The sequence below is a fragment of the Lissotriton helveticus genome, chromosome 1_1 (genome assembly GCF_964261635.1).
Source record: "Lissotriton helveticus chromosome 1_1, aLisHel1.1, whole genome shotgun sequence".
NCBI classification, from domain to species: domain Eukaryota; kingdom Metazoa; phylum Chordata; class Amphibia; order Caudata; family Salamandridae; genus Lissotriton; species Lissotriton helveticus.
Window position 1 is genome coordinate 1,057,426,179 of NC_136057.1, and position 1,153,433 is coordinate 1,058,579,611.

Consider the following 1,153,433-nt stretch of genomic DNA (forward strand, 5'->3'; position numbering starts at 1 on the left):
ATAAAAGAAAAGAAATGTCTGCGATCGCCCAACAAGTTAGAGTACAGAATTCGGTAAGAAAAGCAAGGTGTGCAGTACAACAAATGACATATTTGTAAGGACTTTACATAAGTAGTTGGCACTAATAACCAAAACCTCACTGCAAATTTACAAAGAGATGTCAAATAAACATCATGGGAAAGATTCACGGTCCGATTTTCAACTGTATTTCACACTCCCTAAAGTGACAGCTGCACTTCCTGTTCATTGAACATTTATATATTGTTATCGCCTTTACAAAGATGGCAACGTTTTCTCTTCGTCACCACACATAGGGCTTGGCTTCTACTGGTAGTGTGTTCCTCATACCAACGCGGTAGATGAACATTTGTTGTTATCTAAATCACTACCACAATAGTTCAATGCCAGTGCTAAATTTATAACGAAAGGGAAATGTTATACTTTCACCATTTTCTTGGCCTTTGGGTAGAATAATAAATCAACTGCTGCCCTCGTCACGCCAGGGCACGCAATTGGAGTAAAATAACTTCCTCTACACCGGGAAGCGTGGCAGATTCACCAGTGCAGGTTATAGTTCGGTAAATTAAATCAAGCGGCCATATTTGTAGGGGAAGCGAGAGGTTCGCCAATCCCAGAACACTCCTGGATCCCTGTCAGTGAGAGAAAAGAGTCGCTTCCGGTTTATCCGGAAGTATAATAGTCAGTACAGGACAGAACAGAACGCAGCCGGCCCCTTGGTGATAGAACGCGGACGCCATGTCATTGAGGGGCATTGGTCGAATTACCATTTCAGGGAAAGTTAGGGGCCATTTTGTGAGAGTTGCATGAGGCCGGACAGCCCTGATCTACAACCTGTGAGTCCCGTGAATAGAGAAGCGAAGCTGTATTTAAGGTGGCGAGGTCTATCCCTCATCACGCAGCTCAGACAGCCCCAACACTGCTGCTTGGGGAGGAACCCACTGGACATGTCTGCGCCGCATCCTGTTCCGGTAAGAAACAATACTGTGGCGTAGAGTGGCTAATACCCAGTAGACAGGGTTGACCTCTGACACTGCCCAGGTGGTTGACCTTTGCCACCTTTCCTGGACTAGGACCTCCCCTGCTGCATAGAGGGACGTGACCTCTCAACGTGCATGCGTAAACGTGCTCGGGCTGACTTGCAATGGAGCGGATCCATGGGAGTTTCAGTAGCTACATCTATCTACACAAGAGAGTTCTCTGTTCCAAATTTGAACCTGCCCTATGGGTGCCATGGGAAGATTTTCTGGGAGTACGGATATGATCAGGAAGCTTACTTGGGGTTGGAGTTGACAGGTAGGCACCTGTCATTCATTATTTCTATTTGACATCTGGGAGCGACTTATAGCTTGTTGTTGCATTTTTGTCATCTCGTCTCACAGTACACGTTAATACCACTTTAGGTTTTTGTTCTAATGTACTTGAGTGTTACTACAGTTTTCCACTTTAAAAATAGGTTTACTCCAAACCAAGTGCTAGCAAACTTTAAATTCCGTATACATTATGCAAAACATATTTTACAAAGCCCTGGTTAAGTTGCATGTCTTTTAATTTATACCACCACCAACACGCTATATCTGTCCACCTCTAATGCGGTTACTCCTGGAGAGTTTACCCCCAAGGTGGCAAACCTAAGGGCTAGCCCGTGGGTTGTAGAGTATCTGATACTCTGTGACCGTAGATCTTTCCCACTACATTGACTGGATCCCTCACTCTTGATTTGCCCCCTTTGTGGGACTGGGACATCCCATGTCAAAAAGGAAGATCATCCTGGAGTCATTCTGGACTCATCTGATGATTACAGTCAGGCTATTCCTGCAATTATCTGGGGAAGTCACCCCAAGCCATCCTGAAGTATGCCTGTAGGACAAAAAATGTAAATGTGATGACGAACCTAGACTCATCACAAAAACTACAGTAGGATGGTGTTCTGATGACTTCTACTGGCAGGGAGTGATTACCTTTTACAACTCCACGAATACTAATTGACAACTTCAGGATGAGGGAGAATTACTCCAGGATGGGTTCTAGCTAATTTAAGGATGACTGACAATTATTCCAGGATGATTCTATAAGGATTACTCTGGAATGATCCCATGACAATTTCTGGATGAGTGTGGATTATTCCTGGATGATCCTATGACAGCTTCAGGATGGCTATTGATTATATCAGAATGGCCCCATTATATTTTCAGAATGAGTGTTGATTACTCTAGGATGACGTGGTGAAAGGGAGGCATGTTTTTGTCCTTGATATTTGGATTTAAGCGGGGACTCCAAGACAAGTTCATTTTCACGGTCTGATGCGTCATTTTTAGTTGTGGATTTTTGATGAAGGACACTAGCCATCCCTGCTAAAAGGGCCAGGTTTTCAAGTTTCTGCAAATTCATCCGCGAACTTGCATCACCAGGCTGAGAAGTTGTGCTTTCAGCACGAGCTTTGTTACCAACTCTTATATAATCCACTCCACTCTGCTTGGCTTTTTTGTCCTTGCATCTTTTCTCTGCAATTTCTTCCTCTTGTAGTTCGCGTAACACCCTCTTAAGTCTACCAGCGCTTCCCAGATTGCCACAGTCCATTAACATCTGCTTTTTCTCCAGTGCCCTTTGAAGTAACACCTGTTTAGACCCTCTGTTGTGCCAGAATAGCTTGCAATTATCTCTTGAAAAATATCCTGAATCATTAGACACCGTTTCTTCACTAAAAAAAGCAAGAGAAAAAAAATATATATTTACATATAAACTTCAAAACAGAAAAGAACACATTGACCACTTGCAATATATCTTCACGCTCTAGCCATAATATATAAATAAAGAGGTATTGATAATAAAGGACAAATGTACAATCTATCCATAACCGAGTAAGTAAGTTTTCCTTAATAGACAGTACACATTGTAAGCCTGAACTTGAACCTCCTGAAAAAAGTTGCCTAAATAAAATAGTTTATCCAAAAATGGCTGCCTTATAGTAGTGCCACAAGCTAAACGTTTCCGTCCTTTTCATAAGTGTTACATTTGTCTCTGGAGAGCAATCCAAGGCATATGTGGGGACATGCATGTTCATTTTTACTGTCCATTATTGGATTAATCACAAATGTAGGTTTTTACTGAAACAGGTTGGTAATTTGTACCGTTATCCTGCAGTTGCAAACTTATTATAAAGGTTTACTTATTGTGCTTACCAGATGATTGGAACAGAATCATAGCTTTAAAATCTCTCTCTTCGGTGATTGGCCGACCAGCTTTATCTACATTTTCGACCAGCCATTTACAAAGAACTTCCCCGGGATTGTCCAAAAGCAGGAAGTCACCATCTTTTCGAACACACAGAACGATCGCAAGTGAAAAACAGGATGTTGAATGAAGCCATGATTATGTCCTGCTAGATATAAAAATCAGGAATTAGTTTGTGTGTGGTTTAAGTTTCAGAGGTAAAATACAAAGCATATCAAACTGATTAACAGATTTAATTGGAGAAAAGCACCCCAAAAAGTACACTGACCTGGTGCAATTTCTATCTAATATGCCTAGATTTTGGACTACAAAGAAGTGTTTGGGCATGCACTGAAGGCCATTGAGGAAATTGCCTAATAATCAACTTTATTTTTGGAGAGCCAGAGTGTATGCTTAGGTCTTGCTGCTCAGGCCAAATGGTAATAGCAAAGTAGAGGCATTATGAGAGAAATAGAAGAACTATCAATAAGTGAACTTTCACACTGGGGTTTGTGACGGGAAATCAAGTTACCTATCCCCACAGATGCATAGAGAGTCAGATGCCTGCTACCCTCTGCCCACCGGCACCCCCAACATGAAAGGACAAGCGTTAAAAATGCAATAGGGTTCACCTTTTATTAAGCTAAAGATATTAGCTTTGCTAGTAGTATTTTAAGTTAATTGTGCAATATGTAATGGCTTTATAAATGAAACAAAAGGCATTACAATGGCAAATACATAAAGCAAAAGCATTGGCATAGCCAATAGGTCTCCCCTCTGGGACCTTATAAATGTTTTGCCAGAGGTGTTTGGAAGTTTGGTAAGAGATGCAATTTAACATAAAGGGATCCCATACCTCATTGACACATGCAGTACCCGCAGTTCAAACGAGAAGAGGGCATGGGGAAACCTCTTATAAGATCTCAATCAATGGGGAAGGCACGCGTTACTGCAACTTGTGCGTGCTTTCACCTTAATGCTAGAAGTGAGAAGAGAGAGAGCGCGAGAGAGAGAATAGGAAATATTAATGTGATTTATCTCAGGGCTCGATCCCTCTGCACTTTAGCAGTAGGTCAGGTTGTAACTGGATAATATATGGCTGGGATTGATAGTGGCAGATGTAACAAGACCTGCTTCATTTTTACAGAGATCTTAGCGGTCAAGGTAAATTAGCGCAAACAGGAAATACGTAATTGGCCCTGTCTCGATAATATATACAAACGAGTTAAAAACATTGCATGCACATGGAACGAAACCAGAATGATAGCCTGTTTTGCGAAAGTAGATATTGCAAGATGTTGGAATGCGTCGGACTATGTTTCCTAAATAGGGCGTAAACCTCAATTGCCACAGGCAACAAGGCCTTTCAATTACACAAATAGCAAACAAAATAAGGAACCAGCATTACAACGGCTAAGTTATTTGAAGCATTTATCCTTATGCTTTGAAACGCATCCATGAAAACTGCCAGTGTTTTAGAAGATGTGCTGCTCTGCACACTACACAGCTTGGGGAACGTGACCAGGATTCAACAATAGAGCACACATTCATTTAGTAATGAAAGCTCACTACAAGTTGCAAGGACACAAGTAATGCTCAACAATATACAATATTCACATAAATAAATGTGTTTAGCCTTCTTTGATTGACAACTTTTCAGTAGATCTAAAACTGTTCCATTTGGTCGAGAATCTTGAATACACGCAGGTGCACTTGGAACTAACATGGGACCTACAATATACGGGCAGTAATTTATTTTTCCTTACGACAAAGAACTTGCTGTAAAACACATTTTTTAGGCTTTTTGCAATTTTCCACAACTTACACAGGCTGGCACTACGTCACACATACACATGCTCAAACACAAAAGGTGCATATTAAACAAGCAGGCAGGCTGATACAGACAAACATCAAACACACATAATACACACACATTGCAACGCAGGCATTAATTATAACACGTACGAAGCACACACATGCAGGGAGCTGCGTCTGAATTTGCCCCCTTAATGAAAACTCGTGCTTTCCGAAAAATGAGGAAGCTGGTCTGGGACGGAAATTGAGCAGCTGGGACCGGGAGCGGAGGATCGATGCTGCTCTTTTTTATCAGCTGCAGCACTTACCTGAGTATACGCTGGAATAGATGAAGGAAGTGGAGTTGGAAAAAGTCCGAAGCCACTCCACCTGTCCCTTTAATGGCCATTGCACTCTCGGCAGTCTTCGTTCTTGCCGCAGAACAATGACGTCACTTCCGGCGCTCCCGGATGTGCGTAGGCTTTTGCTAGAGGAATCCACCGTGTTCCGGTATATGAAAAGGTGAGAGAGCTGCTCTCCATTGAGGATCTGCGGTTCGAGTCCCAGCCAGCCGGCAGACTGATGGTTTACAGTAGGTGATTTTGGCATTGTGTTCGAGGCAGCTGTGCTTTTTTAAAATGTATTTTAGTATTGTGATGGAGTGAATTCGGCAGTCACCATGACGACAAAGCTTGTTTTCCTTTGCAAGACATATTCCTCGGGCCATGAGCAGGTCTGTCCGCAGTTGTTTAAAGAGTCTAACAATCGGATTCCACTAAACTATGTGTTTATGGAAATACTCTATGAAGGAAGTGCAGCCTGGGGGTACAGAAATATCATATCACAGCAGCGCCTCCCGGCATTCCGCATTCATAAAAAGTTTGGGGGTTTGTAGGGCTTTTGGATTTTAGGGCGTACATGGTCATTTTAGGGTGGGTTTGTGTTTTGGGGGGCCAGGTGTAATTTAAGGGTTTAGAGCATGTTTGGGGTGCGAGGGTTAATTTTAGGGTTTAGGGTGTGTTTGGGTTTTAGGGTACAAGGGTTAATATTAGGGTTTAGGGTGTGTTTGTGTTTGGTGTGCAAGGGTTAATTTGGGGGTTCAGGGTGTGTTTGGGTTTTGGGGTGCAAGGATTAATTTGGGGGTTCAGGTTGTGTTTGGGTTTTGGGGTGCCAGGGTTAGTGTTAGGGTTTAGGGTGTGTTTGGGTTTTAGGGTACAAGGATTAATATTAGGGTTTAGGGTGTGTTTGGGTTTGGTGTGCAAGGGTTAATTTGGGGGTTCAGGGTGTGTTTGGGTTTTGTGGTGCCAGGGTTAATTTTAGGGTTTAGGGCGTGTTTGGGTTTGGGGTGCAAGGGTTCATTTGGGGGTTCAGGGTGTGTTTGGGTTTTGGGGTGCCAGGGTAAATTTTAGGGTTTAGGGTGTGTGTGGGTTTGGGGTGCCAGGGTTAATTTTAGGGTTTAGGGTGTGTTTGGGTTTTGGGGTGCAAGGGTTAATATTGGGGTTCAGGGTGTGTTTGGGTTTTGGGGTGCAAGGGTTAATTTGGGGGTTCAGGGTGTGTTTGGGTTTTGGGGTGCCATGGTTAATTTTAGGGTTTAGGGTGTTTTTGGGTTTTGGGGTGCAAGGGTTAATTTGGGGGTTCAGGGTGTGTTTGGGTTTTGGGGTGCCAGGGTTAATATTGGGGTTCAGGGTGTGTTTGGGTTTTGGGGTGCAATGGTTAATATTGGGGTTCAGGGTGTGTTTGGGTTTTGGGGTGCAAGGGTTAATTTGGGGGTTCAGGGTGTTTGGGTTTTGGGGCTCCCAGCTGCAGGAGGTCAGACGTTTATCTGCAATTTATTATGCAATCGTCCAACAGTTTGCATTTTTCTGGAAAGCTGAAACCAAAGTGGTGGACGTGCTCTTTAACCTCTTCCATGCTCGTGACGGAACCGTTCCGCCACGGGTGGGCTGTGCTGGTGATGGAACGGTTCCGTCACGGCCCTGCCGCCGCACCTGCACGGCGCAAATTCCGCGCCTGCGCTGTCGTTCTAAAGAACGGGCGGGGCCGTGACGGAACCGTTCCGTCACAAGCACAGCTCACCCGCGAGCCGTGACAGAGCGGTTCCGTTGTGGTAAATAAATAAATAATACCCTATTTTTGACTAGACTTATAGCATAACAGATAGCTCAATAAAATAAGAGTCAAGATTCGAGGTAGTAGGAGTTTCTGCAGGTTTATTACAGCATAAGGACAGGATCAGGACAACCTGCATGGGAATAGGACAATAAGGCCCGGCAGCTGCCGGGGCTGGGTCTGGGATGAGCGCGCTAACATTCAATAACAAAACATTGATTTATATACATAGCGCAAACACATAGCATTACATTGCAGTAGGCGTAGCAGTGGGTAGAGCAGAAGGCGTGACGCGTAGCAGTCGCGAGAGATAACAGTAAAAAGAGGTGTAACTGGGAGTATACATAGACATGTGATGCAAACGTAACAGAATATGTCATGAATGGGCGGAAACTTTGGAGGGGGCTACCTAAGGAGCCGGGACCTCTAACCTAATGGTGCGCGAAAACTGGCAATGACGTGTTACTAGGAGAAGCTGGGGGCTATGAACTCTGTGCTAGGAGCAGAGACTAGAGTCTGAAGGGTCGGAGCGACATGTACCTAAACCCTATCTGGTATCTGATGTTTAGGGAACATGTTGATATAAACTAGAAGTCATGAGGGGAAAAGCTAACTTGATTCTAAGACTGGACCATGCATTATTCTACATGTAGTGCGTGATGAAGAATACTAAATGACCATTAAATACAGTATTTCTCTAACGTGGAGACGAGAAGGCTAGACAATGACGGAAACTATTGATGCAGTTCAGTAGCTTAGGAATGCAGAGGAGGAGGACTGAACTGATAACTGGAACTATAACATACTTTTGGCAGACTCAGAGGCAGAGCCAAGCTGCACCGGGCACTGCGAGGCAGGAAGTAAGTGAAGGGTCGAGGATACAGGTGGGGGCTGTATCGCTCCTTAGCGAGGCTTTCAGGAGACAGGAGCTGAATCTGTGGTCTGGGCCCTTTTGAGGCCTAGAAACGGGGATTTTATAATGGAATAACGTGCACACTAAGAAACGTGGCAACATTACTTTACATAGGCCTGATATTCGTAGTATTCACGAAGACTGGAAAATAGCATACTAGAGGTGGACACAACTGGAATTGCGTCATTAATCAGGCATGGGGAATAACATATGCATATTGGTCATGCACACATAACATATGATGGATGAAGCGTAGGGACACAGAACATGGCAAAATTTACTTTTCCACATTCCCTCCTTGTCACTACGTTTCCATCAGGAAACATCAATTTTCATGATACCATCTATCATTTCATACAGTACCATTTGCTCGTCTCGAATTGTCTTGGAACGGGATTTAGAACGGGGCTTGGGACTAGGAATACAAGAGGTAGCACACATGCTGCAAATCGCAGGGCCACATTGTATACAGAGGCAGCAGCTAAATATAATCGCTACTGCAATACCTAAAAAGGACAGGACTTTCCATCCCCATGCGGAAATTATATTCCAGAACCAACTGGACCATGTCCAGGTGCCTGGATCTTGATGTAACAGATGGGCAATTTTATGGAGTCTGGTTATAGCTGAATAAACAGACGGCGCGTTATTTGGAATGAAAATGCAGCAACTAGATCCGATGACTCTACAGGCCCCGCCCCTATCGGCCAGTATGACGTCAAGGACGAGACGATTTTGCAAAACGACAAATCTCATAGCAGATTGTTCTTCGGTTAAGTTACCTAGAGCAGAGGCAGTTTCATTTACTACAGCTTCAAGGGTTCTTGTTAACCTACGGATCAGTTTACTATTCTGGACAGGTCCTATAAAGAAGAAGAAACCTTTATTGAAATCTGTATACTGTTCTAGAGTAGTTTCAGTATAGTCGACAATTGGGGACTCCCTTCTATGTCTAATGTGTACTAGATGTGTGTTTCTGTGATAATCAGATGGGGCTAGAAAAACAGGTGGCAGTAGGAAAGCAATGTAACAGGTTCCCTCCCAATCGAGGGGCAGACGGACATATGCAGTTTGACCACAAATAAAATAAGAATGACGTGAAGCTTTGAAAATAGATTTCCCACTGTCACTATATTTGACAACAGTAGTACATTCACTATGACCTACATGTACAGAACCATAATTACGGACACATAATTCGCCTTTGACAGGTAGTACTGAAATAGCAGGTAAGTCTGGAGTAGTATCAGACTGAACATTCAGGACCATGAAATTCGACGAATAATTACCTAAATTATATACTTCGTTTTCTAGATCTAAACCTGTTCTGTGGGGGAGACCTTGCTTGTCTGGAAAACATGTACTGTTAAGAAAAGACATATCTGTTGAGGATGACGTTAACGTGGACCATGCTCCACACGAACCATTGTGTGAGAATGGATAAGGAAAAAGTGGCAGAACTCCCTTCGGTGTCTGGAAAGGGGGGAGTCGACCACACACCCAACAATTAGTGGCATTGCTGGTCTGGTGTGAATAATGTAACATACGGATAAATGTGTTGTTGCGCATAGCGAGGCGGTAAGAATATTCGTGAGGAGGCAGATCACTAAACGTGTGCTCTACTGTAGCATTAGCAGACATATTTACATGAGGAACTGGTAAATACAGGAAAAATGCGTAGCTGGTGCAGGAAATCATTATGCTGAGAAACAATATGAAACTTAGAAAAACGATACATTGAAGTGAACTTCGACTGACTCTCTCACTATGGGGGTCTATTTTATACATGTCAGAAACAATTTAACCGTTTCACCTAGGGGAGGACTTATACAATCAAACTGACTGACTTATTTTACTAGACCTTAATTTGAGCTTATACTCCTGCTGCGGAGTTTTCTCTAACAAGGGAGGGGTTGTAATAATGTCTTGTGCGGGACAGTCCTTAAGAGCAATATTTTGGCAGTCTTTCGAATCCTGGAAAATGTTTTTAGACGCTGGTTTCAATCCTTTGAAAAGTTTTACATGAGAAAGGTGGACCCACCCCTTCCTGCCTTCCAACTTGACGGCAGTTCGGGTGGTCAAGAGGACCTGACGTGGCTCCTTCCAACGTGGTTCCAGCGGACTTGATCTGTCAAAATTTCTGATCATCACAAGGGAGCCTGGAACGATCTCGTGCGGTGCCACCTCGGTATTGTCTGGAAATGCGGCGGCAACCTGTGAACGACATGAGTTGAGGGCAGACATCAAGGAAGCTAGGTAATCTGTCAGCATATTACATGAAACATCGGTAATACTTCGGGGTCTAGGAGTACCCCACATGTTAGGGGGGCGGCCGAATACGACCTCATACGGGGACAGACCTAATCTGGAATGTGCGACCATACGCATATAAAATAAAGCGACTGGCAGAGCTATTAACCAGTCCACACCTTTGTCCTTACAGACTTTTGCAATGCGGATTTTCAGAGTCTGATTATGCCTTTCGACTAGTCCAGCTGCTTCTGGATGGCGTACACAATGAAACTTCCACTGGTACCCTAACAACAGGGAAACGTGTTTCATGAGTTCAGATGAGAATGGCTGGCCGTTATCAGAATATACGACTCTAGGGAGTCCGTATCTAGGGAAAAATTCACGAACCAACTGCTTGGCAGTGGTCGCGGCTGTGTAATCTGGGACTGGATATGCTTCTGTCCACCTGGACAAAGCGCATACAACTACAAGGACATACTTGAAACCTCGACATCGCTCCATCTGAATATAATCCATCTGGAGGACCTCAAAAGGGTGGTCAGGGGGCTGGAAACCACCTTGTTCCACCGGGACACTTTTACCTGGATTAAACTGACAACATATCATACAGGTACGGACTTTCTGCTTGGCTGCAGCTCGTAAATGCTTGTTGAACCAAATGTTCTGGATACTGTCTAACATAGCTTTTTCTCCTAAATGTGCTGGACTATGTGCGGTATTGATAATGACTTGAACCATAGAATCGGGGAGAAACCATGTGGCTCTACCCTTCGTTAACCATCCTTGATCTGTCTGGACCCCTCCTTGTTCGGACCATTTCTTGATTTCATCGGGAGTAGCATGTAACTGTATATCTATGACATCTTGTGTAGGGTCCTTAACTGTCATGCATGTAATCGGATCTGGAGTATGTGTCAGATTAACTGGAATGTCTGGAGTCTGTGCTGTAAGCTTGGCTGTGCGGTCTGCTAGATCATTACCTTGGGAAATAATGTCAGTGACTTTCGTATGTGCTTTGCATTTCATGATAGCAATAGATGTCGGTAAATGTATGGCATCTAACAGGGCTTGAATAAGGAGACCATGCTGAATCTTGGTTCCATGAGAAGTCATGAAACCTCTCTCCTGCCAGAGCACTCCGAAGTCGTGTACAACTCCGAATGCGTAACGTGAATCTGTGTAAACATTAACTTTCAGGTTCTTGGCATGTATACAGGCTTGTGTCAGAGCGACTAGCTCTGCTGCTTGAGCGGACAGGGTGTCAATACGGTGTGTTTCAATAACTTCAGTGTCAGTAGTCACTGCATACGCGGCGACTAGTTCTCCTGTACTAGTTCTCATACATGAACCATCCACATAAAGTGTCAGGTCAGGATCTGGTAACGGAATGTCCGTCAGGTCTTGTCTTGGCTTTGTCGTAATGTTAACTACTTCCACACAGTCATGTGGGTCTGGATTTGAACTAACTGATGGTAACAGTGTAGCAGGATTCAGAACGTTGCAGCGTCTAATTTCTATGTGTGGCTGGAACAGTGTCAATTCATAACCTGTTAAACGTGCAATTGTCAAGTGCTGAGTTTGTGTTCGGTTTAAAAGAACTTCTACTGAATGTGGGACTTGTACTGTCAAGGAATGTCCTAAAACTATGGAATCACTTTGTCTGATAGCTAGTGCTGTGGCTGCAACTGACTTGAGGCACGCAGGCAACGCCTGGGCGACTGGATCTAATGTGCTCGAAAAATAAGCACAGGGCTTGTATTGACCTGCTTGATCTTGTGTGAGAACAGATAATGCTGTACCTTCCCGTTCAGTAACGAAAAGTGTAAAAGGCTTACTGTAGTTCGGTGTAGCTAGAACTGGAGCTTGACATAGGGCTTTCTTTAACTCGTTAAAACTAAGTGTATGGTCAGATGTCCAAGGGAGGACAGTCGATACGGCTGCCTCCTGTGTCGTTAACTGTATCAGTGGCTTGGCTAGAAATGCATACTGGGGAATCCATTGTCTACAATAAGAAGTAAGGCCGATAAAGGCACGTACCTCCTTCTGGGTTCTGGGCTGGGGAAGACTCGCTATTAACTGGATACGGTCTGGTGTCAACTGCCTACCCCTCTTGGACAGCAAGTGTCCTAAGTATACCACTTGCTGGACACAGAATTGAAGCTTCGAAGGTGACACCTTGTGCCCCATCTCGGCTAGAAAATACAGAACTGTAAGTGATGCTCGCTCGCAAGCACGTTCAGAACGGGCTGTGATCAGTAGATCATCGACATACTGGAGCAGGGCAGTGTCAGTTGGCATGTGAATGTTGTCTAGTTGTCTCTTGAGTGCTTGACTGTAAATACTAGGGCTTTCTGTGAAACCTTGAGGAGCGCGTGTAAACATATAGCTCCTTCCATTTAAACAGAATCCGAAAAGAAACTGGCTGTCTGGATGAATTGGAACACTAAAAAATGCATTCTTGAGGTCTATGACAGTGAAAAACATGGCTTCGGAATCAATAGCAGTTAACAGGGAAGAAATATCTGGGACAACTGGGTACTGAGGAATAATACATTTGTTAAGCTCTCGTAAATCAATCACTAATCGATATACTGGGGGTGCATTCGGATCAGTACGTTTCATGACTGGAATGATCGGAGAATTACATACATTGGAGTCAGTTTCTACAACTACTCCTTGAGCCATGAGCTCGTCAATAATTTTGGATAAGGCTGCTACAGCCTCAGGTGGCAATCTGTACTGTCTGATTCGTGGTAACACTACACCTGGTTTGAGAGTCACACGATGGGGTGTGATTTGCATGTAACCTACATCAGTTGGACCTTGCGCCCATAAATGCTGTGGAACATTAGACAATCTTGAATCAAAATCTCGTAACACATAGTGACCCTTAAAGTCACGTAGGAACAGACGTATTCCCTCTGGGGAACAGCAAATAACTGCACCTAACTCTTTCAGTGTCTTAATACCTAATAGATTTTCTGGACATGACTTAGTAAGTAACAGGTCAGTAGTGCGGGACAATGGACCTACTTCTAGAGTAACTGGCTTAGATATTTCATTAACGATTGGCTTTCCTGAAAATCCAAGGGAAACATTTCTTGAGCCTGAGAGCGGAGCCCCTGGAACTTCGGCGTGACTTATTGTGGTCCTACTTGCCCCTGTATCGATCAAAAACTTTCTGTCTTTCCCTAATACTTGACTGTGAACATAGGGACCTTCTTGATCTACAGGTATCTTGATGAGAGGCAAGCCTACCTCCCTCTCTAGGCTGTTTCATGAATATGACTGGTACTCTGGATACTCGGACTGTGCATACTGGTACATCTGTGATGTGACATGCTGTGTTGCAGCAATGGGCTGCGGTACTGTAACTGTCTGTGGTGCATTCTGTGACTGAGGAGTCTGTGAAACTTGTTCTTGTCTCGGCGGACGTGGTCTTTCTTTAGTCTTACCAGTAGCTATGTTGTGTTTCAGAACTGCACACTCGTTTATAAAATGACCTGGCTGTTTACAATAATTGCAGTTCCCTTTAACGGGAGCTGCAGGATGACTGGCTTGATTCGGACCCCTCTTCTGACTGTCTTGAGGAACAGATTGTGCAACTAGCACTTTCATTTTCGTGTCTTTCATACGTTTTCTCTCGTGTTCTTGCTCTTCCCTGATTCTATTCTGGTGGTACTGGAGCATCTGGAGCATCTGGGACGGAGTATTAGCTTGCCAGGTGCTTTCGACTTTCAAAACTCGGTTTTTAATTTGTGGACTTGAATTCTCGACTAATTTAGTAACGAAAAGGTGAGGGTATGACTCACTACTTGTCTTGAGACCACTGTTGATACTGAAACATTTTTCAAATCTAGAATAAAAATCACTAATATCCTCGTCTTGTTTCTGTTTACAGGCTGAGATTGCATCCCAGTCTTCTTTTCTAGTTGTCAATAATCTGGGTAAAACTTGAATCAATAATTCTGGTAAATCTTTACATTTATCTCCAAGACCGGTACCTGGTACTCGTGCCTTGTCTTCAGCTTCTAGAGCTGCCCAATCGATCTTTTTCTCTCCCACCTCCCATTCTTTTTCCTTTAACTTTTCATACACCCCTGCGGGTAACAGGACCTTTAACATTTTAATGATATCTGGGTAAGTGTATTCTCCCATACGGAGCATGTCTTTTAATTCTCTATGGAACCCTGCTGGATCTTTGTCATGACAGGGAATTAATTTCTTCATTTCAAGAAGTTCCATCTTTGAAATCGGAGTGTATACAAACACTCGTTGCATTACGCCACCCGCCCCTTGGACTGGGTGGACTTCTCGTAACGGATTCTGTCTGTCTATGTAGAATGATTTACTTTCTGGGGGTGAGACATGAACAAAATGCGGGTTCAAAAACGTTCTATACTTGTGACGCTGTTCTAGAATGACACTAACTAAATCGGTACCTAGACCTCTCCATCTATACTGGAGTAACTCGTTCAGGATATCGTGCAACGGGCCTGGATCAGAATGTTGACCCTCATACTGAGTAATGAGGTGCTGGATCATATACATACCCACCAGTCGTTGCTCGGCTGGGGGCAATTTCAGAAACATTTGTGCCACTATTTCGTCTGGAAAAGTGGTAGAATCAGTAATCCATCGGACTGCTGATCGGGCTAGTTCTTGTTCATGCATGGTACTTAATTCACTGTAACCGACTCGTGATTTCAGAATGTGATCGGTAGCTTGAAATACTTGTTCTAGGGAACCTTGTTCTGGTGCTTGATGATGAAAAATAGACTTGGGTTCTAGACGTAAATGGCGATCTGGAAATCTGGATTTTCCTACATACGCTATTCTGGCGGGATTCTCGTTCTCTTCCTCTTCAGGATCAGAGATACTTTCTTTCTCGCTTACTTGTGCTGTTTTACGCTGTTCGTGTAACCTTATTATTTCTTTACGAATTTTCTTGTACATACTCTCCATGGCACTGACGGTCTTGTGCTTACCCTCGGCTATATTATCACTCCACCTTGTCAGGATTCTCATTTCGGCCGGATCTTTGGACGGGTAATCTTGTTCTCTTATTAAACAATTGATCAGGAACTTTAATATCATGAGCTGAATCTCGGCTTTCCTTTGAGACATAATTTCGCCAATACTTTCTGGATCATCCCCTGTACGGATGAAACGATATATTCTGTCTAGATCTTCTTTCATATTCGGCAAGGTGACTAGATACTCGGTCACTCTCCTTACACGTAAGGAATATAAAACCATAGTATATTCGCCTGGAACTGGATCATAGACACATTCGTTAAGGGCTTGTCTGATTTCTGTGACAGACTTATTACTTTTAGGAGTACGCTGTGATGCTTGAGCATGTAATTCGAGTGCTGATAAACGTTTGTGTGGCGGCGGGGTTTGAGGAGTAGCTCCTCCTGCGGTCCCTAGACTAGAGTCGTCTACTGACATTCTTCGTCCTGGCAGGGTCGGTAATTGTACTTGTATGGCGGACTGGGCCGGGGGAGCTGTTAAGGGCACCCCGGTGTCTGGAGGAGCATGAATTACCTGGTTTACAGGGACTGGCGGAGCGCGGACAGGATTTGCATATTCGGGGACTGTGTCGTCCAAATAGGACGAAATAAAAATATCAGCTGCGGTCGGTTTGTGACGTAGCTTGGTCGGAATTAATGGCGGCGGGAAATTACTGGGTGCCTCTGGGGTCGCTTTTGGCAGGCCTTCGGCAAGGAGAGGATACATACCCTTAATAAGGGCATGCCTCTGTCTGTCTGACTGTTCGGCTTTGACTTGTTCACCTATCTCGATTAATTCTCTTTCTTGGGCTCGTTCTTGGGATTCTCTACTTAACTCTGACTTTCTGACTTCCTTTTCCGTTCTTTTATGAGCTTCCTTGCGCCATAACTCGATGGCATCTTTCTGTGACTGTCTGGCTTTCTTTTTCCATAATGCTTCTTCTACTCGCATGATACATTCGGCATCCCATGTACCCGATACGGGCCATCTATACTTTTCTTCTAACTGTTTGGTATACTCTACCCATAAATCTAGATACATTATGGCGCTTATGCCATATTTCTGATACATAAAATGACCTGGACTGTCCCTAGGTGGGACAGGAACTGCTTCCTCTAACAGACCCTTTCTAGTTTTTAACTGACGTAACTTGGAAAAGAGCGGCATTCTAAACTTGAATCGGAACACAATACAATACACGAAAAACAATAACAATTGGGAAAACAATTCAGGCATACCACGACATTGGAAATACATTAAACAATATCATAACATAACAGTTCGAACAGAATACTACCTTGAAAATACTGAAAACAGAAACAGAACAGAATTCTCGAGAACGGAACAGACTAGAGTTACTGGATGCACTGCTGTAACAGTACGGAACATACCGGTCCCATAAAGGAACGCATCAAGACCCGTATCCACCTAGGTGAACACTTCTTTTGTGGGCTTGGGTACCACCAACCCACGGACCAGGAGTCAATTTAGATTGGTCCTGTCTAGATACTACCCCAGCAATGGTACTCACCGGGCAGCACGGAACGGAAGGCCTCGAACGGGACTGGACTACGACGGACTTCGGACTTCGGACTTCAGTTACGGGTGGGCCTCCGGATACCTCGGACCTTGGACTCTCGGCTTGGGCTCTGGTCGGGACTCGCCGCGTTCCTCCACCGTCTCGTTTGGATGCTGGACCGCCTCCTCCGTCTCCTCCGTGGGCCTGAGGGATACTTGGAGCAGAAATATCTGCCAGTGCACGGTATGGTTCCGTCACGACTGCAGAGGGTCAGGGGGTCGGCGTGGCTTCACCGACGCGTGGGGAAAGGGCAAGTCCCTATTCGGGCGCCATTATGTGGTAAATAAATAAATAATACCCTATTTTTGACTAGACTTATAGCATAACAGCTCAATAAAATAAGAGTCAAGATTCGAGGTAGTAGGAGTTTCTGCAGGTTTATTACAGCATAAGGACAGGATCAGGACAACCTGCATGGGAATAGGACAATAAGGCCCGGCAGCTGCCGGGGCTGGGTCTGGGATGAGCGCGCTAACATTCAATAACAAAACATTGATTTATATACATAGCGCAAACACATAGCATTACATTGCAGTAGGCGTAGCAGTGGGTGGAGCAGAAGGCGTGACGCGTAGCAGTCGCGAGAGATAACAGTAAAAAGAGGTGTAACTGGGAGTATACATAGACATGTGATGCAAACGTAACAGAATATGTCATGAATGGGCGGAAACTTTGGAGGGGGCTACCTAAGGAGCCGGGACCTCTAACCTAATGGTGCGCGAAAACTGGCAATGACGTGTTACTAGGAGAAGCTGGGGGCTATGAACTCTGTGCTAGGAGCAGAGACTAGAGTCTGAAGGGTCGGAGCGACATGTACCTAAACCCTATCTGGTATCTGATGTTTAGGGAACATGTTGATATAAACTAGAAGTCATGAGGGGAAAAGCTAACTTGATTCTAAGACTGGACCATGCATTATTCTACATGTAGTGCGTGATGAAGAATACTAAATGACCATTAAATACAGTATTTCTCTAACGTGGAGACGAGAAGGCTAGACAATGACGGAAACTATTGATGCAGTTCAGTAGCTTAGGAATGCAGAGGAGGAGGACTGAACTGATAACTGGAACTATAACATACTTTTGGCAGACTCAGAGGCAGAGCCAAGCTGCACCGGGCACTGCGAGGCAGGAAGTAAGTGAAGGGTCGAGGATACAGGTGGGGGCTGTATCGCTCCTTAGCGAGGCTTTCAGGAGACAGGAGCTGAATCTGTGGTCTGGGCCCTTTTGAGGCCTAGAAACGGGGATTTTATAATGGAATAACGTGCACACTAAGAAACGTGGCAACATTACTTTACATAGGCCTGATATTCGTAGTATTCACGAAGACTGGAAAATAGCATACTAGAGGTGGACACAACTGGAATTGCGTCATTAATCAGGCATGGGGAATAACATATGCATATTGGTCATGCACACATAACATATGATGGATGAAGCGTAGGGACACAGAACATGGCAAAATTTACTTTTCCACACCGTCACAAGCACGGAACCGCCGCGCGGCCGCCCCACCCCCTTAGCGCTGCGGCGAAATAGCCGCCGCAGCGAAGGGGTTAAATGGACAAACAATTCCTGTTAAAATCACCAGAAGCAAAAACATCTTATTGAAAACACAATAGTACCTTTGAAGTATTCAGATGCTTATTTTCAAATCACCCCAAAGTCATCAGGAACAATGTCATCGTGTAAAGTTATCGGAGAGTCATTTACAGGTCATCCTCAGATCATCAGGAATAATGACACCTTCTGAAGTCAGCAAATACTAATTTTCAAGTCCTCCTTAAATCATCACGAATAATGACGCCTACTAGAGTCATCAGGTACTCCTTTTCAAGTCATCCTTTAATCATCACGAATAATGACGCCTACTAGAGTCATCAGATACTCATTTTCAAGCCATCCTCAAATCATCAGGCTGAGCTTCTGCAGCTTGCTGATGACTTCAAGAGCTTGATGATGTCTGATGACGTGTAAATGACTTCTAAGGTAGTTGGATGATCATCCAATGACTCTGGGATGGCTTCTAAAGTAATCCTATTTGACCTGGGACATAAGCTAATTTCGGACCAAGGAGATAATGCCTCTTCTGTGAAGGGTGCGCTTTAACCTTGGTGATGCCGTGTCAGTTTGAAAGAGATATTGATATTTTACCCTGGAGCAGTGTACATGGTTGGGTGATGGGGTGTTTGAGTTTCTCACCTTGCTTTTGCCACAATACAGCTAAGCTGTGAGGAAGAGGGTGTGGGCAACAATCTGAGCTGCCCACTGCGGAGCGCGGGGCAGGGTTCGAGTCTCGGCAACGGCTCAACATCCTGCGATTCTGGGTACATCTCCCCTTGCCTACAATTCTATGTCAGGACGGAGGCTCTGATTATGCTTATCTCAATTTCTTTACTGAAATACAGCAGCCAATCAAGACACAGTAAAGAAAACAAAAAACTACATTACCCATAAACCCTGGGTAACCATAGAGTATATAAAGAGTCATAGAGGTCACAACTACCTCTTTCTTTGCTGCTCCGCTGCCAGTTAAGTGCATTTTTCCTCTACTTTACGAATTGTGCTTTTTTCTAATTGTTATACTTAGCGTGCTTTGTTACCTGCCTTTTGCGCTGTTGTTATATGCTAATTGAACCTCTCCGGTTCCTGTGCTTGCGCTGTTGCTCTGTGCGCTTTGCCTTGTTGCCGTTTTTCATACGCCGCTTGTTCTCGGTGTGGCTTCGGGGGCGTGTGCTCACCCCCCGGTTGCAGGCTTGCTTTCTGCGCCTGTATTTCTTTCTGTGGAGCGGGAGCGGGGCTGAGAGACGCGCGTCCTTCTCGCGCGTCTCTCATTTTCGACAGGCACGCTCCGCGCATGCGCAGTACCACCGTTAGTTTTGCCTCGGCTGCCGACGGTGGTACTGCGCTTTGAGTCCTTTCTTGTGTGAATTCTGACAGGACTTTCGAGCGCTGCGAGCAATTCTCCGATTGAGAGATAAGAAACTGGCTTTCAGCCTTTGCCCACCTGCCTGGTCGTTAGGCCCCTCACGCCCTGGTTTACATTAGAACTAGGGTTGTAAAATTTTGGAATAGGCTTTCCCTAGAGTGTTACAGCAAGCCCTCCCTCCACATTTGAAACACTTTTGTCAGGTTGGTTCCTGCCACATTTTGGCTTGCTTTGGGGTGTACACTCCCCCTGCATTGCCCTTTGGGTGTTACAATCTTTACTTCTCCTCCTTGGGCATATTTCCATTCCTAAAGGTCGAAATGGGTGACTATTATGAGGATGAAGAGGATTATTATTAGGCTGAGGAAGAGCCGGCAGGCTCTGAGGGTGCCGAGTATATGGGTAAGGCCTTATACCATGCTATTGCCCCTCTCAAAAGGCATTTGTCTGAGTGTGCCACTCAGCAAGGCTGGCTACCTAGGTCGGGACATTCGAAGAAGTCACCTAAAAATCCTCATATGGCGGATTTTGTTAAATTGGCTAAGACTCTGTCCTCTTCTAAGACTTCTAAAAAATCTTCTACGCCTGTTAAGGCACAACAGGCTTCTCCCATGACTGATAATTCTTCTTCCACTGACACATCTTCTGAGCCTGTGGTTCCGCCCCCGAAGAAGAAGGCTCGCAAGGAACACTTCGTAGATGCCCCTTCCACTCCTCAGGTGTTAAACGTTTGACCCGGACGACATCATCCATCCCAATTCTTCTGCCTGGCTTCCCTCCTCTGAGGTAGCAGACTATGTGCAGTCACACATTCGTCGCCCTTTTGATAAGGATGTTCGCGCTCGGAGTGTCCCCGACCAGATCTTGCAGACAAATTGGCAGACACTCCCGAGGTTGATCCGACTATGGTTACCTACATGCGCAAATATTCCAAAGAACCGAAAAAAGGTCTGGACAGATCCTGGAGGTCCTGCCAGGACAAGTTATTGGATCTTTTGGGTCCCCTGACCAAGATTTTGGACTTCGCGTATTGTACCAAGAATTCTAACTCCTTGATTGATCCCGAAGAACTGGTGGGATGGTCTCAGAGGGCCATCTGCATTCTGGGCAATGCCAATTGTGCCCTGTTCTGCGAGCGTCGTCGCTCCATTCTCATGAAGTTAGACCCTAAATTGACGGATCTCGCCCCTTCAGAATCTAGTTCCATGGCCCAAGGTTTTCTCTTTGGTCCTCCCTTTCTGAAAGAATTGACTAACTTTGTAGCGACGTTCAGTGGCCTTGATAGAGCGCAGTCCAATTTGCTTTGTGCCTTTTGTCCGGTTTTTGGACGGGCCGGACGAAGGGGACGTTCGTCCGGCCGGGGAGGTAATCAACCTACCCAACGAGGTGGTCAGTCCCAGAGAGGAAGCGGACAAGACCACTATGGTTCTGGCAAATCCAGGTTCTATCCTTCAAGCAAAGGCAGAGGCAACTACAACAAGGGCGGTTACGGAGGTGCTCAAGGAGGACGCCAGGATTCCTCCAACTCGGGTGAGCTTGATTCTGGCTTCCAAGGTTGTTTTAGGGGGCAGACTGAAGTATTTTCTCCGCAATTGGCGGCTAATCTCCAGCGATGCCTGGGTGTTGGAGACGGTGCAAGGCTTCAAACTAGAGTTTTACGAACGCCCTCTCCAACACCGCCTCCCGCTACCCCATGTTTTTTCCCAACTAGATCAGGACTTCATCTCCGAGGAAATCGAATCTCTTCTGGCAAAAGGAGCCATCATTCCTTCTTCCCATCATCCCGACGGCTTCGTCAGCAACATTTTTCTAGTGGAGAAAAAAGGGGGAGGTTCCCGTCTGGTCCTCAACCTCAAAGACTTCAACGGCGGAGTTGTGTACCGTCATTTCAAGATGGAGGGTATCCATCTTCTTCGAGATCTACTTCAGGAGTGGGACTGGATGGTCCGTCTAGACCTGAAGGACGCATACCTGTCTGTTCCGATCTATGGTCCTCACCGTCGCTTCCTTCAGTTTCAGTGGTTGGGGAAATGGTTTGAGTATACTGTCCTCCCTTTCGGTCTTTCCTCCGCTCCGTGGTGTTTCACGAAGATCATGCGTCCAGTGATGGAATCTTTACGAGCCCATGGAGTCCGTTTGATTGTCTACCTCAACGACATTCTTTTGATGGCTCAGTGCCCTCTTCTTTTCCAACATCATTTACAATGGCCCGTAGAACTCTTACAGTCTCTGGGATTTCTTGTGAATCCTCTGAAGTCAGACTTTCAGCCCTCGCAGACGATGGACATTCTCTGGTTCCGCATCGATTCGGTGGCCTGCCAGCTCCTTCTTCCCGGTCAGAAGATCAGAGCGATCAAACGGGAGTTGCGCATGGTCTTGTCCAAACAAGTGGTCTCTTTGCGGACAGTGGCTCGGATTGTGGGTCTGTTGTCCTCTTCAATCCAAGCCATTTTCCCGGGTCCCTTACACTATCGCGCTCTTCAACGCCTCAAGATCAGGCATCTTCAGAAGGGACTTCGTTACTCCGATCTCATTCCTCTTTCGGAGGAGGCTCGCTGGGAAATGTTGTGGTGGCTGGACCACATGGAGTCTTGGTACGGTCGTGCGCTGTTCGGGACGACTCCAGACGTGGTTATCGAGTCGGATGCGAGTCTTTGGGGATGGGGAGCCCGGTGCGGTTCTCTGACGACGGGGGCCGTTGGTCCCAGGAGGAGTTATCCCTCCACATCAATTGTCTAGAGCTTCTTGCGGGCTCTTTCGCGATCCGTTGTCTTTCTCCTCAGGCGTCGAACTGTTGCATTCTCCTCCGCATGGACAACATCTCAGCAGTGAGGTATGTCAACAAGCTCGGGGGCACCAAGTCCCAACTCCTGTCAGAGATTGCGAAGGACTTTTGGCATCTGTGTCTGCAACGCCAGATCACGCTTATTGCCGAGTACGTTCCTGGTCGCGACAATCGTATAGCGGATTGGAACTCTCGCCATCTGCGGGATTACAGCGTTGTCCCGGACTTGGGGACAATGCCACATGGACCTCTTTGCCTCTCGCCTGAACAGACAGCTTCCCCTGTTTTACAGCTGGCGTCCGGATCCGGAGGCTCTTGCCACGGATGCCTTTCTCCAGTCTTGGCCGCCTCTCCTGTGCTATGCGTTTCCTCCCTTCATGATGATTCCCAGGGTTCTGGCCCGCACGAGGCATTTTCTTTCAGAGATCATTCTCATCACTCCTCTTTGGAGGGCTCAGGCGTGGTTTCCAGTTCTTCTGGAGATGAGTTGCTCCCCGCCACTCCTTCTTCCCAACAGGTGGAACCTGTTGCTGGAGCCTCATCCCCTCATTCTTTCGGGACATCTCCGTCTTGTGGCATGGCGGATTTCGGGGGACGCTGGCAAGTCTCAGGCCTTTCTTCTGACGCTGCCCGATTTATCGGTGAAGCTTGGGTCCCCAACACACACAAACGTTATGCGTCAGCTTGGAAACGATGGTGTGATTGGTGTACACAACGGTCAGTGGAGCCCTCTTCTGCAGATGTCACTTTAGTTCTTAATTTTCTTGCTTCTCTTGCTTCTTCTGGTTTGGCATACAGAACGGTAAATGACTTTCGTTCTGCTATTTCTGCTGGCCATGTTCCTGTGGATTGTAAACCTATTGGGGAACATCCTTTGGTTTCCAAATTACTCGGAGGCATTCGGATGGTAAAACCTCCTTGCCCTAAGTATGTTGCCTTATGGGATGTCTCCGTGGTTTTGCGTTTCTTGAATTCTTGGACTGCTAATACCTTGCTCTCTCGTAAGCAATTGTCGGCCAAACTGACTATGTTGCTATGCCTGTTGTCCTGCAAGCGCGTGTCGGATGTTCGTGCTCTGGATCTTGCCGGACGCACTTCCTCTCCGGAGGGTGTTTCATTTGCCATTTCTCGCCGTACTAAGTGTAACACGTCTTCCGTGTCTTATCCTTCTTTTCCTTACAATCCGAAGCTTTGTGTGGTGCAATGCATTAAGGATTACGAGGTGAGTACTGCACCTTTTCGACATGATTTGCAGGGTCAACTGCTTATAGCTTTGCAGAAGCCTTTTAAGCCTGTCTCTCCCGCTACCGTGGCACGTTGGGTGCGCTGGCTCATGTTGGAAGCGGGCATTGACTTTTCCGTCTTTGGGGCCCACTCTGCTCGGGGAGCCATGGCTTCAAAGGCTTTTTACTTGGGGGTTAGCCTCCAGGATATCATGAAGTTCGCTGATTGGTCTTCGGAATCTGTATTTAAAACGTTTTATTTCAAACCTATTGTTGATGTTTCTTCTGTTGTGGTGGCTAAGCTTTGAACAAGCATAATCGGAGCCTCCGTCCTGACATTGAATTTAAAATTTGCTAACATTCGTGCCAAGAATTTTCAATTCTATTAAGGACAGGAGGCGAGGATTATCCCACCCTTATTTACAGTCTTTATATTGTGTTGACTTTCTGCATTACTGCTGTGCCATTATGTTGATTATTCTATGACTTGTTTCCCGCCCTGTTTTGAACTTTGTACTTCTTCCTTTTGGAATGGCCTTTACGGCTCTGTTTTTACTTCTTCCAGGCTCCGACCCTAAATGAGGTGTGCTGCGAATTTCTCCTATTCATTGGTCTACTGTTGTTCCTGTGGCTATGGGAGGTTCCTTCGTCCCTACATCCGGATGATGACTTCTCCGTGGGACGTCCTTAATGGATTGCTGGAGTTACCGTTGTTCTTCCTGAATGGTTTCTGGACAAAGAAAGAGGAAGTTGTGACCTCTATGACTCTTTATATACTGTTTATGTACTCTATGGTTACCCAGGTTTTATGGGTAATGTAGGTTTTTTGTTTTCTTTACTGTGTCTTGATTGGCTGCTGTATTTCAGTAAAGAAATTGAGATAAGCATAATCCTCGCCTCCTGTCCTTAATAGAATTGAAAATTCTTGGCACGAATGTTAGCAAATTTTAAATTCAGCGCTTTGTAAATACTTGATTTTTAGTGTACTGGAACTGCTTATGGTGGTTGTCCGTTTTGGAACTCAATTTTTTAAAGGTGACGCGTTGAGCCCTTTAATGCTAGGATTAAGGTGGACATATTATGCAGTTCTTGTCTGTATCGTAGTGGGTCATCGGGGAGGAATTCTTCACTTCCACAATGCTTAACAGCAAATCAATTGTAATAATTTGTCATTTTATCATTGTGTGGCTTTTCTTACACTGTGATTGTAAACATGGTGATTTCAGCCTGCTATACTTTAAGATACATATACACAACAATATGATTAATTGAATAGCGAATATTACTGGTAGCCATTCAAGGTAGTTATTTTAGATCTGGCTGACGTTTCTTGAGGAGGCGTAGGAAGGTTGTATCGTTTGCCCCTGTGACCTTATGTAGTGTAAAGGTTTTGTTTGATAATTAAGGTTTATAAACTTTTTGTGGTGATTCACGGCCTGCATGAGACAATCGATCAGTTGCCTCATCAGAATCCACATTTCTTGAACATTCCAGGAGGGCTAATTTGTGATCAGTAGTTAGTGATTTTATATATCGAGAACGATGCAGAATAGCTGAGATTTTCTTGTGCGGGGCCAAGGGCAACATTTAAGCATCTGACCAATGAACAAAGAGTAACATACTAGAAATGAGACAGACAAGGGTAATACATCCTGACAGGCTTTATTGATGTGTGGGTGTTTATACATACATACATACATATATATATATGATCAAGGACCTAGTTTGTGTCCGAAACGCGTTGAGGCTGCACCTTTTCACTTTGGAATAAAGCACGAATATTGGCAGAAGCTATACACGGAGCCCGTGGTCCTGTTTGTGCACGCTTGAACGGGGATACTGCTAGTGATATGTGTGTGTGTGTGTGTGTGTGTGTGTGTATATATATATATATATATATATATATGTATATTTAGTATACAGTGGAAAACGCCACTGTTTAGTTCTAGTTAGAACGGGTTTCTATAGGAAAATTATTATTTGGTTGTTAATAACTTTGGTGTTTGACGAATCTTCATGAAGCTTTCCGCAAAAAAGGTTTAGCCAACTCCGCTCCTTCCTGCAAAGTTTTAGCATGATTAGGCTAGCAGTGACCAAGTAAACAAGCATTGGAAATGCAATAGGTCTCGGATTTATTTGAGTGTTGTGTGTGCCTGGTGAAAGTGTGCACTGATGGCTGGTGGTGTGTGTGTTTGGTGGAAGCGTGCACTGACGTCTGGTGTGTGCCTGGTGGAAGCCTGCACTGACGGCTGGTGGTGTTTGTGCCCGGTGAAAGCGTGCACTGACGGCTGGTGGTGAGTGTGTGGTGGTGTGTGGTGGTGTGTGTGTGGTCTTATGTGTGTGGTGTTATGTTCGGGTCTTATGTGTGTGGTCTTATGTGTGTGTGTGGTGGACTTAGTTTCGAGTGTTCGTACCCTGCACACTCGCACACTGCCCCTACACACTCACACACTGCTCACCCTACACACTCGCACAATGTTCACCCTGCACACACACACACACTGCTCACCCTGCACACACACAGCTCACCCTGCACGCTCACACACTGTTCACCCTGCACGCTCACACACTGTTCACCCTGCACGCTCACACACTGTTCACCCTGCACGCTCACACACTGTTCACCCTGCACGCTCACACACTGTTCACCCTGCACACTCACACACTGTTCACCCTGCACACTCACACACTGTTCACCCTGCACACTCACACACTGTTCACCCTGCACACTCACACACTGTTCACCCTGCACACTCACTCTGCAGTCACTGTCACTCTGCAGTCACTTTCACTCTGCAGTCACTCTCACTCTGCAGTCACACTCACTCTGCATTCACTCTGCACTCACTCACTCTGCACTCACACTCACTCTGCACGCACTCTGCACGCACTCTCACTCTGCACGCACTCTCACTCTGCACACACTCTCACTCTGCACGCACTCACTCTGCACGCACTCTCTCTGCACGCACTCACTCTGCACGCACTCACTCTGCACGCACCCTCACTCTGCACGCACCCTCACTCTGCACGCACTCTCACTCTGCACGCACTCTCACTCTGCACGCACTCTCACTCTGCACGCACTCTCACTCTGCACGCACTCTCACTCTGCACGCACTCTGCACGCACTCACTCTGCATGCACTCTCACTCTGCACTCACTGTCACTCTGCTCTCTCTCTACACTCTCTCTGCACTCTCTCTCACTCTGAACTCACTCTGCACTCGCTCTCACTCTGCACTCGCTCTCACTCTGCACTCGCTCTCACTCTGCACTCGCTCTCACTCTGCACTCGCTCTCTCTGCACTCGCTCTCACTCTGCACTCGCTCTGCGCTCACTCTCTCTGCGCTCACTCTCTCTGCGCTCACTCTCTCTGCGCTCACTCTCTCTGCGCTCACTCTCTCTGCGCTCACTCTCTCTGCACTCACTCTCTCTGCACTCACTCACTCTGCACTCACTCACTCTGCACTCACGCACACTGAACTCACACACTCTCTGTTAGACGGGGACCCTGAGGGTCGGCCGGATACTGAGGGAGAGATCCCCGGGTGGGACCGTCTCCTGCGATCGTACAGACAAGTTACCTCCCTCCCCACAAACAGGCACCACACCAAGTCGAGTTCAATGCTTTATATAAGGTTCTTAAGGCAAGGATATCAGCGATACAGGATATCTCGGACCCGGGGGTCCTCTCACTTCTAGTCTCTGTAGGGAAAAAGGGGGTAGCGGGACAGTCTTGGTACCGGATCGGTACCGGTAGTGGTAAGAGGCGAGCTCACAATCCTCGAGCTGGAGTGTCTGTGGATCGGGCCGCGGCAGCGCCAGCAGGCCAAGATGATAGTCTCCCTAGGTAGGGGGCCGCGGCAGCGCCAGCAGGCCAAGTCGATGGTTTCACGAGGCAGAGGGCCGCGGCAGCGCCAGCAGGCCAAGACGATGGTTTCACGAGGCAGAGGGCCGCGGCAGCGCCAGCAGGCCAAGACGATGGTTTCACGAGGCAGGGGGCCGCGGCAGCGCCAGCAGGCCAAGACGATGGTTTCACGAGGCAGAGGGCCGCGGCAGCGCCAGCAGGCCAAGACGATGGTTTCACGAGGCAGAGGGCCGCGGCAGCGCCAGCAGGCCAAGACGATGGTTTCACGAGGCAGAGGGCCGCGGCAGCGCCAGCAGGCCAAGACGATGGTTTCACGAGGCAGAGGGCCGCGGCAGCGCCAGCAGGCCAGTCACAGAGGAGTTCTTCTCGGGTCTCTCGACTCCAGGATACAACTGGATTCCTGGTCTGGTCCTGCCCCAGTTATAGGTCTGGTCCCCTTTGATGTCCGGACCCTCGCGCCTGGGGGGGCCGGGAGGTCCGGGATGAGGGAGTCCAGACACCCAGCAGGGGGGTGGAGCCAGCGCCCAGGCGGCCGGGGGTGATCGACACCTGGCGGAGGAGAGCCGTTGACGATTCCTTTCTCCCATTGACTCGCCAAGTGGTCACTCTGCCTCCCGGGGGGAGGTTGGTGCCTCGATGTCGGGCCCGGCCGGGCCCAGGGTGAGGGTCGAGTTGAGGCCACGCGGCCTCGTGCTGTAGTGGCCCAAGATGGCGGCTGGGCCGAGGCCGTGGTGTGGATGGTGACCCGGGCCAGCTGGGTTCGGAGCTGGTGTCTTGTGGGTGAGGAATTGCAGTGTACTTCGGGTGGTCGTCGGGGACTCTGGCTGGGGATGCAGGGGGAGCCAGGGTCCAGGTCCCATTGCGGGGAGGGGGCAGCCCGACCATGCGGCCTGTCCAACACTCTCACGCACGCACTCACTCACGCATTCACTCACGCACTCACTCACGCACTCACTCTCACTCTGCACTCACTCACTCTGCACTCACTCTGCACTCACTCACTCTGCACTCACTCACTCTGCACTCGCACTCTGCACTCACACTCTGCACTCGCACTCTGCACTCACACTCTGCACTCACACTCTGCACTCTGCACTCGCACTCTGCACTCGCTCTGCACTCACACTCTGCATTCGCACTCACTCTGCGCTCACTCTGCACTCGCGCTCACTCTGCACTCGCACTCACTCTGCACTCGCACTCACTCTGCACTCGCACTCACTCTGCACTCGCACTCACTCTGCACTCGCACTCACTCTGCACTCGCACTCACTCTGCACTCGCACTCACTCTGCACTCGCACTCACTCTGCACTCGCACTCACTCTGCACTCGCACTCTGCACTCTGCACTTGGACTCTGCACTCGGACTCTGCACTCGCACTCTGCACTTGCACTCGCACTCACTCTGCACTCGCTATGCACTCGCTCTGCCCTCGCACTCGCTCTGCACTCGCTCTGCTCTCACTCTGCACTCGCTCTCCACTCGCACTCTCTCTCCACTCTCTCTCCACTCTCTCTCCACTCTCTCTCCACTCTCTCTCCACTCTCTCTCCACTCGCTCTCCACTCGCTCTCTACTCGCTCTCCACTCGCTCTCCACTCGCTCTCCACTCGCTCTCCACTCGCTCTCCACTCGCTCTCCACTCGCTCTCCACTCGCTCTCCACTCGCTCTCTACTCGCTCTCCACTCGCTCTCCACTCATTCTGCACTCACTCTGCACTCGCACTCACTCTGCACTCGCACTCACTCTGCACTCTCGCACTCACTCTGCACTCTCGCACTCACTCTGCACTCTCGCACTCACTCTGCACTCTCACTCACTCTGCACTCTCACTCACTCTGCACTCGCACTCACTCTGCACTCGCACTCACTCTGCACTCACTCTGCACTCGCACTCACTCTGCACTCGCACTCGCACTCACTCTGCACTCACTCTGCACTCGCACTCACTCTGCACTCGCACTCACTCTGCACTCGCACTCGCACTCACTCTGCACTCACTCTGCACTCGCACTCACTCTGCACTCACTCTGCACTCTGCACTCGCACTCACTCTGCACTCGCACTCACTCTGCACTCGCACTCGCTCTGCACTCGCACTCGCTCTGCACTCGCACTCGCTCTGCACTCGCACTCGCTCTGCACTCGCACTCGCTCTGCACTCGCTCTGCTCTCACTCTGCACTCGCTCTCCACTCGCACTCTCTCTCCACTCTCTCTCCACTCTCTCTCCACTCTCTCTCCACTCTCTCTCCACTCTCTCTCCACTCGCTCTCCACTCGCTCTCTACTCGCTCTCCACTCGCTCTCCACTCGCTCTCCACTCGCTCTCCACTCGCTCTCCACTCGCTCTCCACTCGCTCTCCACTCGCTCTCCACTCGCTCTCTACTCGCTCTCCACTCGCTCTCCACTCATTCTGCACTCACTCTGCACTCGCACTCACTCTGCACTCGCACTCACTCTGCACTCTCGCACTCACTCTGCACTCTCGCACTCACTCTGCACTCTCGCACTCACTCTGCACTCTCACTCACTCTGCACTCTCACTCACTCTGCACTCGCACTCACTCTGCACTCGCACTCACTCTGCACTCACTCTGCACTCGCACTCACTCTGCACTCGCACTCGCACTCACTCTGCACTCACTCTGCACTCGCACTCACTCTGCACTCGCACTCACTCTGCACTCGCACTCGCACTCACTCTGCACTCACTCTGCACTCACACTCACTCTGCACTCACTCTGCACTCTGCACTCGCACTCACTCTGCACTCGCACTCGCTCTGCACTCGCACTCGCTCTGCACTCGCACTCGCTCTGCACTCGCACTCGCTCTGCACTCGCACTCGCTCTGCACTCGCACTCGCTCTGCACTCGCTCTGCACTCACACTCTGCACTCACTCTCGCACTCACTCTCGCACTCACTCTCGCACTCACTCTCGCACTCACTCTCGCACTCACTCTGCACTCACTCTGCACTCACTCTGCACTCACTCTGCACTCACTCTGCACTCACTCTGCACTCACTCTGCACTCACTCTGCACTCGCACTCTGCACTCGCACTCTGCACTCGCACTCTGCACTCGCACTCTGCACTCGCACTCTGCACTCTGCACTCGCACTCTGCACTCACACTCGCACTCACTCTGCACTCACACTCGCACTCACTCTGCACTCGCACTCTGCACTCTGCACTCTGGACTCTGCACTCGGACTCTGCACTCGGACTCTGCACTCGGACTCTGCACTCACTCGGACTCTGCACTCGCACTCACTCTGCACTCGCTCTGCCCTCGCACTCGCTCTGCACTCGCTCTGCCCTCGCACTCGCTCTGCACTCGCACTCGCTCTGCACTCGCACTCGCTCTGCACTCGCACTCGCTCTGCACTCGCACTCGCTCTGCACTCGCTCTGCACTCGCACTCGCTCTGCACTCGCTCTGCACTCGCTCTGCACTCGCTCTGCACTCGCTCTCCTCTCGCACTGCACTCGCTCTGCACTGCACTCACTTCACTCGCTGTGCACTGCACTCACTCTTCACTAGCTCTGCACTCACTCTCAATCTGCACTCACTCTGCACTCACTCTGCACTCACTCTGCACTCACTCAGTCTGCACCCACTCAGTCTGCACTCACTCAGTCTGCACTCAGTCTGCACTCAGTCTGCACTCAGTCTGCACTCAGTCTGCACTCAGTCTGCACTCAGTCTGCACTCAGTCTGCACTCAGTCTGCCCTCACTCTCACACTTCAGTCACACTCACTCGCTGCACTCACTCGCTGCACTCACTCGCTGCACTCACTCGCTGCACTCACTCGCTACACTCCCACGCTGCACTCCCACTCTGCACTCCCACTCTGCACTCCCACTCTGCACTCCCACTCTGCACTCCCACTCTGCACTCCCACTCTGCACTCCCACTCTGCACTCCCACTCTGCATTCTCTCTGCACTCACACTCTGCACTCTCTCTGCACTCCCACTCTGCACTCCCACTCTGCACTCCCACGCTGCACTCCCACTCTGCACTCCCACTCTGCACTCCCACTCTGCACTCCCACTCTGCACTCCCACTCTGCACTCCCACTCTGCACTCCCACTCTGCACTCCCACTCTGCACTCCCACTCTGCACTCCCACTCTGCATTCTCTCTGCACTCACACTCTGCACTCTCTCTGCACTCACACTCTGCACTCACACTCTCTCTGCTCTCACTCTGCTCTCACTCTGCTCTCACTCTGCTCTCACTCTGCTCTCACTTTGCTCTCAATCGCACTCTGCACTCACTTGCACTCTGCACTCACTCTCTGCACTCACACTCTGCACTCACTCTCACTCTGCCATCCCCCTCACCCTGCCCTCACCCTGCCCTCACCCTGCCCTCGCCCTGCCCTCGCCCTGCCCTCGCCCTGCCCTCGCCCTGCCCTCGCCCTGCCCTCGCCCTGCCCTCGCCCTGCCCTCGCCCTGCCCTCGCCCTGCCCTCTGCCCTCACTCTGCCCTCACTCTGCACTCGCACTCACTCTGCACTCGCACTCACTCTGCACTCGCACTCACTCTGCACTCACTCTGCACTCGCACTCTGCACTCTGCACTCGCACTCTGCACTCTGCACTCGCACTCTGCACTCTGCACTCGCACTCTGCACTCGCACTCTGCACTCGCACTCTGCACTCGGACTCTGCACTCGCACTCTGCACTCGGACTCTGCACTCGGACTCTGCACTCGGACTCTGCACTCACTCTGCACTCGCTATGCCCTCGCACTCGCTCTGCACTCGCTCTGCTCTCACTCTGCACTCGCTCTCCACTCGCACTCTCTCTCCACTCGCTCTCTACTCGCTCTCCACTCGCTCTCCACTCGCTCTCCACTCGCTCTCCACTCGCTCTCCACTCGCTCTCTACTCTCCACTCGCTCTCCACTCGCTCTCCACTCGCTCTCCACTCGCTCTCCACTCGCTCTCCACTCGCTCTCCACTCGCTCTCCACACGCTCTCCACTCGCTCTCCACTCACTCTGCACTCGCACTCACTCTGCACTCGCACTCACTCTGCACTCGCACTCACTCTGCACTCGCACTCACTCTGCACTCGCACTCACTCTGCACTCGCACTCACTCTGCACTCGCACTCACTCTGCACTCGCACTCACTCTGCACTCGCACTCACTCTGCACTCGCACTCACTCTGCACTCGCACTCACTCTGCACTCGCACTCACTCTGCACTCGCACTCACTCTGCACTCGCACTCACTCTGCACTCGCACTCACTCTGCACTCGCACTCACTCTGCACTCGCACTCACTCTGCACTCACTCTGCACTCGCACTCACTCTGCACTCGCACTCACTCTGCACTCACTCTGCACTCGCACTCACTGTGGAAAAGTAAATTTTGTCATGTTCTGTGTCCCTACGTGTCATCCATCATATGTTATGTGTGCATGATTAAATATGCATATGCATTCCCTATGTTCGATTAATGACGCAATTACAGTTGTGTCCACCTCTAGTATGCCAGTTTCCAGTTCTCGTGAATACTACGAATATCAGGCCTATGTAAAGTTACGTTGCCACGTTTCTCAGTGTGCACGTTATTTTATTGTAAAGTCCCCGTTTCTAGGCCTCAGAAGGGCCTGGACACCAGATTCAGCTCCTGTCTCCTGAAGCCTCGCTGAGGAGCGATACAGCCCCCACCTGTATCCTCGACCCTTCACTTACTTCCTGCCTCGCAGTGCCCGGTTCAGCCTGGCTCTGCCTCTGAGTCTGCCAAGAGTATGTTATGATTCCAGTTATCAGTTCAGTCCTCCTTCTCTGCATTCCTAAAGCTACTGAACTGCATCAATAGTTTCCGTCATTGTCTAGCCTTTACGTCTCCATGTAAGAGAAATACTGCATTTAATGGTCATTTAATATTCTTCATCACGCACTACATGTAGAATAATGCATGGTCCAGTCATAGTGTCTGTTAGCCTTTCCCCTCCTGACTTCTAGTTTATATCAACATGTTCTCTAAACATCAGATACTAGATACTGCTTAGGTACATGTCGCCCTGACTCTCCAGACTTCAGTCTCTGCTCCTAGCACAGAGTTCGAAGCCCCCAGCTTCTCCTAGTAATACGTCATTGCCAGCTTGCGCGCACCATCAGGTTAGAGGTCCCGGCTCCTCAGGTAGCCCCCTCCATGGTTTCCGCCCCATTCATGACATATTCTGTTACGTTTGCATCACATGTCTATGTATACGCCCTGTTACACCTCTTTTCACCCTTATCTTTCGCGACTACTACGCGTCACACCCTTTGCTCCACCCACTGCTACGCCTATTGCAATGTAATGCTATGTGTTTGCGTTATGTATATATGCTCATGCACTGTTATTAAAAAGTTATCCTTCCTTAGCGCGCTCATCCCAGATCCAGCCCCAGCAGCTGCTGGGCCCTGCCTTCCTATTCCTGTGCAGGTCGTCCTGTTCCTGTCCTTATGCTGTATTAAACCTGCAAAACTCCTACTACCTCGAATCTTGACTCTTATTTATTGAGCTATCTGTTATTCATTTATTCATTCAAAAATAGGGTATTATTTATTTATTTACCACATAATGGCGCCCGAATAGGGACTTGCCCTTTCCCCACGCGTCGGTGAAGCCACGCCGACCCCCTGATCCTCTGCAGTCGTGACGGAACTCTTCTGCGCACCGGCAGATATTTCTGCTTCAAGTATCCCTCAGGCCCACGGAGGAGACGGAGGAGGCGGTCCAGCATCCAGACGAGACGGTGGAGGAACGCGGCGAGTCCCGACCAGAGCCCAAGCCGAGAGTCCAAGGTCCGAGGTATCCGGAGGTCCACCCGTAACTGAAGTCCGAAGTTCGTCGTCCGTCGTCGTAGCAGTCCAGTCCGATCCGAGGCCTTCCGTTCTTGCTGCCCGGTGAGTACCGTCGCTGGGGTAGTATCTAGACAGGGTCAATCTAAATTGACTCTGGTCTGTGGGTTGGTGGTACACAGACCCACAAACGAAGTGTCCACTTCGGTGGATGCGGGTCCTGACGTGTCTCTTTATGAGACCGGTAAGTTTCGTACTGTTTCAGCAGTGCATCTAGTTTCTGTTCCAGTCAGTTCTGTTCTCGAGAAAATTCATGTATTCTGTGTTCCGTATTCCAGGTAGTATTCTGTTCGAACTGTTATTTTTAAATGTTCTTCATGTATTTTAATGTCGTGGTATGAATGGGGAATAAGTATCGTGTCCATCGTGTATTGTATTGTGTCTAGATTACAGTCCAGTCATGCCCTTGTTTTCTAAGTTACGTCAGTTAAAAACTAGAAAGGGTCTGCTGGAAGCAGCAGTTCCAGTTCCGCCTAGGGACAGTCCAGGTCATTTTATGTATCAGAAACATGGCATAAGTGCCATACTATATCTAGATTTATGGGTAGAGTATACCAAACAGTTAGAAGAAAAGTATAGATGGCCCGTATCGGGTACATGGGATGCCGAGTGCATCATGCGAGTAGAAGAGGCATTATGGAAAAAGAAAGCCAGACAGTCACAGAAAGATGCCATCGAGTTATGGCGCAAAGAAGCTCATAAAAGAACCGAAAAAGAAATCAGAAAGTCAGAATTAAGTAGAGAATCCTTAGAACGAGCACAAGAAAAAGAATTAATCGAGATAGGTGAACAAGTTAAAGCCGAACAGTCAGACAGACAGAGGCATGCTCTTATGAAGGGTATGTATCCTCTTCTTGCCGAGGGCTTGCCAAAAGCGACCCCAGAGGCATCCAGTAATTTCCCGCCACCATTAGTTCCGACCAAGCTACGTCACAAACAGACCGCAGCTCATATTTTTATTTCGTCCTATTTGGACGACACAGTCCCAGAATATGCAAATCCTGTCCCCGCTCCACCAGTCCCTGTAAATCAGGCACTTCCCGTTCCTCCAGACACCGGGGTACCCCTTGCAGTACCTGCTACGGTCCCCCAGGTCCAGCCCGCCATACCAGTTCAGCCCGCATTTCAATTTCCTGCCACACTAGTACGAAGAGGATCAGTCGACGACTCTAGTTTAGGGGCCGCAGGGGGAGGTACTCCTCAAACCCCGCCGCCACACAAGCGTTTAACGTCAGCCGAATTACATATGCAAGCGTCACAGCGTACGCCCAGACATCAGTCTGTAGCAGAAATAAGAAAAGCCCTTAATGAATGCGGCTATGATCCAGTCCCAGGCGAGGATAATATGGTTTTATATTCATTACGTGTAAGAAGGGTGGCCGAGTATCTAGTCACCCTACCGAATATGAAAGAAGATCTAGACAGAATATATCGTTTCATCCGTACAGGGGATGATCCAGAAAGCATTGGCGAAGTCATGTCTCAAAGAAAAGCTGAAGTCCAGCTCATGCTATTAAAGTTTCTGATTAATTGTCTAATACGAGAACAAGATTATCCGACCAAAGATCAAGCCGAAATGAGAACCCTGACAAAGTGGAGTGATAATATAGCCGAGGGTAAGCACAGAACCATCAGTGCTATGGAAAGTATGTACAAGAAAATCCGTAAAGAAATAATAAGGTTACACGAACAACGTAAAGCAGCACAAGTAAGCGAGAAAGAAAGTAACTCTGATCCTGAAGAGTTAGACGTCGAGAATCCCGACAGAATAGCGTATGTAGGAAAATCTAGATTTCCAGATCGCCATTTACGCCTAGAACACAAGTCTATTTTTCATCATCCAGCACCAGAACAAGGTTCTCTAGAACAAGTATTTCAAGCTACCGATCACATTCTGAAATCACGAATCGGTTACAGCGAGTTAAGTACCATGCATGAACAAGAACTAGTCTGATCAGCAGTCCGATGGATTACTGATTCTACCACCTTTCCAGACGAAATAGTGGCACAAATGTTTCTGAAAATGCCCCCAGCCGAGCAACGACTGGCGGGTATGTATATGATCCAGCACCTCATTACATTGTATGAGGGTCAACACTCTGATCCAGGCCCGTTACATGACATCCTGAACGAGTTACTCCAGTATAGATGGAAAGGTTTAGGTACCGATTTAATTAGTGTCATTCTAGAACAGCGTCACAAATATAGAACGTTTCTGAACCCGCATTTTGTTCATGTCTCACCCCCAGAAAGTAAACCATTTTACATGGACAGACAGAATCCGTTACGAGAAGTCCACCCAGTTAGAGGAACGGGTGGCGAAGTAGAACGAGTGTTTGTTTACACTCCGATTACAAAGATGGAACTCCTAGAGATGAAGAAATTAATTCCCTGTCATGATAAAGATCCAGCAGGGTTCCATAGAGAATTAAAAGACATGCTCCGTATGGGAGAATACACGTATCCAGATACAATTAAAATGTTAAAGGTTCTGTTGCCCGCAGGGGTGTATGAAAAGCTCAAGGAAAAAGAATGGGAGGTGGGAGAGAAAAAGATCGATTGGGCAGTTCTAGAAGCCGAAGACAAGGCACGAGTACCAGGTACCGGTCTTGGAGTGAAATGTAAAGAATTACCGGAATTATTAATACAAGTTTTGCCTAGGTTATTGACAACTAGAAAAGAAGACTGGGATGCAATCTCAGCCTGTAAACAGAAACAAGACGAAGACATTAGTGATTTTTATTCTAGATTTGAGAAATGTTTTAGCATCAACAGTGGCCTCAAGACAAGTAGTGAGTCATACCCTCACCTTTTTGTTACTAAATTAGTCGAGAATTCAAGTCCACAAATTAAGAATCGAGTTTTGAAAGTCGAAAGTACCTGGCAAGCTAATACCCCGTCCCAGATGTTGCAGATGCTCCAATACCACCAGAATAGGATCAGGGAAGAACAAGAACACGAGAGAAAGCGTATGAAAGACACGAAAATGAAAGTACTAGTTGCACAATCTGTTCCTCAAGACAGTCAGAAGAGGGGTCCGAATCAAGCCAGTCATCCTGCAGCTCCCGTTAAAGGGAACTGCAATTATTGTAAACAGCCAGGTCATTTTATAAACGAGTGTGCAGTTCTGAAACACAACATAGCCACTGGTAAGACTAAAGAAAGACCACGTCCGCCTAGACACGAACAAGTTTCACAGACTCCTCAGTCACAGAATGCACCACAGACAGTTACAGCTCCGCAGCCTATTGCTGCAACACAGCATGTTACACAGCAGATGTACCAGTATGCACAGTCCGAGTATCCAGAGTACCAGCCATATTCATGAAACAGCCTAGAGAGGGAGGTAGGCTTGCCTCTCATCGAGATACCTGTAGATCAAGAAGGTCCCTATGTTCACAGTCAAGTATTAGGGAAAGACAGAAAGTTTTTGATCGATACAGGGGCAAGTAGGACCACTATAAGTCACGCCGAAGTTCCAGGGGCTCCGCTCTCAGGCTCAAGAAATGTTTCCCTTGGATTTTCAGGAAAACCCATTGTAAATGAAATATCAAAGCCAGTTACTCTAGAAGTAGGTCCATTGTCCCGTACTACTGATTTGTTACTTACTAAGTCATGTCCAGAAAATCTGTTAGGCATTAAAACACTGAAAGAATTAGGTGCAGTTATATGCTGTTCCCCAGAGGGAATACGTCTGTTCCTGCGTGACTTTAAGGGTCACTATGTATTACGAGATTTTGATCCCAGATTGTCCAATGTTCCGCAGCATCTATGGGCGCAAGGTCCAACTGATGTTGGTTATATGCAAATCACACCCCATCGTGTGACTCTCAAGCCAGGTGTGGTGTTACCACGAATCAGACAGTACAGATTGCCACCTGAGGCTGTAGCAGCCTTATCCAAAATTGTTGCCGAGCTCATCGCTCAAGGAGTGGTTGTAGAAACTGACTCCAATGTATGCAATTCTCCGATCATTCCAGTCATGAAACGTACTGATCCAAATGCACCCCCAGTATATCGATTAGTGATTGACCTACGAGAACTTAATAAATGTATTATTCCTCAGTATCCAGTTGTCCCAGATATCTCTTCCCTATTGACAGCCATTGATTCCGAAGCCACGTTCTTTACTGTAATCGACCTCAAGAACGCGTTTTTCAGTGTCCCTATTCATCCAGACAGCCAGTTCCTTTTCGGATTCTGTTTAAATGGAAGGAGCTATATGTTCACACGAGCTCCTCAAGGTTTCACAGAAAGCCCTAGCATTTACAGTCAAGCACTTAAGAGACAACTAGACAACATTCACATGCCAACTGACACTGCCCTGCTCCAGTATGTCGATGATCTACTGGTCACAGCCCGTTCTGAACGTGCTTGCGAGCGAGCATCCCTTACAGTCTTGTATTTCCTAGCCGAGATGGGGCACAAGGTGTCCCCTTCTAAGCTTCAATTCTGTGTCCAGCAAGTGGTCTACTTAGGACACTTACTGTCCAAGAGGGGTAGGCAGTTGACACCTGACCGTATCCAGTTAATAGCGAGTCTTCCTCAGCCCAAGACCCAGAAGGAGGTACGTGCCTTTATCGGCCTCACTTCTTACTGCCGACAATGGATTCCTCAGTATGCATTTCTAGCCAAGCCACTGATACAGTTAACGACACAGGAGGCAGCCGTACCGACTGTCCTCCCTTGGACATCTGAACATACACTCAGTTTCAATGAGTTAAAGAAAGCCCTATGTCAAGCTCCAGTTCTAGCTACACCAAACTACAGTAAGCCTTTTACACTTTTCGTCACTGAACGCGAAGGTACAGCATTATCTGTTCTCACACAAGATCAAGCAGGACAATACAAGCCATGTGCTTATTTTTCGAGCACATTAGATCCTGTAGCCCAGGCTCTGCCTGCGTGCCTCAAGTCAGTTGCAGCCACAGCACTAGCTATCAGACAAAGTGATTCCATAGTATTAGGACACTCCCTGACAGTACAAGTTCCACACTCCGTGGAAGTTCTTTTAAACCGAACACAGACTCAGCACTTGACAATTGCACGTTTAACAGGTTATGAATTGACACTGTTTCAGCCACACGTAGAAATCAGACGCTGCAATATTTTAAATCCTGCTACACTGTTACCGTCAGTTACTTCGAATTCCGCCACACACGATTGTGTGGAAATAGTTAACATCATGACAAAGCCAAGACAAGATCTGACAGATATTCCATTTCCAGATCCCGACCTGACACTTTATGTGGATGGTTCATGTATGAGAACAAGTACAGGAGAACTAGTCGCCGCGTATGCAGTGACTACCGACACCGAAGTTATTGAGACACACCGTATTGACACCCTGTCCGCTCAAGCAGCAGAGCTAGTTGCTCTGACACAAGCCTGCATACACGCCAAGAACTTGAAAGTTAATGTTTACACAGATTCACGCTACGCATTTGGAGTTGTACACGACTTCGGAGTGCTCTGGCAAGAGAGAGGTTTCATGACTTCTCATGGAACCAAGATTCAGCATGGTCTCCTTATTCAAGCTCTGTTAGATGCCATACATTTACCGACATCTATCGCTATCATGAAATGCAAAGCACATACGAAAGTTATTGACATTATTTCTCAAGGTAACGATCTAGCAGATCGCACAGCCAAGCTTACAGCACAGACTCCAGACATTCCAGTTATTCCGACACAGACACACACTCCAGATCCGACTACATGCATGACAGTTAAGGACCCTACACAAGATGTCATAGACATACAGTTACATGCTACTCCTGAAGAAATCAAGAAATGGTCCGAACAAGGAGGGGTCCAGACAGATCAAGGATGGTTAACGAAGGGTAGAGCCACATGGTTTCTCCCCGACTCTATGGTTCAAGTCATTATTAAAACTGCACATAGTCCAGCACATTTAGGAGAAAAAGCTATGTTAGACAGTATCCAGAACATTTGGTTCAACAAGCATTTACGAGCTGCAGCCAAGCAGAAAGTCCGTACCTGTATGATATGTTGTCAGTTTAATCCAGGTAAAAGTGTCCCGGTGGAACAAGGTGGATTCCAGCCCCCTGACCACCCTTTTGAAGTCCTCCAGATGGATTATATTCAGATGGAGCGATGTCGAGGTTTCAAGTATGTCCTTGTAGTTGTATGCGCTTTGTCCAGGTGGACAGAAGCATATCCAGTCCCAGATTATACCGCCGCGACCACTGCCAAGCAGCTGGTTCGTGAGTTCTTCCCCCGTTATGGACTCCCTAGAGTCGTAATATTCTGACAACGGCCAGCCATTCTCATCTGAGTTGATGAAGCACGTTTCCCTATTGTTAGGATACCAGTGGAAGTTCCATTGTGTACGCCATCCTGAAGCAGCCGGTCTCGTAGAGAGACATAACCAGACTCTGAAAATCCGTATTGCAAAAGTATGTAAAGAGAAAGGTGTGGACTGGCTAGTAGCTCTGCCAGTCGCTTTGTTCTATATGCGCATGGTCGCACATTCCAGATCAGGTCTGTCCCCGTATGAGGTCGTATTCGGCCGCCCCCCTAACATGTGGGGTACTCCTAGACCCCGAAGTATTACCGATGTTTCAAGTAATATGCTGACAGATTACCTAGCTTCCTTGATGTCTGCCCTCAACTCTTGTCGTTCACAGGTTGCCGCCGCATTTCCAGACAATACCGAGGTGGCACCGCATGAAATCGTTCCAGGATCCATGGTTCTTGTCCGCAATTTTGACCGCTCAAGTCCGCTGGAGCCACGCTGGAAGGAGCCCCGACAGGTCCTCCTCGCCACCCGTACAGCCGTGAAGTTGGAGGGTCGCAAAGGCTGGGTGCACCTTTCGCACGTAAAGAAGTTTTATGGACTGAAACCCGTCTCAAAGAACATTTCCCAGGATTTGAAGGTTTGCCAAAATATTGTTCTCAAGGACTGTCCCGCAAAAGACATTGCTACAAACCCTCCCCTGTTAGAGAAAACTCCGCAACAGGAGTATAAGTTGAAACTCCGGTCTAGTAAAATAAGTCAGCCAGTTTGATTGTCTAAGTCCTCCCCTAGGTGAAACGGTTAGACTGTTTCTGACATGTATAAAATAGACCCCCATAGTGAGAGAGTTAGTCAAAACTCAATTCGATGTATTGTTTTTCTATGTTTCATATTATTTCTCAGCATTATGATTTCCTGCACCAGTTACGCATTTTACCTGTATTTCCCAGTTCTTCATGTAAATAAGTCTGCTAATGCTACAGTAGAGCATACGTTTAGTGATCTACCTCCTCATGAGCTCTCTTACCGCCTCGCTATGCGAAATAATTCTTTCATCCGCATGTTACATTATTCACACCAGACCAGCAATGCCACTAATTGTTGGGTGTGTGGTCGACTCCCCCCTTTCCAGACACCGAAGGGAGTTCTGCCACTCTTTCCTTATCCATTTTCACATAATGGTTCGTGTGGAGCATGGTCCACGTTAACGTCATCCTCAACAGATATGTCTTTTCTTAACAGTACATGTTTTCCAGACAAGCAAGGTCTCCCCCACAGAACCGGGTTAGATCTAGAAAATGAAGTGTATAATTTAGGTAACTATTCTTCGAATTTCATGGTCCTGAATGTTCAATCTGATTCCACTCCAGACTTACCTGCAATTTCAGTACTACCAGTCAAAGGCGAATTATGTGTTAGAAATAATGGTTCCGTACATGTAGGACATAGTGATTGTACTACTATTGTCAAGTATAGTGGCAGTGGGAAATCTATTTTCAAAGCTTCACGCCATTCTTATTTTATTTGTGGTCAAACTGCATATGTTCGTCTGCCCCTCGATTGGGAGGGAACCTGTTACATTGCCTTCCTACTGCCACCAGTTTTCCTAGCCCCATCTGATTATCATAGAAACACACATCTAGTACACATTAGACATAGAAGGGAGATCGAGTCCCCAATTGTCGATTATACTGAAACTGCCCTAGAACAGTATACAGATTTCAACAGAGGTTTCTTTTTCTTTATAGGACCTATCCAGAATAGTAAGCTAATCCGTAGGTTAACCAGAACCCTTGAAGCTGTAGTCAATGAGACTGCCTCTGCTCTAGGTAACTTAACCGAAGAGCAATCTGCTATGAGATTTGTCGTTTTACAGAATCGTCTCGTCCTTGACGTCATATTGGCCGATAGGGGCGGGGCCTGTAGAGTCATCGGATCTAGTTGCTGCATTTTCATTCCAAATAACGCGCCGTCTGTTTATACAGCTATAACCAGACTCCATAAAATTGCCCATCTGTTACACCAAAATCCAGGCACCTGGACATGGTCCGGTTGGTTCTGGAATATAATTTCCGCCTGGGGATGGAAAGTCTTGTCCTTTCTAGGTATTGCAGTAGCGATCATATTTAGCTGCTGCCTCTGTATACAATGTGGCCCTGCGATTTGCGGCATTTGTGCTACATCATGTATTCCTAGTCCCAAGCCCCGTTCTAAATCCCGTTCCAGGATAATTCGAGACGAGCAAATGATACTGTATGAAATGATAGATGGTATCATGAATATTGATGTTTCCTGATGGAAGCGTAGTGACAAGGAGGGAATGTGGAAAAGTAAATTTTGTCATGTTCTGTGTCCCTACGTGTCATCCATCATATGTTATGTGTGCATGATTAAATATGCATATGCATTCCCTATGTTCGATTAATGACGCAATTACAGTTGTGTCCACCTCTAGTATGCCAGTTTCCAGTTCTCGTGAATACTACGAATATCAGGCCTATGTAAAGTTACGTTGCCACGTTTCTCAGTGTGCACGTTATTTTATTGTAAAGTCCCCGTTTCTAGGCCTCAGAAGGGCCTGGACACCAGATTCAGCTCCTGTCTCCTGAAGCCTCGCTGAGGAGCGATACAGCCCCCACCTGTATCCTCGACCCTTCACTTACTTCCTGCCTCGCAGTGCCCGGTTCAGCCTGGCTCTGCCTCTGAGTCTGCCAAGAGTATGTTATGATTCCAGTTATCAGTTCAGTCCTCCTTCTCTGCATTCCTAAAGCTACTGAACTGCATCAATAGTTTCCGTCATTGTCTAGCCTTTACGTCTCCATGTAAGAGAAATACTGCATTTAATGGTCATTTAATATTCTTCATCACGCACTACATGTAGAATAATGCATGGTCCAGTCATAGTGTCTGTTAGCCTTTCCCCTCCTGACTTCTAGTTTATATCAACATGTTCTCTAAACATCAGATACTAGATACTGCTTAGGTACATGTCGCCCTGACTCTCCAGACTTCAGTCTCTGCTCCTAGCACAGAGTTCGAAGCCCCCAGCTTCTCCTAGTAATACGTCATTGCCAGCTTGCGCGCACCATCAGGTTAGCGGTCCCGGCTCCTCAGGTAGCCCCCTCCATGGTTTCCGCCCCATTCATGACATATTCTGTTACGTTTGCATCACATGTCTATGTATACGCCCTGTTACACCTCTTTTCACCCTTATCTTTCGCGACTACTACGCGTCACACCCTTTGCTCCACCCACTGCTACGCCTATTGCAATGTAATGCTATGTGTTTGCGTTATGTATATATGCTCATGCACTGTTATTAAAAAGTTATCCTTCCTTAGCGCGCTCATCCCAGATCCAGCCCCAGCAGCTGCTGGGCCCTGCCTTCCTATTCCTGTGCAGGTCGTCCTGTTCCTGTCCTTATGCTGTATTAAACCTGCAAAACTCCTACTACCTCGAATCTTGACTCTTATTTATTGAGCTATCTGTTATTCATTTATTCATTCAAAAATAGGGTATTATTTATTTATTTACCACTCTGCACTCGCACTCACTCTGCACTCGCACTCGCTCTGCACTCGCACTCGCTCTGCACTCGCTCTGCACTCGCTCTGCACTCACACTCTGCACTCACCCTCTGCACTCACACTCTGCACTCACACTCTGCACTCACACTCGCACTCACTCTCGCACTCACTCTCGCACTCGCACTCTGCACTCGCACTCACTCTCGCACTCGCACTCTGCACTCGCACTCTGCACTCGCACTCTGCACTCGCACTCTGCACTCGCACTCTGCACTCGCACTCGCACTCTGCACTCGCACTCTGCACTCGCACTCGGACTCTGCACTCGGACTCTGCACTCGCACTCTGCACTCGGACTCTGCACTCGGACTCTGCCCTCGCACTCACTCTGCACTCGCACTCACTCTGCACTCGCTCTGCCCTCGCACTTACTCGCTCTGCACTCGCTCTGCACTCGCTCTGCTCTCGCTCTGCACTCGCTCTGCACTCGCTCTGCACTCGCTCTCCACTTGCTCTCCACTTGCTCTCCACTTGCTCTCCACTTGCTCTCCACTCGCTCTGCACTGCACTCGCTCTGCACTGCACTCACTTCACTCGCTGTGCACTGCACTCACTCTTCACTAGCTCTGCACTGCACTCACTCTCACTCTGCACCCACTCTGCACCCACTCTGCACCCACTCTGCACCCACTCTGCACCCACTCTGCACCCACTCTGCACCCACTCTGCACCCACTCTGCACCCACTCTGCACCCACTCTGCACTCACTCAGTCTGCACTCAGTCTGCACTCAGTCTGCACTCACTCAGTCTGCACTCACAGTCTGCACTCAGTCTGCACTCACAGTCTGCACTCAGTCTGCACTCACAGTCTGCACTCAGTCTGCACTCACAGTCTGCACTCACTCTCACACTTCAGTCACACTCACTCGCTGCACTCACTCGCTGCACTCACTCGCTGCACTCACTCGCTGCACTCCCACTCTGCACTCCCACTCTGCACTCCCACTCTGCACTCCCACTCTGCACTCCCACTCTGCACTCCCACTCTGCACTCCCACTCTGCACTCCCACTCTGCACTCCCACTCTGCACTCCCACTCTGCACTCCCACTCTGCACTCCCACTCTGCACTCCCACTCTGCACTCCCACTCTGCACTCCCACTCTGCATTCTCTCTGCACTCACACTCTGCACTCTCTCTGCACTCACACTCTGCACTCATACTCTGCACTCACACTCTGCACTCACACTCTGCACTCACACTCTGCACTCACTCTGCTCTCACTCTGCTCTCACTCTGCCCTCACTTTGCTCTCAATCACACTCTGCACTCACTTGCACTCTGCACTCACTCTCTGCACTCACACTCTGCACTCACTCTCACTCTGCCATCCCCCTCACCCTGCCCTCGCCCTGCCCTCGCCCTGCCCTCGCCCTGCCCTCGCCCTGCCCTAGCCCTGCCCTCATTCTGCCCTCACTCTGCCCTCACTCTGCCCTCACTCTGCACTCACTCTGCACTCACTCTGCACTCACTCTGCACTCACTCTGCACTCACTCTGCACTCACTCTGCACTCACTCTGCACTCACTCGCACTCTGCACTCACTCGCACTCTGCACTCACTTGCACTCTGCACTCACTCGCACTCTGCACTCACTCGCACTCTGCACTCACTTGCACTCTGCACTCACACTCTGCACTCACACTCTCTGCACTCACACTCTCTGCACTCACACTCTGCACTCACACTCTCTGCACTCACACTCTGCACTCACACCCACTCTGCACTCACTCGCACTCTGCCCTCACTCTGCCCTCACTCTGCCCTCACTCTGCCCTCACTCTGCCCTCACTCTGCCCTCACTCTGCCCTCACTCTGCCCTCGCTCTGCAGTCACTCGCTCTCTGCAGTCACTCGCGCTCTGCACTCACTCGCGCTCTGCACTCACTCGCGCTCTGCACTCACTCGCGCTCTGCACTCACTCGCGCTCTGCACTCACTCGCGCTCTGCACTCACTCACGCTCTGCACTCACTCACGCTCTGCACTCACTCGCGCTCTGCACTCACTCGCGCTCTGCACTCACTCACGCTCTGCACTCACTCACACTCTGCACTCACTCTCACACTGCAGTCACACTCACTCTGCTCACACTCTGCACTCACTCTCACTCTGCACTCACTCTGCACTTACTCTCCCTCTGCACTCACTCTGCCCTCATTCTGCCCTCACTCTGCCCTCACTCTGCCCTCACTCTGCCCTCACTCTGCCCTCACTCTGCCCTCTCACTCTCACTCTCACTCTGCACTCTGCACTCACCACACACACTCTGCACTCACCACACACACTCTGCACTCACCACACACACTCTGCACTCTCACTCTGCACTCTCACTCTGCACTCTCACTCTGCACTCTCACTCTGCACTCTCACTCTGCACTCTCACTCTGCACTCTCACTCTGCACTCTCACACTGCACTCTCACTCTGCACTCTCACACTGCACTCTCACTCTGCACTCTCACACTGCACTCTCACTCTGCACTCTCACACTGCACTCACACTCACTCTGCACTCACTCTGCACTCACACTCACTCTGCACTCACTCTACACTCACTCTGCACACAATCTGCACTCACAATCTGCACTCACAATCAATGTTCCCTCTAATTTTTTTCCTCTGTGTGCGGCAGTGTAGGGTCTCTGTGCACTGCAGCCATGGCTATGTGCGCAAGGAACCAGACCGTGCGTGTGTGCAGAGCCAAATATCCCTCCAAACTTTTGCTTAAAAATCTGAAAAGATGTTGCATTTCCACACATACAGTGCCACGTTATACTATACTATGTTGTGTGGTTAGATTTGCCGTAATTTTTAGAGCAAATACAAGTCAAAGTACTTAGTATCACCGGGCTGTACTCATAGTACAGCCCGGGGGCCTTCAGCGGCCCGGCAGGCTTTCATTGGGGGTGCATTGACCTTGCCTTGTTGTTTCTAGGCAAAGTGGAGATGCATGTGCTGTAAGAAGGAGTGAAAAAAACAACAAAGCCTCATTAACAAGTAAATGGAAGATCTGTGAAGTACTCAGGTGCGGCTGTGTGCGCGCCTGGGAAGCTGTCTCAGCCCGGGCTGCCACAAACCCTTTGAGCCCAATAGGGACAGATACATACAGAGACGGAAAGGGACAGAGACGGAAAGGGTCAGGGACAGAGACGGAAAGGGTCAGGGACAGAGACAGATAGGGACAGAGACAGAGACAGATAGGGACAGAGACAGAGACAGATAGGGACAGAGACAGATAGGGACAGAGACAGATAGGGACAGAGACAGATAGGGACAGAGACAGATAGGGACAGAGACAGATAGGGACAGAGACAGATAGAGCCAGAGACAGATAGAGACAGAGATAGATAGGGACAGAGACAGAGACAGATAGGGACAGAGACAGGGACAGATAGGGACAGAGACAGGGACAGAGACAGAGAGAGAAAGGAAGGTGGAGGGAGGGAAGTGGAGGGAGGGAAAAGGGGGTAGATGGTGGGAGAGGGGGAAAGGAAGGTAGAGAGAGGGAGGGAGAGGGGGTAGATGGAGAGGGAGGGGCATAGGGATGGAGAGGGAGGGACAGAGAGAGAGGGAGGGAGAGGGAGCTGGAGGGAGAAGGAGCTAGAGGAAGAGGGAGCTAGAGGGAGGGACAGAGGGGAAGGTAGAAGGAGAGGGAGGTGGGAGAGGGAGGGACAAAGAGGTAGAGTGAGGTAGAGGGAGGGAGGTAAAGGTAGAGGGAGGGAGGTAGAGGGAGAGGGAGGGAGGTAAAGGAAGAGGGAGGGGGAGGGAGGGACAGAGGTAGAGGGAGGGAAAGGGAGATTGAGGGACAGAATTGGTCTAGACGATTTTGACTCCCACGTTTTTTCTGTTTTTGACATTGCCAGTTTATAGTTTTTTCGAGAAAGTCAGAATTGTTTTTTGAGCAGATACAAACCTATGGCTCCTCTTCCTAATTCTCATCAGAATGGGAAATTTGTTCCATTGCTTTAATTTGCTGCAATTGATGTGTAAACCTTTCTTTTCACTACTGAAAACCGAAATCTTTGGACTGTAGTCTTCATGTTTGTGCCACTATGAACTATCTGCACTACAGTTTGGTTTAAAAAGAGTGCAGTTGTAACAAATAATATTGTCATGATCATGAGGGAGGCACTGATTGCTGACATCATGCAAACTTAACTTGGGTAACATCATTTACACAGTAGGCAGACAGAAAATGAAACATCCTGAAAAGACAGACACTAAACATAACCCTGTTTTCTCACAGCACGTTGGAAAAAACTGTCTTCATGTCAGTTTTCAGTGTTTTTTTGATCCTCTGCACTTTTTTGCCCATGTTCTGTTTTCTTCTTTTAAGGGTTGCTATAAACTCTTTCTGGGACTGATAGTGGAAAATTATTTTTGTTCGTGATTTGGATAGTGCTTCTGAGTAGTATGGTGGGAAATATAAACTGAAGCTAATGGGCACTCAGTGGGGAACCCTGGCCTTATGGGAAACCTTTTTATTAAATATACAGACTGCACCTATGGCCAATGCAAAATGATCCTTTTTTGCATGCTTTTTCCTCACCCACCCACCAGCTGGTGGAACGATGCATTGCATGTGAATCCTGAGTAGAATCACACTGCAAAATATTCACAGCCTCAGCCACCAAGCACCCTTTTTGTTAGTTCAATAATCTTTCCATCAACAGAATAAAGTTAATGTCTAGCAATTTTGTTTTACATGTCATGCTTCATCTCATCTTCATCACTCAATGTTGCTACAGTCCTGCTCTTCCCACCGACTAACCAGGCCCCCAAAATCCGTTTTGTTCAACTTTTTTATTTCCCTGTTCATCAAATGGCTCCAGCTTCTTACACCATGTACTCTTTAATCATACCTTTTTTTGTTACAGGCTTATATTTTACTTCACTCCCTAGTCTGACAGTTACTCTAGGCTTACCCTGATTCAGATTTTATCATTTTTTGACTTAAAGCTAATTGCCATTGACTGACAGTTGCCTTTAAACTGAACAGGAACAGGGTTACGATTAGAATATTAGTGCAGAAATATCTACTGGGGGGGCATACTCGAACTGCTACTTCTGTGGACAGTGTGGACAGTGTCTAAGTTATTGTTGCGTGCTTGATAGACTGTCTCTCCAATATCTCCAATATCTTGCCACTTTCTTTTTAGGTCTCGCCTGTCGATGCGCATGCGCATCGAGCAAGCGAGACTATAGGGGCTCATCCACTCTTTATCCACACTGCAAGGAATCGTGGCGATTCCTTGCAGTGCCCGTGACTTTTAAGGTCAATGCGCATGCGCATTAAGCTTATGCGCATGCGCATTGACCTTAAAAGTCACGGGCGCGTGCATGTCCGTCTTTGTTTACCCGCTCCGCCCCCTCCCGCCGTGTCGCCTTGCCTACTCTCTTCCACAGCCTCCCCCAGCTCCGCCCCCTCACTACTTGATTGCACGGCCGCTAGGCCGTGCCTCCCCCACTCTCCTCCCCCCTCCTCCCCTGCCTGCCTGCCGCTAGCTGAGTCCTCCCTCGCTCTGGTTTTCCAAATTCCACCCACTTCACATTTCTTTCGTGGCATCGTGTTACTGTAAATCTGTATGTGTAATGGGATTAACAGGGTTACAGATATACAAAAAACACTCTCAATTCGATAAGCAACTCACAACTAGAATCTTGAAGGACTCTGCTGCAGTGCACCCTTAATTCCCGCCTCGGTTATTGCAAGGGAAGGGCGCTCTCTGCTACGGTATCTTTAGGTAGTATTAGTTTATGACAAGCTCTTGGAAGCGATGGGTGCCCATGCCCAACGAGAGGATACTGGTGCTCCTTCGAAAGGACTGATACTCCGAGTCTTTCACTTCTGCCTATGAAGTAGCCTGTTCTCGGATCTCCAAGTCTAAAGCACTAAAAACTCACTAGACATTGGCTGTAAATAAAATACTCCAGAGGAATCGTCAATAAGCACCTGCAACTTCTGTTCCTCCTCCAGGTGCCGCTTTGAAAAAGTTAAGTGCCCTGTATGAAAATCAAAACTTCCTCGCTAGCAACTCTCGGCTCTCGCGACACCCCTGAATGTAATAGAAATCAAGGAAGGACAAGAAACACGCCTAATCCCATTTCCAGATATGAAGAGCGTTCTCGGCAATTTAAGTGTGTTGTACTTATTGTTTACATTTAGCGGCAGCAAATTGACGAAGATCGTTAATCCCTAATTGCGTGTGTTCTCTACGATTGAAACAAAATGTATAGAAGAAATTAAAAAAACCTTCTAATTTTGGAGTGGTTTGAAACATTTTTTACTGCATGTATTCGTCATATTTGAGTAAAAAACAAAATACGTTTGTTTTTGATCGGAGAACTGGATTAATTTTCAGACGTTTAAAAAATCCGTTGCCACAAATGTATTTCTTCAAATGGTTTAGGGAGTTTGTTAAAAATTTCAAGATGGCTGATTCATTCTACACATACACCATTCACCTTTATCCTGACTCTTCAAATTACAAAAGTAAAGCCTTTTTGGAAATTCACAGACTGGCAGAGTCCAAACTTTGCACTGAGTGGCGCACTCTTAAGCAGATTTATTTATTTTGCTATCTTGTGTTTAACACTTATTCACTTGAAGAAACATCTTGTTTCTATGTGAAGTCGATATTCATGTAAATTAGTTTTCCTGCTTTTTCATGATAATTTTGATGCATCTAGTCAGGCATGCACTCTTGAGTGTTCAAATAGGCAGATTGATATAAGAAGATACTCCCATCGTTTTTCCTGCTGTTTGAAATGTCAAGTCATCCACTCCTGCCCACCTAGGATAATAGTGAGACATGCCATGTCGATTGTGTTGATTAGATCATTTTGGCTTACTGCATTAAAGAAGTCCGTTTTCTCTTTTTCTGCAGTAAGATTCAAAGGAAGTGTTTTGAAACCTTAGAATCTTTTGAAGTCTTGCAAAGATCTGTTTGTTTCCATGGTAATATCGGAGAAAGCTGCTTTACTTTCATTAAAAATCATTTTTTTCAAAGAGGTGAGAGATGTTTTGAAGGATTTTATCTCAAACTGCATTCCATCGCCCTAATAGCACATTTGCTGGTCTATGGAGTATAAAGCAGGACAGTTGTGAAATGGCCACATCCACTTTAATCCACCCTCACTCACCCTCACCCTCAACACCTCACTCACCCTCACTCGCCCTCACCCTCACTCCCCCTCACTCGCCCTCACCCTCACTCACCCTCAACACCTCAACCTCACCCTCACTCACCCTCAACCCCTCACCCTCCCTCACTCACCCTCACTCACACTCAACCCCTCACTCACCCTCACCCTCACTCACCCTCACTCACCCTCACCCTCACTCACCCTCACTCGCCCTCACCCTCACTCACCCTCACTCACCCTCAACCCCTCACTCACCCTCACTCTCACTCATCCTCACTCACCCTCAACCCCTCACCCTCACTCACCCTCAACCCCTCACCCTAACTCACCCTCACCCTCACTCACCCTCAACCCCTCACTCACCCTCTCACCCTCAACCCCTCAACATCAACCCCTCACCCTCACTCACCCTCACCCTCACTCACCCTCACCCACCCTCACCCTCACCCACCCTCACCCTCACTCACCCTCACTCACCCTCACCCTCACTCACTCTCACCCTCACTCACCCTCACTCACCCTCGCTCTCACTCACCCTCAACCCCTCACCCTCACTCACCCTCAACCCCTCACTCACCCTCACTCACCCTCACTCACCCTCACTCACCCTCACTCACCCTCACTCACCCTCACCCACCCTCACTCACCCTCACTCACCCTCACCCTCACTCACCCTCACCCTCACTCACTCTCACCCTCACTCACCCTCACTCACTCTCACCCTCACTCACCCTCACTCTCACTCACCCTCACTCACCCTCGCTCTCACTCACCCTCAACCCCTCACCCTCACTCACCCTCAACCCCTCACTCACCCTCACTCACCCTCACCCACCCTCACCCTCACTCACCCTCACTCACCCTCAACCCCTCACCCTCACACAGTGCAATAGGTCTCGGAGCATTTGAGTTAGAGCTTTTAGAAATGTTTATGGCTTTTTTTTTTAATTCTTTAGCATTGGCTACAGGAAACAAAAATGCTAAAGATTTACACAAAAACCCATAAACAATTCTAAAAGCACTAACTCTAATGCTGCGAGACCTATTGCATTTCCAATGCTTGTTTACATAAATGTCTTGCAGCGTTTTAAATAAACGTTCTTCCAAAGCTATTGCAGCGTTTTTAAATAAAGTTGCTTGCACTTGCCTCTCCCCTTCTGTCTTTCCTCTATCTTCCTCACTCCTTTCTCCTTTCATTCTACTTGTTCACCCATCACCGACCTCACCTCGCACCTCTCAATCTTAATCTCTGTCACCTATTCCTGAATGAAGACGCTCAGAGGTCAGAGCATTGCAGAGGCCCAGTCGGGGCCGCTCGTGCACACTGCGCTATTTAACTATAATGAGAGCCCAGGTGTGCGTGTGCAGTGCACCACTTAATTTATTAAGAGCCTAATTTTCTTTGACGAAGTGAGGGGGCCCCTGGAGCATGCCCCCCCCCACACACACAACAGGGGCTGCGGGGGGCTGTGTTACGCCCCTTGTCCTCTGTCTGCTTCGAGAGCAGGGAATCCGTGTGTGTCAGGAAAAGGCAGGCTGAATGTGATTGGTTTTGGATTTCGACTATGCAGATTTTTAAAGCAGTGAGTAACCCAGGATCTACTGAGAATGCTTTATTGTGAAGAATTCGTCTGCCTGTGCATTTTTTGATTATTTTGTGGTGTTATACAGCCATATGTTTTTGTTAGAGTTGGTGATGATGAACGTTTTCTTACTGTATGTAAGAATGGTTTTTACTTTTTCTGTCCGTGTGAGTTGCAATCAAATTTCTTTAAGTCCATATTATCAGAAATCGTTTCCGTACCTTTTAACTGAGGAAATGAGTTTCTAAAGTGTGTGGTCTTCGCAAACCGGGAGGAAGAGCTGTAAAGTTTCCTTCGTGTTTGACACTGCATTGTGTTTCTATCAGTGCACAGCTGCTGGTGTGCCTTGCAATTAGCACGAATACAAAATCCCGCATCCTCGCATTTTGAAAGCGGCGGTAGTGCGCGCTGAATACAGCGCACTGCGCGCTTAGGGTGACTTCTGTGTGCGCACGCTCACCCGCGCAGCTTATTGGGAACAGTGCTCACAATCTGCACTCACTCTGCACTCACTCCGCACTCACTCTGCACTCACTCTACACTCACTCTACACTAACTCTCACTCTGCACTCACTCTCACTCTGCACTCACTCTGTACTCACTCTCACTCTGCACTCACTGTACACTCACTCTGCACTCACTCTCACTCTGCCCTCACGCTGCCCTCCCTCTGCCCTCCCTCTGCCCTCCCTCTGCCCTCACTCTGCCCTCACTCTGCAGTCACACTCACTCACACTCTGCACTCACTCGCACTCTCCACTCACTCCCACTCTGCACTCCCACTCTGCACTCCCACTCTGCACTCACTCTGCCCTCACTCTGCCCTCACTCTGCCCTCACTCTGCCCTCACTCTGCCCTCACTCTGCCCTCACTCTGCCCTCACTCTGCCCTCACTCTGCCCTCACTCACTCTGCACTCACTCACTCTGCACTCACTCACTCTGCACTCACTCACTCTGCACTCACACTCTGCACTCACACTCTGCACTCACACTCTGCACTCACTCTGCACTCACTCTGCACTCTCACTCTGCACTCACTCTCACTCTGCACTCACTCTCACTCTGCACTCACTCTGCACTCTCACTCTGCACTCTCACTCTGCACTCACTCTCACTCTGCACTCACTCTCACTCTGCACTCACTCTCACTCTGCACTCACTCTCACTCTGCCCTCACTCTGCCCTCACTCTGCCCTCACTCTGCCCTCACTCTGCCCTCACTCTGCCCTCACTCTGCCCTCACTCTGCCCTCACTCTGCCCTCACTCTGCCCTCGCACTCACTCTGCACTCACACTCACTCTGCACTCACTCTGCACTCTACACTCACTCTGCACTCACTCTGCACTCACTCTGCACTCACACTGCACTCACACTCACTCTGCACTCACACTCACTCTGCACTCACTCTGCACTCTACACTCACTCTGCACTCACTCTGCACTCACTCTGCACTCACACTCACTCTGCACTCACACTCACTCTGCACTCACTCTCACTCTGCACTCACTCTCACTCTGCACTCACTCTGCCCTCACTCTGCCCTCACTCTGCCCTCGCACTCACTCTGCCCTCGCACTCACTCTGCACTCACACTCACTCTGCACTCACTCTGCACTCTACACTCACTCTGCACTCACTCTGCACTCACTCTGCACTCACACTCACTCTGCACTCACACTCACTCTGCACTCACACTCACTCTGCACTCACACTCACTCTGCACTCACACTCACTCTGCACTCACACTCACTCTGCACTCACACTCACTGCACTCACTCTGCACTCACTCTGCACTCACTCTGCACTCACTCTGCACTCTACTCTCACTCTGCACTCACACTCACTCTGCACTCACTCTGCACTCACTCTGCACTCTACTCTCACTCTACTCTCACTCTACTCTCACTCTACTCTCACTCTACTCTCACTCTACTCTCACTCTACTCTCACTCTACTCTCACTCTACTCTCACTCTGCACTCACACTCTGCACTCACACTCTGCACTCACACTCTGCACTCACACTCTGCACTCACACTCTGCACTCACACTCTGCACTCATACTCTGCACTCATACTCTGCACTCATACTCTGCACTCACTCGCCCTTGTCAACAAATAACTCCATGGATCCGGGGGTGTGACGTGGAGCGTGAGTCGAGGAGGGAGGTTGCACTTTAAGCAGGGGAGGGAGGCACGCACTACAAGGGTGTTTCACACCTGTGAGGACTCCGTACTGGCAGTGGGTTGGTTACATCACAGGAAAGGGGAATTTCTGGGCATTCACTACACATTCTGAAGTGGAGTCCTGTCCTTCCTGGTTACGTCACCAAAGATGGCATGCACCAATTCAATGCAAAACATGCAGTGCAATTCTAAGAGCTTCTGATCTGACACCCACAATTTCAAGAACAACAAAGTTTACATGGCAAATCAACAGGTATTTTTGAACTGTTTCTAAAATTGAGAAATAATTAACAATTTGCGTTGTTAAAAGTCCTTTCCTTCAAATAACTCAAAATGTATTTATTCTCAGACATTGGTTATCCTTGGACAGGACAGTCCCATCCGATGGATGGCACCTACATGTAATTAATTTCGTAATGCACACTATCTAACAATCACACACATTCAAACAACGGAGGGACACACTCCCCTTCCCAGACCCTAAAAAAAAAAAAAAGCTTGCAAGTGGCACGCGCGCCACTGCGAGCATATGTTTTGAATTATCGTGGCTGTCAAGCCGCGATAATTCAAAACATATGGCCTCTGGTGCGCGTAACAGACACCAATAGGCCATAGGCGGAGCTACGCCACCGCTTATGGCCTAATGCGTGTTCTGTTTAAAAACAGCACGCACCCGAAGGCCAATGAATTTGGACCTTGGATTCCACAACGGCACGAGCGTTGTGAAATGCAAGGTCCATTTTCAATTCCCCCAGAATAGGCTCGCGCTGCGCGACACTGCATGCGCAGTGTACGCTAGGCCCGAGACCTAACAAGGAGGTGGCACAAAACACATTTTCTCCATTCTATTTTCAGTAGGAAAATTGCCTGCCTCACATCAATAAAGATGTTTGACAGACATTTTAGGACTTGGGGACTAGGTATCCGTGTTTAAACAAAAAAAAACATACAGGGGTGAAGGGTATGAATACCCTGACCCCTTAGGCTTAATTTTACATATTTTTGTGAATCTATTTATTATGCATTGCCGTTTTTGTTAATCAGGAATACTCTGGAATGTGGTTATTTATATATATATTGAGGTGACTTTTTAACAAAGCCTATAGATCTACTTTTCATGGGTTGATGTGCTGATTTCTTGCTAAAGTCAATAGGCCCACTTTTTATATTTTGGTGTTCTGATTCTTTGACAAAGCCATTAGGTCTACCTTACTGAAAATTACATCTTGTTATATTGTTACTTTAAAAATGTCAGAGATTCACAGAAAAAACAAAGGTTAACATGACGTTATAGTTAGATCAAAGTGTCATTTAAAATGGAATGTTTTTTTAACTCTAAAAACAACTGAAATTCACCAGTTATTTTTAACTGAAGAAACTATCTTGGGCCCTTACCATATACTGCTTATTACCTCGCATGTTATGAGATGTTCTATGACATCACTGATAACGTCAATGCAATATCTGAAACAACATGATTGATGACAATGCTGTGCATGGCGGGCGCAATTTATAGTTACCTCATAATTGTAGCTAGTGAATTTTAGTGGTTTTTAGAATTTAAAATGTTACATTTTTACTGAATTTTTCACCTAACTACAATGTCATTTGAACCTTTTTATCTTTTCCAGGAAAAATATATAGGCCCTGTTCACCCTTATGACGTGTGGGCATATATACACTACTGTAAGGCAAATGCAAAAAATAGTACACTGTTGGAGCAAACTTGATGAAATTATCTTTCACCGGTGTGCATGGCCACCCTGGCAGTCAAGAGGTTAAGAGTGGCAAGCAATAAAAGTTAGTGATGAGAGAACATGACCAGGCTGGTTCAGACACTAGGCAGCAGCATTGTTGGCATTATTACTGTGTGTTTTGGACAAGTAGATTTATCAAATGAAATGTGGACGTAATTAATTTTGGATTGTTGCTTTTTTGTTGTTGCTGTAGACGAGGGGTTCTGTATGAAGGTTTGAGTGACAGGGAGGCATTTGCACGGTTTTGTTTCATTTGTGGCAAATAAGAAATGGAATTTATGTTTCAAAATGTATTGTTCAGATAAGAATCGGTGTGTACAATTGTGTAGAAATTTCAGCATAAGTGCGTTTCTGCTTCGTTTGGAATGGGTAAGACTTATTTGCATTTTGTTGGGACTTACTTATACATGAAAGAAGTTCTGTATCTATCGCATAGTCATGACGGAATAAATGTAACACTGCTTATATTCCCTCACTTTCACATTGACATTTATATTTGTATGGGGCATTGGATTTTGAGCAGAAAGTCTGTACACAGTACCATGGAGGTTCATGACACCATAGCAGGTGAAGTAGTGCAAATTGGTCGCAATGATCGGGACAACACAGTTACTGTACAATATGGAACATACTATGGAACATACACTTTCATTTTATAGAACATGGCTTGCTGATGTCCAAGGTCTGTAGTACGAGAGAGGTGTGGGGAGAAGACAGTCCCTGAGCAGGGCTACGAGGGCAGACATAAACATAGGAAGTGTTAGCCCAGTTTACTGAGGAGGGTATTTCTTTGGAAAAATCTCAGTAGTTGAAAGAACTTGGACCCGCATGTGATGCAGGTGGTTTAATAACAATCCGTGATTGAGGTTACCCAGGTACAAAGCGTGTAAAGGATCATATCTGGGGCTGATTTTAAGAGCTATGCTGTTGAAATGGCATTTACTTCCTTGAAGGCGACTTTGAGGAATTAAAAAAAATGGCTTGTGTTTGACTGACTGCCAGCCCGCAAATGTATATATTGGAAGGTTTGAGTGTGCATGGTTACTCTTTATGCTTAGGGGTTGGTGAAATACAGCATGGGGCTGACTAGAGTGCTGTTTCAAGGGTCCGGTTTACTCATGGCTAGGATTTGAAACAGGACTTTGACAGCATTGGTAATGTGGGTGAGCTGTTAAGATAATCAGAAACAGCTACCTAACTGCAGTAGTTGTCGATGTCATAAGACACCATCCTTAAGCTGGCGTCTCTTAGTGAAAGGTGAGGGCTAGTGGTGATTCAGATGGTCCAGAAGGTAGAGATGGTGGGAGTAGTGGAGTGCAGATGGTTTGGGAGTGAGTGCTTTCATTTTTAAGTACGTTTAGCATGAGAGAACGGAGAGACGTTGAATGATTGACTCTGAGGCCATGAAAGCTGGTTCTGGTTGCCCAGTGGACTATGCATTAATTCCAGGGATCTGTGTTTGACCTCATGGTAGCATGTTCGAATCCTGGTGGGTTCACTCGATTTTTCATCCTTCCAAAGTTCAAAAGATTAGTACCATTGAACAACTGACTAACAAAAACATCTGTTAATTAACACCAAGAGTTCTCAAAAGGTAAATGCACCATTGACAAATGTATATGTTATGTCCTGATGTCTTTTGTTTGTTCGGGGTGGGGGTTTAGCTATAGGACGGATAAGATCTGCATGCTCTTAACATAGAATTGATTTTAAAAACCAAATGAGGTGATGTTATTGAGGTAAATGCTGTAGGGGTAGGAAAAAAGAGGGATATGAAAGAAGTGCCTTGCGGGGCGCTGGTGGTATCAATGTTTGAGAATGCAAAGAGAGTCAATGGACCGACTCAAACTTTTTATGCCACTGATAACTAGAGAGATAACAGTGGCTTGCATGCAGTGGTGGGCATTGTTTTCTGATTATACTGAGAGAAAGACAGATAAAGTTAGAAGACTGTTAGAAGGGGCGATCCCAGGGACCAGGATATACTCTCCCGACCACCCCGTGACCCACCTCTCCCAGAAATACTGCTGAGTCCTAACGTGAAGTCCTCGCCGGGGAGGACTCCGGGTCTAAGATCGTACACACTGAGCTCACACCACACTTATGAACGGACACCACACCGTGGATTTCAGTAAGCAAGTTCTTTATCACACAGTTGAGTTTTAGGCAAAATGAACACTTATTTACAAGCGATCAGGGGTCATAAAGTCTCTGTTGTGAGGAGTAGGGAAGCGGGACAGTCTCAGGATTAGGCCAGTACGAAGCGTACCCTGCGCACAGCTCTCAATCCTCGAGCCGGGGGATACGGGCGATGGTGGTCGTTGTAGCTGCTGTACTCACTCTTCTTGAGCCAGGTCGTGTTGGTAGCGTCGATGGTCCAGCCGGACCAGAGTACTCCTCGAGCCGCGACGAGGTCAGCAGGGCTCAATCCGGAGTGAACAGAGTGTCTGTCGGTTCTTGAGGAGCCGCAACGACGTCAGCAGGGCTCAGGGTGTTCAACGAATGTCCTTAGAGTTTCAAGGATGAGCCGCGACGAGGTCAGCAGGGCTCCGAGGTTCCAGTTCCTTCTTCACAAGGATGAGCCGTGACAGCGTCAGCAGGGCTCGATAAGTTCCAAAGTTCAGTCTTATCCCCAAGGGTGGAGCCGCGATCAGATCAGCAGAGCTCTGTTGTCCAGGATACAACTGCCCGCTAGTTCTTGGGCGGGCCTTGATATAGCGCAGTGACCCTTTGATGTCCGGGCCCTCGCAGGCGGAGATCTCATGCCTCGGGGCTGGTCGCCGGAGTGTTCCGTCGGCTGGCCCTTTGATCCTTTTGAAGATGCGTCTGGGTATACCCAGACGCCCAGCAGGGTCTGGAGCCAGCTCTCGTGGAGGCCAGAGGTGCGATCGAAACCAGCCCACAGGGGAAGGCCAGAGGTGTGAGAGAAACCAGTCCCCCAGGGGAGGCCGGAGGGGCAATTGAAACTCTTTGGTCCTATCTCACTCAGGAAGCCCTCTACCCCCCAGCCGGGCCTGGCGCGTCTGCAGCCTAAGTTTCGCTGGGACCGGGGTCAGGCAAGGGCTATGCAGTCAGGGACCTCGGGAAGGGTAATGGCGGCCGGTGGCCCTGTGGGGTGATGCAGGTTCTGGCCTCCCGGTATCGGGAGGAGCATGCGGGGATGGTCTTCCGTTGGTAGGGTCGCGTAGGGAGCGGGGCGGACAGGGAACGGGACGACCAGGGGTTTCGGGGTGCAGGGCTGGGCTAACGGGACGCTGAGGAACGGGGGGAACCGCGCCACGAGGCCAGGTCCAACAAAGACACATGTTCATAGCCAGTAGGCAGAAAGAAATTGTACGTTTCTATGAGTTGTAGTTGTAGGAACCTTTAGTGACAGAAGTTGAATAGTTGAGTGTGACCCTGTTAGATACTCCACACTCTCAGAGAAAGGCTTTTGTGAGATGGGACGTTTGGATGGAGAAGAAAGATTAGCCATTGTTTCTTGAGCAGCAGTATTTCAATAATTTCTAGACTACGCATAGGAGAGAGTGAATGAAAAGAACTAATTAATGGAAATATCCTGACTGATATGTGGAATATACTCTCGCTCGCTGCTGCCCCAAGATAAAACCCACAGATTACACACCCCAAGAAGCGAAAACCACTCACTCTTGATATTTTCCTCTCTCAAGTTCAGTAATCGTGTAGTCACACTCACATGGCACTCAACTCCACAAGTTCATGCCCACACTCCTGCGCACCCCAAGCCACTCACATTTACTGTGACCTCGGCGTCTTTTCACAAAAGAATATTTCCTCCAGATCTTGCCCTGGTTTGTCCCCATGACGACTAGTACTCTGCTTACTATGACCCGGTATCTACAGTCTATACCCCAGTCTTACAGGACATTACCTCGCCCCCCACTACCTCTCCACACCCTTTTACTCCCTGCCCACACGACCTTTCCACAACTTGACCACTTAATACCCCCTCTCACCTTCATTGTGATCCAGCACTACCCTTCCAGTCTCTTACTCCTCTCATCCCTCTGTACCCCTCAACTCCTTTCATACATCATTATTCTAACTACGTCCCTATAGCCTTACACCTTTCTCACAATCCTATCTCTTACGCTCGCCCTTTCCTTGACCTTACTACCTGTCATATTGATCCCTCCTTGTCGGATGGGTGATAGGATGCACATCTATATTCCTCTTTTTGATTCATTGTATCTTTAGATCTAGTGTTCAGATAGTGCATGCTGACTCGGCGCTCGCCTGTCCCCAATGGCGGGCAGAGATATATCCAACAACTGTGGAACGCACTTTTTGCTCCAATCCTGGTCCAACGATCCAGCATTCTTGTCATAATTATTTCATCAGCCACTTGCACGTTTACTTGCTTGTCTGTTGCTTCAAGTGTTGGAGACATGCCAATCCAGGCCTTTTTCTCCAATATGTACAGTTTAAGCATTATTCATCCAAAGCAGTTAACATACACCCAATACATTTCGGGCATGCATTTAGCCCTTCTTCATGGGTAACTGTCAAAGAACCTTAATCCCACGCTCAAAAATAAACCAGCGTCAGCCGTTTTACCAAAACTTCACCATCATGATGGAGCACTCTGATGGTGAAGTTTTTGTAAAATGGTGGCTAAATGTAGCCCGAGATGCATTGGGTGTATGTAAACTGCTTCGGATGAATAATTATTTTTTTTAATTTTATTTTTGATTTTGTCAATAAAACAAGACCTACAAAAAAACTAAGAGAGCACAGCACTGTAACACATCGTACGGGTGAATGCATATACAGAGATAATATACTAGTTTGATAATCAAATATAAGGAAATTGAGTCCATCCGGATCTTATAAATCCTACAGAGGTAGACCTTAAATAATCATGTACATGCAGATCAACGGAAGAAGACAGCAGTTCGATACGTGATACAACACAATTATATCCTGCACAATGTTGTCAAACAAGTACCATTAGTAAACTCTGCATCATCGCTTCAATTGCACCAGCAAATCAGGCCCTTTGGCTATAGCACAGATTGTTAGAACACCCCCTTCACCTCCCCCGCCCCCAACAGCCGTCCCTCCCCGACTATCTTCCTCAGACTCCCCTTGTTGTAAGACATATGCCTGGAGTGGTCCCCAAATGTCTTTAGGCCTAGATGCTACAGGTTGTGTCTCAGCATAGATGCCATTCTGATCCTGACAATACAACATGTCTTGCAACCATTCCTTAAATCTCTGGGCTCTCCCTCTTCCCCATCTACATGCAAGCCTCCGTTTAGCCAATAACAGGGCAGTGTCTACACACTTTCTGCTACCCCTAGGCATGTGCGCCGTGTGTCCGAGAATAAGAGTCAAGGGGTCCATTTCAAAATGTAGATCCAGCATACTTTCTAGTGCAGCATGGACCTGCTCCCAGTACAGCCAGATCTGTGGGCATGTCCACGCCAAATGAGAAAAATCTGTCCCCGGTTGCTTACACCTTCACAGCAATCAGTAACAGCTAATTGAAATCTGTGTTTTCTAGCTGGCATGTAGTACACCCTATGTAGGAATTTATAATGAATCATTTTGAACCTACAACTCGAGGTGATGCGTTCTGTCACCCCACAACAATATATCCATTGGTCATCTGTTATCTCGCTGCCAAAATCGGTGCCCCAGTGGCTCCTGGCTGTACCTGCCACCTCCGGGGTCTGTGTTCTAACACTGCCGTATATGTTGGATACCAAATGGGTGCCATACGCGCTGTTAAGCACAACATTTAAAGGAGGGACAACGTCTGGCTCCTTCGGGTAGTCCGAGATAAGGCATTTCAGTCCCTCCCGGAGGCGTATATAGTAGAAAATGTCTAGGGGGTAGGAACTATGCCACCAAAAAACTGTTCTTGGGTACAGAACTCTCCGTTGAAAAATAGGTCCCCCCACACCGAAACCTGTAGGCGTTACGCATGTTTTGAAAGCCGGTCTCTTGTAGTACCGTCAGGCGTGGGTGGTATGTCAAGGGCAGGGCCGGCGCATAGAGCAGAGGAAGACGCATCCTGCGCAGTACCCTATGCCATGCATCAATAGTGCAAGACACCGTTGTTGGCGGCGTCTCCACCACCACCGCAGGTCCATGCATAATACCATTTAGGGGCAAAGGTTTTGCAATCCAGTCCTCTACCGCTATCTGAGGCATATAACGTGTGGGTTTGATCCAGTGATATAAAAAATGTGCTTGGGCGCTAATGTAATAGGCTTCGAAATCGGGGATGTCCAAACCTCCTTTACTATAAGGCTGAGCCATAACACTCCATTGAAGCCTCGGCTGTCGCCCTCCCCATACCAGCCGGATTAATTCTGTTTTCAAGGTCTTGAAGAAAAAGGCTCCTGGATGGTATGGAATATTGAGGAACAGATAAAGGAATCGCGGTAGCACGATCATCTTAATCAGTGACACGCGACCTGCCATTGACAAAGGGAGAGCAATCCAACGAGTTACACTGTCCTGAAGCTTCTTCATGGCAGTGCCATAATTCAACCGCAGCGTCTCCTCCTTATCTCTGGAAACCCTAATCTCCAGGTATTTTAAGTCAGAGTGGCACCATGCAACAGGATAATCTAAGGGAAATTCAGTTACAGCCGGCGTCAACGGAAGAAGTTGGGACTTATTTCAATTGATAGTTATGCCCGATATTTTCCCAAAAAACAAAAATTCTCGCAGCAGAGCATTGAGCTTAGTCTGTGGGTCTGTGACATACAGCGTCACATCGTCCACAAAAAGGGATACAGAGATCTGTCTCTGTAAGCAACGGAACGCACTATCCTGATGTAATTGCCTCAACCGGCATGCCAATGGCTCAATTGCTATCGCAAATAGGAGGGGAGATAGAGGACATCCCTGCCGGGTGCCTCTGGAAATAGATATAGCAGGTGAGAGTTGTCCATTCACCATCACCCGTGCAGTAGGAGTATTGTATAGCAGCTTCACCCATGCCAGAAATACGGGGGGAAATCCCATCTTTTGCAACACCGTAAAAAGGTAACTCCATTCTATAGAGTCAAATGGCTTGGAGGCATCTAAAAACACAGCCGATAGAGGAAACTCCGGTGCCACAGTTTGTATCAGTGAAAAAAGCGTACGGAGGTTGTGACTGGTCGCTCTTGATGGGACAAACCCCGACTGATCAGGGAGGACGATTTGCGTCATTAGCAAAGACAACCAAGTGGCAAGGATCTTCGCATCACAGTTAATGAGTGACAGGGGGTGGTAGGAATCGCACGCCGTGGGGTCCTTGCCCGGTTTAAGGAGAGAAGTGATCACCACCTCGCGCATGGAGTGCGGCAGAATTCCCCCCTCCAGGGAGTCTTTGAAAACTTCCCGCAATACCGGTGCCATTATATCTATATAACATTTATAAAACTCTGCTGGTATGCCATCTAAGCCCGGCGCTTTCCCATTTTTCAGGGACATAATAGCTTCTCTAATCTCATCCAATTCCAGAGGGGTGCTCAGGAACTTCCTGTGGACATCACTGAGCCAACACAAGGCCAAGTCCCCTAAAAACCTGTCAAAATCCAAAGCACCTGAGGCCTGTGTAGTGTATAGATTCTTATAATGTGATGTGAGGGAGTCCATGATATGGACAGTGTCTCTACACATCTCCCCATTGGGGCCATTGAGTTCCATAATGGTGTTAGTGCCACGATCATTGCGAATGATCATCGAGAGTGCTTTCCCTGGCCTCTCTCCTTCGCCATACCTCCTATCAGTCCAGTACTTCCTGCGGAATTTTGTCTCTCGGTCTGCTGAGTCCTCGTATTTGGATAACGTAGCTCAGAAGGACTCCCGTACTGTGGCACTACCACCATCCTGCATTCTATGCTCCAGTTCTTTCAGTTTGCCCTCAAGTTTGTGTATCTTGCGCCTTATGTCACGAAGGACACCGAAGCTTTTCACTATACACCAACCTCTAATAGTGACCTTAAAACCTTCTCATACCATTTCCACGGTAGCCACAGAGTCCTTGTTGCGTGGGAAGAACTCGAGTATGTCTGCCCTCAGTTCCTCTCTGAACACTGTATCTAGCAAGGCCGTTGGTTGCAGCCGCCATCTTGGTCTAGGGCAGTCAAAGCCAGGCATGCGCAATGCAACCCGCACAGGACAATGATCCGAATAGGTACAAGCAAGATGTGTTGCATTAGCTATACTGCCCGCTATGGCCCGTGATAGGAAACAGTAATCCGAGCGTGCCCATGTGCCCGTATGAGATGTGAAGTGCGTGCCCTCCAGTGTTACAGGGTGTGCATGTCTCCAGCCGTCAACCAACAATCCCTCCTCCACAATTCCCTGCATAACCTCCCTAGCTTTAGGATGATAATGTGCTAATCCATCCGCCCTATCTAACTCAGGTCGCAGTGCCACATTAAAATCACCTCCCCAAATCACATGCGTTGTGCCTATATCCAGTATTTTACCCCACAGTACTGTAAAAAATTCTGGTGTATCCACATTAGGAGCATAACAATTTACAACAGTGACCGTGTCCCCACCCAGCCTCCCCCAAACAATCAAATACCGCCCATCCTTATCTACAACATGACCAAAGGGTTGGAATGGGACAGATCTCTTAATAAGTACAGCTATACCACGCACGTAGGAAGAGTAGGAAGAAAAATATCGACTTCCAGCCCATCTGCTTGCAAAGGAGGAATTATTCCGGGGGTTGATGTGTGTTTCCTGTAATAATACTATTTGTGCCTGATGCCAGTCAAGATACGATAAAATATTTCTACATTTGCGTGCATCATTAAGCCCTCTGACATTCCAAGATAGTACCGTCAATACCTCTTTAGGCGACTCTGCTGTCATCAGAAAGGAAAGGAATATGGAAAAAACACAGCAATAGGTTGGACTCTATCCCATCAGTACATTCGCTGTAGCCATCTGCAGTACTCCCATGTGCGCCAGTGCCGCGCAATCTGTAACATCCAACCAAACCCTCAATACTTCCCCCATGTATCATAACATTCCCAAGGCTCATTGTCGCGTCAAACAGTCCCCTCGCCCTCCATTTGCGACATATCCACAAGAAAACATTACGCATTCATACCCCATCCACCCCCACTCCCACTGAAGCAGCCCCAACTTGCCAGACGTGTCCGCCCTCCCTCTTCCCACCCCGCCCAACAAAACCAACATAAGCACCCCTCTGTAATGTTCCATTAATGGGGATTACCCTCAGGGGGACAGCAATAAAAGGTCACACAGCCAATATCCCTCCTCAAGCCCCTGAACCTGTGCGCCCTCTGGGCTTCTCCTGAGGAGGTGTAGTGGGAGCCTGGAATACGTTAACACTGGAACTGGTGTAAAAGTCATTGGACACTAAGCCAAAATTCGCCTCCATCCCTGTAGACATCCCAGAATAATCCAACAATTTGTGCGGTAGCCATGAAACATGATCCAATTCTCACGGCCTGCCATTCAAGCGTCTTCATCCATCTCTCTTGCTTCTTCTCGCCTCTCCGGGTTACGATCAGTTTCAGCGCGCTGTGTGCGTTTCAGTGCACGCAGATATTCCTCCACCTGCTGCGGGTTCGTGAAAAAACGTTGTTTCCCTTGATGCGTCACCCTGAGCCTCGCAGGATATAGCAATGCATAGTCAATTTGTGCTGCACGAAGTTTCTTCTTCACCTCTACAAACTTTCGCCGTTCTTCCTGGACTAGAGGTGTAAAATCCGGGAATATCGAGAAGGCCACTCCTTCATAAACTAAGTTCTGGTGGGTGCGCGCCGCCCGTAGCACCACATCGCAAACGCGATAATTTAGGAGTCGCGCTATTATGGGTCGCGGCGGGGCGCCAGGTTTTGGTTTGGGCCCAAGAGACCGGTGTGCCCTCTCAACAATAATCTGCGTTGAAAATGCCTCAGACCCAATGGACGCCTGGAGCAGCCTTTCAATATAGTCCTCCATACGCCCAGTGTTTGTTGATTCCGGCACGCCCGTGACGCGTATGTTATTGCGACAGCTGCAGGCTTCCAAGTCCTCATTTTTTTACAGCAATGACCCGCAGCAGATTGTTCATTCTCGCTAATTGCGTCGTGTGTCCAGCCGTTATGTCATCAGCAGTAGATATGCGGCTCTGCGCTTCCTTTAGCCGTTCTTCGTGTTGATCCACTTTATGAACTATGGCGTCCATTCTAGTGGACATCCGGTCCACCTTGTCCACCACAGTGGCGAATCCCTGTCGCATCTCTTGTAAAATTTGGCACATATCAAGTTCCGCAGGCGTTGCACCGTTACACGACATAGCTGCGTCATGCGCCTCAGCCTCCGTCCGGGTATTTTTGGGGGGTCCTTTCTTGGAGGCATCAAAGGTAAGTTTAGGCTGCCGAGTGTCTGGTTTCCCCATTGTGCCACCAGTTTGCAAGTGGATTGCGACTGCACAGTCAGCTCGTGGCGCAATATTCCCCTCTGAATCTCGTCGTCGCGTCGCCACTCCGTCTGATGTGGGCAGCAATGTATGAAGCAGCACCCCCATAGCAAGTATATCTGATATATCCCGCTGCAGTCGCACTAAATCTTAATAATCATTAGTAGCATCACCTTAGTGGAAGAGGCACATATCAGGAAGACTGCCGTTCTGTCTTGGGCTGCTCCGCATAAAACAGTCAAGGACCGCGGCTCCGTCAGCGCACTTTCTCCCCTAACGCACCAAGAAATGGCGCCAAAATGAGCATACCAATGTCCAAGTCATTTGGGCAATGTCTTCCGTAGTGCACTGTTGGGCATAAATCCAGCGACCGGTATCTTTATTGCCGCTGCCGGCCCCCGCAGATCAAAAGCAATGTGTCCCAGCTGCTTCCCTCAGATATTATTGCCCGGGCCGTCCGCGCAGCGTGTCTCACCAAACACTCTTCAGTGTGCTGCCAGCAAAATTCTCGGGTACCGCGGGGGGGGGGGGAGCTGCTTCCTCGTCTGTCCAGAAAAGGGCACCAGTCTGCTTGGGGGTGTGTGCCTTGGCAGTTTGCTCCTGTTCCAGCCCACTAGCCGTCCGTATCTGCAGATCAAGTCCGCCTCACACCCCCGCTGCACACAGACAGTAAGGAGGGCCCAGTTCCCTCGAGGCCAGCCTCGGACTTTCCTGCCACAGGCAGCCGCTCACAGCAGACCTCTCCGCTCCAGCGTGAACCCGGGACAAAGTTCGGAGCAGTCGTTCTCAGGCCTGGAATGTGCGATCAGTCCCAGAATTTCACAGAGGCCGGTTGGAGGCATTAGAGATGTGTGCCCTTCGTTTCAGCCGTGTGGTAACCGTTTTTAAGCAGATAAGTGTAGGATTACTGGTCCAGGCAGCAGGAGCCTCACCAGAAGGCAGATTCAGTTTCTGGACATTCAGATATCCAAACCCCAGGGGGGTTTTCCACTACAGTCTACCGCAAACCTACTGATGTGAACAATGCGTTACACTATTCTAGTGCACACCCTAAGTCATTGAAAGATCATTTACCAGTTTCCCAATTCACACGCATCAAGAGAATAACTTCGGATCCCATCCAAAGCTCCAAGTTAATCGAACAACAGATACATCGATACAGAACACGAGGATATCCTGAATCCACACTAGCGAATGCCAAAACAATGGTTGAAGCGCAACCACGGGAAAAATTACTTCAAAAAGTCCAAAAAACGACCAATCAACGCATGGTGTATGTTCTTAAGGAATCCACACAAGCAGGACAGATCAAGAGAATCATCCGGCAAAGATGGAAAATTATTGTTCAGGAACCTGACTTCATCAATTTATTTGAGGGTAATCCTCTATGTGCACACAACCGTGCTAAAAACTTGAGGGAAATCCTAAAACAGTATTTAAAGGTATGCGTAAATGTTATAACTGCGGTCAATGTGGCAACGTCATCATGGGCAAGAACTTTGCACACCCTCGGACAGGTAAAAACATACCTTTGAAACATACATCTGATTGCAATACTATTGGGGTCATTTATGCCATCCGCTGCCCTTGCGGTTTGGTATATGTGGGCCGAACGGCCAGAAAAGTGAAAACACGCATTATCGAGCACAAAAGCTCTATTCGCAACCAACACCTCACATCCAGTTTAGCCTCACACTGGATTAGGACATCGCACACCATACCCCAATTGAGGTTCACTATTTTGGAAAAGGTAGATGTAGTTGCAGGCAGAGACCATCATGTCATGTTATCTAGGAGGGAAACCACTTGGATAAAAAACTTGGGTACGATGAGCCCAGGGGGTCTCAACGACCAGTATGAAATGTTATGCTTTCTGTCATCTTAAAAAAAAATCTTCGCATTTTGATAAAAGTTATTTTATCATGTCATACAGTAATCACTGTTGTAAAGGCTTTGCACGTACGGGTACTCACTATCATCACTTTTCACCTTTCCCTCTGCACATAGGATATCTTTCTTTTTATGACTACGGTGGGGATCTCCCTATTGAATCGAGGGGGATTTCCATAGCCGACTATCAACATATAATGTCCCTTTTTGTTATGTCCATTATTCTCCACATCTACCTATGATAAGGGTAGCTCACCGCCAAGCATTAAACCAGGCAGAGTTTACACGTATCCGTGCAGTACCATTTCACGGTACACACACAAGAGGCAGGTTTTTAATAAACGTCGTTTTTAATCTCACTTAGTAGAGATTGGTGGTAAACGTATGTGCGAGCATGTTCCATGTGGGCCATTTTTCTCTTATTTTTGTCCAGTTATATGAAGTTATCAGCATAGTTAGAGTCTTTGTCTTAGAGTCTTTGTTACAATAAAGTTTCTTGATCTGGAGCGGGCAGGTTCGCATATATCACGTGACCACGAGAGGCGGAGTGTAATTCTCTTACGGAAGTGGCTACAGCGGTTATTATCGCTAGCGGTTACAGTCGCGGCGGGCAGATCGGCATAGAATCGAATTGTTTGTTCACTGGTAAGAATTGAACTTTTTTCAACTGCCTCGCGGCCTCACTCTATGCTTATTTAGTAACCCACACTGACCGATTTCGCATACTGATACAAACGTGCATTTTGCTCTTCAGAGCCTCAACGCTTTTTGAACCCTTATGAGGAAGCTTGGGAACGTTTTTCTGACTTTGCATAGAACATAGGTGAAGGATGTCTCATTGTAATCATCGGTAAGCCTTTTGCCTTGAGCGCATTAATACTCTTTGGGCAGTTTATCTTGAAAGCATTAGATTCATTTGGTTTTTTGATTTCACTTACAGAGTTACGAGCTTACAAGAAGCACGTGAGTTTCTTTTTCAGTGGCTTTTTCTTCAAACACTCTTCCTTTATTTTTGGGTGTTTCTTTGGGTGGTCCCCTTATGCAGCACTGTACATAGAGAGTCCTGCATGTGCAACCTATTGTTTTAATTGTGACATACATAACAAAATGTGCGAACAACTGGTGTATGTATATATTTTCAGAGCCAGCGCGATGAAACCCAAGATCCTATGGACAATGTGAATACGACATAAAATCTACTCATGATAATATATTGAAATGTTTCACCCCTGAAGACGGGTCGCATACTGACCCGAAATGCATTGGGTTTTTTGATTTTCACCATTTATTTATGTATCATTGATATATGGATTGATTCATGATTTCAAATTCATTCATGATTTTCTCAGAGCACTGCTTTCCAATAATGATTCTTTCTAATAATGATTGATTCAAATAGAAAGATGAAAGCATTGAGAGTATTGTTATGTGTTTCTTGTTGCTAAAGTAATTTTGAATATTGAATATATAGTTTTGATGATCATTTAAATTGTTGAAGTCTTTAAAAAGACCGTTTTAGGTTTTACAGCTGGAGCGTCTTCCAGACCAGGGTGCTCCCTGGCCTCGACAGTACTTAATTCTTAAACTGTACATAATGGAGAAAAAAGGCCTGGGTTGGCATGTCTTTAACACTTGAAGCAACGGATAAGCAAGTAAACTTGCAAGTAGCTGATGAAATAATTATTAAAAGAATGATGGATAGTTGGAAATTGATTTAAACATGGATTACACGATTGGACATTGAGTATTTTCATAGCACATTGCTGTGCGACCGGGATTGAAGCAAAAAGTGCGTTCCACAGTTGTTTGATATAGCTCTGCCCGCCATTGGGGACAGGCGAGCGCGGAGTCAGCACGCGCTATCTGAACACTAGAACTAAAGTTACAATGAATCAAAAAAAGGAATATAGGTGTGCATTCTATCACCCATCCGACATGAATTCAAAATTTGCGAACATACGTGACAAGAATTTTCAATTCTATTAAGGACACGGAGACAAGGATTATGCTTTCTCATTTCTTTATTAGAAATGCTCAGCAGCCAATTAGACTACAGTAGGAAAAAACAATACTACAATACCCATGAGTACTTAGGGTATCACATGACAAACCATAGAGTAACTAGTATAAAACGCCGTACAGAGAATACCATATCCTCTTTCTTTGGCGACTAAAAAACTGTTCAAATGAAAAAAGGGTCAGTCCAATATGAAGATCGTAGAAGAAGGATTAAACCAGCGGCAAACAGAAATCCACTGAGATGAAAGGCCAGATGCTTGCAGTCGTAGACAAACTGAAAAATCGAAGATAACCGTCAGGTAGGCCAAACCGGGCTGGACAGAAGCCCTTATTTAGGATCAGAACCTGAAAAGAGATATAGAATCGTAATACACAGTCCTTCTATGTAGAAACAATATCAAGAAACAGGGGGGGGGGAACAAGGAACAGTAAGAAACAAAGTACAATTTGCAATAATCAATAACAATATCAACACTTGCGAAATGCAGAAATATGGGTGGGATAATCCTCGCCTCCGTGTCCTTAATAGAATTGAAAATTCTTGTCACGTATGATCGCAAATTTTGAATCCTATGCGAGGACCGGAGGCTCCGATTATGCTTGTTTAAAGCTGATCCACCACAACAGAAGCAATATTTGCAATTGGCTTATAATAAGTTTTAAACATAGAATCGGACAACCAATCAGCGGCCTTCATGATGTCAATTAAAGTCACTCCCATAGAAAAAGCTTTAGAAGCCATAGCCCCACGTGCTGAATGTGCACCAAATTTGGAAACATCAATACCAGCCTCATTCATGAGCCATCTGCCCCAACGGGCCAACGTAGCTGGGGTCACAGGACAAAAAGGCTTCTGTAGAGCAATCAACAATTGACCCTACATATCGTGACGAAAAGGAGCAGTACTCACCTCATAATCCTTAACACATTGAACCACGCAAAGTTTCGGATTATTGGGAAAAGATGGATAGGTAACTGAAGACATATTACACTTAGTGCATCTGGAGATAGCAAAAGTAACACCCTCAGGTGAGAAACTACGACCTGCTAGGTCCAGGGCACGAACAACAGAAACGCGTTTGCATGAAACAAGACACAATAGCATAGTGAATTTCGCTGTTTGGGGGATAAAGAAGAATTGGACGGCCAGACCTCCAAGAATCGCAAAACAATGGAAACATCCCATAAATCAACATATTTTGATCAAGGTGGTTTCACCAGCCGAATACCTTTTAAGCAATTTAGAAATCAAAGGATGTTCTCCAGCAGGCTTGCCATCAATAGTGATATGACCTGCGGAAATGGCAGAACGGAAATTATTAACCGTTCGATAAGCAAGACTGGGGGAGGCGATAGAAGCCAGAAAATTAACGATCAGAGAGACATCCGCTGAAGCGGGATCCACCGCCCGTTGAGCACACCAACCACACCATCGTTTCCAAGCCCCTACATAACGTTTGTGTGTGTTGGGGGACCAAGCCTCGCTGATAAATCTGGTAGCGTCTCGCGAAAGGCCTGGGATTTGCCAGCGATCCCCGAAACCCGCCATGCAACTAGGAGAAGATGGCCTGACTCGATCAGGGGATGCGGATTGCCAAGAGGGTCCAGCAAGAGATTCCACCGCTGGGGAAAAAGGAGCGGCACTGCACAACTCATTTCCAGGAGAACTGGGAACCAAGCTTGAGCCCTCCACAGAGGAGTGATCAGAATCTGCTCCGACTGATAATGCTTTGTGCGAGCTAGGACCCTGGGAATCATCATAAACGGGGGAAAGGCGTAACACAGGAGCGACTGTCAGGTTTGCAGAAATGCATCCGTGGCCAGGGCTTCCCGATCCAGACGCCAGCTGAAAAACAGGGGAAGCTGAGTGTTGAGACGGGATGCAAACAGATCGATCTGGCACTGACCCCAAGCACGGGGGAGAGAGCGGAACACTCAAGGGTGAAGCCTCGAATCTCTGAAATCCCGAAGGTGTCGAGAATTCCAGTCCGCAATCAGATTGTTGCGACCGGGAAGATACTCTGCAATAACTGTGATCTTCCTCTGAAGACAAAAGTGCCAAAAATCCTTGGCATTTTCCGCCAAGATCCTGGACTTCGTCCCCCCCCCCCCCAACTTATTGACCTACCGAACCGCTGAAACATTGTCCATGCGGAGGAGTATGCAACAGTTGGTCCTGCGTGGAGATAGACAACGGATCGCAAAAGACCCGCTAGAAGTTCCAGGCAATTGATATGGAGAGACAACTCCTCCTAAGACCACCGACCTCCCGTCGACAATTGACCGCAACGGGCTCCCCATCCCCACAGACTGGCGTCGGACTCTATTACCACCTCCGGGGATGCTCCGAACAGGGCTCGCCCATTCCAAGATTCCATGTGCTCCAACCACCATAGCATCTCCCACCTCACTTCCTCTGAAAGAGGAACCAGATCTGAATAGCGAAGGCCTTTCTGGAGATGACGGATCTTTAAACGCTGAAGCGCCTGGTATTGAAGAGGGCCCGGGAAAATCGATTGAATCGAAGAAGCTAACAGACCGACAATCCGAGCTATAGACCTCATTGACATACTCTGTTTTGGATAAAACTAAATTCAACTCCCTCTTGATGAAACGGATCTTCTGATTGGGCAAGAGAAGTTGGCAAGAGAGGGAATTGACCTGGAAACCCAGAAATTCTGTCGATTGAGAGGGAAGGAAGACCGATTTCTGAGGGTTCACCAGAAAACCCAGAGATTGCGAAAGAGTGATGGACCATTCCAAGTGTGTCATCAATGTTCGAGGGCAATCTGCCATGATTAGAATGTTGTCCAAATAGATAATTAGACGAACACCTCGGGTTCGCAGAGATTTTACGACGGGCCTCAGAAGCTTCGTGAAGCACCACGGTGCCGACGAGAGGCCGAACGGGAGAACCTTGTACTCGAACCAACTTCCCTGCCACTGGAATTGCAGGACCCGACGATGAGGACCGTAAATGGGGTTTGATAAATACACATCCTTCAGATCAAGGCGGACCATCCAGTCCCCTTCCCGAAGAAGATCTCTCAGAAGATGGATGCCTTCCATCTTGAAGTGGCGATAAACCACCCCTCCATTGAAATCCTTGAGATTGAGAACTAACCGGGACCCGCCCCCTGAGGATGGCGAGAAGTTCGAAGAATGGCCCCTTTTTGCACAAGGGAATCGATTTCCGTTGAAATGAACTCTTGTTCTTGAAGGGAAAAAACCAGGGGAGTAGGTGGATGGGACTGATGTTGGGAACTGTAGAACTCTATCCTGTAACCTTGGACAGTCTCCAACACCCATGCATCGCTGGAGATCAGACGCCAATTTGGTAGAAAAAATGAAATACTGCCCCCTAAGACAACCTCTGAAGCTGGGATCAATCTCACCTGAAGTGTTGGAATCATGATGTCCTCCTTGGGTACCACCGTAGCGTCCTTTATTGTATTGACCCCTCCCTTTGCGAGAGGGATAGAAGGAGGCTCTGTTATTGTAGCCGGAGTCTTGTCCTCCACCACGTTGGGACTGGAATCCACGTTGGGTATTCTGGTTGGACCTGCGGCCGAACGATCGTCCCCTGTATCGTCCGGCCCTTGCAAAAAAGGCTCTCCGAAGGGACGCTTGAGCCTTATTCAACCCACTAAAGGTCGCAACAAATTTCGTTAATTCTTTCAGGAATGGCTGGCCAAACAACAAGCGGGCTGGATTCGGATGAGGACAGTTCCGCTAGTTTGGGAACCAATGTAAGTAGAATGGAGCGGCGACGCCCGCAGGACATTGCGCAATTGGAATTCCCTAGTTGACAAATAGCCCTCTGAGACCATTCAATTAACTCGTCTGGATCCACAACAGATGATGATTCCTTGGCCTGAAAACCCAGGTCCAAGATTTTCGTAAGAGGACCCAGCAAATCCAACAATTTATCTTGGCAGGAATGCCATGCCCTGTCAATACCCTTTTTTGGGTCCTTAGCAAGGTATGTCACCATAGTAGGGTCTACCTCCGGAGTGTCCTCCAATTTGTCTGCCAAGTCAGGATGCGGACACTCTGACCGAAGGCGAGCTCGAACATCCTTCTCAATGGCTGACGAATATTTGCCTGAACATATTCAGCCACAGCTGGGGACAGAAGCCAGGAGGAGGAGTTAGGGTGTACAATATCTGATGGCTCGAATGTGAGAAGTTGAGGATGCGTTGGCGTATCAACAAAATGCTCCTTACGAGCTTTCTTAGAAGGTGGAGAACCATCCTGATCTGAAGACGAAGTTGAGTTTGTGTCATCAGTATCCGTCTGTGGAACGTGCGAGGCCAAAGCCTCCTTGGAGGATTTACCACCAGAATGCTCACTGGACAAAACCTTAGCCAACTTCTGAAAGTCAGATCTATGGGGATTGCTGGGAGATTTAGATGAAGAAGCAGGCCCTGAAGTGGAAGGCAACCAGCCCTGTTGTAATGCGTATTTAGAGAGATGACGCTTCAAGGGTGCAATTGCGCGAACTAGCGCTTTATTTACAGAATGTTGAACGCCCTGGTCCAAAGCCTCAACTAAATCCTGCTCCATGGAGCCAGAGGCGTCATCACCATAATAATATCCTTCCTCCTCATACTGATCTTTCATTATTACACAAAGTGTAACTAATAATGCCCACAGAGGAAGAAAAAATGAAATTGCCAAAGGCAAATATATGGGGGAGTGGCAAACCCCCAAAGCAAGCCAATAGAGGACAGACAAAACCTGACAGAAATAAATAAATAAAGAGTGGAGGGAGGGCTTGCCAATAAACAGGCCACTCTAGGTAAAGCCTATGAAGATTATACAGGCCAAATGCGTATTTATGAATTTTGGGTGTAAGAGGGGACAAGTAATGCAGGCAGTGGGCAAGAGCTGTGGAAAAACGCTGCTCCGGCGTTAATGCTCCGTGTCAGGACGGAGATAAACAATCAAAATGGCCGCAGTGCATGCACGGTAATGGCCGCCTGCACACACTTAGAAGAGAAGCTCACGCGCGAGCCTCTCTGCCCCCAAACTCCCGCTCCACCAGTGAACAAGAGGCGCGGGCGCAAATCGCCCGAACTGGGGAGGTGAGCACACGCTCCCCGCAACGCGCACGGAAGAGAAAATGCCGAAGGGAAAGCGAGGAGCGCTAGAGCACCGAAGGGAGCGCCGGACTGCTGTAGAACAACACAGCGACAATGCGCGAACAAAGCGCGAACCCTGGCAGTACTACAAGTAAGCGAAAATGCATCACAAGGCATAAACAGTAATTAGAAACAAATAGCAAAGCAGTAACAATGTAAATGTACTTAACTGGCTGCGGAGCACCAAAGAAAGAAGATATGGTATTCTCTGTAGGGCGTTTTATACTAGTTACTCTATGGTTTGTCATGTGATACCCTAAGTACTCATGGGTATTGTAGTATTGTTTTTTCCTACTGTTTTCTAATTGGCTGTTGAGCATTTCTAATAAAGAAATGAGAAAGCATAATCTGAGCCTCTGGTCCAGACATAGAATTGATACTTAACCCCCGCTGATCGTTTGCACCCACAACAAGAAACGCGGATAAACTGGAACTGTAAGCCACTTGCAAGAAGTAACATTGTGTTCATCAAAAGGAGTGGACACCGTTTAATTAACTTTTGATTTGACACACACTTAGGAGGGAGTGGCTTAGTTGTTTAGTTCAAATAATAGAGCCACGGGGAAGCGGAAATGGAGCACTCTGATGGTGAAGTTTTTGTAAAACGTTTGAAACTGGTTTATTTTTGAGCGTGGGATTAAGGTTCTTTGGCAGGTAAACATTTTGAATATTGTCACGATTTGGGGCACCTAAAGCAAGTGTTTTGGTCAGTTTGGGTGTTGTAACACAATGTAATTTCAGTAAGGGGGTGTTCATTATAACAATTTGCACAGATAATTTTTAGTTCGGAGAGTGGAAACGGGAGTTTCAAGTGTGGTTTGGGAAGTACATCGTACTAACATACATGGGTTTGATCAGGTATTAGGAAGGAGGAGAATAATTAGGCATGTACAACACCCTGGGAGGGGGAGCACTGTAGCCGTTTTTAAGTTGCCGTGGGTGGAAGTTACCAATTTACAAATAACGTTGTAAACATGAGGGGAATCCTTTTTGCAAAAGTACGATGTAGAAGAACGAATAACATGTTGCATGGGAATGCAAGTATATCACTTGTGTTAACCGGGATAATAATGAGTAACGTTATTTTTTCACATTTACAGTTACCCCTGAAGAAGGGCTAAATGTAGCCCGAAATGCACTGGGTGTATGTAAACTGCTTCAGATGAATAATGCTTAAACTGTACATGTTGGAGAAAATAGCCTGAATTGGCATATTTCCAACACTTGAAGCAACTGACAAACAGTAAACTTGCAAGTGGCTGATGAAATAATTATGACCGGAATACTGGATGACTGGAAATAAACTGATTTCAACATAGATTACATGATTGGACAATGAATATTTTCATAGACGGTTGCTGTGTGACCGGGATTGGAGCAAAAAGTGCTTTCCACAGTTGTTTGACATTTCAATCCCTTCTGCCATCCCTTCCTGGCTAGGCACATCACCAATAACGCTGATTAACTTTTTTCTGATCACTTGCAATTCCCCCGTCCCCCCCCCACCCCCAGAATTTGCAGCTGGAACTTCAACGTCAGCATCAGAAAGAACACCTACCCCCACCACAACGTTTGCAGTTTCTTAAACAGTTGTTGGACAGGCCACATGAAGGGCTTGCTCCCTCCCCGCAGGACAGGGCCCGGGCCACCGTCAGCACCATTGCCCGGCCCAGCCGCCATCTTGGACACGGCACCACGCGGCCGCGCGGCCTCAGCCCGACCCCAACCCTGGGCCTGGCCAGGCCCCGACATCCCGGCACCACCCTCCACCCAGGAGGTGAACGGGCCACTTGGCAGGTCAATGGGAGTACGAAGTGTCGACGGCTCTCCCCCGCCAGGTGCCGAGCACCCCCAGCCTCCTCGGGCGCTGGCTCCACCCCCCTGCTGGGTGTCTGGACTCCCTCATCCCAGACCTCCCGACCTCCAAGAGCGAGGGTCCGGACATCAAAGGGCGCCAGACCTATAACTGAGGCAGCCCCAGGACAGGAAGGCAGTTGTATCCTGGAGTCGAGAGACACCGCGACGAACTCATCCTTGACGGACTGTTGGCGCTGCCACAGCCCTGCCTTGTGAACTATTGTCCTGCCTGCTGGCGCTGCCGCGGCCCTCTGCAACCTTCATCCTCGTGGGACCTGCTGGCGCTGCCGCGGCCCTCTGCAACCTTCATCCTCGTGGGACCTGCTGGCGCTGCCGCGGCCCTCTGCAACCTTCATCCTCGTGGGACCTGCTGGCGCTGCCGCGGCCCTCTGCAACCTTCATCCTCGTGGGACCTGCTGGCGCTGCCGCGGCCCGTTGTAACCTTCATCCTCGTGGGACCTGCTGGCGCTGCCGCGGCCCGTTGCAACCTGCATTCTCGTGGGACCTGCTGGCGCTGCCGCGGCCCGTTGTAACCTTCATCCTCGTTGGGACCTGCTGGCGCTGCCGCGGCCCGTGCCACCTACGACCTCTTCGGGACCTGCCGGCGCTGCCGCGGTCTGACCCATCCGAACACCGAGCTCGAGGATTGTGAGCTATCACCGTTACACACCCGTACCCGTGGGTACCAAGACTGTCCCGCTACCCCCTTCCCTTACTAGAGACTAGAATTGAGAGGATCATCGTGTCCTGATCGCCCTGTATCGTACCACTCTACTACCCGAAGTGCCTATAAAAGGTGTTACCATAAGCTTTGTGTGGTGTCCATCTGTGGGGGGGAAGTTACCTGTCTGTGCGATCACTGTGCTCGGCCGACCCTCCAGGTCCCCGTCTAACAACAGTCAATACCTATGACGCGCAACATGCAATACCAGAGTCTCTCGTCTTACACAGCACTGCCTCTCAAAAATCCCAACATCTGACTGCAACATTACTAAGCAGAGTACCCCTTCTGAACTTACCCTCATTCCCACCTACACCTTTCACACACCACTCATCCTTCACACTTTCACCAAATAACCAACAACATGGCACTACACTACATAGTACGCTCGCATCATTTTTGCAAAGTAAACTATAGATGTGGCTTTTTCAGCGGGTTCACCCCCAGACTTTTTGGCCTCCTTTTTAGGTCTCGCCTACGCAGCTCGCATGGGCTGCATAGGACTACCTTTAGCCGTCGCCCTGCTCTTTTTGGAAGCACATACTCGTGGCGGCATCCACCTTGCGGTAGCGAGCAGCGGTGCGCATGCTAATTGGCTGTTGCTCACTACCACAAGGCAGATGGTGCCACAAGCACAAGTGTGCTTCAAAACAGCTGCTGCGGGCGTCGGCGTCAGGTAATTAGCACGATCCTCCCTCGCAGTCACTCGGCCTCTCAGGGCTCAGTCTGCACCCTCACACAGCATAGAAAGACGGGGCAGCTGCAGGAGCAGGAGACGCTACTCCGTACTCTGTTGAATGGCACAGTTTGGGATTCCTGCTAACTCTTATTTCTGTGCATTTTATTTAAACGAAAACGCAGACGGCCATGGCATACAACGTTGTGTGGCAATTCCTGTACTGTTTTGAAGTGCCTGCGATTTCATAATTGTTTTTAATTGATGCAGTGATTAATTCTCTAGTGTATTAGTGTGAGATCTCTGCTCTGTTGATACTCGCTCTTCATTATCGCTACCCGCCCCACTGTTCAATTGAATTTCACAGAAAAAATGTTTTAAAACTATACACCCAAAAAGTGCCTATTTATGAGACGGTCTGACCAAGTGCCCGGCCTGAGGCACAGTAGTGTTTAGTAACGCTTGGCCAAACGCCGACAGCCACAAGCTCGGCGGTATTGAAAACATATTTGGGCAAGGCGCAGCCATAGGTAAAAGCACAACACTCCTATAAACGTGCACTGAACTGGCAGGAGATTAATGCAGCCTGTCTGTGCCCTGCAGACCTTGTACTTCTAAAACCAACATTATTAGTGATAATGTAACGCGTGGCCCTCATGTTTGAAATTGAGCCTGGGCTACATCAGTACCTTCAAAGACCATAAATACTCCAGCTGGCATTTATCTACTCCCTGGTGAGGCCTTGCTCTGGCGTGCTTTGTGCCTGTCCATGTGAAATCCGTGTCTTTAATAGTCTTTTTAGATCTAGCCTGAGCCAGCGCATGTGCTGCCCTGCGAGACATTTTGTAAGTGGGGTTTTCAAAGTGCTACCACATGCTATTGATGGCCTAGCGCTTTCGGTTACGCGCGCGCAGCTGGCAGCTTTCAGCGCCCGAGGCGCCATCTAGACTGCGATCGCTTTCCCTTTTGCCGGTGCTGCGCGCGCAAAGCAAAACCAAAGTGGATGATGGACGGAATGTTGAACATTGCAAGCACTCACCCCCAGTCAACTTATCTGGGTTTAATCCATTATCATTCTTCAGCTCAATCTGCCACCCCAGTTCAGACATGACCAGGGCTCGAAAATTCCACTCGACTGCTCGCATAGTCGAGCTAAATTTAACAAGGTCGAGCTGTTTTTAGATCCTACTCGCCCTTTCTGGCGAGTAGGAAAACAAACCAACTTGTGTCCTCTGTCTGTGAAAACGGAACAAATGTGACAAGATAACAAGATTTAAAGGCATTTTTATTGCTCACAAAGTTAATTAGACGGAGGTCAAGTAGGTTGCAGTTAGGTCGAGGACTTTTTTTTTAAGGTACTAGTCCTGCAGGACTAGTACAATTTTTTTGATTTTTGGAGCCCTGATGACCATATGCAAATCAGTTTGACCATGTGCCTCATGGGAACAGTCCAGCCCGAACTGCCAAGCCATGTCTTCCCTGGACCGGAAACAAGCATCCTGGGACCGGTTTCTGGCTAATCATCCGTCATCAGCCAGGCTAGCTTGAATCCAGTGGCAAAGTAAACAAGGGACCCACATCTGGGCACACCCTGCCAACAGAGGGCGAACAAAGCAAGACCAAAGACGGATGATGGGCTGAGTGTTGAACATTGCAAGCACTCACCCCCCAGTCAACTGATATGGGTTTAATCTATCATCATTCTTTAGCTCACTCCACCACCCCAGTTCAGACATATGCAAATCAGTCTGACCATGTGCCTCATGGGAACAGTCCAGCCCGAACTGCCACGCCATGTCTTCCCTGGACCGGAAACCAGCATCCTGGGACCGCTTTCTGGATAATCAGCCAGGCTAGCTTGAATCCAATGGCAAAGTGAGCAAGGGACCCACGTCCGGGCATACCCTGCCAACTTAGGGCGAACAAAGCACCCACTTGCCAGGCCCTAACCATGCCTATATGTAAAGCACCACTAAGGTAGGCCCATGGTAGGCCCAAGGTACCCCCATGGGCAGGGTGTAGTGTATATGAAAGGGAGGACATGTACTGTTGTGTGTGACATGTCCTGATCGTGAAATACTGTGTATTTCGTTTTTCACTATTGAAAGGCTGTCTGTCCCATAGGCTTACATGAGCTTTGCCTTGTAACATTTTACAATCATAACTCTATTGGGATAAGATAGAGAAATGGCGTTTAGTATGCCTGAACTCAGAATTTAAAAATCCATCTTTTAGTGAAGATGATTTTTATGTTGTATGTTTGAAAATGCCACTTTTAGAAAGTGGGCATTTTCTTGCTTAACCATCCTGGGTGGCTCTGCCTTTTTGTGTAATCCCTGTCTGTGACAGTAGCAGGGGATGTGCACTCACACTAGACAGACACAAGGAGTGGGGGGGTTGAGGTGTTTCCTGCCTTTTCTGTGTTACTCATAGCCAGGCTGAATAGACCTGGCTGCATTTAGAGTAGTGGGAGGAGTTCCCACTTGCACCTGAATGGACTGTGGCTGCCTCTCACACAGCTGTCTCCACCTCCTGTGGTGCACCTGGCCTGAGTGAGGCTCAACTGGCTTATGTGTGCCAGAGGAACTTTGAGCCATCTTCAAAGGCAAATGTGGTAGAAATATTGAGGCCCTGACCCCAGCTCTTCAGATTACTGCTGGACTAAGGAACCTGCCAGGAAGAAGAGCTGAGGCGAGAGACTTACACTTTGCTGCGTGTTCTGCTGGTTTACCTGCAGTTGCTGCTTCTGTCTTGGACAGAGAAAGGACTGGACTGTTCTTTCTGCAACCTTAGCATTCCCAAGGGCTTGATGTAGAGCTTGACTCCTCAACCTACTGCGCCACTGCCACATCAGCCTGCACCAACAAACCCTACACTGGCTCCCAGTTGAGAAGAGGATCACCTTCAAGCTCCTCACCCACGCACACAAGGCCCTCCACAACACTGAACCAGCCAACCTGAACCACCGCCTCACGTTACACGCTCCCCAGCGCTCCCTCCACTCAGCCCGGCTTTCCCTCGCAACGGAAATTCGTATCAAGTAAAGCAGGACAGGAGGGCTCTCTTTTTCCTTCCTCAGGGGCAAAGCATGGTACTCCCTCCCTCTCCACCTCCGACAGACTGCTTCTCCCCCTAAGTGCCTAAAAGACCTCAAGACGTGGCACTTCGATGGTACTCCGTGAATCTCCAGTCTGCGGACCCACCCCCTTTCCCTCAGCGCTTTGAGACCCATTCCGGGTGATTAGGTTGCGCTGTATAACCCCTGATTGATGGATTGAAAGTCTCAGGGAAATCAAAGTCTTCAACATCTTCTGGGTGCTGCCACTGGGACCGGGTGTTTCGGTTGCCAGAGGGGAAACCGCAGTCAGACAGCGTCACTGAGACCAATGGCGGTCCCATGAACTGAATGTACAGCAGAGGGCACCGACGCACTTTGCACCACAACCCTGGTCTCGACGATGTTCGCCGCCACCACTGAGTTGCTACTTGCGGGCACAGCACACCTCATCGCCTCGCTTCACTCCTCTGCCCTGATCTCATCGACAACGCCGCTGCAAGCCGACATCACCACCACTGCCTCCACCGTTGTTTGGGGGCACCGCTCATAAGTTACTTGACGCACCGCCCCGTCCCACATCGCCCCAACAACCTTCGATCCTCAACTGGCACAGTGGCTTGCACAGCGATGAGCACTGCCCCACTTTGCACCACAACCCTGGTGTCACCGACGCCCCTGGTCGACCGCCACCGAGCCACTGCCTGCACCGCGACCTGCGGGCATCGCAATCCGCACCGCCTCGCTTCACTCCTCTGCCCTGGTCTCATCATCCCCTTTTGTATCGCTTTGTTCGCCGTAAGTGTGGCAGGGTATGCTCAGGCGTGAGTCCCTTGCTCACTTGGCCACTGGATTCAAGATAGCCTGGCTGATTAGGATTATGAATCCGAAACTGGTCCCAGGATGCTTGTTTCCGGTCCATGGAATACATGGCTTGGCAGTTCGGGCTGGACTGTTCCCATGAGGCACAGGGTCAGACTGATTTGCATATAGCCATGTCTGAAATGGGGTGGCTGAGTGGGCTAAAGAATGGTGATGGATTAAACCCAGATCAGTTGACTGGGGGTGAGTGTTTGATTTGCTCAAACGCTCCGTCCATCATCCCCTTTTGTATCGCTTTGTTCGCCCTAAGTGTGGCAGGGTATGCTCAGACGTGAGTCCCTTGCTCACTTGGCCACTGGATTCAAGATAGCCTGGCTGATGAGGATTATGAATCCGAAACCGGTCAGAGGATGCTTGTTTCCGGTCCATGGAAGACATTTATTTATTTATTTATTTATTTATGGATTTGTAATGCGCCGGAATCACACCCGAAGGGACCTTTTTGGAAACGAATTTTCTGCGCCAGGTCGCCAGAGGAGCACGGCGGACCCTCAGTGTAGCTGACCCTCTGTAGCTGACCCCTTGTGGATTCCGACCGCCTCCACGACTCGCCGGACCCGCTTCGCGGGTCCCGCAGCGCGTCGCCTGCCAGGAGGCAGCATCAAAGTCATCAGGAGGAGCGCGGGGACAGGCGAGCAACCAGCGGGGCTGCGAGCATAGGCAGGGGACTCCAGCGTCCAGGAGCCCCTGCGCGCCCAATCACCATCACCTGGGCTGCTCTCCCCGCTGGCCACGCCCCCCCCGCCAACGGAGGTAAAAGTCGACCTCACCTTTTGCCTGTGGGACCTTTTTGGAAACGAATTTTCTGCGCCAGGTCGCCAGAGGAGCACGGCGGACCCTCAGTGTAGCTGACCCTCTGTAGCTGACCCCTTGTGGATTCCGACCGCCTCCACGACTCGCCGGACCCGCTTCGCGGGTCCCGCAGCGCGTCGCCTGCCAGGAGGCAGCATCAAAGTCATCAGGAGGAGCGCGGGGACAGGCGAGCAACCAGCGGGGCTGCGAGCATAGGCAGGGGACTCCAGCGTCCAGGAGCCCCTGCGCGCCCAATCACCATCACCTGGGCTGCTCTCCCCGCTGGCCACGCCCCCCCGCCAACGGAGGTAAAAGTCGACCTCACCTTTTGCCTGTGGGACCTTTTTGGAAACGAATTTTCTGCGCCAGGTCGCCAGAGGAGCACGGCGGACCCTCAGTGTAGCTGACCCTCTGTAGCTGACCCCTTGTGGATTCCGACCGCCTCCACGACTCGCCGGACCCGCTTCGCGGGTCCCGCAGCGCGTCGCCTGCCAGGAGGCAGCATCAAAGTCATCAGGAGGAGCGCGGGGACAGGCGAGCAACCAGCGGGGCTGCGAGCATAGGCAGGGGACTCCAGCGTCCAGGAGCCCCTGCGCGCCCAATCACCATCACCTGGGCTGCTCTCCCCGCTGGCCACGCCCCCCCGCCAACGGAGGTAAAAGTCGACCTCACCTTTTGCCTGTGGGACCTTTTTGGAAACGAATTTTCTGCGCCAGGTCGCCAGAGGAGCACGGCGGACCCTCAGTGTAGCTGACCCTCTGTAGCTGACCCCTTGTGGATTCCGACCGCCTCCACGACTCGCCGGACCCGCTTCGCGGGTCCCGCAGCGCGTCGCCTGCCAGGAGGCAGCATCAAAGTCATCAGGAGGAGCGCGGGGACAGGCGAGCAACCAGCGGGGCTGCGAGCATAGGCAGGGGACTCCAGCGTCCAGGAGCCCCTGCGCGCCCAATCACCATCACCTGGGCTGCTCTCCCCGCTGGCCACGCCCCCCCGCCAACGGAGGTAAAAGTCGACCTCACCTTTTGCCTGTGGGACCTTTTTGGAAACGAATTTTCTGCGCCAGGTCGCCAGAGGAGCACGGCGGACCCTCAGTGTAGCTGACCCTCTGTAGCTGACCCCTTGTGGATTCCGACCGCCTCCACGACTCGCCGGACCCGCTTCGCGGGTCCCGCAGCGCGTCGCCTGCCAGGAGGCAGCATCAAAGTCATCAGGAGGAGCGCGGGGACAGGCGAGCAACCAGCGGGGCTGCGAGCATAGGCAGGGGACTCCAGCGTCCAGGAGCCCCTGCGCGCCCAATCACCATCACCTGGGCTGCTCTCCCCGCTGGCCACGCCCCCCCGCCAACGGAGGTAAAAGTCGACCTCACCTTTTGCCTGTGGGACCTTTTTGGAAACGAATTTTCTGCGCCAGGTCGCCAGAGGAGCACGGCGGACCCTCAGTGTAGCTGACCCTCTGTAGCTGACCCCTTGTGGATTCCGACCGCCTCCACGACTCGCCGGACCCGCTTCGCGGGTCCCGCAGCGCGTCGCCTGCCAGGAGGCAGCATCAAAGTCATCAGGAGGAGCGCGGGGACAGGCGAGCAACCAGCGGGGCTGCGAGCATAGGCAGGGGACTCCAGCGTCCAGGAGCCCCTGCGCGCCCAATCACCATCACCTGGGCTGCTCTCCCCGCTGGCCACGCCTCCCCGCCTATCACTTAGTTTGCAGAGTCTTAAGGAGCCTAGTATCCCCGCCTCGCGGGAGCGAGCGGGAGCGACCGGGAGAAGCCCGGGACAAGGGCGGGGCCGTCTAAGGCCGTCCAAGGACGTACAAGGTCGGGTCGGGGCTACCTCCCTTCTTTTTTACTATCGATCTCAGATTGTTCCATTATCAATTTATTAACTATTCTTTTATAAACTTGGCACTATAAATTGTGCTTCCTCTTAACCCTCATGATGTCCACACGCTCAGGGAAGGGCAGACAGATTACCGTTAAAACAAATAATGGTAAAGCCACTGGAACTCTGGATGATTTTATAAGCCGGGCAACCGGAATTTTAGAAAAGGAAATTGCCCTCACAGAAAAGCGTCTATCACTTGACCTGATCACAGGAAAACGTTCGTCCTTGGGGAATATTGCATTAAAAATTACCCCTACTAAACTACCTACTTCTGAGCAAAGTCTACTTTGCTCTGATAGCAATTTGGAGGCTAGCCCAAATCTAGAGATAACCCCTGAGTCACAGCCAGTCCTGATAGCGGATCCAGGGGATTCCCAAGTTGAAACATCTACACTTACTCCCATACCTATTTCACCAGATATTACGGGAGTAAATGTAATAGATAGTAACCCGAGTAATTTAAGTAATAATGTCCCTTCCCTTACAGAAGATCAGACAGTGGTATCCCAGCGGGAACTTCATAATCCAAATAAACGTAAGAGAGGTGGCACTCATAGGAAAGGGGCAAAACCAAAGTTAGCGAAGCCAGCTCCATCTAAAACCCTAACAATCCCTACTAAGCAAAAGGGTCTCCAATTAGCTGACATGGGACAGAAAGCTTTCTCTTTTAATACCAACAACAATGACCGCCTTCTGGGGGAAATTGAGAAACTAGTTCAAATGCTCTTGTTACCTGTTTTAGAGAAAATTCAGATTGTTAATCTGAAGTTAGATCAACTGGAATATATTATTTCTTCTAATACTGATTCCCCTGAAATTATAGCAAGTAAGAACAAACTGCCTGAAGAGGGGGGTATAAGAAACAAGAATAAAAATTGTAATGTCAGCAATAGTGACCCAAAAAAGGGGAGTGAGAATAAAAATATGAACATAAACGCTAAAATGCCTATAACTATTAACCCTAAGGTGGCACCGGTCCCGCTAGTTCGAACAAAACCTATACCACAACCCCGTTCTAAACCTGTTTTGGTGGATGTTGTAGGGACATCTGGTCAAAAAATAGGTAATGTGGCATCAACGACGGAAGTCGCGACCGCCAAACAGGGAAGTACCCAAGGGCGAAAACAAACAGGTTTACAGGGTTCTGTAAAAAATACAAAAAGTACTGATAGTGAGGTAGTATATCGAAAGAAACCACCACCCTTGAACTTGCCGCCAGATTCAGCTCCTTTTATGGTAATACTTACCGGAGTACCCCCACTCCCTTCCAATAAAACTGAATCTACCCAGGAACTAAGAAATAAAATAACATATTGGCTTAATATTAATAGACCACTTCCCTCTGACTCAAAAACAAATATACTTAGTGTACGTAGAGCCCCCTGGGTGGGCCCGAGTGAGAAGGATCTCGAGGGGGACTGTATCTTGATTAACTTCAGTGACACCTGGGTAAAAGATGTCATCTGTAGTAAACCGAGATTTGCTAGAGTTGGGGATATCCAGTGTATAGGTCTGGAGTATTTCTACCCAAGCCTGAATTTTGTACCCCAAACCCTCCCTTACAAGAATACTAGGCAGGTATTGAACAACGAAATGTATCCTATGTGGACCCACAGAAACAGGGCTATATGGCCAAGCCAGAACAACTGGGGACCCTCCCAACAGAGTGATGCCTTTTCCTGGGACCTGATCCATAATAATAACAATTACCCCCTGCAAGCTTGGTATAACAACTCAAGACCAAGGTATCAGGGAGAGGACTATGTAGGATGGCCCCCAAATAATGTCCCCTTGAGAAACCGCTTTAACCCACTTGTAGGTATGGAAGAGATCGATTGACCATCACAAGATCCTCCCAGGATTATGGATAATCCAGTATTAGGAGAACCCAGGTTGTGGGAGAAGGGGGAAAGTGGCAATGACATCTCACTGGAGATTGCTCCCATTGATGATGACCAAACTTCCGATGCTCAAGCTCTTAAGGTATCTTCTGTCAGAGAATGTGATTTAAGTCCAACCCTTTCTGGGAAGATTCTAGAAGTAGTAACAGAACCAGACATGAGACATAAAAATGATCAAAAGATGGGTCTAATCTCGTGGAATATTGCTGGACTTGCATCAAGACTTGAGGACGAGGCATGGCTGGACTTTGTGGGGGACTGTGATATCCTGTGCCTACAGGAAACATGGAGTAGAACTGCCCAGAGTGTGGAGGGTTTTCAAGCTTTTAACACCTTAGCAATACCCTCTCAAATGGGCAGGGCAAAAGGTGGTTTAATGTCAGCAACCTCGTTAAAATTATGTAAACTTGTGGCCTCTATAATAGTTGATTCACCTTGGTTTCAAGTGTTGATGTTGGTTAATTTGTTCCCTGAACCATTGTTGTTGATCAATTGGTACTACAATATCTTTGACAACAACGAGACAACTGTAATCTTGGAACTAGAAAGGGCCATAGCTGGGGTACGTCAAGAACAACCCCAACTATTTGTTATCTGGTTGGGAGATTTTAATTGCTCACTATGTGCCCATGGTGATTCCAAGGTGTGTGGTTTGACAGACTCACATGATCAACCGCTGTCACATTTTAAACATACACCTCAGGGGGATGCGTTAAACAATATCATTATTTTAAATGATTTATGTATATTGGAGCCCTGGGTTGGCCCAAATTCTGTTCCTATACCGACGTTTCAGGGAACTAGGGGCACTATGAGTTTCATCGACTTTGTAATTGTCTCTAGTGGGCACCTTTCCTATGTTGATAAGTTGGAAGTAATACCTAATGCTGCCAGTGACCACAATCCTTTAATTCTAACCCTGTTTTGTCCGGTTAAACCCAAACATTCTATCTGGGAGCAACCGGTAAAGTATAGTAAAAACCAAGGTATCGCCCTTAAATGGGGCAAAATAGATGCGGTGGGTCTTGAGGCAGAGATCCTAAATGGATATAGTGCTGAATATGAGGCCTGCCTCATACCTACAACCGGTCCAGAAGAGGTTATAGGTAATTTTGAATCCCTATGTGAGCATGTAGCTGAGCGCCTAATAAAACCAATTGGTAAAAACAAAAAGTCAGGCCCCAGATGGTTTGATGCTGCATGTTCAGCAACACAGAGATCGCTGAAAGCAGCATTAAAACAAAAACCTAGGGATACAAAATCAGTTAGAGCAGCTAGATTAGCTTATAAAGAAGCTATTAAATCAAGGAAGTTGGGTTTAAAAAATCAAGCCTGGGAAGACTTAGAAAAGTCAACAGAACTAAAGGATAGCAGACTTTTCTGGGAAGTCATCAATCGCCCCCTCTTTGCAAATAATGATATGGATAATATTGTGATGGAGATTGATTGTGATTCGTGGGAAACCCACTTTGGGAATATTTTTAATCCTCATAAAATTCAACCGAATGTGGTATCGTCAGGAGATGTAAGGGTATCTGTGGTTCCCCAATCTTCCCTTTCCCTGAGTTTATCGTTGACTCTGCAAGAAGTGGAGGATGCGTTATTAAAAGGTACATCACTAAAAGCACCTGGTCCCGACCGAGTACCTTTGGACTTTTTTAAGCACAATGTCAAAGTCTGGGCACCTGTGTTGTTGAATGTTTTTAAAGCAGTTGTCACTAGCCATATTCCGGCATCCTGGAAAGAGGCAGTGGTGGTGCCAATTTTTAAGAAGGGCGATAGATCTGATCCCCGATGCTATCGCCCAATCTCTTTAATTGACGCATCATGTAAAATTTTGGGCAGGGTTATTTTAGCACGATTAGAATCATGGGCGGATTCGGTGGGCCTCATTGTAAATTCCCAATACGGATTTAGAAAAGGCAAAGGCACTGTTGAACAGTGCCTTAATTTGGCCCTAATTATTGGGAAATATACAAAGGCAAGAAAATCTTCAATCCATCTTGCTTTTATGGACCTATCAAGTGCATTTGACACTGTGTGTCGTAGTAAGTTGTGGCAAATGATGGAGGAAATGGGTTTTGAGGAACCCCTGGTCACTCTTCTTCGTAGACTCCATGAATCCACCACGGTGGCCATAAGGTTTGGACCAGGGGGAGAGAAAACCAAGTCCATTCCCTCGACCGAGGGTGTCCGACAAGGATGCATATTAGCTCCTTTTTTATTCCTTGTATATACTAATGGCCTGGAAAAATACTTGTTGGACCATTGTCATGATTTCCCAAAAGTAAGTGGTAGAAGCACTCCAATGCTTTCCTATGCCGATGATACGGTACTCATGACACTTACTGCAAATAGTATGCAGCACTGCCTTGACGCCTTTCACAAATTTATGTTGGACCTAGATCTTAAAGTGAATTTTGCTAAGTCTTTTATTATGGTCTGTGGCCCGAAGGGCACCAAGAGCAGAAAGTTTGCAGTAAGTACCTCCGTCATTGACAAGGTTGAAAATTTTAATTACTTGGGAAACCTTTTTAATCACAAATTAAGTTGGGCACCGTTAATGAAGACACGAGTCCAGAGTGCTAGTCGCTCAATAGAGGGATTGTTCCGCTTTTGTGGCAAATTAGGCCAAAAACCCATTTCACATTTAAAAACTCTGTATAAAGCAAAATGTCTGTCAATTGCTACCTACGGGGCAGGGGTCTGGGGGACAGATAGCCCCGACACGGTACAGATTATGGAAAACAAATTTTTAAAACGTGTCTTGGCCATCCCATCAGGCTCCTCAAACAAATTTGCCCACAATGAACTAGGTTTAAATTATGTAAGTGACATTATTCGTCTTTCTCCTCTGTTGTTATGGGGCAAAATATGGTTATCGGAGGATTTACAGCTCACTAAGGATATTATCCAGGACTGTTTGAAATTGTCAAATATGAATCAAATCCCCTGGATATCCTATGTAAATGAAATGTTTCATAAAATAGGTTTGGGTGACACCTTTGACAATCCTGAAAATATACAGGGAGATATTAAAAATGTAATTAAATCGAATTACTGGAAATCTTCTATTGTAAATTGCATGGACAGCCCCTATGCCCCCAAGGCTGTCTTACAGCACCAGTTTTATCTGACTTTTACAAATCATGTACAATGGCGTTTTTACTTGACAAGATTTAGGCTACATACTTTGCATTTTCTTTTTGCATTTCCTATACAGAGGGGTTGGTGTGAGGAACTCCCCCCCTGCAACTGTAATAACAAAGATAGCCAAAATACAATGCATCTTGTTCTTTTTTGTTCCTTATATAAAGACCCGAGAACCAGGTTTATTAAACCGATTCTCAAGGAAAAACAAATACGCCATTACAAAGAGGGTTATGATTTCCTAATATCTCTGTCATCCCCTACAGTCTGTTGTGCAATGTTGAACTTTATACGCGTGTCACTCCAGATTAGGAAACGGTATGGCTAAAATTTTGTCCCAAGAACCAGACTACCTGATATGTGCACTTTACATCCCTGCACCGTGATTCTTTTTTATTACTTATTTTACTTGTTTCTAAAAAACCCTGCTCGATAAATTATGTACTACCCAGAGATGATTAATTTAAAGTAACAATATGGTTATGTGACTTTACCTGCAAATGAATTTTCATAGTGCCATAAACTGCAAAAATGCCTTTTATAGTGAAATTTTTATTGTGTGTTGTAAATGTACTTCTACTTTTATGATTCTTTGCATTGAATCGAATAAAGTTTTGAAATGAAATGAATGTATCTCCGCGCAGTGCTGTAAGGGGATACAGGTCGAGGCGGCGCTAATACTTAAACAGAGTAGTCTTAAGACTCTTCCTGAAGGCTAAGTGACTAGAGCACTGTCTAAGGGGAAGGGGAAGGTTGTTCCACAGGCGTGGACCCATAACAGAAAGTGCGCGTCCTCCCTGTCTGGTCTTGTTATGTCGGGGAATCTGCAGTAACAGCTGGTTACTAGAGCACAGGTTGTGAGAGGGGCGATGATGGACAAATTTTTCGGCCAGATAGGGTGGCCCTAGGTTATGGAGACTTTTGTGCACCACACAGCAGGTCTTAAATTCTACCCGTTTCCGGATAGGGAGCCAGTGGAGCAGTTTAAGAAGGGGCCGGGATGGTGTTCTGGGGGGGGCATTTGTCACCAGGCGTGCCGCGGTATTCTGTACCACTTGAAGTTTGTTTAGCACGCCTTCATTGGCCGCTAAGAGCAGACCATTGCAGTAGTCCAGGCGACTCAGTACGAGGGCCTGGACCAGGGTCTTCCTTGTGCTGTCAGGGAGAAGAGGAAACACTTTCCGAAGGAGGCTGATGACATAGAAACAAGACCCCACCGTGGTGTTGGCATGATGTACAAGAGTGAGGTCGTGGTCAAGACGGACCCCCAGATTTTTCACCACCTGTTTAGGGGAGGGGGCCTCTCCCAGACTAGTAGGCCACCAGTCAGGGGTCCACAAGATTTTTGCTTCCCCGAACAGCATGACTTCTGACTTTCCCACATTGCACTGGAGAAAGTTCCTGGCCATCCAGCTGGCGACCGCGGTCATGCCATTCGAGAAAGCTTGCCTTACCTCGGGAGTAAAGGTTTTAAAAGTGAACAGCAGCTGAGTATCATCAGCGTATGAGATGGGTAAAAACCCGAAAGACCTCATGATATCAGCCAAGGAGGAGACATAAACGTTAAACAACGTAGGGCTGAGACAGGAGCCCTGCGGGACACCTCTGGTAATTTTGGTCGAGATGGAACTAAAGGTGCCCATATTAACCTGCTGGGTACGCTCTGCAAGAAAACTGGTGAACCACGCCAGGGCAGATCTTTGTAAGCCAATCTCCTTTAATCTTCTTAGAAGAATGGTGTGAGATATGGTGTCGAATGCTGCGGACAAGTCCAGCAGCACCAGCACCACAGATAGACCCCTGTCCAGAGACATACGTATAGTATCCGTGACAGAAAGGAGAGCCGTCTCGGTACTATACCTAGGTCTGAACCCTGATTGAGAGCGGTCAAGACAGCCGGTCTGCTCAATGAAGCTGGAGAGGTGGAGATTGACGTGTTTCTCCATCAATTTGCCGACAAACGGCAAAAGGGAGATAGGCCTCAAGTTGGTCATATCAGACCAAGGGATGGAGGTGTTTTTCCTTATAGGCTTGACCAGAGCCTTTTTCCACTCCAGTGGGACTAATCCTTCAGAGAGCGAGCAATTAATCACCGTCTGAATAGTGGGACTAAGAACATTCCCTATGAGATGCATCACTCGGGCGGGGACGAGGTCCGCCGGGCTGCCTGATTTAATAGTCCCAATCAGTGAATTAACATCATCCAAACTAATCTCTGGGATAGAGGACAGTACAGATGGGCCAAGACCAACTGTTCCAGGCTGAAGGCTAGGAGAGGAATCCCTAATATCGACCAAAGTGGTGGATTGGGCGATATTTTGGTAAATAGAATCGATCTTATTTGCAAAGAACCCAGCAGTATCATCACACAGTTGTTGGGACACCATCTCTGGACTTTCACACGCGATGGGCTTGGTGAAGGTTCGGAGGACCTGGAACAGTATTTTGGGGTCATTGCCTGCCTCAGATAATTGGGAGACAATATGGTTTTTGCGGGCAGCTCTGATATTTCTATGGTAGAGTCTCAAGGCCGAGTGATAGCGAGATTTATCTACCACATTCTGCGAGCTTCTCCAGACCTTCTCCAACTTCCTACATGCTTTTTTTTCTGCACGCAGTGAATCAGAGTACCATAGTTCCTGCCTGCGGTTAGACCGTTGGTTACAAAGTCTTAGAGGGGCAATGAGATTAACTGCAGTGTTCAGGGCATCATTATATTTAGAGAGGGCCATGTCAGGGGTATCTGAGGGAAAGAAGTCCGGGGGAATAAAAACATCTTTAAAGGTCTCTGCGGACACCTTGTGCCACTGCCTGCGCCATAAAGGGAGGGGGTCAGGTTGAGGGCGCTCCTCTATAAGGATAGGGAGGGAGAAATTTATCACAAAATGGTCGGTCCACTCCACCTGTATAGGAGGATAACAGGTCAAAATGTGCGAATTAGACAGGATTAGGTCAAGAGTGTGACCAGCACGATGAGTGGTGCCCTGGTTACACTGTTTGAAACCCAGGGTTGCTAGATCAGCCAGCAAGGTATGGGCTTCTACATTATCGGCCAATTTGCTGTGGATATTAAAATCTCCAAGGAGTATAAAATTAGTCCCCATACTAATATGTGGGGCCAGCGTCTCCATAAGGATAGTAGAAGCATCTGAGCAAGGGCCCGGGGGGCGATATACCAATGCCCCCTTCCAACTTGCCTCCATGTTAGAACCAATTTTAAAGACCAGACATGGCTTGGCAGTTCGGGCTGGACTGTTCCCATGAGGCACAGGGTCAGACTGATTTGCATATAGCCATGTCTGAAATGGGGTGGCTGAGTGGGCTAAAGAATGGTGATGGATTAAACCCAGATCAGTTGACTGGGGGTGAGTGTTTGATTTGCTCAAACGCTCCGTCCATCATCCCCTTTTGTATCGCGCTGGTCTCATTGACAGCACCACTGCAAGCTGACCGCGCCATCACTGTGGGCACAGCACTCCGAACCTCTCACCGCAACCCTGGCCTCCGCAACGTCCGCCGCCACCACCGAGCCACGGCCTGCACCACGACCTGAGGGCACCGCATCCCTGTAATTCGCACCCCTGGTCTCATCGACAACGCCGCTTCAAGCTGACATCGCCACCACTGCCTGCTCCGTGGTCTGGGGTGTCGTGTAGTTCCTATATAACCCTATACAGGATCTGCCCGTTTGGATAACATAAAATGTGGTGTGGCAGACTGGTTCCGTGCACCCCCACCGGATATGTTAGCCTTTCTGAATCAGCTAGCTCACAGTGCCACTATCATCTCCTCTTTACCAAGGAGAGAATAGATTCTGGCAACCTCAGAACATGACAACCTTGATCGTTCAGAATCGTGGAAACAATATACTACTTTTTGCTCAACCACTCGTGCTCACTTAGTTGGTCTCAGAGATACATAGAATAAACATACTGGGCTTTTGTCAATACGAATTTATTGAACAGTTGTTATTCTAGTGTAGAATAGATGAGCTGTAGCAGAGATATATGATTAGCAGTACTACGGAAGTAAAGGGATGGTACAGTTCTACCATTTTGCAGTAATCATGAATATATACAAGTACATATAATACATGATAAAACGTGCGTACTCATACGATGCCTCCCTAACTAGATGTACCTAAATGTACCTAGCATCTGTGTAGGTGTTATGCCGAGAATCCCTCTAGGATCTAGTTGACCCCATCACATGAGAATGAGAATATGGGACCCTGTCCTGGTCTCGAGTTAGATACCCCCGAGGTATGTTAGACCACTGCGAGCTGGAGTGTCTGCATGCTGGAACCTTTGCGTCTCTGGTCAGTGTGTCAGCCGGGAAGTCATGGTCTCCTCTGTCTTTCTAAGCAAGACATGATGTGTATATATACCCATAGGTCTCCCCAGGGGTCCTACCTTGCTGTGTTACTGTGTCAGCCTAGAGAATGACGTTGGGCCTGAACTTTATATAGAGATATTATATAGGAGACTTTAGTCCTGCTGTGCTTCCATGAAACCTCATGCATAATGTATGAGATTCAAATTAGGGGAAACCTGTGTTCTGAATGCAGAGTCGTATCTAGGTAAAAGGTCATATATATGTAGAAGAATATAGGTGAAAGGTTGAGATGTTACCTGCGCCTATGTAAGGTACCTATATGGAATATAACACCCACTCCTCTTTCGACTGGACGACATATGTAACTTATTACCGTACCTCCAGCCTAACTATATATAGGTATGCTTAAACTTCATAAAACATTTGTTTTGCTAAAATGTTAAAAAAACTTCCTAAACAACGATAACATGTTAAAAGAAAAATGTTTGCAAGCTAAAGCTCCAAAAATGTCCGTAGGTATAGTCCGAACCACTATAAGCGTTAGAAAGCCTTGTTTGCCCAATAAATGAAAGGAATGTCAATCTTGTTTTTGAGTTCCAAATTTGAGCTTGTTTAAAAGGGCGAATTTCTTCCAGCCGACGATGAGCCAAAATGAGTCAATGGTTTGTGTCCTGGCTGGTAGACGCAACATTTTCGTTGCTTGCTTCCACAGTAGACTGCCCCTGTAGCCCCTCGCAAAGTTCGTCAACTGAGCACAGATGATGTTCCACGTTGTCCGCAGGCGGTGGTGGGGCAACCTGTGCGCCGTCCAAAGCCTGGGTGTCAGTGGAGGAGCCGGTGTCCATACCAACAGGTGCAGTTAATACCTGCGGTGCCTCAAGGAATGCCGCCTTCAACATAGGAATACGCTGGGTACACTGTAGAACATGGGCTGTTAAGGGGTCCAGTAGAGTATTCACGTCCGGTTGCGCACATGATGGGAGTGTCAAACAAAGGTCTAACACGCATTCTTCTCCGCAAAACAGGCATCAGAGGAAATATGAGATGCAGTCCATCCAGACTGGTCGAAATGACAAGAACAAAGATGCACTTAGTTCTCTTAGGCGAGGCGTGCCTAGATGTTGTACCATTCTGTCACGGTATTTATGCTCCAGGAGTGCTTTTTCTATCTCCTTGGTGACTGGGACGTCCATTGCGTAGCAGATAGAAGACAATCAGGATACCTGCTATTAGAAACGGGATTAGCGGAAGTCCTCCAAAGATGCTTCCGAATACGGAGTGTATGAAGTTTGGTATAACTCCAATTACTATCTGAAAGGTGCCTAGAAGTCCAGAACCAATTGTCTTAAATAGGTGTACAATGCCAGTCGTATCAGACATGGTAAAGATACGATTTATCATTTCTACGAAATGGAAAGGGCAGTTTGTATGGATAAGTGCCTGTATCTCTGCCGAAAAACTTGCGATCTGGAGATCAAAAGTCTCTCGAGCGGAGGTTAAGGGCACAGACTTCTGTAAAAGCATGGCTTTCATTCTGCTTAGAGTATCAAACCATATTAAAGAAACATTCAGTGAATGCCATAACGGCGCCTCCATGACTGTATGTTTTGGTGGAAACAATACTTGCATACAACAAGTAACCCTGGAGCTCACGGTTACCAGATATTCGATGCCCGGAAGCATTCCGCAGCAGCCTTGCTCGTTCAGCATCAATTAACTCCCATTTGAAAGTAGCCCGAATGCTGGAGTAATCACTGCAGCTGGGGCACCCATCAGATGACCGGGCAAGTTAGCTTTAGAATTATTACAAGCCCCGTGCAGCATTATATCCTGACATGTGTGATCCACTCAAAGCGTTCTCACAGTTTGTACCACTTAGAAACACTTCTCGATTCCTACTCCGGCATCGAAATCTGTATGGTAATTCCCATTATTCCTTATTGTATTGCTTACCCATTTTTTCATATCTGCCTGCTGCTTTTGTTCAAGGCAATATTGAAACTGAAAAGTAGTGACCGAAAGAGTTATGTGGCCATTGATTAGCCATTCCGTGGACTGTGATTCTGCCACTGTAAATGGTAATCTATCCAGTTTTTCAATACACAGCATTGTATATTTTGCTCCCCTTTGTGCCATTTCTATCTGTTTATCTGTTAGATTGTATTCAGTAAAAAAAAGAGACGTGCGGTTGATAAAACGCCAAGGCACGTAGCCTGCACGCAAAGATTGCAGCGTCCTGTTTAACAACATGATAGAACGTAATTGAGATTGCCCGTTTTGTAATATGGCCAAATCTTGTTCTAGTATGTCTATCGCAGAAGATACAATGTTGCCTAAGAAATATATCCTGGAGGTCAATGTTCTACCACTGCTAGAGATTTTTCTAGGTTTATATGGTCTATTTCCCGTAATCTCTCTGCGGCCTCTTGTTGTGATATTTTCCATATTTCATTGTAGGCAGCATACATGCCAGCATATATGAAATGTTTTTGGCGTGGCTTCCTGGGACCTGGTAAATAATCCCTAAGATCCACATCCTGTGACGGTAAGGATAAGTGTTGCTTCACCTCTGTGAGTGTTGAGATTTTTAGCCAATCAAGGCACAACTTCCCAGCACTGTAGGATGCAATTACCCCTGGATGTTCTATCTGTACATAGCGTGGATCTGGCCTATGGATAGCGAACCCTTCGGTTTTACCCATGAATCTTGCACAACAACTATTGGTGTCTGTGGGCCAAATCAACCATTTTCCCCAAACGGGATCTGATCTATTGTATTGTCGGACGTCATCTAATGTAACCTCTTTTTGTGATGTTTCGTTACCCTCGGTCAGTGATGGTGTTGGCAGCCGAGGTGTGTTCAAGTCTTTGTTCTTGGCTAGTCCAAGGCAAGACGTCTGTTGCACTGTCTCGTTCAAAAACATGATCTGTTGAGGGATAAGGCACGCTCTAAACAAAGGTTCTATTCCCTGAACTTGCCATTCTCTAGTACCCCAGACTGATTTTAAGTCTATAGTGTCTTTCCATAAGTTATAACCTTGTTCAGACAACTGGGCAATAAAGGATGCAGAGTAAATATGTTTGGTGTTTGTTAACATATTTTTCTGGGCTGATATTGGAGCAACCTTATAATAATATGAGGCTTGGTCAGACATATTAAACCCTGAAAAACATAGAAACTTCTGTGTAAATGTGTTTGAACTGCCTTTCGGCGGTATTGGACAATGTTCCCATTGGTGGTATATGAACACACTTCTAGGATTAGCAGATTTATGCAAAAAGTAATGACCATCATTTTGAAAACGATACATCGTTTCGAAATCTGATGAGCTTTCCAATGTTTCACTAATAGAAAATGCAGCAGATTTTTCTAAATCAGACAACATATTATTCATCGGAAAAAGTACTTGAGTAATAATATCACTTAATGATATTATAAATAAATGAGGAATTTTTTAAATTTCAGTCGGGGCAAATATATCGAAATCAACCTTGTGCCAGATTATACCATCCCGTGTAGGAACTGCTATAATGTTCTCTGATGACAAGTCTCTTTGTTCTCGATGAGTGGAAAAACGATGGATTTGGGCCCAGATCTTTGGACTGGGGTGAATGTGTGACATTGATCCACATTCTGTCCATCACTGTTGTGTTTGCAATTACCGCTCTAAGTGTACTGGGGATGCTCAGACGTGAGTCCCAGGCACTCCACACCACTGGAATCAAGCTAGCCGGGCTGATGAGAGGTGTTACCTCGAAACCGGGCCGGTCCTCGGATGCTTGTTTCCGTTCTGGGAAGGACATGGCTTTTGTAGTTCGGACTGGACTGTTCCCATGGGGCACAGGGTCAGCGCTGATTTGCATATCGCCATTGTCTAACCCAGGGTGGTGTGGAGTGGAAAAACGATGGATTTGGGCCCAGATCTTTGGACTGGGGTGAATGTGTGACATTGATCCACATTCTGTCCATCACTGTTGTGTTTGCAATTACTTTCTCTTTCTAAAGCAGTCTGTACTGCTGTCAGAATCTTTTTTGTAGATGCGAAGCGCATCTCAGCATTTGTGTATAAATGTGATTTGTATGCAATTGCTACTGTTTCACCTTCATTGTATGTCGGATAGGTGTACCCAGATTGACCCGTAATTATACGGATCACCAGGTTGCGTACGTTTAGGCGTTTCTGTAAGTGTTTGGAAGCTATCATGTCAGCTTGTAAGGAACAAAGTTTATCTGTGTGTTCCTTTGTCCATTGTCTCACTGAAAAATCAGGTTTTATTAAGTCGTTGAAATGTTTTACTCTTTCTGCGAAATCCAAAATGTATGTTCTACCAAAATTTAGGAATCCCAGGATTTCTTATACATTTTTTAATGATTTTGAAGGTTGGACCAGCGCGCATTTTTCTAAAAAATTGGCTGACAGGCTTTTTCCTTCACTTGAAAGCTCATATCCTAAAAACAGGACACTGAGGTGAACAGTTTTTGATTTTTTTTAAAGTTGAATTTTTAGCCCTCGGATGCAAATCCCCAAGTTATTGTATTCACTCTGTTCAAGTGTTCCTCTAGGTCATCGTTTGTCAGATAAATATTATCCACATAGGACAATGGCTCTTCATCCAAATTTTTTAAGTAACTCAGTTACTCTGGCCGAAAACAACCCCGGGCTGTTCTTATACTCCTGGGGGAGTAGACAAAATTGACGCTGGGACCCTAGCTCTGAGAATGCTATAAGATACCTGCTTTCAGGTGCTATATTTTGGCAGAAAAATCCATTTGAGATATCAAGTGTCGTTTTGTATTTTTTCCGCATAATGTTATTCATTAATGCGGCACTGTGCATTTTGGACTGCAAATGTCTTAGTGCAAGTGTTTAAATGTCTGTGATCTAAAACTAGACAATATGAATTGTCAGGTTGCATGACTGGAAACAAAGGATTATTCATTGATGAGGTACAATTTTCGATCATCCCTTGGTATTCACTTTGATCTAAGATCTCCTTGACCTGTTTTTAGGGCTCGGCCTACATCCCACCAAGTGGGTGTGGCTTCAGAGTCCTTTTGAGAGGACTTCAAAAATCTAACCTACGAATTCCAGAGAAGCGCGTGAATTTCGTTCGTTATTTATGGCAGCTGCATGGCAATTGGCCCTCGCATGGCTTTGTTTTTACAAGCCAGCAGGCAATAGGCCATAGGCCGTAGAGTTGCTCCGCTTCCTGCATATTCCGTGCGGAGACGCGCAGCAGAAGGCTATATTTCATCAATTACCAGCTGTCAGGGGCCGAGGTAATTGAAGCCAGATGCCGGGCGCACGTGCACCATTCTCCTGTTTTTAGGGCTCGGGGCTGCGGGCGCGCACCACTGCTCGTTTCCTGTTGTCAGCAGATGATTATTCAGCATAGCCAGTATGAGGCGCGGGAAAATGAGCTGGCCTTACAAGAAGTACTTTTGCACAGCTCTGGAATGTTATTGGCTGACAGGCTCTGATGGACAGTCCGCTCCCACCCTCCTTTCGGGCTGCCTGTGTGGATGCGAGGCAGTGTGTTTAAAGTGCAGCGGGATGCACTTAGCCCGGCTGCAGCGCAGACGCTCATGCACTGAGGCGCGCAGGAGGAGAGGGGGAGCCGGCTGCAGAGCTCCGCGGCCGTGTGCCACCCAGCAGCGCCAGACAATGGCCCGGGCACGGGGATGGCCACCTACATACTGTACATCGACATCAGCATGGCTCCCTGCGTCTGCGCCGCCGGCAGCGAAGGTAAGAAGTTGCTCTGGCGCGCTCAGAGGCAGGAGCCGCTGGCATGGTGGGCACCCTGTGACCTCTCCCCTGCCGACAAAGTTCACTTGTGAGGGCTCAACTTTCCCTCACCCGCGGGGCGGTCAGAGTCCCCTTTGGCGCGCGAAGGACCAGTTTTACCCAGCATCTCTGGAGCCCGAGGCACTCAGCCTTTTATCTGTGAGCAGACGTGCCTGGCGGGTAGCTCTCTGGAATAATGCACCTGCACAGTGTTTTAAGAGCAACCTGCCCGGACCATGTTGTAGAAACTGCGACGCGCCACCCTCTGGAAGCCGTGATTACAAACATGTAGGGTGGTGATGGCTATGTAAAAGAGCTCTAAATGTTATTATTGGGATGACAATTGCATAGCTAGGTGTAAGCGTGCTACACAATCTCAGGATGTTGGTTTGTTTGCATTGCTTGTATACTGTGACATAAAACAGAAGGCCGCTGCTTTGTGCTTGTTTATATATACCTGGTCTTATGATTGATATAATAACCTGGGCGACTTAATGTACGGCGTGTTTACTGGGGTGAGGGGCGGTTATGAGATGCGGTGGCTTCGCTTCCCCACCCCAACATACCGAGGTCGTGGTATGACCCGGCGAAAGCTTTCTCGGTGGCGGACAAAGTCCCGGAACTTCTGTTCTGAGCTGTGACACTTCTTGTGAGGGAGGGCAAGGATTCAGGACTGGACGAGAGATTGTAGCGAGCGCGGCTTGCTGAGTAACCTGTATGCAAACGACCGGTTAAATATGTTCCCTTTAAAGTGTAATTAAAACATTATATGCACCGGATCTAGCCACTGGGAGGCAGAGTCCTGCATAAAAGTAAACTGCGTGGTGGGTGTCGTGTGATTATTATATAAAGGTATAAAGTCAGCGACTAAGTTGAGGGTATGTTTTTTGTAGCGCCGACTCACGGAATGACCAATATCTAGGCGAAAAGTACGAGACTAAGATAATATGCATACTGCTGAGGCTGAAGAGTACAGCATTATGGTCTGACACACAGACAAATCTACTAAAACATGCGTGTGATGTGGCCCCGCTATCTTCCCCGCCCGGATTGACTCCACCCAGAAACTTACCGCTATCGGACATAACTGCAAGCCCCTTCGGTCACTCTCCCGAAAACGAAACCCGTATCAGGACAACCCCCATGACGAGGAGACTCCCGCCCCATGCGTTTAACTGCATGGACGTCTGCCGTGTAAACGTGTTCGCAGCGCATAGAAGCGGCGCATGTGCGATCGGAATCACTACTTGGAACAAGCTGTATTGTTATTGATAGCAGCACGTATTTTGTCTTATGTAGCTCCAAATGCACATGTCTGCTTCAGAATGCGCTATACTTTATTTACAAAGCCTATGGGACATGTTACACGAGTAGCGTAAACATACTGCAGAGGCCAGCCTGGGAGAAACTTTATTTGTTAGGGGTTGATGTTGGTCGTGTAGCTTAAAATGACCGTTTATATAGCTCATGGTGACAAGTGAATGAACTCTAGGCGCTAGTGATAGTACGGCTTGGAACTATTATGAAATCTATGAGCAGGCACTGACCAGCGTGGGAGCCCTACTCAGGGCCTCTCAGATGTGGTTTGATGCAGCTGTGCCGCCGAGCTCCTGTGAGACGGATCCCACAGGTGCGCAGTAACGCATGGCCGCCATCCTGCCTACATATCCTCTCTCGTGCTCCATTCGGCATCGTGCCGGACTGGAAAAATCCCCTCCCATATAGCGCAGCTCCATATGTATTGGTTCTCTCAACCAGCGGTGCTAGAATCGTCTTTACACTTGGAAGAGTGACTAGGCCACGGTCCATGCCCTTTGCACAGGTGCACTGCAGATTTGCCCGAAAGCAGCACGTGCGGAGCAGTGTGCACTAAATGTAATTTAAAAAATGGATCAAACATGAATTAGTACACAGCCGGCATTTGCCTTGAGCGATGTCCAATCGGCTATTTAATTTTCACAACAAACAGTACCTGTTTTGTAATTAGCAAGGTAACGCAAAATACTTTTTTTTAATAGGCACTGGCCACTCAGAGTAAATGCCAGTGTGGAAGTGCACTGTTTATATACGTATAAAATACACAGAAAGAGGCCTAGAGCGACTATTCACGATGTTTACTGTGAGGGAGAACGTCCATCTTACTTGGCGCAGCAATCCTGTAATACGACTCCTCATACAGGGGATCTAAAGCAGCTCTGCTGTGGAATGGAGGGGTTTTCACTTCGCGGTGTTTTACCTTATAAAGCACCTCCATACTGTGGAGCAGACCAATTCTCAAATATGATAAACGTTTACATTTTTAGGGGGGAGGGCAATCAGCACCCCATTTCTACTCCCCAACATGTAGAGGAACTTCACACACTAATTATCTGTCCCTAAAGAACCCCCCGCAGTCACACAGCGCTTTTTTACACAATAAAGGCATGGGGGGCACTGTACTGTTGGACCTGGTGGTGGTGGGAGACCCTTACAGCGTTGATTACCGCAAAGACCCACACTCGTATTGATTGTGAGGCGAGCTCGGCGGGGTCGCCAGGATCTTTCCCTTATGCCACGTACATCCTACAGAAATTGTATACGCAAGTACAGCTGCAGAAATTAGTAGGGACGATGTTATAAGTTGTGTTTTATGCATTTATGTGACTTGCGTACTTTTTGCCCAGGTAGTCGCCCATCCATGATGGGGCACATCCCTAAAGGGTTAAAGAGGTGACGAGTCCCTCATTTCCGCACGCGCGCAGTGTCAATACCCCAGTCTCCCGTCAGGCAGGGCTGGGCCCTGTCGGTGTGGGTTCGGTGACGGTGCCGCTGACAGGACTTCACGCAGAGTGCGGGCAGAGAGCTGTTGAGGGCAGAGAGCTGTTGAGGGCAGAGAGCTGTTGAGGGCAGAGAGCTGTTGAGGGCAGAGAGCTGTTGAGGGCAGAGTGCTGTTGAGTGCTGTCGAGGGCCGTTGAGTGCTGTCGAGGGCCGAATGCTGTCGAGGGCAGGGCAGAGTGCTGCCGAGGGCAGAGTGCTGCCGAGGGCTGTCGAGGGCAGAGTGCTGTCGAGGGCAGAGTGCTGTCGAGGGCAGAGTGCTGTCGAGGGCAGAGTGCTGCTGACAATGCCATTTATTTATGATTTAAAGAAAAAAAAAAGAAATGTCATGAGCAATGCCAATAGCTCTACCTTTAATGATGCCGAGACCATTGCATTGTAAATGCTTGTTTAGCTTCTTGCTTTATTGGATACTGCCTCTGTGCAGTTGGAGTATTTTTTTAAAGGAATTATGTGGTGGGTCGAATCCTCATCCTATCCAACATGGTTTTTGTATAATGCTGGAGCCTGTGCTACCACCCACTCCTGCGCATATGAGTGTTGCAAGTCCCTGGGAATATGATCTGAGAATGCCAGTAGAATTACCGTTTCTCATTTAGAGCAATCCATGATGAATGCTGGCGGCGAATCTTGTTCAGCTAACAAAATGTCATAGCCAAACATAAGGTTGTCCCAAAAGAGACCTCTCACTGTTCTACATTTGTCCCCCTCCATCTGGAGCGTTATTTCATATACTTTATGTTGGACACCTAGTGTGGGGTGTTTCTACTGTGATGTAATCATTCAAGTTCACTATCACCAGAAATTCCATCCGGTTCTGGCGAGCTATTGTTACTTCTGCACTGTCTAGCATTGTCAGAGCCCATTCCCCGTTCAGTAGTTTAGTCCTCAGAATTCTGGGCATGTCTGATCTTTAGATCTGCAACCTTCTTTTTTTTTTAACTGTGGCTTTTGCTGTGGCTTTTCTTCTTTTTTAGAAGTGTATTCCTGAGCGGGTTGCTTGTCTCTGGACTTTGTACGCTCTTCTTATCTTTCTGACCGTCCTTCCCTCTCTGAGTTTTTCGACGATCCCTGAAAGGAACGAGAGGAATGTGTATCAGTATCCTGATACCTGTCGGGTTTCCTAATATTATCCCTATTACTGAGGTTATACCTCTTTTCGGAGGGCTCCTGTGGAGGAGATCTACCTCGGGATTGAGATCTTTTTCCTTTAAATGTTTTTTATTATCCCACTTTTTATTTGAAGCAGGTGTCTGCTTGGAAGTGTCCTTTCAGAACTGCCCATCAGTTGTGGTTTTAAAGCTTTCCCACCCAAACTGTGTCTGCCTAATTCTGCATATGCAGTTTCAATTATTTTGTGTAGTTCGTCTTCCTGTTCTAAAGGACTGTACTCCCTTAGGCGTTGGTGGATAGCCACTGAAACTGCTTCCCCTTTAATATTAGTTAAAATTATGGCTGATACCTGGACATAGTTACCTAGTAACTTCACCCCGAAGTTCAGAGCAGGCTGTGGTCCGTACTCGTTTTGTATTTGTCTTAACACATAGGGTATAACTGCTAATGATGGAATACCATGAGTTCTGGTATAAATGTCAGCAAAGACTGTACCCCAAGTGGTACAATCTTCTACTTGTGGTGTTATCCCCATGGGCAAGCAGATTCTTAGCATTCTGTGTTTTTCATATGGGGTAGTATTCGGGAATACTGCCTCTAGCTGTGTTATTTTCTGAGCTACCCAGAATGGCATTTCTTCACGTTTTGCCGCCATTTTGCCCATCACTGCGTGTAATGTTTGTGGTGTAATTTTAGTTGCTGTACCCTGAGCTTGAGTTCCATCTGTTTCAGCTATTGCTGATTGGACTGTAAGTGTCCTCATGGCGAATTGTTTCAAGCTTCTGTATATTTTTAGCACTTCTTTGTACTATATGAGTAAGTCTCCTACTGGCATTGTTTCAATGTCAGGATGTGGTGTGTAGGCCGCTAATATTGGCCATGTTGTCCCTTCTCTTCCGAGCGGGCCGAGCCTTACTCTTCTTCTTATGTGGGGTAGGGCGCCTTTAACTCAGTATATGTGTTCCTGGTACGTGAGCGGAACCTCAATGTCTTGAAATGGACAGTATTCCACTGGTGCTTCTCCTTCCGTGTAGGAGTGAAATGTTTGTGTTCTGACATTTGCTGCTGGGAATGTAACCCACAAATAAAATACCTCTGTTCTGTATGATTCGTGTGCCTCAATAACGAAGGCTACTATACCACCTCAAGATGTTAAACCATGGTCTAGTAATTTCGGGGTGACTGTATTTCTGAATTTCTCTGCAATTTGTATTGCATCTGCATCTTCTTCTCCGGTTGAGAGGTTTAGATCCTACCACTACATTATCTCTGGTCTCAGTCATTTTTGTAAAGAAGAAGTTTGTCCAAAGGAACTAAGATAAGGTTTTTGTGCATAATTTTAGGAACAATGAGTACTTCAAGCTTGATTAACCGACAGCCAATAAATAGGATTTTTCGCCTACTCACCTGTAGCAGAGTTTGTGCCCTCCCACTCCAGAAGTCGCTGGTGTTTTGTGAGTTGGGGTCTCTGTGAAAAGCGCAACTGAACTACTCAGTTTCTAATGTTATATAAGTACCCAACCAACGTTGGCGGCGCCATGTCGTGTAGTTCCTACGTTTGGATAGCATAAACTGTTGGATTGGTGGCAGACTGGTTCTGTGCTCCCCCACCAGATATGTTAGCCTTTCTGTATCAGCTAGATCACAGTGCTACTATAATCTCCTCTTACCAAGGTGTTGAACAGTAAAAAATCTATTCTGTTAAGTTAGCCTCTACTCCTCTTCCATTTTGTCTACCAGCACCATTTTTGTGTTTCGGCGGGGACTTTCATAAAGTCAGAAGTTATGTGTTCACTGAAAGCTGGTTGTACTGATAATGCTCGTGTGTCAGAGTAAGCAGCCCTGCCCTGCCGAAGGGCCTACATGCACAGATTTCTTATCTGATGCCCACCAACGCCTGTAACCTCCCTTGCCTATCTACAAAGAAGACGTGGGTAGGGGTTTATCAGGATTCAACATTTCAGCATGTAAGCATTATACAAAGGGGTGGTGTAAGCATTATGTAACAATGACAAAGTGGTTTCAATGTGTTTCACGAGGCACCGCAAAGTATAAATGCCATGTTTGAACTTATACTTGTTAGTCCCATCCCTCCGGCACTTGCAGTGTCTGAGTGATGAGACTCTGCTCATGAGATGTAATAAACCTGAGTTTTATTATACTCCAGTGTCGATCCTCATTTGTGAACCCATAGACTAGGGTGTTCCTGTACCAGTGAGACAGATAAGATATTGCACTTCTACAAAGGAGAGAATAGATTCTGGCATCCTCAGAACATGACAACCTTGATCCCTCAGAATTGTGAAAACAATATACTACCTTTTGCTCAGTCACTCTTTCTCACTTAGTTAGTCTCGGAGATACACAGAATAAACATACTGGGCGTTTGTCAATAAGATTTTATTGAACAGTTTTTATTCTGGTGTAGAATAGATGAGCTGTAACAACCATTAGACAGTAGCAGAGATATATGATTAGCAGTACTACGAAAGTAAAGGGATGGTACAGTTCTACCATTTTGTAGTAATCATGAATATATACAAGTGCTTAAAATACTTGATAAAAAGTGCGTACTCCTACGATGCCTCCCTAACTAGATGTATCTAAATGTACCTAGCATCTGTGTAGGTGTTATGCCAAGAATCCCTCTAGGATCTAGTCAACCCCATTACCTGAGAATAGAAGAATATGGGACTCCGTCCTGGTTGGACACCCCACGAGGGATGTTAGACCACTGAGAGCTGGTTGTCTGCATGCAGGAACCTCAGCGTCTATGGTCAGTGTGTCAGCCGGGAAGTCACGGTCTCCTCTGTCTTTCTAAGCAAGACATGGTGTATATATTCCTATAGTTCTCCCCAGGGGTCCTACCGTGCTGTGTTACTGTGTCTGCCTTGAGGATGACGACGGGCCTGAACTTTATGCAGAGATATTATACAGGAGATGGTAGTCCTGCTGTTCTTCCAATAAACCTCATGCATAATGTATGAGATTCGGACTAGGGAAAAACCCGTGTTCTGAATGCCATGTCGTATCTAGGTAAAAGGTCAGTGCCTAAGAACCATTATGTATGTAATGTAGGGAAGAATATAGGTGAAAGGTTGCGATGTTACCTGTGCCTATGTAAGGTACCTATATGAAACATAACGGGCACCACTCGTACGTTACACGATGCACCGTCCCACACTATAATCTTGGCCCACCAACGCCAGCCCCAGCAACTCCAGATCCTCAACTGGCGCCGTGGCTTGCACCGTCACCTGTCAGCTCCGCGACAAGCACCGCCCCACTTCGCACAGCAGCCCTGGGCTCATCGACGCAGTTGGAGTACCTCCACTGAGTCGCTACCAGCATTGCAACCTGAGGGCGCCGCACGCCGCACCACTCCGCTTCACACTGCAGCCTCGATGCCCGCCAGAGCCGGTCCACTTCGTCACGTTCGGCCTGAATAAAAAGGTACTGTTTTGAGGATCGTCCGACACCACAGCCACCCCCAAACAGCCACGGTCAGTCGGAACCATTGGATCTGGGTGTTCACGTCAGCGCGGTAGCCCCGGACTGTGCTACCAATTCAAAGAACTGTATATAAAACCTGTTTTTGCGTTATCCGCGTTTTAATCACCGTATGTTTTTATTTTTATAGTTTTGATCTTGTTTTACACAGATAAATATTGGATATTTTTCTAAAACTGGTGTGTTCTTTTGTAGTGTTTTCACTGTTTTACTGCTGGTTATGTGCAAATGCTTTATACACTGACTCTGAGATGAGCTTGACTGCTTGTGCCATGCTACCACAGGGTTGAGCAGGGGTTACTTCAGTAGTTTATCTCCCTTACATTGACTAGGAAGAAGGGCCCCTACTTGGACAGGGTAACAACCTGCCAACTAGAGACCCCCATTTCTAACACCTACTGATTAAGACATACAGCGGGTAACCTTAGAACAGATGCAGCTTAACACTACAAATATGCCTAAAAGAGTTTCGGAAAAACAACATTGTGTATACTGATTGCACACAAATAAGAATTGTCTTAATGGTCATATTTCCTGGATCTTAATTTGTGTGTGAGATAGTTTCCTTTGTATAAGTATTTGTCCCAATTTCTTACGCTTTTGAGGGGCACATAATAGAGAAGTGCTCTTTTTCCTGATGCAAAACTAACCCAATACGTAGGGGTTTCCTGATAAAACTTTGCATTTTGGTGATTACAAATTTCTTTTGGCAATTTTGATAACATCCTTCACTAGCTAGTTCTATCAGTATGTGTCTGTAGACCACTTACCTAACTTCCGACTAGGTCTATAACCGTGATGGAGCTGATGTGATGACAGGCCAAGCGTGGACGTGTTGATGGGTTGAGCACAACACAGTGATATCCACCATCCTGAGGCACCGTACTTCAGACATAGTAGGTACACTGTCGGCCCTGCTCCATTTATAGCTTTATGAACTGAGTTGCCATTGGCCGTCTTCTCTCTCAAGGAGAAGCAGGTTCCTAAAAGAAACAATTGTATCTACCCACAGTACACAAGTAACATACATCGAGTGAATCTTGCTGTGTATCACTATTGTGTGATGTCAATGATTAGCATACCATATCAATTTTTCTTTACTCTGACTCTAGGTTTTATTAAGAGTGTTCTTCAATTACCACAATTATGCTTTTAAGTGTTGCAATCATTTCTAGGAATTTTGGCTACAGTATTATTAGATAGGATAACATTCTGATGTAGCTCTGAGTCCCTGTGGAAAGCCACAGACCTTTGGGGGCTGTAAAAGATAGCTGAAACATATAGACTTATTCCGATGCTGGATTCCTAGGCATCAACTATTAATTTTGAATCTTATCATAGATGTTCTTAATTAACTTTTGAGTGTTCTACTAATTAATTTTAATCTCTTACTGTTTGATTCCATCCCATGTATTATTTCATATCAGAGTTTCCCAAAATAGTTTCGCCCACACTAATCTGTTCATTGTCTGAGTGACAACAGAACCCAATGATGAAGCATGCTATACCCATACATTGTAGGGGAGAGGTCCTGTTCTGAGACTTGGACTGTTTTCCACATTCATGTGGCCTCATTTAGGATGGGTGACCTTTCATTTCGTCTGTGTCCTTGAATGTGCTGTACTTTTTGTTCATTTATTCTTTGCTACATAGCACGACTACACATCCTCGCAGACAACTGATGAATTAAGAGCTCATACTTCATACAAAATACATCTTTCACAAATGCTAAAGAATCATAAATACCGCCACACCCTCTGACCATGCATCCCTTCTGTTACAACCCAACCCGGAGTCACCACACTACTGGAACACAATCACTCTCAAACTCTCACCCACCCCAGGATTATTTTGACAAATAGTGCCACTTCCACCCTCCCATATAGACCTCTTAAAATCTCTTCAGAGCTTCTTCGAACAAAAACATAATTGCAAGAAAAGCTATCATGTCAAAACCTCCACATCTTCTACTTACCCCTCAGTACCACTGGGTAAGCCAAGCTAGAGCAAACACAGGGTCAGCAACTGTGAATTAACAAGCATTTGCAATGCAATAGGTCTCGCATTTGCGAGATTTTGAGCTATTGGCATGGTAAATGACAGTGCCTTTCATTTATATGTTTAAAAAAACCTGCAATAATAAAAGGCATTGTCTCTTATAACACCAATAGGTCAAAGTTTCGAAAATGCGATAAAAAAGGGATTTTGCAATGTGGTAAAGCTGTTCCTGCATGTTATCCCTAATTACAGCATGCCACACTTAAAATTGGGAGGTAAAACAGCAGGAGGCGGTATGGTCTTTCGGGAGGGAAGTATTACTTTTTGAAACTCGCACCCCTAATTACCGAATGCTACACTTAAAATTGGTAGGTAAAACAGCAGAAGGTTGTATGGTTTTATTTAGTGGCAAAAGTGCAAACTCATATGAGCTTTAAAGCAAGTGAACATTCCTGAAAGTGGTACTCCAGTCACACCAATATTTGAAGTGCTTTCATACCTTAGAAGCGCATGTAGTAAATCAATACAAAATTAATCCCGGATACATGCAGCGCAACGGATGGCAACCATGGACAGGAAATGTTCCATGTAGACTGAAAATGAAATGCGAGGCATTAGAATTAAAGTCAGCAAAAAACCACTCGGTTTTGAACTGCTACCATGGTGACACTCACCATGAACATTCTTAGGTGTGACAGTGCTACACTCCAATAGAAACCGGTAGCGAAAGGCTTTAAGTAAAATCATACAAGAAACCAAAGTGTTCTGTTCAGGCTGAAAAGAATAAAAAAAAACTTGAGACAAGATTCTATTATATGCAAAAAATGTAAGTATCCCGCTAATATGGGGAAACTCACCAAATTGAAAGAGAAGCTGGACTACATTTACAACAGACGAGGGGTACCACGTATGGGCGTAGTCCGAGGACTCCAAACTGACCTGGAAAACAGAGAAATACAGAGCATTGAACATGGGGCAAGAGCGTGTGTCCCTCTAATCTAACCACACTCGCCAGTTTCCAAGAATAACCAGGCGAAACTTCTGGAATTGATGTCTCTATCCAACTAGACTATCTGTTCTGTATATAGGAACACCTGAGTGTGATGTAAAGATGCATAATAAAAAACGCTGGATCATGTAAAAGACTATGGGACAGATTTACAAGCCCCTTGTGCCACTTTTGTGTCACTTGTCCCATGTTAAAAGTGACGCAAAAGTGGCACAAGGGGCGTGTAAATCTGCCCCTATTACGCTCAGTCTAATGATCAAAACATCCCTTATGTCTGAAGTCACTCACCTATTTGCTAGGTGACCGAAATTCACTTCAGTGTATATGGGGTGAATCCGGCTGGAAAAAGCCTAATTAATACATAATGAATCAATGTCATGACCAGACTAAAATGGTAATCACTGTCCAACTGGGTACCTTTTCCTGAATGTACCGCCACCTGAAAAGATACACAACGAAAACATGCTAAATCAAGTGCAAACCTCTTTTGCTAAATCTAATGAACAAAGTCTCCCATATAGCTGGACCCACTCGCCTAATCACAAGGTTACCAAATTTCACTTCTGTGGATATGTGATGAAACCAGCTCTAACAAGCATTGGAAATGCAATAGGTCTCGCATTAGGAAAGTTTGAGCGATTGGTATTGTAAATGACACTTTTGTTTATTAATGTGTTGGTTTTGAAAATAGCAAATTTAATAGCTTTGTCAGTTACAATGTCAATAGTTTTAACTTTCGCAAATGTGACACCTATAGCATTTGTAATGCAATGTGTTGTATTTACGTGACTTACATGTATTGATATTACAAATAACAATGGCTTTTAATTTTGTAAATAATTAATACTTAAATAAAATGTATTGTAATTTATAATGGCAATAGCTTAAACGTTTGTAAATAAATTTTGGGAAGATTATGTTCAGTGTATTTTATTGTGACGAAAATCCAAGAACATTGCATTTGCACCTAGACACACACACAGAGCCACACACATACACACACACATATAGATGTGGTGGTGGTGGATCTGGGGGATATGGTGTTGGATGTGGTGGTGGATGTGGTGGATGTGGTGGATGTGGTGGTGGTGGATGTGGTGAAAGTGGTGGTGGATGTGGTGGTGGAAGTGATGGTGGATGCGGTGGTGGATGAGGTGGTGGATGTGGTGGTGGTGGATGCGGTGGTGGTGGATGCGGTGGTGGTGTTGCATGCGGTAGTGGTGGATGTGGTGGTGGATGTGGTGGTGGATGTGGTGGTGGATGTGGTGGTGGTGCATGTGGTGGATGTGGTGGTGGTGGATGGGGTTGATGTGGTGGTGGATGTGGCGGTGGATGTGGATGTGGTGGTGGATGTGGTGGTGGATGTGGTGGTGGATGTGGTGGTGGATGTGGTGGTGGAGGATGCGGTGGTGGATGCGGTGGTGGTGGTGGATGCGGTGGTGGTGGTGGATGCGGTGGTGGTGAATGTGGTGGTGGATGTGGTGGTGGAAGTGGTGGATGTGGTGGTGGATGTGGTGGTGGAAGTGGTGGATGTGGTGGTGGTGGATGCGGTGGTGGATGTGGCGGTGGTGGATGCGGTTGTGGTGGTGGATGTGGCGGTGGATGTGGCGGTGGATGTGGCGGTGGATGTGGCGGTGGATGTGGTGGTGGATGCGGTGGATGTGGTGGTGGATGCGGTGGATGTGGTGGATGCGGTGGATGTGGTGGATGCGGTGGATGTGGTGGTGGATGTGGTGGTGGATGCGGTGGATGTGGTGGTGGTGGATGCGGTGGATGTGGTGGTGGTGGATGCGATGGATGTGGTGATGGTGGATGCGGTGGTGGTGGTGGTGGGTGTGGTGGTGGTGGCGGTGGATGTGGCAGTGGATGTGGCGGTGGATGTGATGGTGGATGTGATGGTGGATGTGGTGGATCATTGAGGTCTATTTTGCATCAATGTATAAAAGTTTCTAAATAACTACACAATAATGTGAAAAGGTGGCGCATAATTTGTTTCATTCACAATGTACCATATAATTTGCTTTTCAAAGCCACATAATAGCGCTGTCGGATAATTCGGCCCGGAGTTGCAGCATTTTGTCAGTCTCCTCCCCACCCTGCTGGTTATCAATGACATCGTTCAGTACCGGGATCTGGACGAAAACAACTGACAGTGATTGAGGGGAGACGGGGGGCGGCATGTGGCCAATTTGTTCAAAAGAGAAGAAAGGGTAAGCTAGAGCAGTGCAGGGTGCGCAGAGTATACGTGCTGGAGAGAGACTCAGTGCTCAAGGTACTGGTCGGGGTGAGAGGGGCTGGAGATGTGGTGACAGAGGGGAAAGGGTGGGTGAAGGAGCGCGAGCTAGTGCTGGAGAGAGTGGCAGGAGGGGGAATAGAGGTGTTGGAGATGTGGAAGAGAGAAAAAACAGCAAGCTACTCCTGGATGACGGGCGTGGGAGGGGGGCGGTGCTGGAGGATGGGGGGAGGTAATCGAAGAACAGGGCGAGAGAAAAAAAAATCAAAGTAAGTGCAAAAAAATTGAGAGGAGAAAATACCATTACCGGAGAAAGGAAAGGCTACAGTCTGAACCCGTGCTCAAGGGGGGGTGGGGAGGGGGTCAGTGGTGAAGGGGAAAGGGAGATTGAAGTCGGTGCCGGGGAGGGTGAGAGATATGCGGGAGCAAGATCGACGGCGGAGTCGGGTTCAACGTTACAGCTGGTTGTGGGCAGAGAATGGAGAGTGCGTCCGGGGAGGGGGATCGGTAGCGAGGGCTGAGGATCAAGAGGGGTGAGAACCAGCGGTGAGGGGCAGAGTGATCCAGTGCTGGCAGATGAAACAAGACGGAGGGCATTGCTGTGGGGAGGGGGGGAGTAGAAATGAGACAAGGCCGCAGCAGGGGTAGTGTGAAGCAGCAGGGGCCTTTGAAGTGAAGCTTCACTTCAAAGGTGTGGGAGGAGTGCGGCTCAGGCAGAGCGCACGCTGGGGGAAGCTTGTGGGGCAGAGCAGGAAGAGCTGCTGGGGAACAGATGGCGATTTGATGATGTGCACGCGCATTTTAGGTCAATGCGCTTGCGCATTGACCTAAAAGCGTACGGGCACAGCACCAAATCGCCAGCTAGTTAAACCTCTGTTTAAGCCCCTTTATATCTCGCTCCCGCTCAATGCGCATGCGCATTGAGATAGGTCGCTCGACCTAAAAACCCTTGTTTAAGCGCAGGCATCCAATGTGGTAACAAAACTAACAGTGAAAAAAAACTTTGTTAAATACAAGCCTGGTACCATTGAATTAGATTTATTTTTTATTAGCACTGTTAAGGCAATGCATACATCTGAACTCAGTATTAAAGTTAAGTAAACTTTCCTATAGGATTGCAGTATTGCATTAGTAACTTACAAGTACCAGGCAATCTCTGGTGCTTTTCGCTTAATTTCGAAAATAAGTCACACACCGAACAAAGATAATTTGCTGTTCGGAGTTTAATGCAATAATTCAGAGATTACTCTAATTTAACATTAAAAAAGCCCACAAAGTTAGTGCAATTATCTGCAAAATGTAGTCAGACCACAGAATGGAATGGAAATAAATATTACGTTTTGTAGAGGAATAACTATATTGAGAGAAGTACTACACCAGCCATTAAAAAAGGGATTTATCCAACACCAAATTCAGCTAATTGTTTTTAAAGCACTATTTAATATTAGCAGGGTTTCTGACTTTTTGTGATACCCACTCAGTAAAAGAATGTATTCTATATTGGGAATTGTGGGCCTGTGCATAACCAACAATGTTTTGAGATGGTTTCACAAGAAGCAAAAAACCTGAAAAACACTTCTTCCTTAAAACACTCAATCTGAACTCAACAGGCAAACGTTATTGAATTCTTGCTTTGAAGATGTTCAGTTGTGACTAAGGATCAGAGGCATTGGAATAATTAAATTTTTTGATATCCGGCATGGCTTCTCTTTCTGCCAATCAAATACGCAATTAGCACGATCAAAACTAGTCCTGCTAGAGCAGCGCCAACAATGATGGGTACCAACATGCTGTTTTCATCCAACTGGCATTCTCCCACTGCTCTAAATTTTCAGCAATCAATGTTGTATGCCTGGACTTGAAGGTTGACAGTATTACTTTAAAATTCCTTTGAGATCTTAAGGGTCTCTTCAGTTTTACACTTGTAGGAGTGTCCAAGAGCAGCTTTTAGGTAGAAAGTTGATCCATTTGTAGTGGCAAAATTCAAAGCTTGTGCATCATCAGGTACAGATGTGTTCACAGAAACCGACCCAAGGTAAAACACATTGGAAGAGGAGTTCTTCACAAATGTCAAAGAAAGAACAGTTTGCTTCATAATAAGACTAATAGTTGGTGAAGGGGTACAATTCCCTGTGGGGGTCACCTGTAAGGGAACCAAGGCAAATACATCTACCGCAGTCATTGTTTTTGGTTTGATAGGTGATGTTGAGCTGCAAGCCTGAAGAAATCAGTAAGCAAGTTCCATTCCCATCAGAGACATTATATGTGCCAACTACTGGAGCAGGTGGTGGTGTTGGTGTCGTGGGCTTGGCTGTTGAATTGGTAATTGGCATCTGGGTGGACTGGGAGTTTTAGCTTTACTACATACAGTTTCTTCAGCACTGAAATTATTCATTAGGAGATATGCCTCAATCCAAATGTTATGAAGAGTGACATTAGCATCCCCCATGTTAAGCTGGTCATCACTGACACGCCTACATGTTGTGTTGATCGGCGCAGCAATATTAGTTTTCCGAGAGGATGCTTCAATAGATCCTTTGTCAGATGCATTTGGGAAAACTGCCCTGTCTGACTGGTTGAAAACAACATTCAACTCGACAACGTAATAATCAGTCGCAGTTCTATTGAAGTGCAGGCTTAGAACGTGTTGCTCTCCAAATGTATTAGCCAAAATGGGAGATGACTCACTTCCATTACCACAAGTACTATTATGGTGCACAACAGCATTATCTGGAAGACTGAAGCTACTGATTCTCTGTTTGTCTGAAGCTTTATATTGCACTGAAAAATTAAGCGATAAGTCTGCCATGATGCAACTTTTGTTGTTACCATCTTTAACATCAAATAAAACAGCAGAGGAAGTATGCAGAAAACCAAGCAACAATAAGGCAGGCAGCGTCCGCCACCAGGACCCGCCTGGAGCCATGATAGTGTAGAGCGACATAGAGGGAGGTGCACGGAGTAAGGAGCGCCCCGCTGCAAAGATGTATAAGATGGCAGTTGGTGAAGACTCTGCCGCCGTGCGCGGTCTGCAGTTACCCCTGCTGGGCAAGCTGTCAAGATGGGGCAAGCACAGGGGAGACCTCAGTTGCTCGGTCTCTGATCTATACCAGTGTTATCGAATCATGTGAGCGTAACGTCACGGGAGGGACTTAGATGTCAAATCGCAACAGTGACTGGAAACGGGGCATCATCTTCCTTATATGCGGAAAAACAAAAGTTCGCTACCCACTGACTCTAATTTTAAATTTAGTGAATTGCCCCGACTCTCTCAAAGATTACCACAACCGCTCCCCGCTTTACCCCTTTGAGAAAACCTATAAATCAAAGCCGAGGCATGACCCTCTAGCAAGGCGAAATTACCTGAAACGGTGTCTGTAGGTACTACAAAGACCCGGATACGAGTAGGCAAAAGCCCGCGAAAACGTGAGTTCCTTAAGATGGTAGCCGTTCGTCAATGGAGCGTCAAAACGTCACAGCTATGTAAACAAACCATATTCATTACAAGTGCCCAAAGCTATCTTAAAGGTGCCGTCCACCTAATGTACCTAAACAAACAGCAGCATGTTTATTTTTGCATCACACTTTCACTTTAAGTGAAACGTGATGCAAAAAACTATGAACACGCTGCTGCCTTGGCAGAAAAGCACCCACAGTCTGCCAAAATCCCCCTGTCCTCCCCGTGACCCCTGCGACTCTGAGCTCTGTGCCTGCCTGCCTGGAGTAAACAAAGCAATAAAATGAAACATAACCCCTGACTACACGCCTTTACATGCCTTGGTGGAAGAGAAGAGAGACACCATGCGTGCTGCTCCAGGTGCGCGGCCGCCATGGTGCTGCCCTGTGCGCGGGTGAGTTCAGTTCACCGCGCTCTGTTTGCTGAGCCTGTCAAGGAGTCGGCCTGGAGCGGAGAACAGCGGGACGCGGGAGTGCATGAGCGTGACGCCGTGAGCGTGCACGTTAGCGTTCCCTGCGGCTCCTGGCAGTGGCGGCCCTGCAAAGCCTGAAGCACGTTCAGGGAGGCAGACCTGGAGACAGACCTGAGCTCGTGCCCATACTAGAATCGGCTCGTGCACAGGTCTGTCTCCAGGTCTGCCTCCCTTGGAGGCAAACACGGCAGCTATAAGTCTCGTTGGCGGCAGCGCTTCGCGCTGCAACGCCAGCGAGACCTAAAAATGAAGAACCCAATAGAAGAGACCTGCTGTGATGCAAAACAATCAGCCTTGCTGAGCATGTGTTGTGCAATATTGAGTTGCAGCCCTGTCTCTACATATTTTATGTGGCTTATGTAATTTTATTAACGCTTCACCTTAAGCGCTGCACTATCGTTACTCCTTATAATTGTATATATCTTTTCTGGAGAATATATTTTGAGTTTTTGCATTGAGAAGTCTTAGCTAATTCTGTTTATGACAAAATAAGGGTGGATTTATTGTTGAACAGGGTTGATGCATGTGGCACATTCCTGTTAAGTGAATGAAACCCACGGAACCACTGTGTTTAGATGCTGTCACATTCACTTATGTATGTCGTTGAGTATAAGCCCAAGGAATTTAAATTTACTACGGTACGTCCTAGTCCTTCATAAACTATAGTATAGAGTAACATTGCCATATTTAAAGACCAATGTCTTTTGTTGAACATGATGATACCCGGTTCTTTATCTCTGAAAAACGTCATTCTAAAGAATATTCTAAAAGTATGTAGATGGGAACCGTAAGAGGTTCTTTGAAATAGCCACTTATCTCGGCTGTTAGACAAGAAAGTTTAAGGAGTGGCCTTGGGATCTGCTACTCCTAAAAAAGAGTCCTGATGCGCATCACAAACATTTTGCATCATTGCTGGTTGTGCGAGAAGTAACTGTCCGAAAATGCTCTAGAGCTATTGGTTCAGCAAAGTAGTTGACAGCACAGCCTCTAAAGTTCTTTATACAAGGGCTGCTCTCGTTACAGGTTATCACTCATCAAAACATTGTCATTACAGTTATTGTAGCACAAATTGTGATCCCATATCTGTTAAATGTCCATATGTTACCTCCTGGTCAGAACTTTGCGTACTTCACTTGCTGTCATGTTCCCGAACCTGGTGTCGCCATCATTGGGGAGAATTCCATCCCTTTCCTTGTGCATGCAATTCCAATCCATACTATCCTGTTATAGTGCTGGTATTCCACGAGGGACACTTGGCCTTGGGGCACAGACTCCTCACCCCAATAAATGTGACGTCTCTGTTTGTGAATAAAAAACCATTTCTGCAATCTTTACTCCCATGTCAGTCGGGGACAATTTGACTCTGCTCGTTTGCCTCACGTTTACTCTGTTTCTCAGACACCAGTATCTTCCATTTCATACTTCATTTACACTCAAATAAATGGCTTTCACATAGCCACACCTGTTGAGGACAAGCTTAAATATGACACCTGACCTGAGCCATGTCCCCAGAGGTACTTGTCTGTCCTGGACACATGTAAGCTGTATCATTCCAGCCCGATCCCATTTTTTGTGTGTTTTCTTCTTCAGTTTGACCAAGTCATGACTGCAGAGCACACACATTCAATGTTACCTTATACAGAAGTAAAATGCTCTAAACAGGGCATGTTCTTTGTTTCAGGAGCATATTAAACTGGACGATCCTTTGACCCATGACTCTGAAGATGGTGCACAGTATTTACAAGAACATCAGGAAATGGTAGTTGAGAAAACGGTGGGTTGATAAGCTAATGTATTGAAATGTTTAAATTGTAAATGTGAATAGTATATATGTTACTGAGAGTAATCTTATTGCAATCATATCTGCTCTCAGAACCAAGAAAATTGGTGCGTTTGAACCAGCTACCCATGTTTAGTTTATGTCCTGAAAGTCTGTAGAGAAAGCCTAATGATGGGTTTGGTTTATAATTACACGTGCTTCTTGTCCATTGTGTGAAGCTGGAGGCTTATTCATATCTTCATGATTTGAAAATGCTCACTCTTTGGCTTTGTATATATTTGGGCCTGAAAGTTGTGTTTCTTTTCCACATTAAAATGTTTAACCTGTCTTAGTGAAATTATCCAAGATACTGTGTTTATAAATGTCTTGTCCGTTCTAGGATGCTCTTACAAGAACTGAGAATAAATTACATATGCAGGTCTTGCTAGAAATTAAATTGCCTGCATCCTGTGTTATGCCTATTATGTAACCAAAACAGAATAGCAAGGTTCTCTTTGTATCCATCAAGTAGGATGTGAGAAGGGTTGTAAGTGTAAAGTAATGGTTGGAAAGATTGTTGGGTGATATTTACAAAAGGCTGCAATTATCCCAGAGATTAGGGATATTCAAGGAGAGCAACATACGTTGTTGGTGGCAATGGTCCCTGTAAGAAGGCTCTTTATCTAGTGCACCAAAATGAGGTACACTGTGCAGAGAGCCCAAACAAATCCCAAAGTTATTACAGAGGCACAAATGCCACACCAAATGTTCTCTTTTGTGGTAGTGTGGGCGAGCAGTTGGATATCAGAGGGTAGTGCTAATCATTCATTACACACACAAAAGCAGTAAATGAGACACACTCAAAAAAGAAATACAACACCAATTTTTAAAAATAACATACTTTTATATAAATGTAGATATCAAGATCATCAGAATCTGGTATTTGTCGAGTTAAGAATTTTTACAGTTTTCAGAAATGGATACTTAGTTAATTTTCTGGATCTGTAAAGTTGTCCTATGGAGGAAAAACAGGTATTGCATTTGGGTATTTAGTAGAGATTTACAAGACTGTTCTCCGGGACTTAAGGTGCGTATGGGGCAAGGTCCAAAGCCACACCAACAGGTCACCTAGGGAGGCACTGGGGCATCTGGGTTCAGAGGTGTGTTACGGTGTCGGGTGTCCCATTCACTTTAACGGGAGAACGGTCCGGTTAAAAAGAGGCTGCAAGCAGGAACTGGGGGAACCCACGGGGGCTTGACCCTTGAGATCCCGTGGCAAATGGGGATGTCTTTGGCCCACTTCTCCTTGGGCAGTGGGGCTCCGGTGCAGTGGTGTCTTTTGATGTCTGATTTCGGTGCAGGAGTCTTTCTCTGTTGAAGAGGGCCTGCAGAAAGAAGCTGCAAGCGGCGATTGGAAGTCCAGTCTCTGTAAACCCAAGCATGGGCTTAGCTCTTGTGGGTCTGGGGACCCCCTTGGCACTGTCACCTCCCTTTGACTCAGGCTCTGGAGCACGTGTGCATAGGTGCTTTGAGACGTCGGGTGACGGCAGTCACAGACTCACATCTTGGTCTTTGTTTTGCAGAAGAGGGGCAAATAGGACAGCTTGGCCACTTACAAAGTGGATCTCACTCTCCCTGAAGTCCCTCAAGTGCAGGTTGGTCTTTCTCTGCGTTGGTGCCTAGACTGGGCACAGCAAGCCTTGTCTGCTGAAAGGGGTCCAGTACCACGGTTATCGATCCTGTGTGGCTCAAGTTGGTCCTGGTGTCATCTCACTCTTTGGGAGGACCGATCTGACCATCAGGAGCACAGGGTCCTATTCCTGGGGAGCTGCTGCGTTGGGATGGCTGGAGAGCAACAACTTGTTTACCGCCCCTTACGTTTTTAGTGCCTGCGGCTGCTGGGGACTAGCTCCTCTACTACAAGAGTTTCTTCAGGCAATTGGCGAAGCACTGGCAGCCCGCTGGTTTTCTTGGAGTGCGGAATGGTAGGACAAGTCTGCTTCTTCTATGATTGTTGGGAGCAGCAGTCAGGCTGGCAGGGTTGGTGCCAAGTCAGTCATTGCTCCTCGTTTCTCATGGCAGGAATCTTCTTTGTCTACTCCTTCTGATCCGTTGAAGTCTGAATATCTGTTATCAGGTCTCCTAAACACTCCATTCAGGGGCGTTAAAGGGAGTGAGGGGAAGTAGCCAATGGGCCACTACGCCCCCTATATGACCACTTCTGTGGGAAGTAGGCATAACCCTGTCCCAGAATTCCTAACTTTGCCATCATCATGATGGGCAACTCTGAAAAGTTTTGCCCACTTCAGCTAGGCCACCTTGGGCGTGGTGCTAGCCTGGGGGTGGGCACGTCACCCTGACTAGCTAATCTTCCCACCTGTCCAGATGCCAAAGAGTTTGGACAAAGGGGGCCGGCTTCCTCTCGTGTATGGGAAGCCAAACTCGCCTGTCAAAGGCAGGGGCTTCTTTGAAGCTCCTCTGCTTTGGAATGCTAATCAGCAGGTCATCCTTTGGGAAGGGGGCGTGAACACCCTCCCCCGCGCAGGCTTCGTTTCTGACCTCCTGAGGACGGAAGCCCTCCTCCTTGGGGGTCGGAAACGTTTCTCTGGTGCCAGGCTGGCACAAACCAGTCAGCACACCAGTGGCTGGTAGATGTTTGGGGGGCACCTCTAAGGTGCCCTCTGTGTGCATGTATTTTTTAAATCCAACACTGGCATCAGTGTGGGTTTATTAATACAAGTAGTTTGAAACCCAACATCCCCATTTTAGTGAAGCCATCATGTAGCTGGGGAACACGTTTTCACCAGTGTCCAGCACATGCTTTTAAAATGGATTCTCTGATCAATTGCAATATCTAGTAATAGAACTAGACATCACAGGGGCACATCTGCTCATGCAGCCAAGTCCTCACATAAAATCTAATGCACCCTGCCTTAGGGCTCAAAGGCCTGCTCTAGGGGTTTTCTTACATATATTAAATGCAGTGACTCTGGCATGACACAAAGGAGTGTGTCATGTGTTTTCATTCATGGTGCGCATGCAACGGCTGTCTATATAGAATTTGTATGTGGGTCCCTTACGGTGGTATAAGATATGCTGTCGCCCTTAGGTCCCTCTTTAATACCGCTGGCCTAGGTACCTGGATGTTAGACGGGGACCTGGAGGGTCGGCCGAGCACAAGGGGAGAGGCCTCCGGTGAGGGCCGTCTCCAGCGATCGTACAGACAAGTAACTTCCCCCCCCACAGATGGACACCACACGAAGATCAGAGTAACACCTTTTATAGGCAGTTCTTGGAGTAAGGTAGTACGATACAAGGAGATCAGGACACGATGATCCTCTCAATTCTAGTCTCTAGTAGGGGAAGGGGGTAGCGGGACAGTCTTGGTACCTACGGGTACTGAGGTGAAACGGCGGTAGCTCACAATCCTCGAGCTCGGTGGTCGGACGGGTCGGACCGCGGCAGCGCCAGCAGGTCCCGAAGAGATCGTAGGTGGCAACGGGCCGCGGCAGCGCCAGCAGGTCCCAACGAGGAGGGAAGGTACAACGGGCCGCGGCAGCGCCAGCAGGTCCCACAAGGATGAAGGTTGCAGAAGGCCGCGGCAGCGCCAGCAGGCAGGACGATAGTTCACAAGGCAGGGCTGCGGCAGCGCCAGCAGTCCGTCAAGGATGAGTTCTTCTCGGTGTCTCTCGACTCCAGGATACAACTGCCTTCCTGCTCTGGGGCTGCCTCGGTTATAGGTCTGGCGCCCTTTGATGTCCGGACCCTCGCACTGGGAGGTCGGGAGGTCCGGGATGAGGGAGTCCAGACACCCAGCAGGGGGGTGGAGCCAGCACCCGGGGAGGCTGGGGGTGATCGGCACCTGGCGGGGGAGAGCCATCGACACTTCTTTCTCCCATTAGCCTGCCAAGTGGTCCGTTCACCTCCTGGATGGATGGTGGTGCCGGGATGGCGGGCCTGGCCGGGCCCAGGGTTGGGGTCGAGCTGAGGCCACGCGGCCGCGTGGTGCAGTGTCCAAGATGGCGGCTGGGCCGGGCAATGGGGCTGACGGGGGCCCGGGCCCGTGACACAGAGATATCCGGGAGCAGGCGTCCCGGAGGGGACGGGTTGCGGGTTGCTTCTGCGGGTAGCCCCCGGAGAGCCGGTGTCTGGGCCCTGTCGTGCGGGGAGGGAGCGAGCCCTTCGTGGGGCCTGTCCAACATGCGTCCCCCCCAGCTGAAGGCGGGGAGAGTCACCCATCCTCTTGGGGACTCTCCTCGTCGAGGCGGAAAAAGCGGGACAGGCCATCCGCGTTGGCGTGGTCTTGGCCAGGGCGATGCTCCACAGTGAAGTCCATCCCCTGCAGGGAGATGGACCATCGCAATAGTTTGGGGTTCTCCCCCCGCATTTGCATTAGCCATTGCAGGGGCCGATGATCTGTTTGTACCCGGAAGTGGGTTCCGAAGAGGTAAGGCCGGAGCTTCTTGAGGGCCCATACTACTGCGAAGGCCTCTCGCTCAATGGTGCTCCAGCGCTGTTCTCGGGGCAGGAGGCGTCTGCTGATGAAGGCCACTGGTTGGTCGACTCCCTCGGGGTTCAGTTGGGAGAGGACGGCCCGATGCCATGGTCTGAGGCATCAGTCTGGACGATGAACTCACGGCTGTAGTCGGGGGCCTGGAGCACAGGAGCGGTGCACATGGCGGCCTTCAGCCTCTCGAAGGCCGCTTGACAGTCGGGAGTCCAGTTGACTGTTTTTGGGTTGGTCTTGGATGTGAGTTCCGTGAGGGGCCCCACAATGCTGCCATAGTCCTTTACGAACCGCCGATAGTATCCGGTGAGCCCCAAGAAGGCTCGGACCTCGGTTTGGGTTACGGGGGGCGCCAGGACTGGATGGCAGCGATCTTGAGCTGGAGGGGGGCCACCAGACCGCTCCCCACTTGGTGTCCGAGGTAGGTCACGGACCCCTGGCCGATTTGGCACTTGCTGGCCTTGATTGTGAGGCCGGCCCGTTGGAGGGCCTGCAGGACCCCTCGGAGGTGGCGGAGGTGGTCTGACCAGTGGCGGCTATACACCGCGATGTCGTCCAGGTATGCGGCGCTGAACTCTTCGAGGCCCGCCAATACCTGGTTCACAAGTCGTTGAAACGTGGCTGGAGCGTTTTTCATGCCGAATGGCATCACTCTGAAATGGTAGTGTCCATCCGGGGTGGAGAAAGCGGATCGTTCTTGTGCCCTGGGGGTGAGGCCGATCTGCCAGTAGCCCGCCGTCAGGTCGAAGATGCTTAGGTAGCGGGCCGCCCCCATGCGGTCAACTAGTTCGTCGGCTCGGGGGATGGGGTGAGCGTCGGTTCGGGTGACAGCGTTCAGACCCCGATAGTCGACGCAGAACCGGAGCTCGGGTGTGGTGCCCGGGGCCGCAGCTTTGGGGACCAGTACAACAGGGCTGGCCCAGGGGCTGTCAGAGGGTTCGATGACTCCGAGTGCGAGCATCTTGGAGACTTCTTCTTGAATGCAGGTGCGTACCCGATCTGGTACCCGGTACGGCCGGTGTCGGATAGGAGGACTGTCGCCAGTGTCCACGTCGTGCAGACACCAGGGGGTGACCCCGGGTGTGAGGGAGAATAGGTTTGCAAATTGCAGCAGGAGGGCCCGACAGTCTTGGCGCTGCTCCGGGGTCAGAGCCTCGGAGAGTTGGACCCTGTCCACCGAACCATCTTTTTCCCCGGCCCCCAGTAGGTCAGGGAGGGGCTCGGAGTCCTCTTCTGCCCCACTGTCTGTAGCCATCAGCAGGCTGAGCTCCGAGCGCACGAAGTGGGGTTTGAGTCTGTTGGCGTGGAGGACCCGGAGGGGGTTCCGGGGGGATTCCATGTCGATGAGGTAGGTGACGGGGCTCTTACGCTCGATCACCTTGAAGGGCCCCGTCCATTTGTCCTGTAAGGCACAAGGTTCGATGGGGGACATCACCCATACCTGCTGGCCCGGCTCGAATTCGATGGAGGAGGCATGTTGATCGTACCACTTTTTCATGTCCTCCTGACTGGCTTCAAGATTGGCTTTGGCGAGCTCTCTGAATCGCCGGGTCTGATTACGGAGGGTCAGGAGGTACTTGTAGATGTCTGGAGGGGTCTTCAGGGGGGCCATTTCCCACTCTTCTTTAACTAGGCTGAGAGGCCCGCGAACAGGGTGTCCGTACAGGAGTTCGAAAGGGCTGAAGCCGAGGGACTTCTGGGGGACTTCTCGGTAGGCGAAGAGGAGGCACGGTAGTAGCACGTCCCACTGGCGGCGTAGGGGTTCTTCCAGCCCCATGATCATCCCCTTGAGAGTGCGGTTGAATCGCTCGACCAGTCCGTTTCCTTGCGGGTGATAGGGGGTTGTGAATTGGTAGGTGACTCCGCACTGTTGCCATAGGGATTTCATATATTTGGAAATAAAGTTCGTGCCCCTGTCGCTGACGACTTCCCTGGGGAAGCCCACTCGAGAGAAGATCCCCATTAAGGCTCGACCTACCACTGGTGCTGTTACAGTTCGAAGGGGAACCGCCTCAGGATAGCGGGTGGCGTGGTCCACCAGGACCAGGATGAATCGATGCCCTTGTGCTGTTCGGGGGTCCAGGGGCCCCACAATGTCTATTCCCACCCTTTCGAACGGGGTGGTCACAACGGGGAATGGTTGAAGAGGTGCCTTGAGCTTGCGGCCGCTCTTCCCGCTGGCCTGGCAGGTCGGGCAGGACCGGCAGTGGGTGGAGACGTCATTTCTCATTTTCGGCCAGTAAAAGTGAGTCACCAGGCGGTTGTATGTTTTGTCTTGCCCCAAGTGTCCAGCCAGGGGGACATCATGGGCCAAGTTCAGAAGGAAGTCTCTGAAACGGAGGGGCACCACCAGCACTCGACTGGCCCCCAGCTCCGCTATTCTTTGTTCGCTGTACAGTAGGTCATTGTCCCAATAGATCCAGTGGGCCCCTGCGGTGTCTCCTGTGCCCTGGGCGAGCGCTTGCTGTCGCAGTCCCTCGAGGGAGGGACATGTCTTTTGCTCTTGCCGGAATTGTTCTTGGGTGGGCCCCCCTTCCTGACGCCACTGAGCCAGGTCCGGGAGGTCTTGGGGCTGAGCGGGCTCTTCGTGGGTTCGTTCCGGGGTGTCCGCAGGGATGGAGTCTCCCTCTGAAGCGATCGGGGGAGGAGGTGCTGGCCATTCGGGTTCTTCAGATCTAGGGATGGTGTCGGCGGCCATGGACCGGGTTGTTACGCACGCCCAGCCCGGGAGGCCTAACATCCCCAGGTGCTCTCTTCTTTCAACAGCTGCCCACGGGGAACTCTTGAGATCGTTCCCCAGGAGGCAGTCCACGGGGGCATTGTCGCGGACAGTCACTTTTAACATACCGGAGACTCCTCCCCATTCGAAGGGGACGCAGGCCATCCGACACAGGCTCTCCGAATTGTCGGCCGATCGGACGGGGCAAAGAACGTTTGGCAGGATTTGTTCTGGGGTCACCAGGTGACAACGGACGGCCGTCACACTGGTCCCTGTGTCACGCAGGGCTTCGGCCTTACGCCCATTTATGTTCACCCACTGGCTGTATTTCCTGGTGTTGGCTGGTAGGGGAGCCCGCGGGATCAGGTCTCTTCCCCCTAGGCAGGCCAGGGTCATGGCGGCAGGTTCCCACTCGGGCTGCTCCTGCTCATACTCTTCAGGCTCTTCGGAGACTTGCTCTTCTCCTAGGGCGGCGGCAGCCACCTGGCGGGGTCCGGGGGTCTGGTTCTTTGGGCAGGTCGGGTCACTGGCATAGTGGCCGACTCGCTGGCATCGATGACACGTAACGTTGGCTCGGAACCCCGGGCGCATCGGGGGGTTGCCCCGGCCGCCCGGGGGCGGGGTGTTGTTGACGGGAGCGGCCGGGACGGCGTCTCTGCCCCGGCCCTGTCCTCCTCCTCGGGGACGATGATGACCTGGGTTGGTTCTGTTCTGCTCGTTTGGCCCACTCCGGGTCACTCGGGTGCTCTCCCATCGGTCAGCCTCGGCGGCGAGCTGCCGTGGGTCAGTCAATTTACTGTCGAGGAGGTGCTGCCTGAGCTCGACGAAGCAGTTGTTGGAGAGGTGCTCCCACACAATGAGGTTGAAGAGCTGTTCGTAGGTTGTTACGTTGCTACCCTTGATCCATCCCTCGAAGGCTCGGCTGAAATAGTTTACATATTCTATCCAGGTTGTACCCGGGATCCGGGTGCAGTTGCGGAACCTCTGGCGGTACATCTCGGGCGTCAGCCCATATCGACTGAGGAGGGCGGCCTTCATGTGGTCATAGGACGTCATTTGATGGTCCGGAAGCTGCAGCAGGGCATCCTGGCCTTCATTGACGAATCTCCCCCATAGACCGGCTCCCCAGTCACTTCGAGCGATCCGGTGGGCAGTCATGGCGATCTCGTAGGCCTTGAACCACTGCTGTATGTCGTCGTTCCGATAGTATTCACGGACCACATCCTTGGGGATGTGGATCTTCTGTTCGGTAGTACCTGGGGGGCGCGGTTGCTCGGGCACCCCTAGGTCTTTGTTCTGTTTGCGCATTTCTATCTCCGCTAGCTTGCACTCGTGTTCGTATGCCAGTCTTTTTTCTTCGAGTTCTCTCTTTCTCTGCTTTTCCTCTCGCTCTTCTTGGAGCCGTAAGTGTTCTAAGTTCATCTTTTGTTCTGCCAGTTTCAATTCTCCGTCTAATTTGAGCCGTGCCAGCTCTAACTCGTGTAGTCTATTTTTCTCTCGTTCTCGGATCTCTTCCCGGGAGAGATCCGTTCTCCTTTCTTCCGTCAGAGTGGTGTTTGTTTCCGGGGCTTCGGGGTCCCGGGGTCCGGCGATATTTGTCTCTGCCCAGGATTCTAGGGCGTGTTTGAAGTCCTCTTTCGTGCTCAGACCGGTGGTGGCAATGCCTAGTTCTATGCAAAATTGTTTTAGCTCTCGGTGGTTGTACTCTTCCAGTTTTTCCATCTGGAATTTCTCTGCAGATCCGCTCTCTCTGGTCGTCATTGTGGATTAGTCGTAGGGTGAGTTACTCTCTGTACGGTTTACGCGTTGGTTCGGATCGCGCCGCTGGCCACCAATGTTAGACGGGGACCTGGAGGGTCGGCCGAGCACAAGGGGAGAGGCCTCCGGTGAGGGCCGTCTCCAGCGATCGTACAGACAAGTAACTTCCCCCCCCACAGGTGGACACCACACGAAGATCAGAGTAACACCTTTTATAGGCAGTTCTTGGAGTAAGGTAGTACGATACAAGGAGATCAGGACACGATGATCCTCTCAATTCTAGTCTCTAGTAGGGGAAGGGGGTAGCGGGACAGTCTTGGTACCTACGGGTACTGAGGTGAAACGGCGGTAGCTCACAATCCTCGAGCTCGGTGGTCGGACAAGTCGGACCGCGGCAGTGCCAGCAGGTCCCGAAGAGATCGTAGGTGGCAATGGGCCGCGGCAGCGCCAGCAGGTCCCAACGAGGAGGGAAGGTACAACGGGCCGCGGCAGCGCCAGCAGGTCCCACAAGGATGAAGGTTGCAGAAGGCCGCGGCAGCGCCAGCAGGCAGGACGATAGTTCACAAGGCAGGGCTGCGGCAGCGCCAGCAGTCCGTCAAGGATGAGTTCTTCTCGGTGTCTCTCGACTCCAGGATACAACTGCCTTCCTGCTCTGGGGCTGCCTCGGTTATAGGTCTGGCGCCCTTTGATGTCCGGACCCTCGCACTGGGAGGTCGGGAGGTCCGGGATGAGGGAGTCCAGACACCCAGCAGGGGGGTGGAGCCAGCACCCGGGGAGGCTGGGGGCGATCGGCACCTGGCGGGGGAGAGCCATCGACACTTCTTTCTCCCATTAGCCTGCCAAGTGGTCCGTTCACCTCCTGGATGGATGGTGGTGCCGGGATGGCGGGGCATGGCCGGGCCCAGGGTTGGGGTCGAGCTGAGGCCGCGTGGTGCAGTGTCCAAGATGGCGGCTGGGCCGGGCAATGGGGCTGACGGGGGCCCGGGCCCGTGACACAGAGATATCCGGGAGCAGGCGTCCCGGAGGGGACGGGTTGCGGGTTGCTTCTGCGGGTAGTCCCCGGAGAGCCGGTGTCTGGGCCCTGTCGTGCGGGGAGGGAGCGAGCCCTTCGTGGGGCCTGTCCAACACTGGAGTACAATTTACTAGGGACTTAACAGAGGTGCTAAAGTCCTTTGCTATTTGTAGCACAATTAGACAACACCTTGTTTTAGGGAAGGAGCACTAGCATTGAGGTCTAGTTAGCAGGCCTCAGTGCACTATCGGAGTCGAAAATCTGCACCAAGTAGCTTAAAAAGGGGCAAAAAGTGTGGGTTGGGTGTTGTAACTGCAACAAAAGGCCAGATCTCTACACAACACCCCCCCCCCCCTTTCTCCCAGCCAAGAGTCCAGGACGGAAGACTCAGCCACAACGTGGGAGAGTCTTCCTAGTCTGTTAGTTGAGGAAATGAGTAAAGGAACAGGCTCCACTGTTGCAGGGCCTACTCTGCCTCACTTCCTTCTGTCCAGGCCACTGGCTTTGGGCAGCTGACCTACCCCAGCAGTAAACTGACCCTTTTCAAAATGCAATACATCTATTTGACCGTCTCTCTTTTCCTTTGGACTAGAGGTAGCTACCTCTGCTAGCTCTGCCTTTGCCAGGGCAAACCCCAGCTAACCCAAAGATGTTATCCACAGCTGGAGTAACCCTGCCATGACCAACAGGTCAGGGGTTGCCTTGGGGTCAGACCACCATGCCAAGCACAGTCTAGCCATAAAGGCTAGCACCGAGCAGAGACTACTGACAACTGTCAGTGTCCGGAACCACACCTTCAGCTCTCCACTGACAGTTGGATGGGCTAACTCACAGGCTTCTTTGGGTGTAGGGGGTACTACTGCTGTTTTATAGTGGGGGCTACCACATCCGTTACCAAACACCATCTCATGCTTAACAGGTACTTGACTAATCAGGACTTCAAGTGAGGCAAGTAGCGCTTCACCCGTGCCAACGATGGAGTCCTCTCCAGCAGGAGCTCACTGAAACTTTGGCTAAAAGGCCTGCTGAAGGGCTGACTCGCATATTAGATGCAGTGACTTTGGTATGACACACGAGTGTGTCATGTCATGTTTTCACTCATTGTTTGCCATTACAGGCTGTGTGACATAGTGCAATCTGTGTGGAATTTGTATTCTTGTCCTTTAGGGTGGCATAAAGTGGGCTGCATCCCTAAGGGACCCTGCCCTAGGTACCTGGAGTACTATTTACTTCAGACTTACATGGGTGCTAAAGTCCTTTGCCAATTGTAGGAGGCACACATCAACTCCCCCAGTGGTTGTCTACAGTGAATGCACATCCCCAGCCCCGGTCACTCCAAAACCAGACAGTCAATCCACAAAAAAGGCAGAGGCACACAGAATGGTTAAACAAGAAAATGCCTACTTTTTAAAAGTGTCATTTTCAAACACATAATTTACTAAAAGATGTGTTATTAAATTGTGAATTCAGAGAGCCTAAACTGGATTTCTCTATCTAGTCCCAATGGAAGCAGGCCTAAAATCATAAACATGTTGCTAGACCTGCAGGTCTAGTGACTTAAATAATCTACTCAAACTATTTGTAATGCTCTTGACCCATAAAGTGGCCAGCGTCTGCCTCAAAGGCTTCTAAAGACCGCATGAGAAGATTGGGTGTGACCATATAGTATTCTATTTCCTGAGGGAAATTTGGCTGTGGGGAGGAAAAACCGGGATTTTAATAGTAAGGGTATTAGGCTCAGGTCGCAGTTGGGGCCATCACCTATATGGGGTTCAAAGAGCACTAAACAATCTACCTGGGTGGTCTTTCACCTTACAAGACCCTGTTTGGGGTGAAGATGTGGGTACCAACCTCGACGGGCCCAGCACAGTGGCGGAAGAACTATCATCTGAAATAATTGAACGTTTGGCTGTTTTACAGGAACTCCCCAGCTGCCGGGATGCACAAAGCAAAGTCCAAGTAAAACACACCGCCACTGGAGGAGTGAAGGAAGCACCAGCGATTCCTGGTTGGATCCCTAAGATTGGGGACTTGGTCGTGGAGAAAATAGTGGACCAAAAGGAATTTAGGCCATCTTATGTCTCCGTCAAATGTCATGGAGCCATACTCCAAAGTTACAAATTATTATTATTATTTTTTTTTATCCTAAAGTAGGGTTTTCTTTTTGAATATAAAATAAAAAAACATTGAAACCCTTGCCATGAAAACTTCCTCCCTTGGTGAGGGGGGCATTGAGCACTTTTGAATGCTCCTTAACCCCTGGATTTCCCTGGCTTTGACATGCATTGCACAAGCATTTGCAATGCAATAGGTCTCGCATTTGCGAGATTTTGAGCAATTGGCATTGTAAATGACAATGCCTTTAATGTATGTCTTTAAAAAACTTGCAATGATGAAAGGCATTGTCATTTAAAATACCAATAGGTCAAATGCAATTGCAATTTTGTATTTGTTCGCTGCATTTCTTCCACTTGCTGTACTTTTAGTTAATGCATAAAGTGCTGAAATAAAAAAAAAGGTGCAAAACAGCAGTGGTGGGATCTTGAGAGCAGTGTGGGAGTGAACAGAGTTGTGTTACGCGATAGTTAACTTATCCCATATGAAGGAGCTGACGCTGTCTCTGCTCCTTACCCACAGCTGAGTGCCTTCCCTCTGAATGTCTGTCTAGCACACCTCGCCCCTAGGCGGAAAGATGTTGTCTCAAACACACAGGTCGACGACGCACTCAAAAGTGACTACAAATGGCACACAGTGTTGTCCCACAAACACACACAGACACACAGCGGGGATGCACTCAACAAACAGCAGTGGCTATCGAAGGCACACAGTTCTGTCCCTCTCTCTCCCTCCCTTCTAGCTTGCACACACACCTCGCACACAACAAACATCAGTGGCACACAGTGCTGACACACGACACACACACAGCTGGCACACAGCGATAAAGCACTCAACAAACATCAGTAGATACCAAAGGCACACAGTGTTGTGTTGTCACACACACCACAAATCAAATCAAAAGGTATGTATAGTGCGCAGACTGCCTGATGGAGTGTCCAGGCGCAAGCAGATCGGTGCGACGCACGGGGCTACCCAGATCACTTTATTAAAGGCAAGTCTTCAGCTGGCGTTTCAGGCTCCGTTCCCTCGATGGATCTGGGCGACCAGGGTAAGGAGCCCCAGCCTCTGGGGGCCACAGCAGAAAAGTAAGAACCCCCCATTGTGTCTTTCTTGTCTTAGACACTACTTTCAGCAGGTAAACACACATTACAACGCATTTTTTACAACGCAATACCATTACAACGGAACTTTTACAACGCAAATACCATTACAACGCATTTATTTACAACGCATGTTTTTACAACGCAGGTACTTTTACAACGCATACCATTACAACGTAAGTATTGGTAAGTATATATTTATATTTAAAATGTTATATGTTAGGTTTTTTTTAAAGGGGTATTTTTAGGGTTTAGGGTCAGTTTTGGGTTTTTGGGTAAAGGGGTATTTTTAGGGTTTAGGGTCAGTTTTGGGTTTTTGGGTAAAGGGGTATTTTTAGGGTTCAGGGTCAGTTATAGGTTTTTGGGTAAAGGGGTATTTTTAGGGTTCAGGGTCAGTTTTGGGTTTTTGGGTAATGGGGTATTTTTAGGGTTCAGGGTCAGTTTTGGGTTTTTGGGTAAAGGGGTATTTTTAGGGTTCAGGGTCAGTTTTCAGTTTTTGGGTAAAGGGGTATTTTTAGGGTTCAGGGTCAGTTATAGGTTTTTGGGTAAAGGGGTATTTTTAGGGTTCAGGGTCAGTTTTGGGTTTTTGGGTAATGGGGTATTTTTAGGGTTCAGGGTCAGTTTTGGGTTTTTGGGTAAAGGGGTATTTTTAGGGTTCAGGGTCAGTTTTCAGTTTTTGGGTAAAGGGGTATTTTTAGGGTTCAGGGTCAGTTTTCAGTTTTTTGGTAAAGGGGTATTTTTAGGGTTCAGGGTAAGTTTTCAGTTTTTGGGTAAAGGGGTATTTTTAGGGTTCAGGGTCAGTTTTGGGTTTTTGGGTAAAGGGGTATTTTTAGGGTTCAGGGTCAGTTTTGGGTTTTTGGGTAAAGGGTTATTTTTAGGGTTCAGGGTCAGTTTTCAGTTTTTGGGTAAAGGGGTATTTTTAGGGTTCAGGGTCAGTTTTCAGTTTTTGGGTAAAGGGGTATTTTTAGGGTTCAGGGTCAGTTTTCAGTTTTTGGATAAAGGGGTATTTTTAGGGTTTAGGGTCAGTTTTCAGTTTTTGGGTAAAGGGGTATTTTTAGGGTTTAGGGTCAGTTTTGGGTTTTTGGGTAAAGGGGTATTTTTAGGGTTCAGGGTCAGTTTTGGGTTTTTGGGTAAAGGGGTATTTTTAGGGTTCAGGGTCAGTTTTGGGTTTTTGGGTAAAGGGGTACAGGGTAAAAATAAAATAAAATTAAATTTAAATTAAATTAATTAAATGAAATTAAATTAAATTAAATTAAATACAATTACATTAAATTATATTAATTTTAAATAATATACAATTAAAAAAAAAATATATACTTACCAATACTTACGTTGTAATGGTATGCGTTGTAAAGGTACCTGCGTTGTAAAAAAATGCGTTGTAAATACATGCGTGGTAATAGTATTGGCGTTGTAAAAGTCCCGTTGTAACGGTATGCGTTGTAAAAACATGCGTTTTAACGTCATATATCCCTTTCAGCAAAGCCTCGTCGACACGCAATAAACATCAGTGGCTAGAAGTAGCACACAGTCTTGTCACACGCACACACACTTTGCACATGTCGCAGACATTAGTGTACCACACAGCGCTACACCACTGTGCCACACAAAATGCTTCGCTGTGACGCGCACTACGCTTGCATTCAGCGCCAGGCGGGTGCAGAGGGGAGGACGAGGCGCTGTAGCAGCCCCCCCAGGGGGCCTTGTGCAGTGTGCCCTCTGCCCTGACGGATTAGACAGAATGCAATTAGCTTTTAGACACAGCCCCCACCCCCCGAATTTGTGTGCAGCTGGCTGCAGAGGATTAAACACTGCCCTTTCCAGGCACTGCTCAGTGGCGTAACGAAACTTGAGGGGGCCCCCCTGCAAACTACAGGGAGGGGGCCCCCTCCCATCCTCCGTGCCATTCTAGAGCTCTCAGGCCAGCGACCCGCCATACTGCAGGGGATGCGGGGCTATTGTTACGCCACTGTCACCAAGCCAGCCGTTATAAGTAACACTGGATGATGGAGTCAAAAGTTGGGCTTAGTCTGCCAGCAGGTTATCATAGGTGGTGGTCCATTCATTACAGGGTCCCTGCCATCGGTACGCCGAGGAAGTTTGCCCAAGTTTAGGTGGGTTTCCTGATGCAGACTCTTGTCATGATATACAACATCGAGCCCACTCATCGTTCAGTTTTGACAAAAGTGCATCCACTGCTCCTTCTTGCTTCCATTTTAAAACATTAGACAAAGCGACGATGCAGTATTTCAAAAGCAGATTTAACTACAAAGCGCACATTTTGATAATCCATTTTTATTGTTAGACAATAGCAATCTTAAGAGGCATTGCATAGCTTCATACACACTGTGACCCCAATTCCATCACAGTCTCTCTCTCTCTCTCTCTCTCTCTCTCTCTCTCTCTCCACTCTCTCTCGCCACTCTCTCTCGCCACTGTCTCTCACTCTCTCTACTCTCTCTCCACTCTCTCTCCACTCTCTCTCTTTCCACGTTCTCTCTCTCCACTCTCTCTCTCCACTCTCTCTCCACTCTCTCTCTTCCCCCTCTCACTCTCCACTCTCACTCTCTCTACTCTCTCCACTCTCTCTCATCTCCACTCTCCCTCTCTCTCTACTCTCTCCACTCTCTCCACTCCCAATCTCTCTACTCTCTCTCCACTCTCTCTCCACTGTCTCTCTCTCCACTGTCTCTCACTCCTCCCTCTCTCCACTCTCTCTCACTCCTCCCTCTCTCCACTCTCTCTCCACTGTCTCTATTTCCACTCTCCCTCTCCTCTCTCTCTCCACTGTCTCTCTCTCCAGTGTCTCTCTACTCTCTCCACTCTCTCTCTCCACTGTCTCTCTCTCCACTGTCTCTCCATTGTCTCTCACTCTCTCTATTCTCTCCCCACTCTTTATCCACTCTCTCTCTCCACTCTCTCCTCTCCACTCTCTCCACTCTCTCCTCTCTCTCCACTTTCTCTCCACTCTCTACTCTCTCCACTCACTCCACTATCTCTCCGCTCTCTCTCCACTGTCTCTCTCTCCACTCTCTCTCCACTGTCTCTCTCTCCACTCTCTCGCCACTTTCTCTCTATCCACTCTCTCTCCACTGCCTCTCTCTCCACTGTCTTTCCCTCTCTCTCCTCTCTCCTCTCTCTACTCTTCTCTCTCTCGCCACTCTCTCCACTCTGTCTCTTTCCACTCTCTCACTCTTTCCACTCTCTCACTCTTTCCACTCCCTCTCTCTCCACTCTCTCTCTCTCCACTCTCTCCACTCTCTCCACTCTCTCCACTCTCTCTCTCCTCCCTCCACTCTCTCTCCTCCCTCCACTCTCTCTCTCCACTCTCTCTCTCCACTCTCTCTCTCTACTCTCTCTCCAATCTCTCTCTCTTTCCCACTGTCTCTCTCTCCACTCTCTCTCTCTCCACTCTCTCTCCACTCTCTCTCTCTCTCCTAGAATGTCACAATCACACTTTACTCATCCCAAAAAGGCATGACTTTCAATATCGTGGCCCGTCGCAGTCAGCAGTGCCGAACTTTTGCTCTGCTGCTCCTTTCACCTTCCATGACTGGTAGGGCACCGCCCCTTACGCCTAACTCGTGGAGCTGGGAACTCCACACCGTTTCTCATTGACACTGGTCATGGTATGAGTGCTAGGGCCCTAATGACAGCAAAGGAATGGGGCTTTCTGCTTCTTAGTTGGGCAATGGGCTCGGCCCCTCAAAACCGCTAGGTCCTGGTCCCCGGGACACCTGCCTTCAATGGGCAGAACCTTATCTGTGTTGGTCCAATATAGGAGCATCCTTTGTATTCCTCTGCACTTAGTCCCTCTCTTATTAACATTTATGCGGACCTCATGCTGCCCAGAGCCAGTCCTTCCTATCACTCGTTCTATCTATGCGAAATGACAGGCAACTTGTTGTAAGGCTCGAATGATTTTAAATCCATGCCCTCTCGATGGAAAGATCGCATGTGGCCCCTGCCAACTATTCGGTCCGAATTCTTATCAAACGGATCTTCTTTTTGACAAACGCTCTCCTTGGACCTGTATCTGGTAGCTCTCCGAGCATGCCCGCAGCTGCAGCTGCCGGACGCCTCGGCATGGTGTTCGAGAATCGGAACATGAACAGTCTCAGACTCGGAGTGCCGTGTCTCCTTTTGCTAGCGATCTCCTGCAAGGTTTTACTGTTTCTTCCCTCTAAGTGCCTCAGGCCTGTGATCTCTAGCCTAGACCTCAGTGATCCTCTTGCCCCAGGCCTCCTGGATTACCTGCCCTCTCTACTCCACTTCAGTGGCTGAAGCCACGCTCACAAACCTCTCTCTGCCAGGGTGCGAGAACACAACAGCATCTGACGCGCCCTCTAAGGCCACGCTACGGCCTATCTACGTAGAAATTCGCTTTTACAAAGCAGCTCCTCATCTTTAATTAATGAATTCAAGCCCAGATTATTACCTCGAGTGGACATGCCGGTGTTCAGTCACAAACATATAAAACAAGGAGAGGAATGCGGCTGCGGCACTGAGGCTGCATCAGACAACCGGTCCATAGAATCCTGTCAGCAATCACAGGCAACCTGCGTATTCATGACCAGCCACTCACGCGCCCCGGCCGGGGCCCCGCACCATTCCTGCAGTGCTGCCAGCCTCGGCTCACTCACACGGGCCCCGCCGGCCGGGGTCCCGCACGGCCGCACCATTCCTCAGTGCGCAACTGAGCTGAGCAGCTCAAGTCAGTAGTCCCGCTCAGCCTCAGCCGCTGCCAGCCTCACAGGCCCCAGCCGGAACCATCCATAATTTGAAAATCAATGATTCATCATGATACATCAATGTATTGGTGAGGGGCCCTTGCGGGGCCCCCTGGAGCGCGAGGCCCCCCCGCAACGCGGGGGCTGCGGGGGCTTGTGTTACGCCCCTGGCACTGCTGTCTCTCGGCGCTTTGTGCCAGCGTGGAAGCTGCTCCCCCCCATCAAACAAGTCAGGCTAGCAAGAGCAGTAAATATGCCATCTTGAGAATGTAATGATACATGCCAGCACTCCTTGTCTGTTCTGCCTGGTAGCCGCTGTTGATTCTAGGTGCCACTTCAGTTTACAGTGAGGGGTGGATGGTGGGAGGGGGTGTTGAAATGCTCCCTGTAATCCGAATGCACTCTGCGGCAATGGAAACTGTTGCCACTCTAGTGAAAGGAAGAGGTAAGGTGCACAACGACTGAATAAACCATAATTAACAATGCCACCAAAGACTTGTGCCTGCCGTCTTCAGAGTTCATATTCTGGAATACAACAAACCAATTGATGTCTGAAAGAAAACGAGAGCACACATGGGCGCTCAGAGAAATTAGTTGAAAACACAGACGAACGTTTATGTCTCGATATTCAAACTAGCTAATAGTTAAAGAGGAACTGATCAACAACAACATGCGGGATATAATTGCATGAAAATTAAAATAGCCAACTTAATATTATTAAATACACTACGCGCCTATTATAGAACGATATGAAACAGCATCCAACGCGTGAACGTATATGTTGAGTGAAATAAAATTAATTTTATATATATATATATATATATATATATATATATATATATATATATATATATATATATATATATATATATATATATATATTGCAGAGAATGGCAAAATTGTTCACAGAAAAATGATGGGAGTTGAACCTTGTAAAATACAAATGCACACAGCGCTTGGAATTATCAATTTGATCGATTGTGCAAAATGAGTATTATATGTTGTCTTGTTTAGTGTTAAACTAATCTCTGCTTACAACACCAGAGCAAGGCTTCCCCAAGGCTCCCATCACCGGGCTGTGGGAAGCACCCTCGGTGAAGGCGCTATGAAACCCCTCTGAGTGGTACAGCGCCCCGCTGCCCTCCTAGAATGCCCGACTGCGGCTAGAAGCCCATAGAGGCGCTGGACGCCCCCTCCGAACGCTGCCTGCCTCAGTATCAGCCCGGCCCGGCCTTGTAGCGACGCTGTACCCGCCTAAGAATAGACAAGCAAAGAACAAAACTAATTACTGAAGTAAGGTGTAGCGAAGCTTGTGGTTGGTATGTGTAGGAACTGGTTGAGTGGTCGCTTTCCAGCAGACATTCAGGAAGAGCGTTTATACAGGCCAACACATTCATTCCAGTGATTGTTGAACCATGATGCTTATTTAAAAAACAAAAAAAAACACAAGTGAAAATGAAAGAGCGCCATGCGCGCGTTATAGGCACGCCGTGAGCGAGCACATCGGCGTGGCCTGCGGCTCGTGCCCAGTTGCGCCGCCTGCAATCTTCGCTGTACTTCAATAACTGCTGCTCGGCTGCTGCAGCCCGGGGGGGGCCTCCAAAGCAACAAAAGAAAACAAGGAGACACCAGGTGAGAGGAGATCCGGGGGAGGCTCTCATAGACATAGATGGCTAGTTACACGAGGAGCAGGAATGCACTAAATGCCAACTGCACCTACAATAAAATTGTGGGGTTGTATTGTAGTAGTACAGTTTGATTTATGGACCGCGGTAGGAGAGAGAGAGCGTGCTATTTTCTTTAAGAGAAGATGTTATGCTACGCGCTTACTAAGCCTGGTGCAAGTGTAATTCAGCAAACAAAATTGTTTATTAGACTTGGGGGATTACAAAGTCTCTAGAAATGGAGTTGTATTGTTTAAATTGCGACGCGGATTGGGATTTTCGACGTCTAGTAATGTCACTCATGACCTTACAACAAAGCCAGAAAGCAAAAAGTTATTTATCTCGGCATGCCGCCAGGCGCCCCACATGCGGCTGAATGCTAACCTGTCTTCCGTAGCACGTTCACACTCTTGCCTCAACCCTAATTGCCCCGCTGTGTAGTGTAGTTCCTATATTCCCAATAGGCTCTGCGCATTGGAATAACATGAACGATAGTTTAGACGTAGGACGACTAGGTCTCTGTTGAATATGTTAGACTTAATTATGGATGCTAGCTAGCACAGAGGTCACTAGAAACTTTCTCGAATTCACAAGAAGGGATTAGTTTCTGACAACCGCATAAACATGACAACTTTGCTCCCCCAAGAATAAGGAGTATATCTCCAGAGTCGCGGAAACAATAGATAGCTATTTCACTCAGTCAATCGGGCATGCTTAGTTTCACCAGAAGTGCAGAGAAACAGAGATACGGGCGTTTTCAATAAAAGAGAATATTTATTGAACAGTCTTCTTTCTCATGCAAGTGAAGTGAATTGCTACAATCGCAATACTGGTCATAAAGTAAAGTGCGTACAGTAAAAGGAGTATTATAAAATAATACTGTAAAAGCATGGTATGGTTTCTAAGCCATACTGTGTTTAAAATGGATAAAATACATACAATGATAAAATAATGACTAAATGTACTCAACTGGTGCTTCTAAGATACGCCTACCCCGGTGTACCTAACCCATGCCTAGTACATGGGAAGGAGTAAGTGAGATGTAGTTTGAGTTAAGATAGTTTCTGCCAAGAATCTAAATCAAGAATTCTCTAAGGGTCTAATCAGCTCCGTAGCTTGGTTATAGAATGAAGGAGGTCTTGTATCTCTCTCTCAGGACTCGATCTCCAAGAAACCCGCAAGGGTGACAGGGAAACACTGGAGCTGGATTTCTCAGCTGGAGAAAAGACAGCGTCTCTCTCAGTGCGTCAGTGGGAGGGTCGGCTTCCGTCGGCACTCGCTATAGCAGGGCGTCGGGCAAGTAGATAGACTATCTGCTCCAAACCACCGTGTGTCTTGCTAGGGCAGATGCTGCTATATTTATACCTGGAAGGTGCCGAGTTTGACGTAAGGTTGGACATGAGACGTCACTAAGAACTCGCAGTTCTTTCAGGACTCCAGGAGTTCTAGGACAAATCAATACAGAAGCAGGGGGAATTACCGAGCTGCTGGAGGCTTGGTTTATCTAAGAACGCGTTGTGCTTTTTAGGAGTCTAGAGGAGTAGCCTTGCCGTATTTGGACTGCATTGGCTATGTCTTAATATGGGTATGATCCTTATGCCTATATAAGGATATGATTTGATATAACCACATAAGGGCATAAATCGGGAATATTAACTAGAGTCCTAGATTCGTCTACAACAGCACCAGCTGTACTTACTTTACAAGCAAGCGCGTCCACACACTCCAATCGCCAAAGCCCTGCGCGTGCACCGGTCTGTACCACTTCGCATGCAAGTCGCTGACAATAGATCTCGTTGGCGTCCGTGCTTTCGCGCTGCATCGCCAGGTGAGACCTAAAAACAGGTATGTTTGCTGGTCTAAATTAAGTTGGTGGTCCTTCCTCTGTAGGACCGTAGGAGAAGTTTGACACGGTGGAAACGTAGTTGTAAATATCATGCATGCACCCTGCCTTGGAAGCTACAAGGCCTATATTGGGGCGACTTGTTACTATTTAAAAGGGAGCTTCTTACCTGTCAAAATGTTTTATTTTGACAGGTCGAATTGTAGTTTTTCCACTGTTAAACTGTTAGGCTTGAAGCCATGTGGGCACAACCATTGTAGTGGATGGCACAATGCCTGCCGTTGTCCACAAATGGTAATCAATTCACAGGCTCTGGGTACACCTTGTACCATAGACTAGGGACTTAAATGTAAGTTAAATATGCCCATTAAGAATTTGCCGATATACCATGTTTAAAGGGGAGCACAGGCACTTCACTCCTGGTTAGAAGGGGTAAAGTGCACATTTTTCTAAACCAACAAAAATATAGGGTCCAATGAAGGGTGAGGAATTTGTGGTGTCCACGCAGAAAACGACGATCTCATGCAGCTATATAGATTAGCATCTTATAACCACTTGTTAGTCCATGCACAGCATAAGTCCTGCACATTCTCTGAAGGAGGGGTTAAAGAGAACTAGTAGGAAGAAGGTTGTACAGCATTGGAATTAGTATAGGTAGCTTAGTTTATTAAAGTTGTGGGCTGGCGTTTTCAAACCAGTGATGCCTCTCTCACAGTTGTGAAGCAATTTTTGTGGGAGAGTAGTAGTCTTTAAAACGTAGCTAGTGACAGTTAAGGAGATTACTTTACTTTTTGAATCCAAGCTTACCTTTTATAAACACCAAGGTCTCATTTCAGAAATTGAATACAGATATCTTCTTAGACCATCCCCAAGGGCACCTTGCATCTATGCTTTGCCGAAGACACATAAACCAGGCCTTTTCCCGCCTGGAAGACCTATTATTTCGGGCATCGGGTAACCTACTGAGCATTTGTCTGAATACATAGATATTTTCCTGCAACCCTTTGTAGTTAATCTCCCTTCGTATTTGAGGGATACGGGTGACATTTTAAACAAACTGGAGGACATAGAATGGACTGGGGAATTCTCTCTTGCCATACTAAATGTCTGAACCTTATACACCAGTATACCATTGGAGCAGGGTATTCAGGCACTAAGCGGCACACTCTCTCGGAGGGATGCCACTCTTTACGAACATACAGAAATGATATCGGACTTAACACGTCAAGTCTTGGAAAATAATGTCTTTTTACACCAAGGAGTATGGTACCAACAAGCAATTGGCGTGGCGATGGGCTCCAAGTTCTCACAGTGTTTTGCTAATCTGTATATGGACAGATTTGAATTTAGACATCTGTGGTCCTGCGGCCCTCCAGAATTGACAGCATATATAGTATACTGGGGTTGTTGTATTGATGACATTTTTGTCATCTGGGCTGGCAGTGCGACAGAATTCACAGCTTTGACAGAATATTTGAACAACAATGACTACAATCTTAAGTTCACCTCTAACCATAATGCTTCAGAGATAGAGTTTTGGACACTGTGATTTATACCAAGAAGAATAAAATCTTGTCCAGACTGTATAGAAAACAAACAGCGTGCAATGCAATTTTGCACGCATCGAGTGCACACCCCGCTACACAGATTAAGGCCATACCGTTAGGTGAATTGACTCTGATTCGGAGAAACTGCAGCAAAGACTCTCTACAATCGACAATCTACAGGAACGATTTAGGTGCAGGGGATATTCTCCTTTAGTCTTAGACCAATCTAAGAGAAGGATTCTGTAGACACCTAGACATACCCTACTCAAAAAGAAGTGCAGGGCCAACCAAAACAAGCACAAGGGGAAACTTAGTTTTGTTACAGGATACTGTGTACAAAGTCATTTCGTCATTCCATCCACAAGATCATTTCGAAACACTGGCATCTCCTCACTTTAGACAGGTCACTAACAGAATATATTTCCAGCAAACCAAGGAAAGTATATAGGAGAGGCAGATCCCTTAAAGACATCCTCTGCTGTAGCTATATACTCCCCCCCCCCCCCCCCCCCAAAAAAAAAAAACTTTAGCCATTACATGGTTACCAGGAAAGCCGAAGTGTGCCCAATGCAACATGTGCCCCTTTGCTTGCAATAAAATGAAGGAATTCCGTTACAATACTACCACCATGCATTACATACAACAGTTTTTGAACTGCAATTCCAAGTTTACTGTATATTGTATACAATGCTCATGTGATTTGATCTACGTTGGGAGCACCATACGACCTTTGAAAGAAAGGATTCAGGAGCTCATGAGGGCAATACATAACAACGACACCAGTTACCCTCTGGCGGTTCATTTGAATGACTTTCACCCAAATATGACCATGACCGGCTTGAGGTTTCACAGCAATACAGATGGAGATAGGAAACTAGCCCTTAGGGGAGCAGAAGCACAATGGATTTTACGACTCTGGGCTGTGGAGATAAAGAATTACATGCATTCCTGAGAAAATAACTTATAGCATGATGTTTATCGAAATGTTTACTTCGTGCTGTTTAAATGTTGGGGCACACTATGTAGATGTTTTTGACATTATTGGTTTGGGAGGTGCCCAATGTTTTTGTTATACCATTCCTCTTACCATCTTGAGCATGTACAGTTATTGGGAACTAATGCTGAATACTGTGCATAGGGAATTATTGTTACAATGTGTGGCTGTCTGAACTAATACTGTTATGCTGGCTATCACCTATTTTTCCATCTTTTGCAATGATTAATAGAACATCGAATGTATTATTGTTGCAGTGAATTTCTCTTAAGCTCTTGCCTTGCCACACTGTAAACTGTAAGACTGTATATTCTGAATGTAAATATGCAGACTACAAATTCTGTGCACCTTTCTCTTTAAGGAACCCTTTCTGAGCTCTTGTCATGTACATGACATTGAAAATGTGCTACAGACATTGTACTGTTTGTACTTTCTAATTACATTTTTTTCTGTCATTATTCTAGTACAACTCTTGACACATGGTTTTTTATTTAATAACACCTGCTGCACTCACATTTTTCCTTTTTATTTTTACTTTGTGAACACTTGGCTCGTACTTTTTCTACATCGATCTGATCTGACTGCATTTACTTGGTCATTGTTGGATAGTTTGTATTTAAAACAACTCCTAAGTTTGTTACACACCTAGATGGAGTAGGGAGGTGGGCCACCCCTTGGGCGTCCAAAAGGATGGTTGAACACTGAACACCATCATCTCTGTTTTGGAGCCGTTCAGTTTAAGACAATTATTCGCCATCCAATTTCCTACCACTGTCATACAGTCACAAAATCTTTCCGCTACCACCCTGTCAGCTGTTCTGAGGGAGACGACCATTTGGGTGTCATCAGCATATGAGGTGATTTCAAAACCGAACGATCGGATGAGATCTGCCAGCGGGATAACGTAACATTAAACAGAAGAGGGCTGATTGAAGACCCTTATGGAGCCCCGCAGGATCGAGAGAAAGAGGGAGAGGAAAATCCCTCTAGACCAGTGGTCTTAAAACTTTTTGATGCCGAGAGCCCCCTTCAAAAATGGTTAAGCTTAAATCCCCTCCTGATACAATTTCTAGAACCTGGTACTCCTTATCATGGACAACCATAAATGACCAGATAAATGTTCTCCAGAGAAACGGTCAGTCTGTGATTACACCTCACTAGAATCAGTTTAACACCCAAATATCGCAATAAGCAACAAATAGGTGACCAGTGCAGCTCTACAAAGGTTGCTGCTTTTTAAAGTGACTTTTGAACCTTTAGAGTAAAGATTTCTTTTGTTGAAATCCGCAGATTATGCGGCAGATGATGGATTATGTGGCAAATGAAGAAAATCTATAATTATGCTAAAATTGCTGCGCCTGTTCAATCACATAATCCCAGTGGCCCTTGGTATAATAGCTGTAATGCATTGGCTGCAACATTATTGCACGGCATCCGAGGAAAATCATACTATATTTCATGGGAGGCTGATGGCTTGGCATTTACAGCTGTATGTAACTGTGGATAGCTGATCATCATTCATCATAATTAAAACATAGCATTTACATTCATTAATGATTAACTGTAAGGTCTGAGTAATATGCTTTAATTCCAGAGTAAGAATTGAAATTGTCCCTTAATCATCCTTCATACTGTAATAGAATCAGTATCAGATCAGAATCAGGGATACTTCCAAGCAATTGGAAGGGTGCGATAATTCGACCAATCCACAAAAAAGGGGACATCAATGCACCAAGGAACTATAGACTTATCAACCTACTTGATATTGGAGAAAAAATATTTGCTAAAATAATATTAGGTAGGTTAAAGACTTGGGCAGAAGAGAGAGCAATTATTCCAGTAGAACAAGGCGGGTTCAAAGAAGGCCATTCTACAATAGACCACTGCTTTGCCCTATGGGCTTTGGCCCGGAAATCAATAGAACAAAATGGGAAGTTGCATTGCTGCTTCGTTGATCTTCGGGCCGCGTTTGACTCTGTGGACCGTAATAAACTCTGGGAGGATCTGTCAGGATATGGAATTCCGGATGGCTTATTGATGATCTTGAGAGATCTTCACAGAGGGAACTGGGCCCAGGTTATTAGAGATTCGCATGGGTCACTAACTCATAAGATATTGGTAGGGAATGGCCTGAGACAGGGGTGCGTTTTGGCACCCCTGTTATTTTCAATCTTTCTGGCAGATCTCCCTGCGACACTTGAAGTAGAAAGAAGCTCAAGCCCCTGAATGAGCGGCATAAAGTGCCTTGTCTTCTATATGCTGATGACTTAGTCATCTTGGACCAAACAGAATTAGGACTTCAAAGGAAACTAAATGTTTTTAAAAGCTATTGTGATAGGAAAATTCTGACTGTAAATATGGAAAAAACTAAGGTTTTATGTTTTGGAAGGAGTAAGAAGAACTTTAACTGGTTTTTGGGTAATGACAAACTAGAGGCAGTCAAGGAATATAGATATCTAGGCCTCTGGTTTGATAGTGCGCTAAAATGGCGCACTCATTTAGAAGCTCAAAGAGCCAAAGCATTTTCATCCACATGTGGGTTGAAAAGGTTTAACAAAGAATATGGTGACATGACTCATAAACCAATGTTAAAGGCTTTTGGAGCAATGATCCCCCCCCCCCCCCCCCCAAGTATTGTATGGGGCTGAAGTGTTATACTTGAGCGGTAAACACCAGGAAGAGGGAAAAATTTAAAAAAATTCTATTGTCCTTACCGAACTGCACTATGGTTCAAGCAATAAGAATGGAGCTAGGGCTAACCTCATGGACTGTACAATCCCAAATGGCCCTGTTAAGATTCTGGAAGCGCCAAGACCCAGGAGTGAAACTAAAGGTCTCACAATGGTGTAGAGATGAGATCCAAATAAGTAACCTTGTCTGGGCAAAGGATGTGAGTAAAACTCTCCAGAATGTAACAGGGCGACTTAATGTGAAATTCTCCCAGGACGCCTTGATAGCCGATTTTACTAAGAAAACTCTTAGGGAACAAGGCCAGTCACTCTCCAAGGCGCAGGACCTAGTTTATATGTCCGAGAAAAAATCAGTCCAGTGGTTAAAAAAGTCATGGGTTAATGATGGCTGGTTCCCGTATTTGGACATACTGCCCAACCAAGTTCTGAGATATGAAATTCTTAGAACTCGGGTTGGGGTTAACCCTTGGAAGATTGATGGAAAATTAAAGTCTGCTCTGATTGGCCCAGAAGGTAACTGTAACTGTGGGCGTGGCCTAAGCCAGGATATGCTGCATATTTTACTTGATTGCTTATTTGTACATGATATAAGGAAATTGTTTTTACGTCCTATATTCCTATCACATAAGATAACCTCACGTGCCCAGGCCATCTGCCTACTTACCGATATGCCCACGTTAGAAATTGCTATTGGATTGGGTACATTTTTGAAGGGTTTAAAAGAATTTGGAAGGGAGACTTTGAAGGAGGGGCACTGATTTATTAAGTCATTTTAAAGTTTTATAAATGTAAATTTTCAATTTTATCCTTTTAGCGATTATGAGATTTCTGTAAAAATAGGGTGCATTGTATGTTGCATCTCTGAGGGCACCACCCTCTTTTAACTTTCCAATAACATGCATTGAATTTTATCTATTTATGATGTTGTAGAATTTTAGCTGTTCGTACTCCTTTTGATCCTGATCGTGTATGTTTTGTACTGTTTAAAAGACCAAGGTCTAAATAAACAAGTTTTCTCTCTCTCTCTCTCTCTCTCTCTCTCATCCTTCATACTGTTTTTCTATAAAGGTTTTTATTTTTAACCTTATGAAAATAAATGCTTCTATTTCAGCAAAAGCTGACTCCTGGTTATATTAGTTTGCTGCTGTTGTTTGCTTCAGTCATGTTTTAGGGGGCTGGTGGGCCTTGAGAGTCTGAACTTGGGGGCTGGGTCAAATAAAGTGTGCCTAAAAACAAAACAACTGTACTTTTTTTTAGGTCTTTCCTGTTGGGTAGCTACATATAAAATAACGGGCAGCTTCAATGAATAAGAAATACATTTTAAAAAGTTGTTACTCAGTGGGAAAAGCACTTTAGTACATTATGATACCTCTATCTGCAAAGGTCGGTGTGAAACCAGAGAGCCACCGAATTAAATAGTGGTTGATGCAGTGGAGAATAGTGACTTGTGTATTTTTAGTGCTATGAGATCAAAGCCTGTGACAGAAAGCATTGTGAATATGTAAGTCTTTATTTTATACTTGCATTACACACAGTATAAGATCGATCACTACAAAAAGCGCAAAATGTTTTAGGATAAAATGGTGCTTCCAAAATATAGGGGCTTATTTACAAGCCCCTTGCGCTGCCGGTGCGTCACTTTTTATGATGCTCTGGTTGCGCAGAGTGCAGACCCATATCTACTAGGCCACTCAAAGTCCCTTAGCATGGCTTTTCATGGCCTACTAGATATAGTTGCCTTACACTGCGTCGGGGGGGGGGTGTTCCATGGGTGTTGTGGTGAGTTTTCCCACGCAACACCCATGGGTTTTGACACATACTCAGATTTACAACCTGAGGATGCGTCCAAATGGTATGCCTCCCGGGGAGGCGGGGGTGCGAAATGAGGGGAAATGTCTTTATTTCTCCTCAATTGTTTCCTCTTTCTATATGCAGCAAACATAGAAAGAGGAAAAAGGCTCCATCGATTGTTTTTGTGCAGGAAGATGTGCCTTCCTGCACAAAAACAATCCTGCCAACAATGCAGACACCCTTGCACCAGATTGACGGCCGAAAGGACAGGAATGTCCCGTAAAATAAATAAATATATATTCAGATGAACTGCTCCATGCTTCAACTCCATTTTTCAGCAAAGCAGACCCGGACCACAAGGTTAGTGCTTCAAAGATGATTCATTTGTCGGCCATATCACGTTTCGGTCCAGCCGGACCTTGATCACTTGACAACACTGCTACGTTTTCACGACCCTTTTAAAGTGACACGGTCATACTATGATTGGTGGCAACACATAGAAGACCTATTTTGCAGAGAGGTTGACACATTGGATGTTAATCACATTGTCAGTGGAACTAACTTTCTGGAACCCCAGTTAGATATTCAAATGATGGGTGCATTTGTTATGTATATGCTAAAATAGCACCTACATGTTCGGTTGTACCTCAACAATATTAAATTAATACTGCAAAAAAATACAGCTATTAAATCCATATCTTAGAATAAATAGTCAAATAAATATTCATTACTGTAAAAGCATTATTTCCACAAAAGTATAATACAGATAAATCCATTTTCAATTTGTGTGCCCAGTGTATGGAGTGTCCTTGCCTAAATGCATAATTTCTACTCTCTGTATTCTTGCAGTATAATCCAACTGTCTATTTCTTGTAAAGTGCTCGTACAGATGAGTAGTGAGTATTTCCTCAGGTTACCCCAGTGACACCCTGCGTGTTAAGGTGCCAAAAAGATCCAAAATTATGTGTTTATTTAAAAAACCCATTATTGTTCGTGGTTAAGGTTGGCAGGCAGCTTCCATGAAATGCAGCCTAATGACATATCTGATTGTTTCCTGGATCGCCTTTTGTCTGTTTTTTATTCTTATAAAGTTAATTTTAATTTTGGCGCTCAGTTAAACAAGACGGAAAAGAAAGCTGTTAAAATGTAATTTAATTACAGTGCATAGAGGGCAAGTTGGTGCAACTATGTCTTATTGAAAGCAGGTATAAAGAGCCTCCGTTTTATTGAATCCCCCTGGGGTCTTGCTGTCTAGGTTAAGGATATACCTAGTCTCCAGTTTTTTAAGTCGTCCTTCCCTGTCACCTCCCCTTTTGGTGTTGGGTATGGAGTCAATTAGATAGTCAATTAGATAGTACGAGGAGTGCTTTAGGTTGCTCTCATGTACTTCCCGAAAGTGTCTGGCAACTGGGCACGTGGGGTCACAGTTATTGATCGCTCTGATGTGCTGCAGGATTCTCTTGTTCACTGGGAGTTTAGTACTCCCCACGTACTTGAGGTTGCAGGAGCATTCTAGAATGTAAATGGCATATTCGGTTTTACAGTGGAGGGGTTTATTGATTTTAATTTCCTTATCGCTGAAGGTCATTAAGTATGGTTTTTTATTTATACTTATTGACATGCCTTACAATTCCTGCACTTAGTGAACCTGTTTGGTTGCACCCACCACTTAGGTATGTCTGTCGTTTCTGGGCTGCTGGTGGCCAGACTATTGTGCATCGAGGGGGCCCTTCTATAGGTAATTTGGATGACAGCTCGGTTCCTATGACTGGGTCACATTTCACAACGGGCCAGTTGCGTTACATGATTCTTTTAATCGATTTCTCCTGGGCACTGTACGCTACTATTAGTCTTATTTCCCTAAGGTTTTGTTTAGGATAAATTACTTCGTTCCTATTTTTTTTAGTGGTTAGTAGCTGGCCTCTGTCTAAATTCTGTTTTACTGATAGCTGCCTCTATTGTTTCTCTTGAGTACCCTCTGGATAGAAATCTTTTCTTGCTTTCCAATTGGGCTTTTGCCAAATCAGCTGGGTTGGTGCAGATTCTTTTAAGGCGCAACATTTCCCCTTAGGGGATACTTTCAACTAAATGTCTGGGGTGGAAACTTGAAGAATTAAATGCTGAATTTCCAGCTGTTTCCGTCTTATATACTCTAGTTTCCAGTTTATTTTCATTAAGGTATATCTCAACATCAAGGAAGTGAATACTTTTGTTACTGATAGTTGACGTGAAACTCAGATTGATGTTATTATTGTTTATAGCTGAAACAAAGTTCATAGCTTCCATTTGAGAGTCCTCCCAAACAATGAACAAGTAATCGATATATCAATATAATAATTTGACATTTTTGTCTATATATCGCTTGTGAGTGTTTCTGAGGACCAGCTCCTCCCACCAGCTCATAAACAAACATGCGTAACTGGGGGAGAAGCTGGCCTCCATCGCCACTCCTCGCATCTGCTGATAATGGGTCTTGTCGAACATAAATATGTTATTTAGACAAAAACTTATCATATTCACTAACATCATGTTGTGTTGGGGCAAAACCATTTTTTTACTTCCCAAATAGTATTCGATTGCATGTGTTCCATCTTTATGGTTCGTAAAAGTATATAAGAACACTACATCAACCGTCAATAACAAGTAACATCTGTTCCATCTAAAAGTTTTCAATTTTGAGTTAAAATCGCTAGTGTCTCTTATATATGATGGCAACTGTTGAACAAAGTCCTGTTAAAAAAAAGTCAATGTATTTGGAGGCATTTCCAAGTGGGCTTTGCTGTGCCGAGACGATCGGTCTTCTGGTAGGTTTTAGTGCATTTTTATGAATCTTAAGGATGAAGTAGATATTAGGTGCAGTCAGGTGAACTTTTCTGATGTAGTCATATTCATCCATTGTTAAAAGTCCCCACTTTTCCATGCCACTAATTTTCCGTAAAATTCATTGGAGATTCCTCTTAAAGCCAGTGCATTACTTATCCAATAGCATGCACTATCATTGAGCTGTGATAATGCTTCCTCCATGTAGTCTTTTCTGGCACACAAGACCACGTTGCCTCCTTTGTCTGAGTTCCTAATCACGATGTTTTTGTCTTTTCGTAGTTTTGCAAAACCTTGATTATATTGCCTATTCCTATTATTTGACTTTATTTTGGTGTTTAGAGTCTTGTGGTTCCGTTTTTTTATTTCATTTACAACGTTTTCACTAAAAATGTCTATTCCATCCCTGGCTGCTATAGGGATAAAAGTGGACTTTTTCTTGAATGGAGTTTTCTTCCTAAAAGCCCTTGGCTTTAGGGTTTCCTCTGGGTTCAATATCTGTGAACTCCCTGGGTCCCATGTGTTGTCGGTTTCTTCCTGCAGTTCTCTGAGTTTCCAGGAGAGACAAGTCAGCCATTGAAGTTATTTCCTGAGAGCTGTCGATTTCATTTGAATTCTGATTATCAGTTTCTGCCCTCGGCTTTTGTTGTTGTAAGGCGTGATATTTTAGTAATTTTAATTTGCGAACAAATCTATATACATCCATCCTCGTATTGGCATATTCAAAGTTTGATTCCGGACAGTAGAACAAGCCAAGTGCTAGGATCTGTTTTTCGGCTTTCTTTAAATCGATGTTCGTTAAATTAACTACTGTTTTTTCGATTTCCTCTTCCTTGTTCATTTGCGATTCTATTACATGTCCGGAGGCTTCAGATTATGCTTCTCAATCTTTACTGCAATAAACACAGCAGCCAATGAAAATGTATATTTTCATGAAAAACAGTAAAACAAGCTACATTTCCCATGATACACATGAGTATAGGCACGCCCCCACAGTCCATAAGAACCCCTTGCGTGCTCCCATCATCCTCTTTCTTTGCTGCTCACAGCAAGAGTTAAGTGCACCTGTTTACTGGTCCCCTCACTTTGCTTTAGCATGGGGATATTTTGCTCTTATTGAAGGTTTATGATATGTTTATGTGCCTTATTGCCTGATTGCTTATCTTATTGGTAGCGTTTTCGATATTACCTTATGTATTCCGATTGTTAAGTTTGGTGCATTTCATAGGGGCTTGTCGCGCGCTCCGAGGCGCTCAGGGACTCTGATTTTGGCGCCGCTGGCTTTTAGCCGGCTTCAGACGCTTCTTCTGATCTTGCGCTTCGAGCACATCTAGTCCACGGTCTCTGACCGGCAGGGAGCCGGTCGCACTCAGCAGGAGAGCCCGTTCACCGGTAGCGCTTCGGCGCGCATTGGGCTCCCCTAGTACGCCCTTCACGCTAAGGCCGGATGGCCCACGGCTGACGCGCGCGGCCAAACGCGACGAATTTGGGCTTGTTTTTGGTTGGATTTGGTCGCGTTAGGGCTGCGTGCCTCGGCGCGATTCCCAAGCAGACACGGGACGCATTTGCTGTGCGTTCTACACACCGGCAGGCTCCCTGTGAGATCGCCTTTCAAAATAAGTATAAGGTTGTAAAATAAGAGGCCTTTGGAGTGTGCACACGCTCCTGGGATACTTTGGCCAAGGTCACTGACCTCATTGAGTACAGCTTTGCTGAGGGGGTTTGGGTAACGTTCCGGATTTGACAGTGTGCTGTGGGCTGACCCCCCCCATTACCCCTCCTGAGTGTGGACAGTGGGGAACTGTCCCAGTGTGCTATTACTCCAAGTTCAAGTTCAAGTTCATGAATTTATATAGCGCGCTACTCACCCAAAGGGTCTCAAGGCGCTTGGGGAAGGAGGGTTCAATTTTTGTCGAATAGCCAGGTTTTAAGTTCTTTTCTGAAGGAGATGTGGTTGTGAGAGAGGCGGAGGTGAGTGGGAAGTGAGTTCCAGGTCTTGGCCGCCAGGAAGGAGAAGGATTTGCCACCCATGGTGGATTTTCGGATGCGCGGGACTGCGGCGAGGGCTAGATTGGACGATCTTAGTTGACGGGTGGGTGTGTAGAAGGACAGTCGTGTGTTGAGGCATTCGGGTCCTAGTTTGTAGAGGGCCTTGTGTGCGTGGGTGAGAAGACGGAATGTAATTCTCTTGTTGACGGGAAGCCAGTGGAGTTCTTTTAGGTGTCCGGTGATGTGATCTTGGCGAGGGATGTCCAATATGAGTCTCGCTGATGCGTTTTGGATGCGTTGGAGTTTTTTCTGTAATTTTGCTGTGATTCCGGCGTATAGTGTGTTACCATAATCCAGTCGGCTCGTGACCAGTGCGTGGGTGACAGTCTTTCTTGTTTCGAGGGGGATCCAGTGGAAGATCTTTTTGAGAATACGAAGTACGTTGAAGCAGGAGGATGAGACTGCGTTGACTTGTCTGGACATCGAGAGGGAGGAGTCTAGGATGAAGCCCAGGTTGCGTGCGTGGTCTGTGGGAGTGGGTGCTGTGCCCAGAGCGGAAGGCCACCAAGAGTCGTCCCAGGCAGAGGGGGATGAACCTAGGATGAGCATCTCCGTTTTGTCTGAGTTGAGTTTTAGGCGGCTATGTTTCATCCATTCGGCTACTTCTTTCATGCCTTCGTGAAGGTTGTTTTTGGCGGTGTTAGGGTCTTTGGTGAGGGAAAGGATTAACTGGGTGTCGTCGGCGTACGAGATGATGTTAAGGTTGTGTTGGCGCGCGATGGAGGCGAGTGGACTCATATAAACGTTGAAGAGGGTGGGACTGAGTGATGATCCTTGCGGTACTCCACAGATGACTTCAGTGGCCTCTGAGTTAAATGGGGGAAGTCGGACTTTTTGAGTTCTCCCGGCGAGGAATGAGATGATCCAGTCCAAGGCTTTTCCTTGTATGCCTATGTTGCTGAGGCGTTGTATAAGGGTGCTGTGGCAGACTGTGTCGAAAGCGGCAGAGAGGTCGAGTAGAATGAGGGCCGCTGTTTCTCCGTTATCCAGTAGTGTTCGGATGTCGTCTGTTGCTGCGATGAGGGCGGTCTCGGTGCTGTGTTTGGCTCGAAATCCGGATTGAGAGGGATCGAGGGAGTTGTTGGATTCAAGGAAGGCGGCGAGCTGTCTGTTGACGGCTTTCTCAATGACTTTGGCGGGGAAGGGGAGGAGGGATATGGGTCGGTAGTTTTTAAGTTCAGAGGGGTCTGCTGTGGGTTTCTTCAAGAGGGCGCTGAGTTCGGCGTGTTTCCAGCTTTCTGGGAAGGTGGCTGAGTTGAACGAGCAGTTGATTATATCACGGAGATGGGGTGCGATGATGGAGTCAGCTTTGTTGAAGATGTAGTGGGGGGAAGGGTCTGTTGGCGAGCCAGAGTGGATGGAGTTTGTTAGGCGGATGGTGTCTTCGGTGGTGATTGTTTTCCAGGCGCTGATGTTGTTAGTCGACGGTGTAGGGTCTGAGGGGGGTGGGGAGGGTAGTTCGCAAGGAGTGTTGTCGAAGCTTTTGTGAATGTCGGCAATTTTGTTGTAGAAGAAGGAGGATAACGCATCGCAGAGGTCTTGGGAGGGAGTGATGTTGTTGGATGCTGCGGCGGGGTTGGTGAATTCTTTGACGATGTTGAAAAGTTCCTTGCTATTGTGGGCGTTGTTGTCGAGACGATCCTTGAATGCTGATTTCTTGGTGGATCGGATCAGTTGGTGGTGTTTGCGGGTGGCTGCCTTGAGGGTGGCCATGTTGTCGTTGGTTGGGTTTTTTCTCCATGTTTTCTCTAGGGTGCGGCATAGCTTCTTGGATTTTTTAAGGTTCTCATTGAACCAGGGAACCTTTTTGCTGCTTGAGTTGATCTGGTGCTTTTTCAGGGGTGCTAATTCGTTGGCGCTGTGGGTGATCCATTGCTTGAATTTGGTGGCCGCTTCGTTTGGGTCCAGAGAGAGGGTGGGAGTGTTTTGGTTGAGTGATGTGAGGAGTTGGTCGGAGGTGATTTTTTTCCAGTTTCTCCGAGGAATGGGTTGAGGGCGGTTGTGGGTCATGGTGGTTTTGTAGCTGAAGTGAACACAACTGTGGTCCGTCCAATGGAGAGCTGTGGTGCGGTCGAAGGAAATGTGCTTGCTGGAGGTAAAGATAGGGTCGAGCGTGTGTCCTGCTACATGGGTGGGGGTGTCAACAAGTTGTTTGAGTCCGAGATTGGCCATGTTGTCCAGAAGGGAGTTGGTGTTGCTGTCGTGTTTGTTTTCAAGGTGGAAGTTGAGGTCTCCTAATAGAATGTAGTTCTCGGTGGCGAGGGCATGTGGGGTGATGAAGTCAGTGATGTCATTGCTGAATTTAGTGCGGGTTCCTGGGGGCCTGTAGATGAGGGTGCCTCTAAGTGTGGTCCTAGGGTCGGTGTGGATCTGGAAGTGGAGATGTTCGGCGGTTGCAAAATTATCGTCGAAGCTGGTCGTGATTTTGATGGTGTTCCTATGGATGATGGCGAAGCCTCCTCCTGTTTGGTCGGTGCGGTCTTTTCGGATGAACTTGTAAGCGTCCGGTATGGCTATAGCGATGTCGGGTGCTGATGACATGTGCATCCAAGTTTCTGTGAGGAAGGCGACGTCCGGTGACGTAGTGTCGAGTAGGTCCCAGAGTTCAGTTGCGTGTCTGTGGACTGAGCGGGTGTTCAGCAGGATGCATTTCAGTTGGTTAGCGTCGGAGCTGTGTTTGGAGGAACTGAATTTGGTGAGGGTCTCGGAGCAGGAGAACTTGCAGGTGTGACAGGTGAATGGGCCGTGGGTACGTCCTGGGGTGGCTTCGTAGCATTGTGGTGCGCGTCCGGGGTTGAGGGCGAGGAGAGTCGCGGTATCGTATGTGAGTGTAGTGGTCCGGGTACTGCGGGGGCCAGGGGGTCTGGCGCTGGGCGCGGTCCAGGCGCGGACGGGCGTAGACGGGCTTACCTTTGGCGCACCTTGGGCGCGACTGGGGCGCGATCGCTGCGCGTGAACGCTGCGCGCAAGAGTATCTGTCATATGTGGATAGTGAAAGGGGAGGGGCGAGGGAGGAGCAGCTGGGAGGCGGGTGCGTGGAGGATATCCGGCCAGGGGGGCACGACAACAACAACAGAAATGGCTGCAAGATAAACACCGGAGCAGCGTGGGGATACAGACGATCTAACCACACTGAGCGAGTACAAATTCAAAATCGCGCTCTATGTCAGTCTAGCGCTACAAATGCAATTTACTTGGCAATAGCGAGTGAAACAGCGCTACGATACCAGCTGGAGGCTTCAGTGGGGCTGGGAGCAGCGTGAGGGAGCGTCCGCTTCTGATGTGAATCAGGGCGGTCACCAGGCATTATCAATATGGAAGAGTGGGCCCAGGACCATGAGGAGTATTATGGAGGAGAGGAGGAAATTGGTGAGGGACAGCAGGAGGCTGTTTTAGAGGACAACATTGTTGAAGCCTTAGATGCTTCGGTCCAGGCTTCCGTGAATAAAGCCATGGAGACTAAGGTCCCTCAAACTGTGCAGCAGGCACTAGCTGTGGCCCTTCGCCCTATTAGGAAGCAACTAGAAGGGTTTGCTAAGCGTCATGGGTATGACAAACCGAAGAAACAGAAGAAGGAGCAAGCCCCTTCCCCCGCTACTACTTCGAGTACCCAGGGACAATGGCCGCATTCCCACGCACTGGCATCTTTGCCAGCGTCCGGTACGGCGGACCACGTTCACACAGGCCGGAAGGCGAAAGCTAAGTGCCTGGCTCCGGTGGATACAGACACTACTACCACCAACACGGACACAGATACTGATACCTCGGAGGAACCTCCTCCTCTGAAAAAGGCCAAAGTTGCCCCTAAGGCTGCGGCGGAACAGGTCAGCACACCTTTCACTTTTGATCCGTCAGACATTATGCATCCCCGGTCCTCGGACTGGATCCCGCCCCCTGCGGTGTCTGCATATCTTCATGACAACCTGCAGAAGAGCTTCTCTAGAGAAGTCCGCAATCGTTTGAAATCCGAGTGTCCCCGTCCGGAACTGCCTGACAACGTGGCAGAAACTCCAGAAATCGATGCCAGCATGCTGACCTTCCTGAAAAAATTCTCGAAGGACCCCAAACGTGGGCTCGACGGTGCTTGGCGCGGTTGTCAAGATAAAATGCTCGATGTTGTGGGTCCCCTAGCGAAGATACTAGAGATGGCTCTGGCGGCCAAAGAAGGTGCAACACCAGTCGACCCGGACATTTGGCAGGCTGGACTCAGCGCGCTATCTGCCTCATCGGCAATGCAAACTGTGCGAAGTCCTTGCTCCTTAGAATGGACAGCAACCTGGCGGAACTGGCAGAGGCGGAACCAGGCCCCCTGGCTGATGGTCACTTGTTCGGAGACCGATTTGTCATGGATGTGCCCAAATACGTTGGGACATTCACTGCTTTGGACAAAGCTCAGAGCGGTATCAAACGAGCCCTTACCCAGGGTGTTTTCAACAGGGCCGGGCGAGGCGGGGGCCGCTCGTCAGGCCGGGGCTATCAACAAGGCTCCCAGAGAGGCGACTATGGTCGCGGAAGAGGAGAGTGGGATTCCACCCGCGGTGGTACCTTTTATCCGTCCCGCAGAGGCTTCAACAGGGGCCGTTTCCAATCGGGAAACAACAGGACGAATTTCAAGTCCCAGCAAAAGACAGGTGAGTGTAACATATCTCTCTCTTCTTCCACTGGGGGGTCGCACATGACATTGTCTTCCACAGTGGCAGACCCTGACTCAGGATGCTTGGGTTCTGCAGACTGTACAAGGGTTTCAGTTGGATTTTTACTCTCATCCGACACAAGTGTCCTCTCCTCCTGCTCTCCATTTTTCCCAACAAGATCACAGTTTCATAGAAGAGGAAATTGCAGACTTGCTGCACAAGCACGCGATTGTGCAATGCCAAGGCGGACCTCGCGGGTTCTGCAGCAACGTCTTTATTGTTCAGAAGAAAGGGGGTGGCAACAGGTTAGTGCTCAACCTCCGGGACTTCAACCAGTACATTACTTACAACCATTTCAAAATGGAAGGTATTCATCTGTTGGCGGATTTGTTACAGGAAGGACCTCTGGACCTCAAAGACGCGTATCTGTCCATACCAATTTTTCCTCCACACCGCAGGTTCCTGCAGTTTCTCTGGAACGGCCAGTGTTACGAAAATTCTGCTCTTCCTTTCGGGCTCTCCTCAGCTCCCTGGTGCTTCACCAAGGTGATGAAGCCAGTGGTAGCTCACCTCAGAGAGAGGGGGGGCAGGCTTATAATTTATCTAGACGACATACTGATTCTGGCGCAAAGCCAGTCCACGCTCAAGCAGCATTTAGACATGACGACGTCGCTGCTTCAGAGCTTGGGGTTTGTTATCAATCAGTAGAAGCCGGTGATGGTACCGACACAGGTAATAGACTTCCTAGGGTTCACGATAGATTCCCAGGCAGCACAACTGTGTCTTCCTCAGGCGAAATTTAGGGACTTGAAGAAGGAAATTCTGAAGTTGCTGGACAGCCAGACGGTTACGCTCAGGGCGATTGCCAGAGTGGTGGGGATATTGGCCTCATCCATTCAAGCAATATTCCCGGGTCCCCTTCATTACAGGGCACTTCAGCGCCTGAAGATCAAGCATCTTCAGAGAGGTCTATCGTACACGGACTCCATTCCACTGTCGGAGGAGGTCCGAACCGAGTTGCAGTGGTGGCTCGGGCATGTAGAGGCCTGGAACGGCAGGGCGATCTTCGGATCACAGCCAGAGGTGGTAATCGAGTCAGACGCCAGCAGATGGGGCTGGGGCGCGCGCTGCGGAGATATCCCCACAGGAGGCAGATGGTCAACGCAAGAACTCTCACTACACATAAATTGCTTAGAGCTGCTCGCAGAATCGTTTGCGATTCGCACGTTATCCCCGAGGCAGACATCTTGTTGTATCCTACTGCGATTGGACAATGTGTCCGCAGTGAGGTATATCAACAAGTTGGGCGGCACAAGGTCGTCACTTCTTGTTCAAATGGCCAAGGACTTTTGGCATTATTGCCTCGAGAATCAGATCTCGGTGGTAGCGGAGTACATTCCGGGGCAATCCAATCAGGTAGCGGACTAAAATTCCAGGCACCTCAGGGATTACAGCGACTGGAAACTGCTTCCTCAGCTGTTTCAGTGGTTACAGACAATTTAGGGTCAGACGGACTTATTCGCCGCCAGGCTGACCTATCAGATTCCCAGGTTCTTCAGCTGGAGGCCAGATCCGATGGCGACTGCAACCGATGCCTTTCTCCAGGATTGGTCGCAGGGGATACAGTATGCCTTTCCCCCGTTCTTGTAAATTCCCAGGGTAATGACGCAGGTGATCAGACAACGGGCGGAAGTGGTCATGGTGACATTATGGTGGACGTCCCAAGCTTGGTTCCCCAAGTTGTTGCAGTGGAGCTGCGATCGCCCCCGGTTATTACCGGACTCGGAGTGGCTATTGCAGGGCCCTCGTCAGGAGCAGCACCCGTTGCTGTTGGAGGGCAGGCTAACATTGATGGCATGGAGGCTTTCAGGGAACAGTGGCAACTGCCAGGAATTTCGAGCCAAACTTCAGAATTTATCAAGCAGGCATGGGAACCATCTACCAGGAAGCGTTATTCCGCAGCCTGGAAGAACTAGGAGGATTGGTGCGTGGGAAGACAGGTGAATCCCGGGGGGGCAGAGTTACCCCACGTGTTGAATTTCCTGTCGGCGAAAGCAGCTGACGGTCTGGCGTACCAATCGGTGAATAATTTCCGTTCAGCCATTTCGGCGGGGCATGCCCAGATAGACGGGAAACCGGTAGGCATGCACCCGGTGGTTTGCAAATTGCTGAAGGGGATTAGGGTAGCTAATCCCCCTAAACCCAAATATACGGGTTTGTGGGATGTTTCTCTAGTCATCTCTTTGTTCAACAAATGGCCTGATAATGCACTCTTGTCCAGCAAACAATTGTCGGCCAAATTGGCCATGCTACTTTGCTTATCATCATGCAGACGGTCTTCGGATGTGAGAGCACTCGACGTTACAGGTAGAGTGTTTACGGGTCGTACAAAAACAATGTCATGACATATTGATTATAATGCATTTCCTGAACATGAAAAAGTATGTGTAGTCAAATGTTGAAAAGCATATGAGGAATGTACAAAGGCCTTGAGGCCTCAAGGTAGTTCACAATTATTGATTGCTTTGCAAAAGCCGTTTAAACCAGTGATGGCTGCCACAATTGCCAGATGGCTTTGCTTCATAATGAAGGAAGCAGGTATTGATACGCAGATCTTTGGTGCTCATTCAATGAGAGGCGCTATGGCGTCAAAGTCTTATGGTTTGGGATCTAGTATCTAAGACATTATGCGTTGTGCAGATTGGTCTTCTGAATCAACGTTTAAGACGTTTTATTAAGAGCCGGTGGGTGATATTACTTCTGTGGTTTTTAAAGAGCGTTAAACTAGCATAATCTGAAGCCTCCGGTCCTGTAATAGAATCAAAAATTTGCTAGCGTTCGCGCCAAGAATTTTCAATTCTATTAAGGACATGGAGGCGAGGATTATCCCACCCGGCTTAGTTTACAGTAATAAGCTTGCCCACCCAATTATGCAGTGATTACGGTGGTGGTATTTCCTTTCTTTCAGGATCAGATAAGAAGTCTGACTGATCGACGACGGACGACGGGATGTTTGGCCTGAAACCTTGTTTCTTCCATGTTGGAGGAGTTATGATGTTATTCAAGTTATTGTTGGACTTGGTTCGCCTCAAAGAAAGAGGATGATGGGAGCACGCAAGGGGTTCTTATGGACTGTGGGGGCGTGCCTATACTCATGTGTATCATGGGAAAGTAGTTTGTTTTACTGTTTTTTATGAAAATATACATATTCATTGGCTGCTGTGTTTATTGCAGTAAAGATTGAGAAGCATAATCCTCGCCTCCGTGTCCTTAATAGAATTGAAAATTCTTGGCGCGAATGCTAGCAAATTTTTGATTCCACCAACCCCTCCCTCTTTTGTTGGAGGTTAGTCTGTCTTCTGGCTTTTCGCCTCTGCCGGTGGTTTCGCCTCTTCCTGCTGGTTTCTTTTGAGTTCTTGGGCGGAAGAGTCTGTCTCCGATAAAAAAAATCGACACCTCTGACCGGGAATAATTTAGGACGTGCTCCACTTGCAATGGCGTGTGCGTTTTTACTTACTACATCACTTTCCATTGCAGAGCTCAAGTCTGAGTTGGATGTATTGACTGGGCCTTGTTTGTTTGTTTAAAATTGGCGTACGGCAGGACAGCAAAAATGTTTGTGGCCTGGCCTACACCCTTTCATTGTAAATGAGGCCCATAGATTTTAGTAATTCCCAGACTCTATGTAATGCAATTGTTTTACATAACTGTCCCTTCAACATTTGCTCAGGGATAGTAAGCATTATGTAAATAAAATGACAGTTACAAGCATGCACTTCACAGCTCAGTTAACTCTATGCTCTACCTTTCAGAAAGCTTCAAGTGATTCGATCAATGAACTGCCACAGCACTCTCCTGTGCTGTGAAATCGAAATCAGGCAGAAAGCTAAACTAGTCTTTCTGTTAGTGTGCTGCTGGCCTGAAAGAAAGAAATGCAAATGTGCACAACTAGTTAATCTGCGAATGTAAAGGATTTGCAGATTAACTCGTTGTGTACATTTGCATTTCTTTCAGGCCAGCAGCACACTGGCAGAAAGGCGTGTTTAGCTGTCTACCTGACTTCGATTTCACTGCACAGGAAAGTCCCAGTATAAACTCTAGCCGAAGCATTTAAACTACCGGAATTAACTGTCTGCGATGTTGCCATATTGCAAAATGAAGAGCGTGACCCCCTTCCAATGACTCCACGGCCCCCCTGAGGGCTGCGCCTACAGATTGAACACCTCTGCTCTAGTCTGACAGTTTGCACCTGTCCAGATAAGAATTAATTCATTAGCGTTTAGGCTGAACCAGTCCTGCTCTAGCGTGCCACAAGCAGCCCATGGTTGACTGGATCGAAGGCCGTCAGTAAGTTGAGCAGGATCAGGGAGGCACGGCCGCCTGTACCCAGAGTCTGCCTGATCTCTTCTGTGGCCTTATTGAGTGCAGACTCTGTACTGTGTCCGGCTCGAAAGCCGAATTGAGTAGTCAAGGAAGTTGTTCTTGGTAATATACTCACCCAATTGTGTATGCATTTAAGGCCGTTTACATTTTTTTGGCTGGGAGTGGAATGCAAGAGATAGGCCAGTAGCTGTTTAGATCATCTGGATTGAGTGATGGTTTCTTGATCAGCGCTAAAACAATAACTTTCTTCCAGATGGAATGGAATGAACCGGAGGTGCACAGGGCACAGCAGTTGGAATAAATCTGCCAGTTTACTGCCGATAACATCGGCTTCCAAACTGGCTGTTCTCGGTAGGCAAGGATCGTCGGGAGAGCCTGATATAGTCGCTTTAATAAGCTTGACTACTTCGGTGTGGGAAGGGGGTCTGAATGAATTGAAATCTATGTTAACGTTGGATGTTTTGGGGAGGATGATAGCTGGTTCCTTAGAGTTTGGGTTAAAGAAAAGGTGTTAAAAACAGCCTCTACTTTATATCGAACGGCTTCGGCCACTGAATTGCAAAACTCCTAGTTACGGACAGTGGGTCAGGTAGTGGGGGCTTGGGTGAGCTTTTTTACTGTGGCGAATAATTCCTTAGAGAATTTTGCTGCATGCTCAATTTTAGTGGTGAAGAACAAGGTTTTTGCTTTGCGAATCATGACTTTATATTTGGACAGACAACTGTTATATTTGGCCTTTTCGTTATTGTTATAAACAGTGCGCCAAGTTCTTTCTTGCCTTCTGCAAACCTGTTTCATAGAACTTAGTTCTGCTGAGAACCAAGAAGCAGTGGCAAGATGCCTTTTAATTTGCTGTTAATTTGTCATGTAATTTTCTTGTTTGAGTCCGTTTGGTTGTAACTGTTGTGTTTATTTGCACCCTGTAGGACACAGCTGGGATTCTGTAGGAGGTTATTATTGACAAAATGAGGGGCAGGCTACTTTCGCTCATGTTTCTGCTCCTCTTGAAAAGCAGAGATGAAAAGTCTGAAATGGAGTAGTTTGATTGTCTGATTATCATCTAATGGTTCAATTTTAACTAGACCGTACTTAATAGTTGGTAATATTCTGTGTGTGACATTTCTAGCTCCAGCTGAGGTGTTTAAATCTTTGTATGAAATTGGTTGGTGAATTTAGTGTTCATCATAATGTCTATCAGTCTATGAATGCAGATGCATTTTGGGATTGATCTAGCAGCTGCGTCAGTTGCTGATTTTGTGCATTAGTGATATCGAGGCTTGGGAACGTTGGTATTTTCTGAATCCTAACCCAGCTGAGATGCAAAACCTTTATTGGTAATGCATTTGTGGTGATTAGGATGCGTAAAAAAGTGGGGTCACTTGATGCTCTAGGTCAGTGTTTCCCAAACTGTGGTCCGCGGACCCCCAGGGGTCCGTGACACATTCCCAGGGGGTCCGTAGGCAACAGTTTTAAAAGCACAAAAACATTTCTTGTATAATTAGCAGCTTTCCAGCAACAATAAAAGTGTCAAGATAATGCCAGTGAATAATGTACCTGCTGGAGAGCTAGGAGAGTTTTGTTCAGTGGCAGCTTTGATTTAACTTATGAGGCACAGAGGGTTAATGTGACTACTGCAAAGAACGTGTAACATGCATCTTAAAAAACAGCATTTTATGTGCCTAGGTTCGTGGTTACTGCTTTTGTCAGAGAGATTCCTTTATTACTGTGCACTTCATAAGTGACAACCAAATCTAGCACAGGGACCTATAAACTGTCATCAAAGAGCTGCTTGCAAACTGCATGGTACAAGTTATTAACTTATATTTTGTCCCAGTTATTCATTTTCCTGATGCTGCTAAAAAGATATATTTGGGTGGAAATACATTTTTAATGTTAAAGTCAATGCTAGCCACTGTGTTATGCTCTGCATCCTGAGTTTGTGCTTTTCCAGACCAAGCACTCTTTAAACATTTTATATACACACTGATTTACATGTATGATTCAATGTCTCTATATGTGTGTGATGTAAAGTGCTCTGACATCCTACAATGGTATGAGAGATGCTACAAAACAAATGAAATACATGTGACAGAGGGGCTATTACTTCAATATAAAATACTAAGGGCCAGATGTACGATCTGTTTTTATATGCGCGAATGGGTCCGCGAACCCGTTTGCGCATGCAAAAACCTATTGGGCCATGTACATAGCCTATTTCGCGAGTTGCAATTTGTTTGCGACTCTCTAAATAGGTTTTGCAACTTGCTATTTGGAAGGGGCATTCCCTTCCAAATAGCGAGTCTCAAAACCATGTACAAATGTTTTGCAGTCGCAAAACAGTCACAATTACCACCTACTTCAAGTAGATGGTAATGCATTCGCAGACCCCTTCCCCTTTGCAAATGCATGCAAAATTATTTTTTAAGGTCAGGCAGTGGTCCCAGGGACCTCTGCCTGCCCTTAGAAAATGAAACGAAAACGTTTCATTTTCTTTTTTTTTTTTTAATGCCTGGTAACCAGGCTGCATTTTTTTTTAAACTGCTTTATTTAAAAGCAGTCCGAGACATGGTGGCCTGCAGAGCCCAGCAGGCCACCATCGCCGGGTGGGCTGGCATTCCCAATGGGCTCGCAAATTGCGAGAGGCTCATTAATATTAAAGAACCTCGCAATTTGCGACCCCATTGGGAATCCCAAACAGTGTTAAACACACTGTTGTACATTTCATTTAGCGACTCGCAATTTGCCACTCGCAATGTGTCGCCAATTGCGAGGCGCTAAATGAAATGGTCGTACATCTGGCCCCAAAATCCTGAGTACTTTGAGTATTTGTTTTGTGTGCACACGTGTGTATTTTTGTTGTATTACTGTTTTAATGTTTGAAATTTAACTCATACAAATTGCTTGGGGGTCCCTGGCTTCTAGTGGTGACTCAATGGGGGTCCTCAGGAGTCAAAAGTTTGGGAACCACTGCTCTAGGTAGCTAAATTTTTCTGACTAGGGAGCCCAATCTCTGTGTCCCCCCCCCCCATGCCTACTCTTCCTAGCAGAGCACCTAGTAATGTATATAGACGTAGCTCCTAAATATTGTGTGCCATCCTGCAGGAAATTATTATTCGTGTGTTTTGCATTTATATAGGACCAACCACCGTAATTGTGGCAATTTAGCACATTCTATATCTAAGTGTGCTTTTGTGCAAATCTGTGAATGGCATCTATCCGGCTGGACGAACCATAGCCTGATACCATTTTTATTAATGTTTGTATGTGTTTAGCAACCAGAATGTACAGTTTTTAGGTTCCTATTCATTTGTGTCAGTGTATTTTAGACTGAGTTTAATCTAGGCAGATACTTGTGGTTTTCATGTGTATCAAGGGGTATGTTGAAGGAGTCTCATTTTTTTCCTTCTGAATCGGGGGAGGGTGTGGTTGGTAGGTTCATTTCTCTTGTGGTTAGGAGAGAGAGAGAGGAAGGGAAAAAAAAGCTATCTGTAATCTATTGAATGAAGTTGTATGTTAACTTTGGATTAGCTTGGACAGTTTTTAGATGAAAGCTAGCTATTGTGCAAAACTGGAGTCGTTTTTATACATTATGGTGTGTTGGGTTACTTATAGAGGTTTTAAACCAGTCCTCTTTGTCCATTGATTTGTTGTTGTGTCATTTACATTTTCCTTCTGCCCAATACAGTAAACATCAATGGTCCATTCCATTTATGTCAATGGCAAACTTCACTGATGAGGGAAAGCAATTAGCTCTTTCACAAGGGACACAGCCTCACAAAATGTAGTTCCCATCAGTACCATGGACTACTATGACAACATGTGTTTTTGAGACAAATGTTTTTTGTTTTCACTTTTAGCCACTGTTTTATACATATTGGTCTGGCCCAACGGCTCCCTCAACAATAGTGTTACAAAACCCACAGTAAAACAAAATAATCTACAAAGCCCAGTCTGACTTTGCCCAACATTTTGTAAGTAGTCATCCTTGGTTATGCTTTTGCATAGACTCTTCAGCCTTTAGTATAGAACTGAAGCACTGTAACAATGTGGGAGACTTTTATAAAGTAGGTGTTCTGGTGTTTGTAAAGAGGACACATGGGGGAACAAAGAGTGCGAGAGAAGCTGTGATGGAGTCCGAGGAATGTATGTTTCTGCCTGTCTAATTGCCAAATGTGGTCCTATTTTAAGATGAACAAAAACATGGCGGGAGCAGTGGTGCCTATGGGGTCCATAGGCGCCCTATTCTCCCCGACAGACCGGAGCCCAAAGACTGTCAGTGTTGCGATGTCCTCCAGTGGGCGGAGGTCAGGTGTGTCTCTCAGATTGTCCCTCTCTCACACCTCAGAGGACGACGAGCGCTCGCTGGAGACCCGGGACTGGACCCCCTGGAAGGGGAGGGGGGCAGCAGCACCCTCATGCTCATGTACAGTATACTGCTCTGGGAGGGGGCTGCGGGGGATGGGTTGGGTTCAGCTACGCCTGCCAGGGTGGCCTCTCCAGTTCACCACCTGCAGAGGGTACCACTGGTTATATGGCCTGCCCGTCTATATGAACGCCCCGCTCAGTTACCAGCTGCATGCAGAGGGCAGTTAAAGTAATACCTCACTTATCATGTGAAGACCGTCTCTTTTTGACGGATACGTCCAGTAAAATATGTATAAACCCACCCCGAAGCAGAACCCCTTGGAAAAAATAATGCCACCCTATTAAGCAGACACCATGACATCTATTGTTTCCGGAGTTCAGACAGTCGGTAAGCACCAAGGTCATCAATACGCATTTAACCAACATCACAAGGATAATAGGCTGAGCCAGCCCCATCGAGAATGAATCACATGCTCTCTCGGTGGGTGCTTGACCCACTGAGCTACTCTGCTTCTAGAAACACAGTGTACCTGGTTAGTTGGACTTCCCAGCATGCCCTGCCTTGCCCCTTCAGTTTTTGACACCTCAGACAAACTGCACAGCAGCACTACTGTTTTAATACTGTAGGCTAAAACAAATCCAGGCTGTGTGGTGAGACCCCAGAAGGGCTGCACGGAAGCCAATGGCAGAGTTAGGGTCCTTTGAACCCTGAAGCAAGCATGGAAAATGGACCACAGCTTGGTAATATAACAAAGTCACCTTTAGGAAGCGGAGGGCCCCTTGCTCACCTGTGACCTGGTGCCACTGCACCCGCTGCTCCACTGACAGCAGCAGCACTACCCCCTCTGGCTCCTAGTTTCTTTACTGAAAACATGGGATGACAAGCCCGCGAGTGGTGCGAGCGATCTGTTTTCAATTATCGTGCCCGTGTGTGGGCACGATAATTGAAAACAGATGTCGGTGTGCGGGTAACAGACACCAATAGGCCATGGGTGGAGCAACTTGACCGCCTTTGGCCTATTGCGTGCTGTCTTTCTAAAAAAGACGATCGCAGATGCCGTGGACCAAAAGTAATCGCTCATGCACGAGCACGTGCGATTCCAAGGTCCGTTTTGGAACCCTCCACAAAAGGGCCCTCGCCCGTGCGTGAGCAAGGCTGCGCACTGCATCGCTAGGGGCGAGCCCTAAAAAAGCAGTCTGTGAGGCTACTTAACGCAGGAGAGGCTGAGAGAAGTAGAAGGCCATACTTCCCACCTGACCGCATCTGCACTCAGACCACAGGCTCCCTCCACTCACTGATTGAATTTGAATTTAAAATACTTATAAAGCGCTACATTCACCATGCGGTTTCTTGGCGCTATGGAGGCTAAAATAGCAGAGGAGAGGCAGTAGGAGCTGGTACAAAGAAGGAAAAATATGAGGACAATTTACAGAGGGTAAGCCTGATTGAATAGGAAAGTTTTGAGGTCTTTACGGAAAATAGGATAGTGCGTGGCCACCCGTAGGTGGTCGGGGAGGGAGTTCCAAAAAGAGGGTGCCAAAAATGAGAAGTTGGCTCCTCCCCACTTTTTGCGCTTGTAGCGGGGTACCTGCAAAAGTGATTGAGATGATGAGCGAAGCTTTCTAGCGGGGATATACTCCCTTATCAAAGAGGCAATAAAGGCGGGAGCTGAGCCCTGGCGCACCTGGAAGACCATACAACCTGTTTTGAAAAGGGATCGCTCCCTGACAGGCAGCCAGTGGAGCGCCTTCAATAAAGGGGTTGAGTGGTGAGCGGGGAAGGCCGTACACTAGTCGGGCCTCCTGGTTTTGGACCAGTTGGAGCTTCCATAGGCTGTATGCCGGAATGCCGTTGTACAGGGCGTTAGCGTAATCCAGCCGGGAGATCACCAAGGCGGACATGATCAGTTTAAGTGCCAGGGGAGAAAAAAAACGAGAAACAGCACTAATAGTGCGAAGGGTAAGAAAACAGGAAGAAAGAACAGAGCTAATTTGTGAGTGGAGGGTAAGATGATTGTTAATTTGGATGCCTAAAGTCTTGACTGAGGAAGAGGGAGTGGGAGGGGGACCGAAGGAAGAAGGCCAAAATAAAGAGTTCCAGGGACTGGAAGAACCACCCGTGAGAACCAACTCAGTTTTATCCGGGTTCAACTTCAGATGGTTGTGGTTCATCCAGTCCCTAATAAAAATCATAGTAGTCTGAAAGTTGGAAATAGAATGGGAAGAAGAAGATATGTTAAAGATGAGCTGGAGGTCATCCGCATAATTATAAACGGTGACCTCCAGCTGCTGGAGCGCGTAGATTAAAGGATAGATATAAAGATTAAACAAAAGAGGAGAGAGAGAAGAACCCTGGGGGACACCACATGTGACCTTAAGTGGGGTGGCCGAGAAATCCCCCAACCGGACCGCCTGGGTGCGGTCCCTCAGGAAGGACGATAGCCAGACCAAGGCCGAGCCCCCGATTCCCGCCGCTCTGACACGTGAAAGCAAGATGGAATGGTCCACCGTGTCAAAAGCGGCGGAGAGATCGAGGAGCACCAGGGCCTGGTGTTTGTTTTGGTCCATGCCCTCCCTGAGGTTGTCCAGGACCGACACCACAACCGACTCGGTGGAGTGCCTAGGCCGGAAGCCTGCCTGGCAAGACGCTAGGCCCCCATTCACTTCTACATGGGCGCTGAGTACCGATGTTACGTGGCGCTCAAGCACCTTGCCCAAATAGGGCAACAGTGAAATAGGGCGATAATTAACTGGGGCGGAAGGATCCGCACCAGGCTTCTTCAGGATAGGCACTATTGTGGCAGATTTAAGTGCTGGGATCACAACCCCCTGGGCAAGGGAACTGTTAAGAAAAGTAATCGGGGGCTTAGTGCAGACAGAGTAAATCTGTTGAAGAATACGGGCCGGGCAGATGTCCGCCGGGGAGCCTGACTTTACTTTAGGGAGTATTGCCAAGAACACTTCTTCGGTGAGAGGGGGGATCGAAGAAAGGCAGCACTGGGCAGTCGGGGGAAGGGGTTCAACAAAAGCAAGGGAGGGGAGTGGAATATTGGCTTTGATGTTAATAATTTTTTCCAGAAAATAAGAATTCAAAGAGTCACACAAGGACTGGGTGGGGGGAGGTTTAAGTGTAGCCCTGTCAGAGAAGGCTAGGTCGTGAATAATTGTGAAAATCTCCCTGGGTTTATTCTCCGCCACCAAAATTTTTGCTGAGAAGTAGGCAGTTTTGGCGCCTAGTATGGCTCTTTTACAGTCACCTAATAGTGTGGTATAGTGGGTTTTCAGTAAAGGACAATAGTCCCTTCTCCATTGCCTCTCAGCCTGCCGAAGGGTCAGCTTTTTTCCCTTCAGATCTTCACTGAACCACCGATTAGATTCCTTAGGCCGTCTAGTTGAGATCCGACGTAAGGGGGCTACCGAGTCACAGCCTCCAGCAAGCTAGGTGTTAATGGAGGTGGCTTGAGATGAGGAAGATAAGCCCACCAGGTTAGGTGAAGAGTTCAGGAGGGAAGATGATAACAGAGGGAGGTCGACACGGTTCCAATTCCGCGCCCAGGTGTTTTTGGCAAGCGAGACCTTTGCTACAGGTTTAAGGTGGAGGGAGAAGGAGATTAGAGCGTGATCTGACCAGGGACATGGGGACACGGACATAGAAGAAACGGAAATATTAAGAGACCAAACCTGGTCTAATACATGTCCGTGTATGTGCGTGGGGACTTGTATGTGAGAAACAAAATTCAGGGATTGAAGTGATTCTGTAAACTGCTTTGAGGAAGTACACTCAAGGGGGTCCGTGGGCCAATAATTAATGTCCCCTAACACTAGGACTGAGGCATAATTGACCGCCAAGGTGGCCAATAAGTCCTGAAGGGCTGGCATGAACAGGTGTGAGAACTGGGGCGGACGGTACATTAATAAACAAGTGAGCGGGGGAGAAAAAGTAAGAGAGCGGACCACAAGATGCTCAGTGCAGGGCTCGAAAAATCCCAAAAATAGTACTAGTCCTGCAGGACTAGTCACTTAAAAAAGTCCTCGACCTAACTGCAACCTACTTGACCTCTGTCTCTGAAAGTGGAGCAAAGGTGACAGGATAACAAGATTTAAAGGCATCTTTATTGCTCATTAACTTTGTGAGCAATAAAAATGCCTTTAAATCTTGTTATCTTGTCACATTTGCTCTGTTTTCACAGACAGAGGACAAAAGTTTGTTTGTTTTCCTACTCGCCAGAAAGGGCGAGTAGGACCTAAAACAGCTCGACCGTGTTAAATTTAGCTCGACTATGCGAGCGGTCGAGTGGACTTTTCGAACCCTGTCAGTGGGAGAAATAAGAGGGGAGGGAAGAAGTTGAAAATTATACTCTGACCGGGCAATAAGAGCCACGCCACCCCCTGTCTTGCCCGCCGGGCGGTCTGCACGGAGAGCCACATAGGAGGGGGGGAGAGCAGCCAAAAGAGAGGGCAAAGAGGACTCACAAAACCAGGTTTCGGTTAAAAATAGCATGTCACATTTACTTGTGGTGCCCTCAAGCACAAGAACGAGATGATAGGCGCTTAAGTTAATTGTACTCACCGATCATTTCTGCAGGGAGGGTAGAAGTGTCAGGATTGAAGGAGGAGTGTGCCCTGGTTGCTAAATAACTTTACTTAACACCCATCAGGCTTAAGGTAGTGGCAGGTAGGCCACAAGAGTGCAGGGCCTCAACCTAGGTTACCTAAGTCTCTGTAGTAGTGGAGCCCCTATGTTCTTGGCCCCAGAGGGACATGGCTTGCTTTTGGGCGTGATTAGGATATGTGATGGAAATATGTTCTCCATTCCTGTGCGATAGTGCTCCTTATATTCTTTGCATGCAGTGTCTAGTGTACCTTTAAAAGCTAGGTTTAGAGTGATGTGGTACAATTCTGGATACTTTCCCTTTTTTCTGTATATCAAATAGAAGTTAAAAAAATTCATAGAGTTTCCCTGATAGGGTGCAAGAGAGTGGAATAGCTCACATTGAAGCTCATGGATAGGATCTTATTTACTATTGCTTAGTAAGTATTGTGACTCATTGTAAATGAATTTCTCCATCTGAAATAATTTTTATGTGACCTTTCTATGTATTTATCTGTGATAATAAGGAGTTTAATTCTACCTGTGTGTTTTATTTTTGCGACCCAAGTCTTGGGCCTTGTTGGCAGTCTATTAAACACACTTTGTAAACAAGTAGCAAAATAGTAAACATATTGTGTTCTTATATTCAGGAGCATATCACACTGCACTATCCATCATTCCATGACTATACCGAACACCGGGAATATTTACAAGAACATCATGAAGTGCTGATCGAGGAAACGGTGAGTGCAATAAACTGATAAGGTTAATTTCCTAGGAAGGTCTTTTCCATTAATGCTTAAATGAATGCCAAATGAAGAAATGCTTGCTTGGTCAGTGTGTTGTCTAGATGTTTCCTCTATGGCAAGGTGGATCTGAGTAACAACATAAGTTTTCAATTTTACAAGATAAAGTGTAATTATGTACGCAGGTACACACACGCAGGTAATACATTTACAATAAGGTCAGGAATATCCTGCCGCACATATTAGATTAATTGTGAAAACTAAGTAAAGCCTTGGTGCAAAGGATCAAAGGGAACCCGACCTTTCAATTCCCCTAAACAGTGATAGAAACTGTCATTGTAAATATGAGTACATGAGATTTTGATCAGCACACAAGAGAAGTATATGTACAATGTACAATCAGAACAGATTCTTCTTGTTTGTTCAAATTCCTTTATTAATTTCTCTTTTTAAATTTAATTTCTTCCAAAGCACCAAAGTAGCCAACGCGTTTCGTCCCCCTTTGAGGACTTCTTCAGGTCTACAAAATATAGACAATGGAATCCATTATTAAAAATTAATAATATACAAAGATACTTAAGTCATTATACAAAACAATAAGACATTATTTACATTTTAGAGACCTTCAGTAAACGTTAATCCCTATTTAATATAGAAGCGCCTGAATGATCATCAAAAAAACAATGTTTTAAACACAAAAACAGATTATATACAATTCATGACATTATGGGAAACCCCTAATTAAAAAAAAAAGGAAAAAGAGGGGGTAATGTCATATTTAAAATCTACAAAAGTCAAACACGTCCCTATATTTCCCCTGGGGGAGAGTAGGCATAGATGTGCCACTGCAGAACATAACATGCTAAATAGTCCAAACAGAATACAAAAAATGATTAAAAATGTATACACAATTTATTCAATAAATTACAATACAATGTTGTGCACATCAGTGCCATACACGAGATAAAAAAATTTATCAATACATATGCATAATAAAACATAATAAAACATGAGTAAGAACACAAGTTGTTGACGCAGCGTTTCGGTAATAATTTTACACCTTCATCAGGACAGTTCTCTTATATGTACGGGTTACTATTTCCGGCCTCTTCTTTATATTTAGGCTTGCTTCTCGTTATTGACGGGACCTTTCACTTAGAAAAATTTGTGTCGTCAATTTAAAGGTCACTATTTCCGCTTTGTCTTTTGGGCTTCTTAAAATTAGGTGTATAAGTTGTCTGTGGGTACTTCATAAAGTTCCTCCCATTTGTATCATCAATTATACATTCTCACTCTTTGCTTTATCGCCTGGACTTCTTAAAATTAGGTATATTCGAGGTCTATGCGAACAAGGGAGCCACCGAGGTTTGTGCTAAGTTCACCTGTAGCCCTAGACACTTCTAGGACACATATGCGCGCATGACTGGTTGTTGTAAGTTTTCACGCTATTGATTTTTTAGGGCCTTTCTTCAGTGGTTTTTCAATTGACCATCTGTGTTACTGGAGTCGGCCTCCCTGCTCCTCTTGTCCGTCTGTTCCTTCTCTCGGAACAGACGGACAAGAGGAGCAGGGAGGCTGACTCTGTACCCACAGACAACGTATACACCTAATTTTAAGAAGCCCAAAAGACAAAGCGGAAATAGTGACCTTGAAATTGACGACACAAATTTTTCAGGTCCTGTCAATAACGAGAAGTAAGCCTAAATATAAAGAGGCCGGAAATAGTAACCCGTACACATAAGAGAACTGTCCTGATGAAGGTGTAAAATTATTACCGAAACGCTGCGTCGACAACTTGTGTTCTTACTCATGTTTTAGTATGTTTTATTATGCATATGTATTGATACATTTTTTAATCTCGTGTATGGCACTGATGTGCACAACATTGTATTGTAATTTATTGAATAAATTGTGTATACATTTTTAATCATTTTTTGTATTCTGTTTTGACTATTTAGCATGTTATGTTCTGCAGTGGCACAAAGTGTTTTTTGAGTGGTTAGTGGACATTTATGCCTACTCTCCCCCAGGGGAAATATAGGGACGTGTTTGATTTTTGCAGATAATCTCTCTCTTTGTCCCTAATTGGACTTATAAGGAGACCTCCCTTTCTTTCTATATTTAAAATCTACACGTAGTGAGTTACAAGTAAACTTCTTAATTTCTAATAATTCATAATATGCATATATTGAACTAAACATTTACTCTACAAGTGATCAACTTACATTTAATAGTTCAGTGTACCACATGTTCATACAAAAACTTTGCGAAAGTATAAATTCCCGATATTCTTGAGGTAACTAAACTCATCAGCATAGCACCATTAAACATTATCAGTGCAAACCAGTTCCATGTAAGATCGTTCTTTCTTGGTAATCCAAGGAACAAAGTTCTCTTCATAGTATGTGCAAGCAGTCAAGGAAGCAAAAGACTTGTCGGAAGCCACTAAAGTCAAAGTGGCTCAGATTCATATATGTATCGTAAAGGAAAAATAAAAGAACTTCAATTGATGGTCAAAGAGTAGGGAAGACATGTATACTTTTATATACCTTAAAATCTCAGATTTAATATCTTTAAGACGAACCACTTCAGATCTTGTTACAGTAAGCCTTCCAGTGTTAATCCCAGTCCTACATGGGGCAAAAATGGCTGATTAAGGGACAATCCAAATCCTATCTCCTTAATCATTAGAATTCCTAGTTGATCATATTAAATCACCAATCCTGTCACTAGTCCCTTTATTCCTTGTATTAATATTATACCCACTTCATATATAGTCTATGTCCTTCTTAATAAAACCTTTTTCTTGGCAGAACATAGTTGTTTTTCGGGTAAATACGCTACCTGTATTTATCTATCTGTGTTCAGTGATGAAATTCAGTTTTTCTCCCTTTCTTAAGATTGGCACAAAATGGCAGCACGTGGTGTCTTCATCCGTTATATTAAGCCATGGTAGGCATCATATCCTAGTTCAGTAAGACAAAAGCCCCATGTGAACAGGCACACACATGATTCGTAGCACTAATATAACCATACAACCCTATTTGCAGTTTATGCTACATAAGCGAGTACATACGCTCCATTTATCCTATCCAAATGGTTAGTAGATTATAGACATTACGTCCGTTATGCAGACCGTCAGATTTGCTAATGAGCATTTTCTGACAGCACAAACAACATATTGTGCACATATCGTCGTTTAAATAATCAGCATGTCATGAATTGTATATAATCTGTTTTTGTGTTTAAAACATTGCTTTTTTGATGATCATTCAGGCATTTCTATATTAAATAGGGATTAACGTTTACTGAAGGTCTCTAAAATGTAAATAATGTCTTATTGTTTTGTATAATGACTTAAGTATCTTTGTATATAATTGATTTTTAATAATGGATTTCATTGTCTATGTTTTGTAGCCCTGAAGAAATCCTCAAAGGGGGACGAAACGCGTTGGCTACTTTGGTGCTTTGGAAGAAATTAAATTTAAAAAGAGAAATTAATAAAGGAATTTGAACAAACAAGAAGAATCTTTTCTGATTGTACATTGAATATATACTTCTCTTGTGTGCTGATCAAAATCTCATGTACACACACACACAGGTACACACACACACAGATACACACACACACACACACACACACACACACACACACACACACACACACACACACACACACACACACACACACACACACACACACACACACACACACACACACACACACACACACACACACACTCACACTCACACTCACACTCACACTCACACTCACACTCACACTCACACTCACACTCACACTCACACACGTGCACACACACACACACGTATTTCACCTTTGCTACAGAAAGAGTTGCTGGACACCACCGGACTCCGAAACTACTGTCCATTGTAGTATTTCTCATGGAAAAGTGGTGTATCCAAAACATAGTCCTCAGTAACTGAGGCATCAAACGTCCCTGAAACAATATGGGTTGTTCAAGCCAGTGCAGGTGAACAGTCAGTCCCTAATATACTCTTTCTTTTACTTCTTTCCAGTCTTTTGACAGTCCAGTAGTGTGCGGTCTGTGAAAATAGAAAAGACAATGCCATGGGCTACTTCAGTTCACTGTTTAAATCAATGCAGGTGAAGTAGGAGCTTTAATTCACCGAGGCAACTGTGATCCCTTGCCTCATCCCCACAATTGCTCCTTTCTTTAGCACACGTTAATCACTATCATCACTACTCTAGTGTCACAAACGCTCCTTCCAGTTCTATTCCGACAGATAAGGGGAGGGTATTCTTGTGAAGGGGTGCAAGACCAAACTTCTCCAATGAGCAGCTCGTGAGCTACTGGTGGCTCTTCAGCTACCTGTGTGCAGCCCAGCCTACTTAATTGGAACCTTTTGCTTGATTAAATTCACATATGTCAGACAAAACTTTGTATTCCAAGAATGAAAGGTGTGTATTTTCAGAACTCCTGAGCAGAGTTTGGCGAACAATGTCTGAATTTTCGAAGATATTTAAAGCTGATTTTTGAGTGATAAATCATGTTCGGAGGCTTATTACTAATATAATTACTTACATCCCAGCCACAGCTGCAGTGCTCCCGACATGAATTACCCACAGATAGGCATTCCAAATTGATAAAGACATTTTTGTATTACTGCTTGCATCCCTCCTGATGTTCTGAGTTGATCGCTGCTGGTAATCGTGACTATGGTTCCCACTATTGTAATCTTATGTGGTCGCTAATGTAATCATTTCTGAAATGGCCACTATTATAACACTAATAATATTTGTGGCTCACAGTGATTTTTACTGAACATACCTGGCTCTTATTTCGCTTAAGGCTGGAGACCCCTGGACAAGACTCTTGTGAAGGTGCAAGATGCTTGTGAAGGCGAAAGGGCATTGGTCCCTGAAGGAGCAGAGATCATTGAAATCCCAGAAACAGACACACTATTCAAAAGTAATTCTCGTACCAAAAAAGAAGTGGAATGATCCACTTCCTAACAAACTGGATTCTTGTTTAGGAAGCAACCTTAACCAGGGATGCCCACAATAAATAATTAAATAAAACAAACGTTGTTTACCACTGGTGATTTTTTTTTTTCCTCTTCTCAAGAGGTCAGTATATTCAGCACAGTGCTAATGGACTATGCCATGGTTCTTTATCCAGATCAGAGAAGTGATAGCTCACTTAGTAAATAAACCAAGTACTATAAACAGATGTTCTATCTTTCAGGATGATCCTAGAGGCCAAGACTTTGACGAACACATGGAGTGTTTAGAAGAACATCAGGAAATGTTGATTGAGGAAACGGTAAGTGCCTTGAAGGAATACTTATGATAAGTTTAAATTCATTAAAGTCATTCTTTTTACATTGTGATGCTCTGTTACAAATGGAAAGGGATTTTTTTTATGTAGCTCTTAATGTTAATTAAATCACTTCTGGCCTTCAAATCTCATCTAGTTCATTCCAGTGAGATAGACCATGCCCACGTACTCTCCTATGTCAAATGTGCAGCCTAGTCATGATTTAATTGTTACTGGAAAATTTGAATTGCTGCTCCAGTCTGGAATTCTGCTTCCTCCATTCACTTAGTTAAAAAACGGTATCTACAGCAGAGGCGGATTGAATCGCCCTCATGCATACAAACATACATCTTGAAATTGTTTTTTCTTGAAATCATACATTTCTTTATTCTGGGGCATTGCAGTTCTTTAGACAATAGACCAAAGCACTGTAATGATAACATCAGTGGTGCTGAACATGCCAACCGTTGTCCCGGACACAACAATGCTGGTAGGTTGCAGTCATTATCTGAAAAGTTTCCTGTGAGTTTGGACTTTGTAGCGGAAGAGAAAAAGTGACCCTGAGAAATTTATGTTGTTATGGAGCCTGAAGCCCCTAGACTTCATGGCATCTGAATAATGAGCTTATAGACCCACTGAAGGCTGAATCATGTATTAAAGCTGATACTTCACGTCAATGTACAGTTTTGTGGTATTTTGAACATAGCCACAGTTTTGGACAAAATTAGGCTTTTGGCTTTCAACACTTATGTATACATTCTAATGTATTGCACAAATAACTGAAATCCAATCAACCAAAGATTACATGGGCACAGAAAATTAAGTTTATCGTAAGATCTTTTTAAAACGGTAGTGCTATTCTACTTTGAGTACACATAATCAGGACAGATCCTCAGCCAATATTAGAGGTTATTAACAATACATTGAGAGATCTGTTAAACATAATATCCCCACTTAAATCCTCACTCACAATTCATGTATTCTGCTACAAATCAATCTTATTAAAAAGGGAAATTACTTTGAACATGTAGTGAAATATTTAAGATTTTTAAAGAGCTGATTATCATCTCAAATGCTCAAGTTTAAATTTCCTTTCCCATTTTTTTCTCAATACTTTGTTTAGACTCGAAGACAAAAGGGATCTTGTTTCAAATGCTTCTTGCATTCACCGATTAATTGGGCAGAAATACCTCATGGATATTCTGCTGTGAAACTGCTTCCATTTTGTGCATCTGGACTACTATGTGTTTATTCTGTCTAGTGACCTGGAATCATGGAGTGGTAGACCCTTTTAGAACTATGGACCACCCAAAGTGTCTCACCAACAAGCAAGCAGTAGGTGGAGTGCCCTGGTTAGCAGCTTCCTGTTTTGCGTAGGGTATGTCCTTTTACCTCTAACCTAGGCAGAGGTGTGTACTGGCCAATTTAGTCAATCCATTGTCTTACCCCCATAATTGAGATTTTAAAAAAGCCTGCAAAATGATTCTTCCCTAGATTGAAAATTCAGTCCATTGTAGCTCACTTTCTTTGGAACAACCTGGATCTAAAAGACTCTGTGATAATGTATCCCTTGTCGAGCTTTGAACCATGTAGTTCACTTTGAACCTTGATTGGAATCTGTTTTGCTGCTAGAGCTGCACCCATACCAGATCTATCTTCACAGGAGCCTTACCAGATCACTGAGCCTAAGAGTACTTCATGCATAAGAAGAGCATTAAGGATATGTCAGAGACACGTAAGGACTACTTCTTCAGGTTGGCCAATCCTTTGGCGTCGACCAGCTGACTGTTTACAGTGCCAACGGTCTTTTAGAGAGAGCCCATATAATAAAATATCATGACTCAGTGGCTCATTGGTGGACAGAAACTTCACATGAAGATTGCTGCAGCATCTTGTTCAACTTTGTTGGAGCCTGTAATCTCCCCTCACTGACCAACCCCTTTCATTTTAAACCTTCAGGACAGGGTTGAGGGTACTGATCTCCGAGTTCTTGTTGTTCCAAGGGTATCCTGTTTAGACAGCCTAGTGACACTGTAACCATGAACCCCTGTTCCAGTTATCTCAGAGGTATGTCAAGTAATTCTCTACATATATATATATTTTTATTATGAGCCACCATTACAGAGATACAAGTGCCTATGTTTTGAGAATCCCACGTGGTACCAGAGACAAAGTACTGCTCCGTCCTGGTACTATTTTGCCTCATGAACATTGATTCACTTAATTGCAAGCTCCCTTTAGCCATCAGAATTTTCTCTCAATCCCCGTTACCACCCCAGGAGCATATAGCCCTTTTGGACTGGATTCCATTGAACTTAACATTTTGACCATTGCTCTCTTTGCCAATTTGTAGACCCACGTTTTGAAAACATTGGGACCAAGTGCCCCTGTTTGATGGTCAGCTATTGATATCTGACACAATTGCAGCACTTTGTAGAGACTTCTGTGCTTCTTCTCTTAGGACCTGGTGTGGGAAATTGGATCTGTTTTCATGGTTATCCCCACTTTTTAGATTGAGCCTCTCGCAGAGCGCATGCGCTGCTCTAGGAAATCTGCCTCTGGGAATCACTTCAGCTTTCCTACAAGCTCTTGCGTGAGGTGCTCACACGCTATTGGCCTTTGCGTCTGGCTTTAGCACACAATTGGCCAAAGGCGTGTGGATGTCCCAGCTATTCAGGAAATGTTTACTCCCACGGCGTCTACCTTGCGGGAGCGAGCATGGTCGCACTGTGTGCCATCTGTTTGGTTTCGTTTTTCAAAGGCTTCGCGTTCACTGTGTGGCCGCGCTGCCGGACACTGTTTTCTGTAATTGCTTTCGTCCTCCAAAAAAGAGAGTTCCCCAGATAAACCAGAAAGGACTGGGTAATACAGATAATAAGCAAAAGTAATTCCTTTCTGTGTTTCTCAATTGAGCTGTGATAAATCCCACCAATATATATTATTGACCATCGGAAATTACAGTAATAAAATCACATATCTCTCAAATATCTCAAACACGTAGGTTCATATCCTTATCTTAATTTTATTATAAAACTTATTCCAAGCTCAAAAAAAGCTCAAAAGATTGTAGGCTGCCACCTGGATGGCTTCACATGGGGGATGCGGAGTGTTGGTGAGCCGGGCTGGCCAGTGTATTTGTCCTTCGAGGGTGACGAATTGGCAGCTGATGGCCTTGAGAATGGCGACGGGGGGCAGGGGCCCCAGAGGCTCGACCCAGGGGCGGCTGTCTAAATTCGCATGGTCCAAGGGAGGAGATAAAGGCGACTCGCCGAGATCGGACAAGGGTGCACCTGAGGAAACTCAGCCAGCCGAACAGGAGCCGACGCTTCGTGATGTTCTGGCGGCCATCGGGGCAATGCGTACCTCCATGGACTCAGTCACGGTGGAGGTTTCCCCGCTTAGAGCGGATTTCAAACAGATGAACGACAGAGTGCAGGAGCTGAAGATAACGACAACAGCCCTACAAGATGACACCTCAGAGCTGCAACGTCAAATGGCGGACATGGAGAAACCACAAGTCAGAATGGCGCAATAACTGGACGATTATGAAGGGAGGGCCTGCCGCAACAACATCAGGATCTTGGGTGTTCCGGAAAAAACGGAGGAGCCCGTGGCTGATCTCTATGTGGAAGACATAATCACTAAACATCTAAAGCCCAAGGCGCTGTCTAGTTAATTTTCCATAGAGCGGGCACACAGGGTGCCAGGCGGTCGGCCCAAGCCTGGGGGCCTGCCGCGGCCGATCATAGCCAGGGTCTTTAACTTCAGAGACAGGGACTGTATTTTGCAATGTTCCAGATCCGGCCCTCCACTGAAAATTGACAACTATGAGGTGTCTTTTTTCCCCTGACTTTACGGCCAGAGTCCAAGCACAGAGGAGAAGTTTTCAGGCGGTCAAGCGGGAACTGAGTAACAAGGACATGAAATATGCGATGCTCTTCCCTGCCAGGTTGAGAGTGGAATGGGATGGCAAACCCTGGTTCTTTGACTCACCAGACGCGGCATGGGAGTGGCTGGAGGGTTGGACTACCGGTGAAGGCCAAAGGGGTAATCGTCGTGAGAGAGCAGGGCGACGGAACGGTGATGGTCCCGACCAGGCGGCGGAGGGAGCTACAGAGGAGCCGAGTGGTCTTGATGAGCAAGAATGAAACAGCTTCCTGATTGACTGCGGGACATGATAACCTGGCAGACCGCAAGTAGAGTGGGGGGGAGGGTCAGTGGAAGAACTTGTCCATGTGAGGTCCCTAGATGGGGGTTAGCTTGGCAGTATTAATGAGGTGTAATGTGTTTGATTTATTGATTGCCTAGACGTGTTATGAGGATTATTAAGGGCTCTCCTTGATTTTTGGTCTGTTATATTGTCGACAGCATTGATCGCCAGTGGACGGGGGGCTTGGTTCCCCCCATTTGCGCTTAAGCATGGTTGGGAAGGGTGGAAGCGCTCTGCCATTTTGGGGGGTGGGTCGTTCTACATCCACAGGCAGGGAAGCAGGGAGGGGGGTGAGTGGGAGAGGGTAGGATGGTTTTTGGGGGTGCGGGAGGGGTATTCAGTAAGGTCTAGGATTGTGGGGTGGGTTTGTGGGGGGTTTTGGGGTGTTTCAACTTTTAGTTTTGGGCTGCAACCATTTGCTATGATAGACGGGATGTGTGATGACGAGAATAGTTTGGAACACTGTAATGGTGGTAATGGAGGACCAGGAATTGCTGTGCGCAGATGTTTCTGCTAATGCCCCCTCTTTGACCCCTGTGCCCCCGATGACCGTTGTTACTTGGAATGTACATGGGCTGGGAGATAAGATTAAACGGGGATTGGTATTGCAGTACTTGAGGCGCGCAGCACCGGCTATAGCATTGCTTCAGGAAACACACTTGCTGGGCTCAACTTGCAATGCCTTGGACCGCTGGGGGTATAAAATGATAGCGCACTCAGAATTCTCCACTGGCTCCAGAGGGGTTGGTATCCTAGTACGGAAACTATTTCCTCTAATTATACATGAGGTAAGGGAGGAATCCCTTGGGAGGTTTGCTGCCATAACGTGTCAGTGGGAGGGGAAACGATTCCATATTGTTTCAGTGTACGCTCCCCCAGCCCTCCACTCGGTGACCCTTCCAGCTCTTATTGCATTTTTATTGAATCTTGCTGAAGGTGAACTTATTGTGGGGGGGGGGGATTTCAATGCAGTCATGAATGGAGCACTGGACCGCCACCCAAGTAGAATGACAGGGGCGAGTGACTCCCGGATAAGTGGGTTTTTGGACGCATTGGGGCTGATAGACGGATGGAGATACAGACACCCCGGGAAAAGTGGTTATACTTTTCAGTCGGGGGCACATAATAGTCTCTCACGTATTGACTATTTTTTTGTTTCCGCAGACAGTCTCCCCTATTTGACAGACATAGAGATACGGCCGAGGGGTATTTCAGATCACTCACCGATCAATCTAACCTACACCTCCCACACAAAAGTGCGTAAACGTATTTTTCCTATTTCCCCTGGCTATTTGCAGGTTCCTTCGGTCAGAAAGGATTTTGTGGCAGGCACAAAGCAATATTTTCAGAATAACCTGGGCTCAGTGCAGTCACCTGGCGTCCTGTGGGAGGCCTACAAGACGGTGCTGTGTGGGCAGGCAATTTCTTCCATCACAGGGCACAGACGGGCGATGAAGAGCGACCTAGAGGCATTGGAAGCGGAACTTATAGTGCTCCAAAACCTACATGATACCGACCCCACTGTGGAGACGGCCCATAGTCTACGCCTCGAACAATGTGAAGTTAACGAATTTCAAAAGGCACAGGTCAAGCTGCGACTTCAGACCACTAGGCATACTACTTACGAGCAGGGTGATAAGAGGGGCAGACTTCTGGCATGGCTAGATAAGAAAGAAAGGGCGCAAAGGACGATTGCACAACTTCGTACACCGACAAATGAAATAGTCACGTCTCCATCAGACATTACAGATACTTTAGCCGACTATTTTGAACAGGTTTATACATCGACCTCCCATATCACAACGGATGTGGCCCAGACTTACATTAAGGACATACGAATGCCCTCTATATCGGGTGAGAAAGCCTTGCTCCTAGACTCTGACTTCACAAAAGACGAGGTCGCAGCGGCAGTCCATTCGCTGCAATCGGGTAAGGCTATGGGACCCAACGGGATCCCTATTGAATTGTATAAACAGGTCTCTGATGTAACTGTTCCATACCTCCATGCAATGTTCCGTGACAGCCTGGATAAGGGGAAGCTGCCAATGGATCAACGAATAGCTACTATAATTACTATTCCTGAGCCGGGCAAACCCCCGGACGAATGTACGTCATATCGAACGATATCCCTACTTAACGCTGAAGCCAAAATTCTGGCTAAAATGATAGCAAATCGATTGACTCCACACCTTGAGACGTTGATACACCCGGACCAATCTGGGTTTATGCCCAACAGGAGCACCGCTCTTAATTTGCGCCGAGTACACGTAGTATTGGTGCAAATGCCGAGTCTCCCGGAGCCTGCAGTTATTCTGTCATTGGACGCGCGGATGGCGTTTAACATGGTGGAATGGCCATATTTATTTGCGGTCCTCCGACATCTCGGCTTTGGGCCTAAATTCTGCGCATGGGTGGCACTACTCTTTCTATTCCAGGGGATCCTCATCAATAGTCATAAGCATTAGAATATTCCCGCCCATGTGCGCGACCCCGGAAACACTATATTATATGTGCCCCACATATATATATATATATATATATATATACACTCGTATATAATATATATATATATTTATAAAAACATGCAATAGCAGCCAAATAAAGAACAGAGCTGAAATATGCTGTAAAGAATTTCCACCATACATGAGTAATAAGCATTAGAAACATGAGAAAAACAACACAAAGTTTGTTTTAGAAACTGTTTTAATGCTCAGAAAGCAGTAGAAATTCTCATAACTCACTGGAAGCATAGAAAGCTCCCAGGCTGCATTGCAAACACACAGTCTAAAAAGACTGAAAAGTTAACCTGTAGCTGCATAGCAATAAACTGACACCGTGCCTTTAAGGCACCCATGACCCCCAGTATCCCATCATGCCTCAGGGGTGACAGTTAGGTCAGTTGTTCTTTCCGGCTCCTTCAGAAAAGGACCCTGGTTACACAGCTCCACTAATTTTCTGTTTTTTGACAGAAAAATTCTTCACTTATAACAATTTTTTGCTCTTACTTGACATTTAACACCTAGTCAAGTAAGATACTGGACAACCACGACGTCTGTATCCTGTGTCTGCCTGAAAATCATGATCCAGGCACCTGTCCTCATTGTGAGCACCTGTCAGGAAGAACTCTCAAGGACAGGGAGAGGATTCGCATTTATGGCCTGGCTCACAGGTCATCAAGAGGAAGATCTCCGGTGAGGAAGGGCTCCAAGAAGGCTCATGCATCTTCAAAAAAGAAGTCTTCACACCCTTCACCTTCAGCGTCGGGCTCGGCGCTGAGAAAAGAACCACCGGTGGATCATCTATCTTCTAAACTACCTTCGACGGCGGGCTCGCCGTCGAAAAGAAGACCAGGTACGCAGACGACGTCGAAGGATCCAGTTCCATTGTTGAAATCCCCTCCGTCGGCGTCAACCGGGCGACGACCGACGTCGAGGAAGAGGACTCCGCCGCCGTCAACCGGGCGACGGTCGGCGTCGAGATCCAAGACCCCTCCGCCGTCGTCAACCAGGCGACGACCGGCGTCGAGGGAGGTCACTCCTCCGCCGTCGTCATCCAGGCGACGACCGGCGTCGAGAAGTGTGACCCCTCCGCCGTCGTCAAAGAAACGACGGTCGGCGTCGAGGACCAAGACCCCTCCGCCGTCGACAGGAAAAAGTCATTCGGCGTCGATGAGGCAGTCTCCGTCGGTGTCTTGTCGGCTCTCGGCGTCGAGGGTGCCCAATACCCCTCCGCCATCGTCGCACAGACATTCGACGTCGAGGCAGAGTACTCCGTCGACGGCTGTTCATCACCGTTCGACGTCGAGGCAGAGAGCTCCGTCGACGACTGGACATAGTCGTTCGACGTCGAGGGGAAGACCTCCGTCGACGACGGGGCATCGTCGTTCGACGTCGAGAGAAAGACCTCCGTCGACGACTGGACATCGTCGTTCGACGTCGAGAGAAAGGGCTCCGTCGACGGCCGGTCATCGCCGTTCGACGTCGAGACAGGGAACTCCGTCGGCGGCTGGTCATCGCCGTTCGACGTCGAGAGACCATAAATCCTCACATAGTCAGTCGAAGTCAAGATTGTTTGACCCGCCGACTCCCCGAAGGCACTCGACGGCGAGGGAAGATCGCTCGACGTTGAGGTTTTCAGATGTGGTTATGGTAACGGAGTCAGCTTCCCGTCATTCCACTTCAGTCATCTGGCTCCTCAACTGCATCTTCGAAGTCCAGAAGTCCGGTGTGCAAATCTCCTGAGCGTCGGCCAGACCCTTCGGCGGAGCGAATCAGGCTATCACCCAGATGGTACAGATCTTTAGACCATTGGAGAGAGTCTGGGGCTACAAAACGTATGCAAGAATATGCCAGCCCTAAGCACAGGTCTCCTCTTCAGAATCTGGTAGAGGAGATGGACAAGCGTAGTCCTCCCAGGCGCACATCACCTGTGAGAACACCGACCAGATCTCTCAGAAAGTCTCGATCTCCTAGACAAGTACCTCGTTCAGAAGATCGGATCAGATCTCGCTCTCCTAGGCGGGAGGAGCGTTCGAAAAGATCACGGGAGAGGAGGCACAGTGCTCACCGTAGACGTCGACGAACTCCGTCTACTTCATCTACCTCTTGAAATGAAATGAAATGAAATGAAATGGGATTTATAAACGCGCAACTAAGCCCGAAGGCATCAAGGCGCCTAACCAAAAAATCAAAGAAGGCAAATCCAGAGCTAGGGGTAGGCTTTGGCAAATAGCCACGTTTTGAGCATCTTCCTGAAGGCTTGCTTAGTGGGGAGGGATTTAATCTCAGTTGGCAGAGCATTCCATAGCTTAGGAGCCAAGGTTGAAAAGGCTCTGCCACCCCATTTGGCTCTGCGGACACGGGGAATTGCCAGCAGGGACTTATTAGCTGAGCGCAGAGCTCTGCCAGGGGTATAGGGAACCAGCAGTTCCCTCAGACCTCTAGACCCATATGCAGCCACAGCCCCATAGATCAGACATAGGGACTTAAAAGCGATCCTGGACTCTATCGGAAGCCAGTGCAAACTTTTTCTTGCAGCCGTAGCGGAGGCCCGCTTAGGAAGATCTAGTACAAATTTTGCTGCGGCATTCTGTACCATTTGAAGTCTCCTTATGAGGCCCTTGTTAATGCCTAGAAGTAGGGCATTGCAATAGTCTAATCTTGAGCCTATTAAAGCAACTACCACTTGTTTCCTGGCTTGAGGGGATAGATAATATTTTATCTTCCGCAGGATGTTTATTATGCCCCAGCAGGTAGAGATGGTCCTGTTCACTTGGTGACTCATCCCCAAAATAGGATCAATCATGACTCCTAAGTTTCTGGCCACGGCAGTGGGTGTAGGGCACTGGCCCAAAGATGGGGGCCACCATTCCGCCGACCAGATGTCCTCCTTGCCTCCGAACACCAGGATCTCTGTTTTCTCACCGTTGAGCTTCAATGAATTGCAAATCATCCATTGAGCTACTGCCTCCATACAGTGTCTAAAATTGTAGGCAGCCAAGTTGGAAGGTTGGGCGAGAGACACCAGGATCTGCGTGTCATCGGCATAGGATACTACCTCCATCCCAAAAGATCTGATCAGCCTGGCAAGTGGGGTCACATAGATGTTAAAAAGGGTCGGGCTTAGAGCCGACCCCTGAGGGACCCCACACTGCACAGGGTGGGATGGAGATAGGAACTCCCCCATCTTGACTCTCTGTTCCCTCTGGCCAAGGAAAGAGGTCAGCAGACTAAGTGCTGGCCCCTCGACCCCTATCTCCCTCAGTCGAGATGTTAGCACTGAGGGGGACAGGGTATCAAACGCAGCCGTAAGATCTAGCAGAATAAGGAGGGTGGTCTGGCCCTTATCCACTTTTGTGCGGATGTTATCAAGCACGATGGTGAGGGCCGACTCAGTGCTATGATCTCTCCGAAAACCATGCTGCGAATGATCTAGGAGGCCAGAGGTTTCCAGAAAGGCTGCAAGATGCTGGTTAAGGTGGGTTTCCAGCATCTTTGCGGGGGCTGGAAGCAGCGAAATGGGGCGAACATTTTTGAGGACACCCGGATCTAGTGTAGGCTTTTTTAGTAGTGGTTTAACCACCGCTCTTTTCCATTGTAGGGGAAAAGTACCGTCCTCCATTGCCCGATTCATGATGTCTAGATAGATGGGCAGAAGAGACTCCTTACATTGTTTAAGGAGTTTCAAGGGGCACGGATCTAGGGGTGAGCCCGATCTGGTCTTTGACAGAAGGACTTCAAGTTCTTGGAGGGAAAGGGGTGGAAAGCTGGACAAACGTCCCGGCAGCAACTCCTTAGAGGATGTTATGACAGGGACAGATGGACATGGTATGGACGACAGAGCCGTCCTTTGAAGCTCTAAAGCCGAGTATATATCGACAATTTTGGATTGAAAAAATTGTGCAATATCATTACAGAGCTGCTGTGAACTCATCACGGGGTCCGGTACCTTCAAAGAAATGAGCGTATCTACTATCTTAAACAGCTCTTTCGGCGAAGAGAGAGAGGTGGTTAGAGAGGTAAAATAATCCTGTTTGATTATTAATCCTCTTCTACTAGGTCTTCCAAGAGGGTCTACTCCCCTACATTGACGGACAGTCCTACGTCCAGATCCTCCCCAGTTGGTGACATTGGCACGTACTTAGATGTCTGGCAAAGGGGAGCTCAGAAGCTGAGCATTGAAATGTCTGTCCCTCAGATTACAACGACGGTCATTTTTGAGACTCTACACAAAAAAGCGATCTCCCGTCCTCTGCTGCCATTAGTCCCGGGAATTATGGATCCTGTCAAGGAGGTTTTCCTAACTCCGGCGGCTATCAGAGCGGTGCCAGCCCGCATTCAGAAGAAATACAAACCGGCCTCTTCTGACCCGGTTTTTGTAAAATCTGACCCTCCAGCGGACTCTGTGATTGTGGCAGCGGCGAGGAAGACACACGCAGTTGCCGGTTCCTCTTCAGTCCCACCAGACAAGGACAGCAAATCTCAAGACTCCTGGGGTCGCAAGGTTTGCAACTCAGCTGCTTCCACTCTTAAGGTTTCTAGTGCGGCTGCGCTTCTGGGTCGATACGACAGATCCTTATGGGACTCTATGGAAAGGTTCAAATCCAAGCTGCCAAAGGAAGACCAGCAGGATTTTGAAGAGACTGTGAGTGAAGGATGTCTGGTGGCGAATCAGATGATAAGCACGGCTGCGGATGGTGCTGTCCTTGCGGCGCATTCCTATTCACATGGGGTTTGTGCCAGGAGATCGGCATGGTTGCGCCTTACAGGCCTGAAGCCGGATGCTCAGCATCGCATCCTTAATCTCCCTTTTTCGGGTTCCGCTCTTTTCGGGGAACATGCTGACGAGGAAATGACCCGAATGAAGACGGAACTGGACACAGTGAAAGCGGTGGGCTTGGAGAAGAAAAAAGAATTCAAGCGCCGCTTCAAGACCAACAGGGGGAGAGGGGCTCAACAGAGGGTTCAAACCCCTCAGTGGTCCCAAAATAAGAGCCAAGGGAAATCCCAGTTTCGAGGTAAACCCGGCAGGGGTAGAGGAGGTCACCAGCAATCCTCTAACACCACAAGAGGAGGAAAGGCCTGAGCAGTGGCTTCCTCTGGCGCCGTTACCCACTCCAGTGGGAGGAAGTGCTTCACAACACCTGGCAGAGTGGGTCAGCATCACAAAGGATCAGTGGGTGCTGAATATACTGCGCAATGGATACAGGCTACGTTTCCGTGCGCCTCTGAAGAACATCCCTCCAAAGAGCGCTTACCCTCACCAACTAAGCTTGCTCCGAAGAGAGGTAAAAGTCCTCCTGCAAAAAAGAGCGATAGAGGAGGTTCCTCTCGCTCAAAGAGGAAAGGGAGTTTACTCCAGATACTTTCTTGTCCCCCAAAAAAGATCAGGAGGACAAGTTCAGACCAATACTCGATCTGCGACTTTTAAACAAAGTCACCATCAGAGAAAAGTTCCGCATGTTAGCGCTTCACCAAATATGCCCACATCTTCAAGTCGGAGATTGGATGTGTTCGGTGGACCTGCAAGATGCGTACTTTCACATCCCAATTGCACAACAACATCGCAAGTACTTGAGGTTTGTCGTAGGGAACAAACACTACCAGTACAAAGTGCTACCCTTCGGTCTCAAGTCCGCACCACGAGTCTTCACCAAATGCATGGCAGTGGTGGCGGCTTTTCTACACAAGATGGGGCTCTTCATCTACCCATACCTGGACGACTGGCTCCTAAAGGGTTCATCTCCGGTACAGGTAAAGCACGATCTACATCTGTGTCTGCTCCAGTTGCACAAGCTAGGCCTCCATGTGAACCTGGAGAAGTCAGTCCAGCGACCTACACAGTCAATCCACTACCTAGGCTCCGTTCTGGACACAAAAGTGGGAAAAGCGTTTCCTTCGGAGGAGAGACTTTTTTCCATGAGTCAGAAATGTGGAATCCTACTACAATCTCGGCTTCCAACAGCCCGACAAGTAGGATCCCTGCTGGGTTCCATGGCGTCCTGCATCTTTCTCATCCCAAACGCCAGGCTGAGAATGCGTCCTCTACAGCAGGCTCTGGAGGATCAGTGGGACCAGGCGACAGGACTTTGGGAGGATCGTATCACGCTTTCCCAAGCGACGAAAGATGCCATCAAATGGTGGACGCGGAGAAAGAATTTGCTGGTGGGGGCACGGTTTCACCAACCTCTTCCAACCCAGTCTATAGTGACGGATGCCTCTCTGCAAGGCTGGGGAACACACATGGGTCCGCTTCAAATTCAAGGCCAGTGGTCTGCGCAGGAGCAGACATACCACATCAATATGCTGGAACTCAGAGCGATATTCCTGGCTCTCAAAGCTTTTTTTCCAGCGATAGAGTCCAACTCAGTCCTAGTTCAGACGGACAATACGACCACCATGTTCTATCTGAACAAACAAGGAGGCACGAGGTCTCGCCCGCTTTCTCGAGAGGCTCAGGCAATCTGGCATTGGCTCCTCTCTCGAGGCCTCACGGTAGTGGCAGTGCACCTTCCAGGCGAGTTGAACGTAAAAGCAGACGCACTCAGCAGGCACTTCGAAGATCAGCCAGACTGGGTGCTAAACGACGAAGTAGTAGAAGAGCTTTTTTGTTGCTGGGGTCGTCCAACCATAGACTTGTTGGCAGACGGCGAAAACTCCAAATGCCACGCCTTCGCGTCCAGGTTCCACCGGCCAGGGACTCAGGGGAATGCTCTACTGATGGATTGGTCAGGGACATTCGCTTACGCGTTTCCTCCCCTGGCTCTGATTCCGAGAGTAGTTTCCAAGCTCTGCAGGTCGAACATGGAAATGATCCTGATAGCTCCGGATTGGCGTCGGCAGTGGTGGTACCCGGACCTTCTACATCTGTCTGTGTGTCCACACAAATGACTCCCTTGCAGGCCGGACCTGTTGAGCAAGATGAACGGGAGGATAATGCATCCCAACCTCCCATCACTGAACCTAACAGCATGGCTCCTGAGGTCCTGCAATACGGACATTTGAACTTACCTCCTGAATGCATGAACATTTTAAAAGAGGCTAAGAGGCCTTCCACGAGAGCATCCTATGCGTTCAAGTGGAAAAGGTTTTTCTTATGGTGTAGGGATCACCACCTAGATCCGACTAAAGGGCAGGAGGACGTCATCTTGCCATACCTCCTTTCCCGGGCAACTGCTGGTTTAAAATACGCTTCTATTAGGGTGCATTTGTCAGCCATAGTAGCATACAGAAAATCACCTGATCAGATTTCTTTCTTTCAGGTTCCAGTGGTTAGGGACTTCCACCAGGGGTTGAAAAAAGTGTATCCCCCTGTGCGAAACCCTTCTCCTCCATGGGAATTGAACCTGGTTCTATCCAAGTTAATGTCACCTCCTTTCGAGCCCATCCACAAGGCCTCTTTGCAACATCTCTCTTGGAAGGCGGCCTTTTTGGTGGCGATTACCTCTGCCCGCAGAGTCAGCGAGATTCAAGCTCTCTGTGCGAAAGAACCGTATACTGTTTTTCATCACAATAGGGTAGTCCTAAGCACTCATCCATCTTTCTTGCCATATAAATCAGTCCATTTCCCTCCCTTCGTTTTTTCCAAATCCTACGACCCCAGCCGAGCGGTCACTTCACTCCTTAGATCTTAAGAGAGTGCTCAAGTTCTATTTGGAAATGACCAAAGGGATTAGGAAATCAGATCAACTGTTTGTGAACTATGGTTCAATGCGAACAGGTTTTCCAGCGGCCAAGAGGTCCATCGCGAGATGGATTGTCTCGTGCATTAAATTGGCCAACCAGCTTGCAGGCAAACCTTTGTTGGGATCACCCAAAGCGCATTCCTCTAGAGGGAAGGCTGCTACAGTAGCTTTTTTGCACGACATTCCGATGTCAGAGATATGCAAGGCTGCTACATGGAAATCAGTTCATACCTTTACGAGGCATTACTGTCTCGAATCTGATTCCAGGGCCGATACTCAAGTAGGACAAGCCTCTTTGAGGAATCTATTTGGGTAGCCTACGGCCTGTACAAGCTTAGTGATTACTAGGCTTAATATGGTTATAACTGTATTGTTACTCCTTTGCCCGCAGGGAGATGAGGTGAGGCTCGCTATTCTATTCTAATGCTTATGACTATTGATGAGGATCCCCTGGAAGAGAAGGATTAGTTACTTACCTGTAACCCTAGTTCTCTTCCAGGGGTATCCTCATCAAATCATAAGCAACCCTCCCGCCTCCCCGGGCAAAGGACGTTCTTTAATAAGGAGATATTGTTAACCTATCTGTTACTGGGTTTATTTTCAGTCTCCGAAAAGAACAACTGACCTAACTGTCACCCCTGAGGCATGATGGGATACTGGGGGTCATGGGTGCCTTAAAGGCACGGTGTCAGTTTATTGCTATGCAGCTACAGGTTAGCTTTTCAGTCTTTTTAGACTGTCTGTTTGCAATGCAGCCTGGGAGCTTTCTATGCTTCCAGTGAGTTATGAGAATTTCTACTGCTTTCTGAGCATTAAAACAGTTTCTAAAACAAACTTTGTGTTTTTCTCATGTTTCTAATGCTTATTACTCATGTATGGTGGAAATTCTTTACAGCATATTTCAGCTCTGTTCTTTATTTGGCTGCTATTGCATGTTTTTATATATATATATATATATATATATATATATATATATATATATATATATATATATATATATATATATATATATATATATATGTATATTTATTATATATGAGTGTATATATATATGTGGGGCACATATAATATAGTGTTTCCGGGGTCCCGCACATGGGCGGGAATATTCTAATGCTTATGACTTTGATGAGGATACCCCTGGAAGAGAACTAGGATTACAGGTAAGTAACTAATCCACGCTGAGCCTTTGGCGCACGTAGTGGCAAACTGTCATATCGCCAGGAATTTTCTGCTGAGCCGTGGAACACGCCAGGGATGCCCGTTGTTGCCCTTGCTCTTCGTGCTGGTTTTAGAGCCCTTGGCTGCTTGGGTCCGGTGAGACCCTATGGTGAGAGGCCTCAACTGGATGGCTACGTGGGAAGACCGCATATCGTTATATGCGGACGATATTCTTCTCTATTTGACCCTCCCAAGGAGCTCTATTATAATGCTCCTTACTATTTTTGAAATTTTCGGGCGGGTTTCGGGATACAATATTAATTGGTCCAAGTCGGTTCTGTTTATTCTCAAGGGTCCCCCGCCTCAACTTCCAGCGGACTGTCCCTTGAAGATTACTGATGAACCCTTTAAGTATTTAGGGATCTGGATCACACCTAATCATGATTTTTTTTCCGCCATAATTTAGAGCCCCCGCTTGATCGTTTTCGGGCAGATGTTAGACATTGGTGCTCTTTGCCCTTGACCCTTCTGGGTAAAGCGGCTTTGTACAAAATGATGACTTTGCCCAGATTATTGTATGTTCTCGAGAACACCCCCTACCCTGTTGCCCCGAAATATTTTAAATCGATAGAGGCGTTGACTTCCGGCCTCCTCTGGGGCAATAAACCGGCACGTAAATCTCAACAGAAATTGGTCAGGGGCTGGTATGACGGGGGGGATCGCCCTCCCAGATATCCAGTTGTATTATTGGGCGGCCCAGCTAAAGAATATAAATCATTGGCTGCATGCCCCTCAGGAAGAACCGGCATTTAAGGCGGATAGATATGATCTAGGTGAGGCAGGTGTGCATGGCGCACTCTATGATAAAAGAGGCGGCTCCACCCTGATCAGCCCAACAGCGCACACAGTCAAGCTGTGGTACGTAGCTCAGGCCCGTCTCAAATGTGCAGACACACTTACCCTCATGACCCCACTTTGGTCATCGCGGCGGCTGGGCAGCCTGCGGTATACTAAAGGCTTTGCAGCATGGGACTTGATTGGGATCTCAACCGTTGGGGATCTGTGGAAACAGGGCAACATTCTGACATTTGAGCAACTTCGGTTTCGGTACGACTTAGCCCTCACAGAGCAATTTCGCTATTTGCAGATACGCCACACCCTGGGATCAATTATTCGGCCTGTTGATGTTGTGCCTGAGTCCACTCCACTCGAAGACAGGCTCCTCACGGAGCATATGCCCAAAAAAGCGACATCCTTTGTATACCGTAAGATTATTAATAATCTTCCTGACCCCACCTTGAAACTAAAAGACTCATGGGCCCGTGAAGTGGGAGAGTTTGATGAAGCGGACTGGCAGACTACGCTTTCCTCCCCAAGGGAGGCGGCTAAACCCTCCAGACTTAGGCTTGTACAACTGAAAATGTTGCATCGAGTCTATTACACTAGAACCACTTTGTATGCGATTGGGAGAGCCACACACAAATTTTGTTTAACCCCTTGCATGCTGATGACGGCCCCCAGCCGTCATGTACTACAGTGCTCGTGTGCTGATGACAGCTGGGGGCCGTCATGACCGCACCCGCGCTGAAATCTTCAGCACAGGAGCAGAATCGCGGCAGCATGGAAGGGGTTAAGGGGATGTGAGGAGGAGGGATCGGTTTTTCACACTATTTGGGATTGTCCTTTAGTGACTCCGTACTGGGCCAAGGTCCTGAGGACCATGTCACACGTGGTAAAGGTATCAGTGACTCCGTATCCTAGATGTTGTCTGCTAAATATTTGGGAACCAAACGACTTGACATACTCTACACAGGATTGGATGACGCTGGGCATCATGTATGCTAAAAGGAACATAGCTTAATTCTGGGGATCCCCAGCGGTACCGGCGCTCCAGGATTGGTGTAATGATTTAGATTTTGCAATGATGGCGGAACGAGCTGTGTATCTGAACCGGAAGTGCCCACGGAAGTGGGTCCGACTGTGGGGTGCATGGAATGAATACCGGGGTTATTTCTGTGAGCCACCAGTGTTGGATAGTGAGGATGGGTCGGAGTGAGGGTGGCAAGAAACATTGTCTCCTGAATATTATGCTGGGTATTTCTGTCCTTCTGATTAAATGTATACTTATCAGCTATTTTTTCAATTTGCACATCCCGACTACTAAACACTGTAATTGTATTGTATGATTAATGTATGCCCCTTGTTTTTCTTTATAAAATAATAAAAAAAAAAAAAACTTAATACATTCAATTAAATTAAAACCACCTCAATACACAATATTCCGTACAGTACAAAAATTGTTGTATATAGAACACTGTGAATACCTTCTTTTACATAAAACAATAAGCAATGTTCACATGATAAACAAGTACAATACCTATATTAAAAATTGGTCCTTTTGTCGACGCGTTTCGGTGTCTTTTCTGATTGTGCAAACACCTTCCTCAGGGCAGAACAATTTAAAAACATCACATCTTCAATCTAAAAATAAATACGTACAATTAGTCTCATGAACGCCTACGTGTTATGCATTTAAGTACTATAGCTATATTATGTTTCTTCTATTTACATATATCTAATCCAATGGTCATTTAAAATTCTTACTTGTGGTGCCTGAATTTGGCTTCCCACTATGGATGTGGTAGATCTTCTCAATACTTTCCGATCACCTTCCTAGGAGTTTGTTTTATGATACCCCCTTCCGTATGTCCTGTGAAGTTAATAAACAGGAGCTTTATATTTATTTATCTCTCCAAGGTAATAATAATAATCACCTTTATATCATTATATAGGCACTTACTTTGTGCGCAAGGGTACTGAGTATTCCCTTTTTATTCAATTCTTCTTATTTTCTTTTTAGTAACTCGTGCAGAATGAATGTTCGAGGGGTTTTAGTCAATTAACCTCAATCGATTATAAGCCACCCCTTCAAGAATATGTGTGGCGCAATCGGCACCTGTGGAGACGAAAAAAGTTTTCTGAGGGCGTGTTTAGCATTTACTGACCCTGTTCCCAACATGCAGCCTAAACTCAACATATGGCCGGGCACCCCGCCCTTTAGTATAGCCGAGATATTCCTTTCTGGGTTTCTAGTGCTTTACTGCCAACCTACTTCCTCATTATGCTTAAGTTTAAAAGTACTATTACGGCAGAGTCGCCCCCCCGAGGGTAGAGAAATACACAGCCGTTTTAATCATTCAGTCAGCTTGCATAGATTTCTCATTAATTTCTATTCCATCACATTCGGGCTATAGGCAAGTACACCCTTCTCACTAGCTCGCCCTCCGGTAGAGTCCAACGCCCTTAACTAGGACCCAGTATTTCCCTTCTAGTCCGCTACCGTCTCGCTCCTCCTTACCTGCGAGTATGCTTGTGCGTGCCTCCCCGGATTTTCTTCGTTCTCCTGTGGTATACGGAGACGTTAAATATGGAGTATTTATACTATAACCCCCATAAACTTAATTGTATAATTAGCGTCTATTGACCTCTTAATTAGGTCACCTCCTAGTTTGACGTCATATTTGTGGTTTAGTGTTTAGTATTTTAACCTTACGAGCGTGGCCGCTCTGAGTACATGATGTTAATGCAGTTCTCAAATCTCCCGATATTTCCCAGATCACGGACGCAATTACTTTGCCTTGATGTTTTGTAGTTTTTATGGTATTACTCGGGGCTCATAGTTGAAGCCGTATTTTCAACATTACTCCTCAATTTTTTTTAATTAGTGTCTAATCCCCATTAAATTAGACTTAGTATTTAATAATACTTAATATAACATCGGCTTTTTTTTTTTTTGAAGACCTTTATTGTTATTACAGAGGTAAACCACAGCTTTGTGCCTACAACCCAATGTGTCAGGCCGGCAGCGACAGTACATAGATCAAGCATATTCCCCGACTTTGGGCACAGTGCCAATTACGTACACAGCATGCCGCCTACAACCCCCTTGGGCCGGCCGCGTTAACTGTTATATAAAGCTGTAGAATGAAGCGTATTACCGCAAGCAAGCTATCCGTTAATTGCAGTTCGTACTATCTTGAGGTCTAATTTTTACTTTTTGTCGTACTATAAACATTAACAACAACTCGGTACAGAACGAAGGAGGTCATTCCTATTCCTCTGTGAGTTCCCCGGTGGGGGTGTTGGGCGGTCAGGGTCTCCGGATTCCAAGTCCGGTGTGGTGTGACTCTGAGCGGTAGAGTGTGTGTGGGTGGTTGCACACCTTAGTGTACAGTCAGGCATGTGCTTCCCACTGGGGGAGGGGGGGGGGGGGCTATGTGTATAGTCTATGCCAGTCTCCTGGCATGGGGGCGATGTTCCTCCCTGAAATGCCGAAGCATGTGCACTGCGCGAGGGTGGGGAGGAGGGGGGGGTGAGGGGGGGGTGAGGGGGGGGAGAGGAAGGAGGGCGAGAGGGGGGTGGGGTGGGAGGGAGGAGATTACCTGGGCCAAACAACGCAGGAAGTGGGTCACAGCTCCGACTCTCGTGCGCACCAGGACGATCCGAGGGCTACCTCATACATCCTCCTCGGTGTCTCTAGGAATCGCGCGTAGAGGAGCATTGCAGGCAATAAATCCCAGCCAGGTGTTTTCCAGCAGGCGGGTGGCAGGCGTGCCGAATCTCGTCCTCACGACTGGGAGGAGGTGTCTTGCAGTCCACGGGGTTGCTCGTCCTGCCCCGCTTCCCCCTGGTCTCCATTACCAGCTTCAGCAGCAGATTGGGCGCGGAGCAGATAGGCGGAGAGCGGGCCCCATAGATCCTTGGGACGCGATTTATGTGGCAGTAATTCGGCATAATTGTGCAGCTGGTCTTGCCAGGTTGACATTGTTGCCAGCCATAATTTGAATTTGGGGGCACGGCCCCGGCCCCATCTGCACGCCACATGGCGTTTTGCAAGTAGGAAGCCCATTGCAGTGAACTTCCGGAATCTGTTATTCGATGCGGTGGGGAGCCCCAATAATGCAACCCTGGGACAGGCTTCTAATTCTATCCCTACCATTGTGGACATGGCCTTGAGGTTCCGTGACGATTTTACTCGTGTTTGTAACATTGTCGTAAATACATAATTTTGGTATCAGTGAACCGCAAATGATCCATTTAGTATATCCTGGTGTTTTCGCTATGCTACGAGCAAGAGCACTCCAGTTACAAACACATTTCTGTTCTACCCGTGGCATCCATCTTAGAACACGGAAGCCATTTTGTATTCCTTGCCCTCACATAGTCAATGGACACGCAATGACCTCTCCTTTTTTATTAAAGGACACGTAGGCTTTAACCGGCGATTCACCTTGCTAGTGACACGTGCACCTTAGGCCAGCAACGCTGTAACAGCATGACTCGGCAAGAACTGCCTCCCCAGCCTGAGGCCAGTCCTGCTATACTGGTTCTTGTGTTCGTTGGCTTGATCATGATTAGGCGGCCGAAGCTGGTAACCGTGCCCATTTACGACCCACAAACATTTCTTATCCTGTCTTTCTATCTTCTGCACCTGGCTCTGCTCCTTTCCTTCTGGGCCTTTATTGGGGGGAGGTAACGAAATTTACGATGAGGCGGTCCGGGTCTTGAATGAAGAATTGACATGGGATTATGATGGACTAGTGGGAACCCCTCATTTGTAATGTTTTGACATCAGATACTGTTGACGATCCCTGTGCAACGCCAAATATTTATTGTTTAAGACACGAATGTTTAGAACTGTGGTAACATGTAAAGAATTTGCCTGAAGCCCAATATTTAGTATATAAGGAGCAACCCTCTTTGTACAAATTGAACAGGCTCCTAGACACTGCCCATGTGTAGTTTCTGTGACTTCTGTGTCCCTGCAGTAATAAACCTTTGGTCTTTGACGCCACCATCGAGAAGCCCGTGTTTCTGTTTGTTTGTGCACCGAGACAGGTGGAACTCCGGGGTCTTCGGGTGTTATCCCTGACACCTCTGGACGGAACCAAAAAGTCCAGAACTCCAATTGGCGCCCAACGTGGGGCGACGTCATTCGGTACCGGTCCAAAAGCCTGAAGAGTTCGAGGAGCTTCGTGTGAAGATTTCAGAGGGAGGCGCCCCACTTCATCGATCCCGGCATATCGCAAAAGTGGCCCCGACGTTCTCTTCCACGAGGGTTCCCGTTCAGACGGCTGCAGTGGTCCGTTGCCTTGACCGTCGCCCTGTCTTGGACCCGAGGTGCAGTCCTCAGTACGGCGAAACGTGACGGGTTTCTCCTTGGTGACGTCTTCAGTGCCTCAGTTAAGTATTTAGTGGTTGCTAGTTGGTTATTTTGTAAGGGTTGCTCCTATTTGGATAATCCTTTTAGTTCTCAGTTCAGTTCAGTTCTGTAAGGTTATCACTGGTTATTCTGGTTACGATAATCATTCTGTTCAGTTCAGGTATCGATACATTTGTCAGTTCTGGTAGGCCTAAGTTCTTGGTTCGAGTGCGCATCTTTTCTGTTTGTGTCTTGTTTGTTTTGTGTTCCGGATTATAAAATGGTAAGTCGGAAAAATCGTATATTGTCTTGTTTTAGTTGCAACAGTGATTCCCAGTTGGAGGACTCGTGTTTGGTTCCTCCGATTGGAACTCCCCTTTATGATCTATATTGCAAATTTGGTGTGGGCCCTATCTCTTATAACGAGGTATGGATCCGCTACACAGAGAAAGATGGTGTCCTTAGTTGGCCACTACATGGTAGTTTTGAACCTGAAGTTCTCGATAATCTAGAAAGAAGGTTGTTTAAGAAGAAAGCCCGGCCGGCAATGTTTGATTCTTTCCGTTATTGGCGAAAAGAATCTAAACAGAGAGAAATTAAAAAGTTGAAGAAAGAACAGAAAGAGCAAGAGTTGACTTTAGAACAGTCTGCTAGACAGCTGCAACTCAACGAGTCTGAGAAAGCGATGGAGGTGGCCGATAGAGAGCGTAATTTAGCGATAGACAAGTGCTATCCTGCTTTGCCATCGAGTACGGCTAAGATAGTAGAGGACCCTGAAAAGGATCCCCTGTTGTCTTACTTGTTACGATCACCCCCACCGTATGCACATGGTGCTACGGCTCCACCTATACCGAATGTTCAATTACCGGTTGCTGGACAACCTGGTGTCCCTGTTCCCGCTCCCCTGAATCAAGTTCCTGTACCTCCTGTGGTCAATATTAATGTTCCTTCGACAACCCCTCTTCTAGAGTTGCCGGCTTCTTTACCTATGCCTGTGTCGCTCACCCCTGCTACTTCACAAGCTATTTTTCCTGCTACTCCTACTGTTCCTGATCTATCTGTTCCAACTGCTACTCTATTCACTGCCTCTGTTAATATTATGACTCCGCTTTCTGTTCGTCGAAGAATCACTGATTCTGTCTCCAATATTCTATCTCCCTTCTATAAAACTCTGATTAAGACTCCTACCTCTGACTCTGTGCAGAGACGTAGTCAGCTTCCCAGTACTGAAGAAAAAGGAATATTAGATTCCACTGCTCTTAGATGGGTTTCGAAAGTTGGAAGATATAATGTACAAAATGTATTAGATACATTTATGCAATGGAACGAACCGACACAACGATATGTGTTCGATGAAATGTGTTTCCTTCTACGTGAGGAATTGGAAGAGGATGACCCTGAATCAAATCTAGGAGAATTAATTAATGTTCAGAAAGAGTTTGCTGCAGGTATGATAGTTGGACAAAATATAAGAGAAGCGATGGAACTGATTCTAAGTTATAGGAATGACTCATCCCTTCGTTCACCGAGAGAATTAGAGAAACGTAGTACGAAACGAAATCGTCAATATCCAATGAGAGAGGTTCCACCAATTTGGCGTGAAGCTGTGCAAGCTAATGCAAACCTTGGTATTGCAGCCGCTCCGGCCCAATTCCAGAGAGTCTGGATAGATATTCCATGGAAGCGAGCTGAAGTATTAGCAGTGAAACAGGCCTTGCCAGATCCGCGTAAAAATCCTGCAGGGTACTACAAAGAGTTGGCTCAAACAGTTGACGCTTGTGTATTGAATCTTGCTGACATAGATCTGCTATTTGGTAATGTAGTACCGCAACCAATTTGGGCTAAAATTCGTAAAGAGAATCATCCAGTTGCCCTAGGTGGTGACTGGGCAGCTATAATTGCAGCGGATGGTCAACAAATAGGTGGTTCCAAACCTGAACCTTTAATTGCTAATTTGCCTGGTAGAATAATCGATTTAATGAAAACCTTGATGCCAGCATTACGCGTTAACTGGGACAAATTGTCCGCATGCAAACAAAAGAAAGACGAAAGCGTCTCCGACTTTTTCACAAGATTCGAGGAGACTTTCGTGGATCATAGTGGTCAGGATATGAGCACAGAAGGAGGCCAGAGATTATTTGTTGATAAATTTGTGCACAATCTGTTGCCAGAACTTAGTGGTAAATTAAAGAATTCTGAAAGTGCGTGGGCTGTCTCTACGACTGCGCAAATACTTGCGACTGCTCAGTACTATGAAAATAGGGATAAAGAAGAGAAGGAAAAATCAGATAAAAAGACGAAAGATTTAAAAACTAAAGTACTTTTACAGCAAGCTTATCCGCCTCGCATGAATCAGACGAATATGCAGCAAGGGTCATATCAAAGAACGGATTATAATTTTCAAAGGCCACAATACCAATGGAATCAATGTGCTTATTGCAAAAAGGAAGGTCATTACAAAAGTGAATGTCCAGTTCGAACGCAAAATAATGCTGCGGCAGCTCAGAGAGGTCGTGGTAGTTCTATGCAAAACTCTAGAGGTCGAGGACGAGGTGCTATGCCTCCGCAGACGAGTGATCGCCCCTCTAATTATTTCGATCAGCGAAATGGACAATCTGCCCAACAGAATAGGTCTCCACAGTATCATGTCGAAGACTATTATGAAGCTAGTGAGGAAGTTCAGCAAGGTGAATACTAGGACAGCCATGGACAAAGAGAGGGAGTAGTATCAGTTCCAGTAGATCAGAGTGGGCCTTATGTCGCAGTAGCAACATCAGGTATAGTCGAACCGTTTCTGTTGGATACTGGTGCAGCAAAAAGTTCTATCATTCATGCGAAACTCCCTGGCGCACCTTTGTCTGGCTCAACAAACGTTTCAGTAGGTTTTTCGGGCGCCCCTGTTCATAACCCTGTTTCTGGTCCTTTGTTGATTTCTGTTGGACCCCGTCAATTGAAAGCACCCCTGATTTTGACGACAGGTTGTAACGAAAATCTGCTTGGTTTAGACTTGTTAAAACGCCTGTACGCGACATTGTACTGTTCTCCAGCAGGAGTACAGCTTACGTTGGGTAAAAGAATAATCTCTCCGATGTACTTGTCGATGGATGCGCTCCCACCAGAGCTGCGTTCACTCCCTGATACTCTTTGGGCGACTGGCCTTAATGATGTAGGTCTATTGGAAATTCCACCCTATGTAGTAACTTTGAAAGCAAATGTTAAGCTTCCACGAATTCCACAATACAGAATCTCTAGTGAAGGTGAGCGTGCACTCCTACTGATAGTACAAGACCTGATCAAGAAAGACGTTATAGAAGAGACTAGAGGTAATGTCTGTAATAGTCCTGTACTGCCTATTTTGAAACGAACTGACCCTACAAAGCCTCCAGTATATAGGTTCGTAATTGATCTCAGAGAGGTTAATAAAATTGTGATCCCACAGTTTCCTGTGGTTCCAGACATTACTGCATTGTTAACGTTGATTCCTGCTACAGCAGCATGGTTTTCGGTTGTCGACTTGAAAAATGCCTTTTTCAGCATTCCGATAGCCGAGGAAAGCAGAGATATCTTCGGTTTCTCTCTAGGAGGACGAAGTTTTAGATTTAAACACGCTCCACAAGGTTATTGTGAAAGCCCATCCATTTACAGTCAAGCATTAAAAAGCCAGTTAGATTCCTTCGTACTTCCTAGTGGTTCTGCTTTAGTACAGTACGTCGATGATCTTCTAGTGGCTGCCGATGACAAGGAAACTTGCAAAACAGCTACGATTTCTTTATTGCATCACTTGTCAGATTTGAATCACAAGGTGTCACCTTCAAAAATGCAATACTGCTGCCAAGAAGTGACCTACCTAGGTCATCTCTTGTCAAAGGAGGGAAGGAAGTTGACCCCAGAGAGAATAAAAGCAATTACACAGATGAACGTTCCTAGCACGCAGAGAGAAGTACGTGCCTTTTTGGGTATTACCTCATATTGTAGGCAATGGATCCCAAATTTTTCTCTTCTAGCACAACCATTGGTAGCCTTGACTGGGAAAGGTGTTCCGAGTCCGGTACCATGGTCTGCTGAATGTCAGCGGAGTTTTTCTGAGTTACGAAATGCACTGTGTTCAGCACCTGTATTGGGTACACCCGACTACAGTAAGCCATTCACGCTCTACGTCCACGAGAGAGAAGGTTGTGCATTGAGTGTTTTGACGCAGAAATTTGGTGATAAACAACGCCCTTGTGCGTATTTTTCATCAACATTAGATCCAGTAGCTAGAGCATTGCCTAGTTGCTTGAGAGCTACAGCCGCAGCTGCAGCTTCCATTCGACAATCTGCTGGTTTAGTAATGAACAACATGCTAGTCGTCATGGTTCCTCATGCTGTGGATACACTCATGAACAGAACCAAGACGCAACACCTTACCAGTGCTAGATTATCAGGTTATGAACTGACACTGTTAGCTAGTCATATTCAGATCAAAAGATGCAATGTATTGAATCCAGCAACATTGTTGCCGACTAGCGAAGAGTCGAGTGATTCCGAACCACACGACTGTTGTTTCAGAACTGAGGAAGAAACAAAAGGACGAATCGATCTAAAAGACACTCCGTTGTCAGAACCAGATGGCACGTTGTATGTTGACGGGTCTTGCTTCAAATTGGAGAATGGTGACGTGACTGCTGCTTATGCAGTAACAACTTTGAGTACGATTGTGGAGACTGCAAGAGTGAGTCAGAATTCTGCCCAGGCTGCAGAATTGATCGCGCTAACAAGAGCGTGCGTTTTAGCTAAGGGAAAGAGAGTGAATGTGTTCACAGATAGTCAGTACGCGTTCGGCGTGGCCCATAGTTTTGGCCGTTTGTGGAAAGAAAGAGGTTTCATTACGTCCCATGGGACTAAGATTCAACATGGTCAGCTAGTTAATGACTTGTTGGAATCTCTAACCTTGCCGACTGAAGTTGCGATTGTGAAATGCAGTGCTCATAAAGCAATCACGGATGATGTTGGTCGTGGAAATGCTTTTGCTGATGAGATCGCAAAACAGACAGCTAGAAATATGATGAGTAGAATGTATGTTGCAACGTCTGCAAGATGGATTTCTGAGTCTGGAATGTGTGAGAACACAGTGGAAAGCGTGAAAGAAATTCAGAAAGAGGCGACTGAGGAGGAAAAACTTGCATGGAGAGAGAGCACAGGTAAATTGGACTCGAGTGGGTGTTGGATTGACTTGTCGGAACAACAGCGTTGGATGTTGCCTGATGCGTATGTGCTTGCAGTAGTAACGATGGCACATGGAACAGCGCACATCAGTTCAAAAGGGATTTGTAAGATGTTGGCCCCGGTCTGGAAGAATGACGGGATTAGTAAGTATGCAGAGAGAGTGGTGAGAAATTGTATGGTATGCTTGATGCATAATCCTGGCAAGGGAATCCCCACACCTGCAGGTCACTTCGCTCCTCCTTCCTGCCCCTTTGAGGTGATCCAGCTAGACTTCATTCACATGGATCGTTGCAATAATCTGAAATACGTCCTAGTGGTAGTTTGTGCTTTCTCCAGATGGATCGAAGCATACCCACTGAAGGACAATACTGCCTTATCCACTGCCAAAATTCTTCTTAAAGAATACTTCCCCAGATACGGAATGCCACGGATTGTATGGTCAGACAACGGAAGTGAGTTCGTAGGGAAAGTTATGCAGAGTGTGTGTGCCGGCCTAGGGATTAGACAGAAATTTCATAGTGCGAATCATCCCCAGTCCGCGGGTTTAGTCGAGGGTTACAATGGCACCCTTAAACTGAAACTCGCTAAGATAGTAGCATCCACGGGTTTGTCCTGGCCAGACGCATTGCCTCTGGCTTTGCTATCAACAAGAGCAACTGTACATTCTAGAGTAGGGCTTAGTCCTTACGAAATAGTTTTTGGCCGTCCTGCAAATGTTTGGGGGGTACCTAGACCGAAAGAATTTAAGCAGCTGGAATACCCAATGTTAATTGATTACCTTTTCGACTTGACTGCTAAATTGAGTCTTATTCACCAACAGGTTTTCGATGCATTGCCAAAGCCACCGGAGAGTCCAGGCCATCAGCTGAAACCGGGTGATCAGGTGGTCATCAGAAATTTTGCAAGAACAAAAAATCTTCAGCCCAGATTCATTGGCCCATTCCAAGTCCTGCTAGCAACGAGAACTGCTATTCGTGTGGCCGGAAGGAAAAATTGGATCCATACGACACATGCTAAACGTGTGCCTCTGCCACTTCCTTACGACAACTGGGTAAAGAAAGGAATCGGTGCCTCTGAAACAGAACAAGTCCCCAGGTTCATACCTTTCAGCGATGCAGAACTGATCAAGGATTCACCAAATTCTGACTCTCCTCCTGAAACTGCTCTTTTGAACCCTGAACATTTGTCATCCACACCCAATGAACATTTGCCATCTGCACCAAAAGAACATTTGCCATCTGCGAACGTGAACATTGCAACGTCAGCTGAAAATACATTGTTTCCAGATCAGACAGCTCCTGCAAAACTGAGATACAACTTACGTTCTCGCAATATGGACAAATAAAGCAGGAAACTGCCTATTTTCAGATTTGAATTTGCTATACATTGCCTCCAGCCAGGAAGTTTGCTAATACTTTGTATTGTTTCTTTTTGTTTTAAAATTGCCTTGCCGTCTGGGTAGCCGTAGGGTCGTGGCTGTGTGCCTAGTTGAATCTGCGGGGGTCCGACACAAGGTCGATCTTTCTGTTAGTTCTGGGAACTCCCAGGGCTGATAGAGGCATTTTCATCTACGTACACATCATCAGTGGTCGCGAACGGTCGTAGAAGATGGAGCTTCCTGAGCTACAACGAGAAAATGTAATTTATGTTCGCAGAAATAGACTGAACAGAATACTACACAGGAAATGCTTTCTAATGCAATGTGCAGTTACATTTTTAATTGTTTTGATAACGTTGGTGGGTGGAATCGTCTTTGGTGTACATTTGATTTTTATGCCAGTAACTACAGTACCTTCCCTTGATCCTACTACTTCTACGGTTTCTTCTATGCATTCTTTTCACTCATTTCCTGAACACGAACAAGCTCGACGCTCAGAATTTATTAACAATACATTTGTACAGCTCTTGCATCAACACCAACTGATAGTTAATACTACAGACTGCTGGGTGTGTGGCTTGATACCTCACACTATGGATAAAGGCATTCCCTATCTAGTCTTGCCTTTCAGCTATAATGGATCATTTCAGGCCTTTCAGACCATTTTCTCATATGCCCTTGAGACCTATCCTTCGCGTCCACCACGGTCCACTAAATACAACTCAGCCAACAAAGCTGTAGTCCAGGGAATTATTGATATGATTAAAGACGTCAATAATACTCCATCTTATCCTAGAGATGAATTACTGGTGTATTTGAGTTGGAACTCTACAGAGTATCGCCTTAGTTTGGGAGAAAGCAAGCGTAAAAGCTCCACTTCAGTTTGGGTCGTGCCTCACCGAGGTCAGGTCTGTTTGCAAGGAAATGGGAGAAATCCGAGAGCTCAGCTAGGGAGGAGTGAGTGCGTTGAGACTTACGTATTTCCGTCTAACTCCTCCCCTGCCTTTCTGACTGCTAGGTGTACCTACTTCATTTGTCAGGACAGAGCATATACATGGCTGCCTGCTGACTTTTCAGGTTCATGTTATATTGCTCGATTGTTACCCCCGACATACACTGCTTCTTCAGATTATCACAAAACCAGAGTAGCAAGAGGTGTCTTCAGCAAGGAAGATACCGCTGGTCAAGAAGCTGGAGACTTCTTCAAGGGTTTTCTTCCGTTTTGGGGGCCTATGGCCAATAGTAGAAATCTTCGTCAACTAACACGGGTAGTTGAATCTACTATTACAGAAACTGCTGGTGCCCTGAGTAACTTAACAGCTGAGCTTCAGGCGGATCGTCTCATGACGTTGCAGAACCGTATGGTTCTAGACGTAATACTTGCAGATCGAGGTGGGGTATGCAGAATGATCCAATCGAGCTGCTGTGTCTTTATTCCAAATAATGCTCCAACAGTCTATGAAGCAATCTCTAAGCTACATAAGATTTCCGACTCTATACACGTAGATAAGGGAAACTGGTCCTTCATGGAGTGGTTTTGGACTCTGGTATCAGCGTGGGGATGGAAGGTTCTGATGGTCATTGGTGTCATCCTAGTATTTCTGTTCTCGTGCTGTCTTATTATCCAATGTGGTCCCGCTCTGTGTAGCCTCTGTGCTGCAACCTGTTTCAGAAAACCACCTGCATTAGGAGAAAAGGCACGAGACAGGATGATGATACAACAACATGTCACTAACCTAATGAGCATAGAATTAGACTCTGACTCTGATATAGACTGAGTAATTGCCTATGTAAGGGCAAAAGGAGGGTCTGAGGTTCCGTGACGATTTTACTCGTGTTTGTAACATTGTCGTAAATACATAATTTTGGTATCAGTGAACCGCAAATGATCCATTTAGTATATCCTGGTGTTTTCGCTATGCTACGAGCAAGAGCACTCCAGTTACAAACACATTTCTGTTCTACCCGTGGCATCCATCTTAGAACACGGAAGCCATTTTGTATTCCTTGCCCTCACATAGTCAATGGACACGCAATGACCTCTCCTTTTTTATTAAAGGACACGTAGGCTTTAACCGGCGATTCACCTTGCTAGTGACACGTGCACCTTAGGCCAGCAACGCTGTAACAGCATGACTCGGCAAGAACTGCCTCCCCAGCCTGAGGCCAGTCCTGCTATACTGGTTCTTGTGTTCGTTGGCTTGATCATGATTAGGCGGCCGAAGCTGGTAACCGTGCCCATTTACGACCCACAAACATTTCTTATCCTGTCTTTCTATCTTCTGCACCTGGCTCTGCTCCTTTCCTTCTGGGCCTTTATTGGGGGGAGGTAACGAAATTTACGATGAGGCGGTCCGGGTCTTGAATGAAGAATTGACATGGGATTATGATGGACTAGTGGGAACCCCTCATTTGTAATGTTTTGACATCAGATACTGTTGACGATCCCTGTGCAACGCCAAATATTTATTGTTTAAGACACGAATGTTTAGAACTGTGGTAACATGTAAAGAATTTGCCTGAAGCCCAATATTTAGTATATAAGGAGCAACCCTCTTTGTACAAATTGAACAGGCTCCTAGACACTGCCCATGTGTAGTTTCTGTGACTTCTGTGTCCCTGCAGTAATAAACCTTTGGTCTTTGACGCCACCATCGAGAAGCCCGTGTTTCTGTTTGTTTGTGCACCGAGACAGGTGGAACTCCGGGGTCTTCGGGTGTTATCCCTGACACCTCTGGACGGAACCAAAAAGTCCAGAACTCCAGCCTCCGTCACCTGTGTCCAGTACAACGCGACTGCTGGGCATGACCACGCTAAGTGCATAAAGTCCGCTCCTGCCTGTCCGCATCTGGCGCAACGATCATCTTCTCGAAGACCAAATCGGCACAGCTTGGCAGGAGTGTAGTAGAGGCGGTGGAGGAATTTATAGTGGATCAGTCTGAGGCGAGCATTTCCCGTCACCGAAACTGTATGGGAGCAGCTGTCCTCCCATTGTTCGTCCGAAAGGGGAGGATCTAGGTCCGCGTCCCAGTCACGTCTTGCACGCAGTTCTGGGGGAGCGGAGGACGCATATGTGTGGTTGTAGAGCATGGAAACAACGTGTTTCGGGGCGTCCTGTTGTAGCAGTGCATGCAGGGGCGCAAAGGTCTCCGGCTCAGCAGGGAACTCCAGTGTTACAGATTTGATATTCTGTCGGAGCCGCGTGTATAGGAATGTGTCCATAACAGAAGGCGTTTGCTCCCCGAAAAATTGAGCCTTCGTGCGAAACTGGCCATTCACGTATAAGTCTCCCCATTTGTAAAGGGCTAGTTTGGAGAGCAGTTTACGGCCTATTTCCTCTCGGGCAATGCTCACTCTAGGGTCAAATGCCAGAATCATTTTTGCGGAATACATAAGGGTCTCCCCCATACGTTCCGCGATTCTACGCCAGGCGCGTACTGTACAATCTACCGTGGATGGGTCCCGGTCCGTTACACTAACCTCCTTGTAAAGGTACCCCGACGGTTTTTCTGGTCTCATATATCCGTCCTCCACAGCGAGGTGCGCCATGAACGGCGGGGGGTGAAGCCAGTAGGAAGCAAAGTGGCCCTGTGCGCAGTCATAGTACAATCGGAAGTTCGGCACTTCAAATCCACCTAGATGGTAAGGTAACATGAGCGTCGTCAGTTTTAGCCGAGCTTGTTTCCCCCCCCATATAAGTCGGGAGAGTTGGGACTCCAGCGCCTTAAAGAAATGTGGGCGTGGACTATAGGGAATATTGGTGAAAAGGTACAGCAGCTTAGGGAGTATGACCATTTTGATCATGGATACGCGCCCCGCCATCGACAACGGAAGATGAATCCATTTCGTTATGCTGTCCGTTAATTTGTCAAGGACCGTACCGTAGTTCGCCCTGAACAGAGCATCACGATTTCTGGTCACGATGACTCCTAAGTACTTTATCTCGTCTTGTGCCCATACTAGCGGGTAGTCAAGGGGGAATTGGGGAGTGTTGTCAGTGAGGGGGAACAAGGCTGATTTGGACCAGTTGATTTGTACCCCCGCTATCGCTCCAAATTTGGTAACCTCGCGCAGTAGGGGATTGAGATTATCTCGCGGTTTATGAACGTATAAAGTCATGTCATCCGCGTATAAGGAGACGAGCAGTTGACGTTCCGGGTATATCAGGGACCTATGGTTATGGTGTTGGCGGAGTTTGGCTGCTAGGGGTTCGATTGCTATCGCAAATAATACTGGAGATAATGGGCAACCCTGCCGGGTTCCTCTATGTATCTCGAAGGGTGCGGAGCGGGACCCGTTTAGGAGTACCGAAGCCCGTGGTTTGGTGTACAAAAGTTTGATCCAATCCAAAAAGCTGAATGGAGTACCCATCCGTTCCAGTAACTCCAAGAGGTAGTCCCATTCCAGGGAATCGAATGCTTTGGTAGCATCTAAGAATATTGCAGCTGCTTCACAGTTGGGATCTATATCTTGCATGACCGCCTGTAGGGTACGAAGATTGTGCGAAGTCGCACGATTCGGGACAAACCCCGCGTGATCCGGGAGGACCAGCCTCTCCATAAGAAGATTCAGGCGCGTCGCGAGTATTTTAGCTAGTATTTTAACGTCAGTATTTAAAAGTGACAGGGGTCGGTAGGAGTCACAAAGCTCCGGAGGTTTACCTGGCTTAAGCAGTGACGCTATCAGTGCCTCTCTCATACTGTCGGGCAGTGTGCCTTCCTCAAGAGCCGAGTAATACACCTGCTTCAGGATGGGGGCAAGTATGTGGATGTAGGTTTTATAGAAATCTATCGGCAACCCATCCGATCCCGGGGATTTGCCAGATTTCATGGACATTATGGCGTCCTTTATTTCATCTAGCTCTAGTTCGAGGTGTAAGAATTTCTGTTGCGTCGGGCCCAACCAAGCAATAGCCGTGTCGTCAAGGTATGTATGAAGCTCCAGCGGCACTCGCCTCTGTGAGGAGTACAGCGCCTTGTAGTGATTCGTGAGTACACGGAGCTGTCCTGGTAGGTCCCTCTGAGGCACCTGTTGGTCATCGCACAGAGAGGTAACGTAATTGCAATGTCTAGGGGGTTTTACAGCCGTGGCCAGGGCCCTTCCCGGCCTGTCTCCCTCGCCATATACGCGCGCCATGTAGGGTTTACCTCGGAATTGACTCTCTTTATCCGCCGCTTCCGAATATTCATTGATCTTCTCCCTGAGCTGAGCTCGTTTCTCATTTCCCATCGTGCCGCGAGTGACTTCCCTCTCAAGTGTGCGTAACTCGGACTCTAACTTGCGCAGCTCTTCCCGCAGGGATTTGAGTACTCCACCTCCCTTGGAAATACACCAGCCTCTAACGGTGACTTTGAAAGCCTCCCAAACAGTAGTAAGGCTGCCAACAGAGTTAATATTACGGTCGAAGAAGTCCTGTATGTCCATTTCAAGTTCCGACTTAAAGGCTGAATCTGCAAGATGCGCGGGGTTGAGGCGCCAGCTTAAATAAGGGGAGACTTCATGGGGGACGCGCAGGGTAAGGAGGACCGGTGAGTGGTCCGAAAAAGTACGAGCCAGGTGAATGGTGTGAACTACCCAGGGTGTGAGGCCTACCGCAAGGAAGATGTAGTCTATGCGAGCCCAGGTAGAGTGAACTGCTGAATAGTGAGTACCTTGGCGCATGGTGGGTTGTGAGTGTCTCCAGGCGTCTACTAAATGGTGATCTTCCAGAATGCCCAGTAGGGAGCGTTGAGTGTTAGTGTAATGCGTCGATTGCGGGTGCGATCTTTCAAGAACAGGCTGTACGGCTGTATTGAAGTCCCCCCCAAGTATTACATGAGCTATGCCCAGAGTTTGAATTTTGCCCCACAACGTGAGTAGTGCAGACGGATCATCCGTGTTCGGGCCATAGTAGCATGCAATGAGCACTGTGTGAGAGTACAATTTCCCCCAGACCATGCAGTATCTCCCCCCACTGTCCATGTCAGTGCCCGCTGGGGTAAACCCCACCCCTCTACGAACGAGGATCGTGACCCCTCTAGCATAACTGGAGTAAGACGAAAAGACCCTGCACGAGGCCCATTTGGATGCGAAAAGAGGGGACCCATTCGGCAGTAGATGAGTCTCTTGTAGAAGAGAGCTATAGCCACTCCATGTCTGTCCAGGTACCCCAAAATCTGTCTTTTCTTTCTAGGGTTATTGAGCCCTCGCACATTCCATGACAACACCTTGAGCTGGAGCCCAGGTGGCGAATCAGTTACGTCCCCCATCCCCGCAATGACAAGTAAATTGAACAAGTGGGTGTAGTAACATGCAACGAACAAGTTTCAGCAGAATGACAAATTAGGACAATACCCAACCTTCCACCCTGGGGCCTCCCCCCCCGGGACACAACTCCAATTGACCAAAAACAGTGTAAGGAACTAGCCGACCTCTCGCTCCCCCCCTCCCTCCGACAACCCCAACAGACCGGATCAACTTCCACCCCGCAACACTGAAATGTCCGCCTCCTACTAGAGTAGCAAGTGTACTGACAAACGTCGAGGCAGTGCATGCGTTCCGCCCTCCCACTCCGGCTTCCCCAATTTGCCGGGCATTCAGCACCCACCCCCCCTCCCCCACCCCAAACAGAACCAAAATCAACATCAGAACTACAGTAACCCTGACCCCAGAAGGGGGAAAGGAGTCATGGGGATCGCCCATTGGAGGCGTAGTCTAAGGGCGCCAGACCTGCCCACCACCTCCTTACTTGCACCCACTGGCATCCGGGACAAGTCCCAGACTTCGGCCGTGGGACGGAGGTGGGTGATCCGGCACTTGTCAATGTTGTAGATCGATGAGAGAAAAAATTTGAAGTGTTACCTCACCAGTAAGTGTTGCATCTAGACCAGAGGATGTCCGTTACCGGCGATGGCACCACGATGATTACAGGACTGTCTTGATTAGTCTTGTTGGGATAACGGAGATTGTGACCTGGACCGTCGCTCCTCCCTCTCTTCCCGGAGTCTTTCCTTCCTTTGCAGCTTTAGAAAATCTTCCACCTGTTGTGGGTTGGTGAAGAAGTGGTGAGTGCCACGGTGCGTGATCTTTAACTTTGCAGGATAAAGCATGGCATACGGGATTTCGTGGGTTTGTAGTTTCTTTTTTACTGCGGCGAATTTGCGTCTTGCATCTTGTACTGAGGGGGTAAAATCAGGAAAGAAGGACAGCGTTGCGTTGCCATAGGGTACTGTGCCCAGCTCTCTTGCGCGACGAAGAACTGCGTCTCTGTCCCTGTAGTTCAGGAAGCGGGCGATGATAGGGCGCGGGGGCATCCCAAGAGGGGGAGGTGCAGCAAGTGATCTGTGTGCCCGTTCCACTATCAGATGTGGGGAGAAAGAATCTTTCCCGAACAGTTCCACCACCAGTTTTTCCATGAAGATCTCCAGTTTTCCAGTGTTTGTTGTTTCCGCAAGGCCCAGGACGCGGATGTTATTGCGCCTGGACCTCGCTTCTAAATCTTCATTTTTATCTGCAATTATTTTGAGCAGTTTGTCCATTTGCGTAACTTGCCTGGTGGTTGCCGTCGCCCCATCCTCCAGCACAGAGATCCTGTCTTCGGTTTCTTTGATACGGGTGTCATGTTGTTCCAGTCTCGTCACCACACTATCCATTCGCGTGTTGATGGTGTCAATCTTGGCGTCAATGGTCGACAAGCTCTGCCGCATTCCAAGCAGAAGCGTTTTCCAATCTTCGTCCTGGGGGGACTGTGCGGGGGGGCTTCTCTCCACTTCCGACGTCCTCCCGGCAGGTTTTTTGGACTCAAACGGTATCTTGGACTGTCTGGCATCGTTGCGTCCCATTTCGCGCCTCGGGGTCCGGGTCGCCACCAGTGAAGAAGCCGCCAGAGTTACAGCTAAAGGGGATCCGACCGCGGTGGGCACAGGCAGTCACGCTGCGCAGTGTGAGGTCTCCTATTTAACCTTGTCGCCTGAGCTGGGTGTAGGGGCGTCGGTCACGCTTTGGATTCCCGCGTTTCACTCATTCAGTCCTTTAGCGGGAGTAGCCGACCTCAGGGGCAGTTGGATCGACAGATTTTCCCCCCCGGGAGAGGGGGTGCTTACACAGTGTCTTTTGGATCTTTCTGGAGTCAGGGATCCACGTCACCCAGACAGGGAGCCCACTCCGCGAGCCAAGCAGGACCACGGTGTTTAAGTGGCCCAGCAACTGTTCCCAGGGGACGGCCCTTCAATGTCTCACTTCTGCGTCGCCTAGGCCAGACTTCCAGTAACTTCGTGGCCTCGCAGATCAGCACCCTGTTCTGCCCACTCAGGCCCCAGTTGTAGGCCCACACGCTGTCTCTCCGCCAGGGCTCCTATACTATGAGGTGGAGCAGAGAAGGAGCGAGTATAGCAGTAGGCGAGGCTCCCTCGCAGCGCAGGCCCGCGTTGCAGATCAGGCCGATGTAGGCCGCTCCTCCTCCCTGTCACGTCGCGCTTTGCCCCGACAGGCGCGCTGTGGAGTGCAGGCAGGGGGCCGCTTCAGATCTCCCCAACCCAGGCAGACCCAACGGAGCAAATTAGGCGCGAAATATAGGCGCTCGAACCTCCTCACCTCCGATGTGTTCCGTTAAGCCGCCAGAGCCTTCCCGGCTGAGCGCAATGTACGGCGCTGACCTTGGCGGGAGCGGCGTCAGTTCAAAAGCAATGTTCACTGCACAGCACAGCGCCGGGGGTCTCGCCGCAGTAACTTCTTGGGCCGGCCTCAGGGGAGGGGGGGGAAGGGATTCAGCCCCCACGTCGCTCTCAGCCAGTCGCGTTGTGTGGGCCGCCGATCCCCGGACTCTCCCAGTGTGTGGGTCCGGCAGCGTGCAGTCCCTGCTCCGTCAGTCTCTCCCGCTCCGGAAGCGCCGGCTTCTCCCAAGGCAGCCGGGCGTGCAAATTCGGCAATTGTCACACCGTTGTGTGCGGGATACCGCCGTGGAGCCGATGGTGAGGGTTCCAGGTCAATTAAATCGATCAGGATATTGTAGGATTGTTGAGAGTGCCAGGTCGGGCGGGAGCCTCACTCCAGTGCGGCCATCTCGGTTTGGCGCCACCTAGCGCCTCATCGGCACCATATTTAAAATATTATCGAGCTTCCTATTTAGTCTGTTGGCCGTGTCTACTGAAAGTACGTGGGATTGCGCAAATCCCGGGTCTAGGAGCACTATCCCTATTTTCACGCGCACTATTCTCCTGTCGCCATTTTTGTAGTTTTTATATATATTTTCGCTTATATTATTGCATATATTCGGTACTCATCATTTAGGCAAAATTCCGTGACGAACTACAGAGATAACTAGGCACCCTCTTTGTAATGGGTAGCGATACATCCATCATTTTAACTTATTTACTATTTCTTTTCTTTTTTATATATATTTTTATTAGTTGAAGAAAAGCAAGAGAGTGAAGTACACACATTGGGTATCGTACATCAGAGCACATTGTGGAGGTGAACAGGCAAATAGACTAAAGGGGTACATATCAATTAAACGATGACTGGAACATCAACACTAGCAAATACGTAGCAGGAGTAAGGACATAACAATCCACAACCCCGCTAGTCTGAAGCCCTCAGAGCCCGTCCACCCGCAAAATCAGGATGATTATAGCCAGAACACTTGACACCCAAATATGAGAAACAAATCCGCTCAGGATAATCCACCCACATCTTGTAAAAGAAGAAAGGAAAGAAGAACAGGCCATAGAAACAAAATAAAGAAAAACAAAAAAAAAACATCCCCCCCACCCTGCACCCCTGCAGATGGCTACAGCCCAACCCACTAGCAGCGTGCCTGTCGCCCCAGCTAACTAAGCCCCAAAAAGAGGAAGAAACGGAGGAGGGCATTGTCTATCATATCCCCGGTACCCCCTCCCCCCGCCCAAACCAAGAATCCCCTTAATTAAACCAAAACCATAGTAAGCAGCAAATTCGTAGCGTAACAGGGGAAACTTCAAATACCGCCCTGCCTTCCATAAACAGCTCCATCGCAAACCCCGTGACCAGCAAGACTCGATATGAAACTCCGTCTCTCAATCTCAACCTTGTCCTCTTCGAACAGACACACTAACCCCTCCCGGACGAGCAGCCGCTTCAGCAGGATAGTCAAAACATAAAAAGATCAGAACAGAGTCAAAACCAGGATGTAGCACAGGGTGGAAAGTGCCAATAACTCCGCCAGGGTCCAAGATTCCTCTAATCCTCACGGATGCATAGCGTTGTTGCGGCCGCCATCTTAGCAGCTTAGACACATAGGGGAGTGACGAAGGTCCCGGCCGACAAAAGTTCCCAGCGTTTGGGTCCAGAAGGGGAGCAGCAGGTAGTCCATCCATAATCAGGAGTAGTCGTAGGCCACACGATCCAGTCGCCACATCGTGTCCTCTCCGATCACACACAACACCATTCAGAGGCTCCAACACCTCCCACAATACAGGGTCTGGATCCCCTGTCGAAGTGGCCATCGAGGGCGTCTCGAGTAGTTCCGCTTCCCGCAGTGGAGCAGGGTCCGGTCCGCTCAATTCTAGTTAAGCAAGTTATCATCGTGCGTAGGTGGGCATCAATACACTCATGAAATGACCCCAAGGCCGCCAACACAGTTAGTAGTGACGGGACACTACCGATTCGTTCCACAACACTGCATTCGGTCTCAGTCATAGTGTCGGCTCCGGAGAGACCGGTCCCCGGGAGGGGGAGACAAGTGGATATGTAACGGAAGACTGCGGAGGGGGACACTCCGTTGGCGACAATGACAATCCGGACGCAGCTACCGCAGGCGGAGCACCCCACCCGGCGAGCACCGGCCGCTCTCAAAACCGGGCCACCGGGCCAGGGACCCCGGACCGCTGCTGCGATTGTGTCACCACCCCTCTCTCAATGTATACCAAGCACACCAATCGCCGTCCGGAGCGAATCAAGAGAAAACTTGCCACCTCAGTTGACTGGACCCTGTCGCACAACCACAGCCGATGTTGTTCAACTTCAGCCCGGCTGGGCCGTTACTCGAGACCCCGGTTTTCAAGCTGGTGCAGGCCGCAAAATGCCACACGACGTATCTTCTTCCACCGGAATGGCAGAAATCTCAGGATTGCACCATTTCGATCCAGACCAGTTCAGACACAAGAAGGCAGGGCGCAAATTCAGGATATATGACAGGATCTACTGGCGGGAGACGGAGGTCGGCAGAGCCGGGAGCTCACGCGGCCATCTTGGTTGCTATCGTAGCTCCTCCCCTATTTACTATTTCTTATTTATAGCCGTTGTATCCTTAGTAAAAAATTCTCTATCTACAAATTATCCTTCTTTGGTTGCATGCCCATCACTTTGTATACAGATGACATCAAGCTTCTGTCTTTTTCATATATTCACCTTCTATATGTAGGACAATACTTCTATATATCTGTAACATTGGTCCTCCTACATTATACAGATGCTGTTAACAGAAAGCATTTAACAAAGTCACAGTTGTTCTACTTCATTCATTAACATTTTCAGTACTGTGCATTGGCCATCACCATTGTAGGCATATTTGGAATTCTTATTAGATGGCAACAACAACCATTCCGGATAAAGAGAGCAAGGCAACATGTAGATAGAATGAAACCAAAAATGTACATGAATTATCCCACATTTTAGGTATTCCTATCTATCTTATAAGTCTCTCCCACTCTTCCCGGCTGTTTAGTCCCTGGTGGTAGGTTTTAAACTTCGACATGAAAAATTGTTCTCTTTGTTTTCTTTTTTTGTCCATGTCCCCACCTCGGACAGATATTTTTATTTTTTCCAAAATAAACCATTTAAGGTCCTCCTCTTTATGGTTCTTTTCAATCCAATGCTCTACGAGTGGAGCATTCCTTTTCTGATTTTTCAAGGCTGACCGATGTTCAGTGAGGCGCAGACGCACTTCGCGTCCCGTCTCACCAACATAGCCCTTCTGGCAAGGACAAACTATCAGATAGACTACATTTGAGGTTCTGTGTGAGAGTGCGGGCTTGATAAACAGGCGAGGAGGCTGCAATAAGGGTGTAGAAGTGGGTTTATTGATAGTAAGGGGAAGCGGAAAGGGTTGAGAAGTTGGGGATTCTTCTTCTTCTGACGTTTCCTGGGATGAGCCGGAGGAACTTGAGGCTTGCAAAGGTGTTTTCTTGCCCTCTGGTTCTTCTGGACCGGGATGGTTTTTCCGGAGGCTCATAGAAGGATAGAAACAAACAATAGGGGAACCGTCAGAATGAGGTTCTTTTATAATTATACTGGGTCGTCTCTTCACCACACCGTTGTGACTTTCAGGAATATTCAACATGATGCAGGATGGTACTGAGTTTTCCTTTCACTAAGTCAGAAAACAAGGATGTGGGGATGGTGAGCTTAAGTGCCTAGGGAAGAGGGGGGAAAACAGTGGGTATTTACCACTACCAGTACGTTCTTTATCAAAGCATTCTGGACGACCTAGCGTACATTACACAGGCTCCTTCTCCACTTGGTACCCCGTTGTGCTCTGCCCTCCCGCTATGTCTTCCTCCACCCCCTCCCTCTGTGTGACCCCGAGCCAGTTCCACTCACCGGCCCCGCCGTAACTCTCCCCCGAGTTACGGCCGCCTTCCAGCATCCTCCGGACACCACCAGTCCTTCGACCAGCTTTCCTCTCCGTCTTCCGGGCTTCCGGAGTCCTCCAAATCGGGTCCCGCGTCTTCCTGGTTACCACCGGGTCCCGCGTCTTCACTCTTCCTCTCCGCCGTATGTCGTCGTCCTGTTCCACCTTCTGCGTCTGCTCTCTCCCCTGTATCCTGACCCCGCGCTCTTTTCAGTGGTTCGCGCTTCTCACTTCCGGGGTATGGGGGCTGAACTTCCGAGTCAAGCCGGCGACCGGCATCCTCCTGTAGAAACACGGGAGATGAACATGGGCGTTGTAGTCCCCTGGAGTCTGGTTGATACCATGGTCGTATCTGCATATTCCGGGTGAGTGCGGGATCTTTCTCACATTGTGCAGTTTACATGTTCATTCATCCAATGTGAGATGCCATTGATCTCTACTTTGTCTGATTTCAAGATGTTTTTAGAATGCTTTTGTCCTGCCTGACACGCAAAAGCGCTTTGTGTTGTTGTTGTTGTTGTCCTTGCATTAAAGCATTAAAAAATTGCTGCTCCTTGTACCGAACCTGCTTGTTTGTTTGAGTGAAGCTTATACTGCTGTCATTTCTGCTCTTCCTTTCGGGGAAATATTGCTCGGCTTCTTCTAATGCTGTAACCATTGTCGATGTTAAAAAAGCTTGCACTCGTTGCACCTTTTGTACACTGCACCTTTGTAAATCAAACTTGCTTTGTAGTGTACTCTGGTAGTCCATACTGCATGTCCAATGTTTTTCTGCTGACACTGCAAACTTTAATTGTGTTTTCACCGGGCCCTCCGGCAGGGCTCCTGTGCCTGGCCCCTGCCCTCATAGTGGAGGCCCTGGGCAGGGCAGAGGGGGGTTCATGTTAACAGGACTCCCTCCTGCCAGCATGGCACAGCCTGCCCTGGCGAGGCTCACACACCTGCCTTGTGTGTCAATAAACAGCTGGTGTGCCTGGTAGCCACGAGTAGACTGCATTCTGGGACTTGTAGTTCACCCTGTAATGTGCTGCATTTAGTGCGTTGCTGTCAGTTCAAAGGTCAGGCGAGGGGGTCGGGCCTGGCATCACAGGCACCATCTCTTCTAACTGTTTTGGGGGAAACATGTTATTTTAGTGGGTTAAATATATGTGGCGTCCGTTATTTAATCAGTTAAATGTTGTAAGTTGGACGTCTGTGTCTTTCCTTCTGACTTCATTTTGCGGCCTCCCTACAAGTTTACACCGTTCCCCCCCCTAAACCCCCCTCCTATCACGAAGCAGCAGTGCACCATGGAGAAACTTCTTACTGTGGAGCATGAGCTACCTCGGAGCACCCCCAGCAGCCGGCGAAACTGGAGTATCACCCTCTGCATCTGGTGCACTTACCACCCTGGAGCCCCGGCGAGCCACATGCCTCAACCTCTGTCGCTTGGCCAATTGGCTAGACCTGGTGAAAGATAGGCCCACCCATACCAATTTCTTTCCTTAGATGCGTAAAAAGCCTTTGACATAGTTCACTGGCCTTTCGTGCACCTAGTCTTTGTTAAATTTGGCTTCGGACAAAGCTTTTTAACTTGGGTGGACTTACTCTACAATAACCCAAGAGCCAAAGTCCGAGTCAATGGGACACTATCTATAGATTTTTCCAATTAAAAGAGGAACCAGACAGGGTTGCCCTTTGTTCCCCCCTGCTATTCACCCTGATATTGGAACCACTGGCATGTCTGATTAGAGCTCATCTTCGGATAAGTGGTTTCTGAGACAATGAAAGATGCCTTAGAGATGAACGGATCTCGCTTTATGCGGATGACATCCTACTTTGCATAATTAACCCCAATGAGATACTTCCACTAATACTGCCACTGATTGAGGGATTCGGCGACCGTGGGTTACAGTATAAACTGGGACAAATCAAACCTGTACCCCGTGGGAGGCACCAGTGACGTGCACACAATACTGGGATATCTCCCTGTCAATAAGGATGGGTTTAAATACCTGGGATTGTTCATTTGAACGAATGAGATTGACTGCCTACACAAAAATGTCAATCGGGTTATCGCAGAATTCCGAGATGATGTTTCCAGATGGAGGAGACTCCCTTTGACGTTGCTATGTAGAGCAGCTAGGTATAAAATGATCACTCTCCCTAAGCTACTCTACATCCTACAGAACACATATGACATAGTTCCAGGAGCAATCTAACATAATTTCCGATGAACTTCGTACGTTATTGTGGAATGGGTGTCACCCGAGAATCGCGTTACAGACACTAAAGCACAACCTTTACAACGGAGGGATTGCACTCCTTGACATACAGTCCTACATGGCCGCACATCTCGTAATCAACTAATGGGGGCATACAGCGGTAGATCACCCAACATATGCTCTGGAAATTTCCAGTTCCAGAACCACACCTACCTCCACTACATCTATGGAGGCTCAGGCACTCGAGGCCTGCTGCCAGCTACACAGAGATCAATTGAGGCATGGAAAAGGGCAGAGAGACAAATGTGATGGGACAAGAAACTCACAAGGGTGACACCCCTATGGGAAAGCAAGAGACTACCCGAAATATCCGGACTACAGGACTACAGGATTTCAGGAAGTGGGACAGGTTGGGGATTTCCACTGTGGGCAACATCTTACAAGGTGGCGACTTAATCCCCTTTTCGGCGCTGCAAGCTGACTATCAACTCACACACTCGCAAAAATATAAATAGCTCCAACTGCACCATTCCTGGAGAGCAGAGAAAGTAGACACCACTGACGTCCCTGAATATGGACTACTTGAGGGAAGATTGTTACAAGAGGAAATACCTTCCAAGTCAGTCTCTTGGACATATAAAACTCCAATCAATAACATGCCAGATAAATTGGCGAACAAAGCGATACAAAAGGGGATGATGGACGGAGCATTTGAACAAATCAAACACTCACCCCCAGTCAACTGATCTGGGTTTAATCCATCACCATTCTTTAGTTCACTCAGCCACCCCAGTTCAGACATGGCTATATGCAAATCAGTCTGACCCTGTGCCTTATGGGAACAGTCCAGCCCGAACTGCCAAGCCATGCCTTCCCTGGACCGGAAACAAGCATCCTGGGACCGGTTTCGGATTCATAATCCTCATCAGCCAGGCTATCTTGAATCCAGTGGCCAAGTGAACAAGGGACTCACGTCTGAGTATACCCTGCCACACTTAGGGCGAACAAAGCGATACAAAAGGGGATGATGGACGGAGCATTTGAACAAATCAAACACTCACCCCCAGTCAACTGATCTGGGCCTAATCCATCACCATTCTTTAGTTCACTCAGCCACCCCAGTTCAGAAATGGCTATATGCAAATCAGTCTGACCCTGTGCCTTATGGGAACAGTCCAGCCCAAACTGCCAAGCCATGCCTTCTCTGGACCGGAAACAAGCATCCTGGGACCGGTTTCGGATTCATAATCCTCATCAGCCAGGCTATCTTGAATCCAGTGGCCAAGTGAACAAGGGACTCACGTCTGAGTATACCCTGCCACACGTAGGGCGAACAAAGCGATACAAAAGCGGATGATGGACGGAGCATTTGAACAAATCAAACACTCACCCCCAGTCAACTGATCTGGGTTTAATCCATCACCATTCTTAAGTGGAATCATACTAGATCAGTCCTGTGTCCTAAATCCAGTGGACCAACCTTAAGTAGTGTTGTGCTAGATGTTCAGTTTTTGGACTCTGATGCCCACACTCTTTATTAGGTTGAGGGCTACAGTTATGTGCTGCTCTCTATTATATACTCGTTGTGATGCACCAGTGTCTTCCTGTGTTTTAGATGATGCACACAGTGTAGTGCCACACATTACATGTACTAGAATGTTCTTAAATGTGTCCACTAAAGGACTGTTGGAGCTAATGAGTCACCAACTCTTTACGCATTCAGTATGCTTCTTTTTTGCAGTCAGTGCAATGAGGCCTAGTTCTTGTATATGTGCTGGAACGGTTATGAGCCTCCTCATCTGTCAAAATGTATAAAATGTTTAAATCTGGTTGTAGGGTATTGTGATATTCTGTGTAACGTTATATAATTCTCAGCAACAGCCACAGTATCCTGCTGGTTTATCTTAGTGTGATTTTGAAATCTGTGATATAGAGTCCCAACCTTCTTCTCACATACTATACTACCAAACAGTATACACACCCATTCTTGACGCCCAACCTTTCACAATAACTAGAACGAATGTATTGTTTTTGTTAATGCTCCTTTTATAAGGTTAGTGCCTCATCTAATTTTAAATGCATTTCTATAATGTTTCCTGGCATGTGTTTCTAAAATGAAATAAAATTATGTTGTTTATATATCGTCAGTGTATTACCCTGGCTAATTTACTGTAATGGGTTATGTGCAATTCACCCTCAACGAGGATTTCTCTCCTGGAGACCATTATGTGGACATTCAATTATTATGTGCAGTTGTGGTTACACTTTCACCTTTTAGTTTTAAATTTCCCTTTTCATAAACATTTATGTATTTAATTCCTGACCAGTATGAAGTTTCTGTATTACTTCATTTGATTTTTTCCCATTGTTGTGGCTTTGGTACATAATTTTGTCTCCTTCTTTTGGTATGGTTTCCAAAATATTTTTGTGCTTGTGTTGACTTTACCTTGTGGGTTATTTCTAGTCATCCACCGGACCGTTCAAAATTATTTTTTAATTTTTGACAGTATTTGGCTTTTGTTACCCTCATAATGGAGTACTTCTGTGCCTTTTAATGTTTTGAAGCATTCTGTAAGCCTACAGTAATAAACGTGCTGTTGTAATCGTAATGAAACCTTGTCTTCTAGTCTGAATATATGATCTTGGTCGGCTCTGTTTATGTCGATTTGTATGGTGCAGCTTATTAACAGTGAGGGTATCCAGGTGCTGGAGCAGGAATGTAGGCCGGGTGATGCTCCTAGTTGAACATGGCCAGGTCAAGTGAAGTAGCAGTCCTGATCAGTAACCAAACACAGGCCCCGCAGCCCCTGAGGTGCGTGGGGGCCCTCAAGCTCCAGGGCCCCATCAACACATTACTCTGGCTGGAGTCCGGAGGGGGGCCCTTTATGTACCTTGCAGGGGGCCCCCCTCAAGTTTTGTTACACCAGTGGTCCTGATGTGTTGAGGATGTTTATTCCAATTCGTGGTGGCGATGAAGGAGAAGGCGCTCCCTCCTTACTTGCTTCTGCGGATGCTGGGTACCCATGGAACAGAGAGGTGGAGCGCAGTTGTCTGGAAGGTTGGTAGAGTTGAAGTCTGTCATTGAAGTATGCTGGTCCAGTGTTGTAGAGGGCTTTGTAGGTGTTAATAAGCGGACTGAATTTTCAATGTTTCTGGATGGGTAGGCAGAGTAATTCAGTGAGGCAGGGAGTGATGGGAGTGCTTCTGGGGACGTCTAGAATGAGTCTGTCGGTGATGATTTGGATGGTCTGGAATCTTTGCGGTAGTTGGTTGGAGATGCCGATGTAGAGTGCGTTGCTATAGTTCAGTCTACTGGTTATGAGTGCCTGGACTTCTGTGCGTCTTGTGTGTAGGGAGCCTTTTGGAAATATTGTGAAGCATTCTAAAGATGATGTTGCAGGATGTGATGACAACAATACCCTGTTTGTTCATCTGAGTTTGTCGTCCAGGATGAGGCCAACGTTTCTGGTGTGGTCTGTGGGGGTGGGTGTGGAACCTAAATCAGGTGGCCACCAGGAGGAATCCCAAGGGGAGCTCTAGTTTCCAAAAATCAGGATCTTTATTTTATCTGTGTTGAATTTAATGCAGTTCTCTCGCATCCAGTTGACCACGAACATGTAGGAGGTGAATTTGGTCCCAGTGGTGTTCATGTCAGTGAGGGAGAAGTTGAGCCAGGTTTTGTCGGCGTATGAGACCGTGCTGATGCAGTGGGCTCTTACGATGTGGACTAGGGGTGCCATGTACATATTGAACAGGGTTGGGCTGAGGGAAGATTCCTGGGGGACTCTGCAGATAAGTTTCTTGTGTTCTCAGGTTTAAGTGGAGAGTCTGACTCTTTGATTCCTGTTGGAGAGGAAGGAGGTGAGCCAACTCAGGACGGGCCCTGGAATTCCTGAGTCTTGGAGTCTGGCAATGTGGATGCGATTGGACACGGTGTCAAAGGCCGCGGAGAGGTCGAGCAGATTGAGATCAGTGATTTCCCCACTGCCTATGATGGACTGGATGTCATCTGTTGCTGCCAGGAGAGTAATTTATGTGCTGTGGTTGCTGCGGAGCCCTGACTGGGTGCAGTCCAGGAAGTGGTGCTATTCTAGATGGGTAGAGAGTTTGTTGATCTTTCTTCAGTACTTTAGTTTGGAAAAGAAGTAGAGAGATGAGTCTGTAGCAGCTGAGAAGGTTTGGGTTAGCGAGGGGAGAGCTGCAACCTCTGCCTATTTCCAGCGCTCTGGTAAGTTTCGCTGAGGATGGAGGAGTTGATGATAATGGTGGTGAGGTTGGTGCTGATCAGTGTGATTCCCATGTTGTATATGTATGTGTTAAAGGCAGGGGTCTGTGGGGGTCCTTAAGTGTATGGTCTGCATCATTCTTGTGGTGTCTTCTGCGGTGAGAGGGCTCCAGTTTGTTAGAAGGTGTGTGCACCTGGTAGTGGTATAGGGTTACATGATGAGGTCTTCTAGGGTGGGTTGGGGAGCGAAATTGGTGTAGATCGTGAGTATTGTTGAAAAATCAGAAACTGCATCACAGAGGACCTGTGAGGGGGCGATGGTGTTCATGGCTGCTGATGAATTGATGAATTATTTGACCATGTTGAAAAGTTTTTTGTCTGAGTTGTAGCAGGATTGTAGACTGAGTACAAGAACAGCTAACCTGGCTGTTTTGATTTTGGCGTGGTACCTTCTGAGTTTGGTTTTATAGTGTTTCTTGAGGTGTTATCTCAGCGGGTTCTCCATCTTCTTTCTTGTTGTTTGAAATAGCGCTTGGAGTCTTAGGTCTTCCGTGGACCAGCATGCTTGAGTGTGAGTTCTTGTATTCCTTATCTTCTTCACTGGAGCCAAGGGGTTGGCGCAGTCTGAGATCCATTTGTTGAAAATGAATAGATCGTTCTATTGGTCCCCTGTGAGGAGAGACTGGTCGGATCTGAATGTGTGGGTCCTGTCTGCTTATGTTATTCCGGGTGCAGAGGAAGTTGATAGCTGGCTTTGGTGTGCTGTAGTGGGGTGCATTGATGTACAAATTCTGTCCATGTAAGCTTAGTTAGGTGGTTGAAGGTTGTCTTCTTGCTGGCTGTGAAGACTGGGTCTAGTCTGTGTCCTGCCATGTGAGTTGAACGCTGTACAAGCAGTGTGAGTCTTATTTTGGTGAGGCTCTCTAGGAGGGCGATGGCGTTGCTGTCCATTGGGTCATTCAAGATGAATGTTGAGGTCACCAAGCAGTAAGAATTCATTGGATATAATGGCGATGGGAGTGGTGAAATCGATCAAAAGGTTACTGAAGGTGGCGATAACGGGGCAACAATCATGTTGGCAAAGTGCTTGCAGGTCGGTGGAAGTGTGGTAGTTGCACCAGTGGTGTGCTCGCTGCGCGGTCGCGCATCAGCCACCATTAAGTAGTTCCTAAAAGGGTCTGGAGCGTGGGGGTGGGGCCAGGGATGAGCTGGAAACTTCAGCAGGAGAAGGCATGCTGGAGAACGGGTAAGTAGAGGACGTAGGCGAGAAAATTGTGGAAGAGGGAATGTGGGGGTGGGCGAGTTCCTGAAGTGAGGGAAGAAGCGGTGTAGAAATTAAGAGAAAAAGCAGGAAAACAAGTATGAACGAGTCAAGACAACAAAAAGGGGCTCAAATAATGGTTCAAAAAAATTGTAAAGAGCACAAAAATGGGCACAGAAGACTGAGCTGAGCAATAAAACAGACAAAAAAGCCAACGCATAAAAGACAAACGGGCACTGAAGCAAAGCACAAGAGCCAAAACACCAAAGACAAATTGGCACAGAAGCCAAGTACAACAAGCATTGGCATAGCCAGTAGGTCTCGCCTTTGGGACCTTAAAAGTGTTTAGCCATGCAACAGTTCATGTTGTTGCACCAAGGATATTGTGCTGCATAACTAAATACTTATAAGGTCCCAAAAGCGAGATCTATTAGCTATGCCAATGTTTGTTATTGATAGAAAGCCTTTGTTGTCAAGCCATCTGTTATACACTTACATGCGTATTCACAAACCATTACTAAATAAATAGGTGATTTAATGTTAGACAACGGTCAAACAAACGAGTAAAAAAGAAACTGCTGTACCTTTTTAGTGTTTGGTCTGTCGAGCTTCACTTCTGCCTTGCTTAGATCTCCCAAAGAGGTCGATACATAGATATCCTTATTTGCTGGAAGTGCAGCTAGCATGTCCGCCCCTAAGGGACTGCTCTTCCAGCAAACGTCCGAACCTCGCATCAGCCGGTAGCATACGGCTTTCTTTAAAAAAAAAAGTCCCCATCAACGCAAAAAAAATACGTACTAAACAAAGACATTTGCTACGCAAGTGAGCACATGAAAAATACATTGCTAGCTTCCTGGGCTCAGGACTTACTTCCCGTTTTCTTACGGAGATCTATAAATCCGATTGCCTCTGTTTTACTTCCGAATCTAAAAACATGACAGGAAAAAAACAAAATCAGGGAGAGCTAATGGAAATGCTTGCTCATAGTGACAGGCTCGTGGCTGTAGAAGGAGATGCGAGTTACCTTATCAGCCGTTGGTTAGAAAGAGAAGGAGCAGCCTCCAGAACGGGCAAATCCCGGGGTCATCTTGGTGAATACAAAATTTTCTAGCTATTGCAACAAGAATTTTAGATTCTATTAAGGACACGGAGGCGAGGATTATGCTTTCTCATTTCTTTACTGCAAAACACAGCAGCCAATGAAAGTAAAAGTACAGTATTGAAAAACTACAATACCCATGAGGCTTTGAACCACGCCTCTATCATTACAGCCAATCACAGCATACATTAGCATACAAAGTAGAGAGACACTAATCTGGCCACCTCTTTCTTTGCGCGAATCAGTCCAATAAGAACAAACAAAGTCTTAAACGCTCAACGGAGAGATGAACAGTTCCTGTAGGAAATTGTCAAATGAGAATAATCCAAAACCAACAAAGGAATCTTCTTCTGTCAAGAAGGTACAGTAGCTCCATCCGGAGTAGACATTCAACTCTTGTTAGAATCATTTCCTGAAACAGAAAAACAAGTTTGAGAAAGGGAGCCCACAACTTCATTTCTCATTGGGTGGGCATAAAAGCTGTTAAACAACATAACATCAAAACAACTTTACAGTTGCATAACTGTTCCAACGGGTGGGATAATCCTCGCCTCAGTGTCCTTAATAGAATCTAAAATTCTTGTTGCGATAGCTAGAAAGTTTTGTATTCTATGGCAGGACCGAAGGCTTCGGATTATGCTGGTTCAAAGCTCATCAATTACAGCATCAGAAACATGAGGAATAGGTTTATAATAAAACACTTTAAACATTGAATCGGAAGACCAATCCGCTGCTTTAAGGATGTCCTCCAAACGAGACGCTAACAAATAGGCCTTAGAGGCCATAGCTCCTCTAGCTGAATGAGCCCCATAAACAGAAATGTCAATGCCAGCTTCTGACATAAGCTCTGTAAGGACCTGGTGTAACCAGGTCTGAACTGGGAGCTCAACCTAAGTCCATTCAAGGTTTCAGAAATGTATAAACAAATTTGTTTATACATTTCTGAAACCTTGAATGGACTTAGGTTGAGCTCCCAGTTCAGACCTGGTTACACCAGGTCCTTACAGAGCTGTTGTACAAGGGATTGTGGGCACAATTCATACTGGGATAGCTCCCATACACAAGCAAGCTTGATTTACACTTCGAAGAATTGGTTGAAACTAGGTAGGTGTGCAGGCTAGTTAATTACATTGCAGCTTCTGACATAATCCATCGAACCCATCTAACCAAAGTAGCCGCAGCAACGGGCTTAAATGGCTTTTGAACAGAAATTAATAACGGATCCAGCGGGTCAGCTCTGTGCGCAATAGTACGTTCTTCATAGCATTTCAAACACTTCAGCACGCATAATTTACTATTATGTGGAAAAGCAGGATACTCCACTGAACGAGACATGGTCTTAGTCCTTCTTGTGATAATGAAAGAAACACCCTGTGGAGAAAACATCCTACCAGCCAAGTCTAGTGCTTTAACATCTGACACCTCTTCTACAAGATATGAGACACAACAACATTGTAAGCTTGGCAGAGAGCTGTTTCAGGGACAGCTCAGCAGTATCCGGCCAGGATTCCAGAAGCGAGAGAACTTTAGAAACATCCCATAATGTTGAATACCTGGGCCGAGGGGGTTTAGCCACACAAACACCTTTAAGCAACTTACAAATCAAGGGATGCATCCCCACAGGTTTACCGTCAACATGATCATGTCCTGCAGAAATCGCAGACCTGAAATTATTAACTGACCTGTAAGCAAGGCCTGATTCTGCACATTCTGAAAGGAAATTCAAAATTTCAGTTACATTTGATCCCACGGGATCCACCTGATTCTGAAGGCACCAACCCACCCATCTCTTCCAAGAAGTATCGTTTTCGGATGGAAGGAGCCCACTCTTGGTACATAAAGCTGGCAGCCGCCTGTGAAAGTCCTGCCATGCTCTCATGTCTCCTGAGAGCGTCCACCCTATCAGGGTGAACTGATTCTGCAGAACCAACGGGTGACACAACCCCACTGGGTCCTGGAGAAGCGTCTGAAAAGTTGGGAGCCGGAAGGGAAGCTCCACAGACAACTCCAACAGTGCGGGAAACCACGACTGAGTAGACCAAAACGGGGTCACCAACACTAGTGAAGCTCTCTGACGACGGACATAGGCCGCCACCATCGGGATCAGTGCAAAAGGAGGCAAAACATAATTCCTCTTCTGCCCCCAATGATGAAGGAACACATCTGTTCCCATCGCCATCGGGTCCGGTCTCCAACTGAAAAACTGTGGGAGTTGGGTATTTAGGCGAGAGGCAAACGGGTCTATCTGACATGGACCTCGCATAACCATGATCTGAGAAAACACCGAGGGATGAAGCCTCCAATCGCTGTAATCCCGAAGGAACTGGGAATTCCAATCCGCTATTTAATTGAACTTACCCGGCAGATATTCTGCCACTACCGAGATCTTGTGATCCAGGCAAAAATGCCAAAACTCCTTCACAATCTGCACCAGCATGCGGGATTTCGTCCCCCCTAGGCGATTGATATATCTCACCGCTGAGACATTGTCCATTCGATGCAAGATGCCACAATCGCTCTTCAGCGGTGAGATAGACCTGATGGCAAAGGACCCTGCCAGTAACTCTAGGCAATTTATGTGCAACTTTAGTTCTTGTTCTGACCATCGTCCTCCTGTGGTAAAATCCCCACAGCGAGCGCCCCAACCCCACTGACTGGCGTCTGACTCGACAATCGCGTCCGGGGTGGTGCCGAAGATTGCTTGCCCATTCCAAGCTGTCATGTGCTCCAGCCACCATTGAAGCTCTTCCCGAGCTTCTGGAGAGAGGGGAATGAGTTGGTCGTAATGATACTTCTTCCTTGGATAAAAGATTTTTAGTCTCTGAAGGGCCCTGTAATGTAATGGTCCTGGGAAGATAGCCTGGATCGAGGAGGCCAGGAGACCCACATTTCTCGCCAGAACCCGCAAGGAAATAATCTCCTTTGTTAAGGTGGTTCCCTCTTTATGGACCTAATTTTGCTTACTGGAAGAAGGAGCTGTGCAGATACTGAATCTATCATGAAACCCAGAAATTCCATCTGTTGGCTTGGGAACATCACAGATTTCTTGGCATTGATAACAAACCCCAGATTCTGTAACAGCGACGTCGTCCACTCCAGATGAGTGAGGAGGAGATCCCGATCCTGTGCCAGAATCAGCATGTCGTCTAGGTACAAAATGAGACGCACCCCCATCTCTCGGAGGCGAGAGACCACTGGTTTGAGGAGTTTGGTGAACACCCACGGTGCTGAGGAGAGGCCAAAGGGGAGTGAACGATACCAGTACCATAGCCCTTTCCATGGAAACTGCAAGAACATTTTAATGTGAGGGGCAAATAGGGACCGTGAGGTAAGCATCTTTTAAGTCTAGGTGGACCATCCAGTTCTTCTCCAACAGGAGATCTCACAAGAGGTGAATACCCTCCATCTTGAAGTGACAATACACTACAAAGGGATTGAAATCTCTTAGATTGAGTACTAGGCGCTGGCCGCCACCTTTTTTCTGCACCAAAAAGACGTTGCTGCAAAAACCTTCTGGAATGAAGGGTCCTACAGCAATAGCCTGTTTGGCCAACAATTCTTCCAGGTCTGAGTCTATAAAACTCTGTTCTAGATGGGAAAAATGGAGAGGCTGGGGAGGAAACACCTGATGGGGACATTCCAGCATCTCTATCTGGTAGCCCTGCACGGTCTGAAGGACCCAAACACCCGAAGTGAGGTTCACCCAATTCACCACAAAGTGTCGCAACCTGCCCCAAAGAGGAATGACAGGATCCCCAGGACTTACCAGAGGACTGATTGTCGAAATTCTTGTAGCCTCGGTTTAATTAAAGCGGCCTCTGTAGCCGCGGGATCTGGACGGGTATAAACCTGCTTGGTCGGGCTCCTGGTTATACCCTCTGCCACATCGGGGGGCGTATCCTTGCTGATGACTGGTATTGGAGAAGCGGTCGGTCGAGCGTCCTCTGCCACGCCCGGCCCTTCCAGAGACCTGATGTAAGACCTTCTTCAGTGAGGCTTGAGACTTATCAAGGGACGCAAAGGTACTAACAAATTTTGCAATATCTTTTACAAATTTGTCTCCAAACAACTGTCCTTCAGCCAAAGGTCCCGGCTCCGATGAGGCCAGCTCCACTGACTATGGATCGATCCGAAGTAGAACGATTTCCTTCTCTCAGAAGCAAGGGCGCAGTTAGCATTCCCAAGCATGCAGATAGCACCTTGCGCCCAACCAGCCAGAACCTCGGGGTGGATGACTGCGCCGGTCTCCTTAGCCTGCAGAGCCAATTCAAGTATTTTTGCCAAAGGGCCCGAAAGGTCCAGGACCTTGTCTTGGCATGCTCTGAGCGAGCGATCAATTCCCTTCTTGGGGGTCTTTTTTGTATTTCTTAATCGACAACCTCGCCAACCTCGGACTTAAACAACTCGTAACGACACCCACCCACGCCGCTGGACACACACTGGATCCAATCTTCTCCACAAGCCCCCACGTCTCCTTCAACCGAACCACACTGGACCGATCACAGATGCGTCCACTTCACCTTCAAGAAACCCACCACACACCACCGCACCCAACAGCTACCACGCCGCTGCTGGGGCAAGGTCACCAAGGACCAACTGACTACCACCCTCGCCCTGAGACCACCCGCCAACCCCACTGACCCAGACACCGCCGCGACCAACGTCAAACAATGGATCAACGACTGCGCCAACACCCTCGCCCCTTCTCTAGACCTCCACTACTAACCACACCAACATAAAAGCCGCCTGGTTCACCGAAGACCTCCGGACCTCCAAGCGCACCTGTCAGAAGGTGGAGAAGAAATGGCTTCAGGACCGAACACCAGACAGCCACACAAAAGCGCCACCCGCAGACACCACCAACTCATCAGGACCGCCAAGAGGACCGCCTTCAAGGACCGGTTAGACAAAAATGCGCACAACACCAAAGAACTCTTCAGCATCGTGAAAGAACTCTCCAACCCCAGCTCCAACACTAACGACATCCCATCATCACAAAACCTGTGCGACTCCCTGGCCACCTTCTTCTGTCGCAAGATCGCCGACATCCACGACCGCTTCAACTCCGACACCCCCACACCCACCACCAATTCCACCACCTCTGCGATCACCACCGGCACATGCCGTCTGGCCACCTGGACTCACGTCAGCGATGAAGACACCATCGAAACCATGAACTCCATCCACTCCGGATCCCCATCCGACCCCTGCCCTCACCACGTCTTCAACAAAGCCAGCACAACCATCGCACCCCACCTCTGGAAAACAATCAACAGCTCCTTCGAGATAGCAACCTTCCCGGTTAGCTGGAAGAACGCCGAGATCAACGCCCTTCTGAAGAAACCCAAGGCGGACCCCAAGGACCTCAAGAACTTCCAGCCCATCTCCCTGCTCCCGTTCCCGGCAAAAGTGACAGAGAAGATTATCAACAAACAGCTGACCCGTTACCTCGAAGACAACAACGTCCTGGACCCATCCCAATCTGGCTTCCGCAGCAACCACCGCTTCCTCATCGCCGCCGCCACCGACGACATCATGAACCTGATGGACAAAGGAGAAACAGCCGCCCTCATCCTCCTGGACCTATCAGCTGTCTTCGACATGGTCTGCCACCGCACCCTATCAGCGCGCCTCCATGACGCCGGAATTCAAGAGAAGGCCCTGGCCTGGACCACATCCTTCCTCTCCGGCAGAAACCAGCGCGTCCGCCTCCCTCCCTTCCGCTCACGAACCACCAAGATCATCTGCGGCGTCCCACATGGATCCTCCCTCAGCCCGACGCTGTTCAATATCTACATGGCTCCACTCTCCCACGTCGCACGACAACACAGCCTCAACATCATCTCCTACGCCGACGACACCCAGCTGATCATATCTCTCACCAAAGACCCCAACACCGCCTAAGCCAACCTCCACAGAGGAATGAAGGCCGTCGCCGACTGGATGAAGGACAGCAGACTGAAACTGAATTCAGACAAAACGGAGGTCCTCATCCTCTGACCCACCCCATTAGCCTGGGACAACTCCTGGTGGCCCACATTGCTAGGCACACCCCCGGAACCCACCGACCACGCACGCAACCTGGGCTTCATCCTCGACTCCTCCCTCTCCATGACCAAGCTAGTCAACGCCGTCTCCGCGTCCTGCTTCAACACCCTCCGAATGCTCCGCAGGATTTTCAAATGGATCCCTCCTGACACGAGAAAAACCGTCACCCAGGCCCTCATCACCAACAGACTCGACTACGGAAACACCCTCTACTCAGGAACAACAGCCAAGCTCCTGAGACGACTACAACGAATCCAGAACGCCTCAGCACGACTGATCCTCGACGTCCCCCGGCGCAGGACCTGCTAGCCTTCTGAAGACTTCTCAAGACCTGGCTCTTCGATCAGTAGCAGGACCCACCCCACCCCCCACCCCCCAGCGCCTTGAGACCCTCACGGGTATGTAGCGCGCTTAATAAATGCTGGATTGATTGATTGAAGGAAGGTGGTCATAGATGCATCAATACCAGGGAAGAGTGTTTGCGCTTCTTGGCACACTTACGTGGCTTGGATGCAGGGGAGGAACTCGTGTCCGTATCTGTGTCAGTAGTGGTGTCAATAACCGGAATAGGGAAGGACTGTGGAGGAGGTAGGGAAGGGGCGACGTCCTTGGTGCTTTCTTTGGATTTGCAAAGTTTAGAATAGGAGTGCGCGTGAGGCCAAGAGGACTCAGGGGGCTCACGGGGAGTAGGAGCAGGGGTCTGACCTGCGTTAGAAGGTGGGGGAACCTTGGGATCACCAAGAATGAGCAACCCCAATTTCTTTGCTAAGGGCAACAGGGCGGATTACAAGGCCTTGTCTAGTTTGGCATCCAATACAAAAAGGGGCAACCCCAGAAACTGATATATGGCAGACACAGGCAGGGGAAAATCAGAACAACAATCAGAATAAATATCTGCCAAACAAGATAAGTAAGGATGGCTCACTCAGTCCATAAAATACATTAAGCAAAATTGAGCTCACTGTATTCAGAGACCAAAACACAGATTCAGCCGTGCAGCAGTCTTATATATAACATCTTTTTATTTATTATTTTATTTATTTTTTATATTTAAACTTTGGATAAATGTTTCCATCTCATATCTTTAGAAAATTACAATTAAAAAAAGAGAATATATAATACACACTAGAATTTCATAAGGTCTCTAAAACAGCCCCTGGTACCCCACACTATAAGCATTTAAAATTCACTCATTCAGTCTACACACACATAAATCCACACACTTCACATTCATCCACCATCCTCTATATAGTTCCAGAGTGACAAATGGACTTGATCCTGTAGAGTCTTCTCAGCGCAGCACTGAAGACCCCAGTTGGTAGAGACAGGACCAGGAATAACAACGCCAACGCGCGTTTCGGTGACAGGCCAGATCTACTGCCGCACCTTCATCAGGGCATTCATACTAGGACAATGGGGAGGGGTAGGTCAATAATATACAACGGCCAATCTTATTAGATAGAGCAGCCAGATGAAACCTTCACAACAATGGATAATTTCCTCAAAGCTTCTGCGATCAATCACCACATCCAAGGAAAGAAGGGGGAAAAATTCTAAGACTGTCGTTTCTTCAGCTTCTCTCAATCCATGCAGGCAAAGGGCCTTGGATATCCAGATAGGAAAAGATGAACAACAGAATAAGCTTTCATGCGAGATGGCTCCGGAAGGGCGAGGGTCCTGATTGTAAAAATGCGTCTCTCCAGTAATCAAGAGTGTTTAAGAATACATATTTCATCTCTCGGTGTCCGAGTTAATTTCTTCGGGACGCCGTCTAGTTTGGCATCAAGCTTCTTGTCAATGAGGTCCTCCATGGTCTCCTCATCATAATATTCCTCTCCGCCCTGTTCAGTACACGCAGGTACCTCCTCCTGGTAGAAGTCAAACTCTGCCATGATCAAAAATAGAATTGAAAATTCCAATACAATTCCCAGAGGGAAGCTCAATTCTCAGCCCAGGTATGGGGCGTCGGTTGGGAGTAGTGCCAGGCGCAGGAGCCAGTAATACCAATGCAAAACTCACTTAGCTATTATATAAGTCCTACTCTAGGACTAATGGAGGTAGTAAAACCCAGAAAGGGTTTCCAAAAATGTTCCAATCCTTCCCAAGCTCCGGGAAGGTAGGGATTAATGTCTGCAACACTCGTTGGCATTATGGGGAAAAAACGCTGCCTTTTTATGCAAATAAACAGCTCCTGGCCAACTGCGTGTAACTCCCCACTTCAGCCGGGGGCAGAGCGTTTGTGAGGCACCGATCTCGGGGCTGCGCGCGTACTGAGACGTGTGCGGCCCCATGAGACGCACGCTGGGAGCCCGCAAAGGCCTCGACGTGTGTCTTACTCCCAGAGGGGAGGCAAGTCCCTCCTGATCTCGGACCGCGATCACAGGCAGCCGCGGCTGCCGGCATCGTCAGGGAACACAAGGGGGAGCTGCAAAGCGCAACACGCGCTGAAACTAATGACAGGGGAGACACGGAGCGGGCTGGGGAAGCCACGCTCCGACTGAAGGGAGAGAATGCGCATCACAAAAGTACGCGCGAAGTACCAATAAAAGCTTCCCCCTAGAAATAAATCAACCAGTGCACAAGATGAGCACAATTACATCAATTAATCATTATAAAACGACCTTTAAACATCGAATTTAAACCAAATACAAAGTGCAAGTATATGGAGTAGAGAGGCACTTAACTGGGCTGCGGAGCAGCAAAGAAAGAGGAGGCAAGATTAGTGTGTCTCTACTTTGTATGCTAATGTATGCTGTGATTGGCTGTAAAAATAGAGGCGTGGTTCAAAGCCTCATGGGTATTGTAGTTTTACTTTCATTTGCTGCTGTGTTTTGCAGTAAAGAAATGAGAAAGCATAATCAGAAGCCTCCGGTCCTGCCATAGAATCCACCTGCCCTAATAGGGAAGGTGGATTCACAATAAAAATGGCCATCCCAAAATGATCATCTTAAATTCTTTTAGCTATACCAAACAAGGATCTACGACTTAGGAAAATTCGTAAGAAGTGAATCTAAGGCTGTGAGATTCTGCAGTGTAGTTCATTGTGCAGCTTTGAAATGCATGATTGTGTATGGTCACCTGGGCCAGGATACAGCAATGGCTTTTAGTAGTGGTGTCCTGAAAACTGCTTCTGCACTTATTTATACACCTAAATGCTAGAGTGTTCAAAGGGAGAAGGGTAGGTGAATGCTGAGATCTCTCAGGCAGGCGCACATGAGGCTGCATATCCTCAAAATATTGTGGATCCTCTGAAATATCTTTTGTTTCTTTACACTTGTTTTTCCTTTATTCTTGGTGACTAGAAAAACATATTTTTGCAGCTTCTTCTACTGTGTTTTATGTGTAGAAATGTTTGACTTTCGAAAATATTAATACACACTGCTATGTACTCCTCAACTAGTTTACTCTGTGTAAAATGTATTTAAACTAGTTCATGTCACATTATAAATAGCCCAAATGGCTTAACTGCAATCCAAATCAGCGTTGAAACAGATATACAACAAAAGTTTGATGCTTTAAATGCAGTTAATTATAAGTTACTTAGTTTTTGGTGACTTTACACGATAGGCACTTTGTTCATTTTCATTGTTCTTTCAGGTTCCACTTACATTGGGTGATGGTGCGGTCCACAGTTCTGAGGAGCAGATGGAATGTTTAGACCATCAGGAGGAATTTGTGGAAGAAACTGTGAGTTAAAATCCTAGAAGGGAGTGCATGGAAACAATATAGGATGGCTTTATAGGTTGGAAATGGTATAGCAATAATTCTGAGGGGCCAAATGTCATGTTCTGTCTCTCACAGAAGCTTTCAAACACTTGATACGCTACTCCGCCGAGCATTTCCTTCCTATAGACCACTGACTCCCAAATTTGAAACAACCTCCATTATACTCAATACCTAAAGGTCACTTATTTAGAAAATAGAAAATAGATATTGGATTAACAAATGAAAAAGGTTTGAAAGTGATATAAAGCGAGTTATAATTTGATTACTTGTTTCAATAATCAATCCAATCATCTCCCATATTTTATATTTTTTACAGACATTGCTATCCACTTGCGTTCTGGACTATATCAGAAAATATTATGTGTATTTGTTTAGCGCATGACTTACCCAGGAGGTTATCCTGGCGCTGATGCAGGAGCTGCATAGGCGAAGCCAGTGTGAGCTAGGTGAAAAACCAGGTTTTGAGTTACTTGTGGAATGCAAGAACTTGTGGCTCTGATGTGCAGGGGCAGGTCGTTCCAGCCTTTAGGAGCGAGGTAGGAGAAAGCATGACAGCTGGATCTGGTTCTGCTTATGCGGGCTGTGTGTGGGAGTTCATTTATGAAACAATGTTACCACTGGCTTGCTAAATACAGCGACGTTGTTTGAGTTTAAAAACGTTGAAAATTGATCGCCGTACTCGTATATCGTTCGTGACGCCAAACATCCTAAACAAGACGGATGTGAAAGTTGGACCAGCCCTGACGTGGGTCGTGTTCATTAATATTAACCAAGGTGCTACTTCTTCGTTTGATTCGATCAATTTTCAACGTTTTTAAACTCATAAACAACGTCGCTGTAATTAGCAAGCCAGTGGTAACATCGTTTCATAAATAAACAGACTGTCCTGATGAAGTCTAATTGCATAGACTGCTGTAAATAGACGAAACACGTGTTGGCTAGTGATCTGAAGAGATGTTTGAGGCTTGAAAAGAACATTAAAGAAGAAGATTGACACCGAGAGTGGAATACGTTACTTTATTCTTATAGGAGTGCATGGGTGGGTCAGTTTGCTCTATGTCATCAGAAATCAAGCCCCAGTGTCTACTGATCACTTTCTTGATGGCATTGTTTGACACATGTCATCCTTTGTATCAATCCATCTTTCTTCTCTTTGGGTGTCAGTAGGGTCTCAAGGGTACTGTACCAGGCCCTCTTCTGTGCTCTTTTGATTAACCTCTTTGGGTACCCCCTCTCCATTAGTTGGTTTCTCAGGTCATCTGATTGGGAGCATATAGTCTGTTTTCTTGGAACAGTTCCTGCGGATCCGCAAGAATTGGGAACAGTTCCTGCGGATCCGCAGGAACTGTCTGAAGGGTAGATTAGATTATGTCTCAATACTCTTGGATGGTAGCTGTTATATCTCAGGAGGGAATTCCTCTCGGCCGGCTTGCGATGCAAAGTGGTATATAGTTTGTTCTCCTCACACCGGATGGTGATATCTAAAAAGTCAATTTCTCTGGAATCCCAATGAATGGTAAATAGTATATCTTGACGTCTTTAATTTAGCCAGGAGTGAAATCAGCCAAGTTCTGCTGAGTTATCAGTCAAGATCATAAGTATATTGTCAATATACCTCCTCCATAATGACACATTTCCGATGTAGGGGTTAGACTCACTGAAGATAAAAGACTTTCTGAAATGGTCCATAAAATAATGGTCAGGTCCGGGGCGAAGTAGGTTCCCAATGCCACTCCTTTCGTTTGTAGATAAAAATGATTCTGAAAAGTGAAAACGTTTCATCCTAGCTATGCGTAATAAACCAATGATAAATTCTGTAGGAACTGCTGTAGTTGCAGGTTGATCATCAAGTACTTGACCCATTACTTCAAGAGCAGTTTGTTGTGGTATGCTTGTGTATAAGGACGCGATGTCACAGGCCACCAAAAGCTGTTTACTGGGATCAAAGGGAGGCTGATTAACGAGGTTAATGGTTTGCATTGTGTCCCTCAAATACGCCTGAGTCATCTCTGCTATCGGTTTGAGAAAACGGTCTATGTATCTGCATATTGGTTAGGGCATTGATCCACACCCTGAAACGATGGGAAGTCCTGGTGGATTCGGTGTAGCCTTATGAATCTTTGGCTAGGTGTTTATGATAGGGATCCGTGGTTGTTTCTGGTTGAGCTAAAGAAATTCAAGGTTGGTCAAGAAGCCTTGTTCTAGGCCATTGGTGGTGAGGGTAAGTATTTCATGGGCGAGGTCCTTAGGCGGGTCAGATCTTATCTTCATGTAACTAACTCCGTCCTGTAATTGACTGAGGATCTCGTTCTTGTATTTAGTTACATCCTGGACCATAATTGCGCCGCCTTTATCCGCGGGCTTGATCACAATATCCTTATTGTTCTTTAGTGACAGAAGGACTTCCTTTTCCATCTTCATGATGTCATATTTCATGTGCTTATACTCCTTGAGTATTTTGGAAACATCTCGCAAGACAACGCTTTCATTAGCTAGGATTTTATTTGTCATGCTGTGGGCTGGTAGGACAAAGGTTGAAAGAATTCTCAATCCCGTCTTTGATATTGCCGGAGATGATGGAGAGTTTTACAGAAATACCGGAGACTGATTTTCCTGAAGAATAAATGTAATTCAGTCTTGATTGCAAATTCAAAATAGAGACCCTTACTGAGAATGCTGGTTTCTTCGTTTTTTCAGTTCGTAGGAGTAAATGTTGACTACAAAGTTCTGTGGTCTCCTCGCCACCTGTAGAACTTGCGGTGGGTTTGGATCTCCCCGTGGTTCTCTGGTTGGAAGCGAAATTGTTTCTAACACCTAAATAATCAAAATGATGTACTCTATCAAGAGCCTCACTTCCTACACTGATAGTACGACTTTTCTTTTTAGTCTTCTCAAACACCATGTACTCGGTTTTACTTTTATATAATTCTAGGCCTCTGGGTTTACAAAAACTTAAAAATTGATCAATTATAATTTGGAGACCCATAGGTGTTCACGAAGAGAGTTGTCTGCAAACAGAAGAATTGGTATCTTCCTATTGTTCAGAGCCACATATTTGTTTTTACAGTGCTCTAGAATTTCCACAACGTCATTAATATACAAAGAAAATACGGTAGGTGCTAGGATACAGCCTTGGCGAACTCCTCTCTCAATAGGGGTGCGATCCGTGAGTTCACCGTTGGGGACCCAACGAACTTGTGCAAAGTTGTTTACATGCAATTTGTTAATTAAATGTACTAAATTGCCCGGGATCCCCAAGTTTATCAGGGCTTGCCATAGGGTTGATCATGGAATAAGATCAGATGGTGCTCTAAGATCAAAAAAAGCCACATAAGGTTTTTGATTCTGTAGTAAAACATATTTCCAATATAAAACTATGAATTTAAGAATCTAATCTATTGTGCTAATCTTTGCTCTAAAACCAGCCTGAAGGGGAGACATTTCTCTCAAACATTTGCTTGCCAAACATATTTTGTGAGTTATCAATAAGGCGAATTAGCCTATAGTTAGATGGTTCACCTGCATCGCCTTTCTTATATATTCCTATCATTTCAGCCCCAAGCCAGGAATCTGGTACCGTACCACAAGCTGCTAGTGGGATCCAAAGCTATAAGAAGATTAGAATCGAAATTTGCCTAGCTTAGTAACCGTAAGTTTCAATTCTATTAAGGAAACGGAGGCGAGGATTATGCTTTTCTTCATTCGCTTTATTCTTATACAAAAAACACAGCAGCCAGAAAAGCAACAAAAAATGACTTTTTCCTACAAACAGAGAGAAAAAAACGTCATTTGTTCTTCCAAAATGAGTTAATTCATTCCTTAAAAATCAATTCCCATAAGTCTCATGGATAACACAATAACAGAGTCCTTCCACACTGCCCATGACTCCTAGAAAGCTCCACCATCTTGTGAAGACCCCCTCTTTCTTCGCCCAAGTCACGCCTTCATGTTATCGGTCCTGCTTGGCTCCATCATGTCCTGCAATATAAGAGAATCTTGCGAGCTTATTCCAGATCACCTTCTCTAAAATCAACACCACATCACTGTATAAACAATACTATGCAGGACACAAGTTCTGTATCAGAAACATGAAATCAGTTTCTTACCTAAGTACGGGTGGGTTCGCACAAACTGTGCAACGGGAGGGATAATCCTTGCCTCCGTGTCCTTAATAGAATTGAAACTTACCATTACTAAGCTAGGCAAATTTTGATTCTATGTCAGGACCGGAGGCAAGGATTATGCTAGTTTAATGCTTACTTACCACCAACTGAGCAATCTCCACCACAGGTTTGAAATAAAACCTCTTGTTGGTGGAATCGGAAGACCAATCTGCCGCACGCATAAGGCCCTCTAACCGAGCTCCTAAAGAAAAAGCCTTTGAGGCCATCGCACCTCTAGCCGAATGTGCTCCAAACTGTTTTGTATCAATACCCGCCTCTTGAATGACCCATCTCACCCACCTGGCTATCGTGGGGGAAGAGACAGCATGGTGCGGTTTCCGTAAGGCAATAAGGAGCTGTCGTTCGCCCAGAGGACGAAATTCAAGTGTCATTTCTTGATAGGATTACAGACAGTTTACCACACATAGTTTGGGCATATCTGCAAAGGCCGGATAAGAGATCGTCCTGGAATCTGACTTGGTGCGGCGATCTAGAGTGAATGTAACCCCCTCTGGGGAGAAGACTCTTGCCTTAATGTCCAAAGCTCGGACGTCCAAAACCCTGCTGCAGGACACTAAGCACAAAAGCATGGCTAATTTAGCTGAACGTTCCTTCAAAGAAAGGTATTTATTAGGCTGCCAGGACAAAAAGGGGTCCAGAACCAAATTGACGTTGGCCGGGAAGGTACTCCGCCGTTACCGAGACTTGGTGTGCCAAGCAATACTCCCAAAACTCTTTTGCTAGGTCCGCCAAGGCATGGGAACGGGGACCCCCCAGACGATTGACGTAACGGACCGCTGAGACGTTGTTCATTTTCAACAGCACGCACAAGCTCACCTGGTGTCTTGTTCAACAGTGGACGGCGAATGATCCCGCGAGTAGTTACAAGCAATTGATATGCCACTTCTGTTTGTCTAATAACCACACGCCACCGGTGGAGAATTCTCCGCAACAGGCACCCCAACTGGACCTGCTGGCGTCCAATTCTATTACCAAATCTGGGATGGATCCGAAGATTGCTCGGCCATTCCAGGCCTCCATGTGTGTCAACCACGATGACATCTCCTCCCTGGCGTCCTGCGACATCGTACGACAGCCCCCTCCTAAAGTGATGCGCCTTCAGGCGTTGCAAAGCACGATAATGACGGGGCCTGGGGAAGATCGCTTGGATGAAAGAGGACAGGAGACCTACTACCCGAGCGATCTTACGGAGTGAAGTCTGGGGCCTGGATATGGTCTGCCTCAAGGTGTGTCGGATCTTGGCCATCTTGCGAGAAGGCAGACTCAAGGAAGAATTCACGGAATCCAAGACTAACCCGAGGAAGGCCAGACTTTGAGTTGGGGAGATGACTGATTTGTCCTTGTTGATAACAAACCCCAAGCTCTCCAGAAGGGATACCGTCTGCTTCAACTTCTGCGGACACTGCGCCATGAGGAGGATGTAGTCTAGTTACACAATCATACTTACCCCTCAGAAATTCCACCACCGGGTGAAGCACTTTTGTGAAACACCATTATGCCGAAGAAAGACCGAACGGAAGGGCGCTGAATTCGTATACCTGGCCCCGCCAAAGAAACTGGAGGAACCGCTGATGAGGAGGATGGACCGGAACCACCAGGTACGCATCCTTGATATCCAACCTGACCATCCAATCTTGAGGCCATAGCACATCCCGTAAAAAATAGATTCCTTCCATCTTGAAATGCTGGTAAATCATTCACCCATTGAACTCCTTGAGGTTGATCACCGGCCGCCTCCCCTCATCCGTCTTTTCCACCAGAAAGACGTTTCTGAGGAAACCTTTGGGGTGCAGAGCTGATCGACAGATGGCTCTTTTCTTGAGTAGAGCAGACACCTCCTCGTCGATCAGCTGGGCATCGGGTATGGAGAAAGAAATGGGATGCGGACGCTCGGCTTTCCGTGGCCGGTCTTAAAACTCTATATGAAACCCCTTCACGGTCTGAAGGACCCAGACATCTGACGTGAGAGCTGACCAAGCGTCCTCAATATCTGCCAAGCGCCTCCCCAATGCGCACTTGCTCTGCAGGGATGACACTTACCTCCTGACTGACCCCCGCTGGAGTTGTTCTTGAAGCTGCGGTGGCCTCAAAAATGTTGCCCCTTGGTGGGGTAGAAGTTGTTAAAGTTGGCTGTGGTATTGTACTGCCCTTGCCTGGAGCCTTGTCCCCTATTACTGGTCTGCTGACCACCGCGGCCGGTCTCAGGGCCCCTTGGGAAAAACGAGTCTGGAAAACTCTTATGATATTTGATTGGGCCTTAACTAATGAGGTGAATGTGGCAACGAATTTGCCCAATTCCTTCACAAAAGGCTCCCCAACCAGGCCCCCTTGAGCCACAGCCCCTGCTCCGGAGGATGCTAAGTCACCCAACTTTGGGTCAAGCATGATTAGTAACAAGCGTTGGCGTTCTGTCGACATAGCGCAGTTAGCATTTCCCATAAAGGCTATTGCCCTCTGTGCCCAGTTGGGCAGCACATCGGTGAGATGACAGACCCCGTCGCTTTCGCCTCCTCCGCCATGTCCAAGATCTTCGTCATTGGGCCAATGGCATCCAAAAGTTTATCCTGGCAGGAGCGCCAGGATCGGTCTATTCCCTTGCGGGAGTCTTTTATGTACTTAGCACGGAAAGTCGCCATTTTTTGTCCAGTTCGGGAGTAAGGGCCATTTTCCCCTCTAACGTGGGATGCGGACATTACGCCCTAAGGCATCCCTGAGCTTCCTTCTCCAGAGGCTTCTGGAGGCGTCACGCCACAAACTTGGCCACCTTGTCCCCAGGCGCCCAAGCTGCGGAGCGTGGATGAATAATTTCATCTGGATCCAGCTTAATGGAAGCGTCCTGGGGCAAAGCGCCCGTGGAACTAGCCAGACGCCAAAAACGCGAAGACCCCTCCTCATCTTCGGTGTCTGTAGAGGAACCCCCATCTTGAGATGTGGAAGGGGGTGCCGTGGACACTGAGGGTTCTGGCGGAGGGGGGGGTGCGCAGAATGGGGTGGTACGGACTTGGCCAAAAAGGCACTATTCAGGCGCTCAAAGGCATCCTTGTCCACCCACTTGCGCCCCCTCTGCACCACCTTCGCCACATACTTTCTTGGGCGGCGGGGGACCTTCTTCTGACAAGGGATGTTGTGCAGGGGGAGATGGTCCCCCGTGGGCCTGAGCCAATGTGGCTTGTCAGGCGCACCTCCATAGGAGCCACCACCTCATTCACACACCTGAGGATGGAGGTATCTACCGCCTCAAAGAAATCGTCATCCAGAGGTAGGTACTGAGTAGCCTCCTCCTCCTCCTCGTAGTAACTCTTCTGTTCCATGGCACACAGACACTTGGCAGGCAAGGATTAACTCTCCCAGCACAGGGTTAACCCACTCAATAACACAACAGGCAGCAGCCAGGGAAGACGGTGTCACAAAGGCACCTGACAGGCAAGGGTTAATGACGAGGCAAACAGTTAAAGAGGACCCCTCAACTAATATGGGGATTATGGGCAGATCAAAGAGCTGCAGGTTTGTTTAGGTGCGGTAGAAACCCCGCTATGAGCGTACACAGCGCCCTGAGCGCGCCTGCCGTCAGCCAACATATGCGGCCTAGCCGCCACCAAGCGCGCTCTCCAAGAACAAGTGCACAATCTCGCCGCGTGGCGAGTTAAGCGGGAAAGCTTCCCTGAAATACGGACCCCAGCGGGCATGCAAACGATGTACAAGATGGCAATACGGACCCCGAAGGGCGTTCAGGTTTGGCGGCTGGGGACATGCTCCGGCGCACTCGTCTCTCCCTCAGCGGGCTCTGCCTAAAGTAACCGCGCTGCAGGAGCAACGAGACACACAAGTGCCCCTTGGCGGCTACAGTGCTCGCCGCGATTGGGCCCACCACGTAAGGCGCGAGAGCGCCTCCGCGGTGTACAAAAAAGAGGGCAATCTGGAAAGAAAAACCCTTAAATACAACGCGCAAACACCGCGGTCCCCTCAAAGTCGGCCCAAATTGTTTAACAAGACATAATTAACTTCAAACTCTCGCAAACCAGAGACAAGAGAAAAAGGGCACTTATCTAGCTGCGCAGCTGCGAAGAAAGAGGGGGTCTTCACAAGATGGTGGAGCTTTCTAGGAGTCATGGGCAGTGTGGAAGGACTGTTATTGTGTTATCCCTGAAACTTATGGGAGTTGATGTTTATGGACTGGATTTACTCATTTTGGGAGAACAAATGAAGTTTTTTCGCTCTGTTTGTAGGAAAACCTCATTTTTTGTTGCTTTTCTAGCTGCTGTGTTTTTTGTATAAGAATAAAGTGAAGGAAGAAAAGCATAATCGGAGCCTCCGGTCCTGACATAGAATTATTACAGCATTTAAAATCCTGTGAGTCCCCTGGAGCGTAAAGAGCAGTAAAATGCACCAACCACTTAGCCGGGGGAATATTATAATGATTTGTCTTGGACTTATCCAGCTTTGTTTTGGGCTACAAGCTACCAAACTAGTCTTGTATCATTCATTTTACTGGCATCAAGAATATCTTGCCATAAATTATTATCCCAATTCTTTTTCACCTTAGTCAAAGTTGTACTATAGGTAATTCTTGCTCCCTTAATACTAGCACTATCACCCTCCATTCATGGCTTCCTTAAATATAGCCTCGCTGCTTTACATGCTTGGTCAAACCATTGTTCAACCTCAGCGGGATTAGAAATCTCATTAGGAATATCTTTGTAGAAGACTTTATGTAGAGCTTCAAATAAACCAGTATGTATATTTAAAATGGGAATTTTATCCATGCTAAGCCCTACATATGTCTCTAGGTACATTAAAAAAAGTTTGTAAATCTGTAAATATAGTTTTTGGTTCGACATTACATTCAGCCATGTGACATAGCGGCGATTGTTTGTTATAAGAGGGGCTGGTGCTGTGGTGCAGGGAATCCCCAATCGGGAATACTTGTAATGAATTGTGATCACTATCAATTTGCGTTGCATCTTTCATATCTTCCAGAGTGGCCATAGTCTCACATCAACAAGGGCGTAGTCTTTTTTTTTTTCAATGTTTTTTTATTGAGATGGATCGGAATATAAGACACGTTACAAATACAAACTGGATACCATGTGATAAAATCAGACATTTACACATATAGACTTAAACTAGATAACAAGTGATAAAATCAGACAGTTAATATATACCAATTTCTGTACCTTAATAAAAAAAAAAAAAAAATCCTGAAATGTACAAGAATGTTACAGTCCTGACATTGTGGCGTAGTCTATGACACTAGTACAATCCCCTCTTTTAAATGTTGCTGCTCTATTGGGATCAGTATGAGTACGCCCATTGCATGCTCTAAGGCCCATACTAATTGTTAGAGATGCTAATTCTAAAGCAAGATTTGAGAAATGTTTCTTTGAGTTCCCAATAGTATTGGAGTACCCTATATTTTACCCTCCTCTCTAGTTGTCTCATTTAAATAAACAGAAGGTTCAAAAGAAGTATTAAAATTGCCTGCTACTACAATCTTTGTATTAGGTGGTAAATATCGATAGCCTCTTCTAAAGGGATGAAATGAGTGATTTATCAGATCCCCTAGTATTCCTAAACTAAATATAAAAAATAGCTGAGCAAAAACCAGACAAGAACGTCACAGAAATCCCCATTAGATTCAGACTATCAACAGCCATCAATATGGATCTGCTAGTGCATCCATTTTTTTAAAATTGTTTTTATGTTCGAGGCATGTGGGCTGCTAAATTCATATCTAATGCATAGATCGCCGCCTAGTGTTGGGTCCGGATGATTGCACATTGTTGTCCTGGAAGAGTCTTCGAAGTATCACGAGATAGGTGGCTCCTCCCCTGGACTACAGTGCGCATGGGCATCGACTCCATCCCCAGATTGTTTTTTTCCGCCATTGGGTTCGGATGTGATTTCGACGTCTCCTTGTCGGAATCTGAAAAACATACTTCTTTAAGGCCAAAAGGCCTTCGTTAACTGCGTCGGTATTGTTCGCGTACGGTCTCGGCCTTCATCCGACTCTTCGAGTCGAAATTCTGCGGAGTCGACTAACTCTTCGGACATCGAGGCCCTGTCGTCGCAGCAAGACCCCGACGAGCTTACCATGGAACGAAGTCCGTTCAAGCGCTGCCCCGTGTGTGGATCCAAGTACCCACATATCGACGTGCATCCAGTCTGTAACAAATGCCTCTCGCCGGACCACAACGAGGACAACTGTATGGCCTGCTCACAGTTTAGGTCGAAGAAAACGCTCAAGCTTCGGCGCGCGGCGCGCCTCGAGGCCCAGCGAGCGGTTCCGGCACCCGACGACATCTTCAACGAGCCCGAGGCAGAAGGCCCAAGCCATCGCCTGCAGATTTCACCCCCATCGACGGAGGTCGAGGCAGATCCCGGAGAACCCGTTGAGGGCCAGGACCTTGAATACGTCGAGGAGGTAGGGGACGACGAAGAAGTTTATGGGGCCGCGGAAGATAGCTCGGAGGAAGAGCTATGCCCCGAAAGTTACATGACTCAGGCTCAGGTCACGGGATCGCCACTCGGCCTTACCCACGACCCTGCACCGCTATCCCCGGCCCCGCCTTCTGACCCGGCCTCGGACACACCAGCGGAGACGCCATTGCGCGTATCGAAACCGAAACCAAAACCTTCGGATTCTACGACACCAAAGATGGCCGACGTACCATCGAAACCGAAACCTTCGGATTCGACCACACCAAAGATGGCCGACGTACCATCAAAAATGAAAAAGCCTGCTACGTCATCGACTCCGTCGCCCGCCGGGCTTCTGAAGCAGAAGACGGCTGTCGAGCCGACACCGCCACAGAAGGTGGCCAAGGACCCGTCCTCTAAGAAGGTCGTCCAACACGTGTCGAGCACGGTTACTCCGGCAAAGTCCACTAAGACTGTTGCAACTCCTTCGGACGCGACTGCGGCGCCAACTGGCAAACGCCCGGTCGAAGCAAAGTCGACAAAGGGCCCCGAGCCAAAGTCCGGAGGCCCTACGCATCGGCACACAGACGCCGGATCTAAAGCAACGGCATCGGCGCCTAAGCCTACAACGGAGGCGCGGACCATTGGGGCCGAAGATGCGTCGGCGGACACCTCGTCGGCACGGAGAGCCTCCGATGGTGACGGACATAGGGCATCGGTTACGAAACCCTCCGCTTCCTTCACAAAGCAGGTCACTGACTCCCTCAAACGAATTCGGGAGAAGGCTTTCACGTCACCGACTCACACGCCGTCGGCTCCGAAACTGGTTGACGCACCTACGAAGACTTCAACCAAGCTTCTCTACACTCTGCTGCCGAAGGTGGCACCGAAGGCATTTGCACCCAGATCGGTGCCGAAGACCACTGAAACATCGGAACTTTCGACGCTAAGTGGCCGATTGGATCGACATCAAGCTTCAGAAGAACAATCTGAGCATTATATCGATGCCGAAACGGGGAAATTAACGCTCTATAAGCGAAAGATCACTTCCCACCCATTGGAATCCTATGTCATACCGCTAAAGAAGAAGAGGCCGGCACAGGACATTCCTGCCCTTGTTGAACCTATTCATCCTCCACCAAGGAGGAGCCCATCACCTTCCCCCAATCAGTCAGGGGGAGAGGACGATGACCAGGATGACCAGTACAATTTCCCAGCTAACAATGACCCTGATGAGCAACAGGACTCATGGGTGGACACTGGTGACCAGGGAGGCCATCAGGTGGTACAGGACCCACAGGGTTTTGGTGCACAAACATCCCCAACTGAGGATTCAGCGGCATTTCATTCCTTGATAGAGCGGGCAGCTGCAAATCATTATGTGGACATGCATGCTGACCCGGTGGAAGAAGATTTTCTATTTGACACTTTCTCTGCTTCAGAAAAAACTGTTAAAACACTTCCTATGCTAAAAGGTGTCCTTAAGCATGCCTCAGAGATCTTTAAGGAACCTACCAGGGCGAGAGTGGTAAACCCACGTATTGAAAAGAAATACAGACCGGCACCTGGGGACCCTGCATATATTCGGGGACAGTTGCCTCTGGACTCGTTGGTGGTCGCAAATGCCCGCAAAAGGGCGAACTCCCAGACAACGGGTGAAGCTCCTCCCCCAGACAAGGAGTCGAAAGTGCTTGAGGCATCTGGCAAAAGGGTGGCTGCGCAGGCTGCCAATATCTGGCGCATATCAAACACACAGGCACTGTTGGCACGTTATGATAGGGCGCATTACGACACCCTAGAACAGCTCCTTCAACACCTCCCAGATGAGTTTATGGAGGCAGCCGAGATGCTCATACAAGAGGGAAAGCTCATTTCAAACGCTGCGATAAAGTGTGCGCTTGATGTGGCAGATACAGCGGCTAGGGCTATTAACACTAGCGTCATGTTAAGGCGCCAAGCATGGCTTCGCATATCAGATTTTAAACCTGACATTCAAACAACTATACTCAACCAGCCCGTTAATCCAGACAGACTGTTTGGCCCAGAAGTTGACACCACACTCGAAAAAATTAAAAAGGACAATGAGACAGCTAAGTCCATGGGGGCGCTTCAGTCCCAGCTATTCAGGGGGAGCACTTTTCGTCGCTCAGGTACCCGCGGTGTTACCAGAGGACACCTGGCACAACAAACACAATTCACGAAAGGTGGCGCACAGTCCTCGTACCCCAAGCAAGGTAGAGGGGGTTACAGAGGAAATAGTGCCAAGGGCAGAGGCAGAGGAAACAACAACTCCCGTTCCTCTGCCACCAACAAACAGTGACTCTCTGTCACTGCCCCCCGACCATCCAACACCTGTCGGGGGGAGACTCCAGCAGTTCCTGCCAGTCTGGACGTCCATCACCACAGACAGGTGGGTGAGAAAACTTATCCAGTACGGTTATTGTTTGGAGTTGACATCCACTCCACCCAACATTCCCCCAAAACAACGTCCTATGTCGGCAGAGCACTTGCACTTATTGCAGCAAGAAGTGGTGGTGATGCTGCAAAAAGGCGCAATCGAGCTCGTACCAGTGGAGGAGGAAGGTACAGGGGTCTATTCCCTGTACTTCCTTATCCCAAAAAAGGACGGATCCCTCAGACCCATTCTGGATCTACGCCCCCTCAACCTGTATATACTGTCAGAACACTTTCACATGCTGACGCTGCAGCAGATTCTTCCCCTGCTAAACCAAGGGGACTTCCTAGCGACCCTGGACCTCAAGGATGCTTATTTTCACATACCACTCCACCCCTCCCACAGAAAATACCTCAGATTCACCATCCAAAACAGGCATTATCAGTTCAAAGTACTGCCCTTCGGAGTGACCACTGTCCCCAGAGTGTTTACAAAGTGTCTGGCGACAGTTGCGCCGCACCTCAGGAGACAAAATATACATGTCTACCCTTACCTAGACGACTGGCTCGTTCAAGCAGTCAGAACAGCAGTGCGCCGCAGACATGTCCCACACCATTCACCTCCCTCACAGTCTGGGGTTCTCACTGAACTACCCAAAGTCGCACCTTCAGCCAGCCCATGTGCGGCAGTATCTAGGCGCGACAATAAATACCCTGACTGCTATGGCTCAACCAAACCCGGTGAGGATCGACAACATTCAGTTCGTCATCCAGAGGTTCAGACCGCAACACTCACTACCAGCGAGAGTGTTCATGCAGTTGATAGGCATGATGGCCTCCTGCATCTTCATAGTCCCGCACGCAAGGTTGCATATGCGTCCGCTCCAAGAATGCTGGGCGAATCAGTGGACACAGGCTCAAGGACAACTGACAGACCTAGTGTTGGTTACCGGTCGGGCATACAACTCTCTGCATTGGTGGAATCCACACAACCTTTGCAAGGGCGGACCGTTCCAAGAGCCTGTGCCACAGATTATTCTAACAATGGACGCATCTCTCCAGGGGTGGGGAGCTCATGTGCTCCACTACACGGTGCAGGGACTGTGGTCGACGCAGCAACAGAAGTTACACATCAACTACCTGGAACTGATGGCAATCTTCATGGCGCTCAAGTCCTTCAAAGTACATCTGTGCAACAAGGTCGTGTTGATCCGGACGGACAACATGACAGCCATGTACTACATCCAGAAGCAGGGAGGTACGCACTCTCCACAGCTGTCTCATCTGGCTCAGAGCATGTGGAAGTGGGCCATTCAGAGGAACATCTTCCTCATGGCAGAACACCTCCCGGGCAAAGACAATCAGATGGCGGATCTACTCAGCAGGTACAGCCATCAAATGCATGAGTGGGAGATACATCCAACAGTACTCCACCCGTACTTCCAACAGTGGGGTCATCCGGAGATAGACCTCTTTGCCACAAGGGAAAACGCAAAATGCCAAAGCTTTGCCGCCAGGTTCCCTCACCCAGAATCGCAGGGGAATGCGATATGGATGAACTGGTCAGGCAGATTTGCGTACGCTTTTCCCCCAGCGCCTCTCATTCCACTGGTGGCAAGAAAGCTCAAGCAACACTTGATGACGCTCATGCTGGTTGCTCCAACGTGGGCACGCCAACCATGGTACACCACGTTTCTAGAACATTCCGTGGTACCGCATCAAAGGCTGCATCTCTCTCCAAGCCTCTTGACGCAGAACCATGGCGACATTCAGCATCCAGATCCGCAACCGCTCAATCTGGCGATCTGGCTCCTGAGGTCCTAGAGTTTGGCTACCTCAACCTGCCTCCTGAATGCATGGACATCATCCGGGAGGCAAGAAAGCCCACTACCAGAGCTTGCTATGCAGCAAAATGGAAGCGGTTTGTCATTTACTGTACTGAACACAATATCAACCCGCTAGATGCATCCATTCCTAACATCATCTGCTATTTGTTACATCTTTACAAATGCAATCTGGCATACGCTTCCATTCGGATACACTTATCCGCCATAGCGGCTTATCTCCAAAACAGGCAGCATCTCTCTGTTTTCAGGGTGCCTGCCATTAAAGCCTTCCTGGAGGGACTGAAACGAGTCATTCCTCCAAGAACACCACCAGCTCCAGTGTGGAACCTTAATGTAGTCCTCACTAGGCTGATATGCCCACCTTTTGAGCCACTACACTCATGCGAGATTCAGTTCCTGACATGGAAAGTGGCTTTTCTCATTGCTATTACATCGCTCAGGCGTGTTAGTGACCTGCAAGCGCTCACAATCCAAGAGCCATTCATACAAATTCATTCAAACAGGGTAGTGCTCCGCACTAACCCCAAATTCCTTCCGAAGGTGGTGTCACAGTTTCATATCAACCAAACTATTGACCTGCCCGCATTCTTTCAAAACCCACAAACAGTAGCGGAAAGAATGCTCCATACATTAGACGTAAAAAGGGCGTTGATGTACTACATTGACAGAACACAACACTTTAGGAAAACACAACAACTTTTTGTTGCCTTCTCAGCCCAGCACAAAGGCAACCCTATTTCCAAAGCAGGAATAGCCAGATGGATTGTTAAGTGCATCGAAGGAGAAGCTTGGCTCAGTGGTTAGGGGCAGCAGACCCGGAAGCTGAGATCGGCCGTGGACCAGGGTTCGATTCCCCGCCTCGGCGGGTCTCGGGCTCAAAATTCCACGGACTCGACAATTCTCGCTCCGCTGCCTACTCGACTCACGGGGTCACACTCTGCGACTCTGGGCAATAGCTTGCTTAATCTCCACTACGGCCCCTCGCGGTGGGATGCCTGGCTTTCACCTTGTGGATACCCTGCCGGGGTATCTCACAGGGGAATACCAGGACGGGTTCCCTAAGCAAGCGCCTTGATACCTTCGGGTGATACGTGCGCTATATAAGTCGCAATACATACATATATACATCCAGATTTGTTATCAAAAAGCTAAACATACTTTAACAATCCCCCCAAGAGCGTACTCCACACGCAAGTTGGGGGCCTCCATGGCTTTCCTGGGGAATATTCCTTTGGAAGACATTTGTAGAGCAGCCACATGGTCTACACCGCACACATTTACCAAACATTACTGTGTAGATGTGCATTCCAAGCAGCAAGCAGCTGTAGGACAGGCTGTTCTCAAGACACTCTTTCAGACTTCTGCAGCTGGCACGGGCAACCGCCGTTAATGGAGGGACTGCTATGTATTCTATGCATTAGATATGAATTTAGCAGCCCACATGCCTTGAACTGAATATGCTACTTACCAGTATGCATCTGTTCTTGGCATGTAGGGCTGCTAACATTCATATCGCCAACGGCTTGGAGTGGAAAGGCATGAACTTTGTCTATAACATATGTAATGTCATACCGATACAATTGCTGCCTCGATGACAACTTGCTTCATAAGAAGCAGAATAACATTGCTTCTTATTGCAAACACACTTCTTATGATTGTATCCCAAACTCTGTTAAAATGTTTGTAAAAAGCAAAGAAAGCACCCCCACCCCAAGAAACCATGTGGTATTCTTTTTATCATTCTCACCTTGATAAGTTTCACATCTCCACAGACTTATTCGTCAACAAGAAAATGTATACCCAATGTGATCTCTCAAGCTTAAAACAAGCAGTCTATCTCGCTCGCTTACCTGAATGTATGGTTCAAAATCTCCCAATAACCTGGTGTTTGCGTCCACTATCCTCCACAGCTGTGAGTTTCCGCTTTCCTTATATGGAATCCAATCTCCCTGTTGATCCATGTTATTCTCATTATCACAATCTGCAAAATGTGATAGTGTATTATCAACATTTTATAAAATTACTCCCAAATAAATGGCAAGCATGACTTGTTAAGACCAAAAACGCTTACCTAAGAGTGTAGTCGATCCATAACATGTCAAGCGCGAGTTCGCGACCGGTATCTGCAGCCGTACCTGAACCCGGCAGTAATACAAGCGCCGTAGGCGAGCTCTTCCGGGTCAATGTCTAGAGAAAGGACTATGCTGACCTGCCAAAAGGGCGGTAATCCTATGTGTTCTGGTCACCATCTTTAAAATAGGAAGTCTACATCCAAATGTAGTACGTGGTGTGCCATACCCACCTTACCCTTAATATATGGCGATCATATATTGAATGTTATTCACAGAAATGGGTGCGATGTTAACTGTCGCAACCCTGCGGACAAATATGCAAATTTGATTAAAGCTATTTTCTCTGTGCAGTGGATGAGAGCACCAAACACCTTTAGCAATCTCTAGTAATCAGAGTCTAAAGCATATAATTAGGCATGAGAGACATAAACAAAGACCACAATTCACTGCACATACGTATTTCCAACAGACATGATAATCAGTTATAAGTTTACATCGGGGCAAAAAGTAAAATGTCCCAATGTTGTACCTGATCTAGACCAGGAAGGTCTTATTCACATACATGTGAGACTGAGCACAATCACTAATCGTTACTGTAACATACTCTGCAGCATGTAAATATATGCATTTCAATCGATGAACACATCTAAGTCTGTAAGTTTGCAATACATATATGGTTGAATGATACATAATATATTCTTGACAAAGTAGAGAAATGACATAGATTTACAGTCACTGTTCACAAGTGGGAATAAATGCACCAACAACAACAGTCAACCTGCAAGTTAGGATAATTAACTTCCTCAATATCATTTATATTCCTTAGTATTCCAATTAGGATGCAGACATACTCTCCCAGGAAGTATTGTAATTCATGATCAGTGTTTAAACCCAATTCAACTGTTTGTAGACGCATTATCCATAAGGCCTCCTTTCTCCTAAGTGCAAATTCCCTATTCCCACCTCTCGGGTCTCTCTGTACATGTTCTGTTCCAAAAAATGTGAAGCTTCCTGTGCATCACAATTATTGGCATGCATTGCTATGGGAAATCTCTCGTCATTATTTTACAGCGCCCTCATGTGTTCACTCATCCTGTCTTTCAGTGACCTGATGGTACTGCCCACATAGATTTGTTCACATTTGCATTTGATAATGTAGACAACGAATTTAGTGTAACATGTAATATTTGAACTGATGTCAAACACCCTTGTGTATTTTGGTCCCAAAGTTTTTTGTTTTATCGCAGGCCCATTTACGCATGACACAATGTCCACATTTGACAAAAATCGACTTTGTTCACTCAGTCAGTGTCCTCTATCTGTAGTGTTGGGAAAGCTAAGACTCAATAGAGTCCTCAATGTCCGGTCCCTACAGGAAGTAATGTCCGGACCCCAGGATAAAGTCTGGTAGGGTTTTTTTCTGCTCCTAATATAGTCCTGTTTTTGCTCATACTCTTCAGTACGGTCTTAGATATATTGGTATGGTCTGTTATGAGACATATTCTTTCTGATTGATTCTTTGTACATGGTTTGGTCCTGAAAGTGTCCCGCCGTTTCATGTTGGAGATTTTTCCTTTGGGCTTATCAATTGTCCGTGGATCATAGCCTCTAATGGTAGAACATTTCTCCATGTCCTGTATACATTCCTGAAAATCTGATTGCTGAGTACAATTGTGCCTTAAGCGCTTCATCTTGCCATAAAGTATTGTCCTGATCTGACTCCTGGGATGTGCACTAGATGCATGATGAAAAAAGTTGCATGATGTGGGTTTCCAATACCTTCTACTCTGTATTGTATATATATATATGTTCTATATGTAGAATCCTGCCTTATTGTATCAACACCAAGACAACGTGCACTGTATTAGGTTATCTGGGGACTCACACACTACCTCAATGCTGCTCAGCACACTTGGACAGCTGAACTTGTATGTAGAATACTGCTTATTGTAGGAATCCTGCTCAAAAACTGTTGTGAAGCGCTCTGATCCCCTCGGGCCAGGCTAGTGCTACACTCCTTAATAAATATTAACTTGTCCTGAATACAGAGTTTCGTAGCTAAAAAGACCTTTCGCTCTGTACTTCTTTGATATGTGAATTTAATGTTCATGTCGTTAGTGTGGAGAAAATTGTAGAATTCTTCCAGTGTCTGTGCTGTGTCAGTCCAAATCATGAGGCAGTCACCTATGTAGCATCCCAGTACAGGATACACTATTGACCACCTTTTGTGCCTCAAATCAATTTTTCTTCTTAGACCCCCATGACCAGGTTTGCATACGCTGGAGAAAATTGAGAGCCCATTAGTCCCCCTTGGACATGTCAATACCATTTGTTTTTAAATAGAAAGACGTTATTATACAAAATTAGTTCAATCATAGTGATTATCATGTCAGTGTGCTCCCAGAGGCTAGCTAATCTGGTGTGCAGTACCTGTTTTAGCACTTGGATACCTATGTCATTCTTGATGCGGGTGCCAACATCATTCCTTGTTCCCAGTTCCCATCCACAATAAGACTCCATATGTGTTTGGATTCTTTGATCTATGAAGGCAAATTTTCAACAAAAGGTTGTAAAAAGATATCCACATACTCTATTAGCTTTTCTGTTGGTGTCTTACCTCACCCTCAAAAATACCACTCCCACACGATGCCCAAACACGACGAAGCAGGAGACCTAAAACACAACAACACCTAGAAAAGGGGTTTCACTTTACAAAATGCAAAGACTCTTTTCAGAATAAGGCTTGGGGTTTTATTTATGCAATGCTCTCTAACAGAAAGGCTTTCCCAGATGTCAAATGAATAGCATTCAAATGAATATAGAGATATTTATATGCAAGCAATAACAACACGCTTGGCAAATGTAACTGTTAAATGCATAAATAATAATAATACTGAATAAACAAGCAGCAAATAATACTGGACGTCCTACAAGAAATCAGAAAGATATATAAAGTAAATACATCAAATGATTACTTTGGATGTTCACTCTGACTCACTCACACATCACAAAGAAAACACCTCAAATGATCATAGCCACTAGACACACATCACAATGGCAATGATCAAAACTCAAACACTTCACCTGGTGCAAACAGTGCATCTTAGCCCACTCCAGACTGGGAGATTTACAGCTGGGGTTAAGAGCCTCAGCAACCAGGGTTCCGCTGTACCGAATTAGACGCGTCCGTCCCCATTCTGATTCCAAAATCCCGGTCTCTAAGTCAACACTCCGCTTTATAGTCTCAATGCACACTAGAAAGTTCAAGAGTCTTTCCCTCTGCGCCAAGGAAATTTACTGGAATTGGCCATCTCACATGGTAGTGTTCCATGGCAAAAAAAGGCACGGCTTTTGTCCTACAAGTCAAGGGGGTGTGTGTAGACACAAAATTGATTTGTACAAATATGTCAGACATCTGAAAATTAAAAACATTTTTAAAATGAATCGAGTTAAATACAAAATTGATCCAAACTAACCAGATTGTGTAACTAGTTTATTATCCATTCAGGACATACAAGATACCAAGAAACTACTTTCCATCATGTAATGTGAGGGTGATCCAGTCATGGTCTCAAAAATCCTGGAAGTGGTGGCTGATCTCAATGGTTTGAAAACAGATCAAAGTGGACACCTACATGAGCTGCAGGGAACAACATTGATATATTTTGCAAATTGGTGTTGGGTTATTTGGACAAATTAAGTTGTCAAGACAGATCCCAGTCGGGCAATGCTAGACATAATCATAGATGTCAAGTTAGTGAGGCCCTTACCTGCTGAAGTCCAAAGTGTTGATTGAGCTTGTCTGTCTCCTAAGAGATTCTGAACAGGAGAAGCAGCTTCCAACTCCCTGGCCAGCAAACCTTTTCTTAGGTTGCTGGGACCTTATATGTTCTGCTAGTGGTTGGTACATGTCTGTATCTGGAGTTTCTATTGGATTAGGGTTATTGTCCTCATTGGTTGGGTATTTGAGGGTTCTGATTGGTTTCTGGGTCTGTGATTCAATCATTGTAGGGTTGGGACTAGGGCTAGGGTTAGGATTTCTATTGGAAGTATAGACTAGGGTTTCCTATGTTATTGGTTGTTGGGAATAGGGTGGGACTAGGGCTAGGGTTAGACCTTTAATTGGAAGTAGCGATTAGAGCTTCTGGTGTGATTGGTTGCTGGACTAGATGTGGGACTTAGAGTAGGGTTGGGCTTTCTATTGGAAGTAGGGACTAGGGCTACCTGTGCCATTGGTTGCATGGACTTGTTTTGGGACTACTGGTAGGGCTAGGGCCTTTATTTGACGTAGAGATCAGGGTTTTTTAATTGATTGGGTGCTTGGACTAGGGCGAAGATTGGCTGTAAGGTCCTGGTCTCCTATTGGTTCTAGATTTTAGGGCTAGTGTTGTGATTGGATAGTGTTATGGCTAGGGTTCCCATTGGCTGAAGGGGTCACCTGATTAGTAGGGCTATAAAAGGCCAGGCGTAGGGCGTCTCAGCCCGGGCGTCGAGGCTAAGGGCAGAGAGGACAAGGGCTGCTGCCTGTTTGAGCCTCTTATGAGCGGAGAGGACAAGGGCAGTTGCCTGTTTGAGCCTGTTATGGGCGAAGAGGACAAGGGCAGTTGCCTGTTTGAGCCTGTTCACGACTGGTCAGGACTAGGGCCAGAAATGCTACCCTTTTTCTCATTGAAGAACTGGGATCACTGCCTAAAGTATCAAAGGAAGTAAGAAACCTCGGAATGACCATGGGCTCCAAACTGTCGATGAATGCCCAAGTGGATAAACTAGCAAGATCAAGCTTTGCTACAATAAAAAAAGCTGTGAGTAATTTTCCCTCATTTGGGATTTCCACACAAGGTCCAAGCTACCATCTCCCTTGTTCTGTCCAAACTCGATTACACCAATAGCCTCTACCACGGATCACCTTTAACGACCATGAAAAGACTACAATTGATTCAGAACTCTGCTGCCAGACTACTCTTGCATATCAAACCGCGAGACCACATCTCCCCATGCCTTGAAAGCCCTGCATTGGTTACCGGTTGCCAGAAGATCCATGTTCAAGCTGCTTTGTATCACCCACAAAGCAATACATGGAATGGGACCACTCTTCATCAGGAATAAAATCACCAAACACATTCAACAAAGGAACCTCCGCTCTAAAGGAGCATCTCGCCTCAAAATCCCACCGTACAAGAAAAAAAACATGGGTGGCACATCCTTTGTTCAAGCAGCCAAACTATGGAACTCTTTACCCCCCAACATAAGGTACACCGACAACCACCTTATCTTCAGAAATCTACTCAAGATTTGACTCTCCCCACATAAGCACCATCGCAAACAGAAAATGTACAGCATATCCCCCTGTATACAAGCATTTGTTTTTACTATAGATATGTACCTATCTTTATGTATTACTTTGTATAAACATGTAAAATAATGATGTTGTTGGGAGAAATAATAATAATAAATAAATAAAAATCATCTTTGGTCTACATGTACATACTTCCAGTGTGCATCTATTTACCTTCCATGTACTTGGATCTGTCTGTCTGTTACTTTTCTCTTGAAAAAACATATCCAATGCACTACCCTATTTCTCATCCTGTGCCTCTATCAATATCTTTAATCTACATATATTTACCTCCTTTATGTATCTATATACTTTCAATGTAATTATGGATCTATTTATTTATCACGTTCTTCTAATTTAGCATTTCCAAAGCACTACCCTAGTTCTCAGCCTATACTTCCCTCAATATATCTTCTAGCCCAACCTTCTGACTCATCTCAAACTTCTTCTACTACTCCTTCCAATGCACTACCCTATCTCTCATCCTATACATCTATCAATATATCCTCTACATCCACTCTCTCATTTATACCAAACCCCATACCACTACTATGATTGCCAAAATCAAAATAACCCTTTCTAGACTCTCTCCTACTCTTCCCCTCCTTGCATCATCTGACATCTCTTTTACTATACCGATCCCCTAAAACAAACCTTTCTAATCTCTTCCCTCTGAGTCCTCCCCTCCAAAACTCATTTTTACTCATCCAAAAGCCTCCTCCTACTGCTAAGACCTAAAAAATATATTTTTTTAAATCCTTCACTCTTTTATCCCTCCACTATCCTTTTCAATTGAAATTAACAGACTAACATGTTCACTTCTCAAATTCCATATTAAACTATACTAATTTACTACCCAAATAACTGAATAACATATCCTCTACTCAAATTACTTCATATTTTTTACTATACTCATTTTCAACAGTAATCCTTTAAGGGTTCCCGAGTGGCGTGCTACTCGCCAGAAAAGCGCTTCAACACCCATCAGGGGTAACGAGTGCTATATGAATGCAAATCTTTCTTCCCCTTTTATCCTTCCGCTAGCCTTCTCACTCCAAGTAACTAACTAATATCCACCACTGAAATTACTTCATATTTCACCATATTAATTCACCACTAATCGTTTTTAGGCTTCCTGAATAGGGTGCGTCAACAAGCGCTATATAAATACAAACCTTTGTCCTCCTCTATCCTTCTGCTATCATTCCAAATCCAAATAACTGACTAACTTATCCACCACTTAAAATGTACTTGCATTTTTCACTATACTAATTCAACAATAATCCTCTATAGGTCCCAGAGTAGCGCGCTACTCGCCGAAAAAGCGCTTTCACGCCTCATCGGGGGTAGTAAGCGCTATATAAATGCAATTACAATACAATACAATACAATATAAGGGTTAGGTGGGTATTGCAGACCATGTAGTACATTTGGATATAGACTTCTTATTTTAAAGATGGCGACCAGCGCATATAGAAATACCTCCCTTTTGGCAGGTTGGCATAGTCCTTTCTCTAGACATTGACCCATCAGATCTCGCCTACGGAGCTTGTTTTAAGCTAGAGAGATCGTATCGAGTATAGATTTTTCTTAACTCATACAATTAAATCCAACAGGTGGTACATATATTTGTTGCTATAAGGACCAGTGCCTCATAAATACAAATAGATCATTTGAATACAATTTTGGGACACTAGCTCTACACTATTAGTGACGTCAGACGGGTTGGAACTAGAACCGGTAAACAGGAATTTTGTACTTGTATAGGCATTGGATTAGGTGTCATATAAAGAATACCTTTGAATTAATGGGATCTTGTCGGTTTTTAACCCCTTCCGTGCGGCCGCGATTCCCCCCGTGTGCGGCTGCCGCTCGAGAAGGGCGGGGCCTTGACGAACCCCAGCTGTCATCAGCACACGAGCACCGTGGAGCGTGACGGCTGGGGTTCGTCACCAGCATGGAAGGGGTTAAACAGGCGACTTTGGACTAGTCTAGCATTTTACATAACTGTATGTGACAAGTTAAGGCGTCTTTACCTCATTCACAACCGGTTTATATTTCATAGTTATTGCTACTAATGGTTTTCACTGTGTTTCTGGGGTGCCATGCTTCCCGCAGTTCACCAGGGGTTGATACTAAATAGATTGCCTAAAACTGCAAAAGTGGTACAAATGTTATTTTTAAAATAATTTTAGTTTTTTGTTTTATTGTGTTCGAGGTGCATTGGTCTCCACTCGTTTCTGAACCCTATTTCATAGGGGTTTCAATATGACTCAAATATATAAGGGTGTATGGAGTAACACTAGCCAATGTAATTAACTGTATAGACCGGTTTTGATTGGGACGTACAATTGATTTGTTTTGTATCCCTTAAGAAGGCAAGAGATCTTTTTCTCACTTTCGGAACACGTGTTGGCTGGCTATAAAAACTAAGGAAGAGACTTAATAGCTGAAAACAATAAAAGATCAAAGCGAAAATATCTACGGCGTTCTTTCTGTGACTGGACTGTAATTTACATCATTGAACCGAGATTGCGTGTGCTAGAGTTATGTATATTTCAAGTCAAAGTCAAATGATCTTTATTCGGATTGTAAAACATCCATAAAAGTACACATAAAATCCAACAATAATATAAAATACAGATTTCGTCCCACTTATTATAAACTCGTGGCAGTATACAATTTTATCATGTGCAAAAGTACAATTCTTAGTGCAAAGTATACATTGTGCAATAAGCAAATGTGCAAAAAATGTGCATAGTGCAAATATTTCAATCAATTAGCAGAGAAGCACGAGATCGTACGGCTGCTTTAAGAAAGCTGCTTATTCTGAAGATGGACTCATCCGTCTTTAACATTAAAAAATCTTTAAAAGCTAGATTAAAATCGGTCAAAGCGTTTTTCCTACAGTACGGCATTAAAAAGTGCAAAGTGTGCATTCTATAAAAACCACAAAAGAAGATGAAATGGAGCAAACTTTGTGTGCCACCAAGATTACAGGGACATTTTACGTTTCCCACACATTTATTGAAACCTAACGGAAAACTAAGTAAATTTATAATGCTACCGTCCCTGAATCGAAATAGCAAACTCCTATTCCATCTGCCTAATTTTAAACGTAGATAACTCTGAGGCAGGACAGATGGTTTCTCACTTAACTCCATAAAGGACGTGTATCTAATTGTGGTAGATTTTGTCAAGTTGCACCTTAGCCTCTCCTTGCGATAACATTCATAGAGAGCCCTTTTTGTTAAATTCTTATGCGTGTGGTCAATCAATTGTGGAGATGTAAAAAGATGACCCAGGCCTACACTTGATAAACTATTTTCTACAGCCCTAAACCAGGGTATACAGTTAGCCTTCTCGCATTTTAGGCAATCCCTAATAATATCTTGTGACAGGGAGGCAGCGGAATTGCACCAAATTTTTATCCAAAACAATGCCGGTCTTGATCTTATAAAATCTTCAATATAAGGAAGGTTTAATTCCCTATGGCAGATGTAAGTTGGTGCACTTATAACCCCCCCTAAAATCTTCCGACAAAATCTATTTTCTTCGGTCTGTAATTGTGTGCTATTGGAGTAACCCCATATCTCGGCACCGTAGGTGCCCACAGGTAGACATTGTGTTTTATAAATTTGTAAAAGTGACACAATCACGTCTGCTTGTCTGGGTTGGCGAAGGGAGGTTAAAGAGTTTATGGCCTTACTCATTTTATTCCTTCCCAAGGCGACATGGGGTTGCCAAGAGCCAGTGTTGGAAAATATCAGACCAAGATAAGGGAAAGTGCAAGTGCATTTTAAAATATCATCCTCTGATTGAATGTGGCTTATTTTGTAACTTTTAGGGCCACAAGACATTATAAATGACTTTTTGAAGTTAGTGCAAAGGCCCAGGTCTGCCATAAATTTAACAAAACCAGAAATTAAAATTCGCAAAGCGTTAGGTGTGCGGCCCATAAGGACCGCATCGTCCACATAAAGTAAAGCGGGGACAGAGTTGCTGTTAACTTGCGGAACATCATTGGTTAATTTGCTCAAGCAAACACTCAGATCATTTATATACAGGATAAAAAGTAGGGGGCCCAGAACACAGCCTTGTCTGACCCCCCTACCAATTAAAATATCATTAGAGACTTCACCATCATTATTTATACGAACACGAGCTTTCAAATCACTATGAAGGTGTGCCAGAAAATAAACTAAAGATTCATCTAAACCATAATTTAACAAAACTGACCATAAACGAGAACGATTAACAAAATCAAACGCAGAACTTAAATCCATAAAACCAAAATATATGGGTGATTTTTTGACGATCGTATATTTGGCCATAATTAAGTTTAGGTTCAGGCACTGTTCCACCGTACCCACTTTACTCCTGAACCCTAGCTGGCAGGGATGTAAGATGGTATTTTCTTCCGTCCAAGTACTAATTCTATTAAAAAGGACCCTGCCTAAGACCTTTAGAGTATTATCAATTAATGATATTGGACGGTAACAGCCAGGATCAAGTCTGTTGTTTTTTTTGAATATGGGTACGATGGTACTGCAGGACCATGTTTCCGGAGCAGCAGTAGTGGATAAATTATTGAAAACATTGCATAACAAAGGTGCCCAAAAGTCAGGTTCAGATTTAATTTGATCGATGGATAAACCATCTGGGCCAGGAGCTTTGTTACCAGCACTTTCAATGATAGCATCCTCAACCTCAGACAACAAAATATTTAAAGGCTTTATAACTGGGATAGTTGTAATTGGGTTGCCAGTCGCAGAGGCGTCGTAGATCTTCGAAAAATGGTCAACCCACGCATCCCCTGTTATATTGCAATTAATGGGGCAGATGTTAGAACCCAGTGACCTAAGATTCTTGACAGCCCTCCAAAACCCTCCAACATCTCGTAGGGCTGCAGTGCGAACAAGGGAATCCCAGTGATCTTTTAATAGTTCGTCTGATCTAGTTTTTAGACAAGATTTGTATCTGAGTCTCAAGGTCCTTACCAGAGACAGATCTCGTGGTGCTGCAGTAAGGACAGCCCTCAGTTCCCGGTTGGCTTTGGAACAAGAGGTGTCAAACCACCTGGGATTGCTATTGGTGTTGGCTGGGGCTGGTTTGGAGATTTCCCCTTTTATTACCTTGCATAGCTCACAAAAGGAGTTAACAATGTCAAGCCCCGGGCTGGTGGTTGATAGACATACTGAGACTAGAGTAGGATGTTTTCTAATGACTCTGGCCAAAACTCCTTGGTTGTCTATCCCCCTCCAAGCCACCCTTAGCCTGTCTGTTGATGCCATTAAGTTTTTTGCCCCGATTTCTATTCTGTTCATTGGTGTTTTAGTTGATTTGAGGCAAATTAAAATTGGATAGTGGTCGCTATACGGAGACGTGATAACCTCAGATTTCAAAAGGAGATCCTCAAGGAGGGATGAAATGAAAACATAATCAATAGTGGTAGAACTCCCACGGCCGATGTACGTAGGGGCCGGTACATAGTTCACATCCATATCCAATTTCTCCATAGCATCAACTAAGTCACATGTTGCTAACAGGTCTAATAGTTCTTCACCTCTCCTACAAGGCAGGGAACTATAGTGAATGTGTGCATTGAAATCGCCCCCCAGGCAAATGCCATCAAAGCTTCCGTATTTTTGGCCATCCACTACTTCGTCAATAAATGTAAACAAATCCCAAAAATTTATGTTAGGATGGGTTGTAAAATCATTATTATAAAAATTAACAAAACATAACTTTAACCGTCCTGTATATTTCAATGCCATAACATTTTTGTTAGTAGTTGGCAGTAGTTCAGTTTTAACACCAGCTGTAATTTTGACCCAAATTGATAAACCCCCACTGGGGCGGCCAATGGGAGGAGATGGAACAATCAAATTATGGCAGCTGTAACCCTCAAGGAGTAAAGATCTTGTGCACCAGGTTTCCTGCAACATTAGGACATCAAAGCTTGTTACCCAGTCAGTCCAAGACTTTATATTCATTTTCGCGTTAAGGCCTGCAATGTTCCAACTCAAAATGGAGAATTCATCAAAGTCCATAATAGAGGTTTTGCCAGATACGCCTTTTGTGGGGTCAAATGACATCCTACACCTGTCTGAGGAATTCAACAATGTTGCACTGGGACAAATGGGTAAGTTGCCAACAAGAGACTCATTATTGGTGTGATCATTAGCTAAGGAGTAAGATGGAGTATCTAATGGTCAATCCAAACTCCATGTATCAGCCAGTACGGAAAATCTATTAAATAGTGGGAAAGGCAGCTGCGCTGGAAAAGGTTGGAAGGAATGTGGGGCTGAAAAGGGTTGCATAGGTGGGGGCCTGTAAAAATAACGCAAAGGCAAGAGGGTGACAACAGTAGAAGGTCCTGTGTTGGTGCTATTGTGGTTAAGTATGTATTTACCAGTGCCAGGGTGCCTAAAATTTAGAACAATACAGTCCCCATTAAAGTCGTTGCGTAAGGGACCAATCCAACTCACACGGCGGGCAGATAGAATTTCATTCCTAATGTCAAAGCCTACCCCCTTATGCTTGGTCAGCCAATCAATACACTTGTTATTCAGCTGGACCCAGGATTCCCCCTGTCCTTCCTTGAGAGGTGGGACGCCAGCCAATACTAAAACGTAAGGGCAGGCGTCAGGTGGTAAATGAAGGGTAGGTTCTTGAGATTTTCTGGGTCTACTAGCTGTTGGTTGGGCATTCCTGGTGTTGTTACTACTTTGTATCACAGGATTTACGGTAGGGGTGGTTGTGTTATGGCCCTCCTGTCGTGTACTGTTGGGAATGATGGTAGGGTTAGAAGAGCCTGCGACTACGAGAGGGGTTGGCTTAGCTTTAGTGACCGGTTTAGTTTGCCCTGTGTTAGTGGGCCTGGGTGTATTATTGGTTATTGGGTTGCTGCTAGCAGGTTTAGAAACATCTTCGTGCTGCTACTGCTGGTGCTAGGCGCACCACACAGAATAACCTTACTGAGAGACTCCAGGTCCTTCAAAAGGCGGTCACCCTAAGTTGGTCAAGGCTGATCGCCCCTTTCCTTTTAACCTCTTCCTTTTTAACTAAATTTTCTAATTTATCTAACCTTTTAAAAACAATATTAAATTGCTTGATCATTTGGCATTCCAGTTGTTTAAAAACAGTATCTACGATTGTCTCGATAAAATTCCCATTGGGCTTGGGTTGAATAGTACTGTCAGTCAAAAACTCAGTCTGTGTGCCCAGGGAATTGTGATCATCGCTGGAGATGATTGTGGACGGGGCTAGTGCATCGGTTTGCGGCGTATCCATGTTGTCGGTTTGATCCCCAGTTTGTTGTTGTTTCCCTCTAGTCCACATGCTTTGCGGAGTTGGCTGGTTCTTATTTCGGACAGGTTGCTTCCTTTTGTTAACAATCGATTTTAAAGGGCCCCTTTTCCTTTTGCCCTCACCAACTTTATTGTTCGTGCGCGGGGATGGAGTTATAAGCTGTACAGCACAGTCCGGCTGTGAGTCAATAGTTATGGCCGGACTGCTATCCCCAGGCTGCAGTTCAGAAGATTTTAATGTGGTAGGGGGTTTCATGATGGTAATTACAGGAGATAGCGGGAGGTTGTTGGGAGGATTAGCTTGGGGTGAATGTAAGACAGTATTGTTATGGCCCAGTGACATCCTCCTTTCTGTGTTAGCGATTTCCTCCTGGACCAGCGTTAGTGCATTCTCGAGTAGACATTCAAAGGAGGAAGATGGGTTGGGGGAACCCGTGGGAGCAGGCACTGTGGGCGTGTTATTTCGCTTCCCCATGTTGGATTATCCCCCGCTCACCTCTTATGGTTTTAGGGATGTGGCCCAGCCCGGCCTCCTCCGGCCTCTGAGGGCCACAGAGGGCCCGCCCTTGTCCCGGGCTTCTCCCGGGCGCGCCCGCGTGCGTCGCGCGGGACGAGGAGGCGAGGGGACCTTTATGCGCCTCCAGGCGCTTCCTGCTTACGAGTGCGGCGTCTTTGCCGCAATGAGGCTGCTGGGAGTTGAAGTCCAAGGCCCCCGGCGGAGCCAAGCACGGCCAGGAGCACCGCAGCAGAAGGCAGAGGTCAGCGGAGCCAAGCCCGGCCAAGCGCAGCACAAAGAAGGTCGGCGCAGCCAAGCCCGGCCAGCGACACCACAGCAGAGCCGAGCCCGGCCGTTTACAGCAACTAGTTGGTCAGAAGCGCCACCCCCAGGACTCGGTGGCGAGGAGACCTTTATGCGCCTCCAAGCGCTTCCTGCTTACGAGTGCGGCGTCTTTGCCGCAATGAGGCTGCTGGCAGTTGAAGTCCACGGCCCCCGGCGGAGCCAAGCCCGGCCAGGAGCACCGCAGCAGAAGGCAGAGGTCAGCGGAGCCAAGCCCGGCCAAGCGCAGCACAAAGAAGGTCAGCGGTCGGCGGAGCCAAGCCCGGCCAGGGACACCACAGCAGAGCCGAGCCCGGCCGTTTACCGCAACCAGTTGGTCAGAAGCGCCACCCCGCATGTATATTTATAATGTAATATTGTGTTTTTATGGTTTTGCCTGCGTGGGCTGCGCTCATGCTCAATCTCGCTGGCGAGATTTTATATTTTGGATGAGCTTTCAGTAACAGGCTTCAAGCCCCACCCCTCTTTCCCATTGGCCGGCCAGCCATTGAGAAAGAGCATTCAGTGATGTAGACTTTTCTCTTTCACAGATGGCCCACGTGGACTGTCTCGTCTGCCTTCCTTCTGCTGCAAAAGGTTTCTTATCTTTATGGGGGCCATGTGTTTGAAACACATGGCCCCATAAAGACAAGCTCCGCCGCATATTTATTTTTGCAACTGTGGCTGCCTGTCGAACGCGTGTTTACAATATTTCCTAGGGTTTCAAGAGATGCCCAGCCACTCCGTGCCCGCTGTTGGCACACAGACCCCGGCAGGCTCCAGACACAGATCTACTCACTCTGTCTTTTAACATAAAGATAAGCATTCATATTCATAGCAGGTCAGCCAGACCCACACAATCTTCCCTGCTGCAGACACCCTCGGCATCCATCTCTGCCTTCCACTCAAACTTCTAATTGAATGCCCTGGAGAAAGCTCCCCTCCGCCGGGGGCTGTGACGCCCCCTTCCGCAAGAGCCCATAATTGGCAGAAACCTATTTGCATCATCCCCTTACTTCTGAATTGTGCTCTACTCCTGTCGGCTGTCGCCAGTACTTCTGAAGTCAAGAGTGCTCCTTGCAGCCCACCCTGCCCCATCCCCTCCCGGCCCCCTCTCTCACCGGTGTCTAGTGTCGTGAAGTCCACGAAGCGGTACTCGCAGGCTGCGTCTGTCTTGGTTTCCACCTGAGGCCTCTTCATGGTGGAGTAGATATACACCGGGCGGGGGGGGCCTCCTGCTTGGGGGGCTTGTTCAGCTGGCAGCCAATCTCGACTGCGTGAGCCTGGTGAAAAGAGAAGAAACCTCACCCACTGGATGAGAGCCCCAGACCTGGCACCTAGCGTCGACCTTCGTGGCACATGGACGAGGCGCAAGCAATGCATATAATACAGTAAAGAGCTCTGGCTGCGAATGAAATACATATATCACAGCGTGTCTTGACTCATTTCTGACAAGATCCATCACCCGGGATGCCTCCAACCCAAAAACACACCCATTGGCCACCGACTAACCACACGGTAACTCTCTGCAGCATGTCTGCGCTCAGATGACGTCTTTTTATTTTATTCATTTTATTTATTTATTTTCGGACTTTTATATAGCCCTGGCTGGACCCGAGGGTATCGGAGCGCTTCACAACTTAAAATAATGTGCAGATAGGCGATACAGGTAGTTGGTAGAACAGGGACATTCTAGCCAGGAGATGAACGAACACTCAAAGGAAGGGGCAAAAGGGGGAGGAGGGTTCAGGTTAAATCAGGCGAGCATCCGAGCAGATTCATTGTTCAATCCGGGCGGCAGACCCAAAAGAAAAAAAAAAAATCTTGTTCCGAGTCAGTGTTTTCAGTCTCCCGGCTAAAGGTACGGTGGAGCACCGGCAGATGTACTTCCTTGTCTCTTATAGGTTTAGTCTAAAGCGGTCGAGGAAGAGGACTTTGAGTAGCTTCTTGAATTTTGGAAACGAGGGTGTCATTCTTATGTGGGGGGGGGTATGGTGTTCCAAATTTTGGGGGCATTTCCCGCAAATGATTTGGCTGCTGTTTTTTGCTTACAAGTTTTCAGCGGGATGAGTAGCAGAGTGTTAGGGCTCCTGAGGTTTTTGGCCTGGCTGGCCCTTTTGAGTTTGTTGGCCAAGTATTCTGGTTTGCCTGTGTGCAGGGCTTTGTGCGTGAGGCAGACTGTTCTGAAGCTGGCTTGCAACTCGATTGGGAGCCATTTAAGTTCTCTGAGAGCAGGAGAGATGTATTTAAATTTCCTGGTACCAGTGACCATCCTAGCAGCTGCATTGAAGGTTGTCTTCAGGGGGGTGAGGTGTGATTTTGCTGTTCCAGTCAGGGCTGCAATCCCATAGTCAATTCTGGAGAGCACCCGTGCTTGGGTGGCTTGTTGCAGGTCTTTGGGTGGTAGGAAGGGTTTTATTTTGTAAAGTAATTTCAGGTTGAAAAAGGCGCATTTAGCGGATCTAGAAATGTGGTTTTTCATGTCCAATTTCGGGTCTAGGGTGACTCTCAGAAATTTTACCGAATCCGCCAGGATGAGGTTACAATTGAGGGCGTCAATGGCTTTGAGACATTCTTCAATTTGGTTTTTTTTGGCTTTGTTGGAGATGAGGAGTATATCCATTTTCTCTTGGTTGAGTTTCAGGTGATTACTTGAGAGCCAGTGTTGAACCTCCTTGAGCGTGGCGTTAAGTTTCTGGATGTCGTCAATGGAGGTGGTTTCTAGATAAAGCTGCAGGCCGTCAGCATATAAGTGAAAGGGTATGTTGGATTTCCAGAGAAGAGTGGTAAGGGGTTCAATGTAGATGTTGAAAAGCTGAGGGGAGAGCACTGATCCTTGTGGAACACCCCTGATGACAGGGTGGAGGTCGAACTCTTTTTAATTTTTGTTTTTTGTGAGCAGTTGTGTAGAAAGGAGGAGAACCAGTGGAGAACCGTCTCTTGAAGACCAGCCCTTTCTTGTAGCAACTGTATTGTATGCGGCCGATAAGTCTAGGAGGATGAGGAGGCAGCATTGATCCGAGTCCAGTGACTTGAGTAGGTCGTCAATAACATTGAGGATTGTGGATTCGGTACTGCAGCCTTTTCTGAAACCCGATTGATGGGGATCTAGGAGATTAATGTTATTCAATTGTTGGGTTAGCTGAGGGAGTACACATTTTTCCAGGATTTTGGACAAAAAAGGTACGTTAGATACTGGTCTGAAGTTGTTTAGATCCTCGGTGTCTAGCCCTGGCTTTTTTAGTAGAAGCGTGACTTGGCCTACTTTGAGGCAGTCCGGTACGATTCCAGAGCTCAGTGAGCTGTTAATGATCTTGCACCATAGCGGGGCCAGGCAAGCTTCAGGTCTTTGGCCAGGTGCGGAGGTAGCTGATACAGGGCGTATGATGAGGGTTTGACAATGGAGATTAATTTGACTATCTCTGCCTCCTGGATGGGAATGAAGGAGGACCAGTGTTTAGGGGGGGGATCAAGGAGGCGCTATCCTGAGTTTCGGACGGTTTGTTGTCGATGGCAGAGATGAGATTTGAGCCAATTGAGAGATCTACCTTGGCGATTTTGTCGTTGAAAAAGCTGGCGAAGTTGTCGCATCGTTCTTTGGATTCCTGTGTTGATGATGTCATGGGCTTGGAGGTTTGATTCCTGATGATATTGAAAAGCTCTTTGGGTCGTTTTTTTGCGGTGTCTAGTGCAGAGCAGAAGAAAGCTGTCTTTTTGTCCTTAATGTGCATCTTGTAAGACCTGCGGGTTGCTTGGAGTTGAACTCGGTGGAGGGCGGAGGGATTGTTCCTCCAAATTCTTTCTGTGGCTCTTAGACGTCTTCTTTCTTCATTTATGTCAGTGGTGAACCATGATCTGAAGGGACTGATCCTGGATTTTTGTACTTTCAAAGAGGCAAGGTGGTCCAGGGTGAGCGTCATATTGGAGTTGTAAAGAGAGGTGAGCTCGGTGGTTGAGAGGTGATCAGAAATGTTGGGAAGGAGCGAGCTGATTCCTTCTTCTAGGTTAGCTCGAGGGATGTAGGCTGTGTTCCTGACCCATTTGGGAGGGTCTTGCTTGGGGTGTTGAGTTAGGCCCGCATGGTTGATGTGAAAAATAACTGAGTGGTGATTGAACCAGTCTACCGGCTGGATGTGATCGATGGAGACTGCCTTGCTTTCGGCAATAATGGCTTCGAGGATTGCTTCTCTATGATTTTCTTCTAAGCGGCGTTGTGTCAATTGTTTTCTAGTAGTAGGTTGTTTAAGGTTTGGATGAGCAGATTGTTTATTTCATTCCATCTTAGATTGAGGTCGCCCAGGATTATGTTGTTGGAATTACCGAGTGCTCAGTGGGCAATAAAGTCGGAAAGGTGAACCCCTAATTTGGAGGAGTTGCTTGGGGGGATGGTACAGTTGCAGGCAATGTGTAGGCCTGGTGTCGTGAGTTTTAATGTTGATTGAGAGACATTCAAAGGAGCTGTACAAGCAAGAGGTAATTTCCGTGATGCAGATGTTGTTCCTGTGGATGATTGCTATGCCCCCGCCCCTTTTCCCATCTCTGTCTTTGTATATCATTGTGAATCCGGGAGGCACCAGCATGTCCATGCTGGGGTAGGAGAGATTGTTGAGCTAGGTCTCCGTGATGAATGCTATGTCTATATCCTGTGAGAGGATGGTTTCTGCTAGTTCGGTTGCATGTTTATGGTCAGATCTGCAGTTAAGGAGCATGCAGTTTATGGGAGGCTCTTCTTTGCTCCTGTTCTCAGAGGATTGGGCTCTAGGTAGGACAGATAGGTGGGCTGGGGTCTGGGGTCTCTCACAGGGGGATGTTCTCTTCTAAATCCCGTAATTACATGGATCGAGGATTTGGGGGAGGAATTCGTAGGGGGGTCGTAGGATGAGGCTAGGTGTGTCACTTCCTGAGAGGAAAATTAGGTAGTTGCTTTTCTAGGTCTTTTTTTTTTTGATTTCTGTAATTTTTTATTGTATAAAAAATATATATATTTACATGGAGCATGGAATATACATGAGTGGAGGAAGAGGGAAGAGAAAGAGGAAAAAGAAAGAAAAAGGCGCCGGGGGGGGGGGGGGGGTGTTATTTGGCCACCGGCCTTCCGTGCCTTTGCGATAGTTCGATAGTTCGAATAGTTCGAATGTCAGTTTTCCAAGTCCTGCTTGTCGTTGTCTTCTGCTGCCCCCTTCGCGATGCTTGGTTGGTATCCTTGTCCCACGCCCCAGGCGATAGAGAGGATAGAGAAGGATAGAAGTCAAAAATGAAAGAGGAGAGGAGCCTTGCATACTGGTTTCCTTTTGTTAGCGCGTGGATCCGCAGAGTGCGCCCCTCGATGGTTGTCTAGATTCTGCGCCTATGGGGGTTTATGCGATGATAGGTTGAGGTCTAGGGGCCCCCACATGTTCGACTGCCTGTGAGTTTTCGGTGAGTGTTTCGCTGTGATGTTATCTGCCCCCCTTAGGAACGTGACCCAGTTGAGCCATGCCTGGGGCGCAGCTTTCGAAGTGTCCTTCCAATTACTTAGGACTATTTTGACTGCAGCCGTCAACAATAGGTCAATGAGGTCACGATCTTCTGTCGTTGTGATGGACGGGGATGCAAAACCTAGGACTAGACTTGGGAAATCTATGTGTATGGCTACTCCTGTGATCTCAGTGATAAGTGTTCCAATTTTATCCCAGAATTCCCTGATCTTAGGACAACTGAGCAGAAGGTGTTCTAAGTCTCCCTTCCCTTTGTCACAATTCCAGCATGCATCACTCTCTCGGATTCCCAAGGAGGCCAGGCGGGCCGGTGTCCAGTATGCCTTGTGCACTAGCCAAAATTTGGTCTGGTTTAGCGTTGCCGTTATCTTTTTCCTAGAGGACGATCTCCATAGCTCTGCTTTCTCGGCCTCACTTAGTTCCCTTCTTGCTAAAGCCCCCCAGAAATGTTTTACCTTATCGTTGAGTTTGGTGTTTTTGGGACGGAGGGCTTTGTATAGGTGTGCTACTTGGTGTCCTAGTGTATTGAGACTGGCTGCAAGTTGTATGAGCGATGGTGTCCGGCTGTTGAGGTTTGCCTTCCTGATTGCTACTTTAATTTTCAGGAAGTTGTAGAGTTCTGTGCTTTGTAGGTTGTGAGCTTCCTTGAGGGTGTCAAAGGTTGTGTACGCGCCCTGTTTCTGAAGGTCCTGGGCAGTGGAGATACCATGTCTGTACCATTCGTGCATGTCTAGAACCTTGTCCCTGTATCTTAAAGTGGGGTTGTGCCAGACGGATTCAAATTGGCCTCCCTTGATGCTTGTTGTCAGTAGTTTGTCGACACTCAGAAGAGCTGTTTTCGTGTTCTTCAGGACGGGGTTGTCCTTGACTGCTGGGTGTCTGGTGGCGGTGAGGAGGGTGATGGGGTTCATGCCTTTTAGTAGTCCACGCTCGAGTGTTAGCCAAGCTGGGGTGTATTCCTGTCTTGGGTCCAGCCAGTGTAGCCCCTGTCTGGCTATGCATGCTACCTGGAATCGTTTGAAATTTGTTATGTTCAGACCGCCCTGATCTTTTGAGAGCCTAAGCTTGTGTAGGCTTATTCTGGGTTTTTTCCCTCTCCACAAGAAGTTGTTCAGTATCTTGTCTAGTCTCTTGTGGAAGTCTTCTGTGTTGGTCAGTGGGAGCATGGTTAGCATATAGTTGACCATCGGTGTGAGCATCATTTTTATCGCTTCTACCCTTCCCCACCATGTTGTGAATTTGGGGGACCACCCTTCTACTTTATCCTTAATTTTCTGGATTGCTTGTTCGTTGTGTTCCAGTGTCGTTCTTAGGTCTCTCTCAAAGAGGCTGCCCAAGTACTTTATGGGCTTCTGTTGCCATGATAGTCCGGACGTTCCTAGTACCGTTCTTGTTGTGTGGATGTTCAAAGGTTTGCACTCTGATTTGTCTTTGTTGAGTTTGTACCCCGAGACCTGGGCGTATTTTTCAATGGTGTCAGTCAGTGCTTTAATGGATCTTTTTGGGTCTTCTGTGATTATTAGTACGTCATCCGCGTAAGCCGCTAACTTGAAGGTTTCTCCCCCTATTGGTATCCCCACTATGTCTTCGTTCGTTCTGATCATCGTCAGGAGCGGTTCTATGGCTAATAGGAATAGGGCTGGTGAAAGTGGGCAGCCTTCTCTCGTTCCCCTGCCCAGGTTGAGTATGTTCGATGTGCCTCCGTTGACCACCACCCGCGCTTTGGGGTCGTTGTATAGAGCCATCACCATCCTCCTATAGTTTGGTCCTAACCCGAATTTCCCCATGCATTGATCTAAAAATGGCCATGAAACCCTGTCGAACGCTTTCTCAGCGTCCAGGGCTATCATGACTGCTGCATTGCTGCTTCGGGAGGAGTGGTTAATTATGTGGCATAGTAGTCTCGTATTGTCATGGGACATACGGTTTTTGAGGTAGCCTACTTGAGAGTTGTGTATAAGTTTGGGTAGGTATGCGTTGAGTCTATTAGCAAGTATTTTTGCGTAGATCTTGCAGTCTACATTTATGAGGGAGATCGGTCTAAAATTATTCGCCTCAGTTGTATCCTTCCCTTCCTTTGGTATAACAATTATGTTTGCCTCAGCCATTGAGGGTGTCATGCGTCCAGTCTGGACACATTCCGTGAATACCTGTTTCATTGTGGGTTTGAGAGTGTGCAGGTACTGCTTGTAGAAGCCAGCTGTGAAACCATCTGGCCCTGGTGCCTTATTGTCTTTGAGGCTTGACGTGGCTTTCTCTATCTCATCCTCCGTTATGGTCAGCTCTAGGATGTCGCGTTCTCGGTCTGATAGTGTCGGTGTGGTTATGCTTCCTAGCAGCTCTTTGCCCCCATCCTCCTTTAGCGTTTCATCTTTGGTGTACAGTCCCTCATAGAAGTCTCTGAAGACCTCTAGGATATCTTTGTTTGCAGTCTGGGACTTGCTGTGTCTGTCTTTGATGGCCCCTATCGTGTGCTGTTTCTGTTTTCCCCTTAGGTAGGATGCTAGGTTTTTGCCCTCTTTGTTTGCAGTGCAGAGGTTAATAGATTTGTATTTATTAATCCAGGTCCCTGCTCTCTCACTCAGTATTCTATTAAGTTCGTACTTCCGTTTGGTCAGGTTCGTGAGTGTGTTATTATCTTCCATTCTGGCTATGTGGCTGTTCTCCAGCTTTTTAATCTCTTTCTCTAGGTCTTCAATTCTCTTGTTCCTTTCTTTGTTCATCCTGCCCTTAACTGTCATAACTGTTCCCCGGATTGTGGCTAGGTCTTTTATATCGATTATCAATTCCCTTTCCGTTGGGTCAGGGTCGGGATCTGGGGGGGGCATGGGGCTCGTTGAAGGGTGGTATCTTGTCATGTTTGGGTTGGGTGAGAGTAGGTGGCGCAGTGGGTGTCTGGATGGGATTTCGGGTCATGGCCAGATTGGATAGGGTTTCGTTCAGGCCTCGGATCAGGATTTCCAGCTGAGTTTCCAAGAGGAAGAGGCGACGCATCATGTTATTCAAGGAGGGAGGGAGGGAATCTGGTGCAGCATTCCCTTGGGGGAGGGGGGATTTTCCACGGGGTGAGGATGCCTAGGACAGCATGGCTTTTGGGTGATGGAGGTGAGTCCCTGTCGTGGTGGCTGTTGAAGGAGGGGTGAGTGTCTCAGTCCTGATGAATAATGTGGGAGGAGTTGCCTGGTTTTCATTATGGGAGGGTTCTTGGGCAGGGGGAGTGCTGGCTCCTGCCGGGCATCAGCTCTTGTGTGGCGTGAGGACGGGGAGGGGCTGAGGGGAGGCTGCGCTTGAGGGAAGTGCTCGATCTTGGATTTAAAGGGGAGGGAGAGGGGGCAGGGGTGGGCGGGTCGACTACCAGAGGGGGTGTGATCATTATTCAGAGGTGCAGAGTTGCCGTGGGTGCCTCTGGATGGTGAAGAGGGGGATCTCGGATAGGATGAGAGGGGGGGTCTGGTGCCTCACCTGTCGTGAGAGGCTCACTGGGAGGAGGGATGGGGTCGATCCAGTTCGAGAGGTGATCATGGGGGCCTTTTTTAATGAGGAAGAGGGAGTCGAAGACCTCGAGGTTAACACTCTTAGCCTGTATTGGGACTGTGCCGTTCGCGTAAATGGTTATGGAGGTATTACCGTTCGTCGTCTGGTTGTTCGGGAGAGAGGTAGTCAGTTTGCGGCTGTGTGTAATGGTAGTTTTGGAAATGATGAGATGTGTGTTAAGAATAGTAGTCCAGTTGTCAGGTCTTTCATTGTGGAAGATTAAGTCCATTTTTATCTGCCCTCTAGAGGAGCAGTGGTAAGTGTCTACGAATAGTGTCTCGGGGTGTTGTCTGATCAGTCTTTTTGAAGTGTTTCTTCGCTTTAGTAGAGAGGTGGGGGGGGGAAATGATTGAAAAGGAGTTCGGTCCATGGGGTATCATGAGGCGCGATGTCACTTATTAGAGATAGCCGAACTTCATTTATTCTGGGGTCACTCTGTGCCCTCTGTGGGGGCCTTAGGGTGGCAATGAGATGCATCTGATGTGCTGACAGAGCCGAGGCACCTTCCGCCGAGCGCCTCTGTTTACTACTGTTTATGCGATGCTGTGCATGTCTCACAACTGCTTGGATAGCTCCGTGGCGGACACAGCAGGGATTCTAGGCTTTTACTGATGTTGTGAATTATACATGGTTCTGATGCTTGTTTTACTTTTCCAGCTTAATAGAGTGCGAACTCGAACCGAAAGTATTGGAGAGCTCTACATGGGGTCATTAAGGGATTTGCCCAGAATCACAGGATATTGAGCCGACGCCGAGACTGGAACCTCCTTTCGCGCGTACCAAAAACGTCCGCTCTGGCCGCTACGCCACATTCTCGATGAGCCACATGTAGCTCAGCTGTTAATTTTGCTGGGGGTAGGAGATGTGATGGGGTGGAAGGTTTGGGGGGGAACTCGGGAGGGGTATTGGCTGCACTATTGTAACACCTCACTAGTCATTATTGGGAGTGGTAACCAGAGAATAGAGTTCACTTCATTGGAACGTTATGACCTATAGACCTGGAATTTTAAGTCCCCATCTGTTGGATTCTGGGAGCTTTAGTCTCATCCTGGGGGAGGGGGGGGGGTTGATGATGCCGTCAGCTAGGTCTGGCTATTCATTCAACGGCTTTGCATTTTGGGTTGTGTAGTTTAGTATCCTAACATTGTGAGGTAAATGTCAGCACAGGCTGAAAGTGTCACGCAATGCACGGGACTACTTAACCGCTGTAGAATTTTGTTTCATTTGAAGTGTAACCAGAAATGTACAACTTTGAAAAAATTAGCAAAATGCCCGCCACCCAGGACTGAAACATAGTTGCGCCAGTGGCATAGAGACATCCGCATCCACGTGTATGGAGGAGGGTGGGGGGCGTACACTCATCTGCTTTGAAGACCGGTTTTACACCAGGGGCAAGTGCCACTCAGCAAAGCTCTTTAGCCCATCCTTCTTTAGTTTCTACCGTTACATACTGCAGGAGTCAGACTACAAGTACCAAAATGCAAAGGGGAAAAATCAAATCTGGACAAAATGCCCGCATCTGAGAGGTACTGCTCTCACTCGAAGTCAAATGTAAACGTCACATGTGAACTAATGAAGCCTTTCTGGGGTGAGCCATAAAAAGTGCCCGCCCTCACCCTTCCCCCTGCAGAAGGGGCGCTGCGTGCACGTGCACGAAGGCGGAGTTTTGATAAGCACGAAACGAATGTTCGAGGAAAATTGATTTTTCAGTGCAGTTGCAAAACAAGGAGCAGAGTACCCAGATTGCAGATACTCCACATCACTTATGCTACCTCAAGTCAATTCTGGCTTGTAATCCAAAGCACTCTGCATGCTGGCATTTGTAGTTTCTTTTTTACCATCATAAGTCTGGGGTTAGAAAACCCAGAAAGAAATGTTCTGGTAGTTGAACTGTGAGGCTTAGGTGAGTTTCACACTGGCTCGGGCCACTTTACCGCCATGACGGACTCTGCATGCAAATCACAAGAAACAAAGAAGCTTAAAAATAGCAGATGAAAAGTCTCGCAGAAAGTGAAGTTTGATGGAGAAAACTATTTTTTGAGCGGCAATCCTCACAATAAAAAATCTGCAGCTATGACTTTTGAAATTTTGCCCGCAGGTTAAACAGTGGGAAAGTGACACAGTGCGATTTCGTGATTTTATCAAGTTTATCAACTCTATAGGATCGCCCTGCCATAATTGCAATTTCAGTCAGCCCTTACTTTGCTCAACAATCAGAGTTTTCTTAAGCCGATTATGGTCAAATGTGGATCTTTTTTGCACCTCAGAAACAGCATTTGGATTATTCACGCTTTTATTTGTGATGCGTTTAATATAAAATAGATTTTAATTAAAACGATCACAGGGTGATGTGGCTAAGTAATAGGTGGACACTGCCATGTCGCCAAGGTCCTGAGGGGCATACCCAGCTCAGGAGTGTAAAAGGTACTTCTCAAGGGACATAGCCAGTTCTTAGGGACAGCGCCAGTGCCGTTGACATTCTGATACGATTTGATTTGACTTGTATAAAGTTTGGCTGTTACTGAAGAAGGGTGTCCTGATGCGATGGAGAAGCAACAGAATGGGGAGAGGTAGTTTAGTTGAAATAACCATGTATTCACTTTTTTTTAGGTCTCGCCTGTCTGTTGCATACCTGCCAATTTACAAATGAATGCCACAGTGTGAGGAGGGGTCAAGTCCTCATGTTGAGAGCTATCTAAGAGGCACTCTGCCCCTCACCAAGTCCCCCTCCGCCCTCAACCCCATGCATCTCCCAGAAAAACAAGCATTGAAAATGTAATAGTTCTCGCCTTTTACGTTAAAACCATTTGCTTTGCTAATGGTATTGTAGCTTTGCATTATTTAGTGTATATTTGTGATATGTTGTAGTTGTATGTAGTTAGAATTGTTTTGTTAGCTGTGTAGTAGTGTAAAGCATAGCGTTAGTAGGAAAAGAGCAGTGTTTCAGATTTGAGAAGTGAATAAATAGAAGAATAGTGTGTGTGTGTTAATTTCACATAGTGAGGATTACAATAGCATGAGGCAGACAAAAGGGGCGAGGGGAGAGCAAATATATGCACATATCACAAATAGAATAAAATAATTTAGAATAGAATTTGAAAGTTGTGGCCTACAATTGTCTTGGGTGCACCATTCCATTTGCATATTGAGTACTTAAAATGTGTAATCATCAAACAGATAATACAGTGTAGGAAACACGTTGGTCTCTGACACAGTTGCTGTATATATTGAGATTAACCTCGTAGTTAGCAATCTAGTTAAAATGTAGTAGTCCCCTAGTAAATGACCAACGTTGCCACTGTACAGAATCAGTCCTCACAATACGGATCTTAAGCGCAGACACTAAAATTGCTCAGTTTTCTCTAAAATCCCTTTGCTATTGATTGTCTTGTGGTTTGGCCATATTTTCTTAATAATGATCCATGTTAAACTGTTAGCAGGATGCTATTTCTAATTGTAGTGTAACAGTTGGTTGGCAAGCTCAACATGGTAATCTATAAATTAGCAAAGACGCTATCTAAATAGGAAGTATGTTTAGTGTAGCTGGTACAGCATCATCTCATGTTAATTCTTTCTTCCCCTTACTACACAGGTTTTTACTGTCACACATGTATCATGACAACTCATTGTTACTTTTTATGCAACAGTTTTATATGTTATAGCAAAAATATCACCACCCAATAATGTTTTTAACATCGCATTCTCAATAAAATCCAAAACAACAAAAAACTCTCTCATTCTAAACGCTCACTATTCGGTTCATACATGTACATGCACATAACATTTTCTGAGAGGAACGTCCTATGCATAGGTTTGCATAGCTCTGCTGCAATGCCCTTGCACATTTCTCTCTGTCCCAGTGTGCTTTTCCCTCATTGAATACTACCATAATACATGGCCAGTGAGGGCTTTCCCATTTTAAGATGGATACATCAGAACTGGACTGACTTCTCAAGGGGGCACCAAAAATACACCCCTCTTTATGGTGGTGACTATTGTCCCCTTTACTCATTCTGTGTGGGGACACACATGGATGGTAGCATGATTATTAGTTCAGGGTGCAAAGCCTTTGTATGTGTACGTTTTTGCATTCACACTGTGTCTGAATGTACGAATGAGGAGTCCATAGGACTACAGATGTGTGAACTACACAAATGGTGGTCTTCTTTGGACAGCCAGTGCCTATTTTAGATATGGGAGGCTGAACACATGTCTTTCCAGTCGCTTTTCTGAATAAGTTTTCTCTGGTTGGGAGAAGTAACCCGCTACATCCTTTAATATAGCCGCAGTAGCCTTGCCAGAGTGAAACCTCTGTCTTTGTATTTCTTATTTTTTTTAAACATAATTTTATTGAGGTTTTTATCTTTAATATGGTACACAGCACACCAGCAGTTTCTGTAGTAAATTATAAGTGAGCAGATTTATAATCTCGTCAGGATATCGATTCACGGATAACAATGTACAAAGAAATATGTACATATAAGGTATACAATAAGTATGTTATCTGTGAGGTAAGAAGCCAATGCTAAAATAAAAAAGAGAAAAAAAGGGGTGTACATAACTTGCATAAACGTACTAGCTATAGACACCAATATTGAGTAACTCAGAAGTATCTCTGTATCTTCTAAACTATTGCAAAACTCCGAATCAGAACAGCTCCCCCTCCCTCCGGTTCACTGATCATTCAATGTATACAATACCACGTAGATAACTTGTGATCTAACAGTTAAGGCCGATCCAGTGCAAACATGCACAGTTGTATACATTTGTACATAGTTCACGGTGAAGTGGTAACTAACTATACATATTACCATCCTGTAGTGTTGTTCCTATATCCCTGATAGGCTCTGCGCATTGGAATAATATACACTATAGATTTGACATAGGACTGAGGTCAATATGTCTCTATCGAGTACATTAAATCTAATTGTGTGTGTGTGCCAGCTAACTCAGAGGTCACTAGAAACTTCTCGAATAAACAAGAAGGGATTAGTATCTGACAACCGCATAAACATGACAACTTTCTTTCCCTTAGAGTCGGAACAATGTCTTTAGAGTCATGGAAACAATAGATAACTATTTCACTCAGTCAATCGTGCATGCTTCGTTTCTACAGATGTGCACAGTGTGAGAAAGTGGCATCTTTCTTGCCTTGGTATGCCCACACTTTTTTCTGAACTGCTGATGTGCTTTGACTGAGTATGCCCTGGGTTCCTGCCAAACAGGTACCCAGGGCCTTTGTTCCTTCCCTAAATCTGTGCAGAAACTAGAAACCCAATTGGCATCTCTAGCCACCTGTCAGCCCCTAGTAAATGGTACCCTAGGTACCCAGGGCATGGTGACCAGCGAAGACCCCTCAGGGCTGCAGCACTGATTGTGCCACCCCAGGGGCCCTGTACCCTGGCACCCACACACTGCCTTTGCAGGCTGAGTGCCTAAGTACAGAACTAAACCAAGAGTCGACAGGGCACACATCCCTGTGTGCCATGCCCACAGAACTCACTACCCTGGCATACTTCAGTCACCCCTCTAGCTGGGTGCCCTATTCCAGAGGTGTGGGCACAGGTGCATGAGCCCCATGCCCCTACAGTACCCAGGGCCATTCCTGGACACTGTAAGTGCAGTAATGCCATTAAGAGTATATGGTGCTGGGAGGTTGTCATTACGAACTCCCCAGAACCATAATGGCTACACTGAAGGCTGACAAGTTTGGTACCAAACTTCTCAGCACATTAAACTCGCACTTATGCCAGTGTAGGACTTAATGTAAAATGCACCGGAGGGCATCTTAGAGATGCCCTCTGAAACCTTAGCCTCCAATCCACGTCTGGGCTGAGTGGCTGCAGAGGCTGCCACACAGCAGACATGTTTCTGGACCCCTGGGTGGAGAGTCCCCCGCTCTCCTGGGCCTGCAACAATGCACGTCCTTGGCGAGGTGCTATGTCTCCTCCCCATGAAGGACAGGGGGAAGCTTCAAAGGCATGCATGCCGCCTCTGTGAGCTTCTCCAGACCATTTGCTGTACCCAGCAACCGGCCCCCACCAGTTCTGACCCCCACTCTGGCGGGAAGACTGACGGGAAAAACTACGTCAGGAAGGGGGGGTGCCAGCCTGTGCAAACCCCACCCCTCAGGTGGGGGAGATGAGGTGAAGCACGACCCCGGGCACCAGCCATCTTGTTGATGGGGAGCCCTGCCCAATCCCAGCTAGGCTCCTGCCCCCCTCCCACAGGAAAGGAACAGGCTAGGGGCTGTACTCACCCCAGGACAGGGAACCATTGGTCCCTGTCCTTGCCCTACCTGTGATGCCCCTAAATTCAGTTTTTAGAGGCTCCCTGAACCTTCCTTCCTGAGATCCCGATACGAAAAGAAGAAAGAAGATCAAGAAGAAGACCCGCCGTGCATCTGCTAACAGGACGACAACAACTGACTTGGCCCCAGCCCTACCGGCCTGTCAATCCTGGAACCTGCTCCTGTCTAATCCCGGCGACTCACGCGGACAGCAACCTTGGAACACCCAGAGGACCTGCCTGCCTTGACCCTCTTAAAGACTGGGACTCCCATCAGCAGAGGCTCTGCTGCAACAACCCACCTGGTGCCAGCCAGGAAGCTCCGGACCAGCCCACTCTGCACCCGCCCGGGCCGGCCCAACCGAACCAAGACCATGAGGACGTCCCCCCGGCGACTGGGACCCGAAGTCCAGTGCCCAAAGACCCTCCTCCACGAAACAGATGACGCTTGCAGACTCAGAACCAAGGACCACCCCAACCGCGACCAGCTGAGGGTAAGCTTTTCTGACACCCAAAGACACCCCTACACCCGGCGCCCTACAGCCCCCTGTGCCTCCCTTTGGGGTACCTACCTGTGCTCCAAGATGCCAACTTACCTCTCGAAGTGCTGGTCGCCCCTGGAGAGTCTCTGTCCCCGAGCCTGCAGTCTTTGTTCCTTTTTGACCTTTCCCATTGGATAACATTGAGCGCCCGACGGCTCAAAAGCACCCTGCACCCAGCCGGCCGAGTGCCGCTAGCTATGCCACCTATGTCCTATCCTACTTCCCCCCCTTGCCCTGAGCAAGTGACCAGGAGCCCAGCTCCCACAGCCGCGTGCCCTGGTAGCCAGCAGCCACCAACCGAAGTCCCCCTTTCCCTCATTGGATATCATTGGGCCTAACTACCTCTGCACCCGGCCGGCCCTGTGCTGCTGGGGCTGAACCAACTGTACCTACCTGACCTTGGGGGGCCCCTGAGTCTATGCCCAGAACCATAACTTCACCAGCCAAGTACTCACCTGGAAACCGGTAACTCACTTACCTGCCATTGGATAATATTGACCAAATTCCGAAGTACTCACCTGTGATCAGGGGAGAAGCCAGCACTGTACCTTTCAGCCCAGTACTGAACCACAAAAGTAATCTTTACCGGGTTTACTAGTAATCTGTATTTTCTCCATAGGAACCCATTGTCTGCTTTTCTATGAAATTTCTTCTAAGTGTCTACTTTTGAAAACTTGAAATATTCTTTAAAAACCATACAAAATACTGAAACGCAATTACCTACCTGTTTTGAGTTAAGACCCCAGTGCTGGCCCTAGGAGACCAGTGCTGGATTCCAAAAGTAACGCGATCGTACTTTACCTGCAACCTGAATTTTCTCCCATTGAATAACATTGTCAGATTTACATTGAAAAGTTTCTAAGTGTGAACTTTTAAAACAGCTTTATATTCATGAAAATTCATAGCAGTAACTAAAACTTTTTGCTAATCTGGTTTCAGCTTAGACCCCAGGACTGAATCTAGGATTTAGACCTGGAACTACAAAAGTAATCTACACTGTAATTAACTGTACTTTTATGATAATAATCCATTGAGCTCAATGCTAAAATGTGTCTAGATTTGTATTGCCTTCAGCAACCCCTGTACCTATTGTGTTCACATACCTTATTGCTTCATCGCAAAGTAATTACATGAAAGTATTCATACCTAGCAAAGTATATTTTTATGCCTGTTGGTACTAAAAATAAAACAACTATATCTTTGGATATAACAACCATTGGCCTGGAGTTCAGTCTTTGAGTGTGTGAAATCTTTTGCTGACTGAGTGTGTACAACAAATGCTTTGCACTGCCCTCTGGTACTGCCTTACTGCTCGACCAATCTACCACTTTGGAGAGTAAGGTCAGTCCTGTCTTTAACCGCTGTTATACCTTTGGGGTTTGTGGACTCTATACACACTGTACTTCCTTATTGTCCAGTATATATAGAGACACTTTCTCACACATAGAAATAGAGAGACAGGCGTTTCAATAAAAGGGCTTTTTTGATCAGTCTTCTTTCTCATCTAAGAGAGAGGTGAACTGCTACAATCGTAAGACAGAATGCTTAGTATAATGCGTACAGCGTAAGCAGTAATATAAAATAATACTGTAATAGCATGGTCTGTTGCTATGACATATATAAAATTAAATACATAAATAACTCAGGCTAAAATACTCAACTGGTGCTTATAAAATAATCCTACCCAGTGTTCCTAACCTAAGTCTAGTACAAGGGAAGAAGTAGGTGCTGTTTTAGCTATAGTTTAGTTTTGCCAGGAATTGCCAAAAGTTTCTCTAGGTTCTAATCAGCTTCATACCTTAGAATGAGAGAGGTTTGTATCTCTTTTCCGGGACTCGATTTCCCAACACCCCGCAAGGGGAGTCAGAAACACTGGAGCTGGATTCTCGGCACGAGGATGACAGCGTCTGGTCAGTGCGTCAGCAGGGGATTTGGTTTCCTTCGGTATTTGCTGTGGTGTGCTGCGTCGTGCAAGTAGGTAGTCGAACTGCACCAAACCACACCGTGGTTTGCCATAGCAAGTGAAGGTATATTTATACCTTGAAGGTGTTTCGGAATGCCAGTATTGACGTAAAAGTCGGGCATATGAACGTCATGAATGAACCCCCAAGGAATAGATGTTCATGCATAATAAATGAGTTCTTGGAGAAATCACTATCCAGGCAAGGGCAAGTTCCTAAAGCTTAAGAGTTTTGTTTTTCCAAGAACTCGTTGTGACGTAGATGAACGGATGGAAGTAGCCATGCCCGTATTTGGGTAGCATGGACTATACCTAAATAAGGACTGGATTTCTATGCCTATATAAGGGCAATGTGAATTATACCTATATAAGCGGTACAAAAGGGGGTGGTGATGAACGGAGCATCCGAATCAATCAAACACTCACACCCAGTCAAAAGATCTGGGTTTAATCCATCACCATTCTTTAGCCCACTCTGCCACCCCAGTTCAGACATGGCTATATGCAAATCAGTTTGACCCTGTGCCTCATGGGAACAGTCCAGCCGAACTGCCAAGCCATGTCTTCCCTGGACCGGAAACAAGCTTCCGAGGACCGGTTTCTGGCATTCCAGCCGTCTTCAGCCCGGCTTGCTGGAATCCAGTGGCAAAGTGAGCAAGGGACTCACGTCTGAGCATACCCTGCCACACTTATGGCGGCCAAAAGCGGTACGAAAGGGCATGAATCGGGAAATGCATACGGAATCTAAATTGATACACAACAATCTAGGCAAAATTGTGAATACACATACTATACAGTTACAGTCAAGTGAGGCAATGGAGACGCAAGAGGGGCAGGAGTAGTGGGGGAGACTGGCACCACCTGTGACATCGGGGGGTCAAAGAGTCTATAGCTTTGAAGGCCTCTAACATTTGATCCCAGTCCAAAGAGATAAGGATCTTACGCAGACCACGGAATTCCTCTTGCCTAATTATTGTACTCTCGGCAGTGCCCCATCGGATAACTTCTGTTTGCCAGGTAAGTGGTGTGGGGGGGAAGCAAATTTCCACCGCATTGTAATTGCTAGTTTGGCTATGAGCATTGCCAAATCAGCGAATCTATTTCTTGTTCATGATCTGCATCTATGTGGATTTGGTCTCACCACCCGGGCCATCATTAATTGGTTTCTTGATGGACAGCAAGGCTGCATGATCTGGAAATGAACTGATCACGTCTGAAGCATGCCTGTTCTGGATTAAATTGACCCATCTGTATCTAAAAGGTATATAATAAGCCAGTCTATGCCTAGAATACATAATTAGCCAGGCTTTACCATGGGGAACGATTTCTACTCCCAATTTGACCAGTTGATTGTTGTATGATTTAACTATACATCATACAATTGCATGTGCACTATTGCTGGAATTATGAAGCAAAGTGGCTCTGCTTCTATTTTGCTACTCTCATCTCGGAAAAAAGACTCAAGTCTGGAAAGGTCCGAGACTCATTGCTGAAAGCTGTTATGAGAGAGGAAGACTTACCTACCAGCGCAAGCCGCTTGTGGGCCCTTCCCAGGTGGATTTGGCTTGCCCTGCAGACAACTGTCAAAGAGATGCTTTATACAGCCTCAGCAGACTTAACACAAGGTCACCTCATCCAGTTGCTCACGAAAATAACACAACAATATTTTGATACATCAGGCTGTGAATTTTGTTTTTTAATTTACCAGACCAGCAAGTCTAGTGGCATGAATAATCTACTTGACCTTACTGTAATGTACTTGATCCAGAAACTGGTCTCCAATTGTGTGATTCTCTGCAAATATTTTATTTTACTGAACCGCCCTTTTCTTCTTAAACACCTATAAGACCACCTTCAAATATGCGACTTCAGGATTTCTGCTGTACAAAAAAAACTTGTGTTTGATTTAATAGGCTAAACATTTGCTTCAGATATAATAATCTAGTCCACATATAGGGTAAGCATGACCCCTGGCTTACCTCTCAAGTCACTAGTAGCATTGTCATCAGGAGGTGCCAGAATGTTTCTCAGTTAATGTTTAAACATTTATATTTAAAAATATATTCAGGTGTGATGTGATAGCACACTGTTGTTTTCAAACAGTATATTTTGCATTAAAATGGCCACAAACTTTGCCACTAACATGCAATGTACTGATAAAACTGTATAGCATATAGACAATCTGGGGAAATTGAGTTGACAGTTCACTTTACAAAATCCTTTAACTTAGTAGCCAGAGAAAGACAAGTAAACCCCAACCTCTAGTATAAAATAAGCAGTAAATTGTAATAAGGCATAAGCTGACATTTGACCTCTGTCCCTTAATGCGGTCAAATGTGACAAGATGAAAGAAGCCTTAAAGCCATCTTTATTGTTTATTTGCTTTCTGAGTGAAGAGAAACCCTGTTTTTCGTTGGCTCTCCAGACCTGGCCAGTTGGCCCTATAAATTGTTCTGATAAAATCTACCTTGCCGTAGTGGGTGGAGAGTAGATTTTCTGAGGCCTCTATGTTGGAGGACTCCTCTCTTTGAGCATCTAGAATGAGTTAGCTTCTTCCCAGATTCTCCCCTTTTCTGTTGGGTGGATCTACCTACCTCTCAGAGGTCGCATGCAGCTGCAGGAAGAGAACATTGGCATTGTCTCTGTTGCACAATTGGCTCCAAAGATATTGTGGCTGGAACATCTAATTCAAGACCCCTTGTCCACACTAGTCGTCCACCTTCTGCTGATCATCCCGGTGTCCTTTGTGGGTGACTCCAGGTCTCTGTGTGCCCCCTGCTAATGAGAAGTCACAATTGCGACATGCATATTCTGAGATACAACTCCAACTCCCCGTTGTACGTATGATACACCTTGTGAATTTACTTCCCCCTCATAAGTAGCCCAGTAACTGCGGGACTTGTAATCCTATGTATTCGTACTCTCCACCAGACACCTGATTAGATGTCAGATCACAACTGTTAACACCACAAAGAGGATGTATTTATTTTTTTATTTTACATTTTTTGGGGGAGGGGGTGGGGGGGTAGGGGTTTACCGTAGCACAATCACTGCATAACAAACTAACAGAAGAAGTGTGTTTTAGACTTTGATGTAACTCTGTAAAAGAATTGAAAGCTTAGCTAACTTCTGCGCTTCTGAACCTGCAAATGAACCTTCTTCAATAGGATAATATTCGTCATGGGGCTAAACTACAACACCTTGCACTAACGAGTTAGAATAGCGTTTGAGGTTAATTCTACAGCCCAGAAAATGCTACGCTTTTCCACATCTAATTTTGTTTTGCGTGTAGAATGTTCAACTCGCCTGTAACAGAGCCCTACTCCTTTGGGGAATAAAAAGCTAACAGAGCATTCAAGTTCTTAAGCAGGTTTGTGGTTTCGCATTGTTTCAAAGATTTTCACTCCACAACGCTTCCTAGAGGCAGCTATGACAGCTCGACCCAGCTTTCCTGAGAAATGCTAAAATGGAGCCCCTGCCTATTCACTTTGAGTGTAACAGTATTGTGGCCAGTGAAAAACAATGATTTTTAACAGACTTTGCCTAGTAATCTATCGCAGCCTTAAGACTCCAAGAAAAGGCCTCACAACCTCCATCACTCTAAAATAACATATCATTTATCCTGCTTTAAAAAACCCATGTCTGTTCCTTGCCAAAGATGGGCAACCGGGAACATCACTTAAGGCTTTGCATCAATTTGGCGGTCGAAATTTGATAAAGTCACCTTCTTCAGGACATCCACTTAGTTACATTCTTTGTAGTAATCAGTCAAGTAAATTGCTGGGAGTAATTCACAAATAATAAATCGTTTTTGTAATTACATTTTTATATGGAAAGTAGTGGGGAATAACCATAACAATACATGTGCGAGGTTAAGGCTTTTTGGTAATTGATAAGAGATTTATCTAATATGATGCTGCATGAGGTTAACAGCCTAGACTTCCCATTAAGATTGTGTCTTCACTAATTTATAGCTAGACGTGTTTAATCTAAGTAGAAAATTCAGAAATGTTGCATATGCTGTATTTATCATTCTTACTGGACCAATCACCTTCTTGAAACTTATCTTGCATTAACCTGATCAAGGAAGGTATAACAAGCTACTTTGTTCATTAGTTCTATATGGTGAGCTTTTTATGTCTGCCCTTCCACATAGAGCAAGCCAGGGCAGATTTATTAAGGAGAAATGGATTTTAATTTGTGATGCTGGTGGTAGCATCTGTTCCACTGTCTACATGTAGCAATTTCCACTGTAAATTGGGCAGTGTTGAAGATTCTCATTCTGGCACCACCTAGACCCAGACAGGGATACATTTGGAGACCAGTTTCTTACACTGTCCCAGGCAAGAACAATGAGCGGAACAAATGGCAAAAGAGGAAGGAAATATTTTGTAGAAATTTGGTGTCTAAAATGCCCCCTCTAAAAGAGCAGTTCAGTTTATACATGTTCTTTACCTATCTGCTGTCATTGAACGTTTAAAGATGTTTCTCTTGTACATCGATGGGCCATTTTGTAATATTTTGTTACCAGATGTGTAATAAATAACAGTCAATAATTCTTCTTATCATTTAAGGTGTCGTTTACATCGACTGTTACAACAGTAGTCCATGTCTCAGAAGAACAGATGGCTTATTTGGAAAAACACCAAGAGGAGTTTGAGGAAGTGGTGAGTAAAACGATACAATGTTGCAGATGAGGTGTGGAGAACCGAGCTGACTGAGTGATCAAACCTTAGATTAAGGATTTTCCTTTCCTGACGCAGTCTGTGTCTGTGATATTTTTTCATTTGCTGGTATAGTCTATAGACGTCATAGACATGGTGAAGTATGAAAAGGTCACAGCAGGCAGAAAGACTAACAGCCTGATTCATCAACGGGACGTTTTGCGTGGCCCTATTAGCGATTCATAGCGATTCGCTATCAGGGACACGCAAAACGGGATTCATGAATATTTTAGAGAAAAGAAAGCGATTCACACGCGTCCGCAAATACCGGTTGCGACTTTCGAAAATCGCATATTAACCGCTATTTCCGGCAACAACCGTGTCGAAATTGCGAATTCTCTAATAGCGTGATCGTCAATTGCGGGAGCTAAAATTGCGCGAGATCGGGAAAACGGGAAGTCGCATGTCGAGCACAGCGATGACATCACAACCAGGAAGCAGCCAGGGCCCACCCCCATACACCACAGTGAGGCAGACCTCGAGTCAGCAACTGGAAGAGTTCCAGCAAATCTGTGAGGAAAGTACAGAGCAACTACAGTGCAGCAATGTCAGAGGAGCCAGTTCCTGGGCCCAGCAACACCACAGGGCGAAAGAGAAAGCTGAAATTCTCCGAGCAGGAGCTGGAGAATTTAATTGAAGGGGTGGTGGCCAACCACTCCAAACTGTTTGGGAAGGACTCCAGGAGGGAGGCAGAACAGGAAAAACGCAGGATCTGGCAGGGTATAGCGTCGACGGTGAACTCCGTGGGTGTGGCCGACAGGTCACTTGACGAACTGAAAAAACGCTGGTACGACCTCCGAGGTCGTGCCAAAGAGAGGGTGGCAGAGCGCCTTGGAGAATCATCGGGCACAGGAGGGGGAGAACCTACAGTCCCTCCAAACACCCCCATGGAGGACCAGGTAGAGAACACCCTGGAGACAGAGGCGGTCATCGGAGTGACACGTATGGACTCATCCCGCACCACCCAAGACACCCGAGGTAAGTGGCATGCGACAGCGACCCTGTCCCCTATGAATGTCCATGACCTATTAGCCTCCCATATTGTTCCATAGTCATGCCATCGTTCCACATCAGGTAATGCCCTGAAGCATTGTGGGACATGTAGTGTGGCCACAATGTAGATTTACCACAATGCAGCCAGACAGGTTCCAAAGTACGCAAAGCCATAGCCAGTCAGGGAATGTCACCCAGCATGCATGTAGCAACTGCACGTGTGACAGATACATGCAACTAATGAACGTCCACTTCCCCTCACAGGTGGTGCAGACAGCAGCGACAGCGAGAGGCTGCAAATAGATGAGGAGGCACTGGATGAGGAGGAGGTTACGCCACATACACAGCCACCAGCCTCTGCCCCAGCAACTACTCCCGCTGCCAGATCCACCACCAATGTGCCACCAGCCTCTGCCCCAGCAAATACTACCGCTGCCAGATCCACCACCAATGTGCCACCAGCCTCTGCCCCAGCAAACACTACCGCAGCCAGATCCACCACCAGGGTGCCACCAGCCTCTGCCCCAGCAAATACTACCGCTGCCAGATCCACCACCAATGTGCCACCAGCCTCTGCCCCAGCAAATACTACCGCTGCTAGATCCACCACCAATGTGCCACCAGCCTCTGCCCCAGCAAACACTACCGCAGCCAGATCCACCACCAGGGTGCCACCAGCCTCTGCCCCAGCAAATACTACCGCTGCCAGATCCACCACCAATGTGCCACCAGCCTCTGCCCCAGCAAATACTACCGCTGCCAGATCCACCACCAATGTGCCACCAGCCTCTGCCCCAGCAAATACTACCGCAGCCAGATCCACCACCAGGCTGCCTCCAGCCCCTGCCGCACCAACAACGCCTGCAGTGACACCACCAGCAGCTGGTGCTTCTACATCAGGGCCCGCGACAGCGCCAACACAGCGGCAACCCACTGTGACAGGCCAGCAGAGCAGGCGTGGCACCCCTCGCCTGCAGACCAATGCACCTAGCAGCAGGAGGGGGAATGGACCGGCGCTGCTGAGAGTGAGCGTGGAAAGGCGCATGCTCCGTATCCATCAGCTGCAAGCACGGCAGCAAGGTGCCATACAGCTACAGCTGTACAACATTGGGCGCAATGTTGCCGGAGTGGGGGACCGGATGGACCGCATGACGGCAGCCATGGAAGGTGTGGGTGAGGGTATGGCCCGCATTACTGCAGCCATGGAGGCCAGCACTGCTGCTAATACATCGCAGCGCAACGCAGCACGCCGCCGCCACCGGCAGCTATTGACCAGGCTGACCGCCTACACCAGGTCCAATTATATAATTAGCAATGCCACATCCCAGTTGTCGCGGCGGTCCCTTGCGCAGCAGGTGCAGCTCATCCAGTGCTGCGAGGATGTGGCCAGGGTCCTTGAGCACCTGACCAGTGCCGTGACAGCACTACACCGCCCTGCTCTACCTGCCACTGTTGGGGGTGATGATGGCAGTGAGGGGACATCTAGTATGAGCAGCCACTCTGCCTCACACGTAGGGACACTCAGGCGCAGCACCAGGCCCACAGCAGCTGCACGTGGCATGGATGAAGATGAGCCGCAGAGGCGTTTGGGTGGTACGCGCAGGAGGCGCACATGACTTTCTATGACTCAAAGTGGCACAGGCTGAGTATAAGCCTGCCCTGTTCTTTCGCACAGCAGTATGCTGAAATACTGTAAGCAAGGTCAACATAAATAGTTATACCATTATTGTGAATGAAACAAAAAATGTATTTTAACAGCACACATTGGCGTAGTGTCATTATTGATTTCTGCATGCATTTGTGATTTGTGGGGTGAGGGTGGAGGGTGCATCAGAAATTGTTCAGGGTGATGTGGTTGCGACGTCTGTGGCCTTCAGCAGGATTCTCCCCGTGTGCAAGGCGTGCATGAGCAGGTGGCTGGTCGTCCCCTTCAGATTCACTGCCAGATATGTCGACTGGGATCCTGCGCTTGGTTGCAATGTTATGCAGTATTGCGCAGACAGCCACAATGCGGCAGCACATTGCAGGACTGTAATACATGGCCCCACCTGTCTTGTGCAGTATGCGGAACCTGCTTTTGAGCAACCCAAATGTCCTTTCTATGCAGTTCCGTGTCCGAATGTGCGCGACATTGTAGCGGCGTTGCTGGGGTGTAGCAGGGTTGAGGTATGGGGTGAGGAGGTAATCACGGAGGGCGTAGCCACTGTCACCTGAATGAGAGGAACAGAGGGTGAGTGCCTGTGCTGCGCTGCTACTTCATGGCAATGTGACTTTGTCAACAAAGTGTACTTACCAAGTAGGTGTCCTTCCCCAAAGTCTTCCCCTGGCCAGTCGTGTGTGGAGGCCGCTGTGCCGGAATATATAGGAGTTGTGGGTACTCCCTGGGTACTGGGCCACAATGTCTGTGATGTAAGTCTTGGCATTGCAGACCATCTGTATGTTGAGGGAGTGGTAGTTTTTCCGATTGCGGAACATATACTCCGTGGCAGCTGGTGGGCAGATGGCGACGTGTGTACAGTCTATGCATCCCAGTACATGCGGAAAATGTGCTACATTGTAGAATTGTAGCTTGGTCTGGTGCAATTCCTGTTGGCTGGTGGGAAATTGTATGTATCGGTGTAGCTGGGTCAGCATTGCGTCAACAAAAGTCTTGAGGCAGCGTGACATGGTGGGCTGGGATATCCCCCCAGCAGCCGCTACTATCCCCTGGAAGCTCCCAGAGGCCAGGAGGTGCAGGCTACACAATACCTGCACATGTGTAGGCACCGCATTGGTACGTGTTGGGTGCTGCATCAGGGGGTCAAGGTCTTGTATGAGCTGGATGATCATTTCCCAATTTAGCCTGTATTTAGCATATATCTGCTCTCTTGTCTGGCCCAGCAAGGTCACCCGCTGGCGGAATATCCTCTCCTGGATCTGGCGTCTCCTCCGTGCTGCTCGCGGTAGCCTTCGGCGCCTCACGACCATGTACATTCCCGGCATTGTGGAACTCCGAATGCAGCTTCTGAATGTCCTTATGTGTGATTGGTCAACCCTGAACCGGTTAATGATTGGCCAACAGTTTTTTTTTTAAAAATTTCCCATGGCTTTTATGGTTACCACCTGCTTTGAGTTGTCCTTAAATAGCGCCGCGCAAACAGCGAAATTTGGATTTTTCTCTATTTGCGGTAGTTCATGAATACCGATTGCGATTGTTTAGCGAATTCGCTATTTTTTTCACATAATCCGCGGATAGTCGCATTTTCCGATTCGCTAGCGGGATTGTGCGATTATTATTGCGAATTCGCTATTATGTGTTTGCGATTTAATGATGAATGCCCCGCAATTGCATTTTCGCAGCTATTGCGGGCGCAATTTTGCTTGATGAATCAGGCTGTCAGAGACCAATAACTTTACTCTTCCTTCTGTCAGTTGCCACTGCCAAAATGTGGTTTTCCCATTCATTTTCCCATAGGAACTTTAGACACAGCTACAGCCTAAACCACTGAACGTATTGACAAAAAATTCTGTAAAAAGCTAGAGCTTTGTCCAGAAAGAGTGTTTTGTGTGTCTCAGTGTAAATCAGTTCAGTCATTTTGGAGTCATTAATGTTCAAATTTTGTATATCTAGGGACGCTGATACTCCGTGGATCCTGACAGATCTCCAGCTGAGATCTGATTGGCTGCCACTACATAAGCCAGGAAGTCGTGGCAGCCATTTTATGGCTCCTAAAAAAAGTATTAAAAGAAAAACACAAAGGGGCATGGTAGGGATACCATGACCCCTAAAGCCTGTTTTTAAAACATTTTTACCTTGAACTCATGGAGGATCTGCGACTCCGTGATAAAAAAATTTTAAGAAAAAAATGTGGGCTTCCATCAGTTTCTGTTGAAAGAACACCTGCTGGGCCAATCCGGGGGACGGGTGTGTGTGTGTGGGGGGGGGGTTTATGTTGGTATTTTTTTTTTTTTTTGAGGGTGCGTGCATACCTCCAAGTGGCTCCCGGGTCCCCATCCCACCATGAGGTGCCAGGGAGACCTCATCCCCTGGGACCCATGACTTAAGTAAGGGGGAGGGGGGCTGCTTGACCCCCCGCGCCCTCCCTGGGCAGGAGAGGCCCCTGGGCTGTCTTTTAATTAAAGTGGAGGTGGGGTACGTGACCCCCTCCCCTGAGCCATGCTATGAACGCTCCGACTCCATCCCCTTTGGTGCCGGTGTCGCCAACCTCATCTGTTTGTTCTCCCACTGGGCAGGAGCACAAAGCTGCTTCCGCCTGGTGGGAGAACAAAGTATTTTCCTGGCTGCAAATAAAGGCAGGGAAATGCTTTGAATTGCTCCCACCCCATGGCAGCAAAAGAAAACTGCTCCTGCCGGTTTGGAGCAGTGCTGGCTCCCAGGGGAGCTGGAGGGACTGCAGCAGCCCTGGGACTCCCCATAGCCTCCAACATGGGATTAGCCGTGGGGTGGCCTGGGCAGGCATGAGTACCCCGTTTTGTAAAAAAAAACATTTTAAAAAAAGGAAAAACTATAGGCCACTTGTGCACCCCACTTAAAAACAAAAGAAGCCGTCTCTTGGAGGAGCAGGAAGCCAATGGATCTGCATGGCCCCTGGGCCTCCCTACAGCTTCCGACATGGTTAAAACTGTGGCGTGCCCTGGGTAGGCACCAGGGTACGCCAATATATATAGACTGACGAAAGCTACGACTAAAACACGTCTGTTTGTTTATTTTTGTGCACAATAAATCCTAATCGGATTTAACACTAACGAGAGTGCTGGTCCTTTCTGTCGGACAGCAGTGGAGCTTTATATATTTATGTATATATATATTTTTTGTAAGCTTTTATGCCGGCTCCTCTAGGAGCATGGAGCCAGCATGGCCACAGAAGCACTGGGCTTCCCCCCGCATTCTCTTGTAAAAAAAAAAGGGGGGGAAATAAACCCAAAAATATATGTAGGGCTACAGCCGCTCATTTAATATTCACTACTCCTTCAAGGAGCGCCCCATGATGCCCTGGGAGGGCTATTTACATAGATTTATTTTGGTGTGATTTCCCTAGAAGGGGCAGGGACGTCACAAATTCATTTTTTTATGTTGGAGGGGGCTGTAGGGACATCTGTGCCCCCCTACCGAATTTAGTGGAGAGGATAGTTATGAAGGGGCCCAGATTTTGGCGTAGTCTCTACTTTTACCTGCATCTGCCATTGAGAGTTTCTCAATCCCCAAAAGACTCCAGAGTTGATGCAACCACTGTGTGTGATCCGGGACCTTTTCAGATTTCCACCGTGCCAGTATTACCCTGTGTGCAGCGTTCAACGCAAGCACCATCTGCCTCCCTCTAGTAGAGCGCATGGGAAAGGTTAGTGCATTGGGTAAGCCTAAGAGAGTGTAAGCAGGGAGCCTGGGAATGGAGGTGTTGAAAGCCAGATCAATGTCATCCAAGATCCTTTCTCAGTAGCGGGTAAGCTTTGGGCAATGCCATAGTAAGTGGAGTAGTGTTCAGGGGCTTCAGCAGACCCACCAGCAAAGGCCGTCACAGCGGGATTGCCATTTGGTTAGTCGATTGGCGGTGTAGTACCAATATGACGCAATCTTGAAAGCCGTTTCAGCATGACCCGTGGAATGTGCGGTGTGGTGAGATCGATAGAAAATATTCTCCCACTCCTTGTTAGACAATGTGCACCCCAATTTCCCCTCCCAACCTTTCTGCCCCGCCGTACTAGCCCTTGGGTTGGTCTTGGTAAGAAAAGAGTATCTTTCAGAGCTTTGGTCGTCTTTTTTGCTAATTAGCCACTTCTCAAATGGCCTCATCGATCGGAAAACGAGGGAGCGTGTCTCAGCCCCAGAGATCCGGTGCGTCATTTGGGAGTGCAGAAAGAGATCGGTGGCGGGGAGATTATAGTCCAACTGTAGTTCCTTAAAGGGGATAAGACCTTGAAGGTCAAACAGGTGCCCTAGGCGCTTACAATCCCCTTGTACCCAGTGCTCCGCAAGCTTTCTGTCCATCCCTGGTGGGAAGGCGAGGTTCGATAAAAGCTGGGTCAGGGGTGAGGGGAATGTAGTTAAATTGGCCCTTTGAGAAACCCTGTCCCGTGCGAGCATTGTGGGGCGCGTGACTGGCGAGGAATAGAGTCCACAGGCACGTGCCGATTTCAGCAGCCAGGCGTCCTGCCAGATATGATGGCCCGCTACTGTCTGGTCTATGAAGACCCTGTATTTCTCTGTCATGGGACGATTCCATTCTACCAGATAACGTAAGAGTGAAGCTTGGAAATATCGGGTGATGTTAGGGAAGGCGGGACCCCCCTCCTCTTGGGTTGCTGAAGCTGAGTTTTCTGCAATCGTGGCAAAATTGGGCCCCAGACGAAGCGCTCGATCGCCGTCTGAATTTGGCGCAACGCATATGGCGGGGGTTCTAGTGGTAATGTTTGGAACAAGTACAAGGCTTGTGGCAGTACATTCATTTTAACCGCGGACAACCTCCCAAACCACGTCAGGGGTATGCGCCACCAGCGGTTCAGGTCTGCGCGAAACCATGATAGTAGGGTAGAATAGTTCACCTCTGCCGTTTTCGCAAGGCTTTTGTGGAGGACCTGTTCAAGGTTTGTAATACCATATGCCACCCAGGCAAAGGGATTCCGAAGAGCATCCACCGCTGGCTGGCCCGTTGTGAGATTAAGTACCGGAGATTTCTGCATATTGATTTTAAAGCCGGAAATCTGACTGAAAGTCTGCAGGTCGTCCAGAGTAGCTGGCAGGGAGGTCAGAGGGTGTGCTACTGAGAGAATTACGTCATCCGCATACAGGCTGATGAGGTGACGATCTAACCCAAATGGGATACCTTGTGCCAAGGGGTTATCCCGGAGCAGTTGAGCCAAGGGCTCCATATACAGGGCGAACAGCAGGGGGTAGAGGGGACAGCCCTGTTGTGTCCCCCGCCCCACTGCGAAATTATCAGAAAGCAGACCATTGACCGAACAGCTGCCTGCGGGGCGCTTTGGATGCTTGCTATGCATTGTCGAAAACAGGGCAGTAGCCCAAATCGCTCGAGAGTAACGAATAGGTACGGCCAATGCACGAGGTCGAAAGCCTTCTCTGCGTCAATCGCCAGTAGTAGGGCTTCCTCCTTGGACTGCTGCACTTTCTCAACTAGATGACAAATATTCTTGGTATTGTCTCCACATTGCCTTCCGGGGATGAAACTGTATTGATCTGGGTCGACCAAACCCAGCATCCGGGAATTCAGCCTGTGCGCCAAAATGCTTGAGAACACCTTTGTGTCTATATTCAACTGGGAGATCGGCCGGTTAGAACTACAAAGTTCTGGGTCCTTCCCCTGTTTGGGGATGACCGAGATAGAGGCCTATAGCATGGAGGTTGTAAGGGATTCTGTATCCGTGAAAGAATTAAACAGACGGGTGAGCATTGGAGCGAGTTCAGCGCAATAGGTTTTGTAGAAGAGAGCGCTGAAGTAGTCTGGCCGGGGGCCCTTCGGGACTTTCAGCCGGGCGATAGCAGATATCACTTCATCAATATGAATAGGAGCTTATAGGGCTTCGGCTTCACCTTCAGGCAGAGGGGTCACTGCAGCTCTTTTCAGATATTCACTAGGGTCAGGCAACATCGAGGGATCCGCCGCGTAAAGGGTTTGGTAGAACGATTGGAAGGCCGACACTATTCCGGCATAGTCAGTTATTGGCTGACCACCCTCACCCCGAAGCGTTTTAAAAGAGTGCGCCTCTTGCTGGCTGTGCAGGCAGTGAGCCAACATGCGGCTGTCCTTGTTGGAGCCAACAAAATATTTGTGTTTCAAGCGGACCACCGCATGCTCAGCCCAATCGAGACGCTGGAGCTGGAGGCGCTCTTTTTCCAGCTGCCGCCAGATTCGGAGAGCCCCAGTTAGTTTTTCAATGGCTTCCAATTCTCCAACTGCAGCTTTAAGCAAGCTCTGCACGCTTGGTCCGCATGACCTTATTCTCGTAGGCTGCCTTGGCAATAAAAGCCTCTCTCGCAACCAATTTAAGCGCTTCCCATACCAAGGAGAGTGGTGTGGCGCCCCCATCGTTGGATGTTATGTAGTCGGTTAGACAACGCCTAATGTCGGACACCGCATCCGGAGACCGAAGTAGTGAGTCTCTCAGTTGCCTGCGCGGGGTGATGGGGGATCGCGCGGGGGGAGGCGCAAGGTCAGGGTAATATGTGCGTGATCAGATAGGGCCCGGTCCTCTATAGTACAATCTGTGACGTAGGCCCAAGCAGCTGGAGTGATGAGGAAATGGTCAACACGGGCATGTCTTATGTGCATCTGAGTAGTAAGAAAAATCCCGCTCATCAGGGTGTAAGCAGCGCCAGGCATCCTTAATCCCTACCTCGCGCAGTCAGTCTCTACCCCTCGCTGACAGAGCGCCCGCGCCCCCAGTCCGGGAATGAGAGCGATCCAGCCCCGTATCCATCACTAAGTTGAGGTCACCCCCTACCACCACTATAGGATCTGGGGTGTGCAATATGTCAGCACATGCATCTAACAAGAACCTCTCTGGACGGTCATTAGGGGACTAGATGGAAGCAACAGTGCAGGAAAAGGCACCCAAGTGGAAGCGCAATTCTAATAGGCGCCCCTTGATCTGTGACATGTCCCACCACCGAACCTTTGAAATGCTTAGACAATAGGATAGCTACCCCTCCCCGTTTACTGTTCCCAGAAGACCAGAACTGATATGGGAAGTGACCATGGGGCCAATGGTGCATGTCAGTATGGAGCAGATGGGTTTCTTGGATAAGACAAATCTCGCCCCCAGAGTCCTCAAGCAATGAAAGAACCGCCTTCAGCTTAATGGGATTATTAAGACCTCGGGCGTTAAAACTGACTACTTTAAGATCCAGTTGGTAAGGAGGGGACCAAGTAGGCTACTGTGAAAGCACAGGCAGCACAGTGGGAGCAGGATCCCCGAAGAAGCTCCAAGAAAGAGAGTGGTCAGTAGCGCCAGGCCGTAGTGCGAGTAACAGAAAAAAGACTCACTGGGGAGAGAACCCACCCTATCCCCCCAAAAAAGCCACCAAGAACAAGACAACAATAATCTTCAAAAACAAAGTAGGACCGGTCGTAGGCCGGTCTGCATTAGAACCAAATGCGGAGTAGCCACAACAGTGCAGGGTTGCAAAGGTCCATCAAAGTGATACTGTTCGGGGGTATGGTGTCGTTTCAGGTCTGTGAGAGCAAGGAGGCAACGGCCCTCCGGCCCTGCCGCAGTGAGGATCCCAAAATTGGTCTAGACAATAATGTCAGGTGGGAGACGAGTGTGTAGGGCTGCCAGCCAGTGAGGTCAGAACATCTTCCTTTCTTTCGCTCTTGCCGCTGCGTCTGGTCCATGAGGCGGTGGGGAGGACTTGCCCACAACTTGCCAGCGGCCTGGGTTGCTGCTGCTTTTGCTAGCTGCCGATTGTTAACTGGGCGGGGCCGGAGGAGGAAGGCCCAAGAGATCGGCGGCCTCTCACAGCGATCGCAGTTGGCGCAGCTTGCCTTCACATTTGAAACTGATGCGGAAGGGATGCCCCCATGCACAGGGGATCCCTTTCTCCCTCAGATGTTGGGTCATTGGCCAAAATTCCCTTTGCTTAAGTAGGTTAACAGCGGACAGGTCTTTAAAGAGCAGCGGTGTGAGGCCATCTCTGGCTTTGTGGAGGATAAGTTCTTTTAGTTGGAAGTTGTGCACACAGGCTAGGCTGTCCGGTAGCTGAGCAGCGTTCCGGCAGGGTGGGCCCACACAATGAACCCTATCGATCTGGACCTCATTTGTGTGCTCCGGGCCCAGGATGTGTCGGAAGAGGGATTGGACAAATTCTCCAATGTCTCCTTCCTCCGCTCTCTGCTTCACTCCCGAATGCGTGTATTATTGCGGCGAGATCGGTTCTACAAGTCTTCCGCCTGCCCCTGGAGCTCAATGTGCTGTTCCTTGAGGAGTAGTAGTTCCCGTTGCATCATTTCTATTTCTTCGTTGCGCCCATTCTTGTACTCCTCCAACGTCGCTACCCGGTCCCCAATCTCTGAGACATCGCGGCAGACCTCCCGAAGATCCACCGCCAACTGATATTTGAGTTCCTGGAGGTCTACTTTAAGCGCCGAGAAGAGCGACGTCATGAAGGCCTTCGTGGCCGGCGCATCTGCTTTGTCATGCGATCCCGCTGTTGTCTCTGCCCCCTGATTCACGGCCTTAGCTTGCAGTATGTCTTTCACAGAGCGATCTTTTCTGGGCCGTACATTCGCCATATGGGTCCTTGTTATGTTGGCTTCCGTCCGATGGGCTACCGCTGTCGAGGTACGTATCTCTCCCGCCCAGGGCCAAACATCTCTGTGGCAGTGAAGGGGCTTGGAGCGTGGGGGCACAGGGTCCAGCGGCCGATGGTCAAGGCTTCGCCGGGTCCGGGGATTCAAGAGCTCTGCCGGCTTCAAAAAAGCCGCCCACTCTGTCCACAGGAGACCCCACGGACACCGCCCGCAGCTCCGCTAAGTGTGCGGCGACACGTAGGCCCCTGCTATAGTAGTTCCTCCACACGGTGTCCCACTGGCCCCAGCAGGTGCCACTACTTTGTGGCAAGGTTGCCAGCACTATCGTGGTTGTTCTTGCAGCCAGGCAGAAGCGAGTGCCCTGGGGTAATCTTCTGTGCTGCGCTACAGGGATGGAGGACGCCGGGAGGGGGGCAGCGCGATCGCCCCAGACCCCTGCCGCTCATTCACTGCTTGCGGCCGGAAGCTTGTCCTGCGGTCGTCCCCGCAAGGCGTTGTGAGCCGGTGGTTGCCAGACCCCACCGGTAATGCTCTCTAGGGCTTGGGGGGTCCCTTCTTTGGTTGTAACGCTGGCGCCTCTGCTCATGTCTTGCACAGTCATAGCCCTGTCTACCAGGCCGCACTTGAGGCTGGGTCTGTCCCTGGTGGGAGCCACGACCACCGCTGGGGGAGCCAATCAGGGTGCGATGTGGTTAGGGCCACTTGGCGGTATTCGCCAAGAAAGGAGCTGCTCCACCAGGGGCCCTGCGAATACAGCAAGCGCTCTTACCCCTCTCCACAAGTGCCGAGTCACAAGCTCTGTCAACTGCTCCTAATCAGATGCCTCACGAAGGCCCTGGGTGCCGTCAGAGGGGGCAGAGTGATCACCCGCTTCCACACAGCTCGCCCACCGTGTGCAGCTATTTCCGTGAAGCTGTATGTGCTCCTGTTTGCTGGGTCGCTCTGGTGAGTGTCTCTGGGGCCTCAGTCACTGCCGCTGGCGCTTCAATGTCCGATGGCTGCCGGTTTGGCCCTTTCCGCCAGGCCGCACGTTAGGCCGGGCCCGCGCCGGGCGGGGTCTGCACTCTAGTGGGTGAGCTGGTTGAGGGCGACGACATCCGGCTCCAGGCGGTGTCACCCCCAACGATGCTGTGGCCTGAACTTACTGCTGAGGGAGGGTCCACCCGCTGGCCTCTGGCGGCCCTCCAGAAGGCGGCCTCGCTGTATCACCACCACCGGCCTCCGCACTCATCAGCCACGCAGTCCCCCCCCTGCGCCCACAGGGATCGCGGTCACCAACCAAGGGGTCCGCAGGCAATGGCAGGGTGACGACAATGCTGCGTACGTGTCCCTAACCCTTGAAAGCGGCGGATAGGATGCAATAACAATGCTTTAGGAAGCGGCGGGCCGGATAGACCGCAAGGCACGTCCTACTTTGTCGCCATCTTGGACACGCCCCCTAGTACATATTTTTAAGAAACATTGCAACATCCCGAAAACCGACTACATCATAAGAGAAGTCATCACATGTAATCCCCAAATTGCGTACAGACAAAGCTCTTTGATAAAGGACCATTTAGTACATAGACACTACAGGGCTAATCCTATCAGGAAGGACCCGGTAACAGGGTTCTTTCCTTGTCTTAGATGCAAAGCATGTAAGAATAGTAAGAAAGTGTGTGATTACACAACACAAGGAAGTAGCATGGAGGTAACCAAGAAAATTAATAAACTATTGAATTGTAATTCAGAATTTACTGTTTAGAATGCCCCTTCCCAAAAAGGTATATTGGGAGTATTATACAGCCAGCCAAAAAGAGGGTCCTTGAACACATGCGGGTGATTGCCATTTTGTAATCTTCGACATATGTTATACAGAAAGGAAAAAGAATATGATTAAGATCAATTTACTAATTGACAGTCAAATCACATCTCAAACTAATATGGACTTTTATCTATAGGCGGAACTAACAGTTCCATTTTGGTTACTCATGATGTAACCTGGATGCCTAATAAGATACTTTTCAACAGTAATCCATCATAGTACTAACATCTTCAGGTAATGACTATATTGTCTAGTACATGTTTCACTGAAATTCGTTTACAACAACTTATAAGTGGGAATTTCTTACACCAGGCCTGAGTACATGCATACCATTTGTAATCATCCAAATGCTACTTCATTTATTAGAAACAAACCTCATAACAAAAAAAGAGGAACACAACTAAAAAGGAAGTAGATAAAACCTGTGCAGAGGGGTCAAGTAGATTGTATCTGACATATACACTTGAGGGAAAATCACAATAAGAATGGACCACCTGTGATCCTAGAGGGGCAGGGGGAGGGTCCCCTGGCTATGCTATATCACCCACTCCTAATCAGCATGTGTCTACCTGATAGTTCCCTACTGGCATCTGCCACTCTGGTCAGTGCTCAGGGCCTTCTGGAGGCTGTGGAGGGTTGTCATGTCGTGCACCCTCAGGGCAAGACTCCTGGCCTGGATCTGGACCTGTCTAATGTCAAACAAAATCACTAGGCAACCACTGGCCATAAACTGATACCGTAAGTCCTCAATAAAAGAGGACTGATGACAGAAGCGACTTAATGTACCATAAAAAATATATAAAGCATCTTTTTATTAATCTAAAAAATTGTTAAAACCAGTGGCCAAACAATGTCGGACCATACAAAAATAAACTAAAATAATAACAATGTTTTACAAATGATATCTGATATCAATGATTGTTACTAAACAGTTTGTTGTCAGTCGATAATTATCAAACTTACAAAAGAATTAACACATGTGAATAACAACACATCACACCAACGTAAACAATGATGTAGAACAGTTTGAATGTTACACAACAACAGATTAAGATTTTTTTTTAATTTTTTTATTGGATTTTGTATTATACAACAAAATAAAGCAGATCATACATCAGTCATAAGCACTAGTTACACATATCTTAGAGTTTCATCGGTAGATCGTAAATGTAGCATACAGAGTTAGCACAGTGTCATACATATAGCATAAACATTGATCGTAACAGTTCAGTTATGTTTGGCGATGGTAACAGATAATAAGGTCTAGGGTTGGGGTGTGGTGTCAGAGACCAGTGTTGGCATATCCGGGTTGCTACGTAAATATTCAGAGAGCGGCTCCCAAATATCAGATGGTCTAGAGCCTGTAGGTAGCTCTTCAGCATATATTAGAAAGTTATATCTGCAATAGGTAGTATCAACCAACCAGTCCCTAATCGCTGGAGTGCGTTTGCTGTCCCAGTGCATGGATAGTCTATGTTTCGCTAGTAATAGTAGTATGGACACCAATTTCTTTCCCTTTGCCCTTAGCGGCACATCGAGGCCAAGCAGGCATACTCTGGGTGTGCATGGCATGTCACACGACATCATTAGTGACAGAGTGGTGGTCACTGCAGCCCAGTACTGCCTTATCCTTTCACAGCACCAAGCAAGATGGGCAAAATCCGCCTGGTCTGTCCCACATCGTTTGCATCCTGCATCATCACGCAGCTTGAGTTTGAACAATTTTTGAGGAGTGTGGTATACTTGATGAATATATTTATAATGAATAAGATGTAAATTCCCATTGGGGGTCAGGAGTGTGATCAGTGTGCAACTCGCTGTCCAGTCATCCTCTGAGAGAGGTGCATCCAGCATGGTTAACCACTTGTTCCGCATACGGACTGTGTCAGCTCCTATCTCCGCCTGTGCTTGTTTATATAGTCTGGATATGATGTGTGCGTGATTGGGCGAAGTTAGTAGCAATTGCAACGAGTGCAGAGTGGGGGGTTCATCAGGGAAGTAGGTGTACAGTTCTCGAGCAGCCGCTCGTAGTCTATGGTACAAAAAGCGAAAGAGCATTGTCTGGTTACTGACATACGCTAAGTCCTCTTGTGTGGTAAATGTGCCATTCGGGTAAAGGTCTCCTAGCTGCGATATGCCTACTTGCTCCAAAAGCGCCATATTGTTATTTTCCATCGTGACTGATAATCTAGAATAAGCCAACGGAAGATTCGGGGCATAGATAGGGCTCTTATGTGCCAGCTGCCCGAGTTTCTCCCATGCCTGAGATGTGGTGCGTACAGTGTTTATCTCCTGCAGTGTGAGGTGAGGTCTAGTATGTGATATGATGCTCGTGAGTGGTATCGGATATGCATCTCCATGTTCCACTGCTAAATGCAGTGTGCTTGTGCGCATAGATAGTAGAGATAGATGTCTGGTACCACGAAGCCACCTGCATGATAAGGAAGGGTAAGTGTGCGGAGACTAATCCTTGCCTGCTTCCCTGCCCAGATCAGCCTCACAAAGATCGTGCGTAGCCTAGCAAAAACTGTTGCAGGAGGGGTGATCGGTATATTTACAAATAAATACAATAATTTCGGAAGTATCACCATTTTTAGCAACGAGATCCGATCAGCCAAGGAGAGGGGAAGTGCTATCCACCTCTGTATCTGCTCTTCCATGCGGTCAATAGTTGTGCCATAATTTTTCCTGATCACTAGTTCTGCGTCCCTGGGTACCCAAATCCCTAAGTATTTAATTAGGTCAGCCTGCCACACCAGGGGGAAGTCCATTTGAGGTGCATTGGTACTGTCAGTCAGAGGGATCACTGCAGATTTACTCCAGTTTATATGTAGGCCGGATTGTCTACTGAATTTCACATATTCGCGCAGCACAGGGGAGAGGTTAGCTTCGGGGTCACGGATGTAGAGGACCATGTCGTCAGCATAGAGCGATATACTAATGGGCCGCAGTTGGAATTGAAGCGCCGTATGGGCATATGTTTGGCGTATTTTGCAGGCAAGGGGTTCCAGCGCTATTGAGAAGAGCAAGGGAGAAAGGGGACAGCCTTGCCGCGTGCATCGCTGGATGGGTATTGGTTCGGATATATGGCCGTTTACTTTAATACGGGCTGTGGGGTTCGTGTAAAGTAGGTTAATCCATGTCAACAGATGCAAGGGGAGGCCAATACTCCGCAAAATAGCAAACATGTATGGCCACCCCACTGAGTCAAAAGCTTTGGCCGCGTCCAGCAATACAGCCACGGCTTTGAGTTCTGGATTTAGCTGATGTAGCAATGCAAATATCGTTCGCAAGTTATGAGTGGTGGATCTGTCTGGGATGAAGCCCGATTGGTCTGGCAGGACAATCGTGGACATAAGCGGCTGGAGTCTCGTGGCTATAATTTTGGCTAAGATTTTAACGTCTGTGTTAATCAAGGACAGAGGTCGATATGATTCCGCCCTTAATGAGTCCTTATCGGGTTTTAGAAGTGCTACTATGAGCGCCTCTCTTAGCGTTTGTGGGAGGGTGCCAGTGTTATGTGCCTCTTCATACATCTCGAGTAGATGGGGAATTATATCTTCTGCATAAGCCTTATAAAATTCTCCAGTGAACCCGTCGGGTCCTGGCGCCTTTCCGTTTCGGTAAGGCTTTAATGGCTGCGAGTGTCTCCTCTTCTGTTATTGGTAGTGCTAGGTATTCTCGATGTGTATCAGAGAGCCACACCATCGCTATGTCCTCGATGTATTGTAAAATTTCAGGTTCTGTGGCCGTATGTTGTGTAGTGTAAAAATCACCATAAGTTTTGACAAATGTGGATAAAATCCCGGGGGTGTCATAATGTAGTGTCCCCTCATTGTCCTCCATCCGCTTAATTACGTGGTTCTTGTGGCTCGTGCGTATTTTCTGCGCTAGGTTGCGAGCCGGTCGCCCTCCCTCACCCAGTCTGCGTGCTCTGACGCTTGGATGTGTAACGTATTTCCTCCTCCGCTAAGTCATTATATCGTGTGACTGCCTCGCGTATTGCCCCCAGTGTGGCCGCATCATGCGTAGTATCATAATCGGCTTCTAACGTTTTGATGTGGTGCTCACAGTTCTGTATTTGCGTTCTTATGTCCTTTAATATTCCTGCAGTCATGCCTATACAGACCCCACGTATCTTCGCTTTGAAGGCCTCCCATAGTGTGCCTGCTCTATCTACCGATTTACTGTTGATGGTAAAAAAAATCCTTACAGCTGTGTGTAATGCTTCTTTGTACAGAGGGTCTAGCAGTGCCATTGAATTAAAACGCCATATAAAGGGTGGTGGCACAAATGTGGGGATATCCAATGTCAACAGAACTGGCTTATGGTCCGATAATGTTTTGGGGAGGTGTAATATGTCAGTAGCCCATGTGGACATTCGGTCGTTCAGTAACCAATAATCAAGCCTCGACCAACTGTTGTGTGCAGTGGATGAGTGTGTGCTTTCTCGTAGTGTGGGGTGTCGTTCTCTCCATATATCATGTAAGCCAAACTCATCAATGCCATTGAGAAGGGCGTCTACTGCTCGTTTGTGGTGTTCAATCGTATCATTAGATCGATCTAGAGTGAAATTCAAAGCAACATTCAAGTCCCCACCCCAGATCCATTCCACAGGCGGCTGATCATGCATCTTGTCAAATATAGACATGTAAAAATCAGGGATGTCTATATTCGGTCCATATGTGTTAACAATACCCACTCTTGTGCCCCTCAGTGTGCCAGTGATAATAATAAACCTGCCCTGTGGATCCGCAGCAGTGTGATCTAGTTGGAATTGCACTTCCCTGCGTATAAGGAGTGACACCCCTCTGGCATAGGAGGAGTATGTGGCCGATATGGAGTGTTCTGCCCAACGATGTCCAATTGTCCTGGCTTTACTAGGAAGCAAGTGCATCTCCTGCAGAAGCGCTATGTCTATAGCATGCCTATCTAGGTATGCAAATATCAGGCGGATTTTCTTGGGACTGTTAAGGCCTCGGACATTCCACGTCAATAGTCTCAGTTGCTTACCCATCGTCTCGTAACAACCACTGTGCAACACATAGACACTTTGTGCATTTCATACAGGTATAGAATTTGTTAGATCTACAAGTCGTGATGTGATAATAACGTGCAGTGTTTTGATCGCAACTAAATCCCCGCACCTTCCCCCACCCACTTCACCATCCCAATCATGGCAAAGCCTAATCCCCAGATCTTCTGCCCGAAACTAAGAGAAATCATGTCTCAGAGTTCTCTAACACACTGCCTGCATCAAATATATGAGAAAATAAAGACATTTAGTAAAGGATATACAGTGAAGAGGATAGAACATTCCAGAAACTGTTCGCATTCGTCTTGCAATACCAATCACAGTCTAAGGATTTGAATCCAAGGAAGGTAGATTCTTATTCTATATCCGAGAGGGGTTCTTGCTCAATCTGTTGGCCTCGTGGAGATCTGCATCTCAGTACATGGGGGTGTTTTGCCTGCAGATACTTTATCACTTCTTGAGGAGTGTTACAGATCACGTTCTTCCCCTCCAAAGTTATTTTCAGGCGAGCAGGGTAAATCATAGCATATTGAACAGCATTCTCTCTCAACTTCCGCTTGATATCCAGAAATGCTTTCCTCGCCTCTTGAACCTGCGAGGTAAAGTCTGGGTAGATGGAAATGTTCATGCCGTCATGCGTGAGGGTCCCGAGTTCACGGGCTCGTCGTAGCGCTGCGTCCCTGTCTCTATAGTTCAATAGTTTGGCCACAATTGGACGTGGTTTTGCCCCGACCGCCGGTCGAGCCACCAGTGTTCGGTGCGCTCGCTCAACTATGAAGACCGGAGAAAAGGTTTCTTTACCGAGGATGGTGGTTAGGAGTGCTTCGACATAAGCCGCCATATTGCCGGTGTGGGCTGTCTCCGCAACACCAAGAATACGCAGGTTGCAGCGTCTTGGCAGCCAGACTCTGCATGAGTTTATCTACTTTTTTCTGTTTTAATTCAAGCTGTCGCGCTGCATCTTCTGAATCAGATATGCTGCGTTCCGCCATGTCTATGCGCTCTGTGTGTTTTGTCCAGCCGCTCAGACATGCGGTCCACACTATATGCTAAGGAGTCAATCTTACCATCGATATTGGTTAGGGTGGATTGAATAGTAGCAAACATCGCCTGTACATCCACTGCCGTCTGCGTAGCTGGGGGGGACGCGGCATCTCGTGTCGGCGTGGGCCGGTCTGCAGGCGGTGCCATCATTCTCCTCTGGTTGTCAAATGGAAGCTTCGACTGTGTTTTCTCCGGCTTGCCCATGCCTACTCCATGTATTAGAAATATGTAAGATGGTATCTGCCTGTGTCTAGTTCTCTGTATCCCAGCAGGGTGATCTCAGTGCCGCAGGAGAAGTGGCCACAGGAGCAGCACGTGGCAAGGGCCTAGTAGGCCTGTGACTTCTAGTATCAAACTAGTTGCGCCCCCAGCATGTAACAGAGTGTCGCTCCACGTCGTGCAATGGCATATTCTAGTTGAAGCAGGAGTGCGCAGCTTTTTCAGTGTCTGTCACGGCTCATCATCAGGAGGTTCATGAGGATCTGAGGATCGGTATATCCATTCGGTGTACACTGTCAGTATCACACGATCCTCGCAAGCCGGTCGGGTCCTGTAGTATTCCTCCACTCCTACCTCAGTGGGTCTCAGTTGTTCCGCTGCGCAGTTAGGCCAGTCAGGGAGTGCAGTTTGGTTTTTCCGTGCAGCTGCCGTCAGCAGCAGGGCTCGGGTCTCTGAGGCCCGTCGCGGTCTTGTCTCCAACGACGCAGCCGCGGGCTTGCGTTATGGTGGCGTTGGCACGCACAGCAGGGCAGGGTCTCCGAAGCTCCCGGTGAATGCTGGAGCTTTTCCGCCAAAGTCAACCGATCCTCTCAAGGAAGGTATCAATGGAAAGCGCAGACCTTCCTCTTGCAGGGCGGTTGAGAATTATTAGCAGCTAACAGCTAGTAACCCAGGATTATTGCAGGATTGGGGCTTGATCTGGAGAGCTCGCCTAAGGCGCGGCCATTTCCTAGCGCAGCTAGCTCCGCCCCCAACACCAGATTAAGATTGATCATTTTTAAACCACACTGTAACAGACACAATTATTTCACTACACAAACATTGGACACAAATAATGTGGTGAATTTTCAATGAGTAGTCGTCGCTCGTTTCGGCGTACTTGCCGCCTTCTTCAGGAACCACATTGTAATATTATCTGGATTACAGAACATGGGACAACTAAATGTTGATGACCTCACTGTTCTTTTTTTGCAAATTCTGAAGATGTATCGGGCACAGTGTACGCAGTTTTAAATCAAAGGGCTGTGCCCCCGTTACATCTTCACTCTGAAACATAGACTATTTTCTTAGAACTGTAGATGCGGCCCGACATTCTGAAGCGTCCAGTTTGGATTTAGCATCGCTGTCCTTTTGCACAATTTGCCAAAGAAAAGAACAGTGAGGCCATCAACTTTTAGTTGTCCAATGTTCTGTAATAAATCTTATTAAAAAAAAAAAAAAATCGAAGCGCGGTCTCCCGCGCTTTGTTTGTTAAAAAGCCCCTGGGTGGGCCAGGTCCCGGGGGCAATACTATTTCTGGTGTGGGGGCCCCCACAGCCCCAGGGACCGCCACCTCCCCGGTGCTTTATGATTTATGCGCAGGGGCACGCAGCCCCCCGTAGCCCCGGGACCGCCAAATAAGGGTGTGACCACTCCCCTTTTTACACCTCGTTGCAAAGCAGCTATGTGGTGCTTACTGGAGGTACCTAGTGAGCTAGTTTGACCCTAGGGACCCTTAGGATTGAAGGGGACTTAATCTCTCAACTTAGAACGGTGACAGGGCGCGTTTACACAGTGGTGAAGGGAGGGGCCTGACTTGATGTGTGCAAACACGCCCTGTGCCGCGTTTTAAGTAGGGGAAATAAATTCCACTTCAAACCCGAGGGACCATGGGGGCCAAGTAGTTCACCAGGTGCTTCCAAAAAGCGCCACTGCGCTGCGTTGCAGAGAGGTGGTGCAGGCCGTGCCCCTTTTTACATCTTTCTGCTACGCAGCCCTGTGGCCCTTACTGGATGTACTACGAATTCCGATTTACTTACCTGTTATCAGGAGAGACCTCAGTGCAGCATCTTTGAGCCCAGTACTGATCCTGAAAAGTAATTCTAACCATACTTACCAGTAACTTGAATTTCCTTCCATAGGCTAACATTGACTGGTTTCACTTGGAAATTCTTCTAAGTGTGGGGTTTTGCAACTTTTAAATATTCACCTAAAATCATCCGAACAACGAATTCCGATTTACTCACCTGTTATCAGGAGAGAACTCAGTGCTGCATCTTTTAGCCCACCACTGACCCTGAAAAGTAATTCTAACCATATTTACAAGTAACTTGTATTTGCTTCCATAGGAATCCATTGTCTGGTTTTCACCAGAAAAGTTTCCAAGTGTCTATTTTTACAAACTACAAATGTTCCTTAAAAATCGCATGTATGACTTAAACACATTCTTTCAACAGTTTATAGGAGATGCACCAGTGCTGGATCCAGGATCCACCACTGAGTAAGAAAAAGTAACCATAACACTACTTACTTGCTAAGTGAATTTCCTCCCATAGGATAACATTGGTGATTCTATGTGAAAAAGTTTCTAAGTGTCAACTTTTAAAATACAATAATATTCCTTAAAAATCACTACTGTAACCAAAACGCTTTAGTCAACTGTTTACAGGAGAAGTCCCAGGACTGAATGTAGGATCAAGTCCTGTGGTTAGAAAAGTAATCCATAAAGTAACTAGTTGCATTTAAATAGAAATTCCCATTCAGCTCAATGTTGCGTTGTTTGAAATTCTGTTGCCTATTGCAACAACTGTAACTATTGTAATCAAAAAGTCTATTGCCTAATTGAAAAGTATTTAAAATAAAGTAATTCATTTTGAGAGAAAGTATATTTTGTAATGTAATGTATAATGTAATTATAATGTCATTTAAAAAATAAAATATCAAAAAATAAATAGTTTAAATTTTTTTAGTAAATCCGCATCAAAAAATAAATATAAGAATCAATACATTTAAAAATTGTCATTTACAAAACCTTTGAAATTCACTGAAAAAAACATAGATTTCAGACATGTTATAGTTAGGAATTAGCATTTAAAAAACCTTAGAAATTCACTGAAAAAACATATGTTTTAGGGGTGTTATAGTTAGGTGGACATTTTACTCGTACAAAACCATTGAAATTCCCACGTTATAGTTAGTTGTACTAACTATAACTCACGCGCCCGCAATCCACTGCTGATGATGTCACATATTACATCATTCATGACACGGTCAGTGACATCACTGATGACATCTCAAATGACATCACTGATGACATCATCCATGTGACAATCTGATACATCTTATCATACACCTGTATAACCGTTCAACACTCATTATAAAATATGGAGTACCACATTTGAAACCAGTGACACACCAATACAAGTTTCTAAAAACCACTCAGTGATTCCTACAACACACCCATTTAAACCCTTACCTATAGATTCACTCATACATGCTAACAAAGATTAATAGTAGCACAGGTTGAAGGGGTAACAAGGTCACAAATCCTTAATAACCAATTTTAATGAGCTCCCAATCTGTTTGAATTTCAGCCCTCAGCAGGGGGGCACCCCTTACCCCCTTGTTTAAATAGAGAATAGAAAAGGTGCTAGGGCTTGAAGATTTTAATCTTTCTTCTTTGGAATAATTCTAATAAAATCACATGAGTTGGTGCAGAACGTGTTTATTAGCACATCAGAGTGAACAGCCAACACTTGTTTCACCCCTAAGCGGCCAGCAGGCCTGGGGCTTCCTCAGGGCAATATTTTTATACTTATATAATTCCAACTTGTAGTAAGTTCGTCAAGGAAAACAGTTATTCTGGTAATCACGGCGCAATGCTTAGTTACTCCTCTATTGAGTCGGATAGCAAGTAGTAGATTAATAGAACACTATTAAATATACCTATACACCTACATTGGCATTACACACCAGCACACATCCTATTCACTTATGCAGTCATCCTACTCACTTATGCAACCAATTTATCATACTTGAATTTACTAAGCTACACACTTACACAAACAACACTTTATATATTCATATAGATAGTAACCCATACTTAGTGTGCTATAAAATCACTATTACAAGTTTACAGTTATCCATACGTCATGTATCATTGAAAAATATATTCACTCATCACCACACCCATAAAGAGATTCACTCACCCAAACAACTGTTTCCACATAGTCTTAACCTCTTATACCTACTAAATCAACTATTTACACATCTTTGGACAGTCACACACCTCCCACCCAACCACGCACACATTCATTCACTATCCCATACAAATACTCACTTAACTAATTAATAACCAATATAGACTTTCACATAGCTAGTAACCAACTTATGTAGTAGTTTACACAACAAGTGATAGAGTGATACAGGTATTCACACAGTTTAATCACTATCCCATATATTTAGTGAGACACTTTAAATTCGTCACTTAGACAGTCAATCACATTGCTACTAAATCCTCCATTCAGAGACTTATACATCCACTCAGTCTTCAAGGCAGATTGATATATATATATATATATATATATATATATCGGAATCCACAATCCTGCAGCACGGGACTCGAACAGACACCAGTACAAAAGCAGGTACAGACCACAGTGAAGAATGAAGAAAGTGTGTGCTTTATTCCAAAATGGGCAGCAGCATGACGCGTTTCGTCCGGCTAAACCGGACTTGATCACATATATATCCACCATCTGAGTTACCCCATTTTGAAGTGCTTCACTCAGTGTGCAAAGGAGCCTCTGAAGAAATGCTGCAGAAGCATGAAACGCGTCGGGCTGCTAAATGAATTTGGACTTTGTTCTGTCTGTACTGCGCTGTCATCCTGCAAAATAAAACGATAATTTTTACCTTCCTGGATGCTGGCTCTTCAAAATGGGGTAACTCAGATGGTGGATTTGTAAACGGCCGATCCCGGTCGTGAAGAGCCCTGCCACATGGAAGTGGACCGAGCTGCAGTCACATGGCGAGCAGCGTGAAGGACAGGAAGGTCGTGTTGCAGGTTTTACTTGCAGCGCAGAGACAGTGGCACAACTTCCAGGCCCACTGTGGTTTTAATTTTTTGAACATTTAACACTGTGTTAAGCAGCTCACTGAAGCAACACTAACGGGACTACAAACACCAGCAGGCTCGGTGAGAGTCAACGCCCACGGAGCCAGGTGTTAATGATTTAAGCTGCCAGTGCTTCACTCAGTGTGCAAAGGAGCCTCTGAAGAAATGCTGCAGAAGCATGAAACGCGTCAGGCTGCTAAATGAATTTGGACTTTGTTCTGTCTGTACTGCGCTGTCATCCTGCAAAATAAAACGATAATTTTTACCTTCCTGGATGCTGGCTCTTCAAAATGGGGTAACTCAGATGGTGGTGTTTTTTATATATATATATATATATATATATATATATATATATATCATTTAAATATCGAAGCAAACCACATTCACTGGATGATGTAATCAGTGACGTCATCAGTGATGTCACTGACCATGTCATGAATTATGTAATATGTGCCATCATCAGCAGTGGATTGCGGGCGCGCGAGTTATAGTTAGTACAACTAACTAAAACGTGGGAATTTCAATGGTTTTGTACAAGTGAAATATCCAACTAACTATAACACCCCTAAAACCTATGTTTTTTTCAGTGAATATATAACATATTTAAAGTTTACAGAAACACATAGTCACTGGATGATGTCACTGAACATGTCATGAATGATGTAATATGTGACATCATCAGCAGTGCATTGCGGGGGCGCGAGTTATAGCGAGCTGAAATAACTATAATGGCCGAGAAACCTGTGGTTTTGTCACTGAATATAGATATATATATATCTTTTTATGAATAACCAACAATCGCGGGAGATGATTATCCCAAATTTATTGAGTTAAAATGTACACACAGACGTGTATCGGTAACCGACTTTCTCATTCATTGAGAAAGGTGGTTGCCGAAACGCGTTTGTGTACTTTTTTAACCCAATACATTTGGGATAATCTTCTCCAGCAAGTGCTGGTTATTCGTGAACGAGCGTGCATATTTATCTCAATTTCACCCTCGCGTCATGGAGCACCGGCTCGAGAGTGCAGGGGCAAGGGTGATAACTTGGAGTGTGTGTATGTGTATATATATATATATATATATATATATATATATTAGTCAACTGTATATGTATATATATGTATGTATATATATATATATATATGTATATATATATATATGTATATATATCAATCAAACACGCTGTCTCCGCACTTCCTCGCCGGCGAACAGAGACCACACGAATCCCAAGATTCAGGCCCAGGTAAATTTATTGTTTACAGAGCTGCAAAATCTGACGCGTTTCGGGCGGTTGCCCTTGCTCACAGATTGCCAGTTCTTGGCCCGCCATTTTTTTAAATATGCTTTGTGTTCACCACGTGTAATAATAAACATAAACAAAATACTGTGCACAAGCTGCCTTTCTTACACATCGGTCAGTCTTTTTTCTACCTAGTCATTCACCATGGATTAATCTTGCCCAAAATATGACAAAGAAAGGCACATATGTCTAAATATAACATAACAATTTGTAAGCATAAATGCAACCCTTCATGTGGCGACCGAGTTTGTAATTAGGGACAGAACTAATTTTTTTCTTTTTCTCATTTTTCCACTTCCCGTGCTAATACAAGAATTATGGGCAATTGATATGTGGAATGATGATTCATATACTGGGCAGATGTGCAAATATAACGCAATTTCATGTACAAATACTACAAATATATATGTGCAAAATAAAGCATACATTTCTCACAATATGTGCAAATTGCGCAATTTATGTATTCATGTGCAAATACTGCTATGAACCGATGTGCAAATCACGCACAATTTGTAAACAACTACGTCAAACGAGCAAATTACACAACCCTTCGATCAACATCATGCTCTATGCAAATATTGTGTCTCATATAAAAAAAAAATATATATATATAGTCTCTGTACAGCCGGAATGCTGATTGGTTCTATAATACCCTAAAACAAGAGGTTCTTATTCTCTAGGCTAAAATCAACATGGTGTTTGCGTTCTACAAAATGACTGAACCTTCCTCTGTGAATCGGCTTATAGAATGTGCAAGTATAGTGTATGATCCACGTAAAAATCTGAAAATCCCGAAAAATGAAAATTGTGTGTGTATAATAAAAGAAGAAAGTTATTATTATTGACAAGACGACGGTGCTGCAGGGAAGCTGCCTAAATAAATATGTGCCGAAAAACTTCCTATTGCTATATTGTCAGAAAAACAACCAACTATAAAAAATGATACAAATCCTCAATGGTATTTAATCCATTGGGGAATTCGCTGTCTAATTCTAAAATTATTCTGAATTCCATCCTTCTCAGTATCTTATCTCTGTCTCCTCCTCTGCGTGGTTTGGGAATTGCCGCTATTACAAAGTACCTCAAATACGGCAAATCATTTTTGTGTACTAACTTGAAGTGCCTGGCAACTGGATACGAGCTATCGATATTCACGATTGCCCGAAGATGCTGGAGGATTCTGACATGCACCTGCAGCTTGGTGCTGCCCACATATCTCAAGCCGCAGGTGCCTGTCAGAACATGAACTGCATATTCAGTTTTACAGTTGTAAGTCCCCTTGATGTTTATCATTTCCGGAGAAAATGGGGTGGCATATTGTGTAGTATTTGTTCCAAACTGCAAGCTCTGCAGCTGGACCATTTGACAAACCCCGGCCGGGGCTGTAACTACATATGGTCTTTGCTCAATTGGGGAAAACGTTTGGTGATTTGAGTTCTCATTGAGGGTCCTTTGCTGTATGTAATGGTCGGAGTACTAGGGAGCCTGGGAGCTACAACCCCACAAGTTAAAAGTATGGGCCAGCTTTGTGTTATAATGGCCCTAATCTTTCTTTCTTGACAATGGTAGGTTGTTACAAACTTGGGAGCGGATACACTGTCTTTCACCACTGGATCTATGCTTTTTGCTTCATCTTCTCTGAGCAATGAATCCTTGGGTTTGACATGCATTTTTTTAACTGCCTGCTTGAAGATAGCATCTTTGTACCCTCTCTGTTTAAATCTCTCGAGTGCCTGTGTGGTGCAGATCGTTAAATCTTCTTCAGTACTGCAGATGCGCTTGAGCCTTAATAGCTCACCATACGGGATATTTTTGATGACTTGTTTGGGATGAGCACTGCTGACATGTAATGTAGAATTGCCTGCCGTGCTATATATATATCCCAATGCATGCTGCAAATTCTTTAATCAGTGGTCACAGCAGCCGCTAGAAAAAAGGAGGAATCAGGAACCAAACTTCATATGCAAGCAAAGGGTCCTAAATTTATTATCAATCCCTGTGCAAAATACACGAACGCACCTATGAGTGTAGGAAAGTACACTAGTATCGGCGATACATTTCGGCTACATACGTTCTGCTGGGTCTCAATAACAATCATGGTGGACGTGTTTTATTTGTGCATTACAACATCTATCCATCATCGCTTTCCACTGCCTTACTCCCAACTAGAACGCTAACTTCACCACTGGGCTGGATTCATACAGCCTCCATTTTCTCATTGCCTATATTATCCAGTTTCAATTACCATATCCTCTTTATATCACATCTTGTTACATGAAATATATACTCACACATACGGTGCCATAGCTTTTCTCATTTGGTTTCATTGCATTTACATTCATTAAAGTGAGATCAAATCGTCAATGCAAAATTGCATAAAGTGTGCCGCGCTTTTACAATCCTACATTCTCTTTTTGGCTTTCCAACCTCCTTCCCCTACGCTTGACACATTGCCATGTGACGGACCTGCCAATCAATCTGCTTCTGCATTAGTTATGGGGGTCTCTTATGTTGTCCAGTCACCGTTTATATTTTGTGATTCCCAGTTAATTCTGCACTTCTCTATTTTACAGGTGAGATTCAGCGAACCTATCAGGCAGTGGTGGTTTGCACTCAATACTGATGTACAGTTACGGCCAGGATAAAAAGATCTTTTCCATCTCCACGAAAAATTGGGGACATGTGCCAATAAAATGCTCAGTGTAGGTGCTTTATAGTACATATTGGTATTACCATCCTTAGTACTTGAATATACTTAGTTACAATTTTTAGTATGTCAGAAAAGTTTCTAAATATAGTATGCAGATTTCCTATACATTCCCCAGACTTGTCCCAGAACTTGATGTCACATCATTATGTTGTCCACCCACACATTATAAGATCGTATACTCAATTAGACAGATTACTCCTAACGCCAAACTACAATACCGGCATTAATCACAACCTCATAGTCATGATAAAGTTTACATGTGCCTGTACAGTGCTATTGCAAAGTGCTGCATATATATGTATGTATATACATTTTCTTTCATGTTTTACTGAAACAAAAACTCACTTTGGTAGTTTGTTTATGAAAAAAATAATTGGAAAGGTTTGGTGTGCAGACATCAAAATTGATGGCAGCCGTCCACAAAACCTTTTGTACAATGAAAGGTTCTGCTGTGACTGGAGTTCCTTTAATTATGCAAGGACGTCTGCTGGACTGGCAGTCGTCTCGAAATTTGGTCAACGGTATTCCATGAGCGAGGTGAAGGTAATGTCCTGATGGACCCTACTGCGCCAGACCATAAATCAAACCTTTAGTTCCTTTTTCCTATTAGTTGGTGGAAGTTTTCCTTCTCAAAGAAAGTCTAGAGGATCCTCAACAAATTCCCAGCAGGCAATAAGCCCACATTCATTTGACATCTTGGGTTCTATGTTTTCTCTTGCTGCGAACATAACTCGTAAGGTTTTGGGACAGTGGTGATGGTCAATTATCTGTAGGTTATACTGATAAATTCACGCTTTTGAGCTGTCTTTTTGGTAGTACAGCTCTTTATCTTTCTTAATTCTCAATTATGTTCCATATTTAATATGTATAAAAGAAATCAACATTGTTAAAAGTGGTTGAGGTTTAGGCCTCCAATATTACATGAAAGAAACAAGCTGAGTCTGCCAGCATCACCTGTTTCAATGCTCTGAAATTCAATGGGTTGGGAATCCTCAGCAGAACTCTATCCCTAGTCATATACCTACACCAGAAACATGAAAGCAGTACATGTGTTAGCAAGGCCAGCAGTATTTATTTGTTGTTAGGCTGTTAGCTTGGTTGTTCATACTTGAGAAGAAACCAATACAATAAAAATAGTCCACAGCGGCATTCCCCGGCTGCGCACTGCTACGTCCAAGCACATAGAGGGTTGGCCACAGGGCTTGGGCTTGAGGCTCTGCGTCCAACCCATTGTTGGAGACCAATCCCTGCTGTACATGCCTTTGAATGTGTGAAACAGGAGTTGGCCCAAGGACCTAGCCTAAGGCAAACCCATGCAGATGTGTAAGTCCTTGGCCATACTTTAGTGTCTTTGGACTCATTACTGATTTCAACATGGGTTCAGGAGCCCGTACTGGGGTTTGTGTAGCTTGAGGCTGGATATCCAGAACTTGGACCTGAGAACCCTGCTTTGGGGTCCATGAAGCCTGCTGCAAATGTCCCTTTTGTTTTACTTTAAGGGAAGATCTCTTTAGGCAACCCTCCCCCCAACTACAACCAGTGGTTCACTGATACTACCCCTGCCCCCTCCTGTATACTCTCCATTTTTTGTCAGGACCAGGGACTGAGCCATGTGTACTGTAGTGACGACTGCAACTGATATTTCTTCTTTTGCAGCCAGACAATCGGAATCTTTGGGTCTGTGGACCTGGCTTAAGTGGACCCAAAGTGGATGACGAGGAATAAAACCTCCCACATTCATTGAGAATTGTTTATTTTTTCAAATTTTGAGCTTAGGGAAAGGTCTAGATTTCTCTAACCGTTCAATCCTTTGAAGCCCATCTCAAAGTATTTTGGTGAATACACAGTAGTATTACTTTTTCCAGATGAAAGTTACAGGATTCCACTAAAGATGGACTGACCTATGGCTATCCTGGATATTCAATAGTAATGTCAATTTATATCAAACCCTTCTGGCCCAAACTAATACATAATACTTAGCAGTTGGCAGCCAATTGTGACTCATACAGGCTGTATGTTAACTCTGTCATGCTGCTTAATTCTCTTGCACTCACATAAGACAGAACTGCTACATGTCTTGCCCATCACTCAGTACTGTACCAGCTGATGAACCAGCCATCGCCAACTAAACAAGCATGGACTAGCTAAAGGAATCTGCCATGTGCTGCTTACCAATCCAGATAGACTCTATTCTATTCCACCATTGCAGCATAGCTGCATACAATGACCACTAGTTTACATTTTTACTTTACTGTAACAAAGTTTATTCCTGCAGATTTCTGCACCACTTCTCCAGTGATGCCTACGCAGTACCATAAACTTTAAATAAAGTATCAAGATGAAGAATCCTTTGCAGTAACCATCTAAGTAGACTTTGAATATAGGAAATACCTTAAACGGACCTGCAGAGCTGCTCAAACCTGCTAGACTACTGAAAACCATAAAGTGCATATCTGTCTCTTACACCTCTCCATCCACCACATTGCTAAGCACTGGGTCATGTAACATGATAAACGTACTTCGCTGGTCATCATGCCTGACATGGAAACATTTTCCACATAGGATCAAAAACAGGCAACGCCCTTCCAACTACAGACCCTACAGAGTGGGTTGCTCCTCAAGGGGGCAAGCGGTTTAGTGTTCTACATAGGGGTAGTAAATCTCTATATACATGTTACAATACAATAAAATGTAATGCTTCGAACATTGAAGGACTGGAGGATGGGGTGGAAGGCTGCTGACATATAAGCATAAGTTCCCTATTGCATTGTGGTAATGGTAGTACATAATATCTTAAGTAACTCACAAGTAAAGCATTCATCAGCAGTTGGTACATCCATTGCTTGAACTTCTATGAATTCCTGGACTCCTTTTTCTGGGTGATTGCCTATCTTCAAAAGAATGTTGCAGTTCAGATTCAGGGTCATTGTAATGCTGCAGGTACCACTCCAGAGCACCCAGGTGCATCCTAAGGCTTGTCACCCTAATCACCTTTGGAGAAACATGTGGCCAGGAATGTACTGAAATAAGGGCACTGGCTGAACGTATTGAGGGTGAGCACTTCTTTACTTTTGTGTTACAGAAAATATCACAAACCACACTTACGCAGTGTAATGGAGAACACATGCTTCTATCCCACCAATGTTATTCCCCTTGGTCCTCAATAATGTAAAAATCATAACCCTATTGGTTTGGAAATAAAAATTGATCTTTTGTGTATACATCAAGGCCCCACAATCATCCCAGTAGGGGACCACGTCCCAAAATCATATGCACTTACTTTTGTATGACTCATTATTGCTATGGAGGTGTTCATATCGATATGCATACTTTTTCTTTCTTACCTCATATGGAGGACAGAAGGCTGTGGTCTGAGGTCTTAAAAACAGTGTTGCACCAATATCAATTGCAGATAACTGTGTTCACCAGTAAAACTGTTTTAGTTGTTGTTCTCTTACAATCCATGATTGTTCATTCACTTATACTTGTGTATACCAGCAAACATGAAAAAACAAATCTTGTAAGCTTCCTTAGTTGTTGTACGATTAATGTATTTAATCAGTGCTGACGTTGTCCAACTACAACATGCGAAGTGAACATCTTGTTCTTCACCCTTAAGTCAATGAACTGGCACATGTAAACTGTGGCGTCTGACATAATTAAAACAGACTTGCACACTCCTTTTGGGGTGGCCCCTAAAAAATATATATATTATGCATTTCTACTTCCTAATTCTTTTAGGTGGAGAGTCACTTCACTTAGACACCATACTGCAGAGTATTGTTTTTTTTTTTTTTAAAACCTTTATTGTGCAGAAATTGCTCACAAATACGGGCCTACAACCCATCGGGCCGGCCACCACAATTATAGAAGCACATTGGTCAGGACAGAAGCTCCAGCAGGGTACCACAGTAATCCAAACGGGAATCAAAGGCGAAAAGCCACAGAGCAACCACCACGAGCAGGATGAGAGAAGGTTGATTTTATAATAGAAGAAGGGGTATAGCAGAATAATGGCAATCATTAAGGTCCAGAGGGCCGTGGCGGGCCGTGAGCAAGCAGTAATACAGAACACAGGAAAATTCAAAAAGAACAGTTACATTGTAGCAAAGGCAGAACGTGAGTCCCACATTAATAAGCAATTGCAACCGCTGCCCAGCGCCCACCCACCACTACGAGAACACACAATGATACACAGAACGGAAAATAGGCTTGCAAAACAAAGAGCCCTCCGCTACAACAACCCAGGGGAGGGAAGAGAAGAAAAGAAAAGGGGGGGGGGGAAAAGGGAAAGGACATCGGGAAAAAAAAAGGGGGGAAGAAAGAACGCGGCATCACAGCATGCGCCCCATGATTAACAACGCACTAAAAAATAGACCGGCACAGGGAACCCGTGGTAACAGGAGTAATAGATGCATAGTAAACCGCGACGGCGGGGAGACCAGAAGGCCCATGCTAGCAAAAAACACCCCAGGGGGCCCACATGCAGACACCGCGTCTCGAAAAAAGGGGATACATAAGAGCCATAGAACCAAAAATGGAAAAAAAGGGGGGGAAAACAAAATGACAGACCCCCCCCCACCCCGCACCCCTGCAGAAGGCTATGGCCTACCCCCCCAGCAGCGTGCCTGTCGCCCTAACCAGAAACCCGAAATATAGAAGAGTTAAAAGTAAAGAAAGAACCACAAAGACAAAAAGAAGAAGGGGAAACAACGACGGGAGAGGAGCCACATAATCAAAACCATCAGCTCCCACCCCCCCCCGTCCGAACATACTCAGTGCCCACGGGAAGATAGTAATTACAAGGATAAGTCCAGGAACATGAAGGAGAATCGAACATAGTCATACAGTCACAAACGGATCATCCGACCATACCGCAAAATAATAGTCCACCGAGGCAAGTTCATCTCAACCCTGTCCTCGTCTATCCAAAGCCGTAGGCATACAACGCACCAGGAACCAGATCATGAGGAACCAGAGGCGAATAGCAGGGAGTCCAATCGTCGATCCACACAAGTCATATCGATTTCGACCCAGATGAACAGGAAAAGACGGCAACCACCGCAGGTATTGCAGGCACAGTTCCGCCGACAATAGGAGGAAAGCCGTCTCGGCGGAGCAACCACAGGATCTTCGTGCGGCCATTCGAGGCAAAAAAGGAATGGGAGATCCAACGAGATCGGTCCGGACGGGACCCGGCCGGCGGACCCCCAGCACAGGGGAAATCACATGATGATTGAGAGCAGCGGGTATCCGTACACCCAAACAAGCGGCAGCCACGGGTCCACGACCTCCAGGAAAGTCCCAGCAGCACACAGCAGCGATGAAGCCGCACACACCGGGGGGGGGCCCAGCAGGCCCGGCAAAATGATCATCATCCAGTCCAGCGATAGGTGCGGTCATAGAAGCACTCCAGGAGCGCAAGGCGGCGAGAATGTCGCCAAGCGTAGGCTCACCTTTACGGTATTCAGCAAACGTGCCATGCGGCGGACCAGCGTCGCCAGTCTCGGCCCGGCTGAGAGACAGGGAGCCGGCCGCCATCTTGGAAGCCCGGCGGGGCCGCGGCAATCTCCAACCCCCGTCCGGCCACAGGCGGGGTCACACAGGTTACAGCCGACCACAAGCAGAGGGACCCCCAGGGCAGGAAGGCGGGCCACCAGGATAAGGAGGGTCGCCGGCTCCCCCACGCCACCGGCTCCGTTCTCCGAGTCCGGGCGGAGGGACTCAAAATGGCCGGACAGGAGAACAAAGGGGAGACGAGCCACATACACGGTCAACCCCCGTCCATGGAAGGCAGCGCCTCAACACCAGGCCACAGGATCGCCGGTCAGGCCCGGAGAGCCGTCACCGGTCTAATTGCACATCGGCCTCTCCGACCGAGCCCACACCGCCACCAAGGGTCGGCTACAGCGCTCCGCCCCGCCCGGGCGGCGCCGAGGAGTTTCAGGCCCGCCCGCTCCGGAGGCCCCGAAGCGAACAAGGGCGCAGCTCAGGATCCGCGGCACCTAGGAACAGGCGGATCAGACGGTAAGTGCCAGCGAAATGTCGTAGTTCCATAGTCTACCAAAGAATACTTCCCGGGGCAGGATAAGACACAGGATAGACGTTCCAGGCATGAAAGCGAACGGAGCCGAGCTAAAACGTGGCCATCACGGACGCGAGCCTGGCTCCTCCCCCCTGCAGAGTATTGTTAACAACATGAATTCCTCTTGGTCTCACCAGTTGAATTGTACAAACTGTCACCTGGTTGGTCAGAACACTTTTGTGTACAGAGGCGACAACAACCATCCTTGCAATATTAACTCAGAGTCCATGTATACACTCATTAGAAACTCCTATTTCGTACAACCCCTTGTCCCGTTTTAGACTTCTCTCATATATTGTATGGTTTATATTTCTGTTAATTGAGTTGGCCTCTATGGCTCTTAGTTGATTCATGCTAAGTAGGTTTTCTTTCTTGGTTAATTACCACACTTGTTACGAAAACTTTCAGATAGCCATAACAAATACTTCAAAGTCAGCACATTTCTCTTGCTTCCATTGCTGCATAGTTGCTTCCTGCAACTCAGACTAGCTGACCATTGTCTGACCTTGGGGTTGATAAAGAAGCATATTAAAAAGTGTTTTGAATTTGAAATACTGCTTTTGATGCCATGTTTGTACATCTGCAGTGTTTGTTTGAATGACACTTGTCTTTTTTAAATAATTTGTTTGTTTTTTAGTTGACAGTGCCTTTGCTATTTTAAAAGTTGACATTGGGGGGTCAGTGTTGCTTTTATTGCAGTTCTCACGCACTTGCACTTTACTGTGGGTTGAGGAGTGGGTTTTGGACTACCTTGTTGCCGCTCGGGCCCCCATTATGAGCCAGGTAGAGGACTAATTGTGGGGGCCGGAATGCCTTCACACTATTTAAATTGTGCCGGTGCATGGATATGCTGCTGGCTCGTCAAAGGCGAGCCCATCTGCGCTCACCCTGTGCTCAGCATATAGTTTACTCCTCTTCTGAACCTGCTCTTTTTAAGGCCTGGGCTGTCCTGTAGAGGTATGTGTGCTACTCCTGGTATCATTTGACCCCCTGTGTAATTTTTGTTCTTGTGCTCTTCCAGGACTGGATAGGGGGCAAACCTGTACATACTTGCCTCCTCGCTTGGGAATCTGGGCATTTGTTAGGGATTTGGACAGCGCTTGGCATTGTTAGTTCCCTTCATAAAAATGCCTTGCACATCTGTGATTTACTCAGTGATGATAAATTGGATGTACTCTCTCTTACTAAAACATGGATGTCTGACAGCTTTGCCCCTGAAGTGGCGTTCGCTATCCCAGTGGGATACTCTATGATGCATTGTGATAAAAAAGGAAAAGAGGTGGCAGTGTGGCAACTGTCTATAAGCAATCCTTCACTTGCATTTCATTTGACTCTAAGGAGCTTCAGGGGCTGAATCACTTTGATTCTGCCTTTCATTATCAGCGAATAAATCTTTGGCCTGGTTTTAGCTTATCAACCTTCTGGTTACGCAGGAGAGTTCCTATCATCTCTGGATGAGTTTATGTCCAAATATGTGCTGAAATACTAACATTTTGCCGTTTTAGGGGACCTGAAAATACATTTGGATCAGGCCTCAGACCAGCATTGACAATTTGTTGACCAGCCCACCCATGTGGCGGTCATACCTTTGAAACTACTTTCTCTAACAGCCAGGTTGTGGTATTTGATATTAAAAAGAGTGAGTGGACAGATCATGCTTTTATACATTTTGAATAGAGGTTTGAACATGGCCCTCGAGGTTGAAGGGCTAGTCCCCCTCCACTACTTAGAAATTGGCCACAGTCTCTAGCTCAGAGTTTAGTTACACTCTGGGGGAGAGTGTCCCTCCCTGGAGTGGTGACATTGAATCAGACTCCTTGGAGGTCGATGCCTGGCTGTTACAGACAGCTAATATTGTTGTCCCCATCAAGGTGAAATTGGTCTCCTCCAAGGTTAAGCTATACTCTGCTCCTTGGTTTAATGACGAGTTCAAGGAGCTTCTCAGACAGTGTAAAAAGCTGGAAAGAGGCTAGAGAAAAAATTACCTGCCTCACGAAAAGGTGATATTTAAAATAGCACTAAATAATTTTCATTGTGCTGTTAAGAGAGCTCAAGCAGACCTATTTGCCATCCACATTGCTGATTCCTGTGATAAACCGTGTGACAAATTCAAGATTAAGAAATCCACCCACCTTGATGCTTTGTGTCAGCCTTTGGATGCACCACTAAAGTTGTGGCACAAAAATCGGACTTCTTTGATACAAAAATTAGATGCATTGTGGACTTGCAGGAGTGTGTGCCTATCTTGTTGCAGGGGTCAGTGCAAGCTTGCAAATCAGGCTCTCCTGAGAATCGCTGTCTGTCACATAACCTCATTTCTAACTTTGCTAGTATAAATCCTGTTCTAAATTTTCTCTTAAACAGTTCCATCCAGACTGCAATGGTACCAATCTGCTGCAAACAGGCTAAACGGATTGCCTTATTGGAGAAACTATTGGCTGTTGCATCGATTTTGACTAATTTCACACCAATTTGTTTTGTTACTGGCTTTTGCTAAGATGCTAGAGCAGTTGACCAACCACCAACTATCTGGATATTTAGAACAATTCAGGCTACTGCACCCTTCTCAATCAGGTTTTCACCCTGGCTTTAGCACGGAATCCACTTTGTTGCAGGTCCCAGATACCATTAAGTTGGCCTAGATCAGGGGAAGCAGGTGGTGCTGCTTCTTCTAGATCTGTATTCTGTTTTTAACCTAGTATCCCACCCCATTCTTCTTCAGTAACTAAGAAGTATTGGTGTGTGCGGATCTGCGTTAGCTTGGGTTCAGTCGTTCCTGTCCAGAATAAGTGGATGGCCCCATATGCTTCAAACCTCTAGGTTTTAGTGTCCCTCAGGGATCGGCACGGAGTCCAGAGTTGTTTAATGTATACATGACACCACTGGCTTCACATGGTCTAAGACATGCTTATTTCCAGTGAAACCGGGGAGGACAACACCTACGATGCCGCGGACCATGCGCTGGGAGCCGTCTTGTTTAGCATACCTTGGTGTGCATATCTATCATGAGGCCAATGCTATCCTAGAAGGAAACATAGGGAGATGTTTACGAGCACTGAAGGGCAGCATGGCATTTTGGAATACCCTTACATTATCAGTGATGGGGAGGGTAGCCTTGCTGAAGATGGTGGCACTTCCTAGGCTGCTGTACTTTTTTAGAACATTACCCTTATGGATACCGTGCTCCATGTTTAACCTATTGAAGTCCATGATCGTGGGGTTCCTCTGGGGGTCTGGGAGGCGCAGAGTGGCACAAAAAACACTGTTGAGGTCGAAAGTGGATGGCGGGTTAGCGGTTCCTGACCTGGAACTTTACTATATAGCAGCACAACTACAGGTCCTTACACAGGCGGTCGCAATAGAGTTTAGGGGTCCTGAGAACTTGAGAGGTAGAGGGATACCGAGGCACATCCTATCCTTTATCATATTTCAGCAATGGTTGAACCTTAGAGATCTCTCCTTGGAAGAGAAAACACTGAGGTTATGCTGGAATCGGAGTCAGCGAAGAGCAGGTGTGCTGCCCCCATATGCCCCTGAAACTCCACTGGGGATGGTTACAGCATTACCCCATGGTGGAGAATTGTTGGAGTGAGGACAGGCAGGGATCCAAGTACTCGGGGACTTATATGAGGATGGAGATTTACTCCCCTATCAGACGTTGCAGGAGAGATACGATCTCCCTAGGGAAGGATTCCTGGTGCACGCTGCTCTGTGGCGTGCACTTCAGAAACATTGGAAGGGGGGATTTGTAGAGCCCACACCAACGATGGCATGTCAGTATGTGGTGATCGCGGCAGGAACATTTAAAGCAGTTACTTGCCTATACTCGAGAATGTTGAACGAGGGATTAGCTCCACTAGATGCACTACGACTAAAATGGGAGGCAGGCGTTGAGAAGCCCATACCGGAAACTGTATGGGGACATATTCTGCGCAGGGCGTGGAAAGGCACCAGAAACGCACGATTCCAGCTGGTGCACTTTTTTTATAATACACAGAGCATATTTAACGCCTGGTAAGATCATGAAATATTTTAACGTTGATAATGCGGTATGTCCTAGATGCACTAGGGTGGGAGTGGAACTAGAGCACATGCTGTGGCAGTGCCCGAACTTGGGGAGTTACTGGGGTGAAGTTGGAGATCTATTGAACTTAGTTGCAGAGCGCCAATTAGACTTTGACATGGCCACGTGCATATTACATTGGTTCCCTTATACATCCAAGACAAAGGTGACAAGCAAATTCGTAGATATGGGGCTGGTGCTGGCAAAAAGAGAAATAACAATGCACTGGAAATCAAAGGAGGGTCCCAGCGGTAAGAGGTGGAGGGACGAGCTGATTAAATGGGCTGGTAGTGAGGGTGCTATTTGGTTTCAGCAGGCACGACGCTTGAATAACGAGAAAGCGCTGGATGCGGCAAGAGCTTGGGAGGAACTGGTTCAATCTCTGACCGACCAACAGTCAGGGGAAAACCGGGAATTGAGTGGTCCAGTACAGGGAGGCCACAGAAGCACCCAGTAGGAGCATCCTGGCTTACAGTTAACCCAAGTCCTACGCACTATACTTTTGCAGATACATGGAACGCACGGGTGAAAGGGGAGGAGAAGGGGGGTTGCCATTGGGTTATGAGTAGTTTATAAGTACGATTGGTTAGTTTTGATTGTGAGCAGGAGGTATATTGCAACTGTGTGTAGAATGATTAGTCCACATTATTGTGAATGCAGTGATGGTCCATTCAATGGCAAGTTAGATGGTATAGTAATTGGGTCAATTGGTTAATGTGAAGGGATTTAGATGGGTAATTGTTGATTGCACAGTAGATTACTTGACTGTCATGATGTAAAACAATAAAATATGTTTTCCAAAAATAAATGACACCTCTGGCTTCACTTGTTGAATCTTTTGGTGTAGAAATTGGGACCTGTGCCAATGACACACAGATTCTCCTTACCTTAGACAGAAACATACCTTGTGCTTTTAGCAGATTTAGGGCCTGCCTAATGGTGGTATTTCAGTGGATGCACTTCAACAGCTTACAAAGTAATGCTAGTACACCAGAAATGTTGATATTCGGCCTACCCACACCTAGCTGGGAATGCGAATGTTGGCTACTAGCTATGTCCCGGCCCATCTACCATACGACGTGCTGGAAATAGCCCTTTCTGCACTGCAGGGTCACCCCCAAACGTTTTGCCTTCCTCCTCTCCTTTTTGCTGAATTCATTTATGTTGACTTTAGGACTCTGGACACTTTACCACTGCTAAACAGTGCTAAAGTGCATGTGCTCTCTACTCAATATATGGGAACATTAGCATACTTATAAGGCCCTTGTTATGTGCACTATATGTGCCCAGGGCCTGTAAATTAAATGCTAGACAGGTCTGCTATTGCAGAGCCTATGTGTTCAGTTTTAAACTGCCATTTCAACCTGGCAAGTTAGCCTACTTGCCAGGCCAACATCTTCCTTTTTTGTTACATTTAAGCCCCCCTAAGATAGGCCCCAGGCAGCCATATGGGCAGAGTGCAGTGTCTTTAAATGGTAGGACATGTACTTTTCAGTTTTTAATGTCCTGGTAGTGAAAAGCAATTACATTTCTTTTTCATTACTGCAAGGCCTATCTCTCCCATAGGTTAACATGGGGATTACCTTGTTACATTTTATAAGTGTAATTTCCAATTGGGAAAAGATTACATTTGGAATGTGGTGTCTCTGGACTCACATTTTAAAAATACAATTTATGGGGGAAGTTGTTTTTTAAGTTGCAAGTCTGCAAATGCCACTTTTAGAAAGTTGACATTTTCTTACTTTAACAATTCTGCGCATCTGCCTGTTTCTGAATACAGGTTTTATTTGGGTGACATCTGGGCCTTGTGCATTCCATCTACACAATGGCACATAAATGGAGCTGAGGTGTGCACGATTGGCCATTCACATCCTGATGGGCCATTCACATCCCGATGGGCCATTCACATCCTGATGGCTCATCCTAGGTAGGATGGGAGGGCGGAGCTGACACTTGCACCTGAATAGGGCTGTACCTGTCCTCGTACAAAGAGCTGCATCCCCCTGTAGTTTGTCTGGAGCGAAAGCATGCAAGAAAGGGACTTTGTGCACTTCAAGGGCCTATATTTGAAGCCTCCCCCACTTCAAAGGCTCAAGTGAGTATAAGAACAGGACCCTTGACACCATAACTTCTGGACCTGAGGAAACTCTGCCAGGGAGAAGGGCTGCTGTGCTGCCAGGAGGAACTGCCACTCTGCTGAACTGCTTTGCTGTGTTGACCTGCTTCCTCGTGCCTGGGAGCGGGAAGGACTGGACCTGCATTTCTACATCCTCACATAACTTAAGTGACTTCAATAGCTTGCTGGCTTGCCTCCTGTTCTGAAGTCTCAGGGACATCAAATATTTACTTCAACCTTTCTACAGCTGCTGGACTCTGCCAACTGTAAGTCCTGTGCTGCCAAGACGTGCCAATCCAGTCCTGGGACTTGAAATTGTGTTTTTCATCTTTTTTTTTCCTTTCCAAACCCACGCATTGTCGACTTTGCACCAATCAGACATGACGCATTTCCTTCGCTGACCCAGAGCTGCTAGATGACATCGCTTCGACGATCTGCAATGCTCGTGAAGGGGTTCGTCGACTAAGCCTTCATCGACCACACAGATTGCAATTGATGCAACACCACCATCCACGGGATCAACAATGACTCATCTCCTCCTCTGCGCCTTGCATTGAGTCTTTAACGCCACGTCTTCCAATACTTTTTCAACAGGACCTACGTGAGTTCTGTAGCCGGCCTGCCCTTCATCGCGGTCGTTCTAAACATTGGATTTACCCCTGGCTGGCGTGACCAGATGTCCCAGGTTGATCTTTACGACTTTAAGCACTATAATTCGTTTTAATCTTTTAAAATTCATAACTCCGGTTCTACTTATTGGATGTTTGTCATTTTGGTCTTGTTATATTCATAAAAATATTATTTATTTTTCTATCCTGGTGCGGAATCTTTTCGTAGTGTTTTTACTATGTTTCTGTGATTTAAGTGTTGCACAAATCCTTTGCACATTGCCTCTTCAGTTAAGCTTTGCTGCTTTGTGCCAAGCTACTGGAGGGTGAGCACAGGTTAACACAGGGTGTGTATCTCACTTACCTTGACTAGGATTGTTCTCGCTACTTGGACAGGGTGCATACCTCTGCCATCTAGAGACCCAGTTTTTAACAGCAGGTGATTTAGGGGTGAAGTTTGACATTTCTGTCTCATTTGGTCTTTAGGTTGCGAAGTAGTGGGTTCCTGTTTTGGACTTCTGAAATGTTTAAATACATGTTTTTATCTGCTTCCATGTCCAATGCAGAAAATTGTAAGACAGGCCCTTATCACATCATGGTTGGATTATTTCAACTCTCTGCATTGGGGTCTTCCAGCCTATCGACTTGGGAGACACCAGCTGGTACAAAATGTCGCAGTGCAGCTTCTGTTGAAACTCCTGAGAGGGGATCATTTTCTTTCCCATTCGAAAGAGCTGCACTGGCTACCTATCTAGGAATAACTAAGGTTCAAGTAGTTTGTGCTGGTGCACAGCGCTTTCTATCAAACCGGTCCACAGTACTTGGCTGCCATCAGTGGCCAAGAGCTCTTCATTCATCTAATGCTCCTGTAGTTGTGATCCCATGAATAACAAGCATTTGCAATGCAATAGGTCTCGCATTAGGAAAGTTTGAGCTATTGGTATTGTAAATTACAATTTTTTTTATTTATGTGTTGGTTTTGAAAATAGCACAATTAATAGCTTCGTCATTTACAATGCTAATAGTTTTAACTTTCGCAAATGTGACACCTATAGCATTTGTAATGCAATATGTGTTGTATTTACGTGACTTAGATGTATTGATATTACAAATAAAAATGGCTTATTTTTTTAATAATTAATACTTAAATAAAAGTTATTGTAATTTATAATGGCAAGTGCTTTTGTAAATAACTTTTGTGAAGATTATGTTCATTGTATTTTATTCTGACGAAAATCCAGGAACAGAAGTGAAATATTTTTTTTATTTTCATTTTTTTTATTTTTTATTATAAGACCTTTATTGTATCAAAGTGCAAGAACACAGCGGTAGGCCTACAACCCTAAAGGGCCGGCCGCGGAGTAATCCAAGGTATAGTCAACTAAGTACTTTAACACAGCCTTCCAGCCGACAACCAAAGGTCCGGCAGCGTCTCAATTCAACAAAATGATAAATATGTGTCCTGCATTGTGAATATAAAAGATAACAGCAGTCTCATTTTCATATTAACATTAGAACAACTATATATTTTAACCCCCCTTCCCCCCACCCACAACATCTCCGGGATCTGATCTGTTCAACGATTCGTAGGATCGAAGGACACAAAGAAGCAAAGACATTAATTTCGGTATACTCTTGGTTAAGGCAGCGGTCTCAGCTCTCCATTTACCTATTATGACCCATTAGAAATATGTACGGACATTCCATGTAGAGGACAGCAGGTCTAGGTGGTACACAAGTGCAGGGCCACATTCGGCGGCCACATGGTAACTCGGACGGGCGTAGCATCACAACCATGGCAAGGTAGAGGGCAATTTTTAACGCAATAGTGGCAGAGAAGTAACCGCCAGGCTCCAGTAAGATAAGCTTTGTAGTTCATCAATCATCAGCCAGCTTAGACAACATATAAGCAGTATATGGGGCCCAAACATCCCGTGGGCGCGAGGCAGCAGGAAGTTCCTCATAATAGCAGGTCAGCTGATCCCGACAATATGCCATTTCCTGCAACCATAGTTTAACATCGGGCGAACGTCTCCTGCCCCAGCACACCGCCACTCTGCGCCGGGCAATCTGCAACGCCAATACCACCAGACGTCTCATTCCCGCCGGCACACTAGAGGCCATACCAAGCAAACATACCCGCGGGTTAGCAGCGACCTCCACCGCCGTCATCTCAGATAGTGTCGCCGTCACGGCAACCCAAAACGCAAATACACGTGCACACCCCCAGGCCAGATGCATAAAGTCCGCTCCATCCAGCCCACAACGCATGCAGACTGCCGAGTCAAGGAGACCATACCTGACCAGTTGTGCCGGGGTATAATACCATTGCTGTAAGAATTTATAGTGTATGAGTCGGAAATTTCCGTTAGCAGCAAACTCGCCAGTCATGGAGCAACACTCAGACCATTCATCGTCCGTCAAAGGTTCAGGCAAGCATGCATCCCATCTAGCCCTTGCGGCCACGCCACCTTCATCCTCCTGTGATGCACGGTACAACCGTGAGATTAATTTCACCCGATTGGTCGTCTTATATAGCAGTTGTAATGCGCCTAACACTGGTGGTTCTGCAGGGAAAGAAGGATATAGATCGCGCACCGCAGCACGCAACCTGACATAAATAAAAGTAGCCATGGTACCATTAGTCGCCTGTTCTAAAAGGTTCTGTAACGGAAGAAACTGAGTGGCTGGAAAAATATCTCCCATAGTTTGCACCCCAGCACCCTGCAGCAGCTGCAAAGCCCCCACCTCGTTCGACACTGAGATATCTGCATGACATAAGAGAGGCATATCCGGCACATACAGCGGTAGCCTGTTTGAGCGTTTGCCCAACTCTCTCCAGGCCCTGGCAGTACAGCGTACCGTATCCACTTTGCCTTTTTCATAAACCGATTGCGGGTTCACTATCAAAGCATTTAAGGGTAGTGGATGCACTGCGCTTGCCTCGAGAGCAACGTGCGGCGTATATGGTGGTGCTGAGATCCAATAGGAAGCAAAATGTGCCTGGGCACATAGATAGTACAATCGCATATATGGCACGGCGAATCCGCCCAGTGAATAAGGTTTGGTCAGAGTATCCCACTTCACGCGCGGTTTCTTCCCTCCCCAGGCTAACTTCACTAACAAAGATTGTAGCTGTGCGAAAAAATGCGATGTCGGAGCAAGCGGGATGTTCACGAAGTAATACAGAAATTTAGGCAGGACCACCATTTTTATCAGGCCAACCCGATCTGCAAACGAAAGTGGTAGACGGATCCAGCTAGTCACCTGATCCTCCAGTTTTGACACAGCTACTACATAGTTAGCCCTTATTATCTCTTGGGAGTCTCTGTGTACCCAGATTCCCAAGTAACAAACTGGCTCCGTGGCCCATGCCAACGGAAACTCCAACGGGAACGGTCTTGTGATATCCGTTAGGGGCAACTGCATAGATTTGTCCCAGTTAATGGACAGGCCAGAGAAGTGTTCAAACCGGGTATATTCCCTAAGTATTCCTTCCAGATACCTAGCAGGCTCTCGCACCTACAAAACCATGTCGTCGGCGTACATGGACACCGCGAGTGACCTAAGAGGAAATCTTAATGCTGCGTCCGCGTGTCTCTGCCGCAATATACATGCTAGGGGTTCTAACATTATGGCGAATAACAAGGGCGAGAGCGGGCAACCCTGCCTCGTACCTCTCTGCACAGAGAAGGGTTCCGACTCGTGACCATTAACCCTCACCCGCGCAACCGGGTTCGTGTAGAGCAGAGTAATCAAGGATATGAAGAAAACCGGCACTCCCATGCGATGCAACACCGCTGTCATATATCGCCATGCGACAGAGTCGAACGCTTTTGCTGCGTCCAGAAGCACTGCCACCGCAGCAAGATCTGGTTTAAGTAAATGGAGAACCGCAAACAACGCTCTTAAATTATGTGTCGTGGAGCGGAGGGGGACGAAACCAGACTGGTCCGGCAGCACCATAACGGGCAATATTAGGCGCAGCCGCGTGGCCAGCACTTTGGCGATAATCTTTACATCGGTGTTCATCAGTGACAGAGGCCGATAGGACTCACATTGATTCCGCTGCTTACCTGGTTTAGGGACAGCCACCAGTAGGGCCTCTCTCATTGTTGCTGGTAGTTGTCCCTGGTCTAATGCCAGGGCAGAAGTAGGTCTACGTATTCCTTATAAAATTCAGACGGCAAACCGTCTGTGCCCGCTGCTTTACCATTCGGCAGAGCCGCAATCGCATCCCGGAACTCCCCTTCTGTATGCGTTGCATTAAAAAATCTTGTTGTCCCTTCGACAGCCAAACCAGCGCTATGTCCTCCAGATATTGCGCTATCTCGTCTTCCCCAGCCGTTTCTCTGTGCCTATACATTCGCTCGTAAAATTGCACAAAACAGTTTAATACACCCTCCCCACTCGTTACATTCTTATCCCCATCCTTAATTTCTTGAACACTGCAGTGCCTGGCCCAAGGTTCCTTAATTCTGTCTGCCAGCCCACGGCCCGGCCTTCTACCCTCACCATAATACCTCGTCTTAGTACGTTTGGATAGAAATTTGACTTCCTGCTCAGCCAATTCATTATATTCAGTGACCTTCAACCGAATTTCAGCACACAGATATTCATTTGTCTGCATCTCATTCCGCCGCTCCAAAGATACCAAGTCACGCTCCAGTTTTTCCATAGAATCCCTCAATGATTTGAGCACACCAGACTGCATATTTATACACGCCCCGCGCACCGTCACCTTGAAGGCCTCCCAGACAGTACACATACTATCTACTGATCCTACATTCCTGGCAAAATAGTCTTCAATCATTTCCCTCAGGCTTTCACGCAACACCTGGTCCGTCAAAGCCCCAGGAGGCAAGCGCAGGTGTATGCGAAGGGAGTCTCATCTCCAGGAGCACAGGTGCGTGATCCGAAAGCGTGCGAGGCAGATGTTTCACACTCGTCATCCAACTACTAACATCCTTTGTTACAAGCCAATAATCCAGCCGTGACCAAGTGTCTTGTGCTGACGTGTAACATGTGCCCTCTCTCATCCCCGGATGCCCCATACGCCACACATCCACCAAGCCAAGTCCAGTCATTCCATCTCGCACCGCTTCAACCGCCTTTTTAGCTGTGTAATTTCGGTCATCCTTCCTATCCAGTGCCCCATCTAGTGTCACATTCAAATCCCCGCCACATACAATTGCAGAAGGGGGGAGCGCATACACTTTGTTCCATAGGGTGACATAGAACTCAGGATCGTCGATATTAGGACCATAAACGATGAACATTGTTATTAGTGTACTACACAATTTTCCATGCAAAATAATATAGCGGCCTTCCTTATCTACTTCCTCGTGGAGGGTGACAAATGGTATATTCTTCTTAATTAAGATCATGACCCCACGAGCATATGAGGAATAAGATGACACCAATCTGGTACCTGCCCACTGTTTGGCCACTGTCTCCGCTGCACTGCCCCGAAGGTGCGTCTCCTGAAGGAAAACTACCTGCACTCCATGCCTGTCTAAGTATGCCAGTACCTGCCTAGTCTTTTGTGGGCGGTTCAGCCCCCCTACATTCCAGGTAACCCAAGTAATCTTGCCACCCTTATCCATATGGCCCTCCAGGCGTTAGACCTTGAGATATATCTGTCAAGTCCGCCTCCCGGTACCAACTGCTAATTTCACAATGAAAAAACAAATGGGCACATGTAGCAACCTTCCCAAGTTCCGAAAAGTATGTCTTCCAACATTTCTCAATCCCTCCGTCCATCCCTCCCAATCCCTTGCCTACTTCCACTGTAGAGTCAAACCAGACCCGAAATCCCCCAACATTCCCCGTCCACCCCCCACCCACTTCAGCTCCCCAAACCTGCCAAAGCCATGACCAACCCCTCGCCCTCCCTTTCCCCAACCCAACTGTAAATAGAGTGTGGGGTACTCCCATATGTGGGGGCACAAAGAGGCACTAAACTCCCGTTCATGCAGTACAAACGGGAGGCGAACAAAGTCACAAGTATGTACACCCCTCCCCTACCACCTCAGTTCCGCACCCTATCACCGCAGTTCCCTCAAATCCCCACAAATGTAAAAGCTAGGTGCCAAACGTACATCAATACAGCACCATTGCAATCATACAGAGGCAACATATTATAGTGACAGATATTAATCCCAGACGGCAGCCACCAAACATAGCACTCGTGCCGCAATATCATCACACCATCTGGCAAGTATAGTATCATAGTCACAGACTGTGTGGGTCAGAAAACAGCAATTCCACAATATACAAAGCAGTCATTGTTAGAAGTAGTGCCATAAGAATAAGAATAGAATTGCAACCGTAAGCCCCGCATATCCACTATCCCAACATTGCCTAAGTCTTGTGATGGAGCAATGCAAACAAGGGGGGTGTCGCAGCACATAGAGTCCATTCCGTCATGAGAAGCACAAGAGATCATCAGTCAATCATGTATACGCCAGAGTTCATTCAGCTTTCCTCATGCAGCTCCTCATCTCCATTTTGACCCTTGGCAGAGTCACGTTTGCGCTTTTTCTGTTTTTTGGCATAATCCATGGCAGCTTTAGGTGATGTGAAGATTTTATTATCCGATGGTGCTCCAATCCGCAGCCTTGCAGGATACAACATGGCATACGGTATATCTTCAGCCCGGAGAAGCTGCTTCACCCCATTGAATTCTTTGCGCGCTGTTTGCACTGCCACAGTAAAATCAGGGAAAAACTCCAATTTGTTACCTTGGTAGTCTATGGTGCCCTTCTCTCGTGCCAAGCGCAGCAGCACATCCCTGTCTTCATAGTTTAGCATACAAGCAATGATGGGGCGTGGCGTGGCGGTGCTCCAGGCACCGGTCTCTTCGCTAGGGAGCGGTGCGCGCGCTCAACAACGAACACTCTGGACAGGTGCTCAGACCCAAATATCTCCACAAATAAACGCTCCATAAAGTCTTCCATCCTGCCAACATGTTTTTTGCATAGCGATGAGTGTGGCCTCCAAATTCGGTGCACTCCCCCCCCCCCCCCCCCCCCCCCCCGTCGCACCCGCCGTCTCAGCGTCAGTGGGAGCCTGAGATGACGACATTGCAGTCTTGCGCGTGTCAAAGCTTAGCTTTGGCTGGTTCCTCTCTGGTCTGCCCATGTTGCAAACAGTTAAGCTAAAAACGAACTCCAATTGCAGCCCGGGCCCTAAAATGGCGCAAGATTCGGGAGCTGAGTAGTAATGCCAATCGTCTAGAGATCAAGCGTCGCGCGGGGGGTTGATATAGCGCAGTGAGAGAAGGAGATGAACGGCACTCCCAACGCAATGTCTCATGAAGCAATAAGAGTGGCAGGTCCCAGCACCTTTAATTACGAGAACTGCTTAAACTGTGTGGGCGCCTGTAGTAATGAAGGTCCACACGTGGTAAGATTCAAGAACATTTATTCAGTTCTATTTAACATAGGTGCTCCCAGCTTGACAGGATCGTGAGACTCGCTAACATTCTATCGCTGCCTTAAGGTGACAGCACGGGCGATACCAAGGGGGGAAAGAGGCGAGGGGGAAACGGAAGAGGATGGAAGGGACCAAGAGGAAAGTTACAACACATCATCCTCCCTAGGAAAACCACGGTAGGTTGGGGAAGAGAGGGGGGGAAGAGAGAGAGAGAGAGAGAGAGAGATGGTGGGAGGAAGGAAAAAGGAGGACTAAGGTGGGGGTGGTAACAACATATGCGCAAAGGAACGCAACAGTGGGTCTTGCATAAAAGGCCCTTACCCAGGTACAGCACCTGGGTTGACCTGATGGGAGAGTCCCAAAACCAGGACCTAAGGTGGTGAGGGATCCCATAATTCCTCTTGTACAGTCAATGCCATGACAGTTTAGAGTGCCAATGTAACAGAAGTCCTTCCATGGGAAACGAAGGATGAATAGTACTACGTATATCAAATGTGACCTGGGATTATTTGGTTACCAGAGTCAATGCATAATGCGGCCATGTCTTTACGGATAAATGGTTGCATTCTACGTAGTCATAATCTGCGTTTAGTCCAAACACAGACGTATAGTTGTCACCCATACTCAATTCAAAAGTAGGGTTGCCTTGAACAGTGTTCATTTGTGCCGTGTGGGCCCATCCCCAGGTCTGTCCATTCCCCCCCCACGAGGAAGAATGAATTTAGCAAAGGAAACAGGTGAGCCTACCGATAACCTGAACTTGAGCTCACGCGCAAATCCTAAAAGCAAAAGAAAACACCCCCTAAGTATACTTCATGGTGTGGGCATAGAAGGGGAGAGATGCTAACTTCTTCTCTTCCCCTAATTCCTCAGGGTGCCACTAGCCACAGCGGTCCCCTTCACTATTGTGCTCTAGTCCACAATTACTTGTACCACTTCTCACCCAAGTGTGTGACCACATCCTTATAATTCTTTTTCTTGGGAAATTTCCTGGACCATGTAACACTGCGTCTACGCCTACTCATATAACCGGTTTCCTTCCCATCATCATGATCAGCGTTGGGGTCTAACGTCAGTTCTCTTGTTGTACTCTGATCCAGAGCCACTTGTAAATCCTTCGGTACGTGCCTCATGAAAGACCGCTCTTTCTTCAGATTCCTTCAAACACGATTTACTGGAGAATGTGGCTGAGTCTTCTGTGTCTCTGAACACATATTCTCTCCAGCCTACTGTAAGCATCCTGTTCCCTCCTAACAGAACTTTGGGGTGCGGATATCGTACGTTATTGTGTGCCTCCTCACTTTCCATCTCAGACACTTCGCTATATAACCAGTCCAAATACTCTCCTTGCTTGTTACACTTTGATTCAATCAGACTCTGACCATCAACTCCTCCTAGGTCAATGTCCTCAGAACATTTCTCCCTTGTCAAAGGTTTGGACTCTGCCATTGCAGTAGAGCGCCACGCTTTCTCTTCTTTGTGGCGGGTGGACTTACCAAGGTCCTCCTCTGTCCTTGTGAATAGTGTTACCGCACAAGTTCCCTTATAAACAAGTTCTTTTTTTTTTTCCTTCCTACATCATCCTCACTGATCTTTTCACCGAAACTTTTCCTTATATTTCCTTCCCCATCTTTTCTCCAAGATGTATTTTGATTTCTTTTGAATTTGTCAACTGCTGCTTCTCTTATCCGCTCATTCCTCCAAACAGCCCTTGTCCCTCCAACACCGTCCATGGATACTGGTGTTCTCACCATCAACATCTCCAACTTGGTAATTTGTCTACTTTTGATTATGGGCAGCCTACCCATAGGTTCTGAGCTTTTGGGAATTTGCGTTATTCTTAATTTCAATTGTTCATCCCATCCTAGTACGGAGAACTCTTCTTCCGATATATACACATTACTCCATGTACTTCTCTCCCTGTAAATCAACTTCATCTCTCTCCTTCCAATCAAGATAATGCTTTCACCAGTGTATGTTTCCAGGGACGTGTCAGCTTCTTCCAATTCATTCCCTAGTGTTATAGCCAATTGACTCTTCCATATTCTTTTGCTTATTACTGTACAATGTGACCCTGAGTCACCGTTAATGTCAATATCTACTCCACCTATATTGATGGTATACTCCTGTTTAGTTTCACACTTGTTCACTACTATTTTGATATCTCCCTCTTCTCTGTATATTTTGTTCCTTTGTGCATCTCCATTCATTACTTGCTTATAATGTTCATCCAAAACATGCATGACATTCTCAAATGCATTCCTGTCTGTTCCCTTATAGATTTTCTTTTCTATGTCCTAGTACTCTTTCAGTCCACCGGCTCCTAAACTGTGTAACAGTATTCCTACCTTTTCCTCTGGTTTTAAAGGTTCTTCCTCCTCATCAAAAATGGAAATATAATTGTAAAAATATTCCTTCCACTCTTCCCATTCAGCAATATTAGCCTCACCTCCTTTCATAAATGGCTCAGGTGGCGGTAATTTAAACATCATGTTTTTATCCATATTCATATCGCAATAAACCAAAACTTGTACTATTATATTTTCTTCTATGTTTCAACAGTACAGTAATATCTTCCTGTTTTTATATATGATCAGCACGAAGAATACAGTCTCCGTACTCTTACTATTGAATTTCCATATGACAAGCTACAGATGATTAGCTTAGTTCAGTTGTTCCTTCTCACACTATTAAGCACAGATCATGTTCTTCTCCCATAGCTCATTTAGTTAATTTTCCTCAAAATTTAACTTAGAAGTGGGTGTTCAGGCTTTTAACTAAACTTGGGTGTATTCTCCTTAAAATTTCCTTCTATATGCCATTTTTTTCTTTGTGTATCAAGTAAACTTTTCTAAAAACAATTTTTTTATTTTCTGAAGTGCTGCTCATAGGTTCCACCCTATTTATTTATTTATTTATTTATTTTTGGCATTTATTAAGCGCAAACAATTGCCCGCAGGCGTCTCGGCGCTATACTGTTTTACCCTCCTTTATGATTTATGCAGTTTTTCAGAGGTTGAATAGCCAGGTTTTCAATTTCTTCCTAAAGGACAATAGATTTGGGCTTGATCTTATTGTTTGTGGAAGCGTATTCCATAATCTTGGGGCGGCAGCAAAAAAACGTCTGTCTCCCCAATTGACCAATCTAGTCCGTGGCACTACTAGGTCATTCTGTCCTGCAGATCGTAGCATTCGGGTGGGAATGTACGGAACAAGGTGGTCGCACAGGAATTGAGGCGCTTGATGGTGTAGTGCCTTGTAGACGATACATAACGTCTTAAATTTGATTCGGTTCCTAACAGGTAGCCAGTGGAGACTCCTCAAGGATTCGGATATAGGTTTAAATTTAGGAATGTTGAGGAGAAGTCTGGCTGCTGCATTTTGGATTGTTTGCAGTTTCTTAATTGTCTTAACTTGGGCATTTGCAAACAAGCCATTGCAGTAATCCAGCGCTGATAGGACCATTGCACTAACCAATGTCTTTCCCACATTGGTAGGAAGAAAAGGAATAATCTTCCTTACCAGTCGAAGTTTGTAGAAGGCTTTGGAGGCCGTCTGATTGGCATGAGCCATGAAATTTAGGTTATCATCGAAGATGACACCCAAGTTTCTCACTTTCGTAACTGGTTCAGGTACAGCTCCGAAAGATGATGGCCACCAAGTAGGGGACCAACTAGGGCTGAGGTGGCCAAAGGTGACCACCTCGGTTTTGTCGGAGTTTAATTTCAAGCAGTTTGCTGACATCCATTTTCCAATGGCCAGCATACCTGTCTTGAAATTTTCTGCTACTTTTTCCCCATCATTTCTGACAGCCAGTATCAACTGAGTATCATCCGCATATGAGGTAAGGTTCATCCCATGCGCTTTGATGGTGTTAGCGAGGTCCGACACATAGATATTAAATAGTGTCGGACTAAGGGATGAACCTTGAGGTACCCCACATGGTAGTGATAGTTCAGCAGATTCATATTGGCCCAGTATGACTGCCTGGGATCTCTCTGCTAGAAAAGATGCTATTAAGTCTTTTGCTAGGCCTTGCACGCCCATCATTTCGACACGGTTGACTAAGATCTTATGGTCAACCGTGTCGAAGGCAGCTGATAAATCTAAGAGCACCAGTAATGCAGTTCCACCTTGGTCTCTGATTAATTGGATGTCATCCGCTGCCTTAATGAGGGCTGTTTCCGTCCCATGAAACTTACGGAAACCAAATTGTGTTTCATCGAGCAGATGGTGTTGCTCGATGAATCCCGCAAGTTGAATATTCATGGCTTTTTCAATTACCTTAGCGATAAAGGGTAGGTTCGCTATAGGCCTATAATTTTTAAGTTCTGCTTTATCCAAGCCTGCTTTCTTCAGAAGTGGTTTGAGTAAGGTTTTTTTCAATTGGTTAGGAAAGATTCCTGTGCGAAACATGAGATTGATCATTTGAGTAATTGCAGGGATTACGACGTCTATTAATGACCGAAGAGTGTTTAAGGGGCAAGGATCCAAAGCTGATCCGGATTTAATTGTTTTCACAATGTCCTGAATATTGTCATCTGTTACCTCTGCTAAGCAAGAGAGGGTATTACTTGGAGAAGGGATATTTGTTTTCCTGATCCATTGATCTTCGCCTTGGTTAAATGCTGAAAATATATCATTTACTTTGGCGAAGAAAAATGCTGCTAATGAGTTGCAGAACTCTTGTGAGCAAGGAGGATTAAGATCTGGGGCACATCCCGCGAGATGTTTAGTTATTTCGAAAAGCTTTTTATTCGAGTTTTTTGCGTTTTCGATTTGCTCTGTATAAAACTTCTTTTTTGTCTCTATAATTAGAAGTTTATATTGAGTTAAGAGTTCCTTGTACACTATCTTGTCCTCGTTATCATATTTTTTCCTCCAGATTCTTTCTTTATTTCTGCATTGCTGTTTCACTTTTCTAAGCTCTTCAGTATACCAAGGGGCTGAGGGGGAACTTCTGTTTCTGGACATTCTTTTTTCAGGTACCAGTTTGTTAGCCGCCTGGCCTACCCATGTGTGATACTGTTCAATAGCAGTATCTGGATCAGTTGCCCATTTGGGAGTGGAGTTCAATAGCGCCTCCTTAAAGCAGGGGATACTGATGTCTTTCCAGACCTTGAACAATTCTCGTGAGGGAGATATAAAGGCGGTTGTGGTTTTGTTAATTTGAATGGTTGCCAAAACCAGATAATGATCTGACCAAGCCATAGGCAAGACATCAGACACTGATATATTTTCCAAGTTGGTGAAAATACCATCTAAGGTATGGCCTGCATTATGAGTGGGTCCTTTCACCAGCTGAGATAGACCAAAGACCTCCATTTCAGATTGCAATGATATGGTGTCCTTATCTTCGCCACGTTCTAAATGGAAATTAAAATCACCTAACAGAGTTATCGAATTGTCAGTGCCTGAAGTTTCTAGGATGGTGAGTATTTCTGTCAAGAAGTCCACCCGGGTTTCTGGTCTTCTATAAAGTAATATACCTTTAAAATTGTATGAGGGGGAGAGATAAATGTCAAATTGAAGTGCTTCACATGCCTTTGAAGGTATGGCTGTGGTGCGAATTTAAAAAAAGTCACGGGCAATTATTGCAACCCCACCACCTCTTTTGCCAATTCTATCTAGTCTGTGGCATTTGTATCCCTGTGGAACGGCTATTACGAGGTCTGGGTCAGAGGCTTTATCCAGCCATGTCTCTGTCAGGAACATTATGTCTATGTTCCTATCGGTGAGTACATCGGCTACCTCTTGCCTGTGTTTGGGTAATGAACGCACGTTAATCAGGGCTATCATAAAAATTTGGTTTGTTTGTTTCACGCTTTCGCTACCTGCTCTTTTATTTAATAGGGGAGTAGACATTTGACAATGTTTACAGTGCAATACGGTTTTAGATAGCAGAGAATCCGGACTGTACCTTATGCAATGTTCCGAGATTTGCGGGCGTAAATCGGTCAATGCTGAGCACGGGTATGAGATGAGGCTTGCGTGGGCATTTTGACCAGGGGGGGTGGCCCTAGGCCCGTATCTGGCGCGGACGGGCGCAGACGGGCCCGCCTTCGGCGCGCCGCCGGCGCGCCTGCTGCGCCCGCCCGCTGCGCGGACGGAATGACCCCATTATTTTATATCCTGCCGAGGAGGGTGGGAGGCGTCCTGCCACTGGACCGCCAACCCTTCCTCCCTCCCAAGATGGCGCCCCTGTCCCGCGTCGTCAGCCTGCAATCGGCCACGCCGGGATGGGGGGGTGAGTGAAGCACGCCTCGGTGCTAAATTAATCCTGCACTCGAGCCAACTATAATTACACCAGCTTAAAATTGCATCAATTAAAATATTTTACAATTCTTAAAAAGTCTGTGCAATATCAGTGCTAAAAAAGTCTGTGCAATATCAGCGCGCTTTCAGAAAGGGATAGTAAGTAGGACCCCCGGCTTTTCGCCTCAGGGGAGAGTAAGCGAGTACAGCGAGCCTTACAAATGCTGCTCCTTAAGTATCCGGGAGGGCGGGAGGCGTCCTGCCACTGGACCGCCAACCCTTCCTCCCTCCAAGATGGCGCCCCTGTCCCGCGTCGTCAGCCCGCAATCGGCCACGCCGGGATGGGGGGGTGAGTGAAGCACGCCTCGGTGCTAAATTAATCCTGCACTCGAGCCAACTATAATTACACCAGCTTAAAATTGCATCAATTAAAATATTTTACAATTCTTAAAAAGTCTGTGCAATATCAGTGCTAAAAAAGTCTGTGCAATATCAGCGCGCTTTCAGAAAGGGATAGTAAGTAGGACCCCCGGCTTTTCGCCTCAGGGGAGAGTAAGCGAGTACAGCGAGCCTTACAAATGCTGCTCCTTAAGTATCCGGGAGGGCGGGAGGCGTCCTGCCACTGGACCGCCAACCCTTCCTCCCTCCAAGATGGCGCCCCTGTCCCGCGTCGTCAGCCCGCAATCGGCCACGCCGGGATGGGGGGGTGAGTGAAGCACGCCTCGGTGCTAAATTAATCCTGCACTCGAGCCAACTATAATTACACCAGCTTAAAATTGCATCAATTAAAATATTTTACAATTCTTAAAAAGTCTGTGCAATATCAGTGCTAAAAAAGTCTGTGCAATATCAGCGCGCTTTCAGAAAGGGATAGTAAGTAGGACCCCCGGCTTTTCGCCTCAGGGGAGAGTAAAGCTCTAGGAAGTTAGGAAGTACTAATCTTATCCACTCTTGTTTTCGCTCACCACGCTTTTATTAGATAATCCTTTGCTGTACCACTCGATTACATTTTTGTCAGGAATTGTCGAGAGAAGGTGCAAATGCGGCAATCAACAGTAAGGTGGCGCCACTACGTGAAGTGCGTCTCTCTCCCTTTTGCGCCAAAAGCTGAGGAAAGAGCAACGCTCGTTGAGCGCCGCCAGGAACTGTTAACCGTGTTCACCTCAAGTTCCTGAAACTACTGCTTCAAGGTAAGATAATTATTTCTTTTAAATCATTCAGAAGAAGTGTTACAAGAACAGTCGACATTGGCTGATGCTGATTTACTCTTATTGTGTGGTTGAGTTTCTCCGCTTCGCGCTGAGGAGAGTCACACTTCTTACAATCAGTCTGTTAACACTCCGAGGGATTCCACCGCTCAACATGCGCCACACATTTCCTTAAAACACGGCTAAATTGTAATGCGCTGCTCTATTAAAAAGAGTCACATAAGTCCAAGCATCGACTCTGTGGAGAATTTCACTTTACTCGCTGAAGTACCTTAAATCAGCACAAACGAGGTAACGCTGTTCCAAATATTCGTCAAAATCTCCACATTCTATCTCGCCGATACCTTTTCCTTGCTCAAGTCTTTTTAATTGCTCAATCTTATTTTCCCTCTTCACTTTAAAATTTACATAAATATTAATGATCAGTGCCACTTTTTATTCCTCCACTTGCCATTCATTTCAAAATAAGTCTTTATCCCTCCTTACCAGAGTATTTTCATATGATTTCTTTGTCAAAATGGCCACACAGCGGCAGAGCGTTATCCCGTCTGCTATTGGGTTTGCGCTGTAGATATGTAGAGAATCTCACCTCACACGCTTTAATGTTAAAACGTTTTCCTTGGCTGCACACTGGAGATCTGAGGAGAATTTCACTTCAAACGCTGTTTGCGCTGATTCACAACAAATTCAAACGCGGTTACAGTGAACACTTCGTCCCCTTTTTCGCTCACTTCTCCTCGAATTAGTCACCAAGGCTCTTCACATAAGTCTAGCACAGAATCCAGTATTAAGATACAAAGGTTCCTTATCATAACCTCAGCTTTTCTCAGATTAAGCGAAGTCCACTTTTATTCACAGCTCACGCTCCTTATGCAACACATGCAAGGCTCCATTTATCAACTTCAAAACGCGGTGTCAGAGATTTAAATTCGTTCCCTTCTTTCGCCAAATCTCCTCACACAGCTTAAACTTGCGCTTATTCCAGTGTTCATCAACTTGGGTCTTACTTCTCTTTAATATTTCAGTTTCACAAGAACGCCCAAGGTAAGTCATCACTTCATTTCCTCTTATTTTCCTTTTCCTCGTCCAAGCTCATACCATTCCAGGGGGGAAACACCACACTGACCCTGGCTCAGCTCCGTCACCCTCGTCGCCAAAAGTGTAGTAATGAAGGTCCACACGTGGTAAGATTCAAGAACATTTATTCAGTTCTATTTAACATAGGTGCTCCCAGCTTGATAGGATCGTGAGACTCGCTAACATTCTATCGCTGCCTTAAGGTGAAGCACGGGCGATACCAAGGGGGGAAAGAGGCGAGGGGGAAACGGAAGGGGATGGAAGGGACCAAGAGGAAAGTTACAACAGCGCCCTCGCAGGAAATCCACGCCACCCAGGCCCCGATGTGCACCGTTGCTCTCACTCCCCCGGCTCCTCGCACCCAACAGCCAGGTGTTGCCGCTCCCAGCGGGGCCCTGCAGTTCAGCGAAACACCAGCGCACTTAAGCGCACGGTTCCTCTGCCTCTCAGCGCCCCCAGCCAGCCGTTCCGGACCGCTTACCGCCTCTGCCGGCCGCAGCTCGCGCGGCCCCGGTCTCCCCTAGGCCGCCGCCCCACTCACCACCACCAGCCTCGGCAGAGTCCGCAGCCCGTCACCGCCAGCCAGCGCAGCCTCGACCAGGAGAGCCGGTACCCGCCGTCGAGATCACCTCCGGTTCCGATGTAGAGGAGTCAGCGGCACCCTCACGCTCCTGAGCGCCGTCGGTCCCGCCTCCGGGCCTCTCCTCACACTCCAGGACCCAGGCGGATCATCAGACGCGGGCCGCCTCCGGACGCCACGAGGCTGACACCGCGGGAAGGAGTCAATATGCCAGGCGCCTCTTCCAAAGGGCTCAGAAGATCGGGAGCGGTTCCAAGCAATGCCGTAGGCCCGTGGTTCCCAAACTGTGCGCCGCGGCACCCCGGTGCGCCGTTATCAGTTGCCAGGGGCGCCGCGGCACGATGTGTGAAATTTCAGTGGCAGCGCTAACAATTTAGAATTGACACATGCATAATTTTGTCAAATCCGCCGCTTTGAGGAAACAGGAATGGAAAGGGTGAGCTGCAGGGGCTCTTGGAAGGGGTGAAACAACAGCAAGGCCTAATTAACATGCAAATGGTCTTTTGAAGACCTGTTAAGTGCTGGTGTGCGGCTGTGTGCGCGCTCTAAAAAGAAGAACAGTGTGTTTGTGTGTGCGCCGTTACCGGTGTGCACGAGGCATTCAGTCTCACACCAGGATGCATGCTCTTCAGAGTGCATGTCTAGTGCACTGTTACAGCACATTCCTTTCACCATCACAGTGGATAAATGTTACCTGGTTATACTCACTACTGCTGTCTGAGAAGATGTAGGCATGCACATTTATCTGGCATGTGTTTGAAGAACGTGCCCCTCACAGTGAAGCGTGGTCTCATGCCTCAGCTGTGCGCCGCCTGAAATCACAGACCCGAGCGGACAGCCGTCTGTCTCCGGACAACCAAGACCCATTGTGCTGGTGGAGCACATGTCAGGCCCCCTCACTGCTTCGGGAGCACAGACCTCTCGACGTAAAAAGGAGCTGAGGGGCTGCTGAGGGTCAGCTTTAGCCATTACTGGTGGCCACATCGGTGGCAGGCTGTGCTTGCAGCACCGGCTGTGAAAGGAACGAGGTCGGACCTCAGAAGGAGATGCTGATGAAAACCTCTGTCTGAATCACAGCTGCTTTGAAGAGTTGTATTCTGGGATATGTACTGTGGTACAGCTGCTGTAGGGTGCGCAGCTCGTGTAATCAGATGCTTAACATACTGTCCAGAGCGGATAGCAGCACATTATTGAAGCGGGTTTTCTCAAGTGATGTGTGAACTAATCTTCTATAGTCCTTCGAATAGAATATCTCAGTGCCTATATTCAACCATAAATCCAAGCAGAGGCTTTTTTTCTTTCATGGACATGTCTACTTGATTATCTGAATAAGAAAAAATGGTTCTCCCCCACTGACACCTGGAGTCTGCTTCCTGCTGTTCTGTCTACTCTAGTGTAATCTTGGTAATTCAGCTTCCCCTGCTGTATTTCTAATAAGTGAGAAGGCATGGAGGGAAGGGGCAGTCTCAGGGCACGAAGGGAGCAGTCATGGAGGAAAGGGGCAGTCTCAGGGCAAAAAGGGAGAAGGCATGGAGGGAAGGGGCAGTCTCAGGGCACGAAGGGAGAAGGCATGGAGGGAAGAGGCAGTCTCAGGGCACAAAGGGAGAAGGCATGGAGGGAAGGGGCAGTCTCAGGGCACAAAGGGAGCAGGCATGGAGGAAAGGGGCAGTCTCAGGGCACGAAGGGAGCAGGCATGGAGGGAAGGGGCAGTCTCAGGGCACAAACGGAGAATGCATGGAGGGAAGGGGCAGTCTCAGGGCACGAAGGGAGCAGGCATGGAGGAAAGGGGCAGTCTCAGGGCAAAAAGGGAGAAGGCATGGAGGGAAGGGGCAGTCTCAGGGCACGAAGGGAGAAGGCATGGAGGAAAGGGGCAGTCTCAGGGCACAAAGGGAGAAGGCATGGAGGGAAGGGGCAGTCTCAGGGCACGAAGGGAGCAGGCATGGATAGAAGGGGGAGTCTCAGGGCATGAAGAAAGGAGGCATGCACAGAAGGGGCAGTCTGAGGGCGTGGGGGCTGGCATGGACAGAGGGGGCAGTCAGAGTGCAACAGGAAGTACTCCCGAGGTCGGGCTTACATCCCCACCCACCCGTCCACCGGTAAAAAAAATGGGGGGGAGCCACAGCCAACTGCCAATTAGGTCAAGGGAGCCACGGGTCAAAAAAGTTTGGGAACCACTGCCGTAGGCTATGGATTGCAACTAGCCATCGACAGATTAGGTGGCAGCAGCAGGATGTGGCAGATATTGATAGGAGATTAGCCCGGTCTGGCAGAGCCTCACATACGTGCGGCCATCTTGCCGTGCGCCCTCTAGCGCCCCCAACAGAAGTGAAATATTAACATATTTTTGTGACATTTGTAATAAAGCTTGAAACATTGAGAGAACATATTTGAACCAGTTGTTGTTGAATGGTTGCACAGATTGATTCTGTGGTGGCGTTGACTGATGTTGTGGTGGCGACGAGTGATGCTCATATCTCAGACGAATTCAAATGCGGTACTTTTCGCCTGACCCTTATCGATATAACCTCTTCTGACACGCACTGTGAAGCCTTACAGTCTGTATCATTTCCCGTCACATTAGAGCGAATACATCAGTATAGAATCGAGAGACGCTTTCTATGTTTATCACACGTTCTACCACGTGACCGCCTACCCGGACTATAGAGTTAGGAACCATAGAGTCCAGCAAAATAGAGCGTTGCACGCCAAACGGTAGGGAGGAAAGAATTACCTTCACAACTTACTTGGTAAGACCTAGAATGTTTACCCGTGAATTACCGTTCGTATCTGACTTCTCGAACATATTTTCAATTATATTTATATTTATTTTGCAGCACATAGATAACGCTGTAAAATATCTAAGGTCAGTGTGCGTTTTTTCATACTACAGGTCTCAAAACCCGCTCCACAGATCTGAGGTTCACTTGGGATATAAGGTGTAGTTCCCTATATAATAGAACAATACATCTTTAGGTACATCTATATACAACTCACATTACAGTGATTGAAATGTCATATATATGTAATAGATATCATGTTTACATTGCTGTTTCATGTTTACATTATTGTTATATGTTTTCGCTTTTTATAAATGATGGTACCGACAATGACATATGATACTGTTTTCAGATATAAAAGAAGACCCTTGAGGAAGGGCTATATGCTTGAAATGCATTGGGCAAAACAATACCATGGAATATGAAATAAAATATTCATGAAAATACTTACAATTAAAAATCTTTGTTACCAATAAATGAAATACAGAACTATGACAAAAGATTTTTTTGAATTATTGATGAAAAGTTATTAAGGAGTGCATGGTTGGAATGTATCTTGTGGCACAAGATTCATATCTTTAATCTATATACCAGAACTATGCAGCAACCCTCAGTACAGGCAGCACAGAGTAGTGCTTCAAAACACATTGCAGATAGTTCAGAGCCATACCGCACAGAGCTCAAAAAACCAAAAAACAAAAAGGACCAGTAACATAACATAATAAAATGCATTTAATTCTAAAGACGAAACCTATTTTTGTTCCCAGTCCTTAAACTGGACATATAGAAGTGCATGTACTCTGTCCCCTTTCCCCTTCACACAGGCACCAACAGCTGTGGGGTCTGTAACCAATGGCAGCGCAAGAGGGAGACAAAGTGGAGCAAGAGGGCAGCCCAGTGGCGCAAGGAGGCGGCACAGCGGCAGAAGAGGGAGGCACAGCGGCAGAAGAGGGAGGCACAGCGGCAGAAGAGGGAGGCACAGCGGCAGAAGAGGGAGGCACAGCGGCAGAAGAGAGGCACAGCGGAGGAAGAGAGAGGCACAGCGGCAGAAGAGAGGCACAGCGGCAGAAGAGAGGCACAGCAGCACAAGAGAGCCACAGCAGCACAAGAAAGAGGCATAGCGGACGAAAAGGGTGGCACAAGGGCATAAGAGGGAGGCACAGTGGCAGAGGTGGGAGGCACAGCGGCAGAAGAGGCAGGCACAGCGGCAGAAGAGGCAGGCACAGCGGCAGAAGAGAGGCACAGAGGCAGAAGAGAGAGGCACAGCGTTAAAAGAGAGAGGCACAGCAGCACAAGAAAGAAGCACAACGACCGAAGAGCGTGGCACAACGGCATAAGAGGGAGGCACAGTGGCAGAAGAGGGAGGCACAGTGGCAGAAGAGGGAGGCACAGTGGCAGAAGAGAAGCACGGTGGCAGAAGAAAGAGGTACAGCGGCGGACGAAAGAGGTACAGCGGCGGAAGAGAGAGGCACAGCAGCACAAGAAAGAGCCACAGCAGCACAAGAAAGAGCCACAGCGGCTGAAGAGGGTGGCACAGCAGCAGAAGAGGGTGGCACAGCAGCAAAAGAGGGTGGCACAGCAGCAAAAGAGGGTGGCACAGCATCAGCAGGGGGTGGCACAGCAGCAGAAGAGGGTGGCACAGCGGCAGAAGAGAGAGGTACAGCGGAAGAAGAGAGGTACAGCAACAGAAGAGAGGCACAGCGGCAGAAGAGAGACACAACAGAAGAAGAGAGAGGCACAGTGGTGAAAGCAGAAGAGGAAGCAGAGTAACTCTAAGGAAGATGGTTAATTGCATCCATACCTATCAGTTGATACATGTGTACAGTTTATATGAGAGGTGTCCGTGGACTAGTGCTCTTTGCAAACATATACCATATAGCTGTATCAAATATGGTGTGCAAAGTTTTAGTCCCTCCCCTCAAAAGTTTAGGTGAAATGATGTGCCAATGTAAAATGTCCCGGATGGTAGAGCAGTATTACGATTTTCAATTGCTTCAATCGGTAAATATATTTCGCAAAAAAAATGATTCTCCACCTAAATTTGTTACAGCAAAAACTCTTTCCAGCACAGCTGGCCATAAAATGAGAAGTTTGGTGCATGCCTTTTGTTTGGCTTGGTGTACATTTTCACATTTGTCTAGTGACTCGTTTTTTGAATCTTGTAATGTAATTGCCTGAAGTTTCCTAAAAATATTTTATAGCTGGCCTTGCTTTTCATGAAAGGAGCGTTTGCCAAATGAAATTGGAAAAATTAAACAAAAAAGGTCGGTTTAATTATTATTTGTGTCCGTCACGTTTTCAGCTAAGTACAAAGCTGCATTTTTTTCCTGCTTCCCCTTGTCCTTCAACCTATATGGATTGATTTCTGAGGGCACTCAAATCCACTTTATATACAGATAGGAGGAGGACTTAGTTTACCAAAACGGTCTTCGGCAATACATAGATAAATGTAAGTGATCATGCGTAATGTAATCCGGTACTTATGCAAATTATTCCAATGGCGTGGAGCTGATTTTGCACTGTATTAAAAACAAGTCACTGCATTCCTACCTGGAAAGGGCTTATCCTGAACAATAACAGCAGATTGATTCTGTGGATTTTTGCAAGCACAGCGAATCTGTGGGTGGGCTAGGATTTTCACAGTGGGTTATATTTTTGATTGGTATGTTAAGTGTTTTTTGGTACAGCAGTTACTGACGTTGTGGACTTGTCTTGTTTACACTCCATGATACTTCTAAGAACTAAATAAAATACATTAAAAAGTCTATGTTCCCCTCATGTTCTTTCTGTCTTTTAATCTATTTTTTCTCATCTTTAGTTTTGCTCGTCTCACCCCCCTCTATATCTGAATAATTAATGTAGTAACAATGCTCTTGATTTTTAATGTATCCATGAAAATCGAATTCAAAAGTGGGTACAGCATTAAAAATCATACCGCACGCCGGGTCTGAAGTTATTTCTGCTCTAGTGGTTATTCGGAGTGCAGAAGAATTAGATACAGAAATCCTTCTTTGCTTTGACATATGTAAAAGGGCTACTCTTCATTGTTACTGTTTTATTTATGCAAATCTGAGTTAAAGATGTATTATTTTACGAACGGAACACCCACGATTTTGCAGCTAGAGAGGGCACATCTGGCAGCACAAAAGTACTACTTTTTCGGTGCTAAACCAAAAAATGTATGTCTTTTTGCAGCAGGGCAAATATGTGTCGCTTTCTCCTTGATCTGTTAGTGTAGAGACTCTGCCAATACACAGTTTGTGAACCAGCAGGGTGTCCAGCAGCACTGCAACTCGAAACAGGAGGGTGTCTGATACCAAAGATTGCAGATTATAATAAAAAAACTCTCATTCTGACATCGGACAACCTCTACTTCAAGGGTGCAAAGGACAGCGGTTGATGAAGGCTGGGGGTGGTAGTTTACTTGGTAGGCAAGGGTACGGGGCACAGGTGACTCGAGAGGGGGCAGGAGGGGCCAGAGGAGTGTCATAGGGGAGAAGGGGTGTTTCAGCCACATGAGTAAGAGGGGAGGCACTGGAGAAGTTGGGTGTGTAGAGGAGTGAAGGGGCTGCAGGATGGTTGTTGCACGAGACAAAGGGCTTTGGGTAGAGAAGAGGCCTGTGGAGAAAGGGAAAAAAGCAGGGAGCCGTGCAGAGCCTGCTTGCATAGAAGGGGGTCCTGTGCATTTGTAAGGTGTTAACAGGCAGGCGTCTGAGGTACTTTTTCACCTATTTGTAATCTCTGAGTTTCCTCCCAAGGGCTAATCGTTGACCGACTGACCATTGCTACCATTGGATAGTTAAAGAAATTGTAGAGTAATATCTAACTATAAGTGTCCTAGTACCCAGAAGTTGTAGAGTAATATCTAACTATAAGTGTCCTAGTACCCGGAGTACTGGGCTGTATCACATTTGAAACCTCCAGGTGCTCCCTGCAGCCGCCATCTTGAGAAAGAGCCTGGCAGTCATGATTTGTACTGCAAGTTACCAATAACTGAAGGAATTTGGTGACTGTTCATGTAACCGTATGTGAATCTGGGATAATACCTTGGAGAAAGAATATTAGGTGTTGTACAAGACAGTACAGGCTACTGAATAAAGAGAAGGATGTTAGAATTGTTAAAGTGGCAGAAGGTGAGGGGGGCATTTCCAAGATGGCACCGTGGCACTGCATTACGACGGAGCTCCGCTGCATGCCTGCTGTGAAATCGTAAGGGCAGTATCTTCTGGGTGGCAATAAAGCTGCTGAAAAACAGAGAAATATAAACAATGAATGCGGAGCGAGACTTAACATTGAACGCGGCCTCAATTAAGCATCAAACGCCGGCCACGAGACCTAACACTAAACGCAGCCGCAATTAAACTTGAAACGCAGCCGCGAGTATACATTCGAATCGGCAGCAAATATGCTTTAAAGGCAGTCACGAGACAAAAGCAAAAGACGCGTCCGAGCGTCAGCTGAAGGCAAACAATACAAAAATACATTGGGCGAAATAAAAACAAGCTCTTGCCATTGCTGTGGGGGGAGGGGGCGGGAGCGCATTGGCGGGGGAGCAGCAGCCTTTGATGTGCGAGCGAGTGGGAGGGAATGCATGTGAGGTACTCAAGCGCGGGCTGGGGAAGCGTCGCGCTTGAGTACCTCACATGCATTGGGGACAATCCTCGCTGGTTTCAAGAGCTGTTTTGCCTACTATACTCTCGCGGAACAACGCATGCGCGTTGGTTCAGCGAGACCTAAAAAGGAAGCAGTGGGGTGGTACCTCCTTCTCCATTTTTGCAACCAGGGACAGGAATGCTCTTTCTCTTCATGCTATGAAGGCTTTACTTGTTTTAAACGCAATCTTAAGAGTTCGTTTTTAGGTCTCGCGCCTGCGATGCATATGGCGTAGCCATATGCATCGCGCAGGCGCGATACTATAGTTGCGGAGTCTGCTTCCCAGGAGACAGGAGATGGCACGCGCACGCTCAGGAAGGCGATCGGAGCCGGTCGCGCGCTCGCGTTCCCAATCTCCTGTCTCTCTGGGAAGCACACAAGCAAGCCCCGCCAAGGCACCACGAGCACGTCCCACGTGGGCGCCTACCACGAGGACAACGGCAGCAGGGTAATGCTTGTTTATTTTTATTCTTGCCAGAGAGGAAGCGGCGTGAATGAGGAAGCTGAAGCAGCGTGATGCGCATCACGTTGTAGGCACTGCTGAGCTGAGGAGAGTTTACCGGCAGGCATGGCTCAATAGGAAAAGCTCCCCTTTGAGATGGCTTCTGCCTGGGACGGAACAGGAGGAGTTGAATGGACCCTCAGCCCAGCCAGCGGCAGACGCGCTTTTTATGCACACCTACCTGATTTCCCGCTGCAGAAAAATAATTCCCTTTGGACGGCATTGAATGGAAAATGTAAAGTTTCTCTTCAGGACAGCCTATATTTGTGATGGATGTTTTAAAAATATATTTAGAAAATTGAATTGCAAAATGAACGCATGGCCACATTTCTTTTTATTGAAGTGAGGCTACCCGGTCTCCGTATAATCCAATTTAGGAGAGTTTTGAGCTTGCTTGCTACTCTCGACTTTTGGCGCACGAATTAAATAAATGATTTTCCAGGGCGACTGTTATCACCTGGTTTTTTTTTTTTTTTTTTTTATTTTATTTACCACAAAACAGCAAAGTACATATCGTAAACAGCCATTCGCCTACATCCCTTCTCGGGCCGGCAGTAGTACAAAGTATCTCATCAGCGAATCCTGGCCAAGAACAACAGAATAAATCCGACGGCATATCAACCAGGTGTCCAACCAGGGTCAGGCCCTTTCCGGCTAGCCAATACTTTCGACAGTGTGTCGTGCGTTACTGATACATGGACAATTTTTAAACAATTTTAACTTTTTCTCCCAACCTACCCCCCTTCCCGAAACTCCCCACTCCTCCCCAACAGTTCCCCAATCAGTGCTCCTCAAGTGTGGCAGTGTATAGGCTAAGGGGGTGTTGTGGCGTTCGTTGCGTGCTACCTTTCATGGCTTCAAGTGATCCCTCCCAGGTCCCCACTCACCCAGGGATACCGCTCCTCCCACCTGGCTAAGACGCGCTGCTGTGTAAGTGACTACCCTGACTGCCTCACCCCGGGTCTAAGTGCGGGTCGCGCCCCTGCTCCTCCCCACCCTCCTCTGTCGGGTCATCATTGACCGTCCTAGAAGTCAAGTAAATTTGGTACAGTCCCCAGAAGTTCTTGGGTCGACTCCGGGGCGGTAGCAGCTCACTATAAATCTCTGCTTGTGTGTTGCAAAATGTCATGCTATGCACCCAACGCTGCAATGTCGGGAGGGGGCCCCTCATCCAGCAACATGCTATTACACGTTTGGCAAGTAACATGCCCATGCTGACCATTTTTCTCACTGACACCGGCACCTTCTTTGTGTATCCTAGCAGGGCGAGTGCCGGGTCCATGGTTAGGTCCATTTCCACAATAGTGCTCATTTCCGCAAAGATCCCGGACCAAAATCTTTGAATGCCCGGGCACAACCATGCTAAATGTAAGAAGTCAGCCACTGGGGCGCGGCACCTTTCGCAGCCCGGTGTATCTCGAAGACCGTACCTGTGTAGCCTTTCCGGCGTATAATACACTCGCTGTAAAAATTTAAAGTGGACCAGGCGGTGTCGCCCGTTCAGCGATATCCGCCGTGAGGCCGCACAGCAGTATGCCCACATATCGTCATCTATGTGGGTATCCAGGTCGGTTTGCCAGGCCAAGCGTGCCCTCGTGTATTGTAGCGCCGTGTGTCCGTGCCCTATCTTATGAAGTTTAGATACCATTTTCTGCGGCGCCTCGGTGGCGATTACATATACCAGTTCTGGGATCTCAGGGGGTTCTGCCATATCGGGGCCCAGAAGGTCTAGAAAGGCGCTACGCACCCTATGATACTGAAAGCGCTGTAGTAACGAGAGATTCTCTCTCCCTTGTGACAGTTGATCCCATGTCTTAACCGCGCCATCCTGGAAGAGGTCCCCCAGAGTATGTGCGCCCAGTTCACTAAGGGCCCTGTGAACGCCTGGTTCCGCCAGCGTGGGGAGCCACAGCGCCCAATGTATCGGCATATTAGGTGCGTACATCAGCTCTTTATCTTGCCTCTGCATTATGGAGTGCCAGGCATGGTTAGTAGACAGTAGGGAGTCCAGTGTTCCCACCCTACGGTCCCTAGGGCCGCAGATCGTCGCTGGGAGCGGGGTGGGGTCAGCAAATAACCTCTCCAGTATCACATGCGGTATATCCTGTTTTCCATGAATCCAAGTGTGGAGATGCGAGGCCTGCGCTATCCTGTAATAGCGCTCCATATCTGGCGCCGCCAGCCCCCCTTGCTCGTACGGCAGCTGGAGGACCTTCCACTGCACTCTAGGTTGCTTCCCGGCCCAGGCCAGACGCACTAGAAGCTTGTCTAAGGTTTTAAAGAAGGTTCTGGAGAGGACAATCGGGATATTATTAAAGAGGAACAAAAACCTCGGCAGAACCACCATTTTTATCAAAGCAATTCGTCCCATCAATGACAGCGGGAGCTTAATCCAGAGTTCCACGTCATCTGCGAGTTTGCTATAGGCAGTACCGTAATTCTCCCTCAGCAGAGTTTCGGGATCCGTATGGATCCAAATGCCCAGATACCGTATCGGCTCCGTGGACCATTGAAGCGGATACTCCATCTCGAAGGGTTCGGTAACAGGGGTCAGGGGAAAGGCCACCGACTTGGACCAGTTGACTTTCAACCCCGAGAGCGCTCCAAAACGGACCACCTCCCTCAGCACCGACGCAAGGTTGTTACCGGGATCCCTGACATACAGCAGAGTGTCGTCTGCATATGTGGAGATGCCGATCTTGTACGTGGGGTAATTGATGGCCTCATAAGAGTGATACTCCCGGATCGCGCACGCCAGAGGCTCCGCAACAAGAGCGTAGAGTAGCGGCGAGAGGGGGCATCCCTGTCTCGTGCCTCTGCTGATGAAAAACGGCTCCGAAACTGCATCGCCCAGCCTAACTCGTGCAGTGGGTTTGTGGTAAAGCGCACTCAGGAGCTGGAGAAAGGGGTCTCCTAGTCCCATCTTCACAAGCACCCTACGCATGAATGCCCACTCCACAGAGTCGAACGCCTTCTCCATGTCTAGAAAGACTGCTATAGCCTTGGTGTCATGTTTGGTGTGCTGGATGGCTCCCATCACTGTGCGAATGTTGTACGTGAGGTTCCGAGCAGGAATAAATCCCGCTTGCTCTGGGGCCACCAATTCAGGGGCCACGAGTGCCAACCTGGTCGCCAGCACCTTAGCATAGAGCTTGGCGTCCACATTGAGAAGGGACAGAGGGCGGTACGAGCCTGGAAGATCATGTGGTTTGCCCGGCTTCAATATCGTAACGATGAGGGCCTCTCTCAGAGAAGGCGGCATTGCGCCAGTCTCACCAATTTCATCAAATAGGGTGGAGAGGTAGGGCAATAACTTCTCTTTGTATGCCTTGTAAAAGGTCACAGTCAACCCATCTGTCCCGGGGGCGCTCTCAGACCTCATGTCATCCAGGGCGTCCGATATCTCCTCCCGGAGGATGGGAGACATCAAGAAGTCCCGCTGCCAGTTCTCGAGAAACGGCATTTTAATATAGCTTAAATAGTCGTCAATTCGATCCTCTACCCCGGAAACCTTGTTAGTGTACAGCTCCTCGTAAAAGCCCCTGAATTCCGCTAGAATGTCCTCCTCCGCCGTCAGCAGCGTTCCCTCCGCTGATTGCAACTCTGTAATCACCTGCTTACGCCTGGCGCCCTTCATTATTCTAGCTAACAGCGAGCCCGGTCGATCTCCCTCACCATAAGCGCGCGCCGCCGCATACTTTCCTAGGTGCTTAACTTCTCTGTCTGCTTCCTCGTGGTACTCTTTCAGGAGTTCCTGCAGTGTCCCGTCCCCTGTGGGGGTCTGACCCGTCAGCTGTTGTCGCTCGCACTCTGCCAATTGCCCCTCCAGATGTGCTTAGCCATGACTATCCCCCTGACATACACCTTAAAAGTCTCCCATATCGTCCCGAAGACGTCTACCGTGCCTAGGTTAGTATCGAAGAACACATCTATTTCCTCCCCGAGCTCGGCCCTGAACGTGTCATCCAGCAAGGAATAAGGTGGGAAGCGCCACGTGAACGGGGGTATCCTCCGCCTGGGAGTGCTAAACTCCAACAATATAGGGGAGTGGTCCGATAGCGTACGGGGGAGCACCTTACAGCCCTTCACCTGCGCCAGCAACGGGGGAGTGGACAACCAATAATCTATTCTGGTGTGTATGTCATGGTATGCAGAGTAATGTGTGTATCCCCCTCTATCTCGGTGTCTATCCCTCCAGACATCCACCAGCCCCAGTCTCATCATTTCAGCTTGCATTTGCTGCGCAGCTGCGGCCGGACGACGAGGCGGCCCCGCCGACCTATCCAGCTCCGGGCTAAAAACAAAGTTAAAGTCTCCCCCCCACAGCAGTCTATCTGAGGGCCACTCAGTGCAGTGTCCCGCGAGTGCTGCGTAGAAGTCCGGGGAGTCGTAATTCGGGCCGTACACGTTCATGACCAGCAGAGTATGCCCCTTACCCGCACACTTGCTGAGTACGAACCTCCCTTCCGGGTCAGCTCTCAACAGTGTGAGGGACAATTTAGACTTTGGGTTGACCCAAGTGAGCACCCCCCTTGCGTGTGTGGTGAAGCCAGCATAAGTAGAATTGCCCTGAAGGCCCCTATGCGTGAGCATCCTGCTGTTGTTGGGTAAGTGAGTTTCTTGCAGCAGCGCTAGGTCTATATGATGCCTTTGGAGATAGTGTAACACCTTGCGGAGTTTCCGATAGTCGTTTAAGCCCCTCACATTCCATGTCAGGGCCCTCAGTGTCTCTGTGTCAGTCAGTGAATCATCATGTGGTGAGTCTGCCATATGTAGTGCAGCAACATTGCATATGCGTAGCAAATGTATTCCCTGCCTCTCGTCGCAAACAGCAACTGCCAAACATCACAGTGGGTAGTAACATTGTGGAGCACGCTAAGAACCCCCCCTCAAACATATCGGAACCCCAAACTCCCACTTCCCCCCGCCTCCCACAGTCAACCAACCCCAACCTGGTATGACCGAAGTCCCCGTGGCCCTCCCTCCCACCCACATTTAAACCCATGCAACAATTCCCCATACCAGCTCTATCCGAGCCAAAGCCGCAGTGAGCGCTGGGGCAGAGGTAGCCTGTGTAATCCTTTAGCCGACCACTTCCCTTCTGGGACTACCAAACAGTGTCCTTTAGCTTGCCCCTACGCCAGCGCCCCGTTTATAGAATGCAGCAGTGTCCGCTAAACGCAATAGTTCACCTTTGTGTGTGAGGTCTCACCCCTCCACTCCCCCGCCCTCAATTTCTGTAGTCCTCTCCCATAACGTGCAGTTGAGAGCCAAGACTCGCCTAGGGGATTTCCAGGAGTGAAAGCGCAACTCCCCAGCGGCCCTAATTCAAAAACATACAGATCTCACCCACAGTTCCGCTTATAATAGCCCAGGGCCTGTGGCAGGATACTCCGAGAGGCCATTCCCCTTCAGTCCAATGAGGGGATTCGGTGGCGCTGAAGCGAACAAAGGTCCTTAGAGTCCTGCATTCCGCCCTCTACTCCTCAGTCTTGTTCCTCTAGGTCCCCGTTACTGGTCCGCTCCTCCGTGTTTGGTGCTGGACTTCCCCGGGAATCTTTCATCCAGACCTTTAGGGATTTTTGCAGTTCTTTGGGATCAGTGAAGAAATGCGAGTGTCCCTGCCTGTTGACGCGTAGCCTTGCTGGGTATAACATGGCATAGTCCAGGCCCAGGGTTCTAAGTTGCTGTTTGTACGGGACAAATCTTCGTCTCTCCTCCTGGACTTTCGACGTGAAATCAGGGTATAGCGATATGTCCATTCCCTCGTACTGCAGTTTGCCCTTCTCACGGGCTACTCTGAGGGCTGCGTCCCTATCCCTGTAATTTAACAATTTCGCTATAATCGGTCTAGGGTTAGCGCCCGGGGGAGGTCTTGGTCCGAGGGTGCGGTGAGCGCGTTCCACTATAAACATTGGCGAGAAGGTGTCATCCCCCAGCATCGTCTTCAGGAGCTTCTCAATAAACAGTTCCATCTTGCCTGTTTGGGTTGACTCGGCCACACCCGTGACGCGGATGTTGGATCGCCGGGACCGCGCCTCCAAGTCCTCCGACTTCTCCTGGATTACCTGAAGCAGTCTACCAAATTGTTTACGGTCAGTGTCCCATTCAGTCTGCGCCTCCTCCGCCTCTGTCAGTCTGCGTTCCGCCATATCCAGCCTTTCCGAGTGCTTGTCCACCCTTTCTGACATACGATCCATCCGATAGGACAACGCATCAATCTTGGTTCCAATGGCCGACATGCCCTCCTGAAGGCCTTTCTCCATGGTGTTAAGCATTTCCTTGATTTCGGCACACAGGGAGGGACCCGGGTCAGTAGCCGTGCTGGAAGACTGGGCAGCCTGTTGCTCCGAGTCCTTATTCCTTCGCTGCTCGAACGTCAGCTTCGGCTGTGTGCGGTCCCCCTTGCCCATTTTGAACAATCTTCTCGGGGGAGGCTGTGTCCTGCCCCGGCGGAGGCCCCACAGGAGACCGAAGCACCGCGCGTGCACTCGCTCTGGCTGCAAGTGACTTCAGGGGTGCTGTAGACGGGGCAACGTAGTGCGTGTGTCCTGCTAGGGTCCGTCGACACCACTTGGGTCCACAGGCTCCTTTGGGTATGCCCGGTAATTCACCCTCCAGACCCCCCGGATCGGCCTAGGACGGTAACGGATGTCCGTGCACGTGGGGAGTATCCTCCGCCCTCCGGTGTTTACTCGCCACCACGTCAAAGCCCCTCTCGCCTCAGACGTGCCCGTCTATCAGGCGCCCAGGCCGATCCTACCTTCGGGGGTGCTCCGCCATAGCCACGTGGATCGCAATCGGCTCCGTTGTTGTGCCGGTGTCTCCCCCGCAGCCCTCCGCAGCTCTCATGAGTCGTGTAGCACCCCCAGTGCGTGATTCCACCGCGTGGGACAGCTGGGGGGTCAGCCTCCGCCGGTCTCCGTCAGACCCCCAGGCGACCGCTCGTCGCTGCCGCACGTCGGGTGACGTCGCCCGGCGTCGCCAGCTAGGAAAGACCGGTGATTGGGGCCTGGTCCGGCGTCCGCAGGGTAGTCGGGCAAAGTGAGGTTTCCGCAGCCCGTTTTCCGCCCAAACTGCAGCCGGAGATTCGTTAAGGGCAGGGGCGGCGATATCCGCTGTTGTTGCGTAGTTTGCACCACTGTGCGAGGATCTATGCCGGATAGTTGTCGGCGCTGGCTCGGAGCTCCGCTCTTAAGCGTCCACCATTGACGCCGGCTAGCTCCGCCCCCCCTGTTATCACCTGGTTCAACCTACCTACTGCATTCACCTCTCTGCTAAACAGGAGGGCGCTAGGTAGAGGTGGCATCAGTCTACTTTAATATGCCTACAGGAACGTCCGTTCGAGGAGGCATGCAACTTACTCAAACGTGTATTAGTTACATCGATGTAAGTTATCTCATTGCACAGATGTAACCCCTTCTTTTTGAGTTATACTACCAAATGCATATTGAACATCACTTTATTTGGCATAAAATTGCATTGATTTTTTTTTTTTACTTGCGTCCTTTGTGGACGTGTAGTGTGGAATTGGCTGGGGAACTACAGCGGGTGCTTAGAGGAAATACCAAGCCTGGAGGAAAAGGGTGCCATTGGAGAGATCTCTCATAGTGTACTTAAGGCATTTTCCCAGCTATACTTTTTTGGGGGGAGTCTTTTGTGTCACAGTGCCCATAAAAAACAGGTGTGGAAACCAGTAAGTCTTTTTATGATACCCTTTGTCTAGAAAAAAAATCTGTCCTCTGCAGGTAGCAGTGTTATTCTTTGCAGAGGCCACCTAACCATTATTCTAGGAGAAAATGCCCCAATTTCGGGTGCACTCATTTCCAAATGATGCTACATTGTGTAGGAAATGAAGTGATATGAAGTGCCTGCAAGCAACGAACAGAGTATGCTACAACCATCCCGGTGTTACCTCCTGCTCTATGCAGTGACTGGAGTTGGTGAAAATATTAAATTAATAAAGTTACTAAATCCATCATTTTAAAAAAAAATTATTCACCTGTCCAATTTCGCTCTGCAGACAAACTTGAGAATCTTTGCTTCTTGGGTTCTCCTTGGCCAAACAAGTTCCAAGGAGAACTAAACCGTATACGACGAAGGCAGTATGTTTGTGGTTTGTTCAGATCTCTCAGGGTCTCGTTTTGCTTCTGAAAACAACACAAAATGCAGAAGCTTTGAGATTGGAGAGTATTTACTATGTTTATTGACATTTGAATAGTGCCTTGTTCTATTAGTGTGTTACTGTCGTCCTTTCTTGATCTGCATGTCCTTTTCCTAAGATTCCGGAATTTCCAATTTTCACTTCTTTTTGGTTGCTAGTGCATAGCTGTGTGTGGTTAGGAATAATGTGTTTGTTAAGAGACACATTTACTAATGGCTGCTGTTATTTAATATTGAAGTTATGTGTGTTCTATCCATATAAAGATTATACTGTTGTATGGGCATTGATAGATGTGCCCAATGACTCTACTGTTTTTCGTTGACCTAGTTGGTCCGTCGCCCATTTTGAGGCCAGTGCAAACTGCTTTTAAGATAGGCATTGCCAGCAAGGTATATAGCTAGGATGTACATATGAAGACTAGTTCAAAGTTGTATGTTGGTATGGTGAGGAAAAAGTGCTCTTGAGATGGCAGTGCAGGGCCACAAAATGGACCAACTCATGAAGAAGGGATGCAGTCATCACCAAGTATGTACTGCCCTTCATTCCATGCGCATGCTGCCTGGTACTCTGTCACATCTGGTGACGCACTCAGATGTAATATGTAGCTCATTGGTGCTATTCAGAGCACATATGTGTTTATTCATACATGTGGCTTGCAAGCAGTGTTTTTGGGAGACTTCATACTCACTCTGCATTTGCTCTCCAAGTTCATCGGATAAGTATGACACAATAGATCATGTTGGCCAGCTACCAAATATGGCATAAATGTAACAGTGGCTAATGTGCCTTGAAGCTCTACAGACCTTCACTTCATGTTATCCTCCCAGTCCACTCTTTAGAGACCTGTCTAGTGCTCAACGTATGTCAGTTGCTGCTGGTGATGGTCCACGGGACTCATTTACTAATTTTTGGGAACTAGAACTTATTTTTCAAACTCATACTCTGACACAGAGCAAGAGAGAGAAAGGTTAGAAAACAGAGGAAAGAAGGAGGAACATCGGAAATCAGTGATAAGGGAGAAAGCAGGAATGAAAAAGAATCTACAACAGTGAAATAAAGCGAGAGAAAGTGTAGCAGTCTGGAAGAAAGAGCAATAAGATGGAATCAGAGCTAAGCTGCCTTGTTATTTGGCAACCCCGTCATTTGGCAGCACCGGTGGCAAGTCCCTACGAAATTCTTTGGATCAATCCACTTATCTTTTCACGAATTAGGGACTGGGGCTTTCAAAGTACTCCAAGAATTTACAGTGAAGCTCTCGGTCACTAAAGCCTGTTTGAACTAGCCCCGAAGGCAAGGGAGTGTTGTGTCATAAACGACTGGTTGTGCCTGTTATCAATGGTAACTAGAGTGTTCATTGTGGTTACATTCTGAAGAGCAGTTCTTTAAGTGGAAACCAAGATTCTAGGAACTGACTCAACTATTAGTGGTATTTTATGTTCCTATTCAGATTTTCTTCTATGTACAAGTTTTAGATGTGTGCCTTCTTAAACCCCTAATTGTCGAAAAAGGAAATGCAGTATATTCAAGGTTGTAGCTATCAATGGAGTGGCAGGAGCAGTGGCACCGAGGCCCAGAGGCTCGAGGGACCAACTGAACCCTGCTAATTATGGAGTTTTCTTCTCAACCAGTGTCCAGAGGGCATTTTTTTGTGTGCACTAGAGCCCATGGCACTGTTACTACTCCGCTGATTACATCAATAGGCACATGCTGAATCGAGGTGGGCAAAATTTGAATCTCACCCAAGATGATTACAATCTTAGCGATTCGCGAAGGTCGTAACATTTTGTAAACTTTGTATGTCTTTGCCAGTTGGTAGATATTCCTTCTTTAAATTTTTTTCCACTAGAAGGTTCTCACAAGACATTTTTTGCAAGAGAAGAAAAGTGGATTTTGATGAGAATGTTTGCACAAAGCCTACTATATGGGATATTTTTCTTGCATTCGTGTTGTAAACTGCCCTGCCGTCACAAATGCCGCCTAAGTTTGGAAATGTTGCACCAGGTTTCCGAGGGAAAATCTTCACGCCTTTACATCATGACTCCTTTTTGTCTGTGAAGTGGCCTGACTGAATACTCAATGTTGATGATGGTTAGTTACACCTTGGGTAGCAGGAATAATATTTACCTTTAAATAGCGATTTAAGTGACACCTGCCATTTCTAAGAGCTTTTAAAAAAATATTTTTTTCTACTACCCAATGGAATGTTATGCAATGGAGTTATAGGGCGTCTCACTTAATTTTGCGCAGCCTTCATTCCCCTTATTGTCTTTAATACTGATGGACGTTGGGTACCAAAGCCAGGATTTCTGTACTCTTTCAAAACAGATAACACTTTTTAGGTCTCACCTAGACAAAAGCAAAAGCGAAGCTTTTGCTGTCTAGGGAGACAACTTATGTCTCCGCTTTCCGGGGAATGTAGACTGCAGACTGTGACGAGCTTGTCCTCCTGGAGATTGTAGCTCGTGAGCGCGCACGTCGCGTCGCCGTCCCTGCTATTCCCATGCACAGAAAGGCTCCCGCACACATGCGCACATACACACACTGCATACACACACACGCACCCCCCCTTTAACAGACACACGCGCAGACAGACACACGCACGCACAGACACACTACAACAGACACACGCGCACACCCCACCCCTCCTCCTCCGCAACACACTCACCTGTTCTGGCGGTGCTCGGCGTGCCTCTCGGGCGGCGGTTGCGCTTTGCGGGGCACTCTCACCACATGAGAGCCCCGCCTTCTTCATGCGCCCGGCCGCTCTTCACCCGGTACCCCATCTCGGGACCGGGACTCGATCAGGAGCCCTCGGGGCTCCTCGGACAGTGGCTTCTCTCTCGCGCCGCGATGGGACTTACGGTTGGGGCCGCGCTGCGATTGGCCGGCTGCCCAACCGCTTCCGGGTCGTCGCAGGCAGCGCGGCGGCCCGGCGGGAAGCGGGAACTTGAAGAAACTCCGCTGGAACACACATTCCAACATGTAGCAAGCAGCAGCTACAACAACGCAAAGTGTTTTTTTTTTTCTTTTTTGTGTATGAAAACACTTTGAAATATGTGCGCTACCAGTTGTAGAAAACCTTCTCAGTGCAGAGCGATAACGTGCAGCATTAACACCAAGCCTTCACATTTTAAAGAACGACACCTTTTTTAAAGAGGCCGTCATATTTTGACGAACTCTCGTTATTTACCGAATCACATGCTCATGCTGCTGCCTGGTTTGTCTACATGCACACAGGCAGAATCACTCGGTACAAAATGGCTCCTGTTCACTCGTCAGTACGGTCTTGCGCCGCCCCACCTTCCCCCTGCCAAATACATTCATTCCAAATACTGCTTATTTTTATATCAGACTGACTTCTCACATCTGGGATAGCAGGGGCACCTTCCACAGTGACTAGTGCTTCACAAAAAATAATTCTCGGCTAGCGCTCAGAAGTCTTGAAGCTTTGATTGAATGACACTGCAGTTTGATGCCCCGCTCGTCTTTGATGCTATGCGTTCCAGACACTGATTTTATTAAGACTCACTTGGAGCTCTAAACTGTCACTTGATCTTTCTTTGGGTCATTTCGTTTGCCCGGAAGGACTAACATATCTGTGAAACCCTCTTCTTTTATAGTTTGAGCATCGTCTTCGTTTAGCAGGATAACATTATATATTTGAAAATACAAATATCCGGGAAGAGCAGAGAGCAAATCTCCGTGATGTTGGGCATTCTCCTATCATAAAGGAAGCGTGTTGGTGGGACCTGTGGCATCTAACGCATCATTTAACCCTATATGCGTGGGCACCTACCACAAAAATGTATAGGATGAGTTTGTTCCGTTCCCGTTTTTAATTTGATGTAAAACTCAAATCACTGCACACTCTCTACTACACACTCTCTACTACAGTCACTACTCTCTACTACACACTCTCTACTACAGTCACTACTCTCTACTACACACTCCCTACTACAGTCACTACTCTCTACTACACATTCTGCTACACACTCTCTACTACAGTCACTACTCTCTGCTACGCACTCTACTCTCTACTACACACTCTACTACACACTCTACTACACACTCTCTACTACACACTCTACTACACACTCTCTACTACAGTCACTACTCTCTACTACACACTGTACTACACACTCTCTACTACACACTCTACTACAGTCACTACTCTCTACTACACACTACTACACACACTCTACTACAGTCACTACTCTCTACTACACACTCTACTACACACTCTCTACACACTCACTACTACAGCCACTACTCTCTTGTACACACTCTCTACTACACACTATCTACTACAGTCACTACTCTCTATTACACTCTCTACTACACACTCTACATTATACACTCTACATTACACACTCTACATTACACACTCTACATTACACACTCTCTACTACACACTCTACACTACACACTCTACTACACTCTACTACACACTCTGCTACACACACGCTCTACTACACACTCTACTACACACCCTCTACTACTCTCTACTACTCTACTACACATTCTCTACTACTCTACTACACACTCACTACTTTCTACTACACTCTACTACAGACTCTCCACTCTCTACTCCACACTCTCTACTCCACACTCTCTACTTCAATCTCTCTACCTCAATCTCTCTACTTCAATCTCTCTACTTCAATCTCTCTACTTCAATCTCTCTACTTCAATCTCTCTACTTCACATTCTGTATTACACACTCTCTACTACACACTCACTACTCTCTACTACACACTCTCTACTACACACTCTACTACACTCCCTACTACACACTCTCCTACACACTCTACTACACACTCTACTACACACTCACCACTCTACTACACACTCACTACTCTCTACTGCTCACTCTCTACTACACATTCTCTACTACACACTCTCTACTACACACTCTAGTACACACTCTAGTACACACTCTAGTACACACTCACTACTCTACTACACACTCTACTACTCTCTCTACTACTCACTCTCTACTACAGTCACTACTCTCTACTACACTCACTACTACACACTCTACTACACACTCACTACTCTACTACACACTCACTACTCTCTACAACACACTCTCTACTACACACTCACTACTCTCTACTACACACTCTACTACTCACTTACTACTCTCTACTCACTCTCTACTACTCACTACTACTCACTCTACTACTACTCACTACTACTCACTCTCTACTACTCACTCTCTACTGCTCATGACAATGCAATTTATTTATCTGTTTCCAAAACCAACACATAAATAAAACATTTGTCATTTACAATGCCAAAAGCGCTAACTTTTGCAAAGGCGAGACCGTTGCATTGTAAATGCTTGTTTTTGTTCTGGCTTATTAATAACTGTTTCAGCAAGATGGTCTGCAAATCTATCTAGCACCAGGACACTCATTGCACTTTACACATCTCTGTGATTGATCGATTTGATTACAAATGTGGTCATTTTATTTTGTGAAATACACTACCAATGTTTTTGTTGTGATTATTTGGATCAATGAATGACCTAGCACTTAGTAGTTAGTTGGGTCGGCATAGAAACCTAGTCCAGCACTCAAACAGACCAAGAAGTTCAAATTAACATTTCAAGTAGTACCTTGCTGTCTATCCTTAAGACTACATGTGCAATTGTCTTCGTTATAGGTGGCGGTTGCATTGGATCATCCAACACTTCATGCCTTTGAACAGGAGGGATGCTTGGAAGAACATGAGACTGTGCTTATAGAGGAAACGGTGAGTTTATATACAGCTTGACCACAATGTAAAGATCCTATACTGGGAGAAAGGCAACTTGTTGTATTTATGACAATCATTAATGCATTGCAAAGGGACAGAGTGTGCTGTACTAGGAATGAGGCATGTTATTAACTGAATTAATGGAGGAACAACTACCAGGGCTTTCATTGCCACAGTGGGTTGAAAGCAGTGGGGCTTGGTGTACAGTGCTGAAAACCAAGCCTACAGTTACTAGATTTGATTGAAGACTGGGGGACTGACTGTACAATGCTGAGGATCACAGCTTTGTTACCAGCTAATATGAAACGCAGTTGTACTGACTGTGCAGTGTTCATGATCATGGCTCTCCTCCTGGTTAGGATTGAGGGCAAAAGGGACAAGAACTAGGGATCCTGTTACCGACTGAAATTGACGAGAATGTCCTAACTAATTTGTAATGCGTCACACAAGTTCTAGTGTAACTAGTCCCATACTAATGAATGATCACAAATGGTACAGTGTAATAGAAGTATAGATATGCCGTTATATATAACAAAATATTATCCACAGTCAAGAAGGGACTTGTTCCCAGTTATAACTCTTTTGGAGTCCCGCACACAGGGATGCTATATAGCATTGCAGAATTCTGAAAGCAGATAACTTGAGTCAAGGGCAGTGTGTAATGTGTCCTGCAAGGGTTAATTTTGAAGCAATTGTTCACTGTTTTTAGTCCCTCAAATGTTTTGGTCTCCATAGCCCCTGAAACAGAAAACCAGATTCCATAGGCTAGTGCTAGGTCCTGACTTGCATTCTTAGTAGTAAACCATAGTATTGACCATGGGTTTTTAGAAAGACCAGCGCAATTTCAAATATACTGTGCTTTTACGTGTAGCAGGGTATCCACTATCCTACACTGTTTTGCTTACCTAATGCAGTGTAGCACTGTGCAGCCAAGTCTGTTGTGCGGTACTAAGCATCACATTGTATGTGCTGTACTGAAATGCCAATTCTGGGCTGTTCTGCTGCATACATATCACACTGCTCTATTTAGCACCATATAGCCCTTTATTGTTAAATGAAATAGGGTCATGTGGTCAAGCATCTTAGTCTAGGAAACTTAATGTAAGAATTTCTACTTGGCATTGTGAGTTGGCACGTGATTTACATTCCTAGAGGAGAAGGTAGTATTAACTTTGACAGGAGGTGCAGGTCACCTTAGACACTTGGTGTAATATGTGAAATCTCAGTTTTTACAAGCACAATGAAAAGAAATGTTTGAGGCTGTGATTGAACAACAAACATTTTTGCGGAAAAAAAAGTTTACTTGATTACCTACTTGTAGGGCATGGCAAGAGCTAGTATAAACCTTACCTGGCACGATCATTTGGACTGTAGATACCTCATGGTAGTGAGGGAGGAGAAGGGATTACGTTTGCACTCCGGAAAGGCCTGTTACCTAATGCAATTGAATAAAAGGGGGTTAAAGGGTCAGTGCTATGAAACATAATTGTAGTTGTCTGATGGGATTGAGGAAAGGGGGCTTGCCATGCAGTGCTAATAAACAAAACTGGTGCAACCCTGATTGCATTGATGAAAAGTACTGAGTGCACAGTCTTTGTTGTCCCAGGTGCCGCTTACGTGGACAGTTCATGTTCCTGAAGGACAGAGCAAACACTTGGAAGAACATCAAAATATGCTTAAAGAAGAAACGGTGAGTGAAGATGGGTAAGCCTAGCACAAAGAAGAGTCTTTTTAGCGTGTGGGTGGGATGGGTGCGTTTGAGATTCATGGCCTCTGCTACTCTGATGGGAGTGGCTAAATGAGCGGATGTACAAAGCAAAGAAATCACTGTGAAAGAAATGTGTTGCCCCAGTATTGGAACTTTTATAGATTCCCATGCTTTGTATCATTCCCCCGTCGTTGGAATGGGAGCCTCGGTAAATAGAAAATACCATAGTAGTAGGTACAAAAGAGAAACCCAGGCCTAGGCCTCATCTCATTTTGTAGCCTACCGCCTCTTTTTGTAAAAGAGACCAAAAAAGTTGCAACAACCAATCAGAGTAGCCTCACCCCATAGAACCTTCCTGAGAGAGCCTCAGAGCCTCAGATTTTTTATCGCACGTTGTGCTAAGGGAGTCTCCTCTGAGCTCTGCTCTGTTTTCTTTTTACAGTATCAAAAACAACCTTATTTTTCTACAAAGATGTCGGATAAAGAGAAGAAAGCCTTGTTCAAAGCTTGTGCTACCTGCTCAAAGAAGCCTCTGTATGTGGATGACCAGCATACAGATTGTATTTATTGCTTGTACCTGGACCACAAAGCTACGGAATGTAAGATCTGTAGGACCTTCTCTACTAAAACATTGAGGGACAGAGAAGGAAGACTTCTGACATGGCTGCAAAAGATGAAGTCTAGAAAGGAGGTCATTTCCAGCGACAGTTAAGATTCCTCTTCGGCTACCTCTTCAAGGAGATCTAAAAAGAGGGGTAGGTCTTCCCCTTCAACCTCTACTGAGCCTCCTTCTAAGACCTCACAAAAGGCCTCTGATAGGTCTGGTAGGTCAAGTCCCCGAAAATCTCCTCACCGAGGTGCAAAGGAGAAAGTGGGATTGATTTCAGAGGTGGTTTCTTCTCAGAAGGGGTCACAAGGGCCTTCTGTTATCTCCCAATCTGCTGGGAAACAAAAAGGTTTTAAAAAACCTAGTTCCCTACCTCAGGATTCGAAGTCTGACAAGAAATCCCGCTAGTCGACGGTGACATCTTCAGGTACGTCGACAACGGCGAAAATCCTTCAATCTCCTATTTCTGCCTCGTCGACGGGACCGTCGACGGCGTCGATGACGACTGCCTCGACATCGACGACTGGTCCATCTCTCTCTTCATCGTCGACGAGATTAATATCCTCGACGTCAACGAGGATGACGCCGCCTGTGGTGTCGATGACGAGGACAACGTCGACGACAATGATGGCAATGACGACGTCTGCTTTGATTCTGACGACGAGCTCGTCGACGATGGCTTCGACGATTTCACCTCCGTCGACGATGGTTATGGCTCCGTCGACGGTGCTCGCGCGACGACTACCCCATCGACGCCGCCGACGATCCCGTCGACGGTGACTCCGTCAACGGTGCAAAAAGTAAGAATTTCAATAAGAAGACGCCAAATAACACCGGATATGAGGTCCCCATGAAGAGTGACACCCTTGCCTCCTGTTTTGCTTTTGGAGGAGTCTTCAGAGGAAGATGATGATGAAGACGATGGTCCTTATGGAGATGCTTACAGTCCATCGCAGCTCCACGTAAAATACCAGGATTCTGATTCAGAAGGCTGCTACGAAGAAGTGAGTCAGCCTCCACCCAGAGAAAGAGTTCAAGAGCAATCTCAACAGGGTATGGTTTCGATGCCCTCTGCTCTGATAACTGACCTGCAAAGGATGTTGATGGACTACAGGAGAAGGTTTCCTTCCCAAACTCCTGAAACCATTTAGACACCCCCTCCACCATTGCCACCTTCCAGTTCAGCTGAGGTTCAGCCAAGAGATCAAGAACCTGCGGAGGTTCGGCATGGAATAACATCAGGCCAAGTGTATGGTGAAAATAACGACGACGATTCCTCAGATGATGGAGGAAATGTGACAGAGGTCCCGGAACCGAATAGAGAATGGAACGAGTTCATTATCCCCGATCTACCTTCACCTTCAACGGATCCGGTAGATTCACCACCAGCTGACATCGGTGGTTTCCATAACCTCATGGAAAGGGCTTCAAAACGGTTTGGCCTGCCAGTTCCATCGGTTCAATCGGACTGCTTTCTTTACGATTTCAAAGAGCCATACAGAAAATTCCCATCATAGAGCATGTTTGGTCTGAGGGAGTGAAGGTAATGCAGTCTCCAGCAACAGTCATTCCGGTCCTACCGCGGCTGGAGAAAAAGTACAGGGTCCCTGATGATAGTCCCGCATGCCTGGCTGGTCAACCAAAGCCGGACTCTGTGATCTCCCAAGTGGCACAAAGGAAATCGAAGAACCCTTCAGCTCCTCTGGCTTCTCCACCGGATAAAGAGGGTAGACGCCTGGACAATGTCGGTAAAAGATTCTCATCAATGTCAAGCCTCCTGGTTCGTGCCTCCAATGCACTTGCAAGAAAGATCTTTGAAGAAGGGGAACGATATTCTGCGTAAATAATAGACTGCGCCATGGACATCGCCACAACTGCTTTTAGAGCTTTAGCAGGTTCAGCTGTCCTCAGGAGACAGGGGTGGCTTCGAGCTACCTGGTTTTGCCCTGAAGTGCAAAACAAAATATTGCATTTGCCTTTTGATGGTGATATGCTTTTTGAAAAACACATAGATGATGCCTTACAGGATATCAAGAAGGACCCTGAAACAGCCAGGTCCTTAGGCACTCTTCAATACCGTAAGGTGCCATTCCGAGGAGCAAAAGGCAAGGGTTATTCAAATAGAGGAGGATACCAACAACGTTATTCCTCGTATTCCCAGTCATCTCAAACCTACAGGCCTCAGTCCTCACAAAGGCAGGGCCAATCTGCTTCTTTCTCTCGGCAGCCAGCAAGAAGCCGCCAGGGTCGACAGGGCAGAGATTCCTCTAAGAGACAATAGCAGCCTTCTGGCTCTTTCTACTGTTCCTTCCCCTCCAGTAACATCAGTGGGGGTCAGGATTTCTTTTTGTCTGCACAGCTGGGGGATCGTTACATCAGACCAGTGGGTCCTGAATATCATTCGATTTGGCCACATGTTGGAATTCCAACAGCTTTCTCCTTCCAGAGCTCCTTGCGCCACCGAGGCAAAACATCAGCGACTTCTACGTCTCGAAGCCCACCAGTTATTCATCAAGGGGGCGATAGAACCTGTACTACACTCTCAAAACGGAAAAGTTTTTTACTCCAGATTATTCCTGGTTCGCAAGACTGAGGAGAAGTGGCGTCCAATATTAGATCTAAGGGAGCTCAACACCTATCTCATAAAGCTGTCATTCAGAATGGTCACCGTTCAGGACATTCTACGTCTTCTAAATCCAGGGGATTACATGGCAACTCTGGACCTCGAGGATGCGTACTTCCATGTACCGATCCATCCAGCTCACAGGCGACACCTACGCTTCACAGTAGCAAAGAGTCACTTTCAATTCAAGGTGCTTCCTTTTGGTCTCAGGTCCGCACCACGGATATTTACAAAAGTTCTTGCTCCAGTGGCGGTGTTTATCAGAAGGCAATCTCTAGAGGTCTTTCCCTACCTAGACAATTGGTTGGTAAAACTCAATCCTTTCAAGCAGCTTTCAAAGCAGTCAAAAGCTGCATTCAACTTTTCAACCAACTGGGTCTTCAACTCAACAAGTCCAAATCGGTCCTTCTTCCTTCCAGGTCGGCCAGGTTTCTGGGTTTCATTCTGGATACGAATCGCTGCAAAGCTTTCCCTTCGGAGGTACGACAGAAAAGACTTATTATATCAGCTCGTCTCTTACAAAAGAGGAAGTCTCTATCAGTCTGTCTCTACAAGTCCCTGCTAGGATCGATCGCATCTTGCATACCATTAATTCCACACTGCAGGCTTTGAATGCGTCCACTACAAGAGCAACTGGACAATCAATGGTGCCAGGCGAAAGGCTCTTTCGACGACAGGATAACAGTGACACCAGTAATGAGAAAAGCAAGCAACTGATGGACGATAAAGGACAATATCTCAAAGGGTTTAACTTTCAAGCTCTCTCCATCTCCCATGGTTCTGACCACAGACGCCTCAATGGAAGGCTGGGGAGCAGTGTTGCAGGAGTTACACGTGAGCGGTCATTGGGCGCCCGAACAGCGCAAGTTCCACATCAATCTGCTAGACCTCAGGGCAATTCACTTAGCTTTACAAGCATTCCTTCCAAGAATTCAAAATCGCACAGTGCTGGTTCGCACGGACAATACGACGACCATACATTATATAAACAAACAAGGCTGGACAAGATCCCGGATTCTTACAAGAGAAGCTCAAGAAATTTGGAACTGGGCCATTCTCCACAAGATTTTTCTTACAGCGGAACACCTTGCAGGTTCACTCAATACAACAGCAGATGCATTGAGTCGTCAAAAGTCAATCAGTCACGAGAATTGGGAATTGGATCAGGACATTCTTGAGGAGGTGTTCTTGGTTTGGGGTACTCCGACCATAGACCTGTTTGCATCTCCAGAAAACAAGAAATGCCAATTCTACGCAAGCAGGGATCACCATCAAGGGTCATTGGGGAATGCTCTTTCGATAGCCTGGTCCGGCGCAATTGTTTACGCCTTTCCTCCAATACCCCTAATTCCAAGACTGATCAAGAAACTCAAGGCGGAACCTTGCAAAATGATTTTGATTGCACCAAAGTGGCCCCGGCAGTTCTGGTTCACGGAGCTTCTCCTGCTCTCTCAAGATCAGCCAATTCACCTGCGGCCCATACCGTCTCTTTTGACAATGTCTCAAGGTCAAGTGCTACATCCAGATCCGAGCTCACTCCAATTGACAGCGTGGCTCCTGAGCACAGAGAATTCCAGAATTTGAACCTCACTAAGGAGTGTGAAGAAATCCTGTCTCAAGCTCGCGCTCCAAGTCCGAATAAGACTTACCAGGCGAATTGGAAAAGGTTCTGTCTCTGGTGCCAACGGCAGAATCTCCATCCATACACTTCAGCTCCACATCAGATCTTACCTTACATTCTTTCTCTGGCTAAATCAAGTCTGGCTCATTCCTCTGTCAAAGTACATCTGGCGGCTATCTCTAGATTCAGGCGGACATCCTCAGGTCCTTCCCTTTGGTCGGCAAGAATTATCAAGCAATTCCTAAAAGGACTCTTCAGGGTTTTTCCTCCAGTCCTGCCGCCGCCTCCGGTCTGGCAGCTTAGCTTAGTTCTGGAGAACCCCATTTGAGCCGTTTCACCGAGCGGATCTTAAATTTCTTTCATGGAAACTGGCTCTTCTTTTAGCCTTAACATCGGCTAGGAGGATAGGTGAGCTCCAAGCACTCACTATTGTGGAACCTTTTTTATGCAGTTCAAGAAAGACATTCTAATCCTTCGAACAAATCCAAAGTTCATTCCAAAGGTCCAGACGGATTTCCATTTGAATGAGCCTGTGGTTCTAAAATCTTTTTTCCCTCGACCAACTTCTCTAGCACAAAGATCGTTACATTCCTTGGATGTACAGAGATGTTTGAAGTTATATCTGGAACGCACAAAAAGCTTCAGGAAATCATCCCAACTCTTTATTTCTTACAGTGCTCCGCGGAAGGGGTTTCCGCTTTTAAAACAAGGCATCTCTCGTTGGATTTCCAATGCAATTCATTTTTGTCGCAAGAAGCGGGCAAACCGCTGGAAAGGCGTGTTCGGTCTCATTCGACAAGATCAGTCTCATCATCTGCGGCCCTTTTCGCAGGAGTCCCGATCAGAGACATTTGTAGAGCAGCTACATGAAGCAGTACCCACCCGTTCACAAAGCATTACTGCTTGGACTCTTCAATGGGAAGCGTAGCTGCAGTTGGACAGGCAGTCCTGAGAAATCTTTTTCAATGAGAGGTGAGCTTTTCCTACAATTCCTCCTTCCTATATTGCACATTTTGTATCACATACTGTTTTCCTTTCCATGGTGGCAGGTTATGCTCGTTTCCTATGATAACAAGTGTGATAGGAGGTATTGATGCTCATGTAACAAAATGTGCTGTTATTGCTTACTGCTAGCTACTCTGATACAAAGCATGGGAATCTGTGAAAGTCCCAATACTGGGGCAAGAAAATAAGTTACTTACCTGTAACTTTGGTTCCACGGTATTGGTAACTTTCATAGATTCCCATGCGCCCACCCTCCTACCCTGGGAAAAGCTCTGCCTTTTATAGATGTAGTTACTGTTACACAACGCCTACGAAAATCTGGGGCTCTGAGGCTCTCTCAGGAAGGTTCTCTGGGGTGAGGCTATTCTGATTGGTTGTTGCAACTTTTTTGGTCTCTTTTACAAAAGAGGTGGATAGGCTACAAAATGAGATGAGGCCTAGGCCTAGGTTTCTCTTTTGTACCTACTGCTATGGTATTTTCTATTTACCGAGGCTCCCATTCCGACGACGGGGGAGTGATACAAAGCATGGGAATCTTAAAAGTTACCGGTAAGTAACTTTTTTTCTTGTCATTTTAGGAACCTGTTGCCTTGGATGGTGCTACAGTCCATGTGTCCCAGGAACAGAATGAATGTTTGGTAGAACATCAAAAGGAAATTCTTGAAGAAGTGGTAAGTGGTAATTATGGTTAAAAACTAAATGTATTGTAGCAGAACAGTAAGCTGTCCTTTTTCACTAAGGCTGTTCGTTTTGTAAATGCCATTTAATCCTTCAGGTTCTCTATTGCAATATATGCGTCATAAGAGGGTGTTTCCAGAACAGTCCCCCTTAGGGCGTACATGTATGCCAATAATGTAATGGCTCCCCCAACACCCCATGTCCATTTATACATGTATTTATTTTGTTCTCCAGCATTGTGTCTTTAATATAGTTGCATGCTTCAATCCTTCCCGCCGTCAGACTGGGTATCTCCATTAAGTTTAAATAGCAGTAAACAGTGTCATAATGGCCATAGGCCTAAAAAACATTGTTTGTTTAGTAGCACTTCCAACTACTTTAAAACAACCTGAACTTCGGTCAATTAGGTGGACGTTCTATGCTCTCCTACTCCCCCCTGGAGGCCACCATAGCTCAGATTTCTACTGTACTGCACTCTGACAGAGTCCCAGAGAAGAGCTCTGCTCTGATCTTTCATTGATCTTATCCTGGTACTTTCTGCTCTGCCCTGGAGCTTAGTCAGCTCCATCTTCAGCATTCGGTGTACTCGAAGTTGTTTTTGGGGTAAGTTTCTTCGAATTCTCTTTTTTTCCCGCAGGACGAGGGAGATTTTCCATCTGTCCACAACTGTCGTCATGACTGACAGAAACAAAATCTCTTTTCAGCTCCGTTCTCTTCCTGAGGTCAGAAGAAAATACATGATCAGTGTATTTACTGTTTTTATTCAACACACAGGGTTTCATGCTCCATGCTCTGACATTTATAGAATATTTCCTTCCACCATTTTGAAGGCTAGAGAGAGGAGGTTGGCATTTTATGTATTAGAAAGGAAAAAGTGCCCTCCTAATAGCGATGCCCCCTCATCTGGGTATGATTCAATGAAATGTGCTGTATCAAGCGCCTTTACAATGTCAACACAAAAGCTGAAATGTGGATTTTCTAGAGTTGGACTTGCATCCTAAATAGCCACAACCATCTCCTCACAGAAAAAAATACTGGATTGCTCCCAACAGGATGAACACCATCCTGCGCAAAAATCAACATGGAAATCCAGCTACTTCGATGACTTGATTGTACTCCAATCTCTGCCGGGGACTACATTGTCACCATCGTCTATGGTGACCAATTCAAGTGATGGCAAACCTTCTCAACTAAGCTCTGGATTCTGAGCTGGAAGGAGATCGCTGCGACTAGGACATCTCTGAGCCTGCTTATAATTCTAGGCAGTTGGATGTCCCTTACATCCCATAGTTTAAATGAGATACTGTGGTTGATGAAGACGCTTATGAGAAGTTTGACTACCAGCCATAGACTTTCGCAGCTGATCACCTTTAAACCTATGTATCTCGTCTTGGTAATACAGGCTCCGGGGTTTTGCAGATGCCTGTGTTATTTTTAGTGTTGAGTCTTCAATAGCATGCGCTAGCCCTTGCATTAGCCCATGCGTATCACTTGTGAGGCACTGTTGTTAACAAATAAGGGCTTTTGGCCCGCTCTGATGCTTACTATTTAGTTTCTTGCATGGGCTGCTTCTTTACAGCCTTGATAACTGGTCACTGCTGGTCTAACATAATTTCTGTTCCTCTTTGTGAAGCAGGGACCAAACACTGATTGATTCAACGTACTCAGTGCCCATCCACTGCTCCCAATGTGATCGAGGTACTATTTTTTTTCTTTTTAACTTCAAGTGCCCTGCAAACAGAAGGCGTGACTGGCAGAAACATGCCCAGCAGGACAAATATTTTTTATAGTTAACTTTCTATTATTTTGCCCGTCCTAATTTTCTCAGTTTGTACTCATGTTTTGTTTTATCTTTGCTCGTAGGCGCTGTTCTCAAAAGATGACGATTGTCTTGTTCTATCGATTGCAAAGCGATATTGTTTCTTTTTTATGTGTAATTTTCGAAATTATGCTATGCAGTACGCCCCAATCCTCCCTCCTCCAAAAGGCCTCATTCCAATCCACCCCACCACACACCAATACAATCGGCCAATCCACCCCACTCAATCAAATCCACCCCAGACCAATCTAGGCCAGCCCACTCATCCCAATGCACTTAGTCCACCACACCCCAATCCTCCTAACCCACCCCAATCTTTCTACTCCACTCCAATCTGCTTCACTCCAGTCCAAAACAATCACGCTCCACCCCAATCTAGCAATCCAAAACAATATGCTGGCAATCCGTCCCACTCCAGTCCAAAACAATTTGCTCCACTCCAATCCAAAACAATCTACCCACTCCAATCTAAAACAATCTACCCCACTCTAATCCAGTCCACCTCACTCCATCCCAATTCACCCCCTCCAATCCAGGTCAATCCCATCTACCCCACATCAATCCAAAACAGCCCAATACAATCTACCCCGCTCCAGTCCAATTCACCTCACAGTTTCCAATCTGCTCCAGTCCATTCTGCCCCACTCCATTCCAAAACAATCTGCCTCACTGCAATCCCAAAAAATCTGCCACTGCAGTTTAAAACAATAAGCCTCACTCCCATCCGCTCGCTCCAATCCAATGTGCCCTACTCCAATCCAGGGCGGCCCACTCCAATCCAATGTGCCCCACTCCAATCAAGTGTGCCCACCGCGCCCCAATCCACCTCCCCTCCCCTCAATCCAATCCACCCCACCCACGCCAATCCACCCACACCCGTCAATCCATTCCAATATATCTCACTCCAATCCACCACACCCAAACCCACCCAACCCCACTACAATCCACCAAAATTAACCCCAACTCAATCCACCCCTCCTCATTTCACACAGCCACGAACCAAGCCTGCAATACACTCTTCTTTAGCTTCAGCTTATCTCATCATCACACCAGGAGCACCTTTATAACTTCAAGTGGAAATTTGCTTGAAGTGGGGCTCTGCACCGACTCCTTTACTATTATGGGAGATTTTAACTACTATCTGGAAGCACTTACGAAATCAGATACAGTGGCCCTCATAGATATGATGATGAATAGTGCTGACCTAAGACAGCACGTGACAGGCACTACCCATGTGGCAGGGGATACTCTGGATGGGATATTTTCCAACCACCCACAACTCTCCTACACTGGTTCATTGACTCTCATCTGGACAGACCAAGCAGTTGTCCAATTTGAGTTGGTCCTACCAGATCACCGCATTGTTGTGGGTGGGGGGCCCTAACAGTTAGATTGAAATTAGGGCCTGTAACAAAATTGAGGGCACAGATTTAGAAGATGTGCTTATTGCATTTGCGTGCCACATGCCTCTAGGAGTGGAGGAGGCCACTACCCAGTACACTAACTGGGTGCAGACAGCTTGTAAAAAACTAGCCTCAGTAAGAATTCTGTTTCATACAAGATCACAACCAACGGCCCCCTGGTACACGGAGAAGCATAGGAAACAAAAAAGTATCCGCAAATGCTTTGAGCGGATTTGGAGGGAAGAATACAAGGAAGCAGAGAAAAAGATATACAAACAGAGCCTTATGATCTATAAACGACTTATTCAATCCCCCAAAAATGTTTTTTTCAAATCGAATTAACCTAGCAGAAAACTGCTGAACAGCTTTTTAAATCTGTATTTAGCTTGGCTTCTCCCTGTCCAGCTAAAATTCAGACGAGCCAGGAACTATGCATCGCCATGTTCTTTCTAAATAAGGTGGAGGTCATCTTCTCGGCTTTCAACCTTCCAAGTTCAGTAGGACTGGAGCCTTAACAGAGAGAAGTAAGCCGATCTTTGGCCTCCCCCTACATTTGACAAATTTGTGCTATTATCTATGACTCACACTAAAAGGCTCCTTACGTCAGCACGATCAGGCTCCCTCTATGAACCCTGTCCAGCCTCCGTGATCAAACTTACCCTGGGACCTGTTACCCTTTCACTTACCTCCCTGTTTAATGCAATGTTTGAAGCAGGGCCCTTCCCTAAACCCTGTCTTCGATACTGAAGAAGCACAGTTTAGACCCCAAGGATCCAAATTACTTTCGACCAATCTCACGCCTCCCGCTACCAGCAAAATTGGTTGAGGAAACAGGCTGGCTTCTGGAGGTACGGGACGCTGGCGCCTTATTACAGGTGCTGGGGACTTGTTTCATCCGCATTACAGGTGAAATCCTGATAGGGTGTACGCGGGTTAAATTGAGGGCGAAGTACATCCTCTACCTACTGTCCCCGTCTCTCTTTTGGAATGGCGCCCAAACTTAGGCAACGATGATATGGTAGTTTTCCGATGCCGATTATTGGGAGGGGCATTTTCCAATGACCGTTGAGCCCATTGGGCACATATTTTGAGATACAATTTACTTATATTGAGGTACTTTATCCATGAACCCAGCCGTCGTTGATTGAATACGGAGCACGCAAAGAGTTTGAACGTGAAATTGGATCAATATTGGGGTTTTGGAAATTTGTGGTTTACGGATACTAGCTATTGACCTATGAACAGGCATATTTCTTTTGGAAGCATTATTGGTTCTGACTCTGACTAGCTCGAGAACGTGAATACCTGGGATGACTCAACCCTAGTGACGCTTTCTAGTGAGGACTCTTGTTTACCTGACTTAGATTACTACTTTTTAGGTGCTTTCTGCTTAAGCCCTGACAAGGTTCCCGTGGCACTAGGGGAACGAAATGCGCTGGCTGTGCCCTTTTTTAAGAAAATGAATGAATACGAATAAAGAGAAGAACTTTCAAAAAATGTTTCAACGCAACTGACTTTATTGGAGTGCACCTTCCTTTTTCTATGTGGAAACAATGAATTAGCAACTCCGTGCCTTTTGTACACAAAATTCAAGCTTTGGACCCAACTCAATATCGTTTCAGAGAAGGGCACAGTCCAGAGTCTGCTCTTATAAAATCCACAGAAGAGATTAGGGAAGCCCTGGATCGGGGAGGCAAGGCCGCTTTAATTATGCTGGATCTGTCTGCGTCCTTTGATACGGTCCATCATGATTTGTTGATGAATCATTTGTTGGCATGCGGGGTACAGGGTAAAGGGTGGAAGCTATTGAAATCATTCCTAACCAACAGATCACAAATTGTGTTGTTGGGTGAATTCCACCACAAACCTTTTTCCCTACCTTGTGGAGTACCACAGGGGTCATCTCTTAGCCCCCACACTTTTTAATGTGTATTTATCAAATTTGGCCTCCTTAATCAGCTCCTTTGGCTTTTGCCTTACCTCCTAATTGTTGTGCCTCTGCTGCCATGATAAGAATCAGGAAAAGGTAAATGGTTCCATGATTGGAAGCATTCAGGAGGCGGATGTCACATAATTACTGAAGCCCAACTCGGGCAAGACTGAGGTCATCCTATTTGGAAATTATGTCAACTTCTGGACCCCAAATTGGTGGCCAGAAGCACTGGGCACTCTTCCTACACCCACAAGGAAAGTAGAAAACTCAGAAGTCATAGTTGATGATAAGCTCAACTTTGGTGACTGTTAATGCAGTGGCATCAGCCACCTCTTACATTCTCAGAATGATAAAGAAAATACTGCCCTTTATGCCGGCCGACAGTCCGTGGACAGTTGTTACAGCACTTCAAGGAACAGGTCCAGACTACCTGAAGCGGCAGTTTCAGTGGTATTTGCCCAAAAGAACTCTTCCCTCTGTAGGAGTTAAATTGGTGACAGTACCACCCACTAAAAAAGCTATATGGGGAGGGAGAAGCTTTATTGGTTGTGCTGCAAAGGCTTGGCATGACCTTCCTTTCCATCCAAGAAACGTCACTGACCTCCTGGCATTCAGGAAAGGATTAAAAACCTGGCTCCTTAATAATGTAAATATGTTTGTAACATTCAGTGCTTGGAGGATAGTAGTTAGCGCCAGGACACCTTTGGGTAATCGATGTGCTTTAGAAATGCATATTACATAACAAACTTTTAGCAATGCTGAACAGCAGCCACACTGCTGTACAACAGCACAAAAATACACTTCCAAAGCCAATAGCTATGGTTTAGAAGATACCTATTGGCTTTGCCAATGCTTGTTGTCAACCTTGCAACTGATGATCAGCACATATCAAAGATTGCTCCCTCAGCTGCCTGCCAGACAAGCTGTCCACCCTGGCTCTACCTCGGCCACTGCTTCCAGCTCCGCCACCAGCAACTCCTATGCCACCTCCACCTCCTTCACCTCCGTCAGGCCAGCCTCCAAAGACAGTGAACAACGCCGATCCTGCTGACTCCTAATGATATGGGCAATGAGGATTCTTAAGATTCTGTATTTTTGATTTGGAGGGCTAGGGCGTACAACCAGACTGGGGGAATGAGGAGTGTGATCATTATATCATACCAAGGCAAGTGGCAAGTAATTCAGCCAGGTTCAATTCTGGACAACGTAGCCCATAGCACTATGGCGAGAGCGACTAAAAAATGTAATCTTATGATGCCCCCTACAACAATGCTTCCTGACTGACTTTAGGGAGCAGCCATGTAAAGCTATTAGGCCCATACCTATAGTGAATTTTGTGTGGTTATAAGGCCTAAAGATGATGAAAATGACAGCCAATATATCAGCTGTGGTGCATTTTTTAGACATCCCCAGCCTGCCTTGCAGGCCATCCTAAACAAGACTGTTATCATGCCTGCAGCCCAGCGCAGATCAGCTAATCCGATCACGCCTTTGTCTGCACTCTGCGATTGGAATAGCAGACACACAGATAATTTCGGCTGTAGAATTGGTTCCATGGCGTCTATCAATCCTACAAACTCTTCAGCAGCGTTACGCCATTACAATTACCAGATGTGGTTTGACATCTCATCAGTAATTGACTTCATACTGGAGGGAAAGAGGGCTAGCTAAAAGAGATCGTCGGAGAGGGTGCTACAACTTCAGTGGCCATCATTGATGTCACAGAGGATGTTTCTAACATAAGCTTTAGCAGTTGTCACAAACAGCTGTATAAAAAAAAAAGGGTTGGCTGGGATCATTGGCCGCACTACTTAATCTCTCCTTCTCCTCGGCTGTGGTCCCTACGTGCTGGAAACAAGCATGGGTCTTCCCTATTATCAAAAAACCTACTTTAGACCCCACAAAGCTGGAAAACTTTAGACCTATTTCACTGCTTCCATGGATGTCTAAACTAGCTGAAGCCCATGTCAACAACGTCCTGTCACACTACTTGACCCAAAACAATATCCTGGACCCTTCCCAGAATGGCTTTAGGCCTGGACACAGTACAGAATCTGCCCTTCTGACTACCACCGAGCACCTCCGGAGTATACTTGACGACGGTCAGAGTGCTGCGCTGATTCTACTCGATCTCAGCGCAGCCTTCGATACGGTCTCCCACTACATCCTTCTAAAACGTCTCGAGGCTATAGGAATCGGTGATCTTGCCCTTGAGTTGTTCCGTTCTTTCCTGCAGGACAGGTCCTTCCAGGTCTCAGCCCCTCCTTTTATCTCCAAGTCCCACTCCATCCGCCAAGGAGTTCCCCAGGGCTCTGCGCTTAGTCCATCCCTTTTTAACCTGTTTGTACAGCCTCTCTCAGCAGTAGCAAAGGAATGGGGCCTCACGCTGGTGTCGTACGCTGACGACACCCAGCTGGTCATCACTCTCACTGAGAGCCCATCAATCTCAGCTGCGAGATTTAGGGATGGCCTAGCCGCAGTTGCCCGATGGATGACGCACAACTGTCTTCAATTGAATGCCGGGAAAACGGAGGTGCTGCTTCTCGGTAAAAACCCCTGCCACTGGAGTGATCACTGGTGGCCTTCCTTGCTTGGCCCCATCCCCTCACCAAAAACTCTGGTAAAAAACTTGGGCATCTGGCTGGACTCCGCACTAAACTTTCAGATCCACACGAAGAAAGTGGCAGCTACTTGTGTGGGCCTGCTGAGGAGCCTCAACCCGATACTCGGTTTTTTCGACTCTAAAACACGCCAGCTAATTGTTCAATCCACTATCCTTTCTCGGTTGGACTATGCCAGTGTTTTATTTCTAGGCGCAAATAAAGCAGAGATAACACGGCTGCAACGAGTTCAAAACTCAGCGGCAAGGGCCGTGGTGGGCCTGCCCCGTAGATGCTCCGTTAGAACTACCATTCAAAGACTTCACTGGCTGCCAATCTAATCTCGGATTCAATTTAAGGCACTTACCACTGCTTTTAAAATTCTTAAATCTGAATGTCCTGAACTCCTTCGCCCACTCTTGGTACCCTACACTGCTCAGCGTAATTTGCGCTCTTCAGGTCAACACCTTGTATCGGTTCCTCGAACTAAGCTCTGCCGAATGGGTGGCCGCTCCTTCAAAGTTTTGGGGGCCAAACTTTGGAACTCTCTGCCACTGCACATTCGTTCCCTGAATAACTTGCTTGCCTTCCGTAAGGCAATTAAAACTCATCTGTTCCCTATGTCCTAGGCCTCTCGCTGCTTCTTCCCTTCCCCCTCAGCTGTTATTTCATGGTTTAGCGCCGGGACGCCCCGTTGCTGGGGCAGCTGTTTGCGCTCTAACAAAATTTTAACATAACATAACATCTATAGCTCTCCATCTGGAAGCTCAAGCAAATATATTAGCTATGCCATTCGTTGGAGTCAACCTGTTTGGAAAACATGTTCATGACGCCTTACAGAACATTAAAACAGATCTGACAAAATCTCTTGGAGCCCTCCAGTTCGTGACCTAGTTAACAACTTTTTATGGCTTATGAAGATCCCAGACCTATAGAGGATATTTGAATCCGTATGCTGGTCAAGGCTGTACCCGTATTACCCTCTAAGACATCCTGAATATAACCAGTGATTTGCTGTGTGAATCTTCCCTCGATTTACATGCTGTGGATTATTCCAGCATCTAGTAGTTGTTTCCAGAATTCTTTAGTTAGCCCGCCTCTTTTTTTGGTGGCTTTTTCCTTCCCCTTCGTGATGTCACACACCCTCCCTGGAGGCCTGGTTGATTGGTCACCATTTTTAGCTTCTTTTTTCTGCCATTGAAAGCAGAGCGAAGACATGAGAGATTTTTCTAAAAGAAATCCACGTTTTTCATCAAGGTTTTTTTTTGAAAAGCGACGGAGAAGCCATTATAAGATATACCTACGATGCAACACTGTTTTCCACCAATAAAGCAACCAGTGGAAAATTGGAAGTCGCTATTGCGACGCAATTTGCGACGCAATTTGCGAGTCTAGGTTGTACTTCTGGCCCATAGTCCTTGCATTTTTTGGGGATGCGTACAGGACATCCACTTCTAGTAGAACACACATAATTTTCCTCTCTCATCGCCTAATCATGAGCACAGAGTACTTCCCATTCCACTATTCATTCTATTCACAGATCTACCACATTCATTCTCTTCTCCATTACCAATGCACATTCATTCAATCATTGATTTGTGCTTTGCTACCCAGTCCATCAACACCAGACAACTTTGTACCTGCACACTTCTGACAAATGGCAAGCTTGCTAAAATACCTAACTCTGCCATCACTCAATTTAGCTGAGTTGTTAAACTACTTAAACACTTTTTAAGGACCTATAAATCTACTAAAGCCCCTTTCCCTTCTCATTTACTTTGACATGATCACCAACATTAATTATCATCTCCTTCACACCATGTTTTTGATCATAATCCTTTTTGTAATTTAATTTAGACTTTTTAAATTTCTGTGCTCTCTCTCTTGCCTCGTCCACGCCTGGTTGTCTTTGCTGAAAGGGTCTCTCCCTTTTAAAATGTTGATAGGTAAATACCCAGTAACCGTGGGTGTTGTACGATATGCCCACACAAATATTCTAATCTCCACTTATCAATTAATGGGCAATTGTATGTTGTCTATCAGAACTATATTAAAACGCTCCACTGCACATTTGCCAGAAGGATGATATACATAGATCTTTTTCCATGAAGTGGTATTTCTCATTAAGAAATCTTGTAACACCCTTGAAACAAACTGAGGTACATTATCACTCAATAACGATTTGGGAATCTTGTCTCGTTGAAATGCTTAATTGAGAAACTTCACTACTACCTCAGACTTAGCCTTTTCCACAACACAAACTTCAGGCCGTTTGAGAATATGTAATACACCACAATGAAATTCTCGTTAACAAAATGCTTATCCATAGTAGGGCGTTTTTTACAAGTGTCCAGCACATGCGTTTAAGCTAGCTTCTCTGGTCCCTTGAAATATCTTGTACTAAAAGTGGACATCACTGGAGTACATCTGCTCCTGCAGATGTACCCTCACATAAAATATAATGCACCCAGCCTTAGGCCTCAAAAACCTGCTGTAGGGTTGACTTGCATTTATTAGATGCAGTGACTTTGGCATGACACACAGGAGTGGGTCATGCCTGGTTTTCCCTCCTGGTTTGCACCATGTACACAACCTGCGATAGCAGTCTGTGTGGAATTTGTATGTGGGTCCCTTAGGGTGGCATAAGATGTGCTGTAGCCCTTAGGGACTCTCTTTAGGACCCAGGCCATAGGTACCTGGAGTACTCTTTGCTAGGGATTTATGTGGGTGCTAAAGGCCTTTGCCAGTTGTAGCACAATTAGACTTCACCTTATTTTAGGGAAGGAGCACTGGCACGGACGTCTGGTTAGCAGGCCTCAGTGCATTGCCAGAGTTGAAAATCAGCATCTAGTAGCTAAAAAGGGAGCAAAGAGTGTGGGGGGTGGTAATTTCAACAAAAGCCCAGTTCTTTACAACAGTACTTGAACTCTTGTCAGCATTCATGTATTCAACACTCTTGCGTACAAAGTTTTTCATCTCAATATCTACTCTCGACCACCAATATTAAGATTACATTCTTCTCTTGCACTTGATATTTCCTAAATGCACCTCATGTTTTACTAGAATTTTATTTCTGAGTGCTGAAGGTGGAATGACCCCCTCAAAATGAATCTATCATCTCCCAATGACAGCACATCCTTGACTTCGCAAAATGGTTCAACTGCAACACTAAGAATTTTCTTTAACATTGCAAAATATTACATCATTTTCATATCCGCTAATTCATTCTTCTGTTGAAATACCCACAGAAGTCACTTCGTCTAAAACAGCAACACACTAATTGCATCTCTGGTCATCTGCCTTATACTTCAATTATTGGTGCTCTGCTCAGGCGGTCTGCCACTGTTATTCCTTTTCAGTGGTTGTCTTAAATGTTTTTGTAGTTCAAGAAAAGATCTAACATCAACTATGGAAGTTGGAGCTGGTGCATTTTTTATGGCATCGACCAACTCCTTGTTAAGTAAACTCCCCTTTTCAGATCTTTCATGACCCAAGTACGTAATTCAAATTTCTTATGTTGTAAGTTTTTGCAATAAAACCATTATCACACAAGACTGACAACACCCTCCTTACTCTTAGATCATGTTCCAAGGGAGCTTTGTCCACAAAAAGGATGTAATCTTAAAAGAAAATAACATTAAGATCCTTAAACAATTGATACATTACAAGCTGAAACACTGCATCAGCAGATGCCTTTCCAAATGGCATGCGCCTGAAAACAGCCACAAGGTTTGATAAAAGCAGTTAAATGTCTACTATTCAGCTGTGCTACTACTTGGTGATATGCTAAAGCTAGGTCAAAAGACATAAACCATTTAACAATTTAACACCCTTGGTTAAAGTCAACATCTCACAGATTTTTGCAAGAGGGACTTCATCAGTAATGATGTTCTGATTTAAATCACGCAAGTCAACGCAAAGTCTAAGTTTGCCATTGGCTCGTCTTGCCACTACTAAAGGAGCTAACCACTCGCTAGCCCCAACACTTTCAATGATGCCTTCTTTTAAAAAAAATCTGTCTAATTCATCTTAAACATCTTTTCTAATGCAAAAAGGTATATTTTATCTAAATGGGTAACAGGTTTATAATTTTCTTTTAATATTATTTTACGTTTGAATCTTTGCAGATCTCGCACCTTACCTGAAAAAACTTTCGAAAATTCATCACACATCTGTTGTGAGAAGTATTTTTCTTCATTTAACAGCAACATTTGTTCAGGGCTATTAGGGTTTAAGGCAATGCCTAAATCCTTCTGATCTAAACACCCCAAAACGTATGGCACCTTTTTAGCCACATAAAACTTCCCCTCTGATTTACGCCCTCTGAATTCAAACTTGAACACCTTATACCCAACCATAGGTATTGGTTCTCCTGTAAAACATTCCAGATGAACATCTGTGGGACTTAATTCTTCACCCAAGGGGTCAATACATTTATCCATCCACACTGATGTTTTAATTACTATTTAGGGGAAGCCTGAATCAGTCAAAACTCCGCCTAAAGTGATGCAGCATACAAGTTTAGATATTTTCTGTGCTCCCACTCCTAAGACTTCAGAATCTAAACTCAAGACACAGTTTGTCTCACATTCATACTCTGAGGAGAACTCTGAACAAGTAGTAATACATTTAACAGTGGCAGTGGGTTTCCGCTCACGGCAAACTTTAGCGAAATGTCCCATGACTCCATATTATGAGCATTTTTGATTCCATGCTGGGCAGCGTTAATCATTATATAAGTGTTTCGCGAAATGTCCCATGACTCAATATGAGCATTTTTGCGTCCATGCTGGGCAGCGTTTATCATTTGCTAAGTGTTCTATACTGCCACACCTATAACACCCTTTTTGTATTTTATGTGTAACTTCCACTGATTAGCTGCTCTTAGATACAGTGGGAACATCATCAGTGTACTTATTTGAACTAGTTTTTTTAGACCCTGAAATTTTGCATATATGGTATTTGCTATTCTTGTTCAATATGGCATCTTTAGCTCATTATTTCGCTTTAGCTCATTATTTCGAAAGGTCTGTCTTCTTTTCAAAGGCTTCTTTCGAGGTTGTTTCGTCATTTGCCCACAGTCTTTCCTGAACATTTGTATCAGTGTTGTGCATTACATTTTGGTCTCTAATGAGATTATCATGGAGACTTCCAAATTTGCACGAAATTGCCAACTTTGAAATTTTTGCCACATAATCCTCAATGGACCCTTGTTTACGCTGAAAAAAGTTGAAACAGCCAATTGAAAAACAAACTGATGGCATGAAATAATTGTCTAAATTCTCTGAGGCATTTGAAAACACATCATCATTTAAATCAGGTCTAGATTTCTTTTCCATCTGCTCATAGACCCTTACGGGCACATGCATCAACGATAATTGCATTCGCAAACGGTGCGAATCCCAATTTTCGGCCGTTTGCGAATGCAATTATCAAAATTGGAATGCATCATGTATTTCGCAATTTTAGGAATCGCAATCATGTTGCAATTTCTAAAATTGCGATTGCATTTAAGAAATCGCAATTTTAGATTTCTTAAATGCAATGCATAATCATTTTTTAATTGCGAATTAGCCATTTGGAAGCGGTAAATTAGCATGAGGTTGAACCTCATGCTAATTTACCGAAAACCTTCAAACCTGCACAAAAATGCATTTTTGAAAGTTGCATTTTACACACACACATGTTCTTGGGACATGTGTGTGTGTAAATTGCACTTAAGTTTAATTTCTGGGGTGCATGGAGGGGTTCTTTGGATCCCCCCCCTGCACCCTTGAAATTGCATTTTCAATTTGCGATTCGCAAATTGAAAATTGCAAATTGTAAATGCCTTCCAATTGGATCCTATGGGCCTCTTGGCCCATAGGAATCAATGGGAAGGGTTTTCCTTAATTGCGATTCGCAAAATGTGAATCGCAATTAACGAAAAATACCGAATCGCAAAAACAATTGCGATTTTTTTCATGCATTGTCCTTTGCGATTTCTAAATTGCGATTCCTTAATTTTCGCAATTTAGGAATCGCAAACGGAACCGTTGATGCATGTGGCCGTTTATCCTTCCTAACAGAAGGTATGTAATAAGATTGTCTCTTTCTTCATGAGGGAGTAAGGTCTTCTCATAAGTCATCATCTGTGGTAGGAGTATAGTTTTTGAAATATGTCTTCCACTGAGGTCATTTCATAAGCAGTTCTCAAGGGGCTGGCAAAAATGATTGCGGCGGCATTAAAGAGCACACATGTTAATATCACTGTAACACTCACTGTAAGCTGGAGAATACCACTGTATAAGTTCCAGAGACGCGGATGATAAAATAAGTCTAAAATTGAAGATACCACTACTGCTCTGCAAGTCACAGAGAATGCGTCACTAATACCTTGTAAGCTTGCAGCTGACCTTGTGAATAGTGTCTCACAAAGAATTCTGAGGCACAACAGTGAGTAAGAATTCAATACAGGGAGAGGAGTGATGTACTGAGGTAGCACGCAAACCAGTTAGGTGGCTGTTGGTGCATGCAATGGAGTGACGCTTAACAGTCGAGTAATCAATGTAGTCAGTGCTATGGTCCACAATTTTCTTCTTGTACACGTGTACCAATACTCACTGTGGCTGTTTGAAAATTCCACGGTAAATCCACCAGATCTTACTATTCCTGCTTCCACATAATGAAAACTAAAGCATAAACAGATGTGGCTAAAGGTTCACTCCAACTCATCCTCAAATCTGTAGTGCAGAATACGGAGGAATGATCTTCGCATAATCAGTTTTTTAGAAGTCATACTTTATTGGCATAATGAACCCAGCAGTGCACAAGCAACAACTAGTCTGCCTTCTCATGCTTCTCCCATCAAACTGTCATTTTCTATCACATTCTATAACCAGAATGTGATGACATAACATTTTTTCACAACACTTAACTCTCAGTCCACGTCAATATCCATTCATTTTGAGGGTGTGGGCCTTTGGAGGCTGAAGATTACCGGAGGATGGGGACGCGTGAGACTGGTGGCCGTAGTTGCCATATAAAGAGGACTGCATAATATACAGTAGGAGAAATGCCTTCCACCTAGAACAGACATCGGTCCTGAGAGCTCTCTATGCCCAAGGTGGGCTCTGGGTGCACTCAAAATTCTCCTTCCCGTGGCTGGCTCAAAATCACTGCCTTATCAGCTTTCCCCGAGGGGGAATACTCCTCCTCCCTACCACTAGGTTACTGGCATCACAAGGCTACTGTCCCTGTCCGCAACCCGGCACATGCAACACACTTGGGAGATGTTGCATGTGCCCAGAGCCCAGATGTTGCACCACCATGCATAAGGTGGGCGCCCCATATCCTTGGCAGGGCTGCTGAGACTATCCACAAAGGTATCTACAAGGTGAACCAAAAGGGAGCTCTCCCAGCCCTCCCACCACAAGAGACGTCCTGCATTTAAGGGGCTTTACAGACTTCTCCCTGCTGTGTTCTTGGCCCGGGGCTCCTCTACAGGGTACCAACTTCTCCACATCTGCTCCTTGCATGAAGCCCAGAAACACCTGCCATTCACAATAGACAGTTCTCCTATTGACCCTTTTGTGTGACAATCACACCTTAGTTCTCAATGTTGACCTGGACTAGTATCCAGACATCTCACTCAATTTTATCATACAAATATGGACTAAAACAGAGCAGTCAGCCTTGCGCTTCCTTTAGTGAGTGGGAAGGGTATGCCCAGACGTGGGTCCCGTGGCTTGGCAGTTCGGTCTGGACAGGGTGATATGCATATGGCTGGGACCAAACTTGGGTGGTGTGGTGAGCAAAAGAATGATGGATTAAACCCAGATCCTGGTGACTTCGGGTGAATGTTTGCATTGTCCATCAATTGTTTCTTTTTCAAGCTTGAGTGATAGCCCTTCTCTGTTCTCACTCCAGTACATTTCCTGCTACAAGGGGATTAAGACCCCCTGCTGCCAAGCACATATAGCCTCTACCCAGGTCTAAACCTGCCCGCCCGCCTGCTACGTTTTACCGAGGCAGTGATGTGAAAACATCAAAACCGCAACGCAAACCAGATACCATGGTGCTGGATTCGACACTCAACACCATTATAAAAGAACTAGCGTCCCTAATATTCAGTGTCTTCAATAGTTGCGGACACCACCAAAATCTCACAAAACAGTCTTGATAAAGACAAACCTCACTGCCTTTAACTCTAGACTCTTTGCTACAGAAGACAGACTGGCCATCATAGAACAGAGGCTAACTACCACCACCGACCTAGATCAAGACCACTGGTATATATAAAACAAGATCACAAAACTGGAAGGCCAGAATGGGAGGGACAATCTGGTTTTTTGGTATTCTTGAAACTCTGGAAGGTGATGACCTCATTGTCATGTAGCTCCTGTATATCCTTATATCGTGTTAAGTTAGCATAGGTACATTTGAGGTTTAAACGCCATTTTTCTGTCTTGCAACTTCTGCACACGACACTTAATTGTTGACTTAGCTTTCAACCTAGTAGTTTGCCGTGGTGTATGTGAGAATAATATGTTATTGCTCTGATATCAGCTTTGCTTAATAAACTATGTCTGCACGAAGAGTGCTGAAGTTTCAGGAACAACACGATATGGAATTGTTATGAGGTCTGATCTCCACGCCTTCATAGTCATAACACAAGTGCAGCCTTTGCCAACTCTGGCTTCAGGCGGGATTGATATTGCTTTGCACGAGGCACATAGAACACACTTGATGCGGTGCACATGCAGAGAGAGCTGGTGTATGCTGATGTGATTCCTTCATGCTAGGACACTAAGGTATGGGCCCGCCCTAAAACAACCCAAAGAGACCTTCTTAGCTAATAATATAATATATGTGTTAGGGAGGGTGAGATATAAGTGTTGTTAACTCTTATTCATTACAGTATGTTGACATGCTGTCACCATTCGCTTTTTATGTCTTAGTAACTATGCTGGTAATTTTGCTACTGATAATAAGTATACTTGTATTATCTAAGATTCTGCGCCTGAGAAGACGGCATTAGTAAATAAACATTTCAAATGCACATGTGTCTTCTTTACTCCATGTTCTGGTTTGTAATGATAATATAACGAAAGAGTGTTCATGAGTTCCACGTACCCTGAGGTACAGTAAGTTCATGTTCTGGTTTGTCTAAACATTGGGAGTTTGATATGTCCAATGAGACACTGTAGCTAGCTCGGTAAGGGGTGAGTTGGGTACTGAGGTGAGTTTTGGGTCACCCTAATTCGCCGAGGTTCCACTCCTCTGTGCACAGTTCTGTGTGAGAACAGAAACCCTGCGACATGGCGCCCAACGGTTTCGGTGGTCTTATATCATGACACTCGAGTAGTATATCTTTCAAACCTTAACCCCTTCACCTCCGTTTCCGGAAAACGGGGTGTCGGTGAAACCTATCTATTTTTTTGAAATAGGTCTTATTCAAGCTTGATTCTTTCTTAAACAGTTTCTTTGAATTACTACCCAGTTGTGCTACAAAGTATTCTTTGTATTTTCTTGTTTCCAGTGTTGTCATGGCGGCGGTGGCCATTGCGCAGCATAGTCGCGTGGCGGTGCGCACACATCTTCAGACGTACCAAGTCCCGGTGGATGGGATGGCTGTGATTTTAGTGGTGGGTGCAGATCCGGCGTTCCCTTTCGAGTTGTTTTACTCTTGGGTTACGTTTCCGGCTGTGGACGCGACTTCTGGTTTGTTCCACTCCTACACCGCCTCAGCTGTCCCGGCTGAATATACACCGTACAGGGCACTGGAAATACCTATTGATCATTGGCAGCATCGAGTTTGGTTTGATGGCGCCCTCCCCCACTCTTTGTCCGCTGCGAGGTTAGGTCCACTCTCAATTCCAGGTACTAACTGGCCTGCGTTGGGTGGTTTTACCCCGCACCCGAATCACGGGGCTTGTACCCTTGCAGAAATTCGCAGGCTACATGTAGTCTCAATTTCCGTGATTCGTGCATTGGTTCAATACATAGGTCGTCATCTCCCGGGTGGTCCCCCGGGGGGTCCGGCCGTTCAAACGGAACGTGGTGGTTTACGGCTCAATCCAGTTATGGTAAATTCGGTTTTTGGTCAACGCCCTGATAATAAAGATGATTTTCCTTTTTGGCTGGCCGAGAAATTTGACCAACTGGAAGCCGTGTTTCCCAATTCTACTCCTGCTGACAAACATAGAATGTTGACGATTACTTTACCTAAGGATATCACTCCCGAGCTCGTTGACTGTGAAAGTTGGGGTAAGACTTTTGCGGCTGTTTATGCGAGGTGTTTCGGCACCCCATCTATGGCTGTACTGCCTACGATCATAAAACGTGTTCAGGATGATCACGGTCCTGAGGCAGCGGTTTAATTGGGTATGCGCCTGTGTGGTTCTTTTGAGATTGTAAGTGATCTCATACTCTCCAACGTTAAGGGAGATGCTATGAACTTCCAGGTTTTTAATGCACTGGCAGCGTTACCCGATGCCGAAAAGCCCCGCCAGTTGGCGAAGATTGTGGTGGCCGCTTATAAAACTATCGGTCGCACAAGTAAGGGTTTAAAGTACTTCGCGGTTAAGGAGAAGAAACAACCACAAGTGCAATCTGCTACGGCAGATGTACAACCAAAGTCCAAAAAACAAAATTGGCCTCAGAAACAGAAACAGGGGAAGCAACAGCAGCAAACGCAGGAATCATATCCTGCAACACAAGTCCCTGCGCCAGCTGAGAAAGTTTATGATTTGCGCGATCGCGCGATGATTAAATCACCTGATCGATTTCAGGTTTCTGATCAACGCTCTCCTCGTTCCTTTCAGGACTCATCGGCCCAGAAGACCGGTGGAGGAGGAGGCGGACGGGGACGTGGTGGCCAACAGGGACGTGGCCAGCCCCGCCAGACAGAAGGCGCATGGAAGCAGGAGGATTCTACGCCAAAGAGACCGCAGTTTGCGAAAAAGAAAGTCGCAGCCTTAACGGCGCATCGATATGCCACAGATAGTGAGAACGCGGCTTCGGAATCTGACGTGGGCTCTGACCTTGCTGGACAGCGCGGCGGAGATAACCATAGTCAGAGAGGCGCTCCGTCCACTACTGAGGGTGACAGCGACTGAAGTGTTCGTTGTAATAGAAACAGCCGATACAAGACTAGCTCCCCCTGAAAGACTTTTTGAAATTGTCCTGTTAATTGAAGGTGACATACAGCGTACTGTCAGAGGGGTATTTTGGGAGAACCTTTCGTCTACGTACGACATTTTGCTTTCTGAAGCTGACTGGCCCCCACCTTTTGTGCTCGCGGCGCCGCGAGGGGAGGAGGTAATCCTTCCCAGTTTCGCGCACACTGTCTCAACTGAGCATGCGCAGCATTTTGCAGAAGAGTGGGCTCGGGCTCTTACGCCGGCTCTGTACCGCAACCAATGTGGTTGGGATAAATTGTCTCCTTGCCACGAAATTCCTTTGCGGTCTGAGCCGCAGCCTCAGCCTCAATATCCCATACGGCGTGAAGCTAAAGCTGCCGTGGCAGAAATCCTTGAACAATTGGAATATCAGGGAGTTATTGAAACGTGTGTGTCACCGATGAATAATCCCCTTTTTACTGTGACCAAGCCTGACGGATCATATCGTTTGGTATTGGATTACCGGCATTTGAACTCGCATTGCCGTAACTGTGCAGTACAGAATACTCACGGCTCTGCGCTAGTGGATAGTCTAGTGCGTAAGCGTTTCAAGACAACGCTTGACATATCCAACGGTTTTTATGCCCACAGACTGGATAGCTTTAGCTCCCAATGGACAAGTTTTACGTCCGCTGGTGTGCAAAAACGCTTCCGGCGACTCCCGATGGGCTACAAAAATAGTCCTGGAGTCTTCACCTCAAGAATAGTCACTCTATTGGAGAGTATCGATCCGGATGCATGTTCTTATGTGGATGACATTTATCTCACAGACGACGAAATTTGGATGCATCTGTGTCGAGTGAATTCAATAATTTGTAATTTTGCAGATATGGGTTACAAGTTTAATTTTGCAAAATCGCACATTGCAGAACACACTGTGTTGTTCCTCGGCTATGAGCTGAATAATGAAGGTCGAGGATTGGCTCCTCACTTCCTGGAGAAATGCGCACAGTTGCGCGCACCTACAACACTGAAAAAATTACAGTCTTTGCTGGGCTTCTTGAATTTCGGCAGAACTTATGTTCCGGAATATGCCCAGCGTATCAAGCCTTTGTATGCTTTGATACAACCAACTTTTTCAAAATCATGCTGGCTGCCTGAGCATTCGGCCATTTTGCAATCATTGCAGGCTGATCTGCTCGCCTCTAAATACTTACTGACTCGTGATAACCACACCAACCTGGTGATAAGAATAATTCCAGGGGCGGTGGGTTTCACGTACCTGACTTTTAATGAAGGTGACACAGTACCTATTGCTTACAAATCACACTTGTACACTTCGGCTGAATTGCGGTTTCCCACTGTGGAGAAAGTTTTAACTGCTGTACAGATGGCGATTCTTAAAGAATGAGCTCTGTCACAGGGGAAGCGCATGTTAGTGGTAACACCCTGTCCTCATTTGGAGGCAGTCACGAAAGCCAGTGTACCGAATTCTAAAGCTTTGCACCCACGGTGGATTCAATGGGCAGCGTCCTTGACGTCCACGGATGTCACGTTTATTTTTGACGCCTCATTACGGTCGCAAGAGTACTTGCAGTATGAGTTCGTTCATCCTGCTCCTCTGGCTATGCGACCTTTGGAGGACTTCCATTGCATCATTTACACTGATGGGTCGGCGCAGGTTGCGCATGGCTCTAAACATGCCTACGTTTCCGCATGCGCTATTGTGGTGGGTGCTATGTTGAACGATGAGTTCATTTCCAGGGAAGTACACACGTTGCCCCTGGGCGATTGCACTGCACAATTGGCGGAGCTTCGTGCTCTTTTACTAGTGTTGGAGTACGCGGATCCAAGTGTTACTACTCTGATTGTAAGTGATTCTTACTACTGTGTCCAGTCTTACAATGAGAACTTGTTCTTTTGGATTCAAAATGATTTTCATGATTCCAAGGGTAGCACAATAAAACACAAAATGATCTGGGTTCGAGTGGCAGAGCTTAAGGCTATATTGCCTCTCGTTTATGTGATTCATACTCTTGGTCATCAGCGTGTAGGAGTTCACGCTGTTGGCAATTCGCTTGCTGATGAGGCAGCGAAATCTGCAGTATCTACATACTTAGTTGCAGCGGTTACTAGATCCAAAACCAAGATTGATAGCGACATCTTGGCGGCAGTTGCTGCCTCTGAGAAGGGAAGTAAACATCCTGCGGGATTCCCTTCGAAGTACAAATACCACTTAAGTCCCGAAAAGGTTCCTTTTGTGACAATTCCTGACGTTGGGGAACGGCTGATTCCCAACTCGGATCGCAGAGCAGACTTGATTACAGCGGCACATGAAGGTGTGGCGTCTGCGCATGCGGGCGTCTCGGCCACTGTAACTCAATTACAACAACGTTTCTGGTGGCGGGGACTGTACAAACAGACGCGTGATTATGTCCTTCTTTGTCACATATGCCAGCAGATTAAACCTTCAACTGCTACGCGTCCGCCACAGACTCAGTTGTACATTTCTAATAAACCGCTAGGTTGTGTTTATTTAGATCACTGCAGTCCTTTTTCATCTGATACTGCGTATAAGTACATCTTAGTAGCAGTTGACTCATGCACACGCTTTGTGTGGGTATGGCCACATCGCAGCGCTGATTCACGGACTGTCATTAGAGATTTGCGTGTCTTTATAGGGATTTTTGCCTGTGGTACCTTCCATTCGGATCAGGGTCCGGCTTTCGCCTCTAAGGCGTATAAGGATGCCATGACTTCGTTGGGGGTCCAAGTCAAGTTTTCGTCTCCCTACAGACCTGAGGGTAACAGTGTAGTTGAGCGAATGAACCGTGATTTAAAGCAATCTTTGACAGCCCGAGTTATAGGCACTGGCAGAAACTGGCTGGCTCACCTCTATGGCGTGCAGCGTGCTCTTAATAATCTCCCTAGAAGGTCTCTGGGTGGGCGGACCCCATACGAAATGCTCTTTGGCATCAAGATGTACGTCCCTGACCTTGACGGTCTAGACTGTGTGGTTCGCGCCACTTCCTTTGACGCAGATGTTTTACAGAATCTACAAAAGACCAGAGACAGTCTTGCAAAGGAACATTTGCCCTCCACGTCGGATGATGCGTTGCAGATCCCGGTAGTTGGCTGGCTACCCCAAGTTGGCGAACTGGTTCGAGAGAAGATCGATAACAAGAAAGAATTTGGTCCTTCCTATCGAGCTCCGGTTCCTGTCCTTGGAGTGAAGGGCACAAGAACAGTCATTTTACCACCACTTCCTGGTCGTAAGGAAAACAGGTTTATTTCAATTGACAATGTCAAGATACACAGAGTGGCCGATTCTTCTTAGCATGACACCGGCTGTTTCCTGTCCTTCCATTGTGAGAAATTCAGTTATGCCCACTGCTTCTAATATTGAACCTGAAGTGGCCATCGAATTACCTGCTTTTTTCAGTCCTTTATTAAATAATTTACCCGGAACTAACGTTGATGAGATAGACTATGCCTACCCCACTGATTTGTCCATACCTGACCTGCAAGCACGTTTAGCCACGGAATCTCTTGCCTCAAAGAAACCCTCTCGTTTTGCAGTTTATGCTAGCCTGTTTAAAAAACATTTTTTGATACCCCCTTGGACATACATTTGGCTGGCCCTTTTTTCAATTTACCTGTTTATGTCAATTGGTTTTGTGTTTTATTTTTTTCGAATCATGAATGGACACTATGTGGAGGAAAGAACTTGCATTACTCATCTGAATGGAACTTTGGCCCCGCTTTCCTCGTCCCATTCTACACATAGATTTAAAAGAGACTTGACTTTGGTTAACATCACAGCTTGGCCTGTCCTTGATGGTATCGTGTGGGATGCAGTTCGGTTTCAGATTCATAGCCCAACGGAAGTCGTTAATGTCCCTAATGTACTTAGAGTGAATATGGGGGATGTGGTGAAACAAAACATTCGTTCTGATGACTGGGATGTCAATGCTGTAGAAAGTTTATTTTCTGATTTGCAGTACTATGCTGCATTTGATGCTGAGGATTTATATTTAGAATCTGCTAATTATGGTGAATTATTCTGTTACCAACATTATGGCAATCACTTCTTACACAAAACATCATCCAGAAGGGATACTGTTAACTTTACTCAGTGGGAACGTTGCCCAGCACCTCAACAAGGGAGTTCTGAAACGTTTCTAAAGAAGTATACTTACTTTACTGACTTTAACCAGTCCAATCCCGAGTCCTTTTATTTTAAATTTCAAAAAATGCCAATGTCCAAGGTTAGACTTACCGATACTAAATTGTTGTATTCGAAGGCCTTCCTTGATCGATTAGTTACTGGAGGCTATGAGTTATGGAAGGATACAATAGACCTTAAATCGGTTTGGGGTTCAAGGGCCTGGCAGGTACGAGGCACTGAGGCTTTGCACCGTGCATGTCTCATCCCGAATCATATGTTGTTTCTAAATGAAACGATTTCCCAGACCACATGCTTTGGATTGGCTACTTCTAAAAAGTTAAACACTCCTTCTTTCCCGGAGTTGGAGGAATATGATGGTTGGAGTAATTTTACTCAGTTGTCCATTAGAGAATTACAGACTCTACTTTTTAATTCCTCCTTTAACATTTCCAGTATGAATCCTAAGGGTTGGCTGCTTTGGCACCGTAGTGCTGATTCTTGCCAACATAGATTTTTGAATTTAACTGACGGTTTTAAAACTGTTAGATCTGATCCCCGATTTAACTTAGGTCATACTGTCACCTCGTATTCTGTAGGCAAATTGTGTCAAAATTGGCTGAAACATTCAACTTTACCTGCGGTTAAGGATCACCTTTCTAAACTAAATGCAGACGTGGACTTGAATGATTTCATTAAAGGCCCGGCTAGTGGCAGGTCGAAAAGGTGGTTATATGGGGTTTACAATGAAATTTGGAAGCTATCACAGATTGAGGCTGCTACACGCCTTAGGGCTATTGATCAAGCAAATCTTGAGAAAGTGCTTGCAGTTGTTGACAATAGCATTAATGTGCTTTCCTCTAGAATTTACACATTGGATAATATTGTGTCGTCAGTCGTCGATACTGTACATGATGAAGTGTCAGTATTATACCATGGTCAAAATCAATTACGATCAATCATGCAGTTTGCATGGACCCTTCAAACTCTAAAAATGGGTAAAGTTCCCTGGGGGTACATGAACGTTTCTTCTTTATTTGCACCGTTTAATTTGACTGACAAACAACGCTTACTTTCAATGCGTGATGCTTCCTTTTCTATGTTACATATTGAAAGGTTAGAATCTTTGCCTTTTTCCGTGGCTGAAGCCACTGCTGCAACGTGGCTTATCCACGGTTTAATAACGCTGCCTTTTGCTTTATATAAGTTTTCAAATTGTATGAAATATGTACCCATAGGTCGTTATGAACCTTTAGGTAGCGGTTTCCTTCATGAAGTCTGGTCACTCCCATACACATACAGATGTTTTAAGGATGACCAGGAAGTTTATCTGAAAGGGGAGGAGTGTACTGAGACGCCAGATCATTCTTTAATGTGTAGACACATACAGTTACACGGTTCATGCAACAAGGACCGACCAAATATGGCTTGCGTTTTACAAGGCACGCCAGTTCCTGCTATCATCCCCACGTTTAAATTATTAGAGAATGGCAGTTATTTAATGCTCAATAATGAAAACTGTTGTGGGTTAATTAAAGGTATAGCTTTCATAGTAACAGTAAGTGAGCGGGTTATTTGCTGCAGAAATGTGCTTTATCCTCCCACGCGTGAACATAGGGAGTCTTCCATCTGGCCACAGATACCAACCTTGGGAGCAGAATTCAGCGGCATGGCTAGAATAAGGGCTCTTTTGTCCCAGAAAGAGGTGGCCTTGAGCTCGGCCCGTGAAACTTTCGTGCTTCACATTGCAAACACCCGTACAGAGGTTCTGGCTCTTTTGAATACTGATTTGCCTTTGCATTTCGGAGCGATGTTTCGAACTATCTTTAACGCATCCTCCACAAAAGGCCTTGCACATTTTTTTAAAGTTGTTAGCAGTGGTCTCGTGACTTCCTTTGAAAAGATTTTTTGAGTCATCCCTGCTTTCTTCCATTCTATTTTTTCATCCTTGTTTGGAGGGTTCCCGTTTTTACTTGCATTAGCAGCTGGCGCACTAGTGGTTTTTTGTCTCTTTAAATATGGATGTCCTTCCTGTGCAAGACCCCGCGCAACAGCTACTGACGCGGTTTCGCAACCGCATGCTTGAATATTATGGCACACTGCCGTTGGCGACATTGAGCACGGCATATGGATTATCTTTTCGATTCTCCTACTTCACCTGTGTCCAGCCTGTATTTCACTGCCTGACCTGTGATTTCCATTGGGCCATTGATTTGTGTCTCTGCGGACCGGTTTCTCCTGACGTCGATTTTAATCAGCTGATGAGTCCTATCATTGCTCACGAGTTGGTTTGTTCTGACGAGAGGATTATGGCCTTAGCAGTGGCGCATGGACTAATGGGTCCCTGGGATATATTGTCGGCAGCACAGAATTTCTTGGACTTAAGTGTTCTTGAAAACCCACCGAGCTGTCCTCTGATGGTTATAGAGGATCCGGTGCTGGGAGAACACGTATGTTCTTTTCATCTTTTAAATTGGATGGCTGAACTGTTTTCGGATGAGGACAGTGATTTCCTATTGAAGGCTGTTGCTGCTTACTTTTCATATACAGTTTTATCATAGACACTGCCTCGGATTGACGTGCTGCTTAATAGCATTTCATTGTTTTTATTGACTTATTTGTCAAATTTTTTTTATTATTTCCGTGCCTATTGGCTTGAGCCACGTTATATTTTTGGGCTATTTTTTAGCATTACTTTTTAATGTTTAGTTTTGATTCATGCTCGTTTACTGTTGAGTTCTGCTCTCATGAGATGGCACTTCTGTTATCATATTTAGTCCGTTCTCGGATCATGGGGGGTGTCATGTAGCTCCTGTATATCCTTATATCGTGTTAAGTTAGCATAGGTACATTTGAGGTTTAAACGCCATTTTTCTGTCTTGCAACTTCTGCACACGACACTTAATTGTTGACTTAGCTTTCAACCTAGTAGTTTGCCGTGGGGTATGTGAGAATAATATGTTATTGCTCTGATATCAGCTTTGCTTAATAAACTATGTCTGCACGAAGAGTGCTGAAGTTTCAGGAACAACACGATATGGAATTGTTATGAGGTCTGATCTCCACGCCTTCATAGTCATAACACAAGTGCAGCCTTTGCCAACTCTGGCTTCAGGCGGGATTGATATTGCTTTGCACGAGGCACATAGAACACACTTGATGCGGTGCACATGCAGAGAGAGCTGGTGTATGCTGATGTGATTCCTTCATGCTAGGACACTAAGGTATGGGCCCGCCCTAAAACAACCCAAAGAGACCTTCTTAGCTAATAATATAATATATGTGTTAGGGAGGGTGAGATATAAGTGTTGTTAACTCTTATTCATTACAGTATGTTGACATGCTGTCACCATTCGCTTTTTATGTCTTAGTAACTATGCTGGTAATTTTTCTACTGATAATAAGTATACTTGTATTATCTAAGATACTGCGCCTGAGAAGACGGCATTAGTAAATAAACATTTCAAATGCACATGTGTCTTCTTTACTCCATGTTCTGGTTTGTAATGATAATATAACGAAAGAGTGTTCATGAGTTCCACGTACCCTGAGGTACAGTAAGTTCATGTTCTGGTTTGTCTAAACATTGGGAGTTTGATATGTCCAATGAGACACTGTAGCTAGCTCGGTAAGGGGTGAGTTGGGTACTGAGGTGAGTTTGGGTCACCCTAATTCGCCGAGGTTCCACTCCTCTGTGCACAGTTCTGTGTGAGAACAGAAACCCTGCTGCAGAAGACAGACTGGCCATCATAGAACAGAGGCTAACTACCACCACCGACCTAGATCAAGACCACTGGTATATATAAAACAAGATCACAAAACTGGAAGGCCAGAATGGGAGGGACAATCTGGTTTTTTGGTATTCTTGAAACTCTGGAAGGTGATGACCTCATAGCATTCAAGCTCCACTTCATTCCATCTATCACCAAAATTCTGTTTTAACCACCTCTAGAATTACAGGTCTTGTCTGAAACACATGGAGGTACGTTATGGCCTTCTGGGTCCAGCTTGGATGCACAAAAGAATTTGATGACCCAGGACATTTAGAGCAATTGCTCTGCACTTTATCGACTGAACCCATGGATATGGCCCATCCAAGGGACCATCGATCATCACATGACAAGAAGATGAATGGCGAGACAGTATGACCAGAGTTGGACAGGCTGGAAGCGTTTTTCAAGACCAGCAGATAAGTGCAAGGACTGGCTTCTGCCTCCGGCAAACACGTCATGCTCTCCTTTAAAGAAAGACTGAATCTTTGCTCATCTTAATTTATCGGCCCCTAGCTTCTATCTCTGCTCTGAGCATCTGCCCATTATCTCTTCCCTTTGCTGTTGTTTGTGGAGTCTAATATCTAGCACACACTCACTGTTCGCCTGGGTAAGGTTTGGTGTACACCTTGTCCCTGTGAAAGGGGGAAACTGAGGACAGACCACTCGGCCCTGTAACAAGGGCGCCAAGCGGTGATAATCTGGCATGCTATATTTCAGCCTAAACTTCGCTTTGACCTTCAGCGCCTCCCTCCGACACTGGGTCGCCTGACACTACACTTAACATCCTTATGCCATGACTTCCATTCTCTCCACAAGCTGTTATAACTGTGGCAGGGCAAAGGGGACTATTCCATTGGTGGCTACTGCGCTATTCGAGGAAGCAGATTCCCCCTGTTCTCCTTTCTTTTTTTTCACAACAAAATGTTATTGTCAACAGCCAAAATACGCCTGGTAGGGCTTTATACCATAGCAGTAAATTATACATAATACAAATATTGATGTCGACGTTTTGTATCAAGATGTGCAAAAAAGAATTGTATGCGTAACCACATATTACATTAACAATCAACTGAAGTGACATATATCCGTTATGTGATACAATACTTGTCGAGTCAGCCCCAAGACAAATAGTTAAATCACTGATACCATGTTCAATCCATCTAGTGGGAATAGTGAATAATGTAAATCTATTGTGCGGTCTGGAATAGGTTCTAAATAAATTCCCCGGTAGTTTGCCCATCCCTTCCAAATCTTGGGATGTTTCTGGGGGTAGCCCAGTGCAGCAAACACAGGTATCTCCAACCCCATACAAAAATTCAGACCCCCTTCCAAGCCCCAAGAGAAGGCGGGGAGGTGGGGAGTGTTAGGCCCAATAGCAGTGTCAGGCCAAGACCGATTTGCATATGGCTGGGACCAAACTGGAATGGCATAGTGGCATAGTGAGCAAAAACAACGATGGATTTAGGCCCAGATCTCTGTACTGGGGTGAATGTATGACCTTGTTCTGCATTCTGTCCATCAATTGTTCTTTTTACGTACATGCAATAACCCTGTGCCAGAATCTTGAGCGGGATGTGCACAGCCATTCTGTATGGATGAGGGTACCCTCGGCCGCTTGGCATTGCAAGCAAAGTGGAGATGCAATAATTCCAGCTCGCCAGAGTCGATGTCTAGTATAATATACCCTATGTAAGTACTTAAACTGTATGTATTGTAGGCGAATCTCTAGGCGGCACCTCGTGAGGATGCCAGCGCCTCAATCCAGTCCTCATTGTCCAGAGGGTCCAGGTCTGTCTGCCAGGCCTCCCGTGTTTTAGACAGTGTTGTGTGGCTATTCATGATGAGTGTGCTATAGTTTGGGTGATCTAGTGTTCCCCCAGCACCCCATGAATACTTTTGCCTCAAGAGGACTGAAGTCTGGTATAGTTTCCTGGTGTGCGAGATATGGAGAGAAGGCATGCCGGAACTGGAGATATATGTAGGATTGCGATTGAGGCATCACATATTCTTGCTGTGTTTCCTGAAAGGAATTCAGGGTCTGCCATGGAGGACATCCCCCACCGTAGCGATTCCTATAGCCTCCACACCTGAGAAGCCAGGGAGCCCAACTAGCTGTTGCGGGAGGCCATTGTGCCAAAGAGGAGCCTCATTTGTTATTCTGCCACACCATCCCAGCTGCCGGAGAGTGCGTTTCCACAGTTGAAAGACCATGACGGTCACCGGAGGCAAAGCTTTTCGGGCCAGGCCCTCAAAGAAGAGTATATGAAGGGGTGCGGTGCCCATCAGCCATCGCATATGCAGGGTCTGACCTATCTCCATACTACCAATCAGTTAATATGAGAAGAGGTGATGCTGCATAATCTACCTGGACATCTGGTGTTGCCAGTCCACCGCAATAGGTTGATTGAAAGCATGTCTTCCTCCTTGATTTGGACCCCAAGATACTTAAAGCCATCCTGCACCTCCGTTACCTCCTCAGACCATTGGCCCATAGGGCCTGCATTGCGCATAGGCCATAGGTACGATTTATGGGGGTTCATATATATTGCCCGGATGTGTTGCCAAAGATCTGCATGATCAGAGGAGTCTGGGTCCTGATTGGTCAGGTCGCGTAAGGAAAAATAGTACGTTGTCCGCGTTAAAGGCTATGCGATCAGACGTCACCCCCGGCCATTCGAACCCGCTGAACTGTGCATCCACCCGCACCCAATCTGCGAGCAGCTTCATAGCGAGCGCAAAAAGATACTGAGAGAGGAGGCAGCCCTGGCGAGTGCTATGTCCGATGCCACTTGAACGGAGGCAGTGATATCAGTATAGAGAAGTTGAATATATTTCAGAAGACGAGGACCAAAATTAAGACGACTAAGGAGTGCAAAGAGATATGTCCAGCTCAAAGAGTCAAAGGCCCTATCTTTGTCTGCCAACAATAGAGCAGCTGGCTCGCCCATGCGGTCCGCCGAGGTAATGGCATTAGTGGGCGCGTCGGATGTTGTGGCGCGGCCTGGCATGAAGCCCACCTGGTCAGAATAAACCAGGTCTGAGATGTTGCTGGACTATACGATTGGCGATGATCTGGGCAAGTAACTTTGCCTCGACATTGAGGAGTGATGTCTGGCGATATGAAGAGTGAAGTTTGGGGGGTCGGACTGGCTTTAGGAATCTCAATATCTGTGTGACGCCAATCCGTTGGAAGCGATCAGTCGTCAAGAGTAACATGAAGTGCGGCAAGGTAGGGGGCAGTAAGTATGGATTGATACTTCTTATGGAATTTGCATGGAAAGCCATTTGGTTTGGGGGCCTTGCCCGGGTGCATCCCAGACCGCGCTTCCTGAATCTCCTTTGTCGTTATTGGGACATCGAGGTCTTCCCGTACCGGTTCTGTGAGGGCACGCTGAGGCAGGTCATCAGTAAACTTCTGAACTAGTTGCGTTGATATAATCTCCCGGGGGCGTACAGATCCGCATAGTAATCCACAAAGCTTGTGGCTATTTTTAAGGGATCCGTAAGAACCCTCCAATCAGGATCATGCAGGTTCGGGATGGAGATAGGGCAGAGTGCTCTATGACACTACCGGCGCACTAAGGCACTTGATTTGTCACCCCACTGATATATTCTCCTACCAATAGCCAGCCAGGCCCCCAAGCTTCATCCTGCAGCTCACTGGCGTAAAACTGTTGAGTATGGAGTAATTGTCTACGTGAGTCAAGCTCGTTCGCCCCATGGCCCGCACGCTCCGCAGCGAGCAGCTGGGCCTCCAATTGCACTAATTTGTCCCAGTGCAGCGCAAGCTGCGCTGTTCAATATAGAATAGCTATACCCGCAGTGTGGGCTTCATTGCCTTCCACACAACAGCAGGCGATTCGACCGACCCAGTATTCTGCGAAAAATATTCTGTAAGGGCGTTGTGCATAAGTGACCTATATTTATCATCTAGTAGGAGCCACGGTGATATGCGCCAAAGGAAAGGGGGCTGTCCGGTATACAGTCGCAAGTCTAGTTGCAATGGGGAATAGTCTGAAAGGCCCCGGGACAGTATTTCGGCCACCACATGTCTATGTAGGTGTGTTGCTGACAAGAAATTGTAATCTATACGGGAGAAGGACCCATGAGTGCTAGAAAAGTATGTGTATCCCTGTTCAGTGGGATGAAGTCATCTCCAGGTATCCACCCAATCTAGTCCCTGCATCATGGACCCCAGTTTTGATTCACTGGGCTCAGCTGTAGTCCCTGCACTACGCCACCTATCTATAGATGGGCATATTGTGTCATTCCAATCACCCCAGACTAGGGAAAACCCCGGGGGGGATCTCTACCAAAATTTGCATTAAGCGCTCCATCATGTTCCATGTGAGTGGCGAGGGGCATATATAGATCCCAGGGGAAGCAATTGGCCATACATCGAGCCTGTGACTATGACAAATCTACCCTGGGGATCGGTCCATGTTTTCTCATGTAGAAAGGGGATTCTATGGTGGATCAGTATCGCTACACCTCGTGAGCATCTAGTGAATCAGAAATGGAAGACTTGTATGAACCCAGATTGCTTTAGGCACGGAAGTCTATTCCCAAGCAGGTGCGTTTCTTGCAAGAGTAGAATGTCTGTGTCATAGCGTTTAACTTGGCGCAAAATGGCCCCTCATTTAACCTTATCCAATAAACCTCGGACATTCCAACTGACCTCTTGAAGGCGCTGCTTTGCTAATCTACGGTACAAAAGGGGGTGGTAATGGACTGAGCATCTGAACCAATCAAACACTCACACCCAATCAAAAGATCTGGGTTTAATCCATCACCGTTCTTTAGCCCACTCTGCCACCCCAGTTCAGACATGGCTAAATGCAAATCAGTCTGACCCTGTGCCTCATGGGAACAGTCCAGCCCGAACTGCCAAGCCATGCCTTCCCTGGACCGGAAACAAGCTTCCGAGGACCGGTTTCTGGCATTACAGCCGTCTTCAGCCCGGCTTGCTTGAATCCAGTGGCAAAGTGAGCAAGGGACTCACGTCTGAGCATACCCTGCCACACTTATGGCGGCCAAAAGCGGTACAAAAGGGGGTGGTAATGGACGGAGCATCTGAACCAATCAAACACTCACACCCAGTCAAAAGATCTGGGTTTAATCCATCACCGTTCTTTAGTCCACTCTGCCACCCCAGTTCAGACATGGCTATATGCAAATCAGTCTGATCCTGTGCCTCATGGGAACAGTCCAGCCCGAACTGCCAAGCCATGCCTTCCCTGGACCGGAAACAAGCTTCCGAGGACCGGTTTCTGGCATTACAGCCGTCTTCAGCCCGGCTTGCTTGAATCCAGTGGCAAAGTGAGCAAGGGACTCACGTCTGAGCATACCCTGCCACACTTATGGCGGCCAAAAGTGGTACAAAAGGGGGGGTGGTAACGGACGGAGCATCTGAACCAATCAAACACTCACACCCAGTCAAAAGATCTGGGTTTAATCCATCACCGTCTTTGGCCCACTCTGCCACCCCAGTTCATACATGGCTATATGCAAATCAGTCTGACCCTGTGCCTCATGGGAACAGTCCAGCCCGAACTGCCAAGCCATGCCTTCCCTGGACCGGAAACAAGCTTCCGAGGACCGGTTTCTGGCATTACAGCCGTCTTCAGCCCGGCTTGCTTGAATCCAGTGGCAAAGTGAGCAAGGGACTCACGTCTGAGCATACCCTGCCACACTTATGGCGGCCAAAAGCGATACAAAAGGGGGTGGTAATGGACGGAGCATCTGGACCAATCAAACACTCGCACCCAGTCAAAAGATCTGGGTTTAATCCATCACCGTTCTTTAGCCCACTCTGCCACCCCAGTTCAGACATGGCTATATGCAAATCAGTCTGACCCTGTGCCTCATGGGAACAGTCCAGCCCGAACTGCCAAGCCATGCCTTCCCTGGACCGGAAACAAGCTTCCGAGGACCGGTTTCTGGCATTACAGCCGTCTTCAGCCCGGCTTGCTTGAATCCAGTGGCAAAGTGAGCAAGGGACTCACGTCTGAGCATACCCTGCCACACTTATGGCGGCCAAAAGCAGTACAAAAGGGGGTGGTAATGGACGGAGCATCTGAACCAATCAAACACTCACACTCAGTCAAAAGATCTGGGTTTAATCCATCACCGTTCTTTAGCCCACTCTGCCACCCCAGTTCAGACATGGCTATATGCAAATCAGTCTGACCCTGTGCCTCATGGGAACAGTCCAGCCCGAACTGCCAAGCCATGCCTTCCCTGGACCGGAAACAAGCTTCCAAGGACCGGTTTCTGGCATTAAAGCCGTCTTCAGCCCGGCTTGCTTGAATACAGTGGCAAAGTGAGCAAGGGACTCATATTTGCTAATCTAGGCATGCTTAGTGACGGGGGGACATCAATGTATATATTCGAGGGACTGCATATGTTGATCATAGGTTTAGACATAACTGCAGAATGGACTTGCTTATGACACTGAACAACAAAAAACAATAACTTTCCCCAACATGCTCCCTACCCTCCCTCCCACCCCAATACCTCATAAACATAGAATCAACTGTAACTGCATGGGCGTTCCCCGAGCCCCAATGGGGTCCAGAGCAGCTCCCAGCCAATGTATCCCTATATGGCTTCCCCTAGACACAACGATGTCTCAAGGTCCAGGGGAGAGCATTAAAAGGTGCAGCCCATATTAATATGCCGTCTTCAAAGGAGTCTAGATCACTCGTGACAATGAGTGACAACATGAAGTGTCTTTTATGCAGCAGTTTCTGTGGATTCAATGTGTGATTTGTGATGAGATTTGCAACGTTTCTTTGATAAGAACCGTCAGCGTTGCTCACCAGGGACCTGGGCCAGCCCATGGCTCGTCCCCCCCCAAGATGAAGAGTCCGAGTCCAGTCTAGGCGGTGTATGTAGCCTGAGCTTGATATTTTTGTCTGTCCATTCAGGGGAATCAAAGAAGTGCGTACGCTCTTTGTATGAAACTCTGATCCTGACCGGGAACAGCAAGGAGTATTGAATCTTGAAATGATGCAGTTTGACTTTCACCTGCCTGAAGGACTGCTAGCGCCGCTGGACTAGCCTCTGTGAGGACAATAGGAGGGGATACTTGAGTCTGGCCTGTTGCAGGATGATATCCCTCTCTTCGAAGTTAAGAAATCGTGCGATCAGGGGTCTAGGTCTGCCGCCCAGCGACGGCTTCTGTAGCAGGGCTCGATGAGTGCGTTTAGTGACAAAGCAAGGGGACATGAGACCGGGAGGGAGCCAGTCTGCCAGCCATTTTGCCTGGAAGTCCACAGTGTCACTGCCCTCAAAGCCCTCGGGGAACCCTACAAATCAGAGGTTGGTTTCGGTGGGCGTGCCCCTCCCGTGTCTTCCGCTCGCACCGCCAAGCCTTTGCGATGGTTTCCATGGCAGAGATCTTCTTCTGGAGTACCGTGACAGTCTTCTACTGTCAATATTATGGACTCTGCCTCAGTTATGCGCTGTCCAGCATTGCACAGATCCTGTCTGAGGAGCATGACATTGGACCCGACGTCCCCAATCTTTGCCTCCAGCATGTCCCTGGATTGTGTTATGGCAGCCAGTATGGCGGCATTGTCTGGAATAGTCAGTTGTGGAATACCCGTAGCTGGGGCCTGTGCAGCTGTGCTTGTGTATTAATCTATTGTACACTGCCGGGCCATCACGCTTGGGTTCTTGTCTTTAGCCATGATAAAAGGGTATGGCTTTCGTGGTAGACACCCCCAAATGAGAAGTAAATGGAAAGGTATGTACTCCGTGTGGACTACAGAAGGAAGCAGGGGGGCGAAACCAGCCGGTCCAAGGCACACCAAGCGACTGCAATGTAGGGGAATCACAGAGGCAGGGGATGCAACACCAGGCAAGGCAGCTCCACTCCATCCGTCCCCCAGCCCACCTCCGGATAGAGAGACGGGGGCATGCACGCCCTGGTAGGCAGGGGCCCGAACATTACCAGCGCTTAGCCCTGGTTACTCACATGGACCTGGTCACTCACATGGCCCTAGTCACTCACATGGCCCTGGTCACACACACATGGCCCTGGTCACACACATGGCCCTGGTCACACACACACACATGGCCCTGGTCACACACATGGCCCTGGTCACTCACATGGCCCTGGTCACTCACATGGCCCTGGTCACTCACGTGGCCCTGGGCACTCACATGGCCCTGGTCACTGACATGGCCCAGTCAGTGCTGTATAGACACAAGCAGTTGGTGTGGTGTTCTCACTGGATCCTCTGGAACCATCCCTTCGTCGGTCTCTAAAAAATAATCCTGCTTCTCGTCTGTTTTCAACAGCCCTGTTCCATTCGACTCCGCCGTGGCTATATACCTCCTAACTCCCTCTTCTGGGTTGAGAATGTCCCTGTGATGGAAAGAACTCTATTTCAAATCTGTCTGACTTGCCACACCAAGTACCGGAGGTCTGACCTCAACGAAGTCTGCAGTCTCGGTTTATCGCCCTACCTTCAAGAGCACTCCAGGCCTGCCTGTCTGGCATCCCAGACTCTACGGAACCAACGTGCTTGTCATCTTGCTTCAGATGCCACATAGATGAGAGGTGGCAGACACTCCAGATATCTTTGGGTAGCGGTAGAAATCGGATATTGAAGAGGTGGATACTCCAGGTGTCAAAATTGAACCAGCATTCTCCCCCGAAAGCGCTAATTTCGAGGCAGACTTTGAGGCCAAAGAGCATCTGCCAGCTCAGTAGCAGCAAAAGACTGCAATGAATACTGATGCTCCCCTTAGTCACCCCCTAGAGGAACCAGCCCAAATTCCTGTGCTGCCCATGAGACTTCTGGTGCACCACTGCCTTCCAGCAATTGCCAACACCACTCGTTCCACATTCAGTGCCAAAATCCTGCTCGAAACAGACCCTCATATGTAGCTTTGGTGCCGGATCTGGAGGCGCACCCTCGCCCACCCTCTGACTCGAAAGGGGTGGAGGTGAAGATTTCAGAGCAGAGACCTATTAGATAGAAACACTAGGAGCTGAAGGCAAGTTCGGTGCCGAGACCAACCAATCCAAAGCATTCGGCTCTGATATCAACCTTTGACGTCTTCCAGTGGGTGAGCATCTATCCCATTGAGGTGCCTCTTCCACTGCTGCCTCCTCTGTGGCTCCCGAAGATCTCAGGTAGCCAATCCTCGAGTGGCTTCAGAAACAGATGGTTGCTCGGTAGTCGCAGATCCACATCCATCTAGGCACTTGACTTTTGAAAAGGTCATCAGCCCATCAGTGCTTTCCCCTTCCAAAAGACCTAAGTGCTACCTCTCCTCTGCCCCCTGTTCGCTCTCCTCCTTCTCTCCCTCCTCCTCCTCCTCCTAATCCACCCCATCTACCTCTTGTGCTGCCTTTACAGTTGTCACAAAAAAAAAAAACGAGCACCAATATTGCCACCTTATTTCTACAGGGGCCTGATTTAGCCACAACGACGCCTGATTTGAACAGTAAGTCTCTCGACAAATTTTTCAGTCTGGAATAAATCAATTATTTTAATCTGATATTTTGTCAAAACATATTTAAATAAATTCACATGATTAGAAACATTGCTTACTTGACTCCACACTTACTCACAACAACAAGTCTTATATACAATTCAATCATTCAACCATACATACAGTCCATACAAAACATAGAATACATTTACATCAGTTATTACCAAAAATTATTTACAAACATAGTTTCACAAAACAGCATTGGAAATAATTTTTGTTTTAAGCAGTTTTGTTTTGCAACAACACTCCTAACGCTGTAAGAAAAAGTCTACGCGTTTCGAAATCCCTTTGTTGAAGGGAGATCTCATCAGGACCATGTAGCTGTAAATGAAAGAACAGGCATGAGTCAATCTGATAAAGACCCCTCCTGTATCACTTATGGGTAAAGGAAGGGGGGACCTAGTCCTACCTCAAAGGTGCTCAGTTTCTTTAGGTGTGGGCTCTGAAACAAAAGAAGAACAACACAACTAGATGTCAGATACTAGTTGACTAGTCTATATACAAACGAACTCGAAACAACACTAAAAGGCAACCCAAGTCAGGTGTATTTCACATTCGCCGCTTTCAAACAGCTTTTTTCTCTAGAAATGTGAAATGTGAAGTCTGTTGTGATAAATATAAGACCGTATGTAAATGAATGCATACTTGAATTGAAGCAGTAAGTAATATGATCAATCAGGAGAAGCAATCCTTACTTTTGATATGGCGTGGTGAGTACTCCAACAGGAAATGTGGAAAGAGCGGGAGAAGTTTTCACCTATAAAGACCAAGGGGAATCGCGTTATAAATCAGCTGGAGTCGTTCGTAGTATCCTATATCTAAAGGCACTATGATGTTTCGGCCCGTTTGTATTCTTACCAGCGTTGCTCATTCAATGAGACCATTCGTTGCTCACGCCGTCTTCCTCCGTGTTTAGTTGCGGAAGACTGAAAACGCCATGTCCGCGACTGCGATTTCTATGTTGTACGTCCCATTACTTCCTGATTGCGAGGATTCTGAGAAATGAAGTTTCGGAACGAGAGCCGTAATGTCTTTCGTTTCTCTTAAGTGCTATGTCTTCGATGACCTGCTGAACTATGTGATAAGTCGAATTGAAACCTAAGCTTGTTCAAGATGATTGGTCTGGAATGAAGGATTTATGTGATGATTCAACTGACTGGGTTGCGTTAAAATTTATTTGTATCTATTGTTGGTGTTTGGGAAAACTCGTATGAAAATTAATACAAAGATGTGGACTTAACAGTTGAGGTACTACTCTGTGGTCTAATGGGTATAGTTACCAAAGAGACCCGCGCTGACCGAAGCCAAGGTCACGGGTGGATGACACCAACGGGCAAATGTCTTATTGTTGAGCCAAACATATTGGCGAAGGGTGAGTCCCAATGTATCCACCCAATTAGACCTATAGTCGATATATTTCCGAGATTTCGTTCAAGCCATCTATGGCTGTATTGAATTTAATGATTAGCATCGCTTCGCTGCGAGACAGTTTTTCTTCAATGTCTCCGCCTCTCAGGTCCCTCTCAATTTTAGCAATTACAGTCCATTTTAAATCATTTAAGTTGTGATTGTTAGTCCGCCAATGGTTTACCAGCAGTGCAGAGATAACATTGTTCTTTATTCGTGATTTATGTTGGATGATACGGCATCTGACCTCTTGGTTTGTCTTCCCAATATATAATTTTTTTGCATGGGCATTTTATGCCATAGATCACATATCGTGATTTGCAATTCGAGAACTTTTCATGTTTCCAAAACACCTGTTTGTGTTGGAAAAGTAGTCCTTCTTCTGTACTCGAGCAGCATACACACGATCCACACTTATGGTGCCCTTGTATAGGTGGCAAACCCAAAAGTGAGCAAACTGTTGGATGTTTTTTCTTTATTGCTGCCCGTACTAAATGGTTTGCAACACTTTGATCGTTCAACAGGTCATCGAAGGCATAGCACTTAAGAGAAACGACATTACGGCTCTCGTTACGAAACTTCAATTCCCAAAATCCTTGCAATCAGGAAGTAATGGCACGTACAACGTAGAAATCGCAGTCGCGGACATGGCGTTTCCAGTTTTCCGCAACTAAACACGGCGGAAGACGGCGTGAGCAAACGAATGGTCTCATTGAATGAGCAACGCTGGTAAGAATACAAACGGGCCGAAACATCATAGTGCCTTTAGATATAGGATACTACGAACGACTCCAGCTGATTTATAACGCGATTCCCCTTGCTCTTTATAGGTGAAAACTTCTCCCGCTCAAGTATGCATTCATTTACATACGGTCTTATATTTATCACAACAGACTTCACATTTCAAGAGAAAAAAGCTGTTTGAAAGCGGCGAATGTGAGTACACCTGACTTGGGTTGCTTTTTAGTGTTGTTTCGAGTTCATTTGTATATAGACTAGTCAACTAGTATCTGACATCTAGTTGTGTTGTTCTTCTGTTTGTTTCAGAGCCCACACCTAAAGAAACTGAGCACCTTTGAGGTAGGACTAGGTCCCCCCTTCCTTTACCCACAAGTGATACAGGAGTGGTCTTCTATCAGATTGACTCATGCCTGTTCTATCATTTACAGCTATGTGGTCCTGATGAGACCTCCCTTCAACAAAGGGATTTCGAAACGCGTAGACCTTTTTTCTTACAGCTTTAGGAGTGTTGTTGTAAAACAAAACTGCTTAAAACGAAAATTATTTCCAATGCTGTTTTGTGAAACTATGTTTGTAAATAATTTTTTGTAATAACTGATGTAAATTTATTCTATGTTTTGTATGGACTGTATGTATGGTTGAATAATTGAATTGTATATAAGACTTTTTGTTGTGAGTAAGCGTGGAGTCAAGTAAGCAATGCTTCTAATCATGTGAATTTATTTAAATATGTTTTGACAAAATATCAGATTAAAATAATTGATTTATTCCAGACTGAAAAATTTGTCGAGAGACTTACTGTTCAAATCAGGAGTCGTTGTGGCTAAATCAGGCCCCTGTAGAAATAAGGTGGCAATATTGGTGCTCGTTTTTTGTTTTTTTTGTAAGTGAGGCTTGACCTTATTGCCCGTTAGCACAGACCTAGTTTTGGTTACGTTTACAGTTGTCACAGCACTCACCTCGGGGTTCCTCACTCTTGAGGGGTTGGAGACAGTCCTAGACTCCCTTATAACCCACATGTCCGCTTTCTTGACCAACTGGGCTTGGTGCCTTGGGGGGACGGTTATGATACTGAACTCCTAGCGGACCCAAACATGTACCCTGCTAAGCCTTCCCTTTCAGATAAGGTCACTGCATATCAAGAGGTTCTACAGCGGGTTACCACATTTCACAATGATGAACCTCATGTGCAGCAAAAAGAGTATGGTCTGTTTGTGGAAACCCTCTTCTTCCCCCAACGCTCCCTCCAGTACCCTCCAATGCTAAAGGGTGTCCTTAATCTGACATGGAGATTTTCAAGGAGCCAATCCCCCTCACTGGGTTACTATCAGGGTGGATACCGGGGTAACAAGGGAAAAGTTACAGGTAAGGGTGCAGCCCTAATGGGAGCTACCCCATCAAAGCAGTAACACCCTTTGGTGTATCCCCTGATCACAGAACACTTGTCAGGGAAGATTGGAGGGTTTTCTGCAGCGCTGGTCAGAAATTGCCAAGACCATTGGGTTCTAGATATCATACAAGGGGGATATTGTCTGAAACTTACACCAACACCACCAAGCATCTCCCCTCGCCAACACAAATTGTCCGAAGAACGTATCCATTTCCTTCACGACGGGGTACAGGCCCTTCTGAACAGTGGGGCCATAGAGTTCGTTCCGCCTAAACCCCATGTAAAGGGTGCATACACTCTCTACCTTCTTAGTCCCCCCGCCCCCCAAAAAGGCACCCTCAGGCTCATCCTCGATCTCGGGCCTCTCATCATATACATTCTGTTGGAGCACTTCAAGATGGTGACTCTACAGGACATCATACAACTTTTGCAGAAAGGCGCCTTCATTACTGCCCTGGAGCTGAAGGCGGCCAGCTACACATGCCACGAACATAAAATATTACTTACTATCTAAGCATCTGTTCGAAGCATGTAGTCCTGTAGATTCACGTGAGCCCAACCTCCTCCTTCGTCGCCTTAGGTCTTTGCGGATATCTCTGTTCTTTCGTTAGTTATATTTCTCTGCTTTGCATCATCATATTTTTCCTATTTTCATTGTGCTCCATTTCCAAACCTTGCCCTATGTGTGAGGAAAAACAATCTGATAGTGGAGCAGGTGCTCATGCACCATACCACTAATAGATGCTGTCAATAGGTCCCGGGACTCTGAAATACATACCTTGAAGAAAAACAACACGAGATGGCAGAAGTATGCACAGCATGTGGTTCTACAGCACTACATGCCACGAACAGATGTTTATAGGGTAAGTAACATTTTCCTTACAACTAAATTAGGACTCTTAAGTGTCGAGAGCACTGGATTTAAACAAATGCTTTACATTTGGCAGGAAAACATAAAGACGTTTTAGTTCTTTAGATTCAGTAGCATAAGTTGCATAATTTGCAAAAGACTAATGATCAAAACCTGTTCTTCCGTCATCTTTTAAAAAGCGGCGCATACTTTTCTTACATGTAATATATTACGAAATGGCAGTGTACTGTTTGCTTTCTTTGCATTTGCCTGTATTCACTCTTCTGTGTTCATTTAAATTGTCATTGTTCTTTCTCGTTTTATTGTAATTCTCTCTCCTATTCCTCTATTGCTTTTTTTTCCAAAAGGTTGCTATCTTTTCCCCTACTCATAATTCCTCTATAGCTGGCTTTGTTAAAGAACCTGACTCCCATTTCTCGATTCTGGACTTTTTCAGGTACTCCTTTTGTAAACCAATCTTTTTAATTGACCTGTTTGTAAAATGTCCCCTGGATACTTTTAATATGGATCTACTGCTTAGCAATAGCTGACATCTTGATTCCTCCATAAAAAGAGGTCGGAAGCCATGGTCTGTGGGTCTCCATATACTAATCAGATACCGGAGTTACATCCATAGCGCACTTGCACACTGTGTGGTAGAGGATTTTAGCAGACCTGGGACTTTGAAGCTTATTGTGTTCATTAATATCTAAACATCCTGCCTTGTGCTTCCCTTTTTGCTAATCCCTTATTCAAATGCAGAAATATAACTAATTCGGAACATATTATTGTCACAGGTGCCTCTTCCATGGACCGTTCACATCCCTGTTGAACAGAGTGAATGCTTGGGCCAACAAATTAGGCTTCAGGAGGACATGGTGAGTGACCATAAAGCTGGGCTCCAAAAATAAGTAAAGTGACTGAATGTGCAACACTCGGAGCAAAGGCTGCTGTCTCTCTCGTGTGCAGTGCTGATAGATAGGGGGTAGTGTAGGAAGCTGGCTCAGTATATAATATACCAAAATGAGGTATAGTGCGCACAGAGTCCAGTGGAACCTCAAAGGTAGGCAGAGGTAAACGTAGATAGCACCTTACTCTCTATTTGTGGTAGTGTGGGCGAGTAGTAAGGCTTTATCAGAGGGTAATGTTAAGCATTTGTTGTACACACTCAATCAGAAAATGATGTCACACACTCAAAGACTGAACTCAGAACAATTTGATTTGTATAAAAATTTTATTTAGTTATATTTATTTCCTAGAGCCAAGCAAGCCCTGCACAGGTATTTGATCATTTTCAAGGCTAGTTGAACAATACAAGCAAGCTGAAGGAAAATGACTTTGTTACAGGTTTGTAAATGTTTTCAATACAGTGGAAATTACTGGTAGATTATTTTGAATTACTTTCTGGATTACTTTTTCTACTCAGTGTGGTACTCCTAGATATCACACTGGAACATGTCCTAGACAAAGGGTAAGTAAGCACTTTTTAGTTCGTTTTTTTAAACTTTATCATTTTCAAATGAGAAAATAAAATAAAACAGTTCCAGCAATATATCATTGATGCAGGGATCAGTTAAACATGACAAATGAACAATCATGTGGAAGAGTGAGAGCAGCACATATCATACAATAAAAGCATAATAATAGTACGATTCCTGGTTATGTTCAATTAGCGTTACAAATCGCGCATCCCCTGTACCCATAAAAGTGCATTCCAGAGTAGTGAACTACACATAAAAACTGAAAGCCGTATCCGCATAATAGAGCGTCGATCAGCTTGTAACATCTGAGCATTAAATGGCCCTGGAAGACACCTCAAGTGGGATTGAAGCAAGGGGAATAGTACGGGCACCACCAACACATCCGTGTTTATAAGACTACCCAACCCCCTCCGGGACAATGGAGCACATTGACTGAGATTGTTGTTCCTCAGTAATCCTAGCAATGTATGAACGATATGGGCCCCAAATGTCAACCGGACGTGATGCAGGTGGGATCTGTGTAGAACATTCTACGCAATTAACATTGCAGAAAGCCATGCTTCTAAGCCAAGATCGCGAACTTGGAGCGCGTCTAGAGCACCAAAGCAACGCAACTTCGCACTTCGCTAACAGAAATCCGAAGGCAGCTAATTTGCGGACCGGGCGAGAAAATTAGCGACATAGCCCAGAAGGGCAATCTCTGGGGTGGGAGTTAATACAATGCCCAGTATATCGCCAAAAATGTGATGCACCTGGACCCAGAAATCATGCAAAAGAGGGCATGCCAAGCGAGGTGGAAAAAATCAGCCTGTGGAGTCCTGCACTTAGGACAGCAATGAGGTCTGCAATGATCAATCTTATGGGAAAGGGCAGGAGTATGATACAGTCGTCTCAAAAACTTGAAGTGGATGAGTTTGTGTCTGCTATTGATGGGCACATCTTTCGTAGCCCCACAGCACCACGCGCATTGCTCGTCTGTCATTGGGTAGCCCAGATCCAATTCCCACGCAGTGCGTACCTTGGAATTCGAAGAAGGAAGCAAGTCCAAACACAATTTGTACAGCTTAGAGACCATATGTGCCCCAGACCGGTTCTGTATGATAACGTGAGAGGTGCAATATCATTCGGAAGAATCGGAAATGAGGGGAACTCGGCGCGTAGCAAGGACCGGAGTCTAGTCAAAATGAAAGAGTCCATAAAGGAATGGTTGACAAATCGTTGGTCTTCAGTTATGGAGAAGACATGCCCCTCTGGGAACAGGTCGCCTATCGTGTGGAGATGATATTTGGACAGTGTGCGTTGGACCACGGGTTCGCCGGTAATGGGAAGCCAGTGGGCATTGGGCAAGGGAAGGGCGGGGGAATAATCTGTCCACTTGGAGCAGCCTGCGCAGCTTTTCGCAAGCCCAGCAGGTGGACGAAACTGTTTGTATATCTTGCGGGTAGCGAGGAATACCCCTGGGGAGAACAGCGTTAAGCGGAACAGGCAACACCAGGTCGGCCTCCGGCTTCAAATATAAAATCCTGGCATCCGGGTGGAACCAGGAATAGGCATAGGAACATTGTGCAACCAAAAAATAAAGAAAAAATTCGGGAACCCCAAAGCCACCCCTCTCATAAGGGAGGGTCAAGACACACCAAGACAGACGTGGAGTCTTGTCACCCCAAACTAAACGCAACAGTAAGGAACGAAGTTGCAAAAAAAAAAATCTTGGTAAGTGGAATTGGGATATTATTGAAAAGATATTAAAAGCGAGGTAGAACAAACATTTTTATTATAGCAATCCGGCCGGCCATAGATAAAGGAAGGCGAATCCATCGTTCGAGATGGTCTTCCAGGAAGTCAAGAGCGCGGCCGTAGTTCAGCCTAATTATGGAAACCGTATTGAGATGTATATGGATCCCCAAATATCTTACCGAGTCGATATTCCACTCCAGAGGGAAGGTGCAGTTCCATGGCAGAGTGGAGGGGGTGAGTGGAAAGAGGACGGATTTGTGCCAGTTAATGCAGAGGCCCGAGTACCCTCCAAAACGGGTTAATTCCAACACTAAAGGCTCTAGATTAGTCTGAGGCGTTCCGAGATACAAAATTATGTTATTGGCGTATAAAGAAAGAAGAAGAGGCCCAGTGCGAAACTGGAGTCCCCCGGTGGAGGTGATTCTCTTGAAAATGGTGGACCAAAGGGTCCATTGCCAGGATGAACAACAACGGGGAGAGGGGACATCCCTGCCGCGTGCCGCGCGACAACGAGAACTTCTCAGAGATGGTACCATTCAAACGGAGCCGGTCCGTAGGCGCGGTGTATAATAAAGAACCGTAGATACAAACATCTCAGGCATGCCCATACGCCTCATAATCGATAAAAAAAGGACCATTCTAACGCATCAAACGCTTTCTCAGCGTCCAAAAACACAGCAGCGGCCGGAATGGAGGGATCAATCTTATGCAAAACAGAGAACAATGTCCTCAAATTTAAAGAGGTGGCTCGATGTGGGACAAACCCCGACTGTGCCGGCGAGATAATGGATTCCATCAAAAGCGAAAGTTGGATGGCCAGAACCATAGCAAGTATCTTATAGTCTAAGTTCAATAATGAAAGGGGTCTGTATGAGCCACACACGGAAGGGTCACGGCCAGGTTTAGGGAGAAGAACAATAACCGCCTCACGGAGAGTCGGTGGTAGTATGCCAGACTCTACCTCCTCAGCGTACACCTCCACCAATCTCGGAACCAGCTCCTTTTTGTACGCTTTATAAAAATCAGCAGAGAAGCTATCAAGGCCCGGTGCAGAAGAGCCTTTCAATGCATCGATGGCTTCGATGATGCTATCCGGAGTGATAGGTGCGGCAAGAAAGTCCTGCATGTGTTTTTCGAGATAGACCATGGCGATCTCATTCAAATAAGGACCGGGATCCTTCCGGGCTCCCGAAAGTGTAGAAGTGTAGAGAGTCTTGTAATATGACAAAAAGGTGTCACAAACGTCGAGGGTGGAGTAATGTCTTGTACCCTGCGAGTCAACTATTTCCGAGATGTATGATGTCTGGTGAGGAGGGCGAAGTAGCTGCGCCAATAATTTGCCAGGCCTCACCATACTGGCGGGCCGTGTGCTGTTTGCACAGGAACCGCAGTTCCTGTTCTGCAGCATCCCGACACTCCATTAGTAATTCCAAACGTTTGGCTTCACCAGCCTCTGTCGAGTTTGCCACCAGATCTAGCACTATATACTCTTAATGGCATTACTGCACTTACAATGTCTAAGAATTGACTTAGACACTGTAGAGGTACAGGGCTCATGCACCTGTACCCTCACCACTGCTATAGTGCACCCAGCTAGAGGGGTGGCTGACCTCTGCCAGAGCAGTGGGTTGTAGGCATGGCACACAATTGTGCCATGTCTACTCTTCACTTCTGTGCAAAAACACGCAGCCTGCAAAGGCACTGTGAATATGTAAAGGTGCAGGGCCTCTAAGGGTGGCACAATAAGTGATGCAGCCCTTAGAGGCTTTCCCTGGCCCCAGTGCCCTTGGTACCTGTGGTACCATTTACAAGGGACTGACCTGTGGCTAAAGAGTGGCAATTGGATTTTGTTTTCAATGCAGTTTAGGGAAAGAACATAGGCCATGGTTACCTGTTTGGCAGGAACTGAGGCATACTCATTCACAGCACATCAGCAGTATAGCAAAAAGTGGGGGCAACCATGCAAAAAGAGGGCATTGTCTTACAGGTAGTCTGACATAGCCTGTTAAATGTTAGATTTGTGCACCTCTGTACAGTTATTTGCTATCTCTGGTGGTGGTGCCCTAGGCAGCTTGTTATAAAATCAGCCCTGAACATCCATGTAATTGAGCTGAAGTGATAGACTGTGCGATGATTACTGCTGGAACTGCAGCTTTTTTGTCACTGAGGTGCTGAGACGTGTGTCATTTTGTTTATTCAGGAGCCACTGGAGGATCCTGCAGTTAATACATCTGAAGAACAGCAGCAATGCTTAGAAGAAGATCATGCAGCACATATTGTTGAAACCGTAAGTTAAAATAATAAAAGTGGGCATATTGTAAATGTTTCTAATTAAGGAACCAGTAGGCAAAGGTGAGTGAGAGACCGCTTAGCAGTGTGCGCAGCAGTGCTGTGAATACGGTCTGCAATGACACTGGTGAGTTTTTGATTCGATTGAAAATGGGCTGTTTGCGCCCTCCTTGGTGTTTGAGCAACTGCTTGCATTGGATGAGCATGCATTGCTTGTGCTTGAAGAACAGAATCAGAGTTTAGAAGATCGGTAAGAGTTTCAGTAGACTGTGAGTGAAAATAATGAAGCAAGCACGGTATGAAGGATTTGAGGCTGGCTGCAACAACGGGTTGGGCAGGGCTGATTCTGCACTGTAATTTACCTCACCGCGTTGATTAGAAGGGTTTGTTTGCAGAGTTTTGAACCTGAGTTGCAGTGATTTTGGTCAGATTGAACAGAGTGCAATACAGAGATCAGAATTAAAGTTCTCTTTAGTGGATTAAGTTGGAGGCGAGAGGTAGTACTATGGAGAATCATTCAGCTGTCCTTCCCCGTGCAAAACTTTACATCAAAAGCAAATTTACCACATTTGTGGATTTTAAAAAGTATAGAGGAGGACAGATTAACAAACATATGTCTTTAAACAGACAGTAGCTCTTATAATCAATCAATTAGGGATTTGTAAACCGTGCTACTCACCCGTCAGGGTCTCATGGCACTCTATTGTGATAAAAAAGCAGGCATTTTGAGAAGAGTACAGCACATTAACAGAGTAGCCAAGATGTTAAGCACAATATTACACAGCAGCAGAATTATGAACCCCATAAGAAGGAATATTTTCAGCCTTGGTGGTAGTCTGAGATTTGTTTCTTGGTGACTGGTGAGGAAGGCTTGGGCCAGACTTTGAGTCACTATGTTCTATGAATGGTGCTTGTAGGATCCAACTGGGGTTTCCAACATATATTGAAACAACCACATAAATCTAATCTTCATAATCTGTATTCTTGGAGTGAGGCACCAACCTTTTCTACTCTTTTGTGGCTTCCAATGTGGGTAAAACCCCAATTGTGTTCCGTAAGTGCTTACCCCTTCTCTAAGCCACTAGAAGATGGAGCATTTTATCATTTAGATTTTCACCTCTTGAATGAATTTTAAATCTTAGCCCGACAGCAGCAAACTGAAGTAGCAAAGGGGAATTGTGTATATAGGTGGCACTTAACCACAGGCAGATTACACCCTCACGGAGTCCCCAATGTAAAGATTTAGATGTAAGCAGTAGTTTAAATAAGTGAGGAAAAAATGAGAACCCGTTGGAAATAAAAGCCTTTTCTGAGTTCCTCACACACAGTTTAACTTCATGTTTAAATCGCAGATTTCTGGGAACAGAAACATTTTACAAAAGTCCAGAGGTCAAAACAATCAAAGTCTGCCTATCTGAAAACAGATTCCTGTGGATCAGGACTGTGGGCACCTAATGGAATTGAGAACAAACAAACATTTGAAGTGCTGGCAGTCTGCCCTGCTGGAACCTGTTGGCATTAAAGTGGCAGAGCAGATGGTCCATTTCTGTAAAACAAGACTGCAGGTGCTATGAGTTTAAGGAGAAGGGGTAGAATATGCAATGCTGAAAATAATTGTAGTTAGCTATTCTTGAGACTGCACTCAGAGTACAGTTTTGTTACAGGCACCTTCGACATGAATAACCCATTATTACAAAGAACAGTAAGAATATTAAAGAGAACATAAAATGTGATTAAAGAGGAACTAGTGAAGGGGGTGTGGCCAAGATGACGACGGGAGCAGTGGCTTCACTTAGAGCTCTGGCCGGTCTTGTAAAGAATCCTGCAGCATCCTTTCCTAGCCGGTACCCCGAGGCTTCTTTAGGGGCTGCACCGCCCTGAAGGTCCCTGTAAAACCCAGACCCTCAGGAAAACCCCGGATTTCAGCTATTAGTGTGGCCATAGCACACAAATCCAACCAGAGGGGGAAAAATTGGCAGCGTCCATTAACGCTAGCCAGGACCCGTGGTCCTGGTGGCGGTGAAGGAGGGATCCCCTTGGCCCAGTGACCTCCTCCCAAGGTGGGTTGCGGCACCCCTCCCCCAGTCTCGGGGGAGGGGTGTGTCTGGGGACCCTTGGGCCCAGAAGCGCAGAGGTATTCAGTGGGTGATCGGGTTGCGGCACCCATGGCCATAACGTAGCGGACGGCTGGAGAAGGTACGCTGCCAGCGAAGACTCCATGCAGGAGAGGGGCCCGACATCTGAGCGCCCTCCCCAGAGGTACTAAAGACAGAGGGTGGCCCTGTACATCAGCGGCCTATAGCATTTTGACGGGAATCCTGCCCCTCCCGCCCGTCCTCATGGCTCATAAATCCAGCGGTGGGGCCACTACATGCTGGAACCATCTAGAAGGGGACCTGTGAACACTTCGGTGAGAGTTGAGGCCCTGAGGGGACCCCAAGACATTGATACCTATCATAGCCTAAACTGAATATGTGGGCCTCGTGGTGGGGGCCAACTACCCAGCTGGTGTCCTGGCCTGGTCACTGTTTGGACCTGGATGCGTCAACTGCTGGTACTGAAGGAGGCTGTGGTCCGTGGCCACAAGTGATATGCCCCGCTGCATTGGCTTTGATTTGGTAAGCGGAGAAGCTGCAGGCGGAAGTGCCTTGGTACATTTGCCCCTCTTGGTCCCTTGGACAGCAAGACTGGCCCACAATTGGCGTCAATGCCCGGGCACTTTGGAAGTGATGTGGAGTTCTACTACCGGCTGCCGAGAGTGTGGTTGCATACGTGGCCCGCTGTGCTCACACTGCAGAGGTGCACGGGAGAGTGATTTAGCTGGTACTGGGCCCCACCTGCAAGAGATGATTGTGAAACCTAAACGTCCATAGACCTGGGCGTGCTCCAAACTGATCACCAAAAATTGGTGGCATGGGTGGATGATCCGCTCTAACCTCAATGCGGCCCACAGTGCAGGAGCTACATTATCACGTACCGGAAATGTGGATGAACATCACCGCTTTGCAGCGGAATGTGGAGGAAGTTGAGGGCCATTCATGGTGGAACAACGTCCGCTTTTTGGGCTTCCCAGAGCCAGCATGGAGCTCTTCCTTGAGCAATGATTGGATCCATAGGTTTGGCCAGCAGGGTGCCCCAGTTCTTTTCTATCGAGCGGGCACACCACATACCGGGCCGGCCCCACCGCAACCTGTGATAGCGCAGCTCTTGAACTTTAGAGACCGAGATTTGATCTTTCAGTTTTTCAGGTCTAAGGGCCCAAGGCAATTCGAGTGCACTACCATCACTGCCTATTCAGACTTCACCATGGAGGTGCAGCGTCGTCGTAACACCTACGCCTCGGTTAAACGGCTACTCCGGAACCTCGACTGAAATACACACTCCTCTTCCCAGTTAGACTTAAGGCCATCAACAGTGAGTATACCTGATTCTTCTCATCCCTGAGGATGCCTGGACATGTTTAGATGTGAAGGGGATGGCGACGCCACCACTAGAGACCCCACAATTTGAGAGATGGCTGAGCCCGAGATCAAACCGTCGTCGTTCCAAGAGGCAGCAGATTTGCCTCAACACCAATGCTCTTCTCCTCGATGGGACTTAGGGCGAGGCTTTGACTTCTATTCGGGAGTCCCTGCAGTTCTGGACATTGCTTCCTGTATCCCCTGTGGGTAGGGTGGCGATTTCCATGATGCTTATTCTTCCTCGCTTGTTGTATTTTTTTTCGGCATTGCCTATTATGCTACCTGCCTGCTTTTCGGAGAAGTCAACAAGCTCCTTATGGAGCTGATCTGGGGTAAGGATATGCGCCGGGTGGCGCTATCACAGCTGTATAGGCCCATGCAGGAGGGGAAATGGGGGCGCCTAACTATGAGCTCTACTATGTAGCGGCTCAGTGGCAGAAGCGGATACGCTGGCTGGGAAAGACCCCCTCCTTGGCGCCTGTGGCAGTATATAGATTGTTGGACGGGACGCCTATTTACACCTGGCTCTCGTTGTCGGGCATTTGCCCCTCCACTCATTGCGGTCGATGCAGGTCGCAAGTTACTGCTGGCTGCGGAACGCCAGGTAAGCCCCGCCAGCATATTACCATTGATCCCCTATGCCTCTCCTTTCAGGAACTTCGAAATACCTGTTGCATTACCACAGGACATTTTCTGACATAAATCAATACAGTGCAGTTGCATCACATTGGGAGCAGGGCTGTGAGCCCAAGCGATTGTGGGGGTAACTTTCACATTAGTCGACACAGCACTCCTGGTCACACCGTAATCCGCCCTGTTGGGAAAACATACATGGCCTAAAAGTGACAAATATCTACATAGGTTTGTGGACTTGGTGTACGTCTTATTCAAACATCAGATTGCAATGTCCTGGAAATCACATCCACCCCCGCAAAAACCCGTGAGAAAGATGCACTGGCGCCGCAAATGAGTCTGGCTTGGCAAATGTGCATTGGGCTTTTTAATGATATATATTCATTGCAAACATATGGAATATGTCGAAATATGAATTAAGGGAGGGGCCCAGCAGCCTAAGCACACCAGCCCTTGCACTAAAATGTGCTCCATTCCTGTCAGTTTTGCACATGTGATAAGGCAAAATGGTGCTGCTTGTAGTGTATTTCTTTATAAAGTTTTAAGTCTGCTAAAGGATAAAGTGGGGTGATCATGCTTTATGCTGTGGTGGCAAAGCGCGGATGACATTTGAATATATCAGTGAATGAGGACATCTTACAGAAAGCCCCTATGTGTGTATGCATATTCATATGTGTAGTAAAGTGCCCCTTTTTGTATCCCCCCCACACACATACTTTGCCCGACATCCGATGCAACCTGACTTGATGTGCCCTGGGTCCCTGCCAATCACCTTCCCAGGGCCTGTGTTCTTTCCCTTGACTGTATTGTTGTATCCACAATTGGCACATCCCTGGCCACAGGCAAGTCCCTTGTAAAAGGTAACAAGGACACTGTGACCAGTGAAGGCCTCTAAGGGCTGCAGCACCTGTTGTGCCTCCCTTAGAGGCCCTGCACCTTAACAAACACACACTGCCATTGCAGGATGTGTGTTTTGGTGCAGAGAAAATTGAAGAGTTGACATGGCACACATCCCTGTGTGCCATGCCTGCAATCCACTGCCTAAGCCCTAGGTAAGTCACCCCTCTAGCAGGGTGCACCAGCCCTAAGGTAAGGGTACATATGCATGAGCCCTGTAACTCTACAGTATCTAAGTCCATTCTTAGACATTGTAAGTGTAGTAAATCCATAACTAGTATATGGCCACTGCTCCATAATGGCTTTACTAAAAACTGAGAAGTTTGGTAGCAAACGTCTCGGCTCATTAAACCCACACAGATGCCAGTGTGGGGTTTAATGTAAAATGCACTCAGAGGGCATCTTAGAGATGTCCCCTGAAAATCGACCAGCCCTGGTGTGGTTCCTAAATGGCTGCCCGCCATTTGCCACTACCATACAAGTTTCTGGACCCCTGGATAGAGAGCCTCTGCTCTCTGGCTCCAGACATAAAGCTCATCTTGGGCAGAGGAGACATGCCACCTCCCCCAGGATGGGCTGGGTTCTCGAAAGTGGAAGCTTCAAAGCCCTGCCGCCTTTGTACGCGGTCCCTGCCTTTTTCTGCCCCCCACTGGTCTGTGGCCCCCACTTTGGGCAGGAGAATCAGCGGGAAATCCAAGCTAGGAAAAGAGTTGTGCACACCTTTGCTAATCCCACCCCTTGGGGGGGGAAGGCGCAGTGAAGCACAGTGAAGCACACATCGCCATCCCCTCCATCTTGAAAATGAGGGGACTCAGCCAAATAGGAAGAGGCGCCTGCCTCCTGCCACTGGAGGGTGGCATAATAGGGGGTGTACCCACCCCAAGGAAGGGACCTATTAGTCCCGACCTGCACACCCCTTGCACACTCTAACGCCCCTTAATCTAATATTTAGGGGCGACACTGAACCTTTCATCCTCAGATTCGAGGAAGAAAGAAAGACTGAAGAGCTGTGCTAACCCAGGAAGGGAAAGAGGACACCAACTGCCTTGGCGCCAGCCCTACTGGCCTTTCCTTTCTACGCCCTGCCTACAGCATGAACCCTGGTGAGTCCAGCAACCCCCAGAGCCCGGAGGACCATTCCTGTGACCTTCCTACAGACTGTCTCATGTGAGCACCAGATTTGCTCAACCAAATCTCACCTCCAGAATCCGTATTCCGGTGACTCCGCGATTCTGCACCCGATGCCCATGGCCCGAGTGAAAGTGGCCCAACACCCGAAGAAGGTCTCCCCAGTGATCCTGACCTGAAATCTAGTGAGCCTCGACCTCAATCAAGCCGGTGACTACATCCTCAGCCTGAAGGTACCCCTCCAACCGTAGCTGGAGAGAAACCCTGATGCCAGAAGACACCCCTGCACCTGACACCCCAAGGCCTTGGGTGGCCCAACCAAAGGAGTCCAGGCATCCACCAAGATCCCAGCTTACCTCTCCAGCTGGTGGTCGCCTTCAGGACGTCTCCCTGCCCGAGCATGCAGCCTCTTTGCTAAACCAAAGCTCTCCATTGTAAGGCACAGGTTCCCCGTTTTGCACCCTGCCGTCCCAGTGCCACTGGTGGTGCAGCTCCTGTGCTGGTCATTGGCCCCTGCAGTGCAGACCTTAACTCCAGGAGCTCTGCTCCCACACCCGAGTTGCCTTCTCATCAGCAGTCCCTAACCGAAGGGCCCCTTAGCCCCCCTGGCTAACATTGGGCCCCTTCACTTTGCACCCAGCCGCCCCAGTGCCACTGGTCGTGCAACTTGAGTGCCCATCTAGGAGAACCTTGATCCTAAACCCCAAAATTCACCCTCGTAAATCATATACTTACTTGAGAAAATGCTAACACTTTTCCCCCTAGGAACCTATGTAAAGAGATCTTGGGCCTAAAAAATGTCAATGGTGAGCTGTGTTGTATGAAGAAAAAAGTTATTCTATTGGAAAGTATAAAAAGTCATACCTAACTTGGAAATTTAGAGATACTAAGGTGTGGTATCTGTGCATACCACCCAGTACACAAATTAATCCAAAAGTAACAAAAAGTAATTACTGTGTAATTTGAACTGTTTACAATGCATTTACAAACCTGTAACAATTGCAATTTTAAGCACAACTGCATTCCCTTGAACAGTCTTGTATTTTGAAAGTATATGTTACTTACCTGTGCCAAGTCCTGCTTGGTTCTAAAATAAAACAGAAGTCTGAGCATGGTCTGAGCTGCCTCTATTAAAAGAGTACCCGCAATTCCCCCATCACAATACCTGGAACATAGCACACGCAAACACCTCAAAGTCACACACATATCCACTACAGGGCACCCAACTGGGACAAGGTGGGTTTTGCAGCAGCTCTACTTATAGTTTGCCCTAGCATGGAATAAGGGTAGGATTGGAATGTCTTGACTATAGAGATGCACCAGCTCTGAATAGTGCTTAATACATAGGTTTCCTTGAGATTTACTACCTATATAATGTATTACTATGATTGTAATGTTAAAAGTGTTTAATATTATTTCTGAATCCATATCACAAAAAGAAAAACATAATTAAAAAAAAACAAAGTGAATTCAACAACTCTTTTTATAATTACTTGCTACTACTGTCTTCCAGGTTTATCACACTATACATAAGTTTTCTCAATGCATGTGATCTTTCCAGTTCTAATTTATTTCCTGCAAATTTCTAGGCAACAGATGGAGCATTTCATGTGTTTGCTCTCTGTTGCATCTCATTTATAGAACACAACTGTAGACAGTATTCCTTTTCACCCTTTTTAGGTCTCGGCTGTCGAAAGCAGCGCATATGCTGCTCTCGGCATTCGAGAGCTTGTTGGAATCAATTTAGATGCCTAAGCTCTTGGAGGCAGAGTTGAAGCCCCGCCCATCTTTCTAATTAGTTGTCGTCATGTTGCATGCAAAACGTATGCTTCTCATAATAAAGGAGGCTTCTTAGTCCCTCCTTGTTCCTCTCTTGTCACCTTTTGGCCACGCCCACTGGGATTTGATCTTTTACCAGCGGCATGACACACTCTCCATTATGTCCCCACACACTTTTTTCTTCTCACTTGGCTTGGCCTGCTTCAACTGCAGAAGTGCGCTCGAGGCTGCCGGGAGCCTCTGCCGACCTGCCGCCCTCCGGCGTCATGACAGACGCCACGGCTGGTAGGATGTTTGCAGAGAGTTCATTGTACGTTTTCCCCCCTACGGAGGCTATTTTTGGCAATTGTGGCAAGACAACTCTGTTTCAGTACTGGACGGGTGGAAGGCAAGGTTGTGTGTGGTAGGTGTTGCGCTGCTTTTAAATCGTGGAGTTTGGAGCTTAAACTCTGCGCATACTGCACTTTTTTAATAGCTCGAATCTACTGCAAAGTAATCTGGCGCAGCATGGAAGGTACCTACGGCCATGTAGATAGTAGTGATTATCTTTTGTTGTGCACTTAACTTTATCCAGATTTAGGGGCTCATTTACAAGCCTCTTGCGCTGCCGGTGCGCCACTTTTTAAAATGTGAAAAAGTGCCACACCTTCGGCGCAAGGGGCTTGTAAATAAGCCCCTTAATTTTTTTAAAGATATTTAGTGGAACTGTCTTCTTCCCTGTTACTACCATGCATTTCTGGTTCTTGTATTTCTTGAATGTGATTTGAGTTTTAAGCCTATGTAACTCGGTTTGCAGTGTACATTAATTACCTCAATAACATAAACAATAATACCTTCTGTGCTTTTTAAATTCACAGTTGCATTTTTTCAAAGCATTATTCAAATAGGTGTCCACGTTTCTCATTTTGCCAACTTCGAAAGGATGAAAGACCGAATTGGCCATACGCGATTCCAATAAGTGGTATGCAGGTCACAGCCAGTGCTTAATTTCTAAAAAATGAAGTGCCGGGGCTGAAAATGCTGCCATGGAGGCTACAGCCCACTTCTACCTCCGGTGTGCCCAACTTTCAACACCCGCACTGCCTCAGTCTCTATCCTGTAACCATGCTGTGCTGTCTGTCCCATAAGACATGCATTTTACTTCTTTACCTACACCGACAGATGAGTGAGAAAACAAAATAAACGCCAAGTGAAAATGCATTTTTTTAACCTATTAATCAGTGCGGTCTGACTGGGTTTGTTGCAGGTCAGGAGGCTGCTTGAGCACAGCAGGTCATGTCACTGCTAGTGCTGCCTGTAATTAGTTTGGTCCAGTTATGACGACGGCATAGGCATCCACTGCTCAGCTTGCTGTGACCCTGCCTGCTACAGCAAAATCATTGTCCCCAACTGTAATGCTGCAATGCCTGTGAGACATGAGTATGGCTGTTGCACCTACTGGGCTCAAGCACAGTCAGCAATTAGCATGCTTGAAGGCAGCGCATGAAAACTGCAGGTGGGCCACAGCCACATCAAGCACATTGAAGATAGTAGCAATGCAGGGCTGCAGGCCCCCACTACAATTATCCAATGGGAGGCTTAGGCCCAGGCATTGGCATGGTGCAGCAGACTCGTAGAACAGAATGCAAGCCATTCGTTAGTGATGACTTCTTGGATTCATGACAGGCTTTACAACATCATCACTAAAGTGATGATACGCAATCATGCCTGCCTGAACAGATGTATGCCTCCCTATGAAAACATACCAGCCCGTCACCATGCAAGGTATGTGGTTCTTTTTATTTTAAATTGGGCAATTAATATTGAGACCACCACCTGCTGGATCAGAAATCATAGCCCTGGCCCTGTGAAAGAAGTGCCGGTGCTGAGCACCTGAAAGCACCTGCTCAAATTAAGCACTGGTCACAGCAGACGTCAGCTGCTAGTGTTTAATTCACTGAATGTTAATGCCGGAGTTTGCTGTGGGCCTGCCAATTTAGATCGGCTATTCATTTGTAGAAGTGTTTTTAATCGAGGATGCACACCTGGATGCAGGAGCCGCCAGCTCTTGATGCGCGAAGCACTATTTGTTTTCTGGGACTGTTTGTGCTTTATGAGGCAGATTGCATTTGTTCTGCATGCGTATCTTTATTTTTAGTGGTGTAAAGAACAAGCAAGTCAGTTTGTTGGCACTATATATATCAGCAAAAATAAACAATGATGCTTTCGTGAACTGGAAGTAGGGCCAAAATATTTCTACTGAGTTGCCATCTATAGGAGGAACCTTTTGTCCACCACACCAATTCGTGCCATTTGTAAAGTAGCTTTCTTTGTGACTTTGAATGGTACTACATTGTACATATTGTTGTCATCATTTGGTGCAACTTAGTGTTGCAACCTTTGCACAAACTGATGGTACAATTTTGCTGTTTTCATCAATTGACGCAATCCCTCAGACCCAACTGTTGACAGTTAACTTAAAAGGGAGTGGCCTTTTGTGGTGTTCGTAACGCTTTCTCTTTACCCCGGTGCCCCACGTCATTGCAAAATAATGTAATCTGGTAAAAATCTGACAGTATGGGTCAGGCGCTGCTTCCAGTCACAGTGCAGCTGTGCCATAATCGTCATCACGTATGGCCAATAATGCAGCCAGGCCACAGAGGAAAGACGCAGTGCACTTGGGTAATGTGTGCATTTTATTTATTGGCAAGGCGCGCATATGCAGAAAGAGCCTTTCTACATAGGTGTGCGGCGTCAGAAGGCAAGATAACTTTACTGCCGAGATCTCAGCCTCCTGTACTAATGCCAAATAGCGACTTGTGGTTTTTGAGTTATAAAGGGTGCCGATAATACACATTCGCTTTATGGAAGGATGGCGCTCCTCCTGCCTCTCCCTTTCATTCTTTCACTCACCATGTTTTTCTGTGCTTGTCTCTCTACCTGTGCTATTTCTGTCTCGGTCGCCTTTTTTGTCTGTATCTATCAATGTCTTTATCACTTAAATCTTCTGACCAACCGCTGTTATGGTGTTTGTATTATTGTGTATCAGAAAGGTTATATTTTGTAGCATATTGTAGTCGCATGCATATATAGTGCTTACTATGTCTAACATGCCATTGAGACACTTTATGCAGGGCAGCACAGCCCACTTTACACTGGGCAGCACAGCACAGTGTAAAGTGGTTCAACATGACTTTATACCTGAACCGAGGTTAGAGGTTCCTTTTCAGAGTTGGTTGTTGGTTATTAGGATGAGTCTTGTGTACTTAAGGAAACCATTCCCTACATTCACTCAAATTTCTATGCGGTAAATTACATTAATAGGATTTGGTTGTAATCTTTAGTGAGAGGGGATAGTGTGAATTCATGCAAATGGTTGCCGATATTAATAGATGTTCTACAGTGAGAATAGATAGTGTTAAGTTGCAGTGGTATCACTCTTAAAGCAGAGGTTTTGATCTTTGAAATGAGGTGAGGGTAATTTTCAGAAACACAATGTTGGAGATTAAGGCAAACATGATGTGACTTAATAGGCTGTGCTCAGAGAGAGGAGGCATGGAGAGCAAGGAAAGGAAGGAGAGTGCCATTCAAAACAAGCATTAAAAATCCGATAGGTCTCGCCTTTCATTAAGTTAAAGCCATTTGCTTTGCTATACAATCCCATTAGCAAAGCAAATGGCTTTAACTTAATCAAAGGCGAGACCTATTGCATTTTCAATGCTTGTTTATTTTGCCAGCATCATGCAACTATAAACACATTTTTTACCTCTGATTTTGAGCGAGCCCTTAACCTTTTTTATCCATTAGACTAAAGGTTCCTAAAAAATATGTAATATGTTTTTGTTAGTGTATGTTCACCAGTTCCTTCGCCTCAGTTGTGGATGTGCCATGGGGTTGTGGGCTCCTTGAGGTTATGTCCTTGCCCTAGACCCAACTGTAAGTGTGTAATTATCAAATTGTTTACTGTGAGGATGTGGTCTGTGGGAGTTCGGTCTTGCAAACCTGAAACTCAAACCTGTATGGAAATGAGATATTTGGATTGTCTTTGTGTGCTATTTCGCAGTAAGAGTGTGATTTTTCTGACTCGCAGCCTATCCTGAATCAATGTGGAGTGCAGCTACTTGGTCTCATTGGATCCCATACTACACAGGCTTGTTACAGCCTTTACTCTCTGTTGGTGATGGAATGTTGGTGTAAGTTAGTAGTAGCAGCCTGTCTTTAGTTATTCTTTTGCTTTGAGCTGGATTATTCATTACACGTATTGGGGAACCCAGTAACCCTCAGAACCTGGCTAAGGGATATAAACAAAGAAGTGGTTCTGTTGGGGACCCACTTGAATTGAAACATGTATTAAAGACAGACAGGAAGCAAATTACTTTGTGGATGATGTATCATGGAGGACACATGGAGGACACAAAACACCGACCACAATGAAAGGGAAAGGTCAATCTTTAGTATTTAACCTTTTAGGCTTTTATTCAAAAGCAATCTTTAAACAAGCTGTCCAAAACACAACAAACACATGTACTGAAACATGTACTGAGGATACATTTAGTGGAAGAGTTGTGATTGGTGACTGAGTGTTGGAAATGGTTAAACAAAAACAAACCAAATCATACAATAGCATAGAACAATACATTCACGGTATCCACTGTGCAATACAATAGTCTCAGGAGGATAAATTATTTTTTAGGTTCCTGTGGACTCTGTGCAGGTGGATATATATGCAGAACGTTGACATTGTGACACTAACAAAAATGCGCATGTTTGTGAGCATCAAAGGCGGGTCTTCATCAGGACTGTAATATAGTAGGACAGCCTATGGATTAAAATCGACATGTGGTCAGGGGTTGGAATGTGTCCTGATTAAAATACAGGGTTGGGCGATAAAAAGGGCATATTATGCTCACCTTATTAGTAGTACGTGTATTAATCAACCGTTCCTATGGGATCTTGTCAGCCGACAAACTCTTGCTGCATGTATTGCGCAATATTTCTATAAAGAATAAAAAGGTGATACTCAGATACAATTCTAACGAAGGACTTTATATCGTACAGGATACGGAGGCAAGGAAGAAGCCTACCTTCTGTCTTCTTTTAGAATCCTCAACACCAGCCGGTGTAAAGATTTGGATTGGCGGAGTCGCCGTGGCGATTGCCTAGAAGAAATTGAGTTCCAGCGATCAGTACTGGATTGTCTTGTAGTTATGAAGAATACTGAATCAGACGGTGTTGTTTCCATGCAGTGACTCTCGTGGATACGGGATTGACGGTCACATAACATATGTGCACAGATTGGTGAACCGGTGTGCTCCATGGTGAACCTAGTCTCTCATGCATTTCCCTGCGATGTTAGGGCATAGTATTAATTAAAAACCAAGCCAGACGCTCTGCTGCTCGTGATAGCGTGAGTCAGTGGTGAATGCTTAAAAGTGCTCCTACGTACCCGTGGCTGGATGGTCTAGGACGCATGATTAATGGTGGAGGAGCAGTGTGTACGTGACTCATAGTGACGTGCTATTATAACCCGCTCTGAGACGGTAGAGCCGTGGTCTCAGGCCCGTTATTAAACACAGAATTACCGTGGTTTGTGAGCTCGTGCAGTTAGTTATGCACATATTTCCCAACATTGTATATCAATGGGTCAATGATCCTAGGTGGCTCGACAGTGCCTTGTAAATATCTGTAGCCCCATGGTATCTGGCGGTGGAGCACTGTGTTTGTGACTCATGCTGACGCGCGTTACTCTATTTATGTAACTCGCTCTGGGTCGGTGAAGCCGCGGTCTCGGGCACGTGATTAACAAGCATTGGAAATGCAATAGGTCTCGCAGCATTAGAGTTAGTGCTTTTAGAATTGTTTATGGGTTTTTTTTTTAAATCTTTAGCATTTTTGTTTCCTGTAGGCAATGCTAAAGAATTACAAAGAAAAAAAGCCATAAACAAATCTAAAAGCTCTAACTCAAACGCAGGAACATTAACTAATTCTCCCACAGTCACAGTATACAGAAAGCCTGTGCGGTTTCCTTTTAGTATAATGACTCCACCTTCTGAGTTGTTTGCGTTGCGCCAATACCACGAAGAAAGCCTTAGCACTCTTGAGGGGACGCAGCTATGTAGGTTCTGGTAGACCGAACGGTGGATCGTGTCATTATGGCGGCGTTTTTCCCATTGACCGTGTATTGTGAATCCACCTTTAACTGTACCGGGGGGCCCCGAGAAGACGCAGCTATGTGGGTCTTGTTGATCGGGGATCGGTGTGATTAGGGCAGCGCATTTACAATTCACTACGATGTCATATTGGTTTTCCTAGGAGTGGTTCAGGGGTGGCCAGCTGTTCTTACGTTTTGTGGTCAGTGCCAGGATTACAAGGTATGCAGAGATTGAACTAGGGAGTGGTTCATCAATATTAAACTGGCAAGGCAATGCAGGGACGGGGCTGGCCAGAGTGCAGCCACGTGACAGGCAGGTTGGGTGCCGGGAGAACCAGATGTCTTAGTGAATGTCTTACTGAATCGGGGTGGACACTTCAGTTCTGTCTGTGTTTCCAGCAGACGGTGACTGGCTTGCACATAGTGCAGCCACCTAGCCGGGGCACTGGTGCACTTTATTTCATAAATTGGCAAGATTTCCTCACAGCTGCTTGCGTTTCTTGAGAATGCTGCACGTTACTTAAATATTGCTTAGGAAGCTCTATCTTGCGACTGTGAATGGAAGGGGAGGGAACCCTGACGTAGCGAAAATATTGATAGGCTGAAAACTGGTGTTTATGCTAATTGGTGGTAACAACTGCAGGCAGCAAGAACTAGGCAGTTCGAGATTGGTGTAGACAGAGCACAGAGGTAGTCGTTTGCAAAGGTCCGAAAGGCGGACAGTAGGGCCTTCAGCTGTAGCGGTCGTCAGGGTTGCTGAGGAGCAGGGTTTGAATTTCGGCGGGAATGCTCGACATTGTGCGACTCTGGGCAAATCACTTAATTCCACAATGTTGGTGTGCCGTTGTGTAACGTACTGGAGCTCGTGCGAGGGGCTCTGATACCACATGGCTAACCGGTTAGTGGTAATATTGTGACGGGGGCGCGCAACATCTTGCAAATCTGGGGAAATCACTTCATTCCTGCATGGTGACGTTGCTAGTGAAGCCATCAGGTTTGGCACACCAATGAAATAGGGGTAAACCCGTTTTTGGGGGTCGAGTTTGGCTGGGTCGTTCAGCATGTTGGGTTTGGGCCAAAGCACTTGATTATCTCTACTGTTGTGTCGGTCGATAACGCAAGTGACGGAGGCTGGTGCTCTGATACTCCCATTGCCAATCAGTTGTAATCTAACAATTGGGGCGAAGTGGTTGGTGTTAAATTCATCTGAAGACTTTTAGTGCAATAAGTGGCCCTAGTGCGCGCTTAGAAGGGATGGTGGTGCAATTTGTATCTTAAGCCTCGGTGCAATTTGTATCTTAGGCCTCGGTGAGGGGGCGTCACCAGCATCGGGATGGCATCTATTACATGAGGTGGGAGAAAAGGATGGGGGTGGGCGGGGAGCGTAGGGACGGCTCAGAGGCCTGAGGCAGAGCGCACCATATGGAGAGGGAGGGGGGTGGCAGTGGGAGGGTGATTGATGGGCGGGGCAGTGCTGGGGAAGCCTTTGATGTGGCCTGGCGGCCGTGGAAGCCGGGCCTTTGAAGTGAAGCTAAGCTTCACTTCAAAGGTGTCGGAGGAATGCGGGCGGCTGTGCACGCGCTTTTAAGCTCAATGCGCATGCGCATTGAGCTTAAAAGTCACGGGCACTGCAAGGAATCGCCACGATTCCTTGCAAGTTAGATAAAGAGTAGATGAGCCCCTATAGTCTCGCTTGCGCGATGCGCATGCGCATCGACAGGCGAGACCTAAAAACAGAATTATAGTGGTATTTAAGATCGTGTGGCTGGTATCCCAACATTTGTACAACAATGGGCCATCGATCTTGGTTTGCTCGGCAGAGCCTCGTAAATGTCCATGGCAGCATGATGGGGTCGAAACGTCGACGTTCTGCATATATATCCACCTGCACAGAGTCCAAAGGAACCAAAAAAATAATTTATCCTCCTGAGACTATTGTATTGCACAGTGGATACCCTGAATGTATTGTTCTATGTTATTGTATGATTTGGTTTGTTTTTGTTTAACCATTTCCAACACTCAGTCACGACCAGTCACAACTCTTCCACTAAATGTATCCTCCGTACATGTTTCTGTACATGTGTTTGTTGTGTTTTGGACAGCTTGTTTAAAGATTGCCTTTGAATATAAGCCTAAAAGGTTAAATACTAAAGATTGACCTTTCCCTTTCATTATGGTCGGTGTTTTGTGTCCTTCATGATATATCATCCACAAAGTAATTTGTTTCCTGTCTGTATTTATTACATGTTTCAATTCAAGTGGGTCCCCAACAGAACCACTTTTTTGTTTATATTGAGCTGGATTATTAGCACAGTGGCTTGATCGTTTCTTTAGATAAGGAAGTAGGTGTGTTGGGTAGCTCGGTTAAGGTACTCAAATCCTTCCTGGTTACCGAACAATGGAGTGCCTGTACCGGTGTTCTTTTTCTGACTCCTAGGTCCTAGATAATATTCTCCTATCCAGTTATATTGAATTAGCGGTGGGAGAGAGGCAAGTTAAGAATGGCAGACAAACAAGGTACAGCATTGGACGTCTGCAGTAAAGTACATGTGCATTTTAAAGACACCAACTTAAGATGTGCCTTTTGGACGATAAAATTGTGCTTTTAGGTATTACAAGAAAATGATCTATGACTGTTCATGGAGCTCCAGTTGAAAATGTTCACCAAGCTGTAGCTTAACAAATACGACCTGCATCTTCTTCGCAGAGAGAAGTAAAGTTTAAAAAAAATAAGCGGTGGGGAAGTCAGCAGGTTTTGTTTACCATGTATGTTTATAGCAGTACTGAGATATGAAATATTGTTTGGCTAAACACCGCCACAGTGCATTCATAGGACTTACACATTTCTGCTGTGGAGCTGGCCCTTGATACTTGCTGTTTAATTTCCAAAGCGTTTTAAGAAAGGTACATTTACATACTGTTAAGTACAAGTTCCCCCATAAAGATTGTTAAACTGCTAGACCTTCAACCTCATTGCTCCAAACGACACACCAGCCTCGCATACACCTTGTCCTGTTTGTTTTGTTTCCTTTTCAATAACTAATTTGAGAAGGCCTCTGGAATTCGGGCAGGAACGGCTTTGCATAGTGAAGCTTGGGCGTGTGCCCAAACCTCTTTTCAACCTATTTTGTTCTGGGATAAAACACCAAAGATTTGTAACTGTTGTGGTTTGCCAACCTGGCCAGCATCATCAAGAAGGTGTACTAAGGACTTTCTTTATAAGAGTATATACTGCGATTTAATTTATGTTTGGTTATTGCAGTGTAGTATTTTCCTGCATTTGTTTTGTAAGCAGTTATCAATGTAGGAGCAGTTATCAAAGATGTTATATGCAAAAATACTATTCTGTAATTGTCTAATAAATGCAAGCAGAGGAATTAAGAGTTAGTGCTGTACAGGGTGAATAATAAAGGTGTCTCACTTTAGCCATCGGTTTCCTTAAAACAAATATTTCCTCAGACCACTTTGTTCTTTCTACATAAACTTGTTTAAATTGTACTCATGATGTTGGAAGATCCAGATATTCAGAGAAAATTTACTTTTGTGTAATGATAGATCTCAATATTGGTTATTCTAATCACCACTAACAATCTGTGGCTCCTTGTTAGAGGAGTATTGTGTGTGAGAATGATTTCTCCAAACTTTGAACTGAAGCTGTAACCTTAAAAAGTGTACAGCCTTTTGAGGGATCTTTCACTGTGAATTGCTCAGCTTTGTAGTGACTGCTGAGTCCATGAGAATTGTAGTATAGGGGGAAAGCAAGGAGTAGTGATAGACCTCTATTTTTATTTCTAAAAGGGTATTCATTTATTAAGATTTGTTCATTTCTCCCAACTTGTGTTGCTTACCTTGGGGCTCTAACTCGGGCCTCTAATGTTTGGCACTCCCACCAAGGGTGCCTAGACTGAGTTCGTACACTATTGCTTAAGCTGGGACGTCCGAGTTATTGTAGTCCCATACTCAAACCTCTCACTGAGCATACCTGCTGGTGTAGTGTCCATAATTTCGAGGTTACTAACAGTCCATTAAAGGGGTCTGGTATGCTGTGCTAATTCAAACCCAATTTGGGTCTTTAGAACAGCACATTCAAGCTTACTACTATTATATATGTTTAAAATTGTTTAATTCAACAGTCTTGTCCTGTTACTTAGTACACAAGTAATAACTACATGAAGTGTAATTAAAACAGCACTTATGCCTATTATGAATAAAATGCACACTTCTAACATAATTAGAATGTTCCTAGAAGCCTAGCCACCCTAAAGACTATTTCTGTGTGATACACTATGAGAGCATGTAGTGGCTAACTTGCCTCTAGAGTTTCTTGAGGCTCGACACGCTGCATACCTTTTCACAGCATAGCCACTGTGGTTTTCAGACTCCAGCCAATAGTGAGTGTTCCTTCTGAAGAAAAACGCACATCAGCTAGGCTAGTCTCCTCTCTTCTCGGTTTTGACTCTGAGCATGAAAGTGGATGCTGCACCAGTCTGCCAGGACCTCTCATGATAACCTTATGCGAAGGCCACTCTTCCTCTCCCCTCATGGGTTTTATATATATAGTTGACCACTGATTTGTACCCTACATTAGGAGACTTCGATTAATCCAGGACATAACTAAATGAACCAGCATGATGAAAATACGTCAACTCTAGCTACATTGTTTATTTTACACATACACTGTCAGACCTGGAAATGTAGATGTCATGTAGCGTGTAGCAGACTTACTTCGCCTTATGCACTGGCAAAGTCATTGTCAAGATGAATTGATAGTTTCACGAGTTCTGCGAAAGATAATGACTTACTATTAGTGGGCCAAAGTCAGACCAGTTAACATAACATGCTCAAAATGAAGTCTGGCTTTTGGAGTTTCCGACACTTGTATGAGAATTCAGGTTATGATTACGAGAAACTTATCTGTGATGGGTTAGAAAAATAAGGGTTATGTTCGTTTCCATTCCTACAGTCTCGATCCTTATTAAAGTTTAGAGTTTTTAGAAAGGTCTGAGTTTTACAGATGAATCTAATCTACAATTACCGAAGAAGTTTTGCTTGTACAACTGCAGGTAAACTGGTGAGTTTTCTATAAAAAAAGGAAGTAAAACAGATGGGCTACAGGATGAAGTGAGTTTACAGTTTTTTCTTTTTTCTAGGAGAATATTCAGTTTGAAGATCCTGCTCTCCGTGTCATTGATGAGCAGATGCAATGCATACAAGAACAGATGAAGTGCTTACAAAAACAGATGGATTCCTTACACGAACGTCAAAAGCAATTTGAGAAAAGGGTGAGTGACATGAAGATGACCACAAATTCCTTGGGGAATGTGGTGGATGCCAACCAGCCGGCAAGTTGGATATAGGGACTGAAAGGAATCGTACGGGATTAGTGACTGGGTTGAACTGATATCCAGGTGAAAAATAAAACACAATATGTGTGTGTTTATCTATATGAGGAAGCGAGAAGACATGCACATATCTGTAATCTGGTATTTATTACAATTGAGTTTGGGGAGCAGCCATGACTGACAGAAGGTGAACCCTTGAGTTTATCTGCTGCCCTGCCCTCCCTTATCCGCTTAAGGCACAATTGTACAAGGCTGCTAAGCCGAAACATAAAGGAAGTCCACAAAGTATTTAGATCTTGAGTGGGTAAAAGAGTCATAATATAATGGAAACGATGTGACTTGAGTGCATCATATACAGTTTGAGGACTGACACCACTTCTTTAAATAAATTGAAAGTAGGTAGTTGTGCAATGGTAAGATTTGGTTCTGATCCATATGATACCACACTTTGTATTTGTGAGCCATACAGTTTCATGTTAGTTAGAAGTATAAAAGGAATGAATCTTTTTTGCCATTCTTCTTTGAGCAATCCAGAAAAAGGTGGTTGTCTGAGTTGTACAGTGTCTTGTTGATATATCGATGCTGCGTGTGCCAAGATCACTGCTATGGATTCATCACTGAGATCCCCAGTTCGGCCTTAGCGAGAGGCAACCATTAATATATCTGTGTTTTCTTTAAGTGTGTCAAGTTCGTTTTAACTTTGTGGAATGAACACTAGGCAAATGCCCTTTAAGCTGCTTAATTCTTCTACAGTAGATCTGTTTAAGCTCACAATGTCTAAAAAAACTGCATATTTTCTTCACATTCAGGAGGAGATTGCATGAACGCCAAAGGCTCTGCATATGTGCTCCTGAATATCAAGCCCTGTGAACCTCCCTTTCGTCTCTGGATTGTTTGCTTTTTTAGAATTAAAGCTTTTGAGGCACTCTTTATGGTATACTGCCTTCTTAGAAATCATCCCTCCATTGCTTAGCTTGGCATTAAGCTCTTCAACTTGCAAGTCCAAGCACACTGCCGTACTTGGGTATCCACTTTAAAAGTTGTTGCGAGTGACAGTGTTTTTTTTTGTGCATCTCTTAGTCTTTGTTGTCATAGAAGAAACATTTGTGTTCATACATGTAATGACTGGAAACTTCTTTTCTCATCTTAAATAAACGTGTATGATGAACATTGCATTAACTGTTCAATACCTGTGTTTTTTTAGACTCCGAAGACTCCTTTTGCTTACCTACCTTCCTCAAATGTTGAGTAGCATGGTCCACTTCCATCTGATTGTAGCACAAATAGATTTTTGTTTTTTTTAGTGTAACTTAGCTATAGAATGGAGGAGGTTGTCTTAGTTATATTATCATCATTTAATTGATACAAAGTCTACATTTTTTCAGGTAGGCAACTTCATTTTTCAGGATTGTGAAGATCTTTCTCTATAGCTTTTTATCCTGCGGCCACAGCCATTTTTGTAGGAGCGTAATCCGCAGGACATGTTAGATCCTCAGTTTTTACAAATACATTGCTCCCAGTCAATAGCTGACCTACCTTGTGAGTTGGATATACTATCGCCTTCCATTAACCTAAAACTTCTATTCATAGATTCATCCTATAGATACAGTTTCCTATTAGCAAACACTTTATATAGATAAACTTCCTATTAATTCCACTGTTGTTGAACATGAACTCCTGTTAAACTTGTTACAAAATGGGCAGTGTTACCACTTAGGAATTGCAGTTGCTGTAACAAAGGCTTACAAAATGAATCATCAATCTCCTCAATCATACCTCTACTCTTTTGTGCAAATTTCTCAACCTGCAATGAGGGTAACAGTGAAATATATTGATCCATTCTGAAGTTATGAGTGAAAAGCATATTTCAGCTGGAATTTTCCAGTATTGTGGCTCATGACACTTGAGGCTTGTGGTTACAATGCTCAGTGTTACATTCTTGGTATAAACACAATTTCTTGCAAGTTTCATGCTTTTAGATAAAAATGCATAAGTTTGGACGTATCTTTTGGACTATATAAGCAGGCTGAAAAATGTTGTCCTTTAACTGTTTTTCCTGCATTCCCATTACTAACAAGGGTAATGCAGGAGCTGGGAGGCATATTTGTTTAAAGTAGAAAAAATGTGGTGATGGGGTAGATTCATCTTATTGTTCATTGTATTCTGTCTGTGGTTCATTAATATGGTAAGCTGAGAAGTAGAATGTTCCAAAAATGCTAGCTATAACAACATTGGTGGTAAGTCTTAAATGAGGTGAGGCACTTTAAAAGAATTGCTCAAAATGATTATAATACTGAATTGCCGTTTTTTGTATTCCAGCGGTCAACTGCTTTCGATGACTCCGCAGTCCACGTTTCTGAAGGGCATACGAAGTGCCTAGAAGAACCACAGAATGTGTTTCAGGAAATGGTGAGTGATCAGAAGTTGATCAGAGGACAGGTGTTAACAGTGCATTGTTTGGGCAGGTGATCAAGGAGGGTAAGCACCCGAGGGAAAGTTATTGGCTATCTATGCGCTTGATGTCATGGGATTGCTTGGTCTCCCACAGAATAAAGGTTTTGGAGAAGGATGGCACTAGTGTCTCTAGTGATAGAGAATATGGGCATATTTATACGGTAACGTGAGCATCTGTGAAGAACAAGGTAATACAGTTTTCCAGCCAGCAGAAGAAATAGCAAAGAGATCAGAGATCTTGCAAGAAATATTTAGTTTATCTGCCATGAAGGTGGTGATACTAGTGAGGAGGACTTAGCATAGAATAGAAATGACGAACATCCTCATGCGACCAGATGCATTCTTCGAAGTGATGTGGCACTTTGCTGGTAAGATGTGCAAACATGGGCGTTATATCTCAATTAAATGAAGACATACACAAAAAGGTTTACTAATAATTTACTGCATTTAAACAATAAACAAGTAAAAACTGTTTGATGGTTGGACTGCTATTGAGAGTTGATGTTACCTGCACAAGTGGGTTTTTGTTCAAACTGATGGAGGAAACATGGAATACATTTGTAGATTGTGTCATGGTGTACTACAAGGCTGAAAATTAGTGTCCTTCTATTCAATTTCTAAGTAGGAGACCCAGCTAGAGTTCTGCAATCTGTTGTTGTTCATTTGTCTAGGTTCAAAAAAGAACTCAGTTACTCTCCCAGTTTTACACTGACTACACTCGCTCATTAAGCACCACCAATATTCAACTACAACTCTCTCTTTCCATAAACAGTCTTAGAATCCATCACACCAAGACTACCAACTGTCTTTGGAAAGGAAAGTCCTCATCGAAGATTCCAGATATACAGTTTAAAAATTGAGGAAGTGGCTGAGTGTTACTTTTTCTAGGTAAGCTAGTCTGGTCTTCATAGTGGAAGGTTAAGGTATTGAGAGGTAAAACAACAATTCACAGCATGAGCAGCATTAGTCGCAAATATGTGGGTTGTTCGACATAGCATTGGTTACATTATATAATGCTGTAGTCCTTTCCCAATTGATTTATTTTGCACCTAGTTGGTCGTCACATAAGAACTAAATATTCACCACCAACAAAGAAATACCCCAGAGTGAGAGACTCTACCTCAGGAGCACAATTCAAATGAAATGCATCATATTAGAAATGGGATTTAATTATTTTAACACATGGATCCTGCAGGCTTATGTGCTAGACTTCTATATATTTAATGCGGCCTTTTGTCTGTAGTCCAGGAGGACATGCATTTTGGCTAAATTGTTGACAAAGGTGAAAACTTTTTGAATTTATGGCTCTAGTTAAAAGCTGAGCATTATGTTGTGCAGGGGAAAGAAATACAGTAGAAACTGGGAACTGGGAGAATCCAGCATTACTGAGGATTATGATTATTTGATGACCTAGGAACTATCTGCTTTTTATCTTGGTATGGTCTGTGGTGGCAAGAGTATTCTGAAACTGTATGAAAGCGTAGAGCCAGAATACAGAAGGTTGTTTCTTCTCTTACATCTTGTCAGTTATAGGGATAGTTACCCTTCTATGTGATAACAAGAGACTGGCAGAGTCTCCATGAATAAGACCGGCTATACAACCTTTGACACGTTAAATTTTTATCTCTGAAGGCTGCTTGTAACTGTAAAATCCATACAGTTTAAATATACCTGGGTTCCAGACTGCATCTGGAAATTATTGGCACAGCTGCCCTTTGCTGGTAGATAATGCAGGCTCCCGTTATGCACCAGAAGCAGCACAGGTGTGACATCACTGAAGCTACTGTAGGAAGCTGGCTCTGTATATACTATACCAAAGTAAGGTATAGTGTGCACAGAGTCCAGTGGAACCCCAAAGGTAGGCAGAGGTACAAGTAGATAATACCTTACTCTCTATTTGTGGTAGTGTGGGCGAGCAGTAAGACACTATCAGAGGGTAGTGTTAAACATTTATTGTACACACTCAGGCAAGAAATGATGTCACACACTCAAAGACTGAACTAAGACCAATTTTGTTTGTATAAGCATATTATTTAGTAATTGTATTTTTAGAACCAAGTCAGGCCTGGTGCAGGTAATTGTAATAATACTTTGCAGGTATATTGCAGTTGAAATACAATTGAAATGCAGTTGGATGCAATTGGGTTGTTCAGAGGTAAGTCAACAGTCACAATTACTTTACAGTTACTTTTGAGATTACTTTGCACAATACTTTTCAGATTACTTTTTAAGTTACTTTTTCTACTCTGTGTGATGTGCCTAGATATCACACTGGGGGGAGTAATTCAGTTTTTATACATTTGCAGTTTTTCAAGGTTTCACACAAACCAACTCCACGCTTAGAAGATTTTTCAAAGAAAAGCAGTCAATGCAATCCTATGGGAGGAAATTAAGTTATCGGTTTACAGGTAAGTACTTGGTTGTGGCAGTTTGGTTTCTGGGGTTAGAACCAAGGTTCTCCCAGGGTCGAGCATACACTCTCAAAGCACCCTCAGTAGCACTAGGGCGACTGGGTGCAGAGTGCTGAGGCCCAATTTTCGGTTGGAGGCTGCTCACAAGCAGGCCACAAGGTTGTGGGAGCAAAGCTCCTGGACTTAGGCTTCGGGCAAAGGGTGATGCAGTTTAACACACAATGTGCACCCACCGCGGCACAGGGATGGCCTAGAGCAGGGTGCTGTTTTGGCGTCATGTGCCATGTTTTTTAGGTCTCGCTGGTGTCGCAGCGCGAAGCGCTGTCGCCAGCGAGACTTATTGTCGCTGTGTAGGTAGCGAAGTGGGACAGGACAGGTGCACAAGCTTAATAAACCTTTGCAGACAATGGCTGTGACCACGCGCTTTAGGGGACACGCGCTGTGAACGCGCACGCTTTAGGAGACACGCACTGTGAACGCGCGCGTCTCTTCTTGTGCTCTCCCACACTTTCACTTTCACATTGCGTGTCTCCTACAGCGCGCGGTCACAGCCATTGTCTGCAATGGGTTTAGTAAGCTCGTCAGCAATGTGTCCCCGGACTCAGATAACACCCCCTAACCCTGCCCCCACTACTCTGCAGCAGAACTTGCAACGGCGCTGGTGCGGCACGAGCGCATACAGACAACCTGGGCTCGCGCCGAAGAGCTGCGCTTCTACGCCAAGCGTGTGAGCACGGGACTGGGGCCGACAGATGGAAGCTGCAGGCAAGTCTTTATGTACACGCTCACGGCTTGCTTTATTCAGCCGGGGCCCTCAGCGTGTGATCCGGTAGGTGCTGGGTGGGTCCACGTGTTGATTCCGCTGGCTGCTCAATACTTCACCACTTCGCCCTCTGCTGCTGCCACGTCCTGTGCTCTAATCCAGCTCCCCGAACGCAGCCCAGGAGTCCCGTACCGGGTGGCAAGCTCCTGCCCCCACCGCAGCTTGTTTTTCAACAGGTACCGAAGATCGTCAAATAGAGTCTATTGTTTCTGATGTTCCACGGCTTTCAGTCCCGAGAGGTAAGTCTGGGTATTAAAAGCAGTACTTTTAAAACATTAGAAAGTGCTTGTTTTTTTTTTATTATCGTATTTCGCGGCCCGGCACCGTGGCCAATGTTTGTTTTGTAAATGTATGCACTCGGGCGCCGCTTTCCATACCACAGCGCCTACACACGCATCCATGCTTGGGGCCGCAGAGAGGAATTCCCTCCCACCTCTTCCCCACTGCTTCCTGCATCATTTCCCACAAGCAGTCCTTAACAGATTCCTAGCCCGCCACTTACCGATGTTCCGCAGCGGAAGCGCTGCAGAGCTCTGTGCGCTATGCACCCGCTGGCACTTGCAGACCATGAGCTAGACAATGTACGTGCCCATAATGCATGCATCGCCTGCATACCCCGTGGATATGGCTCAACCAGAAGTGGGTTTCTAGGCGCTTACTTGGCAACCCATGTAAAACATGCGTGTCTTTTGCACTAATACTGGCGAGGAGTGAACTGAAGGTGGCTTAACAGGTCAGGTCGGTGCTCTCAGCTGTGTCAGCCTTTCATATAGGCAGTGTGGCCTTATACAGCGTCCGCGCTCCCGGAGACTGGCAGTGCTGCCACGGCTCAGTATCCTGCTCCCCAAGCTCCGAGCACACACGCATCCACGTCTGGGGTTGGAGGAAGGAATTCCCTCCCACCTCTCCCCCGCTGCTTCCTGCATCATTTCCCACAAGCCGACCTTAACAGATTCCTAACCGAACTGTTCCAGCTGCGCTGACTACCCTGGCACCCTGTGCCCCTATGCATCTTAGCGGCAGTGTAAAGCTTTGAAGGTCACACAGCGGGGGCGGCCTCTCTCTGGTATGCTAATCATGTACTGCGCACAGACACTGCCATGGACTGCGAAGGAGAGGGGTGTCACTGGGCGCGTCTCAGGGGATGTAGTGGAAGCCTTGCCTCTTTTATGGAGAATCTTCCTCGGCACATACCATGTTGTTTTTGAACAAGATTGTTGCAGAATGAATTACTCTTTTAGTACCTTCTAATTCACAAACACTCCTTTCCCAGGCTTTCACTTTGCTCCCCAGCGGGGACACAACTAATAAAGATCGATCACGGCATGATCTCTTATAATACCTAAAAGACCCTGTCCATAGCAAAAAGTGTTGTTAATTTTTTACAAGATGAAGTCGTTAAAGTTATCGGTTGGCTCAGATTAATAAATGAAAAGGTAGGTCAGTACTGTTAGTCGTGGAACAATCTTCTGACTTGACGGGAAATTCCTGAAATGCTACTTTTCCCACATCAGCGCTTTTAGTTATCTTGCCTGAGTGCCTCTTGCTGTCTAGCCAATTATATCATTCTAAGGCATTGCACCACATTTGTAAAGCCTTGTGATTTAGAAGTTCACTTCTTGGGTACCAGCATGCTAGGCTACCTTTTCATGCAAAGCAGTTTCATTAGGGCATCTTTTGCTGTGGCTCCCATTTCTTCACATTGAGAGTCTTGTTAGGAAATGCATCACTGAACATCTACAGATACCTTTTAGTAATTCATGTCAGTACCCCGCACAGTATTTCAAGTTCAGCTATGTCTATGTTTCTACCAGCATTTACCTTCTTTCTTTCCCTGAGAGTACAAAACCTGCTATCTATCTATCTATCTATCTATCTATCTATCTATCTATCTATCTATCTATCTATCTATCTATCTATCGCCCTCCCTCTATCCATCGATCGCCCTCTCTCTATCTATCTATCGCCCTCACTCTATCTATCGCATCACCACAGCGTCACTCAGGAGCACCACAGCATCACTCAGGGGCACCACAACATCACTATGCGCTACCACAGCATCACTAAACGCCACAGCATCACTCGTCGCTACCACAACATCACTCAGCGCCACCACAGCATCAATCTATGCACCCATTCAACAACTGGTTCAAATATGTTCTCTCAATGTTTCAAGCTTTATTACAAATGTCACAAAAAAGATATTATTATTTCACTTCTGTTCTTGGATTTTCGTCACAATGAAATACACTGAACATAATCTTCACAAAAGTTATTTACAAAACTTTAAGCTATTGCCATTATAAATTACAATAACTTTTATTTAAGTATTAATTATTAAAAACAATTAAAAGCCATTGTTATTTGTAATATCAACACATCTAAGTCACGTAAATACAACACATATTGCATTACAAATGCTTAAGGTGTCACATTTGCGAAAGTTAAAACTAATGGCTTGTAAATGACAAAGCTATTAATTTAGCTATTTTCAAAACCAACACATAAATTAAAAAATTGTCATTTACAATACCAATAGCTCAAACTTTCCTAATGGGAGACCTATAGCATTGCAAATGCTTGTTTAATGAGAGTTGCCGGTTTTGGATTTTGGCTGCAGGCTTGGTCGAGGAAGACTTCTGGGAGGAACCAACAGCTGGGCAGGTATGTTTGAGGACACAGAGAGGCTGGATGCAGGGGTGTCTTTTGAGGTTGGATTCCACTTTACTGGGCCACTGGCGTTGGGGGATGGGGTTCTCCGTGCTGAGGCTGCAGGTGACGTCAGGAGTCCTGGAGGGGTCAACCTACGTTGGACTTGGACTCTGGAGCGCTAGGGGACCTCACTAGAACCGGTGGGCTCACTGGATTCAGGCCATAAGCGTCTGGTGCAGTGGTGGTTCCAGGCATCTGGTTCCTTTGTCCTCAGCAGGCTCAGAGTCTGTCTTGGGAGTTTCTTTTGAACAGAGCTGCTGTTCACAGGACATCCGGTCTTTGTTTAAGGCAGTCCGTCCTCCCAGGGATTCTGGAGGTCGCTGGCTGCAGGACAAGGCGACTTTTGATCTCTGGATACTGCAGATGGGTCAGTAGGGCTGGGGGCAAGTCAGTTGTTCTCTGCAGTCTCCTCTGCTGGCTCTGCTTTTGTCCTTCTTCCTAGGTTGTGGGAATCTGTCTTCTTGGTTCAGGACTGGCCCGTAAATACTGTATTTAGGGAGCTTTTTAGGGCAAATGGGCTACTGACATTAAGGTGACTACATCCTTGGTGTGCCCACCCCACGTGGGGGAGTGGGAACAATCCCTAATCCTTATTGGAGAGATGGCAGGCACTGAAGAGTGGGCTTCACCTCGCCTCCCCCACCTAAGGGGTGGGTTTTGCAGAGTTGGGCACACCTTCTGGGCTGTTTTAATTTTTCTCGCCTGTCTTCCCACTGAAAAGGAAGGGAGACAGGAAGGGGGCCTACTCCTGACAGCAGGAAAGGCTGGGGGTCGCGTTATAAAGGCGGCAAGGCCTTTGAAGCTCCCCTGCCACAGATGGCTCTTCCTGTCCTGGGGGAGGTGTGACCACCTCTGCCCAGCAGAGGCTTTGATTCTGGGCTCAGGGAGCAAACAGTCCCACTCCAGGGGTCCAGCAACTTGTGTAGTGGTGGCAGGCTGGTGTTAATCAGTCAGGAAACCTACCAGAGGCTGGTAGTTTTTCAGGGGGCATGTCTCAGATGCCCTCTGAGTGCATAGTATAACAAATCCCACACTGGCATCAGTGTTGGTTAATTATGCTGGGAATTTTGCTACCAAACTTTCCAAATTAATGTAAGCCATTATGGTGCTGTGTAGTTCGTAATGACAAACTCCCAGATCCTATACTCTTTATAGCTGTACTGCACTTATAATGTCAACGAATGGACTTAGACACTGTAGGGGTTCAGTGCTCAGGCAACTGTACCCTCACCAGTGGTATAGTGCACCCAGCTAGAGGGATGCCTTACCTGTACTTTAGGCAGTGGGTTGCAGGCATGGCACACAGGTATGTGTGCCATGTCAACTCTTCATTTTTCTCTGCACCAAAACACGCAGCCTGACATGGCAGTGTGTGGATGTTAAGGTGCAGGACCTTTAAGGGTGGCACAATATGTGCTGCAGCCCTTAGAGGCCTTCCCTGGTCACAGTACCGATGGTATCTTTTACAAGGGATTTGCATGTGGCCAGAGAGGTGCCAATTTGGGGGTACAAAGGTACAGTTTTGGGAAGGAATACAGGCACTGGGAACCTGATTGGCAGGGACTCAGGGCAAATCAACTCAAAGCGCATCAGAAATCTGGAAAAAAGTGGGGGTATTACTGCAACAGAAACCCAGCTTCCTACTGCTACATAGTTCCACCCCGGTGTAACAACGTCAGTTCCCTTTTTTCTGCACCCTTCGCCACAGATCCATTGCTGCTATTCAGTATTGCTTCACATTTTCATATAAAATTTCAACAATTTATGCAGTGCTTAAGCCTTGCTGCTTCTGGCTTGGACAAATGTCTAGTTCCAACCTCCCACGAGGCCTGTCTGAAGTGCCTCGGGCAGAAGCACAACTCAAGGTTGTGGGGTTGTAGGGCAACCTTATATACACTAAGGTCATTAATGTAAAGTGAGACAAAAGTCTTTACAGGTCACAAGAGCATAATGAGTGTCAACTCAATGCTGGTTGCAGTCAGACTCGGTCTCGAGGCGTTATTCCTCTTCAGCCTCCATGTCCTTCAAGGAAAAGAAGAGGAAACCCAAGACGAGAAGGGATGACAGTTGTCCTCACAACTGATCAGTTTCCCATGGTTGGACAACTTGTCTCTCCCCCCAACTGCATTCCCCTCCCCCATCCAGTGGACTCTTCTTTGGAGGCAAATCAGGTCAAGATTATTCCGCCTAAGGAGCGGCTCCAGCATCGTTTTCTCCTTTGCCTATTTCAAGTCCGCTGGGCGACCCACAACGCTACAGGGTCAACATCCGCCCCATAGCCATTTCAGGCACCAGTGCCCATGCTGGCCTACCTGTAATTCTGCGTTCCAGACACTGACCAGGCACATTTCCTCCATGGCATGATGGCTTGTCTTAGAAACGCAGCATTCCACTCTGGAGCACCTCTGCACTTCATGGAACAGTTTGGAGTACCACCAGCATCTTCGCCCTCTGCCCCATTGGAGCCCAAAGGGCTACAATATGGAGATAATCACAGTGCTAGCTGGTACAGCTCTAGCGCTAATCCCTGTGCCTGTTGTTCCTCCAGCTCCGGGGGCCAGCAATGCCAGTTCCTCCACGGGAACAGTCTTTAAAGGCAGAGCGCATTTGATGTGTTCTAGAAGGAAGACCCACAGGCTAGCTGAGAAGGCCAGATAGAAGAAAGAATCCCACCCAGGACCCAAACGGTGACAGAGGTATTGACAAACTATGCAGGATCTCTTCCGGTCTGATTCAAATCCCATCCAAATATTGGATATAGTGCCTCATGCTGTTGACAGTAGCAATGAGGCACCCATTTTCTGCCTCTTGTTTTCTCTGAAGCTGTTGACTACCTTGCATTACAAAATGTGAGTGAGCTAGATATATCTCCAGCAACAGAGATAGAGAGCACTCCAGCCATCACCTATTTTTATGCTGTGATTGGTAAAAGCAGCGGACATGTTGGGACTGCCCCTGCCAAAAGTCAAGTACAATATCCCCATGTTCCTATGCCGGCAGCAACAGAACCCATTCTTCCATTTAATGGGGCTTGCGACATCTCAATATGTAGGATGGGGGACAATCCAACTTCCACACCGGCCGTGAGCTGGTTGATTGCAGCATAATATAGGCCAGCCCCTGGGATCTTACCTTCTCTCAGCTCATGCTTTTGCCAGAGAATTTGGTGTTGCAGACCTGGTCTTGTACAAAACTAAACCTTTGTGCTATCCCATCAGCTCCACCGGATAGAGAATCCCACAAATTCGAGCAGTAGGAAAGTCTGTGATCTTGACAGAAAGTTTGGCCCTGAGGCCCATGAAGCCACATGTCTGCTTGCCAGGTTATACTTGCCTTGATGTCCCAAGCTTACTAGTCCCTTTCAAGGACGACTTTGCAGAGATGGTGAGGGATGATTAGGACGCCTCCAGGTAGATCAGTGCAGGCCTCGATACTACCACTCTGTGACTGGGGCCAGGGGTTCTTCCTTAGTCCTGGAAGGCAAGCATGACTGGGATGCACAAGATTTTACGTTTATGTGCAGGCAACGCTTATGAATGGGACACACCAACACAATCTTGAGATTTATGGAAGGGAAAGCTACCACCCGAACTTTGTAACTTTAGTACCCAACAAGAGATTGCAGACTATTCCATAGGTTTTGGGAGCTTCTGCAAGGGGTTTTCTTATTGCCTGTGCCGGCACTCCGAGATCACCTAGCAGCCAAACCAGCTTTTGTAACAGAGGGTAAGAAATGGCAGACTGGCCCAACAGCTCTCCTCCTCCTCTTTGTTCTTTACGTGCCACCTGGAAAGCCGCTTCAGCTTCCCTTATGGCAGCATTTGTGGTCTCTTGGATGGAAGGTGTCTACCTTTCTAAAGGCCCTAGTGTCAGACCAGTTGATCCTAAGGATCATAGAAAGTGGGTAGGCCCTTCCCTTCTAACATGCACCTCCCCACATCACTCCTCTTCAATCAGGGTATCTCCTTTGGATCCTGTCTCGAGATGTGGGGGCCCTTTTACAGAAAGGGGGTACCAAAGGGGATGATGGACGGAGCGTTTGAGCAAATCAAACACTCACCCCCAGTCAACTGATCTGGGTTTAATCCCTCATCATTCTTTAGCTCACTCCACCACCCCAGTTCAGACATGCCCAAATGCAAATTAGTCTGACCCTGTGCCTCATGGGTTATAGGAAAAATATTTTGCACTGGGCACAGTGCTGGATCATATTAAGTGAAGCAATTAATCCTTAGACCCACAAACCGAATTATACAGACAATTCAACAGATAAATAAAAAAAGATAATCATTTTATTTTAGTTTATTTTCGTTCAAAGTATTTCAGATTAGAAAAACTTATATAAATACATCTATTATATGATAAGTTACTCTCTTCATAAAACATACATTCTAGATACTCTTATACATATTTGAACTACAGATCATTACATTGTATGATATAACCTGAAAAGCCTAAGTATCTTCAGTTGGTATAAACAGCACAATCAAAACCAATCTGCAAAGATTTTTCTGATCTCTGTCAAACAAGACACAACATGTATGCCGCTTTCGGAAAACACTGGTTAAAGTTGTAAACTACAAACGCGTTTCGGCAAAGCCTTCTTCAGGGTTTTCATACCAGTGGTTTACTAGAATGAGAAAAAGTATTGTTTTATTTAAAATGCATTGGTGGTCTGAATCCTAAGTGCAAATTACAACAATAACATAAGTGTGTCAATATACAAACTACAAACCTCCCCTATATACATGGTCTAGAAGCTCTAAAATCTGAACCCTGCTGTGAGCCACAACAACGAGTATTAACACAATACATGTGAACACATAGCACACAATCTCTAATTTCACCCACAATGTGATGTTATCTGTACAAAAAGTACCTCAAACAGTTTCATTCTCCTCTTTTTGCTCTCAGAGTTTCTATGGTTAACCCGAAAATTAATGATTAAATAGGCCAAGTCATTAATTTTGTAAGCATAATTAAAAACTTGCGCAAACCTGTGTGGTCCTATATTGTTCGCACTAGATATATAGTCTAGGAATCTTGTCTTTCAAGGCCCATCATATTAACACCACAGGTATAATTTAAGATGTACCAGTTTATTGTACCTAATCCGCTTCACTATACATGAGAAATAGGTTACACATAAATGGTTTACCTCTGTCCAGTTTATTTGCTGTGTATTATTGAGTGGACAACTGGTTCCAATTTTAACATAAGGACTCAAATTACCCACATGCACGAAGGATATGCGGGATATATAAACGGGCAAGGGAGTCTCCCTTCTTCTACCTAGTGTGACTCTACCTGTGTCCTGCAGGTCATATATATAAAGACCCTTTTCCCCTTAAGATAACAAGATTTTGTATACCTCTATCATCAAGAAGGTAGTTACGATCATCATCGAAAGCTTTTACAGATGAATCCGAGAGCTTGAGTTACCTAAAAGGTCAGTAGGATGCATAATATGATGATATAAATTAAGTCTAAATTACTAGTCTCTCTACATGTATGCTACTCATATCTACGCCTAATGGTTACTTACCAGATCTATTGTAATCGCTTTCTCTATTCACAATAATTCAATGGCTGGATCAGAAATTCTAAATCGGAGACTTGATAAATATATAATGTTGCTGAAATGATAAATTAATCTACATTCGCTCACAACTAACTGCTTTTTTGTATTACTACAACTCCTAAGTATCTGACTTAGCATAAAGAGAGACATACCGACCTCGAAAATTAAAATAGACTTGAGTTACATAGTAGTTTCCTGGTGCCCATCTTCATTAAATGTTTGATTTAGGCATAGATTTGGCGACCTTGCAAAAAAATAGGGATAAAAACGAAGGAAACCTCTATATTAGCTAGTTCACCTCCGCAGTAACAAAAATCTATCTATCATACTCATACTCTTATTCAGCACACTCATCTCCCCTAAACATATCTAATATGGTATCTGGCTCCGCACACTACTCTGCTTCTACCAAATGGACTGCTGTGGCTTTTGCATAGTCCCACTTATAGTACACTGAACGACATACTCAATTATTTTATTACATACTTACAGCACAGCTGCATGTCGTGTAAGGATAGGCTTAAGTTTATCTTGCTCGCATGTAGGATTAAAATCAAACGCTCGTACATAGCAGTGCTGATGTACTAACGAGGAAATGCGATCTTCCAACTACATATCTTAACCAAAAGAAAAGTGCATGTCTTCGACTTGAATCTTCGCACAAAGCTTAGGTAGGGCTACCCTACGAGAATATCGCAGCGTCCACTACATTCCAAGCACACTAAATGAAAGCCCCTCCCTTCTGTGTAATGACCTTAAGGACTAAGGGCATACACGTCCATAATAAATAAAGCCTTCCGCACGTACATGGTAAAACACTATAGTCACTTCCCTCCACAGCTTCGTTCTAGCTCCCAAACTCCTCGACAATGATCCAGCACGAAAAGTGGAGTGAAACAGCTTCTCGCTTTAAATCGCGCGACGTTGTGTATGCATGCTACGGCATTACGTCATAGATGCGCGCTAGTCTAAAGCACAGTAGGATAATGCGACCGCCATGCTGTATGTACTAACTACCTATTAAATGCCTTTACTATATGGCGCCAAACGTGATGTTGAACCACAAAATTCTATTAATGACCTACCTAAAAACAACAGTTTAGTGCCATGCGCCCAAAAGGACATATATCTAAGCCGGCAAATATCGGTAGACTACATATACTGTGGCATTACACCTAAAGGGCACAACGGTCCAATACAAGGCTAGACTATTCGGACGCCCTGTCGTATACACTGACAGCCTAATTTGATAGCAATTGTACTCAATGCAAGCCTTAATTTTGTGATACAAAAGTCTATTTCTATTCTGCCTGAAAAACAACCTATTCATTACCATGCGCGTACCAAAACAAAATAGAACCCTGCATGTGTGTAAGTTAATATTAACAGAATGTGCGTTTATACCCCACTTAATACAATTAATTACCACACTTATTGACATACTCTTATAATTCACTTATATGTGCCTAATTAACCACTAGTAACCATACGCTTACTTATGTAGGATAAAATGATTCAAACCTCCTAGTGTATGTTCATACCTATTGCTTACAGTCAAACTCCTATAGCATATGTCTAGCTTACATATTTCTCCATATGTTATCTTGTCATGTGGCGATTACATATGTGAACCCCCAAATGTGTACCTGCTTAATCCATATTACATCTTGCTAACCTTATCTACTGAGTGAAAACCACCCCTTTTAATGTTGTTCAAGTTAGGTGTTTTTTCGACTTAAAAGAATAAATAAAGCTGATTCCTTTATGAATCCACTTAATAGCCTGATCCCAGGGTATTTCAAGATTCAAACCTTTGACAGAAGTGCCCAAAACAAAAATCCAATACACTTCTCTCAGTTTTCTGGTTGCTTCTGAAGATTTACCTTCTTTCGGACACATTTTCTCCACTATCTACTAATGCATGTCTTCAGGTGCATGGCTTTTCTCTATTTAGTGGTTTACCCTAGGGGCTGTTTTTTTTCGTTCTGATAGCAGACCTATGTTCTGTGAGCCTCACATTTAATGATCTACCAGTTTCGCCCACATATTCCCAATTTACATAGGCAAATTATCAAATAAATGACGTTTGATGTTTTACAATTATTAAGGCTATTAAGTGTTATCACTTGCCCATTAAAATGCAATGTGGGTGTTTCTATAGCTGTAGCGCATGACTTAAAGCTCGTACATTTGAAAGTACCTGTCACTGGATGCGATCCAGTAATCATCATTTGCCTGGGGGTGCAAGTCGTATTCATACAAGAGTGCACCAAATGATCTTTTAGATTTTTGTTGCGTTTGTATGCGAACATAGGTTTAGGGATCACTCCTATGTTAGATGTATCCACATGTAAAATTTGCCAGCTAGAATATACTGCCTGTCTAATCCTCTCATTCAACATGGAGTGTCAAGTGATGAAGATCAAAGAGCATTCCTTCTTGGTTTTGACACTCCTGAGCAAATGCTGGCGGTCATAAAACCAAGCTCTTTTGTAGGAGTCCCTGACAATTTTTCTAGGATAGCCCCTAGCCAGGAACTCCCTTTTCAAAGCCTCTGCTTTAGTGTCAACGTCACAAATGTTAGAACAATTGCGCCTTAGGCGCAAAAATTCTCCAAAGGGAATACTGTTTTTTTGAATGACCGGGTGATAGCTATTATTATGTAATTCGGTGTTCCTGGCAGTTGGCTTCACGAATAGGTCAACTACCAGGACCCCTGCATCCCATTTAAATAAAACATCCAGATATTCAACCTGTTCTGTACTGATGCTATATGTAAAATATATATTGTCGTCACACAGGTTTATCCATTCTACAAACTGAAGCAGATTATCATAGCTGTCATTCCAGATGAAGAATACATCATCTATGAATCGTGACCACTTGGTCACTGACTCATAGAATGGAGCAACATCGTTAAACACATACTTCTTTTCGAATTGGCCACCGTAGGGTAACAGGATGCCCCCATGCTGACACCCTGATTCTGCTTGTAGAGCTGCTTGTTAAACTCAAATATGTTATCAGATAATACAATATTGAGGCACTCTAAAACAAACAAAGATGGGCATTTGATTTTATAGGCATGGATAAACCAATGCACTGCTGCAATGACTCCTTCAATGGGGATGTTACTATAGAGTGCCTCTATATCCATAGTGACCACAAATTGAGTTTCTGGACAAAAAGTCACATTCTCCACAAGATTGACATGTCTTGTATCTTGTACAAAGGCTGGTGTACGTGATACAGGCGAACATAATATCGCGCCAACATATTTAGCCAAAGGCTCAGTAGCTGAGCCTATGGTGGTGACTATTGGTCTTAGTGGCGGGTCTATTGTATTCTTATGGAACATAGGATTGCCATAAATGCTGGCTATCCTAGGTGTTTCTACATTTAGGTAGGTCCATTCTTTCTCACATATATCACCGTCTTGTAAGGCTCGGTTTTTAAGCTTACGTATTTTACTTACTGTCTGTTTCGTATGGTCTCTAGCTATAGGCAGATAAAACCTGGTGTCTCCCAACATGTTTTCCATCTTTGTCACATATGTTGAGGTGTCATACATCACAATACCGCCCCCCCCCCCCCTTATCACAGGCTTTAATAGTCTTATCCGTGCAGGTTTTTAAGTTTTCCAGAGCTCTATATTCCTCCCTATCTAAATTAAAAGGGGTTATCTGCACATGTCTAGTAAGATTAACAAATTTATTGTACAAGACTTTTTCAAAAATGGCCACTTCTCGTAGTAGCTGGTCAATTGTGGAGGTAAAGGTAGACTTAGGAGAAAGTCCTGAAAGATTCACATTATCCCCTTGATTTTCTAGATTTGAAAAAAATACTTATCTTCCTAAAAAAGGACTGTAGGTCTCTAAATAATTCAGATTTATTAGGGCCAGAGTGGGGTGCAAATGTCAGGCCTTTGGATAGCACTGACACAGTTGTAGGAGATAATACAGACCCACTTAAGTTGAATATCGGTATGGTGTCTACTCCCCCCAATATTTCTTGTTCGTTGTCTCTAGAAATTGATTGAATCCCATCTGTGGGTTGGCTTGAAATTGATTGTAGTCCAGATGTGGATTGTCAAGGAACCCCAGCTGATATTGGGGCCTCCAGTTGCTCCGCCGATTTGGGCATCTCCCTAAAAAAGGTTGGGGACCTCTTTGTCTGCTGTTATTGAATCTTTGAGCTTGAAAACCATTACTACCGAATTGCCCTTCACTATCCGAGTCCGAAGATTCAGAGAATGTTGTGATTTTCTTACCATAGCTATATTGCCTGTTTGTATATTGATCATATTGACCCATTTGGCCTTCTTGTTGACTATGATAATGGTCCTCCAAATATGGGTAAGTTGTATCTTTACTAAAGAATCTTATGTCCTTATTTAATTTCTCAATTTTTCGTTTGGTAAGAAATTCTGTGTAGGAATTGAGGTCATTTTCAATGTCTTCTAGCTTCTTTTTTGAGTCCTCCACTATACCAGATGCTTTGATTGTATTTTCAAGATCTAAGATCTCGGATGCTAAATGCTCAATGACCTCCTTGGCTGTTTCTACAATGAGCATCATGTAGTCTCGGGAGCAGCGGTTTGATATCATGGCCCATCTTTCCAAAGACTCTTTTATTTGGATAAATAGACCAGGAATATTACTAACTCGTAGTCCTTGGGGGATTACACCTGCCTTCAGATAGTCAAGCCTATATTTACCGTATAATCCAATCCGCCTCACTTTTTTCTTTAATGCCAATAATATAATGGCATTTTCATTTTTGTCTACAGCAATTGGTGCCTGGTTACCAAAGCCTGATGAGCTTCCTACCATATTGGCAAATTGCTCATCTCTAAAACCAAAACTAGGTACATTAGGCATAATTAGGGATACAATTGTACCACTATCATCTGTCTGCACTTATTTAAAGATGAGTTAATCACCTGTCCCATCACCAAACATAGAAAGTGCATACACATAAACAGACTTAAATGTGAAAAACAAAAAATGAAACATAGTAGAAACTCAAACTCAAAAACTCAAACCTGACCATGTGCCTCATGGGAACAGTCCAGCCCGAACTGCCAAGCCATGTCTTCCCTGGACCCGAAACAAGCATCCTGGGACCAGTTTCTGGCTAATCAGCCATCATCAGCCAGGCTAGCTTGAATCCAGTGTCAAAGTGAGCAAGGGACCCACGTCTGGGCATACCCTGAAAACTAGGGCGAACAAAGCGATACCAAAGCGGATGATGGAAGGAGCGTTTGAGCAAATCAAACACTCACCCCCAGTCAACTGATCTGGGTTTAATCCACCATCATTCTTTAGCTTACTCCACCACCCCAGTTCAGACATGGCCATATGCAAATCAGTCTGACCCTGTGCCTCATGAGAACAATCCAGCACGAACTGCCAAGCCATGTCTTTCCTGGACCAGAAACAAGCATCCTGGGACCGGTTTCTGGCTAATCAGCCGTCATCAGCCAGGCTAGCTTGAATCCAGTGGCAAAGTGAGCAAGGGACCTACGTCTGGGCTAACCCTGCCAACTTAGGGCGAACAAAACAATACCAAAGGGGATGATGGAGGGAGCGTTTGAGCAAACCAAACACTCACCCCCAGTCAACTGATCTGGATTCAATCCTCAATCATTCTTTAGCTTACTCCACCACCCCAGTTCAGACATGGCCATATGCAAATCAGTCTGACCCTGTGCCTCATGAGAACAATCCAGCCTGAACTGCCAAGCCATGTCTTCCCTGGACCGGAAACAAGCATCCTGGGACCGGTTTCTGGCTAATCAGCCAGGCTAGCTTGAATCCAGTGGCAAAGTGGGGAAGGGACCCAGGTCTGGGCATACCCTGCCAACTTAGGGCGAACAAAGCAATACCAAAGCTATGTCTGAACTGGGGTGGTGGAGTGAGCTAAAGAATGATGATTGATTAAACCCAGATCAGTTGACAGAGGGTGAGTGTTTGGTTTGCTATAACGTCCCCTTTGGTATCCCTTTTGCAGAAAGGAGCAGTGGAGTTAGTCCCTGAACAGGAAATTGGGAAATTGGGTAGGGGTGCCACTCACAGTCCCTACTACTCAAGAAAGGTGGCAGCCTTCAACCAATTCTAGACCTCAGGCTCTTGAACTTCTATCTTGGCAAGGAAATGTTCATGATGCTGACCCTGGTTCAGGTACTTTTGGCACTGGAAGCAGTAGACTTCATGGTTTCCATATGTTTCCAGTTACCAATACTGCAGTCACACAGGAGGTACCTGTGATTTGTGCTAGGTTCCATCCGCTACCATTTAATGGTCCTCCTTTTCGGGTTGACATCGGCACCCTGAGTCTTCACAATGGTGATGTTGGTGGTTGCTGCATATCTGTGCTGGTTACGGATTGCAATATTCACACATTCCATGATTGGCTGCCCAGGGCAAGCTCGCTCTAGCTAAAGTCTGACCACCTATGGGCAACTGCAAGCAAGAATCCCTGTTGTTCGACCAACCTGGTCTTATCAATCAACTTGCCAAAGACTCACTTCGAGCCCTCTCAGGACCTCCTGTTCATAGGGGCATAACTGGACACAACATCTTTAAGAGCTTTCCCTCCTTTGTAGAGGATCTAGGACATTTTTTGATATGAGTCTAATGTTTCAAGGGGAGCTCAAGCTCCAGTCAGAATTGGACGGTGGTCCAACGTCTCTGGGATCTTCCCTGCACCTGCAATGTAAGTACGTTTTTATTTATTTATTTCATTCAAAAGGATGGGTGCACGCGGCTATTGACTTGTTGCCGAGCTTGCCGTGAGTCCCAGGATCTGCTGCTCTTCACCCCACCACTTACACATGCCTCTAGCTGCTATTACTGCTGGTCACGCCCTCCCTGTATAAGAGGGCTGTCCAGTGGTGCCTTTGTCAGCAGTTGTTTTAGCATGAGGAGATAGATATATTGGGCACTTTGAATCTCCCCGAACATTGTGACAGACTTCTGCTGGTGATTGGAAGAAGAGCACCTTACACAAGGGATATCCTTCTGGTTCCCTCCAGCAGCGTACACAGTAGTAACATACGCATCCCCCTCGTAGTGGAAGGCACACCTGGAGGTCTGGGGCCTTTGGTCTCCAGAAGAGCAGGTTCTGCAGATCAACCTGCTTGAATCGTGGGCAAAATGGCTGACCATGAAGACCTTCCTACCCACACTTTGTAGCCAGCCTTCCAGATCTTGACTGACAATATGACTGCTATGCGGTTTATCAACCAGCAAGGACAAGTGGTGTCTCATCTTTGCTGCTGGGAAGCTCAGGGACGCTGGGCTTGAGTGTATGTACATGGAATCTGACTGGTTGCCAACCACCGAGCAAGCCCTCTGAACATTAGAGCTTGAAATCCTAAGTTGGCCTCTTCTGGCTCACCATGAGAGACTCCTTCACCCGCAGGATATCCATGACGTCTTTGTCCTGTAGGGCCCCTTCAGATGACCTCTTCATCACTCAAGAGAATGCACGCTGACCACAGTTGTGTGCCCTCCAGAATCTGTTGTAGTGGGTCTAAAGTGAGGCTTGGAGGAGGACACCGTTTGCTTAAGGTGGAGTTTTCATATGTAACTATTTAAGGGGCATAGATCCTATGTTGCTAATATGATGCTCTTTGTAATTGGACAGGAAGCATAGCTCTAGCGCCTGAGTCGGTGCAAAACAGTGTCCACTCACATTAGGCAGTGTCCTCAAGAGAGTTTACAAGCACCAACTTTATAGTTCTTCTGTTTCAGGAGCCTGTTGCACTTGATGAACCATCAGTCTGTCCTTCTGAAGCACAGATGGAGTATCTAGAAGAACCGCACAAGGACCTTGAGGTTAGTGAAAGAATGGCCAACAGAATATGGGCCTCATGTCCGTAGGAGACCGTTGAGTGTCTAGGTTGCCAAAAATTGAGAGACACTAGAGCGAACATTATTCAGGGACCAGTGTCACTTACTTGCATGATTTATTTCATACATTATTATTTGTTTGTTTTGCAGTTTTTATGTAGCATCAAATTAATGTCACGTAAACTCGACCAAAGGTATTGGAACGCTTTACATGAGCACCACTTATCTTACACAAGGTCACCTTCACATTTTTTTTAACACAGTGACATTAAGTGATTTGCCTAGAATCACTGAATGGTGAGCCGATGCTGAGACTCAAACCTGGTTTTCCAGGTTCCCCTGGTTTCCCAGTTCCAAAGTCTGCAGCTCTGGCTGTAACGCCACATTCTCTACCCTGTACATTGCACAGAAGTATGTGAGAGTATCTGAGGAAGGGAGGAAATTATGTTCATCACCTTAGTAAGAAAGGTGTTACTGGTGGGCTCGCTGGATAACGTGGCTGTGTGCAGGCTTGTTGGGCCATGGGGCTGCCAGAGGGCTGGTTGGGCAGCAGAGCTGCTGGCAGACAGTTTGGGCAGTGGGTTTAAGGCAGAATTGTTGGGCAATGGGGATGACAGCAGGCTGGTTAGGCAACAGGGTGCTGGTTGCAGAGACTGGCTTTCCATCAAGGCTGCTGACAGGATGGGCAGTGGGGTTGCTGGTTGGTTGCACAGTGGCTATGCTGACTGGTTGATGGGGGAGTTGGTGTGCTGGCTGGTTGAGCAGTAGCTGTATTTACCATTTTGGACAGGAAATGGGTCGCAGACTGGTGAGGGGGGTTTGCTTACAAAGTGGCACTGACTGTCTAGCCATCCAACTGTTTAAACTAAAGTTATGGTTGGGCTGAGTGCGCTTGTTGGCTGGTTGGAGGGTGGAGGCATAGTGGGTGATGGCTGGTCTGTAGGTAGATTTTGGTCAGCAGGCAACCATGATAGCTGGTTGACTGGCCTAGGGAATAGGGCTGGTGGCTGTCTGACTTCTCCAGCATTGGATCTTTCATATATTAACATGCTGGAATCATTCCCTGTAGTCGGGCTGGGAACACCTGTTATTCTTAAATAGTAACTAGTGTAACAAGCACTGGCGTTGCCAATAGGTTTCGCATTTTGAAAGTTGGAGCTATTGGTTTTGTAAATGACATTTTATATTTATATATTGTTATTGACAATGCCAATAACGATATATAAATATAAAATGTCATTTACAAAACCAATAGCTCCAACTTTCCAAATGCGAAACATATTGGCAACGCCAGTGCTTTTTTTCACGTTAGTAGGAGCTGTAAACACTGGTGGTCCCGTGTGGGGTGGGGGGCAGGTCCTTACTAGCTCAGCTCATTAAAACCCAGGTGAGAGGAGGGAGCGTACAGCACAGGTGAGAGGAGGGAGTGTACAGCACGGGTGAGAGGAGGGAGCGTACAGCACGGGTGAGAGGAGGCAGCGTACAGCACGGGTGAGAGGAGGGAGCGTACAGCACAGGTGAGAGGAGGGAGCGTACAGCACAGGTGAGAGGAGGGAGCGTACAGCACGGGTGAGAGGAGGGAGCGTACAGCACAGGTGAGAGGAGGGAGCGTACAGCACGGGTGAGAGGCTCGTGAGGGGGTGCTGGCCCAATCTACCAAAGGTGGCTAACAATGAGCGCGTCTGCTGCCCGGGGTGTTGTCGGGTGCTTTGGTCGAGTAGAGTGGCTTTGAAAAAAGTATTCTGTAGACAGAAGTACACAGGTCCCGAGGACTCACACGTCACGCGCACATAGGTAAAAATGTCTCACCAGCGGGTAAACTACTCGAGCAATGAAAGTCACCCAGATTCATCGGACGGATAATCGTTTAGGGAGAAGTGTCTGCGTGTGCTTTTGAATCTGTCTTTGTGTATTGTGATAATGTGTTGTGGATTGTGTCTGTAGTCTTAACTTCAGAAGTGGTGCTCGCCCAAACCACCAAAACACAGCTCAACTATCAGACATATGCATAATCCACACCAAGTTACACAATTTACTTACATGAGCACATGAACATGCATGTCTCTTTACAATACACGTTTACAAATCTAGGTTTCACGTAATGTCCTTGAATTGCCTGTTTGTGTATTCCTTTGTGTGTCTATGTGTGCGCCAATGTGTCTGCGTACATAAGTTTGAATGTCAGGGTGTATTTGTGCGTGATTGTGTGTGTGTGGGCAAATCGATTTTTCTGTATGCGTGTTTGTATTGCATCTTTGTTTGTGCGTCCGTGTGTGTCTGCGTACTTACGTTTGCATGTATTGTGGGTGTGGCAGTGTGAATTTGTGCGCGACCGTGTGTGCGTGCGAGTCTATTTTTTTTCTTTACCTCTATACGTGCCTGTATGTGTGTCTTTCTGGATGTGCGTCAGTGTGTGTCCGAGAACTTAAGTCTGAATGTTTGTGTGTGTGTGTTTGCCAGTGTGTATTTGTGCGTGTGGGCAAGTTTATTTTTCTGTGTGTGTTTTATTCGTAGTTGTATTGCATATGTGTGTGTGCATTTGTGCTCCCGTGCGTGTCAGCATACTTAAGTTTGAATGTATTTGTGTGTGAGTCAGGGTGTATTTGTGTGTGACTGTGCATGTGGGGAGTCTTTGTTTCTGTACCTGTTTGCGTCTCTGTATTGTCTTTCTGTGTGTCTATGTGTGCCAGTGAGTGTGAGAGTACTTTTAAATTTGACTGTATATGTATGCCTGTCTGTCTGTGCGCGTGCGCTTGTATGTAAATGAATGGAACTAAGTATATCTCAGTTTTTTGGGATGGGATTCCCTAAGGTCGCCACGTTGTAACGTTAAACAGCGCACACAACAAACCAACATTTCCATGTGCATCGTAAACTGTTGACTCTATAAAACCCGAAGTGCCGGTTTTCCTGCGTGTTTGTTTCCCGCACTAGAGTGAGTTGATGTCAGTGTGGAAGTTCCCGTATTTTTTAAACGGCTCCATCGTCGTGCAAGTGAGGCGCAAATTTATAAAGCACACGGAGATGGGGGCGGGAGAGCCTGGTGGGGAGCCTGATGGGGGCGGGAGAGCCTGGTGGGGGGGCGTGAATGCGCGAGGGGAGGCAGGCGGATTAGGAGGGAAGCCTGATGGGGGCGGGAGAGCCTGGTGGGGGGGCGTGAATGCGAGCGAGGGGAGGCAGGCGGATTAGGGAGATGCTCGTGCTTGTGTGGTCACGTGACCCACTTTTGTGGTCATGTGACCTCACATGCACTGTGAAGAAACCGCAGTGGTTTCACTAGTCGATCAAGCCCTTGAATTTTCGCCTATTCCATTCGCAAGCGAATGGTAATAGGCGAAACCTAAAAATGGCCATAGATGTCAACAGTGTTTGTTCAGCACCAAATCCACCTCATTTAAAGCAACTCAAACTTCAGCCAATGAGTTCTAACTCTCCTTCTCCCCATAGAGACCACCATAGCTTAGATTTCTACCACACAGTGTGTGAGTCCTAGAGGAGAGCTCTGCTCGCTCTGACCTTACACTTACCTTATCCTGATACTTTTTTGGTCTGCACTTGGACTAAACTAGCCCTACAATCAGCTTTCAGAGTACTGTAAGTTGTTTTTAGGGAAAATTGCTCTTTCTGGGCCAACAAACCCTTTAATCTATCACAAACTTTAACCATAGCTGATAGAGAGAAAAACTCTATTTTCAAATTCTATCCACCTGTGGATAGAAAAAGATTTATACTGATTGTAGAAAAGTGGATTATTATGTGGTGTGGTTTTGAAACCGCACCATGTTATAATGTCCCAATCTCTTATCCGGTCCAGCTGGTTCTTTAACAAAAACCCTTAGCTCAGTGCTTGGCAGCTGTGGCAAAGCGTGTTTAGGCTTTGTCGATAGAACAAATGTAAATTTAGAAGTATCAAAACAATTAATAAGTTAGAGACTCAACACAATACAAATTTGATTCCATTTTATAAAAATAGTGTTCGAGGCATATGAGCTGCAGATTGTACACTTAGCATTAGATCGCCACCTGCTGTTGGTCTCGGATGATTGCAGGTTGTTGTCTTCTTGGAAGAAGTCTTTGTTAGTCCCAAGATAGGTGACTCTTCCCTTGGACAATACTGCGCATGGGCATCGGCTCCATCCTTAGATTGTTTTTTCCACCACCAGGTTCGGATGAAAGTTTTTCCGCTCCGGCTGAAAACGACTTTTCTGCAATTTCGAAGCGCAGAACTTCCTCAAACTTCTACAAACTACCTTCGACATCGACCACAAGACTTTCGACGCCATTGTTTCCATTCCGGTCACCGAAGTGGGGCGTTAGGCCTATCGACGCCGTGCGGCCTACACCACATGGAAAGAACTCCGTTCAAAAGATGCCCGGTATGTCAAGCAAAGTTTCCACATAGCGACCACCACGAAGTCTGCAACCTCTGTCTATCGCCGGAACACGACGAGTCGACCTTCACAGCTTGTGCATCCTTCCGATCGAAGAAAACTATCCGGGATCGGAGGGCCCTTCGACACAAGATGAAGAGATCAGCTCCAGCACCGGAAGATATCTTCGATGACGAGGTTCCACTCGTTTCCGAAGAAGATTCACCTGATGTATCAGAGGCAGAGGACTCAGATGACTCCATTCCATCGGGGGTACAAAAGGGGGTGGTAATGGACGGTGCATCTGAACCAATTAAACACTCACACCCAGTCAAAAGATCTGGGTTTAATCCATCACCGTTCTTTAGCCCACTCTGCCACCCCAGTTCAGACATGGCTATATGCAAATCAGTCTGACCCTGTGCCTCATGGGAACAGTCCAGCCCGAACTGCCAAACCATGCCTTCCCTGGACCGGAAACAAGCTTCCGAGGACCGGTTTCTGGCATTACAGCCGTCTTCAGCCCGGCTTGCTTGAATCCAGTGGCAAAGTGAGCAAGGGACTCACGTCTGAGCATACCCTGCCACACTTATGGCGGCCAAAAGCGGTACAAAAGGGGGTGGTAATGGACGGAGCATCTGAACCAATCAAACACTCACACCCAGTCAAAAGATCTGAGTTTAATCCATCACTGTTCTTTAGCCCACTCTGCCACCCCAGTTCAGACATGGCTATATGCAAATCAGTCTAACCCTGTGCCTCATGGGAACAGTCCAGCCCGAACTGCCAAGCCATGCCTTCTCTGGATCGGAAACAAGCTTCCGAGGACCTGTTTCTGGCATTACAGCCGTCTTCAGCCCGGTTTGCTTGAATCCAGTGGCAAAGTGTAAACTATGTAATTCAATCGCCAACTACTTCGAACAGAAAATATCGGACCTCACCAAGGATTTCCCAGACCCACCATGACCCCCCCTCGCAGAAACCTTAACACCTCTCAATGATAAGATCCAGTTTAACATATTCACCCATATTGGTCTGGAAGAAACCCGTCAGGCTATTCTATCCAGCAAATCCGGTTCCCCATTTGATCCCTGCCCCCCTTTACTGTTACATGCTCTGGTGGACACAGTAAATCCTAGCATAAATGCTATCATAAATTCTTCCTTGTCTACCGCTGCCATTCCATCAGAATGGAAATTGGCCGCTGTTAAACCTCTGCAGAAGAAACCCCTAGCAGACCCCACCACACTTTCAAACCTCCGTCCTATTTCACTGCTCCCAATTCTCTTTAAACTCACGGAAGCAGCAGTGAATAAGCAGCTAACCAGATATTTGGAGGAAAATGATATCCTGCATCCTAACCAGGCGGGTTTCAGGGCGAAACACTCCACGGAGTCAGCATTACTACATACGGTAGAAACCCTGAAGACAGCTATGGACCAAGGAAAAAAGGCTGTCCTGGTACTGCTCGATCTATCGGCGGCCTTTGATACGGTCTCGCACTCCGTATTAATTGGCTGCCTAGCAGAATCAGGAATATCAGGAGTTGTTCTTAAATGGCTAAAAAACTTTCTTAGCCACAGGAAACCAGTTACGGTACTAGGGAAATACCACTCAGAGGAGAAAGCCTTAAAAACAGGAGTACCTCAGGGCTCTAGCTTAAGCCCAGTACTATTTAACCTGTATATGACCCCCCTGATAGAACTCATCACCTCGTTCCACATCAGCACTATATCTTACGCTGATGACACTCAGCTTATCCTTGTGTTAGATAGCAACACAACCAAGGCAGAGAAAAATCTGAGAGATTGTCTAGCTGCAACATTCGACTGGATGAGAAAACACCACCTTAAATGTAATTCGGGCAAAACCGAAATCCTACCATTCGGTCAACAAAACCTTTTTTGCCCCAAATCATGGTGGCCACAAGATGCAGAAGTTCCCCCCCAACACCATCACTACGGCCCGCAATCTCGGGATTAGGTTCGACGAGGCCTTGTCATTTAGGCAACAAGCAGGTGCTGTGGCAGGGTCCTGCTTTAACATAATCAAAGGCCTCAGAAGATTCTTCGACCTTCTCCCGCTGACAGCGAGAAAGACCGTGGCGGTGGCTCTAATTACATCTCGCCTGGACTACTGCAATAGTCTTTATGCAGGCTCCAGCAAAGCAGTACTGCACAGACTGCAGATGGTCCAGAATGCCACCGCCCGCCTTGTGCTTAGATGGCCGAGGAAGTCATCTGCATCAGCCGCTCTAAAGACCTTACATTGGCTGCCCATCCACAAAAGGATACTATTCAAAATCTTGGTAATCACCTTTAGAGCCTACTACCAGCCTGGCCCCACCTACCTGTTAAAAAGGTTTGGAAGATATGTGCCCTCCCGCTCACTCAGATCCTCCAACCTTAACTTGCTGGCTATTCCCAAACATAGACTAGCTACGAAAGGAGGCAAAACCCTTGGAGTGCTGGGCGCTAGGGCCTGGAACAAACTACCATTGCAACTACGCCAGATCCCGATGGAGAACCAATTTAGAAAGGCTCTAAAAACATGGATTTTTAAACTTACTGACTCAGCATGTCTGGCCCTGATCTAAACTAATTCCCCAGAATCGCCTTTCTGTCACACTGGCGTACGACTAGTTCCCTGGCCATACACCTCCTAGGCATAACGGTCAGCGCCAAGATGCTCCGTGGAGTGTAAGTTGCGCTTTACAAAAATAAAATTACATTACATTACAAAGTGAGCAAGGGACTCACGTCTGAGCATACCCTGCCACACTATGGCGGCCAAAAGCGGTACAAAAGGGAGTGGTAATGGATGGAGCATCTGAACCATTCCATCGGGTCAGCGCGTGAGTACTACTGCCCCTGCACCCCACACACTGCCCACACAGAAGGCAAAGGTCCAGCACTCCGCCCAAGGGGTCCAGTCGAGACCGAACACCTACTTCGAAAGCCCCACCTTCGAGCTCTGCTCTGAAGAAATTAACTACGCCTTCCAGTGCCTCGACACCGAGCAAGCCTCTTCCATCGGCACCGAAAAATAATGATGCCTCGGTACCGAAGCCTAAACACCCTTCGACTCCGAAAACAAAAATAGTATTGACACCGAAACCGAACACTGTTACGGTACCGAAACCGAAAGAAGCACCGGCCCCGAAGCCGTCCACTTTTACACCTTCGGTGCCAAAAACCACAAAGCATGATTACGAGGTGCCCAAATCCTCAAACATACCTACAAAGCCGAAAACCACACCTTCGGCACCGAAAACTACGCCACGGGACGTTATAACACCTACCAAGGCTAAAGAAACCAAACAACCTCCACCGGCACCGAAAAAAATCGACGCCCAAGAAGGTTGTACCGGAGGAAGAACTTTTTCGACCAGATCCTCGACAAAAGAAGATATACATAGACCCAAACACAGGTCATGTAGGCGCTACGCCTCTCAAGAAGAGACCAGCAGATACACCACCCACACCTGTGGTTCCTGCCAAGAAAAAGGACTGTGCAACCTCTCCTATGCACCCTTCCTCTCCTATACCTCCCTCTTCTCCTGTTTCTCCTCACATATCACCTCAAATTTCTCCTGTCCATTCTCCATTATCATCACATTAACCTCAACACAATGATGATGAATATGATTTGGGTGGAGGGGAAGACATAGAAGAACCTGGCTCATATCCTGTAGAGGAGGGTGTGTGGAACTTTACAAACCCCCAAAACGTACCTGACATTCCTGAGCCACAATCCTACCCATAAAACCTTCCCCTCCAGAGGATACCATTGGTTTTGGTCATCTGTTAAACAGACCTGATGTATACCATGGAGTCCCCATGCATTCAGATGACATTGAGGATGATTTTCTCTTAGATACCTTTGAGCAGTCCCAACGGTCTGCTCAAATTCTTCCTATGATTAAATGGGTAATCAAACATGCTCCAGAGGTATTTAAAGACCCTGTACGCACTAGAATATTGAACCCCAGAATTGAGAAAAAATATAGACCCGCACCCTCAGATCCAGTCTATATTAAAGGACACCTACCACTAGACTCATTAGTTATGTCCAATGCTAGGAAGAGGGCTAATTCTCAAACTTATGGCGAAGCACCCCCACCTGACAAGGAATCCAAAGTAATTGATGCGTCAGGTAAAAGAACAGCTGCGCAGGCTTCAAAGATATGGTGCATAGCAAATACACAAGCCCTCCTCTCTCGTTACGATAGGGCTCATTATGATCAATTAGAGAAACTACTTGAGCACCTACCAGATCAGTATAAAGATCAAGCTACTGACCTCATACAAGAAGGCAACTTAATATCCAATGCCTCAATAAAATGCGCACCAGAAGTCGCAGACACAGCATCTAGAGCTGTAAATACCAGTGTCATACTTAGAAGATATGCGTGGTTACGCATTTCAGGGTTTAAACAAGAAGTGCAAACCACCATCTTAAACCAGCCATTTAATCAGAACCAATTATTTGGCCCAGAAGTAGAAACTACACTAGAAAAAATGAAAAAAGACACAGACACTGCCAAGTCTATCGGGGCTTTACAGTCCACACCAGCTAGAGGCTCCTTTCATCGCTCCTTCTACAGAGGAGGCTCCAAACAAACTGGAGCAAACACTACCACATCTTTCAAGTCACAAACACCCTCTAACAAGGGATGTTATGGAGGAGGATACAGAGGCAATAATACCAAAGGAAGAGGTCGCGGTAACAACAGCAATCGATCCTCTTCCGCCACTAAACAATGACTTCCCTCCGCTCCCCCCCACAGCATTCCACTCCTGTAGGGGGCAGACTAACACAGTTCCTGCCTGTCTGGAACTCCATTACAACAGACAAGTGGGTAAGACAGATTATCCAACATGGCTACTGCCTAGAACTTACAGCAACCCCTCCACACATACCTCCCAGGCAGCGTCCAATGTTTACAGACCACCTGACTCTGCTCCAACAAGAAGTTCTGTCACTTTTACAAAAGGATGCCATTCAATTAGTTCCTTTAGAAGAACAGGGAACAGGGGTTTATTCGCTGTACTTTCTAATTCCCAAGAAGGACGGGACACTAAGGCCCATTCTCGACCTCAGGCCCCTCAACCATTACATACAATCAGATCATTTTCATATGATCACTTTACAACAAGTGCTTCCAGTGCTGCAACAAGGCGATTTCCTTACAACACTAGATGTAAAGGACACCTACTTTCATATCCCCATACATCCTGCTCAAAGAAAGTATCTAAGGTTTGTACTAGAAGGAAACACGATCAGTTCAAAGTCCTTCCATTCGGAGTGACAACAGCACCGCGAGTATTCACAAAGTGTCTAGCAGTGGTAGCGGCACACCTCAGAAGACAACAAATACATGTCTTCCCTTATCTAGACGATTGGCTCATAAAAGCTAAGTCATTCAATCAGTGTGTCCAATACACACATCAGACAATTCAAACGTTGCACAACTTAGGGTTTACGATAAACTACACCAAGTCGCACCTGCAGCCTTCGCATGCCCACCAGTATCTAGGAGCTACAATAGACACGTCTACAGCCCTAGCATATCCCAGTCCAGCCAGGATACAGAGCATTCAAGCCTTAGTCACCGCCTTTCAACACCAACAGTCTCTGCAAGCCAGGGTGTTCATGAGGCTAATAGGCATGATGGCATCTTGCATCTTCATAGTACCACACGCAAGATTGCAAATGCGCCCATTACAGGAGTGCTTAGCACAACAGTGGAACCAAGCTCAAGGTCAACTAACAGACCTGGTGTTGGTGGACAGCCGCACACATCGCTCTCTGCAGTGGTGGAACAGCAAAAACTTGGCAAAAGGGCGGCCGTTCCTCGAGCCTGTTCCACAAGTAGTGCTCACAACAGACGCATCCCTCACAGGATGAGGAGCCCATCTCTTACATCACACAACTCCGGGTCAATGGAACAATGAACAAAAACTGTTCCATATCAACCATCTAGAGCTGCTAGCAATATTCTTAGCACTCAAGACTTTTCAACTTCAAGTACAAAACAAAGCTGTCCTAATCCGGACGGACAATATGACAGCCATGTACTATATACAAAAACCGGGGGGGACACACTCTCTGCAACTGTCCCAGCTCGCACAGAACATTTGGAGATGGGCCATTCCTCAAAACATACATCTGTTAGCGGAACACCTTCCAGGGGTTCACAATCAGATAGCAGATCTGTTAAGTCTGCAGTCACAACAAATTCACGAATGGGAACTACATCCACAAGTTCTTAAGCCATTCTTCCAAAGGTGGGGTCACCCATACATAGATCTGTTTGCCACCCACGAAAATGCAAAATGCCCAGCCTTCGCCGCCAGGTTTCCACACCCACTGTCCGAAGGCAATGCGATATGGATGAACTGGTCAGGCAGATTTGCGTACGCGTTTCCGCCTCTCCCACTGATTCCATTGGTGGTGCGCAAGCTCAGACAACAGTCTCTCAAACTGATCCTGGTGGCTCCCACATGGGCACGACAACCATGGTTCACCACACTGTTAGAACTATCTCTAGTTCCACACCAAAAGATACAACTAACTCCATCCCTGTTAACACAGAACCATGGAGAAATCAGACACCCAGACCCGAACCAACTGAATTTGGCGATCTGGCTCCTGAAGTCTTAGAGTTTGGTTATCTAAACCTACCACCAGACTGTATGAACATTATTAAAGAGGCTAGGAAACCCACTACCCGAGCGTGTTACGCCGCTAAATGGAAAAGATTCGCAATATATTGCAAAAATAATCAAATTGATCCCCTGGATGCTTCCATCCAAAATATGATTTGTTACCTTTTACATCTACAAAGGTCTAATTTGGCATACTCTTCCATACGCCTGCACCTTGCAGCAATTGTAGCCTATTTGCAAAACAGGCAACATCTGTCTCTCTTCAGAGTTCCTGCAATTAAAGCGTTTATGGAAGGATTGAAAAGAATAATCCCACCCAGGTTACCACCGTCCCCTGTGTGGAACTTAAATATTGTCCTTACAAGACTCATGGGACCCCCTTTCGAGCCTCTACATAAATGTGAACTGCAGTTCCTAACGTGGAAAACTGCTTTCCTCGTTGCCATTTCCTCTCTCAGAAGAGTAAGTGAGATACAAGCTTTCACTATACAAGAACCATTTTTTCAAATACATCCTAACAAAGTGGTTCTTAGATCTAATCCAAAATTTCTTCCAAAAGTCATCACTCCTTTTCACCTAAACCAGTCCGTAGAGTTACCGGTGTTTTTCCAAAACCCAGACTCTGTAGCGGAGAGAGCTTTACACACATTCGATGTTAAGAGAGCTCTCTTGTACTATATAGATAGAACTAAATCCTTTCGGAAGGCAAAACAACTGTTTGTCGCTTTCTCTCCTCCGCACAAAGGCAACCCCATCTCTAAAGGCGGGATTGCGAGGTGGATTGTAAAGTGTATACAAATATGCTATATTAAAGCTAAACATACATTAACAGTTCCTCCTAGAGCGCACCCACTCGCAAACTAGGAGCCTCTATGGCTTTCTTAGGAAACATACCCCTAGAGGACATATGTAAAGCAGCAACATGGTCTACACCACACACCTTCACTAAACACTATTGTGTTGATGTGCAAGCCAAGCTGCAAGCTGCAGTAGGCCAAGCTGTCCTTAAAACTCTTTTTCAAACCACTGCAACGGATACAAGCGACCACCGCTAGGGGAGACACTGCTGTACAATCGATGCTAAGTGTATAATCTGCAGCTCATATGCCTCGAACGGAAAATGCTACTTACCAGTATGCATCTGTTCTTGGCATGTAGAGCTGCAGAGTTGTACACGCCCTCCTGCCTCCTCGGGACTTGTATCCGTTCCAGTTTTCATCTTACTTAGATGCACACACATGGACATCCCTTTTTTCTTTACTTCTACTGACTCCATCATTTCCCATCATGGCGAAAAACAATCTAAGGATGGAGCCGATGCCCATGCGCAGTATTGTCCAAGGGAGGAGTCACCTATCTCGGGACTAACAAAGACTTCTTCCAAGAAGACAACAACCTGCAATCATCCGAGCCCAACACCAGGTGGCGATCTAATGCTAAGTGTACAACTCTGCAGCTCTACATGCCAAGAACAGATGCATACCGGTAAGTAGCATTTTCCTTATTTTTATCTTAAATCAAACACCAAAACAACAAAAATCTATTTTGGGCAACAGAAGATATGATTTTTATGAAAGTGTAGGCAAGTTCTCTTTTGACCTGGTTCCCCCCTACTTTTTTCCTGATAAATAATGTGGTTTTGACTGGTAGTGCACAGGGCCCCTGCCACCCAGATCCTCTGTGCCAGACCTCCTTCTGACTAAACTGTACCTTTTGTTAACACAATTGCACCCCTTTAGCTCACATATAAGTCCCTTTTAAAAAGGTACCCTTGGTACCAAGGGCCTTATGTTTAAAGAAGGTCTTTAAGGGCTGCAGCATGAATTGTGCCACCCGAAGGTACCTCTCACCAAGCACATGCGCACACTTCCACTGCAGTTGCGTGTCTTGGTGCAGACAAAACTGAAGAGTCAACATGGCACACATCCCTGTGTGCCATGCCCATAGACACTGCATGAGGTATAGGTAAGACACCCCTCTAGCAGGCCTTAGTCCTAAAACAGGGTGCACTGTATATCTCCTGTGAGATATGCAGATATGCCCATGGAATATCCTTGTAGATTCCTGGATATTGTAAGTGACCAAGGAAGCCATAATAAGTACATGGGCTGGACACTTGTCACTCCGAGTTCCCCAGCTCCATGATGGCTTGACTGAAATATGGAATATTTAATACCAAACATCTCAGCATTATATACCTGCACTGATTCCAGTGTCAAATGTATTAAAAAGTGCACACAGAGGACTCCTTAGAGAGATCTCCCGAATTCTGCCAATCCTTTGTGCGGTACAGACTGGCCTAAGCCAGCCTTTTACCACCAGACAGTGTTATGACCTCATGGGGAGGGTGCCTGCGCACTCTGAGGCCAAGAACAATGCTTTTCCTGGATGGAGATGTTCACACCTCCCCCCTGGTCAGGAAGAGCCATCTGTGGCGGGGAGCTTTAAAGGTCTTACTGCCTTTCTAATGCGACTCCAGTTCTCCCTTTGTGCGAGAGCACAGGTGGGAAAAACTTAAAAAGAATAGGATTTGTGCCCCCTTTGCCAACTCCACCCCTCAGGTGCTGGATGGCGAGGTGAAGTACACTTTTCAGTGCCCACCATCTTAAGGATGATGAGACTTATCCAATCAGGGCAAGGTCTATATCCCCCTCCTTAGGAGTTGATTGTAATAAAGGGTGTAGACACCCCAGGTAAGGGGCCCTGTCACTCCCTTGTAACGCTCCTAATTCTAGTATTTAGGAGGCATCCCCAGACCCTGGACTTTAGTTCCTGACAAAGAAGAGCCAGACAATACAGAGTCGCACCAGCAGAGAAGCCTACAGACACAAACTGACTTCTCCCCAGCCCTACCGGCTTGTCTGCAGCCCTCGACCATCCTGCTCCAAAAGACGACCTGTTCTCCAACCCAGCGACCTCCAAAGCCTTGGGAGGACTGCCTGCCTTAGATGAAGGCAAAAACAACAGTTGATGGACAGAATGCAGAACAATGTAATACATTCACCCCAGTACAGAGATCTGGGCCTAAATCCATCGTTTTTTACTCACCATGCCATTCCAGTTTGAATCCAGCCATATGCAAATCAGTCTTGACCCTGTGCCCCATGGGAATAGTCCAGCCCGAACTGCCAATCCAGGTCCTCCCGGCACTGGAAACAAGCATCCTAGGACCGTTTTCTGGCTTTCAGGCCTTACCAGCCAAGATAGCTTGATTCCAGTGGCATGGAGAGCAAGGGACTCACATCTGAGTATACCTGTCCCACTCAGGGTGACAAATGCAAAAACAATTGATGGCAGAATGCAGAACAATGTCATACATTCACCCCAGTACAGAGATCTGGGCCTAAATCCATCGGTCCCAGGATGCTTGTTTCCAGGCAAGACATGGCTTGGCAGTTCGGGCTGGACTGTTCCCATGAGGCACAGGGTCAGACTGATTTGCATATGGTCATGACTGAACTGGGGTGGTGGAGTGAGCTAAAGAATGACGATGGATTAAACCCAGATCAGTTGACTGGGGGTGAGTGCTTGGAATGTTCAACACTCCGTCCATCATCACCTTTGGTTTTGGTTTTGATTTGTTCGCCCTAAGTTGGCAGAGTATGCCCAGACTTGGGTCCCTTGCTCACTTTGCCACTGGATTCAAGCTAGCCTGGTTGATGACGGCTGATTAGCCAGAAACTGGTTCCAGGATGCTTTTATTTCTGATCCAGGGTAGACATGGCTTGGCAGTTCGGGCTGGACTGTTCTCATGCGGCACAGGGTCAGACTGATTTGCATATGGCCATGTCCGAACTGGGGTGGTGGAGTGAGCTAAAGAATGATGATGGATTAAACCCAGATAAGTGAACTGTGGTGATGGTTGGAATGTTCAACACTCCGTCCATCATCCCCTTTGGTTTTGCTTTGTTCGCCCTAAGTTGGCAGGGTATGCCCAGATGTGGGTCCCTTGATCACTTTGCCACTGGATTCAAGCTAGCCTGACGGATGACAGCTGATTAGCCAGAAACCGGTCCCAGGATGCTTGTTTCCGGTCAGGGAAGACATGGCTTGGCAGTTCGGCTGGCTGTTCCCATGAGGCACAGGGTCAGACTGATTTACATACGGCCATGTCTGAACTAGGGTGGTGGAGTGAGCTAAAGAATGATGATGGATTAAACCCAGATCAGTGGACTGGTGGTGAGAGCTTTGAATGTTTAACACTCCGTCCATCATCCCCTTTGGTTTTGCTTTGCCTTAGACTAAGATCAAAACTCCTGAAAACAGTTTACCTGTTAACCAAGCAAACATCTCCAAAGAAAAGACTCTCTGACCGGAAGCACTGCATAGCCTGCCCCCGGTTCCACCTCCGCACCCGATGCCTCCAGCCCAAGGCCAAGTGGCCCACTAGTACTAGCAAGGTTCCCCAGTACTCCAGAGCCTGAGTCCACCGTGACTCCTCTGCATGGAGACCCTCCCTACCAGTATCTGCTCCGGTAAGCTGTTTCCGAAACCAAAAGGCACGCCTGAATCCATCTGTCCTGTGCCTTGGTCCCCGAGCATCGCATCTTACCTGCTCAGCTGTTGGTTTCCTGTGACGGACCTCCTGGCCTGAGCCTGCAGCCTTTTTTATGATTTTTGCTGTCACCATTGCTTTGCATTGGGCCCGACGCTGTGTTGGCACCCTGTACCTGGCCACCGCTCGGCTGCTTGTGGTGTGTTGTTGGTGCTGCCTTGGGTCTCGGCCAGTGCTTGCTTCAACCCCTAGAGACTGGACCCCAAGCTGCTACTACTTACCTGTAAGCAGCCACTCGCCGATCGACCCCAATCCCAATTGATTTGTATTGTGCGATCAGCCTCGAATAGTAAGTTGCAAAGTGTGCCTCTGATCTCTGCTCATACATAATATAATTCTAAATTTTGAGCCTCGAAACCTCCTTGAGCGAATGGTCGTGTCAACACCTCCCATTTCAGTCTGGGCTGCTTGCCACCCCATGCTAAACATATGAGTTGAGTCTTTAGAGCAGTGAAGACAGTACGACCGGGTTTGTATGGAATATTAATAAACAAATAGAGTAGCTTTGAGAAGACTACCATTTTAACAGCGATATTCTACCTGCCATTGATAAGCGCATGGCTATCCATCCTGTGATGGAGTCAGTTAATGTTGTGACTGTCGTCCCATAAGCTGTAGTAACTCTACTCTGTTTCTGGTAATCTTTTTTTCCCGAGGTATTTCACCCCTGCCATTCACCATTCTGTGGGGTAGCCTTATTTATATAGAGTGACTCCCTCAGTGAGGAGGGACATCTGAGACTTCTCCTAATTGATATGTATCCCTGAGAGCTCACCAAAGGCTATGAATTCCCGCAATATGGGATTGAGATTGGTTTGTTGGTTCCTGATATAAAGTGTAACATCTTCTGCGTATAGGGAGACTAATATATTTCAGATGGGATAGCAGATGGCTCGTTCCCAATGGTGTTGTCTCAGTTTAGCAGCCAGTGGTTCAAAAGCGAGTGCAAAAAGAAGGGTGTAAGTGGGCACACGTGTTGCTTGCCCCCTGATATAGAGAAAGGGGAATGCACCCCCATAATGAGGACCTTCGCTCTTGGTTTGGTTTATAATAACTTTACCCAGGAAAGGAAAGCTGACGGTATTCCCATTCTTTGTAGTATACCAATGAGGTAATCCCATTCAACTGAGTCGAATGCTTTAGTGGCGTCTAGAAAGACTGCCACAGTTGCAAGCTCTGAGTCTGTCTTGCATCATGGTGAAAAGGGTGCGGAGGTTGTAGGACATGGCTCGCCCAGGAATAAAACCTGCCTGATCAGGTAGTACTAAAGCCTCCGTGAGGAGACTTAATCGATTCGACAAGACCTCAGCTAGGATTTTGGCATTGCAGTTGAAAAGGAAGTATGGTCCATATTATTTGAATTTCGGTGCTGACTTTCCTGGCTTGAGCAGCGAAGTAATCACTGCTTCCCTAGTAGTCAGAGGGAGGATGCTATCCTCTCTAGCCTCCTCGAATACCTGTTTCAGAATGGTAACCAAATGGTCTATATATGTTGCATAAATTTCAGCCGGGTGGCCATCTGGCCCATGGGCCCAACCAGATCTCATCTGCATTACCGCTGTACGAATTTCATCCTCATCCAGTGGGGCGGATAGAAGTTCTCTTTCTGCACTCCCCAGCCAACCAGGGGCTACATCTTCTAAGTGTGGTGTTAGCACGATCGGTTGTGGTCTTCGTGTGGTGAATAGTGTGGAGTAGTGTATTGTGAATATTTGTAGCAGCTTTGTCTTATCTCTGTGAAATGCACCATTTGAGTCCTGAATCTCCAAAACATAGTTGGAAAAGCAGGGCTTATAAATTTGTTCCACCAGTGCCTTCCCTGTTGTTTTTCCCTCACCAAACCTTTGAGCGGTGAAGTACTTACCCCAGTATAAACACTCATGATCCGCTGTGTCCTTCTATTCAATCTGTTATCTCTAATGTGTCTCTGTTAGGGGAAGAGGAGAGTTTGTGTTCTAATCTTTTAGGCTCTGCCTCCAATGTATTAAGTGTGTTGCGTATGTCACGCAGCACCCCATTTCCATTGGCTATGCAGATCCCTCGCACTGTGACCTTAACCCCTTGTGTGCGTGCGTCGGACAGCGGCCGTTACCCCTCGGTAGTGCTGCGCACGTCTGTTGGCCGCCGCGGCCCCGTCCACCTAATAGAACTCCCGCATCGCGGCGGAATTTGTGCCGCTGTTAAGGAGTTAAAGGCCTCTCACACTGTGGTTAGGTGAGTGACAGACACAATATTGTGTTAAAAAAAAGTCTGTAATCTCCTGTCCCATTTCCGCTCTGAAGGCAGTATCTAGTAGTGTTGTTGGGATAAGTCGCCAAGTATTATGAGGTATGCTAGTATCGAGGGTATCAATATCATTCTGACCTGGGAGTGATCGTAATATGTTCGTGCAAGGTGTTCAATCTTAGTTATCCAGGACCATGCCCTTCTGTTTAATATTCAGGACTCTGTGTAGTGTGCTACCAAGGCGTTCCCTTGTGGTACCTTATTAATATGAAAAAGGAAGGATTTGATATGGCAAAAGCGTTCATTTTGCCAACTCGATTGGCAGGTTTGCAAGTTAACCGAATAGGCTGCAGTGGCAGGCCTAGAATCACGATTTTACCTCGTCAAAGAAGTGGTGGCACAAATAAGTGCTGCAGTCTAGTAGTGATATTGTACCGTATACTAGGGACTTTTAAGTTAAATGAGCCACTCTGTTGTTAGCTAATTGTATATGTCTGAGGTGGGGTTCAGAGCACATGCACTGGGGCATAGAAAGTAGGGACTAGTGTAGTACAGAGTTGGGAAAATAGGATGCACTACAGAGCTGGAAAACTAGCAGCATCAGTCCCAAAACGTGTTGAGGGGGAGTGGGAGGGGGGAATAAAGGGGGGGGGGTGAGTTAATCCAACAAAAAGAGGTCCTTTCCTACAGACGCTATTAAATGGGTCACAAATGCCAAGGCAGATGAGACTAATATAGAGATTGTTGCAGTGGATAAATTTTTTTCACAGAAATACTGTTTTGGCAGTCCTCAAAACCCTGATTTCCAAGGATACTTATTATTGGTATTGAGGCAGTGGTTAAGTAAGGTGAAACCTCCCTTTGAAGTACTTGGGGACATCTTAGTGGTAAAAAATGTTTGTGTGATCAGCTGATGGCTTATTGTAATCAGACAACAGCTCTAGGTTTGGTGTGGGTAGGAGGAGTAGAAGCTAGAGAAAAGACCTGGTTGAGTAGTCAAGATAGTTGTTGGAGAGTGAATAAATTATGGGCAAAGATGTTGAATGGGGCACAGTAAGTACTGGTCTATGATATGAAATGTGGTGGTAGAGAATGGGATGTATGAAGAGGTTAAGGAGAGCCAATGGGTGCTTGAGGAGGCAAGTGTCTGAGTGTTGGAGGATTAGGGAAGTCGTACCAGTGGGTATATGCCATGCGGGTCAAGGCACCTTGTTTTATGTCAACCTCTGTGGGACGTCCCTCTCAAAAATTGATAGGCAGCCATGATTTGGGTTTTGGTATTCTTTATAGACTGTATCTCTTAAAGCTGGAGATTAGAATTGGTAATTTCAAGTAGCAAAGTAACTAGGAGAACAGATTTGGCTGGCATGTCTTACCTTTCAGTCCAAAGTATCTGTCTTTTCACCTACAAAAAACGAAAAGTGGAGTAAAAGACTTGAATGCTAGGTTGAATTTTCACAAATACTTGCTACAAGACGTGCACTGTGTCTGGATGTAAAGCATAATTTGTATATCAAACCATAGACATAAGAATTAAACCTCAAGCAACCGATGTTTACTGCATTGCATTTGTTGTGTTTTCTATTACAGGAGTTTGTTGCTTTGGATAATCCTGCAGTCTGTGACTCTAGAGAGCAAATGGAATGTTTAGAAAAACGTCAGGAGTTTAATGAGAAAATGGTGAGTGATAGAGGTTGGGAGATTCGATGAGATAAGTCAGTTTATATGTTGTATAAATTACAGGTAAGGCAGAGGAACTTGTTGTCTATTTTGCATTTAATGAAGACAATACAACTGACAGTACCATTAATTGATAAGTTAGATGGCAGATTAGAGAGTTTACAAGCATGTGTCCCATTTTAGCAGCACGGCAAATGGATACCTCAGTTGAGATTAAATAGAGCGAAGACATTCTAACTCTCTGGTTCAACTATCAAAATTTCTGGGATCACCAGACAGGCACTGGTAAGCAGCTGTACTATCGGGGCAAATACAGCTAGTTGTGCTAAGGGTAGAGCTGATTGGGCTATGGATCTATACTTGTGTTTAAGCACGGGACCGTGTCTATTCAGAAGCTGATTGTGTAAACGTAAGGTTGAATATTTGTGTGTGCTTATCACCTGACCAGCGTAGTTGAGAGGGAAGGATTCTCTTGTGTCAGGGTGTGAGCATGTTCTAGTGAAGGAACCACGATTATGACAAGTACCAGGGAAGGTATAAAAGCTTTTTTTCATATTTTGGGATATGTACCAAGATGGTACCACAGTACATAAAGATTATATTTTTCTTATTTGCCAGTGAGTTTAAGATCTTGTATGGGTGACTATTTTGTATATTTCTCTAATAGTAGTACACTGTCTGTTCTGATAGGGACATCTAACCGCAGATTCCTTACCTTAGAATTTCCTAGGTGTTAGACTGCATCCGTAAGACTTGCGTGCCGGTAGGTGGCGTTAGTGGTACCGCTACATATCTGGGTGTTAAGATTAACTCAAAAGTAGATGCAATCACCCAGATTAATTTCAATCATTTGGTTAGTAAAATTTTTTCCGCTCTAAGGCGCATAAATGCACTACATCTGTCAATCATTGGCAGAATTAATATCCTTAAGATGATAATGCTACCAAAGGTATTATACTAGTTTAGGTCTCTGCCTATAGAGTGTTGTATAGCATTTTAGGACCCTAGTGTAATTTTCCCGATTCATGCCCTTATATAGATATAAAATACCATATCCTCATATAGGCATAGAAATCATAACCATATTAAGAGATAACTCAGGTAGTCCTAATACGGCTTGGCTACTTCCACCTGTTCCGAAAATCTACAACGATTTCTTGGAAAAGCCCGCCTTCAGCAGTCAGGGACTTCCCCCTGCATTAATATTAAGTTATCCAAGAAATCAAGGAGTTTTCATAGAATTAAGTCTCTGATGACGTTATTATGTCCAATCTTATGTCAAACTCTGCACCTTCAAGGTATAAATATGCCCACACTTGTCCAAACAAACACACGGTGGTTTGGAGCAGTTCAGCTATCTACTCGCCACACGCGCCCTGCTGCAGCAAGTGCCAAAGGATTCCGACCCTCCAGCTGATGCACTGAGAGACGCTGTTCTGTAGTAGGGGAATCTCTGTTATAGTCATAATCTAGTGAATAGTCCCGCCCATGTGCGTGGACCCTGGAGCAATCAAAAATAATCTCTTACAGTGTCGAAAAATGCAGAACTGCACAGACACTTAAGAGAGAATTTAAAGACAGATAATGCAGCCTAAAAAGGCTACACTGTCCAGTACTTCAACTAGAAATTCCACCACAAAGATCCACAAAACAGCAAAGCCTGTACAGATGTGACTTGCTTTAACAGCAAAATCCCTCAGGAATGATAGAGAGAAGAACCTGGACAGACAAGCCCCATAGGCTGCCATTATGTGGCTCAGAACAGGATACTGTGCCTTTAAGAGAACTTTCCAGAACTTCACAGTATCCCAGAATGCCCTGCAGGTCCCAGTTACTTTCAGTTCTTTTTTCTGGCTCCTGCAAGCAGGACCCTGGAGCATTGAGCTCTCCCTTTTCAAGGGTTTATTGGTATTTTTTCACTGTAAATTCGATTTGGGTACTTTCCAAGTACTTTTAGGCTTTTCTTCTTGGTGTTTTGCACTCTTTTGATGTGAAATATGCCTGCATTATTTGACAAATGCCCGGAGTGCTCTAGGAAGAAGGCAAAGTCAGATTTCCATGAGGTGTGTATCCTCAGCCTTCCCTCTTCCCATGTCCCTGAGGAGAGTGAGATTTGCCAGGGCTTCTCTGGCAGGACCCTGAAGGAAAGAAAGAAGATCAGGCTTCAGGGACTCGAGGAAAGAAGGCTGAAGGCGCAAGGTGGGTCTGGAGGGGCTTCATCTGCCCATGCTGAGGCCTCTGGGGGGCTCCCCAGGGGCAGGAAGTCCAGCAAACGCCCATATTCTCCGTCTGGGTCAGTAGCACTGACCACGACGTCGAGAGGGAGGTCCACGGCCAGCTCCCGGTCTCCCCAGGGCTCTGGGTCGAGAAAACGTCGCCCGTCGACGTCGAGGGACTTACACCGGCCCGCCGTCGAACCCATTGACGATTTCGTCGTCTTCGACGTCGAGTGATCGGCGTCGACGGGCCCGGCGTCGGCGCTCGCCTTCGAGGCGACACCGCCGATCGACGGACAGGACATCGTCGTCGTCGAGGGGATCCTCGTCATCGAGACCGCCGTCGAAGCGGAAGAGGTCGCCGTCGAGGCAGAAGAGATCTCCGGCGAGGAAGAAGTCGCCGTCGAGGCGGTCGAGGTCGCCGTCGAGGCGGACAAGGTCACTGTCGAGGCGTTCGAAGAGGTCGCCGTCGAGGCGGTCGAGGTCACCGTCGAGGCACAAGAGATCGCCGTCGAGACATAGGATCGTCGTCGAGGTGGTCGGACTCGATATCGAGGCATGGAGGCCGTTCGACGCCGAAGCATAGAAGAAGGTCGACGCCGAAGGGGCGCTCGACGTCGAGGGACCTGCGTTCGACGCCTGGTCACCGTTCTTCGGCGTCGAGGGGTCGTGCTGACAGGCCTAGGACTGTGGGGGGCTCCCCTCAGTCCGGTAAGGAGGTGTATACCCCGAAGAAGGCTGTTCCACCTCCTCCTCCGTTGCCAGGAGGTTTATCTCCGAGGGCTCCAACCCCTCCTCCGTTGCCTCCACTTCCAACGGCACCTAGGACCCCGGTGCCAAGGTCTGTCTCGTTGCCCAGGCTTCCGACTCCTCCCGACTCCTCCCAAGAAGACTCCTAAGTCTAAGGAACCGCCCAAGCCCAAGACGTCCGCCCCGGGGAAACCGGCGGAACGCCCCAGACCTCGGAGGTCAAGGTCGCGCTCCAGGCGGAGAAACAGATCGAGGAGCAGACACAGGTCCTCCACCAGATCTAGACATCGCCACAGGAGGCATAGGTCCAGATCCCGTACGGCATCATCTAGGACCCGTTCCTACTCGCCTACCCTATCGGATTCTCCGGAGACTAGGGTGTCCCCGGTCAACGACATTGGCACGTTCCAGGAGGTGCTCCTGAGGGGGGCTGCGAAGTTGGGTATCACGGTGACGGCTCCTACACCTTTGACGTCCGTGATATTCGAGACGCTTCACAAGAAGCACCTGTCTCGCCCTCTTATGCCGTTGGTCCCAGGACTGGTCGAACCGGCGGAAGCGCTGTTCCTTACGCCGGCGGTGGTGAAGGCTGCTCCCTCAAGACTCCTAAAAAAGTACCGAGCGCCTGATTCGGACCCGGCCTTCCTACGGGTGGACCCGGTGCCCGACTCGGTGATAGTGACGGCGGCCAGGAAGCTGCATTCTACCTCCCCGTCCTCCACAGTGCCACTGGATAAAGAGAGCCGCTGGATTGATTCGGCTGGTAGGAAAGCCTGTGGGACTTCTTCCACCACCATGAAAGCCTCCAGCGATTCGGCTTTGCTAGGGCGGTACAACCGTGCGCTATGGGACTCCCTGGAACAGTTTGCGGACCTTGTGCCACGCGACAGGAGGGAGGACTTCCTAGAAATTGTCTCGGAAGGGATGCTGGTTTCCAACCAGGCCATCAGTGCATCTGCGGACATAGCGCTGTTGGCCGCACATGGCTACTGTCACGGGGTCAACCAGCGCCGCCATGCTTGGCTCAGGCTTACGTCACTCAAGCCTGAGGCGCAACAGCGGGTGGCCAATCTGCCGTTTTTCGGTGAAACACTCTTCGGAAAACATGCCGACGACGAAATGGCCCGGATGAAGGCCGAGGCTGAAACCCTGATGGCTGTGGGTCTAGAGAAACCCAAGGACAAAAAGCCTTATCGCCAGTTCCAATGGCGGTTCGGCTCGCAGGGTAAAGGAAGAGGACAGTCTTCTGGTCAGCAGCAGCAGCAACAACAGCAGCAGTTCCGAAGACCCTTCCAAAAACGTCAGAGGGGTAGAGGTGGACAGCAGTCCTCTTCCGCGACCAAAGGCCCGGCCGGGTCGCGCCCCTGAGCGGTTACTTCCCCTTCATCCGTTACCCGCTCCGGTGGGGGGAAGCGTTTAATTTTTTCTGGCAGAGTGGAGAAAAATTACCCAGGACAAGTGGGTGCTAAATATTGTTTGCAATGGATACAGTCTTCGGTTCATCAGCCCTCCTCCATCGATTCCTCCGGTCAGCTCACAGTATCAGCTGCGCGAGCTCCAGGCGGAGGCCGATATCCTGTTAAGGAAAAGGGCGATAGAAGATGTACCTCTGTCTCAAAGGGGAAGAGGTCTGTACTCCCGGTTCTTTCTGGTCCGCAAGAAGGACAAGAACGAGTTCAGGCCCATTCTGGACTTGCGACAGGCAAACAAGTGGATTCGCAGAGAAAAGTTTCGCATGCTGTTGTTGCATCAGATTTATCCTCAGTTGCAACGGGGAGACTGGCTATGTGCCATAGACCCTCAGGATGCATACTTCCATGTGCCCATTGCACACAAACACAGGAAGTTCCTGCGATTTCAAGTCGGCACCAATCACTATCAGTACACGGTACTTCCGTTCGGGCTGAAGTCTGCGCCCAGGACGTTCTCGAAGTGCATGGCAGTGGTAGCGGCACACCTGAGGAAGAACAAGGTGTTTGTCTACCCGTACCTGGACGATTGGTTGATCAAGGCCTCCTCCTTCTCGGAAGCTCAAGCACACTTCCAGAAGACGTGCGTTCTGTTGAACAAGCTGGGGTTGCACATCAACATGTCCAAGTCTGTTCCGACTCCGGTCCAGTGCATTCAGTACTTGGGGAGCCTCCATCGATACGCTGTCAGCAAGCGTGTCTCCTTCGGAGGAGCGACGATTATCACTCCTTCGGAAGGCTCAGGCTCTCATGTCCACTCGCATCTACGGCAGTAAGGACGGTGTCTTCTCTACTGGGATCGATTGCCTCTTGTATCTTCCTGACGCCACATGCGCGGCTGCACATGAGACCGCTGCAGGAGTGCTTAGAAGATCAGTGGGACCAGAGGAGAGGTTCTTGGGACGACAAAATACGACTGTCTCTGCATGCTCTTCAGTCTCTGAAGTGGTGGTGTTCAGCGGAGAATCTCCTCAGAGGGGTTCCCTTCCACAAGGACATTCCCACACAGACTATCGTGACGGATGCTTCTCTCCAGGGATGGGGAGCGCACTCCGGAGACTTACAGATTCAAGGGACGTGGTCCCCGACGGAGTCCACGTACCACATCAATTTCCTGGAAGTCAGAGCTGTTCACTTAGCGCTGAAGGCTTTTCACCCATCCTTCCGGACCAACTCTCTGCTTGTACAGACGGACAATACGACTACGATGTATTACCTCAACAAGCAGGGGGGCTCAAGATCCCACACTCTGTCGCAGGAGGCGCAGGCGATCTGGCACTGGCTTCTGGCCCGAGGACTGTCGATAACGGCCACTCATCTGCCAGGTGTGCAGAATGTTCAGGCAGACGAGCTGAGCAGACTGATTCAGGAAAACCACGAATGGGTCATAAACGACGAAGTACTAGGAGAAGTCTTCGCAAGGTGGGGAACTCCAGACGTAGATCTGTTCGCCACCACCGAAAACAGCAAATGCCGAGACTTCGCCTCCAGGTACTACCAGCCAGGGACGCTGGGGAACGCGTTATGGATCAACTGGTCGAACAGCTTTCTGTACGCTTTTCCACCCATTCCCCTGATCCCGGCGGTTCTCATCAAGCTGTCTCAATCCAGGCGAGGATGATTCTGATTGCCCCGGAATGGCCCAGACAGTGGTGGTTCACGGACCTGCTTCACCGGTCTCTCCTTCCTCACATGAAGCTGCCGTGCAGGCCGGACCTTCTCACGAAGTTCGGGGGGCGAATGGTGCACCACAACCTCTCTTCTTTGAGTTTGGCGGCATGGCTCCTGAAATAGTGCAATATGGCCATCTGAATCTCCCAGGGGATTGTATGGACATACTGAAGGAGGCTAAGCGACCTTCCACTAGAACTTCTTTTGCTTACAAGTGGAAGAGGTTTTGCATCTGGTGCAAGTCTAAGAACTTTGACCCTACGACATGCAAGGAGGATGTCATCCTTCCATATCTGCTACATCTGGCGCAGTCTGGTCTTAATGTCCATTCCATTAATGTTCATCTGGCTGCTTTGACTGCCTACAGGAAATGCCCTTCACAGACTTCCTTCTTCCAGATCCCTGTGATCAAAGATTTTCTGGAAGGCTTGAAGAAAGTATTCCCTCCTGTCAGGCTTCCTTCGCCTTCATGGGACTTGAATGTGGTGCTGTCCAGGTTGATGAAGGAGCCTTTTGAACCTATTCATAAGGCTTCGTTGCAGCACCTGTCCTGGAAGGCGGCGTTCCTCGTGGCCATTACATCGGCCAGCAGGGTGAGTGAAATTCAGGCGTTGTGTTGCCAAGAACCTTATACTGTATTTCATGCTGCTAAGGTTGTTATGCGTACTCACCCTAAATTTCTTCCCAAGGTTATTTCTGATTTTCATATCAACCAGACTATAACTTTACCTACGTTCTTTCAGAATCCTTCATCTCCAGCGGAAAGGTCCTTGCATTCCCTGGATGTTAGGAGGGTGCTGAAATTTTATCTGGATAAAACCAAAGATATTCGTAGGTCAGACCAATTGTTCATCAATTATGGATCAGTCAGGACGGGTCTTGCTACCTCTAAACAGTCCATCTCGAGGTGGATTGTGTCCTGCATACAATTGTGTTCCCAACAAGCTAATAAGACCTTAGGGGGAAAACCTAAGGCTCATTCCACCAGGGGTAAAGCCGCCACGACGGCTTTGCTTCGTAACGTGCCAATTGCGGAAATCTGCAAGGCGGCCACTTGGAAGTCGGTCCATACCTTTGCTAAGCATTACTGCCTGGACTCTGATGCCAGAGCAGACGCTCAGGTGGGGCAGGCTTCGCTGCGAAATCTGTTCGCACAATAGTGGTGTTATTTCTCGTTCTCCACCGCCGCTTTGGTGTGGGGATGGGCTTGCCATTCTATTCACTAGATTATGACTATACACAGAGATCCCCTACTACAGAAGGAGTAGTTTCTGTCCTGTAACTCCAGTTCTGTAATAGGGGTATCTCTGTTATAGTCATAAGCGCCCGCCCTCCTCCCCGGTGGAGAGAGATATTCATGTACGGAATGCTACAGGTCTGGCGTGTTACGCCTTCAAAAAGAACTGAAAGTAACTGGGACCTGCAGGGCATTCTGGGATACTGTGAAGTTCTGGAAAGTTCTCTTAAAGGCACAGTATCCTGTTCTGAGCCACATAATGGCAGCCTATGGGGCTTGTCTGTCCAGGTTCTTCTCTCTATCATTCCTGAGGGATTTTGCTGTTAAAGCAAGGGACATCTGTACAGGCTTTGCTGTTTTGTGGATCTTTGTGGTGGAATTTCTAGTTGAAGTACTGGACAGTGTAGCCTTTTTAGGCTGCATTATCTGTCTTTAAATTCTCTCTTAAGTGTCTGTGCAGTTCTGCATTTTTCGACACTGTAAGATATTATTTTTGATTGCTCCAGGGTCCACGCACATGGGCGGGACTATTCACTAGATTATGACTATAACAGAGATACCCCTACTACAGAACTGGAGTTACAGGACAGAAACCTCCCGCCGCCATCATGGGTCGCATGCACGCTCCCGGAAAGGGCTTGTCCCAATCTGCATTGCCGTACAGGCGAAGCGTGCCAACTTGGTTGAAGCTCACATCGGATGATGTGAAGGAACAGATTTTCAAGCTGGCAAAAAAGGGTCTCACTCCTTCCCAAATTGGTGTGATTCTGAGAGATTCACATGGTGTTGCTCAGGTTCGCTTTGTTACTGGCAACAAAATCCTGAGAATACTTAAATCCAAAGGACTTGCCCCAAACCTTCCCGAAGATCTGTATCATTTGATCAAAAAGGCTGTTGCGGTGCGCAAGCATCTTGAGAGAAACCGTAAGGACAAGGATGCTAAATTTCGTCTCATTCTGATCGAAAGCAGAATTCACAGGCTGGCCCGCTATTACAAGACTAGGAGAGTGCTACCGCCAAACTGGAAGTATTAATCTTCAACGGCTTCAGCCCTGGTAGCATAATGATATTTTGCCCTGCTAACAAATAAACTTTTCAACTAAATTACAGACCGCTCTTTTGTTTCCATATTTGACTTTACCTTGTGTGTTCCTGTACGATGTCTATCTGCCTTTTTGGTTTTTTTCACTATCCCAATTTTCTCTGTATGGTTAAAATATATTGCACAAGGACATTTTCTGACTACCTAGACTTCTAATGGATAGATCATCCCCAATTTTTTTTACTGAGTTAATATGCTGTTGTGAGTCCAGCTTGGAGTATTTGAGGGCAAGTGTTGGATAGTACATGTGGATGCCGGCCGCTAATTAAATTAGCTTCTAATGGCCCTCTTTTCCCATGATGCTACCAAGATCCATTGCAATATTCCTCCTAATAGCTTCTTTACTTTAGCAGAATATTTTTTGGGAAGTATATCTAATTTTGGACTTGAACGTCTTTAGTTCTAAAGCCAGAAGGCTAGCTAATAGTGTCTACATTAATTTTAAAATATAGCGTTTGTGGGACCAAGCAAGTAATCCATAATTTTTGTATTGTAAATGTGATATCTGTCCGATTCTGCACTTAATGACTCATCCCCCTGTAGTCTGCCCTCCTTTCTCTCACTATCCCAGATTCTTGGAATCCTAGAGTAAAATGTTTCCTGTCCAGCACTGCTTAGTCAACTCTTACTGTTCAAGCACACTAAATAATTAAAACTTCATGCGCACGACATGGCAGCATGCTTGTCTGTGAAACCTCCAAAAAGCATCTTAAATATTTGGGCTCTTTTAAATATGGAGCTTAGTCTTTATTAACTCCACTCATGCAGAACCCTGAACTCTGCATAATGGAACTAAGAACGCTAAACCACTGTTTTTATCGTAAATCTAAATGGGGGCCTAAGTAACAAATCATCAATCAGTAGTAAGCCTTCTGAGCCCTGTAGGACTCATCCCACCAAAAAGAAGCTGTAAAAATAAAGTGCAATCTTAAAACTGTTTCTGTGATTACTTGCAACTGCTACAAAAAAAGGAATGTCAGGCTCTTTAAAAACTTGGCTTGCCCCACAGACTATCTAAATAGTCCGCTTAGTTGCTAGAGCTAGAAGATTATTTGATTCTTCTCCCCCTAGAGAAGAGTAATCCTCTGTATAAACCCCTGTAAGAATAGATACTGAGGTTTTCTCTAGAGTTCTGTCCTCAATTTGGTCAATAGTGGCCATGATTATGTCCCAAAAATGTTCATTTGGGGGAGCACCACAATATATGGAATATCATGCATACACCTACAGTGTCCTCAATGCTTCGCTGAGCAGTTGTATCTGAAGTGTGGCGTCAAGGACTTTACTGCCACATATATAATCTTTGTCTCTCCTGTGTTCCTCTTGTGCAAAGTTATTCGTTCAGGTAAAGATCATGTCCAATGTTTCTCATCTGATTTAATCCCACAACTCGCCCAACCCTGGCTAATGTTCTAATGGGGGGGGGTGAAGGGGAATGCATAGTGGAATAGATCTGGAAGATCGGGGTTTAAGGAATTTTGCGAAGAAAATAAGACTGCATAGTGCCACAGTTAGGGTGTGCAGTTGGGTGACTGAGTGTCTAATGTGTAAAAGAGCAGTGAAGCCGCCCGGAGCCATGCCCAGAGCCTAATGATTTATAGATATCTGTCAATGGGTTTTCTTCCGAGTCTTATGTGCAAAGTAAAAGCAATCCAAAAAACAAAGGACTAGCGCAGCTCTTATCTGTTTACCCAAGAAAACAGACTATGCCTTAACCACAGCCCTGGAGCTCCACATAGTGGCTAATAATGGCGACGTTCACAGTTAAACCTTAAGGAATCTTCGAACTACTAAATTCTGACTGGCCCTACGGACGTTAGCCCTTCCCACGCCCCTCTCTCCCAATTATGGCCTCACACTGCAACGCCATGGGAATATATGGTCCAAATTCCTACTGCATAAAAGAGCCGCAAAATCTATGCAGACATGCTGCGAAAACTCAAACTATCCAGAAAAAACGAATAACGGACATCCACTGGAGTTTAATGCGTGAAGGCCTCAGAACTGGCTTTGTCTACACCAAGAGACCTGTGAAATAGTGACATCTTCCTGCTGCACCTACATGCAACCAACATCCTCTATGGATGTAAACTTGCTATGTCCATCCCAAACATTTTGTGTAGACCTTCCCATATCCATTTACATAACTGGAAACATTCTAATCCAAGCCCCAGAACAGGGCAAGAAGACTAAACTGTAATACACAGTAATAGAAACAGTGCCTTCGTGTATTTTTATAACACTAGCAGGTACGAACACCTTCGATGCAGGCACCGCCTTTCCAGTACTAAGTTTGCCTATTCAGTAATTTTCTGTAAAGATAAGCTGGATTTTTGACACTATAAATAGGTGTACGTCTCAAACGTTCTTTATCCAAAAAACTGACAACATAAAGAGTGATCTCCTCATCGACGCAAGCCTCTACTCCAAACCCCAGTGCCTAGCACCCACTGAACCAAAAAACAAGGCTACATGGTCAACCTTTGGCACATACTCGGAAAAAGAAATTGGCAAACTGCTCAGCACCCTGAAACCATCCAATCACCTCACGGACCCCCTTCCTGCTACCGCAGTAAAAGACTTTACACCGGTGCTTCTCCCACTCTGGACCAAAATTATCAACAGCTCTCTCCAACAAGGAAGCATACCTGACTCCCTCAAAGTTGGTCAAGTCACACCTCTACTAAAGAAACCTACAGCCGACCCCTCTGACCTCAACAATTACCGTCCCATTACCAATATCCCCACTCTCGCCAAACTGCTGGAAAAATGCGCACAACTACAACTGACTAAACACATTGAACAATTTGATCTCCTTAACCCTCACCAGTCAGGCTTCCGAGCAGGGCACAGTACAGAAACTGCTATGACTCACATAATTGACGACGCACTTCAAATGCTAGACCAAAACGACACCTGCCTCCTCATCCTTCTTGATCTCTCTTCAGCATTCGACACCGTTAAACATGAGAATCTACTAGAACTACTAAACACAAGAATGGGTTTATCTGGAACTGTTCTGAAGTGGTTCACTTCCTTTCTTCACAACAGGTCGCAGAAATTCAAGAGCAACAACCTGATGTCCTCGCCAATACCTGTATCGCTAGGCGTCCCCCAAGGATCCTCGCTATCCCCAACTCTGTTCAACCTAGTCATGGAACCTCTCACTACCCTGCTACAAGCATCCAATGTACACTTTCACATGTACGCTGATGACACCCAACTTTATCTCAAACTACAGTCCCCCAAAGACATTTTGCTCTTGAACTCAACGATCAGAAGCACCCAATCCTGGCTTGCCGATAATCATCTTAAACTCAATGCCCTAAAAACAGAGTTCCTTCTGATCTCACCTCCAGCGAAGATCTCCACCACCCAAATCTGGCTTAAACACCTAACCGCACTCAATGTCCAACCCACCATCGTGGACTCAGCAAAATCTCTAGGCATAACACTTGACACCAATCTCAACATGCAGCAACATATCAGCAAGGCAACAAAGGGTGCAAACTTCCAGATCAATACTCTGAGGAAACTCAAACCTTTCCTCCCAACCAAAGACTTCCAAACCGCAGTACAAGCACTAGTCATCCCCCGAATTGAATACGGCAGCATCGCCCTCTGCGGACTCCCCCTAACTTCAACCGCACCCCTAAGAGCTTCTCTAAACGCTGCAGCGAGACTCATCACTGGATCAAAAAAGCATTCCCATATCACCCCTGACTTGAAATCCCTGAATTGGCTGCCTTTTGAAGCCAGAATTCGTCTGAAAATCGCCTGCATGACACTCAAGGCGGTACCCCTAAACTCAGCCGGCTACCTCGCTCAGAAACTGACAATCTCTGGCGGAGCTAGAAACACTAGAGGCACAAACAATCTTCTGCTGAAACCTCGAAGATTCCGGAAGGAAAAAACATATAAGCGCTCCTTCTCAGGAATGGCGCCTAGGATCTGGAACTCACTCCCTCCCGAAACCAGGCTTATCTCTTCCACTACACTCTTTAAAAATGAAGTAAAAGCTATCCTCATGGCTAAATACACTTAAACTATTATCTCGAACTCTGGTAAGACTATATGCACCGATCTGTACTACATGTTTGATCCCTGTGATTATTTGTATTATCTTTTTACCCACTTGATTGGCATTGTAGCCACCTACTTATACTGTTTGATCTATTGATATATCTGTCTGACTATGCTCCCTCATGTACCCATCTGTGTAAAGCGCTCTGATATCTGCAAAGATCTTGTCCGCGCTATATAAAACTTTCAAATAAATAAATAAATACTTTCTTCTGCCGAGAAATCCAGCTCCAGTGTTTCCAGGCTACCCTTGCGGGTTGCTGGGAAATCGAGTCCTGAGAGAGAGGTACAAGACCTCTTACATTCTAAACCAAGGTACTGAGCTGATTAGACCCTAAGAGAATTCTTGGATTAGATTCTTGGCAAAGAATACTAAAACTAGGCTAAACCCTACTTACTTCTTCCCTTGTACTAGACCTAGGTTAGGTACACTGGGGTAGGCGTATTTTAGAAGAACCAGTTGAGTACATTTAGTCATTATTTATCACTATATGTATTTTATGCATTTTAGGTATCTTATGGCTTAGAAACCATATCATGCTTTTACAGTATTATTTTATAATGCTCTTCGTATTATATGCTCTGTACTTTACAGCCAGTATTACGATCGCAGCAATTCTAATGCTTGAGAAAGAAGACTGTTCAATAAATACCCTTTTATTGAAAACGCCTGTCTCTCTATTTCTCTGCACCTCTGGTGAAACGAAGCATGCACGATAGACTGAGTGAAATAACTATCTATTGTTTCCGCGACTCTAGAGATATATTTCTTATTCTTGGGAAACAAAGTTGTCATGTTTTAAGCGGTTGTCAGAAACTAATCCCTTCTTGTTTATTCGAGAAAGTTTCTAGTGACCTCTGAGCTAGCTGGCACACACACAATTAAGTTTAGTATATTCGGTAGAGACCTAGTTGACTTCAGTCCCACGTCTAAACTACAGGATACGCTATTCCAATGCGCAGAGCCTATTGGGAATATAGGAACTACACTGCAAGAGATTAAAGATGCACATCGAATGCACTGGATTCCATCTTCACAAATTTCATATGGCAATATGGGAAAGTTAGGCACTCCCTAAAATTTCTCACTCTTCCTCAGGGATGCGGTGGGTGAGCTGCTCCTAATCTTATGCTTTATTATTTGTCAGCTTTACTACAGCAGGTGAGTATACTGTTCTTTGAACAGAACGGCAGCAAGTGGAAGATCCTGGGGCTCCCCCAACTATTTATGAGCTTGCAGTTGTGGAAGCGCCAGGGGCTATGCTGCAGCGTTAATCGGAGCCTAGCTATTTTAAGAGGGTACGATTCAAGATCATAGTTAATGCCTGGAAAATTTTGGGGAAAATCCAAAAGTTCATTAAGATCTGAAACACCACTGTGGCGATCAATGTTGTGGGAAAGCAATGGGAGCAACATGGTCTCACAAAGTTAGGGGATATCTTCTCATCAAGCCAGTTGCGCTCCTTTGCACAACTACAGCACGATTATGGTACACCTGATAGTTCGTATTTTAAATATGCTAAAGTAAGGCAAATTTTTTAACAAACGTAGGTTGGGTGTACCCCGTTAGCGGAGGTCGACCGGCCGGGACTACAAGTCCCAGCATCTTTAGCGGCAGCGAACGCCGCCCACGCACGCTGCAAAGCGCCAGGAGGCGCTTAAAAAGACCTCAGGGCTCTCGCAACGCGGGAGTCCTTTCCACTTGATGCTACTACCTGCGCAGATCACCGCATCCCTGCCAGCCTCCGCCAGGAGAGTCATCTGGGCAGCCCACAGTCCCGGCTCCGGCCGTGAGCAGAGGTCGTCGGCCGGGACTACAAATCCCAGCATCCTTAGTGGCAGTGAACGCCGCACACGCACGGTGCAAAACGAAAGGAGGCACTTAAAACCACCGGAAGGGCTCCCGCAGCGCGGTAGTCCTTTAAACTTGGTGCTACTACCTGCGTAGATCACCGCATCCTTGCCAGCCACCGCCAGGAGAGTAATCTGGGCAGCCCACAGTCCCGGTTGCGGCCGTGAGCGGAGGGCGCCGGCCAGGACTACAAGTCCCAGCATCCTTAGCGGCAGCGAACGCCTCCCACGCATGCTGCAAAGCGCCAGGAGGCGCTTAAAAACACCGCAGGGCGGGATGCGCCGGCCGTGCCCGTCAGAGGCCGAAGGAGGCTTGGCTGGGCCACGGTACTTTGCTCCGGCTTTGGCAGAACCCACTCATGCTGCCCTGACCCTGTTCTGGGAACATCCGGCCATAAGGTAAGGTGAAGCAGTTTGCTAATTACTGCCCCTACTGTACTGTTAGGCAGGTTTGCAATTGGGCTATCCGGTTATTGTTGATATAAAATGAGCAAGTCGAGAGGAGTAGCCGGGACACTGGACGCATTTATTGTGAGGGCTGAGTTGCTCCTAACTCATGAAATCCAACTGACCGAGAGACAGCTGGTTTTGGACCCTGCCACGCTACAGTCTCGTCTGTCGCTAGGGGGTCAAGGTTCTTCTAATGTAACACGTCCAGACAAAGTAAATACATCACCAGTGAGGACAGACTCTGTTCCCCCCAATTCACCCTTGCTACTCCTGGACTCTCCAAATACTTCTGTCCCAGGTGCGTCCTGTATTAACACCAGGGGACATGCTGCAAAGTCACAAAGGAACACTAAATCAAGTGCTCAACCTATCAAAAGGTAGAGAAACGATGTCATCGCTAAACCCAGACCCAAAAATGCCTATAGGTTGTCAATCTACTAGCAGCACAAACGATCATGTGGCTGTCACTACAGACTCAGTTGCGACAGACATTACTTCAGAGTTTATGTGTAATGAGGCTGAGATAGGCGCTGTTGGGGGAGCTATACTCACTGAGCCCGCAATGGAAGCACTTGAAACTACGCTGGCTAACATTAAGGATGTGATTGTTAAAAATGTTGCTCTGCTTTGGGGCAAGTTAAAGCATTTGGACTCTGCCATGGACAATCTAAGCGGTGAGAAGTTGAACAATGTTCCGGATGATGTGGGGGGGGATTCTATAACATCTGTGGTCAATAAATACGGGCCAGAGTTGCAATTGATGGGTACTGTCCCTCCTCCAGATACCCCCTTTGTTAACCCCTGTGTATCCTGCCGTAACCGGAATGATCTTTCTGTGCCGAACCCCACTCCTGTGCGGAGGGAAAGCCAGGACATGTTACGAGTGCATAATATAAATAACCCAAATGTGGCCCTAGGGAGTGGATACTGCAATCCGCTACAGCCGGGTATTATTGCGTCTTACCCAAGTAATGATGCTGTGGACCGTCCCAGGGACACACGCTCAAGCCCAAATACCGATGTTTTGAGCCTACCACGGGCTTCTAGTCCTTATGTGCTAGTCCTGGCTGGTGTTCTTAATCTTTCTGGGGGTCAGAGGGAGTCTTGGCCAGTTCTCCGCAACAAATCAGTAGATTGGCTATGTAAACACAAAGGTTTTAACCTTCCTCAATGGATGAAATTATCATGGCCAGGAGAGTAGGGTGGATTGGCCAATCGAATATCCTGGTCCTGGGAAGCGACAGCTAAGCTCTGTTGCAGTGGATAATCAGACATTGACAAGTACCCACACATTCCCCTATCTTGGGCTGGTCTTTGCTGCGAGCGGCTCCTGGACTGAGCATCTCGCTCACTCCAGGAGCAAGTTCTCAAAGGCCACCCATTCAATCCTTAGCCTACCCCGCCCAAAGACCACTGGTGCCATTTTAGCTATTCAATTTTTTTTTAAATTACAGTGCGTTACTGTGGCCACATATGGGGCTGAGATTTGGGGTATTGAAACCAGTTCCTGTTTTCAGCAGGAATAAAATAGATTTTTTAGGAAACTGCCACAGAGAGATTAATCTTAATTTTATATCTGACTTTATACGTGCCCGACATGCTCTTTTCTGGTTATCAGTATGAAAGAACCAGGCCGCCTCCCTTACTGGAGAGATTATTTATGACTGTGTTATGTGCGAGAAAGGGATGGATATCTCTTGGTTGAATCGAGTGCACCAAAGCTTGCGCAGTGTCACTAAAGAATGTATCTTTTTAAATCCAAGTATAGCTGAAACTGTGCCTAAAAAGGAGCTAAGAGATGCCCTTTATTCTTTATATAACCCAAAAAGGATTGAATTGGAATCCAAGAAATCTTCTGGTTCGAGGCATGTGGGCTGCTGAATTTATATCTGTGCATAGATCGCCGCCTAGTGTTGGGTCCGGATGATTGCACATTGTTGTCCTGGAAGAGTCTTCGAAGTATCACGAGATAGGTGGCTCCTCCCCTGGACTACAGTGCGCATAGGCATCCTCTCCATCCTCAGATTGTTTTTTCCCGCCATTGGGTTCGGATGTACTTTCTTAACTCACGTTCGGAATAACTATAAAAACGTTTTCACAAGGCCAAAAGGCCTTCGGGGCGTCGGTTTTGTCTTTCGTTCGGTGCCTCGTTCTTGTTCCAGCTCTTCGAGCCGGACGTCGACGGCCGCTTGCCTTTTTGACACCAGAGGCCCCATCCAAGATCGACGATGGAACGGAGTCCGTTCAAACGATGTCCCGTTTGCAACTCCAAATACCCTCACATCGATGTGCACCCGGTGTGCAATAAATGTCTATCACCGGACCACGACGAGGCCAGCTGCATGGCCTGTTCTCGATTCAGGTCGAAGAAGACTCTTAGGCTTCGACGCGCCGCAAGACAGTCGGCACGGGAGTCGGCGCCCGACCCAGAGAACATCTACGAGGCTGACGACGAAGGGGGTTTAGATGAAGAGGATCCTGATCGACAGTCGGATCCCGCATCGGAACAGAACTCGAACTATGATGAGGACGAAGAGGAAATCTCCGTCCAGGATGAAGACATCGTCGAGGTAGGAGACGACGCACAAGCCATCGGAGCCGTCAACGACGACTCAAGCGATGAGCCAGGGCCAACCGCAGAAGCAGGGCCCAATAAATACTCTATACCTTCCACGGCTCAGGTCGAGGCATCGCCGGAAGGCCTTAGCAAAGATCTTCATCCACGTTCTCTAGCCCCGCTTCCAGGCCCGACTAAGAACATTTCAAAAGAGCCCTCAGTCGATCGCCCGCAATCAGTGGAGAAATCGAAACCAAAACCTAAAGACACTAAATCGAAATCGAAACTGATCAAAACAGTCATCGGCTCGACGCCTTCGGCACCGATCAAGGCAAAAGGCGTCATCGACCCGACAGGGTCACACGGGGGTGTCGACCCGAAGATTGGAGCGAGTGAGCCCGTCTCTAAAGTCAAGCGCGTCACGCTCACGTCGTCGACGTCCGGGTCCAAAGATGGCGACACTACCGAAGGACTCAGGACTCAAAAGACCCTCGAACCGAAGCTTCGGAAGCCAGTAATTGTCAAGGCCTTCGAGTCGAAAACAACACTCGACCCAAAAGGACACATCCAATCGAAACAAAAGAGCGTACCTGCTGCGCACCAACAGATCGAGTCGACGCATGGCCATATACAACATGCTGAACAGTCGAAGTCGGTTGGATCGAAAACCACGCCTCCCTCGAAACAGGTCAGTCCGTCTTCAATGCCTACGGCGCCGATAAAGTACGGATTGCCCCCGACCGCACGACCTAAGGCGGCCCAGTTCCAAAAGGGCACCGACACATCCAAGTCTTTATCGGTAGCTTCTACCACTCGACCCATAGAGCAGGACGTTCGGTTCCAGGCGCCCACCTATGATAATCAGTCGAAACTATTCATCGTCTCCGACTCAGGAAGACTCACGATTTATAAAAGGAAAATCAGACCGGAAACTCCTATGGAGTCGTACAAAATACCACTCAAAAAGAAGAGGGACTCTGCCACATCACCTACTCTTTTTGAACCTACACAGTCATACGGACAGGAATGTACCTATTCTCCCACACATGCCACTGAGGATGTACAGGAAGGGTACGATGAAGACCAGTTTAATTATCCTGTTGACACGGATCAAGAGGAGTCCCAACCATGGACTGACCCTGTTGACCCTGATGAGCCAGACACCATGCCTCACACTCAGTCCTATGCAGTCAAAACATCACCTAATGAGGATACTGCTGCGTTTAACGCCTTGGTTGTGAGGGCAGCCCTTAACCATGATGTGGATATGCACGCTGACCCAGTAGAGGAAGACTTTCTGTTTGATACCTTCTCAACTTCAGAAAGATCAGTGAAGACGTTGCCTATGCTGAAAGGTGTGCTCAAACACGCTGGTGACATTTTCAAAGAACCAACAAAGGCACGGGTTGTGAATCCCAGGATTGAAAAGAAGTACCGGCCTGCGCCTGTAGACCCTACGTATATCAAAGGCCAGCTCCCGTTAGACTCCTTGGTGGTGGCTAATGCTCGTAAGAGAGCAAACTCTCAGACATGTGGTGATGCTCCTCCTCCGGACAAAGATTCCAAGATCTTGGAAGCTTCTGGCAAACGTGTAGCGGCTCAAGCGGCTAATATTTGGAGAATCTCAAATACACAAGCATTATTAGCCAGATATGATAGGGCTCATTACGACACGTTAGAGCAGCTGCTACAACACCTGCCTGATGCATATAAGGAAGGAGCTGAAATGCTAATACAGGAGGGGAAGCTAATCTCAAATGCATCCATTAAATGTGCGTTAGATGCGGCTGACACAGCAGCTAGGGCCATCAACACTAGTGTGATGCTCAGAAGACATGCCTGGCTCCGCATATCTGGTTTCAAGTCAGAGATCCAAACTACTCTGCTTAATCAGCCAGTTAACCCTGACTTTCTGTTTGGTCCTGATGTAGACACAACCCTGGAAAAAATAAAAAAAGACACGGAAACTGCCAAGTCCATGGAAGCTCTACAGTCACAACAGTTCAGGGGCGGTTCCTTTCGTCGCTCCGGTAACAGGGGAGCTTCTAGGGGACAAGCATCACAGCAAGCCCAATACAATAAAGGAGGCACACAAACCACCTATAACAAGAGCAATAGGGGTGGATACCGTGGGAACAACACCAAAGGCAGAGGACGGGGAAATAATAATGCCAGATCCTCCGCCACCAATAAACAGTGACGTCTTGTCACTGCCCCCGGACCATATGACACCGGTCGGGGGAAGACTTCAGCAGTTCCTGCCAGTCTGGGAAGGCATTACCACAGACAGGTGGGTGAGACAGCTTATACAATACGGATATTGTCTAGAACTAACGTCCACTCCACCCAACATACCCCCAAGGCACCGTACTATGTCCGCAAAGCACATGCACTTATTGCAGCAAGAAGTCATCTCCATGCTGCAAAAAGGGGCCATAGAACTGAAGGATGCATATTTCCACATTCCCATTCACCCCAGTCACAGGAAATATCTCAGGTTCACCATCAACAACCAGCATTACCAGTTCAAGGTCCTGCCTTTCGGGGTCACCACAGCCCCCAGAGTGTTTACCAAGTGCTTAGCAACAGTAGCTGCGCACCTTCGGAGACCACACATCCATGTCTATCCGTATCTGGACGACTGGCTTATCCAAGCAAAGTCGGCCCAGCAATGTGCCAGCCACATGTCACGCACAATTCACCTCCTACACAGTCTAGGATTTTCACTAAACTACCAGAAATCTCATCTTCAACCCGCACATGTACAACAGTACTTAGGCGCCCAAATAAACACTCTGACAGCAACAGCACAGCCAAACTCAGTCAACAGCATGCAGGTGCTGATTCAAAAATTCAAGCCCCAACACTCACTCCCAGAGCAAGTGTTTATGCAGCTAATAGGCATGATGGCCTCCTGCATCTTTATAGTCCCACACGCGCGGCTGCACATGCGTCCGCTTCAGGAGTGCTTGGCGCAACAGTGGAACCAGGCTCGGGGACAACTGAAAAACCTAGTGTTGGTGACCGGTCGTGCATACAACTCTCTGCATTGGTGGAACACACAAAACCTTTGCAGGGGACGACCGTTCCAAGAGCCTGTGCCCCAGATATCAATCAATCAATCAATCAAGCATTTATATAGCGCACTACTCACCCGGAGGGTCTCAAGGCGCTTGGGGGAAGGGGTCCGCTACTGCTCGAACAGCCAGGTCTTGAGCTGCTTCCTGAAGGCGAGGTGGTCGGAAGGGAGTTCCAAGTCTTGGCGGCCAGGTAGGAGAAGGACCTTCCTCCTGTGGTGGCTCTTCGGATGCGGGGGACGGCGGCGAGGGCGTGGCTGGTCGATCGAAGCTGGCGTTTGGGAGCGTAGAAGTTGAGGCGGCTGTTGAGGTATCCTGGGCCTTGGTTGTGTAGGGCTTTGTGTGCGTGGGTGAGGAGCCGGAAGGTGATTCTCTTGTTGACCGGGAGCCAGTGCAGTTCTCTCAGGTGTCCGGAGATGTGGCTGCGGCGGGGGATGTCCAGGATGAGTCGTGCTGAGGTGTTCTGGATCCGCTGGAGTCTCTTCTGGAATTTGGCGGTTGTTCCGGCGTAGAGGGCGTTGCCGTAGTCCAGACGGCTGGTGACGAGGGCCTGGGTGATCGTCTTCCTGGTCTCGGTGGGGATCCATCGGAAGATCTTACGTAGCATGCGCAGGATGTTGAAGCATGACGAGGAGACGGCGTTGACTTGTCTGGTCATGGAGAGGGAGGAGTCCAGGATGAAGCCTAGGTTGCGTGCGTGGTCTGTGCGTTTGGGTGCGCTGCCCAGGGCGGGGGGCCACCAGGAGTCGTCCCAGGCGGAGGGTGAAGATCCCAGGATGAGGACTTCCGTCTGTCCGAGTTCAGTTTCAGGCGACTGTTCGTCATCCATTTGGCAACATCTGTCATCCCTTCGTGTAGGTTGGCTCTGGCGGTGGCGGAGTCGTTGGTGAGGGAGAGGATCATCTGGGTGTCGTCGGCGTAGGAGATGATGTTGAGGTTGTGCTGGCGTGCGATGGCTGCGAGGGGGCTCATGTAGACGTTGAAGAGTGTTGGGCTGAGCGAGGAGCCTTGAGGGACGCCGCAGATGACTTCGGTGGCCTCCGATCTGAACGGGGGGAGGCGGACTCTCTGTGTCCTTCCGGCGAGGAAGGAGATGATCCACTCCAGTGCCTTCTCCTGGATTCCGACGTTGCTGAGGCGCTGTACTAGGGTACGGTGGCAGAGAGTGTCGAAGGCCGCGGAGAGATCCAGGAGGATGAGGGCCGCTGTTTCTCCGTTGTCGAGCAGGGCTCGGATGTCATCGGTAGCTGCGATCAGGGCGGTCTCGGTGCTGTGGTTGGCCCGGAAGCCAGACTGCGAGAGGTCGAGGGAGCCGTTCGTCTCGTGGAAGGCGGCCAGTTGCTTGTTGACTGTCTTCTCGATGACTTTTGCCGGAAACGGGAGCAGCGAGATGGGGCGGTAGTTCTTGAGGTCGGTGGGGTCGGCTGATGGCTTCTTAAGTAGGGCGCTGAGTTCGGCGTGCTTCCAGCTCTCCGGGAAGGTAGCGGTGTCGAAGGAGGTGTTGATGATGTCCCGCAGGTGGGGTGCGATGACAGCGTCGGCCTTGTTGAAGACGTGGTGAGGGCAGGGGTCTGTCGGAGATCCGGAGTGGATGGAGTTCATCGTGTTGGCGGTGTCTTCGGTGCTGATCGGGGTCCAGGCGCGGAGGGTGGCTGTGGGGGGCGGTGGTTCGGTCGTGGCGTGCGTCGGTTGAGTGCTGAAGCTGTTGTGTATGTCCGCGATCTTGTTGTGGAAGTAGGAGGCGAGGGAGTTGCAGAGGTCTTGCGAAGGGGTGATGTCGTTGTTTCCGGCGTTGGGGTTGGAGAGCTCTTTCACGATGTTGAAGAGTTCTTTGTTGTTGTGTGCGTTGTTGTCCAGTCGTTCCTTGAATGCGGTTTTCTTGGTGGCGTGGATCAGTTGGTGGTGTTTTCGGGTGGCGAGCTTGAGGGCAGTCATGTTGTCAGGTGTTGGGTCTCTGCGCCAGGTTTTCTCGAGTGCTCTGCAGTTCTTCTTGGAGCTCTTGAGTTCGTCGTTAAACCATGGTGCTTTCTTGCTGCCGGGTCTGCTCGGCGGGGTCTTCAGAGGGGCGAGGTCGTCTGCTCAGTCGCTGATCCATTTGTGAGGTTGGTGGCCGCTTGGCTGGGGTTCGTTGTGCTGGGGGGAGGGTTCTTGCTCAGGGAAGTAGCGAGCTGGTCTGCAGTTATCTTGTTCCAGCTTCTGCGGGGAACCTGTTGCTGTTGCTGGTGATGGTGGAGCGTGGTCCTTCTGAAGCTGAAGTGGACGCAGCTGTGGTCCGTCCAGTGGAGTCCCGTGGCGTGGCTGAAGGCGATGTCCTTGCTGGAAGAGAAGACCGGGTCGAGTGTGTGTCCGGCGTAGTGGGTGGGGGTGTTGACCAGTTGCTTGAGTCCGAGGTTGGCGAGGTTGTCCAGCAGGGTGGTGGTGTTGCGGTCGTTGTTGTTCTCCAGGTGGAAGTTGAGGTCCCCGAGGAGGATGTAGTAGTCGGAGGGGAGGGCGTGCGGGCTGATGTAGTCGGCGATGTCTTCGCTGAATTGTGTGCGTGGTCCCGGGGGTCTGTAGATGAGGGTGCTTCTGAGGGTGGTTTGGGGTTGACGTGGATCTGGAAGTGCAGGTGTTCGGCGGGTGCGAGGGTGTCGTCGGTGTCGGTCGTGATGCGGATGGTGTTCCTGTGGATGATGGCGATGCCTCCTCCTGTCTGGTTGACGCGGTCCCTCCGGATGATCTTGTATCCTTCCGGGATGGCGATGGCGATGTCGGGCGCTGAGGAGGCGTTCATCCAGGTTTCCGTGAGGAAGGCGACGTCGGGGGCTGTGGTGTCGAGCAGGTTCCAGAGCTCGACGGCGTGTCTGTGGACGGAGCGGGTGTTGAGCAGGATGCACTTCAGGTGGGTGCTGCTGGAGTTCGGCTTGATGGGTGCTGGTGTAGCGTGGGTCCGGTTGCAGGTGAACTTGCAGGAGTGGCAGCTGAAGGGTCCGTGGGTGCGTCTCGGTGTTGCTCGGTAGCAGCCCGGGGTTCGGCCGGTGTTGAGTGCATAGAGTTCGGTGGCGTTGTAGGTCCGTCGGGACGGCTTCCGTCGGTGGGGGCTAGGGGTCCTGGCACTGGGCGCGGTCCAGGCGCGGACGGGCGCAGACGGGCTTACTTTTGGCGCACCTTCGGCGCACAATCGGCGCGCCCGCTGCGCGTTCGCACGGTCGCCATATATGGCGAAGTGCGAGGGAGGGTGGAGCAGCTGGGAGGCGGGAGCGGGGAGGGCACAGAAAGGAAGGGGGCGTGGCTAACAACGGAGGCGGGAAGCGGGGCGGGAGGAACCGGGGGAGCGAGTACAGGGGGACAGGCAATCAAAGTACAATCCTAACAAAAAGACAATCTGAGTTCCAGCAAGGGGCACACAGCAAGGAAAAACGGGGCACAGGAGCCTAAAAAGGAAACAACAGTGAACACAGCACAAAGGGGCTCAGAGGAACACACAGCAAGGAAAAACGGGGCACAGGAGCCTAAAAAGGTGACAACAGTGAACACAGCAGGCACAGCAGGGTCAGCGAGTCAGGCGGGTGGCGGGAGGCACACGCAGCAGCTGGTGGCCGTGCGGCGCGGGGGTGTCCTAAGATAGTGCTGACAGCGGACGCATCTCTCCAGGGCTGGGGAGCGCATGTCCTCCATTACACAGTGCAGGGCCTATGGACGACGCAGCAGCAAAAGATGCACATCAACCTACTGGAACTGATGGCAATCTTCATGGCAATGAAGGCGTTCAAATTGCATTTGTGCAACAAAGTCGTGCTGATCCAGACGGACAACATGACTGCAATGTATTACATCCAGAAGCAGGGAGGGACACACTCTCCACAATTGTCACACCTAGCACAGAGCATGTGGAAGTGGGCCATTCAAAGGAACATGTTCCTCATGGCGGAACACCTCCCAGGCAAGGACAACCAGATGGCGGACCTGCTCAGCAGGCACAGCCATCAAATGCACGAGTGGGAGATCCATCTCTCAGTGCTACAACTGTATTTCCAGCAGTGGGGTCATCCAGAGATAGACCTATTCGCCACACAAGAAAACGCAAAATGCCAAACCTTCGCCGCCAGGTTCCCACACCCGCAGTCTCAGGGCAATGCGATATGGATGAACTGGTCAAACAGATTTGCGTACGCTTTTCCTCCAGCACCGCTCATACCGCTGGTAGCGCGCAAACTGCGGCAGCACTCCATGACACTCATCCTAGTTGCTCCAACGTGGGCGAGGCAAGCATGGTACACCACGTTCCTAGAACTTTCAGTGGCGCCCCACCAGCGACTGCGACTCACACCCAGTCTCCTCACTCAGAGCCATGGAGACATTCAGCACCCAGATCCGCAACAGTTGAGCCTTGCAATATGGCTCCTGAGGTCATAGAATTTGGCTACCTAAACCTGCCCCCTGACTGTATGGACATCATCAAGGAGGCTAGGCGGCCTACAACCAGGACGTGCTATGCGGCAAAATGGAAACGTTTTGTCATTTATTGTTCCAACAATAACATAAATCCACTGGATGCCTCAACGCAAAACATCATACGTTATTTATTGCACCTATACAGATGCAATCAAGCCTATAGTTCCATCAGGATACATTTGGCTGCGATGGCAGCTTACCTTCAGAATAGGCAGCACCTTTCGCTTTTCAAAGTGCCTGCCATTAACGCATTTATGGAGGGACTCAAAAGGGTAATTCCTCCAAGGCACCCACCTTCGCCTGTCTGGAATCTAAACATAGTTCTCACCAGACTAATGGGTCCACCCTTTGAACCTCTTCACTCTTGCGAAATACAATTTCTGACATGGAAAATGGGTTTTTTAGTAGCGATCACATCGCTGCGAAGCGTTAGTCAGCTGCAAGCCCTCACTATTCAGGAGCCTTTCATTCAGATTCATGCTAATAGAGTAGTGCTGCGTACCAACCCTAAATTTATGCCTAAAGTGGTGTCACAATTCCACATTAACCAAACAATTGAACTGCCAGTATTCTTCCCGAATCCTGATTCAGTGGCAGACAGAGCGCTGCACACACTGGATATTAAAAGAACTCTCCTGTATTACATAGACAGGACTAAAGATTTCAGGAAAACTAAACAACTGTTTGTTGTCTTCTCTCCACAGCACAGAGGCAACACAATTTCAAAATCAGGTATAGCCAGATGGATTGTTAAGTGCATACAAATCTGTTATCAAAAGGCTAAACACACATTAACAGTTCCCCCAAGAGCACATTCCACACGCAAGTTAGGGGCATCCATGACTTTCCTAGGTAACATTCCTCTAGAGGATATATGTAGAGCAGCCACATGGACCACCATACACACATTCACCAAACACTACTGCGTGGATGTACACTCCAAACAGCAAGCTGCTGTAGGTCAGGCTGTTCTCAGAACTCTTTTTCAGACTGCTGCAGCTGGCACGGGCAACCACCGCTAAGGAGGATACTGCTATTTATTCTATGCACAGATATAAATTCAGCAGCCCACATGCCTCGAACGGAATATGCTACTTGCCAGTATGCATCTGTTCTTGGCATGTAGGGCTGCTGACATTTATATCGCCCGCCCTCCTCCCCGGTGCCTGTCGCAGCTGTAGCACCTGCATGGTCATCACTTACTGTGTCATACTCCATCTCTGCCACAATGACGAAAAACAATCTGAGGATGGAGAGGATGTCCATGCGCACTGTAGTCCAGGGGAGGAGCCACCTATCTCGTGATACTTCGAAGACTCTTCCAGGACAACAATGTGCAATCATCCGACCCAACACTAGGCGGCGATCTATGCACAGATATAAATGTCAGCAGCCCTACATGCCAAGAACAGATGCATACTGGTAAGTAGCATATTCCTTCTTAGCTATATGTCCATTGAACAGTATCGCCATCCCCTACCTATGTATCTCACCCTATCCATGAGTCATTGGGAAAGGAGCCTACTATTCCGCTTAAGAGCAGGAACTGTCAGATTTGCACTGTGTTTTCCTCTTGGTTACCACCCTAACCTTGTCCTTGTGATGGGGAGAGTGGTCAATCAATTCTACATGTTTTATTTCTCTGTAAGTATTATATAAAATACACAAGGTGGCTTTAATATCCATTCTTTAAAAAGAGAAGGCCTATTAGTCTGGATAACGCTTACTAGTGCTTAGTCTCTTTGGCTGACGAAGAGTTTATGTTCGAGGCATATGAGCTGCAGAATACACACTGTGCATAGATCGCCACCTAGTGTTGAGCCCGGATAAACACAGAATACCTGAGCACACCAATATCATTATTTCCAAAATCAATAATGTACATATTACTCCAAACAATCTGTAATGTCTCAGGGCCCTATGTATTTTGGATCCGAACATTATCAAGAAGAAGAAGTAAATAGTCCAAACAAATCTTCATGGATCGAGGTCTGTTTTTAATTTCACAGTTCACAAGAAGAAAACAGCAGCCGACGCGCGTTTCGCCCACAGGGCTTTTTCAAGGCTGCAAGTAAGATGTTTACACATATCCATCAAAAAATTGTTCGTTCCAATCTAGTTGAAACATTTATGTACTTCTAGTGAGCATGCAGAATCCCTAGTGACTCCGAATAGTCAGCCCAATTGTTGTTCATATTACAGACCGAATGACATTTTTATATATATGCAGAACACCCTTGTGAATCAAGTCTCCCAGAGACCATCTATCTATGTTGGTGGAAAAAACCATAAAAATTCATCTATAGTTATAATTGGGGAAATAATATAGTAGATTTTGGCAAGATGTGAACTGAACTAATTAAAATACATGTCGTTGTATTTTATGTGACTTAGTGCGAATTAATAAAAATGTTAAGAGCACATTCCATAATACCCATCACCAGGTGCAATCAGCTTGCATCCGTATGGGTGATGTTTCTCACCTCGTTATTGATTTCTCCAAGCATCTATGAATAACAATATTCCCTTGGAGGTGTATCTCATACGCGAATGGATGGTATTCCGAATATTTGAATGGGCTTTCTTTCCCACAGATTATTGTCGCATGTGTGCGCTCCTATTTTTCACTCTGTAAAAGTGATATTATCATTGGTTAGTATATATGCTAGTCAGAGTAAATTCAAACTCCAACTGTAGATTCTAGTCCACTATTACACTGTACGACATAGTTTCCTATCCCTGTCATTGGGATTATGTCACAACCTGGAGAGCTATTGTGGGAAAAATGAATAATATTTCATAACCATAAAAACTCGTTCTTAAAAAACAATTGTTTCGCATTATGAAGATTTACTTAAAAGAAAAAGGTTTCATTCATATTAATGTTTAAAAAATTCGCCTTACCAACAATATGATAGTTGACCAACAATATGATAGTTGTGGCCCCAATGTGTAAAAACGTATCCTCTTTCGAGTTCTACATTCCATCCTAGAGTCCAGTTCCATCCATTAAAGAATTTTAGGTTCCATTGAATCTTGATAAATCCAATGGTGTACTTGTATCGTTATACCGGGATAACAGAAAGAAAAAAAGAGAAAAACCAGTGAGCAACAAGTGTCTGACAACGCAATGCTCCATATTGTGAATTAAAAGACTTTTTATGGGCGCCACAACATTTTGGGGGCAGTCAAGCCAAACATTTATTATTTGTTTAGTGCGCAAAAAGTTAAGTGTTTGGTTAAGAGCACATTGTTTATTAATCGGCAGTCAAGCCAAACATTTATTACTTGTTTAGCCGGATGTTTGCACTTGTCCTGGAATGTTCTTTGGAAGTCACGAGATAGGTGACTCCTCCTTTGGACCACATTGCGCATGGGCATCGACTCCATCCTCCGATTGTTTTTTTCCGCCATCGGGCTCGGATGTGTTGCCTGCGATCCGGTTGGAACTGAGTTTTCGTTCAGCGCACAATCCCTCACCCTTTTCCGACGGTATTGTCCACGCGATCTCGATAACTTCGAAGTCTTCGATTCCGGTCGTCGACGAAGGCCTTCGGGCCTACCTAGCCCTTATCTTCTGGCTCATGGAAAGGACGCCATTCAAAAAGTGTCCTTGATGTGGGTCGAAGTTTCCCCTCACTGATCTGCATGAGGTGTACAACCTTTGCCTATCACCGGAGCACGAGGACAGAGACTGTTCAGCTTGTGCCTCTCTCTGCTCCAAGAAGACAATTTGGGATCGACGAGCTCGAAGAGCCATGGCTCGCTAGTCCGCTTCGATCCCCGACGACATCTTTGAAGAGGGCGCCGACGTGCCAGAGCAGCAGCTACTCCGATGCCGAAGATTCAGACGTCGAGGACATCACTCCGGCTCAGCGGGTCATACGTACACACGGCCTGACCCTTCCTCGACACCCTTCAAAAAGGCTTCGGTCACACCCTCACCTTCGGGCCCGGGTGTACACCAAGAGACTGCTTCCCATGCCCTGCCTTCAGGCTCGGCAAAGAAGCCTATTAAGCCTTCAGGTGGCTCGGGCTTGAGTGAGCCTACTCCCGGTGCCGATACCTCACCGACACCAAAAAAGAAGCCATCTTCCTCAGCCACTCCAACCACTCGGCGCTGAAGACTGGCACTGGCTCATCGACGCCAAAACCGCACTCGGAGGCGAGCAAAAAAACGACCTAAAGGCCCCGACTCCCATGCTTCGGAGCCGAAAAAGCCCCCGGAACCTAAAAAGCACTATCCGGCTAAGGACACTGCAAAAGGTCACAGTTCCAAGCCAAAAGACCCTAGAACAGCTACCGAGTCGGTGCCGAAAAAGCCTCCAGAACCGAGAACTTCGACACCGAAGGATCGGCCTTCCATAGAAGAGCTTTTTACACCAGATCCTATTCAAAAGACTCTCGTAAAGGATCCCAAATCTGGTCAAATGACTCTTAGCACCAAGAAAAGACCACTAGAGGCACCTGCGCCTCCTCCTCCGCCTAAGAAGTGAGACTTTGCAACCTCTCCATTAAGGGTTCCTTCTCCTCCTCCTCCTCCTCCATCTCCATCATCATCCCCTAATCCAGATGATGATGTAGATACAGACACTGATGATACAATGGGGGTGCAGATGACCCAACAGGTAACAATAGTCCCCCCCCTCAGTCACCTAACCCATGGGACGATTATAATACCCCTACTGTCCCTTACGATGATGTATACCCCTCCAGACCTTCCCCACCACAGAAGACTATAGGCTTTAACCTACTTGTCCACAGGGTTGCCCAATACCATGGGGTTTACCTACACACAGACACTGTGAAGGAAGATTTCTTAATGGACACTATTGACACACAAAGGTCCACTTCTATGCTGCCAGTGCTTAAGGGGGGTCATTAAGCATGCACCAGAAGTATTTAAGGATCCTGTCAGGGCTCGAGTTCTCAACCCCCGGATTTAGAAGAGGTATAAATCTGTCCCTACAGATCCAGCCTATATTAGAGGCCCCGCACCGACTCCCTTGCCGTCTCTAACGCACGAAAACGTGCTAATTCACAAACATCAGATGAGGCCTCCCCACCAGATAAGGAGTCTAAACACCTTGACGCCTCTGGCAAACGAACGGTGTCACTGGCAGCAAACATATGGCGTATCGCCAACATTCAAGCGCTGTTAGCAAGATATGACAGGGCACATTATGATGAGCTGGAATCCATAATGCAGCATCTACCTGATAAATATAAACATCGGGCCAATGAACTCCTACAGGAGGATAAAACTATCACCATTATACTGCTTTAAGGGCAATTAACACCAGCGTCCTTTTGCGTAGGCATGCCTGGCTACGTATTTCAGATTTCAAACCTGAAGTCCAAAATGCCATCCTCAACCAGCCATTTGATGAGAAACACCTATTTGGCCCTAATGTCGATGGATCTTTAGAAAAGATGAAAAAAGATACCGACACAGCTAAATCTATGGGAGCCTTGTAGTCGCAAGTTCCCAGACGTTCCTTTCGTCGCTCATCTTACAGAGGCAACACAAGAGGCTACTCCTCCGATAGTTCCTCCACATCTTATAAGACCCCTAGTCAATCCACCTTCACTAGGGGCTACCAAAGAGGGGGTTACAGGGGTAACAATAACAAAGGCAGAGGCAAGACTAACAACTCCCGCTCTGCCTCCACCCCTACCCAATGACTTTCCTCCACATCCTCTTCACCATCCCACTCCAGTGGGGGGAAGACTACAACAATTCCTTCCTGTCTGGACCAACATCACATCAGACAGGTGGGTGCGTCAAATTATTCAATCAGGTTACTTTCTAGAACTAATGTCTATCCCCCCAAACATACCACCCAGACAGCGTCCAATGTCACAAGAGCATCTACTACTACTAAAGCAGGAAGTAATATCTCTACTCGAAAAAAAGTTCAATAGAACTAGTTTCTCTGCACCAACAAAACAAGGGAGTTTACTCCCTACAATTTCTTATCCCAAAGGTCGGCTCTCTAAGGCCTATTCTAGACCTCAGACCCCTAAACGTATACATACAGTCAGACCATTATCACATGGTCACACTCCAACAAGTCCTTCCTCTTCTGTTACAAAATGACTAACTTGCTACTCTAGACCTCAAGGACGCATACTTCCATATTCTCATTCACAAGGCTCACAGGAAGTATCTCTGTTTTGTGGTAGACGGTCAGCACTATCAATTCAAGGTACTCCCATTCAGAGTCACAATAGCACCAAGAGTATTCACCAAGTGCCTAGCAGTAGTGGCAGCACACTTAAGAAGACAGCACATCCACGTCTTCCCATACTTAAACGACTGGCTCATAAAAGCCAGCTCCCACAACCAGTATGTACCACACACACTCATGCCACTATCCAACTGATTCACTACTTGGGGTTCACAATAAACCACACAAAGTCTCATCTGCAGCCGTCCAAAGTACAACAATACATCGGTGCCACAAAAACACCTCGACAGCGCTAGCTTATCCCTCTCCAGTACGGATAACAAGCATGCAAGCTCTTCTCACAAAGTTTCAGCCACAACACTCCCTTCCAGCACGAGTGTTTATGTAGCTCATAGGGATGATGGCTTCTTGCATCTTCATAGTGCCCCATGCAAGACTACAAATGCGTCCTCTCCAAGAGTGCTTAGCACGCCAATGGAACCCGGCTCAAGGTCAGTTGACAGTTCTAGTGTTGGTGGACGGTCAGACTCATCGCCCTCTGCAGTGGTGGAACACAAAAAACCTTTCCAAAGGGCGACTGTCCCTAGAGCCAGTTTTCTTCAGATAGTCTTGACAGCGGACGCATTGCTCTCCGACTGGTGAGCCCACCTACTGCATCACACCATGCAAGGCCGGTGGAAACCACAACAAAAGTTACTCCATATCAACCACCTGGAGTTACTAGCCATTTTCCTGGCATTAAAAGTATTCCAAAAGCAAATATCAAACAAGGCTGTGTTAGTCCGCACAGACAACATGACAGCCATGTATTACATACAGAAACAGGGCGAAACACACTCCCTGCAACTCTCTCGACTAGCCCAGGACATATGGCGATGGGCTACACCTCAACAGATATTCCTCTTAGCCCAGCATGGTCCAGGAGTACAAAACACCATGGCAGATCTGTTAAGTCGTCAGACACAACAGATCCACGAGTGGGAACTTCATCCGCAAGTTCTTCAACCTTTCTTTCAGACGTGGGGCAACCTCAGATAGACCTTTTTGCCACCCGAGGAAACGCCAAATGCCCATGCTTCGCCTCCAGATATCCACACCCACTGTCCAAAGGCAATGCAATATGGATGAACTGGTCATGCAAATTTGCGTACGCTTTTCCGCCTCTAGCACTCATGCCACTAGTAGTACGCAAACTACAGCAGCATCCTCTAACCCTCATCCTAGTTGCTCCAACGTGGGCCAGACAGCCGTGGTACACCACACTGCTACAACTGTGGTACCGCACCAAAAACTATACCTATTTCCACGACTTTTAACCCAGAACCGTGGAGAGATCAGACACCCGGACCCAGCTCAGCTCAACCTGGCGATCTGACTCCTGAAATCCTAGAATTTGGATATCTTAACCTTCCTCCTGACTGCATGAACGTCATAAAAGAAGCTAGACGTCGAACCACTAGAGCATGCTATGCAGCAAAGTGGAAATGCTTATATTAATCCCTAGATGTGTCTATTCAACACATCATAGGGTACTCATTACACCTCCAAAGATGTAACTTAGCCTACACGTCTATTAAACTGCATCTAGCGGCCATAGCAGCATATCTACAAAATAGACAGGACCTATCTCTGTTCAGAGTGCCTGCTATTAAAGCCTTTATGGATGGCCTTAAGAGAATAATTCCTCCCAGAGCACCACCTTCACCAGTGTGGAATTTGAACATTTTTCTCAGATGACTAATGGGACCGCCCTTCGAACCTTTACATAAATGTTAACTACAATTTTTAACATGGAAGGTTGCATCCTAGTAGCTATTACTTCTCTACAGAGAGTTAGTGAACTACAAGCACTAACAATTCAGGAACCTTTTCTGCAAATGCATCATAATAAGGTCGTTCTCCGTACTAATCCAAAATTCCTTTCCAAGGTCATTTCTCCTTTCCACCTCAATCAATCTGTGAAACTGCCCGTTTTCTTCTCGCAGCCACAGACAGTAGCAGAAAGAGCTCTTCATACCCTAGATGTCAAAAGAGCATTGTTATACTACATTGAGAGAACACAACCCTTTCGTAAGACCAAACAACTTTTTGTGTCTTTCTCACCATCACATATCAAAATCTGGGTTAGCTAGATAGATTCTCAAGTGCATACAAATTTGCTACCACAAAGCTAAACGTACGTTATCTGTTCCTCCTAAAGCCTACTCTAAAAGGAAAATAGGGGCTTCAATGGCATTTTTAGGGAACATTCCCTTAGATGACATCTGCAAAGCAGCTACATGGTCTACACTGCACACATTCACAAAATATTATTGTGTAGATGTGCAAACTAAACAACAAGCTACTGTGGGCCAGGCTGTTCTCAAAACACTATTTCAAACTACTGCAACAGATACAGGTGGTCGCCGCTAAATGCTACTTGCCAATATGCATCTGTTCTCTTCCAGGGGATCCTCATCAATAGTCATAAGCACAAGAATATTCCAGCCCATGCGGGGGATCCTGGAAACACAATCATATATGTGCCCCACATATATGTATCTCTCTCTCTCTCTCTCTCTCTATATATATATATATATATATATATCTATATATATATATCTATATATATATATATATATCTATATATATCATACAACTGCAGCCTAATACACACCAGAGCTGAATAATGCTGTTAGCACTCCCCATTAGATCATAAAAGCATTCATTAGAAACAGGGAAAAACAACAGCAAAACATGTTTTGAATCTGTTTTAATGCAGTCAGAAGAAACTCTCACATAGGACTGAAAGCATATACAGCTCCATGGCTGCACTGCAGAAACGTAGTCTAAAAAGACTGAAAAGCTAACTCATAGCAACATAGAGATAAACTGGCACCGTGCCTTTTAGGCAGTCATGACCCCCAGCTTCCCATCATGCCTCAGGGGTGACAGGTCAGTTGTTCTTTCCGGCTCCGTCAGGAAGGATCCTGGTTACACAACTCCACTTCTTTCTGATTTTAGTCAGAAATAATCTTCACTTCTTTGAACATTTTTGACTTACTTCGACATTTTCCATCTTCTGAGGTAAGGCTCTGTCTTTTTTTGACAGTTTTGGGCATTTTTTTCCACTCAAAATGCCATCCCTTTTTGACCCCTGCCCTTCATGTGGTAAAAAGGCCAGGTCAGACTCTCATGAGGTCTTTATTCTTTGTTTGCCTAAGGACCATGACCCTAAGGCTTGTCCTCATTGCCAGACCCTGTCCAAAAGGACTTGAAAGGACAGAGAAAGAATCCGTCTCTATGGGCTGGCAGAAAAGTCTTCCAGAGGCAGGTCACCGGTGAAGAAGGGCTCCAAGAGGGCTAGATCGCCATCCAGAAGCAAGATCCCTCACCCTTCTACTTCAGCGCTGGGTTCGGCACTGAGAAATCTACCACCGGTAGGTCATTTGTCCAAGAAAAGACCATTGACGGCGGGCTCGCCGTCGAGAAGACATCGCCATTCAGGTACGTCGTTGACGTCGAAGAATAGTGATCCTCTGCCATCGTCATGGGAACGAAGACATAGTTCCCATCGCAGAAGGAGAAGGACACCTTTGTGGTCTTCTTCTTCCACCCGATCATCGAAGAGGGATTATTCCTCTACCCTATCGGACAGCCCTTTATCGAGAGTGTCTCCGATAGATGACATCAACATCTACCATGATGTGCTTCAGAGAGGGACTAAGAAGCTGAACATTGAGATGTCTACCCCTCAGGTGGCAACAACGGTGATCTTTGAGACTCTGCGTCAGAGCGCAACGTCTCGTCCATTACTTCCCCTGATTCCTGGAACCGGTGATGGACGTTTTCCTGATGCCAGCTGCGACCAAGGCCGCACCGGCTCGAATTCAGAAAAAATACAAGCCGGCCTCCACAGACCCTGAAGACAGATCCACTTGCGGCAGCGAGGAAAACTCCTGCTGTGGCTGTGTCTTCATCGGTTCCCCCAGATAAAGAAAGTAGGTCCTAGGTTTGCAGCTTGGAAGCTTCATCATTAAAAGTCTCCAGTGCTGCAGCCATATTAAGTCGCTATGACAGGGCTTGTGGGACTCCTTGGACCGCTTCAAAGAGAAGCTGCCAAAAGAGGATCAAAAGGACTTTGAAGAGATCATCACCGAGAGGTCGCTTGTTGCCAACCAAGTGATCAGCGCGGCAGAGGACGGCGCTACACTATCGGCGCATTCATATGCCCATGGGGTTTGTGCCAGGAGATCCTCCTGGTTGAGGCTGACAGCACTCAAGCCAGATGCGCAGCAGAGAATCCTAAATCTCCTGTTTTCCGGCTCCTCTCTGTTTGGCACCCATACAGATGAGGAAATGGGCAGGATGAAGGCAGTATTCGATACCCTCTAAGCCGTTGGCTTGGAGAAGGAGTTCAAATGTCGATACAGGCCCAACCAGCGCAAGGGATACCAGCAGAGGGTTCAAACCCCTCAATGGTCCCAAGGAAAAAACCAAGGCAAGTCGCAGTATCAGGGCCATAAATCAAACAGAGGTAGAGATGGTCACCAGCAGCAGTCCTCTACCATGGCCAGATCTAGTTGTTGAGCTGCCTCCGGTATTTAGCAAGGCAGATGCAAGCACGCAGTCTGATTAGAGACTGTCACATGCTACACGCTACTCGCCATTGCTGTTAAGTACCTGTTGTCACTTGGGTATCTTGCTGCTATCCTGTTTTTAATTGAAAACGCTATCTTTGTTGGTTTGCACATTAAAACTGTTGCTGCTATTTGGTTGCTATATGGGACTTGTTTTTAAGACTTTTTAGGATTTCCGCATACTTGCACAATAAAAAATTATACATAATCAAGGGATACTTTCTCCCTGTACATTTTTACCTTAGTGGGGGAGAGGTGCACGATCTGGAGTGCCTTTTTCCATCACTAGTATTCGTGCCTTTTTCTATGCTGGTACATAGAGTGCAGCCTGGCCGGTTGTCCTTCTTTTAGGTTTACGAAGACCCCGGGGAGCGCCATTTCGGTTAGCGCTCTAGTTGTTGAGCTGCTTCCGGTATTTAGCAAGGCAGATGCAAGCGCGCCCGACCGTGCCAGAACGCTGCCAGGTGCCAGAGATGCTGCTGGTCTTGCTGTAGGTAGGCTTTCTATGAGTCGAGAGTGCTTGCTTTCTATAAGGGATAGTGGCCATCAATGCCACTCGCTGGGGCAAGTGGACTTTGAGGGCGCTTTCAGCTGAGGGACCTGTGGGTTTACATCAGTAATAGGACGCTCATCGCGCAGTAATATTCATTTCAAATCTGAGCAAAGGAGTGGATTTACGAATGGCCCGGGAGCCTTCTAAGTCATCGAACACCCCCAATAGTAAGTGTTTCGGGTTGTGGGGAACCACCCAACCCAAGACTTGCATGAGCTCTCGCTCTCCCCCCCCCCAGAACAAATTCAAGGCCGGGCATAACCACACCATATGGTAGAAGTCGGCTGGCGCACCAGAGCAGCGCGCGCACTCCGGGGAGGCTCTTATACCAGCGCGAAAAAGACGCGCTGGGGTGAGGTAGGCCACGTGGAGATAGTAAAGCTGGGCCAGTCATAGCTTGGAAGAGGTGGTCAGTGTTTTGGGCTCCATAAGGGCGTCACGCCAGTCCGCTTCGTCCAGAGGACCTACCCATCCCTCCCATTGCTCCCTAAGCTGGTCCAGAGATGCGGGACAGTTATTTACCAGGGCGCAATATATACGGGACACCCCTCCTCTCCCCAGATTACCCATCATGACTTGTGCCTCTAGGGGGCTGAATTCCGGGAGGGAGGTGGGCGTTGGGAGGTGTATGTGAAGAGCGTGGCGGAGCTGCAAGTATTTGTAGAACTGGGAGTGTAGGAGATTGTGTCTATGTTGCAGATCAGAAAAGGAACGCATATGGTCCCCTACCCACACGTCCCCAAGTTGTGTTATCCCCACCAAGTCCCAGCGACGGAAGCCTGTCAGGGATGAGACCTCATCCAACCAGGTGCCATGCCAAAGGGGCGTCTGCCTAGTCAGCTTCCGGTCCCAGGTCACCAAGCGGAGGGCAGCACGCCAGGCCACGAGGACTGACCTGGTGAGTGGGGGCAGGGATTGTGGCACCGGGGAGCCATATAGAAAGCTTTGAATCTACGGGAAGTCTAAGGCCGAAAGCTCCACCCGGTAAGCTGGGTCGGACCAGCCGCCCGCGAATCAGTCATGGATCACTATGAGCTTGGTAGCTAAATAGTAAAAATGGAGGTTAGTGACTCCCATACCACCGTCGAAGGGGGGGATCCGGCAGTGGGACAAGGACATACCCGACCTTCCACCACCCCACAAAAACCGAATGAGTGTGCCATTGAGCTCTCTAAACCAACTACTGGGGAGGTGGACCGAGATGTTCTGCAGGATATAAAGAAAGCGGGGGAGGATCATTGTTTTAAAAAGAGCACTTCTGCCCAGTGGGTTAAGGGGGAGAGATTGCCAGTTCCTAAGATCAGTTTTCATCCGGGTGACCAGGGGGGTGATGTTAAGGGCCCACTCCAGCTCCGGCAGAAGGGTCACCCACACTCCCAAATATTTGAATGACTGCCTCCGAAGGGGGATCATTTCCTGCCAATCGAAACCCTCCCGGGAGGGGTGAAGGGGGACCAGGGTGGGCTTCGTCGGATTGAGGCGAAGGCCCGAGACCTGTTCGAACTCGGAGAGAGCCAATAAGGACCGAGGGCCCGAGTGCTCCGGATTGGCTAAGTACAGCAGAACATCATCCGCGTACAAGGCGAGTTTATCCACCTGGCTCCGATCCCACGTCCATCCCCGGATCCGGGAGTCCTGCCGGATCAGCGCCGCCAGAGGCTCCATCGCCAAAGAGAATAGCAGTGGGCAGAGGGGGCAACCCTGTCGGGTGCCCCTCCGGATCGGGAACGGTTCAGAAAGTGAACCGTTAACCAAGACACGAGTGCTAGGGCGGTTATAAAGGACCTGAAACGAATGGCGAAAGGGAAGGCCGAAACCCATGCGTTCCAGAACATCCCTTAGAGTGTGCGAGTTTTAAGGTCACAATTTCCCATAATTACACTTTATCTGGGCTATTAATAAATAGACCACCGGGTGCCTCTCAGGAATTCAGATTAGCCTGCGCGGAGTTAGCCAGTTAGTTGGCAATTGGTCTGGCCAATTTTACCATTTTAGGAGACCTGAATCTTCATTTAGATGCTACTGATGATATTGATATAGCCAACTTTCTGGCCGACCTGCAGGCATCCCAACTTGTCCAATTAGTGCAAGGTTCAACACACAATGCTGGCCATCTTTTGGACCCAGTGTTCACAAACCTTGCTACAATGACAGTCCACACCACAGTGCAATTACTGTGGTCTGATCACTATTTAATCGTGATGAACTTACAGCTTAAGCTGCTTAGCATAACGAATGAGAGCCAACATGTGTTTAAACGAGCCTTGCACAAGTTGGATTTGGTAGAATACTCCAACCGCCTGGCGGCCTCCCTTCCCATCGTAAGTACAGATCCCAATATTACTTATGGGGCCTTCACATCTTGGATTAAGCGCCCATTAGACTGCCAAATTCCTCAAAAAATGTCAGTTTATACACAAATCCAAACATAGCCCCTGGTACAATGAAGAGTTGGCAACCATTAGGTCAAAGTGTAAAAAACTGGAACGTATTTGGAGGAGAGAGTTTAATGCTTCTGCCAAAGAACAATACCGTTTAGCTATTAAAAACTATCAAAAAAAGATTCAGGAAGTTTGAGCCGCTTTCTATGCCTCTCCAATTAATGGCAGCAAGAATGAGGCTAAATGTGTGTTTACCCTGCTGTCCAGTCTAAGCACATCCATAACTGGATCCACCATTCAATCCAATGAGCACTGTGAGGAACTAGCCACTCACTTTATTTCGAAGGTGGAGAGGATTTATGAGTCATTTCCGACTCCAGTGGTCGATCAGGTTCAGTTACCTATGGTCACTCTGTCTCTGATTCCGCCGATTTCAGAGGCGTTGTGTACTAAAATTAAAACTGGCTCTCCATTAGATCCATTAAAATCAGAATTATTTCAGAAAGTGCTCCTCCTTATCCTGTATCCTTTATGCTCAATTTTAAACTCTTCTCTGGCCACAGGTAAGGTTCCAACTGCATGGAAACACGCAAAGGTGCTGCCTCTCCTTAAGAAATCCAATTTGGATCCTAAGCAAGTTGAGAACTTCAGGCCTATCTCTCATTTACCCTGGGCATCGAAAATATTGGAGGCCCATGTCAATACCACTCTTTCCAACTTCCTGACCACCAATAACTTTCTGGACTCCTCTCAGAACGGCTTTCGGCAGGGTCACAGTACAGAATCAGCGCTGTTGGCAGTGACCGAGCATCTTTGTGCTTCTCTTGATGCGGGTCACATGGCAGCACTCGTCCTGTTGGATTTGAGTGCTGCCTTCGATACGGTGTCCCACGCAATTCTGCTGAGACGTCTGGAGGAGGTCGGGATTAGCGGCTTGGCACTGTGTTGGCTGACATCTTTTTTGGAAGATAGGACATTTGATCTGTCTGTGCCCCCTTTCTCCTCAAAGACATTTAGGGTCAGACAAGGAGTGCCGCAGCGCTCGTCCCCGAGTCCATTGCTCTTTAACATTTATGTTATGCCATTAGCATTGTTCGCTAAGAGCAGAGGCCTGACCCTGGTCTCCTACGCAGATGATACACAGCTGGTGGTTGCCCTCTCTAGCCGTCCCTCTAGAGACACCCCTTGTCGCTTGCTTCCGGAGTAGTCTCGAGGCAGTAGCTGATTGGCTGACCACCAACTGTTTGCAGTTGAATGCAGATAAAACCGAAATACTGCTTGTAGGTAAGGACCAGGGTCTATGGAGCGACCAGTGGTGGCCGCAAAGTCTGGGTTTCGCCCCCTTCCCAAAACAGGTGGTTAAAAACCTTGGAGTCTGGGTTGACAGTGCTCTTAATTATCAGACCCAGACTAAGAAGGTAGCAGGGTCGTGTTTTGGGCTACTTCGTGGGCTTAAGCCCATCCTTAAGTTCTTTGATCCTACTACCAGACAGACCATCGTGCAGGTGACAATCTTGTCTCGCCTGGACTATGCCTCTGTGCTTTATTTGGGGGCCAATAAGGCAGAGATTGCTAGGCTGCAGAGAGTGCAGACCACAGCGGCAAGAATGTTACTGGGTATGCGTAGATCCAGTTCAGCATCTAATGCACTTCGGCGCCTACACTGGCTGTCTATGGCCAATCGCATAGAGTTTAAGGCTCTATGTATGGTGTTCAAGGCATGGAAACTAGCCTCACCCAAGATTTTGTCAGATCTGGTTCAACCCTATGTTCCTGGGCACCAGCTTTGTTCCTGTGGTCAAAATCTATTGGTTGTCCCGTGGGTGAAGAAAACTAGGGCAGGAGGAAGATCATTCAGAAATAAAGCCGCAAGACTGTGGAACACTCTGCCAGTTCATATCCGTGGTATGACTGGCTACTTAGCGTTTAGGAAGGAGATTAAGACCTTTCTTTTTCCTATGGTCTAGTCCTGTAGTGTGTCATCGGTAGCCAACTCTCCAGTCTCCACTCAGTAGCGCCGGGACCCTCCTTTGTTGGGGCAGCTGTTGCGCTTTAGAAGTGCTTTTAACATAACATAACATAACAGATCGGCAGGGAAGCAATGAGCAGGAGCTTCCTCTGGCGCCGTTGCCCACTCCAGTGGGAGGAAGTGCTTCACATCATCTGGCAGAGTGGTGCAGTATCCCAAAAGATCGTTGGGTGCTCAATATACTGCGCAATTGATACGCACTACATTTTCATGTGCTTCCAAAGGACATTCCTCCAAAAAGATCTCGTCCTCACCAACTAAAGTTGCTCCAGCAGGAAGTGGCAACCCTTCTGTGAAAAAAGGCCATAGAAGAGGTTCCTTCCGTGCAGCGAGGGAAGGGAGTCTACTCCAGGTACTTTCTTGTGCTCAAAAGAGACCAGGAGCACAAGTTCAGACCTATCCTGGCCCTTCACATGCTGAACAAAGTCATCGTGTAAGGAGAGGTTTCGCATGTTGGCCCTTCATCAAATATGTCCACATCTGCAAGCAGGAGATTGGGTGTGTTCGGTGTACCTCCAAGATGCGTACTTCTATATACCCATTGCCCCACGTCATCGCAAGTATCTGCGGTTTGTGGTCGGAGACAAGCACTATCAGTACAAGGTCTTACCCTTCAGGGTGAAATCTGCCCAACGAGTCTTTACCAAGTGCATGGCAGTGGTGGCAGCGCCCTACACAGAAAAGGTCTGATCGTCTACCTTTACTTAGACGATTGACTCCTCAAAGGGCCATCTCCTCAACAAGTAAGGAGCGATTTTCAAGTCTGTCTACAGCAACTAAACAAACTGGGTCTTCATGTCAACATGGAGAAGTCTGTACAACAGCCCACCTAGACGATCCACTATCTGTGATCGACTCTGGATTCAAACAAAGGAAGTGTGTTTCCTTCGGAGGAGAGACTTACTACAATGCAGCAGAAGTGCAAGGCTCTGCTTCAGACAGATCGCCCAGCAGTCCGACAAGTGGCATCTCTGCTGGGGTCGATGGCCTCCTGCATATTTCTCATCCCCAACGCCAGGCTGAGAATGTGACCATTGCAATAAGAGCTAGAAGACAAGTGGGACCAAGCAACGGGTCGCTGGGAGGATCGGATTGTGCTCTACCAAGCAGCGAAATCCTCCATCAAGTGGTGGACTCGGCTGAAGAATCTGTTGGTGGGAGTCCCTTTCCATCAACCAGTTCCAGTGCAATTGTTGATAACGGATGTATCTCTGCAAGAATGGGGGTACCACATAGGGTGCCTTCAAACGCAGTGCCGGTGGTCCACGAAAGAACAGTCCTACCACATTAACATGTTGGAGCTACGAGCAGTCCATCTTGCTCTGAAAGCTTTTTTGCCTTCGATCACGTCCAACTCGGTCCTGATCCAAACAGACAACACGACCTCCATGTATTATCTAAACAAACAGGGTGGTATGCGCTCTCGCCCTCTCTCCCTGGAGGCTCAAGCGATCTGGCACTGACTTCTGGCTCGGAACCTCTCCATAGTGGCAGTGCACCTTCCGGGAGAGCAGAATGTCAAAGCAGACGCACTCAGTCGCCACTTCGAAGATCAGCCAGACTGGGTGCTGCACGACAAGGTGGCGGCAGATATTTTCCAGCAGTAGGGTCGTCCATCAATAGATTTGTTTGCAGATGACAAAAACAAAAAATGCCACGCCTTCGCATCCAGATTCCACCATCCAGGGACAAGGGGAATGCGCTTTTGATGGATTGGTCAGATACATTTGTGTGACGGGGTGAGGCCTCCAGAAGAGGAACAACACAGTGACTGTTGGGACACCACTCCCCTGTTACCCAATACCTTTGCTTCCCAACAGCCGCCTGAGCCCCCGTGGACAGAGGAGCAAGAAGCCTGCTGGCCGAATGAGACAGAGGACAGCGGTCCCTTTAATTTCCCGACGTGGGAAGACGTAGCCCCGCCCATCAACACTCACGGAGGAACTTCAAAAGACAGCCGGGCCCCGTAAACAGCGGACGGCGTTTCCCAGGTGGAAAAAGGAGAAGTGAGATTGGCGTGCAGAGAAGAAGCGAGAGAAGGAGAACGGAGACGAGAGACGGGGAGCGGAGACATCGACCCCAAACCAGGAGGCCACCGGATCCACGAGTCGCCCCGCCACGCACCCACTGGAGGGGCGTGGCTCCAACAGGTACGGGGCCGCGTAGCGGGTTGGGTTGGAAATCGGGTCCAGCCTCCGGACTAAGAGAATAGCTCCTTTTGTAAATATCGCCCCTCCAACAACCTTATCCCTCACGAGTCCCTCCCTCACTGAGTGCTTAGTGTACATAGTTGCACGGGTTTCCCTCACCCCCGGTCCCCCCCCAAGATCCTGGTGGTCCCGTATTGCCGTCTGACACGGTTTCTCTCTCTCCTTTTTTTCACGCTCTGGAGGCGGAGAGAAACTGCGACGGAACCAGTCCCGGGTCTTGTGTGACGCAAGCTGGATTCACCGAGGAAGCCACCCTTTGAACATCCCAGTAGAAACTGAGCTACCCCTAAGCAGCCCCCCTACCCTGGGACAATTTGCTTATGCCTTTCCTCCTCTGCCTCTGATCCCGAAGGTGGTGTCCAAGCTCATCAGGACCAACATGAAGATGATTCTGATAGCTCCAGACTGACCATGGCAATGGTGGTACCAGGACCTTCTTCAGTTATCGGTACTCCCCCACAGGAGGCTGCTGTACAGAGCGGACCTGCTGACCAAGATGGACGTGAGAATTCTCCATCCTAGCCTTCCCTCCCTGAACTTGGCAGCATGGCTCCTGAGGTCCTACAATGCAGACACTTGAATCTGCTGCAGGACTAGGACTACATGCATATTCTGAAAGAGGCTAAGAGGTCCTCCACAAGAGCGTCATATGCTTTTAAGTGGAAGAGGTTCTATCTATGGTGTGTTGAAAATCATTTTGACCCTATGAAGGGGCACGAAGACGTCATCCTTCCTTACCTTCTATATTTAGCTAAAGCGGGTTTGAAATATGCCTCAATCAGGGTTCATTTGTCAGCCATTACGGCATATAGAAAGTAACCCAGCCAACCTTCCTTTTTCCAAATGCAGGTGGTTAAGGATTTCTTACAGGGATTGAAGAAAGTGTATCCCCCGGTTCGAAACCTTTCTCCTCCCTGGGAGTTGAATCTGGTCCTGTCTAGATTAATGGGTCCTCCTTTTGAGCCCATTGATAAAGCCTCTTTGCAGCACCTGATGTGGAAGGCCGCTTTTCTGGTAGCGATAACATCAGCGTGCAGAGTAAGTGAGATCCAAGTGCTGTGTGCAAAAGAACGTTATACTGTGTTTCACCACAACAGGGTAGTGTTAAGGGCTCACCCTGCCTTTTTGCCAAAGGTTATTTCTGATTTCCATATTAATCAGTCAATCTCCCTACCATCCTTTTTCCAAATCCCGCGACTCCTGCCGAGAGGTCGCTACATTCCTTGGACCTCAAAAGAGTGCTTAAATTCTATCTGGAGGGTACCAAGGGCATAAGGAAATCGGATCAATTGTTTCTGAATTATTGTGCCATGAGAACAGGTTTCCCAGCCTCCAAAAGATCCATTTCAAGATGGATAGTGTCCTGTATAAAATTGGCTTACCAGTTGGCGCATAAACCCTTGTTGTTGTCTCCTAAAGCACACATGCAAAAACAACAATTGATGGACAGAATGCAGAACAATGTCATACATTCACATCAGTACAGAGATCTGGGCCTAAATCCATCGTTTTTTTGCACTCCACACCACCCCAGGTCAGACATGGCCATATGCAAATCAGCCTTGACCCTGTGCCTCATGGGAACAGTCCAGCCCGAACTGCCAAGCCATATCTTTCCTGGACCGGAATCAAGCATCCAAGGACCGGTTTCTGGCTATCAGCCTTCATCAGCCTGGATAGCTTGATTCCAGTGGTGTGGAGAGCATGGCACTCACGTCTGAGCATACCCATCCCACTCGGGGTGACAAATGCAAAAACAACAATTGATGGACAGAATGCAGAACAATGTCATACATTCACCCCAGTACAGAGATCTGGGCCTAAATCCATAGTTTTTTTGCACTCCACACCACCCCAGGTCAGATATGGCCATAAGCACACTCCACTAGGGGTAAAGTGGCCACAGTAGCTTTCTTGCATGATGTTCCAATGTCAGAAATTTGCAAGGCTGCAACCTGGAGATCGGTTCACACTTTCACAAGGCATTATTGTCAAGAATCCGATTCCAGGGCTGATACTCAAGTGGGCCAGGCCTCCTTGAAGAATCTATTCGGGTAGTAATCTATCTATCCAGGCTTAGTTATCTGAGCTGATTGGTTAATTTACCGTTATGTTTCCTTTGCCCGCTTAGGGGCGTGGTTTGAGCGCCGACCGGGATGGCCGTGTGAGCGTGCAGCTCCGCGCCGAGTCCCGATATTTCTCCTGGTATTGCCGACTATAGTGCCTCTGGAGACACGGATTCACCATCTACGGTGAAAATTGACCGGAGCAGAGGGTCTGGTTGCTGGCGGGACCCTGGGGACGTGTGGAGACTGAATCCCGGAACCCGGAGGTGCCGAGCCGAGAACGTAGCCAAGATGGCGGCGTGAGGCTCTGTGGAGGCTCGGAGACGGGGATCGCCTGCGGCTGGAGCGTTGGTGGCTGCCGAGCGGAGCGAGGGGAGCGGAGGTGTTCCTGGAGGCATCTTCGGTGCCGAACGTGGGGGCTGTTGCCATCATCCCCCGGATAGCGGTGAGTGCGGCGCTGTCTCACCCCCCCCCCCCCCCGCTCCCCGTCTTGGAGGCTGGAGCGAGACGGGCAGACCTGGAGCTGCGGTGTCCGCAGCGGGCGGCGGTAGCGCATACGGAGCGCTGCTCTGGTTCAAGCGGAGGGGGCCGCACGTGTGAAACGGCCGCCCGCCTAGGGAGTTGCCACACCGGGCAGGCGGCGGACTTTGGTGCCGCGGTGGTCACGGGACTGGAACGAGTGCAGCCAGGGCCCCCTGGTCAACGAGGGGCACGACGACACCCGTAGGCAGCGGGGAGTGTGCAGCGCCCTACGTACCGGTGGGGACCGGGGGGCTTGCTATCTCGGCAGGGCATCACCCGCCAGGGCCACTGCAAGTGTGGGGGTGGAGCGGACTGGCGCATGGACTGGAGCTGCTCTGCTGACCCGCGGCCCTATATTGGATCGGGCGGCCGGCGCATTTGGCACCGGGGGGCGCACGCCTCCCTGTTCGGGACGACTTTGTTGCCCGGACAGCTGGAATTGGAGAGGGGCCCGGAACCCTGATAGTGCCCACCAGCTGTGAACTACCGGCAGTGACCGGAGCCGGGGGGGGGGTGCCCCGGGGTCACGAAAGACGCGAGGAGGGGGCAGGACCAATCGCTGCTGAGGTGTGAGGCGCCCTATCCTACATGGAAGTGGTCTGCCCTGGATGGTGGCGATAGTTGGCGGGTCTGTGGAAGGAGCGCTGTGGGCAGCGAGGCTATTGGCGGTGGCCTAGGGGAAGCATCCACCCTGGCCAAGATGGCCGCTACTGGCGGGGTTTTGAACGCACCCCTAGAACAAGATGGTGCACCCACCTTGGTCCACACTGGCGGTGCTCGGTCCCCACGGGAGGACTCCACGCCGGAACAACGGTTGAATCTACGTCTTGATGCTATCCTGGAGGCGATTACCGCGACGAAGGAAACGCTGCCCCACGATATAGCGCAGGTTGCGACGGGGCTGGGCCTCCTGAAAGCAGACCATGCTAAGCTCTCTGATAGAGTGAAGGAGCATGATCAGTTGCTCCTGGACCTGAAACCTGCTGTGGTGACGGCGGAACACAAACTGACGGATATTCTTGGTCGTTTGGCGACTCTGGAACGACGGGCGGAGGATGCGGAAAGTCGTAACAGAAGGAATAACGTGAGGGTGGTGGGTCTTCCAGAGAAGATTGAGAAAGATGATGCAGTGGCATTCATGGAGGACTGGTTTAAAACGGTTGTGGCGCCGGAGGGGCTTTCTCCTTTCTTCTCCCTGGAAAGAGCACATAGGGTACCGGCTAGGACGCCCTTGGAGGGCCGACCTCCCCGACCGTTGGTGGTGAAACTGCTGCATTACAAGGATCGCGACCTGTTGATACAAAGCGCCCGATCCCCTTTCCAAGTGGACAATAGTAATGTCACGATCTTTCCGGACTATACGCAGGAAGTGCAGAAAAACAGAGCGTCCTTTCTAGCAGTTAAAAAAGAATTGAGGGAAGAGGGGATACAGTACTCCTTACTCTTTCCTGCCAAACTGAGGGTTATCCTTGATGACAAGACGCATTTCTTCCAGACTCCGGACGAACCTTGGTCATGGCTGGAACTATATCGTGCTGGGACGGACCGCACGCGCACGAGCGGAAGGGACAAGCCAAAACCGGCCCGGGTTCGGCAGTCGCAGCGCATCCGCTCACGGAACAAACTCCAGCGGGCCATGCAAGACGCCCGGATGGCGGATGACAAGAAAGGGGCGGTAGCTGCGACGGCAACCATTACAGGTTCGCAGCTGGAAAGGACGTCGGAGGGGTCGGCCTCGGAGGAGGAAGGTGGCAAATCTGGAGGCGATGAATCGGAAACGGGGAGTGTGAAAGGGCCAGTGGTCACCCCACAGACTTCGGATGGACTGTTTAATGAGTAACGGTTTGGTGCATCTACTAACCTTGAGGTACCTGTTGGGACAGACTCTCCGGACTTTTGGTGCCGTGAGGCATGGGGCTGTGTAGGCAGCTTGGGACTGTGGGCGCGGGGTGGGAGCTCTGCCTACTCTGGATCGGTGCTCTATCACCCTCTTGTGGCCCTTAAGGCCTTCTGTGGTGACGACCACAGATTAGTGTTAAGTGTGTGGTTTTAATGGTTTGGAACTGGGCTGAAGCTGGGTTATTAGGTCCTGTCCTGGGGAGTGGGGTTTGGGGAGTTATGCGGGGGGGTTGGGAAGGGCAACACAACTGCTGCAATGAGGGGTACAACTGTTTGATGCTGCTTTTGTACAGAAATGTCTATTATGGGGTTGTTACCTAATGTGAAATGTATTACATGGAATGTCCGCGGACTTCAAACGATGGTGAAACGCCATAAGGTGCATGCGTACTTGGTGAGGCGGGGAGTGCATATAGCAATGCTTCAAGAGACTCACTTAACTAAGAAAGAATGTGAAGCCTTACAAAGGAGGTGGCGGGGTCAGGTGTTTGGCACAACCTATTCAGCATTTGCCAGAGGGGCCCTAATATGGGTACGAGCGGGGACACCGTTCCAAGTCACGGCGCAGCGGGTGGACCCCGAGGGTAGATATGTAGCGGTTGAGGGGCGGCTTTATGGTCGGGATGTGGTATTGTGTAGTGTGTATGCCCCCAATTCCGATCAGGCCAGCTTTTTTGACGGCTTGACGAGTTCGCTGGCCCATTTTCTGGCTGGCCCTGTCTTATTGGGGGGTGACTTTAACTCGATCACTGATGTGGCACTGGATAGGTCGCACCCCCCTTTAGTCGACTCCCCAGTGCGCAGGCTGGCTGCTCACAGGAAAGGCTGGCAGGAAAAGTGGGGATTGCTAGATGTGTGGCGGGGGCAGCATCCTGAGATGAGGGATTACTCCTACTTCTCTGCAATACACGAACTGCATGTTAGATTGGACGCGGTGCTGTGTAGTGGCACCCTGGCGACGATGGTGACTCATACTGAATACCTGACCAGAACCATATCGGATCACAATCCCCTATTGGTGACAGTGCAGTGGCAGCAGGCTAGGTCGGCGGTCCCATCATGGCGGCTGAGGCCTGAAATGCTGGATGATCTGGTGTTCAGTGATGCGGTTCAACAGGGCATTGACAGCTACTTTGCGGAGAACATGGGCTCAGCTTCGTCACGAGCAATAGAGTGGGATGCGATGAAAGTGGTGGTGCGAGGTGTGTGCATGGGTAGATTCTCAAATGTGCGGACGGCTGTCCTGAATGATCTGGAGAAAGCGGAAGTGGTGTTGAGGGACCTGGAACGACGGAGGCCGGAACGACCAGATTTACAGGAGAGGTTGATGGAGGCTAAGGAGATAGTGGCGACTGAGACTGAACGGCTGAGGAGCTATGACTATAAGTTGTACAACGTCAAGGTGCATGAGGAGCGTGATAAGGTGGGTGCACTCCTTGCCAAGCTTGCTGACCCAGAGCCTAGGGGGTGCCCGATCATGAGTATAAGAACGGAGGGGGGGGAGGTAGTATATTCGCAAACAGCAGTGATGGCGTGCTTTCAGTCCTATTACACAGGACTTTATGAATGCCACCTGGAGGCGGAGGAGGCAGAGATAGACAGCCATTTGGCCTCGATTCCGCTGCCTGTGCTGGACAGCGAGGATGCTAAGGAACTGGGAGGTCCCATAACGCTAGCAGAGGTGAGAGTAGCAATTAAACAGATGGCTCGAAATAAAACCCCAGGGGTGGACGGCTTACCGATTGAATTCTATGTCAAATTTTTAGACACCCTAGCACCGAAACTGTTGGTGGTGTATTCAGAGGCCAAGCAATTGGGTTGCCTACCTGAGTCGATGAGGGAGGTGCTAGTGGTACCACTGTTGAAGCCGGGCAAGGATGCACTGAGTGTGACGTCCTACCGCCCTTTATCGATGCTGACGGTGGATTATAAGATCCTGAGTCGAATTCTGGCCACCAGGCTGCTGCCACACATGACCACACTAGTGCATAGAGACCAAGCGGGGTTTATCCCAACTAGGAATACCTCCATGAATATTCGACGGCTGGTTCGAATTTTGGATGGTGCCGGGACGTCGGATCTTGACTCCGTGGTGTTGGCAGTCGATATCGAAAAAGCTTTCGATAGCCTCGAATGGGAGTATCTAGATGGAGTGCTGCTGAAATTCGGACTCGGTGATGGATTTCGGAGGTGGACGAGGGTGCTTTGCATGTCGGCTAGGGCGAGGGTGCGCCTGGGGTCACTGGTATCTTCGGCCTATCCTGTCTGTAGAGGGACGAGACAGGGCTGCTCGTTGTCCCCCCTGCTGTTCGCATTGGCGATGGAGCCGCTGGCGGCGCAGGCGCGGTTAGGCACCATGTACGAGGGGATTGCGCAAGGCCCGGAGTCGCATTATATATCGTTATATGCTGATGACTTGCTGCTGTACTTAGCAGATGCCGAACGGTCCCTGGAGGGAGCGGTAGAAATGCTGGTTGGTTTCGGTCGGTTGTCGGGCCTTAAGGTGAATTGGACTAAGACCTGCATATTCCCATTGCGGGCGGGCACGCCCTGTCCCCCGCTAGTGCGGGAGATACGATGGGAGCCTTCGGGCTTCACCTACCTAGGGGTGCGCATTTATCATACGGCGGTGGACCTCTTGGAGGGGAACATAGGGCGTTGCATTCGAGCACTGAGGGGCAGCATAGCATTCTGGGCCTCTCTTCCTCTGTCGGTGTTGGGTCGAGTGGCACTGTTGAAGATGGTGGCGCTCCCACGGCTGCTCTATTATTTTCGAACTCTGCCGGTGTGGGTTCCGCAGCGGGTCTTCAAGGACCTGAAGATGCTGGTGACTGGCTTCCTTTGGGGCCATGGCAGGCGGAGGGTGGCGCTGGAAACCCTAATGAGGCCTAAGATTGAAGGGGGGATGGCAGTCCCCGATTTTGAACTGTACTACCTGGCGGCGCAACTACAGATTTTAACGCAGAATGTGGCCAGAATGTGGCCAGAGAGTTTAGGGGTCCTGAGAGGGACCGTGGAACTGGTATTCAGAAATGCATCCTATCTTATATCATCATGCAACAGAAACTGGATTCGAGGGATCTCACGGGGGAGGAGAGGACGCTTAAAATGTGTTGGCAACGGAGTCTGAAAAGAGCGAGGAAAACCCGGCCGTATGCACCGGAGATACCGCTGGGGATGTTGACCGCGCTACCGCATGGGGGCGACTGGTCCAGGCTCCTGGAATGGGAGGAGTTGGGACTACAGATGGTGGGGGATTTATACCTTGATGGAGCGTTGGTCCCCTATCAAACGTTGCAGGAGCAATTTGGCTTGCCGGATGGTACCTTTTTATTGCACGCAGCAGTGGTAGCGGCGATACAGATACGGCTTGCGGAACCGGAAGTGACCATGGCGTGTCAGTACGTGGTGATGGCCGCGGGCACTGTTAAGGCGGTAACATGCCTCCATACGAGGATGTTGACCGAGGGGCTATCGCCAATGCTGGCTTTGAAGTCACGGTGGGAGGACAGCTTAGGCAAGCCCATACCGGATACGATCTGGAGCCAGGTCCTGAGACGGACGTGGAAGGGTACGAGAAACGCAAGAGTTCAGCAGGTGCATTTCTTTATAGTACACAGGACGTACCTGACTCCGGAGAGGTTAAAGCGATACTTCCAGGTGCTTGACGCGGTGTGCCCACGATGCTTGGCGCCTGAGGCTGATTTGGATCACCTGCTGTGGGGGTGTCCGACATTGGGGACGTACTGGCTGGAGGTGGGGGAACTTTTGAATGCGGTGACTGATAGGGAGGTGGACTTTGATATGGCGGCGTCTCCTGCTCTGGTTCCCTCATACTAAAACGAAACGAATTACCAGTAACTTTATTGATTTGGGACTCATGTTGGCACAGAGGGAGATAACCTGGCACTGGAAATCTAAAGAAGGCCCGTCGGTGAGGAGATGGACGAATGAGCTGTTGAAATGGGCGGGTTGCGAAAGCATTATTAGGATGCGGCAGGCTGCTAGGCTTGGCAGGGAGAGCTGTTTGGAAATGGCAAGGGCTTGGGAGATGGTGGTGCAGGCATTGCGTGATTAAATGGTGGAGGGTGAGGAGGAGGAGCCATAGTCCGTGTGGATTCCGTGTATTATTGGCGATTGCGATTGAATCCTGATATGTGACGAGCCCCAGTGACAGTACGGATTTGGAATGCCCGCATTAGCAGCAGTAGTAGCAGTAGTAGTTGGGGGGGGGGGGGGCGTTTTACGGGAGGTGGCTCGACCTAGCGGCACCGACCAGAGTCAGTGGTTAGTACTTGGGACTGACCCAGGAGCGGGGGGTACCCGGGATGGAAGATAGGCACTCTGGTGACAATACTGGGAGGATCCGGTCGGAGAACGTAGGAGGGCTATAGAAGGCATTGTGTTGAACGGGGTGCGAGCTGTTGGCGTAATTCCCGGGTGAATTTTATGTTCGCTGGGTGGTGCTTGGGGGGGGGGGGTTAGGGGGGTAAAAGCAGATACTGAGAGGTGAAGCTGATCGGATCCTTGGAAAGGGACTACACGGTAGCAGCTTCCTGGAAGAACGAACCAGATTCGCCGCCCAGCCTCCGGGATGTGGGCTGAATGGCTGTGTACGATATCTCTATCATTGTTAAGGATGGGACGCTGTGAGTGTACTGATTGGCATATACTGAAGTATTGTTTCTAATTCTGCAATAAAAATACGGTAAAAAAAAAAAAAAAAATGTTTCCTTTGCCCGCTGGTGGATGAGGTGAGGCTCGCTATTCTATTCTAGTGCTTATGACTATTGATGAGGATCCCCTGGAAGAGAAGGATTAATTACTTACCTGTAATCCTAGTTCTCTTCCAGGGGTATCCTCATCAGTCATAAGCAACCCTCCCACCTCCCCATGAGGTAATGTCAACTCTTTGTGTCATGGCTTTTTGAGTCACCGCAAAGAACAACTGACCTAACTGTCACCCCTGAGGCATGACGAGAAGCTGGGGGTCATGACTGCCTTAAAGGCACAGTGCCAGTTTATCTCTATGTTGCTATGAGTTAGCTTTTCAGTCTTTTTAGACTATGTTTCTGCAATGCAGCCTGGGAGCTGTATATGCTTTCAGTCCTTTGTGAGAGTTTCTTCTGACTGCTAAGCATTAAAACAGATTCAAAACATGGTTTGCTGTTGTTTTTTCCTGTTTCTAAAGTATGATTTTATGATATAGTGGGTAGTTCTTACAGCATTATTCAGCTCTGCTGTGTATTAGGCTGCAGTTGCTATATATATATATATATATATATATATATATGTATATGTATATGTATATATATATATATGTATATATATATATATATGTATATGTTCGAGGCATATGAGCTGCAGATTGTACACTTAGCATTAGATCGCCACCTGGTGCTGGTCTCGGATGATTGCAGGTTGTTGTTTTCTTGGAAGAAGTCTTTGTTAGTCCCGAGATAGGTGACTCCTCCCTTGGACAATACTGCGCATGGGCATCGGCTCCATCCTTAGATTGTTTTTTCCGCCACCGTGTTCGGATGAAAGTTTCTCCGCTCCGGCTGAAAACGACTTTTCTGCAATTTCGAAGCGCAGAACTTCCTCAAACTTCTACAAACTACCTTTGACATCGACCACAAGACTTTCGAGCCATCGTTTCCATTCCGGTCATCGAAGTGGGGCGTTAGACCTATCGATGCCGTGCGGCCTACTCCGTTCAAAAGATGCCGGTATGTCAATCAAAGTTTCCACATAGCGACCACCACGAGGTCTGCAACCTCGGTCTATCGCCGGAACACGACGAGTCGACCTGCACAGCTTGTGCATCCTTCCGATCGAAGAAAACTATCCGGGATCGGAGGGCCCTTCGACACGAGATGAAGAGATCAGCTCCAGCACCTGAAGATATCTTCGATGACTAGGTTCCACTCGTTCCCGAAGAAGATTCACCTGATGTATCAGAGGCAGACGACTCAGATTACTCCATTCCATCTGGTCAGCGTGTGAGTACTACAACCCCTGCACCACACACACTGCCCAAACAGAAGGCAAAGGTCAGCACTCCGCTCGAGAGGTCCAGTCGAGACCCAACACCTACTTCGAAAGCCCCACCTTCGAGCTCGGCTCCGAAGAAATTAACTACGCCTGGGGCACTTATCATCCTCCCTTTTTTTCCACCCAAATAATTTGGCCGGCGTAAAGTATAACTTAAATATTGTCTTATAGTGCTGCGCCTTCAAGTTAACTGAGAGAAAAGTTTTTGCGGCCAATTCTAATGATATGTCTAGATCGGTATCTGCATTATGCAGTTTTCTGACACAATTTGTTTGTCTTCTCTAGGTCACCTAGTTCACTACCCAACAAAATCTTATAAAAGTTTCAGTTCAGTTCGGTTCATAAACTTTATTAGGGTAAACTAGTACCCATAAAAGCACAGCATCATAACAAGTTAAATGACAAGCGGAGAGTTTAGAACTACAAGGCAATGAGAGAATTTACAATGATATAGCCATAACATTTTGATGAATTAGATTACAAGCTAAAAATAACTTCATTGGTAATAAATAAATAAATTACTATTATATAAAACATGATGTCATTCTACAATCATACAAAGATAGTCAGTCATAATAAAATCTCAGGGATCGGGCATGGTCTTACGTGCTCTAGTAGCCATTCTCAGAAATGTACTTATACGAAAAGGAAAATGTTATTTACCAGTATGCATCTGTTCTTGGCTTGTAGAGCTGCAGAGTTACACACCGCGCATAGATCGCCACCAAGTATTGGGCCCGGATGTTTGCACTTGTTTTTGTCCTGAAATGTTCTTTGGAAGTCACGGGTGACTCCTCCTTTGGACCACATTGCGCATGGGTATCGGCTCCATCCTCAGATTGTTTTTCGCCTTAGGGAAATGATGGAGCTTTGCAAGAAAAAGAAGGATATCCATGTAAGCTGTATCTAATTAAGATAATACTGGAAAAGATAAAAGTAGCCGGGGAGTCAGGTGGGCGTGAGTAACTCTGCAGCTCTACATGCCAAGAATGATTAGTTACTTTCTGTAATCCTAGTTCTCTTCCAGGGGTATCCTCATCAAAGTCATAAGCACTAGAATATTCCTGCCCATGCGCGGGACCCCGGAAACACAATCATATATGTTCCCCACATATGGAAAATGCTACTTACCAGTATGCATCTGTTCTTGGCATATAGAGCTGCGGAGTTGTACACTTAGCATTAAATCGCCACCTGGTATTGGGCTTGGATGATTGCATGTTATTGTCGTCTTGGAAGAAGTCTTTGTAGTCACGAGATAGGTGACTCCTCCCTTGGGCGATAGTGCGCATGGGCATCGACTCATCCTTAGATTGTTTTTTTCCGCCACTGGGTTCGGATGAAAGTTTTCCGCTCCGGCTAGAATCTGACTTTTCCAGCACTTCGAAGCGCAAAAAACTTCCCAAAAGTCTCCAAACTAATTTCGATACCGAATAACATCGTTTCGACTCCATCAGCTCGATTCCGGTCATCGACGCGGGCCGTTGGGCCTATCCACGCCGTGAGACCTACACCTCATGGAAAGGACGCCATTCAAGAGATGCCCCGGGTGTGGAGCAAAGTTTCCACGCAGTGACCACCACGAGCTCTGCAATCTGTGCTTATCGCCAGAACACGACTAATCCAGCTGTACAGCCTGCGTGTCCTTTCGATCCATGAAAACCATCAGAGATCGGAGGGCCCGTCAACACGACATGCAGAGATCAGCTCCGGAACCGGTGGATATCTTCGACGAGGAGGTTCCGCTCGTTCCCGAAGAAGATTCCGATGATCTCCAAATCGTATCAAAGGCAAACGACTCAGATGACTCCATACCATCGGGTCAGCGCGTGAGTACTACTGCCCCTGCACCACACACAGCACCCAGACCGAAGGCAAAGGTCAACACTCCGCCTCCGGGCCCAGTCGTGACCGAAAAACCACTTCGACAGCCCCGCCATCGAGCCCGGCTCCGAAGAAAGTAACTAAGCCTTCCGGTAGCTCGGTACCGAGCAAGCCGCACGTGCTGATCACACCAGCTCCCTCGGCACCGAAACCGAAAGAAGTCTCGGCTCTGAAACCGTCGACTTCTAAAGACAAGGGTATGAAGCCAACGTCCAACACCTCGAAGCCGACGAGACCAGCTTCCACTCCAAAGACACCGTCTAAGGTGCCGAAACCGGCAAGGCCTGATTCCGACGCGTCAAAGCCCTCGAAACAGCCTACGACACCGAAAACAACACCCTTGGTGCCGAAAACTACCCCAAAGGACACTGTAACAACTCCTAAGGCTAAAGACAAGCAGCAACCTCGTCCGGTACCGAAAAAATCGGCGCTGATAAAGGTTCCACAAGGAGAAGAACTTTTCCAGCCAGATCCTCTGCAAAAGAAGATCTACATTGACCCAAAAACAGGTCAGGTGTCCACTACACCACACAAGAAAAGGAAGGCAGATGAAACATCCACACCTGTAGTTCCTGCCAAGAAGAAGGACTCTGCCACATCCCCTATGCACCCTTCTTCATCTATACTTCCTTCTCCTTCATCTCCTGCTCCTCTTAACAATTCACCACAGATGTCTCCTTCACATTCTCCTCCTTTATCTTCACACTCACCTCAAAATGATGATGAGTATAGTTTAGGAAGAGGGATAGACACAGATGAGCCTTTCCCATACCCTACAGATGATACAGACTGGGAGTACCCAAACCCACAGGATACACCAGATATTCCTGACCCACAGCCATACCCATCAAAACCTTCTCCCCCAGAAGATAACATTGGCTTTGGGCACCTATTGAACAGAGCTGCCATTTACCATGGGGTCACTATGCATTTTGATGAGGCAGAGGAAGATTTCATATTAGACACATTTGAACAATCGCAAAGATCTGTTCAAATTCTTCCTATGATCAAAGGGGTAATTAAACGTGCTCCAGAAATTTGTAAAGACCCTGTACGTACTAGGATTTTGAAACCTAGAATTGAGAAAAAATATAGGCCTGCACCTGCAGATCCAACCTACATTAAAGGACAACTACCATTAGATTCACTAGTTGTGTCAAATGCTAGGAAGAGAACAAACTTCAGGCGAGGCACCCCCACCGGACAAAGAATCCAAGGTCATAGATGCTTCAGGCAAAAGAATAGCTGCGCAAGCTACCAACATATGGCGTATAGCTAATACACAAGCCCTCCTTTCCCGATATGATAGGGCTCATTATGATCAGTTAGAGAAACTGCTAGAACATCTACCTGACCAATATAAGGCACAGGCAAATGATCTTATACAAGAAGGCAAGCTTATTTCTAATGCCTCAATCAAGTGCGCACTAGATGTAGCAGATACTGCATCTAGAGCTGTAAATTCTAGTGTCGTACTTAGAAGACATGCGTGGCTACGCATTTCAGGGTCTAAACAGGAAGTACAAACTACCATTTTAAATCAAACATTTAATCAAAATCAATTTGGACCAGAAGTAGACACAGCACTTGAAAAAATGAAGGAGGATGCAGACACTGCCAAATCTATGGGAGCTTTACAGTCCACACAAACTAGAGGTTCCTTTCGTCGCTCCTTCTATAGAGGGGGCTCCAAACAAACTGGTGCAGACAATACAAGGTCCTTCAAATCTAACACACAAACATCCTCTAACAAGGGATATTTTAGAGGAGGATATAGAGGCAATAACAACAAAGGAAGAGGTCAGGGTAACAACAGTAATCGAACCTCTTCCGCCACAAAACAGTGACTTCCCTCTGCTCCCCCAACAACATTCCACTCCTGTGGCGGGCAGATTAACGCAATTCCTGCCTGTCTGGAACTCCATCACAACAGACAGGTGGGTAAGACAGATTATCCAGTATGGCTACTGCATAGAACTTACAGCAACCCCTCCACACATACCGCCCATGCAGCGTCCAATGTCTACAGAACACCTTACTCTGCTCAAACAAGAAGTTCTGTCACTTCTACAAAATGACACAATACCAATAGTTCCTTTACAAGAACAAGGAACAGGGGTTTACTCGCTGTATTTTCTAATTCCCAAGAAGGACGGGACACTAAGACCAATTCTCGACCTCAGGCCCCTCAATCATTACATACAATCAGATAATTTTCATATGATCACTTTACAACAAGTGCTCCACTGCTGCAACAAGGCGATTTCCTCACAACACTAGACCTGAAGGACGCCTACATCCACATTCCAATACATCCTGCTCACAGAAAGTATCTAAGGTTTGTACTGGAAGGACAACACTATCAGTTCAAAGTCCTTCCATTCGGAGCGACAACGGCACCACGAGTATTCACAAAGTGCCTAGCAGTAGTAGCAGCACATCTCAGGAGACAACCATTACATGTCTTCCCTTATCTAGACGATTGGCTCATAAAAGCCAAGTCATTCAATCAGTGTGTTCAACACACACATCAGACAATTCAAACATTGCACGACTTGGGGTTCTCAATCAACTACACCAAGTCGCACCTGCAACCCTCTCACATACATCAGTATCTAGGGGCTATAATAAACACGTCTAGGGCTCTTACGTATTCCAGTCCAGCAAGGATACAGAGCATTCAAGCGTTAGTCACAGTCTTTCAAGAGCAACAATCTCTGCAAGCCAGAGTGTTCATGAGACTAATCGGCATGATGGCATCTTGCATCTTAATAGTACCATATGCAAGACTGCAAATGCGTCCGTTACAGGATTGTCTAGCACAACAGTGGAACCAGGCTCAAGGTAAACTAACAGACCTGGTGTTGGTAGACAGCTGCACACATCGCTCTCTGCAGTGGTGGAACACCAAAAACTTGACAAAAGGGCAGACGTTCCTCGAACCTGTTCCACAACTAGTGCTCACAGCAGACGCATCCCTCACAGGATGGGGAGCTCATCTCCTACATCATACAACTCAAGGACAATGGAACAGTCAACAAAAATTGTTCCATATCAACCATCTAGAGCTGCTAGCAATATTCTACGCACTCAAAACTTTCCTAGTACAGAACAAAGCTGTCTTCATCCGGACGGACAACATGACAGCCATATATTATATACAAAAACAGGGGGGACACACTCTCTACAACTGTCCCAGCTCGCACAGAGCATTTGGAGATGGGCCATTCCACAGAACATATATCTGTTGGCAGAGCACCTTCCAGGAGTTCACAATCAGATAGCAGATCTGTTGAGTCGGCAGACACAAAAAATTCACAAATGGGAACTACATCCGCAACCATTCTTTCACAAGTGGGGTCATCCAGACCTAGATCTGTTCACCACACACGAAAACGCAAAATGCCCAACTTTCGCCGCCAGGTTTCCACACCCGCTGTCCAAGGGCAATGCGATATGGATGAACTGGTCAGGCAGATTTGCGTACGCTTTTCCGCCACTACCACTAATACCATTAGTAGTACGCGAGCTCAGACAACAGTCCCTCAAACTAATCCTAGTAGCTCCGACATGGGCACACGAACCGTGGTTCACCACACTGCTAGAACTATCTCTAGTTCCACACCAAAAGCTACGACTGACTCCATCCCTACTAACGCAGACCATGGAGACATCCAACATTAAGACCCAAATCAACTGAATTTGGCGATCTGGCTCCTGAAGTCTTAAAGGTTGGTTATCTTAACCTACCACCAGACTGTATGAACATTATTTAAGAGGCCAGGAGACCTACTACCAGAGCTTGTCATGCTGCTAAATGAAAAAGATTTGCCATTTATTGCAACAATAACCAAATTAATCACCTGGATGCTTCCATCTAGAATATCATATGTTACCTTTTACATTTACAAAGGTGTAACTTAGCATATTCACCCATACGCCTGCTTCTTTCAGCAATTGTAGCATATTTACAAAAAAGACAACATCTGTCTTTTTTCACAGTGCCTGCAATTAAAGCATTTATGGAAGGATTAAAAAGAATTATCCCTCCCAGGTTGCCACCTTCTCCAGTATGGAACCTAAACGTTGTTCTTAGAAGACTCATGGAACCCCCTTTTGAGCCTTTACATAAATGTGAACTGTAATTCCTCACGTGGAAAACAGCTTTCCTTATTGATATTACCTCTCTTAGAAAAGTAAGTGAGATACAAGCATTTACCATACAAGAACCATTTTTAGAACTACATCGTAACAAAGTAGTTTTAAGAACTAATCCAAAATTCCTTCCAAAAGTCATAACTCCTTTTCATTTAAACCAATCTGTAGAGTTACCTGTGTTTTTCCAAAACCCAGACTCTGTGACAGAAAGGGCTCTACACACATTAGATGTTAAAAATGCTCTTCTCTACTATATAGATAGGACTACATCTTTTAGAAAAACAAAACAACTGTTTGTGTCTTTCTCTCCACCTCATAAAGGCAATCCGATCTCTAAAGGTGGGATTGCAAGGTGGATTGTAAAATGTATGCAAATATGCTATCAAAAAGCAAAACGTACATTAACAGTTCCTCCTAGAGCGCACTCAACACGCAAACTAGGGGCCTCTATGGCTTTCTTAGGAAACATGCCCCTAGAGGACATATACAAAGCAGCAACATGGTCTACAACACACACCTTCACTAAACACTGCTGTGTTGATGTGCAAGCCAAGCAGCAAGCTGCAGTAGGCCAAGCTGTCCTCAAAACTCTCTTTCAAACTACTGCAACAGATACAGGTGACCACCACTAGGGGAGACACTGCTACACAATCGATGCTAAGTGTACAATCTGCAGCTCATATGCCTCGAATGGAAAATGCTACTTACCAGTATGCATCTGTTCTTGGCATGTAGAGCTGCAGAGTTGTACACGCCCTCCCGCCTCCCCGGGATCTGTATCTGTTCCAGTTCTATCTTACTTAGATGCACACACATGGACATCATTTACTTTACTTCTAATAACTCCATCATTTCCCATCATGGCAAAAAACAATCTAAGGATGGAGCCGATGCCCATGCGCACCATCGTCCAAGGTAGGAGTCACCTATCTCGTGACTACAAAGACTTCTTCCAAGACGACAACAACATGCAATCATCTGAGCCCAACACCAGGTGGCGATTTAATGCTAAGTGTACAACTCTGCAGCTCTACATGCCAAGAACAGATGCATACTGGTAAGTAGCATTTTCCATATGTGGGGCACATATATGATTGTGTTTCTGGGGTCCCGCGCATGGGCGGGAATATTCTAGTGCTTATGACTTTGATGCGGATACCCCTGGAAGAGAACTAGGATTACAGAAAGTAACTAATCCTTCTTGGCATGTAGAGCTGCAGAGTTACACACACCCACCTGACTCCCCGGCTACTTTTATCTTTTCCAGTATTATCTTAATTAGATACAGCTTACATGGACATCCTTCTTTTTCTTGCAAAGCTCCATCATTTCCCTAAGGCGAAAAACAATCTGAGGATGGAGCCGATACCCATGCGCAATGTGGTCCAAAGGAGGAGTCACCCATCTTGTGACTTCCAAAGAACATTTCAGGACAAAAACAAGTGCAAACATCCGGGCCCAATACTTGGTGGCGATCTATGCGCAGTGTGTAACTCTGCAGCTCTACAAGCCAAGAACAGATGCATACTGGTAAATAACATTTTCCTTTTCGTATAAGTACATTTCTGAGAATGGCTACTAGAGCACGTAAGACCATGCCCGATCCCTGAGATTTTATTATGACTGACTATCTTTGTATGATTGTAGGATGTCATAATGTTTTATATAATAGTAATTTATTTATTTATTACCAATGAAGTTATTTTTAGCTTGTAATCTAATTCATCAAAATGTTATGGCTATATCATTGTAAATTCTCTCATTGCCTTGTATTTCTAAACTCTCCGCTTGTCATCTAACTTGTTATGATGCTGTGCTTTTATGGGTACTAATTTACCCTAATAAAGTTTATGAACCGAACTGAACTGAAACTTTTATAAGATTTTGTTCGGTAGTGAACTAGGTGACCTAGAGAAGACAAACAAATTGGGTTAGAAAACTGCATAATGCAGATACCGATCAAGACATATCATTAGAATTGGCCGCAAAAACTTTTCTCTCAGTTAACTCGAAGGCGCAGCACTATAAGACAATATTTAAGTTATAACTTACGCCGGCCAAATTATTTGGGTGGAAAAAAAGGGAGGATGATAAGTGCCCCAGGTGTGGGGTTGGTCCGGCTGAGTTGGTTCATATGTTTTATGGCTGCAATAAGTTGGGAGAAGGTATTTGGGACAAGAGTCTATCTCACCCCTTCCCTGATGGTACTGGGCCATGATAGTAGCAGTATGTTACATTCGACGCAGATTAGCTTTGTTTTCATATCAGTTAGTTGCTAGACTGCTAATCGCATAAAGATGGAAGGATCCAGAAACCCCTACGTTCCAATCTTGGTTGGATGAATTAATAGCGATCTACATTCAAGAATGAACCTTAAAGGATTGCAAGGGGTGACAGGCTAGGAAATGGAGACAAAAGATCTGGTCCCTTATGTCAAATTGGCTAGGTAGTTAGTTCAATTTTGGGAGATTGATTGGTCTCTAGCAACAACAAAAAAGAAAATAAAGCTTTTCTTCCTTCCATCAAGGGAAAGCTGGTTCAGGTGTTCACGGACAACAGTACCGCATGTGGTACTGCAACAAACAGAGCGGGTGAGGTTTAATTAGAGACCCAGCGTCTCCGGACATGGCTGGAGGGCAGGGCATATCCCTGGCTGTTCAACATTTGGCAGGTTCCCTGAACACCAGGGCTGACCAAATCGGCTGTTGATGCCTAGCGTATCACGAATGGCGCCTCCATCCGGAGGTGGCACACGGTCTGTTTCAGAAGTGGGAATAGCCTTGGTTAGATCTGTCCACCTCCGCCGAGAACACGCAATGTCAGCAGTTTGTGCAATGGTGTTTCCTAGGCGGCACTCGTTCAGCAACGCTTTTCACCTCAAGTGGATCTCGGGCCTCCTGTACACATTTCCGCCAATACTACTCCTTTCCGGAGTGCTCTAGAAGATCAGGAGCGACTGGGTCCAAGTCATTCTTGTGTCAAGCTGGTATCCCGAGCTTCTCCAACTGAGCATCAATCCTCTAAGCAGGCTGCCCCTTCAGGAGGATCTTCTGTCGAAGCAGCTGGGGATGGTCCTCCACCTGAACCTGTCAACTCTGCGCCTCTTGCATGGAAATCGAGCAGCGGCAGTTGACAGCATTCGATCTTCCTGCCGAAGTCTATGATGTCCTTCTCTTTATTTTGAACCTTGCCCAGCAGTGCTCTGCTCTGGGCACCCTTAAAGGGTACCTTTTGGCTTTATCTGCCTTTTTGAGGCTGCCAGACAACCCTCTTAATTTAAATCCCCTATTGTAAATATATTTATTATGGGTCTTGCATATATGTTCACCCCTGCCCCATTCATCATGCCTCATTGGGACCTTAAATTGATTTCCATCTCCCTGATGTGCTCTCTGTTCGAAGCTCTGCACAACACCCTCTCCAGCTGCTTTCCATCAAAACCACCTTTTTAGGGGCAACAACTTCTGCCAGAAAGGTGAACGAAATGCAGGCGCTGTCATTCAAGCCTTCTTACCTGACCCTCTTCCCTGATAAGTTGGTGCTTGGCACTATGACCTCTTTTTTACCAAAAGTGGTAACACCATTCCATCTGGGGCAATCAGTCTCCTTACCCACCTTCTATGCTCCGCCACACCCCTCTGAGGAGGAGCGACTCCACCATCTCGACCCAAAAAGAGCATTGCTGTTCTACCTTGATCGCACTAAAGAGTTCCGGGTGAATGACCAACTCTTCGTAGGGGAACGTTGGATCAAGAAAGGCTGTGCAGTGCAGAAGAGGACTATCTTGCAATGGGTCATCCTGTGCATCAAAATTTGCTTCGCTCTGGCCAAGAAACATCCTCCTAAAGGGTCAAGAGCACATAGGACCAGAGCTAAGGCTGCGACCACAGCATTGCAACGTGGTGTTCCAGTTCTTGACATTTCTCAGGAAGCAACGTGTGCTTTACTGCACATATTAACTAAGTACTATGCCTGGACAGTCAAGTCCGCAGGGATGGTCTTTTTGGCCACTCTGTCCTGCATGACTTCCTGGTCAAAACTTGTTTGCAGTTCCTCTTCCAGGGATCGTATTGCTGGTGTATCTATTCTAAGGTAAGGAATCTGCTGCTAGATGTATCAGATGGACAAATTACTTACCTTTGGTAACGCGTTATCTGGTAGAGCAATAATCTAGCTGCAGATTCCACCTGACACACCCATCCCTCCGCACTGCAGACAGGTTTGTAGGGTCATGGCTGATCTCTTTCAAGGCCCTAGTTGTTCTAAACACACTACTGTTGGTGCACCTCATGGATATGTGTCTTCCTGGCGTGGGAAGTTGTGAAAAGTAACTGAGGCAGCATGCCGATGTGGCGCATATATAGGTGATGCAGACATCCCTTCTGGTGCGGACACTAACGACGACATTACGCAGACCGACACCACCTACCGGCATACATGGGTTTTGCTCGAGCAAAAGTCTTCCGTAGACGCCCTGATGCCTGGGAAATTCTAAAGTAAGGAATCTGCGGCTAGATCATGTCTCTACCAGATAAGGCGTTATTGAAGGTAAGTAACTTGTCCTTTAGAAAACTAGTACATCTTCTGTCAATATTTGAATACAATAAGAATAATATAACTAGGTAAATTTAAAGACAACATCCACATAGTCTTAGTCAATTAGCTGTTATATTCCTAATCAAAACACAGTGAAGACAGTAAATTGGTTTGAGTCAACATATAGCAATCACTGTGTTGTACCTGGTATGGTTCATAACATAGAGCAGGGCATATAAGGTCAGAATCATTCAGGATGTACAATTTGGTTATGGATCTGAAGTCACTGAGTTCCATATTGGATGAGGATTAGAGCCTGATGACAGGTGGTCGCTGCCAAATGTGTTCTAGTGTCATCTCCGTATCAGTTAAAAATGAATGTTATCTTTTGCCTTAAGATATTATGCATTTGTCAACTGTGGCATTAGTTTGTTAAAATAGCCATAAATGAATTTCTGCCTCCCTATTGAGACCATGTAGTACTGTGTCAAGATGTAATATACATTCACTTTCTTTATGTCTGAGTTGTAGTTCCATATACCCACTCTTAGATGATTTAGGTATGTGGTCAATGCTATAGGATGAAAAGGTCTTTTGGTGCTCAGGTTTATTTGAATAGGGCTCAGCCTTATGAGAACAAGTACTCATTTGAACTTTAATATTAACCTTCCAACATTGGAACAACCCTAGACCTATTATAGCCATTTAGGTGAAACACGTGTTGGCTGAATTATAACTTTGCTTCATTCATCTGTATGGAAGTCACATTTCGTAATGGAATAGGCAAAAGAATATTAATAAAAAAGTGTACTCAAATAGCATTTAAGATTTTACTCTTGATACAGGCGTATACTATGTAATACTTCACAATCTCTCATTTTTCTAATTTACTCATACTGGAATATGGGGGACTCCCCGCTAGAAGAAGTATATAAAAATTACAAACCTATTAAATGGATAAAGGTATGTAGGTGTAGAACCAGACTGGTGGAGGGGCCACCTGATAGTAACACCTGATAATTAAAAAGCAATCCTGAAATGAAGCTCCAAATGACATGTGAAAGGTGCAACATGAATTAAATATGTCTTGTGTAGTGGGCTGTAATGCAGGCATGGATTGATTACACTAAGATTGTGTGTTAAAAAGATTTGCGGCGAATAAAAAATATTTCAAACAGGATTACAATAAGTATCTAAGTTTGCACAGTTTGTTTTTTCCAGTTGCCTCTCTCATGGACAATTCACATCCCAGAAAAGCAGTGTGTGGAAGACTGTGAAAATATGTTTAAAGAGGAACCGGTGAGTGAGCATTAGAAAAGTGAAACTAGTTATAGATTTCTTTTAGTGAAAGATTATGGATGACTAGGTCGGAGTCAGGACTGTGAATATACTGAAGAGGTTGACAAAGATCTTATTGTGAACGCATTGCTTTTTCAGCAACATATCCTTCTGGATGGTCCTAATGCCCATGTATCTCAGGAGCAGAGGCAATGTTTAGGAGAACAAAAGAACATTGTTATATAGGTAACAGTGAGTTAAAAGATTTTTTTCACATAGTTGGGCCTTTAATTTGAAGTTCTTCTGTCCAATGATATCAATGAAATGTCATTGTGCTTCATTCTGTAGGAAGCACAATGTGGCCACCCGGTATTCATCTTGCTGTAGGAGGTCTCCAAAGAGACTTGGACTATAGTGGCATTGTATTGTGTTGGTAATGTTTTAAAGCCGAAATATGTTTCAAATTCACATACCATGTTTATTCTGCCATCTAGCTATTGATACACTTGTTTTAAAACAATGTGGGTAACAGTGCATTTGTTTAGGTTGAACAGTGCCACACCCATCTAAGTTTTATTTATATAATTGTTTTCTGACGTTGGGCTTGGTCAAGCTGAGGAAATGTCCCCTGAAAAAAACAAAAACAGATTCACTGTTTTGTTCTACAGTGAGATTCTGGGTTCAGCTTTCTTAACATTTGTATGTGAAGTTATGCAAAGTTTTAAGCTGTCTAGCAAAGACATGGGGACTGACCGCATACACTGCTGTGCCTTTTTAAATTCACTGCTCTTCCATGCCTTTCATGCTGCTCAGATAAGGGTAAGACATGTTTTTATCACCTGCCTACCCCTGACTTGCAGGAATTCTTATAGCAAGCCAGTTGCCCAAAACTAAGGCCTTTTGAGTAAACCCTAAATTACACAAGTCATTGGTCGGCTCTGAACAGTCAACGCCTGATCACTGAATTCGATTTTTGATCAGTATTACAATGCCATGTAGGTTGTTTCTGTAGCCCTTCCCAAAGTCAACTCATGACAAAGTGACTTCTAGGCTTAAAAAAGTTCCTTCAGCACTTTATGTATTTTCACACTGTGTTGCTTCAGAGACATGCCAAATCTTGTCTGGCATTGCAACCTTTTATCCATTGTGCACACAGAGCTGTTAGGCTCCAGGCACCGCTTCTTGGTGACTTGGCCAGTGCAAAAAAGGTAGGCATATTAACATGTCAAAAACTGATTACTTTGACATTTGTTAATCTTAAATTTTGCCTACAACAGTTCAGACTTTCAGTGGCAGTCCTGAACCCATGGTTTTAAAGCCACACAAGTGGGTGATGTATAATCCACGATGTACCATCAGTTCTGTGGCCAGTTGTGGCTTTTGTATCATATTTACATGGTTTTACTAAAGACACTGTACAGCATTTGAAATTAAATACTTGTAGTCATGTTTGGGGTTAGAGCACTTACATTGTGTGTTATCAGTCTCCTAGTGCCCAGAATCAATATGCCAACAGAATCCAGTCAAAGCACTGAGAGAAACATGAAAAAGCATTCCTGAAGGAATCTTCAAACATTGTGCACATTTCATGAATCTCAAATCTGTTGATGGCTATTTAAAAATGTCTGTTTTTACTCTTGTGGCAAGAGTGGGTTTCTGTGGATCAACATAGTATGTAAGCGGTATTTGCCATGCAAGCATGAACATACCAGGTGCCCAGCTTGTGTTAAATGCCATACTGCTCAGTTACATTGATCAAAATGTAAAACTCTCTGTTCCCTGCTCTCGGAGAGAAGGCCAATTTATGAGGCAGATAACTATACCATTAGTAATGAGAGGCCTCAACTGATGAGTCCTAAAGAATACGGACATCACAAGAAGCTTAATACAATATTGAGCTTTTTGACTATCACAATATTAAAAAAATGTAAATACTGCACTGCTTTTTGTTCCTAACAGTCCTGTAACTCTGTAGGCTTGTTGAGGCCTGCTACTTTTAAAATAATTAGCCCTGAGGCTGTAGTATCAAAACAATGCCTCTCCACAAATGGCTGAATATATGGCTCTGAGAAGTAAATGCCACAAAGGCCTTAAGAATACTCAGTATTTTGGTGTCAATGACCGAGCATATCAGACTTTGATAATTTTTAAAGACGGAAATTATAGAGGAAGATGCTGAAAATATACATTAAAAAGAAACAGTCATGCAGCAAAAGGATTCTCTTTCTGTGCTGAAACATTGGCACCAATTCTCCAGAGAAAGATGAGATTCTGAAATGTAAGAACTTTATTTTTCTGATGGATACTTCTGCCTGTGGATTCCTCACCTTTTGAATATCCCCTGCGCCAGCATTCCGCAGGAAATTGTATCCTAGCTCTCCCCACGCCGATGAGAACGTCACAATGGGCCGGCTCCGCACGCGGCATCGTGTGATGTCACCGGAGCCACAAAAGGACCTTGTCGGTACGATGATGTCAGTTCCCTTTTTTCCGCACCGTCGACGCGAATGTTTTTTCTTGGCTCTCCATTTTCATAGGGAGAAAACGTATCCTTCTTTCTGTTTTTTTAGGAAATGGCTACTTTGGGGAAAACGAGTTTTAAACCGTGTAGAGAATGTGGCGGGCACATGTCCATTACGGACCCGCACGAAAACTGCCATTGGTGCCTTTCTTCGGACCACGATGTCGAGGAGTGCAGAAGCTGTAGAAAAATTAACCAGAAAGCGATCAAGGATCAAGAGGCCAAGTTATTTATGGCCAAAGCTAAGGAGAAGAGAGGAAGGAAAAGGGTGATGTTTTCGCTGTCGCACACGTCGAGATCGAAAAAACATAAGAGGTCCAAGAAGAAACACACTTAACGACATCGCTCTTTGAAGTCAAGAGTACCGACAGCGAAGACGAGGTTGCGATCGAAGTCGAGGTCAGTGACTCCAGTTGAACGATCTCGAAGAAAGGATTATATTTCTCCTTCGCCTTCTCCTTATGTGACGCCGGTATCATCTCCGAAGCCGGTGGCGTCTCCAGCTTCTGATGTCTCTTCTCATCATGATTCTCCGGCTCCAGCGGCTTCGCCGACTCTGGGTGACTCCTCTCCAGTCCGTGAGACTTCACCTGAGCGGGCGCCCAACCTGGCTTCGCAGGCTCCAGTTCAGCCTCAGGTGACTCCCCATCAGGAACGTGTGGATCTTTACCCTCTTTTTCCTGCTCCTGGGGCTGATTCATCGCATTTTTTAAATGCTATGTTTGGCATGTTTGCTAGAGCCTCGACTCCATCTTGCGTGCCTTTGGGCCCCATGGGTCTGTTGGCTTTTAACCTAGGTGAACCTCAATACTATCCCCAGGCTCCTTTTATGCCATTCAGGCCGCCGACTCCGGCTTGCCAGCGCCTCCACTCCGGCTCCGCGGACACCATCTGCGGTTGGGTCGGCTCCGCAGCGAGATCGGTCGACGTCGAGGAATGACGAAGAGGCTCCTCCAGCGATGTTGCTGTTGTTTTCTCCGACGTTGAGTAGGGCTCCACCGACATCGTTGCCTAAACATCGCTCCAGGAGAGAGGCACAAAGGTTACTTGAGGAGGAGTATCTGCATGAGCAGGAGGAAGGTGAAATTACAGAATCTGTGGATGAATTTGAAAGCCTGGTTCTGGAGCAGGAAAGGGGTCAGGGTTGCTACTCCCAGTATTTTCTGATTCCCAAAAAGGATGGTCGTTTGAAACCAATCTTGGACCTTAGGATTTTGAACCTTTACCTCAGGCAGGAGAAGTTCAAAATGTTAATCTTAGCACAGGTTCTTCTTGCGCTGCAACAGGAAGACTGGATGGTGTCCATCGATCTGCAGGATGCGTACTTTCATCTTCCCATCATGAAGTCGAATCGGAAGTATCTCCGGTTCATGGTAGGATCGCAACACTACCAGTTTGCTGTCCTCCCGTTCGGTGTTACTTCAGAACCTCGTGTCTTTACAAAGGTGATGGCTGTGGTAGCGGCATATCTCAGAAGGTTAGGGGGGCCTGGTTTCCCCTACCTGGACGACTGGCTGCTCAAAGCGGAGTCTCCAGAGTTGGTTTCGTGCCACTTGCAAGTGACAACTCATCTGTTGTTCAAATTGGGTTTCTCGATAAATGTACCCAAATCTCACCTGGTGCTTTCTCAGCGCAGCCTATTTATAGGTGCAATACTGGACACTTCTGTATGTCGAGCATACCCGCCTCCGCAGAGGATTCTCGACATACAAGAAATTATTCCTTTGTTTTACGATGGAGCGGTTGTTCCAGTCCTGAACGTTCTTCGCATGCTCGGTCTGTTTGCTTCCTGCATTCTGTTGGTCTACCATGCATGCTGGCATATGAGGGTACTCCAGTGGTGCCTCCGCAGGCAGTGGTATCAGAGCAACTGAGATCTCGGGAGAAGATCAAAATCTGCAGCGGAGCTGTCTTGGTGTAGTGTGCAGGGCAACCTGTCTCAAGGAAAGCCCTTTCAGCCTCCTCCGCCGGTGGCCACAGTAATCACGGATGCCTCCATTCTAGGGTGGGGTACTCATCTGGGGGAATCTGGAGATCAAAGGTCTTTGGTCTCCAGAGGAAAGGCTCCTTCACATCAACCGGTTGGAACTGAGGGCGATACGTTTGGCGCTCAAGGCCTTTCTCCCTTCCCTTCGCGGTTGGTCTGTTCAGGTCCTGACGGACAACACCACCGCGATGTGGTACATCAACAAACAGGGAGGTGTAGGGTCGTTCCGTTTCTGCCGAGAGACGATGCGACTCAGGCTCAGGGTCAACGGATTTGTGTGTTTGCAAATCATCTGGCCGGGTTACTAAATGTTCGTACGGACAGTCTCAGTAGGCGTTACTCTGCCGATCACGAGTGGCGGCTTCATCCGGAGGTGGTCCATCACATCTTTCAGATGTGGGGGTCTCCTCGGTTGGACCTGTTTGCCACTCTGGAGAACGCGCACTGCCCATTGTTCTGCAGTCTCCAGCATCCGTTGCAGGGAGCGTTGGGGGACGTGTTTCAGATAGATTTGAGTTCTCAGCTTCTTTACTCGTTCCTTCCCCCCCCCCCATACCCTTGATTCCTCGGGTTCTGAGGAAGATTCGCCAAGACCGGGCCCAAGTTATATTGATCGCCCCGGATTGGCCAAGAAGGGTGTGGTACACAGACCTACTTCATCTCTCATTGCATCCTCCGCTCCGTCTCCCTCACAGGGCAGACCTCCTCGCAGTCGCTGGGGCAGATTTTACATCCCCACCTCCAGAGCCTGCACCTTAATGCCTGGAGATTGAACAGGGCAACCTGAGTTCTTTCTCTCTCCCACCAGAGATAGTGGATGTTATTTTATCGTCCAGGCGACACTCCACTAAATCTGTTTACTCTTCCCGTTGGTCCAGGTTTGTGAAGTGGTGTGGAGAGCGGGATATCGATCCTCTTAAGGCCCGTTTATCTAACATTTTGGAATTTTCACTTTCTTTGGCACAGCAAGGTTGTGCTGTAGCTACTGTCAAAGGCTATTTATCTGCTTTGTCAGCCTTAATATGTTTGCCGGATCAGCCATCCTTATTTACGTCCCCCATTGTAATGAGGTTCATTAAGGGCCTTACAAATATGTTTCCTCCCACTCCTTACATTATGCCACAGTGGGATTTGAATCAAGTCCTTACGTTTCTGATAGGTTCTCCTTTTGAGCCTCTTCACTCTTGTCCGTTGAGGCTTCTTACTTTTAAAACGGTTTTCTTGATTGCCATTACCTCGGCTAGGAGGAAGCAACAGAACAGAGAGCAGAGGCTAATAGAATCCGCACCCAACACGTGAATAGTGTCCCCTTATTTAATTGAAGGTGCACGAAACCAAGGAGTACTTCCCCCTATACTCTCCACAGTGTAGGAACTAATCCTACACATTTAATACTACAACAAAAGGGTTTCAGCACTCTATAGACAGATTAACAATACTTCTTATCACAGTCCACTTCAAATAAGTACTGAGAAGGTGATTGCCCATAAGAAAAAAAGGCATCCAAATTCGATAGATGTATTTCTTGTTCCAAAATTCTTTTTATTATTCACAGAACAGAATCTTCTTTCACAGACGGATTTATCATAGCCAACGCGTTTCGTCTTAAGAGACTTCTTCAGGGCTTTAAGTATATGGCATATGTTATATTCTTCAGGCATCGCGTAGTATTTCAAAAAAGCAGTATGAGTAAAACCCTCGATACAGTGTTCTAACAGTCTTAAAACGGCATAATAACCGCACGCAATCCGGCAGTATGTAGGTTTTGCCTTTTTTTAAATACTACGCGTTGCCTGAAGAATATAACATATGCCATATACTTAAAGCCCTGAAGAAGTCCCCTAATGAGACGAAACGCGTTGGCTATGATGAAAGTCAGGACCAGGATTCTCAATCCTCGAATTGATAGAAATATAAACCCACCCCTAATGATCCCACCTACAATAAAGGTCAACTCCCTTTAGATTCCCTGGTAGTGACCAATGCTAGGAAGCAGGCCAACTCCCAGACCTCCGGTGATGCCCCTCCTCCAGACGAAGAGTCAAACCTGCTAGATGGTTCCTGCAAACGAGTTGCTGCCCAAGCAGCTAATCACTGGAGGCTAGCTAATGCACAAGTATTACTTGCCAGATACGATAGGGCTCAGTACGACAAGCTTCAGGGCCTTATGTAGCATTTACCTGACTAATACAAGGCCAAAGCCAATGATTTGATTCAGAAGGGCAAATGAATAACAAACACATCCATTAACTGTGCCCTCGATGCAGCAGACACTGCATCTAGATAAATCAACACTAGTGTGTGTTAGACCTGACACCTTTTGGCGTGGTTCTTCCCCCATCTTTTTGCCTCTGACTCATGTGTTTTGATGCTGTGCTGGATTTCGTTTTTGCTGATTGAGATGCTTTGGACACTCTGCCACTGCTGATCAGTGTCAGAGTGTGAGTGCTCCCTCTGTAAATTGTAATATTGATTGGCATATTTGTATCACCCCGAAGTCCCTAGTAAAGTGCACTGTGTGTGCCAGGGCTGGTGATGACAAATGCTACTAGTGGGCCTGCAGAGCAGATTGCGCCACCCACATGAGTAGCTTTAAAATGGTGATTCAGGCCTGCCAGCGCAGAGCCTGTGTGCAGTCAGTGACTGCCATGTCAGCCTGGCCAGTGTCCCCACTGGCTAGGCCTAACCCTTCCCTGTCTGTGCACATCAGTCACCCCTATGGAAGGCTCAAGGTACCCCCCTGGGCAGGGTGCAGTGTATGGATAAGGTAGAGCATGTACTAGTGCAGGTAGTATGCTCTGGTAGTGGGCTGCAGCCATGTTATGTGCTCACTGCTGAAAGGCTATCTTGCTCCATAGAGTAACATGGAGGAGGCTGGGCCCATGTGATACCAGCCTATCTTCCCATAGGAACAAGAAGGAACATAAGTGAAAGATATCCCTGAACTCAGAATTTAATGACACATCTTTTAGTGAAGGGTGTTTTTAAATCCTGTGTGGGAGAATAGCACTTTTAGAAAGTGGTTGTTCTCTTGTCTAAACCTTTCTGTGTGCCTGGGTTTGTGGAATGCCTGCCTGGTCTGGATGTGACAGGGGGGGCTGCAGAGCCCCAGAGGAGAGGGTGGGAGCCATCCCGGGGATGAAAGGGCACATCTGCCTGCCTGGGAGGTGGGAGGAAGGAATGCCTGATAAGTGCTGGGCTGTGCTGGTCTGCCTCCCACTGCTAGCCCCCTCCTGATGGACAACGGACACCTCTGGCCCTGAAGCTGACAGGAAGAAGAGAGCCAGAGACACCTCAGTGCTCCGCAACCCCCAGAACTGGTTTAGACTGGACCAAGGGCCTCCATGCACAAAGACTTCAAAGAACTTCAAAGACATTGAGGGGTATAAGGAAAGGACCCCTGACTACAGAGATTTAGATTCTGAAATTCTGCAACCAAGAAGGAACCTCGGCTGGAAGGAGGACAGCTAGAGAACTAAAAGAAGACTGCCTTGCTGTGTGCTCTAAGGGCTGACCTGTTCTACTGTCTACCTGGAAGCTGAGGAGAAGAAAAGGGCTTTGCTGTGTGCTGTGACCCTGCCTACTTGAAACTGCCAAGACTTTGCTGTGTGCTGTGTCTGCAACTTGAATCTCCAAGGGCCTGAGAAGAGCTGGCCCCCTGTCTGCAACCCAGGGACATAAAGGTTGCCCAAGGACTGCAAGACTCTGCTGTGCCCCCCTGAAGCTGCTGGGTGGCAAGGAGATCGTGAAACCTGGCCGGTTGTCTGCTTAGCGCACGGGCTGCTCTCTAATCTGCTTGAGAGCGCCGCGCTGACCCAGCCTGCTGAGTGGCCAAGATCGGCGTGTTCATCGACACGCAGGTGTGGGGCTTGCCGGAAGACTTGTGGGCCTTCACAGTGCGAGGCGCACTGAAAATCACTGCCAGCCGTGTCACCGCCGCGGCCCGGGGGCCAGGAATACCCCCCCCAAGATCGTCGATCGTTGGGGAGCTGAAGCGGCGAAGAACGAAGCCGCCGTGCTCCCATTGGTTGAGGGAGCCGAGCCCCCTCACTAACGCCGCGACGGGATTGGCCCGTGCGGTGCAGCGTCATCGTCATTGCCGAGCTGTGATTGGTGGAGGAGCCGAGCGTCATTGAAGGCCTCTCTCGGGAGCCGCACTGCCATTGGCTGACTCCCGGGTGCTGCTGGAGGCTCGCCCAGACGCCGCGACCGGATTGGTCCCCGTCCTCGGGACCCAGGGAAGCGTTGCGCGATCACCGCCGGACCCGGGAAGAAGAGACCAGCCCTCGCCGAGGGATTTCCCCGAGTGTCTTCCGCCCCGGCCTGCCGTCCCAGCCTGGAGAGCCAGGCCCGCTCCCTGCCGCTCGTTGGATGATCCAGAGCAGGCGGGGGAGCAGGAGGGACCGGCCGGGCCCGGGGGAGAGTGAGTTCTGGTGGGCGCAGGGCGCCGAAGGACACACAGAGGAGCGAGGCGGAACCGGGGAAAGAGGAGAGTCCCCGGGCCTCGCGAGGAAGCGCGCTTGCAGCGCTTAAAAGCCAAGAGTAAGATTTCAACGCTCACATTGGTTGACTGCTCGTTTTTAGAGCCACTTGAACAGAAATCAGGGGCATCATTATTTCTAGCCACTGATTTGAGAGATTAGAGACTATTTTTGTTTTGATTCTGAGAACTGCCCCTCCAGACCATTCCACTCCGGTCGGAGGTAGACTCTCACAGTTCCTACCTGTCTGGAATTCCATCACTACAGACAAGTGGGTAAGACAAATTATCCAGTATGGTTACTGCCTGGAACTTACTTCAACTCCCCCCCCCCCCCCAACATAACGCCCAAACAGCGTCCAATATCCACAGAACATCTGACACTCCTCAAGCAAGAAATTCTCTCACTGCTTCAAAAGTGTGCAATAGAACCAGTTCGCCTAGAGCATCAAGGGACGGGAGTTTACTCCCTATATTTTCTAATCCCCAAAAAGGACGTTACTCTCAGACCAATACTGGACCTCAGACCTTTCAACTTCTACATACAGACAGATCACTTTCATATGATCACTCTTAAACAAGTCCTTCCACTACTTCAACAAAGCGACTTCCTTGCAGCATTAGATCTCAAGGACGCCTACTTCCATATTCCCATACACCCTGCTCACAGGAAATAACTAAGATTCACAGTGGACTGCCAACTTATCAGTTTAAGGCTCTCCCATTCGGGGTAACCACCGCACCCTGAGTCTTCACAAAGTGTCTCGCGGTGGTAGCTGCACACTTACGAAGACAGCAAATCCATGTGTTTCCATACCTGGACGAATGGCTGATAAAAGCCAAGTCACACAGTCTGTGTGTTCATCACACTCACTAAACAATTCTACTGCTACACCACTTGGGGTTCACAATCAACCACGCCAAGTCACATTTACAGCCCTCCCTACATCAGTATCTAGGGGCCACCATAGACACTTCCAAAGCTCTAGCATACCCCAATCCAGCCAGGATAGCAAGTATTCAAACCCTCATCACAAAATGGCAACTCCAACACTCCCTTCCGATCGAGTGTTTATGCAGCTCATAGGAATGATGGCTTCTTGCATTATCATAGTACCTCACGCAAAACTTCAGATGTGCCCCTTACAAGAATGCTTAGCACGTCCGTGGAATCAGGCTCAAGGTCAACTTACAGATCTGGTGTTGGTGGACAGCCGCACACATTGCTCTACAGTGGTGGAAAACACAAAATCTTTTCATAGGGTAGCCGTTCCTAAAGCCAATTCCACAGATAATGCTAACAGCGGATGCATCTCTCACCGGCTGGGGAGCCCATCTCTTAAACCATACAATTCAGGGCAAATGGACCACCCAACAAAAACTGCTCCACATCAATCACCTACAATTACTAGCAATATTTCTAGCGTTAAGTCATTCCAAGCACATCTTCTCAACAAAACTGTCCTAGTCCGCACGGACAATATGACAGCAATGTATTACATACAAAAACATGGAGGAACACACTTGTTGCAGCTGTATCAGCTAACACAAAGTATATGGAGATGGGCCATTCCTCAAAATATATATCTTCTGGCAGAACATCTTCCAGGAGTGCACAATCAGATTGCGGATCTGCTCGGTCATCAGTCACAGCACATCCACGAATGGGAACTTCATCCTCAAGTTCTTCAACCATTTGTCCACATGTGGGGCCACCCAGACATAGATCTGTTCGCCACACACGCAAACTCAAAATGCCCAACCTTCGCCGCCAGGTTTCCACACCTGTTGTCCAAGGGCAATGCGATATGGATGAACTGGTCAGGCAGATTTGCGTACGCTTTTCCGCCACTCCCACTCATTCCACTAGTAGTACTCAAGCTCAAGCAACAGTCTCTCAAAACTATCCTAGTTGCTCCCACATGGGCACGGCAACCATGGTTCACAACACTCCTCGAACTCTCAGTAGTTCCACATCAAATATTACATCTCTCCCCAACACTGCTAACGCAGACCATGGAGAGATAAGGCACCTAGATCCAGCACAACTGAATCTATCGATCTGGCTCCTGAAGTCCTAGAGTTTGGTTACCTTAACCTCCCACCGGACTGTACGGACATTATCAGAGAAGCCAGACGCCCTACTACTAGGGCGTGCTATGCAGCCACATGGAAATGTTTCCTCATTTACTGCAATCACAACAAATCTGACCTGCTAGATGCTTTAGTTCAGAACATCATTTACTATTTACTGCATCTACAAAGATGTAATCTAGCTTACTCATCCATACGATTACATCTGGCTGCCCTTGCCGCCTACCTGCAAAACAGACATTTGTCTTTGTTCGGAGTAACTGCGATTCCAGTGTGGAATCTAAACATTGTACTTACTAGGCTCATGGGTCCTCCATTTGAACCTTTACACAAATGCGAACTGCAGTTCCTTACATGGAAAGTAGCTTTCCTTGTCGCAATCACCTCTCAGAAGAATAAGTGAGATCCAGGCTTTAACCATACAAGAACCATTCTTACAAATACATCGTAACAACGTGGTTCTTCGAACCAATCCAAAATTCCTTCCCAAAGTAATCTTTGCTTTTTATCTTAATCACTGTAGAGTTACCAGTTTTCTTTCAAAACACAGATTCCGTAGCAGAGAGAGCTCTCCACACACTAGTCGTAAAAAGAGCTCTACTTCATTACATTGACAGGACTAAACCTTTTAGAAAGACAAACCAACTGTTTGTAGCCTTCTCTCCACCGCATAAAGGAAACTCCATTTTTAAAGCAGGAATTGCCAGGTGGATTGTGAAATGCATTCAAATATGCTATCAAAAAGCAAAACTCATATTAACAATTCCCCCTAGAGCACACTCAACACGTAAACTAGAGGCATCCATCGCATTCTTAGGGAACATTACCTTAGAAGACATTTGTAAGGCAGCTACATGGCCTACTACACACACCTTCACCAAACACTATTGTGTAGATGTGCAGGCAGAGCAACAGGCTTTTGTAGGCCAAGCTGTTCTTAAGACACTTTTCAGAACCACTGAAACCGATACAGGTGACCACCTCTAAGGGAGACACAGCTGTACAGTCTATGCAAAAGTATGAATTCTGCAGTTGATATGCCTCGAATGGAAAATGCTACTTACCAGTAAGCATCTGTTCTTGGCAAGTAGAGCTGCAGAATATCATACGCCTCCCCGGGACCTGTTTCTGTTCTAGTGTTATCTTACTTAGATACTTTCACATGGACATCTTTTCTGTTTCTTACAAACTCCATCATTTCCCATCATGGCGAAAAACAATCTTAGGATGGAGTCGATGCCCATGCGCACTGTCGTCCAAGGGAGTAGTCACCTATCTCGTGACTACAAAGACTTCTTCCAAGCCAACAACAAGGTGCAGGCATCCGAGCCCAACACCAGATGGTGATCTATGCAAAAGTATGATATTGTGCAGCTCTACATGCCAAGAACAGATGCATACTGGTAAGTAGCATTTTCCTTTCCTGCTATACTTTTTCTTTGGGGAGGGGGGAAGTTTTATACATCTCAAACTATACCCGAAGGTATCAGAGCCCTTCACGAGCACTAGTTATGTTACAGAAGGACACATTCATTTTTGTTTTGATTAAAGAGATTTGCCCAGAATCATAGAATGTTGAGCGTCCCTGTCGAGAGTCGAACCCCGTTCCCCAGCTCCAAGGTCGACTGCCCTAGCCGTTGGCCACATTCTTTCCCCATCTCTGCTTGATGAGTCTAAAGAAATATTTCAGGAACCAAGGAAATTCACCTATTATCATGTCATGCAAAGAACAAACCTGCCTCTGTGGCATACTGTTTGTCAGAGGCAGATTATTTGATTGTTACTACAGTAAGACAGTTATTGTTTTTCCCACCTGCTTATTGCAGGACTGCTGCTGGATATTGCGTTCTTTTTCACTATTACATGGTTTGTACCATTACGTTTACCAATGCCATGCAACTTGTGCATCTTGCAATTTGAAATGGTGCCACTGTTAGCATATTTTCTAGAAGAGTATTGTAAATGGACTGAGAGGGTAGTCTAAGAGTTTCAGACAATATACTGCACGTAAGGGAAGAGGTGGATTTGGAAACTTCGCCTTCAAAATAAATAGACAGTTGCAACTTCTGCACCACAGTCTGAAAAAACTGAGATACTCCAAAGCAAATGGCTACTGTTTGGGTCAGATAAATGTGTGCTGGAAACCGTAATTTTTGGTTTGTGCAATCAATCCAACACAAATGTTACTGCTAAAATGAGTGAAAATGAAACACAAATGCTTGTCATTACTACTAGAGGAATTAGTACACTCGAACAATGAAGCTGTTTACAAGGCTGAGGTAGGCTAGTGACCCACATGCTTTCATATTCTATAGGATGATGGCACTTTTAGATCTACAACCCCTCAGTGGATGTCTTTGAACTCAGAGGTCCAAAATGTTTGCAGCTGAAAAAGTAATCCTCTGATGCATAACATGTAATGACTACTATTAATTTCACATTGCAAAGCATGTGCACATATATAACATCTCTGTTTCATAGTAGGTTAACACCTTTATCAATTCATTTGTTACATAATCACGTCAGAACAACTTTCACAAAACAAAAGTGCCAGGAAAAGACTTTTTCTGAATCCATCACCGACACAAAATCCACGATTATCTGTACCCCAGGAAAGAAAATAGTCCTTACTGATGAAAATTACCCTTTATCAGACATCATGGCCTCTGTATGTGCAGGAAGTAATGTCTTTCTTGGGATTTATGGCATGCATTATCTTGTACCAATCAAAATGTAGGTACGTGTGTAATAGTTATAGAAGCACCAGGATAGGAGCAATGCAGTCAGTGTAGTCCCTGCATTGAATGTATGTATTGGTATATGTTAAGTGCGCACCTAGCACCTAGCTGGAGAGCAGCAGATTGTTGCATAGTGGGTATGACCCCTGGGAACAGAAAATCATTGGTGGAAGGTCCAGGGTAGACTATCGGGTCAGGGGTAGGGCTATTTGAAGATGGTGTCCTCTTGTATGAATTATAAAAGTGATATGTGCAAGCTGATAACTCAAAATAACCACATTGACCTCAATAATTTGATTGTAGAGTCCACTACTTACTTTGCGTTACAAAACAGTATTTATTTTACACGCAGACTAAACACACTAAAAAACCACAGTCATTTCTCAAGGCTATGCCCTAGCGTGGAAGGTGACTGCGCCCACCCTGCCACCCCCCTTAAGGATTCGTTCTCCTCTCCCTCTTTCACTTCTGTGCTAAACACTGCGTCTATGGTGGATTTTGGGAGGTGACCTCTGGTACAGCCTGGACTAGTGGTGTACATCAAATTTCAGCTTCCTTGGCAATAAACTACAAGTATCAAAATGTCCTGCAGTCCTGCTTCTGTCTTAACCAAGCACCGCTTTCAGAAGTGTCCAGGTGAGGCTCCATGCGTGCTCCAACAACGAGCAGCTCATCCTTCTGGGGTTGGTGCACAATGTAGGGTATTCGTGCCATTGACACAAAAGTCACTTAGAGCCTGGTGGTAAGGGCTGATGGTAGTATCGGCAGAAACTACGTGTTCACACCTATTGCTGTTTGCTCTCCTTTAAGTTAAACATCCCAAATGCAATAAAATTGATTCACACCCTGTTACAAATTCTTTGTGGCAATCTTTTGTTTATTAACCTGACATAGAATCATGTCTTGAATGAAAACTAACATTCCTCTGCGCAACATCTGACCAATTATTAATTTTGCAAGCTTTACTATTTTAGGAACCTGTTGCTTTGGATGCCACAGCAGTCCATGCCTCTGAGGAGCAGATGGAGTGTTTAGAACAACAGAAGAAGACGTTCATTGAACAAGCTGTGAGTGGAAAGTAGTTGATTAAGGGGTTGTGGCCTGTTGATGCCGGAAATAAAAGCAGATTAGTTGAGTGAATTGAGTGAGTGGAATATTCCTGATAGATGGCTGGTAGAAGGTTCATTGAGGGGGGTAGGGAGTTTCTCTTTTTCACTTTGATCGCACAGATGGACAGAGAGAGTAACACCGCTAGCCATAAATGGTGTGTGCTGGGAGAATGATAAATGGTCAGAACAGCTAAGGAGGATTACACTGGTGGATAATTGAGATTCCAAGAAAAGTGGCAGTTAACCTTCCCCATACATCTAAATGATTTACCCCCAACATAACTGGCCATTGTACTGGTTATTACTGCCCTACTGTAAAATGTTTGTTTTTGATTAATTATAACCATTACAAAAATACATTCTAGTAAAATATTTTGGTAGATTGGCTTTTCGGTTGATGGTCTATTAAAAGATTTTTATACGTCGATACACGCATAAGTAACTTAAAAAGTACACAGTGTCCAAAGTTCGTTTTGCTGGGAGCCTTTGAGGAATTATACGCTGATTGCAGTTCCAATCGTCTTTTGCTTGGATGCTGCTAGAAGCAAGAATTTAACAGGCTTCCCATTTAGTTGTGGGTCCATTGGGTTGAAGCATGCGAGTACTGCTTGTCTCCGGGTACATATGCCTCGTTCATTAAAGTGAGTTTTTAGCAGGCCAACCCTTTCCTCATTTAGCTTGATGCAAGAGCATATTATATGTTCAATGTCCTCCTTTCCAACTCCGCATAGCCGTCATGAGTTCCCATAGTTCTTTCTCAGCCATGGTGGGAGATGGGGTATGGCTGGCAGGATTCCCAACCAATGTTTTAGAAAGGCTTCTTTAAACTTCCTAGAGTACCCCTCTTCAAAGTATGCCTGTGACCCAAATGATTTGTAGCTGCACAGTCATCCATGCATAGCTCCTGTGTGCAAAAGCGGCTTTATCTTCTATGAGAGAAAGTTTCTTAATAACCTTGTTTACAACGTGCTTAAAGTGCAAGTGCGCTGTTGGGATTTCCCATAGATAGTGCCATTATGGTGAGTGATTCCTCCAAGTAGGCTTTAGCTGGCGAGGTAGCTGTGCTGCACAGTTCCTGCCAGAGCTGGTGATGCAATGTATTCCTGGCGGAGTTCTTAATTTTGTGCCAGCACTTGATGTATGAGCCCCGCCTTGCGTGGGAGGAGTTGCTTCGTTAGGCCAAGCTCTAGCTGAATCTGTGCAGTTGACATATAAGGCTAGAAGCTTAGAATTACTCTGTATGCTTTTGCCAAGGTCGTATCCAGCAATGAGGCATCTCTGCCTCTCAGAACCTCACTGCCAAATGTAACTGATGATGGAATTTTTGCTTGCCCATCACGGAGAAGTGGGGCGAATGTTGGTCCTGTCAGTTTTGTTTTGTCTTAGCCTTGTTGCGATCTCCATTCCTTTCCTCTTGATGGCATTGAGCTGATTCACAAATTGGCCCCCCTTGTCAATCATAACACCTAGATACTTATACACATCGCAGTTGGTAATTGCAGTTTTCCCTAGTAACTAAGAGTGGGACCGTTTTTTTCCATTTAATGTCAAGTACTGCCCTCCTGGAACCTATAGCATGCGGATATACACGTACCCAGTTACCATTCTAATTATCTTGTCAAGTAAAAAAAACTCATCTCAAGCTTACATTTTATAATCATATTTTATGCAACCAACCAACTTCCGGTAGAAAATCAAAACATACGCCTGCACGAGCAGCTGTGCTACAGATTTCCAGGATTGACTAATGTGACACTTGCCGACATTACGGGGGACCGTTAACACCTTACATGTATCCTTTCATACTAGTCAATTTGTATTCTTCCCACCATTATGGTAGAAAGTGGTATTCTTCTCAAATCTTAGCATGTTAGAATGGATATTGTCAGTATTCATCTTGCAGTGAATTAAGTTATTCTGCTTGAAACGCATTCATCTGATAAAGGCGCATTCCTCTTTACATGTTAAGGGGCGTCTCTTGAGACCTACCTACTTTTCAGGTCTCGGCTAGTGTAAGCTGCGCACATCCGCAGTCTCGCTGGCGAGATTTTATGTTTTGGAGTACCTTTCACAAGCTGGTTTTAAGCCCCGCCCCTCTTTTCCATTGGCTGGCATCACCGTTCATGCTAAACGGTGGCCAGCCATTGGAAAAGAGCTTTCAGTGACGTACTGTTTTCTCTTTTAGAGCCGTCCCACTTGGACTGGCTGCCCCAACTTACTGCTGGCGTAAAAGGTTTCTTATCTTCTTTATGGGTCCAAACAGATGGCCCCATAAAGAAGATAATAAACCTTTTACGCCAGCAGGAAGTCCGGCCGAGCCTGTCCAGGTGGGACAGCTCTAAAAGAGAAATGTGTACGTCGTCGCGATTATACCAAAATGAAAGAAATAGATGTTTTTTCTATTTCTTTATTTTTGGTATAATCGCGGCACCCGCGCTTTATTTATAACATTTTAAAAGTAAAGCACGGCTGCCGCGATTATACCAAAAGTAAAGAAATAGAAAAAACTTCTATTTCTTTCATTTTAGTATAATCGCGGACTATCCCAGCGAACCCAACCTAACACTGTGACCGCCTGCACCCTCTGATCTCCGACAGACCTCCCACCGCTACTGTGAGCTGTTTTTTTCCATGTTAGCGAGAGGGTCTGCAGAGGCGACCATTGGGGCTCCAAGATGGGACGTGGGAGAGACGGAAGAAACGTCAAGATGACCCTCCAGTAAGAAATGGCAGGCCCCTCCGGTTTGGGGTTTGGGAAGCACTTTCACAGCAACCAGGCACTCTAAGCGCTGTGGCAGAGGTAACAGGGGCTGGGTGTTTAAAAATTACTCTGTGACGCAGCATACTAGTACCAGGGGGCACGTGAGAGTGGGTAACTCTCTGTAGTGCCCTCGGGTGTAAACTTCTGTGAGGGCGCTCTGGCTCCGAAGACGAGCGCCGGCGCCGGAAGTGTCTGGGTGCGTAGGGTTCAATGTGTTGCAGCTGGCACGCACTTTACAGCGCCAAACCTGCGCGTGTGGTGCAGTGCGTGAATGCACAGCTCCAGCTGGTCTTCTAGGAGCATGACGGCCTGCAGCGCACTCGGACCGGTGGTGGCGGTGAGAAATGGAAGTGCTATAATCATTGCACTCCCACCTTGCAGGTTTACACCGTGTGAGATGCAAAGATGATTGAAATGCATGGACCAAGGGCAAGGGGCATGCAGTGGCTTTGGGTCACTATGCGTCGACAGTTCAGCAAGGATCTGTTTGCAGCGTGCTCAGTCTTGTGATGGCGGCGCTATAAAAGGGCAGCGCTAACTCCTAGGCTTGAAGTGTGGGAGATGTAAAGATGCTAGAAGTGCATCTACCTCCGTCCTCGGAAGGGTGTAGTGGACTGGTGTCAGTGCAAGAGAAAAAGCTCTTCTCAGCCAGGATTCATTACAATCAGCGAGAGGCTACATGCACTTCTCAGCGGGCATTCATTACTATCAGTGGGAGGGTACCAGCACTTTTCAGCAGAGATTTATTACTGTCACTGGAAGTTTACAAGCACTTCTCAGCAGTGGGAGGATACCAACACTTCTCATCCAGGATTCATTCCTACCAGTGGGAGGCTACAAGCACTTCTCCTCAGAGATTCATTACTATCACAGAAGTTTACAATCACTTCTCAGAAGTGGGAGGATACCAGCCTAGATTATTGCTACCAATGGGAGGCTACATGCACTTCTCAGCAGAGATGCATTTCTATCAGTGGAAGGCTTCAGGCACTTCTCAGCAGAGAATCATTACTGTCATTGAATTTTACCAGCACTTTTCAGCAGTGGGAGGATGCGAGCACTTCTCAGACACAATTCATTGCTACCAGTGGGAGGGGACCAGAACGTCTCAGCAGCTATGTGATACTATCAGTGGGAGGATTCCAGCAGTTCTCAGCACTCAAAAGACGATTGAAGGAATGCTTGCACTAAGCCAACCTACTGGCAATTGGTCTGGGTAACCTTCCGACCCATCCTTTTTAGCCCACAGTTTTATTAAGTTAAAGCCATTTGCTTTGCTATACAATACCATTAGCAAAGCAAATGGCTTTAACTTAATCAAAGGCGAGACCTATTGCATTTTCAATGCTTGTTCTAAACTTCTGCCCTGTGATTGAACAGCACTACGCCAGCTGCACCCTAAACCCAGTATCTCCTGCTTCCCCCATACAAACACATGGGAACAATCTGCATTGTCTAAATAGATTCAACATCTGCCATGCAACACAAATGGGACTGACTAGGTCATTAGTAATTATGTGACTTCACTACCTACAAAATGTAATAAAAGTACTAAAAATATGGCAAGAAATCCTCAAACTCTCCTTTAAACTACGTAGAAAACGTGATCAGGTTTTTTAGGGCAAGGGCCTGGGCTATGTAGAGAAGCTGGCTCAACTCATTGCACACTTTCTCAAATACTCTCGTCAAGCCATACTTTGAGCCTGCTTCACTTATTAAAATGCAATTAACATGGTACCCCCATGTTAACTACATTTAAATAAGGTCCTTCAGGTTGTAATACCTTACCTCTACACCAGGCTGCATTTATGTGACAGCATTAATCAATCCTACCCATTTTTTGTTTATGCTACCATAAGAATAGACTAATACCGTTAAGAGCACATACCTAACACATATTCCTGTACTAGGAGCATGGATAATATTCCTATTTGGGTTTAGAGATATAAATGAAAAATCACCCCATATTTAAATAAAGGATTTCTCATTGTCGTTTAATTTGAAATGTATTTTCTCCTTTGATAGTTACCGATAGTATCAGTGTTACCATAATTGCTACTTCAGTATACAATGTGAACTGAATATCCATTTTCTCAGTTTTAGGATCGTTGTCATAACAGTGATGGGAACGAATATTGATTTTACCACGTTGCATTGTGGTTAAAAGTAATAACTATTAGTTAAAGTTGAATGTCCAGCACTAATGCTATATGCATTATTTGCACCAGTAAGACATGCACAGCACGTGCCACAACCCAATCAGTTCAGGAATAAAATCTATGCTTGCGCAAACATGCCTTTGTGATTTAGATAACTATATTCAAACTCATACGACTGCTCAGACTTCAGCACTTGTCCCTCCTTCCCTAGGCCTCTGGACCCACTCCTCTTACTTCTTAGGCTGCAATCAGTTTCCCACTGGGTGTGTGAGACAGTGCTTTCAAGTGGTATATGTTGGCACAGTTGGAGCTGTACAAATAATCAGCAGAATTAAATAAAGGTGTCCTCTACTAAATACATGAATGAAACGGAACATGATATTTATTACAAGTATATCAGTTCTGTAATTCCTTTCATAGTCCCTATCATGTCTCTCTCACTCCCTCTGCTTCTGGTGGTTTGCAGTAGTTTGTGAGGCTCTGATTTTTGGATTATTTTACAAATTTGTGCCATTTGTATATTGTGACATAATGCAGGATTTGTAAACAAAGGTGTAAACAAGAACTTAAAATGTTTGGAAAAATATAAGGATCCTTTCTTTTGCAACTACATTTATAGCTAATGTTCATTGTGTTGCAACTCTGAGAAGAAGATCTGGACTGCAACATATTGTCATGGCTTCTTTTTATGTAATTTGCCAATATCAGACTTGCATGATTGATGAGAATTGTCTACGTCTGTAGGGTTTATTGTTTCAGGTGCATCTCACATGGGAAGTACACATCCCAGAGGAAGAGAGACAATGTTTGGACAGACCTCAGTTGTGTTGAAAAAGGCCAGCATATGAAGATGGCTTCTAAGAAAATTTTGGGGATATTAAAATTTCTTTTCAACTAGCAGTGCAGTTGCCCTCACGAATATGAAAACTAACCTACTGCAAAATCATTATTTCAGGGGGCTGTTCATTTGGATGCTCACACAGTTAATTTGCCTCAAGAACAGCCAAATCTTCAGATGTACATCAGAAATTATTTATAGAGGAAACAGTGAGACAAGGGTGATAGGAAGATGTAGAACGTTCAAGACACAAAAGCTGGGGAATGCAAGCTCCATTGACTCTTCATGGTTAACACTTTGGGTCCAGACGTGTGCTGACTAGGTGCAATATTTTTGTTCTACTTAAAACTAGGCAAAGTGGAATAGAATATCCTTTTGAGTACTCTGTTGCATGATTGAGGTGTTGAACTTTTAACCCACAATTTAGGGCATTTAGAATGAACTTTTTAAATGTATTTTATTGCATGTTTCTTTTATAAACCAAACTTTCTAGCGTTATGTGTACATTATTAGCAATACATTACAATGATATCTTTGCTGGTGTTAATTGCCGTCCATGAACTACAACTAGAGAAAATTAAGTAGGATAAAAAGCAAAAGAAATACATTGGAGACACCCATTGTGTGCAGGTTCAATAAACTCATTTATTTGGAAATGGGTCATCACTGTCCAATCATATTCTGACACTGATTATGAAGTTGTAGGCACAGTAGCTGCCTGCTTAAGCAAGTAGACTATTCTGGGTGCTACAAGTTTTAGGGATTATAAGTGTTTTTTTGGGGGTGGGGGGTATAGATGTCTGTGAAAAGGTAAGGTGCTGGACAGAAAGGTCAAGAAGAGTTGAAAAGAAAAGGACAACAATCCGAGTCAGACATAGTAGGCTTACGTGACCAAAGATCTATATTCTCAGTTAGTGTGTGCTAAGTTCTTATAAGTGATAAGACCCCGAGCTCAGGAATGCTTATAATTGTGTTGTAGCTAGTGTTTTCTGGTTTTTGTTTCCACTTGTGCAGTTCTCTATTCCATTGTTCCCCTGTAAGGAAATACCTCTTTTTGTATGTTTTTAGACTGATGATGATGGTTTTTTAACTCTGAATGTACAGTGAGGTCTGCTAACCAGACCTTTGCGCTTATGCTCTGACCCTTAAATATGTATGCTTGATTGGCTTATACCTAATTTGAATAAGCTAACTTACTTCTAAGTCCTTAGTATATGATACCAGGGGAACCCAGGGCCTGTAAATTAAAGTGTCCCCTTAGGGACTGTCACTCTTAATGTGCCACCCAGAATTGGACAAAGTAAAACGTGACTCCCAGCCTGCCATTGCAGACTGGAAGTTCATTTTAAAACTGCTAACTCGACTTTGCTATTTTAATCCATGCCAAAGTCCATTTTTAATGTTGGTAAGTCACCCCTACAGCAGTCCAGTTGAGTCCTAATGCACAAGGTGCAGCATATTAAAAAGTAGAACAAGTGTTTAACATGTTTTAGCAGTAAAAACCCCTCAATTGTCTGTTATTTACTGTGGTAGAGATTGGTAGCCCCATTGGTAAGTACAGAGTACACACTGACAAAGCAAGGCTGCTCACTTCTAAATCTGACTACCAAAGTTGGTAGTTAAAACAACTCGTTCCATTAGGCCCATCTTGATGCACAGTCAAAATTAATGTAACTTGTTGCCACATGCATTTTTAGAAAGTTGCCTCTCTGTCGCCCAGTTTTCCAGTTGCCATTTGTTAAAGCTGGGAGTGAGCTAGCCTTCTGTCCGCCTGGGAAGATGTCCATGGCTCCCAGGACATGTAACAATAGAGGGCTGCCTCTGAGGGGGTATTACCCCCTCCTGGCAGGAACCCATACGGAGTGTTGGCTTAAAAGGTGAGCTTCAAAGGAGAAGCCACCTTTGAAGGGCAAATGGTAACCATGCTAAAGAGGGTCTGCTCTTTTGGGACGGGAGGGGGAAACACTGGCCAAACTGTTTTTCCGTGGGTGGGTGTGTAGACCCCAGGTAGCCAGGCCTCTAGGGTGGGCTACTAAACCCTACACACCAAGAGAGGGTCCAGGCACCTTGGGATTGACAGAATATAGCTAGATTCCAAACTTCGTTGGAAGTTGTCATCAGGCAGGAAGAAACCTAGTTACCCATTGGCTAACGACCACAGCCTACACTGAGGGCATTTTCTAGACATAAAAAGAGGCACCTGTGGCACCCAGAACTCAGATCTCAGCTGGACTTGAAAAGAGGACTGAAGAAAGACTGCCCTGGGAATTGGCAAAGAAGAGGCTGCATTGAAGTTGGACTCCTCCTGCTGTTCCTTGGAATAGTGAAGGAAAGGGCTGTGCCTGCTGTTTCCTGCTCATGGAGAAGCTGTCCTCCAAGCCCTACCAGAAGCCGGAAACTCCAATAATCAATTGGCTGACTTTATGTTCGCAAAGCAGGACCACAAAAGCTAAAGAAGCCTGCCAGGGCGAGCTGGTAGTCCAGATCCCCGGATTGTCACTTCTCGTTGCAGTGCAGCACAGGAGACCAAGACCCAGCTCTCAAAGTTTGCACCGAGCCTCTGGACCTACGAGAGGGTTGGTGCAGCATGGTCTCCCAGAAGGAGAGTTCTTGCCAGAAGAAGAAAAGTGCTCAGTTTTTGTGCCCGGTGACCACTACTTCAATGGCGACTGAATTTTTGCTGGACCAAAAAGGATTGAGGGACTTTACCCCACCAGGTCTCGGGACCAAGAAGTGTCCACAGGAAGATGCCCGTTGACCACACAGCATTTTCAGCATCCTTTATCCCTTGCTTCAGGACCACTCCATAGAAGTCAGGGGCAAGGGACCAGTGATACTGGAATTGAATTGAAGACTGCTCTTCTTGTTGAGGTAACAGTTGTTTTCGACCTTCCTGGTCCCCTTGACTGGCTCCCTGCTAGGGCTGGTCACCCAAAGTAAACATAAGTAACCACCTTGCACTTTGATAAATGTTTTCTTGAAAATGTTTCTAAGTGTGACATTCTTTGAATTTGCCTTTGCTTGTTCACTGTTAAGTGAAATATTTTATTTATTGGTCATTGTACAATCTCTGTATCTGGAACCCTCTGGTGGATCTTTTTCGCTTTGGTGTCCATAAATTCATAAAATCTATATTTATAAATTGATGTCCGATTCTTTTTTTGAGTTGCTTTCTTTTTCTGTTGTTTGGTGCTGCTTAAATGCTTTACACTTGTTTCGATGTTGAAGCCTGACTGCTCGAAGCCACAGCTACCCAGGGTTGAGCTAAGGTTTGACAAACAAAATCTGACCTGCCCTAGTAGGGTTGGTATTGTAATACATGGCGAGGTCTCACAACCACACCATATAATACACCCCATTTCCTCACATTCCCAATGGTCGGGACCTTAGCTTTTAATTTCTGAGCTAATAGTTATCTAGTTAATATAAGTGCTAATTCTTTAAATCTGGTCTCAAATTTGTGCTTTTGGTACAGTGTATAAAACCCAGTAAGCAGGTTTTCGAAGGTGCTTCCAAGCCTTTATTAGTTGTTCTAAGAAATTGGGTTATTACTTGTGAAGCATGGGAGACCTTCACAAGTAATAAGCCCACAGTTGTCTTTTTGCTGGCAACCAAGTACCCCATTTTAGCACTTGATGCTCTCTGGGTACCGAGCATAGCAGTCCACGATCTAATCTGCAGTTAAATACCCTAGCTCGCTGGCACACAACTACAACACTCAGCAAATCATTCTTCTGTCGGTGCTTTTTCATTGAAAATATATTATATTCACACTCCGCTAAATACTATGTATTAAATTCCAAATATGTATAATCAGGTAAATGTAAAATGTAAATTGATACTTGTATAGCGCACTACTCACCCGCAAGGGTCTCAAGGCGCTTGTACGAATACCGCTGTGGAACCCATCCTGGCTTTCCTTGTGAGGTGTCCACTCCTGGGCACCCCCAAGGTGGAGGCCAGGCATCCTTAGCGTTGTGGTGGCCGTTGTGGAGATTAAGCAAGCTATTGCCCAGAGTTGCAGAGTGGGACTCCATGATTGGAATAGGCACCGAGGCGAGAATTATCAGGTCTGTGGAATTTTGAGCCCAAGGCCCGCCGAGGCGGGGAATTAACCCTGGTCCCGGGCTAGACCTCTGCATCAGGGTCTGCCGCTCTAACCATTGAGCCACACTAGATGGAATACCATTGGTTACACCCTCATACCACGTTACACCGCTTGTGGATCCTGACCCCTATATCCGCAATGCCCCCCCACCTATACCTGATGCAGTATCACTATACAAAAGGGTTTCATTCTCCGAGAGGCAGGTGTACTGGATTTGTCAGGGGGTCACCACATCAATATAAGCAGAGAACATGTTATAATTCACCATTAAAACAGCATTGAAATCAACTAGGATAGTACAACTAGGGAATACAGGTTATAACCCACCATTGTAGTCAGTCGGACTATTACCAACATTGTGTATCATTCATTATACCTTCAAACCTTGGATTGTAGACTCTGGATGACTTTGTAGTAAAACATCTCCTGGGGGGTTGCTGCACTTCTGTACCCCCTCTGTAAGGGGTTGATTCCACCATTCCAAAAAGGTTTTATGCCAATGCGTCCTTGTGCTGTGTAGACTTCGTTTCAGTACCAGATGGCTGTGCCCACCAGGCACCTGGGTGCTGCTTTTCAGTTGTGGGCTGTAGGGGGTTGTACCAATGCCCCCCTGCCAACTACCCTTGTCTTTTGTTGGCCAACAATCTTCTTTGATCCTGCTTCAGTTAGGAGCAACACTGCTTTTTTTTTTGTCTCCCATTTGGAGGCTGGGACAAAATGTCCCTCTCTTGCCAACGCCGACAGTAGGCGAGTGCACCGGGGTTGGAAATGCACCTGGTGCTTCTGGTGTCCTCCTGTCCTGGCGGGAAGAGGGTACCTCGAGACTCGTTGGATTGCGTTGGGCCCCAGGGGGATGGGGTCACCATGCTGGGGTAGAGCTTATGGAGGGAGCCAATGTATTCCCTCCCCCCAAGGAAATTTTCCAAGGAATTTGCACTGATCCCCGGGGGCTTGGCCTTCCCCAAGGCGAAGATTGTAAAAGACAGGGGACCAGGCTTTGCAGTCTGAATTCTCTGGCCCTATAGGGCTGCTTCTCACGACCTTGGGCTCATTGTGCTCCTGGTGGTGAGTCCTAGCCACCAGGGGAATTTTCTTCAAGCCTCTTGACCTTAGTTTTATGGTTCCCTGCACCAGACCTGTCTTCTGCCTGGCTCCTACTGTGCTCTCCTGCTTGAGGGAGAGTCTGACCCAGCCCCCCCCAGGCCCCTCACAGTCGATAACAGAACATCTTCCCTGCCGTGCTCCCCATGGCTTTGGCTGTCTTGCAGGGAACCTTTGCATCAGCGGAGTCAGAGGTATCCATTCTAATGAGTCACCCAGGTGCAGGACCAGTTCACAGAAGTCTCAGAGGAGGTCTCTACGGTCCGCCACCACATCCATTCCTGCAATTGCTCCTCAGAGCACATATGGGGGCCAGCGTCACTGCCCCTGGAGAGATCCATCGAGGTTCTGAGGAGCATCTGGAGTTAAAGTTCTGCAGTCCATCCTTGCAGTTAAATCAGGCGGCTTTTCCTGGACATTCCTACCTGGACATTATTTCTCCATTGTCTATTCTGTTCTGTGTCCAGTATCTTCTCAGTCTCTCCATTGTTCTGGGGGTTATTAGTGAGTTGAAAAGTTTTAGAAACCAGGCAAATCCTATGGTGCCACATCATCACTCCACATCTATTCCAACCCTCATGTGCAGCATTCAGGGACATTCCAACGTGACCACTTCAAGTTATCTATGTAAAAAGCTTTCCAGAGAGTCTTACCTCTGCCTCCAGTTGACAACGCTGCCTGATCCCTTTCCCCTGGACCTACAAAGGCGAGCCCCCTTTGTGTTTGGCTCTAGATGTCTGGCTCTCCTCCTTTGTACCTGTGCGGTCCCAGCCCCAGTGCAGTGTGACAAACTAATTATCAAATGCAGATTTCTTCCCCACCAATTTCTCTCCTAGGAAATAGGTGAAGCACAGTTAATGGTCTCTATTGTGTGGGAGGCATTTGATCCTTCTGCTAGACAACAGACCCCAGTAGTGGGGACAAAGGCTTGTAATCTAATTATAAGCTGAGCCAGGGAAATCCATACATTTTTAAAATACCATAATGAGTTTATATATGGTGAAAGGGACTGTGGATCTATACTGGTTTATCTCTAAGTGGATACTTTACTGGAATGTGTAGTCCTAAGCAGTACGAAACTGTACTTTAGTACAGATTTCTCTTGTAATGTGCCGTTCAGTTAAACTCCACAGATTTTCAGTGATCACTCCAGACATACTCGCATTAATTACTGAGTAATTATCAGTGACTTAGATTAATTCAAACGTCCCATTATTCACTTTTTTGTGTATTTCAGTGTGTCACCCTAAGTGGGACAGCTATGCCCATATGTTAGTCCTGTGCACACTGTATCACTGGAACTAAGCCATACCTGGCTGGTGATCCCCTAACTAGTGCAAAACGTGTCCTGGGTTGCTTATATTCCAGTTCAGGGAGAACCTGGCCTGGCAGTTCGGCTGGACCCTTTCCATTTAAGCACGATGGAGACTGATTTGCAAACAGCTGGGTCCAAACTGAGGTGGCAAAATGAGCAAAATAACAATGGATTGGGAAGCGCTCCGAGTAATTACCAGTAGCTGATATTAATTGAAACGTTCCATATATTTTTCTTCTCCCTTTCACGGCGAAAGTGTTGGAGACCCTGTGGCCACTTGTCTCAGCTCTTTTCTGGAGACTACTAAATTCCTGGACAACCATCAGGCAGGTTTCCGTCCTGCACATTCCACCGAAGCAGTGATTCTATCAGTACTGGACGACCTTAAGGGACAGGCCGATGTGGATCACACTCAGGCCCTGGTCCTCCTTGACCTGTCTGCGGCATTTGACACAGTGAACCACAAAATTTTGTTGGATCGCATTGCCGCAGCGGGTCTCGGGAGCTCAGCGCTCGACTGTTTCGGCTCCTTTTTGGAGGCCCGTAAACAATCAGTGTGGCTATCGCCCTTTAAGTCCAGTATGGTAGATCTGAAATGTGGCGTTCCTCAGGGCTCCTCCCTCTCGCCAATTCTGTTCAATTTCTTTATACGTCCCCTTATTTCGGGTCTAAAACAGATGGGTGTAAAAATCTTCAACTACGCTGACGACATGCAGCTTATCTTCACCCTTGACAACTCTACAGAATCTAAGGACTTTGTTAGGAGGTCTATACTGTACATCAAAACTTGATGAATGTCAACCAACTAAACCTGAATTCTGAAAAGACCGAGATCATTGTTCCCCACAGTAAACTTGACTACTGGACTCCCTCCTATTGGCCCCCTGATCTAGGTGTGGCACCTACCCCTAAACCTGCTATAAAAAGTCTGGGTCTTTACATTGATGCAGATGTCTCCATGAGCACCCAAATTGGCTCAGTGACATCGGCATGCTTTGTTCAACTGCGCAAATTGCTCAAGATCAGACTTTTTTTTAGTAAAGAGGCTATCACCCAAATTGCCATAGCCCTTATCCTCTCCAAAATCGATTATGGGAACGTCCTCTACATTGGACTCCCATAATTCCAGAGACATCGCCTGCAGATGATTCAAAATCAAGCAGCAAGAATCATCTATCTTAAGGATAGGCTCTGCCATATCACCCCCCTGCTTAAAGACCTTCACTGGCTTCCAGTGGAGCAACGAGCCTTGTTCAAAGCTGGTTGCATACTCTTTAAAGCTATCCAAGACACATGCCCAAGATTCATTGTCTCACTGATTAACAAACACCTACCCAAACGGACTTTGACATCCTCGCACCAGAACCTTTTGACGGTGCCCAGAATCCGACGCAAACGGATCAGCAGGACTAGGTTCTCTTTCCTAGGTTCCACGATCTGGAATGCTTTCCCTACGGTTCAGAAAACAACTGAAGACTTGGCTTTTCACCATGGCCTATAATTAGCTGCTTCTGGCCTAGCTGCACTCTTCTGTCATTTCCACACCGCCAAGAAACCTGTCGGTGTACGTGTGCTATACAAATATCCATGTAACATAACAGAACATCACTTTTTGTATACTTATTGTGTCACTCACAGTAAAAGGCCTACCCCTGGTCAGCACTAATCCCTGAAGGGTCCCATCTGCTACAGGCTACCTTTGCGCAAACATGGGCTCATGTTTTGCGTGAAACCAGCCCAAAAACCACTTTTTCTAGGTGCGCAGCCACAGCCTTATTTTAAAAGGTAGATACTGGCAGTATCCCTCTCAGTCCATTTAGAGAAACATCCGTTACAACGCGGATGTTTCCCCGCGGTGCTGTTACGACGCGTCCGTAACAACGCAAGTCGTTACCACGACTTGCGCTGGAGGGCGCTAGAAGATTAAAAATAGTAAATTTACTATTCCAACACCTTCCCTAGTGTCCACGGGACTGGTGTTAGAATAGTAAATTATACTATTCGACATCCGCGCCCCCAACGCAAGTCGTGGTAACGACTTGCGTTGTAAGGGACGCGTTGTAACAGCACGCGTTGTGACGGTACGCATTGTACCGTCATACATCCTCCATTTACTATGATCGAGACTCATTCACGATAAAATTCCGAAAAACTGTTAGTCAAAAGTTAAACATCGAGAAGGACTAAATGGTTGGAACCCACTTTGCAATAGATGCGATTTGTATGGTTTGTCATTTCATTCTATAAGGGTCGTATTTGGGTGCATGCCCAAAACATAGGCAGGAGATTCACATTATCCAAATCACATCACAAGCAAACTCCCTAGATGGCGTGTAATTGTTTTTAAACTTTGGAGTTAGGTAAGTGCGCTGAATTATTTTGTGTTATATCAAATTAAAACTTGACTTTCTTGATATTGATTTCTGGTAAGTCAGAATATTTTGTTTCCTGGTCTGATATGTTTAGAACTCCCTTAGAGTTTAAAAGTCTGGCTTTATCATTTGTGTTAGTGTTGTGTACAACCTTGGAATAGCTTGTCTGGCACAGCTTATTTCAAGCATAATCTCAAGTATCGGTTGGGTTATTAGGGGTTTCGTGTGTTGTGACCAGATCTTTTTTTATTGTACATATAATCGCCTTAAACGTTAGGAATGGACCAGTTGGGACAGGGCAATGTTTCCCAGATTTTTTAGAACCATGACCCACTTTTTAGAACAACACATGTTTATGACCCACCTACCATTTTTTTAATGTAACCAAAGCATCTTGTAGCAGCGCACTGTCACAGACAGCACATTTTCCATTGAAATGGGCACTGAATTTGCAAAGGTGTACTCTTTTACTGATAGACCTACATTGCTTACAAATTATATTGTGTGGAAATCTGGTTTTATTGAATATTTATCATTTGTGCATCACCAGGTAAAGTGCCATGATTTGTTTTGATCCTTTTATAATTTTTGCATCCATCGCACTTTAAAATTACAAAGGAATGTGCTTCATTTTTGCTTTCCCAACGGCTGAATGTGTACAGTTTATTTACAGGTATTTACATTTTGTTTTCTGGTTAGAAAAGTGACACTCATACAGCCTTTCCTTTTACACTCTCTGTAAGAAACTTACATAATTCACATTGCTTTTCTTTCTCTGACTGCAGAGTGAGAGGAGTCCGTATACACCAATCCCTATCTATGCTATAATAAGAAGCAGAAATTTGTCAAAAGGCATAGCCTGACATTTGAACTCTGTCTTTGATGCGTAGCAAATGTGACAAAATAAATAAAGAATCTAAAGGCATCTTTATTTACTGGTTGGAGTTTCTTGATTGCTGATTTAATTTCCTCCTTTCGAATGGCTTGTGCTAAAGTTAATTTCTGAGAAGTATGTGTTCTAAGTGTTCAGCTATTTCCAGTGGCAAGGAGAGGTGATGTGCTGCATACATCTGTGCATTACACCATTTACTATTTCATCATTCTAAGCTTATAACAGTTGATGTGGCGGTGCTTTTTTAAGTAGCCAAGTTTATAATCTGCTTTTTCTGTCTGCTTCACTGTGTTGGCTGGTTATGGATTCTTTATAGTTGGATAGGTATTACTAGTCTGCCATGTTATTGTCGGTCTTCTTAGTGCATATCAGAGGCGGTCACGTCAGCTGCCCTTTACATTCTGCAATTCCTTATTCCTTATCTCTTCTATTCTTAGTGGGTCTCTCCTTAACATAGTCTTCGCTGTAGGAGGTCTACATTCCGATGCCCCTCATGAAGGCCTTGAATGTATCTCACTCAACCATGCTATCATTGGTTAAGTCTTTGTTATCTTTAAAGTACTCTTCTGTATGTGTCCTAATGGTTTTACAAAATGGTGTACTTAGCTGGGATTTGGGCTGTATTTTTCAAGTGGAAATGTGTGCGACATGTCCATCTCAGTGTAACTGTTCTACCTCAGGGTTATGTTCTACTGTTGTTTGGCTTAGGTATTCAGTATATTGTAATGCCCCTTTTAAATGTTTGAAGTGGATAATCATCTAGCAGATCGTGATGATGACTGTAGATCCTGAATGGGTGAATAGTGGGTACATTTGTGTTTCAGTGCGGTTACGTTTTCTCCATGTAAGGGTCCAGTCATTAAGCCAAAGCCTTAAAACCCTCTTTGTTCTTGGTCACCTAAGTGCACGAGATGCCCTGTATAATGTATTGTACACAATTAGTGTCCTCACCTTAAATAGTTGCAGTTTGAGACAATTCTGTTAAGGGGTTTGTCACATTAACAAGGTATTCCAGTTGCACGTATGTGGGGTTATATACTGGCTATCATTATGAGTTTGTCATCTAAAGAACCTTTCACAATTACATATCTGCCTTCTGAGTCTGTTTTTGGTACTAAGTACAGCATAAAGTAAGCCTGGCTTGAGCCATAACTGGGTTCCCCTCATGTCTGGGAAGTATGTCGTAAAGGATGTTTGTCCTCTCTTCTATTTGGACCCATTTGGTTTCCGTATAGTGTTTCTCTTGTAAACATGTAATGTCTACATTGTGCCTCCTTATACGTGAGTATATCCTGTCTTTTTGGTGTGTTCTCCATTGACCTTATGTTCCAAGTTAGGATTTTGTATCTAGATGAGGCTAGCTGTGGTTTTGATGGTAGTTAATAGATGGTGAGTTATTGACTCCAAATGGACACACCCTGCTGTTGAATCTTTTACTTGGTGTATCCTAAGGTGCATACTTGCTGTTGTACACCTACTCTGCAATGTTAGTCTCCAATATAACTATCAACAGAAATGCCCCATCCTGGACTCAGCTCTGGACCGTCCGTGTCATTCCCAACCCGTAAATTAACATCCTAACCCTTGCTAGTATCGTTCTGACCCTTTGGGGTAATACAGTGAAGAGGGGAGGATGTATTTGCAATGGCATGCTATTCTTCCTCTTACTGCCTACATTGAGCTTATATTTTTCCAGTTGTTAGACTACTCAGCATTTGATGTCAGTGATAATCCTTTACCTGTCGAATTACTAGTCGCTTGCCTAATGCAACCTAGGGAAATTGTCTTTGTCTTTTTATCCGTCCATATACTTATAAGGGTTAAACGTCCTCTGCAAATTACTGAACATGTTTCTAAATTACACCCAGTCAGGGTGCAGTAGATCAAGGAAGGTCATGGGAATTATCCTTGGAGGCAGATCTGGACCCTCTTCTTCTTTGATGCTTTCTTTGGGTTACTTTCAGAGTCATTGATTCAGATTTATTAGTATGTATGTTTTCTCTCCTTGTTGTTATTTTTTCTTATGTTTCTTAAAGTTAGCCATTTGCTTGTTCAGGTGTATGTCTATTTAATGCAAATATTTTTGTGTTCCTGCAATCCTACCTGAGCACTGTACAATAATACATCAATATTAGTGAGAGTAAATTTCAAAACAATCTGGTATTTCAAGACAGATACAGCTGAAAACAACACATATCTTCTCACAGAAAATATCACAAAATCTAGGTCATATTGCATCAGTCAATTCCGAAAATATTCCATAACATGGTCCATCCAATCTGTTCTTGTAACAATAATCCAAATCAGAAGTCTTCAAATCTTTTTATTTCAAGTCAATTTTCATGATTCCAAAAGAAAACCAATCCTTCCTTCGAGAAAAGAAGCAGCCAACACATGTTTCGTCATGCACTATTTTGTGCCAAATGACTTCCTCAGGGTTTATCAATTCCGTCCTTAAATTAAAGGTTTAGATAGTCATTCACAATTCGAGAGTATCATGGGTATATATATTCCCATCCTCCAATTCCACGTAGTGGTTATATCACGAATACGTGACCTTATTAATCACGTTTTCAGGTAATCACGAGTACGTGACCTAGTCCGACATGTCCATGCTTCCCTCTGTGAAGAAGTTGGATTCTCTACCATCTGCCGATTTTACTCTAGCATCAAGCATTAGCATGAATTTAAAGTTCAGTGTGTGTAATGCTTGCTTGACATTACGAAATTCGTAATGTTGCTGTTGGGCATATGCTGTGTAGCAAGGAATGGAAAGATCTTGCAGTCTTGTGGCTAGTACACGCCATTTCTTCATGCTAATTGTAGTAGGCAGTAACCATTCCTATAATTAAGGAAACTGGCCACCATGGGCTGAGGGACCCTAATAAAACTCAGTGAGCTTGTCAGGAGAAAAACCTAGACAACTAGAAACAACCTGTGGTTTGAGCAACTCTTTAAAGAACATCTCCACGCGTAGGCCTATAATTCTTAAATTGTTTTTTCTTGTAGTCTCCCACACTCATGAGGAGACTACCACAATAGGCTGAATCACTGCTAAAACTTTCAGAGTCTGCTGCTGTTACATAAATTGAGCGCAGATCTATATTTGATTGCAAACACAGGTTTCGTCATGCACTATTTTGTGCCAAATGACTTCCTCAGGGTTTATCAATTCCGTCCTTAAACTAAAGGTTTAGATAGTCATTCACAATTCGAGAGTATCATGGGTATATATATTCCCATCCTCCAATTCCACGTAGTGGTTATATCACGAATACGTGACCTTATTAATCACGTTTTCAGGTAATCACGAGTACGTGACCTAGTCCGACATGTCCATGCTTCCCTCTGTGAAGAAGTTGGATTCTCTACCATCTGCCGATTTTACTCTAGCATCAAGCATTAGCATGAATTTAAAGTTCAGTGTGTGTAATGCTTGCTTGACATTACGAAATTCGTAATGTTGCTGTTGGGCATCTGCTGTGTAGCAAGGAATGGAAAGATCTTGCAGTCTTGTGGCTCGTACACGCCATTTCTTCATGCTAATTGTAGTAGGCAGTAACCATTCCTATAATTAAGGAAACTGGCCACCATGGGCTGAGGGACCCTAATAAAACCCAGTGAGCTTGTCAGGAAAAAAACCTAGGCAACTAGAAACAACCTGTGGTTTGAGCAACTCTTTAAAGAACAGCTCCACGCGTAGGCCTATAATTCTTAAATTGTTTTTTCTTGTAGTCTCCCACACTCATGAGGAGACTACCACAATAGGCTGAATCACTGCTAAAACTTTCAGAGTCTGCTGCGGTTACATAAATTGAGCGCAGATCTATATTTTATGGCAAACACAGGTCTTCTCCTGTGACTTCAAGAGGTATTTGGCACCTTTTGAACTTCAATTTCTGAGCCTCCTTTCAGAACATGAGCGAGAGCTGTGCAGACAAGGATTACGGCACATTCCTTTGTTACTCAAATGCAGTTTGCTGAGATTTACGTCGGACTGCTTGTGATACATCTACAGGTGTGGGTCCTTTTGCCCAGATTTCCTGGTATCTCCCATTCTTATTCTGTCCTGGTGTTGACCCCATTCTAACTAATTGTACTGAAGGTCGAAACATCAACAAAAGTTCTACGAGGACTTGTTAAAACAAATATATATATATTCTGTCTGTTGACACTCTTACTAAGAGTACCATTTGTAACAACATATAGTCACATGTATATATTTTTTATATAACACATGCGCACTACTTGGTCCCTTTACTCACTTTCACTGTGCCATCACTCTACAGGAGCACCTTATCTTTTGAAAAGAGAAAAGATATGTATTATGTGACATTTATGCATATAATTTGAGTAAATGCACTTATTGCATAATTGAGATCAATCTGTAAGAAAAATTTATTTACTTCGCTATTGCCGTTTAAGTCCAAGGCTGCACTTCCCCCCCATAGGGACCACCTTTTTAGGTCTCGCCTAGGCAGCACGCATGCCCTGCTCTAGGAGATGACCTTTAGAAATTGGTCTTCTCCTTTTCAAGCACATTCGTGCTTGTGGTGGCATCCACCTTGAGGGAGCGAAGAGCAGCGGCCCACCATCTGTTTTTAATTAGCATGGCCGTGTGCCGCTGCTCCCGCTAGGGGGCAGCTAGCACAAGTACGAGTGCTTTAAAACACAGTGAAGTCTTCACAGGCTTCCAGTTAAAAAGCAAATCAAAGCCCTTTAACTGCCATAAAGCATTGTATGCACACTGTTCTTCCACAGAATTCTCCCAGATATTCAGCTCTTTATCCTCTTCGGTGAAGCAAGTTGCCAGTTATGATGGCGCCTCGCTTCGCCAAGACAACAGCGGGTGGTCGCGCGTACTTAGCGCTTGCTCGCACTCTGTGGAATGCTCTCTCAAACTCTTTGCGTGCAGAAAGATTTTCAATTAGGCAGAAAATCTTTGAAGACCCACAATTTCTGCTAGGGTTTGCTGAGGCAACTGTTCCTTTCTAGCAGTTTGAGCTCCATGGAGTCCTACGTTATCCATGGTCGCACGTGCACCACTCGTGTTGCAGGAGGACGTTGCAGCGCTTTCACTTGCGTGGCCGCGCTTGTTTTAATTAGCAGCTTTCACTTTTACTGCTGCGCATGTGAATCGCTCTGGACTTTCGGCCTGCTGCAATGTCGGTAGCTCTGGTCGTTAGGCGAACATCTCCTTGCTGCTCTGTCACTCCCTCCCCCCACCTCGCAAATCAGAGCTTAGACCTGGGTGCCACAAATACCTCTCGCCTTGACTGCTACAGCTCAATCTGCTGTCTTCCCGACCAGCTAACAGTCGCACTTCAGCCATCCCTCAGCACTCTGTCCGTGGGCCTTTCTCCTTCAAGGCAGGCACGGCCCCCGGTAACAAGAAATCCCTCGAGGCTTTAATCTTGGAAACTCCTTCAGGGGATTGACTTTTACAGCGCTTGGAAACCGTTGTTTGGTAGGTACATAAAAGTGTTTGTATCCGCTTGGAATATGCCACTGGGTGCTCGTAGATACCTCCGGTGGCTCCGCTCTCTCCCCGAGGGTTTCCTTCGATCGGCCAAACCTTAACTCTGTAACCTACATGTGCCCCCCACTCCTCATTCCCACTCGAACCGCCGCTCCTGTTACCACTCCTATACCTTGTGTGGGAGGTCACAAGCTGTGGCGGCCTCCACCCGCCGGCCCCCCACTGTACCCTCTGGTTTGTCTCAGTGGCAGAAGTCTCTCTGCCTGAGGGGTGCAACTGGTCAGCACTACAGAAGCCTTGTCTCTCTCAAGACTCTTGGATGGCATTTGCATGGTGTTTAACTTCGCGATATCAACAAATTACTCAATTATGAAAGTCCACGCAAGGCAGTTGCCAGAAAATTAAAATACACCCCCCTGCCCCCAAATACAATCCACCCATCCCTCACACTCTTGGAACCAAACTCCTATGAATGTGGGAGTCAGTAAAATACAAGCTAGAGTTATCCTGGAAAAGTTTCCTTTATCTTTACAGCTAACACTGTATACATGTGTAAGGGTAAATTAACAGAAGAATGGGGGAATGAATGGATGGCGCAAACTCGACCCGAAGGTATCAGAGGCTTTATATGAGCACCAGTTGAGTTACAGACGGACACGTTAGTTTTTCTTAGACACAGGCAGATTGAGTGATTTGCCCAGAATCACAGGATGGTGAGCGTCCCTGCCCGGACTCGAACCTGATTCTCTAGCTTCAAGGTCGACTACTCTAACCATTATGCCACATCCTCTCCCCATTCATCATCCCTTTAACCATCCATTCATTCTCCCGTTCATTTATCCTTCCACATCCAATTCCTCCCTCTTCCACCGTCTATCCCTCCATCCACCATTCCAGCCAGCCACAATGTAAATGTATGTGTCTTGTAAAGCGCACTGCTGCCCTGAGGCGTCGTGGCGCTGTAGACCGCTGGGGAACCCGTCCTGGCTATCCCTGTGAGATGGTCCCTACTGGGTATCTCCAAGGTGAAACCAGGCATCCCCGGCGAATGTGGGGGGCCGTTGTAGAGATGAGGCAAGCTAATGCCCCGAGTTGCAGAGTGTGATCCCTGGTTAGAGTAGGCACCGAGGCGAGAATTATCGAGTCCGCTGACCCTGGTCCACGACCCTGCCGCGTCGGGAATTGAACCCTGATCCCGGGCCGTTCTCTGCTTCCGGGTCTGCCGCCTCTAACCAGTGAGCCAGACCACTCCACTCCAATGCTTCTGTTCAAAAATAGATCCATCCGCCAAGCACCCTTTCGCTCATCCATCAATCCATCCACCCTTCCATTCTTCTTTACCACATCCACCCACCCGTCCTTGCACTCTTCCTTCATTTGTTTATTTCAGTCTTCCCTTTCGTCCTCCATTTCACCTTCCTTCATGTTTCCTTCCTTCCTTGTTTCCCCAGCGGCACACGTTACTAGCTGACTAATAATGTCCGATCTATGCCATAGTTCCTGTTACCACAGATATAAAATAATGGATTTTGCGTTTTTTGTTGCAGATTAATATAGCCCGAATTCGATCCAAAGCGCTTTAGATGAGCACCAGTCACATTACACAGGGACGCATTCATTATTTTCGTAGGCGGGGGATGTTTCGTGATTTGCCCAGAATCACAGAATGTTGAGCCAATGCAGAGGCTCAAACCCAGTTCCTCAGCTCCAAAGTCAGCAGCTCTAGCTGTAAGGCTACATCCTCTCCCCAATAGGTACTGGGTGCAATAAGAGCTTCATCCTCAGAAACATTTGGGCAGATCAAACCTACCAATACTTACTGGAAATGAGCATTAGCGTAGCCAATAGATCTCACTTTTGGGATCTTATAAGTATTTAGTTATGCAGCCTAATATCCTTGGTACAACAACATCAACTGTTGGATGGCTAAACACTTATAAGGTCCCAAAGGAAAGACCTATTGGCTATGGCAATGCTTGTAGATAGTAAGTGTCCAGCCCAGGTCCCTGAGTTACTTAGTTGCCCCCTTTTTTCTAAAGGTAGAAGGGTTTGAACAGAAGATTCTAAGTGTGCAGTGATGGATGGCAATTGATAGTGTGGAGTTCCTGATGATCGAGAAGAGCAGGCAGTGTCCACCATGCTGATAATCAATATGGAGAGAATCTTATTAAAATGTGGAGAAAGGGTGGATGGTTATATGTTGAGTGCGCCGTACCCATTTCTACAGGAACTCAAAATGAAGGAGAAATGGTTGACTGCAGTGTTAAGAATGAGAACTGTGTATTTAGTGATGTGAATGCTAGCATGTTCTGAGTCTGCAATCATTGTTCTTACAGATGCCTCTTACGTGGACGGTTCATCTTCCTGAGGAACAGCCGGAAAGCTTAGAAGGACATACGGAGTTTCAGGAAACGGTATGTGATATGAATCAAAGCATGCTAAAAGTTAGTTTTCTTAAGAAGGTTCAACCAAGTGAGCACATTGACAGACCTTGGTGTAATTCAGTCACCAGTGGCCTTGCTATAATCTCGTGTTACTCCTATATCGAAACCAGTGCTGTAGAACATACATTCTAAATCACACTGAAGGCCTATTACCCTTCCTTCACCAGTTAAGACAGTCTTGAGGAATGGGCTAATAAATAAGTACACAGGTAGCACCCCCCGAATTGGGAAGTATTCAGCCATGCCAGTGACCCTGCTGTCATCAGGAGCTGTAACCTGCCATATAAAATCTCAGATTCTCTTGCTTTGGACAGCTCACTATTTGGAAGCAGTAGTGCTGACTTATACATTGGATGGCAGAGATTAACTAAAATCTTGATGAAAGAAACCCAAATATTAAGAATTTTGATGGTGATGTAATGGGCGCCAGCAGACAGAAACACAGTTTTCATTTAGTGAGTAAATTGGGATTGCAACCCAGTGCTCCAGGTTCCTAAGTTAGTGATTTAGACAATAAGTCATATGCTGGCTCTGTGCACCATGTGCTCATTATCTGCTCCCACATGCCTTTTGATTGGATTTTCATAGTTGGGGATTGTAAAATACTAACCTAGACCAAAACTACAGTGAAGTGCTGTACATACATCTGCACAGTATATAGCTTGCATGTGGGGCTACAGAGGCATGCTGTTATATTTATAATATGAACAGGGGAAAATAAAACTGCATAGATACAGGGATCAGAAGCAGCATCACAGTAGGGAAAGACAGTGAGTCAAGTTATATAGCTTAGAATGGTGGGAAGTATGTGATGGCTACAAGATATTTTCTGAACTGCACCAGTGATGGTGCAAGTAGAGGTCATAAAGAGAGGTTGTAAAAAGAGGTAGTTCCAGAGTTGTCTTTCATATGCAAGGTAGGAAACCCTGTTAGTATACAAGCCTTTTGCATTTCCAGTCTGGCCAGGAAGGTGCTGCTGGCAATGCATGCATTAGTGGACCCACTGAGTTTTAAAAACAAGGTAGCCAGGTTTACTCTAGTGCAATGCCTTAAAGATAGCACAGCAGACTTTGAAGTTGCATTTAGCTTGCCAGGGTTGCATTGTCTGTGAAGATCCACAGAGACTCCTGGATCGTGGATTCTGCCTTGTATTTGGAAAACTGAGTGAGTTTCTTTACTTGGTTTTACTAGTAATTTAGTAATTAGAAGCAATCAGATTTGCCAGCCATGAGTTGTATATTCATGGCAGAGCTGCATCAAGAGGCTTAATCGTGATTTAAAGTGCAAAAGTAGATAATACAGTGAAAATCTGAAATACTGAGCAGCAATGTTGCCTATATTTTTTCCTCTATGTGTGGAAATAAAGGTGCTTCGTGCCTGCAGCTAAGGCTGTGTGCGCTGAAGACCTGCAATAACATATTATGCAAGCACGTATGGTGTGCAAGCTACCAAAATCAGTGGCAAAGTAAAGGTGCCATGGGCCCTAATGCAAACTAGAAACAAAACGCCCCCTTCACATCTGGATTGGTATTAAAACACCCACTTGCATTAGATGCAGTAAGAACAAAAATTGTCCTAATAATATTGCCAAGTACCTGTTAAAAAATTCAGGTTCAGATTTACTAACACTTTGTGCTGAGTTTGCATCACAAGTGTTGTGGTGAATTTACTTTCCAAAGTAAATCATGAATTGTGTGGGAAAGCTGCTAAGTATGCCCTATCTTGCACTACTTTGCATCTAGCTACCATGGTTGGCACATGGGTGTGTCCATGCAACCTCTCATGAGTTTTGAGGCAAATCCCGATCTACTATCATTTATAGACAGGGATATGAGCAAACAATTACATCTCCTTGAGGCAGATGTAACAGTGAAGCAACGTTCAAAAGTCTTAATATGTTTAAAACTTTGCTTTTATGTTGCACTCCACAGCACACATACAGTGGGAAAAGTTTTAAAAGATATTTGTTGTACTGAAAGAATCCCCCTCCAGAACAAAACCTATGATTGACTGAATGCTTCCACACTTGGACTAAGGTCAGGGCTACTGGAATTATGCAATTTTGTGGCCGTGGCCTTTTCGGCTTAACTATGGATTTGCTGAGTTTCACATAGATCATCATCTGCTTATAACCTGCAGATTTTAACAGAAATGTTTTTAGCACAAATGGATAAAAATTTAGGGGTGGAGCCTGCCCTCTGACCGGAGGTGGTGTGGCGGGGCAGAACTGGCTGCTGACAAAGATGGCTGCCTGATTCTGGAGCTCCGTTGCGCTAGAAGACCCAGTGGGAAGAATGCTGATAACTGTGTTCCTCGGTCCTTATAGTATTTGGGTTTGCACCCTCCTGTGTTAGGACTTCTGAGAACTCATCTCGAAGATGATGTTCACACTCCATTAAATACTGGTGGCAACACAGAGTCACCTGGCCTCATTGCAGGGTGCCCAATCTACGTCATATCTTGTTCGGCTGCACAGAGTGGTGTATCAGCACCATGGACAGCCGCTCTCAGCCTCTGTAATTCGTCTGCTACAAAATTTAGGCATACATTACAGAAAATAATAATGAATGTGAAGTTGTCACTGCAATTAAAAAATAGTGGCAGTAATGACTGGATACCTGCGCTGAGATGCCTGAGGAAACTGGGCGCCCTTCCCCACTTCTCATACTGTTACGGTAAACCTCTCTTTTGTGACCACCCGGGAGGTTTTGACAAAGCCTGCTGTCATCAGAACCTGTCATGGTGAGCAAAAAAAACGATGAATTAGGCCCAGATCTCTGTACTGGGGTGAATGTATGACATTGTTCTATATTCTGTCTATCAACTGTTGTTTTTGCATTTGTCACCCCGAGTGGGATGGGTATGCTCAGACGTGAGTCCCGTGCTCTCCATGCCACTGGAATCAAGCTATCCTGGCTGATGAGGGTTGAAAGCCTAAACCGGTCCTAGGATGCTTGTTTCCAGTGCAGGGAGGACCTGGCTTGGCAGTTTGGGCTGGACTGTTCCCATGGGGCACAGGGTCAAGACTGATTTGCATATGACTGGGTTCAAACTGGAATGGCATGGTGAGCAAAAAAACGATGGATTTAGGCCCAGATCTCTATACTGGGGTGAATGTATGCCAATGTTCTGCATTCTGTCCATCAACTGTTGTTTGTGCAGTCATCAGAACCTAGGCATCTCCCTCAACCTTTTTGGACTTTCTCTCTACGGGGCAATAATTGGTATCCTTGGCCACCTGTGACTGCGATCAGCCTACCTCAGTTCCAGGACACTGAAGTTGACCTACCCTGATACCTGAGGTTATGCATTGGAATTGAGTGCCCACAGCTGGATACAGCCTACCTCTCACCCATGACGCTGGATACCTCCTCAGAGGAGGACATGGGTTCCATGGTCTTAGGCAATTGCTGGCTCCTAGTATAGATTAGGGCATGATCCGCTCCTTCCCAGAGGGCCCGATGTACTGCTAATTTAAACCTGGTACCCTGGTCTGCCACTGATATGCGTCATTTCTGACATGGGTGGACACCGCCAAAGAGGTCTGCACTAAATCGATAACCCTTATGTCCCCTGGCTAAGAGGAGGAGATACAGATTGGCCTCGCCTGTGGTTACAGACTACACCAGCATCGCTCTCCCTCTGGATATCACCACTTGCTAAGGTTCAACAGCGCACCGGACCAGGATGGTATCTGGAAAATCAACGAGGCAGCTGCTCATCACCGAGGTAGTCTCCCAAACAAAACCTTCATCCTCTCTGGTAGGACCTTTGGAGACAACAATGGACCTGATCCCCAGAGGCAACTTCAGTGGGTCATTGACTGGAGGCGAAGGACGTGGAAATTACGCACCTCACCACCGAAACAAAGTTGATAAGTGATGAGATTTCTGGTTTCCAAGACCAGGTGGAGGCGCTGGACCACTGCCTGTCCTCTCTTGAGTCCAGGGTTGTGCTCCTGCCAGACAGGAACTTTACTCCATGTGTGATAAAATTGTAGACCTTGAGTATTGAAGGCGTAGGGATAATGTATGCATCTTTGGTCCCCTGTAAGGGCAGAAGGCACAGATCTCGGAGACTTTCCTCATGATTACCTTACCAACCCTCCTTGAGATCACCTTCTCGCCTCCACTTGAGATGCAAAGAGCACATATTGCCTATTTCCTCTGGCATGAGCAGGTACGGAAGATCCTGACAGCGGCAAGGGCTCAGGGGACCTATGACTTTGAAGGTCACAAGATACAGGTTTCAACAGACGTTGCCAAAAAGGCAGGTGTACAGAGAAAGGTTTTCCTTTCCCTTTGGCTACTCCTCCAGAAATGATACATCAAATTTTGCCCCTTCGAGCTGTTATCACCATGGATGGCAAATCCAAAAACTTCTTTGATCCAGGAGACCTTCAGACCTTTTTTTTATTTTTTTATCAAAGATATTTTTATTAATTTTTTGAAAACAACTCATGGCACAGTCCGCCCATGTTCCCACACAGGGGCGACCAGATCAAAAGCCTACAGGCAAAACAAGCTAAGAAGGAGCACAAAGATCTAGGCCCACCAATCCCGGTCCCCATGTACAGATCCATTGACAGGTTACAGCCTCAAAGGGTAACAGGCGCGTCAGTAAATCTCTCTCAGCATCAATGTCAGTAGCAGTGTACTGGGCTCCTACGGCCCTGGGGGAGAGCTTGTGCGCAAATGGTTCCATCAGTGGGTAGAGGCTATTGCTCTTAAACGATTAGGGATCGCCCCCTGGGGCTCAAAAAGGGAAAAAGGAGAAAAGAAACCATTGATAGCAACCATGAGGTAAAACAGTGGAACTGAACTCCCTCCAAACCCCCACCCCAACCCCTCCCACAATGTAATGTATCGCGGCCGAGGGGACGCTGTTGAGGATAGCAGGAGCTTATAAAGGAAGGAAATGGCACCTTTCATGCTGGAAGATTTAACTAGGAAGGATTCAAATGTGGTGAGGGATCGAGTCGCCCCCTTCCCGTATCTGGGGACCTGGGGCCCAGTGTAGCATCTGAGTGTAGTGGAAGCGTTCAGAATCTCCTACCCCATAGTCGAAACTTGCAATTGTCAAATGTGAGGGGGTCATAATTTTGGAACAGGTGGGTCAAGGCCAGACAACCGCCCTCCCTCCAGGTGTCAAATGGCCCATCTTGGAGTGCAGGGGGGAAAGCCGGGTTGAAATGGATAGGGGTACAGGGCGAAGGAAAGGAAGACCAGCCTTCCAGTGTCGCCACAGAGTCCCAAACTGTCAAAGTGGTATGTGTCGGGTTGCTAAGGTAGGCGTTCTTGGGCCTGTCCTGCTTTGCACGCCAGATAAGGTCCCAGATCGTCCTACCCGCAACACTACGGTCCATATGGAGCCAGTGCTTCTCGGATTCCTTCTGGGACCATTCAACAAGAATTCTAAGTTGGGCTGCCCTATAATAAAGTTGCATGTCAGGGAGGCCAGCTCCACCCTCCTTCTCGGGACGTCGAAGCACGTGGAAAGGGAGACGCGCCCGCCCTCCCTGCCAAATAAAGCGCAGGATCATTGTCTTCACCCTACTAAAGAAATCTCTGTCCATCGCTATGGGAAGTGACTGGAACAGGTATAACAATCTGGGAAGGAGGGCTATCTTTACGGCGTGGATACGCCCTAACCAAGAGAGGAAAAGTGGCTTCCATCTCGTGAGCTCCGCTTGGATGCGGGTCAGAACTGGAGGGAAGTTGGCCTTGTACAATTGCTCCACCTTTGGCGTAAGCTGCACTCCCAGGTATTGAAGCGAGGAGGCCGCCCATGCTAGGGGTGACAGTGTTTTGAGGTGACAGGCCTCCATCGGGGAGAGAGTAATATTGAGTATGTAGGATTTAGTCAGATTGACTTTGAAGCCGGCCACCTTTTCAAAGCGGCTCAGTACTGACTGCAGGTGCGGGAGAGACGTTCCTGGATTGGAGAGGGACAAGAGGACGTCGTCCGCGAAGAGTGATATTTTATGGGATTCGCCTGTGAATGGTAGGCCCTCAATTCCTGGGTGTTCTCTGATGGCGATAGCCAAAGGTTCTATACTAAGGGCAAACAGTAAGGGGGATAGGGGACACCCCTGCCTAGTACCTCGGGAGTGATAGAAGGGAGCAGACTGGACGCCATTCACCGAGACTCTAGAACTCGGGAGGTTATAATTGGCTTGAAGCATTTGTATAAATTTGGGGGAGAAGCCAAACGCCCGAAGCGTGGCCATAAGAAACTTCCAATCAACACGATCAAAGGCCTTTTCCGCATCGAGCCCGACAAGGATGGCAGGGATTTTAAATTTGTTAGCTTTCTCAATTAGATGAATGATGCGTCGGGTGTTGTTGTGTGTTTGCCGTCCCGCTATGAAGCCTGATTGATCCGGGTGGATAATGAGTGGCATAAGGCCGTGTAGTCGTGTTGCTAGGATCGAAGAGTAAAGCTTGGCGTCAATGTTTAAAAGGGCGATAGGCCTATAGGAGGCACAAAGTGTTGGGTCTTTCCCCGCCTTAGGGATCACTGATATCACCCCTTGAGTCATAGAAATCGCCGCGTCCCCATCGGAGGGCATTTGGTTGAACAGTCGAACCAAGTGGTGACCGAGGTCGGCTGCAAAAGTTTTATAAAAAAGTGCAGTGCCCGGTGCTTTGTTGGGTTTCAAAGCTTTGATAGCGGAGAGCACCTCTTCTAGTGTGATCGGGCCGTCAATTCATCATTCCAGTCCGGGGAGACCTGTGGAATAGGTAGGTGTCGAAGAAAGGCTCGCTGAGCGTCAGGGTCTAAAACGTCTGCAGAGTACAGCGCTGTGTAAAAGTCCCCGAACAGATTAGCTTTGTCTTCGTCCCTGTGGGAGAGCACCCCCGAGGGATCTTGGATACCACCTATGCACTCCCGCTCTCGTTTGTCGCGCAGTTGCCGCGCTAGGTGTTTCCCTATTTTATTGCCTTGAGTGTAGGACAGATTCCTTAATTTAAGGAGAGTGAATTCAGCTTGGTTATTATAAATAGCTCGCAGCTTGCCTCTGATGGCTGTGAGGCTGCGAAGCGTTTGCCTTGTGGGTGTAAGTTTGTGGGCCTTTTCGGCAGACTCCAGTTCCTCCTCCAACAGTTCCCTATCCTTTGTCCTTTGCTTATTTAAGGCGAAGTTAAGCGCTATGCACTTGCCCCGAAGCACCTCCTTAAGGGCGTCCCAATTATTATATTCAGAGGTGTCCACCGGTTTATTTTGTTCATAAAAGTCTCTTATAGTCTCCCGTAGTAGGGTACATGATTCCTTATCCCGGGCTAGGGATGCTGGGAAATACCACCTGGCTGGCGAGGGGGCATTGCCAAGCCAGGTCATGCAGATTGAGTACAAGTCGTGATCAGATACGGAGATGGGGAATATCTTAGCCTCCTTTAGCCCGCCCTGTAGAAACTGGCTGGCGAAGATGTAATCCAACCTAGAGTAGGAGTGGTGTACGTGGGAGAAAAAGGAGTAGTCTTTGGTGTGTGGATAGAGGGCGCGCCAGGTATCCAACAGGCCCATGTCTTGAATGAGCCCCTGAGTGTCAGGATGGAAGAAGCCCAGGCCAGAGCGGTTAGTGTGCGTGCTGTCAAGAGAGGAGTGCCAAACCAAGTTGAAATCCCCTAGTAGAAATAGAGGGCCCTCAGCAAAGTCCGTCACCTTACCCAAAAGTGTGAGTAGGAAGTCTTTCTGCCCGCTGTTGGGGGCGTAAAGCGTCACAAAGGTGCACAGCTTCCCCTTCAGCCGCCCCTTGACCATCAGCCATCGACCGTCTTTGTCATTTAGTATGCCCAGGGGTGGAAAGTGAGTGGAAGAACGAAATAGGAGTGCCACCCCCTTGTGCTTGGAAGGAGCGGAAGACTTATAAATAAGCGGGTACAATTTAGGTTTCAGGAGTGAGTCCTCGGTTTTCATTAGATGAGTTTCTTGAAGCGCAAGTATGTCTATATGGTGGTCTAGGATGTACTTCCAAACGTTCTGCCTCTTCTGGGGGGAGTTGAGCCCCCTAACATTCCAAGTACCTATTGTAATAGGCATTGCAACTTGTAACCCAGGGTATCTGTATGGAGTTGGGCACTCAGGCCCTCAGGCATACATCTCACGTCGTGACTTTCCCCACCATTCCCCGGGGGCCGACCATCTGGTGTCATGTCCGTCCACCCCCTCGTGTTGCAGTGAAAGGCTCTGCGACTTCCCAGCCAGTCCATTATCCCCCCATCGGCCTGCCCATGCAAAGCAACCAGCACAGGTAAAAGTGGGCTGCCACCACCGGTTACCTCTTCCCCTGAACTAGAAGAACCCCTCCCCCCCCTCCACAGCCCCCCCAACTCCCTCACCCACCCCGCAATCCTCCCCTGAACAGTCTCCTGTATCTTTTCCCACCCACACCCCAACTGGAAAACTTCCATTGTGAACCGTAGTCTCTGGCCTATCCATACAGCGTGTAGGTCCGTAGAGAGTCATCTTGGTGGGAACGTGGCAGCGGCAACCCTTCTGGCCCCCCCGCCCCTCCCCCTCAATATTGCGAAGTGCGGAGGGATCCCCCCCTCATTCCGTTATTCAGGATGAGTCTGGTATCGTTAGCCACCGCCTGGACGGCAGCTGCTTGCTCCTGGGCAATTGTCACCGTGTCTGGTTTAAGGTGCCCCCTCGATCGGCGCCGCCGCCAAACTTTTTGCCATCCCTCCCTGGAACGTTGCATGGGTCCTCCCTGCGCACCAGGCGGTGAGTTTCCCTCCATCTTGTCGTCTTCCGGGGGGTCGAGCTTCAATAGGGTACAGGCGTCACTGAGCGAACAGAGCTGGTGCAATTTCCCTTGCCATTTTAAAATGATTCTGAACGGGTGGCCCCAAGAGTAGGGTACCTCATTTTCGCGGAGGAACTCCGTGACCCTCTTGAAAACTTGCCGTTTCTGCAACGTGGTGGCCGACAAGTCCTGGAATAAGGCGATGGAATCACCCCTGAATTGCTGAGGTTGCTTCTGGCGCGCCATTTGGAGGATCCGTTCCTTCAGGGGGAAGTCCGGGAGATATGCAAGAATGTCTGGTGGTGGGGCCGGCGCACGTCTCGCTAGGCCCACTCTATGCGCTCCGTCGATGCGGATGGCAAAGTCCGGCGGTTCTCCAAGAATGTCTCTGAAGAGGTCCTGCAGATAACTGGCAACGCTATTCCCTTCTGCTTTCACCGGGACATTCCGAACTCGGATGTTGTTCCTTCGGGAACGATTCTCGAGGTCCTCCGCATGGGCCTGAAGGTCCACTTGTTGTTCCTGTAGGCGAAGCACCTCTTGTTGAAGATGAACCAGCTCTTCACTGTGGGCATGGCCTGCGTCCGCCACTGCGGCAACCCGTTCGCCCAGTCCATCAAGGTCTCTACGGAGCTCCCTCTGCTCCCCCGCTATGTCCTGTTTTAACGCTTGGAAGTCATCCCTTAGGGTGTTAAAGAGGGATTCCAGGAAGGCCCTCGTGATAGGTGCCTCTTCCTTCTCCTGCTGGGGTTCAGTAACGGTAGCTGTCGGCGAGAGGGGCGCCTGAGTTTTCCCACCCTTGGGGGTGGCTTTTGTCAGCATATCGGTGATTGTGCGATTGCTTCTGCGGCCTGTGTTCGCCATTCCGCCTTTTTGGTGCCGGGGCCCCTCGCCGCCCTCTGGAATCCAGACCCCGACGTTCCCCAATCCTATCGTGTAGGCTACTCTGAGCGTCCGGTAGACCTGGGTAGATGCCTCGGCAGGCGTTCTTCGTCAGAGCTAGCGGGCTAGGTGGTGGCCAGGCCGCCGCCTCTGCAATCCCTCCCTGGAGTGCACCCGGAACCCCGGATCCCTCCTAAATGGTTGTGTCGTGGGGTTTGGATCTGTGCGGGCCAAGCCGTATTTCCCCTGGGCCGTGCCCGAGCGTTTCTTCCTCAGGCCTCGGACACGATACCGATGCCCCTCCGCGTACCTTCCCTGGCAGAGCGCCTGCGCGCCTAGGCCCACCTGCGTTCACTGCGTCCAGCCCGTTCCCGGGCACGAGGTTAAGGGCTGGACCTTCCCAGTGTTTCGTGTCCAGTAACCGGGTAATGTTACTCAAGGCCTGTAGACAGCTCGGCCCGGCAGCCCCTCGGGGGCACAGTGACGCTGGTGCTTCGGGAATGTTCTGCCCCCACCTCGCTCGTGCAGATGTCTTTATTAATGCCAGTCCCTGGCCTATCTGCCTCTGCAGCAAGGGGCAGCACAATGCGGCGCGTTCCCCTTCAGAGGATCAGTCCCGTGAGGGTCGGGGCAACAGCTGAAGCCTCCTTTGTGGCTTGTTCCCCCGCGCGTAGCAGGGCTTGGCTATCCCCTCCTAGTGTCAAACTGCTCTCCGGTCATATGGGCCTAGCTCCGGGGGCTCGATGATGCCCCCCCGAGTCACCAGCTCTCGCCCACCAGCGCCCCTCCTCACCTCAATGCTTGCAGGTGCTACAGCTCCGGATCGTGGGGGTGCCAAGGGCACTCGGCCGCAGGCTCCCCGCCTCTACTGCTCCTCAGGAAGCTCCGCCGCCTCTCCTGCTGGATTGCTGTCCCACACCTTCGCCACCTCCGGGTATAGCCCCCGTCAAGGAGAGGGCATCTACTGTCGGGTGCACCGCTCCGTGTTCCTCCGGGGCGCTCGAGTAGTTGATGGGACGCTCCGCCGGTGCCAGCAGTGAGGTTTTGCAGGCCGGGAAAGCCGGGGTCTCGAGTTTCGCGACTGCCGGCCGGCTCTCTCTGATTCCGCCGGCCGGGTCGCGATAGCCACAGGTGGCGCCTTAGGTTTCATCTCCTCCAAATGAGCCCTGGTAGATGGTGTCTCTCCGCTGGCACCCAGGACTCCTGGCGACTCTCCTCCTCCTCGGTCGGCGCCGCAGCCTGTCGCGCAACTGCTCCGCAGGCCCAGAAGCCGGGCCCTCGGGTTTCGCGACTGCCGGCCGGCTCTCTCTGATTCCGCCGGCAGGGTCGCGAGAGCCACAGGTGGTGCCTTGGGTCTCCCCTCCTCCAACCGGGCCCCGGCAGATGGTGTCTCTTCGTTGGCACCCAGGACTCCGGGCGACTCCACTCCTCCTCTGATTGCGCTGCAGCCTGGCGTGCACTGCTCCGTAGGCCCAGAAGCCGGGGCCTCGGGTTTCGTGACTGCCGGCCGGTTCTCCTCCACTCCGCCGGCCGATGCGTCGCGGCCGCAGGCGGTGCTTTACACCCTCACCCGATGATCGTGCCCGGGCGGCAAGAGTCCATCGGTCGGCTCCCAAGGCTCCGGGCTGGTCTCCGTGTCCCCCTATCCTCCGCTGGGAATTGGCGCGAAGCTGTCGCGTACTGCGGGCGGCTGCCCGTCTAGAGAACGTGGCCGCCGGCCCTTCGTCCTCCAGGCCCCTCCGGGGGGCGTGCAGGTCCGTCAGTCACGTCGATGGTCAGGACCACTGCAGTGAACGCTCAGTGACCCTCAGCTGCAGGTTTTTGGGGGGATATCGCTATATTGCAAGGCTGCTATTAGAGATCGGGGCAGGGAGCCACAGAGACCCGCGTCCGTTCAGGTCGCCATCTTGGCCACGCCCCCCTTCATACCTTTTTGAATAGACTACGTGAAGGGGACATGGACATCTCCCAGTGTACTTTTGACCTCTCTGCTGTGTAGGGGCACCCACTTGTCCTGAGGAGCCCTGAAACATACTCGAAGGCCCCAGCACCAGGAAAAAAATAATCGCATGCAGCGTGAAAAAGAGATGATTTTAGAAGCGGTGGCCGAAGACACACAGGAGGGGGGGCGGGCGTGACAGATCCAGCTCGCCACTTAAACTGGGCCTGCCTGCAGTCTGATGGCAGATGTATCAGACACAAATATTGATCCCTCAGAATTTCCCTGGCCTGCAAACTGAGTAAAGTAGACTGCATGTTTGTTACAGATTGGTTCACTTTTTCTCCTTGGCTGACTTTGACACATTTGTTTATCTTAGTTCATTATCATAATGCTCCCCATACTCCGAATATACATTCTACTGGCTGCCCTCCCCCCCCCACCCCTTGTGCATCATCTTGTCTAGTGCTTAGACAGTGTGCCCTGTCCTCACATCACATCAATTGCTCTTCTGTTGGAATGGGCTTGCATGTAGCCTTTCGCTCTTCTCTTTTACGTCATCACTCACCCACTTTTTGATCTTTGCCATTGCCAATATTTTGAATTCTTTGCAGGGCCAGCTTCCCAGCACTCTTGTTTCCCCTCGACCTCTGGGCCCCCGGGGTCTTCCAGATGGGATGGTCCCTCCTGTGTAGACCCGCTTTCAATAGTTGATAAGACACGCTGTTCATGATTGATTTTTGATTTGCATAGCATTGGGTTTATCTGTGCACTGCACTTTCTTTTCTCCCTAATACTTGTTTCTTATTTTCTTCTCTTCTCCCCTCGCCCTCTCTTCTGTTTTTGCTATTCCCCCCCTTTTCCTCCTGTCTGATCTTGTCTGCCATTTCAACATTCCGTTGACTGCCAGCGGTTCTGACTCACTTCCCTGCTGGGCTAACATAGTTTACAATCCTCGGAACACTTCTTAGGAGATCTTGAGGCTGATCATCGCCTTCACGACATATGGCATCTCTCACATCCAACAGACCGAGTATACACATACTTGTCCCCGGTTCATGGCACGCAATCACGGTTGGATTTTTTTCTGATGGCTCATCTCTTGGTTTCCCTTCTTTGCGAGACTTCAATACTAGAAGCAGCACTGTCCGACGACTCCCTTATTGCCCTGGAGGTCAATCTGGTCATGTCACGGCCAATTTGCAAGCCCTGGCTTCTCAACTTGTCCCTCTACAACCACCCAGTGGGCAAGAAGCAATTTAAAGCCTTTGTGCATACTTACCAGGAGAATAATGATGGTTCGGTTGACTCTGTCCTGACATTGTGGCCGTTGTCAAAGACGACCAACAGAGGGCAGCTGATGAGGGATGCAACCATGTCCAACACGCATAGGGATGAGCATCAGAAGGCACTGGAAGCAGCTGTATCCTGCCTCGCATGCTTTTACACGGCCCACCCTTCCGCTATTATCAGGCGCAGCTTTGGGAAGGCACGCATCGATCTCAATACCCTCTTTACCTCCAAAGCCGAGTATGTGCTACAGAGGTTGAAATCCCAGCACTATGAACAGTGAGAGAAGGTGGGAGGTCTGCTGGCAACGGAGCTGAGGCAGAGGGAGACCGTAATATCCATTCCCGCTATCATCATTGACTCCGGGGCATTGGTCACCAAGCTGCAGGAAATTGCAGATGTGTTTGCATCCTACTGTAGGATACTCTACTCCCTGGAAATTTTCGAATGACCAGTGCAGATAAACGCCTTCTTAGGTATTATTCGCTTACCATGCCTCTTAGAGTCCGGCAACAGCTGCTTCTGGCTGCAACCACCAAGGAAGAGATTGAGCACCCTATCTTAGATCTACCCTATCACAAAGCCTCGGTGCGGACAGCTTCCCGGTTGAGTACTACAAGTGCACCAAATCCAATGTGGTGGATCTTCTTCATGATGCTTTCACTGAGGCTGATCGCACAGCCTCCCTGGGTTTACTGTCCAATAGTGCGCTGATTTCGATCCTTCCCAAACCAGGAAAGGACCCTCTTCTTTGCTGCAGTTATTGCCCCCATAACCCTGCTCAATGGGTATGTCAAGATACTGATCAGTATTCTAGTTGCTTGCCTCATGCGAGTCCTTCCCTCTCTTATTCACCATTCACCATTTGCAAGTGGGGTTTGTCCCAGGCTGCTTATCCTGCCACCATCTTCACATGTTAGCTCATGCGGTTTGGCTAGCAGCGGACCTTCCAAATGAGTCCTTGCCATTGTCGTTGGACTCAGAGAAGGCCTTTGACAGGATAGAATGGGACTGCCTCTTTGCTGCGCTCTGGAAATTTGGTCTTGGAGACAACTTCATCTCCAGAGTGAGCTGGCTCTATGACCCCCCCTCTACGCAGGTTTTTTGCGGGGGCTTTCTTTCTAGTCCCTTCCTTGTCCACAGGGGTACCCATCAGGGTTGTCCACTCTCCCTCCTACTATTTCTCCTTGCGTTGGAGCCTTTAGCAGTAGCCCTGCGCCAGTTGGAACGGATCATAGGAAAGATCAAGGCCTTTTCGCTGTCACCACTTGTGACTCTATAGCCGGTTATCCATTCCAGTGGAAGAATCCCCACCTTAGGTATATGGGCATCCTAATTAACAGGGGCCTAGAGCACTTGTTGCAGATAACCTGGACCCACTTATGGAGCAAATACGATTGGACTTCATGAGGTGGCCACCTGAATCTCTTTCTCTGGGGACAGACTCAAGTGGTGAAAATGATTACCCTCCCCTGAATCATGTACATGTGGGCATGCTTTCCCAATTAGAACCCCTCTTGACCCTGTGTCAGATAGACAAGACCAATAAGGTCTACATCTAGGGTTCATCGAGACCTCACTTTGCAATTCGGAAGCTTGTCGCCATAGATCAGCAGGGGGACTGAGCCTACCCTCTGCAGAGCATTACTGTCTAGACTTACATTTGGCACAAATGGTGTACATGCATCCCCGGGTCCAAGACCCCCTGTTATGGGTCGTGATTGAACGCAGATCCAGGAGGACTCGTTGAGACTACAGGCCCTCTTGTCCTTTAATCAGCCGCCAACTCATCACCATTCTGAATGCCTCATTAACCGCTGCCACCTTTCCCACTGCCTGGCAACACGCTGAGGCCAGACCCTCCTCAAGAAACACTCATCAGACCCCAATGAACTCTGGAACTACCGTACCATCTCACTTCTGTTCCCCGCCAAAGTCCTGGAAAAGGCCATCACCCACTAACTCACTGAACACCTGGAGAGTAATAACCTACTGGACCCCTCCCAATCAGGCTTCCGACCCAACCACAGCATCAAGGCTGCCCTGATTACTGCAACTGAGAACATCCGTACCCTACTCGATAGAGAATATGCCGCCCTTTTTCACAATGTCTGTTTTTCACATTCTTACATGCTCAGAAAAACTGTTAATCTGTGTGAAAGACACCCAGCCCTCATGTATTATATTTTCATCTCATGTCAATGTCAATAAAACAGTTTCCATTGCAGCACATTGTGCTGCTCACTATACACCTGAAAACTAACTGTGTTTTCACAGGCACACAGCCTTCACGCTAGTCGCGTCATCTCCATCTCCAACACATCAGTTCAGTGAGCTTGGCATAGAAGGACCACATCCGGTCCGGTCAGCCACAGGACTTCAGCTTCCACTGTCCGGTGATCACTCCAGGCTTAGTGGGCGGGAAGGGGCGGGAATCCCACTCATACGGGGACTGGGCGCCATACGCACACCAAGGCGCTGCAGTATGATGATATGAAAAAAGCATCACTCTTCTTGCAAAAAACATTTTTCATCACTGTCTGCATAGCTCTCCTCTAGCTCTGGGGAATTGTCTGAGAATTCTACCCACGCTTTAATCTCTGAATCCTTGGTATGAGAATACAACTCTTTTTCAATGCACAGCAAGAAGGGCTGGGGCAGTTTCCTTTTCGACTATTTCTCCACTCACTACTGGATACGTGCTCCCCTTATCTATTGGCAGAAACCCAAGACAGTAACCCAAGACAATTCATCTGCTCCGGTAATTTTCCTTTCCTCAACCGGCATTTCACTTTCTATGGGACTTGTCTGGCTTGTGCATTCTGGCACATAAGAATCACAATTCTGATTAAATCTAGGGGAAATCCCTTTATTTTCTGCCCACCTGCTTGTATGATCTTTATCTCCTCGTATTTAGGTATGCACACCAAATCTGAATCGTGTCTCCAAGACTTTAGCCTTGTCATCTGTAAGGAAATCAAAGGTTCAGTCATGCTCCGTAACTGTATTTTGCAGCACACTCTGGGGAATCTTATATTTTCAATCTCTACCAGGACCTGAGAAATCAAATAGTATTTTAATGCCCTCTGTCCAATATCTGTCAATGTGCAATAACACAAAAGTATCTGTAACTTTTAAAAACATATTTTTCCTATCCCTATTCATTACAAAAACAATAAAGAACACATTTCACTTGAAATGGCACACAACATACACTCGCATTTCTAAATTGACATTTTAAAACCTTTCTACACAAACTGCTTGTGCTGAGTTAAAACATTGTTGCATTCATTTCCTAAGATAACATTCCTCCATGTAAAACAAAATTCATTATCCACCAACATGTCTAATTTATACCTACGAACACCTACGAACAGCGATCGTTTACTTAAAATAAAAAAACTGATCTGCTCATTTTCCTCACGTTCTCTAAACTCACATTTTTTCACATCTGACTCATCCTAGCTGGTCAAAACAAATGGCTTGAGCACATGTGTAATTCTCTCTTTAAAAAAAAAAAAAAAACGAACGTTTTCAAATTGCTTTAAAAATACATCTCTTCAACTAATGTTCAAATCTGTTTCAAGGATGGCAAAAGGACACCTTTTAACTCCTATTCTCTGTACCTTTTTCCTAGTTCATTTTTTTCAAACTATCAGAAGCTGCTCTCTGTGTGCTGTTTCTCAATCCCCCTTAAGCGCTGCACCGCCTTCCTAAGATTTCTGCGGAACCTAACTTGTCTCTTGCCAAAAATAACAAGCAGAGCCTTCTTTCTGGCCCACACCTTATTTCCTCAGAGGCCGAAGTGCCATGCAGTCCTGCCAACTTTCATCTGCTCCTATCTGCTCTGCGACTCTCCTCATGGGGGCGGGGGGGGTTAGGGGGGGAAGGAAACCTGCGCCTTTGCAAGCTTCCCAAACATCTACGTCAAAGAAGCTGTCTCTGTCTGCTGGGGAAAGGAGCTGGGATGACCCCTCCCATAGGAATTTCTCCTCAGTCTTCACAGAAATCCTGACCTCTTCTCAGCGCTGCTGGATGTTCTCACTGCAAGCCTCCCAAACATCTAACTCAAAGACGCAAGCACTTCACCATCACTGACTGGTTATTTAATTTCTCCTCCTGCACCAGATTTTTACGTGCCATCCACTCCCAGGTCACATTTCATGTCTGAGACGGAAAACAGCCTCACATTTTTTCTTAACCCTTTCACTTCTTGTCAGAATGAAACAGAATTTACAAGCTAAACATTTTATTCAACACTAATACACCACTGTCTACCTTTCTTCTGTTCTTATCTCAAAGCTATAAACTGCCCCCTGTCAGACCATGAGTCTGTATTTCACTTGTCCTAGTGCACATTTAAAATGTGTGTCTGTGCAGCACAGATTCACACCTCATGTGGAATCACTTCCTATGTTAAAATAATGTACATTCTAGTACTTCTAATCAGACCATATTTTTACATTTGTTACATTTTACAAATTGAGAACAACCAGGACAACGAGAAACTCTTTCCAGGCATTTTCAGAAAAGGACCAAATTCATTAAATTGCCTGGGAAAGCAAGTGCAAATGCTCCTTTTATTTTATCATGTTCTCAAAGAAACCAAACAATTTCAAGTGCTTTTTCCAAAGACTTCAAACAAAGAACATCCTACATTTCAAGGTTCCAGTCAATTCCAACTTTTAAACGCACTGTTCTCCTATTAACCCTTCCTCTGCTTTTCCTATACTTATTTTGCATGATACAAACCGTTTCCTTTTTCTGCCAAAGTCTGGTAAGTTTCCCACTTATCTTTGCAATAATTTATTCTGACAGGTTAACATTGCAGAGGTATTTCTTGGCTACAACAAACTGTGTCCCTCATGTCTCAAATTCACACTGCAGCTGAACATATTTTGTATGCATTTCTCAATAAACACTTGAAAGGGATCCAGCCCTTTCTGCCTACCGTAGCAAATTATTTTTAAGCACTTTCTACAAAACACACTTAAACACACACTCCAATTCTCACTCCACCCAGCACAATGAGCTCACTCATGAGCTAGCACACCATATAGGCTACCTCCCATCCAAATATAAACATATATCAATTGGTATCTGAGAGTCTGCTTTAATTTCTAGAAAACATATTTCTTCCCCTTTTAAATCAATGTTTATATCCTGCAACCGACTATGCCAAAAATGTTTTGAATGTGGCTTCTCACCAATAAGCGACACCCAATTACTTCACTCTCACCTGGGAGGCAAATATATCATTGCACCTTTGAATAAAATACACTTTTAAGCATGTCTTACCACTCCTGGCACAGCAAGACTTAAACACAAAACAGACAGCAGCTTTTGAAAAGGAGTTTTATTTAACAAAATGCAAAGACTCTTATCACTTTTAGAACAAGGCTTGGGGTTTATTTCATATTACTCTCTAAACAAAGGCTGTCTCAGATACCAAATGCATTAGATTCAAATATATGTAGCAAACCTATAATCTAAAGGCATGAATCAATAACTGAGCAAACTCATAATCTAAATGGCATGAATCAATAATTATACTGATTAATAAACAAGCAACAACTGATATAAGGTAAGATACACTGGACGTCATGCAAGAGATCAGAAAGATATATATACAGAGTAGGGGATCACTCTGGATGTGCACCTCCCACACCATAAAGAAAACACCTCAAACCATCACAGCCACTGGCTCACATCACAATGGCAATAACCACAAAACTCAATACATCACCTGATGCACACACTGCCCACTTCTGGCCCGGGGAAGTCTTCACACAGCCGGGGATCAGAGCTCAGCAATCAGGGTTCAGTCCGAGATATAGACACGTCTGCCCTCACTCTGAATTCACCAAACTTCCATCAGACCAGTGGAGGCCCCGCTTTTAATACAAATCCAAACATAACAAAGCTTCTAGCAAGCCTCGCCCCCTCGTTCTCATGAGAGCCCGTACCAGTCTGCTCCAAGGCCACAACATCGGTTGATCAGGCCTTTGCTATGGCTTCGAGAGAGACCATGTACATTCCTCTGATAAGAACCGTTTTTCTCTAGTCAGAAAAGTGTGAAAAACAGGAGGGAGAGCAGGAGATGCCCTCCACACTTTGCAGCTACGTGCAAGCACAGAAAATAACTTCAGTCATGAAAATGGAGTTAGTTAGGCCATGCACACAGAAAGGCCCATAGCAAGATGGAATTGAAAAGCAAGATGACTTGAAAGCATGTCAAAGCTAAGCACTGCCATAAAGCAAAGTAAAGGCAGAAAACAAAATTACATTAAACAATGTCAAAGTCAATAGGCAGAACTCATAATTCTCACCAATGCACAACACAATACACATTTCTGCACACCTTCAAATGCACATCCCACACGCTCTGCTCTTGGCAATACTGTTCCACTCCGTAACAGCTCCCACTGAAAGACAGCAAGATTACAGGACAGAAGAGAAGCAGGCATATGCAGGACCATCCTAAATTAAGGAACACACTAGAGTTCATTAAAATGATGGTGGTGAGGGTCATCATAGGGTACCAAAATCACAAGAGTGGCTCTTTTATTACAATGGGTAATAATGGGTGCAGAAGTAAACCTATTCTTCAAGGTCCTGAAAGCTAATTCCACTTCCTCAGTCCATTCAAATGGGACCCTTTTTTTAACAGTCTAGTGATAGGTGTGATAACATCTGAAAAATGCTCGATGAACCTTCTATAGAAGTTGGCAAACCCTAAAAAGGATTGCACCTCCTTTACTGTACTGGGGCTTGACCAATTGAAAATGGCTGAAACCTTGGATGGGTCCATGTGGATTCCATCAGGTGAAATAACAAACCCTAAGAAATCCATGCGTTGTGCATGAAAGGTACATTTATCAAGTTTAGCAAAAAGCTGGTTGTCCTGAACACATTGTAACATCTTCTTTACATGATCTACATGTTCTTGATCGGACTGTGAGTAAATCAGTATATCTTCAATGTATACTATTACAAAAAGGTCTAGGTATTCTCTGAGTATCTCGTTTACAAAGAATTGAAAAGCAGCAGGAGCATTGCAAAGGCCAAAAGGCATTACACAATACACATAAAGTCCGAACTTAGTATGAACGCCATCTTCCACTCATCTCCCTCCCTTACTCTGATCAAGTGGTAGGCCCCACGCAGGTCAAGCTTGGTAAATACCTTGACTCCCCGCACTTGATCAAGAAGAACAGAGATGAGAGGAAGAGGGTACTTATTTTTTACCGTCACCTTGTTAGGGGCGCGATAGTCCAGGCAGGCCATTAAACCACCTTCTCGTTTCGGAATGAAAAAGATAGGAGATGATACCGGTGATGTAGAATGTCTTATGAACCCACTTTTGTAGCATGTCTTGTATGTAGTCACATAGATATTTAGTCTCTGGTTCGGTTAGGGCATAAATTCTACTAACTGGCAAATCAGCCACGGGGACCAGGTCGATCCGATAGTTAAAGGAACGGTGAGGAGGCAAAGCCACAGCCTTTGCTTCGTCGAACACCTCGAAGTAGTCTACATATTCCGCCGGTAATCCAGCAGGGATTATTGCTTCAGTTAATGCACATGCAAAAACAACAGTTGATGGACAGAATGCAGAACAATGTCATACATTCACCCCAGTACAGAGATCTGGGCCTAAATCCATTTTTTTTGCACTCCACAACACCCCAGTTCAGACATGGCCATATGCAAATCAGCCTTCACCCTGTGCCTCATGGGAACAGTCCAGCCCAATGTTCTACGAGCACTGGGCCTTGGCGAAGGCTTCGTAGATTGGACGAGGCTGCTCTATACGAACGCGACGGCGAGAGTCAGAACAGGGAGGGTTATCTCTGAGATGTGCGGGGTGGGCAGGGGCACCCGTCAGGGATGCCCTCTTTCCCCCTTGCTGTTTGCCTTGGCCGTCGAGCCCCTTGCGGCGCGGGCCCGGCTGGGCCAGGCGTATCAGGGCCTGGACGTCTATGGCCAAGTACACCACATAGCACTATACGCAGATGATCTGCTGATGTTCCTGGCGGACTCGACGGACTCCCTGCGTGGAGCTAAGACTCTCCTGCAATCGCTGAGTAAAATCTCGGGCCTCCGAGTGAACTGGGCGAAGTCCCACCTATTCCCGGCCCGCCCACGGGGAGCATGCCCGCACACTACGGAGGGCGTGACTTGGGAAGAGAGGAGCCTACGGTACCTTGGCACCTCGATCTTTCATGACAGAGCCGATATCCTTGAGGGGAATATCGGTACGGCGATCAGGCACACTAAAGGGAACTTCGACTTTTGGGGCACGCTCCCATTATCGCTCATGGGGAGGGTGGCGCTACTCAAGATGGTGACCCTGCCGCGGCTGCTTTACTTCTTCGGGACCCTCCCGATCTGGATCCCGGCGAGCTACTTTCGACTGCTGCGATCGATGGTCATCGGCTTTCTATGGGGGGCGGGCAGGCGCAGGGTGGCCCATGCCACACTTCTCCGCCCTCGGGCGGACGGAGGTCTAGCAGTGCCGGACTATGAGCTCTACTACTTGGCGGCGCAGCTGCAGTGGCTGACACAGTGGGTAGCACGGGCTAGGAGAGGGGCGGACGGATCGGGAGAGCCGGCGGGTCCGGTCCAGGTGTTGTCCCGGATTGTCCTGGGACTTCCGATGGGGGATTTCCACCTCACTCAGGAGTTTGCGACGGCCCGAAAATGCTGGAACAGGTATCGCCGGAGATGCGGTATTACGGTCCCGTACGCACCTGAGATCCCACTTAGACTCTGCGGGGCACTGCCGCACGGGGGCTCGTGGCACGGGCTGGAAGGTTGGGATCAGCAGGGGCTGTCATCCATGGGCGATCTGTACGAAAACGGGGTGATGTTGCCCTTCGACCTCCTGCAAGATCGCTTTGAGCTGGCGGGGGGGGACTTCCTACTTCATGCGGCTTTAACGGCGGCGATCCGCAAACACTGGGGGCCGGGCGTGTCGGAGCCGCCATTGTCGCTGGGCTGCCAGTACGTCGTGATGATGGCGGGGACGGTCAAGGCTGTCACGTGCCTATCTCGACGCATGGTCTCGGAATCTATAGCTCCACTATTGGCCTTGAAGGCGAAATGGGAAGCCGACTTGGCGACTGAGATCCCCGAGGAGGCCTGGAATGGCATACTGGAGGGGGCCCGGAATGGCACGCGCAACGCAAGGTTCCAGCTGGTGCACTTTTATGTCCTACATAGGGCTTACCTGACCCCTGACAAATTACATAAGTACTTCCCGGCCCACCCGGCGACCTGTCCGCGTTGCCCGGCAGATCCAGCCGATTTCCAGCACATGTTCTGGTCCTGTCCTGAGCTGGGGCCCTTTTGGGAGGAAGTAGTGGAGGTTCTGAGGGAGGTGACGGGGAGGGACCTGCAACTCACCATGGCACATTGCATACTACACTGGTTCCCCCACACATCAAAGAATAAAGTCACTAGCAAGTTTCTGGACTTGGGGCTTCTCCTGGCGAAGCGGGCCATTACGTCCCAATGGAAGGCGTCCCGGGGCCCCATGATAGAGCGCTGGAAGGCTGAACTGCTTAAATGGGCTAGATGTGAGGGTGAACTTCGCCTGCGGGCCGCGCTCAGGATAGACAATGACATGGCACTGGAGAGAGCCAGGGCGTGGGAGGGGCTGGTCCTGGATCTCACGCTCCTGGACGAGGAAGAGGAGGACTCCCCGGTGCATAGTCAGGCTCCGGCGGGGCGCCCGCCTGCCGAGGGGACGGCTTAGGCCCACTTTGCTGCTTCACCACCCTTGCGTTCCAATGTGATGGTTTACGAATGATCGCTGATAAATCCTGTTGCCATGCTTCGGATCTGGTCTTGTTGGAGGGGTTGAGAGCTCGGATAGGTGACACTCTGGCACGCCTGGGGGGGTGAGGGGACTGGGCGGGGGCGGGGGGTGGGCAGGGGGGGTCCTGGACGAGGGTGGCGGGGTAGTTGGGGATGAGGGTGTTGGGGGGAGGGAGGGGGGTTTGTTCGAGGAGGGTGTAAAATGACTCTTGATTCAACTGGACTTGGGACATGGGAGAGGGAGTGTTAGGACCAAAAAGCAGCTCTGCCATTTCCCACCCACCTGGTGGCTATAGACATACACAGAACGCTCCAGCGCAGTTTCTTTTTGCCCGTGACTTTGCCGCTCGACCTCCGGGGTGTGAGCTGAATGGCTGTGTGATACAGGGGTGAGGGAGCGGCGCTTCAACTGTGAACCAAGAGGAATGGATTAAACATACTGTATGCCTTTCTGATTTTGCTGCAATAAAAAGAAATTTACAAAAAAAAATGGGAACAGTCCAGCCCAAACTGCCAAGCCATGTCTTTCCTGGACAGGAATCAAGCATCCTAGGACCGGTTTCTGGCTATCAGCCGTCTTCAGCCAGGATAGCTTGACTCCAGTGGTGTGGAGAGCATGGGACTGACGTCTGAGTATACCCATCCCACTCGGGGTGACAAATGCAAAAACAACAGTTGATGGACAGAATGCTGAACAATGTCATACATTCACCCCAGTACAGAGATCTGGGCCTAAATCCATCGTTTTTTGCACTCCTTACCACCCCAGTTCAGACATGGCCATATGCAAATCAGCCTTGACCCTGTGCCTCCTGGGAACAGTCCAGCCCGAACCGCCAAGCCATGTCTTTCCTGGACCGGAATCAAGCATTCTAGGACCGGTTTCTGGCTATAAGCCGTCTTCAGCCAGGGTAGCATGACTCCAGTGGTGTGGAGAGCATGGGACTCACGTCTCAGCATACCCATCCCACTCGGGGTGACAAATGCAAAAACAGTTGATGGACAGAATGCAGAACAATGTCATACATGTACCCCAGTACAGAGATCTGGGCCTAAATCCATCGTTTTTTTGTACTCCACACCACCCCAGTTCAGACATGGCCATATGCAAATCAGCCTTGACCCTGTGCCTCATGGGAACAGTCCAGCCCGAACTGCCAAGCCATGTCTTTCCTGGACCGGAATCAAGCATCCTAGGACCGGTTTCTGGCTATCAGCCCTCTTCAGCCAGGATAGCTTGACTCCAGTGGTGTGGAGAGCATGGGACTCACGTCTGAGCATACCCATCCCACTCGGGGTGACATTTGCAAAAACAACAGTTAATGGACAGAATTCAGAACAATGTCATACATTCACCCCAGTACAGAGATCGGGGCCTAAATCCATCGTTTTTTTGCACTCCACACCACCCCAGTTTAGACATGGCCATATGCAAATCAGCCTTGACCCTGTGCCTCATGGGAACAGTATAGCCCGAACTGCCAAGCCACGTCTTTCCTGGACCGGAATCAAGCATCCTAGGACCGGTTTCTGGCTATCAGCCGTCTTCAGCCAGGATAGCTTGACTCCAGTGGTGTGGAGAGCATGGGACTCACGTCTGAGCATACCCATCCCACTCGGGGTGACAAATGCAAAAACAACAGTTGATGAACAGAATGCAGAACAATGTCATACATTCACCCCAGTACAGAGATCTGGGCCTAAATCCATCGTTTTTTTGCACTCCACACCACCCCAGTTCAGACATGGCCATATGCAAATCAGCCTTCACCCTGTGCCTCATGGGAACAGTCCAGCCCGAACTGACAGGTCATGTCTTTCCTGGACCAGAATCAAGCATCCTAGGACTGGTTTCTGGCTATCAGCCGTCTTCAGCCAGGATAGCTTGACTCCAGTGGGTGGAGAGCATGGGACTCACGTCTGAACATACCCATCCCACTCGGGGTGACATTTGCAAAAACAACAGTTAATGGACACAATGCAGAACAATATCATACATTCACCCAAGTACAGAGATCGGGGCCTAAATCCATCGTTTTTTTGCACTCCACACCACCCCAGTTCAGACATGGCCATATGCAAATCAGCCTTGACCCTGTGCCTCATGGGAACAGTCCAGCCCGAACCGCCAAGCCATGTCTTTCCTGGACCGGAATCAAGCATTCTAGGACCGGTTTCTGGCTATAAGCCGTCTTCAGCCAGGGTAGCATGACTCCAGTGGTGTGGAGAGCATGGGACTCACGTCTCAGCATACCCATCCCACTCGGGGTGACAAATGCAAAAACAGTTGATGGACAGAATGCAGAACAATGTCATACATGTACCCCAGTACAGAGATCTGGGCCTAAATCCATCGTTTTTTTGCACTCCACACCACCCCAGTTCAGACATGGCCATATGCAAATCAGCCTTGACCCTGTGCCTCATGGGAACAGTCCAGCCCGAACTGCCAAGCCATGTCTTTCCTGGACCGGAATCAAGCATCCTAGGACTCGGCTTCAATGAGGTTTTGCTCACACAGTGAAAGGCAGACAGCCTCAGTCTACTGCGTGTGTGTCCACACGCAGAGAAGAAATAATAACATCCTGCAGCTCCAGGTGTTCGAAGTTAATGAGCAATGAAGAGGCAGGCAGCCTCGCTCGTTAATGTGCAAACACGCCTGCAGAAGCCAGAGAAAAAGAAAACCGGGAAAGGCACCCGGATGACTCCTCAGCATAATTAAACTTAGGTGCAGGATTGATTCCGACAGCCTCACAATAAGATGTCTATTTAACACACTTAATGCATGGCTCAGGCATTATAATTTGGAAAACAAAAAATTGAAACATTCCAGAGGAATCAATTAATTAAATCCTTACGGGTAATTTAGGACAAAAAGGAAAAAGTCCCAGGCACAATGTTTCACCTTTAGGCTTTCAAACAAGTCAGGAAGACAAATGAAGAATCAGGTCAGGGGGCGTTGTCCAACATAATGATTGAGTAAGCCAAGCACTGTGGGAAGGGAGAGGCCTTCTTTTATATCTAGCCAGTTACCTACAATGAGGTTCAGGTGTGATTTAGTGGTAGCTCACAACAAGGTCCACTGGAATTCTAGTAAAGGTGCATTGTGGGAGTTGTAGTTGGGGGTAGGTTTACCCAAGAAGCTTGACGTTTAACATTGAGATCCGGGAGCGGTTGTGGAGTCCTGGATCGTCATTGCTCTCAAAGTTGGTAAGCCATTCGTGTAAGTCGTGGTCCCACAAAGGAAAGTCGAAGCGTGCTTCGATTTCACCTTGTCAATTGGCCAATGAGACGAGGGAGCACCACTCAAGACCTAGATTCATGGTTAAGCCACCACCAGCCCTGACTCTGTGCCTACCCCATGTTTCCGGGAACAGTTCAACTTCAAGAGTTTTATGAGGCCATGCTCCTCATAATTGAGCAGCCCATTCCCTCTAGTGTACCTTTAGGCCCCTCAGATTTGGGAGGGGCCCCTACTGGATCCACGCTGTTGGCTCCGGCACCATTCAGACCCCAGGGACTCACAGATGGATCGGTGCCAGTCATTCCATGTTGGCATTCCCCCAGAGCATTGTCCAGAGGCTGATGCTCCCTGCGCAATCCCTGACACCAAGCCAGTGGGGCGTCGCCAAACGTTGATTCTGGCGTAGACTGGAGCCATGCCTTCAAGGCCAGAGCCTTAGCCCTATTCCTATGGGTTAGGACTCAGGGAAGAATGGGTTGGGTCGCTGGACCATGAAGAATACCGGCCTTTTGAATCCTTGGACTGGTGTGAGGATCTGAGTGAAGTCAGTGGACTGGACTCTTCTCCAGATACTGGCATGCTTTCTCCCCTTACTGTGGCTACGGAGGAGGGAGCTTCATTCGCTATGGTGTGGTGGAGGGCAACTGAGGTCCTGGACCTTAGTTTGCCCTCGATAGCAGTCAAGGCTAATGTCTTGATGTAAGTGCTTCAACCAGGAGTGTCCCCTTCCGAAACGCTTTTCTCATTCAACGAAGCACTTACTGATGTCCTACTTGGGACCTAGCCAAGCCCAACACAGGGGCTTCTATGAACAGGACAATCCTTCCGCCCACTGTAGGGGACCTGAAATTCCTCACGGGCCCCAGTAATGCCGAGAGCTTGGTGGTACAAGCCTCCACTTCATATGTAAATCCTGCCTCATTCCCAACTACTCTGTTGGATAAGGAGTCCAAGAGGCTGGCCAATTTAGACAAGTAAATGTTTTCTTCCTCCGGCCTGGCATTGTGGTCCATGAACGCTGCATGCCTTTTGGGCAGCTGTTCCCACACCCTTTGCGATACGGTTGCGCATGGGCTACCCATGGTCCATGGGGCGGCCCGGACCATGCTCTCCCAGGCTGTTGTCGATGGGAGGGATGCAGCTTAGTTAACCATTAGATGTGGACTAGACACAAATTACTCAATAGGCAGAGCGGTTTCGTCGACAATGGCCCTGCGACACCATGCCTGGTTCAGGACTGCTGGCTTTTGTGGGGATGTCCAGACATCACTCATGGACTTCCCTGTGATGGCTCCCGTCTCTACGTAAACAAGGTGGTTTCGGCGCTGGAGTGCTTTAAGGACAGCAGGGCTATGACCAGGTCCTTGAGCCTTTCCATAGCCCCTTGTCACTCTCAATTTGCATTTCGCTCCTTTCGTGGACACAGAAGGAGCGTATGCCAGTGTCATTACCCACCCAGCCACCGCAGTGCACAAGCTTTCCAGCCTCTGCTTGGCTGTGGATGCGGTACCTGCCGACTCTGTGGTTCAGGTGGCCAGTGGTAGGGCCAATCCACCCCCCCCAGCAGCTTCAGCTTCCAAACCCTCCTAGTCTGCCTATTTACCATCATGGGCATCCAGTGTGCGGCAGGATTCACCATCACCTGCACCTCTGGCTGTCCATATCATCAGACAGGTGGGTTTTGCAGATTATCCGAAGGGGCTACTCCCTCACTTTAGAGACTAACCCACCATCAATCAAACAATCAGGGTTTTGTAGAGCGCACTATTCATCCGTGAGGTTCTCAGGGCGATAAGGGAGGTGGGAGTGGGCAGCTCAGTTAGGCTCATTTCAAGAGCCAGGTCTTGAGGTCCTTTATGAATTGGTGCAGTGTCACACTTCGGAGGTGGAGGGGGTGTTCATTCCAGGTCTTGGCTGCGAGGTAGACATGGCTTGGCAGTTCGGGCTGGACTGTTCCCATGAGGCACAGGGACAGACTGATTTGCATATGGCCATGTCTGAACTGGGGTGGCGGAGGGAGCTAAAGAATGATGGATTAAACCGAGATCAGTTGACTGGGGGTTAGTGCTTGCATTGTTTAACACTCCGTCCATCATCCCCTTTGGTTTTGCTATCATTCAAAACCAGTCACCCGGAAGTACAAATTGTAATTGATCGCGATTGTAAAAACCTAAGTTAAAATCCCACAAATGTGTCCACGTCACCTTAGGCATTTATATGGGTGGTACATGCAGTAACATCAGAGATAAGTGCCGGTATAAATCCCTCCAGAAGCATAACGTTTAAACTACAATGGAGATGGAAGAAAGCCTCGTAGTTTTAACCGTGAAAGTATCTAAGGTTCTGTCATAATCATGGTGAGCACCTGCAAACAGTAAAACAGAGTGGCAAAATGGTGTGAATATCAACAAATGTCATGTGGCCCGCAAGGTGACGTGTATAAACATATTTACTGGGCTGAACTGTCTGGTATTATACAATACAGATATGCGTGGTATTGACTTCTAATCATGTCAAGCTCTAAATGTTAAACACTGGACTCTATGGGGGGGTTACCACTGAAAACAACTGTAATCATAACGTTCATTGAGTCTCCAAGGGCGGATGCTATCCAAGCGGTTGATCCAGAAGACCTCCCTCTGTAACAAAAAATGGGTATTATTCCGACCCTGTAATATGGGAATTTTTTCGAGGGTTAAAAAGGCAGTTGGCTGATATTGTGATTCATGGAGTTGTAATGGGCTTCCACCGTGGATTTCACATTGTGTGTACAAATGTTACTTTTATGTTCATTTGATCTTATGCGAATTTTGCGTTCAGTTTTTCCAATATAAGCCAGTCCACACGGACATTTCAACATGTAGATTACGCTTTGACTGTTACATGTTGCGTTGACTTTCAATTTGATGATAATGCCTTTGCTGGGATGTCTTATATTACTCCCTTTTATGATGGAATCACAGTTGCCACAGTTCAGACAAGGTGTGGTTCCTTTGAAATTCAATTCTACTTGACTCGTGGTAGTAGTTAACAATTGTTTCAAGTTCCTCGATTGCTTGTAGGCGAATCTTGAAGGTGTGCCAAATATGTTCCTGAAATTGTTTTTGTACTTCACATTGGCCAATATTTAAGGATAGTGTTCTTTATCTGGTGACTTTGGATCTAATACTTTGATACAAGCACACATCTCTTTTGGCCTTTGTCTTCAGGGTTATTAGTGAGTAGACCTGCTCTTGATTTTTTCTCTGCCTTGTTAACTGCGTTTCTCAAAATTGCGTGTAGATAACTTTGTTTCTTGAAATTGTCAATGCACCTTTCCATACTTTCTTGGTGCAATTCTTCATTGGACGATATCCTTTTCAATCTGAGTAGCTGTGAGTATGGCAGGTTGTAGGAAGGTAGATCCCTGACTATGGTTGCCCCCAACTTTTTGCCTGGTGTTTTGCTGGTTTTCTGACTTAGTTGACCTGGGACCCTGCTATTCAGGGCCCCAGGCCTACTGCTCTCTCTGTAAAATGGATTCCATGTACCTTAGGTACATATCTAAATTGGATACTGAGTCACCTTATCAGTCCCTGTACAGTGTACCTTAGGTACCCAGGGCATAGGTGTACCCAGGGCCTACCAGGGGCTGCAGCATGTATTATGCCACCCCTGGCTGGCCATCCAAATCTGACACAACTGGCTGCTTGACAGCTGGGGCAAGGTGGTGTAATCACCCTTTGCTTTAGATATAGTATACCTATATCTAACCCTAAAATGGACACACAGATCTCCTATCAGTCACTCCTATGGCAGGCCTTAACAATCCTGAAGGCAGAGTGCTTGGAATCGTGTGAGATGGTGCTCTGGCATGAGCTGAGCCTGTCTGCGGCTTTCGGGATCTATCCCTTAGCCGTTTCCATGATATCGCATACCATATACTCTTAAGTGCATTATAATCCTCGCGGTTAAATGCCAACTCTGGTATCGCTTTATCAAAACATGTCGAGTAAGGTGTCATACGACTTGGAATACTAACCCCTCGCCAATTCTGGCGACGGGGTTAGCATTCCACCCTTCTAGAGGGACACGACATGTATGTAACCCCTAACCCCGGTTAAAGTCAAACAGAGCCTCAGCTCCACAAAATGGATGCTGCCACCGAGACACAAGTCTGCCCTCCTGCTGCTGGGAGTCCTCCCAGAGCAGGAGATAAGGACAAAGGGTTTCCTGCCAGGGGCGGTGCCAGCACCGTCCCAGACAGGATTTTGTGTATTGTAGGTAGGCAGGGCTTCAGAGGAAGGTGACTGCACGTGGCACCCCGGTGCTCACTGTGCATAGGCTGGCTTGAACCAGTTCCAGGGACACTCCAGACCCTGTGCTGGGGAAAAGCCCGCCAAGGAAGTGGGTGTAACCACCCCCCTCCTGGTCCCACCCCTAGGGCAGGACTTAGTCGCGTGCCAGCCCCCTTTTCCCAGATAAAGGTAGGGACTGGCCCCCTTCCAAATCAGATCATCTTTGGAATCACGATACCACTTTCCACGAAAGGACTTCACGATTTCTTCCTCAAGATTCTCCCTTGTGGCTAAGGAGTAGTCACCCTGCATCCGCAGGCACCATCTAAGAACACTGCCGTCTGCTGCACGTCCTTCCTCCGGAATCCGACTGCCCAGCTCGACGAGACCCGGCTTCCCTGGCACCTCTGACCTCTACCCACCTCTACAGCACAGCTGAGAACCGTGGGTGCGACGAGACCTCGAGGGACCGGCCATCGCCAAGACTGCACGACTTCTGCTCAGCAAGCCCACCGAGTAATTTCCTGGTGAGTGCTTTGGGGTCCGAGAAGCCCCCACCCTGAGCAGCTCCAGCACCGAAGAGCAGCCCCCCAGCATCTCCACGATCGGCGTGGGGCCCTTCTGCTTTTTGCTGCTCACCGCGTTGTTTGGCTACTAGCCCGTTGGCTTGTGGCCTTCTGAACGACGCCCGACGACAACACTGCTGCTGGTCTGGTTGCTCCAGACTGGCCCTTGCTTCCCTCCATCGGAGAAGTACCCTGGACCCTCCTGGTCCGGCTAAGACGCCATTTTAGGTCCACCGCGTGGGCCTTACATTTGCCAAGACTTGTTGCCCAATCCTGGGTCCAGCGACGTCGACAGCAAGAACCTTCGTGGGACAGCTCGCACCTCCATCCTGGTCGCCGACAACGCCTCCTGGTCCGAGAGACTGCAGAGCCCCGCAGCGCCCACTCACCTGACTGCGGTGACTTCGCCCGGTGCCATCCTGGTGCCCACTTAATCACTGGCTAGTGATTCAAGAACTTGGTCCCCTCTGCTTTCAGGTTTCCTTCTTCCTTGATCCAGGCTTGGATCCATCGAACTTTTCTTCACTGGTCGCCTGCCAGCAACTTCCTTCTTCCAGGCTCCTGGTCCGGCAACGAGATTCCCGACGTCTTTTCAGACCTATGCAGCTGCAGCCCCTGGGCTAGGTAACTTCGGCACTTCGGTGTCCCAGCATAGCCTCACTATCCAAGGGTCAGGATCCACTGTCGTTTTCTCCCTACCAGGTCGGGTTCGCCCGTGAACACTAACTTTGCCTTTACTAGCCTCCATAGACTTTGTCCCGCATCCCGCGTGAGAGTGCACACTCTGCACCCGAGTCCCCTAGGTCTCCTAGAAGTAATCTAACGATTCCCTAGTCAAGTCCTAGCGATTCCAAAGCCTATTAGTACTGTACTTACCTGCTAGTAATTTCGCATTCCACTTTTAGAGTATATGGTTTTTCGTGCCCCTCGGGCATTTGTGTATAACGTGCTAACTTAAGTATTTTCATAAGAGTTTTGTTGTGTGCTTAGCACCCTGTCCTCATAAAGAGTACAGGGTTGTTGTGATTCTAATAAATACATTGTTTATTTTCATAACACTTGTGTGGTGTCCTTTCACTGGGTGTTCAAGGGGTAATGTGATGGTAAAACAGCTGGCTTAACACGCCCTCTAGAGTCTTAGCCTTAGACTGCTCGTATCCATGCTACTAGGATAGCTGGTCTATAAGGTTGACTTACAACCAATCATCAATAAGGGTTGTTCGGACTGATATATAGTGATCACTAGAATAGTGAACACTGCACATTAGGCCAACTTCTCACACAGGTGCTCTTTTAAAGATGGCTGGTGGAAGCTGTGGAAATGCAACAGGTTATTGCGGTCGGTGGGTTTGGTGGATACTTGGGTTATCAATGTTCTATTGTGATTGGTGATGCAGGTGTCCAAAAAGGTGAGTTGATCCTTGCTAATGGTAGAAGTAAATTCAGTCCGTTGATCTACCCTGTTGAGGGTCTCGATAGCCATGTGTAGGTCTGTTAATCATCCCTGCCATAGTACGAATATGTCATCTGTATATATTTTATATAGAATCAAGGTCTGTGCCCATTCATTCTGGTTCAGTATGTGATCTTTCTCAAACCGGTAAATGAATAGGTTTGCATAAGTGGGTGCGGCATAATTGCCCATAGATGTTCCGGAACATTGGACAAAGTATTGATCTGACCATTTAAAATAACTGTGGTAAAGTGTGAAATGAATCAATTCCATGAGAGACTTTGAATGGTTGTGGTTTGTCGCTGTTAACGAGAAATGATTCCACTGCTTCAATACCCATATTGTGGGGGATGGATGTGTACAAAGATTTTACATCAATTGTACAACAAACAGTTTCTGTTGTAATTAGATTCTTGATGGTTTCCAATGTGTTAAAAAAATCTGTTGTGTCCCTTATGTATGTTGTCATTGATTGAATCAATGGTTGTAAATGTTTATCGAGGTACTTTCCTATTGGTTCGTGTATAGAGTTGATGGTTGAAACAATTGGTCTGAATGGTGGTTGGGAGGCGTTCTTATGATTTTTCGGTATCATATAAATATATGGTACTGCTGGATTGCTTTTGATAAGATTCCTCTTGTTTTCCAGGGTAATCGTACCATTACTGACAGCGTTATCAATGATTTTAGTGAGTATGCTTACGAACTCGTTGGTGGGATCGAAAGTCAACGGCATGCCGATATTGGTATCTTGAACGGGTTCATTAACGTTTTTCTCATAAAAGTCGGTGTCCATAAGGACCATGGTCCCGCCATTGTCTGCTTTGCGGATAGTGATCTCTGTTCTCAGTGCTATCTGTGCAAGTGATGCACGTTCTTTTCTGGTGATGTTAGAAGAATTTTTGGACTTGTTCTGCATGAATATTTTGACTAATTCTTTTGGTAGAACTGTTTCAAATGCATCAAGTACTTTGTGGCTTACAGTAGCCATGAATGTACTTCTGTTCCGCAACCCTAGTAGACTACAGTCTTTTGGTCGTTGAGTAGGTTCCACAATGTTATTGAAGAAGTGTTTCAACCTGAGTGTGCGCATGAATATAAACAGGCAAATCTCCGCTTCCAAAGGATTTGTATGATGGACGGGGACAAAGGAAGATCCCTTTTGTAAAGTGTTTGTTTGAAAGTCCGTGAGATTGTAGTGTGAGATGTTTATCACAAGACTCTGTGGCTGCGTGGGCCCTTTGCTACGGGTTTGGTTGGTTGTGTCTTTCCTCCTGCTTTGTCCGGTGGCCTTGTGCCTAATTCTAAACAAGCATTGGCATGGCCAATAGGTCTCGCATTTGGGACCTTATAAGTGTTTAGCCATGCAACAGTTGGTGTTGTTGCACCAAGGATATTCTGCTGCTTAACTAAATACTTATAGGGTCCAAAAAACGATACCTATTGGCTATGCCAATGTGTGTATGTTTTTTGTTGCTGTTTTGTTTAAGTTGCCAGATCTACAATAGCTGGACATGGTTTTTGTTAACCATTCTTTGCATCTAATGAACTTGTTTTCATTGCTCTGAATGTTGTTTCCATTCTGGTTGTAGGAAGCAGGGTGTGGGGGCTGCCTAGCTGTGCACATGAGCCGAACTTTGCAAATGAGAAAAAGGCTGGTGCAGCCGCAATTTACACGGGTGTAGTGAGTGAGCCCCAGGCAGCATGACTCACTCACGCAGGAGTTCATGCACTGCACCTGCATACTCAGCAAGGTTTAAGGAAATTCGACCCACTCCCTCCCAGGCATCAAACACATATTTTCCCAAAAACTCTGAGAAGAGCCTGCCTGCTGCACTGAAGGCTGGTGGTGTGTGTGCCTGGTGAAAACGTGCACGGACGGCTGGTGTTGTGTATGCCTGGTGAAAGCGTGCACGGACGGCTGGTGGTGCGAGTGCCTAGTGAAAGTGTGCACTGACGGCTGGTGGTGTGTGTGCCCGGTGGATCTGGTGGTGTGTGTGTGCACCTGGTAAAAGCGCGCACTGACGGCTGGTGGTGTGTGTGTGCCTGATGAAAACGTGCACTGACGGCTAGTGGTGTGTTGCTGGTGGAAGCGTGCACCGACGGCTGGTAGTGTGTGATGTCTGGTAGTGTGTGTGGTTGGTAGTGTGTGTGCCTGGTGAAAGTGTGCACTGACGGTTGGTGATGTGTGTGTGCCTGGTGGAAGCTGCACTGACGGCTGGTGGTGTGTGTGCCTGGTGGAAAGTGCACTGATGGCTGGTGGTGTGTGTGCATGGTGGAAGCGTGCACTGACGGCTGGTGGTGTGTGTGCATGGTGGAAGCGTGCACTGACGGCTGGTGGTGCGTGCTTGGTGGAAGCGTGCACCGACGGCTGGTAGTGTATGACGGCTGGTGGTGTGTGTGCCTGGTGGAAGTCTGCACTGACGGCTGGTGGTGTGTGTGCCTGGTGGAAGCGTGCACTGACGGCTGTTGGTGTGTGTGCCTGGTGGAAGCAGAAACATTCACAGTGATAGAAGACACAAATGAAACTGACGAAGAGGGAAAGGGAGGGGGGAGTGCGAGCAGAGGAGCCTGAATACAGCAATAAAAACACAGATGGCAGCTGTGCACGAGCTCGTGAACGCAAGCTGTAGGCCAGCAAAAGCCTCTGGTGGCACTTTTAAAAGCCACTTACTAAATGTCTCGAAATGACAGCTCATGCGCTGTCTCAGGCGAGACCTAAAACGAGTGTCTACCATTGGTGTTCAAAGAGGTAGATGGACCCTCTTTTTCTGGTCCTTGTTAATCCTGTGTAAGCTGTGGTAAATTCCCTTGTTGAGCACCGTCAGAGAAAGATCTGTATTGTTCCTGACTGCGTGATGGTCGAGTTCTTTGTTGTGTATCGTCTGACGATGATGCGTCTGTGTCCGAGAACCGACCTGTGTTTCCTCTCTGTTGTCTTCTTTGGGCGTATACCTCTGCCCAAGTATACACCTCTCCACACTTGTAATCAACTGTGTCTCGTTTAAACTTCCTGATTTTTCTCTCATTGATTTCTTTGATGTACTCTTGAAGTGTTTGTTGAGGTCAGAGTGTTTCATTCCAGTTTTCGCCAGTCATATTCTCAGACAGTTCCTGTTTAAGTTGAAGAATTTCCTTGTTACTCTAATGACATTTGTTTAGGATAGCCTCCCATTTTTCCGTAAATCTTGTTATTTTTACACAATGTAGACTTGAGTGAAATTCTGAGACCCCTGAACCATGTGATAATCAAGGAGTCTTTGGTTAATGGCTTTCTTCGAAATGTATAAGAGTTGTTGATATTAGATTGAATTGAGCTGGTGCTTGTGCTGATGCCTATAGGTTTTATTTCCATGTGGCATACCCACTAACAATTTTCAGATGATAGCCACGTTGCATTCTAAAGCACATGTGGGGGATTGTCACCCTCACTTCTGTCAAGCACTAGTCAGTGCATTGTGTTGATACCTCGTTGTCTCTTAATTGCAGTGTACAGCGCCTGAAGAAGGGCATCTGTGTCCGAAATGCATTGGGCATCAAAAAGTGTTGGGTTTACCATTACAGTTATTATGAAGGAATAATAACGGAAGTGAAGAATACTTTAAGATTCATCAACAATGAAATAATGAATAATACATTTCAAGATGAAACTCCAAGTCTAAAGATTATGTTTTTACCTAAGGAATAACGAACTGAACATTATTTTGAGTGCACCACAGAAACACTCTTCTTGTCCCAAGGAGAGTGCTTGTTTCATGGTTGTTGTTCCCACTACATTCTAGTGCCCAAGAATGACAGAGGCCTTTGTCCTATCCTAGACCTTGCGCTCCCTCATCTTCCTCCTCAAGAAGGAGAAGTTCAAAATGATCACTTTTGCTCAGGTCCTATCTGCCCTGGACCCTGGTCCCAGGAGACTGGATGGTTGGACTTGTAGGCAAAAATTTCCATATACCTGTCCTGCCTGCCCACAGGCATTAACTGTGGTTCATGGTCCTCATCTCACCAATAAGCTACTGCAGATCTTACAAAGCCATCATTTTCAATCTGGGATGCCCTTAGGCTTCCTGCACTTGCTTAGGTCACATGACCAGCCCCTTTTTGGGGATATCATTGGCTTTAGATGCCATGCATCTGAGACATTTTGGTTCAGGCAATGGAGCGAATTTAGCAACTCAGGCGGGTGTAGAATAAATACGTTTAGTGACCAAAACATTATTTTTCTTAAGACTAGCTGGTTTAATAAACTTATCCAGTAGTTTTAAAGATGATTCTAAGAGGTCACCAATGGTGGATTCGAAGGGGGATTGGTTCCTAGACAATTACTGTGGTGGAATTCGTGAATTATCTGCCTCCAATAGCTTTTTATACCAGATGGAGATTTCTTTCTTCAATGGCTGGACAGATTAAAAAAGGATCTCTATATCCCAAATTCCTCTTATGCCCCTATTTTCTGCCTCAAGCCAAGATTTGAGTTGTAGTAACTTAAACTATGAAAAACTAGGACCTATCTTGGCTCTTAGTAATTCCCACGGATGGATTCTGTTTACATCCCCCAGGTCAGACCATATAGAGATTCCTGCTCTCTTAATGGGGTCAGCTAAACCATCTTGAAGGCAGGGTGGTGTCCCCAGGGGCAAAGTCAGAACAGTAGCCAATTTCCCACCTGATTCTTACTTTAATCCAAGTTTCTAGCGCAGTCTTAAGAACCTTCAAGCGTACTCTTTTAAAGCACTTGGGAGACCCAAACTTATATAGAAACCCTTATGTGCCTCCCCGTCCTCGTTAGTTGCCAATTCGCAAAGCAGCCTTCCCCATGCAGTTCCGGTAGTTTAGACAGTAGCATCCGTATAGCTTTAAATTGGAATGCGACTAAATACCAGCTAATATCTTTAAGAGCTAACCCACCTTTAATTAGTCTGCGCCTCAGTTTCTTCCATGACAGCCTTACTCCCTTATCCCCCCCAAACGAAGCTCCCAATCTTACTTTGAATTTTGGAAATATTCTGTTGGGAGATGGTCAGGGGGACTCCGTTGAACAAATAAGTCAGCTTTGGAAGAATAATCATCTTCAGTAGGTTGACTTTCCCGTAGATAGTCAGGGGAAGGTTTCTCCACCTTGCAAAGAGACGATCTATCTCCTTGATGATTTTTTCCAGATTAATATGGGGAATTTTCTTGAGATCTTTAACCACATGCGCGCTAGCAGTTTTCCCGCTGCGCGCTGCGTTTTTAAATTTACCGCGTTACATGACGAGCTCAGCTCGTCATCAGCGCACGGCACGTTACGCTCTTGACGAGCTGAGCTCGTCATCAGCCCCGAAGGGGTTAACGATATTAATGCCCAGATACTTGAACTCTTTGCTAATCGGTCCCCCCCACTGATCGATATTCCAGCACATCACCTCTGTCTCGGAGGAATTAGCTAAATAACCAGACATAGAGCCAAAATCCTCCAAGAGGCATTCAACCCGCATGATAGTCACTTCTGGGTTACTGGTGTATAGGATTAGATCATCAGCATGTAAAGCAATTTTACATTGATAAAGCTGAGATGTAAAAGGGGGGATTCGATCTTCTAGACTAATAGCCTGTGCCAATGGCTCTATATATGTCAAATAACAGAGGTGAGATGGGGCAACCTTGCCTAGTCCCCCTCTGAATATTAAAACTGGAGGAAAGCGTTCCGTTTATCAATATTTTTGCTGATGCTCCCTGATAACATTTCCTCATAGTTTGTATAAATATGGGACCAAAACCCATTGCCTCCAATACCTCCCAGAGATAGGCCCAACAGACCCTATCAAAAGCCTTGGTAGCGTTGAGAGCGATCACTCCCAAGAGGTCTGATCTTATTATGGCCATATCAATATTGCCTATAAGCAGCTGCATATGTTCCTGGATATATTGCCCTGTTATGAAACCTTTCTGATCGATGTTAACCAATCCAGGAACCAGCTTAGCCAATCTCCCTGCCAAAATACCCATAAAGATCTTATAGTCGGCATTTAGCAGGGAAATCGGACGGTATGAGTCTGCTTTAAGTGGATCCTTCCCGGGTTTTAATATTAGGACAATGGTTGCTTCCTTCCTAGGAAAGCTAGGAATTATTTGGCCTGTTAGACTATATGTTGATTGAAACAAAGTTTCCATAGCTGGGGTCAATTCTTCTGACAAAAGTTTGTAAACTTCATTTGGCAATGCATCCGTACCTGATGCTTCGTTGTTCTTAGATATCTTAATTTGAGTTTTTATCTCTTCCAACGTGAAAGGAGCTTCGAGAAGGTCTCGGCTAGCTCGACTTAAAGTAGAGAGAGATTTACTACTCAGCCATGTTTGTATTTGTTTGTTTGAGGGTGTTAAATTCTCTTTATAGAGATCTGAGAATAATGTGAGGAGACAGGTCTGTATATCCTCTATACTAGTACATGTATCCTCATTGTTATTTATTACTAACTCACTGATATTATTTTTGGAGTAGTCAACACTGGCCTTCCAAGCTAGAAGGGCACCTGCTTTTTCCCCATATTCATAATTTTCCATATTCTTAACATGCCATTGAGCCTTGCATTTCTCATCTAATTTCCCCCTAAACTCTCGCCTAGCCTTATCAAGATCGTCCTGCACCTTACCCAACCTTCCTGGGCTCCCTCCTATTTGTAAAATCCTTTCGGCTACTAGCTGCTGGATTTTTCCTCGATTAATCTTAGCTCCCGGGCTTTAGCTCGATTTTTGAAGCATATGAGGCCGTGGAGCCGGCTCCTCAGGTTGGACTTAAAGGCATCCCAAACAAATTCTATAGCCGTTGAACCAATATTTAGGTCAAAAAACTCTAAAGAAGATAATTTAATGGCCTGTATAATTTCAGGGTCTGCTAATTTTGCCCTGTTAAGTGTCCATCTTGTTTGTGACATATTAGTTTTTTTCTTTTATATGAAAACAATATTGGGGCATGGTCTGAAAGATGACTTGGTAATATGGCGACCTCAGACGTTGTGTTCAGGAGATTTCTGTTAGTTAAAAAATAGTAAATCCTGGAGGAATTATGGTATCTTTTACTATAAAATGTAAACCCGGGGAGGTCTTCCCTTCCTTCTCCTCCAGACGTCGACCAACTCCAAGTCATGCATCAGATTCTTCATGGTACGATGGATTCAGGGGGCCCCTACATAATGCTTATGATTTGACCTGTCTTTTAGAGGATCTAGAAGGACATTAAAATCCCCACCGACTATCATAGGGGGGGTTCTGTGATTCACTTGGACTGCAGCTTAAGAATATAAGTTGGATCATCCATGTTTGGTCCTTAAAAAGAGGCACAAGTTATTTCTGTGCCTCCAAGGTCCAATTGTGCTATGATCCACCTCCCCCTTTGATCAGTCTGGGCCATTTTCATGGAGCAATTGATCCCCTGCTGGATCACAATTGCGGCTCCCCTATTATTACTAGTTTGTTCAGAAGAACAATAACCTTTAATCCAAGGAATACTAGAAAACAATGAATTAGATTCCCCTGAAGTCAAGTGTGTCTCTTGTAAGAGACAGACCTGTGCTGCTGAGGGCTCCAAGTATTTCAATATCAGTCTTTGCCCCCTTAGACATCTCAGCCTGTTTATGTTCCAAGAGATAAAACTCATCTTAACATTTTTTGTCAAATCACTTGCCATCGGCTTACAAATCCTTGCCATAAATTGATCGACCAATTTATAATGTACTTCAAGTGAGATGAGGTATATTTTTTGTGCCATGAGCACTTTCAGTATGATGTGCTCCTCTTTGGCGTCACCAGTTCCCTTGTCGGTGTTCACCAAGGTGATGGAGGGGGTTGCAGCTGATCTTCAGATAAGAGTTGCCAGACTTCACCTGTCTCGACGACAGGCTTTTGAAGGCGGATTCGCCCCAGGATGTAGTCTTCCCACCTCCAGACTGGTGTACAGAAAAAAATTTGATTTCCTTTATGTCCCCCTTTCTCAGGTTCTCCTGTTCCTTTCCCTTGCCCAGCAGGCCTCTGCTCTGGGCACTCTCTGCCATTTCAGCTTTTTTTAGGTTGCCTGATCAGCCATCCCTCTTCAAATCCCCTATTATAAGTAGGTTTCTGAAATGTTTACAACCTTTGTTTCCACCTTCTCCCTTTATCATGCCCCAGTGGGACCTCAATCATGTCCTCACTTTACTTATGTACACTCCCTTTGGCCCTATGCACAATTGTGCACTGAGGCTCCTTTCCTGGTGGCAATTACATCTGCCCTGAGGGTCAGTGAGCTTCAGGCCTTTTTATTCAAGCCTCCTTATCTTGACATTTACCCACACAAACCTGTGCTTTGTACAAGAGCTTCCTTTCTTCCAAAAGTGGTCACTCCATTTCATGAAGGCAATATAATCACCGCCTACTTTTTACGCTCCACCTCATCCCTCCAAAGAAGAGGAGTGACTTCACCATCTGGACCCAAAAAAGCATTGTCTTATTTCTCTTCTCTTTTTTAATAAATGGATTTTTTTATACACTATTTTTATTGACTTTCAAAAGACTTAGCATTACAGTCGTCATGTTGGATAAAAATATATACAGCATTATTCTTCTCAAGCATATTATTCTTGTCCACACAGATTCCAAGGATACTTGTTAAAGCAGAGCTTATGCGTAAAAAGTATGAGATAATGCAGTTTTCAACAGCATGTGGCATTAAAATATATTCAAAATTAACAATTTTCTAACCCCTGCCCCTTTTGAAACTGGACATTTGTCCCTGTTTGCATGTCTTGTTGTGACTCATTTGGTAGCAAGTAGGTCAGTGAGTAAACATACCATGTTGTTAAGCAATTTGCAGGAACAGTTACGGGCAATATGGCTCTGGAGTCAGACCGCATGCTTATTCAACAGTGGGTGATGAGCAGCCATTGCAGCCCTCAGGGATTAGTAAGGTGCCACAGTTGCTGAACTTCAGGGGGACTGCAGCAATCATTTCCATTAGTTAGGAAAAGAGTGTTGTCTTTCTGCCTTGATCGCACATGAGAGTTCAGGGTGAACGCCCACCTCTTCATGGGGTATGTCAGAGCAAAGCAGGGATGGGCCGTACTGAATGCATTGTACTCGGTTTCAAAATCTGCTACGCATTGGCTTAAAAGCAGCCCTCTGAGGGTTTGCGTTCTTGTTCTACCAGAGATAAAGCTGCAACAACTGCGTATGCTTGCGGAGTTCCAGTCATGGATATCTGCCAGGCAGCAGCATAGGCTTCCCTGCACATGTTTAGCAAATACTACTGTCTGGACAGTCCGGTTCATAGAGATGGGCACTTTGCCCATTTGGTCCTGCAGGACTTCTTGTGTGAAATGGATCCATAGACCCACCTACAGAGAGGTATTGCTTGGGTATGTATTCTAAGATAAGGAATCTGCTGCTTGAAATCTGTCGGATGGACAAGTTACTTAACTTCCATAACACTTTATCTGATAGAGACTCTTATCTAGCTGCAGATTCCTTACCAATCCACCTGTTGTCTCCATTCTGCGAATGGATTTCTAGGGACAGGGTTTTCCCCTTTTAGGAACCTAGTTGTCCATGCCAGTGGTCAGGGTACTTAGTGGCTCAGGCTTCTGGTGTGGAAAGTTGCGAAAAGTAATTTATGCCAGCACTCCGAGGTGGCGCAGGGATACTGCTCCTGAAAAAAGTTCTGGATCTAGTCTGATGCTTGGGGATAATTCTAAGGTAAGGTCTCTTCGGCTACATAGTCTCTGCCTTATAAGGCGTTACTGAAGGTAAGTAACTTGTCTAGCAACCTCATATCGAGAAGGTTAAGGCTCTGTACTCCAGTGCTTCAGTCACCTGCTGGTATTTGAGAGAATAGCAAAGAAGTGCTGTGGAGACCCTCAGTAGCACTGAGCAGGAGGCTGTGTGTACTATGCTGTACAGTGTTCATCATGCAGTCAAACCTGCATCATGGTAATGGGGCTTCAGCCACTGCCATAGAATTGGTCCCATTGTTCAGTACTTATAATCAAAACTGCTGTTACCTAGAGTTATTTGCGAAAATGGTTTAGGTGTCTGTTGCACAGATAAAGGGCTTGAATTATGTTTAAGAGATAAAGGAGGTGTTGTGCAAAGAGCAGTGTTGAGAGTTAGAATCATAAGTGTTTAAAAATGATTAATAAACAATCTAATATCCTATTTGTGATTAATTTTTATTTTTTTAGACGCTAAACAGATTATTAATTACTCATAATGGTTTTGGTACCAAACTCAGTGATATTAGTTTTATATCTCTTTTTTTTTGTTTTGTATTAAAATTTCAAGTAAAGCTAGCAGTAACTCTTGACATCGGAAGACCTAGATTTCCCACAGGAAAAACGGCAGTACCCTGCGGTTTAGCGATAACAGTGGTACCTAGCTGAGGATAATATATGTTCACTTATTCTTTTCGTTGGAATAGAAAAGACTAAGCGTGATGTCTCTTGTAGGTGCCTCTTACCTGGACAGTCCACGTTTCTGAAGAACAGAATGAATATCTACAAGAACATCAGAACGAGTTTATCGAGGAAACAGTAAGTGCCAAAAAAATCAGATTTTTCAGAGGAAGGCGAGATGAGATGCTGTAGAATTTCCGTATGTGCGGGGAGGGTGCATACATATATATGAAGAGCATATTATGATAACCAGGTAAAGGTGATGAAACTAATGCATGAATGGTTGTGAGCTAGAAACATGGATGATAGGGATTTGAGGGAAGACCATAGGGAACTAGCATTCCAAGATAACAGTGCAGCAAGAATGTAGTTCACCAGCATTGGATCTTTTATAGATTCACATGCTTCAATTATTCCCCACTGTCTGACTAGGAACCCCCAGTAACAATTTTGGTACACCAGGGTAAGCCTTACACTCAGTAAAAATTAAATGTCATTGTTCATTTGCAACCAATCCACAATATTATAAATTATCCAAAATGTAGCCAAACCAGCACGCTCAGTTGTTTCCTTGTCTGTAGCTACAAACTGTTAGATTTTCTCACACATGTTACAGTGAGTAACCCTCTGGAGAAGCTCTGTCCAAAAGAAGATTTTGTAATTTTTCATAGACAAAACATCTTCTTCAAAATGTCTAAGCTGGATCAGATGACTTTCTCAGCAAAGTCTTTAGATAGAGAAAGAAGGTTAACTAGCCATTTAAGAGGAGAAAGTTGAGAAAAAACTACCCTCACATGAAGATGTGACTGTTTTGGCTCATTCTAATAAGTCTGTGAGAAAGACTTCAAAGCTGGCATTTAGAACCTATGGCCCTGCTGTAAAGGATCAGACATCTTGGTAGCCGCTAGCCTTCGTAGAGGAAAGCGAGATTATTAGATAGCATTCTTGCAAAACTAAAAGAGGGGTGGAATCCGCTGAGCAATAGGTGGTTAAAAAGCCTAAGATGACTGAGGAAATACCATTTCTGATAGAGACTTCTAGTTGCAGATTCCACACATTTTGAATATTCCTCAGGTGTCAGACTGGATCCGGAAACTTTCCAGCAGTGCTGGTAGGTGGCACCATATGGCTCCTCACTGACTCTATTCCGCTCTGAAAATAACGTGCGAAGCCTATATAGGTGCCATTCCTGTGCACTTTCAGCTCTTGCCTTTCCAAGATACCAGACGTGGACCCAGAGCTCTCGCTTGAATTTGAGGCACTTCAGTATTTTTGTGTCACAAAAATTCACTTTACAAGGTAATTCACCCCCAAAAATAACAGGTTTTAAGCCCTGTAAGGACTGTCACAAACAAATGTCTGTTGTGAAAGATCCCCATTGGATTTGCCTGCGGTCGAGTAGAGACTCTAAGACCTGTAAGGCAAAGCTTTACATCTCCAAGCTCAAGAAGACTCTGATCTAACTTGTGTTTTGAGTCCAAGGTCCGGTTCTGGTGCGGAGCCACTGAAATCGTTCCACCGGCTGATATCAGTTGAGATCTAATCAAAGCAGGACTCAGCACCCTCTCACCACGTGCATTTGCCTGAACAGGTGTGGGAGCAGTGCATGGCTCTAGATCTCACTCTGGGTGTTGCCCAAGTTGATCTTGCAACTGATTCCGGCACAACCTCATTTTTGGGCTGCCTGACACTCCACAACAGATCGAAGTGTTCGAAATGTTCCTCGCAGCCATGCTCCAATTTTCCTCTGGACCCCAAGGAGCCGAAAGGCCTTCCATCTGGAGTACGAACAGCAGGTTCGCCCTCAGCACCAGTTGGACCCTCCAAGATCATCACAGCACCTTCAGATCCGATCCCAACCCTTGCCAGTCCCTGAATCTTTTGACCCCTATGCCAAATCCATTGTTGCCGGATGAGAAGATTCCCATAGTACTCTCCGACTAGGTTCCCATCCAAAATGGACTGAAGCTGTGCATGCACAACATCAGTTGAGTTGCCTCATCCCCCACGTAATCTACGACCACCACAAGGGGGAGAACACACTCCCTTTTTCATTATGGACTCGTATAATGAGACTGATGCTTGTGATAAGTTTGCTAAGCCCTATCAAGACGACACTTGGTATGATGATTTGCAGGAGGCTACTGGTCTCAATTCCTCCCCTGAAATGGCTCTTCTTTCACCCCCTGGTCCAATTACAGAGGTATTGGCTTCCTACGCCATTGTAATGCATAGGGAGGCCAGAGTCAAGACTAATGTATTGACGGAAATCCTCCAGCCAGGACAGACATCCTCTTAGCCCCTTTTTCATTTTAGTGAGTAACTAATGAATACCTCATTGAAGGCTTGGGTCAAACCTTGCCCTGGCCCCTCAGTCAACAGACAAATAGCGAGACGCCATCACCCTGCCTTGGACGAACCTGCATTCCTCTCTTTGCATCCTTCCTCTGAAAATTTAGTGGTGCATTCATGCACAATCAAATCTAACCCCAACACTCCAAATGGGTTGAGACATTTGGAAAGCTTGGCTGTCCATTCAGTAAATGCCAGCTGCCTCCTGGGTCGCTACTCCCATGTCCTTTGGGACTCTGTGGCTCAAGTCTTCGCTGGTATCCCTGAAGCTCTGCTCTATCCTTACCTAAGCCATCCAAGACTGTTGTGATGCAGGCAAGTTCACAATTCGTTGTGGCTTGGACACGGTTGATTCCATCTGGCGAGCCATTGGCACCAATGTCGCAATTTGACGTCATGCATTGCTACAATCAGCTGGTTTCTCCCTTATAAACATGCCCTTTAGAGGGACATTGGGGACAAGGATGATTCCGCTTTAGGTCAATTTTAGGGTGATAAGAGCCACTGCGTGCTCTCTGTATATATCTGCCCAAGCTCATCTTGAGTTTTGTGGCTGTGGTGCCCACTGCTTTCTCGGCCAAGGTCAAATGGACTGCCCAGTCAACTGCCACCAGCCCCCACACCACTCCACAGGTCCACCTGCCACAACTTCTCCAGTCTTCATTTAGGGGTGCAACGTTGGCTGGGTGTTGGATTGACTACTATAGAAAGGAGTCACAACTTTTGATAAGAAGGATTCTTGCGTCCGTACAATAAGCTTATCTGGGAAGAAGGTGGTGTACAACAGGTTGACACAGAGAGCCTGAACATGACTCCCTCCCATATCACACTGATGTTATGTGGGCAAGTAACACTTTCTTGAGGGCATCTGTGTACCGGCTTGAGTAGAGTGCCCATTAGAAATGCCAGGACCACGTTATGGTCCCACTTACATGACAATGAAAAAGAGGATCTGGCAATCGCACAAAATGCTGAAAGAGCCAAAATGCATTCTTTGAGTGTGCCCGAAGCAATACGGTAACTTCACCTGGAAGGGTTCTGCCTGACAAGTGCCGCATCAAGCCACATATTTATCCCAATGACAAGTGTATACTGTTTTTGTGGATGGATGCCTGGCTGCCAAGGTGACCTCAACCACCTCAGGAAGGTTGTAACTGTTTGTCAGCACCTAATCTCCAAGCATAAAGGTGGAGATTGTGATGGCCCAGGTGCAGAACTCGACCTTGATGCTGCAAACAGCATTTCTTTCCGGAGAGGCAGCCTGATATGAGGACAGATGTTTAAGCCCAGGAGTTCTGGATACCATATGCTCTGCTACTAGGATGACTTGGGCCCAGTCTGTATTGATCTTCTTTGGATCTGTGGGCAGGAGTGGTATTGGGGGAAAGGTATATAGGAGTCCACAGTTCCAATCGAAGCAAAACTCGTCTCCGAGCGAGAGACGCTTTGGAAACACCAATGCACAGAAATGCTGACATTCTGTGTTCTTAGCTGTGGTGAAGAGATAAGCCAAAGTTCCCTCCATTCACTGAAGAGACCTTGCGCCATCTCTGGTATCAAATGCAACCTGTGATCTGCTAAACATCTACAGCCACATTTGTCCACCTTGGCGTTCAAAGAGCCTGTCAGGTTGTTCACCACAAGGTAGATCCCTCGGTGTTCCAGCCATTTCCAGAGGTGTAGTACCTTCTACCATAGGGTCCTTGACCCCACCTCACCCTGTTTGTTTCAGTACCAAATTGCAGTGGTGTTGTCCATGAGCCCCCTGAACCAGCCTCCCCTTGATGGCTGAAAGAAAGACTTTTGATTCCAAGCAGATGGCCTTAGCACTACAAGGTTGACATGGAGCCAATACTCCTCGAGAGACCACGCTCCTCTGATCTCCACTTCTCCCAGATGTCTGCTAGCACCCAGAGTTAATGCATCTGTCACCACTCTCAGCACTGGTTGGGAAAAGCAGAGGGGTCTGCGGCAGACCCAATAGCGGTCCAGTAACCACCACTGCAGGTCTTGTGCAGTCTCCTCCGAAATCTGAACGTAGTCGAAGAGGTCCTCTTGATGTTTGGCCCACTGAGACTTCAGATCTCACTTCAGAGCCTGCATATGTCACCTGGTGTGCCCGACCAGCAGGATGCAGGAGGCCATCGGTCCCAGCAGCCTCAAGTCAGCTTCACTGAAATCCAGGACCGAGGCGGAAAAATCAAGAACATAACCAGAAAGTCCTGGACTCTCTTTCCCACAAAAAAAGGCACATAGATGGGTACACAATGGCAGACACAGAAGCATTCAGATATTTACAAATAAGGCATACCCTGAGGGCCGCCAATCCACAAGATGGAGTTTTGCCAGAGGAATCCTAGCTAGAGGATTGGCTCCTGTTGGAGCATATGAGCCTCCAGGCAATCTCGATGACATATCAAAAAATTGTCAATAATATATCCGACCTTCTCTCGTGCCTTCGAGAACTTTGGCAGAGGGATCTAGGGTACCTAGAAGATGAGGACTGGCAGGAAGCACTTGCCTCCCCATGTGAGGTAGCCATTGCATCAAGACTTAGATTAATTCAGTTTTAGATACTACATAGATCTAATCTCTCCTATGGTACACGGCCCAAAATGGGAAGACGGGATGACGTTAAGTGTACAAGGCTCTGCATACAAGAGGGTATGTTCTATCACATTTTAAGGGAATGCCCTGCTGTCAAAATATATTGGGAGTCTATAATTTCTCAGCTGTGGGGAGTGTGTGCGAGGGAGCTTCATTCAACGCCCAAACTGTGTCTGCTCAACATATGGTAGGCCACCGATATGAACCGCATAGAGCAGACCTAGGTTACTCTTGATTGATAATAGCTAAACAAAAAATTTACTGAAAATTGGGAGCCAGAGAGGTGCCGACTCTGAGAGAGTGGGAGAGAGACATGGATCGATGCATGATAGCAGAAAAAGATGTCTATAGGAACCGAGGATGCCCAGGTAAGTGGGACCGGATATTGGGTAAATGGAATGCTCATAGGGGCGATATATGTGTCTCCTCCACTAGTCGATTAAATAGGGCTGGATTAAGTAGGACTGCTGTGGAGGGAAATGAAGTGGAGCTGTGATAATCTGTATGTGATCTGAACTATGGCTAATATAATGAACCGTATGCTGACAATTTGTACTAAATACTGTTTACTTTACCTGAATGCGGTATGACTGAGCAACTTTAACAAAACAGTTAAAAATAAATTAAAATAAAACCGAACCGTATGCAGAATGGTAAAGGGGAGTGTTTGAGAAGGAGTCTGGTTTGAATTTAGTACTTTGGCAGTGAACCCCAAATATGACAGGAGGTTTGGCGTAGTCTGGAAGTGGTTGATCACTGTCTGCGGCAAGCTCACCTTCGAAAGACATTCATGTTTGGGAAGACTGTCACACGTGACTTCCAAACGTGTGCTGCCATCATCGCCATAACTTTCCTGAACAGCTGAGGGATGCTGGTAAGACCAATGTTGGAGTACAATGAACTGAAAATGATCCTGTCCCATCACAAACTCCAGGTAGTGCTGATGGGCTGGCAGGACAGGTATAAGGAAATAAGCTTCCTGTAGTTCCAATGCCACCATCCAGTCTCCAGGGTCGATGGCAGACAAGACCTGGGACAGAGTGAGCATTTTGAACTTCTGCTGCTGGAAGAAGGCGTTGAGAGGATGCAGATCAAGAATAGGATGAAGGCCTCTGTTCCTCTTGGGCACCAGAAAGTAGTTTGAATAACTACCACATCCTAGTTCTGGAACTGGCACCCTCTCAAAAGTGCTTGCACTTCCTGTTGCAAAGTGGGGAGATGGTTTTCCGTCAGTCGATGGGGGTGACAGTGGAAGGTGCAGTGGAGAAGAGAGAAAGGGTAAGGCATATCCTCTGCTAACGATCTTCTGGACCCACCTGTCTGGGGGTTATGCCTGCCATTCCAGGAAGGGTCTTTCAATCTTTCCTCCGTCTGGGGGAACAATCTAATAGACAAAGATGGGATTCACTTCCTCTGGAAATGGTACAAATACCATTGGCAATGTTGAATAGCCTACATGATGTTTTAAGACATTCATCAAAGACTCCTTCACCATCCAGTCCAGACTCTCATTAGGGGGACTATCCACACTACGACCTCCAACTTTAGTTCTAGTTCCAGTAGTTCTGATAGATACATCTGCCTTGTGGATTCCTCACCTTGTGAATATCCCCCTGCGTGAGCAGCTTCCGAATATTCTTTTTGTAGCTTCGCGCCGACGTGGACCGACGTCACAGAGGCACGGCATCGCGCGCGACTCCGCTGACTTCACCGACCCCATATCAGGCCCACGCCGGCGTGATGTCATCAGTTCCTTTTTTTTCCGCGTCGTCGACGCTAACGGTTTTCTAGGGATCGTCCGTAGCTTTTTCAGTAACTTTGTTACTTTGTGTTGTTGGTGTTTCATTGTCTTCTCTTTCGACATGTCTTCGAAGAAGACCGGTTTTAAAGCCTGTGGAGAATGCGGCAAGACCATGTCCATTACGGATCCGCATGAATGCTGTTTATGGTGTCTTAGCTCCGACCACGATGTCGAAGACTGCAGATCTTGTAAGAAGATGACTCCTAAGGCCCTCCGGGAGAGAGAAGCTAAGCTTATTGTTGCAAAGCTTAAAGGAAGTAAGGAGAAGAAGAAATCGAGATCGTGGACTCGACGCTCGAGGTTGAGATCTCACTCGAGGTCGCGTTCGGACTCATCCTCGGCCCATGCTTCGAGATCTTCAAAAAAGAAGCATAAGAAGAGGTCTCATGAATCCCGAAATCGTTCGAGGAAAGATTCGGGTTCTAAGCCGAAGTCGCAGGTGAAGCTGGTTGAGAAAGAAGTGGTGTCTTCAGCTTCTGAAGATCAGGACGCCGGAGACGAGGCGTCGCATACGAATTCGCCAGGTTCGCCGAAGCAGACAGCGGTTCCATCCCATTCTCCGGATCGGGAGGATGAAGGTGAGGGGGAGAGGCTCCGTTGCCCGAAGGTCTGTCGACTCCGGTGCACCAGCCTGAAGAAGAAGTCGACGTCGTATCGACTCCACACCCTCAAGAACAGCCTGGGGGTTCGTACCCAGCCTTTCCGGCTCCAGGTCAGGATCCGACGCATTTCCTAAATGCGATGTATGGTATTTACTCCAGGGCTATGTACCCCTCTGGGGCTCCTGTTGGTCCCACGGGTCCGATGGCGTTTGGTCTGGGTGTCCCCCAAACCTATGCTCCTGCGCCCTTTATGCCGGCTCCGGTGCCGCATTGGCATTTTCCGACGCCGGCGAGGCCTTCGACTCCGAAGCCATCGACGCCGAAATCGACGCCGCCGAATCCTTCGCCGCCGATTCCATCTTCCCTGATGCCGAACCCTGAGCGACGTCGTGGGATTCTTCCTCGTCTGGCGTCTGGCTCGGCGCCGGCTCCGACTTCGACGGAGCCGACAGTGGATCCGGCGGCTTCGAATGTGAAGCACAGGTCGAGGCGTGAAGCCCAGAGACTGATGGAGGAAGAGAACTATAGTGAGGAGTATTTGGAGGAGGGTGAGCTGCAGGATCCTGAGGACCCATTTGAGGATCTTTCAGTGGCCAGTGGCCTTGAACTGTCTCCTGAGTGGGATTTGGTTTCAGTACCAGACGAACCCTCTAAAGATGTGGCTCCTTACCACGTTGTGATTAAGAAGGCTGCAAGTTTGTTGAACATTGCTTTACCTACTGCTGAGTTCAAGTCAAATCTTCTCACAGAGGTCCTTCACTCTCCATCATCGGTGACTGAACCATTGCTGCCCTTTAATGATGCCCTTAAAGATCCAATTTTAGAGGTTTGGAAGAAACCCTTGTCAGCTCCTGCTGTGTCTAGGGCTGTTGCCATAAGGTACAGGGCTGCTCCTGATGACCCAGAATTTTTATCCACTCACCCTCTGCCTGAGAGTTTGGTGGTGCAGGCTGCTTGTTCCAAACAATCAACGGGAGCTTTTCCTCCAGGTTCCAGCTGAAAAAGAGTCGAGAAAGCAGGATCAGGCTGCTAAAAAGGTTTTATCCTCCGCCAGTATGGCGCTGAAGTCCACAAATGCGACCTGCCTGATGGGGCATTATATTCACGCCCTTATGGACACTGTAAAACAGTTGGTGCCCAAGTTGCCGGAGGAGGATAGAAAAGACTTCCAGGAGGTTATCTCTGACACTCAGGCTGCAGCAAGGCAGGTGATTCAGAGTGGTTTGGACACGGCGGACTCTGTGGCAAGGGTCATGGGCTCTTCTGTAGCTACGAGGGGAGCTGCGTGGCTGAAGTCGAGTGAATTTTCTTCAGATGTCCAATCTACGTTGTTAGATCTCCCTTTCGACGGATCTGGTTTATTTGGCAAGAAGGCAGACGCTGCTTAAGAACGCTTTAAAGACAGCAGGGCGACAGCCAAGTCATTGGGCCTTCAGACCAGGGGCACTTTTGGAAGGCGTACTAGAGGATTTAGCAGATCTTCCTTTCGATCCTACAAGTCTACGCAGCAGCAGCCGCAGCAGCAGCAAAACACGCTGTAAAGGTCTTATAGGGGCAAGCAAAGAGCCCGTTCTCGAGGCCGTCAAATCTCCTCCTCTTCCTCCTCTTCCCCGTCCCAGCCCCCTGCCAACGCAGCAAAGCTGCCCTAGATCCGCCATTCCGGATCATGTGGCACCGGTGGGGGGTCGGCTTACCCATTTCCTACGAGATTGGGAATTGATAACATCGGATCTTTGGGTTCTCAGTCTCGTGGGGAATGGGTATGCTCTTCCCTTTCGGGAGTTTCCCCCAAATTACCCTCCTTGCCAGGCTTTTTGTTCGGAGGACCACCTGCTTCTCCTGCAGGAAGAAGTCCTGGCACTGTTCAGAAAGGGTGCGATAGAGGTGGTTCCGGAGCAGGATAGGGGTCAGGGATGCTACTCCCGGTATTTTCTGATCCCCAAGAAGGATGGCAGACTTCGACCAATCCTGGATCTCAGGATCTTGAACCTTTACCTGAAACAGGAAAAGTTCAAGATGCTCACTCTTGCACAGGTTCTTCAAGCGCTGCTGGAAGAGGACTGGATGGTGTCGATCGACTTGCAGGATGCGTATTTTCATATTCCCATCTTGAAGTCGCACAGAAAGTACCTCCGTTTTACGGTTGGGTCGCAACACTACCAGTTTGCGGTCCTTCCATTTGGTCTTACTACTGCGCCTCGAGTCTTCACCAAGGTGATGGCAGTGGTGGCAGCACATCTCAGGAGGTCGGGGATTCCTGTATTCCCGTATCTGGACGACTGGCTGATCAAAGCGTAGTCGCCAGAGAAGGTGCTCCTTCATCTGCAAGAGACAACTCATTTGTTGCACAGGTTGGGTTTTTCGATAAATGTACCCAAGTCTCACCTGGTGCCCTCCCAGCGCAACCTGTTCATAGGTGCGGTACTGGACACTACTGTATGTCGTGCATTCCCTCCTCCTCAAAGGATTCGCGACATACAGGAAATGATTCCTTTATTCTTCAATGGAGCGGTTGTTCCAGTCCTGAAGGTCTTACGTCTGCTCGGTCCGATGGCTTCTTGCATTCTGTTGGTCAACCATGCACGCTGGCACATGAGGGCACTCCAGTGGTGCTCCCGCAGGCAGTGGTATCAGCACAACGGAGATCTCAGGGAGTCAGTGAGGATCTCCAGAGAAACTGCAGCGGATCTGTCTTGGTGGAGCGTGGAAGGCAATCTGTCGCAAGGAAAGCCTTTTCAACTTCCTCCATCGGTGGCCACGGTAATAACGGATGCATCCACTCTAGGGTGGGGTGCTCATCTGGGGGACCTGGAGGTCAAGGGTCTTTGGTCTCCAGAGGAAAGGTTGCTTCACATCAACCTGCTGGAATTACGGGCGATACGTCTGGCACTCAAGGCCTTCCTCCCTTTCCTTCGCGGGCGGTCAGTTCAGGTCCTGACGGACAACACGACCGCGATGTGGTATGTCAACAAGCAGGGAGGAGTGGGGTCGCAGTGTCTCTGGTCCTGGGTTCAGGATCATCAGATTTGTCTGATGGCAAATCATCTGGCCGGAGTTCAGAACGTTCGTGCAGACAGTCTCAGTCGGCAGTTCTCTGCCGACCACGAGTGGAGGCTTCATCCAGAGGTAGTTCGTCACGTCTTTCGGATGTGGGGAACTCCTCGGGTGGACCTGTTTGCCACTCAAGAGAATGCTCACTGCCCGTCATTCTGCAGCCTCCAGTTTCCGATGCAGGGAGCCTTGGGGGACGCGTTTCAGTTGAGTTGGGGCTCGCAACTCCTTTACGCGTTTCCTCCCACACCCTTGATTCCTCGGGTTCTGAGGAAAATTCCCCAAGACCGGGCCCAAGTTATATTGATCGCCCCGGATTGGCCAAGAAGGGTGTGGTACTCAGACCTTCTCCACCTCTCCTCTCACCCGCCGCTCCGTCTCCCTCACAGGGCAGATCTCCTCTCCCAGATGGAGGGGCAGGTTCTACACCCCCACCTCCAGACCTTACACCTTCATGCCTGGAGATTGAACGGGGCAACCTGAGATCCTTTTCTCTCCCACACGATGTGGTGGATGTCATTTTGTCAGCCAGGCGTGACTCCAAGTCCATTTATTCCTATAGATGGTCAAAGTTCGTTGCTTGGTGTTGGGAGAAGTCCATTGACCCTTTAAGGTCTTGTTTGTCCAATATTCTTCAGTTTGCTCTTTCCTTGGCCCAGCAGGGTTTTGCGGTGGCAACCATTAAGGGTTATTTGTCGGCCTTATCGGCTTTCCTTTGTTTGCCTGACCAGCCCTCTTTGTTTAAGTCACCTATTGTTTTACGGTTCATCAAGGGCCTTATCAATAAATTTCCTCCCACTCCTTTTATTGTACCTCAATTGGACTTGAACCTTGTTCTTACATTTTTGATGGGTTCACCTTTTGAACCTTTACACTCATGTCCCTTGAGGCTTTTGTCTTTCAAGACGGTCTTCCTTGTAGCAATTACCTCGGCAAGGAGGGTATGTGAGCTTCAAGCTCTTAGTTCAAGGCCCCCGTTTTTATCCATTCATGCTGATCGAATGGTTCTTAGGACCAGGGCTGCTTTTCTGCCGAAGTTGGTAACTCCTTTCCACCTGGGGCAATCCGTTACCCTTCCTACCTTCTATCCTCTCCCTCACCCTTCCAAGGAGGAGGAGCGGCTTCATCGCTTGGACCCTAAGAGGGCGGTGAGCTTCTACCTGGACAGGACAAGAGAGTTCAGGTTGGATGACCAGCTGTTCGTTGGATTTGCTGGCTGCAGGAAAGGAAGATCTGTGGACAAGCGCACGCTTTCAAGATGGATAATTTTGTGCATCAAGATTTGCTACTCCCTGGCGGGTAAGGAACCTCCAGAGGGTATAAGGGCTCATTCAACTAGAGCTAAGTCTGCAACATCTGCTCTTTCTAGAGGTGTGCCTGTAGAGGACATTTGCAGAGCGGCAACTTGGGCTTCCCTCCACACTTTCGCGAAGAATTACTGCTTGGATACCAAGGTGAGGAGGGACGGCCACTTTGCGTGCTCTGTCCTCCAGGATTTCTTGGTATAGGAGAGTGGACACCCTCCTCCGGGAGTGGGGACTGCTGTGGGACTCTATTCACAAGGTGAGGAATCCACAAGGCAGATGTATCTATCAGAAGAACAAGTTACTTACCTTCGGTAACGCTTTTTCTGGTAGATACAGTATCTGCCTGTGGATTCCTCACTGACCCGCCCGCCTCCCCGTTTGTCCACTCTTGTATACCATGTTTATTGTATATATTTATATATATTTGTTGTCAAAGGAAATGTTTATTACATTTTGCTTTCCTTTATTGTTTTCACACTATGTGTGTAATCTGGACATTGTGTACTGTGTATACTTTGTATTGTTCTACTGCCATTGGTCCGTCCGTGTGCCTCGAAGGCACGGAAAAAAGGGGCGAAACTGATGTCATCACGCCGGCGTGGGCCTGATATGGGGTCGGTGACGTCAGCGGAGTCGCGCGCGATGCCGTGCCTCTGTGACGTCGGTCCACGTCGGCGCGAAGCTACAAAAAGAATTTCCGGAAGCTGTTGACGCAGGGGGATATTCACAAGGTGAGGAATCCACAGGCAGATACTGTATCTACCAGAAAAAGCGTTAACGAAGGTAAGTAACTTGTTCATCTGGTTCCAATAAACATTCCTAAAAAGCAAACACCTGAGAAAACATAATCACCTTAGGGTGATTCCTAACCTATAAAAATGCCTAGCGACACTTGTATCGACTTCGGATGTTGAGCATCAGGAATCTGCAATCCTTCTAGATGATGCAGAGGATTCTGAAAGCTGTACGTCACCCTGACCCCTATAAGTTAGTGTGGGCTCCACCATGTTCCAGGGAGCTCTTTGTATGTTAGTGTGTCTGAGGAAGTTAACATGTAAATAAAGATTACAACGCAAAATAGGGTTTGATACATGGGAAAAGCCTTTTTTGTGTTTGCAAATGGGCCGATTCTGCTAATGTAAAATAGCTACATACATGTGACCCACAATGACCACAGCAGTATTGGGCTCTTTCATGAAATCAACTTTCCTCCACTTGCTGTAGTAGTCTACCATCACTATCACAAATGTACTTCTCCGTGGTAGAGTGGTGAATAGACCAATGAAATCTACCGCCAATTTCAACCATGGCCCCTTAGTTAGAGGAGAGAGTTGCAATGGCATGGACTCAGTTTGTATTCCCTTGTCACTATTGGCGCATATAACACAAGCTTTGACACTTTCAATGATTTCTTGTGTCCATCCCCGGCCACCAATAACTGCCCCTAATCTTTTGTTTAGTAATGGCTTGTCCCAAATGTCCTCCATGCCCATACAAAATTATTTTTTCCCTTAATCCTCTAGGGGAATTTATTTGTTACCTCGCATTAGCATACCATTTTTCTCTACAGAGAACTCATCTGTTACATTGAAATAAGAGTGTATCCTTACCAGCAAAGCTTTTTCCTTAGGCCGTCCCTCTTTGACATACTTCTTTACACTCTCTATTTCTTCATCACCAGATATTTTGACAGCCCACTCATCCTCAGTAAGTGCGTTATCATGGCAGACATCAATCGGTACTATCAGGCACTCTTCATCATCAAAGCATAAGGAGATTGGTAGTAGTGTATCCAAAATGGATAGACCCGCACATACACAAATGAAAGTGAAATGGACACAGTACTAGAAAGAAACAATTGTAAAGACTCTTTATAGTATTCTTAAGGGCGGAGTGCTACATAGACCACTATCCCCCACTACCAAGAGGGATCAATGTCAATTCAAAAGAATGACAAATATTCAGACGAAAAGAAGGGGTCAAGGAGAGCACAATCCTAAACCATATGTAAGCAAAGACTAGTAGGTCATATAATTTCCACAATATCTGAACTGTATATATGATGTACTTTAAGTTTCAGGACAAAACAAAGGAGTAGATGAGTTCATGTTCATATTTTCATTTTTCTTTATTTGAAGATCCAAAAAAAGGTTCAAAAGTTGGTAAAAACAGCCGACACGTGTTTCGTCAGTACTAAAAATCAGTACTCAGACTTTTTCAAGGCTGTGAAGCAAAACAAGATATATACAAAATATTACATAGGTATATATACATTCCCCTAAGTGATATGTATATAGCATTTGGGCCTAAAATACAACAATGAAAAGCGTTAAAATAGTAGTAGAAAAACGTTTAATAGCCAAACAATCAGAAGCGTGATGGGTGAAAGAAAGAAAAAAGGAGATGTGGTGCACTAGAAAGAGAAATAAGAAGAAGACCTGATGTGAATGGCCAAGTGTCATAAGGAGTCATAAATACCCCATATAACTCATAATATAAAATGTGATCAAAAGTGAATGAAGAGCCATCACCAAGTGAGTCAATGTTATGAAGTAATCTTTGTACACTGACCTATGCGGTGGAAAAGTCACGGCGCGTGTGACCTAGTGTCATATGCATATGACAGTAGTTGTAAGACTCAGGAATCTAACGGAGAGAAGTAGACATAATAAATGCTAAAGAAATCCTAGGCAAATATGTAAAGCCACGGAAACCACATAGTGGTTTACAATGTCCAGAAAAATTATAGACACACAGTATGCATTTTTTGTTTTGAATTCAAAAAAGTGTAATTCATATATAGAAAAACAAGATACAATAACATTCTAAAATACCCAAGTAGCTTCTGATGCAGTCACTCATCCTAAAAGTCTGTAGAGGAAATGTGTGCCTAAGGCACAAGCAACAGGAAGCGCTCACCAGGGTTGTAAATAAAGCTCCATATCGTCCACTAGGGTGATCCAACAATGTAAATGAAAAACTGTGGCTAAGAGGAAGTGTCCGCTCAAACTCTATAGGAGACATATTTAGTTTATATAAATAGTAATATAAAAAATGAATTGAATACAATCAAGTAACACCAAGAAAACTAGTACATAATTTAATACCTTGCTATATTAAAATGAAGTATGGTAGCTGAGTGGATAATGAACAGCTCATAAGAGACAAAGCTATAACCATTAGTGCAACTGGAAATAGCGTTGGAATGAGGCAATGCTGTCTTAGAAAACCGGACTTGAAGAACAAGAAAAAAATAATCACAAATGAATCATATAGGTATGAGCCGAGCAAACCCCAAAGCTATAAGTGTTGTTGTGCGGGCCTAACTCTGGTGTTTAGGAGATAGCCATGAAAATAAATAAAACTAACCAGCAAACATTAAACAGAATCCGCAAGCATTTAAGTATTTCCACTAAGAAAAACCAATTCGGGCTCCTAAAGAGAAAATGTATGTTAATTGAAAGCCAAATGTCTGTCTACGCATAAAGCATGACAAATAAATCAAGTAAGCCATAACATTATGTCCGAGACACGGTAATAAAAATGATTAATGTCAAGTGCTAAGTGAAAAATATCTAATATCAGCAGCACGACAACTGCAAAGTAACCCACACATTTCGAGTGAGATAACTAGAAATGTTCAAGAATTGTATAACTAGAAATGCATACCCTTTAGAAAATGTGCAAACGATATTGCACAGTAAGACAAGTAGTGGAATTCCTGAGTCTGGGTAATGACACACAGAAACCACAGCGCACGTCTAGTCACGCGATTTCTGAAAGTATAAAATTACACAAGGTCTAAGTTAAGTGTCGAGCCGATGAAAAATATTACCGACTGTCACCCTAGAAGCCACGCTTACCTGTAATATGGCTTTGAAACGATGTGGAGGCTAGAAAATAGGTGCAGAAAGAAACGAAAAACAGGCAAACTAAAATTAGTCACATCGCCTTGTATCCGACAAAAGATTATAAAGTAAAGCGCAACAATATGCTTACCGGTTGTGTTACCGACGGCACCACATGATAATGACGCCTTGGAGAAACGGTCAGACACTACACACGCCCGCGATATAAATGCGTGCTGTCTGTGACGACATTAGTCACCGACCAGCGTGAAAGGGCCATGGGGATAGAAGTAAGACTCCGTTAAAGTTTAAAGTCACAGTTCAGAACCCAGATTGACACCGGTGAAAGCACGCTGTGTTCAAGTCAATGTAAATAAACCGTCATGTTAATGGAAATGGGACTAGCTAAGGAAGGATAGAGGCATGGAGCAAGAAATAGAGATAGGATAAATAGTGACATGCCATATTAAGGTGCTAAAGGAAAAAAAGGTGACACTTGAAAGTACATGAAGACAGAAAAGGTACTGTGCTGAAAAATATATAATTTAAGCAAGTAATTATTGACCACTTAATGTAGTACAGTAAACCGAGTATGTTTACAGACATACCATACAGTACTTAAAATATACTCCTAAATTAAATTAAATTGAGAGAAAGTACAACTTGTAGCAGAAGGCAACACTAAATTGTATGAGATAGTATACATTATATTCACACAAAGTTGAAAGAAAACAGTAGCACACCATCTTAGAATAGTGATGTTGATGATATATGGTGTTGTGATATCATTGGTAAACACTGCAAAGGAAAACAATAAAAATGAAACATCCATAATATTAGTCAAATGCATCTGTAGGAGCACATTATATGGCTGAAGACACAAACTGGTCGGAATAGTAACACAAATGTGCATTTAAATAGATGCAAGATAGTATAACATTAACGAGTTCATCTCGCCTGAAAAACACCAATATATACATCAATTGATCAGTTAGATGATGTACCATCATTAGATTATAATATACAGCCATAAATGATCGGTATTTGGAAGGAGCAGATAGCGAAATTACCGCAGCACATAAAAAATCAGGGCTGATCAAGATTCTAAACAAACACATGCATTTCCCTATCTGAGTTTAACCCCTGGTCTACTGCTCTTAATTTGATGAGCCATTGTGTTTCTAATCGCCTGAGAGCTGCAGTCTTATTGCCGCCCCGGGAATCATGTTTGAGAGTTGCAATTCCATGAAACTTGATGTTAATTAACTCAGACGATTTATGATCTGTGTTGTAATGTACCGCTAGCGGGTAGCGGGAATTATTGGTACGGATGGCTCGGATATGTTCCTGTATGCGCTCTTTAAGCGGACGTATGGTACTCCCTATGTAGATCTTTTTACATTGGCAAATGATGCAATAAACAACATGTTTAGTGTTACAGTTGATAAAATCCTGAATCTGGCAAGTCTTTTTGGTGTTGTAGCAAAAAGCAGTAGTTCTATTACTTGCAAATTGGCAGACATTACACATAGTGCAACTGAAGAAACCTTTAGGTTTAGTGGAAAACCAAGTTTTGGAACTAAGAGTGTTAGTGCTGTGACCAGTTGGACCCAACATGTTACGTAAGGTCTGTCCCCTTCTATATGTAATTTGAGGTTTCTTCTTGATAAAAGGATCAAGGTCTCGATCCAGTTGAAGCAGGTGCTAGTGTCTGCGCAGTATACAAAAAACTTCATTGCTGTAGCAATGGTATTGTGTAATAAATGCTACACGTCTTTGATTATTTGTGCTACACTTCTTTCTCTTTTTCTTTAGTAGATCACTACGTTTACATTTTCTCATTCTGTTAGTTGCTTTTTTTTAGAATCTCATGGCTGTAACCCCTCTGAGCAAAACGTCTGGTTAGTTGTTCTAGTTCATTATCAGTGCTACAATTTCTTCTGATGCGGGTCATTTCACCTAAGTGAATGGCCCGAATTTGGCTCACAGGATGGGCACTACTTGCGTGCAAAACAGAGTTGCACGCTGTTGTCTTGCGATACAGTTTTGTTTCCAAAATCCCATCCCTAACATACAATATGACATCAAGGAAGTCAATTTCTTTTTTGTCATACCTATGGGTGAACGAAAGATTATATTCGTTGTACATCAGATATTTTACAAATTCAATTAGAGAGTCAGTATCGCCATTCCAAATCAATAGCACGTCGTCGATGAAACGTCCCCAATAAATTATGTTGTTAGTTAAGTGATGAGGACCATCTCTCCAAATGTGGTGCAATTAAAAAAAAAACATGTATAGATTAGCGAACAAAGGGGAAAATGTAGCCCCCATCGCTACTCCCGAATGTTGTTTATACCAGGTGGATTTGTGCTGGAAATAGTTATTCTCTAATGTTAATTTGGTGAGCTCTAGTAACATTTTGTTGTGATCATACAGGGATGCATCCCTCTTTGAAAGAAAAAATCTAAGAGCCTCCATTCCCTTGTCTAAAGGTATACACGTGTATAATGCATTAACATCAAGGGTGACCAAGATGTAATCATCAGACCAGGAAAATTGTTCCAGCTTGTTTAAAAGATCTTTAGTGTCTTCAATGAAGGCAGGGAGTTGTGTGACCAAGGGTTTGAGGAATATGTCTATGTATTCAGAGATGTGTTCTGTAAGTCCACCTATCCCCGAAATGATGGGTCTGCCCGGGGGTCTGGTCATATTCTTGTGGACTTTGGGAAGTACATATATATATGCTGCCCTAGGTGTCGGGTTGAATAGATATTTAAATTCCAAATCAGTCAAAAGACCTGCACTAAGCCAATACCGAAGAGTTCTTTCAATTAATGAAATGGTCGAAGGTGTAGGATCATATGGCATAAGTGTATAGGACTTTGTATCAGCTAATTGTCTCTCAATTTCGTCTTGATAGAGGCCATTATCCATAAGGACAATGTTGCCTCCGTTATCTGCCTCTCTGATGGGTAAGTGTGAATACCCTTTAAGTTGTTCCAGGGCGTTTCTTTCCCCTGTTGATAAGTTATCCTTAGATCTCCATGGTTTGGTCTGAAATGTATCCCCTAATTTATAGAGATCTAATGTCACAGCCTTATAAAAGCAGTCCACCATGTTGTCAGGAGCTAGGATTGGAGTGAAAGTGGATTTGTTCTTAAGTCCACTATTCACTTGGGAGTCAGTAGCAATATTCAAATCCTCAAGGATATCTTCCATATTAGGTACAATGTCAACGCTGTCATCTAGTGACAATAAAAGTCTGGTGGTTTCAATATCTTCAATGGTTTGACCACACTTAGCAGTAGTATATATGGGCATCAGACATTCATTCGATTTGTTTGCAAACATTTTTTTTAATTTCAAGCCACGGACAAACCTGAACAGATCTACATGGATTTGAACATAGTTAGGTTTAGAGAGAGGACAAAAGCTTAATCCTTTTTTTAGAACACCAATTTCATTTACATCCAACATTTGTTCAGATAAATTGATTATTGATACATCATCATTTGCATTGCCAATACCATTGGCAACGCTGTGTACATTTGTACCATCACTCACTTTTTCTGGTTCTTTGCAACTGATCTGGTTCTCTTCTTGGTAGGGTTCTTCGATTGAAGCCTAATCTCGTACCCTTCCTGAACCTCTCTAGTTCTGATAAAAAAGCTGAGTTATTGCTAGGATTTGTATTCTCTTGAATCGAAGTGGAGGGGGGTCACACTTCCAGTTTCACTACCCTCACTTGCTAGACTGGACAAATCAGAATCACTTACAGATTTCTGTTCTTGTTGTTTCAGGCCTTGTAGGCCCTTCACTCCTGCTCTTGGTTTAACATCATCGTATTTTTTGGCAAAAGTAAAAATACGACAATTTTTATAGTCATTATCATCCCTTTTCAATTTGCGGATTTTCTTTTCTCGCAAATGTGTTTGATGCGCATTAAGAACTTCCTTAAAAATCTTAAATTTCTCTTCATCATCCTTTTCCCAGTCACGGATTGCTCCTCACCACTACCTGAGGAATTTACGAAATAATCAGCTCTGGTGTGATATCCACCTAGAATGTACTCAATGTGGAAATTATACTGCAGGAGTTTTTATCTCAGTCTGGCCAATCTAAGGATCCTATCATAGTGCCTCCAAATATGTTCACCAAAGTCTTGTGATCAGTCTTAAGCATAAATCCCTTCCCCCATATAAAATATTTAAACCGTTCCCCCGCCCAGCAACAGGTCCACAGTTCTTTTTCTATGACAGAGAATATTTTCTCATTTTCTTTCAACGACCTGGATGTGAAATCCACAGTCACATGATTGCCACCTTCTCTTTTCTAAGCAAGTGACAACCAATCCATCATTACGTGCGTCCACAATAATAATGCACTCCCTTGTGGGATCAAATGATGCCAATACCATCAGGCACTATGTCATCTATTAGAGCCTCAAATTCATCTTGGCAGTCCAAACAAACACTTCCTTCTTTTTGAGAAGCTCCCTCAAATGTACAGTTTTTGCTGAAAAGTTTTTATGAACTTATCATAAAATTTGCAAACTCCTAAGAGGATGCAACCTGCTCTTTGCATTTCAGACTTTGAGCTTTCTTTGTAGCTTCCACTTGACCTGGTCTAGGTCCCACCCCTTTTTCAGAAATGACATGACCTTAGTGAGCTATACTGTTTTTTGCAAACTCAAATTATTTCAACCTTTTCAGAACAATATACATGAGTCTATTATGACTCTGAAGGTCTTCTCCTGTAACCAGGATGTCATCCTGGAACGTCGCAACTCCTTTGATTCCTTGTAATACATTTTCGGACACGTTGGAAAACAGAAGGGGCAAATGCCAATCCAAAAGGCAACCTTCTATATTGAAATATGCCAACCGGTGAGAAAACCTGACAAATGTTTAGATGACTCATCTAATTAGACTTGATGGTAAGCAGACACCAAGTCGATTTGGCTAAACACTGTGGTGACTGCTACAGTATTGATAATGTTGTCTATGCAAGGGAGGGGGTGAGAATCTACCCATATCGCTTTATTTAGGCTCCTCAGGTCAACACAAACCCTCAGTTGACCATTCTTCTTCCTCGCAATAACTAAAGATAAACATAGTGATGAGTCAATGGGTTTGATAACCCCATCTTCACACATTTTCTGGAGTATCTCAGCTAGATTCTTCCAGACACCAAAGGGCACATTTCTTAACTTGTGCTTAATAGGGCAGACTCCACATTGTACTTTGATTTTGTGTTTGATTCCTCTGATCCTTTTCAGCTTGTCCAGCCTTATAAATTACTGTCTAATTGTTGTTTGGATCTTGGTCAATGAGAACTTGCTTGATGGGTCCACCATCAGAGCCAAAGACACTTGAACCTTTCTCCCTGGCCTTAAAGTTACGCCAAATAAGCCCTGATATGTTCAAGCCTTTCTTGGATATATGCACCTTTCCAAATATCTCTCTTGCTTTAAATGTCATGTGACGCTCAAAATATCCAGTGAGTTCAATCTTTCTCCCATCATATGTTACTTGGTTTTTGTCTGGCAGAAGCTGTTTCTTATCACCACCCCACGTTTGATTCCATAATTCATCAGTGATCATTGACATCCTTGCTTCCGAGTCAGTCAAAAGGTACAACACCTTCCTGTTAACTATGATATTTTCATACGGGTCTACACAGTTGGCCTCACCACACTGAATAACCAGTCCTACATCATTTTCCCGGCTTAATTCATCGGCTTAATTCATCCTCTGAACTTTCACTGGTCACTCCACCCGGCACCAAATTCACCTTATCCTTTGGAGATAGTCACACTTTGGCAAAGTGTCCTGCCTTCCCACATGCTCTACTCTTCACATTTTTTGCAGGACAAGAACAACCATTTGACGTGTGACTTGGATACCCGCACCTAAAACTAATATTCTTTTGAGTAAAGAATCCTTCCCAAACCTCTTTCTTTTCAACAAAAGTCCTATAGTGTTTCTTTTGTTTCGAGCTCCCATTCTTCTTAACTATAGCAACCCCATTCTGTTCTTTCCGTGTCAATTCTTTGCACGACTTGTTAGATTCTATGACTTTTGCTATGTTTGCAGTTTTTATAAGTATAGGATTCAGTAACCTTCCTTGGACTTTTTGTCCCAACAGCACACAACTATCTGATCTCAGATAAGCTGAGAAGTTAAATTTTCAAACTCTCTGCCTCAAGCAGGCGCAGTGCTGCCACTTAGCAATCAATTAGCTCGTCTTGATGTTGCTCCATAGTAAAAAAAAAAAAACTGTGTCTGTGCACAATCACGTTAGGTTGTAGGTCAAATTACTTTTTTAGTCTTCTTGTAGCCAATTGATATTTGTCAATATCTTGTTCTTCCTCAACTAATTCATATCGTGGCAAGTGTTCATATATAGATTTTCCCCTAAAATCGATGTTATGTTCTAACAAAAATCTTTTCCTCTCTGGACAATATTTGTTGCCCCAATAGCACCAAGGTACTATGTAAATGCCCTATACCAATTTCTTCGTGGAATGGGTGGGTCACCCGGTATCTGGAGAACGGAGGCGGGCATTAACACTCTGCATGTTGGTATAATATTAGAAGAAACTGCAGCAAACTATATGAATAAAACTCACTTAAAATACAAACATTAAACAGGCTTCACGTTTTTTCTGTGACCGTCCGGTCACTGTGCAGTTACAATTCAATGGGCAACCAGGCAATCATATATCATCCCCTTCAACACGGATGCAAAACTAGACCAATGAGGCTTTTCGTGTATGCACATCATGTCACTGTGGGTGTATCACTGCCATAAAATGCGACTTCATCTGTACCGCAGAATGCGGAGTTCACAGTTTTCCCCCAAAACGTTTGTCAATGTGTGTGTGTGTGTGTGTTAGTCTGTAACACATGGTGTACAGTGTAAAACGCTGTGTTTACAGACACTGTCTCTGTTGCCACACTGACCTGGCTGTGACTGGGAACAGCAGACCTTTCCAAATCACTGTTTCTGTACGGATGTCTGATGCTTCTGTGCTGACCAAAACTGCTAATAAACATTATTAGGAGAAACTGCACTTGTGACATGCAGTTAGTGTGTGTGTATCACAGCTGCTTTGCTGACATGTTCTGCTACTGTCAGCAACCGCACTGGTTACCGGGCCCCTCTGACATGTACCACTCCTGTCAGTGACCGCACTTGTGACATGCAGCTAACGTGTTTGTGAATCACAGCTGGTTGTACGGGCAAGTTCCAAAGAATAATGGCCGCTGACGTAGTTCTCACTTGTGAGGCACAGCTAAAGTGTGTGCGTATCACAGCTGGTTGTACGCCGCAGTCTCCCCAAGGCAAAAAGGCTGCCAATGTAGTTTGGACACACTCAAAGTGTTATATGTGACATCAGACGTTGCTCAGAGCCCGCAGACTCTGAGAAATTCCAGAAGTGGCCGTGCAGAGAAGAATTGAGCGTGTGCACGGACACAAGAATAGTCTTGCGCTGGACTCCACAAGAATAGTCTTGCGCTGGACTCTACAAGAATAGTCTTGCGCTGGACTCTACAACTACGGTAAACAGGGGCACTAGATCGATGTTGCGCTGTCAGTACATAGGCTCGCACGCCCTGGCAGTTAATGGGCTCTCTTTCCGGGCTTTAAAAATACGGTCTGTCAGCTTATGATTAAATTTTATAACACTCGTCACGCCTTACACAATACTGCATACATTTGCAGCTAGTGGCCTGAGAAGTCCTCTGCTCCAACTCCGCTCCAAATCAGCTGTACAATAGATGTGCATCAAAAAGTTCAGACCCGCTATCTCCCGACAAAGTCAGCGCTCCGCACACGCATGGATTCCTGACTGGCCAACTTGTTGCCAAAATTGTAGTAGTGTAATCATCCAAAACACCAGACTCAGTTGATTGTAGAAGTGTAGGTTTATTGACCAATAGCCTCGAGTCTCAATTGCCAGTGGAAGAATCCCTTCTCGTTAGTCCTTCACCCTGCATTCTACATTCCTAAGCAATGGAACCAAAAGCGTGGAATGCAGTATGAAGAACACATCACCATTAGCTTCCTCACTGATCCACCATCCTTACCGTTCTCTGGAATGGACTCATACAGTCCATTAATAAGATCCAAATTGAGAGATCTGCACACTGGCATATTCTGATTTTCAATGGGCTCTGCATCCGAAGTGTGGTGTATAGAGTAGTAATCACTGCAACACACAGGTACGACTGTTCGTCTTCCTGGCCACACCAGGAGTCTTTTATTAGAGGATAATCCCCACCCCTTAATAAACCAATTAGTTCCCCACCCTATAAAACAAACAGGTGAATCAACGCGATCCCTTTAGGAACCGCCAGTCAGGGTAAGCACAACGAACACATCGCATTCCTCACCAAATTTAACAAAAACACAAAATAAACACATATTCAGTTCAAACAAGATACATAATCCCTCAGACGTGTAGACCGAACAGGACATGACCGTAACTGATCCCTCCCCACATCCCTACGTTGGGAACTAGATTCGGGTAATAGATGTTCAATAGGGGGAGACACAGAAACAGGTTCTACCTCCACACCAGATGGAGAGATGGATGGAGATACACTATACTGGCCAGATGGCACAATATCCGCCACCGGAACAGAAGGAAGACCTGGACATAAATCAGTAAACCAATAAACAAACATTTAGAAAGAGGGTCCAGGGGCTAGATTAACGACTATGACAGACACATGCCCCAGTACTATATATTAACAACAAAAGAAATGTCTGTGGGTCGGGGAGGTGGGATTCTGGTGTGTGTTATGAAAGGTACAATAGAGCCAAATTAGACAAGAGTGCAATAAGTGCAACATAAAACACAATTCCACATTGGGTAAAAGTGCCCATCAGTTCCCAAACGGTTCGCCCTAGTCATCATCTGGGCTCTCCTTACCCAGGAGAAAGTTTTTTGTATATATTTGTCACTCGATGTTATCGTGACAATTAAACTCAGTATACATAATAAATGAGTTATGTGATGGGTGGAACCAAAAATTATTGTAATAAATTTGGGTAACTGTTTTGCAGTGCATGAATGTGAGTAAACGTGAAGTGTGTTAAAATTAGGTAGAAATTGAGTAGAGGGGAAATTATTTAATGGTTTCTCTCAATTCTCCTAACATTAAAAATATATGTGTAAATTAACTGGCAGATTTAACAAAATATCCACCTGCAAGTAGGGTCAACATGTTTCAGCATCGGTGACTATAAATGCGTCACTGCTTTCATCAGGACCTAGATTTTAACAGCTACTGCAATAAAAGAAGAAGAATACCTGTATGATTTTTGGGTATTCCTTATTCTTCTCCAACCTATTTGGTAGGAGGAAATATCACCCCACCTGGCAGAAGCTCAGGTGTGTGGAGCATCGCTCTCTCCGTCGGTACACCGGGCGTCCCTCTGCGCCCGGTGTACCGACGTTTACTCACATTCATGCACTGCAAAACAGTTACCCAAATTTATTACAATAATTTTTGGTTCCACCCATCACATAACTCATTTATTATCTATACTGAGTTTAATTGTCACGATAACATCGAGTGACAAATATATACAAAAAACTTTCTCCTGGGTAAGGAGAGCCCAGATGATGTCTAGGGCGGAACCGTTTGGGAACTGATGGGCACTTTTTCCCAATTGTGGAATTTTGTTTTTTGTTGCACTTATTGCACTCTTGTCTAATCTGGCTTTATTGTACCTTTCATAACACACACCAGAATCCCACCTCCCCGACCCACATAAATCAGTAAAGCCATCATCCGAACTTGCAGAATCTTCATCAAATGGTACCACAAGGTCATAATCTTGAACATTGACAAGGGCTCAATAAGATTTAAAGAAAGATACATTCCTCAAAACAGACAACCCACCCCTCACGGCAGTTACTTTTGTCCCATGAACAGCTTGCACAACCCAAGGCTCAGGTTCAAACGGTAGACTAAACTTCCCTTTACGATGTCGGTTTTTCACCATTACAATGTCACCAACTGAAAAAGTCTTGGGTTTAGCTCCACGACTAAGTGCCACCTTATCATTAATCACTTGCCGATTCTTCAACTCCCCAGCCACAGGAGCATAACTTGCAGGTACCGCCTCAATTCGGGGCACAAAATCGTTAATGGGGCGATTCATGCAAAGTGACATCGGACTGACTTTCGTTATGAAATGAGGAGTCATCCGATATTCCTTCAAGAATAGGAATATGGCACAATCCAGATCCTGACGGTCTGTGACGGCAATCCTGATCGCCTTGTTGATGGTACACATAAAGCGTTCAGCCTCACCATTTGCCTGGGGCCACAATGGAGTGACCCTATGATGCACAACACCCCTAGATTGCAACTATGTGGAGAACTCATGACTGGAAAAAGGGGGTCCGTTATCAGTGCGCAATTCAGAAATCAATCCATGTGTCGCCATGATTTTGTCGAACATAGGTATAGTGCGGCATGCTGTGGTGGTGTCCATGATTTCCACTTCAGGATATTTAGAAAAGTCATCTATCACCACCAGCATGTGCCGCCCATAAGGCAAACAACGAAAATCAGAACTCCCCCTCTGCCACGGGAACAAGGGGATACCTTCAGTGATGATGGGAACTGGAGCATCCCCACCCCCAGCAGCCTGACACAGCGCATACCCCAATACTGTGTTCTCCACCAGAGCATTCAATCCGGGAAACCAAACCTTAGATCGTAAACGGGACTTGGTCTTCACAATCCATTGATGTACCAAATGGGCCAAGTCCACCACACGTTGTTGAAGACAGGCAGGTATCACCAACCGTGGACCCCTCATGAGACACCCCTCGGGAGAACAAGCCAGTTCATCCCGCACCTGAAATAGTGATGTCAAGGCAGACCTAGCATCCTCCGAACGACTCTTAGAGGAAGACAAGATCTCAGACCACTTCCCAGTACGAACAGCGGACAGGCACAGCTGTAGACACCCATCCCGAGCCGTTGAGTCCACAATTTCCTCCATAGAAATAGGGAGAGGCCTTGAACGTTCCACCACCATCCGCACATATTCCTCAACATCCTTCTCAGCAGCAGTAGCAGGACGAAAATGCCGAGAGAGATAATTGGCAGGGTTCAAAACACCAGGACGAAAGACCACAGTAAAACAATAATCCTGCAACTGCAAAATCCACTTTTCAATGCGAGGAGGAGGTTTCGAAGAAGAACCCATAAAGAAAGGGGCAAGAGGTTTATGGTCCGTATGTATAACAAAAGGCTGACCATATAAATACAAATGAAAATGACGGCACCCCCAGTGCACTGCAATGGCCTCTTTCTCGATATGGGAGTATCGTTGTTCTATGGTATTCAAAGCCCGGCTAGCATACGCCACCGGAGCCAATTCACCACTCCTCTGCCGCTGGGAAAGGACAGCCCCCAGGCCGCCTGGACTGGCATCAACGGAAAGCTCAGAGTCCACAACGGATTAAAGTACACCAAAGTAGTGTCAGCGGACAGGGCCTTCTTGGTAGCCTGAAAAGCAGACTCTTGCTCCAGACCCCAGTCCCAGGTAACATTAGACCTAGTGAGTTCCCGCAAACGAGCTGTCAGAGTAGACAAGTTACAAATGAAGCGGCCACAATATTTAACCATCCCCATAAAGCTCGGTACGCCAGAGACATTAACAGGGGCAGGGCAGTCTGAATGTCACACACCTTCAAAGGATCAGGAGACACACCATTTTGAGAAAAATGATAACCAAAAAAAGAAATGTCCTTTTAAAAAAACTCACACTTCTTCTTATGTAAGGTCAAACCATGTTCCAATAACCTCTGAAACACATTTTTAAGGCGGCCAAGATGTTCATCCAAGGTGGGGGCATGCACCAAGATGTCATCACTGACGTTTATAACACCATCCAGTCCAGACAAAACCCCTCGAATGGTATCCTGGAAAACCTATGCCGCACTCGAGATGCCAAAACGTAAACGTTTATAACGTCGTAGGCCCACATGTGTTGAAAACGTGGTTATCACTCATGAAGCAGGGTCAAGCAATAACTGGTGGTACCTGGCCCGGAGATCCATTTTGGAAAACCACAGAGACCCGCTTACTTCTACCACAATGTCATCAACGGTAGGTGTGAGGTGCCGTTCGCGTTTGATCGCCAAATTAGGCAACCGCATGTCCACACAAATTTGGAGCTCCCCAGGTTGTTTAGGTTAACGAGCAATCACTATAGGTGACACCCAGGGAGTCGGGCCCTCCACCTTCTCAATAATATCTGCCTCCTCCAGCTTTGCCAACTCTGCCTCCACCTTCGGCCAAAGATGAAAAGCCACTCTCCTGTGACGTAATGCGACTGGTTGGATGGACTCATCAATATGCAACTTGATCATCCTGTCCTTCAAACAGCCTATGCCGTCGAACAATGGCGAGAACTTACCCAGCAAGTCTTCAACAGTCCATTGATGAATAGCCACGGCAAAGACAACCAAGTGCAGTCTTTCAGCCGTCTGGCAACTCAACAACATGCCCTGACCACTCTTTGTAACATACACCAATTTGTTCGTGACATAGGAACCATGAGATACTTCAGCAGAAAATACTCCTGCCAATGGAAGGGGCTCACGAGCTCCAAAAGCAAACACTTTAGTAGCAGTTCTACTCAAAACTGGAATAGTTGGAAGTTCCTTCATCATAGATTCGGCCATAACATTAATGGACGCCCCTGTATCGATAAGGCGGGCACTGAATGACCATTCACTTGTACATAACATTTAGGTTAGACTCTCTGTACAGCACCCCCAGGCTGCAAGGCATGTAGAATGTGTACAGTCTCTTCATCGTCATCCATGTCCCCCTCTCCCAACATCGGAACAGCTGAGTACACCTGGGCAGGTGACAAAGGAACAGAACCTCCGGCAGGAGCGGAACAGCACACTTTTGCAAAATGGTTCACTTTATTGCAGTTAGAACACCGCTTCCCAACCGCAGGACAAGTCCCTTTATGAGGAAACAAACCCCCACAACCGTAACATGGCCGGGGTCGCTCCACTTCACCTCGGTGCAGCATCCTCTGCTTATCAGAAACCCGGACTGAAACAGCATTCACTGGCTACACCTTCACAGCATGTTGAAGAGCAGCATCCATATGGGCCGCCCTCACCTTTGAAAGCTCTTTAGATCTCCCACGAGTCAACATGTCAGCCATAGGCATGTTTGGCACCTGGAGTATTGCTTCACGAAGTTAACTCAAATAGCAGCCTTGTATAAACTGGGCCCTAATTTCGTCTGCAGCATCAGGCAATCGGCAAGTACTGGTCAAAGTACGTAACCGAGCAAAGAAGATATCCACAGACTCATCAGGCAGCTGCCTGGCCTGGCGTAACAAAAACCTTTCATAATCGGGGTTTGCCAGTGGCTCAAAATGGGCAGTCAGAGCCTGCTTCAAAGTGTCATAAGTATGTGGAGTCTCCTCCACCACTGACCGCCCAAAACGATGTATTGCCGCCCCTCCAAGATGCAGCAGCATAGGGTGCCTCCGCTCCTCCGATAAATCGGTAGCCTCGAAATACGTCTCCAAACCGTCCACCCACTCCTTGCAGCGGGCCGCCTGGGCAGATGGAGGACCATCCAGCAAGAAATGTTCCACCGGGGTACAGTTGACATGACAAACCACTCAAATGGGCTTCACTGTACAATGATTCGTGACCCACTGTCATATAGCAGGTCAACTGCAGATACCCACAAGAAGGCTCACAGACGCAATATATGAAATAGCCTCAATGTCCCAGCATCCACTATTGCCCTCAAACAGCTGGCTATTTGCAATAGGATATGGCAGCTGGTATTACAGCATTCCACTGGCGTCAGTAAGAGTAGCTGAATCAAGGCCAGACACCAATGTGTGCACCAATGTTAATGTTAAAAAGTATTTATTGAGCGCGCTGCCACCGGTTGGTTTCCTGGCGCTGGAGTAGACAGAGAACAAATCCTGACGGCGGGAGGGGGAGGCGATCAGTGGTAAGCTTGTTTAAAAAGCCATGTTTTCAAGGCTTTCAAGGCCCACAGAGCGCTCCTGCCACGAGACGCCCAACAGCACAGAACACGCTCTCCTCCGTCTTTGAAGTGATTCTCCAGCTCCAGACTGACAGTGCCGAGGAGAACACAGAAGACGCGCTGTTCCCTGCGGCGAGCCAGCCGGCCCGCTGCAACACGCTCGCTGCATAACACAGGCCACGCCCCCAAACACACCCGGAGCGGGCAGGAGACCAACGCAGCAACCCAGCAAGATGCTTAAACCGGCACACGAACGCCCCCAAAGGAGCGCTGCAACTCCACCGCTACACCGGAACCAGGGACGGGAGAACAGCCAAGCAATCCCACCTTCGTCGCCACAAACGTGGTGTATAGAGTAGTAATCATTGCAACACACAGGTACGACTGTTCGTCTTCCTGGCCACACCAGGAGTCTTTTATTAGAGGATAAGCCCCACCCCTTAATAAACCAATTAGTTCCCCACCCTATAAAACAAACAGGTGAATCAACGCGATCCCTTTAGGAACTGCCAGTCAAGGTAAGCACAACGAACACATCACACGAAGGTGATGTTATTTCACTGAGGTGGGCAGATATAGGGACCTGACGTCGCATATAGGGCTTGGTGATCCAATACAGAGATGCTTAACACTACCTACTGACATGCAGCAGAATTGCTTCGAAAGATTCTGGATCCATTCTGACACTTGAGGAAATTCACAAAGTGAGGAATCTTTTTGTTGATAGTCTCTACTAGAAAAAGTGTTGATGAGGTAAGTAACTTGTCCTTTAAAGTGCTTCTTGGAGGGACACAAAGACCATCATCTTGTTGTGATAAAAAAAATAACTTTTGTCAAACCATATTAAACATTTTTTAGATCTGTTCGTGTGTGGAGGTAGTTTGGTTATTCTTTTATCTTTGCAGAGTCAAAACATCATAGGTCTGAGGAACAAACTTAATATTCTTCACTTCTTACTTTCAGAATGTGTTCTACCATATCATTTCCTTTGTGCGGTTTAAAGTCTGGTTAGACACCAAACGAACTTTCATAAAAATGGTTTCAGGTCAAGACCATATTGTTGAACATGTGTATAATTCACATGTATAGCTTTTGAAGTTGTATTTTGAAATAACATTTTATCTACATTGTTACACTATACTCATTATCACTCTTTTGTTGGGCATGCCTAGACAAATCCCTCTTTTACTGCTCATGCCTAGACAAATCCCTCCTACTGTGAAGTTAGATTCAGCTTTACAACATGTAGAGAATAACCAATACTCTCCCTGCACTTGTTCTGTGAACGTATAGGTTAAAAAGCCTGAACACAGTGTGGCAACTTATGCTTTCATATTTCTAGCTGCTAATTGTAATGGGTGATTCAATCAGAATAGTTCTGTGAAAGAATAATAATATATGTTGGCCTTTGTGTGGAATACATGTGTAAAGGTGCAGAACAGGGATTTGGTTAGTGACTGCGAGAAGTGGGCTTTCCTGAGTATCAGTTCTGCAGTAAGAGAACGTTTAATACAAATAATCAGGCCTGTAACATTATAGTGAGATTAAAAAGAATAGTCTGCAAGTTAGCTACTGTGATTCAAATAGATACAAAGTACCAAGCATTCTTTTTGCTTCAGGCACCTTCTTCATTGAGTGATTCCATAGTCCATGTTTCAGAAGAACAAAGTACTGCCTTAGGAGACCATCAGAAGGAACCTATTGAAAAAACAGTAAGTGGAATTTGCATTTTCTTCTGCATGAAAGTGTGGAATACTTATACTCAGGACTGCAATTACTGGATGAGTTTCATGTGAATGGCACTAAGTGTATGTCTCGTTTTCAGGTCCCTCTTACGTGGACAGTTCATGTCTCTGAAGAGCAGAAGGAATGTTTAGAAGATCATCATAAGGAGTTCAGTGAAGAAGTGGTGAGATGAAGTTGGTCTTAAGGATCACAATGACTGTCAGTTAAAAGGAAACTACCCAGCTTGCAATTACCAGTCAGTGTGTGTAGCATCCAAGCTTTTTGGATTCTTTAGTACCCGGTTGGTAGTCTTGATCTCAGTGATAAGTCTATATACACTGGTTTTTAATTGGTAGCTCAGAAGTTAAGCTGCACACCATTAGGATTATTTTATTTGGGTGTGTTTGTTTCTGATGTGTTATCTGTTCTTGTAGACAGCTGATCAGCCACAGTTGCTGTTACAAGAGAATTAAGGTAATTTGGTTTAATCATCTACGTTTAGTTAGGTTAAAGAGGAGGGTATGTTTTAGTTGTGTACTACAACTACATTGTAGTAAAACACATACAGTAACTTATAAAAGTGAGAGATAGGTTAAATTGAAAAGATTGCCGTTTGAGTTGTAGTAGCATGTCTGCTTTATTTAAAGTATTTTTCTTTATTAATGAAATGTCAGCTGCTTGAGGTTGAAAACGAAGGACAAAGACTTGGAAACTAAGAAGCCTGTTTCCGAAGGCTTCTTAACTTTCTAGCTGAGCAAAGGCTGTAAACCTGTTTAATGATCTTCTGTTGTGTCAAAGTTCAACTTGGTCTTTGGTTTTATTAAATTTCCTACAGTTGGCTAGGACCCTTCTTACTTGAGTTCTTTTCCCTCATTTGGACTTCACGCTCTAGAATTTTAAAGCTCATGTCTTAAGATGGTTAAGTCAAATGTAATTTTGCTATTTTGAAAATGATGCTTTAAGAAAGATGTCATATTCCTGCCTAAGCCAAAAGGGGGCTTTTTACTAGTGTCTTTGCCACCTGACTGCTGATGGCTCTATTGTGGTGGGATCTAAATTGCTCCCAAGCAGTGGACGAAGGGCGTAGGTGTGGAGAAGTGTCTTTCTTCCTTGAGCAAAGTTGCCGAGGAGGCTGTGCCCAGCCCCTTTCTGAGCTTCGACCGATGCCTACCTTTTCACTGGCAGATATAGCTCACAACCAGGCCTGCCTCCCTTTTGTCTTGCTTATAATTGTGGCTCCAAACCCAGTGGAAGATGTGAGCTGCCTCAGAACTAGTTTGAGTGTCCACAAGGGAGGTTTTTCCCAGTATAATAGTCACACCTCTGAGTGGGCACGGGAGCTCTGACTAGGGGAAGAAAGGTTCTGCCATATTGGGTTTAGGTAGAGAGGAGCACTGGTGGATAGTTTACAGTAAAACGCACAGGAAGCACTGCAGCAGTGGGTAGGATTACCCCTATGAACTTTCACCCAGTTAGGTAGGAAGTGGCCAGGAGATTTTCCCAGCCACAGGCTGGCACTTGGCATAACTGTGCTATCCCCACTATCCTCTTCACAACACTCTTGTTTCTTTGGAGAATCAGAAGAAAGAGTGCTCTGTTGTCTGAAGAGCCAGAAGGAAGACCGACCTGCTTGCCTTAAACCCAGGACCCCTGAGGCGACTCCAAGTGTTAGTTGGCTGACCTTCTGTTTAAGCTATAGCTACACGGACACAACAGCCTTACTGTAGGAAGCTGGCTCTGTGTATACTATACCAAAGTGAGGTATAGTGTGCACAGAGTCCAGTGGAACTCAAAAGGTAGGCAGAGCTAAAAGTAGATAGAACCTTACTCTCTATTTGGGGTAGTGTGGTCGAGCAGTAAGGCAGTATCAGATGACATTTGTTGCACACACTCAATTAGCAAATGATTTCACATACTCAAAGACTGAACTTCAGACCAATTGTTTTTGTATAAAAAATTCTTTTAGTTATTTATTTCCTATAACCAAGCTAGCCTGGCACAGGTGAGTGATAAGTACTTTGCAGTAAATGTACAGTTGTAATACAGTTTGGATTGTAATGGTATATGCACTTTGTTTTGACTTACAGTATTGTTTCAGAGAAATGCAATGCTTTGTAAATACAGTACATAGACCTGAATGGGCTTTTCAGTAAAATACCAAGTAAGTTACTTTTTAGATTACTTTTCTTACTCAGTGTAGGATACCTGGATGCTACACTGAGCCATTTCCTGTAAACAGGTAAGTTAACGCGTTTTTGTTAAATAGTACAATTTTAAAGAATTTCTTTAGGTTTACAAACTCCACACAAAAAACAGTCAATGTTATCCTATGGAGGAAAATAGTGTTATCGGTTTTAGGGTAAGTATTCTGTAGTAGGAGTTAAGGTTCTGGGGGTAGACTCTGGGGTCCCCCAGGGTCAAGGATGTGCACTCATTACACCCTCAGGGGAACTAGGGCGGCCGGGTGCAGAGTGCTGATGCAGAATGTTATCCAATGGGGGATAAGGGCCTCCAATTGGTGGCTGCTGACGAGCAGGCCACTAGGTTGTGGGACCAAAGCTCCTGGACTTTAGCTCAGGGTAAATGGGGAAACAAAGTAGCAGCAAAGGTGCACCAAAGGTGCACCCTCAGTGGCACTAGGGATCAGGTGCAGGGTGCTGTTTCGATGCTGGGCGCCCTGCTGTTTGCAATAGGGAACCTCCGGTGTGCAAAGGCACTGCAGACTCTGGGATGAAGGTCTTCTGGGTGCGAGAGGTAATTTGGGTTGTTGGGGGTTGGTTAGGCATTGTTGGTTTGGCCACCCCAGGTCTCGGGGTGTCGGGTGCAGGGGGTGCCTTTTAGGATCAGATCTTCTTACCAGCTCCTGGTCGCGGGGAGGGGGGCTTCCAGATTTGGGCTGCAGGTTTTGGCTGGTGACTTGTCAGGGGTTGCCGGATCGCGGGTCAGGATCACTGGGGAGACCTTCTCGTGAGGTTTGCCCACTCGAGCTTGGGCTGTGGACGGCGGGTGCAAAGTGGTGCGGATGTGCGTTGTCCGGCCTAAGCCAGAGGTTGGAGATGACCAAATCTGGTGTTCACGGGAGACACAGTCTTTGTGGTTGAAGGCAAGCAGGTCCTCCGTTGTTTTTGAGGTTGCTGGCTGCAGGACACACCAGGATTTCACAGGAGCAGGTTTGCGATAGAGACAGGCCAGTAGGGCTAGAGCCAAGTCAGTGGGCATCTTCCTCTTGTTAGCTTTGGCGCGCTGTTCTTCTTCTTTTCTTGTAGTTTCTTCTAGGCTGCCTTCTTGGTTCAAGGCTTCCCCCTAAATACTGTATTTAGGGGGCATTTTAGGGGTCTCGAGGTCAGTAGCCAATGTGCTACTGACCTTAGGGTGACTACACCCTTGGTGTGCTCACCCCACGTGGGAGAGTGAGCACAATCCCTAATCCTGAATTGGGAGTGCCTCCTATCTGCAAGATGGCGGGCACTGAAGAGTGGGCTTAACCTCACCTCCCCCACCTGAGGGGTGGAGTTGGCAGAGGTGGGCACACCTTCTTGGCTTGCTAGTTTTTCCCGCCTGTCATCGTGCCAAAAAGGAGGGGGAAACAGGAAGGGGGCCTGCTCCTGATAGCAGGAGAGGCTGGGGATCGCATTACGAAGGCTGCCAGGCCTTTGAAGCTCCCCTGCCACAGATGGCTCTTCCTGGCCTGGGGAGGTGTGAACACCTCTGCCCAGGAAAAGCTTTGTTTCTGGGCTCAGGGAGCGAAGGCTCCCACCCTAGGGGTCCAGAAACATGTGTTGTGGTGGCAGGCTGGTGTGTACCAGTCAGGGAACCCACCAGAGCCTGGTCTTTTTTCAGGGGGCATCTCTAAGATGCCCACTGAGTGCAATTTTGATTAGATCCCACACTGGACATCAGGGTGGGTTTAATGTGCTGATACGTTTGATACCAAACTGCTCAGTTTTCAGTGAGGCCATTATGGTACTGTGTAGTTCGTAATGACAAACTCCCAGCACCATATACTCCTAATGGCAGTACTGCACTTACAATATCTAAGAATTGACTTAGACACTGTACGGGTACAGGGCTCATGCACATTTACCCTCACCACTATAATAGTGCACCTTGCTAGAGGGGTGGCTGACCTATGCCAGGGAGGTGGGTTATAGGCATGGCACACAGGGATGTGTGCCATGTCGACTCTTCACTTTATTTTGCACCAAAACACACAGTGATTATTGTTTTAGGTAGGCTCTCATCCCCTTCAAATAATACTGCAATCTTTTACAGACATACACCAAATCTAGAATCTTGAGGAGAGACTTTGGCCCACTACACTCACATGGATTAAGTGGCATCAAAAGACCAAACTGTATTTGGGCATAGAGTGCTACTTTTCTGTGGGTCCTCACTCACATAAGAAAGAAGCTTAAAAAGCACTTTTTGAATTAGGTGTGTAAGTAAAATGTTAGTCCAGCTTCCCTTTCTGACACAAATCTTATTACATTAAAAAAAATAAACCTATTTCTCATTGAAACTTCTAACCACAGATTCATCATCTCTTGAATATCCCCAGGCATCAGTCTGGAACAAGAAATTCTAAAAGCAGTGTGGGGTGTGCCAGTAGTTGGCGATGTGTGACTCTACATCAATGTTGTTTCGCTCTGGGAGTGATGAGTGGGGTTCCTCCCCCCTTGGGGGCAAATCGGCCTAAAAATAGGGCCAATCTGCTCCCGAAGGGGGGCAGAAACAACCTAAGTATGCCAAAATATGAAAAAGGTAGTGGCCATTGCCCATAGGGGCTGCTTCTGAAGTCCAAAACAATCACTGGTGGCCTAGTGGGTCTGCCCTGCTGCGCAATCGGGGCACCATCCGCTATTGCGCAGTAGAAATTCACTGCAAAGAGACACCAGGGGGAAAGCAATATCTCTTTCCTTCCCTCCCTGTGGCTGATTGCTGTCGCCAATGCCCCCCAGGAGGAAAAACTAACGTTTGCCTCCTAGGCGCTGGAAGCAATAGCTGCCGTGGAAGCCTGATCTGCTCTGATGTCGTTGGGCATTATCAGATCGGTGTGAGGGTGTCAGGGAGGCAGCGGAAGCACTTTCACTGCCATCCCAGGTGGGGTCCCTAAATGAGCGGGCCATGGGGGCGCCATTGATTCCCCCGTGGGTGGGTGCCAGGATGTAATGGTTACATTCTCTGCGCAGGAGCACCACAGCCGAGGACTTAACCATTACTTCCAGGGCACCCAAGGGGTTAAGAAACCGTGGCCGTGAATGGTGTTAGTATACTTTAACATGGTAGGGAAAGCAGTATAGTGCCAATAGCCCAGATTTGAATAATGAGAAAGTCAGGTTTACATATATGCAATCATGTTGATATTACAAAAATATTGCAGCAATGCAAGACAAGGCAAAATACCTCAATGGTGCAATTGCACATCAACAGGTGAAATTGTACCACAAAAATCCAGTGTGGCAATGCACCAAATAAGCTTGATATGATACATCTGAAGAAAAACAGAATGATGTATATAGTCAATAAACTTATACTGCAACAAGATTAATTGATATAATTGCTACTTGCCTTATTATTATGCACACTCTCATGAATTGCATTTGAACATAGAGAAATTTGTACAGTAAATATCCTTGTATTGCTTCAAGGATGATTAATATCATCACTGCTGAACTATTGTTGTGCCAGCTTACATGAGTTAGGATAGTGCATGCAAGAAAATTCAACAGAATAATTATGACCCTTCGTCGAATTTATAGCTTGACAACATGTCAAAAAATTGACCCAGTAATAGTCAGCAAGGGTAAATTGCCCAAAAGCAGTAAGTAGTGCATTGAAAGCAGAAAAAAATTCTATTATGCCCCACACTTTTGTGTCGATGTTGTCATAGGCCACACATAAAGCGAGAGTAAGTGGGTAACGAACAATTATGGCCCATGATCATAAAAGAGCAGATGTTAGGTGTTCCAGCAGTGGTGTTAGGTCAATGTGTGTGACACCATTTAGAAGGCACCCGATGATGGATGCCTTACTCAAGCTCGTTACAGGTCACGTACTGCACGAGAACAAATAAGGGTACCTGACACACGATTTTTGCTGATTGCTGAGGGTTACATTCTGTGTGAGAAGTCTCGTTTCTCTAGTGCAGGCGTAAGTGCTGGCACATGGTGTTATGGTGCTAATGGTAATATAATATTATGTTGTAAAGTGACCTCATGGATGAGGTCACAAGTCATCCTAGCATTTGCAAATGAAGGGCACTCACGGATTTCACATTGTCAGCAGTTCTGGTTTCCCTGTATCCCCGAAGTTGGTATGCACTTGCAATTGACGGCGAAGCTTTCAAAGCGCCTTCTATATGAGTCATGGCCTCATTTCATTGGAGTAGGAGCAAGCTTAGCGGGCCCATGGTAGAACATTCAAAACGGCCACCTTATTGGAATATGTGACGGTCATTTAGATAATAATGGGGAAAGCAAATACCCTGCATTATCGAGGGAGCATTATACAGTCAATATTGTATGTGTTAATGTGTCAACCTCAATGGTGACACCACTTTATATTAAATAGCAAAAAGGTCAAAGCAGATATTTCCTTCGTTGCATGTTGGCTACTGAGGCAGATTAGCTAGACTGGCTTCCGCCGTCTTGGAATGGTGTAGACGAGTCGTGTTGTAAGATAATAGTTGGAGGATATATATGGAATGGAGTAAGTCACAATCATGTTTAAATGCAGTTCCTTTTGTTCATAATACAGTACAGTGTGATTTATAGTATTTGGGTTTTTCCAGAGTGGTGCGCAGAGAAGGGGTAGCGGGGTCCCTCTAAGCCCAGAAGCGAATATTATACAATAATGAAAAATGAATGAATGGCCATTCAATAAATAAGTAATTATCATATTATTGTGATACCTTAATGTTCAAAGAAAACTGCACCTGGTCAATCACAATGTAATTCATATATAAAAATTAAGATCAGCCCGAACGTGGTGTTGCACTTTTACTGAAGCTGTCATCATTGTACAACAGCAAGTGTTTTCTGAGTCTGCCAATTGAGTTGTGCAGCATGAATCTCCCATTCGCTTAAAGTGGGGCAGTCCTTGTCATGCGGCACCATACATTTTCGGATATTCCGGTGGGATTGTGCATCAGTGTTCAAGTTGAGAGGCACATGGTCATTCTTAATATGATGCATTGGACCAGTGGGTAAATATGAGCATGATTCTGCGTGAATGACGTATTGTTATTTTATGCTAATAATTATACCATATAATATACCCAATTTCCTAACAGGGATCTAAGGATCCTTGGGCCCAAGGACCCGCGGGACTCTTTAGTCAGGTTACTGCTGGCGGGTTCACCCTTTGTGGCCAATACTCTGCCCCACAGCAACTGGTGCAAAACCTCCTTAGTGAACTCTTGGTGGAGCACAAACAGTCAATCGTGGCTAGTTCAGCCACTTTCCACAAGGATGGCAAAATATTGCATCTGACAAATTGCTCCTGCAGATTTTCCTAAAGGGCTACACTCTACCATTAAATTACACTCCGCTGCTCCTATCACAGACAGTTAAGCACCTAACGGAGGACCATCTGTCTATCCCACTCCAGGAAGTGCAGTCCCTCTTGGTCAAATGAGCCATAGAAATCGTACAGCATCGGAATTGAGGACTGGCTTTTATTGCGATTACTTGCTTCCGTCCAAGAAGGACAGGGTGGAAGTCACTATGCTTTTTTTAAACTTCGACCCCTTAGTGCCTTATTGCGCAAATTGAAGATGCTCATTTCGGCCTGAGTTCTTTGGGCCTAGGATCACTGGAGACTGAATGGTAGTGTTGGACCTGCAGGATGCTTATTTCCACACCCTCTTTCTGCATACTCAGACGTTACCTTCCATTCAAGGTAGGTGTTAAGCACTTCCAGTTTCCCATGCTCCTTTTTGGCCACCAGCAGTGACCCTCTCGTCTTTGCAAAAGTGATGGCATGGTAGCTGCTGCCCATCTGAGAATGTCAGGGGTACTAGTTTTTCTTTACCTTGACTGTTGACTGCGGTCTTGTCACTATCCGTCTCAGACCATCTCCAGATGACGATGAACCTCCTGAAATCTCTGGGGTTCTCAATCAGTTTACCATGGTAATATTTGACTCCTTTGCAGAGGCTCTGCTTTATAGGGGCCATCATGGATACGGTGCGCCTTCATACCTTTCCTGCGGATGAAGAAGTCTAACATATTCAGACTGGGATCCAAATGTTTCAGCCTCTGTCCTGCGTCTGGGTGAGGATGGCTCTGAGGCTTCTCCGTGTGTTTGCCTTCGCATTCTGCTTGCTGATTAGAGCTTTGCAGTGGAACCTAAAGTATCCGTGGACCCATCACCAGGGCAATCTGTCAGAGTCCATCCAGGTGTTGGAAGACACTCCAAAAGACCTGCAGTGGTGGCTGCTCAACCGATGTTGGATAGTGGCAGGCTCCCTTCCAGATCCATCCAGAGTTGACTGTGATTACAGATGTGTCGCATTATGGATTGGGTAGGTAATCTAGGAGAGGTGGAGTTAAGAAAACTCGGTCTCTGGTGGAGATCCATTTCTACATCAACCTGTTGAAGTTGCAGATGATTAGCTTTGGTGCTGAAAGCTTCCCTGTTGTCTGTTGAAGGGAGGCTGGAGCAGTTTGTCTAACAGATAACACCACTGCCATATGGTACTGCAACCAGCAAGGCAGTGTGGAATCCTGGGTTCAATGCCAATAGAGTCTAAATGGCTAGCTAATTAGGGATTTTTTTTGGGTGGTACACCACCTGGCAGGATCTTTGAACAACAGGGTGGGTGAGGCCAGCCGGGGGACACTTGGTGGATCATGAAGTGGCAATTGCATCTGGAGGTGGCACAGGGTATCTTCCAGCAATGTGAAGACGTACCTCAACCTCTTCGCCACCTCTGAGAAGGCCTAATGTCAGCACTTTTCTGTGCTGGAGTTTCCAAGAAGGTTATCTCTCGGAGATCCATTTCTCTTATGATGGAGCACAGGACTCTTGTATGCCTTCCTGCAGCTACCTCTCTTGCCCCGAGTACTGAAAATAAGCATGCCCGAATGGACCCAAGTCATTCTAGAGACTTTAGATTGGGCCATGAGAGTGTGCCACATAAAACTTCAGGACCTGAGCATCTGTCCTCCGATCAGGCTCCACTATGTGAGCATCTCCTGTCGCAGCAGCGGGGCTGTGCAGGGCCATACACCTGAGCCTGTGCAATCATCACTTCCAAGCATGGAGACTGAGCAGAAGCAATAAAGTTATTTTGATCACTCTCCTGAGGTCGTCAATATCATCTTGGTAGCCAGGTGCCATGACACCCTTCAATTAGACTTGATGCAGTTGTTGAATGGTTTGTTTATTTTTTTGGCCCAGTATGGTTATGCTCTGGGCACAGTTAAAGGTAATTTATCTGCTCTGTCAACCTTTTTAAGTTTCACCTGCACAGTGCTTGCGAAATTTCTTGTTAAAAAAAAAAATATATTAAGTGGCTTACCTTTATTTATCATTGGTTAGTTCCCACGTTACTCTTGCTTCTTATTGGTCAGCACCCCTTCTCTCTTCCATCTTCGTCCTGGGCTTTGAGTCTACCTCCTTGCTGTGGAGCATGAACCAGGTACAGCTTCCTGTGGCCAATGCCCATCCACAGGCCACAAGCTCCTCCGGGTACTTAAAAATATATATATATTTTCCGCATGCGAGTACATGCGTCTGCGGTCCCTCTCTTTAACCCCCGCCATTCCCCCTCAACCTGCTCTCCCTATAACTCCCTCTTGGTCTGCTTCCATCTTCCCCCCATTCTCCGTGATGCCCCTGGTTCAGTGTACCTACACAGTTGTGCCCTGTTCCTGTGAGTGGCGGATCAGGGTAGGTCATTTAGCGGATTCCTTAATAAGAAACAGAGACACCACTTTTGGGTGTATATTTAATCCGCTGCGCGAGATGAGGCAATAATTTGTACTACTTTAGGTTGCCTCACTACCCTAACAGGTAACTCTTTAGGGTCAAGTTAGTGGTAGGTAGCACAGCACCTTTGCAACTCTTATGTAGATAGGTTTTCATTATAATATTTTCTCCACGGTCCTGAAGAATCGCCACTGATCATTGCATGACAATTGTAGGGCGAGAAACATGTCGACCATCTGGGAGTAGAGTATGTAATTTGTCACATTAAGAACAAAATACGCTACCCCTCCTGCATTATTTAATTTCGGTAGGGTCCCTCATAGAATAAAGCCTTCAAGAGGATTCTCTAACCTGTTTTAAACATCACTTCACACATCTACACCTAACTAGGCTTCTCACACCCACTGCACCCTTACGGCAAGGAACAAAAGATCTCCGACAAAGAGCCCCTTTAAGGGTGCCCGTTGGTCATTGCAGCACCGGCCCAACGAAGAGCAGGCTCAAATGATGAATCATGACAGCTTGCTGGGTGTGTGAGAGCCCTAGTTCCGAAAGGAGGATTCCCCCCTCCTTTTTGACCTCATGTAATACGTTGCCAGACCTCACTAGCCATGGCATTTTAATGGTGACCACCATATCACCTAGGAACTTTGTACTCCTTTCTTTGTTCAATGACAGAAAGACCACAAAATAAGCTTTCACAGTAGAGGGTATATGCAAACATTGCCGGCAACCGGGAGAGCATGGGAACAAAACGATATAGGAAGGAAGAGAACCCCATAGACAGCCCCAGTCTCATTCCTCTACAGCAACAACATATTACAAGGCACAAGTGCTGGACCTTCGTGTCCGAAGTGACCCTCTGCTGCTTTCGAAGGTGGCAGATCACCTTTTCCACAGCGTGGCCACTTCATGTTGTACCCAAGAGACCTCTGTCGTCTTTACACAACGTTCACTTCTTTACACAAACACACGTACATGGTCAGTTCATGTGGCACCCAGGCGCGCTCTCCAGCCTTTGCACACACATGCACACACGCACTTCATGTGGCTCTCAGAAGACAAGTGTGCACAATACACCCGCATATAATTGATTCACAAATTTTCTGTCCTCCGTATCGTTGCACCTATCACAAAAATATCATTTGAGTCGATTTCAAGCATTACTGATACCAGAGCAAACACAAAAGTTTACACACCATAATAGGTTTTAGAAATATATTCATTGATACGAAAGACAAAGCAGTCAGGATATATCGGTTATTTCATTAGGGGGTAATGACGTAAATGAGGTTGATAGCCAACTACTAAAAAAAATGCGGGATTTATTTAAATCCTGTTTCACCCCAGTAGAAGCAAGATTGTTACAAATCGAAACACAGTTAACTGAACTGACAGCCCTTATAAAAAATTCCCCAAATCATGGGCTCCAAAAGCAGATCAAGCAGACTTGTAACAAACCAACTGTCCAACAAGTCAAAAAATCAGCACCCCCAGGGCCAGCAGTAAAACCAATACCCCTGATAGCAAAAGAAAGGCACACTGTGGAAAGGCTTACAAGCATAATTCCACAGACTAATCAGGTACAAAATAATAAGACTGTAGAAAGACCTTCAAACCCAATTCCACAGATAAACCAGGTACAAAATAATAAGACCCCTAAGCCTCCTGCCATAAATGCCAACAGGAATTGGGATAGGGGACCCCCCGACAACAGATTTTTAGTTAACTTGCCCCCCGAGGTTAGCCCCTACGTGGTTGTGATGACCGGAGTACCAGAATTGGCTGATCCGGCCACAGAATCCAGTTGGTCACGAAAAAATAAGGTCCAACACTGGTTAAACTCGAACCGCCCACTACCGCCCATCTGGTCGAGTAAGATCCTCATGGTCCGCAGGGCCCCTTGGGTGGGGCATGGAAGGAAATCGATTCAGGGAGACTGTGTCATCGTCAACTTTGAAGACCCTCGAACAGTTGATTACATTTGCTCATGGGGACAGGCTGATATAAACAACGGTATAGGTACACAACATCTTTCCTTCTTCTATCCCTCCAGAAACTGTAATGGACCATCCCGCGAGGGAACTTGGCATACAGTGGGCCCCCGTTTTCGGGGTGCAGACTGGGAGGAGTGGGGAGGAAATTTTGCCAGGGATCGGCCCAGAGAGGTTCCTTCCTGGGATGGTTGGAGTAGTATCCCGATGATGAATAGATATAGCTGCCTAGAGATGGTAGATTGACCACCATTGAGAGAGAAAACAGAGGAGAAACTAGGAGAGAAATTTGGGGAGAATCTAGATCTGACCCCCCTAGCGGGAGGTATTCCAATGAAGGACCCCCAAGCCCTAAATGCTATCTCTCGGAACCTTCCCATCCAGGAACATGGAAACTCCAAGGATAAAGGGGGAGTAGAAGTAAGATCCCTGGACACCTTAAAGTTGCTAGATTGTGTACCACCCAATATGATTGAGGACCGTGATCGTAGTGGAGATGAAGATCTAGTACCGCGCGAGTACGTAGACCAGGGTAACACAATTAACACATGTTCACCCCACCAGCAAGGATGCAGTAACCCAACCCTCAATCTAGTAAATACAGAGGTAGTAGATGCTACATTTCGGTATAGGGATATTATGCCCGAGGCAGGGGGACACAACGACAGACGAGGGTATAACCTAGCAAGTTGGAACATCGCTGGTTGGAATAACAAACTAGTGGTCCTAGGCTGGAAAGAAACCTTGGAATCTCATGACATCCTATGCCTGCAGGAGACTTGGAGTGTAGACGACATCACCTATGATGGTTATGTCGCTTATAACCTTCCAGCACAAGGCTCGAACATGGGTAGAGCTAAAGGGGGTTTACTTATTTTGCTTTCTGTTAACCTTCCTGTGCGTGTTATAAGATATGTCATGATTGGAAGTTATGCCCAATTGTTGTGGTTGAGACATAAGAACGACAGTAATGTCTTATTGATTCATTTCTATAATAATTTGCCTGACTCTGTGCGAACGACCGCGGTTTGCGAGGTCGTTAAGACCTTGGATGGGATGGGATTGTTCGGGCCAATCATGTTAACTTTGTATTTTTGTGGGGTGGGGATTTTCACATTCCATTGTGTCCCTTTTCATTGACCAAGGTGTGCGGGGTATATGATGATAGAGGTGAAGGGTATTTTCATTTTAAGCATAGCCCCTATGGAGAGTCTCTGAACACCGCCCTTGCAAAATTTGACTTGGTTGTGTTGCAACCTCTAGGAGATGGTGACGGTAATCCCGTCCCTACCTTCACTGGGAGGAATACAGCCACAGTCATTGACCATCTCTTGGTATCAAATGACATTTGTATGTACTGTGACACACCAGTCGTACTGGATCTTGCGATCAGCGACCATAATTTTGTCACAGTAACATTGCTTGTATGGGGTAATAAAGCACCAGCAGTCCAATCTGTTGTTGCCGATATTGCCCCTTGTAGACCAAATGGTCATAGGATAAAATGGAAGGGTGACAATTCCGAAAAATTGTTGATTAAGATTGTTGCAGCATGCTTGCCCGACCTGTATATTTGTCTGGACGATGGTACAGACTCTTGTGGTATTTTAACCAGTTTTAATAGGATTAATAACATAGTCGAAAATACCCCGACCATTACCAAGTATACTAATCATAAACCAATGACGGGTTGGTTTGATTCTCTGTGTACCAAGTCATTGCAGAATCTTAAGAAGGCTCTATCCTGTAGGCCCAGAGATAGGTCAAGTATTTTAACCCTTAGGGCCGCTTATAAGGGGCATTTAAAACGCCGGAAGCTGGAACTACGGGAAGAAGCATGGGACAACTTGACCAAGGCCGTTGAACTATCGGACAGTAAACTGTTTTGGGATACGGTTAACTGTCCCTTTCTCAAGAGTGATGAAACCCCGGTCCTCACTGCCCAAGTTAGTGAGGCTTGTTGGGTTACTCACTTTACTAGTATTTTCGACCCGCAGAGAGTGGTGGATTCACATCTGGCGGAGGCGGACCCATGGCCAATAGTCCCTCTAAGTATTACAGCATCGGAGGTAGATCTCGCTATTGGAACTAGCAAAGGAGCTAAAGCCCCTGGTCCCGATGGGGTTCCAATAGACCTGTATAAGGCAGATACATCTTTGTGGGGCCCCGTCTTGACCAGGGTCTTCAATGCGGCTGTCATGGAAAGCACTCCGCCTAGTTGGGGTGAATCAGTAATCATTCCGATATACAAAAAGGGGGATAGGGCGGATGCCAAAAACTACCGCCCTATCTCCCTTTTAGATTCATTGTTCAAAACTATGAGCCGGGTGCTGTTGGCCAGGTTAGAAGAGTGGGCCGAGGGCTGTGGTATTCTTGCGCGGTCCCAATTTGGATTCCGAAAGGGTCTTGGCACCATAGAACAATGCATAAATTTAGATCTCTTAATAGGGAAGTATACCCGTGCCAAGCAGGGCTCGCTTTTTCTCTGTTTTGCTGACTTGAGCAGCGCGTTCGACCTTGTCGATCATGCGCTGCTATGGGCAACCCTATTAGAACAAGGTGCCCCAGCAGAGATTATTTACTTCCTGGCCAGATTATACTCTAAACTCTCAGCCCGCATTAGATATGGTCAAGGGGGGGAATATACCGACTGTATCAGCGTGAAGCTATGCATTAGACAAGGCTGTGTCCTTGCGCCCCTCCTCTTCTCCCTCTTCATTAATGCTATAGATTCCAAGCATAAGCAGGTTAACTCTCATGCACCGTTAGTTGATGGCCAGGCTGTACCCATCCTGCTTTATGCTGACGACTCAGTGCTCCTATCTAGAACTCCCCGTGGTTTGCAGAAACTGATGGACAAGTTTGCGGGTTTTATCAAGGGTAAAAAATCAAAAATTAATAATACTAAAACGTTTATTATGCCATGTGGCAAGAAAATGAGGAAACTGAAATCTTTCTATATAGAAGGACAAAAAATAGAAACTGTAAACAAGTTTTGTTATTTGGGCATTACTTTTAGTAGCAATGGTATGTGGTCACAGGAGATATCTAATGTACAAGCAAAGATGTCTAAAAGCGCCCATGGAGTTTTCAAATTCGCAAATAAGCTTGGTGACCGCCGTATATTTGATATGCTCCATATATACCGCTGTAGATGCGTTGCAATCGCGCTCTACGGATCTGGAGTCTGGGGGCATTGTCGCCATGGGGATTTGCAAATAGAAGAAAATAGTTTCTTAAAAAGATTGTTATGCTTGCCTACGTCTGCCTCCAATCTGATAATACACCAGGAACTGGGCCTGGAGTTTTTTTCAGATTTAATTTGTCTAAGACCATTGTTGGTGTGGAGAGCAATTTGGCATAAGAAAGAAACTAGCTTTACTAGGAGCATTATTACTGATTGTCTCCGCCTAGACAAAAGCTCACTGATCCCATGGATCAACTACGTTGTGACAACAGCCAGGGATTTATTCAATCTTAATCTCCTGGCTGATCAGGAGAGCTTCTCTGATATCTCAAAGAAAGAGCTTAAGTTTTCCTATTTACATTGGAAAGCTCAAGTGCGTAGAGACTCTACTATGCAGTTAACCATCCCTCAGTATTAACACTCCAATAGGGACTCATCTGGTTTTTCTGAATACTTAAAGGTTGTCACCAGACCATCCCACCGTTTTGTCCTTATTAGACTGAGACTCGGAATTGTCCACCATTTGGTTGCGTTCCCAGCCATGAAAAATTATCCCTCTATTCCATGCCCGTGCGATGGGATCACCAAACAGAGTACTGTACATTTTTTATTCCTATGTGACCTCTATAAACATCTTCGCGTTGCCTATTTAAAACCACTATTTATAAAACGGGCAACCACAACAGTAAATTCAGCAATGAGGATGTTGTTTTCTCTTGATGATCCTGACATTTAGTTTCATACTGCTACGTTTATTTTGAAATCTGTGGCCGCAAGGAAAAGTATGGTCTTTTAATCATTCTGTTTTATTGTATTGACCTGCACCAAACCTGTTTTTATGGGGTAATCATATTAGACTGTATTATTATGATGTATATGCACTGCTTGCTTTTATGATTGATCTTTTTTAATCGAATAAAGTTTTGAAACTTGAACTTGACAAAGCAGTTTAATGCACAAGGAAGATCAATATCACAATTACTAAAACAACTAGAATATATAACTAGACGTGAACTTAATCAACAATTACACACATCTACAATAATACAATACCATAAGGTGAAAAGGAACCCCTTAGAACTACTACTACCGATTAAAACCTATTCTATTCCGATTCCACTACAATAAGAAATGACAGTACCCTGACGCACACACATTGCCTTTGCAGGCTGAGTGTCTTGGTGCAGAACAGAACCACAGAGTCGACATGACACACATCCCTCACACCACCCTGCCCTGGCATACCTTAGTCACCCCTCTAGCTGGGTGCCTTATGCTATTTGTGTGGGTACAAGGGCATGAGAGCTGTACCCTTAGAGTGCCCAGGTCCATTCCTGGGCACTGTAAGTGCCGTACTGGCATTAAGATTATATGGTGCTGGGAGATCGTCCTCACGAACCCCACAGCACCATGATGGCTACACTGAAGACTGAGAAGTTTGGTATCAAACTTCTCAGCCATTAAATTCCCACTGATGTCAGTGTGGTATTTAATGTAAAATGCACGACAGAGGGCAACTTAGAGTTGCCCCCTGACACTAACCCACAACCAGCGTCCTGACTGAGAGGCTGCTTAGGCTGCCACCCAGCAGACATGTTGCTGGACCCCTGGGGTAGAGAGCCATCCGCTCTCGTGGGCCTGCAACAATGCACATCCTGGGGCGAGGTGCTAGGCCTCCTCCCCCAGGATGGGCAGGGGGAGCTTCAAAGGCATGCCGCTTATTTGAGCTTCTCCAGGCCACTTGCTGTACTCAGCAACTGGCCCCCACCGGTTCTGACCCTCACTCTGGTGGGAAGACAGGCGGGAAAAACAAGGGAAGGAAATGGGAAATGAGAGAGTAAGGGAATCTATTCACAAAGGTGAATGGAGAGTACTCCTAGTCCCCTGAACTAAATATCTAAAAAACATGAGAGGAGTACCACCAAGAAGTGCTCAAAGAGCAATCTGAGTGGGATGACTATAGTAGAAGAAGAGAGTCCTTCTTTTGTTTATAAACCCCTCACTCACCAACCTGGTTGGTGACATGCTTCATCATCGGGGTCCACCCTGATAGCCGAGTGCCATCAGGGTGTGACACCTGGATTACAGTGGAGCTGGTATTTGTGTGAATGGTGCAAAAAAAATGTTAAAAAATTTCCTAGTATAACTTTTGTGAAAAATAATTTTATTCTAAAGCTACTGGACAAAGTTAAAATAGGTGTATAGATACAGGTAAGGTTTGTTATGACCAAGTGTATCTGTATGTGAAAGGTCTACATGTTTCAACCCGTGGATGGAAAATGCCGGGTTTTCTTGAGGACCAGAGAAAAATGAGTGGTCAGGGCACCCTAATGTGCTGCCAGTCCTAGATTCCTTCAACCTACTGACAAAAATCTTTAGTAGGAAAGTGTCTCGTTCCCAAATGGGTGAGAAAAATGCAAAAAGACTCCTGTTCCAGGTCTTAAGGCTTCACGGGGTGGAGGTGAGGTTGGCCTCTGTTAGGGACATACTAGTTTCGCAGAGGTAATGTGGCTAGGTACCTACTCGCCTCTCCATGCCGCCCCGCAAAGGTCACCCTGATGGCACTCGGCAATCAGGGTGGACCCCGATGATGAAGCATGTCACCAACCAGGTTGGTGAGTGAGGGGTTTATAAACAAAAGAAGGACTCTCTTCTTCTACTATAGTCATCCCACTCAGATTGCTCTTTGAGCACTTCTTGGTGGTACTCCTCTCATGTTTTTTAGGTGTTTCAGCCACTGCCAACCCCACCCCTAATGTGGGGGAGGCGAGGTAAAGCACAACTCCGGGCTCTCGCCATCTTGAAGATGGGGAGCCCTACCCAATCAGAGCTAGGCTCCTGCCCCCCTCCCACTGGAGAGTGGCAGGATAGGACCCATTGGTCCCTGTCCTTGCTCTACCTGTAACACCCCTAAATTTAGTATTTAGGGGCACCCTGAACCTTCCTTCCTCCCTCAGATCCTGATTCCGAAACTACCAAGAAGAACAAGAAGAAAGAAGACCTGCCGTGCAGCTGCTAACAAGAGGACAACACCAACTGACTTTGCCACAGCCCTACCGGCCTGTCGACCCTCGAACCTGCTCCTGCTAAACTCCGGCGTCTCCTGTGGTCAGCAACCTCGAAAACCCCAGGTGACCTGTCTGCCTTGCTAATCCAAAAACTGGGACTCCCACGAGCAGTGGCTCTGTTCAAAGATCTACAACCCCTGCTGGCAGCGAGGAACCACGAATCCCGCACACTCTGCACCCGCCCGGCCCGTGCCTGAGTGGACAAAGACCATAAGGTCGTCCCCCGGCGACTGTGATCCAGCACCCAAGGACCATCCTCGGCGCCCCTGACGACACCTGCAGGCTCACAACAAGGGAACCCTCCAACCGCGACCAGCTGAGGGTAAGATTTCCCGACACCAAAAGACACCCCTGCACCCGGTGCCCCACGGCCCCCTGTGCCCAACTCCTGGGTGTTTACCTATCCTACAACTTCCCAACTTACCTCTCGAAGTGGTGGTCGCACCTGAAGAATCTCTGTCCCCGAGCTTGCAGCCTTTGTTCATCTTGCAGCTTTCCTACTGAAATGCATGGGGCGCCCGAAGGCCCAAAAGCACCCTGCACTCAGCCGCCCGAGTGCCGCTGGAAGTGCAGCCACTAACCTATCCTACTTGCCCACTTGCCCTGTGTTGGTGACCCGGAGTTCAGCTTCCACAGCCACGTTGTCTGTCTGCTAGCAGCCACCAACCAAAGGCCCCCTATCCTCCTTAGGATAACATTGGGCTTACTCACTCTGCAACCGGCTGCCCCATTGCCGCTGAGGGTGTAACAACGGTACTTACCTGACCCTGGGAGACCCTTGAGTCTTACCCCTGAACCTTAATTCTGCCAGTCGTTTACTTACCCAAAGACCGATAACTTGATTTTCTCCATAGGGTAACATTGGCTGGGTTTCACTTTAAATTCTTCTGTCAAGTTTTGCAGCTTTGAAATATTCACTAAAAATCACCCGATCAACGAAGACAAAATTACTCACCTGTTACCAGGAGAGATCACAGTGCTGGATCTTTGTGCCCAGCACTGAACTTGAAAAGTAATTACAACCGTGATTTTCCGCTAACCTGATTTCCTTCCATAGGATAACATTGCCTGGATTTTTCCAGAAATTCTTCTAAGTGTCGATTTTTAAAACATACAAATATTCCTTAAAAATCGCCTGTGTAACAAAAACGATTTCTTTCAACTGGAAATGCTCCAGGGCTGAAACCAGGATCCAGCCCTGAGTAAGAAAAACATTTGTAAAGTGATTTTATTGCATTTCCTTAAAACTTCCAATTGAGCTCAATGTTATATTGTGTTTAACTTGTGTTGCATATTGTCTAACTTTAGCCTCTGCCATACCTCTGGGGACCTTACTTTGGTACAGCATATACAGAGCCACTTTCTTACAACATTCCTCAAGCTGATTGGCTTTATTGCTGCAACCAGATGAAGAAACTAGATTGGCTTTATTGCTGCAACCAGATGAAGAAACTATCTCCAACTATCGTCTTCGTCTCATACATTTCAAATACCTGTTCAGCTACACAAATTGGGACTCGTACCTAACGATAGGTGCATGCCCTGCCCCTGCCGTGGACTTTACTCATCTTGCATGGTTATGCCCTAAGGTGTCGGATTTCTGGCTGGAGGTTTGTGCCGCCATCTCTGAGATTACCACCGCACGGGTTCAGCCCGACCTGCCGCTGTGCCTGCTGGGCTTTGTCAAGTTTTGTCCGAATGCTTCTCGCCGACTGACCGCTATGCTGCTCTTCCTTGCACGGCATAGGGTGGCAATGTGTTGGGGTCGCAGACCAGCGCCCAAGTTCGCCCAAAGGCTTGAAGATGCTTCGAGATGCCAGACCCTGTTATCTGAGTACTGGGACCATCTGCCTGTGAGATCTTGCCCACCTGACATATGAGGTCCCCATGTCACATATCTCCATTCCCGACCTAAACTAAGCCGAACTGCCTTTCCCACACTCCCTGCCGGCACTGTCGCCGGTGCTGGTCAGTAATTGCCTCCCTCCCTGTCCCCATCTCCTCCCCTCGCCGGACCTGCTCCTTTACCCACAGTGCTGTCTCCACCTTCTACTGCTATGTGTTGATCATGGTGCTGCAGTCATATTGTAAAGGTCAATGCTTCTGTCTCATTGAGATTTTTCTATGCCTAATGTTTTTCGTGAATTGCCTGATGTGTACAATGCTCTGATCTGATGCAAAAGTGTATTTTGATTATGCTGAATCTGTCAATAAAGGTTTTGAAAAAAAAAAAAATGAAACCTGTAGATTGGCTGCAGTCCACGCCCAAAGGAGAAATATTTGGGAAACAAATACATTTTCTAAAGAGAGCATTATCTCTGAAAAAGATGAAGCCAGCAAGGATACCTATCGTAGAAACTTCAACAATACAAGAAAAAACATCTTAAAGTACAAAAACAAAAGAAACTAATCAAGCAGTGATCACACAGGCTTTTTTATACTCATGCCACAACTCAGGGCAACCGTTGAATCAAAGAACAACAAAACAACCAACAACAAGAGGAAAACACACAGAGGAAAAGGAAAAACTAAGAAATAATTTGAGGTGCCAGGACAAGGTTTAGTACTCAACATTTCAGCGGTTACACGAACCACTCAACAACTGGCAGTGTTGATCAAGGCGACATCATGTGTAACTGCAGACAATTCAAATGCATTGGAATGTGAGCTTTCCTTTTTTAAATGCAAGTTCTTGGAGTTCAAGCCAAGAAGTACATTTTAATCCTCTACATCGCATAAGATGTTAGACACATTCGAAATATTGGTAAAAAAGGATCTGGCAAAGTTATAATTCAGATCAAACTTCTCTAAATGGGAGTTAAAATCTTAGAGACTGTTGGCAGTGAATAAAGATCTAGTATTTCAAAAAGCCACCAAAGGGGGCGTGTTGGTGTTGGTGGATGAGATTTTCTTCTCATCAAAAGTAGAAGAACATGTTAATGACCAGTCCACGGCATTGGAAAGTGATCAGACCTTGAATTTAATGGCGACTTTATTGCAAAATATTAAACAGAGCAGAAGAACTAGGATGGATCATCACATTCACAAAGTTATTTTTAACAACTTTATATCCTAGAAGACCGGAACTTTACAAGTTACCAAAAATGCACAAAAACTGTACTGATCCTCCATTTTGTCCAGTAGTATCAGAATGTAATTCTTTGTTTGAACCGTTAGTATTTGGATACATTCATGCAACCATTTGTACAATCCTGGAGCATTTCTATACAGGACACCACAGAATTTCTCATAAAATTGTAAAGTCTTTCTCAAGAGGGCAAGAACAATTGGATACTTTGCATGATAGATGTGATATCTTTATACAATCTGTACCCCACTATGAGGGATTAGAAGCAACGGAGTGGGCTTTACTGAGGCAACCAGATTTAAAAGCACACATTTTTTTAATTAGAACTTTTACACTTGTTTACACCACAGCTATTTCAAATGGAAAGATTTTTTTTTTCTGCAACATCAAGAAACTTCCAAGGGTTTTGTAGGGGCTCCAGCGTATGCCAAAATAATGTCTTCCGCTACTGTCCACATTGCCTTTCCATGTACTCATGGGCAGATCAACATGCAGTTTCTAATCTCTGCTGGTCACCAGAGCTTATCAAGGCCTCCTGCGCCGCCTGCCTTGTCTTCTGTTTCAAAAAGTCCATCCGGAACCTTTGTGATCGTTGGCTTGCTTGATAAGCCATGGAACAACACTGAGATGACGATTCCCCCGACATCTTCGGGAACGATGTCAAAGAAGAAGCTTGAAGGCATGGCCAAAGTCGAACAAGTTGGGGGCCTTCAGACTGGAACCTGAGGTGCCAGACCAGCAGTCCATACTGGGCCGCCACTGCCACCCAGTCATGGCCGGCACCGCTCTAAGGCTTCAGAGTAGAGTTGACCTCTACTTCACCTCTGGCACCGAGCCAGCTGCTCAAGACCTGACCCTCCTCGATGATGATGATGGCTCCCTCGATGACCTTTTTGGTTTTGGCACAAGCACTGATGGGCCCTTCGGAGCCTAAACAGCGGTTGACGTTGAAACAGTCCTTTAAGCCGAAACAGCCTTCGGCGTTCAGTGGGCCATCCATGACAGACTCCGAGGATCAGGAACTGCCAATTCTACAATGTCTTAAAGAGGAGTTAGACTCTGAGCAGCCAGGACTGTTCATTCACCCCCTGATGGAGAAAATCACAGCAAAGCCACCACCGAAGGTGCAGGAGATCCTTCCTTGCAAGAGGAAGGTTACTTTTGAAAAGCAGCTAGCACTGATGCCATATCCACCTTCCAAATTGAAGAAACCTCAAGACCGGGGCACCAGTCCGCTGCCCTCTCGACCCTATAGGCGACAATGACCCCTACCTCTACCCCGCAAAGCCTTCCCCTCCCGACGATACCACATCTTATTACAAGGTCATTCACAAGGCAGCCCCCTTTCTAAAGGTAGACCTACACACCATTGCAGAGGAGGATGACTTCCTGGCAGAAATGCTCTCACACACCAGATGTTTTCAAAGCCCTACATTAAAGGTCAGTTCCCGCCAAATTTGTTGGCAGTGCACCCCCACGTAAATGGGAAAATGTAAAGGGTACTGGGGATGCTTTGCCACCAGACGAAGAAAGTAAGAAAATCGATGGGGTGGATAAATGGGCTGCCACACAATCTGCAACTCATTAATGGATCGCCAACTCCATGAGATTGTTGTCCAGATATGACCATGCCCAATTAGCTGAAATGGGAGAATTGATCCAGCATCTCCCAGATCAATACAAACAACGGGCACAGAAAATTGTAGCGGAAGGGAAAACAATCTCCCAACCCATCATAAGGTGTGCTCTTGAGCCAGCTGACATGGCCACGAGGGGCGTTAACTCAAGCATTTTGATTCATGGGCATGCTTGTCTCCATGCTTCTGGCTTCAAGTCAGAAGTCTAGCAGCATATGATCAACATGCCCTTTGGTGGGGAACACCTTTTTGGGCTTCAGGTTGCTAAGAGGCTCAACAAAGACATGGACACAGCCAAACCAATGAGAGCTCTCCAGTCTCCACAGCCCTGTGTCACTTTTTGTCGCTTATAATTCCTTGGTGGCGCCAAAGCTGCCACCTCCGAAGCCTCCACCTCCTACCAGAGGCAACAGCACCAGCCACAAGCCTCCAGGGCTTATTCCAGGGGTGCCTATAGGGGCAACAAATCTAAAGGTGCCTCACCTACCAAGCACTTACTTTTTCTCCCTTCCCCATATCACACAACACCTGTCAGGGGATGTCTGCAGGGTTTTTTTCTGCAATGGCAAAGCATCACCGCAGACCAATAGGCTCTGTTTATTGTAGAGCAGGGTTACAACCTGGAACCCACTGATCCACCACTCCACCACCAAACATCTCTCCCCCGCGAACCCTCCGCCAGAACCCCAGTCCCTCTTCCAGGAAGAATATGTGCCCTACTCCAGACGACCTAAAGCTTGTATCACTACAACACTGCAGAAAAGGAGTGTACTCCCTGTACTTTCCCAACCCCAAGAAAGACTGGTCCCTTCAGCCCACACTAGACTTAAGGCCCCTCAGCAAGCACATCCTGTCAGAGTATTTCCACACTGTCGCTTTCTAGGACGTTATCCCACTATTGCAGCAAGGCGACTTCATGGCCGCCCTTGACTTGAAGGATGCCTACTTTCATATTCCCATCCACCCTACACGTTGCCGCAACCTCTGGTTTATGGTAAGTGTACAGCACTTTCAATTCAAAGTTCTGTTCTTTGGGTTATTCACAGCACCCAGAGTCTTCACCCAATGCTTTGCAGTGGTAGCCACTCATCTCCGGAGGAGTGGCATCCATGTATTCCCGTATCTCGACCACTGGCTGATAGAGTGCACGCAAATAGCAGTGTTTGGCTCACATGCAGATCACCTTAGATCCTCTCCATGATCTACGGTTTACAATCCATGTGGGCATGTCCCACATCCAACCCTACCAATACTGACCCTCCTAGGAACAATTCTGAACTCAGCCCCGCATGCGTCCAAGCCTTCCCATTCCTGCTGCCTCTTTTTCAGCCAAATCATCAGCTAATAGTAAGAACAGTAATATACTCTAAAGAACGGCCACCTGCATCATTATTGTTTGTCATTTCCACTTACACATGCACCCGCTCCAAGAATGCCTGGTGGCACAGTGGTCAAAAGTGGAGGTCTATGGGAGGATCTAGTGTTGATTTGGGCCAGCACAAACCGCACTCTGCAGTGGGGCAGGACTTTTCTAGACCCAATTACCTACATGACCATCACCACAGATTCCTCTCTCTCTCTCTCAGCTTGTTATGTTTTCCAGACGAGTAGTCTTTGTTTAAACACCAGTTGTGATTCATGTTCATGATTCAAGGCTAGTAACATTGTCTGGCAAATGTAGTGCCTGTCAAGGGTATCTGTTAAGCAGCTATGTGGACATCAGTGCAAACGTTTACGGAGCGCTACTGCCTCGTCATTCAGGTCTGTCAAGATGGGCAATTTGCTCGCTCGATCCTATAGGACTTTTTAGTTGGAGCCATTCCACACTCCTCACACGGGAGTTTCTGCTTTGGTATCAATTCCTAAGATGAGAAACTGCGCTTAGAAGTATACATCAATATAATAATAATAAATTCCTTTATTCGGTTTTGGCAAAGAAAAACCATAAAAGTAATCACAAAAATTCATACATATCATATATATGGAAAATAAAAAACACATTATCAAAGTATAAAATACAGATATCATCAAAATCCTATGTGTCTTTCTAGAGATTATTTCTGTGCCTCATAATGCACTTTAAAAAGTTAAGAACATGATAACAAGTGCATTCAGAGTCTAGCAGCTGGAAGGCTAACATAGCAGGCCGACAGCGTCTAACACCCCAGCGTTTTAGTAGCGGAAGAAGCCAGATCTTTCTGTGAGTGTGATAGTATTTGCAGAACAGTATTGTGTGGATACATGATTGGGGGGACATATCGTCACATGAACAAAGTACCAAGGTGGTATCCCAGGTGTTCTTTTCTGGGAAGGCCACAAGTCTGTGAAACAGGTTCAATCTGAACCTTGTCAGGAGCATCTTATCATATGTGGTAAATTCTAAGGTAAGATAGGGCTGGATTTGCGGGGTATGCTGGATCATGTTTGCATGGAGCACAGATTGCTTAGATGATAGGGAGGTCAGTCTAAGAGACTCTAGATGGCTCAATGCTAATTGTTTTAGGTCTTTCTTTGTTATTTCAATTATTTTGTCTGGGGTGATATAGTACTCTTCTAGGCCCAGGTCAATAAAGAAATGTCTGACATAGGTAAGCCATGCTATTTTATGTGCATGATCCAGTGCCATGGAGTCCAGTAGTATGTCTTTGGTCAGTAGATTTTTATCCGACAACCAGATGCGTCTCCAGAGTAGTAATGGCTGCACCTTTATCAAGTCTTCTATATATGGGATTCCCAGCTCTAGGTGGCAAGCGTAAATAGAAGAGCATTTTGGGGTGGATAAAAGGAATCTCATAAATGAGTTCTCTACGATCTGTAGTGAGCCAATGTCTGCATGTCCCCATACCCCAGCCCCGTAAAGAGCAACGGCTTGGCATTTTGCAGCGTAGATTTTTAAAAGTTCAACTTGTGGTCTCTTTCCAAGTCGCTGTGAGAAAGTCATCAGTGCTGTGATTGCTCTTTTAAACAGATGTCTCCTGGCCTCCACGGGGCCCTCCAGTTTAGTTTTTCATCAATCATGATGCCCAGATAAGGGTACTGGGGGGTCCTCTCAAGTTTTTGGTCATTTAAGTAGATGTTCTCTTGGGGGTTTTCGGCCTCCGCCTGCAACCATGACGAAAGTTTTTTTTACATTTATCTGCAGATCTAAAGCGCTCATAAAATCAGCGTACTTGGATAGGGATTTCTGGAGCTCTATAGGAGTGCGTGCTAGGATGACTGCGTCATCCTCATAAAGCAATGCGGGGATCAGGCGATGTTTCAATCTGGGGAGGTCCTGCCCCCCTTTCAGCATCATTTCCTCCAATCCGTTGGTGTACAGGGAGAAGAGGAAGGGGGCTAGGACACAACCCTGCCTTACTCCTCGTTCTACTCTGAATGGAACAGTAAGTTCTCCTTTAGTTCCATAGCGCACTCTCGCAGAAGCTTCAGAGTATAATTCTCGTAGGAAATCCAAAAGGGGGGGGGTCCACCCCTATGGTTCCCAAGAGAGTCCAAAGCTTCGCGTGAGATACGCAATCGAATGCGGAGGACAGGTCCACATATAGCATGTACATTTTCCCTGGCTTGGCGTGGATGTATTTAGACACTATCATGCTTAAATTGAGGGCCTGTTCGACTGTTCCGAATCCTTCCCTAAAACCAAATTGTAAATCCGACAAAATATTTTTGTCGTCTGCCCATTGCTGAAGTTGTTCTAAAACTACTCTGCCCACTACTTTGCCCAACGAGTCTAAGAGTGAAATGGGACGGTAGCATTTTACGTCCTGGCGATCCCCTTTTTTAAAAATTGGTACCATGATGGAGTTTGACCATGACTTCATCAGTCCCAATTTTGCGGCTGCAGTACATACTCGTGTGAGTATGGGGGCCCAAAGATCCGGAAGATGTTTGAACAGATCAACTGGGACCCCATCAGGTCCGGGTGCTTTACCACCCTTACTCTTTTGCAGTGCCCGTTCGATATCTTGTAGATCGAATTCTATTGAGATTGGAAAGACTACTGGGGGAAGAAGATGATAAAATTCTTCTGTTGAGGATGTTATTTTAAAAAATTTTGCAAAATGGCTAACCCAGGTTTCCTCATCTATAGCAACCTCGATCTGGGGTCTGTTGGGGTCAGATAACAGGGGGGACTTCACTATTCGCCAGAAAGCCTCGCTATTTTTCATAAGTGCACTTTTATGAAGATCGTCCCATAAGGCTAATTTCAGCTCTTGTTTCCTTGTCTTTCTTGCCCTATTATACTCTTGCCTCAAGAGTTGTATGTGTTGCTGATCTCTGGGTGATTGCCCAAGCGCCTTTCTTAGATTGGTTTGCGCCTTTGTACAATCATGATTGAACCACCCTATCGGACTTGAGTTATTTTGTTTAGGGGTTCTGGTCAGCAGTACTTTTATTTGGTCTAATATTAATTTAAAGTTTTCAAGGACTGTGCCATCGTCTGCTGATGGGTCTAAACAATTTATTATGTTAGTGTATACTGTTGTTATTAGCGAATTTGTCCGTTTGTTAGGATCCACTTTCGCCCATTTTATGGTGTATCCATTGACTTTGCCCAATTCCAGCCTGTTTTGGGATAGAGTGTTTGCTATTGATAAGATTTGGGGTACTGAGTGGTTTAGGTGTAGGTCCAGCCTTAGCGCGGAATGATCGCTTAAGGTGTTTTCCATAAGTTTAAAATCCCTACTCGAGTTTCTAAGTCCTTCTGTCAAAATAATGTAATCGACAGTGGTCTCGTGCCCTCTTCCTCGATACGTGGGTTCTAGCGAATTCCTGATTGGGTCTATTGGGTTGACTATTAATAGTTCCAAGTCTAGGAGAAGATTGTTCATAGCTAGCCCTGTTCGTAAGTGGAGGAAGTGTGTAAGAGGACTCATCTTCGTCCACTATTCCACAGCTCTGGTTACCTGATGACGGGCAGGGGTGTAAATTGAAATCCCCTCCCCATAATATGTGGGGATTGCCCTTCTTTCCATATAATTGTTTAAAATGGGCTATTTTTTCTTGGATTGTTAGAAGCATATTGAGGAAATGATCGTCCTCTAAGTTGTTGTAGAGGTTTATTAGGATGATGGTGTCTTTTTTCCCTATCAGGAGACAAAAAAGTTGGAAGTTTGTGTGAATTTCTGATTCTAATACCTTTAAAGCTGTTATTGTATTGGCTATATAGGTTACCATCCCCCCTCTAGGTCTACCTGCATTGCTTGGGAGGGCTGGGGAAAAGTATGTTTTATATCCCACAAGATGTAGGGCCTTCATGGCCCATGTCTCTTGTAGACATATTATCTTGCCTTCCTCGAGAAAGTGGGCGGCAGAACCATCCTCAATTTTCTGTCGGAGGCCTGCGATATTCCAGAAGATGACAGTAAGCCATAATGCATTTTTTTGTGGGCCTTCCGTCTTATTCTCTAAGGGATCTAGGAGTGGGGCTAGCTCAGTCTGTCCGAAAGTTGGTGTTTCGACTAATGGTCAGTCAACCATTTCGAGGCCGCTAAACCGATTTGTAGTTGGTATCCCCGTCCAGTTTTCCCAGTGTGGAGGGTCTCAATAGGTGGGTCTATGTGGGCGGTATCGAGGCACGCCCCAATAGTCCCATTCTCTGGCTCTGTTCCGTGGTCCCGTGGTCTGCCATGGTCCCTCATGTGGCTGGTGGTTTGAGTCTGCAGACCACCAAGAATTGTTGTAGTCGTTGTATCGTCGGGGCATTTTAAATCCTTGGAAGTCTAGTTCCCATGGTTGCGGGGCTGCTTTATGCCCGATGTTATCAAATTCTGGGAAGTAATTGTTATGGTGTCTTTTTGGATAGAAAAAGGATAAAGACTTTATATCAATCCCCCCACTTGTGCTGTGTTGATCCCAGGAACAGATATATTCGGCTACCCTTGGGTCCTCAAAGGGTGAGCCCCATTTTGAAGAAGCCCAACCTTGACCCCCTGCTTCCTGAGAACTATCGGCCCATCTCTCTCTTGCCTTGGACCGCCAAGGTCACTGAGGCACACGTGAACTCCATCTTGTCTGCCCACCTCTCTCGTAATAATATTCTTGACGAGAGTCAGAATGGTTTTCGCGCTCAACACAGCACTGAAACTGCTCTGCTCTTTATGACCGAGCACTTGCGTTCAGTGCTGGATGCGGGGCAGACAGCGGCGCTCCTTTTGTTAGATCTGAGCGCCGCGTTCGACACGGTGTCTCATGATATTCTGATGCGGCGCTTAGAGGAAGTGGGTATTGAGGGGAAGGCTCTCCAATGGTTCCGCTCTTTCCTCTCGGACCGGTTTTTCAAAGTGGCCATTCCACCTGGTCAGTCCTCTTTCCATCCTTTGGGACTGGGAGTCCCTCAGGGCTCTGCGTTGAGCCCCACTTTGTTCAACCTGTATGTGAAACCGCTGGCTGCTGTCGTCAGACAATGTGGCTTAACCATGACATCGTATGCCGACGACACGCAGCTGGCGGTGACACTCAGTGGGGACCCTGAGGTGACGGCGCCCAGATTCCGTGCAGGACTAATAGCTGTGGCAAATTGGATGCGCAGTAATTGCTTACAGCTAAATGCCAAGAAAACTGAGGTCCTGATTCTAGGGAAGCAGGCGGAACTTTGGGGAGATCAGTGGTGGCCTCCTGAGTTGGGGGTGTCCCCCGTCCCAGCGGCCGAAGTCAAGAACTTGGGGGTCTGGCTGGATCCTAATCTCTCTTTTACCAGCCATACAAAGAGGATTGCAGCTACCTGTTACGGTATTCTGCGAGGACTGAGACCAATCCTCAAATTCTTCGACCCTCCCACTCGGCAACTGGTGGTCCAGGCCTCTATTCTTTCTCGGCTGGACTACGGGAGTGCACTGCTGCTTGGAGTAAATCAGGCTGAGGCTACTAGGCTACAGAGGGTGCAGAATGCCGCTGCGCGGGCCATTGTTGGCCTCCCGAGACGTTGTTCTGTCTCTGCAGTTCTGACATCTCTTCACTGGCTGCCAGTCAGACAGCGAATCAAATTCAAGGCTCTCCGTCTGACATTTAAGATCTTGAAACTTTCTTCGCCTCCTGCCCTTGTGGGCCTTGTCTCTCTCTATGTCCCCACGCGGTCTCTCAGGTTGGAATCTCTTCTTCTGGCGATTAAGCTTAGGTTCAGACCGAGTTGGATGGGAGGTCGTTCTTTCTGTGTTTTGGCGGCTGGAATATGGAACTCCCTCCCTGTCCATATTCATGCCTTAAATAGCCTGACTCTTTTTAGACGCGCTATAAAAACCCATCTGTTTGCCTCCGCTGACTGATTCCCTCTCTTCTCAGCATTGGTCTGTTGTGTTGTGGTATCTGACCAGGCGCCAGGACGCCCCTTCGCTGGGGCAGCTGTGCGCCTAATAAAAGTTATTAACATAACATAACATAACATCTCCCTGTATGGTTTTTTTCCTATGTCCCACCCATCAACATAGCAAGTTACTTTACCTTCAATAACACTCTTTCTCATGGATACTCTATCCAACCACCAGTTCCTCAACGACGTCCCCCACCCACCCCCCTCGCCGTTTCGTGGCATTGTCTCTTTTATCTTAAAAGGCCCCTGTTAGACCTGGCATCATTGGCAATGGTTTCCCCTGTATGCTTTGCCTTGACCTCCTGTATTTTTGCTGTGTGCTGGTCTCCGATTTGCTGGTCTAGATGCTTTGGGCACTTTGCCACTGCTGTTCAGTGCCAAAGTACAAGTGCTCCCTTTGTGAATTGTTGTTATTGATTGGTATTTCCATGATTGGCTAATTTGATTTACTGGTCCGTCCCTAGTACAGTGCACTGTGCATGCCCAGGACCTGTAAATCAAATGCTGCTAGTGGGCTACAGCACTGATTGTGCCACCCACATAAGCAGCCTATGAATGTAACTCAGGCCTGCCATTTCAGAGCCAGTGTGCAGTCTGGTACTGCCATGTTGACTTGGCAAGTGCACCCACATGCCAGGTCCTACCCTTAGTCACCCCTAAGAGAGGCCCAACGTACCCCTGTGGGCAGGGTGCAGTGTATGTGAAAGGTAGAACATGCCCTTGTGTGTGGCTTGTCCTGATAGTGAAATATTGCCTATTTCGTTTTTCACTATTGCAAGGCTACCTTTTCTCATAGGATAGAATGGGGGTTTGCTTAGAACATCTTATAAACAAACTACCTCAGGGAACATGGTAAGAAAATAAAGTTTAGTATGCCTGAATGTTTAAATGCATCTTTTAGTGAGGGTGATTTATATATTCGGTGTATGAAGATACCACTTTAAGAAAGTAGGTATTTTCTTGCTTAGTCATCCAGTGTGCATCTGGTAGGTTTGTGTATTGCATGTCTGGCTTTGGATGACAGGGACTGGGTAGGAGTAGTAGCTCCAAAATGTATGATAAGTCAGAGCTGGTCTGAATAGACCTGGGCTGCATTTAGAATATGGGGAGGAGATTTCCTTTCACCTGAATGGGCCTGGTCTGCGACAATGCTGTCTTCACCTCCTGCCAGGAAGCTGCACCAGAGAGGACAGAACTGGTTTTGACAGAGCACAGGAATTCTCTGCCACCAGAGAACAAAGGATTTTGTAGTATAGATATTGGGGCCCAGACCCCAGAACTTTAGATCACTTCTGGGAAATCAAGAGGAACCTTTGCCAAGGAGAAGGGCCGGAGAAGCAGAGGAGGAGTACTAGCTCTGTGCTGTTGTTCTGGGGTTGGCCTGCAGTAGCTACTTGCTGCCAAGGAAATGAGAAAGGACGTTGCGCGTTGCTGTGTCCCCTGCTTGAGAAAGATCTCCAAGGGCTTGAAACTGAGCTTGCCTCTTGTTCTGAAGTCTCAGGGCTACAAAGACTTCACCACCAGCTCCCCTGAACTTCCTTGCTAGGAGTTCTGACCTGCAAAGAGGTGCCAGCTGCTGTTCTGGACCTCTATAGACTGTTTTCTGCTGGGAGCTGGAAAATCAATGAAACACCGAGAACAGTGACACATCACTGCACCGATTCCGACGCAAGCCCTGCTGTGCGGCTGCAAGAATCCATGCATTGTCCCGGATCTTCCAAATCTGTTGCATCATTGGGGATGCAGAAAGAAACCAACCCATTACCTCCCCGTGCAGTAAGAAACCGATGCATCACCTCCTCTCCGGTAAGGAACCAACACATCACCTCCCCTGTGCAGCAGTAAGGAGCCGACACATCACCTCCCTCAGAGCGAGGAACCGACGCACCACCTTCCATGCGGCCATTTTTGCTTTGTGCGTGACACATCCAAGGTACTTTGTGTGAAAAGTGTTGTATCTGCAATTTCCTTTGTACTGAACTATTTCTACCATGTAAAAGTCATATATTTTTGCTGTAATGTGGATTTTTGTCGTTTGGTCTTGTTTTGGTTTAGCTAAAGATTACTTAGTTTTCAAAACTAGTGCGGTGTCCATTTGTAGTGTCTTCACTGTATTACTGTATGTGTTCACAAATGCTTTACACACTGCTTCTGAATTTATAAGCCTGTCTGCTTATGCCAAGCTACCGTGTGATTGAGCAGGGGTTATTTTAGAAGTGTGTCCCCCTTAACCTGAGTAGAAGCAAGGGTCCCCATTTGGACAAAGGTACCTACCACTACCAACTAGAGACCCCCATTTCTAAAATCGTTTGGCAGCTGTGAGATTCTGGACTTGCATTTGTGTCTTACATACAGTAGTTGGTGTACACTACTAGTATAGTGCAGACCATTTCGCAACCACATACATTTTGGTAGAACTTTTTCTTTGGAATTCTTTGCAACTTAAGAGCTGCTAATTCTCACCAGGAGTAAACCAGCATCACTAGCATCTGTGGATATTGAATTTGAAGAGGAGAGAGTTGATATTTACACTGTGCCACAACCTAAAGCGGTCTGCAGAAAATTTTAAAACTCTGTTAGAGGCCTCACCAAAAATGAGGAATACGGGGACGTGGCCAAGATGGCGGCGGAGTAGGACGCGGATCTCCGTCTCTCCGGCACCGCCACTTGCATAGCTTTGTTCCGAGCCCAAGTTAGTGCCTTCTGCACCTTCTAACGGCGTCCCCGGGTGCCCTGGACAGCCCAGTCTCCGGCGGTGCCCTTTCTTCGAAGCGGATCCATTGCGACACGCCGCCCTGCGGGCCAGGAGGTACGGAGCCCCTGAGCGGCCTGGCCGCGTGAGTGGGGGAGACAGCGAGCGGTGAGCAGAGACGGCTGAACTGGGGGCCTCCTGCATTGAGAGACGCCAGGTGGTACCCCAATACGAAGCCGGACGGAGCGAGGGATCGTTGGGGGGCGGTGCCGGCCGCGGCGAAGAGCCGCGAAGAGAGCAGACACAAAGGCGGCCGCCCGCCATTACCGCAACCCGCGGGAGGCCCCGCAGAGACGGCCCGCCCGCTATTACTGCGGCCCGCGGGAGGCCTGGACACCCACCTGGAGCAGCAACCCGGCCGGCGGGAACACACTGAGTAGCGCCCAGGAGTGAGTGGGTGCTCTCCAGAATCAATTCCGCCTCGAGGCCTGCCCCTCCCCCACAGCAAGTGGCTGCGGCCTAGTCGGGGCCTAGCAGTGCGGAGATCCAGGGAGGGCAGGTGGCGGTGCACTCCAGCAGCCTCCGAGGGGGTGAGCTCCACAAAGCAAGCAGTGGGGAGAAGCCCACCTGAACTGGCCCTCCGGGGAGCCTTGTTTCGGCCCGAGAATTGACGGGCGAGCGGTGTGCTGCAGACAGAGGGCCTGGGGGCCTCCCCACACTCAGCAGCGCTTCCGAGAAGGATCTCTGCCGGGCGGCCTGCGGACTAATAGGCCACAACAACGAAAAGGTGAGGAGAGCGGTGGCGGCCTTGGAAGGAGAGGGATAGATCGGTCCGCGGCTCGGCGGACGGCGTGGCCTGGGCCAGTGGCGGGATTGGGGATCGCTGGGGTTCCCCCCATTGCAATTGTGAGACATATACTGCCATCCCCAGCGCACCGAGGGCCACACTGAGAGCTGGAGGGGTCCTCCCAAGAGAGCTGGTGGCGCGGCTTCCCTCACCTTTTTGCGGCGATCCTGTGCACCCATAGAGTCACTCTATCGCAGACACCCCTTGAGACAGGGGCAAGATGGCGGCTGGCAGGATTAGGAAGGACAAGCCCCCGAAGGACACAGCGACGACTCCCGGGGGTCCCACTACCTCGAAAGCCACCGAGAGGTCGCCGGCACCTGGGGATGATGACGCACCGGCCACTAAGGCCTTCATGATGGAATTATTTGCCCCCATCAAAGACTATATCTCTGAGCTTCGCTCACAGTTGGCCTCGGACCTCCGAGAAGTAAGGCGCGATGTTGACGAGATTGGGGAAAGAGTGGCTACCCTTGAGGAACACGATGTAGACGCTGCGGGCGACATCCACCGGCTCCAGTAGGATGTTCTCCGGCTAACTGAACAGGACCTCCAGGCTCAGCTGAAGACCTGGATAACAGATCCCGCATTAAATAATATTCGGATCAGGGCAGTGCCCTGCAAAGGTGAGGGGTCTGATCTGCGGGAGTATGTGGGAGCCCTCTTCAGACAAGTACTAGGGGGAAGACGATCTCACGGACATTAAAATGGACAGAGCACACCGGGTGGGCCTCCCGAGGGGTCCAAAAGCCCCCCCACCGGATATCCTGGTGTGTATCCACGATTTTCAACTGAAAGAGCGAATCCTACGGAAGGCGCGTGATCACGCTCCACTCCAATTCCGGGAACACCATCCGCTGCTCTTCCACGACTTGGCGGCCTCCACATTGATCAAACGTAGGGAATTCAAGCCCGTGACTACCTACCTGAAAGTACAGGGCATTCCCTATTCCTGGGGTCACCCTTCAGACTGATTTTCCGGTTCAATGGAAAGCTGGTCCAGACCCGCTCCCTCACATCAACCCTGGACCATCTGGGCCTGGCCGACCCCTTCACCCCTTCGGGCGAGACAGAACCCCCCGACAGGGAACGTAAGCAACTATCGGGCTGGCAAAGAGTCGGTAAGCCTGCGCGTGTGGCAAAACTTGACATTTCCACGAGCCGCTTGAAGCGGGGAGCAGCGTTTGCATCAGATCTGGCACAACTGGACTTAAAAGATGGCGCCGGAGAGAGCGATCCATGAGAGATTGCCGCAACTCTCCCAATGACCTCGGCGAGTATTGGACTCTGTACTAGGGCCTGCCTGATGGGCGAACTGGAACTTTGCTCCCTGAACACTAGGACAATTATCACATCTTGTTGTTTTCTTCTTCTTGTTGGTTCTGTTGTTTTTGGCGGTTATGAGGTGGGTTGTGGGCATGGGGGAGATGGGTGGGGGGCCATGGTGGCGGGCTTTTTATTGGGGGGGCATCTTTTTTTTCAGTCTGCACGGGAGAACACGCGGGCAAGGATGGCAACTTAAACAGGGTGACAAGATTTGGGTTAGTGGGGTTCCCATCTGCCTTGTTAGGAATGCTGCTTCTTCTTTAACGTTATGGCACCTATCACGATAGCCACCTAGAATGTTAAGGGCCTCAACTCACCGCAGAAGCGGCTCAAGGTATGGAAGTACATTGTAGACCACCACCTGGATGCGTTTGCCTTGCAAGAAACACACCTTGCTAGAGCAGACGAACTGCGCCTTAAGCATAAACAATTTCCACTTATTTACCTGTCCTCCGCTACCACCAAACATCGGGGGTGGCCCTGCTCTTCCGAGCAGCGATTCAACTCCAACCTTTAGGGATTCAGGGGGACATTGAGGGCCAATGGATCATGGTGAAGGGGGTCCTTAGAGGGAGGATTTGCACTTTTGTAGCGCTCTATGCCCCAAACACAGGTCAGTCACCCTTTCGCTCCACACTCATGGGGAAAATAACTGACTTTGCTGAAGGACCTCTTCTTCTAATGGGTGACTTCAATCTCATTTGGGATAAGGGGCTAGATAGCACGCACACACAGAGGTCAGATACGGGGACGTTTACGGAGGAGACACGATGACACTTCCAGGAATTGGGGCTTCTCGACACTTGGCGGGCACTCTACCCACAGACACGACACTACACTTTTTTTTCCCACGTCCACAGGACATACTCCTGCCTAGATTGTTTTCATGAGTCAGTCTCTGCAGGGTAATCTACAAGAGGCAAAGATTTTCGCGCTCTCGGTTTCTGACCACAGCCTTTATTCGGTCTGCCTACAATGGCGGGAAGGTGAGGACCAAATTATGCGACAGGTTGACTAAATTGTGTGAGTAAAAAATTTAAATAATGTTCTGTGATGCTGCGTATTTTGGGGTAGCATTGCTTTATTATTTAGAATTTTTTTAAACACAGTAATACTGAGGAAAGATTTCACCCCATCAGTACCAGTTTATAACCAAAATACAGCAGTTAACATCAGAAAGATGTCTAGTCAACCTCTGTGAAGGGCCTCCCAATCCGCAGGAATACGCGCTGCCACATTAAAAGCTCACCTGGCCATGGCTGGGAGCAGCAAGGGTGCATTCAAACCGTGGCGGTCTTGTGCAGAGTTAAGCAGTTTACCCATGCCCCTTTCCTCTCACCCCTTTCCTTCCATCCCTCTCTTCTCTCCTCTCCCAACCCCGGATCCCTCTCTCACATTGAAGGCAGATGGTTATTAGCCCCAGGACACCTTTTGGTAACAGTAGCGCACTACCTTCTCCATGAATTCCCTCACTACCACTCACCAACAATACACCTCATCTCTCTATAGCACCTGTCTGACAAACATTTCATTTTTTTATAGCGCTACTCATAGTTTACTCGCACTCAGTTCTGTGATGTGCATGGTACATATTCTTTGTACCAGCCACTTTAACCTTCTGCACTGTGTGGGTGACAAGTGACTGCACGGTGAGCAATGCAACAGTGTGAGAGTAGGGTAAAAGGAGTGATTGCAGGGTGAGTGAGGTGACCATATGAATTTGGGTTCGGCTGTAAGTGCATAGTGGGACGAATTAGTGCATGGTTAGTGATGGCCCTGTTTGAGTGAGCTACAGATTGAGCAGTAAGGGGGGGACAGGTGAGTGAAGTGTCACATGAGTGCAGGGTGAGAAGTGTGCTTGTGTGACTGCAGGGTGAGGTACAGAGTGAACAATGCAAGCGAATTTGTAGTGCAGAGTGATCACTGTGAGAACAGGGTGAGCGGGTGAATGTTGTGAGTGCATGGTGATCAGTGTGAGTGCATTGTGATCACTGTGAGTACATTATGATCACTGTGAGTGCAGGGTGAGCGTGTGAATGATGTGAGTGCATTGTGATCAGTGTGAGTGCATTGTGATCACTGTAGGTGCAGGGTGAGTGGGTGAATGTTGTGAGTGCATGGTGATCAGTGTGAGTGCACTGTGATCAGTATGAGTGCATTGTGATCACTGTGAGTGCAGGGCAGGGTGAGCGGGTGAATGGTGTGAGTGCATGGTGATTGGTGTGAGTGCAGGGCGAGCGGGTGAATGATGTGAGTGCATTGTGATCAGTGTGAGTGCATTGTGATCATTGAGTGCAGGGTGAGTGGGTGAATGTTGTGAGTGCATGGCGATCAGTGTGAGTGCACTGTGAGTGGGTGAATGTTGTGAGTGCATGGCGATCAGTGCGAGTGCACTGTGATCAATGTGAGTGCATTGTGATCACTGTGAGTGCAGGGTGAGCGGGTGAATGGTGTGAGTGCATGGTGATTGGTGTGAGGTGATTGGTGTGAGTGCATGGTGATTGGTGTGAGTGCATGGTGATTGGTGTGAGTGCATTGTGATCAGTGTGAGTGCATTGTGATCGCTATGAGTGCATGGTGATCGCTATGAGTGCATGGTGATCGCTATGAGTGCATGGTGATCGCTATGAGTGCATGGTGATCGCTATGAGTGCATGGTGATCGCTATGAGTGCATGGTGATCGCTGTGAGTGCATGGTGATCAGTGTGAGTGCATGGTGATCAGTGTGAGTGCATGGTGATCAGTGTGAGTGCATGGTGATCAGTGTGAGTGCATGGTGATCAGTGTGAGTGCATGGTGATCAGTGTGAGTGCATGGTGATCAGTGTGAGTGCATGGTGATCAGTGTGAGTGCATTGTGATCAGTGTGAGTGCATTGTGATCAGTGTGAGTGCATTGTGATCAGTGTGAGTGCATTGTGATCAGTGTGAGTGCATTGTGATCAGTGTGAGTGCATTGTGATCGCTGGGAGTGCAGGGTGAACGTGAAAGTGAAGGCGAGAATGAGAAGTGAGTAGTCTGAAAGCAGGGTGCATTCCCAGAAACTTGAAGCGTAGGGTTTCAGATATAAGTTAAACTATTGCTATAATGGCATTAATCAGTGTTCGAGGGTGGAGGAAATAAATAATGTGCTGATACTGCAACAAACTTCCAGTCTAATGATTAGGGTTACCAGCTCATTATTTTGATGGCCCAGAAATAAGCAGTCACCTACAGCTGTATTTTTTGCACTTATCTGTGAATACTTAAAACAGCAAATATAAATAGAAAGCACTTTTAATTGTGTTCAAGGGATGCCTCAATGATCCATGACTGATAATTAAAGAGAATAAAGACAGAAAAGTCACATAACTAATTAATACATACTTTTTTATTTATAACTCAATTTAGTGTCAAGAGCAGGTTTCTGCAGGTTCTTTAAACGACACATAGCAGGCATGTTTCTTTAGGCAACCCAACTTTATATTTCTTTTCATTAAATGCATTCTCACACTACAGCAGTAAGTGTAAAAATACAAATGTAAGGAATAGGCAGAGTGGGGGCCCAGGGGGTACTGGAACCTTAAAAAAAACTAAGCTTTGGTAATCAGTTAACAAAGGCATGTAAATATGCTAATGGGCTTTAAAGACCTGTGAAAAACTCGGGCCGGAGATAAGACTCCAGACTCTGCCCAGCGATGCAAAGGGGGTCGCGCCTTCACAGTGTCACTTCTGCCCTGGCCTCCAGGGCTTCAGCCCCCCTCCTCCCCATCCTGTGTCTCAGCCCGGGCTTCTGCAGTGCAGCTCGCCCCCCAGGAGCGCGAGCTGCACTGCAGCAGCCCGGGCTGAGACACAGGATGGGGAGGAGGGGGGCTGAAGCCCTGGAGGCCAGGGCAGAAGTGACACTGTGAAGGCGCGACCCCCTTTGCATCGCTCCACGGCCCCCCTGGGGGTCGCGCCCCACAGTTTGAAGACCCCTTGTCTAGACCAACCTGTAGCTTTCATTGGTAGGATGTTACTACCACGGGAACAGAGGTTGAGTGCGATTAAGCGGGAGGCACTTGCTGTGTTCTGGGTACTGAAGAAGCTGAGGCCCCACTTGTTTGCGACTCACTTCCAGGTTCAGATCGACCACAGGCCCCTCAGATGGTTGATGCAAATGAGGGGTGAGAATCCAAAGCTGTTTAGTGTAAGAAACTGGCTCTGTATATACTGCACCAAACTGAGGCACAGTGTGTATAGAGTCCAAGGCTCTCCAGAGGTTTGGCAGAGGTTCAATTTAGATAGAACCTTACTCTCTAAAGTGGTTGCCTGGTTGAGCAGTAAGGCAGTATCAGAGGACAGGGTAAAGCATTTGATGTACACACTCAGTCAGCAAATGAATCCACACACTCAAGAACTGAACTCTAGGGCAATTGTTTGGTATAAAAAAATATACAGTTTTATTTCTAGAACCAAGCAAGCCTGGTACAGGTAAGCATAAAAATACTTATAAGTAGTAAATTACTTGTATGAACACAGTTCAAAATCGTAGTGTAACTTGTACTGGTTTTGGTTACAGTTTTAAGTAAGCAGTTTGCAAAACATTCAACTGAAAGGGCTTTTTAAGTAAAATGCCGTTAATTACTTTAAAGACTACTTTTGCTAGCACATGACTGGATCCTAGATTCAGCCCTGGGACATTTCCTGAAAACATGCGAGTAAATACGTTTTGGTTAAAGGTACGATTTTTAAAGAATATTATTCCATTTCAAAAGTTGACGCTTAAAAACTTTTTCACACAGAATCACCAATGTTATCCTATGGGAGGAAATTCACTTAGCAGGTAAGTTATGTTATCGATAATTTTTCTTACTCAGCACTGGGACATTTCCTGAAAACAGTTGAGAAAATGTGTTTTTGTTATTCGGCTGTAAGGAATATTTGCAGTTTTCAAAAGTCGACACTTGAAAACTTTTGGGGAGAAAAAGTGTCAATGTTATCCTATGAGGAAAATGAGTTCTCGGTTTCGAGGTAAGTAATCGGTCTTTTGAGTTAGAGTTCTGGGGTTACTCAGGGGTCTCCCAGGGACAGTGATGCACTGTTGTTGCAACCTCAGCGGCACTAGGACGGCGGGGTGCAGTGTTGAGGCCCAATGTTATCCTATGGAGGATAGAGGGGCTCCGGTTGATGGCACCTGTCAAGCAGGCCACGATGTTGTGGGATCCAAGCTCCTAGGGTTTAGCTCAGGGCAAGTTGGGGACCAAAGTAGCACCAAAGGTGCACCCGCAGCGGCACTAGGCCGGCCGGGTGCAGTGTGCTGTTTTGAGGTCGGGTACCCTGTTGATTTCAATAGAGATTCTTTGGGACAAAGAAACACTGCAGGCTCGGGGTGAGGATCGTCCAGGAGGGACCACCACCTCGAGGGGTAAGTTGAGATGTAGAGGGATGGTTAGGCACCGCTGGGTTGGACACACATGGCCGTGGGGCGTCAGGTGCAGGGGTCCCTTTGGATGTCAGATTTTCTCACCAGGATGGTCGCGGTAGGGAGGGCCCTCTGGATTGAGGCTGCAGGCGTCGTCTGGAGGCTTGAGGCAGGTCAGGGGTCACCGGGGGACCTCCTCGTGGTGTTTGTTCACTCAAACTCGGGCCGGGATCGGCGGGAGCATAGTGGGTTGGATTTGCGGTTTCTGTCTGGCACCAGAACCTGCAGTTCAAACACGTCCGGTGGAGAAACAGCTTGGAAAGTGAATGCAGGCAGGTCCTCCGGGGTTTTTGCGATTGCTGGCCGCTGGACACACAGGGGTTTTGCAGGAGCAGGTTCGAGGGGTGATAGGCCTGTAGGGCTGGGGCCAAGTCAGTGTGGTGTCGTCCTCTTGTTAGCTCTGCATGTCTTCTCGTCCTTCTTCTCCTTTTCTTGTTGTTGCTGGATCTGAGGAAGGAAGGTTCAGGGTGCCCCATAAAACTAAATGTAGGGGTGTTACAGGTAGGTGAAGGTCAGGGACCAATGGGTCCCTTCCCTGGTGTGAGTATGCCCCCTATTCTTCTACTCTCCAGTGGGAGGGGGGCATGAACCTGTCTTTGGTTGGCTGGGTCCCCCCATCCTCAAGATGGCGGGGACTCAAGGTTGTGCTTCTTCTCGCCTCCCCACCTTAGGGGTGCAGTTGGCAGAGGTGGGCACACCTCTCTTCCTCACTTTGTTTCCACGCCGGGTCTCCTGCCCAAAGTGGGAGGTAGAACCAGTGGGGACCAGTTGCTGAGTACAGCAAAGTGTCTGGAGAGGCTCACAAAGGTGGTATGCCTTTGAAGCTTCTCCTTCGTGCACCCTCTCCATCCTGAGGGAAGAGGCTTGGCACCTCGTCCCAGGATGTGCATTGTTTCAGGCCCCCGAGAGCTGCACTCTCAACCCAGGGGTCCAGAAACCTGTCTGGTGGTGGCAGCCTCTGCAGCCACTCAGTCAGGTCTCTTGGAGTTGGTCGAGTTTCAGGGGGCATCTCTAAGATGCCCTCTGTCATGCATTTTACATTAAATCCCACACTTGCATCAGTGTGGGTTTAATGTGCTAAGAAGTGTGATACCAAACTTCTCAGTCTTCAGTGCAGCTATTATGGTGCTGTGAAGTTAGTGATGACAAGCTCCCAGCACCATATACTTTTAATGGCAGCACTGCACTTACAGTTCCTAGGAATGGACTTGGGCACGGTAGGGGTACAGGGCACATGCATCTGTACCCTCACCAATGGCATAAGGCACCCAGCTAGAGGGGTGACTGATGTATGCCAGGGCAGTGGTTTGTGGGCATGGCACACTGCCATGTTGACTCTTCACTTTGTTCTGCACCAAGGCACGCAGCCTGCAAAGGTAGTGTGTGTGTGTCAGGGTTCAGGGCCTCTAAGTGCTGCAGCCCTTAGGGGTCTTCTCTGGTCACAGTGCCCTGGGTACCTGTGGTGCCATTTACCAGGGGCTTACCTGTGGCCAGAGATGCAAATTGGGTTTAGGTTTCAATGTAGTTTTAGAGAAAGAACACAGGCCCGAGTACCTGATTGAGAAAGCAAAAGACACACAATTGATGTGCCCTCTTCAGCCAGGGATAGCTTGATTCCAGTGGCACAGTGAGCCCAGGCACCTGATTGGCAGGAGCCCAGGGCACATCAGTCAAAGCACATCCGTAATTCAGCAAAAGGTGGGGGCATACCATGCAAGAAAGAGGGCACTTTCTCACATTGAGGTGGTCCATTTCCCTACAGGGGATGAACTTTACGGTGGAACACCACCCTTGTACAGAACACGACATATCCTATAGTCTGTCAAGATTTTTCCGCCTCAGTGAAGAGAACTCCCAAGAAGGTAGTAGTTCTCCAGTATTGGGGTGTCTTTCATAGATTCACATGCCTGAATCATTCCCCGTCGTCGGAGTGGGAGTCCCACGGTACATAAAAAAAGCAATAATATGCTAATAATTACCAAACAACCTTAGAAATAAACAACCACGAAGTAAAGTAGCCCAAAGCTACAGAGCAGAAAACTTCCACACTCATGACTATCATAGTCATTTTGTATAGTCCAAACTGCAGCCAATCAGGCGACAGCACCCACTAGAATCCCCACCCCCAGAGGCTAAGGCTCTCAGATTTTCTACCGCACGTCGTGTGAAGGGAGTCTCCCTGAGCTCTGCTCAGTACTTCACTCTTTGGCTGGTTTTTTCACCTACTTTTAGAATGTCATCTTCTAAAAAAATCTCTCTTCAGGCCTTGTGAATCTTGTCGGAAGCTCCGGCTGTTTTCAGAAGATCCCCACAAGAAGTGCATCTACTGCCTGTACCCGGATCATGAGGTGAGGGATTGTAAGATCTGCAGGACCTTCCCTCAGAAGATCCTTAGAGACAGGGAAGGTCGCCTTCTACTGTGGCTGCAGAAGATCAAGGATCAGGACAACCCCCTATTTGAGGTAGGAAGTGTGGCCTCAGGGTCATCTGTATCCTCCAAGAAGAGGATGGCTGAGGAAGAGGTTTCTTCCCCTGGGGCTAAGGTGTTGTGAAAAGCAAAATCCACTAAGGGTTCTAGCTTGCCTTCATCTTCCTCATCAAAAAAGGCTTCTCCACCTTCAAAATCGAGACTTGTTGCACCCCCGAGAAAGTCAGGAAAGTCTCTGGCTTCAAAAAGACTTCCTGAAAAAGTTTTACCTCAGAAAATGGCTCCGTCGTCGGACTACTTCGTCGACTATATTCATCGCCGACGCTGCTTCGAAGTCAACAGTCACCTTTTAATCGCCAATGCCTAAAATGACAATGTTGTCGGTCTCTTCTCTGTCGAAGCTGGTCTTTGTGACAGTTCAACCCATCTCGTCAACGAAAGTGATGCCATCTATCTTCGACGTTGGCGACGAAGGGTAAGAAGATCCCGTCAACGGGCTCATCGTCGACGAAGACCACCACGACGACGGCTGCCCCGTCGACGAAGGCCACTCCGTCAACAGATTCCTCGTCGACGAAAATCAGCTTTCCGTCGATGACCTCACCGTCGACGAAGACTACCTCACCGTCGACGAAGACTACCTCACCGTCGACGGCCACATCGTCAACTAAGATTGCCTCGTCGTCAAAAGCATCAAAGAGGTTTCTTATTACTATGGAAACAAAAAAGAACAACTGTTTCCTTTACGATTTTAAAGATCAGCCGCAAAAACAAGTGAGAACAATTCCCATCATAGACTTAATCTGGAAAGAGGGGTGAAGATCATGTCAACACCCAATTCTCTTCCTGCTGTCTTGCCTCGCTTGGACAAAAAGTATAAGGCGCCTAATACCTCACCTGCATGCCTTATAGGACACTCTAAAACTGATTCAGTCGTCACCCAAGCGGCTCCGAGTAGAGCCAGGAACCCCTCTTCACCAGTAACTGCGCCACCAGACAGGGATGGGAGACGTCTGGATTCCATTGGCAAAAAGGTCTCCACTATGGCAGCAACTACGTTTCGTGCTGCAAGCTCCCCAGCAATATTAGGGAGATACGATAGGCAGATGTGGTCAGACATCTCACCATATATTGAACTGCTACCAGAGCCTGAAAAATCCGAAGCTAAGAAGATCTTGCACGAAGGGGAGTGCACTTCTGAGGAAATGATTGATGCAACAGTAGATGTGGCATCTACAGGTTTCAGGCAGTTGGCGGGAGCAGCAGTACTAAGAAGGCGGGGCTGGCTGAGGTCAACATCCTTTCGCCAAGAGGTCCAAGCAAAGATCGACATACCGTATGATGGGGAATTTCTTTTTGGCCAGCATGTCGACGAAGCCCTGCAGGCAATAAAGAAGGACACAGAAACAGCAAGGTCTCTGGGTAGCCTTCAGTTTCGAAAGTCGTCCTTTCGTGGTGCCAAAGGACGTGTGTCCTTCTCCAATAAAGGGGGCTACAATCAACAAAGATCGTACCAAGCTTCTCAAGGTAACCAGAGATATCAACCATGCAAACAACAAACGTACGGTCAGCGAGGTAACAACTTCTCGAATTCATCAAAACCCCTCCTAAATTCTCCTCCCAAAGGCCCACCTCCTGCTCATCTCAAGGAGCTGTTCTCCCAGATAAATTTAATGATTCAGAAAGGAGCGTTTAAAAAAGTGCCTCAATTGCAAAAAGGAACGGGATTCTACTCAAGATTCTTCCTCATTCGCAAGAAGACAGGGAAATGGCGCCCCATCCTCGGCTTGCGCGCCCTCAACAAATACCTGAAGAAATTGTCCTTCTGGATGTTAACGTTTCAAGAAATCCTCCAGCTTCTTTCGGTAGGGATCACATGGCCACCCTCGACCTTCAAGATGCTTATTTTCATGTGCCGATTCTCCCCAGGCACAGAAAGTTCTTACGGTTCAGAGTGGCTGGCAGGGATTTTCAGTTCAAGGTCCTTCCCTTTGGACTACGGTCAGCACCCCATGTATTCACAAAGGTGCTAGCTCCAGTGGCCGCACACCTTCGTCTGGAAGGCGTTCAAATCTTCCCTTACTTGGACGACTGCCTCATCAAGGTGAATTCCTTATCAGAGACAGAAGCAAACATTCAAAAATGTCTGTCGCTGTTCCAATATTTCGGTCTTTACATGAATTTCGAAAAATCTCATCTACTTCCGTCACAAAGGAAGATCTTTTTGGGAGCCACACTGGACACCCATCTCACGCAGGCTTTCGTCTCAAGAGAAAGGCAGCCCAAGATCCGAAAATTAGCTCTCCTGTTGCAAGAAAAAGAGTGTGTTTCGGTTTGACTATTCAAATCTTTCCTGGGAATGATTTCATCCTGCATCCCGTTGATACCAAATTGCCGTCTCAGAATGAGGCCTTTGCAAGAGGAACTCAACATCCAATGGTTACAGGTGTCAGGTTCGTTCAACGATATCATTCTCATAACGCCTTGAATGAAAAAAGCACTGCTGTGGTGAACTCGAATGGAGAACTTACGAGAGGGATGTACATTCCTATCGGAAGTCCCAAGTTTCACAATCACGAAAGACGCTTCCCTCGAAGGATGGCGGGTGCACCTTCAGGGAATGACAGTCGACGGAAAATGGAATGTGCAACAAAGGACATGGCACATCAACCTTCTGGAGTTGCGGGCCATTTTCTTGGCTTTAAAGTCTTTTCGACCAATCATACTAGGGACCCCAGTGTTGATTCGGACAGACAACACGACAAGTATGCACTACCTAAACAAACAGGGCGGTACAAGGTCGGCCTGTCTCTCTCAGCAAGCCCTAGAAGATCTGGGACTGGGTACTACATCACGGGATTACTCTCACAGCGGTCCATGTTCCAGGGATTTCCAATGTCCTAGCGGATTCTCTCAGCAGCTCTCAGATATCCAACCACGAGTGGGAATTGCATCAACCAAAATTGGATCGAGTTTTCCGGGGATGGGTCAGTCGCGAGCTGGACCTGTTTGCGACCAACCAGGACTGCAAATGCCCATACTTCGCAAGCTGGCTTCCCCACAGGGACTCGTGCGGGAATGCGCTTTCCATGAGCTGGTCACAAATATATGCCTACGCCTTTCTCCGATTCCACTGATACCCAAGGTTTTCTCCAAGATGAAGAAGCAGCCTTGTCACCTCATTCTCATTGCCCCCAGATGGCCTGGCCAATACTGGTTCACCGAACTTCTCCTCCTCTCGGAGTGCAATCCCATTTAGTTTCTACCAATACCGAATCTTCTGTCCATGCAGAAGGGTCAGATCTGTCATCCGGACCCAGCATCCTTGAAATTAGCAGCATGGCTCCTTAACACTTCGAATTTGCGCACTTAGATATTCCCGCAGAGTGTGTAAAGAAGTTTTAGCCAATGCTCGAGCACCTGCCACAATCAAGACATATAAGCTCAAATGGAAACGGTTCTGCACTTGGTGTCAATCGGTTAATTTACATCCCATTCAGGCCAAGCCAGAACAGATTTTACCGTTCTTTCTTCAATTGGCAAAGTCTGGACGATCTCACTCCACACTTTAAAGGTGTTTTTGGCAGCTATCTCCAGATTCTGCGAATATGGTTCTAACTCTCTCTACTCTACTAGAGTTATTCAACAATTTTTTAAAGGCTGTTTCGTATGTTTCCTCCTATTCGGCGTCCACCTCCATCTTGGCATTTGAATGTGGTGCTCGCTCAACTCATGCAACACCCCTTTGAACCTATTCACAAGGTGGACCGTAAGTTCCTTTCTTGGAAGGTATCTATACTGCTCGAGCTGACATCAGCAAGAAGGGTCAGCGACATTCAAGCATTCACGATTAAGTCACTCTTTCTGCAATTCACATCTAATTCAGTGGTGCTTCGTACCAATCCCAGCTTCATGCCTAAGGTTCCTTCAGATTTTCACCTTAATGAACCGGTAATTCTGAACTTTTTTTTCCAAATCCTCAGACAGCAGCAGAAAAAGCTTTACATTCACTGGACATCAGGAGCTGTCTCAAGTTCTACCTGCAACGAACTGCTACGATTAGAAAATCAGATCAACTTTTCGTAGCGTATGGGAGGCTACGTCAAGGTTACTCTGTATCCAAACAGACCATAGTGTGAGAAGTTGGCCTGATATATGATGCTCACTAGTTCTAGTGATCACCTTGTATCAGTCCAAACAACCCTTATGGTGATTGGTTGTAAGTCAACCTTAAAGACCAGCTATCCTAATGGTAGCATGGACAAAGCAGTCTTAGGCTAAACTCTTTTGGCATGTGAAGCCAGCTGTTTTACCACAATATAACCCCTTGAATACCAGATGAAAGGACACCACACAGGTTGTTATGAAAATAAACAATATATTTATTAATAACAAACACCTCTGAACTCTTTGAGGTCAGAGGGCTAAGCACATGACAATCTCTTAGGAAAAATACGATAAGTTGCACACAATTACAATGGTGCCCTAGGGGCACGGCAAACCATATACTAAGTAAATGGTATAAGGAAATCGATAGAAGGAATGGAGCTGTCCAGAGGCTGTAGGATCGTTGGGACCACGCTACCCTAACTTTAGGTAAGTAATAGGAGGCCCACGGGACGCGGGTGCAGAGTGTGAACTAACACGCGAGATGCGTAACAACGTCTATGGACAGTACAGTTCAGGAAAAAGGTGAGTACGGACAATCCTGACTAGTTAGGACTAAAACGACCGTGGAACTGGACACTAGGAGAGTCAATCTACCCTTGAGCACCGAAATGCTCTTGTTATCTCACCCACGGGCTCCGGGTGCATAGGTGCAAAGTCGTGTCGGGTTCCGGCGTTGAAGTCTATGGAGCCTGGAAGAAAAGATGCTGCAGGCGACCAGGAGGAAGATGTCCGGTGTGATCCAAGGGTGGATCAGAGATGCTGAAGACCTGAAAGCAGAGGGGACATTGTTCAAAGTCACTTGCCAGTGACTGGAGTGGAACCAGGAAGGAACCAGATGTCGTCGCGATCAGGTGAAGAGTGGACGCTTGACTCTGCAGCCACGCGGACCAGGAGGTGTCTTCGACGACCAGGATGGAGACACGACCTGTCCCTCGCAGGCTCTCGCTGTCGGCGGTGTCTGTTCCGATTCGGCGTCAACAGACCTTGGCAAAGGCAACCCACGCGGTGAGTGGAAAAGACGTCTGGTGCGGACTAGGAGAGTCCGGAGTGCTCCTCTTTTGGAAGGGAGCAAGGGCCAGTCTGGAGCAACCAGACCAGTAGTGTAGTTTTCAAAGTTCGTCGTCTAGGAGGTCACTAGCCAGCCGGCAAGTGACCAGACAACGCGTCGAGCAGCAAACAAGCAGAAGGGCCCCACGCAGATCTCGTGGAAGCTGGAGGGCTGATCTTCAGTGCAGGAGCTGCTCGGGGCTGGGGCTTCTCAATCCCCAAAGCACTTGGTCGAGTTTACCTCGGGAGTCGTGCTGGAAGCGAAGTGCAGTTTTGTTCAAGATGGCCGGTCCCACGTGTCTCGTCGCACCCACGGATCTCAGCTGTGCTGCAGATGTGAGTTGAGGTCGGAGAGGTCTGGGAATCCGGGTCTCGTCGGGCTCTGAAGTCTGGATCCTCGAGGGAAGACGACAAAGTGAAGCCGCTGGACGCTTGATGGTGCCTGCAGTTGCAGGGTGGACACTTCTTGCCCACAAGGGAGATTCTTCAGTCTTCTGTGGAGCAGAACGTCGAAGTCCAGAGTTTCTTCTTGTAAAGTTGTTCAGGATAATCTAATTTGGAATAGGACCAGCTCCTACCTTTATCCTGCTAAAGGGGGCTGTACTACAACTAGGTCCCTCCTAAGGGTGGGACCAGGAAGGGGGGTGGTTACACCCCCTATCCTTTGTCCGGTTTCGCACCAGAGCTGGGGCAGGGATGCCCCAGCAACTGGTTTGAACCGGTGTATGAACAGGACACCTTGTGTGCCCCAGGCATGTCTCATTCCTTTCAGGCCTGTCCTAACCAATACACAAAATCCTGTCTGGGGTGGTGCTAGCACCTCCCAAGGCAGGAAACCCTTTGTCCAAGCCTCCCTCGCTGGAAGGACTCCCAGCAGCAGGAGGTCAGACTTGTGTCTGTGGTGGCAGCATCCATTTTGTGATGCCAAGGCTTGAGTTAACTTTAACCGGGGTTCACAGTTACATACATGTCTTATCCCTCTAGAAGGGTGGAATGCTACCCCCGTTGCCAGAACTGGCGAGGGGTAGTATTCCAAAGCGTATGACACCTTACACGACATGTTTTGATAATGCTATACCAAAGTTAGCAATAACCGCGAGGATTATAATGCACTTAAGAGTATATGGTATAGCGTTATCATGGAACAGCTATTAGGACTTGGTTCCGCAAGCTGCAGACGGGCTCAGCTCATGCCAGAGCACCATCTCACATAATTCCAAGCACTCTGCCTTCAGGATTGATAAGGCCTGCCATAGGAGTGACTGATAGGAATATATGTGTCCATTTTGGGGTTAGATATAGGTAACTATATCTACAGCAAAGGGTGATTACACCACCTTGCCCCAGCTGTCTTAGCAGCCAGTGGTGTCAGTTTTGGATGGCCAGCCAGGGGTGGCATAATACATGCTGCAGCCCCTGGTAGGCCCTGGGTACACCTATGCCCTGGGTACCTAAGGTACACTGTACAGGGACTGATAAGGTGACTCAGTATCCTATTAGATATGTACCTAGGGTACATGGAGTCCATTTTAACAGGGAGAGCAGGAAGCCTGGGGTCCTGAATAGCAGGATCCCAGGCCAACTAAGTCAAAAACCAGCAAAACACTAGGTAAAAAGTTGGGGGTAACCATAGTCAGATATCCACCTTCCTACACATAGCACGTTGGATGTCCTCGAAGATTAGTCTCTGTCCTCAACAGGCGGGAAGGCCTCTACGCACCACACCGAGAGCATTATTCTACGAGAGCAATTTCCTCATCCACTGCTCTCTTTGCTGGGGTGCCTCCATCAGATCTGCAGAGTGGCAACCTGGTCCAGCAGGCACACGTTCACCAAACATTACTGTTTGGACACTGCAAGTGGGACGAGCAGTTCTCGCAATCTTTTTCAATAAGGTGAGCCTCTGTTCTCCCTCTTCCACTATGCTCTTTTTAGACGCTTATTTACATGCTGATATATATCCTAATCTAGTATGCATATGTAAGCACTAATGTATGTGTATATATATATATATATATATATGTTTTATGATATTATTTATGCTTCTTTATTATATGTATACTATGATACAGAGAGCGTCTAACGAGCATTATGTTATGTACTGCTATCTACTCTGATTCAGGCGTGTGAATCTTTGAAAGACACCCCAATACTGGAGAAAAACAATCGTTACTTACCTGTAATCTGTGGTTCTCCAGTATTGGTGTCTTTCATAGATTCACATGCACCCACCCACCTCCCCTCAGAGGCTCCTTTGGCTAGGATATTGGCTCCACTCCTGTACGAGAAATCTGAGAGCCTGAGCCTCTGGGGGGGAACATTCTAGTGGGAGCTGTCGCCTGATTGGCTGCAGTTTGACTATACAAAAGGACTATGATAGTCATGAGTGTGGAAGTTTTCTGCTCTGTAGCTTTGGGCTACTTTACTTCCTGGTTTTTTATTTCTAAGGTTTTTTGATAATTATTAGCATATTATTGCTTTTTTTATGTACCGTGGGACTCGCACTCCGACGACGGGGAATGATTCAGGCATGTCAATCTATAAAAGATACCAATACTGGAGAACCACAGATTACAGGTAAGTAACTATTATTCTTCTCCCCACATTTCAGCTGGAGGGGACACATGTTAGACCTGGCATCGTTGGCGTGGGTTTCCCCTGTATTTTTTTCCTTGACCTCCTGTTTTTTTGCTGTGTGTTGGACTCAGTTTTGCAGGTCTAGATGCTTTGGGCACTTTGCCACTGCTGTGCAGTGCGAAATTGCAAGTACTCCCTTTGTGAATTGTTGCTATGGATTGGTGTTACCATGATTGGCTGATTTGATTTAATAGTCAGTCCCTAGTCCAGTGCACATGCGTGCCCATGGCGTGTAAATCAAATGCTGCTAGTGGGCTGCATCACTGATTGTGCCACCCACAAAAGCAGCTTGTGAACGTAATTCAGGCCTGCCATTGCATAGCCTATGTGATGTCTGGTACTGCCATGTCGACTTGGCAAGTGCACCCACTTGCCAGGCCCTACTCTTCCCTTACATTTTAGTCACCCCAAAGGTAGGCCCAAGTTACCCCTGTGGGCAGGTTGAAGTGTATGTGAAAGGTAGGACATGCCCTGGTGTGTGTGGCATGTCTTCATAGTGGAATACTGCCTATTTCATTTTTCATTATTGCAAGGCTACCTGTTTACTTAGGATAGAAAGGCGGAGTTTGCTTATAACCTATAAAAGTAACAAACCCAGGGAACATGGTAGGAAAATAAAATTTAGTATCCCTGAACTCAGAATGTTAAAATGCATATTTTAGTGAGGGTCATTTTTATGTTCTGTGTTTGGAAATACAACTTTTAGATAGTAGGTATTTTCTTGCTTAGCCATCCACTCTGCCTCTGCTAGTTTTTTGTATTGCATATCTGGCTTTGGGTGACAGGGGCTGGGGAGGAGCAATGGCTCAAGAGAGTCTGATGAGTCAGACCTGGGCTGCATTTAAAGTAGGGGGAGATCTGATAGAGACTACTAGCCGCAAATTCCCTCACGTAGAATTATCCTCAGGCGTGAGACTGGTTACTGAAACTTTTTGCCACATCATCCCTGCGCGCTGGAGGCGGGGCGACATAACGCGACTCCGCCCAGGCGTCATCCGCGTACGTGACGTCAGCGAGGTCACATAAGCCCCACCCCGGCGTGCCTATGTCAGTTTTATCCTTTTCCGCGTGCAACGCGGATCCGGTCTTCCTACGGGCCTGTTTTGGGCCCTTCTTTCTCCTCATTGTCTTTTCTTTTGGGAACAGTGTGCGAATGCCTTCTGACTTCAAGACTTGCACGTCGTGTGGGCGTCTTATGTCGGCGACAGACCCTCACCTCATTTGTATGTGGTGTTTAGGGGAAGATCACGGCACCACTGATTGTGAGGCGTGCCAACAGTTGAAGTCGCAACGGGAGCGCTGAATGAAACTACTCTCGGTTTGTCTCTCCAATTTGACTTCTTCCCCTCAATCAGCCTCGACCGACGGCTCCAGATTCTGACGTGGTCATCGTCCTCGCCCTTCTTCGATGTCATGTGAGCGTCGCTCCCCGGTGGGTAAGTGTTGGACTTGGCCCTCTTAGCAGGGTCATCCCTGAACTTTTTGCCTTCCTCCAATATTCTCTCTGACCTGTTTTTGTTGGTTTAATGACTCTGGGCACTTTACCACTGCTGACCAGTGCTAAAGTGCATATGCTCGCCCTACTATCAAAAGTATGTGATTGATTTCCATGATTGGTTCATTGGATTTACTGTCAGTCCCCAGTAAAGTGCACCAGAAGTGCCAGGGCTTGTAAATACCAATACTGCTAGTGGGCCTGCAGCGCTGGTTGCGCCACCCACAGAAGCAGCCCTTTAAAATGTGTCTAAGGTCTGCCATTGCAGAACCTGCGTGCAGTCTGGTACTGTCATGCTAGCTGGGCAAGTGCACACACTTGCCAGCCTCTAATCCTTCCCTTTACTTCATGTGAGTCACCCCTATGGTAGGCCCAAGGGCAGGGTGCATTGGAAGCATAAGGTAGGACATGCCCTGGTGTGTGTGGCATGTCCTAATAGTGAATAACAGCCATTTTCGTTTTTCACTATTGTAATGCTACCTGCTCTCCATAGACCAGAATGGGCTGCTGGAATTATTACACTCTATAATCCCAGCAGACTCAGGGAGCATGGTGGAGAGTCAAGTTTAATATGCCTGAACTCATAATAATAAAATACTTCTTTTAGTAAAGTTTATTTTAATATCCTGTGTTTGCAAATGCTACTTTTAGAAAGTTAGCATTTGCTTGCCGAACCATTTCAGCCCGCCCCTGCCAGGATGTGTATCTGCTGTCTGGGTTGTGTGAGTGACAGGGCTGGGGATGACAGATGGTGAATGGAGGGATTACACCAAGGTGGGTGGTGGGAGTGCCCCTTGACTCTGAATAGGGCTGTGCTCTGCCACCACAATGCTGGCTCCACCTCCTGGGGAGCGACTGAGGACTCTGCCCGACACCTGGCCCAGGAAGAGGGAAGACTGTCAACAAGGTGCTCCTGGCTGTACTTGTCATCTCAATGCCTGCTCCACCTCCTGTGGAGCGTCTGCTGCCCCTGCCCCACACACTGAAGGCAGAAGGCAGAGTCTGCAAAACAAAGTGCTCCAGTGCTGAAAAGGACTATGCAAAGGCCCCCCTGGCCTGAAAAGAGAAAAGAAACTGACTATAAATGTAGGAGCCATGCTCCAAAGAAATCAGATCCAGTTTTACCACAACGAACCTCTGCCCAACTAGAAGGACCAAGAAGAAGCTGAAGGACTGGCCAGCAGTTTGCCTTGCTGAGGAAGGAGAGGAGAAGACGAAAAGGACTTTGTTTTGCTGTGCTCGAAACTATCTCCAAGGGCTTGTCTGAGCTTGACCCCTGAAGTGAACCCCAGGACCAGTGGGTTCTTTGTGCCTTGGCTCGTCTGCAAACTGAGCCGTGTGTTTCCTCCCGCCGGAGTTGAGACTGCACCCCCTCACCCCCTCCTAGAGCCGTTACACTCGGGTGCCGGCCGCCCTTCTGCCCGTTGAAAGCCTTGCTCTGCCAGAGCCGCTCTCTGCCCCTTGGGTCAGGCCGCCTGCTTCTCTGTTACCTCGCTCATCACTGGAGTGCTGGGAGTGCTCCCTCGCCCCTCCCACCGGAATCCCAGTCCTGAGCGCGCCCCTAAGACTGGACAGCCACCCGTGCGCTGCATCACACCCGGCTGTCCCGCTTTGCCCTCTGACCACGGAAGAGGCCGCGCCGCACCTCGAAGGGACCATCCTCCAGTACGGGCCGTACTGAGAGGTCCCGTGCCGTGCCCCGGCTGCTGGCAACCATCCGCCGTCGAGAAAGACCCTAAGGTACGCTCCGCCGCCTAAACGTACTCCAAAAGTACGTCTCGCCCTACTGAGGGTGTCACAAGGCCCGGAGCGCCCACAGAAACTTCCTTCACCTCTACGCACAGTGCTTGCCACAGGCTCGGGGTCCGCCGCGTTCTTCTTTCGCCGTAAAGCACTGTTCGCTGCATCTGGTTTCTGTACACTCCGTACCCTATCACAGAATTGACCGCGGCGCACCGCGAGACGCGTGAGAATCGGCAAGGCCGATCCTCCCCACCTGATAGAAGTGAAACGGAAGCGTTAAAGAGCGCACAGGCTCAACATACCGAGCACCAGAGCCCAAAGGTATTTACCTGAGCGTATTGGAACTATTTTTGAAGGTGATTAGAACTATATTTAAGCAGCCTAAAATATTCGTATGAACTGTAAAGAACACTTGCCATTTTGAAATCTTGTGGCCCCCATTCTAAAGCGTTATATAAGTCTTGTGATAGTACCTGCATCCTGAACCTATATTTTTACATAAAGTACACGTATTTTTTATACAATCTACAGCCTGGTGTCCATTTGTGGAGGGATCAGTGTATTTATTGTGTGTGATTACAAATGCTTAACTGACAGCGCTCCTGATATTAGCCTTGACTGCTCGTGCCACGCAACCTAAAGGGTGAGCAGGGGTTATTCTTAAGGGGTAATTCCCTTGCCCTGACTTAGAGGAGAGGGTCCCTGCTTGTCACAAGTACATACCTGTGCCGACCAGAGACCCCCAATTCTAACAGTAAGTGTCGCAGTTTGTCCCCGAGGGCTGGTGTCAGGCCTGCGGGGGGCGTGGGCTCTCCGCGGGTGATGCGGCCCGCTTGTCGTCCTATCCACCGTTTCCCGGTGATGGGGCATCGAGAGTCCAGATGGAGACATAGGCGGCGACTTTGTATGCCTCGTTGTTGTCTCCACCTCCTTCCCCTCCTGGGGCGTCAGCGGATCCCTCGTCTTGCGCGGGACCCTCCACGGCGCCGCCGTCGCCGACTGGCTTGGAGCCAGGCTTGGAGGATGTGGTGCTGTTCGGGTGCGGCCCCTGGTGGGGTCCCTCCTTCCGGCCACGGCGCCTCTCCTTTGCCACAAACTCCTGCAGGAGTCCCTCTGGTGTCGCGGACAGTCGCCGGGGCTTGGGTTGCATCCCCGAGCCCAGCTTGGCCCTCTGGGCAGGCGAGAGCCTCGTCCACGGCCGAGCTGACGTCGCCAAGGTGCCAGCGCCTGCGGCCCCGGGCGGCGCCACAGGTGTCTGTGATCTCTCCTTGTCCCGCTCTGGGTCGAGGCTGGGTGGGGACCCCTCGTCCCTCTCTGGACCCTTCTCGTCCCTCCCTGCCGGCGTCAGTGGGCGAGTCGGAGGTTGAGTCGTCCCTGGCACCACTGCATGGGTCGCCGGACCACCTCCACCCCATACTGGGCCGAGGTTGGCGGTGGGCTTCGTGTCACTCTACCGGTCCTTCTCGTTCCTCCACACAGGCAGCTGCCTCAGGGGAGGTCGAGTCGGTGCCGTTCCGGCGCCGCCCCATGGCCAGTTCTGCTCCGGCCCCAATCCAGTCCCCGATGCGGTGTGACTTGGAGGAGCCCTGTCCGGTGTCTTCCTCGGCGCCGGATGGTGTTGACGTCCTGCCTCAGGCGGGGGACTCTACGGCTCCACACAGAGGTCGTGCCGTGAATTCGTGTTTGGACGCTCCCTCTTCTGCAAATGCTGGCTGCTATTGGTGTCGTCCTCCCCGGAGACTGGCCGCCGTGTGGTTTCTTTTTCACTGTCGTCGTCAAAGGGTGGCTCCCCGACATTCCTGAAGCTGAGGAGTTCGTCGGAGGAGCGGCAGGTCCCCCATTCTTCGGTTCCTACTGACTTCCAGGTCTGGCCTTTGCCTGTCCCACTTGGCTTCAGGAACAGCTGCCTTAGTTTGCAGCCGTCACCCACGGAGGAGCTGCTTTCTCCACTGCTGTTTGCGGCCTTCGCTCATGCGGTGTCCACGGCTGTGGGCATTCTGCGCATGGGTGACCGGATTGCCCATTTCCCGGCGGACCATCTCTTGGAGGTTCTCCAATAGGGCTCTGGTAGGAGGGAATTCTTGCTTCCTTTTGAGGGATCGCTCCTTTCTTCCCCGACTGGGGCTTGGAGGCATCACGCCTCAGGGGATCCGGTGCCTCAACACCTTCTGCACCGGCACCTTCCGGCGCTGCGTGACCCGCGTGTCTTTCTCTCCACTCCTCTGCCTCCAGTCAGCTTTTGCGGACTGCTTTTCCCTCCCTGCCGCCACTGTTGACTCCGCCGTCCCGGGAGGCCCGCTGGCTGGACTCTTGGGGGCGCAACATGTTCGCCTCGACCAGCGCTACCCTGCGGGCCCTTAACACCTTGTGTCTATTGGCTAGGGCCTCCTCTTGTTTATGGGACTCGGCTGAGTCTCTGGGATCCACGGCTTCCCAGGAGACTGTTCAGGTGGATTTACGGCATCATGCATGGGATAGACATGAGCTGGCGGCGTTCATTCTCCGCTCCGCTCTGGACATCTCGGAGGTGCTGGGTCGGGCCATAGCTTACTCAGTCGCTCTCCATCGCCATGCTTGGCTTCGGGACGACGTGTTCCCTGAAAATGTTCGGGAGCGGCTCATTGATCTTCCGTTTGATGGAAGCCTGTTGTTCCATGCCCCTGCTGACTCCACCATCCAGAAGTTCCTGGCAGGGCTCCTTCCTCCTCCTCCGCCTTCTGCTCTTCCTCCTCCTCCTCCTTTTCCTTCTCCTCCTCCTCTCCTCCTTCTCCTTCCCCTTCTCACTAACTGCTGAGTTGAGCTGGTTCTGGACCTTCTTGGGCCGGGTGCCCTTGCTGTAGATTCTGTTTTCCGGCCCTTAAGCCCTCCTTCTTGGGGCTTTGGCCTTGTTGGCCGCTGGACGGCCCTTTGTGTGTGTTTTTGCTGGACTTGTTACAAAGACTTGGTCCTGAGATTAAGCCTTCTGTTTTTCTTTGGGCTGCTTGTCAAGCCTACCGCGGGGGTATTTTTCCCTGTGCCTGTTTTGATTTTTCCTCTACTGCGGAAGTTCTCTCAAAGAGGGTTCCCATGTCTTGGGACTTACCGTACCCTATTTGGGGTAGTGAGAGCTGGGACGCCTCTGTGTTCTTCTTGCTTTTGCCGGCTTGTGACTTCGGTGCCGTTCTGGCTGGCCTGTGGCCTTCCCTCTGAGGGGGCTCGCACTTCTTCCCTTTTTTCCTTGGGCCCTCAAGGCCTTCCTGTTCCTCTGCCTAGCCTGGCATTGGATGGAAGTTCTGTTGCCTTGGGGGTGGAGTGGGGTGCTTCGGCCTCTGGCCTTGCCCTTGGTCCCTCTGCTGTAAGTGTACGGGCCTCTTCAGTCTTCCTCCTTCATCCCTTTTGGGGTTGGTGGTGTTCGACTTGTGGGGGTCTTCTTGCCCGGAATGGTCGAGGTTACTTCCCTGGTTTGCATGTTTGGTCCCCTGTGGGACCCTCTGTTCTGTCCAGACTGATGGGGTCCTCTCGCAGACCCTCCTTCCTTGTGGGTATTGCTAGGTTACCTATTGTACGTGAAGGAATCTGCGGCTAGTAGTCTCTATCAGATGTACGAGTTACTTACCTTCGGTAACTATGTATCTGGTAGAGACGATTCTAGCCGCAGATTCCTTCACGGCCCGCCCTTCCTCCCCGTTCTGAGAGGACCCCTGGGTTGGTCTTCGGTACTCCCGGTGGGGGGCTCTGTCTCCTGTGAGTGCCTCCTTTTGCTCTGGACTGGGGCTCCGTCCTGTTGCTGTTTATTCCTCCCCTTTCCATCTTTGTAAGATGGGGTTGCGGTTTTCTTGTGCTCCGCTGCTCCAGGTTGGGGTGGTTTGTCTTCAGTCTCTCTCTCCCTCCCTCCCTCCCTCCCTTCCTCTTGCTACTAGGGGTTCTTGGCCCCTCTGCTAACCTCTGAATTAGGGTCCTCTGGTCGTGCCTTACCCTTGTTCCCTGGGGGGTGGTTGGCCTCTATGCTGGGGTGGCTTGGAGGTTGGTGGTTCCTGCCTGTGGGACTGGCTCCCCTTCCTTATTTCGGGGTGAGGGTTGTAAGCTGCCATGTGTGTCATGATTTTCATGCAGGTTCCTTGTCTCCGGGGGAGAGGGGGGCTGTCTATGTTCTGGCAGGGTGGCTGCTCAGGGCTCAGTCTTGCACTGTTCCTTATGGTGTCTTCTCTTGTTTCTTTTTTATATACTCTTTCGCACACTGTTCCCATGCTCCCACAGTTTTTTGTCTGGAGGCTCCGCGTTGTGGTGCGGAAAAGTTTTTAGAAGAAAACTGACGTAGGCGCGCCGGGGTGGGGCTTATGTGACCTCGATGACGTCAGGTACGCGTACGACGCCTGGGCGGAGTCGTGTGATGTCGCCCCGCCTCTGGAGCGCAGGGATGCTGTGGCAAAAAGTTTCTGGATCCAGTCTCACATAATAACACATGAAGGAATCTGCGGCTATAATCGTCTCTACCGAAGGTAAGTAACTAGTACATTACCTTTCACCTGAATGGGCCTGGTCTGCCTTCCATAATGCTGTCTCCGCCTCCTACCAGGAAGCTGCAACAGAGAAGACAGAACTGGTTTTGTCTGAGCACAGGGCTTCTCTGCAACCAGAGAACAAAGGATTTTGTAGTATAAATATTGGGGCCCAGACACCAGAACTTTAGATCACTTCTGGGAAATCAAGAGGTACCTTTGCCAAGGGGAAAAGCAGGAGAAGCTGAGGAGGAATACTGCCCCTGTGCTGTTTGCTGTCTTGGGTTGGCCTGCAGTGGCTACTTGCTGCCAAGGAAAGGAGAATGGACTTTGCTGTTTGCTGTGTCCCCTGCTTGAAGAAGATCTCCAATGGCTTGAAACTGAGCCTGCCTCCTGTTCTGAAGTCTCAGGGACACAATACTTCACCACCAGCTCCCCTGCAAAGAGGTGCCTGCAGTCATTCTGGACCTCTAGAGATAGTTTTCCAGCTGGAAAATCAACGCAACACCGAGAAGCGTGACACATTCGTACCTGTTTCCGACGCATCGACGAAGAAACCGTCACAGCGCCTGCCTAGAAATCTCTGCATGCTGCATCGAGTGCAGCGATCTCTGAAGTCCTAGATCACCTTACTGATTCAGATGCAAGCCCTGCTGTGCAGCTGCAAGAATCCACACATCGTCCCGGATCGTCGCATTGAGGCGCCAAGCCTATCGCATTGTTGGGGACGAGGTAAGAAACTGACGCATCATCTCTCCATGCAGTAATAAACAGACGCATCACCTCCTCTCCGGTAGGGAACCGACACATCACCTTCCCTGCGCAGCAGTAAGGAACCAACGCATCACCTTCCCTGAGTGTAAGGAACCGACGCATCACTTTCTCTGTGGCCATTTTTGCTTTGTGTGTGACACATCCAAGGGCAGTAATAAACCGACGCATCACCTCCTCTCTGGTAAGGAACCGACGCATCACTTCCCCTGCACAGCAGTAAGGAACAGACGCATCACCTTCCCTGAGTGTAAAGAACCAACGCATCACCTTCCCTGCGTCCATTTTTGCTTTGTGCTTGATGCATCCAAGGTACTTAGTGTGAAAAGTGTTGCATCTTCAATTTGCTTTGAACTGAACTATTTCTACCAATTGAAAGTCATATCTGTTTACTGTATTGTGGATTTTTGTCATTTGGTCTTGTTTTGCTTTAGATAAAGATTATTTATTTTTCTAAACTGGTGTGGTGTCCATTTGTAGTGTCTTCACTATATTACTGTATGTGTTCACAAATGCTTTACACAATGCTTCTGAGATAAGCCTGTCTGCTTGTGCCAAGCTACCATGGGGTTAGCAGGGAATATTTTAGAAGTATATTCCCCTTACCTTGACTAGAAGCAGGGGTCCCTATTTTGACAAAGGTACCTATCTCTGCCAACTAGAGACCCCCATTTCTAACAGCCCCATTCTAGGAATCTGCTCTGGTTCTGTCAATTTGCTCATACACCCGTGTCTGAGGGAGCCGCTGTGTACCTGAAAAGAAACTGACATCAGTGAGCATGGGTGGCGCAACTATATATGGATCCGCTTGTCACTTCCTGAGTGGAACGTCATTGACACAGAGTCGCATAGTGCCAACTACTGGCACACAGGAGCACTGCTTTCAAAATTTCCAGTTCCAGTCTGGCCCGGGGAGTATTCTGAAGGTGTTGATTGTTATGTTATATTAGATAGTATTTATAGAGCGCATCTGTCACTCCGAGGAGCATCATGGCGCTATGGATTCTGGAGTAGGATAGGGTGTCCACCAGAAACAGCGTTACCAAAGATAAGTCATTTGTTCTTTGGGCATACAAGGGCCAATAAAGAGTGAATCCTGCAAGGCAGTGTGAGGACCTTATGGTGAGGCAATGTGTTTGCTAGCTATAAAACATTGAAGATTAAAGACAATGGATGCTTCTTCACAGAAGGATTTAGTGTTCAGTTTATATAGGGGTTGCTGGTAACATGAAGGGGTTCAAAAGGCTTGACTAGTAAACAAATGCTTATAATCAATATACTTTTAATTGAAATCAGTAGAAAGACCAAATCTTTCTCACTGCAGGTCCCTTCTTCATTGGTTGGATCCACAGTACAGGTCTCTGAAGAACAGAGAAGATTGGTAGAAGAACACCAGATAGCAATTATCAAGAAAACAGTGAGTGCAAACAATACTTTGTATCAGTTAGTAATGGTGGTTTGTAGTTAGTAATTGGTGGTTGAGTGCAGCTCTTAATTGCCTGGCTGCAGTTATATTTTGATGGTATTTAGAAACTGATGATGCTGTGTTGTTTCAGGTCGCCCTTACATGGGCAGTCCACACCACAGAAGAACAGGTGGAATGCTTAGAAGGCCTGAAGAAGATAGTTAACAAAACGGTGAGTGCTATTGAGTTGATATTCCCTTGTTCTTTGTGTAGTAGTCACTGGGGAAAGACTAATAAAGTGATTCTACTATATAAACCTCCAGCACTGCATTGTTTATAGAGTCACCTTCTTGAATCATTCCTCCCCGTCAGGGTGGGAGTTTCACGGTAACCTTGTATTAGCAGTGGGCGCATAACAACCTGGAAGACCTGAAACTAGTGTCACTTTAGTAACTCAGTCTCCTCATTACCATGAACCTGAAGTACAGCCAATGTCAAGCCTTGCTTGTCACCTCTTCCAGAGGCCATATTGTCTCAGATTTCTACTGCAAGTCACATGAAGAGTGAGTTCCTAGAGCCCAGATCTGTCCTCAAACAAATAAGTTGTTCTTTTTCTTCAAAAAACTTTCTCTAAGCCTCTCCACGTGATGTCAGAGCGTCTTCTCATGCTACACCTTGATTTGATAGATAAATAAAATGTGCTCACATGCAATTTTCAAAAAGGGGCGCCCTTAAAGTCTGTGGCCAAAAACAGTTAAAACAAATGATCTTCACAAAATGTGCATTTATTGCTTCCATCCGGATCATAAAGCAAGGGACTTTAAAATATGTTGCAAATGTTCTGCCAACAATATCTTACGGGGTGGCTTCCAAAAGCTACGGCTGTTGAAACCTCCTAATCCGTGGATGAGTCTGTCTAAAACACTTATTGTGCAAGGAAAGAAAGAGCACACATAGATCATCTGGAGGTCTAAAGCTCCAGGAAAGACTTACTAAATGGATGGAATAGCCTCCACGTCATATGAAGCACTTCCATATAGCCATGAAGGGCCCTTATAATCACAAAGCCGTCATCTCCTTCAACTGAGTGTGAAGTAAAGAAAGAAAAAAGCCTTGATTGATCATGCCACCTCTGACTTTCTCATCAGGCGAAAAGGCAAAATCACAGTAGGTTTAAGTTTCTCTTTTGGTGAGTACTAAGGTGTCTATATTGGCCTCTGCTCCCTGTCGATAGTCTATCATCAACAGAGGGTTGATTAAGAGCCCTTAACCATTTACGTATGTAAGGATGTGATGGGGGGGGAGGGGGGGTCCCATCCTTAATTTTTCAGAGCTCTACTCCCTCCCAAACAAAATATCATCCCATTCCCAGAGAATGAATCTGAGGAGGAATTAAATCTAGATGATCCTTATTTTGCAGCATATAGTCCAGGCCAAGTTACAGTTAAATGCAAGACAGGGAAGAAGAAAAATGTTCTTCAAACAGTATTATCAGGGACACCACCATTTTATCATCCAAACTATCCAAGATTCAGGGGACAGAGATGACTAGAAGAAAAGCTGCATTATCAATGACGTTATGAGGGAAACTATGTAGAGTATTATGATCATTCAGTGATTCAGGGGCCGGTAAACTTACTCCAAGATCTTCCTACACCTGATGTTAACTGTTGTACTTGTTTCATGAGGGGACCATCCTCCCAACCTGCAAACCAACCATCATCAAATCCTCAGAAAATTACTCCTCGACTGAAATAGCACAATCACTGGTGAGTCCCAGCAACCAGCAGAGGAAATGCCACAGAACGAAAAATACCTTGGGCCGACACAAATCATTATGTCATCAAAATCGCTACCGAAAGAAAGACAAGTAAAGAATTCAGGCGATATCATAAAAAAATACAGAAGAATGCAAAGTAGGTCAACTCCAAAAAGTCTCCTGAGTGATTGGGGTGAACTCACCTCCTCCGATTGACTCAATACCAGACAATATTGTGAGATTTCATGTTCTAATTTAGAGAAAAATATTTAAACTGCTTGAAGTAACTAATGTCTTCTTATATGATTTTAGAGCACTGACCGGACAATCTGTCAGTTATAGTGAGTTTTTTAATTTATTATTATATACGGTCTTTGCCCCAAAAAGTTTAACATGAGTGAACAAATCAGCAGCAGTAGCTGACATCACTCCTAGACTAGATTAAAAAGTATGACTCACCAGACAACACCCCAGCATGCTTCATTGATCATTCTAATCTGTCTCCATGCTTATGAAGGCAGCCCAGAGAAGGTAAGACAACCCATGTATGAGAGGTATAGCTTCACCAACCAGGGAAGGAAGGACGGGAAGTGAAGGCCTTTGGAAAGAGGGTTTCTTCAATAACAGCTTCATCATTAAGGACAGCTAAAGCAAAGGCATACACAATCAACAAAGGTGCCAGATGAAGTACTGAGTATTGCACAACTACCAGAAGACAAAAAGCGAGAAACTCCAGAAATTGTTAATAAATTGTTCATGAAGGGGAGAATAGTCCCACATCATCATCTCTGCAATGAATATGGCCAATCTTTAATTCCACCTCCTTGCAAAAGTGGCAGTTTTATGTAGACTAGGTTGTTTCGTCAACATCTTTTCATTCAGAGGTGCAGAATTGCTTAATTCATGGGCAATTTGATGGCAAAAGCATATTCTTATGCCCTATACAGTATAAAAATGGACATGGGTGAACCCCAAGGGACCCTACATCATTAATGATCTCACCTTTGTCATGGACAGAGGGGAAGAAAGCAGACTATCAGGGAGGATTCCAAGGTTACTTGTATTTGCCATATCAGTCTCTGTATTAGGGGGCGTGGCTGAGCACGCAATGGTAGCGGACGTGCCAGGGTAGAGCTCCGTAAGAAGCTCCCCTACCACAGGCCATTTCTCCGCTAAACTTATCCGTTTTGGCTTGAAATCGTCAGCGGGAGAGTCGGAAGTACCCGACTCTCGGCTGCCGTAATTTGCAGCTGTTTGCTCCAGCCGGACCACCCCGGCGGTGAGAAGTCCCGGGCGACCCGCCGGCGGACGCTTCCGGCCGGCGTGAGGAGGCACCTTAGGTCGCGGACTCTGCTGGCCTGCTGGGTCCCGCGGCAGCAAACAGCGACCCAGAGATATCAGCGGGCCCTGACCACCCCCTATGCCAACCTCGGGGGACAGAGATGTCGCCGATGGAGGCGAGGTGATATTGACACTCCCTCCCCCCCACTCTCTGACTGCCGCGCGGAGACGATCGCGACCGGAGACCCCCTGCTGCAGCTTACTATGGCGTGGTGGTCATTGGATTTTGCCTAACGTTTGCAGCGAGGGGATCTGAGGCGCACCACTCTTACCTGGCGGGAGCTGAAATCGACTGCTTGCCCTGGACGGCTCCGCTGTGCCGTGGGTGCGACGCCCTCGTCTGGGGCTGCTTCCGGTAAGCGTTGACGTCCAACTGAGGCCGGGGACGCGGCCTAGCTGCTGGGCCCTGCGGAGGTGGAGCGCGGTGGGGATCGCTGACCGCCACGATGATGTGACCAGAGCCCTGCTAATTACAGTGCCCAGCGGTGAGTGCCCGCGCGGTCTTCCCTGCCGCGGCGGAGACTCGGGCCGCCTGTGTTTCAGACTGGGGGAGGTGATGCGGAGAAGGTGTTGCGTCTGGCTCCCCCTCTGACTGATAGGCGAGTGGATTTGGGCCTGGGCCTCCGCCTGCACCGGTGGCATAGACGGCGACACGATTGGGGGGATGAAGTTGGAATTCTCTCTGGGCCTCGCCCTGTCGCTTGACCATCTCTGCTGCTGACATACTTTTGCGGCGCTACATTCCACGGACCCGGCCCTGAGCCCAAACGCACATTGGAGACCCACCCTGCCAGTGGGACGTGGGCACGTTCCACTGCACTGTAGTCCTGTTGTGGCAGGGATAGACCCTGATGTTGCTGTGACACTGCTGTGGTGCTAACTCATGCACACTGTGATCCCCCTTACGACTGAGGTATACACGCGCCCGAATACGAACGGGGCTACGGGTTGCACAGAGGAGCTGCCGTATGAGCTAAGAAAAGGGAGGAGAGTCGGTGAAACTCACTAGCTGATCTCGCTGGTGCACCACAAGCGCTACCTACTGCGGCGACAAGGTGTGCACCTGGCGGATAAGGTCACCCTGCCTGGACTGCGCCCCCCGCTGTGCCGAATCCCTGCACCAGGCATCTGCTCGCAGACTGGCTGGCCCCTCATTATTATTATTATATTATTATATTTATTTTTGTAGAGCGCGACAGCTACCCTAAGGTTTCCCGGCGCTAGGAAAGAAACTGAAACAGAAGTAACAAGAGAGCAAAAATAATGAGCAGATGACATCTGATTATTGGTTAAACAACCATGTCTTCAGGTTTTTACGGAATTGCAGATAGCATTCATTATTGCGGAGTTGAAGTGGGAGCGAGTTCCATAATGAGGGGGCCAAATAGGAGAAAGAGCGGCCACCCTGTCTAACTCGTTTGATCCTAGGTACCTGGAACTTATGTTGAGTCAAGGAACGTAGGATTCTGGGGGGGGACGTATTTTTTTCACCAAGGAGATCAGATAGGCAGGAGCCTTATCAGCCTTGATTCTATGCATGAAACACAGAGCTTTAAATTTTGCCCGTTGTTCGATCCGGAGCCAATGGAGATTCCGGAGACCAGATGACGTAGAGGATCTTTTTGGTAACATGCATATCAGTCTCACAGCTTCATTTTGCACTGTTTGTAGTTTCTTAGTAACATCCTTGCGAGCTCCCAGGTATAGGATGTTACCGTAGTCCAGCCTGGATGTGATTAGAGCTTGGACCACGGTTTTTAATGTGTCCTGGGGGAGCATCCACCTGATTTTCCTAAGCCACTTGAGTATGTTAAAACACGTGGCTGCCACTCTAACCATCTGTTGTTTCATGGACAGGTCTTCATCAAAAAATTATGCCCAGATTGCGAGCAGTGCTAGAGGGGGTGGGTGTGGGCCCCATCTGAGAGGGCCAATGTTGTGGGCCCCACAAGGAGGTTTGTTTTCCAAACAGAAGTAGTTCCGTCTTTCCTCCATTGAGTTTTAACTTATTCTCATGCATCCAACTGGCAATGTTGGTGAGACCCAAATGGAGGGAAGACGGGTTAGAATGTGCATTTGCTGAGAGAGAGTACACAATCTGGGTATCGTCAGCATATGAGTAGATTGTCAACCCAGATTGTTCGGCTAGGAAGGCAAGGGGACTGATGTATAAATGAAATAACAAAGGGCTAAGTATTGAGCCCTGAGGCACCCCATAAGGTTGATTGTGGGGTTTGGATGAGGATGTGGCAGAAAAGACTTGAAAAGTTCTATCAGAGAGAAAGCTTTTAAGCCATGCCAGTGCCGGTCCTGTGATGCCACAGGCTTGCAAGATGTTAAGGAGGATGGTGTGGGAGACCGTGTCAAATGCGGCACTTAGATCGAGCAATATAAGTACCACGGTCTCCCCATCATCAACTTGCCGGCGTATGGTTTCCGAGACCCCAAGTAGGGTGGATTCCGTTGAGAAGCCTGTCCTAAAACCAGATTGGGATGTGTGAAGGAGATGGTTGGATTCTGAAAAGTGTGTAAGTTGGGAGACAATATGTTTCTCCAAAACTTTGGAGAATAAAGGTAGCAATGAAATTGGACAGAAACTAGATGGATCCTGTGGATCTGCAGTAGATTTCTTTCAAAGGGGTGAAACCATGGCATGTTTCCATGATTTGGGGACAACAGCCTCTCTCAAAGAGGTATTTAACAGCTCTAAAATGAGTGTTAGTGAGGGAGTGTCAAGTGAAGGGAGGATTTGGGGAGGAAAGGGGTCGAGGGGAGAACCAGATTTGATGGTTGTTATAATTTTGTGTAATGAAGGCAGGTTGAGGGGGACCCAGTTGGTTAGAAGCTGGGGATGGGTATCTAGGACGGGGATTGTTGTAGCTTTTTCAGATTCGGACAGGCATACCGAGGAGTTCGAAGCTGATGGAAAAATAGTTGGGTCTTTGAATTCCTCATAGATTTTGTCAATTTTATTCCTAAAGAATTGCGCCAGAACATCGCACTGTGCAGAGTCCAGGGAAGGTGCTTTTGGTTGACAGGATGAACCAGAGAGTTCCTGGACTATTTTGAAAAGTGCTTTTGGCCGATTTTGAGCATTTTCAATAGTTGTTTTAGCAAATTCAGCTCTAGCTGATGCACAGTTAGCATGATAGTTCAGAAGGGCTGCTTTATATAATGATTTTTGTACGGAATCATAATGGACACGCCATCTGCGCTCTAAATTTTTACAGGCTGTTTTTTCAAGTCTGAGGGCATCTGTAAACCAAGGAGCGGGAGGGTGAAGGGGAGTTTGTTTTTTATTTTTCAGTGGAAGGCATGTGTTGATGGCTGAACTAAGCCAATTTTGAATAACTGTAGCTTCACCTATATTTGTTATATTAGTGAGGGGCCTAGTATCCCTAAGACAGGTGTTGAGCTTGGTAGAATCCAACATTTTCCAATTTCTTAAAACTCTGGGCCCAGATGGAGCTCTACAAGAAGTGGTCAGTTGCGGCATTGCTATTGTAAATTCCACTAAATGGTGGTCAGACCACGGGATAGGTTTCGATGGTTTGCAGGAGATGTTATCTTGATTGAAAAAGATTGGATCAAGGAAATTGCCTGCCTTGTGGGTTGGACCTTCATTATGAAGGGTGAGATTTAAGGCCAGTAGATCTGCTATAAAATTGGTGCTGGTGTGACTAGAGATGTCATTAAGATGAATGTTTAGGTCACCAACTATCAAAAAGTTAGTTGCCTCTAGTAAAAATGGTGCAATGAGCTCGGGAAAAGAGGCTGCCCACAGACTGGCAGTGCCAGGGGCTCGATATATTAAGGCACCAGATAGTCTAAAGTTTGGAGATAACTTAAGCTTAAAGGATCCAGCTTCACAATTAGGGATGTCAAGATCTATCCATTGACATGTGTAGCAGTTTCGAAAAATAATGGCGATACCGCGCCTGGGAACTGCCGCGATCGACTTGGGATTGATGCACCTTCCAGCAACGGCCGGCCCCACTGTAGGCGTAATCGAGGCGTTTCCGCGGAACACTGTAGAATTGGGCTCCTTTGAAGTTGACCTGCGTTGCCCCATCGGCGGGCCTTTCTTTGAGGGCGGCATAGGGAGATTCTCTGGAACGCACCCTTGACTAATCACTTCGAAGCCTCCCATGTCTGTGGGACCTAAAACGAGAGCTGGAACCGGCGGCGCACAGGTGAAGGGGAAGATGGCGATGCAGGCTGACATGGACCAAACCGCCTCCAAGCTGGACACGATGTTGGCGGCAATGGAAAGACTGGAGGAATCAATGCAGCTGACCCGCGGCTCCTTAGAGTCTAAAATTGACAGCGTGGCCATAGACCTGACGCACCTCCGAGCTGATCACAAAAAGCTCTCTGAACGAACGACAACCCTGGAGACTGCAGTGACAGATCTGTCTCCCAAGATCACTCAGATGGACAAACATGTTAAAGACCTTCTTAACAGGGTGGAGTTTCTGGAAGATCGCGCAGAGGATGCGGAAGGGTGGGCGAGAAGGAACAAAATCCGCATAGTGGGCCTGCCGGAGAGATGGGAGCCCAGAGAAGCACCGGAATATATGGAGCAGTGGCTCAGAAACATTCTCCCGGAAGGTACCCTCTCGCAGCACTTTGTCGTGGAGCGAGCCCACCGCGTGCCGGCCCGACCTTCCCCTGAGGGCTCAAACCCAAGGCCCATGCTCATCCGCGTATTGAACTATCGCGATCGTGACGCCATTCTGTGTGAGGTTAGAAAACTGTCTGAAGTCAGGGTTGACAATGCAAAGATTATGTTCTTTCCGGACTACACAATACAGGTGCAGCGTCAGCGACACTCATTTTTGGAAGTGAAGCAACGGCTCCGCCGCCTAGCTCTCAAATATTCATTGCTGTTCCCAGCTCGCCTGCGAGTCGTGGCCCAAGACAGGACACACTTTTTCAATACCCCGGAGGCGGCCGAGGCTTGGCTTGACTCGGGCATTGACACGGAGCCTAGTGGGATGCCCCCGAGGGCGCGCCGCGACAGGGGGACTCGCCGGCGCAGGAGACCCTCGAAGGCGAATTCAACACGTGCAGAGACTGATGTGGGCCCTACCCCTGAACGCCGACATGACCAACAACAAGAGGCTCTCCGAAAGGTGGCGGAGATCAGTGGCTCGTTGACAGAAGACCCTGCCCCTGGAGCCAGCCCTGAAGGTCTGGTGAGTGATGATGAGTACCTTTACGGATTGACGGATTCCCAGGTGTCCGCGGATCTCCCAGATGTTACGCCACAGACAGCTGATTTGATTAATTGACTTTGCTTCAGTATAAATGGCCAGCCGTAGGGACACAAAGAACCATCTGCGGCCTATGAGCTCCTGAACTAATAGATGGCAGGGGGGCTGCTGGTGGTGCTGCACCGGTGCAGCGGCGAGATCTAGACCCGGATGCTGTGGGTCTGGGCGCCGAACCTAACATTTGTGCCCTGTTATGGACGGTCCTGCTACTGGTGAGTCCTGGGCTTATATGGGGGAGCGGACGTACCCCCCCCAGAGGTGAGTGCCTGCCTTCAACCCGCCCAGCGCAATTGCCGGTCACCTGACTATTGGCCTGCTCGAATTAACTGCCCCAGACACCGGGAACTCTCGCTGATGATGGGCTGTACAACAATGACTGCCTGTGGTGGGGGAGTACACCCTCACCCTACCTGCATGAACCCTTTGTATAATTAATACAAAAACTCGGTGAACCCCCTTGAACTTACGAACAGTTAGTGCTCACTAGAGCGTTTGGACGACGGCATGTTTCGCAGTCGACCTTTTGGCATTGTGGTTATGTTTTCCATGGTTATGAGGCTGGTGCTTATTTCCCTTCCCCCTGATGTGTGCTTGCGAGGTGGTGGGATTATGCGGTTCAAATACTGTGCATCTTATGACAAACTGATCTGTTGTGCTGCTGGTCGGGGTGCTATGGGCGGGTGGTGGGGTTGGGAGGTGGGGAAGCGATGTTGCAATGTCTACAGTTACATTTTGCACCTGGAACGTGCGTGGTAAGCATACCCCCTCACGCCGTTACCAGGTATACTCATATCTCAAGCGACACCGGGTACAGGTAGTGCTATTACAAGAGACGCACTTGACAGACCTAGAGGCACACACACTGCGCCGCCGGTGGAGGGGGCAACTATATGCCACAGGTTTCTCAGCATATGCACGTGGAGCTCTGATATGGATTCGTCCGGGGGTCCCCTTTGCTCTCACTCACAGTAACATAGATGATGAGGGCAGATATGTGCTACTTCAGGGAAGATTGGACGGGCAACACATAGTCATAGCCTCTGTTTATGCTCCCAACACTGATCAAGGGCATTTCCTTACACGATTGTCGACAGCGATAGCGTCATGGCCGGGCGTGCCACTCTTGCTTGGAGGCGACTATAATTGTTTTCTCAATGTCACACTGGACCGGTCACTCCCCCCTCTGGCAAACGCGACGATGCTTGGTGCATCGAGAGCGTTTGCTGACTGGGCGACACAATGGGATCTCCATGACGCCTGGCGCAGTCGCAATCCCAATACGAGGACTTATTCGTATTACTCGGGTGCCCACGCACTACATGTCAGACTCGACAGGTTCATGTTAACTAGTGACCTACTACCCCTAGTCACCGACTCCTTCTATTCAGGCCGCACCCACTCAGACCACAACTCTCACACTCTTGACTTTGCCTGGGAACGCCCGCACCCGCCGATCCCCACGTGGGGACTCCAGACGGATGTCTTATTAGACACCCCATTCCGGGAATTACTCTCGGCTCGCATTTTACAATATTTTGAGGATAATAGTGACACTGCATCCACCCCACAAGTTGAGTGGGATGCATTTAAAGTGGTCACACGAGGTCACTGTCTGGGCACACAGGCGGGAATGAGACGCCAGGTGGACAGAGATTTGACGCGGGTGGAATCCGCGCTACTGGCCGGCGAGCAGGAAGCAGCGGAGGGAGACGATACGAGGTTAGTGGATGCCCGTGGGCAGCATGCACAACTTCTGGATAGATTGATGAACTTAAACTATGCTGCACATTCGGCGCGCACACACCACGCTGGGGATAAACCTGGCAAGTTATTGACTTGGCTGATAAGGAGAGATACCCAGACGTTACCGGTATTGTCGATCCGCACCACACAAGGTGCTGTGGTCTACACACAGAGGGCTATACACGAGGCCTTTACGGGTCATTATGAGAATCTGTACCGTTCCCGAGCCACTGGAGATGATATCTCCAGGTACCTGTCAGAGCTACCGGTACCGGCAGTCACCAATGCACAGCGCGAAGAACTGGGCGCACCACTCACGGCGGAGGAACTTCGGACTGTTATATTCTCTCTCTCTAACGGTAAAACCCCAGGCCCAGATGGACTGCCTGCGGAGTTTTATAAGGCCTACTCTACTATCCTCCTCCCGAGCTTTTACGGGTGTACGCGGCAGCGATACAGGATGCTGCCCTCCCTCTGACCCTAAATGAGGCGAATGGGATATCGCTCTTGAAGCCTGGCAGGGATGTGCTAAACCTGAGATCCTACAGGCCACTTGCCCTTCTTAACACGGACTATAAAATCCTAGCGTCTGCACTGGCCCAGAGATTGGTGCCTCTGGTCCCTGCACTAGTACACGCAGACCAGAACGGATTTGTACCCACCCGCAGCACATCTTATAATATCAGACGGCTATTTCGTGTGCAAAGTCTGGCCGTATCCCGGTGGCCCCACTCGGGATGCGTGGTTCTCGATCTCGAGAAAGCGTTCGATTCGGTAGAATGGCCCTACCTCATGCTAGTGTTGGAAAAACTTGGTCTGGGTGCAGCCTACCTCCGAATGGTGGAACTCCTTTACTCTGATCCCGTGGTGCGTGTGCGCACAGGCAGACTTTTCTCTGACCCGGTTCGTGTTCGCAGAGGCACCAGACAAAGATGCCCCCTCTCCCCCCTAATTTTTGCACTTATGATGGAACCATTGGCGGCGCAGTTGCGTGCTTCTGGCGCAGATTGGGGTATCCCCTTAGCTGACGGGGTACACTCAGTATCACTGTATGCTGATGACCTACTGATCTATGTTAAAGACCTGACCCACTTTCCATGCGCACTCACTGACATATTTAGCAATTTTGGAGATGTGTCGGGACTTCGTGTTAATTGGGCGAAATCAGGTGTATACTCTTTCGCCGCGGACACCCCGGAGTGCAAAATTACAGTGATGGGTGAACTACTCCTCTGGTATCCAACTGTTTTTCGATATCTGGGGATTCAGGTTTATCGTGAACCCGTTGACCTGTTGGAAGGTAATCTCACGAGAACAATTTCGTCACTTACAGCTCAAGTATCCTTTTGGAATTCTCTTACGTTGAATGTCCCCAGTCGCATTGCGCTGGCAAAGATGATTGCTCTACCTAGGTTACTGTACTTTTACGCGAATCTACCGGTTTATGTCCCTTCTCGCATTTTCTGCGAACTGGAAACTCTAACCAGGTGATTGATCTGGAATACGGGACGCCCCAGAGTTGCGTTGAGAACCCTTTTTGCTGCAACGGAGAGTGGTGGGCTGCCGGTCCCTAATCACGAGCTTTACTACCTGGCAGCGCAGTTGCAGTGGGTTACTTACTGGCTGAGTGGGAAGAATTTGGGGGATACTGCCTCGGACGATGCAGCCAAGACGGTCCCACAGATACATGCATTATTTCATCCCTTGACTAGGACCCGCTGCCCTGATCAGCTACATCTCGCGGTGGCGAGAAAGTGCTACATGAGGAGCCTGAAACTTACCGACGCTACTAAACCGTATGCACCCAATCTGCCACTGCTGGGTACACCTTGGGAGGGCGGCGCACTCACGGACCTGCGTTGGGCAGCTGGGAGGCCGTTGATTTGGAAAGTCTGGGCGACTTGTTTGCAGATTGCGCGCTGCTCTCTTTCGCGACTCTAGCGGACAGCACAGGACTACCAGCTGGGCAATTCCTGACTCATGCGAAGCTCCTGCATACACTGACGCGGGCCTGGGGACCGCTAGCAGAGGAGTCGCCAACACACCTGCTCATTCAATTCTTATATGTGATTGGAAACTGCTCCCACATAGTACATTGGCTCACTCAAGCGCTGCACACACACACACAGTTCTCACCACAGCGCCTGCGAGACAAATGGACAGCCGACAGAGGCCGGGACTGGACTGACAGAGAATGGGTGCAGATACTAGCTGGGACACTAAATATACCGCGCAATGCACGCTTCAAGATCATACAATATTATATTGTACATCGTGCGTATCTGTCTCCGGATAAGCTCAATCGATACTTTGGGCTTAATACATCAGCGTGTCCCAGATGTGGGCTTGTGGACGCACAACTCCTACATGTACTCTGGGCATGCCCTTCACTACACACCTACTGGACTGCAGTCTCAGATACCTTGGCAAAAGCGACAGGAGGCAGCTTGCCGTATACATGGGAAGCTTGCCTATTGGGCTTGTTTAAAAGAACGAAACAGACGAAAGTCCAGGCGAGGTTCTGGGATCTGGGGCTGATCACAACGAAACGTCTCATTACTAAGCGCTGGAAAAATAGTGCACCCCCCCAGGCGATACACTGGCGTAATTCATTAGACAACTGGGCAAGGGCGGAAAGTGTGGCGCTGCATAGAGAGGAGACTGCGGGGCTTCGCATGTACCCCATAGCACTGGACTGGGATAGCACCTTGACGACTTACCACCAGGTGTGCCTGCAAAGCGGCATTGTATAAACGCTTGTGCCTCTCTTTGCACAATCCAAGCTGAGTTCCCCCCCCCCATCCCTCCCAGTGAGCCTCCCTCCCCCCTCCCCCCCTTGACGCGCGCACGACAGGTCTTGCAGCTTGAACCTCACCACTGACATAGAGCAGTGCATACCTGCTCCCCGCCTGCCTCAAGAGCATCACACATACACACGCATTCGTTGTTAGCCACCGCCCAGTCTCTCGTTTTGTAATCTTTAGATTGTTCTTTACATTTGATTAGTTTGAAATGAAGCTTTGGATATGTGTTGCATTGCTGATGAGTCCAATTTCCCTTGATCTGCTGCCATAGCATAACCTGTGCTCCGAATTGAACAAATCTCTGATGTGAAATCAGGAAACAGCTCTTGCTTTATCCTTTTTTTTTTTCCCTTTAAAATTTTGCGCTGCCACTTTTGATTAATATTCTCCTTTTGATACGTCTGTAACTAATGATACTGCCATGCTGTTTTAACTATGTTGCTTTTATTTTGACCCTTGCGACCGAGCCCCTTCATGTGTATGAACAACTGAAGTGATCTGTGACAAATATTCTGCACTACGGCATAGCTCATCATTTACATTTGCATATGTGTAATGTTGTAAAATGACAAAAATGCAATAAACATATTCAAACAAAAAAAAAAATCTCTGTATTAGTGCTAACAGCAACAGGTTTACAGAGCACCACTAGCAGCATCTTTCCTCTGATAGAGACTTCTAACTGCTGATTCCTACCACTCTGTGGAAAACTACTGCCCACCAGTCAGTGGTGCTGTGTGGCTGCGTACTGACACCATTCTGCTCCGGAAATATGTGCAGAGCCTATAAAGACTCCAATCTGGTGCTCTGATGTCAGGTCCTTTCTTTCAGTGCCACCAGATGCGGATCTGGAGCTAAATATTTTCTCTTTGGGACCCTTAACTTGATTAAAAATTATTTTACAGTGTGCAAGGGACATGTCAACCCCCAATACAAGTTTTAAGCCCTGTAAGAACTGCCACTAACAAATGTCTCTGACAGAACCTCACCAGGTTTTCCTGAGGTCGAGCCATGACTCTAAGGCCAACAGTGACTGCGCGTCCTTTAACCTGAATGCCATCCTGGACTGCAGGGCAAAACTTTAGATCGCCAAGCATTGTAAAGCTCCTCAACAAGACTGGTCTAAGTCACACTTTTGTTCCTGGCCCGTTCGAGATCTAGAATTTGCTGGAGTGCTTCCAGGGGCCGCAGGCCATCTCAGTCCAAATCTTTAGCTAAGTCGAAGAAAAAAAGACAAGAAATCCATGTGGGATACGGCCCCTTCCTGCCGCTTTTACTCTCCTGAGAAAGTGCAGGGTGGTACCCAACATCTGAATCTCTCTCCCGAACCCGCTTGACTTTGTTTCCCATCCTGCATTTTGTTCCGACACAACCAAAGTTTTTGTGGCTATCCTCTGCTCCTAAGCAGGTTGAGAGTTTCGTGCGGCCATGCTCCGGCTCTTTGGTTCCTTGCCAACTCACTCTGGCATGCCTGCAGGTCGCATGTTCTACACCTAGGTTATTTGCTGGTGGGTTCACCCTCTACACAAGCCGGATCCTTTGAGCCATTACAGGTTCCCCTCCAACACCCAGTGCATCAACACAGATGCCAACCCTGGAAGACGAGCCTTCAATTGTCCTCTGTAACTTGGTGCCGGTTCGATCTCGACCAAAGTTGTCCCAGCCGCAGTTGAGGCTCCATTTCCTCCCCTTGATCTTCCCTTATTGACGCCTTGTTGGGGGCATGTGCCGAACCTTGCCCTGGCCCTCTGGCCAAATGCCAAATTGCACAGCATCACCACCCGGCCCTTGGCAGCCCTGCACTTTTATCTCTGCACCCCTCAGCTGAAAACTTGTTGATGCTGACTTCTGCAAGCAAATTCAATTCCAACATCTTTCCGACTACTACTCCTTTCAAAAGAGCTGGAGTCATTCGGAAAGAGAGTCTTTTCATCCACCAGCTTGGTGGTCAAGTCAGTGACTGCTAGCTGGCTGCTGGGGCACTATTCTCACGCCCTTTGGGACCTGATGGCTCAAGTTCGCCCTGGTGTCCCTGATCTTTTTCTTTAAACGCAATTTATTGAGTTTTCAAAACAAGGTCATACAGTTCATCAAAGCATGCAATTTCACTCCCTCGATCCTGCACCATCTGAGCAATGATGACATCCCCACCGAATGGTTTCCGCCCTCAGCTAAGTCTGCGTTAGTTGAACTGAATGTTCCACATACCAAGTAAGGCCTTTCTAGTAGTAGAAGGTATATCCCATAGGTCTTGTGACACAGTTCTACAGGCCTAAGGTGTGTCTCTCTTAGCCTATTCAGGCCCTGGCAGTCTGGTGTCCCTGATGATCTCTGACCAGTCCTTGCCCAGGCCATACAGGATTGTCATGAGCAGCCAAGTTTACAATTTGTTGAGGCTTGGACACCACCGATTCCAATGGGTGGGCCATTGGCACCTGTGTCGGCATTCATTGCCATGCTCGGCAACGGTCCACCGGTTTTTCATGCCGTTTCATGGGACTCGCCTATTTCAGGTTCTGCACTCAGGCCGGCTTATGAAGGCAGGCTTCCCCCAGGCAGACATCATCCACCTCCAGACCATGACAAACCTCCTCTCATCTTTGTGGTTCGCTATCAACATGCCAGAGTCACACATGACACCTCCTCAGACGCTCCTCTTCATCTGAACCATTCAGGATACAGTTAAGTTTAGTGCCTTTCCCTTGGGAAAGAGAACCCATCATTTTCAGGCTGTGACCCCAATCTTTAAGCTTGAGTGCTGAATTTCAGTGAGGTCGACTCTGAGGCTGCTGGGAATGGTGGCCAGGTGGCATAGTTGGGCTCTGCAGTGTTTGGATGCTTGTTATCAGCCAGATTTTTCCACGCATAAAACAAAGATTGGATATGTGCAGCGGATCTGCAGGTTTCTTACTTTCACATCCATGTAGCTATACACCACAGGGAGTATTAAAGGTGCATAGTGGGCAACTAGTATGTCCAATATGCAGTTCTTTACTTTGTCTTGCCCCACACACTTCCTCCAAGTGCATGGTAGCGGTAGTGGACCATTTCCGTTGTCAAGGAATATTAAGCTATTCCTACCTGGACTACTGGGTATTAAGCTATTTCTACTTGAACAACTGGGTAGTCAAGGCTCACAGTCCATCAAAAGAAAAGAAACACTTCTAAAAGATGCATCATTGCTTTGCAGTCTAGACCTACAGTTCAGTCATCAGAAGTCAGTATTGTCTGCTCAAATTCTTATTTATGGTAAACTATTGACACAATTAAAGGAAAAGTGTTTTCTTCTGAGAAGTCATCCGTTCAGGACAAATGTCACCTTCTATTGAGCAACACAAAACCTACAGCCTATCAAATCTCCACTGTACTCTGCTTCTTGGCTCCCTTCACTTCCATTTTCCCAAATGCATGACTACATATGTGACCCCAGCAGCAGTGCTAGAGGTCCCCTGGTTACTAAAACACATCAACTGGGATGCCAAGCTGCAGGTGACTATTCAAGCAAAATATTCTCTTTCATGGTTTTGTAAGAAAGAGAATTTGATTCAGGGAGTACTCTATCAACAGAAATCACCCTGTGTGGAGTTCTTGTTGGGCAGTTATCAGTGCAGGCTTGTCGGGCAGTCAAAGAAGTTCCTATCTTGTCAACTGTCTCCCACGGCGAGCAGTCCTCCTAGCTGTCAAGTGTTATCTTCCGTCTCTGACAATGGAATGCTCATCCATATGAATAACACAATGACGAAGCACTAACTAATCGAGCAGACAGGCACAAGATCAGTCACCTATAGGTGGAGGCTCAAAGGATATTAGCTATGGGCCTTGGCCATAGTTTTCCATCCATATACCAGATGCTCTTGATCAACAAATTGATTTTGTGAGTCAGGTTTTAATGTCTTTATTTCGATAATAAAATCATAAAAGACAAATTTAAAAACATTACAAAACATGTCAACCACTATACAATAAATTGAAAGAAAAACCATAAACCGTGTTATTATATTACACTGAGATCGCAGCTAAAACTAATTATTAAACTTTGAGAATTTACAAAGACATAATTAAACCTGGGACTAAAAAACACAATTTATAGAATTAATGAGATCCTACATAGTACAGTTAAGATGAGTTCCTTCTAGCCCTTATTGCCCATGCCCAACCTAAGAATTTTGCCAAGCATATCACAAAAATTTCCGAGGTATTAGTTTTTAACACCCAAATCGCCTCGGAAGACCTTCTACAAGAGAGGCGCTTGAACAGGGGTTTTAACCATGTGGAACGGGGTTCAAAGTACTGTGGACAGGCAAACAATAAATGACCCTCTGTTTCTTTTTGATCTGGGCACCAACTACAGGAACTTGAGGAAGTTTTGCCCCAGGAAGAAGTAAATGAATTCAACGGTAGGGCACCCACTCGAAACTGGTGATAAAGTTTCTTGTCCAGCGGTCTGTTAATGGTATCCCAGTAAGTCTCACGTGAAGGGTCCAGCTTAAAGCTTAAGAATCTTCCCGTGAGGCTGCCAGACCCGGAAGCAATCACCAAAGAGTTACGTGTTGAAGCCCAGAATAATTCTTTGAATTCTTTTTTAGATGGAAAAGTGTTGGTGCCTGGGGATACCCACAGACGTTTTAAACCCATATCATGCAAACTCTTTTTCACCGAACGAAGGCAGGGGATTCTTTCAGAGCCCCCCATCGACCTCACTTCTGCTAACTCCTTAGCAAAAAGTATGATATCCGGGGAGGTCCACAAATGCCTCCAGAGAGCCACTACTCTAAATCTTGCCATGTCGTTAATTGGTGGGCAGCCCATATCATGGCAGAGGGGTGTCGATGGAGAGGATTGAGGTAACCCTACCAAGTTCCGAAGGAATTTACACTGGGTTCTATAAAGACTAGAGAGGTCCATAAATCCCCATAAGTCGGCCCCATAAAGTATGGCAGCATTTATTTTAGTGTCGTAAATTTTCATGGCGGGGACGACTCGTTTGGTAATAGATCTCTTCTGCTCACGCAGGAGACAGCCGGTCAATTGGGCAAATTTTAGCTGTTGGGCCGCGATTTGCTCCTTCCACAACAAACGGCGGTCCAGGGTGACCCCCAGATAAGTCATCGTTTCAACTTGTTCCAAGTTGACCCCGCACATTTGTACGTTACTACGTACGAAGTTATTCCTGGTTAAAACCATGAACTTGGTTTTACCCACGTTTACCAGGAGATCATTTTTCACACAAAACTCCTCAAAACGGTTCAAGGCCCGCTGAAGGCCTGTCCGTGTCTTGTATAGGAGTAAGGTGTCGTCAGCGAAGATAAGCATGGGGAATTTGGTCCCTGCCAGAGATGGGGCATCAGTGTGGGTAGCCGAGAAGAATTTTACTACTTGGTCTATGAAGAGCAGGAAGAGGGTGGGCGCAAGGACACACCCCTGGCGAACTCCACGGGTTACCGGGAAAGAGTCTGTGTATTGTCCTTGTCCTCCCCACCTTACCCATGCGTAGTTCTCTTCATGCATTCTAATGATCAATTCTAGTAATTCTCCAGGTAATCCCAGGTCCCTCAATACCTGCCACAATTTACCCCTAGGTACTAGATCGCAGGCTGACTTCAGATCTATAAATGCGGCAAAAATGGTACCACCGCCTAGCGTAACCACCTTCCAGAAGATCATACAGAATCGGAACACCTGATCAATGGTGCTTGTCCCGGATCTGAAGCCTGCATGCAGGGGAGACAGTATATTTTCAGAGTCCATCCACCCTTGTACTCTAGCCAGTATCATTCGGGCAATAACCTTTTGGAGGCAGTCAATTAAACTGATCGGGCGATAATTGCCCGGATTAGACCTGTCTCCTTTTTTGTATATAGGAAGAATCTCAGCCCCCTTCCATGTTTTAGGGATGCATGCACCCTTTGCTATAGCGTTCGCTATATTAGTTATATATGGCACCCAAAGATCAGTATTTGTTTCAAACAGATCGGCTGGTATTTGGTCCATCCCCGGAGCTTTCCCCCGCTGATTAAAACCAAGGGCTAACTCTGCCTCAGTATTAGTAAAGGTCAGCGTTTCTTCACGGGTGGGCGTTACATACAGCTTGTCCAAAGTGGGAGGAGGGTCAATGCCTGCTGAACTAAATTGGGATGAATAGTGGGTTATCCAAACTTCTGGGGACACATGATTGGTTGGAGTGCGAGAATCACCATCCTTCCCCCATTTTACTATGTCCCAGAACTTAGACTGGTTATTAGTCTTAGTGGCATCCAGAAGATCGGCCCAATAACCATCCTCCCACGCCCTTTTAGCTTCCCACTGTACTCTTGTGTACCGTTTCCTGGCCTCCTTTACAGCTCACATATTCCTAGATTTAACTTGTTCAACTAGATTACTGTGAGCCTCCCTGCAATCTTTATTGTACCACTTTGCCCGGATAACATGCGGTCGCCCAACACCCTTCTGACAAGGTTTAGAGAGGAGTAACTTAAGCTCGGCAAAACGTTGTTCGTGCAAGTCCATGATTTTGTTTCGTTCTATGGTACCCCTCCCAATGTCCTCTGGCAGCATTTTGTTTGATGCAAACATCACCACTTTCTCTATGTTGGACTGTAAGGATCCATCTCCTGATATGTTAGACCATTTCAATCTCCTGCGATCATTGGATAGGGTTACAACCCCTTGCCCCATGGGAACTGGATCTTCCAGTCTTACCAAACCGTACATCCTTAATTTCAATGACAAAGTGTTATGCTCGCTTTCTGGGCGAGGGACAACTTCCATATCGACCATCTGTGACCAAAATTCCATTTTTAAGAGGATATAGTCTATGCGGCTTTTTCTCAATCCATTATCAAAAGTAAAATTGGCACCAAGGTCAGAAGGAGTACGTCCATTTACTGCCCTTAACCCCCAGGTGAGACAAAGTGCAGTCCAGTTCAAGGCAGCCTCCGTTGCTTTAACAGGTTTACTGGTCAATAGGTCCGGTATGTTCCATGTTACATCCTCTGCGGACCCCCAGCTGTCCCCTGCCACGTAGAGCGGCTCAAAGGTACAATTTAAATCGCCAGCTAGAAGGATTAAGGTTCCTTTGTTCCACCCCGCTAAAAGGCTATCCAGGGCATCCACCATTGACGGACATCGACCACCAGGGAGGCCACGAGAGTAGATGTTAATGATGAGCATATCCTGACCGCCTTCCTTGCTCAACCTTATCGCCAATAGGTCGGGATTATCCTCATAAAGTTCTGTCATTTTATATCCCCATGCCTGTTTAACCCACGTTGTCAATCCCCCTGATGCACGCCCTTTATTGCTCTTAATAGCAGGTTTGGAAAAATGTATAAACCCAGCTTTATGTATAGGTACAGTTGCCCAAGTCTCTTGTAGTAGCACAACGTCATATTTATCAATAAACTCCAGCCAATCCTCAGAGTCCATACGAGCCTTGACTCCCACAACATTCCAGGACACAATATTAAATGTTGCTGTTGTGGGTTCTGCAGAGTTATTACCTAGATTGGGAGGGGGGGGGAATTTGTTAAGGTGGTACAAATGGGCATGTTTCTAACCCCTGTTGCTTCTATATTACTTATTAGCAGGCTTTCCCCCTCTACCGTGGCCACTATTTCTTCCTTTTTGTCTGACATAAACTGGTTACCTGGTGCAGGTGTCGTTGGAGTTTTGTGTGGGATTTGTGCTTCTTCCCCACTAACATCGGTGGGGTTATTCATCGTACTGGATAAACACAGTCAATCTACCAGCTCCAGGTCGGACAAGGGTCCAAAGTGATTGAAGAGTAGGGGGTACTGTTGTAAGTGAGGTGTTCTTGGCCCTTTATACCTCCCGTCTCTCACTCTCCACTGACTTGGGCCCATGGGATAGTTACTATGTGTATGAGGGTAGAAGTAAGTAAGATCCAAAGATTGAACATCGCCCTGGCGAGCAAATCTGGCTTTCCGGCGAATAAAATCGACCACCCAGGGGTCTTTGAATGAGATCAGAATACAGTCCCCTTCCAGATCTTTAGTGCCATTACCCACCCAGTCTACTCTCCTTACATAGAGAATGTCTGTTGGGGATGATGGTGGTAGGGGTCGGTTTCTATTTAACCAATATATTGCTTTATTACGCAATTCCCCTTGTGACTCCTTGATACCGTCCCTTAAGGGAGCTACACCAGTTAAAACTATGGTATATTTGGTCGCTTCTGGGGGAAGATTTACTCGGGGTGGGGGGCGCATCTTTTGTTTACCCACAAGCTGTATCCTAGAGGATTGTAGATTGTTTTTTCCCCTACTAGGTGATTGGGCTGGGGTACTATTAGATTGTTTTATCATGCCTTTTGACATAGACTGGTTCGCTTTAACTAAGTTAGGTTTGGGTGGGTATTTTTTCCTTGGTAAGTTAATTGGGGAACCTCCACTAGCGGTGCTAGATGTGTCAACGGACCTTGCCTCTGCTATCAGTTTGTTAATAGCTACCCCTGATGGTACGGGCTTAGTTACCTGGATCACGGAGGGATTACTAACTATTTCTTTTATGCCCAGTGGATTACGAGCCCCCACCACAGGACTAGGCGTAGATAGTTTTTGCAGTATGCCCAAATTGGTATTTACTACAGTTTCCAGTGCATCGATTTTGGCGGTCATTAGCCTTGTTCTCTCCAAAACCGGAAGCAAAATGGTTTTTAGCATAGCCTCAATTTTGACCAACAGAATGTCGTCACTATTGAGGCATGTTGGACAAGGATTAGATGACCCCAGGGGAGCGAATGATGGGCAATACACATGTGGGAAACCATGGGATGGTTGTGTAGCTGGTATAATCACACTATGAGTGTCATTCTCTTTGGGCTGTTTTTGATCTTTCTCCCCCTGTGGACTCGTGGCATGTTTTCTCTTTCGGGATATCGGTTTCGGGCTCGTTAGAATCGACTCAGTCAAATTAAGTGGTGTAGGATCAGTAGATTGGGGTGAATCAACCAAGTTATGTTCATCAACCCTGATGTTCTGACTATCGTCCCCATCACTTGACTGGTTAGCGTTAAGTTTCTGGGCCCTGGTATCTGGGGGTGGGGGTAGAGTCACCCCCTCTCCATCCACATGGACTATTGCCTCTGTCTCGATGGAAGAAATGCAGTTAAATGCTGCATGGGGGGCAGGGCTTTTGGCTAAAGCTAATCCACCCAATGAGGAGCGCTTTCCAGTGACTAGGTCTAGGGACAGCCTTTTTTCCACCATTTCTATTTCTTTTTCCAAGATCCCAGTGGCTCTGGTGATGAAGGCATCTAGGGGACCAGAGACTACACCCTTTGGTGTTTGTAGCTGCACTAAACGTTCTTTCCCTGATCTCAATGGCATGATGGATTTCAGTGTAATTAATTAAGTTGTTCCTCAGTGCTTTTAATGCTATGTGTCACCCTCCCTTGTAATGACTAACAGTGTCGATATACCTTTAGGACCCGCACAGGTAGAGTAAAGTTAGATCTGGTGGAGATTTTGGCAGGGGTCCGAGCCCAACCCAACCTCGTCCGACCACGGACGGCCACAGACGGTCCCGCCCTTGTCCCGGGCTTCTCCCGGCGCTCTCCCGCGCAGCGGGATCTCGTCTACCTTTAAGTAACAATAGTTGTGATAGGCGGGTGGGCGGGGCCGGCAGGGAGAGCAGCCCAGATGGTCGAAATAGGGCGCGCAGGGACTCCTGGTCCTCGGAGTCCCTGCTGGTGCTCGCAGCCCTGCCGGTTAGAAGAAACTGCCCCCTTGAAGATGGTGCTTCCGCGGTTTGAACCGCGCTGCGGGACCCGCGAAGCGGGTCCGGCGAGGCGTTGCTGCAAGCAGATGCAGGCTCGAAAAGGAGAAAATGGGCAGTGTCAGCGTTCAGCGCCCAGATGAGAAACCCACTCGCTTTCTGGAAAAGCAGCCCTTTAACACTGTGGGCGGGCGGGCAGGGCCGGCAGGGAGAGCAGCCCAGCTGGTTGAAATAGGGCGCGCAGGGACTCCTGGTCTTCGGAGTCCCTGCTGGTGCTCGCAGCCCTGCCGGTTAGAAGAAACTGCCCCCTTGAAGATGGTGCTTCCGCGGTTTGAACCGCGCTGCGGGACCCGCGAAGCGGGTCCGGCGAGGCGTTGCTGCAAGCAGATGCAGGTTCGAAAAGGAGAAAATGGGCAGTGTGAGCGTTCAGCGCCCAGATGAGAAACCCACTCGCTTTCTGGAAAAGAAGCCCTTTAACACTGTGGGCGGGCGGGCGGGGCCGGCAGGGAGAGCAGCCCAGCTGGTCGAAATAGGGCGCGCAGGGACTCCTGGTCCTTGGAGTCCCTGCTGGTGCTCGCAGCCCTGCCGGTCAGAAGAAACTGCCCCCTTGAAGATGGTGCTTCCGCGGTTTGAACCGCGCTGCGGGACCCGCGAAGGCGGGTCCGGCGAGGCGTTGCTGCAAGCAGATGCAGGCTCGAAAAAGAGAAAATGGGCAGTGTCAGCGTTCAGCGCCCAGATGTGAGTCACTTCTGTGAAGAAAACCATGAGTAGGGATTGGACTATGAGTTTTTGTAATATGTCTTTGAAGAGTAGGGTTCTCCATTGGTGGACCTATTCTCAACATGGTGAAATGAAAAATGGCAATACTTTGCACCAATAGTTTTACATCCAGGCCCTTTGGGCAGTGGTCTTTGATAAACTGGTCAAGGACATTACCCTGCTCCTTTCATCCAATCCCACTTATTATACTAGCTGTGATTTTCAAACTCCAGGAGTATCAGTTGATAATCATCCTGGTAGCACAAGACTTGCTGAGACAATGGAAATATAAAGACCTATTGCAGATGTCCATCTGAACACACAAGAGTTTGCCATGTAGACTGCATTTATTGACCAGGCTACAGGGACAAAATCTTTATTCAAATTTGATGTCACTGAATTTAGCAGCACGGCTCCTGAGATCAGACTGGATGGTATTTAAACCTTCCTCAATCAATCAGGGGCTTTTAAAACGTACTACTCACCCGTGAGGGTCTCATGGTGCAGGGTGAGGGGGGAGGGATTGCTGCTCCAGGTCGATCGAAAAGCCTGGTCTTGAGGCTCTTCCTGAAGTTGTGCGGGGTAGGGGAGCGTCTGAGTTGACTGGGAGCTCGTTCCAGGTTTTGGCTGCGACGTAGGAGAAGGCCCTTCCGCCTTTCCCTACCGTATGTATAAACATTCTAAACGAGGCGAAGTAACCATTTGCAAGGACATGTTATTCTGTTATATGGAAAAGATTCTGCCTACTGTGCCAGAACAATGAGCATAACCCAGTAACCTGCCAGAAGGATGACACTATTCCATATTCTTATACTTGGCTTAACCCACATACGTTTTCTTCTATGAAATTCCAACTTGCTGTAACTACAGTGCATAGAAAAACTCAAAACCAGGTTTCATTTTTAGAAGGCCTGAAGAAATGTCATCCCATTCATGGGAACTCAATCTTGCCTTGTTCAAATTAAGGAGGCTCACCATCTGAACCTATTCACAAGGTGTTATTGCAGCATGTTTCTTGAAAGACAGAATTCTTGATAATTGTATCATCATCTATAGTGTTAGTGAGATTCAAGCCATTGAACCATTTACAATACTGTATTTAAACAGGGTGGTGATTAGTACATACCCTTATTTCTCAAGTGGTCTCTGAATTCCTTTTTTTTACCAGACCATTAACATACCTGTCTTCTTATCCAACCCATCCACTCCAGTGGAATGTTCCTTCACTCATTAGGTGTTTAAATGGCGCTCCAATTTTATCTTGACAAAATCAAGACTCTCCTGAAGTCCAGCCAACTATTTATCAATTATTGGCATCTCAGTCGGCGTTTGACTACTACCAAATAATCTGTCACCCATTTGACTTTGGCCTGCCTTTCAATATAGTACCAATGGGCAAGTAATCCTCTTGTCAGGTAAACCACTTGCCCCTAGGTGTAAGGGATCCATCACAGCTTGGCTTATAATCATCTCACTAGCAGGCCTATGCAATGTGGCTAAATGGAAATTAGATCATACTTTCGAAAGACATTACTGCCCTGACTCTAATACAATGTGTGATTCTAAGGGTGGTAAGGCTACCCTGAGAAATCTCTGGTTGATCTGACAACATTTCAAGTCATTCCTTACACTTTGGATGCAACGAATGTTTCTTCTTAGTATCCTCCGAGACTATGACTGAAGATTCTATTGTGCAGAAGGAATGGTTACTTAGTTGGAGTCCTGGTTCTACATCGTACGAATATTCATTGAAGTCATAAACAGCCCTCCCGCCTTCCCTACTTCCATCTTCTTGGGCAATAGAAACAACTATTGATTCATAACCATAATATCTTTTTCAATGACTTCAAAAAGAACTGACTCTGAGAGGCAAGTGCCAGTACAAAGTATCATGGATTGTGGAAGTTCTTGGAGTCTTAATAGACAGATACGTTTTTCAGTCATCATCATTGTAACTAAGTACTTCTCAATGATATACAGGTACACAACATTCTGCAATGTAGATGCTGCAGTCTAGTCTTGAAAGAGAACATTTTGGAGTTGGGAGCTGAATTTCTGAATAAGCTTGCCCTTGATATGCTCCTGCTGGGTGCTGCACATCTGGACATTTTGGAATTCAAGTAACTTCACTAAGGGAGGGGGGTGTTGACCTATAATTCTTAGATCCCGTCAGGGTGAGAGATCAGTTGCGTGGTCCTTAGTATATTGCTAGAGAATGTCAGGTCTGCACCCAGGTAAATTCGTGCCAGCTTGGCATCTCTTGGATATTTTTCTTGGGTCCTCACCCACAAATACCACCTGTGGCATGCTTCATCATCGGATCCACACCCTCTGCACCTAGTGTGTTTGGGTGAGCTTAACGCAGCTTAACGCAGCTTGTAAGCGGAGCACTTAAACTAAGCATGAGGGATTGTCAGTGAGTTAAAATTGCCTGCAGGATCCTAACTTGTCTTTACTCTAGAGGTCATTAGGCAAGGTTAAAAACAGTGGGATGACTCAAAGGTATGATGTTGCCAGATGTCAAAGGGTCGGCATGTTTCAACCTATGTAATGCCCAATGGGTCAATAGGCTTTCTTCAGGACCAGGAGATATGTCCTACAAAAATACCCATAGTGTAGTTAATTAAAGTCTGGGAGGCTGAGGGTTTCACCTTGTCTCACTCCCTATTTTTGTTACATGTTGGAATTCACACACTCTCTGTAAAAATATGGACATATATATAAATATGAAGTGTTCCTATGAAGTGTTCCGGGGGCCCCATATATGCTACACGGAATTATTCTAGCGCTGTAGAGTGCTTACATTGCCCCTGTTTCATGCCAGGAGTGAATGAGTAAGAACAGGACTCAGAAATTAGTCACAAAAGGATATTTCAAGAAAAGTCATACCCACAAAACCATTAGAAATTATCTGGAAATGTCTATTCCTGTTCATTTCGAGTGCTTATGGTCAGGCCTGAGTGTTCAGTGGTAATCAGTGTCTCTCCTCTGAACCTATAGTAATGCATTTCTTTTTCTGTGTATTTTGTGTTCATGCTATTTTGGCTTAGGTAGAGTTGATTGGGTGAGATTTTTTAGCATAGGCTTTGTCAGTATGTATCCCCTGAGCATGTATTATTAGTTTTCCTCACTGCATGTGCTATACTGATCTATTTACTTAGGTCTTTAGCAGACAGAATAAAGAGAATCATAGTAAGAGGTGCGTTGTCAAGGTACATTCAGTTATTTATATTTCAGGTTGTATCAGTCCCCCAAGTGAGTGCTTTCTTTATCATGCTAGGAGTGAATGAGCATGTACAGGACATAGGCACTAGTCACAAGAGGATGCATGCCCACAAGGCAAATGGAATTGAACTGAAATTGTTTAAGATCTGCTCACGTCTAATTCTTAAAGTCCTCTGTGAGCACTTGATTGGCTATTGGACTTTCTTTGAGCATTTAACAGCACATTTGTTCTCCTAAAAACATATTCTGATCTACTGCTATTCCTGATCAGTTTGCCTGATATTTATATTTTAAACATAGGCTGATGAGTAGTATATCTCCTTTGAGCATATGGCAATACCACGGATTCTGTTATATGTGCTCTTTGAGATTGTTTTCTTCTGTCTTTAGCTTGAACTAACAACAGAAATAAAACGGAGGTCAGCAAATAAATTACTAGTTGAAGTGCCATGTTTTCATAAGTTGGACAGGATTCTGGGACCAAAGTCATGGAAGAGGGGCAGCAGAAAATGGTCAGTCACAGCTGGAAAAGTGTGTAGATTTGGCTAACCGTAAAAGAAGCTGCTCCGCAACACAGACTTGTGTGGATTTGTACCATAATAATTTAGCGGTTCGCTTGGCATTAATCTTTGTTGAATTGTAATATCTTTAGAAATGACGCTACTTTGGATGGGCAGCCAGTGAAGTCGCCTAATGATTGGAGTAATATGGTTGAGTTTAGAATATCCTCCAACCTGGCGAGCAGGTGCATTTTATGCTATCTCGAGGCGCTGAAACAATTTAGAAGTTGGAGATCACATTGCCATAGTCCAGGCTAGACTTGAATAAGGCATCTACAAGATCGAGACGGGGTTCCAGAAATAGAAGAATTATTTTCAAGCTATTCAAGTGGAAGAAACAGCTTGGTGGTGTAGTATTCCAAGTAGAGAGGGGTGTCCAGAAATATACTAAGATTCTCACTATGTTGATTGGTAGAAGACAAGTCCCATTGATTAAAGGCCAACAGATGTTGTTCCACAGTTCCGCCTTTGTAGCGGTAAGTCAAAACATACGTTTTCTTAGAAGTTTAGTTTTAAAAAGTGGGCAGGCGTTCAAGAGTGAATGATTCCGGAGCAGTTAGTTATTTTCAATTGGTTTTCACAAAAAAAAAAATGTTGTTGGTTTTTTTGGAACAAGGGATAATATCAAAACTGTGAGTATTACCTGCATATTTAAAGCATTGTGCACCCTCCTGAAAGGGTAAGTGTGCCATGAGGGTCTATATATAGTTTAAACATTAAAGTTGAACAGTTTATCACACCATAATCTTTATAGAGAATGGGGCCAAGGAATTGGATTGCATTCTATCTCCTGGCACAACAGAATCCACTTTCACACTGTTCCTAAAAACTCCAACTTTTCAAGAGCACTACACCATCTTGTGTGGTCGATGGTGTCAAATGCAACTGATTGAGGGGGGGGGCGCTAGGTGGCGTACGACCAAGATGGCCGCGCGCATGTGAGGCTCTAGCCCTGCCGAGCCGGAAAAAACCCTGCAAGACCATCTTACATCACCAATTTGGATAGAAAAGAAAATTTTTGGAACCAGCTCGCCAAGCGGCTGCCGGCGATATCAAATTTATGCCCCCTCGCTTGCGGTGTGAGTGAGCAAGCGGAATTAACGGTGGGATGCCTGGGGCTGGCTGCTGCCCCTGGAGCTGTGTCGCGGCTGCGGTGGTTGTGTGAGGCCGCGGCTGTGCGGGCCCCGGAGTCGCGCAAGTGACGGAGGACATCTGGCCGACCGTGAGGCGGACTGGGACAATAAACGGCAGCCCTCGCTGTGAGTTTCTGGGCGGCGAGGCCGGCTGTGTGCGGTGCTGAGGTGTGCAGGACAGTAATAGTGCTGCGGTGGGGCAGGGAGGCAAAGTCCGGCATTGCGGCTGAATGCCATTTGCTGGAGACATAGGGAGCGCTGAGGAGCTGTACTTAGTAACATAGTGCTGCCTGAAATCTGTTGGGAAGCCGGTGCGAAGATTGCCCCCGCCACGTTGCTACTCGGGAGGCCCAGGACCTGGAAAACATAAGGAGATCACCATACAACGTGGCCGCCATTTTGTGAGTCAGGACGGGTGCAGCATGTAATCCTGGCGACTGCTAGGGACAACTGCTACGGGGAACATAACGTGGGGAGGATAAGCTAAAGGACCCTCAATAGTGCCCTCCTTGCCTAAACCCTACAAACGGAGACTGCTGACTCTGGGGCCTGGCCCCCCAAACTCCAGGAGTGCATTAGCTGCTGGGCTATATTTCCTGCGCGCCATTTTACGAGGCACGAAGCATCTCTATCAGGACCTGCTCTTCTCCTAGTGACTGCATAGCGGCTAACTGGGTCAGTGGGAACACTATATATTTAATCGCAGTACCCGCTGTGCAGGGGTGGTCCTATCATAGCCTACTGAACACACACCCCCCTGTGGGACACAATCCTCCCACCGCCATAGGGCGATCGGACGCCAAACAGACCAAAATTCCGTTTGAGGCGCACAAGACTGCCAAGTCGCGCACGGAGGAACAAGAAGACACCGACACCGCAGAAGCACCCGAGGAGGACTGGAAAGGGATTCTGATTGGCATGCAATAGAGTCTCTCCTCGATAGACGCTAAGATAGACACAATGAATGGCCGAATGGACTCTGTGGTAACCAAGCTGGGCCAGCATGAACAGCGTCTCAAGGAGGCGGAGACCAGGGTGTCGGACTTGAAAGATGGGGCCTCCACGAGCAAAAAGCAGGTATCTCAGATGGATAAACTGCTAAGAGTAATTGCGGAAAAAATGAGGACTTGGAGGCGCGTTCCCGACGGAACAACGTGCGTATTCTTGGTCTGGCCGAGACGACAGCTACAGGACGCATGGAGGACTTCGTTGAACAACTGGTCATAGACTTATTTGGTAGAGAAGCCTTCTCGACCCACCTGATAGTCGAGAGGGTGCATAGATCCCTTGCCGCTCACCCGCCCCCAGAAGCTGGGCCGCGCCCGGTGATAGCCCGGTTCCTAAACTATTGAGACTGAGATGCGGTGCTGCGGCTAGCCCGTGAAAAAGGCCAGGTGCGCTACGAAAATACGACGCTGTCATTCGACCCCGATTTCACGCAGATGGTGCAGGCGGCGGTCAAGAAGAAACTACAAGCGCAGCAGATCCCGTATGCTATGCTTTATCCAGCGAAGTTAAAGATTACCCACCACGGATCGCAACACTTCTTTTCTAATCCTCAGCAAGTCGAAGATTATCTGCGTCGACACCACCGCTCAGATACCACAGACTCTGGCACGCGAGAACGCAGATCCCAGTCGCTCGGATCGGACCCGAGCTGAGTCATATCCAGCTTGCAAATGAGAGTTGGAACTCTACTACTTGCTGAATGGCAGGAGGGACTGAAGTTATTGGTGAAGTATACACGTTTGTTTTCATTGTCAACTATCTGGCTTGGCGACTTGCCTCCATCCCGCCACAATTGCCTGCCTGAGGGCTGTGCACCGGGTGGGTGAGAGTAAGGAGGGAAGTCGGCAGGTCGTGAGCCCCTAGTGTGTACCCGAGAGGGCGATCCCCCAGAAGCAGCAGTTATGGGGTCAGTTTATGGGGTTAAAGGGTCAGGGTTTTTGGGGGGAGGGAGGCTTGTACACGGCAAGTTGGGGAGGCCGGTGTGGGTGGGGGGGGGTACTTTTGGCTTGTAAGTTCACAAATGTTTGTCCAAACCCAGAGAAACTGTCGTCACATTGTTGTTCTGTCCACAAAACACAGGGAATAATGGCTAGTATGGCTCAAGGCAGCAACACCATAACTATTGCCTCATGGAATGTAAGAGGTCTCAACGACCCGAGGAAAAAGTGGCAAATATTATGATATCTTGACCGGCATCATGTCACAATAGCACTGCTGCAAGAGACACACCTGAGCCCTGACACCTCTCCCCAATTTGCCTCAAGGTGGGCAGAGCACCGCAGCTTTGCATCCTATTCAACATATTCCCGAGGAGTAGCCATATTGGTGAGAAAGGGAGTGGCCTTTCCCCCCGGGGGTCGATGTCTGATGAAGAGGGTAGGTTCTGCTTACTCTGGGGGAGACTGCATTCACATGACATCACTTTCGCCAACTATTACGGACCCAATATACATGATCCCCAATCCCTCCTTCGGCTCTGGGATAAAATCCAGGAGATCGGATCCACTTACATTATCTGGGGGGGGGGGTTTAACACTGTTATGTACCCCGAGATGGTCAGGTCGCAAGGCATCCCGGCGCCCCATAAGAACACACAGAGGGTATTATGTGACATAGTTACAGATAATTATCTCCTTGACACCTGGAGGCATGAGCACCCTACGCACCGGGAGGGAACACACTACTCGGCGTATCATTCCACCTGGGCCCGGCTGGATTACGTGTTTGTTTCCAGGGGCGCTGCACATTGGTTGGGCCGTGCGGCCCATTTATCGCGTACGCACTCGGACCACTCCCCAGTTGTGGTCGAGCTACATGTGCCCCTTGATCACTCCATATAGTGGATGGCGCCTTAACCCGCTGCATTTACAAGATGCAGCCTTCCGGACAGAATTGGAGCAAGACATCAGAGACTTTTTTTATCGCAATCTTGACTCGGTCCCAAGCATCACGACAGTTTGGGAGGCGTTCAAGGTCACTTTCTAAAGGGGGGATCCTGAGATCGCTGCGAACCAGCTTAACAAATTTGGAAACAGAGCTTAAGCAATTGGAAAGGGAACTAAGCTTGGATCCTGGCGCTGATGAGATCAGAGCTACCATTAGGGAAAAACTTACAGAGTATGGAGACATGGCAGACAGGGAGTGTAGATTTTGGTGGAAGCATCACTTTGCGAGAGTGTATGGGGAGGGGGACCGACCTGGAAGGGCTTTGGCAACTGCGGTACGTCCGCCCCGATTCTCAAATTACGTGATAGAGATACATGATAATACAGGCGCAGTGCACCGGAATCTCCCGGACCAACTGTGTGCCTTTAAAAATTTCTACAGTGACCTTTACTCTTCCCATAGGGGAACCCCCTTATGTTTGGCTGACTACTTTGAGGACACTGCTCTTGCCTGGCTGGGAGACACACAGAGGAAGTTCCTGGGCTTAGACCTGGAACTTGACGAAATAACAGATGCTATCATGCAGATGAAATCGGGGCGTGCTCCGGGGTCTGACGGCTTGCCTATAGAGTTTTATAAAACATTTGCTGGTGTGCTAGCGCCGATACTGAAGGATGTATACTATGCGGCATTAGAGGAAGGCAGCCTGCCCACGACGATGCGGAAGGCGGCCATTATGTCCTTGTTAAAACCAGGAACACCCCCACACTATTGTGATTCGTATCGTCCTCTGTCTCTCCTGAATAGCGATACCAAGATATTAGCTAAAGTTTTAGCGACCCGCCTCAATCTACTAATGCAGCGCTTAGCACTACCCTACCAGGCCGGCTTTATTCCAACCAGGGCCACATCGCATAATCTTCGCACTCTGGCAGCAGTGATGCAGGATATATGCCCGAAGTACTCGGCGGTGGCGGTGTTCCTCGATGCTACCAAAGCGTTTGATTCCCTAGAATGGGATTACCTGCTAGGAACACTTGGGCATATGGGGATGCCACCAATCTTCCTCCAGTGGATCCAGTTGTTGTATACCCACCTAGTAGCTTCCGTACTCCTGAATGCGGTTAGATCCACTCCTTTCCCTGTATCCAGAGACACGCGACAGGGCTGCCCCTTGTCCCCCATATTATTTGCCCTGGCTATTGAGCCATTAGCCGCTAAATTACGACAACACCATAATCACTGTTCGCTCATCTACCCGTCTCAACAGCTACTCATTTCACTATATGCTGACGACATGACGTTATATATCCATAAGCCGCAAGAGAATGTAAATCCTATACTCAGGGAGATCACAAAATTTGGCGCCATTTCTGGAGTGCAGATAAATTGGTCCAAATCTGCACTCTTCCCCCTCACTGATAATACTCCGCAGTTCCAGCTGGATTACCCCTTGGTCTGGGAAGACGATGAAGTTGACACTGCAATAGATAAGATCACAGACACCATTACTAAATGGCTTTGCCTCCCGCTGTCAATGGCAAGAAGAAACTCCCTAATTAAAATGGTCATACTCCCCAAATTACTGTATCTATTCAGCAATATACCTTACTAGCCTGGGTCCTTTTTTTTCAAGTCATTCGCAACTTATCAGGCTAATTTGGGGGGGAAAACAGGCGCGACTGAATCTCAATACCTTGATGTTGCCGTACCATCAGGGAGGGTACGATGTTTCTAATTTTGAGACATATTACTATTGTGCGCAGGCGCACTTCGCCACATACTGGTTTCACCCCCTGCCGTTCATGCCCCACTTGGCGGTAGAGGACGGTCACATGTCTCCAACACCTACGACATGTCACCTCTTCGGAGAAGTGAAAAGTAGGGAAAGAGACCCCTCTACTGTGGACTGCACTATACTAGCGTGGCACCGCATAGCTAATAGACTGGGTGTGCCCATGTTGTACTCACCTAAGATATCCTTACAACACAACCCGCTATTGCAGGTTACCTATGAGGGACTCTGTCGCAAGCTGCTAGAAACGCTCAAACTCCATAGCTGGGGGGATCTTTACGTGAATGGACGCTTTCACACTAAGGAACAATTCTTTGCTTCCCATGCTCCAACGTTTATGGATGTTTTCATGTACACCAGGCTCCGGCAGAGCGTGCAAGCTGCTACCCCTGATTTCCCGTTAGAGCCGGAGACATTAGCTCCTTTGCATGCTATATTGCAGGCAGACAACCCCTAGCACACTGTGTCCCTCCTGTGTGGTCACGCACGCGCCTTGCCCGTGCCCCCCCTATAAGAGCGAGACGAGAATGGGATACTGACTTGCAGATCACATTGACTGACTATCAGTGGGAGCTTAGCTGTGTGCAGACTGAGGCAGTGACTGGCAACAATAGACTGCGTCTCATTCACTTTAAGTTCCTACACCGTCTGTATCATAAATTCAGTCTCTGGGACAGTGATGCATGCACGCGATGTGACCAACACGACGCGAGATTCCTACACTTGTCGTGGAGCTTGCCCGTTGGTTAGGGAGTACTGGACACATATATTTCAGGGACTGTCAAACATGCTAGGTACTCAGATAGACCCGTGCCCACTAGTAGCTCTTCTGGGCCTGACACAAGAGATTCAAATGATACACAAAAAGTTCCTAGGAATGGGTCTGCTGCTAGCAAAACGCGAGGTGGCATGCAGGTGGGGGAGAGGTAGAGCCCCGAAGTTTAAGGAATGGATACATGTCATGTCCACATGGCAGGACCACATGCATCACTATGCTGACACGCTTCCATTGAAGTCGCGACCCAAAGACATCTGGGGCCCACTAATTTCATCTCCTAGCGCTGATGAGAGTGGGGGGAAAAATCGCCGGGACCTGAGCCGCAACCCCAAACCTCACAGGAACACTCTGGAGGGGAATGAAATAGCATAATAAGGCGCTGAACGATGTGCACGGAGGGAGGGGTATGCAATGGGTAAGGATCAGAAATTCTTATGTTTTGATGAGGCGGGTGGAGTGGGTGAGGGGACATGGACATGCGCAGTGGCTATGTTGATTTGCCTCAGAGGCCGTTAAGAAGGATGAACTGCCTTACAACGCCTAGGATAACATATATGAATAATAAAAGCTGGGAGTTGGGCAGGACAAGCTATAAGTTCTAAATTAATATGTTGTTTGAGGAAGGGGAGGGAGGGGAGGGCGTTTACAAAGAACGTGCACATGAAGCAACAGGATCAAGCATTTCAGAAGTCATAATGCTTTTGCTTACAAATGGAATTGGTACTTTTCCCACTGTGCTGTATTATTGTGCATAACATTAATAAAGGTTTTTTAAACTTAAAAAAAAATGCTACTGAAATGTAGCAATATATCCAGACCACCGTTGTCCATTAATCTCCTCTGCACACATCTCTTTTCGTAAAGAAATTACAACTAAATCTGTGCTGGGTTAGGTCTAAAACCTGCCTAGAAGACGTCAAATATCCTGTAACTTTCAGAAAAGTTTGTAAACTAACTAAATATACCTCTTTTCACTTGTCAAATATAAACCATCCATCTCTGTACTATCACTTTTTCTGCTGGTTCTACCTTCCACCCATTCCCCCTTCTTGTGAACATCAGCAACAAACATAGTACACAACACATAGTACTTGCAACTGCCACAGTTTTTACTATGCAAGTAATTCAAATTTACACTGCATACCAATTTTCACCAGACTGGAGGTTCTTTCGTATTTTTTTTGCTCTTTTAATTTTTGCTTATTAGCTTCTTCCACCCCATTTTGTGACTTTTTTTCTGAAATCTTCTGCATTAGGTATGCCGATCTTGCCTTCATTACTGATCCCTTTTTTAGGTCGAGCCTGGGCAGCGCATGCGCTGCTCTGCGAGGCATTCTGTATTAGAATATGGACTTGAAGCTCTGCCCACTCTCCACCCATATTTTTCATTGGCTTGTGTCATTGTCCTTTGTAAATGCTGGCTTCTGATTCGTTAATAGGCTTGCTAGTCCCTCCTTAGTACTGCCTTGTCTTTATTTATAACCTCCCAAGAGGACTGGGCCTTTTACTTCTGTTGTTACACGTTGCCTTATTTAGTCTGCAAGCACTATTTTCTTTAATGAGTTTCTCCAACTACTGGCACAACATGCTTTCCTGCAACATTCAGCACTTTCACTTTCCAAGCAGCCCAGGACAATGGCAGCTGCTTCTTTGAAGCTAAAAAGGTCTCGCATTTATAAGAGTTTGAGCTATTGGCATTGTAAATGACAAAAGCCATTTAGTTATGTGTTAATTATCAAGACATAAATAAAGGGCATTGTCATTTACAATGCCAATAGCTTAAACTCTTGCAAATGCAAAGTCTATTGCATTACAAATGCTTTTTGTACTAGTCTTTTGCATTTAACTGTGCTTGGCGCTTACACCCTTAGTGATAACACATGGGTATACAGTCTGCAGCAGCCAGACTGGTTCTAGACATACCTAAGTTTGAGCCAATTAGACACAAACTAAAAACTTTGCATTGTCTGCCAATTGCAAAGAGGGTGACATTCAAATCACTCTGCTTGACCTACAAGGCATTTCAGGGAAAAGGATCACAATTTTTGAGGTATCATCTGAAACAATATGAACCCACGAGACCTCTGAGATCCAGTCAAATTAAACTAATTACCGTTCCCAGATTTAAACGAGCTAACTGGGGAGGTAGAAGCTTCCTAGTACATGCAGCTCGTACCTGGAATCAACTGCCTCTTGCTATAAAAACCTGCCCATCTTTGGAATCCTTCAGAAAGGAAGTAAAAACATGGCTTTTCTCTGAATAAACTTTAGATACCGTGGCAGAGATGGAAGGATTTATCGTAGCGCCAAGACGCCCACGGGCATTCGCGCGCTTTAAAAGTTGACAAATAAATCAAATCAAATCAAAATTGATGACAGGCTACTATTGTAGTTGAGCTGCTCGGGTATCATTCAGTCTAGGAGTAACGTGTAATACCAGCACCTCTATCGTCCAACTGAAGGATGTGCACTAAAACTGCTTTTAATCGAATTCTGGTGCATCAGAGCAGTGGACAATACTGATGTTCTTTATTTTTGTACCATGTGACACATGGCGGTATGCAGGAGCATTTGTCCATTTCAATTTCTAAACAGAACACCTGAATCCCCTCTCCCCTTTCATAATGTATATCAGCACTTTTAGCAGTGCATCTGATTAAATAGGTGAGGAGATCAGGGTGCCCAGAAAAATAGTAGCTCAAAATTTAAAATAGTCGCTTTTGGAGCTTAACAATGCACTGCTCATAAAAATGTTTGGTTCCCAAATGGCACCAGAAATTCATTGAGGAGCATCATACTGAATCTTGGCTTTTTCTTTTTCATTTCAGGCATCTCCTTCCTTGGCAAATGATGTGCCCCATGACTTTGAAGAGCAAAGGAGAGTTGTGGAAGAACGCCAGAAAGAAATCATTGAGCAAACGGTGAGCAACAGTATTTCTGTTAAGCCAATGCACTAAATATTGCTTAACTGTTAAAAAGGATTGTGTGTGCAGAGATTAAATTCTAGATTTCAGCATACTTTATGGAGTTGTGATGAAAATGACAGTGCTATCTGTTTTTCAGCTTCTGTCACTTATGTGGGCTGTCAATGCATTAGAAGGGAGCAGGTCTATCTAAAACTCCATTGGGCTGAGTTAACGGAGGAAAGAGTGAGTTTACCTAAAATGCTCATATGATTGAAAGTAGGGTCATTTAGAATAAATGTCTAAGTTGTCAGCTTTTTGATCCAGGAAAGAAATTGAGAACATAATTGAAAGTAATATTTCTAAAGCTAACCACCTCAGAACACTAACAGAGGTCGGAATGGTCAGAGGACAGGTACTCATGATCCGGACATCCTTTGCATCTTCCTACACAAGTTAAAATAGGGAGACAGTCCTACCTCACCAGACTCCAAGTCAGCGCTGCTGCAACCCCAACTGAGGCTGGACTCTGGCCTCATCTCACATCCAGGCCTGCCACGGAGGAAAGTGCTTGCTTTGCCATAGACTTGTGGAAGACAACCTAAGTTCTTGACCTACAGCACCCCACTATAGTGGTAAAAATCTAATTACCTGACGGAATTCCTCCAGCCAATGCATACCAATACCGAACCCCTGCTGACTTTCAACAAGGCGTTGACCAACACCCTCTTGGCGGCCTGCTCCAAGCTGTGTTCTGGCCTACAGTAAATTGCCCAGTTGCAAAAGCCGCCACCCTGCCCATGTGTTTCCGCATTTCTGGCTCAACACCCCTTCTGAAAGTTTAGTCGTGCAAGCTTCCACTAGTCCGACAAACTCATATACTTTTTCAACTACTCCTACGGATATGGAATCCAAGAGAGTGGAAACATTCAGTATTTATCTCTACTCTGTTAACGCTGCCAAATATGATTCGCTACAGGCTGAACACCTGTAACTCCATTGGGTAAGAAGTTGACACTGGTGTCCCCAGCGGCCTCTGCCCAACTTACCGAGGGCCATCTGTCTACCTTACTGCAGGAAGTGCAAGGCTTGTTGGCCAAAGGGGCTATTGAGAGGGGGCCTGCTGTAGAAATGGGTTGTGGTTGGTATTCCCACTACTTTCTGGTACCAAAGAAGGACGGAGGCCTTAGTTCTATTTTAGACCTGCACCTTGTCCATGGCCTTTCCTAGCAGATTCAGGTGTTGCCTTCCTTTGACCCTGAAGAGTGGCTTGTGACGTTGAATTTGCAGGACAACTATTTCCAGATACACGTTTTTCAGGCCAATCAATGCTACCTGTGGTTTGAGATAGGACAGGAGCATATTCTGTGCTTACCTTTTGTCTCACCAGTGCCTCTTGGGTGTTCATGAAAGTGATGGCGGTGGTAGCAGCACACCTTTGGAGGTCAGGTGTACTAGTAGTCTTCCCCTTCCTCAATAACAGATGCTCAGTTTCGTGCCATTCCCCAGGGAAAGGATGTCCAGGACATTCAGGCTATAATCCTGATTTTTTGGCCTCTGTCCTGGGTTTCAGTGAGGTGGATTCTGAGGCTGATGGCCTCCTTCATCCTGCAGGTCTAACATGCCAGATGGCATATATGGGCTCTGCAGTAGAATCAAAAGTCTTAGTAGACCCATCATCAAGCGGACCTCTTCTATCATGTCCATATTGCAGCGAAGACTGCAAAAGATCTACAGTGGTGGTTGCTGGACCGCGATTGGGTAAGCTGCAGACCCCTCTCCCTACCCCACCCAGAGCTGAAAAGGTGACGATATGCCACTTCTGTGTTGGGATGGCCAACTGGGAGAGGTGGAGATCAGATGTCTCTAGGTTCTGGTGGAGTTTCAGGTTCCAGCTGCATAGCAACCTTCTGGAGCTGTGGGCCATCCGCTTGGCGTTGAAAGCCTTCCTTTCATCCATCAAAGGGAAGCAAGTACAGGTGCTTATGGACAACACCACCACCATGTGTTATTCCAACAAGCAGGGAGGACTTAGTCCTGGGCTCTTACCAGTAGGCACTACTCCTCAGAAAATGACTGGACCATCAAGGGATTTCCCTGGTGGGAAGCACCTGGCAGGATATTTTAATGGCAGGATGGACAAGCTTAGCCACCATTTCTTAGTGGATCATAAGCAGCAGTTACGTCCATAGGTGGAGCAAGTTCTGGTTCAAATGAACAGATCACCACCAAGCAGTGAGAATTACCAGCGCCTTGAGACCCTCATGGGTGTTTAGCCGGCCTTGATTGAAGGTCTCTTCCACGAATGGCGAAAACCTTGGCTTGATCGTTGCCTAGAAAGCTCAATGTCAGCAGTCCAGCGCGTTGAAGTTTCAAAGGCGTACCATGCTAAGAAATGTACGCTGCCTCCTGTATGCCTTTCCTTTGATGCCGCTTCTGCCCAAGTTCTGACAAATATCAGGACCGACTTGGTCCAGGTCATCTTGCTGGTCTCGAATTGGGCACAATGAGTATGGTATCCAGAACTCCTGGGTATGAGCATTTGTGCTTCAATATGGCTGCTCCTCCAGGAGTATTGTTGTCCAGCAACATGATAGGGTTCTGCAACTGGGTCCTCACAATCTCCATCTTCATGCTTGGAGATTGAGCGGCGACAGCTGAACAACTTTGACCTTCCTCCAAAGGTTGCTTATGTTCTACTGGCAGCCAGATGCCCCTCATTGAAAACTGTGTACACCTATTACTGTGACAGATTTATGGTTTTGCCGCAGCACCCACCAGATTGACACACCCCAGGTGAAGTTATCTGATATTTTGTTGTTTGTTCTGTTCCTTTCCCATCAAGGCTTTTCTATGAGCACAGTTAAAGGGTATGTCATAGCCTTTTTACTTTTGCCAGACTTGACCTCATTATTTATATCACCTGTTATATGTGTTTTTGAAAGGCTACAACATCTTTTTCCTACCACTTCTTTCTTCATTTCACAGTTTGACTTTAACTTGGTCCTCACATAGTTGATGTGCACTCTTTTTGAGCTGCTCCAGAGATGTCCATTGCAGCTTCCTCACCCTCAAGGCAGTGTACCTCATCGCTATAACATTGGAACGGCTAGTGAGTGGCCATCAAGCTCTCTGTGTCAACCGGCCATACTGCACGGTCCTTGCAGGTAAACTGGTTCTGTGGACACGAGCATCCTTCTTGACGAAAGTTGTGTTGCTGTTCTATTGCTGTTCTACGTTGGTCAAAGTGTCTGAGTAGGAGGAGAGACTCCATTGCTTGGCTCTAAAAGAATCCTGAGCTTTTATATTGATCGTACCAGAGAACATCCGCTCTTATTCATACTTGCTAATGAATACTGCAAGCTTACCATCCATTTTCAGTTTAAGCAATATCTCTGATTTTTAATGAGTGGATAGCAGGAGAGTGCTATATTTATATAAAACTGCACAATTAGTACAGTATGCGGTTTTGTTACGGTTATCATGACCAGAAAGTGTCAGTACACAATAGGCAGGTTTTTTCACAGTCAACACTGTAGCCAGAAAGATGTCCTACGCCTATTCCTGCCTTTCTGGTCTGTGTTGTGACAAGCACAAATGAGAAGGGGACTTTCTCTTTCAAAGTAGATTCGTAGAGTTTTGTTGTGTACTTGAAAGATATTTTTACATCTGAATGATTTCGGGAGGTGAGGATGCTTTTTAGGCCAGGACAGTGTGTTTTATAAAACACTGTCACCGGTGCCAGTATTTTGACATAATATTCCTTTCAGCCTTTCGAAGTGTCTGTTGAGCATTAACTCTTTCTGAGTAACGAAGGCAGAGAAGCACAAACAAACATCTGACACAATAGGCAAATGCTTATTTTGATTCTCAACCGCCATCTTGGAGTAAACTTTAAATAAACATGTGCCCATGAAAAAAGACCACAGATTGCGAAAACTCTAAATAACTGGGATGTGAGAAATGTACTGATAAAAAGCGGTTTAAAGAACCTCACATCCTCCGCACTATGCCTGCAGTGTCTTGAGCGCAGTTTACTCAACAGTGCAGAGAAAGGTGAAAATAGGAGTAAAAATTGCGGTACACAACCACACTTTTTCCTCTCACTTTCCCCTACAAATCTGCTTTTTCCTTGGCCTAAATGAGGCTGCAGATGGACGACCAGCTCTTTCATAGGTTCAGAAAAGGACGGTCTCCTGGTGGGCCATGCTCTGCATTGAGATCTGCTAGGCATTGACAACAACAGCTGCTGTAAGGACTGCAAGTTAATTCCACCAGTGCCAAAGCTGCTACCAGTGCATGGGCACACTGTGTTCCTATCCTGGACGTGTTATAGGCTGCTATGTGGGCGTCATTTCATATGTTCATGAATTTCTACTAGTCCTACACAAAGCGCTACTGCCTGGGAAGCCAGGTTCACCAACATGGGCATTTCATCCACTTGGTCCTTTAGAATGTTTTTGGTTTGAGTCCATTCATTAACCTACCTCCAAATAGGTTGTGCTTTGGTATATATTCAGAAGGGGAGGAAAATAACACACTAAATATTTTCCTAACCGCTCATACACTGATCCTTAAAATGAATGCCTAGCACACTGACCCACCTTACTTCCCTTTCCAGCGTCCAGATTCACTACATGTGAAGTCAGTCTGATTCAATTTCCATGTTTAATATTTTGCAGCGCTTCTTGTATTCCAGTTGCCATAGTTCCTTAAGCACAAACCCCTAAGAACCTCACAGATTAGTGAAAGACACAGCTTGATATCGACTGGTAAATTTTACGGACTCATCAACCCGGGTGTAAATAAGAATTTGGGGATCGAAATTGAATGCCCAACTGAGCTCTTCAAAAACATGGACAAAGCTGACTCTTCCATATTGCTTTTACATTTTACTCATCTGAAGGGCAATGCAATTAAATTGATTCTGTGAGGAAAAAGCATTTATTTAATCTACCAAAAAGTAATTCTAGTGTGTGCTGTTGGTCTTAAGACTGACCTTATTTTGGAGATTGACTCTCCAGGACTTTTGAGGCCTACCATAGGGATAAACTGGGCCACCTCTATGCGAATCACAAACCCTTATGGCTGCTTCCACAGATGCTTATCTCATTGCTATCAATAGTGGTGGACTTAGTCAACCTCCGTCCCTTTCAGAACGGCAAAAGAGCTGTTATTAAAATTTCTTTCTGAAGATGGAGAGCAGCCATTCATGAATACGTTTGATCTAAATGTTGACCAACTTATCAAGTATTTTATTTATTTTATTTATTTATGGCATTTATAGAGCGCGGTTATAGATGCAAATATTCCTTGCTTGTGGAGATGCACAAAAAGGTGCGCTTCACCTAGATGAATAGCTACTTAGAGAAAGTAGATGCATTTGTCAGCAATCCTTTGAGCTTCAGCAATCCATTGGTTTTCAATCAATCAATCAGGTTGCCTGGAAAGCGTGACTACTCACCAGTTAGGGTCTCAAGGCGCTGAGTAGGGGGGGATGTATCTGCAGTTCGTCGAATAGCCAGGTCTTAAGGTCCTTCCTGAATTGAGGCAGCAACTGTGATTGCCTGAGATGAAGATGCAGTGATTTCCAGGTCTTCTCAGTGAAGTAGGAAAAGCATATTCCTCCAACTGCTGGGTTGCAGATCCGTGGAATGGTGGCCAGGGCCACTTGGGCAGAGCAAAGCTGTCTGGTGAGAGTACAGTAGAGCTGGTTGTTGAGGTATGGAGGTCTGGCGTTGTTGAGGGCTTTGTAGGCATGCGTGAGGAGCTTGAAGGTAATTCTTTTGTTGACAGGTAGCCAGTGAAGGTCTCAGGTGGCTGTTGATGTGGCTGTGGCGTGGGATGTTCAGGAAGAGTCTGGTGGATGCGTACATGATGTCCTGCAGTTTCTATAGGAATTTTTGGATGGTGCTGGCATAGAGTGCTTTCTGTAGTCGAGTCTGCTCCTGACGAGAGCATGGGTTACCGTTTTCCTGGACACAATTGGGATCCACTTAAAGATCGACCGAAGCAGGTGGAGCTTGTGGAAGCAGGACGATGAGACGGCGTTGACTTGGCGGTTCCCTGAGAGTGACAAGTCTAGGATGATTTTGAGGCTTCTTGCGGGTGTTTATGGGTGTAGGGGTGATTCCGAGCTCTGCGGGCCACCGTGAGTCATCTCAGGTGGAGGGGGTGGAGCCGAGGAGGAGGCCTTTGGTGTTGTCTGAGTTGAGCTTGAGGCAGCTGTCCGTCTTCCAGGTGACGACTGCCTTCACCCCGTTATGAATGTTGCTCTGGGTGGCTATGGGTTCATCTGTGAAGGAGAGAATCAGCTGGGTGTTGTCTTCGTAGGAGACAATGTTGAGCCCGTATCTTCTGAAGATGGCTGCAAGCGGGGACCATGTAGATGTTGAAGAGGGTGCAGCTAAGTGAGGATCCCGGAGGTATTCCACAGCCGTTCTCTGTGGGTTCTGAGTAGAATGGTGCAAGTCTGACTCTTTCTGTTCAGCCAGTAAGGAAAGAGCAGATTCATCCTAGGGCTTTGTCGTGGATTCCGGTGTCGTAGAGTCCTGAGCAGAGGGTGTGGTGGGAGATGGCATGGAAGGCGGCCGAGAGTTCCGGGAGGATGAGGGCTGCTGCCTCGCCTCAGTCGAGGAGGGTGTTGATGTTGTCTGTAGCAGCAAGGAGAGCAGTCTATGATCCTGTTGTTACTTCTGAAGCCCAATTGGGAGAGGTCCAGGATGTAGTGTGTTTCGATGAACTCTGAGAACTGGGCGTTGATTGCCTTCTTGGTGATTATCTGTGAAGGGAAGCAGAGATATGGACCTGTAGTTCTTGAGTTCGGTCTGGTTGGCAGAGGGTTTCTTCAGCAGGGGGTTGATTTCTGCATGTTTGCAGTCTTCCCATTATCTATGGGTTCTGAGTAGAATGGTGCAAGTCTGACTATCTCTATTCAGCCGGTAAGGAAGGAGCAGATTCATCCTAGGGCTTTGTTGCGGATGCCAGCGTTGTGGAGTCCTGAGCAGAGGTTGTGGTGGGAGATTGCGTAGAAGGCGGCCGAGAGTTCCAGGAGGATGTGGGCTGCTGTCTCGCCTCAGTCGAGGAGGGTGTTGATGTTTTCTGTAGCAGCAAGGAGACCGGTCTATGATCCTGTGGTTACTTCTGAAGCCCGACTGAGAGAGGTCCAGGATGTGGTTTGTTTCGATGAACTCTGAGAGCTGGGCATTGATTGCCTTCTTGGTGACTTTGGCTGTGAAGGGAAGCAGAGATATGGATCTGTAGTTCTTGAGGCCGGTCTGGTTGGCAGAGGGTTTTTTCAGCAGGGGGTTGATCTCTACCTGTTTCCAGTCTTCCCATTGTCTATGGTAGATTCCGACATCACTTCAACCCTATGCACCCGGCTTCTCTGGTGCAGGTAACCTAGTTCCTGTGGCATCCATAAGTTGGGTGGCTCTCAAACCATCTGTCTTCCAAAAGGTTTCTTAAGGGTCCTCTGGTGCGGGTCCTTCTTCTTTAACCCCTTCCATGCTCATGACGAGCTCAGCTCGTCATGCAGTACACTGCTTGTGTGCTCATGACGAGCAGAGCTCGTCATGAACAATGGAAATAATGGATCGGCAGCACAGAGGATGAATTGCTGTAGCATCCATAGTGTTAAAACTGTAACCGCGACTTCTCCATTGACTTACATTGAGCGTGCAGCTGTGTTTCCGCTCTGCACACATTCTGTGTGGGTTCCTGGGTACTTGCCGTCAGTGGTTTCTTGTGTCCCCAGCTCCTATGAGACTTCTGGTCCAAGTCCTGTTCGCCTTTGCAGTTCACATTCCACTTTCTTAATCTATGCTTTGGTCTCCCCCTGGAGACTGGTGTATATTTGTGCTACTTTCCTGATAACTGCAAAGTGTTCTTGTGTATTGTTTTGATATCACTGGGTAGCAGATATACCAATGTGTTAGTGATTGTGTTGTAGAATAAATAGACTTATTTTTGCATGAACACTGTGTGGTTCCTTTTCATTTAACTTACATTAAAATAATGGTAAAACAATCTGCTTTACGCTCCTCCAAGATAAGCCCGAAGGCTGCTCTCCACAGCTACCACTGAGAGCTTTCTGTGGTTATCAAAGACCACTAAAATCACCATAAGTGTTGTCTGGTGCAACACTTGAATAAGTGTGCGCCATATACTTAGTCAGCCTCCTACAGCACCTCACTGGCATACCACGCACGTAAGCCCTCCAAACTTCTTAATAAATTTCCACGCCCCCCCAAATCACTTACATCTGAAAACTGGTCAAACTCAACATACCATGCTGCTATGTTCACTTACATCCTAAAGAGCAAAGCACCTCACATATAACATTGTGGTCACTCATGTTGTGGTTATGTTCATGGAACGAGTCAGTTTCTGAGCTGTTGCTTCTGAGTTCCTTAGCACTAAGGAGCAGCAGGAGCAGGCGACCCTGCGGGTGAAACGTCCGGTGACGCTGGCTTTGGGTCTTTGAGGCTGTGCATCATCACCTCCAAAAGCTTGGGCCACATTAAAGGCGCCTATCCCTCTCCTAGCATTCCACAACAGCACTCTCCTCTCACATTCCGCCAATCTCTCTAGTTCTTTGCGCCATGTGGTCAACCCCTGGGACTTTCAAATTGCTGGTGATCTCTCTTTTTGCTAGTATAAAGGCCAGATCCTGAAATCTACTTGTGACCTTGGTTTTGGAGATGTGTGGGAACCAACTCATGATGCAATGGCCAGGAGAAACGGGTACTTTGTTCTGCACAACTGCAGCAACTTTTCTCTTATTCTTCTCCTAGAAAGACTGTACTGATGGGCAAGACCACAGCATTCCCAAGAGCTCAGCATCCATCTCCCTACATCTCTGGCATGCTGCATCAGCTACATGAAAGTGCTTATTAATGTGCCCCGACGTAAGGTATGTTCTGTGGAGGACATAGTAATTGGTCAATCTGAATCAGGCATTCTTTGACTCTGTAGAGACCCTGGATAAGATTGCTTGCCACTCCCTCTCCGGCATGGGCACACCTAGATTGTATTACCAGCGCACCCATAAAGTCTCCAGAGGCCAGAGCACATCCTCTCGTATCGTCCTATACAGACACTTGACCGCCTTGAAGGTGCCCGAGGAAACTACCATATACTGGCAACTTTTGTGAGGCTGTGGTTCCGATGTTACAGTATTCCAATGGTTGCAGACTGCTCTCGGAATTCTTCGAGTGGAAGGAGCTCCTCCATTATGAATTGGTCACCCACCTTTGCTGCTGCAACCGTTGCCCTGTCCTCTAATTCCCCCAGGGCCCACCATGAGACAGCATTGCTAACATTGTAATGGCCATGTCAGGTGAGTATGGGACCTTCCTATGTGTTATCTGGAGACATCTGCCACAACACCTGAAGATCACCAGAAGCTACTGGGTGTCATCAGCAGAAGGGCATCTGACTCTGTACAGTGCCCAAACTAGGCTGAGTAGTTCGCGGTCAGACTGTCCCACATCTCTGCCCAGGGTTTGTCTTCTGGCCAACCAGCGTAAGCCATTGGAGTTGGGCTTCAATGTAATACGCCTTAAAGTCGGGGACCGCCAGCCTCCTGTTCGGCATTGTATGGTCGATTGTGCCACCCTTCTGTGGCCAGCCCCCATATGAATGCAATGAGCAATCATTCTAGTTCTCGAAACATGGCACGAGGGATCCAAACTGGGAGCACCACAAAAATGTATAAGAGCCATGGAAGAGTCACCATCTGTAATAGTGCCCCACTCTGCCACTGAGAGTAGCAATGTTTTCTAAAAATCCATATTCGTGTGAAGAGCCCTGATGATCATCCCTATATTACCCTCTAGCAGGCTAGTTCAGTCATGCAAGACCTTGAACCCCAGATAGGACAGACAGTGCGGCTCCTAGCGCAGCAGCTCTAACCCCATCGGAGGAGGTCGGCCCACCATTGTCAGGAACAGTCTAGATTTTTGCCAATTAACCTTTAAACCGGACAGTGAGCCAAACTGTTCTAGCATGGCTCTAGCTCTGGCAGTAGATCGTCTGCATATAAAGCTATACTGTGGTGGTTGTCAGCAACTTGCAACTACAGGTACCTGTTAACCATTCTTGCTTGGCAAGCCAGAGACTCCATTACCAACTCGAAGAGCAAGGGGGACAGAGGGCATCCCTGCCTCCACACCTGTCCGATATAACCCAACCCATTGGAATCTAGCCAGTGGGTCTGTATATTACGGCATGGTCCATTTTTGGAAACCCTTCCCCAGCCGCATGTGTGACATTACCCAACACAGGTAGCTCCAGTCCAGGCTGTCAAAAGCCTTTTCTAGGTCTACAGCAAACACTGTTGCTTCCCCATGGACGTAGTCGCCGGCCTCCAACAGCACCAGTAGATGCCAGATGTTGATCGCAGTGTTACAACCAAGGATGAACCCCACTTGGTCCCGATGTATTAGCTTGGTCATGGTCAGGAAGAGCATGGTTGCGAAGAGCATACTCAATATCTTGTAGTCAATATTGAGCATCAACAGGAGCCTGTAAACTCTGCTGTCATGTACAAGTTTTCCTGGCTACAGTTGGGGCGCCACCAATGCCTCCTGGGTAGAGCCTGGTAAGCACCTGCTTAGTTGGACACACTGTATAGGGCTACTAGCTTTGGAGCCAGCTCCTCAGCATAGGCTGCATAAAACTCAACTGGGAACCCTTCCATCCTCCACATCTTACCATGCTTCAAAGTCTTAATCGCAACCTTTACCTCCTGCAGCATAAATTCCTACCACGCTCCTTCTCCTTTCCATCCGTGAGGTACGGGAGGGGCAGTGGGGTTAAAAAGGCCTGAAGCGACTCCTCATTGTGCAAAGTGGCGCTCCGGTATGGAGCTGCATAATAATGATTAAAGCGTTTATTGATACCTTCTGGGCTATGTACCCAGGTACCTCCAACAGCTTCCATTTCAACTCTGACCTCTCTTCGCTGGGTTCGCTAACTAGGCCAGGAAGGATCCCATTCGATCTCTCTCATTATGAGTGCGCTCCATGTATTTCTCCGAATCAAAACACTTTAGTCTTTCCATCTGTACTGCCACTTTCTCTTTAGTGTATATTAGAGTCTGCTACACATCTGGGTGCCCAGGTTTTCGCTGCTCTGTTGCGCGCTTCTTGCTCAGCTGTCAGTACTTCCTTCATCAGTGTACCCCTGACTCTCGTTGATTCTGCTATACACCAACCCCTGATCACCGCCTTGAAAGGTGTCCCACTCTATCTGGGGAGAGGATGCTGTTCCACTATTGTCTGTGAAATACTGTACTAGCTGGCCTCTAATCACCTCCTGGAACAATTGATCTTCTAAAGATTCCTGTTTCAGCCTACAGGTAGAGATCCATGGCCTAGTGTGATCTCACTGCTGCTGCAGGAGGACGTGTGGTCTGATATTGTACAGGCCACGTACTCTGTGTGATGTACTTAGGTATCGACCTCCAGAGTGCATAAGAATTGGTTTAGATGGATATGAAGCTCATGTAGGCTCGAGGAGTAATCCTGCACTTGATGTTGTGTCTGCCTCAAGGTGTCGATTAGTCCCCATCTAGTTTGCCAGTCTACAGAGAATCTGGCCGTTCTTAATGTCTGAGTCTGAGTGGGGGTGTGAGCATTCAACGTGGGGGTCTGCCACACAGTTGAAGCCCCAACCCCCCTTATGAAAGGGGTGATTAGATAGGGGTCCAAAGGACCCCATAATCCCATCAGAAATGCATTCTGATCCACATAAGGAGCATAGATATCCATCAACACTATGTCTCTGCCTCCCATGCGGCCCATCACCACCACATATCTGCCCTCTGGGTCAATCAGATCTCCTGTGTGTTTGAAAGGAACCCCCGTTCTAACCCAACTTAAAGCCCCCCTATCATAGGCTATATAGTTTCTATAGTATGTCTGTCCTCTCCATCTGTGTTGCAAGGCTGCCCCTTTAGCTGTCAGGTGCATTTCTTGTAGGAGTGCGATTTGAACACCCCTCCTGTTTAAATAAGAGAACACTTTATAATGTTTCGACATTGTGTGCTTGCCTCTGATAGTCCAAGTAAGGAACTTGTAGGTCATTTGGGCAGCCATTTACTTAGTGTAGGAGTCAGCATGTGTCTCCATCTCCTAGCATAACCCAATCACTACCCACCAGTACCCCCAAGTTAGGTCTTAAACATGTAATGCATATAGACATAACTCATGTTTTCCCTATTCCCCCGACAAACAACCCGACTCCCTCTCCTCAGGACAAGTAGGTAATACCCCCTTACCCAAACTGTCATTCAAACCACAGCAACTCGTGGGAGTACCCATGTGTCAAACTACTGAGGGGGAAAGCTGATGACTCGCTCTGACGCCTAGTCCACCGATGCAGCTCAATAAAGAAGAGCAATTACACCCAACACAAAGGCAGCAAGCATTCTTTCCCCTTCCGCCGCATACATTAACTTCTCAATCATTCTGAGGAAGCATTCCCAAAGTCTCCAGTCTGGCAGCTACATGACCAGATTTCAACTGACGTTCTGGGTGGCACTTTGGGCACCTCAGTGCTGGAGCGCCAGAAGATACTGGAGCCATAGTCCGAGTCCCGTGCACCTCACTCATCCACTGGTGGTTCAAGCCCCATTCTGCTGCCCCTAATCGAAGCTACTGCAGCCAAAGCTTTCTGCTGCTCTTGTTAGACCTCATCCTGGAACGGAGCAGCCGCGTTTTGGGACCTAGACCTGATCCTCGATCTTGCCCTGCGTGACCTCCTGATCTGGGAATCTCGACTGTGACCCCGTTGTGGTTGTTTACCGTTCCAGTCCCAGGTCTCCTATGGGTTTGAAAGAATCTGGCACTGTCTGGCATCACTACTCTGAGCTAACTTGGGAACATAATTGCGTACTGGATCCCCAGCTGCCACAGTCTTTTCTTTGCATCTAAGAAAGTGGACCGCTGTCTCTGCACCTCCTTCGAGAAAATTCACACACTGTTGTTTTCAACTGAGAGTTCTCCCCTGTGCTGTGCCTGAGCTAGAATATGGTCCCTGTATTTATAGTGCAGCAGCCTGTCAACTACAGGATGTAGTCGAGCCAGCCGAGAACAGAGACTTTGCCGGCACTCTGTGTGCTCTTTCCAGAGCAAAAAATGATGCGTGGCCATCCGTCACCACCTCCTCCCTGACCCATTACTCCTGGTAGGCCATCATGTTCCCTTTTATGCTTTCGGGAGTCCCACCACTCGTATATTATTGCGGTGTTACCTGTTTTCAGTGTCTTCCACTCTCAGTTTGTGTTTGCATGCTGGCTTCCATGGAGGTGAGCCGTTCATTCGCTGATGTCATAATTTGGGACACTTCAGATAGATCCCTCTCTACCGCAGTAACCCGCTCCGCCAGGCAACAGTGGTTGTCCCTCAAGAGTCCCAAGTCGATTCCCCATCTTGGTTTCCAATGCTTCCAGAGAGGATTCGTATTGTATCTAGATTTTTTGCAAGGGCAAGACGTTTTAATGTCTGTTTTGTCCAGTGGACAAGTTGACCATGCACTATAGTAAATCGAGACACCTGGCGTAAGCAAAGTGCTTAATAGGAGATTAAGTTACATTACACATGGATAGATTCATATTTTATTACTGTAGGCACGGTGAGATTAAATGGTTTTCCTGGACTGCGAGGATGTTAAACAGATACTGAGACTCAAACCTGGTTCCCCAACTCCAATGTCTGCAGCTCTGGCTCTCTAGTGAACATGAGCATGATGAAGTAGAAATTGGCAGGTTTCCTACAGAAATTCCACAGGGCTGTCAGCGAAGTTTTTGTCTTTATCCACAAAGCTTCATGTGGCTTGCGGGCTCCTCTTCTGACCCTTCCATTCCTTTGAGCAAGAGGGGAATATGATACAACTTCTGCAGTCCCATAACAGCCACAGCATTGGCGTATAAGAGTCTGTGTACCCTGCTCTCACCTGGGCTCTCTGTTCAACATTCTGATGCGTTGCCCTTAAACCTCTCATACAGCCCCAGGTCGCTCTCCTCACTCGCATTCGAGGCCTGCAGTGAAGCAATTCACGGGCCACTCCCTTCGCACATTACTTTCCCTCTGTACTTGTATCTAATCTGGTACCAGTGCTCCCCAGTGGCTTCACCTGCAGCCCCTGGTCCCTGCCCTAGGCCTTTAACCATTAAAACTCTTTACTTTCCCCACGGGCTCTCATGCACCCTCCTGGCCCACCGGCCATTACTTCCCTTTCCATGAGCTTCTCACGTCGCGCCCGGTGCCTGCACCATGCTTCTGTAGTAGGGGATCTCTGTGTATAGTCATAATCTAGGAAATAGTCCCGCCCATGTGCGTGGACTCCGGAGCAATCAAAAATAATCTCTTAAGTTGTCAAAGAATGCAGAACTGCACAGACACTTAAGAGAGAATTTAAAGACAGATAATGCAGCCTATATCCACAGGCTACACTGTCCAGTACTTCTACTAGAAATTCCACCAAATATCCACAACAGCACAGCCTGTCCAGATTTCTCCACATAGGAAAACTTGCCTTTACCAGCAAAACCCTCATGAATGATAAAGAGGAAGGAGTGGACAGACAAGCCCCATAGGCTGCCATTATGTGGCTCAAAACAGGATACTGTGCCTTTAAGATAACTTTCCAGAACTCTCTCAGTATCTCAGAATGCACAGCAGGTCCCTTTTAGATTCAGTTCTTTTTTCCGGCTCCTGCAAGCAGGACCCTGGAGCATTGAGCTCTCCCTTTTCAAGGGTTTATTTGGTGATTTCTCACTTTTTCAAGTATTTGAGTGCTTTCTTTGAAGTACTTTGGTGTTTTCTTCCTTGTGTGTGTCTTGGTGCACTCTTTTATTTGTCAAAATGCCTGCTTTGTTTGACAAATGCCCTGAGTGTCCGAGGAAGAAGGCCAAGTCGGACCCACATTAGGTGTGCATCGTCTGCCTTCCCTCATCTCATGTCCCAGAGGATTGTGGCATCTGCCAGACATTATCGTCCTGGACCCTGAGAGAGAGGATGAAGATCAGGCTCCAAGGCCTGGAAGATAGAAGACTGCATGCACAAGGTGGGTCTGGGCATGATTCATCTGCCCATGCTGAGGTCTCTGGGGGGCTCCCCAGAGGCAGGAAGACCAGCAAACGTCCTATTTCTCCGCCAACGTCGACAGCATTGACAACGGCGTCGAGAGGGATGACAGCAGTCTGTTCCCCATCTCCCCAGGGCTCTGGGTTGAAGCGGCGTCGACGTTCGACGGCGAGGGTACTGACGAGGCCGCCGTCGAGATCGCCGTTGAGTGTGTCATCGACATGGTCGTTGAGTCATCGGCGTCGAAGGAGTTCGGCTCGGCGCTCGCCGTCGGCGAAGAGGAGACGATCGTCGTCGAGGGGATCCTCGACGTCGAGGAGGACATCGAAGACTCTCGCAGGCGGTCGACGTCGAGGAGACGTTCAACGCCTATATGGCGTTCGTCGTCGAGAAGGCGTTCGACGCCATGGAGGAAGCGTTCGTCGTCGACGGTCGCCGTCGAGGAAGAGACGCTCATCGTCCAGACGTGACTCAACGTCGAGACGAGGGCGCCGGTCGATGTTGAGACGGCGTTCCTCGACGTCGAGACGGCGTTCTTCGATGCCAAAGAAGCGCTGAAGGAGTTCTGGTGCCAGGAGTCCCTCTGGATCAGCTGGGGCGCCTCGGCGACGTTCTCCAATTAGAGACACTACATCGCCTCCACTAAAGAAGAAGAGGGAGTCACAGGGCTCGGTGTACTCCGAGGTATATACACCTTCCAAGCCAAGATCGGCTACCCCTCCTCCTCCCTTGCCCAAGGAACCTCCGCCACGGAATCCCACTCCGCCTCCACTTCCACCTCTGGTTCCACCTCATGGTCATCCTCTGCTACCTCCTCAAGGACTGCCTCCGGTACCGCCGAGGTCGGTATCGCTGCCACGGTACACGACGCCTCCTAAGGGGACTCCTCAGCCGAGGGTCCCGGTCAGGCCGCAGTCTCCTGCTCCTTTGAGACCTGCGGTGCGTCTGATGCCGAGGAGATCGCGCTCTCGTTCCGGACGGAGGGAGAGAGTGCGGAGTCGTCACCGGTCGTCGACAAGATCAAGGCGACGCCACAGGAGGCGCAGATCGAGATCCCACACGGGCTCGTCTGGGAACAGGGACTACTCACCGACTTTGTCGGAATCCCCGGGGACGAGGGTGTCACCAGTGGACGACATCGTCTCATTCCAAGATGTTCTGCTGAGGGGTGCGGCTAAGTTGGGCATCATGGTGACGGTGCCCACACCCACGACGTCCGTGATTTTCGAGACGCTACATAAAAAGCACCTGTCTTGGCCGTTGCTACCCCTAGTACCAGGCTTGGTAGAGCCCGCTCAGGAGTTGTTTCTCACTCCGGTGGTGACGAAGGCGGCTCCCTCCCGGCTTCTCAAGAAGTACCGGACTCCGGATTCTGATCCGGCCTTTCTCAGGATGGATCCGCCACCGGACTCGTCATAGTGACAGCTACTAGGAAGCAGCATGCCACCACCCCGTCGTCCACGGTACCTCCTGATAAGGAGAGCCGGTGGTTAGACTCGGCTGGCAGGAAGGTCTGTGGGACGGCATCTACTACAATGAAGGCTGCAAGTGCCGCGGCTTTGCTAGGGCGATATGATCGAGCCCTATGGGAATCCCTCCAGCAATTCGCTGAGCTCCTTCCTCGAGAGAAGAAAGAGGACTTTCAAGAGATTCTCAACGAGGGACTATTGGTGTCGAACCAAGTCATCAGCATGGCTGCTGATGTGTCCCTTCTGGTGGCGCATGGATATTGCCATGGTGTCAACCAACGGCGCCACGCTTGGCTTCGCCTTACATCCCTCAAACCAGAGGCCCAACAACGGGTGGCCAACCTGCCTTTCTCGGGGGATACCCTGTCTGGCAAGCATGCGGACGACAAAATGGCCCGCATGAAGGCGGAGGCCGAGACCTTGACGGCTGTCGGCTTGGAGAAGCCCAAGGAGAAGAAGACCTACCGCCCGTTCCAGCGAAGGTTCGGGGTGCAAGGGCGAGGGCAGACTTCGGGACAGCAACAGCAGCAGCCTTTCTGGAGGCCCTTCCAGAAGCGCCAGAAGGGCAGAGGCCAGCAGTCCGCAGCAGCGAACAAGGGCCCGGCTGGGTCTAGGCCCTGAGCGGTTACTTCCCCCACATCCGTTACCCTCTCCGGTGGGGGGAAGCGTTCAATTTTTCCTGGCAGAGTGGAGAAAAATTACTCAGGACAAGTGGGTGCTGAATATTGTTTGCAATGGATACAGTCTTCGGTTCACCAGCCCGCCTCCAGCAATTCCACCAGTCAGCTCGCAGTTTCAGCTGCGCGAGCTCCAGGCGGAGGCCAATCTCCTGTTAAGGAAAAGGGCGATAGAAGACGTACCTCTGTCTCAAAGGGGAAGAGGTCTGTACTCCCGGTTCTTTCTGGTTCGCAAGAAGGACAAGAACGAGTACAGGCCCATTCTGGATTTGCGACAAGCAAACAAGTGGATTCGCAGAGAGAAATTTTGCATGCTGTCGTTGCATCAGATTTATCCTCAGCTGCAACAGGGAGACTGGCTATGTGCTATAGACCTACAGGATGCGTACTTCCATGTGCCCATTGCACACAAACACAGGAAGTTCCTGTGATTCCAAGTCGGCGCCAATCATTATCAGTACACAGTACTGCCATTCGGGCTGAAGTCTGCGCCCAGAACATTCTCGAAGTGCATGGCAGTGGTAGCTGCACACCTAAGGAAGAACAAGGTGTTTGTCTTCCTTTGGTTGATCAAGGCCTCCTCCTTCTCGGAAGCTCAAGTGCATTTCCAGAAGACGTGCGTTCTCCTGAACAAGCTGGGGTTACACGTCAACATGTCCAAGTCTGTCCCGACTCCGGTCCAGTGCATACAGCACTTGGGAACCTCCATCAATACGCTGTCAGCAAGCGTGTCTCTTTCGGTGGAGCGACAATTATCATTCCTTCGGAAGGCTCAGGCTCTTATGACCGCTCCATCTACAACAGTGAGGACGGTGTCTTCTCTACTGGGGTCGATGGCCTCTTGTATCTTCCTCACGCCACACGCACGGCTGCACATGAGACCATTGTAGGAGTGCTTGGAGGATCAGTGGGATGAGAGGAAAGGATCTTGGGACGACAAGATACGACTGTCTCTGCATGCTCTTCAGTCTCTGTAGTGGTGGTGTTCAGCGGAGAATCTCCTCAGAGGGGTTCCCTTCCACAAGGACATTCCCACACAGACTATCGTGACTGATGCGTCTCTCCACGGCTGGGGGCGCACTTCAGAGTCTTACAGATACAAGGAACGTGGTCCCAGGCAGAGTCCAGGTATCACATCAATTTCCTGGAACTCAGAGCTGTTCACTTGGCACTGAGGGCCTTTTATCCGTCGTTCCAGACCAACTCTCTGCTTGTACAGACGGACAATACGACCACAATGTATTACCTCAACAAGCAGGGGGCTCGAGATCGCGCACTCTGTTGCAGGAGGCGCAGGCGATCTGGCGTTGGCTTCTAGCCAGAGGACTGACGATAACGGCTACCCATCTACTAGGTGTGCAGAATGTTCAGGCCGACGCACTGAGCAGACTGCTTCAGGAAAACCACGAATGGGTCATAAACGACGAAGTACTAGGAGAAGTCTTCGCAAGGTGGGGGACTCCAGACGTAGATCTGTTCGCCACCGCCGAAAACAGCAAATGCCGAGTCTTCGCTTCCAGGTACTACCAGCAGGGGACGTTGGGGAATGCGTTATGGATCAACTGGTCGAACAGCTTTCTGTACGCTTTTCCACCCATTCCCCTGATTCCGGCGGTGCTCATCAAGCTGTCCCAGTCCAGGGCGCGGATGATCCTGATTGCCCCGGAATGGCCCAGGCAGTGGTGGTTCATGGACCTGCTTCACCGGTCTCTCCTTCCTCACATACGGCTGCCGTGCCGGCCGGACCTTCTCACGAAGTTCGGGGGGCAAATGGTGCACCCCAACCTCTCGTCTTTGAGTTTGGTGGCATGGCTCCTGAGATAGTGCAATATGGCCATTCGAATCTACCAGAAGATTGTATGGACATACTGAAGGAGGCTAAGCGACCTTCCACTCGGACTTCCTATGCTTACAAGTGGAAGCGATTTTGCATCTGGTGCAAGTCCAAGAACTATGACCCGACGACATGTAAGGAAGATGTCATCCTTCCGTACCTTCTACATTTGGTGCAGTCTGGCCTTAATGTCCATTCCATTAAGGTTCATCTCGCTGCGCTGACTGCCTACAGGAAGTGCCCTTCACAGACTTCCTTCTTCCAGATCCCTGTGATCGAGGATTTTTTGGAAGGCTTGAAGAAAGTGTTTCCTCCTGTTCGGCTTCCTTCGCCTTCATGGGAATTGAACGTAGTGCTGTCCAGATTGATGAAGGAGCCTTTTGAACCTATTCATAAGGCTTCATTGCAGCACCTGTCCTGGAAGGCGGCGTTCCTCGTGGCCATTACATCGGCCCGCAGGCTGAGTGAAATTCAGGCGTTGTGTTGCCAAGAACCTTATACTGTATTTCATGCTGCTAAGGTTGTTATGCGTACTTGTTGGACCCGGCCTCATGACGTGGTCCTACCCCTCCCGCATGGCGGGCCCAGGACGACATCAGCCCTCCTCCGGACCTCGGGCGGCCCCTTCGGCCCGACCCCGCATGCCCCAACACCACAGATCCGGCTATCATCCCGGATCCCCATCCCAGGCCCAGACCCCAGCGAAGCCCCGACATCGAGGCACCAAGATCCACCCAGGTGGTCGAGTGGCCACTCGACAGATCCCGGAGGGAGAGGGGTTTCGATGGCCCTCCAGCCGTCCCCGGACGCCTGGTATCGATCGCCCTCCGGCCTCCCTGGGCGCTGGCTCCACCCCCCTGCTGGGTGTCTGGACACCATCATCCCGGCCCCTCTGACCCCCAGGCGAGAGGGTCCGGACATCAAAGGACCTCCATCCTATATCTGGGCCAGCCCCGGAGTAGGACGCCAGTTGTATCCTGGACTGGAAGCCTTGCTGACGCTGTCACGGCCGACACCAGACGAACTCATCTCCGGTAACCTGAACCATCCGAGAGCCTGCTGGCGCTGCCGCGGCCTACCTTGCTGAACCATCCGAGAGCCTGCTGGCGCTGCCGCGGCCTACCTTGCTGAACCATCCGCGAGCCTGCTGGTGCTGCCGCGGCCTACCTTGCTGAACCATCTGAGAGCCTGCTGGCGCTGCCGCGGCCTACCTTGCTGAACGATCCGAGAGCCTGCTGATGCTGCCGCGGCCTACCTTGCTGAACCATCTGAGAGCCTGCTGGCGCTGCCGCGGCCTACCTTGCTGAAACCATTTGTAAGCCTGCTGGCGCTGCCGCGGCTCGAACCTCTCGGAACCCCCCAGCTCGAGGATTGAGAGCTGTGCGCAGGGTATCCCTTCCTCCGCCCAGAAGCTAGACTGTCCCGCTACCTTACCCCCCTTTTCGAGACTTTACGGATCCCTCGATCCGCCTGTATATACTGCCAAGAACCCGCAACCTTTATTACTTATAAAAGCTTGAGAACTTGACCTCCTGTGTGGTGTCCGTTTGTAGTATTGTGATTACTCTGCTGTACGATCCTAGGAGAGGGCCCTCATCCAGGAGGCCTCTCTGTAACGCTCGGCTACGTCTCGACGGAGAGGTGGACCTAGGGGTGGTCCGGCAGACATCTTCTGCCTCCCCCGGGGTCGCCTTTCTAACACTGGTGGCAAGCGCCGGGATCCGAGCCCACGCAGATCGTACAGAGAGTGATTCACTCGCTACCAAGAAAAACCCACTGCGACCATGAGCACAGAATTCCAGAAAGAGAAAATGGAAGACTACAGTCACAAGGAGCTAAAGCAATTCTGCAAAGAACTGGGCATTGCTACCACTGGCTTAAGCACCAAAGAAGACTTTAAATCGGCCCTACAGGCCTGGGTGGATGCCGGCGAGGCGCCACCTCCGAGTGAAGATAACCCGGGCCCGAACGGAGGCCCGGAGGCTGAGGTGAACCCAGCGGGAGGGAGACCCGCAACCCCAAACACGGGCCTCTCCCACGAAGACGCCCGAGAACGAGAGAGGAACCGGCTCCACGAGTTGGATCTGGCTCGAGTCCGACAAGAAGGAGAAATCCAACTGGCAGAACGGAAGCTAGCCCTCGAGGAGAAAAAACTCATGCTCGAGCACGAGCGCGTCCTCAAAGAAATGGAACTTAAAGCCAAGGCAAACGAGTCTGCCATCGCCGGGGGTAAGACCTCACCCCCGCCGGTGGACACGAAGGTGCACATACCCAAGGATGTCGTCAAGGAGTACTATAAGAACGACGACATCCAACAGTGGTTCAAAGCCTACGAGGTCGCCATGACCGCTCATCGAGTACCCCTCAAGGACTGGGACGCCGGCCTGTGGGGGAAGTTTATCAACGAAGGGAGAGACGCCCTGCTGGAACTCCCTGATACCGAGATGACCTCGTACGAGCACATGAAGACCGCCCTCCTCACTCGCTACGGACTCACCCCCGAGATGTACCGGCAGCGATTCCGAGACTGCAAAAAAATCCCCGGTACCACTTGGGTGGAGTACGTGAACTTTTACAGCAGAGCCTTCGAGGGGTGGATCAGAGGCTGCCAGGTCACCACCTACCAGCAGTTGGTCGACCTTATTCTATGGGAACATCTGTCCAATAACTGTTTCGTCGAACTCCGGCAGCACCTCCTCGACAGCAAATTGACTGAGCCACGAAAACTTGCTGTCGAGGCGGATCGATGGGCGAGCACCCGAGTTCCCCGGAGCACGATGGGAGACTACGGCCGGGGATTCCCGGGGAACCACCGACCACGAGGCGGCGGAGTAGGCCAGAGCCGGGGATGGGACGCCCCCCAGGGGTCCTCCCCTACTTCCACGTCGCCATCCCTGGGCCAGAGAGGGGGCCCCCCAGCCAGACCGGGGCCCCGCCCAAACGTTACGTGTCATAGGTGCCAGCGACAAGGTCATTATGCGAATGACCCCCTCTGCCCGATGAACCAGCGACCCTGCACCACCGGGCCCCCAGCCCGCCAGATCGCGGCAGCTGCCCTGGGTGAAGAAAGAAGTGAGGAAGAGGACGACGACCACGAACAGGCCGAGTGGGAGCCCGCCGCCATGACCTCAGCATGCCTGGGTACCCACGACCTGATCCCGCGAGGTCCGATCCCCGGCAACACCCCGAAATACCGCCAGTGGGTCACCATCAATGGTCGCCGGACCGAAACCCTCCGTGACACCGGAGCCAGCGTGACAGCGGTCCGCTGCCATCTGGTGACCCCAGAACAGATCCTTCCTAACGTCCTGTGCCCAGTCCGGTCCGCAGATAACTCAGAGACTTTGTGCCAGATGGCCCGCATCCCCTTCGAGTGGGGAGGAGTGTCGGGCATGCTGAAAGTGACTGTCCGCGACGATGCCCCCGTGGACTGCCTCCTTGGGAACGACCTGGAAAGTTCCCCATGGGCTGGCGTCGAACGAAGAGAGCACCTGGGGTTGCTAGGCCTTCCCGAATGGGTCTGTGCGACCACCCGCTCCATGTCCGCCCGAGCCTCCACCCCAGCGGGGGGAGCTCCGACCGAGGAACCAGAGTGGCCCGCACCTCCGCCACCCGTCGTCCCCGAGGACGCCGACCCCGAACACGGCCCCCAAGGGCCCGACCAAGAAGATCTCACCGAGCTCAACCACCTCCCAGAACTCGCTCAATGGCGCCAAGAAGTTGGCCCCACCCGCGAACAGTTCCGGCAGGAACAGAAAACCTGCCCCTCCCTCGAGGGGATTCGACAACAAGCCGCTACTCAAGCCGCTGGAGACCCCGCGGGGTCCCACTGGGTCTATTGGGACAACGACCTCCTCTACAGTGAGCAGAAGATTGCTGAGCTAGGGGCCGGCCGGGTACTGGTCGTACCCCTCCGATTCAGAGACTTCCTCCTGAACTTAGCACATGATGTGCCCCTCGCCGGGCACCTGGGGCAGGACAAAACTTGCAGCCGCCTGGTGACCCATTTCTACTGGCCAAGAATGCGCACCGATGTGCATAACCACTGCCGAACCTGCCCGACCTGTCAAGCCAGCGGGAAGAGCGGGGGGAAAGTCAAAGCCCCGCTCCAGCCGTTCCCCGTGGTGACCACCCCCTTCGAGCGAGTAGGAATAGACATCGTAGGGCCCCTGGACCCTCGCACCTCGCAGGGGCACCGCTTCATCCTCGTCCTGGTTGACCATGCCACCCGCTATCCGGAGGCCATCCCCCTCCGAACCATCACGGCCCAGTGGTGGGCCGAGCCCTCATGAGCATCTTCTCCCGAGTCGGCTTCCCCCGAGAAGTCGTGAGTGATCGGGGCTCCAACTTTATCTCGAAGCATATGCGATCCCTATTGCAACAGTGCGGGGTCGCCTACAAGTTCACCACCCCGTATCATCCCCAAGGAAATGGACTAGTGGAACGATTTAACAGAACACTGAAGGGGATGATCAAGGGCCTAGAAGAGCCCCTCCGGCGCAAATGGGATGTCCTGCTGCCCTGCCTCCTGTTCGCCTACCGAGAGGTACCCCAGAAATCCCTGGGGTTCAGCCCTTTTGAACTCTTGTACGGACACCCGGTTCGAGGCCCCCTCAGCCTGGTCAAGGAAGGCTGGGAGACAGCCGTTCGAGATGCCCCACCGGATGTCTACCGGTACCTCCTGACACTCCGCAATCAGACTCGGAAGTTCCGAGAACTTGCCGAGGCTAACCTGGAGGCTAGTCAAGAGGAGATGATATGCTGGTATGATCAGAACGCCTCGTCCATCGAGTTCGAGCCGGGCCAGCGAGTCTGGGTCATGTCCCCGGTTAAACCGTGTGCCCTCCAAGACAAATGGACGGGGCCCTTCAAAGTGGTGGAGCGCAAGAGCCCCGTCACCTACCTGGTAGACATGGAGTCCCCCAGGAACCCCCTCCGGGGTCTACACGCTAACCGGCTCAAGCCGCACTTTGCACGCACTGAACTGAGTCTGCTGCTGGCGACCGATGACGGAGCTGAAGACGACTCCGAGCCACTACCAGATCTCCTCAGCACCACGAGAAAGACGGCTCCTTCGAAGGGGTCCGGCTCTCCCCAACCCTGACCCCAGAGCAGCAACAAGACTGCCGGAAGCTGCTGGGGCAGTTTGCGGATCTGTTTTCCCACACGCCGGGGGTCACCCGGTGGTGTGTCCACGATGTGGATACCGGAGACAGCCCACCTGTAAAACACCGAGCTTTCCGAGTGCCCGACCGGGTTCGGGCCTGCATCCAATCGGAAGTGGCCAAAATGTTGGCCCTGGGGGTAGTCGAGCCCTCCAACAGTCCCTGGGCCAGTCCCGTTGTCCTGGTCCCTAAAGCCGCCTCCCCCGGAACCGCTCCAGAGCTCCGGTTCTGTGTTGACTACAGGGGACTGAATGCAGTCACCAGGACCGACGCCCATCCCATCCCCAGGGCGGATGAACTGATCGATCGCCTAGGGGCCGCCAAATACCTCAGCACCTTCGATCTCACGGCGGGGTATTGGCAGATCGGCCTTACCCCTGGTGCACAAGAGCGATCGGCCTTCTCGACCCCTGATGGCCACTATCACTTCAAAGTGATGCCCTTCGGCATGAAAAATGCGCCGGCCACCTTCCAGAGACTAGTGAACCAGGTGCTGGCCGGACTAGAGGAATACAGCGCCGCCTATCTAGATGACATTGCGGTGTACAGCCTTCAGTGGGATGCGCACCTGACCCACCTCTGGAAGGTCCTGACGGCCCTCCGGCAGGCCGGACTAACCATCAAAGCCAGCAAATGCCAGATAGGCCAAGGGTCAGTGATCTATCTGGGACACCAAGTGGGGAGCGGCCAAGTAGCTCCCCTCCAACCAAAGATAGACGCCATCCGGGCCTGGGAGCCCCCGGTCACCCAGACCGCCGTCCGAGCCTTCCTGGGGCTCACCGGATACTATCGGCGATTTATAAAAGACTACGGGAGCATTGTGGGGCCCCTCACCGAACTGACCTCAAAGAAATTACCCCAGAAGGTGCACTGGACCCCTGCGTGCCAAACAGCCTTTGAGACTTTAAAGACTGCCATGTGCACCGCCCCTGTGCTCCAGGCCCCCGACTACAGCAGGGAGTTTATAGTCCAAACCGACGCCTCGGAGCACGGCATCGGGCGGTCCTGTCCCAAGTTAACCCCGAAGGAATCGACCGGCCTGTGGCCTTCATCAGCCGGCGGCTGCTGGCTAGAGAACAGCGGTGGAGCACCATCGAGAGGGAAGCCTTTGCCGTGGTGTGGGCACTCAAGAAGCTCCGGCCCTACCTCTTCGGCACCCACTTCCGAGTCCAGACCGACCACCAGCCCCTGCGTTGGTTGATGCAGATGCGGGGAGAAAACCCGAAACTGCTGCGCTGGTCCATTTCTCTGCAGGGGATAGACTTCACTGTGGAACATCGCCCCGGCAACGACCACGCCAATGCTGACGGCCTGTCCAGATTCTTCCGCCTCGGCGAGGAGAACCCCCAAGAAGATGGGTGACTCTCCCCTGCCTTCAGCTGGGGGGGACGCGTGTTGGACCCGGCCTCATGGCGTGGTCCTACCCCTCCCGCATGGCGGGCCCAGGACGACATCAGCCCTCCTCCGGACCTCGGGCGGCCCCTTCGGCCCGACCCCGCACGCCCCAACACCACAGATCCGGCTATCATCCCGTATCTCCATCCCAGGCCCAGACCCCAGCGAAGCCCCGACATCGAGGCACCAAGATCCACCCAGGTGGTCGAGTGGCCACTCGACAGATCCCGGAGGGAGAGGGGTTTCGATGGCCCTCCAGCCGTCCCGGGACGCCTGGTATCGATCGCCCTCCGGCCTCCCTGGGCGCTGGCTCCACCCCCCTGCTGGGTGTCTGGACACCATCATCCCGGCCCCTCTGACCCCCAGGCGAGAGGGTCCGGACATCAAAGGACCTCCATCCTATATCTGGGCCAGCCCCGGAGTAGGACGCCAGTTGTATCCTGGACTGGAAGCCCTGCTGACGCTGTCACGGCCGACACCAGACGAACTCATCTCCGGTAACCTGAACCATCCGAGAGCATGCTGGCGCTGCCGCGGCCTACCTTGCTGAACCATCCGAGAGCCTGCTGGCGCTGCCGCGGCCTACCTTGCTGAACCATCCGAGAGCCTGCTGGCGCTGCCGCGGCCTACCTTGCTGAACCATCTGAGAGCCTGCTGGCGCAGCCGCGGCCTACCTTGCTGAACCATCCGAGAGCCTGCTGGCGCTGCCGCGGCCTACCTTGCTGAACCATCTGAGAGCCTGCTGGCGCTGCCGTGGCCTACTTTGCTGAAACCATTTGTAAGCCTGCTGGCGCTGCCGCGGCTCGAACCTCTCGGAACCCCCCAGCTCGAGGATTGAGAGCTGTGCGCAGGGTATCCCTTCCTCCGCCCAGAAGCTAGACTGTCCCGCTACCTTACCCCCCTTTTCGAGACTTTACGGATCCCTCGATCCGCCTGTATATACTGCCAAGAACCTGCAACCTTTATTACTTATAAAAGCTTGAGAACTTGACCTCCTGTGTGGTGTCCGTTTGTAGTATTGTGATTACTCTGCTGTACGATCCTAGGAGAGGGCCCTCATCCAGGAGGCCTCTCGGTAACGCTCGGCTACGTCTCGACGGAGAGGTGGACCTAGGGGTGGTCCAGCAGACATCTTCTGCCTCCCCCGGGGTCGCCTTTCTAACACTCATTGCAGCACCTGTCCTGGAAGGCGGCGTTCCTCGTGGCCATTACATCGGCCCGCAGGCTGAGTGAAATTCAGGCGTTGTGTTGCCAAGAACCTTATACTGTATTTCATGCTGCTAAGGTTGTTATGCGTACTCACCCCAAATTTCTTCCAAAGGTTATATCTGATTTCCATGTTAACCAGACCATAACTTTACCTATGTTTATTCAGAAGCCTTCATCTCCAGCGGAAAGGTCTCTGCATTCCCTGGATGTTAGGAGGGTGTTGAAATTTTATCTGGATAAAACCAAAGATATTCGTAGGTCAGACCAATTGTTTATCAATTATGGATCAGTCAGGACCGGTCTTGCTACCTCAAAACAGTCCATCTCCAGGTGGATTGTGTCCTGTATACAATTGTGTTACCAGAAGGCTAATAAGACCTTAGGGGGTAAGCCTAAGGCTTATTCCACCAGGGGCAAAGCTGCCACGACTGCTTTGCTCCGTAATGTTCCAATTACAGAAATCTGCAAGGCGGCCACTTGGAAGTCGGTCCATATCTTTGCTAAGCATTACTGTCTGGACACTGATGCCAGGACAGACGCTCAGGTTGGGCAGGCTTTGCTGCGAAATCTATTTGCACAGTAGTGGTGTTATTTCTCTTTTGTGGGGATGGGCTTGACATTCTATTCACTAGATTATGACTATACACAGAGATCCCCTACTACAGAAGAAGTAGTTTCTGTCCTGTAACTCCAGTTCTGTAGTAGGGGTTTCTGATAGATACATCTGCCAGTGGATTCCTCACCTTGTGAATATCCCCCTTGCGTCAGCAACATCCGGAATAGCTTTTGTAGCCTCGCGCCGACGTGGACGACGTCATAGAGACACGGCATCGCACGCGACTCCGCTGATGTCACCGACACTACAATAGGCCCACGCCGGCATGATGACATCAGTTCCCTTTTTTCCGTGTCGTCGACGCTAACGGTTTCGGGAATCTCAGTAGCCAACTGGCGACTTTGTTACCTTATTATTCGCTTTCTGCTTCTTTGTTTCTTGTTTCTTCACGATGTCGACAAAGAAGACCGGCTTCAAGCCCTGCAGGGAGTGCGGGTAAATTATGTCCATTACTGACCCGCACGAGGACTGCATTTGGTGTTTGAGCTCTGACAATGATGTGGATGGATGTTCATCTTGTCGGAAGATGAACCCGAAGGCCCTGAGAGAAAGAGAGACCAAACTCCTGGTAGCGAAGCTGAAGGCTGGCAAGGGAAAATCTTCGAGGTCTCGCTCTCGAAGGGCGAGGTCGAGATCGAAGTCAAGATCCAGATCTCGAGAGGAGTCGTCTTCGAAGTCCGCTTCAGACCATGCTTCGAAGTCGAGAAGGAGACATAAGAAGAAGAGGCATGAGTCCCAACGTCATTCCGGTAAGGAGTCGGGCTCGAGGTCACCGAAGAAGGTACGTTCCAAGGTGGTCACGATGGATGTTTCAGATCATGAAGGTGAGGCCTCGCCTTCGGAGCCGCAGGGTCAGTCGCCGGCTCCGGCTTCGAATCCGTCTCCGGCCGTCCCCGGCCCGAGAGGAGGAAGAAGTTCATGTGGATGTGGATTATGCGCCTGTCGAAGAGCCGAATCCGAACCCTCCACAAGACCAGCCTGAGGGTTTTCAGCCACCCTTCCCAGCCCCAGGCCAGGACCCATCAGCGTTTTTAAACGCTATGTATGGCGTCTTTTCAAGGGCGTGGTACCCCTCTGGCGCACCTTCGGGTCCCATGGGTCCTCTGGCCTTCAATTTAGGAGTCCCTCACTCCTATCCTCCTGCTCCATTCATGCCCTTTATGCCGGCTCTGACGCCGCCATGGCAATACCCGGCTCCGCCGAGGTCGTCGGCGCTGGTTCCGGCGTCACCCGCTCCAGATCGACCTCGAGAGCATCCCACTGGGCCATCGGATTCGATACCGACGTCGATCCCGGCTCCGTCGGAGCCGTTGGTGGATCCGGCTGCGAAGCGTGTAAAGGAGAGGTCCAGAAGGGAAGCACAACGCCTTTTGGAGGAGCAAAGATATATAGAATCACATCCTGATATGGAGGAAGGTGAACTGGAGGATGACTGTTTTGAGGATCTGGCGGATGCTGGTAGCCTGGATTTTCTCCAGAGTGGGAGTTACCATCCGGCTCTGATGCGCCTTCAAAGGACGTCCAGCCTTATCATGTAGTGATGAGGAAGGCAGCAGAACTTCTGCAATTGACTTTACCAACAGTGGAGTTTTAAGTCCAATCTTCTTACAGAAGTTTTGCATTCACCTAGCTCTGTGGTGGAACTATTGCTTCCGTTTAATGAAGCATTAACGGAACCTATTATGGAGGTGTGGAAAAAACCACTGACAGCTCCTGCAGTATCCAAGAGTGTGGCGAGAAGGTACAGGGTTGTACCTGAAGACCCTGCTTTTCTGACGTCTCATCCATCACCTGAGAGTCTAGTCATACAAGCAGCCTGTTCCAAAAAGAATGTGAGTGCCTTTCCTCAGGTTCCCGGTGATAAAGAGGCAAAGAAACAAGATCAGGTGGCTAAAAAGACCTTCTCCTCTGCAAGTATGGCGTTGAAGTCAACTAATGCCCCTTGCCTCATGGGGAGGTATGTGCATGCCCTTATGGATACTATGTGTACTTTAGCTCCTAAGATTCCTGATGATGCAGGAGGGATTTTGAGGAGGTGTTATCAGATTAGCAGGCTGCGGCACGCCAAGTGATGCAGAGTGGTCTGGACCCTGCAGACTCGGTGGCACGTATCATGGGCACTGCGGTTGCCACTAGGAGATCGGCTTGGCTGAAATCTTCAGACTTTTCGGCAGATGTTCAGGCGGCTTTGCTGGATCTGCCGTTTGATGGATCTGGTCTCTTTGGCAAGAAGGCTGATACGGCCTTGGAGAGATTTAAAGACAGTAGAGCAACTGCTAAATCTTTAGGGCTTCAAATCAGAGGTTCTTCAGCCAAGAGGTTCAGAGGTTTTGGACGCTCTACCTTTTGCAACTATCGGCAAGGTCAGCAGCAGCAGCAGCAGCAGCAGAACCCCTTGTACAGATCTTATAGGGGAAAGCAAAGAGCTAGGCCTCAAGGTCGTCAAGCCTCTTTCTCCTCTACCTCCTCTAACCCCCCAGCCTCAGAAAAGCAGCCCTAGATCCGCCATTCAGGATCATGTGGGTCCTGTGGGGGGTCGGCTTACCTACTTTCTACGGAATTGGGAATCGGTTACATCAGATCTTTGGGTTCTCTATCTCGTAGAAAATGGGTATGCCCTTCCCTTTCGGGAATTCCCTCCCAATTAATCAATCAATCATGCCATTTGTATAGCGCACTACTCGCCCGGGAGGGTCTCAAGGCGCTTGGGGGGAGGGGTATGCTACTGCTCGAACAGCCAAGTCTTGAGTTGTTTCCTGAAGGCGAGATGGTCCTGGGTCAGCCGAAGGTGGATGGGGAGGGAGTTCCAAGTCTTGGCAGCCAGGTAAGAGAAGGATCTTCCTCTGGCGGTGGCTCTTCGGATGCGTGGTACGGCTGCGAGGGCGAGGCTGGTGGACCGTAACTGGCGGGTGGGCGTGTAGAAGGTCAGGCGGTCGTTGAGGTACTTGGGGCCCAGGTCGTGGAGAGACTTGTGTGCGTGGGTGAGGAGCCGGAACGTGATCCTCTTGTCGACGGGGAGCCAGTGCAGGTTCCTCAGGTGGCTGGAGATGTGGCTGCGTCGGGGGACATCCAGGATGAGTCGGGCGGAGGCGTTCTGGATGCGCTGGAGTCTTTTCTGTAGCTTGGCTGTGGTTCCGGCGTAGAGGGCGTTTCCGTAGTCCAGTCGGCTGGTGACGAGTGCCTGGGTGACAGTCTTCCTGGTCTCGGTCGGGATCCAGCGGAAGATCTTGCGAAGCATACGCAGGGTGTTGAAGCACGATGAGGAGACGGCGTTGACTTGTCTGGTCATCGAGAGGGAGGGGTCCAGGATGAAGCCCAGGTTGCGTGCGTGGTCGGTTGGCTTGGGTGCGGTGCCCAGGGCTGGGGGCCACCAGGAGTCGTCCCAGGCGGAGGGCAAAGATCCCAGGATGAAGACTTCCGTCTTGTCCGAGTTCAGTTTCAGGCGGCTGTCCTTCATCCACTCGGCGACGTCTTTCATCCCTTCGTGTAGGCAGGTTCTGGCGGTGTCGGGGTCTCTGGTGAGGGAGAGGATCAGCTGGGTGTCGTCGGCGTAAGAGATGATGTTGAGGTTGTGCTGGCGTGCGATGGCTGCGAGAGGTTTCATGTAGATGTTGAAGAGGGTGGGGCTGAGTGAAGATCCTTGCGGGACGCCGCAGATGACTTCGGTGGCCTCGGAGCGAAACGGGGGGAGGCGGACTCTTTGTGTTCTTCCGGCGAGGAACGAGATGATCCACTCCAGTGCCTTCTCTTGGATACCGATGTTGCTGAGGCGCTGGACTAGGGTGCGGTGGCAGACCGTGTCGAACGCAGCGGAGAGGTCCAGGAGGATGAGGGCCACTGTTTCCCCCTTGTCGAGCAGGGTCCGGATGTCGTCGGTGGCTGCGATGAGGGCGGTCTCGGTGCTGTGGTTGGCTCTGAAGCCGGACTGCGAGGGGTCGAGGGATCCGTTCGTCTCGAGGAAGGCGGTCAGCTGTCTGTTGACGAACTTCTCGATGACTTTAGCAGGAAAAGGGAGGAGCGAGATGGGGCGGAAGTTTTTGAGATCGGTGGGGTCTGCTGTAGGTTTCTTCAGGAGGGCGCTGATCTCGGCGTGCTTCCAGCTCTCCGGGAAGGTGGCGGTGTTGAAGGAGGCGTTGATGATGTTCCGGAGTTGGGGTGCGATGGTGGAGTCGGCCTTGTTGAAGACGTGGTGTGGGCAGGGGTCGGTCGGTGATCCGGAGTGGATGGTGTTCATCGTGCGGGCTGTGTCTTCGGTGGTCACCGTGGTCCAGGTGCGAAGGGTGGCGGTGGGGGGCATTGGTTCGACGGTTGGGTGCGTGGGTGGGGCGCCGAAGCTGTTGTGGATGTCGGCGATCTTGCGGTGGAAGAACGAGGCGAGGGAGTCGCAGAGGTCTTGTGACGGAGTGATGTCGTTGGTGCCCGTGCTGGGGTTGGAGAACTCCTTGACGATAGTGAAGAGCTCTTTGCTGTCGTGGGCGTTGTTGTCCAGTCGCTCCTTCAGGGATTTCTTCTTGGTGGTGCGGATGAGCTGGTGATGCTTGCGGGTAGCGTGTTTGAGGGCGGTCATGTTGTCGGTGGTCCGGTCGAGGAGCCAGGCTTTCTCGAGGGTGCGGCAGGTCTTCTTGGAGTCCTTGAGGTCGTCGGTGAACCAGGATGCCTTCTTGCGTCTGGGTCTGCTGGGAGGGTTCTTTAGTGGCGCGAGGTCGTCGGCGCAGGCCCTCCTTGCCAAGGTATTTGCACGGAGGAAAATCTGTTACTTCTACAGGAGGAAGTACAGACACTGTTAAGAAAGGGTGCGATAGAGGTGGTCCCAGAGCAGGAAAGGGGTCAGGGATGCTACCGGTATTTTCTGATACCCAAAAAGGATGGCAGGCTTCGTCCAATCCTGGATCTCAGGATCTTGAATCTCTATCTGACACAAGGGAAATTCAAGATCCTCACCCTTGCACAGGTTCTTCAAGCGCTGCTGGAAGAAGACTGGATGGTGTCGCTTGACTTGCAGGATGCGTGTTTCCACATTCCAATCCTGAAGTCGCACAGGAAGTATCTCCGTTTTACGGTGGGATCGCAACACTATCAGTTTGCGGTCCTTCCTTTTGGAATTACTACTGCGCCTCGAGTCTTCACCAAGGTGATGGCGGTGGTGACGGCACATCTCAGAAGGTCGGGGATTCCAGTATTTCCCTATTTGGACGACTGGCTGATCAAGGCAATGTACCCATGTCTCACCTGGTGCCTTCCCAGCGCAACCTGTTCATAGGTGCTGTACTGGACACAACTGTATGTCGTGCATTCCCTCCACCTCAAAGGATTCGCGACATACAGGAAATGATTCCTTTATTCTACAATGGAGTGGTCGTTCCAGTCCTGAAGGTCCTTCGCCTGCTCAGTCTGATGGCTTCCTGCATTCTGTTGGTCAACCATGCACGCTGGTACATGAGGGCGCTCCAGTGGTGCCTCCGCAGGCAGTGGTATCAACACAACGGAGATCTCAGTGAGTCGGTGAAGATCTCCAGAGAAACTGCGGCGGATCTGTCTTGGTGGAGTGTGGAAGGCAATCTGTCTCAGGGAAAGCCTTTTCATCTACCTCCTCCGGTGGCCACAGTGATAACGGATGCATCCACTCTAGGGTGGGGTGCTGATCTGGAGGTCAAGGGTCTTTGGTCTCCAGAGGAAAGGTTGCTTCACATCAACCTTCTGGAATTGCGGGCGATACGTTTGGCGCTCAAGGCCTTCCTCCCTTCCCTTCGCGGTCTGTCGGTGCAAGTCCTGACGGACAACACGACCGCGATGTGGTATATCAACAAGCAGGGAGGAGTAGGGTCGCAGTGTCTCTGCAGAGAGGCTCTGCTCCTCTGGTCCTCGGTTCAGGACCACCAGATTTTTCTGATGGCAAATCATCTGGCCGGAGTTCTGAACTTGCGAGCAGACAGTCTCAGTCTGCAGTTCTCGGCCGACCAGGAGTGGAGGCTTCACCCGGAGGTGGTTCTTCACGTCTTTCGGACATGGGGGACTCCTCAGGTGGACCTGTTCGCCACTCGCGAGAATGCTCACTGCCCGTCATTCTGCAGCCTCCAGTTGCTGAAGCAGGGAGCCTTGGGGGACGCGTTTCTGTTGAGTTGGGACTCACAACTCCTTTACGCGTTTCCTCCCATACCCTTGATTCCTCGGGTTCTGAGGAAGATTCGCCAAGACCGGGCCCAAGTTATTTTGATCGCCCCGGATTGGCCAAGAAGGGTACACAGACCTTCTCCACCTCTCCTCTCGCCCGCCGCTCCGTCTCCCGTTCAGGGCAGATCTCTCTCAAATGGAGGGGCAGGTTCTACACCCCCACCTCCAGACATTACACCTTCATGCCTGGAGATTGAACGGGGCAACCTGAACTCTTTTTCTCTCCCACACGATGTGGTGGATGTCATATTATCAGCTATGCGTGACTCCACTAAGTCCATTTATTCCTACAGATGGGCTAAATTTGTATCTTGGTGTGGGGAGAAGTCTGTTGACCCTTTGACTACAGTTTGCTCTTTCCTTGGCGCAGCAAGGTTTTGCTGTTGCTACGGTGAAGGGCTATCTTTCAGCGTTGTCGGCATTTCTCTGTTTGCCGGACCAGCCGTCTCTTTTCAAATCTCCTGTAGTTTTGAGATTTCTGAAGGGACTCACTAATAAGTTCCCTCCTACTCCTTTTATTGTTCCTCAGTGGGATTTAAATTTGTATTAACCTACTTGATGGGTTCTCCCTTCGAAACCTTACACAAGTGTCCCATGAGGCTTTTGTCTTTTAAGACAGTCTTCCTGGTTGCGATCACCTCGGCAAGGAGGGTAAGTGAGCTTCAAGCTCTTAGTTCCAAGCCCCCGTTCTTGACCATTCATGCTGATCGAATGGTTCTTAGGACCAGGGCTGCTTTTCTCCCTAATGTGGTGTCTCCCTTCCACTTAGGTCAATCTATTACCCTTCCTACCTTTTATCCTCCCTCTCACCCTTCCAAGGAGGAGGAGAGGCTACACCGTCTGGACCCCAAGAGGGCGGTGAGTTTTTATATTGATAGAACTAAAGACTATCGAATAGATGACCTGCTCTTCGTTGGGGTTTGCTGGCTGCAAGAAAGGAAGAGCGGTACATAAAAGAACTCTTTCGAGATGGATCATCCTCTGTATAAAGATCTGCTACTCTTTGGCTGGTAAGGATCCTCCAGAGGGTGTTAGAGCCCACTCTACTAGAGCGAAGTCTGCAACATCTGCTCTTTCTAGTGGTGGGCCTGTTGAGGACATTTGTAGAGCGGCTACTTGGGCCTCCCTCCACACTTTCGCAAAGCATTATTGCTTGGACACTGAGGTGCGGAGGGATGGCCACTTTGCGCGCTCTGTCCTCCAGGATTTTCTGGTTTAGGAGAGTGGAAACCCTCCTCCGGGAGTGGGGACTGCTGTGGGACTCTATTCACAAGGTGAGGAATGCACTGGCAGATGTATCTATCAGAAGAACAAGTTACTTACCTTCGGTAACGCTTTTTCTGGTAGATACAGTATCTGCCTGTGGATTCCTCACTGACCCACCCGCCTCCCCGTTGTCCACTCTTCTATACCAGAGTTGCTATAATGTATTTATTTTATTGTCAAGGAGTAGTTTTATTCAAATGTTTTATTGCATTTGCTTCACACTGTGTGTGTTACCTTGATTTTTGTACTGCGTATACTGTGTATATGTCTACTGTCATTGTTCCGTCCGTGTGCCTCGAAGGCACGGAAAAAAGGGCATAACTGATGTCATCATGCCGGCGTGGGCCTATTGTAGTGTCGGTGACGTCAGCGGAGTCGCGTGTGATGCCGTGTCTCTGACGTCGTCCACGTCGGCGCGAGGCTACAAAAGAATTTCCGGATGTTGCTGGCGCAAGGGGGATATTCACAAGGTGAGGAATCCACAGGCAGATACTGTATCTACCAGAAAAAGTGTTACCGAAGGTAAGTAACTTGTTCATCTCTGTTATAGTCATAAGCGCCCGCCCTCCTCCCCGGTGGAGAGAGATATTCATGTAAGGAATGCTACAGGTCTGGCGTGTTACGCCTTCAAAAAGAACTGAAAGTAAAAGGGACCTGCTGTGCATTCTGGGATACTGAGAGAGTTCTGGAAAGTTCTCTTAAAGGCACAGTCTCCTGTTTTGAGCCACATAATGGCAGCCTATGGGGCTTGTCTGTCCTCTCCTTCCTCTCTATCATTCATGAGGGTTTTGCTGGTAAAGGCAAGTTTTCCTATGTGGAGAAATCTGGACAGGCTGTGCTGTTGTGGATTTTTGGTGGAATTTCTAGTAGAAGTACTGGACAGTGTAGCCTGTGGATATAGGCTGCATTATCTGTCTTTAAATTATCTCTTAAGTGTCTGTGCAGTTCTGCATTCTTTAACAACTTAAGAGATTATTTTTGATTGCTCCGGGGTCCACGCACATGGGCGGGACTATTCCCTAGATTATGACTATAACAGAGATACCCCTACTACAGAACTGGAGTTACAGGACAGAAACTACTCATTCTGTCTCTCCCGTGGCTTATCTGGTCCTGCCTCTCTGGCCTTGCCCTTGGCTCTCCTGTTGTGAGTGTATGTGCTTCTTCAGTCTTCTTTTTTCTTCCTACATCCCTCTTGGGGTAGGTGGTGTTCTGCATGTGGAGGTTCCTCCTGCCTGGGAGGGACGGGGCTTATTGCCTTGTCCGTGGCTCTGGTCGTTTATCGGACCCTCTGTCTTGTCCAGGCTGCTGGGATCCTTTTTCAGGCCCTCCCTCCCTGTGGGTATTGCTAGGGTATCTATTCTATGTGAAGTAATCTGCGGCTAGTATTCTCTATCAGATGTACGAGTTACTTACCTTCGGTAACGCTGTATCTGGTCCAGACGATTCTAGCCGCAGATTCCTTCACGGCCCACCCTTTCTCCCTGTTCTGCGAGGACCTTTGGCTTGGTGTTCTGCACTCGCCTCCCGGTGGGTGGCTATGCCTTCTGTGAGTGCATTATTTCTAGGCTGTCCGGTTTTAGGTTTAAACCTATTGTAACTGATAAAACCCCACCGGAAGGGAAATAGCCCTCCCCAGTGTAAACATATAAACACTGAAAAAACTCCTGCACAACCACAAACTGAATGCCATTCAAAGAAAGGAAAAGGAGAGTGAAAGAGTAATTTTAATTTTTTCCTGAATGGACCATTACAATGTAACTATGTTATATAAGGTAGCAGTAGGAAAGACTAGGTTAACATTATGCTTGAGTTTTGTTGTTTAGGGATGTCACTAAAATATTGTTTCTTCATCCTTTTTTCAGTTTTGTGGTCTTTGGTCTGAAGATACAGGGGTTAGAAGCATGTTTTTGGTGTTGTTTATTTATTTTATAAACTGTAGAGAACCACAAAATATCTAAATCATTTTAGATTTTTTGGCTACGTTCGAGTGTTTCACTGATAGGAAAAATATAGGTTTCACAAGAATCTTTCCCAATATGTACCCTCACGTTTACTCACAGAGAATGGATAAAATCGCCTGATACATCAGCCCCCTTTTCTAGTGAGTCAGTATTGATGGTGAATTGCCAAACACCCCAGGCTTTATACATTCAATGTAAGGTATAATGACAGGCATATGTGAAAAGAGTGCAGTCACAAAGCATCTAGGATACTGGTGAAAACATGACACCATACTTTTGTAAAAGATGTAATGCAGTGTCACTTGGAATGTTGCTGCAAAAAGTTCTTACCAAGTTCAACAAAGATTGGAGTGTTATTGTTTGTATTTACAGTGATTCAGCCATGTATATGAAAAAGTTGTGTGATGACCTGTAAAAATCGATACCTGAGCTGTAGTGCTTTCCTATAAGAGATCCTTGCCATGTGTTAGATGGCAATCTGAAAACATCTTTACAATCTTCAGAGTTAATGAAGAATGCTATTGACTTGTTAGTCCATTCTTGTGCACTGTTTTGTTATGAGTGGGAACTAAAATACAAATATTTCTTATTTTGTGCGGTTTCAAAGAAAGAGCCATCCCTACTGTCACTTAGCTGGTGGTTCTCAGCCCTAGAGGCCATGAATGCTATATTATCCACGTGGCAACCGTTTACAGAATTTTTGCTGAGTGATGATGCAAATTGCAAGAAATATGAGGGTCTTTGGATCCATATTGATGGTGATTTAAAAAAAGTACACGTTACTGCATTCTTGGATTTTTACAGGAAAGCATGACTGCTGTAGTGGACATGATTAAAAAAAAACTAGAGTCTGAAAATACCCTTCTCTGCCAAGTGTTCAGCAGAATTCGTGCAGATCTGAAACATCTCCTTGAGAGTAAGCTTAGTGACACATTTAATGACTTTGGCACTGCAACATGTTCCATGTTAGAGTGCTTGCCACTTGGTAAGCAAAGAAATGTTGAGCAGCAATTCAGGAACTTTTATTTTATAATGTATGAGAAATAGCCCTTCATAGAAGGGTTAGACACGAAGCAAGATGGCGGTGTGACGACGCCACTGAGAGGAAGCTCCCGCTGTGAACCCTCAACCCCTCGCGCTCTCAACAGCTGAGTGATCGAGAAATGCCGAGCACGTCAGATATGCTCACGTAACTCCTGAAAAAAAGCTTTTGGTTGCTGAAAGGACGGAAACTTTCGAATAGTGCCTCGTGCTACGAAAAAGCCCTTCGACAGCGCAGCAGAGATACAAAGTTACCTACGCGATTGACGGGAAGCCTGATTTCGTTCCGTGGGCTGTTGCTGTTGCTGCGGAGTCGGTGTCCTTGGCAAGAGAGAATTGCTGTTGCTTTGTTTGGTTTGTTTGGTCCGGATCGGGCTCGGGCTTGGGCTCGGCGGTGCTTGGAGGGCTGCCGTTTGCCGTTTGCCAGACTACCGGAGGAGGAGTCGGCAAGCTTAGAGCACCCCCGCAGGGGCGTTCAACTGCATTGGTAGCGTAAGCGGAGGTGGAGGCAGACATTCTCTCATCGCCCTGAAGCCCTGAAGCCGGCCAAAAAACTGTGTTACAGAGGTGAGCCGTTGAATTAGAGTGAACTAGAGTGGCTGCCTTAATTAACTGACTTCGCTAGGTAAAGCACATTTTTGCTTTTTTTTGCTTTTTTCTGAGGTGCTTTTGTTTACCAGTGGTGTACAGCCTGAGCTGCCAGTAAGACCAAAGTGACTGTGATAAGAACTGTATTAGAACTTGGAGCCGGCTCTCAATAATCAAGGATGGCCCGGGTCTGATTGTTTGACGCGTTTTGGGGGAGAAGGCACATTGAATTACTGTCTGATTTAACCAACTACGCTATCAGCATTGTTAACTACGCCAAGGGGATTAAGCAGGCGTATCGCGCTAATGGCACCCAAAAACGCCAAAAACAAATTCACTAAAGGCACCCCATGAAAAATGGAGCGGGCGAGGAGACCCCACCCATTTTCAAACCGATTTCACCAGCAGTGGTAGCAAGGATGCCCCGGTACACTGATAGGCAACCTGACAAGCAACATGCTATTCAACTATCTTCAGATACGTTGAACAAAACCAGTTCTACCACAGCAGATACCAAAAACAAAGATAAAGACAAAGGTAAAGACAAAAACGAATCAGCAGGAATATTCACCAATAAATTTGATAAAGCCATTGATAAAGAAGGCAAAGCGGTGGCAGATTTGGTGGGTCGGTGTGCTACGTACAATGCAGGCAAGCTGGGCAAGGCAGAACATAACAAGAACACAAACACGGTGCGGAGGCCCCTATTACAGATGCTATTACTAAGCCTGGTCCACAACCTGCACAATCTCACGACTCTTCATTGGGCTTAGAACCGACCATAATTCATGAGAGAAAAGATAATCTTTTTGATGACGCTGATGGCGCCGATGGAAATGATGGTGCTGCTAGTGAGATATTCTTGGAGGTTAACTCAGATGACCCAGAATACGAGGAGATAATTGAGGGTGGTGATACAGAGGGGGGAGAGAATACACGTGAGGACATAGAGAATAGCTCTTTGCATTTAAAGACTAACAGACCCTCAGCCCTAAAAAAAAGGGGAAAGGCAAAAAACAAAACCAAGAAAGGGGGGAGAAACATGATTCCTACAGCCTTATTAAATACATTAATACCAACTATTGCTGGAGGAAAATTGCTCGCAGATCAGAGTCCGCTGAGTAAATGGATTCAAGCTTCAAGAAGAGAAACAAGCAAAATATCACCGACTTTACCAGCTGATGATTTTGCTGCAGATGAAAACCTTAAAAAAGACAATTTAAAAAATCCGCAGACTATTCTCCCCGGGAACATTGCCCTATCTAGTGCTGACTTAAACTCTCTCCCCCTACCCCTGCCTCCCACAACTGACCCCCTCGCTCCCGCCCCTATCAATATAGTATCTACTGGAAACACTCTTGACGGCTATAAAGATACTATGGGGAGTACTGGGAATATTCAGAAAAACAAACCTCTTGTATCGACTTCATTTCCTAGCGATTCAGCCCTAATACCCAACATTTCTTCACCATTGACTTCTCCATCGACCAACGATGGTAATGTAAATTCCTCATCTTTAGATCTAATCTTAAAAACATTAATGGATCATCGCCAAGAGGTACAAGACAATTTTAGACAACTACGGGAGGATAATACTAAAATTCACAGTTCCCTTCAGGATGTCACTAACAAACTGAATGGCGTAACAAAAGAAATTGAGGAAATACAACAAAGAGTTGTTGAAGTCGAGGAAACGCTCGGCCACTACTACGGTTTCATCGGAACGACATAATGAGGAAATAGGAACTCTGCAGAGCAAAGTCGAAGATTTGGAAAATCGGCAGAGGCGACAGAATCTGCGACTCTTCGGGATACCTGAAGGATCTGAGGGGGCTGACGCAAGGGGTTATACGGTCCAAATACTGCAAAAGGCTTTTCCGGATCTATCTGACTGGGACTGGGACTCTCAACTCCAGCGAGTACACAGACTTCCAATCATCCCCAGAACCCAGGAGAGTAAATACCCACGGCCCTTTCTAATCTATTTCGGTAATTATTTACTTAGGCAAGCAGTTTCAATGAAAGCCAGACCAAGAACTCCAGTGACAATTGATAACTTATCTTTTTTTGTAAAATCAGACCTGAGCAAAGTAACTATGGACAGAAGGTGGGGCCTACGCAAATTGATTGATCCCATTAAGTCTCATGGAGCAATGGTTTATCTACAGGAACCGGCCCGCCTCAAAGTTATTATGTCTGGCCATAATTATTTTTTTTCATGACGTCAAAGAGGCGGAGCATTTTCTTTCGAAAATGGACTCAAAATCTAAATCTTAATTAAGAAAATAATGGGAAAAGAGGAGAGATGGAAAAAACAAGACACATTTGCCTAACTTGTTATGATGCTAATCTGTTATTGGTGCTATATGTGTTTACAACTGACTAGGGCAATTTCCACCTCCTTTGAATCTTGCTATACAGTTTTGGGTCATTTGTCTTTTCTGTATGAGAGCAATACAGAGGGTTGAGGTTCCTAGGGAATCCTCTCTGGTTGGCTGCCCCACAAGCGGCAGCAGAAGATAGTGGGATGCTTCCGGGTAGGTACAGGGGGAGGGATCTAGGAGAATGGAAGGGAGGGAAGGGTGGGGGGGTTGGTGGGGGGGGGGGAAGAAAAGGACATGGTAAGGTTTAAGGTGGTTAACGTTAGAAACTGTAGACAGGGAATGTTATCGCAATTAATGAGGTGCAGAACGTTTTGCTTTATTAAGAATTTATAATGTTGCAATTTAGGTGTTTAGCTTGGAATGTTTCGGGCTTGAATAACAAGAACAAAAGGCGTATGGTGTATGAGGAACTTAAAATGTATGATCCACATTTAATTATGTTAACAGAAACGCATATTTGCTTTAAAGACAAGAAAATACTGAGCCACGAGGTGGTGGTGTGCACTACTTTTAACGCTCCCATTAGGGGAGTTGCAATCTTGAAAAAAAAGCAACCATGGGGGGTAGTGATTAAAACTGCTTCGGACAATGGAGGCCGGTGGGCCATTACTCAAATGCAGGTTGAGAACCGTAAATTTGTTTTTTGTGCCATATACGGGCCAAATATTGATGACCCGCGCATCTTTGATTGGTTAAATATTGAATTGCTCTCGTGGGAGGGGGAACTTATTATGATGGGGGATTATAACTGCGTGCTAAACTATGAACAGGATGTGACTAAGAGAGGTCTATTTAGACGCATGCGTAAAACTAGGGCGGCGATATTAGAACTAGCTCGGATACACAATGTAAAAGATGTATGGAGGAGCTTGTATCCAGATCAACCTGGCTATACGTTTTACTCCTCACCCCACAAACTGTATTCACGAATAGACTTGGCGTGGGCATCAGATGAGGTTATTGAGGTTGGACGTATGGAGATCTTTCCAAAGGTCTCGTCGGACCACAATCCAATTTTATTGTCATTCAGTATAATACAAAGGGACCCGGAAGTTAGACTGTTTACCTTTCCTAGATATATATTGGCAGATGCAGTTTTTGTCGAAACGTTCAAGGCGCATATTAAAGAATTTATTGAAATCAATTTAGGAAGTGTATCACTTTTATCAGTCTGGGACGCTTGTAAAGCCTCTATCAGGGGGCTCGTGCAACAGTATGTATATAAACAAAACGCAGAACAAAGGAAAAAGGGTAAGATTGTAATAAATGGTATTTTGCAGCTGGAAAAACAATTAGCCGACAATTTGAGAGCTGGTGGTTTGGGGGCGCAAGATATTGAACAATTAGAAACTAAATTAGTGACCGCATGCTCGACCCTTAAATGTGCTTTAAGGGAAAATAATAGTCGAAAGCTGCTTAAATATAAATTGGCACAATATGAATGTGGGGATAAGGTAGGAAAGGCCTTGGCTTACAAGGTGGCAGATGACCGAGCTACAACATTAGTCAAATCCATTAAAGGCCCTAATAATATATCATATACTCAGCCAGTACAAATAATGGATCAGTTTGTAACATACTATAAAAATCTATACACTCCAGAGGGTAGCTGTACAGAAATGCAGATACAAATGTACATTAATAAAAATCTCCCAGTTCGTGAATACTTAGATCAAGAATGTGTTAATGGGCTCGAGGAAGAAGTTACGTTAAAGGAACTGCACTATGCTGTTACCTCTCTCCCCTCAAATAAGGCTACTGGTGAGGATACTCTTCCCCATAGAATTATATAAAATTTGTGCAGATGAAATCTTACCACTTTTATGTTTAGTTATTAATTTAATTGGCGTCACTGGGCAGGTACCAGAATCGTGGAATACAGCAAAAATTATGTTTTTTCTTAAGAAAAATAAATTACCAACGGAATGCGGCTCTTATCGTCCTATATCATTGATTAACGCTGACGCTAAAGCGTATTCCAAGATATTAGCTCTTCGCATGGCCCCACTTATGCCGTTGTTGGTAAATGAACAACAACATGGTTTTGTAGCTGGGAGGGACACTACTACCCATGTTAACATGGCGATTACCGCCTTTGATGTTGCAGCAACTAATCACACCCCACTCGGGATGATACTCTTAGACGCAGAGAAGGCGTTTGACCGAGTGGGGTGGGATTACTTATGGGGGGGGATGAAACAATACGGTTTTAAAGGACGTTTTTTAAGAAGTATACAAGCTTTGTATAAAGATCCTAATGCCAAGATCAGCTATGCAGGGGCTGTCTCATCTAAATTTTCAATCTTACGGGGGACACGGCAGGGGTGCCCTCTGTCACCCCTACTCTTTGCTCTTTCTATGGAGCCGTTTATTAATGCCCTTCAAGAGCAAGCTCAAATAAAACCCATGCATCATGAAGACAAAACTTTGAAAATCACTGCTTATGCCGATGATTTAGCCATTTACACTACCAATGTGGTAGAAGCACTGGGAGGGATCTCAGAAGAAGCTAATAATTTTGGGGTTATTGCAGGTTACAAACTTAACATGAATAAAACGCAAATTATAATGAATTACCAGTCTAATCCTCAAGTTCCAGGATATTGTCTGGCTGCGGTTTATTTAGGGGTTAAAATTTCTTCAAAGATCTCGGATATAAACTCATTAAACTATGAACCTTTATTGAAAGAAGTGGCAGCTCTTTTAAAAAAGTGGCATAAGATTCCGCTTAACCTGTTGGGACGATTGAATTTGATTAAAATGAATATCTTGCCTAAATTCTTATATCTTTTTCGTTGTATTCCTCTGCGCGTTAATAATTTGCTTTTTAAAAAGTTGGACAGCATTATTAATAGCTTTTTGTGGGGCTATAAGAAGCCTCGAAGATCGATGGCAATTCTGAAATTACCATTGGAAAAAGGGGGTCTTAACTTCCCTGATTTTAGAGCCTACTTTTTTGCTTCTTTTTTGAACCGGCTTTGTAGTCTGTTTACTAGTTATAATCAATTTTTTTTCATCAATTTATGCTTGGCAGAGAGGCAAAACAATTTTTGGCAAAAGTGCAGGACCCGAATTATTTTAAACGTGTAAAATTTAAGACTGCACGTATCTGGAATATGATAATGATTAATTGTGAGACTTCTTTTTTTCATACTGACCTGTTACTTTGGGGTAATCCTGGACTTCCAGGGATTTTTAGTGATAATACTGGACGGGATTGGGCTAAATATGGTATTCTAAAACTGGGAGACTTATATGGTTCAAGTGGCTTCTTACAATTTGAAAGTTTGAAACTTTTGTTCAAATTACCGGAAATTTTGCGTTTTAAGTATATTCAAATAAGGGACTATTTAATTCGTAAGATGAACTTGATATCTGTAAGTAGCTCAGATTTATGGAGTTGTTTTTATTCATCAAATCGGAAATCATTAATTAGTATGGGATATAAGTGTTTAAATCAAAACAAGCTGGATGAAACTCCTCGTTTAGCGATAAAATGGACTTCCATATTAGGATTTAATGTGACAACTCAGAATATTACAGCCGCTTTAGTAAACATTAATAAAGTGACTCATTCATCTAGTCTAATGCTTCAATCGTACAGAACAATATCTCACTTATACTATACACCACTGAGAATTTCCAAATGGGCACAAAACAATCTGAGCAGTGACCGTACTAAATGCCCTAAGTGTGGGCTGGTGGCTGCAGATATTGTACATATGATCTATACATGTCCGGTATTAACAGGGTATTGGTCGGTAATAGAAAACATCTTATATAAACAAAAAGTGATTAGTTCTCCATTATCAGCAGCCTCAATTTTACTTGCTATATATCCATCTAGCACTACCAACACAGATTTGTTAAATATACTTCTGACCAGTGCTAGATTGGTTATTGTGAGAGCTTGGATCTCCCCGAACCCTCCTCATACAATGGAATGGTGGGCGTTAGTTAATGAGATCTATACTATGGAGGGCTCAATTGCAAGGAACCGGGGAATAAAAGCAACCGGGAAGTTTGTTAAAATTTGGGGCACCTTTTTAGAATAGTACATGACTACAGAAGACACTAATAGTAGTAGGCCTCAGGGAATATATCTGTATTTTTCCATTTTGTCATTATTGATACAGGATTATACATTATTTATCTATTTGCTTTTTGCTCTGTCTTATGGCTACATTTGAAGGATGTGTAATGCAAAGAGTCTGGCATTACTTTATTTGTATTTTGATCTGTACCGTTATTTTATATTATATGTTTTGTTAAAAATGTATTTGTTGATCACCTTGACCTGCTTGTCAATAAAGAATAAAAAAAAAAAAAAAGAGAGAAATAGCCCTTCACCAAGCATGGCATTTGAAGTCAATGAAGCCTCACTGTGGTACTCTGCACAAGTTATAGATCCCTTCCGAAAAGGGAAATTTTCTCCGGAGTTTCAAAAGTGCTGCCTCATTTATGACCGCTTCAATAAATCTGAGGGCATATGTGCCCAGTTCCACGCATATGTTGCAGAACCGGTCAGAGCGAATCACAATCTTCAGGTGCATCAGTATTTGCATGGAAAGCTATGCCAGTTGCCAAAGTTAGCAAATTGTGTACTCGCTATTTTGGTGTTGCCTGTCTCAAGTGCCAATGTTGAGAGGGCCTTTTCACAGATAAAAGTTTACATGAGAAGGAAAGAGCGAGCCTGCATGGCCAAAGACTCAATGAAGTATTGTATGATGTACTACGATAAGTTTGATTTGTAAAAATAAATTTGGACCTCATACACTGTACGTAAACTGTCTATATACCATGCACTATCAGTGCAGAAAACAAGCAATAATAAAAGCAAAAAGTTCCATAAACACTGGAAAAACACGGTTCCTGTTGCTTTTAATGGCGCACAAATGTGTAACCACTGATAACCACTGTTTTTCTAAGGTATTGAAATCACTGGAAAACACTGAAAAAACCCCACCAGAATTTACCAAAAATAGAAACTGAAGACAGGAAAGCCTAATTATTTCGCACTTTTGACGGAAGGATACGTTCCTTCCCTCCTCTTTGGCGCATTGCAGGAAGGGGTTATGGTGCTCCTGTGCCCCTATGCTGTGGTCTAGGGTCGGAGCTTGCCTTCTCTCCTGCTGGCCCCTCTGCTAACCCTCTGGATTGGGACCCTGCGACCGTGCCTTTGCCCCTTTTTCCTTGGGGGTTGTCGCACTCTGTGCTGGGTGTCATTACTGTTTGTCTTGACACCGGTTCCCCTTCGTTGTTCCTGGTTGGGGTTGTAGTCCTGCTACATGTTGTAATTACATTTTGCATCTGTTCCCTGTCTCCAGAAGGGGGGGGAGGTCTGTCTACATACTGGCAGGGTGGCTGCTTTGGGCTGTTTCTGTTCTTTCTTCCTTTCCCTGCCTTTGGGGCAGCAGTGTTGACACTTCCTCTCCCTTCCTCTTTTCCAATTGTTTCTCACACTGTTCCCATACTCCCACAGTTTTGTCTGATGGCTCCGTGATGTGGTGCGGAAAAGTTCTCTGAAGAAAACTGACGTAGGCGCACCGGGGTGGGTCCTATGTGACCTCGCTGACGTCACGTACGCGGACCATGCCTGGGCAGAGTCGCCTGGTGCCGCCCCTCCCCCGGCGCACAAGGATGCTGTAGCAGAGTTTTCGGGATCCAGTCTCACGTCTGGGGATAATTCTACGTGAAGGAATCTGCGGCTAGAATCGTCTCTATCAGATACATTATTACTGAAGGTAAGTAACTCGTACATCACCTTTTTTCCAGACAAACTAGTTTTAAGGTCTAAAGCTGCATTCCTCCCAAGTTGGTTATGCCTTTTTGTGTTGGACAAGCCACCACCCTCCCGACCTTGTTTGTCTGCCGCATCCCTCAGAAGAGGAAGAGAGAGACTCAGTCATTTGGACCTCAAGAAGGCACTCCACCTTCATATAAATAGCACCAAAGATCATCAGATGAACATTCAGCTCTTTGTGGAGCTCTTTGGGGCAAAGAAGGGCAAAATGATGCAGAAACAGACCATTTCTCGATGAATTGTTCTCTGCTTTAAATTCAAATATGCATTCGCTAAGAAGCATCCTCCAGAAAATCTAAGGGCTCAATCCACCAGGGCCAAGGCTGCTACCACTGCTTTGGCATGATACATGCTTGTCCTGGATATCTGTGAGGCTGCTACATGGGCATCGGTGTACATGTTCACAGAGCACTACTGCTTCGACAGCCAGGTCCATCGAAATTGGCTTTTTGCCCACTCAGTGCTGCAGCACTTATCTTATACAGACTTCTGACTGCAGATTCCTTACCTATGAATTCCCAAGTGTCAGGCTGGATCCAGAAACTTTTGTGCACGCCGTCGGGTGGCTCCAATCGGCTCCGCGTGGTGTCGCCAGCGCCAGTTATGATGACACGGACGTCAGTTTTTTTTCTTTACACGCCAGTTAAGTGCCAATCCGGGAAAAGCTACCCCTTTTTTGCTTTTCAACAGACCTTTTTTTACTTTTGGCATCTTTTAAATGTTTTTCCATCGTGTGCGAGGCTGTCTTCGAGGAATACAGCGTTTACATCGTGCGGTGCCAGTCACTGCATGATGTCTGTTATCGACACCCACCTCGTCTGTCTCTGGTGTCTCGAGTGTGACCTGTCTCAAATTCTTGCTTGAACTGTTGGGCAATGGCTCAGAAGGCCTTGTGCCAGCAGGATATGAAGCTCCTTACGGCCCGGCATTCCACACCATCCAACGAGTCTCTGCGGGGACATGGTGATAAGGAGGGCAGATGAGGTCCTTGGACTGGAGTTGCCGTCCGTGCAGGTCAGGACCACTCTTCTGACCGAAGTGCTTCAGCCTGGGGCTTCCACCTCTAAACCGGTTTCTGGCATTTCAGCCGTCTTTATCCCGGTCCTCGGTAGCTTGTTTCCGGTCCAGGGAAGGCATGGCTTGGCAGTTCGGGCTGGACTGTTCCCATGAGGCACAGGGTCAGACTGATTTGCATATGGCCATTTCTGAACTGGGGTGGCAGAGTGGGCTTAAGAACGGTGATGGATTAAACCCAGATCAGTTGACTCAGGGTGAGTGCTTGTATTGTCAACGCTCCGTCCATCATTTCCTTTGGTTTTTCTTCGTTCGCCATAAGTTGGCAGGGTATGCTCAGACGTGAGTCCCTTGCTCACTTTGCCACTGGATTCAAGCAAGCCGAGCTGAAGACGGCTGAAATGCCAGAAACCGGTCCTCGGTAGCTTGTTTCCGGTCCAGGGAAGGCATGGCTTGGCAGTTCGGGCTGGACTGTTCCCATGAGGCACAGTGTCAGACTGATTTGCATATGGCGATGTCTGAACTGGGGTGGCAGAGTGGGCTAAAGAACGGTGATGGATTAAACCCAGATCAGTTGACTGGGGGTGAGTGCTTGTATTGTCAACACTCAGTCCATCATTTCCTTTGGTTTTTCCATCTGTATTCCAGCCACCATCCTGCGCAGACTTCCCAAGTTGTGCAAGGACATGGACGTGGCTCATTCTGAATGTAAGCCAGAAGTCGTCTGCTACCCAGCCCTTGGCAGCCTCCACCTCTAAGCACTCCTGGTCTGACTTTTCAAGACTATGCTACTCCAGTTGGAGGGAGAATCCATCATCATCCTCTCCACTGGAGGTCCATAACATCGGACAAGTGGTTTTTGCAGAGAAATTAGGAGGGCTATTCTCTGCCTTTCCTTTCTTTTCCTCCTCCTGTTTCGCGACTTCAAGAACGGCTTGCAAAGGATCATTTAACTTTACTCCAAGAGGAGGTCGCTGCTCTTCTAGCCAAGTAGGTTATAGAGAGGGTCCCGAATTCAGAAGAAGGCAGTGGTTACTCTTTCCACTATTTTCTGATTCCGAAGAAGAACAAAGGGTTACGGCCCATTTTAGATTTTCTGACTGTCAATCACTTCCTCAAAAAGAAGAGGTTCAAGATGCTCAAGTTGGATCGTGTCTTGTCTGCTCTAGGCCAAGGAGACTGGCTTGTAGCGTTGGACTTGTTGGATGCATATTTTTGCATCCCCATCCTACAGGCCACAGACGTTACCTGCGGTTCAAGGTAGGCCACAAGCATTTTCAGTTTACACTGCTCCTTTTTTACCTTACCGACGGCCCTTGGGTGTTCACCAAGGTGATGGCGATGGTTGCAGCTCATCTGCGCAGGTTAGTGATTTCAGGCTTCCCCCTACTTCAACGAATAGCTGTTGAAAGTGTCTTCACTCCAGGCTATTGACTCCACCTCCAGACAACGGCGTACCTTCTGCATTCGCTGGGGTTCTCTATAGATGTGCCAAAGTCACACCTGACTACTTCCCAGATGCTCCCTTTCATCGGAGATGTTCTAGACACAGTGCAGTTTCCGGCTTATTCTCCCAAGCAGCAAGCCCAGGAAATTCAAGTTATGATACCAATATTTCAGCCTCTATCCTGGATTTCTGTGATATTGACTATGAGGCTTCTGGTCCTCATGGGCTCCTGTATCCTGTTGGTAAAATACACCAGGTGGCATATGCGGGCTCTGGGGTGGGACCTGAAATTCCAGTGGGTGCAGCATCAGTGGAATCTCTCCGACATGGTCCAGATCTCAGAAGGAACTGCAAAGGACCTTCAGTGGTGGTTGACAAAGTGCTCTGGGGTCAGAAGCAGACCCCTCTCCCTTCCCCAACCAGATCACACAGTAGTGACAGGTGCATCACTTCAGAGGTGGGGCAGCCACCTGGGAGAGGTGGAGATCAGGTGACACTTGTCTCAGGCGGAGTAGGGGCTCCACATCAATTTGTTGGAGCTTTGAGCTATCTGTTTTGCATTGAAAGCTTTTCCTCGCTCTGTTCAAGGGGAAGTTAGTGCAGGTGTTCACGGACAACACCACCACCAGGTAGTACTGCAACAAAGAAGGCGGGTGGGGATATGGCTCCTTTGTCAGGAGACCCTGCGTCTCTGGACATGGCTGGACAGTAAGGCATAACCCTGGTGGTTCAACACCTGACGGGTTCTCTAAACGCCAGGGGGGGGACGAACTCAACCATCGATGCCTAGCGGATCACCTAGAGCATCTCCAGTCGAAGGTGGTGCAAGGGCTCTTTCAGCAGTGGAGAGAGACTTGGTTAGATCTGTTAACCTCTGAAGAGAACGCGCAATGTCCGCAGTTTTGTGCGTTGCAGTTTCCAAGGAGGCCATCGCTCGGCGATGCTTCTCGTCCCGGGTGTAGCTCAGGCCTACTGTACGCCTTTCCGCCCATACCACTTCTGCCCAGGGTTCTCAAGAAGATCAAGAACAACCGGGCCCAAGTCATTCTTGTGTCTCAGGACTGGGCAAGGAGAGTCTGGAATCCAGGGCTTCTGAAAATGAGCATCGATCCTCCCATTAGGCTGCCCCTTTGGGAAGATCTTCTGTTGCAACAGTAGGGGAGGGCCCTCCACGCGAACCTGTCAATTCTTTGCCTCTATGCGTGGAGATTGAGCAACAACAGTTGATAGCTATTGACCTCTCTCCTGAAGTATGTGAGGTTATTTTGGCAGCCAGGAGAACCTCCACTGCGGCGGTATATGCCTGCCATGTTTATTGATCCTCTTTTCATTCTTACCTTTGCACAGCACGGCTCTGTGTGGTGTACCCTCAAGGGTTATCTTTCTGCTCCGTTTGCTGTTTTGCAGCTGCCATGCCAACCTATTTGTTTAAATCTCCTATTGTATATAGATTCTCGAAAGGGCTTGTACATATGTTTCCACCGATGCCGTTTGTCATGCCTCAGTGGCACCTTAATTTGGTTCTCATATTTCTCATTATGAGCCGTTGCCTAATTGTCCCCTCCGGCTGCTTACCATCAAGACAGCCTTTCTAGTGGCAATAACATCTGCCCGGACCGTGAGTGATTTGCAGACATCGTCATCCGAGCATCCCTATATGATGCTCTTTGCCCATAAAGTGGTGCTTCGCACCCGGGCTTCATTCTTGCCGAAGGTGGTGACCTTCATTCTTGCCGAAGGTGGTGACCCCATTTCATCTGGATTAATCAATCAGGCTGTTTTCCTGTTGTGCTCCCCCGCATCCCTCTAAAGGAGAGGAGCGTCTCCTTCATCTGGACCCAGAAAAGAGCGTTGTCGTTCTACCTTGACCTCACAAAAGAGTTCCGGGTAGATGACCAACTCTTTGTGGGGTATGTGGGAGCTAACAAAGGTCAGGCAGTGCAGAAACAGACCATTTCTTTCTAGGTCCTTCTCTGCATTAAGATGTTCTATGCCCTGACAAAGAAGCAGCCCCCTGAGGGCTTAATAGCCCATTCCATCAGGAGGAAGGCTTCGACCATGGCATTGACTCGGGGCATCCCAGTACTGGACATCTGTCAGGCAGCAACGGGGGCATCTTTGCACTCGTTTGCCAAACACTACTGCCTGGACATTCAGGTCCGCTGGGACCGGCACGTTGCCTGTTTGGTCCTGTAGAACTTTTCAGTGCAAGAAATTGTCCTCAGCCCACTCCCAGGATGGTATGGCTAGAGACTAGCTGCAGATTCCTTACAGACCCACCTATGCCTCCCCACTCTTCAGAGTCATTTGTTACAGCTCCCTTTTCAGGACCCTAGGGAGATTATTTCAGCATAATTGAGTGCCAGTGTCTTTTGAGTCATCTGCGCAATGTAGAGGAATCACAAGTTATTTCTGATATCCCATCAACCATGTCTTGTTTCTTCACACGGGTCTTGGTGCATTTATTTCAGCAAGTGTGCTGTGCAGTTGATACACGCCTTGGTCTTGGTTCAATGGCGGACACTACTGAGGGAGTTGCAATTAGGTTTTCAGTATGGCACTGCCCCTTGGCAAGTGTGAAAGGTTTCTCACTGTTTGGACAGTTTCTTCACAAATGAGTAAATCTGTTACTGTACTGCTCACATCCTATTCAAAGTGTTTGCAATTCTTGTTTGGATTTCTGCTTCTGAAACGTCAATGTGAGTAAATGAGCTGCTTTCTGAGTGTGAAACGTTTCTTTGATTTTCTTCCAGAACTAAAGAGATAGTTATTATTATTTCAGACATAGTAATCAGTAATGTGGCAGATCTCTTGATGTCAATCTTTTACCCTCTGAACTTCTTCCTCAAGTTCAAAATGGTAGCTTGGGTGTAAGTTCTGTCTGCCTTAGATCCAGGAGACTGAAATGGTGGTGTTAGATCTGCAGGATGCTTATTTCCACATCCCTGTCCTGCAGTCCCACAGACGTTACCTGCGGTTTCAGGTAGGCCGTCAGCACTTTCAGTTCTCATTGCTCCCTTTTGGCCTTACCAGTGTTCCTCAAATGGTCCTTGCCCACTTCCAGAGGTTAGGAATACCAGTTTTTCTCATGAGTCAATGTCGGACTTCTGAAGGCGGGCTCGCCTCAGAAATTTGTGAGCCGCTGCCAGATAATGACCAGCCGTTTGACATCACTAAGGTTTTCCATTAACGTTCCAAAATCTCACTTGACTTCTTCACAGAGGCTCTCCTTCATTAGAACTAACCTGAGCATGTCACTTTTGTGAGCTTCTCCTCCACCTCAACAAGTCCATGATGTTTGGGTTATGATCCCAGTGTTTCAGTCCTTGGCCTGGGTCTCAGTGAGAGCAGCTCGGCAGATTCTTGGCCCCCTGCGTTCTTCTTATGGACCACATCAGGTGCAACATGTGATTCGGACTGTGGGATCTTAAGTCTCAGTAGGATCAGCACCAGCAAAGCTATTCGAATTCCATCTAGGTGTCAGAGGAGACTGCTAAATATCTGCAGTAGTGGCTGCTGGACTTCAGTTAAACTGGTGGAAGTACCCACCCAAATCAAACGGTAATGACAGATGCATAGTTAACAAACCGGGTCGCGTAGGGTCTTGTGTGAGGAAGTTTTGCGCCTCTGGAATTAGATAAATTGACCTGGTCATGCAGCACTTGGCAGGATCTTTAAATGCCAGAGTAGACAAACTGCTGTCATTATCTACTAGATCACGAAAGGTGAGTGCACTCAGGGGTGGTGCAAGGTGTCATCCAGCAAAGAGAGGACCCCTGACTCGATCTTTGGGTCACCGCAAAGAATATGCAGTGTCCATGCTTTTTCATGTTGGACTTCCAAAGGGAGTTCTTACTCTGAAATGCCTTGTGCTTGGATTGGGATTTGGTATTCCTGTATACATTCATGAGACTGCCTCTGCTGCTCAAAGTTCTCTAGAAGATCAGGAACGACTAGGCCTAAGTCATCCTAGTAGCTCAGGACTGGGCGAGGAGAGAGGGATACCAGAAATGTCTGCCCTCCTGACCAACAGCTCCTTCAGGAGGACCCCTGTCGCAGCCGCTGGGAAGGGTCCTCCAAAAAGCCAACACAACCTACACCTATATGCTTCGAGGTCGAGTGGTGGCAGCTGATGGCTTTCGATGTCCCTTCCAAAAAGTGAGTGTCATATTGGCAGCAAGGCATCCCTTGACTGAAACAATATTTGTAGGACGCTGGAAGAAGTTTGTCTTCTGGTGTTCTTCCTAAAATATCCATCTTTTATGGGCACAGCTTTCTGACATTTTAGACTTTTATTTATCCTTAGCCCTTCAAGGCCTTGCTGTGGTGACAGTTAAGGTTATTTATCGTCTGTTTCAGCATTTTTACATTTACCATATCACCCATCTTTATTGAAATCACCTGTTCTCATGTACTTTGTAAAGGGACCAAATGTTTCTGCCAATACTTTTTGTCATGCCTAGGGGCAACCTCAGTCTGGTTCTCCCTTTTCTCAAGTGCACTTTATTCGAGCCAATGTAAAGCTGCCCTCCTTCATTACTCACGCCTTAAAGACAGTGTTCCTCATCGTGATAGCATTAGCTTGTTGCGTAAGTGAACAGTAAGCACTGTCTGACCAGCAACGACATACCACTTTCTTCCTGTAAAAACCATTTATCAGGACATTAGCAACATTCCTCCTGAATGTTGTCACACCTTTCCACATTAGAAAGTTCATTACCCTACCAGCTTCCTAAGAACCACCTGATCCATGTAAGGAGGAAGAGAGACTTGATTGCCTAAATTCAGAGAGGTCTGAGTTTTTACTCTGATTGTACCAAAAAACCATTCAGTAGACGATCAGCTCTTTGTGGGGTTCTGTGGGGCGAGGAAAAGAAAAGCTGTACAAAAGAGAAGGGCAATCCATCTAGAGATGGATTGCCTTGTGCATCAAAATCTTCCATGGATTGGCCAAGAAAGAGCCCCTGAAAGCCTGTGTTCATTATACCAGAGCAAAGGCTGCTAGCTCTGCACTGGTGCACGGTGTGCCAGTCTTGGACATCGTTGGAGTTAGTTCATATGTTTACAGAGCACTTCAGCCTGGATAGACCGGTATGGCGGGGCGGACACTTTACCTGATTTTTCCTACAGGATTTCCAGGTCAGAACCATTCCAGAAACCCACCAGATGGGGAGGACCTGCTCAGGCATCTAGTCATAAGGTTTGGAATCTGCAGTTAGAAGTATTCATCAGAAGAAAGTTACTAACTTTTGGTAACGCTTTTTTTTGGTGACTCTGTCTAAAAGCAGATTCTTCACCACCCTGCCCTCCTCCCTGTTCTGTGTAATGGATACTCCTAGTCCATGTTAATAATATTCCATCTTCGAGATGTGCGCACTGGTGCAATCTGATTACTAAGGCTCCACGTCTGATGGAAAGAGACTGACGTCAGCTTGCGGAGGCGGTGACTAAGTAGGGGCTGGACGCCAAATCCAGGGTGGGATGGATCAGACAGGGAGCCGCATGATGCCCCCTACCGATGTTCAAGGGAATTGCCAAAGAAAATTCTCTTAATCCTGTCTGGTGCCTGTGGGTATTCATAAGGTGAGGAATCTGCTGTTAAGCAGAGCAGCCACCAAAAAGCGTGTTTGCGATTATAAATAACATTTTCTCCTGAGCACTTATTCATTGCTATCTGTACACTCTGATGCAGATTAGGTGTATTGATCAACGAATTCCTAATATTTACCACTCAGAGGGGTATAAGAGAGTTGAACTACATAGATCAAATGTCCAAGTAGATCATGGCCACACAAACTGATTTACGTTACTTTCTGATTTTGGAATAATAGCAAAAATCTGCTTCCTAGTATAAACAAGCTTTGCAAAGCAGATGGGGCTTGCCTTTAGAATGCAAGCTCTATGCCAGTGTTTGCCTGTAGTTTATTATTAAAAAAATATTTCAAAATAACGGGATAAAAGCAAGCACATAACTTATAGTACCTCAAAACTGTAAATTGAAATCAAGGTTTTAGTCTTTATAAATCGCATGCTTTATTTTTCATTCTGGAAACCCTAAGAAAAATGTAAAAAGAATAAGGAAGTATCATACTGTATGATTCCCAAGCCATAATTTACTCTTCACAGGATTCATGTATTGGCTCCTCTGTAATAACTCAGGGAGCTTATTTATGGGCCTCTAGGAAGTGTGCGATGCTAAGTATACTTTCTGCCTGAGATTCCTGCTGAGAAAGTACAGCAGAAGAAATCATCCAGGAGCGCATCAAAAGAATTTGTAGGCTAAAGCATGTACTTTCATGCAATATGCTTAATGAAGGAGCTGACAAAACCCTTCAAGTCTGCTCTTCAGTGCGCTAGAAAACGTGAACTCTCGTGGCGTGCTGCATGAAAAAAGTTGTTTTCTAAATGTGAGCAGTGGAACAAGATGTCGGCCAGTCAAAAGGTGGCTTTGTTTCCGGGGGGTAAAAAACACAAGAAGAGGATAGCAAGCCATCGTCTTAAGCAAGCAAATGAGTGAAAATAAAGACAACCAGTGAGTAAGCTCGCAATATGTATTTCTCAACCAGACATATTGCGCTTACGGATTTGATAGAAAAGGGACAGAATGTACTAAGCAGACAATTTAGACTGCTGTTACCAGATGGGATTCAGGGGAAAGCACGGATTGGCATATGAAAAGGGTTACTTTGCGCTTACACCACGTAACGTGGTGCAAGTTTGACGTAAGCCCAAAATGTGATTGATGAAGCCACACAAGTCCACCTTGTGTGGCCCTTAGTGACTTCATAATTCTGGAGTAATGCGATGCAAATCACTGGGTTGCGTTACTCTGTCCTGGGAAGGCGTTCCATGGGTATTTTTATTTATGTAATTTGTATTTATTTTTAGTGTTTTATAGAGCGCGAACTTAACCCGTGAGAGTATCGGAACGCATTACAAGGTTTACAAAAATAAAGTTTACAGATGTGAACAAAAAGGCATAGACATACAGAAGTATACGAAACGATAGGAGTGGGCAGGGAAGCTGGGCACATAGGGGAAAGAGGGATACGTGTGTGTGGCAACAGATGCAGTTAAACAGTATGAGGACCAGGCAATGGTCTCAGCTTAGTCAGGCTCTCTGTGGTGGTTGAAGGCAGAGATTAGGAGAGGAATTTTCCCATGAGGAAAGTTTTGGCCTCCTTTTTGAAGTGTGCCAGAGAAGGCATTTTTCTGATGGTTGGTGGGAGAGAGTTCCAAATTCTTGGTGCGGCCCCTGAGAAAGCTCGATTGTAGGTTTTTTTCTTTTAAAAACGGGCAGGTTGGAGCAAGAGGTCACTGGCGGAACAGGAGTTTCTGCTACCTCCAGATAACACTAGTTTCTGAGCAAGATAAGCAGGGGAGTACACGTATTGAGCTTTGTGTGTAATGCAAGCCAGTTTCAGCTGTATTCTGGCCTCTATGGGGTGCCAGTTCAATGCTTTCAGATGTTGAGAGATGTGGTAGAATTTCCTAGTGCCGGTAAGTAGTCTGGCGGCCGCGTTGAAGCAGGATTTTAAAGGTGCCAGGGAGATCTTGGGTAAACCCGAGAGGGTGGAACAGCCATATTCCAGCCTAGAGATGACTAGTGCTTGCACTGCCATTTTTAGCTCGGGGGCATCGATGAAGGGTTTCAGCTTCCATAGGTAGCTCAAGTGGAACCTGGCTGATTTATCCATCGAGTTAATGTGGTCCCGGATGTTCAGGTTGCAGTCGAGGATTATTCCCACAGTTTTGGCCGAGTCCACGATAGTCGGTGGGCAGTTTAGGGCTGTAAGAGCCTTGATCCACATCTGAATCTCTGGGTTGGCTTTTGTAGGGGAGATTAGGAGAAATTCGGTTTTCTTTGCATTGAGTTTGAGTTGGTTAGAGGCGAGCCATTGGACGGTCAGTTTCATGGCCTCATTCAGGGAGAGGATCTCCTCTAGTGATGAAATTTTGATGTATATATCGGTGTCGTCCGCGTACATATGGTAGGAGATGTTAACGCTGCGTAGTACTTCGATAAGCGGCTCTAAATAAAGATTAAAGAGGGTGGGGGACAGGGTTGATCCTTGAGGGACTCCAACCGTGACCGGGGAGGGAGCTGATAGATTATCGTTTATTAGGAATCTCTGTGACCGGTTGTGGAGGAAGGACCTGAACCATTCTAGAACAAAGCCATCCAAGCCCATCCTGAGTTTGAGGCGTTCGAGTAGTTTTTCATGGTTGACCGTGTCGAAGGCCGAGGATAGGTCAAGGAGGATTAGGAGAGGTTTTGCCTTGGTCAAGTGGTTGGAGGGCGTCGTCCACGATGTGGAGCATGTTCGTTTCAGTGCTGTGTCCTGGTCTGAATCCAGATTGGAAGTCATCGAGTAAGTCGAAGTTGTTGATGTGTTGAATTAGTTGCTGTTGAGCACACTTCTCTAACACTTTGGCTAGAAGAGGGATATTGAAGATAGGTCTAAAGTTGTCAGGAGAGGCAGGATCCAGCGATGTTTTTTTTTTAATGGGGAGTACTTGGCCCGCTTTTAAAGAGTCGGGAATCGATCCCTGTTGTAGAGAGGCGTTGATTATTGCAGTCCAGCTGGGAACAATGGATTGGGTGGCAGCAGTGAGACAGTTGGAAGGTAGAGGGTCATTAAAGTGATTATTCGGGTTTAAGGTGGAGAGGATTTTAGAGATGGAGTCTTCGTCATAGTACATAGTTCCCACACAACTCCCCTGTTTTTTTACGCATTCCCAGATTTACCAAAAGTGATAGATCTGGTACTACTTCAAAAAAATACGCCTTCTCAGGGGAGGTGTCACCAGGGGAAATATCTTTTTTTCCCCGTTACATCCTCTTTCTATGTAGAAAGAGGTCTATGCCTCAGGATTGTTTTGTGCAGGAAGGTGTCTCTTCCTGCACAAAAACAATCCTGCATGCAACGCAGGCATCCTTGGACAATGGTGCAAGGGTGCGTGCATTGGCTCTGGGCAGACAAACCGGCGCCAGTGCAGGGACTAAGTCACAACTAAGGACAGGGGGAACCCTACTCGCTAGGAACCAGGGTATTGGGTTTATATAAAGAGACAGTGGTTCTAGTGGCTAATACATACACAGTTATGATACTAAGTTAGCGCAATGGGTTTTGTAAAGACCCTATTAACATCAGAGGGCAGAAGGGACAGTCTACACAGTTTGGATCTTGGATGATTTAATATATTTACAGTTCAATAGTATAAAACACTTTCTTACATTCAAAAAGCGCTACACTATGTCCATTGTGCCCCCAAGTGAAACATGAAAACAAAGAACATTTGTGACTATTTACAATGTGCAATGTGTGGTTTTCATGAAAACAGAGATCGACCATTCAATTCATTAATTTATCGACAGCCTAAGTGTGTGATTACACTGGCTGTAGTTTGGTCTGATCTGTAAGGTTGCCGACTACGTTTCGACCCACTATGTATGAGGGGTCTCTTCAGGACTGTAAGTGTGGGGACATCTGATGTCATATGCGCAGCTAAAGCGAGAGTGGCCTGACCCAAAGTGGTGAAAGGAATTTAAAGGACTCACGTGAGGACCCAGCCGGGTTCTAGCTGTGAGGAAAGATAACTGGCTCTTGTATTTTTAATTTCCAAAACGGACTCTAGCGATGCCCTGCTACGTCCGTAGCATTATGCTCAACTCGGAGATTCCCGAGTGCTGTTTGTCCTTCTTTGCGGAGCGGTCTCCGTCTTCTGAATGAGGTACGCGAATGAATCTGCGGCCTCTGCGTGCCAGTTACCACCCATGGTGCGATGACCTCGCACCATGGGCGGAAACTGACACGCGGAGACCGTTCCGCAGAGAAGGACAAACAGCACTCGGGAATCTACGAGTTGAGCATAATGCTACGGACGTAGAATCTGGCTTCAACCTTGAGGATTTCCGGACAGCAGACTTCTGTGACTTAGTAGGATTACGAAGAGGTAATTGTGATACAAAACAATCAGTAAGCATTGGTGTGGCACAATCTGATGTGATTAAGAAGCTAGAGAATATTCAATTGTAGTATCTCTGCTCTCATTATGTGCTGGGATTGAAAACGAACTGTGTTTGCAACACCCTGAATTGAGTCCAGTTTTTTCTTTTTTTAGGTGCCTCATACAATCATCCATTTTTCTGAGGAACAAAAGGAATGTTTACAGGAAAACACGAACACCCTTAAGCAAGAAACTATTTCTGACAATGGTGAAATGGTGATATTACATGGTAAAATGTGTTTTCTTTGGTTTATAATATACCTGAGGTTAAACTCCAGCAGAATAGGCAATCTTTATCTTTGTAGTACTAGATTGATGTCCTTCAGTACGCAACATCTTCTGTCGCAGCACAGTCTGGATGGTATGTACTAATAATGAGGTAAATGTAACAAGACAAAATGTGTATCCCTACCATGGGAGAAGACCTTCCTTCCAGGTGCATTGCCTTCATGTTTCAGGTTCATTACAGTTGTTTTGATTCCCTAAGTGTACTAAAATGTGCTGTGGTCTCATTGTTCTGTAAATTGCATTTTCTTAATTATTTTCTTTCAGTTCTCAATTATGCATTGGTGTTTAGAGCCCTAGTGTCTTGCATTCGTCCTTACCTCCGCAGTGCATGTCTTTGTCTGGCTTTAGTGGTTATTGTACTATTGCATTCCTCTGTGTGCCTCCCAACTCCAGTGCATTAATTCCACTAAGACTCACAGTTTATCATTGATCATGGAAATAGATTATTGAAAACAGTAGCAGCTGGTGTCAGGGAAATGTGGTGCGGCAGCGCAGGGGGAAGCGTGTCTGCCATTCTTCTGGTCTCAGCTCTTCTGGTCTTATGGCCACAGGCTGAGGCTCCCGGCCTCATTCCCATGAGAGCAGTGTCTGGATGCTGCTCTCATACCCATGATTGGGCAGAGCAGGCTTGGTTTGCGCTCCATAGGGAGCTGAGAGCCTGTGCCTGCTTGTCTTCCCGTCCAGCAACACAGCTGGATTGGAGAGATGTCCGTGCACATGACGGTTTGGCCGTCCTAAGATGGCCGGTCTGATAGAAGTGCCCAACACTCCTTCTCGCTCTCCTGTAGTGCTGTTGTTCGCATCCCCCCCCCCCCCGACGTGAAAATGGGTGGCCCTTTCAGAGGAGCATTCGCAAATCTCAGGACAAAGCTAAGTATTTTGCGATTAGCTTGTCTGCTGGTAGGGGGGGGGCGACGCTCCTCCGCCATTGCGGAGGAGCAGCCACTGCATGTAAACTAAAATGAGTGTCCACAGTTACTTGTTGCACACTACCATAAGCTGCAGTAGCACCCTGCTTGTTATGGGTGTGCTCTAGGGGGTCACTCCGCCACTCTTCACTCCTCAGTGCCCACTATACAAGGACAAGCTTTTCTAAGGTCATCCCAATCTTATTGAGTGCTGGCAGAATTCAATTGGTGAAGTGTGTTATAATTATTTGAATCTAATAATTCTAACATAATGCATTGAGCACTATATAATCATATGAAAATGGATTGCAAATCGCCTGGCTTATGAGACTGTCCTTGTCTAAGCACTAATTAAATAAATAATCAGTATTTTCCTTTTAGTATTAGCCAATCGAAAACATATAGACGTTGTTTAAAACGCCTGTTGTCCTATCTCTGACTTCCAGTGTCTGGATAATTACTTAGTGAAGTAATTATCCATCGCACTTGATCACGCTGCGCTCTCAACTTGACATTATTCTTAGAAATGTAATAGTTATCTTAACAGTTCTTCACTACCTATTTTTCTAAAAGTAGCCTTAGCCATTTTTCCTTTTAAATTTAGTATAATAGACACATTGAAAACAATGTTACTTTCAGTTGGTACTATCCATATTAAACATTTTCCCTGCCATTTTTCTTAGTTTGATTTTAAAGGTTAGTGTTTCAATTATTATGATAAAACATTTACATTAAAGAATTCTGACTATTTGTCAGAGGGTTGTCCAGCCTTTAATATTTCTGTAAGCATACTATGCAATAACTTTGGACCTGGGTATGTTTGTCTTTCTCATATTTAGATTTAGGTGCCATCATTCTGGAATAGTTTCTTGATTCGTAAGGAATCCAATTTTAACTTTTATGACCATGCTGATGTAAGCAGCAGAAATGCAGTCTGACTTAAATATTAAATCTTCCAGGAGCAGATGCATAGTCTAGTCTGCCATCTAATCTAAACAATAATATTGGCCTGTTTTATGAGTGCTGTGTATGTGGTAGCTGGACAGTGACCAGCCTTTGACTGCAGCATGGCGTGTCCACAGACTTGTAGGTCACGTGGTCCTCTTAGATCAGCTTTAGCAGCATGCATTATCTTGTGGAAAATTGAACATCCCCTCAACTCTTGAAGCCCACAAAATTTGGAATTCGCAGCCTGAAGGTTTGGCTGAAGGAAATTGGTGGAGAAAATTAATATACTGCTGATTTCCTTTCTAGACAAATTCCTGTCAAGGGAACTGTAGAGGTTGTGAAAAAATATGAGGAAAAAAATGAGTCATTATGAAGCCCTACCTTTAGGTGGGTTGTATAACGGTACCATGCATGTCATTACCACGCATGCCTTTACAACGCATCCATTACAAAACATTAGTCTTTACCACATTTGCCTTTACCAGGCATAATTTTGCAACAAAATCATGTGTGGTAAGTATTTTTCTGGTAAGTATAAAGTCCATCTTACTTTATTGGCCCCCAACACCTAAACTCAACCCCCACATCCTAAAAATAACATGGCCACCCAATTACCCTTACCCACCCTAAACCCTAAAAATACCCTTGCCATCCAAAAACCCTTACCCACCTTGAACCCTGAAAATACCCTTGCCTCACAAAAACCCCTACACATTCTAATAATACCTATGCCACCCAAATATTCTACATACCCTAAACCCCCAAAACACCCTTAATACTCAAAAACCCCTATCCACCCTTAACTCTAATGTGATTAATAATAATTAGTTTTTTTGGTAAGTTTGAAGTTGGTGAGCAGTTGTGCAATATAAGGTAAAGAAACTCTGTAAAAGTGTTATATGTTTTTTGAGAGGGTCAATATATTGTGCACTATCTTGTGGTTATATAAAGTCGATCTGTACCTTCGGGTGATGTTGTGAAAGCCAGGTTTATATCTTTCTGGAATATAAAGGGAATTGTTAAGCGATGCAAAGTTGTGAATTCCATCGAAACCCATTGAGAGGATCTTAGGCACTGGCCAAGAAATCAAAAAGAAAAGCAGCCTGTCAATATGTGTTCTTGCAGGCACGTCAAGATAGGGTAGATTCATTTTTTGTGCGGGGCCTTGTATACCATCGCGTTTTCAAAAGCAAACAGGCAAATAAGATTAAACAAGCGCTGTGCAGGCAAAACCTAACAATGAAGCCCTTACTGAAAAATTTATACGGTGCAACAATTCTTATAAAACCTTGAAAATGCCTAAAGCATCGGGGTGAACAAACTCTGAAACTCATCCTTCCTTCAAAAGGATTGCTGTTTTTCAAATTTTGGAATGAGGCAGTGGAAAGGGTGGATGCTGCGCGGCACACCAAAAATGCGCACAAACCAGAACTGCTATTTACCAGTTAAACTTAGTTTATTTTCCACCATCTTTTAAAGAGAAAAGGGCAAATCTGGTGTTGCAAGGATCCTGCTCCTACACAGAACTGTGCAGAGAGACCCAGGACATCAGTGATACCAGAAACTCACCTCAGACATATGGTTAAAAATAATGTGGTCAACATTGTTGCTATTCTATAAAACACAAAGGGAGAAATCATATTACAATGATGGTGAAAACAGGTCGTATAGTGCCTAGTTATAACACCCTCCCTAAATAGGAACTATGTTTATAAGCTATAGAAGGTCTCTTAGGCTTGTATGGGGGACCCCATTACCTCTCTGCTCAGAAAGAGTATATCACATCGGGATCAGCAAAAGCTCTCTGCATCCCTGTAAAAGGAAAATCTTCCAAGGTGTGAAATCATGGCAACTGTGCAATAATAAAGGCGCCAGAATCTCAGTTGGCTCACAGCTGCCTTTTGTTGTGTCTAAAAACGTTAGCCGATTATTTCAAACAACAGCTACCATGTTATGATAACCTTGATGGCTTCAGCACTCACTGTGCAGACTAGGGGCACGATGTAAGTCTAGGGATGTCAAAAACAAGCCTTTTCTCATGTGCAGACATTCACGAAGCCTAACTTACAAAAACAACTATATGCAGTGTCGTGTGCAAAAGCGGCAAAAGGTAAAATGGCGTTTAAACTGCCTAATAAGGGGGCGTGGCCAAGATGGCGGAGTGAGGAGTCGCACCCCGCGTGAGCTCTCCCGACCTTGAGCCCCTAAGCCTCGTTATCGCATGGATCTCCCCCCGATCTATGGCCCTAACGATAGCCGAGACTACGGAGCACCCTTGACTTGCTAGAAAACCCGGCTAGACGTCGTAGGTGCGGCGGAGAAGCACCGGAGGCCGAGCGGAGAGCGGTGCGGAGGAGGGGCCTGCGGCAGACGCCTTCAGGGAGGAGAGGAGGCCTTGCGACCCAGGCTGCGAAAGGCCGGAGTACGGCAACCGCCGCGGCTGGGCGAGTGCAACGCTAGCAGAACCCCGAGCCGGGGGCTAATACGGAGGGGGCTGGCAGAAGGCCCCGAGTGACGCAGCCGACGAGGGAGCAGGGTGCAAGACCGGAGGTGCAGGGCCAGAGGCGCGGCCTGCGGCTGGCACGAGCCGATCCCCGCGGCCGCAGGAGGAGAGCAGTTAGAGGGCCGGAATTCGCTGGACGAGCAGTGGTGGACGAGCGCCTTGGGGCACGAATGCTCGGCGACCGGAGACAGGAGCTGCCCCGCGCTCGAGCCGGCCCGGAGAATACGGGCTCGTCGCGGCGCGTCCGAGGGAGCGGCCTGCCTGCGCCACACCACGGAGAGATGTAGAGAACCCCCGTGGACTGGGCTGGGTCCTCGGTGGCAGGGAGATGTGGCGAGCTGCGGATCCTGGGCCCCAGGACTTGATCTGCTGAGCGGGAGAGACGCGGGTGAGAAGCTGTCGCCCCCCCCCCTCCTGGTGCATCACGAGGGAGAAGCTGCCTGAGGGGCCGAGGAGACCTGGGCCTGACTGAAGACCCCAGGCAGGTTATCAGAGAGACCACCGAGGCTTGAGGTAGGAGGGCAGAGACCTCCGATACTGGGGGTCTGGAGGAGCTCTGGCCACGCCGCACGCTAGAGACTTGTGCATGAGTAATCACCCCCGACAGCGAAGACGACTGTCCGAAACTCGCGGACAGGTCGGTGCTTCGCGGGGAATCCAGTGGGGATCTTGCCGGGCAGCAGCGGGGGCCAAACGGACATAGTAGCCCTAACTACAGCACCAGTGGTCTGAGGTCCCGGAGGGGCGCGGAACAGCGCCGCGCAGGACAGGTTGGCCCCCTACGGGACTGGAGTGCCACTACTGGTGGCTGCCACATAACGACTGCACCTGGGAACGTAGCGGGGGTTGGTGCCAAGGAGGGCGACTGGCAGCCCCCACTTCGCACTGTGGACTGCCGAAGGACGCCGGAGGACATAAAGGTTCTGCTCAAGAGGTGCCCACTTCAGCAATGGCCAGCAATAGAGGGGTCAAGAAAGGGGAACGGACATTGCCGGAAATGATGAACAGGAACATGGCGAAACACGACAAGGGGCAGCACTCTCCTGGCCCCTCGACCGGCTCGCTGGATGCAGGGGATAGAGAGCCACCGGTCACCAGGTCCTTCCTAGAATCGCTCTTCAGTTCCCTTCGAGAGGATTTTCAGACGCTGAAACAGGAGGTGGCCGGAGAAGTCCGGGAGGTGCGGAGAGAGGTCGATAGCCTGGGCGAACGAGTGACGGCCATGGAAGATTCCGGACACTCCAGGGATGAGGAGATCGGACACCTGCAACAGGAGGTGCTGCGCTTATGGGAACAACAGCTGGACCTCCATGCACATAACGAAGACCTTGAAAACCGGTCCCGCCGGAACAACATCCGGGTCCGGGGAGTGACGTCCAGGGAAGAGGGGGAAGACGTTGCCAGCTATCTGCAGGGACTGTTTCAGGAGATATTGGGTGGGCCGGAGGACTTCCCTATAAGGATTGACAGGGCACACAGAGTGGGCGCGACGCGCCGGGCCTCGGCGCCCCCGCCTGACGTACTGGCATTCCTGCCGGACTTTCCGCTCAAGGAGCGAATCCTTCGTGAGGCACGGAAACGGCAATCGCTGCAAGACCAGGGGCACCCGGTCGCTCTCTATCAGGACTTGTCGATGATCACGCTTCAGAAACGTAGAGCGTTTAAAATAGCAACAGACTTTTTGAGGTCCCATGACGTGCAGTACTCCTGGGGGCACCCCTTCCCGCTCATCTTTCGATGGAACGGCGTCCTATATCAACTTCGATCCCTTTAGGACACCTGTGAAGTGCTGGGGATCATCGCGACGGATGAAGACGCTCCTACGCCACGTCGCAGGCGTATCACAAGGGACGGCTGGCAGAGAGTCCCTGACCGCCGATCCTCGGCCTCCTCTGCTAGACCAGACTCGCCCACCATCCGGGCTGGCAGGGACGATGCGCTGCGAGAGGCGGCCGGAGACACTGTCATGACAGGGGCGGCGCTGACGGCTTAAGATGTCTCCGGGGGGAGATCCACACAGCCTTCTTCGCACTGCAGGTTTGGGGGCTACGCGGGGTGGGGGTGGCGGCCGGGGGTGTGGTGGTCGGACGCCCACTTTAGTACCTTACCACAGACTCGTCCTTCGAGGACCGGACTGGGACTATGATGTTCTCTGGATTTGAGTGGGGCTCGGGGAGGGGGGGGAGGGGAGGGGTAGCGTGATGTTTTGAGTGTTTGGTTGGTGAGGGAGGGTTGGTGGGGAGGGGGTGTTTTGGGTAGGGGTTGGGGAGTTGGAGGGAGGGGGAGGGATCGTCCAGTGCGCTCTAATGACCCGAACGCTGTTCGTGGCATGCAGGAACCTTGTTTCACCCAGCAAAGGATGTTACGCTTTTATCTACACCTTTCCCTATGCCTCCTGGGACTTTTAAGATAGTGACTCTCAATGTCAGGGGCCTCAACAACCCGGTTAAGAGGCGGGCAGTCCTAACTCTCCTAGCAAACACACGGGCAGACATTTGTCTCCTTCAAGAGACACACCTACTTTCCCAAGACACCCACAGACTGCGCTCACACAAATTCCCGACACAATTCTTCTCTTCCAGTAACACTAAGACTGCGGGGGTGGCAATCTTGGTAGCTAGACACTTCAGGGGAGAAATCCTTCACAAACACGCAGAGCACAAAGGCCGGCTGCTAGCCTACCGGTTTAAGATCGGAGGAGTCGCTTTCACAGTCTGGTCCTTGTATAGCCCTAATGAACAACAAGAGCGCTTTTTGCGATCGGCGTTGGAGGATATTACAGCTTCGCAGGATAGACATGTTATTATCGGAGGAGACTTTAATCTGGTCTTTGACTCTGCCCTGGATAGATCCGCGCAACGCTCCCCGCAGGTCGGGGAGTTCTCAGCCGGGTGTAGGATGCAATTGTCGGAGGTGGACCTACACGATCTCTGGCGTCATATGCATCCCGCCTATAGGGGGTATTCATATTACTCTCACGCCCACAAGACTTACGCGAGACTGGACCATCTTCTGGTCACGACTCCGGTACGGGCCTTGGTCTCGGAGTCGGACATGGGAGTGCTATCCTTATCAGACCATGCCCCGGTCTCCGCCACGCTGTGTCTTCCGCCGGTATCTCACCCTCCGAAAATATGGCGCCTTCGCGATACCCTGCTACACAGGAAGGTAGTTGTTGACCGCATCGAGGGTGCCATACGGGAGTACTTGTCCCATAACGACAATCCCGATACTTCCCTAGCAACGCAGTGGGCAGCCTTGAAGGCAGTCCTCCGGGGGGAATTTTTAGCCATCTCCTCTGCTGAAAATAAAGAACGCCAGATTAAGAGGGAGGAACTTACCCTGCGGGTCCGCGAGCTCGAACAGATGCACCGCCGGACGGGGGCCCCCAAGATCTGGAAGCAACTTAAGGGGGCCAGGAAACTACTGGCAGCCCTAGATCTCGATCGGGCGGAATATGCCGCGCTTCGCTTGCGCCATGCCTATTACACCGGGGGGGGGGGGGGGACCGCTGCGGTCGACTGCTGGCTAATAAGCTCCGAGTGGCGCATCAGAACCGGCAAGTGAAAGATCTCTGACTCCGCTGGGGTGACGGTCACGGAGGACGCCGATATAGCCGATACGTTCCGTAGGTTTTACGCAGAACTATATACGGGAGACCCACCAGATGATACCGCGACGTCAGCATACTTAGATGCGGTCGCCCTCCCCTCCCTAGACCCCTTGCAGTCAGAACACCTAGAACGGGACATTCGGATAGAGGAAGTGATCTCTGCCATCGCCAAACTTAAGCACGGCAAGGCCCCGGGACCGGATGGTTATACTTGGCTTTTTTATAAAACGTTTTGCACGACGTTGGCTCCGCTCCTTACCCGCCTATTCAACTCGTTCGCTACTCCAGGGGCCATTCCGCCTGATCTCCTGCGAGCCTCCCTCACAGTTATTCCCAAGCCCGGGAAGGATCGGACGCAATGCTGCTCTTATAGGCCGATCTCCCTTTTGAATGTGGATTTAAAACTGTACACGGGGATCCTTGCGGCGCGTTTGGGCCCCCTCCTACCGGGACTTATAGACCCGGACCAGGCGGGATTTGTTCCAGGGCGACAAACTGTGGATAACACCAAAAGGATTGTCCACCTTCTAGAGAAGGCTTCCCGGATCCCGGGGGAGAGAATGATGCTGGCGGTGGACCCCGAGAAGGCGTTTGACCGAGTGCATTGGCCTTATATCGAACGAGTCTTGCTGAAGGCGAGCGTAGGAGACAAGTTTCGCTCCATGATCCTTAATTGCTACACTCTGCCGACGGCGGTAGTGCGGGTGAACGGGTATAGTTAGAGTAGTTTTAACATCAAGAGAGGTACTCGGCTGGGATGTCCGCTTTCGCCCCTGCTCTTCGCGCTTTATATGGAACCATTCGCCCAGCGGGTGCGCACCAACCCGGCGGCGACTGGGATACGGTTTGGGGGCTTTACTCATACCATCAGCCTTTATGCGGATGACGTTATACTATCTTTAGATAAATCCCGAACTGCCCTCCCGGCATGCATTGAAGAGCTGGATCTCTTTGCTGCTGCCGCAGGTTTTAAAATGAATATGGGGAAATCTGTTGCTTTGGACATCTCCCTTGCGCCTGCCACCAGATCTCACCTACAATGCCTGTTCCCCATACTCTGGTCATCGGATCTGGTGCCATATTTAGGACTCCTACTGGCCCCCACCTTGCCTGCCATGGTGAAGGCTAATTATGCCGCATTGGGCAAAAAGATCCGGGAGGAGCTCGGGCGCTGGAACCGCATCACTCTTTCCTGGCTAGGCAGGATAGCTGCTGTCAAAATGACGGTCCTCCCCCAGGTTCTTTATCTGTTTCGGGCCTTGCCGCTCCAGCCGCCAGTTGGGTGGATTCAACAGACACAAACAGATCTCTCACGCTTTATCTGGCAGGGCAAGAAGCCCAGAATGCGCAGGGCACTCTCCATGTTAGCCCCTGAGGCCGGGGGGCTGGGGATACTGGACCTGCGCAAATACTTTAAACAGCACAACTGCGTTACCTCGTGGAATGGAGTAGATGGGAGTCGGATAAGCACTGGCTCTTTCAGGATCAGGCGGTGGCGGGACGGCCCCTGCAGGAGGTGCCATTCCTGCGCCGGACTCATCGCCCCGCGAATCTCTACGCCTCATTTGTCACCAGAGTTCCGTTGCGGGTCTGGGATGCCACTAATATTAAGCACAACCTCACTTCCTTCCCATCCCCACTCACACCATTGGTGGACAACCCGGACTTTACTCTGGGGATGGAGAGGGGGGCTTTTACCCACTGGAGAGCGGCCGGCTGTCGCGCTCTGTGTCACATGTACGGCCCTGAGGGAGTCATCCCCTTCTCGCACTTCAGACAGGAGTTTTCCCTCCCAGAGTCTGAAAGGCTCCGTTATATGCAAGCACGACACTGGGCACTGCACACAGATGTTAGGGGATCGGCCGATAGACAATTCCTCCCCTATGAGAGATGGCTCATGACACACACCTCTGATGCAAAACTGATCACCGATCTTTATAAGCTACTACAACCACTTTCCGCACACTATTACAACCCCGGGAGGGAGCGCTGGGAACGGGAGTTGGGCAGAACACTAAGCCATAAAGAATGGGAGCAGATATTTTACAGGGCTCGGCACTCGGCATACCACATGGGCCTCACCGAAACACTGACCAAGGTCTCTACATACTGGTACTACACACCGGAGCGGGTTCACGAAATGGACCATAGCAAAGACGACACATGCTGGAGGGGGTGCGGGCAGCAGGGCACACTGACACACATTCTGTGGGACTGCCCGCTCCTATGGCCCTATTGGAAAGAAGTGTTAGATGAAATTGATTCCAATTTTAATACCGAAGTGCCACGCTTCCCTGCATACATCCTGTTGGGGCTCCCAAACCGTCTAATGTATCCCCTCAGATCCCGCAGGGGCAGACAGATAGCTATCGCGCTGGGTTCTGCAGTGCAAACATCCTGCTACACTGGCGGACCGCCTCATTAGCCTCCATCACGGGCTGGCTACATAGATTATGGCATGTGCTAGGCATGGAGAAATTATCACTCACAGTAGCAGGGGATGTGGAGCAATTTAACGACTTATGACAACCGTTCCACTCTCTGCTGCTCACTGAATTTAAGGAACTCACCTGTCCCAAATATCTCCGCCTATTACGACTCACGAGCTCCACGGACCCAGCCAACTGAGGGGATGAGGGTCTAGCCTCTCTCGCTATGGGCGTCAAGGTATACGGCTAGGAACGGATCTGCGCACTGGACGAAGGGGAGGGGAGGGGGGGCAGGTGGGATTGGGGATCCGGGAGTTGGGGGTTTGGGTGGGAAGTTTGGGGAGGGATAGTTGCGTTATTTTCGCCACGATGCCTATCCTTTGGTACCGCTACTGATGATCCCATGATTGCACTGTACTAAGCAGATACTCCGTAAGGGACACAGCCTTACTCGCATGGACCTGATACCGCATGTACACTGTATGTTTGTCTCAAAGTGTTGTTTTAAAAAATAAAATACTTTAAACCTAAACTTCCTAATAAGCCATGCTAACATAACGTGTGTAAACCAGGCTTAGGCCACGCTACACTGGGAATGAACCTATGAATGTCATATGAAACAAAAATGTCTGCAGCAGATGCGTTAACCCACTAAGCTACCTCACACACCAGTGAGTGACTACTTGCAAAAAAAAATCCGATCCCAAAGATTTGTTTATAGTTCAAAAAAAGTGCAGCTCTGAAGAGTGTATGCCTGCAAAGTAATTGCAGCAGAATGTAATAACGAGCTGCTACAGAAATGTGCCTACTTCGGGCCAAAAAAATAGAACCTCCAGCTGTTTAAAAACTGCAACTGGCAGAAAGCCTCTGGAACAGCCCAGTAAAATTATCACCTAATGTCAAATATATGCCCTTCTCACAGATTTAAATCGCTGGCACAGGCAATGGAACTACGCCACCTTTTCATAGTTTCACATGCGACAAAATGAGTGTAGGTACACATTCTAATGGAGTCTCGTTATTTGCAGCGCCACACAAATGAAAACAAAACAAGCAGATTCACAGATTTGAACAAGCTTTTAGAGCCAATCCAGAACCTTGGCTCGGCTCTCCCTGTGAAAGTGGTGGTTTATTCGCCCCACCATACTGAAAACACAAACAAAGGTCTGCTTTCACCAAAAGCATAGCTAAGCCTTGAACACAGGTAATTTCTGCAGTGACAGGGATGAGTATCCAAGCCCCACTTGGGCAGAGGTGGGAGCACACCAGTAAAGAGACTCTCACCAGTAATAGCTGCCCTGAAGTGGCAGCAGCTTCTCTCGCGGACTGAGTGCTTTATAATTCAGAAGAGGGTGTGAAATAGGTGCTACAGATTTCCTTCTTGCCGAAGATGTAACCGCGCAGCCTATCCGTGATGGTTCGCAGAATTTGCTGAGCTTATAGAAGCTTCTGCCATGATTGCTGCCCTTTCAGGAATAGGTAGGCCAGTTGGGGGTTCCCATCTAAGATTGATCTATGGCAGAGGCCTGGCCGTAACTCTGTCATAACACTGAATAGAAAAACTTATTAAGATAGCTAACAGAAGAAAAAACACAACCAAAAGTGGAAGGAGGGCAGGTGTGCAGATGGAGTGCTCGTAAAAAAAAAAAAGAAATTTACATGCAGATTGAAGTAGCCACTGGAAGAACACTGGCCAGTAGACAGTGACCGGAAGGTGTCCAAGCTCCATGCGACGGCATGGACGGCAAAAGCGGAGCAGGAAGTGAAAGCAGACGACGTGCTGGCCAATGAGAAGTAAGTAAATTAGAGCGACATTGGAATCAACCAATGGTAAGTTCAGATAAGTATGGATCAGGTTCTAAACTCCAGCTGTGCAGCCACGTTAAAATCAGCATTGTGTACTTAAATGCAATTGTCAAAAATAATATTCCTGCATGAATCAGTCAATCAACTCTGAATTATAGAGCGCGGCTAATCACCCGTGATGGTATCCAGGAGCTGTTTTTTTTTTGCTGGGATCAGTGGAAGAGCCAGGAATTGCGTCCTTTTATGAGACTTGGCTCATAAATGCGCTTATTAAGGCAAATAAAACATATATATTGTGAGCAGTAATTATCGTCATTATGTGAACCGTCAAAGTATTTATAATGAATAAAACCTGTGTTTGGGTATTATTTTTAATACATTTTCAACCAACAAGCTGCAGTTATAAAAGTAGCCCCTAGAGAGTGTCACATTATAACTATACTGCATTGCTACCATATCCATGGCCCATAGAGAGCGCTTCAATTCCTGTGCTGCTGTTAGCCGTCTTTAGGCCTTTCACATATTAATGAATATAATTATACTCCTGGCCCCCAGAGGACACAGCTTGGGAGTGCTTGAAAATGTAAGGAAAGTTTTGGGGTAGAGAATGTTTTGTAGTCCCTCCAACTTAGGTTGGGAGTCTCTTGAGATCCATTGTGGAGTGATGTCGCTTGTGTTGACTAAGTCGTCCTGGGAACACCACAACTGGAAAAATAACTAAAAATGCTGTCAAAATGATCCAGCCCCGCAGTATATTATGGGGCTCTCCTCTGGAGTGTAGTGACTATTATAGTGAGCCATGAAGCTTTTTCTTTTGTTTTTCTTGTTTATTTTTAGGGGTGCCCGGCTTTATAATGCGGTACAAAAGGGGGTGGTAATGGACAGAGCATCTGTACCAATCAAAGACTCACACCCAGTCAAAAGATCTGGGTTTAATCCATCACCGTTCTTTAGCCCACTCTGCCACCCCAGTTCAGACATGGCTATATGCAAATCAGTCTGACCCTGTGCCTCATGGGAACAGTCCACCCCAAACTGCCAAGCCATGCCTTCCCTGGACCGGAAACAAGCTTCCGAGGAACGGTTTCTGGCATTACAGCCGTCTTCAGCCCGGCTTGCTTGAATCCAGTGGCAAAGTGAGCAAGGGACTCACGTCTGAGCATACCCTGCCACACTTATGGCGGCCAAAAGCTGTACAAAAGGGGGTGGTAATGGACGGAGCATCTGAACCAATCAAAAACTCACACCCAGTCAAAAGATCTGGGTTTAATCCATCACCGTTCTTTAGCCCACTCTGCCACCCCAGTTCAGACATGGCTATATGCAAATCAGTCTGACCCTGTGCCTCATGGGAACAGTCCAGCCCGAACTGCCAAGCCATGCCTTCCCTGGACCGGAAACAAGCTTCCGAGGACCGGTTTCTGGCATTACAGCCGTCTTCAGCCCGGCTTGCTTGAATCCAGTGGCAAAGTGAGCAAGGGACTCACGTCTGAGCATACCCTGCCACACTTATGGCGGCCAAAAGCGGTACAAAAGGGGGTGGTAATGGACAGAGCATCTGAACCAATCAAAAACTCACACCCAGTCAAAAGATCTGGGTTTAATCCATCACCATTCTTTAGCCCACTCTGCCACCCCAGTTCAGACCTGGCTATATGCAACTCAGTCTGACCCTTTGCCTCATGGGAACAGTCCAGCCCGAACTGCCAAGCCATGCCTTCCCTGGACCGGAAACAAGCTTCCGAGGACCGGTTTCCGGCATTACAGCCGTCTTCAGCCCGGCTTGCTTGAATCCAGTGGCAAAGTGAGCAAGGGACTCACGTCTGAGCATACCCTGCCACACTTATGGCGGCCAAAAGCGGTACAAAAGGGGGTGGTAATGGACGGAGCATCTGAACCAATCAAAAACTCACACCCAGTCAAAAGATCTGGGTTTAATTCATCCCCGTTCTTTAGCCCACTCTGCCACCCCAGTTCAGACATGGCTATATGCAAATCAGTCTGACCCTGTGCCTCATGGGAACAGTCCAGCCCGAACTGCCAAGCCATGCCTTCCCTGGACCGGAAACAACCTTCCGAGGACCGGTTTCTGGCATTACAGCCGTCTTCAGCCCGGCTTGCTTGAATCCAGTGGCAAAGTGAGCAAGGGACTCACGTCTGAGCATACCCTGCCACACTTATGGCGGCCAAAAGCGGTACAAAAGGGGGTGGTAATGGACGGAGCATCTGAACCAATCAAACATTCACACCCAGTCAAAAGATCTGGGTTTAATCCATCATCGTTCTTTAGCCCACTCTGCCACCCCAGTTCAGACATGGCTATATGCAAATCAGTCTGACCCTGTGCCTCATGGGAACAGTCCAGCCCGAACTGCCAAGCCATGCCTTCCCTGGACCGGAAACAAGCTTCCGAGGATGAAGCCAAGGTTGAAGCTAGGATGAAGCCAAGGTTGCGTGCATGGTCTGTGGGTGTGGGTGCTGTGCCCAGAGCGGAAGGCCACCAAGAGTCGTCCCAAGCTGAGGGGGAAGATCCTAGGATGAGCACCTCCGTTTTGTCTGAATTGAGTTTTAGGCGGCTATGATTCATCCATTCGGCTACTTCTTTCATGCCTTCGTGAAGATTGGTTTTGGCGGTGTTGGGGTCTTTGGTGAGGGAAAGGATTAACTGGGTGTCGTCGGCGTAAGAGATGATGTTGAGGTTGTGTTGACGCGCGATGGAGGCGAGAGGACTCATGTAGACGTTGAAGAGGGTGGGACTGAGTGAGGATCCTTGAGGTACGCCGCAGATGACTTCGGTGGCCTCTGAGTAGAATGGGGGAAGTCGGACTCTTTGAGTTCTCCCAGCGAGGAATGAGATGATCCAGTTCAAGGCTTTTCCTTGTATGCCGATGTTGCTGAGGCGATGTATAAGGGTGCTGTGGCAAACTGTGTCGAAAGCGGCGGATAGGTCGAGTAGGATGAGGGCCACTGTTTCTCCGTTGTCCAGGAGTGTTCGGATGTCGTCGGTCGCTGCAATGAGGGCGGTTTCGGTGCTGTGTTTTGCTCGAAACCCGGATTGAGATGGATCAAGGGAGTTGTTGGATTCAAGGAAGGCGGCGAGCTGGCTGTTGACGGCTTTCTCGATAACTTTGGCCGGGAATGGGAGGAGGGATATGGGTCGGTAGTTTTTAAGTTCAGAGGGGTCTGCTGTGGGTTTCTTCAGAAGGGCGCTGAGTTCCAGTTTTCTGGAAAGGTGGCAGAGTTGAACGAGCAGTTGATGACGTCACGGAGGTGGGGTGCGATGATGGAGTCAGCTTTGTTGAAGATGTGATGGGGGCAGGGGTCGGTAGGCGAGCCAGAGTGGATAGAGTTCATGATGCGAATGGTGTCTTCAGTGGTGATTGGGTTCCAGGCGCTGAGGTTGTTAGTTAGTGGAGTGGGATCTGAGGAAGGTGGTGAGGGTTGGTCGCTGGGAGTGTTCGTGAAGCTGTTGTGGATGTCGGCAATTTTGTTGTAGAAGAAGGAGGATAACGCGTCGCAGAGGTCTTGGGAGGGAGTGATGTCGTTAGATGCTGCGGTGGGGTTGGTGAATTCTTTGACTATGTTGAAGAGTTCCTTGCTGTTATGGGTGTTGTTGTCGAGACGATCCTTGATTGCTGATTTCTTGGCCGATCGGATCAGTTGGTGGTGTTTGCGGGTGGCTGTCTTGAGGGAGGCCATATTGTCGGAAGCTGGGTTTTTTCTCCATATCTTCTCCAGGGTGCGGCATAGCTTCTTGGATTTTTTGAGTTAGTCATTGAACCAGGGAGCCTTTTTGCTGGCTAATTTCATCTGGTGCTTTTTCAGGGGTGCTAATTCATCAGCACTGTTGGTAATCCATTGCCTGAGGATGGTGGCCGCTTGGTTTGGGTCAGTTGAGAGGGTGGGAGGGTTTTTGTTGAGTGAAGTGAGGAGTTGGTCGGAGGTGATTTTGTTCCAGTTCCTCCGGGGAATAGGTTGTCGACAGTTGTGGGTTGGGGTGGTTATGTAGCTGAAGTGGACGCAGCTGTGATCCGTCCAGTGGAGAGTTGTAGTGCGGTCGAAGGAGATGTGCTTGCTGGAGGTGAAGATAGGGTCGAGCGTGTGACCGGCTGTGTGGGTGGGGGTGTCAACAAGTTGTTTGAGTCTGAGATTGGCCAGTTTGTCCAGAAGGGTGGTGGTGTTGCTGTTGTGTTTGTTTTCAAGGTGGTAGTTGAGGTCTCCTAGAAGAATGTAGTTCTCGGAGGCGAGGGCGTGTGGACTGACAAAGTCCGTGATGTAATCGCTGAATTGACTGCGGGTACCTGGAGGCCTGTAGATGAGGGTGCCTCTGAGTGTGGTCCTGGGGTCGGTGTGGATCTGGAAGTGGAGATGTTCGGCGATAGCAAGATGGTCGTCGGAGCTGGTTGTGATTTTGATGGTGTTCCTGTGGATAATGGCGATGCCTCCTCCTGTTTGAATGGTGCGGTCTTTTCGAATAATCTTGTAGGTGTCCGGTATGGCTATTGCGATATTGGGTGATGATGATGTGTTCATCCATGTTTCAGTGAGGAAGGCGATGTCAGGTGACGCAGTGTCGAGTAGGTCCCAGAGTTCCGTTGCGTGTCTGTGGACCGAGCGGGTGTTGAGCAGGATGCACTTTAGGCGGTTTTAGTCGGAGCTGTGTTTGGAGGGCGAGGATTTGGTGAGGTTCCTGGAGCAGTTGAATTTGCAGGCGAGGCAGGCGAATGGGCCGTGAGTACATCCAGGAGTAGCTTTGCAGCATAGTGGTGTGCGTCCAGGGTTGAGGGCGAGGAGAGTAGCGGCATCATATGATATTATAGAGGGTTGGGAGCGGCGGGGAGCAGGGGGTCTGGCGCTGGGTGCGGTCCAGGCGCGGACGGGCGTAGACGGGCTTACCTTTGGCGCACCTTCGGCGCGCATGGGGCGCGACCGCTGCGCGTGAACGCTGCGCGGGAGAGCATCTGACATATATGGGAGATGGAGGGGGAGGGGCGAAGGAGGAGCAGCTGGGAGGCGGGTGCGTGGTGGAGGGGGCGGGCTCCGGGCACAACAACAACACTAGTAATGGCAGCTAAAAGGGAAGTGCAGACCGGGTTGGGGAGACTAAATTATTTATTTATGTGGTGGGTAGCGGGGCGCCTGAGGAGCGGAGCGCAGAAGCAATGGCCCACAGCAGCAAACAAACAAACGAAGCGGTAATGCGATCTAAATAACACAGACACTCTCAGTCAGTGAAGCAATGCAGGCACTGTCGAGCAGACACAACGGGCGCGTGAAAATAATGAAATAATAATGCAAGCCCGTATCAAGCGCTAAATAAGGTCAGCAGAGCAGCGCTAACAATACCCAGCCAGCGTAGTCAGGAGAGAGCAGGGCAGAAGGGAGCGACCGCTTCTGACGAAGTCAGGGTGGTCACAGCGCTTCGGTGTTCAGGGGGAAGCCTGGCCTCTTAGTGGGAGGGAGGAGCAGCTGCGAGGCGGGTGCGTGGTGGAGGGGGCGGGCTCCGGGCACAACAACAACACTAGTAACGGTGGCTAAAAGGGAAGTGCAGACCGGGTTGGGGAGACTAAATTATTTATTTATGTGGTGGGTAGCGGGGCGCCTGAGGAGCGGAGCGCAGAGGCAATGGCCCACAGCAGCAAACAAACAAACGAAGCGGTAATGCGATCTAAATAACACAGGCACTCTCAGTCAGTGAAGCAATGCAGGCACTGTCGAGCAGACACAACGGGCGCGTGAAAATAATGACATAATAATGCAAGCACGTATCAAGCGCTAAATAAGGTCAGCAGAGCAGCGCTAACGATACCCAGCCAGCGTAGTCAGGAGAGAGCAGGGCAGAAGGGAGCGACCGCTTCTGACGAAGTCAACAGTTCGATAGTTCATTAGCAGCAATAATACAAAGGGTAATACAACAGTTTAGGTGCTCGAATAACAGTGCCCCCAATATGGATCAATAATGACACAAAAGTACAGCTTCTCTCTCCGGCCCTAGTACTGCCCTCCTTGGGCCACCACGGGCCTAGATCCGAGCCGAAGCAACAGGCTCGCGCAGCTGACCGAAGTGAGAGGCCGAGAGAGTTTCCCTCTGGGCCCACACTCCACCCCAGGTGGTGATCCACGTTACCTGGGGGGGCGCAACTCCACTCTCCTCTCCTCCTTCAGCGACTTGGGCCTTCATCCAGAACTCCGTCCATGGGTACGGCGAGCTCGGGCCAGCGGCTCAGCTACTCCGGAGCTGCTGGTCCGGGCGGCTCTGTTTCACTCCGAGGGCCCAAATGACCTGGCCCTCCTTCCGGCGGTCTCAGTGATGACCGAGTCCCGCCCTCAGCACTGTGGAGACTTACTTCGAATTCGGTGCACACACTACCCAGGCACTCCTCACCAACGCCTCTGGTTGTACCTCGATACGCACTCTGGGTGTCCGTGACTCGCCTCTTCTCTGGTGCTACGATGACCCGGCGCTCTTCACCAGCGCCTCTACTTGTACCTCGACATGCTCCCTGTGCATCCAAGTATCACCTCTTCTCCTGATGCACACGATGAGCAGGCACTCTTCACCAACATCCTGGCTACACCACGACATACACTCTGCGCGTCCGAGACTCACTTATTCGTTCGGTGCACACAACGACCAGGCGCTCCTCCCCACCCCTTGGCCTGCACCATGACACACACCCTGAGCGTCCGAGACTCTGCTTACTCCTGCTTGACCACGATCACAAGCAACAACTTCTGAGGGTCTCAAGCTGCAAAAGCATGCACACAGCACATTGCTTGGGACTTCTCCGGAAACGTTTATGTTCCTGTGTTTCCAAACAGGGAGCCAGCTCACCTCAGGCCCTTGGAGTAACAAGACACAGCACAAAGCACAGTCTTCTTCAAGCAGGGGGACCCAGCACCTCCAAGCACAGTCCCAACAGCCTCTCCCTTGGTTAGAACAGCAAACTGCAGACCAGCCCCAGATCACGAAGCAAGGATTGGTCTTTCCACAGCAGTCTCTTCAGTTGTTCCTCTTGACCACAGAATGGGTCCAAGGCTTTTCAGTCTAAATCCATTTGTTTCATTCCAACGTTCAGGGGTTTCAGCTCTCATAGTTATACCCCTTAATGTCTTTGAAGTTTGTTTGTGCTCGGGGGTCCCTGACCCCTCCCTAAATCAGTTCTGGGTGTCTCCCTCCCAGTGTTACCTTTCTCCCTTTGATAATGGGGGTCTGGATCTTTAATCACTCAGCAGGAGATGGGTAAATTGGTTTATAGCACCAGCCCATGCCTTTTCACCTTCTGGGCTTCTCCTCCCCCCTACTCCCCAGATGCAGGGCAGCCTGGTGCCATCTCATCCCCTCCCTGGGTCAAGACCTCTCCTAGCTCCTCTCACCCTTCAGATCCAGTCAATCCACATTTCAGCAGGGACACACAGAAATGCTTAAAGCACAAAACTCAGCCACTTTCTAAAAGAGTGGTTTCTGAACACAGTGACAAAACCACCTTCACAGAAAGATGTGTTATGACACTGTGAATTCATACATACTAACCTTCACCTCTCCATTATAAACTTACAGGAAACTAGGCTAAGAAACACAACACCCAGCCTCCCCATTCTGTCCTATGGGCAGGATGGCCTTTCAGCAGTGAAAAACGAAATGGAGTGTTTTTCACCATCAGGACATAACACACACTTAGTATATGTCCTGGCTTTTACCTACACTGCACCCTGCCAACGGAATTACCCGGGACCTACCACAGGGGTACCCAATGCGTATGTAAAGGGAAAGTAAGGCCTGACAAGTGGTTTCACTTGTCAGCACAACAATCTACTTTAGAACACTGCGCACAGGCCCTACACTGCAGGCCTGAGTTCCCTTCTCCGAGCGCCTTTGCATTACTAGCCCTGGCACACACAGTGCAGATCACTAGGGACTTTCCTAGTAAGGCAAACATACCAATCATGGCCAACCAATTACCATTACACTTTACATAGGGAACTTAAAATTTGTCAATGATCAGCAGTGGCAAAGTACCCAAAGCATCTACATTGGCAACTCTGTCAGGAAAACGGTCTAGAGGCAAAGCAAAACGTTTAGGGAACTTTAGCCAAAAAGGCCAAGTTCTACAATGATGATTCTATCACTTAAGGCTTAGTCACTTGTATGCACCTGGGGACTCCAGTGGCCATGGTGCGCTGTGCAAGCCATGATGAGTAGCTTTAAGTGGTGCACAGTGGCTCTGACATGTGAGGGGACACTGAGTAAGATAGCAAACATAAGCAAAAACACAACTTCGAGTGGGTGGTGGGCAGGAGTGCAGATAGTGTGCTCAGTTGTAAATAAAAAAAAGACGTTTTTGCAGAGTGAAGTAGCCAGTAAAAGAAGACTGGCCAGTAGCCAGTGACTGAAAGGTGTACTTGGTCCAACAATGGCATGCAGAGCAAAGGAAGAGCAGGAAGTGAAAGCAGATGCCGTGTTAGCCATTGAGAAGTAAGTAAATTAGAGCAACGCTGGAATCCGCTAACGGTAAGTTAAGGTAGGTAAGGGACGGGTTCTAACTCCTTTTTGAGATTTTTTTTATTTTGATTAAATGCAAAAGACTATGCAAGCACAGCTCAAGCCAAACCTAAAAAAGCATGAGAACTGTGGTCCTGAGTGTAATGCAGGTAGAGTCAGAGATGTGGCCAAAAATAAAGAAATTCTGTAAATATATTGTCAGTTTTCCCAACGTAAAGGAACCTACATATAAAATAGCGTACATGCTTCAAATTAAAATACAAGTTGAACTAATCAGTGGGAAAAGCATTATTTTACTTTATGAAACCTCTATTGGTTAATACGCTCGCCGCAGAGGTCTGTGTGAATAAACGCAGAGCAACAGAACTGAATCCTGGTTGGTGCTAATATGCAAGTCATTATTTTAAAATTTGCATTACACATGGACTGGCTGCTGCACAATCCACAAAAATATTTAGGTTTACGATAAAAAGGGTGCTTTCAAAATATTGAGTTTAGTAACACGCAATCAGTCTGTGCCTAGTGGTGACATCTTTATATTTCCATTAAAGGCAGGCACTCCATAACTTAGCTGCTAACAACGCCCTGTCCTAATCCAAGCCATACAGGATGATTGCAGCGCCATGGAGTTCACTTTTTATTGTGGCGTGAATACTGTAGACTCCATTGGGCGAGCCATTGGCACTAGTGTCACCATCTGTAGCCATGCCTGGCTGCAGTCAACAGGTTTTTTGGGCAATGTCCAGTCGCCCGTTATGGGCATGCCCTTTGACAGGACACACCTTTTTGTGGACAAGGCAGATTCGTACCCCCTGCCAAATGTTCCAATCTATTCTAGGAGATCTATAATAGGTCGTTATCCTCGTAGACTTATAACAAAGTCTCAATTCATCCTAATGTTTACATTGTGATGTAAACATTAGGATGAATTGAGACCTAGAATAGATTGGAACATTTTGATATGAAGGATGAAGGAGTAAAAGTTAAATGTTTGATGTAACCGTCAGGATTAATTGGGACTCTGGTATAAGTCTGAAACTACTTATTTTTAATTGTGGCATTCTTTTTTTAGTGATTTTAAAAACCGTCCTGAAGAAGGTGTACCTATCCATACAAGACGACTTTTGGTTTTTATTGTATTTTTTGTACGATTTTGTATGACTGTGTAATATTGAAATTATGTACTGTAATGAATTTTTTTTTTTAATAAACTACTGTTTTTATCACTTATGCATATAAGGTTGTTTCATAATGCTGCAAGACTTTATCCAATACTGAGTACCCAACGTAACTGATGCTCAGCTAGCGTTTAGCTGAGATTTATTGCTGCAACTTGACCATAGGGTTGTTCTTTGAGTCGGGTGGGTACTCACCTTATTAGTTGGGGCCAAGAACACTACGACATAAGGGATATCCTTAAGCTCACGGACTGTTTTCCTTTTTTTAAAGACTGATTCACCCTGTCCCAAACCGGTTCATAGGGTACCTCCCTTGTTTGTTTCTTTGAGACCACAGTAACTGTCACCCTAAGACTAGCAGGGCCCTAGACTGTATACAGTGACTGACAACGGAAAGTGAGTGGGAGACCACATTGACTGTCACCCCAGACTGACAGGACCCAAGACTGTATTCCATACTGACCACGAAGAGTGAGAAAGTGAGTGGGCGACCACAGTGACTGTCACCCTCAGCCTGACAGGACCCTATGCTATAGACGGTCTCTGACCCTGGGGAGTGAGTGACCGGCAAACTATAGTTATTGTCACTTTCAGACTGACAGGACCCTAGGCACGTTGATTGAGCAATTAAGACATACAAAGAGAACTACAGAACCAGAGAGTTATTAGAACAAGCGCGGCCCGCTGGAAAAACGGAGTGTGTTCTCTGGGAGTAAGGACCACAATGTGACAAGTACTTGATTATATTACCATGGTGCTTACTTCATGCAAACATCTCCGTGACCCTACAGGAGACAGTGAGTAGACCAGCATCCTTGTCTGGCTTACAAGCAAGATTATTAAGTAAATGCGTTAAATTCTTATACAGGCTCAAATAATGCTGTAAACTGAGCTATGTATGGCAGACGGAGCAGTTTCTAGTGAAGACAAGTGACAATCCATGTGATAAAACAAAGCACAAAATCGAAATGAACAAACAAGACACCTAACCAAGTAATGCTATGCCACGCTAACCCACAGTAGAAACAGAGAATGACACTAAAAGGAATTGGGGCTGCAAATTATTGAGAAACAAGGACAGATAGGCAAAATTGGGATCCCAGAGGTACAATGAGGGAAAACAGCACGTGCCAAACACTGGTTACCTTAATCTGCTACGAGGAGAGGAGGAGGCAGCAGGGGGAGGGGGGAGAGGAGGGGGCTGCGCTTCCCTTGCGGGAGCGAGCAGGAACCATCTGTTAATTACAAACAGATGTTTTCATAGCTCGCTCCCGCAAGGGAATCGCCAAACGTGCACGCGTTGCCATTCAAAGCAATGCAATGCGTGCACTTTTTTACCTTGAAAAGAGAATCAATTTCTAAAGGTCTTTTTCCTATGCAGCGCATGCGCCCTGTGTAGGCGAGACCTAAAAAAGGAGGCTGTTGCAGGTGCTCACAGACAACAAGACGGCCATGTTGCACAGCAACAAACAGGGTGTGGTGGGTTCATGGACCCTGTCCATGAGATGCTCTGCCTCTAGAAATGACTGGCCCATCATGGGATATTCCTGGTGGTGAACCACCTGGCAGGATCTTTGAATAACAGAGCAGATGAACTCAGTCTCCAACACCTAGAAGATTGAGTGACAGGTGGACCCGGAAGTGGTGCACTGTCTTTCACAAATTGGGAAAACCTTGGATTGATGTATTTACTACCTCCAAGAACGCGAACTGTCGCAGTTCTGCACATTGGAGTTTCTAAGGGGCCTCTTGCTAGGAGATGCTTTCTGTCTACGGTAGGACTCTGGACTCCTGTATGCCTTCCTGCCGATACCTGGTCTGGTCTGAGTTCTGAAGATCCTGACTGACCAGGACCAAGTTATCCTAGTGACTTGTTTTGGACACAGAGAGCATGGTATCCAGAACTCCTGGGTCTATGCATGTGTCCACTGATCAGCCTACCGCTCCTAGAGAATCTGCTATCTCAGCAATAGGGCAGGGCTCTGCATTGGTTTGTCACAGGTTGGCTTTGTATTCTTCGGAGCTTGTACGCTGACTATAGGGGTCCACCTCTTGGCGACACCAAGTCTGAATGCCGTGATAGCGCAGACTGTCCACGTGAGGATAAGCGCTTGGGGGAAGGACCTGCAGGGAGGGACACCTGTAAGATAAGAACGAAGGCTTGTAAACAATTGAACTCACTCCCCCATTTCTAAATATACCCCCTTCTATGAGAAAATCACCTGGCGCCTATAGATTGTGGATCTAAAGTTGTTAAAATTGTGTCATGCGCTTTTGGGAAGAGAAAACAAACACATGTAAACATATTACCTGTATTTATCTCGCAATCTGCTCAAGCTATACATATACTCAATAAAAATCACATATGCTTTTTACTGCCTTACCAAGCTATAGTCTTGTTTTTGCTTTCTTTTCTGTTCTGGAATTCTGTAATACAGTAGGCAATGTTGAGCAGGTGAAATATACACTTATTCAATCTCCACCTTCATGCTTGCCGATTTGGTGACAAAAGCTAAACACATTTGACCTTCTTCCAGAGGTGGTTATTGTTATCTTGTCAGCCAGACATCCCTCAACAAAGACGGTATACACCGGTTTTTGGGATACTTTTACAGGTTGGTCCGGCAGACACCAGGTTTACACACTCCAGGCAAAGTTAACTAACATTTTCTTGTTTTATGCCTTGCTGGGCAAGGTTTTGTTCTAGGCATAGGTAAAAGTTATCTTTCAGCCATTTTATGGTTGCCTGACTAGCCCTCATTGCTTAAATCATCTGTTGTGATGTATTTGTTTGAAAGGCCTTCAGCATCTGTTTTATCCCTCTTCTTTTGTCATGCCACAGTAGGAGCCTAACTTGGTCCTCACATATTTGATGTGCACTCCCTTTGAGCTGCTTCACAGCTGGCCCTTGCAGCTTCTCAATCTCAAGACAGTTTGCCACGTCTCCATAACATCGGTGCAGATATCGACAGGTTTAAACCGGTCATACACAACTTTCTTCACAAACAAACTGGTTCTGCGGACGCGTGCATCCCTCATGCCAGACATCGACACGTTCCATGCCTGTCAAAATATTACATTGCTGTTGTACTTTGCTCCACCTCCCCCTTCTAACAAGAGACTGCATTGCTTAGATCCTAAAAGATCACTGAGCTTTTACATCAATCATACCCTAGAATACTAAGTGAGCGATAAGCTCTTTGTGTCTTTGTGGGATTTACAGGAGCAAGAAACCGCAAGGCTGTGTAGAAAAGGACCATCTGCCACTGGCTAGGTACCCTACATTAAGATCTCCTACACGTTGACCAAAAAGTAGTTTCCAGAGGCACTCCAAGCTCATTCCATTAGGGCCAAAGCTGCTAACAGTCCGTTAACATGTAGTGTTCTTATCCTGGACATCTGAGAGGTAACTACGAGGGCATCAGTCTAAATGATCCTAAAGCACTACTGTCTGAACACCAGGTTCACCAGTAGGGGCTTTTCACCTGCTTGGTCCTACAGGACATTTTGGTTTGAGTCTATTCACAGGCCCATGTCCAAATAGGCAATTCTTTGGTATCTATTCAGAAGGCAAGAAATCTGTGATTAGAAGACTCTATCAGAAGAACAAGTTACTTACCTTCAACAAAGCTCTTTCTGGTAGAGACGCTAACTGCAGATTCCGCTCGCGACCCTCCCATCATCATTGCTTTGTGAATTGGACTGTATCCAATAAGATCCCAAGTCTATCAATATGCGCACTCTCAAAGTTAATTTGCTGTTGGGGCTCTGCACCTGGGAGGGTGGACAACCTCGCAAAGCAACTGACAGTACTGCGCAGAAGTGGTGCCTACAAAAGCTCCACACATCATTTTCAGTATAGAATGGCATCAGTGTAGAGCTGCATGGCACAACCTACTGGCCTGCTTGCAGAGCTACTGCTGAAATGTTTCCGTATCCAGTCTGACCCTTGGGGAATATTGAAAAGGTGAGAAATCTGCTGTTAGAGTCTCTACCAGAAAAAGCCTTAACAAAGGAAACTTGTTCAGTGTGAGATCGTAACGTGTGTATTGTTCAAGTTATGGTTCATGTGGCAGGCGTGCAAGCTGTAGTTTTAAACTTTAACCATAACTAGGGAAGTTCAGGGTTTTATTTTTATTTTGCAACTTTAACTGCACTTTTTTTTTTTTTTTTTTTTTGATGTTCAAACTGCATTTATTGGATATTACAGACAGTACACAGCTTTCTGCGCCTACAACCCGGAGGCCGGCAGCATGACATGCATCTGGATAATAGAGATAGAATAGAAAGAACACAGCTGTGAAAACCGACATCCCTGGGGCTCGGTAGCGGCAAGTCTACAGTAGACAAGGTATGACCCACAGCTAGTGTACAAAAGTAGGACTTCCGGATGCACTGCAGCAGAACAGGGTTTTGCAGGGTTCTTGCATTTGAAGGTTGGTGAAACAGTTCACAACTTTAGAACAAAACGGTGGGGGATGCACGGTCACACCCGGGCAGATATACCCAGGACATATTGATGACAGCAATGAGCAAGAGTCTTCTAATGGAGTGTGGTAACACATGAACGGTACAACGAAAACTGTTCATCTGAAGGCTAAAAAATACTATATGGAACCCCAGCGGCCAGTGGCAGATCCGAGAATAGGGGTGTGTGGAAACGTTAGGTCAGGGGGGAGTGCATGTCGAACAGGGATCCACCAACAATACCCAGGACTGTAATAACAGTAGGTAATCTACTTGAGTGTGGTGTGTAGATATGTAGTTAGAGGGGCAGCGTGTGGAGCAGTATGCTAGTGAGTGAGACCAGTGACGCCCCTCCCATCTGTGGATTGCAGTCGGGAACCCCCGTCGCCTCTGAGTTAGTTAATCACCCATGGTCCCTTCCGCAGGACCATCTTCGTCTTCTGCCTGGGCCAGTAGATAACCGACTAACGGGCTCCAGATATCTTTGGGTCGGCTAGAGATCGGCAGCAGTTCTGCGAAAGTGTGGTGCTGTTCCTGACAATATGTTAAGTCCGTCAGCCACTCCTTAAACTTGGGGGCTCTGCCCCTGCCCCAGCGACACGCCACCCGACGTTTCGCCAAGAGCAAGGACACCTCCACAAATTTCCTGTTGGCTGTCGAAACGTGGACCGTATGTCCGAGTAAGGCAATGATGGGCTCCGCAGCAATGGTTTCCGCAGTCATCACTGTAAGTGCGTCCATCACTTGTTGCCAGTATAAACGAATAGGGGGGCATTCCCAAGCAAGGTGCAGGAAGTCCGCGCGTACAGCGCTCGCATCTATCATTGTCGGTCAGCTGAAACCGGTGTTTCTTCACTGGGGTATAATACAACCGATGTAAGAATTTGTAGTGTATTAACTTGAACCTGCTACTGGCTGATATCCGGGCCGTTAGGGCACAGCAGTTTTGCCAGTGGTCGTCAGTGAGGTCCACTTCCAGCTCAGCGCTCCATCGTGCCCGAGCTCCCGCTACGGGTAGCGTGGTAGCAGGTCTGAGCTGACGATAGAGCCCAGCAACCAAGTGTTTCCCTTCCTGCAAGCATAATAGAAAGTGGAGGGGGGGAAGGCCTCTAGTTCCGTAGGGAACTCGGGTAAGATGTCCTTCATGCCCTGACGGAGGTGCAGGTAGTAAAAGACATCAAGCGGGGTATAGGCAGAGGAGGCAAAGAAGACCTCAGCAGTTTTAAATGTGCCATTTACAAAGAGCTCGCCCCAAGAGGTAATCCGCAGTCGTTCACAGAGGATCCGAAAGCCTCGCTCTTGTAGGAGGGGAAGAGAAGGATGGAACGTCAACGGCAGTTTGGGGGAGTATGGCAGGGGGCAGGACAATCTCTTCGCCATGCGGCGCCACGCATCCAGGGTGCAGGACACCGAGGTATTTGGTGTCTGTATCAGTGCCTCCGGACAGAGTATCAAGCCATTGAGGGAGATAGGGTGCACAATCCAGTCCTCCACCGCCAGTTGAGGCATGAAGGGCGTCGGGACTAGCCAGTGGTATGCATATTGCGCTTGTGCGCAAAGATAATAGGCCTCGAAGTCGGGGACATCGAAGCCGCCAACTTCATAGGGTAAAGTGAGAGTGGACCACTTCAGCCTTGGGTTCTTGCCCCCCCAGAATAAACGACAGAGCTCAGACCGTAAAGATTTGAAGAAGAATGCCCCCGGAAAATACGGAATATTAAGGAAAAGATATAAAAACTGTGGCAGGACCAAGGGATGCTCGGCCGGCCATAGAGAGCGGAAGTGCAATCCAACGGTCAACCATGGCTGCGAGTTTAGTAATGGCCACTCCGTAATTAGCACGAATCGTCTCTTCTTTATCGCGTGAAATTTGGATGCCCAGGTATCGAAGATCTGACCTACACCATGCAAGTGGGTAGTCAAGGGGGAAATCGGCCACCGCTTCAGTCAGGGGAAAGAATTGCGATTTGGACCAGTTTATGCATATCCCAGACATTCTGCCAAAAACCACAAATTCTCGTAGTAAAGGATTTAGGTGGAGATCCGGGTGTTTAACATATAGGGTGATGTCATCTGCATATAAGGACACATCTATTTGGCGCTGCAAGCACTGTACAGCGCCCGCCCGATGTAGCTGACGTATTCTGCAGGCCAGGGGTTCGACTGCAATGGCAAAAAGGAGAGGGGATAGAGGGCACCCCTGACGAGTGCCTCTGGTAATTGTGATGGATTGGGATAGTCGACCATTAATAAGGATTTTCGCGGTAGGTTGCGTGTAGAGTAGTTGAATCCAGGAGATGAAAAGTTTGGGGAACCCCATACGAGTCAGGACTGAAAAAAGGTAAGGCCACTCGACGGAGTCAAATGCCTTGGTGGCATCGAGGAAGACGGCCGCCACTGGCAGGGCAGGATGAACCGTGCGAAGTAGGGAGAAGAGAGTGCGTAGGTTTTGCGAAGTAGAGCGACCGGGGACAAATCCAGCCTGGTTGGGAAGCACAATCCTAGTCATGAGGAGGGACAGTCGAGTGGCCAGGACCTTCGCCAGAATTTTAACGTCACAGTTCAGTAGGGAAAGAGGGCGGTACGAACCACAAGAGCCAGGGTCTTTGCCCGGTTTCAAAAGCGAGGTAATGACTACCTCTCGCATAGAGCACGGAAGAATGCCATCAGCCAACGATTCCTCGTATACCTCTCGGAGGACAGGGGCCATGATGTCGATGTAGGCCTTGTAGAACTCAGCGGGAAGGCCGTCTAAGCCAGGTGCCTTACCATTTTGCAGCGACATGATGGCGTCCCGAATCTCGTCCGTTTCAAAGGGAGCAGCCAGGAATGCCCTGTCACTATCACTAAGCCAGCACAGAGCTATGTCTCCAAGAAATTCAGAGTAAGGCACGTCTGCCGTCGTAGAAGTAGTGTATAGTGCGTGATAGTGAGATGTGAATGCATCAAGGAGTGCATCTGTGTCTCTAATGACGTGAACTTGGTCAACTGTGAGCTCCAGTATAATGTTATGATCTCGTGGGGGCCGTGTGAGGACAGCAAGTGCCTTCCCTGGTCTGTCCCCCTCGCAGTATTTTCTGGCCTGCCAATGCTTCCCCCGAAATTTCGCCTCCCTATCAGCTTCTTCCTTGTATTTTGACAGCTTATCTCTGAATTCCGCCTGCAGTTCAGGGCTATTGTTTCTAGTCATGCGGAGCTCTAGCTCTCGCAACTCCTTATGTAGCAAATGAATACTATTTCTGATGTCGCGCAGCACCCCAAAGCTCTTTGATATACAGTACCCCCTTATGGTGACCTTGAAGGCCTCCCAGATGCACTCGACTGAATCCACAGACCCGTGTTCCTGGGAAAGAAGGCGGCGATTTCCTCACCCAATTCCGCCCGGAACAGGCTATCTAACAATGCTGCCGGTTGTAACCTCCAGCCTGGCCTCGGGCTATCCCACCCAGGAATACGAGTGTGCAGAAGTACAGGGCTGTGGTCAGAGTATGTTCTTGGTAGGTGTGAGACCCCCAGGACCTTCGAGGTGACCCCTTTAGAGATGAGGAAGTAGTCCAGTCGTGCCCATGTGCCTGTGTGCGAGGTGAAGTGTGTGCCTTCCCTCTGGGACGCATGTAAGTGTCTCCATATGTCTACTAGGTTACCCTCAGCCATGATACCCACTAGAGCCTCCCTGGCTCCCGGTTTATAATGAGGTGCTCCGTCCAATCGATCCAAGTGAGGTGCAAGCGCCAGGTTAAAGTCACCCCCCCATATGACATGGCGGGAACCTACATCAAGGACTTTCCCCCAAAGAGTGGTAAGAAAAGAAGGCATGTCTGAGTTAGGGGCATAACAATTTATAAATGTGACAGTGTTGTGACCCATGCGTCCCCACAGCAGAGCATAACGTCCCTCATTGTCCAGCAAATCTCCGTATTTATGGAATGGCACAGTTCGTCTAAGCAGGATCGTCACACCTCGAGCATAGGTAGAGTAAGAGGAGAAAACTTGGAGACTAGCCCATTTACTAGCAAACTTAGCTTTAGTCTGCGGCGACAAGTGAGTCTCTTGTAGCATAGCAACGTGGACATTATGTCTATTAAGATAGGCAATCACATCTCTACATTTCTTAGCATTATTAAGACCTCTAACATTCCACGATAGGCAGTTCAATTGTGTATCAGACCCTGAGCCCGCCACCGGCATCCATACAGCTTTGCATCCCACCCCAACAATGTGGAGATAATAGATAGAGTACCGTTCATTGTATATGGTAAACTGTAGTAATGTGTGACTCTGTTACTTGTCGCGTGTGCAAACCATGGTCCCCCAAACAATCCCATCCCCCCTCCCACTGCTGCATCCCAATCATGCCAGCAGCCACCAGTCCCCACCCTTTTTCCCCCTCCCACCTCCCTCCTTACCGACAACTTATTCTGTCCAACAAAGTACATGGGGAACACCCGATAGGGAAACATCTCTAAGGGCGCACAGCCACTACTCCCGCCAGCCGACCCCCAGATCTGTACCGCCCTCGATGGAGGTCGGGGCATGGAGAGTGGTCCTTGGAATATCTTACCAACGGTGAGTGTAAGTAGACCAGTTCAGTAGTGCGGGGTTCGCGTCTCTCAGCAGCCCAGGGCAGGGGCCATCAGCTTCAGTGTAGGGTAGCATATAATTAGGCCATGATTGGAGTCCATTTTCATTGCTCCTCCGCATCCGGGGGAGGGTCATCTTCGTCTGGATCCGCTTCAGCATTGCGACCGTCTCGCTGTGACCTCCTAAAGACCTTCAGGAAGTCCTCGACTTTTTGCGGATTAGTAAAGATGCGGTGTTTCCCTCTGTGAGTGACTCGTAACCTCGCCGGGTATAGGAGTGCGTATTCCAGCTGAGCCTCCCGTAGTTTCTTTTTGACAGGAAGGAATTTCCTCCTCTCTTCCTGCACTAAGGGGGTAAAATCAGGTTAAATGGAAAATTGCACTCCATTGTATTGTAGATTTTGCTGAGTTCGGGCCGCACGCAGTGCAGTATCTCGGTCACGATAGTTCAATAGTTTAGCAATAATCGGTCGGGTGGTAGGCCAGGCTTGGGGACGGGGGCCAATGACCGGTGTGCACGCTCCACGATAAATTGCGGTGAGAAGGCTTCCTCTCCAATCGAGCCCTTAAGGAGTTTTTCGATGTAGATCTCCATATTACCCGTGTTTGTGGACTCCGGAACGCCCGTGACGCGTATGTTGTTGCGCCGGCTGCGGGCTTCCAAATCTTCGTTTTTGGCCGCTATTATTCGGAGCAAGTTATCCATGCGGGCTAGTTGCGCGGTATGAGACGCGGCAGTGTCGTCGTTGTCCGATATTCGCTGCTCCGTGACGGTGATGCGCTCTTCATGGCGGTCAACTTTGTGGACTAAGGCATCCAGTCTGGCGGTCATACCATCCACCTTCTCCACCACTGTGGCGAATCCCTGCCGCATTTCTAGGAACAGTCGGGGCAGATCAATGTCCCTGGCGGGGGAAGAGGCGGTCGATGGGGCGTCATCATTGGACTGCGACGCAGCAGTCGCCGGCTTTGAAGACTTTTTGGCGCCATCAAAACTGATTTTGGCTTGGCGGGTATCAGTTCGCCCCATGTTGGCCTCCAATCGTGTCCCCACCACACCAGTGTTCCAGTAGCCTGAGGCCGGGGGGGGGGGTCATCGTCCAGAGGCAGTCGGTCGCGATCTATGGGGCCGCAGCGTCTGGCCCTCTAGCACCCACAGTACAAGCTACAAAGGGGGAACGCCTCCCAGCGCTCCGGTCCACCTCTCCAAGGCGATAATGTGGGGTGCACGGTAATAGGTTATTAGTCCCCCACGAAGGGATCTCCACTCATGTGTAGGCCTGACGTAGGCGGGTGCACAAAGATGCTCGGGTCACCAACCTAAGGATGTGTCTACCCTCGGTATCAATGAAGGGCACTCAGCTCCTGTCACAGCTACCCGTTCCCATCAGGCGTTAGCACAGGAGGGCCAGACAATCGCCACAGCTCCGAGAAGCCCGCGGTACCCCCCGCGCGGCGGGGAAGGCTGCAGTGGATAGCGGTAACGGCCGCCCGCGCTCTCGTCTCGCGCCCCCGCAGCAGTCCGCCCAGAAGGGGGGGGGGGGGGGGGGGGGGGGGAGAGCGCGCTCAGGCCAAAGATGCCAGGTCCTCACCGTGTGTGCTGTCGCGGCGAGCGCTCCAGCCAGCCAGCACCTCCGGGTATTTTCAGACGCGCCCTCGCCGGTCACAGCGTCACATCGCAGGTCCTCAGCACCCCCTCAGCCGGGCAATGGAGGCGTCAGTTTCCGCCAGCCCCAGATGTCATAAGCATACAGGCAGTCTCGGGGAGGCAGGTCGGAAGCGCACTCCCGGGCATAGGGGCAGGAATTAGCGTCTCAACGGTGCGGGAGCTGGTCCGATCCGATCCCCGGGGCAGGATCACCAATTGGGCCCGTCGCCTCGTGGCAAGCCTCGGGCTCGCGCAGGTCTCCACAGCCGGCCACAGCAAGGGGTATGCTCCGAGGGCCCAGTCGATTAACCCTCCATCGACCAGAGCGGTGGCTCCCTTTGCCCGAGGTACCTGAGTTTCTGGACGAGTGTCCGGGATTGTCTACTGCAGCAGGCGGTGAGTTATTTTTATAAATATTTCGCCGTTGGCAGCAGATAATTGCAGGATTATTTTCCAAGGAACGGGAGCTGCTGTACTAGGCAGCCATTCCGTTTGCGCGCCCTCTAGCGCCCCCCAACTTTAACTGCACTTTAACTGTGGTTTTTCAAAATAAATTTGAGATTTTATTTAAATGTGTAATAATGTGTTGAGGCAAAATCTAACCATAACTTCACTTTTCGCATTTGTGAATTAATGGTCAAGTTTCTGTAATTTAATCCTTCAAAGCACAACGTCCCCTTTCCTAAGGCTAATGTCTCAAACACTACTGAACTTATTGAATGTACTAGGAAAACGCACACCTCTGAGTAAAATTTTAATTTAATGTCAAATTTAGCGTTATTTTGTTAAGCAGTATTTGCTGCAGCAGCTTTCCAATTTGGGGGGGGGGGGCGTATGTAGAAAGTGCTAATCTTTCAACTCCGCTGCACTTTAGTTCACCCTAGCTGCTTCTGCATCTACCTTGCTCCAGAGATATCTGCATGAAAGTTGGAATGCTAACAGTTAGCCTTGTTCCCTATTTGATTGGAAAGTGTAGTGCCGATTGCTCAAACGATGGCAAAGTTATAAGTGAAGCAAAAATTACCTATTTTAAAGAAAGGCAGATTTTACCTTAACTACAGAGTTGGTATTGCTGAGTATATATGTGCGTGCGTTGTGTATTTATTTACTAAAAAAACAAAGGTTAGAGTGACGTTATAGTTAGGTATGTTACAAAAAATAATCACTTTACCTTAAACAAAACCTTAGAAATGGACTTAAAAATCCCATGGGTAAAGTAAAGTTATAGTTAGGACTTATAATAATATTGTAGCTTCTGTCAAAAAACACCCTAGAAATACACTGAAAGAAAACTAAGTTTAACTTGACGTTATAGTTTGGTGTTATAATGATATAAAAGCTAAAATTTAAAACCAAAAAATACTGAAATTCCCCAGTTATACTTTGACTGAACTAGAACTTAATCCTACACCATGCAGTGCTTATGACCTCATAAATTACATCACTCATGACATGTTAAATGAGATCATTGATGACATCACGGATCAGACTATGGTGATGTTGTGGCACCCATTACAAGACTCAGGGACAAGGTCCTTGGTTCCTGAAAATGAATTAAAAATCTATAAGTGGGCAGAGGGAGCACACCCTGACCCCAGGGTCACAGGGAGGGGGGTTTAAAAAATCTTGATTGGCTAGCTGCAACGGGTTTGGTCCTCATTGAAATCCATTGCAGTGAATTTCAAGTGTTGAGGGTCAAAGAGGAGCACATATAAAGAGTGATTACAGATTTTAGCAATAGTATACATCATGCATATCAGAATGTTTTAATGAAATAGAAGAGGAAGATATTTGGGAACTCCCTTAAAATGTGTCCTAATGTTTCTTTCTACAACAATAAGCATAATCTCTATGACAAACTGAACCCCCTTGTTTTGTTTCTTTCTGAATTAAATTTGTAAAGTGTTACTAGTTTCATTCAATCAATATGGGTTCAGGTGTACCATACTTTTTTCATGAGTAACAATTTTAGTGCTCTAGTTGTTCTTTAGGTGGTACAAAAGGGGGTGGTGATGGACGGAGCATCTGAACCATTCAAACACTCAGACCCAGTCAAAAGATCTGGGTTTGATCCATCACCGTTCTTTAGCCCACTCTGCCACCCCAGTTCAGACATGGCTATATGCAAATCAGTCTGACCCTGTGCCTCATGGGAACAGTCCAGCCCGAGCTACCAAGCCAGCCCTTCCCTGGACCGGAAACAAGCTTGCGAGGACCGGTTTCTGGCATTCCAGCCGTCTTTAGCCCGGCTTGCTTGAATCCAGTGGCAAAGTGAGCAAGGGACTCATGTCTGAGCATACCCTGCCACACTTATGGCGGCCAAAGCGGTACAAAAGGGGGTGGTGATGGACGGAGCATCTGAACCAATCAAACACTCACACCCAGTCAAAAGATCTGGGTTTGATCCATCACCGTTCTTTAGCCCACTCTGCCACCCCAGTTCAGACATGGCTATATGCAAATCAGTCTGACCCTGTGCCTCATGGGAACAGTCCAGCCCGAACTGCCAAGCCATGCCTTCCCTGGACCGGAAACAAGCTTCAGAGGACCGATTTCTAGCATTCCAGCCGTCTTCAGCCCGGCTTGCTTCAATCCAGTGGCAAAGTGAGCACGGGACTCACGTCTGAGCATACCCTGCCACACTTATGGCGGCCAAAGCGGTACAATTTCAAGTGTTGAGGGTCAAAGAGGAGCACATATAAAGAGTGATTACAGATTTTAGCAATAGTATACATCATGCATATCAGAATGTTTTAATGAAATAGAAGAGGAAGATATTTGGGAACTCCCTTAAAATGTGTCCTAATTTTTCTTTCTACAACACTAAGCTTCATTTCTATGACAAACTGAACCCCCTCGTTTTGTTTCTTTCTGAATTAAATGTGTAAAGTGTTACTAGTTTCATTCAATCAATATGGGTTCAGGTGTACCATACTTTTTTCATGAGTAACAATTTTAGTGCTCTAGTTGTTCTTTAGAACACTCTGGGAGCCTGCAGGAAAACACAAGGGAATCACCAGGCTGCTCCTCTTGAAAGTACTTCAGCGGTTCCCAAACTGTGGTCCGCGCACCCTCAGGGATCCGTGACACATTCCCAAGTGGTCTACAGGCAGCAGTTTTAAAAGCACTGTAAAGTGTTTTGTATAACCAGCAGTTTTCCAACCACAATAAAAGTGTTGTGACAACTCTGGTGATGAATCTACCTTCTTGAGAGAAATGGGAGAATTGTCTAGTGGCAGTTTTAAGTTATCTATGGTTGCTCAGATGTTTAATATGCCTGCTGCAAAGATTGTGTACCATGAATTTTAAAGAACAGTATTTTATGTGCATAGCTCAGTTTTGTTACTACTTTTGTCACAGAGATTATTTTGTTACTGTGCAGTTCATAACTTACAATCATAATCTAGCACAGTGAGCTATGAACTGCAATTAAAGAGCTGCATGCAAACTGCATGGTACAAGTTAGTAAGTTATGGTTTTTCCCAGTCTTTTAATGTCCTGATGCTGCTCAAATATTTTTGTTTGGGTAGAAATAAATTCTTCTTCTTAAAGTCATTGATGATCACTGTGTTATGAATCCTGAGTTTGTGCTTCTACAGACCAAGCACTTTAAAAAAAAATGCCTATCAGTATGGATGACAAGTGAATCCTACACCTTGTAGTCCCCTTTGCCTGATGTAACATTTCCTATACACTGATTTACACACATATGATTCATTGTCTCGGTTTGTGTGGGATGTTTGGAGTGATGTGAGGCACTGTTGGAGGGTGATAGTGAGGGAATAATTGAAGAGCCTCACAAAGATTGTTGTATCCTGGTGATCAGTAAGGCATAATTTACTCTGCTTTAAAAGCTAATACAATTGAACATATAATTACAAATGTTTTGTAGAATACACACTTTTTCCCCAAATTTTCATGGGGGGGAGAGCTCCCCAAAACCCGAATGTGCAAATGTTTTTAACTATAAAAATATCTTTAGTAATTAGAGTGTTTGTTTTTGTATTTTTTGCGAAATACTGTATCTGATGGAGATATCTAGCCGCAGATTCCTACACCTTTTTAATTCTCCCCAGATACAAGTCTGGATCCGGAATTTTTCAGTAGTAACTCTGCTCGCCGGGGGACGGCATCGTACAGCTCCTTGATGACGTTGACTCCCTTCATGACGTCAGTGGAGCCATGTAAGTCCCCTCCGGCACGCGGACGTTAGTTTCTTCCTTTGTGCGCTGTAACGTGGATCTGGAGAAGCGTATCTGGCCATTTTTCTGCCTTTGGTGACTATCTTTTTTCGTCAGAAACAGTGGGCTCTATGCCTTCTGGGTTTAAGCCTTGTGGGTCCTGTGCTCGTAAGATGTTGGATATGGACCTACATTTTATCTGTATGTGTTGCCTGGGCAAGCACCACGATGCCGACGAGTGCGACACCTGTCTGCAGTTAAAGCCAAAGGCGCTGCGGGGCCAGCTCATGAAGCTTCTGAGGGTGCGGTTGTCACGTTCTTCCGGTTTACGTCGTCCGCCTTCCTCCCGGGCTAGAGGTCATTCCTGGGAGCGTCGCTCTTCACCTTGTGCTCAACTGCAACGTTCCCAGTCTCCATCTGCATCACACGGCAAGCGCTGTCACAAGAATTCTAAGGCCCGATCCTCTATGGCGTCTTCGACTCATGATGTGGGTGTTTCTCGGCCTTGTGCTGAGACTCCTGCTCCAGTGTCACTCTTGAGCCTCCCAGTTTTCCCTAGAGCCGGAGCGACCTGGAAGCAGATGAGAGTACCATAAAGCTCTCCATCTGGTCTTTGGGCCCTCGTCTACCTCTGGAGTGCCTCCGGACCCCATGGAGGTCTTAGGCGCCGTAACTGCATCATACCCAGAGGGTTCTCACTCTGCAGCAGTTACAGCCTCAGACTCTGAGGCGCCGGTGCACGTTCCGTCAGAGCCACCAATGGCAGTAGACTCTGGCACGACGTTGGTCGCCATTTCGGTGCCTGTCATAGCGGCACCAGTAGACTCCAATCTTGAGTCGGTGTGCACCTTGAAGCTGGCTGCGCCACGACTCTGAAGATCAAAGCAGACACCGGTTGATGTCTCTCCTCCTTGCCAGAAGGACATCAGCACGGCGCCGCCTTGACGACGTTCAACGTCGCCTCAGCGTCGTTCAACGTCGTTTATGAAGCTGTATGTGGCGCTGGTTATTTCTGTGTTGGGTCCACAAGACCTATTAGGGGAAGGATATGAGGAGATGACCCCCTAGGAGCAGCCAGTGACTGCTTCTGGGTTTAAAAGCTGGAATGTGGAGCTGGGTGAAGCGAGTGGGCTGGATTTGTCAACTGCTTCCTCCCTTTTGTTACCTCCGGGTTTTGCCTCGGAAGCCAGTTCCACTTTGGCAGAGGTCTTGAGGAGAGTGGCTGATGTCTTGCATCTTACTCTGCCTACTGTGGAAAAGACTATAGACCCTTTTATTGAGGTTCTACATCCCGACCAATTGAGGATTGAGCCGGTAATCCCTGTTTGTAAGGCCCTCACTGACATTTTGTTGGGGGCATGGGTAAAACTTGATTCAGGTGTGCCAGTGGACCGCATCATTGCCCACACATACCGCATACCGCCCTGCCCCGGGTGACCCCGCTTACCTTGGTCTGCAACAGACCCACCACATCTTTGTAGTCCAGGCTGTTACAGCGTCCCCTGAGATGGGGAACCTCCCTCATTTCCCTCTTGATAGAGAATCCAGGGGACAGGATTCTTGCGGGATGCACATTTTTTCCTCGACAAGTGCAGCATTACGCTCTACTAATATGGTCTGCATCCTCAGACGTTTTCTCCATACCCTGTGGAAGTCTTTGAGTCACTTTTTACCTTTGTTCCCTGAGGCTAACAGGGGCAAGTTACATAAGTTGGTTGCAGATGGCCGTCAAGCAGTCAAACTGCTTATCAAATGTTGAATGGATTCCACTGACTCCATTGAACGGGCCACGGCGTCTGCTGTTGAATTGCTACAACATGCATGGCTCCAGACATCTGGATTTTGGAAGCTGTCCAGTCGATCTTGATTGACATGCCATTTGATGGGGCTTATCTTTTCGGAGCCCAAGAGTATGTGGCCCTATGTATGAATTTGAAAGAAATAATCTGAAAGAGACACGTTAGTGATAAATTCCTTACCTTAGAATATCCCCAGGCGTCAGACTAGATCCGGAAAGTTTTTTGTCAGCAGTACCTCTGCGCGTCCGAAGGTGGCGTCTTGCGGCTCCACGTCCATCGCTGGCGTTGTATGCGCCGAGATGACGTCACGGTGACTACTTAGGCGCTACCCATGCGCGCTGACGTCAGTTATTTCTTTTTCCGCTCCAGCAAGCGCAGATCTGGTTAGAGCACGTACCCTAGTCACTTTTTAACTAACTTTTTTGAGACTTTTGGCTCTACTTCTTTTTGAGTTTTTAACTTCTGGTGCCACATAGGGATGCCTGGGTTTAAATCCTGCGGGGCCTGTCGCCGTATGATGTCGGTGGGTGACCCCCATGGCGTCTGTCTCTACTGTCTGGAGCTCGACCATGACTCCGGTCATGTTCTGATTGTCTGGCCATGGCTCCGAAGGCTTTGCAGGAGCGGTCCCGAAAGCTGCTGGAGGCCCAGCAGTTTTCTCCGTGCTGTTTGAGGTAGCCTTCGGGCCCTGCGGTCCCAGCAGAGGGCCCATACTTGGCTCCGGCGCCGCAAGGTCCTCAGCCGGCGGCTCTGGCGCCTCCTGCGGCTCCGTTTCTGGCACCACAATGGGTTCCGTTCGTTCCTCCTCCGCCCTTGCTCGGGTTTCCGACAATTTTACTCCAAGTTGGGACCCTAATTGGGATATGGAACCGGATCAGCGCCGACCAGCGGTGTTCCCAGCGCATATCCTGGCGCCGTTGGACCATTGTAGTCCCCTGTCTTTCCCCCGCTGCCGCAGCCTGTGCCAGGGGCAGTGGAGGAGGGGGACGACTGGGAGGGGTCTGAGACCCTCTTGCACGGCAGTGCGAGTCGGAACAGGAGTGGACAGAAGAGTCAGAGGATACAGGTGGCCTTGACCTATCTTCTGAGCCTGGTTTTCTGTCTCCTCCTGCTGTGGCCATGGAGGAGAGTGCCACATATACTGTGGTGCTCCGTAGAGCAGCTGAGGCCCTTGACCTGCCTACGGTCACTCTCAAAACTAACCTCCTCACTGAAGTTCTTCAGCCTGGCAGAAAGCTCTATGGAGCCTCTGCTTCCGTTCAATGAGGCGTTAACGGATGTGTTGATGGGCACCTGGCCTATTCCAGCCACGGGGTTCCTGTGGATAAGAACATAGCCCGGCTTCATCACCCTGCAGCGGGTGACCCTGCCTTTTTGGCAACCCACTCAACTCCAAGCCTCCACTTCCCAAAGCGTATTCGCTACCGCCCCTTCCGGATAAGAAATCAAAGAAGCTGGAACAGTTAGGCAAGAGATTGTTTTTCTCTGCCAGCTTGGGGCTGCGGTCGGTGAACCCCGCATGCCTCTTGGGCCGCTACTCTCACGCTGTGTGGGACACGGTTGCGCAGACGCTGCTTCAGTGTCCGGAGGAGGTTCGGGCAGTGCTTTCCCAAGCTGTTGCTGAGGGAAAGGACACCGCAAAGTTCGCCATCCGGTGTGGGCTGGACACCTTGGGCTCACTGGGTAGGGTGATCTCCACGACAGTGGCCCTCCGTCGCCATGCCTGGTTGCGGTCCACAGGGTTTTCAGGGGATGTTCATGGATATGCCCTTTGATGGTACTCGCCTGTTTGGCAAGAAAGCAGTCAGTGCGCTGGAGCGTTTTAAGGACTCTCGGGCTACGGGCAAGTCCTTGGGTCTCTCCACCATGCGCTGGGCCACGTCTGCTTTTCGTTCCTTTCATGGTCACGGCGCTCCAACACGTTCGTTCAGCCAGAAGCCTGCGCAGAATCAACCTCAGCGCGGATGTGGTGGCTGATGCGGCGGCACAGGGGGCCACCTCCTCTCCCGCAGCATCCGTCTCAAAGCCTTCCTAGTCCGAGCTTTGGGGTGCACCCCACGCCGGTGGGCGGCAGAATTCAAAATCACCTCCCCAACTGGCGTTCTGTCACCTCGGACAAGTGGGCGCTGCCTCCCCTTCGAGTCTGCCCCTCCACCCATGCCACCTCAGTTCCACAGCATGTCGGGGGATCACTTTGCACTTCTCCAACAGGAAGTCATGGCCCTCTTGGCCAAGGGGGCCATCAAACGCATTCCAGGGCCAGAAGTAGGACGTGGTTGTTATTCCCACTACTTTCTGGTCCCCAAAAAGGAAAAAAGGGACCTACGCCCGAACTTGGACCTCAGGAACGTCAATTGCTTCATCTGGAAGGAGAAGTTCAAGATGTTGACTCTGGCTCAGGTCTTGGCTGCCCTCGACCCTGGAGACTAGATGGTAGCGTTGGATTTGCAGGAGGCATATTTTCATATCCCCGTCCTGCCGGGCTACAGGCGTTACCTGCTGTTCACGGTAGGCCACGAGCATTTTCAGTTTACCTTGCTCCCCTTTGGCCTTACCAGTGCCCCTCGGGTGTTCAAGATAGGGATGGCGGTGGTCGCAGCTCATCTGCGCAGATCAGGGGTTCCAGTTTTCCCCTATCTCGACGACTGGTTGTTGAAGGTGGGTTTGCCCCAGGCAGTCGTCTCCCATTTCCAGACTACGGCCGACCTCCTGCATTTGCTGGGGTTCTCCATCAACGTGCCGAAGTCGCACCTGAGTGCCTCTCAGAAGCTCCCCTTCATCGGAGCGGTTCTGGATTTGACGCAGTTTTGGGTTTATCCTTCCGAGCAGCGAGTCCGGGATATTCAGGCTATGATTCTGATCTTTCAGCCTCTATTCCAGGTTTCAGTCAAGATGACCCTCTGGCTCCAACATCCTGCTAGTGCAACATGCCAGATAGCATATTCGGGCTCTGCAGTGGGACCTGAAGTTCCAGTGGGCACAGCATCAGGGCAACCTGTCCGATCATGTCCAGATCTCTGAGGGCACTGAATGACTATTGCAGTGGTGGCTCACTAATCCCGATTGGGTCAATGGCAGATCCCTCTCCCTTCCCCAACCGGAGCACACAATGGTGACGGATGCGTCCCTCCTGGTATGGGGCGGCCACAGAGAGCCGGAGATCAGGGGCCTCTGGTCTCCGGCGGAGTCCCGTCTCCATATCAACTTTTTGTAGCTTCGGGCGATCTGACTTGCACTGAAAGCATTTCTTCCCTCTGTCCTGGGAAGTGTAGTGCAGGTGTTCACGGAGAACACCACCGCCATGTGGTATTGCAACAAGCAGGGGGGGGGGTGGGGTCATGGACCTCTGGACATGGCTGGAACATCAAGGCATTACACTGGTGGTTCAACACCTGGCAGGTTCTCTGAATGCCAGGGCGGACAAACTCAGCCGCTGGTGCATGATGGATCACGAATGGCGTCTGAACTCGGACTTGGCCCAAGGTCTCTTTCTGCAATTGGGAGAGCCTTGGCTAAATCTATTCGCCACCGAAGAGAACGCACAATGTCATCAGTTCTGCGTGTTGGAATTTGCTCAGCGAATCTTTTTGTCGCGAGTGGAGCTGCGTTCTGTTGTACGGCTTTCCGCCTATACCACTTCTTAGTATTGAAGAAGATTTGGCGCGATCAGGCCCAAGTCATCCTTGTGGCTCCAGATTGGGCACGAAGATACTGGTATCCCGAGCTACTCAGCATGGCGATTGATTTCCCCGATCCGACTGCCTTTTCGGGAGGATCTTCTGTCACAGCAGCAGGGGACGGTCCTCCACCCGAACCTGTCCAGCCTCCACCTCCATGCGTGTAGATTGAGCGGCGACAGTTGACAGCTTTCGATCTTTCTCCTGAAGTCTGTGATGTCATTCTGGCAGCCAGGCTTCCCTCCACTAAAACGGTATACGCCTGCAGGTGGAACACATTTATGGTAGGGTGCACAGGCTGTGCAAAGGCTGTGCAAAGGCTGTGGATCCCCTTTCTGACCCTCTTTCTGAGGTCCTTCTGTTCCTCCTCTCTTTGGCCCAGCAGGGCTCTGCTCTGGGCACTATCAAAGGTTATCTTTCAGCCATCTCCGCCTTTCTACAACTTCCAGATCACCCTTCTCTTTTTAAGTCCCCGGTTGTTAATCTCTTCCTCAAAGGCATTACACACACGTTTCCTCCCGTGCCTTTCATAATGCCCCAGAGGGACTTAAGTCTTGACCTTTCTGATGTGCGCTTCTTTCGAGCCCCTTCATAACTGTCCCTTACATCTTCTCACTCTAAAGACTGCTTTCCTGGTAGCTATCACCTCTGCCAGAAGAGTGAGTGAGCTCCAGGCTCTGTCTTCTAAACCTCCTTTCCTTTGTGTTCATCCGGACAAGGTGGTTTTAAGGACCCGTCCTTCTTTCCTGCCTAGGGTTGTCACACCCTTCCATATCGGGCAGACCATCACTTTGCCTACCTTCTTTCCGCCTCTGCATCCTTCGAAAGAGGAAGAGAGGCTCCACCTTCTATACCCAAAAAGTGCGCTCTCGTTCTATCTGAAGCGCACACAACAGTTCCGGGTGGATGACCAGCTCTTTGTTGGCTACATGGGCGCCAAGAAAGGTCTGGCCGTGTACAAACGGACCATTTCTCGGTGGGTCATTCTGTGCATCAAAGCATGCTACTCGTTGGCTAAGAAGGAACCTCCTTTGGGGCTGCGTGCCCATTCTACCAGGGCAACGGCGGCCACTACTGCCTTGGGACGCCTTGTTCTCTTGCAGGACATTGTCAGACAGCTATGTGGGCCTCTCTGCACACGTTTACCAAGCATTACTGCCTTGACAGTCAAGTCCGGAGATGCGGCTTCTTTGGCCTTTCTGTTCTCTGTGACTTTCTGGTGTGATCTTGTTCGCAGACCCACCACCGGGGTTGGTATTGCTGGGGTATCTATTCTAAGGTAAGGAATCTATCACTAACGTGTCTCTTTCAGATTCACAAGTTACTACTTGTGTAACGATATATCTGTAAGAGACATTAGTTAGTGATGGATTCCTTACAGCCCCACCCATCCTCCCCGTCCTGCAAACTGATTTCTAGGGTTAAGGTCATCCCTTTCAGGGCCCTAATTTCATGGCACCAGTGGTAAGTTTCTTGCATGGCTCTGTGTTCCTGGCGCGGAAAGTTGTGTACAGAACTGATGTCGGCGCGCATGGGTGGCACTTAAGTAGTCTCCGTGACGTTATCTCGGCGCATACGATGTTAGCGACGGACGCCCCCTTCTGACGCTCAAGGGTACTGCTGACGAAAAACTTTCCGGATCCAGTCTGACGCCTGGGGATATTTTAAGGTAAGGAATCCATTACTAACTAAAGTCTCGTACAGATATATCGTTACACAAGTAGTAATTTGTGCGTTACTTATAGAGTCCTTAAATTAGAATTACCCCCAGGCGTCAGACTGGATCCAGAAAGTTTTTTGTCCGCAATACCCCTGCACGTGGAAAGGTGGCGTTGGTCAGCTCCGCGTTCGGCGTCGATGTGGTGGTCGCCCGGATGACGTTGCGGCAGCTACATAGAGGTCGCCCTCGCTCGCTGACGTTAGTTCTTTCTTTTTCCACGCCAGCAAGCCCAGATCCAGAGAGAGCGGTACCTCCTGTAACTTTTTGACTGACTTTTTGGTGACTTTCGTCAACTTCGTTTTTTAGTCTATTGACTCCTGATGCACAAGGGATGCCTGGCTTCAAGGCATTCGGTTCCTGTAACCAACTGATGTTGGTTACGGATCTGCACCATGTGTACCACTACTGCCTGGAGTGCGGCCATGACCCCAAGTTGTGCGCCGACTGTTGAACCATGACCCCGAAGTCTTTGCGGGAGCGGTCCTGAAAGCTACTCGGGGTCCGGCAGTCGGCTCCGCGTCGCTCGAGGTCCCGGTCGCGCGGGAGGTCGAGGGACTGATTGCGGAGCCATCATCTCTCCTCTTCCAAGTCTTCTATCTCGGGTCAGGTAAGTGGAAGCATAAGAAGAAGTCGAAGAAGCATCGTCACTCACCGACTTCTCCTCATCCGTCGGTCGACGTGATGAATGGTGCAGGTGATGCCCCTCCCTTGGCTCCGCATGCGGAGCCTACAGGATCAACTCCTTCCTTCCCTCCCTTTCCGGGACTGGGAGCGACTCCTGGCCAGCTTCGTCAATTCTTCGAAAGCGATGCATGCCTGACAGGCAGCCCGACTTCGCCGGCGCGCCTTTGGGCCCCGCGGACTCGGCTGGGGGCCCTAGGCCTTCGACGCCATTGGCACTCTAGGGACCCATTGGATCCAGGCCTGGATCCGGATCTGTGCCGGTCGACCTCATAAAACCTCCACCGGAGCCGATACCACCGGCACCACGTCTGCAGCCAGCGCCTGCTGGACCCCCACCCAGCGTCGACCCCGGCTTCCATCCCGATATGCAAAGTCCTAATGGCAACAAAAACAAATTCAGAAAATAGGAGGGGTGAGGACAAAATGTTTGGTGGTGAACTTGCAGAGAGGGCCAAGTCCAAGATGTACCTTTGGTTTTTTTTTTTTCGTTTTTTTTTTTAAGTTCAACAAAAGCTTTATTTGTATAGTGTTGCACATGTACACAGCCAGTGGCCTACAACCCTGGGGCCGGCCGCAGTTATAAATTAAACAGAAACGTTCTCTCCACAGCCCTTTAGCCGACAACCCTGGGGTCCGGCGGCGAATTCTGCAAAAGTGATGCGGTCATGTAACATGTGAAACAGACTCTTATAGTCATGTCATGTATGGTCAACTTCATATTTTCAAATTTCGCTTGTAGACGAGTAAATTAAAAGAAACATAACAGTAACTGTAGGACATACCAGGACAATACAGCACTTTGTCGCCACCTTCATAGTACTTAACAGTAATCTCGTAGTAGTGAGGTCTATTCTATCCATTCGCGCTTAAAGCGGTCTGTGTCGACCCCTAGTTTTCCACAATCTGTTGGACAGCCTCCCCTTCCATCTCAAGTGTGAGTAAATAATCTGTCAGATAACACCAGTAGTTTCTCGGCCGTGCCCTGTTGGGTAATTCTTCTTCATACGTTAGCAGAGTATCTTTGCAATATGTCATGTCCTTAATCCAGGTCTTGAGGGTTGGTACAGTGGTTCCCTCCCAACATCTGGAGATCTGTCTCTTAGCTAGTAAAAGCGCCACAGCACAGAACTTACGTTTTCCCGCCTTCACATTGGATATTAGGCCTAGTAAGCATACTTTCGCTATACATTCTATGTCAATCCCCACCATTTTGCAAAGCAGATCAGTCACCGCCCTCCAATATGTCTGTATTTTGGAGCAATGCCATGCTAGGTGTACAAAATCCGCCTCACCATATCCACAACGTTTACACCTGGCGTCCTCCCGCAGCCCTAATTTATGGAGTCTCATCGGTGTGTGGTAGGTTTGGTGTAAATATTTCAGATGCGTGATTCGGAGGTTGCCATTTGGGGTTAATAGTTTAAGGAGCGTGCAGGTTGTAGACCATTCCTTGTCCGTAAGTGGTTCTGGCAGGGAAGCGTTCCACCGCTGCCAGGCTTTGTCTGTAGTGTGTGGGATTTCGCTTTGAGCCGTTCTGTACATTCTGGAAACCAAATGTGAAGTGTTAGAGGACTCGATTATCAGTTGCAGTGTCTGCAGTGTAGGTGGTTCTCCTGGGTAGGACATATATAGTTCCTGAATTGCCCTCTGCAGTCGATAATATGTGAAGCGAAAAAGAAGTGTGGGGTTACTTATATAAGGTCAAATCTTCCATTCTTTTGAAGGTGCCGTCATGATAAAGATCCCCAAATTTAGCAACGCCCACCATCTGCAGTATATTCATGCCTACCTTCTCTGCCGTCACTGATAGCGCAGGGTGATGTTGTAGTGGTAGTGCCGGAGCATATAGCGGTAATTTGTGAGCATTTGCCCTAGGGTTTTCCATGCACGGTTCGTGGTGTCTATTGTATTTATGTCCCTGGCATGTAAAGGCGGTCTCTCATGTGTCACTATTGAAGTGAGTGGCACCGGTAGTGCATCCCCCTCCTCCACTGTTACGTGTGTCAGATACGGGGTGGGGTGGTACCAGTGAGCTGCGTATTTGGCTTGTGCGCACAAATAGTAGAGTTTAAAATCCGGAACACAGAATCCGCCCTTGTCGTATGGTAACGACAACGTGCGTAGCGCAATGCGCGCCTGCTTACCTGCCCAGATCAATTTTAGCACCAGGGACGTTATATTTTTGAAGACAGTAGTGGGTGGCGTGATCGGTATATTATTAAATAGATAGAGGAGCTTAGGTAGGATATTAATTTTGACTATCGCTATCCTGTCCGCTAGGGATAGCGGAAGTTGTATCCATCTTGATACCTTTTCCTCAAGATCAGTGAGCACTCTACCATAGTTCGTCCTCACCACTTCTTCGGGGTCATGACTATACCAAATCCCCAAGTATCGTGTAGGGCCAGATTGCCAGTCAAGGGGAAAATCAGGGACAAAGGGGGTAGTTGAGTCCGTAAGGGGAATGATTCGTGATTTTTCCCAATTGATTAGCAACCCTGAGTGGCGGCCAAACTTTACATATTCCCGTAATAATGGGCTGAGGTTCAGCTCAGGATCACACACATACAAGAGCATGTCGTCAGCATATAATGAAATATGCAATGGTCTACTGGGGAAATGCAGTGCTGAATGATTATGCGTTTGCCTAATTATGCAAGCAAGGGGCACTAGTACTAGGGCAAATATCAATGGAGACAGTGGGCATCCCTGTCTCGTCCCCCTTGCAATACTGAAGGATTCTGAAATGTACCCATTCACTCTCACTCTTGCCTTTGGGTTCGTGTAGAGTAATGTTACCCAGGTTATGAAGCGAACAGGAAAGCCCATTATCTACAATATCGTGTGAATATAAGACCATTCTATTGAGTCGAAGGCTTTAGCCACGTCAAGCATCACCGCTACCGCTTTAGTTTGGGGTGTAAGATAATGGGACAACGCAAACAGCGTTCGTGTGTTGTGGGAAGTGTCTCTGGTAGGGATAAACCCTGCTTGGTCCGGTAGGACTAAATTAGTCATCAGGGGTTGTAATCTGTCTGCCAGTAATTTAGCCAGTATCTTTGAGTCCACATTCAAAAGGGACAGAGGGCGGTAGGAATCGCAGTAATCCGGTTGTTTACCCGGTTTTAGGAGAGTTACTATCACCGCCTCACGAAGGGACGGGGGTAACGTTGCTTGGTCAAAGGCCGCGCCATACATTTCGACCATATGGGGGGCGATCAAATCAACGAATTTTTTATAAAACTCACAGGTGAACCCGTCAGGTCCTGGCGCCTTACCATTGGGTAGGGCCAGTATTATTCCGGTCACCTCTTCGACAGTGATGGGTTGTGCTAGGTATTCCCGTTGATGGTCAGATAGCCAACCATTGGCTATGTCCTTTAAATAATTTAACGTTTCCTGTGAAGGGGCTGGTTTCTGAGAAGCATAAAGGCTTGAGTATGCCTGAACGACGCTACGAAGAATATCTTCAGTGCATGTGTGTAATGTACCGCTATCATCATAAATTTGGGTAACTGTCTGATCTCCTCTTCCCCTACAAATTTTCTGCGCTAATACTCTTCCGGGACGACCACCCTCACCAAACTGTCGAGCTTGTGGACGTTTTGCGACATATTTCAATTCGTTGTCTGCGAATTGTTGGTGTTCTATCAGTGCTTGTTTAATCTTGCCTTGTATCCCCGGTCGCCCTGTACGTTCGTATTCACGCTCCAGGGCCAACAGTTTATTCTCCAGCTCGGTGATCTGTGTTCTGATATCCTTAAGGATCCCCGCGGAAGTACTTATGCACACCCCCCGAATTGTCACCTTAAATGCTTCCCATATCACACATGGGTCTTCTACTGTACCGACATTTAACTGAAAATACTCTTTAATTGCATCTGACACAGTAGTTACATATGTAGGGTCTAATAATGCACGTGCATTGAAGCGCCAACTGAAGGGAGGAGGTGTGTGGTGAGGTACACGGAGAGACAGGGCAACCGGATTGTGGTCTGAGAGCGTGCGAGGAGTGTGTTAATGTGTGTGGTCCATGATACCGCTTCGTATGTCCCCAACCAATAGTCGATCCTGGACCAACTGTTGTGTGCCATGTTGACGTGGGTTGCACCTGGTATAGTTGGATGCTTAACCCTCCATATGTCTCTAAGTGTTCTGTCTTTCAGGATGTCCCACAATTTCTCCCTGGCCTTCCTGTGGGGTTCTATAGATGCAATCGATCTTCTGTGGTACATAAGATTACATTAAAGTCCCCCCCCCAGATAATTGTAGTGTCGCTGAATGTTAGTACGTGATCCCAAATCTCTTGAAAAAATTCCGGGGAATCCGTATTCGGGCCATAGATATTCACTATTGTAATCAATTGCCCTCTCAATTTCCCCGATAAGATTACATATCTACCATTTTTGTCTATAATCGTGTGATCAATCCTGTAATCTGTGCCTTTCTTAACCAGCGTCAGTACCCCCCTGGAATACGATGAGTACGCTGCCGATGTGCTCGATTCCGCCCAGCGTGCACCAATAGTTCTGCGTACGGCAGGGTCTAAATGAGTTTCTTGTAGTAACGCTATGTCAACGTGATGTCTGTCAAGAAAGGCAAAAATCTGACGAACTTTTTTAGGATTTGTTAGGCCCCGTACATTCCATGTTAATAACTTCAAACTGTCTCTATTCATCGTACCTTCATAACAATCGTAATAGTAAAACCAGGGGTATCTGATGTGTTTACTCTTAGCACAAGGAAGCATAAAAGGACAACATACATTTTCGACCTCTGAGTAGTTCTCCTCGGCCAGCGTACAGCAGTGCGTCTCAATCGTCCCAGTCGTACTGAAACTAACAACCCACAACTAACCCATATCCCACCCACTCCAGCAACCCAATCATGCCGAAGCCATTGTTCCCCCAATAACTTGGATATCAATATAACTTGTCGGGGACCGCCCTAGTTGAGGTCCGCCGAGAGCGCAGTACACCATCCTAAGTGTAGGATGGGAGCAGATCAAACATTTTGAGAACAGATCACAGCTAGGTAACAGGAAATACGTACAGTATCAATCTGCCCCGCCATGCAACATATCTGTTTAAGTCATGTTTAGCAGTATTTGAAACTCGGGGTATTTTGTAGTAAGGTATAAGCCCACCCGAAGTTAGATCTGGTATATGGGAAATAAGCCAGTAGCCCACATGTCCCAGCACTGCATTTCGGACCAGCTACTAGAGGCAATTGAGCAACATCACAGTCAGTCAATCGAGCACCATATGCATCTGATATGTCTCTAGATCAGTCTTCAATTTACCCTGGAATGGCACTGTTAAATGTCTCAAGGCCATCTGTGCAGTGTATGGATATAGTCTAGTGGTTCTCACCCCTGGCTGATGATACGTGACTGGAACCAGAGCATTGGTAAGTACAGTATAGTGAATTGGCTTACCGTCAGTCCGAGTCCGTGTGCCTCTCTCTTCGATGCGACTTTTTACCTTTGGTCACCGTGGTCTTTATGAAGTCAATCGCATTTTTGGGCGTCGAAAAAAAGATCGGTTTGTCGTCCCATGTGATTTTCAGCCGAGCAGGGTATAACATGGCGTAGGGGATTTGCAGGTCCCGTAGTTTGGCTTTGACATCGTTGAATTCCTTGCGTGCTTGCTGTACTGCATATGTAAAGTCTGGGTAAAATGCTAGTTTGTTACCTTGGTGTTGGATGTCTCCTTTTTCTCGCGCTAGCCGCAGTATAGTGTCCCTGTCTCTGTAGTTTAGGACGCTTGCTTTTATTGTTCTGGGCGCCGCGCCCGGTTTTGGCTGTGGGGCGAAAGACCTGTGTGCCCGCTAGATAATGAAGATGGATGATAGGTTATCAGCGCCGAACAGGTCTTTGCATAACTGTTCCACATATTGCTCCATGCGCCCTGCGTTGGTTGATTCCGGCAGACCCGCTATTCGTATGTTGTTCCGTCTCGACCTGGCTTCCAACTCTTCCGATTTGGCCTTTATGACGTCGAGGACTTTCTCAATTCCGGAACATTTGGCAGTCGTAGAGCGTGATTCGTCCTCCACCTCCGATATCCTCTTCTCCGCCGTTTCCAGTCTTTCTCCTTGTTTGTCGAGCTTCGCCGCCATGCTGTCGACTCTACCTGTTAAGTGGTCTAGTTTGCCATTAATGTCTTGCAAATTTGTTTGTATAGCTTTCAGGATGGATTCCATTGCGCTACCTTCTTCCACGTCCTGATCGTCGTCCGTCGCTCCGTTTTGACCCCTTGGTGTTTTCCGAGTCTCAAAGTTTAGTTTAGGCTGCCTGTTGTCTGGTTTCCCCATGGTGACTTCTTCAACGCACGTTATGGGGCAGCGGCTCGAGTCACACCACAGCAGTAGATCCCGCACCAGAGACACAAGGGGCACCGCCTTCGACATGTTGTAGTGAAAACAACACCTTTCATGCGTGTGCAGCCGGCTCTTGTAAAGTGGATTTTACCGTGCGGGTTGAGGTCCGGTCAGGTCTGCCGTTGTCCACCCAGGGTCTGATTCCCGCGTTGATCTATGAAGGACTCGGTATATACCCAATATGTTTATGTTCAGGTTTTCACATAACCCCCGATGGCATTGCAGCTGCTGCTCCTTTCACCTTGAATCGGGTTCGGTCATACAGGTGCGAGACTCCAACCGGCCCAGTCTGCTGCGCTTACAAGGCCGTGGCCATGTCTATTCCGTGTTTGAACGTTTGTGGCGGGTGACAGGAGGTAGTCTAGGTTTCGCGCCTTTACATCCCCAATATGCAGCGGTGCGTATTTTAGTTAGGCAAAACACAGTGTGCGCCGGAGGTGCAGCGTTTTACATGGATGGGTTTCCTGCACCGCCGTATTTCTGCCAAGATTGCGGTGTCGGGCAACATTTATAAGTATGAGGCATAAGGCGCAAGATACGGTCCTCCTAGACGGGCAGGGACATCGCCATTTTGCGCCCGCCAGCACGACATGCAATCGAACGATACTTCCGTAACCTCCACCACTGATGAGTGAGCGTCCGGGGGCCGTGCGCGCTAGGTAATTTCTAGTTGCTCACCGCTGGTCAGATGGTTGAAGCCTCTCAAAGCGGGGGCCGGTCGGGCGTTCACTCGTCGGGTGTCCGGCCAGCCGCCATCTTGTCATCATAGACCTCCGATCTGTTGGAGCCTCCACACCAGCCACGATGCACCGCAGGTTGTGTAGGTGCACACTCCAGGGTTCCGGAGAGTCGTCTTCTTGCTGGGCATGAGCGGCGCTGGCAAGTTCCTGTTCTTTCTGCTCTGAGAGGCTTCCGCTCCTTGTCTATGTGGGCAGCAAGCCGTCCGCCATGTTAGGTCGCGCACTCCGCGTTGAGTCCAGGCTGTAGCTAGGTCATCCCCACCTCAGGAGTCGCCGTTCTCGGCTACGATTGTGCACTGGTATGTCCCCTCTACGGTGGGATGTTTGTTATCGATCTTTGATCCGTTCAAACATGATAATTGTTCAGTGGAGTGATCCGCTCGGCGGAGCTGCGAGGCTAGGCAGCCATTCCGCTGTGCGCCCCCTAGCGCCTCCTCAAAATGTACCTTTGTTGAAGCTCTTTGTCGTGAATGCTCTTTCTAACCACAGATCGCTTATGGGCTTCACCCCTCTTCATTCTGTAGGGTGGCCTCTTTTTAGCATAAAAAAAGGTTTAAAGTTAGAAATGTGCACACTGGTATAGATGATATGTGCGAGTTAAGAAAGGGAAAGTTGTGCAGAAATGGACCAGCTCACAATGGCTAGTGCTCTGCATCAAGATCTCTTACACACTGGCCGAGAAGCACCATCCTGAGTGGTTGCGTGCTCATCCACCAGAGACAAGGATGCAACCACTGTATTAGCTCACAGTGTCCCTGTCCTGGAAATATGCCTTGCAGCAATGTGGGCATCCTTGCATAGGTTTGCCAAACATTATTGACTGGATAGACAGGTCCATTGCAAGAGGCATTTCACCCGTTCAGTCCTGCAGGACTCTTTGGTGTAAATCTGTTTGCACCCCCACTTCTGGGGAGGTATTACTTGGGTATCTATTCTAGCTGTAGATTCCTTACTTCGAAGCCTTGATCAGATGAAAGTGTTGCTTACCTTTGGTAATGTTTTATCTGGTAGAGACTAGCTGTAGATTCATGACCGATCCTCCCTGCTCTGTAAACTGATTTCCCTCTGAGGGTCGCCCTTTTAAGGGCCTTAGAAATTTGCACCAACTGTCATTCTTCCTCATGGCTCTTGGTGTGGAAATTTGCGAAAATATACTGACATTAGCACACTGGGGTGGTGCCAACATAGGCACCACTCACATCTGATAGAGACATATAGCCGCAGAATCCTAAACTTTGAATTCTCCTAGGTGCCAGACTGGATCCGGAAACCTTTAATCAGTATCTCTGGGCGCTGGAGAAGCGGTTCCTCTGGTCTTCTGTTTTATGCCTATTCAGCACCTTTTTGAGGCTGGGAACAGTGTGCTTATGCCCTGTGGCTTTTAGACGTGCGAGACCTGTACTCAACAGATGTGTGCTACGGATCCGCATTCCATCTGTATCTGGAACTTAGGAGAGCACCATGACTCCAAGGAGTGTAAGAGGCTGAAGCCTGAGTCCTTGCGGGAAAAACAAATGAAGTTGATGACGGCGCGGCTCTCCTGTGCGGGGGTGTTCCAGAAGCCGTTCTTGTGCGCAGTGCTCGTCCAATTCACGGAAATACCATCAGAAGGGATCGAGGTCACAGAAGTATTCAGCCTCACTAAGTTGTGACGTTGTTGCTGGTTCCTCCTGCTCCTTACTGGAGGATGTAGCACAGGAGTCGCCCAAGAGCCTCCCTTCTTATCCTGGAGCCAGGGTGACTATAACCCTGATGCAGCATATTTTCCTGCTCTGCAATCCTCCTTTGGGTCTACACCTTCCCCTGGTGAGCCTTCGGGACCCGAAGAGGTTGGAGGGACTGATTAGGAGCACGCCGGCGGGTTCGCCCTCTGCGCCGGTCGAGGACCTCAACTCCATATCTGGCATCATTACGACGTAGGGATACAGCCCGGTGTGGCTTCCCGTTGTGATTTCAGTAGCGTTGGATGAGGTTGTCAAGACACCGCCATGGCGCCGGTCGACACCAGGGACCCTATTCATGGTGCATGTCTATACGATGCCGGACGATTTTGATCGGCGCTGGAGACGCCGCTTACAGCCACTGCAGTTCCTCCACTGTCTCCTTTACCAATTGAGGATGAAGCTGGTTATGTTGCTATTTCAGGAAGACTCTGCAGATACTGGTGACGTTGACCGCACGGTTGGTCATGGTCAGCCTCAGGTAGGAGGTTCTTTGGCAACATTTGGTGAAGACAGTAGAACGCAACCATCTCCCAATTATGATCTGCTTTCTCCGCCACGAATGGCGACGGAGGCTAGTGAAAATTTTGCTGAGACTATTAAGAGAGCTGCTGGAATATTAAAATTGCAGCTTCCGTCTGTGACTTTGTCATCTGATCCATTATTAGATCTGCTTCATCAAGGTGTTCCCTTCCTGAAGGGGGGTCAGGGCTGAGCTCTCTTGCTTGTGCAGGATGGCTGTGAGATGGCAAAATGTAATATTAAATCAGCAATGGACACAACAGATTCTATTGGCAGAGCTATGGCTCGATCAATTGCTCTCAGGAGACACGCTTGGTTGCGCCAGTCGAGATTTCCTAATAATGTTTGGGAGAGTTTGAAAGACTTGCCCTTTGATGGAACCTGTTTATTTAACAGCCATTCTGATTCTACGGTACAATGCCTCATTGCTGCCCATTTTTAATTTGATCGTATCAGGTCTTTTCTTTATTTCTTATGCATCCACAGCTGTGGTTCTTATGTTTAAGGATTATTACCTACCTCTGCTACGTCTTGAAGTTTTGAAGAGTTAATCGCTACATTTTGCAGTATAAGAAGAAAATTTGTCTCCAGATTTAGTTTTTGTTTTTTAATCTCCGGATAGTTATTTTTTCTTCCTTTTGCTCTGAAGAAGTGCTTGGTCTCAAGAGGTTATAGCCCAAATTGGGTATGTCACTTACTCTGCGTGGAGTATTGGTTTGCTATTGTATAGCTCTTCAGAAATACTACTTTTGTAATTTATTACTATACTCTTGATCGCTCTGATATACAGCTTAGTCCTTATTGGACTTCATTTTATGTTCTCTCAAGGATTATCGTAGTGAAATAATAACCGCTTGTTTCCTCTTGTGATACCCTCTCGGGGTTCTGTTACATTTACACACTTCTATGTTTTTTTGTTAACCAGTGTATTCAGTGCAGTTTGTTTTCTCTTCTTGAGCGGACTTTTTATTTATTATGAGTGATTCAATTCTTTGGAGAGATTGAGCAAGTTGGAGTGTTGCTCTAGTTCAAAGTATATACTTTGCATGCTTTAGGTTGCTAGTTGCTTGTGAGCTCTTCCTTAAGGGTAAAGGAACAGTGTCTAGTGTAGAAATTAATATTTCCTCAAATGCAGGCAATTCGTATCCCTGCTCCACTTTGTGGTGCGGTAAATTGGCAGCCAAAGTTTTGTGATGCACAGGTTGTTCCAACTTGTCTCAAGATCAACTTTTATTTGGTTGCCAATCATTCATGAAAGCAGGCCCACTCGCAATTGCGAGTAAAGGTTTATCAGGTTGAGCTATTTTTAGCACCTACTAGTCCCATCTGGCGAGTACACTTAGGGTAGAAAGGAACAGGTGTTCTGTTCATTCAGAAAGGGAATGAGCAATAAAGATGCCTTTAAATCTTGGTTTTATCTTGACACATTTGCTGTCTGTTCAAGGATAGAGGTCTAATGTCAGTTTATCTTTAAACTAGTTGCTGCTTAGAAAAATACGTTATTTTTCTCTCTCTTACTAGAATTAGAGGTTTTTGTCAAGTGAGCTGTCTGAAGATGTCCGTTATATTTTACTAACACACAGCATTTAAATAAATAGCCTGTAAATCAATATTACACATATTTCAGACTATACCAGGAATTACAAAAGCAATTTTTTTGTAATTAAGAAGTGTGATGCAAAGAGTTAAATAGGAGCAAAACAAACAAGAACACTTTACATGGTGATGTGCAAATGACAAATATATTTGCAGAAACTTTATTTCCAAACATTGTACACTATATAGTTTTAAAACCACATCAGTGACAAATTCTGTGGCCATTTCAATGTAAACTCTGCTGATTACAAATGACAGAGTACTACCACTTTATGCTTTAGTTAGGTATTTATTAAAGTTATATTTTTAAACCTGATTTGCGAAACATCCCTGCCCCTGCCATGATGAAAATGCTGTTAATGATCTAAGAGGCAAGTCAGGGGTCATGCGTATCCTATATGTGGCTAGATTTGTATTATATATGGTAAACGTTTAGTATATTAAATCAAACAAAAGAGCTTTTTGTACAGCAGACATGCTGAACTCGCATATTTGAAGGTGCTCTTATGTGATAATGAAGAAAGTGTCAGCTCAATGAATTACATTTTTTCCCCACGATCACATCATTTGAAACCAGTTCATGGGTCAAGAGCATTATAAATGGGTCGAGTAGATTATTTAAGTCACTAGACCTGCAGGTAGTAACATTTTTATGATTTTTCGAGGCCTGTGAAAGTCTTGGAGACAATTTTATAATAGGCTTACATTTTTCCCATGATGTTCTTGATGTACGTGGTTTTGTCTGATCCACATCTCCTGTCTTCTGGAGACAATGTACTTGTTACTTTCAGCATTTCTCATCTTGTGAGGAATCAAGACTGTTTTTTCTTGTGGTGTCAATTCTTTAGGCCACCTTTTGACAGACAGCTTTTTCTTATGGCAAGTCACCTATGTTATTGTATTGCTGACGTAGTACCCCCCTTTTCTCTCTGGGTTATGTATTTTTGCCAAACCTTTCATTTCAGAGTGTTTTTTTGTTATACGTTGTATACATGATGAAATGTGCTGCTGTGTTTTTATGTATTGTCTTGTATCACAGGTGTTGTATGTGTCTGTTGTTGATAAGTATGTAGTATGTAAGATATTTTGGAACTGCACTTTTAGGTGTGTTACCTTTTTTCCATATTATTGGTAAGCACTTTTTGGAACTGGTTTCTCAGTTCCGGTTAGTTCTTATGTACACAGAGTATACTTGACTGTCTTTAATGTGTTACACATATTGTTTGCAATTTTTTTTAATTTTCATCAAAAATGTGGTTGATTCTCTTTTCTCGCTTGCCTTGGTGTTTAAGCTTATTCAGGGCTCAAAATTGGGTTCAGTCTGTTGGACTGTGGCACTGAAGGCCGTACAGAGGCAAGCTTTATACGTTCTCGCGTAGTTATTGACCAGTAAAATTCTGTAAATTGCTGGTCAATCGGAGCATCTGGTGACACATTTATGTTTGTATATATATTTATATCTATATATGAGGCTTTGTGGTAAGATGTTAGGCAACTGGGGCATAGGGTGAATATGAATATTCATTTTGTCCAATCTAATGTATTTAAACCAAGGCGGTGTTGTCTTCACCTTTACCTTGGGGAACTGAGTTCTGAAAGTCATGTTTTGAGATTATATTAGGATGGTTCTTTCTCTGATTCTTTATTGTTATGAACAATGCAGATTATATAACGTTTATCATACTTTTGACCCTTGTTGGTCATCAAATTTTCTGGCCCCTTTTCCTTCAAGGGCCGTCTCGCACCTGTAAAGGTGTTTTATTTATATGTTCTGTAACATAGTTCATATTACTATTAAGAGCCAAGCTCTTGTTTTGCTATTCCTACATGCCCTGTTCATCCTCCCCACTCTGTGAATGACCTTTGAGGTAAAGGTTATACCCTTTTAGTACGGGGTTTATACTAGTGTTAACTATCTCAATCTATATTGGGACTTGAGACACCTTTTGCCCTGGCCACCATCCATTTCCTAATGTATGTAGTTGGTAGAGTGTGGGTGGGTTTTCTGTTTTACTCTGAATGACACACCAGTGAGCAGTATTAATGTATTTGTTCTTTCTTTGAAAGCCTTCTTGGTATTCAACAAACAGCCTGGTGTTGTTGTTGTAGGTTGTGTTTGGCTATTGCCATGCCGTTCATTACCTTGATCAATGGTCTATAGAGCGTATGATCAATTCCCTAATATGGGGGTTATTCACCAGTTTGCAGGGTTTCATGTAGCCCTGTGTTTGGTTGATTTTATTGAGGGTTTCTTTAAAAGCCATGTCTAGTATTAACATACCATTTGATGTTTCTTCTTTATTAAAGTTTCCCAAAAATAATTTGTTTTTCTGATAGATACATCTGCCGTGTGGATTCCTCACCTTGTGAATATCCCCTTGCGTCAGCAACATTCGGAATTTTTTTTTGTAGCTTTGCGCCGACGTGGACTTGGACGTCATAGAGGCACGGCATCGCTCGCGACTCTGCTGACGTCGCCGACGCCTATAACAGGCCCACGCCGGCGTGATGACATCAGTTCCCTTTTTTCCACGTCGTCGACGCTAACGGTTTCGGGAATCTCAGTTACAATACTGTTACTTTGTTTCGTTTCTCTATATTTTCTGCTTCTTTGTTTCGATAAGATGTCGAAGAAGACCGGTTTCAAGCCCTGCAGGGAGTGTGGAAAAATTATGTCCATCACGGATCCACACGAGGACTGTATTTGGTGCTTAAGCTCCGATCACGACGTGGATGGATGTTCATCATGTCGCAAGATGAATCCGAAGGCCCTGCGGGAGAGAGAAACCCAGCTACTTGTGGCAAAACGTAAGGCCGACAAGAGTAAGAAGACATCAAGATCTCGCTCGAAGAAAAATAAGTCGAGGTCGAAGTCGAGGTCCAGATCTCGTGAGGGTTCGGCCTCGAAGTCTTCTTCGGATCATGCTTCTAGGTCAAGGAAGAAGCATAGAAAGAGGAGACATGAGCCTCGACGTCACTCGGGTGAGAAGTCGGACTCGAGGTCGAGGTCGCCCAGGAAGGTTCGTTCGAAGGTGGTATGTTGTAAATAGCTTCATTGTGTTTAGTCTGTTTTCACTGTTTCTTACCTGGAACTTTAGTGTGTTCCTAATGTTAGGATTCTAGTTAGAATTCCATCTTGGTCAATTGGTGCTTGGCCAGATGGTGTTCTGCTGTTTTATTCTGTGCTGCGAATAAACTTGTTCTTGACAAGTCTCTACCTGCTTGAATCATCATTAATAACGTACTACATTTTGGCGACAAGGACTAGTATCTGGCCAGAGGATCAACGGCGCAGCGGGATAAAAGTTTACAGAATAAATGCGGCTTTCACTACAAAAGAACTCAGTGTGCATCAAGTGAGACATCTCTGCCTTCTGTGTTCAGAAAACTGACCGCATTTATGTCCGTGGAAGGTGAGCGCTTTTCACAATATTTGGAGGATTTTATTAATACGATAAACTTTCCTAAATCAGTTACCTTGGTTGCCTAGTTACCTCTTCACAACGTCTCGTGACCTGCATTCTCCTTTGTTGCCATAACCAACGCTCCTCGCGCAAGCTATCTTCAGCGCGACCCTTCTAACACGGACTACGAGGTTCATGTCATTCCGCAATAGACGCTACTCGTCACACGCACGTATTCTGTCGTCAGTTTCTTTTCGACGCTACTCGCTATGCGCTTGCATTCATCAATTCCTACGGAGTCAACGAATTCCAGCGCGACCTCGCTGAGCGATATCATTGCCATTTAAGCATGTTCCTGTAAAGATTCTACGCAAGAAAAATAAGTAAGACAAACACTTTTAGAATTTTGACGTGGTTGGTGTGGAAGTTCATCACTGGAAATTTTAGCAAGACTGTTAATTACAGATAATATTTTTATCTATTTTTACCTTTGAGTTTATACATTTTATTTATCATTTATATTCCACTAAAAGTAACGATGTCACAACAAGTTAATGTGGCACTTCCACCCCAATTTCTTAGTGAACCGGGAAATCCCTCTACTTCCTGGGAAGATTGGATTGTTATGTTTTACAACTACATTGAAGCATTAGACGGAGAAGATTTTTCTCCTAAAAGGAAAAAGGCACTTTTGATGACAACTTTGGGGAAAGAAGGTCAGCAAATTTTCAAGTATTTACCCCAAGTTTTACCTTCTGGAGCCCAATCTCCTCTTGATGAATATAAAGAGGCCATCACTAGACTTGAGACTCGTTTTGCCAAAGAAGAGAATCTTGTTTTACAAAGATTTAAATTCTATAAAAACAAACAACGTGAAGATGAATCCATAGATGATCTTGTCGCACGTTTACGAGAACTCTCTGTAAAATGTAATTTTGGCCAGATGACAGATGAACACATTCGCGATCAATTGATTGTTCAATGTAACAATCGGAAAATACAGGAACGCTTATGGGCAGCAAAAAACCCAACTTTAAAAGTTGCCATTGAACTTGCAAAAATTGTAGAGGAAAGTGAAAAATGTATGAAAGAATTACAAAAAAGTGGTCTTGATCTCAAGGTTGCAGAGATTTCCAACAAAACGGTTGTCTCTAGTGATAACAGTGATACTGATAGTTGCGCTGTTGCTCTTGTAAAAAAAAAAGGGTATGCTTTTCAAAAAAAAAATTATGGTTGACCGTATGTTAAACCTCAATCTAAAGTGTGTTCTAGGTGTGGTAGCGATACCCATTCTTCAGATGCGAAATTTTGTTTCGCCAATAATAAGGAATGCTTAAAATGTGGCAAACAGGGTCACTTTGCTAAGATGTGTAAAAATAGAAGCAACTCTAGAGTGACCGTGTGAATGATTATAGTGAGCTGAATCGCGATGTTAACAAATTGCTTGTTCTACATGATTCTATATGTTCTTGTCAAGACAGAAGAGAAAGGATTGCAAAGGCTGAATTTATTATTGGAAAAAAATCTATTAGCCTTATGGTTGACACTGGTTCCAAATGGACTATCATTCCCATGTCATTAGTTAAACAACACTGGGGTCAGAAAACTTTACTAGACTGTGATATTTTTCCTTCTGGTTATCAGGGAGAAAAAATAGATCTTCTTGGGTATTTCAAAACTGAAATTCTTTTCAAAAACAGATCTACGCATGGTAAGGTCTATGTGTCTGTTGATGGACCGGCAATATTAGGTTGTGTTCATCAATATGATCTTCACATAGTTATAAATCCCAGGGCAGAGGAACCTGTAATGGTTGTGGATGATTTTAGTGTGAATGACATACTTTTAAATTTCAACAATGTCTTTAGAGAACAATTGGGGGAGTTACAAGGCTATTCCCACAAAATATTGTTAAAAGAAGGTAGTATCCCCATTCAGCATAAGGCTAGAAGAGTTCCATTTACTGTACGGAAGGAAGTGAAGGCTGTTCTGGAAGAAATGCTGCAGGGCGGGATTATTGAGCCTATCGAAGCATCCCCGTGGATTTCTCCTGTGGTTATTTCCCAGAAGCCTGATAACAAAATTAGATTTTGTGTGGACCTTAGGTCACTAAATAAATGTGTTGTTGCAGATGTTTTTCCTTTGCCAAATATTGGGGAGCTAGTCTCTACCTTGAAAGGGGCTAAATATTTCAGCAAACTTGACCTCAAACATGCCTACCACCAGATTCGACTTGAGGAAGGGTCTAAACATCTGACTGCTTTTATCACTGGTGAAGGAACGTTTCAGTTCACAAGATTACCCTTCGGGCTGATTTCAGCCGCGAGTGTTTTTCAGAGAATGGTCTCTGAAGTATTTAAAGGGTTGGAGAAGGTCATCTATTTCCAAGATGATATCTTAATCTTTGGTGACTCGATTGAAGAACATAATAATGTTCTTCAAAGTGTTTTGCGCAGAATAGACGAAGCTGGTTTTACTTTGCGGAAAGAGAAGTGTGCATTTTTAGTTTCTGAGATTGAGTATTTGGGTTTTTCTCTCTCAGCCAAAGGTGTTAAACCAAAAAGGAATTTGTTGGAAGCAATAGAACTTGCTCCTTCTCCTGTAGACAAGGACCAGTTGCGGTCCTTTATGGGCTTAATTGAATTTTATTCCAAATTTGTGAGAGACTTTTCTAGTAAGACTGCTCCATTGAGAGGTTTGCTGAAAAAAGGGGTAACATTTTCATGGACCAGTGAACAGGAAGTTTGTTTCAAGTCAATTAAAACTGAACTCTCTTCTGCAAATGTTCTCACTCCATTTGATACCAAACGTTCGTCAATTTTAATGGTAGATGCTAGTGGAGTTGGTTTGGGTGCTGTACTTTTCCAACGGCATGGGAACGAAGAAAAGACCATCGCTTTTGCCTCCAGACCTTTAACTGTGTCGGAATGCAAATACTCAATAATTGAACGTGAAGCTCTTGCTGCTGTGTGGGGCACCTATTATTTCAGGACATACTTATGGGGCACTAAGTTCGTGTTGCGTTCTGATCACAAGCCTTTAGTAAACATTTTGGCTCCTGGTGGTACTGGCAAGGGCTCACCCAGATTAGCAAGGTTGGCATCACGTCTACAAGACTTTCAGTTTGATGTGCAGCTTGTTCAAGGATGGAAGAATATTCAGGCTGACTGTTTGTCTCGTTTGCCCATTCAGTCCAGTGTTAGTGAGAAGTCATTGACCGCGTCTCAGGATGACTGTGCGATTGCTTATACCCAGGATGTTTTGTTTCTTTGTGCTGAGTCATTTTCGTTTGATGAGTGGTCTAAGGGAATGGAAACTGATGTTGTTTTGAATCAGGTTGTGGATCTCATTATTAAGGGGTCTAGAAGGGAGAGTACCGTTGAGCCTTCCGTCAGGCCCTATATTAGAGTCTTGGATGAGTTGTCTCTTTCTGACAACAATGTATTAATGCGAGGTGACAGGTTTATTCCTCCTTTTTCACTTAGAAAAAAAATACTTGATATAGCTCATGAGGGACATCTAGGCCAGACTCTCAACCAACGTAGAGTTAAAGAAAATTTCTGGTGGCCTTCCATTGATGCTGATGCTGTGGAGTGTGTGGTGCAGTGTTGTTTTTGTAAAGAGGGAGAGAAACGCTTGAAAGTGATTGGTTCTCAGAATGAAGGTAATATTTCTTTTGAAAATTTTCCTTGGCACACCGTTTGTCTAGATTTTATTGGGCCTATAAATGAGTTGCCTTTCAGTCAGCGTTTTGCTATTGTAGTCATTGATTGTTTTTCAAAGTGGCTCACTGTTCGTTTTGTTAAAGAAATCACTACCGACTCTACAATCAATTTTTGAAAAATGTTTTTTTGGATGAAGGTTTTCCTTCTGTGTTAATAACTGACAATGGCACACAATTAATTTCTATGAAAATGGTTTCATTTTTAAAAGAGTTTGGGATTCGTCATCATCGAACCAGTTTATATAACCCACAAAGTAACGGTATGTGTGAGAGGGTCAATAGGTTAATTAAGGGGATTATACAGATGTCTGTTGAGTTTGGTTGTTTTTCTAATGATAAGGTTCAAGAACTTGTATGGGCCTCTCGTTCAACTCCCCACAAACATGAGTGTAAGTCTCCTTTTGAATTGATGCGTGGTCGTCCTCCTGTAACTAAGTTAACACCTTCTTGGTTAAGGAATCAGGACAAGGTTTCCCCTGTGAAGTCTTCTTTGGATGGCTCTTCTTCATCAATTTGTGTGGGGGATTTGGTCAAAGTAAAGCCTGGGAGGTTTTCTAAGGGTCTCTCGAAATTTAGAGGTCCTTTTTCTGTAAAGCGTGTTTTTCCTCGTGTTCTTCTTGACAATGGAGAGTGGTGGAATTTCAGAAGGGTAGCTTTGTACAAGAGGCATAATGATGTGGATATGAAGACTACTCTACCTTCTTCTGTTTCCTCCAGTAATGGTTACATGTTGTCTGCTCAGTGTGATTTGAATTCTTGTTCTCAAACCAGCGTTAGGGGGGAGGTAGGTAGTGGTGATACTTCTTCATCTTCCCTCTCTGGGTGTGACGTTTCTATTCCTACACCTTCTTGCTCTGGTGACACTGTCTCTTCTTCTACACCTTTATTTTCCAATGAAACTATTTATACAAATGGTATTACTTCTAGAAATGCTAGATCTCGCCGTCCGCCTGTATATCTTAATGATTATGTTCAATAGTTGTGTTTTATTTTCACTTTACTTTATGGGATTAAGGGCGGGAGATATGTTGTAAACAGCTTCATTGTGTTAAGTCTGTTTTCACTGTTTCTTACCTGGAACGTTAGTGTGTTCCTAATGTTATGATTCTAGTTAGAATTCCATCTTGGTCAGTTGGTGCTTGGCCAGATGGTGTTCTGCTGTTTTATTCTGTGCTGCGAATAAACTTGTTCTTGACAAGTCTCTACCTGCTTGAATCATCTTTAATAACGTACTACATGGTACCTCCGCAGGAGTCTCAGGATCAGGAAGGTGAGGCTTCGCCTTCGAGGTCGCAGATTCCCTCCCCGGCTCCGGAGTCCAATCCATTTCCGGCGCCTTCTCCGGTTCGAGATGAGGAAGAGGTGGTTCCTGTGGAAGTTGAGGAATCTGCGCATTTTGTTGAGCCGGATTCGATCCCACCTCGAGGTCAGCCTGAGGGTGTTCAACCACCTTTTCCAGCACCAGGTCAAGACCCTTCAGCGTTCTTAAACGCTATGTATGGTGTATTCTCAAGGGCGTGGTACCCCTCTGGTGCACCTTCGGGTCCCATGGGTCCTCTGGCATTTAATTTAGGGGTTCCTCATTCATATGCCCCGGCTCCATTCATACTGTTTATGCCAGTCCCATCGACGCCGTGGCAGTTTCCGGCTCCGCCGAGGTCGTCACCGACTCGTCCGAAGTCGACGACTCCAATGCCGACGTCGCCTGCTCCGAGTAGACATCAGGAGCATACACCTCGGCCATCGAAGTCGGTACCAACGTCGGTTCCGACTCCATCGGAGTCGTTGATGGATCCGGTACCGAGGCGTGTTAAGGAGAGATCCAGAAGAGAAGCTCAGCGTCTCTTGGAGGAACGAAGTTATGCCGACTCTCACCCTGACTTAGAAGAAGGTGAGCTGGGAGAAGATTGTTTTAATGTGCTGGCTGATGCCAGTGGCCTTGATTTTTCCCCAGAGTGGGAATTGCCTTCAGGACATGATGCGCCTTCAAAGGATGTCCAGCCATATCATGTGGTAATGAAGAAGGCTGCAGGACTTTTACATTTAACTTTACCAACAGTTGAATTTAAGTCAAACCTTCTGACAGAAGTTCTTCACTCTCCGAGTTCGGCTGTGGAGCCTTTACTTCCATTTAATGAAGCATTAACTGAGCCCATTATGGAGGTGTGGAAGAAGCCGCTCTCTGCTCCTGCTGTTTCCAAGAGTGTAGCTAGGAGATATAAGGTAGCTCCAGAGGACCCTGCTTTCTTAACATCTCACCCTTCTCCAGAGAGCCTAGTGATTCAGGCTGCATGTTCTAACAAATCTATAAGTGCTTTTCCCCAAGTTCCTGGGGACAAGGAGGCTAAAAAACAAGATCAGGTGGCCAAGAAAACTTTCTTATCTGCTAGTATGGCCTTGAAGTCTACAAATGCCACTTGCCTCATGGGGAGGTATGTGCACGCACTTATGGATTCAATGCGTGCTTTGGCTCCTAAGATCCCTGAGGAGAACAGGAATGATTTCGAGGAGGTATTGTCTGACACCCAAGCAGCGGCACGCCAAGTAATTCAGAGCGGTCTTGACACGGCTGATTCTGTGGCTCGGATTATGGGTACTGCAGTTGCTACGCGAAGATCAGCTTGGCTAAAGTCCTCTGACTTTTCTGCTGATGTTCAAGCGGCGCTTTTGGATCTGCCTTTTGACGGAGAAGGACTATTTGGCAAAAAAGCAGATACAGCCCTCGAAAGGTTTAAAGATAGCAGAGCTACTACCAGATCTTTGGGCCTTCAGATTAGAGGTGCTTCGACCAAAAAGTTCAGAGGGTTTGGTCGCTCTTCCTTTCGGAACTTTAGACAAGGTCAGCAGCAGCAACAACAACAGCAGCAGCAGCAGAACACCTTGTACAGGTCATACAGGGGAAAGCAAAGGGGTCGTCTTCGAGGACGTCAAACCTCTTCCTCCTCCACCTCCTCCAACCCCCCAGCCAGAGAAAAGCAGCCCTAGATCCGCCATTCAGGATCATGTGGGTCCGGTGGGGGGTCGGCTTACCCACTTTCTACGGGATTGGGAATCGGTTACATCAGATCTTTGGGTTCTCAATCTCGTAGAAAATGGGTATGCCCTTCCCTTTCGGGAATTCCCTCCCAATTACCCTCCTTGCCAGGGATATTGCTCAGAGGAACATCTGTTGCTTCTACAGGAGGAAGTACAGACTTTGTTAAGAAAGGGTGCGATAGAGGTGGTCCCAGAGCAGGAAAGGGGTCAGGGATGCTACTCCCGGTATTTCCTGATTCCCAAAAAGGATGGCAGGCTTCGTCCAATCCTGGATCTCAGGATCTTGAATTTGTATCTGAAACAAGAGAAATTCAAGATGCTCACCCTTGCTCAGGTTCTTCAGGCACTGCTGGAAGAAGACTGGATGGTGTCACTCGACTTGCAGTATGCGTACTTTCACATCCCCATCCTGAAGTCGCACAGGAAGTATCTCCGTTTTACGGTGGGATCGCAGCACTATCAGTTTGCGGTCCTTCCGTTTGGGCTTACTACTGCGCCTCGAGTCTTCACCAAGGTGATGGCAGTGGTGGCGGCGCATCTCAGAAGGTCAGGGATTCCTGTATTCCCTTATTTGTACGACTGGCTGATCAAAGCAGAGTCGTCAGAGAGAGTGCTCCTTCATCTGCGAGAGACAACCCAGTTGTTGTACAGGTTGGGTTTTTCGATAAATGTACCCAAGTCTCACCTGGTGCCCTCCCAGCGCAACCTGTTCATAGGTGCTGTACTGGACACAACTGTATGTCGCGCATTCCCTCCTCCTCAAAGGATTTACGACATACAGGAAATGATTCCTTTATTTTACAATGGAGCGGTCGTTCCAGTCCTGAAAGTCCTTCGCCTGCTCGGTCTGATGGCTTCATGCATTCTGTTGGTCAACCATGCACGCTGGCACATGAGGGCGTTCCAGTGGTGCCTCCGCAGGCAGTGGTATCAGCACAACGGAGATCTCAGGGAGTCAGTGAGGATCTCTAGAGAAGCTGCGGCGGATCTGTCTTGGTGGGGCGTGGAAGGCAACCTATTTCGGGGGAAGCCTTTTCAGTCGCCTCCTCCGGTGACCACAGTGATAACGGATGCATCCACTCTAGGGTGGGGTGCTCATCTGGGGGATCTGGAGGTCAAGGGTCTTCGGTCTCCAGAGGAAAGGTTGCTTCACATCAACCTTCTAGAATTGCGGGCGATACGCTTGGCGCTCAAGGCCTTCCTCCCTTCCCTTCGCGGTCTGACGGACAACACGACCGCGATGTGGTACATCAACAAACAGGGAGGAGTGGGGTCTCAGTGTCTCTGCAGAGAGGCTCTGCGTCTCTGGTCCTGGGTTCAGGACCATCAGATTTATCCGATGGCAAATCATCTGGCCGGAGTTCTGAACGTTCGTGCAGACAGTCTCAGTCGGCAGTTCTCTGCCACCACGAGTGGAGGCTTCACCCGGAGGTGGTTCACGACATCTTTCAGATGTGGGGGACTCCTCGGGTGGACCTGGTCGCCACTCGCGAGAATGCTCACTGCCTGTTATTCTGCAGTCTCCAGTATCCGATGCAAGGAGCCTTGGGGGACGCGTTTCAGTTGAGTTGGGGAAATCAACTCCTTTACGCGTTTCCTCCCATACCTTTGATTCCTCGGGTTCTGAGGAAGATTCGCCAGGACCGGGCCCAAGTCATATTGATCGCCCCGTACTGGCCAAGAAGGATGTGGTATACAGATCTTCTCCACCTCTCCTCTCACCCGCCGCTCCGTCTCCCTCTCAGGGCAGACCTCCTCTCTCAGATGGAGGGGCAGGTTCTACACCCCCACCTCCAGACATTACACCTTCATGCCTGGAGATTGAACGGGGCAACCTGAATTCCTTTTCCCTCCCGCCTGACGTTGTGGATGTCATCTTGTCAGCCAGGCGTGACTCCACTAAGTCCATCTATTCTTATAGATGGTCAAAATTTGTCACGTGGTGTGGGGATAAATCTATTGACCCTTTCAGAGCCCATTTGTCTGATGTTCTCCAGTTTGCCCTTTCTCTGGCGCAGCAAGGGCTTGCTGTTGCCTCAGTGAAGGGTTATCTTTCAGAGCTGTCGGCGTTTCTTTGTTTGCCTGACCAGCCATCTCTTTTTAAATCTCCTGTAGTTTTAAGGTTTTTAAAGGGTCCCACAAATAAGTTACCTCCTGTTCCTTTTATTGTGCCTCAGTGGGGCTTAAATCTTGTATTGACTTTTTTGATGGGTGCTCCCTTCGAGCCTCTTCACAAATGTCCTATGAGGCTTCTGACTTTTTAGACAGTCTTCCTCGTTGCAATAACCTCAGCAAGGAGGGTAAGTGAGCTTCAGGCTCTTAGTTACAAGCCCCCTTTCTTGACCATTCATGCTGATCGAATGGTTCTTAGGACCAGGGCTGCTTTTCTGCCTAAGGTGGTAACTCCTTTCCATCTAGGACAGTACATTACCCTTCCTACCTTCTATCCTCCCCCTCACCCTTCTAAGGAGGAAGAGAGACTGCATCGTCTGGACCTCAAAAGGGCGGTGTCCTTTTACTTGGAGAGATCTAAAGACTTTCGTTTGGATGACCAGCTCTTCATTGGTTTTGCTGGCTGCAAGAAAGGAAGAGCGGTCCATAAAAGAACTCCATCAAGATGGATCGTCCTCTGTATAAAGATCTGCTACTCTTTGGCCGGTAAGGAACCTCCAGAGGGTATAAGGGCTCATTTCTACTAGAACTAAGTCTTCAACCTCTGCATTGGCTAGAGGTGTTCCTGTAGAGGATATTTGTAGAGCGGCAACTTGGTCTTCCCTCCACACTTTCGCGTAGCATTACTGCTTGGATTCCGAAGTGAGGAGGGACGGTCACTTTGCGCGCTCTGTCCTCCAGGATTTCCTGGTTTAGAAGTGTGGACACCCTCCTCCGGGAGTGGGGACTGCTGTGGGACTCTATTCACAAGGTGAGGAATTCACACGGCAGATGTATCTATCAGAAGAATAAGTTACTTACCTTCGGTAACGCTTTTTCTGGTAGATACAATATCTGCCTGTGGATTCCTCACTGACCCACCCGCCTCCCCGTTGTCCACTCTTCTATTCCAGAGTTTGTGTAAAGTATTTATTTTATGGTCAATGAGTTGTTTATTTCAAATGTTTTATTGCATTTGCTTCACACTGTGTGTGTTTTGCCTTGATATTTGTACTGCGTATACTCTGTATATGTCTGCTGTCATTGGTCCGTCCGTGTGCCTCGAAGGCACGGAAAAAAGGGCGGAACTGATGTCATCACGCCGGCGTGGGCCTGTTATAGGCGTCGGTGACGTCAGCGGAGTCGCGAGCGATGCCGTGCCTCTATGGCGTCCAAGTCCATGTCGGCGCGAAGCTACAAAAAGAATTTCCGAATGTTGCTGACGCAAGGGGATATTCACAAGGTGAGGAATCCACAGGCAGATATTGTATCTACCCGAAAAAGCGTTACCGAAAATAAGTGACTTGTTCTTTATGCACACTGTTTCCACAACCAGTTTCTGTAATGGATCCGCGTTCTGGCACGGAACGTTTCACAAAAGAAACTGACGTCCGTGTGCCAGAGGGGACTTATATAGCTCCACTGATGTCCTATTCGGAGACGACGGCACCGCAGAGCTGTACTATGCCATCCCCTGGCACACAGAGGTATTGCTGAAAATGTCCAGATTCAGTCTGGCACCTGGGAGAATTCAAAGTTAAGGAATCTGCAGCTAGACTGGGTCTCTACCAGATATAGCGCTACCGGAGTTAACTAACTTTTATTTCCGGCACGGATGATGACCATTACGCGAGGTTAAATGACGCTATCTATAGGTTCGCTGGGGTAGTGCTAAAAATATTCTGGATCCAGTCTGACCCCTGAGGATTAGTCTAAGGTAAGGAATATGCTGCTACTTAAGTATCTTCCAGATGAGCTGTTTATCCAAGGTAAGTAACTTTTTTGTTACTGTGATTCTGACACACTGCAAGGATTAACCATTGTGCTCTGGTTAAGGTAAAATAGTTTTGTCTATAACAACTGTATATTAAAACATAGTATAGCATAAACCATGCATGCAGATGTGCAGTTTGTAGAATGCTATTTAGTACCATTGTTTTTCAAGGCGAGAGGGACATTATGACTCACTGAAGGTTTCATCTTTTGTGAACTATGGTCTCTCCCCACACATCAATGATAACATCATATGCTACATTTATGTGTATGTTTGTGTAGATGAGTGACAGTTCCTCACACTTCCTTTTTAAATATTGCATTGTCTTGTAAGCATTATTGTCTAAATGTAAATGTTTTTGGTTATAGATAATTTTGAAATCAATGTTCTATACTCTTTTTTTTTTTTATTCCCCTCCTTCACAATTTGCATGGTATTACCTTTAATTGACCATTTCAGTGTGGATTAAGTTGTCTGTTTTTACTCTAATTTCAGTCCCCTAAACTCATTTCGATCATCTAGCTCTGTGTTCTTTCATATGAATTCCTATTCTATCATGCACAGGAAAGGAAATGAACAACTACCTTTCTCTCGTAAGCTAATATTACTCAAGCTGTGAGCAGTCACAAAAGTCAATAATATTAAAGTTGCTCATTGCATATGTTTTGCAGCCTTCAACATTTTCAGGGGGCAGCTTGCAATTTTGGGCTTTTTTTTTAACACCTTGTTCTGGTGTTCCCTTTACTGTAATTCATCAGTGATCATTCTCATAAGCAAATTAATGTATAACAATGGTCCAGGTTATCTTTCTTTTTCAATCCAACAGACTTTGATGAATCCAGTAATAAATGTGTGAGGATTCAGGAGCAATGTATTCAGACAGTGGTGTCACCCGTGATGTTTTCAGGAGAATCCATAAATGAGTGTCTTCAGGGCTTGGAGCAGGGCATCACCTGCAAAGCTCAGCACTTCTTAGAAGGCAAGGAGGAAAATAATGTTGGAGGTGATGGTGATGAATCTACTAACTGTGAAAAAGAAATGAATGGGTCATCCGACTTCACTGAAAAGCAGAGCACTTTGAAAAATCGAGGTACATTTGTGTGTCCTGAATGTGGCAGAATCTTCAATCACCACTCAACCCTCGTTAACCATCAGCGAACTCACACTGGAGAACGCCCGTATACTTGTACTGAATGTGGCAAAAGCTTTATTAACAATACAAATCGTATAAACCACCAGAGAATCCACACAGGCGAAAAACCGTATTCATGTAGTCACTGCGAGAAAAGTTTCAGTCAGACCTCTCATCTAATTAACCATCAAAGAATTCACACAGGAGAGAAACCCTATGTATGCACTGTGTGTGGAAAATGTTTTAGTCAGAAAGTGCATCTTAACAACCACCTGAGGATCCACACTGGCGAGAACACAAAGGAAAAACCACATACTTGCATTGAATGTGGAAAAGGATTCAGTAATAGTTTGAATCTCTCCAACCATCTTAAAACCCACTCTGCAGAGAGACCATTCACCTGTCCTGAATGTTGGAAAACCTTCAGCCAGAGCAAATATCTTTTCAAACATTTGAAGACGCATGATAACCATGTGAAATTGCAGTCTGAGGAGAAGTTATTTGTATGTGCTGAATGTGGGAAATGCTTTGCACAGGCAGTGCAGCTTATTAATCATCAGAAAGTACACACTAGGTTGAATGCCAAAAAGAAACCTAAATTGGAGACATTACCTCAGAAGGAGAAACCATATACCTGCATTGCATGTGGGAAAAGCTTCACTCAGAACGCGAGTCTTGCTAACCACCTGAAGACGCATACCAATGGTGTAAAAGAATCTCAGCTTGAAGACATAAACACAGGTGGGATTTGCCTGAGTGAAAAAGACTCTGCACAGCATATCGGTAAGGCTGTGTTGTATCATTGTCCTTTCCTGTGTGATGTATGCCTTTCACACTTCATAAATCCAGTACATGTTACCTCCTGAGCCATAAGATGCCCTCCACTTAGTAAAGGGTGCAAAGCTGTTTCATTTATGTGTTTTTTGTGATGTATGCGTTGCTTTCTTTGTGATGTATGCGTTGCTTTCAATGTAGGTGTTAGGTTACCATGTATGTGTGATCACTCTTGTGATTGATGCATGCCTCGTAGGATAGGGTTATGGCTGTATACAATAAGTGCCCATCCTCCACGATACTTCACACAGTTCATGTTGTTTTTTATCTCATTCTTCATTTTGATGATGTATTCGCTCCACAATGTTTGAGGCTAATTCAAATCTGTGACCTCTCCAGTTTACAAAAAACACTGCAAATATTACATGATGTAATAATCCTAGATACAAATATTAATTGAGGCACTCTGTACAGCATATTAAATATTTTTCTGATTCAGACATCTAACTACAGATTCCTCACCATATGAACTTCCCCAGGTACCAGACTAAATCTAGAAACTTAAAAAGCAATTCCTTCGCGAGTCAGTAGGTGGCATTGTGCAGCTCCATGTCGGCTCTGTCCCGCCTCAAATGTGTAATCGGGCCCCTATATTTGCGACACCTCCACACGCTGACGTCTGTTCTTTTCTTTTCGCACCTTTCCGATGTGGATCTAGAGCTAGCACTGCTGTCTCTAACAGACCGTTTCACTCAGGCAAAACTACTTAAATTCTTCTCCAGTGTGCAAACAGGTTTCAAGCCATTTCATGACTGTGACTGACATTGTCCAGGCTATGATTCTGATGTTTCAACCTTGAGACCTGGGTCTCAGTGAGAGCAGCTCTGTGACCTCTGGGCCACTTTCATCCTTCTTGTGGATCATACTAGGTGGCACATTCAAGCTCTGCAGTGTGATATGAAGTCTCAGTGGGCTCAGTACCAGGGCAGCCTCTAGGATTCCATCCAGGTGTTGAAGGAGTCTTCAAAAGACCTGCAGTTTTGGCTGCTCCAATGCTGTTAGATCAGCAGAAGGCCCTCTCCCTACCCCACCCTGAGCTAACAGTTGTGATGGATGCATTTACCTGTATGGAGGAGTTCCTCTGGGAGAGACAGGGGTCAGAGGACTCTGGTCTCTGCTGGAGGCTCGCCTCCACATCGACTTGCTAGAGTTGGGAGCACTTCACTGAAAGCGTTCCTCCTGACCATCAAAGGGATATGGGTGCAAGAACTCACAGGCAATCTAACCGCCTTGTGGTATTGTAATAAGCAGGTCAGCATGGGATCGTTGGTTTCTGCTCCAGGAGGCTCTGTGCCTCTAGAAGTGGCTGAATGCTTGGGGCATCTCCCTGATCGCCCAACAACTGGCAGGATCTTCAAATGCCAAGGCAGATGAACTCAGCCGAAGTTGCATATTAGATTACAAATGGTGGTTACACACCAAGGTGGCACAGGGCAGCTTCTATAAATAGGGAGATCCCTAGATCAATTTATTCAACAACGAAGGGTGTGCAGTTTTCAAAGGATTTGTACATTGGAGTTCTTAAGGTAACCTTCCCTCAGAAACACCTTTCACCAACCTTCGTGGTACTGTACTCCAGAAGATCAAGAGAGACCGGACCCAAGTCATTCTTAGTGCCTTGGACTGAGCGAGGAGACTGTAGTACTTGGAACTTCTAGCTATGAGCATGTGTCCTCCAATCGGGCTGCCCCTTCAGTAGGACCTGCTGTCACAGCAGCAGAGCCAGGTCGTGCACCTGAACCTGAACTGTCTACACCTTCATACATGAAGATTGAGCAACAACAGTTGATGCCTTTGGATCTTCCTCGGAAGTGGTTGGTCTGATCTCAGCAGCTAAGCGTCCTCTTTCTGTGGAATGGGCTCCCATATTCCATTAATAGGATGCCAGATTAAAAATTTCTGCACACTGATTTTCATGATTCTGAACCAAATTCCCTGGACCGATATCAGAAACAAACTGACGTTAGCGCGCAAACGTGACGTCTGATTTCTGTCTGCCCGGTCTGATGCACAGCCATGAAAATCAATGTGCAGGGGCCCTGACGTGTCATCCAGGGTGGGACTAATCCGACACAGAGCTGTACAATGCCACCTAAAAATACACAAGAAAATGGCTCTAAAGTTTCTGGATTCAGTTTGGCACCTGGGGAAATTCACAAGCTGAGAAATCTGCGTTTGGAAGTATCTATCAGAAACATAATTGATGCTCTCAATACCGCTTATTAATATTTGTATCTAGGACACTGTTTCCTACACTGTGGGTTGGAAGCGGATTTTTGGAGGTCATGCAAGTCCAAGCAATAAATAAAGATTACTTTAAATTCTGTATTTATCTTACCACATTTGCTGCGCTTCAAAGACAGAGGTCAAATGTCAGACTAGGTATTCTGACATTGCTGCTTATATTTTTTTAACATGGGTATTGGTGTTTACAATATTCTCTTACTTTTGAGTTAAAGAAAGTAAAGTGACTTTTGTAGCAATCCTGCTGGGATACGGGGAGTGTGAAGGGAAAGGATGTCATTTGTTTGTGACATTCTATAAAATGTAACTACCTGTAAATGAACTACACACATTCAGTAGTTAGGAAAGCAAAAAATCAGCACTTTTTATTGTAATTCTGAAGTGTGATGGAAACAAAGATTTTAATAGGATCAAAACAAATCAAAACACTTGTTGATACTCAAATGGTTAATATTCACTCGAAACCCTATTTCCACGCATTGTCATGTGTGTAAAATAGTTTATCAGTAAAACTGTCTGTGCAAATTTAGTGGTTGTTTAAATGGAAAATGTGCTGTCTGTAAATGACAGTGTCTTTACCAGACAATGCTTTACTTACATTAAAAAAACACCCACATCATGTCCATTAAATCTGTGGGCACAAATGTTTGTGGTTCTAAAAATTGGGTCGTGGTTCTAAAAAGTTTGGGATGCACTGATCTAGGATACTTGCATCCTGTCATATTTGAAGTGTTTTCTTTGTGGAGAAGGCCACCAATGTGAAGTAGCCTCATCCCTCAAACACTGTGGAGTGAATACGTCATCAAGGTGAAGAATGAGATAAAACACAACATGAACAGACTGCGATTAGAGTCTCTACCAGAAAAGGTGTTAGAGAAGGTTAGTAATGTGTTTAGTCATTGCGCTTGTGTGTGTATTTTAAATATTTCCTCTACCATGTGTAATTCTGTTACATTAGTTTGCTTCTGTACAGGATCAGTGCTATTCGCCCACCCCAATTATATGTGAATTGCATCAGTTTACACCCCTTTGCTGTTTGTTTTGTTTTCCTAGGGATAACTGTAAAACTCTAACCTAATAACCATCAAGAGCTGTTTGTTGCAACGTGATGCATAGCACGTGAGAATACAGAGACATGCTTGTATGTTTACAGTGTGAATTGAGGGCAATAGAGAAGTAAAGTTATAGCAAGGATTGGAAAGATAGCACCGCAGTAGTGTGGCGGCGGAACAAAGGTAGATGTGAAAAGTAGACTTTGAGGTCTTACTTGGTTGCACGAAGGAGTAGATCTCCAGTGCAGTGGATGTTTTACCGGAGTCTCAATCCATAAGCAGAGAAAGCCAGTTGTTCAGTGCTTTCTTTCCGAGGCTTTTCTGATGCAGTTGTTGGCGCAATCTACATAGAACACACAGAGAAGTAGGAGGCACCAAATCTGTGATCTTTGCAGTATGATTGGATAGGTCAGTCCTCAAATTGAGCTGGTGGTTGCAGACGGGCCCACTGTCACTTATTTTTAGGGGCCAACACTTATTTTTCCTCATTTTACTTTCAACCACACCATAAACACACAAGGGAGAAATAAGAAGAAAGGCTAAGATGGAGTAACAGTAATAAAAAGTGAAAGCATGGATGAACATGGATGAAAAGGAACCTGAAAGAGGGAGATAAAGGGGCAGGCAGTGTCTAGTGGTGGATTAAAGACACATGGGGTGGAATCAAGGCTACGCACGCTTGATATTCGGCAACCAGACCTTCGATAGAATCGGCTGCGGGCTTCTAAACAAAAGTTTGGGCACCAGCACTTATTGTATTACACATGAAGCAATGGATATGCCAAACCCTTGTGTGACATCTCGAATCTTAGGTTTTGGGGCGTGCATGGTAGTGTTTTTTGTTTATTTGGCTTTCAAAATAAATTCAAATGTTTCACATGGTCAGACACGTTCTTGCAACTGCCTCTGAACGTAATTAGACTGTGGCAATGCATAGTTGTTCCTTCAACTCTGACAAAATACAAATAGTTGGGAGGATTACAACTGTAGTCTCCTCCCTTATGTCATTAATATTTTATCTTATTTGCCGATTTCACAGTGTAAACAACCCACTCTTTTTTGGATGTCTTGCTTGTTATTAGTCACTTTGGGTTTATTGCTATATCACCTAATGGTGTAAAATATTATAGTGATTAACTAATGTATTCAGTTAACTGTTATAGATGATTCAAAACTCCACTATCAAGCCTCCATCTTTTCTTTTCTTTATCAAAAAACAGCGAATCATCTTATTGCATAGTTATTCCTACACCTCGAACTGTATATTATTTAAAAGGAGTGACCTTTTAGAAGACAGTAATAAATAACAGATCCTATAAATGTTTATTTCGGATACAAGATCCGTAAAAAACAGTACAGCAAGTAAACTGAAAAAAACAGTCAAAAGACAATAAAACCAGCAATCTCGTTAAAACGTCTGTCCCACAATAAGATTTAAGAAAAATTAAAATGAGGACACTTCAAAATAGATGGAGCAGCATTTTACAACATACAAAAAGGAAGTCTACTTTTAAACATCATTGCTTCAGCACTGCGACACTGTGCATGCGGATAATCCATGCAGTCTGCAAAAATGTCATAATCTCAACAACAATGACCTCTCTCATGTCCGAACATAAAGTGCGTAGTGTCTGAACATAGTGGTGAAATCCCAAGAGATTACATACTGGGCTCAGCCATAGTTTCCGAGGTCTATCATAGGCTGGACAGAAAAAGGCAAAATGTTGCGGAGTTTCTTCTTCTGCATTAAATGAGGGACACATGTTAGAACTACAACACTGCACACCTAATTTTATACAAAGACATTTTAACGGCAGAACCCCGTACCTCCATTTAAAAAAAAGTTGCAATGGGATGGGGCCTGGGAGGATGTCAAAAAAAGATTCATAAGCAGGGGAGAGCTGAATGTATAAACAATCAGTGATACTACCTTCTTAGACACATTTCATATCCCTCAACCACAGATGCTCCTTGAGTCGTTCTTGGAACATGGCGCGAGGGACATGTTTTCCCATGGCAGATGTATCCCAAAGCAAAGGCAAGCCTATCTCATACAGCGTAGTATTAATATAGGCAAACCAGGCGATCCTCTCGCAGCCTGGAGATTTAAGAAGAGCCCTGATCTCATCTCTGTAAGATTCTTGTTCATCTGTGGACCAAAATCTGTGCCTGTACAAAATAGGGCAACACATACGTTGATTTATAGGGACAATCCCCAAATCTAGGAGTTGGGGGAGCCGGGGGGCACTCTGCGGGAGCTTAAGAGTGTTCCTCACAAACCTATTTTCGGTTTCATCACTCTTGGCATGGCCCTACAGTTCTACGCCATACATGGCTGTGTTTTTTGCATCTGAAAGAGACTATTAGTTATAGAGTTACCCCAGGCGTTAAACTGGACCCCGAGAGATGTTTTCGTAGCAGTTCCCCTGCGCATCGGTAGGTGGCGTTGGTCTGCGCAGATCTGGAGTGAGTGGTACCCGTAGTCTTTTTTGACTAGAGTTTTTTCGGCTTTTGTCGACTTTTTTCCGAGTCGTTCGATTCCTGGTGCACAGGGATGTCACATCAACGATCTGGCTTCAAACCTTGTGACCCTTGTCACAAGTTGATGTCGGTTACGGACCCACATTTTGTGTGCCTCTGGTGTCTGGAGCGCGACCTCGACCCTAAGTCGTGCTCCGTCTGTTGGGCCATGAACTCAAAGTTTTTGCAGGAGCAGTCCCGAAAGCTTCTCGAGGCCCGGCAGTCGGCTTCATGCAGCTCAAGGTTCGGGTTGAGAGGGAGATCGCGTGACCGGTCACGGAGCCACCACCATCAATCTTCTTCGAAATCTTCGGGTAAGTCGAAGCACAGGAAGAAGGCGAAGAAGCACCGTCGCTCTTCGCCTTCTCCCCGTCCGTCGGCCGACGCAACGCGGGATGCGGAGGTCGTCGTCCTTCGGCTCCGCCCACAGAGCCTGTTGGTTCAGCTCTGAGCTTTCCTCCTTTCCCGGGAGCCAGAGCGACCCCTGTCCAACTTTGCACCATTTACAAAGCCCTCCATTCCATATTTGGGCAGCCCGACTCCACCGGCACGCCTTCGGCCCGGTGGACTCGGCTGGGGGTTGTAGGCGTTCAATGCCTGCGGCTCCGGGGCCTCAGGGCCCCCAGTGATCCAGGCCTGGGTCCGGATTGGCACCGGTCAACCTTGCGACACCTCCGGTGTGGATTCCATTGACGACACTTCTGCCCCTGGTTGTGTCCCCAGCCGGCGTCGACCCCGGCCTTCCCCCGGACCTGGACACGGAGTTGGACAGGTGTCAACTGACGCCGGTAACGGTGCTGACCGGTACTTTTGTACCACTGTTATATCATGGCGTTCCTTATCTCTCTGAGTGGCAGCCATAAGAGGGTGAGGAGGACTGGGAGGGGTATATTGACCCTTTGGCAGACCAGCTTGAAGAGCTGGACTGGAGAGAGGAACTAGATGAGGCCAGTGGTCTGGATACGTCCCTAGACCTTGGTATGCTTTCTCCCCCTACAGTGGCTACGAAGGAGGAAGCCTCCTACGTTCTAGTGTTGCGTAAGGTGGCTGAAGCCTTGGGCCTTGAGCTACCTACGGTGGCAGTCAGGACCAACCTCCTGACTGAGGTGCTTCAACCAGCAGCAGTCTCTTTGGAGCCCCTGCTGCAGTTCAATAAGGCACTCACAGACCTCCTTCTGGGCACTTGGTCCAAGCCCAGCACAGGGGCCCCTGTGAACAGGATGATTGCCCGATGCCACCGCCTGGCCCCGGGCAACCGCATTTTCCTCTCCAAACGCCCTACCCCTGAGAGCTTTGTGATCCAAGCCTCAACGCCCAAAGGCACATTGAATTTGAATTTAAAAACATTTATTAAGCGCACATATACCTAGCGTTTTTTTGGCGCTGGGAGACATTAGAACCTAGGTAAGGGGGTGTAGGAAATTTTAAATTGAAAAGGCTTGCAGGAAGAGATACGTTTTAAGTGCCTTGCGGAAATCAGGGTACAAGGGAATAGATCTGAGGGTGAGGGGGAGAGAGTTCCAGAAGATGGGACCAAGAACAGCGAATTTCACCCCCCTCCCATCCTCTTCTTCCTGAAACGAGGAACGGAGAGGAGGGACTGGGTGGAGGAGCGGAGCTCTCTGGTCAGAATATAGCGTGAAATTGCTGAATTTATGAAGGCTGGAGCAGTTCCGGCTCGGGCCTGAAACGTGGTGCAACCAAGTTTAAAAAGGGCCCGCTCCCTAATGGGCAACCAGTGCAAGTTCTTCAATACAGGGGTAGCATGATGCAGTTTAGGAAGACCATGGATGAGACGGGCAGCTTGGTTCTGAACCAGCTGAAGGCATCGGAGCGTCTGCTCCCCCAGACAGGGAATCCAAGAAGCTGGATCATCTTGTGAAGATGTTTTTTTCCGCCAGCTTAGGACTGCTGTCGGTGAACACTGCATGTCTCTTGGGCCGTTACACCGACTCTGTGTAGGACATGGTTGTGCAGGTGCTGCCACAGTGTCCGGAGGAGGCCCGGGACGTACTCACCCGTGCGGTCACAGAGGAGAGAGATGCAGCAAAGTTCGCCATTCGCTGTGGGTTGGACTCCGCCGACTTGCTAGGCAGGACGATGTCCAATCGACCCTTTTGGACATGCCCTTTGATGGCTGTTGCTTGTTTGGTGACAAGGCGGACAGCGCGCTTAAGCGCTTCAAGGATTCTAGAGCTAGAGCTACAGCCAGAAATTTGGGCCATTCTACCACCTATCACCCTGTGCAGCCTGCTTTTCGCCCCTTTCATGGCTACAGAAGCGGTGCCCCACCACGTTCCGCCCAGAGCCACAGGCCTGCGCGCACTACCCAGCCGCTGCATGGCCGGGGACATGGCACCCAGCGCCTTGGGTCTGGGGGCCAGCGGATGGGCCAGTCCACCAGTGCCCCCTCTGCAGCAGGCTCCAAACCTTCCTAGTCCGACCTTTCAGGGCCACCAGTTGCCAGTGGGCAGCAGGATCTGCCATCACCACCCCCAGTGGCTAAATATCACGTCGGACATGTGGGTTTAGCAGATAGTCCAGTCAATATGTCATCGAAGAAGACCGGATTCAAGTCGTGTGGTGAATGTGGTAAGATGATGTCGATCACGGACCCGCATGAAGATTGCGTTTGGTGCCTGAGCTCGGACCATGATGTCCAGGGGTGTCTATCCTGTAGGAAGATGAATCCCAAGGCCCTTCGTGAGAGAGAGGTGAAGCTCCTGGTTGCCAAGATGAAAGGAAAGGACAGGAAGAGGTCTAATTCGAAGTCGCACTCGAGGTGGTCTTCGGGTCATGCTTCCAGGTCGACTAAGAAGAAACATAAGAAGTGGAAGCATAGATCACGTCACCATTCTGAGAAGGATTCGGATTCAAAGCCGAAGTTGCCAAATAGAAGGCATAGAAAGGATGATATATCTCCTTCACCAGAGGCTCTGGATCCGGAAGGTGAGGCTTCGCCCATGGAGTCGCTGGAGCATTCACCGGCTCCGGTGTCGAATCCCTCTCCGGCTCCGTCTCGATCTCCGACTCGAGAGAAAGAAGAGGCTCCATTGCCTGAGGGTTCGACGACTCCGGTACACCAACCCGAGGAAGAGGTCGAGAAGACTCCGGTTCCTTGAGAGCAGCTTGTGGGTTCATACCCTCCTTTTCCAGGCCCAGGACACGACCCTACACAGATTTTAAATGCTATGTATGGTGTCTATTCAAGAGCCTTGTACCCCTCTGGAGCGCCAGCTGGTCCCATGGGTCAGATGGCATTTAACCTGGGAGTTCCCCAGTCTTATGCTCGGGCGCCATTCAAGCCATTTATGCCGGCTCCGACACCGCCTTGGCATTTCTCGGTGCCGCCGATGCCTTCGTCAGCGGCGCCGGTTCCGGTCTGACCTCGAAAACAGCGGCCTGGTCCTCCGGCTCCGAGCTCGACTCCGGCTCCGTCGGAGTAGATTCAGGATCCACCGACGCCATTCCCGGAGAGGTCGAGGCATGAGGCTCAGCGACTTCTGGAGGAACAAAGATACCGAGAAGCCGAGATGCAAGAGGGTGAGCTACAGGAATCTGAGGATTTCTTTGATGACTTAAGGGAGGCTAGTGGACTGGAACTGTCTCCGGATTGGGAGTTAGCTTCTATCTCTGATGCCCCTTCTAAAGATGTGGCTCCATATCATGTAGTCATCAAGAAGGCGGCGGATCTATTGAATTTAACTCTACCTACTGCAGAGTTCAAGACGAATATTTTGACAGAAGTCCTCCACTCTCCATCTTCTGTTGTAGAGCCCATGCTTCCTTTCAATGATGCTTTGACGGAGCCAATCTTAGAGGTGTGTAATAGACCTCTTACAGCTCCTGCTGTCTCTAAAGCTGTTGGAAGAAGATACAGGGTTGCTCCTGGAGACCCAGACTTTTTATCTTCGCATCCTTTGCCAGAGAACTTGGTGGTACAGGCAGCCTGCTCCAAAAAATCTGCAGGTGCTTTCCCTCAGGTGCCTGGGGACAAGGAATCTAAAAAGCAGGACCAAGTCGCAAAGAAAGTCTTCTCATCGGCGAGTATGGCTCTCAAATCAACAAATGCTACATGCCTCTTGGGGCGTAACATCCATGCTTTGATGGATTCTGTGAAACAACTAGCTCCTAAGATTCCAGAGGAGGACAGAAACATTTTTAGTGAGGTGCTTGTTGACACTCAGGCTGCTGCTCGGCAAGTCATCCAGAGTGGGTAGGACACAGCTGACTCGGTGGCGAGAGTCATGGGATCTTCAATTGCCACCAGAAGAGCGGCCTGGTTGAAGTCCTCCGAATTCTCTGCGGATGTCCAGGCTGCCCTAATGGATCTACCTTTTGATGGCTCTGGCCTTTTCGGAAAAAAGGCTGATGCTGCGTTGGAGAGATTCAAAGACAGCAGAGCTACGGTCAGATCCTTGGGTTTGCAAACCAGAGGAGCTGTGGGCAAAAGGTATAGGGGATTTGAGAGGTCCTCCTTTCGTCCCTACAAGCCTTCGCAACAGCAGCAACAACCGCAAAATCCACGGCATAAGTCATACAGGGGCAAACAAAGAGCTCGTCCTCGAGGACGTCAAGCCTCCTCCTCCTCCTCCTCCTCCTCCTCCCTCCAACATCAGCAAAGCAGCCCTAGATCCTTCATTACGGATCATGCGGGTCCTGTGGGGTTCGGCTTACCTATTTTCTACGAGATTGGGAATCGGTCACATCAGACCTTTGGGTTCTCAATCTCGTGGAGAATCGGTATTCTCTTCACCTTCGGGAGTTCCCTCCGAATTACCCTCCTTGCCAAGGGTTTTGCTCAGAGGACCACCTGCTACTCCTGCAGGAAGAAGTCCTGGCGTTACTGAGAAAAGGTGCGATAGAGGTGGTTCCAGAGCAGGAAAGGGGACAGGGATGCTACTCCCGGTATTTCCTGATCCCCAAGAAGGATGGAAGACTTCGTCCAATCCTGGATCTCAGGGTCTTGAACCTCTTTCTGAAGCAGGAGAAGTTCAAGATGCTCACACTTGCGCTGGTTCTTCAAGCGCTGCTAGAAGAAGACTGGATGGTGTCGATCGACTTGCTGGATGCATATTTCCATATCCCCATCCTTAAGTCGCACAGGAATAATCTCCGTTTTACGGTGGGTTTGCAGCATTACCAGTTTGCGGTCCTTCCGTTTGGTCTTACTACTGCGTCTTGAGTCTTCACCAAGGTGATGGCTGTGGTGGTGGCACATCTCAGAAGATCAAGGATACCAGTTTTCCCTTATCTGGACGATTGGCTAATCTAGGCAGAATCCCCAGAGAAGGTGCTCCAAAATCTGCAAGTCACAACTCAGTTGTTGTACAGATTAGGTTTTTCGATAAATGTACCCAAATCTCACCTGGTGCCCTCCCAGCGCAACCTGTTCATAGGTGCTGTACTGGATACAACTGTGTGTCGGGCATTCCCTCCTCCTCAAAGGATTCGCGACATACAGGAAATTATTCCTTTGTTTTACAATGGGGCAGTCGTTCCAGTCCTGAAGGTCCTCCGTCTGCTCGGTATGATGGCTTCTTGCATTGTGTTGGTCAACCTGGAACGTTGGCACATGAGGGCACGCTAGTGGTGCCTCCGCAGACAGTGGTATCAGCACAACCGGGATCTCAGGGAGTCAGTGAGGATCTCCAGAGAAGCTGCTGCGGATCTGTCTTGGTGGAGCGTGGAGGGCAATCTGTCTCAATGAAGGCCCTTCCATCTTCCTCCACCGGTTGCCACAGTAATAACGGACGCATCCACTTTAGGGCGGGGTGCTCATCTGGGGGATCTGGAGATCAAGGGTCTTTGGTCTCCAGAGGAAAGGTTGCTTCACATCAACCTTTTGGAGTTGCGGGCGATAAGTTTAGCGTTCAAGGCCTTCCTCCCTTCCCTTCGCGGTCAGTCAGTTCAAGTCCTGACAGACAACACTACCGCGATGTGGTATGTCAACAAACAGGGGGGAGTTGGGTCGCAGTGCCTTTGCAGAGTGGCTCTGCGACTCTGGTCCTGGGTTCAGGACCATCGGATTTGTCTGATGGCAAATCATCTGTAAGGGGTTCTGAACGTGCGTGCAGACCGCCTCAGTCGGCAGTTCTCAGCCGATCACGAGTGGAGGCTTCATCCGGATGTGGTTCTTCACGTCTTTTGGACGTGGGGGTGTCCTCGGGTGGACCTGTTTGCCACTCACGAGAATGCTCACTGCCCCTCATTCTGCAGTCTCCAATATCCGATGCAGGGAGCTTTGGGGGACGCGTTTCAGTTGAGTTGGGTCTCAAAACTCCTTTACGCGTTTTCGCCCATACCCTTGATTCCTCGAGTTCTGAGGAAGATTCGCCAAGACCGAGCCCAAGTCATATTGATCGCCCCGGATTGGCCAAGAAGGGTGTGGTACACAGATCTTCTCCACCTCTCCTCGTGCCCGCCGCTCTGTCTCCCTCTCAGGGCAGATCTCCTCTCTCAGATGGAGGGGCAGGTTCTACACCCCCACCTCCAGTCCTTGCACCTTCATGCCTGGAGATTGAACGGGGCAACCTGAATTATTTTTCTCTCCCACATGATGTGGTGGATGTAATCTTATCAGCCAGGTGTCATTCCACCAAGTCTATCTACTCTTATAGGAAGTCTAAATTTGTCTCTTGGTGTGGGGAGAAATCCATTGACCCTTTGAAGGCTCGATTGTCTGACATTCTTCAGTTTGCGCGAATTGAGAACTCTTAGGAAAGGCTGCAAGAGGTTGGAGCGGATTTGGAGAAAGGATTGGGGGGAGGTCAGCCGGAAAGAGTATCGCGCGGCGATTAGAGGATATAAAGCCGCTCTTCGGGACGCCAAAGCGAAGTTCTTTGAGGAGAGAATTGGCAATTCTGCTAACTCCTCTAGAGAGTCCTTTAAAGTTTTCAGAGATCTCCTGAAAATCCCCGAACCTCCGGTTAACCATGATAGTCCCCGAGAGAAATGTAAGTAACTGGCCAACTATTTCCACATGAAAGTAGAAAATATCTTAAGCTCCCTACCTCGACAGGCCCAGGAATTAGATATAGTTAACCAGCTGGGTGCTGTGGAAATTGAGCTTGAAGCCTTTGGACCAGTGACCACCGACGAAGTTCTTAAGGTGCTAGGGGTCATGAAGAGTGGCTCGCCTAGGGATCCTGTTCCGATGAGATTTTTGAAACGGGTAGCAACTACCATCGCCGCCCCAGTAACTGATCTCATCAATTCATCTTTTATGCAGGGGGTGCACCACCCAGTTGGAAAAAAGCAGTAGTAAAGGCCCTCCTGAAAAAGCCTGGTTTGGATCCATCTGACCTAGCAAATTTCAGGCCGATTTCCTTGCTTCCCGGGCTCGGTAAGATCGCGGAGAGACTGGTGAACCGTCGACTGTCATATTTCCTGGAGTCTAATGGCTTGTTGCGGGACTCCCAAACGGGATTCAGGCCAGGCCAGGGCACTGACACCGCCGTTCTGGCAGTCGTGGAAGAAGCCAGGAGCATTTTGGATTCAGGAGGATCGGTGGCAGTGATCCTCCTGGACCTCAGCGGGCTTTTGACACCGTGAACCATCAGGTGCTGCTCCAGCGGCTGTCAGATGTAGGCATTACAGGGATGGCCCTGAAGTGGCTTGCGTCTTTCCTGAGCGACCGGACTGGGAAGGTAGTGAACAGTCAGCATCGATCCCCCTCCAGTGTGGTGTGCCTTAGGGCTCCTCCTTGAGCCCTACATTGTTTAATGTCTATATGGCCCTGCTGGAGGGTGTGGTGGCACCATTCGGTATTAAAACTATCAGTTATGCTGACGACACCCAGCTGGTGGTGGCTCTTTCCCAGCTGGTGAATCAACCTGACCTACTTCACTCATGCTTGTCCAAGGTGCACACATGGATGTGCAACTCAGCATTAAAACTGAATGGCTCCAAAACAGAGATGATGCTGTTGGTCCATTCGGTGCTCTTCTTGCCGCCAAGCAGCTGGCCTACTTGTCTTGGCGTTCCCCCAAGCCCCAAAAAGGAGATCAGGAGCTTGGGGGTGTGGCTGGAACAGGTCTTATCTTTTAAGACCCATGCCAAAGAAACCGCAGGAGTCTGTTTCGGCCTTCTCCGGTCAGCCCGTAAGGTCCTGCCTCTTCTTCCACCGGTTTCCAGGAAATTACTCATCCAGGGACTAATTGTATCGAGGCTGGATTATAGTAATGCGATTTTTTTGGGCGCTCCGGAAGCAACGCTCAATAAGCTCCAGCAGGTGCAAAACGCAGCAGCAAGGCTGCTGATGAACATCCCTGGGAGGCAGTCAGCTAAACCAGCATTAAGAGCACTGCACTGGCTTCCGGTGCGGGAGAGGGTAAAATTTAAATCCCTCTGTACGGCTCACAAAATCCTTCAGGGGAAGGGACCTCCCATTTTGGGGAGTATGGTGCTCCCCTATAAGGCTACCAGAGCCTTGCGCTCGGATCATAAATATCTGTTGCAAACTTTCAGAGTGAAAAGAGCCCGGACGGGTGGCAGAAGATTCTCAGTGAACGCAGCCAATTTGTGGAATGCGCTTCCTTTGAATCTACGTTCTGAGACCTGTACTATGCGGTTCCGGAAACTACTCAAGACCCACCTGTTCCCCGCTTAATGTTTTTTCTTTCTATTATTAGCCTCCGGAGCCTTGGACAAGCGCTGGGATGCCAGAGGGTAACCGCGCGCAATATAAAACTCCAAATAATAATAATCCGCTCCAACCCATCAACCTGGGACGACTCCAGGTGGCCAACGGCACTGGGGGCAGCCCCGACCACGCACGCAACCTGGGAATCATCCTCGACTCAACACTCTCAATGACCAAGCAAGTCAACGCCGTCTCGGGGGGCGTGGCCACGAGCCGAGCATGGCGGACGTGATTTAAAGTAGCTCCGTCTATCGCCCGCAATACAAGCTAAATATCCTGCTGTACCGTGTTCCCCGGTCGTCCACTTGATCCCCCGAAAACACCGTGAGCAAGGTGACCAACCGACAACTTACTACGAGCCCTGACATCCACCCGGGAGCGAGCACGGTGACTGACACCTGCGAGGCCTGGATCCCAGATACGAGCCGCGGACTGAAGTGGACAGGCGAGCCGACCTCGGTGAGACCTGCCGAATCTGCAGCGCTCGAGAATTGTCTAAGCAGAGCAGCGACTTGTTAGTGGCCGAACAGCCGGAGTGTGCCTGCACCGGTGCCGTCGCTGCCCGCACACTGGCTGTGAAGGCGAAGCGGAGTGGCTGTGTCCCCTGAGCCGACAGCAGAAGAATCCTGGGATGTCAGGACGCGGCGCCTGAAGCACCGGGGCAAGGGAATACCGCAGCGGGGAGGACCTGGCGCGGAAGCGACTGACTCGCCGAAAACGGACCCGGTGCCCTGATTGCTGCTGGTGTATACCCGAGGGGCCTGAAGGCGAGCCTGGTGCCTGGGCGGGTAGTGGTATGCATTGCTGCGGACGGACCGAAACCAAGGGGCGCCATTTTAAGCTTCCCGCACCGACCGACATTAGACCGCTGAGACGAGAAAGATCCCTAAACGGTCGGCGTAGACACCGAAATGGGATAGCGTTTAACGCAATATAACAACAACGAGGTACAGGGACCCTGCGCAGTGCCAGATACGATCCAAAAGGTGGGATCCATTCCGAACCACGGAGACCCACGGCTGATGGGATCAGAGTGTAAGACAGTGCCTGAGGTGGGTCGAGGGAAATCGGCCTCATACTTGCAGGCTATACAGATCACGGGAGTGCTGGGTGCAGCGTTTGCCGGATCCTCCAGCTGTTGTATGGCGCCAGACCTCTGAGAGGGAAACAGCGGAACATCTGCCGAATATCACGGGACGACACTAATGGAACCTGACGTTTGAGCCGGATACGTCCCTGACGATTTGTGGCACACCTACACCAACATATATACAAACACCAGTGGAAAGGCTGTGGTTTCCGAGTGTACGGCAACTGTGGGATCACTACACATACGTTGACACCAAGTGTACAAGAGTGACATTGCCACCGCCACCCTGCAAACGAGGGCCATGGGGAGGAACAGGGCCAAGGTACAAGTTCACGGCGCCAAAACTGACATGCAATCCACTGGGTCGGAGGATCCGCTGGCCTCCTCCACCATGGAGATCATACCATCGACGGGCAGGGACACGCAGGACGCTAAACTAGACCTTATACTGGCCGAAATAAAGGCATCCAGTGAGGCACTAGAGCTGCGTATGGACAACATGGCGACTGGCCTGTCGCTCCTCATGGCTGATCAAAACAAGCTGGCAGAAAAGGTTTCGGAACATAAGATTGCGCTTGATGACCTAATACCACAACAAACGGACCACTCCACAAAAATAGAAAATATGGAGAAACAGATTAAGCTGCTCTGGGACAAGATGGACGATGCGGAAGGGCGAGCCCGCCGCAATAACGTGCGAATTTTGGGAATTCCGGAGCGCAGTGAGGGGAGGAACACCACGCAATTCATGGAGGACTGGCTGAAGAAGATTGTGGGTCCACAAGATCTTACCCCGCTGTACAGTGTGGAGAGGGCGCACAGGATGCCAGCGAAGCCACCTAGACCGGGAGCGCCACCACGTCCGCTAATAGCACGCCTTTTACATTATAAAGACAGAGACTCAGTGCTGAGAGTAGCGAGAGAAAAAGCACCGCTGAGGTATGAAGACAAGACCATCTCTGTGTACCCAGACTTCACCCCGGCAGTGCAGAGAGCCAGGTCAACATTCCTGGGGGTAAAGCGTAAGCTGCAGGACAGAAATTTGAAATATGCTCTGCTGTTTCCAGCTCGCCTCAAAATACTATACGAAAACAAGTCATATTTCTTTGACACACCTAAAGAAGCGGCGGAGTGGATGGAAGTAACGCTGTCACCGCCAAACTCGCAAGACCCGTTTGAAGAGGACCAGGGCGGAGGACCTTCGCGCCAGGGGGAGCAACAACGGACTGTCATACATGAAGAGCACGTGAAGGGGTCAACGGCGAGTGGAGGGACAACATCGGCACGATCTGGGAAGACAACGGAGATAGGTCAGCTGACAGAGGGCTGCGCTGGCAGCACATGACGCAATGGGCAAATCAGATATGGGCAGCCGCTACGACACAACCACGGAGGTATCGGGCTCGGCAGATAGCCTGCAGCTCTTTCCCAAAATCACGGCACAAGTGGCGAATGAACTCTGATTGCACCATTAGAAGACTCCGGTTGGTAAAGTATGAAATTTGCGCAGGGGGCGACCGGGGGTGAGGGACGCACTAGTTAAGGACACGCTGAAGCAACACCAACAGGCTCTGAACAGGTGCAAGTGGATCCCTCTCCCCACCACATAGACATGTTCCAGTTTAACTGTTGCCCTGTTGGGCAATACTGTTTGGACCCCAAGGGTTTTCACTTGGGGACCTTGAAGTTGTGGGGTTACACGTTGTTTTGGCACTTCTGTCACTGAAGATAATACACTCACTCTTTCTGGTGCAGAGCCCACTGACTCTACCTGCCGCAGACCGGAATGGGGACTCTTAACACCTACAAAATGTGTACCTGGAATGTACGAGGCATGGGGTCTGTACACAAGAGACATAGACTATTAGCACAACTCAACCGGAGGAATGTTATGATGGCTTGCCTCCAAGAGACTCATCTGAACAGTGCGGAGAGCGTGAAACTACTCAAAAAATGGAAGGGGCAGCTGTTTGCCACCTCTTATTCTGTGTTCTCGAGGGGGGCAGCTGTGTGGCTCAGGAACTCGGTTTCCTTTAAACTGGTGGAAAAGAGACTAGACACGAAGGGTAGATAAGTGTTCATCCGTGGGATGTTGGATGGCTCCCCAGTTGTGATTGGCAGTATTTATGCGCCAAACTCAGGCCAATCAGACTTTTTGACTACCATCAATAGAGTGTTGGCGGACTGGGCAGAATATCATTGGCTTATAGGTGGGGACTTTAACGCAGTGTTGGATATTTCAATAGACAGGTCACACCGCCTCTACAGGCCACCGAGAGTAGGAGACAGGCCGACGCGCTTGCGCAGTGGGCGGAGGGATGGAATCTGGCTGACGCTTGGTGATGTAAACACTTGTTGAATAGAGAGTACACCTTCTACTTACCGCCCCATAGGCTACATACCAGGATAGACCACGTGTTTTGCGCTCAAACATTGATGGGAGTGGTGACATTAGCGGAACATATGGGCAAGACTCTATCTGACCACAAGAAGTTACGTTACAATGGGGTAGGATCCCAACACCTATACCAACGTGGCGTCTTACACCAGACCTGCTGGAAGACACGGTCTTTCGAGCAACACTTGCTGACGCACTAACAAGCTACTTTGACATAAACACTGGTTCGACTAGTTCCCGTCAGATAGAATGGGATACCTTTAAAGTCCATTAGAGGGGAAGCGATGAGCACACGGATGGGCATGAGACATACTGTCATGGAAAGACTCCGGGGGGTAGAGGGGTTCCTAGCTATGCTGGAAAGCGAAGCTGCGGGTACGAATATACCCTTCACACCGCTTCAAGAGGCACATATACAACACGCAGAGTTAGTGGAGGAGTTGCGAGTGCTGGATTATAGAGAGTACACATGCAGACAACACGCGCAAGCAGAAAGGGCGGGACCCTTGCTAGCCCGAATGATACGTGACGATCCAGTACATCTGCCTATATTACACCGATCAAAGGGGGTCACCAGCCACGACACAAATAGACATTAACACTGCCTTTAGGGACTACTATAAAACACTGTATGGCCCGCACGGACCACTGTCTGACACGGCGTTTGAAGAGTTTATGGAGGGACTAGACTTGCCACAGCTTGAGAACCACCAGAGTAAGGAGCTGTCACGCCCTATCACGATCGCAGAAATACGCCAGGCTATACGTGCGCTCCCGCGGAATAAAACCCCTGGAACGGACGGCCTCCCGGCTGAATTCTACGGAGCCTTTATTGACCTCCTAGCCCCGCGCCTCCATGTGGTGTACCAGGAAGCGCTACGAACGCGGAGACTTCCGCAATCGTCGCTACAGGTCCTAATAGTGTCACTACTGAAGCCGGGTAGGAACGGCTTGCACCTGGCTAACTACCCGGATCTGCAAGCGTACAACTATGCCTGTCAGCTGCAATGGCTGGCCTACTGGCTGGCGGGGCGCAACTTGCACGAAATAGACATGTCAGAGGCAGACTGGAGTAGGGGGAAGATCCACACCCTGTTACTACCAAGAGCGGAAGTTCCGAGTACAACGCCCCCCTTGCTTAGACTCGCGATTAACTGCTGGAGGAAGGCGGTGAAATACACATCCCCTACGTCCTCTTATGCCCCCACGATACCCCTACTAGGAATCCCTGTGGGTCCGGGACCACTGTCGAATCAAATGCTCACGGCATGGCACGATGCGGGAGTGTCACAGATTGGGGATTTGTTTTCGGATGGCAGAGTTATGTCATTTGAGGACTTCCGGAACGCACATCACACGTCGGGAGGACTGTTTCTTTCCCACGCCGGGGTGCGTCGTTATATAGCACAGACATGGGCGCCGAACGGAATAGAGCCACCCACGAACCCGCTATTGACGATGCAATACCTAATGGGATCGGGCAGTCACCTGACGAAATGGATAACGAATGGTATAAGAGAGGGAAGGGCAGTCTTGTTGCAGCCATTGCCAGACAAATGGGAAGGCGATCTAGGGAGACAGTCACCCGGGCCCTCGTCAGCAGCAGACTCGACTACTGAAACGCCCTCTACGAGGGAGCCCCGAACAAGCTCATCAATCAACTACAGCGCATCCAAAACGCCTTGGCACAACTGATCCTCGATTTACCACGACACTGCCACATCACCCACTACCTGACCTGACAAACCTGCACTGGCTCCCCGTCAACAAGAGGATATCCTTCAAGCTCCTCATCCACGCACAAAAGGCACTCCACAAGACCGGCCCAGCCTACCTCAACAGACGGCTCTCCTTCTACACCCCCAACCGCCAGCTACGCTCCGCCGACCTCTCACTCGCCACCGTCCCGTGCATCCGAAGAACAACCACCGGCGGGAGATCCTTCTCCCACCTTGCCACCAAGACATGGAACACCCTCCCACTGAGCCTACTACGGACCCAAGACCTGCTGATTTTCAGGAGGATACTAAAGACCTGGCTGTTTGATCAGTAGCGGCCCCCAGCGCCTTGAGACCCTTGCGGGTATGTAGAGCCGCTTAACAAATGACTGATTGATTGACTGATTGATCCTCTGATCAGACTGCCTCTTTGGGAGGATCTTGTCGCAGCAGCAGGGGACGGCCCTCCACACGAACCTGTTCAGCCTACACCTCCTGACATGGAGATTGAGCTCGACAGTTGACCGCTTTCAACCTCCCACCCGAAGTCTGTAATGTTATCTTGGCAGCCAGACTTCCCTCCACTAAACCGGTATACACCTGCAGGTGGAACACATTTGTGGCATGTTACAAAGTAAAGGCTGTGGATCCCCTTTCTGCCCCTCTTTCAGAGGTTCTCTTCTTCATTCTTTCTTTGGCCCAGCAGGGCTCCGCTCTGGGCCCTCTTAAGGGCTATCTTTCGGCCATTTCGGCCTTTCTTCGCATTCCTGATCAACGCTTTCTTTCAAGTCCCCTATTGTAAACAGATTTCGTACGGGCATTACTCACCTCCTTCCTCCTATTCCTTTCGTAATGCCCCAGTGGGACTTGAATCTGGTCTTAACTTACCTTATGTGTGCTCCTTCGAGCCGCTACATAACTGTCCTGTCAGGCTCTTGACCTTAAATACTGCTTTTCTGGTTGCCATCACCTCTGCTTGCAGGGTGAGTGAGCTTCAGGCTTTATCTTCAACACTTCTGTTCCTTGCTGTCCATCCAGACGAGGCTGTCCTTCGAACTAGGCCTTCTTTTCTTCCCAAAGTGGTTACCTCTTTCCACACAGGACAGACCATCACTTTTCCCACCTTCTTCCCGCCCCGCAACCTTCCAAGAAGGAGGAGACACTCCACCATCTGGATCCAAAACGTTGCGTTATCATTTTATTTTGATCGCACAAAACTATTTTGGGTGGACGATCAACTCTTTGTTGGCTTCGTGAGCGCCAAGAAAGGCCAAGCCATGCAAAAACAGACCATCTCTAGATGGGTCATCCTTTGCATTAAAATCTGTTATTCCATGGCGAAAAAGGAGTCTCCTGTAGGACTGTGCGCCCATTTCACCAGGGCGACGGCAGCCACTACTGTTTTGGGACTCGGAGTACCCCTTAGTGACATCTGCCAGGTAGCCACGTGGGCGTCTTTGCACACATTCACTAAAGAATATTGCTTGGATACTCAAGTCTTTGGCCGCTATGTTCTCCAGGACGTTCAGGTGTGACCTTAGTTTGCAGACCCACCTCCGGGGTTGGTATTTCTGGGGTATCTATTCTAAGGTAAGTAATCTATAACTAATAGTCTCTTTCAGATGAACAAGTTACTTACCTTTGGTAACTATATATCTGTAAGAGACATATATTAGTTATAGATTCCTTACCGCCCCACCCATTCTCCCCTTTCTGCAAACTGACTTTTAGAGTTGGGGCCTCTCTTTCAGGGCCCTAGTTTTGTGCACCAGTGGTCAGTGTCTTGCATGTCTCTGTGCTTCTGGCGTGGAATGTCATGCAAAAGAACTCATGTCAGCACGCAGGGTCAGCGTCTAAGTAGATACCGGGACGTCATCCTGGCGCTCACAATACCAACGACTGACGCACAGTCGACCGACACCACCTACCGACGAGTAGGGGCATCTCTGGATCCAGTCTGATGCCCGGGGGTATTTATAAGTTAAAAAATCGATCATTAATATATGTCTCTTACAGATATATTGTACCGAAGTAAATAACTTATTTGTTAGTGTTGTAAATCTCCACCACTGGTTCTAAGGAGTACACATGGGCCCGTTTGCGCAGTTTGGCTACTGCTCCAGCTTCTTGTTGGGAGTTTTAGTGCGCTTCACTTGATATGCATGGGCAAACTAATTTTGTTATTCAAACGGACCCCCAAATATGCAAACTCCAGCACTTTTTCTAGCGTGACCCCCTGCACCATAGTATTTGCTCTAACAAATTTATAGGGATCAAAAGCCATACATTTTGTTGTATTGATATGTAGTTGAAGACCGAGATCGCTGCAAAAAAACAGACATATTTAATTCTGCAACATGGCTAGCTATGTGCTTCTAATATAAATACAGGCAGGATATATTTCTCTGCAACTCTTCCTTGCGTACGGATAGTCTTTAAAGCCCCTTTTTCTCTGCAGGCAGACATCTTCTAACCTATAGGAGCAAAATTCCTTGAAAGCGAAAATAATGCTTACATGAAAAAAATAATTATAGCATTTGGAATTACTTTATAATATTAAGTTATTTTATGAACTGGCAGGAGTCCCTTCTCTTAACTCTCCATCAACTTGTGTCTCTGCTCCTTATGTCTGCTGGTGAACATCCTTGCTCTCCTGTCTTAATATCTGTTTATCCCCTCACTGTTCTTTCATACTTTATTTCCATTTTTCCCAAATTAGCTAATAGACTTTGAACCATCCATCAAGGTGAGCCTGTGTTCTTTGACCACAATCCCATACTATTGTCAGCCTTGTTAATACATCTGCAAACTTTCTCAAATGTTTTCTTCATGGCTTTTACACGCTTAGCATATTTTTATCCCAAGCAATAGCACTTACACTGTTCAATGATTTTGATGACACACGGAGATGCACCTTCTTACAGATGCTCTTCTCGAAGAACCGTTTTACACATCAGTATTCCATTCTGTATCTGTAAACGAGCTTTCTCAAAAATGTACACTGGTGATATTGCATTTTTAGTGGAAAATGTGTTGTGTATTTCTGATTTAGGCTGGCGTTTTTCGAAACTTCTATTGCACATTATCCAAGCAAACCTCCCTTTCAATTTGCGCAACACCACCGAGGAATTCACTGTTCAACTCTAGATGAATGTAGTCATAAACACACACAGTCTATATGTTCTTTAGAAGCTGCTTACACATTACTTTAATTTACAAAGCAAGCTGGTGCTTATTTTCCATGTTCAGTTACATCTGCATTTCCAATTCTCTAGGCCTCTTTGACACAAATGGACAGATATAGCCATACTATGAGTGATTATGTTGGTTTGGAGTATTGAATAAAATATACCCATCCAACATCACAGCTTCATCCCCTTGAGGATTCCATACCAGTAATGTGAAATCTTCACGCCCTGTTAATACTCTACATTATTTATGTTATGATACTATGGAGTAACAGGTCAAGTATGGACCTACCCAGGCAAATGTGATCCATCTCTTAGGAAAAAACAACCCTCACTCACAGTTTGAGGCATGCATTATACTTGGGCTTTTCTCACAACTAAGAGACATTTCTGTGTTTGAATTGGCTTTGTTGGAACACATAAGTCCCTTGAATGGTAATAGACATGCACCCTTGCCCTGAATGCCAAAGCTGCAGTGATATCTAACCTATGTCTGTTCCAAGGATATTGTTCTTCCTAAAGACTAGGAGGGATGTCCAAAGCATTACCCTCAGGACGTGGAAGGCTGCACTACGTTAAGCAGCACCAGTGGGCTAATGGTAGTAGAACATGTTTTCAAGTAATAATAAGTAGTAGAGTGAACATTCTTTTTTACCTGTGCCACTGGAGTGGTGCCTTCTTGCCCACTCATGTAAAGTTCCACTGCTTTGTGCTTAACTTATCCGTGATCTGTATTGGATTGTATGTCATTTTGGGCAGCACACAATTGTGTGCCTATGAAGTGGTGCAGTACATTGGAGTCCGCATGTATGGTGGCATATGTGCTCTGAATTGTATGTGTGATTGTGAAGGGCACAATACATGGAGGTCTCTGGGTTCCATTTTCAGAGACCCTGGGTTTACTGAAGGAGCAGGTCGAGGTAGAGGTGCCCCAGACAGATCTGTTGATTGCTGCATTCCTGAGACCTGGGAGTAACACACACTGGAGGAAGGAGGAGTCAGGCTCTTCAGTACACTTCAAAGGGGGCTCTTCAATTCTAAAGAAAGGTCACTGGTCAAGTGGGGCTGGGAACAATACAGAAAGGAGATGAAGTGGATAAAGGAATCCTAAAGAGAAGGTGTGGGGACTTTTTGTATTCTGTCATACTCATATCACTGAGGCTCACATCCAGGGTTGAACCTCTAGTCACTCCCATGACCCGTATTTGGAGCTGTCCGATTGGGAGACACTCCAGCTGTGATGTACAGCTCCCTGGGGGAAGAGCAAGGTAGAAGAATGGGCACTTCATTGCGGGCAATCCCCAGAATATGAACTGCAAAAGCAGAGACTCTAAATCACATTTGTGTCTGTAAAATAATTATTAAAAGAGGAGCTAGGGACTCCCAAATTATCAAACTGAAGCTGTACATCGGAATGGAGATGCATAGCACAAGTGTTTCCTGTTGTGACCAGGACTGGGGACTGAGGGTCTGTCAGTCTTCTTTGCTGGGTGAGGGAACATCAACCAGGAGAATCAGGAATGCCTGCTTGGAGTACCAGCTTCTGCCTGATCAGAGACCAGAGCGCCCTGTGAGGAGAATAGGAACTCTGGTAGTGCCCCAAGTCTGATTCTAGAGACAGTGCTCACAGCAACAGTGGATGAGCACTGTGGAGGTCCAGACCCCGTGCTGGGTGTGACAAAACTACAGCGTGTCGCACGCAGCTGCCAAAGTCCACCATTACCAGGACCTCTGAACACTCTTGGGCCTTCTAATTCATCTCAAATGGGAGTGGGTAAGATTGCACATAGAGTTGAAGAGACTTTGTGGGAGAAATCTGTTCTGACTGAAGTGCAGAATGTGCTGGGTCACTTTTGACTTTCAATATCCATTGTGGGACTTTGAAGACTTGCATTCTCTAGCAGACCTAACCTTGGTATTGCCTCAAGTAAATGGGGAATAACCCCAGTCCGCAGTTAGAAGAGTGGGTCACTGGTACCCATGCAGACGTTGCTAGAATACAGACCTTCAAAGAATGTGTTATTATTTAGAGCGTACCATTTTTCATTTAGTGAGTGTCTATAAAAGCTGCTTTTTATGAAGCAGTTTTTTGTCTGGACGTTCATTTGTTGCGGTTACTTAACGTATATTAAGTTATGAACTTGTGTATGCCATACACCTGCCTCCTTACTGAGAATCCTTGGACTGCTTGACTAGTGCTACCATTGAGAGTCCAGTGTAGAAGGAGTACTTATCCCAGTTACTCAGAGCCCATAGTAGGCCGCAGAAAATTAGGAGTAAAATGCCTCAACCACCAAGGTTGGACCCAGTAGCTTCTTCTTGTGGTAACCCTTTGAAAGGGGTTGAAACGGGCTCAAACATGTAGTGGGTGCATTGGATATTCTTAGAAATCCGGAAAGTTCAGAGATGTATATAACCCTAGGGCTAAAGTCCACACTCCATTTATTCGGGGCTACCCTGACAGGGTTAAAAGAAAGAATATAATGGTTGTGTAGGTAATGGGATATTATTGCCCTACCATCTTTAATGTTAACTTAGCCGACATGAAGATCACGTTCCCAGCATAGTTAGTGGCCTTCATCAGGATGTAAAGATCTCTCCATATCTGCCATGTCCCTATAGTCCAGTATGTAGACCGACATCAGAACACACAAAAAGTAACAAAAATGCTTAAACGTTTTCCACAAGAATTTTCCTGCACAACAAGGGTACTCTCTTAAGAATTAAAGGGGAGCATCTCTCCATAGTCACACATTTATCAAGGGCGAACAACACCATCAATGCCCAATAATCCCTCGACATAAACTTGTCCAGTCCCTTAGTCCAATATCATTTTCTCCCACTACGTTATTGAGCCCATTCAAACACAGAAATGTTTCTTGGTTGTGGGAAAAGCCCATTGATGAAGCATAAATCAAATCGTGGAAGAGAGCTCTTTTTTTAGGTCTCACCTAGACAGCGCATACACTGTCTCTGACATGCATACACTCTATAGGCTTACAGCCCACCCAATGCTTTTAATTTGTTTTTCTGGATGTCATTTGCCATGCTCCCCTTCTGCCTTACAAGCGCCCCTCAGGTGTTCACGAAAGTGGTGACGGTGGTCGCAGCTCATCTGCGCAGGTCAGGGGTTTCAGTCTTCCCCTATCTCGACAACTGGTTGTTGAAGGTGGGCTCGCCCCAGGCAGTCGTCTCCCACCTCCAGACTATGGCCGACCTCCTGCATTTGCTAGGGTTCTCCATCAACATGCCGAAGTTGCACCTGAGCCCCTCAGAAGCTCCCCTTCATTGGAGCGGTTATGGATTTGACGCGGTTTCGAGTTTATCCTCCGGAGCAGCGAGTCTGCGATATTCAGGCTATGATTCCGATCTTTCAGCCTCTATGCCGGGTTTCAGTCAGGATGACCCTCCGGCTCCTGAGCCTGACGGCCTTCTGCATCCTGCTTGTGCAGCATGCCAGATGGCATATGCAGACTCTGCAGTGGGACCTGAAGTTCCAGTGGGCACAGCAACGGGGCAACTTGTCCGATCATGTCCAGACCTCGGAGGGCACTGCACGACAACTGTAGTGGTGGCTCACGAATCACGATTGGGTCAATGGCAGATCCCTCTCCCTTCCCCAACTGGAGTACATAGTGATGATGGATACGTCCCTATTGGGATGGGGCGGCCACTTGGGAGAGGCAGATATCAGAGGCCTCTGGTCTCCATATCAACCTTTTGGAGCTTCGACGATCCAAGTTGTACTGAAGGCATTCCTTCCCTCTGTCTTGGGAAGTGTAGTGCAGGTGTTCACGGACAACACTACCGCCATGTGGTATTGCAACAAACAGGGCAGGGTGGGGTGATGGACCCTATGTCAGGAGGCTCTGTGCCTCTGGACATGGCTGGAACATCAAGGCATTACCTTGGGGGTTCAACACACAGCAGGTTCTCTGAACGCCATGGCGGATGAACTCAGCCTCCGGTGCTTGATGGATCATGAATGGCGTCTGAACTCTGACGTGGTGTAAGGTCTCTTTCTGCAGTGGGAAGAGCCTTGGTTAGATATATTTGCCACCGAAGAAAACGCTCAATGTCATCAGTTCTGTGTGTTGGGAATTTCCATGGCGGCACTCGCTCAGCGACGCTTTTCGTCGCAAGTGGAGTTGCGGTCTGTTGGACGCCTTTTTAGCCTATACCACTTCTGCCCAGAGTGCTGAAGGAGATTTGGCGCGACCGGCCCCAAGTCATCCTTGTGGCTCCGGATTGGACACGAAGATACTAGTATTCCGCGCTACTCAGCATGGCGATCGATCCGACTGCATTTCCGGGAGGGTCTTCTGTTGCAGCAGCAGGGGACGGTCCTCCGCCCTAACCTGTCCATGCGTGGGGACTGAGTGGTGACAGTTGACAGATTTCGATCTTCCTCCTAAAGTCTGTGATGTCATTCCAGCAGCTAGGCATCCCTCCACTAAGCCGGTATACACCTGCAGGTGGAACAAATTTGTGGCATGGTGCACAGCAAAGGCTGTGGATGCCCTCTCTGTCCCTCTTTCTGATGTCCTCCTGTTCCTTCTATCTTTGGCCCAGCAGGGCTCTGCTCTGGGCACTATCAAAGGTTATCTTTCGGCCATATCCGCCTTTCTACGGCTTCCAGATCAGCCTTCTCTTTTTAAGTCCCTGGTTGTTAACTGTTTCCTGAAAGACATTACGCACACTTTTCCTCCGTGCCTTTCATAATGCCTCAATTGAACTAGAATTTTGTCTTAAATTATCTGATGTGCGCTCCCTTTGAGCCCCTTCATAACCACTGTTCCCAATAACCTGCGCGGCCAAGCGTGCGCGCAGTGCTCATTATTTAGCGCGCACATCCTGATACTGGCCATGCCGCCGTTTTTAAAATGCGAGCAGCGCGAAAATCGGTCGTTTGCTGGAGACAAGAAGAGACAGAGCGGCAGATAAGTGGGTTTTGGGAGGGCGTGCAAATGGCCCCTGCATTCCTTTCCTTACAATGCACCTCTGCGGGCTGATTGTGGGCCATTGAGTTAGTATTCGATGCTAATTGCAGCCCGGGTGCGCTGCAATTAACATTGAATACTAACTCAATGGGCCACAATCAGCCCCGCAGCGGTGCACTGTTAAGAAAAGAAAAGAACAGTGTCAAACACTGCGTGTGCTAAACTCTGTTTTTCTTTTCTTTTCTTAATTCGTCTTGTTTCCAGCACAAGGGTGCGCAAACCTGAGCAGCAAGGCCCATATGCGGATACCTGTAGACCATTTCTAAACCCACCACATTTGAAATAGTAAGATTTCAAATGTTTTTATTTTAAAATGACAATGGTCACATTTAAGGAAGACACAGTAAGCGGAATTTGCTTCCGAACATGCAAATAAGCACATCTCATAACAATAATACACGAACAGCGCTGATGGTGGGTGGAAAGCATTCATTGTGGGCTCAGCAATCTAAATCGTGCTTAATCTAGGTTATCGGGGACCACAAGCAGTGCTTCTGGCTTCTATGACTCCATTAAGGTTAAAAACGGCCCCACCACATGGCCCAGGTGAGTTTGCTCTCTCAGGTCTCAAACTCTTCTCACTTTAGAATGCCATAGCTCCCTTCCTTGGACGCATCTTTTAAGACTCGGAGTGCTGCTCACCCTTGCTTGAGTATAGCGCAACTTTCTGGTGAGAGAGAAAGAGCAAATCGCTGCACACAGGTGAAATATTTTATTGATAAAGCGCGAGCCCTCTTTTTCAGGAAACGGTACGTTGTCTGACGCATTAGCCGGTGATTCGAATCAAGATGATATATAATGCTGGTTGCTCCGGTGATGTGTAATGTCCACCCATTCTTCCCACTCTCTGAGGGGCAGTTCCGCCAGTATTTTGGTGGGGAGCCAAATTGCGCGCAGTCACATACATTAAAATCTGACTGTGAATGCTCGCTGATGTCCACAAGGAGACACATTGACATTAATTTTTAAAGAGGTAAAGAAGATATACAGATATGAACAAAAACATCCGTTTTTTTTTATTCTATAGTTTCACCATCTACCCAAATTGTAGTTTATTTCGTGGTCGAATAATAAATTGCATTGCTCATCTGTTAGAAGTAATTGCTTATGATGAAATGTTTAGGAGTTTAAAGCATGGGCTGGCCCGAGGAATCAAGCTAATTTAGAATGCAACTATACTCTGCAAATATGCTGTACTAGGTGTAATATGCAATGGTTTATTAGCAAAATATAAGACGTGGACAGATCATAGTTTTCCCAAGAAGCCTAGTGCTGGTGCGCAGAATGCTGGGGTTGCCAAAGCAAGGCTATCTCGTCTTCATTCCATTTCATGCCTCTTTCGTGGGTACCCCTACACTTCCCTTCACTATCTCCAGGGGCCTTTTTCATCCACGCTTAGTTCGTTTTTCATTTTCCCTTGTCTTTGCCTTGCTCCTTCTTTCTCCCTTTTCTGCCTTTCTTTCTTGCTTTTGGGTCAAGGTCTGAAAATGAAAATGAAGTCCTGTTCCCCAAAAATGAGTTCTGCATCCAGCAACACTGACACTGCACAAATTATGAACTGAATGTGTGGCTTGAGAGTAAATAGTCCGTGAACTCGGATCTGAGTAGCCAACTTGTCGAGCAAGGTTGTTTAGATTCTTTTTCCTTTGGCCATTCCCATGGCGTGAAGCCAACAATGTCAAAGGACCAGAGAATGGTCATCACAGACTAGCAATTTCAGAATAATTAAGTAAAACACATCTTGCACACTAGAGGACTTTTTGGCAACTCCGAAACCTACTTCGCTGTATAGAAGGCTATAATGTGGTATATGAACCCAATTCTCAAAAGAAATCAGAAGTGTAAATTTCCTTAGCTTTCCTTCTAACTTCAGCATAATTATCTATTTTTTTTTTAGAGAACTCAAATGTTTTCAGGAGTAATTCTTAAAAGCTACATTAGCTGGAGGCTCAAATGACTTATTCATCAAAAAATGTTAGTTCCTAACCGCCCTCATGTGAAGGCATTTTTGTACTGATAAATGCATATAATGGAAATTGGTAAATGAAGAAATGTCTTGAATTAATGCAATTGCACTTACTGGCTTTTTTCCTTAATGTGGAAAATATTTTTCCACATAGAGAAGCACCTTCTCCTACAACTCAACCAATTGTGGGTGGTTTCAATTAAATGTGCACAGTGGAAATGGGAATTTCCCACCCCTTGTTAACATTACATATATGGGCTTTTCCCACACAGGGATGGCTACGAAAAAGTTTATGAATATACACAAAAAGATTTTTGGGTGTTGCCCAATTTTAAGCACATTCCTGTCTAGCCAAAGACACTCCACATCCCAGACGGGTGAATTGCTCACATGAAAAATGTAGGACCTCTTTTAGAGTAGGAGGGTGGTTCGTTGGCTTGGTAGGTCAGCAGAGTCTGTGGCCTCCACTTCATGTTGGAGAACTGCCTGTCTTTTAGAGATCCCTGCCAGGTAGGTGGGGATCTCTTTGCCTGCAGCAGAGCTGCTGGTGCGGTGGCTCCAGTAATGGCGCTGAAGTTTTGCCGGGCAGGAGCCATGTTTGTTGCACCCATTTGGTACACATTTTTAGGTCGCGTCTAGCAGCGTGCATGCGCTGATCTGTGAGGCTTCTTGTGTTTACTCTGTGTGGGTCTGACTCCACCCACACATTGGATTGGCTTTTGCGTGTGTCTTTCAATAATGAAATTAGGCAAATGGCTAAAGGCGGTGCATGTCCCACCTCTTTTGTAATGTTCACTCCCACCGTGTTTTGCTCTCGGGAGCGAGCAGCGGTGGCAGGGTGACAGCTGCATTCCTCGTGGGTCAGGTTACTATTTACACATAACGCGCTGTGCTTTCGCTTTTTTTGCTGTCTATTCTGCTTTTATCCAGTGCAGTCTCTCCGTCAAGCAGTTGTACTCCAGGCTTAGGGCTATCTTGTTCTAATACAGGTTTATTCCAGGGCGATCTGATTCTATTGTTACCTTGCATTTCATTCTTATTTTCATTTCACTCTTGACCTGGGGGTCCCTCACTCTCTTGTAGCCCTCGCCAAACGCTGTCTTCTTCAGGTGGAGCCTCGGCCCAGTGCTGTAGTGGAGGCTGCATTACAGCCTCGTTCTCGCCCTATCGCTTGTTCTGTGTATTGGTGCCCATATGTTTGTGGCAGCACCGCAGCAAGAGGGCTCTGCATCCAGCTCATACTGCCAAAGGGTTTGTGTCAGATGTCGGGTTTCGTTTTCTATCATGCTGGCATCCTTGCTTACACATACACCCATCCCCTTCATTTTTAAAGCTGCAGGCGTATTAACATAATACTGTATTTCAACTTAAATATTCTTGTGCATGGACCCAGTATTTGTATTGGGGCCATTTAAACATCTATAACCGAGTGTTAGACAACATAAGATGAAAGTAATTTACCGTTGCCGTTCATTCTGGGACTTCTTAACCCCGCAACAGAGCTGAAAGCTAATAAAAGCAGCGGAGCAACAGCCGGACAAAATGATAGCTGCCTCGAAAGAAAACCAAAGTATGAACGCACTTCTAGATGACATAGCCTCATTCCATAACCATGGTTACCTTTACTCAGCAGATTTGAACAAACATAAGCTTCTGTGTATCCAAATTGCAGATCTGCCTTAAGACCCTTAACGTGGCGCCGTGTGTGTGGAAATACACTGTCTTTTCAGTTTTTTAAACAAAAGTTTGGAGGGATATTTGGTGCAGCACACAAGCGCGGTTTGGTTTCTGGCGCACATAGCCATGGCTGCAGCGCACAGAGACCCTAAACTGCCGCACACAGAGGAAAAAATTAGAGGGAACATTGTTCATAACTGTCCTTTATGTCTTCTCACTCTAAAACGGCTTTCCTGTAGCTATCACTTCTGCCAGAAGAGTGAGTGGGCTTCAGGCTCTTTGCTTCTAAACCCCCTTTTCTTTCTGTTTATCTGGACAAGGTGGTTTTAAGAACCTGTCCTTCTTTCTTGCCGAAGGTTGTCGCGCCCCTTCCACATCGGGCAGGCCATCACTTTGCCCACTTTCTTGCCGCCTCCGCATCTTTCAAAAGAGGAAGAGAGGCTCCACCGTCTGGACCCAAAACGTGCGCTTTCGTTCTATCCGAAGCGCACACAACAGTTCCGGGTGGATGACCAGCTCTTTGTTGGCTACGTGGGCGCCAAAAAAGATCAGGCCGTGCACAAACGAACAATCTCTGGGTGGTTCGTTCTATGCATCAAAGCATATTACTCGTTGGCCAAGAAGGAGCCTCCTGTGGGGCTGCGTGCCCATTCTACTAGGACAACAGCAGCAACTACTGCCTTGGGACGCAGCGTTCCCTTGCAGGACATTTGTCAGGCAGCTACGTGGGCCTCACTGCGTTTACCAAGCATTATTGCCTTGACAGTCAAGTACGGAGAGACTGCTTCTTCGGCCGTTCTGTTCTCCTTGACTTTCTGGTGTTATCTTGTTCGCAGACCCACCACCGGGGTTGGTATTGCTGGGGTATCTATTCTAAGGTACGGAATCTATCACTAACGTGTCTCTTTCAGATGCACAAGTTACTACTGCGTAACGATATATCTTTAAGAGACATTAGTGATAGATTCCTTACAGACTCACCCATCCTCCCCGTTCTGCGAACTAATTTCTAGGGTTAAGGTCATCCCTTTCAGGGCCCTAGTATCATGGCACCAGTGGTCAGTTTCTTGCATGGCTCTGCGTTCCAGGCGCGGAAAGTCGTGTAGAGAACTGACTTCAGCACGCATGGGTGGCGCCTAAGTAATCTCCGTGACGCCAGCGACGGACTCGGAGCCGCACGACGCCACCTACCGACGCACAGAGGTACTGCTAACAAAAAACGTTCCGGATCCAGTCTGGTGCCTGGGGATACTCTAAGGAATCTATCACTAACTAATGTCTCTTACAGATCTATCGTTACACACACACAAGTAGTAACTTGTGCGTTTTGTGACTTGCTGGCTGATGCGAGGAAAGCACGATGATGCTTTCTTAGTTCGATTGTAATAACAGCAAAGCAGTCTTTGTTTTTCCCTCATTTTCCACCCAGAGGACAAATTCAGAGCACTTTGTCAGAGCATTCTGGTGTCCTGCTGTGGACAGAAGACCTCACTCAACAAAAAGCAGACCCTTTACTTTTCATCGGCTAAACTTGAAATGCATGCCAATGATTTGCTTCGGGAACGTAGCATAGCTTGTTCTTAAAATAAATAAATACATTCTTCACAGAAATTGCATGTGTGGTGCATTATCACTGCACTCAAAGCTTAAAGTTTTCCACATGTTCCATTACAAAGATTTATTTCCTTGGTTATATAATCTCTAGGCATATTTCAACAGAGTATGTTGGAAAACTGCCGTAGCCCCGCAGAGCGAAAGAAGAGAAAACGAAGTGTAAAGTAAACTCTTTTGATGTACTATATTGAATGATACCAAAACCGTTACTTTGCTTCAAAAGCTGCTAATCAGAATAAGATAGTCGGCATCATTCAGAAAATGAAACCTCGTAGTAATCATTTAAAGGATTCTTGTTTTATTATTCAAATTACCCCTTCATGTGTTTATTTGGGCATGGTCCTAGGTGTCACTGACCCTTGTAATTTGTGGCCCCTTGAACAAGGTCTGTTTTTGCTGAAAAAACTTGGCTTCTTAAAACGTATATTTTTTGTAACCATTTTAAACATGGACTTCAAAACCTCAGCTTGCAAAATATTTTTGGACAGAACTCAGGACTAATTGATGTGTGCAAAATAATATGGGGAAAACGAAGGTTGTGTTTTTCCCTATGTCAGTTTATTTCAGCCACTGACAACTACTTTGGTTTACATTCCAGGCCATCATTTGTTAGTCACGTTATCACTAATGCTAGAAACCACCCATTCCAATCAATCTGGATATGCCCCTGTAGTGACAATCCATCTTTCAACCGCTAAGTCCTATTCTCTCAGTATAGGAAAGCAAGCAATTTCACACTTCAGCTTTGTAGGGCTTCTTCAGTGATCTTCAACTTGAATCCTATTACAAAGTAAGCAGATTTCTGAACTTAAGTATCGCACAAAGGGTGTGTCTCTGAGAAAAACAAAAGAGATGATGACTGAAATGCATCAGTATGTCCATCTTTATTGGAAAGATCGATATTAGAAATGAAAGATTGTTTCAATATAGCTCTACAATGTCATTTAAGAGGCAAGCATTAAATGTATAAACAAATTACATCATGGTGTAGATTATTTCCGCACCCCAAAAAGAATTGCAGTTCATTTTTGCAGGAGCAAAGCTGCCAACATTTTTCTTTTGAGGGTAACTCTGCAATATATATTTAAAAGAGCAGCACGTGAAACCTTTTTATTTCTTGTTTTTTCTGTAGTTTAAGGTTCAAGGCCACTTCAGATTGTTATGTCCTTTTGCATTTTCTCTATATAAAAGCATTCTTTTTAATCCTACTGTGCTGAGCGGGATACTAAGTTGGTCAAGGAGAAGAGGCAATGTGTGAAATCTGTAGGAAGGATATACCACCTTCTGACAAGCTAAGATTGACAAAGTTATTTAGCCTGCAGTTATTATTATTTTGATGATAACTGACCGGTCACACATGTGTTATTACCCATTGCCCTCCTATCTAATATTTGCTTTTCAAAGAATTCATTTTTTGTAGAGCCGAAAAGTGAAACTGAGTAATGTTCCTATTGCTAACTAATTTTTGACAATAGTAAGGGTTTCCAGATCTTGTCTAATGGTGTGGGAGATTTAATAATCTGAATAATGAGTACCCATCAGAAATATTGTTAATATTGGGTGAGTTTTTACCTAGTTGAGTCATCTCATTGCCAGTATGCATTCTGTACTATGAAATGAAAGCTGAGATATAGTGATGAATCTGTCCTAGAGGAATGTATGTGTTTCATAGAGATTGTACATCTGATGGAGACATATAGCCCCAGATTCCTTACCTTTGAATTTCTTAGGCGTCAGAAGACTTTTGCTTGAACAATAGCCTTGCGCGCCAGTAAATGGTGTTGGTCAGCTCTGCGTGATGTCGGGGACATTGTTTGTGCTGGTGGTGATGTTCGCGTCACCTATATAGGCACGACCTCGCTTCGTTGACGTCAGTTCTTTTCTTTCCGTGCCAACTAGCACAGATCCGTGAAGAGAGCTACACTCTGTCACTTTTAACAGGCGTGTTTCTACGTTTTGTCAATGATTGTTTGTGTGTAGGTTTTGCCAAACATGTTGAAGAAGACTTCTGGATTCAAACCCGGGAGGGGGGAGGGGGGAGCAGAAAGCCCAGTAGACACCATTTTTTTTTTATTGACGTTGGGGTGGGGGCTGCCCAAAAAGAGCATGGCAATGCCCCCTCACAGAAATGTTAGTCTTTCTGCTCCCCCTAGGGGGCAGATGGGGGCAGTAGCGCCCAATCTGCTCCCCGGGGGCAGAAAGCCCACTAAAAAGCAGGGATTTTTTTTTATTGATGTTGAGGTCCGGGCTGCCCAAGAAGGGCATGCGCATGCCCCCCACCAGAGAAATGGCAGTCTTTCTGCTCCCCCAGGGAGCAGACAGGCGCAGTAGCCCCCAATCTGCCCCCTGGGTGAGGAGTGTGGGGGCAGAAAGCCCACTAGAAACCAGGGATTTCTTTTTTTAATAATGTAGGGGTGGGGGCTGCTCAGAATGGGCATGATAATGCCCCCACCCCAAAAACAATTACCAAGCCATACCTCTCTGGAACTCCCCTGGGTGTCTTGTTTTCAGAAATGTGTGGGCTTCGTAGATTTCCAAGATGGCCGCCGAGCCTGGGGCCAAAAACCCAGGTGACCCCCCTTGCAAAACCAGGTTGTTTTGTGATAGGTCATTTTGATGTCTCCTCAATACGTTTTGGGCCCTTTCCTGTCGCAGGTGCTTGACCCACCCACGCGAGTGAGGTCTAATTTTTATCGAGAGACCTGGGGGTACACTGGGTAGTAGAAAATGTGTGGATCCACATGGATTCCAGAACTTTCCCACACAGAAATTTGAATAAAAAGTGATTTTTACAGCTAAATTTGAGGTTTGCAAGGGATTCTGAGTAGGAAAACGTTGGAGGACCCATGCAAGCCGTACCTTGCTGGACTCCCCCGGGTGTCTAGTCTAAAGAAATGTGTGGGCTTGGTAGTTTTCCCAGATGGCCGCCGAGTCCAGGGCCATAAACTCAGTTGACCCCATTGCTGTAGGCGCTGTTCTGTCTGGTCTGTTGACTTCTACCTGTGGTAGGATCAGCTGCCCTCTTCGCGGGGTGTGTTCCTGGTGAGGGGGGACTTGCCTTCTTTCTGCCTCGTCTCCGTGGCGCCTCTGGGTGGATCTACTTCCTCTTCCTTGTCTTGGCCCTGGATGGAGGTTTTTGTTACCTGATGTAGGCTTGGGGTGCTTCGGCCTCCTCTTGCCTTGCCCCGGTTTCCTCTGCGGAGTGTGAACAGGCTTCCTCTCCCTTTCTTCTTTCCTCATCCCCCTTAGGATTGGTGGTGTTTTGATTGTAGGGGTTTCCCTAGCCTGGGGTGACAGGGCTCTTCGCCCTGCCCGTCGGACTCGTTCCCTATGGGACCCTCTGTTATGTCCAGGCTGGTGGGGTCCTCTCGCAGACCCTCCGCCTCCGTGGGTATGGCTAGGGTATCTATTCTACGTTAAGGAATCTGCGGTTAGTAGTCTCTATCAGATGTACAAGTTACTTACCTTCGGTAGCAATGTATCTGGTAGAGCCGATTCTAGCTGCAGATTCCATCACGACCCACCCTTCCTCGCCGTTCTGTGAGGGACTTCAGCTTGCTCTTCCGCACTCGCCTGCCTCTGGGTCCCTTGTCTTCTGCGAGTGCCCTCTTTCACTCCTCCCTAGCGGGATGCTTGTTGGTGGGTTTGCATCCATTCCTCCTTTCTGGTACGTGACTGGTAGGTTCATGTGTGCTCCTGCGTCCCTACACTCTGGTGCTTCCAGTGTGGGGCCTTCTCCTTTTTCCTTGTTTGGAGTTTCTGATTCATGAGCAGTCGTCTGCGTTGGGGTCTCTTGGCTGGGCCTCAGCCTTGGCTCCTTTCAGGGGACACAACTCTCCATAGTGGTTTTGTCTTGGGATGAACTGTTGTTGCTCTTCTGTCTTTCACTGTTAATGGACTGTGGGTGCAGACTTCGTCTGCTGCATAGTTTTTCATATGCTTTTCCTGTCTCCAGGGAGAATGTTGTATTGTTTGCGGGGTTGTTTTGCAGTTGCGGTGACTGCTCTTCCCTTCTATGACTTTCGGTGCACGGTGCCTGGCACGTTCCCGAATGGGCTGTTCCCCTCCATTCGCTTCTTTCCTTTTTGTTTGTCTCCTGTTTTGCACACTGTTCCCATATTCTCACAGTTTTTGTTTGTGATGGCTCCGCGTTGTGGCGCGGAAAAGTTCTTCAAAGAAAACAGATGTGAGCGTGCCGGGGTGGGGCTTATGTGACCTTGCTGACGTCAGGCACGCGGACGACGTCAGGGCGGAGTCGCGCTGTGCCGCCCCCTGCGCACAGAGATGCTGGGAAAGAAAAAATTCCAGATCCAGTCTCATGCCTGGGGATAATTCTACGTTAAGGAATCTGCGGCTAGAATCATCTCTACCAGATACATCGTTACCGAAGGTAAGTAACTCGTACTTCAATCCTGAAGGCAGGGTGCTGCGTTATAAGTGTGTGGATGCCCCTGCATGAGGAGGACACCCCTACACACCCCAAAGTCGATTCTCCAAGCTTTGTAAGCGCGGTAGACATTTTGATGCATATAGTGGCCATCCGTCACTACGCAATGGCTAACTATACAGTGGTTATCTATCAAACATTACTGGTGTTCGAGATATTATTCCATACACTGGGGGGGGGGGCTACTCCGGGTAACAGCCTTTTAGGGTCTGCTTGCAAGCTAGTGCTGCAACTGACCACAGACACAAACCTGCCCTCCTGCTGCTAAGCTGAGCTCGAGGAGGGGGAGGTAGAACAATGTTTTCTGTCACAGTGAGGTGTGAACCCCACTCAGACAGGAATTAGTGTATTGGGATGGGTGGGGGCCCTTGCCAGCGCCACCAAACTGCTTTGAAGGGCACATTTGGTACCCCCATTGCATACTCTGGTTTGAGCCAGTTCAGGGAGGCCTTAGCCCCCCGCTTTAGCGCAAAACTGGTCAGTCTCTCCCCTGGAAGGGACCCCGGAGTCATCCTAACCCCTTTCTTAGGGTATAAAAGGGCTTACCTGTGGGTGGGTCCTCAGATTCGTCATGGGACAAGACCCAAGCCTGAAACCACGTCACTCTTTGACCTTCTGGACACCTGGACTGCACCCTTAACCGAGACTCCATCAAGGAAGATTCCTGCTGCCCCTGGTCTCACTTTTCTTCAGGTTTTCTTTGTCGTCTGTGTCTGTGCCTTTTCCAGGATCTTCAACAGACCTGTGGGCATCAAGGACACCCAAAGTAATCTCCCTTGGAGTGATGGAGTCACTCCCCTGCCTCTGAAGGCACCGCAACAAAGCTGAGCGGTCTGCTACTCCTGATGTCCCACAGACTTTGAAAGGCTCAGCAACACAAGTGGTGGTTCTGCAACTTCCTTGAGGCCAGGCCTGTCCTCTCAGCAAGTTTGAGGCCAGCTTCTCTCATCGAAACTTCTGGGACCTGAACCCCTGTCCTCTGCCTTCAGAGATCTTCGGGCTACAAGAAGCTTCAGCCTCCAGCATATCTTCCTGCCAAGATCTTTGTCCTTACCGCATCCTCTGCACCGTGGGCCTTCATCTTTGGTTAGCTGCTCACGGTCTTCTTGCGATTCCTGTGCCTTTGGTCTGTGGGTCCTCTTGAGTGTCTTCTCTTGCTTCAGTGGGCTCCCCTGCTTGCTACGGCCTGCTCTGACTCTCCCTTGGACCTTGCTGGTCCCAACGTTGCTCCTTCTTAGTTTACCATGCTTGTTGCAGTTGCCAAGGCTTGTTGGTGCTCCCGTGGGACACCGACCCACTTGTTCTTGATTTCCGACATGGGAAAGCTTGTGAACGGCTCCTGGTCTTCCTCAGCGTCACCTGGACCTCACAGCTGCAGCGACAATTTCACCATCATCACTCTTGCATCTTATGTCATCAGTGGGATTTGCTCTTCCGTGGCTCCTGGTCACCTCTGAGTGGCATAGACTTTGTCCCTTCTGCTTGCAGGTTCTTTTCTTCAAGAATCCACCCTTGGATTCCACCGGACTCTTGCACAGTCTTCGCCAGCTGGTTCTTTTCTGAAGTCCGCCATCGTGGTCAACAGCGGTTTCCGACTCACTTCGGACCTATGCACCCGGATTCCCTGGTGTAGGTATCCTGGTTCCTGGGGTATCCACGGGTGGGGGACTCTCCAACCTTCTATCTTCCACAGGGTTTCTTCAGGGTTCACTGGGAAGGGTCCTTCTTCAAAACTGCAACCACACTTTCCCGTTGACCTGTATTGAGTATGCTGCTCTGTTTCCACTCTGCACACAGCCTCCAAGCTGTTACTGGGTACATACCTTTGGTAATTCCTGTGTCCTCAGCTCTTCTGAGTCGCCAGGTCCAAGTCCCGACTTTGGTCACAGTTCTCATTCCACTTTCTTAGTATATGGTTTAGTCTCCCCCTGGAGACCACTGTGTATTGTGCTTACTTACCTCTTGCAATTGAATTATTATTGTGCATTTCCTGCTGATATCTCTGGGTTGGAGATATCCCAATGTGTTAGTGAGTGTTGTGTAATAAATAGACATATTTTTTTAACTGCAGTGTGTGGTTCTTTTTAATTTAACCTACACTATGAATATACCTGGTAAAACAAGATGATTAACACTCCTTCTGGACTAAGCCTGCTTTCCACAGCTACCGCTTAGAGAGCTTTCTAATGTTGTCTCAGACCACTGAAAACCACAGTAACGATTATCTGGATTAGTGATAGGTGCGTCACTTAGCGAAGTATGCACCATATACTAAGCCAGCCTCCTACAGTAAGGCACACCAATTCTCCACGATGTCTAAAACCCAGAGGTCTCTAGTGACAGACCTCCAGTGAGGAATAACATAGGTAATCCGTCCTCCCACGGGACAAGCATGCTGTAAAATGGTGGAGTTGGAGCTGCTTTCCTGCAAACACGGTGGAAGGGGAAGTTGAGGAAGAGACTTGCTGACGGGCAGAAGCCCGCAGACAATCTCTGCCCCTTCCCCTGTAGGTCTTGTAAAAGGGATCTGTGCCTTGCTGCTGCTGCCAACTTCTTCCCTGAAAGGACCGGTTCCTTGAAAATCCTCAAAACTTGGGAAATTGCCTATAATCCCTAGGCTGGGTCTAAAGTCCCAAGGATTTCGCAGTCGGACTGCTGTCCTCAAATCTCTGAAGCACAGAGTCAGCCTTGGCCCCAAACAAACGAGACCCATCGAATGATAAGTCTAAAAGAGTAGCCTGGACATACGGTGAAAAACCAGATCGCCTCAACCGGACATGTCTAGTAGCCAGAGAAGAACCCATGGCTCTTGTCATAGAGTCCACAGTGTACAGCCCTGATTGTATAACTTGGCTGGCAGCCACTTGTGCATCCGACAACAGTTCAGAAAGATGACCTTGAAGTACCGTTGGCAACTTTGGGACGACCTTCTCTCAGTCCATTAAGGCCTGAACAGAACACCCCAACAGACAAGTTGCATTAGTACACTTAAGGGCCATACTCCCTGAAGAAAAGATTTTTTGGGCCGACTGCTCCAACCTTTTGGACTCCCTATCTGCAGGTGGGGTAAGGAAAGAGCCTGCCGACAACTTGGAGGAGCAAGAAACCTGAACCACTAGACTCTCGGACGAAGGGTCGATGACAAAAACGCCAGGTCTCCAGGAGATACTTTATATCTTCTGGACACTTACCTAGAAACTGCAGTAGGGGTGATGGGCTTTTGCCAGATTTCCAAGATAGGCTCTGTTAAAGCCTCATTGAATGGCAATAATGGTTCTGATGAAGAGGCCGACTAAATAAGTTCTTCAGTAGGTAAACTTTAATTTGGCATATGGAAGAGACAAGTCCAACAATTCTGCAGCCTTTCTTATCACTGCATGATAAAACGGCACTTCCAGAGGTGGCAAACCATTAGGCGACACTAGCTCCTACTCAGTGGAGGTATCTAATCCACTCGCCTCCTGCATGCCTTCGAAGTCAGGATCCAAATCCACAATTTTACCCACTTCAGCACCTTCATGCTCTTCATGTATACCTTTCTTCTTCCAACAGCCTCTCGACGGCGGTGGAGGTGTCTTGCTCAATAAAGGATCATTTTTTATAAGAGACAGTGGTCCCTGGGACAATGGGGAATGTATATATAATTAATATAGACCCAGTCAGTACTATATTTGTGCCAGTATCCAGCCGGATAAAGGCAATTTTAATATGCAAAATAGTTTCAGGGATTAGGTATGCAGATAATACACACAACACTCTGTAAGGCATGGGTAGCAATAACTAGTATGGATTATGCGTGAGAGATGGCGTTGTGTCTATAGTTAAGAGAGTCGAGGTATCTGTGGGAGTAGTAACTCATCCATGCATGGTAAACCAACCTGAGATGCAAAATCCATTCCCAATGTTATGCCACGCTACTTGCCAACCCCCCAACACTCCCTCCTTTCTTTTTCAGGTCAACGCGCTTCGCCGGCAATAATGCAACTTTATCTACTGCCCGCTAGCATAGGGCCACATTGCAGGTATTGAGATTGTTGTTTTCGGCTACACTTGAGCGTACAAATCGGTCGGCTCTTGAGCACGTAAACAACGGCCGTCACCACGTACTTCTTCACTGATACACTCACCGGCGCACTTTGCACACCATTATTTTGGCACCTTGCTTCCTGACGTCACCGGCTGTTCACCTTATGCACTAAATTTCCTAATGCATGGATGAGGTACTACTCCCACAGATACCTCGACTGTCTCAACTATAGACACAACACCATCTCTCACGCATAATCCTTACTAGTTATTGCCACCCATGTAACATGCCTTACAGAGTGTTGTGTATATTATCTGCATACTTAATCCCTGACTCCCGACCTTGTACGTTGTCACTTCTTTCCCCCTTTTGTCTCCTTATTTTGTCCATACTTAATGTACAGTAAATTACAGGCAACTGTTTTAAGGGCACTTTATCTGATAGTCCTGATGATGATCCTATATCTTACAGACTAGGATCGAAACGCCGTCGACATAGTTGTCAACCTTATTCACAGTGATTCTTGCATTTGATATTGTGTAAAGGTGACCTCTTTAAGTGTTGTTTCACAATTTCTATATTGCTCTATAGAAACAACCACAAACTGCCTGAGCCGTTTTACTTTGTCTGTTTTACATGGTGTCTATAGATACAGGCTTGTATCCCACTGTTATTTGACTCGCAATTTTTGTTCTATTTTCTTAAACTATTTTGCATATTAAAATTGCCTTTATCTGGCTGGATACTGGCACAAATATAGTACTGACTAGGTCTATATTCATTATATATACATTCCCCATTGTCCCAGGGACCACTGTCTCTTATAAAAAAGTTAGTTCCAAGCTCCCTGACTGATCCTATTTGGGTGCCCTTGTTTTTGTTTACAATAAAGGCTCATGGCCTTCCGGCAATGGCATTTGTATCAGCAGTCTCGGTGCCGGCCGAGGCCAGGTCAAAGGAAACATAGGCTTGAATGGCAAGAAAGGAGCCTTCTGTGGGGTGGGAAACCTCCAAGTGAATATGGAAGCGGGCAATTGGGGCCTGCAGGCACACCAGATGAAGTTGCAGCCCTCGCAAAAATGTTAAACATAGCATTTAGAAAGTTGGATGGATCTGAGCGTGGATTCCTGAACGTCTGATATACCGGATCTTAGTTCGAGGGCCCTGGGGCCGTACGAGGACGCACCAAATCTGACTCCCGCTGAGGAGTCTGAGTCCTCAGCCCTGGTGCTGGAGTCACAGGCTTCGGTGCCGGAGGTGGAGTCACAGGCTTCAGAGACGCAGGAGGAGTGTTACATCTCGGAGCCGGAGACAAAGTAGGAGCCATTCTCAGAGACTAAGTTGTAGATATTTCAGCTCTACCCCGGAGTGTTGGATTCGCAGAGGTCTACTTCAGAGACTCGTCTTTAGATGTGCATCACCATGACCCATGGCACTGCTTCTTCTTCTGCTTCCTCTTGGAAGATCTTGAGGTATGGGGAGACAGCGACTTTGAATGAGGTTGAGCTCTCTGATGACCCCTCTTTAGCTTCTTGGCCCTAGTCATAAACAACTTAGCCCCCCTTTCCTTCAAGGCCTTAGGGTTCATCTGTCTACATGACAAACAAGCCTCGACATCGTGGACTGATGACAAGCACCAGGGGCAATCCTCATGCGGGTCAGTAATAGACATTTGACCACCGCATTCCCTACAGGGCTTGAAATTGGACTTTCTTGGAGAAGACATATTCAGCAGCCACAATGTTGTAGCAATACATACCCAAGAAATCTCCCAGAAATAGAGAGCCTTGAAAAAAAATAAGTTATGCATCGATGGCATGGGGAAAAAAGGGAACTGACGCCATCACGCCGACGAGGTCCTCTTATGGCTCCGATGACGTCACGTGGAGTTGCGTGCATAGCCAATACATTGTGAGGTCCTTTTCGACGTGGGAGAGCTATGGAGAAAAGGTTCTGTGAAATGCTGCATATTGGGGTAATTCAAAAGGTTAGGAATACACAGGCAGATCTATCCATCAGAATGGACTGGTATGAGGAATCTGGGTAGGGCCAGTGGCCTTGATACCTCTCCAGATTCTAGCCTGCTTTCACCTTCTTCCGTGGCTACGGAGTGTCGAAAGCTTGCTCTGTATATACTATACCAAAGTAAAGTATAGTGTGCAAAAAGTCCAGTGGATCCCTAGAGTGTGTTAAGCATTTATTGTATTCACTTTATCAAGGACTGATTATACACACTCAAAGACAGAATCCAGACCAATTAGGTAAGTATAAAAAAGGTACACTTATGTTTTATTTCTAGAACCAAGCAGGATTTGGCACAGATAAGTAGAATATACTTTCAAATGCAAAACTTTACAAGGAAATGCAATTGTGAATGGAATTGGAATCGTTACAGGTTTGTATTTGCTTTTAAAACAAGTTAGAATACATAGAAATTACTTTGATTACTTTTCAGTAACTTTGACTTCTTTGGGTGATATGTCGAGATATCTCACAAGAGGACTTAAAAGTTACAGGTAATTATGACAGTTTTTGGTATTAAGGAAAAGTTATTTTGTTTTCCATACAAAAGTCAGGTGAACAACTATAACATTTTTACCACTATAATCATAACATTGGTTCCTATAGGAGAAAAAGAAGGTTTAGAGTTTTCAGGTAAGTAAACGACCTGCATGTGTGGTTTTTGGGGTTTATGACCAAGCTTCAACAAGTTCCAGTTAGCCACTCAAATTGCACCACCGGCGGTACTAGGGCGGCCTGAGTGTACAGGCCCAATGCTAGCAAATAGGGCCAGGGGCGGTCGGTTGGGGGCTGCTTACGAGCAGGCCGTTATGGGAGCAAAGCTCCTGGGGTTACGATCGGCACTGCAGGGGCCAACAATAAGCACAGGAACTGCACCACCATTGACCTAGAGGCAGCCAGATGGAGAGTGCCAAGGAGACCTCTGGATCCTTGTGATTTGCAATAGAGATCTCTGGTTTGAAGAAAAGGCTGCAGGCTCGGGTACGGAGGACTTCTGAAGGCAACTACTTGCAGGAAAGGTAAGTTGCATTCTTGTGTGATGCCTGGATACTGTTGGTTTGGCCACAGTGGCGTCGGGTCGCAGGGGTGTCTTTAGGAGTTTGATCTTCTTACCAGCTACAGTCGTGGTCGGGGGTACCCTTCAGGTTAAGGCTGCAGGTGTCTGCTTGTAGCTGAAGGTAGGTTGGGGTTCACCAGAACCCAGGTCAAGATCGCGGGGAGACGTTGGCATGTGGTGTAGAGGGGTGCAGAACCGCTGAGCCGCCTGGATCCGGGTTCTTCTTTGTTTGAAGTCTTTGGCTGAGCAAATCCAGTGCTCATGGGAGGCAGTCTTTGAGATGAGTGCAGGGAGGTACTCTGGGTCCTGGGGGACTGCTAGCTGCTGGACACGCCAGGGTTTCGCTGTAGGCAGGTTGGAGTTGGGACAGGCAGTAGGGCTGGGGCGAAAACAGTTGGTGTCCTCTTCTTCCTGGTTCAGCACAGGTTTTTGGTCCTTCTTCTTTCTCCCTCGGACCTGAGGAGGCAAGGTTCAGGGTCACTTCTAAATACTAAATTTAGGGGTGTTAAAGGGATGTGCAGTTTGAGACCAATAGGGCCCTTCCATGGGGTGACTACACTCCCTATTATGCTACCTCCAGTGGGAGGGGCCATGAGCAGCTCTCTAATAGGCTGGGTCCTCTCATCTTCAAGATGGGGGCTGAGATGTGTGCTTCACCTCGCCTCCCCCACCTGATGGGCTTGGCAAACGGGGGCACACCTTATTTTTCCTGCTGATTCTCCTCCGGGAAGCAGGGGGGAGGGGGAGAGACACGCTGAGCATGTTGCTAGCAATGCGTGGGCCCCCTTGCATGTGCACATACCAGTGAATTACCTCGTAGGAGCAGCGGAGGCTCCTGCGGTCGCTGAAAGAGAAAAAACGCTTTAAGCAGGCAATTTTACACTATTGATGAAGGCACAGTACGTGGAAACTAGTGCGGTTAAGCCGCGAGGTTGAAAGTACATGCTAAATACCAGGAAATATTTGAGTAATCATTGTACAATAAGAGAACAGAGAGGAACTTATCTGAGTGCTGCTGGAGCAGCGAAGGAAGAGGGGACCGTTATGCATGCATGGGCATCCTGATTGAATTGACTGTTTTCTCTTTGGTTTTCCCAATGTGCCATGGGAAATGTAGTTTTGTTTCAGTGCCTTGTTTGAAAAAAGGCTGCTGTGAATAAAAGCGAACAGAAAAAAAGCCTAATCCTCGCCTCCGTGTCCTGCCATAGAATTATATCTCTCCTCTAGAAATGTATTTCCTGATCTGAGTCCATCAGACTTTCAAGTCCGTCTCCCCTTTATTGCCACGTTTGTGATAAGAGGTATGACAACCATAGAGTTCATTTATGCTTTATGTTTACAGATTCTTTTGCTACAGTCGTTCAGTCTGTTTTATAGGTCACAAACTTGAGTCTATTGCAATACATACAGATCCCAAGGTAGTAACCAAACCAGTTGAGACCTAAAATTAAATCTGCGTTTTACTGACACCAAGGTAAACAGTTGCAAATCAATGAGTACTCTTCCCATTGATATTAAGCAAGACATTTTAAAAAAGTGACACTTGCAGGTAATCTTTGCTGTGTTGTTTTCTGAAGTCTCCCTTTTGTTTGTTAGAACTGATTACAAAACCTTATCCATAAAAGATTTTTATATAGTGTCAGAGGTTACCTTAAACAAGACTCACTATAGACTAAAATTCAGTGCCTGGTTACAACTAGAACGGGCAGTGTGTAACGTAACTCAAGAATGAAAATATGCCATTGAGCTTCAGATATACTGGTAAATGTTTTAGTACCTTCTATCGTATCCTTTCTTTTACTTCTTGAAAATGAATGCATTCTTATAAAGATTTTCAGCCATTTGTTTTAGCTTGTTATTGTCTTGCAAATAACCATCTGCATGTTCTCTCTTTAAATCCAACAGAAGTTGAACCTCTGAGTATATGTGAGGTGAACCATGAGCAATTCATTGAAGACCTGAGCAAGCAAGAAATGGTAGAGAGTAACATGGAGGAGATTGAAATTGAGTGTACTGAGCAAACAGAAATTTTCAAAAAGGCAATTAAGACTAGAACAAAGCGGAAACGGTCTGCAGGAAATGGGATTGATACCTCAGTTGCAGGTGAGGGTGTAAGCAAAGTGCCTGCCCCTGTCAAGCGTCAAAAGACACTTACTGGAGAGAGAACGTTCACATGTACTGAATGTGGAAAAAGCTTCAGTCACAACTCCACTCTTAATAATCACCAGAGGACCCACACAGGCCTGAGGCCTTATGCTTGTACAAAATGTACAAAAACATTCATCAACAACACAAACCTCATTAACCATCAGAGGACCCACACTGGCGAGCGGCCATATATTTGTACTGAATGTGGACGAAGCTTTAGTCAGACCTCGCATCTCATTAACCATCAAAGAACACATACAGGGGAGAGGCCTTATGCATGTAGTGAATGTGGGAGATGCTTCAGCCAAAATGCACATCTTATTAACCATCGTAGAATACATACCGGAGAGAGACCATATGTATGTGCAGACTGTGGTAAAAGATTCAGTAACAATACCAATTTTATTAATCATCAAAGAATCCACACAGGTGAAAAACCGTATACATGTCGTGATTGTGGCAAGTGTTTTATTCAAAATTCCCATCTTATCAATCACCAGAGAACTCACACAGGGGAGAAGCCGTACGTTTGTGGTGACTGTGGGAAAAGTTTTAGCTGGTCAGCAAACTTGAACACACACCAGCGAATCCACAGAAGAGAGAAACGTCCAGAACCAGCACCTGAATGTGTGAAGACCTTCATGGAGCCTGCAATCATAATTATACATCATGAGGTGTACGCAGAAGAGTTTGTAGAGGCAGAAGATTGTCAAATAGCAGCAGTTGTAATTGGTGAAGGGCAAAGTATGGAACAAGGGCAGTGATCTAGTAGCAAGTATCTAGGGAACCAATGTAATCCAAAAGGAAAGATCAGGTCCATTGAGAAGTGGCGCCAGCACCATTGACCTTGTTCAGGCTTCGGGCAGAAGTGGTTGCTGGGCACGATGCAAGGACTGGAAAGAGTGTTGACAAGAAATGTCAGGGGTGAATGCAGAATAATTTCATAACCTGTTGGTTCCAGAATGGGGTTCATTCATACCACAGCCTGAATGATATCAGGAGCCCATATTGCAGGTGTTAGCTGACAGAAATTGTGAACATTGATTTGATGTGGGAGAATTTGTCAGCCTTCATCAAACAAATGAAATAGTACACGAGAAAAACGTTCTCTATATTGAGTAGATGTGGCAAGGGCTTCAAGCAGTTATCAGCCTTGATCACTTTTAAACTTTTTCCAGGGTTCTGTCAGAGATATGCCATGTGGCAGTCATTTCAACTGCTCTGAATGTTGCCAGCCTAAACTTTGCAGATATAATTATGTATGAACACTACAGATAATCAGTCTGTGGCACGGTGCAAACAGCCTGCTGTTCACTTAAAACATTAATGCAGCACAAGCTTTGTTTTAGCGCCTTGAGTAGAAGGGTTGAAGAGGACAGGCATATGATAGAGCTAATGAATGTGGGTAAGTGATAGTTATTTCCATGTGATTAGGAAAACTCTTTACAACACCAATGCACATGAAAAGAAACCAAAAGTTGTCAATCTTCATTGTATTGAGGGCAATAGAACCTACAGAGTGAAACCTTAGTCTATACCATATGTGCTGCACACGGATGCACTCTGAATTAGGTCTGTGAGGAAGTACAGAAGAGAATTTTGCTTTAATAAGTGGTGAATGTTGCGTCCCACCCTATCACTTCTTGTTTGAAAAATCTATTTTATCTTTTGTTGATATATTTAATAGGAGAAACCCAGCTTGATAAGTTATATATCCAGGAAAGTCACTGCAAAATACAGTGATGCAAGATGCCGCCCAGTTGCAATAAAAAGAAAGAATATGTGAACAAATGCAGATTTTGTAACTTAATAAAAATATTGAGTTCACATTTTGAATAAAAACAAATACAAAATCGATTAAAACACTGATAGCTCAAAGCCTATGTTAAGGCCATTAAAACAGCACATTCATGTTTTCCCTTTAGGGCCTGATGTTCTGTGAGTCTTTGTGTAGTAATATACGATGTATCGGTTGTTTTTGTTGGGCATCTTTCTGTCTTTGGTTCTCAAAGTCCGCTATTTAGGTCTCGCCTGACCAGCGCATGCGCTGCTCTGGCGAGACACTTAGGAGTGGAGTTTTAGAAATCTGACCACAGCTTTTTTTGGTGGTATAGAGCGTGCGGTTACGCGCACAATGACGAGCAGAGGCGCCATCTGGCTTTCCTCTCTCGTCATGGTGCGTGCACATCGCAACCAGTCGCCAGCCTGCTTTCACTTTTGCGCGGGCGCACCACTCGCGTGCTTTTTTACCTTTTCTTTCATGCACATCTTCCCACTGTGTGTTCCTTTCTCGCCCTCCCTCAGTTGTCGCTGCTTCCCCATTACCACTTTCCCTTACCGTTCTTGTTTTACATAACACTTAGCATTTTCATACTGTAAACAATTCTTAGTGAACTGGATTTAAGTAGTTGTGTATCATTTAGTTTTGTATGTGCCACAGCTGCTTTTACCGAGCCAGAAAACTCTCCTGGAACGCCGAGGAGCACCACAACACACCTCCTGTGCAAGCCCTTAACTATCAAGCTGGAAGCGTCACTGGACAACAAAGCAATCCCTCCCGAAGTTGACATCTGCATGAAGGTGAACAGAAGATACCCTGGGTTTTCAATCCTTTCAGAAATGCCACCTGAGCCTACTACGTATCTGTATTCGGCATTCCACTCCTGCTTAAGATGGCCAAACTCTTTTTCAGTATGGTGATGTATGCTAGTCATCATCATCAAGCAAGCTTTATTCAACGGTTGTCATAAAAGCATATGATACATATCAAATACACTTATAAGAGTAATAAATATTGTTAAAATTACAAGTTCATAAAATTCATCAATAATACATCCATAGAGGGTACTATTGCACATGTTACATGGCCACAAACTGTTAACATCCAGGAAAGAAAATTATACTGCCATCAGTCTGCTTCTAATTGTCCATGCCCAACCTAAAAATTTGGCCACAGCTATATACACGGGTGGGTTGGTACAAATACGAATTATTCTGACAGCAACCGTCCCTCTTTTAATGCCCAACGACCTACACATTGGGCGTAACCAAATCCGGCGGGGCACTGCATACACCGGACATTCAAACTGTAAATGAATAATAGTTTCCATAGAAGCCGGACAGGCAGCCTTGCCCCCACTGGACCATCTGTTGGTAAACGCTCTTACTGGTAAGCTCGCAATTCTCATTTGGAAGTAGAGCTTGCGATCTAGGGGTTTGGTAATAACATCCCAAAAGGCTTCAAAGTTGGGCTCATCTTTGAATTCCAAAAAATTACCAGTCAGAGAGAGAGGAGCAATGTTCCTAAAAGTTTTAGAGGCCACAGACTTCCAGTACAAGTCTTTTAGGGCCTTCTTAGGTTGAAACCTAGCATTTACTGGATCTTCCCACGGTTCCCCGGGTCCTAGATCCCTTAATACACACCGGATATTAACTAGCCACTTAATTTTGTGGGAGGTATCACACCTAATTACGTCCAACTGCCCCCTAGTGTATATTTCCAGTTCGGGCGTAGACCATATCCGCCTCCAGTATAGGACTGGGCGCAGGGACGCAATAAGGGCTATTGGGCACAACCCCAAGTCAAAAAATAAAGGGCTCAAGGGGGTACTCTGGGGTAGTTTAATTAAATTCCTGAAGAAACGATTTTCAGAAACTGTCATTCCCCCTACATTTTCGAACCCCCATATTTCAACTCCATATAGGGTAGAACTAACAACTTTACTATTATATACTGTTAATACCGGGGCTATCGGCTTGGTGAGGGACCTTGAGTGTTCTCGACTCAATGCTCCTGCGAGCTGGCGATGTTTGAGTGGCTAGCTCAACCTGCTGTTTCCAAGATAGATCATGCTGAAAGCAAACTCCCAGGTAACTAAAAGCTTGGACCTTCTCAAGAGGTAATTTGTTCATGTTCACCGTACCCTTAAAAGATTTTGATCCATTAAAAGACATAAACTTTGATTTTAAAACATTCACTTCCAGACCACGCGTTGCAAAAGTTTTCAAAGATCAACAAGGCCCTTTGCAACCCGCTCGGGGTTTTTGCTATTATCAGACAATCATCGGCAAACATTAAAATAGGAACTTTGGCTCCTGCAAGAATAGGGGCGTCGACATTAGTCAATCAATATTTTGGCCACATCATTAACACCTTCGATGCTGATGACTGAACCGCTCCGTCATCAGCTGCGGTGGCGCTGTGCTGATGAGGGAGCGGTTCTGTCATGGCCCGCTCGCCGGGCGTTCCATTGAGCGGACGGGGCCATGACGGAACCGCTCCGTCATGAGCACAGCTCAACCGCGGCTGGTGACGGAGCGGTTCCGTCACCAGCATGCGGCCGTCGCACGGCCGCCCCACCCCCTTAGCGCTGCGACAGAATAGCCGCCGCAGCGAAGGAGTTAATATACATAGAAAAAAAAAGTTGGCGCTAAGACGCAGCCTTGCCGCACCCCAGTTTCTACTGGGTATTGGGTGGTAACATTACCAGGACGGCCCCACCTAATCTGGGCAAAGTTTTGCTCATTAAGTTTTTTGATTAATAAAAGGAGGGACCCAGGCATGCCCATGTCACGTAGAACACTCCACAAGGTTGGGTGGGGACCAGGTCGAATGCTGCCCTAAGATCGATAAAGGCAGCATATAGGCTACCACGTCCAATTATCACAGTCTTCCAGTGCAGCATAGCAAAATGCAGGACCTGGTCGACAGTGCTAATGGAGGTTCTAAAACCTGCCTGCAGATGGGATAAGGTGTTCTGATCCTGTTCCCACGCCAGTACCTTATTAAGAATCAGCCTGCCAAAGATATTTTGGATGGTATCAATCAGGCTGATTGGGCGATAGTTACCAGGTAGAGATTTGTCACCTTTCTTAAATACGGGTATAATTTCGGCCCCATTCCACGATTGGGGGATAGGAGCTCCCTTGGCAACTGCATTTGCCAAAAGGAGTATGTAACTACTCCAAGAATCTTTATCCTGCAAGAATAAGTCCGCAGGGACACCATCTATGCCTGGTGCTCTACCAGGGACCACTAAATCTAAGGCGCGATGGACATCACCTATGGTAAATGGATCTTCCAAAAAGGGTAAATGTGGTATCTCCCTGATTGGTTTTGTGTCCTCACCCCTAGCATATTGTTGTTTAAAATACGCTACCCATTCATCTCGAGGGACCCAATTCTGGGGCTTGTCTGGGTTTCCCTCACTTCCCCATTTAAAAACATTCCAAAACCTTTTCGAGTCTTTTTGGGGTCCTGCCACTTTTAGTTCTTGCCACCTCTGTTCATCCCAAGCACGCTTGGATCTAGACACAGCACTCTTGTATGCGGCCCTAGCGAGCCTGATGTTCCCGCCTGAACCGCTTTTAATAGCTCTACCCAGATCCAAGCAGGCTTGCCTACATTCCACCGTGAACCAGCTGATGGGTGCTAAGTCCATTTGGCTTACAATATCTAACAAATAAACTTCTTAGATCACCAAAAAAGGATTTGTGGATCCTTATTCCCTCTTCTAAAGCAGGAGCCGATGCTCCTTCATTGGCTAGTACACCTAATTCACATGTCGCTAGTGCTAGCATGCTTGATATGAAATCAACATTCTCTTGAATGTTTGAAACTTTGGCCCAACGAACATGACGCATATCATTTGAAATAACAATATCAGGGCGAGAGGTAGTACCCAACCCACCGTCATCGACCGGTTCCATCCAATAAGTAAGTGACATGGATAAAGGGTTGTGATCGCTCTCAACCCTGTCAATAATTGACATGTCCTTGAGGTGTTTCCATAATCCCAAACTAATCAGGATATAGTCAATTCTGCTCTCTCGGGGTCCACTCCTAAACGTGTTTGCCCCTAACTTGTCTCCAAGTGTCCTGCCGTTGGTCAATCTCAAGCTTTGTTTAGACAGATTGAATTAAGTTGAATCGCTATTTCTGTCCACCTTTTAACTGGCTCGAGATCGAGTTTGGGTACACCCCATTCCCTGTCTTCCTCATCCGATATGTTCCAATCACCACATAGCAAGGGTTCAAAGGTAACGTTAAAATCTCCCCCTAGAATTACATGAGAATGCAGAGAGTAACATTCTATCAGGTCTTCCAGGTGGCTAAAACTTCAGATTTCTTGCCCCCAGTACTTCGGGCATACAGATTGTAGATGTGGATGGGCTCTGTGTTTGCAAACTTTAACATTAAGATCTGTAGATCCCTATGATTGGAGGGTAGGGGCTTAATTTCAACACCAAGGTCTTGTCTAACCCATATTGATAGGCCACCTGAGGGGCGACCTCTCCCTCCCTTTTCAGCTGAGATACTATGGTTCAAGTACCCAGGGAAATGCAATGCTTCCAATAACCATGTTTCCGGAATAAGCATATTGCGTACTGGTTGATAAATGTTGCCCATTCCGGAGATTCTACTTTAGGTTTCAGCCCAGCTATGTTCCAAGACAAAATTGATCTGGGATTACCAAAGGCAAGTATAGAATCACCATTCTGGCTTGCATCTAAGGTGCTAACTGGCAAAACGGTTAAAGGAGCCATAAAAGGCGCCAGGAGTGGTGTAGGAAGAATATTACCCTGCGTAATAATTTTACCCTGGGCTAAGTTTTCAATATTGCTTACTTCTCTACATACTACTTGGGCGTCTTCTCTCGACAGTCAATCATTACAATCCAGACCAGAGCTTAACATGGCATTGCCCATAACACATTTCCGTTTTTGGTCAACCAGTTCTGGGGAGGATTGGATCTCATTTGGATCCTGGAGTGATCCGGAGAACAAGTTCTATATTCCAGATTTATTAAATCTTCCACCATTTTAGGATTTTTAAAAGTTAATTTAATGCAGTCAGATATATACCCGTGGAAAGTACGCCTCTCAGCACTGAGGATATCCTCTCTAATGACAGACCTGCAACCCCTAACATACCTAATCCAATGGATTGCTTTATTAGTTAGGGATTCGGTGGATTCATGGTCTCTATCGGGCCTCAGCTTAGGGGTATTAACCAGGTACACCATTGAGGGTTTACTTGGGTAGGAGTTAAGGTACTGGGGGCTCGTGCTCAATGGGGCTTTTCTTTTTACTTGGTGACTATTTACAGGGTTCTGGTCATGGAGTCTGCCTCTAAAAGTAGAATCACCACCCACGTTTCCTGACTGTTTTAAAGCTGGGGTTGGGATCATTTTACCACGAGCATGACGATCATGTTGGGCTTGTGGAATTCTCTTCCCTGTCCTAGCCACCTCACTATACAAAGTGCCTATAGGTGGAGGAACATCTAGTGTAGTGTGTGTGTGGGGGGGGGGGGGTGTTAGTGACAGGCCTAATTGACTCCACCACCTGAATTCTACTTGTGCCAATGGGTTTCGACGCTTTGAAACCGTTTAAGCAGTGGCCTGGATCCATCCTGGTGCTATTTACTGCAATGGTGAGTCGATCAATTTTATCTTGCATCCCTTCTACTAAATTACACAGATGCTTTATTACTTCAAACAGTGGGTTGCCATTTGACTCTATTTGCTGGAGAATCTCAAAGGTTCCAGGCACATGGGATGCGCCTTCGCTTCGAGGAACATCTGTCATAAGTACTTCGGAACCAGTTTTGGGGCGACAGTCTTCTATTTGAGCCAAAATAGCAAGCCTGTTACTGCAGGGCAAGGCTACTGTATCATTAAGGCAATGTATAGGAGATGAAGAGGATTGGACCTGTTCTGGGTGAGGTCCCCCCGCCCCCCCCCCCCCCCACCCCCCCTCAGCAATAAAAGATTTTACCCCGCCTCCTACATTAGGTTTACTCAAAAACATTTCTGGGATAACCACAGCACCCCGCTTTTGCCCATTTCCTTCTTTGGAATGCGTAGTGCTCCCGCCCTCTTGGCTCCTCTTCTTTAGATTAGGGGTGGGAGTCAATAAGTCTTCACAGTCCTGCACCAGTTCATCAATACGGTCCATGACACAGTTTCCACCCGCGTGGGTCATACATTTTCTGGGAGGCTTGACTTTCATCCTCTTAGCTTTTCTTCCTCCCTTAGGCACCACACCCGGGACCTCATTAGAATCCTCTGTAGCTTTCCTTTTACCCATAGTTTCAATAATATAACTATAGGAACAAACACAAGAACAAATGGGGCACTAAGTACCTTCAGGTGGCGATGTAAGGTGGAATGGCCCAGCCCTGCCTCGGACGGCCACAGACGGCCCCCCCTTTGCCCGGTCCCGCGGCGCGGGTGTACAGCTGTGTTATATGCGCCTCTGGGCGCGTTGAAGGCGTGGGTGGCTTCCGCCGCTAGGGAAGCTGGGAGTTGTGGTTCCCCTGCTCCTCGCTTGCCTCGGTACGATGTTGTGGTCTGAGACGGCGGGAGGGGACCAACACAGGCAGCAGCAGGGCAGGAAAGCAAAAGGTCAGCAGCTCCAAAGGTCAACCCCCCGCAAAGATAAAGATACTAGAAAGGAACAGCACCCTAATCATACAGCATCTGCTACTTTTCACCGAAGTGACATTTGTGGGCAGTGGACAAGAGAGCCCTGCAGTACAGCCAGGAGAACGCTCCACCTGCCTCCCCAGAGCACCTGCAGCAGCAAAGGTGGCCTCCCCACATTGCAGGCAAGAGCTACATGGCCCGCAGGTCAAAGAACAAATGCCAGACGGTAAAAACGGAAGCGCTGCACTGCGTTTCAGACCAATATTGCTTACAGCTGCGCAGGAGGCTTGCTTAGCCTCGCCTCTTTTTGCCACTTCCCGGGACTGTTTGATTTTTTCCCCCCTCTAGCTGCTTATTCTCCAATCTTTTCTTCCTGGCGTGTCTGCCACTGCAGCTGTAAACAACGAGGCTCCCGAGGGAGGAGGATGGACTCGGCTCCACTCCGTTCACTCCTCCTAAGCCGGCGCGCTCCCCGCCTGGCCACGTTTCTCCGCTCCGATCGGGCAGGCCCTTAACCACAATGCTGCCTTGCCTTGCATCACCTCCACCACGGGAGCCGCACAGGTTCGTCGCTAGCTCCGCATCGGCAGCAGCACTTGAGAAGACAATCCCATGTTTTCTCCAAAAAACATCCTCCGCATTGACCTCACCGGAGACCGCACACCAACAGGTACAACAGGTACGCCATTACTGCGGGTGGAGTGGGGGCTGCATTACGTGAGCTCTGGGTCTGTCCATCAAATTAGCATGGGTGCAGTAGCGGAGACAGAAATGTAGGTAAGTGTATGCTAGTCCTTCCATTGTTTCTACGTATGAGTGTAGTAGGTCATTCATATGTGTGTTCAGGATGGCGATGGTGCTGTGAAGCACTGGTTCAGCGCTAGGTGCCTGCTCCCAGAGTGTCACTATGCCAGGCTCGGCATTCTGCAGGGCATTCTTATCGGGTGATTCCCCAAGAGTCTGGTACAGCGCTTTATCGAGATAACCGTACCCTCTACTGGGTTCAGTGCGAAAGGAGCAGGTACGCAAATAAGTCGCCTGCTCTTGCCAACTGTTTGGGGTAACGTTACCTATGTATTTGGATAGGGGGAAGTGGAGCTTGGTGGTCGCATACCAGTAGCAGTACCTAGTGACTGGTTGTCCTAGTGATTGGTTGTCTGAACATAGACGTAGGACTGCTCGCACCTTGGCTATGAACATGGGCACAAATGAAGGACTTAAACGGCTAATTGTTGGTATGACCTAAACTTTCTAATTGAATGCTACTTATGTTTTCAGTTCGGTGTGTGACATTACAAGTGATTAGATATTATATATATGTTCATGGCCAGATAATTTTTCAACTGTGTGTCGGGACTGGACACTTTAGATTATCCATTCTCTGCTTTATATCTTTTACATAGCAGCCGTGTAGTACGCACGGTGTTTACAAATGGATCAAGTGAACCCCAAGCTTCAGGCTCCAAGCACCCAGAAGACAGAACCTTCATTGTAGCGCTCCTGTCCCAAACACCCACAGCTAAACTGTGTTGGTACAAAGCTCACTGTTTCAAGTCCCCGTATTCTTAATCGCACAACAGGCTGACTACCTGTGTCAGAGAAGTAACCCCTCCCAATTTTGTGTTAATTCTCTGCTTTAAGGCACACTGTACAATTGATACACAGTAGAAATGTATTCCTTCTTGAAATAGAGGAATAATGTTGGACATCAAGTACTCCAGATCTTTGGAAAAGCAGCAGTTTTACTTTTCGGCAGCATTCATTAGGTTCCTTTCACTTTGATGTGACATTTACTGTGAAATGTAAGATCATAGTGGGTTGATTGTCTGCTTTATTGTCCTCCACACATAACAGTGCTCTCTGCGGTCGCAGCATAAATGCTAAGTGGTTCCATGTCATGTGACACCATTAGCTGAAGTCAAGGTATACATATCAAGTCGTTCCACGTCATGTAACATGATTAGTAGCTAGTGCTGCGTTTTAGCCAACGACACTTACAAAGCTTAGCCTTTCAGGGGGTTGGCACATTTCTGTAGCCCATGCCTAGGACATATTAGTTTGGGTCCAGTACAGTAGCTCATCATGTTTGTGTCCTCTGAATAAGTAGCCACTGCCCCCTACAGCACAAACCTTTTGGCTGCCAATTTACAGACTTACATTATCGATGTAGGAAAGAAAGTTGTCTGCTTCTGCTAAGGCAAGATATGTTTCTATAGGAAATGGGTTCTATCCATTTTATACCACCAGTCACTTTTGCTTTTGACAATTTTTTTAAAAACTTTTTTCAGTACCCAATTCAACTCTATAGACTGAGAGTGCTGAACACCAGTGTCCGCCTTTTAAGGTAAGGCTGGTGCTGCGCAGTTAGAGTTAGATGATCTGGGCTGGTTCAACCTGAGCAAACGCATGTTTCCGGGATTCACATGGCTAGTGGCACTTACGGTTGACCTGGTGGGGTTTTAGAGTCCACAGATATGGAGACTTGGATTCGCTTTTCTCAGATGATAGGTGGCCTAGGGTTCTTTCCATTAGGAAAGTCAATCATCCTGCAACACAGTGGCAGCTGTAGGTCTCAGCCTAAGTACTGTCAATGAGGGTCAGAGGTCCTGTGATAGTCCTGCGCCTGCATCTTTAGGGTGTAGTGACCCGTATTAGTGAGGGTACTAGGTTTTTTGTATTCTCCAGGATGAAAATAGCCTTCTATATATGCCTGATTAATTATTTGTCGGACAGGGTAATCTACGTTGGCCTGGCGGAGGAATTCACATCTTCCCAACAAATTTAGAAATGACTACCGACCTGATAATAATTTCTAAAGCATTGGTAGGAACCGCCATTGTAGCGCTTCCTGTAAATTCTTATTTAACTTTGACACCCAGCTCTGTCCACATCTTGAAGCCGTCCATAAAACGTACATTTTTTTTAATTTTCAAAAAGAAAGCTCCAAACCCAGATTTTCGTTTTCAAAATAAAAATGCTCCCCTTGCTATGGAGCTCTCTCTCACGGCAAGGGAAACATTGACTAGTTTTCACTGCCCCTTACCACTAGGTTTTTCCTGGCTGTGATGGGCAGTGCAAACTGACCTGTGTGTCTGCCCATCTAAATTAGGTGGGCAGACATAGAGGTCAGACTCCGATGGATAAGTAGACAGTTTTCAGAGCTTCACATGCCTGTGGAACATTTAATAGTTCAATGTGATGTACTTTAATGCCAACATTTGGGAACATATAAGAGGAAGTTATTTCTTTAAAAAAAAGTAATAGACAAATAGGAAATATTTATTTCCGTTTAGATGGAACAAGCCTGGTGGCATGAAACGTGCTAGTGGGCTCCTTGTTCAACAAAGCCTTAGCTTGCCTAAAGAGTAATGCTTTAATGAAGTGGGGACGTCAAGGAACCCTTAGAAGTACGAAACAATCCCTCTCAACCTGGTCCTGCTCCAGACAGTCAGTAGGAGGTAAATCAGACCTTTATGTGAGGGCAGGACACAACCTATACAAATGTAAAGTGTGATCGACCTCTCCCAGCCCAAGAAGACTGTCAGTATCCAGATAACTGCAGATGTATCTCCTGTCACACCAAGCCCTTTGTGTGTTGTGGCTGTCTGGAAAGTATGCACCAAGTGTCGCTGTCACTTAGCTCAGACGTGTATTGGAGGCAGGCTACAAAGCACAAAGAGTCATAAGCATATAGAAATGTACACTTTCTTAAAGTATTTATAAAGGATCAAGGGTCTCCTATACAAATCATATAAACAACTGAATGTACATAGGGATACAGTGAAGCCTGTTACAATATCCTTGGTGCAACGACATTAGCTGTTGTATGGCTAAACACTTATAAGGTCCCAAAAGCGAGACCTATTGGCTATGCCAATGCTTGTTAACTTTTGTTTTCAGGATGTACAAATTATTATTCAAGCCTGTGTGAGTATTGCTATGTAGCCAACCTTGCTGTCAGCCATTTCTAGGAAAGTGTAAACATATTCTGCTTGCCTGGCTCGGTTAGGCCCAGAAAATTATTGCCAGGACTCCTGATACTGGGCAGGGAAGTCTTCCCCTGAAGTGAGTCTTCGGGCCTATTTAATAATAGGATCTTGATGGATCCTTCACAGTTTGATTGACTCTAGACAAGCAAGATTCTCACCCACCAAGAATATGTAAAAACAAAAATGTAGAAGCAATAAGTCAAGCTTTTCGACTCCCCATAGACTGGTAATGTGTGGTAAATAAATAATTAATTACCGGTTCTATTTTTGACTGGATACAATAAACGGTTAGCTCAATAAATAAGAGTCAAGATACGAGGTAGCTAGAGTGTACAGGCTTTAATCAGGCATAAAAGGACTGGAACAGGACAGCCTGCATGGGAATGGGATGGCAGGGCCCGGCAGCTGCCGGGGCAGGATCTGGGAATGGCTAGCAAACTTTAATAACAGTGCACAATATTTATAGTTAAACAAATACATTGTATTCAATACAGTAGGCGTAGCAGTAGGCGGAGTTTGTAGCAGTCGCGAAAGATAAGGCATAAAGTGGGTGTAACAAGAGGTGTGTACAGGGCGTATACATAGACATGTGATGCAAACGTAACAGAATATGTCATAAACGGGGCGGAAACATGGAGGGGGCTACCTGAGCAGCTGGGACCTCTAACCTAGTGGTGCGCGCAAACTGACAATGACGTGTTACTAGGGAGAACTGGGGGCTATGACTTCTGCGCTAGAAGAGGAGACGAAAGTCTGGAGTGTCAGAGCGACATGTACCTAAAGCCTATCTAGTATCTCGTGTTTAGAGAACATGTTGATAGAATCCAAAAGTTATCAGGGTAAAGGCTAACAGACACTAAGACTGGGGCATGCATTATTCTACATGTAGTGTGTGTGCGAGGAATATTCTATGAATATTAATACAGTATTTCTCTTACATGGAGACATAAAGGCTAGACCATGACGGAAACTATTGATGCGATTCAGTAGCTTAGGAATGCAGAGAAGGAGGGCTGGACTGATAACTAGAATCATAACATACTCTTGGCAGACTCGGAGGCAGAGCCAGGCCGAGCCGGGCACTGCGAGGCATGAAAGCAAGTGAAGGGTCAGGGATACAGGTGGGGGCTGTATCGCTCCTCGAGGAGGGTTCAGGAGACAGGAGCTGAATCTGAGTCCGGGCCCTTTTGAGGCCTAGAAACGGGGACAATTCAATGAATTAACGTGCACACTGAAAAACGTGGCAACGTAGCTTTACATAGGCCTGATATTCGTTATATTCACGAAAACTGGAAACTGGCATACTAGAGATGGACACAACTATAATTGTGTCTTTAATCGATCAGAAGGGGATACATGCATATCGATCATGCACATATAACATAACATGGGGAACACGTAGGCACATACAACATGGCAAAATTTACTTTTCCACATTCCCTCCTTGTGCCCTACGTTTCCATCAGGAAACATCAATATTCATGATACCATCTATCATTTCATATAGCATCATTTGCTCGTCTCGAATTGTCTTGGAACGGGTTTTAGGACTAGGAATACAAGAGGTAGCACAAATGCCGCAAATCGCAGGGCCACATTGTATACAGAGGCAGCAACTGAATATGATCGTTACTGCAATACCTAGGAATGACAATACTTTCCATCCCCAGGCAGATATTATACTCCAGAGCCAACCGGACCATGTCCAGGTGCCTGGATTCTGGTGTAACTGATGGGCAATTTTATGAAGTCTGGTTATAGCTGAATAAACAGACGGCGCGTTATTAGGAATGAAAATGCAGCAACTAGATCCGATGACTCTACATGCTCCTCCTCTATCGGCCAGTATGACGTCAAGAACGAGACGATTTTGGATCACGACAAATCTCATAGCAGATTGCTCTTCGGTTAAGTTACCTAGGGCAGAAGTAGTCTCATTCACTACTGCTTCAAGGGTTCTGGTTAATCTACGGATTAACTTACTATTCTGGACAGGTCCTATAAAGAAGAAGAAACCTTTATTGAAATCTTGATACTGTTCTAGAGTAGTTTCAGTTTGATCGACAATTGGGGACTCGATCTCCCTTCTAGGTCTGACGTGTACTAGATGCGTGTTTCTGTGATAATCAGATGGGGCTAGAAAAACTGGTGGCAGTAGGAAGGCAATGTAACATGTTCCATCCCAATCGAGGGGCAGACGAACATATGCGGTCTGACCACAAACAAAATAAGAATGACGTGAAGCTTTGAAAATAGATTTCCCACTGTCACTATACTCGACAGTAGTAGTACAATCACTATGTCCTACATGTACGGAACCATTATTTCGGACACATAATTCGCCTTTGACTGGTAGTACTGAAATAGCAGGTAAGTCTGGAGTAGTATCAGACTGAACATTCAGGACCATAAAATTCGAAGAATAATTTCCCAAATCATATACTTCATTTTCTAGATCTAACCCTGTTCTATGGGAGAGACCTTGCTTGTCTGGAAAACATGTTCTATTCAGAAGGGACATATCATTGGAGGATGACGTTAACGTGGACCATGCTCCACACGAACCATTATGTGAAAACGGATAAGGAAAGAGTGGCAGAACTCCCTTCGGTGTCTGGAAAGGGGGGAGTCGACCACACACCCAACAATTAGTAGCATTGCTGGTCTGGTGTGAATAATGTAACATTCTGATGAATGTGTTATTACGCATAGCAAGACGATAGGATAACTCGTGAGGAGGCAGATCACTAAAGGTGTGCTCTACTGTAGCATTAGCAAACTTATTTACATGCGGAATTGGAAAACATAAATGCAATGCATAACTTGTGCAGGTAACCATCAAACTTAGAAACAATAGAAAACTTAGAAAAACGATACATCGGATAGAGTTTTGACTAACTCTCTCACTATGGGGGTCTATCTCATACATGTCAGATACCTGTCTAACCGTTTCACCCGAGGGGGACTTAGACAATTAAACTGGCTGACTTATTTTACTAGACCGGAGTTTTAACTTATACTCCTGTTGCGGAGTTTTCTCTAACAGAGGAACTTTCAGATCGGGATTGAGAATGTCTGATTTTAGGCAGTCTTTCGAAATGGAACAGTCCTTGGAAATGTTCTTGGCAAAAGTTTTATCACGGAGTCCATGAAATTTCTTGACATGCGACAGATGGACCCAACCCTTGCGGCCCTCCAACTTCACGGCCGTACGGGTGGTCAGAAGGACTAGTCTCGGCTCCTTCCAGCGAGGCTCCAGCGGACTTGAACGATCAAAATTCCGTATAAGTACCAGATCCCCTGGAAGGACCTCGTGCGGTTTCACTTCAGTATTGTCTGGAAATGCAGCGGCAACCTGTGAACGACAAGAGTGTAGGGCAGACATCAAGGAAGCTAGGTAATCTGTCAGCATATTACTGGAAACATCTGTAATACTACGGGGTCTAGGTGTACCCCACATATTTGGGGGGCGGCCGAATACGACCTCATAAGGAGACAGACCTGATCTGGAATGTGCGACCATGCGCATAAAGAATAAAGCAACTGGCAGGGCAACTAGCCAGTCTACACCTTTCTCTTGACATATCTTGGCAATACGGATTTTCAGGGTCTGATTATGTCTCTCTACGAGACCGGCTGCTTCTGGATGGCGTACACAATGGAACTTCCACTGGTACCCTAACAAGAGGGAAACATGCTTCATTAGCTCAGATGAGAATGGCTGGCCGTTATCAGAATACACGACCCTAGGGAGTCCATAACGGGGGAAGAATTCACGAACCAACTGCTTGGCAGTGGTCGCTGCTGTGTAATCTGGAACTGGATATGCTTCTGTCCACCTGGACAAAAGCGCATACAACTACAAGGACATACTTGAAACCTCGACATCGCTCCATCTGAATATAATCCATCTGGAGGACTTCAAAAGGGTGGTCAGGAGGCTGGAATCCACCTTGTTCCACCGGGACACTTTTACCTGGATTGAACTGGCAACATATCATACAAGTACGGACTTTCTGCTTGGCTGCAGCTCGTAAGTGCTTGTTGAACCAAAGGTTCTGAATACTGTCTAACATGGCTTTTTCTCCTAGATGTGCTGGACTATGTGCGGTATTGATAATGACTTGAACCATAGAGTCGGGAAGAAACCATGTGGCTTTTCCCTTCGTCAACCATCCCTGATCTGTCTGGACCCCTCCTTGTTCGGACCATTTCTTGATTTCTTCAGGAGTAGCATGTAACTGTATGTCTATGACATCTTGTGTAGGGTCCTTAACTGTCATACAAGTAGTCTGTTCTGGAATGGATGTCTGTGTCTTGTTAACTGGAATGTCTGGAGTCTGAGCTGTAAGCTTGGCTGTTCGATCTGCTAGATCATTACCTTGGGAAATAATATCAGTGACTTTCGTATGTGCTTTGCACTTCATGATAGCGATAGCTGTCGGTAAATGTATTGCATCTAACAGAGCTTGAATGAGGAGACCATGCTGAATCTTGGTTCCATGAGAAGTCATGAAACCTCTCTCCTGCCAGAGCACTCTGAAGTCGTGTACAACTCCGAATGCGTAACGTGAATCTGTATATATGTTTACTTTCAGGTTCTTGGCACGTATGCAGGCTTGGGTCAGAGCAACTAGCTCTGCTGCTTGAGCAGACAGGGTGTCAATACGGTGTGTTTCAATAACTTCGGTGTCAGTAGTCACTGCATACGCGGCTACTAGTTCTCCTGTACTAGTTCTCATACATGAACCATCCACATAAAGTGTCAGGTCGGGATTAGGTAATGCAATGTCTGTCAGGTCTTGTCTTGGCTTGGTCATAATGTTAATAACTTCCACACAGTCATGTGTGGCAGGATTTGAAGTAACTGACAGTAACAGAGTAGCAGGATTTAAAATGTTGCAGCGTCTGATTTCTATGTGTGGCTGGAATCACTTTGTCTGATAGCTAGAGCTGTAGCTGCAACTGACTTGAGGCACACAGGCAGAGCCTGGGCTACTGGATCTAGTGTGCTCGAAAAATAAGCACAGGGCTTGTACTGTCCTGCTTGATCTTGTGTGAGAACAGATAATGCAGTACCATTACGTTCTGTGACAAAAAGTGTAAAAGGCTTACTGTAGTTCGGTGTAGCTAGAACAGGTGCTTGGCATAAGGCTTTCTTTAATTCATTAAAACTAAGTGTATGTTCAGATGTCCAAGGGAGGACAGTCGATACGGCTGCCTCCTTTGTCGTTAACTGTATCAGTGGCTTTGCTAGAAATGCATACTGAGGAATCCATTGTCTGCAGTAAGAAGTAAGGCCGATAAAAGCACGTACCTCCTTCTGTGTCTTGGGCTGTGGAAGACTCGCTATTAACTGGATACGGTCTGGTGTCAACTGCCTACCCCACTTGGACAGTAAGTGGCCTAGGTAGATCACTTGCTGGACACAGAATTGAAGCTTCGAAGGGGACACCTGGTGCCCCATCTCGGCTAGGAAATACAGAACTGTAAGTGACGCTCGCTCGCAGTCACGTTCAGAACGGGCTGTGATCAGTAGATCATCGACATACTGGAGCAGGGCAGTGTCAGCTGGCATGTGAATATTGTCTAGTTGTCTTTTAAGTGCTTGACTGTAAATACTAGGACTTTCTGTGAAACCTTGAGGAGCTCGTGTGAATTTATAGCTCCTTCCATTTAAACAAAAACCGAAAAGGTACTGGCTGTCTGGATGAATGGGAACACTGAAAAATGCATTCTTGAGGTCTATTACAGTAAAAAATGTAGCTTCAGAATCAATGGCTGTTAATAAGGATGAAATATCTGGGACTACTGGATACTGGGGTATGATACATTTATTAAGTTCTCGAAGGTCAATCACTAATCGATATACTGGAGGTGCATTTGGATCAGTACGTTTCATGACTGGAATGATAGGAGAATTACATACATTGGAGTCAGTTTCTACAACCACTCCTTGAGCAATAAGCTCGTCAATAATTTTGGATAAGGCTGCTACAGCCTCAGGTGGCAATCTGTACTCTCTGACCCGTGGCAAGACTATGCCTTGCTTGAGAGTCACACGATGGGGTGTGATTTGCATAAAACCTACATCAGTTGGACCTTGCGCCCATAAATGCTGTGGTACATTGGATAATCTTAGATCAAAATCGCGTAATACATAGTGACCCTTAAAGTCTCTTAAAAACAATCGTATTCCTTCTGGGGAGCAGCAAATAACTGCACCTAATTCTTTTAATGTCTTGATGCCTAACAAATTTTCTGTGTGTGGGGTGGATCTGCACACCAGTAATCAATTGTGAAGATAGGTTATGTGGATTGTGATGAAATCTTAGCGTGCTTGCTAGTGTGAGGGTTGTGTGCCTGACTCCCTCCTAAATAACAATCATTCAAATACTAGCCCAGGGCAACCCTGGGCTGCTAGAAGCACAGCTGCTGGGCATTAAGCCTCTGTAAATTTAATGAAATTTTAACACATGTACTCAGACTTCAGTATTTTCATTTAATTATCAAAAGATAGCATATTTACTCATAAACAGTGATCATCAAAAATATATATACACATGTTTCAAAAGGCATTCATAATCAATGTCAAACACTAGGCACATGAAAATATTAACAAAGCATATTTTCAAATCCTGTGAAATGGTGTTAACGGTTTATCAATACTTGGTATTCAAAAACAATAACCAACATCCCAATGCATTTCGGGTTACGTAAAGAACCCTTCTTCAGGGGATTAATTATATACAGTCAAAAGTTCAATCTTCCTTGAGTGATTGGTCTCTCAAAGTGCAGATTCGACAGGATACTCGTATGAACAGCCTCTCGTTTATCCAATAGCTTTTCCAACGTAAATAGCCCTTTCTTTGCCAAACCGCCAATTTCAAAACGGGTTCACACGCTGCTCAAAGGTGGTCGCCCAGCAACATTCTGTCTGCCGCCTCCTGCAACGGCGTCCTGAATGAGTCTACCGGTGCGAGTCCGCCCTGGACGGTAGGGCGGACTCGCACCGGTAGACTCATTCAGGACGCCGTTGCAGGAGGCGGCAGACAGAATGTTGCTGGGCGACCACCTTTGAGCAGCGTGTGAACCCGTTTTGAAATTGGCGGTTTGGCAAAGAAAGGGCTATTTACGTTGGAAAAGCTATTGGATAAACGAGAGGCTGTTCATACGAGTATCCTGTCGAATCTGCACTTTGAGAGACCAATCACTCAAGGAAGATTGAACTTTTGACTGTATATAATTAATCCCCTGAAGAAGGGTTCTTTACGTAACCCGAAATGCATTGGGATGTTGGTTATTGTTTTTGAATACCAAGTATTGATAAACCGTTAACACCATTTCACAGGATTTGAAAATATGCTTTGTTAATATTTTCATGTGCCTAGTGTTTGACATTGATTATGAATGCCTTTTGAAACATGTGTATATATATTTTTGATGATCACTGTTTATGAGTAAATATGCTATCTTTTGATAATTAAATGAAAATACTGAAGTCTGAGTACATGTGTTAAAATTTCATTAAATTTACAGAGGCTTAATGCCCAGCAGCTGTGCTTCTAGCAGCCCAGGGTTGCCCTGGGCTAGTATTTGAATACCAAATTTTCTGGACATGATTTCGTAAGTAACAAATCAGTAGTTCGGGACAATGGACCAACTTCTAGGGACATGACTGATAGTAGTCCTACTTGCCCCTGTATCAATCAGAAACTTTCTGTCTTTCCCTAATACTTGACTGTGTACATAGGGACCCTCTTGATCTACAGGTATCTCGATGAGAGGCAAGCCTACCTCCCTCTCTAGGCTGTTTCATGAATACGGTTGATACTCTGGATACTCTGTCTGGGCATACTGGTACATCTGCTGTGTAACATGCTGTGTTGCAGCGATAGGCTGCGGTGCTGGAACTGTCTGTTGTGCATTCTGTAGTGGCTGAGAAGTCTGTGAAACTTGTTCTTGTCTAGGCGGACGTGGTCTTTCTTTAGTCTTACCAGTAGCTATGTTGTGTTTCAGAACTGCACACTTGTTTATAAAATGACCTGGCTGTTTACAATAATTGCATGTCCCTTTAACGGGAGCTGCAGGATGACTGGCTTGATTCGGACCCCTCTTCTGACTGTCTTGTGGAACAGATTGTGCAACTAGTACTTTCATTTTCGTGTCTTTCATACGTTTCCTTTCGTGTTCTTGTTCTTCCCTGATTCTATTCTGGTGATACTGGAGCATCTGAAGCATTTGTGATGGGGTACTAGCTTGCCAGGTACTTTCGACTTTCAAAACTCGATTTTTAACTTGTGGACTTGAATTCTCGACTAGTTTAGTAACAAAAAGATGAGGGTATGACTCGCTACCTGTCTTTAAACCACTGTTGATAATGAAACATTTCTCAAATCTAGAATAAAAATCACTAGTATCTTCATCCTGTTTCTGTTTGCATGCTGAGATTGCATCCCAATCTTCCTTTTTCGTGGCTAATAATCTTGGCAAAACTTGAATCAATAACTGGCAATTCTTTACATTTGTCCCCAAGACCGGTACCTGGTACTCGTATTTTATCTTCAGCTTCTAGAGCTGTCCAATCAATCTTTTTCTCTCCCACCTCCCATTCTTTTTCCTTGAGTTTCTCATATACCCCTGCGGGCAACAGGACCTTTAACATTTTAATAATATCAGGATACGTGTATTCTCCCATACGGAGCATGTCTTTTAATTCTCGATGGAACCCTGCTGGATCTTTGTCGTGACAGGGAACTAATTTCTTCATCTCTAAGAGTTCCATCTTTGTAATAGGGGTGTAAACAAATACTCGTTGCATTTCACCATCCGGTGTCCTAACTGGATGTACTTCTCGTAACGGATTCTGTCTATCCATGTAGAATGGTTTACTTTCTGGAGGTGAGACGTGAACAAAATGCGGGTTCAGAAACGTTCTATATTTATGGCGCTGTTCTAGAATGATGCTAATTAAATCAGTACCTAAACCTTTCCATTTATACTGGAGTAACTCGTTCAGGACATCATGTAATGGACCTGGATCAGAATGCTGACCCTCATACAGTGTAATGAGGTGCTGGATCATATACATACCCACCAGTCGCTGCTCGGCTGGGGGCAGTTTCAGGAACATTTGTGCCACTATTTCGTCTGGAAAAGTGGTAGAATCAGTAGTCCATCGGACTGCTGATCGGGCTAGTTCTTGTTCATGCATGGTACTAAGTTCACTATAACCGATTCGTGATTTCAGAATGTGATCGGTAGCTTGAAATACTTGTTCCAGAGAACCTTGTTCTGGTGCTGGAAGATGAAAGACTTTCTTGTGTTCTAGGCGTAAATGTCGGTCTGGAAATCTAGATCTACCTACATACGCTATTCTGGTAGGATTCTCGTCGTCTACCTCTTCAGTAGAAGAGTCGTTTTCTTTCTCGCTTACTTGTGCTGCTTTACGATTGTCGTGTAACCTTATTATTTCCTTACGAATTTTCTTGTACATACTTTCTATACTACTGAGTGTCTTGTGTCTACCCTCGGCTATATTATCACTCCACCTTGTCAGAACTTTCATTTCGGTCGGATCTTTAGTCGGACAATCTTGTTCCCTTATTAAACAATTGATTAAAAATTTTAATAGCATGAGCTGGGTCTCAGCTTTCCTTAGAGACATGATTTCGCCAATACTTTCTGGATCGTCCCCTGTACGGATGAAACGATATATTCTGTCTAGATCTTCTTTCATATTCGGTAGGGTGTCCAAATACTCGGTCACCCGCCTTACGCGCAATGAATATATAACCATATTATCATCGCCTGGGACTGGATCATAACGGCATTCGGTAAGAGCTCGCTTGATATCTGCAACGGACTGATATTTGGGCGTACGCTGTAACGCACGTTCAAGTAACTCGACTAATGTTACACGTTTGTGTGGCGGCGGGGTACCAGGAGGACCTCCCCCCGCGGCCCCTAAACTGGAATCGTCGACTGATACTCTTCGTGCTGGCAGAGTGACCGATGTAGCGGGAACTTGTACTATGGGCTGGACCGGGGGTACCGTAACAGGTGCTGTAACAGGTGCCCCGGTGGCTGGAAGAACAGGAACTACATTATTTACAGGAGCTGGCGGAACAGGATTTGCATATTCTGGGACTGTGTCGTCCAAATAGGACGAGAGAAAAATATCAGCTGCGGTCGGTTTGTGACGTAGCTTAATCGGAACTAATGGCGGCGGAAAATTACATGGTGCTTCCGGGGTTGCTTTCGGCAAGCCCTCGGCAAGAAGAGGATACATACCCTTAATAAGGGCATTTCTCTGTCTGTCTGACTGTTCGGTTTTAACTCGTTCACCTATTTCGATTAATTCCCTTTCTTGGGCTCTTTCTGAGGATTCTCTACTTAGCTCTGACTTTCTGATTTCTTTCTCTGTTCTTTTATGAGATTCTTTGCGCCATAACTCGATGGCATCTTTCTGGGACTGTCTAGATTTCTTTTTCCATAATGCTTCTTCTACTCGCATGATGCACTCGGCATCCCACGTACCTGATACGGGCCATCTATACTTTTCCTCTAATTCCTTGGTGTACTCCACCCATAAATCTAGATATAATATGGCACTTATGCCATGCTTGTGATACATGAAATGACCTGGACTGTCCCTAGGCGGGACAGGAACTGCTTCTTCGAGCAGACCTTTTCTAGTTTTTAACTGACGTAACTTTGAGAACAGAGGCATGACTTAAACTGGAATCTAGACACAATACACGATAAACACAATAATAATAACTGAAACAAATCACTCATACCACGACATTGAAAACACATGAAATAACATTTAAAAATAACGGTTCGGACAGAATACTATCTGGAATACTGAAAACAGAACACATGAATTTCTCGAGAACAGAACTTACTAGAACAGACTAGATGCACTGCTAAAACAGTACGAAACTTACCGGTCCCATAAAGAGACACGTCAGGACCCGCATCCACCTAAGTGGACACTTCGTGTTGGATCTGTGTACCCAAACCCACGGACCAGAGACAAATCAATTGACCCTGTCTAGATACTACCCCAGCAACGGTACTCACCGGGCAGCAAGAACGGACGGCCTCGGACTGGACTGGACTGCTACGACGACGGACGGACGAACTTCGGACTTCAGTTACAGGTGGGCCTCCGGATACCTCGGACCTTGGACTCTCGGCTTGGGCTCTGGTCGGGACTCGCCGCGTTCCTCCACTGCCTCGTCTGGATGCTGGACCGCAACCTCCGTCTCCTCCGTGGGCCTGAGGGATACTTGAAGCAGAAATATCTGCACGTGCACGGTATGGTTCCGTCACGGCTGCAGAGGATCAGGGGGCCTGCGTGGCTTCTCCGGCACGTGGGGAAAGGGCAAGTCCCTATTCGGGTGCCATTATGTGGTAAATAAATAATTAATTACCGGTTCTATTTTTGACTGGATACAATAAACGGTTAGCTCAATAAATAAGAGTCAAGATACGAGTTAGCTAGAGTGTACAGGCTTTAATCAGGCATAAAAGGACTGGAACAGGACAGCCTGCATGGGAATGGGATGGCAGGGCCCGGCAGCTGCCGGGGCAGGATCTGGGAATGGCTAGCAAACTTTAATAACAGTGCACAATATTTATAGTTAAACAAATACATTGTATTCAATACAGTAGGCGGAGCAGTAGGCGGAGTTTGTAGCAGTCGCGAAAGATAAGGCATAAAGTGGGTGTAACAAGAGGTGTGTACAGGGCGTATACATAGACATGTGATGCAAACGTAACAGAATATGTCATAAATGGGGCGGAAACATGGAGGGGGCTACCTGAGCAGCTGGGACCTCTAACCTAGTGGTGCGCGCAAACTGACAATGACGTGTTACTAGGGAGAACTGGGGGCTATGACTTCTGCGCTAGAAGAGGAGACGAAAGTCTGGAGTGTCAGAGCGACATGTACCTAAAGCCTATCTAGTATCTCGTGTTTAGAGAACATGTTGATAGAATCCAAAAGTTATCAGGGTAAAGGCTAACAGACACTAAGACTGGGGCATGCATTATTCTACATGTAGTGTGTGTGCGAGGAATATTCTATGAATATTAATACAGTATTTCTCTTACATGGAGACATAAAGGCTAGACCATGACGGAAACTATTGATGCGATTCAGTAGCTTAGGAATGCAGAGAAGGAGGGCTGGACTGATAACTAGAATCATAACATACTCTTGGCAGACTCGGAGGCAGAGCCAGGCCGAGTCGGGCACTGCGAGGCATGAAAGCAAGTGAAGGGTCAGGGATACAGGTGGGGGCTGTATCGCTCCTCGAGGAGGGTTCAGGAGACAGGAGCTGAATCTGAGTCCGGGCCCTTTTGAGGCCTAGAAACGGGGACAATTCAATGAATTAACGTGCACACTGAAAAACGTGGCAACGTAGCTTTACATAGGCCTGATATTCGTTATATTCACGAAAACTGGAAACTGGCATACTAGAGATGGACACAACTATAATTGCGTCTTTAATCGATCAGAAGGGGATACATGCATATCGATCATGCACATATAACATAACATGGGGAACACGTAGGCACATACAACATGGCAAAATTTACTTTTCCACAAATGGGTGCAAATAAGCAGGATTTTGTGGTGGATTTCCAAGTTCCCCAAAGCGCACATGGTGAATACAGCCATCTGTGCCCTTACATGAGATGGTAAATGGTTTTTTTTTTATTCATTGAGCAAGTGCAACCAAATTTGCCTTAGGGCATATTGAATTTCATTTGGAGGAACACAAAGCCAATACTATACAATATACTTAGTCGCAATACCCCATAAAGTAACAAAGTGCAATAATGGAAAACTGATCTGCTCTATAGGTAAAATATCATTATATAAATTGCAGTTTGTTTAGTTTCAGTTTGGGAATGCTACACCTTGTAGACAGCAGCTACAAACCTTATGTTTACAAAGTAGAAGAGGAAACATTGAGATTAGACCATCCAAAAATAGGGCGAGGTTCAAATTCATGATACCTTCTCTAGACTATTCCTGGCATAGCCATTTCTTATATCTAAAGCAGAACAATGTCTGCTCCTTAGCACTCTGGTGAAGACTGGCAATAAATATAATGTTAAAATCAACAGCAATGAAGTATCAACAGGTAAAGTGCGAAAGTGCTGAGCTAGAAATTAGAAAAGAAGAGGCAGGTATCTGCTTTGACCCTTGCAATAAAAAAATTCATAAACATTTTTTTAGCTGTGGCCTACGCATTCAAATTGCATATAGTGCAAAAGTGCTAATCAAAACATGCTAGAAAAGACCCACCATTAATTATCTACAAAGTGCATAAGGAAGTTAAAATTGCTAAAACATAGCATTTTTGCAATATCCTACATAATAAGCATGATACAGTGCACGTTTAGATCATGTTATTCTAAGGAGCCTCAAATGGTGCCCAAACAGCTGCAAATCTTTCGACGTTCCCCACTGTCGAGCATATGCCTCCTCAAAGACATTGGTCCTCCTCATTTTGTCTGGAGTATCAGAGAACGAGCAACCATTAAGGTATCCAATAAAAAATATTGCAAAGATTTGCTCAGTTTCCGGCTAACGGAGGATACCTCAAATAAAACTAACATGGCTTCAAGCTTATTCATAGTTTGCAAACATTAAATCTGAAAGAAACATGTTAGTGTTAGATTCCTTACCTTAGAATATCCCCAGGCGTCAGACTTGATCCGGAAAGTTTTCGGCAGCATTACCCCTGCGCGTCGGTAGGTGTCGTCTGTGGCTCTGCGTCCGTCGTCGGCGTCGTGATCGCCGGGATGACGTCGTCGGAGTACTTAGACGCCGCTCGCGTGCGTTGACGTCAGTTCCTTTTTCCACGCCAGCAAGCGCAGATCCAGGAAGATCTAGTACCCTAGTCACTTTTGACTAACTTTTTGGCCTATTTTGGCTACCTTTTACGAGTCGATTCGACTCCTGGTGCCGGTAGGGATGCCTGGATTCAAACCGTGCAAACCCTGTCACCGCCTGATGTCGGTGACCGACCCCCACCGCGGGTGTCTCTACTGCCTAGTGGCCGACCATGACGTCGAAGGCTAGGCGAGAGCGGTCCCGCAAGCTAATCGAGCTCCGGCAGTCGGTTCCGCACCGCTCGAGGTCGCGGAGCCGGAGTCTGCACCGTTCGTCGGGCTCCAAGTCCTCGCATTCAGGTAAGTCGAGGCACTCTAAAAAGAAGTCGTAGAAGTGACATCGCTCTTCTGACTCCACTCACCGGTCGCACGACTCGACTGAGGGTTCGGGTGGCACCACCCGCGCGGCTCTGTCGAAGCTGCAGGCGTCGCGTCCGGTCCCATACCCTTCGGTCCCTGGACTGTATGCGACGCCGGAGGAGGTACGTGATTTGCTCGTGGCCATGAGGACTCACTTCCCTCTGTCAAGGCCTGTCTGTGTGCCCTCGGGCCCCTCAGACCCGACGAGGGGCCTAAGCGAGCCGGCGGCTTCAGTCCCTGCGCCCTCATCGACTTCGGTCCTGATGTCGCAGGGCCCCGGGGGATCCAAGCCGATGGTGTCACTCCCGGCGCCGTCCCCAGTTTCAGCCCCGGTGCTGGTCCGGCGTCGGATCGGCGCCGTCTGCGGCGTCGGTGGGTGAGCAATTCATCTATGACCCGGATACGTCATTCCTCCCTGTTTATCAGAACACGGATGAAGGGGAGGACTTGGAGGGGTCTGAGGACCCTCTCGCACAGCAGTGCAGTTGAGTCAGGACTGGGCAGATAAGCTAGGGGGTGCCAGTGGCCTTGACACTTCGCCTGACACTGTCTTAATTTCTCCTCCCTCCGTAGCTACAGAGGAGGGTGCTACCTATGGTGTGGTGCTGCGCAGGGCAGGGCAGCCAAGGCCTTGTCTCTTGAGCTCTCTGCTGCGGCTGTGAGGACTAATCTCACCAAGGTACTTCAGACGCCAGTAAGCTCTTCGGAGCCTCTGCTGCCATTTAATGAGGCCCTCACAGACGTTCTGATGGGCACCTGGTCCAAGCCCTCCACAGTGCCCCCTTTGGATCAGAATGTGGCCCACCGCCCGGCTCCGTGCGACCCCTGCTTTCTGTCTGTACACCCGACCCCTGAGAGCCTGGTGATCCAGGCCTCTACGTCCCAGACCGCATTCCCGACTGCCCCTCCAGATCGGTAATCCAAAAGGTTTGACCAGTTTGGGAAGAAACTGTTCTCCTCACTTAGTCTGGGGTTGCGGTCTATCAACACTGCTTGCCTTTTGGGCCGTGACACCCACTCCTTGTGGGATACGGTTTCGGACCTGCTGCCCCAGTGTCAGGAGGCCCAGGCACGGCTCACCCAAGCTCTTGCTGAGGGGCGATAAGCAGCACGTTATTCCATCAGATGTGGACTTAGTACCACGGACTCGCTGGGCAGAGCGATTTCCATGACGGGGGTGATCCGTCACCATGCCTCGCTAAGGTCTGCTCATGGACATGCCCTTTGATGGCTGTTGCCTTTTTGGCGACAAAGCATACAGCGTGCATGAGCGTTTTAAGGACTTCAGGGCTATGGCCAAGTCCTTGGCCCTGTCGGGCCAGCACCAGCAAACTTCAGCTTTCGTGGCCAAGGAAGGGGCGCCCCCACACGTTCGTCCAGCCACAGGCCGCTGAACCAACCTCAACGCGGACGTGGTAACCGCCGTGGCGGTGCAGGGGGACAGAGGCCCGGTCAGTCCACATCCACTCCCGCAGCAACTGCCTCAAAGCCTTCCTAGTCCGAGCTTTCAGGCCCATTCAACGCCAGTAGGGGGCAGGGTTCGCCATCACCTCCTTCACTGGCGTACCATCACTTCGGACAGGTGGGTGCTGCAAATCATCCAAAGGGGTTACTCCCTTCCCTTTCGAGGCGACCCCTCCAGTCATGCCACCGCAGTACCACTGCATGTCGGGGGATCACTTGCAGCTTCTGCAGGAGGAAGTTAGGACCCTCTTGGCCAAGGGGGCCTTTGAGCGCGTTCCTGAGCTAGAAGCAGGACGTGGTTGCTACTCCCACTACTTTCTGGTTCCCAAGAAGAGCAAAGGGGGCATGCACCCTATCTTGGACCTCCGGAGCTTCAACGGCTCCCTCCGCAAGGAGAAGTTCAAGATGCTGACTTTAGCTCAGGTCCTGGCTGCCCTAGACCCTGGAGACTGGATGGTAGCGTTGGACTTGCAGGACGCATATTTCCACATCCCCGTCCTGCCGGCCCACCGGCGCTACCTGCGGTTCACGGTAGGCCACAAGCACTTTCAGTTTACCGTGCTCCGTTTCGGCCTCACCAGTGCCCCTCGGGTGTTCACAGGAGTGATGGCGGAAGTCGCAGCTCATCTGCGCAGATCAGGGGTTCCAGTCTTCCTCCTATCTCGATGACTGGTTGTTGAAGGAGGACTCGCCCCAGACTGTCGTCTCCCACCTCCAGACTACGGCCGATCTTCTGCACTTGCTGGGGTTCTCCATCAACGTGCTGAAGTTACACCTGTGCCCCTCTCAGAAGCTCCTCTTCATCAAAGTGGTTCTGGAATCGGCGCAGTTTCTGGTTTATTCTCCCGAGCAGCGGGTTTGGGATATTCGGGCTCTGATTCCGATCTTTCAGCCTTTATTCTAAGTTTCGGGCAGGCTGACGCTGCGGCTCCTGGGGCTGATGGCCTCCTGCATCTGAAAGAAACAGGTTAGTATTAGATTCCTTACCTTAGAATATCCCCAGGCGTCAGTCTGGATCCGGAAACTTTTGAGTAGCAGTACCCCTGCGCGTCGGTAGGCGTCGTCTGCAGGCGTCCCCTGCGGCTCCGCGTCCGTCGTCGGCGTCGTGCACCGTGATGACGTCGCTGGAATATATAGACGCCGCCTCCGCGCGCTGACGTCAGTTCTTCTTTTTTCCGCGCCAGTTAGCGCAGATCCGAAGAGCAGTACTCCGGTCTTTTGACCAAAGTTTTTGACTTACTATCTACTCCTAAGGTGCCGGTAGGATGCCCGGGTTTAAGAATTGTGACGGGTGTGACTGCACGATGTCGGTCACGGACCACCACCGACTCTGCCTCCGGTGCCTGGGCCCGGACCACGACGTGGACTCCTGCGTCGATTGCCGGGCCTTGTCGTCATCGTACCCCCTACGGTCCCTGGGCAAGGCGCGTCGCGCGAGGAGATTGAGGAGTTCCTCATGGCCATGAGGGCACTGTCTCCTCCGACGGGGCCTACGGCGCCTGCGGGCCCGGTGGTCCCGTCCGGGGGCCCGAGCGGTTCGGGTGCTCCTGCCCCGACGCCGTCGGGTGCTCCGGCCCCGACGCCGCCGGCGGCTCCGGCCCCGGCGCCGCTGGGCCCTTCAGGGTCGACGCCGGCTGGTCCACCGGCCTCTCCGGCGCCGATTCCATCGGGGCTACCCATGGTGCCGCCTCCGCGCGGCGTCGGGGCTCCGGCGCCGGCTCCGGGCGGCGCCACCCCCATTCCCTCTCCGTCTCCGGACGCGGAGTCGGACCGGCGTCGTCCGACGCCGAGTCCGACGCCGATGGAGCCTGTGAACCCCGAGGAGCCGGTCTACATTGTTGACTCCGAATATGGGGAGGATGTAGAATACGGAGAGGGTTGGGAGGGGTCTGAGGACCCTCTGTCACGCGAGTGTCAGTACGACGTGGACTGGACAGGTGATTTGGGTGACGCCAGTGGTCTGGACGACTCTCCTAACCCTGGTTTTGTCTCGCCTCCTACTGTGGCCTCGGAGGCTGGGGCTGCTTATTCAGTGGTGTTGATGAGGGCTGCCAAGGCCTTACACCTTGAGCTCCCCGTCGCGGTCGTGAGGCCTAACATCCTCACCGAGGTCTTCAAACCGCAGGCATGCCCGCAGGAGCCTCTGCTGCCGTTCAACGAAGCCTTGACAGACGTTCTTTTGGGCACGTGGTCCAGGCCCGCTTCAGGTTCGCCTGTTGACAGGAACGTGGCCAGACGCCACCGTCCGTGTCCGGACGACCCCAAGTTCCTGTCCACCCATCCCACCCCTGAGAGTCTGGTGATCCAGGCCTCGACTTCCCAGACCGCATTCCCGTCGGCCCCGCCCGACCGGGAATCTAAGAGGTACGACCAGTATGGGAAGAAGGTCTTCTCGTCCCTGAGTTTGGGACTGCGGTCTTGCAACACCGCATGCCTCTTGGGCCGCTACACCCACTCTCTGTGGGATACGGTCGCGGAGTTGCTGCCTGAATGCCCGCAGGAGGTACGGGTAAAGCTCGGCAAGGCTATGATTGAAGGCCGAGATGCAGCAAGATACTCCATCAGGTGTGGTCTTGATACGACCGACTCGCTGGGCAGAGCGATGTCCACGACGGTGGCGATTCGTCGCCGCGCCTGGCTGAGATCCGCCAATTTTTCGGCAGATGTCCAAAATACTTTGATGGACATGCCGTTCCATGGCAGTCGCCTGTTTGGCGACAAGGCGGACCACGTGCTGGAGCGCTTCAAGGACTCCAGGGTCACGGCCAAGTCCTTGGGTCTTTCGACCCAGCGCCAGCAAACGGGTTCGTTTTGCTCCTTTCGTGGCCACGGAAGGGGCGGTCCCACACGTGCTGCCAGCCACGCACCACACCTCCCCCCGCAGCATCAGCCTCCAAATCCTCCTAGGCTTTCGGGCCCATGTGACGCCAGTGGGTGGCAGGGTTCGCCATCACCACTCCCGCTGGCGCACTATCACATCGGACAGGTGGGTGCTGCAGCTCGTCCGAAGTGGCTACTCCCTCCCCTTCGAGACCACTCCTCCAGCCATGCCACCGCAGAACCACCGTGTGTCGGGGGACCACTTGACACTTCTGCAGGAGGAAGTTACGGCCCTCTTGGCCAAGGGGGCCATCGAGCGCGTTCCTGGGCCAGAAGTAGGGTGTGGTTGCTATTCCCACTACTTTCTGGTACCCAAGAAGGACAAGGGGGGCCTGCGTCCTATCTTGAATCTACGGAACGTCAACGGCTTCCTCCGGAAGGAGAAGTTCAAGATGTTGACTTTGGCTCAGGTCTTGGCTGCTCTAGACCCGCAAGACTGGATGGTGGCGTTGGACTTGCAGGATGCGTATTTTCACATCCCCGTCCTGCCGGCCCACCGGCGTTACCTGCGGTTCACGGTAGGCCACGAGCACTTTCAGTTTATCGTGCTCCCGTTCGGCCTTACCAGCGCCCCACGGGTGTTCACGAAAGTGATGGCGGTGGTCGCAGCTCATCTGCGCCGGTTAGGGGTTTCAGTCTTCCCCTACCTCGACGACTGGTTGTTGAAGGCGGGCTCGCCCCAGACAGTCGTCCACCACCTTCAGATGACGGCAGACCTCCTGCACGAGCTGGGGTTTTCCATCAATGTGCCGAAATCACACCTGTGTCCCTCTCAAAAGCTCCTTTTCATCGGAGCGGTTCTCGACTCGGCGCAGTTTCGGGTTTATCCTCCGGAACGGCGGGTCCGGGATATACAGGCTTTGATTCCCATCTTTCAGCCGTTATCCCGGGTTTCGGTCAGGTTGACGCTGCGGCTGCTGGGGCTGATGGCTTCCTGCATCCTTCTGGTGCATCACGCCCGGTTTGGATGCGGGCTCTGCAGTGGGACCTGAAGTTTCAGTGGGCCCAGCATCAAGGCAACCTATCCGACCATGTCCTGATCTCGGAGGGCACTGCGAGACAGTTGCAGTGGTGGCTTACGGACCGCGATTGGGTCAGAGGCAGATCCCTCTCCCTTCCCCAACCGGAGCACGTAGTTGTGACGGACGCGTCCCTCCAGGGCTGGGGAGGCCACTTGGGAGAGGCAGAGATCAGAGGCATCTGGTCTCCGGCGGAGTCCCGGCTCCATATCAACATGTTGGAGCTGCGGGCGATTCGCCTAGCACTGAAGGCAGTCCTCCCCTTTGTCAACGGGAGTGTAGTGCAGGTGTTCACGGACAACACCACCGCCATGTGGTACTGCAACAAGCAGGGCGGAGTGGGGTCGTGGACCCTTTGCCAGGAGGCTCTGCGTCTCTGGCAATGGCTGGAACGTCAGGGCGTGACTCTGACGGTTCAACACCTGGCAGGTTCTCTGAACGCCAGGGCGGACGAACTCAGCCGTCGGTGCTCGGTGGATCACGAATGGCGTCTGAACTCGGACGTGGCGAAAGGCCTCTTTCTGCAATGGGGAGAGCCTTGGTTAGATCTATTCGCCACAGAAGAGAACGCGCAATGTCATCAGTTCTGCGCGTTGGAGTTTCCAAGACTGCACTCGCACGGCGACGCCTTTCGGCGCGAGTGGAGCTGCGGTCTGTTATACGCCTTTCCGCCTATACCACTTCTGCCCAGAGTGCTGAAGAAGATCAGGCGCGACCGGGCCCAAATTATCCTTGTGGCTCCGGACTGGGCTCGAAGGTACTGGTATCCCGAGCTACTCAGCATGTCAGTCGGTCCCTCGATCCGCCTGCCCCTTCGGGAGGACCTTCTGTCGCAGCAGCAGGCGACGGTCCTCCACCTGAACCTGTCCAGTCTCCACCTCCATGCGTGGAGATTGAGCGGCGACAGTTGAGGCCATTTGACTTGCCTCCTGAAGTCTGTGATGTGATTCTGGCAGCCAGGCGTCCCTCCACAAAGTCGGTATACGCCTGCCGGTGGAACAGATTTGTGGCATGGTGCACAGCAAAGGCTGTGGACCCTCTCTCTATCAAGGGCTACCTTTCTGCCCTTTCGGCCTTTCTAAGGCTGCCTGATCAACCTTCTTTGTTCAAGTCCCCTATTGTAACTAGATTCTTGAAGGGCATCACGCACATGTATCCACCTGTTCCGTTCGTGATGCCTCAGTGGGACTTGAACCTGGTTCTGACCTTCTTGATGTGCGCTCCCTTTGAGCCACTTCATTCCTGTCCTCTCCGTCTTCTGACTTTAAAGACGACCTTCCTGGTTGCCATCACCTCTGCCAGGAGAGTGAGTGAGCTCCAGGCTCTTTCTGTCAAACCTCCTTTCCTGTCCATTCATCCAGACAAGGTGGTTCTACGAACTAGACCTTCTTTCCTGCCCAAAGTAGTCTCTGCTTTTCACATCGGGCAGTCCATCACCCTCCCCTCCTTCTTCCCGCCTCCGCATCCTTCCAAGGATGAAGAGCGGCTCCATCGTCTGGACCCAAAACGTGCGCTTTCATTTTATATGGATCGCACACGCCAGTTCCGGGTGGATGACCAACTGTTTGTTGGCTACGTGGGTGCGAAGAATGGACGGGCGGTACATAAACGGACCATCTCTCGGTGGGTCGTTCTGTGCATCAAAGCGTGCTACTCTTTGGCTCGGAAGGAGCCTCCTGTTGGGCTGAGGGCCCATTCCACTCGGGCCACGGCGGCTACTACTGCCCTGGGCCGGGGAGTCCCTTTGCAGGACATTTGCCAGGCGGCTACGTGGGCCTCGCTGCACACCTTTGCGAGGCACTACTGCCTGGACAGTCAAGTCCGGAGGGATGGCTTCTTTGGCCGTTCGGTTCTCCAGGACTTTCTGGTGTAGGATTGTATTGGTTCGCAGACCCACCACCGGGGTTGGTATTGCTGGGGTATCTATTCTAAGGTAAGGAATCTAATACTAACCTGTTTCTTTCAGATGAACAAGTTACTTACCTTCGGTAACGATATATCTGTAAGAAACAGTAGTTAGTATTAGATTCCTTACCGCCCCGCCCATCCTCCCCGTTCTGCGAACTGATACCTAGGGTTAAGGACATCCCTTTCAGGGCCCTAGTTTCAAATGGCACCAGTGTTGGTTCTCACACGGCTCTGCGTGTTCTGGCGCGGAAAAGCTGTGTACAAAGAACTGACGTCAGCGCGCGGAGGCGGCGTCTATATACTCCAGCAACGTCATCACGGCGCACGACGCCGACGACGGACGCGGAGCCGCAGGGGACGCCTGCAGACGACGCCTACCGACGCGCAGGGGTACTGCTACGCAAAAGTTTCCGGATCCAGACTGACGCCTGGGGATATTCTAAGGTAAGGAATCTAATACTAACTACTGTTTCTTACAGATATATCGTTACCGAAGGTAAGTAACTTGTTCATCCTGCTGGTACATCACGCCAGGTGACGGATGCGGGCTCTGCAGTGGGACCTAAAGTTCCAGTGGGCACAGCATCAGGGCAACCTGTCTGACCACGTCCTGATCTCGGAGGGCACTGGAAGACAGTTGCAGTGGTGGCTCACGGACCGCGATTGGGTCAGTGGCAGATCCCTCTCCCCTCCCCAACTGGAGCACACAGTGGTGACGGATGCTTCTCTCCTGGGATGGGGGGGGGAGTCGGAGATCAGAGGCCTCTGGTCTCCGGCGGAGTCCTGGCTCCATATCAACCTTCTGGAGCTGCGGGCGAACCGACTTGCACTGAAGGCATTCATTCCTTCTTTCCGGGGAAGTGTAGTGCAGGTGTTCACGGACAACACCCCCGCCATGTGATACTGCAACAAACAGGGCGGGGTGGGGTCATGGATCCTTTGTCAGGAGGCTCTGCACCTCTGGACATGGCTGGAACACCAGGACGTCACCCTGATGGTTCAACACCTGGCAGGTTCCCTGAACACCAGGGCGGATGAACTCAGCCGCCGGTGCATGATGGATCACGAATGGCGTCTGAACTCTGATGTGTCGCAAGGTCTCTTTCTGCAGTGGGGAGAGCCTTGGTTAGATGTATTCGCCACCGAAGAGAACGTGCAATGTCATCAGTTCTGCGCATTCCAAGGTGGCACTCGCTTGGCAACGCTTTTCATCGCGAGTGGAGCTGCGGTCTGTTGTACACCTTTCCGCCTGTCACTTCTGCCCAGAGTGCTGAAGAAGATCCGACTCGACCGGGCCCAAGTCATCCTTGTGGCTCCGGACTGGGCACGAAGATACTGGTATCCCGACCTATCAGTATGTCAGTCGATCCCCCAATTCGTCTGCCTCTTCAGGAGGACCTTCTGTCGCAGCAGCAGGGGGCGGTCCTCCACCCGAACCTGTTCAGTCTCCACCTACATGCATGGATATTGAGCTGTGACAGTTGGGGCCATTTGATTTGCCTCCTGAAGTCTGTGATGTGATTCTGGCAGCCAGGTGTCCCTCCACAAAAACGATATACGCCTGCAGGTGGAATACATTTGTGGCATGGTGCTCAGCAAAGGCTGTGGATCCACTTTCTGCCCCTCGTTCAGAGGTTCTCCTCTTCCTTCTTTCACTTGCCCAGCATGGCTCTGCTCTGGGCACTATCAAAGGCAATCTCTCGGCCATTTCAGCCTTCTTGAGGCTTCCTGATCAGCCTTCTCTTTTCAAGTCCCCTGTTGTAAATAGGTTCTTCAAAGGCATCACACACATGTTCCCTCCTGTTCCTTTCGTAATGCCTCAGTGGGACTTGAACTTAGTACTTACTTATCTGATATGCGCTCCCTTTGAGCCACTTCATAATTGTCCTCTTAGTCTTCTGACTCTTAAAACTGTTTTTCTGGTTGCCATCACCTCTGCCAGAAGAGTGAGTGAGCTCCAGGCTCTGTCTTCTAAGCCTCCTTTCCTCTCTGTCCATCCGTACAAAGTTGTTCTGAGGACTCGTCCTTCTTTCCTGCCCATGTGGTTAAGGCCTTTCACATCGGCCAGTCCATCACCATGCCCACCTTCTTTCCGCCTCCGCATCCCTCGAAAGAGGAAGAGAGGCTCCACCGTCTGGACCCAAAACGTGTGTTCTCCTTTTATCTAGACCACACACGCCGGTTCCAGGTGGACGAGCAGCTCTTTGTTGGTTACGTGGGCGCTAAGAAGGGACGGGCGGTGCACAAGCGTCTCTCGGTGGGTCATTTTGTGCATCAATGTCTGTTATTCCTTGGCTAAAAAGGAGCCTCTTGTGGGGCTGCGCGCCCATTCCACTTGGGCCACAGCGGCTACTACTGCCCTGGGTCGGGGAGTCCCCTTGCAGGACATCTGTCAGGCAGCTATGTGGGCCTCGCTGCACATGTTTGCTAAGCACTACTGCCTAGACAGCCAGTCCAAGTCCAGAGAGATGGCTTTTTCGGTCGTTCCGTTCTCCAGGACTTCCTGTTGTGATCTTGGTTCGCAGACCCACCACTGGAGTTGGTATTGCTGGGGTATCTATTCTAAGGTAAGGAATCTAACACTGACCTGTTTCTTTCAGCTGCACAAGTTACCGATATATCTGTAAGAAACAGTAGTTAGTGTTAGATTCCTTACCACCACACCCATCCTCCCCGTTCTGCGAACCGATATCTAGGGTTAAGGTATCTCCCTTTGAGGGCCCTAGTTTCATAGCACCAGTGTCGGTTTCTTGCATGGCTCTGCGTTCCTGGCGCGGAAAGCTATGTACAGAACTGACGTCAGTGCGCGAGGGCGGCGTCTAAGTACTCCGACGACATCATCCCAGCGATCACAACGCCGACGACGGACGCGAAGCTGCAGACGACGCCTACGGACGCGCAGTGGTACTGCTGACGAAAACTTTCCGGATCCAGTCTGATGCCTGGGGATATTCTGAGGTAAGGAATCTAACACTAACTACTGTTTCTTACAGATATATCGTTACCGAAGGTAAGTAACTTGTGCTTCAAAACCAGAAACAATTCCTCCCTGAATTGAAACAATTTAGGGCAAAGTAAAAAAAAAAATATGGAGCCGATCCCCCTTGTCATTTTGCAAACATCAAAAACACTGGTCTGGGGTGGTCTGGAACATTTTGTTCAATGCATATGAGATGTAGTATGCCATCCATCTCAAAAGAAAACCCATTCATTTAAAATTAGCTGCCGTAAGGCACTTATAACCCAACACAGACATATGTTCCCATTCTCTGATATTTAACTTGCAACCGGTTCTATTATTTAACTTATTTTAATATTCAGAGATTAAAGTTGAACCGGAGTGTCTCCTCAAGGCCTTAAACCAGTTACCAACCCCTGTAAGCTCAGGTTTTGCTGAAAGCTGAATGAGAGCTTGGGTCGACTCACTCATCTCCTGATAATTCGCTGTCGGCAATTAAGCAATCTGCAAAACACTGTGCAAATAGCGATGTCAAACTATCCCCAAGTGCCGCACCAATTTCTCCCAAGTTATCAATCTGTTTCCAACATAAAAATTTGCCAGTACTTGGAACTCCTGGGAGTTCCAAAATTTGAGCACTGGCTTAAGAATTTACAATCCTGCAACCAAACATACCTATGACAGGTTGGCACCTAACTTACCTTAAAATAAACAGTTTAAACTATTTTCCATTTCAACTGGCACATTGTACCTTCTCTTTTTTGGTAACTTGGGCGTCTTAAAAAAAAAAAAAACAGCACAATAGATTCCGATTCTTGCACTATGCTGACTAATAAAAAGTTCTCAAGCCAACCAGTCATTGCCTCTGCAAACCGTGATATCTAGTAACTTTACCTGTTAGTAGGAGAAAAAAATCAGGCAATGCCAACCCGTTCTGGTTCGTGGCTAACTAGAGAATCCAATATTTAACCCTTGAGGCGTTGCCATTCCACACAAATTTGATAATGGAGTCTAATTCCTTAAAAAATGCTTCATGTTTAATGGGGAGATTAAAGGAAAGAAATAGAAATAAAGGTAAGATGGACATCTCAATTAGAGAAACTCTGCCAATCAATGTCAGTGAGAGAAGAGCCCATCTTTGCTGATAAAGTTCTTACCTTGCTTATCATTACTTATCATTGTTCAACTAAAATAATTCAGAATATTTGTTTGTTACAAACACCTCTAAATAGCGAATGGAACATTGGAAATTATACTGATGCTGAAAGTCTAAAGGCAATGCCGTAAATGGGGCATTTAACAAAAGTGACTGTTTCGCTTCGGTTGATCTTGTATCCACCTACTCTTGCATATTCTTTTTTTATTTACTGCTCATTTGATATTGGCCCTGTCGTTCTTTAGATATAGAACCATATAGTCCACAAAAAGTTTGATTTTAGGCATCCCTTCTAACTGAGGGACAATGGATCCTGCGTTACAAATTCCAACTGGCAAGGATTCAATAAAGAGACTGAAAAGGATAGGTGACATCGGGCGTCCCCGGTGGGTGCTTCTATTATTTTTAACCGAGTCACCTACCTTTGTGTTTATAATGATTCATGCCTCTGCATCTTGATATGGATTGTGGAGCATTTTAATAATGGGATCTGGAAACCTAAACTTGCCTTCTCGGTGTGTAACATCACCATTGCTGCACCCTCTTAACAACTAGAAAAATAGTTTGTAGTTTGGATCAGAAAATGTATGTTAGTAGCCATCAGCCTGTTAGGCAATAAGTTCTTTATGCACCAAGGATTGACCTGAGAGAATGACTCATGATGCCCATACTTTGGCGAACAATTTATAATTTGCATTAAGGAGACTTATTGGACTATATAAATTCACATTCAAGGGGAGGAATTATTTTTTTAATTAAGCTAGCTATCACCGCTTCCTTGAAGGTAAATGTGTTTCACCACCCTTCCTAATGAAATTAAATAAATCAGTGACTTTGACATTGAGCATCTTCTGAAGAGTAGCCCCCACCTCCTGTACCCAGATATGTTTTAACAAGCTGTCTTTAAAAGCATCAGATAGTTGAGGTAGCCGAATTGTACTAAGGTATTGCTTGAAATTAGAAAATAGGACTGGATGGGCCCTCATATATATTCCTATATTGTTGTATGAAAACTTCTACACTTTCATTATTATCTGTCTGAACTACATGAATGGCTGTATTTTAAATATCCGATAGAGACATTTAGCCGTAGATTCCTTACCTTTGAACTTCCAGGCGTCAGGCTGGATCCGGAAGATTTTTCTTAGCAGTACCCCTGCACGCCGATAGGTGGCGTCTGTTGACTCTGCGTGACGTTGTCCTGTTCGTAGTCCACGTCGTCAATATAACTGCCACTCGGGCGCGCTGACGTCAGTTCTTTTCTTTCCGCACAAGCCAGTGCCAATCCGTTGAAGAGAGATATACCTGCTATCAATTTTTGACAGACTTTTTTTTAAAACTTTTTTTCGACTTCATTGGTGTATTTAGGATATGTCGAGTAAGAAGACTTCGTGGTTCAAGCCATGTATTGTCTGTCACCCGCCAGGTCTGTCACTGACCCCCATTTAGTGTGCATCTGGTGCCTGGAGTGTGACCATGACTTAAAGTCGTGCTCTGACTGCCGTGCCATGGCGCCAAAGGCTTTGAGGGAGTGGTCCCTAAAGCTACGCGCGGCCCGGCATCTGGCACCGCGGAGGTAGTCTCTTCGGTCTCGATCCTGGTCCAAGTCTCGGTCAAGAGGGAGGTCCGAGCAACACTCCAGTGAATCGAAGTCCTCTTCGTTGAAGTCCGGTAAGAGGCACCGCAAAAAAACACAAGAAGTCAAAGCATGCTTTGACTTCTCCCTGCCCGATGCGCGACGAGGCAAAGGAACCTCGGCATTCAAGGCCCCGCTCTGTGGAGCGGGTTCCTGGGTCAGCTCCTCGTTACCCTGCCTGTCCTGGTCCGGGATCTATCCCCGCCCAACTGAAGGAGTTCTGTGATGCCATGTGCCCCATATTTGGGTGGCCTTACCCTGCCCGTCATGCATTCGGGCCCGCAGGCTTTGAGGATGGAGGGGTGCCCGTGGTTCCCTCGCCTGCTGCTCTGGCCCCGGTGCCCCAGCCTCCGATTGGACCCTGTTCCCGCGTCCCAACCAATGCCGGTTGCACCTCGCAGCAACCTTCCCCCGCGTCGTGTCCGACGCAGAGGTCCTTGGCGGCGCCTTCTCCCCGATCCTTATTCCCGACGACACGGAGCCGGTCGGCCGTCCTCAGACGCCGAGACCGGTGTAGATGGAGCCATATGGCTGCATGCTGTTTACCTTGCCCTTTTCTGAAGGGTTAGAGATGGAAGGAAGAGGATTCGGAGGGGCAGCAGGATCCCTTAGAAATCCTGCACCAACAAGATGTGGACTGGTACGAGGAGTTGGGGAGTGCCAGTGGTTTGGTCACCTCCCCTGACTCTGGCATGCTTCCCCCCCCTAACCTGGTTACGGAGGAGGGAGCATCATTTGCCATAATGGTGCATAGGGCTGCAGAGGTCTTGGACCTGCATCTCCCTACAGTGGCAGTCAAGACTAACATCTTGACTGAGGGCCTGCTGCCTGGGGGTCTCCAGTTTGGGACCACTACTGCCTTTTAATGAGGCCTTATTAGAAGTCCTTCTGGGCACCTGTTCCAAACCCAGCACAGGTGCCCCTGTCACTAGGACAATTGACTGCTGCCATCGCCCTGCCCTGGGCAACCCACTTTTCCTAACCACCCACCCCACAAAGCTTGGTGGTCCAGGCTTCTTCTTCCTATGGCGCGTTCCCTTCCGCCCCCCCAGACAAGGTATCCAAGAGACTGGAGGATTTAGGAAAGACAATTTTTCTTCTGCCAATCTGGTATTGCAGTTGGTAAACACTGTGTGCCTTTTGGGCCGTTATTCCTATTAAATATTGGATACGGTTCAGCAAGTGCTGCCCAGAGTCTGGGAGGGGGACCGGTCTGTACTCTCCCAAGCTATTTAAGACGGGAGGGATGCAGCTAAGTTCGCCATCAGATGTGGCTTGGACACAACAGACTCGCTGAGCAGAGCGAATTCTACGAAGGTGGCCTTTCCTTGCCATGCTTGGCTGAGAACGTTTGGTTTTTCAAGGCATGCCCTTTGATGTCTCCCCCTCTTCGGAGACAAAGCAGATACTGCCCTTAAACATTTCAAAGACTTGTGGGCCACAGCAAAGCTTTTGGGCTTCACTGCAACTCCTACTGCCTCATCCACTTTATGCTCCTTTCGTGGTTACGGAAGGGGCGATCAAACGCACCAAGCTTTTCCGGGCCAGAGGGCCCGCAAGTTCAGCAACCTCTGTGGGCTGTAGACTTGGTTCACTGTGGGGGGGAAACCAGAAGTCGAGCCAAGCCATGATCCCCTCCTCCACCGTAAAACCTTCCTAGTCAGATCCTCCAGGATCACTCTCAGCCAGTCGATGGCAGAGTACATCATTGTTTCCACCACTGGCAAGACATCACATCGGAAAAATGGGTATTGCAGATAGTTCAAAGGGGTTATTCCCTCTCCTTCGAGACTACCCCTCCACCCATGCCTCCAGTGTACGATCAGCTGATGGAGGATCACACCTTTCCTTACTCTGTGAGGAAGTCAAGACTCTCTTGGCCAAGGGAGATAAAGAGAGGGTTCCCGGCCAGAAGTAGGTAGTGGTTGTTATTCCCTCTACTTTTTGGTCCCAAAGAAGGATGGATGCCTCCGTCCTATCCTAGACCTCAGAGCCCTCAATTGCTTCCTCAGAAAGAGAAGTTCAAGATGCTCACCCTAGCTCAGGTCCTGTCTGCCTTGGACCCAGGAGACTGGATGGTAGCTGTAGGAAAGTAGGATCTGCTTTTATAGTTATCCCCACTTTATGCTTGATGTAATACTGTTTCTGACTAGTCTATTGGCATCCTGCTAATCAGGACCCCAGTCTCTGTGCTTTCTTCTCTAAATTACTTCGGTCAGTACTCGGGTACATCCAAATTGGACACTTGTGTACACTTATCAGTCCATAGTATATTTTGCTAAAGGTACCCAGGCCATATGTACACCAGGGGTCCGCCATGGGCTGAAGCATGCATTATGCCATCCATGGGACACCACTCAAATTGCAACTACAGGCCTGCCATTGCAGCCTATGTAAGCTGGTGCTAGCACCACTAAAGCTCTAGGTTTTCCTATATCTAAGGTCACTGCACTTAGAACCAAGCACCCTGCCTTCAGGATTGAAAGGCCTGCTCTAAGGGTGACTTATAGGTGTAAAGTGTGAGGGTGCCCCTGCATTAGCAGGACACCCCTACAACTTACGGAGTCCATTCTCCCGGGTTGTGGACAGCCATATGACATATAGAGGGGCACAGTCATTACGCGGTGACCATCTCAAAACTGGCTGCAACGAATCCTGTCATGTTAGGTATCAAACATGTTGGAATTATACCCCCACAACGTAAATGGTGTGGGAGGTATGATTCCATGCACAGTTAAGCTCCTTTGGGAGGCCCTTTATATTTCTGGTAGTAGCAGTCTTTCAGACCCGGACAGCAAGGCAGGGCAGCTGCCAGCCAGAGACACATTTATGCCCTCCTGCTGTTGAGCCAAGCTCAGACAGGAGAAGGCAGAACAATAGGTAGCACGTCACAGGGAGGTATGACCACCTCCCGGGCAGGATTTAGTGTATTGGGACAGGGTGGGAGCGCTTGCCAGCACCACAGTCCGCATGCAGGGCACACTTAGTGCACTCCATGCATAGTCCAGTTCAAACCAATTCAGGGAGCTGTTGGTTCCAGCACTGGCGTGAAACTGGACAAAGGACAGGGGAGTATCATCCCCTTGTTCAGTCCCTCCTTTGGGAGGAACCCCTGAATCGTCCCAACCCTTTCCTTAAGGTATTTAAGGGCTTACCTGTGGGTGGGTCCTCAGATTCGATGTGGGACAAAATTCATTTCAGACACTACTTCTACTTCGACTGTCTGGGCACTCTGGACTTCGCTGTACTTCAAGGCTTCAACTGGGAAGACTCCTCCTGATCTCCTCGCCCTGCTTGTCTGCTGCAATATCCATGCCTGTGCACCATGCAGGAACCTTCCAAGGCCTGTGGGCATCCAACACACCTGGAGGAATCACCCTTGAAGTGAGGAGTCACTTCCCTGCATCTGTAGGCACCGCAACTAAGCTGACCGGTCTCCTGATCCTGGGCTCACTCGGACTTGGAAAGGCTCAGCAACACAGGTGGTGGGTCTTCACATCCCTTGAGGCCTGACCTGTCCTCTCATCAAGTTTGAGGCAAGTTTCCCTCGTCGGAGCCGCAGGAAGCGAACCCCTGTGCTCCACATCGACTTGCAGTTGCGAAGGCTTGTTGGCTTCCTTCCACCAAGATCTACGGTCTTCAAGTAGCCCCAACCTCAAGCATCTCCAGTGACCAAGATCTTCTTCCTCACTGCAACACTTGCATCATGGGCCTGCTTCTTTGGTGAGCTGCTGGAGGTCCTCTCGCGACTCCAGTGACTCCAGCGTCTGGGTCCTCTTGAGGGTCATCTTTGTATTCTTTGGGCTCCCTGATTGCTCCGGGCCTTCGTTGACTCCCCTCCTTGTGGCGAGTCACCTAGTTCTTGCTGGTCCCATCATTGCACCTTCTTTTCTCTCCATGTTGTTTGCAGTTGCCAAGGCTTGTTGGTGCTCCTGACTGACACCAACCACTCCACTTTCGACATCCGACGTAGGACAGCTCGTGAACAGCTCCTGGTTTTCCACAGCGTCCGCTGGTCCTCACAGCTGCAGCTCCAATGTCACCGTCAACTTTCCTGCAGCACCCGACATTGGTGGGCATTTGTCTTCCGTGCCTCCTGGTCACTTCCTAGTGGCATTGACTCTATCCTCTCTGCTTTGAGGTACTTCTCGACTTGAATCCACACCTTTGGGTTCCACAGAGCACTTTCTCCTTCTCCAGCAGCGGCATCTTCCTGAAGTCCTCCATTGGGTTCGGCAGTTTCCAACGCCACACCTATGCAGCCGGCTCCCCTGGGGCATGTATCCTGGTTCATAAGATATCCACGGGTGGGGTGGCTCTCCAACCTTATTTCTTCCACGGGGTTTCTTCAGGGTCCACTAGGAAGGGTACTTCTTAAAAAACGCAACACGACTTTCCCATTGAGATGCATTGATCCTGCGGTCGTGATCCCACTCTGCACACGGCCTCAGTAGGGCTCCTGGTTACTTACCTTGAGTCCCCGGCACTTCTACGTCATCTGGGTATAGTGTTGACTTAAGTTATGGTTCGCATACCACTACTTTAGTATATCGTTTGGTCTCCCCCTGGTGACCATTGTGTATTAAGTGGTACTTAACCTGTTTCTATTGAAAAGTATTGTGTCCATTGTGTGCATCTCCGACTGAGAGAAACCTGTATGTGTTAGTGAGTGTTATGTAATAAATACATATTCTTATAAATGCATTGTGTGGTTCTTTTTCACTTAAGCTATACCTATAAGATTATGTTCTTGTAAAAAAGCTGCTTTGCACTCCTTCTGGACTACGCCTGAAGGCTGCTTTCCACAGCTACCACTTAGAGTGCTTTCTAAAGTTGTCTAGGACCACTATTATCACCATGACGGTTGTCTGGATTGGTGTAGGGTGCCCACTTACATAAGTGTACACCATATACTAAGCCAACTTCTCACATTGGTGGCAGCGGTTGGGATTCAAGCCTGTATTGTTGTACCAGATAATCTTGGTGTGGATTAATTGGAAAAAACACTAATCCTGTTGCAGGGATTCTGCACATCCACAGAACTATGCACAGGAATATGGGACCTAGGTGTATAGGGGCTAAACCTTCCCACCACCTTAGTACCCACAAACCCAGGACTGACTAGCTATAGTGTCTCATTCGCTCTCCTACACAATCATGAAGAAGCAAATGATTAGACACCACAGAAAATAATACTCCCGGATCTCCCTTGAATGGCAGTAACAAGACATACCTTCTCGCACTCTCTCTCGTACATGTCCACATTAACAACTGACTGAACACAAATATAATTTAAAATGTTTATTTTAACTATCGTGCTCTGAAACACAGTATACGAGCCACAACCAGCAGCAAAATGCACAAACCTAACACAGCATTACATCAAGGCCATATAACATGAAGGGAGATGTCATCATATAAAGACCGTGGATAAAGGACTATAAGGCCTAACCACCCTTCCCTTAGTAAGAAGAAGCTTTATTATATAATAGCAAATCTCTGGCCTTTGTCAGCAGACCCCATACCTTAGTGCCTAGATGGTATATCTACATCATAGAAACTGCATGGATCTTCTCCCTGAAAAGCTCCCTCTCCAAGTGTGTGTTACCTAAACATGCATCCCTCACACTATCAAAATACGAGTTTCCAGCAGCAGCTGTGTTAGCATGTTTTGTCTAGGTGCTAGGGACTGACCAGAACAGAATAACCAGGGGCATTTTTTATCGACCTTGCTAATAGTTCAATTTTATTGTGTGATTAATAAAAATAGTTACAATCTTCGAACAGGTTAAAATTACAAATTTCATGCTGTAAAAATATACTATCTCTGGTAAAAAAAGAAGAGACCGTTCTTATTTCGTACTGTACAGTATGTGGCATTTGACATATGAGCATGTAATCTTTGCCAGCACTGGTTCACCGACGAACTCAAGATCTCCAAGAAGAACTGCCGCACCCTCGAGAAAGCCTGGCGCCATGACCAGACCACAGACAACATGACGGCCCTCAAGCACGCCACCCGCAAACACCACCAGCTGATCCGCACCACCAAGAAGACAGCATTCAAAGAACGGCTGGACAACAACGCCCACAACAGCAAGGAACTCTTCAGCATCGTCAAAGAGTTCTCCAACCCCAGCGCCGGAAACGACGACATCACTCCCTCGCAAGACCTCTGCGACTCACTCGCCTCGTTCTTCCACCGCAAGATCGCCGATATACACAACAGCTTCGGCGCACCAACCACGCACCCAACCACCGAACCAACGCCCCCCACCACCACTATCTGCGCCTGGACCCGGGTCAGCACCGAAGACACCACCCGCACGATGAACACCATCCACTCCGGTTCACCAACCGACCCCTGCCCCCACCACGTCTTCAACAAGGCCGACTCCATCATCGCACCCCAACTCCGGAACATCATCAACACCTCCTTCAACACCGCCACCTTCCCGGAGATCTGGAAGCACGCCGAGCTCAGCGCTTTCCTGAAGAAACCAACAGCGGACCCCACTGACCTCAAGAACTACCGCCCCATCTCGCTCCTCCCTTTTCCTGCCAAAGTCATCGAGAAGACCGTCAACAGACAGCTTGCCGCCTTCCTCGAGACGAACTGATCCCTCGACCCCTCGCAGTCCGGTTTCCGAGCCAACCACAGCACCGAGACCGCCCTCATCGCAGCCACTGACGACATCAGATCCCTGTTCGACAACGGGGAAACAGCAGCCCTCATCCTCCTAGACCTCTCTGCAGCTTTCGACACTGTCTGCCACCGCACCCTAGTACAGCACCTGAACAACATCGGAATCCAAGAGAAGGCACTGGAGTGGATCATCTCGTTCCTCGCTGGAAGAACCCAGAGAGTCCGCCTCCCCCCGTTCAGATCCGTGACCACCGAAGTCATCTGCGGCGTACCACAAGGATCATCCCTCAGCCCAACCCTCTTCAACATCTACATGAGCCCTCTCGCAGCCATCGCACGCGAACACAACCTCAACATCATCTCCTACGCCGACAACACCCAGCTGATCTCTCTCTCACCAACGACCCCACCACCACCAGAACCAGCCTACACGAAAGGATGAAAGACGTCGCCGAATGGATGAAGAACAGCCGCCTGAAACTGAAATCAGACAAGACGGAAATCCTCATCCTGGGATCATCGCCCTCTGCCTGGGATGACTCCTGGTGGCCCCCTGCCCTGGGCACCACTCCCAAACCAACGGACCATGCACGCAACCTGGGCTTCATCCTGGACTCCTCCCTCTCGATGACCAGACAAGTCAACGCCGTCTCATCATCATGCTTCAACACCCTGCGCATGCTCCGCAAGATCTTCCGTTGGATTCCCACCGAAACCAGGAACACGATCACCCAGGCACTCGTCACCAGCCGGCTGGACTACGGAAACACCCTCTACGCCGGAACCACAGTCAAACTTCAAAAAAGACTCCAGCGCATCCGAAACGCCTCTGCACGACTCGTCCTGGACATCCCCTGACACAGCCACATCTACGGCCACCTGAGAGACCTGCACTGGCTCCCTGTCAGAAAGAGGATCACGTTCAGACTCCTCACCCACGCACACAAGGCCCTCCACGACCTGGGCCCCAAGTACCTCAACAACCGCCTGACCTTCTACGCGCCCACCCGCCAGCTACGATCGTCCAGCCTCGCCCTCGCTGCCATTCCACGCATCCGCAAAGCCACCGCTGGGGGAAAATCCTTCTCCTACCTGGCAGCCAAGACATGGAACTCCCTCCCGATCCACCTCCGGCTGACCCAGGATCATCTCTCCTTCAGGAAGCTCCTAAAGACTTGGCTCTTCGAGCAGTAACGAACCCCTCCCCCCCAGCGCCTTGAGACCCTCCCGGGTGAGTAGCACGCTATACAAATGCCCATGATTGATTGATTGATTAAGATCAAGTTCTTTGGCGAGGTTTTGATTGATTCCTTTGTGCCACAATGGACTTAAAATTACAAGTTTCATGCTGTAAAAATATACTATCTCTGATAAAAAGAAGAGACCGTTCTTATTTCATTCTATACAGTACATTATTAAGATCAAGTTCTTTGGCGAGGTTTTGATAGATTCGTTTGTGCCACAATGGACTTCAAGCCTCAGCCCGGTCTTTCTGCTCGACTTTAAGTACCTTTTATCAATTAGATTTCTTGTAACCGTTTAGTTGCCTCAGTCATAAATTTAATTCCACAACAGGCCAAAATAGAGGAGGTGCCTCCCAGCCAGCTTATTACAGCTTGCCTGCATGTATGGATGTTTAAAGTGATAAAGATGTCCCGTAGGTACTGTCTTCTTAAAGCCATAAGAGCCGGGCATGCACATAGCAAATGCATTAAGGTTTCCTTCTGGTATCCGCACAGTTGGCAATGGGGGCTTTCGTTTTGGTGTTTCCAAGATGGTCTTAAATCCTTTGAATAGTGCTATCCCATTCGGTAGGCAACACATTTTTTTTTTTTAAGTGTTGACTGAAGTGGGTAGCTAAGTATCCCTGTGGTTTTTGGTGAGTGTAAGAGGAGATTACTGTCCATGCGTGGCGCCGTTTCGTTAGCGATATTTTATCCACTAGCAGAGACTTCCTTTTTGCTGTACCGTTGGATACTTTACAGAAGTGTTCCTGGTCGGTTTTTTTTCTCCAAACTTCTAGAAGTTCCAATTTGGACAAACAGGTGCTAAGGTAGCTTCCCCATGAGGTTGTACAAGGTTGGTTTTCCTGATGATTTATTTTCTTCCAGCAAATGTAGTCCATTGACTCACTTGGGGCAGAACGAATTTTAGGACATAGTTTGGCATAGTTGGACATTGATCGGAATTTTTGTTTTTTTATGCCAAATTCAAGGCGGACTTGTGCGGGAGACGCTGATTTTGGCAGATTAAACACTACTTTGTAAATGTTGTTCCAAGCCACGTGGTTTAACCATATGACAGAGTTGGTAAAATTTGTGCATTCATTACTTTTAGAAGATGGGTGTAGTTCGGGCCCGCCATTTTTAGTTGTAGTTGCCTGTACGCATAGATTAGTGTTTGCGCCTTCGCTTTTAATGCCAGTGTGCTCCTTTTTTGAATGGCCTTGTCCAAGAGTTAATCCCCAAGTATTTGTAAGAATCCGGTGTTTCTAAGACTGAGTCGTAGATTGACCATTTAAACTTCAGTTTCTTCCCCTCCACTAACCGGAGCACTTTTGTTTTTTCTTTGTTCAGTTCCAGGTTTTCTTGAGCTAAGTAAGATGATAACATGTTTATTAGGCGTTGCAGGCCTATAGGTGTTTTACGTAGTAATACTATATCGTCTGCATACTGCAGAATTGGAGCTGAAACGTTCCCAAGTTTCGGGGCATGGCTCTCGATTTTTACTAGGTTGCTTCCAATGTCTGCTAGATATAGGTTAAATAGACTGGGGGCTAAGACACAGCCCTGTTTTAGGCCATCCTGGCTTTCAATGTTGGCTGTTAAGCTAGACCCTTGACCTTGTTTTACTATTGCCCATGTGTCGCTGTACAAACCAATTATTGCATTGAGTAGGCTTTGCGACAGCCCCCATCTTTTTAACTTTCCCCATAGTCTTGACCTACTTACTCGGTCAAAGGCTGCTTCTATGTCAACAAAGCACCCGTATAGATGATGATTCTTTTTTTTGGGCGTTCTCCGTTAGTAGTGCCAGGATTGTCAGGTTTGTTAACGTTCCCATCCCTTGTCTGAATCCAATGTGGAAACTAGGAATTATGTTGTTATGTTTTGCCCAATCTTGCAGCTGCTCCAAAAGACATGAGGCATAAAGCTTAGCTTCAACGTCTATTAAGGAAATCAACCTGTAATTCCCCGGGTTTCTTCGGTCTCCTTTCTTGTAAATCGGGTGGATGATGTTTCCTTTCCAAGAGGCAGGCATTTTTCCTTTTATAAAGATTTGGTTAAATAGCACTGTTAGATGTTTGGCCCAGAACTCGTCATTGAACTTAAATACTGCGGTTGGAAGTCCGTTTGGTCCAGGAGCCCCCTCTGCTTTAAGTTTTTGAATTAGCTTTTTTAAATGGGTGCGGGTAGTCAGAGTGTGTTATTGGTAAGCATCATTTTCTCATTCCATATCTTTAGACGTTCTTTCGCTAACATGGGTAGCTTTTAAGTTGCCTTGTTCTGTGTTGTTTAATGGACCTTGGTTCTTTCCATTACTGTGTGGTTTCTTTTTTAAATAGAGGTTCCTCACATAATCTCCCCAAACTCTGTCCCCGATTCCGGGGCCCAGTTGCAGTTCTACACCTTTGTTTAGATCGTTAATGATGCCCCAAAAGTCTTGAGAGTTTGGTTTTTTACTCGTGAATACGAGTTTTTCCCAGATAGATTCCTTGTATGCTGCCTTCGCGGTCCACAGCTTTTTCCGGTATTTTTTCCTCAAATTTCTAATGATGTTACAGTTTGGTCTAGTTTTATGTAGGTATCAAGGACCCCCTGGTAAGGATAGACTCCTGGGTCAGGGAAAACAATTTTTTGTGAAAAAGTATACGCCCAGGCAGACATTGAACACAAGAAACTGGCTATTCAAAAGAACATATTATATAAACATTAGACAAGAAAATAGTGCAAAGGACTGTAATGATATCAAAAAATATTTTTTCATTTTGATATTTAAAAAGAGATCAATAAATATAGGTCTATACATTAGATATACACAATAAAAAATGTGTACATTATTTATGTGTGACTTTTCCTTAGTACATTATAAAAAACCAAAGCAATTTGATTTTTTTTTAAATCTCCGATTCTGCAGGGTTGGGCTGTGTGTGTCAACGCGTTTCGACAAAGTCTTTTGTCTTCATCAGGACAAATGAATGTTCAGCCACTTTTTCTAAACAGAATAAAACATTGTTTTAGATAAGTGTGCAGCCACTTTTTCTAAGCTGAATAAAACAGTATTTTCGGCTGACAAACAATGACAGTGCATTGCCTATTTCTTGACTATATACATCCACTGATACTAAGAACTAGATTGTCATTCGTTTTAAAAAATCTTCTTAGCCAGACTTGCATTTTTATATAGGACGATAGTAGGAAAAGTTGGAAAGCATACATTTTTAGTAGTGACAAACATCTCTGTTATATTATAACAATTACACTTTTGAGAAAAATAACACGGCATTGCCAAAGTGAACGGGATGCACAGCTGGTAGAGGATGGCGCAACATTATGGTGTTTGACATCAAAGAAAGGGGTAAGGGTATTAATCATAGTCAACCACAGTGCTTTCAATCGTGAAAAGTCGCTGTTGTTTATTTTAGGAGAGCATTGTTGCTACGTTTCTTACCATTTATCTTTATTGAATCCAAAGATAAAGGCAAGAAAACAAATCATATCCATATTTTACAGGGGTCCCTCACTAGCCTAATTTATATCAATTTTATACTGCATCGATGTATTTTATCAAAAACATGATTTTACCAAAAATATGATCTTACCTACGAGCAAAATCTGATAAAGGCCATTTTCAGTTAATAATTAGAAACCGTGCAGGCTCAATGAAGGGAGTGAGGCACCTTCCCTTTACTATTTCAGGTAGGTATGTGATATCTGTTTTTAGATAGAGAGATAAAGGTTTTTTATTTTATTACGTCATATTACTTATCAAGGAGGTTTCTGTTTCCTAGTCCCGGTTTGTTTTATGTTATTGAACCATATTTTTACCTGTTTACACAGTCTTCACTGCTTCCTTCTCACTTCTACCTTCATACAATTTTCACCGGTTTTCAGGAAAAAAGGCAGCGAAAGTTCTCCGTCATTTCCTGCCGCTCTAATATGTTGTAATGCTACGTTGTTGTTCTTAAAATCGAATACCTATACAATCAGATAATATGTATATTTGCACCAGTTTTATCATGACTATTCAACATTCTTTTATGTTTACTCTTGTTTACCTCTTTATAAGAGTCGGCTTTCACTACGAAAAGGATGGCAAAGAAGCGGTCTTATGAGTTGGTTCGTTCTAACAGAGTTGAGGGTAGGCGGGTTTAGCTGGTAATATGTAAGTTTGTAAATACGATTTAGAATCGGTCCTAAAAGAATAAAAATTGACCAATGTTATTATTAAGCAACAGTACAGTTTTGTTGATTTAGCGGTTATCTCGCTAAAAAACATCACGTTTATATTTATTTACCTCAAAAACACTCTTTCGAGCATGGAGGTCGCCAATGACTTTTTTCGTGCTCTTTTTTCTTCGTTCTCGTTCGCTCGATCAGTAAGATATTCCCAAAAGGAAGTAATGTCCGATAAAAGATACAAAGCCCGCTAAACCTAGGAAGGGTAAAGAGAGGAAACTTTTTTTTAAAATAAAGCAAAAGACAGGTTTGGAGCGGGACTTCGCAAGGTTCTACTTTAAGATTACTAACGGGGTTTCCTAACGGGGTTTCCTAGCGGAGTTACCAGCGGAGTTAGATGCGGAGTTTCTCAACCTCTTACCCTTCTATTATTCAGTAGTGCGAGGTGCGTCTGCTTCCTTCAGCGGTTCGTGTGGAAATGGAGGATCAAATGAAGTCCTTCTTCCACTTCTATTTATATCCGGAAAAAAAAAGAAGGGGGGTCCCGCCCCAGTTTAAAGGGGTATTACAATTATTCGGAAGGAACAAATAAACATCCGATTATTTACTCTAATTTATTTGTACAAGATCTTTACTGGCGATTTTGACTCGTGGCTAGTTGTCAGAAATATACCTATTACTGGAAATTCCACTATATGTGCCGTATTCAATGTAAGTCAATTACATAGTCATATTATCGCGTTCTCCGAGGGTAGATCCTGGTTCAAGCCATGGTCAAATGTTCCAAGGGTGAAAATCCAGAAGACCTCTCTTTTTTTGCGTATTTCATTGCCTCCTTGATTTTCCTGTAAATGGATTTTCTCCAGGATACGCCACTTGAGCTCTTCTGGTGTGTGTTTGTACTCCATAAAATGGTTTACAAGAGGGGCTGCTATTCTTTGTGTCTTAATCGCTGACCTGTGTTCAGTTAGCCTAGTTTTGATCATACGTGATGTTTCTCCTACGTATCCTAAATTACAGGGGCATATAATCAAATAGATAACGTTCTTTGTGTTGCAATTCCATAATTCTTTTGCATGAATGATGGTATTATTGAACTGCATGCTTTCACCAATTATAATGCTATCACAGGATCGACACGATCCACAACGTGAGGTGCCTTTGATTGCATTTGTTCCATTGATTGATTTCTGCACAAAGGGAATTTTTCCTGTACTGACTTTGTGGCGAGAGTGAACTATCTGATCTTTTAGATTCTTGTTTCGCCTATGGGCGAACATGGGTTTTGGTAGCTTTTGTTGATTATCAAGAACATTTAGCAAATGCCAATTCGAATTAATTATTTGTTTAATTGTAGAATCCATCGTTGAATGTTTGATTATGCATACCAGTTTGGTGTCAGTTTTTTGTTTTTGAGAATTCAGTAAGGTGTCTCGGTCGTAAAAGCGAGCTCTCTTATACGCTACTCTAACAAGGCGATGTGGGTAACCCCTTTGAATGAATTTTTGCTTCATAATCTCTGCATGAGCATCGAAGTCTTTTATATTCGTACAATTCCGCCTTACCCTCAAAAATTGAGAAAACGGGATACTGTCTTTTTGACATCGCGGGTGGTAACTTTTGAAATGTAGGAGTGTGTTCCGAGCGGTTGGCTTTGTGTACAGATCTACTTCAAGGACACCGTCTCTGTTTTTTATATTGATGTCCAAAAATTCAACTTTCGAATTGTTAGTATGTGCAGTGAAACGCAAGTTCTCATCTGTCAGATTTAACCAAAGAAGGAACTCCCTTAGAGTCTGTTCCCCATCGGTCCACACAAAGAAAATGTCATCTATGTACCGATGCCAATGGGAAACAGACTCAAAGAACGGTGCCATTTCGTTGTAGATAAATTTACTTTCAAACAAGATCATATAGATATTAGCTATCGAAGGGGCCATCGAGGCCCCCATGCTTACTCCTTTGGTTTGCAAGAACAAATCTTCACCAAATTCAAAGAAATTCTCTCTCAAAACCAAGGTCAAGCAATCTTTGATAAATGGTTTGGAACAGGGGATCTGATGTAAGTCAATAAACCATAGTGTGGCCTCAATAGCTTCTGCCTGTGGTATATTACTATAAAGTGACTCGATGTCGAGGGTCACTAAGATATCAATACCTTCGTTGAATGCTAAGTTTTCTACTTTCATGATCATATCACCTGTGTCTTTCACATACGACGGCGAGAGTGAAATGTATGGCCGTAGGACTTGATCTAAATATTTTGAAATGGCTTCTAAAGGCGTCCCGATAGTTGAAACAATCGGACGATAAGGTGGATTTTTTTGATCTTTATGGATCTTAGGTAATCCATATATACAAGATGTCTTTTTGTCCGAATTATTTAGGAATTCAAACTCTTTTTTATTTATAACTCCCTCACTCAGAGCTTTTGTAGTTAATCTATTTATAGTTTTAACTATTTTCTCGGTTGGATTGGTTTGAATTTTCTTGTAAAAAGTAGAGTCGCTTAACATCTTATTCATGTTGTCTTCATATGTGGTGCAGTCCAAAAGGACTATCCCTCCACCTTTATCGCTGCATTTAATTACGATTGTGTTATCATTTCTCAACTTTTCAAGAGAGTCATGTTCATCCTTTGAGATATTATACCTGGGTTTTGGAATGAATCTTAGGGCCTGGTCTAACCGTTTTATGACAACTTTTTCAAAAATGGCCACTTCAGGACCTATTTGTTGTAGAGAGGGAGTGAAGGTAGAGGGTAAGGCTACGATGTTATTGCTTATGTTATCTAGCTCCATTGGGTCATTTTGTAGAAAGAACTTTTTTAATCTAATTTTTCTCAGGAAAGAATGGATATCGCGATAGAGTTCAAAGGTGTTTACTTTTGCGTGTGGGACAAAAGATAAACCCTTGGTGAGAAGAGACAGATCTGAGGATTCAAGGATATGAGAGGACAAATTAAATATTGGGATTACATCCCGTTCCTCCAATATTGTTTGTTTCTCGTCTCCAGATATTGTTGAGGTTCCTGGGCATACTGATTGGTCTGATAGTTGCCTCTCGTGTGATTTTGAAATCTGACTCTCTGACGATTTCCCCTCCCCCCTCGGTGACCTAAAAAAGGTCGACGGTTGTTCCTTTGACCATTTCTGGGATCAAAGGGTCTGTCATCCTGGTATCCTACATTACTTTCTCCCTCTGAATCTGTATCAGAGGCTGAGGAATTAGAGAAATTATTGATTTTATGTTGGAAAGTATGGTTATACGTACCGGATTGTGAGTCAGTTTTGAAGAAACCTTCTACAATATACGGATATGTTTTCTCAACGGAGTAAAATCTTTTGTCTTTCGTGAATTTATCTTCCTTTCTTTTTTTTAAATAATCAGAAAAAGATAATATATCTTTTTTTATGGATTCCAATTGTTTTTCTGCCTCATCTAGGGTGGTCGATTTTTTTAAGTTTGTCTTCAAGTTCTTCTATTTCTTTTTTTATGTCAGCCGCCAATTCTTTAGATGTGGAGATGATTAGGATCATAAGATCTCTTGAGCATCGGCTCGCGATCATACTCCACTTCATCAGAAAAGATTTGATGTCCACAAAAAGGCCTGGGATGATACGAATTCTTAGACCCATTGGAATTATGCCGTTCTTAAGATAATTTAGCATGAACTCCCCATGTGCCTCTATTCTAATTAGTTTTTTTTGGAGATTTAATAGTTTGTTATAGTCACTATTACTTTGTGGATTACTTGTCTGGTTTTCACCAAAATTTACATTAGTTCCTACTAAAGTAGCAAAGTCCTCATCAGAGAACCCGAAGGTCTGAAGATTTGCCATTTTTGTCCCAAGATATGATGCCAAACAAATGTTGCGCCAAATTTTCAAAAGAAAGATCTTTCCAGACCTTACAACTACTACACAGATGATGTTTAACAAAAAGTACAGTATTCTATAAACTTTCCAACTAGTGGCAAGGAAGAAAGGATAAAGTGAAAAAAGGCCCCACACGGATCTACCGTGGGTAATCTTATGTAGGTATCAAGGACCCCCTGGTAAGGATAGACTCCTGGGTCAGGGAAAACAATTTTTTGTGAAAAAGTATACGCCCAGGCAGACTTCGAACACAAGAAACTGGCTATTCAAAAGAACATATTATATAAACATTAGACAAGAAAATAGTGCAAAGGACTGTAATGATATCAAAAAATATTTTTTAATTTCGATATTTAAAAAGAGATCAATAAATATAGGTCTATACATTAGATATACACAATAAAAAATTTGTACATTATTTATGTGTGACTTTTCCTTAGTACATTATAAAAAACCAAAGCAATTTGATAATAAAAGATTTTTTTAAAAATCTCCGATTCTGCAGGGTTGGGCTGTGTGTGTCAACGCGTTTCGACAAAGTCTTTTGTCTTCATCAGGACAAATGAATGTTCAGCCACTTTTTCTAAACAGAATAAAACATTGTTTTAGATAAGTGTGCAGCCACTTTTTCTAAGCTGAATAAAACAGTATTTTCGGCTGACAAACAATGACAGTACATTGCCTATTTCTTGACTATATACATCCACTGATACTAAGAACTAGATTGTCATTCGTTTTAAAAAATCTTCTTAGCCAGACTTGCATTTTTATATAGGACGATAGTAGGAAAAGTTGGAAAGCATACATTTTTAGTAGTGACAAACATTTCTGTTATATTATAACAATTACACTTTTGAGAAAAATAACACGGCATTGCCAAAGTGAACGGGATGCACAGCTGGTAGAGGATGGCGCAACATTATGGTGTTTGACATCAAAGAAAGGGGTAAGGGTATTAATCATAGTCAACCACAGTGCTTTCAATCGTGAAAAGTCGCTGTTGTTTATTTTAGGAGAGCATTGTTGCTACGTTCTTACCATTTATCTTTATTGAATCCAAAGATAAAGGCAAGAAAACAAATCATATCCATATTTTACAGGGGTCCCTCACTAGCCTAATTTATATCAATTGTATACTGCATCGATGTATTTTATCAAAAACATGATTTTACCAAAAATATGATCTTACCTACGAGCAAAATCTGATAAAGGCCATTTTCAGTTAATAATTAGAAACCGTGCAGGCTCGATGAAGGGAGTGAGGCACCTTCCCTTTACTATTTCAGGTAGGTATGTGATATCTGTTTTTAGATAGAGAGATAAAGGTTTTTTATTTTATTACGTCATATTACTTATCAAGGAGGTTTCTGTTTCCTAGTCCCGGTTTGTTTTCTGTTATTGAACCATATTTTTACCTGTTTACACAGTCTTCACTGCTTCCTTCTCACTTCTACCTTCATACAATTTTCACCGGTTTTCAGGAAAAAAGGCAGCGAAAGTTCTCCGTCATTTCCTGCCGCTCTAATATGTTGTAATGCTACGTTGTTGTTCTTAAAATCGAATACCTATACAATCAGATAATATGTATATTTGCACCAGTTTTATCATGACTATTCAACATTCTTTTATGTTTACTCTTGTTTACCTCTTTATAAGAGTCGGCTTTCACAAGGAAAAGGATGGCAAAGAAGCGGTCTTATGAGTTGGTTCGTTCTAACAGAGTTGAGGGTAGGCGGGTTTAGCTGGTAATATGTAAGTTTGTAAATACGATTTAGAATCGGTCCTAAAAGAATAAAAATTGACCAATGTTATTATTAAGCAACAGTACAGTTTTGTTGATTTAGCGGTTATCTCGCTAAAAAACATCACGTTTATATTTATTTACCTCAAAAACACTCTTTCGAGCATGGAGGTCGCCAATGACTTTTTCCGCGCTCTTTTTTCTTCGTTCGCTCGATCAGTAAGATATTCCCAAAAGGAAGTAATGTCCGATAAAAGATACAAAGCCCGCTAAACCTAGGAAGGGTAAAGAGAGGAAACTTTTTTTTAAAATAAAGCAAAAGACAGGTTTGGAGCGGGACTTCGCAAGGTTCTACTTTAAGATTACTAACGGGGTTTCCTAACGGGGTTTCCTAGCGGAGTTACCAGCGGAGTTGGTCTAGTCCCTTGCTCATAGTGTTCAGACCAACCTCCAGGAACTGGCAGAGAATGAACCAAGCAGACGGTTTTTATGTGAAAGGCATAAACAGAGTCTTGCAAAAATGAAGCCATATAGTAATGCACGCAAATGCAGTATCATGGTTGCTGGGCTCATGCTAACTTAGCGGTGTCGACAAAGTCCCTATCAGCCACATGACACCCTCCCATTGGCCAGGTTGTAGCATATAGAAAAACAGACTGCAAAGCTAAGTAAAGTCAACAAGTGCTTGAAAAAGGGCCAAATTGGGGAAATGCAAAAAATCTAGTTTAAAATGTTTTTACGCGAGTCTGGAATTTTTTTTTTTATTTAAAGAAACTTTTTATTATTAAGAAAACAGCAGATAAGGCCACAGTATACATATGCTCATTTGAGAGCTGGTAACACTCGGGAATCATCGTATACACCCCCACCTCCAATCATATTTGTACTAACAGACATGTCCATTAATTAGCGTACAATGCTTTTTCAAAGATGCGAGGTAGATATTTGCGGCACATAATTACACAGGGGGTCACGTTAGTCATCTCCATGAAGCCTCACATTCGTGATATCAGCTATGTCTCTTAGTTTGAGTCGATCACGGCGCAATTCAATTGTAGGGGATTGGCAGATGTCGTCTCCGTATCTGAGTAGTGGGTTAAAGGTGCACTCCAGAATAAATCTGCTGGTTATCTAGTTATTATGTGTTAACTTAATGGCGCTGTGGTACTACAACCGCTGTCAAAACGGATGATTGGGAAATAGAAACAAGAAAGGAAGCAGGAAGGCCTGCTAGTACCATGCACTGTTCACTAGGTTTTTTACCAAAACTCTTTAGCTTTGAAATAAAAAGAACAAGGTTAAACGAATGAGTGTACTGTTGCTGTAATCCATTTGTTCAACAAATTCATCAATACATGACAAATAACATTTGTGATACAGAACAATGTTTTTGTGCTTGATAATGCATTACATCAATCATTCTTAATGATGCAAACAAAACAAATCACAGTTTGAAATGAGTCAAAAATGTAGTTATTCAAATCTTCATCAGTATTCTGCGTATGGCCCCATGCATTTCGGGACTCAGTGTCCCTTCCTCAGAGGAAAACCTATAACAAATGTTCTAACATTACTCAAGATGTTAATCAATAGACTGTGGAAAATATACGCTAAACCGCTGGTAGCCTGAGTGGCCTAAAGTTATGAAACAAGGAGTGTGATCGACACTGAAAGTATACACCTGTGGGCCAAAGAGAGTGTCAGAAGATCACCGCTGGAGTGCTTGTGTAAAGTGCAATTGTATAAAGTAAATAAGATCATGTAAGATACAAACTAGAATGGAAAGATACCTGTATTTGTCCATCCCCCCATTTACAGTCCCATTTTTTGGGGCATCCCCTGTTTTTAAAGACATATTTTTTGGCTATCATTGCCCTGTCCATGAACGTATCTTTGGGACCACCCCCACCCCCCATTTTTGTGCTATATTGCTTTTTGCGATGGCCCATCCCAATGATGCCCACGTTTTCTCAGTTTGCGTTAGATCAGTGGCTTCCCAAATATTTAGTAAGCATAGTTGGGGGGGAGGCCTTCAGAGTCTTACCACCTGCTCTTTCCATCTACTTCATGCCGTCACCCCAGTATAACTGCACTATCGAGCAATCCCAGATGATATGAAAAAAGGTTCCCATTAGGTGGCATTGTCTAATGCACAGGTGGTCCGCCCTCCTACTCATTTTGACCAAGATCCCTGCGTCTAGGTTTACGCGGTGAAGGATCTTCAGTTGGACCAGGCGTAATCTCATTGGGATAGCTACTTCCCTGGGGGAGGCCAGCGCATCCCACCAAACTTCATCGTCGATTTCCTCCAGGCCCATCTCCCGCAGGCTTAACAAGGGGTCTGGGTGATTATTTAGTAGCTTTTTATATGTGAGCGATATGGCCTTTTTAGTCATAGGGTCAAGTATCAGTCTGTCCTCCAGTGGAGAGGCCTCAGGTAGTGGAACATCCATGGGTAATACTGCTTTAATTGCGTGGCTAATTTGGAGGTACCAAAATGTTTCAGTCTGAGTCGCATTTATGTTGAAGTTCTGCAAAGGTGACCAACACCCCCGCGATCCACATAATGTCCACCGCCGAGATTCCTATGAGATCCCACTTGTCGAACCCAGGACAATTGCTAAGTTGACTTAGGAAGCTGGCTCCCGAAATGGAGTGGCATGTGCGAGTTTATTATTCCAGCCCAATTGCCTATTCACTCTATGCCAGGTAATCTACTGTGCGTGCAGTACGTCCCATGAGGTGTAGCTTACGAGGGCTTGTGTAGAGTACCCTATTATATCCCCGTTGTCCCAGAAGCCACTGGTCTGGCGAAAATTTGGGCCGTCATGTTTACCATGTACCCATTAATTGATCGCGACCAATTGGGACACCTGGTAATAAAGCCTCATGGCAGGTAATGCAATGCCCCCGTCGTACTACCCCATTGTCAATTTTTTCATGACCATCTGTGGAGCTCGACCGTCCCATAACAATGCCCGCACAGCATTTTCGATATTGGTGAAGTAAGAGTCAGGGATTGTGTTAGGGGTGTTTTGTAATGCGTAAGGAAAACACGGTAGTGCTAAAATCTTGAAGAGGGCTGCGTGTCCCAAGAGAGTGAGGGAGAGAGATCTCCAATATTTTGTGTCGTCTCGGAAACAAACTAGGGGTACATGTACATTTTTCCCATAAAATATGGTCGTCTCTGGTGTGATATATATGCCGAGGTATTTAAAGCCCTTTGATGTAACTGGTATATCGTATTCTCTGGGGTTGTATGGAGGTGCGCCCCACAACACGTAAAGTTGGGACTTATTCCAATTAATGGTATACCCTGAGTGGGCTCTAAAAATATGGAATATATAGAGGTCCCTGTGGAGAGATTGTGATGGTGAGGCCAAATACAAGAGGATATCATCTGCATATAGTGGGATGCAGTCCTCATGGTTCTCCGTCCACTTCAAACCATGGATCAGTGGGTCCTCCCTGACCCAGACCACCAGGGGCTCTAGTACGAAGGCGAAGAGCAAGGGTGATAAAGGGCATCCCTGTGCCTGGTGCCCCTTCCTAATGGAAACTGTTGAGAAGGGTGATTGTTTACTGTCACATGCGCGGTTGAGGGGGCATATAGCACTTGTATCCACCTTATAAAGTTCGGGCCAAATCCCATCCTCATCACAACTGCATAATGGAAGTCCCATTCAATTGTATTGAATGCCATTGAGACATCTAGTGACAATAGGGTTGCATCCTCTGATCGTGTTGCGTCTGCCCAGGACCTCATGTATTCCTCACTGGCATAAACCCGGATTGATCTGGGTGCACTAATTCGGTGATGTAGGGGAGCAAACAATTTTGCTTGTATTTTCGCCACAACTGTGAGGAGTGAGATGGGTGGGTAGGCTCTATAATCATCTGGTGGTTTACCTTGTTTATCGATAACCACATTGGAGGCCTTTCTGATTTCTGCTGGTAGCGCCCCTTTCTCGAAACTTTTGGTGTACATTTGGAGCAGATGGGGAGAGAGTTTGGAGGCCATTGGTTTATGGAATTCAATCGGAAGCCCATTGGGCCCCATGGCCTTGCCCGAGCAGACATCTTGAATAGACGTCTGAATTACCTCTTCAGTGAGCTTGCACTCTAGGGAATTCCTATCTTGCATGGACAGACAAGGAACTTTTATAGTTGAGAGTAGGTCTGCGGCCACGGGTGGTTGGGATGTCCCGGAGGTGGTGTACACCGATGAGAAGTAGATGGCGAACATGTCAGAGATCTGTTGGGGGTCCGTGATTGCCTCTCTGTTGACTGCGCAGTGAGTGGACCCACTCTGCCACCCCAGTTCAGACATGGCCATATGCAAATCAGTCTGACCTTGTGCCTCATGGGAACAGTTCAGCCCGAACTGCCAAGCCATGCCTCCCTGGACTGGAAACAAGCTTCCTAGGACCGGTTTCTGGCATTTCAGCCGTCTTCAGCCAGGCTTGCTTGAATCCAGTGGCAAAGTGAGCAAGGGACTCAAGTCTGAGCATACCCTGCCAACTTATGGCGAACAAAGCGGTACAAAAGGGGGTGGTGATGGACGGAGCATCTGAACCAATCAAACACTCACACCCAGTCAACAGATCTGGGTTTAATCCTTCACCGTTCTTTAGCCAACCCTGCCACCCCAGTTCAGACATGGCCATATGCAAATCAGTCTGACCCTGTGCCTCATGGGAACAGTCCAGCCCGAACTGCCAAGCCATTTCTTCCCTGGAGAAGGAGTGTTCCAAGGAGTGTTCCAAGGTCTTGCCGCATAGGACGCTGCAGTCCAGGGGGCACATACGTTGATATGACATTGAGTATCTCCCCCTCCTAGGTGCCAGAGAGTGCCACGTATCTGCCCCGCTCGTCAGACCAGGACTTGTGTATTGTACACGGACAACACCTACGTAGGAGCACTCCCATCACACGCGATCCCAGCGTAAACCCCAAATGAGTGACTAGACGGTACCCCCACCTATTCAAGGCACCACAGGAGTTGCCAATTAAATTCGTCACCTGAAGAAGGATGATGTCCGGCGTCTGTCGCTTCAGGTATTGGAGAACTATGCCCTGTTTGATTTTATCTTCCAGGCCGTTGACATTTCATGTAAGGATTTTAAGGTCTAAGTACGGTCCCATGGCCGGGTAAGCTAGCGGCCAGTGTAAATTCGTAGAGAAGGAGACATGTGTATAAAATCTTTATTTGGATAAAAGAAAAATATCCTTAAAAGCATTACAAATTGAATCCACAAATTGGTACATTGTAATTAAAAAACTTCAAAACATAATTTTTTCACAGTTGAATCAGTAAAAATCTATCGACGCCTGTTACTCGAGTTATATTACACCTTAAAAATTAAAACAATTGAGTATTAGACAGCGATAACACTTAGCAGAGAGCAGGGAGAATTGATGTGCAGGCGTTTAACAACTAGGACTCATAATTTTATACTTAAAACTAAAGGCTAAAATGCAGCTTGGTTTGGGTCGCTGGGCGGAACAGGGCGGGGATTGCTGCTCCTTACGCCTTTGCTGTAAAGATGCGATAAGCATCCCGAATATATGTTGTAATGGCGATATTCAGAGCTATGTTTTCTGGGCACAGAGAGGTGATAATTGCCTGTCTACAGGTCCGAACACCCAACCTGTTCCACTCTACTCTGAGTTTACGTCTGCGTTGGGACGTAAGTGCGAGGCATAAGCAAGCCACGTGCTCTAGCGTTTCAGTTGTCATACCGCACCCTCTGCAAGTTAAATCTTCCGTGGTACGCTGCCATATAGGCAGATCTTTTAAAAAACGCCAAACCCCCAATCTAATGGCCAGAAAACTCCGCTTTAAATGCAATGAATAAGTACAGGAGAGGGAAGTAGTCGGAGATATGCGCCCATAAGAGTTCATGACTGACCATGCATGACTGCGTCTTCGGAGCAGCTCTTTGTCTATAATAAGTGAGCACATTCTGACGCTCTTTTTGATACATGTTTTAAATGCTGTCATGCTGGGGTTGAGAGCCCATAGATCACCCGCCGCCATTTCGCGATAGAGTCTGTAAAAAGGCGGCCATACGAGCCCCCAGGGTTCTTCTGACTGATCTCCAACCAAACTAGAGACTCTAAAGTACCTATAGCTGCTTTTCTAAGTTTGTGACAAAAGTTTAGATATGTGCCGGTGTTGAAAGCCTCATGATTTAATAAGCCCAGTTCTAGCCTGATCTGGGCAGCAGAGGCGGATTTGGGCAAATGTAGCACTTTTTTGTAAATCTTGGTCACATGTTGGTTCAGGGTTGTGTTTAGCTTACCCCAAAATATTTCATTACCATACGTAAGGGTGGGTCCGATTTTTGCTCTCAAAATTTCCAGTAGGAATGAGAGGGTTGGACCGGACAGCTCTTTAGCAAGCTTAGATAATGTGACCTGTAGGATCGTGGCTTTTACTGCAATTTCGTCACGCTGTTTGAAGAAGTTACCCCTGGAATCAAAGTGGACCCCTAAGTATTTATATGAGCGGCCTGTTGTTAGATTATTATTATTAAATGACCACGCACCGCCTCCATTGCCTTTCCTCCCAAAGGACACAACTTGGGTTTTCTTTAAGTTTACCTCAAGTTGGTTCTTAGATGTGTAACTGTGTAGCCTGTCCAAAAGCCTTTGGAGCCCGACCCGAGTAAGGCTAAAAAGAAGCAGATTGTCGGCGTAAAGAAGATTGCTTATTGCTACGCCTCCAACCTTAGGGGGGTGACTGTTTATTTCATCAAGTGAGACCGGCAGGTCTGCAATGAACAGGTTAAAAAGAAGGGGGGCCAGCACGCACCCCTGTTTGACTCCTCTGGTTGTCATGATTTTCCGTGAGAGGTGCGTGCCGGACCCCAGCTTCACCTGAACCCAGGTGTGTGAGTGAAGTTGGATTATCGCATCCAGGAGTTTTTCAGGGATCCCCCATTTTTTCAGTTTACCCCATAGAGCTGCCCTTGGGACCCGGTCAAACGCTGCTTTAAAATCAACAAAACAGTGCACGGATCTTGATGATGAAAGCGTTTTGTCGATAATTATAGACAATGTAAGCAAGTTAGTCTGGGTCCCTAAATTGTCAGTGAAGCCTGTTTGGTTCATTGGTAGCAAATCACGCTGTTCTGCCCATCCTTTCAGCTCCTTCAGAAGAATGCCTGCGTAATGCTTTGCCTCGATGTCAAGGAGGGCAATTAGTCTATAGTTGCTTGGAGTGGCATGGGAGCCTGATTTATGGATTGGGTGAATTATAGCCCCACGCCAGGAATCTGGAACAGTTGAAGTCCTAAGCACAAAATTAAACAAGATGGTTAAGTGCCCCGACCAAAGAGCTTTGTTGGATTTGAACAGTCTCTGAGGCAAACCGTTTGGGCCCGGGGCCCCGTCCGATCTTGCTTTTGACACAGCGTTGACAACCATTTCTTCGTTGATCTTGATGTCGTCTGTACAATAGCCTTCACAGTTTGAGTTCTTGCGTCTGCAGATGCTTTGGGGTGCTTCTACCGCTTTGAAGGGGCTGGTTCCTGTTGTCACTGTGCTTTCCGGGGACCTAAAGTGGTCGGTCAGGAAGGCGGCCCATTCTGATTCCTGTATGTTTGCCGACCCAACTTTTGATGCCACCGAGTTGGAGCGGTTGATCAAGGCCCAAAATGTTCTCGCATTGCGGTTTTTGCTTTCCCAAAGGTGCTTGGCCCATAGCTGGTTTTGATATAGACGTTTGTCTTTTTGTGAAGCCATCCTGAATGATTTTTGCGCTGATTTGTACACATTACTGAGATCATTATTTCCTGGAGGTTTTGTAAGTGCCCGCAAGGCGTTGTTCCTGGCTTTCTTCAACGCCCTCGACTGGGTTGAGAGTGAGAACTGCCGGATTGTGCTGGCGTTGTGTTGGTGCTGTTTAACAGGAAAAAGCGTGACCGGTTGTACGCAGAGAGTCGTCCATACGGCAATCGGGGAAGCCGTCTGATTTGTGACCCCATTGATAAGAGCCAAACTTGTCTTCATGATGAAAGGGCTTATATCGTCGCTCCATTTTAAGCGCCTCAGATTCTCGGCATAAATCCGAATACAAGTACTTAAGGCAGACGAATGGTACTTATGTTAACAGTAATGACTTGTGGACGGTGATCACTTTCCCGTCGTGGTAGGGTGCTAAAGCTGGCCAGATGAAGGAACAGGTCTGAGTTGCAGATAGAGAAGTCCAGAAAGGTTTTCTTGTGCCCGTTTGTCCAGGTCCAATTTGGGGGGGGGGTCATCCGGTGTCCTTCCGTTCATTACCAGGTATCCAGCGCTGTAGAGTTGTAACACGAGGAGCTCACCCAGGGCACGGTGGGCTTGAATTGGAGGCTTAGATTGGTCTGGCACCTCCAGTTGAGGTAGAGGAGAGAGTCCATCAAGGTCTGTTGATTTGCCCTGGAAGAGATTTGTGTTGAAGTCCCCCGTTGCTATGCAGTCCGAATCGGGGTGGTCAGCGGCCAAATCGCTCATGATTGTGGATAAGCGTGCCAGATGTCCTTTTTTTGTCCGCGTGCTTGGGTTGATATACACATTGAGGAGAAGGAGTGAGCGTTGCTTGGACCATGATTTAATTTTAACCCCAAGTAGCCAGTCTTCCTCAAAGTTTAGCGGAACAATCGGGCCTTTTAGGGTATTTGAAACATAGATTGACAGTCCCCCTTTTGGGTGGCCATAGCGGCAGACTCTAATTCCTGGCTTCCATAATTCAATAAACCCTGTGACTGGAGAGCTCTGAGTTGCCCATGTTTCTTGCAGGGCAATTAGTGCATGCCCGTATATGAAGGAATGTGTCTCTAGATTGGTTAATTTGTGCTGGAGGCCACTGATGTTCCATGAACACAATGTGAAAACAGAGTCTGTCTTTGTCACAGTTTTCTGAAGGTATGGTTGTACCGGTGCTTGGTGATTTTGATCCACTGAAAGCACATCCGGTGGTCAGACTGTTTTCCCACATGACAGGACGGCCGGAAGCCATCCCCATCCCTGGATGTTGTCGGGGTCGTGTCCCCCAGTAGAGAGGGGTGTCTGTGTATCTGCGATCCCCAGCGCGTTTTTTAGGATTGAATAAGGCTTAATTTTGTTGCCAGCTGGGAGACTTTCTGCTTTTGTTCCTACTCCTGGCCGATTTAAAAACACTAAGGGGTAGCCAGGGGTGGAGTAAGGGTAAATTCTAATGCCCCAATCCCGGAAGGCGGTTTTGTGGTCCATGAACACTCCTGCCCAGTAGGGTGATCTAAATGACACCATGGTTACCTCAGAAGGTTGGGAACCCCTTGGGGGCAGGAATTCAATTGAGTCTATATCATCCGATAATAGTGCTTCAAACCCCGTGATGTCGTTTACTAGTTTTAATATATTTGACCTGTTAAGGGTATCGTACCTCCCCCTTGATTTATATTCGGGGACTAATAGGATCGTAGTATGTTTTAGGTCACTTTTGATCCCTGTGAGGCCGTGAGTTTTGGTTGGGCTAGGGGCTTTTTCAAGGGGGACCCCTATGTCAATTCTTTGATGGGGAGGAGGCTGATGTTGAGATTCTGGCCACGTTACCTGCCTGGTTTGCAAATTAGTTAGTTTATGAATGAAGATTGTTTTTAGAGGAATAGTGTCTGTATTGAGTTTTTCTTGCTCTGCCAGAGGAGGTTGAAGGGCTGGTTGGGGATGTAAATCGATGCCTATGTGCCTTAAGATGGAAGGATCCTTAAGTGGTGCGCTTGGTTTTTCTGTATCGAACTGCGGATCGGGTCCCTCTATTTGTGCAGTCGCCCCTAGGGGGCCAGATGGAGTGCTTGGAGCACGACCGCTTGAGGAGGGATTTCGACTGGGACTTAGGGATAGGCCCCCTAGTGGATCATTGTGCGCTACCTGGATAGCCAGTTACCTCCTGTTTAACTGTTTAAATTGAAAATTTTGTAATTGTTTTAAAGTCACTCACCTGTCTACTGCACGATTACTGTGCGCAAGCACCCTTGGAAGGCAAAAACGAGCGCTGGGTAGGGCGGAATCGCCGGTCACCTCCAGCTGCATTTCCCCACGATAGGACGGGGACACGCCCACCCGAGGCCACGCCTCCTTTAGCTAAAGAATACAAATACCGCGCTGAACCACAAGCGCTTGATAGCCAGTTACCTCCTGAGGCACAGCCGGGAGCAGCAGTGAACTGCGTGTATTTTTAACTGTTTAAATTGAAAAATTTTTAATTGTTTTAAAGTCACTCACCTGTCTACTGCACGATTACTGTGCGCAGGCACCCTTTGGAAGGCAAAAACGAGCGCTGGGTAGGGCGGAATCGCCGGTTCACCTCCAGCTGCATTTCCCCACGATAGGACGGGGACACGCCCACCCGAGGCCACGCCCCCTTTAGCTAAAGAATACAAATACCGCGCGGAACCACAAGCGCTTGATAGCCAGTTACCTCCTGAGGCACAGCCGGGAGCAGCAGTGAACTGCGTGTATTTTTAACTGTTTAAATTGAAAATTTTGTAATTGTTTTAAAGTCACTCACCTGTCTACTGCACGATTACTGTGCGCAGGCACCCTTTGGAAGGCAAAAACGAGCGCTGGGTAGGGCGGAATCGCCGGTTCACCTCCAGCTGCATTTCCCCACGATAGGACGGGGACACGCCCACCCGAGGCCACGCCCCCTTTAGCTAAAGAATACAAATACCGCGCGGAACCACAAGCGCTTGATAGCCAGTTACCTCCTGAGGCACAGCCGGGAGCAGCAGTGAACTGCGTGTATTTTTAACTGTTTAAATTGAAAATGTTGTAATTGTTTTAAAGTCACTCACCTGTCTACTGCACGATTACTGTGCGCAGGCACCCTTTGGAAGGCAAAAACGAGCGCTGAGTAAGGGCGGAATGGCCGGTCACCTCCAGCTGCATTTCCCCACGATAGGACGGGGACACGCCCACCCGAGGCCACGCCCCCTTCACTGCCCCCTTGCTATAAACATGTGCATGTGCCGGAAGCGCAGCGGACGAGCGCAGCGGGCGCGACGAATGCGCGCCAAAGGCGCGCATAAGGCAAGCTCGTCTGCGCTCGTCCGCGCCGGGCCCTGGGCCACCCCTCCTGCATCCCAGCCATCACTGCGCAGATGCTATACTTCGGCAACCCTCTATAGACTAAGGCCTCCCACTAACATTTGCACTCTGCATACTTTTCAAGCAGAAGACCTGCCGCAAATCTGCCCCACATGCTCCGTATCCCTCAACTCCAAATCTTGTTCGGCGCCCACACATGATTTCCATATGCTCCTACTAAATTGCCGCTCCCTGCCTAAGCATAGCGTTGAAATGGCCCTGCTGTTAGATGAACATACCCCAGATATATTGTTCCTGACGGAAACCTGGCTCACTACTGAGTCCGATCCCGCGACAGTAGTCGCCCTCCCTGATGGCTATCAAATCATACGGCAAGATCGACCCATAGGGAGAGGAGGAGGCCTAGCTATTATCCACAAGGAACAATACCACTGCCGAATCATCTCCGAGACCATCCCGGATTGTGAGAGTATTGGTTTTAATATCGAACTCTCACCCAATAGATGTTTCTCGGGCACCCTGATCTATCGCCCGCCCGGCCCCCCGAAACAGTTTCATGAAACAATGCCATCTAGCGTGGCTGATAGAGCTAGTACCTCCTCTAACTTTACCGTGCTAGGTGACCTGAACCTTCATTTTGACTCCCCCTCTGATCACACAGCTGCTACCTTACTAGAAGATCTAGCAGCTTTACAACTCATTCAACGCGTTACCACTCCCACTCATGCCAAAGGCCACTTACTGGACCCAATCTTCACCAACTGTCCTGACATCTCAGTGGACCCATGCATTCCCCTGCCATGGACAGACCACCTTTTGATCCCCTTCAGCTGGACCTCGACTAAAACTTCACCTCCCGCCCCCACCACAAGGCTCAGACGAGCCTGGTCCCGCCTCGAGGTTGACAACTGGTCCACTAAATTGGCCAGCTCACAACCCGCGAAACAGGAGGATCCTGCCCTAGCATACCAGGCCTACGTCAATTGGATCAATCATACCCTTGACACCACTCTCCCTATGAGCAAGACGATACTGAAGCGGCCCCAAAAAACTGCTCCCTGGTATACGCAGTCTCTTAGGGACAAGAAGCGTCTTTGTAGAAGGGCGGAAAGACGCTGGCGTCTGGATAACTCAGCAGATAATAAAACCCGCTACCGCGAGACTATTAACGAGTATAAAATTCAAATAAAAGCAGCCCAGTCCTCGTACTTCGCCGATAAAATTCTGCAGGCCAAATCCAAACCCAGAGAGATCTTCCAGATCATTAAAAAGCTAACCAACCCCCCCCCTGCGTTACACGCCGAGAAATCAGTCACACAGTGCAATAATATCGCTGAATTTTTCTTTCAGAAAGTAAACAAGATTTATTCATCATTTCCCTTCCCAAAAATGAATTCATCAATCCAACCCAACATCTCCCCAACCCTGCCCCCTCCCCCCGCCCGACACAGCCTAGCCAACTTTCCCCCACAGAATCTCCCCACCCTAGAATCACTAGCTCTTAGTGTCAAATCAGGCTCGCCGGACAACCCTGCCCCTCCTGACATCTTAATGGCAGCATCCCGGATCACCCTGCCCGTCATCAGGGAGGTATTAAACGCTTCCATCTCCTCCAGCACTGTGCCAACTGTTTGGAAGCAAGCCATGGTCAGGTCATTGATTAAGAAGCCCAATTTGGACCCGTCTGACTTAGCCAACTATCGCCCCATCTCCCTGCTCCCATGGGTGAGCAAGGTCCTGGAAAAATATATCAACCAACAGTTGGTGAACTTTCTGGAAGATCATCATATACTAGACCCCACTCAGACGGGTTTCCGACCAAAACACGGGACTGAGACCGCCCTCCTCATGGTTACCGAGGAAACTAGAAAAATCCTGGATCAAGGAGGATCAGTGGCAGTGATCCTCCTTGACCTAAGCGCGGCTTTTGATACGGTCAGTCATGACACCTTACTGAACCGCCTGTCCTGTGTGGGGATCAAAGATAATGCCTGGGCTTGGTTTAAATCTTTTTTGGAGAATAGATCCTTCAGGGTCTTTGATGGCGATTCCATGTCCTCCAGCAGACCCCTAAAGTGTGGTGTTCCTCAGGGCTCCTCCATAAGCCCTGCGCTTTTTAATCTGTACATGAGACCCCTGGCCGATGTCGTCCGCCCATTTGGAGTCAAGATCATCTCCTATGCGGACGACACGCAGCTGGTGGTCTCATTGGCACAGGAGGCAAATCGAACTTCGCCAGGCGGGCTTAGAGAATGCCTTGAGGAGGTGAGGAACTGGATGTCGTCATCATCCCTGAAGCTGAACGGGGACAAAACAGAGCTGATGCTCCTAGGCCCGTCAGATCTGTCCCTTTCTCCCTCTCTGTGGCCCCCATGTCAAGGCCCTCCCCCAACCCCTAAAAACAACATCAACAGCCTTGGAGTGTGGCTGGACAATTCACTATCTTTCAATGTCCAAGCCACAAAACTTTCAGCCACCTGTTTTGGCATCATGAGGGTGCTAAATAAAATATTTCCCCTCCTTCCCATGGAAGCCAAACAGGTAGCTATTCAAGGTCTTATTCAATCACGCCTTGATTTTAATAATGCACTCTATCTCGGCGCACCAGAATACACCCTACGCAGGTTGCAGATTGTACAGAACTGCGCAGCATGCCTGTTGCTCAAAATTCCCCGCAGACACTCAGTGAGGGCCGGACTGATTAGCCTCTATTGACTCCCGATCCGGCAGAGAGTTCTGTTCAAGACACTATGTATAGCCCACCAAGCCTTCTGGGACACAGGACCCAGCATCATTCGCGACCTGGTCACCCATTACACCCCAAACCGAAGTCTTCGCTCTAGCCAGACCTTCTCGGCAGTGGTGCCAAGAATAAAAAGATCCAGATCTGGCGGAAGGACATTTACATACAATGCGTCCAAGACCTGGAACACCCTGCCACTCCATCTTAGAGCGAACCCTAACCTCACTGAATTCCGCAAGCAACTAAAGACCTTTTTGTTTGCATCTGTTTGCTAACTGCCTGCCTTCCCCTCATGCCTTCAGTAGGCTCTGGTTATCTTAGCGCTTGGACGCCTCCGGGCAACAATTCGCGCTCTAAAAGTCAGCAAGTTTACAAGTTTACCTTTATAGGGGATGAAGGTGTTGATAAAATGTTTACACCTGCGTTCTTGAAAGTCGTAAAAACGGGAAATATTTTCTGGGGGGCAGATGTTTCTTTGACTTTTTGTTTATTTCTATGTTTGCGTTGGCGTTTGCGCTCTCTCTTGGAAAGAGGAGGCATAGGGGCGGACTGTATTTCTGAGTTGAGGGATTCAGAGGTCACCAGGCTACCTTGGAGCTCTCCCCCCGTTAGGGTTGATATAGTTTACTAGCCCGAATGGGACCGGAGCTAGGGTCCGTGGGGGCATTCAGTGTAAAGGTGGTGATGTTTGGTTATTGCCTTCGCCTAGTTGGGGATCTTGATCCCCACTTGTCTGGGTAGCAGATGCAAGGGATGACTGGGTGTTATCAGATTCTAAACACGAGTTTGTAGAGGTTTGCGGTTTCTTGTGTAGATTTTTTTGCGAGCCGCCTTCTTTCAGCTGCTTAACCTTGTCTATAACGATGGAGAGGATGGCTGGCAGAGAGGAGAGTAAGTCAATAATTGGAGAACAGCAGCAAACCGACTGTACTAGTTTTGAGGATGATTGTGCATCGATGATTAAATTGTTCAGTTTGTCTAGTTTATTGTCGATCCCTGCTATAAATACTGCTAGCGTGTTCAATAAGTCAACCTGCGTGTCCAGTTTATCTGAATGGTAGTTTAATGCAATAACTGTCGATTGAAATGTTTCAAGTAGTTGGGGCCAAAGACTCTGTGTAGTAGGTGCTTCTTGCTGTTTGGTTATTTTCGGACTTGAAATAGGGGGGGATTGCAGATTTTTCAGAAAAAGGGACAAGTCCGCTGGGTTGTGATCGTTTATATCAGGTTTATAGAATGAGTTAGGTGAAGTTATTTTTACTGTTAGGGGTGAGAGCAGGCATTGTTGTTGGTTGGGCAGGACCGGACTTCCCTTTGGAGGACTATTGGTGTCCAGCTGGAGTGAGTTTTCAACGACATTGTTAGATGCCTGGTTGAAGAACTTGTGAATTTGTGGGAAAATTAATTGGCGGTGAGATGCTGAAATAACCTCCTTTGGGATGTTAAAATGTTGAGATAAGGAGAAGGAGACAAGTCTGTGTTCACACTCCGGGGGTTGTGAGCGCAAGAGGGCATACCTGGTGTCCGTGTGTCAGAATGTACCGTCCTAGAGTTTGTGAGTGATCCTTTTGTTGTAATTTGGCAGCGATTAAGTTGAGCGTTAGCAAAATACATCTTAGTTTTGGCTGTTATCTTGACATTTAGCGGGATCCATTTTGGATTCACGACAGCCATTTTGTCTGCCACACGCTGCCTCGTGTCGACCATGTGTGTTGTCCTACCTTTCTGCTCATGGCCTTTGAATCTGCCCAGCAACAGGCTAATAGCATCTCTGTGTTCTGCCGCTGACCGTTAGGGTCCACATCTGTTAATGGTTAGCCTTAGATTGGAATGTGTTAGCCGAGACCCCAAGACTGTTAGCTCCTCCCACTGATAGATTGTGCTTCTCGATATTTCCTTGTATGGACATAAAATGTGCTCTTGTGCTTTGTACCGCCTTCTCTTGAGCCCCTGTGTGGGTATAAATAAACCATGTGTCCAGTAGCCCTTTGTGCTACTTCTTGCAGTGCCGAAGGGTACTGTCTGAACTTTAGCACCACCTCCTGAGGTGTAATAAACTTTGTGTTTTGCTTTTCCAGTTTCCGTGCCAACTTTTTCCCTTTGAGTCTGAGGACTTCGTGCGCAGAAGTGCGAACCCCTTGCACTAGCGGGTCTTGCTGAGGCCTTCACGACAAATTGGCGCCCGGCACGTGTGGCTCATCGACGACTCGGATGCCCGAAGGATTGGTCGTGACGAAGGTTCGGAACTTCGCTTTGGACGCGATCGCTGCCAGAGAAGACCAGAGTCTTAGCACCCGAAGTGGTTCTTCCCTACTTTCCGATCCGACCATCCAGGTGGCGCCGGTCTTCGACTGAGATCTCTTCTGCTGGTCTGCCGTGCAGTGACCGTTTGGTCGAATTTAGAACTTGGCAGTTGGAATCTGGACAGCCTATGATTGGTAAGAGCCGTTTCGCGGCGCCTGTTGTAGGTTTTGGATGCCCTTGTATGGTAAGGTAGTCTTAGGAACACTTACCGTGGCATATTTGTATTTGGAATAGACTTGTCTACTTTGGATTTTGTTTGACTTTTGATATGATATGAACATGATATGAGAATATATGCGTTGTAACCTATATAGGCAGGCCATGCGAGGATTTTTCCTCCACTTTGATATGTATAGCGCAACGTACTAAGAAAGTACCTTAAGCGCTCTTTCCCTATAGTAGTGTATATCTTGCACTATTCTTGAGCATGCCTGTTTTTCACGCACTTCGAAAGTTGTGCTGCTTGTTTGATGGTACCAGTTTACGACTTGAGGAATCGCAGCCGGCTCCCCCAGAGGGGACGCCTAATAGAGATATGTATGTCAAGTTTGGTCTTTCTGCCATAATGTACAGCACGTTGTGGCATAAATATACCAAAAGGGATCCTGAGTTACGTTGGCCACTGCATGGGTCATTTGATGTGCGAAAGGTTGAGTATGTGGAACGATGTCTGTTTGAGCGAAAGTCTAGGCGTGATATGTTTGAGAGTTTGCGAATAGAGCAGATGTAATGGCGCTTAAAAATGCGTTGCCTTACCCGCGTAAAAACCCAGCCGCCTTTTATGAGGAAGTCGAAGGCGCTTTACCACATCAATTAATATTAGATCTTCCTGCAGCCATTTTGTCTAAACTTAAAACGATTATTCCTCCTAAAAAGATTGATTGGACTGTTTTAGCATCGTGTAAACAAAAGATAGATGAATCGGTTTCTGATTTCTTTACTCGCTTCGAGGAAGCTTTCCATGATTTTAGCGGCGAGTCTCTAACAGATGATACCGGCAGGCATTTGTTTGTCGATAAATATGTTACTAATCTGTTACCAGGGATAGCCAGCCGCCTAAAAGCTAGCGAAAGTTCTTGGACTACATCCTCTCCGGCCTCTGTTTTGACGATGGCTCAGTATTATGAGCGCCAGGAGACGGAGGCGAAGGGGAATGAGGACAAGAAATCAAAAGAGTTAAAAACGAAAGTTATGTTGGCCCAGGTATATGGTCCGCCTTCTAGAGGTTATGATAGGGGTCCTGACAGAAATTGATAGAGGTGGACGAGCACCTCCCAATACTCCTTATGGTTGTACGGATTTATCTCTAAATCAATGTGCATATTGTAAGCAGCTAGGCCATTGGATGCGCAATTGCCCGTTGTTACGTCCTCAACAGGATGCCAGGGGGCGGGGCCAAGGGAGAACTGGTTCAGGTTCCTTGGAGCCTCGAGGAAATATGAATGATCGCGCCCGATCTGACACGAATACACGCCCACAGCAGAGACAGAACACATTCGATAGGCGGAATCAGTATCAAATGTCTGATTATGTTCAGCCTGATCTGTACGATTCTGCTCATGCATAGGATTGCCTAGGATGGGGTAAGGAATCAGTTGAAGTTCCAGTAGATCAGACGGGTCCCTATGTTACAGCACATGTTTTGGGCTCTACTGATCGGTTTCTGGTTGATACAGGAGCTACACGTAGCGCTTTGTCTAAACAATTGGTTCCGAGGGCTCCCCTGTCTGGCACAACTATTACTTCGATAGGTTTCGATGGAACACCTTCCCTTAGCCCATTGTCACAACCACTATCATTTTGTGTTGATAGATTCAATGCGCCATGTCTGTTTTTGCTTTCCCCTAACACACCAGATAATATTTTGGGTCTTGATATGTTGAAGTACTTTAGAGCCACGATACGATGTTTTCCTGAAGGGGTACGAGTCATTTTAAATGATAATTACACTGAATCTGACAGACTTCATCTTGTTAAAGAAGATATTGCATTAGCCTCACTTCCTGAATCTTTGTGGGCTACCTCAGACACTGATGTGGGTCAGATGGTCATTCCTCCGGTCCATATTAGTGTCAAGGAGGGAGCTGTGTTACCTCGTTTGCCACAATATAGAATTTCACAGGAGGGAGAAGACGCACTCATACGAATTGTACACGATTTGATACGAGTTGGGGTTGTTGAGGAAGTTCCATACAATGTTTGCAATAGCCCGATTCTTCAGATTCTGAAGAGAGATACTGATACACGAGTTTACAGATTCATTATTGATTTGAGGGAAGTGAATAAAATAGTAGTACCACAGTATCCCGTGGTTTCTGACATCACAACACTCCTTACTTTGGTTCCTCCGACTGCCACTACATTTACCGTGATAGACTTGAAGAACGCTTTCTTTTCGATCCCTATTCATCCTGATAGCCGATACTTGTTCGGTTTCACTTTGAATAACCGATCGTTTCGATTTTGTAGAGTTCCTCAAGGCTATACTGAGAGTCCGAGTATCTACAGTCAAGCATTGAAAAGGGAACTTGATTCTTTTGTACTGCCCGAAGGTGTGGCTCTCATACAATATGTCGATGACATCTTGCTGGCAGCCGACACTCCAGAACAGTGTGAAAAATGTACTTTATCTTTGCTTTCTTTTCTTGCTTCACATCGTCATAAAGTCTCTCGGAAGAAGCTGCAATACTGTAGACCAAAGGTAACCTACTTGGGTCACCTTTTGTCTAAGGAGGGTCGTGCATTGACTTCAGATCGCATACAAGCAATTTTAGACACACCAGTTCCTACCACACAGAAAGGAGTACGTGCATTTTTGGGTCTCACTTCCTTTTGTAGACAGTGGATTTTGGGATTTTCACACATTGTTAAGCCCTTGTTAGCACTTTTGACGAAAGATACCCCAGTACCCCTTCCATGGACAGATGAATGTGAAAGTGCTGTTTGACAGTTACGACAAGCCCTTTGTTCAGCACCAGTGTTAGGCACACCAGATTACACGAAGCTTTTCACACTTTACGTGCACGAGAAAGATGGATGTGCATTGTCAGTGTTGGTTCAGTTACATGGTGATAAGCAACGACTGTGTGCATACTTCTCAGCAGTTCTTGACCCTGTTGATAGAGCATTACCTGGATGCTTTCCTTCAGTTGCAGCAACAGCGGTGTCAATTCGACAGAGTGAAGGAATACTTTTGTCACACAAATTGTTAGTGCTAGTACCACATTCTGTTGATTCCCTTTGGAATCCAACAAAGACGCAGCATTTGACTAGCGCTCGTCTTACAGGATATGAACTGACATTGTTAGCCCCCCATATTACATTGAAGAGATGTGCAACTTTGAATCCAGCTACTTTGTTGCCATATCCGGTGACTCAGCCTCAGTCACAAGAAACGCACAATTGTATTTTTCTGACTGAAGAACAGACAAAGGGTCGCATTGATTTGCAAGATACACCCCTTCTAGATGTAGATGGTGAATTGTGGGTTGATGGGTCTTGTTTGAAATTACCAGATGGTACGACCTCAGCCGCATATGCAATTACCACGCTTGAGACAATAGTGGATACAGCTCGCATACCACAGAAATCGGCTCAAGCAGCTGAACTGATAGCTTTGACACGAGCATGTGCGCTTAGTTCTGGTTTGTGTGTGAACATTTACACAGATAGCCGCTATGCTTTTGGAGTAGCGCATGATTTTGGCTTACTCTGGAAGGAAAGAGGCTTTCTTACATCTCATGGAATACAGATAATGCACGGAGACTTAGTGCATAATCTTTTGACTGCATTGACATATCCGAAGAAAATTCCTATAGTGAAGTGCAGTGCACACAAGAAAGTAACAGATAAGATTGGACAGGGAAATCCCTTTGTAGACCGCATAGCATGTGAAACTGCGAAGCAGAGAAACACTACTTCTATGTACGTAGTGAAGTCACAAGCTGAAAGATGGCACGATGCTAGGCAGGAAGTGCGAGAGATACAGAAGACCGCTTCTGACAAAGAACGTGAACAGTGGTCTAAAGAAGGAGAGTTAGATGACGAAGGTTGTTGGAGAAATAAGCAGATGGACCGATGGAAGTTGCCTATAGCTTTCGTACAACCTATGGTTCAGATGGCACATGGGCTAGCACATGTTGGAGCTTCCGCAATAACGAAAATGCTTACGCAAGTTTGGGAGCATCCAGAGATTGCTAGCACAGCTAAGAGAGTAGTACAGTCTTGCTTGATTTGTTTGCAATACAATCCTGGAAAAGGGACACGAGTTCCATCTGGAGGCTTTGTCACACCAACTGCACCTTTTGAAGTCCTGCAAATGGACTACATTCAGCTTGAGCGGTGTAATAATTTAAAGTATGTTTTAGTGGTGGTTTGCGCCTTCATTAAATGGATTGAGGCATACCCTACGAAAGATAATACTGCTATTACTACTGGTAGGGTGCTACTGAAGGAGTTCTTCCGGAGGTTCGGTGTTTGCAGACTTTTATGGAATGATAACGGACCTCATTTTGTTGGGGAAGTTATCAAGTATGTCCTGAAGGGATTAGGAATCAAGCAGAAGTTTCATGCCGTGTTCCATCCACAATCAGCAGGATTGGTGGAGAGGTATAATGCTACTCTCAAGCTGAAAATCGTGAAAATTCAATCCTCTACGAAGTTCACCTGGCCAGTTGCGCTGCCATTGGCATTGTTGTCCATCAGATCAGTACCCCATTCTAGAACGGGTCTCACCCCGTACGAGGTTGTATTCGGACGTCCTATGAATATCTGGGGAGTTCCGAAACCAAGCTCTGTGTATGATGTACCTTGTGTTTTAATGAATGACTATTTGGCACAATTAACTGATAGCTTGGTTTCTATTCATCAACAGGTTCGAGAGCGCTCCCTGATAAATCTCAGGGTGAGGGCCATGAACTCCGTCCCGGGGACTTTGTTATGGTGAAAGTCTTCGAGAGGTTAAGCTTCTTGGAGCCGAGGTGGCGTGGGCCAGAGCAAGTACTCCTCGCCACGAGAACGGCAGTTCGGGTTACCAACAAGAAGAACTGGGTGCATAGCACCCACTGTCGAAAGGTATTGTCGACCTTGGTGGAACCTGCTGTGTTGACCGATCATCGAGATATCTTGACTACGGAGAAAGGCCCTGTTGTATCACCTGACGGATCTGCGGAGTTCTTCCCAGACCAGACGACTCCTGGAGCAGCGCGATATAATTTGAGATCAAGAAAGTGATTTGCAGGTTTTTTTTGCTGCAAGACTGGTTGAGCAACCGCTCTGGGTAGTGGAAACGGAAAGCCAATATGACAAGGGATGGGGATCAGCCCTGCATAGTGTAGTGACACCTGTCTTGATCTGTGGTGAAGAAAACAACGTCTACCCAGGGTAAAGAGCTCATTGACTGTTTTGTTTTCTATTTTTTAGTTTGAAGAAGACTTTTGCGACTATGAATACTACTAAGAAAAAGATTTTAGGAGTATTAAGTGTTTTTGTTGTTCTGACAATTATAGCAGTGATCACCTGGTCTGTTGAAATAATGATCCCTGCCCGAAAATTTCTTGTGGTCCCTACTACTCCAATCCCGGAAGAGCATCAGCATTTTACTCTTCCATATCATGAGCATAAGCATCGAGAGTCCTATTTGAATAATGCATTTGTTCAGATGCTCTACCATACGCACAATGCAACTAACACTACAAACTGCTGGATATGTGGTATGCTTCCAGCTCATCAGAAGAAAGGTGGGACACCGTTTATTCCACTTCCTTTTTCGCATAATGGTTCTTGTTGAGCCTGGTACACTCTTCTCTTTTCTAACAGAAAACCTGCAGTAGGTGGACTTCTCTTTCGTTTGAATAAAGAGTGTTATTAAGATGAACATGGGTATCCTCAAGCGAATGGAACTATATGGGAATGGGAAGAATATCAACCGGACAATGCTTAAATGCCTTATGTTTTCACCCATACAAGAGACTCTACCACAAGCAATGAATCTGTAATTACTGTAACACGGACAAAAGCAGACCTTTGTGTACAAAGTACTGGATGAATTCCAGTAGGAACTAGTTATTGTGGTGTTGTATTAAATATGGATGGAATTAATGACAGCACCTTTTTGGCCTCACATAACACATATTTAGTATGTGGGAGTCATGGGTATCATAGATTACCTATAGGGTGGTCTGGTATTTGCTATGTGTCTTTTTTATTGCCCCCTGTTTTTCTTGCACCTGCTTCATATCACCGAGATTTTAAATTGTTCAGAAATATTTCTATGAATCGTTATAAAAGAACAATACAGATCGACGACATTGACCAAACAGACACTAGTCTGCAACAATATGTTGATTTTAATTTAGGCCTGTTTCCTTTTGTAGGTGCTGCATAAATAGTAGAAAATGACTAGAGTTGTAGAAGCTGTCACCAATGAAACTGCTGTAGCCCTTGGTAATATTACCGAGGAACTCTTCAGAACCGAATGGTTCTGGATGTTATGTTAGCAGATAGAGGAGGAGCATGTAAAGTCATCGGAAGTAGTTGTTGTGTATTTATCCCTGACAATTCGCCTTCTGTATATGAAGCAATTCTTAAGCTGCATAAAATAGCTGCCGATATTCATGAGAAAAATGGCAATTGGACTTTTGCTGGATGGTTTTGGGCTTTAGTTTCCGCCTGGGGTTGGAAATTACTGACTATTCTATGTATTGCAGTTGCATTGATTTTCACCTGTTGTATGTGTATCCATTGTGGCCCAATGCTATGTTCTATGTGCATAAATGCCTGTATACCATCCAAACAAAATGCTGTAAAAGCGCAACAATCGTTGGATAAAGAAGTGACAAACATAATGTGCATAGATATACAAGATGAATGCGTAGATTACCCTAAAAGAGTATATGTCTTTAGCTAACGCTAAAAGGGTCGTCTGTTGTAATTTGGCAGTGATTAAGTTGAGCGTTAGCAAATGACATCTTAGTTTTGGCTGTTATCTTGACATTTAGCGGCATTCATTTTGGATTCACGACAGCCATTTTGTGTGCCACACGCTGCCTCGTGTCGACCATGTGCGTTGTCCTACCTTTCTGCTCATGGCCTTTGAATCTGCCCAGCAACAGGCTAATAATAGCATCTCTGTGTTCTGCCGCTGACCGTTAGGGTCCACATCTGTTAATGGTTAGCCTTAGATTGGAATGTGTTAGCCGAGACCTCAAGACTGTTAGCTCCTCCCACTGATCGATTGTGCTTCTCGATATTTCCTTGTATGGACATAAAATGTGCTGTTGTGCTTTGTACCGCCTTCTCTTGAGCCCCTGTGTGGGTATAAATAAACCATGGGTCCAGTAGCCCTTTGTGCCACTTCTCTCAGTGCCGAAGGGTACTCTCTGAACTTTAGCACCACCTCATGAGGTGTAATAAACTTTGTGTTTTGCATTTCCAGTTTCCGTGCCAACTTTTTCCCTTTGAGTCTGAGGACTTCGTGCGCAGAAGGGCGAACCCCTTGCACTAGCGGGTCTGGCTGAGGCCTGCACGACACTTTGGCCCCATCCACGGGTGCTCTCCCCGATCCCATGCTGTTATAATAAGAGCATATGTGTGGATCTAATGTGTAGTAGGTGAAAATAATTGCTGCAAAAAATTAACATTTCCCCACAGTAAGCCGCCACCCCTGAATATACCCCTGAGCGCCATCTTGGAGTGGGGAGTAGTGCGAGCGCCATCTTTGAGCGTCCAGGTCACCTGGGACGCCGAGACGACGCTATTTAGAGCTCGCCTGACTAGCGCAGCGGTGACGCGCATCGATGCGCCTTCCCTGCGCCTGAGTCGTGCCAGAGTCCTGCCCGTCTGCGCCCGTCCGCGTCTCGGAGGCGTGCGAGGAGGGACTCTGGCTCCTAGGGTAAGTAATTAGGGATGATCACCTACAGTGCTGCCGCGCTATTCGCCCTTCGCCCTGCTGGGCTTGATTGTAAATCCTTATTCCCTGGCGGTCGTCAATTGGGCAAGGGATGTTCTGTGTGTGCATGGCGTCCTGTCTCATTACCACCTCGTACCATGTCTGTTCCCCCCTTGGAATGTCATTGCGCGTTGCTGAATACGAGATCCCTGGCGCGTCATTCGGCGGAGATCTGGGACCTCCTAGCATCTTCTAAAATCTCCTGTCTTTTTTTGACAGAGACGTGGTTGGGGGTGGGCTCTGAACCTGACATCACTAGTGCCCTTCCCCCCAATTATACCATTCTAAGGAGGGACAGAACGGGAGGCTGAGGGGGTGGAGTGGCCTTAGTTGTCGATAAATCCTTGGAATGCTCTTCTTTCCCTGTGGAGAACATCATCGGATGTGAGGCCCTTGGTTTTAGTCTCCAGCTGTCAGCCTCATATACCTGCACTGGGATTCTGGTTTATAGACCTCCAGGTCCTATTGGCTCGTTTTTTGAGGACTTGCAGGCGGCGCTGTCAGTACCTTGCATGCGCTCGGCGCACTGTGTGCTGTTGGGCGACTTAAATGTGCACATGGACTCAACTACTGATGCTGAAGCGTCTAAACTACGGGATATTACTGGGATGTTTGGCCTTGCCCCTTTCATTGATAGGCCCACTCACGTTAAGGGTCATACGCTTGACGTAATCTTTTCCACAGTACCGATTAAGGCGTCCCCCCCTCTTCCGGTTCTGTGGACTGATCACTTTTTAATAAACTTTGTTGTGCTGTCTGAGTGTCAGACTAGCCATAGAGCTTCTAGGGATGGGACTCGCCTATCAAGAGCGTTCCACCTGGTGACAGCTGATATGCTCGCTGACGCTCTCTGTTTACATCCTTGTACCTTGACAGGGAACTTAGAAGTTGACCTGTCGGTAGTCCAAGACTGGCTTCAGGGAAGATTCGAGGAGCTTGCCCCTCGGAAGCCAGCCAGGATAGCTCCCTGCCAGGACTCTGCTCCTTGGTTTACCTCCATTTTGCGGAAAATGCGCCAAGACTGCAAAAAGGCGGAAAGACTCTGGCGGCGCAAGTACGACCCTGAGGAGAAAGTGAGGTACAAGGGTGTTACAAAATTATATCATAAACAGATCGCCGAAGCTAAAAAGATCTACTATGAGCGTAGAATTGATCAAGCTGACAATACGAGCAGGGAACTGTTTCGTATTGTGAAGGAATTCGTGGATCCTGCTGCTGGCGCCCGTGTACACTCTCATTCTGAGGAGTGGATCAGGCAGCTTGCTGACTTTTTTGCTGCTAAGATCTTAAAGATCCAGGATTCCTTCGGCAGGGTAGGGCCTCCGAAAGCTGTCGTGGTCTCGGGGAGCGATCAAAAGCTCTTGTCATCTGCTGAAGCAGAGGCTGGGCCCACTTTAGCGGTGTTCCCTCCCCTGTCTTGTGAAACCTCACTTGAGCTGCTTTCCCGTTTGAAATCTGGATCCCCCTTGGATGCTTGTCCGGCTAAATGCCTGAGCAATGTGGCTTCAGCTGTAAACATCTTGCTGAACCCCTTGCTTAACTTGTCTCTGAGCTCTGGAGTGGTCCCTAGAGAGTGGAAGCATGCTCTTATTCTTCCGTTGATCAAAAAACCTCTCCTTGACCCCCTGCAGCCGGCCAACTATAGACCGATCTCTCTCCTCCCTGCTCTGGCGAAGGTCGCGGAGAAGCATGTTCAGCATACTCTTACCACCTTCATTGAGAATAACAATCTGCTGCATGACTCCCAATCTGGATTCCGTGCTAATTATAGCACGGAGACAGCTCTTGTGGAGGTGACTGACGCCATTAGGGAGGTGCTTGATCTTGGGGGAAAGGCTATGTTGGTCTTACTGGATTTGTCGGCGGCTTTCGACACCGTCCCACACGCAGGCCTCCTTTCAAGACTCAGGGAGATAGGACTGCGGGGGACGGTGTTGGATTGGTTTCAATCCTTCTTAACCGACCGTCGACAGGTGATCTGGGCTCCTCCGTTTTCCGCGGAAATGCCTTCGCTAGAGGTGGGGGTGCCTCAAGGATCGATCTTGAGCCCCACCATCTTCAACATTTACATGGCCCCTCTGGCGAAGGTCGCGGAGGCTTTCGGAGCCCGGGTTATCTCATACGCTGACGACACCCAGCTCCTGTTTACCTGCAGTAAGGGAGAGGATTTTGACGGCGGCAGAATCAAAGACTGTCTTAGTGCAGTCTTTGCATGGTTTCAGCATCAGAGCTTGAAATGCAACTCGGACAAGTCCGAGCTGCTCTTTTTTGGCTGTGCCCCGGACCCTGGTTGGAAGTCGTGGTGGCCCCCGGACATGTTCCCCCCTGAGAAACCTTCCTCCCAAGCAAAAAATCTGGGAGTCGTGTTAGACGACGATCTTTCTTTTCGCCCACATATCACGAGTTTAGCAGGGAAATGCTTCGGCATCCTCAGGATGGTGAGGAAATTTCTCCCATTGCTCTCCCTACAGTACCGCAAGAACATTGTTCAAGCACTTGTGGGATCGCGCTTAGACTATGCTAACGCACTTTTTGCTGGACTGCCTAAATACCTCGTGTCCAGATTGCAGATGGTCCAAAATTCAGCGGCCAGGGCAATCTTTGGCCTTCCGCGGAGAGTTAGCGCCTCTCTGTTGCGTGGCAGGTTGCACTGGCTACCACTGCTGTGCAGAATTAGGTTTAAAATCCTTACGTTGGCGTTTAAAGCCCTCCATCTTACGGGCCCAGCCTACCTCAGGAAGCGCATTGCTTTCTATGTTCCTCGGAGGAAGCTGAGATCTGCGGATTTGGCTAAGGTGGAGGTGCCAGCGATCAAACGAGTGCGGATGGGTAGGCGATCTTTTCAGTTCATGGCAGCTCGTTTTTGGAATGAGCTCCCTCTTTCACTTCGCAAGGCCAACAACCTTCTGGCCTTTAGGAAGGAACTGAAGACCGTCCTTTTCTCTGCACAATCGGTGCGTCTATAGTGCTCCGCTTCTGGGTTTTCTTGGTTATGTTCAGGCCTCTTTGCTAAAGCGCCGGGACACCCTCTCTGGGTAGCCGTGCGCTCAAAAAGTGTGGTTTTAACATAACATAACATAACATATAAAACAAACAAAGCCCCCCTCCTCTCAAAAGAACACTCCCTGCCTCCCTGCAAACTTGCAGAGTGCCTATCGCCCACCCTAGGAAACTTGTAGGTACATGTACCGACCCCAATCCCTGGACGGCTTTTTGTGGTAATGCGTTGCCCCTACCACATGATCCCAGAAAAATGTCAAAATGTCGAAACAATGTAATTCACTATACTCTCCCAATACCCCATTAAGTTCAAGTAGTTATGTCTCTGTTGTCTACATCGCCAGCAGCAGGTGAACTCGAGTTACCATCGTAGAGTAGGTTCAGTGCGCCTAGTACAGGGTCCGAAAATAGCACTTCAGTGTAGACTTCGTGTGTTAGAGTTCCAGGGTCCCAGTGTTAATCCTCTTGACTCTGTCTCGGTGAAGAGTCTGTAGCAAAGGCCCCATTCTTTGGGGACCCCGAGGAACCGTCTGGACGCTGCTGATGCCCTGTCCCACGACGAGCTTTGTTGTTCCGTTTCACGACATGCCATCCCTCAAGCCAGTCCTTCCGCTGTGACAGGTAGTTTTGCTGGGAACAGCATTGCATACTTGATCTCCTGGTCACGCATTGCTCGTTTTACCTCAAGAAAGCTGCGGCGCTGTTACTGCACCTGCAGCGTAAAGTCAGGAAAGAAAGTGACGGTGCTGTTGTCGATTGTGATTGGCAGGGCTGCCCTCGCAGTGTGCAATATGACATCTCGATCACGGTAGTCGAACACTCGTGCCGGACGGGGCGGTGTTCCCCGTTTTGGTCTGCCTCCTGGCACCCTCTGTGCACTTTCGATTGAAAAATAGTTGGACAGTCCTTTAGGTTGGAAATGTTGTAACACGAGGTTCTCCACATAGAGGTCTGCTGACTGCCCATGCGCCCTTTCAGGCACCCCCAATAAGCGAACATTGTTGCGGCGCATACGGCCCTTATAGTCAGCAAGTTGATTTATTAACAGGTCCTGATTGGCTTTCAAATCAGCAACTTGGTGCTTGAGAAGGTCAGAGTAAGTCACAAGATTCTTGGTAGTGGATTCCACCTTTAAGAGACGCTCGTTTGTTTTACGCGTGTCTGCCCTGATCAGGGAGATTTCTGTAGCGATGGTGTCAATGTGGCTCTCTAGGGAGGTGCGCACTGTAGTGATGGCCGTTAGTATGGCCTGTAACGTGGGTTCTGTTGAATTCCCGGCGTCTTTAGGAGAGGTCTGCGTTTTCCCCTGCCCCTTTTGCCAGGCAAATTTTTCCAGCTTTGTTTGGAGGGCGTGCTTGCCACCGCTGCTCCTCTCCATGATATACACTACACTCCGATCACAGCAGTGCTGGCTACTCACATCCGCCTGCGTGTGGGACCAAGCCTAGACCGGCCTGTCTGGTTTTGCCAGCTAGGTTGTGCCATGGGAGCGGTGGTTAGGAAGGTCTGCCTAGCCCGAATGGGAAGAGATAGAGGGTTAGATTGCGATCCCTTCCGCACAGACATTTGCATATGCTGTGGTTTAAATGGTGGTCGTCGGTGCGGTCCGTCAACCGCGACAACATGGCGTCGACCAGACCCAAGAAGGACAAGCCTGCGAAACACACAGTGCACAAAACCCCCACTCACCCGGCCTCACCGGGAACGGCCAAACCTCCGCGCCAAGAGGATGGCGTTGCACCGGCAACAAAAGCATTTATGCTGGAGCTATTCGCGGCTATTAAGGAGGACATCAAGGAACTGCGTTCCAAACTTGCGTCAGACATGCGAGAGCTGAGGGGGGACGTGGATGAGGTGGGAGAAAGGGTCGCGACCTTGGAGGAGCACGATCTAGGGGCCGCGGAGGATATTCACAGGTTGCAGCAGGACGGGATCCGTCTCACAGAACAAAATCTGGACCTCCAGGCTCATGCCAAGGATTTGGAGAATAGGTCCCGGCAGAACAATATTCGAATTAGAGCGGTCCAGTGGAAGGGGGAAGGGGCGGACATACACGAGTACGTGGAGGCGCTCTTTAAGCACATACTGCAGATGGAGGAGCCCATGGAGATCAAGATGGACAGGGTGCACAGAGTAGGACTACCCCGAGGTCCCTAGGCCCCCCCACCAGACATTCTCGTGTGTGTTCACGACTTCCAACTCAAGGAAACAATATTGCGACAAGCTCGGACCGGATCCCCAATCCGGTTTAGAAATCATAACCCAGTGCACTTTCAGGACTTGGCAGCCTCCACCCTGACTAAACGGAGAACCTTCAAGCCCGTCACGGCGCACCTAAAGGAACAAGGAATTCCCTATTCATGGGGGCACCCGTTTCGCCTCATCTTCAAATGGAACTCCAAGCTGATACAGGTTCGGTCGCTGGAGGAGGCTCTTTCTATAGTGGGTTTGGATGCCCCGACGCCCGGCCTGAGGGCGGCGTGCCGTCTCAGCGTTGCCGCAGAAGTTCTGCAGAATGGCGCCTGGTGGGTAAACAGCCAACGGGGTCCGACCCTGACCGATCCATCAGCCTGAAGGAGAGGGGGGACGCAGTGGCTTCGGTGGCATTGGTGAAGGAGGCTCCTTAGGTCGCCTGAGTCCTGGCGGCAATGAACGGACGTAACCGAAGGGTTCTATTGCTGGGTGCCGGAAGGGCCCGGTCGAGAGTCATCTGTATCTCCCATCAGTGTTTTTCCCCACTTTTTTCACCAATCACCTTTGGGTGATGGACAATACATGGTTTTTGAACTGTTTGTTTATTGGGGTTTTCATTTTTCTGGACTCTGTTGGGGGAGTGGATGGGGAGGGGTGGGGGGGGGGTAGGCTCCAGGTCCGGGGATCGTTTGTGGGGATGTCGGGGTCCCTGCTTTACGATTGTTCTATTCTGATAGGCAGGATGTGTGAGTTGCAGGACTTCCCTCTGGACAGGCAATCTTTGATACGAAGGCTATGGCTGGAGGGCAACACAGCGGCTTGGGAATGTCGGTCCCCCGTTTGTAGGCCTATGCCTCCAACTGAGCTGAAGGTCCTCACGCTCAATGTGCGGGGACTAAACAACCCAGTGAAACGGAGGGCTATACTCTCCCTACTGGAGGCCTCTAGAGCGGACATATGTCTGCTGCAGGAGACCCACCTTCTGCAGAGAGATTGCTCCAGAATGCGCTCCCGTTGCTTCCCACATCAATATTACTCCTCAGCTTCTACCAAGATGGCTGGGGTGGCAATACTGGTAGCCAAGAGGTTCAGGGGGAAGGTGCTGCAGAAGGGGGCAGAGATAAAGGGGCGATTGCTTTCATATAGAATTTCCTTGGGGGGGTCCACCTTCTCGGTGTGCACTATCTATGCTCCGAATGAGTGCCAAGAGAAGTTCTTACACACAGCCCTCACGGAGGTAGCCGCTTTGCCTGATCTCCATGTCCTGGTGGGGGGGGATCTGAATCTGGTGATGGACACTCTGTTGGATAGGTCAGGGCAACGCTCCACGCAGGCGGGTGCCCTTTCTGTGGAAGGATTAGCTAGACTGGGAGACACGGGGTTGGTGGACCTCTGGCGTAGTCTGCACCCAGGAGAGACGAGCTACACATACTACTCACACGCACACAAGACCTATGCGCGCCTTGACCACTTCTTGGTTTCTCTCCCTATGCGAGCGCTTGCTGCGGAGGTTGAGGTTGCTGCCGCGTCTTTGTCAGATCACTCCCCCGTGGTGGCGAGGTTTACCCTCCCTCACTTGCTAACAGACAGCGTTCCTGGAAGTTGCGCGATACACTCCTACACCGGGCTGAAGTAGTTAAGAAGCTTCAGGGGACTATCAAAGATTTCTTAGAGCATAATCACGCCACAGACACCACCTTGGCCACCCGTTGGGGAGCCCTTAAGGCAGTCCTCCGGGGAGAATTGATTGCGATATCGTCGGCGGAAAATGCGGAGCGCACACGTAAACGAGAGGAATTGTCACTGAAAACACGTGAACTTGAACACATACACCAACGCACGGGGCGCCTATAATTTGGAGGCAGTTGCGACAGACCCGGCAGCAATTGGCGGCGCTCGACCAAGACCGAGCGGAATTTGCGGCATTGCGGGTGCGACACCTCTACTACACCGGGGGGGACCGATGCGGGAGGCTGCTTGGGCGCGCTTTGAGGGAGATTCAGCAGAGGCACGCGGTCCAAGAGATTGTCGCACGGGACGGGAAGGTGGTCACAGAGGATGTGGATATTGCTGCAGCCTTTAGCGATTTTTACACTACTCTGTACACGAGATCCTCTTTGGACCCGGCAGAGAGCGAGAGATTCTTGGAATCCGTTCCCCTCCCCGACCCCAGAGAAGGCGGAGTCATTAGACCGGCCTATCCGACCTGAGGAGGTTGTTGAGGCTATCTCGCGCGTCTAACTCGCAAAAGCCCCTGGCCCGGATGGTTTCTCCGCCGCGTTTTATAAGACTTTCTGCGTGCAGGTGGTGCCCCTGTTGACCTCTCTCTATAATTCCTTTGGTGAGCCTGGAGCAATCCCAAGGGATCTGCTTGACGCGACAATTTCCGTTATCCCCAAACCTGGCAAGGACCGCTCGAGATGTGAGGCCTACCGCCCTATTTCTTTACTCAATGTGGATCTCAAACTCTACACTAGCATTCTGGCAACGCGACTCGCCCCACTTATGCCCGTCCTGATTGATCCTGATCAGGCCGGCTTCATCCCTGGGCGCCAAACTGTAGACAACACGAAGAGAGTGCTACATCTTCTGGAGAAAGCCACTAGGACATCAGGTGAATATATGTTTTTAACGATCGATGCTGAGAAGGCATTCGATCGCGTTCACTGGCCTTATCTTGAGCAGGTGTTGCTGAAGGTGGGCTTGGGAGACAGATTCCGCACGTGGGCCCTTAACTGCTATTCATCTCCCACGGCAGTGGTCAAAGTTAACGGCCATTCCTCACCTCGCTTCCCCATCGAGCGCGGCACGAGGCAGGGGTGTCCGCTGTCTCCCCTACTCCTTGCCTTATATATGGAGCCGCTGGCACAGAGGTTGAGACTAAACCCGGAAGTACATGGCATTAAAATCGGAGCCTATACGCACACCGTTAGCCTTTATGCCGATGATGTCCTCCTGTCGTTATCATCCCCAGCAGCCTCCCTGCCCGCCTGCGTGGAAAGTCTCGACGCCTTCTCTAAGGTCTCGGGCTTCAAAGTCAACATGACCAAATCGGAGGCCCTGGATTTCTCCCTAGAGCGCATACTCGCTCCCGTCTTCAGGACGCCTTTCCCTTCCGATGGTCGCAATCCGCGGTCCCTTACCTGGGGATCCACCTTGCCACCACGTTACAGGACACAGTTCGAGTCAACTATGCCCGTCTGAGCTCTCTGATTCGCAAGGAGCTCAGCCGGTGGAAGCACTTACCACTGTCCTGGCTAGGCAAAGTGGCAGCTGTCAAGATAACGATCCTGCCACAGGTTCTCTATCTGTTCCGGGCCATCCCCCCCCGCCCGCCAGATGGCTGGCTCCGCCAGACGCAGGCCGAACTGGCTCAATTCATCTGGAATGGCAGGAAGCCCAGATTGAAACTCAGAGTGGCAATGCTACCACCTGAGAAAGGAGGTGTAGGTCTACCAGATCTACTGCTGTATTATCAGGCCACCCAGCTGAGAACGTTAGTCGAATGGAGCAGATGGGAGTCAGAAACATTGGCTCTTCCAGGACCAGGCCATAGCAGGCCGCCCACTCCAGGAAGTACCGTTCCTCCGCCGACAGCATAGGCCTCCCAACCTCTATGCCTCTTACATCACGAGGGTGCCTCTGGAGGCCTGGGATGGCACCAGCTTGGTGCACGAACTGACTACCCTTCCCTCCCCGCTAATGCCTCTACTTGAAAACCCTGATTTCTCCCCCGGCCAGGACATTGCAGCTTACTCGAGGTGGCGCCCAGCGGGATGCAGGACCCTGTCGCATATGTTTGAGGGCGGAGACATCATCCCCTTTGAGACTTTCAAACAGACCTACGGCTTGCCGGAGTCGGAACGTCTTCGCTATTTGCAAACGCGACACTGAGCTCTTAACAGTACGGTACAGGAATCGGCGACTAGGCCCCTGCGGCCTTATGAGTACTGGCTGCTCATGAGGAAGACAGATAAAAATATCATCTCTGATATCTATCGCATGTTGCTAGACCGCTACACATGTCTATAACTCGGGTCGGGCCAGATGGGAAAGAGAGCTAGGACGCACATTCAGCTCCAAAGACTGGGAGGAGATTTACTATCGAGCGCGGCACTCCGCCTATCACATGGGCCTGACTGACACTTTCACCAAGATAGTGACCTATTGGTGTTACACCCCAGAGAAGTTACATGATATGGACTGCAGTAAGGAGGCAACATGCTGGCGTGGCTGCGGGGAAGCGGGGTCCTTAACCCACCTTCTCTGGGATTGTGCACACCTCCGGGGGTAATGGAAGTCAGTCTTGGATGAGGTGGATGCCCATTTTGACACTGAAATCCCAAGGTTTCCTTCATATGTGCTCCTAGGCCTCCCAAACCCCATCACGTACCCCTTACGCTCCCGCAGGGGCAGACTGATCGCCATTGCGTCTGCACTACAAAACATCCTGTCCCTTTGGTGCACCACACATGTCCCCTCATTCCAGGGTTGGCTCTATAGGTTGTGGGCCGTACTGGGCATGGAAAACTGTCCTTAATCAGGGCAGGGGAGGGCTCAAAATATGTGGAACTTTGGCAGCCATTTCTGTCTCTTTTAGCCACAGAGTTCAAGGAGGTCACATGCCCCAGGTACTTACGCGTCTTACGCTTGTCCCAGAGACCTGCTGAGGTCAAAGGAATATCGCCTAGTGGGGGGAGGGGGAAGTTTGGACCTGGAGAGGGTGGGGGGAGGAGGGTTGGGAAGGGGTGCGGGGTCGAGGATTAGTTGGGGTGGGGGGGTTTCTTTTTCCTCATGTTACATGCGTTATCAGGCCTCACTCACTGGGGTCTGGTCACATGGCCACACCGCTTCTTTGGTCACAAGGAGACTTTATGACGAGGCTGGCCCCTCAGGGTTGTAGGCGGCATGCTGTGTTTAATGCATGGTTCATAGCCATAGTTCTGGTGTGCATGTACAGTATTGCCTTGCTGAGCCGGCCCAATGGGTTGTAGGCGCTTGATGTTAGATTTTTTGTGCTCAAAATTGCTAATAAAAAGATCTAATACTAAAATCAAGCCAGATTAGCTGCTGACATGTTACATGTGCCGTGCAATTTAACTTGTTTGCAAATTAGGGAATGTCCTACTGTGGAATCGCAATCCTCCCCTGTTAGGAAAACATCCTTATCCGCGCGCTGACATCTGTAGGTAAAGGGCAAGGACAACACTTCATGAATAAAAGCACTTCCCAAGGGCTCAAAGCGGCCAACCAGAAGTGTTTCAATCAAGTGTGAACTGAAATAGTGAGAAGGGTAGTGAAATAACTCCATGTATTAGCCACACAGCAGAATCAGTCTCTGCTACAGAAAAGGCAACTGTTCTAATTGTTCTATATGTAACAGAGTGTAAGTTGCGTCTTTCATAGACATAAATCTCTGTCTATGAGTCAATTTAAACGGTGAAAACAGGGTAGAAGCATTTAAATGATCCCATGGAACTTTTCCCATTTTGAGTGTTTGTAATGTCCCTGCAAATTGCATTACTGAGCTCAATTGATTTTGACCATGATACAACACAAATACATCATTGTGAACGCTACCATCCCGTCTCCAGGGTTGAGGGCAGACAAGACCTGAGCTAGCGTCAACATCTTGAACTTCTCCTTCCAGAGGAAACGGTTGACATTCCTGAGGTCCAAGATAGGACCCAGGCCCTTGTCCTTCTTGGGAACCAGAAAGTAGTGGGAATAACAACCATGACCTTCTTCTGGCCCAGGAACACTCTCGATGGCCCCCTTTGCCAAGAGGGCTGCGACTTCCTGTTGAAGAAGTGCAAGATGGTCCCCCGACATGCAGTTGTACTGAGGCGGCATGGCTGGAGGGCTAGTCTCGAAGGGGAGGGAGTAGCCCCTTCGACTATTTGCAGCACCCACCTGTCTGAGGTGATGTTGCGCCTGAAAGTTCGGACTAGGAAGGCTTTGAGGTGGACTCTGCGGGGTGGAGGTTGCCTGACCCACCCGCTGGCCCCTGGAACCGCCTCGGTGGTTTCCACATCCGCAGCCACGCTGAGGTTGTTGTTGCACAGGCCTGTGGCTCTGAGACGAACGTGGTAGGCACCCCTCCCGTGCCCACTAAAGGAGCGAAAAGCAGAAGGCGGAGGAGGGCGAGTGGCTGACAGGCCCAAGGACTTGGCCGTAGCCCGTTAGTCCTTATAGCGCTCAAACGCGCTCTCTGCTTTATTGCTGAAAAGGCAAATGCCATCAAAGGGCATGTTCTGGACATCCCCTGAAAAGCCAGTTCTCAGCCAGGCAGGGCGCCGAAGCGCTACCATTGTGGAAATCGCCCTGCCCAGCGAGTCAAGCCCACAATGAATGGTGAACTTACCTGCATCTCTCCCTGCAGCCACAGCTTGGGATAGCAATGTCCGGGCCTCCTCCGTACAGGCAGGCAGCACCTGTGCAACCGTGTCCCACACAGCGTGTGAATAACGGCCCAAGAAACATGCGGTGTTCACCGACCGTTGCCCTAAGCTGGCAGATGAAAATAGCTTCTTGCCACTCTGTTCCAGCTTCATGGATTCCCTATCCGGAGGTGCAGAAGGGAACGCGCTTTGGAAAGCTGAGGCTTGGACAACCAAGCTCTCGGGGTGTGGTGTTGGTAGAGAAAGAGGGGGTCACCTGGAGCCGGGCGATGGCGTCTGGCCATGTTCCTGTCCATAGGAGCTCCTGTGTTGGGCCTGGACCAAGTGCCCAAAAGAACGTCCAAAAGTGCTTCATTAAAGGGCAGCAAGGGCTCCGAAGAGGACGCTGCCGGTTGAAGCACTTCTGTCAGGAGGTTAGTCTGACGGCCACTGAAGTTGAGGGCCTCGGTGCCCTACGCAACACCACTGCTTAATTTGCGCCTTCATCCATATGGAGTGGTGTGGCTCACTGGTTAGAGGCGGCAGACCCGGAAGCAGAGAACGGCCCGGGACCAGGGTTCAATTCCTGACGCGCCAGGGTCATGGACCATGGTCAGCGGATTCGATAATTCTCGCCTCGGTGCCTACTCTAACCAGGGATCACACTCGGCAACTCTGGGCATTAGCTTGCCTCATCTCTACAACGGCCCCCCACATTCGCCGGGATGCCTGGTCTCACCTTGGAGATACCCAGTAGGGACCATCTCATAGCCAGGACGGGTTCCCCAGCGGTATACAGAGCCACGACGCCTCAGGGCAGCAGTGCGCTTTACAAGACACATACATTTACATTTACATTTACATCCGTAGCCATGGTAGGAGACAGAATGCCAAGGTTAGGAGAGGTGTCAAGAGCACTGGCATCCCCCAATTCCTCTGCCCAGTCCGGGTCATACTCTCACTGCTGTGCCAGAGGGTCCTCAGACCCCTCCCCATCCTCCAAAGTCTGGATAACAGTCTGAAAATAAGTAGGACGGACATTGGGAGAGAATAACCCAATCGGCGTCGGGATCGACGCCAATCCGGCGCTGTGTCTGCTTCGGGGCTGAAACCAGGGACGACGTTGTTGGGGGCACCTGACTAAGTCTGAGGGGGGTTGATGGCGGTGGAGGTTTTATAAGGTCAACCGGCATCGACCGGGATCCAGGCCGGGATCCAGGAGGGTCCTCCGGGGCCAAAGCCGATGACCGCGCCAGGGCTGAAGCTGCTGGCGATGGAAGGGCAGGACCTCCAGTCAGGCCCACGGGGCCTGAAGGCGCACCGGCAGGGCCAGACGGCCCAAAGAGTCGGGCCATGGCCGCAAGAAGATCTTGCACCTGGGCAGGCGTCGCAGATGGACCCGGAAAGGGCGGGTAGACCGGCGGCAATGTCGCAGGCTCCTCGGGAGCCCGGGGGTGGCACCACTCCCACCCTCAGCCACGTCACGCAACAGTCGAGGGAAGTCGAAGAGCGAGGACACTTGTTCAACTTCTTCTTGGAATGCTTCGACTTACCTGACCCGAGTGCGAAGACTTAGAACCAGACGAGCGATGATGACGACTCCGCGACTGGTCCCTCAACCTCTCACGGGAACGGGACCTTGAGATGCGCAGAGCCGACTACCGGACTTCCAGCAACTTTCGGGACCTCTCCTGCAAAGTCTTCGGCGCCATGGCCTGGCAGTTGGGGCACGACTTGGGGTCGTGATCGCTCCCCAGGCAGTAGACCCATACGGTGCGGGTCTGTCTCCGACATCATGCGGTGACAGTCCACGCAGTTCTTGAAGCAGCTCCTCGTTTCTGGCGCAGAACGTTGTGTACAAAACTGACGTCAGCGTATGAGGGCCGCGTCTAAGTAGCTGTTGTGATGTCATCCCGGCGACTACGACACGGACGCGGAGCCGACTAACGCCACTTTTCGACTCGCTGAGGTACTGCTGACGAAAAAAAATTCCGGATCCAGTCTGACGCCTGGGGTAATTCTAAGGTAAGGAATCTATAACTAACTAATGTTTCTTACAGATACCTCGTTACCGAAGGTAAGTAACTTCTGCTGTAATGCCAAGCATTTCGTTTGGGGTCCGCCCACCCAGATATCTTCTTGGGAGATTAATCTGAAACAAACAGGTTAGTATTAGATTCCTTACCTTAGAATATCCTCAGGCGTCAGACTGGATCCGGAAATTTTTGCGTAGCAGTACCCTTGCACGTCGGTAGGCGTCGTCTGCGGCTCCGCGTCCGTCGTTGGCGCCGGGATGACGTCGCCGGAGTACTTAGACGCCGCTCTCGCGCGCTGACGTCAGTTCTTCTTTTTTCCGCGCCAGCCCGGAAAAAGTTGTACCCTAGTCAATTTTTGACTAACTTTTTTTATCCTTTTTGATCATCTTTCGAGTCTCTCGACTCAGACGGTGCCAGTAGGGATGCCCGGGTTTAAACCCAATGTCGATTGCAACCGCCTGATGTCGGTTACCGACCCCCATCGCCAGTCTCTTCACTGTCTGGGCCCAGACCACGACGACAAGTCCTGCTCCGACTGCCGGGCCCTGACGTCTAAAGCTAGACTGGAGCGGTCCCGCAAGCGACTCGAGCTCCGGCAGTCAGCCCCGCGCCGCTTGAGGTCCTGGTCTGGAAGGAGGTCGAGGGACCGGTCGTGGGACCGGAGTCACCACAGTTCCGGGAGTCGTCATCAGTCTTCGGGCTCGAAGCCCTCAGGTAAGAGGCACAAGAAGTCGAAGAGACGACATCGCTCTTCTGACTCCCCCCGAGGCTCGCGCGACGCGGCCAGGGGTTCGGACGATACCACCCCTGCGGCTCTGCCGGAGCCGCAGGCATCGCAGCCTGCTCATTACCCGCCGGTCCCTGGGCAGCATGTGACGCCGGAGGAGATCGAGTCCTTCCTCTCAGCCATGAGGTCGCTCACTCCTCCGTCTGGTTACGCCGCGCTTTCGTGCTAAGCGGCCCCGACTGGGTCCCCCAGTGGGCCGGGTGCTTCGGCTCCGACGCCGTCGGTGACTTCGGTCCCGACGCCACAGGGCCCCGCCGGATCCGGGTCGCACCTCGTCGACCTCACGACCTCGCCGGCACCGGCCCCCAGGGTGTCGCCCCCGGCGCCGTCCCAGGACGACACCGTCCCCGGTCCTACCCTTGATTCGGGTCCGGCGCTGGAGCAGCGGCACTCGGCACCAGTCTCGACGCCGATGGGAGACTTTTACTTCTACGACCCGGCCCCATCCTTTGAACCTGAGTATCTGGCAATGGGGGACAAGGGGGATTGGGAGGGGTCCGAGGACCCTCTGACACGTGAGTGTCAGTCTTTTCAGGACTGGACAGGTGAGCTTGGGGCCGCCAGTGGTCTGAACACTTCGCCCGACAATGGTTTTGTCTCCCCTCCTACCGTGGCTACGGAGGAGGGGGCTGCCTATAGTGTGGTGCTGACGCGGGCTGCCAAGGCCTTGGGCCTTGAGCTCCCCGTCGCGGCCGTGAGGACTAATCTCCTCACAGAGGTCCTTAAACAGCAGATAAGCTCGGCCGAGCCTCTGCAGCCTTTTAATGAGGCCTTGTCGGATGTTCTTCTAGGCACTTGGTCCAAGCCCGCTACAGGTCAGCTTGTAGATAGGAACGTGGCCAGGCGCCACCGCCCAGCTCCAGGTGACTCTTGCTTCCTGTCCACCCACCCCACTCCCGAGAGCCTGGTCATCTAGGCTTCTAACTCCCAGACCGCATTCCCGTCGGCTCCCCCCGATCGGGAATCCAAGAGGTATGAGCAATACGGGAAGAAGGTATTCTCCTCCCTGAGTTTGGGATTGCGGTCAGTCAACACCGCATGCCTCTTGGGCCATTACACCCACTCTCTGTGGGACACGGTCACGGACGTGCTGCCACAATGTCCGGAGGAGGTCCGGACTAAACTCGCCCAAGCCCTTGCGGAGGGTTGAGATGCAGCACGGTATTCCATCCGGTGTGGGCTGGATACCACAGACTCACTGGGCAGAGTGATGGCAACGATGGTGGCGATTCGTTGCCACGCCTGGTTGAGGTCCACCAACTTTTCGGCTGATGTCCAAAACACCCTTATGGACATGCCGTTTGATGACCGTCGCCTCTTTGGCGACAAGGCAGACCATGCGCTTGAGCGCTTTGACTCCAGGGCTACGGCCAAGACCATGGGCCTCTCGGCCCCGTGCCAACAAACGGCTGCCTTTCGCCCCTTTCGTGGCCAAGTAAGGGGCGCCCCCACACGTCCGGCCAGCCACGGACCGCAGACTACCATCCAGCGCGGTGGCGGATGTGGGAACCGCCGTGGCGGCGGTCGGGGACAACGGCAAAGCCAGTCCACACTACCCCTGCAGCATCCACCTCAAAACCCTCCGAGTCCGTGCTTTCAGGCCCATGTGATGCCAGTGGGGGCAGGGTCCGCCATCACCACCACCACTGGCGCACTGTCACATCGGACAGGTGGGTGCTGCAAATCGTCCTAAGAGGCTACTCCTTCCCCTTCGAGGCGTCCCCTCCAGCCATGCACTGCAGTACCACCGCGTGTCGGGGGACCACTTGAAACTTCTACAAGAGGAAGTTACGGCCCTCTTGGCCAAGGGGGCCATCGAGCGCGTTCTTGGGCCAGAAGTAGGGTGTGGTTGTTACTCCCACTACTTTCTGGTACCCAAGAAGGGCAAAGGGGACCTACGCCCTATCTTGGACCTACGGAACGTCAACGGCTTCCCCCGGAAAGAGAAGTTCAAGATGCTGACATTGGCTCAGGTCTTAGCTGCCTAGGACCCTGTAGACTGGATGGTAGCGTTGGACTTGCAGGATGCTTATTTTCACATCCCAGTCCTGCCGGCCCACCGACGCTACCTGCGGTTCACGGTAGGCTACGAGCACTTTCAGTTTACCTTGCTCCCCTTCGGCCTTACCAGCGCCCCACGGGTGTTCACGAAAGTGATGGCGGTGGTCGCAGCTCATCTGCGCAGGTTAGAGGTTTCAGTCTTCCCCTACCTCGACGACTGGTTGTTAAAGGCGGGCTCGCCCCAGACAGTCGTCAGCCACCTCCAGACGACAGCAGACCTCCTGCACCTGCTGGGGTTCTCCATCAAAGTGCCAAAGTCACACCTGTGTCCCTCTCAGAAGCTCCTCTTCATCTGAGCGGTTCTAGACTTGGCACAGTTTCGGGTTTATCCTCCCGAACAGCGGGTTCGGAATATTCAGGCTCTAATTCCGATCTTTCAGCCTTTATCCTGAGTCTCAGTCAGGTTGACGCTGCGGCTTCTGGGGCTGATGGCCTCCTGCATCCTTCTGGTGCATCACGCCCGGTGGTGGGTGCGGGCTCTGCAGTGGGACCTGAAGTTTCAGTGGGCCCAGCATCAGGGCAACTTGTCCAACCATGTCTTGATCTCGGAGGGCACTGCAAGAGAGTTGCAGTGGTGACTCGCAGACCGCGATTGGGTCAGTGGCAGATCCCTCTCCCTACCCCACCGGATTACGTAGTTGTGACGGACGCGTCCCTCCAGGGCTGGGGGGGGCCACATGGGAGAGGCGGAGATCAGAGACCTCTGGTCTCCGGCGGAGTCCCGGCTCCACACCAACCTTCTGGAGCTGCGGGCGATCCAGCTTGCACTAAAGGCATTCCTCCCCTCTGTCCGGGGGAGTGTAGTGCAGGTGTTCATGGACAACACCACCGCCATGTGGTACTGCAACAAACAGGGCGGGGTGGGGTCGTGGACCCTATGCCAGGAGGCTCTGCGCCTCTGGCAGTGGCTGGAACATCAGGGCGTGACCCTGGTGGTTCAACACCTGGCAGGTTCCCTGAACGCCAGGGCGGATGAACTCAGCCGTCGATGCATGATGGATCACGAATGGCGTCTGAACTCTGAGGTGGCGCAAGGCCTCTTTCAGCAGCGGGGAGAGCCTTGGTTAGATCTATTTGCCACAGAAGAGAACGCGCAATGTCATCAGTTCTGCGCGTTGGAATTTCCAAGGCGGCACTCGCTCGGAGACGCTTTTCGTCGCGAGTGGAGCTGTGGTCTGTTGTACGCCTTTCCGCCTATACCACTTCTGCCCAGAGTGCTGAAGAAGATCAGTCGCGACTGGGCCCAAGTTATCCTAGTGGCTTCGGACTGGGCACGAAGATATTGGTATCCAGAGCTACTCAGCATGTCTGTCGATCCCCCGATTCGTCTGCCTCTTCAGGAGGACCTTCTGTTGCAGCAGCAGGGGACGGTCCTCCACCCGAACCGGTCCAGTCTCCACCTCCATGCTTGGAGATTGAGCAGCGACAGTTGAGGCCATTTGATTTGCCTCCTGAAGTTTGTAATGTGATTCTGGCAGCCAGGCGTCCTTCCACAAAGTCGGCATACGCCTGCAGGTGGAACAGATTTGAGGCTTGGTGCACAGAAAAGGCTGTGGATCCACTCTCTGCCCCCCTTTCTGAGGTTCTTCTCTTCCTTCTTTCTCTTGCCCAGCAGGGCTCTGCTCTAGGTACTATCAAGGGCTACCTTTCTGCCCTTTCCGCCTTCTTGAGGCTACCTGATCAGCCTTCTTTGTTCAAGTCCCCGATTGTTAACAGATTCTTGAAGGGCATCACTCATATGTTCCCCCCTGTTCCTTTCGAGATGCCCCAGTGGGACTTAAACCTGGTTCTAACTTACCTGATGTGTGCTCCTTTTGAGCCGCTTCATAACTATCCTCTCCGTCTTCTTACACTTAAGACTGCTTTCCTGGTTGCCATCACCTCTGCCAGGAGAGTGAGTGAGCTCCAGGCTCTTTCCTCTAAACATCCTTTTCTTTCTGTCCATCCGGACAAGGTTGTGTTGAAGACAAGGCCCTCTTACCTGCCCAAGGTAGTCACAGCCTTCAGCATCGGGCCGTCCATCACCTTGCCCACCTTCTTTACGCCTCCGCATCCCTCGAAAGAGGAAGAGAGGCTCCACCGTCTGGACCCAAAACGTGCGCTCTCATACTATTTGGATCGCACACGCCAGTTCCGGGTGGATGACCAACTCTTTGTTGGTTACGTGGGCGCTAAGAAGGGACGGGCGGTGCACAAACGGACCATCTCTCGGTGTGCCGTGTTGTGAATCAAGGCATGCTACTCTTTGGCTAAGAAGGAACCTCCTGATGGGCTGAGGGCCCATTCCACTTGGGCCACGGCGGCTACTACTGCCCTGGGCAGGAGAGTCCCCTTGCAGGACATATGTCAGGCAGCTACGTGGGCCTCGCTGCACAGGTTCGCGAGACACTACTGCCTGGACACCCAAGTCCGGAGGGATGGCTTCTTTGGCCGTTCCATCCTTCAGGACTTTCTGGTGTGATTATTGGTTCGCAGACACACCACCGGGGGTGGTATTGCTGGGGTATCTATTCTAAGGTAAGAAATCTAATACTAAGCTGTTTCTTTCAGATGCACAAGATACTTACCTTCGGTAACGATATATCTGTAAGAAACGGTAGTTAGTATTAGATTCCTTACCGCCCCACCCATCCTCCCCGTTCTGCGAACCGATATATAGGGTTAAGGTCATCCCCTTTCAGGGCCCTAGTTTCAAGGCACCAGTGTTGGTTTTTATCATGGCTCTGCGTTTCTGGCGTGGAAAAGCTGTGCATAAGAACTGACGTCAGTGCGCGAGGGCGGCGTCTAAGTACTCCGGCGACGTCGATGACGGACGCGGAGCTGCAGACGACGCCTACCAACGCGCAAGGGTACTGCTACGCAAAAATTTCCGGATCCAGTCTGACGCCTGGGGATATTCTAAGGTAAGGAATCTAATACTAACTACTGTTTCTGACAGATATATCGTTACCAAAGGCAAGTAACTTGTGCTTTAGTGCACGTTGAACCACATAAAAATGAGTCAACCAACCCCTGCCAATACCTAAGACTAGCTGTCAAAGATTGCTTCAAGTCACGGTACATTTGCTCCACTATAGAATTGCCCTCAGGCCTGTATGAAGACGGAAACTATATCAGCACCCCCAGAGACCTCATTGCGTCCTTGTACGCCTTAGAGGCACACGCTGGACCTTGGTCAGAATGGAAGGTGCCACAGGCAAAGTCCCGACAAAGACACGCAAATCTCTAATGATATTTCGAGCGTCAGCACTGCGTTGTGGCCAAACCCAAAGGAATCTAGTGCACGAATCAACTGCAACCAAAATATGTTTATATGCAGTGTCGGAAGTCAAAGGACCGCAGTGATCAAGATAAATGCAACCAAACGGTTAATTTGAAATGTAAAGCTGTGTATGTCATGGGCATGCAACCATAGATGGTTTAATCTGTTGACAGATGTCACAAGACAACACATAATTACGTGTTTGTTTGTATAAACCACGCCACAAGTAACGTTGCTATAAAATTAAAACAGTCGCAGAAACTCCGACATGTGCAGATGCCGCACCTTCATGTGCGGGTATAATCAAAGGAAGTCTGCTGTTCTCGTTGGGAATCAGCAGATCCAAACGGACGGTACCGTAGCAAATGAGAGTTGCTCAGGTGACAAATTATAAGAATACTTGGAAGGGATACCTTGTGGGAAGTCTGTCCCACCCTCCATAGCAGCTATAGCTGCAAGAATGTCATTATCAATCTTAGTCATTGACATAGTAACTGCTGCTACTGCACATGTGGCTACTGCAGATTTGGCTGCCTCATCAGCCAAAGAATTACCAACCGCATGTGCACCCACACGCTTATGTATGAATAACCTGTGTGAGCGGCAAACGTTCTTTAAATTCCGCCAATCTGACCCAAAGAATTTTATGCTTGATTACGCTACCTTTAGAGTCTTGATAATCATTCTGAGACCAAAAGAATAAATTGGCATCGAAAGCCTGCACACAAGATAGGATAGGATAGTCATAATAGTAAGAATCGCACACAACAAGTGTTCACATCTGGATCCGCAAATTCTAGAGCTAAAATCAAAGCACCCAGCTCTGCCAATTGTGCTGCACAGTCTCCAAGGGCCTGGGTAGGGACTATAGAAGTCTTCAATACACCATACACAATTGAGCCAGCCACAATAGCGCAAGCCGCTGAATAAGCATGCTTTGACCCGACAGCTGGTTGATCAGATCCGTCAGTATAGCTGATACATCTGTACTGATCCCTGAACTGTGAATCCGACGAATCCTGTAATGAACGACGAGAGCGAGGATCAGGAACTTGAAACATCTTTGGTGACTTAATTTTTGAGCGGTCACGCAAACCATATTTACGGTCAGAAGTCTCAGGTTTCGGTGAACCAGCACGCAAACCTTGCTTCTTCTGTTGCTGCCGCTGATTCTTATCCCAAGTCTTTTTAGGAGAGACTAGACACACATGCTTTTTATGTTGGGTCTTCTGTTGTGTTTGTGTAAAAGGTTTAACACCCAGGTTATTGCCTCTTAAGGATTTATATACTTAAGCATTAATGTTTGGCAATTCACGTTGCTTATCCACTGCAGCAACCGCCTCTAGGTGCTGACTCGCCTGTAAGCTAACTGCTTCCACCTTGACGTTAGCAAGGATCATATCAGAAACAAATTCTCCCCAACTCCAGGGCAGCCTCAGCCCCGTGTTCATCTTGAACCTTTTTAATTAGTGACGGAAGAACGGTCATGGAGGGGGTGCCAAAGCACAGGGACTATACAGCCGCAAACACTTTCCCCCAGGTGGTGCAATCAGCCAAATTGGGAAGGAGTCCTTTAGGTAAACTCATAGTAAGGATCCTGTGTTTCTCCACAGGCGTAGTATGTGGAAAAACAGCTTTGAGTTGCTCAAACTTTTCTGCAAGTCAGTAAGGGAAATCATCCCTATTCTGAGGATGTTTACCCATCACTGAATTAATCATGATGGGACTAATAACAAGACCACCACCCTGCCCCGGTGGGAGTGCAGCAGCTCCAGGCGGAGCCACCTGAACATTATACAACATAAACTGTATTACAGCCCTATGTATATGAATCAATGACTTATGCAATTGTTGTAGTTCTGCAATAGGAATATTATTGTAATTTGGATGTGGTGTAAACCCAGCCAAAACGGGCCACGTGGCCCCATCAACTGATAAGGGGCCTAAACGGACCACAGAAACAGGGTTAGGAAGGGCGCCATTAAACCATATGTTGTACTGTCAACGGAACTTCAAGCAATCGATAAGGGCAATATTCTAGCGGGAGCGCGGAGGCAGTATTTTTGTGAAAACAATTTTCATTCCCATCCACTGCCAAAAGGTAACCCAAGAATCGAAAACCTCGAAGCGATATGCTGCATCCGCCTCAACTACAAAAATAAAATCAGCCCCTCCATTAAGGACTCCATGCTGTGACAAATAAGCTCTGACCGCAGTACGGTTTGACGCCGCAATAGCAACCGCCATAAGAAGAGAGGAATAAGGAATTAATCAGCTGTAGCGCAAAGGCAGGCCAATATACACAGAAGAAACTTTTAAAATCCAAGCTTGAAAAACCTATAAACATCAAATATAGGAGGTTAAGCCCTCACACCACAGACGTCTCTGGAGACTGATGAGTGGGTATTGTGGGCAAGCACTACTCAGGGGTCTCATGAATAAGTACCAGACCAAACATTGGTGGCGCCATGTTGCAGGGATTCTGCACATACACAGAACTATGGACAGGAAAATGGGACCTCGTATATAGGGGATAAGCCTTCCCACCAACTTAGTGGCCACGAACCCAGGACCGACTAGCTATAGTGTCTCACTCGCTCTCCTACACACTCATGAAGAAGCAAATGATTAGACACCCCAGAACACAACACTCCCAGATCTCTCATGAATCGCGGTAACAATACTTACCTACTCGCACTCTCTCTTGTACATGTCCACAATAAGAACTGAGTGAAACGCGAATATAGTTTAAAATGTTTATTTTAACTATCGTTCTCTGAAACTCAGTATACGAGACACAACCAGCAGCGAAATCTACAAACCTAACACATATATCATAAAGGGAGATGTCATCATATAAAGACAGTAGATAAAGGACTATAAGGTCTAACTACCCTCCCCTTGGTAAGAAGAAGCTTTATTATATAACAGCAGATCCCTGAGCTTTGTCAGCAGATCCCATACCTTAGTGCCTAGATGGTATAACTACATCATAGGAAGCGCATGGATCTTCTCCCTGGAAAGCTCCCTCTGCAAGTGTTTGTTACCTAAACATGCACCCCAATAATATCAAAGTACGAGTTTCCAGCAGCAGCTGTGTTAGCATGTTTTGTCTAGGTGCTAGGTACTGACCAGAACAGAATAACAAGAAGCATTGTTTATCGACCTTGCTGCCAATGTTCAGACTAAACTCCAGGAACAGGCAGAGAACAAACCAAACAGACAGTTCTCATGTGAAAGGCATAAACAGAGTCTTGCAAAAATAAAGCCATGTAGTAACGCGCGTAAAAGCAGCATCATGGTTGCTGGGCGCATGCTAATTTAGCGATGCCGAAAATGTCCCTATCGGCCACATGACAATCGGAGGCACATATAATACAGATTAGAGAAGAAAGTTCTGATGAACTTAGGGTTGGGCAGTTAAGGGTCTAGCACAACCCTTTCTCCAACCTCAGAGAGTTTAGTTTTCACTAGGGTAGGTAGGTGTAACACCTCACTACACTTAGAACCATGTCTTTAGTTGGGGCTGCTATTGTACCCCAGTCTGCTAAGGATAGTGGTCTAAAGTTCCAGGAACTTAGGACCCTTTGTAGTCTTAGAAAGATAAATACAGGTAGCAACCCCACTATTAAGCTGCTCTTAAAGCTGCTGCATAAGGATGATGGTCATCCTGTGCGGGCAGAAGAACAGGAACATATGGGTGGGGAAACTCCTGAAGAGGGAGCATCAGGAGCTCTTCCTGATGATCCCAAATCTGAGTATGAGCAGGAGGACTCTGAGTCCAACCTGTCAAAATCTGATCCCTAAGGGCATAGATAGTGCAGATGAAATAGAGGAGACAGCCTTTGTTCCTCCTGGGAGGGTCCAGGGTAGACTGAGGAAGTCTAGATCCTCCTCTAGAGAATCCAATGCTTCAGGACATTCTGTAGGGACCTCCTAATTTAGTAAGAGGGACAGCTCTTTTGACAGGGAGTTCTATCTGCTTGAACTTGAGAAAGCAAGGCTTAGGCTCAAGAGAGATCAGTTGACCATTGACAAAGAGTCCCTAGAAGTCCAAAAAGCTAGTAAGAAATTGGGACTAGAGTCCGTTGGTGGAGGCAACAGTGTCCCTAGAATCAGAGAAACTTCTTTTAATAATAGGAACCTGAGCAGGATAGTCCCTCCTTACGAGGAGGGGGATGATATCCATAAATGGATCACTGCTTTGGCGAGGGCCTGTAAAGTTCAGAGGGTCCCTCAAGAGCAGTGGGCAGCTTAAAATGGACATTTCTAAAATGCAATCAGGCAAAGCCGATAGAACTATATAAACACACAGCAGAGAAGATGGCCCCATATTTACTAAAAATGTTCGAAGCCAGTCGCGATATGGGAACACTCCCTAAAGATCAATAGCTAGCCACTATTGTGGCCATCCATAAGCCTGGAAAACCAGCAGAGGATTGCATGTCCTATCGCCCATGCTCCTTAATTAATGCTGAAGGGAAAATTGTAGCCAAAATGCTAGCACTCAGACTGACCCCGCATCTCCACACACTGGAACACCCAGATCAATCAGGCTTTATGCTTCAGTCTCCTGAGGGAGAGGATCTTAGCCCCTGTGAAGGTACTACCCCAGAGGAACTTGGTCTTGATCAGACTGAGTTCTTGGGGAGAGGGGGCCCTTCCAGGGCAGATTTGAGTTTGGAGCAGCAGACCTGCCCCTCTCTTGAACCCTCAGACAGTAAGCTGCTGCTGATATCAGTGGGTCCCATAGGATCTACTGGGAAGATGGATTTCTATACTCCGAGGGTAGGGACCCCAAGCCTGGTGCTACCAGGATGTTGGTAATACCCCAGAGGTTTCCTGCTCTCCCTAGCACATGATTTTCCTCTGGCAGAACACTTAGGGCAAAGTAAGACTTAGGACCGGCGTGTCCCTCACTTTCACTGGCCTCATATGTCTGAGAACACCAAGGAGTTTTGCTGCTCCTGTGCCACTTGCCAAACCAGTAGTAAGTCACGTGGCATCACAATGGCCCCCTTAATTCCACTTCCAGTTCCCTTTGAAAGGTTAAGGTATGACATTGTTGGTCCCTTGAATCCTCCAACTGCATCTGGCCACAGTTATACCCTAGTGGTGGTGGACCATGCCACTAGAAACCCAGAGGCCATTCGCCTTAGAACCACTACAGCTTCTGCAGTGGCCAGAGCCCTCCTGGGAATTGTTTCCAGAGAAACTTCAGGTCTGGTTACATTACTGCCATGTGGAAAGAGTGTGGAGTGAACTACAAGTTCACCACGCCCTATCACCCCCAGTGCAATAGGCTTGTTGAAAGATTTAACTATACCCTCAAGGGTATGATCATGGGTCTCCCAGAAAAGCTTATGCGAAAATGGGATGTCCTACTACTCTGCCTTCTCTTTGCCTACAGAAAGGTACCGCAGAAGAGGGTTGGCTACAGCCCATTTGAACTTCTGTGTAGACATCCAGTTAGGGATCCATTGTGTCTAGTGAAGGAAGTTTCGGCACAACCTCTCAAACCACCTACACAGGACATAGTGGACTAGGTATTTGGCCTGCGTTCGCGCATAGCTGAGTATGTGAAGAAGGTTACCAAAAACCTAGAGGCCAGCCAAGAACTCCAATAAGCTTGGCATAACCAAAAGGCTGTCTTGACTGTTTAATAGCCAGGCCAGAAAGTGTGGGTGTTTGAGCCTGTGGCCCCAACAGCACTCCAAGACAAATGGAGTGGAGCCCACACTATACTTGAGCAAAAGGGTGAGGTCCCCTACTTGGTGGACCTAGGTACTCCAAGAAGTCCCCATAGGGTACTTCATGTGAACCACTTGAAACCTTTTGTTGACAGGGCTGACATGGGCTTGTTCATGGCAACTACAGAGGGACAGGAGGAAGAGAGACACCCTCTCCCCGATCTACTCTCTCAGAACCTTGATGATGGATCAGTAGATGGAGTAGCCCCTGCAGGCAGCCTCACTGATCAACAGAAGACTGATTGCAGGAACGTCCTCAACCAGTACAGGCAGATGTTCTCTCTGACACCCAGTAAGACCACCTGGTGTACCGATGAAGTGGACACGGGTGATAGTCTGCCTGTTAAGAATAAAATCTACAGGCAGCCTGACCATGTCAGAGATTGCATCAGGACAGAGGTCCAAAAGATGCTGGAGTTGGGAGTCATTGTACCCTCAGATAGCCCTTGGCCTGCCAGTAGTTCTAGTACCCAAACCTCACACCAAGGGTGAAAAAAGAGAAATTAGGTTTTGTGTAGACCACAGAGATCTCAATACAGTTACTAAGACTGATGCTCATCCAATCCCCAGGGCAGATTAGCTTATACATACTTTGGCCTCAGCCACTTTTCTGAGTACAGTTGACCCGACTGCTGGCTACTGGCACATCAGACTAGCCGAGGAGGCCAAGCCAAAAACAACATTCCCAATCCCTAGTGGGCATTATCAATTTATTGTGATGCCCTTTGGTTTGAAGAATGCACCTGCCAAATTCCAGAGGTTTGTGAATAAAGTCTTAACAGGTCTGCAAGCCTATAGTGCAGCATATTTAGATGATATAGTTGTCTTTAGCTCCATTTGGTAGGATCACCTGGTCCACCTCAAGAATGTTATGGACTCTCTGAAAAAGACAGGCCTCACTATACAGGCCACTAAGTGCCAGATAGGGCAGAGCAAGTTTGTGTACCTGGGCCACCTGGTAGGTAGAGGCCAGGCTCAACCATTATAGAGCAAAATCCAGACCATAATGGAATGGATTGCTTGTACTAACCAGACTCAAGTCAGAGTTTTCTTAGACCTGACTGGGTATTATAGAAGATTTGTGAAGGGATATGGGTCCTTTGTGACTCCCTTGAATGATCTGACATCTAAGGAAATGCCCAAGAAAGTTCAGTGGGCAGTAAGCTGTCGAAAGGCATTTGATGAGCTCACGCAGGCCATGTGCACTGCTCCCATTCTGCAAAGTCCTGCCTACTCTAAAACTTTCATTGTCAAGACAGATGCATCTGAGTTAGGTGTAGGGGCTGTGTTATCACAACTTAATGCAGAGGGCCCGGATCGACCAGTAGCTTTTATATGTAGAAGGTTGACCTCCAGGTAGAAACATTGGTCAGCCATTGAGAAGGAGGCCTTTGCTGTGGTCTGGGCCCGGAAGAAGCTGAGGCCATACCTGTTTGGCACTCACTTCATTGTTCAGACAGACCACAAGCCCCTCTTATGGCTTAAACAGATGAAGGATGAAAACCCCAAATTTTTTAGGTGGTTAATTTCCCTACAGGGGATGGACTATTCAGTGGAACATAGACCTGGGAGTAACCATGCCAATGCAGTTAGACTTTACAGATATTTACACTTAGAAAATGAAGATTCAACTGGGCAAGGTTACTCTTATCTCCTTACGTTTGGGGGGGGTGTTATATAGGAATGTAGGATCTGCTTTTATAGTTACCCCCTTCTTTTTTTTCTTGATGTAATACTGTTTCTGAGTAGTCTGACTGGGATCCTGCTAATCAGGATCCCGGTCACTGTGCTTTCTCCCCTAAATTTTGTTTTTGTAAGTACTTGGGTACATCTCGGAGTGGACACTGATGTACACTTATCAGTCCCTAGTATATGGTACTAAAGGTACCCAGGGCATATGTACACCAAGAGCCCCCCCAGTGGCTGAAGCTTGCTTTATGCCACCCATGGGAGACCACTCAATTTGCACCTACAGGCCTACCATTGCAGCTTCTGTAAGCTGGTGCTCGCACCACTTACTACAGATATAGGTTTCCCTAAATCTAAGGTCACTGCACTTAAAAACTATAAGTCACCCCTAGAGCAGGCCTTTCAATCCTGAAGGCAGGGTACTTGGTTCTAAGTGTGAAGGTGGCCCTGCATGAGCAGGACACCCCTACGACCTACGTAGTCCATTCTCCCGGGTTGTAAGTGAGACAGCCATATGACATATAGAGGGGCACCGCCGTCATTACATGGTGACCATCTCGAAACTGGCTGCAAAGAATCCTATCATGTTTGGTATCAAACATGTTGAATCCTACCCCCACACCGTAAACTTTGTGGGAGGTAAGATTGCATGCACCGTGAAGATCCTTTGCGAGGCCCTCGGTGTTCCCGGTACCAGTCTTCCAGACCAGGAGAGCAAGCCAGGGCTGCTGCCGGCCAGAGACACGTTTCTGCCCTTCTTCTGCTGCGCCAAGCTCGGGCAGAGAAAGGCAGAACAATAGGTATCCTATCACAGGGAGGTGTGACCACCTCCCAGACAGGATTTAGTGTATTGGGACAGGGTGGGAGCGCATGCCGGCACCGCATAGTCTGCCTGTAGGGCACACTTCTTGTCATCCATGTATAGTCCAGTTCATGGAGCGTTGGTTCCGGTGTGAAACTGGACAAAGGACAAGGAAGTATCCTCACCCTTGTCCAGCCCCTCCTTTGGGAGGGACCCCTGAATCGTGCCAATCCTTTCGTGCCAATACCCTAAGCCCTTAGGGTATTTAAGGGCTTACCTGTGGGTGGGCATGAACTCATAGGACATTTGAACCAGGAAGCAGACAGGATGAAGATAAGATGGGAGTGCTGCGCAACAAGAAGGGGACTCCCTCTGACAAGGTACTTACAAGGTCAGGGAGAAGAGGGGAAAGAGCATCAATACAAGAACAGAAGCTCCCTCCAGACCAAAATTTCTTTTGTTTGATTCAGCACGAATTCAAGCTGGGCTAGACATCAAATTTCAACAGCAACAAATTCCAAAAACATCAACATTTTCATCTATTTTACCATTTTTTATTTTATTTCTTTTATCAAAAGTATTTTAATCATTTCTTTTAAATACTTTGCACATAAAATTATTCTCATAAACATATACGCATATTGTTACCAATGACTCATATAGTCGTACATGAACATTGAGTCGTACAAAAATATTGAGTATCCCCAGGTAGAGAGACAACAATCAACCTTTCAACAACCTTTCATTCACACACACCTCTTCCACTCTATTCACACCACACTCATCAATTCATACATCTGGAAAGTAGGAGACAATAGATTGTATTTCAGTCTTCACAACCATTTAAGACTACTGCATATAGCGGGATCTGAATAGCATGGTCGACACGTTTCGGTTGCTTAAAGTGTAACTAGGCACCACCGTCCTCAGGATCTGCCAAATATCAGACCAAGATCGCTCAACCCATGGGGAACCTAAAAATTTATAAATACAATAAGAGTATAGCCCAAGAAAAACAAAATGGTTATATTGATTGGACCGGAACACTCAGTATATACTGTACATGTATTTTATTTTAATCCACTTTGAGAACTTGTTAAAAACCATAATTGATACCAATCACAATGTGCCAGTTACCATCACCAAGAAACAGTGTGCTCATCTAGCCCCTACTTACTAAGGGCAAAATGAGTAAACAAAGTATCCTGTTTATTCTACCACCACCACAAATTTGCCATAGAGTGTTAATTAAAAAGCACACAACAACAGAATACAGAACACCATAGACACTGCATCAACAATTACTAATTACTCCCACCAACCCGGAACTCAAGTGATACAAACTGAAACAAGAAGTCTTGTATGGGTACTTGCTACTAGTCCTTCTCCATTGACACCTTATTGCTATAATCCGCTGTACCATAAGTTTTATTGTAACTGCATTCTGTCAAAAATAAACAGGACACAGCTCAGCTGATGACCTATTTCTTAGTGCCCTATTCGACCAATTAATTTACTCAAGCGAAAACACACTTCTCACCTCAACATATTCCAATTTGTTGTACGATGAATATGACAAGATATAGATTTTTTAGATCCCGAAAGCGAACAGTCCTATATAAGGGACAAAATAAGAATTTTACTATCATCGCAATGGAATCCATTGACCAACCTACTGTGGAAGTTGACTAAAAACTCCCTCTTCCGCCTGGTGTCCCATCATGCACCCTATTCACCCTAACACCGACCAGGCAAGCCGATTTTCCTACTTCAAGCACAGATCTTGTTATACCCCCTCTTGCCTATTTTTCTCTTCGTTGTACTGGCACATGCAAAGAAAATAATGGCCAGCCACCGTGTATCTTACGGGTTTCCGTCCCGTTCGATATTTTCCCTTAGACCAGAACGGAGTCAGTTAAGATGGTTGGCTCGCCAAAACCCCCCCCTCTCCAACTCTGTCACAGAACGAGCAGCTCTCGCTCGTCAATGATCTCTCAGCTTGCGGGGGCAGCCACGGGTTGGGTCAACAATCAAGGGAAAACCTGATCAAGCACACGAGACAGCCATGAATGAGAATAGTTAACCACAGCCCATTCTCCTTCCTCCCAGCTGCACACATATACCATTGTGAGACATCACCGCCCTTGTGTAAGAAGTAAAGAACGCACAATGCCTCGTCCTCTTTACCTTTCCGACAGAAACGACCCTGTAACAATGCCTCGATTCTCTGTCCCCAGACACTAGTAACTCTGCAACTTGTCACCACAATCACTCCAATGCAATATGTTTGTCTATGTGTAAATGTAATCCAAGCTATTCTTTAAACGAGAACAAGCATGCTATGTCTTCCGTATGATTACATCATGAATGATTGAATCAAGTCCGGGGGAACTCCTTCTTTTGATTGTACTCATAATGTATAGAAGTGCTGTTATGTTCCAAGTAAAGCAGACTACTCCTGAACCCGCTTGGTGAAGGAGCTCTCCCTTAACTCAAGTTCTGGAATAAAACCCTTTCAACTCGAAGACCACGGACTCTGCTCCTCATTTTATGTATTACCATTTCTTGGGTAATTATAGAAATTCCGACAGCGTAAATAATTAGTTTTTTATTTACCACATTAATTGGCGCCCGAACCGGTCCTGCTCCCTCTTCCCTACGCGCCGGTGATGTAAGTCGGGTCCTTGTCCCTTCCATACTTTTGACGGACTTCAAGTGCACAACAGCGGGGTGTTCCGGCTAACTCCCTCGAGACGAGGAGGAGACAGACTGCGACTGATCATCCACACGAGGCGTTGAAGAAGATAGCGGAGCGTCCCAACCCAGAGCCCGACCAGTGAGAACGCCGAGTCCGAGGTCTTTGGAGCCCCGATATTCCTGCGCAAGCGTCAAGAGTCCGATGACCAGGTCTTCAAGTTTTGCTTCTTGGTGAGTACCACTGGGAAAGTATAAAGACGGGTTCCATTTTTGGAAAACGGTAAAGACGTGTCTCATTCGTGAGACCGGTACGGTTGCACTATATTCTAGTGTATAAAGTGTTTGTTTTGTTTTTGTATATTCCAAGTCTTTTTAACCGTAATTAGTTGAGTTTAAGAATGCCTCTGTTTTCCAAATTACGTACGATCGGCACCAAAAAGAATCAATTAGAGAAACCAGTTAAAATCCCGCCTAGAGATACACCTGGACATTTCATGTATAACAAACATGGATTGAGTGCCATATTATTCTTAGACCTTTGGGTAGACTATACCGAAAAATTAGAAATGGTGCATAGATGGCCCGCCGCAGGTACCTGGGATATAGAATGTATTATGAGAGTAGAAGAAGAGTTATGGAAACGAAAGGCGAGGCCCTCACAGACAGAAGCCATTGAGTTATGGCGTAAGGAAGCACATAGGAGGGCCCAGAAAGAACTAGGGAAAGTCGAGAAAAGTAAGAGAATGTCGGAACAGGCTAAAGGAAAGCAATTACAGGAAGGTGAGAAGGTTTTAGCTGAACAGGCAGATAGAGAAAGAAGCGCCCTTGTTACTGGCATTTATCCCGTTTTTGTCAGAAGAAATTATAGAAGAACATCCTAAATCCCCAGTGAAAGTAATTCCCACTGCTCCCGACAATTTTCTCCCTGCCTATCTGTCGGAACCACCCCCCGCTTATGTTAACATGCCTAGAACACGCCCGTCTACACGTGCTCCTGAACTAGTAGCCGGTGGTTCCACCTCTGATTTAGGAGTGTCCGGGAACGGGGCTGAGGATAAAGACGATGTCCCGCCTCTTGAGTGTCCTTACGACCCCAAACCTGGTAGTGGCCCAATGGCCACGATATCAGAGAGATTAAGACAAGCCCTGGGTCATCTCCAGAAGGTCCCTGATATAACAAAGCATTTGGATAGAGTTTATGAGTTCATACGAACAGGTGAAGGTCCGGATACTCTGGTCCAGGTCATGAAAAATATAAAAGTTCCCATCAGAGGACTGCTCCTGCGGTTCATCATAAATTGTCTGATCCGGGAACTAGACCCGGGTAATGGAAGCGTAGACTCTGAGTTAATAGACCTTAGTGATCAGGTACACAGGGGAGCACACGATCTGGGACATCAGATCGACAAAATAACTAAAAGACTGGTTAAGAAAATTGTCACCATCCACTCTGAGAAAGTCACACAGGAGGACGACTCAGAGGAAGATGAGGGTCCGACACTTGGTAGAATAAATTTCCTGGGTGTAGCGCGACATTGTCCTGGCTCCAAGTGGCGAACCCCGCGAGTGTCGCGGAAAGTTAAAAGATTAGATCCTTCTTCGGAAGACCTTTTTCAGTCCACAGAAAGAGCCCTAGATGAATGGATGGACAATGAGCCTCCCCTTACTCAACAAGAAAAGGAATTGGCCCGGTCTGCCACCCATTGGATATCACAGCACCGGGTATACGGCCCAGATATAGTAGCACAAATGTTTCTGGCTCTTCCCCGAGCAGAACAACGGCTAGCAGGTATTTATATGATCCAACACCTGGCTACCTTATACGAGAATAACTTCCACCGATCAGATAAGCTATACAAACTGTTACAAGAAGTAGTGACAGAAAGATGGAGGTCTCGGGGACCGGAATTGGTCAATACCATTCTGGACCTGCGCCTCCGTTACCTCCAACTTACCTTAGCTTCATCAGACCATGAACCTTACAGTATAGGCCAATACCCCTTACGAGAAGTCCACCCCATACCCCAGCCAGATGGTACACTGCAACGAATACATGTGTATACTCCCCTTACCAAGTTAGAAATATTGGAAATGAAAAAGATGGTGCTATCTCACGAAAAAGATCCCGGAGGATTTCATAGAGAGTTGAAGGATATCTTCCAAATGGGTAGTTTTACATATCCAGATATAATCATACTACTTAAAGTAATTCTACCTACAGGCATATTTGACAAATTGAAGGAAAAGGACTGGGAGGTGGGTGGTAAAAAGATTATGTGGACTGCCCTAGAAAAAGAAGAGACAGACCGAAAACCAGGTGAAGGTCTAGGTGAATGTGTAAAGGAATTACCCAGTCTCCTCATACAGGTCTTGCCTCTGTTATTGGCAACAAAAAAAGGAAGATTGGGATGCCATTTCTGCCTGTAAACAAAAGCCAGACGAGGATACGGGTGATTATTACACCAGATTGGAGAAATGTTTCTCTATAAATAGTGGACTTGCACATAGTAGCGAGGCATATCCTCATCTTTTTGTGTCCAAACTGGTGGACAACGCCTTACCCCCATCAGAAATAGAGTGTTAAAGATTGAGAGTACCTGGCAAGCAAATAATCCTTCACAAATGTTACAAATGTTACAGTACCACCACAACAGAATAAGGGAAGAACAGGAACAAGAAAAGAAACGAGTAAAAGACACAAAAATGAAGGTACTGGTTGCACAGACGGCACCAGTAAACACAGACCCCAAAGGTAATGTGGGGGCCAATAAAGGTACTTGCAACTACTGCAAGCAACCAGGCCATTTTGTGAGGGAATGCCCAGTCCTGAAACATAACATAGCGACAGGAAAGACAAAAGAACGCCCTCACACTCCCAGACCAGGTAACACTCAGCAGCCTCAGACCATTACCCCTCCACAGGTTCAGACGCCTGCTGCTGCTGCCACACAGATGTACCAGTACGCACAGTCAGATTACCCCGAGTTTGAACCATATGCATGAGACAGCCTAGAGAGAGAAAGTGACTTGCCCCTTATCCCAGTTCCAGTGGATCAGAAAGGTCCATATGTACAAGCTTACTTACTGGGACAAGACAGAAAATTCCTCATAGACACGGGGGCGAGTAGGACTACCATAAGTCATAAGGAAGTCCCAGAGGTTCCTCTCTCTGGCTCACATAATATATCTCTGGGCTTTTCAGGAAAACCGATCATAAACAAAGTGTCTGAACAAGTCTCGTTAGGAGTAGGTCCTCTGACACGTACTACTGATCTAGTCCTTACGGAAACGTGCCCAGAGAATTTACTAGGAATCAAGACACTCAAAGAACTAGGAGCAGTAATATGCTGTTCACCGGAAGGAGTAAAATTGTTCCTACGAGATTTCAAAGGACATTTCACAGTCAAAGAATTCGACCCCAGACTAAATGACATCCCACAACATTTGTGGGCAAAAAGCTCGACTGATGTCGGATACATGGATATCACCCCACATCAAGTCACACTCGAGGAGGGTGTAGTCCTACCCCGTATACGACAATATAAGATTCCACCCGAGGCTGAACAAGCCTTACTCAAGATAATCCAAGAACTCATACAACATGGAGTGGTGATAGAGACGGATTCAAATGTTTGCAATTCTCCAGTTCTTCCAGTCCTCAAAAGGACTGACCCTCAGGCACCCCCGGTCTACCGACTGGTGGTTGATCTTCGAGAACTGAACAAATGTGTGATCCCACAATATCCAGTGGTCCCAGATATTTCCTCACTACTGACTGCCATAGACCCCGAAGCTGCATTTTTCACAGTCATCGACTTGAAGAATGCGTTTTTCAGCATTCCTATACATCCCGACAGTCAATATCTATTCGGATTCAGTTTAAAAGGACGAAGTTTCAGGTTCACTAGAGCTCCCCAAGGCTATACAGAAAGTCCAAGCATCTACAGCCAAGCACTAAAAAGACAACTTGACAGTATCAATATGCCTACCAACACAGGATTAATACAGTATGTAGATGACATTCTCATCACAGCAAGGACAGAACCAGACTGTGAAAAAGCATCTCTCACAGTTCTACACATCCTGACAGACAAAGGTCACAAGGTGTCTCCCTCAAAATTGCAGTTCTGCGCACAGCAAGTGGCTTACTTAGGACATTTGCTGTCCAAGGAGGGTAGGCAACTGACACAAGAACTAATCCAATTGATCTCGACAATTTCACAGCCAAAGTCACAAAAAGAAGTGCGTGCATTCATTGGTCTCACTTCATATTGCAGACAATGGATCCCTCAGTATGCCCACATAGTTAAGCCACTCATACAGTTAACTACAGTGGAAGCAGCCACTCATACAACTCTCCCTTGGACATCAGAACACTCCCAAGCATTTGAAGCTCTGAAACTAGCTCTGTGTCCAGCACCAGTTTTGGCCACCCCAAATTACAGCAAGCATTTTACCCTGTTCGTGACAGAACGTGACGGAACAGCACTATCTGTCCTCACACAAGACCAAGCAGGAAGAAATAGACCCTGTGCTTATTTCTCTAGCACATTGGACCCCGTAGCACAAGCTTTGCCTGCATGTCTGAAATCCGTTGCGGCTACAGCCCTGGCCATAAGACAAAGCGATTCAATAGTGTTAGGACATCCCCTGATAGTACAAGTGCCACATGCTGTGGAAGTCCTTCTAAACAGAACGCAGACTCAACACCTGACTGTAGCAAGACTGACAGGATACGAACTAACGCTCCTTCAGCCACACATAGAGATCAGACGGTGCAACATATTGAACCCCGCTACCCTTTTGCCCTCAAGCTCAGATGACACGACACAACATGACTGTGTGGAGATGATCGATGTAGTGACAAAACCAAGACAAGACCTAACAGATGTTGCACTCCCAGATCCTGATGTAACACTTTATGTGGATGGATCGTACATGAGGACAAGCGCTGGAGAGTTAGTGGCAGCCTATGCAGTAACAACGGACTGTAAAATTATAGAGACCCAAAGAATAGACATCCTGTCAGCCCAAGCAGCAGAGCTCATCGCCCTGACACAGGCCTGCATATGGGCAAAACAATTGAAAGTGAACATCTACACCGATTCCCAATATGCATTTGGTGTAGTTCATAATTTTGGAGTGTTGTGGCGAGAAAGAGGTTTTCTTACCTCACATGGGGCCAAAATACAACATGGTACCCTGATTCAAGCCTTACTAGATGCCATACACCTGCCTACAGCCATAGCTATTCTGAAGTGCAAAGCACATACCAAAGCTACAGACACTATATCTAAAGGAAATGACTTAGCGGACCGGACTGCTAAACAGACAGCCCAGAATCCAGCGAATACCACAGACTCTCAGTTACCCACACAGACTGTCACTATGATAGTGAGGGACCCCTTGAAAGATGTGCAAGACATACAGACACATGCCACCGCAGATGAAATAAAGAAATGGACTGAACAAGGAGGGGTCCAGACTGATCAGGGTTGGATGACCAAAAACCGAACAGTGTGGTTTCTCCCTGACTCCATGGTACAAGTCATAATTGACACAGTCCATAGCCCCGCCCACCTAGGCGAGAAAGGTATGCTGGATAGTTTACGGAACATCTGGTTTAACAAACACCTAAGAGCTGCAGCCAAACAAAAGGTAAAAACTTGTATGATATGTTGCCAATTTAACCCTGGTAAAGGAGTACCAGTAGAATAGGGTGGATTCCAGCCTCCTGATCATCCTTTCGAAGTCCTCCAAATGGATTATATCCAGATGGACAGATGTAGAGGGTACAAATATGTACTGGTGGTAGTGTGTACACTGACACGATGGACTGAAGCATACCCCGTCCCAGACTATGGTGCCCAGACAACCGCTAAGCAACTAGTGAGAGAATTCTTCCCCAGGTATGGGTTACCAAGGGTCATCTATTCAGACAATGGACAGCCTTTCTCTTCCAAACTAATGGAGGCTGTTTCTCTACTACTGGGATATTTCTGGAGATTTCATTGTGTCCGACACCCTCAAGCAGCGGGCCTGGTAGAGCGACACAACCAGACCTTGAAAACGAAACTAGCCAAAGTATGTGCAGAAAAAGGGATAGACTGGGTCACTGCCCTCCCGGTCGCTCTCTTTTACATGCAGATGGTGGCACATTCCCGGACGGGACTGTCCCCTTTCGAAATAACATTCGAGAGACCTCCTAACATCTGGGGTGTCCCTTCTCCTAGGAAACTGACTGAAATTGATTCTAACATGTTGACAGATTACCTGGCTTCCTTGATGTCTGCACTCCAATCTTGTCGTTCGCAGGTTGCAGCAGGTTTTCCAGACCACACCACGCCTGAGGAACACTCCATAAAGCCCGGAGATTGGATACTTGTACGGAACTTCGATCGTACCAGCCCCCTAGAGAAAAGGTGGATGGCTCCGAAATTAGTACTCTTGACCACGAGGACGGCCGTCAAAGTAGGACGCAAGGGATGGCTCCACGCTAGCCACTGCAGAAAATTTTTTGGACCAACACCAACAGACACTGTGCCCTGTTCAACGGCTATAAACGCCCCGGATATAATTTCCCCACTTCCAGAACTCACTCCTCAACAGGAATACAGATCGCGGCTGCGGTCTCACCAAAAATAGACTAAAGACATTACACCTGATCGTAACGCACCGGTAGCTAATTAAGCCCAGGAACAAGCTCTTGGTGAAGCGGCTGCTGGGAGACGTTTTGATCTCGTGTACAGAGACATTTTGATATTAAATTCATAGACAAAATGAGGAGAAATGACATGATGCGCAAATGGAAAAAGACTAATTATGTAAAATTACTGCATAGCAGGTTCTCGATTTTCCTACTGATAATGTTACTTGTTTGCTGTGTAGCAGCTTGTCTGGGTTGGATCTTATGTACAGTTTTCCCTCCGCATTCTTCCACACTTGTAAAGAATACCACTATGCATTCCCATGTTGATCTTCCCCCACACCTCGAGGACAGAAGAAAGGAGTTTATAAATAATACCTTCATTTCCACCCTCCATAAACACCAACTCATAGTCAACAAGACGAACTGTTGGGTTTGTGGCTTGATGCCACATTCCGTACATAAGGGAATGCCCTTTTTCTCTCTCCCGTTCGGTTATTCAGGGTCCGCCTATGCATTAGCCATGATATTTTCTGCCTCAGTCAGAAACATTCCCCCGACAAAATTGAAAAACGAGAGTAATTGGAACGAAGTAAAGACTAAAATAGTGGATCTTACTGTAACCTGGGGGAGGGCCGAAGATCATGAAAATATCAGTTACTCTCAGTTCCATGACATTGCTTCCTTCAGGGAAATGTTTTCCGCCGATCAAAGACGGACAGATCAAGGAGGTTGGGTAGTACCGCAAAACGGCCGGTTTTGCATAAGGGGGAAAGGAAAAGGGGAAGTAATGGGGAACAGCGAGGGAGATAGGACATATACACTACCCGCTCCCGATTTTCCGACCATAGTAACTGCCCCAAACACCTATTTCATCTGTGGACCCCATGCGCGCACTTGGTTGCCTCAAGGCTGGTCTGGAAAGTGCTACATCGCATTCCTTTTACCACCGACTTACACCGCCCCTGCCGATTACCACCTGATTGACCCTCTGACCCAAGTTAGAAGACCGCGAAGGGGGGTCATAGATGCAGAAGATACTGCAGGACAAGAAGCTGGAGACTTCTTTAAAGGTTTTCTCCCTTTCTGGGGACCTATGGCAAATAGTCGCCACATCCGGCAACTAACCCGTGTAGTTCAGGCCACCATAGATGAAACAACTGGCGCCTTATATAACATTACAGCTGAGGTAGCTGCAGACAGGCTCATGACACTGCAGCACCGTATAGTTTTAGATGTCCTGTTAGCCGACCGTGGTGGTGTGTGTAAGGTAATAGGGTCCAGTTGTTGTGTATTTATTCCAGACAACGCCCCATCAGTTTATTCTGCTATCTCGCTCCTCCATGTGCTATCCGATAAGTTGGATATGGACACCGGCACATGGTCCCTGACCGGCTGGTTGTGGGACCTCCTGTCCACCTGGGGGTGGAAGGCATTAACAGTCCTGGGCCTCGTTTTAGCCACTATTTTCACCTGCTGCCTCTGTGTCCAGTGTGGCCCCGCCCTTTGTGGACTGTGTGCCACTTCCTGTACTCCTCGTCCACGAAACAGAGGAAAGAAAAATGAAAAGATCATGTTGCAAGAACAAGTATACGACCTAATGAATATAGAAATTGATTAGGAATTTCTGTGATAGGGTTTCTAGGGGACAAGGAGGGAATATGGAAGTTGACTAAACACTCCCTCTTCCGCCTGGTGTCCCATCATGCACCCTATTCACCCTAACACCGACCAGGCAAGCCGATTTTCCTACTTCAAGCACAGATCTTGTTATACCCCCTCTTGCCTATTTTTCTCTTCGTTGTACTGGCACATGCAAAGAAAATAATAGCCAGCCATCGTGTATCTTACGGGTTTCCGTCCCGTTCGATATTTTCCCTTAGACCAGAACGGAGTCAGTTAAGATGGTTGGCTCGCCAAAACCCCCCCCTCTCCAACTCTGTCACAGAACGAGCAGCTCTCGCTCATCAATGATGTCTCAGCTTGTGGGGGCAGCCACGGGTTGGGTCAACAATCAAGGGAAAACCTGATCAAGCACACGAGACAGCCATGAATGAGAATAGTTAACCACAGCCCATTCTCCTTCCTCCCAGCTGCACACATATACCATTGTGAGACATCACCGCCCTTGTGTAAGAAGTAAAGAACGCACAATGCCTCGTCCTCTTTACCTTTCCGACAGAAACGACCCTGTAACAATGCCTCGATTCTCTGTCCCCAGACACTAGTAACTCTGCAACTTGTCACCACAATCACTCCAATGCAATATGTTTGTCTATGTGTAAATGCAATCCAAGCTATTCTTTAAACGAGAACAAGCATGCTATGTCTTCCGTATGATTACATCATGAATGATTGAATCAAGTCCGGGGGAACTCCTTCTTTTGATTGTACTCATAATGTATATAAGTGCTGTTATGTTCCAAGTAAAGCAGACTACTCCTGAACCCGCTTGGTGAAGGAGCTCTCCCTTAACTCGAGTTCTGGAATAAAACCCTTTCAACTCGAAGACCACAGACTCTGCTCCTCATTTTATGTATTACCATTTCTTGGGTAATTATAGAAATTCCGATAGCGTAAATAATTAGTTTTTTATTTACCACACTACCAGAACACAATAGCGATCTTAGTATGAGACCTGTTCTATTTTGTGAGACGATGCCTTTTGTCTTGAATTTTAGTGAGCGCTCACTCCTCTATTCATGAATATCGCCCATCTTTTTAGAGGAGCGTAATACCTAAGATAATATTTCAAGGCTGTAAGAAAATAGGACATTCATAAATTATAAAGTGAAATAAACCGTGACAAGATTACTACAGAAAAAGAAAAAAGATAAGTTCAGGCAAATACCAATAGCCTCAAACGCAGCCCCCCAATATCTCTCAAAGAAAGACGCGGAGTGCTAAATCTCATTTAGACAGTTCTTAACTAACGAATCAAGAGGGGAGCCACTACCAAGATGATTACACACGTTTTGACTAAAATCAAGAATTCTACCCGAGTATCTCAACACCTCCTATCTCTTCATTTATTTACCGATGGTGACCCGTTTGTTGTTCGATTTTAATAACACTGAGGCTATATCGCCCCATAACATTTACTGAGAGATAGCAAGAGTGTCATGTCACATCGCACATATTCCCAAAGCTTATGTGAACCATTTCTGCAGTTTCAAAATACCGCATAATGCTTACTCGCCCCTCTCCATTCGAATCAATATGTCTTGACAAACCAGCTATCTAAACTGCGCTTTGTCAAAAACATGACGCTCATTCTTTCCTTCTTTATCCGGCTGCACTACCGACCGGCTTCACATCAACAATAACAAAACACGGTGTGTCAAACGGAGTAACACGCTATAGTGATCACAGCGGTTTATAAACAAAATTGGGACGCCGAAAACCGTGTGCAACCCAATCACATCCATGTGATGGGATAGTAAACACTGTAAAGAGACTCGCGCTTCAACTCCAGTGCCGCCATCTTTGATAGGGTGATGTTTTTCATAGTCCAACCATTCAGTGTGATAACTTAGATTTTTATTTATTATCCAATCGCCACTGCAAAATTATATCTTCGCTAAGTGACACAAATACGGAGATGTTTTATTAAAGCAAAAGGCATAAAATGCTTAAATAAAGTATGTTTATAACATTTGATGATCGTACTGCGATGATTATACACTTCTCTAATTGCCACAGATACAGAGATGTTTTATGAGAGCAAGAGGAATGATACGCTTAGATAAAGCATGTTTACAACGTTTGATGATCGTACTTTGGTGATGTCAGACCAACCATGCCAAAATTTACACACATTGAAAGAAATACATAACCTCTATTTACTCATAAACAAAGGAGAAGTTTCTAATCAAAGTATTACACAAAGATCAGTGAGAAAGAATCTACCATGGTTCCAAGGGAGCAATACCCAATGTTGTCACAACAACAGTATAATGTAGTTATCTGCCCAACTGAAATTTCAAGGATAAACAACTCAAGAATCAAAGCAAGTGTCAACCAACAATAACAGTATGCTAACCCTGTACTCTAATGGTGTACCAACATTCTATAAAGATATGAGTACCTGATCATGGTCTGTACAGTTATTTAAATTGACTTTTACCATCTATTGTCTCCTACTTTCCAGATGTATGAATTGATGTGTGGTGTGAATAGAGTGGAAGAGTTGTGTGTGAATGAAAGGTTGTTGAAAGTTTGATTGTTGTCTCTCTACCTGGAGATACTCAATATTTTTGTATGACTCAATGTTCATGTACGACTATATGAATCATTAGTAACAATATGCGTATATGTTTATGAGAATAATTTTATGTGCAAAGTATTTAAAAGAAATTATTAAAATAATTTTGATAAAATATATATATTTTTTAAGTAGACTAAAATGCAATTTGTTGCTGTAGAAATTTGATGTCTAGCCCAGCTTGAATTCGTGCTGAATCAAACAAAAGAAATTTAAGGGAGCTTCTGTTCTTGTATTGATAAGATGGGAGTGCAACAATCCATCTAGTGGTAAAAAATTGCATCTATGAGACTTAGATAACAGGAGCCAACACTGGGTGAGTGACAACAGTGGGATATTGATCAAGCCCTGCAGAAGTCCCACTAGGACGGAACGCTTTGGCTGGGCGGAATGGATTTGCTCCTGTTAAATTGGCATGTTTTAAAAATTAAATTGGAATCAAAGCAACTCACAAGACACCTGAATAACTTTTATTTGTCACATCATGACTACTTGATATATTGATGGAGAACAATTTAACCATCTGTTGATTTTGTAACCGATAATCCTGTATAGAATTGAACCTCCTTTTCATTGTTATTTCCTGACCTTGTGTTGGGGTGGTCTCTTGGCAATGGGATTACAAAAGTAGAGCGTTGGAGGAAATATTATTGGTATTAATTACATACCAGTGCGCCTGTTGGAGCCCACATTGCCAGTGTGCTGTTTTTCGGGTTTTCAGATTCTTCATGGGACAAGATTAATTTCAGACACCACTTCTTCAACTGTCAGAGCACTCTGGACTTCGCTCTGGGCATCAAGGCTGCAACCGGGAAGAATCCTGCTGCTGCTGATCTCCTCACCCTGCTCCTCTGCTGTAAAGTCTGTACACCATACAGGAACCTTCCAAGGCCTGTGGGCATCCAAGAAACCTTAAGGAATATCCTTAAAAGTCACTTCCTTGCATCTGCAGGCCCTGCAACTCCGAAAGGCTCAGCAACACAGGTGGTGGTTCTTCACATCCCTTGAGGCCTTACCTGTCCTCTCACCAAGTTTGAGGCCAGTATCCCTCTTTGGAGCCGCAGGAACCGAACCCCTGTGCACCGCGTCGACTTGCAGCTACAAAGGATTGTTGGCTTTCTTCCATCAAGATCTTCAGGCTCCAAGTAGTCCCAACCTCAAGCATCTCCAGTGACCAAGCTCTTTGTCCTCACCACAACACTTGCATCGTAGGCCTGCTTCTTTGTTGAGCTGCTTGAGGTCCTCTCGCAACTCCAGTGCCTTCGGCCTGTGGGTCCTCTTGAGTGTCATCATATGTTTTTGGGCTCCCCTGATTGCCCAGGGCCTTTTCTGACTCCCCTCCTTGTGGTGAGTCACCTGGACTTTGCTGGTCCCGACATTGCACCTTCTTCGGTTTCCACGTCGTTTGCAGTTGCCACGGCGTGTTGGTGCTCCCAACGTACACCGACCCCTCAACTCTCGACATCCGATGTGGGACAGCTTGTGAACGGCTCCTGGTCTTCCACAGTCTGGTCCTCAGAGCTGCAGCTCCAAGGTCACTGTCAACTCTCCTGCAGCAACCAACATTGGTGGGCATTTGTCTTCCGTGCCTCCTGGTCACTTCCAAGTGGCATAGACTATGTCCCCTCTGCTTTCAGGTACTTCTCAACTTGAATCCACTTTTGGGTTCCACAGGACACTTTCTCCTTCTCCAACAGTGGCATCTTCCTGAAGTCCTCCATTGGGTTCGACTGCGGTTTCCAACGCCACTTCACACCTATGCACCCGGCTCCCCTTGGGCAGGTATCCTGGTTCCTAAGGTATCCATGGCTCCTCAACATTCTGTCTTCCACTGGGTTTCTTCAGGGTCCACTGGGAAGGGCCCTCGTTCTTTAAAAATGCAACACAGTTTACCTATTGACTTGCATTTGATCCAGTGTTTGTGTTCCCACTCTGCACACAGCCTCTGTGGGGCTCCTGGTTACTTACCGTGGGTGGTTCCTTGGGTCCCCGACACTTCTACTTCTTCTGGGTATAGTCTTGACTTAAGTTTGGTTCGCATACCACTATATTAGTATACGGTTTGGTCTCCCCCTAGTGACCACTGTGTATTACTTGCTACTTACCTGTTTGTATTGAAAAGTATTGTGTGCATCTCCGGCTAAGAGGTACCTTTGTTAGTGAGTGTTTTATAATAAATACATATTCATATAAATATACTGTGTGGTTCTTTTTCACTTAATCTCTACCTATAAGATTGTGTCCCAGTAAAACAAGCTGCTTTACACTCCTAACATCTCCACAGATACCACTTAGAGAGCTTTCTAAGGTTGTCTAAAACCACTAAAATCACCGTAAGGGTTGTCTGGATTGGTGCAGAGTGCCCACTTACATAAGTGCACACCATATACCAAGCCAGCTTCTCACAGTAGCGCTGGACTTGTAGGATGCCTATTTTCATATCCCCATGCCACCTGTCTATCATCGCTACCTGCTGTGTAAGGTGGACCACAAGCACGTTCAATTTGCAGTTCTTCCCTTTGGACGCACCAGGGCCCCTCAGGTGTTCACAAAGGTGATGGCGGTGGTCGCAGCCCATCTGCGGCACTCAGGGGTTCCAGTCATCCCTATCTGGACGGCTGGTTATTGAAGGCGGGCTCACCCCAAACTATTGTCTCCCACCTTCAGATGATTGTGAGCCTCCTGCATTTGCTGGGGTTCACTATCAACGTGCCGACATCACACCTGACCCCTTCTCAGACACTCCCTTGCATTGAAGTGGTTCTGGACATGGTGCAGTTTCAGGACTGTCCTCCCGAATGGCGAGTCAAGGATATTCAGGGTATGATACAGATGTTTCGGTCTCTATTCTGGATTTCGGTGAGAATCACTCTGAGGTTGTTCGACCTTATGGCCTCCTGCATCTTGCTAGTGACCCATGAACGGTGGCACATGCGGGCTCTGCAGTGGGACCTGAAGTTCCAATGGGCACATCATCGAGGACATCTCGCCAACCTGGTTCAGATTTAAGAGGGCACTGCAAGAGATCTGCAGTGGTGGCTAATGAACCGCGATTGGTTCAAGGGAAGACCCCTCTCCCTTCCCCACCCAGATCTCACAGTAGAGACTGATACGTTCCTTCTGGGAGGGTGTGGCCATGTGGGGGAGGTGGAGATCAGAGGACTCTGGTCGCCAGCGGAAGCCAACCTCCATATCAATCTGTTGGAGCTTCGGGCGAACTGACATCCACTGAGACCCTTTTGCTGTTGATAAAGGGAAGGCTCGTACAAGTGTTCACCGACAACACTACTGCCATGTGGTACTGCAACAAACAGGGCGGAGTGGGGTTGTGCACTCTTTGTCAAGAGGTCCTACGTCTCTGAACTTGGCTACAACAACAGGGCATTTCCCTGGTAGTTAGACACCTGGCTGTTTCTCTGAATGCCAGGGCAGGCGAGCTCAGTTGAAGGTGGCTTGCGGATCATGAGTCGCTTCTCCATTCGGAGGTGGCACAAGGTCTCTTTCAGTGGTGGGCAGAGCCTTGGTTAGATCTGTTTGCCACCCACCAACACGACGGACCCCAGCGAAGCAGCCCGCAACCTCACACAGTGGCTCACCACCTGCGCCGACGACCTCACACCACTGAAGACCCTTCCAGCAGATCCGGCAGCAGGAAAGCCTCGTGGTTCACCAACGACCTCAAAAACTCCAAGAAAACCTGCCGCACCCTCGAGAAAGCCTGGCGCCACGACCAGACAACAGAAAACATGACAGCCCTCAAGAACGACACCCGCAAACACCACCAGCTGATCCGCACCACCAAAAGGACAACATTCAAAGAACGACTGGACAACAACACCCACAACAGCAAGGAACTCTTCAGCATCGTTAAAGAGCTCTCCAACCCCAGCGCCTGCAACAACGATATCACACCCTTGCAAGACCTCTGCGACTCACTCGCCTCGTTCTTCCACCGCAAGATCGCTGACATACACAACAGCTTCGGCGCACAGACCACACACCCAACCTTTGAACCAACGCCCCCCACCACCACCCTTTGCACATGGACCCCTGTCAGCATCGAAGACACCACCCGCCTGATGAACACCATCCACTCTGGCTCCCCAACTGACCCCTGCCCACACCACATCTTCAACAAAGCTGACTCCATTATCGCACCCCAGCTCCGGAACATTATCAACAGCTCCTTCGCATCTGCCACCTTCCCGGAGAGTTGGAAACATGCCGAGCTGAGCGCCCTCCTGATGAAACCCACCGCGGACCCCACGGACCTCAAGAACTTCCGCCCCATCTCGCTCCTCCCCTTTCCAGCCAAAGTCATCGAGAAGACCGTCAACAGACAACTCTCCGCCTTCCTCGAGACCAACGGATCCCTCGACCCATCACAGTTCGGTTTCCGAGCAAACCACAGCACCGAGACCGCTCTCATCGCAGCTATGGACAACATCAGATCCCTGCTCGACAACAGGGAAACTGCTGCCCTCATCCTCCTAGACCTCTTAGCAGCCTTCGACACCGTATGCCACCGCACCCTGACCCAGCGCCTCAGCAACACCGGAATCCAAGGAGCGGCCCTGGAGTGGATCATCTCGTTCCTCGCCGGAAGAACCCAGAGAGTCCGCCTCCCCCGTTCCGATCCGCGGCCACCGAATTCATCTGCGGCGCCCTGCAAGGATCCTCACTCAGCCCCACCCTCTTCAACGTCTACATGAGCCCTCTCGCTGCCATCGCACGCCAACACAACCTTAACATCATCTCCTACGCCGACGACACCCAGCTGATCCTCTCCCTCACCAACGACCCCACCACCGCCAAAGCCAGCCTCCAGGAAGGAATGAAAGACGTCGCGGAATGGATGAAGATCAGCCGTCTGGAACTGAACTCAGACAAGATGGAAGTCCTCATCCTCGGACCATCCCCTCCCGCCTGGGACGACTCCTGGTGGCCCCCTGCACTGGGCACCGCATCCAAGCCAACGGACCATGCACGCAACCTGGGCTTCATCCTGGACTCCTCCCTCACGATGACCAAACAAGTCAACGCCGTCTCGTCTTCCTGCTTCAACACCCTGCGCATGCTCTGAAAGATCTTCCGGTGGATCCCCACCAAAACCAGGAAGACAGTCACCCACGCCCTCATTACCAGCCGTCTGGGACTACGGGAACACCCTCTACGCCGGAACCACAGCCAAACTCCAGAAAAGACTCCAGCGCATACAGAACGCTTCTGCACGACTCATCCTGGATATCCCTCGCATGGGCATCCGCAGAAATGTTTCCGGGGGGGGGGCAACATTTTAACTTCATCACCATCCTCCGACATGATTGAGCACAAGTATTAAATACATTAAAAAAAATCTAATAAAACAAAGAGCTCAAATAAACAAAGAAACCCATAGGGGGAAGAGAAAAATATTGTGAGGCGCCACAGCAGACGACCTGGCAACTACAATAAAACAGAGGAAAAAACTAAAAATGACCGGAAAAAAACAAAAACATTCTAAATCAGGTTGATGCGGTTCTAGAGCATGGAAACTCACAAACTTTCTCTCGGGGGCCAAATTTAAAGTGTGGTTTGTGGCCGAGGGCCGCACCGGTGGGGGCGGGGTCAGTGGGGGAGGGGGAGAGGCTAGAACAACAAAAAAACTATGACCATGAGGTTGAACACAGGTCCCTACAGCGGACGCCTTCGTCCACTTAGCCACCAGACCCGGCATACACACATCTTTCTTTCTCTCTCTCCCTCTCTCTCGGTCTATTTCTCTGTCTCCCTCTCTCTCTGTCTCCCTCCCTCCCTCTCTCTATCTCTCTGTCTCCCTCCCTCTCCCTGTCTCCCTCTGTCTCACTCACTCTGTCTATCTCTCTCTCCCTCGCTCTCTCTCTGTCTCTCTCTCTCCCTGTCTCCTTCCCACTCTCCCCCTCTGTCTCCCCCCCTCTGTCCCTTCCTCCCTCTGTCTGTCTCCCTCTGTCTGTCTCCCTCTGTCTGTCTCCCTCTGTCTGTCGCACTTTGTCTGTCGCCCTTTGTCTGTCGCCCTCTGTCTGTCTCTCCCCCCCTGTCTCCCTCCCTCTGTCTCTATCTGTCTCTGTCTCCCTCCCTCCCTTTCTGTCTCCCTCCCTCTCTCCCTCTATCTCCCGCCCTATCTGTCTCCCTCTCTCTCTGTCTCCCTCTGTCTGTCTTTATCTCCCTCCCTCGGTCTCTCTCCCTCGGTCTCCCTCCCTCTGTCTCCCTCTGCCTCCCTCTGTCTCCCTCTTTCTGTCTCCCTCTCTCTCTTGGTCTCCCTCTCTCTGTCTCCCTCTCTCTCTGTCTCCCTCTCTTTCCCTCTCTCTCTGTCTCCCTCTCTTTCCCTCTCTCTGTCTGTCTCTGTCTGTCTCCCACCCTGTATCGCCCTCGATCTGTTTCCCTGTCTGTCTGTCTCCCTCCCTCTGTCGTCCCCTTCGCTCTGTCTGTCGCCCTCTGTCTCCCTCCGTCTCCCTCCCTCATTGTGTTTATCTATAATTATGTCGCCCCCCCTCGCCTCTTTTCCTATCTTCTCTCGTCAATCATTTCTCCCTCTTTCCTCTCCCCCTCTCCGTTTGCCTCTACTCCCCACTACGTCTCTTATTTTCACTTTTGGCTCTGTCTCTCTCTTTATCTCTCCTTTGCTCTTACGTCTCCCTTGGCCTCAACATGGAGGGTTAATTAAATTTTGCACTACAACATTGTCAAAATCGAATTTTCATTTTTTTTCCATTTTTAGTCATATTGTTCTTTAAATGTAGTTATTTCAGTCCTTAGTGTTTTTTCCGGAGTTTTTTCACTGTTAGCTGTATACAGCATTATCCCCATTGCACAAACGGATGGAATTTCATAAGAAAGTTTCAATTTCAATCTGGTCTGTCACTTCAGTTTTTAAACTAAGAATGTTTGCACTAACCCCGCTCCCCAACCACCCCCGCCCGCGCCCCTTAGCTTTTTATCTGATCGTTGTGGCCTGCTGTGAGAGACTAAAGCTCCCGTCCCCTGCCTAAGACTTGCTAATTGCGCTGCTCATCTCCTGAGGCCTGGGATGGGCGGATATGCTCCATGCTGTGCCTCCTCTGCCGGCCCATTGTCATTCTGCCCATGACAATGGACCGGCCTCACTCTGTGACCTGCTGAGAGTCACACTCTGCGCTGTAGCAACCTTTCAGGTAGGAAAGTCGGCCCAGGTATGTGGGCCTATCCTCTAGAACCGTGCCTGGATCTAGGGTTGGGGGCAAGCACCCCCTCTTGCCCTTCCCTGCGGACGCCCATGATCCCTCGCCACAGCCACATCTCTGCCCATCTGAAAGACCTGCACTGGCTCCCCATCACCTAGAGGATCACGTTCAGACTCCTCACCCACGCACACAAGGCTCTCCACAACATGGGCCCAAAATACCTCAACAGCTGCCTCACATTCTACACACCCACCCGCCAGCTCCGATCCGCCAGCCTCTCCCTCGCCTCCGTCCCACGAATCCGCAAATCCACGGCCGGAGGAAGATCCTTCTCCTACCTGGCGGCCAAGACATTGAACTCCCTCCCCACCCACCTTCGGATGACCCAGGACCATCTGTCCTTCAGAAAGCAACTCAAGACCTGGCTGTTCGAGCAGTAGCGACTCCCCCCCTTCCAAGCGCCTTGAGAACCTAGCGGGTGAGTAGCGCGCTCTACAAATTTTCTGATTGATTGATTGATTGAAGAGAACGCGCAATGTCAGTAGTTTTGTGTATCGGAGTTTCCAAGGCGGTTCTCTCTCAGCTATGCTTTTTGCCGCAAGTGGAGTTCAGGCCTCCTACACACCTTTCTGCCCATACCACTCTTGCCCAGAGTGCTCAAGAAGATCATGAGCAACTGGGCACAAGTTATTCATTTGTCTCCGGACAGGGCACAGAAAGTTTGGTATCCTGAGCTTCTAGACATCAGCATCGATCATCCGGTTAGGTTTCCCCTTTGAGAGGATCTTCTGTCGCAGCAGCAGGGGATGGTCCTCCACCCGAACCTGTCCACTCTCCGCCTCCTTGCGTGGAGATTGATTGGCAACATTTGACTGCTTTCAACCTCCCTCCCAAACTCTGTGAGGTTATTTTGGCAGCCAGGCTTCCCTCCACAACATCGGTATTTGCCTGCTGATGGAACAAATTTTGTAAATATTGTACAGACCGGTCTATTGACCCTCTAGCTGCATCTTTATCTGATGTCCTCCTGTTTATTCTTTCCCTGGCCCGGCAGAGCTCTGCTCTGGGAACATTGAAGGGTTATCTCTTGGCCCTTTCTTCTTTGCTTTGGCTGTGTGATCAGCCTTCTCTTTTCAAATCGCCTCCGGTGCAGCGGTTCTTGAAGTCACTACGAATTACGTGGAGACCAATCACCTGTTGCACTCTAGTCAGTCAGGTCTCAGAGCTAACTGTAGCACTGAAACTGCTGAAGTTGCAGAGACAAAGCTACGTTTGATATATATATTTTTTATTTTTTATTTTTGTTAAGCTTATAATGCGCGCAGCTACCCAAGAAGGGTTTCCGGGCGCCATGACGGAGCACATCATTTTGGCAGGAACCTAGCAAAAAGTTTATTGGTCAAACAACCAGGTCTTGAAATTTTTTCGGAACCTCGACTAGTTTTCTTCTTTGCGGATATGTGGAGGTAGTGTATTCCAGAGAGATGGACCTAGGTGTGAAAACGATCTACCTCCCATTCTTGACAGTTTAAATCTAGGCACACAGAAGTTGGCTGCGGATTGTGATCGTAGGTTGCGTTTAGGTGTATAAGGATGGACTAGTGCTTGCAGATATTTAGGCGCTGTACCTGCTTTTATCCTGAACATATAGCTTAGGGCTTTGAACTTAATACGGTTCTCCACCCTGAGCCAGTGTAGATCTCGTAGCAAAGCAGTCTGGCAGCTGAGTTTTGGACTAGCTGCAGTCTCCGCACTACAGCTTGATTTGAACCCAGGTAAAGGATGTTGCCGTAGTCAAGCCGAGAAGTAATGAGAGCATTGACTACGGTCTTTTGGGTGGAAGTAGGTAACATCCAGAGGATTTTTCTGAGCCATTTGAGAATGGTAAAGCATAGAGCTACTACTTTGCTGGACTGTTGCTTCATGGATAGGGTGTTATCAATGATAACCCCAAGGTTACGGACATGGCTGGTTGGGACAGGGAGATTTCCCATTTCAGTAGGCCAGTGGAAGGAGTTCCACAGGTCTTTTTGTTTTCCCAAAATGAGAACCTCCGTCTTGTCTCCATTCAGTTTCAATTGGTTGCTAGTCATCCAGTTGAATATGTCGCTAAGACCTTGTTTGAGATGTGAGGGAGATAGTGGGCTGGATTCCGAAAGAGAGAAGATGATTTGTGATTCATCCGCGTAGGTCATAAGAATGAGACCTACTTTGTCCGCTAGGTCTGCTAATGGTTTAACATATAAGTTGAAAAACAGAGGGCTCAGAATTGAGCCTTGGGGCACTCCATGCAATGAGACGAAGTTGATAGAGGAGGTAATGCGGTCTAGGGATTACTGGACCTCTCCGCAGATTTCGATACCGTGCCCCCTAATAGACTACTGCAAAGACTCAGGGAGAGTGGTATTGGCAGTATGGTATTGAGTTGGTTCGAGTCTTTTCTGGCTAACCGCTCCCAAGCAATCTGGTCTCCTCCCTTTGCCGCTGCGATTCCTCCTATGAATGTTGGGGTCCCACAGGGATCAATATTGAGCCCAACATTGTTTAATTTGTATATGGCCCCCCTCGCCCTTCTCGTTGAGAAATTTGGGGCCAAAATAGTGTCATTTGCTGATGACACGCAGCTGCTGTTTACGTACGAGAAGGGTGTTGAATTCAACAGCAACTTAATCAACTTGTGTCTCTTTGAAGTCTTCTCCTGGCTTAGACACAATCAATTAAAGTGTAACTTGGAGAAGTCCGAGATTATTTCCTTTGGTCCACGGCCATTTGAATCTTGGAATACCTGGTGGTCTCAGGATATATCCTCCCCTTCATCCGCCGTCACCACCATGAAAAATCTACTGGTCAAATTGGATGCAGCACTTTCTATGAAGGCCCAAGTTCAAACGACGGCCGGGGGGGATCTGTTTCGGGGTGCTGAGAATGCTGCTGAATTTTCCCCCCCTTCTCTCAGCCCCCTATAGAAAAACAGTAGTCCAGGCCCTGGTGGTGTCTAGATTGGACTATGTCAATTCCTTGTATCTCGGCCTGCCTGAATACCTCTTGGGCCGACTACAGGTAATTCAGAATGCGGCAGCTAGGGCCATTTTTCTGACAGGGCCCAGGACGCACACAACTCCGCTTCTGTTTTCGCTACACTGGCTTCCGGTGCTGAAAAGAATACATTTTAAAGTCTTGGTCTTGATCTTTAAAGCATTTCATAAGCTTGGATCCCCCTACCTTAGGGAAAGATTCCAACCTTATATTCCACAGAGTACTGATGGAGCGAGATAGAAAACAAAATTTTGTTTAAACTCGCAAAGTCACATTTCCATAACATGAATAAAATTATTAATGATTTGTGATATGTCGTGCTAATACAACCTAGATTAAACTTTACACGTGGGGGGACTAACATGTGTGCTCATAAACGTGCATAAATGTTGCATCTTTTTGTTCGTGCAAAATAATAAAATAATTTATTGTTTTCGTTTTTGTCATTACTAACTGCTACATACTTAAAATAAGCATGTGCTTGTTTTGCTTTTTCTTGTCTGTGTGATGTCATTTCTACTATTCTAGGTGCATATGGGTCTCATTGAAAAACGGAGACTGGTAAATATAAACGCTGCTTTATTTGTTTGCAATGGCTAGGTAACATTTTAATTAATCGGGTGGGTTAATTATTTAGTAAACCATGGGGTGGATACAGAATATACTTTATTTCTTACATTAATACTTTTCTTGTGTTTGTTTTATACTAGAAATCATAAGTTGCCTGCTTTGAGGCCTAGCTATTTGAGCCGCAAAATAAAAGCTGATCCATATTTTCTGCAGAAAGTCACGAGACGCCCATTCTGAATTAAAACGTTTATTGAAGCTGCATTCACAAAGCAAAACTGATGAGCTGACATCATTCTGTCGGACATGGCCAAGGTCGAAAGTGAACTTTTTGTCAGTCCTTAACTTGGCATCCGCGGAAGTTGTTCTGAAAAGCTATGGAAGCTGCGAGGATGACCTGTTACAAAGTTGCAATAGCAGGAAGCCTCTGGCTTCACGTGGAAGAGACAATGGTCTTTGTAAGACATGAGTTTGTGGAACTTTTTAAGAATCGGGTGACATGTCACTTGTCACTCTCAGCCAATGGGACGTCGAGTATTTCTGAAAACTTTCCTTTACTAGTTTAGTTAGCGTAGAAAGGTATAAAAAGTCATGCCCTTAGGGTTGGGCTGGCTGCTGCTTTCTGACTTTCCGATGAGGGTGATGTGCTGCTGGACTTTGCGTAGAGCACGTAAGAATCCTCAAAGAACTTTACTTTAATTTCTGTCTATTTAGCTCAGTTAGGGAAATAGGTTTTAGAAATGCTAAACTTTATATAATTTCTTTAAACTGATTCAATTGCTTAAATTGTAATTTTCTCAATTTCCTTACCATCATGCTTGCTTTATTACTAATAAATTTCATTTATAAAACTTACAACTTATATACCATAATTTAGAAAATAAAATCTTACTTTTGACAAACAAGCTGGTCTTGATAATTTAGAAGTATAGGTTACCTTAAGCTAGATCATGTCGCCTATGGTGGTCGTTTAAATGGTTGGGTTTTATTCTAATGACAATATTCTTTCTGCAAATGTATAAATTGTTTATAGTTTGTAAATAATGTGTATATAGATTTATTTGACCACCTGATTCAGTAGGCCCAAAATATATCAGGTTCATAAATGGGTCCATGTATAGTTTAGAATTTTGTTTATAGGTCATGAAATTGGGTAGCGTAGTTTATGATATATTTTCTATAGCCCGCTGGATCAATTATCTGGTAGCAGAGGATGGTTGCTAAGGGGTAACCAAGGTAACATGTTGGTTGCTAAGGATTGCGTCATGGTATGCAAATAGGATTAATGTTTTAACACTTGTTAAGTTCGTTTTTCGTGCCTATCTGTAAGCTATACCGGTATAGATTGTGTGGCGAGAAATTAGTCACGCAAGCCATCTGTTCGTTTGTAGTGATATCGCCGAGTATCACAAGAGGTATCGCCGTGTACCATAGTGTTGTCGCCGAGCAGCACAGTTTTAGGGCTAGGTCTGAATCTTGTATAGTGAGGATTTTCTAAGAAATCAAAGCAGCATGAGAATAGGGACAAAGCGCCTTCCATAAAACTCACTGTGATGAGAGTATTAGTTATATCCGAGCTTAAGTGAAGGGTGAAATTAACGTCGGTGCATGATTATCTATAAACAGGTTAGAGTCCTGTACGGGTACATGTTTCATATCTATAAACAGGTGAGAGCCCTGTACGGATAACGTCGTTATTTTGCTAACGGTGCATGATTTCTATAAACAGGTGAGAGTCCTGTACGGATTTCGTGTGTGTTTGAATTTAGGGAATTTTCCGTGTAAAAGTGCGAGTTTGAGTTGTATTTTATGTTCAAGTGGAACTCTTAGAACTTTCACTTCGCGGTGGGTTCAGAGCAAAGCGAGTTCATAATTATACTTGCTAGAAGGGTGGGGTAAGGTTACTCTACTAACAATTGAATATTATCCTTAGTGTGAATAGCGCCGTCTATTCCGAAGTGTGGATACTTGAATGTATGTAAACTATCCTAAATAGTGAAACGAACAGATGTTGTCTTTATAAGTCATTGTTAAGAATTAATTTACACTGAAAAGTGTTCTTAAAATGGCGCTGTGAAAAGATTTTGTGAAGGAGGGGTAAGCGCCAGGAGTGAGAAACGAGAAACCGCAGCTGCTGTGTACGTCACAGAGCCGCGCTGGGATTGGGTGACCTACGTCACAAGCTGTATTCTGATTGGCTCCTGAGTCTCTGACGGCCTGTGAGCTGATTGGTCCTTAGGAAAATCTCCAAAATTATTGGTCGAGCTGAAAAGTGACGCAGCTCAACTGCCATTGGCTTGTTAGTGTGTTTCGCGCACGGATTGGTTGTTTTGCGGAACATCCCGGAAATATTTTACGAACGATTTTGTGAATTAAATTTAACTTTTAAAAATGAGTTATCATTTTAAACATGTTGAGAAAAAGACAACATTATTTCAGAAATTTAAGAATTTATTTTCACCTGACAAGAAAATCGAAACGCGAGGTGGTAAACTACTTCATAAGTATAAAACACCTGCAGCGTACATGGAAGGTGAATATGGATATCATACTGTCTTATGGTTCGACAGTTGGAAACGTTATACTAAAAACGATGGTGTTTTGGCTTGGCCTGATGATGGTTCATTTAATGTAAGAGTTTTAAGAAACTTACGAGAGAAAATGAATGCTCTTGTTCCAAAACCGAGACCAACTCAATTTGAAGCTTTAGTTGAGTGGGAAGATGAAATGTATCAGTTACAAAGAGAAGCTAGTGGAATTAAAAGACCTTCTAAAAATCCATCATGGAAAAGAGAAACTCATGAAGATAGATTACGAATGTGGAGACAGGGAAACATGAGTGAAGGATTGTATTTAATTCATGAAATGGTAATGGGTTCTCCTACAGGGAAATCTATGGAAAGTGAATCTGAGGATGCAATCATGGAAGAAATATATACAACTGCTAGAAAGAAACAGCCTAATCAGCCTTTGAGACCTCCTAGATCATGGTCTACTCCGGTGGTTTCTACTGAAACTTCACCGAGTGCACCTCCAATTAATGAAGCTCCTAAACTTTATCCAAATAATTGTGAAATCACTGAAACTCCTAGAAGATCAGAATTTGAGAATGCTCGAAATGAGGGTAGACAATTTTCAATGACTCCAAGAGCAAGGGAACCTCCAAAAGATTATACAAGAGAGACAAGGAATGTTGAGGATGATGATTATAATGAATACTTAAGGTCTAAAGAAGAATTAATCAAAAGAATGACAAAAGGCATGGAAGCTGTTACAGTTCCAGTAACAATAGGTCCTGTTCAGCCTGTATTTGATCAAAGAAATACAAACAAAACTGGATTAACTATTCCTTTAAATACAGAAATTCAAAAGTCTGCTGAAAAATCTTATTCAGAATTGACAGAATTAAACACTTCTAGATCGAGAATGCCTGATTTAACCTTTAATGAAGATTTATCTCCAAAAACACCAATGGGTGCTATGTCAGATGTAGGAAGTCCTGAAGTCAGGGTAACTACACCAAAGCTTGATGTGGCCAAATTAAAAGCGAATATAGAAGAATTAATAATTGGAACAATTGGCCCAGATAGTTTAAATTACTATCGGGATGATGAACTATTATTCATTTGCAAAAGTATTCAATGGAAAACGAAAAATAAATATGATCAATTAGAGGATCTAGCTGCAGAACTTGAAATCGATGTGAGTAAACAAAAGAATTTTGCAAAACATTATAGATTAGATTTCTCAGAAAGCGACATTGAGAGTTTGAACTCAATGGGAAGAATAGTTCACATTAAAGATTTAATTGTCTATATCAAAAAGCTAGGAGAACTGAACAAATGGAGAGTGAAATGGACTAAAAGGAAGGAAGATGAAAGATTAGAAAGAATGTCAAAACAATTTCCAATGAGAGAAGTTGCAGGTGGAGGATATGTTCATGTACCATGGTCGAGACAAGACATTCTATTATTTACAAATGACTTTCCAAAATTAAGAGAGAAACCTGTTGAGTGGTACAGACAAGTCGATAGATTTATCAAAGTGTCAAAAGTTCTGTGGATTGATTTGGATGGATTTTTTGACATTGTTGTTCCATCTGATCTTTGGACAGAATGTAAAATATCTATTAGTTGGCCAAAAACAGAACCTGAGCGAATCAAAGAAACAGGTGCCCCAAATCCACTTGTAATGGATTTTTATGAGAAAGTAATTGTTTGGATGAAAAACAAAATTCCACCCAAAGAAGTTGATTGGGTTAAAATAGAAAGAACAGAGCAGGAAACAAAAGAATCAGTTCATTCTTTTTATGAAAGACTACTGTTAATCTTTAAACAATACAGTGGTTATGAAAAATTAGATGAGAAAGACATGAGTCATTTTATCTATAGATTTGTTTATGGATTAAAACCTGAAATTGGAGAAATGATAAGAACTAGTATTGTCGGATGGCAAGCACTATCTATAGATGATATTCTGAGAAAAGCAAAATATTGTAGCGATGAATTAGAAGTAAAACAGAAGAAGCTAAAGGAGAAAGCCATGTGGGCACAGGTAAAGGTAGCTGAGCAACAGATTGCCAGCATGGGAAATAAGAACGCTAATTTTGTTCAAACTGGAAATACGAACCAGATACAAGGAAAGTTTAAAGGTAATAATTTCCAAAAGAAATTTAGCCCAAAGATAGAAGAGCTGAAACAAAGATTACCTTGTTTTAATTGTGGCGAAATTGGACATTGGAGGGACGAGTGTCCTCATCCTCCTAGAAACTTAAAGAATCCCTTATTGAATCCACAGATGCAGAATGGTGTTAACGTGCAGCAACAGCTACAGATGCAACAGGGGTTAAATGAATTTAATATTCAGCGACAATTACAACAACAGCAACAACAACAGGTGAATAATCGTCAGGACCAGTTGCCACAACCACCTTTTCCGAATTGTGGGGGAGTTCAAAAATATAATCCAAACGTGGGATTTCAGGGATGTGAACAGGTAATAAAACCACAAAAACAGCAAAAGCAGCAAAGGGTTCAAATGCAAAATGCTTCACAACAATTTTTATTAACAGAAAGTCAAGACAGTGATTCTGATGATTATTGCTGACGGTGCCCGAGAGGGGAGGAAGAGTGTGTTGTTGGAGCCACTCTTGAGGTTGACCAGTCTGGTCCTTATGTAAACGGGAAAGTTAATGATGTAGACATCACTTTTCTAGTGGACACTGGTGCTACCCGTTCTACTGTTAGATCAGTGGAAATTGAAAACCTACCTCTCTCTGGGGATACCATCCAAGTTGTCGGAGTAAGTAATCAGCAAATTAAAACAGACTTAACTGATCCAGTACCAGTTGAAATTGGAAATTACAGAGACAAACACAGATTTGTGGTTTGTAATAGTAGTCCAGTAAATCTATTAGGTAGGGACATCCTATGTAAAATGAATTGCAGAATATATTGTTCTCCTGAAGGAGTTGAATTACAAACAATGGAGGAAGATGGTTTGTACAGAATGACAATGATGATGATGGAAGCAGAAGAAACAAAATTGTTTCCTGCATTTGAAGAAAAAGATTTACCTGAAGAGCTAAAGGAAACAGTGAAATCTGAAATATGGGATTTTACTGGGAATGAGATGGGTCTGATGAAAAATGTAGATCCTGTTAAAATTGCATTGAAGCAGGGAATAGAATTTCCAAACACTCCACAATATAAAATGAAAACAGAGACAATTGAAGGTATTACACCTATAATTGAAAAATTAATCAAGCAAGGTGTATTGAAAGAAATGAAGAGTAGCTCTTGTAATTCACCAATTATGGGAGTTAAAAAGGCTAACGGAACATTTAGGATCGTACAAGATTTGAGAAAGGTTAATCAAATTGTTATTCCATGTTGTCCTGTGGTTCCAAATCCAGCAGTAATTCTATTTCAGATTCCATATGATGCTGAATGGTACACAGTCATTGATCTTTGCAATGCATTCTTTACTGTTCCTCTACACCCAGACAGTTATGAAATCTTTGCTTTCAGATTCCAAGGTAAGACCCTTGGATGGACAAGAATCCCTCAGGGCTATACAGAAAGTCCTTCAATCTTTAACGAACTGTTAAAAAGATCATTAGAAGATTTAGACTTACCAGGTAGGTCTACGTTGGTGCAGTATATTGATGATTTGTTAATAGCTGCAAAGACAAGAGAAAATTGTGTAACAGACACAATAATTCTGTTAAATCGCCTTGCAGAAGAAGGACATAAAGTGTCCCCAGCAAAACTACAGTTTTGCAAACAGGAAGTGAAATATCTTGGTCACAGAATTGCAAAAGGAAAAAGACAAGTAACAATAGAGAGAATAAAAATGATTCAAGCAATGTTACCGCCAAGAACACAAAGACAGGTCAGAATGTTCCTGGGAATGGTAGGTTACTGTCGACAATGGATAAGTGGATTTTCAGTAATTGCGAAACCACTACAAAGACTGACCAAATCAGATGTAAAAGATCCAATTATTCTCAATGATGTTGAGATGGAATCTTTTGAAAACTTGAAAAAGAGCTTATGCCAAGCTCCTGCTTTGGGTATGCCAAATTATGAGAAAGATTTTGAACTGTATTGCAGTGAGAGAGAAGGATGTGCATTATCTGTGTTAATTCAGAGACATGGAAACCTAAAGAAACCTATTGCATATTTTTCTGCAGTTCTTGATCCAATTGCAAAAGCATTACCAGGTTGTTTAAAAGCAGTGGCAGCTACAAGTATCAGTCTTGAACAAAGTGAAGGAATCATTATGGGATTTCCTGTAAAAGTTTTTGTGCCTCATTCAGTTGAAATATTACTGACAAGAGGTAAGACTCAACATTTAACGAGTAGCAGATTAACAAAGTATGAGAAAATCATACTGGGAGCAGATAATGTTTCGATTTCAAGATGTTTGAATCTGAATCCTTCTACATTACTGCCTGATTCTGAGATTGTTGATGACATTGAGACAGAACATGAATGTTTAGATGTCATGGAATTCTGCACAAAACCAAGAAAAGACATCAAAGACAGACCTTTGCCTGAATCGGATTTTGTCTACTTTGTAGATGGCTCATGCTTAAGATCCGAAGGTGGTGTCTTGAAAGCTTCATACTCAGTTTGTACAGTCGAAGATGTTGAAGAAGCATCATGTCTTGAAGGAGTTCGTTCAGCACAAGTGGCTGAATTGATTGCTTTAATTCGTGCATGTGAAATATCAAAAGATATAAGAGTTACCATCATTACTGATAGTCAGTATGGGTACGGAGTTGTGCATGATTATGGACAACTCTGGTCACAGAGAGGATACATGACATCAACAGGATCACCAATTAAAAATGCAGTTTTTATTAGAAGATTAATTGAAGCAATACAATTGCCAAAAGAAATTGCCATAGTCAAGTGTGCAGCACACACTAGAGGAACTGATTATATTTCTAAAGGAAATGCCTTCGCAGATGAAACAGCAAAGTACTGCGCAAGGAAAAATTATTCTTACAATCGGAATAGAAGTACAGAAACTGATTCAAATTCATTAATGCTAACAACTGTTGTAGAAACATGGAATGAGATTAGAGATTTACAAAACGAAGCAGATGATGAAGAAAAAGACCAGTGGTTAAGATCAGATTGTAGACAACGTGATGAAGATGGAGTGTGGGTTTACAAAGATGGCAGAGTAGTTTTACCAAATTGCATGATTTCTGACATGGCCAGATTATATCATGGTCCTGCACATTTAGGAAGAGATTCTATGGTCAGACTGTTTAAAGAAACATGGTTCAATACCAAGTTTAGAACCATTGCAGAATCTTTTTGTCAAAGGTGTTTGTCATGCCAACAAATGAATCCTAACAGAAAATCAGTGGTGGGGACAGGAATAATTGGTCGAGAGGGTGGTCCCTTTACCAGGTTACAAATAGATTTCATTGAAATGCCCTTACACAACTGTTTGAAATATGTACTTGTAATTGTATGCTTGTTCTCAAGGTGGGTAGAGGCTTTTCCTACACGACATTGTGATTCAATTACAGTAGCAAAACTAATGCTCAGAGAAATCATCCCAAGGTACGGTTTTCCAGTCACTATTGAGAGTGATGGAGGAAGCCATTTTGATAATAAACTGTTGAAGTTAATTTGCGAAGCTATGAGTATTGAGCAGAAAATACACTGTGCATACAGACCAGAGGCATCAGGTGTAGTTGAACAAATAAATGGAACTATCAAAAACAGAATTGGGAAAATGTGTCTAGAGACAGGAGTGAAGTGGACTGATGCTCTTCCACTTGTTTTGATGTCAATAAGAAGTACACCAGATAAAAAGACAGGTTTGAGTCCTCATGAAATTTTGATGGGAAGAGTTATGAGGCAAGCTTTTGTACCTGTAGGTAAACTGTTGAGCATAAATGACAGTGCAATTTTGGATTACTGTAAAAGGTTATCTGATATGGTAACTTCTGTATCTAATCAGGTGGGAACTGAAGCACAATCAAATGACAAAGTTTTGACACATGATCTGAGACCTGGAGACTGGGTCAGAACGAAAGTACATCGGAGGAGGAATTGTCTATCTCCTAGATGGCAGAAACCTAGGCAGGTAATCTTGATCACTACTAATGCTGTAAAGTGCAGAGGATTGAAGCGCTGGATTCATCCAAGTCATACTATTCCAATACCAACTCCTGAGAATTCTGATGTTGAAAGTGATACCACAGATGACTCTGATTCTGAAGCAGAAGACAGAACAGAAGGTGAAGTAATTCCAGATTCTGAAGATCGACAAGAAAGTCGACATCTGGAAACTGTGCCAGTGAATGGAAATCTGACAAGAAAAGACTTAGAAATAATTGAAATAGATTCTGAAGGTGAAGAGAATCTGTTAAAAGGAAAGATAACTGAGGATTCGGTTGTCTATATTGAAGACAAAGAAGCTGAACCAAAAGAAGTTTCAGACCAGGAGAGTATCGAAAAGCAGAGAACAAGCTCTGAAGTAAGGAACAAAAATCCGAAATCTGGGAAGCTAGAGGTAATTGAGGAAGAGGAGGAGAACGAATTACCAAGTACCAGTGATGGAAGACAAAGTGAAGTTCCTGAAGGAGTGAAATTGCCGTATAGAGAAGTTCCTGAGTCAATTGAAATTTCAGACTACGAAACTGAGGAAAGTGACGTGGAAGGTGGAAGTGAAAACGGAAAGAAAAGGACTTGGAAATCAGAATCAAATAATTCTGAACCAAAGAAAAAGTACGTGAGAAAAGCAGACTTCTGGCCTGGTGGAAGGTTGAGAGTGAGATTAATCAAAAAGCCAATAGAACAAGTTGAAGAAATAAGTAGTCAAAAGAGTCCTGGAAAAGAAGTTGGAGTTGGGAGGAAAATAGAAGTGATATCAAGAAAAGGGAAGAGAATAATTAGACCAAACCAGAAATACAAATCTCCTGAGTGGACTTACTTAGTAATTCCACCTGTTATAGACATATATGATAGTAGTGAAGAAGAAAACGAAATCCAAGAAATTAGTGACAATGATTGAAGTATAAATTTATTAAATTGGCATAAGGCTGAAGAAATCCTGTTAGTTGACACAAGGTCGAAGAAAAACTGTCTAGTAGAAGAAAACTTATGTATGACATAAGGTCGAAGAAATCTTGTTTAGGGTTATAAAAGAAAAATATATTTTAAAAGGGGGGTGTATATAAATTTTAAAATTTATTTTTAATTTTATTTTTGAGGCTAAAAACTAACCTAAAAATGCCTTACATTAAGGAGAGCACTTCAAAATGCTCTGTTTTTAAAAGATGCTGTAAGATGACTCTGGTGTGTCTGCTCATTTTAGTCCTGCTCTGGTTGGTACTAGCTGTGATCATACCTTTAGAAATGAATAGAGAATTACATAAAGTTAACATAACAAGCAAAGCTCTGGTTAGCCAAACTAAACATAGTGCATCTGCTAAAGTAATTGATCATCAGCCTAACATTCATCAAGATAAATCAATAGGTGATTTTTCAAGTAATACTTTCACAAAGCTTTTGAGTGAATATGTAAAGGTAATGGATGCAAAGGATTGTTATGTATGCGTTAAGTTACCCGCTTCTGTTTCTGAGGGAGTAACATATAATATGCTTCCTCTCACTTATGCTGTTACATGTAGTGTATTAACTAGTTTATTTTATCAAACTGGTCGTTTAGAATATTACTATTCAAATTATGATGAGATTTTTGCTAATGTCAAGATTGATAATGCTTTAAATAAGCATAAGAAAGCTAAACAATTGAGGGAATATTTCCTTGTTACTAATGAACTCACTTATGAGTATGCTTACAAGAATAATCTAACATGTAAATTAAGTGCTGAAGGGAAGAAATTTCTGAATATGGTTGAGGAGAGAAGAGCAATTTATAAGAGAAATGAATTAGTCAAGCAGACTAAGTCATCATTCTGGCAAAAAGAGGATGAGAAACTAAATGGCAAAATGCTTGAAAATATTGCAATTCACATAGACAAACCTGTTAGTGGAAAGCTTTGCATTAGAAGAGATAACACACTTTTTGATAATTATTTTGTAGGTGCAAGCAACTGTGAAGATACTTATCAGATTATGGGAGGTTGGGGATTTAAAGGTGGAAAAGATCCTATCTTTCCTGGAATTTATTTTGTTTGTGGTGACAAAGCCTACTACAACCTTCCAGACCATTGGTATGGAACTTGTTATGTGGGAATTGTTTTTCCTAAAGTGTTTCATGTTGACAGAGATTCAGAAGGATTATTTAAAATCCATAATTATGTAAATAGAGCTAAAAGAGAAACTTTTACTGAAGTTCTGGGAGATATTTTTCAAGCTGTAATACCTTTTGTTGGTATAACCCTAAATGCAGGGAGAATCAGAAAATTGTCCACTATAGTTGATAGATTATCAACTGACACTGCTGATGGATTTCAATTAGTGAATGTTGAAGTTATTGCAATTAGATCCATGGTAATTCAAGACCGTCTTGCTTTAGACATACTCTTAGCAAAAGAGGGAGGAGTCTGTGGCATTTTACATGTCCAACATTGCTGTACATATATACCGGATGAAAGTAAAAATATTGAAATGTATATTAAGAATATTACACAAATGCATTCTGAAATAATTCCTTTAGAAGAAGAAGATTTTACTGGGAAACTTTCAAATAGGTTTCAAGCAATTAAAAACTGGTTTCATAATATCGGAAGTTCAATTCTTGGCAAGATTCTGGCACCTTTGATTATAATTATATTTATTTTTATTTTGACTAAAGTAGGTTGTCTGTTGCATAAAAGAAAGAAGCATTTGAGAGAAAAGAAGAGAATTTATAAACTCAGAAAAGAAGAGGAAAGGGAGATTGAGTTGCAAGAGTTACATAGAGAGCGTCATGTTAATTGCAAGGATTATGCTGAAACAGACTTTTAGGTTTACTAATACAATGAATTTGAATCAATTTCTTATAAATTAAATTTACCAAAATTTTGAGTGCTGGTGTGGTGATTTGTTAATCACCAGATGAGGGAGTTGATGGAGCGAGATAGAAAACAAAATTTTGTTTAAACTCGCAAAGTCACATTTCCATAACATGAATAAAATTATTAATGATTTGTGATATGTCGTGCTAATACAACCTAGATTAAACTTTACACGTGGGGGGACTAACATGTGTGCTCATAAACGTGCATAAATGTTGCATCTTTTTGTTCGTGCAAAATAATAAAATAATTTATTGTTTTCGTTTTTGTCATTACTAACTGCTACATACTTAAAATAAGCATGTGCTTGTTTTGCTTTTTCTTGTCTGTGTGATGTCATTTCTACTATTCTAGGTGCATATGGGTCTCATTGAAAAACGGAGACTGGTAAATATAAACGCTGCTTTATTTGTTTGCAATGGCTAGGTAACATTTTAATTAATCGGGTGGGTTAATTATTTAGTAAACCATGGGGTGGATACAGAATATACTTTATTTCTTACATTAATACTTTTCTTGTGTTTGTTTTATACTAGAAATCATAAGTTGCCTGCTTTGAGGCCTAGCTATTTGAGCCGCAAAATAAAAGCTGATCCATATTTTCTGCAGAAAGTCACGAGACGCCCATTCTGAATTAAAACGTTTATTGAAGCTGCATTCACAAAGCAAAACTGATGAGCTGACATCATTCTGTCGGACATGGCCAAGGTCGAAAGTGAACTTTTTGTCAGTCCTTAACTTGGCATCCGCGGAAGTTGTTCTGAAAAGCTATGGAAGCTGCGAGGATGACCTGTTACAAAGTTGCAATAGCAGGAAGCCTCTGGCTTCACGTGGAAGAGACAATGGTCTTTGTAAGACATGAGTTTGTGGAACTTTTTAAGAATCGGGTGACATGTCACTTGTCACTCTCAGCCAATGGGACGTCGAGTATTTCTGAAAACTTTCCTTTACTAGTTTAGTTAGCGTAGAAAGGTATAAAAAGTCATGCCCTTAGGGTTGGGCTGGCTGCTGCTTTCTGACTTTCCGATGAGGGTGATGTGCTGCTGGACTTTGCGTAGAGCACGTAAGAATCCTCAAAGAACTTTACTTTAATTTCTGTCTATTTAGCTCAGTTAGGGAAATAGGTTTTAGAAATGCTAAACTTTATATAATTTCTTTAAACTGATTCAATTGCTTAAATTGTAATTTTCTCAATTTCCTTACCATCATGCTTGCTTTATTACTAATAAATTTCATTTATAAAACTTACAACTTATATACCATAATTTAGAAAATAAAATCTTACTTTTGACAAACAAGCTGGTCTTGATAATTTAGAAGTATAGGTTACCTTAAGCTAGATCATGTCGCCTATGGTGGTCGTTTAAATGGTTGGGTTTTATTCTAATGACAATATTCTTTCTGCAAATGTATAAATTGTTTATAGTTTGTAAATAATGTGTATATAGATTTATTTGACCACCTGATTCAGTAGGCCCAAAATATATCAGGTTCATAAATGGGTCCATGTATAGTTTAGAATTTTGTTTATAGGTCATGAAATTGGGTAGCGTAGTTTATGATATATTTTCTATAGCCCGCTGGATCAGTACTCTGCGATCTTCTTCCTAGCTTTTGATCTCCGCTCCGAAGTTTCAGCTCTCCCGGGTAGGGGGCAGATCTTTCCAAGCAGTGGCCTCCCGGCTGTGGAATAGCCTATCTTCTCTCTTAGGCAGATCCCTGACCTCCTTACTTTTAGGAAGAGTCTGAAAACGTGGCTCTTTCAGCTGTGAGCTCCGTAGCATTATAATGCTTTGTTTGATGTTATGTGGTCTCTGTTTCCTAACCCCGGGACACTCCTGGAAGTAGCTGTGCACTTTATAAATATTAGCTAACATAACATAAGGTTAACTCACTTGTTCCCCCCTCATCCTTCAACTTTGCCACAGTGGGACCTTAACTTGGTTCTCACTTTTCTGATGTGTGCACCGTTTGAGCCGCAGCACAACTGTTCACTATCAAGACAGCCTTCTTAGTGGCAATAACCTCTGCCAGGAGTAAACTGCACTACACATCAAACAAGCTGCCAATACTGATAAGCTATTCCTCTACCAATAAATGATAGATGCAAGGATATCAAGCCAAGCAACCAAAAGCTTATTATTAGCTTTTATTTTCAATATTAAAAAGATTTGTTTTCATTTAAGAAACATATAGGGGATATATACTAACAAATGACAAAACAAATGATGACACAGAATAAATAAACCCACCTCTTTTCATTCACACCCACTCCTCATTGATCATTCGTACAGTCACAACCACATTTACACATTCAACACTCTCAACACATACTACATAATCCTAACAGGCCAGTGCGATTATTATGAAAACAGGCCTTACCACTACCCTAACAAAGTTTATGAAAATACATAATAATTGCACGAGCAATTAGACAGTTTTAACAACACAATTTTTTACAATATAACATCAGTTTTGATCACAAAGTAGATACAAATTAATTGGGAGTGGCATTGACAAAGGTCTACGCGTTTCAAACCCCAGTCATTGTGGGGTTCTCATCAGGATTAACAACCACTGTGAAAACAGAAAAAACTAAAAAATAATGTCGGAGCCAAATTCTAGCTTCTTTTTTTTTTGTCCTCATTAGCCACTTAATCGATCCAGGGGCATTCCAACCGCGTGACCCAGCAGCCTCTGTGCCTTTAAGATACCGTCAAATTTTCCTGAGAGGCTGGTCTTGTGTCAAAGCTGAGAAATATAACCCCACACGAGCTACCTCCAATACAAGCCCAATATGGGCTGATAGTCCAATATTACTATGGCTTGGGGTGCCTCCCATTGGACATGGAGACTCAGGCTTAATCATCGGACCCGGGGAAAAAAACCCAGCAAAAAAAAAAACCCCGGGGTCCTAACTGTTCCGACTCCACTCAATTAGTAAATTCCAAAATCTCACTGTACGGGGGCTGCATGTTCTGGCCAAATCTACTTTTGACGTCATATAAAGCGAGGACAACCACTCTGCATGGGTTGGTGGGTTGATGTTGACCCAGTTTTTGCAGATTTGTCTTCTTGCTAGTAGTATGGCATAGTATAGGAACTCTATATCTAATCCTTTGATGTTATCACTCAGTCCAAATATTACTAGCGACCAAGAAAAAGGGATGGAGATTTTAAGGATTGACTCAAGTGATATCTTGACTTCTTGCCAAAAGATGGTAACATTCGGGCATTCCCAGAACATATGCAGATCTGAGGCGGCTAGCAAAGAACATTTACTGCAGCACTTCCCCGGTTGAAACTTGGAAAGCCTTTTAGGGGAATAGTACGCCCGATGTAATGTAAATAGTTGGTTGCGCCTCAGCCAAGCTGGTTTTACGATCTTATAGAGGAGTGTAAAGGACTCTATCCATTTCCCTTCTGCCTGGGGTTCTCCCTCTCCTCCCCATAGCTTTGTTGGAAGATTAAACTCACCCTCCCTTTCTTCCAAGATGCTCCAATAATGTGAGGCAACCTCCTTGCCTTTATATGGTTTTTCGATTAAATTCCTTTCTAAGGGGCTGCCCCCTCCAAATTTGATCTTTTTACTTGTTTGAGAGCGCAACCAGCTAGAAAGCTGTCTGTAAACGAGCCAGGCTAATGGTGAGGTTACCCTGTCTGAGAATATTTCCCATTCGATAAGAGAGCTATCTGCTACTAATTCTCCCATCGTGTGATTTCTGCTTCTTGTAAGACTGTTTTAACCGTCTGAGTGTAATGCGGTGAGAGCCCAGGAAAGTCCCAAATCGGCGCATAGTTAGAAACCCCGCCTTGGATTTCATTTGAGACCATTCTTTTATGAGGCAATATAGTGTCTTTATTCTGACTTTTTTGAAAAACCTCGGATGCGCAAATTTGAATAGGAATCCGTCCAGTCGAAGGTCTGAGCCCAGTAGCATAGCTTTGAACATATGGCCGTTCGAGTTGTCTAGTGGGGACTTTAGTAACATCCTGGAGTGGGTCAGGTGGAATGCCCAAGCGTAGTATTCCAGGTCTGGCAAAGCAAGACCTCCTTTTTCCCTTCTCCTTCTCAGTTTCTTCCCCGCCAGCCTGGTAGATTTATAACACCAAACAAATGAGTTTATATTTTGTTGGCATTTTATTAATTGGTTCGTGTCGAATAATAAAGGAATTGTGTTGAAGAGAAATGTGTATTTGGGGAGAATGGACATTTTTACCAGGTTAGTTCTCCCGTATATGGTGAGAGGTAGAAAAGACCAGGATTTCATTAATGATTTAGCTTCGCGTGAGATGCGATCTAGATTATTCTGGGCCAGAAGATTGGGGTCTTTAGTGATTCTTATGCCCAGGTAGCGCATTGAGGATCTTAAAGGGAGCTGAAGATTGGTGATGTTCCAGACCATTATCTCTGTCTTCCCTGCGTTTATTTCATAACCTGAATGCTTCCCAAATTCCTCCGCGCTTTTGATGACAATAGGGAAAGCCTGTGTCGGGTCTGTAGTGTAAATAAGGATGTCATCGGCATACAAACCGACTTTCTTTTCCCAACCAGAAAATGAAAAGGGAGGAATATTGGGGTCTTCCCTTAAAGAGTGAGCAAATGGTTCTAGATAAATGTTAAATAGTAGGGGGGAAAGAGGACACCCCTGTCTTGTTCCTCTAGTAATTTCGAAGAAATTTGTGCGTGTGCCATTAATTAGCAGACTTGCCTTAGGGTTTTTATATAGTAAGCTTACCGTTCTACGGAATTTAGGGCCTATTTTAAACTTTACCATAGCAGCATTTAAGTAAGACCAGTTTACTCTATCGAATGCTTTTGTTGCATCGAGAGTCATGATTGCAAGAGGTAGAGCAAAAGTTGAGGCAATATCTATAGCTCCGACTAGATCGTATGTTAAGTCGGCAAGTTGTCGGCTTCTTATAAATCCCTTTTGATCCTGATGTATGATATCTCCAATCTCGCTTCCCAACCGAGCAGCCAAAATTGACGAAAAGATCTTATAATCATTGTTGAGAAGCGAGATTGGACTATATGAACCGCAGTCTATCGGATCCTTGTCTGGTTTTAAAATTAAGGCAATGTTCGCTTCTCCCCAAGAGCTAGGCGGTGTCTCCCCTTTTAATAATATGTCATTAAATAGCTTTGTTAATATCGGGGTGAGTGTGGACTTAAGCACCCGATATAATTCCCCCGGAATCCCATCCGGTCCTGCGGCTTTCCCCTGTTTTAGCTGCCTAATAACACTTTCAACTTCCCCCTCAGTTATCTCCCTATCTAGATTCTCGCTCTGATGCTCATTTAACTCAGGAAGGTTCATCTTTTCCAGCCATTTCTTTCTTTCCTCAGTGTTTTCGATATTGTCAGTTATTTCGTCTGTATAGATATTATGGAAGAAGCTACTGAAAGCTTCACCAATCTCAGTATCAGTTTTCCTGCTATTTGATTCTCCCTCTACTCTCATCTCTTTTATATGTTTCCTAACCTGGTCTGCTTTTATTTTCCAGGCTAGCAGCTTCCCTGCTGACTCGCCGTATTCAAAGTGGGAGAGTTTACTGGCCTGCCAACGTTTGTTTAGTCTCTCCTGTGGTAAGATTTCTAAGTTGTCTTTTAGCTCTCTTTTCTTTTCTAAGTTAATGTGGGGCACTTGATCTGCTGAGTCCAGCCTTGCCAGATCTTGCTCTATTGACAATAGTTCCTCTCTGTACTTCTTTTTTCTGTAGGATGCCCTGTTGGTGATACAGCCCCTGATGTACGCTTTCCATGTCTCCCACACACTGACCAAAGGGGCAGAGTCTAAATTCAGCTCTAAGAAGGCAGTGGTTTCGGATATAAGATATTCTCTTTCCGTTTCCTCTAATAATAGAGTACGGTCAAAAGACCATGAGGCAAAAGTATGTTCGCGGTCTAGTAATAACGAGAAAATGATGGCAGAATGATCCGATAAGTGCGATGGAAGGTATGTGATGTTCCTTATCAAGTCTTTTAGAGAGAGACTAAATAGAGCGTAATCTATTCGGGATTTATGCTTGTACTTGTAGTTGTGGTAAGAGACCCCCAATGTTTTCCCGGCTCTCTGTCTCCAAAAGTCTTCCAATCCCAAATTGGACATACAGCACAGTAGTGCATCTCTTGTTTTGTTGTGGGTTATTGCCCTAGAACTAGGGGATTTATCCAGTTTGGGATCTAATACCAAGTTGAAATCTCCCGTCCAAATTATTGGGTTGGTGATAGTTATCAAATGATTTTGTATTGTGTTTATGTAGGAGGGGTCATCTTGGTTAGGTCCGTAATAGGCTACTAGGGTAAATCTCCTTATATCTAGCTGGACGTTGGCTATTAACCATCTGCCATTCGGATCTATCTTCAACTCGTCAATCTGAGCCCTAGCACCTTTTTTAAAAATGATGGCTAATCCACGAATGCTAGCATTATGGTCTGTGGTAACAAATTTATCGAGCCATCTTAATTTTTTGAGAATGTCTTTGATTTCTTTTTTATTTAAGTGTGTCTCCTGGATCGTTATGATCTGCGCGGATGAATCTCTGAGATACTGCATAATTTTATTTCTTCTCCCTCGTACGTGCAGGCCGTTTACGTTCCAGGAGAGAAGTTTAATGTCTCTCATGTTTCTCTATCAGTCCATTGCCCCGCTTTACCCATTCTCCATTTTTTTATTTTTTATTTTTTTTATTGTTTTCTCTTCATTTGACCTTCCAGTATGTATCCTCTATTATTTTGGATATTGAGTTCTCTTAAGCGGTGGGCCCTGGAATCAATAAGTTTTCGATTTTTAAAATTTTGGTTATGAGGACTTTTTAGTGCTTTCTCCCCCTCTCCCACCCCCTCCCTCTCCTGGAAAACCCATCCCTACTTACTCTGGCCGGATGGCTGGCCAGGTTGTCTCCCCCGACGTAACCCTACCTGGGGCCCCATTTATCTAGTCTATCAGTCGGTCGATCGTGTCGGTGTTAGATGGTGTTTATTTGGTCCAGATTATATGTTAGTTGTTTTTTTTATTTTTTTATTTTTTTCTCCTTTTGTTCCTTCCTCCCTTTTCTTTCCTACTTTTCCTCTATCCATTCCCTTATCTTCCATTTTCCCTTTTCCCTTCCTCCGCCTCTTCCCCTCTCTCCTTGTTTTTTCCGGGTACACCCGTTTTATATCTCGAAGGGAAGAAAAGAAAAGAATAAGATATAGTCAATCTTAGGACATAGAAAGAAGTAAGAGGAGAAAGAGGAGGAGGATCCTTTCCTTTTCTTTCTTTTCACGTTTCCCTTGTTTTGTTTTTAACAATATGACTTTATTTTTTTTTATTAGTTACACATAAATACGTATATTATGTGCTCATCTGAATACCTCCTTTTGTTTTTTCCAAAAAGTTTTTTTTTTTTGTTTCTGGCTGTGATGCATGCTCTTTTTTATATATATATATATATATATATATTTTTTTTTGAGACAGGGGACACCGTTGTTATTTATTTAATTGTCGATTGTCCTTCCTGAATCTCTTTTTTATCTAGAGGTGTGGGAAAATTCACTGATGGAGACTAATAATTCATCCGCCTCGAGAGGAGTCTTGATATTATACATTTTGTTGTTAAACATAATTTTCAAGAAGGCGGGGAATCGCATCTGTACAGTTGCTCTCAAGGCTCTAAACTTTTCCATACGTTGGCCAAGCTCCCACTGCCTGTCTAAGGTAGTTTTAGATAGGTCTAATCTTACCTCAAAGGAAAAATCTGAGGTCTTCAGAGTTTTGGCTTTGAGTGCTAGAGTAAGAATCATTTCCTTTGTTGTATAAGTTAAAAAATTAACTAGTATCTTCCGGGGTTTGGACCTGTTTGGATTTAAACGGAAGGGGTCTCGGTGTACTCTTTGTATGTCGGTTTCCAAGTCTAATTCTGACATCTCTAGTTTCAGAGTATCCTTAAGCAGGGTTACCACGTATTTTTTAAGTTCACTTCCCTCTTTTCCTTCCGGGATTTTTAAAATCCTGAGGTTGTTCCTTCTTGAGTAATTCTCTAAGGACTCAACTCTTTCTTTTACTGCTTCCCCCTCTCTTCTCATAGTCGCAATTTTCGTTTCGGCATGATCTAGCTTTGCTTTAAGCTCTCCCACCGTTGTCTCTAAGCATCCTGTCCTTTCAAAAAGCCCATCTACCTTGGTTTCCAGATTCTCACACATGGCCCGGATCTCCGATTGGTTTTGCCTTGCTTCTGCAAAGCATAATTTTGACTCTTCAAAACCAGATTCTAGCTTCATCTGCTCAGCGCTCCTCAACATTCGCACCTGGCCACGACTTACCAATTTCAAGAAGAGCCACCGGCGTGGATTTCCTCTAAAATCTAATTCAAAGTGTGAATCTAAATAAAAATAAAAGCAAACCGAAATGTCCTGTTGTCAAGAATCATCTCGGATACATGAGGTACAAAAGTTCTCTAATTCAGGCTTGTGCACTTAGTCCCTCCTGATTTTTCACTATGGATCCTGTGTTTGGATGAATTATTTGATGCACCAGGACCTCGGCACCTAAACAAAACATTCATGTGTTCTTGTGAGTTAACCATATATCAATCCCCAGCTTAAACCCCACCATCCATATTATGGTGTGAGGCGTACCTTCTAGATGGAGTGCTCGCCTGCTGGGTGTATACTAAATTTCAGTTCCCCTCGCCGAAGAAAGTGAAGTATGTGTATCTCTCCCCAGGTTGCCACCAGCTGGAACAAAACATTGAGGTTAGAAAGGTTTCCCGTTTTTCCATTGGACGCTAATTCTAACTTGCATACCTCCGTACGAGGCTTACCTCTCAGTTCTGGTGGCTTTCTCCACTGTCCGGCAAAGTTGCAGTAGCTTGTACCAGCTCTCAATCGCTGATGTGTAGCTGCGTATTCAACCCAGAAGTTAAATTCTCATTCTACGTAGCCCGGCCGCTTTTGGACGTGCGTAACGGGCGCAAAGCTTATCGGTTGTTGTCGTTTGGGCCTAAAGGAATCGATGAATATGAGGGGGTTGGTATGCGCAATAAATACAGCCCGCATGTGGTGTTGAACAGTGACCTGCTTATTTAGTTATATGCAGGGGTCCCAGCAAACGAAAGCACAATATATACAAAATACCAAAGAATAATAACACAATTAATTCACATACATTGTTATCTAATCACAATGTAGGTATATCTTGAATAGCACAAAATTGCATATATACAAAATATTTACAAGTGCCCCTGGGAAAGAGGGCACTTTTTGTCTGTGTTTGACTACAATTACATAATACAGTGAGGCCGTTTGGCCACGTTTTATGTCACTATCCCTTACCCACACTTCCCATCACGATACCACCTCCCTCTTTCCCAGGGGCACTTATAAATATTTTGTATATATGCAATTTTGTGCTATTCAAGATATACCTACATTGTGATTAAATAACCATGTATGCGAATTAATTGTGTTATTATGCTTTGTTATTTTGTATATATTGTGCTTTCGTTTGCTGGGACCCCTTCTCTCAGTACTATTACTACCCAGGCCCCAGTGACTTATAGTGGGTGGACCCTTTTTGCATACCATATTTAGTAATATGCGGCAGCGTCTTAAACCCGGAGGTTGAATTCTCAGTATACATTGTCCGAGCGCTGTAACGAGAGTGTAACGGGCGCCGAACCTGTTGGTTAATGAAGTTTGAGCCAGGGAGCTCGAGATAGGCGGAAGGGAGAACGTTGTAAACACGATGGATACAGGCCACCTAAAATGTTTAAAAGTGGCCTGTACTCAGTTTCTAATAAAAGTAGATGTGAACTCATAATCACAACTTGAATATTGATTGTGTGGCGGGGATCATCCCTAATATGTGTTGGTACCAACACCTAAAGTATAGACACATGATGGTCTACATGATCAAGTGGAGCTACAGGGAAATACCTGCACGGATATATTTACAGTTTATATAATTCGGACATCTCATTCAAACCTGACACGGCCGTGTCAAATTTTAGTATAAGCATGGCTTCTTTTTGAGATAACTTCACCTCAATATCCCCACCTCTGGGGTCCCGTTCTACTTTGCAAATTACTGTCCAGCGAATGTCTGCTTCCACATGTGATTTCTTAATCCAGTGGTTCACCAACGGTGCTGAGATGACAGAGTTCCTTATCCGAGATTTATGCTGTGTGATACGTTGGCATTCTTGTGTGTAAATATCGATCCCTCAATGGTCTGGTCACAGGTGCCGCATCTGTGGTGGCCAGTTATGGGTTGTAAGCCCATAAGCTCCCTCAATGTTTATTTTGGTTGTTTGTTCATTGCCGCTCTCACAATAAAATTTGAGACATTTGTTTCTTTCTTAAAGGCAAACCGAGGCAAAAAGTCGGTACACAAACTTGATGTTCCAAGGGAGGTTTTATACGTCTTTTCAGCAGGGTTTCTCGCGGCGTCCACCAGGCGTGTTTCATTGCTGACTTGACTATTTTCTTCGGGTACCCGCGTTCTCGCAGGTTATCCGCCAGTATGTTCGCATTTGTTGTATAGCCCTCTCTGTAGAAACAATTTCTGCGTATACTTAAAAATTGCCCGTAGGGAATAAACTGCAGGCACTGTCATGAAAGCCACCTTTCCTGTGGATGTGGCTTTGCCGCGTTGCATGATGGCTACATAGAGTGCAAGCTCTGCCTGCCGAGCTCATAATCCTTGGAAAACCAATGTTTTAAGAGCCTATCCAGCCACGCTAGTGAGAGCAGTTTGCAGGGGTCACACCAACGAAACCAAAAATGAAGGTGGGGCCGCTGTACGTGTGAACATCAGGCTGGGACCGCGGGTGGTTGCCGCAGCCTAGTAAGGCCTTCCCGCCCAGGGTCCGATCAATCCTACGCAACTCAGTAGCCGCCGTGAGATGGGGGCTGCCCGTAATGAGAAGCACCTGGGGGCCGCACGATCGGAGAAGAAGACACCCACACACTCGCTGATTTTGAGCTGCACCCCCAATCTGCCCAGCAACAATCAGAGGGGGGCACCTCGAGGTGTGGCGGCTGTCTCTGACTGTGGACTGTCTGGCCCCGGCGCTCGAGGTAATGCGGCCTGCGCGAATGCTGGGAACCAGGTAGGCTGCTAAAGTTCGAAACGGCACCCAGCACACAACGGGTGGCACCGAAGGCAGAGGCGCATCTGGACGGGGGCGCGGCCCGCGGGAGGAGCCCAGTTGACACCAGACTACAAAACTGGATAGCGGTGAGAGGGTGAGAGCCCACAAGTGCATCTGCAGGAGTGGGGTGAGCCTGTGACTCTGCCTGGACACACCTGGTGTGCCACGGCCAGGAGAGCAATCCCTCGTCTAGGCTCTGTCGGACCTAGACAGGGGATTGTCTGCTTGCTCTGCCTGAAGACATCCAGTGGCTCAGAGGACCTCACAGGCATGGTGAAGCAGGTGAACTTGGCAAGGTGGGCCATCTAGTTCAGGGCTGCCTGACAATAAGAGGACATCAGCATCTGCATAAGGGTAACGTGTGCTGAGACCAGGTGGGCCCCTCTGTGTTGGTGTCCCACATAAGGAACTGGGGAGTGGCTGGGGGGCGCCATTGTGCAAGCCAACCACAACACGAGGGAACAGGATTATACCCCCCAAACCATCAAACATTGAGCAGCACTGCATTAAGCAAGCGAAATGCATCCGGTCCTCCACTGGAGAGCAGAGGACCTAAAACTCGCCAAGCAACAGCTGTGCTGAGACGACAGAGTGAGCTGCTGGCATCATACAACAAAGTTGTGCCTTCTGAACGCGGGTGGGGCTCTGGCTCTAATCGGACACCTCATCCCCCCCTTGTGCACGCTTCACTGCATACTTCCACCAAAAACCATGGGCAAACCAAAGGGTAAGCAATCAAAACTCTCCTTCAAGAAGAAGCGCTGTCCCAGGCAGATGGACCCAGAGACAGAAAAAGACACCACCACAGATCCTCTGGGAGAAACTGACGATCAGAACGTAGATCTCAGACATCCTGCTGGAGGTTAAGTGCACTTTGAAAAATATTGATACTAAGCTGGATTTGCTCACTGCGCGCCTGGACAAGGTAAAAAATAGAGTTGACATCCCTAACTCCCGGCTAGAACAATTTGAAACGTGCCTGAGCAAGGCGGAGGATAACTGGACCACCTCATCCGAATACCTTCTATGGATAGATAAACTCTTGGACCTGATCAAGCAAAAGAATGAAGACCTCGAGGCCCGATCGAGGAGAAATAACCTCCAGATCACTGGAATACGTGAGTCGAAAGCCATTACATGAGTGGAGGATTTCATGGAGACGATGCTGCGAGATCTCTTTGGACCTGAGCTATCCCCAATCTTCATTGTCGAGAGGGCTCATAGAACCCTGGGTCCACGGTCGCCTCCGGGGACCCCGCCTCGCCCGATCGTAACCCGTAACTACAAGTACCAAGACATGGTCCCCCGTGTGGCAAGAGAGAGGCCAAACCCAGTACAAAGGCGACAATCCATTCTTCTTCCCAGACTTTACAGTGGTGGTGCAGGCAGCCAGACGTGATTTCCAGCCTGCCAAACGACTCCTACAGCAAGCCAATCTAAACTACGCCATGCTATACCCTGACAAGCTTCAAATAACACAACATGGAAAAACGTGCCACTTCCCGGATCCCAAACAGGCCCTCAAGTTCGCCAAAAAACAGGTACAATCTAAGAACTCACATGGAGCATCTCCTCAGGTCCTTTCTGATGCACAGCTGAGTGACAATGATTAAACAGAAGCTAACGCTGTTCGAACTTGGCACACACAGATGAGGACATGGACCCACTAATGGAGGGCCTGAGACTTTGGGCTTGACGCTTTAAAGCTGCTGACAATCTCCTAAATTGCATTCTATTTGGTTGTAAGTTGTAATTTGTTCACAGGCCTGTTGGGGGGACAAAATACTGCTATGTGAGAGTCTCTGTAACCACGAGCTCCTTTTCTTATAGCCATATGCTCGACCACCCAGCCTTTTTTGGCGGGTTAGTTCGCATGGCGATTCCGCTATCCCCAAGGATAAATCCCAGATGTTCCAGACCGGGGTGAGAGAGATTTTTTCTCAATCTAAATGGGCGGTTGGAGTGGGAGGGCAGAGTGCGTGGGGGCTCTAACTGTTCATTTTTGTTAAGCTTGTTTACAATACTTTAAAAATGTTGGCTCCATGACTTGTACCTACATCTCTTTCACTGTCCCATGCACTCAAGGAAACACAGATCGCAATACCACGTAGACACCAAATCGATGCGATGCACTATGACCCCATAGGACAGAGATGGGTAGTCTAGCCACAGTAAAGCTCGTAACATGGAACGTTAGGGGCCTCAATGATAGCAGGAAAATACGCCTGGTACACGCTTACTTGCACAGACACAAGATAGACATGTGCCTACTCCAGGAGACCCACCTTGTTAACCGGGCTCTCCCTCCACTAATAACTAGGGGTTGGGGTACCACCTACTCAGCCACATATTCTAACTATGCAAGAGGTGTATGGCTTCTTATCCGGAGGGTTGTGACCTGGACTATGAAGCAATGCATTTGTGAAAGCGACAGGCAGTATCTTATCCTGACAGGCACACTTTACAACCACACAATAACCCTTGCTACAGTCTAAGGTCCCAACGGGAACAACCCGGAATTCTTTACCAAGGTCTGGAATCAGATTACAGGCACTAACTCACAGATGAAAATATGGCGTGGTGACTTTAATGTTCCACTAATAGATGCCCTGGACAGGGAGGGTAGTTTGAGGCAACCACATCCACAGACCACCCGGACTCTAACCACAATCATTGCAGACCATCATCTAGACAATCATCTCATGGACATTTGGCGAGACACTCACCCTAATACCCGTGCCGGCACATGTTTCTCCCTCCAACACGGAGCATGGTCAAGGATAGACTACTGGCTGGCAACCAGAGACTTGCTCTCCTGGCGACCCACAGTTACTCACCTACCTCACACTCTCAGACCACTCCCCTGTGCAACTGACCATTCAGCCCCTCAAAGCACCCCCGAATGCATTTTTCCCCCATAGCGTTCAGTGATTCTGCCTTCAGGGAAGAAATACGTATAGCAATCCAAACCTACTTTGAACACAACACTGGGTCAGTTAATGCCCATGCCATACTTTGGGACACCTTCAAGGCGATGATTTGAAGCGAGTATTTAGCTAAACAGCATGGGGTTCTGAAATCTATCTGCAGCATGATCACGGTGCTCGAAAAAGACATTTCCACATTAGAGGCCTGGTTTCACAGCTCTGGCAACACGGATACCCTAGCCTGCATAAGGCATAAGCAAGAAGATGTCTGAGTACGAGGAGGAGGCGATGGGCGAAACCTTCTTCCTTGGCAAAGAGACCCAGGAAGGTAGGTACGGGGAAGGTGACCACCCTGGCAAAACCCTAGCTTGACTGCTCCAAAAACCACATGCCACGTCATATATCTCAGATCTGCTTGATCTGGAAGGTCAGTGTCATTCTTCCACATTGGAATTGATGCAGATCATGTCGACTTCTTCACATGTCTCTATTCCACTGCCCAGGATGCGACCCCCCTCCCGACCTTCAGGCTTACTTTGACAACATGAGTTAGTATGGCTGTCTAACTCTCACTGGGAATTCCTAGACTCCCCTGTCATGGTTGAGGAAGTCCAGCAGGCAATTGCCGGGCTCTCGCCGGAGAAAGCTACGGGACTGGACGGGTGTTACAGCTGCCTTTTATAAAGAATATTCAGATCTCCTAGCTCTTCAACTTCTATTTTTTTATTTTATTTATTATTTTTCAACAGTGATTTAGTACCCAATCAGAAGAAGATTACTTAATTACAACTACCCCCTCCCACCCCCCCACCCCTCAAAACCTGTAAAACCATCAATATATGTGCAAGACACAACAAGAAGAAAACAGAAAAGAAGAAAAAAAAGAAAAGACAAAGAAGCCCTTCCCTCTCCCTTCTTCCTCCCCTTCCCGTTATAAGGCATCGCTAACTATCTCCCCTGGCCGTGTTGCCCTTGTTGCTCAATCCAGGTAAAGAATTTCCCCCATACCTCAGAGCCTATCTTCCTTTTCTTCGTCCTTTCTTGATATATACTGCCTTTTCAAAGTGGAATGTAGCAACCAGCCTGGCCAGCCATTGTGCCAAAGAGGGGTAGCCAGTGTCTAACCAGCTGGACGAAACACAAATCCTCCATATTGCCATTGCTATGAAAACCAGCCCTTCCTCCTTAATTCTGAGTGAATCAGATTGGGTCCCCAAAAGAATGGTCGTAGGGTTTAACAAAATTGGTTGGTTAATTATGTCACTAAGTAGATTTTGTATTTTAGGCAAGTTGAGGCTAGTTTTGGGCATGTTGCGAAAATGTGTATTGAGTCTGCCCCTACTTCGGAGCACCGCGGGCATAGTGTTCCTTTCCCGGATCCCCACTTGATAATTTTACTTGGTGTCATATAAAGAAAGAAAATTGTTTTAAAGTGTTGTGCTTGTAATTTGGCGGAAATTAAGATCTGTTGTGATAGAAGCAGAGAATTATAAAAAAAGCTGTGGGGCGAATCAAGTTTGACGTGCCATTTTATGGAGATGGATTCTAGATCATCTGGGGTTTGCCTGTTAAGCATTTGGTAGATACCTCCAATATTAGGGGTGGAGATATTGCGTAAAGCATGTAGTAGCTCAACTTCGGCAAACCCTGTAGTCCCGCCGACTTTCCTGGAAAGGTAACCATAAATAGACAGATATTTAAATAGGTCTTGACTTTTTAGTTTGAATTTATTGTAGATTTGTGAAAGATTCAATCCCCCCGGTTGTAATCAGGTCCCCAAGTTTTACAATTCCGGCCGTGTGCCATTCAGAGAGGTAAGAAGGACTAAAAATAGCTGGTAAGTTGTTGTTATTAACTATGGGAGAGTGGAAGTTAAATCTGCCAATCCCAAATATTCTCCGGATCAGGCGGAATACTTTAAACAAATTCATTAATGTCTTAAATTTTACTCGGTTTTCGTACCCATATGTTGTTTCGCGAAGTAGGCAGCTCCAATGTTGATCCCCTAGTAAGAGCCGGAAGGGTGAAGGTAGAGATGGCCCGAAAGTTGAGCCATAAGTGGATTCTTTTACTAATACTGAGCTATATTGTAGTACTGCCGCCCAGTAGTATAAAGTGATATTAGGAAAGGACCAGCCCCCTCTTTCTTTTGGGAGTGTGAGTTGTTTCAGTGCTCGTCTTGGCTGGGCATAGGCCCAGATGAATTGAGTGAAGATCTGCTGGAATTGGAAAAGGCTTTTCTTACTAAATTCAAGGGGTATACTACGAAAGAAATAGAGTAACTTTGGAAAATATGTCATTTTGATGACATTGCATCTGCCCACTAGCGTTAAGTGCAGGTTGTCAATCTGTTTTAGAGCCTTCTTGGTCTGAACGGCAAGGGGAGCCAGGTTGTCTGTGACTATTTCCTCCAGTTTGGGTGAGATAGACACCCCCAGGTATTTAGCCTTGGGTACCACCCTGTCGTCAGACCATGTGATTTTGTTATTTACTAAAATCTGTGTCTTGTTTTTATTGAGGGCATAGCCAGATATCCTCCCAAATTTCTGGGCCTCACCTTGCAGCACAAGTATGGTGTTGGCAGGGTCTGGAGAAGTGATGGCCAGGTCATCGGCGTAGGCCAGGATTTTACAGCTGTTATAAAAGTATGTTACTGGGGTGATAGTGTCATTTTTCTCTATCTGTTTAATGAAGGGATACAGATAAAGGGCAAACAGTAGAGGTGAGCAGGGACAGCCCTGCCTGGTGCCCCGAGAGATGTTGAAGGGGTCGGTGAGATGTCCATTTATGGCAACACTGGCTGTTGGATTAGAATAAAGTGCCTGTGTTGCCAGCATGAGCTTGTCCCCGAACCCCATTCTGCACATTACCCCCCATACAAAGCGCCAGAAGACCCGATCAAAGGCTTTTTCGGCGTCGAGTAATGTAAGCGACATCTGGTCTCCAGCAGCTTGTGCAGCATCAAACAAGGTGATAACTCTCCTGACATGTTCCGTGGTTCCTTTTTTAGGTATGAAACCATGCTGCCACTCCGAGACAAGAGATTCTACTACTCGGGAGATTCTGGAGGCTAACACCTTGGAGAATATTTTAGAGTCAAAGTTAATGAGGGTTATGGGTCTGTAAGAACTCATATCCAAAGGGGACTTCTCTTTTTTTAGGAAGATCGAAATTCTGGCTCTGGACCAAGAGGCCGGAGGGGAAGTCCCGTTGAATATAGATGTTATTACCTCAGTGAATATGGTTTTAATTTGATGAGCAAAGACTTTAAAGAATTCAACGGGAATTCCATCAGGGCCTGATGCCTTCCCGTTCGGAAGGCTAGTGAGGGCGTCCAGAATTTCCTCCCACGTGGGAGTTAGATCTAGAAGCTTAATATCTTCTGGGCTAAGTTGCCTTAGTTCAATCTCACTGAGATAGTTAGAGATTTCCCTATCTAGGACGTCCCCCGTAGAGGAGTTTTCTTCTGTGTATAATATGGCATAATACTCCTGGAATCCCTTCCGAATAAGACTAGGGTCAGTGACTTCAGAGCCGGAGGGAAGTCTGATTGAGTGGATTTCGCTGTTAGTAACCTGTTGTCTTGTCCTAACAGCTAGATGATGGCCAATGTTATCACTACATTCGTAGTTCTTTTCTCTCGCTGCTGCCCACTTTGCCGCGATTTTTCCATGAAGATAGCTCCCATTTCAGCTTTGGCCAGGACTGCTTCTTGTTGGATAGATTGGCTGTCTAGTCCTGCATGGATAGCTTGAGTTAGCTTAATTTCTATGTTCCTTAGTTTTTCTTGTAGATCCCTGATTAATGTTTTCCTCTTTGTTCTTCTGAATAGAGAACCTTAGGGTTTCACCTCTAATCCCTGCCTTTAATGTGACCCAGACTATCATTTGAGAAGCAGATCCAATATTTATCTCCAAGAAGTCTTGAATCCATCCCTGCATATGGGTTATGTAACTGCTATCGTACAGTAGGGCTTTTTCAAAACTCCACCTGGTAGCCTCTTTAGGTTGTCCAAGCCCCTTAAAGGTGATGATGAGAGGGTTATGGTCAGCTAAAAAATGAGGTGCGATATCAATTGTATAGTTATTAGCAAGTGAGGCAGAGATAAAAAAGTAGTCTAGTCTAACTAGGACTTGGTGCGGGGCAGAGTAGAAAGTGTAGCCGGGTTGTGAAGGGTTTTTACTCGCTCAGCTGTCTACTAGTCCATGAGTCTGAATACGATTTGTTAAGGCCTGAAAGACTAGGGGTTTCCTACATTTATATCTCCATGTTGTACTAGTAGTCCAGTCACAAGGTAAATGTATATTAAAATCCCCGCAAAGCACTATGTGTGTGGGCCAATGCACTAACTCGTCGGAGACTTGGTTAATAGCTCCAGGGTCATCGGCGTTACTCCCGTATATTGAGCAGAGTGGAATAGAGGAGTTGTTGGGAAGTTGAATCTGGGTAATGACCCACCTCCCTAGTGGGTCAGATTTAGTCCTTGGGTTGCTAGTGAAAAATATTCTGTCGGCTAGAACACCCACTCCATTTGTTTTAGCCCCCTGCGTGGTTGCGCCCATTACTTTGAACCTAAGGGTATTTAGTAGATGTTTTTGTGACTGTTCTACGTGGGTTTCTTGCAGGCAGATAAGATTCCCCCCAAGTGTTCGTAGACCCATAGCCACTTTCTGCCTTTTAGAGGCATCATTTAATCCGCATACATTAGCTGAAACAATTCGTAATTAATCCAGCCTAGCCATCGAAGCGGTGTAAAGGTGAGAGCCTGTTAAAAATGAGTGAGGTTGTTTTTAAAGATATAATTGATTTATCAAAAGAGTGTCGTGAGTGTTTTGCGCCCAGGTGTACTATCTGAGTGTTTTCCCACCCCTCCCACCCCTCTCCTCCGCCCCCCCTCCACCCTCCCCACCCCCTTACGTGAGCAATCAGGCAAACCTGAATGATGGAGGTCATACATGAGCCTCGGCTGCTGGTCACGCCAGCCAACAACATAAATTACTTTAATCTTAAAATCAGCTGTTAATCCTACCCTGTGCTGTGCAAAAATTAAATATCGAATGTTTAGACATGAGTGTATGAGTGCATGATTTTTCCCGTTCTTGCCCTCTCTCGCCCCCTTTCTACCAGGGCTCACTCCTGCTTATGTGCCTCCCCGAACATGTAGAGAAGATTGTAAGTATAAAAGAGATTGAATTTTGACAGTGAGGTTGCTCCCTCCTGGTTGGAGAAATTAGTTGTCATTAGGTTGCAAAAGTTGCAGGTAGAGGGAGAAAAGAGCAGCAGCACCCCTTTTATTTCCCTGTCCCTTTTCCCCAGTCTTAGGCTTTGTGTCCCTTCTTAAGCTTTACTTCTTCCAGGTATTCTCTGGCTTTGATCTCGGATAGGAAAACCTTGGTAGTGCCATGCAGGATAAACCTCAGCGCCTAGCTGCTGGAAGGGGGAAATCAGCTGTCGTAGGTGCCACCTTCGCTCCACAGTCTGGTGGCAAAAGTCTGGTTTGGCGAAAAAGGTAATTCCATTGGCCCCTTTTTTAGAATTGGGGCGAGCTTGATCATACACCAGCTGTCTTAGAAGGAAGTTGCCAAAGTACACAAGGAACACCTGAGGCTGCCCTTCAGTTGGATTTCCGTTGTTATATTGCCGTTTCAAAAAAAAGGGGAAGCGATGAGCTCGCTGCACTTCACGGTTCCAATCCCAGCCTGGATGTTCCGGAAAAGAGTCTTGTAGTAACTTGACTATGAATTGTCTCGGATCTTCCCCCTCCTTCCCTTCCGGGATACCAAGCAGGCGGAGGTTGTTCCTGCGTTGTCGGTTTTCTTGTTCTTCCATTGTCGGTTTTCTTGTTCTTCCATTTTGACCATAAGATCTGTAAGGCAAGCAGAGTTGGACTCAATCAGTTGTTTAGCAGCTACTGCTTCGGTTTCCAAATGCTCCGTCCTAGCCTCAACCATTCCCACCCGGTCGCTGATGTCTGTGCAGGTTTTATTTCTAAGCCTGCCCTGTAATTTTTTTGCTGCGTTCTTAGCAGTCCGATTATCTGCTCTAACCTCCTCTTGGAAGTCTTTGATAGAGGTGAGTATAGCCGCCAATGAGGACTCCATTGTCTCGGTTGTTTTGCTTTGTGGTTTTCTCGGGTTGTGCCAAAGTGATTGAGTAGGTTCATCTTCCTCCAGATGGTAAGACATCTGCGAGTCCGAGTAGTCCCATTTGAGTTGGCTTCGCCGCTTAGTCTTATTTCTTGATTTTTTGGGGCGCACGACTGTCTCAGGGTTAATGCGGGAGGCCTCGCTGCTCTCCTCGCTGGCACTGTTGGTGTTGGTGTTGTCCTCTTCTTCTGTCCCCCCTTCTGCAGAAGAGCTCGGGGTGCTGTCAGATACGGAATAGAAGTCTTCATGACCAATTTCTGGGGTCCAGGGAATTGGGGTTCCGGATGGGATTACCAGGTTTTGAATAGCGGTTTCTGTCCCTGTTGGTTGTGCCCTGGCGTTAAGACTCTCTGAAGGTGCATAGGGCCCACCGCTGGTGATTCCTTCCATTGATTCCGGCCGTCCTGGTGCAGTGAGTAGAGTAAATGGCAGGGTGTCCGGTAGTATAGGGAGTTCTGAAGCGTCCGGAGGCCCCTTAATCGCGACGATATGGTCATGACTTTCAGTAGGGGTGTGTGCGGAGAGAGTGGACTCTGGCGGACCGCCTAGGGGAAGGGAGGGGGTGTTAGAAATGTCCGTATTGTTAGTGGTGTGTTGAGCCCCTTCAGTGATGGCACTATCCTGCTGTGGGAGAGCATCGGTGGGGTAGAAGAGGGTGGTTTCCCTGTGATGCTGTGTAGAGCCAGAGTCTTTGCAGTCTTTACTGAGAGCCCCTACCCCTGTTTTCCCAAAGTTAGTTTTTTTCACCCCACTGACCTGCTCAGCTTTAGACTTCCCGGGTCCCGATGTCGAGGGGTCTTTTCCTGGAATGGGCGTCTTCTGTTTGAGCCCTTTCTTGGCCCCACGTGCGTACATCCTTAAATCGCCGAAATTAACTCCTTCCGAGGTCAGGGGGCAGCTTGAGGGTCCGTGCACAAAGGTCAGCGCAGAAACAAAGAGCTCAGATCCCAGCGGCGCCTCTCAATGCTTTCGTCAGGTGTCTCCCTTTCGCACTCACAAGCCGCGTGAGAAGAAAAAGCCTCTGGGACAAATGCAGCGAAAAGGTTTAGGGCATATATCAGCCGTCTTAAACTCATCCAGGTATATCCGGGGAGTACGCCGTGCAGTCCCGCACCTCCTGGTGTGACCCGCGGTGTCCTCTGTATTCTCGTGGACGCTGGTTGCCTGTGCCTGTGAGCTGGAAAACCAGGCATCGCCGATGTGCACGCAGGGCGGCTAGCTGATCATCACGGCGTTCAGAGACTGGCGTGAGCAGCCGAGCAGCACGGGACTCACGCTGACTCTATCTTGCTGTAGCTCTTCAACTTCTAGATGTCTATCTTGACGCGTCGGAGCTGGGCCTGCTCCCCTTCGATGCACGAGGCAGTCATTTTTACAATTCTTAAGCCAGATAAACCTGCACATCACTGCGACTCCTATCGGCCAGTATCGCTCATTAACATTAAAATATTTGCTAGGGTCTTAGCAAACAGGCTACAACTCTTGCTTGCGGTGATGATCAGGCCTGATCAATCAGAATTTATACCGGGCCGATCTACAACACACAACCTCCGAACCATGTTTTCAGTGATGCACTATTTAGAACCTGTAATGACCTGATAATTCTGCCAATCACCAGGGCATACTTACCTTATCCCCTCTCGGGACCCAGAATGATATAACACTTCACAATACTTACCCAAGAAAGGAATAATATTAATGAATGAATATATATATATATATAATTTGCCAGGGAGCTTGCAAACAACAACGCAAGAATCAATACCAGTGACGACAACAACCTGGGAAAACAATGCCACTGGGTAAAACAATGCAAGAAACCAAGGGCCACAAGGTAACAACGTACCCCAGGGTACGAAAACACAACACCATGGGCCACAGGGTAGCAACAATGTGAAACAACGCCCACCCTGGTGGAACTGAATAAACACTGCACGCTCCTCCTAACAATGCCTCGGGTTGGATTACTTATTGGTTTAGGCTTCCCTGGATGAGAGCAGGACGTCCCTCTCTCTACAATTACCTGCAGGAAGGAAAACTTCCGATGCTACAGCATTTGGGTCAGAAGGGCCCTGGCCTTCCATCCCAAGGAACACAGATAAATAGTGATATACTCTGGGGTTTCTTTATTACATAATGATAGTAGGACAAAAGAAAGAAGTTACTGCTATGTCACGATAGGCCTTCCTCACATCAATCCCTAAGCAATTGCTAAATGCAATTAGGATGTACATATACAGAACTTGTATGTAAATCAGTATATAACCTGAAAATAGGAGACGATAGTTAGATAAGAACAGTTAGGAAATAAGTTAGTGGAACACCTCACCCAGTTTCTACACATTCCGCTTCCACTTCGCCAGAGGGGAGTCTGTTTCTCCAGGCGAATCAGGATTCTCTGCTCCACTGTCACAACTGCACGTCTGCACCGTGATGGACTACCAGGGGTCGAGACCCGAACACCCCCTTTAGTACAAGTGGAAGCATTGGTCGAAGCTTCTAGCAAGCCTCGCCCCCTGTTCCCAACAGATTCCGTACCACTCCGCGCCAAGGACACAGCATCAGCTAGCTAGGCGTTTGTTATGACTCCGGGGCAGAGCGGGCACATTCCTCTGACAAGAACCGGTTCCTACCAGCATACAAAGGGCAGAAAACAAGTGAGAAGTAAAACATGACTCCTCACCCAGAAAAGCTTAGAAGATGGCGACAGCTTAGAAAATGGAGTATCTTAAGCATAGGCCACTATTCCTGCAAAGAGCCAGAATTAGTATGCAAGATGGCATTAGAGTATGCCAAAGCCAATAGGTAAGCCCTGCCTTTGAGCAAGATACAGTCAGATGCAGAAAGAACATTATCGAGTCTTACTTTGCAGCTAATTTGTATTATGTAGGCCTACGCAGCACTATATTAGAGCACAATATACTGAGATGGTAGTGGGCAACGGTCATAATCGAGCCGTTTCCATACAAAAATGGCTCAATCACTACAGAACCCTATATTCCCATTGTAGCTGCGCTGCTTGACGCCACAAAAGCGTTCAATAGGCTAGAATGGAAAAATATGTTCCTGTTGCTGTAAAGAATGGGCCTAGGCCAGAACATTTTCGCACAGATCTGCCTTCTTTATACTTTGTCCACTGCTCGTGTACGCCTCAGTGGTCAGACATCGGGTCACTTCCTGATCGGCAAGGGTACATGACAGGGATACACACTTTTACCCTTACTTTTTGCCATCGCGATGGAGCCCTTGGCACCACAAATCTGGCAACATCATGCGAATCGGAGACTGGGCGTCTCCACTCACGGGCTGGTCGTGTCCCTCTACACCAGAGCTTTCCAAACTGTGTGTCCCGACACAGTACTGTGTCCCCTGCAAATGGTGGGTGTGTCACGGGATGACATGCTGCTAATTAAGAGGCATTCCTTTGAAAGAGTGTCAGCAAACACTGCCCCAGCAGCGCGGACACCCAGACACTCTACTCTATGGGGGCAGGGGGGCAGGCGATTCACAACAAAGCCTCATTAACAAGTAAATGGTCTTTTAAAGATCTGCCAAGTACTTGGGTGCGGCTGTAAGTGTGTGCCCGGGAAGCTGGGGTGAGGTGACAGAGAGTGATAGACAGAGGGTGATGGAGGGAGGAAGACAGAGGGAGGGAGACAGACAGGGAGATAGAAGAAGGAAGACAGAGGGAGGAAGACAGAGGGAGGGAGACAGAGGAGAGAGGGAGGGAGACAGAGGGAGACAGAGAGGGAGATAGAGGGCGCCAGACAGAGAGGGAGATAGAGGGCGCCAGACAGAGAGAGGGAGGGAGAGGGAGGGAGACAGACAGAGGGAGGAGGGTGACAGAGGGAGGGAGACAGAGGGAGGGAGACAGAGGGAGGGAGACAGATGGAGGGAGACAGATGGAGGTAGACACATGGAGGGAGACTGAAAGAGGGAAGAGAGAGAGGGAGAGGGAGACAGACAGAGTAAGTGCGACTTAGGGAGACAGAGAGGGAGGGAGACAGACAGAGAGAGGGAAGGAGACAGAGAAAGATTCAGAGAGAAGGAGGGATACAGAAACAGAGACACACAGAGATAGAGACTGAGACATACAGAGACAGGGACAGACAGAGACAGATAGAGGCAGAGACGGGGGCAGCCAGATAGAGGCAGAGATAGGGACAGGGGCAGACAGGTAGAGGCAGAGATAGACAGAGAGATGGAGAGAGACAGAGGGAGGGAGACAGGTACAGACAGGAACAGACAGGGACAGACAGACAGACAGATAGAGGCAGAGATAGGGACTTTCTTTCAGGGGAGAACCCCCCCAAATCCCCCTTAGGTGGTTCGGGGTCGCTCACTATGCTCGCTCGCTACACTGCCTTACTACCTTACTGTGTCCCAAAATGTTGCATCTCCAAAAAGTGTGTCACCAACATGAAAAGTTTGGAAAGCTGTGCTCTACACGGATGACATCACCCTGTACGTGAACCATCCCGAACATAATCTCTCGCCTCTTATTCGAGAAATTATATGCTTTAGTGGCATGTCGGGAATTCAAATTAATTGGGCCAAGTCCACGCTACTTCCCTTAACAGAGGCTACAGCTCCATTTCCTATGTTGTACCCACTCAAATGGGTGAACGGCCCTGTTAAGTACTTGGGGATTCATGTGTGTTACAACACGGAGGAAGATTGGAGGGCCAATTTTGGCACGTCCAGCTCTGCACGCAAGCTCATCACGTCTCTGTACAATCATATGCAACGTTCAGCGCCTGCGACAGACACACCCGCCCGGGAAGCTTGGGGAAATGATCTTCCCACTCCCCTTACAGATGAGCAGTGAACATTCTGTTGTGGCCAATTCGAGTTCCTATCCCCCAATTACAGATTGCGCCTCATCCATTTTACGTTTTTGCACCGCACATATTGAACTTCCATTCAAACACATCGAATGGGGCTATCTCCAGATTCTCACTGTACATGCTGCTATTCGCCTACGGTGTATTTCCTCCACCTTGTCGGGCAATGCCCCACTGTCACTACCTACTGTGGAGAGATATTTATTACCATTGGGAAAATTATAGATGCACCACTAAACCCCTCCCCGCTTTTGGGACTGTTGGGATATGTGGCTGTGTGGATTGTGGTGCCCAAAAACATGCGCTCTAATGTTACTTCTAGAAAAACGCACAGTTGCAGTGAACGGGGGCGCCCACGGCTCAAGGATACTGGAAGAGGGGTGGCGCAGTGTCCAGGGTATCTGACTCTGGACCACAGGGTTCCGGTTCAATCCCCGGCGGGTTAGTGCAGCACCACGTGACTCTGGGCAATAGTTTGCTTAATCTTCCCGACGGCCCCCGGGGTCTTGACACCCTTGGGTGATTGTGTGCTTTACAAATACTGGATTTAATTTCATTTCATTTTCATACTGTCATAAACAATTGGCCACCTACTGGGAACTGGTGCCACCGAAGTCTCGCCCTCATGATATATGGGAGCCTTTCAATGCCTATCTCTGGCTATCAGAACCTCCCTGTTCGGATCCTGAAGAACAGACCATGGAGCTTCCATCTTAAAAGACAAACAGCTCACCTTGCTCGTCATGGAAAATATTTTTTTGACCTGCACTATCCTCCTTACATCCCCTTAGAAATGTCATGTATTGTATCCTGGATGAATGCTGAAGAGTGCACCATGAGGGGCCGTGGTGGGGGAGGGAGAGGGTAAGCCCTTTCTCGGACCTGGAAAATACTTTTCTTTTTCTGTACTGGGTCTCTTGAGTGTAATGGTATACATTGTAATGGTATCTATGATATATGTGGTATGTCGCCTAAGACACCGTTCAGCATATTGTTTGTAACATTACCAATGCTTTGAATAAAGTTTTTTTTTTTAAAAAGCCTCCTTTCCTGACTGTCTTCCCAAACAAAGTGTTACTCTGGACTAGGGCATCTTTAATGCCTAAGGTGATAATACCCTTCCATCTGGAAAAGTCTGTAACCCTGCCTACCTTCTATGCACCCTTGCACCCTTCCAAGGAAGAGGAGCATCTCCATGGCCTGGATCCAAAAAGAGCTTCAATCTCAATCGAACCAAAGAGTTCCGTGTGGATGACCAACTCTTTATAGGGTGCGTGGGGGCAAAGAAAGGACATATCCTGATCAAAACAAAGTCAAAAAAGTCTTTCAAAAATTGACAGGGGGTAGCTCTCTTCAACAGATCGACGCTGGCTGGCATGGAAAGAAAAGAACTGTCGTAAGCGCGCTGCAGTGGTGGTTATATTGACAGTTCGGACGTTAGGGCGATGACTAACACGACGCCGATGACGTCACGGGGAGTCGCAGTTCAAAGGTAAGGAATCTGCGGCTAGATCATGTCTCCACCAGATAAGGCGTTACCGAAGGTATGTACCTGGTGCGTTAGCAATGCGTTTTGTACCATGCTTGATTCAAGTGGACCAGGCAAGAAGTCTTCCTATTAACTGACTGTCCGTATACTGTTTTTGCGGGTAAGTCCTGAAGTGATTCATTTTCTTTAACACAAAGAAGTCCCTAAAGTTGCACTGAGCCAATATGAGGTGCTCTTTTAACCTGGCCTTTTTATCTGTCCTTACCAGTGCTCCCAATCATTCAATCAATCATAGCATTTATAAAGCACCCTACATACCCGTGAGGGTCTCAAGGGGCTGGGGGGGAGGGGGGGTGTCACTGATCGAAGAGCCAGGTCTTGAGGAGTTTTCTGAAGGCCAGCAGGTCCTGAGTCTGTCGTAGGCTGGTGGGGAGAGCGTTCCAGGTCTTGACGGCGAGGTAGGAGAAGGATCTGCCGCCGGCGGTGGTGTTCTGGATACGAGGAACGGTAGTGAGGGCGAGGTTGGCTGAGTGGAGGCTTCGGGTGGGGGTGTGGAAGCTGAGTCGGTTGTTGAGGTATGTAGGTCCGGTGTTGTGTAGGACTTTGTGTACGTGGATGAGGAGTTTGAAGGTGATCCTCTTGTTGACGGGGAGCCAATGCAGGCCTCTCAGGTGGGGTGTGATGTGGCTGCGTCAGGGGACGTTGAGGATCAGTCGTGCCGAGGCGTTCTGGATTTGTTGTAGTCGTCTCAGGAGCTTGGCTGTTTTTGCTGAGTAGAGGGCGTTCCCGTAGTCGAGTCTGCTGGTGATGAGGGCCTGGGTGACGGTTTTTCTCGTGTCGGGAGGGATCCATTTGAAGATCCTGCAGAGGGTGTTGAAGCAGGACGCGGAGATGGCGTTGACTTGCCTGTTCATGCAGAGGGTGGAGTCGAGGATGACCCCCAGGTTGTGTGGGTGGTCTGTGGGTTCCGGGGCTGCGCCTAACGATGTGGACCACCAAGAGTCGTCCCAGGCTGATGGGGTGGGTCCGACAATGATGACCTCCATCTTGTCTGAGTTCAGCTTCAGTCTGCTGTCTTTCATCCAGTCAGCTACAGCCTTCAATCCTCTGTGGAGGTTGGCTTTGGCAGTGTGGGGGTCTTCGGTGAGGGATATGATCAGCTGGGTGTCGTTGGCGTAGGAGATGATGTTGAGGTTATGTTGTCGTGCAATGTGGGCGAGAGGTGCCATGTAGATATTGAACAGCGTCGGGCTGAGGGAGGATCCCTGTGGGACGCCGCAGATGATCTCGGTGGATTTCGAGCGGAAGGGTGGGAGGCGGACACTCTGGGTTCACGCAGGCTTTCTTGACGAGACTCCAGTCCACCCTTATCATACTAATTTGAGCAGGGAAGCAACCTCATGGAAAATACGATCTTGTAACGGTGCCACAATCACAAGGCAGAATGGGTGCACCAGATTTGCAGCTCTATGTGCTATGTACCCAAGCACACTTTCTTCACTACTGGACGCATCCCACACCCTTCCAACCACACTTTGTGGTGGAAATAGGCACAGTCTCCCCGTGTCCACTCTCGACAACACTATTTCTTCCATTTAAATGTCCTGGCTCCGAAATAGACACTCCACAGTGCTTGAGGTGAGCATGGATGGGGGGGTGTGACACACGGGACACGCGAGCCTCTATGCCCCGTCAGTCCCGGTGGCGAAACACCCAACGCTTCCGCCGATGCTAGACAGCGGTGCCTGCGCTCGTGCCAGCAAACTTGGCATTCAGACCTTTGCAGATTTATACCCAAATAATCGGTTGCTTGACCCCCCTGCCCAGGGTTCCGCCACAAGCGCCCCCTGGACACTCTTTTGTATTACCAATTAGGCGCAACTTGCCGGACAGTATTTGATATATTCTTAGCCTCCTTCAAACTCTTACAGCCTAGAATACACATACACGTCCAGCTCTGCACGCAAGCTCATCACGTCTCTGTACAATCATATGCAACGTTCAGCACCTGCGACAGACACACCTGCCCGGGAAGCTTGGGGAAATGATCTTCCCACTCCCCTTACAGATGAGCAGTGAACATTCTGTTGTGGCCAATTCGAGTTCCTATCCCCCAATTAAAGATTGCGCCTCATCCATTTTACATTTTTGCACCGCACATATTGAACTTCCATTCAAACACATCGAATGGGGCTATCTCCAGATTCTCACTGTACATGCTGCTACTCGCCTACGGTGTATTTCCTCCACCTTGCCGGGCAATGCCCTACTGTCACTACCTACTGTGGAAAGATATTTAATACCATTGGGAAAATTATAGATGCACCACTAAACCCCTCCCTGCTTTTGGGACTGTTGGGATATGTGGCGGTGTGGATTGTGGTGCCCGAAAACATGCGCTCTAATGTTACTTCTAGAAAAACGCACAGTTGCAGTGAACGGGGCGCCCACGGGCACCAGAGGCCCTAGATTGGCTTAAGGATACAGGAAGAGGGGTGGCGCAGTGTCCAGGGCACCTGACTCTGGACCACAGGGTTCCGGTTCAATCCCCGGTGCCAGCGGCAGGTTAGTGCAGCACCACGTCACTCTGAGCAATAGCTTGCTTAATCTTCCCGACGGCCCCCGGGGTCTTGACACCCTTGGGTGATTGTGTGCTTTACAAATAGTGGATTTAACTTCATTTCATTTTCATACTGTCATGAACAATTGGCCACCTACTGGGAACTGCTGCCACCGAAGTCTCGCCCTCATGATATATGGGAGCCTTTCAATGCCTATCTCTGGCTATCAGAACCTCCCCGTTCGGATCCTGATGAACAGACCATGGAGCTTCCATCTTTAAAGACAACCAGCTCACCTTGCTCGTCATGGAAAATATTTTTTTGACCTGTACTATCCTCCTTACATCCCCTTAGAAATGTCATGTATTGTATCCTGGATGAATGCTGGAGAGGGCACCATGAGGGACCGTGGTGGGGAGGGAGAGGTAAGCCCTTTCTCGGACCTGGAAAATACTTTTCTTTTTCTGTACTGTGTCTCTTGAGTGTAATGGTATAAATTGTAATGGTATCTATGATGTATGTGGTATTTCGCCTAAGACACCGTTCAGCATAATGTTGGTAACATTACCAACGCTTTAAATAAAGTTTTTTTTTTTAAAAAGCCTCCTTTCCTGACGGTCTTCCCAAACAAAGTGTTACTCCGGACTAGGGCATCTTTAATGCCTAAGGTAATAATACCCTTCCATCTGGAACAGTCTGTAACCCTGCCTACCTTCTATGCACCCTTGCACCCTTCCAAGGAAGAGGAGCATCTCCATGGCCTGGATCCAAAAAGAGCTTCTATCTCAATCGAACCAAAGAATTCCGTGTGGATGACCAACTCTTTATAGGGTGCGTGGGGGCAAAGAAAGGACATATCCTGATGAAAACAAAGTCGAAATAGTCTTTCAAAAATTGACAGGGGATAGCTCTCTTCAACGGATCGACGCTGGCTGGCATGGAAAGAAAAGACCTGACGTAAGCGCGCTGCAGTGGTGGTTATATTGACAGTTCGGACGTTAGGGTGATGACTAACACGACGCCGATGACGTCACGGGGAGTCGCAGTTCAAAGGTAAGGAATCTGCGGCTAGATCATGTCTCCACCAGATAAGGCGTTACCGGAGGTATGTACCTGGTGCGTTAGCAATGCGTTGTGTACCATGCTTGATTCAAGTGGACCAGGCAAGAAGTCTTCCTATTAACTGACTGTCCGTATACTGTTTTTGCGGGTAAGTCCTGAAGTGATTCATTTTCTTTAACACAAAGAAGTCCCTAAAGTTGCACTGAGCCAATATGAGGTGCTCTTTTAACCTGGCCTTTTTATCTGTCCTTACCAGTGCTCCCAATCATTCAATCAATCATAGCATTTATAAAGCGCGCTACATACTCGTGAGGGTCTCAAGGCGCTGGGGGGGAGGGGGGTCCGTCACTGATCGAAGAGCCAGGTCTTGAGGAGTTTTCTGAAGGCCAGCAGGTGCTGAGTCTGTCGTAGGCTGGTGGGGAGAGCGTTCCAGGTCTTGATGGCGAGGTAGGAGAAGGATCTGCCGCCGGCGGTTGTGTTCCGGATACGAGGAACGGTAATGAGGGTGAGGTTGGCTGAGTGGAGGCTTCGGATGGGGGTGTGGAAGCTGAGTCGGTTGTTGAGGTATGTAGGTCCGGTGTTGTGTAGGACTCTGTGTACGTGCATGAGGAGTTTGAAGGTGATCCTCTTGTTGACTGGGAGCCAATGCAGGCCTCTCAGGTGGGGTGTGATGTGGCTGCACCGGGGGACGTTGAGGATCACTCGTGCCGAGGCGTTCTGGATTCGTTGTAGTCGTCTCAGGAGCTTGGTTGTTGTTCCTGAGTAAAGGACGTTCCCGTAGTCGAGTCTGCTGGTGATGAGGGCCTGGGTGACGGGTTTTCTCGTGTCGGGAGGGATCCATTTGAAGATCCTTCGGAGCATGTGGAGGGTGTTGAAGCAGGAGTCGGAGACGGCATTGACTTACCTGTTCATGCAGAGGGTGAAGTCGAGGATGACCCCCCAGGTTGCGTGCGTGGTCTGTGGGTTCCGGGGCTGTGCCTAATGATGTGGGCCACCAAGAGTCGTCCCAGGCTGATGGGGTGGGTCCGACAATGAGGACCTCCATCTTGTCTGAGTTCAGCTTCAGTCTGCTGTCCTTCATCCAGTCAGCTACGGCCTTCATTCCTCTGTGGAGGTTGGCTTTGGCGGTGTGGGGGTCTTCGGTGAGGGCTATGATCAGCTGGGTGTCGTCGGCGTAGGAGATGATGTTGAGGTTATGTTGGCGTGCGATGTGGGCGAGAGGTGCCATGTAGATATTGAACAGCATCGGGCTGAGGGAGGATCCCTGTGGGACGCCGCAGATGATCTCTGTGGATTTCGAGCGGAAGGGTGGGAGGCGGACACTCTGAGTTCTGCCGGAGAGGAAGGATGTGGTCCAGGCCAGGGCCTTCTCTTGAATTCCGGCGTCATGGAGGCGTGCTGATAGGGTGCGGTTGCAGACTGTGTCAAAGGCTGCTGATAGGTCCAGGAGGATGAGGGCGGCAGTTTCTCCTTTGTCCATCAGGATCCTGATGTCATTAGTGGCGGCGATGAGGGCGGTCTTGGTACTGTGGTTGCTGCCAAAACCGGATTGGCAAGGGTGTAGGATGTTGTTGTCTTCAAGGTTGTTGTCTTCAAGGTAGCGGGTTAGCTGTTTGTTGACAATCTTCTCTGTCACTTTTGCCAGGAACGGGAGCAGGGAGATGGGCCGGAAGTTCTTGAGGTCCTTGGGGTCCGCCTTGGGCTCCCAAAACAGAATCAGCTGCCAATTATAGCTCCCATATTTTGGCATTGTGCAGTTAATTCTGTTTTGATTTATATTGTGAGAGGCTGGCATAGTATATGGTGCTCACTTATGTAAGTGTAGCACCCTGCACTAATCCAGACAACCCTTATTGTGATTTTAGTGGTCTTAGACAATCTTAGAAAGCTCTCTAAGTGGTAGCTGTGGAGAGCAAAAAAGGTACAAAAAGGTCCCTGAGGGAGCCAAAAAATGGTCTCAGGTATTCACCAATGCCCATAAATCACCTCTTTTTTACGATAATACCAATCTCACAGTGGTCAGTGCCTCCTATTTCCTTAAAAAATACCTCAAGGCGTATTCTGTATATATCAACTGGATGATTACAGCTCACAATTTTATATAAATCCAAACAATTTAGCAAAAAATTCAACATATGATTAGTAGCAAGCAGAGAAAAAACTTCTATAAAAATATGAAATATATGTATTTATTCAACAATGTTTACAATTATAATTCAATGGAAAAGACTGGACAAATGCATACAATGAAAGTACAAAGTACATGGTATATAATTTTTTTTTATAAAAAACACAATATACGGTAATAATTAAAATGTTCATGAGGAACAGGTGTCGACGCGGCGTTTCGGTTGAAATGAAAATGAAAAACCTTCTTCAGGACAGTTTCTATAAAGAAACAAACAATTACTATTTCATATATATAATACAATTTCACATAAAATAACTTTATAGTCATTATTTCTATTTTGCTCTCTGCTAGCTTCATTTTATTTTTACAAACACAAACTCAATTGGGAGAAAAAATTACTAAGCACATTATCTTATCTGTAAGACTTGAACTAGGGAGGTATGATTGTTGGTATTATCAAAAAAGTCGGTAGGGCTATGTTCATATGAAACAGACAGTGTAGCTAATCCACTTCGTGTGTGTTACTCTATATGCACACTCTATCAATACTTTTTGGGCTCGCTTACCTCGCTATCTGAGGCTTATGATTTTCTCAGAGGTAGGTAGAATAGGACCATTTCCTGGATTTGGCACAACGGAAGTAAGACGATATCCTGATTATAGATAGATCTTAATATTCAGGTGTCTACAGGTCAAGTGAAATTAAAGAGTATGTCAATTAATAGTGCCTCACCCTCTTTTTTATATGACAGTGTACCTGTTTATTGGGTTACAAAAAGGAAAGAATACCTTCATATAGTTTACTTCTAGTTCACACTAGTCTAACAGGAGCCACCGGTATCGGGTTATTTGTCCACTTGAATATTTCTGAGGAGAAGGGTAAAGGCACAAGATTGTCCTTAATATATAGAATATTCTCTCTCTTTTAGTCTATGTATAAATTGTGCTCGTACTCACCAAGTATCGCTATATGGTAAATCGCTGTAGTCCCGGACCTTTTCAATTGGATTTTCGTGTCAGCTTTTACTGATTTTTGGGGGTTGACCTCCCACTGTTTCAGCAATTTCTGTTAATAAAAAAACCGGTCTTCAGTATCAAACTTCCATTTTTCTATATACTAATACGGTCTCGTTTTATCAAAAGAACTTCTACTTGTTTGCGTCAATGTTTACAGGAAGTGTTTATATGATTTTCATCGTCTTAATAGTTATTCAAATATATGCACCGAGATCCTTTCGCTCTCTAGATGTTATCTAGACATTGTTAACTGGTCTCACGACCTACAATGTATATATGGTGCTAGTTGTCTCATCCATTACCGCAATATATGCATAGAAACACTTATATATATTGTGAATCTTGCTCAGTTAATTTGCCCGATTTCGTAAGCACCATGCTCATAGCAACGGAACGATTCTCTCTGTTGATTATGGCAATTGTCGCTTTTTTATGTCTAAATCAGTTTTCATCTATTTAATCTTAATGGGGTTTCATCTTAATAAAATCAAGAACTAAATGCATTCTATAAGGGCGCTTTCATTAAAAATACCGATAGAGCATTAACCGTGTGGAGACCCGTCCTTCAAATCCTCCTTACCTTTTTACATAGAGTCGGCCTCCCTGCTCCTGTTGAGACAGCGTATCGGGGGTTCTGTATATCTCGATAACTCTTCAGAACCACCGGCTTCCCTCTTTTATGTAAGCGCGGCAGTCATCGGTTATTGTACCGCGCCTTGTGATTGGGCAACTTAAGGTCACGTGATGGTTGTTGTCTCACTAAAACTTTATGCAACTGTTCGAACAACATTCAACTTTTTGTAAAGGAAAAACTGAGAGTGCGGCTAGTTTATTTATTTAGGGGTCAGGATGATCGCACTCTACTCCTCGTGTTAACGCAATGTGCGTCGCTATTTGTATTATGCAAAGAAAGAGAAACTGAATATTTATATAAGTAACAACACTGTTGCAAAGAGTGTTTCGTTTAATATTCTAATATGATTGTCCCATAGTTTCAATAGCAAAAAAAAAATAATAATAATAATTAGGATTTGTCAGAAGACCTATTTAGTCAGTTAATTGAAGACCTATGTTTGCTTCTTTATTTCTTTGCTTGAAGGAATGTTTTGCACTAATGTGCTCTCATCATCTGATTAGCAAAGTGGGAGACTTTCTCATATTCAGTGTTGTTTACAAAATGTTTGGTTAACTTAAGTCCCCATAAACATAGTTAAGTAGTCACGTTCCTGCCACTATGAAAGCATAAAAAGTTATTACGTAGAATATTCATAGCAATGGAGTGTCTAATATATTTGATAGTGTATCCTTATGTGTTATTATTAGATATTCTCACCTGTATCTCTCTGTTTACAAAGGGCCAGAAAAGAAACATCCCTTCTTCTGTGTTTTACAGTACATTAATTGTGTGTGATATTATACTATGCGCTCCCAGTCTTCTCTACTGTTAAGGCCCATGCGAACACTATTAAATCTTGACATATAGTACTGTTCGCGTTTTTTCCTTTTTTGATTGAGGTTACCGCCTCTAGCATTTATAGTTAGTTTCTAAACAGCACCATTTTAGGTCACTGATGTCATGTTTCGTTTTCCTCCAATGTTCAGTCGGAGGTGCGCCTTTTTTATCTGTTCGTAGAGCTGATCTATGTTCATTCATCCGGATGCGCACTTCTCTGGATGTTTCCCCAATGTAAATGAGGTCGCAGGGACAACTTATAAGATAAATTACATTTCTTGTCCTACAATTCATAAAACTTCTCGGTCTAATCACTACATCTTGTTTGGTAATTGCGCTGCCACTGATTATGTCCTTGCAGTTACCACAACCAGCGCATGGAAATGTTCCAGTGGGTAGGGGAGCGTTATCTATGCAAGGCTGGTTGTTAGTTCTCACTTCCCTATATGTGTGTACAAGGCTGTTACGAATCGTGCGATTCCGTCGAAAAGAGAACATGGGTTTGGGTAGACTTTTCTGTTGTTTATCATTAATTAAGTGCCAGTTCCTATTTATTATGTTCTTAAGTTTATTGCTAACTTGATTAAAGTTAGTTACAAAAATAATAGGCTGGGAGTTAGTGTCTTTTTTCTCCTTATTTTTAAGTAAACTTTCTCTGTCATAATATTTTGCACGTTTGTAGGCGTGCCTAACCATACGTCTGGGGTATCCTCGGTCAATACATTTTGATTTTAAGGCTACTGCGTGTTTATCAAAATCCTGAATAGTGGTGCAGTTTCTTTTTAGTCTCAGGAATTGACCAAAGGGGATGTTATTAACCTGACAAGGGGGATGGTTGCTGGTGTAGTGGAGCATAGTGTTCCTATCGGTAGGTTTTGTGAACAATTCCACATTTAAGCAACCATTGGTGTGTTTGATTATCAAGTCAAGGAACTCACAGCTTTAATTATCTAAATGAGAGGTGAAGTTTAAATTATCGTCACCTAAATTGAGCCAGGTAATAAATTCCATCAGGGTGTCTATTGGTCCAGTCCATATAAAGAAAACATCGTCGATGTAACGCGACAACATAGAGATATTCTCATAAAAAGGTGATAACTGGTTGAATATATGTTGTTCTTCAAATTGTGATACATCTAGACAGGCCAGACTTGGGGCACAGGTGGCTCCCATGCTGGTACCTTTTGTCTGTCTGTATAGCTCATTGTTAAATAAAAACAGGTTGTTTTTGAGTACCAAAGTTACACAATCTATAATGAATAATTCATGGGCAGTATGATCTCTATCCTCAGTATTGAGCATTGAATTGACCATTTCTATCGTGGCGTTTTGAGGTATATTTGTATATAACGCCTCGATATCTAAAGTGACTAGGATCTGGGTATCAGGGTTAAAATCTAGACCTTCTACTTTTTGAATAATTGCCGTTATTATTATTATTATTATTGACATTTATTGAGCGCACAGCTACCCCCAATGGGGGTGTCCCGGCGCTGAGGAATGCGGATCCAGGGGAAGAAAAGAATTAACAGCCCGAGAACAGGAGAGTTTTTAGTTTGCCCCTGAATTGAGATTCAGTGTCAATGAGACGGAGGCTAATTGGAAGGGAGTTCCATAATTTTGATACTGCCACTGCAAAAGCTCTACCGCCCTTTCTAGCCAGGCGGAATCTGGGGGTGAGTAAAAGGCGGAGATGATTAGACCTGAGGTTAAGAGAGGATTGGACTGGTTTTAGTCTGTGTCTAAGGTATGTTGGGCCTTTTCCATTAAGGGCTCTGAAAGCTAGGACCAGGGCCTTGAATTTGACGCGAGCAGTGATTGGGAGCCAATGCAGTTTCCTCAAATGGGGTGAAATGGAGTGTCGGTAGGGAACTTTGCAGATCAGCCTGGCTGCTGCGTTCTGCACGATCTGCAGCCTATGAAGAAGATAGGCGGGGAGTCCCACGTATAGGCTATTCGCATAGTCCAAGTGCGAGGTGATTAACGCGTGTGTCACTGTCTTTAGTGATTCCATGGGGAGGAAGGGGGAGATTTTTTTTAACATGTGGAGTTTCCCAAAGCATGCCAAGGTTACTTTCTGGATCTGGGAAATAAAGGATAGTTCATTGTCGAATTGGACTCCAAGATTGCGTGCCACCTTTACCGGAGAAGGAGGTGGGTTGAGTTCTGCAGGCCACCAGGTGTCGGGTGTCAAGGGGATCGATTGATTGAAAAACATCACCTCCGTCTTGTCCGTATTGAGTTTTAACGTGTTTAAGGTCATCCAAGATACAATATAGGAAAGGCAAGTTCTAAAGTTTTCAAAACCCGAGGGAGAGTGATCTCTGAAGGAAAAAACAAGCTGCGTGTCGTCAGCGTAGGATATCACTCTCACCCCAGAGGACTCAATCAATTTTGCTAGGGGTGCAACGTAAACGTTGAAGAAAAGGGGGCTGAGGGCAGAACCCTGGGGCACCCCACAGCCAAGCGGTTTCTTGTCTTTAGACCAGAATGGTCGACACCAAACTTGTTGTGTGCGGTCCGTAAGGAAGGAGGTAATCCAGGCTAGTGGAGTACCACAGATCCCCATCTCAAGGAGTCTGTTCAGGAGGATGGCATGGGAGACCGTGTCGAAGGCTGCGGACAGGTGAGGAGCACAAGCATGGCTATCTCTCCTCGGTCCAAAGTCTCCCGCACGATCTCCGCCACCTCCAGAAGTGCTGTCTCCGTACTGTAACCGGTCCTAAAGCCGGATTGCGAGTCATGTAAAAGATCATTGCTTTCAAAATAGTCAGAGAGTTGTTCTTGGACTATTTTCTCCAAAATTTTGGCTGGTTTTGGAAGCAATGATATCGGGCGATAGTTGCTGAGGACAGCCGGGTCTGCCTCTGTTTTTTTATTTTTTTTTAAGACCTTTATTTACACTTCAAAGCAATACAAGCATGGGCCTACAACCATCCCAGCCGGCCGCTAAGCAAGTCGCATGGTAAGCAGAGCAATGTAAAAGAAACAGCGGTCGATAAGCTGGGGCAGGTGAGTATCCAGGATATAACTCGTATGTGAGCGTAAGCGTAAAATACAGGATTTAAGAAGGTCAATTTTACAATGAAGAAAAATTAAACTGAAAAAACATCAGAAGAAGTGCCAGACAGTCACACACGATCCTACAATAGCAACATGAAACAGAACCCCGAAAGGGGTGCGAGCACAATTAAGGACACGGAGGCAAGGCGTAGGAGTCAGGATTAAAGTAAACAACACATACACGGCATGGCGAATCAACATCCCCACCATTAAAAACAAAACGGATTGTAGGAAACATGAAGACGACGACACCCAGAAAAAGACGAAGCAAAGGGCCATAGAGACAAAGAAAGGACAAAGAAACAACCCGCTCCCCCCTATCCTGCACCCCTGCAGAAGGCTATGGCCTACCCCCCCAGCAGCGTGCCTATCGCCCTAAAAAGAGACCCGAAATATAGAAGAAAGAGGAAGAAAAAGAAAGGAAAAAAATACGGAGAAGGGCCATCAAACAGACCACCCGCCCCCCCCCCCTATCGCGCACAGTATACAGCAGAAGCAAAGTCAGAAGAGTCACAGTAGCAAGAAGCATATAGGCAATCGGCATTGTCTCCGTGGAGTGTCCCTCTAAAACACCGTCAGCCGACAATGTGTTCCAACATATCCCAGACGATATCATCCCTGGCCTCCCCTATCAATAGTACCCACATATGGCCATTCGTCAATCGGCATACAGTACAATGTGGCGGGTCCAGCCGAACCGGGCGGTCCAAGAGGCGCCATTGCTCCATGGGACCGTAGCCCCCAACTCCCAGACAAGGACTCATGGCGGAACTCCGTGCGTGGCAGCACCAATGCCGGAAACATTCCCCAGGCAGGACACAGTCTCGTAGGCCAGGATGAGAAAGACACACAATCCAACAATTGTTGATGCGCCGCCGGGGCGACCCAAACCATGGATCGGCATTGTTTCCTCCGCCGCCGTATATATGCAGATCCAGACGAGGCACTCCCTAAAACAACAGAGCAGTCCAGAGCGATGCAACGGGCCGGGACCATCGGCGTCACCACAAACACAGGCACAGCTGGGACGTTCAACACAGACGCAAAGGCGGGCACAGCGGCGCTTCCTTGCGATTCAGCCCCACCCACGTGGAGCGGCGGGACAATAATGGCGGCCATCCTCCGTCCCAGCTCCCGGGCGCCCCGGATCACGGTCTCATGCAGAGTTGTTAATGCAGCCAAAACATCTCTGAACGTGGGCTCCCTCTCAAGTCGCCAGACCCCAGGACTCTCTCTCAGAAAGGTTTCTCCGCCCGGGTGAGGAGTGCGCACGAGGGTGCTCCCCGCCATCTCAGTTGCTCCGGCCTTGTCCCTCACCACCTCACCACGGGACCGGGTCTCACATCAGGGATGGACAGGATTCACTAAAGGGAATCTCACAGGCCAAGGCAGGTTTCTCAGCGGAATCTCACAGGCCAGGGCAGGTGTCTCAGCGGAGAGTCACCAAAAGGCTAAAAACTCCGCCGCACCCTGGGGGCAGCACGCCGACTCCGGGCAATGGCAGCGATGGGCCCGGTCACAACACCGGAGCAGGGGGCCAATAAACATATACCCCCCTCGACCCAGCGGCATCACACTCCCCACACGGGTCACCGCCAGTCGGGCGGGGTCGGCACTTTCGCCATCGGCAATCAGGTCTACAGTTTCTTCCGGCCGAGTCCTCACCACCACCAGAGGCCGCTGTTGTTGCACTCGCGGCCGGCCACTCCCCGCACTCGAGACCCCGGACCCAGCTCCGCATAGGCCTCAAAACTGTCGGGGACACTCCAACGGGTTTGCAGCAAGCAGAAGCCTCAGGAGCAAGCGGTAAGTGAAAGTGACTCTTCGCCTACATGTAGATGCCGTTGCAGCTCAGGATAAGTGCCAGGATGTATGCGCGGGGTGAGGAGGCTCACGGAGCCGAGCAGTTACGCAGCCATCTCGATCGCCATCTTGGCTCCTCCTTCGCCTCTGGTTTTTTTAACAGAGGAATGAGAACGGCCTGCTTCCAATTTTCCGGGAAATGACCAGATGAAAGAGAGGTGTTCCATATCGATAGAAGGGGTTGTACAATCGCAGGAGCAACTGTGGAGAAAACTTGCGCGGGCATGGGATCTAAAGGTGAACCTGATTTACAAGATTGAAGTTTCTTCAGTGCCGTATCAATGGTGATGGGTTTGAATGCATTTAGCCTTGAGTCCTTAGGCATGGGATTGACAGGGGGAGTACCCCCTGTGTCCGGACTATTAGCTACATTAAAAGAGGCATAGATGAGATGAATTTTCTCATAGAAAAAATCCGATAATTTATCACAGAGTTCCTGGCAGGGCTCAGTCTTGTGCAAAAGGGCAGCGGGGTTGGTAAAGTCTTTCACAACTTGAGAGTGCCTTGGCTGAGTTATCTGCAGATTTAATTTTACTGGCAAAGTATTCCCTCATGATGCTTTGTTTGAGTTTGTGGAAAATTTTTAATGCCCCTCTGTAAGTAGTTTTAGCAGCTGGATCATAGTTACGGCGCCAAAGGCGTTCTAGCCTTTTACAAGGTCGTTGTGTCTTTGATGTATGCTTTTTGGGGCATCACTAGGGGTTGTAGGAATACATCGGCATATTTACTTAATGGCTCAGTTAATGAGCCTATGCTAGAGACAATGGGCCTCATTGGAGGATTTGTAATGTCTTTATGGACTTTCGGAAGTCCATAAAGAGCCGGGATGGTAGGGTTCTGGTTATTTAGAAAAGAATACTCTTCATCGCAGATGACCTCATCATCCTTTGCTTGTTTCAGAAGGGTATTAATGCGTGACTTGAGTAATGTCCACTCATGCATATTGGCTAATTTGTAATGGTCTTTGTTTTGTAATAGGTGTTGCATTCTGTTGTTATAATCTACCGTATACATCACAACAATTCCTCTACCTTTGTCTGCCGGTTTAATAGTCAGATCCATGTTGTTTTGCAATGCTTGTAATGCTGCCGCCTCATCTTTACTGAGATTATGGTTAATCCAATGTTTGCGTTTTAAAAGATCATCCACGCTCTTATCTACGCTACGTTCGAAGGCTTCGATGTCCCTGGGTACCATGCTGATACTTGGAGTCCATGAAGATTTACTTTTAAGACCAGATTTATTTTCTCTGATCTGCCTTTCCTTTCCCTCGAAGAAGATTGCCAGTCTAATTTTTCTGAAGAAACCTTGAAGCTCTCTTTCTAATGAGTATCTATCAACTATGGAAGAGACAGCAAAGCCTAAGCCTTTTTCTAAAAGTGTAATTTCATGGCCGGATAACAAATGTTTGGAAAGGTTGATTATAGGTGCTTTCTTGGGACTACTCAGTCCTAATGTTTCTGACTCCTTGTATGAGGATGTCATAGAAATTGGGGTGTGGCATTGTAGTTCCCACGACCCCTTCCCTTCCCTCTCGGGGGCTCCAAAAAAGAGAGCCCCTCTTGATTAGAGCCTGATGATGTTTCTCTCTCCTTAGTGGTCCTACTCTCATTGTGTTGTTCTCCTTCTGAGTCAGAGCTGGTGTATGAGGTGTCGAAGAATCTAACCTTTTTCTTTGGAAAATTTCGGGGCTGGTTTTGCCATTGTCTACGCTGTGGGTAGTTCTCTTTGGGTCTATTGTAAAAATCTTTTCGGAGGTATGGATACACATACTCCAAGTTGTAGTTCGCAATATCTTTGCGCAATTTATTACTTTTTTTGTGTATTAAATAATCGCTGTAGCCAGCGATATCTTTCTCGATTTCTTCTAACTTTTGTTTTGCTTCTAATAGTGCTGTGTTGTCATTAAGTTTAGTTTCTAGGTCTTCTATTTCTTTACGTTCAATTACTAGCACTTCATGGGCTGTCTCGATTATCAGAAGTATCCAATCGCGGCTACAACGATTTGCCACCAGCGTCCAATTTTCAATAAATTTTCTATTATTTATGAAAATACCTGGTTCATTTACGACCTGGAGACCTTTGGGTATTGTCCCTTTGTTACAATATTCTACCAAGAATTCAGCGTGTAGTTCGGCTCTGACCACCCTCTTTTTTAAGTTCCACAGTGTTTGCCACTGTTCCTCGTCTGTTTTATCAAAGCGAACTGTTGAGATGTTCTTTGCTAGAGGGCCATTTATAATCCTATTGAACTGATCTATCGTATAGCTCAGTGTTTTAATCCCTTCCATGGTATTTGTTTTTAATTAGGAACCCTGGACTGTATGTATTCTAGTGCCTATTCTAAAGGAGGAAAGATATATTCCTGGGCTACTACCTCCTCAGCTAACAAGCTGAGTAGAAATCAATAAAAATCAAGGAGGACCCCTTCTATTTAAGGTCTGGGACCAGGGGAAATGTTAAAAAAAGGTACAAAAAGGTCCCTGAGGGAGCCAAAAAATGGTCTCAGGTATTCACCAATGCCCATAAATCACCTCTTTTTTACGATAATACCAATCTCACAGTGGTCAGTGCCTCCTATTTCCTTAAAAAATACCTCAAGGCGTATTCTGTATATATCAACTGGATGATTACAGCTCACAATTTTATATAAATCCAAACGATTTAGCAAAAAATTCAACATATGATTAGAAGCAAGCAGAGAAAAAAACTTCTATAAAAATATGAAATATATGTATTTATTCAACAATTTTTACAATTATAATTCAATGGAAAAGACTGGACAAATGCATACAATGAAGGTACAAAGTACATGGTATATACATTTTTTTAAATAAAAAACACAATATACGGTAATAATTAAAATGTTCATGAGGAACAGGTGTCGACGGGGCGTTTCGGTTGAAATGAAAATTAAAAACCTTCTTCAGGACAGTTTCTATAAAGAAACAAACAATTACTATTTCATATATATAATACAATTTCACATAAAATAACTTTATAGTCATTATTTCTATTTTGCTCTCTGCTTGCTTCATTTTATTTTTACAAACACAAACTCTATTGGGAGAAAAAATGACTAAGCACATTATCTTATCTGTAAGCCTTGAACTAGGGAGGTATGATTGTTGGTATTATCAAAAAAGTCGGTAGGGCTATGTTCATATGAAACAGACAGTGTAGCTAATCCACTTCGTGTGTGTTACTCTATCTGCACACTCTATCAATACTTTTTGGGCTCGCTTACCTCGCTATCTGAGGCTTATGATTTTCTCAGAGGTAGGTAGAATAGGACCGTTTCCTGGGTTTGGCACAACGGAACTAAGACGATATCCTGATTATAGATAGATCTTAATATTCAGGTGTCTACAGGTAAAGGGAAATTAAAGAGTATGTCAATTAATAGTGCATCACCCTCTTTTTTATATGACAGTGTACCTGTTTATTGGGTTACAAAAAGGAAAGAATACCTTCATATAGTTTACTTCTAGTTCACACTAGTCTAACAGGAGCCACCGGTATCGGGTTATTTGTCCACTTGAATATTTCTGAGGAGAAGAGTAAAGGCACAAGATTGTCCCTAATATCTAGAATATTCTCTCTCTTTTAGTCTATGTATAAATTGTGCTCGTACTCACCAAGTATCGCTATATGGTAAATCGCTGTAGTCACGGACCTTTTCATTTGGATTTTCGTGTCAGCTTTTACTGATTTTTGGGGGTTGACCTCCCACTGTTTCAGCAATTTCTGTTAATAAGAAAACGGTCTTCAGTATCAAACTTCCATTTTTCTATATACTAATACGGTCTCGTTTAATCGAAAGAACTTCTACTTGTTTGCGTCAATGTTTACAGGAAGTGTTTATATGATTTTCATCGTCTTAATAGTTATTCAAATATATGCACCGAGATCCTTTCGTTCTCTAGATGTTATCTAGACATTGTTAACTGGTCTCACGACCTTCAGGCTTAGTCCAGAAAGAGTGTAAAGCAGCTTGTTTTACCAATACTTAATCTTATGGTATAGGTTAAGTGAAAAAGAATTACATAGTGTAGTTATAAAAATAGCTATTTTATTACAAACACTCACTAACACAATATATGATCTCCTACCCGGAGATAAAAACACCATACACACAATACTTAGGAAATAGAGCATGTAAGAAACACAAATACATAGGGGTCTCCAGGGGGAGATCAAACCATATACTAAAATTGTGGAATGCGAACCACGACTCAAGACAAGAGTGGACCCAGAAGGCGTAGAATAGCCGGGGACCCAAGGAACCATCCACAGTGAGTATCTAGAAACACCATAGGGGTTGTGTGCAGAGTGGCAACACGACTGCGTGCTCAATGTTAGTCAATGGATAAGTCGTGGTTACAGTTTTAAAGAAAAAGGACAAGTGGACCCTGAAGACACCCTGTGGAAGATGGAAGGTTGGAGAGTCACCCCACCCGTGGATACCCCAGGAACCAGGATACCTACACCAGGGAAGCCGGGTGCGAAGTGACGATGGAAACCACCTTAGACCACAATGGAGGACTTCAGGAAAGATGCTGCTGGAGAAAAATATGAAGAAGTCCAGTGGACCCCTAGGTGGATTCACGGTGAGAAGAACCTGCAAGCAGAGGGGACAGAGTCTATAGCAATCAGGAGTGACCAGGAGGCACGGAAGACGAATGCCACCGATGTCGTGATCCAGAATAGGTTGACGGTGCCCTTCAAGTTGCAGCTCTGGGGACCAGGCAACGATGTGGAAGGAGCCATTTACGAGCTGTCCCACGTCGGATGTAGAGAGCCAGACATTCAGTATCTGACAGAGGCACAAACAAGCCTTGGCAGCAACAAACAACATAATCGATGAAAAAGGTACAGTGTGGGGACCAGCAAGGTCAACGTGACTCACCACGATCAGGTAGGTCAGAGCAGGCCTCGAGCAAGCAAGGGAACTTACTGAAGCCACAGAAGACCCTCAAGAGTACCCACAGGCCAAAGTCACAGAAGTCTCAAGAGGACCTTAAGAGCTCACCAATGAAGAAGACCCAAGGTGCAGAGGAAGTGCTGAGAACAAAGATCTTGGCTGCAGGAGTTGCTTGGGGTTTGAGCTTCTTGGAGCCTGTAGATCTCTGGAGGAGAGATCCAACAAGCCTTGGCAACTTCAAGATCACGCAGTGCAGGGGTACTGTCCCGGCGGTTCTGAAGAGGGATACTGGCCTCAAACTCGATGAGAAGACAGTGCAGACCTCAAGGGAGTTGCAGAACCACCACCTGTATTTTTGAGCCTTTCGGAGTCCAAGGGAGCACAGGATCAGCAGACTGATCAGCTGTGTTGAGGTGCCTGCAGATGCCTTCACTCCAAGGGAGACTCCAGGTGTCTTTGGATGTCCACAGGCCTGGTGAAGAACCTGTATAGAGCACAGACCCAGACATTGCAAAAGACCAGAAGTACGACGAGACCAGGAGCAGCAGGAATCTTCTCTGGTTCAGTCTGGGTTCCCAAAGCGACGTCCAGAGGGTCCAGACTGCCAAAGTTAAAGTGGCATATGATCTAAATCTTGTCCCATGACAAATCTAGGGCCCCACCCACATGAAGCCCTTCAGTACCCTTAGGAAAATGGTCGGGACTATTCAGGGGTCCCTCCCAGAGGAGTGACTGGACAGTGGGGAGGATAATTTGATGTCCTTTGTCCAGTTTCACTCCAGAGAGGGAGCCAACTGCTCCCTGAACTGGTTTGAACTGGAGTTTATGAACTGAAAACAAAAGTGCCAATTGCTCTTGCTACAGAATCGGCAGCATCCTGTCCCTACCGTATAACTGCAGCTTATCCATCATTTAGTAATTTTGAAAAATGACTCTGCACTTCCCTAGGCAATTTAGGAATCAGTGCTTGTGCTGAATCCAGAAGGCCATGAATGTACCTACCCAGTAGCAGGTAGCATTGTTGGACTTAAGAGCCGTGCTTCCATAAGAGAAAATCTTATTAGCGGACTGATCCATTTTCTTGGAGTCTCTGTCCACAGGCAAGGTAGAAAATGAACTTGAGGTTCAGTTCAAGAAGCCTGTGTCTTCGACAACCAGACTCTCTGGTGTAGGCAGAGGCAGCTCCTACGCTAAGATGGAGGAGCGTCGCCCTACTGCTCTCTGAGCAGTGTGAAAGGAAAAATTAAATGATAATAACACAACGTTAATAAAATTACATTGTTATTATTATTATGGAGCTAGGTTAGCCCAGGGCTGGGTTATGTGGCTTTGTAAAAGGGAGAAGCAGTAGTGGTGGGCATCATAAGTGTGCATGACAGTTTGGCTGTCTGTCTTGGCCTGGCCAAACCGTCATGTGCACTTAGCATTTCTCCACCTAGCTGTGTTGTACATCTGGGTGAGGACTGACACAGGCTCCCAGCCCCTGTTTAAGCAGCAAACCAGGACCAATAGTATTCCCAGCATGAGAGCAAGCTCTGGGATTGGCATTTTGGAGCCTGCGCAGTGTGCACCAGCTGCCAGTGTTAAGGATCAGGAGAGAGGAGCAAGCCGGCAGCCGGAGCGTAATATAAGTACAATTTTATAAAGGTCTTCTTGTTTGTATTCCCCTGTCCTCTCCCAGCACTTCACAATGCTAGCAGCCGCTACTGGGTGTAGGATCAGTTGGTGAAAAGGTAGGCTCACCAGGATCTGGTTTGTAACGCCTGGCTATTGGCCTTGAAACAGCTGTGGCTGTGGTAGATTTTTGCCAAATAACCAAAATAGGCTCTGCCAAAGCCTCATTGAAAGGTAGTCAAGGCTCAAAGGGCGCTGAAGAAGAGTTGAGCACCATATTAAGTTTATTAGTTATTAACTCCAAAGTAGGGAGTGGCAGATCCAGTATAGCCGCAATCGATCAGGATTCTTGTAAAGCGCGGATGACAAAAAGATACAATGTGACGTCTGGATGTGGAGTACCCTTTGGAGAAAGTAATTTCCACTCTGGGGATGTATCGAAAACCACTAGCGCCTTTTACTCTTCGAAGTCTGGGTCCATTGAAGGTGGGTAGCAGCATCTCCTTCTTGAGAATGTTGATTCCCAAAAATATACTGTTCTTCCTCAACCAGTATTTCAGCTTCTCTCCTGGATCTGTCTTTAAGTATTAAAGAGAAAGCATCCAGAGAAAGAGGACCTGGAGAAGGATGAGGTGCCAATGCCATCCGTGGCTGCGACAGAGATAATAGTAATGGCACCAGGGTCGAAGCATGAGACATCAGTGCAGAGGTAGTCGAGCCAGGAGCATTATTCACGGTGTCTGTGAACCCCTTGAGATAGGAATTAAAGGAAATGGTGCCCTGTTCTGGGAAATCTCTCTCAGTGCCAGGGTATCTGGGCCTTCAGCATGAATGGCATTTAGGGCACTAGCTGGTAAGGAATTGATAAGCCTCCAAAGGAATAAGCTAAAAGACCCATGGCACCTGCAGGCACATCAGATGGAACCATGGCCCTATTCATAATACTGAACACAGCATTTATGAAATGACTGGGACCCCCTAGTTGGAAAAGATGGATACACTTGTTCCTGTTGGGGTGAGAAAGTGGATCTGAAGTTGGCATTGTGTACAGCAGCACAGGTCTTGGAATCAGAAGAGCCGCCGGTATTGAAGGTGGCATCGATAGGGACAGTGGAGATAGAGTCGACGTGACTTCCTTCCTATCTTCCTCCAAGTTTGGTTGTGGAGACACTGATATCGGTGACTTGTACTTCGATCATCAATGTCAAGGCTCATGACAACGCTTCGTCTTATGCTTTCTTTTTGCCTACTTAGAAGAATGAGGGGACTTTGATCTGGGTCTCGACCAAGATTTTCAATGACCTCTCTTCTCATCCCTGTCGTGAACAGTTTGGCTTCTCTCTCCTTCAGGGCCTTGGATTCATCTTTTGACAGCTGGAACAGGCATCGAAATCATGGTCAAGCACCAAATACAGATGTTATGCGGGTTTGTAATAGACTTCTAAACGTCAGTCGGAGTCTTTGCAATGCTTAATATCACACTATCTGAAAGAAACACGTAGTGATAGATTCCTTACCTTAGAATTACCCCCAGGTGTCAGACTGGATCCGAAAAGTTTTCGTCAGCAGTACCCCTGGAAGGTGGCGTCGTGCGGCTTCGCGTCTTTCGTTGGCGTTGTGGCCGCTGAGATGACGTAGCGGCAGTTACTTACACGCTGCCCTTGTGCGCTGACGTCAGTTCTTGCTCTTTCGCACAAGCAAGCGCAGATCCGGGATGAGCAAGTACCCCCAGTCACTTTTTGACTGAGTTTTTTCAAGGCCTTTTGTCTCAATTATTTTGAGTCAATTGACTCCTGGTGTTGTAGGGATGCGCAGCTTTAAGAACTGTGGGAACTGTCACCGCATAATGTCAGTGACGGACCTTCACCGCATGTGTCTCTACCGCCTGGGGCGCCACCATGATTCCAAGTCGTGCCCTGACTGCCGGGCCATGGCGCCAAAGACTTTGCGGTCCCGAAAGTTGCTAGAAGTCCGGCAGTCTGCTCCGCGCCGCTCAAGGTCCCTGCTCCGTGGGTGGTCGAGGGACCGGTGGAGGAGCCATCACTATCGTTCCTCTGGATCTAAGTTTTCACACTTGGGTTCAGGTAAGTCAAAGCATTCGAATAAGAAGTCGAAGAAGCGTCATCGCTCTTCAACTTCCCCTCACCCGTCGCGGCTGAGAGTGCGGGTGGTGCCACCCCACGGCTCCAGCAGCCCCTGCGATGTCGCCGCCGGCCTACCTGCCCTTTCCGGGTCTGTCAGCGATGCCTGCTCAGGTGCAAGAGTTTCTTGCTGCCATGGCCCGACTCTTTGGGCCGTCTGGTCCCGCCGGTGCGCCTACTGGCCTGACTGGGGGTCCTGCCCTTCCATCGCCGGCGTCTTCGGCCCCGGTGCCGCCGGCAGCTTCGGCCCCGGTGCTGCCGGCAGCTTCGGCCCCGGTGCCGCCAGCAGGTTTACACCTGGCGCCGCAGGACCCCCCTGGATCCGGGCTCTGATCCCAGGCAACACCGGTTGACCTCATAATGCCTCCACCTGTGTTGACCCCTCTTCCGGCACCACCCCCAATGTCGTCCGGTGCCATCGCCGACATCTGCCCCAGTTTCAGCCCCGACCCGGATACGGCGACAGATCGGCATCGCTCGACACTGATTCTGACGCCGATGGGGCCTTTTCACCCCTCATCCGTCCTCCTTATTTTCAGCCTGTTTCACAGACTTCGGAGGGAGGACTGGGAGGGGTTTGAGGACCCTCTCACACAGCAGTGTGACTATGATCCGGTCGTGCCCTGACTGCCGGGCCATGGCGCCAAAGACTTTGCGGTCCCGAAAGTTGCTAGAAGTCCGGCAGTCTGCTCCGCGCCGCTCAAGGTCCCTGCTCCGTGGGTGGTCGAGGGACCGGTGGAGGAGCCATCACTATCGTTCCTCTGGATCTAAGTTTTCACACTTGGGTTCAGGTAAGTCAAAGCATTCGAATAAGAAGTCGAAGAAGCGTCATCGCTCTTCAACTTCCCCTCACCCGTCGCGGCTGAGAGTGCGGGTGGTGCCACCCCACGGCTCCAGCAGCCCCTGCGATGTCGCCGCCGGCCTACCTGCCCTTTCCGGGTCTGTCAGCGATGCCTGCTCAGGTGCAAGAGTTTCTTGCTGCCATGGCCCGACTCTTTGGGCCGTCTGGTCCCGCCGGTGCGCCTACTGGCCTGACTGGGGGTCCTGCCCTTCCATCGCCGGCGTCTTCGGCCCCGGTGCCGCCGGCAGCTTCGGCCCCGGTGCCGCCAGCAGCTTTACACCTGGCGCCGCAGGACCCCCCTGAATCCGGGCTCTGATCCCAGGCAACACCGGTTGACCTCATAATGCCTCCACCTGTGTTGACCCCTCTTCCGGCACCACCCCCGATGTCGTCCGGTGCCATCGCCGACATCTGCCCCAGTTTCAGCCCCGACCCGGATACGGCGACAGATCGGCATCGCTCGACACTGATTCTGACGCCGATGGGGCCTTTTTACCCCTCATCCGTCCTCCTTATTTTCAGCCTGTTTCACAGACTTCGGAGGGAGGACTGGGAGGGGTTTGAGGACCCTCTCACACAGCAGTGTGACTATGATCCGGACTGGGCAGAGGACTTGGAGGATGCCAGTGGTCTTGACACCTCACATGACTATGGCATTTTGTCTCCTTCTAACATGGCTACAGAGGAGGGACTAGTCACACAGTGGTGTTGCGTAGGTCGGCCAAAGACCTCCACCTCGAACTCCCTACAGTAGCCATCAGGACTAACCTCCTGACGGAAGTGCTTCAGCCGGTGGCAACCTCTTCGGAGCCCTTGTTGCCTTTTAATGACACACTTTCTGACGTTCTTGACTCTGAATAGGGCTGTGCTCTGCCACCACCATGCTGGCTCCACCTCCTGTGGAGCGTGTGATGTCTCTGCCCTGCACCCTGAAAGCAGAAGCCCTCATCATGTCAACAAAGTGCTCAGAAACTGGACTGAACAAGGCAAAGGCTCCCTGGCCTGAAAGAACAAAAGAAATGCAGTATAAATATAAAAATAGAGCCCTGCTCCTAAGAGATAAGATCCTGCTTGAACCACGAAGTACCTCTGCCCAACAAGAAGGACCTGAAAAAGCTGAAGGAGGAGTACTGTCCCTGACCTGGGGGATTAGCCTGTAGTGGGTGCCTTGCTGAGAAAGGAGAGGAAAGACAGAGACTTTGCAGAACTTGTGCTTCAACCAAATCTCCAAGAGCTTGTGGGTGAGCTTGCCCCCTGAACGGAGTCCCAGGAATATTGGACTCCTCCTGCCTCAAGAGCCGCTGGGCATTGCCCAAAAGTTGCCCTGCCGCTGGAGCCGCGATCGAAGTGAGACTCGAAAACCCTGTTTACTCTGCAGCCGTGTCCGTGGCCGCCCCGCCCGGCTCCGCTCTGTATGAGCCGTAACCCGCACTGTCCTCTGCCGGGCTGCCTACACCCCGCTGCACCCTCCCCCCGTGAGCCACACTGCTCGCCTCGCTGCCCCTGCCAGTTAATGACTGGAGCGCCCCGCAAGGAGAATCCGCCCCGTACACCAAAGCGTACGGGCTCCCCTGGCGCCGCCCTCCAGAAACCGAACCCGCAGCCACGCACTGAAGAGTACGGTTCGTACGCTCGAGGCGTACCGGCCGCTCCGTACTGCGCTGCTGGGTTCGGATTGGCATCCCCGCTCCAAGGCACGATGCACATCCCGCGCCGCATTGTGAAGCCACTATGACCCGGACCGTCCGCTTCGCCCTGCAGCCCCGCTCAGACGCCCCGAACCGAGGCATCTAACCAAGCCAGGCCCGCACCGGAGAAGAGCCCAAGCACGCTCCTGGGACACCTTCACCTGCTGCATCATCCGCGTCGACCCCTACAAATTTCAAGGTACTGTGAGAGTCGCCCCTGACTGTGTGCGCATCGGACCAGTGAGTCCGCAACGTTTTTGACTCTTTTAGGACATGAGAGAACTGCGCAGTCAGCACGACACGCAGAGACTATTAAGACATGCATTTGTGAAGTAAAACTTTGCCTTTCTAATAGTATTGTGGCCTAATTTTAAAACACAATTGGTTCTTGTGCTAAGCCTTATATAAAGAAATTATTTGTGATACAAAACCTTGTGTGGAATCCCTTTTGTGGTGTTATCATTGAATTACTGTATGCACTTACAAATGCTTAACCCATAACGCTCTGAAGTTTAGCCTTGTCTGCTCGCGCCACGCAACCTAGAGGGTGAGCAGGGGTTATTTTAAAGAGTAAGTCCCTTGCCTTGAGTAGAGGAGAGGGTCCCTGCTTGTCACAAGTCCTTACCTGTGCCAACCAGATACCCCCAATTCTAACATTAGAGGCAGCGGTGAGGATTTCGAATTTGCATTTGTAATTTATATACAGTAATTGGTGAACACCACGTAGTGAGTTCAGACCAATAATGCCGCCACATACTTATTGATTTTTTTTTTGCTGAGAGATCTCCATTTTTTTTAAGAAGTCATGCCTGGTTCACTGAGTGGAGGAAAGGCAGCATCTATCATCCCTGACATTGAAGGAATAGAATGGGAAGAAGAGTGGCTAGAGAGCTACACCTTAGCCCAGCTGAAGGGCTTCTGTCTCAAGTTTAAAGTTTCACAGTCTGGATGCAAAAACAAGTCCCACTACCAAAAGGCGCTGAGGGCCTGGATGGAGTCAAGGGCACCTAAGAATACGGTGGAAATGGAACCAGCAGGAAGCGTAAATGATTTTGGTAGAGTCCTGTCGCCAGAGGAGTTGGCAGACAGGAAGGAAACCCAGGAAGGAAACCCGAGCACATGAAATGGCAAAACTGAATGTACAACTGGAGCTAGAAGCTAGGAAATTAGCCCTGTAAGAACAGTTTGAGCATGACTTGATAATAAGGAAACTTGATTTGGAGCTCCATGAGGGTTTCAGCCCAGCAACAAGAAAGGTGTGTAGCTCAGAGATTGAGCTTTGCTGAGTTGGAGGTGGAGTCCAGCTCAGATGGTGGCAGCAACATTCAGGCATCTAGTGCTGGGAGAGTAGTACACACACGGAGAGATGTGGCACCTGACTTGGAGGGGGTTAACATACACCAGGAGGTTCAAGGACATGAGGTAGCTCCAGTATTGCGCTGTGTCCCTGAAGGGAATAGAGTAACTGGCGTAGGGGTTCATGGTCCTAGTAATGGAGATATATACAATGCACGCAATACTTTTCAATAGAAACCGATAAGTAGTACGTAATACACTGTGGTCACCAGGGGGAAACCAAACCATATGCTAAAATAGTGGTATTTGAACCACGACTCGAGTCAAGACTATACCCAGAGGACGTAGAAGTAACCAGGAACCCCACGGAGGCCCTGTGCAGAGTGGGACCACGACTGCGGGCTCAATACAAGTCAATGGGTAAGTCGCAGTTGCAATTTTAAAGAAGAAAGACCCTTCCCAGTGGACTCTGAAGAAACCCTGTGAAAGACAGAAGGTTGGAGAGCCACCCTACCCATGGATACCTTAGGAATCAGGATACCTGCACCAGGGAAACCGGGTGCATAGGTGTGAAATGGCATAGGAAACCGCTGTGGAACCCAATGGAGGACTTCAGGAAGATGCTGCTGCTGGAAAAGGATAAAGTGTCCGGTGGAACCCAAAGGTGGATTCAAGTCGAGAAGTCTCTGCAAGCAGAGGGGATACTATGCCACTTTGAAGTGACCAGGAGGCACGGAAGACAAATGCTCACCGATGTCGGGTTCTGTAGGAGAGTTGATGGTGACTTTGGAGCTGCAGCTCTGAGGGTCAGGCGATGCTGTGGAAGACCAGGAACAATTCACAGGCTGTCCCACGTCGGATGTTGAGAGTTGAGGGGTCGGTGTCTGTCGGGAACACCAACAAGCTTTGGCAAGTGCAAACAACATGGAAAGCGAAGAAGGTGCAGTGTCGGGATCAGCAAGATCCAGGTGACTTACCACAAGCAGGGGAGTAAGGCAGGCCCGAGAAATCAGGGGAGCCCAAAGAATTCAAAGATGACCCCCAAGAGGTCCCACAGGCCGGAGGCACTGTAGTCACAGAGAACCTTGAGCATCTCACCAAAGTTGCAACCCCACGATGTAAGTGCTGCAGTGAGGATGAAGGTCATGGTCACTGGAGATACTGGAGGTGGAGGTTGGAACTACTTGGAGCCCAAAGATCTTGACGGAAGGAAGCCAACAAGCTTTTGCAATTGCACGTCAATGTGGTGCACAGAGGTTTTGTTCCTTCGGCTCCGACGAGGGATACTGGCCTCAAACTTGGTGAGAGGACAGGGCAGGCCTTGAAGGAAGGGAAGAACCACCACCTGTGTTGCTGAACCTTTCAGAGTCTGTGGGAGCTCAGGATTAGCAGACCGGTCAGCTTAGTTGTAGTGCCTGCAGATGCAGGGAAGTGACTCTTTCACTTCAAGGGTAATTCCTTCAATTGTCTTGGATGCCCACAGGCCTTGGAAGGTTCCTGTGTGGTGCACAGGCACGGACGTCGCAGCAGATGAGCAGGGCGAGGAGATCAGGAGCAGCAGGAGTTTTCCTGGTTGCAGCCTTGATTACCAGAGTGAAGTCTAGAGTGCCTAGACGGTTGAAGAAGTGGTGTCTGAAATTAATCTTGTTCCACAACGAATCTAGGGACCCACCCTCAGGTAAGCCCTTAAGTACCCTAAGGAAAGGATTGGGACGATTTAGGGTTCCCTCCCAGGGGAGGGGTCAGACAGTGGGGAGGATACTCCTATGTACTTTGTCCAGTTTTGCGCCAGAGCGAGAGCCAACGGCTGCCTGAGCTGGTTTGAACTGGACTATGCAAGAAGGGCACCAAGTGTGCCCTTCAAGCAGAATGATTGGCATTAGCAAGCGCTCCAACCCAACCCCAATTACTACACTCTGTCTGGGAGGTGGTCACCCCTCCCTGTGACAGGATACCCATTGTTCTGCCTTCCCCTGCTCGAGCTTGGCTCAGCAGCAGGAGGGAAGAATCATGTCTCTGGTCGGTAGCATCCAAGTTGTGCTGTCTGGGTCTTGAAGAATGGTACCAGGAGCACAGAGGGCCTCCCGGAGGAGCTTTACAGTGCATGGAATCATACCAAACATGATAGGATTCGTTACAGCCAATTTTGAGATGGTCATCGAGTAATGACACAGTGTCCCCCTCTATGTTATATGGCTGTCTCACAACCCCAGAGAATGGACCCTGTAGGTTTTATGGGTGTCCTGCTCATGCCGAGGCACCTTCACACTTAGAACCAAACATCCTGCCTTCATGTTTGAAAAGGCCTTCTGTGAGGGTGACTTATAGGTTTTAAGTGTAGTGACCTTAGCTATACGGATACCTATATCTTTCGTAAGTGGTGCTAGCACCATCTTAGACAGGCTGCAATGGCAGTCCTGTAGTTACAAATTGAGTGGTCTTGGATGGCATAATACAAGCTTCAGCCCATGGGAGACCCCTGTTGCACCTATGCCCTGTGTGCCTTAGTACCATATACCTTAGTACCATATACTAGGGACTGGGATGTACCCAAGTACTTACCAAAGTACTTACCTTTGATACGGTGTCCCATGCCATTCTGGTGAACTGTCTGGTGTCCGCGGGTGTGGCAGGAACTGTATTACAATGGTTAAAGAACTTCTTAAAGACGCCAAGTAATCACGCTAGGGCAATTTCTTTCTGAGGAAAAAACTTTGAATACAGGGGTACCACAGGGCTCCAGTTTGAGCCCTGTATTGTTTAATCTTTATATGATCCCCTTGATTGAGTTGATTTCTTCGTATGGGATCAGTACCATAGCATATGCGGATGATACGCAGCTGGTACTGATTCTAGATAAAGATACGACAAACGCAGAACTTAACCTCAAAAACTGTCTGGAAGCGACATTTAACTGGATGAAAAGTAATCATCTTAAATGCAACACAGCCAAAACAGAAATCTTACCGTGTGGGCCCAATAATCCCTTTGACCCCCTTAAATGGTAGCCGGAGGATACGTAAGCACCCCCTAGCACAATCAGCGCTGTCCGAAATTTGGGGATTAAATTTGATGACACCCTTTCCTTCAAACAGCAAATAGGAGCTATTGCAGGAAGCTGTTTTTCCATCATAAAAGGGTTGAGGAAATTTTTTGATTTACTCCCCCTAGCTGCCAGACGAACGGTAGCGGTGGCACTTATTACATCCAGACTGGACTACTGCAACAGTTTGTATGCAGGAGTCCAGAAAACTGACCTTCACAGGCTCCAGATGGTTCAGCATGCGGCTGCTCGCCTGGTGCTTAGATGGCCGAGAAGATCCTCGGCCACAGCAGCCCTGGAGGCCCTATATTGGCTTCCGATTCAAAAGAGGATCTTGTTCAAGGTCTTAACAATCACCTATAGAGCGTTTCATAGTCAGGGCCACTATATCTTCGCAAAAACTTTGCAAGATATTATCCCTCGAGAAACCTTAGGTCAGCCACTGCAAATCTACTCCTTGTCCCTAGATTTAGACTCTCTACGAAGGGAGGGAAATCCCTGGCTGTGATCGGTGCAAGGGCCTGGAACAAACTTCCCGATCACTTGCGCCTGATCACAACTGAAAAAGGATTCAGGAAAGCTCTTAAAACGTGGATCTACGGCCTTTCGGAACAGGCCTGTAAAGTCCCGATTTAGCCCTTTTTTCTTCGCAGGTGGAATGGTAAGCTGTCGAACATCGGCTATGAGTTTTAGCGCCAAGATACTCCGTGGAGTGAAAGAGCGCTATATAAATGGACAAAATATCAAATATCAAACCAATTTAGGGGAGAAAGCATAGAGACTGGAGTTCTGATTAGCAGGATCCCAGTCAGACTAGTCATTACATCAAGCAAAAAGTGGGGTAACCATAAATACAGATCCTACTTTCCTACACTGTCTATCTGTGGTGGTAGCAGTGTGATGGCTACACAGAAAAAGTCAGGGTTCAAACCTCGTAGGGAATGTTTGGGTCATATGTCCGTCATGGACCCCACGAAGATTGCCTTTGGTGTCTGTCCTCGGATCATGACGTCAAGGGATGTTAGTCTTGTCGAAAAATGTATCCGAAGGCTCTTAAAGAAAGGGAGGCTTAGTTATTTATCGCCCGGGCAAAGAAGGAAAGTTGAAGTCGCCGGCCCCACACACCTCAAAGTCGTCCAAAAAACACAAGAAAAAACAGTGTCATGGGTCCAGGCGTTGTTCTTCGAAAGGCAAGTCATTGAGTTCTACTTTCCCAGTCCAGCAGCATCATAGAAAAGATGACATCTCGCCTTCCCCCTCTACTTCTCCGGAGACGACTCAGGTACATTCTCCTAAGCCAATGAATTGGCCGGTGCCCAGGGAGGCGTCTCCTGTATTTCCTGCCTCACCTATTCTAGCTCTGGTGTCTCCGGCACCACAACCAGAACCCACCTCAAAGCCTCGGACTGAACCAGATCAGGCAGCTCCGGATCCATACCCACCTTTTCCGGGTCCAGGTGCGATCCATCGCATTTTCTAAATGCGATGTTTGACATGTTTGCCAAAGCAGCTAACCCATCAGGCACGGCGGTTGGCCTTGTGGGACCGTTTTCCTTTATGGCCATTCCCCAGCATTATGCCCAGGCACCGTTTGTGCCTTTCATGCCAATAACACGGTCATGGCTTCTCCAGACGCCGAGGTTCTCGACGCGACCCCTCATTCTCTGGCACTGTTGGGCTCAGGGCCGGCGCCTTCCTGACTTCGTGCGGCACTGCTGGAGGCTACTGAGGGACCTCCTTCGATGCCGGCTCCGATCGCACCGCTGCAGCCGATTCCAAAGATGCGGTCCAGGAGAGGAGGCACAGAGGCTTCAGGAAGAGGAGCACTTTCAGGTACAGCAGCAGCAGGCTGAGGAGGGAGAAATTCTTGAGTCTGTGGATGACTTTGATGGTCTTCAGGAACCCCGTGGATTAGAAACTTCTCCGTAGTGGGAGCTCTCTTCTCCCAAGGCTCTACCTTCTCAAGTCGTGGCTCCATATCACATGGTTATTTGGAAGGCTTCTGACCTTTTGGATCTGCAGTTGCCCACTGCTGAGGTCAGGTCTGACATTCTGACTGAGGTTTTGCACTCTCCTTCTTCAGTGGTAGAGCCTTTGCCCCCATTCAATGAATCTCTGACGGAGCCGATTTTGGAGGTGTGTCAGAAGCCAATGTCTGCCCTGGCAGGCTCCAGGTCAGTGGCAAGACGTTATAAGGCTGCACCTGTGGATCGAGCTTTCTTAACTCCTCATCCTTCACCGTAAAGCTTGGTGGTTCAAGCTTCATTGCCCATCCAAACAGTCGGCAGGTTCCTTCCCCTCCACCCAGGGGAATAGGGATTTTGAAAAAGCTGGACCAGTCGGCTAAGAAGGTGTACTCATCGACTAGCATGGCATTGAAATCTACTAACGCCACTTGCCTGGTAGGAAGGTATATCCATGCCTTGATGGACACAGCAAAGGAGGTGGCTCCTAAGCTGCCTAAGGATGTTCGAGCTCTCTTTTTATGGAGATGTTGACTGATACACAGCAGCAGCCCATCAGATGATCCAGTCGGATCTAGATACAGGAGACTCGGCTGCCAGGGTGATGGGCTCTTTGGAGGCAACCAGGAGACACGCCTGGTTAAGATGATCTAGGTTTTCACCGGACGTTCAAGCCACTCTGCTGGATCTTCCCTTTGATGGCTCCAGACTTTTTGGGGCAAAGGCAGATTCAGCTCTGTAATGTTTTAAGGATATCAGGGCTACTGCAAGAAATTAGATCTACAGTCCCAGCCTAGGGGTTTTGGTTACAGGAGATTTTGTGGATTTGGGAAGGTCACTCTGTTTTGAGGCCGTCAGCAACAGCTGCAGAACACCCTGTATAAGTTGTACAGAGGACAGGGAAGAGGTCGTCTGTGAGGGGCTGCTCGCCAAAAGGTCTCTTCCTCCTCCTCTCCTGTCCCCCCACTGGATCCGCAGGGAAGCAGCTCTATATCCCGCATCTTAGAGCATGTTGGACCTGTAGGAAGCTGGGTGTCCCAATTTCTACAAAATTGGAAATCTGCTACATCAGATCTTTGGGTTTTACATCTTGTAGAAAATGGGTACGCCTTTCCTTTCCAGGAGTTTTCCCCTCTTCCCCTCCTTTCCAGGGCTGGTGTTTGGAGGACGATCCTTTGCTTTTGCAGCAAGAGGTCCTGTCCCTGTTACAGAAAGGTGCTACTCCCGGTATTTCTTGATCCCTAAAAAGGACGGTTGGTTTAGGCCAATGCTGTACCTCAGTATCTTTACCTCAAACAGGCGAAGTTCAAGATGTTGACCCTAGCTCAGGTTCCTCTGGTGCTGCAGCAGGAAGATTGGATAGTGTTGATCGATTTACAGGATGTGTATTTTTACATTCCCATCCTGAATTCTCATCAGAAGCATCTCCGTTTTACGGTTGAGTCTCAGCACTACCAGTTTGTGGGCCGCCCATTCGGCTTTCCTTTAACACCTCGGTCTTCATAAAGGTGATGCAGTAGTGGCACCTCATCTCAGAAGGTTGGGGATTCCTGTATTCCCCATCTGGACGACTGGCTGCTCATAGCAAAGTCTCCAGAGATGGTGTTTCATCATCTGCAAATAACAGCTTGGATGTTGTTTGACTTCGGTTTTTCAATAAATGTACCCACATCTCACCTGGTGCCCTCTCAGCGCAACCTGTTCATAGGGGCAGTACTGGATACTACTCTGAGTCATGCTTTTCCGCCTCCTCAGAGGATTCTAGACATCCAGGCTTTGATCCTAATGTTTCAAGATGGAGCATCTGTTCCAGTCCTGAAGGTCTTACGTCTGCTTGGTCTGTTCTCCTCCTGGATTCTGTTTGTCAACCATGCACGCTGACATATGAGGGCGCTCCAGTGGTGCCTCTGCAGGCAGTGGTTTCAACACAACAGAGATGTCTGGAAGGTGGTCAGAATCTCCAGAGACACTGCACCGGACCTGTTATGGTGGAGTGTTTCAGGCAACCTGTCTCAAGGGAAGCCCTTTCAACCTCCTTCTCCGGTGGCCACAGTGATAACGGATGCCTCTACTCTATGGTGGGGACTCATCTGTGGGATCTGGAGAGCAAGGGTCTTTGGTCTCTGGAAGAAAGATTGCTTCAAATCAATCTGGAATTGTGGGCGATACGTTTGGCTCTCAAGGCCTTTCTTCCCTCCCATCGCGGTCAGTCAGGTCTGGCCCTGACAAATAACACTACCGCGATGTGGTACATCAACATGCAGGGAGGAGTAGGGTTATATCGTCTCTGCAGAGAGGCTCTGCGGATCTGGTCCAGGACCATCAGATTTCAGGGGACGGCACTAGAATGGATTGCCTCCTATATCTATGGCCCTGACCAACAAGTGCTTCTCCGTCCGTACATTTCACCAGTGAAACCGCTCAGATTTGGAGTGCCTCAATGCTCAGCCTTAAGCCTGCTGCTTTTTAATATTTACATGACTCTGCTGGCAACTCTTATTGCTAGGAGAGGGGTCAAGGTGATCTTCTATGCAGATGACACACAGCTGGTGTTTTCCTTTAAAGGTCACTTTGCTGCAGCTTTCGATTCTTTCAAAGACTGTTTAAAAGACATATCAGGCTGGATGAGCAGAAAATACTTAAAATTAAATGCTGGTAAGAGAGAGGTCTTATTCTTTAATCAAGCCTCCGCCCTCCGGCAGGCCTATTGTGGCCTGGGGAACTCTGCTCCCCACCAGTGCCTACTGGCTCGGTCAACAACTTTGGAGTCAGATAGGACAAGGACCTGGCCCTTTCGGCTCAAGTCCGGCAAGTTTCAGCAGTCTGCTTTAGAAAGATGCAAACCATCAGAAACTTCCTGGACTTCCTGCCGGAATAAAGCTGAAGAACCATGGTTTATGCCCTAGTGACCTCTCATCTCGACTATGCAAACAGCCTTTATCTGGGCTTGCCTGGGTTTTTGATCAAAAGTCTGCAAATGAAACAGAACGCAGCAGCTAGACTAATCCTCAAGGTGCACCAGCACATCTCCCCGCACCACAAATACCTTAATTGGCTCCCAGTAGCCAGGAGGATTGAATATAATCCCCAGACGTTTGCGTTTCGTGCCTAGCAGGGCAGGGTCCCCGGCAACCTGAGGAAGAGGCTTTGCCCGTACCACCAAGAGCAGACCTTAAGATCCAACCTCCGACACTACCTTACTATCGCCTGCTTCTGTAAAACCAGGCAGGGGGTAGGTCTTTCTCGGTGGGGACTGACAAACTGTGGAATGACTTGCCTCCCCACTTATGCAAACTGAACTCAGAGCAGGATTTCAGGCAGGTGCTGAAAACCTGTCTCTTTAAGCAAAGGGAATGCTGCTACTGCTTGAATAGCCAGGGATTGAGGTGTCTTCTGAAGGTAAGCAGGTCCTGGATCTGCCGTAGGATGATGGATAGGCTGTTCCAGGTCTTGGCGGCGAGGTGGGAGAATGATCTGCCACCTGAGGTTGCTTTTTCTATTCGGGGGACTGTGGTGAGGGCAAGGTCGACGGAGCGGAGCTGGCGGTTGGAGGTGTAGAAGCTGAGTTGTCTGTTGGGGCTGGCGGCTTATTTCCAGACAACGATACACAGCTTCTTATGCCAACATCCCAAAGGGCAGGCAGCGAGATTTAATCCGCATGTTACACAATATAGGAAGCAGTCCACAATGCAAAAGAATACATTTCTACAACAAAATCCCAGAAGATAACCATTTAACCCCCCCTCCAAATTGCCATCCCGCTTACGGAACAAATAACCTAATTAAATCACATGTTCTTAGTCTCCTGCGTCACATCCATATGCCAAACCCACTCACACTCCACGCCCCTCATCCCATTCAGAACAGCACACTATGTTACTCCTGTGCCCTGCCTCATATATGTCGCCCGAAAGGCTCACTATATAAAAATCGCAGTGTCCCCCAACATAGTTATTCCCTCTGGAGGTCAGCCCCTTCCGATCGCAACCAGGCAGCGAACGGCTCCCAAATATCGAGCGGTCTGGATCTACACGGCATCAGTTCCCAAAACATAGACAATTGGTCCTTACAATATGTTACTGCTCTGATCCACTCAGCCACCGTAGGGGGGCATTGTTGTTTCCAGTGTATGGCCACGTGTCTTTTCGCTTATAGCAGCAGCATGGCTATGAGTTTGCTGTGCGCCACAGGGACGTCCTGTACATAGCCCAACAATGCTACCATAGGTGTGTCCTGTAGCAGGCCCCCTATTATGCGCTCTACGTGCCTGATACATCCGCCCAGTACCGCGCCACAGGTCCACAATCCCAAGCCAAGTGGGTGAACGTGGCATTACGATCGCCACATCTCCAACATCTCGCATCTGGGAGTAAGCCTATACGGAGCAGTTGCGCCGGCGTGCGGTACAGCCTATGCAAGAAGTTGAAATGAATCAATCTAAGTCTGTAATTCGATGAAAGATATTGTAATTGCGTGCAGCAGAACTGTCATTGCTTGTCTGTGATACTCAGCCCAGCCTCCTCCTCCCATTCTAGTTTGGATTTAGTGTGCGTGATCGGGGAGTCTCCCTGCGTAATGCTGTAGATGCGGGTAATGAGCTTCCGCGGCAATGGGTTTGATAGCACATTCTCCAACGCAGGCAGGGTAGGTGGTTCATTTGGAAAATCTTTGTATCTGGACCTACATGCCGCCTTAACCTGGTAATACAATAGCGTGTCAGATGCTGTAGGTGTCTGCGAACTGCACATGTGTGGCAATGTTAAAAACTCTCCACCTGGGAAGAGCTCACTACCTTTCACTAGTTTATGTGACTTCGCCCGCCGTCCTATTGCTTTATCCAATAGAGGGCTCAGTAGGAGGTTAGCGTCTAGAGGCATAGATGGCGCGTAGAGCACCTCCTGTCTCTCTCTTTTCGCTATACCTTTCCACGCCCATCTCACCGCTTCCACTGTGTCATTCTCCTGCAGTGGGCATCTATAGGGTTGATATACGGCCGTGTTAAGCGGGAGCGGGGCTATCCTGTCAATTTCTATCGCCACTTGCGGTTGAAATGGCGTGGGGTGATGCCAGAAGTGTAGAAACTGCACCTGTGCGCTGTAGGCATACAGCTCAAAGTCTGGGGCTCCCAAGCCACGCTGTGTAAAGGGCAGCGTGAGCACATTCCAGGAAATCCGAGGTTGCCTGCCCGCCCACTTCAACTCCAGTATATTAGAACGTAGCCGCTTAAAGAAGTGTGCGTTTAGTGGCATTGGGATATTAAATCGGAATTAAATTGTGATAAAATCACCATTTTAGCAATTACAACACGTCCCGTCAAGGAGTTGGTAAACTCTTCCATCTTGGGAGCTTACTTTCCAGCCAGTCCATTGCCCTACCATAATTAGCCGTCCATATTTCTTGCAAGGTTCTACTCACATGTATTCCCAAGTACTTCTTCTCCCCCTCCGCCCACTGAATTGGGAATTCCGACACAAAGGGAGCAGTAGTGTCAGTTAATGACAGCATCACAGACTTACCCCAGTCAGTTCTCCATATCGTATGAGCTCTATCATCAGTGTATCAAAAGTGTCTCTAGGATACGTCATGTAGATGGTCATGTCATCTGCGTACATGGAAATTAAAATACCTCTGGCTGTGAAACCGATACTCTTCTGCGTATGAAATTGTCAGAGTTTGGCCGCTAGGGGTTCCATGGCTATGGCGAACAGTAAGGGCGATAGCGGACACCCCTGCCGTGTCCCCCTAGTTATGCTAAATGGTTCAGATATCTGTCCGTTTATCTTTAACCTGGCTGTCGGGTTCGTATACAATATTTGGATCTGCCTGATGAGTACTGGACTGAAGCCCAAACGAGTCAGTACCATGAAGAGAAACTTCCACTCTAGGGTGTTGAACGCTTTTGTGGAGCGGCAGTTGCTTGTACATGAGGGGCTAGATAGTAGAGTACACCAAAGAGCGTCCTCCGGTTGTGTGCAGTGGAACGGCCTGGTATAAAACCAGACTGGTCCGGTAGGGCTATTTGCGACAGCATAGGCTGTAACCTGTTTGCAAGTAATTTGGCGTATATTTTAGCATCTACATTTATAAGAGACAATGGTCAGTACGAATCTGGCAAGGTCGGATCCTTATCTGGTTTTAATATTGTTTTATGGTAGCTTCGCGAAATGTTGGGGGGAGTACTCCGGTTTCCATGGCCTCCAGATAAACTTGCAACAGCCTAGGGGCCAGGATATCCGCATATTCTTTATAGAATGCGGCCGTTAGGCCATCCGCTCCTGGGGCTTTGACACTGGGCATTCTACTAATGACTTGTTTGACATTGTCTAGAGTAATGGGGAGTTCCATGTATTTCCTAGCTCCGTCATTGAACCAAGCCAGCCCTATATCGTCCAAGTAGTCTGTTATGTCAGTTTGTGACGGGTTCGTCTGGGACCTATACAGGTTTGAGTAGTATAGGGACATCTCTCCTAGAATATCAGGCCGGTGTCCTGACTACCTCACCACTATCTGTGCGCAACTCTGTGATGTAAGCAGCTCCCCTAGGGGTTCTCAATAGGCTAGCTAGTGTTTTACCTGGTCTGTCGCTTTCACCATATCTCCTAGCTTGGGCATGTTTAGATAGGTACGCCGTCTCTCTCTCTGCTTCATCCTGAAACTCTGTTCATTTGGTCCTAATTGTCGCTATAGTGTCAGACGATGGGTCCTGCATTTGTATACGTTCTAGCTCCCCTATCTACTCTTCTAGCCTGCTTAATGTGTTACAGATATCACCCAGTACACCAGATTTTAGCGCTGAGTACTCGCGGGGAATCCACCATACCCTCGTTAAATGTGAAATATTCTGTCATTTTAGTACGCCGCTCCTCCCGAAAAACCAAGTCTAGCAGTGCTGTGGATGGGAATTTCCCGGTCAATGGCTGTGCTTATGCAGGGGGGAGGCACAGCCTAATCTTAGCAGGGGCGTGATCAGAGAATGTGCGGGGATGATGTGCGGCGTCAGTGAGCCAAACGTGTAAGTCCCTGGATAACAACCAGTAATCTAGGCGCCACCATGCATTACAGTGGTGTGTGATACATGTGCCCTCCTTGACCGTTGGGTGGAGGGCCCTCCAAGAATCTATCAAGTGAAGGTCTTCGATGATATTATGCAGTGCTTCTGCTGCCTTCGTGTGGTGTGCCCCCGGTGAGCCTTGCCTATCCATCAGCATTGATAGGACCACATTAAAATCATCATCCCACAGGATCGAAGTGTGGCCTACGGTCTGTATTTTGTGCCATAATTCCTGAAAAAATTCAGGGCTATCAGTGTTCGGGCCATATATGTTAACCAGTGCTATCGGTTTATGACACAGTTCTCCCTGCAGTATGATATAACGCCCTTCTTGATCCGCGATCGTGTTATGTGTACGCCAGTGTAGACCCCCTACGCATAAGGATTGCAACTCCCCTAGAGTAATTGGAATAGCCAGCCTCCACTACCACCTCCCAGCATCTGTCCCTAAGTATTCCCGCTGATGTACTCGTCAGGTGCGTCTCCTGTAGGAAACAAATATCTACCCCATGTCTCATAAGATACGTGTGAATCAGTCTCACCTTCCTCCGATCATTCAGGCCTCGGACATTCCATGTGAGGCATGTCAATGTGTTACCAGTGCGTGAGTACGCCATTGGTAAGTTCTAATTTAAAGCATATAATACGCTCACAGTCAGGAGAGCGGCATGCATCCTTAGGGCATGCAGATAGTCTCAAACAGTAGACATTCCAACAAAGCTCCGAAGACCTACCACATGTGTGCAGATTTGAACTTTCCAAGGCAATTCAAGAAAACCACAACTCACAACAGTCCCCCCCACCCACACCAACACCCCGAACAGGTTGTGCAATCCCCCCACCCCTCACCCATGATAGCAACCAGGTCAAACATAGAGTCCAACCAAAGGGAATCATCCCATGGGGTACAAAGGGTCTCCGGCAACTACCCTGTACTCATGACAGGGCGGCCGAGCTGCAGATACCACGTACACACATCCAAAGGTCACCCTCAGACCACAGATCACAGCAATTACTGGGAAAACTCGCAGTTGTTAGACTAATGCGACCCTTTTGAAGGAAAGCAGAGAGTTCGTCTTACCGTCGCTTTTAGGCTCCATCGTAACCGCACTCATTATGAACAAGTAATTTTTGTGTCTAGCAGCGTAGTTCACATAACCCTAATCATTATCACTGAGTCTGTCTTCTGTCTGGCCCCCCTTCGGAGTCTTCTGCTGCTTTTGTTCCTTTGCCATTTGCTTCGCATATGCCAGCGCCGCATTAGCGTCCGTAAAAAAGGTGGGTCTGCCAGGTCCCTGAACACGCAGCTTGGCCGGGTATATTAGTGCATATTTAGTCCCTATTTGTTGGAATATTTTCTTCGCAGGGAAAAATTCCCTGTGGGCAGCTCGCACCTGTAGAGTGAAATCTGGATACATAGCCAAGTCATTTCCACGATACTGAATGGCGCCCTTTTCTCTAGCGAGACGTAAGATCAGGTCCCGGTCTCTATAGTTGAGCACTCGCGCCAGAATCGGCCTCGCCGGCGCGCCCGGCCGTGGCCTAGGCCCCAAGGATCTGTGCCCTATTTCTAAAAGGAACATTGGAGACAGGTGTGTTACAAACTGGTCTTTCATCATAGTTTCAACATACTGCTTCATGTTTTGAATATCTGTCAACTCGGCAATTCCTGTGATCCGTATGTTGTTCCTCCTCGATCTCGCTTCCAAATCCTCATTCTTCTGTTGTATTAGAGCCAGCACTTTATCCATTCCTCTTAGTTTCTTCTCCATGTCAGTCTGACCTTCCTCCGTTTCCGTCACTCTCGTCTCAAGGAGGCTCACCCGCCCCTCTTGTTTGTCCATTCTTTGAGTGATTCTGTCCATGCGTTCTGCCAGAGTGTCCATTTTAGAATCAATGCCCTGAAGACTCGTTTTCAGTTCTTGAAACATTGTTTGGACGTCCTCTGCCGGCAGTCGGGCAGACGCTTCATCTTGTACTGACTCCTGATCAGCTGCGTCAGTCTCTGGTGGTTTGTTAGGTTTTTTATCAAAAGTAATTCGTGGTTGCCTCGTATCTGGCTTCCCCATGGTCACGCAGAGTCTGCTATTGTCGTGGCATCCGTACCTATATTAGTTGGGGCCGGCGTCCACAGCCACCCGGGCGCGTCTCAGGTGGACTCTTATAGACAGTGTGCGGGCAATGGATCGAGGAGCCTCAAGCCTCACACGTCTGGCAGATCGGGTCCCCCAGCAATCCCTAAGATCACCAGCCAGCCCCGCCCCCAGCTCCTGGGTCCTTCAGGGCGTACTTCAGTTATTTCCCCGCATTCAGCCTCGCAGCTCAGTTATCCTCCTATGGGAGGGAGTCCTCCAGCACCGCAAGAGGCTCCAACAGCGCGTCTGTGCCAACTAGCTCCTAAAAAAAGAGGGAGGGGGGCTCAGGTCTCCCGTAATGTCTTATGCATCTAGGCGCTCCAGTGTTAATTGTTGCTTAAACAGGGAGCATTCGTCTGATTCGTGCACTGCTCACTCAGAGGGCCCCTCTCCCCGGCTTTGCACCAAACAGACTGCCCCCAGTTGTGCCGTGTGGGCAGCGCGTGTTCTGCACCCTACAAGCCTCCAGGCACTGCCCATCACCTCTAACGTTGGGGTCTATAATGTGCCCTGCCGATGTGCCTTGCTGCAGTCTGTCCAAATATAAGGCCGCTTGTACCACAGATCTCTGGGCGTTCAGATTTGCCCGCGATCTACGTGCTCTGCTAGGCCCGTCAGCTGCTTCTAAAATGGCTGCCGTCAGCGTCTGGTCTCTCGCATGATGGAGCGGCGGCAGCGTGTGTACCCAAATCCCCACCGTCATAGCGGGCCCTATGTACTCGGAGCCTGCAGTGTCCAGGGCTCCACCATCAGCGTCTGCCGCCGCCCTCCAGCTTACCGGGCTGCACGCATGGTACAGTGCTCCCGCCGCACCAGCTGCCGAACTGCAGGTCTACTCACTGCGGGCTCTCTGAGGACCAGTCCACTCCTCCGTCGGCACTAGTGTTCACGCTGAAGCCCCCACTTGTCGCGCCGTGTCACCAACTGTCTTCTCAGGGGGGCCTCACGCCATACACGGGTATACAGGCCACTTCCGCCCGGGGTCCTGCAAAACTCGCCCCGGGGCAGCCGTCCACGCAAGTCCCCGGCTTCGGCTGGCGTCGTAGGCCTCCTCTCGAGCCCGGCTCTCTCCATTCAATCTTCACGGTTCTCCCGCAGGCACCGTCTTCGGGTCCGCACCTTTGCGTGCAGGACCGCAACCCGCATCCGGTTCTGTAGGGTTCTCCCGGAGTCCGACGTGTATGATGCGGATATTGTCGGAATTGATGCGCTCGGCCGGCGGAGCTGCGTTAACAAGCAGCCATTCCGCTGCATGGCCAAGCCACGCCCCCCCAATGGCTCGGTGTTGACTGTCCTCCGATCTGAACTGTTCGCAAAATGAATATAACTTTCCATAAGTTGTTAGAAATAGCATGAACAACTGTTCTCTAGAACTGAATTATTGTTTTATGCTGGCAGCTTGAGGGGTGTTTGTCCTGTAAAGGAGGGCGTTTGTGGAAGACATTCCTGGGCCTTTCCACACTGCCACAAAACTCCTTTACTAGATGAGGCACAACCGATGTTGAAATGAGTGAGTGACTTTTTTTTTTACTGTTTATTTGTAAATAAAGCTTATGTCATTGGGTGAAAAAAGAGTTTGGTATCCCTGTTTGCTTTAGAATTAGATGGATCAGACGTTCATTTTTTAGGTCTAGATTTGGGAAATGTCCGTGCCACCAAATGTGGTTTCATGTAGATGTCCCACGTCTGATCCAGGAATGTAGGAAGCCATGGGCCAGTCCCAGTGGCGGCTGGTCCATTAGGAGCGTCGGGGAAGCGCCCCACTTGTCACAATCACCAAGACAAACTGGAACGTTGACAGGCAGCAAGAAATGTAAGAAGACGGCAGACGCAATTCATTCATCTGTTTACATTTCCGGCCTGTGCTGGCAGCTGCTTCACAGCCTCACGTGCGCATGCGTCATTCAACAATAACGCACAGTGCATGCACGCAGGCGAGAGCAGCAGGAGTCCAGAGAAGTGGACTCCTACCGCGCATATGCAAGGGGCGCTTTTTATTTAGTTCGGCCACTCCTTTGATATTACATTAGGCATGCTGTGCATGCCTAGTGTAGTGCAGGAGTCTGCAGATAGGCTCCTGCTTGGGCGGTGACATGCAGTCACCTCATGCCCTATCAAATGGCAGGATACCGCCCCAGTCGCATCCAGTCCTACGATTTGTCACTTGGACTCGGAGACGTGATGTGACGCGGGACCGGCGGAGAAGATGCCTCATCCTGGTAAGTTTAGTTTTAGTTGATTTGTTTGTATTGTATTTCATTACCCCCGACCCCCCACGCGAGTACCCCCGGAGTCATGCAGGCCGCGAGAGGGACCTGTAAATTTGATGCCACCTCATGCACTTGGTTGAATGGACTTTGTAAACTACTTTTCTTTGGCCCTTTGGGATAATAATAATGTATTAAAAGTACGTATCTGCAAGATTGTTTTAAGATTTTAGGCATATTGGTGCCGATTCACTAAAGAGTGCTACTACGGAAATACTTTTTGAGGAACTGTTACTTGCGTTTGTGACTCTGCCCTGAAACGTCTAAATCCCTTCCCTCCAAAGTACAAAATAGGGACTGCTTTTTCTATTGCTCCTAAATGTATATGAACACAGTCCTAATATTCTCGTATTTTATATTGGGCCAATTCACAGAAGCTCGCAGGTGTACCCCTGCACTTTTACTCATAAATGCAGCATTTAAGTAAGTAACTAGTCATCTATGTTCAAGGATATAAATATTTCATAAACAAAAGCTGTCCCGAAATCGGGCCTTGCACTGTCTTGACTGTCCTCCACCCTTTCCTTTCACTGAATTAACGCCCCTTTTCCTGCCTGCCATTAAAACAATGTTTAGGGCTAGCAGGAAAGCGCAGGCAACGTTTATTTAACCTCTTGAGCGCTCGTGACGGAACCACTCCGTCACGAGCCACGGACGCGCTGTGCTGGTGACGGAGTAGTTCCGTCACGGCGTGCACGCTCCGCCCATGCTGCCACGATTCCGCACCTGCGCGGCGGTTTTATTGAGCGGGTGGGGCTGTGACGGAACCACTCCGTCACAAGCACAGCGCGTCCGTGGCTCGTGACGGAGTGGTTCCGTCACGAGCATGGCGGCGCCGCGCGGCCCCTCCTCCCCCCCAGCGCCGCGGCAGAATTACCGCCGCGACCAAGGGGTTACTACCCACAGCGTAAACATGTGACCTCTGCATATCTACATTAATGTATACACTGCTCATTGGGACCTCATCAAAATCATTTTAGAGTTTGTACACCATCACCTTTCACATCTTTTACATGGATAACAGCAATCTTTTCTGTACTCCTCTTTTCCACCTGCACTTCAGACTCTCGGTTGCTTCTGCCCTGTAGCTCACAGATGCCAATTTCACAGGAAAGCATGACTATTCTTTTATTATGGAGTAGTGTGTAAAGAGAAGGAACGGGCCTGGAAAAAAACTAATTTTTCTAAACGTTTTGTATCTGTATGAAAATATTAACAAATACAAGTGAAAACAAGCATTCCAATGGGAAAATCGTGTATGTGCACAAAAACAAATACATGGACGGTTGACCACTTCTTCAAGCGCATTATCAACAGTAAAACACTTTCTAGAATTCGCAGCGCAGGGGCCAGGGATTGAATGAGAGTGTAATCAGTAGCTTCCTTTCAGGCGCAACACAGTCCCTCCTCTAGAAGACACACAGAGAAGTATGCTCTACACTACAGCCTTCATTGTGACTGATTCATGGAGCACAGAGTCACGTATTCCTGTGAAAAAAGAGAAGTTACGTGCAGGATCATCGGCAAACTTAGCCTCCCCACCCCCGCCGCTCACCTTTGTTCTACTGCTGCCAGCAAAGCGTATTTCCAGAAAGGCTTAACAAACACGCATTGAGATAGGGAAAAGCTACAAGCATGGCAGGAGGAAGGGAACCTGTAAGGAATTGAGAGGGTTGGGAGAAGAGAGGGCAACACAGGAAAAACAATGTTTATGCCCCAAAGAAATGACCTGCTGGAGTTACGTGCGGAGTGCAGGAAACTTTAACTCCTCACCCCCTCTCAGCTATTTTCCTAATGCTGCCAACAGAGCATGTTTCTAGAAAGGCCGACCAAGCAAGCAATGAGAGGGGGTAGGAAGGGGGCTAATTCTTCAAGCAGAAGGAGGTGTCGAGATGCAGGGGCTCTATGACTCTATGAAGGGGTGAAACCCATCAAAGCCTCATTAACGTGCAAATGGTCTTTTAAAGACCCGTGAAGTACTCGGTGTGGCTGTTGTGTGTCTGCGAAGCTGTCTCAGCCTGGGGGTCCACACACGACGGGGGTGGGGGGGATGGTTGAAGCAGAAGCCCTTTGAGAACAATGGGCTTTGCGCGCCTGCAACAAC

At 47.1% G+C, this 1,153,433-nt stretch overlaps 1 protein-coding gene and 2 pseudogenes across 1 annotated transcript; 2 read left to right on the forward strand and 1 right to left on the reverse strand.

The window, feature by feature from the left end:
- Positions 1–5,508: 5,508 nt before the first annotated feature.
- Positions 5,509–939,303, forward strand: LOC144820832 (uncharacterized). The gene is made up of 27 exons (XM_078677961.1): positions 5,509–5,547; positions 119,895–119,987; positions 171,938–172,030; positions 177,262–177,339; positions 236,690–236,779; positions 289,573–289,665; positions 369,165–369,254; positions 370,864–370,947; positions 377,400–377,492; positions 418,990–419,070; positions 423,611–423,697; positions 442,878–443,009; positions 445,389–445,478; positions 464,808–464,891; positions 484,319–484,408; positions 549,629–549,706; positions 564,480–564,572; positions 587,976–588,053; positions 630,760–630,843; positions 661,966–662,058; positions 662,172–662,255; positions 722,688–722,780; positions 722,920–723,000; positions 759,400–759,492; positions 818,735–818,849; positions 889,428–890,516; positions 937,137–939,303. The coding sequence occupies exons 2-27, from the start codon at positions 119,970–119,972 to the stop codon at positions 938,141–938,143; spliced, it is 4,191 nt and encodes a 1,396-aa protein (XP_078534087.1). The 5' UTR covers positions 5,509–5,547; positions 119,895–119,969; the 3' UTR covers positions 938,144–939,303.
- On the reverse strand, positions 115,932–117,210 carry LOC144820848 (lysosome-associated membrane glycoprotein 1 pseudogene; annotated as a pseudogene).
- On the forward strand, positions 492,351–492,860 carry LOC144820816 (small ribosomal subunit protein uS15 pseudogene; annotated as a pseudogene).
- Positions 939,304–1,153,433: the final 214,130 nt, after the last annotated feature.

Coding starts and splice junctions, on each gene's coding strand:
- LOC144820832 (XM_078677961.1), top strand. Junction 289,666..369,164: donor AAGAGGAGTTTGAGGAAGTG/GTGAGTAAAACG, acceptor TCTTCGTTATAG/GTGGCGGTTGCATTGGATCA. Junction 419,071..423,610: donor TTAGGCTTCAGGAGGACATG/GTGAGTGACCAT, acceptor TTGTTTATTCAG/GAGCCACTGGAGGATCCTGC.